The sequence below is a fragment of the Capricornis sumatraensis genome, chromosome 12, assembly GCF_032405125.1.
Source record: "Capricornis sumatraensis isolate serow.1 chromosome 12, serow.2, whole genome shotgun sequence".
Lineage (NCBI taxonomy): Eukaryota > Metazoa > Chordata > Mammalia > Artiodactyla > Bovidae > Capricornis > Capricornis sumatraensis.
Genome location: NC_091080.1, coordinates 90,918,345 through 92,071,777, shown reverse-complemented (window position 1 = coordinate 92,071,777; position 1,153,433 = coordinate 90,918,345). Strand labels below are relative to the sequence as shown.

Genomic DNA, 1,153,433 nt, shown 5'->3' with positions numbered 1-1,153,433 from the left:
TTAAAAAAAAAGAAAGAAGAAGAAGAAAAAACAAATCTAACAGGCCCCAAACCGGAAGACCACAAAATACATACCATACAAAATACATTCTTTCTGTGAGAAAAAATGAAGGAGAGTCAAACACTTTCCTGAGCCTCACACGTACTTCAATTACACAAGCACCTATTCTGACCAACATTTACCTGAAAATATTAGAAAACAGAACTATGCCCATTTATGGCAAGTAGATTGACTCTAATTTGGATATGGGAGAAAGTAAATTAAAAACCTGTATAAATAATTTGTTAATATCTTGTCAAGTTAAAATTAATCAAAACCTACAATTACAGGAAGAATCATCCTTTCACAAACAGGAGGGAAGGTTAACTCAGGACACGTGAAAATGCTTAGTTACATGACGCACAGCAGTGACAGGAGCGTGTGCAACATGTGACTGTGAAGAACTAATACAACTTTGCCGACACTGCTGGCTGCCAATTTTCCTGCCTATTCGGGATGTGTATTTTGGGGCTATGACTGCTGGTTATGTGGCCTTCTCTTTTTAAAACAATAGAGTACCAATAAAAGTTTTCAATCTTTTCAGAAGCATAATATATTATGAATATTAATTTATTAAATACAAAAGTGAGATGAGTTGACATTTGGCCATATTGATGTCCTATGTTGCCCAAAAATAGCCCTGCTATGGACTACTGCTACACAAACTGCTATGTCAATCTGAGATTCACTGCCAACTTTGAGATACAAACTCAAATAAAAATATTAAATTGTATTTATTCTATGTTAGGAAGACTCTACCCTTCCTGAAAGGAAATCAGTTAAACCTAACTACATGTGTCTTTTTTTTTTTTTACATTTAACTTATTGATTCAGCCTCCACCTGGTTAAGTTCGGGGCAGGATTTAAAACTCCTTGTGATTTTCACTGCTCTTTTGCATCTTATCCCTCTGCTGGCTACACAGATGCACGTCGGGTACTACACAATGTGGAGGAACCACAAAAATCCCAAGGTGGGAGAAAGGTGTGATTTGAAAACTACCTGTAAGAAAATCTGATTAAACTTGTCCCCCTTCTCACCTTAAGTCATCCAGCAATGTTGCTACAAAATGATTTTTTTTTTCAAATTAGCCCATTATCCACCTCCATGTACTAAATAATCTTTATTATTCTCAGACCGTAACAGTCCATTTAGTTCTAACAAACACTGTTTTCTCATTCTTTAAGCAATGTTCAGAGTTTTGGGCTGACACATGCGTTGCTCATCACTGCTTCAAATTTTTGTCTACCGGATTTAAGGGTTAGTTCCCAAGGTTTATGTCAGTCTGGGACTAGAACTCATATATTTATATCATCAAAAAACATTTTTAGATTATCACAGAACTGAGGTTAGGAAAAAAGGTATTTACAGTAAAAATGTATATTAAAATGTCTATGTGTGTGATAAAACACATTTAAGCTCCAAACTAAGAAAAAGATGCTTTTGATTTTTATTGGATTAAAAAGACTTAGCAATGTTGAGACATTTAGTACATTGGCAGTTTTAGTCTACAGTACAGTTGACAGTGAAGATAGGCAGCTACCCAGAAGATTAAGGGATTAAAGAGTGAGTTAAAAGAAAACAGACAAATGACGTTGCAAGGAACTAAGGGGCTGAGGTGACTTCAGGGAAGCAATGAGATGCAGATAGAGAGGAAATGTAAAATGGTACAGCTGGTAAGCAAGTGCTGCAGCGACCAGATAACACCATGGAGAGGACGGAGAGCTGCACGGTCCACCAGCAACACTCTAAGATAAAGCCTCCCCCACACACAAAAGGCCAGACACACGTGGTATTTTACAGCATGATTATGTGAGTGTGTGTGTGTGTGTGTGTGTGTGTGTGTGTGAGAGAGAGAGAGAGAGAAAGCGGGCACGACAGAGATCCAGTATTTTCTGCTAGTATCATTATTTTAATTTCACTGATTACAATCAACCCTGATTATCAGAGCAATCAGTTAAAGCAGCTTAATTTAAAAATTGGCTAAATTATGTAGAACACAATTTACAGAACACATGCAGAAACACTGAAGTAGGGCAAAAGCTGCCTGTCTTCTGTTACACGGATATAATAATGGGTTCAATGCACTTCACAGGTCACGGCGATCCTCGACACGCGCCTACCAGCCTAGTCTCATCTAACTTGTCTACTCGTAAAAACGTTTTAAGTTTTGTCTTTTTCCTCTCAAAAGGAGTTTTTGTTTGCTCTTCAATCTTGATCTCACAAACAGCATCTTCTAGTTGCTGTTTTTCAACAGACCTTTTCTTTTTTTTTTTGGTTTTATAATAAATATATAAAGAAGTAAAACAATGACTTAGAATCAAGATTAAAAGAACTGTTTGGCTAAAATACGTTTGTAAAATAAGAATAGAATCAACAGCATAGGTAAAGGTTAGCATGGATAACAGAGCATCTTTGTAAATTCTTTGCCATGAACTAACGGTCTAATTTAAATTTTTCAAACCACATATCACTACTAAAAGAAGAAAGAAAAATATTTATGCAGTAAAGAATACGATTTTGCATGTTGGGGTGCCATATATCGCCAGAGGATCAGTTCTTCAAAGTGGTTGCTGTGAACAGTTTACAAGAGTTTCAGTGGCTTGAACTGTAGCTAATTCGCTTACTTCTAAAAGGTTCTCTTAGAACCTTTAGCAGTTAAGTTCATTTAATAGAAAATACATTTAGGAATTTTCATATGAAAAAGATTAAGATTAATGAAAAAAAGTTTGAATGAATCTCTTCAAGGATGCGCAATTCAAATGATCAAAAGGAGTCAGACATGCCTCTGTGTGTGTGAGAGAGACAAGGAAACAGAGAGAGACAGAAATACAGACACAGGTCTTCATTGCCAGGCTCCACTCATGGAGAAGACACAGCAGTGTGGTCGGGAGGCACTGCCGAGGGGGCCCCCCTCCCGTGACCCACCCTCTGCTGCTCCTATCTGTTATGACCCTCTCCCTTTGAACATGGTTGAGACTGTGACAACTTGTCACCAAGGTTCCGGGACATCAGTTCCATGACTGTCTTGACAGACTCACTCTAGAGACTCTATTTGAATTCGGCCTCAGACTGAGCTGAGAGGCCACTTGCCAAGAAGCTGAGATGCGTTCTAGGACCCGAGACATCCTGCAAGAAGCCAGGGCCCTTAGTCCTAACCCACAGGGAACTGGTCAGCTTATAAGGTTCTTCTCCAGTCAAGTCTCCAACACAGCCCACCCTCAGCTTAACCACAGCCACTTGAGACCCTAAGGAACAGATTCAGTGATGCCACGGTCAGACTCCTGAGCCACAAAAACTGAGACATCCCAAGTGTGTGCCTCAAGGGGCTATGTGGGTGATTAACTTGTTACAGAATAATCGTTGTTCAGTCGCTCAGGCGTGTCGACTCTTCGTGACCCCTTGGACTGGGCAGCACGCCAGGCTTCCCTGTCCTTCACCATCTCCTAGAGCTTGCTCAAACTCATGTCCATTGAGTCCGTGATGCCGTCCACCCACTGAGCAACAGAAAACTCATAAAGCCCACCCCAGATTGATTCATGGAAACAAGCTTATCAATCAAGGAAAACATGATTTCACACTTTTGAGTATCTGGAGACTTTTGGAAGAGAAAAGAGAGGGAAAAAAGAGGAAAGTGGTGGAATATTTTAGCAGGTTTTTGGTTACAGATATTTTATTTAGTGGAGGAACACAGCAGAGGTTGAGAGAACAAGGAAAAGTCTTGCGTTGGAACCAGTACTATGAAGAAAGCTGAGAAGCACAAAAAAAAAAGAAAGAAAGAAAAGAAAGTGAGATGCATTTGAATAAACCCAGAGAGAAGATTTAGAGCAGGGACTTAAGTTGTAGTGAAATTAGAGATAATGAAAAACATGCTGAGATCAGGTTACAAAAATCTTGAAACTACACAACATGAAAGAGGACCCTCATTCCTCCCGAAAAAAAGGCAGGTAGGCTTCTGAGACGAGGAATGACATTGCTAGGATCTTTGGGAACAGTACTAATATATTTGAGTGTGTGAGATATCAAAAGAATGAAATATTGAAGGTAGAAACTCCAGACAGAAGACCATTGAAAGTAAAAAGTGAAAGTGTTAGTCGCTCAGTCCAGTCCGACTCTTCGTGACCCCATGGAATTCTCCAGTCAAGAATACTGGAGTGAGTAGCCAGTCCCGTCTCCAGGGGATCTTCCTGACCCAAGAATCAAACCTGGGTCTCCAGTTTTGCGGGCATGGTCAGAATTAATGCTGGCCTGGCCAACTCAATCCATAATAAGTATCGCCCAAACATAAAAATGATGGTGGTGGTTCTGAGAGTATTTCAACTTGTCACTGATGTTCATTAAGTTATGAGTGAAAACAAAGAAATTAATGAGAAGAGTCAATCGGGTTGTTATATATTCTGCAAGCATGTTTCTCCATCAGATAAAGACTGATGAAAATGAATGGACTTGGGCTAAACAATGAGTCTGACATCTACAGCCAGCCCGTCCAGTTCTCGAGGAGGAGGTGAATTTGGAAGTAGGGGAATAAAGATGCAAATAAATTGTCAAATAAAACAGCGGGAATTTCAATTTTAACCACTGTTGTGCAAAAGAGCAGAAGAAAGAAACGCAGGAAAAGCCAAGAAAGAAATCTAAGAAACAGTTGGTGCACTCCATCTCACAAACCTATGCCTGAGTCAGAAGCACTCAAAGATACCCCTACAAGAGCATTTTTGTTCTGCTTTGTATGGTATCCATGTTCTAAGCCACTAAACCTGACCTTTACATGAATAGGATTGGAGGGTGCCTCGTGGAAGGCACTGGACTTACTAAGCTGGAAAATGGAGATCTGAAACAATTTGGGGAGAAAAACTGGAAGATGAGCTGAGAGCTGGCTGATGGACAGAATGGCAAAATCACTCAGGCACATACATAATTCATTATATTCTGTGACATTCTCAGTCCCCAGCGAAAGTTGTTACAGAACTTTATTTAGAAGACGGTTTCTGTATCCTGTTAATCTCACTGTCCCTCAGTTAATTGGTGCTTTTCTGTTAGAAATGAAGCTAAGTGGGCTGCGGGGTGTCTCCAAGTCCGGTTTGGTATTGCAGGGGCTCTTCCACTTCCATTCTGTATCACTATTGTGGTTTTTCTTTTAACATTAAAAACTATTATTGGAGTAAGATAATTTACAATGCTTTGTTTGCTTCTATTGTACAGTAAAGTGAGTCAGTTAAACTTGTACCGATACCCACTCTTTCTTTATATTCCTTTCCCATTTAGGTCATTACAGAGTGCTGAAAAGAGTTCCTTGTGCTACAGAGTAGGTCCTTACAGGTTATCTCTTTTATATAGAGTAGTATGTACGTGTCAATTCCAATCTCCCGATTTATCCCTCCCATCACCCCCACCTGCCTCCCCCTCTAGCTACTATTATGTTTTTATCCTTCATATTTCAGAAATTTTTTGTACTTGCATGTTCATACACTTTATAAGAAATGATTGTTAATGAAAAGAGAATAAGCAAGGATATAGGTTATTTGTCTGGTTTAACAAAGATACAGTTTGACAATGAAAGTGTATTGAATTCTTACCAAAGATAGTCATGGGAGGGATAATCAAAAATGTCTATTAGTCACTAAAAGGTCTTTGTGAGAGATTTGAGTAAAATGATTCATTTTAATTCCTGTAATATAGCCCCTTGATAAAATTTGGCGGTCAGTTAAAATTAACTTCATTAGCAAGTGTGATTTAAAAAAGTCTGACTGTGACATTTAAAGACAAACACATGCACACTGCAATAGCTAAATTTCCAATTATCTTTAATGTATTTTTAAAGGTTCTTAAAAACTGTGGTATCACATAAAATTTCAAAATTAAGTCACCAGTTGCGACATGATTAGCAGTTTTGAAAACCGTTTAAACTATGAAAATAAAATTTAGTTAGACGTCAAATGTCAAGTCAGCAATCTGTGTTCTTAAAGCTTGTAACCTAAAGTTTTAAAATTGTCACAGTTTAGGACGCTATTTTAATCATATCTTCCTAGTGATAATTATGAGTTATAACAAATATAGTGACAATGCTCATTCTGAACAATAAGAAAGCTGCCATTTAATAAGTATCTACCTAATGTCCAATCTTTACATGCTTGCAAACTAGTATCAACTCCATCTAACAGGTAAGAAACTTGAAACTCAAAGACGTTGAGTTGACTTGCATGATGCTGACACCTTGATGCTTGATTTCAAGGCTTCAGAAATATGAGGAAACATCTGCCTGTCCTTCAGCCGCCAGCCCGTGTTCGAAAGCCACGGCAGCCTCAGCTCACTAACACAGCCGGCTCACACCGGCATCTCGTTCTGAAGGCTCCTCCAGGTGCCTCTGCATCCTTCCCCTTGTCCCCTTGCTGGTGTTTCCCCCTCCCACCAAATCGCCTACACATCTAATTTCATCTTGATGTCCACCTTCCAGAGGGCCAAGAACAAACGCAGCCTTGAAACGAGCACTCGAGGGAAGGAGAAGGTGGGACGAATCGAGAAAGCAGCACTGACATGTATACACTAACGTGTGTAAAACAGACAACAAGCGCAACTGCTGCGGAACACGGGCGCCCAGCCTAGAGCTCTGCACGAGAGAGGGCAAAGAGGCCAAGAGGGAGGCGATGGATGTGTACACACACATAGATGTGGTGGCAAGAAACCAACACCACACTGGAAGGCAATCACCTTCCAACCAAAAGACTAACAAACTAATATTTAAAAAGAAACGAGAATCAAACAAAACACACCTTTGTGAACAGAGCTGTGTCCTCCCCAGATCGGTGTGCTGAAGTACTAATACACACTGGAACCGTAGCTGGAATACAGGTTTGCGTGCTCAGGTCAGTCGTGTCTGACCCTGTGACCCCATGGACTGTAGGCCGCCAGGACCCTCTGTCCGTGGGATTTCCCAGGCAAGAATACCGGAGGAGGTTTCCATGCCTTCCTCCAGGGGATCTTCCTCACCCAAGGATCGAACCTGCATTTCTTATGTCCCCGGCATTGATGGCACACAGGTTCTTTACCACTTCACCACCTGGGAGGACACCCTTGAGGAGGTAAAGTTACATGAGGCCACAAGAGTGGAGCCCTGGTCTAATAGGATTGGTGTCCACATATCAAGAGACACAAGAGAGCTCATCTTCTCTGCAGGTGTCAAGGGAGAGTCATGCAACGGTACAGAAGTCGCCCATCTATAGGCCAGGAAGAGAGCTCTTGCCAGAAAGCAAATGTGCCCCAAACTGCAATAAGATTAATATCTGATGTTTACAGCTTTCATTCTGCAGCATGTTGTTATGGCAGCCCACATAGACAGATACACAACACGTTTCCTCCTGAAGACAATCCCACAAGTTGGTTAAAAAATTAAAAGGTAAAATTCCTCAAGTGGCACCATATTGTCATCCAGTTCATACACCCTTTCTGCAGTGTTGAAGAAGGCAACTCATTTCAAATCCTCAAGAGTTTCTAAAAGCAGAAAGCATGTTGCTCCTACCAGTTGTCCTAGTTGGAAAGGAAATTCAGAGGATGAATGCCAAGGGCCTGAATTCTCAGGCTTAACATCAAGCTTTATCTTCCTAAAATTCAACTTGGACATAAAATTGCGTTTGTGATCCTCATTTTATTAGAGCCAGAAGGTAATCTTGTTTTCCTATAGAATCAGTTCCAATTGAGAAGGAAATAGAGGCAATTGTCAAATCTATGTCACCCCAGGGTCTTCAGAAATGGCTTCTAGAATTACACAGCTGGAATGAGGTGGACTTACAGCTTCTTATATCACACGCCAATTCCAGGTGAAGCAGCTCATTTATCAGACACAGATTTTTGCCTGTAGATGCCCCCCGTGAGAGTTTGGTCATGGATTGTAACGTGTGGGTTTTTCATTTTTTATTTTTTTCTGTATTTCCAGACATTGCTAAATCAGGCTGTAGCACTCTACTCTATTCTCAGGAGCTGCTGCAGTGAGGAAGGAAAAGAGAGGGCTTCCTACTCTGAACCAGCAGCTGCAACTTGGGACAGAAAGTGACTGAAGACATAGCTTTGTCGTGAGTTGCACAGAATAGGGAAGACAGGCAGTTATATCAAGAACGACATTAGAAGCAGATGTAAGGAAGTGAATCCAGATCCATGAACCAAATGCAAAGGAGACTTTCTTTGGGGATTGACAAGGAGAAATAGTATTACTGTTGTTTCAGAAATCAGAGATTACTTAATTCAAGTCTTGAAAGATGAATAGAATACAGACATTTTGAGATGAAGATAAGAATAAGTAACAAAGAAACTAAGAGGAACGGGAAGCCAGCCTTATACTCAAGGCCTGGCAGCATCTCTGTTGGATCAGGTTCATCATGCTCTTCACAGGGACAGCTGGGGCCTGAGACAGGACTATTACCTGCCTGTCATGGCCCCACAGACGGTGAAATGTGTACCTTCTTTGGCCCTTGGACAGAGAATTTCAGCGAATCCCAAGAGTAAGTGTGACAGACATGCCCCGTTGGGAAGCACAGCAGAATCCCCAGAAGGTCTCTTGGAACACAGCTTCCTGTCCCACTCCAGAGTTTCAGATTCAGCGGGTCTGGGACAAGGCCAGTCCAGGTGTGGGCAATGCTGCCCTCGCGGGACCACTCTTGGGGCAGCATTGTCGACGACCCACAAAATAGAGAAATGAAAAGTAGCATCAGAAAAAGGAAATTATGAAGCACTGTGAAGAGTAACTGAGTTACAGGGAGAAAGGCTCTGAGATGCCTAACTGCACTCCAAATGTACAAAAAGGGAAACAAAAAGAACCTGCATGGTTTTAGATATCTCTTATGAGAAAACATGAATATCCATATAAAATATTTGCTCGTGTAGTTCTCCATTCCACAGGGAGAAGACAGACAAACAAGCAAGGGATTTGTTGCATAGTGATAAGTACAACGAAAAGGAAGAAAAATATGGACAAATTCTGAGGAATTTTGGTAAAAAAGAAACCAATGAAATGAAAGGGGAATGGTTTAGTTTAGTTTTCTTTTCTTATCACTTTGGAAAATATTACAACGTATTTTTTTCCATGCAAACGATCTTGTGCTGTGAACAATGAAGGAGAACCTGGGCGAATGATGACCTTGAGAAGGCCAGAGGGAGTGGCCTCCCGAGTGGGTCTGCAATGTGCTGCTTTATAAAGCAGCATTCTTAAGCTTCTAATGCTTAGAAACTGTCTGCATGTTAACAATTCTCAGTAAAACCTCTGATAATACATTCTGTCCATTCCTACATGCACTAAATGACTTCTCTGCTCTTATAAGTGGCAAATATACAGTTTCCATGTAAAACACCTTACTTTGGAGTGTACAACAGTCATACTGTTGAGGGCAAACGTGATCTACAGACTGTCTCACTGCTGCTCTTGTACCCTCAGCAGCAATCTGGGCCTCTGACAGACTGAGCCTTTTTTCTATGAAAACTACCAGGTTTGTTTTTTTCTTTCTTTCTCCATAGCCTATTCTAAGCACAACGACTCAGAGAACTCTAGGTTTATACCAGTGGCAGCAATGCTATCTAAACTGTGATGGACTGAAGACCTCAGCCATCGTATTAATTCAGTGAACTAGAATAGTTGTTTTCTTTTTCAGTCTCAATTTAATGAAAACTTGAGAGTATGCAGACTGAGAAATTGCAGATGTTAGATTCTGCCACTAATTCTCAAGAGACATTCACATTAGCCAAAAGATATCGAGTCTAGGAAGCAACTTCATATAGAATAAGACATTGACACAGACTGTAAAAATGTAAGACAATATTTTCTTGCATATACCAGAATTCACTACCAGTCTTTCTCTCCCCTAAAATATGAAAACTACTGGGTTAATTTTTTAATGTACTTTTTAATCCAATATTTCTCTTTCACACTTTTTCTTATATTCATGTAGGAAATGATATTTAAAAAAAAGAAAGGTATGATACCTAATTGGAGGTGGGCATGGCAACCCACTCCAGTGTTCTTGCCTGGAGAATCCCATGAACAGAAGAGCCTGGTGGGCTACAGTCCAGACTTGGACATGACTGAAGCGACTGGGCACACACGTGGGCATTCCTAAATGGTTAGTTTCCAGCTTTATGCCCATGCTGCCCTGTTGGTGCTCTTGCTGCCGTATTGCCATTCCTTCAGATAGCCAGCAAAAGCTTTGAGTCCTTGTCCATGGAGAGGAAAGGGGTGACAACATGCACGCTGGAAACGTGAAGGTTCACAAGCATCTAAAGCCTTTACCTCACAAAAGTTCTTCTAGCCCTGCTGACTCCTCCCTACAAAAGAAATGCCTTTTTCTGTTTAATTCTGAGATGCTCAAAGGTCCTGAGGTTGGAGTGCTCCACCTATTTCAACAGCGACATCACTTAGTCCCCTTTCAAGTCATAATAACAGCACTAAGCCCGGCCGAGAGCTACCCCACGTCCGAAGTCAGGGACAGCGGCCCAGAGTGCCAGGTTGTGACGGCGCAGGAACAGCTGGGAGGAGCCACCCTGCATCTGAGGTCAGGGGCGGTGGCCGAGAAGAGCTACCCGGCGTCCGAGGTCAGCGGCGGCCGGGAGGAGACACCCCCCGTCCGAGGTCAGGGTAGCAGCCGGGAGGAGCTACTCCGCCTCCGAGGCCAGTGGCAGCCGGGAAGAGACACCCCACGTCCGAGGTCAGGGACGGCCGGGAGAAGCCACCTCGCGCCCGAGGCCAGGGGCGGTGACCCTGAGGAACCACCCCGAGCCTAAGGCCAGGGGCGGCAGCTGGGAGGAGCCACCCACGCCCGAGGCCACGGCAGGTAGCCGGGAGGAGCAACCCGAGGAGCGGTGGCTGCGCAGGAACAGGAGGGCCTAGAGGAGCTGTCCCACGCTGAAGGCCAGGAAGGGCGGCAGTGAGGAGATACCCCTTGTCTAAGGTAAGGAGCAGCCGCTGTGCTTTGCTGGAGCAGCCGTGAAGAGATACCCCACGCCCAAGGTAAGAGAAACCCAAGTAAGATGGTAGGTGTTGCAAGAGGGCATCAGAGGGCAGACACACTGAAACCATACTCACAGAAAACCAGTCAATCTAATCACACTAGGACCACAGCCCTGTCTAACTCAATGAAATCAAGCCATGGCTGTGGGGCAACCCAAAAGCGGGTCATGGTGGAGAGGTCTGACAGAATGTGGTCCACTGGAGAAGGGAATGGCAAGCCACTTCAGTATTCTTGCCTTGAGAACCCCATGAACAAAATGAAAAGGTAAAATGATAGGATACTGAAAGAGGAACTCCCCAGGTCAGTAGGTGCCCAGGATGCTACTGGAGATCAGTGGAGAAATAACTCCAGAAAGAATGAAGGGATGGAGCCAAAGCAAAAACAATACCCAGTTGTGGGTGTGACTGGTGATAGAAGCAACGTCTGATGCTGTAAAGAGCAGTATTGTATAGGAACCTGGAATGTCAGGTCCATGAATCAAGGAAAATTGGAAGTGGTCAAACAAGAGATGGCAAGGGTGAATGTCAACATTCTAGGAATCAGCGAACTAAAATGGACTAGAATGGGTGAATTTAACTCAGATGACCATTATATCTACTACTGTGGGCAGGAATCCCTCAGAAGAAATGGAGTAGCCATCATGGTCAACAAAAGAGTCTGAAATGCAGTACTTGGATGCAATCTCAAAAATGACGAATGATCTCTGTTCGTTTCCAAGGCAAACCATTCAATATCACAGTTATCCAAGTCTATGCCCCAACCAGTAATGCTGAAGAAGCTGAAGTTGAACGGTTTTATGAAGACCTACAAGACCTTTTAGAACTAACACCCAAAAAAGATGTCCTTTTCATTATAGGGGACTAGAATGCAAAAGTAGGAAGTCAGGAAACACCTGGAGTAACAGGCAAATTTGGCCTTGGAATGTGGAATGAAGCAGGGCAAAGACTAATAGAGTTTTGCCAAGAAAATGCACTGGTCATAGCAAACACCTCTTCCAACAACACAAGAGAAGACTCTATTCATGGACATCACCAGATGGTCAACACCGAAATCAGATTGATTATATTCTTTGCAGCCAAAGATGGAGAAGCTCTATACTGTCAACAGAAACAAGACCAGGAGCTGACTGTGGCTCAGATCTTGATTGCCAAATTCATATTCAAATTGAAGAAAGTAGGGAAAACCGCTAGACCATTCAGGTATGACCTAAATCAAATCCCTTATGATTATACAGTGGAAGTGAGAAATAGATTTACACAACTAGATCTGACAGATGGAGTGCCTGATGAACTATGGAATGAGGTTTGTGACATTGTACAGGAGACAGGGATCAAGACCATCCCCATGGAAAAGAAATGCAAAAAAGCAAAACAGCTGTCTGGGGAGGCCTTACAAATAGCTGTGAAAAGAAGAGAGGTGAAAAGCAAAGGAGAAAAGGAAAGATATAAGCATCTGAATGCAGAGTTCCAAAGAATAGCAAGAAGAGATAAGAAAGCCTTCCTCAGTGATCAATGCAAAGAAATAGAGGAAAAGAACAGAATGGGGAAGACTAGAGATCTCTTCAAGAAAATTAGAGATACCAAGGGAACATTTCATGCAAAGATGGGCTCCATAAAGGACAGAAATGGTATGGACCTAACAGAAGCATAAGATATTAAGAAGAGGTGGCAAGAATACACAGAAGAACTGTACAAAAAAGATCTTCACGACCCAGATAATCATGATGATGTGATCACTAATCTAGAGCCAGACATCTTGGAATGTGAAGTCAAGTGGGCCTTAGAAAGCATCACTATGAACAAAGCTAGTGGAGGTGATGGAATTCCAGTTGAGTTGTTTCAAATCCTGAAAGATGATGCTGTGAAAGTGCTACACTCAATATGTCAGCAAACTTGGAAAACTCAGCAGTGGCCACAGGACTGGAAAAGGTCAGTTTTCATTCCAGTCCCAAAGAAAGGCAATGCCAAAGAATGCTCAAACTACCACACAATTGCACTCATCTCACACGCTAGTAAAGTAATGCTCAAAATTCTCCAAGCCAGGCTTCAGCAATACATGAACCGTGAACTCCCTGATGTTCAAGCTGGTTTTAGAAAAGGCAGAGGAACCAGAGGTCAAATTGCCAACATCCGCTGGATCATGGAAAAAACAAGAGAGTTCCAGAAAAACATCTAGTTCTGCTTTATTGACTATGCCAAAGCCTTTGACTGTGTGGATCACAAGAAACTGTGGAAAATTCTGAAAGAGATGGGAATACCAGACCACCTAACCTGCCTCTTGAGAAATCTGTATGCAGGTCAGGAAGCAACAGTTAGAACTGGACATGGAACAGCAGACTGGTTCCAAATAGGAAAAGGAGTCCATCAAGGCTGTATATTGTCATCCTGCTTATTTAACTTCTACGCAGAGTACATCATGAGAAATGCTGGGCTGGAAAAAACATAAGCTGGAATCAAGATTGCCGGGAGAAATATCAATAACCTCAGATATGCAGATGACACCACCCTTATGGCAGAAAGTGGAGAGGAACTAAAAAGCCTCTTGATGAAAGTGAAAGAGAAGAGCGAAAAAGTTGGCTTTAAGCTCAACATTCAGAAAACGAAGATCATGGTATCTGGTCCCATCATTTCATGGGAAATAGATGGGGAAACAGTGGAAACAGTGTCAGACTTTATTTTTTTGGGCTCCAAAATCACTGCAGATGGTGACTGCAGCCATGAAATTAAAAGATGCTTACTCCTTGGAAGAAAAGTTATGACCAACCTAGATAGTATATTGAAAAGCAGAGACATTACTTTGCCAACTAAGGTCCGTCTAGTCAAGGCTATGGTTTTTCCTGTGGTCATGTATGGATGTGAGAGTTGGACTATGAAGAAGGCTGAGTGCCAAAGAATTGATGCTGTTGAACTGTGGTGTTGGAGAAGACTCTTGAGAGTCCCTTGGACTGCAAGGAGATCCAACCAGTCCATTCTGCAGGAGATCAGCCCTGGATTTCTTTGGAAGGAATGATGCTAAAGCTGAAGCTCCAGTACTTTGGCCATCTCATGTGAAGAGCTGACTCATTGGAAAAGACTTTGATGCTGGGAGGGATTGGGGGCAGAAGAAGGGGACGACAGAGGATGAGATGGCTGGATGGCATCATGGACTCGATGGTCATGAATCTGAGTGAATTCCAGGAGATGGTGATGGACAGGGACCCCTGGCGTGCTGGATTCATGGGGTTGCAGAGTCGGACATGACTGAGCAACTGAACTGAACTGAATACATGACAGATATAAGTTCTTTGTATGCATTATTTAACTAATCCTTACAAGCACTTATGAGAGATGGTCATCTCTGCCTCTTAACCTAATTTACAGAAGAGGAAGGTGAGAATAGGAAGGTGGCCTGTCCCTGACCTGAGACACAACGGCTCCTAAGTTTTGGGGTTAGGATTAAACCCATCACTCTAAATGCAGAGTTAAAACTCTTGGTGCTAACTTCTGCCATGACGCTCTCCTATATGAAAACTGTTTTTCTCTGCCTTCAAGCTGTTTTTCCCAACCAAAAAGTCCGTTTCTCTCTTCCTACTGAAGTCTGAAATTTTCCCAAAGAGCAGAGTTTCTGATTCATCTATTCCTCACCTCAGCCCAACAAATGCCCAGTGAAATTGCTTTTAAGAAGATAGAACTTCTAATTTCTTTTTTAAAGAACAGTGTATCTTTCCACCTAGATTATAATTGCTTATGAAGCACAATTTTTTCTCTAGTTTTTTTTTTTTTTTCAATTACTCTCAGTACCCAGTAAAGCTGTGATTACATGGCAGGCATTTAAAATAATTAATACTTCTCAGGATATGCATTTGGTATTGGTGAACTACTAAGGCACTCATTCAATTCATACAGAATCCAACAGAATTTAAATGCACTTAATTTGAGGCTATTTATGATATTATAGCCTGTTTTGAAATGCGTGCGTATGCTCAGTCATTCGGTCATGTCCAACTCTTTACATCCCCATTGACAACAGCCTGCCAGGCTCCTGTGTTCATGGAACTTTTCAGGCAAGAATACTGGAGTGAGTTGCCATCTCCTACTCCAGGGGATCTTCTATGACCCAGAGATAAATCCCAGTCTCCTGCACTGCAGGCAGATTCTTCACCATCTGAGCCACCAGGAAAGCCCATGGCAAGTAAATCCTCCTAATTTTAAGTTCTAGGCATATGTGTCCTTGTGGAGTACTTAACACGCATCACAACTATGTTGAGAACAAATGCAAGCTGGGAACAAGGACTGGGTACTGACTCATTAGATTCAGTCACTCTTCTCATGTCGGGAGAGTCTTGGTATCATTTCTGTACGTATTAGCTTAAATTTGTCAATGGACCGTCATTTTCCAACTGCCTATTTGTGCAGCTGGTGACAGGGAGGTTGGAGAGAGAGAACAAGGCTGCATTTGGTAAAAATCCAGAGTCTCCACTGGGGAAACGCCACCAGAGCCCAGGGATCATGTTCCTAATGATGACCTAGATGGGTGGGATGGTGAGGATGGGAGGGAGGTTCAAGAGGGAGAGCATATATGCAAACATGCAGCTGATTCATTTTACAGCAGAAACTAACACAATATTTTAAGGCAATTTTATTCCAGTAAAAAATTTTAAAATAAATAACAATATTTTTAAAAGATTGTATCATTAAATGGTAACAGTGAAAAATCTTAATTGGCTCCTCCATTTATACTCTAGATACTAAAAAAAAACTGAATATAAATTTCATACAAATTTTTAAAATTTAAATTAATTTATGATGTAGCCAACGACTTCAGAATTTTAAATTCTGAGCCAATCCAGTAAATGTAGGGAAAGGGCTAGGAGCTTTACTAACTGCAGTCTCATTTCATTTTTTCATCTATGAAACACATAAAGAATATACGAAATGCATTCTTTGACCCAAGGCTTCACACTTGGTCCCCAATGATCTACTTGTGAAATTCTAAGCAGAACCTCTTAGGAGATGATCCAATAGGTACTAAGCATTCACTGCATTCTAGCATATTCTTAGAAGCCTCTGGATAATATGCAGACATCTGACATTACCCATAAACTATTCAGGGGAGGTACAACCATTAGCACTTCACAAATGTGCGCCTAAATCAATGTGACCTCCAGATATCTGGACCAGAAGGTGGGGAAGGGGGGTGACATTAACTGAAACAGAAAACAGGAGTCTGGGATTGGGAAAAATATGGGGACAAGTACTCAATTTTGAACAGAAGAAGTTAGAAGTGTGAGGCCATCAGAATGGAGGGATCCGGAGCTGAGAAGAAAGAACTAAATATGATTTGGGAATCGTCACAGCGGGTGAAGGTATATGCAGTAGGGAAAGGGGAACCTTCCAGGGAAGATGGGCGGGACGAGAAGAATTCAGCTCAAAGCTTTGGCTCATGACTTTAGGCCACAGCCTTCCAGGAAACCAAGGACCAGGGGCTGGAGAGGCAGGAGAAGAAAACAGGGTCTCACGTGCCTATAATTTCATAGCTTCCTTTTTCCTAAGTGACGACGTAAAACTTTCAGTTATATGGAGTGGAGATAGAAATGAAGCTTGACATTACAGGTCTATAACTGTGCTTTCAAGCACTCTGGGTATCGGGAATAAAGCAGGCTCTCAGTGGATACTTTATATGCAAACTAATGAATAAATCGTTTTAAACTGTAAAAAGAAGGGAAAAAGGGAGGGGAGCTGGTCACGGAAGAGGAGGGAACACACGAGAGCATATCCGTCCACCCCTGTGGCCGTTCCCTTTACAGGGGACTGACCGTTCACCTACCCAGGATAAGAAACTCAGACGGCCGGAGGAGGAGGTCAATGGAGTGGCTGGTTCAGCTCATTTCACCATCAGAGATAAGCTTGAGGGGCGCTACTATAGTGCTCTCACCACAAAAGAAGAAAAGCTAATGAACAGTGTTAAGGGAGTGTGGGAGGAAACTTCTGGAGGTGATAGATGTTTATGGCCTTGATTCTCGTAATGGTTTCTCAGATGTCCATGTATCTCCAAACTCATGAAGACGCTACATTAAATGCACACGACAATTGCATGTCACTCTTATCTTAACAAAGTGATTTTTTTTTTTTTTTTAAAGAAACTAACTTAAGAGACAGTGTAGCGTTGTGGAAAAAAAACCATGAATTCTTCTAAGGTTCAATGTCCTCACACACACAAAGGAGAGAACATTCTTGTACCTACTGAATATGGTTGTTGAAAGACTAAGTGACTAAAATTATATAGGGAACAAACCCTGTTGAAAACATCTGTAGAATGCTAAACAGCAAACACATAATGAAGTCAGTCCACTGACGTTCACATTACTTTTAGTCAAAGCATATTGTGGACTAATTAAAAACTGGTATCTAGGGGTAGCAATTCTAACAGAGGAATTGCATTCCCATTTAAATATTTTGTTCATATAGAGAAATTTTCTCTCTCTCTTTCTCTCTCTAACTTGGTATAACTCAAAGAGAGTTAAATTAAAACCCCTAAAACAATTTAGAAAAAAATTTGCTTCCTAGATGGAAAAGAATTATTGAGCACATTTTAAATTGATGGAATACATTAAAATGACAGATTACACACTAAAAAAATCACTATCTCCCTGAAGAGAACAATAAAGTGTTGAAGACACTAAATTTATACTTACAAAGAGGCAACATTTAGAAAGTTAAACAGAAATCTGTGAATTTCTTGTTAATGAGACACCATAAACCTCAGCACATATAACATGTTGTCCTTTGACAAAGTATGTTTGATCCCTTATACTCAGCAAGCCTCGGGGCTTTCCAGGTGGTGGTAGTGCTAAGAACCCGCGTCCCAGTGCAAGCAGACATAAGAGACCCAGGTTTGATCCCTGGGTCGGGAAGATCCCCTGGAGGAGGGCATGGCAACCCACTTCAGTATTCTTGCCTGGAGAATCCCATGGACAGAGGAGCCTGGTGGGCTACAGTCCATGGGGTCACAAAGAGTTGAACACAACTGAAGCAGCTTAGCACACACCCACTCAGTAGGCCAATGAAAGAACTTGAGACTAAGTGACAAAATAATTTAAGCAAATACATGCTCTGCAAAGTTTTTAAAATAATTCAAATGGAATGTTGTTTTCTGATGGCAACATTTTTTGGTGTCTCAATTGTATAAATGTATACATTAAAGTATGTGGGTAGCTTACAAATAAATAAAAGTATGACTACCGTGACTATATGAAAACTGTGACAAACCTAGGCAATGTATTAAAAGGGAAGAGACATCACTTTGCCAAGGAAGGTCCATATAGTCAAAGCTGTGGTTTTTCCAGTAGTCATGTACGGATGTGAGAGTTGGAACATAAAGAAGGTTAAGCGCTGAAGAATTGATGCTTTTGGACTGTGGTGTTGGAGAAGACTCTTGAGAGTCCCATGGACTGCAAGGAGATCCAACCAGTCCATCCTAAAGGAAATCAACCCTGAATATCCATTGGAAGGACTGACATTGAAGCTGAACCTCCAATACTTTGGCCACCTGATCCAAAAAGTTGACTCACTGGAAAAGACCCTGATGCTGGGGAAGACTGAAGGCAAAAGGAGAAGGGGGCAGCAGAGGATGAGATGATTGGATGGCATCACCAACTCGATGGACATGAATCTGAGCAGACTCTGGAAGACAGTGAAGGACAGGGGACCCTGGTGTGCTGCAGTCCATGGGGTTGCAAACAGTGAAACGTAACATAGGGACAACAAAAGTTCATCTGTCGGATACCCTCAATGTGAAATTAGGACCTGTGAGCCTCTGGGGGGGTAGTTAGGTTTGGGTGAGGCCAGGACGATAGAGTCCTTGTGATGGGATTACCTTATAAGTACCTTATTACCTTATAAGTACCCTTACAAGAAAAGACACAGGAGTCTCTTTCTCTCCATCATGGGAGTACACAGTAAGAAGGCAGCCATCTGTGAGCCAGAAAGAGAGCCTTAACAAGAACCGGATCAGCCAGCATCTCAGTCTTACACTTTCCAGCCTCCAGAACCATGAGAAAGTAATGTCTATTGCTGAAGCCACCAGGCCTCGAGTATTTTGTTATGGCAGTCAGAGCTAAGACAACCTCTGTGCACAGAAATTTTTCTTTTATATTTCAATACTGCACTAAAAATGTTTATCATTGACTACAAATTAAAACTCTGGCTAAATCTGAAGCCATTCAACTATTTCTTCATCATTTGATGGCAATATTGACCTTAGTTAATGAACATCATCTCTGCTTGCATTAGCAACAGAAATGCTTTCCTGGGAGAAGGAAACTTATATAAGTTGTATTTGAGGACATTTGTCTCTAACAATCTTCAGAAACTGATTGTGCTGTTTCACCCCTAAAGAATAAACAGGGTGGGGGCTTCCCTGGTGGCTCAGAGGTAAAGAATCCACCTGCCAATGCAAGAGACACGGGTTTGATCCCAGGTCTGGGAAGATCCCACATAGTGAAGGGAAAGTTGCTCAGTTGTGTCCAACTCTTTGCGACCCTGTGGACTACACAGTCCATGGAATTCTCCAGGCCAGAATACTGGAGTGGGTAGCCTTTCCCTTCTCCAGGAGATCTTCCCTACCCAGGCATCGAACCCAGGTCTCCCACATTGCAGGCAGATTGTTTACCAGCTGAGTCACCAGGGAAGCGCGGGAAAACAGGAGTGGGGAGCCTATTCCTTCTCAGCAGATCTCCCCGATCCAGGAACTGAACCGAGGTCTCCCACGTGCCAGGGTGCAATAAGCCCGTCCTGCCAAAACTACTGAGCCTGTGCTCGAGAGCCCCCACTCTGCAACAAGAGAAGCCACCGCAGTGAGAAGCTCACAAACCGAAACTAGGGAGCAGCCCCAGCTTGCCAAAACTAATAACTAAATAACTTTTTATAATAAATAAATAAAGGTCCATCTAGTCAAAGCTATGGTTTTCCCAGTAGTCACATGTGAATATGAGAGTTGGAACATAAAGAAGGCTGAGCACCGAACTGATGTTTTTGAACTGTGGTGTTGGAGAAGACTCTTGAGAGTCCATTGGACTGCAAGGAGATCCAACCAGTCCATTCTAAAGGAAATCAGTCCTGAATATTCACTGGAAGGACTGATGCTGGAGCTGAAGCTCCAGTACTTTGGCCACCTGATGTGACAAATTGACTCATTGGAAAAGACCCTGATGCTGGGAAAGATTGAAGGTAGGAAGAGGAGACGACAGAGAATGAGATGGTTGGATGGCATCACCGACTCGATGGACATGACCTTGAGTTGGTGATGGACAGGGAGGCCTGGCGTGCTACCGTCCATGGGGTCACAAAGAGTTGGACACGACTGAGCGACTGAACTGAACTGAACTGATAGCATAGGGAACTGTATTCAATATCTTATAATAAACCAGGAAAAGAATATATTACATATAGAGAGAATTATATACTTATATAGCCCATATATGCACCCTTTGAAGTACATCTGAAACTAACACAACATTATAAATCAACTATACTTCAATTGATCAAAAAAAAAATCTCTAAAGAGCTCTCTATATTCTCTGGGGCCATTTCTGTTTTCCCACTCTGTTAGATCTCATACCTTTAAGATTTCTGCTTCTTACAATTTGCCAAACCAATCATCTCCATATTCCTAAGCCTGATGGTCAAGACCCAACCTTTATCCCACTGGACTGAGCAGAAGAATTGGGAATAGTTGATTACTCGTCCCTCCTTGAAAATTTCTCATTATTTAACTCCAAGAAAGGCACCCTCACCTCATTTTTCTCCTTTCTTCTGGGGGTTTTACCCCACTTCACTCAACTCTTAATACTGGAATTCCTTGAGACCCAGTCCTTGTACCCCTATAATTTTATCTAAACTCATTCCCTAAGTGATACTATAATATCACTGGGCTTTCGATACCACCTGTACGCTCATCTATTTCCAGTTGACATCGCCAGCTGGTGCAACAGCCCCTCTTATTGTGACTTCCTAGAGGCACCCCTAACTCAGTTAATAGCATTTCATTTTTCTGATTGTTCAGGGCAGAACAAACTTGAGGTCATCCTTGAGCTTCTCAGTCCCCATGGCAGGTAGGATTTTGCTTCCATGAATTGCACCTTCTGATGTTATGCATGTGAATATGCTACATGATCTGGGGACAGAGAATTAAGAGTGCTAATGAGCTGCCCTTAAAATAGGGCCATTTCTCTGAATTCTATTATACAGATGAGCCCAGTGCAATCACAGGGCCCCTAAAAGAAGAAGAGGAGGGCAAAACATCTGGTCAGAGAGATGTGAGCAAGGACAGAAAAGAAACAAGAGGAATTCAAGGCTTGAGAGACAGGTTCAACCTACCGCTGCTGATTCTGACAATGGAGGAGGAGGCTAAGATTTCATGGATGCAGATGGCTTCCAGAAACTGAAAAGGTTCTGCAGACAGACTACCCGATAGAAACTCCCAGAAGGGAGCAGTCCTGATGATAACCTTGATGTCAGCCCACTGGGACCCACACCAGACATCTGTCCTATGGAACCCTATGATAATTACTGAGATTATTTTCAGCTGCTAAATTTGCAACAACTTGTTATGGCAGCAATGGAAAATTATTATATTCCCCGTCACCGGTTCATCAGCATTTCCTGTCAGCTCTATTCTAAAAATGTATCCCCAAATTGACTACTTCTCACCACATCCTTGTTCCATTTTGGTCCAAGTCCCCATCATCTCTCGCTGAGTTTATCAATAGAGCCTCCCAACCAATTTCCCCGCTTTTACCCTGGAAATCCTTCCATGAGTTCAAAATGCGGCAGCCAAGCCAGTTCTGATAACTCACAAGGGACAGCAGGTCTCTCTTCGGCTCAGATTCTCCAAAGGCTTGAGCAGGCGTGGGAATCGACAGCCAGAGGCCATCCCACAACCCTCCGCTTCCCCAAGGGGTCTGGCTCCTCTCCTGTCTCCCCATTTGCTCATCTGCTCCCACCACCCTGGCTCGTTTATCAAGCTGGGATGCTCCCCGTCTCTGCACTCACCTGACATGCCCCTTCCCTCATATACCTTCAAGGCAACCGTGGACTCCTCAGCCTTTACCACCATCTGCCCACCACACGGGGCTTTCCAGGTGGTGCTAGAGGCAAAGAACCCACCTACCAAAGCGGGAGCTGCAGAAGACGCAGGTTCAATCCCTGGGTGGGGAGGATCTCCTGGAGAAGGGCATGGCAACCCATTCCAGTATTCCTGCCTGGAGAATCCCCATGGACAGCAGCGCCTGGCGGGTTACAGTTCATGGGGTCACAAAGAGTTGGACTCGACTGACGCGACTTGGCATGGACTAATCCTTTCAGATAGACCTCTGTGTGTGGGACTCTCGACTCTCTGCAGCTGCTCACCTGCATTGCTGCTCAAGGGGAATGATTTATTCTTTTCCTTCCTTCAAGTATCTAAACTTTAATCAACCATCAAAATCAGAGTCACTCAAAAAATCACAGCCACCAGAAAATGTTGCCCACTCTGCCACCTCCATCAGACTTCATTTTTAGTCACTGTTTTCTATTTTACTGATTTTTTTCTCTTTTTCTACTTAGATTTGAGTTTTTCTGAAGATAGGATTCATCTCTCTCCCTGCTCTTTGATTACCCAAGTGACAGCACAGTTCCATGCTTATAGCAACTCATTAAAAATATTAATTCAGATTTTATGGTTCCCATGTTTTCACAAATTATAGTACCTAACATAATATATTAGAGTTTCCTCTTGTTCTCTGGGTTTATTATTTTACAATGTTTAATTTCTTATTAACAGTAACTTCAATTCAGTTCAGTTCAGTCGCTCAGTCGTGTCTGACTCTTTGTGACCCAATGAATCCCCGCACACCAGGCCTCCCTGTCCATCACCATCTCCCAGAGTTCACTCAGACTCATGTCCATCGAGTCCATGATGCCATCCAGCCATCTCATCCTCGGTCGTCCCCTTTTCCTCCTTCCCCCAATCCCTCCCAGCATCAGTAACTTAGGTATTAATTTTTTCCTGCAACTATTTTACACAGAGGGCTTCCCTGGTAGCTCAGTAGTATAGAACTCAACTACCAAAGAAGAGATGTAAGTTCGATCCCTGGGTCAGGAAGATACCCTGGGAAAGGAAATGGCAACCCAGTCCAGTATTCTTGCTGACAAAATCCCATGGACAGAGGAGCTTGGAAGTCTACAGTTCATGGGGTCGTGAGAGATATGCCTTAGCAATTAAATAATTTTACATAGAAGGCTTTATAATTTTGTAAATATTTTCTTGCTGTTTCTTTACTTTTAAATCAACATAGGTCTCAAATCCACCTGCATTCAAATTTAGGTTTTCTCCACCAACACCTGCTGGGTAAACTTGGAAAAATCACTCACTCTTTCCCTTCACACCCATGGAAGGTACTGGGAGGGACAGGTGGGTATGCTGAAACTGTAAGATAAGCCCTTGTCCCTTGATGTACATACAGCTTCACAGAGGAGACGGCCACTCAAAGAGGAGCTTCACACGAGCAGAGAATGATAAAATGGGAGGTGAGATGGTCTGGGACAGCCTTCTGTAAGAGCTGACGCCTTGACTGACTCTCAGCTCCTTCATGTGTAAAATAAGAGATTAGGCCGATTCTTAGGTCCTTCCCAGCTAGGACATACTTTGTCACTCATTCTGTATCACCAAAAAAAAAAAAATCTCATAACTTCTAGTTTGACTATCAAGCCCACACGAAACCATAAAAAGAACTGCTTTGGTCTTCTTATTACTGCAATTATTGTATAGAATGAACCGTCAGTCTTCTAAGATCCACAATTCCTCTTTGAAAGCTTTGGAGCCAAGAATGTTACTAATTTCTCCAGACTGGACAGGTTAGAATTATAAGTAGCTCAAGGGCCAGTTCTTCGGCTAAATGAGTTACACTCCCCCTGCCGCCTACCGCCTCCCACCCACAAAAAAGAAAATAGAAAACTTGTTTTCCAGGGATTTTTATTTTGAAGTGTAATTAATGGGTCATGGGTCTGTACTGTTTGTATGCTTGCTTCAGATTAATTCAGCCAGTAGTTTTAGAGACAATCAAGATAAATTAACTTATATTTGATTCTTTGACGCTTTCTGCATTTAAACCTAAAGTTGGAGAGTTTCTCTCACACTGGAACTCTGGAAAGTAAGACTGCAAATCAAACAAAAACATCATCTAAAAGAATACACAAAAACTGAGAAACAGTGTAGCATTGTAAGGGCAACCAAAAATTTAAGTGTGTATTCTTAATAAGATGTGATACTAAAAGTCAACCAACTTTAAAAGATAAGCCAATCAATTATTCTATCCTGCGAGTATTGGAGGTAAGTGACTTCACTACTATATCTATCCAGCTAGAAAAGGCAGAGGAACCAGAGATCAAATTGCCAACATCCACTGGATTATCGAAAAAGCAAGAGAGTTCCAGAAAAACATCTATTTCTGCTTTATTGACTATGCCAAAGCCTTTCACTGTGTGGATCACAATAAACTATGGACAATTCTGAAAGAGATGGGAATACCAGACCGCCTGACCTGCCTCTTGAGAAACCTATATGCAGGTCAGGAAGCAACAGTTAGAACTGGACATGGAACAACAGACTGGTTCCAAATAGGAAAAGGAGTCCATCAAGGCTGTATATTGTCACCCTGCTTATTTAACTTATATGCAATGGCACCCCACTCAGGTACTCTTGCCTGGAAAATCCTATGGACGGAGGAGCCTGGTAGGCTGCAGTACGTGGGGTCGCTAAGAATCAGATACGACTGAGTGACTTCCCTTTCACTTTTCACTTTCATGCATTGGAGAAGGAAATGGCAACCCACTCCAGGGTTCTTGCCTGGAGAATCCCAGGGACAGGGCAACCTGGTGGGCTGCCATCTATAAGGTCACACAGAGTCGGACACGACTGAAGTGACTTAGCAGCAGCAGCAGCAGAGTACATCATGAGAAATGCTGGACTGGAAGAAACACAAGCTGGAATCAAGATTGCCGGGAGAAATATCAAGAACCTCAGATATGCAGATGACACCACCCTCATGGCAGAAAGTGAAGAGGAACTAAAAAGCCTCTTGATGAAAGTGAAAGAGAAGAGCGAAAAAGTTGGCTTAAAGCTCAACATTCAGAAAACGAAGATCATGGTATCTGGTCCCATCACTTCATGGGAAATAGATGGGGAAACAGTGGAAACAGTATCAGACTTTATTTTTGGGGGCTCCAAAATCACTGCAGATGGTGACTGCAGCCATGAAATTAAAAGACGCTTACCCCTTGGAAGGAAAGTTATGACCAACCTAGATAGTATATTGAAAAGCAGAGACATTACTTTGCCAACAAAGGGTCCGTCTAGTCAAGGCTATGGTTTTTCCAGTGGTCATGCATGGATGTGAGAGTTGGACTGTGAAGAAGGCTGAGCACCAAAGAATTGATGCTTTTGAACTGTGGTGTTGGAGAAGACTCTTGAGAGTCCCTTGGACTGCAAGGAAATCCAACCAGTCCATTCTGAAGGAGATCAGCCCTGGGATTTCTTTGGAAGGAATGATGCTAAAGCTGAAACTCCAGTACTTTGGCCACCTCATGCAAAGAGTTGACTCATTGGAAAAGACTCTGATGCTGGGAGGGATTGGGGGCAGGAGGAAAAGGGGATGACAGAGGATGAGATGACTGGATGGCATCACCGACTTGATGGACGTGAGTCTGAGTGAACTCTGGGAGTTGGTGATGGACAGGGAGGCCTGGCATGCTGCGATTCATGGGGTCACAAAGAGTCGGACATGACTGAATTGAACTGAACTGATAAGATAATAATAAATTTTGTAACACAATCTCATTAGCAACAGGAACTATTTCATTGGGAAAAAATTTCATTAACAACTTGAACAATCTGTAAGGAAATCACTTGATTTTCAGGTAGGTAGTTTTAAATATATATATATATAGAACAATTTTACAAAAATTTTGCCTTTTTTCATCTTTACCAAGAGACTTGGGACCTTTATCTATGTTCACTGAAGAAAGCTATTTTTTTCCTTGAATATTTCATATAGTTAATAGAAAACCTCTCATATTTAAAAGCAATTCTACCTTGCGCTTCTCCACCAAAAAACAGCAAACAAACAATACGAAATGCCACCTCAGAAAACGATTGTCTAGTCATTACCTTCCTTGTCATCATGGTGGATAATGGCATCCTGGATCATGTCAGCAAGATTAAAGTGAACCTTCTGCTTCTTCCCATGCTTCAGCTTCTTCAGGAGCCCCTCCTGCTTCTGAAAAGCTTTCTCTCGCTCATAGTACGCTTTGACTTGCTCACAGCGCATGCGTTTCACCAGCCGCTGCCGTTGGCCCAGGGGGAGGGACTCCAGCAAGCACTGGTCAATTTCCATTTCATGGGATCGGAAAACGTTACATAGCTGAAAGCAACCTGAAAGAAACACAGTGCAAAAGTCAGTAGACCTTTCGCTCCAGCCAAGACAGCAGCAATGCAAGCATCACTCATCATTCAAGTTGGAAACCCATCCCGTTCTCTGTGTGTTCAACAGTTAATACAGACCCTTTTAGAGACTCCTGGAAAAGCAAAGCAAGTGGATGTCTTACTCAAGACTGCAAGAGGGGCGTCCCTGCTGGTCCAGTGGTTAGGACTCTGTGCTTCCACTGCATGGGCATGGGCTGATCCCTGGAACTAAGATGCCACATGCTGTGGGTCATGGTCAAAAAGAAACAAAAATAAAAACTGATGCAAAAAATAAATGATGAACAAAAAAATCAAAGCTAAAAAAAAAGACTGCATACTAGTAAAATAGATGACATAATGAGATATCAGTTCAGTTCAGTTCAGTTCAATCGTTCAGTCATGTCCAACTCTTTGCGACCCCATGGACAGTAGCACAGCAGGCCTCCCTGTCCATCACCAACTCCTGGAGTTTACCCAAACGTAGGTCCATTGAGCCAGTGATGCCATTCAACCATCTCATCCTCTGTTGTCTCCTTCTCCTCCTGCCCTCAGTCTTTCCCAGCATCAGGATCTTTTCAAAAGAGATATAGATATGTAGTTTTGCTCAACCTAATTGCTAACAATCCATCCTTTCCTTTTTCTTTAAATCCCTACCAAAGGCTTAAATATTTTACCACAGCATTAAGCTCCTTTATCATTGAATAATGCCAACTAAACCTTACACATTAAATTTTGGCAGAAAGCCATTCCAGGTCTTTGCAAACACCCTTATAAAACTACTAATGACTCTGCTGATCTAATGTAATAGCATATATGGTGGTGGTGGTTTAGTTGCTATGTCATATACGACCCTTGCGACCCCATGGACTGTAGCCCACTAGACTCCTCTGCTCATGGGATTCTCCAGGCAAGAATAGTGGAGTGGGTTGCCATTTCCTTCTCCAAATAGAACATATCAATCAGTTCAGTCAGTTCAGTCACTCAGTCGTGTCTGACTCTTCATGAGAGTCGAATAGAACATATGTATGCTATCAATGGTCTGTATGACACAGTGACCATTTTCCACCAATTTATTGCTGACCCCTTTTCCTTGTCATTAGTGACGTTCATTTCCAGAAGACCTAATGATGGTTAAGTATAAAGATTGTGCAATGGAAGACAGATTTTTCTCTTGGCAACTCAAAATCATAGATGGAACTGTTGCTGTCAAATCTCTATCTTATTAATATAACGCTTAGCAAAAGTGAGTTCTCTGCCGTGGACCTGAACATCACCCCTTTCTATTTCCTATAAACATGACCCAAAACACCTATAATGGATTATACAAACATGTGTCAAAGTCTCTGTCTTATTAATATAGTGATTAGCAAAATGAGTTCTCTGTCCTGGACCTGAAAACCATCCCTCTCTCTTTCCTATAAACACCACCCAAAAGCCCTGTAATGGCTTATACAAATTTGTATTGAAACCGGAAAAAAGCTTGTGGGGTTCTCCTAGGTTAAAAAAAAGCCTTCACTGATTCCTGGTTTTTTGTTTGTAGGAAAAAGGTTTCAGCCTCCTGGACCTGCCTTGAGTTCAAAAGGGCAGATTCAAACAGCCACAAATCAGAGGAGTGACAGAAGTGCAGAAACAAAGGAAAGGGTGCAGACGGCAGTGCAAGGACCGGGCAGTGAGCGGGCAAGCTGCGCATCTCCTGAAGGGTGCAGAGAACACTTTGACACAGATCTCTGAGTTCTTCCATTGGAACTAGGCCCTCTTCAAGAGGGACGATGGTAACTTCAGGCTGAGCACAGGCAAGCGGACCCCAGACTGGCTGGAACCAGTCTCTGACTGAGACTGCCAGACACTATCCTGTTACCTCCCCACAAACTGATCAGAGGAAGGTCATGTACCCTGCAGACCTCCCTGCCAATTTTGTCTATAAAAACTATTCCCTGAAATCCATCAGTGAGTTCAGGTCTTGTGAGCACAAGCTACCCATTCTCCTTGCTTGGCCCTGCAAGTGGGAGCTTGTCTGGGCTTACTGCTCATCAGGCACACAAACTTGGGTTTGACACTAGCGTATCTACCACGACATTAAAATTTCACTATTGGCAGAAAATAAATGTGAGACCTCTGAAAATTCTCAAATGTGGCTCGCAAATACAGGTTCAGATAATTGTTTATAGGTTCCTCTCTTAAGATATTTATGATGTAACTCTCAGGAAAGTCAAAGTCACTGCATGCACAAAAATGTGGCTGATCACAAGTCACGTCTGGGAAGATCATACCAAAAAGGTTGACTTCTTTGAAAAGACATGGCATTCCTCTGACAGTAAGGAAAACTGTGACAAAGCTATTTTCATTTTTATTTCACGTGACACTCTGAAAACCTTTATTTTCACATGCACCAGGCATAACCATCCCTTGCTGTGCAAGAAAAGAAAGCCAAGTTGAAAGAGGCTGTGACTTGTCCAAGACCAAAGAGATGGTATTATGACAGAGTCAGAAATGTTCCATAGAGGCTCAAGACAGAGACAAAATAAAAGAGAGTGATTCCTGAAAGCCAGATTTTATGTATATTATCATACATTACACATATGCACAAGGGAGGGAAGCAGAGATGGGGAGCTGTGTTTTTGTTGTTTGTTAGCAATGATGAAAGATATGTTTTAATAAAATGCTTCATAAGTCTTTGCAAGAGTGGTGTTAGAAGCATCAAATAACTACACACAAAACATTCCCTTTCCAATGACCCAAACCCAAAGGGACTCCAGGGGTTCTGAAATTATGACAAACAGCTCTCCAGTATGTCTGTTTGATAAAAGCCACGATCACGGCCATAGACAGATTGCCTGTGAGGGCTCGTGAATAATGGACAGGAGCTATCCTCTGCCTTCACACCTGTTTAGAGGACATCACCAGGTCTGATTTATTAACTCTGATGCTCAGGACACTCTGACTTCCTGTGACTCTGCCAGTTCGTTAGTGGGTGCCCAGGGAATCATCAGAGCCACGGGAAAACCTAAAGAGGTAAAACAAATGGCATCGCAGAGTGCCCTGCGCTTATCAGCATGCAGTCCAAGGGGGAGGTTAATCTAATAAACTCACAGTGCTCTGGCTTTTCACTCTTAAAGAAGGGTCTCATGGTGAAATTTTCAATTAACTTTTGAGGAATCTGTGGATACAGCTGGTGATTCATTGAACACTCTCCACTGTCTTTAAAGGAGCACAGAGGGTTATTCCTAGATGAATTATTCCCTTATGATTTGGAAAAGCGGAAGCCGGGGCTGTCAAATTTCAAATCCATGCATGTACCAAATATTGCTCTTTTAACACTTGTTGTTAAATAATCCCCCATGCTTTGATTTTAAGTGGTCTAACGTTTGATTTTATATTGCTGAAAATATACTGGGCACCGCAGCTTTCTTTTTAGCTAATTATGGGTGGATCCTTTTTTGTGTTGTGTGTGCATTCCATGAATCTATAAGATAGACACTAAAAATAGAGTTATGGGAAGCATAGCTGTGAGGCAGTCTACTGAAAATCTATGTAACTTCATAAACCAGGGCACTCAGAATAACAGTAGCTAATTCTTCAGGTGATAATCTAAAGGGCCCAGGCAGAGGACAGGAGTCCGAACTGGGCCCGACTGGTTTTCTCCTGGGATGGGAATCCTGAGCAGGCGGTGGTTTCCAGTTGTGTGATGGGATTGACAGGGTAGTCTGCCCACCTACTGAATCAGGGGCTCTTGCCTGATACATATCCCAGTTCTTTCCCCACTATTTTGACTCTGTTTGCCTAGAAAAAAACACACGTGAACCACCAAAGCAGACCTTCTACAGACCTCTTTCTCTCAATAATACAGGAGAACATTGGTAGGACAAAAACACACGCTGTATTAAAACAGGGCGTATTTTCATTCTCATACAAACTGACTACCTGAAACCAGTATTGTCGTCCCTTGGACAAGTGAGTGGACTTCATTTGCCAGGAGGTGGGGAGGGTGGGGGAGGAGATTCATTTATATATATATATATATAGTGACCCTCTAATTCTAGATAAAAATGTACAGACAGCCACAGCCAGAAGTCCCTGCTCAGCAAATGTGCATCTCCATATGACAAAAACTGAGAGCCAGCAGGCAAAATACGTAAAGGAAAAAAGCCAAGAGCTATATTCAGAAATAAATGCGCAACGTCTATTAAAAAGTTAGTAGCCCCATGCATTGGTTTTGGCGGGCACCATATAATGTGCGGATTTCAGGACTTTATACTGTAGCCAACCAAAAATACGAATAGTAAGCTAAAGGAACTAGGAAACTGAACTCCTAAAGTTATTCTAATGTGCAGCTACCAGAAATGCTTTCATCTCAGTTAGAATCAAAATCTTCATGTGGCTATGGCACACTCAACAGGGCAGATTTTTATGCTTATCTCTCCATGACTGCTGGGCTTCCCTGGTGGCTCAGATGGTAAAGAATCCACCTGCAATGCAGGAGACCCAGGTTCAGTCCCTGGGTTGGGACGATCCCCTGGAGGAGGAAATGGCAACCCACTCCAATATTCTTGCCTGGAGAATCCCATGGACAGAGGAACCTGGCAGACTATAGTCCATCGGGTTACCAAGAGTCAGACATGGAGGGGGTGGCCCCAAGATGGTGGAGGAATAGGATGGGGAGACCACTTTCTCCACCACAAATTCATCAGAAGATCATTTGAATGCTGACCAACCTCCACAGAACAACTCGCACCCAGGCACCAAGAAAGGCACCCGATTCTCTTCGAAAGGAGGTAGGACAAAAGATAAAAGACAAAAAGAGAGACAAAAGAGTTTGGGACGGAGACCCGTCCTGGCGGGGGGCAGTCATGAAGGAGGAGAAGTTCCCAAACAGCAGGAAACACTGGCACCAGCAGGTCTGTGGGGAGTTTTGGAATCTCAGAGGGCAACATAACTGGGGGGAAAACCCACAGAACATGCGCCTACCTGCAACTGCCAGCAGAGAAGTAGCCCGGACCCTTGTGTCTGCCACCAGCAAGTGGGGGCTGGACAGGGAGGCGTGGGGTGCATGCTTAGGGTCAGGACCAGGTCGGAATGCCCAGAAGACAATCTGAGGGAGCTAACGTGAGCTAGCAACCCAAACTGTAGGGTAGCCAGGGAGAGAGATGAAAAAAAAGAGAGAACTTTCCCACGAAAAGCTCTAACTTAAAGCACAGCCGGACCCACTCACAGAACAAAGGATTGTGTGAACACCAAAGGAGAGCTAGCCAGCTGTGGACTGGTCCTCCCGCCACTGGAGGCAGAGAGGCAGGCAGGTGACAGCCAGAGTTGGAAGGCAAGGGGCAATCTGGGCACTAGAGACGGCATCCTCCACCAAGCTGTGAGCAGGCTCCCAGTTGCTAACCATGTCTTCCTGGGATACTGGCTGGCTGACATCTGCCAGGAGGGTTGTAGCCGGAGATCAGCTCTCCAGAGGAGACACACGGCACACCTGAGACAGTACTCTTGAGACGCACCCAGGAGCAGCCAGGACCGGGGAGGTGATAAGACCCACAGCCTAACTGGAACAGTGTGCTCACCAAGCACCTGGTCGCCTGAGCTGCTCAGACCTGGAAAGGGCACAAAACGCAGGCCCAGCTGAGTCTGTGCCTTTGTGGAGTACTCAAGAGCCTGAACCTGAGGAGCTTAGACCTGGGAGGTGCATGAAACCCAGGGCCTGCTTTGGACAGATCCCCTTCAGAGCAACCTGGCGCCTGAGCAGTGTAGACCCAGAAAGCACACACTGCCGTGAGCTGGGGTAAACCCAGTGTGGTCCAAACACTGCGAGCACTCCCCACACATGAGTGATATTTGTTTGGAGTGTTCCTCCCTCCCCACAGCACAACTGAACAAGTGACCACCTTCGCCCCTTTGTGTCAGGGTGGAAATGAGACACTGAGGGGCTTGCAAACAGAGGATGCCAAAATAAACAAAGAAGAGGAAGCCGCTCTGGAAATGACAGGTGCAACAGATTAAAACCCTGTGCTTAGCACTGACTAAGCATTGGAAGGGGCCTATAGACCTTGAGAAATATAAGCTGGAACAAGGAACTATCTGCAACTGAACTGACCCCACACTGCCCTCAACAGCCCCAGAGAAATTCCTAGATATATTTTTACTATTATCATTTTTTTTAATTTTTAAATTTTTACATTCTTTATTACTCCTTAAATTTTCATTTTTATAACCTACTATTACCTTGCAAAAAAAGAGACCCTATTTTTAAAGCAAATATATATTTTTTTAATTTTTGTGATTGATTTTATTTTATATTTTTAATACTGTATTTTTGAGAGTCTAACCTCTACTCTAGATTTTTAATCTTTTGCGTTTTGGTATTTGTTATCAATTTTGTACCTTTAAGAATCTAATCTTCAGTACCCATTTTCACTTAGGGGTGTGATGACTGGCTTGATTGCTGTCTCCCCTTTGACTCTCCCTTTTCTCCCCTGGGTCACCTCTATCTCCTCCCTCCTCCTTCTCTTCTCTGCTTAACTCTGTGAATCTCTCTGGGTGTTCTGGGCTGTGGAGAACACTTAGGGAACTGATTACTGGGTAGATAGGTCTCTTCCCTTTCGACTCCCCCTCTTCTCCACCTGGTCACCTCTATCTCCCTCCTCCCTCTTTTCTTCTCTATGTAACTCCATGAACCTCTCTGGGGGATCCAGGCTGCGGAGAGCACATAGGGAATCGATCACTGGCTAGACTGGTCTCTTCCCTTTTGATTCCCCCTCTTCTCCTCCTGGTCACCTCTCTCTCCCTCCTCCCTCTTCTCTTCTCCGTGTAACTCTGTGAACCTCTCTGGGTGTCCCTCACTGTGGAAAATCTCTTCACCATTAACCTAGATGTTTTATCAACTGTGCTATATGGATGAAGTCTTGAGGTTACTGTAAACATAAGACTGCAAGTCAGAGGCAGGAGGCTTAAATCCAAAACCTGAGAACACCAGAAAACTCCTGACTCCAGGAAACATTATTTGACAAGAGCTCATCCAAAAGCCTCCATACCTACACTGAAACCAAGCTCCACCCAAGAGCCAACAAGTTCCAGAATGAGACATACCACACTAATTCTCCAGTAACACAGGAACACACCCCTGAGCATTAAAATACAGGCTGCTCAAAGTCACACTAAACTCATAGACACCCCAAAACTCACTACTGGACACTTCATTGCATTCCAGAAAGATGAGATCCAGCTCCACCCACCAGAACACAGACGTAAGCTGTCCTAACCAGGAAATCTTGACAAGCCACTAGTTCAACCCCACCCATAGGGAGCAATCTCAATAAAGAGGAACCATAAACTTCCAGCCTACCCCAAAGGCCACCCCAAATATAGCAATCTAAACAAAATGAAAGGCAGAGAAATATTCAGCAGGTGAAGGAGTATGAAAAATGCCCACCAAATCAAACAAAAGAGGAGGAGATGGGGAGTCTTCCTGGAAAAGAATTCAGGGTGGTCACAGTAAAGATGGTCCAAAATCTTGAAAACAAAATGGAATTACAGATAAATAGACTAGAGACAAGGCCTGAGAAGATGCAAGAAAGGTTTTCCAAGGAACTAGAAGAAATAAAAAAGAGTCAATCAATAATGAATAATGCAATAACTGAGACCAAAAGCACTCTGGAGGGAACCAACAGTAGAATGACTGAGGCAGAAGATAGGATAAGTGAGGTGGAAGATAGAATGGTGGAAATAAATGAAGCAGAGAGGAAAAAAGAAAAAAGAATGAAAAGAAACGAGGACAACCTCAGAGACCTCTGGGACAATGTTAAATGCCCCAACATTCGAATCATAGGAGTCGCAGAAGAAGACAAAAGAAAGGCCATGAGAATACACTCGAGGAGATAATAGTTGAAATGGATTAAAGATCTAAATGTAAGACCAGAAACTATAAAACTCCTAGAGGAAAACATAAGCAAAACACTCCATGACATAAATCACAGCAGGATCCTCTATGACCCACCCCCCCACAGTAATGGAAATAAAAGCAAAAATAAACAAATGGGACCTAATTAAACTTAAAAGCTTTTGCACAACGAAGGAAACTATAAGCAAGGTGTAAAGACAGCCTTCAGAATGGGAGAAGATAATAGCAAATGAAGCAACTGACAAAGAATTAATCTCAAAAATATACAAGCAACTCATGTAGCTCAATACCAAAAAACTAAATGACCCAGTCAAAACATGGGCCAAAGAACTAAACAGACATTTCTCCAAATAAGACATACAGATGGCTAACAAACACATGAAAAGATGCTCACTCATTATCAGAGAGATACAAATCAAAATCTCAATGAGGTACCATTTCATGCTGGTCAGAATGGCTGCTATCAAAAAGTCTACAAACAATAAATGCTGGAGAGGGTGTGGAGAAAATTGAACTCTCTTACACTGTTGGTGGGAATGCAAACTAGTACAGCCACTATGGAGAACAGTGTGGAGATTCCTTAAAAAACTGGAAATAGAACTGCCATATGACCCAGCAATCCCACTGCTGGGCATATAGACCAAGGAAACCAGACTTGAAAGAGACATGTGTACCCCAGTGTTTATCACAGCACTGTTTATAAGAGCCAGGACATGGAAGCAACCTAGATGTCCATTGGCAGACAAATGGATAAGAAAGCTGTGGTACATATACACAATGGAGTGTTACTCAGCTATTAAAAAGAATGCATTTGAATCACTTCTAATGAGGAGGATGAAACTGGAGCCGATTATACAGAGTGAAGTAAGTCAGAAAGAAAAACACCAATACAGTATATTAATGCATATAAATGGAATTTTGAAAGATGGTAATGATGACCCTATATGCGAGACAGCAAAAGAGACACAGACATAAAGAACAGACTTTTGGACTCTGTTGGAGAAGGCAAGGGTGGGATGATTTGAGAGAATAGCACTGAAACATGTATATTACCATGTGAAATAGATCACCAGTCCAGGTTCGATGCATGAGACAGGGCGCTCAGGGCCCGTGAACTGGGAGGACCCTGAGGGATGGGATGGGGAGGGAGGTGGGAGGTGGGTTCAGGATGTGGAACACCTGTAAACTCATGGCTGATTCATGTCAATGTATGGCAAAATCCACTACAATACTATAAAGTAATTAGCCTCCAATTAAAATAAATTAATTAATAAAAAGAAAGAGAGTCAGGCACAACTGAGCAACTAACACTTTTACTTTCTTCTTCCATGACTGCCAGATTAAACAGGCAAAAAAAAAAATTAGTAAGGGCATAGATAATTTGATCTAAGGGACATCAATAGAAACATGCTCTCAATTTTCAGGGAAAACCCTTTTTCTAAGAACTCATGGATGATTTACAAAATTGGCTATGTCTTAGGCCAAAAAGCAAAGCAAATTTCAACAAATATGGAAGAAGTGACTTTAGACATTTTCTTAACCCAGTTGAGAATGATTTCAACTACAGAAACAAAGCCAAACCTCCCAGTATATTCGAAAACTTGCTTAGTTGACAACACCACCAAGAGGTGAAAATAATCAAAATGTCCACTGACAAATTAACAGATAAAGCAAGGGCATATATAGATGGAGTATGTATAAGTAAATTCTACATAATGGGATATTATTCAGCCTTTTTTAAAAGAGAAATATTATCATAAGCTGTAAAATGGATCAACTTTGAGAACACTATATTAAATGCAACAAGCCAGTCACCGAAAGATAAATACTATGTGGTTTCATGTATACGAGGTGTCTAAAATGGTCAAGCTCATAGAAACAGAACATGAAAGCAAGCAGAACCCTGCAGGGCCTTCCACTGGACAGACCCCTCCCTTGGTGTCACTCACCTCCTGCTTAGAGAGAAGCCGTAGTGTCCTATGCCTTCTCTGAGGTCCAGAGAATAGGTTTAATCAGTGAAGTGAGGAAATGTGAAAACAAAGACAGACAGTCAAGCAAGACAAAATAACAAGAAGACCTTTAGTTTCTCCTGAGCCACATCCTGTGAGCCATTTTGCGGACACTAAAACCACCCACCAGTTGAGTTAATTGCATGCTGACCAATAGCACGTAGACCACAGACCAGCTGGATCGAGAAGGTTAATGATGTTAAGTCCTGAAATGCCACCCGATATCTCACCACCAACGATCAGAAGAGTGTCCGTGAGCTGATCACACACCCTGCAGCCCTCTGCCTCATCTTCCTTTGAAAAATCCGTCCCTGAAAGCCACTGGGGAGTTTGGGTCTGTTGAGGATGAGCTGCCCCTTCTCCTTGCTTGGCACCTGCAGCGGCTTTAGAATCAGTTCTAGGTTTGAGTACCAGTTCCTCCACTGGCTCAGATGGTAAAGAATCTGCCTACAGTGCAAGAGATCTGGGTTTGATCCCTGGGTCGGGAAGATCCCCTGGAGGTATGGCAACCCACTCCAGTATTCCTGCCTGGGAAATCCCACGGAGAGAGGAGGCTGGAGGGCTACAGTCCATGGGGTCGTAAAGAGTCGGGCAGGACTGAAGGACTTTCCCCTCCTTTTGCTTCACCACAACCTGGTGACAGGAGGAACATTACAGCATACTGGGTGAGGGACCCAGGTCAGGAGGTCAGGCTCAGGAGCAGAAGTAGGATGGTGGTCACCAGGGCTTGGGGGGGGAGAGGGAGACAGGGAGTTCTTTAACCAGTATAGACAACTGTTTTTATTTTAATTTTTTGACACATATACACTATTGATGTGTGTGTGTGTGCACGCTCAGTCACTCAGTGTTGTATGGCTCTTTGCGACCCCATGACTGTAGCCCGACAGGCTCCTCTGTCCATGGGATCTCCCAGGCAGGAATACTGGTTGCCATTTCCTCCTCCAGGGGATCTTCCCCACCCAGGGACGGAACATGCTTCCCTTGCACTGGCAGCTGCATTCTTCACCAGGGAGCCACCTGGGAGGCCCCCACACTGCTGATACTGTGTATAAACTAAACAGCTAGTGAGAACTTCCTGTAGAGCACAGGGGACTCTACTCAGTGCTCTGTGGGGACCTACAAGTGAAGGACATCCAAAGGACGGGATACATGTAAACATAGAGCTGATCCGCTCTGCTCTAGGGTAGAAACTAACATTGTAAAGCAACTCCATTCGAATTAAAAATTTTAAAAAGAATTGGATTTTAAAAATGAAAACATTTTGGAGATCTGTGGCCCAGGAATGTGAACATGATTCCACTACTGAACGGGACATTTTAAATTGGTTAAGGGAATAAATCATCAGCTCAGTGGACATGAGTTTGAGCAAGCTCCGGGAGATGGAAGACAGGGAAGCCTGGCATGCTGTAGCCCATGAGGTTGCAAAGAGTCAGACACAGCTGAGTGACAGAACAACAAAGGTAGTAAATTCCATTTTATATATTTAATCATAATATAAGAAGCAGAAAAAAAGAGAATAAGATGACGCAAAGGGCTGGATCACAGGAGATTTAAAAACATACATAGATTAACTGTTTTTTGAAAAATGTAGTTGCAAGCTTATTCTTTATCCCACTTTTTACTAATGTTTTCTATGAACTCCAGGAAGGTAGTTGTCTGGGAACAAAATTAACATGCTTACACATGGGTGTTACCCGCACACACACACACACACACACACACACACACACACACAATTTTATTTATGCACCCAAAAACTCTCCAAGCAGAAATTTCATCCTCAGAATCAATTGTTACAACATGGTTCCAGAGATATTTTTACTGCATATACAATGACAATGAAACAAAGGAACAGGGAGGATTTTCAAAGACAAGAGTGTAATCAATTTCAACATACTCCCCCGAGCATTAAAAAACACCCCTTTAAAGCCTTTTTATAGTGCTAGATTTTAGCATCCTAGTAGTCAAGCTGCAGGTCCATATCCCTATTTGCAGAGCAAAAAATAGTAAAAAGAAATTATATTTGGGGAAGATATGCCAAGCCCAAAAATATCTCAGGATTTAGGTCGACAATGCCTGTCTTGTGTAACCCTGCACTGAAACACTTCTCTGAAAAAATGGAGAAATAAACTTAAATAAAATAATTCTTCTCAAGAAAATCAACAATATTTGTTGTCTCAGTATTTTGCTGATTCTTCAAATTTTAAATTTATGTACCAAGAACTGATTTCTTGGGTTTCCATCCCATTATTAGGGCATGCTTTTCTAATGAGAGAATGTAAAAAAAAAAAAAAAAATGTTTCCTCTTTAAATGAAAATGGAAATGAAGCAAATACATACAACATAAAAATTACTGCGCATTCTTGAGTACATTTATCTTTTTACACGTCAATCTACACTTTGCTTTTTACTTATAATCTTTGCGTTACCACATTTCTCTAGTAACGAGTGATTTGATTATGATAAACAACTTTTCAGTGGAAATAGATCCACAGTGATCATTCTTTCCAGGATTTGTTCCAGGGCGACAATAAAACTGAAGATTGTCACCCTGTGGTGATGATGTTCCTGGTTTATTACCGAAGTGGATCCGCACTTTACCAAATCTATGGCTAACAGAGGGAACCACGTCCTGAAGGCTCTGTCCGTGTCACCAAGAGCTCCAGTCGCGCCCATGTGTTGGTGCCCTGCACACTGATGACCCTGATACGCAGAGCACTGAATGGCCAGGCTCCATTCCAGAGAGAAGCTGGCTACCTTCGGATCTTCAGAGCCTGCTGACTGACTCCCACCTAGATGTCGACTAGGAAAGTGCGAGTCGCTCAGTCGTGTCCGACTCTTTGCGACCCTGTGGACCATACAGTCCATGGAATTCTCCAGGCCAGAATACTGTTTCCTGACATGTGCACATTCAGTGAGAACTTCTCTGAGGCAGTCTAGCTCCTTTAATATCAGAGTTGCTTGCTGAAGGCTGGAATGGTCTGCCATATTGCTGAAATGATGCTCTCTTTTCTTGAACGTCCCTGCCTTTCTAAACACCATGATTCCACCACTGGGTATCTCTAGGACTTGGAACTGAAACTGCTACCCTGTCCTTTCAAGAGAGGGCAATGCCATGACATTAAGACAGTCTCAGCAGGGTTGAATTGCGGGGTAGCTCAAAGAGAGGCATTCTCTTTGGACTTACAAGCAACACAGTAGCTTTAGACCCTCTGCTCCCAAATATATGTTTTTGGACCCTCACACTGTAAACAGTTTTCTTCCCTGAATCCATGTCTACACATTTCATCCTTAGTCAAAATCCTCACTTCTAGTTGGAAGAAACTCAACTAGCTCTCTTCCTGCCAGATGATGCATTTATTAGACAAATTCCCAGGTGTTCAGATAGTCTCAGAATGGGATTCCTGCCAATTTCAACACATTAGTCCCCTCCTAAGGCAACAGAACCCGTGACTGTCTCAGGGGCCTCACCCGTGAGTCATGAAGCTTCCTGGATGCCTTAAGTCTGGGTTCTGAAACAACAGGGTAAAACGAACACTGTGCATTTCAAGTTCAAGGTCACTGAGCGAGTGTCACGTGTGCTTTATTAATGCTAACAGCTCCTTTTTAATTTTCTTTTTTAATTCAGAAGTTTGTGTATGCATCCATACAACATAATTTCATGGCTGCATGTAATTTTTTTAATGTTACCATTTCCCTGAGTCTTAAAAAATTTTCTATTTAAAAATGTTACTTTGATGCATAATATTTTATATTTGACATAATTTTGGTATAAAGTATTTTTAGTCCTGAAATGTGAATTTCACATTTAATGTTTAATTTTGGCTTTAATAGAGTCTCTGGTTCCTGCCCCTACCCCATTATTTGTAAAGGGAAAACTTTAGGGAAAATTCAGGTGCTGAATTTTTATTATATTTTCTAGGATAATAAAATTTCTAGGTTATAGTTTGTGTCCTTTGTGATTTTGTTGTTTGTTTAGTCGCTAAGTCATGTCCAACTCTTTGCAACCACACGGCTGTAGCCCATCAGGCTCCTCTGTCCATGGGATTCTCCAGGCAAGAATGGTGGGTTGCCATTTCCTTTTCCTGGGCATCTTCCCAGCTACCACTGCTGTTGACATTAATTCGTAAGACACATTCAGATGAAAGAAATTCTCAAGGCCAATTTCAAATCCAATGTCAGAACAAATGATACAATTCACAGGGAAATCTCCCAGTGTCTAAAGTAAGAACTGCCCTTGTCCCAAGTCTCCGTTACTAACTTAAACAAGTCACCCACCACTCCATCCTGTTGGTCTGACTTTTCAAACATAGTCATCTCAAAACTGACACAAATAGGGGTATAATTATTAAAACTAGTCAAAATCTATATGCCCAGCATCAAAGGACTCCACCTTGCTCAAGGAAGATTGCCACTCATTTGTGCCTCATACAAACAAACCAACCTTCTACATATCCTCCAGCTTTATTCCTGCGCTCCTGCTACTTCATTATATGGAACCTGAAACTATCATTAACAGCCTAGGGTTGCCATCATACCTTCTGTAGCACCCTCCTTCTGGCCATCACCTCTCCTAACTCACTGCTTGTGGCTCTAGTGGGGAATTAAAATGCAGTCCAGTTCAACTGCCCACAGAATTAGAAACACACCTAAGTTGAGTCCATCGCCATGGCCAGTACACTGAGGACCAGTGACTGGTTCTGGTGTGGGGATGTGGGCCTTGAGGAACAATTCAGGATGCTTCCATGAGATTTGCTAGATGGACACTGGGAGATTAAAAAAAGACCCAATCTTGTTATTCACCAGGCCATAGGTATGTGTCTCATATCTTCTGAGACAGAGAAAGAAGCAGAGAAGAAAAAGAGATGGAGACAGAGAGAGTGCATAATATCAGTTACATCTCCAGATCCCAGATCCAGCAGTGCCTGAAGCCAACTGAAGTTAGAATTCCCAGGTATCTGGACCATTTCCCCCGGGGCACAGGGGTAAAGAATCCGCCTGCAATGCGAGAGACACAGGAGATGCGGGTTCAACCCTGATCTAGGGATGGCATGGTAACCCACTCCAGGATTTTTGTGGAGAATCCCCGGGACAGAGGAGCCTGGCGGACTGCAGTCCATGGTGTCTCAAAAGAGCTGGATATGGCTGAAGCAACTGAGCACATGGACTATTTCCCAGACATGAAAGCTAATATTCCCTTTTGTGCTTAAACCATTATGAGTTGGTTTTATAGCAATGGCAAACAGGCAACTCATAAAACAAACTCATGAGGATCTTTTCTTCCTTCCTCCTAAACAATGCATTCTTTTTACCGTCTGCTTCCTTTCTCTTCTGCCATGACCGTGCACCTCATTCCCACAGTAGAGGAAAGGTTTAACTTTTATATCATAGTGCATATTTATCGTAGATTATTTACTTTAAAATAATATGTCTACAATTTTCAGAAAGTTTGCAGGGTGTGTGTTTCAGATGTGCTGGGTTTAAGATGGAGAACAGAAATTTCCTTTTGTCTGCCAATTATCAAAAGCAAGAAAAAAATACAATGAACAGAGAAAGCCCCTCCTCTTTCTAATTTTGTTCTTTCCTTTCACGGAACCACCATGTTCTCCTCGTGCAGACTTGGGATCACAAATTCAGGATTCAGGAAATTTATGCAGCCCTGACGTGCACGCGTGCTAAGTCGCTCAGTCATGTCCGACCCTTTGCAACCCCAGGGACTGTAGCCTGCCAGGCTCCTATGTCCATAGGGATGCTCCAGGCAAGCATACTGGAGTGGGTTGCCATGCCCTTCTCCAGGGGATCTTCCCCGCCCAGGGATCGAACCCGACTGTCTCAGGTCTCCTGCACTGACAGGCGGGTTGTTTCCCACAGGTCACAAACACTCAGCCTGAGTCGGGTAGAGTGGGAACAAGGCTGCAAGTGAGTCCTTGGAAAATACACTTAAGAAGGGCTTCCCTTCTCCTCCTGAATCTTCACCTCCCTGTGTCCTATTCAGTCTAAACTGGGGGTCGTAGATCTCTGACTCTCACTTTCCCCACGGCTCCAGCTTCACGTGGTCGGTATAGATCAAGGTGGGGGCAGAGAAGGATAGAGAGAGGAAAAAGGGTGAGACAGGGAGTGTTGGGCTCCGCTGTCACCTGGGGCCAAATCCAGTCCTTTCAGCTGCTTCCACCAGCTACCATCCTCCTCTGATCCTGTCCACAGGTCTGTCTTGTCCTTTGTTACTTGGTGTGCCTGTTTTGCAGAAAAGCTGGAGGTCTTTTCCCCAGAATTACTGTGGGTAAATGAAACAGTGCTCCATATTCTGGGGGAGCTTTGATGGAGAATGTGGCGTCAGGAGATCTAACCAGAGGCGGGCAAGACTGAAATCACTGAATGTCAAGAAAATGCTTCTGTACCAAAGCTCACAATGTTTAGAGGCCACTGCAACAAAGGCACCCCACTCTAGTACTCTTGCCTGAAAAATCCCATGGACGGAGGAGCCTGGCGGGCTCCAGTCCATGCGGGTCACTAAGAGTCAGGCACGACTGAGCAACTTCACTTTCACTTTTCTCTTTCATGCATTGGAGAAGGAAATGGCAACCCACTCCAGTGTTCTTGCCTGGAGAATCCCAGGGACAGAGGAGCCTAGTGGGCTGCCGTCTATGGGGTCGCACAGAGTCGGACACAAATGAAGCTACTTAGCAGCAGCAGCAGCAGCAGCAACAAAGGAAACTGTTGTGGATACTGGGAAAATAAAGAGAAAATTTGTGAAAACACAGCTTTGTCACAGAATATTAATGACAGTCATTAGGTGAACTGATAACCATTGATGATGCATTTTCCTTTATCAAACATTAGAGCGTCATTAATATGTGTCCAATATTATTGATGTAACTTTGGCTTTACCACTGAAAAAAACACATGTAAGAATTAAAGATTTTAAAATTAAAAAAAAAATAAAAAATAAAAAAAAAAATAAGACAATAAAATAAATAAATAAATAAATAAATTACAAAAAAAAAAAAAGGATTGTTGTAGGATCAGTCTTCTGTTGCCTGAGGGACTTCAGATCTAGCTTAGATCTGATGCAAGTAAGCCCTGACCCTGAGTAAAGGAAGTATGAGGCTCCCCAGGGGGCGCTAGTGGTAAAGACCCAAACCCGCCGGCCAGTGAGGAGATGTACAAGACGTGGGTTCGATCCCTGAGACCAGTGCTGAGTGCTGGGATGGGTGAACACAGGATGGATAAACGAGTTAGTCCTCATGGTGTAAACTCAGCCCCGCAAAGCTAACCTAACGAGTAAAGTTCTTCAGATAAAGAATAATGAACCAGAAATTTAGGAGACGATTCAATCTCCGAATGGGTTTCTCCCTTCAATGATGCTCCACAGGGTTGACTTTTACAAGCTTACAATATGAGGCACCTAGAGTCATATCTTTATCAATCTCATATTTGTTCTCAGCCCACTTCCTGAGTGTTTCCTCTTTTTCCACCTGAATGAAGATCGGCCAATTGATTTCCATAAAACCAGTCATTAATTTCTATCTGTCTCTCCTGTCACTCCTCATTCCTAGTATATAAATAATTCAAGCTTCCTTCATCTTTCCTTATTCAAAAGACCCTGAAGCTTTTGCCTTTTACGTGTCCTTTCCTCGACCACATCCTATGAGCAAAAGACCCTTCTAAGCTGAACTCAGCAAAACCAGAGGCAGTTTTAGAACGCACCATTGATTCATGCAATGTCGTAATTTCCCTTCTGCATTTTATCATCATGCTTTAAGGTGTACGGATGCTCCCAATGACCTTTTTTAAACAAAACTATCCGTAGAGATAACATTTCTTGAAATGTCTATAGTGACACGTGCATAGTGTTCTGAAGATAGAAGTCGATTTAAAACCCAACAGTTTAAGAGCCATTTAAATGAACTCTGCGGTTGTAGATGGCTTCTCCATCTACAGAAAGGAAAACACAATTCCTCTGTGATTTGGAACAGAAGTTTTCAAAGCATGGCACAAATAGGGCTATTCTCTTAGAACATCTCCTACAACAATAGTACAGGTGCTATTCTAGCACAAAATTATTTACGACAACTGATGAAAACCGAGGGTTCCTTTCTGTCAAAGCTCTTCTAAATCTGTATTGCCCTCGATGTTATTGTCATTGTTCTATCATTAATTTCTTAAGTAATTAAACTATACTCAAATATATAAAAACACAAAAACAAAACCAGCCCCAACACACAGCCTTTAGTGATAAGTACGGAGTCCTAGATGGATGTGAGCTTACCAAGATGAGGAAGTATTAATAGCTACAGTGAACAAAACTACTCAAACGTTTCCTATCTTAAAAGTGATTTTTTTCTAAGCACCACATCTCTGGCCACCAACCGCCCTTTCTTTTCTTTTCCTTTTAGAAGAGACTGTCTTCTAACCCCCTAAGTCTCCTTTCATTTTGCTTCCCTGAAAAAAACGTCCTTGTAACTCTGACTGAGCCAAACTAGACCAATATTTTGAGATAAATGGTGAACAAAAGGGTTTGACATTTCAGTGTAATAATGGTATGGAAGCTAAAATGCAGCAATTGGGTAGCAAGACATTGGAGGGACATCTACAAAGAACTTTTGAAGGAAGTATGGAAGTAAGGCATTAACTTGGGATATTAACTTGAATAGATAAGCACATCAAAATAAAAAAAATAGTATTTACGTATAAGTTTGGGAAGTATTAGTAAAACTTTAAACAAACAAAAAAAGACTTCTGAGGGCTTAGGTTCTCAGAATCAACCATGTGAACCACGCCCCTTCTGGTCAACAGGGTTTGCACCCACTGTTCCTTCTGCTGGGCACACTCTGCCCACACGCCTTCACACCCTGCCTGCCCACTTTATTCAAACACTCACAGATCAGTTCTCAAGAGTAGCTGTCCCTTAGCCACTTATTTAAAATAGTCCCTTAAAATTGTTCTGCTCCCAGACCACCCATTAGATCTTTCAGTTCAGTTCAGTTCAGTCGCTCAGTCGTGTCCGACTCTGCGATCCCGTGAACTGCAGCACGCCAGGCCTCCCTGTCCATCACCAACTCCTGGAGTTCACTCAGTCTCATGTCCATCGAGTCGGTGATGCCACCCAGCCATCTCATTCTCTGTCGTCCCCTTCTCCTCCTGCCCCCAATCCCTCCCAGCATCAGAGTCTTTTCCAATGAGTCAACTCTTCCCATGAGATGGCCAAAGTACTGGAGTTTCAGCTTTAGCATCATTCCTTCCAGAAAACACCCAGGGCTGATCTCCTTTAGAATGGACTGGTTGGATCTCCTTGCAGTCCAAGGGACTCTCAAGAGTCTTCTCCAACACCACAGTTCAAAAGCATCAATTCTTCGGCGCTCAGCTTTCTTCACAGTCCAACTCTCACATCCATACGTGACTACTGGAGAAACGATAGCCTTGACTAAGACGGACCTTTGCAGCATTGGCTGATACCAAATATTTTACATCTGTTTCCTTATTTACTCTCTGTCTCACCACTGGTACAGGAATTTCAAAATGTAAGGAAAGCCAGCTAGCTCTGTTCTGCTTGTATGCTTAGACCTTAGACCTTGTATGCTTAGACCTTGTATACTTAGACCTTATGGTTAGACCTTGTATGCTTAGATCTTGTATGCTTGATCCTTAGACCTTGGAAAACTATAGTAGTTCAATGATATTTCTTGAATGAATACATATATGAGTTAAGAAATGAATGAGACAGAAGGAAAATGAAGCCAACTAAACTGACCCACTTAGTTTAGTTGCCATGGCACGCCCATACCCCTCAAGAGACAGTAGTATGAGCCAACCACTGAAACTATAAAGAGTCCTCTTTCATTCACCAAAGAACCTACAGAAGGGAGGGCATCCCATTAGCATAACAGATGCCAGGTGAGGACATTGGTGTGGAGCCCTCAGATATACTGACAAGCCTTTAATTACACAATGTCAACACTGCAGCAATATATACAGCTGTATCATGGGTGGGCCATCAGGACACAAGGAGCCTTGACACTCCTAAGAATCTTTATGAAAGTGAAATACATGAACCGCACAATCAAAAGTGGAACAACAGACATAGACTCTAGGAACTGTTCATTTTACACAGGCTTCAACTCGGTTTCTTCGCAACTGGTGACACAGGAAGAATAGACGCAGTTAAAAAGCACAGACAGACAGACGGGCAGATGGATGTGCGCATGCTCAGTCGCTTCAGGTGTATCCGACCCTTTGCGACCCCATGGGCTGTAGCTCGCAAGGCTCCTCTGTCCACGGGATTCTCCAGGAACGAATGCTGGAGTGGGTTGCCATGCCTTCCTCCAGGGGATCTTCCCGACTCAGGGATCAAACCCACCTCTCCTACACCTCCTGAATTGCAGGAAGATTCGTGATCTGCTGAGCCACTGGGGAAGCCTTATGGGACAGATAGATAGATAGAGATTAGATTTGGATACAGAAAGAGATATTGGACATTAAAGATTTATCTTTAGCAACATATTTAATGGTTTCCACCTTGCACTTCAGCAATACGTGAACCGTGAACTTTCTGATGTTCAAGCTGGTTTTAGAAAAGGCAGAGGAACCAGAGATCAAATTGCCAACATCCGCTGGATAATGGAAAAAGCAAGAGAGTTCCAGAAAAACATCTATTTCTGCTTTATTGACTATGCCAAAGCCTTTGATTGTGTGGATCACAAGAAACTGTGGAAAATTCTTCAAGAGATGGGAATACCAGACCACCTAACCTGCCTCTTGAGAAATCTGTATGCAGGTCAGGAAGCAACAGTTAGAATTGGACATGGAACAACAGACTGGTTCCAAATAGGAAAAGGAGTACGTCAAGGCTGTATATTGTCACCCTGCTAATTTAACTTCTATGCAGAGTACATCATGAGAAACGCTGGGCTGGAAGAAACACAAGCTGGAATCAAGGTTGCCGGGAGAAATATCAAGAACCTCAGATATGCAGATGACACCACCCTTATGGCAGAAAGTGAAGAAGAACTAAAGAGCCTCTTGATGAAAGTGAAAGAGGAGAGTGAAAAAGTTGGCTTAAAGCTCAACATTCAGAAAACGAAGATCATGGCATCTGGTCCCATCACTTCATGGCAAATAGATGGGGAAACAGTGGAAACAGTGTCAGACTTTATTTTTTTGGGCTCCAAAATCACTGCAGATGGTGACTGCAGCCATGAAATTAAAAGACGCTTACTCCTTGGAAGAAAAGTTATGACCAACCTAGATAGCATATTGAAAAGCAGAGACATTACTTTGCCAACTAAGGTCCGTCTAGTCAAGGCTATGGTTTTTCCAGTGGTCATGTATGGATGAGAGAGTTGGACTGTGAAGAAAGCTGAGCGCCGAAGAATTGATGCTTTTGAACTGTGGTGCTGGAGAAGACTCTTGAGAGTCCCTTGGGCTGCAAGGAGATCCAACCAGCCCATTCTGAAGGAGATCAGCCCTGGGTGTTCTTTGGGAGGAATGATGCTAAAGCTGAAACTCCAGTACTTTGGCCATCTCATGCGAAGAGTTGAGTCATTGGAAAAGACTCTGATGCTGGGAGGGATTGAGGGCAGGAGGAGAAGGGGATGACAGAGGATGAGATTGGTGGATGGCATCACTGACTCAATGGACGTGAGTTTGAGTGAACTCCGGGAGTTGGTGATGGACAGGGAGGCCTGGCGTGCTGGGACTCATGGGGTCACAAAGAGTCAGACACGACTGAGCGACTGAACTGAACTGGACTGAACTGACCTTGCTCTTAACTGTATTAGGTTTATGAGCCCTAGATTCATCACTAGATGAGAATTTTAAGCATTTTCTTTATTTTAAAAGATGTTCAATAATGTAATGTTGATAATAAAATATTTCATACATATAAGAAATATTCATATATTTATCAGTGTACTGCTATAAAGGTATCACTTTGGGGGAGTTGTGTTACATATTGAAACTAATTGATTTACCAGAACTATGGATACTACTGATCTACAGATCTTATTCTAATATACTATTAAATCTAAACTTCTCAGCAACATTTTTAACCTGATGAGGGATTTTCAAAAATTTAAGGTTAGTTGAATAATTTTAATATTGAATGGAAATGTAAATTTGACAATATCTAAGAAAGGTATGAAAAATAAGAAGGGACACGCTTTATTATACATTGAAGTTACTATAAAGACACAGTAAACAAAAGCATATGGCCAAGAACTAGACAAATAGACCAGCGTAATAAGGGGGAAAGTGATCCTCATCTTACTTCACGCAAGCATATTAATTTTACAAGGATTAGAATTTAAAATATAAAGATTAAAGTTTAGAATGAGATGTAAAAGATCAATTATTTAGCTTCAGGAAAAAAAGAAGGACAACGCAAAGGAATAAATAACCCAATTGTGTAAGAGACAAGAGGGCCATCGTTTCTATACAATTATTGGAAAACTAGATGCAAACCAATGCCCAAAGCCAAGACAGAACAAAAAAATAGGAAATCTCTCTTCAGCACATATCCAGGAAATATGACAATTTCTTAACAGAAAAATTACATAAAGTTGATAAGAAAAAGATAAATCTCAACATAAAATGAAAACAGGTATGAAGAAATAAGACTAATTAAAAAATGGAGAAAATATCTTCATTATTAGTAAAATAAAAATAGAACCTTGTGAGAAACTATATTCGCACCATGGAGTTGACAACACTCATCTCGAGCTGGCAGAGATGCCAACATTCTCTGCTGGTGGTGGGAATCTTGCTATAGCTACTTGGAAAGAAATCTGGCAGTTTCTACAATACTTAAAGATGCACATGTTATTTGATTCAGCAATACCGCTTTTGTGAATCAATATTCTATAAGCCAAAAATACTAAAATATAATGTTTTCATGCTTATCAAAATGGAAAGAGTTTATAAATAAATGGCTTTGTTGTTGTTCAGTCGCTCAGTCCTGTCCAACTCCTTGCAACCCCATTAACTGCAGCACACCAGGCTTCCCTGTCCTTTACTATCTCCCAGAGTTTGCTCAAACTTGTGTCCATTGAGGCAGTGATGCCATCGAACCATCTCATCCTCTGTCGTCCCCTTCTCCTTTTGCCCCCAATCTTTCCCGGCATCAGGATCTTTTCCAATGAGTCAGTTCTTCGCATCAATTGGCCTTCAGCTTCAGCTTCAGCATCAGTCCTTCCAACGACTATTCAGGGTTCATTTCCTTTAGGATTGACTGATTTGATCTCCTTGCTGTCCAAAGAACTCTCAAGAGTCTCCTTCCACACCACATTTTGAAATCATCGGTCAGTATGAAAAGGCAAAAATAAATGGCTTAACAAATGCTGAAGATTGTCACTTAATTATCAAAAAAGGAATGTTTAAGTATATGTCCATTAGCTGGAAAAAATGTCCATGTTGTTAAGGGAGAAGCGGGGGGGAGGGGGGACACCTGGGTTAAAGGGACATATCTGAGAAAATTTAGATGGTGTTTAAACCGCAGGAATGGGCAAGGTCACCAGGGATTTTGCAAAGCGTCAGGACCAAGTTCTAAAGAGAAAAGGCTGACAATGAGGTAGAGGACAAGCTGCCAGGGAATTAGGAGAAACATCCTAAGAAGTGTAAACGAGGAGGCGAAATCCCATGAGAAATTAACTCACAGGAGGAAGGACTAAAGTCGGCTGGGTTTAGACACACCAAGGTGGTTTAACCAAAGCTCATTCAGTGGAGCAGTGAATGGACCAACTTGGGGAGTAAAAGAAGCTGACAAGGTTCATAGATCATGTGTTTCAATTTTCTCAGCGTGTGACCCTGAAAACAAAGAAACACGCTGTTGGCCATAAAGGAACAGGAGGTGGGAGGGGACCGCTGGGCCGCATTTAAAGCGACGGGAGTGCTGCTGAGGAGGGCGCGTGGTGGCGCAGGAGAGAGGAGCCGGCGAACGAGGGAGGCGACAGGTTGCGCCCAGAGCTCCTTGGTTTTGGGTGCAAGGAGGAACTACTGAGGCTTCCACAACAGAAGGGCAGAGGAACTCACACGCTGGCCCTCCGCAGATGCCGCGGTGGGAGGACGCAGTTACATTGACGGTTTCCACTTTCTCAAGCAGGGAGACCCCAAGGGGTCTCCAGGTCTCAGCCATCGTGGCCACTGGGGGAATACGGTCAAGTGTGGAAGCATGTTCTCTGCCTGGAATGAAAGCGAGGTTGGTCTGCTTCTCCTCTGACAGCCTCCTTCAGTGACCATCCATTACCAGGACAGACAAGCTGGAACGCTGCATTCGACCAGTGTCGGACCTTTGTCCCTCGAGTGCAACAGAGGGAGGTGAAGATGAGGGAGTGGAGGTTTCGGGATGGACCACGGGTCTGGAGTGGGCGGAGGGCGAGCCGGGGGAGAGGGGCTGGCATGGCAGCAGCATGAGCTGACGGGACCGTGTGGTGGGGGTTTCGAAACGGGTGAAGAGCAGACACAGTCAGTGCGAGATCTGGGGAGGCGTCTGAGCAGAAGGAGCGTTTACGAGAATGCGTGACAAGAAACGGACACGGTGACTTTGTGCACTGTAAAGGCCTTCCCAGGCGGCACTAGTGGTAAAGAACTTGACAGTCAACACAGGGGACAGAAGAAACGCGGGCTCGATCCCTGGGTCGGGAAGATCCCCTGGAGAGGGCATGGCTACCCACTCCAGGACTCTTGCCTGGAGAATCCCGTGGACAGAGGAGCCCGTAGGGCTACGGTCCATAGGGTCACAAAGTGTTGACCACGACTGAATCGACTTAGGATGCATTCATTGTAAAATGTACTTAATGTGCAAATTATCTTTTCTGGTACAACTCCTCCTCGGTTGTCACGGCTGAATTAGCAGTTCTGGAGTCTACTCATTGCAAATAACTTTAACCTTCCTCCAACCACAAAGGGTGCTGCCCCAACCCCACGTGCTTAGAGAGCCAAACTAGAGGAAGTAGAAGCTTGGCGAAGTTGTTCCAACGCTTTGATTCCCAAGACACAGAAGGGAATTTCACGGGGCAGACATGAAGCTTTAGCTCCAGTTTGTTAAGAGGAAACCAGGAGTGCGGTCACAAGGTTTCACAAGGCACTGGAACTCTGAGGCCCACAACTCACCTGTGCTCCATTTCTCATTTTCTCTTGGACCTTGACTAAGGCTTGCAGCCAAGTTGATACATCATCTCATCAGGTGACAGTGAATGAAAGTGAAAGCGTGAGTTGCTCAGTCTTGTCAGTCAGACTCTTTTCAACCCCCATGGACCGTAGCCCAGCAGGCTTCTCTGTCCATGGAATTCTCCAGGCAAGAATACTGGAGTGGGTTGCCATTTCCTTCTCTGGGGGATCTTCCTGACCCAAGGATCGAACCCAGGTCTCCTCTATTGTAGGTGGATTCACCACCATCTGAGCCAACAGGAGTGTCCAGCCAAGCTCACACATCATCCCACCATGTGCGACTCAGAGTCTCACTGCAGACCCACCAGAAGATCCTTCTGAGCCACAGAGATGCAGGAAGCATCAGCGCCTTTGCGGTGGCGTTCCTAAACCTTCCTGCTACACCTCGCTTCCGCAGTACACTCTTACGTTCGACTTTGTAACATTTCTGAGTGAGATGTACGGTGTGGCTCAACTGGTAAAGAATTCACCTGCAAAGCAGGAGACCTGGGTTCAATCCCTGGGTTGGGAAGATCCCCTGGAGAAGGGAAAGGCTACCCACTCCACTCTGGCCTGGAGAATCCCATGGACGTGGGGTCACAGAGTCGCACACGACTGAGCGACCTTCACTTTCACTTATAACATTGCTGAGTAAGATGTATGGTGCGTGCGGAATTAGCTCAGGTCCCATGGAGTCAGAAAGGAATATGCGTGTTGGTGTGGGTCTAGGCCATTTCTTTCTCTGAATAGTCTCTCCTACAATGTCTTAAAGTTCTGCTTTTCTGACTGTAAAACACACCCACTGTAGACAATTTTTAAAACATAGAATAGTTTATCAAAGTAACTGATATCCTATAATTATGCATTTAATTAGTCATAAGTAACACATATATATATATGTTTAATTATAATTGATTATGATGCTAATGGCTGTTATAATACCAATTATAATTCATTTTAATCAAAGTTAATTAAATTATAACTAATAATTCCATAAGTCAGAGTTAGCTACTGTTGCAATCTGTGTTCAGACCTTTCAGCATATACATGCTTTAACATTAAATAATGACCATTTCCACAGATGACTCAAAGTTCCTTCTGAGAACTCTTTGTGGTCTCCCAACGTCCCGCCATAAGGTTCACTCCTCGGATCACATGAGGCTCTGTTGCCGAATCCTTCCAGCTCTGTCTCCTTCCCTGGAATCGCTCCACTTCCTGTATTGGAAGGAATTGGTCCATCATGGTAGTGGACGCATGGTATGGTGATAAACACGGGCCGGAATAAAAAGGCAGGTGTGTGGAAGAAACAGCTCATCACAGAGGAATGGAGTGTGAAGAATGGAGCAGCCGATCACCCCAGGACCAAGGTCAAGGGAACACAGTGTGATAATATCTGTTGCATCAGGAATCATGATTAAACTGTGGATTATGATCCTTATCAATAGCCTTTGCTGATTCTGTAAATGCCCTCGTTTCCCCATCTATATTCTAATCGTCCTTCAAGATCGAAGTCAAGACTATAAAATGTCCCTTGAGTCATGGCACATGGCGAAATATAATGTCTGAGGTCCTTTTGCCTGCTGTACCATCCCACCCGAGGAGAAGTTAGCATCTGACAATATCCATGCTGCTTTCACATTTTACACCTACTGCCAAACACAGAGCTAAGGACAGAGTCCAGTCTTTAGCAAGAGGTCGGCAATTACTCTGATGAATTCATCAGGAACAGATTTTTCCCAGGTGTTTGGAACATTTCCCTGCTCATTCATTTTAGATTTCACCTGGACTGCGAGAATGATCTCAGACGTGTCCCTGGGTCAGACATCAGCCCTCCTTCTAATTTTCTGAACTTCTAAATTCAGATAATTCAGCTGCAGCAGAAGGAAGGTAGGGCAGGAAGGGGCTGCCTGAAGTTACATTTGATTACTGACTGCTCCCTGAACCTCCAAGTTCTTGCCACTCTGTCCCTTTGAGCTTCTGTTCATGCCCAGGGGTGCCTCCCACCAGGTGAGTGCTCCCTCCCTGGGAGCACCTGGGCTCCTTGTAGAAATGGTGTGAGGGTTCCGGGAATTTCCTCTGCAGAAGCACAGGGCGGGGAGAGTGACATTCTGCTGGTGCAATGAAACATGCCGGGCAACACAAAAGCCAGCCAAGGGTGAGGTCCCCTGTACACTTCACCAGGATGGGAACCCCAAGATTTCCGGGGTTCAAAGACTCCTCCTGATTCCTAAAGATGCTGCCCATCCTTAATAAAGCACTTTCAATTCATTAAAGAGCTAATTTTTAAACTTGCAAACAAGTGATTTTACAAATGAATTGTTTCTGGAATTAAAATTGTCCTGCAAGCCAAAACCATGCTTCTGTGGGTGTGTTGAATAGCATGGAATTTTTCTTTTCATGAATCACAGAGTTTTCATGCCTATATGCATTCCCCACAAAGGTGACTATTGTCCCTTCCATATTATCATGATTGCTGTAGGTCCCCTTTCAAGATCCATTCCAAACATGTGTTCCCTGAATGATGTTACTTAAATGTAACATTGTTATGTCTACTGCCAACCTTCATCTTAGGAAGGAACCATTTTCTACAAATATCATTCGTCACTTTCAGACAATGACATATATGTACAGAACTTTGCAGAAGTGCTACAGGAGAAAAAACCTGCATATCTAGCAAGCTATTTTTACCAAAAATGTCTCCTTCTTCATTATAAACAGAAAAGGCTTAGATGCAGCATTATCTAGCTCAGAAAATCCTGTTAAAAATTCAGAAACTAAAGAAACCCTTGATGAACCCATGAGAAAAGCCAGTTCCAAACTATTTTTCACCAAACTAGCATCAGTGTGGAGCGTCTGGTCACAGATGCTACCTGAGTCCCTGAGTACAGCAAGGTGAATGATACAAGGACAAAAGTTTACAGTCAAGGATAAACCCAAAGGTGAAGCTCACAAGTTAAGCATGAAATGTAGACACAAGCAGCAAAACCTGAGAATAAAACAAGTAAATGAGTCAGTCATGTATTAACGAACTAAGTTTCTATGCCAACATTTTATTCATATATGTGTATACCTAGAAATAAACCTTATAAAATTCCTTTTCAATAATTGCTTTTTTAAAAAAATTGCTGTATCTTATTCTTCAAAAGCTAGAGTTCTAAACATTTCGATACTATCAGCATTTGGATCACACTGGAATTCTTTCAGAATCCAGTAGGAAGAGGACATTCATTTAGCATGTGAAACACCTTTCAAAGTCACCGTTCTCTGTCACTCAGGCACATGTGGCATGCCAGCAGACCGGCTGGCATCTGCATAAAATAGTATTTCAAGACCACGAATAATCAGATGAGCCAAAGAGCAAGGTTACTTACAGCACTTGATAAAATGAGAGTGAAACATCTTTCCATCTCAGACAGAAATCTTGCTACGGGTTCCAGCATTCTCTTCGGCTACAACTGTCGTCCCCAGGAAATGCATTATTGAGAGGTCCCACTCAGGTGGCACTTTACCTCGGGACGCATTACTGAAGCGAGGCTCAGTTCCACGGTCGTGCAGAAAGCTCTCACCTCATTCTCATTCAGCAGCTGGAGTTCAGATCGGCGTCCCCCGTGGCTCTGGAGCCACCACGGCTGCACGTGCTATTGTAGCCCTTGATTGACAGGGCTCCTGGTGCCAGGAACCCAGGAATAGTCGCGGCTAATTGGTCCTCACAGACACCCCACCTTCCGCCGGCTCGGAGGTGTGCTGCAGTGCGGCTCTCTCTCCCGGTCCTGCCTGTTAATGGCTTTTCAATAGCTTTCAGATGAGGGGGCTGGAGAGAAGCGACTGCAGGAGGGACCCTGAATCTCATTTCTGCATGCTGTCCATGAGCCAAATGTGACCAGATTCTTAGCTGGTCCCGAGCTGATTATTTTTAGTTGCCACCAGTTGCTGTGTGTGAACAGAAAATTGATAGCAGCATCTCAGAATAACCACCTCCTAGAATCACAGGTCTTAGGAGCTGCCTCTCCTAATGAGGAAATTGCATTGTGTTCTTCAATCCATCTTGCTGGTTTTCTATGCAGAATGTGAAACTTAAAGGATCCACAAAAAGCTTTTGGTTTGCAACGCTTTACAAATTTAGGCTTTCTGCTGCCTCTGCAGACTGCAGTGAATGCCACTGTACAAGCCAGCAAAGTAATTCTCACTGAGCTGGATTCAGGAAGAAGGACAAGTATGATCTTCAAGGGTTATTGCAATAAAAAAGTATAAAAATATCACATTCACAATGCAATAGCCACATGAACCAAAGAAAAGGTCATTCATAAGTCACTTATGAATACAACTTAGTTTTTTAAATTAATTTTTTAATGATGATCTCAAAAAGAAGTTGACATAGTCAAGAAGCTGTGTTTCAAATTGTGAGAGCATGGAAAGATAAATATGAACAGTGTACATCCTTCTAAGATAGAAGCCTAGGTCTTAGGTTCCCTTACTAAGCTAAACTCAAAGAGTAATGCTGTTATTAAACCCAAAGATTATAAAATTCAAGTCTATGCAACAAAGGCCATAATTTAGATTACAATTGAGGAATCATTCTATTTTTGTAGTATGACACAGAAGAACAAGTTCAAGGTTTTGATCCGAATGGCCTGATTTCATATTTAGATTCTATCATTCACCATGGTGTCAAACTGGACAAGTGATTTGGCTTCCAAGAGTCTTAGCTTCCTCACCTACAGATGGCAAGTGCAAGTCTTAACCTTTGCTCTGAAGGTCAGAAAGATGTATATACAAATTCTAGTTGATATCATTGATTTTCAACAAAACGGGACCATCAGCGGTAACAAGGAAGTGATTGATATTTAGCTGTATACCAAATGACTACTATAGACACTTGAACTGGTTTCCCCAAGAATTAGAATGAGGCTCTCAGTCATTATCATCAATGCATAATCCTCATTTATTCGTTCATTCCACATTACTTATTGAAAGTCATTGTGATCAAGTCACCATTTTAAGTGCTTTTCAGGAATTAACATGTCTAAAACATACCCTTTACATACATGGATTATAGTCTATTGTCTGAGATTTCCTTATGTGTTTTTAAATGATTTCTTATAAAACTGTAAAAGACAACTACATATATCAGCTTCCAGCAAAGAACAAGAGTCTCTCCTCCTACTACAACACAAGTCTTCACAACACACATAGTAATCATTCAGTGTCTCTTTGAGGAAAGTACTGCTGATCTTGATACAGCTGTCCCCTCCTCTGAACAAAAGGTGATGTGTGTTATCTATATAGCTTCCTTAAATACATGCATTTCTTTGTTTTCTGCAAAAGTGCACATCTCTACATAATACTCAACATCTTAAGTGAGTCCTATGACCCCATTCACTCATCGAAGGGAAAAAATACAATGTATGAGAGTCAGAGAAGTATGGTATGTGCCTGGCAAAGAAAATATGAAAAAATGATTGAAAAGATGATTGAGTTCAGCTTGAAAAATCTATTATAAAGTAACTTAAGCCATGCCTCCTACAAGAGCTCTTGTGTGTGTGTGTGCGTGTCTGTGTGTGTGCGTGTCTGTGTGTGTGCGTGTGCGCGCGCTCAGTTGTATCCAACTCTCTGCCTCAGCTGTGTCCGACTCCTTGCAACCCCATGGCCCACCAGGCTCCTCTGTCCATGGGGTTCTCCAGACAAGAATGCTGGAGTGGGTTGCCATTTCCACCTCCACGGGATCATCCCAACCCAGGGATCAAACCTGCGTCTCTTATGTCTCCTGCATTAGCAGGCAGATTCTTTACCACTAGCATCACCTGGGAAGCCCTATAAGAGCTCTTACTAAAGCCTTTTGTGAGAATTAACATCTTTCCCCATAGATCAGGGGCTCATTACCAAATGTGTTTATTATGGATTCATTAGATAAACATTTGACAAGTCATTGACGCTTGCTACTTGAACTACATTGGGAAAGGTGACTTCATCCTTGCCCTCAAAGAGTTTATAATCTGCTGAAACATACACAATCAGGTTAGGACAGTGTAGTGTACTAAAAACTGTATGACACGAACTGTGTGTAGGAGCAACATCCAACCTACTTTTGGGTTAAATGAGACTATCACCAGATAGTTATTCTTAGCTTTATCAAAATACTTAGAATCTGGTTCATATGGATTTTTTGGTTTATAATAGATTTTTATAGTAAATATAAAAAACCTATTATAATCCATATATAATCTATATATAGTAAGTCTATTATAATTTGGTTTATAATAGATCTTTTCAGACTCAACTCAATCACACTTTCAATAGTACACTTTCTTTGCCAAGCACGTACCACACGTCTCTGGCGCTCCTACAGCACATTTTTTTCTTTTTGATGAGTGAATTGTGTCACAGGACTCATTTGTCTGAAGATGTTTGTCCAGTATGTATTACGTGACACATAATGTTATGTATTATGAACTGTAGGTACATCTAATTCTCCCTGATTAAGAGTTTCTCTCATCTTTTCGACTCTCAAAACCCAACACTCATGCTCAAAACACGGCTAGAGCTACATTTAACCACACAGAAATATATCTTTATATTTTCCATCATTATCAAGCAAAACATACCTTCTATTACAGGTATGATAACTGAGGAAAAATAAATTTGGCTCTATTCACTTCACTTCCTTTATAAAAAATAATGAAAAATACTGGCAATTCACAACTGTTTAAATTCCTTGATCTCTGCCCAACTCTGCAAAACTTAACTGAGTGTTAGAACGTCACATGGACCACTTTGGGGTCCTCTGAATCTGATATAAGAAATACAACAGAAGAATCGGTGATGATGGAGGCGATAAAGACCTCGACCGGATTAGATATAATGTGAACAATTTACTTCACAAGAATATGTCATTAGGTACAAAAGGAAATTCCACAGTTGAAAGTTATTTTTCATCGTTACAAAACTTAAAGGCTAATAAAGCATGAGGATTTGATTATCATTCAGAATTTATGGTGAACAATTGTTCTCACTGAATGTCATGAACAATATTTCAAAAGCAATTTGGAATAATAAAGAAATTCATGTTTCTCTTTTATACACCAAACATCTGCTCACTGTTCACGCTAATTCTGATTTAAAAAGCAAAAAATGACTTTTTTTTTCTTTTAAAGGTTAGCATTGTTATACCAGATTTTTTTCAAATAAGTCTGAACTATTTCCAGAAAAACAACAACAAAAGAGAAATATGAAACTGGAATGATTCTAGTGATAGACAAGTACTTGCTTACTATTAAATATCTTTTAAAATGGGATATATGTGACACCAAGCTTCAGAATAGTTTTTCTCATGAAAACTCACAGGTGAAAGAAATACCCATTTCAAACCCTATTTGGAGGAATATGTCATGCCAGACTTTGTGCAGATAATTCCCAAATCCAACACTTCTGCATTTTTTTCAGAATTTAGTAAATGGTAGAATTAAAACTCAATTTTATAAAAACCACCAGTTTAGGTAGGGTACTATAAAAATTCCAAATGAGGCTATAAATCACATGCACAAATTGTTAATTAAGCAACTTCAAGTCCTGGGACAAAGTAATCTTTGTTTCTGCTCTTGGAATTGGTTGGGGGCTTAAAAATATTAGACTTTGATGAAGAAAATCACATACAGGTTTAGGAACCTTAATCCACAGGTAATCACCTCTGCAAATGTCTGGCAACTAAATTTATAGCATCGCCCATCACAAATAATGACTACTTCTGAATAATGGAGCTGAGGTCTTCTCTCCTGAGGACAATAATCTGGGTTAATCATTTAGGACCCTATAAGGCTAAATGGTCCTTTCCCAAAGGCTGCAAAAAAGGAAAGACCCACATTTTCAAGAAGAAAGGCTGTAAATACACTCAGTTCTTGCTAGACTTTCACCTCACTAGTCATCCCCCCGGCCCCTCAGGATTAGGATCGAGCCTGCCTTGCCGGACTGATCAGACCCCAGCCTCTCCCTGCATGCCCCCTTCCACAGTCTGCTGACTGTTGGGGCCAATGTGGTTTTCAATCGGATCATTCAACCATTGGCAATCAGATTTCAGGTCTCCTCACCTTCAAAACAGCCTCAAAAGTCTCCTTCCAGAATGAGCGGACATTTAACTTAGATGCGGACAATGGTGGGGCTAACAGAGGAAAGAATTTACAGTACGGATCTGAATGGCTAGAAGAGAGAATGGAATAACGTAGGCCACCCTTTCTGTGTCAGCATAACAGTGAGGACGCTAACCCAGCTGAGCACTGCTTGAGGGTCTAAATGTGGATACATACTATAAGGGCCAGAAAATGTTCATCAGCTTTTATACTAACATTTTCATAGGGGAGCAATGTAAAGTAAAAAAATAAAATTTAGAAACCACTCCACAAAAGATTAAAAATTAATTTTTATGCAATGCAATAGAGTATATGACATATGCATATCTGTGGATCAATCTGGAAATGAAAATGAAAGTGTTAATTGTTCAGTTGCGTCTGACTCTTTGGGACCCCATGGACTATACAGCCCACCACACTCCTCTGTCCACAGAATTCTCTAGCCGAGAATGCTGGAGTGGGTAGCCATTCCCTTCTCCAAATATATACATATATATGTACTGTGCTCAGTTGCTTCAGCTGTGACCAACTCTTTGTGACCCTATGGACTGTAGCCTGCCAGGCTCTTTTGTCCATGGGATTCTCCAGGCAAGAATACTGGAGTGGGTTGCCATGACCTCCCCCTGGGGACCTCCTTGACCTAGGGATTAAACCAGCGTCTCCTGCACTGCAGGCAGATTCTTCACCACTGAGGCACTGGGGAACCCCACATATATATTGAACCAGAAAAATAAATACATCTAGAGAGATACAAATAAGGATGCCGCCATACACACAGGCTATATGGATGCTCAAATCGATTCATAAAGGCATCTGGTTACCACATACCTTTTGTGATTTTTTTTCCTCATTAATCACAACAAAATACTTTGAATTCTAATGTGCTGTGTCCTTAGTCGCTCAGTTGTGTCTGACTCTTTGCATCCCCATGTACTGTAGCCCATCAGGCTCCTCTGTCCATGGGGATTCTCCAGGCAAGGAATACCGGAGTGGGTTGCCATGCCCTCCTCCCGGGGAACTTCCCAACCCAGGGATTGAACCCAGATCTCCCACATTGCAGGCAGATTCTTTACTGTCTGAGCCATCAGGTACCTAGCAAAGGAAATTTGTAAAACCTTCACAAATTCATTCACTTGGATGTTAACAACCACTTTCAAATCTCTCCAGCATATGTTATGACTATCTAGGCTGACTTGCCCGTTTTCAGACATTGTTTCACCTCCCCAGGTGTGACCTTGCAAACAAGAGTCCGCACATCTTAACTATAAGTATGCAGTGCACAGTGTTAGCGTATGTCTGTATGACTGCACCTAAGTGTGTGTGCACATGTTTATACAGGCGCATGTATAGGAATGATGAAGTCTTCTCCACCATGTTCTTCAGTCCCCTTGGAGCAGTGAGCAGCTCTGTGCCTGGGGGAACAAGCACAGGAATGACATTCCACTGCTGACGAGTAACTATGGAGACCAGTGATGGGCCAACTCAGAGAGTTAGATCTGGGACAGGAGGGTCAAATAATTGGGCAGATCTGTACACAACTGTCAACTAGAGGACAATTACCTAAAGTATTGGGTTGGCCAAAAAGTTGGCTCAGGTTTTTTGTAACATCGTACAGAAACACCCAAACAAACTTTTCAGCCAACCCAATACTTTGATGACCTCATATATGTCAATTTTCCTGAAAAGGATGAAAGGAATTTTGAGAGAATTAAATCTGGAGGCTGTACTTTACACTTTCCCAGTTGATATACATTCCTTTAAAAAATGTCTCATAGAAAACATCTCCTTGTCTACAATTTAACCACCCATGCACTTATCTACATACATAACAAGTTACTTATTCACTTTGTATGCATCCTTTGATGTTCACTTCAAAACCATTTAACCTAAAAACTCTTCTTGGCTGATGTTGGCTAAGTAAGCCCAGGCCTTAACTGAACCCTCCTCTCCCTTTTCCATGGGACAGTCCATCTGGGAGCTGGTAACACAAAGCTTTAAAACATTCTTTACCTGTATCACAGAAAAAGCCTCTTTTAGTAAATAATTACTTATCTGAGGTATAGACTTTCTAATTTTCTTATTCCCCATGAAGGCTAAAACATCAATGAACACTCAAGGGTCATCAAATGAAGAAACAGAGAATTAGAAATACTCTAAAGCGTCTTCTGGGGCACTACATGCAACCTCAGAGGAATATTTGATCAAACGCAGGATTATCAAACAACTGGAAAAACATTACTATACTTGAGAAAGGAGAAGAGGTGAGAGGTGGAGTGGAAGATAAGCCTTCTTCATGTGAGTGTAAAGATACAATAAACCTATTCATTTGCCTTTTCAGTTCCCTACGAAGGCTCCTTTAAAAGGCCTTATAGGATGACTTGAGGGCAAGCTTAAACACTAATGACTTCTTTCTTCCAAATAAATTCCCTGGTTTCAGATTTTACCTTTTTTGGTTGTTTTTTTATGGTTTAATTGGAGGATAATTGCTTTACAATGTTGTGCTGGTTGTGCCATACAACAACGAGAATCAGCCGTAAGTGTACACTCACGGCTCTAGGCCATCACAGAGCACCAGCTGGGCACGCTGGGCTACACGGCAACTTCCCACGTTGTGTGTTTAACACGTGCTGGTGTGTATATGTTAACGCTACTCCCTCAATTCGTCCCACCCTCTTCTGCCCCTGCTGTGTCCACAAGCCCTTCTCTCATTCCCTGTAAACAGGCTCATCAGTTCACGTCTTCTAGGTAAAGAAGACGTGGTGCGGATATACAAAGGGATATTACTCAGCCATCGAAAGGAAACAAATTTGAGTCAGTAGTGAGGTGGATGAACTAGAGCCCGTGGTGCAGATTTCACTTTAGCTTTCAAAGCATAATGTATGGTCTCTAAACTGGGCAGGGGGGTCGGCGGCATGTGGACAAAACGTTAACAGTATTTTAAAGTGATTTGGAAAAAGAACTGTATGGTGAAATATCCAAATCCATAAACAATATTATTTCCCAAACTTAGAACCTTAACTTTTTTGAGAAATTGCAATAGAAACTCATTGCTAGGGAACAGATCTCCATAGCTATCTGCACGTCCACACGGTCTGCTCTGCAGAGCAAAGGGCATCAGCCACTTTGGTTTAAGGATAATTGCTTAAAAACACTCCTGGGAGGCTAGGGATGGGGCAACTCCAGGGAGATGTGGAGAATCATCTCTCCATGCTCATCTGGTTATATTTGAAGGTGATGGAGATGGAGACATCCTCCTGCCTTCTCTAGAGGTCTGCACCCTCTGTGCGTGTGTGTGTGTGTGTGTGTGTGTGTGTGTGTGTGCGGTGTGTAGATGGGGAGATGTGGCCAAAGTCTACATAAGCTTCGTTTTCTAATTCTCTCCCACACCCACTGTAATAAGAGGCTTCCACTGCATTCTTCGTTGGGGACTGGGGCTCAGGAAGCCAGCACTGGGATACTCTGTGAGAACCAGTCTGCTCTCTGTAATCCATGACCTCGCGTTTCCAGCGGAATCGCTCTCTGCTCTGCCTTCTTTTTTCTCTTCTTCTTTCTCCCCATGCTCCCATCCTCCCCCTCGTCCTCCTTCTCCCTCTCCCTCCTTTGCACGTCTTTGGGTGATTGGAGAACCTTCTCAGAGTTAAGCAATAGAGACATGTCCATTCTGCCAACCTTGGGTGAAGCTAATGAAATGCTAGGAGGATGGTGCACCCTTTTTGGCACCAAGGCTCCTGCAGTGAGTGACCTAGAGAGGCGAAGGTGGAGAAGAGGAGAAGGTGGGTAAACTGAGGCGGGGACACAGGAGGACAAGAATCGCCGTGGGTGACCCACGGCCCTCGCTGTGCCCCACGCCTTTGTCCTCAGCTTAGGTGTGCCGGCTGCTTTATCACTGCAACGCCCCCTGCCTCTGCATCCTATTCAGGCTTATTTATGTCCAGTGTGGGCTTTCTCTCAAAAGGCTAATATGACGCTAATCAAATGATGTTTACTCTTACACCTAGAGTATCCATCATGGCAGACATTGCAATGTGGGGTCAGTCATCCATAAACGTACGACAGGGTTTAGAAAAGACTTACAGATAGAGTAGGGCTTTACAAGGGGAGAGGGGGCATATTTTTATATGTGGGAATTAAGTGCGTAGAGAGGAATGGACTTTTTAGATTCTTACAAAGCATTTAAGCTGGAGCACCTTTAATAGAATCATTTTTCAATTTAATGGATATATGCTGGCAATCATATGTAAGCTGTTGATAGTATAGAATAATTTCCAGAGCACCAAAGATGTTGCTACACATCTCTAGACCCCAATATGGAGGTGCTAATTAAGCGGTTTAAGGTAGGTAACACTGTGAAGAAACATCACCAAAATAAAAGTCTCACATGAAGCTGATGGGATATTTTGAGGGTGTCAAATTACAGCTCTTGGTTACAAGAAATTCAATAGCAGGTAAAACTAATTTATGATGATAGAAGTCTTTAAAGTGAAGTATTGATGGAAAAGGAGCATAAGGGAACTTTCTAGAATGATGAAAATGTTTCCAATTTGACCAGGATTATATAAGTACAAATATATAGAGATATAAGGGTATATAAAGATTTAGTGAACTGTAAGATTTGTGCATCTTACCATATCCAAATCACATCCAAGTGTTTCTCTAATTATATCTAAGATTTTTTTAAGTGTCAAAGAAACTGAAATAGTTCCTAATACAGCAGCAAGAGCAAAAGAAAGATCTCCAAGGTGTATAAAGCTAAGGCAATTCACCCGACATTTATTCATTTAACAGCCACTCACTGACAGGCTACATACATCATGCTTCATCCTCGGGGCCAGGCTTATTTAATCTGGAACCTCATAAACTCCCCCAGACTCTCTGGAGAGGGTGAACAGCTTTTCAAAGAGGTCCCTGACCTCCCCAAATAAAGACCACTCTTGAGACGGACGGAAAACGGCTAGCAGGTTTTAAACAGATGAGCTAAACATTGAAATTTCTCTGAAGGGCAAACTTGAGGGAAACCAGGTGAGTGACAGGGAAGTAAATTAAAAGCTCTTATAATAGCCCAGGACCTTCCCCAGCGGCTCCACTGTAAAGAATCTGCCTACAACGCAGGAGTCCCTTTCAATGCCTGGGTCAGGAAGATCTCCCGGAGAAGGAAATGGCAACCCACTCCAGGGTCCTGGCCTGGGAGGTCCATGGGGACAGAGGAGCCGGGCGGGCTACCATCCATGAGACCACAAAGAGTCGGACACGACTGAGCAACTGAGCACAGAGGGGCAGAGAAGGCTTTCAGGAGGCAGTGATGCTGAGATTGCCAGGATGGGGAGTGAGACGCAGCAGGGGAGAAGGGAGACCAAACTGGCCGCCGCCCTCTCGGTGCTTGCTGTCCAGCGAGGTCCTGAGCAGACGGCAGAGGAGGAAGACGCAGAGGAGGGGAGGGGGACGAGGTCCGGCGGAAGCTCAAAAAGCTATTCTCCGGAGACAAAAATGTAAACGAGCAGGGCCCTAAGAGACCTTCTGAAAACAGAGCCCCCTCCAGCATCCTCCACCTGCCTCCCATCTGTAGAAAAACTTTAGCCCCCTAGGATTTTATTCTAAAGGATAAATTTAATCAAAGAAGTGATAAAGAAGTGAAGATTTGATCCACAAAAGAGTGCATTGAGTAATGTAATGATATAAATCAATATAATTTCCAAAGAGAGAAAACTAAGCCATGAAATTTTCTGGGTTTGGTTTTTTTTTCTTTAATTTAAATTCACATTCAGTAGTTAAAATTAAAGGGAGGAAATTCAGTCCAGTTCAGTTCAGTTCAGTCGCTCAGTCGTGTCTGACTCTGCAAACCCATGAATCGCAGCATGCCAGGCCTCCCTGTCCATCACAACTCCGGGAGTTCACTCAAACTCACGTCCACTGAGTCCGTGATGCCATCCAGCCATCTCATCCTCGGTTGTCCCCTTCTCCTCCTGCCCCCAATCCCTCCCAGCATCAGAGTCTTTTCCAATGAGTCAACTCTTCGCATGAGGTGGCCAAAGTACTGGAGCTTCAGCTTTAGCATCATTCCTTCCAAAGAAATCCCAGGGCTGGTCTCCTTCAGAATGGACTGGTTGGATCTCCTTGCAGTCCAAGGGACTTTCAAGAGTCTTCTCCAACACCACAGTTCAAAAGCATCAATTCTTCAGCGCTCAGCCTTCTTCACAGTCCAACTCTCACATTCATACATGACCACAGGAAAAACCATAGCCTTGACTAGACGGACCTTAGTTGGCAAAGTAATGTCTCTGCTTTTCAATATGCTATCTAGGTTGGTCATAACTTTTCTTCCAAGGAGTAAGCGTCTTTTAATTTCACAGCTGCAGTCACCATCTGCAGTGATTTTGGAGCCCAAAAAAATAAAGTCTGACACTTTTTCCACTGTTTCCCCATCTATTTGCCATGAAGTGATGGGACCAGATGCCATGATCTTCGTTTTCTGAATGTTGAGCTTTAAGCCAACTTTTTCACTCTCCTCTTGCACTTTCATCAAGAGGCTTTTTAGTTCCTCTTCACTTTCTGCCATAAGGGTGGTGTCATCTGCATATCTGAGGTTATTGATATTTCTCCCCGCAATCTTGATTCCAGCTTGTGTTTCTTCCAGTCCAGCGTTTCTCATGATGTACTCTGCATATAAGTTAAATAAGCAGGTTGACACTATACAGCCTTGATGTACTCCTTTTCCTATTTGGAACCAGTCTGTTGTTCCATGTCCAGTTCTAACTGTTGCTTCCTGACCTGCATACAGGTTTCTCAAGAGGCAGGTCAGGTGGTCTGATATTCCCATCTCTTTCAGAATTTTCCACAGCTTATTGTGATCCACCCAAAGGCTTTGGCATAGTCAATAAAGCAGAAGTAGATGTTTTTCTGGAACTCTCTTGCTTTTTTGATGATCCAGTGGATGTTGGCAATTTGATCTCTGGTTCCTCTGCCTTTTCTAAAACCAGCTTGAATATCTGGAAGTTCACAGTTCACGTATTGCTGAAGCCTGGCTTGGAGAATTTTGAGCATTACTTTACTAGCATGTGAAATGAGTGCAATTGTGTGGTAGTTTGAGCATTCTTTGGCATTGCCTTTCTTTGGGATTGGAATGAAAACTGACCTTTTCCAGTCCTGTGGCCACTGCTGAGTTTTCCAAATTTGCTGGCATATTGAGTGCAGCACTTTCACAGCATCATCTTTCAGGATTTGAAATAGCTCAACCAGAATGCCATCACCTCCACTAGTTTTCTTCGTACTGATGCTTTCTAAGACCCACTTGACTTCACATTCCAGGATGTCTGGCTCTAGGTGAGTGATCACACCATCGTGATTATCCAGGTCATGAAGATCTTTTTTGTACAGTTCTTCTGTGTATTCTTGCCACCTCTTCTTAACATCTTCTGCTTCTGTTAGGTCCATACCATTTCTGTCCTTTATCAAGCCCATCTTTCCATGAAATGTTCCCTTGGTATCTTTAATTTTCTTGAAGAGATCTCTAGTCTTTCCCATTCTGTTCTTTTCCTCTATTTCTTTGCATTGATTGTTGAAGAAGGTTTTCTTATCTCTTCTTGCTATTCTTTGGAACTCTGCATTCAGATGCTTATATCTTTCCTTTTCTCCTTTGCTTTTCGCCTCTCTTCTTTTCACAGCTATTTGTAAGGCCTACCCAGACAGCCATTTTGCTTTTTTGCATTTCTTTTCCACAGGGATGGTCTTGATCCCTGTCTCCTGTACAGTGTCACGAACCTCATTCCATAGTTCATCAGGCACTCTATCTATCAGATCTAGTCCCTTAAATCTATTTCTCACTTCCACTGTATAATCATAAAGGATTTGATTTAGGTCATGCCTGAATGGTCTAGCAGTTTTCCCTACTTTCTTCAATTTAAGTCTGAATTTGGCAATAAGGAGTTCATGATCTGAGCCACAGTCAGCTCCTGGTCTCATTTTTGTTGACTGTATAGAGCTTCTCAATCTTTGGCTGCAAAGAATATAATCAATCTGATTTTGGTGTTGACCATCTGGTGATGAAATTAGACAGGCTCAAATCTATTCAGGAGGAAGATTTCATAGAATCTGATGGATTCCTTGATGGTGGGTTGACAGATTGCAGAAGCTGAGATCACTGTGCCTGCCTAGGACATTTTGAGGGCCACGGTGAGGGCTATAGACATCAGGATGAGCTCAGAGACAGTCTGTTTTAGGATGGGGTGGCTTCCTGATCTTTCAGGGAAGCATGAAATAGGGAATGAGTCATTTCAATCTACCTAGGAAGGAAGAAAGATAAGGAAGTCCAGATTTCAGAATAGCATACACTGGTCAGAAAAGGGAAATGCATGTTTTAATTTTATAATAGATTGCCCAGTATGGAGGTAGACAGCTGTAGACGGTGCTGTCTTGAAACTAAACCCAGAACAATCTGAATGCCTCTGGCAACCACTCAGGCACTTTCCATCTCTTTGGATTTGCCAGTTATGTACATTTCATAAATGGAATCATACTATATGTGGCTTTTTGTGTCTGGCTTCTAGACTTGGCATAATGCTATTGCAGCATGGAACAATGCTCTTTCCTTTATATGGTGGAATAATACTCCGTGTGTCTGTGTGCGCTCAGTCATGTCCAACTCTGCAACCCCATGGACTGTAGCCCACTTGGCTGCTCCATCCATGGAATTTCCCAGGCAAGAACACTGGAGTGGGTTGCCATTTCCTCCTCCAGGGGATCTTCCCAACCCAGAGATGGAAGCCATGTCTCCTGAGTCTCCTGCATCACAGGCAGATTCTTTACCACTGAGGCAGCAAACAGTGGATTGGAAGCCAAATCCATTGTATGGACAGACATTTTGCCTAGCTGTTTCAATTGATGGATATTTGGGTTGCTTCCACGTTTTACTATTATAAATAATATTTCTATGAATCTTTATGTACAGGTTTTTGTTAGGACATACCTTTTTAAATTATCTTGGGTAATATGCTTAAAGTAAAAGTGAAAGTCGCTCCATCGTGTCTGACTTTTCACAACCCCATGGACTTTTCAGTCCATGGAATTCTCCAGGCCAGAATACTGGAGTAGGTAGCCTTTTCCTTCTCCAGGGGATCTTCCCAACTCAGGGATCGAACCCAGGTCTCCTGCATTGCAGGCGGATTCTTTACCAGCTGAGCCACCAGGGAAGCCCAGGGAAGTAGTTAATATGCCTACTGGTAGAATTTCTGGGTCATATGATAACCCTATGTTTACAATTTTGCATAGCAACCAAACTGTTTTTCAAAGTGGTTGCACCCCTTAACAATGATACCAGCAGTGTACTGGAGTTGTAAGTTCTTCACAAACTTGTCAGGACTCGATACTATCTGATTGTCTGACTTTCTAATTTTAATCATTCTAGTGGATGTCAAGCGTAACTCGTTGTAGTTTTGATTTGCATTTCCTCATGGGCTTATTAGTCATCTGTATGTCCTCTTTTAAGAAAAGTTTATTCACGTTTTTTGCCCATTTTTTAATGGGGTTGTTTGTCTTTCTATGGTAGCATTATGAAAGTATTTTATATATCCTAGAGCAAAGCTCCTCATCAGATACATAATTTTCAACTATTTCCTCCCATTATGCGAGTTGTATTTTCCTTGTCTTGATGGTTCTCTTTCTACCACAGTTATTCGTTTTGATCTATGAAGTTTATCTTTTTTGACTAATGAGTTTAGTCTCATATCTAAAAACAACCATTGTTAATCCAAAGTCACAAGGATTACAAGGTCACATTACTTCAATGTTTCATCGTAAAAATTCTATCATTTTAGCTCTTACATATAGGTCTGTGGGCTTCCTTGGTGGCTCAGACAGTAAAGAAACTGCCCGAAATACAGGAGATCCAGGTTTGATCCCTGGGTCAGGAAGATCCCCTGGAGAAAGTAAAGGCTCCCCACACCAGTATTCTTGCCTGGAGAATTCCATGGAAATATGAGTCTGGCAGGCTACAGTCCATGGGGTTGCAAAGAGTCAGACACAACTGAGCAACTAACTCTTCCGCTTTTCTCTTTACTTCCATGATCTATTTTGAGTTAATTATCGTGGATATTCAGCTGTCTCTCCACTATTTGCTGAAAAGCCTACTGATGCCCCAGAGGATGGTCTCGACAACCTTGTCAAACACTGACCCTAAAGGTAAAGGATTTTCTCTGGACTCTCGATTTTGTCCCACCGATCTATAGCTCTAGCTTTTTGCTAGTACCATACTGTCTTGAATACTGCAGCTTTGTAGTAATTTTGAAATGGAAAGCATCAGTATTGTTCAAGATTGTTCTGGCTAGTCTGGGCTTCTTGCATTTAAATATTAATTTAAGCTCTAATTGTCAATGTTTGAAAAAAGGTAATTTTAATAGGAGCTGCATTTAATCTGTAGGCCAGTTTGTGGAGCACTGTCATCTTATCAACATTAAGTTTTTTGATCCATAAACACAAAATGCATTTCTGTTTATTTTAGAACGTCTTTAATTTCTCTCAATAATGATTTGCATTTTAAAATACACAAATATTGTATTTTTTAAATTAAATGTATTCCTAAGTATTTCATTCTTTTTGATGCTATTTCTAAGTGAAATTGTTTTCTTAAATTCATTTTTGGTTTGTTCATTGTTGCCTTATAGAAATACAACTGATTTCTGTTCACTAATTGTTTGTCCTGTAAATTTGCAAAACTCACTTGTTAATAATATGTGTGTTGGGAGGGGAGAGATCCCTTAGATGTTCTATATGCAAGATCAGGTTTTCTAAGAATAGATCATTTTACTTCCTGCTTTGCAATCTCAGGGCTACCCAGGTGGCTTAATGGTAGAAGAAACCATCTGTCAGTGCAGGAGACGCCAGAGACACAGGTTTGATCCCTGGATGGAGAAGATGCCCTGGAGGAGGAAATGGCAACCCACTCCAGTAGTCTTGCCTATTATCAAGTTAAAATGATGAGAGAAAATATCTTCTTGATCTTAGGGATGAAGCTTTCTGTCTTTTACCGTTATATAATTTGAGTTGTGGGTTTTTCATAGATGTTCTTTATCAGGTTGAGGAAATTTCCTTCTACTGAGTGTTTTTATCATGAAAGTGTTGTCAGATTTTGTCAAATGTCCTTTCTCAGTCTACTGAGATTATCATGTGGTCTTTGCCCTCTGTTCTATTAACCGCACATTGATTTTCATGAGTTAAGCCAACCTTGCATTCCTGGGATAAATCCTACTTGGTCATGGCATATAATCCTTTTTATATATTTACGGGTTTGATTTGCTAGATTATTGGCTCCTTTTCTTTTTATATTCATGTGGGCATTTGTGTAGTTTTTCATTTGGAAGGTCTTTGTGTGGTTTTAGTATTGGGGAAATACTGTCTTCATAGAATGATTAGGGAAGAGTCCTTTCTTTTCTAGCATGACACTAAGTTTTGAGAGTGTTTTGTTACACATTAAAGCCCTAACTCACATGAACATAATATGCTGGCATAATAACTTCACTGGATGTCAAGAATTAAAGAGAGGGAAGGACTAAAGACGCATTTTAGAAAGTCTCAAGCATATCCAGAAATGAGGGCATATTTCGATGCCATCACTCATTTACATATTTCCAATGTTTTTACAGGCAGAATGTCAAATCCAGAAGAAATATGTAGATTTTCCCAGACATTCAAATGTGTCCTACTATATTTAGAAAAAGCGGAAAACAAGTAGCTTCACATTTTTGTCAAATTTATTTGTACTTTAGCCATTCTCAGACAATGTGTCGAGGCTACTTTCTTGACCTTCAGACATGTCCATAATCAATCCCACCTTTCCAAGCTATAAACATTATTTAACAACTTTAGCCAACTTTACTCATGGCCCCTTTCAGCTCCACTCCCTAAATAGTATATCACCTTCAAATGTGCAGTGCTATTTCTCGCTTCAGAGTCTGTCTCCAAATCATCCCCTCTCCTCATCCTGGCTACTTCTCCATAAATTGTATCCTAGTTTAATTTCGGGACCCAGTTAAAATAAGAACTACCCTTTCTTAGCTTCTTTTCTCATTCAGCAGGGGAGAAAGGGTCTGCTAACAGAGGATAAGAACAGGAAACTTGCTTCTGATTACCGACCAGACATGCCCTGCAGGCTAAGGGTGGAGGGCAGAGCGTAATTGGAGGATCGGTTGTCGTGGACCCCAGTCCCTACCCCAGTTCTCCTCACCTAACCAATCTCACTGCCTCATACCTGATAGAACTGCTTTCTTGAGCTCCCCTGTGTGTGGGGTAAGGATAATCTTGGCATCCATCACTTGATATGCCATTTATTCACTTGCTTAGGAGCCTTCTGTGAAATCCACATATGCAAGGACCATGTATTTGACATTTTAACCTAACTACTGTACTTGGGGCATGTTAAGTGGCAAATTAGTAAACAGTGTCAGTTCGGTTCAGTTGCTCAGTTGTGTCTGACCCTTTGTGACCCCATGGACTGCAGCACGCCAGGCCTCCCTGTCCATCACCAACTCCCGGAGTTTACTCAAACTCATGTCCATTGAGTCAGTGATGCCATCCAACCATCTGTAGTCCCTTTCTCCTCCTGCCTTCAATCTTTCCCAGCTTCAGGATCTTCTCCAGAGTCAGTTCTTCACATCAGGTGGACAAAGTATTGGAGTTTCAGCTTCAGTATCAGTCCTTCCAATCAATATTCAGGATTGATTTCCTTTAGAATTGACAGGTTGCATCTCCTTGCAGTCCAAGGGACTCTCAGGAGTCTTCTCCAACACCACAGTTCAAAGGCATCAGTTCTCTGGTGCTCAGCTTTCTTTATAGTCCAATTCTCACACTCATACATGACCACTGGAAAAACCATAGCTTTGACTAGATGGACCTTTGTTGGCAAAGTAATGAATCTGCTTTTTAAACAGTGCATTAGAGTTCTTTAAAATTAAGGTATTCCTCTGTCAAAACTGCACAGATAGTAACTAGAACTATCTCATATCTAAGGCCCAAATATACCATTTCACATAGAATCATATATTTTAATATAATGATCAGCTAGAGTAAACTCATAATTCAAGTATATGAAAAGCTTCTTTATCTGGCATCAGCAGCTTATGTGTGCTCCCTTTTTTATCCTTGGAGATTCCTTCTTTCCTGAGGGATTCATTCACTCATTGAACAAGCAGTGTACCAGATATGGGACTATAGGATGAGTAAGTCTTATTCTGTGTCCAGAGGAAGCTTCAGAAGAATCAACTAAATAGGCAATTCAAACATTATAATGCTCAACTGTATCCATAAACTAAACCTTACAGTTGATTAGAATCTCTGCAAAGACGCACACACATGCACGTGTGCGTGTGAAAAGGAAAGCATATACTTTATCAGCATAGATCACCTGCTTTCCCTCTAGCTCACCTGAATACAGACCTAAAACATGGACACTTGTCAGACACGGATACATTTCTGTTCCATGCCTCTTGTCTCTTTTGTTTAACAAGTACTATCCCTGAAACGACAGAGGATGAGACGGTTGGATGGCATCACCGACTCAATGGACATGAGTTTGAGTGAACTCCGGGAATTGGTGAGGGACAGGGAGGCCTGGCATGCTGCAGTCCATGGGGTCGCAAAGAGTCGGCACGACTGAGCGGCTGAGCTGAACTGAACTATTGCCTGAAAACAGCAGTTTAGAATGGCGGGTTTGCCTCCAACTCTGAGATATTTCGGTGAGATGGATATTGCCCAGCTGTTTATCGTCTCCCAGTCTCCATGTACTCAACTGTCACATGGGATGGAGACCTTTGCTACACTTCTCTGAGGTTTTGCAGAGAGAGGACACAAGTTCAAGTGGAATTTTTGAGTCCCTGAATCATAAATGTGATTTATCTTTTCACTGATCACTAATTGCTAACTGAAATCCTGGACAGGCACCAACATTATTTATTCTGGTTTTATGTTCTTTAAATGGCCTTTTTAAAAAGTTGTCCTCATATGGGAATCTCTAAAGATTGTAGTATTCAGATTTTACAAGGCTCTTGGTGAGGCAGATGGTAAAACATAAAAGTTGTTCTGATTTTAAATTGAACTGAGTCCCACACTGGCTGCATGTCATTTTTCTAGTTGTTCCAAATTAATTCCTTCCTCATTTGTCTCAGTGTGACTTCCAACTTGGAATTTTTAAATGATTAATTTGATTCATTGAATTGGTGCTTTTTAAAGTTTCGTCTGCATGTGTGTGTTTTCTGTGATTGAATGCAGGTGGAAACAACAGACGAGGTCCACCACCCAAGTTTTTCAATTTAGAAAGCTAAAGTGTTACTTTGTTCATATCTCTTTATATTTTACATTGACTTACTCTTATTTAGCTAAGTTATATGGATTTTTAGATCACTAAAATGATACATCTTTCAAATTTAGACAGAAGATATGACTTTTTTTTTCAAAATGACATATGTGATACCTAATGGATATCTTTAATTTTTAAAGTTCATATAAGAATTCATCACTCAAAACATCATAGCATTTGCGCCCCTGCTGGTTTTCCTATCACATTTTTTAATTAAAATTAGTCAATTTTTTAAATGAAGCATCTGGAAATGGACGTCCAGCAGATCTTTATTTATCTGGAGGAAAAAATACTCTAACATATTCAAAGTTAAAGACGAGCAGACGCTTGCTTTTTAACCTCCCACCAATTCTATCTGCTCAGCTCTCTCAGCTTTTCTCTTTGCTTTTTCTCAAGGTCACCAGTGCCCTGTGCGGATAGCACAGCCTTCACTTATCAGAGCCTCTGCCAGATCTCACAAAACAGAAGCCAAGGGTGGCACAAACACAAAAAAGGAAGATTTGCTACGAACTGCAATGTGAGTGCGGCTGAAACCGAGTGCCCGCAGCTTCAGCCCAGAACTCCTGCATCGGCATCTTCCCACACACATTCGACATCTTCCTGGCAGCTTCACTGCTCTGCACAACCCTTCATAAGCCACTGCTGAGGCCTCATCTGTCCCTCCCACAAGGTGAACCGACGGGCGGGACGACTGCAGAAGGAGAAGAGCCCTGTGCCCCGCAACACACCCACACGCCCCAGAAAGCACCGTTTGGAAGAGCAGTCCAAGAAACCAATCCCAGCGCATCACAGTCATTAAAGGAGAACCCGGAGAGAGGCAATGGTCCAATCAGACCAATGGCAATAAAGGCGGCATGTAAACAGAAAGGCCTCCATCTAGTGATGATGCCCTTGACATGCTCTGACGCAGGGGCCAGTCTCTGGGCTAAGCCCTGGAGGTGCTTTCTCTCCTTTCCTCTTCACTGTTAGTCGCTTAGCCATGTCTGACTCTTCGAGACCCCAGGGACCGTATGCTCCTCTCTCCATGGCGTTCTCCAGGCAAGAGCGGGTTGCCATCCCCTTCTCCAGGGGATCTTCCCAACCCAGGGATCGAACCTGGGTCTCCCTCACTGCACATAGATTCTTTACTGTCTGAGCCACCACGGAAGTCCCTTTATCTTCACATATTTTAAGTTCTTGTTTAACACATACTCACTACATCCTTTTCACAGATGAGGAAACAGTGACTATTCAAGGTCAAAAGAGGATAAGGCCTGGATATCTGTTTTGAGCAAAGCGGTCTGTCCAAAGCTTCATGGGAATTTGATTCTGCTTATCCTAGTGAAGTGAAAGTCGTTTAGTCATGTCCGACTCTGTGACCCCATGGACTATACAGTACACAGACCATGGAACTCTCCAGGCAAGAATACTGGAGTGGGTATGCATGCATGCAGGCTGAGTCGCTTCAGTCGTGTCTGACTCTGTGCGACCCCATAGACAGCAGCCCACCAGGCTCCCCTGCCCCTGGGATTCTCCAGGCAAGGGTACTGGAGTGGGTTGTCATTTCCTTCTCCAATGCAGGAAAGTGAAAAGTGAAAGTGAAGTCTCTCAATCGTGTCTGACTCTTCGTGACCCCATGGACTGCAGCCTACCAGGCTCCTCCGTCCGTGGGATTTTCCAGGCAAGAGTACTGGAGTGGCATGCCATTGCCTTCTCCACTGGAGTGGGTAGCTTTCCCATCTCCCTATTGCTCCCATCTATTTTATGAATTACACTCACGCCTTTATTTGTGAGAATGAGAGTCCTTGCATTCAATATACATGACTTTCCGGCATGCCACACGATTTCAAGCCCAATGTTTCTCTCCCCAGCATCCCTGTACGCATCCGTCATCTGTCATTTCCAATTACTATTAGTAGTGTTAATTCTGGCCCATCTGTTTAATGATATGGTGTAATTTCATGAGACTTCTTCTCAAATGACAATTTATCTTAGGATGTCCATCAGCATTGCTACATTTTTCCTACAGATGGTAGGGGTCATCATGGCTTGTATTAAAAACACAGAAAGCATTTGCATCAGATTTAGTTCAGATTTCACACCATATACATATATATATATATTTGAATTCGAGACAAGGAACAAGTGACATTTCCTTCTGAGCAAACACAGCTGAAACTTGACTTCTGCAGGATCCATCCTGTTCAAGTCCTTCTCTGATCGCCCTCTAGCGTCTCAGCGCAGTACTGCAGCTACTCAGCTCCACCACTTCCTGACTTCAAAACTGTTACTTCCTTTATTCGTCAACCAAAACCCCTGGGCTCCCTCTGGGGGCCCAGCATCCTCTAGGCCCCTGCTCTGGGGGGCCAGCATGTACTAGGCCCCTGCTCTGGGCGGCCAGCATGCACTAGGCCCCTGCTCTGGGGGACCAGCATCCGCTAGGCCCCTGCTCTGGGGGGCCAGCATGCACTAGGCCCCTGGTCTGGGGGACCAGCATCCGCTAGGCCCCTGCTCTGGGGGGCCAGCATGCACTAGGCCCCTGGTCTGGGGGACCAGCATGCACTAGGCCCCTGTTCTGTGGGGCCCAGCATGCACTAGGCCCCTGCTCTGTGGGGCCCAGCATCCGCTAGGCCCCTGCTCTGGGGGGCCAGCAGCCTCTCACAGGCTGGGCATTAAGGACCTGGTACCCAACTGCCTGAGAGTGTCCCCGGACACAGTTTCTTGTTTGGGGCTCCCTGTCTTTGTGCCCACTTGGTGGGGCACTTTCTGCCTGATGGAGAGACTCACAGCTCAGCTGTCTATGTCGTAGCAGCAGAAGACTGGCCAGGCCAGGTGGGGACACAGCCCCTGGAAAGGACACCCAGCAAGAAGGGAAAGGCCCTGGGGAGGCTCCACAGGTACACCCCGAGAGAAATCCCAGGAGACTGCACAGAGAGGAACCAACAGGAACCTGGAGGCAGAGTCGGCTGGACGTTCCCAGGCTGGCCCAGGGCAAGGTTCTCATTGTTAGAGAGTGAGAGGTCCCCAACCCGCTTTCTGGGAAAATCAGGAAAAACGAAGGCAGTGAGGAAGACGGCTGAGGATGACTGTGCCAGGCTTACGCAGGAGTCCCTTTCAATGACCTTCAGTGGTTCTGGAGAAGACTCTTGAGAGTCCCTTGGACAGAAAGGATATCAACCCAGTCAAATCCTAAAGGAAATCATCCCTGAATATCATTGGAAGGACTGAGGCTGAAGCTGAAGCTCCAATACTTTGTCCACCTGATGCAAAGAGCCGACTCATTGGAAAAGACCCTGATGCTGGGAAAGATTGAGGGCAGGAGAAGGGGATGACAGAGGATGAGATAGTTGGATGGCACCACGGACTCAATGGACATGGATCTGAGCAAACTCCAGAAGATAGTAAAGAACAGGGAAGCCCGGCATGCAGAGCCCGTGGGGTCACAAAGCGTTGGACACAACCGAGTGACTGGACGATGGAAACAACATAAAGAAGTCCTCACACAGGCTCCGTTTTTGACGCTAATTTTGGGTAGGGGAGGTGTCGCTTTTTAAATGTCATTTCCTACATAGAATGGGCAGACAGGCACAATGATTTATTCGGTTTACACACAGGTACGTACATAAGCATTTAGATAAAATTTGTGAAAAATACTGTCAAGGTCGGGAATAGGACAACAGGGAAGAAAATAACAGAGAAGTGTAATTGCATTGGACTGTGAGAGGAGGGGGTTCTGGCCAGGTGGGGCTGAGCAGGGGCTTTGGGATGAGATGGGCTTGATGGACAGGTGTGAGCAGGGCGGGGATTCCCGGCTGCTGCAGTCCAGGACGCAGGGAGCATGACGGCAGGTTATTAATAGGTGAGCCGAAAAAAATACCGAGGCGGCTTCCACCGGAAAGGAAGGAAGACCCGTGAAGGTTACAGGCCGGTCGTGCAGGAACTGCAAATGCCTGCTAACAGGCCTCTAATGGATTTCAGTAAATACAAGGTCACGTTTAAACACTGCCTTAGGCTGCCTCCCAGGACTCACATGTGGAAGGGAGGCTCCAAACCCGCGATGGAAACTAACATCCGACTTTCCAGAAATGTGCAAACCGGAAAGGGATAATTATCGATGGTTAGACTCACAAAATGCCGTGGGAAAGAGATCCTGACTAGCTGAGAAAATCAAGGGGAGCTTAATGCTGTTTACACTGTTTATTTTTTAAATGGGCCGTTTTTAGACATTCAGAGATGGAGCTCTAAGATCAGGAAACTGTGGGCAAGGCAGCGGAGGGAAGAAAAGCTCCCACTCACAGGAGAACAGCCATCGGGTAAAGCCTGGCTGCCCAGGAGGCTGTGGAAGACAGAGGAGGGGTCCTCGGGGTCCAACACCATCGCGCTGTGCACCACAGCTGAAGGACACGCCAGCATGCAGAATTCAGTTCCAGAAAGTCCCAGGGGGGTACAGAGAGTGGGTGGGGATGCCTTTTCAGGTGAGAACCACACATCTAGGGGTCTGAGGACCAATTCACCATCAGACATTAAAGCACAGGAGACTGTGGGGCGCCAGAACATTTAAAGGGGTTTCTTTACTTCACAGAGTAAACGAGAGGAGACCCACTCTTAGACATATAACTAAGACAGCCTCCTGAGAAACACACTGTGTTCTTGGCACTGAGGCTGTGTGTGAGTGTGCTCAGTCATGTCCGACTATTTGCGACCTCATAGACCTTAGCCCACCAGGCTCCTCTGTCCATGTAATGCTCCAGGCAAGAATACTGGAGTGGTCATCGTGTCCTCCAGGGGATCTTTCCGACTCAGGGATCGAACCTGGGTCTCCAGCATTGCAGGCACTCTTTACCAGCTGAGCCACAGAGGAAACCCACCAATACCTGCGTTTAACCGTGAAATATAATTCTTTCACAGGAGTCTATTCTGTATCCATGAGTAGGTCCTTTGACAAATGAGGTTAATATGTAATTATGATATAGGACCATGGTATAGGATGCAAGGAATTTGCTTATAACCAGAACCCAAGTACTGGGTTTCTTACAGACATGATTTCTTTCCTGTAGAATAGTCCATTGATAACTGCTGGAGAAGTGGAAATGTTTTTATGGGGATTGCAAGTTTCAAAAGTGCGTTATCTTGCGGGCTCTCCCAAATCCACCCATCCGCCTAGATGTCAACCAATCCACCTCTAAAAGGCACACAACATTTCCTCAGGCTTACTGCTGTTAGTTATTGCAGTTGTTAGTGAAAGGTCGGGCAAGGTCGGGCGTGTTGAGGCATGCCTGGGCATGCCTGGGCATGTCGGGACATGTCCCGGCAGAGTGCCGCAGACAAGCCCCGGAGGTGGGCCGACAACCAAAGCCGTCCAATCAGGTGCCGACACGGAGCCCTTGGACACCAATCACCGCTGAGCCCACGTTTTCTTCCTTATATGGGAGCCCGGCCCGGGCTATAAAACCCTTCCCCACCCCTCATACCTCGCAGACTCCCTTTGCTTCGCAGACCCCCTTCGCTTCCTCGCTTACCCACCCCCAGGAGTTCTGCCTGAGAGCGACCGCCCAATAAAGGCCCTGATCAACGGTCCATAGGGGTGGCTCTTTCTTCCCGCGGCGTTTCTTACATCTGGCGCCCAACGTGGGGCTCGAGGTGAGGGCCTCCGGCACTTGCCGTTGAGGCCCCCTCGAGCTCCACCGCCGCAGTAGCCCCGGACCCAGGCGGCTGACCAACCCCCCGGACGGCAGGATACGGGGTAAGTCCCTTCGGCTTTGGGGCCTGCCCTCCCTGGAGACCACTTCCTAGAGCCCAGTAACGGGCGCACGCTTACTGGGCCCTCCTGGTCACCAGCTCGTGAGGGAGACGTCCCGAACGGCTGTGTAGACCTCTGGCTTCGGCCTTCCCGGTCCCCAGCTCAGGAGGGAGACGTCCCGAACGGCTGTGTAGACCTCCGGCTTCGGCCTCCGGCTTCGGCCTTCCCGGTCCCCAGCTCAGGAGGGAGACGTTCCGAATGGCTGTACGGACCTCCGGCTTCCTTGGCACGTCCGAAGACGTTCGGGCAGCAGGGGTTGCCTCCACGCTCTGTGGTCGCCATGGGATCGACGGCCTCCAAACCCGATCCCCAGTACTCCACCCCCTTAGAGTGCCTGCTGGCTAACCTGCGGACCCTAAGACTAAAGGGATATATCCGCCCCAAGCAGCTCACTTTTCTGTGTTCACAAGCCTGGCCTCAGTATCCCCTAGATAATGGCTCACAGTGGCCAGCCACAGGGACATTTGACTTTGACGTCCTCCGTGATTTAGATAATTACTGCCGGAGAACGGGAAAATGGTCTGAGGCCCCCTATGTTCAGGCCTTTTGGGCGCTGCGCTCTCGCCCCACCCTGTGCACCGAGTGCACTCCCCACCAAATCCTGCTTACCATGGCTCCCCGATTCCACCCTCCCGGGCCAAACCAGCTCCTCCCGTCTCTGAGTCCTCTGCTTTCTCTGTTCCCCCGGAAGATCTGGCGGCCCCTCCTCCCTATACCTCTCCCACGGCCCTTACCCCTTCCACTCCGGTTTCTGCTACCTCCCCCTCCACTCCGGCCGCTCCAGCCCCCGAGACTCCACCGCCGGCCCCGGATCCTCCGGCCCTTAACCCCATCTTGTATCCTCCTCTTCCCCCCGTCGCTCCCTCCCCTTCTCCCGTTAGCTCCCACACTCGCTCCCACAGCAACCCTCCGGGAGCCTCCCCTCCCCCTCCCCCAGCCCCGCTACTCCCTCTCCGACAAGTAGCCGGAGCCGAGGGTCTAGCCCAAGTCCATGTCCCCTTCTCCCTCCAAGACTTAGCACAGATTGAGGCCAAACTGGGCTCCTTCTCCTCCAACCCCACTCAGTACATTAAGCAGTTTACTGGTCTGACCCGCGCCTACGCCTTGACATGGCAGGACATGTATGTCATCCTGGGGTCTACCACCACCCCCGAGGAGAGGCAGGCCATCTGGACGGCAGCCAAGGCTCAGGCCGACCAGCGGCACTATGCCAACCCCTCCCCCGAGCGCCCCCCGGGGGCTCAGGCGGTTCCCGACACTGACCCTGATTGGAACTACCAGGAAAGGGGTGGCGGCCAGCTGAGAGTACGCTATATGATAGACTGTATCCTCGATGGGATGGAAACGTCCTCTCATAAGGTTGTAAACCTCCTCAAACTAGATGAGGTGACCCAGGGGCCCGACGAAAACCCAGCCATGTTCCTTAATCGGCTGACCGAGGCCCTCGTCCAATACACGAGGCTGCCCCTGAGTCCCCCATCGGGGCGGCCACCTTGGCCAATCGTTTTATCTCCCAGTCTGCCCCCGATATCCGAAAAAAGTTGGCCAAGGCTGAGGACGGCCCTCAGACCCCTATCCAAGACCTGGTAAAAATGGCTTTTAAGGTCTACCATGCCCGCGAGGAAACTGCTGAGGCCAGCCGAAAGGCAAGGCTCAAGCAAAAGGCCGAATTTCAGGCAAGCCTCCTAAACCAGCAAACCCAGGCCTTGGTAGTGGTCCTGCGGCTGGCGGCGGGCTCGGGGCTCCAAAACCCCCCTCCAGGGGCCTGCTTCAAGTGCAGCCAAGACGGGCACTGGGCCAAGATGTGCCCCAATCCGCGGCCTCCTTCCAAGCCGTGCCCGTTGTGCAAACGACGAGGACACTGGGCTAGTGACTGTCCCCAGGACTCTCGGGCCTCGACCTCTAGGGGCCGGGGACCAGAGAGCCCCAGGGAGACCTCCTGCCCTCCTCCGGCTTTGTAGCTGCTGAGCTTCGACAGTGACTGACGCCGCCCAGACTCGGGGACCCCAATAATCCAAGCCGAGCCCAGGGTAACGCTCCAGGTAGCGGGTAAGTCCATCAATTTTTTGGTTGATACGGGGGCTACCTACTCGGTCCTTCCCTCTTTCGGAGGCACTTTACGTCCTTCCCAGGTTTCGGTTATGGGCATTGACGGCCAACCCTCGTGTCCGCTCCAAACCCAACCACTATCCTGTCAGTTAGATTCCTGTCTATTTACCCACTCCTTTCTGGTCATCCCCTCCTGCCCTACTCCTCTCTTGGGAAGAGATATACTTGCTAAGCTGAAGGCCACTCTTCAGCTAGCTCCAGGATCAGCTCCCCCGTCAGGGGCCTTCCTAATGCTACTGGTTGACCCTCCAACCCCTTCTGTTAATCCTGAGGTCTGGGACACCCGAGTCCCGGTGGTGGCTCGGCACCACCCTCCAGTCCTCATCCGGCTAAGGGACCCCACCTGTTTCCCAGCCCGGTCCCAGTTTCCTTTGTCTACTCACAACCTCAGGGGTCTAAAACCCATCATCGACCGTCTCATGGGACAGGGTCTCCTGATCCCCACGACCTCCCCCTGTAACACGCCTATCCTCCCTGTTCGGAAGGCTTCAGGAGACTACCGGCTAGTGCAGGATCTCCGCCTGATCAACGCGGCGGTGATCCCTGCCCATCCACTTGTCCCTAACCCCTACACCCTCCTTTCTCCCATACCTCCTCAGACCTCTCATTTCACCGTTGTTGACCTCAAGGACGCCTTTTTTACCATCCCACTCCACCCCGACTGCCAATTCCTCTTTGCGTTCACCTGGACTGACCCCGACACCCAGCTGACCACACGACTCACATGGACCGTACTCCCTCAGGGGTTCAGAGACAGTCCCCACTACCTCGGGCAGGCTCTGTCCCGGGACCTGGCTAGGTGCTCGCTCCGCCCTAGCACCCTCCTCCAGTACGTAGACGACTTGCTCCTTTGCAGCCCGTCAGAAGAGACCTCCCGACAACATACTGCAACCCACCTCAATTTCCTTGGTTCCCAGCGTTACAGAGCCTCACAGTCCAAAGCCCAACTGACTCAGACTTCTGTCGTCTATCTGGGCCTCCAAATCACTCCGACCACTAAAGCCCTGACAGCAGACTGGTGTAGCCTCCTCCGGTCCATCTGCCCTTCGGCCGACGGAGACCAGATATTGTCCTTCTTAGGACTGACGGGATTCTTCCGACACTGGGTCCCAAATTATGCTACCCTGGCCGAACCTCTATATGCGGCAGCTAAAGAGACTCCCACAGGGCCGCTGTCTTCCCCCACCAAAGTGACTCAGGCCCTCCACACTTTACGCTCAACCCTACTTGCTGCACCCCCTCTCTTTCTCCCAAATCCCAACTATCCGCACCATCTATACTCTGATGAAAAGGGAGGGATAGCCTTTGGAGCCTTGGTGCAACCGATTGGCCCCGAATTGCTGCCTATTGCTTACATATCCAAACAACTTGACCCCACAGCCAGGGGATGGTTCCCCTGCCCGCGGGCACTAGCGGCAGTGACAACGTTGTACGCCGATGCAAAAAAGCTGATTCATGGCCAACCCCTGACCATCTTCTCGCCCCACCGTCTTGGTGACCTTTTGGCCTCTAGATTTCTTCCTGAACTCAGCGAGTCCAGGCTCCAACAATTTCACCTGGTATTCCTGGACAATCCTCAGGTTTCTGTGGGCCGCTCCCCACAATTAAACCCGCTTTCCTCACTACCCTCACTCCCTCTCTCCTCAGAACCCCCAGCCCACCCATGCTCGGAGGTCCTTGAGTCCCTTATGCAACCACCCCACAACCTGTTCTCCAAACCTCTACCAAATCCAGAGCTAACTTTGTTCGTCGATGGGAGCTCAAAGTGAGACCCCAATGGAAACCGAAGGGCGACCTATGCTGTGGTAACCACCCGGGAAGTCCTGGAGGCTCAGCCCTTGCCACCCAGGACGACTTCTCAGAAGGCTGAACAGCCCTGACTAGAGCCTTACACCTAGCAGAAGGAAAGAGGGCCAATGTTTACACAGACTCCAAGTATGCCTTCTTGATTGCCCATTCTCACGCGGCAATCTGGAAAGAATGGGGCTTCCTGACCACTGAAGGATCCCCCATCTGTAATGCCCCCCACATTGCTCGACTGTTGGATGCCTTATCCCTGCCCAAAGAGGTCGCTATCATACACTGCAAGGGACACCAAAATACTCATGACACTGTCGCTCTGGGCAACAATATGGCAGATCAAGTGGCTCGACAAATTACCTTAGAACAAGCTCCCGAGCCCCTGCTGACTTTGAGATCCACCCTCAACCCGGACTATTCAAGCAAGGAAGCCAGAGCCTTGCTGGCGCAAGAAGGGGCTCAGAGGCACCCGTCGGGATGGATACTACTCCATAATAAACCGGTGCTTCCTGAGCGCCAGGCTAAGGCCATAATATCCCAAATCCACAATACCCTCCACATCGGACCAAGAGCTCTCTTTTCCTTTCTCAGCCCTGTCTTTTCTCCCCTACATCTCAGGCAGACCATATATGCTGTCCACCACTCCTGCCTAACATGCACCTCCACCTCTCCTCAGGGAGGACTCCGACCCCCACAGGAGACTCACCAGTTGAGGGGACATATGCCCAGGCAGGATTGGTAGATAGACTTCACCCACATGCCCAGACATCGAACCTACCGCTGTCTGCTGGTCTTGGTGGACACCTTTTCAGGATGGGTCGAGGCCTTCCCCACAGCCCGGGAGACGGCAGCGGCAGTGGCAGAGGTCTTGGCGGCCCATCTCATTCCCAGATTTGGGTTGCCATACTCTCTCCAGTCTGACAATGGGCCGGCATTCATCTCGCAGATCTCTCAGCAGGTGGCTGCGGCCCTGGGTATCGGCTGGCGTCTCCACATCCCCTATCGGCCCCAATCGTCAGGCAAGGTAGAGCGGGTGAACGGCATCATCAAGACGCATCTGACCAAGCTTGCCTCAGAACTGCGGCTGTCTTGGGTCGACCTCCTTCCTCTGGCGCTCACTCGCATTCGCACCACACCACACTCCAAAACAGGTTTGACCCCTTTAGAACTGCTCTACAGCAGGCCCTATCTCCTGACTCACCTCCCCGAGGGAGAGGCTCCCCCACTCGCGGGGTACCTCCCCCTCTTCTCCCTCCTACGATCCTTGCTGAGGGAACACGCAGATCGGGTCCTGCCACAACCGACAGACGACGAGGGGCCCACCCAGCCTCTGGCCCCAGGAGATCAGGTACTGCTGAAAACCCTGAGTCCCCGCCCACTACAGCCTTGCTGGACGGGACCCCATACTGTAATCCTCACCACTCCTACAGCCGCCAAACTCCTGGGACACGAGCCCTGGTACCACCTGACCCGCCTCAAACGAGCTCCCCCGGGTCTCCCAGAGACAGGGGTGGCCCTGGCCCCGACCCCTCCTCCTGATCACTCCTACCGCTCCACCCTCACGGGGCCGACCAAACTGACCATCACCTGAACCCCTCTGTCGCCGATCCCTGAATGACTGAGAGACCACAGTCCAAATCGATCCGATGCTGGCCTGGTATCACCCGCTGTGGCTGCTGACAATTGCAGCTCTGGCCATACTTTTTGCCATTGGATTAGCGGCCGCGGCGCCCCGCGATTGGTCCCCCACTCTTCGACTGTCCCTGGCCCTCACATACCTAGCCACCTGCTTCCTACTCCTGGGGTGCTATTCCCTTGGGATGCCCTGACCTGGTTACCAGCTCCATCCTTACAGGACCCCCGAGGCTGGTTATCCGCGGCACCCCTTTTCACCCCAACTTCGGAACAATGCGGGGCTCTCTGCTCTGGGTTGCTCTGGGGATACTGGGGGTCCTGGAAGAAGGGGGACACACCAACCAAAACCCCCACCAGCCCTTTCAGGTCACCTGGATCTTAAAAAATGGAGAGACCTACAAAGAACTAAACCAGACCACCGCCACCCAACCGAAAGAGCAGTGGTGGCCTGACCTATACTTTCACCTCCAACAGCTAACCGAGACCTCATGGGCCTGGGCATATCTCAGAAAGGTCGGGTTTTATGCCTGCCCGGGACATCAGCGGGAAAACATAAAGACCTGTGGGGGAATAGTGAGCCACTACTGTAAGTCCTGGGACTGTGTCACTTCCAACGATGGGTACTGGAAATGGTCGGTGACCAAGCCAGACCTGATCAATATGTCCTTCGTAAATCCCATCACCCAGGACATGTGGAACCACAGATTCACAAAGTACTGCCCCGAGTGTAACTTAGTCAGACTATCATTCACACAGCGAGGATGGACTGAAAACAGATGGATCTCCGGGCTAGCCTGGGGAATACAGGTCTATGATGGCTGGGGGGCCCCAAGCGCAACGCTATATGTCCAGCAAGTCCTGCAACCTGTTCAGGCCCATGCTGTGGGGCCCAACCAGGTTATTGCACCTCCCAGTCCCTCACCACGGGAGACAAACGCCACAAATGTTGTGACCTCGCCTACCCTCACCCCCTCCCTTCAGCTAACCCGGACTGACCTGCTAGAGACCCAGGAACCCCTGTGGGCCTTGGTCGAAGAAACTTACAGGGCCCTCAGCCACTCCAGTCCTAATGCGACCCAATCCTGCTGGCTTTGCTACACCCTACATCCACCTTACTACGAGGCCGTGGGCTTAAATGCTACCTACAACTTATCCATTCTGTCCCACCCACCGCAGTGCTCTTGGGGAGACCGCAAGGTGGGCCTTACCATGAAAGAAGTATGGGGTTCTGGGACCTGCTTAGGCACGGTCCCTACAGATAAACAAACCTTGTGTGCCCAGACTGGCGATGATACCAATTTCACCAATAAAACCTACGTCATACCCGAAACCGGGGGGTGGTGGGTGTGCTCACAGACTGGGTTAACACCCTGTCTCCACTTGGCTGTCTTCAACCAGAGCAGGGAATTCTGTGTCATGGTAGCGGTAGTGCCCAAGATTACATACCATCCAGAAGAGGTCCTCTACAACTTTTGGGACCGAGACACCCCAGCTCCTAGGCATAAGAGGGAGCCCGTTACAGCAATTACTCTGGCAATGCTGTTCGCCCTGGGGGCAGCTGGGACAGGCATGGGCATCGCTTCCCTGACCACACAACATCAGGGCTTCATCACCCTGAGGGCCGCAACTGATGAAGACATCGCCCGCACAGAGAAGTCCATGATGGCCCTAGAGAAGTCCCTGACTTCCCTTTCCAAAGTGGTATTACAAAACCGCAGGGGACTAGACCTGGTCTTTTTGCAGCAGGGGGGCCTCTGTGCAGCCCTCAAGGAAGAATGCTGTTTCTACGCTGATCATACTGGGGTGGTTCGGGAGTCCATGGCTAAAGTAAGAGAGGGATTAGAGCGCAGGAGGAGAGAGAGGGAGGCCCAGCAGGGCTGGTTTGAGTCCTGGTTCCAGAGCTCCCCTTGGCTGACAACTTTGCTATCCTCCCTAATGGGACCACTCATCATTCTCCTGCTGCTCCTGACTTTCGGGCCCTGTATCCTAAATAAGCTTCTGGCCTTTATCAAACAACGGCTCAACACGGTCCAGCTGATGGTGCTGCGACAGCAGTACCAAGGGCTTCCAACAAGCACTCCGTGGCAAGATTAACGGCAGACGCCCCCGTCATCCCGGCCATACCCTACCCCTCGTCGCCCCCGTTCAGCAGGAAGTAGCCAGAGAGAATCGGCGCCCCTTGTCCTATATCAAAAAGGCCAGGATGAAAGGTCGGGCAAGGTCGGGCGTGTTGAGGCATGCATGCCCAGGCATGTCGGGACATATCCCGGCAGAGTGCCGCAGACAAGCCCCGGAGGCGGGCCGACAACCAAAGCTGTCCAATCAGGTGCCGACACGGAGCCCTTGGACACCAATCACCGCTGAGCCCGCGTTTTCTTCCTTATATGGGAGCCCGGCCCAGGCTATAAAACCCTTCCCCACCCCTCATACCTTGCAGACTCCCTTTGCTTCGCAGACCCCCTTCGCTTCCTCGCTTACCCGCCCCCAGGAGTTCTGCCCGAGAGCGACCGCCCAATAAAGGCCCTGATCAACGGTCCATAGGGGTGGCTCTTTCTTCCCGCGGCGTTTCTTACAGTTAGTATTTTAATCCATCCCTGGTCTCCCAGAAGAAGTCTCAAGAGTTTTGGTACAGCAGATCTTTTCCACCAAAATATTTTTAGCATCCCTTAAAAAACTACTCAGTATTTGTTGTATCAGTCAAGGGTCACTAGTGATCAAGGCGAAAAGAGAAGATTTTGAAAAAGAAGGGTTAGGCTTGGCTTAAGAACAAGAAAATAGCATAAAAATGGATGTCAGGGTTAGTTGGCGGGTTGAGTAACTGCTTTTGTCCCTTTAATCCTGTCCCATCATAGCCACTGACCTGCTAAATACAGCTAATGATAGCCAGTGCTGTGAAAAATAAGCCATTCGAATGAACTTACGTTGAGAGAAAATTAACACATTAATCCAAAGAAGTTAATAGCATGTTTTAAAAGAATGGTAAGTAGTTTCAAATAAATTTAAAGGCATCAGTCAATCCAAACATCAACAGAAATGATGGTCAATAATTCAAATAATGTAAGTAAAAGATTCAACACCTAACATGACAAAAATGAAAAAAAAAAAAACAAGTTATATATTAAATAAAGGAATAATATTATAGATTAAGATCATAATTCTTGCCTCTTTTGGCATATTTTAGAAATAAAATACAAATAATCTCAGAGCCAATAAGCAGTATTCCTATTAGGAAAAGCAGTCCATTTAGGGCTTCACAGACTGATCACAAAATTTTAGGATGATATAAATATTTACAGGATTTTCTGTAATTAGGAGAATTAGCCCTTTCCCCTACCTTCATTTGCTAACACACTCACAACACACACCAAAGCTGTCTGGGCTCGTCTGGGCAAGACGTTTCAGGGTATTTCACAATGCCCTCTTAGAATCTGTCCTCTGGAATAGAGGTGGATCCTTTGCAAGTTGTGTTAGATGCTGAGTCTAAAATTCTCATTTATAGATGTTGAAACAAGAGCCTGTGGGGTCCTCCCAGGTACCAAGGCCCCTCCACGTCCCTTGCCTCTTGTTTTTAGAAAAACTGAAGTCTCCCAGGCCTCCTTGAATCACAAAACAGCAGGCTCACGCAGTTAATGATTAGGACAATGGAGTCACAGAATCTTCAGTTCCTCCCTGAAGGACTTGGATAACAGTGTCTGGTGCACATTTCTGAGTTGTGTTGCAGATAGCGTAACTGCCGCCAAAGGGGAAAAGCTAACTGCTTGCTGGCCAGACTGCAGTCATGGCGCAAGTGGCTCCATCTTGAGCAGTCCTGCGGCCTCACAGCCGGCCTCACAGTCCTGCAGCCTCACAGCCGGCCTCACAGTCCTGTGGCCTCACAGCTGGCCTCACAGTCCTGTGGCCTCACAGCTGGCCTCAGGAGGACAGGAACAAACTGACCCTGGAGCTGAGATCACCTCCTTCACTAGTTATTGTGGGGTTTTATCCTCTAGTCCAGGGGATTATCATCGGTACAATCACTCTTTGCAAAGAATTACTTTTTTAAAAGTGGGTAATGAGATGCAGCTTTAGAATCTCAGCTGGCACTTAAGAGAACTCATAAAGCACCTTGTCAGATCCTTCCACTCTAAGAATCCTTCAACACCCATGCTCAGCTTGAAGAAGTTCCAGAAGAGGGACCTTTGTCCCTTTTTCACAGAAATGGAAGGGAAATCTGACAGCAGGGACTGTAACTGAGGTGGTGAGACTGTGACTACGGACTCTCGGATCCTCAGCATTGCCCAGCTCTAGGTCTTCGCTAGCATATGGCTGTGATCTTGTGCTGACTACGCTGACTTCCATCCCAGTTCACCATATCCTGAGCTTCGCTTGTGGCTGATGGACAGCACTGTTGGAGCAAATCACGCCTGAAGATGAGCTGCTCCCTGGTCTTAACCCTGGTTCCTTACTCTTCAGGACTAATCCCAAGTGAACCAGAGATTCATGACTTACTTTTGTTGCAACAGCAAGCCAGACCTGATGGCTACTTGGCGTCTAGTGATCGAGACAGTTGTCTATGACCCTCCCCGGCATGGAGGCAGACATTTGTTCTTTTCTCTGTATAATCTCCAAGCAAAACCTGGGGGGGTTGGGAGTTGGTTCTTTGGACCTTCTCCCCAGGATTGCTAGCTTCCTGGATAAAGTTGTCATTCCTTCCAACAACACTTGTCTGTCAGTATTGGATTCCTTTTTAATTAATTTTTATTGAAGTGCAGCTGATTTACAATGTTGCATCAGTTTCAGGCGTACAGCAAAGTTACTCAGTTATACATGCATGTATACCATTTTTTCAGTTCTTTTCCTCTACAGGTTATTATAACATATTGAGTATAGTTCCCTGCGCTATGCATTAAGTCCTTGCTGGTTGCTGCTCTGCTGTTCGGTTTTGACTGTTGGTGACCTCATGAACTGTAGCCCATCAGGTTCCTCTGTCTATGGGATTTCCCAGGCAAAAATACCAAAATGAGTTGCCATTTCCTTCTCCAGGAGACCTTCCAGACTGAGGTACCGAGCCCGAGTCTCTTGCATCTCCTGCACTGGTGGGTGGGTTCTTTCCCACTAGTGCCGCCTGGGACGCCCCCTTGTTGGTTACGTATTTTACACGCTGTGGTGTGTGTGTGTTAATGCCAAGCTCCTGATCCTGTTTCCTCTCTGGTAACCAGAGGTTTGTTCTCTGTGTCTGTGAGTCTGTTTTGTGTATAAGTTCACTTGTATCATTTTTCTAGATTCCACATATAAGTGGTATCATAAGATATGTGTCTCTCTATCTGGTTTACTTCACTCCGCATGACAATCTCTAGGTCCATCCATCTTGCTGCAAATGGCGTTATTTCAAGAGCGATATTCCATGTATATGTACACCACATCTTTTTCACTCATTCATCTATCAATGAACATACAGAGTGCTTTCTTGAGTGAAAGTGAAAGTGAAGTCGCTCAGTCGTGTCCAGCTCTTTGTGACCCCCGTGGACTGTAGCCTACCAGGCTCCTCCCTCCATGGGATTTTCCAGGCAAGAATACTGGAGTGGGTTGCCATTTCCTTCTCCAGGAGATCCTCCCGACCCAGGGAAATCTGAGCTTGGTACCAGTGCTTTTTGTAGGCCCTTTCTTTCACTTTCAAGCATTTTAGTTAAGCAGGGTTTTCCCTGCTGTTTGAGATACAGGAGGAAGTATGGTGTGAACAGTGGGGGTCTTTCCAGCCTTTCTCTTGCAGCATTCTTTTCCCTCGGTTGAAGGTAAGTTGTTTTTTTAATTTATTTATTTATTTTAATTGGAGGCTAATTACTTTACAGTATTGTGGTGGCTTTTGCCATACATTCACATAAATCAGCCACAGGTGTACATGTGTCCCCCATCCCAAACCCCCCTCCCATCTCCCTCCCCATCCCAACCCTCTGGATCATCCCAGTGTACCAGCTTTGAGTGCCCTGCTTCATAAATTGAACTTGGACTGGTGATCTGTTTCACATATGGTAATATACATGTTTCAATGCTATTCTCTCAAATCATCACACCCTCGCCTTCTCCCACAGAGTCCAAAAGTCTGTTCCTTATATCTATGTCTCTTTTCCTATCTTGTATATAGGGTCATCGTTGCCATCTTCCTAAATTCCATATATATGCGTTAATATACTGTATTGGTGTTTTTCTTTCTGACTTCACTCTGTATAATAGGCTCCAGTTTCATCCACTTCACCAGAACTGACTCAAATGTGTTCTTTTTAAGAGCTGAATAATATTCCATTGTGTATATGTACCACAGCTTTCTTATCCATTCGTCTGCTGATGGACATCTAGGTTGCTTCCATGTCCTGGCTATTGTAAACAGTGCTGCGATGAACATCAGGGTACACGTGTCTCTTTCAGTTCTGGTTTCCTCTGTGTGTATGCCCAGCAGTGGGATTGCTGGGTCGTATGGCAGTTCTAGTTCCAGTTAGACAATAGTGTTACAGTTCTCTTTTGGTTTGCCTACAGATTCAGTGGAAAGTTTTCAGCGAAAAAGAGAAGGTTATAAAAGCTGAGATGGAAAATGAGTGGTACAAAATGAAAGTTCTTCTAAAAATATTGAATTATTTTCTGGAAAACCATTCCTCAGTATTCTCCAGAATATTGCAGGACCAAGCCATCTGTTTATAATGTGGCCTTTACTTAACGTTTCAAAGCCAAGACAGAGAAGATTTTTTCAAAAGCAAGACTCCACACCCAAGTTACAATATATAGCACTTTTTTTTTTCCTGTGTTTGGTGACATTTTAACATTTCAGCTTATTAGTGACAGATTCTATCACTGCTTCGGTTTTGAAAAATACTCAATGGGGGAAGATTTAGTCCTGCCAAAATACATCAACACTCCTACTGACACCTTAAAATCTAAACATACAGTTTCAAGATTGGAATTATATATAAAATGACTACCAGAAGGTACACCAGAGAGTTGAGAGTTCAGGAAAATATAAATCAGCTAAGAAGATCCTCAAGGTGCAGAGAAGTAGAAAGCCACTGGTAAGACGCTGTGAGCCTGTGTAGGGAAGGAGGGTTCAGAACACAAATGAAAAGGTCACACTTTCTCAAAATGACCTAAAGGCCAAGTAACCACTCAGTGGAGATATCTTAGCTCGTAGCTAAATTCTAAGTAGTGTGGGAAATAGAAAAATACGAAACATAGACTCAGCATAGGGTCAGGGTCCTGGTCTGGGATGCAGAACAGACTCCCAGCCTGTGGGTCCTGGGGACCCGTTCCACAGTTTCCCGGGTACACAGTCTCTAAATACACACTGTACACAGGAGCTGAGCATCACCTCGGACATGAAAAATTACTATACTATCATTATTAACAAATAAGACCTGTCCCCAAACTGAGTGAGGTGACCCTATGATTTACAAGTCTCTAAATGTGAAAGAATTATTTTCCCCTTTGTTTTCTATATTCACGACCCAAAATTATGTCCCTCTTAGTTCAAAAAAAAAAAACAAAGACTACTGGGAGAGAACCCACTGAAAGATCAAATAATTTTCTCTGACAATGGAGTGCAACTATTACAATAAATAGGAAAAACTCCTCAGATTGGTTTTATGAAGCGTTCTCATTTTCTGCTTTTTACAACACAGTCTAAAGTCCCTCAAATACTCATTTCAAAAGCTTATAATTCAGTCTCAGTGCCCCCACGGGCTACATTCTCCTAAGGAACAACGTGTGTTGAAAGGAAGGACAAGTTCACAATTATCTCTGAGCTGCCTCTCAAAAAGTGGTCCTTTTTTGGTAGATTTTTATATGGGTCACAACACTGACACGCTGAGTTCAAAGTCATCTAAGAACCTCTCAAGCAAAAATGGCCCTCTTATTACATTTTTTTCCTCTCCATATTTCTTTCCATTAAAAAAATCTTCTAGCGAAAAATGTACCACAGCTCCCAGTAGCCCCCCAAAAATGGCTTTTTAAATAAGATCCGCTGGAAAATATAAAATTGAGAAAGCTGACTTACTTATGAAATGATAGTGAAATGAGTAAACGGCCAGCATTTAAGCAAGACCAATTTCACCATCAGAGATCTGTCATGGGCTCCATGTACTAAATGCTCAAAGCAGCAGATATGAAATAAAAGGGGGAAAAAAAAAAAAAACAGGGCTGCCACTGATAACAGTGGTTGCTACATTTCAAGCATTTCTAGTTAAAAGTACTAAAATTTCTATCAGAAAGTCAAGTGGTCCAGCCATGAGAGAAGTCGAATGGACCATTTTTTCCTCCACTAGGCACATGTGTTTTTCTAGTTCCAATACTTGACTCCCTCCTAGGGAACTCTTTTTAAATGTAGTAAATATAGTAGAGAACATTTCAAAAGATGACACAGAACCTCAACAATCCAAAGTCTTTGAGTGAAACAGGGTTCACAACAGCGGCATGAATAGTATGATTCAACAAAAGAAAGGGATCAGCTACTTCTGAAAAGCTAACCAGCATTTTATGCCCCTTCCAAGCATTATATGCTCACAGCTCTATGAAGCAGGTAAAATGTTATAATTGTCCGCATTTCATAGGAGGACAGAGCTTAGAGAAGATGGACAAATGAACCGATGTCAAAGATCAACAAACGCAGAGCCAGAATGTGAACCCAGTTCTGTCTGACATCACTGCAAACTCTTAGGCAACTTTTGTTCCTCACTCCGCACTCCCAGGGCAATGTTGCCAAACTTTCTGCATTGGAATCAGAGTACTAGAAAATGTAGTCTTAAAAAGTCAAGAAATAGGGCAAACAGGAGTAATTAGAGAAAGGCTTACTTTGTTCACTTGGATAATTTTGTTTGTAAAAGCAGGTTCTGTGGTGGGCAGGATGTCTGGACAGAGGAAAATGCAAATAGATGGCCTCATAGCCACACAGAAACACCAAGAAAATGTTCCAAAACTTGGAATAAAGTCTGCTTCAATCACAAATATATTTTCTTTTGTTGACTTTCCCATCCATGATATACAATGATAGGAAAAAAAAATCAAAGGAGTCTCATGCCATTTCTGAACCCTCCTCACACAACAGCAAGAAAATATGAATATTTTTGTGAGACAACCAGAAAATTTTGGGCTTCCCAGGAGGCTCAGTTGGTACAGAATCTGCCTGCAATGCAGGAGACCGTGTGGAATACAGGAGATCGTGTGGAATACAGGAGATCTGGGTTTGATTCCTGGATCAGGAAGATCCCCTGGAGCAGGAAAGGGCAACCTACCCCAGGATGCTTCCCTGAGAAGCCCCATGGACAGAGGAGCCTGCCAGGCCCCAGCCCTGAGGTCACAAGAGTCGGACTGAGCAGCAAACACCTTCATTCTTTACAAAATTTTACTAATTGGTGGAAGAAGCAGTCTTGAAAAAAAAGGAACCATAAATATTTTAGCCCCCCTCCCACAGGAATTCACAGCAAACTCTAGAAAGGCATCTGATTTCCTACATCACTGAAGAGGGGGATTTTAGTTAATTCTGTTCATGCACTGGTGCCAAGTATATTCATTGAGCACTCCTCATGTCTGTGATGCTCCTCACCGGGTACCGCTCCATCTTAGACGTGAGTGACCGTGGCCTATGTCGGAGGCCAGGAAAATAATAACTTAGACGAGCACAGCCCTGGCTGCTGCCCAAGGCCCCCACGAGAAGGAAACGGCCGCATGAGGAGCAACTAAACCACAAGGAACCTGGTTTAACAATCCCGTTGATCACACACACAGTATTTCCTGCTCTCGATCTCGAGGCAGAGCCTAAGTCAGGCCAGGGAGGCTGTTTCAGGTTCTGATGAATAAAAATAGTGTAAGTGGAGATCACAAGTGCCTCTTCAAATCACAGAAGGACTCAATACACACTTGTCCATCCCTGCCTATTTTGCCATGGAAACCATTTTTTAATGAAATAACAGGTCCAGCAACAAAAAAGGATACTTAACAATTCATATACAATAGGACCAGTTAAACAAACAAACAAAATGAAAAAAAAAACCAAACAACAAACTTAAGTAATCACTTTATAGCAGCCTCTAAAATGTTTTTTCAGTTATAGAAAGATAATTCGCTTTTGGTATGTGTTATAAATTTAGTATTTCATAAAAAAATCAGTGGCTCAAGCAGTAAAAGAATCTACCTTCCAATGCAGGAGACAAGGGTTTGATCGCTGAATCAGGAAGATCTCCCGGAGGAGGAAATGGCAACCTACTACAGTATTCTTGTTGGGAAATCCCATCGACAGAGGAGCCTGGCGGGCTATAGTCCATGGGGTCGCAAACAGTTGGACATGACTGAGTGACTGAACACACACGCACACACACACACACACATACATATGGAAACACAGACTCTTTCTGAACCAATGCAGTGATACAAGTGAGAGTTTTACTAACCCTATGTTAGAGATGACAAATCTGGTATTACAGAAAACAAAGACATTTGTATTCTACCAGCATTGATTCAGTAAAAAACAAGTCAACTCACAGGACAATCTGAACATGCTCTAACATCTCAGTGAATTTGGGAAGCATGTCAGCCCAAGTTCCATACACATGTGTGCACAGGTGCATTCACACACACACACTCAGTCCCCCCACTGTTTATTTTGTAGAATGCCACAAGAAGGCCACAGGAGAGTGCCATCCCCTTGAAGCCTGGGACCTGTGTCTGATGTATTCTTGTCTCATCGTGGTGTCTGGCGTGTGGTAGGTGCTCAATAAGCATCTGCAGAGCAAATGAAGGAAAGTGACGCCGATACTGACCGCTGCCCACCTTCTTCCTCGATGTCCCTGATACAGCTCTCCCCAACGTACTAACGACAAGCCCAGCCTGCACTGAAAGCACCCCTGACCCAACGAATGTTCTCAAAGGCTGAGCAGCCACGCCTCTGGGTAAGGAAACAACAGACCGCTCAAATGGGGGTCCATTCTAAAGGAAAGAACCAAAGGGAGTGTCAAGAATGCAGCCTTCACCTTTACACGGTGCATCCGTATTTCTAAACACATGCATGCCATCATGGAATACGCATAATATTAATTGGTGTTCCATTTCAAAACCCATCCATTGGGCAGAGAAGCCTTAATAATGCTTATGAAACGCCATGCAATTTCTGTACACCTTGAAGACGACCACAGGAAACTGCCAATTTTATAGGTCAAAGGCCGGGGCATGTCAGCAGTTTCATACTTGTATCAGCTCCAAACCAATCAAAAGTAAAGTGTGTGGCTGACAGAAACAGGAAAGCAGGGAGGGGATGGCAGCTCAGGAAAGGGCGGGAGAAATAACAACTGCGTTTTATAAAAGGGGGAGTTCAGAAATTCTGTGGCTAACAGAAGCACAGACACAGAAGAGGTGTGAGTATGTTTTTCTGAGGTTTCAAAGGTAAATGACCAGGAAAGAAACTAAAAATAACTGTGCATTTATTTTTCTTTTTATATTTATTATTCTGTACATATGTTCAACTGAGTGGGTGAAAGGGAGCTGGAGGAAGGCAGAAATGCGGTGCATGATGAACTAACTCCTTAACCATCAGCTGGACATCAAGAGACAATGAATGTCCTGAAAAATGGGTAAAGGCGTGGCACATGTACTTCAGTTCAGCTCAGTCCAGTTTCGCCCAGTCCTGTCCCACTCTTTGTGACCCCATGGACTGCAGCACGCCAGGCCTCCCTGTCCATCACCACCTCCCAGAGTTTACCCAAACTCATGTCCATTGAGTCAATGATGCCATCCAACCATCTTATCCTGTCATCCCCTTCTCATCCTGCCTTCCGTCTTTCCCAGAATCAGGGTCTTTGCCAATGAATCAGTTCTTTGCATCAGGTGGCCAAAGTATTGGAGTTTCAGTTTCAACATCAGTCCTTCCAATGAATATTCAGGACTGATTTCCTTTAGAATGGACTGGTTGGTTCTCCTTACAGTCCAAGGGACTCTCAAGAGTCTTCTCCAACACCACAGTTCAAAAGCATCAATTTTTCGGCACTCAGCTTTCTTTATAGTTGAACTCTCACATCCATACATGACCACTGGAAAAATCATAGCTTTGACTAGATGGACCTTTGTTGTCAAAGTAACATCTCTGCTTTTTAATATGCTGTCTAGTTTGGTCGTAACTTTTCTTCCAAGAAGTAAGCATCTTTTAATTTCACAGCTGCAGTCACCATCTGCAGTGATTCTGGAACCCAGAAAAATAAAGTCAGTCACTGTTTCCACTGTTTCCCCATCTATTTCCCATGAAGTGATGGGACCAGATGCCATGATCTTCATTTTCTGAATGTTGAGCTTTAAGCCAACTTTTTTACTCTCCTCTTTCACTTTCATCAAGAGGCTCTTTAGTTCTTCTTCACTTTCAGCCATAAGGTGGTGTCATCTGCATATATGAGGTTATTGATATTTCTCCCCACAATCTTGATTCCAGCTTGTGCTTCCTCCAACCCAGCATTTCTCATGATGTGCTCTGCACATAAGTTAAATAAGCAGGGTGACAATATACAGCCTTGACATACTCCTTTCCCAATTTGGAGCCAGTCCATTGTTCCATGTCCAGTTCTAACTGCTGCTTCCTGACCTGCATACAGGTTTCTCAAGAGGCAGGTCACATGGTGGGGTATCCCCATCTCTTTCAGAATTTTCCAGAGTTTGTTGTGGTCCACACAGTCAAAGGCTTTGGCATAGTCAATAAAGCAGGAGTAGATGTTTTTCTGGAACTCTCTTCCCTTTCTGATGATCCAACAGACGTTGGCAATTTGATCTCTGGTTCCTCTGCCTTTTCTAAAACCAGCTTGAACATCTGGAAGTTCACAGTTCACGTATTGCTGAATCCTGGCTTGGAGAATTTTGAGCATTACTTTCCTAGCATGTGACATGAGTGCAATTGTGCAGTAGTTTGAGCATTCTTTGGCATTGCCTTTCTTTGGGATTGGAATGAAAACTGACCTTTTCCAGTCCGGTGGCCACTGCTGAGTTTTCCAAATTTGCTGGCATATTGAGTGTAGCACTTTCACAGCATCATCTTTCAGGATTTGAAATAGCTCAACTGGAATTCCATCCTCTCCACTAGCTTTGTTCGTAGTGATGCTTCCTAAGGCCCACTTGACTTCAAATTCTAGGAAATATGGCTCTAGGTTTGTGATCACACTGTGATTATCTGGGTCATGAAGATCTTTTTTGTACAGTTCTTCTGTGTATTCTTGCCACTTCTTAATATTTTCTGCTTCTGTTAGGTCCATACCATTTCTGTCCTTTATTGAGCCCATCTTGGTATGAAATATTGCCTTGGTATCTAATTTTCTCAGAGATCTCAGGACTTTCCCATTCTATTGTTTTCCTCTATTTCTTTGACTGATCACTGAGGAAGGCTTTCTTATCTCTCCTTGCTACTCTTTGGAACGCTGCATTCAGATGGCTATATCTTTCCTTTTCTCCGTTGCCTTTCGCTTCTCTTCTAGTGTCAGCTATTTGTAAGGCCTCAGACAGCCATTTTGCCTTTTTGCATTTCCTCTCCTTGGTGGTGGTCTTCATCTCTGCCTCCTGTATAATGTCAAGAGCCTCTGTCCATAGTTCTTCAGGCACATACATGTGAGTGCTATGTCATTTCAGTTCCTGTCTGATTCTTTGTGACCCTGCGGACTGTAGCCCGCCAGGAGAATCCCTTGGACATGTCCTTCTCCAGAAGATCTTCCCGACCCAGGGATAGAAACCACGTCTCTTAAACGTCCTTCACTGGCAGGTGTGTTCTTTACCACCAGCACCACCAGGGAAGCCCCATGGTACCCACATACAATGGAAGAGTACTCAGCCATAAGCAAGAATGAAATAACGTTATTTGCAGCAACATGGATAGACCTGGAGATTATCATAGTAAGTGAAGTAAATCAGAAAGAGAAAGACAAATATCACATGATATCACCCATATGTGGAATCTAAAATGCAACACAAATTAACTTATCTATGAACCAGAAACAGACTCACAGACATACAGAACAGACGTGTGGCAGTCAAGGCGGGCTGGGGGAAAGAAGGATTGGGAGCTTGGGATTGGCAGATGCCAACTATTATACCCAGGATGGATAAACAACAAAGTCCTCCTGTATAGCAGAGGGAACCATATTCAACATCCTGTGATAAAACATAATTGAAAAGAACATAAAAAGAATGTATATATAACTGAGCCACTTTGCTGTGCTGCAGAAATTACTACATTATAAATCAACTATACTTCAACAAAATAAAATTTTAAAAAATAGGCAATGTCTGCATAAGTCCACTACCATACTGCAACAGTGTTAGAATCTGAAGGTAGCTCCCTAAAAAACTGAAAACAGAATCAGATATGGTTGTCTCTGGAGTGCAAAACTAGGTGAATATATGATGGGGCCAGAAATGATGGGCTTTTACTATGAGCCTTTCACTTCTATAACAGGCTTCCGTGGATTGATCCCTGGGTGGGGAAGATCCTCTGGAGGAGGGCATGGCAACCCATTCCAGTATTATTGCTTGGAGAATTCCACGGACAGAGGATCCTGGCAGGCTACATTCCATGAGTCGGACATGATTGAGTGACTAACGCTTTTACTTCCACTTGGTAATTTTAACCATGGTATGTACCATTTTGATATAAACACATTGTAAGAGAGTAATGAAAATGCCTAATTCAGAGGATGAGATGGCTGGATGGCATCACCAGCTCAATGGACATGAGTCTGAGCAAGCTCCAGGAGTTGCTGATGGACAGGGAGGCCTGGCATGCTGCAGTCCATAGGGTCACAGAGTCGGACACAACTGAGCGACTGGACTGAGATCATGAGTTTGTTGTAAGTATGTAATAAGGTCACACATTAAGGCCTAGCAGTCTGGAATACAGGAAGCATTACTAAATGGTGGCTATTACTTTTTAAGTTATTGTCAAGGTTGAAAAATTCAGACCATCTAGATGCTAGAATCCCACAAAAAATAAACCAAGTTCTGTGAAAACAAAGATAAACGTGTGCAAGTTTAAGTGACCCGGGACACCTTACAGCACCACTTAAAGTGCGTGTTCACTCGCTCCTCGAGACAAAAAGTCACCATTTTCTACCACAAGCTTCAGCCTTACATCAGTCAAGCACAAGAACTCGCCAAAGCATTTTTAACTGAGAAAATCGCCTTCTTTCCTCCTCTGTCTTTCAGAATGTTGCCTATCTTTCCTTTTTGAAGGTATGATTCCCTAAGGAAGACTTTCAGAATTCAGTTGGTATTTCCAGGTTTAAGTAGAGGTAAGATTTTCAAGAAAGGGACTGCATTAAACTATATTGAGTCTAACTATTAAACAGCAAAACCAGAAACCAAAACAAACACAAAAGCTTTGATAGCGAAATACACACATTCTGAAGTTCCAAGAAGGGACTTAAAATCAGCTTACGGACAATGCAGGGTTAATTCTGCAGGAGTTTTTCCTCCTCTCCTAATAGGAAGAGTGAAGTAGAGTTGACCCACTTACCACAGTGTGGACCTGAGGCTCCACCCAGAAGGGAAAGACAACCTTTGCCTGCCTCTCCTCTGCCTTACTTAGGCTTCTGTGGCAGCTCAGCTGGTAAGGAAACCACCTGCAATGCGGGAAACCTGGGTTCCATCCCTGGGTTGGGGAGGTCCCCTGGAGAAGGAGTGGCTACCCATTCCAGGATGGTGGTCTGTGAATTCCATGGACTGTGTTCCATGGGATGGAAAAGCGACTTTCACTTTGTCACTTACAGTTAATTACACTTTGTCACTTATTTGCACCCTCCACGCCCCACCCCCGCCTCCCCCCACCACCCAGGCAGCTGATGGGGCCATTCTTGTAAGTCAAACCGTGACTTTTTTTTTTTCCTTAAGTCATTCTAGAAAACAAAGCAGCTCAGGATGACCTAAGGCAGCCCCAAATTCAGCTCCACAGCTGTCCGCCACTGTTCTTCTGTGACTGTAGTACAGATCTTTAATTCACAGGAAGAGAAGAATTAAGTCTGCTCAGGGTAAGAAAAAACACTGAAGTCTTAAATTTGGTAAAGGACTCTGGCTTGAGCACTACTTTTAATCTCCAGACACACTCAAAGGAGCCAGTGTGATGGATATCTAAAGCAATACAATGATAAAGTTGAAGGTTTACCAGTAAGACAAGAGCGAACCAGAGGGGCATTGGAAGAAAGAAAGGGTGGCGATCAAAGCTTTGTTTACTGAAGGGATCAGAGGCAGAGTCAGCGTCAAAACGCCCCCCAGGAGGTGGGCAGGAGCTGTGCCGGCACCGTGATTGGACAGCCCAACGTCCAGAGGCGGGAGGAGGGCTTCTTAGAGGCCAGATCTAAGACCAGGCTTCTGAGAGAGCCAGTGGGCTTCCCTGGGAGCTCAGCCGGTAAAGAGTCCTGCAGTGAGGGAGCCCCAGGTTCAGTCCCTGGGTGGGGAAGGTCTCCTGGAGGAGGGCATGGCAACCCACTCCAGTATTCTTGCCTGGAGAATCCCACGGACTGAGGAGCCGGGCGGGCTACAGTCCACGGGGTCGCAAAGAGTCAGACAGACTGAGCGACTTCACCTTCACTTTTCAGAGGCCGGATAAGCTTCCCTCCACCAAAAGAATGTCACCACCTTAACCGCAATGGTTGTTTTAATCACTTGGGAGCATAGCTTTGTATAATATTCAAAACTGTTTTGAGGAAATTTTTTGAAAAAAAAAACCAAAAACTAAGAGCCAGCAGTGAGGCAGGACCAGACATTTTTCTAGTCATGTCAGGCTGGGGAGATTTGACCTGATTCCATGAATCCATTCCATTCTGTAGAAGGAATTAAACAAGCCTATGAGACTCCTGTGAAAACCTGAAGCAAGATTAATAATGAAATACGAACTACAGTTTTCCAGTCTGACTGTGCAAGCTCCTGGTCCCTGAAAGAAGTAAATTTCTGTGTAAAACAATGAGCTGATTAAAAAGGAGAGATGAAATGTACATGAAGAATAAATTCTCAAGAGAAGTCAAGACTTGACGTTTTTATCTCAGAATTACCCACACGGTCAAAATACCCATGAAATATACAGACTGAATATATTTTAGAGTTCAAAGTCTGGAAAGGAATAAATTATTATATATATATATATATATATATATATATATATATATATATATATATATATATATATGTTACCCTGACTTACCTTTCAAGAAAAGCAATCCATAACTAATCACAAAGAAGCAAGAAAAATTCCTTTTCTTCACGGAAAAGGAACCATAACATCACAGAATTTTAGTTTAAAAGGGGACTCACTAAGGACTGGTCCCAACTCTTTGCCAGCACAAAGATCCCATCCAGCCCAGGACTGAATGTTTCTAGGAGCTCATGACTGTCATATGTCACATGGTGATAGCCCACGGCCAGTCACGTGCTCCGCAACACAGCGCTGGTGGAGCCTAAGGGAACTAACCGAGCTAGCTGCATGCAGTGAGATGGTCAAGCCCTGCATCCCAGAGCTGTCTGAAAGTGATCGGTACCCCAGTGTCCCATTGGGAGACAAGTAATGGGGAATTCCAGGATGGGTAAATCAGAGCTCATCGCCCAGTATGGATGCCCACAAGGTGAGGGAAGAGTAGAATAAACCAGCTGGGATTCAGAAGCAGCAGAATTAGCCAGAGGGTGACAGAAGCAAGCGTGGGGGAAGGTGGGAAGAAAAAGACAATGCCTCCAGACAGACCACCAGGAACGCTCCTGAAGTGAAGCAGGTTTGAGTGGCATGCACGGCACGGAGGGACAACGCACATGTCATGGGGCTACGGAGCATCTCAGCAAGAGGGACTCCTTAAAGGAGTGGCGGCGGTTGGGGAACTTTGGAGTGGGTTCCAGGGTTTGAGTTTTTTTTTTCCGGATCATATGATGTCAAGACGTTGGGTTCATTCTGTGATTGGTCTCGATAAATCATATCCCTTAAGAGGGAAGACTGGGCAAGACCGAAGGTGTAATTGGTGCGAAAGCAGCATCATTGATATTGACCTGCGTGAGAGATGTCCTTCCATTGCTGTGGCTTGAAGGATGTTTGTGTTTTTGTCTGTATCACACAGGACAATGGAGGGACCTTGTTTTCGTCTCAGTCCATCACAGCCGCAGGGTCTAATGTTGATATTCGGTGTTTATGTTCATCAGAAGAAGACCCTGGGCTAGCAGTGGGTGCAACGAAGCTTCTGGAGGGCAGGGTCTCCCTTACTCTTCTCAGAGGCTGGGGGCGGGTGTGGTGTGAGGTGCTTCTGCTGGGCAGGGGGCTGGCTCGTTGGGATGCTTGGAAGCCGAACTGGGAGCCGCAGACACCCCCGGGCAGTAATAGTCTAAGTGTGACTCCAGCTCAGGTTTGAGAGGAGGGGATACCCACTGACCTTGGGCGAGAGTGGGTTTAGTGGAATCACAGGCAGGGTCAGAGGAAGGCAGGGACTGGGCTGGAGGTAACAGATCGCTCACTAGCTGGTCCCACCCATGCCTGTCCTAAGTTCTAGGCAAATACTTCCCAGTGTTATGGGTCAAAATTTGCCACTATGTAAACCACAGTCTGACTCCTCATTGTTAAATACACAGGAAAACTGTATCTTCCAGGCTTCAGATTGTAAAGAACACATTGTACTCTCCTGTCCTTAGTGGCGTCTTGGACGGGTCCAGATCAAGGATTCTCAGTAGCACTCACATCCACCCTTAGAGCTCTGCCTTCAGGTAAGGAATTTCCCAGAATCCACTGCCAGTTCTCTGTCCTATTGGATTAACCCGACTCCAGCATCCCTTCTGTACCTTCCATAAAGCTTACATCATCAGTTTTGTATCTTAAATACTCCTCTAGAACAGTTTCTTGAATTTGAGGCTTGAATACTTTATTTTATTCTCTATGTATATACTAAATAACTGCTAATAAATCCCCCACCATGAGTTATCAGTCATCTAAGCATAATAGTCACCCCTACTCAACCACTGTTCATTTACCCATAGGTCTCAAGGGAGAAAATATTACCCTATTAGATAACACTGAAATGTTAGTTTAAGCATCGGCTTTCGCACGATACAAAGTTCAAGATGTTTTATTCCATCCATGTTCACAAAACTACCACAAGAGGTTATCATCCAACTAGTTCAGTTTAAGTATAACTCTGTAAAGGGAAGGTGTATTATTTTTAAAGGCACTATACTTATTGTTTCTGGAGGAAAAGAGTACAATGGCTTACAAGTGTAAATGAATAATTACATAAAAGCCTTCCATTTCAGGAGATCAAACCAGTCCATCTTAAAGGAAATCAACCTTGAATATTCACTGGAAGGACTAATGCTGAAGCTGAAGCTCCAATACTTTTGGCCACCTGATGGGAAGAGCCGACTCATTGGAAAAGACCCTGATGCTGGGAAAGGCTGAGGGCAGGAGGAGAAGAGGGTGACAGAGGATGAGATGGTTGGATGGCACCATTGACTGAACGGATATGAGTCTGAGCAAACTCTGGGAGATGGTGAAGGACAGGGAAGCCTGGAGTGCTGCAGTCCATGGGGTCACAAAGAGTCAGATACGACTGAGCAACTGAACAACTTCTATTTCAACAACAGCATACTTTGTTCCTTTATTTAAAAACAAAACAAAACAGCCATTTGCCATGAAGCCCTATTGAAAATGACTACATGCTTCTCACAAAGCACTGAAGATGGAAAGAACCCTATGTAGTGAGGGGTAGGCCACCCCAGACTGTGACCACGGGAGTTCAGGACGTGGCACCCCAAAATGTGCGACTGCGATTTGTTGATCATTTTACAAAACAGCAGATTCAGCTGGAGCGCCCTCTGAGCCCCCTGATCTGCCTCAAGACAGATCCTCTAACGGAAGATGCTCCAAAGGATGACCCTCCAGAGGAAACTCACTTGTCATAAATCCCCCACCCTCCAGCCCCCGGAGTCTCACCCACCAAAAGGTGGGCCCCACACCCAGGCAAGCTCTGTCTCAAGCCTCCCCACCTCCCACCAGTTCTAAGGCCCATTCCTCCTTCCTAACAACCACTGAGGCCTGCACCCTCCTCCCCTTCCCCTAGTAAGACCTACTGAATCCTGAATTCTAGGCCTGGGTTGCTCATTGCCTCCTGGTGTGTAAGTGACCTACAGTTAGTAAACTTCTGTTTGTTTTTCTCCTGTTAATCTTTTATTAAAGACGGTCTCAGCAAACAACTCAAGAGGGTGGAGGGAAAATTCTTTTTCCTCCCTACAGCAGCTTAGCACACACACAGCACACACACACACACACACACAGGATTTGCTTCCTTAAAGATTAGTCATCCTATGTCTCAAAAGTGGGTAACCATCTTTTTATTTCTTGTTTTTTACATTTTAACGCAAATGCTTCTATTCATAGGGTGCAAACACTGGCAGGCTGGTGGCTTTCCTTTCCAGCGAAAAAAGTTCTCGTGAGTGGACCAGTAAAAATAAAAAATAAAAGAACACAGGAAATGTTCTTTTTCTTCTCCACACTCAGCCATGTTACACTCAACGTCAGGACCTCTTCCAAATTTGCTAGAAAAAGACAGAATCAAGAGCCAAATAAAAGCCTATTTAACTTCTTTTTATTTGAAACTTCAAAGTAGGTCATTTGCGCAGTGAGAAGGACATGGGAGAAGAAAGAGAAAGCCGTTAACATACAAACGAAGGCTCCGCGGCAGCGCAACCCACATCCAAGCCCTCCTTTTTCCCGACACCGCAGTGTCCAGCATCATCAGGAAAAATAAGTCCCACAGTCGGTTTGGTTGTTATGTCTCCTTCCAATCCTGGTGAAAGGCCATTGACTGGAAGCTGAAGAGAAGGAAAGAAATAGCCTGGCGCTCAAAACCCAAGGATGGAAAATTAACCATTTATGAACCCAAAAGCCAGACTTATCTTTCAAAACCCAAGCGAATCCATATTTTCTGTCGAACTCGGTTGTTACCTACGTTTTCCTTTCTGTGCAGGAAAATACACTGTACTCATCCACTAACTGCATTCCCTGGGAGACCGAAGATCACGTTCATTTCAAAAATTACGCTCATGGCTTCGGCCACCAAGTTCCTGCTCTGGGGTACCTCCCCACCCCTCCAGGCCAGGCCTCTCGAGCCACAGGGCAGCACAGGAACCACGCAGGGGTCTTGTTCAGAAGCTGGTGGGACTCGGGACTCCGGGCTCAGGACCTGCGCCGGCTTCTCCAACCGGCCCCCACTGATGTCAGCGCTATGGCCACCCACTGCTGGGCCAGGAGAAGTAAGGAAAAACCCAGGAACCTGTGGTCCACACCCAGGACTCGGTGTAAGTCCCTGGGTGGTACGAACTGAACCTCTTGATCTTCACAAAATCCAACCAAAGGCCGCAACGTGCTGGACCGGCGTCCAAGGGCCACGGTCACTAAGAGCCGAGCTGTCTGGCTACAGCACCAGCGAGTCCTTCTCATCGTGGCTGGAAGTTAGGGATCCAAAATCGAGGCACGGGCTGGCCACGGCACCACCAGCGCCTCCAGGGGAGAGCGGCCCCGGGCTTCTGGTTTCCGGCGCGGCTGGGGGGCCCCATGTTCCCCAGGTGGTCTGTGCATCACTCCAGCCTCCACGGCCGTCTCCCCAGGGCCTTCCGGCTCTCTGTCTCCTCTGCCTCTGTGACCTCACAGGCATTTTCCTCTCTGTGCAACTGGGCGCCTGAATCCCCCTCTTTGTAACTTATGATTTATTATTCTTTTGGCGGCACCACACGGCAGGCGGGATCTTCCCTAACCGAAGACAGGACCCCTCCTCTCCACACTGGAAGTCCACAGTCTCAACCCCTGGACCCCCAGGGAAGTCCCTCACTCTTCTTTCAAAGACACCAGTCATGGGATTAGAGCCCACCCAACCTCATCGTAACCGATTACCCCTGCAAACACCCTATTTCCAAATAAGCTCACACCCACAGGTACAGGGGTTATAACTTCAACACACCCTAGGGACACGATTCCACTCAAAACGTGTGCGCAGCAGAGTCTGGGCCCTGCTAAAATTGTGTTTCTCCACACTGATGACTCATTAGAATCACCTGGGGAGTGTTCCCAATTACACTAATTAAACCTGACCCTCGGGATAAAACCCGGCATTCCTGTCTTTAAACACACAGCATTTCTAGCGCATGGCAAGGGCTGAGACCCACTGCATAAGAGTCAGGTTGTATAGCTCTTTGTGAAAATGTGAAATACTTTTAAAAAAAATTTAGCATGAATTAGAGAAAAATATACTGGTAATTTAGTCTATGCTAAAAATATGCTGTTCAAAAAAACAGAGACATTTTGATAATACTCTTCCAGAACCCAAAAGCTTTTCATCCACATAATTACAGATATTTCATGAAAGTGTTATCCGCTCAGTCCTGTCAGACTCTTTGCAATCCCATGGACTGTAGCTCTCCAGGCTCCTCTGTCCGTGGAATTCTCCAGGCAAGAATACTGGAGTGGATAGCCATTCCCTTCTCCAGGGGATCATCCCAACCCAGGGATCAAACCCACATCTCTTGCACTGGCAGGAAGCTTCTTTACCATCTAAGCCACCAGGGAGGCCCAATAGATATTTGGTAATTCCTTTAAAATGGGCATAATACAGATTATGAAATAGTTACTCATTATAGACGTTTAGAAATACAAGTACAGGATTAAAGAAGAAATATGCATATGAGAGAATAAAACTGAAGACATGTGAACTTGGGGAGTTACTCTGCCTACGTTCTTGATACCTTAACACTGTTCTCAAGTCTTGTCCATGGTGTTCTCTAATTTTGCTCCAAAGGGACTATAATAAAAGACTGTATTAGGTCTATTCCCTCCAAGTTATCCCAATTTTCCAGTTATGATTTCAGAAAATACTTGAAATGGCTTTTAAATATTTTAAGTAGATGAAATTTCTGGGTTGAAAAAAGAAGAAGAAAAGAGAAACAGAAAAATGAGGTATTCAATATACATACAGTCAGCCAGGAGCTCTAGAAAATATTTTGGAAAAGCTTAAATGGGTTATACTGCGTGTCACACACCCAACCAAGAAAGGCCTAGAAAGAGCAGACCTGTTTTATGTCTGCAAGAGGTAAAATGGAACTCTTTGCAAAAAATCATTCATGACTACCATCAAAATACCTTCCTCACTCAGGATCCTCCCGAACCTTGCCCTTGCTATACACTTTCTAGTTTGGGGAGTGGGCTGTTGTTCTGGAAGGGAGGCGGTCTCTGACTTCTGTCACCCTTGGTATAGTTTGCGTAACTTTCTAATGAACGCAGATAAGGGGGCCCCACTACAAGAATGGTGCAGACAGACCAGCCTTTTCTCCACAGACTCCTCCGCTTCCCTCTCAGCAAGCAGTGAGGCACGTCTGGGATCAGCACGGCCTGGGAAATAGCCACATTTGTCGAAGTACAAATTAGGAAAACGTCCCTTTCCCAAACAAGCAACTGATGGTAACACACAGGTGGTGTTCCTTTAAGACATGGGATTTTGAGTAGATTGCATTTAATCCTCTGAGCAGCAGAGAGCAAATTCCATACCCAGCAGTACCTTTACCATGAAAGGACTTCCCAGGCGGCGCTTCTGATAATGAATCTGCCTGTCAACACAGGAGACTCAGGAGACATGGATTCAATCCCTGGGTCAGGAAGATGCCCTGGAGAAGGAAATGGCAACCCACCCCAGTATTCTTGCCTGGAGAATTCCATAGACAGAGGAGCCTGGTGGGCTACAGTCCAAGGGGTCACAGAGAGTCAGACAACTGACACACACACACACACACACACACACACACACACACACACACACACACTTCAAGAGAAAGTCCTAAAAACCAAAGCATCATTCTGAAAAGTATTGGGGAGATCTGAATTAACTCACATTAAAAAATCAGGAAAAAAATTCAGGTCTTCATCTTATCCTGGAATGGCCTTAATAGTACAGAGAAAACATATTGAAACTACACTACTGAATCTATCTAAGCGATTTACAGTCTCTCAAAAGGAAGCAATGAATATGCATTAGTTCAATGAACACATTGGGAATGCTCGAAGCATTTAAACAGCTTCACTTGATTCTAACATACTGAGCCCGCTTCGTATGTTGCCCAGGGCTACCCCTTGAGACAGAGTAAAGGAAGAGTAAACCCTAGTGAGAGCAGGAAAGTAAGAAATACAGATATTATACCCAAAAATAGGCAAGAAGAACGGTGGGGTTTACAGGTTACTGAAAGCAGCTTTGAACAAGAATCAGATAGTAACAGAGTTTGAAGATTTTGTTCAATGTAGCAATGGCACCCCACTCCAGTACTCTTGCCTGGAAAATCCCATGGACGGAGGAGCCTGCTAGGCTGCAGTCCATGTTGTTGCAAAGAGTCGGGCACGACGGAACGACTTCTTTCACTTTTCACTTTCCTGAACTGGAGAAGGAAATGGCAACCCACTCCAGTGTTCTTGCCTGGAGAATCCCAGGGACGGGGGAGCCTGGTGGGCTGCCATCTCTGGGGCTGCACAGGGTCGGACACGACTGAAGTGACTTAGCAGCAGCAGCAGCAGCAGCTTATATTGACTAGTTTCAGTATGTTTTTTTGCATGCCACTAAGGACATTCCAGAATAAGATGAATACATACAATTTCTCCTAAATTTTTTTACTATAAGTTCAGATCCCCCAGTACTTTTAAGCCTGATGTTTTGGTTTTTCAGGACTTTCTCCTGAAGGCATATGATTATTTCAGAATCAACTTGCATATTATATGCAAGCTACATTGTATATGTCATCTGTAAATGACTTAGGGTTCTGACAGTCCCAAAATACTTCAACCAACATCTCCAATGATATTCACATTCCTAGGATGTGATTTTACCTTTAGGTGCCTTAGGGAACATACAGCCTACAGAACGCCCCTCCTCCCTCTATGATGTATGTCCATCCACTTGGTGGCATTGTGACCACAGTCAGCCTGGAGAATTCTATTCCCACCTGTAGAGATGGGAGTTCCCCAAGAGTACATGACCTAGTCCCAAATATGGATGTCCTGCTTGTACTTGCTATGGTCACATAATTGAACTAAATAAGCAGATAAGCAGTACAAATAGAGTTTTCACAATGAAAACTAAGCTTAATATTTTACAAACAAAAAGCTGCCCAAATGAATACTGTACAGTTAACTGGGGGACAAGCAACCTTAATGCTTGAGGGGAAATCCATAAAACCTAGGAAAACCTCTGCATTCAAATTGTCGGGTGTGTCTTTCTGTTCTGGTTTAAGAATTTTAAACCTAAAAATCAAAGGGCATGTAATAGGAGGGTGATTAAGAGAAGACAGATTCTAGAACCATCCACCAACCTGTGGACCTCTACTCAGGAAAGCCCTCCATCAAAATGTTCATGTGTGTGTTTTTGATTAAGTATTGCAGGATATGCAAACCTTAGCATTAATCGTGCTTAGTCACTCAGTCTTGTCCAATTCTTCGTGGCCCCGAGGACTGTAGCCCCAACAACTTCCTCTGAGCCTGGAATTTTCTGGAATACTGGAATGGGTTGTGATTTCCTACTCCAGGGGATCTTTCCGACCCAGGGATTGAACCCGTGTCTCTTGCGTCTCCTGCACTGCAGGCAGTCTTTACCACTAGCTCCACCTGGAAGCCCATAGCATTAATTAGAACACCTTTATTAATTTTATTTCAAAATGCCCTGATGTGAGTACATTGTTCCAACTAGAGAGAAAGAACTAATCTCCCACGAATGCAGACAGTCAACCAGACAGACTTCTCTCCATGGGGAGATACCCCCAAAACTGGCCTTGAGCATTTATTCAGTTAGCAGCATGAATCCTCCTAAGTCCAAAGTGCATAAAGACTGGCTTCCCTTCCAGGTTCCAACTGGCTGCCATTTCGGATTATCCCTGTAAATTTGTTGCTGTTGTTTAGTTGCTAAGTCATGCCAGACTCATCTGCAATCCTATGGAGTAGAGCCCGCCAGGCTCCTCTGTCCATGGGATTCCCCAGGCAAGAATACTGGAGTAGGTTGCCACTTCCTTCTCCAAGGGATCTTCCCAGCCCAGATTCTTTACCACTGAGCTACCAGAGACTAAATGTCTAAATGGCTTCTAATATGAGTTCTTGAGTTTGTCCCAAAGGCACTGGTGATTGATGGAGAGACTCCACATGACCTAGGCAAAAGATACCAGCAACAGGCACATCAGGGTGGACATACAGTCTTAACTGCAAATAATGAATTGCATGGAGCATGGGCTTCCACTGTGTTCCAGGTCCCAAGAACCCTGCAGGTCCCGAGGACCCCTCTCCCCTTTGCATCTCTAATGGGCTGTGTGGGACCCACCTACCTTCCACCTAGTCTCTTCCCTGCCCCCCCAGCCCCACTAGTAACTATTCCAGGCGGTATGACTCTGTACTCCCTGCTTCCCAAAAACAAGTCCCTGGGGGACAACAGCACTGTCCTGAATGTTTCCTAAAGTGAAGAAAGTGTTGGTCGCGCAGTCGTGTCTGACTCTGCAACCTCATGGACTGCACCCCACCAGACTCCCAGTCCCGTGGGATTTCCCAGGCAAGAATATTGGAGTTGATTGCTATTTCCTTCTCCAGGGGCTCTTCCTGATCCAGGGATTGAACCTGGGTCTCCTGCATTGTGGGCAGATTCTTTATCATTTGAGTCACCAGGGAATCCATAATGTTTCCTAAGACCCCAGGAAACCGACCCTCTGTCTCTTCGGTATTGAGCTCTCCACACAAGGCAGCATGAGCTCCCTGAGACCACCCCAGCGGCCCCTCAACAACACGTGACCTCAGCCTTTGGCTTGGATGACTTTCTTGGACATGATCCACTTTCCTTGTGAGTCCAGCTCCTCAAAAAGGATCCAGGGATTGACCTCCAGCCCCCGTGAAAGATCCTAAACTCTCCCCTCTGCCCCAACTCCACAGAGCAAAACAGGGTAAGAGAATCTTCCGTCCACCACCTCTAAGCACCATGACTTAGAGGGGAAGGGATGAGAGAGGGTGGGTGTGTCAGCCAGTAGTGGCTGGGAGACAGAACCACACCAGCTCATGTCTCCAGGGACTTAGGCATAAAGAGCCAGTCGTGAGACATTCAAGGACAAGAGAGATAAAAAGGAAAACTGAGGTATCAGAGAGAGGGAGCAACAGCAAGATGCAGCCACGACCCCTAGCACCTGGGGAGAGGCTTGAGAGCAGGCGTTGGTGCTGAAACCACCAACATTTTCTCTCCCTAGAGAGAAAATGCTGCCTGCAGTCACTAGCATGTTGAAAGGAGCATGAAAAACTGGAATACTAGATTATGCTCCAGGAAAGAACTGCCAAGTCTAATATCGCTATGTCAAAATCAACCATCTGATTTTTAAAGGAATATTTGCATCCTAGGGCATCCACCTACATATAATTTTGTAGCCAACGCCTGTGGAAAACTCAAGTGTTTGTACCTTGATTTTAAGTCCTTGTAATGTTATTTAGCCTCTAAACTGAAATATCTATATCAAAGGAGATATGTAGCTTCTTTGTAGCTTAGAAATAAACAGTTCAGTTCAGTTGTTCAATCCTGTCTGACTCTTTGTGACCCTATAGACTGCAGCACACCAGGCTTCCCTGTCCATCACCAACTCTCAGAGCCTGCTCAAACTCATGTCCAAAACTGATGTCCATCAAATCAGTGATGCCATCCAACCATCTCATCCTCTGCTATCCCCTTCTCCTGCTTCCACTCATTCCCAGCATCAGGTGGCCAAAGTAGTGGAGCTTCAGCTTCAGCATCAGTCCTTCCAATGAATATTCAGGACTGATCTCCTTTAGGATGGACTGGTTGGATCTCCTTGCAGTCCAAGGGACTCTCAAGAGTGTTCTCCAACATCACAGATCAAAAGCATCAATTCCTCAGCACTCAGCTTTCTTTATGGTTCAACTCTCACATCCATACATGACTACTGGAAAAACTATAGCCTTGATTAGACAGACCTTTGTTGGCAAAGTAACATTGCTGCTTCTTAATATGCCATCTAGGTTTGTCACAGCTTTTCTTCAAAGAAGCAAGCGTCTTTTAATTTCAAGCCTTCAGTCACCATCTGCAGTGATTTTGGAGCCCAAGAAAGTGAAGTCTGTTCATTGTTTCCCCATCTATTTTCCATGAAGTGATGGGACCAGATGCCTTGATCTTAGTTTTTTGAGTGTTGAGTTTTAAGCCAGCTTTTTTACTCTCCTCTTTCATTTTTATCAAGAGGCTCTTTAGTTCCTCTTCACTTTCTTCATACATTAAATGAAGAGCAATTGGAAACTGATTTAAACTGGATCTTAAGCAATCAATAGATGATGTTATCATTTTTGATAGTGTTTTTTCTAGCTACATAGGTTAACTATATAATTTCTATACATGCAAAATTCTCCACATTGATACGGAAGAGAACATGTACACCTCTATTTTCTTGAAAAAAATATCAATTTTGGTCTTATCCTCTAAAAACAAAATCTTGGTTCTTTCTCACATCTCCAATCAAAATTACACACAGTCAATGTCTTCAAGACATTGAGAAAAATTCTTAAAGAGATGGGAATACCAGACCACCTGACCTGCCTCTTCAGAAACCTGTATGCAGGTCAGGAAGCAACAGTTAGAACTGGACATACAACAACAGACTGGTTTCAAATAGGAAAAGGAGTACGTCAAGGCTGTATACTGTCACCCTATTTATTTAACTTGTATGCAGAGAACATCATGAGAAACGCTCAGCTGGATGAAGCATAAGCTGGAATCAAGATTGCTGGGAGAAATAGCAATAACCTCAGATGTGCAGATGACACCACCCTTATGGCAGAAAGTGAAGGAGAACTAAAGAGCCTCCTGATGAAAGTGAAAGAGGAGAGTGAAAATGTTGGCTTAAAGCTCAACATGCAGAAAACTATCATGGTTTCCAGTCCCATCACTTCATGGCAAATAGATGGGGAAACAGTGGTGGAAACAGTGTCAGACTTTATTTTTTTGGGCTCCAAAATCACTGCAGATAGTGACTGCAGCCATGAAATTAAAAGACGCTTACTCCTTAGAAGGAAAGTTATGACCAACCTAGACAGCATATTAAGAAGCAAAGATGTTACTTTGCCAACAAAGTTCTGTCTAGTCAAGACTATGGTTTTTCAGTAGTTATGTATGGATGTGAGAGTTGGATTATAAAGAAAACTGAGCACTGAAGAACTGATGGTTTTGAACTGTGGTGTTGAAGAAGACTCTTAGGTGGTATTGGAGAAGACTCTTGAGAGTCCCTTGGAGTGCAAGGAGATCCAACCAGTCCATCCTAAAGGAGATCAGTCCTGGGTGTTCATTGGAAGGACTGATGTTGAAGCTGAAACTCCAATACTTTGGCCACCTGATGGGAGGAGCTGACTCATTGGAAAAGACCCTGATGCTGGGAGGGATTAGGGGCAGGAGGAGAAGGGGACGACCGAGGATGAGACGGCTGGATGGCATCACCGACTCGATGGACATGAGTCTGAGTAAACTCCGGGAGTTGGTGATGGACAGGGAGGCCTGGCATGCTGCGATTCATGGGGTCGCAAAGAGTCGGACATGACTGAGCGACTGAACTGAACTGAACTGAATGTCTTCAATCTCCATTATCTATATCGCAAAACTCTCTAACAGTTTCTTTGCTCTAATATTAACACATTCACCATAATAGATCCAAAATAATTTCTTGAAACTCAAATTGCTTACGCCACAGTTTCAAGTGACCATACTGTAGACCATGGGCCAGAAAAGTTCTCTCAAAATGCAGATAGTAAGTTTTTGGGTTTTGTGATCCACCCAGTTTCAGTATGTGAAAGTTGCTCAGTCATGTCCGACTCTTAGCTATCCCATGGATTACACAGTCCATGGGATTCTCCAGTCCAGAATACTGGAGTGGGTAGCCATTCCCTTCTCCAGGGGATCGTCCCCACCCAGGAATTGAACCGGGGTGTCCTGCACCACTGCAGGTTGATTCTTTGCCAATGGAGCTAGCAGGGAAGCCCCAGTTTCTATAACAAAATCACAGAAGCAGCCCTAGACAATACTTAGATGAAGGGGAGTATCTGCTTGCTGCTAAGTTTTATTCAGCAAAGACAAAGGGTGAGGTTTCAATGGGTTGGTGCGAGCTGGGCCCATGGGCCAAACCCTGCCTGCCTCAGCCCGGTCTGCACTGGGCAATGTGCCATCCAGGCACTGTCCAGACAGCCTGGGGTGGTTTGCACACCACACGGGCAGAGCTGAGTAGCCAGTTGAGACACTCGTATGCTTCACAAACTGGAAACCATTTGCATTCTGGTATTTTACAAAAAAAAAAAAAAAAAAAAAAAAGCTTGCTGGCTCCTGCTCTAGAAAAGAAAGTCCCAATCCCCTGCTCAGTCCATACATCTTCAGGGTCAGGCTCCTGCTTGCGTACGTCTGCCAGGGCCCCACGCATCCTGCTCTTGGACTCTGCCAATTGCAACCCAAACTACAGACCTCCGCCTCTTTCTTTAGATTGAAGGGTAGTTGATTTACAGTGTTGTCTTAGCTTCTGGGGTGCAGCAAAGTGGCTCAGTTATCCCTATACATACATGTTCGTATATTTCATTGGGCTTCCCCGGTGGCTCACACAGTGAGGAATCTGCCTGCAATGCAGGAGACCCAGGTTTGATCCCTGGGTGGGGAAGAGCCCCTGGAGAAGGGAAGATTCTGCCTCATATTCTTTTCCACTATGCTTTATTACAAGATGCTGAATACATTTCCCTGTGCTATGGTTGTAGGATGTTGTTGTTATTTATCTTAAATACAGTAGTTTGTATATGAAAAAAGTGAAAGTGTTAGTCACTCAATTGTGTCCGACTCTCTGCAGCCCCATGGACTGTAGCCCACCAGGCTCCTCTGTCCATGGGATTCCCCAGGCAAGAATACTGGAGTGGGTTGCCATTTCCTTCTCTGGACCATCTTCCCGACCCAGGGATCAAACCCATGTCTCTCGCACTGCAGGCAGATTCTTCACCATCTGAGCCACCAAGGAAGTCCAATTTGTATCTGCTAATCCCAAACTCCAAATTTATCCCTTCCCCACCTTCTTCCCCCTTTAGTAGCCAGAAGTTTGTTTTCCATGTCTGTCTGTTTCCGTTTTATAGATAAGTACATCTGTATCATATTTTAGATTCTACATGTAAGTGATATCATATGATATTTGTCTTTCTCTGTCTGACTTGCTTCATTTAGCGTGATAATCTCTAGGTCCATCCATGTAACGGCAAATGACATTATTTCATTCTTTTATGGCTGAGTGGTATTGCATTGTATATACGGGCCACATCTTCCTTATCCATTCATCTTTAGATGGACATTTAGGTGGCTTCTACGTCTTAGCTATTGTACATACTGCTGCTAAGATAGATGTTTTACAAATATCAATACAAAAAAAATTCTCAACAGTTACAAGCAAACGAAATCACAAACATATAAAAAGGATTATATACCTGATCAAGTAGAATTTATCCCAGCAAAGCAAAGTTGGCTTAACACATGAAAAGAAAGCCATGCAACACACCATATTCATAGTATAGAGGACCAAAAAAACACATGATCATTGCAGCATACAGAGAGAAGCATTTGATAAAGTCCAACAACATTCCTTACTAAAATCATTCAACAAACCTAGGAAGAGAAGGGAACTGCCTTAACCTGATAACGAGTATCTACAAAAAGCCCAGAGCTAGCATCAGACTTAATGGTGAAATCCTGACAGTTTTCCCTTGAAGATCAAAACAAGACAAGGACGTCTGCTCCTACCACTTCTATTCATGGTAATGGACTTTCTAGCCAGGAGAGTCGGGCAGTAAAAGGAAGTAACAGGCACCCAGCCTGGAAATGAAAAATAAAACTACCTCGATCAACAAAGACATGCTCTTGCATATAGAAAACTCCAAGAAACCTGCACCAAAAAAATCTTTAAGAGCGAATAACTGAAATGAGCAAGTTTGCTGAGCACAAGATCAACCTTCAAAAATCAATTACGTTTCTGTGCACTAATAATGAACGCATCAAAATGAAATTGGGAAACATTTATTTACAGTAGCAACGAAAATCGTGAAAACATCAGGAGTAATTACACAGGAATTTACAAGTAGCCAATTTTGTTTTCAAAGACAAATCAGCACTGGAGAACTCCCTGGGTGTTCTTCGCACGCCCGTGCTGGTGTGAGGTGAAAGCCTACAAGGCTGCTTCTCCTCCACTCCTCCATGGCCTGCAGGTGTGAGCCTTTTAACATGTGTTTCACTCTCAGCATACCACTAGCGAACACCTTAAAGCACAATTCACTGCTGCACTCCTGATTAGTCTCTTATTTCGGAATTTCTCAAGTCAGCTTCACTCAGGAACCTGACCGTCCGCAGTGTCTCCCCGCCCTGGCTCAGGCTTGCTGTTTCCCGCTCTCCCCAGTTCACCAACCTTGACAGTTCTGTCTTGATCTCCTCCCGGGGCTAATCCTCAGTTCTGAGCCATCCTCTGATGTTCCTGCTTTCATCTCCACCAGATCCTCTTATCCTTAACCGGTGAGCCAATTCCTAGACTTCCACAGTTCACAGAGATTCAGTCATCAAAGAAGTATTTTCTCAGAGCCTGAAGAAAAAAAAATGCAATATACAGCAAAACTCCTTGCCTCGTTCTCTCTCTTTTTTCCACCTTTAACCAGTATTAAAATCTGAAACAATCAGATCTGGACTTGCTTCACTTGTACTTCTACCAAAACCCAAAATTACAACAACCTGTCAGTGTCACCTTCAGCCTCCTAAGAATGCCTTTGATAAATGCATTGTCCACAAAGCTAACTTGACGCAAGCGTCTAATAGACCCAAGAGATGTTTTAATTCAAAATAATGGCCCTCTCATAGGAAACCCCTAATCTCAGCACAAAATCACTGAAGAGCTTAGCTGCAAGACAGAATAACACCTACGAGGCCAGGGCTCCTCACCATAATAATGCCATTTGTAATCATAAACAGATTGGATCCTTCTCAGTTTTTTCAATTTCCCTCAAGTCCTGAATTAAAGAAGTTGTCCATGTATTATTATCTCAGACATATACATTGACTTGGGGGAACCTACGAAGTATTTCAGACCCTTGTACTCAAAACAGGCAACTAAGTACAAACTCTAGCTTTAATTGTTAGCTTCCCAGGCCCATCTGGCTTTGTTTGGGAAGCACAGCACACTTTTAAAGAAGAAGTAATACCAATTCTTCAAAAAACTTTCAAAAAATGAAAGATGAGAAAATGTTGCCAACTCATTCTATGGGACCAGTATTACCAAAACCAAGCAGATATCACAAGAAAACTATAGACAAATGTTTTAAGAATATAGCTGCAAAGAATCCTCATCAAAATAAAAGCATTTGAACTTTAGGAACAGATGAAAACAACCATACACCATGATCAAGGGGGATTTATCCCAGAAACGCAAAGTTGGTTTAACATGTGAAAAGAAGTCCGTGCAACACACCACATTAATAATATAAAAGACAAAAGCCATACAGTCATTGCAATAGATACAGAGAAGCATTTAATATTGCTAAAAACACTTAACAAACTAAGAAGCGAAGGAAATTTCTTCAACATAAAAAGGCATTCACTAAAAACGTAGGGCTAGCATCATATTTAATGATAAAAGCCTGAAAGCTTTCCCTTGAAGATCAAAACAAGACAAGGATGTCTGCTCTTACCACTTCTATTCAATACTAAAATGCAGGTTCCAGCCAGGATTATTAGACAATTAAAAAAAATAGGTTTCCAGACTGGAAAGGAAGAAGAAAAACTATTTCTATCAACAAAATGCATCCTCTTGTATAAAGAAAATCCTAAGGAAGCCATACAAAAAAAGAATCTATTAGAACTAAAAACTGAATTTAGCAAGTTTTCAGGATATGAAATCAACATACAAAAATCGATTCTATTTCTGTGCACTAATAATGAACAAGCCAAAATAAAATTAAGAAAGAAACCTATTTAAAATAGCAACAAAAATAATGAAAATGCTTAGAAATAAATATTACAGAAGTTCAAGATTTGTACAATCAAACTTGCAAAATATTGCTGAAACTAGAGACTGTATAAATGGATAATCCATATTCATCAATGGAAAGTCGAAGTATTATTAAGATGGCAATATTCCCCAGAATGATCGACAATGATTCAACACAAATCCTATCAAATTTTAGCAGACTTTTGTGAAAAAATTGGTAAGCTGATCATAAAAGTTATATGAAAAGGCAAAAGACCCAGAGTAGCCAAGACAATCTTAAAAAAAAGAACATTAGAGAGCTCACGAAGGTATGGTTTTTCCAGGAGTCATGCACGGATGTGAGAGCTGGACCACAAGGTAGATGAGCACCAAAGAACAGATGCTTTCACACTGTGATGTTGGAGAACACTCTTGAGAGTCTCTTGGACTGCAAGGAGATCCAACCAGTCCACCCCAAAGGAAATCAGCCCTGAACATTCACTGGAAGGACTGATGCTGAAGCTGAAGCTCCAATACTTTGGCCACCTGGTGCAAAGAGCCGACCCATTGGAAAAGACCCTGATGCTGGGAAAGACTGAGGGCAGGAGGAGAAGTGGGTGACAGAGGATGAGATGGTTGGATAACATCACCAATTCAATGAACATGAGCTTGACCAAACTCTGGAAGATTGTGAAGGACAGAGAAGTCTAGTGTGCTGTAGTCCATGGGGTCACAAAGTGTCGGACATGACTTAGTGACCAGTGGTGGTGGTTGAGTTGCTAAGTTGAGCCCAACCCTTACGACTTCATGGACTGTAGCCCACCAGACTCCTCTGTCCATGGGATTCCCCAGGCAAGAATACTGGAGTGGGTTGCCATTTCCTTCTCCAGGGGATCTTCCCGAATCCAGGAATCGAATCCTGGTCTCCTGCATTGCAGGCAGACTCTTTACCAACTGAGCTACAAGGGAAGCCCAAGGGAAGACTTAGCAACTAGACAACAACAACAGAAAGCTCACACTGACAATTTCAAACTGACTGAACGGTGACAACAATCAAGACACTGTGGTCATGGGATAAGGACCAGAGTCCATAAATAAACCCTTACATTTATGGTCAGTTAAATTTTGACAAGGGTACAAATAGGAAAGAATAATATTTTTAATAAATGATGCTGAAAAGCTTAGTATCCCCACACTGTGAAAGTCGCTCAGTCGTGTCCGACTCTTTGCGACCCCATGGACTACAGAGTCCATGGAATTCTCCAGGCCAGAATGCCGGAGTGGGTAGCCTTTCCCTTCTCCAGGGGATCTTCCCAACCCAGGGATCGAACCCAGGTCTCCTGCATTGTAGACAGATTGTTTACCAGCCAAACGACAAGGGAAGCCCAGTATCCCTACAGAATAAAGAATAAAGTTGGACCCCTGACTTAACACTATAGAGAAAAATTATCTCAAAATGGATCACAGACTCAGAGACCTGAAAAATAGTGTGGTTCCGCCGACATATGCAGCTCACACCATTTGCAACACATCACACAGGCTCGGAGGTACCTTATATGGTCCCTGCTGATCAGAGATGGGTCCCCTGACCAGTTCCCTGGATGTCACAGCAAACCACACTGTCTAAATATTCTTGAGCACGTTCTATCAACATTGGTCCATTAAAGACCAATAACAACAACCAAAAAAATCCATGAACCAGCACTGGTCCATCTAAGTGTGCCAAATTACTATCACGATTGTCTAAAACGTCATTTTTAAATGCAAGTACCCCAAGCAGTATACACAGTAATCCTCCTAGAAATGGAGCTCATTGCTAATAAATTGTCACACCCTTAAAATCCACAGCAAACGGCATGCCAATGGGTACCATGGCAGTGATTTCAAAGTGAATAACCCCTTTTTCTACACTTCTGATCTATTCTTATGTTCTCTGACACTCAAAGTACTTTCTGTGAAAAAGTTTACTTGGGCAAATAAAACTGGAATGTTGGTTACAGAGGCCAGATTCAGAAATGCTCTCAAGACATTGATGGAGTGAGGTTGTGTTTAGAAACATTCCTCTTGTCTCCTGAGATTCCATTTTGAATACTGCTGATGTAGTACCTCCATACCAGAAAATATACCATTATTCTAAACGTAACTTGGTACCAGAGGTGTTTTTTTTTTTTCATTTACTTGCTTGAACGACTTGTCTTATTTAGTATTTTGAATATGCATTTTTCCTAAGTCTGGGTGCCCAGAGCTCTAAATGGATTTACACATAAGAAACAGGTAATAGCATTTATATAGAAACCTAACTACGAGAGTACAAAGTAAAATTTGACTTACAGTATCACATTCATGGGCCAGTGTTTCAAATCAGTGTTGATCAGGAAGCAAAGGGGAACATATTTTATAACACCTCACCTCAATCTGAATTAAAAAACACTCATATCTTTTCATAAGAAAAATCAGTGGATCCACCTAGAACTGTTAGAAAGTCATAACATGCTGGAAGCATTGTTTTAGTTTAGAGAGTTCCATTTTATTGCCCAAGGAGAAATGCATCGTCAGCAAGGGTTTTGCCAGGATCTGGCAAACGCTGCCCTTGGAAGACTATGCCAAGAGAAAGGAAGAGAGCAAATATTGGTTTCTGTTATGTAAACAAGTCATGCTCTTCTGTTCTCCAAGTTGAACTAATGGAAAGTAGACAGCTCTTAGCATGGACTGGGCCCCTGGGGTTAGCCATGTTCTCACTGCAAACTGATCATGCCTGGTAAGTACATTTTGTTACTGTGAACCACATTTAATAGAGGCATTTCAGTAACTACCACGTAACAGATCTTTCTCTGTTCCTTTCTGCTTCTGCAACCTTATGAGGAGACAAAGCCGAGTATGTATTATAAGTAAGAAATGAAAGAAAGCAAGGCACATCCATTTTATCAGATTACCCGAAATAAGCCATTTATCATAAAGATTACATTGACCAAGTTCAAGACCTATTTCATACCTAGAATAGCACTATGTAATAACTGCATGCTAGAAATGAGTGCTAAGCACAATTCAGTAATATGTCATGGGAATATATTATTTTTATAAAGCCTTACCATGGGCTCCTTAAATACTAAAATAGCAAACCTTTTATTTTTTCCCTTATTTAGACTACTTACATGTTACATCTATTCAATGCAAAACGGAATTTGCATCTTACAAATGTTATCTAAAAATAAAAACATACAATAACGACTTCCATTTACATTTTCTAAAAAGTCATTTCTCTAAACATGTTCATCTAAACCGAGCAAATAAAAGCAGCTTGACATCAAGGATACATAACTTATAGGATTCATCTCAAGTATAAAATTCTGCTTTAGATATCCAAATTTAGATGAGTGAAAACAAATTCAGTGTTACCTGAAATAACTGCAGAGCATTTATAAAGAGCATAAAATTTCCATAATACACTTAATTTTCAAACATCGTTTTACTAGAATATCCAAAGTAAATATTTAACATCATATTCATCATGTCTATATAATTTAAAATGCAGTCTCCTACCAGAAATGTTATCCTGACAAATTTGGCTTGAGCGTATTCCCGTGTACAACTGAATCAATTTCACACTTACTCACCTCCCTGTCTCTGGGAGGTGGTCCATTCATTGGCTTGATATTGCCATGGCAACTCTGCGACATGGTAACATGCCAGCCAAGCTCTGCTCTTGCAGCCCCAGTATCTAGTGAACTGCCTCATGCAAATACCATCACTGTGCCTTTATAGGCGGGTCTTTTCCACTCTTAGCCTGTTATTTTAAAATTGATATTTTAACGCCTACTAAAGATAATTCAGCACTAGGAAAGCAAATGTGAGGTTACTTCTTTTTGTCAGAGACTGTGTGTTGGAGGGCATATCTAAAATTTTCTAAAAGCCCTCATGAAAAGAAGCTGAGCTCACTTGTATTATCACTGTGACAGGTGTGTGAGAGGACCTGTCGTTTACCCGAACAATGTTTAAGTCACTCGTGTTCAGGGTGAATCACAGGTCACTATATTATACTTTCAAGTAAAAGGCAGTTCTCTGAAGTGATGGTGGTACTGCGCCTTGTTTTTCTTACAGGGTCTTTCTGGAATGTGTGTTTGTATTGGTTTACTAGGACTGTCGGAGCAAGGCGCCACAGACTGGGTGGGTGGGAGCAACAGAACAGGACTCTCCGGCAGTTGGTGAGGCCAGACGTCCCGATTCGAGGGGCGCGCAGGGCGGTACACCAGGGCAGGCTCTCCCACGCCTTCCTCTCTCGGCTCCTGGCGGCTGCCCCGCCCTCGTTCACCCTGAGTCTGCAGCAGCGCTGCCCCACGCCCTGGCTCTGACTTCCCGGGGCTCTCTTCCCTCTCCGTGTCTGTGTCTCTCACCAAGACACGGGTCACTTGAGGGCTTCCCTAGGGACTCACCTTGGGGCTTCCTAGGTGGTAAAGAGCCCGCCTGCCAAAGCAGCAGACTGAAGAGATGACAGTTCGATTCCTGGGTTAGGAAGATCCCCTGGAGGAGGAAATGGCAACCTGCTCCAGTATCCTTGCCTGGAGAATCCCATGGACGGAGCAGCCTGGGGGGCTATGGTCCAGGGGGGTCACAAAACAGTCAGAGACGACGGAAGCCACTGAGCATGCACACATGTTCATGAATTACGTCTTCGAACACTCCACTTCCAACTGAAGTCACATGCAGAGAGGGAGGGGCATTGGATTTCAACAGTTTGGTGGCGCGGGGGAAACAAATTCAACCCGCCGCGGCGCTGCTGAAGGAACGTTTCACGAAGTGCAGAAGGACCAAAGGCCTCATCCGGCCCTGCCTCATCCATCCGTGCAGACAGGCAGCGCTAAACGGCGCTCGCCAGCCTGGGGACAGTAAGAAAACGACTCAGCACGTGCCAAGGGACCCGAGGCGACGCCTGCCTTGGACGCTGTGCTCTTCCCTGGCATCTCGCTGCGCTCCAGGGCATCACTGGGGTCTCCGAAGCAGGTTCCCACCCACTTAGGCACTCAGGGGGCAGAGGAGCCAGAGGGAGGGGCCGGCCCTGCCATCTGGTGCTGGGAACCACCCCCCACCCCCCCACGCCCGAGGGCACAGCATTCATAATCCATCCTCAAAGCAGGGCTGGCAGTGGTTTTGGCAGGACAACGAAGAACGCATACCCCGCTCACGTCCCTCACACACATTTCCTGACACCCCACGAAGCAGAGCCTTCCCTCTGCCTTTCTGCCCACAGCTGCTAATTTCCTTCGAGAAGACCCCCGTCGCTGGACCCTCACTCAGGACATCAGGCCCCTGGCAGCAGCTTCACCCTGATTCACAGGGGAGCTCAGGAAACAGGACCAAGGATGCTTAAGGTCACCGGGAGTCTTCTCGAAAAGGCAAGCAGGCGGGAGACCAGGGACTTGTTCTAAAGAAAAATTCGGTGGGAGCCCAGAGTTCAGCAGGAATCACCCAAGTCAGTTGGACCCCAACATAAAACCGGCAAATTGGCACAATGAACACTCTGAATAGAAGAGAAGGGAAGCCACTGGTTTATGACACCGGGCATCCTTATCTTTGCTAGGAGAGTAACTCAAGCCCTCTTTGTGTAAAACTGAAATCACAGTATTTTTTGTTGTTGTTTAATTTCACTGCAGCAAAGCTCCTAATATTTGGAATCCTTCTTTAAGAAAATGACAGTAAGACTTCAATAAAAGATTGCCTTAATTATTCTCAAAGAATGCTGGTGGTTGGCTGCTAGATTTAGTCTAATATCACGCAGCCATACTATGTGATATGTGTGTGTGTATCTTTCATTTATCTATGTACTTATCTATCTGTATATTTGTATCAGTAGTTCAGTCGCTCAGTCATGTCCGACTCTTTGTGACCTCATGAATCACAGCACGCCAGGCCTCCCTGTCCATTACCAACTCCCGGAGTTCACTCAAACTCATGTCCATCGAGTCAGAGATGCCATCCAGCCATCTCATCCTCTGTCGTCACCTTTTCCTCCTGCCCCCAATCCCTCCCAGCATCAGAGTCTTTTCCAATGAGTCAACTCTTCGCATGAGGTGGCCAAAGTATTAGAGTTTCAGCTTTAGCATCAGTCCTTCCAATGAACACCCAGGGCTGATCTCCTTTAGGATAGACTGGTCGGATCTCCTTGCAGTCCAAGGGACTCTCAAGAGTCTTCTCCAACACCACAGTTCAAAAGCATCAATTCTTTGGCGCTCAGCTTTCTTCACAGTCCAACTCTCACATCCATACATGACCAACTGGAAAAACCACGGCCTTGACTAGACGGACCTTTGTTGGCAAAGTAATGCCTCTGTTTTCAATATGCTGTCTAGGTTGGTCATAAATTTCCTTCCAAGGAGTAAACATCTTTTAATTTCATGGCTGCAATCACCATCTGCAGTAATTTTGGAGCCCCCAAAACAAAGTCTGACACTGTTTCCACTGTTTCCCCATCTATTTCTCATGAAATGATGGGACCAGATGCCATGATCTTCGTTTTCTGAATGTTGAGCTTTAAGCCAACTTTTTCACTCTCCTCTTTCATTTTATCAAGAGGCTTCTTGGTTCCTCTTCACTTTATGCCATAAGGGTGGTGTCATCTGCATATCTGAGGTTATTGATATTTCTCCCAGCAATCTTGATTCCAGCTTGTGCTTCTTCCAGCCCAGTGTTTCACATGATGTACTCTGCATATAAGTTAAACAAGCAGGGTGACAATATAAAGCCTTGATGTACTCCTTTTCCTATTTGGAACCAGTCTGTTGTTCCATGTCCAGTTCTAACTGTTGCTTCCTGACCCAGATATAGGTTTCTCAAGAGGCAGGTCAGGTGGTCTGGTATTCCCATCTCTTGAAGAGTTTTCCAGAGTTTATTGTGATCCACCCAAAGGCTTTGGCATAGTCAATAAAGCAGAAATAGATGCTTTTCTGGAACTCTCTTGCTTTTTCGATGATCCAGCGGATGTTGGCAATTTGATCTCTGGTTCCTCTCCCTTTTCTAAAACCAGCTTGAACATCTGGAATTTCACAGTTCACGTATTGCTGAAGCCTGGCTTGGAGAATTTTGAGCATTACTTTACTAGCATGTGAGATGAGTGCAATTGTGCAGTAGTTTGAGCATTCTTTGGCATTGCCTTTCTTTGGGATTGGAATGAAAACTGCCCTTTTCCAGTCCTGTGGCCACTGCTGAGTTTTCCAAATGTGCTGGCATATTGAGTGCAGCACTTGCACAGCATCATCTTTCAGGATTTGAAACAGCTCCACTGGCATTCCATCACCTCCCCTGGCTTTGTTTGCAGTGATGCTTCCTGAGGCCCGCCTGACTTCACATCCAGGATGCCTGGACATTCAGTTTTAGACATGCTGTTAATCACACTCTAGCAATGAAGGTAAACGAGAGAAAATGCACGTGTAGCGCTCAAGTTTTTACTGGCATAATTCCTTTGGCCTTTAAAAGAGATTGCTGAATAAGCAAGCACTGCAGCTCTTTCTTTTGAAGAATTTGTTAACCCAGTCTATTTAAATAATTGAAAACTTCTATAAAGTTTATTCTATGTTTTAGAATAAACATAACTTTTTTCACTTGGAGGACAGAAATCAGTAGCAATTATCCTGAACTGCAAGTAAACTACAATGGACTTGTTCAAACTGTGAGACCAGTTTAATGGGTAGCAATCAGCATTGTTAGTAGACTTGAAAATATCAGAGTCTGTCTCATGGAGTGAGACAAATATTGCTTTGTGTAACTTTTTTTCTTTTCCAGTTCTAAGCTACAGTTACAAGTGTCTATATACATGTGTGGGGGGTAGTTTGGCGCAGCACTAAAAACATTACCTAATGTGTATCATGGTAAAAAAAAGTCTGAAAGCCACGACCTCTCAGGGACATGCCCATTGTGCTTGTACCTGGCAGATATGACCTGAGGTCAGCTAACCTGTGTTCCTGTGACTTTATTCAACTTTGAGCTTTAATTGACAATGACCACTTGATGAAAGTCTGTTGAATGCTGAAGAAATGGTTTAACATTTAAAGACCTTTTTTAAAGAATAACCAATTGATTAGCAATGACTTCAATACTTGCCAGATGTCCAATGATAGCAAATAAAATAGAATATATAAATTAGACAGCTTTACAGTCTGAGAAGAGCTACCCTGGTGGGTCAGATGATAAAGAATCCGCCTGCAATGCAGGAGACCCAGGTTTGATCCCCGGGTCAGAGAGATCCCCTGGAGAAGGAAATATCAACCCACTCCAGTATTCTTGCCTGGACAGAGAAATCCCATGGACAGAGGAGCCTGGAGGACTATAGCCAATGGGGTCACAAAGAATCAGACATGACTGAGCCACTAACACGGGCTGAGAAGGTGGCTTTCATTAGATAATACCCAGATCTCTTCTCTCATAAAAGACCATCACAGAAGACGAACTGAGGCACCTCATTTTCAGATTCAAGATGGTAAAGGCAGACTGGAGAAGCAAGTAGAATCTGCGAAATATTAAAATCTCCCGGAAGCAGACAGTAGTAAGATAACGACTAATACTCAGAGAAGATGGCAAAATTAACAACTTAGAATGGGGAGCCAAGATAATAAAGGTAGCCACTCAAAGAAGGGATCAACACTCTGTGACAGGCATTTATAGAAAAGATTGGAAGATAGCACATACCTCGAATGTCTGCCTTTGGTTAAAGAAAAGCAAAAGAAAAAGACCCAAGGAAAGAAGTCAAATAATGATAATAAAAGATTCGGGTAGCAGGACAGGGCAGTATCACAGAAGAAATATTTCAGGAAGGAAAAGTAATGCCATAGTGCAAGATTTCCGCAATTGTTGGCAAATCAAGAGAGCACGGATCTTGATCCCTGAACAGAGTATAAAATAAAGAGAGAATGAAAGTGAAAGAAGGTGAGAGTCACTCAGTCGTGTCAGACTCTTTGCGACCCCATGGACTACAGAGTCCAAGGAATTCTCCAGGCCAGAATACTGGAGTGGGTACCCTTTCTATTTCCCAGGGGATCTTTCCAACCCAGGGATCAATCCCAGGTCTCCCACACTGCAGGTGGATTCTTTGCCAGCTGAACCACAAGGGAAGCCCAAGAATACTGGAGTGGGTAGCCTATCCCTTTCTCCAGTGGATCTTCCCAACCCAGGAATCGAACCAGGGTCTCCTGCATTGCAGGTGGATTCTTCACCCACTGAGCTCTCAGGAAAAACCAAAGAGAGAATACTTGCCCCCAGATGTAGAGATCCCCCTACCCCGCTAAGCTTCACATGGCACGTGAAGGAAACCAACGCCCCCGTGAGAGAGCTCGGCTGCTTTGGGACACTGAAGGACTGGCTTCATCTTCTTTCTTGGGCACTAAGGTCGTCAGCCGCAGACAACAGGGAGCAGCGAGCATGGGGAGGACAGCCGTGTGGTGACCTAGTCCACGGGGCAGCTGAGAGGACGGAGCCAGGAACATGCACAAGGTGCCCCTTGAGATTTCTTAACCTGTTGGTGAAGGGCACAGTCTTGAACTAGAACTGCATATTTGCATCTGGGAGTGGGAGCCAAATACAGAAAAACTTCGCTATCAAACCCACCACTTCATACTACCCCAGCCTGGGATAACTCAGAACGCCAGCAGACACAAGACAAAGTTGCTGCCCAGAGTCTTTCCAGTCCAACGTGAGAGAGCAAAGCAGCGCGTGTGAAATTACAGTCAATCGTAATTAAATACTACCGCAGACAGAGGCAGAAGAAGCATTGTCTCCTGGACTTCCGGTCCACACTGGAGGCTCCTGGATGCTTCCGAAGGGAAGAGCAGCAAGATCAGACCTTGAGGGTGAATGAAAAGTAGCCTTGGAAATGGAAGGTAGATAGATGGCGAGGGGCATAGGTCATGGAGACACACTCTCATGTGAGGCTGGAGCCAGGCAGCACTGGAGGTGATGTATTTGAGAAAGTGTGGTGGCTGAGACAGTAACGAATCTGCCAGCAGTGTGAGGGGCCTGGGTTTGATCCTTGGTTGGGAAGATCCCCTGGAGAAGGAAATGGCAACCCACTCCCGTATTCTTGCCTGAAGAGGAGCCTGGCGGGCTACAGTCCATGGGGTGGTAAAGAGTTGGACACAACTGAGTGACTAACACTTTTGACTTTTATCTGAAAACATTTAATTCAGATTGAAGGACAAGACATATGAACAGGTTGCACAAACTCTTATAAAAATAGTTCAATGTAAACTGCAGGCAAGTTGGTATTTCGTGAGATAAAGGCAACTGGCAAGGGAATGTGTACACAGAAAAGTGCTCAGCACAGGCAGAACCCAGGAGAGTGGTGGGGAGCTGTGAGACATGCCAGGACACATTGGATAAATAAAAACAGGTGCCAACAAGTAGGAGTGTTGTCTGAAGACAGCACAATGGCAGGACCACACTATGATCTTGTCACTTCTGAGATGAGAGCTCTGTGCCCCAAGTGGGCCACCCACCCGTGACACGAAGGATGCTCTTTTTTTGACCACATGTGTGGTCTAGGCCCTAGAAAAGCAGAGAAAGCCCACATCTGAAGGCAGGTTGATGAGCGAGCCCCAGCTGTGGCCGGGTAAACCTGTTCTCCAAAACGGGAAGCACGTGACATCAGCCCAGGAAGCCTTATATCCACAGGCGCCTGGTTTGGCCCTCAATCTGGGTGCATAACCACACCATCACCATCATCAGCTTGTCCCGGGATTCAAGGGGTACATATGGGCCTCCAGCTGCCCGACCCTATTGTATACACATTCCCGCACCCAACTCTTCCGCCAGCTCTTGCTACGTGTTTCAAATTAAGTTAGTGGCATTTTAATTTGGTGAGCTTTTCTGTTCCTGTGACCCCTGTGACCGCCTGGCTGCTGGTGCCTCTGGAAGCTCCCCTTACCTCAGGATCATTCCCCCAACAAGAGTATCCTTGAGGAAACCACTGGGAACTCAGCATGCTTGGAATATTAGATGTTAGCTGTGAAGTGGCCAGAGAGAAGCTGAGAAAAACAAGACAGGCATCAAATCATAAGGCTTATCTACAAAGCTTCAGGGTGACGAAGGGTGAAGAATTTATCCCTTAGGCAACGCCAAAACCTGGAAATATTTCACAAGAGGAAACATGGGATGATGTGTGACACGCTTCTGGAAGAACTATCGAGCACGAAAAGGAAGGAACCAGACTCGAGGAATAAGCACCAGTCAGGATGGTCACGTACAACCGCAGCAGGAAATAGAGAAGCCGCCGTGCAGGCTTACCTGTGCAGCCTTGGGCGATGATGAGAAAACAGACTCAAGAGGGGGCGAGTGAGCAAGACCAGGTGCCGGGAGGACTGAGAAGGCTGCAGTCACAGCCAGACAGGACCAGCTGCTGCTTTGTGGAGTAAAGAAACGGCAGCTGATTTGGAAGGCAGGGGCTGGGTGATGAGTTCGCTCTCTGACCCAGGGAACTAGCCACAGGATGGGGTCCGCTAGGTTGTGGTGTAGATGCATCTGAAACTTAGGAGAAAGACTCGGATCGAAGAGTAAATAAGGAAGTGACCTGGAAGAAGGGCAAGATGAACCCAAGGAAACAGCTGCAATCGTCCCAGGGGACTGTGTAGTGTGAAAACAGAGACAGAAGAGACGGCTTTTTCAGTACCCCAATATTTAAGAAAAGTACAGATAAAAATAGCCACGTGAAGAGAAGGGAAGCATGAGCTGCTCCATCACAGGTGACAGCGTGATTTTGGCATTTATACAATAGGCAAATAAGAAGTTTCAGGAAAAAGGCACAAGCACAGTGCCAAGCGCTGCACAGCGTGCACTTCCCGATTCGGTATTTATCAAATGCACAGAATGTTAGATTCCTCTTTAATCATGCAGTATGGCTGTGGATGCCATATTTCTCTTTGAGACAAAGTCTCAGAGAGCAGGTTAACACAGATGGAAACAGAAGAAAAGAGAAAACTAATGGAATGTTCTGCCCCCAAATGCAAGAATTCATTTTCAAAGCATTAGCAGGGATTCAATAAATGTTTTTTAATTGAAAAAGCAAATTTAGAAGAGAGAGATGGCTCTGGTAAGCATAATAAAATAAAGACAAATGGTGATCATTACTTTCCTCTTTCAGTTTAGTTTATTACTATTGCAGACCCACAGACATTATAATTTTAATAAATCTCAAAGTGCTATAAATGATTCAATGTTGTTTGCTTTAGTTAAAAGTCACGGCAGAGTATACACGGCAGCTCTAACATCACCAGCTTGGGTTTTCTATTTAGAGTTGGGTTTGTAACTCTAGCAGGTGAGAGAAAAGCTATTTTTATACTTTCTTTAAAGAACCCCCAAATTCCTTATTCTGGTCCAAGGTGTTAAGTCTAAGGAAAGCGTCGACATCACTTGGAGGATAATTTTCTGACGTCACTCAAGCGTGCGTGCTCCGCATCTTTGCCCACAAGTTACGTGTTGGGAGTTAAACGCTCAGAGGCACAGCAGAGCTGGGGAACCAAACAACTGCAAAGACTTTTGTTCCCTCCGAGACTCTGCACAGTTGCCAACAGGCTGACGCCACTGGCAGCGGCACCCCTAGACCTCTGTCAAATGGCAGATGGGGGGGCCCAGTGTCGCCAGTGACTGGACCGTCCCTGAAGACAGCTGTCTCGCCTCACAGCTCACGTGTTCTCTGGCCAGCCCGTCGGCAATCGAGGCTGGGGCTGAACAAAGACAGTGAGACGGTGTGCCAGCCAGCTGGCCCCGTCAGCACCCCGGTGGTGAAACGGAGCTGGGTTCCTTTCCAACAGCATGGGAGACCATCAGAGGCAGAAAGCCTAAGCATCTTGCCCAGGCATGGACCACAGTGCCTGCAAGAAATGCGAGCTCATGGCTGCTTCTTCTGCTTCACATTATTACCAAAACTAGTTTTCCTTTCAGGCCAGACTTGTCCAGAGTTTTTAAACCAAGATTTTACATTTTTAGAGAAGACTCTTGAGAGTCCCCTGGACTACAAGGAGATCCAACCAGTCCATCCTAGAGGAAATCAACCCAGAATATTCATTGGAAGGGCTGATGCTAAAGCTGAAGCTCCAGTACTGTGCCCACCTGATGTGAAGAGCCGACTCATTTGAAAAGACCCTGATGCTGGGAAAGATTGAAGGCAGGAAGAGAAGGGGACAACAGAGAATTAGATGGTTGGATGGCATCACCGACTCAACGGACACGAGTCTGAGCAAACACCAGGAGATAGTGGAGGACAGAGGAGCCTAGCGAGCTGGAGACTATGCAGTCGCAGAGTCAGACACAACTTAGTGACTTAACAACAACATTCATTTATTGATTTTTGGCTGTGCCTTATGGGGTCCTAGTTCCCTGACCAGGGATCAAACCCAGGCCCTCAGCAGTGAAAGTGCAGAGTTCTAACCACTGGGCTGGAAGGGAATTCCCACAGAGCAGCTTTAGATCCACATAAATTTGAGGGGAAGGCACAGAGGCCTCCCGCGTGCCCCCTGCTCCCACAGTGCACAGCACCCCCCCAGTATCAGAATCCCCCAGAGGGGACATTTGTTACAAGTGAGGAACCTGCATGGACACATCATAGGCATCCAAAGTTTATAGCTTACGTTACAGTCTGCTCTTGGTGTCTACCTTCTGTGGGTTTGGACAAATGTATAAAGACGCTTACCCATGCTTATCCACCATAACAGAATCATGCAGAGGATTTTCACTGCCCTAAAAAGCCTCTTTGATCTGTCTATTCACACCCACCCCCAACTCTTGGCAACCACTGATCTTTTTACTGTCTCAGTAGTTTTGATTCTTCCAGAAGGTCATACAGTTATTAACAAAATCATACAGTATGTAGCCTTCCAAAATTGGCTTCTTTCACTTAGTAACATGCTTTTAAGGTTATGTGTGTGTGTAATTGAAATAGCATTTTAGAAAAGCATAAAATTGTTAGCTTACTTATAGACTATATATTAGACAACATAAGATAAAACACTATTAGGCTAAAGATTATATATGTAAAAGATAATTCACCATGAGTTATGTCTCAAAATATAAACAAAGACACCTTTCATGCTGAGGTTTTCTAGGCCAAGAGAAATTTTTTTTTTAGCATGCTAAATGCTTTCAAGAAGCAGATGAGCTAAAATTCATAATTTGAATAAGTAATATTTAATTTCTCACTAGTAACTATAGACGTCTTGGTTGATAAAATCCTCAAACACATATCAGAATTTACTAAAAGGCAATATTAGTTTCTGAGAAGGTCTCTGACTTTCCCAGCAAGACTGGAAATCTGCGTGAGGATAATATAAAATCTGACCAAACAAAAACCAGCTGACAGCAAATGAATTGGAACCAATAAGTAATCATCATACCTTATCATTTAATCTTTGCAAGAAACAAGACAGATATTCTGGGCCATTCTCACCCAACAAAAACAACCATTTAAAATCCTGATTTCTATTATAGGGGGTACTTGGCATTGGAAGCACTGTCATGATGTAGCCGGCATTCTGATTGATTACCTCTTTACCATTTCCTCCAAATGAAATGCATCATTGTTGATACAGCGCATGTATGTAACTGCATGGGTGCACACACACAGATAGCAACATCACGTGCACACATTTCCGGCAGAACCTGGCCTCACTCAAGAAAGTAACAAGGATACGTTTAGTCTTTCAAAAGTTTCCAGTGGAAATAGGCAGTTTCAACATTGCAGTTACCTACATTTTAAGTGAGACTGTGCTAATTGGAATGAAAATAAAGCATAATTATTCCACAGAAATATAAACAAAGTTCTTAATTGATAAGAGAGGCATGGATAGCTCTTTAAAGACATAAACTTACTACAGACACTACACGGCGTCCTTCTGCACCTTAGGTCTCTCACCCACGTCCTGTTTGTTTGATTTTTTATGCCAGGCATGAATCATGTCAGGAATGGTGGGAGGATTTATGTAAATACTAGATAACTTTTCTTTCCTGCAAAACATACTTTTTGTATAGAACCTCTTTTCTTTCTTTCTCATCTTACAGAAGTACTTTAACACACAGGATGGCCAAGGCAAGGGAGACACAGATGTTAAGCAGGCTGGGGAGCCTTCAAGGTCCATATGGAATTAAACTGCTTGTTGGCCTAATGCCACCAGAGCTTCCCCCCAGAGAATGGAGAACAGGACCTTGGCTAACTGACCACCGGAAGGAATGTAGGCATTGGAATTCCTTGCCCGTTCTATGGCACTAACCCACCCTAATGTAACGAGTTACAACAATTAATGAGCTCCCAAGAAACTTTACTTGCTCACTTGAATCTGAAAGACTCAAGAGGACAGCCAAAGGAGGGGTATTAATTAACCCCCCCCATTATCCCCAACATCATCATCCCTAATATCATCATTGTCCCCAGCATCACGTCACTGCCTTTATTATCAACTCCACTGTGCCATCACCAACATCATAATCACCAACATCATAATCACCACCGTCTTCCTGTATCACCGCAGCGTTACAGCAGTGAACACTTATAAGCTGATTTTTATCATTTGAATACATCATTTTCCATCAAAACAAGCTTGCAAAAAAAAAAACAATTTTTTTTAAAGATTACTTCATGTATTTCACATAGGAAGACAACTTGGGCTCAGATCAGTGAGGACGCTAAGGGGTCTGCCAACACCTTCTGTTTGAAGGTAACAAATCCGTTTTAAACCTAAACTTTCTGACGACTCAGGACTCATTCCTCAAAACCATGCCGTCTCTCAGAAGGCATAGACAAAGTGGTATCTGAACTAGTAGGGATGATGCAAAAAGTGATCTGAACCAGAAGTAGAGGATGGGGCCTGCCCTCGTGACTCAGTCTGGACACTGAAGAGTCCCGCTTGTTTAAATTCTGTTAGCCAAAGCTGCTCGTGCAGGCATGGAATCCTGACCCACCTCGGCACTTGTATGGCTGACCGGTGGACATCCGATGCCTAATGACGGCATGGCACACCCTCTATTCATCCATTTACCAGTTTTACTGTTAAGCTCCTGGACGACACTGTATTCTGTGCTCTACATCTTTACAGCTGCTGGAGTCCACTGTGCTGCTCTTGGGAATAACAGAATAAAGATCCAGTAAGTGACCCCCTGAATATCCCAAAAGGTGTGCGTCTCTTCCCAGCTCTGTGTTCAGTAACGTTCAGTAACGTCAAACTCCGTCATGTCAGTACCTTGAAACCTGCCATAGTAAGACTATACATACTTCAGACACTAGGAAGTGCTACTCTCAGGGTCCCCCTCCAGCCCTGGGAAGAGTCAGCTATTAAACACTACGGACGTTGCTGCCTGCAGGCACAGGTGAGACGGCAAGGGCCTCTATTCAACAGCCCCGTATTTTGCTCTGAGCCCTAAGCGACGCTGAACCCAGCTCCAATTTCCGCTATCGGTCTTTATTCTGGAGAATGATGCTTACCAGTTGCCAACCTCGTGTGAATTCTCTCTTGAGTTATTTGAAAACCAGTTTTGACATGGGGACTGAAAACACAAAATTCTATTATTTTGATTTTGCTGAAACATAAAAATGAGGTAAGAAGTGGAAACACAAGGCCTCGCCTCTATCGATGGGTCTGTGTTGCACTGATGTTGCAGTGAGAGAAATAAAGACTCTGGCATCTTGTGCAGTAAGCTCTGAAGATCTCAATTATCAGTCAAATGCTCTGGCTGTGAGGATTATCTCTGCTAAACATTCCGAGGTCTACGGCCATACCACCCTGAACGTGCTCGATCTCGTCTGATCTCAGAAGCTAAGCAGGGTCGGGCCTGGTTAGTACTTGGATGGGAGACCGCCTGGGATTACCAGGTGCTGTAGGCTTTTGGGGCTTCCCCTGTAGTTCAGTCACTAAAGAATCTGCCTGCAGTGTAGGAGACCCGGGGAACATTCCGAGAGCAAATGAGGGAAGCAAACATCTAGCACTGGTAAGAGCCAGCAAGCTTTATAATAACCTACATTTGGAACTGTGTGTGTGTGTGTGTGTGTGTTGTGGGGGTGGGACGGGGAGGTCTGAGATAAAGCTATTTTCCAATCTATTACATTGCCAAGTTATACACTTTACAAGGTCCTCCTGATGTTTTAACGCACTTCAACTAAACGCCCTAGAAAAGCCGACTTTGGGAAGAGCCCCCAACAGAGGCGGGCTTCCCCGAAGGCTCAGCAGTAAAGAATTCGCCTGCAATGCCGGAAATGTGGGTTGGAGTCCCGGCTTGGGAAGATCCCGTGGAGGAGGAAAATTTCATGGACGGAGGAGCCTGGCAGGCCACAGTCCTTGGGGTCACAAAGAGGACTGAAGGCCTAAGCACACAAGCCCCTCAAGGGGGCAGTTTCCATTTTCATAGGCTAAACACCAGAATAAAAAAAAAGGCAGCTGACCACGGGGGCCACGGACTCGAGACACAGCGCAAAGGGCTTCAGGCCAGCAGTGACCTCTGCCCCTAGAACCCTAGTGTCATCCAGAGGCCACTCCTCCCCAGGCACGTCTAGCTGGGCCAGATCTCACTTTCATCTCTACCCCATTTTCACATGCAGAACACACTCAGGCCTGCGTGTCTCGTAATCACGAGGCTCTGGCTCACGCAGAGCAGTGGGGCCCAGCCTAGTTGAAACAGAGTCATGCCACCATGACCACGGTCCCAATCTCAACATCATGGCAACCTTGACCTTCAGTAACTAGAGCACATTGAGAAATCATTATCCACACATTCTCACATTGGGTCCTCATAGAAACCATGAGGGAGACACCTCCAGTTCACAAAAGCTAAAACAATCTGAGCACAGGGTGACTGCAGCCATGAAATTAAAAGACCCTTGCTCCTTGGAAGAAAAACTGTGACAAACCTAGATATATCATATTAAAAAGCAGAGACCTTACTTGGCCGACAAAGGTCCATATAGTCAAAACTATGGTTTTTCCAGTAGTCATGTATGGATGTGAGAGTTGGACCATAAAGAAGGCTGAGCACCAAAGAACTGATGCTTTTGAACTGTGGTGTTGGAGAAGACTCTTGAGAGTCCCTTGGACTGCAAGGAGATCCAACCAGTCCATCCTAAAGGAAATTGGTCCTGAATATTCACTGGAAAGACTGATGCTGAAGCTCCAATACTTTGGCCACCTGATGTGAAGAGCCAACTCATTAGAAAGGACCGTGAAGCTGGGAAAGATTGAAGGCAGGAGGAGAATGGGATGACAGAGGATGGGATGGTTGGATGGCATCACCGACTCAATGGACCTGAGTTTGAGCAAGCTCCGGGAGAAGGTGAAGGACAGCGAGGCCTGGCGTGCTGCAGCCCATGGGGTCGCAGAGAGTCAGGCATGACTGAGAGACTGAACATCAACATCAACAGAGAAAGTGGCAAAGCTGGAACCCAAACTCGGTCCTGACCCCATGTGTCAAAGTCCCGGTTACTAAGCAGACACTGCACCAAGGTGGGCCCCAAACTCCGCTCCTGTTCAACTCCAACCTTTAGTTAGATACGACTTGACACGTTCTTCTATTCTCATCTAATAGCTAAAATGATTGGAAATTTTCTGAAGACTTGTGTCCAAAGGGAGATTCATAGAGGGTAAGAACTGGCCTCTACATGCATCCTATAATAACTCAGATCACAAATAAGAATTTTAGTTGAAACACATTAATATATCCAAGTGTCTACAAACCACTGAAATTTAATACTGTACAGTTTGGGAGATTAAAAAAATACACTAAGGAAGGTATCATTCTCTCTTATGATAAAAAGCATTAAATGACAGAAAAACAGTTTGCCTGGTGTATTTACTTTGATTAAAGAAGAGAATCTAGGCTTCTAGTTTGCTCAAATAAAATCTTATTTTATAAAGGTATATTAGCTTTAAAATATGCCAAAATTACTTACTGGGTATTATGCATTTTACAATCACAATAATCATAGATGTTGGCTGATGGTAATTAAACGTTAAATATTTAAAATTTCTCTTTCTTCAAATAAATAAGTCTGAGGAATCATTCTTTATTTTATTCATTTAATAATAAATTTCCTTATATTTACCAAATAGTCATTTGATGTTTTCTATAAAGAGAAGCTTGTGAATTTGATACTGAAAAATGCTTTTTATTAAAACAAGTAAGTATGATATTTTAGCATGAAATCAAGCATCTGATTTCTGGGGTAAAAGACCAAACAATATTGTATCTGCTCACAACCATCTCCAGGTTGATGTTGATGTATCATAAAGAAATCACCACATCTGTTACATAACAATAAAACCTTAATTTAACAATTAATAGCTTACTTAAAAATTAATAAAAGCATAAAATCCAGATGAGCTTCATCATAGTTCTCCCAACTCACACATTTACTCCAGTCAGAGAAAACTCTTTCTCAATGTACTATTAAAAATTATAAACATAATCAATTTTCTCTTTCATACCATTATGGGATAAATTCCAATACCTTGTCAAAATATCAGTAGCAACATTTATGTAAATTTCTCTGTGTTTACTACTTTCTGGGAATTTGTAGATAAAATTTTAAAATGCTTACTCAAAGGATAAATTCATATATTACCCCATCTCAAGAAATATTACAGAATTTCAACCACTGAAGAAAGTCACAGAAGAAGCAGCTCCACTAACTTTCTTGTTAAGAAATAAATATTAATAGTTTAATTTAGAGTATCACATTATTTCCTATACTATTCTATTTCCATGTTTGTTGGAAACTTTTTCATGCTAAAATGCTGAAAAGGAAGATGAAAGAAAATGCTGAGCCCATGGCTTTAAAGCATAAAATAAAAAGTAAGGAACACAATTGCACTCATCTCACATGCTAGTAAAGTAATACTCAAAATTCTCCAAGCCAGGCTTCAGCAATACGTGTACCGTGAACTCCCTGATGTTCAAGCTGGTTTTAGAAAAGGCAGAGGAACCAGAGGTCAAATTGCCAACATCCACTGGATCATCGAAAAACCAAGAGAGTTCCAGAAAAACATCTATTTCTGCTTTACTGACTATGCCAAAGCCTTTGACTGTGTGGATCACAATAAACTGTGGAAAATTCTGAAAGAGATGGGAATACCAGACCACCTAACCTGCCTCTTGAGAAATCTGTATGCAGGTCAGCAAGCAACAGTTAGAACTGGACATGGAACAACAGACTGGTTCCAAATAGGAAAAGGTGTACATCAAGGCTGTATATTGTCACCCTGCTTATTTAACTCATATGCAGAGTACATCATGAGAAAGGCTGGACTGGAAGAAACACAGGCTGGAATCAAGATTGCCAGGAGAAATATTAATAACCTCAGATATGCAGATGACACCACCCTCATGGCAGAAAGTGAAGAGGAACTAAAAAGCCTCTTGATGAAAGTGAAAGAGGAGAGTGAAAAAGTTGGCTTAAAGCTCAACATTCAGAAAACGAAGATCATGGCATCTGGTCCCATCACTTCATGGGAAATAGATGGGGAAACAGTGGAAACAGTGTCAGACTTTATTTTTTTGGACTCCAAAATCACTGCAGATGGTGACTGCAGCCATGAAATTAAAAGACGCTTACTCCTTGGAAGAAAAGTTATGACCAACCTAGATAGCATATTCAAAAGCAGAGACATTACTTTGCCGACTAAGTCCGCCTAGTCAAGGCTATGGTTTTTCCAGTGGTCATGTATGGATGTGAGAGTTGGACTGTGAAGAAGGCTGAGTGCCGAAGAATTGATGTGTTTGAACTGTGGTGTTGGAGAAGACTCTTGAGGGTCCCTTGGACTGCAAGAAGATCCAACCAGTCCATTCTGAAGAAGACCAGCCCTGGGATTTCTTTGGAAGGAATGATGCTAAAGCTGAAGCTCCAGTACTTTGGCCACCTCATGTGAAGAGTTGACTCATTGGAAAAGACTCTGATGCTGGGAGACATTGGGGGCAGGAAGAGAAGGGGACGACTGAGGATGAGATGGCTGGATGGCATCACGGACTCGATGGACGTGAGTCTGAGTGAACTCCGGGAGATGGTGATGGACAGGGAGGCCTGGTGTGCTGCGATTCATGGAGTCGCAAAGAGTCGGACACAACTGAGTGACTGAACTGAACTGAACTGAAGGAACAAAACCACCTAGTAGCTAAATTGATTATTCACTGAATATTACAGTGCATTAAAAAATGCATTCTTTCTAGAATATTGTGTATATGCCTATATTCATTTTAATATTCACACAAATGTATGTGTAAATATGTATAATGGATAAAAATACATAGCATAGATCACAAAGAGCTGGACATAACTGAACAACTGACACTTTCACTTTGGGGGCTTCCCCGGTGGCTGAGATGGCAAAGAATCTGCCTTCTAATGCAGGAGACTTGGGTTCAATCCCAGTCTTCTTCAGGAAGATTGCCTGAAGGTGGTCATGGCAACCCACTCCAGTGGGTTCCTGCCTCGAGAGTTCCATGGACAGAGGAGCCTGGCGGGCTGTAGCCCATGGGGTCCCAAAGAGTCGGACACGACTGAGCGACTCACACACACACACACACACACACACAAAGGACATGTGTGAATTTTTACTTCAGTTTCCCAATTTCGACTCAAATTATCCTGTGGAAGACAGCCAGCACCAGGGCGTCATCCGAGGGTATTGAGGAACTTTTGGTTACAAGCATTCAATAATACCAATTCTCCTTTGGAAATCCTGCGGTCTTCTTGGAAAAGTCTCAGTTCATCTCAAATGAAAACAAAACAAAACAAAAACATACCCTCTATCTTCATATTTATCTCACCTACAACTTTTCCTGATCTTCAAACTTCTACTTATCATGTGAATTTGGAATAATACAATTGAGCTTTATAATTTTAACATGTAGAACATTAAAATTCTGCTATCACTTTGTGAGACAGAAGTTTCTCCTTGGCCAACTGACCTGGAGCCCACATTCTTTAGAACAGTTCTGCTTCTGGAAAAACACAAAGTTGGATACACTTCTGATCCAAAGAAGCCATCTCACATTACTTTCTAAGAGAGACGCTTCAGAAACAGAGTCTTTATGACTTTCCTCTTAAGATAAAAAAGGAAACAGGTGAAGAAACGGGAATGGTATATTCCTAACTAATGAAGACATACTGCAACACCAAAACGATTATATGCCTCTTTTACGTGAATGGAAAAGAAAACTCCAATTTTCTAGCTTTTAATAGAACTGAGCTTTGAACATCATTGTTTGGAACCATACAAATTATAAACAATCTCTTTCTTGTGTGATATTTTTTAAGCTCGTTAATTTTTCACTGGAGGCTGGTTGTTTCACAGTGTTCTCTCTGTTTCTGCCATGTGTCAGCATGAATCAGACACAGGGATACACGTATCCCCTCCCCCCTGAACCGCCCTCCCGTCTCCCACCCGGTCCCGCCCCTCCAGGTTGGCACACAGCTCCTGATTGGAGCTCCCCGCATCACACAGCAAATTCCCACTGGCTGGCTGTTTTACACACGGTAATGACTACATTTCCTTGCTACTCGCTCCCCTGCCCTGTGGTGTTGGAGAAGACTCCTGAGAGTCCTTTGCACTGCAAGGAGATCCAGCCTTAAGGACGGACTGAATGTCTATTGGAAGGACTGATGTTGAAGCTGAAACTCCAATACTTTGGCCACCTGATACAGAGAACTGACTCATTGGAAAAGGCCCTGATGCTGGGAAAGATTGAAGACAGCAGAAGGGGACGACAGAGGATGAGATGGTTGGATGGCATCACCGACTCACCAGACATGAGTTTGAATAAACTCCGGGAGTTAGTGATGGACAGGGAGGCCTGGTGTGCTGCAATCCACGGGGTCACAAAGAGTCAGACACGACTGAGCGACTGAACTGAACTGAACTGAACTCCCTTACCCCACTGTGTCCATAAGTCTGTTCTCTTATGTCTGAAACTTCTTTGCTGCAAACAGGTTTATCAGGACCATCTTTCCAGACTCCATACATATGCATTAATATACAGCATCTATTTTTCTCTTTCTGATTTACTCCACTGTGTATAATAGGCTCTAAGTAAACAGGAACTTTCAGTTACCATACACACTAAGGTCCATCAAGGTGTTTCTTGATCACACCAGGCTCATTTCTTTCGGATGACATCTCCAAGCCCCACTGTGAGTAAAATAAAGGCTTCTTCCAAATGGACAAGAGGAAACAATTTTCCAGTATCCTCATTTTACACAAGAGTTACTGTGATTTAACTGTGCTTCAAAATATTGGCTTTGCCACAGAGCAAAATCCACAAAAACAGGCATCCCAAATTGACGCCGCAAAGCCCTTGGCATCTCTGCCATTTATGCTGACCATTACACGACTGTGCACATGTGAAGATAAGATCCAGTATTCTCTCCCCTGTGTCCTTTTTTACAGTCTGGTTTATGTAGAATCCAGTCCAATAACTGTGTCTGAAAGGGGATGAAGCTAGTCTTACACATACAGAAAACAAGCTGATCATATCCCTAATATTTTTAATCTTTTTCTCAAGAGGTTCTGTTGATGATGTATACTTCCCCGGTCGCTGTGTGCTATTAACTTGAATTTTAGTGACAAACACTGGTTGCCTAATCCTGGAATGTCACTATCATCTTCAATGACACAAATGATCTAATAATACTCTTTGTCCAGCCCTAGACCCCCTTGAAAATTATTGGAAGGACTGATGCTGAAGCTGAAGCTCCAATACTTTGGCCACCTGAAACAAAGAACTAACTCATTGGAAAAGACCCTGATGCTGGGAAAGATTGAGGGCAGGAGGAGAAGGGGATGACAGAGGATGAGATGGTTGGATGGCCTCACCGACTCATTGGACATGAGTCTGAGCAAACTCCGGGAGATGGTGAAGGACAGGGAGGCCTGGCGTGCTGCAGGCCACGGGGTCACAAAGAATCGGCAGTCACCCACTGAACAACAACAAAGGCCTCCTCAAAAAAAAGGCAAGGAGAATATATGTGTATTTCCTCTTTCTAGATGACCAATGACAAAAGACAAAATAAAGTATTGATCTACTCTTTGGGCTGAGCTTTCTGAGGTCTGTAACCGTCCTCTTCTCAGCTGTGAACTGAGCAAAATCCAAAATTGATTATCCCTCACTTCTAGATCTGAGCTTCATGGATCTTCAACAGCTGACTAGTTAATTAAATACAGTAACAGAACACCAGATTAGAACTTTCTTTATAAGCCTGCCGTTAATGAACCTATTTTTCAATGTAAGAAACGTCGGCACGTAACCACTATAATATTCTTTCTTAACCACAGCATTTCAGTCACTGTTTGACCGATCCTAAGTTATCTGACCCTCTGAGAGAAAGATTATCAATTTGCAGTTCCTTGTCCCAGTTTCCTGGCTAAACCCGGATGTTTAATATACATTTGAGGTCATTCATCATTCATTTGCTCAGAGGATAAAATGCCGCTCTCTAAGAACTGAAAACTGAAAGAATGACCCAAGTTTACTGCTGCTGGATCAGCAACAGAGAAATGTGAGCCTGGTCTTTGCATGTCCATCGGTGAGGACTCAGCCTATAAAACGCTTGAAAGCGAAAGCTTGCTCTTCTGCAAAACAGATATTTAGTATTATTTGTCTCTGCCTCATGTAAATTATTAACATCAAGAAGAATATTTTCTTAGAAAGACACAGTCTTTGGAAAACACTGATGAAGTCCATTTCTCTTAACTGAAGCACAGAACGTGGAATACTGAAAAGCCATTTTTGTGATAAACGACATCTCAACACCGTGTATTTTTTTAATCTGGTGGCATAGTGAGAATGCCATGTCATCTGGGAAAATGCCCGCGTGAAGACACAGGGCCCCGGGGTGCAGGCAGTGAGAAAGGACTTGATGGTGTGTCTTTTCCAGTTGAAAGAACTAAAAAAAAAAAAAAAAAAAAAAAACCCAAGAACATTTAAAACTAATGTCCACTCTTGTTGGAATTTAGATCAAATATTCTTACAGACACCAGGGACCACATCCAACTTCAGCACTGGCGCCTGGAATGGCACAAAAACCAGCTTTATGTTGGCATGTCATGAGAGGCTTTTTCATTCCTTCCACAGATACACTTTTGAGTGTTGTAGCCACTGTGCTCAGCTCGAGGGATAAAAAGATGAATCACAGGGAGACCTTGCTTTAAGACCCTGGATGGAATGAGAGAGAGGCAAGGAGACCAAAAGGACTTAGTCCTTACTGGACCTAGACAGCTCTTAGGCCCACTGACAGGCTTCCAGGAAAATGTCCTGGACATTTCATCCTGACCATTGCTGAGACTGTCCTGGCCTCTGGGGCTCTGAGCCTCATTGTCTTCCATTCTTCCAGGGACCCCCACCCCCACCCCCTTCTAAATCAGGTCTTCTTTATCTTGCAATTTCAACCTATTTCTTCCAGTTGGGCAGGTCCTCCTGCATCCAAACCCTCTTCAGAATCATTTATTTTACAGCGTGCATTTCTTTCCATCTGATCAGTTCCCACTCTCCCCATAAACAAGCAGGAAGCTGTGGCCAGCTCAACACACTCCAGTTTCTCTTCAACACACTCCAGTTTCTCTCCTGACGCCACCGTTCTGCCCAAACAGCTCCACTGAAGATCACCAATAAATTCTCTATTGCCTACACTGGTCCTCATTCGACCTGACCACTTAGCAGGATTTTACACACTTGATTATCCCCTCTTCTTGAAATAATTGCTTCTTTGGCAAACCCACTCCAGTGTTCCTGCCTGTAGAATCCCACGGACAGAGGAGCCTGGCGGGCTACAGTCCAACAGTCCATGGGGTTGCAAGAGTCAGACAGGATTTTGCGACTAAACCACCACCATCCCTGGTTTTAACAGCTGCCCATCCTCTTACACTTGCCCATTTTTCTGTCCTAAACTCCCCATCCGTCTGATCTCTACAAGCAGGATTCCTCCCAGTCTGGAGTCAGCCTTTTCCCTCACGCTGACCCTGTCGGCTCACCCATGCCCACAGGTGTTCATTGCCAGTGGGGCGCTCTGATATTTCATTCCCAAGACAGGCCTGGCTGGTGAGCTCTACGGAGCACAGACGTGCCCCACTACCCATCCCAGGATTCAGTGTCTCCCCGACCAGTGGCTTGGACCAGAAATCTGATCAATTTCCCAGCATCCTCTTCTTCCTCCAAATCCCACCTGAGCTCTGTCCCCAAGTCCTGGTGGTCCTGCCTCTCACGGGGTCTCCTCCACACGGGCTGCCCTGGACCACAGGCTCCCGTTTCAATGCGGACCACTAAGAGCGCCCTGACTGCAGGGCCTCTGCGCGCTCTGCCGCCGCCTAGCACCATCTACGCAGTCTTCACCACTCCGCCTACACAACCAGAGTAGTCTTTAAACTCACTAAACCATGCTCTTGTCTAAAACCCGCCATCTCCCCCGGAACAAAGACTCGGGTCCCGAGGACGGCCTTAGAGCCCCACTCACTGTGACCGCTGACCATCCTTCTCGCTTGCTCTTCACCCCATCCCCACAGAGCTGGAAATGAGAAGAAGCCGGGGAGGGGCGGGGGGGAGAGGGCAATCAATTCAGCACTGATTACATAAATAGGATTCAGGATAGGGCAGCGTTTTGTTTTTAGATTTTTCAGAATCGTTTGTGACTTTTTCTACCAATTCAATGATGCTCTCCACAAATCAAGTATCAGGTTCAAGGGGAAAAAAAAAAAGCCAGCCTTGAAGACGATGAAACCGGGGTCCATCGTCTGACGCCCCTGCCGGCCCATTCGTCTTCACAGCATTTTTTTAGTCCATGTGTGTGGGGAACGCTTCCGGCTCTAGCAGAGCAAGGAGCTGACCCTGGTTTTAATGGGAGGGGTTTACAATCCCAAAATAAACAGAGGGACTACTCTTCTTTCCCACTGGAATATCTGTGAGCCTCCCAAAGAGGGCACTTTATTAAGTTATAAAAATAGGTTTAATGTGAAACTATATAAGATTTCCAGATTGACAGTTCAACAAATGAAGAAGTAAGTATTTAATAAAGAATGTATCCTCTTCACGAATCGTGGAGGGTGCAGGAGCAATGAAAGAGTGCGAGAAACAAACAACCAGATCCTGCCTCAGAGCACAGGGAACTTCATTTAATATCCTGTGGTGAACCATGATGGAAAAGAATAGGAAAGAGAATGTACGTGTGTGTGTAACTGAGCCACTTCACTGTATAGCAGAAATTAACACAATGTTGTTAATTTCACAAAATTCAACAAAATGATTTTTTTAAATGCAATGGAATCAGTTACAAAGGAGCAGACTGCGGCTGTCGCAAGGTCTACTTCAGAGGCACGTGGAATAACGAGGAAATCATAAGACAAGGAGCGTATCTTGGAAGCCCACGAATAAGTAAGAGAACTGACATCCTCAGGTTCAAAGAATCTTTTCACTGGCACACTTGGGAACACAGAGATTTCAGAAAAGCAGACTGGGAAAAAACTTGTTTTTTAAATAAAGTAGGCAAAGCAAACAGGATTATTACTGAACCAAGATTCCTGTTAATAATGCTCTCAAATGAAATGAGTAAGTTGTGAAACTGCCCTCTCCTGTTCAAAGAATCCTTTTAAGTGACATATGCTGTCCTCACGTAGGTGTTAGAGCAGCCAGGCTGCACAGACTGATGACTCGTAGACAGTATAAGTCAAGCTGCCAAACAACTCTGAGCTCCTATAGGAATCTCTGCTAAAGGATCTCTTTACTGAGTGAGCAAGGAAATGAAAAACCCTAAGTCCCATATTCTTTCACTCAGCCTTTACTCAAAACTCTAACCACAGCCAGAAACTCCAGGCCTTAATTGATAGTTGAAGAAGGAATTGTGAAAACAATTAGGGCTTCCCAGGTGGCTCATAGGTAAAGAATCGGTCTGCAATGCAGGAGACGCAGGAGACACAGGTTTGCAGGTTCGATCCTTGAGTCAGGAAGATCCCCTGAAGGAGGAAATGGCAACCCACTCTTCTTGCCAGGAGAGTCTCATGGACAGAGGAGCCTGGAGGGCTGCAGGTCATGGGGTCACAAAGAGTCGGACAAAACTGAGCAGCTGAGCACAAGCTCGATGAAAAGAATTCAGGGAAAATTAATACAGGGAACTTAATGAACTAAAGCACGCATTATCTATTACAGCTTATTAAAAAGGGAGGAGGAAATGTTGTCAAATTTACTTCCTGATTTCCGTCAAGTTCACGGTGACTTACATTTAATCTGTCGCTTGCTATTATAAGCCTGAATTTCTAAAGAAACTCAGTTTGTTTATTATGGGAAGAACAGTTTTCCTAGAGCTATTTCAAAATAGGCTTAGATAGTTTAAAAGTTCCAAGGGCTGTATTTCCGATTGCTTGTTACAAGAAGCTATGTTCATTAAAAATTTGTCTCTGAAAGCTATACTTGTTCACTTAATACAAGCCATTCTGTCATAGAAGGTTGATTTTATCCACTGATCTGATGATAATTAACTCACCATCTGTGATTTCACAGTATTTTGGAACTCCATCCAAATGTAATAACTTGACCTAATTGTCAGTGAGAGATCAGAGATGATGCTTCGTGATGACTTTCTCTGAAATCAACCTATTGCAGAAGGAAGATACGAACCCAGGCAGTTTGACAATAAATTCCTGCTTTTAACCCTAACACTATAATGCTTCTTCATGAAAGAAATGAAATATTAGAAGGAATATTAACAGTAGAGTACTAGTAGCAAGATGATTAGCAGAGGAAGACCAGAAGTTAAATAGAATATTCACAGGAATATCCCATGGACTAGTTAATGGAACACTTTGACCCAAATTCAAATTTAGTGGATTGAGGAGTAAATGGGAAGGGCAAAACAGGAAATGGTAGGTAGATTATAATTTTGGATTATTAAGATCCTTCCTTTCAACTATATAATGTAAATTAAAATAATTTCATTTATAAGATTTATTAATATAGTAACATCAGGATCAGCAAGGATCCTGTTTAACCATCTGCATTTTTTTAAACACTCTATTTCAGTGCAATTAAACCATTAAAATGATCAGCATTTTGGGGGGGGGGAATGTCTCCCCCCAAAATTGATGGCTCAGATGGTAGAGTCTGCATGCAATGCAGGAGAACCAAGTTCAATCCCTGGGTCAGGAAGATCCCCTGGAGAAGGAAATGGCAACCCATTCAGTACACCTGCCTGAGAAATCCCAGGGAGAGAGGAGCCTGGTGGGCTACAGTCCATGGGGTTACAAAGAATCAGACACTACTGAGCAAATTTCACTTTCACTTTCAAAATGTTGCCATGAGCACAGCACATTTTAAGAGTCAGTTAGATATTAACAGGATCACTCTTCACGTATCTGAAAGTTTCCTACTTCTAAGACAGATGCTTTCACTTTAATCCAGCATTTTGTGACATATATTTATGCAGTTGTATTGAGCAGAAATTCAAGCACTACCAAAATGTTAGTGAATTAATAAATTTTAAAGTGCATTTCCAAAGCAATAACATGTAGAGTCAAAAATTTTCATTAGATGTGGCATCTGTAACAAAGCTTCCAGTGTCCAAATCCCCCCAAATTGCAACATACGCTTCTGAGAAAAAGAATAAAGTATCTGTTCAGTTACTGGTAATCTTAAAAGGGCAGGAACAGCTGCCAAAATCATTAGAGGTTGGTAATCCATGTGTGTCTTTTTTGAGGGAGACAATCTGTAATTAATTCTGCATTCGCCAGCTGGTGTCACTCCCGTCCCTCTCCTCCCCCGCTAAAAAAATCAGTCGTGGGAAGATGAAGAGTAGTGTCTGCTGCCAGACTTAGAAAAAGAAGAAAAGAAACTGGCGCCACATGCCCAATACACTCAGAAAATGAGTAAAATGAGTAAGGAATTCTACTTCATTCGTTACCTGCAATACGCTCATTGAAGGGATTATCAATGTATGGATTTTAGCTTCAAGCGCGGTTGTCCTTGCTCAGTCGCTCAGTTGTGTCCAACTCTTTGTGATCCCATGGACTGCAGCCTACCACGCTCCTCTGTCCTCCACTATCTCCCAGAGTTTGCTCAAATTCAGGCCCATTGAGTCAGTGATGCTATCTAACCATCTTACCTTCTATCGCCCCTTCTCTTCCTGCCTTCAATCTTTTCCAGCATCAGGGTCTTTTCCAGTGAGTCGGCTCTTTGCATGAGGTGGCCAAAGTATTGGAGTTTCAGCTTTAGCATCAGTCCTTCCAGTGAATATTCAGGACTGATTTCCTATAGAATTGACTGCTTGGATCTCCTTGCAGTCCAAGGGACTCTCAAGAGTCTTCTCCAACATCACAGTTTGAAAGCCTCAATTCTTCAACACTCAGCCTTCTTTACGATCCAACTCTCACATCCGTACATGACTACTGAAAAAACCATAGCCTGGACTGCAAAGTGAGTCTTGTCAAAGCTGCTTTAATAAGATAACAAGTCTACGAGATATGGGAAGGCAACCATGAGGTGAGGCACTGATAGATGTTCTTCACAAAGTATTAAATATTTGGCCACTTAGTGGAATGAAAACTAGAATTACGGAGTCGGCACTAATATCTAGATCAGTGGTTTTCAACTGAGGGTGATTCTAAACCCTAGACATCTGGCCTTGCCTGGAGGCTTTTCTAAGATTTTAAAACCTGGTGCAGGGGGTGGCTTCCAGCATCTCGGGTGGAGGCAGGGAGGCTGCTGAACACCCAGCAGCACACAGGGCAGCACCACAGACACGGAATAACCTGGTCCACAATGTCAGTCCTGCCAAGGCTGAGAAACCCCGATGAGGATTCCAGGTGCTAATGAGTTTCCCACTCTATAGGTCTCTCCAGCAATGCTTCCACGGAATCAGAAAACATCCCTTGGATCAGGATGTGCCTGCAAATCCCACAGTCGGTCAGCTGGTGGCAAGGCTGGGACTGGAGGCTGTGAGAACCCCCTTCTCATCCCCTTTCCATCCTGAGATGGAAAGTACAAACTACAAAAAGCTACTGCAAGACTGCGACACCACACCATTCAAACTCAGGCTCAAACAGAATCGCAAAATGTGACAACTACCCCACACGCTCCAAGGATCACACACAGAGCACAGCCTTCACACGGTTTAGTAACTGGTCTTAGTTCATCATTTTTATTATTTCCATTATAAATGAAAAAAAAAATGCTTAACACTTGATACTTCGAAGTTGTCAGATCCAAATAATTTAGCTATCGATCAGACTGTTTCCTAACATATATGTTCAGTCATGCTATTTTTGAGGCAATAACACTCACTGTGAAATGTAGTGATAAGTGAATGAAGAAAGGGAGCTTGGTTTGCACCATCCAAACTCATTCCCTCTCTGTCTCCTGGTGACCTAAGGTGGTTCCCACTGGGGTTCTTGGCGGGACCCAGGCGTACCATCCATGCCTGCTATGGGTGCACCTGTGTCCCCAAATAGACCTCTTTTTTCTGTGATTTCACTTCTGCACTTGGACTAGTCATATTATAGCTGTTTGATTTTTTTTTAGTTTTAAAAGTATAAACCACATGGCAATCATTTTATCTTAAAATCAGAAATAATCAAATATAGGCAAGCTGATTTTAAAAGTCACCTTCATATTTTAAAAAATAAATTGTATGTAAACTATCCACCCTTTAACAAAACTTTACATCTAAATTCCTCCTATCATTTATCCTATGATTCTGCTACCATCTCCATCTCTAGTTCATCGTTTCACTTATATATGTCACTTGTCCCGTCATCACAGCATAGCCCTTGGCTCAGGTGTGATTATCTGACAACCACAGTCATTTTCCATCAGGCGGCAGCATGGGAACCAGGTCCTGAGGGATGGGGTTAACAGGAGCAAGGATGAAGGTCTTCTGGGAAGAAGACAATGAACATTAGTGTAAAAAGAAGCAGAAGAGGAAAAGCATAGCCATGTGCTTGCAATGGTCCTGAACAGGGGTCGGCTGATAACAGGCAAAGGTCCCAGAACTGGGGTCAGAAATAAGACAGGGCCGCTTAGCTAGGATGTGGTTGAAGGACTCATGCATTTTGAGGGGAGGAGGGTAAACGCCAGGACTTCTAAAGTTCACTCCCAAGGTGAGATTCTTCTGCCCTACTGAATACTGACATGAGAAATGTAGGTCAAGGCCAGGCTGTGAAAAGATTTGACTGCTTGTTGGGGTAGAGAGCTTGCAAAAGACTGACAGCTAAGGAGAGGACATGCAGAGTGGTGACCCGAGGTACCACGCTGATGAGTCAGGTAGTGAGATGCAGGATGGATGATGATGCTGGATGATAAATTCAGTGCATCACAGGAGGCTACCAGCCACGTCACCGACATTCTGGAACTAAGGTTGGAGGCGGGGGAGGCGGCGGACGGGGGCAGAGGAAACGGAAGGAAGGGAAAAGGCACAAGTGATTTATGAGATTGCTGGTCTAAAAGAGTGTCACGGAGGAGCACGAAGACCCAGATCCCACTGGCCCATGAATGGAATTCGGAATTCAGGAGCTGCTGCAAATTCAGTTAGAAAACTGAGTTTCCTTTGAGACAAGCTACATGTGAGGTTCATGTTCACCAGAAGAATCCCAACACATTCTTCAACTCTCAAATTCTGCCTCCTCTGTAAAGACTTCCTCGACATCCTCAACCACACGACACCTGCGACATCATTGCCACCACCACACAGAGACTCGCAACACCCTACATCTTCCTCCGCCTCGGTTTCTGCACGCAGTCTCAGCCTCTGTCTAGGTGATTCCCAGGTAGAAAGGATGGGGGCCTTTTCCTAAACACACTGTTATGGGCTGAATTCAAGCGCTGAACACTCCTGAGATACCAATTTTAAATCCATGGGGAAAAGACGTGACAGACATTACATATAATTTATCTGTCTATTCATTTGCTCATTCGGTAAACAAATAGAGGTTTGCTCTCCTGCTCTGTATTGGGATCACATAATTCAAAGAGGACTTTCCCGGTGGCTCAGATGGTAAAGAAGCTGCCTGCAGTGCAGTAGACAAAGGTTCTATCCCTGGGTCAGGAAGACCCCCTGGAGAAGGGAAGGGCAACCCACTCTAGTATTCTCACCTGGAGAATCCCATGGACAGAGGGGCCTGGCGGGTTATAATCCATGGGGTCGCAAAGAGTTGGACACAACCAAGTGACCAACACTAACACAGTTCTTGCCTTCACACTAATTCAAAGAAGTCGCTGCTTTCTGCACAGGAGAGAATTCGATCATCTCCAAAATTCTGGCCCAGTTCCGGCTCCATCAGAGCGCACGTATTAAAAGAGACTGTCCTTTCTAGTACAACGTCAGTAACTGTCCACCACAATCTCTGTACGTGTTTCTTTTCTTCTTCCCTGTGTGACTTTGGTTTTGTTTGACCGAGTGACTTTCACTTTCATTTGTTGAGTCATTGAGAATGTTTCTTGGCCTTCTCTCTGGTTCAGAGTTATGTTCAGTTTGTGATAATATGTATCTATTTCATTTTTGTGCATTTTATACAATAATAAGTTAAGAAAAACAATAAAAAATTATGATCAAACACTAAAAAATAAAATAAAATAAAAACTACCTATTTAGCATCCTTTGTAAACAATGCTGGATACATTCTACTGAGGAGAAAGGTTGGAATAAGTACAAAGAAACAGTCACAGAATCTACATCACAGTTACGTTGTTTGAGACTAATAATCACAAAGTTGTGCTTAAGGTATACCTAGAACAAAGTAGAAAAATTCACAACATTAGGAACATTTAGGAACATTTCTAAAATGTGTGATGCCCCCATTTCTTTACTTTTTTCCACATTCTAATTCAGTCAACTATCAAGCCAATGTGCTTATAAAACAGACCATTAAGTATAATTATATTTATGAGTAAAACTACTTAAGATCCCAACTACCAGGATCGGAGGCAGATGATCAGAGCTCAAGAGGACAGTCATCAGTTTGCGAAGCGCTATTTACCAGGCTGCTGCACTACGGTGGAGGAGGTAAGCAGCGTGCAGACATCTACCACATTTACATTACAGCCAGTGATGTGTGAGATGGAAGAAGCTGGAAAACAAGACTGCTGCAACAGGTCTCCATGCTAGAAATAAACCTTGCAGACAGTTAAGACCAGCTGGAATCCACCGGGAGCACTTTCATTGTTTGCATTACTTGCTACCTCGCTCTGAGATTACGAAACAGAGTTGGTAAAGGACTGTATCTTATCACGTAACCTTGACTTTTATTATCCGCATAACTTAATTGTTTCTGACCTTTGGGCATCTCAGGAGACCCACAACACTTCCATGAGGTCTCGCCAACCCACTCCAGTCTCACTGATCTGCCATGTTTCTGGACCGCTCTTGGACTGCAAGGAGATCCAACCAGTCCATCCTAAGGGAAATCAGTCCTGAATATTCACTGGGAGGACTGACGCTCAAGCTGAAACTCCACTACTTTGGCCAGCTGATGGGAAGAACTGACTCTTTGGGAAAAGACCCTGATGCTGGGAAAGATTGAAGGTGGGAAGAAAAGGGGACGACAGAAAAGCAGATGGTTGGATTGCATCACCAACTCAATGGACATGAATTTGAGTAAACTCAGGGAGTTGATGAAGGACAGGGAAGCCTGGTATGCTGTGGTCCATGGGGTCGAAAAGAGTTGGACACAACTGAGAGACTGAGCTGAACTGAACTGACCTGGACTCCCTGCCCACCTCAGTCCTGGAGGGACAGATCCTCATCGGCTGCCTTGCTGTTTGCTCATGTCCCCCCTCTCCATCTAGAGTGTGACTCCAGAAGGTCAGAGAACGTGCCTTGTGCTGCTTGGTTCTCATAGCTGGCACCACAGGGCGACAGCCCCTTTGGATAAAAGGAGAAAGGGAAGGAAAGACAGAAAGTGGAGGCAAGGAGGAGGAGGAGAGGCGCGGGAGAGGGGGAGGCCGGGAGGGGACACACACGACAGGGACCTGCCATTGCACAGAGGAACCCAAGTCTATCGGCCCAAATCCTGATCAAGGCCGATCCTCTACCAACCGGAAGAGGCCAGCGAGCCAGAGCCGCTGCTGCCAGTGATGGGAGAAGGCTGGAGAGGACGCTGACAGCCGCTGAAACGGCTTTACTTCCCAAAAGACACCCTTTCGTTCAGGTGCAAGTTCATTTGTCTTCCTTTTTTCACTGAAGTATAGTTGATTTTTCCCCATACTCATGTGTGGATGTGAGAGTTGGACTGTGAAGAAAGCTGAGTGCCAAAGAATTGATGCTTTTGAACTGTGGTGTTGGAGAAGATTCTTGAGAGTCCCTTGGGCTGCAAGGAGGTCCAACCAGTCCATCCTAAAGGAGATCAGTCCTGAATATTCATTGGAAGGACTGAAGCTGAAGCTGAAACTCCAATACTTTGGCCACCACATGCAAAGAGCTGACTCCTTGGAAAAGACCCTGATGCTGGGAAAGATTGAAGGTGGGAGGAGAAGGGGATGATAGAGGATATGGTTAATTGGCATCACCGACTCAATGGACATGAGTTTGAGCAAGCCCCGGGAGCTGGTGATGGACAGGGAGGCTTGGGGTGCTGCCGTCCATGGGGTCGCCAAGAGTCGGACATGACTGAGCGACTGAACTGAACTGAACTGATGGGTGATTTACAATGACTCAGGGGTACACTGAAGTGATTCGGTTCCATACACGCACGCACAAAACTTCCCCAGATCCTTTTCCGTCATAGGTTATCACAAGATACTGAACACAGATCCCTGTGCTATGCAGGAAGTCCCTTCTGCCTATTTTATATTAATAGATGGTGCTGTGAATCTGTTAATTCCAAATTCCTAATTTATCCCCTCCCCACGTTCCCCTTTAGCAAACATAGACTTATTTTCTAGGTTTGTAAGTCTATTTTATTTCTGCAAATAAATTCATTTGTACCATTTTTTTCAGAGTCTGTATATCATATGATATTTGTCTTTGTCTGACTCATTTCTCTCAGTGTGAGAACCTCTAGGACCATGCATGCTGCTGTAAATGGCACTGCTTCTTTGTCCACAGCTGAGCAGCATTCCACTGTATATTTGGACCACTTCTTCTTTATCTAGTCATCTGGCAATGGACACTTCACGTAAGTTGCTTCCATGTCTTGGCTATTGGAAACTTGTCTTCTTTGCTTATGAGTTCAAGGCACCCATACCACAGAGTGTGTTAAAAGTTTATTGACTTAAGCACATATGAAACTAAGGAAAGCATCAGTCTATAATTTAATAGAATTGCAAAAATACACCAGACTGTCAATAGATTTTTACAAGCCTGGTTTTCTCCTTGACAAATACCGATTTTGTTCAGTGTACCATATTTTATTAATTCAAGGTTTCAAGATCATTAATTCTCCCACATGAGTCTTTACTGGCAAGATTCTATTAATAAAAAGATAAATCTCAAATTCACAATGTAGATAAAAATAATTTGATAATTATATTTATTTATAACTATATTTATAAATAAGCTCAGACAGTAAAGAATCTGTCTGCAATGAAGGAGACCTGGGTTGGATCCCTGGGTCAGGAAGATCCCCTGGAGAAGGAAATGGCAACCCACTTAGTATTCTTGCATGGGAAATTCCATGGATAGAGGAGCCTGAAAGACTAAAGTACACGGGGTCAGAAAGAGTCGGACAGGACTGAGCGTGCACGCAGGCGCACATGCACACACTTCACTCACAAACACGAATCATATTTTTCAAGTAAAATGATCTAGGGTTTCTGTATGATTATAATTGCATATTTTTACTTATAGAGATATGTGATAGCCATAGATATGTGTGTACACAGAGTGCACATTACAGTCTTGAAAATGACTTTCACGAGCATCATTTCATTTGGCCCTCACTAAAACTGAAGCAGACCAGACAGAATTTACGATGCCCACTTTATGACACATTATAGCACACAGTCACACAACGATGCAAGTGACTCGCCATGGATCACAAAGAAGGAGAGAGAGAAGGAAGAAAGCAGACAGCAAAGGAAAGAGAAAAGGAAGGCTGGTGAACACAAGTATGTTAAAGGCTTTATTCTCACTTTTCTTATCTCCCCAGTGACAATATTCTCAAAATTCTAGTAAGCTGCTGCCCTGTAAACTGATGGTTCCAGAGTCATAAAAGCTAAGCTCCCTTCAGATGCGATTCGGTAAATCAAATTTTTTATTAAAACAGATGGGTATCAAAATGTACACGCGCTCAATTGTTCACAACTTGCATTTTTGTTTATGTAATGCTCACAATGCCAAGTCCTTCTTTTAAAGGAATGAGGAGACAGGAGAGCCACTTCCCAGCACATTTTCTCTGAATCTCACAAACAGCCTTCCCATCGTTATTTTCTTAATTTTACATAATGTCCACCTGTGATATAGCTTTTATAAATGATCAGAAAAGATTTGGACTTTGGTAAAAGGGGGAACTTTTTGTTCCTGATGTACACCTGTGTGTGAGAAAGAGAGAGAGAGACATATTACATATTGCTTATTTTAGCCAAATAAGTTTCACTTTGACTATTTCTTCAGTTCAGTTCAGTTGCTCAGTCATGTCCGACTCTTTTCGACCCCATGGACTGCAGCACACCAGGCCTCCATGTCCATCACCAACTCCTGGAGTCTACCCAAATCCATGTCCATCGAGTCAGTGATGCCATCGAACCATCTCATCCTCAGTCGTCCCCTTCTCCTCCTGCCCTCAATCTTTCCCAGCATCAGGGTCTTTTCAAATAAGTCAGCTCTTCCTATCAGGTGGCCAAACTACTGGAGTTTCAGCTTCAATATCAGTCCTTCCAATGAACACCCAGGACTGATCTCCTTTAGGATGGACTGGTTGGATCTCCTTGCAGGGACTCTCAGTCTTCTCCAACACCACAGTTCAAAAGCATCAATTCTTCTGCACTCAGCTTCCTTTATAGTCCAACTCTCACATCCATACATGACCCCTGGAAAAACCACAGCCTTGACTAGACGAACCTTTGTTGGCAAAGTAATATCTCTGCTTTTTAATATGCTTTCTAGTCTGGTCATAACTTTCCTTCCAAGGAGTAAGCATCTTTTAATTTCATGGCTGCAATCACCATCTGCAGAAATCTTGGAGCCCAGAAAAATAAAGTCAGCCACTGTTTCCACTGTTTCCACTGTTTCCCCATCTATTTCCCATGAAGTGATGGGACCAGATGCCATGATCTTCGTTTTCTGAATGTTGAGCTTTAAGCCAACTTTTTCACTCTCCTCTTTCACTTTCATCAAGAGGCTCTTTAGTTCTTCACTTTCTGCCATAAGGTGGTATCATCTGCATATCTGAGGTTATTGATATTTCTCCCAGCAATCTTGATTCCAGCTTGTGCGTCTTCCAGCCCAGCGTTTCTCATGATGTACTCTGCATAGAAGTTAAATAAGCAGGGTGACAATATACAGCCTTGACGTACTCCTTTTCCTATTTGAAACCAGTCTATTGTTCCATGTCCAGTTCTAACTGTTGCTTCCTGACCTGCATACAGGTTTCTCAAGAGGCAGGTCAGATGGTGTGGTATGTCCATCTCTTTCAGAACTTTTCAGTTTATAGTGACCCACACAGTCAAAGGCTTTGGCATAGTCAATAAAGCAGAACTAGATGTTTTTCTGGAACTCTCTTGCTTTTTTGATGATCCAGCGGATGTTGGCAATTTGATCTCTGGTTCCTCTGCCTTTTCTAAAACCAGCTTGAACATCTGGAAGTTCACGGTTCACATACTGTTGAATCCTGGCTTGGAGAATTTTGAGCATTACTTTACTAGCATGTGAGATGAGTGCAATTGTGCAGTAGTTTGAGTATTCTTTGGCATTGCCTTTCTTTGGGATTGGAATGAAAACTGACTTTTTCCAGTCCTGTGGCCACTGCTGAGTTTTCCAAATTTGCTGGCATATTGAGTGCAGCAGTTTCACAGCATCATCTTTCAGGATTTGAAATAGCTCCACTGGAATTCCATCACCTCCACTAGCATTGTTCATAGTGATGCTTCCTAAGGCCCAATTGACTTCACATTCCAAGATGTCTGGCTCTAGATTAGTGATCACACCATCATGATTATCTGGGTCATGAAGATCTTTTTTGTACAGTTCTTTTGTGTATCCTTGCCACCTCTTCTTAATATCTTCTGCTTCTGTTAGGTCCATACCATTTCTGTCCTTTATTGAGCCCATCTTTGCATGAAATGTTCCCTTGTTGTCTCTAATTTTCTTTAGGAGATCTCTAGTCTTTCCCATTCTATTGTTTTCCTCTATTGAGGAAAGCTATCTTATCTCTCCTTGCTATTCTTTGGAACTCTGAATTCAAATGGGTATATCTTTCCTTTTCTCCTTTGTTTTTCACTTCCCTTCTTTTCACAGCTATTTGTAAGGCCTCCTCAGAGAGCCATTTTGCTTTTTTGCATTTCTTTTTCTTGGGCATGGTCGTGATTCCTGTCAATGTCACGAACCTCCATCCATAGTTCATCAGGCACTCTGTCTATCAGATCTAGTCCCTTAAATCTATTTCTCACTTCCACTGTAAAATTGTTAGGGATTTGATTTAGGTCATATCTGAATGGTCTAGTGGTTTTCTCCACTGTCTTCAATTTCAGTCTGAATTTGGCAATAAGGAGTTCATGATTCGAGCCACAGTCAGCTCCCAGTCTATCTTTGGCTGCAATGAATATAATCAATCTGATTTTGGTGTCAACCATCTGGTGATGTCCATGTGTAGAGTCTTCTCTTGTGTTGTTAGAAGAGGGTGTTTTCTATGACCAGTGCATTCTCTCACTATCTTTTACATTGTTGATACTTTAGATGAGATCCCTGTAGGTATAAATTTGTTTCCATACACAGTATGTTTACCCAAGCAAGAAAAGCACTAAGCACCGTGGACTCCAGGACTTGGAAAGAAGAGATGGCGGAAGGGAAGAGAGGGAAAGGGAGAGGGAGGAAGACAAGCTTTCTACTCTACAGAAAAAGGCACCATCCTCTTTTGTTTTTCATAAAGTAGGTTGCATTGCAGGGACAGAACTGGCTTCCTCAGAGCATCATTGGTATGTTACAAATTGTTGTTGGCCGCTGACCCTGAGCCATCTGCTGAAGAAGAGCAAAGTATTCTGTGCTCACCTGTGTGAAACCTGGACTTCTTGCCTTTGGTAAGATGATCCTGACCCAGATTAAAGAAACGTATTATGCTACTGATATCTTGAGAATTTAAAAAGATTTAAGCAATAGCATGTCCCTTTCTTTCTGTTTTCTTGACACTTTTAAAGCAGCATCTATTCCAAAACGCTTAGGGACAGTATTTCTTAAGTACATCAGTTTCAGGTCACGTCATTAAATGCATCTCCATTCTTTGACCTGGGAATTGAATTCTGTTAAACTGTCTTGGAAAAGTAAAACAATCATTGGGTTTCTAACACAACATGGATTCTGACATCCTTCTTTCTCAGTAGGAATCCCCTCCCCTGTATTTCCTGGACTTCTGTCAGTCAAGGTTATTCTGAACTAAGTAAGCTAGAGGTCTAAAGAAGACCCCATAAAGGGTATTCATTATGGAATGTGATTTTGCACAACTTTCTTTTTCAATGTGTCTGTCTTAAGGGTTACCTTTTCCTTTGTTTTGACTTTATCCTTTTTTTCCAAGTAATAATTATTCACATGGAAAACAGGTGCAATTCTCTGAGTCACAATACAAATCGTAAATGGAAACTATAATTTAGAACTAAGAAATATCTCCCTGTTCAAGATGTACAGAAATGTTTTCAGCAGGATATTTAAGGTCGCCTAGGATTTCTCTGATGGGAGTGAATTTTTCCTGCCTCTCCTAAAAGGGAGATACAGAACCACATAAGATAATTCCTAATTTTTAAAATCTCCTTTTTATCCCATTGATTTGGCTTCTTTGGATAACCTTGACTAATATATCCCTACTTTCAATAATGTCTGGAACAATCAGAAAGAAGACCAACAAGGAAAGAGAGGACTTGACCATTAAAGACCAATATGGCCTAACAGACCTGTACAGAACACTCCACCCAACAACAGCAGCAAACACATCTTTTTCCAGTGTGCACCATTCTCCAGAAAAGATCACATAACATGTTTAACCACAAAACAAGTCTTACAAACATAAAAGGATGGAAACCATAGCAACTGAATGAAACCAAAAATCAATACTAGAGAAATAACTGAAATATTAACAAATATGTGGAAATTGAGCAACACAGGCTTGAAAAACCAATGAGTCAAAGAAAACATCATAAGGGAAATTAAATAACATCTTGAGTCAAATAAAAGCGAAAGCACAACATACCAAAAACACAGGACACAGTAAGTCAGTACCAAGAGGAAAGTTTACAGCAGTAAACACATTCAAAGGAAGAAAGATCTCCAAGCAAAACAAAACTTTACACGTCAAGGAAATAGGGAAAAAGCAAAACTGAGCCCAAACTTACCAGAAGGAAGTAAATAATAAGACTAGAGCAGAAATAAATAAAATAGAGAATGGAAAAATACAGGATCAATGAAGTCAAGAGGTGTTTATTGAAATGATCAATAAAATGACAAAGAGAAAACTCAAATACATAAATTAGAAATGAAAGAGGAGATATTGCAATTAATGCCACAGACATAAAAAAGATAAGACCACTATGCGCAGTTCTATGTCAGTACCGGATAACTCACTAGAAATGAACACGTTTCTATAACAGACAGCACACCAGGACTGAATCAGAAAGAAATGAAACTTCGGAGCAGACCTCTACCTAGTGAGGAGATTGAATGAGTAATCAGAAACATCCAAACAGAATTCCAAGCCCAGATGGCTTCACTGGAGAATTCTACCAAACATGTACAGACGAACTAATGTCAATCCTTCTCACATTCTTCCCAAAAGTTGAAGTCAAAGGAATATTTCATGAGGACAGTATTACCCTTACACCAAACCAAAAATACGGCAAAGAAAGAGAACTACAGATGAATATCCATGACAAGTATTGATGCAAAAGTCCTCAACAAAATACCACCAAACTGAACTCAACAGCACATTAAAAGAATAATAAATCATGACAAAGTGGGAATTAGGCCTGGGATAAAAGATGTTCAGTACATTAAAATGCATTAATATCCCTGACGCTGGGAAAGATTGAAGGCAGGAAAAGAAGGGGATGACAGAGGATGAGATGGTTGGATCGTATCACTGACTCAAGGGACATGAGTTTGAGCAAGCTCTTGGAGTTGGTGATAGACAGGGAAGCCTGGCATGCTGCAGTCCATGGGGCTGCAAAGAATCAGACACGACTCAGGGACTGAACTGAACTACTTTAACAAAACAAAGGATAAAATTCACATGACCATCACAAATGACATAGATAAAGCATGTTGCAAAAGTCAACATCCATGTATAGTAAAAATGGTCAACACACTAGGAATAGAAGAAAATTACCTGAACATAAAAAGCCATGTATGAAAAGCCATCATACTCAATGGTGAACAAAAACTGAAAGTGATTCCTCTAAGATGACTAAGGTTGAATGCCAAAAAATTGATGCTTTCAAATTGTGGTGCTGGAGAAAACTCAAGAGTCTCTCGGACTGCAAGGAGATCAAACCAGTCAATCCTAAAGGAAATCAACCCTGAATACTCATTGGAAGGACTCATGCTGAAGCTGAAGCTCCAATACTTTGGCCACCTGATGCAAAAAGCTGACTCTTTGGAAAAGACCCTGAGGCTGGGAATGATTGAAAGCTAAAGGAGAAGAGGGTGGCAGCGGATGAGACGGTTAGATAGCATCACCAGCTCAACAGACGTGAAACTGAGCAAAGTCTGGGAGATAGTGAAGGACAGGGGAGCCCGGCATGCTGCATTCCATGAAGTCACAAAGAGACCGATGTGGCTTAGCAACTGAGCACAATAACAAAGATCGGGAAGAAGGCCAGAACGTCCACTCCCATCACTTCTCTTCAACATAGTACTGAAGGCCCCAGCCAGAGCAATTAGGCTAGAAAAAGAAGTCAAAGACATTCAGATCAGAAGGGAAGAAGCCACACTGTCACCAATAAGTTCTTATTGATTAAGGAGAGTCAAGGCCATCAGGGCCCTTCCTCTCATTTAGATTTCGTAACAATAGCTTGTGAGATGGCAACACAAACTTTTAAAAATAACTCTCAGACTGTCAAAGAATAAAACATTCAGCAGAAGCCCTAATATATGAAAGTCTATGGCAGTCTAATATATTAAAGTCCGTATCAGGCTAACAGCACCTGCAGTTTACAAAGTTTCTCAACCAGTCCATCCTAAAGGAGATCAGTCCTGAACATTCATTGGAAGGACTGATGCTGAAGCTCAAACTCCCATACTTTGGCCACCTGATGTGAAGAACTGACTTATTGGAAAAGACCCTGATGCTGGGAAAGATTGAAGGTGGGAGGAGAAGGGGACGACAGAGGATGAGATGGTTGGATGGCATCACTGACTCAATGGACATGAATTCGAGTAAACTCCAGGAACTGGTGATGGACAGGGAAGCCTGGTGTGCTGCAGTCCATGGAGTCAAAAAGAGCTGGACACAACTGAGCGATTGAACTGAACTGAAGCATATACTGGAAATTTTATCTCATTTAATCCCACATTTAACCCTACAAGGCAGGCACTCTGCTCATCCCATTTCACAGATGAGTCTTAGAAAGGTTTCTCATGTATTCATGGTCCCAGAGAAATATGAAGCAGAACTTGAAATCCAACATTAGCTTCTTTACCTCAAATTTACCCTCTATGTAAACTACATTTTGGGTTTTGTGCCTCAAGGCCTGTCACTCCCAGTATTAGAAAAACCCTACTTACCAGCCTTATTTGAACTTTATCGTGTATCTATAGTTCCAGCAAACCCCTTCCAGGGAAATACTGTATCTCAGGTCCACTCTTTCTTTCTACAGGCTATAAAGTGGCAACCTTAAAACCATATGAAATATTCTGCAATATTCCATCCAACTAAATTTATTTCCTCTTTATGTCAAAGTTCTTTTGTCTTGCTTTTGCATTTAGTTTTAAATTATTGAAATAGATGTAAAGTGAATGACTCGCTGTTCTAAATTATAAAGATAAAAGGCATATTAATAGACTTTTTAAAAGAAGATTTGGGAGCTCGTGAAATGATTTCCATCCAGGGACTCCCAACTACATATTACCGAGCTGCTTATAACCAAGAATCTAAATTAGAAAGAAAATGAGCAAGTCTGAATAAGACTTTATCATTCTTAAAGGAATTAGTTAATATTTCAAATGTGTTCATTAAAGACACACAGTACCACATGCCAGAGGCTTTAACTTCCCAAGCTTATTTTTAAAACCCTAATTATAGTAATAAAAATGAAAAAAAATGCACTCCATACATTATTTATAGAAAAAAAGGATATTCAAACGCTTATTTTTATGTATAATTCAATTCCTCTTATAAGAATTTGAATATCAAACTCACCTTATCCATACCCATAATGATATTTTTTAACCACAAGTGCCCACAGTGATTCTTAAGAGGACTTATCTGATTTAACTTACATCACTCAATAGTAGTGATGTCTATCATGGTAATTATTCATGGGTAAGTGAGAAGCATCAAAATCTGAAAAAATACACACAGGACCTCAGCTATTTGAATGAGGTATGAATTATGCCTTGATTTTTTTTTTCTTCCTAAAATTCAGTTAATCAACTTATTTTAATGTGTCTCGTTTTTCCCAGTTGTAAAATTATTTACCAAAGTCAGTTTTCACATAAATTAAACTAGTCACACCTCCAGTCCTGTTGTCCTCTGGGACTGCAAAATTTTCCTGCAAAGAGCAAGATGGTAAATATTTTAGGCTGCAAGGACCATGGGGTCTCAGTGGGTCACACATCTTTTGTTGTTTATTGGTTTTTGCCTATTTGTTTGTACTATCCTTTAAAATATAAACAGCATGTCTAGTTCGCAGGCTGTACGTAAATAGGACTCAAGTTACATCTGGCCCTCAGACTATAGTTCGCTGCCCCCAGCTGTGATGGTTTCCTATAAGCCACCTGTTAAAGAGGCATTTTTTTTTCTCTTAAGAAAAAAGAACTTGGATTTTTGCTGACTGATAAAACCACTACAATATTGTGAAGTAATTAGCCTCCAATTAAAATAAATAAATTGCTATTAAAAATAAATAAAAATTTTAAAAAAGAAAAGGCTTTCAGCTTTTCAAAAAAAAAAAAAGAACTTGGATTTTTTCTGAGTGATAACTTCTATGAGACTTAATCTCCCATAAGCTAGTGGTACAACTTTGAACTAATTACTCAGTCTCTCTGGGTTTTCTTTTCTGATTTACCTGTAAATGAGCAGATGACGTTCACGGGAGGGAGGAAACAGACAGATCCATGGGTCTCGGGGTAGGATGTGTGGTGATAGGAGAGAGGAGAGCCCCAGTAGGAAGTGGGTGGGGGTTCCATGTGGTCAGAGCTTGGGAGCCATGGAAGCCAGAATCTCCAAACAGCATTTGTAGGCAGCTTGCCTTCTGCCACCTGCAGTGGTTACATCCACCCATGTAACATCTATTGAAATCTGGACACCTACACAGAGATGAATAAAGAATTCACCTCAGCACAGCTGTAAGTCTGATATTCAACTGGAGACATGGGTTCGATCCCTAGGTCAGGAAGATCCCCTGGAGGAGGAAATGGCAAGCCACTCCACTCCCATAGACAGAGAAGACTGGCAGGCTACAGTCCATGGGGTGGCAAAGATTTGGACACAGCTGACCTCATGTTGCTCATGAGGGCTCGACAGACGGAGTTGTTGGGAAAAGGAACAAAGGCTTTATTCAGCAAGTCAGCCGATGGAGAAGATGGTGACCCCCTGTCTGGAAGAACCATCTTGCCTGAGTTAGAATTCAGGTTTCTTCAGAATTGAAAGAGACATGTGTACCCCAATGTTCATCGCAGCACTGTTTATAATAGCCAGGACATGGAAGCAACCTAGATGTCCATCAGCAGATGAATGGATAAGAAAGCTGTGGTACGTATACACAATGGAGTATTACTCAGCCATTAAAAAGAATACATTTGAATCAGTTCTAATGAGGTGGATGAAACTGGAGCCGATTATACAGAGTGAAGTAAGCCAGAAAGAAAAACACCAATACAGTATACTAACACATATATATGGAATTTAGAAAGATGGTAACGATAACCCTGTATGTGAGGCAGCAAAAGAGACACAGATGTATAGAACAGTCTTTTGGACTCTGCGGGAGAGGGTGAGGGTGGGATGATTTGGGAGAATGGCATTGAAACGTGTTTAATATCATATAAGAAACGAATCGCCAGTCTAGGTTCGATGCAGGGTGCAGGATGCTTGGGGCTGGTGCACCGGGATAACCCGGAGGGATGGTATGGGGAGGGAGGGAGGAGGGGGGTTCGGGATTGGGAACACGTGTACACCAGTGGCGGATTCATGTTGATGTGCGGCAAAACCAATACAATATTGTAAAGTGAAAATAATAATAATAAATACATAAATAAGAATTCAGGTTTCTTTTATATTAAAAGGGGTGAGGCTTACTGTCACACATTACCTGGTGCTGGCCAGCCTCCAAAAGGAGGGGGGGCAGGGCCTCTTTATTGCTTCTTTATTGCCTGCCTCCACAGGTGGGCCAGGTCTCCTGTGAGCTAAACAAAGGCATTTTTGCTTAAGGCTCATTACCTGGGTGTTTGCAAAAACTCTGGGAGTTAGCGAAGGACAGGGAAGCCTGGCGTGCTGCAGTCCATGGGGTCACCAAGAGTCAGACACGACTGAGCAACTGACAACATTACCTGGGAGGCAGGGTCCCCAGAGATGGGCCATTGCGTAGAATTTCAGCTTAAAAGCAGCATCCCTTTAGTGATGAACTTGAATGCAAATGTTCTTCTGATGACACTAGCATTACCTGCACCTGCAGTAAGGGGACATCAGAAAGCTGGACATCCCTGGGGAGAGCTTCTCGGGAAAGACGTTCTGGATTTGACCCCAGCCCTGAGCAGAGACAGGAGCAGCACCTTCCCAGCTCGAAGGAGCAACAATCAGGTCTGTGGGTTAAGAGATGCTAAGTTCCACGTGGAGGGGCACTGCAGCTCGGGGTGGTCCAAGCAGAAGACGGGAGTCAAGAGAGTCGAGGGGAGGCTGGAGGGTGGGCAGGATGAAGTCAGGAAGGACAGCAGAGGTCATGCGGAGCAGCCCATGCTGGACGCTGTGGGCGAAGGGACTCCCTGAGGGCTTTTCAGCAGGAGGCCTCGGGGTCAAATCCACATTTATGATAAATCACCCTTGCGTCTGTTAGACTGGATGTGAGGGAAAAGGCTAGAGGGGGAAGATTAATTAGAAACTGATCCCTTATCCTGGGCAGGGGGTGATGAAGCCCTGGCTAAAAGTCATAAAAGGTCAGAATAGAGGAGGTGAATCTCAGCAGTACTTATAAGGTAGAATTGTAAAGACACAGGGGCTGATGGGAAGTACTGGGAGGGAAAGAGAGGGGCAGAGAAATGAGGAAACCTTGGACGATGCTTCCCACTTCACTACGGTGGGAGAGAAAACCCAGGAATCACAGAGGCCAACTGAGATTAGGGACTCCAGGGTGGACACATGATGGTGCGGAAGGTCCAGGGAAGGATGGAACACCTGGGAAAAGTGCCCTGTGGGCAGAGGTGAGCCAGAAGGAGGGTGGGCAGAAAGGAGGACCACCAGGAAAGGAGTGAGGGGCGGGGAGAGAGCACTGATATAAAAACTGACCACCTACAGACCCCACTATCCCACCTGGCAGACACTCCTGTAGGCAGAAAGAGCAAAGCCTAATAACCTTGCCAAGACCGAGTTCTGGGATCTTGACCAAAATGACCCCAAAGCTCTGGGCCTCCTGTTCTTCATTTGCAGAACTGGGGCGTGGGTAGTTACTTGCAGTTACCTTACCAGCTCCTTCGCACCCAGCCTTTTCTCATTCTATAAAATGCGCCGCCACTGGCCAGGATTCGCCCTGATGATAAGACCTCAGAGGCAGATCTACTTCTGCGGTCCTCAGCTAAGCACATGCTCAAATTCAAAGAAACATCACATTCAAATACCCCAGTTCCATAGCGATGTCTTTTCTCACCTGTACAAACGTAATAAATGCAATGATCTGCAAGTCACGTCTATAAAGATAGGTATGCACACATGCATACGTATAATATAGGATCACATAGGCATTATACAAGTTATGGTTTTACTCAACAGACTTACTTGCCTGATTTCTTAAGTAAGAGGAAATGTTTCTATTTTTATTCATTCTCCCTCAAGAGCATTCTGCTCTGCAGCAGGGTTATATTCAGTGGACATTCTCTTTATCTGAAGGAGTACTGATTTACCCACAGATTACGTTAATGACCCACCCCAGTAGCTCCTGGAGCTGTTATCGTCAAGCGTCCTCAGATCAGAAGCAGCAAATCTTTAAAGTATTAATTGCTTGTGCAAAATAAACTAGCTATTTCAGATTAAAATATACTAATGACTATACACAAAATAGATAGCCTACAAGGACCTACTGTATAGCACAGGAAACTACAATTCAATATTTTGTAGTAACCTATGAGGGTAAAAGACTCTGAAAAACAAAACATATATGTGTATTCAGTTGTAAGTCATATATTTTTAGTTTTAGGCGTATAGCACAGTGATTCTGTAACCATACATACTATAGTGCACAGCACACAACATATAGTTACATAGGTATACACATATATAGTGTTATATATTTATATTAAACTGCATCGCTGTGGCTATGCACCTGAAACTAACAGCATTGTAAAATTATAGTTTAAGAAACACTTCAACTATTTTACTGTGTACTAAAACCATTTCACTCCCCCAAATTTGACAGGACACAGATAAGCTCAACCAGACCATTATAAAACTGTACTGATTACATGTATTTTCCCTTTAATAAATAAACATCACACTTGGAATGACTTTTTATAGCGAGTACTATATCCTTGGGGCATATCAGTCTCTAAAGCAATGGCATATACTCTGGTTTCCCAAAGCCCATCAGCTATAACCTCATATGCACACACAGGTTCATCACACATGATTAGGGACCCTGGCAGTTAGGTACGTGTCACACATGCTTGTGTAATTTTAATAAACTAAACAGCATCACACAGACACATAGATATGTTCAGGAGGACCCTTAACCCAAGGATGACAAATCACCTTCAAAGCCTTTAGACCTACCCGGAGCAAACTGTAACCCACCCTGCCAGCTAGGCAGTAACCCCATAAAGAGGCTGCTGGCCAGCCCAGGCGGGGGTGTGGCTCCCCTCCTTCCTCCCAGTCCCACGGTTTTCGTTTCAGGATCTCAGGGACAACCTTGGAGCCTCTGGCTCTGAATCACTAGGAAATTCATGCAGAGTCTGTAGGGGGTTCATAAATAACGCCCCCCCCAAAAAAAAGCTAACGTTCGAGACACTTTAACCTTCACCTGAGCAGAAATTCCAGCCACCCTTACGAGATCCCCAAAGAAAGCCCCCTCTCAGAGGACGAGCGCTTCCGGAGCTTTTGCGCTTAGCAGGATAAAGACCGCCCGGCGCGCCCCCCTTCCTGCCCACGGACTGCTCTGGCCGATTCATAGCAGCTAAGTTTTCTTGGCCCCGCTGAGCAGAAGACAACCCCTCCTCCTCCAGTGGCTAAGGAATTCTTCCCAGTGGCAAACGCTTCACACACAATTGAAATGCCTTTGGCTCCTTCCCCCCCAAAACTGGAGCTCTGAGCCCCCCGGTGAGTAGCTACAGCTTTTCCGTAAACGACAGAAATGCTAACAGGACTTGATGACAACCACCTCCCTTACCTTTCGGGGCGGGGTGGGGGGGGAGGGATACAGGGACCATTAAACCCAACACTTTCACAGACCTCCTTGGTTTCCCCCAGCCAGGAAAGATGGGGCGCGGGCTGGCTGGGGTGGGTGGGGGCCAGCGGGAGGCCCGAATGAAGAGCCCCGGGGTGGGGACTGCGCTCCCCGCCGACGTGGCCCACCCGGTAGTGGCCGGACCCCTGAGACAATGGAGCGACATTGTCCCGCGGCGGGTTACGGTCAAGGGTCAGTAGATGGGTGGAAGAAGCGACGGCCTGGGGGGCCTCCTTCACCCCTATATCTTTGTTCTCTGAAGTCGTCGCCCTCTTGCATCCCCAAAGAAAAAGAGAAAGGGGCCGAATCCCACCCCCCGCCCCCCAGGAGTGGCCGCGGAGGGCCCCCAGCGCCGCTCCTCCCGTCTCCCGTGGCAACCAGAGGCTTCCAGCCCCTCTCAACCGGCCGCCTGTCGTCTCCTCCCGGGCTGGTCCAGAGTTCGGAGGGTTTCAGCTCTCAGCCCGCGTCCCCTTCCGGGAAAGAGATCTCCAGCCCCCTCTCCACGCCCGCTCCCGTCTCCACCCCGAGACTCTGGCTGGGGAGGGGGGAACCCGGCGAGGCAGGTGCCAGCAGCCCACACCCTCCCGGGGTCGCCCCGCCGAACCTCGGGACCGGGAAGCTGCCCGGCCAAAGCACCCCGCGCTGGGGACCGCGCCCGGCGCCCGCCGCCGCCCCTACCTGCTGGAGAAGGGTGCCCCGCCGCCGGGACCCCGGGAGTCGGCTCCGAGTGCGCCCCGCGAGGGTGCGCGGCGCGCTGCTGCCCTGCGCTTCCCCGGGGCCGTGGCGCGCTCCGGGCGGGCGCGCCGGGCGCACCCGGGGCCGCTGAGCGCCGCTCTCGTCCCGGCCGGCGGTGCGGGCTGGGCGGCCGGCGCCCGGCTTCCGCGGCCGCGCTCGGGCTCCCGGGCGCCGCTCCGGCCGCCGGGGCTCCGCGGGGCCCGCCTCCGTCCGGGCCGGCCGCCGCCTCCTTCCCACGCGCTCGCGCGCCGGGACCGCGCCTCTCTGCTCTCGCTGCGCCTCCGGTCCCCCCTCCGGCTTCTCCCGCCTCCCGCCTCGGGGGCCAATCTAAGAACGGGGCTCACTCTTCAAACTTCTGCGTCCGGGCTCGGCCAGAAGCGGGGCAGCGGGACGGGAACGCGGGGGTGGCGGCCCGGGCGCGGGGCCCCTGCGCGGTGGCCCGGGGCTGCGACCTGGAGCGGGCATCCCCCGTGAGCCGGCCGACCCGAACAAAGGCCATCGCGAGGACTCTGGCAGTTGTCACCCGAGCAGAGGAGTAACCCTGTTTAAAGACGCAGAGGCCCTGACCGTCCTTCCCGCTCTGGTATTCGAGGGCCCCTGAGATTCTCCTGAAATCTCCGAAATAACTAACTTAAGCCTGGCACGACCACCCCCGGCAAGGAAAAGCCCGACTCCAGGCAATTGCGCACTGTTGCAGTTTTCCGGACAGAATAGAAAGCTGCCCTGCCCACTCCCCAAGATTTTGGTTTTGCTTGGCTGTGTAAACATATTTTACTGTCCACATTTTGCTATGAGGGCCATATTCGATATTAATTCCAGAGTTAATGTGATATATATGTGTACAGATGAGTTTGTAAACATATGTACAGACACAATAGTATATAGTAGCAGGCGGATAATAGCAGAGGCCTTGTTTATAACACTCAGTAACTGTTTATTCCAGTGAGATTATAATTATATTAATTATTAATTATCGGATATATTTGCATAAATCGTATGCTACATGTGTATATGAAAAATAGAAGATCTAGGGATGTCTGCATGGAATATAAGTTTCGTATTAAATGACATTATACCAGTGCATGTTCAGGAAAGGATTAAATAATGACTGAGCTACTGTCTTGATTTTCATTTATATCTCATATATTTCTGTTATTTGAGATACATTTTTTTGAATTTCAAAATAGAATCAATGAAATGAGCTAATTTACTTCATAATGATGTGAGACTGTCTGGAGACACTTTCTCTATATAATGTGAGGAGAACGAATCCCAAGCCAGATTTAATTTCTTGTAAAAATAATTTACAACATCATAGAATTTACCAAAGCAATTCAACAATACTTTTAAAAATCATGTAGACTAGTAAGAATGAGTATGAATTCACAGGAAAATAAATATTTTATCACCTAATTATTTTCTTGTCCTTTTATATATTGACACCAAGAGATAGATATGGACTGCGAGGACTATTACTCATTTCTGTGTTTATTGTGTTGTATAATATGTGAAACCATTCCATTTCTCTTTTTTTTAACATTTTATTTTGTACTGTTAACCACTGTGGTCATTAACAATGTTGTGATGGTTTCAGGCACACAGGAAAGGGACTCAGCCATACATATACGCATATCCATCCTCCCCAACTCGCCTCCCATCCAGGCTGCCACATAACACTGAGCAGAGTTCCCTGTACTATACCGTAGGTCCTTGTTGGTTACCATAGTAGAAGAGAGCTAACCTACCAAAAGTTAGCTCTGGTAACTAGCTTTTAAGCTCCCTGGTGCTTCAGACAGTGAAGAACCCACCTGCAATGCAGGAGACCCAAGTTCAATTCCTCAATCAGGAAGATCCCCTGGAGAAGGGAATGGCAACCCACTCCAGTATTCTTGCCTGAAAATTTCATGGGTAGAGGAGCCTGGCAGGCTGCAGTCTATGGAGTAGCGGAGAGTCAGACATGACTGACTGCTCCCAAACTCTGCACACATAAAATAAAAAATGCCTGCTAAAATACTAATGTGAGTTCAGCATGAGCATTTACCGTGACTATGACTAGCATGCTTATATTCCTCAAATATAGGTTGTATATTTGATATAGGTTTATATATATCATATATGTTTCTACAAGAGCAGTTTATAGTTGTAAGAAATGAAAAGAAAATATCTTCATAAAACCCTATGAATCATAAACAAGATCCCATTTATATTCCAGCTATTCCCATCACATTCTGCATCCTGTAGTCATAACAGTGGCTTAAAATACACAATTGACGTTGATAAGGTTTTAAAAAATGATTTTGCTAACCAAGCATATAGGCAATATATTATTAAGAATGTCAATATTGGTTCAGTTCCCAGAGGTAATTTTTCTCTTTAAAGTGAGATATAAATGCTGGTTTGCCGTTGGTGAGCACTGTTTACAAGGAGACGTCCAATTCTGAAATAGTAATTCTTCCGCTAGCACAGAGGCAGGCATTATCCAGCTTTGGCAACCCTGGAAGGTGTGCGGTAGTAAAGAGGATTGCCTCAAATAGAAGCTCCAACACAGCTACTTTCGCATCCTGACTGAGAGCTCTTGTCACTTTTCAGAGCATAAATTATTATGGGAAAGGGTGTGTGGCCAATGCTTTGTACTTTATTACACTCATAGTCCACTGTGCCTCTCACATACCTGTCCTGAAAGAACCGGAAATTTTAAAATGAAAATGCAGTGATTTGCTCATTCTTAACATTGTGGGGAATGGAGCTGTTCATTTTCCATAAAATAACACATCTAGATTAAAATTATGTCCTTAACTATGGACATTCGCTATTGCTATAGGACAGCAAAAAGAGAATTTCATGTCTTTCACTGGGAAACAGGATCGTGTTTAAATCAACGCACAGTTGTAACTCCCGAGTCTCCAAAGTATATGACAGTCCAGTTTCCCTATTTGTTTCCTGTGAACTGAGTGCTTGTATGCCTCTGAAATTCATCTGTGGATATCCTTACCGGGAGGTGAAGGGACTCAGGGGAGGGGCTTTGGGGGGCGATGAGGTCATGCGGGTGGAGCCCCCATGATGGGGTTGGTGACGAGAAGATAGAGAGCATGCTTGTTTGTGCTGTATTCTCCGCCACGAGAGAACACAATGAAAAGACCGCCATCTGCAACACACAAGAGGGCCTTCCCTAGAGTCCGACCTGATCTGACTTCCGGCCTCCAGAAATGTGAGAAATGAATTTGTGTTGTCAATAAGCCTACACTAATTTGGGTTTCCCAGGTGGCTTGGTGGTAAAGAAGTCAAGGTTCAGTCCCTGGGTCAGGTAGATCCCCTGGAGAAGGAAATGGCAACCCACTCTAGGGTTCTTGCCTGGAGAATCTCATGGACAGAGGAGCCTGGTGGGCTACAGTCCATGGGGTCGCAGAGAGGCGGACTAAACAGCAGCAGCAACAGAGACTTCGTCATGGCAACCCAAACAAAGACACTATTCCATCAGTTGTGGAGGGAGGGGTACTCAAATCTCCAGCCATGATTTTGAATTTTTGTAGTTTTCCTCACAGTTCTGTGAGGTTTTGCTTCATGCATTTAGAATTTGCATTTTCGGTGCATGATGTTCTGCGCTTCTGGTGAATTGATCTCTTTATCATTTTGAAATGATAGAAATGTTATGGGCCTCACAGAAGCAGAAGATATTAAGAAGAAGTGACAAGAATACACAGAAGAACTATGCAGAAAAGATCTTCATGACCCAGATAATCACGATAGTGTGATCACTCGCATTGATCACTCACCTGGCGTGCAAAGTCAAGTGGGCCTTAGGAAGCATCACTATGAACTACGCTAGTGGCGGTGATGGAATTCCAGTTGGGCTATTTCAAATCCTAAAACACGATGCTGTGAAAGAGTTGTACTCAATATGCCAGCAAATTTGGAAAACTCACCAATGGCCACAGGACTGGGAAAGGTCAGCTTTCATTCTAATCCCAAAGAAAGGCAATGCCAAAGAATGCTCAAACTACTGCACAATTGCACTCATCTCACACACTAGTAAAGTAATGCTCAAAATTCTCCAAGCCAGGCTTCAACAGTACTTGAACAGAACTTCCAGATGTTCAAGCTAGATTTAGAACAAGCAGAGGAACCAGAGACTTCCTCTTCAGAGAGTCTTTAGAGACTTCCATGTAGCTCAAACGGTAATGAATCTGCCTGCAAGGCAGGAGACCAGGGTTCAATCCCTGGGTTGGAAAGTTCCTCTGGAGAAGGGAATGGCAATTCACTCCAGTATTCTTGCCTGGAGAATTGCATGGACAGAGAAGCCTGGTGGGCTACAGTTTGGGGGTCGAAAAGAGTCAGACACGACTGAGTGACTAACTCAGTCCACAGAGGAACCAAAGATCAAATTGCCGACATCTATCGGATCATCGAAAAAGCTAGAGAGTTCCAGAAAAACATCTACTTCTGCTTTATTGACTATGCCAAAGCCTTTGACTGTATGGATCACAACAAACAGTGGGAAATTATTCCAGAGGTGGATATACCAGACCACTTGACCTGCCTCCTGAGAAATCTGTATGCAGGTCAAGAAGCAACAGTTAAAACGGGACATGGAACAACAGACTGGTTCCAAATCAGGAAAGGAGTACATCAAGACTGGATATTGTCACCGTGCTTATTTAACTTATATGCAGAGTACGCCATGAGAAATGCTGGGCTGGATGAAGCACAAGCTGGAATCAAAATTGCTGGGAAAAATATCAATAACCTCGGATACGCAGATGACACCACCCTTATGGCTGAAAGAGAAGAGGAACTAAACAACCTCTTGATGAAAGTGAAAGAGGAGAGTGAAAAGCTGGCTTAAAACTCAACATTCAGAAAACTAAGATCATGGCATCTGGTCCCATCACTTCATGGCAAATAGATGGGGAAACAGTGGAAAGTGTCAGACTTTATTTTTTTGGACTCCAAAATCACTGCAGATGATGACTGCAGCCATGAAATTAAGAGACGCTTGCTCCTTGGAAGAAAAGTTATGACCAACTTAGACGGCATATTAAAAAGCAGAGACATTACTTTGCCAACAAAGGTCCATCTAGTCAAGGCTATGGTTTTTCCAGGAGTCATGTATGGATGTAAGAGTTGGACTACAATGAAAGCTGAGCAGCGAAGAATTGATGCTTTTGAACTGTGGTGTTGGAGAAGACTCTTGAGAGTCCCTTGGACTGCAAGGAGATCCAACCAGTCCATCCTAAAGGAAATCAGTCCTGAATATTCATCGGAAGGACTGATATTGAAGCTGAAGCTCCAATACTTTGGCTACCTGATGGGAAGAGTTAACTCATTTGAAAATACCCTGAACCTGGGAAAGATGGAAGGCGGGAGGAGAAGGGGACGACAGAGGATGAGATGGTTGGATGGCATCACCGACTCGATGGACATGGGTTTGGGTGAACTCCAGGAGTTGGTGATGACAGGGAGGGCTGGTGTGCTGCGGTCCATGGGGTTGTAAAGAGTCAGACATGATTGAGCAACTGAACTGAACACCTAGTATTCTTTGGAATAAAGTTTACTTTTTCTGATGATAATATCTCCAGCTTTCTTTTTCTTTTTGGTTAGTAGTTTCTTGGTGTCTCTTCCCTCTTTTTAACTTAAATTATTTGTGTCTGTATATTACAGTGTGATTCTTCGGGAGGAGGTTATCGACAGGACGTGGCCCCCTGTTGACCCCTGGGTTCCACGTGGGGAAGCAGGGACTCCTCACCCCTCCTCTGAGCCTGGGACGGCCACTCTGCCCACTGTCCCCGCAGGGGGCACTGAGTTCAGGGATGCAGTACTCAGGTCACTGTGAGACCGTCCGGACACTGACTGTGCCTGAGCTCCACTAAGATCTTTCTGTAAACTTTAAAGATTCTACTGGGCAAGTGCGGCAGTCCATTCGTCTTGTGGATCCAGGACAAGCCTTGGAGGTAAGTCTCTGTGCTTGCTACACCTGCCAACTACCAGTCTGCAGTAGCTGACTCTTTCTTGGTCTCTCCTAGCCCTCCAGGATGGGGCCAGTTTCAGATTTCACCTGCGGAATTTCTGAGGCTGGGAACCATCATTTGAGTGCCTTCATTCCCATAGAAATACTGATATCATCTGTACATGCAGAGCCTATTGGCAAAAAGATGAGGCTCAGACAACTTCAGACATTGTGTCATAGTTGTTGAGACCACATTTGTGGTGTGAAATCTATTTATGCATCTATGTGTTATTCATAAAATTGTTTGCAGTTTTATGAATGGTACCAACAATCCAGAAACATTTTTAGTTTTAAAATATTCTACTTTCCAAAATATCATTGTTTTTCTTTTGGTTTAAATATATTTAACCTTTAATTCATAGCTAACCCATAATTGTTGTACCATCACTGATTTCAGTTTCCAGGAGTCAGAATAAGGCAGTGGTCAAGTGGTCCTGAAAACTCCTGAGGTAAAAAATATCCACGTTTCTGCTAATTCTCTGACTGGAGAAATAACGTCACTACATACTATAGCTGCTGCTGCTGCTGTCGCTTCACTCATGTCCGACTCTGCAACCCCATAGACGGCAACCCACCAGGCTCCCCCGTCCCTGGGATTCTCCAGGCAGGAACACTGGAGTGGGTTGCCATTTCCTTCTCCAATGCATGAAAGTGAAAAGTGAAAGTGAAGTCGCTCAGTCGTGTCCGACTCTGAGCAACCCCATGGACTACAGCCCACCAGGCTCCTCTGTCCACGGGATTTTCCAGGCAAGAGTGCTGGAGTGGGTTTGCCATTGCTTTCTCCGACGTACTATAGAGTTTTTATTAAAACTATCTGGATCACATCTTTTTATCTATTCGTCTGTTGCTGGACACTTCGGTTTTGTCTATGTCCTGGCTGTTGTAACAGAGCTGCAGAGAACATTGGGGTGCACGTGCCTTTGTGAATTACGGTTTTCTCAGGGCGTATGTCCAAGAGTGGGGTTGCTGGGTCATATGGTGGTTCTGGTTTTAGTTTTTAAGGAAACTCCATGCTATTCACCATAATGGCCATACCAATTTACATTCCACCAACAGTGCACGAGGTTCACTGGTCTCCGTACCCTCTCTAGCATTTATTGTTTGTAGATTTTTTGATGAAAATTCTGGGCATTCTGGCTTGGTTATATCAAAGGATCTAAGAGTCGCTGTCATTGTTTGGTTGCTAAGTCGTGTCCAGCTCTTTGCGACACTGTGGACTGTAGCCCACCAGGCTTCTCTGTCCACAGGATTTCCCAGACAAGAATATTGGGGTGGGTTGCCATTCCCTTCTCCAAAGGATCTTCACAACCCAGGGATTAAACCTGGGCCTGCTGCATTGCAGGCAGATTCTTTACCGTCTGAGCCACTAGGAAGCCCAATATAAGATGGTACCTATCATAAATCATATACCCTATTAAATTTAGTTATAAATGTTGTAAGATTAAAAAAAAACTGAGGGAGAGAAACTGCAAGCTGTGTTGTAACTGTAATTACAACAGTTTCAATGAATGTCTTACTTTTCTTGTCTAATGAGCATGTAGCACAATAATAATTACAGAAATCGTTAGATCTGTCAGATTTAGCCAGTGGAAAGCATTTATTGCAATAATACAGTCAACACACATGTGCCAATCAACAGGGATTATTGGAACTGTATTAGAGTCATATGTTCACTTGGGGCTTCCCTAGTGGCTCAGCTGGTAGAGAATCCGCCTGTAATGTGGGAGACCTGGGTTCAGTCCCTGGGTTGGGAATATCCCCTGGAGAAGGGAAAGGCTCCCCACTCCAGTATTCTGGCCTGGAGAATTCCATCAACTGTATAGTCCAGGGGGTCGCAAAGAGTCGGACACGACTGAGCAACTTTCACTCACTCATGTTCACTTACCCGGGTCATTTAATCATATCTTGAAAAGTCGAAGGTTTTCTCCCCTGTGCTAAACAGTAGGTTCTCATTATTATCTATTTTACACACAGCAGTGTATATAATTCAGGAGATGGACACTGGTGAGAGTTGCTCAACAATGTATATGTACTTTAGTACCACTGACCCGCACACCTAAATATGGTTAAAATAGCAGTTTTCATATTATTTGACTTTTACCACAATAAGAAAAATTTAAAGGTATGAAGTTAACACTAATTAGAAGTGGAAATGAGCCACGCTGTCCAGTGTATGTTAACAATACAGTAATAGGTAAAATTCCTGTGTCAGGGCAGAAATGAGTCACACAGCTATAGTTTAAGCGGATTTCAATAAGATGGAGACAGACTCACTTTCAACCTGAGGGCTTTGACTGGGAAGGAAGTCTTACTAGAAGAAAATCAGGGTTCCGCACCTTGGTTTAGGTCATTTCATTTCAGGTCCACAGAAAACAAGTTCATTTGTTTGAAAAGACAGGGGTAACTGAGGGAATCAGAGGTAACCTGGAATCAGAGCCTGTGAGTCGTAAATCCTGGATGGAATGAGTCTAAGGTAGTAAGACCAAGAAGATGAGTCTACAAACAGAGCGAGGATCACCAGAGGGAAAGGACTAAATTTATGAGAAATACCCAGACTGCAGAGCTCATGTGATAGACACACCAGGGCGTCACCGTTCTAAGGGTCCAATCCCTGGGTCAGGAAGTATGATACCGTCATAAGACTAGCATCCTCCTCCTGCTTAAAAAAAAAAAAGTTTACTTTCATATTGTTTTAAATTGCTTAGCAACAAATTACTTTCTTCCAAAAGAAAAGAGAAAAATTTTTTAAACAAAACTGTTTGAGTGTTGGAGCTGGCCTAGGACAGGAAATTTATTTCTAATCAGGGCAAATGATGGTTCAAAGTCTTTTCCATCTTAGACATCAGGGGATACCCTTAAGAGCAGGTGGAAACAAACAAGAAAAACGCTGAACAGTGAACCAAACTGAAGACTAGAAACTCCTAAAGCCAGTGTCTCTGATGCTATCATTTTCTTGTACCTTCTTAGTCAAGAAACGAGGGCAGATAGAAGTTCCTCCAGAAACATTTCACATCTACAGGAGTCTTAGAAAACCACCTCCTGCCTGTGGGCGGATGCACCAGAGGCCATTCTGATGCTTAACCAAGGTCAAGCGTCTCTTAACTGTGGTAAAATCTTACATGTGAAGCTCCTTAGCACCCGGGGCCCCACTTGTTTCACTGTTGAAATCTCTGTAATCAGTTGTTCTACTGTGTTTCAAATAAGTTGCATGGATACCGTCACCTCTGGGCATTTTAGGAATTCCTCTTGTACTGGAAGATCTTTGTCAGAGAAAATGAGAAATCGTTTCAAATAAATCTCTAGAGACCAAAGTGGTTTGTTTTAGGCATCAGATTTTCATGTGGCTCCTCTATACTCCTGTTTTATTAGAAAATCACTGAGAATAAAAGCAAAGTATCATTGGCCTCCGAAAAACACAATGCTCAAAACTTGAATGTTTAACAATTACGTCTTGTCTTTCTAACAATATTGAGTACAGTTGCAATGTCTGATAATAACTCAACATCCTTAATGTAGTTTTATGCAATTTAAAAATCTATGTTTTATACAGATATATTTATATATTTACAATTATACTTATAAATATATATTTAACTTATTAATGCATGAATCTAATTTATAGGTTTTTTTATATATAAAGACAATTATCACAAACATAGCTTATGATCAGTATTCTGAGATATCTATTTATTTATTTTTATTTATTCCTCTCTTCCCTCCAAAAGGACCAAGAGCATACAAGGAGAAATAAAGTAGAAAGAGATGAATAGATTTAAATAAAAGCAAAGGCCAAACAGAAGCAAAATCATATGATGAAAGAAATTATTGGTATATACTTCTGTGTGTTGCAAAGTTTCTGGTATGGCAATTTTAATGAATAATTAATTAATAATATAGTGAGCATGAATGGCTACTAAAAGTGGTCCTCATCCTTGTTTAAGTCGAAGCCATAAAGTGAATGCAAATATAATCTACATCATATTTACAGATATGTCAACATTTGTATTTTTCACCAAATACATGTGTACTATTTGCTATGGAGGAGGAGCACTTTCTTTCCTTGTTTTTTTTGTTCTGGGAAAACATAGCTTCCATGGGGCTATACATATAGCGAGGCTGTCAAAGAGGGAGTGTTTCAAAAAATGATTGTAAATGAGAACCAGCTGCACACCTTGGGGAACTCAGTGCTCCGTGGGGACCTAAACGGGAGAGAAACCCAAAAGAGAGGGGATGCATGTATACATACAGCTGATTCACTTTGCTGTTCAGTAGAAATGAATATTGTGAAGCAACGATGCTCCAATAAAAATTAATTTAATAAATAAAATGCTGTGTGTTCTCAATCACTCAGTTGTGTCCGACTCTTTGCAACCCCACAAACTGTAGCCCACCAGGTGCCTCTGTCCATGGGATTCTCCAGGCAAGAGAAAAAGAATACTATATAAGTTTAAAAGTAATTGCAGCTAACTTTACCAATAAAACACACAGGTTTAAAATATCTCAAGTATTTCAAGAGAGAAGCAACAAAAATAACATGTGTTTAGCACTAGAAAGCTTTCAAATCCCTTTTCTATCTTTTAATCTTACCCTTCGTGTAAAATCATTAGTGTCACTACTCCCGTTTTATGTCTGAAGTCGCTGGGCTTCCAGATTTTGAGCAACAGATCTAACTGGGCGAGGGGAAAGGTTTAGGACTCGAGTTTTGATCGCATGATTCCAAATTATATGATCTTTTCACCTGCCTCTCCTGAAACGGAGAAATAAAAGTTACATTCTAAATCTCTCATTTATATTTTTAATTTACCTTAAAGAGTTTTTCCTCTGAATTTCGATCCGAGGTCAGCATATCTTAATGTATTCAGTTCAGTTCAGTTCAGTCGCTCAGTCGTGTCCGACTCTTTGCGACCCAATGAATCGCAGCACCTCAGGCCTCCCTGTCCATCACCAACTCCCAGAGTTCACTCAGACTCACGTCCATTGAGTCAGTGATGCCATCCAGCCATCTCATCCTCGGTCGTCCCCTTCTCCTCCTGCCCCCAATCCCTCCCAGCATCAGAGTCTTTTCCAGTGAGTCAACTCTTTGCATGAGGTGGCCAAAGTACTGGAGCTTCAGCTTTAGCATCATTCCTTCCAAAGAAATCCCAGGGCTGATCTCCTTCAGAATGGACTGGTTGGATCTCCTTGCAGTCCAAGGGACTCTCACGAGTCTTCTCCAACACCACAGTTCAAAAGCATCAATTCCTTGGCGCTCAGCCTTCTTCACAGTCCAACTCTCACATCCATACATGAACACAGGAAAAACCATAGCCTTGACTAGACGGACCTTAGTCGGCAAAGTAATGTCTCTGCTTTTGAATATACTATCTAGGTTGGTCATAACTTTTTTTCCAAGGAGTAAGCATCTTTTAATTTCATGGCTGCAGTCACCATCTGCAGTGATTTTGGAGCCCCAAAAATTAAAGTCTGACACTTTTCCCACTGTTTCCCCATCTATTTCCCATAAAGTGATGGGAATATGCTACTGGAGATCAGTGGAGAAATAACTCCAGAGAGAATGAAGGGGTGGAGCCAAAGCATAAACAATACCCAGTTGTGGATGTGACTGGTGATAGAAGCAAGATCCGATGCTGTAAAGAGCAATATTGCATAGGAACCTGGAATGTCAGGTCCATGAATCAAGGCAAATTCAAAGTGGTCAAACAAGAGATGGCAAGGGTGAACGTTGACATTCTAGGAATCAGTGAACTAAAATGGACTGGAATGGGTGAATTTAACTCAGATGACCATTCTGTCTACTACTGTGGGCAGGAATCCCTCAAAAGAAGTGGAGTAGCCATCATGGTCAACAAAAGAGCCCGAAATGCAGTACTTGGATGCAATCTCAGAAACGACAGAATGATCTCTGTTTGTCTCCAAGGCAAACCATTCAATATCACAGTTATCCAAGTCTATGCCCCAACCAGTAACGCTGAAGAAGCTGAAGTTGAACAGTTCTATGAAGACCTACAAGACCTTTTAGAACTAACACCCAAAAAAGATGTCCTTTTCATTATAGGGGACTGGAATGCAAAAGTAGGAAGTCAAGAAACACCTGGAGTAACAGGCAAATCTGGCCTTGGAATGCAGAATGAAGCAGGGCAAAGACTAATAGAATTTTGCCAAGAAAATGCACTGGTCATAGCAAACACCCTCTTCCAACAACACAAGAGAAGACTCTACACATGGACATCACCAGATGGCCAACACCGAAATCAGATTGATTATATTCTTTGCAGCCAAAGATGGAGAAGCTCTATACAGTCAACAAAAACAAGACCAGGAGCTGACTGTGGCTCAGATCATGAACTTCTTATTGCCAAATTCAGACTCAAATTGAAGAAAGTAGGGAAAAGCGCTAGACCATTCAGGTATGACCTAGATCAAAAAAGAATTTAATGAGCACATAAAGTTTATCTAAGAGACTTTTTTACGTGTGAACAGTCAGTTGAGTGTCTGCTGTCTTTGTCTTTCTTAGTTGCTCAGTTGTGTCCGACTCTGTGACCCCGTGGACTGTAGCCCACAAGTCTGCTCTGCCCATGGGATTCTCCAGGCAAGAATAGTGGAGCGGGTTGCCATTCCCTCCTCCAAGGGATCTTCCCGACCCAGGGATTGAACACGCATCTCCTGTGTCTCTTGCATCAGGGGCAGATCCTTTTCCCAGGGGAGCCATCAGGGAAACCATCTTCTATCTACCAAGGTGGTTCAGAAGGCTGTTTCTCAGCCCTGAATGCACATGTGAAGCAGTTGGGAATCTTATAAAAGTCCAGAATCCCACTCAGTGGGTGTGGGGGAGGGCCTGCTCTGACATGCTCGCCTTTTCCATCGCGCCATGTTGATCTCCAACTCTCCCCTGCTCTCAGCTTGTGGAGCCCTTCTCCATTTACAGATTTCACTATAAAGTGTCTCCTTGGAGAATTTCAGCCTTGTTTAATACATCTGCTGTGCATTGCTATTATTGCTCTTATTTTACCAATAAAACAGAATCTCTGGAGGAGGTCAGTGGGTGCTCGAAACCATTCCCTTGACTGGGGAGACAATGATAAAGCCGTACTGAGGGCTGGTTCCCTGACCCCAAAACTCTTTGCAGCGTGTCACCTCTCGTCAGGCACAAGGGACCCTGCATCGGCAACAAGGTTGGGTCATGACCCAGCCTGGCTGAGACGTGCTTGTCCCCAGCTCATCTCCTTCCAAGACAAACCCGTGAAGAACCGCTTGGCAGGGGCAACTTTCTGGACCAGGCTCTCCCCTGGGACCCCAGAGCGGGTGGAACTGTGCTGACTCCCCCCAGCCCCATCTGAGCCCACTTCCCAGTCACGAGCAGCTGCTCTTACCCAGCTCTCCCCCTCCTCTCTCCCACCTGTCACTCCTCCTTTTGCCCGGATTCATCTCCATCTCTACCCTCAAGGACAGTCTCCACCCTCACTTGCTGCTATTTTGTCCCTCAGTCATGTCCAACTCTGCGACCCCAGGGACTGTAGCCCACCAGCTTCCTCTGTCCTTGGGATTCTCCAGGCAAGAATCCTGGAGAAGGTTGCCATTCCCTCCTCCAGGGGATCTTCCTGACCCAGGGATCGAACCTGTATCTCCTGCATTGGCAGGTGGATTTTTTACCACTAAGCCACCCTCCCTTATCTCATCTATAGCTTTTGTTTCACTTCTTTCCCTCTTTAGACACTCCTAAGAGGAAAATTACCTGTAGGGTCAGCAAAATGGTCAAAAAGACATTCTTAGTGTCTTATTTCTTCTTGTGGAAAATATGCAATTGCTCAGAGTTTTTAATGCTTGTGTCCCTTAATATTCTACGTTTTCCCACTTTTGTGATTTTCCTAGAAGATTCTTTCCATCACAGTCAGAAGAATCCATTACATTTGACTGACTGACTCTCGGCTGAGTTCTGCACCCCAGGGTCCCATCCTCAAGCTGCTCGACTCATAAATGTTGAATGATAGTAATGATGCTTGCAGAACCATTTCACAGGAAGCCCAAAAGGTGTGACTGGCAACTACCCATACGAGAAACACGGTAAATTTCCATGAATAGAAAACTGTGATGACATGACGTACAGTGATGGCAAAGTGATATTCCAATCCAAAAGCATCAGGAGCCTCTGGTGAGGGTCTCATGATGTCCACAATAATATCATTAAAGAAACACAGCTTATAAATGAGGGCTGTCTTTGCCCAAGAAGATTTAAAAAGCAATAATAATGCATACTGCAAAAACTGTCTTTCGCCCCTCATTCCATCAGTTAGCACAGCAGGCATGGATAAAAAACAGACGAGAACAGTGACTTCCCTGCTGGTCCAGTAGTTAAGACCTTGTGCTTCCCATGCGGGAGGCATGAGTCCAATCCCTGGCCAGGGAACTAAGACCCCACATGGCACACATCACGGCCAAATTTTCTTAAAAAATACCATTGAAAAAGAGCACAATTCCCTGCCCCAAATAAACTTGTTGTTTTTCAGTCACCAAGTCATGTCCGACTCTGCGACCCCATAGCCTGCAGCACGCCAGGCTTCCCTGCCCTTCACTCTCTCCTGGAGTTTGCTTAAACTCGTGTCCATTGAGTTGGTGATATTATCTAACCATCTCATCCTCTGCCACCCTCTTCTCCTTTTGTCTTCAGTCTTTTCCAGCATCAGGACAAAATTAATTTTAGCAAGAGCAACTGTGTATGCTTTACATGTGTACGTGTGTGTATAAGACTATATGTACATACATGTAGTATGGAATAGAGCAACTACATATATGTTTACATATGTAGTTACACACGTATGCTTTAAAATATAGGTGCTCTTATTATTATTCATGTATGATGAGGCCAATATTTCAAAAGGTGACTCATTGGAAAGATGAACTGCTTTCATCACAGATCTCAAGAAGCGGGGGGCACACAGGGAAGCACCTCTGTGGGTCAGAAGGCAGAAAGGACAGGCAAAAACATGACCTTTATTGTGGTTTCTGAAGGCAGAAATAGAGGCAGCCAGCAGGCAGACTGAGGACTGTCTCGTCGGAATAATCTCCAGTTGCTCTGAGGCGCAGGGACGTCCTTCCTGGCCTGCCCTCTGGCTCTGCAGTGACTGGGGTCAGGAAGGAGAGGGTAGGAGAGTGGGGGTCTGGACGTGTGACAGGCACCCCCGCAGACTGCTGGGGAGTCCCTGACTATCTCTAGAAACTGGCTAACCCTGAGCGGGGAAGTCTCTCCAGGGTCCTCAGCCTCCCAAATCCCAAAGCATCAAAAGTGCAGAAAATAAACAGACCCATCCAGTAGAACCCACAGTGCACTGAAACCATGCAGAGGGCTCCAGCGTTCAGTGCGCAGAAGCACAATAAAAGCGGTTAAAAATCACGCTTACAAAACACTTTTGCAAGTCATTCCTCACTCAGTGCATGCAAAGTCCCCAGAGAAAATAGAAAAATGTTACCCTACCTCCATAGGAAAAAATATAGATATACAGCTTGTTTTTCTTTAAAATGTAGTCTGTCTATTGCAAAACCACATTGCTGATGGGTTTAAACATTTCACTGTTAACATGAAATCATAACAGAAGTGGGATAAATTATAGGTGAGATTTTTACAGTGTTGAGTTTAAGGATTTCTTTAAATAACCACTGTTGAGCAATCTACTGACATGCAACGATTTGTCCAAATCTTAGCAGCCAGAATCAATAAGCGGGCATCATCTCTGTTTCTGTGGATTAGGAGCCAAGCATGGCTTAGCTTGGAGATTCTGACACATCACACTGGACGCTACAATCAGGGTGCCGCGTGGGATGCTGTTATCTCAAAGCTCGGTTTGGAAAGAAAAAGTTCCAAATTCACTCACATGGACCTCCCAGCCTCTCCACAGAGCTTCCTCCTGCGTTTTCCTCAAAGGATAGGGGAGGCGTGACAAAAATCCACAACCCATTTTGTCCTATAAACTTGGAAAGCACATCTCACAACTTTCTCCACATTCTGTTCATCAGAAGTCCCTACGTTCAGCCTGTGCTCATGGGAATCACTTACACAGGGGCAGGGAGTGGGTTTAGAAAACGTGGGACACTTCAGTTCAGTTCAGTTCAGTTCAGTTCAGTTCAGTCGCTCAGTCATGTCTGACTCTTTGCGACCCCATGAATCACAGCACCTCAGGCCTCCCTGTCCATCACCAACTCCCAGAGTTCACTCAGACTCACGTCCATCGAGCCAGTGATGCCACCCAGCCATCTCATCCTCAGTCGTCCCCTTCTCTTCCTGCCCCCAATCCCTCCCAGCATCAGTCTTTTCCAGTGAGTCAACTCTTCACATGAGGTGGCCAAAGTACTGGAGTTTCAGCTTTAGCATCATTCCTTCCAAAGAAATCCCAGGGCTGATCTTCAGAATGGACTGGTTGGATCTCCTTGCACTCCAAGGGACTCTCAAGAGTCTTCTCCAACACCACAGTTCAAAAGCATCAATTCTTTGGTGCTCAGCTTTCTTCACAGTCCAACTCTCACATCCATACATGACCACAGGAAAAACCATAGCCTTGACTAGACGGACCTTAGTCAGCAAAGTAATGTCTCTGCTTTTGAACATGCTATCTAGGTTGGTCATAACTTTTCTTCGAAGGAGTAAGTGTTTTTTTAATTTCACAGCTGCAGTCACCATCTGCAGTGATTTTGGAGCCCAAAAAAATAAAGTCTGACACTTTTTTCACTGTTTCCCCATCTATTTCCCATGAAGTGATGGGACCAGATGCCATGATCTTCGTTTTCTGAATGTTGAGCTTTAAGACAACTTTTCACTCTCCTCTTTCACTTTCATCAAGAGGCTTTTTAGTTCCTCTTCTCCATCCATAGTTCATCAGGCACACTATCTATCAGATCTAGTCCCTTAAATCTATTTCTCACTTCCACTGTATAATCATAAGGGATTTGATTTAGGTCATACCTGAATGGTCTAGTGGTTTTCCCTACTTTCTTCAATTTAAGTCTGAATTTGGCAATAAGGAATTCATGATCTGAGCCACAGTCAGCTCCCGGTCTTGTTTTTGTTGACTGTATAGAGCTTCTCCATCTTTGGCTGCAAAGAATATAATCAATCTGATTTCGGTGTTGACCATCTGGTGATGTCCATGTATAGAGCCTTCTCTTGTGCTGTTGGAAGAGGGTGTTTGCTATGACCAGTGCATTTTCTTGGCAAAATTCTATTAGTCTTTGCCCTGCTTCATTCTGTATTCCAAGGCTAAATTTTCCTGTTTCTCCAGTTGTTTCTTAACACCTTGGATACTTAACAACCTGCAAAAATTGAGCAGCTGGTAAAGAGCTTATAAGGGTCTAAATATACAAAGAGCTCTTAAAAATAATTATTAATAAATAATAAAAAATTAGTTTTTTAAGAGTTTCCAGAAAACTGAAAGGCAGTTCAGAAAAGAAGGAATTCATACTCCCACCAGACATATAGGAGAAAAATATTCAACCGTACTAGCAACGAAAAAATAATACTCATTAAAAAGTAAAATTATGCTTTCCAACATCAGATAGGTAAAAAGGAAAAAAAAAACAATATTTAGAGAAAACATACATGACTAATGGTAGTAGAAACTGATATAGTTTTGTTTTGTTTTGTTTTTTAGGACACAAGTTACCTGTGGGTATGATAAGCTTTTGCTTCCAGTTATGCAGTGGTAAAATCTCTGCCTGCTAATGCAGCAGATATGGTTTTAATCCCCTGGAGAAGGAAATGGCAACCTGCTCCAGTATTTTGGGGCTGGGAAATCCCATGGACAGAGGAGCCTGGTGGGCTACAGTCCATTGTGGTCACAAGGAATCAGGCACTTTGGAGTGTGTGTGCGCACGCACGCACGCACACACACACACACACACACACACACACACACACAGAGTAAGGTTTTAAAAGTGCTTGCATGCTTTACACAGAAATTCTCATTCCAGGCCTTTGGAAGAAGACAGAAGGTGTAGAGGCAGGTTCAGCAGGAAGATATTTGTCAGAGACTCGAACGGGAAGAAAGTGAAAGCATTTAAACATTCACCATGAGCGGAATCGACCCTGCAAATGGAGAAGTGGCACGCACACCCCTCATCTCAGGAGGAAGCAAAGCAGTGAAGGCATTTGTAAATAAGAGTCTGAGTGAGAAGGCCAGCTGGAGGGAGCGCCTTCTAAGGCAGAGAATATTCCAAGAAGTTGCCCCAGTTCGACTCAAGGACCGACAGCGTCCGGAAGGTGAACCAGTTCCTAAAGTACAAAGGACACGCTCCACTTTGCCCCTCAGAGAACAGGGACAGACGAGTGGGTGAACATGCAGAAGAGCAAGAAGGAAGAGAGAAACGCTGAAACGCTGAACAATTAAGTCTGGAACTGGAAGCTAAAAAAACTTCCTCAACCAGGACTTTATTATGAGCACTGACATCTGTTGTCAGCCTTAGGTTGTCTGCGTTGTCCAAGGGGAACCCCTCCAGCTCTCCAAATCCTCCATCAGTCACACATACAGATGCCTTCCTGGTATTTTCATTAAGGAAAATACCTGAAATTCATATCTGGGTCCGTGTGGCACTGAGGAGATCTTATGTGAGATGGTGAGAAGATTCTCAGGGTGAACTGATTTAATTGAAAAGCCTGAACATCCAGTTACGATGGATGGTGAGAAAATGACACCTCTAGTAATTTACAGAAATCCTGATGAGGGCACTGAACTTCCTGTCTATCATATGGGGATTTGGAGCCAGTCTCTTCGACAGCTTAGAAAGCAGGGTGACTCTGATTGCCATTTCAGCTGCCCAAATCATAGAATTCTACCCAGCCCTTATAAACAAAGCTTTAGAGGAATGTGTGGTGGCAGAGAGGGTGTCTCATGTTTATTATTTAGCGAGTAAGCCAGTGCAGAATAGTATAGCTAGTATTATTATCTAATCATACATATATGGAGAGACATTGAATATATAAACTGTGCCCAGAGTGCCTATCTGTGGACAGTGGGGTTAAAGTGAATCTTATCATCTCTGTTCATCTGTATTTTATACAATAAAAAGCGGTGCTTGCTATCTGAGATAATCAGATATCCAAGTCCTCGGAAAGGCTGTCTGTGTGTTTATACCTCTTAGGTCAGGCTCCCAAAAAGCAGAGCCTGAAATGGGAGTCCTTGTTTAAATAATTTACAGTGTTTCAGCAAGAGGCAGTCTAGGACAGGTGGAAAAACTAAGCAAGAAGGTTTGGGCATCTCCGGCATTCCACAATATTCCCATTTTCCCTTAAAATCTTATCCTTACACAGTATTAAACTCCAGCATTAGAGGATCATAATTTACAAAATGAATACATGTTTATGGGTAGTTCAAACTGTTTTGAATTTTTCCTGTGAATTTTCTGTAAGTGATAACTTAAAGATACGAAAGATATACCCATCTGAATGCAGAGTTTCAAAGAACAGCGAGGAGAAATAAGAAAGCCTTCCTCAGTGATCAGTGCAAAGAAATAGAAGAAACAATAGAATGGGAAAGACTAGAGATCTCTTCAAGAAACTTAGAGATACCAAGGGAACATTTCATGCAAAGATGGGCTCAATAAAGGACAGAAATGGTAAGGACCTAACAGAAGCAGAAGATATTAAGAAGAGGTGGCAAGAATACACAGAAGAACTATACAAGAAAGATCTTCACGACCCAGATAATCATGATGGTTGATCACTCACCTAGAGCCAGACATCCTGGAGTGTGAAGTCAAGTAGGCCTTAGGAAGCATCCCTACGAACAAAGCTAGTGGAGGTGATGGAATTCCAGTGGAGCTATTTCAAATCCTGAAAGATGATGCTGTGAAAGTGCTGCACTCAATATGCCAGCAAATTTGGAAAACTCAGCAGTGGCCACAGGACTGGAAAAGGTCCGTTTTCATTCCAATTCCAAAGAAAGGCAATGCCAAAGTATGCTCAAACTACCACACAATTGCACTCATCTCACATGCTAGCAAAGTAATGCCCCAAATTCTTCATGCCAGGCTTCAACAGTATGTGAACCATGAACTTCCAGATGTTCAAGCTGGTTTTAGAAAAGGCAGGGGAACCAGAGATCAAATTGCCAACATCCATTGGATCATCGAGAAAGCAAGAAAATTTCAGAAAAACATCTACTTATGCTTCATTGACTATGCCAAAGCCTTTGACTGTGTGGATCGCCATGAACTGTGAAAAATTCTGAAAGAGATGGGAATGCCAGACCACCTGACCTGCCTCCTGAGAAATCTGTATGCAGGTCAGGAAGCAACAGTTAGAACAGGACATGCAACAATGGACTGGTTCCAAATGGGGAAAGGAGTACATCAGGGCTGTATATTGTCACCCTGCTTATTTAACTTACATGCAAAGTACATCATGTGAAATGCCAGACTGGATGAAGCACAAGCTGGAATCTAGGTTGCTGGGAGAAATATCAGTAACCTCAGCTATGCAGATGACACCACCCTTATGGCTGAAAGAGAAGAGGAACTAAAGAGCCTTTTGATGAAAGTGAAAGAGGAGAGTGAAAAAGCTTGCTTAAAACTTAACATTCAAAACAATGAAGATCATGGCATCTGGTCCCATCAGTTCAGTTCAGTTCAGTTCAAGCCTCCCTGTTCATCGCCAACTCCCAGAGTTTCCCCAAACTCATGTCCATTGAGTTGGTGATGCTGTTGCCCTCCTCTCCTCCTGCCCTCAATCTTTCCCAGTATCAGGGTCACTCCATGGTAAACAGATGGGGAAACAATGGAAACAGTGACAGACTTTATTTCCTTGGGCTCCCAAATCACTGCAGATGGTGATTGCAGCCATGAAATTAAAAGACATTTGCTCCTTGAAAGAAAAGCTATGACCAACCTGGACAGCATATTAAAAAACAGACATACTTTACAAACAAAGGTCCATCTAGTCAAAGGTATGGTTTTTCCAGTAGTCATTATGGATGTGAGAGTTGGACCTTAAAGAAAGCTGAGCCGTGAAGAATTGGTGCTTTTGAACTGTGGTGTCGGAGAAGACTCTTGAAGAGTACCCTTGGAGAGCAAGGAGATGCAACCAGTCTATCCTAAAGGAAATCAGTCCTGAATATTCATTGGAAGGACTGATGCTGAAGCTGAAACTCCAATACTTTGGCCACCTGATGTGAAGAACTGACTCATTGGAAAAGACCCTGATGCTGGGAAAGATTGAGGGCAAGAGGAGAAGGGGACGACAGAGGATGAGATGGTTGGATGGCATCACTGACTGGATGGACATGAGTTTGAGCAAGCTCCGGGAGTTGCTGATACATAGGAAAACCTGGCAGGCTTCAGTCCTTGGGGTCACAAAGAGTTGGACACGACTGAGTGACTAATCTGAACTAACTGGTAATTTAAAGACCTGTAGCAACTGATACAGCAGGAATCGTTCAAGACTGACCTCTTCTTAGATGATGTGTGTTATCCCACACTGAAGGCAGGATCCAAGCTAATCAGATATTAGGTCTAACGAGGTACACATATTTTCCGGTACGAAGGAAAATGACATGATCCACGTCTACACTGGGTGCCAAGTGAGTTTCTCAAACCTTCTCCTCTCTACCCAACTTGTCCAGGCTTGGTGACAGAGGATGAGATAGTTGGATGGTATCATTGACTCAGTAGACATGAGTTTGAGAAGAGTCTGGGAGATAGCAAAGGACAGGGAAGTCTAGCGTGCTGCAGTCCATGGGGTCACAAAGAGTCAGACACAGCTTAGTGACTAACAACAACATATTGTCCTTTAGTCTTAGCCATCAAAGCACAGGGTGGCTGTTTTTTCCATCTGCTTGGACCAAATTCCTGAGAGTAAACCTGGGTCTTCTTCTTTTGCACATGTAATCTGGGAGCCAATTCTACCGACTCTTCCTTCAAATTGCAGACACAGTCTCCTAAGCTACTCACGTCTCATCACTTGGTTGAAGCCGTCCTTGTTTGTGACTGGGCTGTTGAATTAACCTTCACACTGTTCTCCTCACACTCGTGGCTCAGCTGGTAAAGAATCCACCTGCAATGCGGGAGACCTGGGTTCAATCCCTGGGTTGGGAAGATTCCCCTGGAGAAGGGAGAGGCTGCCCACTCCAGTATTCTGGCCTGGAGAATTCCATGGATTGTATAGTCCATGGGTTCGCAAAGAGTTGGACACAACTGAGTGACTTTCCCTGGTCTCCTCACACCATCACAACGGGCGTTAGGTCTCCATAGGCTAATCTTCAAAGAACACAAACATTCAGACCTTCAGTTCAGTTCAGTTCAGCTGCTCAGTTGTGTCCGACTCTTTGGGACCCCATGGACAGCAGCACGCCAGGCCTCCCTGTCCACCACCAACTCCCGGAGTCTACCCAAACCCATGTCCATTGGATCGGTGATACCATCCAGCCATCTCACCCTCTGTCGTCCCTTCTCCTGCCCTCAGTCTTTCCCAGCACTGTGGTTTGTGTATTTCTAATTGTTCTGTGCCCTGCCCACAGTGTAGTTTGGCTCTAGTCTTCATTAACTGGAATATACTCATGCACACTTTTTAGCAGGAAATTACTCCAGCTTCTGTCCCGTCTTCAGTTCCTATGAATACTATTACAATAAACACATTTAGCATGGAAGCAAATCCAGTGTAAAAACTAAATTCAGCTGAAACCCATGCAAGAGCATATTTGAATTTTGTTTGAACAAAGCACAGTTAATGTAGCTACTCTTTTCTCTTGCTCTTTAATTCCAATGAATTTTCAATATTTCAAATAGCAACTTATGCAGACACAACATTCAGGTGCAGACCTGCACTTACACTGATACTAGCCTGGTGTTCAGCCTCAGATACAAGATTATTCTGGTCTTCATTATACATGAACTTGATTTTAACCTATTTCAATAAAACAGTGAAAAGCATACATGCGCTATAAGTGTACTGTGTGGGCTTTTGTCCTGGGGCGTGAAAGAGGCCGGACAGTTACAATTGAGCCTCTCTCCTGGAAATTCATATGTTGAAGCGCTAAACACCAATGTGAACGTCTTTGGCGATAATTAATGCTAAATGAAGTCATAAGGGTGGGGATCTAATTTGATAGAATTGATGTCCTTATGAGAAGAGAAAGAAACACCAAGACTCTCACTCTCTCCATCATGTAAGGACACAACCAGAAAGAAGGTGAATATCTGCAAGACAAGAAAGAAGTTCTCACCAGAAATCAAAATTTCTAACACCTTGATCCTGGATTTCCAACCTCTAGGACTGTGAGAAAATCCCTTTCTATTTTTTAAGCAACTCAACACGTGCTAGTTCGAGATGGCAGCCTAATACCATGACATAATCCTGCTGAGAAAAGTAAGCCATAATTTAACTGCGACCCTTGCTGTATAACCATGGTGAGGGTGGGTGGCATTTTCAGCTTTCCTCCAGAATCCCCTCGGTGGGCATTTGCAGAAGGTGTGGGGTGAAAGGGTTAAGCAATGTTTAACCAGGATGTATACTTAGTTCCCTTTATCTCCCTGAGACTTATTAGCACTCTGAGTATCAATTCACTAGGAATGACTAATACCTTGAATGACATCAGCTTCCGCCGACATGTAGAGGTTACTATGGCAATGGAGAAAGTTTGTCCGAGCACAAAACAAGGACCATGCTTGATATATTAGTCAGCCAGGGAGAGCAGTCACATATAAGCTCCAGCATTCATTCGATGAATAGTCATTTACGCAGCATGCATGTCAGCAATTCCGCTGTGTTTTTCCGAACATCAAAACTTTGGCAGTTGAATTGAGAATCTTGGCGGGTTTACAAAAGTGGTAGCACTCATTTTCTGAGCCTAGTTGGTTGGGTTTTGTCTTTTTTTTCGTTCTTTATTTCTTGAAACCCATATTTTCTAAAGGTTCACAGGGTTTCAAATCCAAGCGCCAAAGGGAATGTTTTCTGTGAGGGCTCACACCGCTGTCCATGGCAAAATCAGCACTGCGTTTCCTTCCAGTCATTCAGAAATTGCTCATTTTGTTAATTATATGCGGCCTTGTTTTTTAGTACAGTGTTTTATTACACTGCATCTGGTTCTATCAGTCATTATTAAATTCCTCTTAATTGGTCTTTTCAAAAAAGGCTATAGAGAAAGAATGAATGACAAAGTACAGCATCTCTATAAATAAAATGTTAATAGGTAACTAACGAAGACCTACTGTGTGGCTCACGGAACACTCCTCAGTACTCTGTAATGGCCTTTATGGGAAAAGAATCTGAAAGAGAGTGGATAAATGTGTATGTATAACTGATTCACTCTGCTGTGCACCTGAAACTAACACAGCATACAATACTCCAATACTCCAATACTCCAACAAAGCAACAATACTCCAATAAACATTTTTTTAATAAAATAAAAAAAAATTAATGACCAATCTAACCTTATCGGGTAAGGTGTAGATCTGATTTCAGTATGTGGATAAGAGCTAGTTCCTTCCCCATGAGCAGATTGCTTGAAAAAGAAAGTAATCATTAAACCCAGAACCCAAGCAAGTTCTCTAAAACCAAGGTGTGCGAGTGAAAGTGTTAGTCAGTCAGTCGTGTCTGACTCTTTGGGACCCCATGGACTGCAGCCCGCCAGGCTCCTCTGTCTGTGGAATTCTCCAGGAAAGAATACTGGAGTGGGTAGCCATTCTCTTCTCTAGAGGATCTTCCTGACCCAGAGATCAAACCCAGGTCTCCCACACTGAAGGCAGATTCTTTCCATCTGAGCCACCAGGGAAGACCACAAGGTATAAGAAACTAACATCATTCGTTTTCCTACTAACATTGTTATACAGAAAGGAAACATCAAAGTCATATAGCATGTCTTGATTTTAGGGCACTCAATAGTCTCTCGTGGGATTATTGTGCATGAAACTCCCAAATCCTAGTTCCAGTAGGAATTTCTATGCTGAGAAATCTGCACCAAGCTGAAGCCAAGGTTGGCGAGGTCCAGGCCAGGTACTGGACCTGTGGTAAGAAGACCAGAAAGTTGGTGATACCGGTGATATGGACAATAACACTTGGTATCAGACGGGCAGGTGTGCAGAGCAGAGCTGAGTCTGCCGGTCACTCCACGATCACCCCACTCCCCTGCTTCAGACTTGGTGATTATCCAAAACCTGGGGGGACACGGAGTCTTCTGTCTCCCCACTGTGCTGTAGCTAATGGTTTAGTGAGGGAATGGACCCCAAAAACTGGAAATGAGGTTTCTGAGGAGTTTCAGAGGGATCCCCATTGAGATGGATTAGAGAGGGATCAAGCATGTGACTTTTTCCCCTTACACATTTGTTTATTTTGCGATTAACCGATTCCAGCATTTTTGTCAGGAATGATGAAGGGCCACCGCCTTTAGACTTGAGTCATCAAAAGAAATGTGATCTTCAAGAAAGAATTCATACAATTATGCCTTTGGCTTCCTCTGAATTTTTTATTTTTAATCAAAATATAAGGAATGGCTCTTCAAAAGCAATGATGTACTTGCTGGAGTCATCAGAGTCTTTCTTCTTTCTGACTGATGCACCCAAAGGCTGATGCTTTGCTTTTCCTGATCATTTAAGTTTTTAATGTGGGACAATTTAAGACAGCTTTGGTGACCCAATTATCTAATTTTAATTCTGCAGTGATAGAACCCATTAATCTACATTTATACGCATAAGTCATTTTGGAGATTTGCAACTTGTTTTTCTCCAAGAAGGAAACAAACGCAGCAGCGTGATATTTTAAACAGATCATCAATAATGTTTATTAAAGACCCATCTGACAGTTTTGGTTTCAGAACACATCACTATATTCAACTCAGAGTAGAAATAAGTAGAAAAAGCCAAACCACAAAGTCTGGTTTCAGTTCCAGGGCTCACCACAAGAATGACTCCGACACAGTTAAGGTTACTTTCACTTGGCGTTACGATCAATTGGGTGGATGCACAGCACAAAGGCTCCTGAGAGATTCTGAAAACGCGAGTTGTGCGTGAGCTACCTGTGCCCCCTGTCTTCCTGACAAATTCGTACCTGATGCGGGACCCGGAGTCCACAAGGCATCGGTGATCCCTCAGCTCTTTGTTGCCTGGAATCTCAGGATAGCCAGGGATCATGGGCAACGCTGCCTTTTAAACGCTGCAGCTGCAGTACCAGGGAGAGAGTGCGTGCCCGGCAGCACTTGGTGGGCCTTCCTTGCCACGTGCGTGCACCTGCTTCTTTGCGTTTCGGGTCTTCACTGAGTCCTCAGAATTTTCCTCCTGGTCGGAGGAAAAGGGCTGGAAGTCGCCTGCCTTATGCATGACACTCCGAGAAGTACTTCCAACCACTATTAATTTAAAAACTGAGAAATAAGTTAAACTAGTAGTCATGAAGCTGTCAGGCTATAGGGAAGGGGCAGATGCTATAAATTGGGGGGCGGAGGAAAAGCACAACTGAGATTTCCAACTTTCAGAAGAAACATAAGCAGCACGAGAGTCCAGTGAATTCCATGATGCGCCTGAGTTAACCTGTGTAAGAACAGTGTTTGCAAATGCACGCCTGAGCGCCAGGACAGGGTCAGGGCACGCTCTGTGCTCTGTGGCTCCAAGGTTCTGCTCCTCAAGATCAAAGTGTCCACGTGCAAGGATCTTCAAATACTCCATGCTTGGCCTGCTCCTCTGTGCTACGCGCATGGCAACAGCGATCGTCTTGAATGTCTGTTAAGAGAAAAAACAAGCGAATACCTGTGCAGCCCTCCCAGCATGTCTGGTGCGAATTAAGTATCTAAACTGGTATCATGATTCCTGCAGGATCCCCAGACTCTACAAAATGACCTCTAACCGCTCCAAATTCAGGTTGGATTCCTTTGCTGCTTATTCATCCACTACTGAAGACCATTCATTTCCACCGGGAGAGTCTCACTTTTCTTGGCTCTTCCTTTTATGAAATACCCTTTGGATGAAAGACCCTGTCGAGTCTTGACTGCCGTCACCTCTGCTGTTAGAAGAGGTGAAATTAATGAGCAGGTGCATGCAGGTCTGGGAACTTCCGGAGGCGAAAGAACGGAACTCAGACATGAGATGGGAAATCCTGAGTGTAGACGCAGAGGAATGGCCTTGGTCACGAGTTCCTCAAGCATCTAGGCAGCCCTCAAGGTCAATGGCAGCTTCCCGAAGAATCAAATAGTGGTAAAGACAGTAATCCTAAGAGCAATCGCAGAAGCAGCCACGTCACCAGGCACTGTTCTAGTGGCACCAGCAAATGTGCCCACGTTTAATCCTCACATTAGCAGCCTCTACCGCTACTCTTCATTTTATGATAGAAATCGGACCCAGAACCATGCAACTCGCCCAAGGTCACACAGCTTCAGACGGGGCTGGTCAGACATCAAGTCCACACTCTAAAATAACAGCCCAAGAGGACTCCCAGGAAGTACTTGAAACGGGGATACACCGCAGGAATCTTATTAGAAGTGCTAGAGTCGTTGATGAAAAACATCTCCACATGTAGCGCTTCTATAGACCTGGCTTAGCTTTCTACACAAGATACTATTTGAAAATGCACGTAGCTCTGCTTAGAAGCAATAATTTCGCTGTCACACTTTAGCATTAGCTTCATAAAAAGAAACAAAAACAGCTAGTAGAGAAGTTTAGAACAGACTTTGACTTTCGAAGTCAGATTAATGCACTTGCACACTACTGCTTTTTTTCTGTCATTATCACTCTCAAGATATATTATAAAATGTAAAATGTACTGCCACTTCCAGGTGTCTAAAAGAAGCCGTTCGTCTCTGAATCATAAACAATCCTCCCCTAGGATTTTACTCATAATTCCGCTTTCACAGAAATGCAAGACCTCTATCTCAGATGGACTGCTTTTGTTGTGGCAAAAATAGAACAAGATTTGTGCTGTCCAAATCACATACTTCAAAATCAAGTTTTTTTTTCTTGTTATCGGAATTACTTTTCTGGTGAAAGGATTGAAATAATTCAGCAGTGCAAGGGATTATCAGGACAAATTTTAAATGTCATTTCTATTTTCATTAAATTGCTATGTAATGGGTTAGGGTTATGGCAACCCACTCCAGTATTCTTGCCTGGAGAATCCCAAGGACGGAGGAGCCTGGTGGGCTGCCATCTATGGGCTCGCACAGAGTCGGACACAACTGAAGCGACTTAGCAGCAGCAGCAGCAGCATTCGAGGTAGATGGCTTCCTAAGTGGTGCCAGTGGTAAAGAATCTAGCTGCCAGTGTGGGAGACACTAGAGACTTGGGTTCGATCCCTGGGTCAGGAAGATCCCCTGGAGAAGGAAAACTTCAATTTCATTCATGTGGTCTAGTTCTGATTTCCAAAAGGTAGTTTTAAAACATCAGTAATTTCGAGATAGTCTCCAAAAACAAGATTCAGACATGCTTTACAATATTCCCTCTGCTCTTTTTTTTTTTTTTTTTTCCTACTCAGAATGGCTCCTTAAAAGAGAACTTAGAGAAACCCTGTCCATCCATTCAGATCCTGAAGAAGCACTGAATTGCTCTTCTTTGGTTAATTTTGTGCATAGTTTTCATGAGAGCAGCTTTGATTCACCGTTGAATACTTTTCCGTTTTCTTTTATTTCAATAAAAATTTAAAGAAAATGTTAAGACTGAGCTTTGAAAAATCAAGCGTACTCTCTTGAAATTGGTTTCATAGCTTTTATCTGATGAAGAGCATCTCCCTTCTAACATAGGCCTGTGGTTTTGACCTTACATATCAATCATTCAGATCCCTGAATAATATCAATGAATATTTTAGAGACAAGCTAATCATCACAAGAAATGGTACTTCCTTCTCTGCTGCCTGAAACGTGCATCCTCTTTCGTTTTTATCAAACATGAGCTCGGAAATCTATTTATCTGGTTTACTTTCATTTACAGTCTATCGACTGCCTCTAACATTTCAACTAACAATTAACTGTGCATGCTGAGGAATGATTTTGATAGTTAAATATTTGATCACTAGCGGCGGCCTGGGAGATTTAAAGATTCTATGCTCTGAAAAAAACCAGCACCAGATAATTTTATACAGTGAGTTGTGTGCCCAGGTTGCTTCCTAAACTGGGCCTCTTTATTCCCACATGTTATGAAAAATGCTCATTATTATTCTGTTTTATTATAAAAGCAATAAAAGAATAATGTGGGGAATTTGGGGAAAAGTTAAAGTATCATTTACCTATATCTCCACCACCCATAAATAATCACATGTCCTTTATGAATGATTCTCTTACAAAGCGGAAGACACACTGCTCTTAAAAAGCTACAATTTCTTGTTTCACTTTGAAGTGTAAGATTTTTCTTTTGATGTATTTTTAATTTTAAATACCCTCTAAGGAGATAACTTTTGGTGAGTTAGTGAACATTTTTAGAATAAAAATACTAGACTGCAGAATACCCCATAGCATGAATGTACCAAAACTTAAGTGTATTGTTCCATTGTTTGACAATTTTTTTTTTGAAATTTACATTTTTTAACACCAAAAACCATTGTCTGACATGTTTGCTGCTTCCAAATTCTATAAACAGAACTGGGGTTGACATCCTTGTTATAGAAAGCTCTTAGTGTATCTGTAAACATCTCCTTGGGATAAATGACAAGTGTGATTAATGAATTAAAAGACATAAAATTTATAGCACATTTTTGGAGTATTACTCAGCCATTAAAAAGAATTCATTTGAATCAGTTCTGATGAGATGGATGAAACTGGAGCCGATTATACAGAGTGAAGTAAGCCAGAAAGAAAAACACCAATACAGTATACTAACACATATATATGGAATCTAGAAAGATGGCAATGACGACCCTGTATGCAAGACAGGAAAAAAGACACAGCTGTGTATAACGGACTTTTGGACTCAGAGGGAGAGGGAGAGGGTGGGATGATTTGGGAGAATGGCATTCTATCATGTATACTAGCATGTAAGAATTGAATCGCCAGTCTATGTCTGACGCAGGATACAGCATGCTTGGGGCTGGTGCATGGGGATGACCCACAGAGATGTTATGGGGAGGGAGGTGGGAGGGGGGTTCATGTTTGGGAACACATGTAAGAATTAAAGATTTTAAAATTAAAAATAAATAAATAAATAAATTAAATTAAATTAAATTAAATTAAAAAATTTATAGCACATTTTATGTGCACAATCAAATTTTTAAATGTGTCCAAACTCACACTCTCCTTAGCACATGCTTACCCTCGCCCTTTTTACACTGACTAGTTTTGCTTTGCTGAAATCTGGAGGACATATAGTCTTTGGAGGAAGAAGATACCTATTTGACACATAACAGAAATTTAAGATGTGGGTTAGGCAGTGCTTATGTGAAATTTACTGACCTAAACATTAATGTCATTAGACAAGAATGAATTAAATTAAATTCCACCTTTGGAGTAGATCCTGTCAATCAACTCTCATGTTGCCACCCGAGTGTCTTTCTAAATGCAAATTTCATTCTGTCTTATCAGAAACCCTTACTTCATTTCCTGTTCCTTCAGGATAAAATCCTAATTCCTTAGCTTAAGGTATAAGGCTCTTAATTATCCATTCGCTGCTTATCTTTTCAGCCTTAAATCTTACCAGCACCATTTCACTCTGAGTACACAAAAGATAACACCTGCAGTTCTCTGTTCTCATGCCTCCAGACTTGTGCACATCCACTCTCAGCTATAAACGACCCCTCATACCTTCAGTTCAGTTCAGTTGCTCAGTCGTGTCTGACTCTTGCGACCCCACAGACTGCAGCACACCAGACTTGCATGTCCATCAACAACTCCCGAAACTGACTCAAACCCGTGTCCATTGAATCGGTGATGCCATCCAGCCATCTCATCCTCTGTTGTCCCTTTCTCCTCCTGCCCTCAATCTTTCCCAGCATCAGGGTCTTTTCCAATGAGTCAGTTCTTCTCATCAGATGGCCAAAGTATTGGAGTTTCCGCTTCAACATCAGTCCTTCCAATGAACATTCAGGACTGATTTCCTTTAGGATGGACTGGTTAAATCTCCTTGCAATCCAAGGGACTTTCAAGAGTCTTCTCCAACACCACAGTTCAAAAGCATCACTTCTTCAGCGCTCAGCCTTCTTTATGGTCCAGCTCTCACATCCTTACATGACTTACTTCTATCTAATTCCTTTTTTTGCTGGATAATGGGGACCAAGTGTCACTTCTTTCAGAAAACTTCTGTTCTAATCACTCCTCCCCCACTGTCTGAGCCACCTTGCTCTCCTGGGAGCTCTCTCAGCCCTGGGGAGGGGCATCTTGCCACCGCAGGACCATTTCGCTGCACCTTGATGGCCTGTTAACTTTCTTGTTTCCTCCATCCACTGCTGCTGGAGAAGGAAGCATGCACCTTACCTGCTTTGTGCTCTAAGTCCCGCCTGCAATGACTGGCACCTAGAAGTGCAGCTTGGGTGTTAACAGAATTAATACATGAAAGTCATATTTGGATTAATTTACTATGGTCAGGATTCAGTATTACTGAAGACAGTACTCAGAAGTGTGTGTTGACGCTGTAAATAATCATGCTGCTGCTGCTAAGTCAATTCAGTAGTGTCCGACTCTGTGCGACCCTGGAGACGCAGCCCACCAGGCTCCCCCGTCCCTGGGATTCTCCAGGCAAGAACACTGGAGTGGGTTGCCATTTCCTTCTCCAATGCATGAAAGTGAAAAGTGAAAGTGAAGTCGCTCAGTCATGTCTGACTCTTAGCGACCCCATGGACTGCAGCCCACCAGGCTCCTCTGTCCATGGGATTTTCCAGGCAAGAGTACTGGAGTGGGGTGCCATTTCCTTCTCTGTAAATAATCATAGTTATTGTTTAATTATAATTATTTGTGAATTATATATGTGAATTCACATATTATATGTGACTCACGACATGAATTATAATAATGTCATAGAAGTCATTTTTCTGACTTTTTAATGAGGTTACTAAGGTATAAATGCACCAGGATTTTTTTCAGCTTCCCTAAATTTGCTGACATTATTCCTCTGCCTGGAATTCTCTCTCCTTTGTTGCTGATCAAAATCCCTTCTTTCCCTGAAGAACCCCAAAGTTCTATCTCTGGGCACACCTGGAGCCCTATTCTCTGCCAACTCAGGCACGCCCAGTCCTCACCCATTTTTGCCAAGTTATTTTTTTCTTGTTGACCTTCTCTTGATTCCAGTCATCTCATCACACTTCATAGTCTAAGTAGCTACGAGTTACATTTTCTGGGAAGGACTCTAGGTCCTGAAACCTACTTGGGTGACAGATAACATCCCCAAGTTTCTCTTCTGGCCTCAGTAACAAAGGAGGACCTGTATCGTTTCTCTCTGTGTTCATCAGTATTAGAGTCAGCAGTTCTTCAGCTTTTGCTTGCTGTTTCCTTTATCTTCCCATTCAAAAATTATATCAAGCTTATATAAAATAATAAACAAGCGTAAAATGAATGCTGTGTATTCACTATCCATTTGGAGCTAGTCTCATTTTTCTAGTCTCATTTTTTCTGCTTCCCTCACACTGAAAGCAAACAGCAGACATCATGCCCCTTAATCTCTGATAACCTTGATCATTTTCTTAATGTTCCAAATAAATTGCTTTTTATAACTCTGTACTGAAATGATGGTTAGAATTAAGAAGCAGAGTGGAAGATATTAGATTAATAAAGTTGCATGTAATTTTCCATATAAAAATTACACTCAGTTAAATTTTTTCACCCCTATGGGCTTCAAAGATAACCAAAGCCCTACAGAGTCTGTTCATTTTAAATCTTATTCATTTCATTATGAACAAAGCAAGTAGTAAGCTTTTATGCTTGGCCCTAACTGACTTGATTAGTTCAAAAGATTTATAAGGTTAACATGAAGTCAAGATTGTAAAATAAAGGCAAAACATACCCAATCAACTTCTATTTCTAAAGCTCTAAGTGCTTTCACAACCCTGGACTTGGGTCCAGGACGACTGCCCAGTAAGGAGGTACCAGCCTTGTCACAGCATTGCTATGGAAATGCCTGCCTTAGGTTGCCAGGGTTGCCATGAGAAAGGGCTGCAGACTGGGCGGCTTACACAAGAGAAATTTTATTTTCTCACAATCCTGGAGGCTGGGAGTCCAAGATCAAGTGTCCCTTTGAGGCCTCTCTTCTTCGCTGGTGGATGGGTATCTTCTCCCTGTGAGTGTCTGTGTCCTGGCCTCTTCTTCTTATGAGAACAATGATTATGTTGGATTGTGCCGGCACGCTAAATCACTTCAGTCATGTCCGACTCTGTGACCCCATGGACTGTAGCCCACCAAGCTTCTCCATGGGATTATCCAGGCAAGGATACTGGAGTGGATTGCCATGCCCTCCTCTAGGAGATCTTCCCAACCCAGGGATCGAATTCACACCTCTTACAACTCCTGCATTGCAGGCGGATTCTTTTCCACTGAGGCACTGGGAAAGCCCCATGTTGGATTAGAATCCACTCATATCCTTATTTTATCTGAAGTACCTCTGGAAAGATCCTCTCTTCAAGTGCAGCCACATTCTGAGGTGCTGGGGGTGAGGCTTCAGCATGTGAATTTGTGGAGGACACATGACAGTGTCTTAGCTGACTGAGTGTTGGGAGGATTAAATGAAATCAGGTTTGTGAAAGTTACTGGCAGACCACAAAGCACGACACGGTATTTGTTTATTGTTTGATCATAAAAGTGAAAGTGAAGTTGCTCAGTCGTGTCCAGCTCTTTACAACCCCATGGACTGTAGCCCACCAGGCTCCTCCACCCATGGAATTCTCCATGCAAGAGTACTGGAATGGGTTGCTACTCCCTTCCCCAAGTGATATTCCCAATCCAGGGATCAAACCCAGATCTCCTGCATTGCAGGCAGATTCTTTACCATTTGAGCCACCAGGGAAGCCTGGTTTGATCGGAATGCATCTTTTAATCCAATAAAATTTAATTATGTGCATCCAATACATTCAGTAAGGGGCTTCCCTGGTAGCTCAGCTGGTAGGGAATCTGCCGGCAGTGTGGAAAAGCTGGGTTCAATCCCTGGGTTGGAAAGGTCCCCTGGAGAAGGGAATGGCTACCCACCACAGTGTTCTGGCCTAAGAATTCCATGGATTCTACAGTCCATGGCATCACAAAAAGTCAGACATGACTGAGCGACTTTCACTAATACATTCAGTGCTGAGGGAGCTGCTCTCAGAGTTCTTAAATTTTAAGAATCCATCCTCTTAAAGAGAAATCAAAATGAACACATATTAAATGAAAAGCAGGGTATGTATGATGAGTCCAAAGAAGGGGCTCTCATGAGGCCAGCTGGGTGGTGTCTGAACAGTGTTTTGAAGGAGAATTAGGATTGTCTAAGAGAAGACTCTACACATGGACATCACCAGATGGGCAACACCAAAATCAGATTGATTATATTCTTTGCAGCCAAAGATGGAGAAGCTCTATATAGTCAACAAAAACAAGACCAGGAGCTGACTGTGGCTCAGATCATGAACTTCCTATTGCCAAATTCAGACTTAAATTGAAGAAAGTAGGGAAAACCACTAGACCGTTCAGGTATGACTTAAATCAAATCCCTTATGATTATACAGTGGAAGTGAGAAATAGATTTAAGGGTCTAGATCTGATAGAGGGCCTGATGAACTATGGAATGAGGTTTGTGACACTGTACAGGAGACAGGGATCAAGACCATCCCCATGGAAAAGAAATGCAAAAAAGCAAAATGGCTGTCTGGGGAGGCCTTACTAATAGCTGTTAAAAGAAGAGAAACGAAAAGCAAAGGAGAAAAGGAAAGATATAAGCATCTGAATGCAGAGTTCCAGAGAATAGCAAGAAGAGATAAGAAAGCCTTCCTCAGTGATCAGTAAAAAGAAACAGAGGAAAACAACAGAATGGGAAAGAGTAGAGACCTCTTTGAGAAAATTAGAGATACCAAGGGAGCATTTCATGCAAAGATGGGCTCAATAAAGGACAGAAATGGTATGGACCTAACAGAAGCAGAAAATATTAAGAAGAGGTGGCAAGAATACACAGAAGAACTGTACAAAAAAGATCTTCATGACCCAGATAATCACAATGATGTGATCACTCATCTAGAGCCAGACATCCTGGAATGTGAAGTCAAGTGGGCCTTAGAAAGCATCCCTACAAACAAAGCTAGTGGAGGTGATGGAATTCCAGTTGAGCTGTTTCAAATCCTGAAAGATGATGCTGTGAAAGTGCTGCACTCAATATGCCAACAAATTTGGAAAACTCAGCAGTGGCCATAGGACTGGAAAAGGTCAGTTTTCACTCCAATTCCAAAGAAAGGCAATGACAAAGAATGCTCAAACTACCACACAATTGAACTCATCTCACACACTAGTAAAGTAATGCTCAAAATTCTCCAAGCCAGTCTTCAACAGTACGTGAACCATGAACTTCCAGATGTTCAAGCTGGTTTTAGAAAAGGCAGAGAAACCTGAGATCAAATTGCCATCATCTGCTGGATCATTGAAAAAGCAAGAGAGTTCCAGAAAAACATCTATTTCTGCTTTATTGACTATGCCAAAGCCTTTGACTGTGTGGATCACAATAAACTGTGGAAAATTCTGAAAGCGATAAGCAGACCAGACCACATGACCTGCCTCTTGAGAAACCTGTATGCAGGTCAGGAAACAATTGTTAGAACTGGACATCAAACAACAGACTGGTTCCAAATAGGAAAAGGAGTACGTCAAGGCTGTATATTGTCACCCTGCTCATTTAACTTCTATGCAGAGTACACCATGAAAAATGCTGGGCTGGAAGAAGCACAAGCTGGAATCAAGATTGCTGGGAGAAATATCAATAACCTCAGATATGCAGATGACACCACCCTTATGGCAGAAAGTGAAAAGGAACTAAAAAGCCTCTTGATGAAAGTGAAAGTGGAGATTGAAAAAGTTGGCTTAAAGCTCAACATTCAGGAAATGAAGATCATGGCATCTGGTCCCATCACTTCATGGGAAATAGATGGGGAAACAGTGGAAAAAGTGTCAGATTTTATTTTGGGGGGCTCCAAAATCACTGCAGATGGTAATTGCAGACATGAAATTAAAAGATGCTTACTCCTTGGAAAAAAAGTTATGACCAACCTAGATAGCATATTCAAAAGCAGAGACATTACTTTGCCAACAAAGGTCCGTCTAGTCAAGGCTATGGTTTTTCCTGTGGTCATGTATGGATGTGAGAGTTGGGCTGTGAAGAAGGCTGAGCACCGAAGAATTGATGCTTTTGAACTGTGGTGTTGGAGAAGACTCGTGAGAGTCCCTTGAACTGCAAGGAGATCCAACCAGTCCATTCTGAAGGAGATCAGCCCTGGGATTTCTTTGGAAGGAATGATGCTAAAGCTGAAACTCCAGTACTTTGGCCACCTCATGCGAAGAGTTGACTCATTGGAAAAGACTCTGATGCTGGGAGGGATTGGGGGCAGGAGGAGAAGCGGACGACCAAGGATGAGATGGCTGGATGGCATCACTGACTCGATGGACATGAGTTTGAGTAAACTCCAGGAGTTGGTGATGGACAGGGAGGCCTGGGGTGCTGCAATTCATGGGGTCACAAAGAGTCAGACACGACTGAGCGACTGAACTAACTAACTAACTATGGTGGGATGAAGCTGCAAAAATGACTTCGAGTCTTCTGGATACAGAATGAAATCTGGCCAGACCCTACACTCCACTGAGAGGTCATGGGAAACACATTTAAACGGATAAAGCAGGGCTAAATTAAAAAAGACTTGAAAAATCTGGCAGATAAGGTTCGGGATGATGAAGAAAATTAGATCTAAGCCACAGGTACAATTATTTCTACAGCTATGTGTTCATTCTTGATTTAACTATTTCCTAATAACAAAAGCCAACAACCAAAAGGAAACTCCTGAGTGTGACAGATGCATCTGCTGTGATTTTATTCTTCATTTTCTGTTCACAATGATCTCGGGCCAGTGTTTTAGCTATCTCTTGCTATGTAACAATGAGCGACTTCACTTTGACTTTTCACTTTGATGCATTGGAGAAGGAAATGGCAACCCACTCCAGTGTTCTTGCCTGGAGAATCCCAGGGATGGCGGAGCCTGGTGGGCTGCCGTCTATGGGGTCGCACAGAGTTGGACACGACAGAAGCGACTTAGCAGCAGCAGCATCTATGTAACAAATTTGCCCCTGAATCTTAGCAACTTAAAGCAACAGTTATTATCTCACAGGCTTCCCTGGTGGCTCAGTGGTAAAGAGTCTGCCTGCAATGCAGGAGACCCAGGTTCGATCCCCGGGTCAGGAAGCTCCCCTGGGAAAAGGGAATGACCATCCACTCCAGTATTCTTGCCTGGAGAGCTCCATGGACAGAGGAGCTTGGTGGGCTACAGTCCACAGGGTCGCAGAGTTGGACTGAGCAGCTAACACTGTTATCGACATGGTTTCTGAGGGTCGTGTGCCGGGCAGTTGCTTAACCTAGGGCTTAGGCTCAGAGCTAGTGGTCCTGGCTCAGAAACTCTCCTGAGGTTGGAGTCAGGCTGCCAGCTGAGGACGTGGTCATCTCAGGTGTCCACTAGGACTGGAGGACCTGCTTCTAATTTCACTCCTGCGGCTGTGAGGAGGCTGTGGTTCTTCACTAGCTTTGACCATTGACTTTGACCATTTACTGTTTCTTGCCATTTACTTACAACTTGGCAGCTGGTTTCAACCAGATGGAGTGGTTTGAGAGAGTAACAGAGAGAAAGGAGAGAGAGGAGAAGAGGTGAGACAGACAGACAGACAGACATTCTGTCTGACCAAAGGGGGGCCAGCTTGGAGGCTGTTTGCTGGAGCCAGTTATAAGGACACGCTCTCACTTTTAAACTAATAGCTTTTGTCAATATTACATTGAAATTTAATCTTTATATTATCAAGGGTTAATAAGTTCTCACCTATTTCGTTTCATTATAAGCAGTAAATTGGGGTTAAAATCCTTCAGGAGCTTTGTGTGCTCTTCAAATACCTTCTTTGGTGGAATGAATTCCAAATTGAATGGCTGCATTATCTTGCCATTTAACAATCGAAATTTACTACTTTTGCAATTTTGTAAGTAAAATTTCAGGTATGGAGTGAAAGGTGAGGAGTGGATTCACATAGGGTTAGGCAGTTAAAGAAAGTCACTTGCAGCAGTCCCACAGCAGATGAAGAAAAGATTGGTCAGATACTCAAGAATCTTTTGCTTGAGCTGAATAAGATAGAAGGTGCTACTTAAAGACTATTTTGCACACAAATTGCAGGAAATTTAAGCACAAAATAACACTCCTGGTGATTCAAGTGATGCTTATTATTTCTAGAACTCATGAGAGAAGCAGTTAAGCTGGGTAAGCAGTGTTTTGACTATCCTGGTAGGAGGTGACCTGAAATGCTAGTTCAAGGGGACAGATGGAGAATTCATGACTCCGTGAAATGAAGTGGAAAGCGAAGAATCTGGAGCAATTGTCACTTTTAACTTCTTGGATGTGAACTCTGAATTGGATATCAGGCACAAGCACGAGGACCCGATATAAATAAACACTTTTATGGAAAAATTATGAATAGCATCTCAAAATATATAAGGAAATAAACAAGAAAAGAATAAATCTGAATTTTCTTGATTTGTGAAAATTAAGAAATATGCATATGAATAGAAAACCATCAGTTCTCTGTCACTGGTGTTTCTGAAAAAGATAAACTGTTGGAAACTCTGAAGCAAATGACTTGTAAGCTGCCAGCATTGGTGACATATGTGTCCCATCAACCTTAGAAAGGAGAAATCTATGGCCTTAGGGCAGGAACCAAGAGATTTGTGTGGACAGGGCAATATAGTGTGGGAAAAACATGCTCTGGGTGTGTGTGTGTGTGTGTGTGTGTGCGCACAAGAGCGCAATGGAGGGTCAACCGAGGCAGCTTCGGAAGCCTGAAGCCGAGCTTTATGGAAATGTGTAAACCTGTAAGGCCTCCTGCGGTGGCTCAGTGGTAAAGAGTCCACCTGCCAACGCAGGAGATGCAGGTTCGATCCCTGGGTCGGGAAGATCCCCTGGAGAAGGAAATGGCAGCCCACTCCAGTATTCTTGGAGAATCCCATGGATGGAGGAGCCTGGTGGGCTACAGTCCACAGGGTCGCAAAGAGTTGGACACAACTGAGCGACTTCACGTTCACTTTCACCCTTCATCCAACGCCACTGTCATGAAATGCTTAATCAGATTGGGAAACTGAGCGACTTCACGTTCACTTTCACCCTTCATCCAACGCCACTGTCATGAAATGCTTAATCAGATTGGGACAAAGGGCCCCTCTTTCTATTTTGCACCGAGTCCTGCAACCCATGCAGCTCCTCTGGGCCCCTGGTTTCACGTTCTTTCTGTGGTTGACGCAGCTCAGCCTTGAGTCATTGGGCCCACCTGATGCCGACGTTCCTGGGGTAAGAGCCTCCCATTGTCTGTGCCTCTGTCTCCTCAGCCCTCAAATGGGGCTGGTGACAGGTCCACGTCATAGCATGCTCCTGAAATAAGATGGGCCTGGCACCCATCGCAGCCTGGCATGAGGAAGGGCGTGTGCATGTTAGCAGCTCTTGTTTTGTTTACGTTTCATTGTTTTATTGGTTTACTGCAAAATTGGTAAGAGGGAAAAAATCCAGTCCAGACTGCCAACCACCTTGTCCAAGAAACATTCAATCCAGCCCCGCCGCACGTGTAAAAGTGACACAGCAAACCCGCCACGGACTCAAGGCCACTTTGTACACTTTCAGTGAAATAACTAATGTGACCAGTTAGTGATAAACATTTCAGATAAATCACACACACACACACACACACACACACTCATGCACGCACATACTACTACTATTTAAGGCCGTGAGAGGACTTAAAATTAGTTGTATCTTTGGAATATAGACGGGTTTGTTGTGTTCAAAATAAATACTAAGCATTAAAGATAAACTCCTTATGCAATTATGAGTAAACCTGAATGTAAGAAGGGACCAGGCCTGGGGGGTTTGGAGGAAGAGCAAGGGGACAGTGGGTAATGACATGGGGATCAGGAAAACCATCACGAGCAAAGGCACGTGGTGGTGTGGAGACAAAATCACCCCGGATATCCTTCAGCAGCAATAGTTTTGTTCAGGGAATCCATGGACCCATAATCCCATCAAGCATCCCCACGGGAGTAATCTAGGTCGCCCCCATTTCCTTCAGCTCTCAGTTCCAAAAAGAAAGCATTCCATGGAGATAACTATGCTTTTGAAACAGTGAAAGTGTAAATTCAAAGTCCTTCCACATCCCCCTGCAAGTGAATAAGGCGTGTATGAGAAAAATCCCACGCCCATAGTGAATACATAAGAAGAGGCCACTTTTTGCTCATGTTTGAAGGACAAAGCTCATTTAGAGTCTACCTGTTTTAAATACACTCATCGTCAAGGTGCTGTTCAGGAAAACTCATATGGTTATTGCAAACCCTGTGAACCGATACGTAGGGGATTGTGAGCCTAACTATGATGCAAGACTTTTTAAAACTTTAACTGATGTAAATCATAACAGTAGCCAGTTTGCACACCCCTAATGTCATCCTTCCCTGGCAGAGAATAGCAAAACAGACAACCTGCCTGATGGAAACGCGGCATGTAATGAAACTGGAGGAGGGTCATGGGTCCCCAGGGTGACAGGTGTTATTAAAATTTGAAAGGACATTATTGTTACAGTTGGGCAGGGAATTTCGAATATTGGCATTGCGGGCCATTAAGGCCATCTGTCTTGTGCAGTGTGCCTGGTGATATTAAGGAAAACAGGAATGAGCTTCTATAATTTGAAATAAGGCACACTACTTAAACCACTTGTCTTAAAACACACACATTCTCAATAGGATGCCATTTCTGAGTCTCTAACACTGATGCTGCCTATACACAGAGTCAGCTTGTTTTCCTCCTCTCTGTTTACATCTTCCCAATATTTTTTAAGTGGAGGTTTCACGGCTAGAGAGAGGAATGCAAATTCCTCATACTGAGTTGGGATCTATCATTTGCCTGCAATTAGATGACTCGCATAATACTGTGCTCTTGGGAAAACATCCCCTGAAGAATGTCTTCACTGTTTTTTCCACACAAAACTATGGGGCTAGAGCAGTCTTGTAGACAGCCTTCCTTGAAAATGTCTGCTAAGTAAATTGTCTTCTGCCTCCGATGTTCACATTTCTGGATTCTCTCAAATGTTATCACATCTTTATGCCTCTGAGGGTTTATGCCTCTGAATGTCTGTCATAGAGTTCGCTTCTGTCTGCTTAGAATCCTCCAGCTTCCCTGGTGTGACAGAAGGAAGGATTATAAGACTTCGGGGTACAATGATTCCTTGGTTACAGCCGAAGTCACCCTGAATTTGCCTGCTTGTCGATTCAAATCTCTATCTGTTTTGCAATCTAACAGGTCTTTCCCAGCCCTCCAGCCCATGACCTTTTAAGTATTTGCCCTCCTGATTGATTCCGATCCGAATTGCTGGTCTCTGGATCTGAACTCACATTATTCAGGCTAAAAGTTGCCTTGTTATTTCCCTTATGTATGTTTAGCTTCCCTTGTTCTATTTTAGTTATTAGATTCCTCTCCTTGGTGATGCTTCCAACACTTACCAAAGTGGGATCAGTTTAGAAATAACAAAGTAATTGCTGTTTGTCCTCATTTCCCCAGCCAAAAATAAAGATGCGCAATAAGCTCAGTGCAGTGTTAACCCCCGTGGGCCTTCAATAGCAACATGTCTTGAAGTCAGTACACTATAATTTAGTTGAATTTGTCAGTGTTTGCTTCTTTCATAGTACATAATTGTGAAATAATTTCAGTTCTTTGTCTCCTTACAGGGAATGAGGTAGCTTTGAAAAGAAGAGTTTTGTTTTCAACTTAGAAGGAATTTTGCACCACGTTCTAGAGAGATAGTGAAGCCTGGTGGCTCACCAGTAAAGAATCTACATCTCAAGCATTGCAAGCAATTGAATGAGGGTTTGATCCCTGGGTCAGGAAGATCCCCTGGAGGAGGCCATGGCAGCCCACTCCTGTATTCTTGCCTGGAGAATCCCACGGACAGAGGACCCTGGCGGCTACAGTCCATGGCGTCACAAAGAGTCGGACACAGTCGAGCAACTGACACGCATACATTCATATGCAATTTCAATTCATACAGATTCCCCTGTAAAGTAAGAAAGAGTTTAGGAGAAAACTCTCATGCCACAAAGGAGCCAGTGTGATGGGCCTTTGTGTTCATTTGTCAGAGAAGGCAATGGCAACCCACTCCAGTACTCTTGCCTGGAGAATCCCAGGGATGGCAGAGCCTAGTGGGCTGCCGTCTATGGGGTCGCAGAAAATAGGAGCCGAGAAGGTGCGTGACTAAGGCAAATGTCCATGGTGTCTATCAAGAGCCCTCCAGGAGTTCACGCAGGGGATTTCTGTTTTGAGCTGCTCCACACTAAGCCTGACAGGCTGGGGCGTGTCCAGCGGGGCGGCTCCAGCTGCAGGGGTGCTGCAAAAGGGGGCTTTTTTGAGGAAAGCTGAAGGAAAGGAGCGTGGTTAGCTTGAACGTGAACACTGAGAGAAGCGCCATGACTCCCTTATGTGTGCCAGCGTGTCATGCTTTATGCAAGGCACGATGCTTAATTGTGTTATTTCAGGGGACAGAGGAGGAAGCCACAGGACTGCCAAAAAGAGTGGGGAGGCTTTCTAGTAACTAAAGATAAGAAAGCTGGAATGGACGTCCTTGGAAAGGCTTGCGTTCTCTGTCATGAAAAATCGTGCAAAGGCTGCAGAAGGTTAGGATCTGTTAATAAGAAGAAGAGCTTACAGACTGTTTCTAACGAGAACAGCCACTCTCAACTCCTTCCGCTATGACAGTTTCCTCTGTGTCCGGGTCACGGGAGTGGCAGCACCTGGTGACGTCTCCGAGTTGTTGCAGCACAAAGAGACACTGTAACTGATGAGCCACCCAGCCAGCACAGTCTTAGCTCAACTCCTTATGAAGATACAAGCAATGGTGATCAGACATGACTAAGCTTGATGGGGACCATCTCAACGCATTTGCTCTGAATCTAGATTTCTTCACCTACTGGTCCTTGCCGCCACGTCTGCAGCCTGGAATCAGTTATAGACAGCACACAGTGAGCATGGTGGTGCGCCAATACAGCATTAGCTATGGCCGTTGACATTTGAACTTCATGCAAGCTTCATGTATTATCAATTCTTCTTTTGATATTTGCCAACCACTCAAAACTGTAGAAATCTACTAATAGCTTACAGGCCATCCCCCCAAAATTGAGATTTGGCTTGTAGGCTATAGTTTGGTCTAGCATGTTCTAAAAGCTACTGCCTTACTTAGGAACAGTTTGGGGATATATGGCCGCTCCGAGTATTCAGAGATAATTGTAGTGATTGTGATCTTTATTGTGTATGCTGGTAGAAAGGTAATTTTTATTTTCTTTGTTTTAGAGATTTTTATGTGAACCACTTTTGAAGTCTTTATTCAATCTGTTATAGTACTTGCTTCTGTTTCCTGTTTTGGTTTTTTTGGCCGAGAAGCATGTGGGATTTTAGTCCCCTGACTGGGGATCAAACCTGCACCCCCTGCAGTGGAAGGCAAAGTCTTAACCCCTGGACTGCCGGGGAGTCACTGGAGAGGTGATTTTTCAAAAGGTAAGCACAGAGCTTACCGAAAAGGGCCGTGACTGGCTACTGTCACTGCTGTGCAACGGCCATGTCTCGGACTATAATATAAGCTCTAGCATCTCTCTCACAGCTTTCTTGTCTGAGACACACTGCACTGCTCCTGGAGACAGGTGGGTTGAGCACAAGCGTCTGTGGGATGCAGTTAAGGACAGCATAGCTTCATCTGAGAGAATGGAAGATTCAAATTTCAAAGTCCAACTTAATTGGAGGAGTGGACAATACCTACAAGACAGCAAAGAAGTGTGTGATCACTTTTGATCCCACAGAAAACCTGAGAACAGCTTACCAATCTTGTTTAAATAGAATCTGCTGAAGGTACTCTAATAATGGCACAATTCCATGTAGACACTGTTTATTTCCCTGACATTGGCATGATCCATGAAGGACGATGGTGACTCTCACTTATTCACTACTGTTTAGAATTAGGTAATGGAAAGTGACAAGGTTATCTAAACACAAATTCAATGTAGGCTTAATCTCATTCTTTTATAATAGAAATTTCAGCCAGGAGCTGGTCTGCTCTGAAAGATGCCTTTCTCTAGGGCTGTGGCTTCTACTCCAATCTATGATTCAGATATCAAAGAAATGGAAATTAACAACCAACTCCAGTATTCTTGCCTGGAGAGCTCCGTGGCCAGAGGAGCCTGGCAGGCTACAGTCCATAAGGTTGCAAAGAGTCAGACATGACTAAAATGATTTAGCATGTACAGCTATAATAACAGATACTTATGTTTATAAAATAAAACGCCATAGATGAAAATAGTGCAGAAACTCGGGGAAACTATAGAGCAGCTAGCATTTCCAAGCCATCTAGAGAAACCTGAGATATATTAGTCATTGAAAGCCAAACAGAACCAGTGGTTCATCTGCTGACAAATCAGTGGAGCTCATCCCAGCTTCAGGATGGGCATGAGAACTGCACCCATTCACAGACAGTTTATTCAAGAGCAATTTAGACGTGAGCCAAAATAATTCTATCTCAAAAGATTCTGGTCTTCCATACCCATGGCAGAAGTTCAAGTTGGGCAATATCCGATTTCCAACCACAAAATAGCCTGGTTGAGATAGATGCTTATTAGTTTCATCTTGGATGCTTACATTCTTAGCTTTTCTAAATTCTCACCAGTATCTGTTGACATTATTTACCAATTTTCTTCCTCTTATTATAGTCTTAAATTGTATGCTTCTGTCTTACTTTAAAACAAAATAGAAATAAACATGCTTTCCTAATAAATCAAATGTGGGCATTTCTTTGTTTTAAGATGATTCACAAAGCAATGATCAAGAAGTGGATGATGAATAAGGCAAAAATGGGAGCATGATTCCAGGAGCAAATTCTTATTTAAAAAAAAGATAACTTATAATATTCATTCTTTGAACCTGCAATTTATTTCAATTTTAAGATTTACCCTAGGGAAATTATCAGATTTTTCTTACTAGAATAGATGTTGAAGCATGACTCATCAAAGGAAAATTGGAAATAATTTAAGTAGCTAATGCTTTGAATGAGCTTCTTCAATGTGAACATCCCTTTAAGAAAAACCTAACTAGTATTTTGTTGTTCCTGAAATGAGCCATTAAGCCCATCAAGGCATCTGGCTATTTCATGCTTCACTAAATTAAACCAATGTAGGCTCTTCTGCTTCTACAAGTGTAGAAATGCCAGGTAGCTGTTAGAAGGGAAATCAAATTAAAATGGAAAATCCTGTACAAAAAGAAAGGGGTGCAGTCAAGTTATGGGAAAAGCTCAGTAAGGAAAAAGTCTTCATACCAAAATCAAAGAATGCTTTGTAGGATGCCATATTCAATTGAATATACTCAGTTGAAATCACTTTTTAAAAACATTCTGCATATTTTTAGTCAAGGCAATTTGCAAGAATAAGATTTAATTTCGATGGGAAATAGAATAACACTCCAGATGAAAACCTTTATTTTTTTTCTGATTAATTTCCATTTAATAGAACATGTATTGTTTTGGACACAGCCCTGAGCTGCGGCAAAGACTTTAAGGTTCGAAGAGTTTGCTTGGATTGTGTTCAAGGGGCTTTGTGCCCACATCAGAGAACCTGATTATATGGTTGCTTTTCATGTCCTGTCATCTGTCACAGAAAGCTTTTCTTTCATATAAATTCTGTTTACTGAAATTATCTTGTAAACCACTTATTTTCAATGTTATGGGAGAGAGGAATACATTTCATGAAACCCGTAAGTTGTGAAATTCCAGGAAGACGGGGGAACTTTCCCAGACTGTTGCTGCTCAGTCACTAAGTCATGTCTGAGTCCTCGCAACTCTGTGGACTGCAGCACACCAGGCTTCCCATTCGTCACCGTCTCCCGGAGCCTGCTCAAACTCATATCCACTGAGTCAGGGATGCCAGCCAGCCATCCCATCCTGTTTTCCCCTTCTGCCTTCAATCTTCCCCAGCATCAGGGTCTTTTTCAGTGAGTCAGTCTTCCCATCAAGTGGCAGAGTATTGGAGCTTCAGCTTCAACATCAATTCTTCCAGTGAATATTCAGGACTTGTTTCCTTTAGGATTGACTGGTTTGATCTCCTTGCAGTCAAAGGGACTCTCAAGAGTCTTCTCGGGCACCACAGTTCGAAAACATCACTTCTTTGGTGCTCAAAGGAAAAAGAGTAGCAAAGTCTAGAGAAAACTGTATTTTTAAAAGGAGGTGGTAAAGTGCCAGATGCTACACAGCAAACAGAGAAGAATGCATTGAACTTAGCAACAAGGCAGTTGCTGCAGAATTCAGGGAATGATGAAGGCCGAAGCTAGAGATCATGAATCTTCTTTACTATTCTTTCTCCAGCACCTGGAAGATTGTAGAAAATCAATAGGCTTGTGGAATTAATAAATGAATATATTGACAAATTAATTTGAATGGAGGAAGAGATTAAGAGAGATTCACTTATTTGACAAAAAAGTACTGAGATAATCTCTATGCGGCTGGATCTACTATAGGGGCTGCTGTTAGAACAGTGAACAAAACAGAAAAGTCTTCCTCCTCTCAGGGAACTGCGGTATAGCCCTGTGGAGCTCCAGGATGAATAGGTAAGCGGCTGCACAACAACAAACTTTCCATTTATATCTCTGGCCGCTTCTCAGCCTCCTTTGCCGTTTTCTCTCTTCTCCCTCATCTCTGCAGTTGGTGATCCTGAGACTTGGCTCAAATCCTTCAGTATTTCTTCTGAATGCTTTATCTGGGCAATTGTACACATCTTCATTTAAAAAATATATATATTATTTACATGTTGATGGCATCTAAATTTCTGAACTCAACCAAAATCTGTCCTTATTCTCTTAACTATCTCCATTTCCCAGAACAAAGCCCGGCACGTGGTAGGCTCTTAAATTTGTGGACTCATCTGTTAGATGGTTCTCTCCCCTGAGCTTCAGGATCAAAGCTCCTCTGAGCATCTCTGCTTGAATATCCCATAAAACAGGCTCCATAGGAAGCCCAACACTTCCTCCACCAAACTCCCAGCTTCCATGCTGCTTCTTCATTGAGTGCAGTTGCCATCAACATGGTTGTCCACACGAGTTCAGCTCAGTTCAGTCGCTCAGTCGTGTCCGACTCTTGGCGACCCCGCGGCCTGCAGCACGCCAGGCCTCCCTGTCCATCGCCAGGTCCACACTAGCCTTCCACGCCTCTCTTGACTTCTTTGCCTCAGCCCTCTACATCCAACTCGCCAGGCCTCCCTGTCCATCGCCAGGTCCATGCTTGCCTTCCACGCCACTGTTGACTTCTTTGCCTCAGCCCTCTACATCCAACTGGCCAGGCCTCCTTGTCTATCGCCAGGTCCACGCTAGCCTTCCACGCCACTCTTGACTTCTTTGCCTCAGCCCTCTACATCCAACTGGCCACTGAGTCCTCCTGTTTCATCATTTAATAGCCTTTCAGTGGACATGAAGCAGAAACATCAGCGTCATTTTCAGTGAACCTAGAAGATCCTTCAATCACCCAACCCCTCCCCTCTCCAAAAGCAGAGTGTTGCCCAAGAGATTTCAGAGAGATGCAAACTTCCTGCTCTGTATGTACATACTGAGGCCATTTCCTGGGGTGGCGCAGTGGTAAAGATCCCGCCTGCCAATGCAGGAGATGCAAAAGATGTGGGTTTGATCCCCGGGTCAGGAAGATCCCCTGGAGCAAGAAGCGGCAACCCACTCCAGTAGTCTTGCCTGGACAGTCCCATGGACAGAGGAACCTGGCAGGCTCCAGACTATGGGTCACAAAGAGTCCAACACGACTGAGCATGCACGAGTGTACGTACTGAAACGACCAGTACTCTTTTTGTATCCACCAGCTAGAGGTTTTTAAGTGATTACACTAACTTTGAATTAGGAAATATTGAAAGTGTTATCAGAACCAACAAATCATATATATCCCAAAATGGCTATTTGAATGCAACTATTATTAAATCTTAGAAAATATATACAGCTGTAATATATTTCTGCAATCAGAATTACCTTTAAAAGCACTAGCCATCCATTTATTTTTTTTTCCTGTTTTTTTATTTTATTTTATTTTTTTACTTTACAATACTGTATTGGTTTTGCCATACATTGACATGAATCTGCCATGGGTGTACATGAGTTCCCAATCCTGAACCTCCCTCCCACCACCCTCCCCATATCATCTCTCTGGGTCATCGCAGTGCACCAGCCCCAAGCATCCTGTATCCTGTATCGAACCTAGACTAGCGATTCATTTCTTACATGATAGTATACATGTTTCAATGCCATTCTCCCAAATCATCCCACCATCTCCCACTCCCTCAGAGTCCAAAAGTCCGTTCTATACATCTGTGTCTCTTTGGCTGTCTCGCATAGAGGGTTCTCATTACCATCTTTCTAAATTCCATATATATGTGTTAGTATACTGTATTGGTGTTTTTCTTTCTGGCTTACTTCACTCTGTATAATCGGCTCCAGTTTCATCCATCTCATTAGAACTGATTCAAATGTATTCTTTTTAATGGCTGAGTAATACTCCATTGTGTATATGTACCACAGCTTTCTTATCCATTCATCTGCTGATGGACATCTAGGTTGCTTCCATGTCCTGGCTATTATAAACAGTGCTGCGATGAACATTGGGGTGCACTTGTCTCTTTCAATTCTAGTTTCCTCGATGTGTATGACCAGCAGTGGGATTACTGGGTCATATGGTAGTTCTATTTGCAATTTTTTAAGGAATCTCCACACTGTTTTCCATAGTGGCTGTACTAGTTTGCATTCCCACCAACAGTGTAAGAGGGTTCCCTTTTCTCCACACCCTCTCCAGCATTTATTGCTTGTAGACTTTTGCATCACAGCCACTCTGACTGGCTTGAAATGGTACCTCATTGTGGTCTTGATGTGCATTTCTCTGATAATGAATGATGTTGAGCACCTTTTCATGTGTTTGTTAGCCATCCGTATGTCTTCTTTGGAGAAATGTCTATTTAGTTCTTCAGCCCATTTTTTGATTGGGTCATTTATTTTTCTGGAATTGAGCTGCATAAGTTGCTTGTATTATCCATTTATTTTTAAATGAATAGAAATTCATTTTACTTAATAGTTCTAAAAGTTAAAAGATACAAGGGATAAAATAGGAGTGTTGATTTCCTATTGATTTTCCATGGATACAAATAAAACTAAATACTATTGTGTTTTGGGGATAAAAGAGTTCTTTTTAAAATAATGGGTTGAAAATATCTCAGAACAACATAATTTTCAGTAATACTAGCTTCAAACTCAAGAAAAGTAGGGGCAAACATAAGGCGGTTGATTTTTCACAAGCCTGAACAACATTTAAACCACACAAAAAGCCTTTTAGATGAATCATAATAAAAGAAAAAAGAGTTCACAGAGAAAAGTAGAGTATGGGTCAAATTTTTCAGTAATATAGGGAATGTGTACAGCAGTTTTTTACAAGATGACTTCAGGATGTATTTAATGAAAAATGACACACAAATAATTAAAAATCTTAGCTTGTCCAAATTAGATAGCATTAATTTCACATATATTGGCAGAGCTGCTAATATGTTCCAAACACTTTTCTGGGCACTGAGAATTGAGTGGTGAATAAGACAAAGTATTTGCTCAAAATCTTCCACTGCCTCAGAAGGCGGTCTGAACCGGGTGCCCTGACCGGAAGTGAGCAGGGGTCCCGCCCCCGCGCATCACGTAGCGTACCTGCAGCATCTGCTACCTCAGAAGCAGGTCCTTCAGGCTCTACCTCAGCTCGTGAGTCATTTTTCCCAGTCTTAGTAATGGCACCCCACTCCAGTACTCTTGCCTGGAAAATCGCATGGATGGAGGAGCCTGGTAGGCTGCAGTCCATGGGGTAGCTAAGAGTTGGAAACGACAGAGCGACTTCACTTTCACTTTTCACTTTCATGCATTAGAGAAGGAAATGGCAACCCACTCCAGTGTCCTTGCCTGGAGAATCCCAGAGACAGCGGAGCCTGGTGGGCTGCCGTCTATGGGGTCACACAGAGTCGGACACGACTGAAGCGACTTAGCAGCAGCAGCAGCAGCAACAATAGTAAATAAACACTGTGCAAACCAACCAACGAATCTCCTCTGGACCCTCTTTCTATTACGCTCTTTTTGCATAATTTGCCCTGGTGGTAAATCATTATCAGTATGCGACTGTTACATTTGTTCTTGGAGAAGGAAATGGCAACCCACTCCAGTATTCTTGCCTGGAGAATCCCATGGGCAGAGAGGAGCATGGCTACAGTCCATGGAGTCACAAAGAGACAGACACGATTGAGTGACTAACATTACATTTGCCCACATAAAGAGCAGAAGATTCTGGTATAAATGAAGCCTTCTTACAGTACATGTATCCTGGAAACGATGAGCATCTTTATGCTGTGAAAAGACTCTCAAGTCTTAATGAACCACAGGACTCATTTTAAGCATTTCTCAAATCGATTAATTCCTGTTGAGTGATCACTTAGACACATTCTTTAAAGTATTTGGTAGCTGATTATCTATACTTATACTTGTAAACTATCTTTCTTAATCAGCTTATTTATTTTTCAAAATTTTACCAGAAATGTCTTTATTTTGCTTTCCGTTTATCGTTACACATTTTTCTAAAGGTTAAAGTTTACTTTCCATTTACAATTGCTACTAAATACTGACTGTGCCCCGGTGTAGTACAGTGCACCCTCGGTCCATCTTTCACCCGATCCTTTGCTTCTCCACCTCCCCTCCAGCCCTGCCCCGCTGGTGACCTCGCGCTTGCTCTTTATATCTGAGTCTGCTGCCTTAATGTTATATTTGCTTGCTTGCTGTCATTTTCAGATTCCACGTCCAAGCGATATTATAGGGTATTTCTCTTTCTCTAGCATTTCACTTAGCGTGATGTCCTCCAAGTCAATCCATGTTGCTGCAAATGGCGAAATTCCATTGCTTTTATAGCTGAGCAGTGTTCCAGTGTGTGTGTGTGTGTGTGTGTGTGTGTGTGTGTGTGTGTGACATATTTTTTATCCATTCATGTGTTATGTCCACTGAGGTCGTTTCCATGTCTTGGTGGTTGTAAACACATCTGCTATAAACATTGGGGTGCATGTATCTTTTTAAATTAGCGTTTTTGTTTTTGTTTTTGTTTTTTGCAGATGTATATTCAGGAGTGGAATTGCTGAATCATATGGTGGTTCTAGTTTTCGTTTTTTTGAGAACCCTCCATACTGTTATCCTCAGTGGCTGCACCAATTTACATTCCCACAACGATCTTCAGGAGTCCCCTTTTCTCAGCAACCTCATCAATATTGTGTTATTTATGAACTTTTTTGATGATAGCCATTCTTACAGTTTGTGATTTTGACATTCATTTCCCTGACGATTACGACTGAATCAGTTTATTGAAAGGTGTGGTAAATAAAAGGCAACACCTGGTCAGTTACTCACAAGTCCAGAGGCTTGTGTTTGTAGATACAGGTGGGCAAGACCTGAAAGGGGCATATTCACCTTGACTGTACACAGAGACTAGAAAGTCAAGATAAAAGACTCAGTACACCTGTATGGCTATTATTAATAAATACCTTGATTGTAAATCTTTCAGAACACACTGTAAAAAATTGTTAAATTTCTATCTTAAACCCTTTCACCAGCCAGGTATTGGAACTACTAGTTACAAAATAATTTTTTTAAAGATAAAAATAAAACACTTTAACATTAGCATGTTCTATTACTAGATAAGATATTTCTAGTTTCCTGTTTCACTTGCTTTGGAACAAAGAGTTTTAAGTGTACAGAAAACATTCACACATCAAAGTCCAGCTACTGCAATATAATCAGCTCCTTTTTATACAAAGAATAATAAAGCTGTTGCTAGATTGGCTGTTCTTAATGTCTAATGTAAAGTACATTTTAGTTCAGCTCTCTCTAAGCAGCAGAGGAAAAAAAAGGGATTTTATCATAATCTGTACTGGCTATATCAATTAGTTTTTTGTAAACCTGGATCCAGAATTTAACATCTATTGCCTCACCCTAAAAAAGGAAATGATAACAAGTGAAAAGAAATGTAAATTTGATTTATTGTATCAAAGATAATTATTCTTTTACATGTATAATGCATTCAAATTCTGCATGAAGAGGAAACTAATTTTAGCTAAATTCTTAAAAAAAAAAAAGGCACAAGCATAACTCCTTAAATTAGTAAAAATCCTACAATAACAGCTTACCTCTTTAATCAAGACTTGACAGACTTATTTGGATGTTAATACCAAATGGGTTCTTAGTCAGTATTTGAATACTCTTTCCATTTTTATGTGATTTTACTCTTTTGTTCTGCTTACAGTTTTCTGTGAATTAAAAGAAAAAATGTTAATCCTCCTACACTGTTGGTAAGAATGTAAATTCTTACCACTATGAAAAACAGTATGGAGGTGTCTTTAAAAGCTAAGAATAGAGTTTCCATAGGATCCAGCCATCCCATTCCCGGGCATATATTCCGAAAGAAACTCTGATTGGAAAAGGGACATGCACCCCCAAACATTCAAAGCAGCACTGTTGACCGTAGCAAGAAACGGAAGAAACCTAAAGTCATTGAAAGAGGAATGGATAAAGAAGCTATGGTGTATATATATACAATGGAATATTACCCATAGTAAAAGAATGAAATACTGCCATTCACAGCAGAATGAATGGACCTAGAGATGATCATGTTGGGTGAAGCAAGTCAGACAGAAAAAGGCAGTTATCATATGATATCACGTGTGCTTCGTCATTCAGTCGTGTCTGACTCTTTGTGAACCCATGGACTGTAGCCCGCCAGGCTCCTCTGTCCTTGGGGATTCTCCAGGCAAGAATACTGGAGTGGGTAGCCTATCCCTTCTCCAGTGGATCTTCCCGACCTGGGAATCAACCCGGGGTCTCTTGCACTGCGGGCAGATTCTTTACCCGCTGAGCTACCAAGGAAGCCTGGTATCACCTATATGTGGAATCTAAAATATGATACAACTGAACTTATTTACAAAACTGAAACAGACTCAAAAACAAAGAAAACAAATATGGCTATTATTGGGGAAGAGGGGTAAATTAGAAGCTTGGGGTTAGCAGATACACACTACTGTATATAAAATATATATTCAGGATCCTATATTCAATATCTTGTAATAACTTCTAATGGAAAAGAATCTGAAAAAATAAGAAACAAGAAAAGATATTCAAGAGAAACAAAGCTCGTTTCCTGCTAGGTGTTAATAAACATGAGTCAGTTTCTCATAATGAGGCAAACACATTTATCCTCAGAAAAACAGCAGAAGCACAGCGAGAAGCAGGCAGCAGTGCCTCCTGGTAGGCCCCCAAGAGCTGGGAAATGGGCGTGGCTGCGTAGTTGCTCAGTCACGTCCAACGCTTTTGTGACCCTTTGGGCTGTAGCCCATCAGGCTTCTCCGTCCATGGGATTCTCCAAGCAATACTGGAGTGGGCTGCCATTTCCTGCTCCAGGGGAACTTCCCCACCCAGGGAGCGAACCCGCATCTTGTGTCTCCTGAATTGGCAGGTGGATTCTTCACTGCTGAGCCACTAGGCAAGTCAGAAGCAGGCGTGACTTGCTGGCAAAAAAGACCCAGGAATCAGTTCTCCTGAGAAGCATGAAAGTGAGTCAGCTGTGTCTGCAGGCGTTTCAGAGGTGGAGGGTCTGGGTCTCTCCAGAACCCTGCTCCCCTGCTCTAGACCCGGCCAGGACTGACAGGACAGCTGCAGGAGGAACAGGCCATCTTGATTAGAAACCAAGCAAATTCATTCAAGGACAAATTGCCTTATGGAAAACTAGGAATTAAAGCCTTCATTGCGTGCAGCAAATGAAACCAACAACACAATGGAAAGGCAACCTACCAGATGGTGGAAGTATTTGCAAATCAGGCATCAGGAGTTATCATGAATTGTGTGTAAGGAGTTCATATCCAACATTCATGAAGAACTCATGCAACTTAATAGCAAAGAACAATCCAATTTAAAAATGGGCAGAAGATCTGAATAGATATTTTTCCAAAGAAGACATACAAATGCTCAGCGGGGACCTAAAAAGACAGATGCTCAACATCACTCTTCATCAGGAAAATGCAAGTCAAACCCGTAATGATATATCACCTCATACCTGTTAAAATGCCTTTTACCAAAAAGGACGAGAGAGTCTGTGTTTTGGCAAGGATGGGGAGAAAAGGAAATCCTTGTGCACTGTCGGTGGGAGTGCAAATTGGTGCAGACACTCTGGAGAACAGTATGGAGACTCATCCAAAACCTGAAACTACCATGCGATCCAGCAATTCCACTTCTGGCTGCTGAGATGTGAACGGAAGGCAGCTTACAGATTCCAGCTGACGTTTTCCAATGTGGGGGAAATGCAGGGATAAACACGATTGCTCTTCTTGAAAACGAACTTGATGGAGAAGGCAACCAGGAGGCGCACAAGCTTTCTCTTAATCCAGGACTCTGGAGGTAACTCGATTCACCTCACAGTCGGGTGAACTTGATCTGTTTGGGCAAGCGGCTCCTGTGGAGACCTGGGCATTTGAGTGTTGTGAGAACAACTTCCCGCCCGGCTGACTGAGCAGAGGGCATCCTCTCCACCCCCAGCTCCTTTCTTGGTGTTGAGGCTCCAGTGGGCTTGCAGACCCTCAGGACGGGGCTCAGTGCCAGCAGCTTTGTGTGCAGAAAAGCCTCCGTGCTCAACTGCAGGTTTGACATCATCTGTTAGCTGGTTTCCTTATCTTCAAAAGGCTTGTTTGCCTTTCTCTCTCAACTGGATGTTATGGTTTTATTTGCAATTTGATTCTGAATTAGACAGCCCCTTAGCATTTTCACAGGGGTTCAGATTTGACTTGATTAAATCAGTTTTCATTATGTGACCGAGAGAAGTTATTGACAGAGCACATCGTCTCAGTATTTCCTGTAATTTTCTTTCTTCTTGTTGCAGACAAGGAGCCAGGATCTGTGATTCTTTCTTGAATTCCTTCTCCCAAGCTTTGGGCCAGGATGGAAGCAAAAGCAGTCTGTTTCCGCATCTACTGTAAAATGCTCAACCCACTGGGGAGATGACCCTGACTTTCCTGGAGAGTCCTGGGCAGGAGGAAACCTTGAGACCCATGGATCTCAGCCCCTTCCGGGAGATGGGGTGGTGGTCCCAGAGCACCTGGAAGGGGCTGAGACCCATGGGTCCTGAGAGGTGGGCCCCTGCTGAGGGGCTCTGCTGCCTCTGCGCCTCCTGGGCTGGCGCACGGGAGCCCCTTCAGGTACTAGGACTAATGTGTCTGTGTTCCTAAGGCAGTGGGGATGGCAGTCCCTAAGGCCCCTGGATTATCCGCCTAGCTCACGGGGACCAGGAGCATGTGTGTTGGCTAGATCTGGGTGGGCTGGTGAGCAGAAAGTCTTCTCCATGGCCTTGAAGCTGCTTCAGAGCCTAAAAAAAAAAAAAAAAATGAAGCTCAGATATTCTATTTTCTGCTTGGAATGCAATATTTTCATTTACAGTTGATCCTTGAACAAGGTTGGGGTCAGGGGTGCTAAGCCTCCTGACTGAGGAAAATCTAAATATAACTTATGGTCAGATCCGCTCATTCAAGTCTCCTCCAAGCCCACTGATCCATCGGGGATTCAACCAATCCTCAGACTGAGTAGTTCTGAAGTACTGACAGTGGAAAAAAATTTGTGTGTAGAAGTGGACCGTCGAAGTTCAAACCTGTGTTGCTCAAGGGTCAACTGTCTCGTGCGCACGCACACACACACACACACACACACACACACACACGGAGCACAGGTAATTTTCATCACTGATCTTGATTTTGCTGCTGCTGCTGCTAAGAGGCTTCAGTCATGTCCGACTCTGTGCGACCCCATAGACGGCAGCCCACCAAGCTCCCCTGTCCCTGGGATTCTCCAGGCAAGAACACTGGAGTGGGTTGCCATTTCCTTCTCCAATGAATGAAAGTAAAAAGTGAAAGTGAAGTCACTCAGTCATGTCCGACTCTTAGCAACACCATGGACTGCAGCTTATCAGGCTCTTCCATCCATGGGATTTTCCAGGCAAGAGTACTAGAGTGAGGTGCCATTGCCTTCTCCAGATCTTGATTTTAGTATATTTTAACTCTTAAAATGGTAACTACAACCACATAACAAATGATATCTGATCTTTCTGAGAGGTGATCACTCTTAAAATAGCATGCATCTTCTAAATTTATTTATTTGCATGGGAATACATGTGCACTTACTAATAAGCTCACTCTATACTTGGTTAATGGAGAAGGAAATGGCAACCCACTCCAGTGTTCTTGCCTGGAGAGTCCCAGGGACAGGGCAGCCTGGTGGGCTGCCATCTATGGGGTCACACAGAGTCGGACATGACTGAAGCGACTTAGCAGCAGCAGCAGCGTACTTGGTTAATATGGCTCCTTGGCCATATTTCTTGACCACCCACCAATCTCCTTCTAATTGATTAGCTACCCAGTATTTATCATTGTGTAAAATGATTGTTCTTTAATTTGTAGTTTCATATCTTTATTGATAGGCATATAGTTGAATCTAGAAGTGGATGGAATTCCTGGCTCAAGAGATACATACTTAAAAAATTTTTTGGTTGCTTTTACCAAATCAACCTCCACAATGTTAGCGCAATTTGGTGCTCAAATGCCCAATCATGTCTGACTCTTTGTGACCCCATGGACCTTAGCACACCAGGCTCCTTTGTCCATGGGATTCTCCAGGCAAGAGTACTGGAGTGGTACCATTTCCTTCTTCAGGGGATCTTCCCCAACCAGGGATAAAAACCACTCACAAAAAAATGTTTAAAGCACACAGGTGATGTGAATTCACTCCCCATAGACACAGGAGGGGCAGCCTGTGGTTACAGATGCATTTGAGGGAATGTATCTGGGGTGTGCTTTTTCCAAAACAAGCTGCTGGCTCATATTTCTGTATACTTGGTCTTGACAATTTTAATGCTTGAGAGCTTTAGTACTTGTTTGGTGCTTAAGCATGCATTAAAAAAAAAAAAAAGTCTGAAAGTATTATCCAGCGTTTTATAGAGTTAGTGTATGGCTTTCCTGATTGGCCATAGTGCCATTTCTGGCAGCTTTCTCTCTGCTTTGTTTCTGATCTTACTCTCCATACACAAGTAGTAAGTTGCTATGGAGTCAAATTTGTCAATGTTTCATTTGATATAAAGGTTACAACTGGTGGCATTTCTACTGACCGATGTGATACTTTTAATAGAATTAAAGAGAATTGTTTTGAAATTGTGGTGCTAGAGAAGACTCGTGAGAGTCCCTTGGACAGCAAGGAGATCAAACCAGTCAATCCAAAAGGAAATCAACCCTGAATATTCACTGAAAGGACTGATGCTGAAGCTGAAGCTCCAATATTTTGGCCACCTGTTGTGAAGAGCCAACTCATTGGAAAAGACCGCAATGCTGAAAGAGATTGCAGGCAGGATGAGATGCGGGTGATAGAGGATGGTTGAATGGCATCACCAACTCAATGCGCATGGGTTTGAGAAAATCTGGGAGACAGCTGAGGACAGGGAAGCCTGGCTGCAGTTCACTGAAGCTGCAAACAGTCAGACATGATTTAGCGACTGAGCAACAAAACAGAATTAGACAGGAAGCAGGGAATCCTTGTCTTTGTGACTTTAGGTTCTTTGTCATTGTATTTACCTAAAATTATAGAATACTGTGCTTTTTTGACCTCAGAAAACACCTAGACATCTATATAAGTGAATGTGTAACTTTCTAGGTGAAAGGGAACACAGAAACTGTGAAAGTAATTTTATTAAAATGGAATCCGTTTGTGTTTGGCTCTCATTTTTTCTTGGCTCCAGGGCATAACAGTTTACATCTCTAGAATTTTTTTTCACCACTAAAGCAAATGGCCACAAATTAGGCAAATTCAAAAACTCAACTCCTCATCTAGTTAAACTTGTTTTTAAAAAAATCTCAGAAGTATTATTGCCCTTCATTTTAGAAGGTGTACACAAATGTAGTATCAACACATCCTAAAAAAATAAAGCTAAATTGATCTAGAATTTTCTATGTCCTCAGAAAACACCAGGAAATAACCAGGAAAGCAGGATATTAATATAACAAGTTTAAAAGCAAAAGATCAGTAAAGCAATTGGGTTACTGCTTATCACCATGTGGAGCAATTAACTCTATCATATTTTTAAAGTCAGCTCTGCCATTGATCTGTCGAACTTAGCTATTGGTGGTAGTCAGCATTTCAAATCAGAACCCTTCGTTAGATGACTGAAGCTTTATGAACACCTTAAAATTGGAAATTAGGTTTTCACATTGCTAAATCAATTAATTGGTCGAGCGAAGAAGAGTCATAGGAGAAAATATGGTGAAGTCATAAAAATCAAATGAGAATGTGATGTAGTGGTGTGCACATGTTAATCCCAAAGTCCTAATTTATCCCACTGTGCCCCGCTGCCCTGCACCAAACTTTCCCCTCTGGTAACCATAACTTTGTTTTCTTAGTCTGAGAGTCTATTTCTGTTGTGTAGATGAATTCCTTTCTATCTTTTTTTTTTTCAGATTCCACATATATAAAAAAGTAATATCAATTGGTTTTGTCTTCTCTGTTTGACTTTCTTCACTTAGTATGACACTCTCTACGTCCTTCCATGTGCGTTATATATAAAATATATTAGCAATCAACAAGGACCACTGTATAACACAGGGGACGCAACTCAATATTCTGTAATAATCTAGAAAGGAAAACAATTAGAAAAAGAATAGGTCCATGTATATGTATAACAGAATAACTTTGCTGTTCGTGTCTGATTCTTTGTGACCCCATGGACTGCAGCGTGCCAGGGCTTCCTGACCATCACCAACTCCAGGAGTTTACTCAGACTCATGTCCATCGAGCCAGTGATGCCATCCAGCCATCTCACCCTCTGTCGTCCCCTTCTCCTCCTGCCCCCAGTCCCTCCCAGCATTAGGGTCTTTTCAAATGAGTCAGTTCTTTGCATCAGGTGGCCAAAGTATTGGAGTTTCAGCTTCAGCATCAGTCCTTCCAATGAACACCCAGGACTGATCTCCTTTAGGATGAACTGATTGGATCTCCTTGCAGTCCAAGGGACTCTCAAAAGTCTTCTCCAACACCACAGTTCAAAAGCATCAATTTTTTGGCACTCAGCTTTCTTTATAGCCCAACTCTTACATCCATACAAGACCACTGGAAAAACCATAGCCTTGACTAGACATACCTCTGTTGGCACGTAAAGTCTCTGCTTTTTAATAGGCTGCTTAGGTTGGTCATATCTTTTCTTCCAAGAAGCAAGAGTGTTTTAAATTCATGGCTGCAATCACCATCTGCAGTGATTTTGAATCCCAAAAAATAAGGTCTGACACTGTTCCCCCATCTATTTGCCATGAAGTGATAGGACTGGATGCCATGATCTTAGTTTTCTGAACATTGAGCTTTAAGCCAACTTTTTCACTCTCCTCTTTCACTTTCATCAAGAGGCTTTTTAGTTCCTCTTCACTTTCTGCCATAAGGGTGGTGTCATCTGCATATTTGAGGTTATTGATATTTCTCCCGGCAATCTTGATTCTAGCTTGTGCTTCATCCAGTCCAGCATTTCTCATGATGTACTCTGCATAGAAGTTAAATAAGCAGGGTGACAATATACACTTGATGTACTCCTTTCCCTATTTGGAACCAGTCAGTCTGTTGTTCCATGTCCAGTTCTAACTGTTGCTTCCTGACCTGCATACAGATTTCTCAAGAGGCAGGTCAGGTGGTCTGGTATTCCCATCTCTTGAAGAATTTTCCACAGTTTATTGTGATCCACACAGTCAAAGGCTTTGGCATAGTCAAGAAAGCAGAAATAGATGTTTTTCTGGAACTCTCTTGCTTTTTCCATGATCCAGCAGATGTTGGCAATTTGATCTTCGGTTCCTCTATCTTTTCTAAAACCAGCTTGAACATCTGGAAGTTCATGGTTCATATACTGTTGAAGCCTGCCTTGGAGAATTTTGAGCATTACTTTACTAGCATGTGAGATGAGTGCAATTGTGCGGTAGTTTGAGCATTCTTTGGCATTGCCTTTCTGTGGGATTGGAATGAAAGCTGACCTTTTCCAGTCCTGTGGCCACTGCTGAGTTTTCCAAATTTGCTGGCATGTTGAGCACAGAACTTTCACAGCATCATTTTTTTAGCATTTGAAATAGCTCCACTGGAATTCCATCACCTCCACTAGCTTTGTTCGTAGTGATGCTTCCTAAGGCCCACTCAACTTTGCATTCCAGGATGTCTGGCTCTAGGTGAGTGATCACACTATTGTGATTATCTGGGTTGTGAAATCTTTTTTGTATCGTTCTTCTGTGTATTCTTGCCACCTCTTCTTAATATCTTCTGCTTCTGTTAGGTCCATACCACTTCTGTCTTTTATTGTGCCCATCTATGCAGAAATATTCCCTTGGAATCTTTAATTTTATTGAAGAGATCTCTAGTCTTTCCCATTCTATTGTTTTCCTCTATTTCTTTGCAGTGACAACTGAAGAAGGCTTTCTTCCCTCTCCTTGCTATTCTTTGGAACTTTGCATTCAAATGAGTCTATCTTTCCTTTTCTCCTTTGCTTTTTGCTTCTCTTCTTTTCTCAGCTATTGTAAGGCCTCCTCAGACAGACGTTTTGCTTTTTTGCATTTCTTTCTCTTGGGGATGATCTTAATCCTTGTCTCCTATACAATGTCATGAACCTCCATCCATAGTGCATCAGGTGCTCTGTCTATCAGATCTAATCCCTTGAATCTATTTCTCACTTTCACTGTATAATCGTAAGGGATTTGACTTAGGTCATACCTGAATGGTCTAATGGTTTTCTTCTCTTTCTTCAATTTCAGTCTGAATTTGGCAATAAGGAGTTCATGATCCGGGCCACAGTCAGCTCCTGGTCTTGTATTTTGCTGACTGTATAGAGCTTCTCCATCTTTGGCTGCAAAGAATATAATCAATATGATTTCACTATTGACCATCTGGTGATGTCCATCTGTAGAGTCTTCTCTTATGTTGTTGGATGAGGGTGTTTGCTATGACCAGTGTGTTCTCTTGGCAAAAGTCTATTAGCATTTGCCCTGCTTCATTCTCCAGACCACCTGACCTGCCTCTTGAGAAACCTGTATGCAGGTCAGGAAGCAAGAGTTAGTACTGGACATGGAACAACAGACTGGTTCCAAATAGGAAAAGGAGTATGTCAAGGCTGTATATTGTTACCCTGCTATTTAACTTATATGCAGAGTACATCATGAGAAACACTGGGCTGGAGGAAGTGCAAACTGGAATCAAGATTGTGAGAGAAATATCAATAACCTCAGATAAGTAGATGACACCAATCTTATGGCAGAAAGCAAAGAACTAAAGAACCTCTTGATGAACATGAAAGAGAATAATGAAAAAGTTGGCTTAAAACTCAACATTCAGATAACTAAGATCATGGCATCTGGTCCCATTATTTCATGGCAAATAGATGGAGAAACAGGGGAAACAATGACAGACTATTTTCTTGGGCTCCAAAATCACTCTAGATGGTGACTGCAGCAATGAAATTTAAAGACTCTTGCTCCTTGGAAGAAAAGTTATGACCAAACTAGACAACATATTAAAAAGGAGAGACATTACTTAGCCAACAAAGGTCTGTCTAGTCAAAGCTATGGTTTTTCCAGTAGTCATGTAGGGATGTGAGAGTTGGACTATAAAGAAAGCTGAGCACTGAAGAATTGATGCTTTTGAACTGTGGTGTTGGAGAAAACTCTTGAGAGCTACTTAGACTGCAAGGAAATCCAACAGTCCATCCGAAAGGAAATCAGTCCTGAATATTCATTGGAAGGTCTAATTCTGAAGCTGAAACTCCAATACTTTGGCCACCTGATGTGAAGAGCCAACTCATTGGAAAAGATCCTGATCCTGGGAAAGATTGAGGGCAAGAGGAGAAGGGAACAGCAGAGGATGAGATGGTTGGATGGCATCACGGACTCAATGGACATGAATCTGAGTAAACTCCGGGAGTTGGCGATGGACAGGGAGGCCTGGCATGCTGCAGTCCATGGGGTCGCAAAAAGTAAGACGCAGCTGAGCAACTGAACTGAACTGAACTGCTTCATTCTGTACTCCAAGGCCAAATTTGCCTACTCCAGGTGTTTCTGACTTCCTACTTTTGCATTCCAGTCCCCTATAATGAAAAGGACATCTTTTGGGGGTGTTAGTTCTAGAAGGTCTTGTAGGTCTTCATAGAACCGCTCAGCCTCAGCTTCTTCAGCATTTCTAGTCAGGGCATAGACTTGTATTACCGTGATATTGAATGGTTTGCCTTGGAAACAAACAGAGATCATCCTGTCTTTTTTGAGATTTCATCCAAGTACTGCATTTTGGACTCTTTTGACTGTGATGGCTACTCCATTTATTCTAAGGGATTCCTGCCCACAGTAGTAGATATAATGGTCATCTGAGTTAAATTCACCCTTTTCCAGTCCATTTTAGTTCACTGATTCCTAGATTGTCAAGATTCACTCTTGCCATCTCATTTGACTACTTCCAATTTGCCTTGATTCATGGACCTAACATTCTAGGTTCCTATGCGATATTGCTCTTTACAGCATCGGACTTTGCTTCTGTCACCAGTCACATCCACGATTGGGTGTTGTTTTTGCTTTGGCTCTGTCTCTTCATTCTGTCTGGATTTATTTCTCCAGTGATCTCAATCCTCTACCCCTTGGTTCATGGCCTGGAATTGAGTTTACTTCAGAAACAAGTTCCATGAAATGAAATGAAAGGGCTCAATACTAATCAAATGAATGACACGGTAGCAGTGGAATGACTTTCCCATGTAGAAATCCCTCAGTAGTGAAACTACATATCTGGCAATATCTAGCCAGGATTTTTTGCTAATAAATTTATTAATAAAAATGCTGCTTTTAAATAAAGGGTGTACAATTTAATATAACTTGGATTTAGCAGAAGAAAAAGAGTGAAACTAAAAAACAGCTTTGAATGTCAGATAAATCTTTCTTTACCACAGAGATATGGATTTATAATATATCCTATTAAGGATATGCAAAGAATATGACAAAAATATTTAAAAACTTGGAGTCCTTCTCCTCTTGGCTTTTTAAAACTATGCTTTAATATCAGACACTGTTGATCTATTTCCTTGTAGAAATTAAAATGTTTCTTCCTGTATAATACTCCATGAAGCTATACTTACATTTATAACTTTATTACTTTATAAGGTTTGTAACTGTATTTTTTTTTAATTCAAAACCACAGTTCTCAGAGGTATTATCTTATTCCTATATTTAAATAATTGTTATGCTCACCCATTTTCTTTCTCCAAAGCTTCTCTAACTTTGAATCATGCCACTGTATCTATTTTCATCATCCATCCATTAATCTATCATTTATCCATTTCTTGTCTATTATCCAAAGAGGTAGTTTTCATCTTTAGCTCATTAGTTTGTTTCTCCAGAACTGTCTCTAATTACTACGAAAACTATATGTCGTGAATGGTTACTTTTCTTCCTTGTATTATCTGCTTTTATTGTTTTATTAGCTGTACATTATAAATTCTAAAGTAGAGTGTCAAAACTCTGCACCCTTTTTCCAGCATCACTTGCTCTTGCAGACCTCCTGAGTTCCCGAGTCCCCTATTTTTCTTTCCCGTGTATACTGCCTGTCTCTAATTGTTTTATGTTTGTTCATCATTACTCTGAAAGGGATTACTATTGCTTCAATAGTTAGTTACTGATTCCACTTTGGGCATTGATCCTTTATTTTCAAAGAACACATTCTAAAGTAAAGATTAGTAGGAATCAACTTTCTGAGTCCTTAAAAAAAATTTTATTACTTTTACATTTTATTTTACTGAAATTCTTTCTGCAACAACATTCTAAGTTAAAGAGTTTTCTTATATATAATTGTGAAGGTGTTAGTCCTTGAACTTGAAATTTTGTGGTTAAAAATGTGATAACCCAATTCTTTTCTGACTCTCATTCCTTTGTGAAAAGTGAAAGTGAAACTCACTCAGTCGTGTCTGACTCTTTGTGACCCCATGGACTAAACAGTCCATGGAATTCTCCAGGCCGGAACACTGGAGTGGGTAGCCTATCCCTTCTCCTGTGGATCTTCCCAACCCAGAAATCAAACTGGGGTCTCCTGCACTGCAGGTGCATTCTTTACCAACTGAGCTATCAGGGAAGCCCTTCGGGGTGACTTTTAGTCTGGACGTTTTAGGAGCTTCTCTTTAAACTCCCTTCTAAGATGAACTTAATTGATTATGACCTAGTTTTATGTTTGTGCATGTGTGTGTTTATACATGTATAAATACATGTATGTGTGTATATATTTTTGGTTTACTTGCTTGTGTTTTGTCTCTTTGTTCTGACGAAGTCTGGGGGTAAATATTATGTTTATGGTAGTTATGCCTTTGCATTTCTGATACTCCAGGTATAAATATTTAATGCATCCTTATTAGGCAGATGGACAAGGTTATATATGGCCCACAGACATGTTTTGTTTGGCACACACAATTCTGCAAACGTTGGAATGCCTGCCATATGAAAATGCAGAGATTCAGTTTTATTGAAGGACTCTGACTAGACTTCCTGGAGGCCATAATCTTCCCCATCAACAATCCTGGTCTAGTCTCTGGTTTCCCTCTGGGCGGGTCCTGTGGGCTCCGCATGGATACCATCCCTGTACTGTGGACTGGCAGCCGTTGACGCCATCTTTCTGGCGCCTGTATAGATAGGAGAGTGTAATCTCTGGAGCGATGGTGAGAACATCTACATCTTCACTTTAAATTTATTCTTCTATCTTTTTCTGCTCTTACATGTTTTGTTATTCTTCTTTGTGGATATCATTTGCTCTGTGCATGTGTGTGCCTAGAATGGGAGCTAGGAAAGGTGCCAGATTCCCGCCATAATTTCAAGCGCAAGTAACGCAACTCTGAGAGGCACAGAGCAGAGCGTGGAGGGATCTTCCTCACCCTTGGCGGTCACGGGGCCTTCTCTGACAGCGGTGCTGGTCTCAGGTGTTGAACCTGGCTCATCCCCCTTTAGGGGGGAAGAAACACGGGACTTTCGGTGGTCCAGTAGCTAAGAGGCTGCACCCCCAATGCAGGGGGCCCAGGTTCCATCCCTGGTCGGGGAACCAGACCCCACATGCGGCAACTAAGGGCATCCCAGGTGGCGCTAGTGGTGAAGAAGCTGCTTGCCAAAGCAGGAGATGTAAGAGACGCAGGCGCAATCCCTGGGTCTGGAAGACCCCCTGGAGGAGGGCGTGGCAACACGCTCTAGTATTCTTGCCTGGAGAATCCTATGGACAGAGGGGCTGACGGGCTACAGTCCATGGGGTCTCGAAGAGCTGGACATGACTGAAGTGACTTAGTATGCATGCACGCTGAATCTAGAAAGATCCTGCACGCCACAGTGAAGGTCCTGTATGCCACAACTAATACCCAACACAGCCAGATAAGTATATTAAAAAGTAAAAATACCAGAAAATAAAGGAGAAGAAATGGACTCAGAGGTGGTAATAAACAGGGTAAAATTCACAGAGATATGAAAGGCTGGATTATTTTACATTCAGCCAAGTGTCTCATCTTACTTTTGCAATTTTGGATAGCAATTTTAACTATTTTCACTATTTTAATATGTCTCTAATCTATTTCAGAAAACAGAGCTCCCCAAACCACTCCCAGGATATTTTGAGTCATTCTGACTAGCTTTTTGTTTCACTGGCATACAAGCGAAAACATGGGACTCAGCTCACAGTGATCTATTCTAATTTCTCAGCCCACTGACTATTCTAATTATCCAAAACTTAGCACCATCTATTCAATACCCTTCACTGAGTTGGATGTAACATGGTGTGAATTTGTGTGTGTGTTACATAGAGTGTGCACATTTAATAAGTAAGTTCTGCTAAACAGAATATCAGGGAATCTTGTCAGCCAGCCATCTTGCAAAAGAATGTGTATGCCAATGTCCTAAAAAGAAGTTACTTTTTTCAAAGAAGCCTCACAGTAATTTTAGTACTCTATATAAAACTATTCTTACATAAACACCAAACAGAACAAATTGCTTTTCACTCAGATATACTCTTAAAGAATTATACATTAAAAGTATGTTTTTTAAAGTAAATGTTACATTTATATTCATTTTCAATGATTATAATAAGCCAACACATGAGTTTTATGATGTATGGGTTTAAATTATATTTTAAAAACATATATAAGGATTCCCCCCATTAATTTAAATAAAGCCATTATTCTACATAAACACATTTGAATTGAATTGCCTTTCTAAAAGCCAAAGTATTCAGTTGTAAAATATCTATTTAATGCATGATATAATTCATTATTAATATCCAAGTTTTAAAAAAGAAGAAAACAACCACTGCAAGCTAATATCTTCTGGAATGTGGAGAGATGGTAATGAGTTAAAATGATGAGGAAATTTTGATTTAATTTTGGTTGTTCAGTTTTACTTTCATTATTTTGATTGCTCAATAAAAACTCTGCAGTAATCTGCTCATTAGAGTTTCTTCCTCTGAAAGAAATTTTTGTGGGAGAAATTGGGCTTCACGAGTGACAGATTTTTCGGTCACCCCACAAGGGAAGGATCGTTAGAGGGAAACTAACAGTGTAAACACTCAGTTCCGGGTCCGGTGCTCATTTTTTGCAGGTCTGGGGAGTTGATGGCCGACACATAAGAGGCTAACATGTCCCAGCATGCTGAGGTCACTGAAACTCACACTTACATAAAGTGTGAGTTTATGTTACATCTACCGGGTGTATGGGGGCTGCCCAGGTGGCTCAGGGGTGAAGAACCCTCCTGCCAATGCAGGAGACCCAGGAAATGCAGATTTGATTCCTGGGTCCGGAAGCTCTTCTAGAGAAGGAAAACAGCAGCCCACTCCAATATTCTTGCCTGGGAAATCCCATGCACAGAGGAGTGTGGAGGGCTACAGTCCAGGGGTCACAAAGAGTCAGACGTGACTGAGCAGGCAGGCACGCACAGGAATATGTGTTACAGGCTGCTGTAGTTCAGGTGCTCAGTCGTGTCCAACTCTTTGTGACCCCATGGACTGCAGCACGCCAGGCTTCCCTGTCCTTCACCATCTCCCGGGGTTTGCTCAAACTCATGCCATTGAGTCAGTGATGCCATCCAACCATCTCACCCTCTGTCACCCCCTTCTCCTCCTGCCTTCAATCTTTCCCAGCATCAGGGTCTTTTCTAATGAGCTGGCATCAAATGGCCGAAGTATTGGAGCTTCAGCTTCAACATTCGTCCATCCAACGAATATTCAGGGTTGAGTCCTTTTAGGATTGATTGGTTTGATCTCCTTGCAGTCCAAGGGTTCCATAGATCACAAATATTCTCTTCCAATTTGCAGTCTGTTTTCACGCTGTTTGTGTTGTGTGTTGGTAGCACTCTGAATCTCCAATTTTAATTAGACTGACTTTATCAATCTTTAGTATTTAGTTTGGTATGCATATGCGCTTTACTTAATAGCCGCTGCAACAACAATGAAATATATCCTCCATTTTCTTCTATTTTCAAAGTTTATTTTGTATTGAAAATCTTAATCTAAATGAAAGCATGTGTATGTACGTGTGTGCACATGTGGTCGAGATAAAGATCTAGTTTTATCCTTAGTATTTGTACAGTTAATGATCTTAGTAGGTATTCTGAGGGCTCTTTCGTGTTTCTGGGCTTCCCTGGTGGCTCAGTGATAAACAATCCATCTGCCAGTGGAGGAGGCTCAGGTTCAATCCCTGGGTCAGGAAGATCCCCTGGAGAAGGAAATGCAACCCTCTCCAGTACTCTTGCCTAAAGACTCCCTTGGACAGAGAAGCCTGACAAGTTACAGTCCATGGGGTCACAAAGGGTCGGACACGGCTGAGCGACTCAACAGCAGCAGCAGCTAGGTATATGGGATGCTTGGCTTCCCCAGTGATCAGCTGTGCCCACGCCTTTGTGGGATGTCCTGGAAACCAGATCACAACAGAAGTCAGTCAGCGCTCTCAATGGTTCTGGTTGGGATGCTGAGATAATGCACTTCCTACTCTCCTGTCACACTGTTGCCACTAACCAGATATTTGTATTCATCCACAGTAAAAACTTAAATGCTTTTTAAATACCTTAAATACCGTTTGATGTACTTTATACTATTATTTATTTTTATATTTAATTCTCAATATTTTTAGCACTAACTCTTGTATAGTTTGCACATGTGTTGGTTTATATCTCATTATTGTCCTGGAAGATCGTTAAGTTAAATGAAAAATGGAAACGCTAAGGAAGGTACACTTTTCATCTTTTCACGTGAAAAATTCATGAGAAAATGGTTTCATCAGCTATGTATTGATTTATATAAGTAAAGGATTTAAAATACAAGGTATGTTCTGAATATATAATATTTTATTCAGTTTTTATCTGCACTTTTTATCTTAAGCACAAGAGATGGTTTATTTTTTATAAACTTGCACATAATTTTCAGGGTATACAAGTGAATCAGAAATATTATAATAAATTCTTCAGTAACATTTGGGGACATCAATATATCTTAAATTGAATCTGCCAGTCAAGGTAAGAAAGAATTCATGCATTCATATAACAAATGTTCATTGAGCTCTGTTATGTTTCAACTACTACTGGAAATACAGAGATAAGTGGATATGGTTCCTGTTCACAGGAGCCTACAGACCAGCAAATAGAGAGATATGGGAAAAAAATATTTTATAGTAAAGCATTTGCCTACGTTGGAGAAGGGTATGGCAATCCACTTTAGTATTCTTGCCTGGAGAATCCCATGGACAGAGGAGTCTGGTGGGCTACAGTCCATAGGGTCACACAGAGTCGGACACGACTGAAGCGACTTAGCACTGCACTTGCCTACATAGAGGTAAATACAAAAACCTGCACAGTTGTAAACATGAAACTTTGGAATCCACTTGAGGCCACCTAGAAAGACTTGCTAGAGAAAGCAGCACCTGAGCAGAGATTTGCAACCGACAGGTTGCCCAGGACCTCCAAGCCTAAGGGACCATCGTCTGCCAAGACAAAAACGTGAGCAAATACAGGAGATTCTGGGATCTCAAAGTAGTTTACTGGGGCTGGAAGTAGAACAGGAGAGCAGCCAGTTCGGAAAGGGATTTCCAATCCCTGAAAATATTTTAGGATCTTATAAGGAAAGAGGCAGTGGTATTCTTTCCTTAGACTTAAGGTTCAGATCATCGAACGTTCACAAGAAATGCTAAGAAATATCAGTTCAGTTCAGTTCAGTAGGTCAGTCATGTCCGATTCTTTGCCACCCTATAAATTGTAGCACACCTGGCCTCCCTGTCCATCACCAGCTCCTGGAGTTTACCCAAACTCATGTCCATCGAGACGGTGATGGTATCCAGCCATCTCATCCTCTGTCGTCCCATTCTCCTCCTGCCCCCAATCCCTCCCAGCATCAGAGTCTTTTCCAATGAGTCAACTCCTTGCATGAGGTGGCCAAAGTATTGGAGTTTTTCAGCTTCAAGATAAGTCCTTCCAATGAATATCCAGGACTGATCTTTAGGATGGACTGATTGGATCTCCTTGCAGTCCAAGGGACTCTCAAGAATCTTCTCCATCACCACAGTTCAAAAGCATCAATTCTTTGGCACTCAGCTTTCTTCACAGTCCAACTCTCACATCCATACATGACCACTGGAAAAACCATAGCCTTGACTAGACGGACCTTGGTTGGCAAAGTAATATCTCTGCTTTTGAATATGCTGTCTAGGTTGGTCATAACTTTCCTTCCAAGGAGTAAGCGTCTTTTAATTTCATGGCTGCAATCACCATCTCCAGTGATTCTGGAGCCCCAAAGCTAAAGTCTGACACTGTTTCCACTGTTTCCCCATTTATTTCCCATGAAGTGATGGGACCAGATGCCATGATCTCAGTTACCTGAATGTTGAACTTCAAGCCAACTTTTTCGCTCTCCTCTTTCACTTTCATCAAGAGACTCTTTAGTTCCTCTTCTCTTTTAGCCATAAGGGTGGTGTCATCGGCATATCTGAGGTTATTGATATTTCTCCCAGCAATCTTGATTCCAGCTTGTGGTTCTTCCAGCCCAGCGTTTTTCATGATGGACTCTGCATGTAAGTTAAATAAGCAGAGTGACAACATGCAGCCTTGATGTACTCCTTTTCCTATTTGGAACCAGTCTGTTGTTCCATGTCCAGTTCTAACTGTTGCTTCCTGACCTGCATACAGGTTTCTCAAGAGGCAGGTCAGGTGGTCTGGTATTCCCATCTCTTGAAGAATTTTCCACAGTTTATTGTGATCCACACAGTCAAAGGCTTTAGCATAGTCAATAAAGCAGAAATAGATGTTTTTCTGGAACTCTCTTGCTTTTTCCATGATCCAGCAGATGTTGGCAATGTGATCTCTGGTTCCTCTACCTTTTCTAAAACCAGCTTGAACATCTGGAAGTTCACGGTTCACGTATTGCTGAAGCCTGGCTTGGAGAATTTTGAGCATTACTTTAGTAGCTTGTAAGATGAGTGCAAATGTGTGGTAGTTTGAGCATTCTTTGGCATTGCCTTTCTTTGGGATTGGAATGAAAACGGACCTTTTCCAGTCCTGTGGCCACTGCTGAGTTTTCCAAATTTGCTGGCATATTGAGTGCAGCACTTTCATAGCATCATCTTTCAGGATTTGAAACAGCTCCACTGGAATTCCATCACCTCCACTAGCTTTGTTCGTAGGGATGTTTTCTAAGGCCCACTTGGCTTCACATTCCAGGATGTCTGGCTCTAGGTGAGTGATCACACCATCTAAGAAATATAGATGATCTGATTTGCAAAGCAGAAATAGAGACACGGAGGCCAGGAACAAATGTATGGATTCCAAGGTGGCATGGCGGGGCTGGGGGAGGGGGGCGGGATGAACTGGGAGGTTGGGATTGACACACACGCTGTTGTTGTTTAGTGGCTCAGCCATGTCCGACTCTTTGCAACCCCGTGGACAGTAGCCCGCCCGGCTCCTCTGTCCATGGGATTCTTCAGGCAAGAATACTGGAGTGGGTTGCCATTTCCTTCTCCAGGGGATCTTCCTGACCCAGGGATCAAACCTGAGTCTCTTACGTCTTCTTCATGGGCAGGAGGGTTCTTTACCACTAGCGCCACCTGGGAGTAAGTGGTGAATACAGTGTTTCAGCTCAGTTCAGTTGCTCAGTCGTGTCCGACTCTTTCCGACCCCATGAATCGCAACATGCCAGGCCTCCCTGTCCATGACCAACTCCCAGAGTTCACTCAGATTCATGTCCATCGAGTCAGTGATGCCATCCAGCCGTCTCATCCTGTCAGAGGATGCCTCGCAGCAGAGGATCAGAACACAGTTGTTCTTCTGCGCATGGGTGTCGGTCATATAGTGGAAAAACCAGGTAGGGCTCCTGATCCCAGGAGTAGGGCAAGGCTCGGGTGAACCTGTCAAGTAAATAGCAGCAGCGCATCAAGGGAGTTGGGGGGTGTCCTTTTGGCTCCGCATCATCAGCACCGTGGTGTGGTACCTGCCAGGGCCAAGAGTTTAGAATCCACAGGGAAATGGAGAACACAGGTTCTCGGGTCTGAATGCCCAAGACACAGCTTTCCAGACCGATCTGGAGGGAGCCAGTGACTGGTCTGTGCCACCGTCAGATCCAAGGGACATAAACTCTGGACCTTGCATGTGCGCATGCTCAGTCACTCAGCCGTGTCCAACTCTGTGCAACCCTATGGACTATAGCCCACCAGGCTCCTCTGTCCATGGGATTCTCCAGCAAGAGTACTGGAAGGAGTTGCCATTCCCTGTTCCGGGGAATCTTCCCAACCCAGGTATCTAACCCGTGTCTCTTGGGTCTCCTGCATTGGCAGACGGGTTCTTTACCACTAGGGCCACCTGGGAAGCCCCTCAACCTTGCAGTTGCTTCATAAGTCAGAAAAAAAGTTAGGTCCACACGTGTCCACGGCCGTGACAGCGCTGATGCAGATGCCAAAGTGAAACAGGTGGCCTGGGAGAAACACAGAATCATGGAGTTCATTTCTGAGATGCCATGGCTGTGGGCCAGGAGGCCTCAGTCCACAGCAGGGGACACCTAACACCCCGGAACAATTTTCTCTGTCAGCGATAATAGTGAAGATTTGGTAAACTGTGACTAGTTGACAAAGAGTGTCCTAAGAATTGAGTGTGTGCCTTCGAAATGAGCCACAACCAGCTCACCATGTCACAGGTGACATTGCCTTTTGGCACGTGTGGAAACAAGGCTCACAGCTGTTCCACAGATTCCCAATGTCACACAAGGTCATCCGAGTGCCTCTACCAAGACAGCTGTCCCCAGAAGCTGTGCTTCTGAGCACTATGACTGCACACTCATACGCACAGCCCTGCCCTCCCTGCAGAAGCCTAGCCATCTCTAAACAGAGACTGCTTATTATATCATCAGATTGCTAGTGATGGTAGTTCTTTCCACACTGCTGCATGACTGGCAAGTGATTGCAACCCCTGAACTTTGCATTTTATTCCCTTTGCCTGGGACTTAGGGGCAAACACCAGAGCCTCCGTGGGCTCATTCTTTAGCAACAGCTGCGGCTCCATATGTTAAGTGAATTTTGGTCTGATTGCTCTCCTGTGAACTGGGAGTGCTAAAAACAGTGTAATTGGAAGCTGGAGTTAATTACTAAGACTTGAAAATTTTCAGAAAAGAAGGCTAGGGGAAAATGTGTCCTTTAAAAAAAAAAAAAGACCTTGGTCTATGGTTAGTTGGCCTTAACTTACAGGATCGCTGATTTACCAAGAATAATTTCTGGGTGATAGTCTAGCTTTGCTTTACAAACGGAATTGTTGTAAATGTTTCCCAAGAGTTATGATGCCCTGGGTTAATGTCATCTTCTCCTGTATAAGTCACAGTAGACCAGTGACATATTCAAATTCTCACAGACTATCTAATATTATACGTTTTTCATGATAAAATTATGAATCAAAAGAAACCTCAGTTTTATATATTTCCACCTTCCTTCTTCCCATTAAGTTAATGACGGGAGAATTGGAAAGTGAGCTCCCTTGCAGTTTATAGATGAAAAAGTCGAGGCCAAGGGGTGAGGTTGGCTCAAGGTCAAACCAAATGTCAACTGCAGATAGAGAATTATAATAAGAATGATTCAGGGGTTTCAACTCTAAAGGACCAATTTAGCAAATTGGCAATCAGTTTACTGCCCTGGGGGCTGACAGACTCTGAGCCTAGCCATCAAGCAGGCTAGTGAGGTGATTGGTTGGTAAAGTCTGCAGGGGGAGTAGGGATGAAAGATTTGCTTACCTTGACAAGAAGAGGGGCTCATGGACTTTCAGCACCCCAATGGTATTCCATCAGTTCAGCTCCGTCACTCAGTCATGTCTGACTCTTTGTGACTTCATGGACTGCAGCATGCCAGGCCTTCCTGTCCATCACCAACTCCAGGAGTTTACTCAAACTCATGTCCATCGAGTCGGTGATGCCATCCAACCATCTCATCCGATGCCATCCAACCATCTCATCCTCTGTCATCCCCTTCTCCTCCCACCTTCAGTTTTTTCCAGCATCAGGGTCCTTTGAAATGAGTCAGTTCTTCACATGAGTTGGCCAAAGTTTTGGAGTTTCAGCTTTAGCATCAGTCCTTCCAATGAATATTCAGGACTGATCTTCTTTAGGATGGACTGGTTGGATGTCCTTGCAGTCCAAGGGACTCTCAAGCACCTTCTGCAATACCACAGTTCAAGAGCATCAGTTCTTTGGCGCTCAGCTTTCTTTATAGTCCAATTCTCACATCCATACATGACTCATGGAAAAAATCATAGCTTTGACTAGATGGACCTTTGTTGGCAAAGTAATGTCTCTGCTTTTTTATATACTGTCTAGGTTGGTCATAGCTTTTCTTCCAAGGAGCAAGTGTCTTTTAATTTCATGGCTGCAGTCACCATCTTCAGTGATTTTGGAGCCCAAGAAAATATTCTTGCACTGTTTCCACTGTTTCCCTGTCTATTTGCCATGAAGTGATGGGACCAGATGCCACAATCTTAGTTTTCTGAATGAAATGACTTCAAATAACTGGAAGAATAAATTCCGTAAGTGAAATGCATGAAATTGCAGCACTGAATATGAAGATGATGTGTGATTCCAAAATAAAATGACTTGAATATTTTTGACACGGTTCCTCAAATAGCTGCTCTATAGAAGGCCACTGAGTTCAGCATAAAACATAAATAGACAACATCCAGAAAAATAAACTTGTCGTTACAGAAAAGTAAATATTTTATGGCAAAAATAAATTGCAGATGTAAATAAATTTGACATTTATGGGCAGTGAATGATTTTTTATGTCATCCATGCTTATAAAGAGAGATGGCAGCATTCAAGAGATTATATGGCACTGGACAGGTCAGTACATCATTTAGCATAAATGTCAGTGCATTTTATGGCTCACCTTCGTTGTGCTGATTTTGACACGATTTTTCTGAAACATGATTTTTTATCTTTAGTTTAACACTCTTTGTTTCCAATTGAAGCCACTAACTCTGTGCAAACATAAGTTGCGACTCAGCTACTAAGATCTAACTCAGTCTCAACGGTGGGCGGGGGCGTTTTGCTGTCCACCTGTCAAGGACAGTTAGCAATGTCGGGGGACATTTCTGAATGTCAGGACTGGTTGGGGAGGAAGGGGGGGCACAGGCTGGAAGCCAGTGATGCTGTTAAGCATCTTATAATGCACAGGACCATCCCGCCTACAAAGACTTATCCAGCCTGAAATGTCAATACCACCATGGTTGAGAAACCCCGATCTAACTGGATTACAAATCTGAATGAAATTATGCAAAATCTTTCAATTTCTTAAAATATAAGCTAGCTATTTAATCACTTAATAGGCTCCAACCTCAGGTACCAGTCTAAATACACTTCACAAATTAGCCAGTAAAGGTTTCAAGAGAGAAGCTTTTCAAGGAGGATGGGATATTGGGGAAATAAAATTATATGCATTTTCCATCCAATTTTCTGACTCATATTATCCAGGCACTGTAGTTCTCAGGACGTGAAGTTGTCCTCCCATTAAAGCGATTGCTGTGGAAACAATTCACTGGGGTCTATAAAGGCACAGTTTTGTTTTCAGCCTTAGCAACTCCACCCAGGAGGGTTCACACCCCAGATCCCCAGTGGGTTTCAAAGGAAATCATGTGTTTTATAAACGACTCCTATGCTGAACTCTTTTTCCCAAGCCAACCAGGCAGAGTAGCCAAACTTGAAGAGCAGGGAAAATGTATAATCCCTGCGGATGATCTCAGAAGGGGAGGTTCTCAGAGTCACATGGGGCTGGGCCTTCTAGAAAGCAGCCTCCACCGCACTCACCTATTTAACTGAAGATCGAGGTCAAACTGGTCCCAGGACAACTTTAGAGTGTCTGACTGTGATGTCTTTACAAACGTTGGTTCTCAAATTCACAGTTTTCCCCTGAATGCTGGTATTGTGAATATGTATAGTACATGCTAAAAGTGAAACAGGATGGAGCTCGCTGACAACTAATCGTAACCCGCCAATTCCCATAAAAGCCTAAGATAAAAATCTGAAACGGAACTTGAAGCACATACGTTATCACATGTTACTTCTTTAAAAGTTGGATTGGTTGTTGAATGAAACTGGAAGACGCACAGGACTCGATTTTAACTCTTATGATCAGGACAGTGCTGGACAGAGCCTCTGAGTGGGTTCCAGTGGGAAACATGTCGAGCAGAAGGTAGCCAATACGCTCTCTTGAAAAACAGAGTGCAGATGCTTGGTCAACACTCAAAGCACAAGCAAGACACCACAGTTAAGTGCCAGATCTGTTCTCTGAAGACTTTAGGGGAAGAATGCGGAAAAGGCGGATGGCTTTAGTCCCAGCAAAAGGACCACCTATTTGTCATATCCAAGGATGATGGCTCTTTTCCCGTCATTGCAGAGGGAAGTCTGCCTGTAAATAAGGCCACCAACAAACACAGAGTTTCTATTCAGTTTTTCTTCTTCAATATGAGAACCAGTTATTTTAAGAATCCTCATAATATAAAGGGGAAAAAAGGCAAAATGGCTCAGGAATATGATTCAAGGAACAGAAAATCATAACAACAAGAAAGAGAACTTTAATTGGGAGGTGCATACGAATTCGAGAAGTGAAAAATGAAAAAGAAAAATGAGATGAAAAGATAAGTGACCCAGACTATCATTACAGGAGATACAACTTGTAGCAATTTGCAGAAGGGGGGAAATAAATCATCAAAGAGTGACACGTGACCCTTTCCAAAATCGAAGGGGCAGAATTCAATGGGAAGACAGCAGGAGGAGACGGACAGGTCTTTGCAGAAGAGGATGTCAGGGCTTATTATACTGCCCATGGCACTCCTCTTCTTCCAGGACAATACACCACTGAGGTAGGCACTCCCTGCCCCACCTCACCCCCAGCCATCCACCACTGAACCAACACCACGACAGAGCAAGAAGTGCAAAGTTACTGGGGTGCACTGAGATCTGGGGGGCTTTCTTCCAGCAGTTCATACACTCTGACTGAAATAGAAATTGATAACTTGATTACAGCTGATGTTGCTGTAGCATTGGGTTAGCCAAAACATTCATTCAGGTTTTTGAACAAACATTTTGGCCACCCCAATAAAAAGCTAAAGAAATAAAAATAAACAAAAATACATGGCACTGGCGTTGCAATGAAATGGTGGTCAAGAAACAGCCTTGCAGAGTGGATTGTAGGAAATGCACACTATAAAATAGAAAAACATTTAGTAAAAGTATAGGCTACAATATAAAAGCTTGGAGGACAGACGATCAAAACGTGTGTTGCTTGCAGTGGACTGCATTAAGCCAATATTATAAGACAGAAATGAGCTCAAGAGAGAGAACAACCAGACATACAGAAATTGTCAGAAGAGGGAAATTCCGTAAAACCTGGATCCTTAGAGAGTTATAGAAGCCTAGTTTCTAGAACCAAATATTAATGGCATGAAGTCCAAATAGCAACACCACCACAAGAAAGGACCACACACAGGGGAATGGATAACTAATACATGCGGTGTTTTCACTAATGAGCTGATAAAGACAAGTGTGTGCTCAGTGGCTCAGTTGTGTCCAGCTCATGTGACTGCAGCCTGCCAAGCTCCTCTGTCCAGGAGATTTTTCTAAGTCAGGAATACTGGAGCAGGTTGCCGTTTCCTACTCCAGGGGATCTTCCTGACCCAGGGATCAAACCTGTGTCTTTTGAGTCTCCTGCATTGGCAGGCGGATTCTTAGCACGGAGCCACCCGAGAAGCCCCCGTACTACACTTGACCTTCGCCAGAAGGTATAAAGGTCACTCAGTGGTGCTACTAGCTAGAGGTGGAGAGGAGGCAGAGTCAGGTGCTAGTAATGTTCCAGGTCAGCGCTGGCCAGAATAAACAGACCGAGCTACGTGTGATTGAAAATAAAACAGACTGAGCTACATGTGATTGAAAATACTTGGTAGCCACATTTCCAAAAAGTGAAAAGAAGCTGAGAACTACTTGTGTTTTATTTCATACAAAGGGAAAATGGTATAAAAATTACTTGTTTACTTCATATCTTAAAAATTAATATTAAAAAATTACTTGTTTACTTTTGTATCAAGCCTTTGCAATCAGTCTTTTTTACATTTGGAGCCCTCAATTCAAACACTAATTTTTCAACAGAAATTCTTGATCTGTACTTAGCGTCTGTAAATTTTACAGAGAGAAAAGTAGATTCTCACACTCACGCTGCTCCAAATATACTTAAACATTGTCCAACTGTCGAATCAGTAACCGGTTTTCATAAGTACATCATGGAATAGGGAACGGCAACCTGCTCCAGTATTCCTGCCTGGAAAATTCCATGGCCATGGACAGAGGAGCCTGGTGGGCTACAGTCCATCGGGCCACAGAGAATCGGGCACAACTGAGCGACTGAGCATGCACGCATGCAGGTAAGTGCGTCATGAGTACCTTTGGCTACGGCACTGGACCGGGCAGCTGGACAGGTGACCTAGGTGACGGGTACATCGTGCATTCAGTGTAAAAATTCACCATGTACTTAGATTATTCATGCCTTTTCCTGTACATGTGTTATTATTTAAATTGTAAAAGAATTTACCGCTTTGGAAATAAGCCTAAGAGTGAGAAACATGGGATCAGGAGTTAATTTCTGTTTTTTGTTTTTTTTTTAAGTAAATCAAGTTTTATTTATTCTTGTCTTTATTTTTAACATTTCTGATCCATTTTATTTATTTTGGTTGAAGTATAATTGCTTTACAATATTGTGTTAGTTTCTGCTGTGAAAGTGTTAGTCATGTCTAACTTTTTGCAACCCCAAGGACTATAGCCCACCAGGGACACCACCTCTGCCCATGAAATTCTCCAAAGAAGAAGCTGGGGCTTCCCTGGTGGCTCAGATGGTAAAGAATCTGCCTGCAATGCAGGAGACCCAGGTTCAATCCCTGAGTCAGGAAGATGCCCTGGAGAAGGGCATGGCAACCCACTTCAGTCTTCTTGCCTGGAGAATTCCATGGACAGAGGAGCCTGGTAGGCTACAGTCCATGGGGTCACAAAGAGTCCAGACATGACTGAACGTATCTGCACATTACAGCTCATAAACCTGCATTGTCTGTCTTGTGGGACTTGCATACACCATCAATCTCAGGCACTCAGCATCTGCTCCCATGATTACCCTGCTGGTCACTCTCCCCAGAAGCAATATTCAAAGATTACTGATAGGCCCTCCCCCACCAGATTCATACCCTAAAACTGACCTCTCTCTGTGATCACACTCATGCTGTATACGTGTTTCTCGTGAACGGTGTTGCTATAACTGATGAACCCTGACGGGGGGCAAATCAAAGTCCGCTTCGAAATTGCTTTTCCTCCTGGTTCAGATGGACTGTGAAATAGTCTTGTTAAAACCCCTGTCTTGTAAAATGGGGCTGCTAAGCGTTAATTGTTCCATTGATGAATAGGTAGCTGCTGACTGATCCCACAAAGATAAATTGGTCTCTTTCAAGTACATTTTTTAAAACCTTGTGCAATTGCGTGGACTCTCAAGGATGGAATGAATAAACAATTTTTCCCCAGGAAAGAAAATTTCAAAATTTCTAACGCCATAAAGACAGCCTGCAGGTCATTCAAGAATAATCTACTTATCTTAGTAAAAGCACAATGGTGATAAGTTTACCGTCACGTGATTCTAAATTCTAGACTTAAGTCATAACTATCTTCATTCCTTAAATTTGTGGTTATCTTTTAAAAACATCTTTTGTGTGTGGTGATGTTAACTAGACTTATTTTTTATCATCATTTCATTATATATAAATACAGAATCATTATGTTCTACACCTGAAACTAATACAATCCTTTATGTCAAAATTATAGCTCAATTAAAAATGTTTAAATAAAATGAAAATCAAAACTTGAAGTGCACATACAAATTGAATAAACAGCTATTTCTATCGTGGATTGGAAACATTTCATTATTCAGATGACTTGTATTTTGTACTGGCTCTTGGGGGAAAAAAACTGCAATGTGTTTGTCTGCAAAATGTCAGGCTGGAGGGGAGGGGAGGGTGAGATGTACGGAAAGAGTAACATGGAAACTTACATTACCAACTGTAAAACAGATAGCCAACGGGAAGTCGCTGTATGGCTCAGGAAACTCAAACAGGGGCTCTGTATCAACCTAGAGGGGTGGGATGGGGCGGGAGATGGGAGGGAGGGTCAAGAGGGAGGGGATACATGTGTACCTATGTCTGACTCATGTTGAGGTTTGAAAGAAAACAACACAATTCTGTAAAGCAATTATCCTTCAAGAAATAAATAAATAAATAAATAACAGAGGGATGACAAAACTTCATTTTACCTGAAAAAAAAACAGAAGTGTCAGGCTGCAAGTTCTTTGAATGTCATCTGGTCAGGTCTCAAGTTTCTAGTTGGTCCCTTTTTTCCTTTAGATCTGTGCCAGTCTCTGACAGGCAGAGCTACAGCCTTGGGTAGTAGTGTTGAGCCCCGATTATGGTCATCTGGGCTCAGCAGTCAGTCATCCCTGACTGCGGGGGCATCACGGGAGGAGAAAGAAGCTCCAGGGCATGAGGGGTGCTCTCACTTCCCCCAGCCCTGGGGTCCTCAGGACTGCACAGGACTCCCCTGGGCTGCTTCCAGGAAGTATCTGTGCATGAACACCTGGGTCCCATGTTCTGATTGACTCCGTCAGCAGAGAGACTGGGCTCCCGAGACGTTAAAGTTCCGCTCCCTGCAGGTGACGGGGACCCTGGCTTATCTCCACGCCCCACTACTCAAAGATCAGAGTTCTGTCCCCTCACACTTGCTCTATCTAAGACAAACCACATCACCTTCTTTTTAGTGGGAAACCTAGTTGTACAGGTTTGGGGCTGTGCAGCTGATTGGCACGATGCAGAAACTGGAGGTCCAGTCTCAGGACTCAAGGTCACCTTGTCTCACCAAGTCACACTTGTTCCCGAATGTGAGGGATGCCAGCGAGGGAAGTGTCTACCCAGCCTTAATCATAGGCCAACCTTCTATGGATTGGAGACGGAAATGGCAAGCCACTCCAGTATTCTTGCGGAGAGAATCCTGTGGACAGGGGAGCCTGGTGGGCTGCTGTCCATGGGGTCGCATAGAGTCAGACACGACTGAAGCGACTTAGCAGCAGCAGTTCCTTAGATCAAGGGTGAGCTTCATTTTTCACTGTAGCACGCACTCATCTTCGTGATTCCTGGTCTTAGTTTTTTCACTTCTGTCCTCACTAATTCTATCAAAGCTAGGGCCCACGCAAAAGACGCAAAGGAAGGACCCCTTGGTGAAAATCCTTGCCGTCACGTTAGTCTACATCACACCTCTGCCTTGGCTGAGTACATTAGCATTTCAGCAAAATAGCATTAGCAAGGATTAATTCAGGGCAAATATATGAACACAGTGCAAACAGCGCTATTATTCTGAATGTGTTGCTGCTGTTAAAAGGCCTCTGAGTATATACATCAGAGTTATAGAAACAGGTGCCTAATCCTGTGCAACAGGGGGTGTCATTGTCATTTAGAGGCAAAAATAGTAGTGCTTCCAGTCTGTTGTGATTCTGAAATCAGAGACTCTTCACTTTCTAGGGCTGTCCCTCTGGTATGTAGGTGACGTTTCTGACCAACCACTGGGAGGATATGCCATTTGAGGTGTGAGTGGATGTGTGGGCTGTGCGCATGCTAAGTGGCTTCAGTTGTGTCTGCCTCTTTGTGACCCTGTGGACTGTAGTCCTCCAGGCTCCTCTGTCCATGGGATTCCCCAGGCAAGAATACCGGAGTGGGTTGCTGTGCCCTCCTCCAGGGGATCTTCCCAACCCAGGGATCGAGCCCGAGTCTCTTACATCTCCTGCGTTGGCAGGCAGGTTCTTTACCACTAGAGTCACCCGGGAAACCCGGATTTGTGGGTTACTCCATGTAAATTTCCTTCACTTCTTTTGTCCTTAGTTTGCACTTCTTGTAATTAAACTTTTAAACTGCAAGTTGTATATTGCCATCCTATAGGAACTAATGGGTTATTTGGGCAAGTGCATTACCCTGTATGAGAACATATCCCCAAACCTGTAAAAACTGGAAACTGACACACATCACAAAGGTTGTCACAAGGATTGAATGAGATGATGGATGTCACTTGGACCACAACAGATGCTCAACAAATAGTATCATTTGAAAGCATTCAGGAGAACCTGGATCAGTTAAGCAAGGCTGAGTTAAGATGTGTTGACACGTGGATTTCACTTTCTTGTAAAAAAAAAAAGAAATCTCTCAGTCTATGTCAGCTTTTTGCCCTGTCTTGGAGAATCTGTATATACTGCTAGGAGTTCGTGCAGCCGTGCTGCGTGCCCTTGGCTTTCCGCTGTCAAATCTTCTGGCAGCCCTCTATTCAGACACATCTTTCATACACACATTATGGTGTCATTCGGCGAGGGTTTTTTAAAGTATTTCATGCTGCTTGAAAGGTCTGATTCTGTGGCTTTCATTTCTGTTTTTCTTAAGGAACAGGAAAACCTTTGCCATGATAGCAATTAACAGCTAGTACTCCGGATGGCATCCATCAAAAGTTCACCCCAGAGCAGCTGTAGATTTTGGAATCCGACACCCAGCTGTCCCAGATACTATTTTTAGCATTACGCTCTCTAAATACAGGAGGTGGTGTCAAAATACATTCAAAGGATAATATTATTATGGAGATTCTTGCAATGGGATTGGATTTCCTCTCTTCCCTTTTCTAAAATATATGTCCTCTGCAAATAAGTAAACCCTATCACAGTTGACAAGTCTCTCCTCATGGGAGGGTCAATCAGGAATCACCAAGATACACTTTTGAAAATTGAAATTGTGAATATGCCATCAAAAGTCTTCTCATTTCTATTATACTTGAGTCCTATAACAATAGTTTAAAATTAGGGTTATTATTATGGTCCTAAAATTTTTTAATGATGATAACATTATATACATTTTAAATAAGGATAAAATTATATAAATTTTAAATGATCATAAAATTATAAAAGGAGAAGAGGGCAGCAGAGGATGAGATGGTTGGATAACATCACTGATTCAGTGGACATGAACTTGGGCAAACTCTAGGAGATGGTAAGGAACAGGGAGGCCTTTCGTGCTGCAGTCCATTGGGTTGCAAAGAGTTGGACAAGACTGAGCGACTGAACAGCAGCAAATAAATTATTATCTCTAAACAAGAAAGTACTCGCTGAATGCTTCCTTCTTGTTGCTGTTGCTTAGTCATTGTCAAGCCCAGTGCTTACTAGGTGTCTAAAGTCACCGTGAATTGTGCAAAAAAGATCCTTTCTTTGTAAAAACAACACAAGACATTTTACTGGTTGTACATAAGTAAAATAAAATGCTGAATTGTGGGGAAAATATTTAATACATGAATATATTTGCATTTGTGATATAATATTTGCATCTGCAGAATTGCTAACGACTGAACAGTTCTGAAGACTCAGATCCACAGTTATGTAATGGTCAGAGCGAAGGTCAACTGTCAGCCAAGCCAGTGAGTGACCTTCTGTGAGGCCTAAACAGAAGCTGCTCCCAAAGGAGGCCTGGAATTCCTCTGACATTCCAGCCACCAGCGCAGGCCTGCCCTGAACATCCCAGGCCTGCCCTCAACTCCAGTCTCTGCCTTTCTGTCTGTTCTGAGGCTTTAAAAACAATCGTACTAATTGTCTAGTTGCCATCATCAGGTTTCATAGCTTTAAACACTGCCTATGTGTTGATATGTCCCAAACGGTTATCGACAGTTCAGACTTTCCCCAAATTCCAGAAACCATTTGTCCCTGCATCTGCTGGTCCCCCCACTGAGAATTCCACTAGTTTTAAAAACTTACATCTGAGGTCTTCCCTGGTGATCCGCTGGCTAAGACTCCATGCTCCCAAGGCAGGGGTCCCAGGTTCAACCCTTGATCAGGGAACTAAATTCCTCATGCCACTACTAAAAAGCCACAACTAAGACCCAGGGCAGCCAAGTAAATAAAGTACAAATATTTAAAAATAAAATTACATCTACAGAGCAGAAGCAAACTCACGCTCCCAAGGCAGGGGTCCCAGGTTCAACCCGTGGTCAGGGAACTAAATCCCACATGCCACTACTAAAAAGCCACAACTAAGACCCAGGGCAGCCAAGTAAATAAAATACAAATATTAAAACATAAAATTACATCTACAGAGCAGAAGCAGACTCACAGAAAAGACAGAAGAAGCTAGTGGTTATCACTGTGGGAAGAAGGGGAGGGACGAGATGGGGCATGGGATTAAGAGGTTAAAAACTACTAGACATAAGATGATAACCAACAAGGACTGACTGTGCCGCACAGTGAACTCTGCTCAATATTCTGTAACAAGCTAAATGGGAAAAAAATCTGAGAAAGAATGGATACCTGTATATGTATAACTGAATCACTTTGCTATACACCTGAGGCTAACACAATGTTGTTACTCAACTATGTGTGTGCTAACTCGCTTCAGTCATGTTCAACTCTGCGACCCCATGGACTGTAGCCCACCAGGCTCCCCTGTCCATGGGACTCTCCAGGCAAGAACACTGGGGTGGGTAGCCACGTCCCCCTCCAGGGGGTCATCCTGACCCAGGGATCAAACTCATACCTTGTTTGTCTCCTGCATTGACAGGTGGGTTCTTTACCCACCTGGGAAGACTTAATCAACCATACTTCTCCAATATAAGGTAAAGATTAAAAAGGAAGCAGAGATAAGCCACAAGTGTATATCGTACAGCACAGCGAAATATAGCCACTGTTTTATAAAAACATTAAGAGGAGTATAATCTACAAAAATATTGAATCACTATGTTGTACACCTGAAACTAATATAAAATTGGAAATCAGCTATGCTTCAGTTACTAAAGAAAGAAAGAAAGCAAAAAGAAAAAACAGCTGTATCTAAAAACAAGTTTCTCCATTCCCACCCGTGTGAAGACGTCCCCGTCTCAGGCCGTGGGGACTCTGTGCTATGAACCTTCCCTTTGTCGGCTGTGCAGTCAGTCCTTGTTGGCTATCATTTTATGTCTAGTAGGTTTTAACCTCTTAATCCATGCCCCATCTTGTCCCTCCCCTTGTTCCCTCAGTGGTAACCACTAGTTTGTTCTCTCTTTTCTGTGAGTCTGTTTCTGCTCTGTAGATATAATGTTTTAAAAGAGTGTATTTATGTATTTGGCTGCCCTGGGTCTTAGTTGGGACATGTAGGTTCTTTAGTGGTGGCATGAGGGATCTGTGCGCTGAACCTTCCCTCTGGAGTCTGCTCCTTCCAGGAACAAGTCACGTTGCCTTTTCTCAATGTCCTCATGACCGATCCCCCGGTCAAGGGCATCATGAACCCGGGGTTTAATTACAGAATCTAACTTGCCCCTGATTCTGCCATGGCTCCTTTCAGTACATTTTCCATGTGTGCCAGTATAAGCCTATGAAAGCAGAGGCCACACGTGGTCACTCCCCTGACACGGTGCGACGAGACAGTCCCACCTCAGAGTAGACGCAGAGCTCTCACCGTCCTGTATGATGTCCCGACCTCGCCTCCTGCCAATCTGCCCCCTGCCCCCCCCACCCTGTTCTCGGCTTCCCAGGCACCCGGTTCCCCAACATGCCGGGCACCTGCGCCCAGGACTTCGATGCGCTGCTCCTCTTCTGTCAGCTGTGGCCAGCCCCCTGCCTTTTATTCAGGGTTCCTTCAGAAGTCACCCTCTCCATGAGGCGTTCTGTGTCTACACTCCCCAATGTGCCCCTGTCTTTTCCTGCTCCTTCCCTGGACTCTGACACTCCGTAGCCACCCCTGCCCCCTCAAGCTTGCTTTGAGAGTTTTCTCCTAAGTTCTAATTTTTGTTGCCTACACTGTCTGTTTCCTCTTTTGAGTTTGCTTATATTGTCTGCCTGCTGCCCTGAAATATACCTCCCTGCACAGAGGTTTTCCTCTTGTTCCTCACACATCTCCCAAAACTAAAACAGAGACCGACCTGAAAACGGCCGTCAGCTAAAATCTGTTTCACAATCATCCACAGGGCTTTAAGATGACTCTTCAAGGGCTGTGGTCTAGATAGCAAGCAGAGGATTGTGGTTTTATACACGCAACACCAAAACAGCCCATCAAGAGAGTGAACGTGTTAGTCGCTCAGTTGTGTCCATCTCCTTGCAACCCTGTGGACTGTAGCCTTGGCAGTCTCCTCTGCCCATGGGACTCTCCAGGCAAGAATACTGGAGTGGGTTGCCATTTCCTTCTCCTGGGGATCTTCCTGACCCAGAGGTTGAACGCAGGTCTCCTGCATTGCAGGCAGATTCTTTACCGTCTGATCCACCAGGGCATTGAGAGAGTACATTCAGTTAGACAAATGAACAAAGAAACAGGTCGACTCATTTGATTCTACCCATACAATCAGTTAAGGGTGTCCTTACTGCAATAAAAACAAAAGCTTACCCATGCAGAGTATTTCATGGTCCATCTCCTGCAACTTTAGAATCACCTTTTCATCAATGAGCGTTTCTTACAAATTACTTTGTTTGCCAAAGAAGCCAGAACACCAACTTCCATGAGATAGAGACAGAACATACACACACATGGAGACAGCTCTGTGATTTCTGAGATAAATCTGAAATAAAGAGGAGGATGGCGCTCCTCAGAGCCCGAGGCTTAGGCTCTAACTGCTCCTCAAACGGCTGAGGAAAGTGTCTGGGGACATTCGTATGAGCAATGTACTCTGTTGCTCAGGAGATGAGTAAAATCTAATAAAGGGTATTGATTGCCCACCCTGGGGCTCCTTCCAGCCTCCCAGGATGAGGATTCCCTTCTGATGATTGCTACCTGTAGCAGAAGAACAGAAATTTAATAGGAACATGTGGGAGTCAAACAGCACTGCAGGAATCACCCCCTAGTTGCTGATCACTCACTAGATGAAAACCGAACAAGTGCAGAAGTTCCATTCTGCAGAACTGGAGAAGAGCATTCCCAAAGAGTGACTGAGCTTGCCTTGAGAAGAGCGTCCAGGTTTTGAACACTGCGTGTCTGACATCTGTCTCACGTGTACTCAGAAGTGATTGTTGGTGGAAAGAGACGTGTGAAGCTCTTAGAATAAACTATTGCATCGCAGCTTCCCACTGAATGTTTTCAGTAAAGCCAATGCGCCCCCAAGGTGAATCCATTAGAACGAAGCAATCGAGCAGAGCTCACCAGTGTCTCTGTCAGCCCTGCTTAACCATTTTCCATCCAGGAGCTACACTGTTAGTTACCTTGTCAATATTACATCGACGAAGAGAAAGGTTGCATTCATCTTCCTGTCTTTCTTTCTGTTCGGGCCTCAAGTCAGGGACGCTTCAATTGTGAAGACCTAATCACAGGGCATTTTTACTCCCCTATTTCCTTAATGTCAAGCAAAGTTAAAAAGTTGTCAGATCCTTCCAGCAATGTGTCTTCTTTGACACGAGGTAGTTTTGAATACGTGTGCAGGTCACCTAGGATGTAAGTGCCTTGCTCAGTGGAGAGAGCTCGTGCAGTCACCACGGAGGTTCAAGGCATCCGCGGCTCCTTTGACTTTGAATACTGTGGCTCTCAGGGGGTTATCTAAGAGAAAGGTGAACTTGACAAAGACTTTGAATTCTGTTTTCAACCAATTGCCAAAGCACAATGATATGCTTTCTTCTGTGGCGGTCACAGAATTTCAGAGTCTTTGAAATGTAGCCAAATAAATGCACCTTGGGATCTTTAAATAAAGAGTCACATTCCCAAAGGGCCAGAGGGGGGACTGCAATAGCAGATTTATACATTAGTTTCTGGGAGAGCCGAGCCAAAACCCTCCAGAGGGAGAAACGCACAGTTTCCCTCGCACACAATCGCAATGCTCTCGAGTCACTTTCAGGAAAACATAGAACCCGAATACCGCGTCCTCTGGGTCTCTTCTCGTTCAGCAGCCTCTGAACAGTGAAGGCGGCCAGTGTCCCAGTCTTCATATAGAAGGTCACCCTTTCTTCTCACTCTACCCTTTGCTTCTCTGGCTGAGATAATCCGTGGTGCCTACTGGGTTCATATCAAACCAAATGAATTTAAGAATTACTATTAACACTATGACCTCAAGAGACTAAAATGACAGTATTAAACCCTCGCAATAATAGAAGGATACTCACGACATAAGTGACAGTGTTCCTCTCCATTGTGTATCTCCCCTCCTTAGACCCCTAACCGTTCATTCATTAATTTGAATTATTAAACTGTAAAAAATGCTCTTGTGGTAAGGACGGCATTTAACCAAAAAATGTAGTGGTGGAATTTTATTATTATAGTAAGCAAGGAAGAATAATAAAGTTGTGAGGTCTTCTTATAACATTCTCAAATCTCAGCAAACTGATATCTGCTTCTTTAAAAAGTGCTGTGGCCTACAGACTTTGGTTAAAAAGAATGTATTCAATTGGCTCATCAGCTGTAACAAATGAATCATACTAAGGGGGCAGGGTGAGAGGGTACATCAGACATCTCTGTACTTTCTTTTAAAGTCTATTTTTTAATAAAGTTCTCAAACAATTGAACTTGTTAAAAAAAAAAAAAAAGCAGTGCTGTGAAAAAATAAGCCAGCATCCACTGGCAAAGTTAAGCATTGTAAAGAAGGGGAGAAGTGTTTGAACAGGAAGGAATAGGGTGAGCACACATGCAGGTTACAACTAACACTTTAGAAATGAAAACATCTAAGGATTGGAAAGGAAATGGAGAAGAAATAAAATAAACCATTATATGAACCATTTGGATAGCTTCTAATATTGCTAAACACTGGTTAAGAGTCTGCCTGACAAGGCAGGGAACGTGGACGTGGGTTTGATCTGTGGTCGGGGAAGACCCTAGAAGATGCGGAGCAATTGAGCCCGGGAGTTGCAACCACTGAGCCCAGGTGCCGCAAGTACCGAAGCCCGCACACCCTGGAGGCTCTGCTCCCCAACGAGAGAAGCCGGCACAGTGAGAAGCGTGCGCGCTGCGGTGAAGAAGAGCCCCTGCTCGCCACAGCCAGACGAAGCTCATGCGCACCAGTGAAGACCCAGCTCAACCCTAAATCAGTAAATAAACCCAAAACCAAACAAACAGAAACCTTTATGTAACGTGACGGTCTTTATTTCCACTGCGGCTCTCATCTTTGTTCACGTCCTGGGTCTTTACAAAGACTTTCTGCGGTATGCAGTTCGAGGGGACTTCAAACCTCACGTAGACTTTGTTTTCAAAGGGATTTACGCCTCAGCCATCGTACGGGGACAGCTGCAGCCGCGCTGCGTCCCAGCTGGGCTTCACCTGCCCCTTCAGACACCCGACAGCTGTTCCGAGCGGCAGGTGGAGCCCCAGCCCCGCCAGCGGGGGCCGCTGCGTGCGGGCACAGGGCGGCGTTTCCACTGCGCCTTCTCCCCCGTTTGGGAGCCCTCCTCCCCGGGATGGGCTTGGAACCACAAGATCTGAAGTTCCCTCCGAATGAGCTCTTTAGCTGCCATCCAGGTCAGCCTAGAGTCTGGGAGGTCAGGATGTTGGAAGCTGGTTCCAGGAACTGACGCAGCAAGGGCTATTGCATGAGAGACTGCCTGCGTGCACGCGCAGTCGCTTCAGTCCGGTCTGACCCTTCTCAGTTCCCTAAAGCCGTTCAGGTGGAAACACTGGCAGTGACTTGTTTCTCTGTCAACATCCTCCTTGGTGCTGAGACCCTGTCTTAGTTTTCTAGGACTAGCATCACACAGCCCCACGGACTGCAGGCCTGAAGAGCAGACCCTTACTGTCTCACAGTCTGCATCCTGAAAGTCTGGGATGGAAGTGTCCAAATTTGGTTTCTCCCAGGGCCGTGAGGGATGCTCTTTTTCATTCCTATCTCCCTGGTGTGTAAATGGTCATATGTCTCTTTGCTTTCCATTCTCCTGTGAGTCTATCCACTTCCAGACTTTCCCTTTTTGGGAAAAGGGAAACCAACTGCATTGGATTAGGACCAACCCTACTAACTCCATTTTAACTTAATTATCTCACTAAAGACTATATCTCCAATAAGGTCACATTCAGAGGTACTTGGGGATTAGAACTTCAACATATAAATTTGAGGGAAACGCATAATCAAACCCACAAAAGATTCAAAATATCAGAGACTTATACAAGATAGATGGAGAAGGAAATGGCAACCCATTCCAGGATTCTTGCCTGGAGAATTCCATGGACAGAGGAGCCTGGCGGGCTACAGTCCACGGGGTTGCAAAGAGTCAGACAAGCCTGAGTGACTAACATCCAAGACAAAAGCTGATTATTTCTTGTATAATCTAAGGATATTATGTCAACAGCTGGTTTACTGCCCAACAGCATTTTAGGTTGGCAAGCTCTTGTTTCTCAACTTGGCGTGGATATTTTCCCTAAATTCACCTCATGGACCAAAACCATTGCTGTAGCACCAGCCATAAAGACTATATTCCAGCCAGCAGGCAGTACTAGACAAAAGAGAGAGTGACAAAGGGCGTAAGCAAGCTATCTGTTAAGAAAGTTTTCCCAAAACTGCCCACAACATTTTTGCTTACATTCTTTCACCCAGCATTAACTCAAACGGCCCCATCCATCTCTTGGGTGAGATTCTGATTAACATGTTCTGAGAAACGATTAACCTGGTGAAAACTCTGTTGCTCTGAAAAAAAAAAGGGAAAGATGAATATTAGAGGTCAACTGGCAAAATTCTCCACAGTGAAGCTATTACAGGATTATAGGCTGTGGTTTCAACTACTTGGTTGAAAAAAATAGTGAAAAGCCTTAACACAGGTCAACGGAAATACTGTCTACTGTGTGGGTTATGTCAAGACCCCAGCATTATTTCTAAAAGCCGGATTTCTTCTTTATCACACATCTTTGGATACAGTGTATGTCTTGTCAAAGGAAAACTCAGAGGCAGATTCACTTTAGAAAGGAAAGTGTTTCTTCACAAAGACTTCTAGGAAAATCAGGCATCTGATTTTCAGAAGGTGTCCATCAGAAGGACTGGCTCAACAAACATAAAATGCAACAAATATTTTTAGCAATGGCAAATGACCGAGCTTAGTACATTTGTATTAGTCTGCTCATGGTGGAAAAATAGCAGTTCTCAAGCATTTATCGTATTCACAAAGTTATATTCAAACAACAACACATGAAAAAAAATCAGGGACAAATTTTTGTGAAGTCCAGATATATACAAAGTAGACAAGATTTTATCATTTGGGGTTATTGTTGTTTAGGTGCTAAGTCACGTCTGACTCTTTTGTGACCCCCTTTCCTGGGTCCTATGTCCATGGGATTTCCCAGGCAAGAATCCTGAGTGGGTTGCCATTTCCTTCCCCAAGGGATCTTCCCAACCCAGGGACTGAACTTGTGTCTCCTGAGTCTCCTGCGTTGGCAGGTGACTTCTTCACCTGGGCCACCAGGAAGGCCCCATCATTTTGGGAACCAGAACCCACAGGGGGATCTGTTAGTTGGTTTATCCCAAGCACACAGTATCTTTTATGACCATCCTTAGACACCGTAGCAGCAGAGTGTTCACTTCTGAGTCTGCAACATCAACCAAAAACGTAAGTCCCTTCCTGCTTGCCTCCATTTCCATCTCCCCTTTATGTCCTTGGCAACAAGCACAAGGTATCAATCTGGACCTTTTCTGTAGAGATTTGGAGGCTCAGATCTCCCTTCTTTGACCTGCAGGTAAAATATTCAGATAACATTATTATAGGCCCTCCTGGTCTCGACTTCCCAAATGGCTAGCACTCAGATGCCACCTGCAACTTGCAATCACTGGTCACCTGGCACTGTGGCCATTTTCTGCTGCTTCTGTGGGGAGGGTGCGGGGTGGCTAGAGGGATGTGGGACCCGGCAAAGCGCTATCCAAACACAGAACTGGTAAAACTGGAGGCCGGATACCATGGCCATTAAAGGTGCAGCCCTCATTTTCAGTCTATCCGTCATGCAAGCATATGAGCTATGAGTGTACAGGTTTTGCCGTTGCTCAGAAGCAAAGCTTTCTATTATTAGCCACTGAAGAAAAGGAGGAGGCATTGTTACTGCACTCCATCTAGCGGTCAGCCCTGCAGACAAAACGCTGCAGCCTTTTGTCTTCAAAGTCAAGGACCAGGATTGGACGGGATTGAAGCCAAATTTTCTCCTGCCTTCAACTCTCTCCTAAGCCACCCGGAAAAGTATATTAATTTTTTAAGGGTGAGATGATCAGCCAGTGACATTTAAGACTGATACCCCATGAAGAAGTTTCTTTGAAGATTTACATTAAATGAGAGGTCATTATAGTTCACTATTAGCCTGAATAAATCATCACTTCCCTGTCACTGTACCTCTTCCCTTTTCTCAGAAGAAGGTATTTTTAATATGATTTTCTAATGCAGGGATTGAGAGTTCTGGTCAGGAACCTTTTACTATTACTAGCGTCTCTGCAAACACTCTATTGTTTGTTTAGGGGCTGCTAAAGACTTATACTTTTCAAACAAGCAACCAAATGCTAGGAGTGTCCTGGAACTTGGAAACTGTTACTCAATACTGATCTTTTTCCTACAGACTCCAAGCAAGTGATTGCTTTATCCATTAGGACAATCTCACTAATGAAAAAGACCCTTTAGTACCACTCCAGTTAATTGGTACAGCAACACAAAACCCTATGTGAAAAAACCGAGTATGATTAGACTGAAAGCAATTTAGCCAAAGCTCTTTGGCTCACTGTGATGGGACCGATGGAACCGAAGATGTTCAACTTAAAAGCCCAATTGAAAGTGAGTAGCCTTCCAATAATGAGTTTGTCTTTTAATTACGGTGCTTCTCAAAATAATTTCTTAAAATATCTAAGAATTTTGGAGGGAAAGGTTTCTACTTTATTCCCGCCTGACAACTGAAAAAAAAAAAAAAGGACAACCTAAAAGTGGAGAATCATGTTTTATTCGTTGGAGAAATCTGAGGACATAAGCCTAGGATACAGCATCTCAGATAACTGAGAAAATGTTCCAAAGAGGCAAGGCGGGAGGAAGGGAGGGCAGCAGGTACTCAGGACATACAGGAGATTTTTTTTTGCAACAAAAAAACAAGAAAGTCAGAGCATCAAAAGGTTACTGTTAATATTAAATATTTAGGAAAAAAAAAAAAGATTTCAAAAGGAATTTAGGGCCTTGCTATGTAGGGGAAGATGCAAGCGTCTGGGCTCACTGAAGTCATTCGTTTGCTATGCACCGTAGCTGTTTGGACCAGTCAACTGTTACTTCCCATCCAAATTCCCTGAGGGATCACCTTTGGGGTGACTATAGGCTGATCACTACAAGGGCAGTTCTTTTTCCTCCATCCTGAGTGCCCTTAAGGCTCACCGTCCAGGCACCTGTGATGCGATGGCTTGATGTCCACAGCATCCTTTGTTTACTGACATGACAGGCAAGGCCTTAGTTCACATCCCCAGTTTATGTTCTTTTATCACCGCAGGGCAGGTTTTGTAATAGCAGAAAGGTCCAGCGCCCCCACAGACCCTCGTGAAGCCTTTCTAGTGACTTTCTCTGGGTCACCAAGGTTGTGATGTGTTCTTTAGAGGGGAAATGCTTTTATTTTTCAACTTCAGTTGAGTTCAGTTGCTCAGTCATGTCCAACTCTTTGTGACCCCATGAACTGCAGCATGCCAGGCCTCCCTGTCCATCACCAAATCCCAGAGTCCACCCAAACCCATGTCCATCAAGTTGGTGATGCGATCCAACCATCATATCCTCTGTCTTTCCCTTCTCCTCCTGTCCCCAATCCCTCCCAGGATCAGGGTTTCCTCCAATGAGTCAACTCTTCTCATGAGGTGGCCAGAGATTTGGAGTTTCAGCTTCAACATCAGTCCTTCCAATGAACACCCAGGACTGATCTCCTTTAGGGTGGACTGGTTGGATCTCCTTGCAGTCCAAGGGACTCTCAAGAGTCTTCTCCAACACCACAGTTCAAAAGCATCAATTCTTCGGCGCTCAGCTTTCTTTATAGTCCAAATCTCACATTCATACATGACCACTGGAAAAACCATAGCCTTGACTAGACGGACCTTTGTTGGCAAAGTAATGTCTCCGCTTTTGAATATGCTGTCTAGGTTGGTCATAACTTTCCTTCCAAGGAGTAAGCGTCTTTTAATTTCATGGCTGCAATCATCATCTGCAGTGATTTTGGAGCCCAGAAAAATAAAGTCAGCCACTGTTTCCCCATCTATTTGCCATGAAGTAATGGGACCAGATGCCATCACCTTACTCTTCTGAATGTTGAGCTTTAAGCCAACTTTTTCACTCTCCTCTTTCACTTTCATCAAAAGACTCTTTAGTTCTTCACTTTTTGCCATGAGGTGGTGTCATCTGCATATCTGAGGTTATTGATATTTCTCCCAGCAATCTTGATTCCAGCTTGTGCTTCTTCCAGTCCAGTATTTCTTATGATGTACTCTGCATATAAGTTAAATAAGCAGGGTGAAAATATACAGCCTTGACATACTCCTTTTCCTATTTGAAACCAGTCTGTTGTTCCATGTCCAGTTCTAACTGTTGCTTCCTGACCTGCATAGAGGTTTCTCAAGAGACAGGTCAGGTGGTCTGGTATTCCCATCTCTTGAAGAATTTCCCACAGCTTATTGTGATCCACACAGTCAAAGGCTTTGACATAGTCAATAAAGCAGAAATAGATGTTTTTCTGGAACTCTCTTGATTTTCAATGATCCAGCAGATGTTGGCAATTTGATCTTTGGTTCCTCTGCCTTTTCTAAAACCAGCTTGAACATCAGGAATTTCATGGTTCACGTATTGCTGAAGCCTGGCTTGGAGAATTTTGAGCATTACTTTACTAGTGTGTGAGATGAGTGCAATTGTGTGGTAGTTTGAGTATTCTTTGGCATTGCCTTTCTTTGGGATTGGAATGAAAACTGACCTTTTCCAGTCCTGTGGCCACTGCTGAGTTTTCCAAATTTGCTGGCATATTGAGTGCAGTAATTTCACAGCATCATCTTTCAGGATTTGAAACAGCTCCACTGGAATTCCATCACCTCCTCTAGCGTTGTTCGCAGTGATGCTTCCTAAGGCCCACTTGACTTCACATTCCAGGATGTCTGGCTCTAGGTGAGTGATCACACCATTGTGATTATCTGGGTCATGAAGATCTTTTTGGTACAGTTCTTCTGTGTATTCTTGCCACCTCTTCTTAACATCTTCTGCTTCTGTTAGGTCCCTACCATTTCTGTCCTTTATCGAGCCCATCTTTGCATGAAATGCTCCCTTGGTATCTCTAATTTTCTCGAAGAGATCTCTAGTCTTCCCCATTCTATTGTTTTCCTCTATTTCTTTGCATTGATCGCTGAGGAAGGCTTTCTTATCTCTCCTTGCTATTCTTTGGAACTCTGCATTCAAATGGGTATATCTTTCCTTTTCTCCTTTGCTTTTCACTTCCTTCTTTTCACAGCTATTTGTAAGGCCTCCTCAGACAGCCATTTTGCTTTTTTGCATTTCTTTTTCTTGGGCATGGTCTTGATCCCTGTCTCCTGTACAATGTCACAAACCTCCATCCATAGTTCATCAGGTAGTCTATCAGATCTAGGCCCTTAAATCTATTTCTCACTTCCACTGTATAATTGTTAGGGATTTGATTTAGGTCTACCTGAATGGTCTAATGGTTTTCTCCTCTTTCTTCAATTTCAGTCTGAATTTGGCAATAAGGGGTTCATGATCTGAGCCACAGTCAGCTCCTGGTCTTGTTTTTGCTAACAGCATAGAGCTTCTCCATCTTTGGCTGCAAAGAATATAATCAATCTGATTTCCATGTTGGCCATCTGGTGATGTCCATGTGTAGAGGCTTCTCTTGTGTTGTTGGAAGAGGGTATTTGCTATGACCAGTGCATTCTCTTGGCAAAACTCTATTAGTCTTTGCCCTGCTTCATTCCATATTCCAAGGTCAAGTTTGCCTGTTACTCCAGGTGTTTCTTGACTTCCTTTTTCAACTTCAGTCTATTACAGATAGAAGTAAATCAATTCGAAAAATTATAAAAATAGAAATGGAAGCAATTGATAAAGGTCTGAAAATCTGATAAAAATATTCAAAGATGGAAAGGTGTGCAAAGCTCCAGTGAGGGACCAAAAATATCCCTATTCAAAGAACGTGCATGCACACTAAGTCCCTTGAGTCGTGTCTGACTCTTTGCGACCCCATGGACTGTAGCCCACCAGGCTCCTCTGCCCATGGGCTTCTCCAGGCAAGGTTACTGGAGTGGGCTTCCATGCCCTCCTCCAGGGGATCTTCTCCACCCAGGGATCAAGCTCAAGTGTCTTACATCTCCTGCATTGGCAGGCAGGCCCTTACTACTAACACCACCTGGGAAGCCCTATTCAAAGAACACTGGGTTTTAATCCTTAACATTATAATTTGACTAAATTATTCTGGGGACCAGTTTACATTTGGCTAACAATATTGAACCAACCACCTATGGGTACAGGAGAATGGACTGGGAGACCTCGGGCTCAGGCAGAGGCAATGAGATTGATCAGAGACGTCGGCAGATCAGGACAGGGCACCTATATGACAGTACCCTCACCTGCTAGGAAACGCATCATATGTCTATGAGCAAAGAGAAGATGTTTGAGGCCCACATCTCAGTATCATTATTGTCCTGGAATAAACATTGCAAAGAAATCATGAAGACTTTCCCCAAGCATCACCATTTAGTGCAAAAATATAGTTTGAAACAAAATCTTTTTCTAACCTGGAGATCCTCTCCATAAAGTCAGTAGAGAAAGAACATAGTTTTATTGTTGAAGAGACACTAAACCAGAATGAGACGCATGGAGCAGGAGGTCTGCTACGAGATTGCGGGAACAGGAAGATATCTCACCCTCCTTTGTCGCCAAGTGGAAGCGTCCCATCAGCTACACATTCTCATGATGAACAGTAGAGTAGTCCTCAAGTAACAGGACTTGACAGCAACATCTGTCCCACGTAACTCACCCTGCATCTACCTGGTAATTGGGGTGACCATCCGTGTCTGTTAATTGACTTTATACAAAGGAAAAACAAATGCCTATCTCTCTTACAGCAGGGAACCTTCCTGGAAGTTACATCTCAAGAGATGGCTCCCAGGTCCTTGAGAAAGATTTCCTGAGCTGAGAAACCTAAGTTTACTTTCAGAAAGATTGACATACATTTTGAAGAGATGGGGAAAGAACTTGCCAGCTTTCTAAAGAAGATGGTCTAAGAAAAAGGAGGGGAGACAGCTCTTCCCTGATTCCTAATGGGCAGCAGGAGGCCTCTTCTTTCTTTTTTTTATTTGCCCCACACCTTCCATCTTCCCTGGTGGCTCAGAGAGTAAAGAATCTGCCTGCAATGCAGAAGACCAGGGTTCAATCCCTGGGTTGGGAAGGTCCCCTGGAGAAGGAAATGGCAGCCCACTCCAGTCTTCTTGCCTGGAGAATCCCATGGACAGAGGAGCCTGGCGGGCTATGGTCCATGGGGTCACAAAGAGTCAGACATGACTGAGCAACTAACACTTTCACTTTCTTTCCTATCTCTGCTTTTCCTGCAGCAGCACCACGGCCTCTGCCATCCTGTATCTTCAGTGCTAGCCGGCCAGGTCCCGAGGAGCATCTTCCTCTGGGAGGCTGCTGTCCAAGTGGCCCCAAACTCCCAGTCCGCCCCCTCCCCCGCCGCTCAGGAACCACAGGTCTGTTCTGTCCTTCATGCCTGTGAGTCGTTTCTGCTTCATTGATGAGTTCATCTGTGGCCTAGTTTAGATTCTACATATAAGTGGTTATCATATGATGCTTGTCTTTCTCTTTCTGACTTACTTCAGTTAGTTTGATAATCTCCAAGTCCAACCAAGTTTCTCCAAATGGCATCGTTTCATTCTTTTGTCTGGCTGAGTAATATTCCATTGTAGATAAACAGCACACTGTTTTTATCCACTCATCTGCTGATGGCATTGATGTTGTTTTCATGCCCTGGTTTTTATGAATATCTTCCTCTAAGAATTGATTTCTGCAGTTAAGAAACATAAACGGATATCTTTTGTGAACAAAACGGTGAGCTAAGTGACGGGTGTGGAAAAGTGGGTAAGACAGAGCCAGCCTTAGCCCCGACCAGCATCAGCCTGGTGCCAAAGGCACAGCTGCACTCGCGCTCATGGCCACACCAGCCGCAGGCGGGGACTGAGCTGCTGAGCGAGCTTATAAGGTTATAAACTTATCTCTGGTTCTCACATCCACTCTGTACAGATTCCTATCCCTGTTTTACAGATCAAAAACAGAGACTCAGAAAAATGAAGGACTTACTCGGGAACATGTATCTAAAATTAACACAGTTGGAATTCAAGTCAGTTCAGTGGACGCCAGGCCCCCATGCTCCTGCCACAACATTACATTGCTTTGCCAGGCAATTTTAGGTAGCTTCTAGGTAATCTAGCAAGCCCAGCCACTAAGACGTATCCACCTCCTTGCTATGCCCTGGACTGTAGTCTGCCAAGCTCCTCTGCCCACAGGATTTCCCAGGCAAGAGTACTGGAGCGTGTTGCCACTTCCTTCTCCAGGAGCTCTTCCAGAGCCGGGGATTGAACCCGCATCTCCTGCATTGCAGGCAGATCCTCTACCACTGAGCCACCTGTGAAGGTAGGTAATTTAGTAAGATACATCAAAGAGGCAAAAATGAAGTTCTGTGTCATATCGGCAAAAGGCTTACGCAAATCCCAAATGGAGAGAGTTACAAAGCCTTCGTGGTAAAGAAAGTAAATTCCTAGACAAACACACACTGGTATTCAATTTTTAATTAATCAAAGCAAAATAGAAGGGATTCCACCCCAACTGCCACTTTAGAGACATGCACACTGCTCCAAATTATTAATTCAAAGCTTGTACGTTCAGAGAAATGTGTGTGGGTGAATATTTACAGAAGACGTTTCTCAGGTAAAGAGCAAAATATGTACGGTCTTTAGAATATCAAATATGCCCTGTATTCTCACACTGTTTTGGTCTGGTGCATTAATTTAAAAACAAATTGATGGACTGGAACTCCAAGATAAAGATGAATGACATAGTCATAAAGACTATGATATTTCTAGATATGGATAATAAAATCACAAAAATTGTCTTATTTTAAAGTATGTTATTGATACGATTCACAATACAGATAAACCCCTTTACTCCTAGTGACGCATGGCTGATCCAGTTCAAACCAAGGTAAGTGAACATCAATGAGGCTGCCTCCAGGCTCAGGGTTTGCGAAACCTAATTTTTTATTAAATTCACAAGCTAATTAGAAATGAGAAGAAGGCAGGACGAAGCTGCACACCCGGCCATGAATGCAAGCAGTTTGGTTCAGCAACCACGTGAAGGTTATGGTCATTTCAGCTTGAATGGAGCGGCACCGCAGGAACTTGAATGGGACTGGAGGTATTCTGTTTAAAGATAATGTTTGTTTGTCACCGAGGCTGTGAGCTGGTGTGGGTGGCTCACAGAGGGAAGAGATGTGGAGTTTGAGGGGCCGGGCAGTGTGGGCCATCCCACCGTTTCTGCATCACATGGTGGACAGTGTGGAAAGAAAAGTTTATTAAACCGGTTATGAAAAGCGATCTGACTGTGGCCTCAATAAACTGCTTGAAACTAGGATCACCAAGTCCTCTAGCAAAGAAGGTCACTGGAACTTTGGGTGTTCTTATGGACTGGATGGGAGAAGATGAGTGGGGAGAAAGCAAAGGAATCCGAAAGGTCTCCCTCACCCGTGCGGCTGCAGGGAGATGGCAGGCGAGAAGGGGGAATAAGAGCGGGACCAGGGGCCCACCCCCGCGTGGAGGGCGGGGGGCGTTTCCCACAGCCCAGCGGAGATGCCAGATGCCGGCAGAGGGGCTGCGAGGAGCGGCCGTGGAGGGAGTGGGCCCTCGGCCTGGAACCCGCCGCCGTCCCGCGGAGTCAGGAAGTCCAGCTCTTCAGTCACAAAGAAAACAGGGTCTCCAGGCGTCATGCTCCTTTTCCTTCTCTAGACTGGCCCTGCGCGTCCTCTGCGCCTGGATTATCCCTCCGGTGCCGCGGTGCCTAGACCGAGCTCCCCGCTTTCCCGCCGGGTCCCAGGCCTCTCGCGCCGGGATGCTCCAGGACCTCCTGTCCTGTGTCCTCCGCCAGCTCTTCCCCGGATCCGGGCCTGGCGCCCGCGCGCGGCCCGGGATGCCCCGTCCAGCTCCTGCGCTCACTCCCTTCCCACCATCCGATGGCTGAGAAACTCGTCTCTTTCGTCATCAAATGCCTTGAATTGGAACGCTCTGTACTGAGTTCCCCAAGCCCTTTCCATGAGTGCGCTCCCTGTGAAGTGACTTCTAACTACGCGCACAAGCATCCCCTGCTCCAGGCGCGGGTCTCCGCCGCCTCCTCCAGGCCCCCGCCCTTTGGGGAGCTTCCCCATGCCCTCCTGGGACCCCTCCTGGCCATGGCGCTGATGCTGAGAAAGTGGATGGTTCCAGCTCCACGGCCTGTGAGCGTGAAAAGGCTGATGACACAGTTCAGGTCAGTTGCTCAGTCGTGTCCGACTCTTTGCGACCCCATGAACCCAGCACGCCAGGCCTCCCTGTCCATCACCAACTCCCGGAGCTCACTCAAACTCATGTCCATTGAGTTGGTGATGCCATCCAACCATCTCATCCTCTGTCATCCCCTTCTCCTCCCGCCTTCAATCTTTCCCAGCATCCGGGTCTTTTCCAATGACTCAGCTCTTCACATCAAGTGGCCAAAGGATTGGAGTTTCAGCTCCAGCATCAGTCCTTCCAATGAACACCCAGGACTGATCTCCTTTAGGATTGACTGGGTGGATCTCCTTGCAGTCTAAGGAACTCCCAAGAGTCTTCTCCAACACCACAGTTCAAAAGCATCAATTCTTTGGCACTCAGCTTTGTTTATAGTCCAACTCTCACATCCATACATGACTACTGGAAAAAACATACTTTTGATTAGACAGACCTTTGTTGGCAAAGTAATGTCTCTGAAACAGGACACTTAGACTAAAATGAAATAGCAGATTCCACGTCAGGGTGGCTGTACTGCCCAGAAAACATTTCCTTTTGTTGAAAAAGAAAAAAGTACTTAAGATCCTTTGGAGCCTCCTGTGGCTCTCTGGAGATGTGCAGGACCGAAAGACAAGCCGCTCCTTAAAGAAGGCCTGTCAGATGCTGAAGGTATCACTCAGCAATGCCCCCAGTGCCCTCTCCCCGTCATTTCCCAAGTCTCCCCCTTTAATAAAAATTGCCTGTTATACAGAGTGAAGTCAGAAAGAGAAAAACAAACATTGTAAGTTAACCCACAGATACGAAATCTAGAAAAATGGTCCTAGCGACCCTATCTCAGGGCAGGGGTAGAGACTCAGACACAGGGAACGGGCGTGTGACCCCCGCCGGGGGGAGGGACTGGGACAGACGGACACAGCAGCCCTGACCGTGGACACCTCCAGCGAGTGGGCAGGCGCCGCAGGCCAGGGAGGCCAGCCCCCTGCTCAGCAAGGGCCCAGGCAGAAGGCAGCGGGGGAGCTCAGGAGGGAGGGAGACGACTGTGACCAGTCCCCACTGCTGTCGGGCAGACACCAACACCACACTGTAGAGCAATTATTCTCCAATTAGGAAATTTAACAAACAAGTCATAACCTTAAAATAAAGAAAAAGTTGGTAGAGGTGGCAATACACACACAGAGTTGGTCACAGACCTTTTCTCCTGGGCGTCTGTTTGGGTGAAATGAATATTCTAGCCCTCGGCCTGGGACATCTCCAGGCCAAAGTGATTAAAAGTAAGGAGAACTGACCCCGTGGCCTGACTCCTGACACTTCATTTTCACTTCTGCTGAGGACGAAATGAAATCCCCTGGGTTAAGTTATTGTGGGTTTTCCCTGCTCTTTCAAGAAACCATGCTATTGTTCTCTGACTATGAAAAAAAAAAAAAAAAAACCCTGCTGTTGGTCTGAATGTAACTGTTTGGAAGCAGGGTTTGATTTTACGGTATTTAAAAGTCTATTCTCAAACGTTGACTCAGGCTAGCTCACTGCGTTTCCAAGCAGGCGCCAGTATCTAGGGTAACATGAACGGAAAATGGACCAACAGGAGGTTCTCAGCAGAGCACAGACGGCCTGTGGTGCACAGCTAATACCCACGAACACGAAAGTGAAGAAGCGTTTGGCTCTGCAGACCCAGCGCCTCCAGGGACCCCAGTCCAGAAGAGGGCGCTCTGGCTTCTGAGATCTCATGTGAGAAATGGTCCCAGTTCCTCATCTACAAGACAGAGTTAATACTAACACCTCCAATCACAAGGTGGTTGCACAAATTAGATGAAAGGGAACAAAATGAAAAAATCACAGACTGAAAGGAAATCTTTACAATACACACATCGGATAAAGGAGCTATATAAAAAATAGACAAAGAACTCTTAAAACTCAGCAATAAGGAAAATATGTTGAAAAATGGGCAAAAGAAAAAAAGATCTGAATACACACTCAGCAAAAAAGATCTACAGATGGCAAATAAGTCTGAAAACATGCTCACCACCCATGTCAGGAGGGAGCTTCGAGTTAAAACCACAAGGAGGGAGGGCTTCCCTGGTGGTCCAGTGGTTAGACCCGCCCCCCCCCCAACTTCCACTGCAAGGGTCGCATCACTGCTGAGGAAACTAAGATCCCACATACCTTGAGGCACAGCCAAAACAAAAACAAAGAAACAAACAAAAAACAAGATTCTGCATGCCGTGGCAGAAAAAAAAAAAAAAAGATAATGTGTATAAATCAGCTTTGTGCAGTTACATATATATATATATAAACCATTATATAGCATTAATATAATGATTTTTAAAATTAAACAGATGTAATCACTTCATGGGAAATAGATGGGGAAACAGCGGAAACAGTGTCAGACTTTATTTTGGGGGGCTCCAAAATCACTGCAGATGGTGATTGCAGGCATGAAATTAAAAGACGCTTATTCCTTGGAAGGAAACTTATGACCAACCTAGACAGCATATTCAAAAGCAGAGACATTACTTTGCCGACTAAGGTCCGTCTAGTCAAGGCTACGGTTTTTCCTGTGGTCATGTATGGATGTGAGAGTTGGATTGTGAAGAAGGCTGAGCGCCGAAGAATTGATGCTTTTGAACTGTGGTGTTGGAGAAGACTCTTGAGAGTCCCTTCAACTGGAAGGAGATCCAACCAGTTATTCCTAAAGGAAATCAAGCCTGGATATTCACTGGAAGGACTGATGCTGAAGCTCTAATACTTTGGCCACCTGATGCAAAGAGTTGACTCACTGGAAAAGACTCTGATGCTGGGAAAGATTGAAGGCAGGAGCAGAAGGAGATAACAGAGGACGAGATGGTTGGATGGCATCACTGATTCAACAGACATGAGTCTGAGCAAGCTCCGGGAGATGGGGACGGACAGGAAAGCCTGGCGTGCTGCATTCCATGGGGTCCCAGAGTCAGACACAAGTGAGCTGCTGAACAACAATCAGTTGTTCTAGCGTTCCCTCTGGTGGTTGTGCCGGGTATGACATCTCTGTGAAGCAAAGGGAAGGCTGTGTTTCCAAAGGAATGAGAAATATGAATTTCAAATTAATTCCTTGAGAGTTTGGCAATTACTACCTGGCCAGGTGACTACGTATCTCTGATCTGATGTGATGAGAAGGATGCTTCGCTTCGGTGTCCCTCCGCCAAAATCATAACTCCATCCAAAGCATGAGACAAGTATCAGACAAATCCAAACAGAGGGTCATCCTAAGAACACCTGCCTAGAACTCCTCGGAACAGTAGGACCAGGAAAACAAAGGCAGTCCGAGATACGGGCACAGCCCAGAGGAGGCGAAAGAGACGTGGCAACCGCATGCAATGAGGTGCCCTGGCTGGTGTCCAGGAAGGAAAAGAGCAGCCCTGGAAAGATCAATAAAACTGCAATAAAGTGTTCAGTTCAGTTCAGTCGCTCAGTCATGTCTGACTCTTTGCGACCCCATGGACTGCAGCACGCCAGGCTCCTCTGTCCATGGGATTCTCTAGGCAAGAATACTGGAGTGGGTTGCCGTTTCCTTCTCCAGGGCATCTGCTTGATCCAAGGATCGAACCTGGGTTCCCTGTGTTATAGGCAGATTCTCACTGTCTGAGCCACAGAGGAAGCCCTAAGGAAGACAAGCTGCCCTCTCTGGGGTACGTTTCGCCTCTTTAAAAATTGAAAAGGTTTCTTTCTTCCCCCCTGCCTCCCTCCACTCCCCCCTCTCCCTCTTTTGTCCTTTTTTTCATGTTTTTCCCTCTTGTACAGAAATGTTTAGTTTCTTGACCTTTCCTTACTTGGCCGTTTCCACATTTCTGTCAGGTGACCTTGGGAGACACAGGGGCTCTTCCACCTGTTGTGCAAAAGACTCAGTCAGAGGGGCAACGGGGAAAGTCAGGAGGAAGCCAGAGACAGCCTCAGACAGAGGCTTTTGAAGACAATGACATCCTCCTCCTGGTGGCCTGGGCATGGTGGAGCAGGGCCGTCCCTGTGCTTGGGGTCATGCATGGCCCAGGCCAGCCCATGGAGCCCTCCCCTCCCCACAGAAGAGAACCCAGAAAGGAGAAGGTGGTCTCATAGAAGCTGGGAGATCTTGGACCCCCTCTAACCCTGATGGACCTGTGAAAGTGAGTCAGATTCGCACACATTTACAAATCGATTTGGAAAAGTGATTGAACCCATGGATCATCTGGAGTAGGCTCTATACATAATCCTAGCACTGGCCAGGGAGATAACACCGGGCCAAAGAGAGCCCCAGGGTCTGCAGCAAAGCGGATGGCACCTGCCTGGCTGACATCGGCCAAAAAATTACACTAGCCTCGGAAACTGTGGTCTTGGATAGCCTGATTCTATGTGATTTTCTGGAAATTGTTTATGATTCAGGAACTGTTTTGGAAGTACTAACTGAAGCAGGGCACACAATCTATGTCATAACAATGCGTTCCCATAACACTGACAGATATACTCTGGGCTTCCCTGGTGGCTCAGATGGTAAAGAATCTGCCTGCAATGCAGGAGACCCTGGTTCAGTCCTGGGTCAGGAAGATCTGCTGGAGAAAGCAATGGTTACCCACTCCAGTGTTCTTGCCTGGAGTATTCCATGGACAGGGGACCCTGGTGAGCTCCAGTCCATGGGGTCACAAAGAGTTGAACAGGACTGAGTGGCTAACACTTTGGGGCTTCCCTGGTGGCTCAGGAGGTAAAGAATCTGCCTGCAATGACGTATATACGGTGCTGCATGTGAAATCGAGCTGTGGGGACCTGCTGTATAGCACAGGCAGCTCAGCTTGTTGATGACCTAGACGGCTGGAAAGCAGGCTAAAGAGGGGGGCGCTACATGCACGTATGTAGCTGATTCACGTTTTTGTACAGCAGAAACTATACTCCAGCAATTAGACTCCAACTTAAAAAATAAAAACAACAACAAAACACAATTGCAGTCCTACGTGCGGATCCAGCAGGAATGGGTACATAGGGGTCCTCAAAATGTTTTCAGAGACCATTCACAATTCAGAGGATATTCACAGAAACATAACTCATGATAGCCCCAGATGGGAAATAGCCCGAAGGTCTTTCGATAGTGAAGCAGACAAATACGTTGTGATATAATTGCAAAATGAAATTCTACTCAGCCAAGAAGGAGAATGATCTGCCTCTGTAGGAAACAGCATGGAAGGGTTTCACAAAGTGGTGAACAGATGTTCAAAAGCTTCCACGCTGTAAGGTGCCATCTCTATAAAGTCCAAATGGCAAAACTCTACCTCAAGGACAGAAGTCCGAATGGTGATCTCTGAAGGCCGGAGAGGAGGTGACAGACTTTGGGGTGCTGGCGAGATTGGGGTGCTGAGATTGGGGAGGTGATGTCAGGAGGGGATCCCCTTTGTGAAAACATATCACCAGGCTGTGCCCTTACGATTCTTTATTATAATCCCTCTCCGAGGCTGCAAAAGAAAACAGCTGTATCTCTGAAAGAAGTGTAAATGTCCTGTTTCATGTCTTGAGTCTAGAAGTTTCTATTAGAAAACAACTCAAAAATGAGGAAGCAACATGGCAGCCAAACCAAACATGCCCAGGCTCTCTGGTGGTCTCCTAGAGAAGGAGCGTCTTCAGAGTAATGTCTCCTGTCCTGGTTCGGGATTCAAAGGGCAACAGGATTCTTTTTTTTTTTTTTTCCCCATGATAGCTTTTATTTATTTATTTTAATTTTAAAATCTTTAATTCTTACATGTGTTCCCAAACATGAACCCCCCTCCCACCTCCCTCCCCATAACATCTCTGTGGGTCATCCCCATGCACCAGCCCCAAGCATGCTGTATCCTGCGTCAGACATAGACTGGCGATTCAATTCTTACATGATAGTATACATGATAGAATGCCATTCTCCCAAATCATCCCACCCTCTCCCTCTCCCTCTGAGTCCAAAAGTCCGTTATACACCGCTGTGTCTTTTTTCCTGTCTTGCATACAGGGTCGTCATTGCTATCTTTCTAAATTCCATATATATGTGTTAGTATACTGTATTGGTGTTTTTCTTTCTGGCTTACTTCACTCTGTATAATCGGCTCCAGTTTCATCCATCTCATCAGAACTGATTCAAATGAATTCTTTTTAACGGCTGAGTAATACTCCATTGTGTACATGTACCAAAGCTTTCTTATCCATTCATCTGCTGATGGACATCTAGGTTGTTTCCATGTCCTGGGCAACAGGATTCTTAAAGTTCGTCTCTCGACAGGTTGTGCCCTTAACAAAGCACCCTGGGAGGACCTTCTCTGCAGAACCTGGAGGATGGAGGGGTTCCTCCAGGTGTCAGTGAGGGCTGCACCATGATTTCCTCAGGATGTTCTGCTCAGCCATTCAGGGCCCACACTTTCCTTGGGCTCCAAAATCACTGTGGACGGTGAATGCAGCCATAAATGCTGCATTCATGAATGCAAACATTAAAAGATGCTTGCTCCTTGGAAGAAAAGCTATGACAAACCTAGATAGTGTATTTAAAAGCAGAGACATCACTTTGCCAACAAAGGTCTGTCTAGTCAAAGCTATGGTTTTCCCAGTAGTCATGTATGGATGTGAGTGTTGGACCGTAAAGAAGGCTGAGCGCTGAAGAACTGATGCTTTTGAACTGTGGTGTTGCAGAAGACTCTTGAGAGTCCCTTGGACTGCAAGGAGATCCAATCAGTCCATCCTAAAGAAAATCAGTCCTGAATATTCATTGGAAGGTATGATGCTGAAGGTGAAGCTCCAATACTTTGGTCACCTGATACAAAGAGCCAACTCATTGGAAAAGATCTTTCCCTGATTTTAGGAAAGATTGAAGGCAGGAGGAGAAGGGGATGACAGAAGATGAGATGGTTAGATAGCATCACCAACTCAAAGGACATGAGTTTGAGCCAACTCCAGGAGATAGGGAAGGACAGGGAAGCCTGGCGTGCTGCCATCCATGGGGTCGCAAAGAGTCGGACACGACTGAGCGACTGAACAAAAACTGGGTGGTTATTTAGCATCACAAGTCTTGATTTTGGATTTAAGACAGAAGAGTATCTGGCCTGGGCCCATATACTTAAGTCTTAGAAATTTTCCTGGTAGGAAATCCCAGGATAACATCTTTTTCTGCTAAAATGAATTGCAGGAAAAAGAGAGAAAGGTGAACCTGGGCAGGAGCACTGACTGTCGCGGTGAATTTCCCACACAGACCTCTGTATCTACCTAACCTTTTTTTGAATTTATTTTTTACTGAAGTATAGTTGATTTACACATGTTGGGTTAATTTCCACTGTACAGCAAAGTGGCTCAGTTATACATCCATGTATTCTTTTTCATACTCGTTTCCATGATGGTTCATCACAGGATATTGAACACAGTTCCCTGTGCTGCCTGGAAGGACCCTGTGGCTCACCCATCCTGTATATCCTAGTTTGCATCTGCTAATCCCAGTTTCCACCCCATCACTCTCCCTTCACCCTCCCCCTTGGCAACCAAAAGTCTGTTCTCTGCGTCCCTGATTCTGCTTATATCTCGTAGATCGGCTCATTCGTGTCATATTTAAGATTCCGCACAGGAGTAATGTCATGCGGTGTTTATCTTCTTTTTCTGATTTAATTCTGCTTCCTGATGGCTGCATAAGCTTTAATTCAACAAGTGTCTGATTTGCCTCACGAGTTCACTTACAAGGAAGATGAGTCACACTTTAATGGACTTAAAATGTGACTTCAAAAGTGGAAAGTAAAGTAAAATTTAAAAGTATTTTATGTGGCTGAATTCCACATCCGCTGACAAAATATGCTAAGTCATCTAAAAAGCAAACTGCTGCAAGCTGTAGATTGCAAGAGCTTACAGCCCAAGCCTCTCATTGTAGTATTATCTTTATTTAACCTGTCCGTGCTTCAGTTAAGTTGCTTTAGTTGTGTCTGACTCTGCAACCCTATGAGCTGTAGCCTACCAGGCTCCTCTGTCCATGGGATTCTCCAGGCAAGAATACGGAGTGGGCTGCCACGCCCTCCTCCAGGGGATCTTCCCGCCCAGGGATCAAGTCTGCATTTCTTACATTTCCTGCATCAGCAAGAGGGTCCTTCACCATTAGCGCCACCTGGGAAACCCTTATTTAACCCAAGTCCTAAGAAATATTCAATGTATAACTTCATATATATAGTACTGAAGTAAACAAATTCTTGTTGAAACAAAAAGACATATTTATGACTTCAGATACTTTACGTCACACACTAACACCCATACACATACTACTTTATAATGTTTCATCATTTACACACATTTTTTATCATTTGAGTCTTTTTTAATTGAAGTATAATTGATTTATAATATTGTGCTAATTTCTATACAGCAGAGTGACTCAGTTGTACACATATATACATTTTTTTTCCATACTCTTTTCCATTATGGTTTATCACAAGATATTGAATATCATTCACTTTGTGCACCTAATTTTTATGACAACATTCAGTGTTACAGAGAGAAACCAAAAGATGGATGGTGTAAGACAAACAATTCAAACACAAGGCAGAGGCACTGGCGTGTTTTATTTGGTGATCCAGCTAGCAGCAACACTAAGAATATCTCTAACTTCCTTCCAGTATCCAAACTTCTACCCCACCTATCACTTCTTTTTTCATTATAATATTGTAAAACAAATAAATTGCAGACCATGTTTTACCCAAAAGCTGAAACTACAGGAATCAGAATGTTGAACAAAGCTTAATTTTAGACACAAAATACAAACAAGTTTGTTTTGGAAAAATACCTTTAAAAATATTTTAATGTAGACTGGGGAACACTCGTGTAGACGAGGGCCTGTTTTTCCATCTGTTTAAACAATGAAGTAAACGGTGTAAAGTGATGACATTTAAAAAAGTGAAATAAATGATGTTATAAAAGATAAGTAGTATGATAGTCTCAAAAATGGTTCTTTATAAAATGAAAATCAGGACAGTGTCTTTTGGCACGTGATAATGGGGTCGCAAAGAGTCAGACACAACTTAGTGACTGAACAATAGCAACAACCACAAAAGTCTTTAGAACAAGCACATGGCATACACCCTACTCAGGATGCCAGGAGCTTTAATTAATCCTCAACTTCTGAAAAGCTATTAACATGAGTATTTTTTAAAGGCTGGGATATGTGAACTACAATAGCAGCAGTTTAAAACAGAAGAATAGGAAATAAAGGGAAACGATATTACATTACTACAAATGTGTTTATTAACTTCTACGGCAGATTTTATTTTTATGTAAAAACAATGATGGTTACTTTTTTCAATGAAGGTTTATATGCATGAGTTGAAATTATATTAAAAGTTTCCAAAGTAACTGAAATTAGCTGCAAAAAATACTCTGAAGTGTAGACTCGTGAGAGAATGGTTTCCCTTCTGTGAAATATGTCACAGAGTATTCCAGCAGGTAATACATAGTATTAGAGCTAAAACTGCACACTTGAAATAAACCTAAAAGACTTAAATAGTGCCAGTATCCTATTTTGAGTCCAATTATCTAATACAATATTTAAATTTAAACTCTTAGTTACTTTTTCATGTATAGAATGCAAGATTTCTCTACCTTTTTTTTTTTCTTCCATTTCCTCAGTATTAATAGAAGAAAGCGAAAGGGTATTTAAGATAAAAAGAGGATAAATCCTGAGATTTCCCCCCAAATGTCACAGGCTCTGTTGCACAGTAAACAGTGGAATATCATTCTGGAAGAAACGATTACCACCCCTTTGAATCCTGTGCTTCTTCCAAGGCGGGAAGCACTAAGTTGTCCAACGTGGCATTATAGTGTAAGTCTTTCTAATTCCATTTTCCGTAAATAGGCTCTAGTTCTCCTAATTCACATGACACCCTTTGGCTGTGGTTGTCTGTTAAATTTCCTGTTTTGGTCGAGTTGCAGCAAACCAAAACAAATAGCTCCCAGAAAAGGCTATGGTAACTATTTTGTTTTTCCCTTTCGGTATTTCCAGTTAAGTGCTTTCTCTTTAGAGGCACAGAGAAGGGAAGAAAAGAGCCACACACAAGGTGTGAGCAGGTCACAGAAGCTTCAGGGCTCCGAAAAACGTGCCGTCTCCATCTCGCGATATCTTAGCGTCTTCCCGGGGTATTGCCAGTTGGAGTTCATCTCCTTCCTCCAGCTTCGCGATGCCTGGAAGGGAATGATTGGCGACAACTTGAAGCCGTTGTGCAGGTAAAGAAGAGGGGAGGGCAGAACATTAAAGCAGACGACTTGGTTTCGGCAAAAAAAATTTTCACATAGGCATTCATTTTCCACATTATACCAGTGGGTTTCTAGACCAGTTATTATTGTATTTACCTAACAATTTAAAAAGAAAATAGTAAAAGAAGTGAGCAGAAGGAGTTATAACAGACAAATGAATGTGTGGGGTTGGCCAACGTGTTCACTTGGGTTTTTCTGCAAGATGTTATGGAGAAACCCAAGGGAACTTTATGCCAGCCCAATATCACCTACTGTTGATAAAACAGAGAATCCAAATAACCAAAAGTCTAACTATAAGGAAAAAAGTTTAGTAAATCATAGCACATCCCTAGATGGAATATTATAAAGTTAAAAGTGGCTTTGCTTCACTTGACATGGGAAACTTTAAAAAATAATGTTAAATAAAAATACAAAAATACACACACACACCCTGCATAGCCCTAAATACACTTCCAAATGGGCATATAATGTGTGAGTAGAAAGTAAAAAGCAAAGCACGACTTACTAACAAAACACATCTGCTAACAGAGTCTTTCCCTAGAATCCAGACTATGGAATTAGGAGCCATTCGGAGTGCTTTTTATAGTCCTTTACATTTTGTGTTTCCTTAAATGACCATAACCTGTCTTTATAATCAAAAGTAAGAAGCTAATTAGCTTCTCAGAACTGATTAATCTGCATGTGCCTAATTTACAATAAGGTAGCCTGTGATTCAGGAATACAAAATGCAGCTCAGGAACGACACTCAGTGTATCAGGTCATGCCTGACCCCATTTTAAAGGAAAAATATGAAGAAAAAAATAAAGGGGGGGGGGCAGAGAAGAAAACCAAGGAACAAAGAAACAACATATCGACACAACTAAATTGTCAGTACCTTCAACTAATAATTTTAAAAGCAGTTGCACTGTTTCCTGAGCAAGTCATGAAAATATATTTACAGAAGGACATCTATCTTAACCTCAATTCCACTGTCAAGCCCCAAACACCTGGGTTTCCTCCAACTATAGCCAGTGAGTGTTTATTCACTGAACGGTTCAGGTATACCAGACAGCTTCACAGACACGTTAGGGCAGTGATCAGAATGACCAAGGGGTCTGTCTTCCAGGATCTTGTGTTTTGATAACAGACCAAGACAGACAGTAACAAACAGTAGCAGAAGAACTCAGATATTATTAAGGGTGACGTGCACTCTTTCAGGACTCCTATGGCATTAGATGATTAGGTAGTAAAAAAAAAAAAACAGATTAAAGTGATTTGTTGAATGATCAGTCATTATCATAGATACTCAAGATAATCTAATAATTTGACAAAGGCTATAGTTCACAGATCATTCGGTAACAGTAATTCTCAAAGTCGGTGTGAACTAACTACTTTTCAAAGTAGGTCCTGCTTAAAATTTCAACACTGAGTTCCTGGCTATTTCAGTTCTTCCAGATGGTAGCAATTGCTAGTTTGTTAATGACATAATGAATAAGAATCAGTTTCGTGTACAAGAGAGGTTCCTTGGTGTGATACTGGGCTCTTCAAATGGACCGCTTTAATTTTTTTCAGATTATTATGGAAACACTTTATACACCGATGTGTAGCATTTAATGATTGTAAAACAGATTTTCTCTAGAACAGATAAAAACTGCAAACCTGAAGTTTCCTAGAGAACACTTTTTGTAAATGATGCTAAGCTATCAGCACTGAGATATATCTTTAAGGTCAAGTTATTTATTCTTAAAAAATAAGGCTAGGAAGCAACCTTGAGGAGCTGATGATCAGAAAAATTTATAAAGGAGTGTGTTGGAAAGCTCTAAGTGCTGATTAATGTAAGTAAACGACAGGCTGAAGTGACCTCACAATTTATCGGTATTTTGCAACAAGAAATACTGGTTACCACAGGCTGCAGGATAACAGTTCTCTGTGAAAATTAGGGAATTCAAATCTAAGCAGACTTCCTCAGCACCCCGTCAGAGCTCTTTACGGCTGTGGGTCCAGGATGGCAAGCATCTGCATTATATCCTTTCTGTCTTGATTCCTGGTGCACTTTTCAGTACGTGCCTTTGGAATATACAGCTTCAGAACACACAGCCAACCCCCACTCTGCGTTCCACACTGTCATTCACGTGGTCTGGAAAGGAAGACATTCCTTGGGGTCGTGAGTGGAGTTGTCAAAACCACCAGAGAGAAATAAATGTGTTTAAGGCAACTTTTTTTTCAAGTACTGGCCTTGATTAGTTTGAAATTACCCCCAAATAAAATGAAGGCTTTGATGGCAATTCGTTTGGCTGAGATGGTTGGATGGCATCACTGACTCAATGGACATGAGTTTGAGTGAACTCTGGGAGATTAGCGAAGGACAGGGGAACCTGGCGCGCTGCAGTCCACAGGTTCTAAAGAGTGAGACACAGCTTAGCGGCTGGACAACAATAACTGAAGGCAATCACAGCCCAGACAGACCTGAAATGAAGGCAGCCTGCACGTCCTCTTTCCTCTCCAGTCCTCTGGCCCTGAGTTGAAAGGCAGGCTCACTCCTACCCTTTCGCATCCCAACCTCATCCATCTGGTGTCCACTGACCCCAGAAGAGAAACGGTGCCCCTGGATCTGACATTCAAAACTGGCCAAAGGGCATTTCTTCCCCAGGAGGGAGGTAAAGAAGAGGTGAGATTCCGTGACTCCCACTCAGGGCACACTGGCTGATTTAAACCAAGTTCTGGAGTGGATCAGCTGTGCGGCCCCAGACCATGCGTGCTCCGTCTCTGTGTCTCAGTCCCCACCTCCCTTTTTTAAGGAGGATTAAAGCGGGGAGCATTGGATGGGTGTGCCTGGCACAGGTCATCACTCTCTTATGATGCAGGCACTCTTACCACAGCTCCAAGAAAACACAGCTTGTTCTAGAGTGGATCACTGTGAAGCTACTGCCCTTTCTAAACGTATATAAAAACGATAAACTTACTAATAACTAGTTAGCTAATAATTAAAATCTAAAGTAATGATCGCATCTGTCTCTATCAAAACAGACTAACTTATCATTTGAGACCATAAAAACCACACAGTATGTCTTTCTGTCTATGTATATAGAACTATTATTTACCAGCTGAGTAACAGGAATTATTGGGTAGTGTTTCAGGCATGTTTTGAATACATCGAAACAAAGTCACCAGACTCAGTTCGTCCCCAAAGACATGGACTTTTTTCCTCTGTATTAGGTGTCCCATGGCAAAGGTGTTATCGGTGTATAAAACCTGAGGAACAAACCAAAGAACTTTGTCAGAAGTCAGCACAAAACGGGGGCGTTGGACAGCGGTGGTGGGTTCAGGGTCAGACCTACCTGACCGTAGATAAAGAAGTAGCCTGTCTCTTTGACCAAAATTTTATTCTCTTTTTCTTCTAGGGCTCTTCCTCTTTTAAAGCTGAGAAGCCAAGGAACAAAGGTGTATGCTCCTACAAGGAAGAGAACGGTTTTTAAGGGAAAAGAAAAACCCTGAGAGACGCAGTTTTTCACCTCCATTTGAAACAGAGCAGGAGTCTGACCCTTGCCCCCGGACCATGTCCCCTGCCTGCCCTTTTTCCATGGAAAACTTGCGTCAAAGAATAAGTTTAATCAGAGAAGTGAGAAATGCTGCAACAAAGGAGAACAGTCTAAGGAGACTAGATAGTAATAGTCATTAGCCATCATCAAGGACCCTCAGCTCCTTCTCGAGGGCTACAGATCACATTCTGAGCCACATCCTGTGAGCTGTCTTATGGATACTGAAACCCCAGGTGGAGGAGTTAACTAATGATGACCAGAACATACCCAGGACACGAGCTGCCCCAGTTCCGAGAATTGACCACAAAGAAATGGAACCAGTGCACCCGGGACTGAAGACTAACTGTACCTAAAATGACCAAGATGACGCTGGTCAGACGGCTGACGACCACCCTGGGGATGACTGTCCTGCTTTTGCACGTGGCCCCCCACCCCTGACTCTGTCTATGAAAGCTCTCACCCGCTGCTGACAAGCAGGGGGTGGGGGGAGGTGTCGGCCTTCGGACAGGTGTCCACCACTCTCGCCCATAAGTTGCCAGCATCTGAAATGAGGCAAACTTTCCTTTCCAGCTGGCCTGGTTTTTGGCTTTTGAGCGATGAGCAGCTGGACCCGACTCACATACCTTTTGATAGCATGCTTAGTTACTAACCTAAGTGTGAAACTTAGAGGAGAATTTCATCTTTTAAAAAGTGACCATCTTCTGGCGGTTTCTCAGCGTCATTTACATACTCACCCAGGCCAGCTATCAGATACAGGAAGTTGAAAGCAAGCGCTTCATAGGTTATGTCTGGGGTTTTGATCCCTTCTGTATTTCAGCAGCTTTCATAATAATGTCTAGTCTGGATGGGAGCGTTTGAGGCTTAAGAAAGGTCTCTGAATAACACACCGAAAGAGATTTTCAGTTTCTCTTTGAGTCTGTTGGGGAGGAGAAAAATTTTCCTCTACCCTTCTTTCAGGGGTGGGGTAGAAAGGAGAGAGGAGGCAGCAGGGAGGGGCCTCTACAGCTCACCCTTCCTTTCCTCAGTTCCCACACAGGGGGCAGCCCAATCCCCCCAACTTTCTGTTCCCAAAGATGGTCTCCGAGAAACCCCTTCCTTTGGTGCAAACCCTCCAGTGCCACCCTGGGTAACGACAGTCCACCGATAAAGATCTCCCTGGTTACACATAACAGAGGTAACCTCATCATCGCCTGTTTTCATACGACATTATTTCGGGGAAAAGATTATAATGCTGTAGCTTCAAATTCTGTTTAGAGATCACGTGCCCACAGCATTCTTTAAGGTAGAGTTCTGAAAACGCGAGGAAGAATTAATATCAGGGTTGTTATTATTAAAAATTATAAATACAAGCTGATGACTGAAGGCAACTATTTTCACGTTTTATTTGACACTCTGAGCACAGAGGGCTTCTTGTCCACCTTCAAAACCATACACATCTTAGAGTCCAACTTCTCTGAGCTTGGGGACGGTTCATGATTGGTTCCCTGCTGTTTCCTCAGGGCCTTAAATGATGCCTGACCCCCAAAACAAATGCAGCAAATATGTCTTTAAATACATACTAATCATTGTACTCTGCGATTAGTCACTAGCGTTCCATGTTTTAAAAGCCTCTTACCACCTGGTTACTGAATCTCTGGGAAATGAAACACTCTCCATCAGGGAGGTAATATGAACTCTTGACGTGAAACACGTATTTCTAAGTCTGCACGCTCATATTCTGACTAGGCATACTTACTGACTATAACATTCTTTTTTACAATACTTTACATTGATCCCCTATTTCTCTACCCCATACTTATACCTATAAAGTTAGCCAGTTCTTACCAAATCTCACCATTATAGTGTCAGAGGAAAAAGAAAAACAAGACCTTATTAGGCTTATATTCTTATTCCCTCTTTTATTTTTGGCACTTCATCTTATCTTGCTGGAAATATTCTTGTTAGAGAGAATCATCTCCTTGTTTTTATGTACTGTGTATATTTCTCCCCCAAGCCTGCCCACATACATGAGAGCACGTGTGTACACACATACACACACACCCACGCACGGATTACACTCCACCCAGGTGGCATGAGCGGTAAAGAATCCACTTGCAGGAGACACGAGCGATGCAGGTTTGATCCCTGGGTTGGGAAGATCCCTTGGTGTAGGCAATGGCAGCCCACTCCAGTATTCTTTTTTTTCTTTTTTTTTTTTTTACTTTATTTTACTTTACAATACTGTATTGGTTTTGCCATACATTGACATGAATCCAGTATTCTTGATTGTAAGGTTCCACGGACAGAGGAGCCTGGCGGGCTACCGTCCATGGGCCATAACGAGCCAGACACGGCTGAGCACACATAGATCCGTGCCACTGACGCTGAGGCCGAGGTGATGACCATCCCATAGTGACAGCGGGACACCCAGCGGCCCAGAGCGGAGCCAGGCACGCAGTGCGCACTCCATCAATTTGTGCTGCTAAGCGAATTTTAAATGTAAGAAAATACACTGAAAGATCAATTAAAAGGTAAAGTGCTTATACACTTAAGCATCGTGATACGTTTCTATGTATTAAAGATTACTTAGTGTGTTTTGCATGCTAGTTAGACCACGGATAGGTAAAGGCTAACAAGAAAGCGTGCACGAAATGCCTGTTCTACAGAAAGCTTCTCTAAGCTGGTGGGAATCACTTCTTACAGTAGATATTTAAGGATGTGGAAAGGAAAGATTTCAATGACCCCAGATTCTTGCACCTCCTCTTCATACATAGAAAAGCACTAAAATCATTGAACTGAGATGTCTGTTCTTTGCTTCATTGTGATTAGCAGTAATCTTTTGTTATCTCAGAAAAAAAAAATTACATAAATCCAGGCTTCTGCCTTACTTTGAAATAGTTTCTCAGAGCTGTCTGAGAGGCTGTTTCCTGGGGCTGGGCTATAGTGCTCAGTAAGAAACTGAATAAACTCAACTCACAGTTCTTATATGGTGGGGTTTTATTTCAGTCAGTGAAGGTAAATACCAGGAGCATTAATGCTTAATTTTGTTTTCAACAGCTAAAATACTAAAATATTTTGGTATATAAAGTGAACTTCCCAGTTCCACTCAGCATTAAATATTTGATGTATTTAAATGTCTTTGAAAACAAATTACTGTGTACATTAACATGTGAATTAAATTAAAATGACAGTATTCAAATATAAAAATAATTCACATGTATTTCTGAAAATGCCTGCTTTTAAGAGAGTAGATCTTTCCTGTTCTAATATATGTGAAAGACTTGTAGATAAATTTTAGAACAATACATTTTTATAGGAAAATCAGATCTACTTTGCTAATATTTGTTTTTTATTCTATTTTATGAATAGGAAACATCCTCCGAATTATTTATACTTCCAGTGTTTGTCAATCACAGCTATCACACTTGGCTACTTCTCTTGATTTTCTATTTTATTATCTTAAAATTCCTGGAAATAGTGTTAAAGGAGAAGATACTGATAATATTTTTGAAGACAGATTAAGTGAGCCAAGTCAAGGAATAGGGATTTAGTTTTTACTTGGACACACATGTCTGGCATTGAAATCCTCAGGCATTTGGCTTTGCAGCTGAGGCAGGACTAGGAAAATCCACAGAAACAAACCAGACCGGCAGAGCCAGGCAGGCTGAGCCGCCAGAAAGGCGATGGGAGGCCCGGCAGGGCTGTGTGCAGTGGAGAAGAATGACACCGTCTGGGTTTTAGAAACCCCGCTGAGGAGCTCCCCGGTGAGCAAAGAGCAAAGGGAACCAGCCCAGGTGAGAGATGACGGGGGTCTGTTCTAGGAAGGTGAAATGGAAATGAAGAGAAACAGATCGGTTCAAATTACGTATATGAGGAATCATCAATAAAGTTTTGAGATGAACGCAGTGACTTCAAGGAAGCAGTCAAGAATGACACCCAGGATTCTGGGTTGGACAGCTAAAGAACCAGCATCCCTTCTGGAATAGGGAATACAGGAGGAAGACCCGACGCAGGGGAAAGGCCGCGGGCTCACGCTGAGATGTCACCAAGACACTCAAGAAGACAGGGGCGTAAGTAGGCTTGGATCTCAGCAAAGTCTGCTGGACTAGAGATCTACACTGAGGCCATCACACATGGCTGTTAAGTGACAGCACAGGAGGATTTAAGACTGCAAAGAAACAAGAACGAAGATAAGAGGACTGTGTCAGAGGTCTGAAAAACATCCACCTTGAAGGAATTTTTTTAAAAGTTTAAAAAAGCAGTGTGTAAAAAAAGCAAGGAACACAGTTGGAGAAACTAACCAAGAAAAAGCATACGCTTTGGAAAGAAGGGAGGATTTCCCTGACGGCCCACTGGTTAAGAATCCGCCTGTCAGTGCAGGGGACACGGATTCGATCCCTGGTCCAGGAAGATCCCACATGCTGCGGGGCAACCAGGCCCGTGTGCCACGACGACCGAGCCTGCACTCTGGACCCCGCGCTCTGAAACAAGAGAAGCCGCCACAGTGAAAAGGCTGCACGCTGCAACGGGAGGGCAGACCCCCCTCGCCACAGCTAGAGAAAGCCTGCACGCGGCAGTGAAGACCCGGCACAGCCGAAACCGAAATCAACAATAACATCCTTTCAGTAAAACGAGACTTATCAACTGTCGAATTCTACTGTGAGATTAAACCTCATCACTGCCTCTATGAAATAATTATGTTGAAAAACCGAAAGAGACTGCTGCTATCAACCTGACCGTGAGAATCGCCTCTCTCCTTTGTCACCTCCTGTAAGCCCTGTGCAAGAAACAGACTGATGTCTGTTGCCTGATGTAGAGTGATGTCTACATCCTTCAAAATAACTCCAAGGCAGGCTGGAAGCGACTGAGGTCACACCGAAGCTGAGCGCCAAAGTCAAGAGAAGAAGCCGAGAAGATGGTCAAGGGCTGGGAGGCAGCAAAGTTCACAAAGAGTCAGCAAAAAATCAACTCACAGAAGGTGATGAGTCTCATATACACACAGGAATCTACAGGCAATACAGTGTCAGCTGTCAGCTAAGAGGATTTGGGAAATTAGGAGGGAACAAAGCTCACTTATATGAACATAAAAGCTTTGGAAGGGAAACACAGACTCTGCACAAAGCAAAATGAAAGGGAAATAAAGAAAGTATTAAGAATTTGATAAAAGTTGTAGAACAATAGGAAATAATTTAAAAAAAAAAAAAAGGTCAAGAATTAACAGCACAGGAACCGCTCTCTGGTCCACTGGCTAAGACCCTGCCCCCGAGGCAGGGGGCCCAGGTTCAATCCCCGGTCAGGGAACTGGATCCCGCATGCCACAGCTGAGCCCGCAGGCTGCAACGAAGACAGAAGGCCCCACATGCCACAGTTAAGACCCGGCACAGCCAAAAAATAATTACCAGTGTATACATAATTAGAACCCCGAGAGACATAACCGAAGCAAGAAAAATTCAAGCAGAGCAACCACTTGGCGCGACTGCAGTCTTCAAAGGCCCATTATGTGTCAGGGAAAGTTGATTCAGAGGGGTGTCATTAATTTCTTATTACAGCTGTATCAAATTACCACACACAGTGGCTTAAAACAACACACATTTATCATCTCCCGTTTCAAACACCAGAAGTCTCACTGGGCAAAAGTCAAACTGCTGGCAGGTCTGTGTTCCTTCTGACTGCTGGAATGTCTGGCCCCAGCTCCCCCAACTTCTACAGTCGGCCTGCTCTCCTGGGCTCGTGGCCCCCCGTCCTCACAGGCGGCCGCCTCGTCACTCTGGGTTCTGCTCTCACTGCCGCTTCCCCTCCTCTGACCCCGAACCCCCAGCCCCCTCGAGAAGGGCCTCTGTGATTACCCTGGGGCCCCCGGAGTCTACAGCATGGGGTTGGCGCAGGTCTGGGAGATTAGATGGGGATGTCTGTGTGCTGTCCTCAGTCGTGTCTGACTCTTTGTGACCCCAGGGACTGTAGCCCACCAGGCTTCTCTGTCGTGAGTTTTCCCAGGCAAGAATATTGGACTGGGTGGCCATTCCTTTCTCCAGGGCGTCTTCCTGACCCAGGGATTGAATCTGGGTCTCCTGCATTGGCAGGCGGATTCTTTACCACTAGTGCCACCTGGAAACACCCAAGTCATCCAGGATAATACGCCCAAATTCCTTATTTTGATCATATTTTCAAAGTCCCTTTGCCAGATAAAGTAATAAACTTACAGGTTTCGGGGATTATGGTGTGGACACATTTGAGGAAACATGTTGCTACCTACCATAATACTCGACGTTGAATCTAAAACAAAATAAGTATTGCATTTTTAAGGTGAATAATTCTTTGTGTAACCCAGCAACGTGTGTGCTAAGTGGCTTTGCTTCAGTTATGTCCAACTCTTTGCAACCCTACGGATTGTAACCCACCAGGCTCCTCTGTCCATGGGATTCTCCATGCTAGAATACTGGAGTGGGTTGCCATGCCCTCCTCCAGGGGATCTTCCCCACCCAGGGATCCAACCACCGTTTCTTGCGTCTCCCGCGTTGGCAGGCAGGTTCTTTACTACTAGAACCACCTGGGAAGCCCCAGTGAAGCAATATCTTGAGACAAATGACAAAGGAAAAACCCAGCATACCACGATTTCCAGGGTGCAGTCAAGCAGTACTGCGGAAACCTCCACACACACTAACACTTATTTACACATTCCAGATTTACTGGAGTCACATCTCATCACATGGCAAAGGGTCCAGATAAGCCCCGGGACCCTGCAGGGAGGGTCAGTGTGGAGCGGCTGCCGCACCAGGAAGACCACGGCTCTGTGAAGTGCAAGCTCACAGGGGAGGAGCAGCCGCACCCTTTACGGTGATGAACAGCATTTTTGGTTCTGGCCAAATGTGTAAAACAAGACTTTCCCAAGTTATAATTTTTCATTGGTCTTTCGAATCTTCTTCTGGCTCTATCTGAATTCTTAGGAGACAATTTGCTACCCAAAAAAAGTTGCAAACATTGGACTTCGGAAAATGTCAAACAATAAGCAATAACAGAACTTCAAGTATTTTAGCATTGCAGTTGCACTTAAGCTAAAGTCACAGTGAAAAATACAGATGCAAGATAGATTTTCCTTGTTCATTTGCTTGTTTTCTGTTTTCCCCTCATAGAAGGTAAATTCTGTGAAAATGAGGACTCACATATGCATTATTCGCTGCTAAGCCCCGGTGCCCACACTGTAACTGGAAATTGTGTTTTTAACCAGCACATGTAAAATATAAAGTAATAATTTCACACTGAAGGTTTATCACAAAAATGTTATTTATTTGTACATATTATATACTTATCGATAAATAATTAATATAAATGTCTATATGTTGTTTTATCTTCATCCTATTAAAATATTCTGTGACTTAATATAACAGGGAAGTGAATATTTCTGAAGATGATCTTGAGGCAAAGAAGCCAAAATCATTTCTAAATAAAAACCTGACTTTGATTTAGTATTAATTTTGCTTTAGTGCATAGTGAAGTCGTTCAGTCGTGTCCGACTCTTTGAGACCCCGTGGACTATAGCTCACCAGGCTCCTCCATCGATGGGATTCTCCAGGCAAGAATACTGGAGTAGGTTGCCATTTCCTTCTCCAGGGGATCTTCCTGACCCAGGGATCAAACCCAGGTCTCCCGCAATGCAGGCAGATGCTTTAACCTCTGAGCCACCTGGGAAGCCCCAATTTTGCTTTATCACATGCTAATTATTTAGAATTTCTCAGTATTAGTGTCCCAAAGGTAATTCTCTTTGTTAGGTTATTATAGGAGCCTAAATATTTATTCCCCAATTATTTTAAATGAATCTATTATCTTAAATCTGATTATGAGAAGTTTTGAGGAAGATCATTGATTTGAGGTGGAGTGTAAATACAATTTTGGGGCATGAAATGTGCAGGTAACTGGACTGAACTGGGTTCTCAGTGGAAAAGTCCCTGCAAATGTTTGTTACCTTTTCGTATAGTAGGCGTGTCACTGTCTGCAATCAACTGCAAGCAGTCTTGAGTGACTGAAAAGCAAAAATATATCATTTTAGTTACATGAATAGAAATAGTGAGGGAACAAAGACGACCAAGAGTACAAAGCTACAAGCCCACTCTTCCAATGGCCCCTAATCAATCCTATCAATACTTTCTCACTGCCTACATGCTGTTCTTAAAATCCCTTTAGGAAATATGCCCACAGATTTCAATATAACTGGTACTTTAAATGCAATATGTATATACTTGAAATTCAAGTTTTAGAAAAACTCTCTGCTATTGAAATATAGTACTTTTTTTTTTTATTTTGCCAACACGTGAAGTCATGTCTGACTCTTTGTGACCCCATAGACTGTAGCCCACCAGGCTCCTCCATCCATGGAGTTTTCTAGGCAAGAGTACTGGAGTGGGTGGCCATTTCCTTCTCCAGGGGATCGTCCCAACCCAGGGATCAAACCTGGGTCTCCCTCATTGCAGGCAGATGCTTTACCCTCTGAGTCACCAGGGAATACCATCTAAACAGTTTAGCTGAACTTCTTCTAAAACATATGCCTGGATAGAAAGAAAGTTTAGCTACTGACATTAGTTCTCCAATTCCCTCAAATATACGAGCCAATGATCAGATTACTCTAAAATGATTTTTTTTAATCTAACATCAAATCATAACTGACTAGTACTGAAAATACCACTATTAACATTACTGAAAATAAAAATAATTGCTAACATTTATTGAGCTAGTATAAATCCAGGCAACTTCACAAAAATCCTAAGAATTACACACTGGAAATTACATCTTGGAAAGTGTAAACAACTTGTCCAGTCCCCAGGGATAGACAGTGACGGGGCCTGAATTTAATCATGCCTGTTTCACTCTGGAGCCAAAGTCAGGCTTTTGGTAAAATGTTTGGGACTAGAAAGAGAAGGAGAGCTGCGACATCTTTTTAAGGTAAAATAGAAGACTTCTCCAGGCAGCTGCATTACCAGTAAAGCATCTGGGACACCTCCACTCACATCTGTTCCCATTGCACACTGCATACAGAGTATTCCAGAGTGCACCAAAGCATGTGCAGTATGAAAGGCACACAGTCATATTCGACTCTTTGCGACTCCATGACTATACAGCCCATGGAATTCTCCGGGCCAGAATACTGGAGTGCGTAGCCTTTCCCTTCTCCAGGGGATCTTCCCAACCCAGGGATTGAACCCAGGTCTCTCACATTGCAGGTGGATTCCTTACCAGCTGAGCCACCAGGGAAGCTCAAGAATACGGGAGTGGGGAGCCTATCCCTTCTCCAGTGAATCTGCCTAACGCAGGAATCAAACTGGGGTCTCCTGCATTGCAGGAGATGCTTTACCAACTGAGCTATCAGGAAAGCCCAAAATAATATATAGCTATTCTATTAAAGGAAGACAGTGCCTTCAGGTTAAAAGCAAAATAGGTACTCTGTCTGTGGAAAAAGAAAGCACAGCAGTATCTATGAAAAACATGGAATATGGAGCTGCTGCTGCTAAGTCACTTCAGTCGTGTCCGACTCTGTGCGACCCCAAAGATGGCAGCCCACCAGGCTCCCCCGTCCCTGGGATTTTCCAGGCAACAACACTGGAGTGGGTTGTCATTTCCTTCTCTAATGCATGAAAGTGAAAAGTGAAAATGAAGTTGCTCAGTTGTGTCCAACTCCTAGCGACCCCATGGACTGCAGCCTACCAGCCTCCTCCATCCATGGAATTTTCCAGGCAAGAGTACTGCTAAGTGTGCCTATTATAAATTAAGAAAATATTAGTTTAGATTATTTTATACCACCCGTCTTACTCAGAGTTGAAGTAATGCTTTAAAAACATGCTTCACAATGTATACATTTTAAGAGCTTAACACAGCGGAGTGCTCCCACTACAGATCATTAGCGGAAACCATGGAATAACAGATGTGATAATCATGTGATATTCTGAAGCTATGCAAATGCACAGGCCTAAAAAGAACGCTGTTAAAGGCAGTGATCACGTAAGAAAATCCGCCGGAAAATGTTCTTTGGTATTTAAAAGCAGAACTGTAATGTTAAAAACTGCAATCCTTTTTAACCACGAGATGTTTCTAACACATTTTTATATTAATCTGATGGTTTGAATAGGAGCAGAACACTTTGGCTACCTTGTGGCTCTTTTTTTAAAATTTCTTTTTATTGGAGTATAGTTGATATACAATGTTCTGTTAGTTTTGGGTGTACAGCAAAGTGAGTCATTATACACATGCTTCCCTGGTGGCTCAGATGGTCAAGAATCTGAGAGAGTCGATTCCTAGGCAGGTTAATAAGAAGTCGGGGGTCCCTGAGGAGGAGATAAGGGTCTGAAATTCTTGGTTTTTTTTTTTCCTCTACATTTCTTAGTCTTAGTCACATAAAACTTTTTTTTTTTCTTTAAGCCCGGAACTGATGATTACACAACTCAGTTTAAACTCTCTACTAGGGATTATATAACAACAGTGTATTCTGGTTGAGGACAGTTTCTGCTTCCTGAAAACCTTCTGACTAATTCTGATATTTTAGAATGTATATTATGGGAGAGGGTCTGGTAGGATCTTTCTATTGTTAAGTTCTAATCCTGTTATCTTAAAATGTAAATTGTGAGAGCGGGTCTGCTAAAATTTTTACAACCTTGAGACATTTTTTGATTTATTGTAATAACTAATTTAAAAAGTACACAGCTCCCTTGCTAACACTAGTGAGGGGGGCGCTCTCTATCCGCCTTCGGATGTCTATGTCAGAAGCCTTCCCTCTCCCTTTTTATACTTTAATAAAATTCTGCTACACAAAAGCTCTTGAGTGATCAAGCCTGGTCCCTGGTCCCAAAGCCAAATCTTCTTTGGAGATCACGAATCCAACATTGTTCACCATAAGCTATCAAATCCCCCTGCAATGCTGGAGACCTGGGTTCAATCCTTGGGTCAGGAAGATCCTCTGGAGGAGGGCATGGCAACCCACTCCAGGATTCTTGCCTGAGAAATCCCATGGACAGAGAAGCCTGGCAGGCTGCAGTCCATGGGGTCGCACAGAGTCAGACACGACTGAGCAACTAACACTTTCACTTCTCACTCTTTTTTAGATTCTCTTCCCATATAGGCCAGTACAGAGCATTGAACAGAGTTCGCTGTGCTATACAGTGGTGCTTATTAGTTATGTGTTTACACATGGACGTGTTAGCGCTCAGCTGTGTCCCAACTCTTGTGACCCCATGGACTGTAGCTCGCAAGGCTCCTCTGTCCTTGAAATCCTCCAGGCAAGAATACTGGAGTTGTAGCCATTCCCTTCTCCCAGGGGATCTTTGTGACCCAGAGATTGACCCCAGATCTCCTGCAGTGCAGGAGATTGCTTACCCTCTGAGCCACCAGAAAGAGAAAAGTGAAAGTAAAGTCGCTCAGTCATGTCCGACTCTTTGCGACCCCATGGACTGTAGCCCACCAGGCTCCTCCGCCCATGGAATTTTCCAGACAAGAGTACTGGAGTGGGTTGCCATTTCCGTCTCCAGGGGATCTTCCCAAGCCACCGGGAAGCCCCTTATTTATATACAGTAGTGTGTATATGTCAACCGCAATTCCCAGTATACTCCACCGCACCCCCCTTGAAAACCGTAAGTTTGTTTTCTACATCTGTGATTCAATTTCTGTTTTGTAAATAGGATCATTTGTGCCATTTTTTTCCTTTTAAAAAGCTGGAAAACCATAGCAGGAGTATCTGTGCAGCAGGAAAGTGTGACTCATCACTGCAGTTCCTACAGCAGACCCTCTGCAACAGCAAATACGGAAACGCAGCCTAGCAGGCAGAATAGCTGGGAATGAGGACAGCGTGAAAGAAAGGACCAACAGAACATCCAAGCATCTCAAGACTGAAGACGTCTTGACATCTCAGTGTCTAGAGCTGCCATATTACACCTACTTTCCTAACAAACACCTCTTAAGGCATGACTACACACATGGGGCCGCGGTGAGTCCTGTGAGGATGCAGACGCCGACTGGAGCATGCAAAACTCTAATTTTTCCTCCACACAGAAAAAGGGGAGGATGTTGACACAAATCAAAGTCAAATTTCCAAATTCTCCATCTCTCCTTTGCCATGGACATGCATACTGTTAAGACTGAGTGAGATGATGCTCCTGAAACACTTAGTAGTGTACCTGGGACAAAATGATTGCAAAGTCAGTCTTGGCTATTAGTAGCAGTAGCACGAGCATTATTGTGCTTAATGGTATTGAACGAAATAATCTGGGAGCACGATGGAAGGATACTATGAGAGAAAGAAGGCCAAGGGAACAGATAAAGAGACCTAGGAAATACTAGAAATATGATTTCCGGGCTTCACTGGTGGCTCAGTGGCAGAGAGTCCACTGCTGATGCAGGAGTCACGGGTTGGATCACTGAGCTGGGAGGCTCCTACATGCCCCGGAGCAACTAACCCCTGCACCACGGCTACTGAGCCCGTGCTCCAGAGCCCGGGAATTGCAACTACTGAGCCCACGCGCCACAACCACTGAATCCCAAGCACCCTGGCGCGCACGCTCCACAGCAAGAGATGCCACTGCCGCAAGAAGCCCACGCAGCGCAATGGGGAGTGGCCCCCACTCGCGGCAACCAGAGAAAAGCCCGTTCAGCAATGGAGACCCAGCAAGGCCACGAGTAAATGAAGATCTTAACAAAACAGGCACCCCATTTCAAGTAGCCCCCTCCTTGGCCTTTCCCATACAATGCCTGCAGTAGACTTGCCCCGCCTCAGACCGAAAGGGGTTTACCTAATGAGGGATGTCTGGAAACTACCAAACTAATATGAAATACCTGGACTTTAATCTCCAGAGCCCAACTAGAACTTGGCCACAGCCTACACATCAAAAAACAAAGCTCTAGGGGACTTCCCTGGAGAAGGCAATGGCACCCTACTCCAGTGCTCTTGCCTGGAAAATCCCGTGGACGGAGGAGCCTGGTAGGCTGCAGTTCGTGGGGTCGGGAAGAGTCAGACGCGACTGAGTGACTTCACTTTCACTTTTCACTTTCAAGCATTGGAGAAGGAAACGGCAACCCACTCCAGTACTCTTGCCTGGAGAATCCCAGGGACAGAGGAGCCTGGTGGGCTGCAATCCATGGGGTCAAGAATAGCTGGACTGAGCGACTTCACTTTCACTTTCATGCATTGGAGAAGGAAACGGCAACCCACTCGAGTGTTCTTGCCTGGAGAATCCCAGGGACAGAGGAGCCTGGTGGGCTGCTTTCTATGGGGTCGCACAGAGTCGGACACGACTGACGTGACTTAGCAGCAGCAGCAGCAGGGGACTTCCCCGGTTGTCCAGTGGTTAAGACTCTGCCTTCCAGTGCAGAGGGTGCAGAGGTTCAATTCTGGTCGGGGAACTAAGATCCTATATGTCTTGTGACCAAAAAACCCAAAAGATTAAACAGAAGCAGCATTGTAGCAAATCCAGTAAAGACGTTTAAAATGGTCCATATATTTAAAAAATCTTTGTGTAAAAACCCAATGGTCTATTATATTGCATGGCAGCAGAAATATAACTTTTAGAAGAAAATACACAATGAAGAGAAATTTTTATTTCAAAAAACCTTCAGAAAAGAAAAGGGGACATTAAAATGACAGTTTAATAGCAGGGTTTGAATTATACTCACTGAAGCTAGTGCTCTTCATTAATTTTCCTTATTCTGGAGAAAGTCACAGGGCTTTTCAAGGACACACATTCTTGGAAATAAGAACAGGACCTTCCATCCTGTCCTTGTTAGATGCCACTCAGGTTTCATCAACCCCATCAGTTCTCTTAACCTCTTCACCTTTTAATTCTTCCCACTCCCTTCTCCAGGGGATGTTCCCAATCCAAGCATCAGACCTGGGTCTTCTTTTTAGGCAGATTCGTTACTGTCTGAGCCACCAGGGAAATCCCTTTTTAGGACATATGGTATCTATTAACAACTTATCTCCAGTTAAGTCTTTCAGGACTTTCTTTCCAATTCAACATAGAGCTGATCTTAGACTGATCTATAGATTACTGCTCACGAAAAGTAGGTCAAAAAAGGGCAGCATTGTTTTTTTTTTTTTTAATCTCCCAATAGCTTAGATATTCAACCACAAGAGTTTTGAGGATGCATAGTCTAAAATAAGAAACATAATATTAACAACAATTGTAGTATTAATTGATGGCATTTGGTTTTCAAATGTCTTTTATACATCTTCCCTCTGCTACAATTGAGGGGAATTATAAAGAGTTTGAGCAAAGTTTGTCTTTTAAACTTCTTTTTAACTAAGCAAGGCAGCAGCATACTTTAAAAACTTTTTCTGTCAATGGGGAGACACATATTTCTAAATATATATATATGTACATGTGTATCTATGTATATATATTACATATCATAATGATCTGAGAAACACAAATGATTGATCTTAAGTACAGTTTTACAGCATAGGAAAATTCACTCATAATATTAAACCATGTGAAAAATATTTCTAAAACAAGACATTATATTGACAACAAAACTAGTTTACAAAAGAGAATTCCTAAAATAAGAACTTTCAGGGCAGAAATCATTTAGTATTGCTCAATATTTAATATAATAAAATCCAACCAACTTTATAATTGGAATAGTGGTTGGACTGATTGAGGTTGAAAGTCACCTTTTAAAGTATGACATTCAAATTTCATTTAATCAGGAAAAGAGCCTTGACAGTTCATGGAATTGCTGATATCTGATGACTCAGTGGTAAAGACTCCACTTGTCAGTGCAGGAGATGCAGGTTCAATCCCTGAGTCAGGAAGATCCCCTGCAATAGGAGATGGCAACCCACTACCGTATTCTTGGGAATACTGGGAAATCCCATGGACAGAGGAGCCTGGTGGGCTACAGTCCATGAGGTTACAAAGAGGCGGACATGACTTAACAATTAAAGAACAAACAAATCGCTGTTGCACTGCATTCTGTGTTGGAATCAAGCCCTTTCAAACCGGAATCAGCTTCTTATACCTTATTTCCACCAAGCTAAACCGAATAGAAACTACCATAAGGCATGCAGGTATTGCCTACTGTGTGTGGTCCCATGAGAAGCAGCCCACCCTGAACTTCCCCTGCTGCACACGTTCTGTCCATGACTGTCCGTGTTCTGTCCATATCCTGCTCCCACAGTTCTCACTCATCTCACTCCAGAAACTTCTTCCAAGCTCTTCAGTCTGAATGAGATGTCCATCCTTCGTTTTCTTTTCTCTTTCTTCTCTCCTCTGTCTTCTTACACGTTACACTGTGCATGTTTTAAAAATGAGGACTCTGAAAGTGATGCCTAACGTTCAGTATACAGAAGTCAGGACAAATGTAGGAATTCGATTTATTTATTTTTTTGAGCTGCTTTCATACTAAGTCACTTCAATCGTGTCCAACTCTTTGTGGCCCTATGGACGGTAGCCCTCCAGGAGTCCACCAGGCTCCCCTGTCCGTGGGATTCTCCAGACAAGAATACTGGGTTGCCATTTCCTTGTCCAGGGAATCTCCCCAACCCACATCTCTTAGTCTCCTGCACTGATAGGAGGGAGGGCTCTTAAACACTAGTGCCACAGAGGAAACCTTTTGCTTGAGTTAGTTTTGAATAAATAATCAGCGGCTGTAAAAATTTAATTAGGAGAAAACCCTTAAAGATGCACACGTTGACCTAATGCTGGACATAGATTATGAAGAAATCGAAGAAGTCATGGTTTGGGGATAAACATTTCTCTCAGAGTGGGAGTACAAAATTTGAAGAGTGGGAATGGGATTATAAAGTTTGATTATCACAGATAAGCAGTTTGCCTTACCAGCAAATTTTGTTAAGTTACTTATTTGTAGCTTAGGAAACAATATGAGTTGAAAGAGTTTTAAAAGAATTTCTGGAGAGCTAAATTGAGAAGTTTGTTTTTGACCTGGTATAAAACAGAAAAAAAAAGTTTAGGGATTTTTAATCTTGAGAGGGGCTTGCCTAACACATTTTGTGCTTGAGAAAGATCATCCATGTGTCTATGTGTAGAATCAGTTACCACAAAGGGAGAACGAGAGTCAAGATTCAGCTGTTGACTGGTAATAAACATAGTAACGTGGGCGATTTGGTCTAAAAAGCAATTATGTAACTGGAGCAACCCAAACAAACTGTCAAGAAAAATTTAAAAGTTTCTGACTAATGGGTATATGTGTTTGAAGGAGAATTAAAAAATAATAATAGAAGCAGCCTCTCAATTCTGGTGAATTCAGAAAGATGGCAGCACTATAATGGCCCTGGGGAGGGAAGAAAGTGGTGCTGACTTTTAGGAGGGCTTGGAATGAAGCTGATAAAATGCAGTAGAAATAAATATAACTGATAGAAGTAAAGAAATATATCTGAACGTGGTCTACATGTATATGTGCAGAAAAAGAGTCTTGGCTTAGCTGTACATTGTCATGCACCACTCTTGGTCTATGCCTGAGGCAACACAGGGCATGTCAGATGGTAGCCCTCTGCACAGCCTCTTAAGCACTAAGAATAAAACTGCTGTTGTTTAGTCGCCAAGTCGTGTCTGACTCTTTTGTGACCCCATGGTCTGTAGCCCTCCAGACTCTACTGTCCATGGGATTTCCCGGGCAAGAACACGGGAGTGAGTTGCCATTGCCTTCTCCAGGGGATTTTCCCAACTCAGGGATCGAAATCGCATCGCCTGCACTGACAGGTGGACTCTTCGCCACTGAGCCACCAGGGAAGCCCCAAGAATAAAATAGCAAAAACAAAAAACGCTATCTTCATGTTTAATTTTGCAAACAGTCAGTATTTTAACTTAAAGTTACCAGTTCTTTCATTGAGTCATCATCTCCACAGGATATGCTTTTTCTCTCGTCATGACTTCTTTGTATTATTTTAGGATATTCTCTTTATTAAAGAGGAATACTCAGGAGGCACTGGGCAACCTAACTTAACAGTGAAGAACATTAGCTTCATGACACAACGTGCCAACAGGTCTGAAGTCAAGGAAGGTAAAACTGAAAGTAGAAACACAGCTGACTATCTGGAGGAAGGTACCAATAAATCGCGTAGTTGGCTGTTGCATGTTCCAGTCCCTGGGGGACATTTCCGCCTGGACGCCGCAGTGATCCCCAAATTTCACACGCCCCGAACCTGTTTCTTTACCCTCGCCACACACACTCACCTCTCACACCTTGGTTGTCGTCTTAGTGAATCCTGAGTTGCTCAGGCAACACTAGCTTAGTTTCCAACTCAGTAGTGGGTTGCTGGTAGGAGAGACTGACTACGTCTGGGCTTCAGTTCGCTCATCTAAAGTGCAGACAGCGATGCCAATCTCCTGGGTTTATTAATAGGGCAAATGATAATCCTGCGTCCACAGGGCCAAACCCAGAGCTTTCACATGGAACTCATCTCTCCCCTTTTCTGTATGTTCCGGAATGCCTAGCTCAGAGCTTTACACAGTAAGCATTTCCTCTATTTTGAGAAAAGTCTGTTTCTCTAACTAACTCCTCAGAAATGCGGATATGTTTTAAAAAGGAAATCCCACCACAACAAAAGAGCAGCTGACCAACACAGATGGTGTAAGTAGGACTTGACCCATAAAAAGTGCAATTAACCATTAAAATGAATATCATCCATTTTTACAGAACTATTAATGAGAAAGCATCCCTCAACATTATGACTTTATTTCTAAAATACCTATGTGTTCATGTGTGCTGAGTGACGCCACGGACTGTAGCCCACCAGGCTCCTCTGTCCATGGGATTTCCCAGGCAAGAATACCGGAGTGGGTTGCTATTTCCTCCTCCAGAGAATCTTCCCAACCCAGGAGTTGAACCTGAGTCTCCTGTGTCCCCTGCATTGGATTCTTTACCACTGTGCCACATGGGACACCTATGCATGTCTGAAGTTTTTTAATGTTGAAAAGTATAAAGAACAATTGAGCTTTCGGGAATTAGATAGAAAGACTTACCCTGGCCTCTCTTATTTGAAATAGAGACACATCCCCTTGCCCTTCCTCGCCCTTAACTCTGCTGGTTCTCTTAAGCTCGCCCTAAAATGTTCACTTTTGCGATGTATTTGCTATTTTCAAGTATTATAATTTACTCATCAATTATGTTTATTGACTATTTTCTGTGGCTTCCCACCTCACTGCAATGTGATATCCCATGGGCAGGAAACTTTCATCTGTTTGTTCTCTGATCAATACCCAACAACCAGCACAGTGTTAGGAACCTCTGAGGTTAGGGAAGGTTGGAAGAGACACAATATCACTTCTGGCTACCCTGGTTGATCTGCTTCCTGGCTCTTCAGTTTCCCAAAACTTTAAACTTGATAAGAACAGGGTTCAGAGATGTGGTTATCAGGTCACTATTTGCATTTTAAATACTTTTGTGGAAATTGAACAGAAGCCAGCTCTTGCAACACTGAAAAGAAGTCTCTCCTTATTGAAGCAGGGGACAAGAAAAATAACACACAGGGAAGGCTCTGGTCAAAGATCACCATGACAGCAACCATCTGTTTCTGTTCTAGGAAAGCACACGCCCTTGCTGGGTAAGAGGCTGCAGGCCCGTTTGGGGACAGAATGGATGGTTGAGTTACACACTGCATACTTGCAACACGCCTTTTACAGCCTTGGAAGTTACAGATGAGACCAAAATGTCGATTATGCAAAGACTGGATGCTACAGACCCCTCAGACATCCTGTCTTTTCTTGCAAGGGAAATGGACTATGGATTTCAAGACTCAGAAAACAACAACAACCCAGTATTGATATATTTCTGTTTCCCCAGGTGGCACTAATGGTAAAGAAACCGCCTGCCAGCGCAGGAGACCAAGAGATGTGGGTTCGGTCAGGAGGACCCCCTGGAGGAGGAAATGGCGACCCACACCAGCATTCTTGCTGGAGAATCCCATGGACAGAGGAGCCCGGTGGGCTACAGTCCAGGGGGGTCACAAAGAGTTGGACATGACTGAAGTGACTTAGCGTGTACACTTATGTTTAACAATAGAAATGTTTACCCCAGGGAAATATTTAGGTTACCATATTAGGCATTAATTTATGTCTATTAAGGAGGTAGAGGTGGCTCAGTGGTAAAGAATTCACGTGCCAGTGTTGGAGATGCAGACTTGATTCCTGGGTCAAGAAGATCCCCTAGAGGAGGAAATGGCAACCCACTCCAGTGTGCTTACCTGGAAAACCCTATGGACAGGGGAGCCTGGTGTGCTACATTTCACTGGGTTGCAAAGAGTCAGACATGACTGGGCATGCACGCACTCATATTTATTATATTCAAAACTCTGATTTAAAAAAAAAAAATCAAATGCATTGTGGTGTCCTGGATGGCTCCTGGAACATACATAGACATTAGGGGAAAAGCTGGTGAAATTCAAAGTCAGGGCTTCTCTGCTGGCTCAGACAGTAAAGAATCTGCTTACAGTGCAGGAGACCCAGATGCAATCCCTGAATTGGAAAGATGCCCTGGAGGAGGGCAGGGCAACCCACTCCAGTTTTCTCGCCTGGAGAATCCCATGGACAGAGGAGCCTGGTAAGCTACAGTTCACGGGGTTGCAAAAGAGTCAGCCATGAGTGAGCAACTAACACTTTCAGGAGTTTAGTTAAATCCCAGTGTTGGTCTCTATGCTGTGACAAAGGCACCAAGGTAACAAGATGCTAACTTCGGAGGGAACTGGATGGGGTCATAAGGGAACTCACTGCACTGTTACTGTGACTTTTCTGTAATTCTAAAATAATTTCAAAAAGTTTATTTTAAAAATGGAGAAATACAAAGTAGAATGGTCTGAATCTTACAGGAAATATTTGCAAGATAAAATATGAGCAATTCTTTTTCTGCTCTTGTTTTTACTTTCTTTAAAATCCTCATGCTTTCACCACTATTTTTGTTATTAAAATTCAGACAAGTATAATAAATATTAACGAAAATATTTTTGTCTTTCCATAATCTGAAACACATGAGTTTCCGATAACTTTTAAATTCCCTACTGAACAAGGGAGAAAGCAAAAGGTCATCTCATTTTATTAGTGAACTGTTAGAGTTGAGTAGAAACGCATTTGGAAGAATTCACTTTCTTGATGGACTCTCAAGCTGATTATCTTTAGGTTCTTATGAAGAGAATCACAGTTAAGTTCAGGTTCAATACATGGATCACTGTGACTCCATCAGTGAAGAAACATTCATGCATAATATCTTCAAAGCTGTGTCACTTTAGGGTTGTTTTTTTTTCTTAATTGGGACTCTCTCCAAATACACTTATGGGCTGAAAAGTGAATTTCTGGCTATTATAAGCCATTTGGCAATTTTACTCCTGGACTTCCCCACACTTCTGTTTGTTAGACTACAGTCAGAAATTCTTATGAAACATAGGAAACTTGCTAAGACGTTCATTTGAAACACAACATAGTTAAGAAAAGCAAAACTGGAGCCCTAGCACCAAATTCTAGACTTAAGTGAAAGCAGTGCTCTTGCTCCTGGGTGGGGTGGGGGTGTCTGCAAGGAGTGCTAACCGGGGTGTAGGCTGATGGGGGTGCTGCCCTTCATGTACTGACGTGCAGTTTGTGAATTTCACTGACTTGAAGATACGTGCCCTTTTCTGAGTATGTAAAGAATACGTCAATTAAAATTAAAAAAAAAAATTAACAATCCATGAAATTATAGTTAAAGAAGTCGCTGAATAGGGGAGCTTCTCTGGCTTTTCAATGAGTCCAAATACTGCCTCTGCCTGGGGTAGCGAGAGAGCCTGAGGCAAGGGGTTTCCAGATCACACCCCTGGGACTTGAGTCTTCTGATCAAGCTCTTCTTTGGTTAAGCAGTTCTTTAAAAGGTCAAGTTTTAAAAATTTCATAAGAGAGTCTTTGATCAAAACTTGACAAATGAAGAAATATGGGAAAATCCCTACCCCCCCCTCCCCCGCCCGCCCCGCCAAATGATGTCACTTGGTGCTGGGCACTCAGTCGCTCAGCTGTGTCCAATTCTTTTGTGACCCTTTGGACTGTAGCCTGCCAGGTTCCTCTGTCCATGGGATTTTTCAGGCAAGAATACTGGAGTGGGTTGCCATTTCCTCTTCCAGGGGATCGTCTCAGCCCAGGGATTGAACCTGCGTCTCCTGTACCCCCTACGTTGCAGGTAGATTCCTTATGGCTGAGCCATGTGGGAAGCAAAGTGATCCCAAATCATTCCTAAATCATTCCATCTTATTTCATATTGAGCCCTAAATTGATCCATGCATGTTCATGGAATACCTACAGGGTGCAAGTATCATGATGACTGTACAATAGGAGAAATGGGACCAGACCACAGAAGTCTATTTAGTTGTACAGAGAGCCTACACACAAATGAAAAGAACCTTCCTAGGTGATCTGTGATGAATATCAGATCCTGAAAGAACTAGGCTTGCTGTGTTCTGGAGAGGTCAGACTTCCTAGCCCACAACATACTGGAATTTACTTACAAATTGAATATATACCCAATAAAATTGAGATGCCTGCTGAAATCTGGGTTGGATTTATAGGAAAATAAGAATGGGTAACATTCTGGTATATTACTTAACCATATTTAACTGTGAAACTTTTGAGCATGGTTATAAAATGATGACAAAACTGATGTGATAAAGCAGAATATTCTAGGAATAATCTAGAAGAATATTATAATTCTGTTAGTTATAAATCCACTAACTGCCCTGGTGTGGCTTAAAAATAAGTGTGAGGTCAAATACTATACATCATTTACTTGAAAATTGTATTTTTTTAAACAGTTTAACCAGCAATTTGAAAATGCCAAGGCTCCAAAGTAACAGTAACATTTTAAAATTAATCATGAAAGAATAGTGAAACCTATATAAGGAAAACTGCCTTATTGTGGAATTTAAACTTCTATATTTAACATAGATATTAAAAATTCTTGAATAGATAAATTCAAAATGTGAAAATTCATTTTTCCTCAGTTATAGGCTTTATAAAATTCCAATAAAATGTATCTAAACATATATAGATAACTAATAAATGAACTGAAAACTAACATTTTAAAACTAAAAGGGATAACCTAAGGCTTTTGAGCTTTACTTAAAATAAGTCACAACTAGAATGGAATCAAGAACCAAAGAAAGTTCCATAGATTCAAACTGCATAGAACCTCCTCAATTCCCAAAGAAGGACCTTACCAAACGGAAAACAAAGGAAAATCATGTAGCTTCATACAAGCTTCTTGGTATATACATAAACAAATTTTAAAGTAGTGCTAAGCAAAATGGACATTTTCCCTGCTTGAAAGGATGAGACATTCAAGTCAATTTTACTGACAAGACTTGCTGATAATAACTGTCATTGAGTTTCTCATCTTTAAATTTTTCCTCTGGGATCTATGAATGCTATAAGTATATGTAGAGAGAGACATAGAGATAAATATGTAACTAAGTACTGCATATGTAACTAAATATACAATGTATATACTGTACATATATATGCAGTTTGTACTGTATATATACACAATATACATACATAAATATAATACATATATATACCATATATACGCTCCATTAAAGTTCTATAAAAATCTGAGATAAACCAGGATATTGATAATAGTGATTACATCTGTGCTATGGAAACTGGGTGGATTCTTATTCATTGGTTAGAATTTTCTGCTATTCTCCAAATTTTCTAAACATTGAAAGTTATTTGGGGAAAAATTTTTGTGAGTATATCATTTTTGGACGCCTTAGAAACACACATGTGAAAAAACATTCACATGGGATGAAATTTTAAAATATTAATATATTAATAGAACATATTTTGGAGAAGTGGGACTTAGGGAGTTATTTATTTCTTACTCAGTTTTTTCCTTCTTAAATCTGCTGTAATGAGTCTATATCCTCTTGGAATGGGCGAGCTAGGGTTTACTTTTAACAATAAATTTATAGGCAAGAGTACTAGCAGACAAGGTTGAAGAAGGAGGCATTCTCACCCTACTAGATGCTGAAGCTCAATTTATTACAAAATTCCTTACAATATTTAATGCCGATAAATTGGATAATAAATCCATGAAAAAAAGCAGTCTCAAAATAGATTCAACTATATATGAGGAACTCAATATAATATAGTAAGTGTTTCAACATAAATGAATTAAAAAGAATCATCTAATTAATTTGGTTTAGATATTTAGCAACACTTTGGAAGGAAAAAGTAAGAGAAGAAAGGAGAAGTTAAGGCGAGTATAACATGATTCTCAAAAATAAACTCCAGGATTAACGGATTTAATACCAAACTACAATTCTAAATTACTAGAAAAAAGTCAAAATAGCAGAAAAAATAGCAAACTACTTTAAGAGATTATGGATAAATATGTATTTTAACTTTGATATCTTACAGAAAATTTTTAAAAAGCTATCACATTAAAATATACAGATGCAAGATGTCTGTACAAGTTCTAAAAAGCAGCAAAATATTGTGAAAACATTTACATCAAAATTTTGATAAACAAGATGCCTAACACAGAGCTTATTCAAAATTATTTTAAAAATAGGACAGATGAGTGAGGGAAGTTATAAAAATTAGTAGAGGATAAAATTAGAAGCTACCAAAATATGCAAAAAGAAGATAATTCTTATTTGTAAGCAAGCCACAAATTAAATTTGAGGCACTATTTTTCACCTACTGAGCTAGCCAAAATATGTCTTTAAAGGTAAAGCGTGTAAGAATGTGAAGAACTTGCACACTGCATCTCTGCTGCATTCATTTGTAATTCATTTGGATGTTGCAACAGGTAGCAAGGGTGATAAAGATGTCCATCCTCTTTGGCTCAGACATTCTATCTACGGAATTTATATTGAGTATACGCATAAAATTCCTCAGAAACAAAGAGATTTGCACAAAAATTTTGACATGTTCCATTCTACCAAAAAAAAAATGGAAATGATCATAATTATAAGATAACAAATAAAACTAGTATATGTGAGAATTACTTAGAAATAAGGAAAAAGCTTATTGTGCAATAAGTCAACACAAAAATATGCCACAGTATATGTGCCGTATTTTTTCAATTATGCAGAAAATATGCATGACAAAATGCAAAATATGAAAATAAGGATGTTAGAGTATAGTAAAAATAGGAGCATTTTCCAGTTTTAAAATGTATAAACCCAGTTGTTTCTGACAACTGGCATGGGGGTATGATAAGCAGATACAAAATGTATTGCCGTATAAAACTAAGGAGGAATTTTTTCCATGAATAATGCATTTAGTGAAAAATAAGTTTACAGAAGGAGCATCGTGTGTGTGTGTGTGTGTGTGTGTGTGTGTGTGTGTGTGTGTGTGTCAGAGAGAGAGAGAGAGGCAGAACACCTAATCTGTCTCTCAAGCACTCTCCTTCAAAGTGCAAATACAGGTAAATAATTACACCTGATCAGTTTGCCTCATAGTCAGCACTAAGGTTAAACGAAACAGGAGACGCGACAACACCTCTCCTCCATACAAGCCTGCCTGGCACATTCTAGGGCTTCAAAAAATGCTCCTGTAATATAAACGGGAAACAGCACGAAGGGTTTATTAAATTGCAATATTAGTGATGCAATGCAAATTCTCTTTTCCATCCTTGACATGAAGGAACTGAGGCTGAAAGTTTGGGGTGTCTCCCCTCCCAAAACTGAGATGTCTCTGGAGCAGGTAGAAATCACTAAAGAACTATTACAGATTATAAACCTGCGGAGCTCCTGGAAGAGCATTATAATAAGGAAAAGCTTTAAAATCTCTGTGCCCCAGTGTGTAAAATAGGCTTCTTTTTGAAAAGGGAAGAAATCGCATAGAGCACCAACGTGCACCTGCCTGGTCTCCACGTGGGTTCGCAGCAGCTACGCCCCTCGGAGATGCAGTCTGCCCCTCGTCTGGACCAAACCTCATTCCAGACTAGCTCCTGGCGCTTCCCCCTCGCCCCGGGGACTGCCAGACGGTGCTCCTGACGTGGGCGCGAGCTCTCTCTTTGAGCGGAGAGGTGAGCCCCTCTCCCCTCTTCTGTGCTCTAAGCGCCGCCGCACAGACGGATGCCCCCAAAAGGTGCTCCCACACGCGGTCAGCCCAGGACACCGGCCAGGGCTTGGCTCCGCCCTGGGGGGCACACGGGCTTGGGATGCCTTTTCCAGCCTCCGGCTTCTGTTCGGCGTCCCTCTCCCAGGCAGGATGCTCTCCTCCTTACCTGAGCCCTGGAGCCCGGACCCCTGGGCGCTTCTGTTCCCCCGCAAACGTACCTGTTTCTTCTGCCTCCTGCAGGGCACGCTTACTCCTGCCGCTCTGGCTGGAATTGCTTTCTCCCGGAGCTGGGGGTGCAAAGATCCGCTGCTAAGAGAAAAGCCCCACCACGTTACTGCCGGGGCGTCGGGGTCTGGGGCGGGGGCGGCGGCGGGGGGCTGCGGCTACTGCGGCACACTCACTTTCAGGGCGGGGGTGACGCCGGGGGCCTCCCGCGGGGCCGCGGCTCCGGCCTGGGGGGCGCCCGGCCGCCCCCGCAGCTCCGCCCGGAGGCTGCCCAGCTCCGCTTGCAGGGACGCCACCCAGCAGAAAGCCAGCACCGTGAGGCAGCTGGACGAGGCGGCGAGCAGCAGGGTCACGGCCAGCAGCTTTCCATCTTTGGAGCACCGGCCGGAGGGGCTTTCCTCCTGGGGCAGGACGGAGCCTCCCTCCTTCAGTTTCATTTCTTCTCTGGTCTGAGGGCAAGAAAGGCGGGACTGCTCCCCGGTGGAGTCATCCATTTCCCTCCTGGAACTTTGCAGGTTGGGGCCCCTAGCCTGAGTGACCACAGAGAATGGATCATTTCCTGTTATCTGGGTTTGTAGATGTCCCACTTTGACTACACGGCCCAGCCCGGCGGCGCTCGCCCTGGGGCGAGTTCTCCTGAATTTTCTCCTCTCTGTCGCGGCTGCATCTCTTGCCCCAACTGTAGGCTAGGTCTTCCTGGCATTCACCCTTCTATCCGATTGCTCAATCGGCCTTCCTCATTTCACTTTCAGTTTTTGTAAGAATTTTAATGGCATCTCAGAACACTCCTGCACAGACCCGGGGTGGGGCGGGGGCGGCCCGAAGATCTACTGATGAGGAGGGAACTGGCAGCTCGGAGCAGCACTCTCTGGGGAGCTTTTAAGACAGGAAAGTGTTTGAAGAGCTGCCCCTCAGGCATTAGGAGAGGACTGGGTCCACTTGGGGCCACGTGGCTTTGGAGAGAAGCGGGAAAGAACAGGAATAAACTCCTGCTAAATGTGATAAAGATAATCCATGTGAAGGTCAGATAAGCGAAGTGCTTCAGCAGTGAACCGGGCACCCCTGGAGAGTGATTTGCGCAGTCTTTAAGTAGGAAATAAAATGAAGTGTCCTCAAAGGAGGCGCAGAGGTCCGCTGGAAGGCACTCTGCTCCGTTATCACCTTGGTGATGTGATAAAAAGAATGTTCTTGCATTCTGGAGAACTGTTTAGATCAGCTTCGCGGGGGGTGGGTGGGAGAGTCGGTAGTCTTTCTACGTGGGTGGGTGCGGTTTCCAACAGAAATCTGAGGTCTTCCTCCAGGGACTCGGGGGTCCTGGGAGGCTGGGAGTCAGCCATTCACGGGCAGGCCAGGCTCCAGGACCCTCCCACCTCTGCGGTCCCCACTTCTGGAGCTGCAAGTCCCCAGCACACTGGTTGGGAAAGAAGCGACCTTCTCTGGCTCTTGGTTCCCTGGGAACTCTCATTAACTGCTCTCTTCCTAGAGCAGCTTATCTGCTCGTCCCCATTAGGCCCACTCGAGCCAGTCGAACATATGACCCAACCTGGGTGGATGCGGCTCCACCCAGAGGGGCTTGGCCTTCAAGTCTCCCTTGTTGGACATGGTGTGGCCTGTGAGTCAGTGTCCTCTCTGGGTGGGTGATAACTGTCTCTGAGAATCCTGACAAGACTCCCGGGAATGTGGAGCAAGCTACCTTGAAGATGCTTCCATTTCCATTCATTCCACTCATTCATTATGTGGAATCTATTCATTCATTTTATGAACAGAATGTTTCACTTATTCAATTGTAATATGTTCATTATTGCTGCAATGGACGTCTTTGCAAGGGCTTTGCGGGCACCCACCTGCTAGAGAAAAGGCCTGTGCTCACCTTGACCAGGTGTCTCCGAGTTACCTGCCAGGACTGCCTGCTTCCTCCGTGTCTCACTAAGTGTCATGTCATCAGCCTTATTCATTTTTATCTATTGGGATTGTTTTTTTTTTTTTTTCCCCCTTTGCACCTGCAAGCTCCAAGACCTTTTAAAATGACTTTTAAAAATATTTTTCTGTTTAAAAAAATGAAAAAGTGTTTCAGTGATTCCCTTGGTCCCATTTCGCTGGTGGGAGTCATCATCTGTCAGTGGGTGTGCAGAATCTTTTGTGGAACACAAGCTTCTTGACAGTTCTTGTTTCCAGTCAATCAGGATAAAACACACCAGGTAACAGTTCAGTTTTTCAGTTCAGTTCAGTTCAGTCACTCAGTCGTGTCCGACTCTTTGCGACCCTATGGACTGCAGCATGCCAGGCCTCCCTGTCCATCACCATCTCCCGGAGTCCACCCAGACCCACATGCATCGAGTCGGTGATGCCATCCAGTCATCTCATCCTCTGTCGTCCCCTTCTCCTCCTGCCCCCAACCCCTCCCAGCATCAGTCTTTTCCAATGAGTCAACTCTTCGCATGAGGTGGCAAAATACTGGAGTTTCAGCTTCAGCATCAGTCCTTCCAATGAACACCCAGGGCTGATCTCCCTTAGGATGGACTGGTTGGATCTCCTTGCAGTCCAAGGGACTCTCAAGAGTCTTCTCCAACACCACAGTTCAAAAGCATCAATTCTTTGGCGCTCATCTTTCTTCACAGTCCAACTCTCACACCCATACATGACCACTGGAAAAACCATAGCCTTGACTAGATGGACCTTTGTTCAGTTTTTCAAAAGAGGATTAGTTTGGGGATTACTTTCTGACTGAAAGTAATTGGAACTCACACAGATTATATGGGTGTGTATTCCCAGGTGGTGCTAGTGGTCAAGAACTCGCCTGGGTTGGGAGGCTCCCCTGGAGAAGGACATGGACAGAGGAGCCTAGCAGGCTACTGTCTATAGGGTCTCAAAGAGTCGGACATGACTGAAGCAACTTACCACACATTCATAATACCCAAGCACATAGAAAAACAAAAGAATTGAAGGCAGTGCTGGAAGCCGAGTTCTCTCTTTTTCATCCTGGACACCTGCAGTGTCTTTCTGTGGGTGGACATCCTTCCCCTTCTGACAGGCCACTTCTCTCTGTGTTCTGCAGTAAAAGTTCAGAAAAGAAAGGGAAGACTTTCCTATGAGAAGTTAGCTTTGCCTTCAGCTGCTCTTCGGAAAGAGAACCATGAGCGGTCTGCCTGCACCCCAGGTGGTCCTGGACCACCAGTGGGCGGCCCCAGCGAGAGCTCCTCTCTCCAAAGGCAGAAGGAGGAGGGCCCTGCCTGGGACACGGGCAGGTGAGGTCCCCCACGCCCACGACACGATTCGGTTTCTCAGAACACAGGTAGAAAAGGAAGCTGGCGTTCATGGGCTCTCGAATTTCTTACTAGAGGAGCAAAAGGAAGTTATTACTCCATCAGTCGAGGACCTGTTTCCTGCAGAGGAAAGGGTGTGGCAGTGAATTAACCGAAAATCTGCCCAACAGATTGTAGTCATTGACTCGCTGGTCACAGTCACGTTGGTTCAGGGCTGGGGCTGAGCCAAGACTTCTCTGCCGTGATTCAATTCCTTTTCACCCACTTCTTTTCCTCTTGCCTGGAAAATCCCATGGACAGAGGAGCCTGGTGGGCTGCAGTTCATGGGGTCGCGAAGAGTCGGACACAACTGAGCAACTTCACTTTGACTTTTCACTTTCATGCACTGGAGAAGGAAATGGCAACCCACTCCAGTGTTCTTGCCTGGAGAATCCCAGGGACGGGGGAGCCTGGTGAGCTGCTGTCTATGGGGTCACAAGAGTCGGACACGACTGAAGCAACTTAGCAGCAGCAGCAGCAGCAGCAGCTTTTCCTCAACTGGAGTGTCCAGCATTCTCGTGCAACAGAGCTAAGACACACTGAATAAACAAAATGAGTCCTCTGTCCCCTGACCCATCCACTCAGCAGAGGGCAGAGAGGATATTTGAACAGAACTAAAGTCAGGAGTTTATCTCACTGATGAATCACAGCGTAAAACAGACATCCGCTCTATGACCACTTGCTTCTTATATTGATAACCTCAAAGATATTCAGAAAGCTTAACTTCTGGCTTAACAGTCCTATGAGGAATTAGCTGGTCTGGAAACTCTCTTCCATATCCATTTCTTTGAGGAAAAAAAGTATCTTTCATAAAGATTTGGATGGTCCAAGAATGGAAACAACAGTCATTCCAGAAAGGCAGCTGTACCTAAAAATAGATCCAGGTAAGACCGGCTTCCTCAAGTACTTAAAATATGAGAAACAGTTGGATGCAAACAATTACTACAGAAAAAAATCATTTTGCTTTCTGGTGGAAATATATACATTCAGTCAGTTGCTATTGTCATTACAGTGAAACTTGATTTGGAAGGCCAAGCGCTAATCGCTCTAATTGAACCAGGAAGTAATAGTATGTTTTTAAACAGAGACAACTTTGGTTACTTCTTATACAAAAAATGCCAGTGACTGGCAAGGTTGATTTCTATTTCTTAATGGCTATATTCAAAAGAGGAGTGTGTGTGTGTATTTATTGGAACTTAATTTTTGTAGTGTTAAGTCACTTCAGTCGTGTCCAACTCTGTGTGACCCTATGGACTGTCGCCCACCAGGCTCCTCTGTCCATGGGATTCTCCACGCAAGAATACCGGAGTGGATTGCCATGCCCTCCTCTAGGGGATCTTCCCAAACCAGGGATCAAACCCGCGTCTCACGTCTCCTACATTGGCAGGCGGGTGCTTAACCTCTAGCACCAAAAGTAATTTTTGTAACTTTTGGGGGAAAAAATCTTCTTTTGTAAGACTTCAGTTTCATTTGTGAATTGTCCTCAATTTGTAGTGTAACTGCTTTCAGGTTTAATTCTCTTGAGTACATGTTTATTTAAGTGCGTGTTTTTAAGAAATTTCTGTTTAATACTATTTTCAATCAGCATACAATTTAGTTTGATATCCTTTACTTCTATACTACTGCCAAGGATAGTATTTTCATTTGTATCACAATGAATAGGTATCAGTCCATGTGATCATCTAATTCATATATATCGACTGATTTTTCTATTTTACACACACAACACAGAGAATACACATTGACACATGCGTGTGCTAAGTCGCTTCAGTCGTGTCCGACTCTTTGCGACCCCATGGACTGCAGCCCCCCAGCCTCCTCTGTCCGTGGGGTTCTCCAGGCAAGAATCCTGGAGTGGTTGTCATGTCCTCTTCCAGGGGATCTTCCTGACCCAGGGATCCAACCCATGCCTCTTACGTCTCCTGAATTGGCAGGCAGGTTCTTTACCACTGAGCCTCACACTGGGAAGCCCTACGCTGACAGGCAGGCACACTCAAACAATACCTGGTCAGATTCGATGACTTCAAAAATGTTGAGAAATAAAGGATTATACCCACATAGGAAACATTACCTATGAAATTCTGTCTTTAAAGATGAATAAGGCAGAGTGTGCAAATGTTTTTAAAGATTTACTTGAAATTTTGCTTCTTAAAAAAATGATGGGGGTTAAGTGCACAGCCTCAGAAGTCAGACACATCTGGATGCTGGATTCTGTTTCGCCCTCTTAACACTTTCCTGACCAAAATCTAGGAACTGATCTTGTCCAGCCATCTTGGTAGGATAATAACTGCACACTGTTATCCTCATCATTGTGACACAGTCCTGGGGATTCCATCCACACCAGCACTGACTGCTGAGACTGTACTGATAGGAGACGTCCTAACAATCAGATGGGGGCAGGGGGGGCTCATGAGAAAGAGGCTTTAGAGAGAAACCAAAGAAAAAGACAGCCTTCCCACTCTGTCGCAGGTCTACATACGACAACGTAGAGCCAGGCTGGCCATTCACCAACTGCCGTACTGCCCAGGTGACAGGTGCAGGGTAGGAAGAAAGCCTGGGTCTCTGGCTGCCCTGCCGTGCTGCGGAATTAACCGACTCTACGTGTTCCCTACTGGGGACTTCTTACACGAAGTAATTGCTGCTGTCGTTTAGTTGCTAAGTTGTGTCCAACTCTCGCGACCCAGTGGATTGTAGCCCACCAGGCTCCTCTGTCCATGGAGTTTTCCAGGCAAGAATACCGGAGTGGGTTGCCATTTCCTTCTCCAGGGGATCTTCCCAACCCAGGGATCGAACCCAGGTCTCCTACATTGGCAGGCAGATTCTTTACCACTGAGCAATCAGGGAAGCCCATATCGAGTCATACTTTTTCCTTACTCTTTAAGCCAGTTCAGGACAAGAGTAGATGTTAATGCATCCCAAAGCATCCTAACCAATTCTGCTGGCTTGAGGTTATTCATATTCCTACAACCAAAGAACTTTTTACAGAACAGTTTCAAATGTTCTTTTGAAAAGTTTCCAGAAGTCTACATTGAAAAAACTACAGTGTCAAGAGGAAAGGCCAGTATCTATCACTAGAAAAACTAGGCCATTCATGAGGAAGTCTTATTTCCATTTCAAATACAGTTACTTTTTGACAACTTCAGTTATTTAGCAGAGTCAGTTGGTAAAAAATCTGCCTGCCGTGCAGTGGACCCTGGTTCAATTCCTGGGTTGGGAAGATCCGCTGGAGAAGAGATAGGCTACCCACTCCAGTATTCTTCGGCTTGCCTCGTGGCTTAGCTGGTAAGGAATTCACCTGCAATGTGGGAGACCTGGGTTGGGAAGCTTCCTGGAGAAGGGAAAGGCCACCCACTCCAGTATTCTGGCCTGGAGAATTCCTTGGAACTCACCCCATTCACCATGGGCTCACACAGAGTTGGACATGCGTGAGCAGCTTTCACTTCCAGGGAACTTCACATCTTTAAAGGTCCTGCTACGTGCAGCTGTACTGAATGCAGCTGTGTTCTCCATGTGGCTCGGGAATAAACTCAGTTGCCTCTTTCAGAAATGAATATAGAAAATCAGAATTGTGGGTCACCATGTAAGGAGGGGGGCTTCCCTGGTGGCTCAGATGGTAAAGAATATGCCTGCAGCGTGGGAGACTGGGGTTTGATTCCTAAGTTGGGAAGATCCCCTGGAGGAGGGCATGGCAACCCACTCCAGTATTCTTGCCTAGAAAAATCCCCGTGGACAGAGGAACCCGGTTACAGTCCACGGGGTTGCAAGAGTCTGACACGACTGAGCGACTAAGCACAGCACAGCATGTAAGGAGGGAGTCACTTCAAATGAAAGAAAGAAAATCAAGGGACGCCCAGGGAATTCTGAGAAGAATGCAGCATGAACTCATCTTTCTTCTCATTCCTACAGGCTCTGATTTATCCCCGTCTCTTGAGACAAAGTAGAGGAGGCTAGAGGCCGCTGGATGTCAGTGAGACCCTGCGCTCTGACAGGTCTTAGATGGAGAAACAGATGTGACCTTCTCCCAAAGCCAGCTTTGGCAGTACTGAATCTGGCGCCGAGGTCTCAGTGGGTCTTGGAATACATGGCAGAGCAGAAATCTGTGGGCCCAGGCACTGGGGGCACAAATCCCCCATGAGTATGCCAGGCGTCCCCAACCTGGACAGGGCCCAGAAGAACCAGGTAGCGTGGAGCTAGTCCTCCCGTCCCTGGGGCTGGGAGGAGGTAAGCAGGGAGAGGAAGCGAGTGCCTCCCGGAAGGCCAATCCCTTGTGGGGAGACTGCAAGCTTCCCTGTGGGCACCAGGCTGGCTTATCCGGATGGAGAGGACTTGGTTTCCCACCAGCGGAACCAGTAGAGGGAAGGGACGAGATGCTTAGGAGAGGTGAGAAGATGCGAAAGAAAGAACACAGCGACCCTCCTGCACACACAGAAAACAGAGGCGGTGGGGACAGCTGGAGTTTTAAAAGTTAATGGAAAATTCAACTGTAGGAGATTCTCTTATAAACTATAAAAGATTTCCATAATTTCCCAGTGAAACAGTTGGGTAGACGAATTACAAAGGCAAGGATGGTCACTTATGAGCTCTGAATTACTGGCCAGCTGGCTTAAGTGTAAGTAAAACCTCAAAACACAGAGAGACATCACGTTAACACAACAACACAGGCTGGGGGGTGGGGGTGGGGGATAGTTAAAAGACATCGATCTAAAAGCTTGTAGAAAGAAAACACCTTTCTTAATCTATGAAGGACCTCAAAGCACATTTTGAAAGTGCTCGCCGAACAGAAACTCAGAAAAATAGACCCAAGCAAGACCTAATGAAATTCTTGAATGTAACAAAATGTGTAGGCTATCAGAATTTGTGAGATGCTTCTAAATCTATTTTTATGAGGAAAATGACAGCTTCAATTGCAAATTTTAGAAAAGAAGAATGGTAAACCGTTCACACAGTCTGAAAAAAATTAAAGAAGTAAAAGCAAATAAGCTTAAAGATAAAGAAATGCAAGAAGAAGAAAAGAAATTAATAAAATAGATAGCAAATAACCACACAATAGAGAGGAGAAAGAAAAGCGGCTGTCTGAAAAAGCAAATAGAACTAATAATTTGAGGGGAGACAAATTGAAGAGAAAAAGAAAGTAGAAAGCTGCATTAACAAATGAAAAAGGGAATGTTTCTGGAGCTATTACAGATGCTAAAAAGATAAAAAATGAACAAATTTTGCAGCAATAAGGGGAAATAGGAGTTGACGTACATTTACATTGTGCTCAAGGAAAACGAACTAGGAAAGAAGGGAAGGAGGTCTCCAAATGAGGGGCAGTCCCCGTTTAGTTCTTCATTCATGTTCTCGGTGCTGGAAGGAAACAAAAATTGAAAACGCCCGCTTCACAGAGCTCACATTCTACTGTATAAGATCATCCATTTTGAACAATTTCAAATTTGATTGGATAGGTTTATGCAAAATAGTTTCTTACCTGGTTCTCAATTTCAGTTTTAATATATGGCTGTCTCTCTCTCTTTTTCCTAGTTGTCCAAAAGAGTTGTCTACTTTGGGAGGATAGCCAAAACTTGTTTTGTTATTGTCAAAGTAATCAGCAGATGGTTTTACTTATTATCTTTATGATTTGCCTCATTCTACTTACTTAGATTGTTGTTCTTTGCTCTGACTTCAGCTGAATGCTGAAGCATTCATTTCCTATCTTACTTGATCTCAATATATAGGTTATTAAATTTCTTATAGGTATTGCTTAGTGAATTCAATCCTATTTGATAAGCAATGCGTTATCATTAATATTTTAAAGAAAATATGACAATTTGATTTGAACTTCTACTTTGACTCAAAAGTCATTTTATGACATATTTATTCTTTTTAAGTTTTCAGGCATTTTTTCCATTGTATTACTAATTTTTACTCAAAGCATTATAATTTTCTTTTACTATTTCCATTTATAAAATTTAGTCAGTCTCTTTGTGGATTAATAATACTGTCATTTGTCTGAATATAACACAGTTCAGTTCAGTTCAGTTGCTCAGTCACGTCCGACTCTTTGCGACCCCATGAATCGCAGCACGCCAGCCCTCCCTGTCCATCACCAACTCCTGGAGTCCACCCAAACCCATGTCCATCGAGTCGGTGATGCCATCCAACCATCTCATCCTCTGTCGTCCCCTTCTCCTCTCGCCCTCAATCTTTCCCTGCATCAGGTGGCCAAAGTATTGGAGTTTCAGCTTCAACATCCGTCCTTCCAATGAACACCCAGGACTGATCTCCTTTAGGATGGACTGGCTGGATCTCCTTGCAGTCACAGGTACTTGAAAATAAGGTACAACCTTATTCTTTTTATTATTTAAGTCTTCAATATCCTTATTTTTTAACATGGTCTGTCACAGACTAATGGAGGTCAACTCAAGTCTCTGGCAACTAGTGCTTTTTTCTGTGTATTTCTCTTTGTTTCTCCTTTGGATTTAGTTTTACAAGGACCGAAGTTATGTTATTTATTATATGATTTAGTACAAGGATATTCAAAAAAGAGGAAGACTGTTACTCATGTCTAAGAAAAGAGATTCTTTTCCCCCAGATGTACAAGGGACACTTACCAAGTTTAATCAACATGAACAACTCAAAAAAGGAGTGTTTTACAGGCTGCTGTGCTAGGTTGCAAAGGTGTGAGATCAGACCCTCTAGAGGAAGCCCATTTGTAACAAGACTGTGCATCCTATGAAAAGATTCTCTGTTTTTTTGCCCCTGAATCTGAGCTGACCTTGTGAGTTGCTTTGACCAGTAGGATATGGCAGACATGACCGAGTTCCAGTTTCCACACTCTTGGACTACTCTCCTGAAACCACCATGTGAGAATGTCAGTCTGACCTTACTGCGGGACAGGATGACACACGGAGTGTCACAGCCAAGAGCCAGCACCTGCTGCCAAATGTGTGAGTGAGGCCATCTTGAACCTTCCAGCCCAGCCTGGCTGCAGGGACCTGTGTCCACAAGAGAGAAGAGGATGCGACTGGCAGAAGAATCCCCATGGGAAGCCCACAGAATCACACAAGTAACACGTCGTCACTTCTGTAAGCCACTAAAGTCAGTGTGGGTCATTACTTAGCAACAGATAACTGAAACATCTGAGAAGGCGATGGCACCCCACTCCAGTACTCTTGCCTGGAAAATCCAGGGACAGGGGAGCCTGGTAGACTGCGGTCCATGGGGTCACTAAGAGTTGGACACGACTGAGCGACTTCACTTTCGCTTTTTACTTTCATGCATTGGAGAAGGAAATGGCAACCCACTCTAGTGTTCTTGCCTGGAGAATCAGGGACGGGGGAGCCTGGTGGGCTGCCGTCTATGGGGTCGCACAGAGTTGGACACGACTGAAGCAACTTAGCAGCAGCAGCAGCAACTGAAACATCACACTCATTGGTTGTAGTTAATATAAACAGAAAGCATTACAAACAGCCAATCAATGTGTTGTTTCCTTGAAAATGTACAGACACATCCACAGATAAACTCTGATGCAAAGAGGTATGCAGAACTGAGGTTAGAAACCACCCGGAAAGTGGAAGGAAAACTATTTAAATACAAAAACAGCCAAGGTGACGAAAACAAAGCTATGGCCAAAACATACGATATTCAAAGGGATCAAATGCTCATCCAAGAGATTGGGGAAGGAAGAAAACCAGGCAAAATAATCCAGGAAATGAAGACTAGTAAGGATAACAACCAATGATGATTAATTTGTTAATTATGACCGAAATTATGAAGGTCAGGGAAGCCTGAGGTGTTGCAGTCCATGGGGTCGCAAAGAGTCAGACATAACTTAGCGACTGAACATCAACAAAGGTATTGCTAGTTAGAATGTGAGTAAAGGGTACTCTTTCAAAAATGTAAATTAGTAAAATTTTTTTGGAAACTGATCTGGCAATATCTAGTAATGGTGAAAACACAGACACTTCAACTCAACAATCTTACTGCTGAGAATCTATCCATAAGAGGGGAAAGCATTAGAAAATTGCATAAAGTCTCAAGAAAAATTAAATTCCATTATGTTTAGTCCTCTATTGGAAATCTGCAACTTCTCTTCTTGTACTTTCCTGCTACTCAAAATATAAACAAACACTCTCTGAATCTCAAATTGTTTTATTACCAAGTCTGATTGCTCAACAGAAATACAATTTTATAGGAAAATTTTAAAAAGCTGTATTAAATAATCGTGGGGAGTCATAAAATGTGTTTCGTATGTCAGAATTCATAAATTGCATTTATTGTTAATTATATCTGAATGTACTACACTTGAAATGAATTTGCTGATTTTTTTGTCTATTCCTTTTAAATGTAAGCTTCTTTGTTCTACCACTAGTATAAAAAAAAAAAAGAGGGTGATTTCCAGAATTTTAACCAAAAGTATAATCAATTATCTCACAGCTACAGCTGTTTACATACTTTAAACTGAATAATAATTTTCTAATAGTTCCAAAATGAAACACAATCCAGACCATGTCAGTATTTCCACACTCAAGAGAAGCGATCCCGATCACTTATCAACCAGCATTACTAGTAATAACTATCCAAGGCTGTGCTGTGCTTAGATGCTCAGTCGTGTCTGACTCTGTGCGATCCCATGGACTGTGGCCCACTAGGCTCCTCTGTCCATGAGGATTCTCCTGGCAAGAATACTGGAGTGGGTAGCCTATCCCTCCTCCAGGGGATCTTCCCAACCAGGATTGAACCCAGGTCTCAAGCACTGTAGGCGGATTCTTTACCATCTGAGCTAACAGGGAAGCCCAATCAACTAAGGATAATTCAGATAAAATAAACCATACTCTGATGGAGACTATTAAAATCCTTCAGCATTTTAGAACACTAGTCTTAAACCATTAACGGTAGACATTTTTTGAGGCTTTTTAAAATTGAGGTATACAAAATGGGCGTATGACATTATATTGGTTTCAGGTATATAACAATTCCATCTTTGTGTACACTACAAAGTGGTCACCACAGTGAGTCTAGTTACCAACTGCTCCTGTGCAATGGACCCTTCCCTCATTTCACTCACCCCTACAAATCCTTTCCTTCCCCTCTGATAACCGCAAGTCTGTTCTCTGTATCTGCGAGTATCGTTTTGTCTGTTTTCTATCTGCCACCACGCGCAGATGAAGTCATACAGCATTTGTCTCTCTCAGTATCATTTATTTCACTTGGCATGATACTGTCAAGGTGTATCCATGTTGCCACAAATGGTAAGATCCCTCCTTTTTCATGGGCAAGTTTTATTCTACTACATGTTATACACACACACATATATATACCACATTTTTTACTTAAAAGTTGCATTAAAATACATGTAACATAAAAGTTACCACCTTACCCTTTAAAAAAACTGGAACTATAGTTCATTCACAATGGCCTGTTAGTTTCTCCTGCAGAGATTCAGGCAGACATGGAAACATATTCCTCTTCACACTCTGCTCTGGTCTTTATTACAGGATAGTGAACACAGTTCCCCACACTATACAGTAGGTCCTTACTGTCTATCCATCTTATATATAGTAGTTTGTATTGATCTTACCCTTTTGAAGTCACTTTTCAGCTTCTCTTTAGTATGGCTGACTTCTGAATTTGTAATTCTCACCCCATCCCAGATAAGGACAGGTATTGTTTTGGGACCCTCCTGTGTGTCCTGGATTCACAGCAAGGAGAGGAATACCTGGGGGCATTGTACACAACCTCTCAGGCTCCAGCAGCCGGCAGTGTGAGGGGGCAAAGCCCTGGGCGGGGCTCAGAAAATCAGGGTTCTGATGACAGCTGTGTGGCCAGGGTTGGTCCCTGCTCCTTGGGTTTCCTTTCACTCCCCTTTCGTGTCTCTTCCACTCCAATCAGTACAGAGAAAAGCGTTTTGGTTCCCAGGACTGTCCTTGGCTCACAATGCCTCCTACAGCCCTAGTTAGTCACTCAGTCGTGTCTGGCTCTTTGCAAATGCATGGACTGAAGCCCGTCAGGCTCCTCTGTCTGTGAAATTCTCCAGCAAGAGTACCAGAGTGAGTTGACATTTCCTCCTCCAGGGGATCCTCCCGACCCGGGGATCAAACCGGCATCTCCTGTGTTGCAGGTGGATTCCTTACCATCTGAGTCACCAGGGAAGCCCAAATCATGCAGGTAGCCTTTACCCAATCGACCGAAGGCCTGAATAAAACAGAAAGGCAGACTTTCCCTTGAGTAAGAACGAACTCCTCCTGCCAATTAAGTGGGGACATAGGCCTTTTCCTGCCTCCAGACTTGAACTGAAATATGGGCTCTTCTTGTGTCTTGAGCCTGTTAATGTTCAAAAGAACTTACACCATCAGATCCCCTGGTTCTCAGGACTTCAGACTTGTACTGGAGTGTGTGTGTGTGTATTTACACATCTGTTCTGGAGAATATTTATTAATGCAACACCACATTTTGCTTATCCCTTCAACCATCCGATGATGGATAGTGATCACCTTGGGTTGTTTCCACATTTTAGCTACTGTGAATAACGCAGCTATGAATGTGAGTGTGCAAATATCTCTTTGAGATCCTGCTTTCAACACTTTTGGATACACGCACAGAAGTGGAGCTGCTGAATCATGAGATAATCCTATTTTAAATTTTTTGAGGAACCTCCATACTGTTTTCTGAAGCAGCTGCACCATTTTACATATCCATCAAGGCACTACGGGCTCCCGTTTCCGCACATTCCTGCCAGTGCTTGTCATTTTCTGGTTTTTGACAGTAGCCATCCAACAGAAGTGAAGTGACATGTCGTTGCAGCTTTGATTATTTCCCCGATTAGTGATGAACAATGGACGTTTTTCAGTTCAGTTCAGTCGCTCAGTCGTGTCCAACTCTCTGAGACCCCGTGAATCACAGCACGCCAGGCCTCCCTGTCCATCACCAACTCCCGGAGTTCACTCAAACTCACATCTGTCGAGTTGGTGATGCCATCCAGCCATCTCATCCTCTGTCGTCCCCTTCTCCTCCTGCCCCCAATCCCTCCTGGCATCAGAGATTTTTTTCCCAATGAGTCAACTCTTCGCATGAGGTGGCCAAAGTACTAGAGTTTCAGCTTTAGCATCATTCCTTTTTAAAGCTCTGTAAAAATTTACTTTAAAAAAGCAGTACAAACACTAACTTATTTACCATGTGAAATGAAGCAGAGTTCCTGTTCATTGATTGGCAGATCTTCTCAAATAGGCTTATAAAGAAAACCTCAGTATTCTTCCTGTGTATCTTTTTTTTCATTTAGTTTTTTGTTTGATCTTTCTGTGTATCTTTTTAGCCTCACACCACGGTCATACTCAGCTCTTCTGACAACAGGTGTGGAAATTTTCCCCCATCAGTAGTTTTCTGCAAAGCCAGCTGGCTGTCCATTTCAATTCTGATATTGAAATGGATATCAGAATTGGATACTGAAATGAGTATCAGCTGCATACTTCAATTCTGATATGTCTGTCTGGGGTTATGTCAGATTCCGCAGGTTGAGGGCTCAGCCCCACAAGACGGCCTCCACCCCACTTCCGACGCTGATCGCAGGGCCAGGCTGTCTCTGTCTGGGTGCCAGGTGGAGGGGGCGGGGCTCACAGACTTCTGCCTCTAACATGTAGAGAATCCAGATAGTCACAAATATAAGCATATTTGCTACAGCTGACAATTTAACAAATAAACCTCATCTGTTAAAGGGACTTGAAATCTGAAGTTCACTATACGCTCTTGTGTTTTCCAATTAAGTTTAGATCCTTCAAATTTCAACATTATGAAAATACTTCTATTTTTAAAATACCTATAAACATATCAGGTGGAAAATGTATGATGGAGAAAATTGTGTACCTAATGCTACTATATCCCTAAGAAGTAGTTGACATAAATGGATAAATTGAGATGACTGATCAATAGGTCGATATATTGATACAGATGGATGGCAGATATATGGAACATTTTATGCATAAATATACATGTGCATATATAATGTTGTCAACTTACAACTGAAATGTTTTAAATAACATTTCTTTATTTGAGGTAATTTACAAGCTGATCCACAACACCCTGACTTTTAAAACTAGCCATTTTGTTTTTAAAATTATTATTTGGCTGTGCCCTGGGGCTTGTGGGATCTTATTGACAGTTCCCAGACCAGGGATTGAACCCCCACCTTCAACAGTGAAACTGCAGCGTCCTAACCACTGGGCCGCCAGGGAATTCCCACAGTACTCTTTTAACACCAGACGTATCACTAAAAGAGACTACTTCTGTGAACGAGGGGAGGGGAAAATTATTAAAGCAATCATACACCAAAAAATTCTCTACTGTCTTTTCAATATTAAGTACAAGGAAACCCACATTTTTGTCCAAGTTTCCTTTTTGTTAAGAATTATTTCACTTATGCTTTGTCAATACATTGCATGTCAATTAAAAATCGAACAATGCTGAGTTCTCTGCCTACTAATGATCTCTTCCTTCCTTCTTCCCCGACAGCAGTTGATCTGTAATTAATATCAACAGGTTAATGTATATACTGTGTGTATTATATAAACAGTCAAATGGCATAAACGGGCTTGATACCAACACCTTTCTCTTTATTCATATACATATATATATACTCACCGACACATTATTCTATTTATTTATATGCCTTCTAATGGACTAATACTGCTTGCACTGCACTGCAAGTACATTTTCTTCAGGAAAATATATCACGGGTATTTTTCGGGATCATACTTACAAACTTGAATTCCTTTGATAATTTATTATTTCCCACTGATGGAGTGTCAAGCTTTTTTGTTGTTTCATTGTTTTGGCTACTCCAAAAAAAAAAAAAAAGTCATATTGCAGTATAATTCTACACAGGTTCTCATCTAATTGTATTTTCAGGACAGACTGTTCAACGTGAAAACTGGGTTAGACAGCGATAGAACAAAACTTATTAACAGTCATATACAATCTGGTCCCTGAAACGTCATAGCTCACAATGCTGCCAGCACCTTGCTTCTGATGACGCAGTCGACGGCACTGGTCTGCGTCTCCCCTTCGCCGTCCAGTTTCTGGGGACTCTGCTCTTTGATAAAAGGAGCCATTCTAGGCTATGACCTCAATTTGCTAATCTTGTTCACCATGATACTTTACACCAAATTTTATCACCCATGTGTAATTACATCTGCGATTAACACTCAGCAAGCTCAGGAACACTCCAGATGAGAAGTCAACTCATTCGTTCATTCAGACCCTGAACAAGGCTACAAACCTTGTTCTGAGCAACCAAGTGCCAGCTAATTCTGGGTGGTGCTAGCGGTAAGGAACCCACCTGCCAACGCAGGAGACTTGGGTCTGATCCCTGAGATAGGAAGATCCCCTGGAGGAGGAAACAGGGATCCACTCCAGTATTCTTGCCTGGAGAATCTCACGGAGCCTGGTGGGACAGTCCACAGGGCCGCAAAGAGTCAGACACAACTGAAGTGACTTAGCATGCACACAGGGCCATCCACTGCCCAGAGCTGAATAAAACACCTCATTCTCTGTCTCCTCTGAAACTTCTCTCCTTCTCCTACTCCTCAGGCTAGGTCCTACGTTCTCCTTTCCTTTTAGACTCTTGCCCTAAACATTCTCATCCACTCTCTCCTGTTTTTAAAACTGTGGACGAATACACATAAGGCAAGACTGACCATTTTATCCATTTCTGGATGAGCAGTTCGGTGCGTGAAGTCCAGGCACACCGCTGTCCACCACCCATTCCTGTAGTGCCTCTGGTGGTGACTCAGACACCCATCTTCAGCCCAGAGCTCCTTCCCCAAACCAAGAGGCCTCTTCAGCATCTTCTTTTGGGTGTTCTACCCCTCAGGTGTCTCTTAGGTGCAAACAACATAAACCACCTCTAGCTAATCAGGTAGAAAGGATTCTAATGCAGGGAGGCAGGGGGACTTCAAGAATCTTTGGAAAGAATTAGAGAATCATGCTTCTTCACGTTTGGTGCATGGGTAGGCATATATACACACAGATACATATATATATGGACTTCCCAGGTGACGCTAGTGATGAAGAACCTCACTGCCAAAGCAAGAGCCAGTAAGAGGTGGGTCTGATCCCTGGGTCAGGGAGATCCCCTGGAGGAGGGCATGGCAACCCACTCCAATATTCTTGCCTGGAGAATCCCATGGACAGAGAAGCCTGGCAGGCCATAATCCATGGGGTTGCAGAGTCAGGCATGACTGAGCAACTGTCACTCACTCCCCTTAATAAGACAGGAGTTACATTCTCTAACCAGACCCAACTACTCATCTTCAGGGTGTAAAGCAAGAGTTTGAGAGTGAAAACAGGAATGTGGAAAAAACTACCCTTTGAAAGTTAACTAGAGATCTGAAAACTGCTCCACCGGGAATCCAGGTTGGTGGTCCCACAAGGAAGCACACTGGGGATCCTACTTTGCCCCAGATTGACCCATGCAACAACGGTCTCTTCCAGGTGACATCTTCATCTCTGCTTGCAGGCGACTACTTTCCCATCATCTACCTGGTTCTGACACTATCTAAGCAGATTCCTCGTTACAGAAAGCAAGCTACAGACCCCTAAAGGTCAAGTGACTACTGGGGCATCTTTATAATCAATCCTGAATCATTAACTCAATACTAATGAGAAGAAAAGCAGAATTTCACAAAAAGGCACTTTATGAACTCTCAAGGCAATTAACTAAGAACAGTTAAAATCCATTCATTCCTAGATTAATGTAACTAATCAAATGCTTTGGGTCTCATCCACCAGCAGTTCACATACAGGACATATGTGGGAGAATAATATGAGGGAAGAGAAAGTAGATCTTCTACTTTTTATTCACACCAATAAAAATTCATTAATTTCAGTACAAATTCACAAATTTATTTGACCACTGAGGAAGCTTTAATGTCCTTTCATATAGTTTAGGTTAATAGAAAAGACCGAAAAAAAACTATCTTAAGACATTAATCAAACTTTTAATGTATCAATTTATTGCATATGTCAGTACAGAAAAATAGAAAGTATATTTTAAAAGAAATTTATTGTAAAAAAACAAATGTAAATGTCTGCTTGCCATGATTACCACATAATGCACTATAACATTCAAATCTGAGTTATAAAATTTTATTACGGCTTCAAATAAACTATGGCAAATAACAAAATATGATTTACATTATGAAACTGGATTAACTTATTTTATCCCAAATGTATCTGAATGGGTTGAAAACAACTTGAATTTTCAGCATATGGTGTACGGACAGAAATTGTTCAACAGACACTCATCCCTGTTACATGTGTATATATGACACTTTTCATAAAAGTGTCTCTTATACACAGTCCTATTGTTAAACTACATTTTTGAGGAACAAAATATAAATGGAGGTATATTTGCGCCATCTGGCAAAAATGTGTTGCCTACTATTAGAATGAATGCATTTATTTTGCCACACAAATGAACACACTATTTCTGATTAGCTAAGATGATGTGCACATATGGCAATATAAGTCAACAGAAGTACTTTTTATTTTCTACTCTGATTTAAAAAATAGATGTCTGTGCTCTGTCATTCACAACTTTACCTGAGTGATATGAAAATACGTAAATTTAAGCGAATAATCCAAAAGTACTCTTTTCACGTTTCTTTCTCCGTAACTGCAGTCAAACATATTAAGAAAAACGGAGAGGGGAAAGGTCAGTGGAGGTTCCCGTATCTCTCACTCAGAACCTAATTTAAAAAGGGATGTCCCTGACATTCCTTTTTAAGACTTACCGTATTTAATCCTAACCTCAAGGAAGGGACTCAATCAAAAACTACACTTTGGCTGGGCTTGCATGACAGTTTATATAAAATTGAATATGGCCTTCATTAAGTCCACCAAACAAGCCCAGACCCATCTCAAACCAAATGTTATAAACTACTCATAAGAAATGCGTGTGAAAACTTCAGGTGGCATGGATCCTCAGTTAAGTATTACAGTATCATTAATCTGGTGACACAAAGGTAGAACACGCGTTATTACCAACTGTCTACAGTCATGAAAAAAATAAATTTAAGCTGCCCCATGACAAAATTCAGAATACCATTTTAATGAAAATACCAGTTTCACAGTCAAAGGATTTGCAAAAACGTAGGGTAGACACAACTAACAGGTGCTCCAGCCGCCTTCTCTGTTAGAAACGCCTTGGCTCCCACGCTCCGCGTTCCGCTTCCTTGTCACCAACCTCAGCAGCTAATTACATCCCAGATCCTCCCTCAGGGACCACGTCTCATTCACCTGCCCAGTTGTCTCTATCTTGTCAGTATTCTTTTATCTGTTAGGAAAGGTTTCCTCCTGTATTTTGCAGGGTCTTTCTTTAGGATACTCTTTGCCATTTTACTTCCAATAATCCCTTTTAGAATGATAGATTTTGATCTCAATGAATTTTCTTCTATTTTAAAAAATCACTCTAGCATTTCCAAATTATAGTTAAAACCTCCTCCAGAAATGCCTACAGCTGCTCTTGCATAAATGAGACAAATTAATAAACAAGATGGACACAAGCCTATACCCACTAAGAGAGGAGTCCAAAATGAAGGTGTGACTCATGAATTCATGTTTTCTTGACCAGTTGCTTTGGCCACAAAATTAGATGTTTCAAAAAAGAAAAATGATGCCATGGGCTTCATGAACCCCTGATAATAGGAGTTTGTCTTCTACCTGTTTCCCATGTAAGGAAATAGCCTCAAATACAGAACGACGCTAGGAAAGAAAGATTTAAATACTACAGCCCTAGACACAACCTCTCCCCTGTGCTGCAGAAAGAAATGCTCCTCAACCCAAAGAGAAGAATGAAGGCAAGAATGGGATACACACAACTTCTGAAGTCCTGGTGCAAAAAAAGGAGGTGGGGAGGTTGCTTAAAAAAAAAACACACACACACACACAAATAAACCCGAAGTACTAAGAAAAACAGCAGCATTAAACAAAACACTGATGAAGAGAAGGCTTTTTATGCTTCATCAGTATAATGTTTATAACTAAAGTTGATAAATTGCTCCACAGTGTACTAAATGATCACAAGAAAACATAATGTACTTTGTAAACGCTAAAAAATGACCCAAGTCTGGGTAAGCTCATGTCTAGATACATTATTTTTCAGGTCTTCTTTCTTTTGCATGTATTACTATCTGGGATAGTCATTCTACACAGCAATGATTGACAGGATGAAAGCAGCCTTTAATTGTCGTGAATTTATACATACAAAATACACCTTCCATGATATGCATTTCCAATTATTTTTTAAAAAATCCATGATGTTTTTACAATTTATAGAAAAGATTTGTCCTTGAGAAATCACACTTGCTGTATTTTATTTTTTCTTAAACACTGACAGAAAGTGAGAGACAAGAATGTGATTTGGCGAAAGTGTCTCTAGCCCTGTCTTCACAGAAAGAGTTTCTGACTGGGGTCAAGATTACTGACCCATTCTTTCTCTGCCGGAGCTGCTTGCACAAAGCCAATAAATACAGCTAAAATATTCAAAACAGCGTACGTTAGAGCTGACGTAATAATGTACACATCTCAATTACCTCTAATTTCTGAGGACTGCTTATGGTTTTTCAGGTAAATCTTTTAAGTTTAAGGGGCTCTTTTTTTAAGCAAGATTTTTCTTACTCTTCTGTATGTCTAAATACTACTTCTCACAGCCATTTAATGGTTAAATGTGGTAATAGGTTCTGTGATAAAAAGCTCTATAGAGTTCTTTCACTCACACATTCTCACACGTAGAAAATGAATAAAGACTTCCTAAAGCTGTCCTTTGATGAAGCCCCTCTATTTATAACTGAAACATTAAGCTGAAGAATGTAATTTCTTTTGTTTTTGTCACTTCTATTTTCAGAAAGTCCAATAAATGTTACCTTGGCTTCAGTGGGATAGATCCACCTAGATATTTGGATTTAAAAAAGCAAATGTAGGAATTTTTGTAAAACAGTATGTACACTAATGTAGTAAGACTTCCTAATTGATTCTTAAATAGGTTCTGATCTTCATTACGACTGCTATTAGTGGTTCAGCTGTAGACTTACAAAATGACAGAAGCTAAAATTCTTTTTGCCACCAAAATTATTGATACAAATGTTAAAAAGTTCAAATATGCACATCAAAGCTGCAGTAAAAGTCTCAATTTCTGTTTTTACATGCCATGATCCAGACTGTACCTAACAAAACATGGTACATTTACACTGGAAAAGGGGGTCCCATTTATTTTGAAGAAAAGGCTGGATCGCAGGATTCAGCAGAGCAAAAGTCAACGGCGACCTGCACATAGGTCTCAATTTCATTTCTGGCTAAAAACAAAATAGAGTTTACATAAAAATAGATATAACCCAGGTTACCATATACACTGGTATATGATCAGTACTATTTACATTAAAAACAGTGCATTGCGTAAGTCAAGGAATAAAATATCACCATGCGTTTCCTTTTTTTTTTCATTTCCATTTTTAAGGTGAAAAATGCAATCACAGAACTGAGGTTGCTTACCATGATTGTCCCAATATTTATGAAAGGAATAACACCCAAAGGCTTCTCATTTACATGTCTCCTTCCACACTTAGGCATTAATCTAAGTGTCACACGGATCACACGTACATCTTGAGCAACAAGAAACTTTTGAATATGCTGTAATAGCATATTAAACTAAACATATGGATAAGCAACCACACTGAAAAGTCCAATGAAAATGTATGAAATAATCCCAATAATTATAGTTTTTCAAATGTAAAAAACTATTTGGATCATTTTAAAGGAGCACTGAAGTCCTTTCAAAGTTTAATGTCACTCTTCAGACAAGTACAGACATAACACACTTCCAGAAAGGAGTATTTTTTATCATTCTGCACAAATTAAAATACAGTGCTTTAATGAAAAAGAAAAGCATCATATAATTGTTACATTAGATGAAGTTTTGGCCATCTCTTCAGGAGAAGGACTCTTTATTACTTCTTTGATGAACTGTTCGAGGGCCGTGAAGTAACCCTGGCACTGCCATGTATCGTTATGAGTTCCATCGGGAAAAATGGCTAATCTCTTAGTCCGAGATGGGGAGAGCTCATAGAGCTGCTTCATCATTACCGGTGGGATTAACTGGTCAGAGAGTCCGGAGATGAAGAGAGAAGGCATTCTGCACTGAGAGATTTTTCTGTAGGACAAGAACTTATTTTTGTAGCACCATAAAGGAAGGTAGCGCATCGGAAAGAATGAGAATAAAGTGCTGGCCATGTGCGGTATGCTCAGAAACGTGTTCTCAACCATGATGGCTGAAATCCTGTGTGAATTCTCAGAAGCCAAGTGAATCGCTACCGCGCCTCCCAAGGAACGGCCGAACAGGAAGACTTTCGTCTTGTCAAGGTCGGGCCTGCTCATCACGTAGTCCAGCACAGCCTCAGAGTCAAGGTAGAGGCCTTCTTCGCTTGCTTCTCCTTCACTCTTTCCATAGCCTCGGTAGTCGACCAGCAGGAGATTAACTTTGAGGTTAACCAACATAAGCAAGGCGTTTGGCAGCCTGTGGCCTATGTTGCCTGCATTCCCGTGAAAATAAATTATAGTTGGGGAATAGGGTGAGCTGTCTCCAGTGTATCTTATCAAAATAAGATTCAGACGCACTCCATCTTTGGTTCTGATGAAAATGTTTTCATGTGGAATACCAGTGGGCATGGGAACATAAAGGCGTGAAGACGACGGCTGTTCTGGGAAGTAAAGCAATACATCCTGGAATTTATACAGAATACCTGCTACTGATATGAATATTAACAGAAGTAAGACAATGCCTCCGTACAGATGAAAGGTCACTATTAAAGATAAAAGAGAAATGCGGCAGAGAGCCCAAGACCAGGAAGCCAAAGCTACCAGCCATCTTTCAGCAAAGTTCCACAGCACCCAGGACTTCTCCATTGTGACTCTCTGCAAGTGCCCTAGAGAGAGAAAGAGAGAAAGAGAGTCAGTGAGGCGACATGTATCTATTAGCTTAAAAGTTAGATCCACGATGTAACAAATCCCATCACTAGGAGAATCCTTGGAAACCTACATCAGTCCATCCACAAAACCGATTGTTCTAATTCTCTTGGTCCCTTCAGTTCTCAAGCTGTTTGCACCCTCCACTGCTGTATTGATGAAAGCCAAATATGCATCAAATTATATTCATTTTCTAAACAGAAAAAAAAAATGCAGGTTTTTTTTTTAATGCATTAGAAATACTTTCATTCATGTATCTTCCTTGATTTAACAGAAAAATAAACTGATGCCATGTTCCCCATTTTTTCCAGGAGGGAACAGAGGCTCGGGAGCCTAAGTGGATTGGCCACGTCCCAGCTTTGTAGGCAGAAGATCCCGGAGGCCAAGAAGCACGGCGAGGCCAAGAAGCATGCCGGCAAGGCCCCTGGTGCACCCACTGGTCAGCTGAGGAGGGCGAGGGCAGTTTTCTGAACGGAGGTGAGGCTGGCACGTCACATCGCGTCAGCTTCAGGTCTGCTGTACATGCTGCACGCTGGTCACCCCAGCAAGTCTAGTTAGAGGCCCTCAGCACGTGCAGGTGCAGGCACAGCACCCTTTCCTTACAAGGAGGACGTCTGCGGCAGCGCCTCACGGCAGCTCCGACCTGCGCTTCTCTAACTGGTGGCGCTGAGCACCTCTTCACGTGCCACCGGCCACGTGCACGTCTTCTCTGGAGCAACGTCTATTAGGTCGGCACATTTTTTGACTGGGTGGTGGTGTTTTGCTGTGTTTTTGATATTGAGCTGTATAAGCTATTTGTCTATTTTGGAAAACAAGCCCTTGTTGGTCTCATGATTTGCGAATATTGTTTCCCAGTCCGTAGGTTGTCTTTTCATTTTGTCTATGGTTTCCTTCACTGGGCAAAAGCTTTTAAGTTTAATTAGGTCCCATTTGTTTATTTTTTGCTTTTGTTTCCATGACTAGAAAAGACAGATGCAAAAAACATTGCTGCAATTTATGCCAAAGAGTGTTCTGCATTCTTCTCAATGAAACCGTACATGAGATTATCTGAATTTCTCTGATGGGTCATTATTAGCATATAGAAACACAACATATTTTTGTATATTGATTTTGCATCCTACACCTTTATTGAGCTAAGTAGGTTGAGGGCAAATTTTATTAAAGAGGGAGTTAACAGAGTCTAACCTGTCAAGATCAATCCAATATACTTTATTGTCAATTTTCCACATTATAGAAAAAATTTATAATTAAACTAGAATAAAAAAATAAAGTATCTCCCCCCCCCCGCCCCAATTTGGAGGTTCTTGCATAGCTAAATTTAAAAAACAATTTAAAACTGTGTTCAATTGCTCAATTGTGTCTGACTCTTTGAGACCCCATGGACCGTAGCCCACCAGGCTCTTCTGTCTATGAAATTTTCCAGGTAGGAATCCTGGAACGTGTTGCCATCTCCTTCTCAAGGGGATCTTCTCAACCCAAGGATAGAACCCTCGTCCCTTGCATCTCCTACATCAGCAGGCAGATTCTTTACCACTAGCGCCATCTGGGAAGCCCTTTCTAATACTGTATTATTTTTAAGAAACAGTCTAGTAATTTGTGTTTCACAACTGATTTAAAAGAAACTTTAGACTGCTAGCATTGTGCAACATGCTCAATCCTTTATATAGCCCTTACTGCAATTTCACACCCATGAGGCAACAAAGACTGCTGCGGTATACTGATAAGGCTGTAAACACTCAGGGGACAGGTGTGAAACAAAGACACAGGAATTCTATCTGAGAACCAGAGGTAAGTGAAGAAAATTACTCACTGGAGAAAAATCTTTTAAAACTTTGCTGAAAAATATAACTGATGTAAAGAAAATACAGAAGAAAAGCTTTCAAAAGTCAATGCTTTCATAATCAAATAAAATTTACACATACTGTCTTAAAAAGGCAAAAGAGGTGAGATGCTACAATTTTTTGTAGTTATCTACTTATTTACCATTAAAAAAAAAATTCTTTTACTCACTAACGAAACTATCCATAAAGTTAGTCTTAAATTTAATGAATAATTCTTAATGACTTATTTTTAAAATTTTACTGTATGCCATAAACTTTTAAATGTAGCACTTTAGTTCATCAAATTAAACACTGAAGATCAAGTTAAATTATGCTGGCTATACAGATGAGTTAGATGATGTAATAGATTTAATTTTTCATCATTATCTCACCAAAAATAGCTAACTATTTCACTAAACATGGATTTTCAAATTTGAGTTTTTTTCAAATGACTCTCTTTGAATACAAACCAACAGCCTAGCATTTTTCTGAAGTTGCTCTGAAATCAATACTGCCACCCAGTTGTGGCAAGTTTTATTACAATAAGCTTGACGATAAGCCAGAGAAAAGCAGGTATGGGAGCTGAAGACAAAAATCCAAGCTTAAAAGACATGGCAGCAGCACCTGAGCATGAGGGATCAGAGCTGGGTAGAACCAGGCTGCAAGAAGCTACACTCCGGCAGCCGAACAAGCCAAGGGCACGGAGTCCTGAACTCCAGCCCCGGGCTCCAGGTCGCCAACCGATGCGGCTCCCGGCCCAGGATGGCCATGCACCAACAGCACCCGGGGCTGCTCTATAACCGTCACTGTAGGGGCGGGTCTCAGAGCTACATCTGACCGCCTTCCTTTTCCATCTAGTGCTAACACTTACTTAATTTAATCCTTATTTCTCTAAGTGTAAGAGAATGACTTTCATTTGCACCTAGGAGTTGTATAGGAAAATTTGGAAATAGACTGGCATTTATCTGATACATCAAAAAAAAAAACATTTGTATAATGATTAGGATTAATGAGGTCTAGGATATAACATACAAATACGCTAGAGCACTGTACCATTTGGGAAAAATACATCATTTAAGATATTTCTTTAGTGAAAAAAGGTACTTTTTTTTCAGTCAAGCCAATCATTTATGACAGAAGTATCCGAGAGATGCGTAACTCAAGTATCAGTTGTTCTGTGACACATCAGGAAAAAACAGTAAATTCATCCCCTTAAAGTCTGCTCTGCCATGTATTTGTTAAGTAATCTTGGGTGTATCACTTATTTTCAGTTTGAATTTTCTTTTCGGTAGAATGAGAATTTTTAAAATGCTCACGTAACTGCATTCTGAACACTGGACATGTATATTTAAGAGTGGACATCAGGAAAGTGGCATATTTGAGTCTATTATTGCTTAGGAATAATAGGATTAACCTTGCAGTTTTCCACAAAGCTTTCCTGAAAAGTCACCTACATTAAATGACTTTGTGATACACAAATGCAATCTTGCAATGGATTGTTACACTGTGCAAGTCAATAAAAGTCAATTCACTTTGAGGAATAGCAAATGGAAGTCAATTTTAAGGATTGGTTAATAAAAAATGTTCTAGAGAGTGTGTGTGTCTTCTCTTTAATACACTGCAGCATACGGGTGGCTTAGAAAGAGACCTCTGCTCAGACTGCCTCATGTTTCCTAACCCAATTTGCCAGTGACTTCCGCTCCCCCATTCTGTACCATACCTCCATGCTCTTAAAGGAACTGGATCTAGCAAGCAATCCAGGAAGGACTTCTTATTTAACAAATTTGATGAAACTATCAACGAAGTACAATTATTCAAGCCATAACTCGAGCCATCTGTTGAGATGTAAAAATAACTTTGCATAAACCCAGATGCTATGATGGTCAGTAAAAAATGAACACTTCCTTGAAAACAGTCAACAGATCCTAGAGCTAGCAGTAAGTTTCCCATTTGTTTTGCCAAAAAAATTAGTGTGAATAAAGGGTTAACAAAACCTCTTCTCCCTGGAAAAATAACGAGCTCTGGTTAACCCTCAGCACTGTTTCCCTGGGAACCTCCTACAGGTAGGCGACCAGAAATGTTTCTGAGGAACTCTCTGCGTGGTGGGCCTGACGCCACCACAGAGCTGAGTCTGGGCTGCGTGGGGTAAGGTGTGCGCCTGGCGCGTTCTCGGCTGAGTCCTGGGCACTATGCCTGTGTCCCACAACAAAAGACCCCACTTCCCGTGGGGCATGAAGCAGTTCGGTCACAGCGCCGCCTGCTCCCAGCCCTGTGTCTTCTCCCCACCAGCCTGAGCTGTCGCTTGGAATGGCACACGCGACGCTGCCAAGCTGGGTCTTCGATCCGCATCTTTCAACAAGGCAGTGGGAAGCTGGGGTCGGGTATGGTCTACTGTGTCTTTTGAGAGTGTCCAGCTGAACCCAAGACCACTGCTGCTGGTCATGCAGAATAAGCAGGGCAATTAGTTACCCCTTAGAAAGTACATCTTAGGAGGCAGCATTTATGAAGGGTGTTGCCAGAAGAGATGGATTTTTTTGCCAGGCTCTTTTGCATGCTGCAATGCATTTGCTAATAACATCTTAGAACCATAAGCAATCAAGATAAACGGTGAGTTTAACATACCTCAAGTGAAACCAAAGTTTACACTGATTAGAAAAGTTGTTTAGAGGGAAAGGACGTTAGACCTGTTGAGCACAGAAGCTTGGTCCCCAGTATCCCTCATCTTCCACGCTTCTTTTACATTATTACCATGTTTTTAACATTATGCCTGGTGGTGGTGGTGGTTGGGTCGCTAAGTCGTGTCCAACTCTTGCGACCCCATGGACTGTAGCCCACCAGGGTCCCCTGTCCATGGGATTCTCCAGGCAAGAATACTGGAGTGGGTTGCCACTTCCTTCTCCAGGGAATCTTCCAGATCCAGGGATCAAACCCGGGTCTCCTGCATGGCAGGCAGATTCTCTATCGAGTGAGCTACAAGGGAAGTCCCACGTCTTAAATAAATATCTAACGTATTCCCATTTCTCAATCATGCCTCTGCCAAGTTATCACACACTAACTGACTCTCGGGTCCATCTATCTGTGTCTCTAACCATTCCAACACCTGTTTAACCACTAAGAGAATTCATTGAAAAGCGTGAGTTATCATGAGGATCTCTCATAAAAAGCAAACCCCGCTTGCTAATGAATCCAATGGATTTTTCTCGTCCACACTGCAACAGTGTACCGTTAAGCGGCACTAAATCCTGAATCTTCCTTGGCTTCCAGCAGAATCAAATTCTCATGTGTCTCCCTCTGACCCACCCCTGAACACAGGTATTTTCCAAGGACCTGTATACTGACCCTTCTTTTCCCTCGGGGACTTCATTCTTTCTCATGCCTCCATCATACCAGTTTATGAATTATGAATTCTTCATGTCTACTTCATCCATAATCTCAATTTATCTGTTTGTTGAGTACTTGATGCTTCATAAGCAACGCAAACTTATCCCAAACAAATCCTCCTTAGCTAATGTTTTCCATGGTTTATGTAAATTATGAACAAAAAGGCATGATATGTGAACGAATGTTTTCTTTTTGAAAACCAGCTGATTCTAGGGCTTAATATAAAATAACATGCAGACTAAATCTATGTTACAGTATCAAAAATAAGCACATTATAGCATGTTTTACAGCTAAGTAAAAAACGTCAATCTTAGAAAAGTAATTTTTGTGCTTTTTATTTAGAAAAAGTGGTTAGCAGTGTCACACTGATATTAGTGAACACTTCTCAAAAAATAACCTATTAAAAACATGATTAATTTTTTATTATGCACAGTCAAAGTAAGTCTAATCGTGACTGTTTTCTTTTTAAAAAGAACAGTTTTGAAACAATTAGTAGTATCCTTTTATACTCTATTAGCACCTGGATCATAGGAATGAAACGTATGGATCTCCTGATGATCGCTGTGAGAATTTTATGGTCAACATTAACCAGTTTGGTTCACCGCGACTGCTCCGTATGCTTCCTATCTTTAAATATCAGTATAATAAGCAATTTAAGGCTAAAGACACAAAGAATGGATAGCTTGGAGCTGTCAGAACCACCATGCTGGCTACAGGGTGAGCCGAGGGTCCAGTCAGCTGCGGGAGCGATGGCAGCCATGCTCACCTGACCTCCGCCACCTGCTCTCACACATGGACTCAGGGCCCATTCCTAAGGGGAAATAAATAACTGTTCTACAAGCTGAGGCTTAAAAGAGATCAACAGCAAGTGTGTGCCCACCCTCAGTGATCTTATATGAGTTCTCAAGGGCATCCTCAAGCCCAGCCTAGACCACAGAACAGCCCCACAGTCGCTTTGCCAGGTTCATCAGATTCCAGTGCAGGCTATCATCCGATTTAAAGATGAAAGGCAATGCCACCAATACCTGCACCCATCTGCCATCTCAACCACAGACGCTACAGATGACTCAAAATTTATAAACATGCAATTTTAAAAAATAACAGGACAAAGCACAGCTCCAGGGTTAAGAATTTCTCTTACTTTCTATCAAGCAGCTGTCTACGTCATTTATTTTTACTCATTTAGCACAGTTACTCACAGGAACTGGAAGCAATCAAACAAAATCTAAATAAATACCTGGCAAGGGCAGTGTGAAGTAGAGCAGTTGAACTGGGCGAACTCTAAGGTCCTGCTGAAACCTGAGACCCTTCTATGCCCGTGGTTCTCCAAGTGTGGCTGCAGACTCCTGGTGTCCCAAGGTCCATTCAAAGGGTGTTTCAGATCAACGGGACCAATGTAAGCTGACTAAAACGCTCCTTGCTGTCTCGCTCTTTGACATTTGCACTAGTGGGACAAAACCAAAGACGGGCGAAACTGCCGGTGCCTTAGCAAGACTCAAGACAGGGGCTGCAAAATGTAGGCGCCACTGCACTCTTTATCACATCTCACTCAGTGAGTCCACTTTGCAACATTTTTTGACAACAAGTGGCCAAGCAAGGGGGGCACGTGAGGCACTAATGCTGAGTGTGGCTGCACTCAGTCCCATCCAAAGCTTTGCGACCCTATGGACTGTACTGAAAACACATCTGACGTGTAGGATGAACTAGCTGCTTTATTTAAGTGACACCACTTTTACCTAAAAAGACAACTGATAAACTGTGGTTGTTCAGACTTGTGTGTTTGGCGGACATTTTTTCTGAAGAATGAGTGAAGGTGCAAACAGCTTCCTCGACTTAAGAGACTTTTCTGATGGCACTGTGATGGTAATGACACTAACAAGTGTGATTTTTGACAACATGTTAAATGTGTGACTATTTGGAAGAATCTGCCCAGCACAGTAAATTAACATTTTCAATGACCAGGGTTATCGGTGTCACAAAAATCAAGCACGGGTAAAAAAAAAAATTCATTGAAAGATAAACCAATGGATTTTACCATAATGGAGACAAAAAGTTCTTTGATATGGATTTCAGATTCCACAATGTAACTGATCTTTAAGAAACTGCCATCTGTTGAGTATATCCACAATTATCTGAAAAGACTATTAAAATAACCCCTTTACAACCATAATCTGTGTGAGCCTTTCTTCATAAACTTCACCGAAAACAACCTACCATATGACAGTGAATGCAGAAACATGATAATATGCCTGTCTTCTATTAAACAGACATTAAAGATACTTATAAAAATGTAAAACAGCGCTATATTCCTTGCTAATTTTTTGGCAAAGATGGCGATTTTGCATAAAAATGTTATTATGCTGAAATACGATGGATTTTTTTACTGTTATTTTTAAGTGATAAAAGTATGCATTTTATAAGCTCCCACTCTTAATTTCTAAAACAATAAATATCTTTCTACATAGTCTACATATATGAAAACTCTTTGGAGACCTCAGTAATTTTTTAAAATGTGAAGGTGCTCTGAAACAAAAAAAAATTGAGCACCACTGTTCTACACTGCCTAACTACATAATTTTATTGCCTTTTTTTCTGCAAAGACTTAATACCTTTAAATTAACAATGAAGTACTACATTAATTTAAATCTTTTGTGTGTTATAATATTTACAGGTTTCTAAAGCTTTATAGGTCCTGGAAGAGAAATATCTTCAGTAAAGACACATAACTTCTTTGGGTCCCAAGGACTATGGCCATAAGACAGGTGACAAACAGGGGAGATGACCTTTCAGCCGGGGTCATCTAGCGCCCTGAGTGAGGCTTTGACCCAGTCACTGCTGCTTTGCACACCTCGGTGACTAGTCACGTCCACGTTTAAATGTGGGAAACCACTCTGAATGAGCATCCTTGTACGTCACTTTCTGAGTTTCTACATTTGTAAAAGGAAGCAGTTACCTGAATAATACCTAAGGTCTCACAAATTCTACTTTACAGGTGATAGAGAAAAATTAAAGGCTGGAATTGGAAAGTAGATATTGAATTATAAATAATACTGTTTTCACTAACTGGTACAGTGGAAACTTGGAGGCCCTGGTTATGGGACTTTTAAGAGTACCTGAAAAGTTACTGAGAGATATAGGACTCCAGAAATCACAGATGTGTGGAGACGTGGTGATTTTATATTTCAACTGAGGTTTGTAAAATATTTAACTCATCAAACATGTTCAGTCTCTTTCCCAGACCACCACTATCAAAGTAATATGTCTAAACAATGCACAGTCAAAGCTGTAGAAAATAACTTTGGCTAAACAATCTTCACAAAATAATCGACATCGTTATGTTTTAGGAGTTTGTAGTTAATGGGAGGGGAAGAAGAAAAGCTGGTATACAAAGACCATCATGAGTTTCCATGAACTCGAAGGGTTTTTTTCTTTGCTTTGCACAGGGAACTCAGGTTATTCTCTCCAATAAGAAGCAATGTCAGTGATGCAAACGGCACCTTCCAGAGTAATTCCAAGTGTACAGTAACAACAACCCTCAACCGCCTCCTCACCAAAGAACACTACTGCCTTCCCTGTGAAGCTGGCGGTCTCTTCGTATCAATCCTTTATGCTGCGATATTTTATCTAAACATTTAAAATAAAGATTAACAACTTACATTAAGAACTAAAACTCAAACTATGGGAATGAATACATTTAATTATGATTGTCCCAATAATTTGTTTTTGTTCAGTCGCTCAGTCGTGTCCGATTCTTTGCGACCCCATGGACTGCGGCACGCCAGGCTTCCCTATCCTTCACCATCTCCCGAAGTTTGTTCAAATTAATGTCCATTGAGCTGGTGATGCTATCACACCATCTCATTCTCTGTTGCCCTCTTCTCCTTTTGCTTTCAATCTTTCCCAGCAGAGTAAACTGGACAAATACGTTATTCTTTCAATCACAGATAAAATTTTAATGAAGGTTGGAACTGACTCACAAAAAGAAAGTAAATGCTAATTATCCTCATTATTTTTAAACTGCAAAAGTTTACATCGAATTGCACTGTATATGTTCATTTACTGATTCTGCCAAGAGAAAAAGGTCTTTGAAAACTCTAAAAGATGTTTTACCTATACATGAATTAAATAGGAATTCCTCAAAAACAAACTGATTGAAGAGTAATCAATAATAAATACAATTTTAAACAAAACACCATTTAAAAAAGTCGTAAATGTACCATTATTTTAACGGCCTTTATATCCATCTCTACTGATGATTTTAGGAACATCCTGTTTTTTTTAAAAAAAAAAAACTGTTCGTACATTAAAAAAATACCATACCAACAAGTGCAAAACCATGCACAGGTGCAAGGGAACACTTAAAAAGCGGGAAGCAAATTCATGTGTCACTCCTGACCCCTACATCACAAGGGGAGAATGGTATCCTCTGGGGGAATTCACAGCTTCCAGTCACGTTTCAGGTAACAGAGAAGCAGATTCAGCCTTCCCGCCTTAGTGTATCTCCTTTTCTGCTAAGCACTGGGGAGTTAAGAAACCATGCCAGCTGCACAGCTGAAATGGAAACACAAATAGCCGCTATCAGTGTGCTGGAGACACCGCAGAATGAATTATCTATTTCCCTAATGGTTACCCACATGTCATCAATAATGAAAAAGCGAGTATTAATAGTCCTATGGGACAAATGAACAATAACTGCCTATGGATATGCTGGATAGCAACTGAAGAGTTCAGAGAGCATTTTACACTGGGATTTCAATCAGCTTGAGCAGATGTCTGGAACGCTACACCAGACAGCAACTCAGAAGCATTTTGGGGTTTCTCTTTCACTGGAAACACAGGAGACCTGGCACATAAGAGTCAACTCTGAGGGAGCAAAAACGACAGATTCTTGTCACTGTGGAAGCCAATCGCAACTTGTTCTGAGAATAAATATCAAAGAAAGAAAATTAAAAAAAAGAAGAAAGATCCACAAGGCTAAAAATGCAAACAGTGATGTTAGAATAAAAAATGATAATGTAATTCAGGAAGTTTCCAACTTGTGAAGGGATAGTGTTCTAAATACTATTAACCGAATGGATCAAACTTAGAATTCATTTTCTCATAAAATCAATGTTCAGGAGAAGCAAGATTCCCAGGCTAACTCATAAATACGCACAGTTCATGCCCTAAAAATGCAACAGCTTTGCAATTCCAGTACAATGTACTGCTGCAGGAGTTAAGACTTATAAGAAACAGGAACATAAAATGTAGTAATTTATTATGCAGCCTATCACTTCAGGGAAAGAAAAATCCTAATTAGAAAAAACTAGAATCCTGTTTTAAAGGTCTGTTCTAAAAAGAGTATACAAGGACCTCAAACCTTGTAGAGGAGACTAAACAAGAATCAGAAAGATTTCAGAATCTGTGGGTAACAACTGAGTTCTAAATTAAGGAAAAAACAGAGAAACAGAAATAGACTCCCCTGAGGAAAGAGACAAGAGAGGAAAGATCATGGCAAAACGTGAGGGTGGATGGTTTCCCTACCCACTACTGAAGTCAAACTGTTAAGCCAGGACAGCGTGGTGAGGAAATGCTCTCATCCAGGCCTGAGGTGTGTCTCAGAAGATGGGAGGCACGCCAAGATGCCCATGTTCAGATATTCACAACCTGGCTTCCTTTCCTCATTCCAAAGGAAATTCCTCATCCAAAGAAAACCATCAATGGCAGGCAGTGTCTGTGCGAGGAGGAGCCTGTTTCCAAGCTCGGTATGTTAATAGCTAGGTGCTTCTGCCAACCCATTTACCCTCTCAAAATGTATGTCTCCTCGTAGGTTAAAAGGAGATCAAACACCTAACCAGAACTCGGCTGAGATCAAATGTAATGCAGTGCGTTGAGCAACACAGCTCCTTGTAGGAGACAGAATTTAAAGCATTCTGTTTACCTACGAGAGCAGACTAGGTGAAGTACAACTAGCACGTCTGCTCGACTTGGATTTTAAACAATGGCAGGACTCGCTGGAGAACACCTGAGTCGCTGCACACAGGAAGTAATGAGGGCGACGCCTTCTTTTTTTCTGTCAAAACTCAGCGCGGGGGGCAGTTCCTTCAGAAAGCCTTCCCTGGACCTCTGTTCCCTACTGCCAACCACGCCACATCCTGCAGTTTGCACAAACGCACGCGGTGGCACTCACTAGTGTAGCCTAACTCACCTGCTTTACACGGGCTGCGGATTCCTTGACGACAGTGACATCACCTTATGGAAATCCGCCTAAAGATTTTCAGGAGATTGAGTAAAGCTGGGCACCCAGTAAGTCTCTATTAACAATGACTGGGTTGAGCGGTCTAGGTCTTCAGCAGGACAGTTATTAGGACAAGAACACTAGACGGTCAACCGTGACTTATTTACTTCTTACTTAGAACAAAACTTAACCATTTAGCAAAAAAAGACATGCGAGCAATCTAAGCCTGCCCACAAAGAATTAACCACCCCACCGAATGATACCAGGAATAAGATGCCACGAAAAGCGAGCTTGACACTTAAGAGCCCGGATCTCCTTCTGTCTTTCCACTGAGTCCCTACTACGGGGTAAAGGTAACTCAAAGGGCCGCTGAATAATAAGACTTGTTTGGGGGGGCGGGCGGTTGTGACGCCTTGGGCAGTAAACTTTCGTGATACATTTTGCAGAACAATATCCATACACGTTGCTGACACGGACGTCTGCAGACTGACTTTCAACTCCGCAGGGGTGCTCCGGGGCGGCTCTGTCAGCGCCCCGAAGTTCCTGCCCCGACAGCCGCGGCTCTCACGGCCTGTCCCTGACGTGAGCGGCCCAGGCCGCCCCCAGCCCCCTGGGCCCTGGGAGCGGGGCTCCGGCCGCACCCGTCCCGAGGGCGGAGGGCCGGGCGGGGTGTGCTGGGGTTCGCGCGCGTCCCTGCGGACGCCGCGGACAGCGGCTCTCGGACGCGCCCCGGGCCCCCTCCCGGCCCGCGGAGCACAGGCGCGCCCCGGGCGCCCACAGCGCTGTCTGCCAGGGCTTCTCCGGCCCCTTCAGCCGGCGGAGGCGCCCCCGCACGGCCCCGCGGCGAGCAGCTCCCCGGAGGCCCCCCGCCGGCCGCCCCGCACTCACTCAGACCCGCGGGCAGGCCGCGCACTCGGGAGACGGCGCCGCGCAGCAGCGTCCCCCGGCGCCGCTTCCGTCGCTCCTCATCGTCCTCCTCCGCCTCCCGCCGCGGGGCCGCCGCCGCCGTCGCCACGGTCCGGCCCCGAGCTCCCGCGGCGCCGCACTCGGCTCCCCCACTTCCGGCTCACGCTCGGTGTCGCCGGCAAATGCCCCCGCCGGCGCCCACATCACCTGCTCTGGCCCTTCCTCCTGGGAGCGGGGAAGGCGGCCCCGCCCTCCTAGGCATGCGCAGAGACGGCGGCCCGGTAGGGGCGGGGGAGGAGAGTCCCCGGCGACGGAAGCCCGGGAAGGACAAGATACCGCGAGGCCGGATACCGCGTGCGATCCAGATGAACTGGGTACCCCCGCCGTGGGTGTCAGGCATCCTCCGAGCACCGGTAGACTTCCCGCCCTGCCTCTGATGACTCAGGATCTGCTGCGGGACGCTTTTCTTCCCGAAGAGAGTGTCTGCCCCAGAAGGTTGTTAGACGTATGGCAGTGAGTTCCGGCACTTCCATAAGGGCACTTAACTTCTTGTCTTCTTCCAGCCTAGCCGCTCCTACCTTCGTCAGGGTGCACCGTCGCGAGCGGATGCATGTTTTATCAGGCCCCGAGACCTGTACCACTTAGACGGCCCTTTTATTTAAAAAAATAAAATGAAATAAAAAAATTCAAAACTACCTTTTGCAACTTTTTACAAAAACCCAAGACCGTGGCAACATCTCTAGGGCCCCCTAACAAGGCCTTGGAAGTGACCACACAAATGGGAGCCTCAAGCTGGAACGTCGTGACTTCCACGGTCAACCCCCTGCGCACCAAGTTGTACTGAACTGTTTGTTTATAGGTGTCTGTCTCCTGTCAGTCGCTATTCTCTGGACTCTGTTTTATATCTACAGAGGATATGTCATAATGTTTTCTTAAAACGTGAAATCGCTACCAGATTGAGAGCTCCAGCTCACAGAGGCTCTGGATAATAATTCCTGTTATTACCTGATAAGCACCACCCACCAAGACAGACGACCGCTTACGAACATAAACTAATAATCAAAGCAACTCTAGCAGATACTTAATGAAAAACTGTTGATTCTCTTTGAACCAAGCATTAGGCTACAATAACATGGTAAACTGGAGAGTGGGATTTGAATCAACTTGAGAGTTTGGTTTCGTGATTCGTGGGTCCCTTGTTACATCACTAGTACAGAGCACAGACCCCAACATTATAGCAACTCAATAGATGCTGAACAAGGTACGAAAATGTACACGAATGCCTTTGCAGAAGATGGGCATGTAGGGGATCCTTTAACTTAACACTGTTGGTTATTCCTCCCCAGTACATGGATGAGTTGACTAGTAGGTGGATGAATTACCCACAAAACAGTACCATGTGACTTTACAAGTCAAGTGATTTTAGAGAAATATTCAGTCAATATAGGTGAATTAGACATATAAAGAAATTAACTTTTGGGCTAGAAGGAGCTAGACTTCCGTCTAGCTTTACTGCATATTAGTACTGTGAATTAAATGTGTGTTTGTAAAATGAGGCTTCTGTACATTAGACAACTCCTAAGGGCACTTAACGGCTCCAAGATGTATTCTTCAAGCTTGTTGCAGCAAAATTTCATTTTAAAGCAATAGTATTTTACGCTAAAATGAAGTGTCTAATTCTAAAAGTTGTTTCCTCCTACACTTTATGAATAAATTCTCAGTTCTCCATGGTGGAAGAGGACAAGCCATAGGAACATACTGGTAGAAATCTACAGCTCCCAGAACATAAGGATTCGGTTTGTTTTCATTTCTCAATTTTGCATATGTAGTACAATTACAATATCATAGTAGCTGCTCAATAAAGATTTGTGGCACGATTTTATTTTGAATCCTTGAATATAAACTAGAACTCCACAGTTGATTTCCGAGTATGCAACTGTTTATATTATGAATGATACATTTTTTATTCTTATGAATTAGACGAGAACTCATCACAGTTGCACCATCATGAAAAGCACATAGGAAAGCACAGGCTCAGACAATTTTGCAAAAGCATATTTTCCCACCTAAATGAAACAGCAGACGTTTGGGGAAGGAAGATGCCCTCTTCCCCCCTGGGCGGTTTCTCAACCACGGAAATGAGCGTTGGTACCACTCTTTACACATAGGAAGCAGAACTCGAGAGCAGCCTAAAGAGAGGCACAGGCTCAAAGTACCAATAACGAGCCAGTGGACAAAGTGTTTTGCGGTCTTACTTCGCGACGAAATCCACTCTCGCGGGTCAACCGACTGCAAATAGGATCTGCTGCTGAGGCCAACCGGATGTGTGTTTGTAACCACACTGTAACCCTCTCTGCCTCCGGTCCTCCGCAGCGCAGCCAGGCGGGAGGTCCTCCCAGAGCCCTCCGGAAGGTTACTGCGCTTGCGCACATCGTCTCCCTGACATCACAGCCTCTGGACCCCGCAGGTACAGACGGCGCTTGCGCACGGCATCCCTATTAAATCGGGACCGCTCCGTCCGCAGGTAAGCGACTGCGCCTGCGCAGGGAGCAGCTGCCGGAAGCGGCCGGACGCGCTCCTGCTTCCGGTTTGGTGGCGGCGCCTGTGATTTCAGGTCAGGTAGGAGGCTCGTGCGGCGGCGGAATCGCGGGAGGGACCTCGCATTCCGGGAGGGCCCAGGGGTGAGGCGAAGGCTGGACAAGTGTTGCCGTGGAGGCGGGGGCCGTGTCTCGTCTTCTCAGTCCAGCAAACATTGTGGTCTTTAAGAGTTCAGGTTTCTTCTTGGTCCTTCGGTTCATCCGCCGGCGTCCCCAGGTGAGGAGGCGTCAGTGCCCTGGCGACGCGCTGAGTTCGAAGCCCCGTCTCTGCTTCAAGGTGCTTGCTCGGGACCCCACCCTTGGGACGTGGGACTTGGGGGTGTGGTGCCTTTGACTCTCAAGAATCGTGTTGGCTGCTTGAATTGCCAAGATTCTGGCGCCCACCCTGCCAACTGGGGACCCTCGGACGCAGTTGATGGGAGTAGTGTGGGTCCTTCAGTGATTTTGCACGGGAGTCTGGCCTGAGGAATACGAGCGAGTATGGGCTTGGAGGGAATGCTTGTTTCTGTTCTTACACTGGTTTTATTTTCACAACTAATTTCTTTCTCCTGAGGTTCTTTCAGAATATCACAAAGTGCTGTGGAAAGTGTCTTTTTTGTCTTGTCGAGGGTTGTACAGTCACTTTCTCTCCCAATAAAATAGCGTTGACTCCTTTCCCAGATTCACGTAATAAAACCTCGGTAGTTTGTTTTCACTTCAGAGCGGCGATCTAGGCAGCAGTTGAATGGATGATGAGTCATTATTAATACTAATTCCTGTATTCATTCTCTTAAGAGCTTTGTTTGGTACTTTGTAATATTTGTGTTTTCAGTGGGTGTTTTTTTTTGTTTTTTTTTTGAACCAACAAGCATTATAGTACTGAAATCGGTCAGGGGCTTATTAAATATCATGTACTACATTAAGCATCTTATGTAAATTGTCAGATGTCATCCGAATTTATATGTAGTTATCAACCTCACTTCACACTTATGGAAACTTAGAGAAGTTAAATAGTAGAGAAATTAAACAGTGCGTCATATCACACAGCTAATAAGTGTTAGACTTCACACTTAAACTCGGATTTATTGGACTTCTGAGCCCTAAGCACAAACTTATTTGTTTTGCTTTTTCATAAATCAAAAATATCAGCTAAAATGCTCAGATTCCAAAAAATAAGAGCATGTTAAAAAGCAGTGGAAATACTAATATTTGATTTCTTGTATAGTTTTCATAAGTAAAAATTTTCAAAGTATATTCATTTTACACTAATTTTGAAATCTTTGTTATCTGTGTGACAGCCTTAGGACGCATGTATAGATCTCCGTCATTATGTGGTTCTCACTGCTTCTGTAATTTGAGTCCTTGCCTTGGACTTTCTCAGGGTAACTGACTTTGAGTTCATAGTAGAATCTACGGATAGATCAGAAACTGTACACCAGACTTGAGCATTCAAAGAAGTGTTTCTCAACATACATATTGTATATGAATTGTCAACAGGGCATTGTGTGTCCTAATGTGCTGGGTTGAGGGAGCAGGTCTTGAGAGATGAGACAGTGAACAGATCTAAACAGGTGGTGCAGTCAGTTATGCAAATGAGACAGCAAGGGGAAGCCAGCTCCCCTATTCAAAGATAAAACACTCAGCATTGTGGTCTTTTGGTCTGACTGGGTAGAAGTTGGGTTTCCTTTGCCAGGAATTTGAGTGAGAAGGGAGGCTGTTTTTCCCTATAGGCCCCCAGATGAATGTTGTTCACCTTCCCCAAAGTGGTCATGACTGCTGAATGTTTTAAACAAACACTCCACCACTTGTGTGTTTGTGTGGGTGTGTGATCAGCTCCTGACTTTCCCTGGTGTGCTTTTCCAGGAACTCAGCTCCACGTTTCAGTAATTCATTCAACAAACTCATGAACTCCTATGTGCCAATTTATGTGGTACAAATTATACCGATTTCTAACATTCAGAGACTGACGGTTTAGTAAACATGGTATGGTGATTGACTCCTTGTGCTAACTGCTAGGTTAAGTGGCCTTGTGCTGACATTATCCGATTGCCTTTTGTTTCCTAGGGTGGGGAATCCCCTGGACTCTGTACCGCAAGAGATCTCCCCACTCCTGGAAGCAGCTCTGGCTCCTTGCTCTCTGGGCTACTTGAGAACTTGCCAAGAGGTGTCTGAAACTACAAGATAAGGCATTCTTCAGATTCTTAGAGTACACATTTTACTTAAATCTTTTTTGGCTAAAGTTAGTATATTTTAGTGTTAACATAGTTGAAACCATATTAAAATAGTTCTGTTGTAGATTTTAATAGAACATGCACGAATATTTAAAGCTTCAAAGTAATTTTATGCTTGTGGTAACCACTTTAGCAAATAATCTAGACCCTAGTCCAGCAAGGTCCCCATTTTTCCTTCAGTAACTTTAGAAGATTCTTCAGTGGGGAGCTCTGTCTCATGGCATTTTACTTTTATTATATTTTTATTAAAGCAATTAGCACTTTATAATCATTCCCAGAACATTCTCTTTTCATTACAGAATGTGCACCTAAGGCAGAAGCATACTGTATTTGCCCGTAGCGCAGTGTCGAGCCCATATGTAGTCACCAGGTGGTTTGAGGATTATTGGCATGAGAATATGAGCCAAAAACCTGTGCTGATGAATTCAAATTTGTGAAACTGTATGAACTGTGATGCTAGAGTTGAGAGATAGGTAAAGTGAGAATTCTATGGGGAGAGTATTTTGATTTGGGCTTTGGCTGCCAGAGTGACTTGTCAGAGCAGGGAAGAAGTGATAGTGAACAGTCATAGACTTTTTCAGGAAGGAGAGGGTGCTTATTTGGAGGGGAAGGAGTCTGGATTATCTACGCACAAGTTCAGTTCAGCCAAATTTGAATTCAGTGAACCAGTGATTTGGTAAAAACATGATTTTAAGAAGTTTTTTTTCTATGTATAATGGATAAACAACAAGGTCCTCCTGTATAGCGCAGGGAACTATATTCAATATCCTGTGATAAGCCATAATAAAAAAAATAGGAAAAAATTACACACACGCACATATATGTATAATTGAATCACTTTGCTCTACAGCAGAAATGTACACAGCATTATAAATCAACTATAATAAAAAAAATAAGATAAAATGTGAAAAATTGTTTGTAAATAAAAATAGTTTGTTTCTGATGCTGTGTGATGGTGGTCTGAAAGAAAAAGAAGAAAAATACAAGAAAAGACCTCAGGAGCCCAGAAATGAACTGGGATTGAAACAGAATAGTTGTAGAGGTTGCAAAGAGACATCATTTGTTTGATCTATTTTCATGTAATGAATGTTACTGAACATTTATTATAAACCACACACTCTCTATGAGGTCATTATATTAAATATTTAGTTGAATTTTATCTTTTAAAGTTACTCTCCTTTTGCTTTACCAGATAAACCAGAAGATTCACCATCGCGTCTATGGCTGCCTCACAAACCTCACAGACTGTTGCATCTCACGTTCCTTTTGCAGATTTATGTTCGACTTTGGAACGAATACAGAAAAGTAAAGGGCGTGCAGAAAAAATCAGACACTTCAAAGCATTTTTAGATTCTTGGAGAAAATTTCATGATGCCCTTCATAAGAACCAAAAAGATGTCACAGATTCTTTTTATCCAGCCATGAGACTTATTCTTCCTCAGCTGGAAAGGGAGAGAATGGCCTATGGAATCAAAGAAATTATGCTGGCTAAGCTTTATGTTGAATTGCTTAACTTGCCTCGAGATGGAAAAGATGCCCTTAAGCTTTTGAACTACAGAACACCGACCGGAACCCGTGGAGATGCTGGAGACTTTGCAATGATTGCGTACTTTGTATTGAAACCCAGATGTCTACAGAAAGGAAGCCTAAGCATTCAGCAAGTAAATGACATTTTAGACTCCATTGCCAGCAATAATTCTGCCAAAAGGAAAGACCTAATGAAGAAAAGTGTTCTTCAGCTTATAACTCAGAGTTCAGCACTTGAACAAAAATGGCTGATACGGATGATTGTTAAGGACCTAAAGCTTGGCTTTAGTCAGCACACTATATTTTCTGTTTTTCACTGTGATGCTGCTGAGTTGCATAATGTCACCACAGATCTGGAGAAGGTCTGTAGGCAACTGCACGATCCTTCAGTGGGACTCAGTGACATTTCCATCACCCTATTCTCTGCCTTTAAACCCATGCTGGCCGCTATAGCAGATATTGAGCGAATTGAGAAGGACATGAAACACCAGAGTTTCTACATCGAAACCAAGCTCGACGGCGAGCGGATGCAGATGCACAAGGATGGGGATGTGTACCGGTACTTCTCTCGCAATGGGTATAACTATGAGGACCAGTTTGGTGCTTCCCCACAGGAAGGGTCCCTCACACCATTCATTCATAATGCATTCAGAACAGATGTGCTGAACTGTATCCTCGACGGTGAGATGATGGCCTACAACCCTAACACACAGACTTTTATGCAAAAGGGGAATAAGTTTGATATTAAAAGGATGGTGGAAGATTCTGAGCTGCAGACTTGTTACTGTGTTTTTGATGTATTGATGGTTAATGATAAAAAGCTAGGACATGAGACCCTGAGAAAGAGGTTTGAAATTCTTAATAGTGTTTTCACACCTGTACCAGGTAGAATAGAAATAGTGCAGAAAACACAAGCTCATACTAAGAAAGAAGTAATTGATGCTTTGAATGAAGCGATAGATAAAAGAGAAGAGGGGATCATGGTAAAACACCCGCTGTCCATTTACAAGCCAGATAAAAGAGGGGAAGGATGGTTAAAAATTAAACCAGAGTATGTCAGCGGACTGATGGATGAGCTGGACATCTTAATCGTCGGGGGCTACTGGGGGAAGGGTGCCCGGGGTGGGATGATGTCTCATTTTTTGTGTGCTGTGGCAGAGAAGCCCGCTTCTGGTGAAAAACCCTCAGTGTTTCACACTCTCTGTCGCGTTGGCTCGGGTTACACTATGAAAGAACTGTATGACCTGGGTTTGAAGTTGGCAAAACACTGGAAGCCTTTTCATAGGAAAGCCCCACCAAGCAACATTCTATGTGGAACAGAGAAGCCAGAGGTCTACATCGAGCCTTGCAATTCAGTCATTGTTCAGGTTAAGGCCACAGAGATCGTCCCCAGTGACATGTATAAAACTGGCTGCACGTTGCGTTTTCCACGGATTGAGAAAATAAGAGAAGACAAAGAATGGTACGAATGTACATCCCTGGAGGACTTAGAGCAACTTCGAGGGAAGGCCTGTGGAAAGCTCGCGTCCAAACACCTTTACATGAGTGGCGATGATGAACCACAAGAGAAAAAGCGGAAAGCTGTCCCAAAGATGAAGAAAGTCATTGGAATTATTGAGCACCTAAAAGCTCCCAACCTTTCTAACGTAAACAGGGTTTCTACTGTCTTTGAAGACGTGGAGTTTTGTGTCATGAGTGGAACCAGCAACCATCCCAAGCCTGACCTGGAAAACAGAATCGCTGAATTGGGTGGTTACATAGTACAGAACCCAGGCCCAGACACGTACTGTGTGATCGCAGGGTCTGACAACATTCGAGTGAAGAATATCATCTCTTCAGATAAACATGATGTCGTCAAGCCAGAGTGGCTGCTAGAGTGTTTTAGGACCAGAAGCTGTGTGCCCTGGCAACCCCGCTTCATGATCCACATGTGCCCGTCGACAAAGCAACACTTTGCCCAGGAATACGACCAATACGGGGATAGTTACTTTGTCGACACAGATTTGCACCAACTGAAGGAAGTGTTTTCGGGAATTAAAAACGCTGGTGAGCAGACTCCTGGGGAGATGAGTCCTGTGATTGCTGATTTGGAACACAGGTATTCCTGGGCCAGCATGCCTCTTAGCATGTTTAGACACCACACCATTTATTTGGACTTGTACGCTGTCATCAATGACTTAAGTACCAGAATCAAGGGAGCTAGGTTAGCCATCACAGCCTTGGAGCTTCGATTTCATGGAGCACAAGTAGTTTCCTATTTAGCTGAGGGAGTGTCTCACGTCATTGTTGGGGAAGATCAGAGTCGGGTTGCAGACTTGAAAGCTATTCGAAGGACTCTTAAGAGGAAATTTAAAATCTTACAAGAACGTTGGGTCACTGTTTCAATAGACAAGTGTGAATTACAGGAGGAAAATCAGTATTTGGTTTGAAGCTAGCTTTCCTAGTGAGGCAAGCCTCAGATCTGACTGACTCATTGCAACAGATTATCATGATAAAATGTTAAACTATGTTTTATTTTCATCTGTTAAAAATCTGTGCTTAAAAAGTATTACTAGATACAGACAGTCATCATAACTTTATTTTTTTTCCTGTATTTTTATAGAGCTTTTAATAATAACAAAAAAGATACCCATGTTTATAAGGAAAACACTTAAAAGAAAAAAGTGGATTATTTAACAAGAAATACAAATGGTGAAAAGACACTCAGTAGCCCAATGTCAAGAAAGAAAATTTTTTAGCAGTATAGTATTTTATTATTTTTATGACCAAGATGAAATAAAAAGTTTAACATTATAATCTCCTTATACAAATATAAAAATTTAACTCATATTAATAAAATAGATTTAGAAGCTTTTAGACTCATTAAAAGTAGTGACCTAAACAGGATTTTCTGAAGTCGAATAAAATTTTTAATAATGGCTTTTGTCTAATAAAAGCATTGCGAGAAAAATATTCGTTGGCACATGTGGATTTGTAAATACATCTTTTTAAGTTAAAGGCTAAAATTCCACTTTTAAATGTGAAATGTGAACAAATTTATTTTTTAAGGTTAAGGTCAGGCTCATGAATAAAATGCCTTGTTAATGATCAGGGTGAGTGTGTGTGCTCAGTCATGTTCGAGTCTTAACAACCCCATGGACTGTAGCCTGCCAGGCTTCTCTGTCTATAGGATTTTCCAGGCAAGAATATTGGAGTGGGTTGCCATTTCCTCCAAGGAGTCTTCCCAACCCAGGGATTGAACCCATGTCTCCTGCATCCCCTGCATTGGCAGGCAGATTCTTTACGGTTGCACCACCTTAAAAGCACCTTGTTAATGATGTTATTAGCTAAGTCAGAGGAGATTGAGTAATGGTCTAAAAACTTAAAGTTAGATCAGTTTGATTTTTTAAATCTCTTGCAATTTTAAACGAACATGGCCTACACTTAATTTTTTCTAAAATAGAGGATATTTTAAAAATATATTTTTATATGAATTTGTACTTCAGTATAAATAGTATTTGGCAAAGAGTGGTTTCCTACGTATGGCCCGTTGAAAAGGTGTCAGAATGGCATGTGTGTTGTAACTTTCTCTACAGAGAAGTAAATTGCTTTGATTTTCTTAAATGACGTATTTTTTCTTAGATTATTTAAAGTGTATAGTATGTGTAAATATAAATATATTACATTTGGATTTATATACCAAATATGTAAAACCAAAATATACCAGATTTTGGAATGCAGCCTATACATTTTGAAAAATATGTTTCAAGACATCAGTTAAATATTTGGAATTTGGTACTTGGAAAACTGTGTGTAGATTGTTTGTAAGTAGTTATTTTATTCAATCAGAGGAACAAGTGTATGTTATTTTATTGTATTTCTTAATTTAAATAAAATATTTAATATGCTATTAAAATAATTTCTTATATTTATTTTCAAAAATGCATAATTGTTATTTCAATCAAGTAGATGTTAAGGCATCAATGTCATTTTGACTGATTTAAGTCAGTTCCTGTTGAAGGGCCTTTGTGTTTCATATTACTAAATGAGCTTTATTAAAAATTTTAAATTTGTATAGTTTTACACAATGTCTATTGAGAAGAATTGCAAAATATGTGTAGTGAAGAGAAAAGTACACAATTTTACCACCAAAGATAATAACATCTACTATTTTAGGTTATTAATGATAAGGAAAGTACAAAATACATATTTTCAGTGTCAAAAGTGTAAACTAAGCTATCGTGCTTTGCATGATTAGCTTTTCTCAATGAATGGTGAGAATATTTCCGGTCACTAAGCTGCGCCACTTGCTGCGCCTCGTTCTGTTGACTGGCCTGTGGTGTGCTGGACCTGGCCCTCATTGGTTTCCAGGTTGCTTCACCGTGCTCCCTGTACTTCTTTCCTGGCAGGCATTGCAGTGAATTGTTTACATTATTAGGAATGGAATTGCTGATTCCAAGTTATGTATTTTTCAGTGATTCGAGACACATTGTGAAACTGGCAAGAATGCCTTTCTAGAGTCTCCTCATCTTTAAATGCTGGAGAGTTCAGTTTCTAGCCCTGTTCTCCCTCTTTTCAGTCCACAAGTGTTCGAATCCTGCCCAGTGGCTTTAAATGCGCAAATGACTCCCACAGTTCTTTAGTCCCAGTTTCTTTGCTTAACTTGAGTTCACGTATCTGACCATTTACATAGCATCACATGAAGTCACATGGCCCTCTCAACCTGTCCAACCATAACTGTTCTTTTTTTGAATCACAGAAGAAAATGGTAAATGCAACAAGGAGGCTGACGTAATGAACCTGTATGTGCATGTCAGCCATTCTCAACAATTAGCAATTGCCAATCTTTTTCATATTTATAGACCTCTGAATTATTCTGAAGCAACCTTAGATCACATAATTTCATCTAATGATATTCATAGTAGACCTTGATTTCTCAAACTTTAAAAAAAATTTTATATTGAAGCATAGCTGGTTAACAATGTTGTGTCAGTTTAGGGTGTACAACAAAGTGACTCAGTTGCACATATATATTTATCCATTATTTTTCAGATTCTTTTCCCATTTAGGTTATTATAAAGTATTGGGCAGAACTTCCTGTGCTATACAGCAGATCTTTGTTGATTATCTATTTCAAGTAAAGCAGTTTGTACACGTCCAAGTGTGCACATCCCAAACTCCCAGTCTGTCCCTCACCCTAACTCTTCCCTGTGGCCATGTTGAAATCATTCTCCAAGTCTGTGTGTCGGATTCTGTTTTATTAAATAAGCAAACTAGACCTCATCCACACAGTTCCCCACTTCACTAAACTGTACGTCTACTCTCCAGGCTGCTCAAGTAGCTTCATCCCTGACTCCATCTGCTCTCATAGTTTCAGTGCAACGCATATCTTGTTAGATCCAGCCTCCAAACAGATTCACCACTTAGGGTAACCATAGGCTACACCTCACCCCTTAACTACTTACAGTAACCGTAGTCTACACCTCTTCACCGCTTTAATGATTACTATAGTCTACCCTGTTTGACCTACTGGACTTAAGAGTGATCTCTTAATTGGCCTTTTTCCTTGTACACTTCACTACAATCTCTTCTCCCAAACAGAATTTTTACTTTTAAACATGCAAGTCATTTCATACTACTTCCCTGGTCAGAACCACTGAGTCACCATCACTACTAATGCCCAGTGACTTGAGATGGCCTGTTGGTTCTGCATTCCCTGACTCTGCGCAGACAGAATCCTCCCAAGTAGGGAGATTGACTGGAGGTGAGCAAAGGGAGCTTTCTAGAGTGATGGAAAGATGATATATTTTGATTGTGGTGCAGTGCATGGACGTACACATCTGCCAAAGCTTCTGAACTTAAAGTTTTATACATTCTGCTCTAAAGCATATTTAGATAGTTACTAAATACTAAAAATGTAGTTGACTGTATAGTTACGTACAGACAAAATGGTTCAATAACACTTCTATTAGAAAGTAAATATTGCAAAAAGAAGAGCAGTGAAATATTTCTAAGTAGTATGCAGTTCCCATGAATATGTGCTGTGTTGTGCTGAGTGTCTCAGTCCTGTCCGACTCTGCGACCCCGTGGTGGACTGTAGCCTGCCAGGCTTCTCTGGAGAATCCCTCCTCCATGGGGGAGTTCTCCAGGCAAGAATACTGGAGTGGGTTGCCATGCCCTCCTCCAGAGGATCTTCCGAACCCAGGGATCAAACCCAGGCCTCCTGCGCTGAGGTGGATTCTTTACTAACTGAGCCACCAGGGAAGCCCATGAACATGAGGATGAACCAATATTAATACGTTAGTTCGTGTAACTCCGCTAATCGATTAAAGAGCAATGGAAAGTTGGTATAGAAATTCGACTGCATTCTTCATCAAGGAAGTAAAAATACGTAAAAACAGACTTCTTAAACATGAATGCTTTAAAAAAGCCAGTAGCTTTGGAAATTTGGGGATGATCATGGCACTAACAATAGGTTTTGCATCTCTTACAAATCAGCACATAAAAACTAGACAGAACAGCTAGATAATAACAAAACACCCAACGACAACATTTATGACAGAACCAGGTAATGAGGTGTCCCCAAAAGTCTAAATATGCAAGAGGTGAGGGTAAACAGGTGAACTTCAGGTCTCACATGGGATTAATATTTCAATGAAAAAGGATTGTATGGGCCTCTCAGAGCCCTGAGAAACCCAGAAACTACGCAGATAATCAGCAGATGTTTATTGAAAAGCACAGAGGACCAGACGTAACACCTTGAAACTGGGAGGGGTTTTGTCCAAGACAGTAGCAGGAGAGGAAAAGGAGCCCCACCTGAACCCAAAGCACAGTCTAGACCAGTGCTCAAGACTGAGCCACCGTCAATCCTTCCAAGACTGGAGATAAACTAGTGGGGTTGGGTTAAAAAAAAAAAAAAAAAGAGCAGGCTAGGGATAATAGAGATAAGAAATCCAAGGTCTAAATGAAAGTGGGGAATGAAATAGCCAACATTTTCAGGAAGCAAGTCACTGTTGCGGAAAAGAGCAGTGAGAGTTCTGTGAAATTGGAAGTTGCTCTTGACTACATGTTCTTCCAAACATTCAGGGAAGTTAATCTCACCCAAAAATGGACAACTAAGAAGTATTGAAACTGAAGACACTAAGCATTAACATTACTCTCAAAGTGAAAGTGAAAGTCACTCAGTCGTGTCCGACTCTGCGACCCCATGGACTATAGACAGTCCATGGAATTCTCCAGGCCAGAATACTGGAATGGGTAGCCTTTCCCTTCTCCAGGGGATCTCCCTAATCCAGGGATCGAACCCAGGTCTCCCACATTGCAGGTGGATTCTTTACCAGCTGAGCCACAAGGGAAGACCAACATTAGTCCGGCACAGGCTTATTGCTCAAATAATAGCAGGTGTTTTGTATCAGAGTTAGTGTACTTCCTGTTATGGGATAAGACAGATGAACTGATGCTCATGAGTTCTCGAGAATATCGGTACCTAAAATTTTGGTAATCAGTTTTTTTTGTTTGTTCTTTTCTTTCTTTTTTTTTTGGTTGTGCCATGCAGCTTGTGGGATCTTGGTTCCCCAAATCCCCCAACAAAGGATCAAGCTCATGCTCCCTGCAGCAGACGTGCAGAGCCCTAACCACTGGGCAACCAGGGAAGTGCCTATTAATCAGTTTCGATTGATCATTGTCAAACTGCCAAAGTTCCTGACAGTCTTACTGAATGGCACTATTGTTCCTTAGATGCTTCTACTTGTTCATTAAGGAATCAGGCAGCTACTGCCGACTTGAAGGTGTGCCCTTTCAAGAAATCAAAGTAAATTGAATTCTGAGGATAATTCAGGCCTTCAAGTTTTTACAAAATGTATCATAATACTTAAGAGCAAAAATACCACTCAACACTCTGCATTCCCTAATTTTTATGTAATCTAAATAGCTGTGAAAAGAAGGGAAGCGAAAAGCAAAGGAGAAAAGGAAAGATATAAGCATCTGAATGTAGAGTTCCAAAGAATAGCAAGGAGAGATAAAGCCTTCCTCAGCGATCAATGCAAAGAAATAGAGGAAAACAACAGAATGGGAAAGACTAGAGATCACTTCAAGAAAATTAGAGATACCAAGGGAACATTTCATGCAAAGATGGGCTCGATAAAGGACAGAAATGGTATGGACCTAACAGAAGCAGAAGATAGTAAGAAGAGGTGGCAAAAATACATGGAAGAACTGTACAAAAAAAATTCATGATTATTCATGATAATCACGATCGTATGATCACCCACCTAGAGCCAGACATCCTAGAATGTGAAGTCCAGTAGGCCTTAGGAAGCATCACTGCGAACAAAGCTAGTGGACGTGATGGAATTCCAGTTGCGCTATTTCAAATTCTAAAAGATGATGCTGTGAAAGTACTGCATTCAATATGCCAGCAAATTTGGAAAACTCAGCAGTGGGCAGAGGACTGGAAAAGGTCAGTTTTCATTCCAATGCCTAAGAAAAGCAATGCCAAAAAATATTCAAACTACCACACAATTGCACATTTTCTTTCACAGGCAGAAAAGGGTTTTTGTTTGAATCCTCTGCCTCATCTCACACGCTAGCAAAGTAATGCTCAAAATTCTCCAAGCAAGCTTCAGCAGTACATGAACCATGAACTTCCAGATGTTCAAGCTGGATTTAGAAAAGGCAGAGGAACCAGAGATCAAATTGCCAACGTCTGTTGGGTCATTGAAAAAGCAAGAGAGTTCCAGAAAAACATCTGCTTTATTGACTATGCCAAAACCTTTGACTGTGTGGATCACAACTAACTGTGGAAAATTCTGAAAGAGATGGGAATACCAGACCACCTTAACCTGCCTCCTGAGAAATCTGTGTGCAGATCAAGAAGTAACAGTTAGAACTGGACATGGAACAACATACTGGTTCCAAATAGGGAAAGGAGTACATCAAGGCTGTATATTGTCGCCCTGCTTATTTAACTTATATGCAGAGTACATCATGAGAAACACTGGGCTGGATGAAGCACAAACTGGAACCAAGATTGCCGGGAGAAATATCAATAACCTCAGATATGCAGATGACACCACCCTTATGGCAGAAAGTGAAGAGGAACTAAAAAGCCCCTTGATGAAAATGAAAGAGGAGAGTGAAAAAGCTGGCTTAAAACTCAACATTCAGAAAACTGAGATCATGGTATCCATTCCCATCACTGCATGGCAAATAAATGGGGAAACAGTGGAAATAGTAAGTTACTTTATTTTTCGGGCTCCAAAATCACTGCAGATGGTAACTGAAGCCATGAAATTAAAAGACGCTTACTCCTTGAAAGAAAAGCTATGACCAACCTAGACAGCATATTAAAAAGCAGAGACATTACTTTGCCAACAAAGCTCCATCTAGTCAAAGCTTTGGTTTTTCCAGTAGTCATGTATGGATGTGAGAGTTGGACTATAAAGAAAGCTGAGCACCAAAGAATTGAGGGTTTTGAACTGTGGTGTTGGAGAAGACTCTTGAGACTCCCTTGGACTGCAAGGAGATCCAACCAGTCCATCCTAAAGGAAATCAGTCCTGAATATTCATTGGGAGGACTGATCCTGAAGGTGAAACTCCAATACTTTGGCCACCTGATGCAAAGAACTAACTCGTTTGAAAAGACCCTGATGCTGGGAAAGATTGAAGGTGGGAGGAGAAGGGGACGACAGAGGATGAGATGGTTGGATGGCATCACCGACTCAATGGACATGAGTTTGGGTAAACTTCAGGTTTGGTGATAGACCGGGAGGCCTGGTGTGCTGCGGTTCATGGGGTTGCAAACAGTCAGACACAAGTGAGCGACTGAACTGAGTGACTAACACTCTCACTTTCACTCCTGACATTATGTGTAAGGTGTGTAGGTGACAACCCTGGTTACATAGTAAAGGAGATTCAGAAGCAAAGTGCCCAAGGTGCCGCCTGGTTTCTTGCTGCTTATAGGAAAGTGCAAAAGGATTCAAACAAAAACCTTTTTCTGCCTGTGAAAGAAAATGTAGTTTGATGAATTTGAAAATTCTCAGCCTCTAGATAGCAAAGCTATTGAAATGAAGACATTGCTTCAAAAGTATCACACACAGTAAAAACTGAAGGTCTGACTGCGGAAAGTTTGCTGAGACCTCAGAAATATGTAAAGATCAGATGTGCACCAAGTGGTTCTTTGAAGACCTTCTCTCAGGTCCTCTCCACCATCCTGTTCATATACCCACGACCCAGAGTAGGTTTGATGTCGTGTTTGTATCCGAGCCATCTCAGAAGGAGGCCAAAGGACAGAAGGTCTCATCTTGCCCTGTTGTGTGACTTTTGTCCAGAGGAGTGAACCCCACTGTGAACCCCACCTCGGGAGATCCACAGGGTTCCTGAAAAAATTGTCTCAGCAGACACACTGCCAGCTTAGCCTGGAAGGGACCGAGAGAGTGTAAAATGAAAAGAGACCGAGGGAAAACACCCAAGTTCTGCTGGCAGGACGCAGTCTCAGAAGACTACTCAACTGCAAACATATGCCTTCTTTCATGAAAAAAGGATGAGTCAGAGGGCAGGACCACAAGCCCAGAGAGGGGAGCCAAGAGCCACAGTCATTCCCAAGCTTTGGAAACAAATCCAGAAACTCAGAGCCTGGCTGCAGTTCACAACTGCTGTGGATAGAGGCTCCTTTCTGTCTTGCATTTCTCCTCCCTGCCGAAGGGCAATGCATCCAGCTCTTGTTCCTGGTCACTCCCACCACGGTGTGCTGGGTGTGCTGGGTGTACTGGGGGCAGATAATTTGTGTCTTCTGTTTTGCCCATCCATAGATGGAGAGCTTTATACTGGAGACCTCATTCACACCTGATCCTGATGTAGACAAAGAGTTTTGTACTTTGCTGATATTATAATGGGATGAGACTCTTGCACAACTTGGGAGGGTGCAAATTACTTTGCATATGGGAGGGAGGTAAATCTTTTGAGGGTCAGAGGATGGACTATGGTGGGCAGACTTTAAGGTGGTCCCCGTGGCCTCTGCCTGTTTGTGTTTCCATCCTTGAAATCCCATAGACAGAGAAGCCTCGTGGGAGTCGGATAGGATTTAGAAACTCAGTAACAACAGCAACAGAATCCCTTCCACTTGGAAGGCAGGACCCGTGATTTGCTTCTTCATCAGTAGAATAATACGAGGTAATGGGTGGTATTCCATAACCAGCCCGCATTGTAGAAGTCTCCGTCTTAGTGGCAGGCTCACCCCAGCCTCTTGTCTCTCTTCTCTCTCTTCTTTGTGACTTTCATAGACAAAAGCTGTGATGGATCCTATAGCTGTAAAAACTGAACCATGAGTGCAGGGAAGCAGATGCTTTCCCAATTGAGTCTCCAGTTGAAAACTCAGCTGTTGAAACTAACAGCTCTTGTCACCCCATTCTTCTCTCTCTGAGACCCTTCAGCGATTAAAGATGGTAATGTATGTCAAAGTGCTCACCAGTGCTTAGTTTACATGAAGCGCTGAAGAGATTCTTCCTCATTCACATTCCTTTGCTTGGTAGTAGGAAAAATTTAGACAGACTGTAGTACATTTATTGTGCGTGCGTGCTTAGTTGTGCAGGCATATCTGACTCTTGTGACCCCATGGACGGTAGCCCACCAGGCTCCTCTGTCCATGGGATTTCCCAAGCAAGAATACTGGAGTGCATAGCCATTCCCTTCTCTAGGGAATCTTCCCAGACCAGGGGTTGAACCTGCATCTCCTGTACTGGCGGGTGGATTCTTTACCACTGAACCACCAGGGAAGCCCATTTATTACCTGCCTAATGGAAAAACAGACTGGTTCCAAATAGGAAAGGAGTACGTCAAGGCTGTATACTGTCACCCTGCTTATTTAACTAATATTCAGAGTACATCATGAGAAACAGACTGGGCTGGAAGAAGCACAAGCTGGAATCAAGATTGCCAGGAGAAATATCAATAACCTCAGATATGCAGATGACACCACCCTTATGGCAGAAAGTGAAGAGGAACTAAAAAGCCTCTTGATGAAAGTGAAAGAGGAGAGTGAAAAGGTTGGCTTAAAGCTCAACATTCAGAAAATGAAGATCATGGCATCTGGTTCCATCACTTCATGGGAAATAGATGGGGAAACAGTAGAAACAGTGTCAGACTTTATTTTGGGGGGGCTCCAAAATCACTGCAGATGGTGACTGCAGCCATGAAATTAAAAGACGCTTACTCCTTGGAAGGAAAGTTATGACCAACCTAGACAGCATATTGAAAAGCAGAGACATTACTTTGCCAACAAAGGTCTGTCTAGTCCAGGCTACGGTTTTTCCAGTGGTCGTGTATGGATGTGAGAGTTGGACTATAAAGAAAGCTGAATGCATGACTGAGCTGAATTATTGATTACCAAATTACCGAATAGTGATTACCTATTCAGTTCAGTTCAGTTCAGTTGCTCAGTCGTGTCCGACTCTCTGCGACCCCATGAATCGCAGCACGCCAGGCCTCCCTGTCCATCACCAACTCCCGGAGTTCACTCAAACTCACGTCCATTGAGTCGGTGATGCCATCCAGCCCTCTCATCCTCTGTCGTCCCCTTTCCCTCCTGCCCCCAATCCCTCCAAGCATCAGAGTCTTTTCCAAAGAGTCAACTTTTTGCATGAGGTGGCCCAAGTACTGGAGTTTTAGCTTTAGCATCATTCCTTCCAAAGAACACCCAGGACTGATCTCCTTTAGAATGGACTGGTGGATCTCCTTGCAGTCCAAGGGATTCTCAAGAGTCTTCTCCAACACCACAGTTCAAAAGCCTCAATTCTTCAGTGCTCAGCTTTCTTCACAGTCCAACTCTCACATCCATACACGACCACTGGAAAAACCATAGCCTTGACTAGACGGACCTTTGTTGGCAAAGTAATATCTCTGCTTTTCAATATGCTATCAAGGTTGGTCATAACTTTTCTTCAAGGAGTAAGCGTCTTTTAATTTCATGGCTGCAGTAACCTATTACCAAACTCATAATTTTTCAATCTCATCTCTCTCTGCTTAGCCAATTCCAACCAAACTGACTTATTACACTTCATCCTTTCAATTTTATGAATATCTCATGTCTTCCATCTGAAATGTCCTCTGAGGGACTCATTCCTCAAATTTCAACCAGTCAGAACCAGTCTGACTCATCTGTAAAGTCACAGCTCACATGACGTTTTTGCCAGATGATCTACCCTAGTGCCTTTGGCATAATAAATCTCCTTCTCCCTACCACCCAGAAATTTAGAATTTGAGGTATTCCTTATAATTTTCCGCCTTGTAATCTTTTTATCTGATATCATATTCTGGATTGGCCCCTTGAGGATGTGAATCATGCTTTGTGAGGCTTTTACGCTTCAATGTGTCTTGTGTTTATTGAGTGATTCACCATATACTTATTCACAAATATATGCCGGCCCAGCTGCCCCACTGCTTTTCTCGAAACCTCCTGTTTTCCTGATTCATGTCACCACTGTTGTTTTTTAGAGGCTTTATGCTGACACTTACCGAACAGTTTCCACTGCGGCAAAACTCATTGCTGGGGGGAGAGAAAGCACACACAGCATATACCCAGGTATAGCTCAGTCATCGCCAGAGCAGACCCTGGAAGAAAAGTGCCTGAGCTGAACCTAGGCTTGCCTACCTAGGGGCTTCCCTGGAAGAATCTGTCTGCAATGCAGGAGGCCACCCTAGTTTGATCCCTGGGTCAGGAAGATCCCCTGGAGAAGGAAATGGCAATTCTCTCAGTAATCTTGCCTGGACAACTCCATGGACGGAGGAACCTGGCTGGCTAGAGTCCATGGGGCCACAAAGAGTCAGACGTGACTGAGCGACTGACACTCTTTTTACCAACTTAGACAAGTTCAACCTTTCTGTGTCCAAGATTCCTCTTGTGTAAAGTAGGGCAGTGGTGGTACCTGGTTTATGCAGTTGTCGTGAGGACTGTGTAAGTGTGTGTATGCACACACATGTGTGAGTTCATATTAGAGCTATATTTAGAAGGCTCTATCTCGTCAGTTATATTTTTATATATAAATGAGGAGGAAAAACAATAGGTGCAGAGGTTCTGTGATACACGTAACAACAGAATGTGAATTGGAGAAAAAAACTTCATTTGTACCAGAAACCCCGTAATGGGCATTACCGGTCTTTTTTTGGCCCTTTCTCCTACAAAGTGGCAATTGCAAATCATAGAAGCTGGGAGTGACTTTTGCCCACCAGGGGTTTGTCAACACTTGGAGAGCTTTTGATTTCTCAGGACTTGGGTGGTATGACTGGGTTCAAAGGGTCAGAGGTCAAGGATGCTGTTAAATATCCTACAAGGAGCAGAAAAGTTCCCCTCCCGAGGTAATGATCCAGACCCAAATGTCGATAACGGTGAGGCTGAGACTGATTCACCTGAAATGTAAGGAAAGAAGCCCTGATATTCCTTATAACTCCAAAAGACCATGCATAATCATAGCTTCATTGGAAGTCGGTTTCTCATTCATAAACCAAAAGCTAATTCCTGCTTCTTCCTTTAAAAGTGTTAGAATGTGGGTTAATTACTGTTTGCAGAGTCCTTTGAAGATGTGAAGTACTCTGCAAATGCTATTTATTATTAATTACCAGTCTGGAAGACCGTCCCATGACCCTCTGTCTGGAGGACCCCAGCCAAGCCTCAGAGGCCCGAGAGACACTGCGTGCTTTTTGATAAGTTGGAGCGTTTATAATGAAAAAGATAGGAATCAGGACCTGAGCCAATTTTTGATGGCTGGGATATGAGTGTATATAAATTGGCTCATTAAGATCAAGAAAACTATAGGTTTTTCTCTGGGGTATGTTTGCTAAATCAGAATACATTTCTCTCAGTTTTACCACACTGTATGTGTAGGAGGCAGGGGATTAGCAAGAATCCACAGTACAACTTTAATAATTATAAAGAAACAAAATGAATTTATAGAAAAATTCTACTGTCTGTATTTATAAACTGATTTTCTCTGGCCCATGAGTCACTGTGTAATTTGGATTGGGTCTGATAAAATGAACACAATAATGTGATTTGCAAAAATCTAAAAGAAACCAAGAAAGAGTATAATACAATGTGTTTTATCTCTAGGTATGAAGTGTAAATCATGTCCCATAAATATAATTTAATCCTTCGATGGGATGAATGCCTTTAAATTTCAGTATAGCTCTCGATTTTGCCTAATGTGACCATTTTATTGTTAGGAGATAGAATCTAACCTCTAGATTTAAATAACAGTGCTATGTTTAACCCAGCCTCAGCCTGGATAAAGTCTTTGTTGGCTACCTACTGGGGTAAAGAATTCTGAGCTGTTTGGTTTTGCCGAATTCCGATGGATGCATATGAGAACTTCAGTGTTTTATAAAGGTAATGCTTCATGTCAATGAGGGAAACCACGAATGATTTAATAAGTAGCTTGGAGACAACGGTGTAATTGTCTAGGAAACAAAGCCTCTCTTGTTGTTTAAATACATCTCAAATAAACAGATAGATGAAAATAGAAGGAAGCCATGCAAATAATACAAATTCAGGAGAAGAGTGTTTTAAGTACTGAAAACAGAAACAAAAATAGAAGCCAGAGAAGAAAAGATTGCTAAATTTAAGGAATAGAATTTGTAAAAATACTCTGGTAAATGTCATAAGTCAAAGGAGGTGACACAGGAAAAGTATTTGTAACAAAATACCAGAAAAATGAATTTCCTTTATTACATAAAGACCTCTGAGAAGAAAGGCTATCAACTAGAGAAAAAATAACAAATAGAAGTATATTAAAAACTGTTCAAAAACATGAAAATATACTTCTAACAAAACACAAGGTTTTTAAACTTAAAAAATATATCCTCCTCATCCATAACAATGACAAACTAAAGTATTTTTCCTCTTGCCGTCTGATTTGCAAACCAAAACTTTGAAAGTATTTTGCTGTTAAAAATGTGAGGAAAATAAATATTCTCATGCTTTTTTTGATGCAAATATTTACATCATGTATATATTGGTATTCTGAATGAAAATAGCCAACAAAATTTAAAATGTACTTATAGTCTGTATTTTAAGTGAGTGAATTTTCAGAGATTTATCTTTCAGAAGTTGTTACACATATACAAAAACATATATTTATAAGCATAGCATAGTTGCTGTAAAATTATACTATGATGAAGAAGAGAGAATAAATTAAATATGACAGAAGTTTGATTAAATAAATGATGGTACATCGGCCCATGATAACATGAAACCATAGCTTCCTGGTTTCCATCAGTGTAAGCTTATTAATTGAAGGAGCTTCCTCTTTTATATAGGAAATCCTCATGTAAAATTAGCTTAAAATTTTTTCAGTAGAGAAATCTCTTGATGTATTTCTCGTACTATTGTCTCCTAAGAATAAATTCATTAGAAGATAATCAGGAAAATACTTTTTCAGACAATCTGTTACAACCAGGCTCCAATGCCAGCCTTGGTAGGAGCAGCTGCCAGACTCATGATTCACTGAGCAGGACAATAAATTTCAACCTTATTTGATTTTGTTAATTAGTGTAAATGAGATCACTGTAGGAGCAGTTGCTAATCATCAGTTGCCATCAAATACCTGATGGGAGAGGTGGAGACGATATGCATAATTTTAATCATATTCATTTATTTTAACATAGTAAGAATGTGGGGGTTACATTTTTCATGAATTCTCCCAGCAAGAATACTAGAGTAAGTAGCCACTCCCTTCTCCAGGGGATCCTCCTGACCCAGGGATCAAACCCAAGTATCCTGCATTACAGGCAGATTCTTTACTGTTTGAGCCGTCAATGAAGCCCTCATGGTTAGCATCACTCTTTACAGTGAAATTCTATGTATGGAGAGACATATATGCAAGGGAGCTTGTCACAACACTATTTGCAATAGAAAACATTGAGGAACAATCTAAATGGTTAAGTCAAATAAAGAACTTCATATAATGACATAATACAGCTATTAGATTATTGAGAAAGAAGATTTCATAGCACGCAATGTGTGCAAAAGGGTATAGTGAAGTGAGTCACTCATTCATGTCCGACTGTTTGTGACCCCATAAGTATACAGTCCATGGAATTCTCCAGGCCAGAATACTGGAGCAGGTAGGCTTTCCCTTCTTCAGGGGATCTTCCCAACCCAGGGATCAACCCAGGGATCATACCCTGGTCTCCCACACTGCAGGTGGATTCTTTACCAGCTGAGCCACCAGGGAAGCCTGCAAAAGGATATAAACAGTATGCAATTAAAAAAAAAAAAACTTTCATGGAAAAAATATAACCTGTGGATCATATAACAAAATTTGAATATGAATTCACTGTAAATGAGAGAATTATGAGTGCTTTCTTGTCTTTGTGTTTTTCTGGATTTTTTAGTACTTTTGTAACCAAGGGAAATGTTCCAGGAAAATTAAATTCATATGAACTTGAAAAAAAAATGAGACAGTGAAAAATGAAATTGAACACTGAAATCTGAAGTCTTATTTTTCTCCCCTGGTGAAACTCATAAGATATGCCCATTTTTTCCTGTTGGCTGATTTAATTTTTCCAATTCCATTTTAATGATTCCTTCATTGTTTCACAAGTTTTTACTAATGGAAAAAAGGAGATATGTTTCATTCTAATTATAAATTGTTGGGTACAATCTGATTCTAATTCATTTTGCTGATAGCAAAATAGAGCCTGTAGACCTGCCCTCCAGCCGGTCTGCTGATGGGAGAAGGTGACTGGGCCCAGAGTATGAAATAGAGTAGAAAGTGTAGAATATTATGAGAATGACCCCTGCATACACAGTTTCTAAGTTCTTTAAACAAAGACCTGATTTTGTAGTACAGTGTAACAGAATAAGGTTTTCCCTGGTGGCTCAGTGGTAAAAAACCAGGCTGCCAATACAGGAGATGAGGGTTCAATCCCTGGGTCAGGAAAGTGCCCTGGAAGAGGGCGTAGCAACCCACTCCAGTGTTCTTGCCTGGGGAATCCCACAGACAGAGGAGCCTGGTGGGCTACAGTCCATGGGGTGGCAAAGGATAGGACGCGACTTAGCGACTGACCAGCAGCGCAACAAACAGCAGGCAACGTTCTTCATTCACGCCGGCCTTCTCTAACTTTTCTTTTCTCTGAACTCCGACTGTGTTTCTAGCCTGAATAACAACAACAACAACAAAAAGGATTGGTACTTAGGCACTCTGTGTTATCTAGAGTCATAGTAATCTTAATGGGTCTTTGGGGGAAATTTAATCTTTACCTCTATTTTGGGGGGATTTTTCCCACTCCACTTGTACTTTGTATAGTGAACTCCTATCATTAATTGATTAAATATTATGTACTATTGCAGTCTTAAATTTGTATTTTTATCTTAGTAGTGTTAGACTGGAAAACTGGGAGAGTGTCCAAAAGGGGCTAACTAAATATTATTCCATGAGGCTGCTCAGGAGGAACTGATGGAACAGATAGCAGCGTAAGAGGAAAACAAGGGATGATAAAAAGATTCCTTGCTACTTATTATTTTTCAGACCTTTGAGCAGAAGTGGCCACAGGACTTGTTGGGGGAGTGTGTGGTAGACTTTGTACCCTTGAAGAAGGTATGAAGTGCTGGGCGTTGTCAGTGACAAATTGGTACTTGCGTCGGTGCACACCATCTACCTCTACAAGGATGAGATTGTGCGCTGCTGTCGACTGCCCCTGAGAGGTGTTCAGGGTGGAGAGCAGAAATGAGGCACGCCGTGCTCCTGCTCACCTTCAACCGCCCCTGAGAGGTGTTCAGGGTGGAGAGCAGAAATGAGGCACGCCGTGCTCCCGAGAAACTGGCAGAACAGGTCTTCAGAGAGTTAAATATTCTCAGGGGCTGATTTTATGAGTGCAGTTCTTGCATTTCTTCATGTCTAGAAAAGCAGTACATTCCTTCCTGGTGACGTCTTCTCCTGGTGACTGGCAGCAACATTCTGCAAAAAGTATGTGCTTTATTGCGTGCATTTCCCAGTCACCCAAACCACATAGATACTGACCTTCCCCCCCACCGCTTCAGAGCAGCCTCCCAGAGCTATCTGGGGTGCCGTCTCCCGGGCTAGAGTACTCATTTTGCCCCAAATAAAACTTGACTCACAACCCTCACTTTGTGCATTTTTAAAAGTCAGCAGTGTTCTCTGACTGAGAAAATGGGGAGAGATATGGAACTTCCCTCGTGGCTCAGAGGGTAAAGCTTCTGCCTACAATGTGGGAGACCCGGGTTCAATCCCTGGGTCGGGAAGATCTCCTGGAGAAGGAAATGGCAACCTACTCCAGTATTCTTGCCTGGAAAATCCCATGGATGGAGGAGCCTGGTAGGCTACAGTCCATGGGGTTGCAAAGAGTCGGACACGACTGAGTGGCTTCACTTTTGCTTTCGCTGCAAGGATGGACTCTGACACTGGGGGCTGCAGGCTCATGGAGAATGGGTTGGAGGAGTGTTTTGTAAGACCCTCCTTGGCTTTGGAACCGGGGCTGAAAGCCGCATGAGCCTGCACCTTCGCTGTTCTGCTCAAGGTTCACATAGAATAGATGCTGCCCGCGGCCATCAGCAGACTGAAAACACCATTTCACAGAACTGCTTCCAGAACACTGTGAGGTAGTTTTGTCCATATTTTACAACAGGAAGAAACTGAGGCTCGAGGATGCTGAAATCTTGCCGTACAGTGTGGATGGAAGGAGAAGCGTAATGTTATGGCAGAGACGCCGGGCAGACTCTACCCCAGCCGGGTGATCGAGGGCCTCAAGTGGTCTTTCCTCGGTGGCTGTGTCCTTCCTGTCTCTGTGTGTCCCCTTCTGATGAGAACGCCAGTATGATGAGATTACAGCCCACCCTCAGGACCTCGTTTTGAATAATCACCCCCCAAATGCCCTTCTCAGTTCAGTTCAGTTCAGTCGCTCAGTTGTCTCCGACTCTCTGCAATCCCATGAATTGCAGCACGCCAGGCCTGCCTGTCCATCACCAACTCCCAGAGTTCACTCAGACTCACGTCCATTAAGTCAGTGATGCCATCCAGCCATCTCATCCTCGGTCATCCCCTTCTCCTCCTGCCCCCAGTCCCTCCCAGCATCAGAGTTTTTTCCAATGAGTCAACTCTTCTCATGAGGTGGCCAAAGTATTGGAGTTTCAGCTTCAGCATCAGTCCTTCCAAAGAACACCCAGGGCTGATCTCCTTTAGAATGGACTGGTTGGATCTCCCTTCCCAAGTAGGCACATTCTAAAGTAGCTTCAACACATGAATGGGGCTGGCAGGGACACAACTCAGCTATGATAGCTTACTTTTCAAATGTGGGGATGAAACCGTGCATCTTTAAGAACCGGGCTTCCCAGGTAGCTCAGTGGTAAAGAATCTGCCTGTAGTGCAGGAGACCCAGGTTCGATCCCTGGTCTAGGAAGGTCCCCTGGAGGAAGAAATGGCACCCCACCCCAGTATTCTTGCCTAGAGAATCCCATGGACAGAGGAGCCTGGTGGGCTACAGTCCATGGGATCATGAAGGATCAGACGTGACTCAGCGACTGAACAGCAACAAATATTTAAGAACTATCATTAAAACATTTCCATTTTACATCTCAGACGGGATGAACGATACTTTGGGCACATCAGCTCCGAGTCCTTGCTCTTCTTGAGCAGAGCGTTTCCCGAGAGGTACCTGCAGGGCCTGGCGGGCACCAGCCCGCCGAGTGCTCAGACCCTGTGCTTCGTCCTTTCTTTCTTCCTGCGCGTGGGCTTTCCCCATCCCGCCCTTTCCTCTTTCCTTTTGTATCCTCTTCTTGTCAGGCGTCTCATCCCTTGCCTGAAATATATGCATCTGAAGATGTTTGGTTCTTCTAATCCGAGACCTTTTCTTTCTGTGACATGTTATTATACAAACATGTTTTTTTGTTCTTTAAGAGTTAATATACACCAGTAGTTTTAAAGAAATGTCTAGAAAACTCCACGACATTTTTGTTGTAATGTAACCTTCTTTTTTCTTCCCCTTTTTTTACATTGGAGTGTCAATCCAAAGATTCACTATCACTCAGTTTAAGAGGGAGATGGAGGCTGAGGTAGATGGGTGCAATTTTTTCCTTTTGGTACTTTAACTTTTTGGAAATTATGGCTGCAAGAGAGTGTTTTGTACAAAATGAGAAAAGGTGGAAAATTTAAACCAGTCGATCATAATCTAAACTGAGGAAGATCTTAGTTAACTTTTAAAATTTTGTTATATAAATAAATTATATGGGCTTGAGTGAGCTGTAAGATTTCCCTAAACATCTAAAGGATTTTCAAAGAGGGAGAATGTCTGTAATTAAAGTGGTAAATCTTTAAGTAAGCAGTACTTAAATTATGCAGAAGCTCTTGAATAACTTGCTGGAAATAAAACCGAGGCAGAGAGTTAGGGTATAAATATGCATGTTATATATTACATATAATTAATACATATTATATATAATTATACATAGTACATGTTACATATAATTAGTACATGTTATATATTATGTAAAATTATATGTAAGTACATGTATATGCTTTTTTAATTTGGATTGGTATACTTTTGAGACATTAAATATATTAAATAATTTTTTAAACTACTACAAGTGTATTATACATGAGATGACAAAATAGATTAAATATCTTAGAATCATGGAGTTCTAAGGAGGCTTAGCAGTCACATAAGTTCTTACTCAATTTAATAAGAAGAAAACTGAGACGGAGAGAGGTACGTATCTCAGCACTAATAAACGTGTCTGCAAACCTAAATGAGTTCCCTCTTACGATTTTAACAGTCAAGTGAAATGAAGAGAGATGCAAAGAAATTCAACTGGAATACATGACCAATTTTAAGGAGGAAAAATTGGTATAAACATTCCAGTTCTTCCTACTGCTGGACACAGATACTCAGACGTGCTTCGGTTCCATGACGTCAGTCTGTTCTCTGAGGTCAGGCAGCTGTGGGAGATTCCAGATGGGTGCGCGTTTCTTGACAGCTCTCCCGCCAGAGGAAGGCCTGCTTCTCCTTCTCTGGAAACTTGGCTGGCCTGTGATGGCCTTGGCTGACAGAGTGTGGGTGAAAGTGATGCCCTGGTGGTCCATGACTTGCTTTTAAGAGAACTGGCAGTTCCCACATTGACCCTGAGGCCTGAACCTTTGTGTCTGGTGTCCAGCTGCTCTGCTGAAGGTACCATCTAGAGATGCTCTGAATCTGGGGAGTAGGAGAGGGCCCTGCCTGAACTCCTGGCCCTCAGATTTGTGAACTACAATGAAATGACTGTTATTTAAAGCCTCTGAGTTTGGGGAGAGTTTGCTATGCTGTAATGCATAACTGGACTATTTCTGGTTGGACTAACTTAGGAAGAGATTTAACATTAATTTCAGGGAATGACTGTTTTTGCAAAAAACTAAATTGACATAATAGCTTAAGGTGTTGTGATTAAGTCAAATATAACTGAGACATATTCATACCCTTAAGATTCATCCAGAGGCCATCAGATTCCCCTGACACACAGGCACAGGTTTTCTTGTCCTTAAAGTGCTGGAAATAATTGTGCTCTAGTGCCAAAGGATGGATGTTTTCAAACTGTGATGTTGGAGAAGACTTTTGAGAGTCCCTTGAACAGCAAGGAGATCAAACCAGTCAATCCTAAAGGAATCAACCCTGAATATTCACTGGAAGGACTGATGCTGAAGCTGAAGCTCCAATACTTTGGCCACCTGATGCGAAGAACTGACTCATTGGAAAAGACCCTGTTGCTGGGAAAGATTGAGGGCAGGAGAAGGGGTTGACAGAGGATGAGATGGTTGTTTAGCATCACCGAACCAATGGACATCATTTTGAGCAAATTCTAAGAGGTAGTGAAGAACAGGGGAGCCTAGTGTGTTGCTGCCCATGAGGTCGAAAAGAGTCTGACTTGACTTATGGATGTAACAACAGCAACAAGATGTCCTAGCAGCCGAGACTGTGGTTCACAGTCCAGGACCATCAGCTTGATGGGAGCTTGTCAGAAATGCAGGACCTCTGGCTCCATTCCAAACCCCCTGCAAGATTTTAACAAGATCTCCAATTATTCATTTGCACTATAAATATTGAGAAGCACTAATATAAACAGTTTTATTAGACAGACAGGAATTGGTATAAATAAATGTGAGAGGAACATTCTTAATTTTATTGCAGAGTGCTCTTTCTTCTAGAATGTTTGGACTCTGGTTAAACCTAAAAGGAAAGTTGTTCACTTTCATTTTCTGCTTCCTTATTCATTTTCCTCCAATATTGGGTTGTTGTTAAAGGCAGAATTTCTCCAAATCTACAAATATTCAGAAATAGGAAAGTATACTTTCAAACTGGGGCATGCATCATATATGTATTAAAGTTATAGCTTTATTAGATAAGGAATTATATAAAAACTTTTATCAGTTCTTTGAAAATAAGTTCTTTAATAATATTTTACAAGTTAGGCTCCTGGGAAAACAGAGCCAACAAAAATATTATTACAAATGGAATAATTAAACCAGTTCAGGTTTCTGGAGCTGGGAAAAGGAGCAGCAAATTTGCAAAGCATCTAGACAAGAGTAGCTAAATTTATATTAATAAATTTAATATATAAGGTGACTTCCTCTGGGAAAACTGGTAGCCCAGTTGTAGAAACTGAAACTGAAGTGGCTCAGTCATGTCCGACTCTTTGCGACCCCATGGACTGTAGCCCACCAGGCTCCTCCATCCATGGGATTTTCCAGGCAAGAGTACTGGAGTTCGTTAGCCATTTCCTTCTCCAGGGGATCTTCCCAACCCAGGGATCAAACCCGGGTCTCCTGCACTGTAGGCAGATGCTTTTCTGTCTGAGCCACCAGGGAAGACAGCCCAATTGTAGACCTCACACCAAAGGCTTCCTGGTCATATCCCAGGGGATATTCTTTTGACATTTTCCACTGTTGCCACCTACTGGTTAAGAATGAATTTTCTTCTGCTGAGTTTGCTGTTGGATATTCATTGACTTGTATGTTCCTTGCGTACATGCTCAGTTATGTCCAACTCTTTGTGACCCCATGGACTGCAGCCCACCAGGCTTCCCAGGCAAGAATACTGGAGTGGGTTGCCATTCCCTTCTCCAGGGGATCTTCCCAACCCAGGGATCAAACCTGCATTTCCTGTGTCTCCAGCATTGGCAGGCAGATTCTTTTTATCTTTAAATAATTGGGCAGACATAAATTATGTTAGACAGTAGTGTTACAACAAGACACTGTGCTTGTCTTAAAGAGTTCATGGTTTCGTTCAACAGAAAGACTGGGAACCAGAGGGCACAGGAGCTCCTGGGAGAGGCACCTCCTCCACTCTCCGGGGTCAGGGAAGAATTTTCAGAAGGAAGTACAAAGACATGGTTCTAATGCAGGGTCACAGTGTCAAAAAGCCTGTAATGCATGAAAAGAAACTCAGGGAGGAAAAAATAATGGAAATTTATGTGCTTTTTAAATTGTTTAATTTGAGGAATAAGTCTGTTGATTGAGCCCTATTACAGTTTGTAGAAAACACAGAGAAGAGGTGGTTAAATCGTGGAAAGATTTTTGAAAAAGAGATTTTTCTTCATGAGTTATTAAAGATGAGCCATCTATATCCTTTAACAAATGTTTATTAAGCACCAGCTGTGTACCAGAAGAGGTGTTGCAGCTGAGGATTAAATAGTGATCAAGACCGTGAGACAGCTTGCCTTCATGGTTCTTGCAGATTCAGAGGAGAACAGGGGAAAATGAGCAAAGGAATTTCAATAAATTATGAAAGTTTTTGGATTGGGGGAACAGAAGGGTTGGAAAGAGGCTTCCTTGAGGAAGTGATGTCTAAGTTGGGGAAGAGTGATTAACGGGGGTGGGATTTGTGGGCAGAGACAGAGGGTTGCAGGCAAAGAGAACAGGACCAACAGATTCTGTTGAGGGTTTTACTTTTATCCTGAGGCAATGGCAGCTTCCCTGGTGGCTCAGAGGTTAAAGCATCTGCCTGCAATGCGGGAGACCCGTGTTCAATCCCTGGGTCGGAAAGATTCCTTGGAGAAGGAAATGGCAACCCACTCCAGTATTCTCACCTGGAGAATCCCATGGACTGAGGAGCCTGGTACAACCCACAGGGTCACAAAGCGTCAGACAGGACCGAGCAACTTCACTTTCACTTTCACTTGAGGGCAATGGCAAGTCAGGAAGAGATTTTAAAAGGGAAGTGATCGTCAGCCTGGCTTGCTAGAAAATTTCTTTCTGGCTCCACCCTGGAGGACACATTGACAAGGAGTGAGAGTGGGAATAGTGTTTTCGCATGCCTGCTCAATCTCTGACTCTTTGCCACCCCGTGGACTGTAGCCCACCAGGCTCCTCCGTCCATGGGATTCTCCAGGCAAGAATCCTGGAGTGAGATGCCATTTCCTCCTCCAGGGGATCTTCCCAACCCAGGGAGCAAACCCACATCTCTTATGCCCTGCATTGGCAGGCGGATTCTTTACCACCAGCGCCACCTGGGAAGCCAGAAGCAGGGTTACCTGTTTCAAAGCTGTTCATTATTCCTCTCACATTTATTTCCATAAAGTCCCATCCTTCTAATAAAGCTGAACTTTCACTGGGCCCTGGGAGGGGCAGAGGTGTGCCCAGATGCACAGACACCTTCAGCAGGAAAGCTAGGAATGGAGCCGCCACCGTGTGTCCCCTGCTGCGCTCGGCCCTAACCCTGCTCCCTCTAGAGTCCAGTAGCCAATGAGTTGGTGATTGTTAAGGGATACAGGCCAATATGCTAATATTACCAAGTCTTTGAAATGTGTCTCAACCCTCCAACTTCAAGGGACAGGTACTACATTCCCTTCAAGTGCTTATGAGAGATGTCACACGTTCTAAGGTTCTGCTTGGGGTTAGCTAAATTTAAAGAGAAGGGGACGACGAAGGTTGAGATGGTTGGAGGGCATCACCGACTCGATGGACGCAAGTTTGAGCAAGCTCGGGAGTTGGTGATGGACAGGGAAGTCGGGCGTGCTGCAGTCTGTGGGGTCGCAAAGAGTCGAACATGACTGAACAACTGAACTGAACTGAAATTTAAAACACTAGGAGTTATGTTTTCTAAGCTACTTATGAAATTCTCCAATATTATTTTCCAGGCTTCCAAATGAATTTATCTCTCACTTTGGCTCAAAGTTTAGCCATAGCACAAAACAAAAATATGGTTCTCGTTACACATCCCTAAACTCTGTGAAGCAGACATCTGATAACTCCTGGAACAATGGGAAAAAATTTAAATAGATATTTTATATATTTTTCCTAACATTCTGGATAGAGATTATTGATGTTTTATCTCAGTGTCTCCTATTTGTTGAATCATTTTCTCATTTGATACTTAAGTATTTCTAAATAACATGAGAAAAACAGTTTTATGATATTAATAATTTAAATTCACTTAGTTTAAAAATGCAATCTTTTGAATGTCACATTTATCTCACATTCTGCTTTTCATTAAAATATCCCCTGAAGCATGGGTTTTGTAACTAAGAGAGCCTTTACAGTTATTATCATAAATACGAAGAGCCTCACAGTCACATTGGTCTTTTCACAGGCCACATGGCCTTTCCGAGCATTTTAAGATCTCATTTAGTTAGTCACAGAGCCAGCCAGTGAGAGCAATTGCTCAAATGAATATTGGATGACTGAATGCTTTGAGTAATATGTTTTACTTTATTTTGTGTAAATGTGAAATTTTTTCAAACATGGCAAGGTTCATCACCTTCTCTGGTGAGGGGAACAGTTCCTGAGAGTTCCAGCAGGTGGTAGCATAGATTATTCCAAAAGGGCGGAACAGCCTCAAAAAAAAATCCAAGCACCAACATGCTGCTGTTTCTCATTTTACTGCGACTGAGCCAGCCCCCCACCCTTTAATGCAAAAGGAACATGCCTGGACACGCTAACAAGGAAAATAACTTTTCAGTACGGAGATGACATATCATGCTAAACATAATCGTAATTAAAATAGCTAAAATATGTGACTGCTGTGCTGAGTTGCCTCAGTCGTGTCCGACGTGTCCGACTCTTTGCTACCCTGTGGACTGTAACTCACCAGGCTCCTCTGTCCATGGGATTCTCCAGGCAAGAATACTGGAGTGGGTTGCCATGCCCTCCTCCAGGGGATCTTCCCAGCCCTGGGATTGGGCCCAGGTCTCCCGCATTGCAGGCAGATTCTTTACCATCTGAGCCACCAGGGAAGCCCACGAATACTGGAGTGGGTAGCCTATCCCTTCTCCAGGGGATCTTACTGACCCAGGAATCAAACTAGGTTCTCCTGCATTGCAGGCGGATTCTTTACCAGCTGAGGACCAGGGAAGCCCAGCTAAAATATATTGAGGGCTAAATCTATGCTTCCCACTATTCTAAGACCTTAACAAGTATCTTTTATTTATTACTCACACCAGTTTGTCTGTGGTTATTATTAGTCTCCATTTCAAAGACCAGGAAACTGAGGCAGGGCCAAGCTTTCATAGCTGCTAAACGAAGGAGGTAGGATATATAACCAGGCAGTCTGGCTCTAACATCCAGTCTTTGAACCACTTTATCATGTTTAATTGTGGGATCTGCAATCCCTTATGAAAATCCAAAGTATTAGGAAAAATACGATGAGTTTTCAGAAAAGAGACCTGAGTATTAAATGCATGCTAAGTCGCTTCAGTCGTGTCCGACTCTTTGCGACCCTATGGACGATAAACCACCAGGATCCTCTGTCCGTGGGATTCTCCAGGCAAGAATACTGGAGTGGGTGGCCATTTCCTCCTCCAGGGGATCTTCCCAACCCAGGGAGGGAACCCCCATCTCTTAAGTCTCCTGCATTGGCAGGCAAGTTCTTTACCACTAGCACCCTGGTCATTGTTAAAAGATGGAGAAATTACTAGGTTATTAAGGAGTGACACAGTAAGAAGTAAAGACATGAATGAATAAAACTAGAAGTCATTCAAGCAGGAGAGAAAACGGGTTTCAAGGAGCCCAGCAGTTAACGGGATGAATCAGAGCAGCCTGCTGTCGGGCAAAGAGGTAGCGTGTGAGGGCAGGAGGAAGCGGGGAAATTCGTGTGGGCACAGAATGTGTCACAGGGCCCACAGGGCCGTGGAGAAGGCTCTGGGTCTGGAGCATCGCCCGGGGAGTCCAGCCTTACTGTGTCCTGTGCTTCACGCAGCCCATCTCATTCCAGGACGAGGCCTGCATCCCCTCCATCTGTGCCGTAACTAGGTTATATAACCCCGCGTGTGGGAACAGGACAGAGTGACAGGGTGTGCTTACCCATACTGTTTCCTCGGTGTGTCATTGGGAAGAGTAAGGAGATTTACACGTGCGCTTTGGCTGAATATTTCTGTCTAGTTCATCCCTGTCCTATCTGCTGGCATCTTTCCCTGAACCCTTATTCTGCCACGTTGCTGTTGTTCGGTCACTCGGTCGTGTCCAGCTCTTGGTGGCCCCCTGGGCTGCGGCTCGCCAGACGTCGCTGTCCTTCACTGCCTCCTGCAGCTTGCTCAGATGCATGTCCATCGAGTCGATGATGCCATCCAACCATCTTGTACTGGCTACCCTCTGAATCCATCCCTCACTTTATCCTTCTGTGCGTTTATCTTGTTTTCCCCAGTCTGGAGGAGGCGCACCTCCCAGGCTCCTTTCAATAATGGTTATTGGACTAATGTAAACAGTGAGCAGAGCAGAGGCAGGACGCAGGGGTTGGAGAAACAGGTAGGGGTTTGTCGGAGCGGCTGGGTGAAGAGCAGCTCGCACTTCAAAGCAGTGAGATGCAGTGTCTTCTCCCGACATCGTCCTTTCTGGCGTCACCACGATTTCTCTGACTGGACGGTGAATTCCTTTCAGAGGTGAGGCCACATTTTGTTTACCTTCAAGGCCCTCCTACCTCAACCTTATCTGCTAACACCTCACTCCGGAGTTTGTGCCCAATGGGAATTGGTAAGTGGTCTTGGAGAATGGAATGGGGTGAAGTCTGTATGGAATCTGTCTTATCTTGGCTAGACCCAACCACTTCTTACCCAGATTTCTTAGTAGCCCTGGGTCAACAAGGAGCTGAAATCAAGCAGAGATTCTTTTCTATTTGTTAATTTGGGAGAGAGAATGTGTGTGCATGCTAAGTCACTCAGTCGTGTCCAACTCTTTGCGACCCTATAGACTGTGGCCCACCAGGCTCCTCTGTCCATGGGATTCTCTAGGCAAGAACACTGGAGTGGGTTGCCATGGCCTCCTCCAGGCGATCTTCCCAATCCAGGGATCAAACCCACATCTCCTGAAGCTCCTGTGTTGTCAGGCAGGTTCTTTACTGCTGAGCTACCAAGGAAGTCCAGGAGAGAGAATAATCAGCTACAAAATATGGCCGTGAGGAGAGGAGACAGGTGGTCACAGCTGGCAAAATAAACACACTCGGGAACGCTCTACAGGCTCCCATCTGAGCCAGGAGGTATGCTCTTTCAGTCCCAGGCTTGAAGAGAAACTAAAGCACCCCCAGAGTGAGAGGTCTGTCCACGTGTAGCACAGCTCGGGTCCAGGCTGGAAGCAGAGTTGAGTGGGATGATGGTCCTCTTGGAGAAGGGCTGTCAGAAGCTGAGCAGGACTCAGGAGAACCCAGCTATTCACCGAGGCCACCTCTTAATAGCGTGGCAGCTGGGATCTCAGCATGTGCATTTTGTGGGGGACATGGCTTTCTGTCCACAACACGCACCATGGGGGGTGGGGGGGCCCGCCCTTGGGGAGCCTCTGCTTCACGCTTACTCCACGGTGAGACCTCTGGGGGATGCTTCTCGTGCCCCACCTTGTTCAATGGTGATTAATTTTTTTCTCTCGACTCATGTGAGTTCTTCCAGGCCAAGTGCCATTCCTCTAACAGTGCTTGAATATTCTGAGATGAGTTTATATGTCCTTTAAAACTAAATAAAAGGGTAATTATAACTAAAACACGCTAAGCAAAATGAAGCCACTGATAATACCACCAGAAAAGAGCCACAGTGCTCATGGGAGGTGCAAAACTGACACGTATGGTATGTCTCTGGCAATGCCTTTTTTCACCTAAAAGTGTTTTATGCTGACAGCACCGGATCTCCTGATCAATACAGAATAACATTGAGAGTAGGCTCACAGAAACTTTACCAGAATACTCAGAAGTATTCTTATCGAAAATTTGTTCATAATCAGATCTCTATATCTAACTTCCAATTTACAGGATATACAGGAATTGGAGAAAAAAGTTAAATGACAAGAATGCAATCAGCAAAATTGAGAATATGGGCAATTTTACATAAAAAAGGCTCCTTTTTTATTATAAATGAATATGAGAAAAAACAGAGATGAAATTGTTATAGATTAAAAGAGACATCAACAAAATACAAAGTTTGGGCCTCATTTACATCTAAATTCAGAAGGCATTTTTTTTTAGGCATTTGAATATAGACTTCATATTAGATTATATTAAGTAATTATTGCTATTTTTATGATAACAGACTGGTGTTAAACTAATTAAGTGTATCATATCTACTGGTAATACATGATGAAATATGTACAGACGAAATGATACAGTAATTGGGACTCACTAACATATTCTAGCAGATTCTTGTGTTTCCAGCTATGAGGGACTAGACTTCAGCAAAGCAAACCTTCTGTATCCTCTGAAATTAGAAAAGAATTAGAAAAGCGACACCTAAAGCAATACTTCTCACCTACCTCCCCAGCCCTCTGCCAAAGAAAATCTGTTCAGCGACATCAGAAAGCAGCCAGGGCAGCTAGACTCGAGGGTCCGAGACAGCAAGAGAAGAGAAAGTCGAGCCTGACCTTCGCTGCGTTTCCCCAGAGGCGTTTGCTGATATTTAAAATAAGCTGGACCAGGAGCTGAGAAACCAAGGAGAGATCTGAGCCGAGAGCAGTGACTGTGCGGAGTTTGGCCATGTCACAGCAGCGGGGGAAATTCAGGTTTCCAAACACCATCACGTGGGGGACCAAGGCTTCAACCTCTTGATGTTAAATGTTCACAAATAGTCAGTGCATAACAGTGAATTTGCAAAGTAAGTAGTTTAGGATTACTATTGCAAAAATTGCAGATGGAGAAGAGAGAAAGTAAATGAATATTAAAAATTGGGCAATGGTACTACGGGGAACAGTGCTCAGGTGCCTTGAAACCCTAAAAAGAGAGCTGTCATAGGGCCCTGCCATCCCACTCCTAGGCGTATATCTAGAAGACATGTGACCCCAGTGTTCATTGCAGCACTGTTTACAATAGCCAAGAGTGGGGAACAGCCTAAATGCCCATTGACAGAGAAACGCATAGAGGAGGTTGTACATATATACAACGGAATATAACTCAACCATGAAAACAACGGAATAATGCCATCTGAAGCAACACGCGTGGATCTAGAGAGCGTCACATTGAGTGAAGTCAGTCAGACAGAGAAGGAGAAATATTGTATGATATCCCTTATACATGGAATCTAAAAAGAAATGACACAAATGAATTTGTAAAACAGAAACAGAACTCACAGACAGAAAATGAACTTACGGTTGCTGGGGGAGGGGGTAGTTAGGGGCTTTGGGATGGTCATGTACACACCGCTCTATTAAAAATGGATAACCAACAAGGACTTCTTGTAGAGCACATGAAGCTCTGCTCAATGTTATGTGGCAGCCTGGATGGGAGGGGGGTCTGGGGGAGAAAGAATATATACCTATGTATGTGTGGGTGAGTCCCTTTGTGGTTTGCCTGAAACTATCACAACATCGTTAATCAGCTATACCCCAATACAAAATAAAAAATTCAAAAGAAAAAAAATTGAGCAGTACTGTATCTTAAAAGGTCTCACAGCAGGGTCCTATGGTAGAGCATTCAGTTCAGTTCAGTTCATTTCAGTCGCTCAGCTGTGTCCAACTCTTTGCGACCCCGTGAATCGCAGCACACCAGGCCTCCCTGTCCATCACCAACTCCCGGAGTTCACTCAAATTCACGTCCATCAAGTCAGTGATGCCATCCAGCCATTTCATCCTCTGTCGTCCCCTTCTCCTCCTGCCCCCAATCCGTCCCTGCATCAGAGTCTTTTCCAATGAGTCAACTCTTCGCATGAGGTGGCCAAAGTACTGGAGTTTCAGCTTTAGCATCATTCCCTCCAAAGAAATCCCAGGGCTGATCTCCTTCAGAATGGACTGGTTGGATCTCCTTGCAGTCCAAGGGACTCTCAAGAGTCTTCTCCAACACCACAGTTCAAAAGCATCAATTATTTGGCACTCAGCTTTCTTCACAGTCCAACTCTCACATCCATACATGAAAACAGGAAAAACCATAGCCTTGACTAGACAGACCTTAGTCGGCAAAGTAATGTCTCTGCTTTTGAATATACTATCTAGGTTGGTCATAACTTTTCTTCCAAGGAGTAAGCGTCTTTTAACTTCATGGCTGCAGTCACCATCTGCAGTGATTTTGGAGCCCCCCCAAATAAATAAAGTCTGACACTGTTTCCACTGTTTCCCCGTCTATTTCCCATGAAGTGATGCAACCAGATGCCATGAATTCATTTTCTGAATGTTGAGCTTTAAGACAACTTTTTCACTCTCCTCTTTCACTTTCATCAAGAGGCTTTTTAGTTCCTCTTCACTTTCTGCCATAAGAGTGGTGTCATCTGCATATCTGAGGTTATTGATATTTCTCCTGGCAATCTTGGTTCCAGCTTGTGCTTCTTCCAGTCCAGCATTTCTCATGATGTACTCTGCATAGAAGTTAAATAAGCAGGGTGACAATATACAGCCTTGACATATTCCTTTTCCTATTTGGAACCAGTCTGTTGGTCCATGTCCAGTTCTAAGTGTTGCTTCCTGAGCTGCATACAGGTTTCTCAAGAGACAGGTCAAGTGGTCTGGTATTCCTGTCTCTCTCAGAATCTTCCACAGTTGATTGTGATCCACACAGTCAAAGGCTTTGGCATAGTCAATAAAGCAGAAATAGATATTTTTCTGGAACTCTCTTGCTTTTTCCATGATCCAGCGGATGTTGGCTAGCATAGGGAACTATATAATATCCTGTAATAAGATGAAAAAGATAATGAAATAGAATATGAAAAAATGAAATGAAAAAATTATGAAAAAAATATGAAAAAAAGTCTTAAAAGGAACTTAGATTTTATTGTGTAAGTTATGGGAAGATATTGAAGAGTTTTATATGGAGTAGTAACAAAACCAGTACAGCATTTTAGGTTGATTTAGGTGGAGTATTGTGGATAGATGGATGATAAGGAATAATGTCAGGGGAACCTTTAAAAAACATGTAATGAGCACCTGACCCAAGGCAGCATTTGATGATGGGAATGAAAGAATGAAAACAGCTGCGAGATGTACAATGAAAAATCGGTAAGAAAGCTTAGACGTGGGAGAGAAAAGTGATGGAGGCTGGACGATGACTCTAGATTTGGAATGTGATGGAACAACCACAGACTCAACATGCCAAGGGAAATAAGAGCTAGAGAGGAAAATTAGGTCCCACAGGAGGTTGAGCTGAATGAGGAACACACGTGTGGATTCGTTGAGGAAGTATTTAAATGAACATATTTGGACATGGAAGTTAGCACTTTAAGGAGAACGTTAAACAGAGCCCAATTCCAGAGAAAAGTCAGATGATATAAGGTCAAAACATTAACTGTTCAGTTTAGCAAATGCGTGGAGCAATCGATGGGACACACAGAGTCCTTGCTGAAGTTAACACGATTGTAAAATAAACACTAACACACAGCCATGGAAAAGTTCACAATCCTTACCCAGAAGTGTCCTGTCTAGGGAAAGTTTACTGAAAAATAAACCAACTGCTCTTTATTCAGAAAAGTACAGAAGATGACATGAGAAAGGCTAGTTATGTGATCAGCAGCACAAGCCTCAAGTCAAAGAGTTTAAGTGACTGGATGTTCAGTTCATCTCATGATTAGGTTTAGCTTTTAACTTCTTAGTTACTCTCATTCCAAAGCAGATAAAACCAATGTGCCTTTTAAAGATCCTGGCTAATACCATATGAAGTCTCTAATGCAGTATAAAATTAATTTATTTTCCATCTAAGCTTCTTTCCTGTCTACCTTGGAAAAAAGATTAAACATAATACAATGGGAGTTAATTTAGCTATTTTCTTGTTGCGCTTTCCTGGGTTTTCTTATTAAAACTCCAAATGAGTATCTTTGATGTTTCTCGGAAAATACTTTTCAGTTGCCGATCCCTTCCTGGCTCCATGTGCCTTAACAAGCAGAGAGCAAAGTGGCCTCTGAGTAATTTAATATGAAGGTGCCAGCAATCTGACATGTCAGAGCACCCCACAGAAACACAATTATTTCCTCTGAAAAGTTCATCATTTTCAAACTGGGATGAAGTTGATACAAGTAGAATCGTCCTTCCCTCGTAAAAGTATGACTTTCTTTGCTGTTGATATGCTAGGGACTTGCATTCAGCTGGAGGAGGAAAAGTCTGTTTTGGTTGACCTGAAAGCACTTTTGCTAAAAATGACAGGTAGTGTGTCTGGAAAATTAATGTCCATTCATATTTATTCAGTTTTGAGATATTTTAGGGCGCAGGCAGATGAAGTACTGATAACTTCAGCTTAATGTGTATATACTGCACTTAGTGTGCGTACACTGCACTTAGTGTGTGTACACTGCACTTAATGCGTGTATACTGCACTTAGTGTGCATATACTACACTTAATGCGTGTACACTGCACTTGGTGTGCATACACTGCACTTAGTGCGTGTATACTGCACTTAGCGCACGTACACTGCACTTAATGCTAGTGTGCGTACACTGCACTTAGTGTGTACACTGCACTTAGTGTGTGTACACTGCACTTAATGCATGTATACTGCACTTAGTGTGCATACACTGCACTTACACCGCACTTAATGCGTGTATACTGCACTTAGTGTGTGTACACTGCACTTAGTGTGTGTACACTGCACTTTTGCTTTTCGTTGAGCATCTGTGTCCCCAGGCTAGGTGGGATTTTGCTTACATACAACCCCAAATCTTGTTTCAACAGCTGCTTTATTTAATGTCTAAAATATACTAAGGAAAAATATTGAAATATTAAACAGGTATTTCCATTTTATTGGGAAGGACCTACGGGGTCCCCTTGGTGGCTCGGCCATGTAAAGAATCTGCCTGCAATGCAGGAGACCTGAATTTGATTCCTGGGTCGGGAAGATCCCCTGGAGAAAGAAATGGCAACCCGCTCCAGTATTCTTACCTGGAGAATTCCATGGACAGAGGAGCCTGGCGGGCTATGCAGTCCATGGGGCCACAAAGCATTGGACACAGCTGAGCAACTAAATAACATTTTAAAAAAGATTTGCATACATAGTAAAGATTCAGAGAAAGAATTTAGAGGTTTTCTAAAGTAAATGCTCTAAGAAATGGGAGGCCAGGGCCTACAGCAGGAAGAAGCCTGACTGCAGGTGGATGACACAGACGGGCGCACTCAGGATTCAGGCCGTCCTGGGCATCATCACACCTGATGCCCATCGACGGGGAGGGGCTGCAGGTGAAAAGGTGGTTCAGGGCCAGCTCAGGGGTCATCCTCGAAGTCCTGGTGGGGAGTTTGGGCTTTATTCTTTAGGACCAAGTAATCACTTAAAGACTTTAAGCTTGGGAATAAAGTGATCAAACTAATAACATTTTTTAAAGGAGGGAAATACACCAATTTTTACAAACAAAGACTTGAAGAGGGTAAGACAAGTCACAGGTAGCTAAAAGAACGTAAAAGGAATTATCTTAGAGCTCAAAACTCTGTGATGTGGGTCCTTATCATTTCCACTTTCGCACACAAAAAAAGCAGAGGCTTGAAGTGCTTAAGTAACTTTTCCAAAAGTGGTGTACTTAGTACCTGTGGGCAGCTTCACACCCAGTCTATCTCCCAATAAGGATAGAAGCTTCCCAGTGGCAATAGGGCTACTGAACCAGTGGCAATCAAACAGAAAACGCTGCGGGTTTGCTTTGTGCTAGAAGACTGACCGGGGAGTGGTGGGGTGTGGCTATTCTGAATGGATGGTACTCGCATGACGGTGGTGACTGCAGACTGGATCAATATCGGTGTCAGACTGATTGAGACGGACGTCAACTCTTCCTAAAATTACACTCCTGGGATCTTGGCCAACATGAGCTTCTTTGGGTTTCCTAGATTGAGTAAGATAATACACCTCAAACAGCTTTAGAAGCTGTAAAATCCGAAGAGGCAAAGACGAGTAATACTTCCGCGTGAGAAGAGCATTCAGCGCTTACAAGTCAGCTCCCACCTAAAGTGCGCCAGGAGGGATTGCATTCATCGGAGGCCCATCATGAACGTTTTATAAAGTGAGAAATTACTTCCTGCTGTATCTCTGTGGTGGTTCATCTCGTTTAAGGCTCTCTGTGGATGACTCAAAGCCTCTCCTTGAAACCCCCAAACATGTCTTGAGAAAATAGCTATTTAAATGTGCATCATTTGGGCATGTTTTGTGCTGCACGTTATAGAAAACCCACCTCAGTTAATTTCCTGAGTTTGCAACTAAAAATATGGCATCCAGCAAAGGAGCTTCATGTTGCTTCCAGCAACATTCCCAGGGCCATGTCCATCCTGACTCTTCCTCTGCCTTGCTCAACATTGTGCTTAGTTGCTCAGTCGTGTCTGATTCTCTGTGACCCCATGGACTGTAGCCTGCTGGGCTCCTCTGTCCATGGGATTCTCCAGGCAAGAATACTGGAGTGGGCTGCCATGCCCTCCTCCAGGGCATCTTCCCAACCCAGGGATTGAACCCAGGTCTCCTGCATTGCAGGCAGATTCTTTACTGTCTGAGCCACTAGGGAAGCCTTATCTGTAGGAGACACAGTCTCCAACCACTTTCCTCTGCAGTCACGCCTCATGTAAAAACAACAAAAGGGCCTCGGCAGTTCCAGACCCTGGGGCTTCCCTGGTGGCTCCGTGGTAAGGAATCCGCCTGCCAATGCCGGAGACACGGGTTGGATACCTGGGTCCCACATGCTGCCTCCGGGCAGCCAAGCCCTGTGCGCCGCGGCTACTGAGCCTGTTCTCTGGAGCGTAACTGCTGAAGCCCGCACACACTAGAGCCGCGCTGTGCGACAGGAGAGTAGCCCCCACTAATGACGACTCGAGAAAAGGCCACATAGACGCGAAAGCCCAGCATAGCCAAGATTAAACAGAAAGACGACTGCAGCACGCTAGAAAAACAACAACCCGAGACAGTTCCAGACGTCAATTCTTGAATCACGTGATTAAAAGAAGCAGCAGGATACCTTCTGTGAAAAGAAGATACTTTGCAAAAATTGTCAGAATGACAATTTGAATACTGTTTAGTTCTTTCTGACTTCATCTTTAAGAAGCTTTGAGAAACCTCTGATACAAATGACTATTGATATGTATAAAAGTGTGTTAGTGTGTTAGTCACTCAGTCATTCCCGACTCTTTGCGACCCCATGGACTGCAGTCCACCAGGTTCCTCTGTCCATGAGATTTGTATAAAAAGATTGATAAATTCCTGAGGTCAAAGGGAATTTATAAGTCATTCACTTATACAAAAGATTCATATGCTTCTCATTTTAATGAGACGTGTACCCAGCAGAAACTATTGTGTATACATACGGTAGTATGTGTACATTTGGTATGAATTCTCATCTCTCACCTTTAACAAGTATATATAGAACCTACAATGATTTTCTGTTCACCAAGCAATTCTAGATTCCTTTATTCAGTGATGTTACATTTTATTACTTCTCTCTCTCCCTTTTGTCAAGCTTTCTTCTTAATTATTTCTCTCTACTTATTCCTATTTCCTGTTTCAGGGCATATCTGAAAGTATTAAGTCAGTAAGGTCAGGAAGTTCATTATAGATTCAGGAAAGGGGGAAACTTCTACAGCATAGCTGGGCAGGACACATGGTGGAAGAAGGTCAGAGTTGCCTTTCCAGGGAGGAACAGCAGGGGGCACTGTGGTGGGAGTGGAGAGATGATTTTGTTTGATTATGGACAATGATATCATTGTCTCCGCCCTCCCTTCCTTTCTCTCTTGCTTCTTCTTCTTTTTTTTTCTCTCTCTTCCTGCTTTTCTTTCATAACAGTTGGACAGAAGTGTTTAGAGCCACTTCGGGGTATAAAACTAACAATATAATTACCTTTTAACACTTGGATTTTGAAAGTGGTCTCCAGTAGCAGTAGTCATTCTGTCCTGGGAAGTTTTATATGTAGAATTTCATCTGATCTTTTCATCAGCCCCATGGATCATATTGTTGCATCTGTTTGATAGAGGAGGAGAGAGGAGCTCAGGTTCTGTGGGTACAGATCCTGGGACTCACCCAGGCGTGAGGGTGTCCCTCACCCACCTCTCTGATTCTAAACTGTGTCCTCTTGGTAACTTCCCTCTTCAGCAACAATTTTATTTGAACAGTGAGTGAAGGGAAGTCGCTCAGTCGTGTCCGACTCTTTGCGACCCCTTGGACTGTAGCCTACCAGGTTCCTCCATCCATGGGATTTTCCAGGCAAGAATACTGGAGTGGGGTGCCATTTCCTTCTCCAGGCGATCTTCCCGACACAGGGATTGAACCCAGGTCTCCTGCACTGTAGGCAGATACTTTACTGTCTGAGCCACCAGGGGAGCTAGCTGAAAACCTCATAAATTACCAGGAAGCCCAGGGAAGTTCCATCTGAAGAGTACTGGAGTGGGGTGCCATTGCCTTCTCCGGAGTGGGTAGTTATTTTTAGGGTACTTGCTCTATTGAAATGTTTGAGTGATACTAAATTAGCAGGAATGCATCTAAGCTATTTATGTGGTTTAAATGCTACTCCCATATTCTTAAAAGTAATAGTTTAAAATTTTGTAAAGCAATAGTTTAAAAGTTAATTCTAAAACTGGAAAGTTATGAAGCTAACTCTTTAATTTTTTAAGGTTTATGTTAATTGGAGAATCATTGCTTTATAATACTGGTTTCTGCCACATAGCAGCATGAGTCAGCCATAGGTCTGCACATGTCCCTTCGTTCTTTGAACCTCCATGTCACCTCCCGCCCTATCGCACCTTCCTTGTCACGGAGCACAGGGGTTGAGCTCCCTGCGTCACACAGCGCACTCCCACTGGCTATCTCGTTTCCATGGGGGGGTGTATGCATGTTTCAGTGAGCATGTGTGCTATGCTACACAGCATATTCAGTGTGTGCATGCTACTCTCCCCGTTCGCCCCTCTCCTTCCCCCACTGTTCCGAGGCCTGTGTCTCCTTTCCTGCCCTTCAAACAGGTTCATCAGTACCATCTTTCTAGATTCCATGTATATGCTTTAATATATGATATTTGTTTTTCTGACTTACTTCACTCTGTAGAAAAGGCTCTAGGTTTGTCTAGCTCAGAACGGGCTCAGCTGCCCTCCTTTTTATAGCTGAGTAAGGTTCTCTTGTCTGTATGGACCACCGCTTCTTTGTCTGTTCACCCGTCCATGGACATCTAGGTGGCGTCCATATCCGAGCTATTGTAAATAGTGCTGCAGTGAACACTGGGGGATAGGTGTCTTTCTCAATTACGGTTTCCTCGGTTATATGCCCAGGAGTGGGATTGTTGTGTCATATGGTAGTTTTACTCTGAGTTTTTTTTTTTTTTTTAAGGAATCTCCATGCCCTATTTTTAATTTTACGATTTAGCTGGCTACACAGGTATGAACTGTTTGTGTATATTTCACATTGCAGTTAGTTTATGCTTGTTCACGTCTGTTCCCATTCCTCAGGCCTCCTCCGAGGGCTCTACTGTGGTCTGGCTACTGTGGCTGTTTTAATACTGGCTCTCTTTGTCCGTGTAGGGGCCTGTCTGTGGGGTATGGCTGAATTTGTCTGGGAGGACGGATTCAGAGCACGCAGCTCAGAGGCACGCAGAGAAGTCTGAGAGAGCGTGATAAAGACTTTTACTGAATGCCCAGCTGGCACCTCTCCTTTCTCTTGATTGTGGTGATATTTCAAACTCATCGGCTGGAATATGTGCCGATGTCAACAGCTGAACCCACCTTGATGAAGTACTGTAGATACTGAGAATGTTTACTTTCCTGAGCTAGAAATCACAAATATCAATTGAATAATGAACACAGGCTACTGTTGATGAACGCTCTGCACTATATAAGGATTCCACTGAACGCCTCGATCTGAACAAATCTGTACCCCAGCGTCACTACTTTTGGCCTTGCAGTTTAATAAACATCTGTGTAGATGGGATATCAAACAGATGAGGGATTTTGCTAAAATTAAATGCTCAGTAATACACTTTTCCTCTGAGCAGAAAAGCTTATATGAGACCTAATGTAAAGCCTGCATTTGCGTGTGGGGTCTGTCGACTGGCAGCTTCCAGAAAATACCTCTCCTTGAAGAGCAGACTGAATAGAAATTGCAGCGTGAGAGACCCCAGTGGTGAAGGCAGGCCTGTGCTCAGTTAATCATCTGATGTCACCTGCTCTTGGTAAAAGTGTATCCCCATAGTGGAGTCTCTGCAAGGGAATTCTGGGTTCTAGAAGTGACATGCTACTCCCCTGCAAGAAAGCAGATAGCATCCTGCTGTGTGGAAACAGATAACAGGGGAATAACCTGTGTTGTCATCTCTGTGACTTTGTTTGAAACCTATTTCTTAAAAAAAAAAAAACCCACTTTTTACTGAAATAGAGTTGATTTACAATGCTGTATTAGTTTCAGGTGTACAGCAAAATGATTCATATATATATGATATATGCATAATATATAGCATATTTTAAAATATATGTTTCTTTTTTAGATTCTTTCCCATTATATAAAAACTATTTCTTTTTTAAATTTATTTTTTAATTGGTGGAAAATTGCTTTACAGTTTTGTGTTAGTTTCTGCCATACAACAACGCAAATCAGTCATAATTATATCTATGTATACATGTGTATATGTATATAGAGATATATATGTCCCTTCCCTCCTGAGCCTCCCTCTAGGGGGCTCTCCCCATCACACCCCTCTAGCTCATCACAGAGCACCAGGCTGGGCTCCCTGTGTATACAAGACCTATTTCTAACAGTTGTTATTTTTACGGTCACACTCAACATTTTGCTAGTGATTATCATGATTTTAGATTTTTCTTTTTAAGAGATTATTGCCCTGACTATGTGACTGTTTCTGTTAAACGTACTTAAGTATCGTCCTTTAACTCAGGTTTCTTCCCTCAAGTATACATACCTTTTGTTTGATTTAAGGATGCTCTTTAGTTATTCCTTGTCCTTTCTCTAAAGGATTTCACTATTTTAGAGAAGGAATGATCATAATTTCCCAAAGCTCCATATTTGCTGTTATTTCTCGCCAATGGTCACCCAATGAATAAGCATCAAATAACTGGAAAATTGAATTTCATAGGGCTGACATGTTGAGTCCTAAAGTGACATAGCATTAAAAATAGGAGCCATCACAGATAAATGTGAATGATTGCACAGTTCCTGCAATATTAATAAACCTTTAATCTTGTCATTTTCAAGGGCTTGGTGCCCTCTCTAGGGAGAATTAAGCCTTGTTCTTTATCACAGGATTTGACTAAAACTTTAATTATTGATATAATACAGTCCTATTATAACATAGCTCATTATTCAAGTCAGATCTTCTAATATATATTAAGCCCCCATTTTCCCACTGGAGCTATGCAAGGTGCTTGGAGACACAAATTTAGAAGTGAAAGAGAAAATGTAACAATCTTTGGGGTTTTTAATGTATTCTGTATATAGCAGCCCAAAGACCACCCCTTGAGATATTATAATCACGTATTGCAAAAATCTAAAATAATATAAAGAGCTTATAATCTGCTAGAGAAGGAAGGTGCCCAAACAGATAATTTTAATATTGTATGGGTTTTTCTCAGTTAGTTACCTACCCACTCAGGTGGTATGGAATGGCACTCAGTCCATTCTAAGTTTTGGGACGTCATCACTGACCAAGTGATGCTATATCTGTATCATGAGAAAGTTTGTGTAGGCAATGAAGGTTTAGAAGACTTCTGGGGCAATGCCACACAAGCGAGATGGGTATAGCACGTGGACAGATGCAGAACTCTGTTCAAGATAGAAGGAGGGAAGAATGGTTGCAGATGAGGTTGGACATCTGAGGATGACCTACGTGGGTTCATTGAATTTAACTAGGCTTTCTTGTTGCACTAGCACTTTCAAATATTGGTCACTCACCCTACTGCACGTTCACATCTCCATCAGGTAAAGCCTGCTGGAGACTATGGCAAATCACCGGCATTGTTACAGAATACAGAGCATCACACTGCTATTCCAGGTTTATAATGCAAAGACTAGACACCGGAATACAGGACCTTGAGAAAGAAACAGATTTTCCAATGGCAACTCATCTTTATGGGAGAGCACAGTTCACAGTGTCCACACAGACTGAACTCCACCCTGCACAAAAGGAGAGACCGCTTCCCAAGACCTTCACAAAGGGTTGCAGTGGGAAGGCTTCTAAAGCTGTAAGTATCTCTCCTCTTCTACCTCCCCAGTCCCGCCTAATATCAGTGAGGTCACAGGTACAGCTACTTAGGAATTTGAGCTGGGTTTCGAGTGGATTTAACCTGAATTTGGGGGTTTCCCGGGTGGCTCAGCAGTAAAGAATACCCCTGCTGATGCAGAAGATGTGAGTTCAGTCCCTGAATCGGGAAGATCCCCTGGAGAAGGAAATGGCAACACACCTCCAGGATTCTTGCCTGGAAAATTCCATGGGCAGAGGAGCCTGGCGGGCTACAGTCCACAGGGTCGCAGAGAGTCAGACACAACTGAAGTGATTGAGCCCATGTGTTAAAAGATAGGGGAAAATAAGAAGGGAATTTTTTATCCTAATGCTGAATGGCCCTTAATCAGAACCCTACCTTCTGCGGCAAGTTAACACCAGGCAGATGGAGCAGAGAACTCAAAAGACAGACCTCGACCTCATTAGAGAACAAAAGCCAGAGGAAATGATGTCAGCAGCCAGCTGTGGGATGCAGGATGAGAAAACTCATGAAAAGAAGCTGACGGAATATTGAGAAAAAGGGCACAGAACCTGGGGCGCCCCCTGGCAGGACCAGCACTGACAGAATGAAGGAAGCCCTTGATTTCCGCTGCCTCCCCCATAGGCTGATTAATTGCATATGCTTCCGGTTCCACAAAACGGAAGCCAATGTAAGTTAAAGAACGTTTAGCTGGAGACCATTAAGAAATGAATAAGAATATTAAACACGTTAAGGCTTTGTTTCATTTTTTCATATGGGAGGACTGAATCACTTTGAACCACAGTTTTTAGCTTGGAATTATGTTGAACATTTAGCTTCTTCATGTTTTAGGGGTAGCATAATGGTGAAGTGAATGACTCAGTACTTCCCCTAAACACACGATAAACTTTCGTATTTCTGCACTCCTACCTGCCATGTCTCTCTGCTAAGTCTCAGTTGAAATCTCTCATCTCTTCTGGATCATCCTTCAATCTGCCCAAAGTCCACAAGTAGCTGGCTCTTCTGCACTTACATAAGCATCTGTGTTGTAGTCCTTGTCATCTAACACTGGAGGTAGTCATTTAGGCTTCTTTTCTTTCTGGGAGGCCAACCAGGGCAAGTCCTCTGATGTTCCATAGTTGTTTTGACTTGCCAGGGGTTAGTAAGGTGCATAAATAAACTTAAGAAATACATGAGCAATACAAATGTGAGAAAGCTGAGGTTCTGAACACCGGAGGGACCTCAAGTCAGAGCCACAGAGGATCAGCTTCATTTTGCGGTTTGTTTGTCTGCTTATGGGATGGATAAACCCTGAGGTTCTGCTTTGACCCCTTCAGTCTCCTTTTCCCCTACATTCCTAGGGCCTGAGAGGAGGATAACCTGCATTTGGACTCAGAAACTCAGGTTTTGTGGAGGGGGACAGGGCATAGAGAGCCCAAACGAATTTTTTAGTCAACCCAATATTTGCAGATGACAGTCTCTTGTACCCTTTAAATGACCTCCAGATTCTTACAATGCCTAATATAATGTAAATGCAATGTAAACAGTTGCTAGGCAGTAAATTCAAGTTTTGCATTTTGGAAACTTCTGGAAATTGTTTTGGATATCTTTCCATCTGTGGTTGCTTGAATCCTGCAGATACAGAACCCAAGGATCTGGGGGGAGGGTGTGAGTTATCAATTAGAGGAGGACAGTAAGGAGGCAGATGAGATTCTGGTGACAAGGAAAGATGTCAATGAGGGTCAATTTGAGCAACTGTACTGATGGAAAAGCTAAAGAAACAGGGCAAAACCTGACAGCCCCAGCGGGTCGAGTCTCAGCGATACGACATGGAGAGCACCAATGTGCTGTCCGCAGCTGGGCTGGGAGGGGACCCGAGGATGGCTTGTCTGTCAGGTGATCGATCACCCTGGCTTTGAGGGCAATGAGGAATGTCGAGTTCGTTCTTTGCATGAGCTTTCCAAAGGCAGCACAAACTCAGAATTTTAGAACCAAAGGGACCTGATCGATCCTCCTTTTTCAGAAGAGAAATCTGAGATGTAGAAGAGGTAAACGGATGGGCTGCAAGGGGTGCTGTTCGGTTACCCCAGATCTGAGACATGACACAAAATCTGGAAGCTTAAAACCTTGCATTAGTCAGATTCTGCACTGGCCTTTGTAGGCATGATGCCGGGCATAGGGTGCTTCTTAATAATTTTCGTTTCTCCTTTCATCGTCCACCTACCAGTGTCCCTCCCCGTCTGCTCCCTCCCCAATCCCATTTCCTCTTCTTATATGACCATTCACTGCAAACGGCAGGCTGAACTGAGGACTGAGGTACCGGCTGGTGAGGTAACCCTGAAAACTTCATGTGGGGCTTGAGAGACTCAAATCTCTCTTGGATGCAGTGAGAGGAGATATGATTTGAAATGACAAGGTGTGGGCTTGTTATTTTGGAGACACATGGGGTGACTCTGTCACCTGTGGGTATGTGGAAGATGGAAAATACACCTAATTTGCCAGGTGATTTATCCAAGGGGTGTTTTTCGACCACCAGGGTGTTGCAAGCATTACCTGATTGCTCCCGCTGCTTATTTAAAAAATGCATAAGGACAGGAATAAGTAAAAGAAAGACGCTCAACAGAAATAAAGCATGACTTGCTGGTTTGGAAGGCTCCCAGCTCTCCAGATGCTAAAATTAAAAATGGCTTCTGAGTAAGGCTCCAATCCAGAGTGCTCTCGGGATAGCTGGCATAGAGATGACGCTGAGGATGTCGCTTGGTTTAACCTGGGAAAGTTCAACCTTCCATCAGACCCTCAAGGGCATGAGGAGGTGCCTCTCCATCCTCTGCATCACATCAAACTCTGGACGTCTGGGAACTTTCAAGGGGCCGATCCTCACATCATTCGGCAGAAGCCCACGGGCTTATTCTTTAAGTCGTCTGGGTGGACTGCTGCACGATTCCAGGACTTGGTTCCTGGCAAGGGGCTTCCCAGGAGGCGCTAGAGGTACAGAACCCGCCTGCCAAGGCAGGACTCTTAAGAGACACGGGTTTGATCCCTGGGTCTGGAAGATCTCCTGGAGAAGGGCGTGGCAACCTACTCCACTATTCTTGCCTGGAGAATCCCATGGACAGAGGAGCCTAGCGGGCTACTGTCCATAGTGTTGCAAAAAGTCCAACACGACTGAACCAACTTAGCACAGATGCATGCAAGTAAGCAAAAACTTAGTACCTGATATTTGATATAAATTATGCTTATGATTGAATGAAAGTAGTTTTTTTTTTCCCTTATGTGTATGTTTGCTTCTCAAATTTGGATCTCTCCCAGGACCCATTAGCTTACCTCACTGTAACCGTCATGCACTGATTCTGTATTGATCGGTTCTGCTACAGGTCCGTAGAAAATGTGGGGCAAACAGCAAAGGCAGGAAGCTGTCATTTTCCTGCTGATGGCAACAGCATCGTGTGAGTCTTTTCACCTTCCTCACGTAAAAGATGTGAGTCGTCTAGGTGTTATTCAGAGACTGGGAATGCTGACAAAAGTAGCCAAGAATGACATTTTAATTCTAGGGAAGCACTTAAAGGACATGAAGGCTTGTGCATGTCTGCGTGCTAAGGTCACTCCAGTCGTGTCCAGCTCTTTGTGACCTCATGGACTGTAGCCCGCCAGGCTCCTCTGTCCATGGGATTCTTCAGGCAAGAACACTGGAGTGGGTTGCCAGGCCCTCCTCCAGGGGAACTTCCAGACCCAGGAATCGAACCCACGTCTCTTATGTCTCCCGCATTTCCTCAGGTGGGTTCTTTAAGACTAGCGCCACCTGGGAAGCTCCATGTAGGCTTACCCTATGTTTTAACTAGGAGAAACAGAGATTGAGAGAAGTGACAGAAATGTGCCCTGAATCACAGATCAAGCTGATGTCAAAAGCAAGACAATTCAGTGTTGTCCAGTGTTCTTTCTACAGTAGTTTGTGATGGTTAGTGTGGTATGGGGGTAGTGACCTGGAGAACATTAATCATATGACTGTAAGCGGATGTTGAGGCTGCATGGGCCGGGGATCGAACCTGGGCCTCCCGCATGGCAGGTGGGAGTTCTACGGCTGTACCACCCATGCACCATTAATCATAAAGTGGCCATTTACCAGGCACTTCTCCTACCAAGAGAACTTTATGTTCGCGTGTGACCTAATATCTTCATGGCGACCTCATGTGATAGATACTATCATTTGTATTATTTTATGAATAAGGGCAATGATGCTTAGGAAAGGTAACACTGTTACCTATGGCCATGCTACAGTTAATCACAGAACGAGCACCCTAACCCACATTTCATCTAACAGAAATTCCCATATTCCTGACAATCCAGCTGAATCAGGCTTAGCTCTGAAAGAAAGAGATCAGATTAGCTCATATCTGTCCATCCTACTTTGATAATTAGCTATCTAATTCCGAGTACAATTATGGAAGTTTGTCTCTTAAAAACACAATCATAAGAAGCTCTAAGTGAAACATGGAATTCAATGTTCTTAAAATCACTCCCCTTCTTCTGCCCCTACAGACTACACTGAGCTGATCTCAAAGCTCCTGGGTATTAAACAGATCTTTGTAGTTGTCACAGAGATAACACAGGGCTGCTCTAGTGAGAATGGCTTGCAAGGTGAACCCTGTTCATTTGTCTATTAACATTTTTACCTGTTTTTAATTGAAAGGATGGTACACCTACAATTTTCCTTTTAAATCATGCGAGTCTCATGCTGACAAACATTGATCTCCAAAACAGTAGACATGAATAATTTTTAAAAATATTCTGTCTTATTATTTTACAAGGACAGCCAGAACTCTCTGCCGGGGAACAGGTTATTCAGTTAGCTCATTTTCTGTGCCCTGGGGTTTCTCTGTCTCCTTCTCGTACTGTTCTCTTTGAGAAGGTGGTTCTTATTAGCATCATCATTGCACGTTGAAGAGAGGCAAGCTTGAGAGGGGTTATGCTTCTTCAAAGAAGCTCAGTAGATAAATAAGCTTAAGTAAAACAAAGCTCTGTGAGAGTATCTGATGTTTCTACGTATTCTTACTATTTCTCATCTACATCCATTTGGAAATCGTTAGTTGAAAATTTAGCTGTATCTTCTGCAGGCTCTATTTTCTGTTAGAAAACCAGAGCATGGCAATAGATAATAGGATTATTTAGAACCTTGACAAAGTATTAAGCTTCTTCCACTGGTTTCCTGATTTTAAATTTCTCAGTTAAAAAATACATTCTGAATATTTATAAGAGAAGCTTAATGTTTTTATTAGTTATAATGCTCAAAATCTTATTTCTCAAACTGTGATCCTCTACTAGCCCAGGAAAAATCCCATATGAGACCGGAAAACATGCTCAGAGGCCTTCTATAGTTTCACATTGAGTGTTTAATTAAACATTCAGTGTAAGTATATTCTGGGTCATCTGCATTACTTTCTGGAACAGACTCCCAGCTCTTTTCTCCCGCTACCGTAATTACTTGTGTGTTTAACTTCACTCCAGGCAGAGACCACAAGTAAATCTTCACAGTGTACTGCAGGAAAGAGGATTTTGCCACAATTTGAGAAAAAAGTAGAGGAACTGAGCCGTGATACATGTTTCCCTGGCAGAGGCTGGGTAAGTTCGGAACAACCTCTGACTTTTTCACACATTTTCCATCTCCATGTTGGGGGTTGACTTACTTGTCAATTTCCAATAGTCCATTGTCAATGAAGACTTCTTCCGCTGTCTGATAATGGCAATGATTACGATATATACTCATGCAAGTCAGAATTCAGTAATGCAGCTATGCAAACTTTATATTCAAGCAGACAATAGTATAGAATTAACAAGTGAATCCTAATTAAAATTCGCATTAGAGAACTTCTTATGGCAGCATTTCATAAAAGTGAGAAGCCATATTAACTCAAGCAGCCAAGTCTTAAAGTTATTAATATTTTATAAAACACACCAATGCAAACATGCATTTTCTGTGTATATATATTTAAGTCAACATGAGAGAAAATGTTAAAACTGAAATAAACCTAGGGCAAATTTTCGTAGCTTTTAAATACAAATTCTTTGTTATTGAAGTCATCATTTGTAAGTGAATCTCAAGAAAATAGGTGAATAAATAGTCATTTGAAAAAAATTTACTTTTTGTGGCTTGTTTGGTTCTATAGATACATAGGCCTGTTAAGAGTAAGGAATTTACACCAGGTTGTACAGATTTAGGGCATACCTGAATGGTCTAGTGGTTTTCCCTACTGTCTTCAATTTACGTCTGAATTTGGCATTCAATGAGGAGTTCATGATCTGAGCCACAGTCAGCTCCTGGTCTTTTTTTTTTGTGGACTACATAGAGCTTCTCCATCTTTGGCTGCAAAGAATATAATCAATCTGATTTCAGTGTTGACCATCTGGGGATGTCTATGTGTAGAGTCTTCTCTTTTGTTGTTGGAAGAGGGTGTTTGTTATGACCAGTGCATTCTCTTGGCAAAACTCTATTAGTCTTTGCCCTGCTTCATTCCATATTCCAAGGCCAAATTTGCCTATTACTTCAGGTGTTTCTTGACTTCCTACTTTTGCATTCCAGTACCCTATAGTGAAAAGGATATCTTTTTTGGGTGTTAGTTCTAAAAGATCTTGTAGGTCTTCATAGAACCGTTCAACTTCAGCTTCTTCAGTGTTACTGGTTGGGCATAGACTTGGATTACTGTGATATTGAATGGTTTGCCTTGGAAACGAACAGAGATCATTCTGTCATTTTTGAGATTGCATCCAAGTACTGCGTTTCAGACTCTTTTGTTGACCATGACGGCTACTCCATTTCTTCTAAGGGATTCCTGCCCATGGTAGTAGATATAATGGTCATCTGAGTTAAATTCACCCATTCCAGTCCATTTTACTTTGCTGGTTCCTAGAATGTCAATGTTCACTCTTGCCATCTCCTGTTTGACCACTTCCAATTTGCCTTGATTCATGGACCTGACATTTCAGGTTCCTATGCAATATTGCTCTTTACAGCATCGGACCTTGCTTCTATCACCAGTCACATCCACAGCTGGGTATTGTTTTTGCTTTGGTTCCATCCCTTCATTCTTTCTGGAGTTATTTATCCAATATCCAGTTATTTATCCAATAACCAGTAGCATATTGGGCACCTACTGACCTGGGGAGTTCCTCTTTCAGTATCCTATCATTTTGCCTTTTCATACTGCTCATGGGGTTCTCAAGGCAAGAATACTGAAGTGGTTTGCCATTCCCTTCTGCAGTGGACCACATTCTATCAGACCTCTCCACCATGAGAAACTTATATGCAGGTCAGGAAGCAACAGTTAGAACTGGACTTAGGAGCAACAGACTGGTTCCAAATAGGAAAAGGAGTACGTCAAGGCTGTATATTGTCACCCTGCTTATTTAACTTATATGCAGAGTACATCATGGGAAACGCTGGGCTGGAAGAAGCACAAGCTGGAATCAAGATTGCTGGGAGAAATATCAATAACCTCAGATATGCAGATGACACCACCCTTATGGCAGGAAGTGAAGAGGAACTAAAAAGCCTCTTGATGAAAGTGAAAGTGGAAAGTGAAAAGGTTGGCTTAAAGCTCAACATTCAGAAAACGAAGATCATGGCATCTGGTCCCATCACTTGATGGCAAATAGATGGGGAAACAGTGGAAACAGTGTCAGACTTTATATTTTTGGGCTCCAAAATCACTGCAGATGGTGACTGCAGCCAGGAAATTAAAAGACGCTTACCCCTTGGAAGAAAAGTTATGACCAACCTAGACAGCGTATTGAAAAGCAGAGACATTACTTTACCAACAAAGGTCCGTCTAGTCAAGGCTATGGTTTTTCCAGTGTCATGTATGGATGTGAGAGTTGGACTGTGAAGAAGGCTGAGCGCCGAAGAATTGATGCTTTTGAACTGTGGTGTTGGAGAAGACTCTTGAGAGTCCCTTGGACTGCAAGGAGATCCAACCAGTCCATTCTGAAGGAGGTCAGCCCTGGGATTTCTTTGGAAGGACTGATGCTAAAGCTGAAACTCCAGTACTCTGGCCACCTCATGAGAAGAGTTGACTCATTGGAAAATACTCTGATGCTGGGAGGGATTGGGGGCAGGAGGAGAAGGGGATGACAGAGGATGAGATGGCTGGATGGCATCACTGACTCGATGGACATGAGTCTGAGTGAACTCCAGGAGCTGGTGATGGACAGGGAGGCCTGGCGTGCTGTGATTCATGGGGTCGCAAAGAGTCAGACACGACTGAGTGACTGAACTGAACTGTACAGATTTAAGACACGACAGGATTAAAATACCAGGAGATTTTTATTTCCTACAAAAACAGAGTGTACATTATAAAGGTCTAAGTATGTGCTGTGACATGCTTCATAAATGGTAAATACTTGGTAGAAAGTTTTCAGTCTTTCGGAATCACAGACTTGAAAGAGGACTTGAACATCTTTTGCTCTAATCCCCGTTTAAGGACAATGTGGACTCAGGCAGTTAGAAGCATCCTCCAAAATCACATAGAAAATTAACCATTCAGTCAAGAGATACTTCTGAGCACTTGTTCCCAGGTGCTAAGACTCTAATGGCACACACGGTTAGTGGCAGAACCCCAGTGAAAAACTGTACCTTCTATGGCCACGTCTACCCCGTTTTTGTTTCTCGTGGATTCTTCTAAGCCTGAACACCAGCCAGGATGGGAACCAAACAAATCACAGTGGCTTCTTCCATTCTGCCTCCATTCACATCAGGATTCATTTTGAATTTAGTGAAAAGGTTGAGATTTTAGTCTCGGCTATAGAGAAGGAGAAGCAAGGGAATAAGTTTAAAAATATGTATATAACATACTGTAAATATGTATACCGGAGAAGGCAATGGCAACCCACTCCAGTACTCTTGCCTGGAAAATCCCATGGATGGAGGAGCCTGGTAGGTACATTTGTAAGGGTAGCCATATGGAGTAAACTGTGGCTTTGCTTAATCAAAGACCACATTTTGAGTTGGACAATGATGGAAGCTAGGGAAGACAAGGACAAAAACATCTCAGGTATGAGCTGCAGAAAAAACACCTGTCTAGTTCATTGATTTGGAATCATGAGTGAACCCTGGCTACACAGTATGTGCAGAACTTTTTTTTTCTTTTTTAATGGCCAACCCACGTGGTTTGTGGGATCTTAGTTCCCCGACCAGGGACTGAACCCAGGCCCATGCAAGTGAAAGCACCGAGTCTTAACAGGCCTGCCAGGGAATTCTTCACCTGCAGAACGTTTAAAAACATGTATGCAAAGAAATATGGTAAAACATGGATGAACCCATGGATGAAATTAATTGGCAGGGATGGGGGAGCCTGGTGGGCTGCCGTCTATGGGGTCACACAGAGTCAGACACGACTGAAGTGACTTAGCAGCAGCAGCAGCAGCAGCAGTATAAGGAAAATATTCTCAAGTCTACATCTGGAACCTAATATCAAAATGTGCAAAGACAGCTTGGAAATTAATGACAAGTCAGAAGCAACCTTGATGTAAAAATGAGTGAAGGATATGACAGGGTGAACTCTACAAGAAAAAAAGAATCCTAAAGTTAAAAACCCATGAAGAGATATTCAGAATCGCTGATAAATATAGAAACGAAAAATACAACAGAAATATCCCCTTGGAAATTTTGGAATGAAAAAATTAACAACCTGGATGTTGCCAAGGAATAGCGCAGATTTGAGCATATATATATATATAAAACTTCATGGCTGGATTCTAGAGTGTGGACTGGTACAGCCATTTGTAAGCGCAATCTGTCATTTAGCCAAACTACGCACATAACACAGTAAATCCATTCTTAGCTATATACCCCAAAGAAGTTCTCACATACGTCCCTATAGGAATATGCTCAAAAAATATTCACCACAGTGTTATCTGTGTTACAGAGAGTCGGTTTCAAGTTGGTTGTCCGTCTCTGGAAGAAGAGAATGTTAAAGTTGATAGATTTACAGCAAGGACTACTGTACAGTAGTTAGAAGAAGCAGTTAGGGGCAATGAACTAAGACTGTACATGGAAGCTTAAAAGCATTTGCTTATGAAGAAAGAAACAATATGTCTTGCACAATGCCATCAAGAGACTTTAAAACCACATGCCCTCCAAATAAAAAATACACTGTTTTAAAGACTACGTTAAATATCTATCTATGTACCACAAGGTACTGGAAAATAATTAGATTATAAAGGAGAAGGGAATGACAGAGGATGACGTGGTTGGTTGACATCACCGACTCAATGGACACAAGTCTGATAAAGATGGTGAAGGACAGGGAAGCCTAGCGTGCTGCAGTCCATGGGGTTTCAAAGAGAGACACCACTGAGCGACTGAAAACAACAAATAAAATATATAAAAGAAAAACTAGGGGGTCTGCTCCACCCCAGTACAATTTTTCCTTCTCTTTCTCTCTTTCTACTTACTTTTGGAGGGTTCCCAGGTAATTATAGCATGCTGCTGCTGCTGCTGCTAAGTCACTTCAGTTGTGTCCGACTCTGTGCGACCCCATAGACGGCAGCCCACCAGGCTCCCCCATCCCTGGGATTCTCCAGGCAAGAACACTGGAGTGGGTTGCCATTTCCTTCTCCAATGCATGCTTGCATGCTAAGTCTCTTCAGTTGTGTCCGACTCTGTGCGACCCCATGGACAGCAGCCCACCAGGCTCCTCTGTCCACAGGATTCTCTAGGCAAGAATACTGGAGTGGGTTGCCATTTCCCTCTCCCAATTATAACGTGAGGTATGAATAACTATTGAACAGAATACAAAATTCACCAAAAAATAGAATAAATGTTCTCCAATGGCCTTTTCTCCTTATGAATGTCTTCATGCAAGATTCCAACTCCCAGGTGAGAGAATCTGATTCCTCAGTGAAGTGGTATCTGTGCCCCTGGGCTCCTGAGATCAGATGCTAGGTACCTGGAAACCCCAGGAAGACCTTACAGGACCCAAGAATAATTAGAGTAAATGCTTGGAAGTCTCTAATTCTCAATATATATTTAAGAAAAGATGTTTGATTCCAGGATGATAAAGATTCATTAGTGTATGATGATTAATAACTATAAATTCAGGATTCAAATGATTTCCCTTAAATAATTCAAAGCCATTGAGAGCTTTGCTTTGCTTTTACTGAGTGCACAGAATATAGTTTTTTGGATCTTGCCAACAGGAATTCCAGGTTAGATGGATTTTGGTCTATCATTAGTACTATGTAATGTGTTAAGATTAGATATTTGTCAATTTTTTTGTAAATGATTAGGAGAAACAGCTAACAAAATGATTGGTATGGAAAGGTTAGGCAAAACCCCTTACGTATGCCTTAAAATTTCCTGATGATTATTTTGACATTTCAACACTGGTTGAGATTCAGTTCACTGTGTCCTCCTCTAGTACTTACACAGGCAACAACGTGCTGATCGTGACTTTGGGCAAAGCTTCCTTTTAATTACTGCGCGTGTGTTTCAGCAATAGAAACAGCTTTAGATCTAAAAGGGAGCTTTGGATTCTTATTATCCCCATTTTTAGTTTTATTTTAAAAAGGACATTAAAGTCCAGAGAAATGACATCCCTGACTCTAGGCGGTTGGAGGGTCAGAGTCTCATTCCAGGCTCTCACTCTAATGTCAGGACAATTTCATGGTTCTCCCCAGGTTTGCCTTCCCAGTGAGTGATGTCTTCCTGGTGCATTCACAGGAGATGGTACCCCGTGGTCCAGAACCTTGATGTCTGCATAACTGAGGCTACAGTGCTCTGTCTCTTTATTTTTTACAGTTTATTTCTTTAAAATTTGTTGTTTAGTGATTTAATGTGCTTAATCATAAGTAACAGTATTATTGAGTCATTAAATGCATTTGTTCCAAATCTGTTTATATATATAAATATATATATAGAGAGAAATGTATATACAGTAAATTTGAGACAAATGCATTCACTGGCTCAGTAATACTGTGTGTACATATATGTGTGTGCTATGTATATGTGCTGTTTACACATTGTCTATGTTTTTAGGCATGTATGTTTGTACATAAGGGTGCACATATAACCTTCAATTAGCAAGACATCCTTCTAGACATAGGGAATACCAGGACGAAAGAAATAGATGAAATTCATTCCCTCAAGGAATTATAGTTCAGAGGAAATAATTTGTATTAAAACAAACAAAGCAGACAGCAATTCAGAAGTGCATGTGGCTTAGATGTTGATGAGTTTTATGCTTACGTGCACGTGTGTGTGTGTGCATGTGTGTGCGTGTGTGATTGAAGGAGGGAACGCAGAGTGGGAAACAGGAGGCCTTTGAAATTTGAAGAGGACTGTATTTGTTAAGGTAGCTTTTTCATACGAATACTTTTCACCCACTGAAACTCGCTGAGGCTCTGCTTGTACCGACTCCAGGGGGCACTGCCACTTTCTTTTCCTTCCCGACATTTTCACTCTAACCTAGAGCATGATTTACCAACTGATTCGACTCACTTTGTATTTTAGGAGATTTTACCTTTCCAATTTTCCATGTGAAAATACTTCCCCCGCTTTTTATGTGTGTGTTGCTTGATGTTTAAGCACAGGGACCTTTGGTAAAATGCAACTTCTGATTCTAATCTGATTATAACCAGATTTCTGGGTAAAATTCTTTAGTACACATTCAGCTCTGCACACAGGAGCCTGATTGCTTGGTTGATTTCCTCTCTTGACTTCTCCCCAAGTTGTCCTCAAATCTGTGCCTTATTCTTCCTTGAAATGATACAACCTCCTGACTCCAACCAGCTCTTTATGCAAATAATTCCCACTTCCCAGATCCGTACCCTTGGACCATTTTCTGAACGTGAATGTCATTTGTCCAGAGACGCATGAAGAGCTCCAGCAGGCCACTGCGTAGAAGTAGACTCATTTTCCTGAAATGTAAACAGCCTTGCCCTCTTCATTTCTATCAATACTAGAGCACCCTTTCAGTCATTCAGGTTTGAGAACTTTAAGGATCATTGTAAGTCATCTTGCATTTTAACTTCTTATATCCACTCAATCACCAGACGCTTGTGATTCTTTCTATGCCATCGTTCACCCTGATGTGGAAAGCAAATAGGAGGCAAATTCACGGCGTTTTCCTAAGAAGGGACCGGGAGGCAGAGGGATGTGCGTGGGAACCAGCCCCGGGAGAGACTGGGGTTGCGATCGCTTGTACCTGAGAGTATTTCGCATGTTTTACTTTGGTTCTGATTCTAGGGTCTAGGCTGGAAGCTTCACTAGCTTTATTTGATCTTCTGGAAAATATTATTGAAGTTCAAGTTATATAAATTGTGTTTGGGATAAGTTAGGAGGATAACAGATACAGACTACAATATATAAAACAGATAACCAACAAGGACCTACTGCATAGCTCAGGGAGCTCTACTCAATACTTTATAATAACTTCTAAGGGAAAAAGAATCTGAAAAGAATATATATATATATACATGTATATGTTTATATGTATGTGCTGTGTGCTTAGTCGCTCAGTCATGTCTGACTCTTGCAACCCATAGACTGTAGCCCCCCAGGCTCCTCTGTCCATGGGATTCTCCAGGCAAGAATATTGGAGTGGGTTGCCATTTCCTTCTCCAGGGGATCTTTACAACCCAGGGATCGAACCCAGGTCTCCTGCATTGCAGTCAGACTACTGACTGAGAAGCCCTGTATGTGTATACACACACACACACACACACACACACACACATAATCATATATATGATTATATATATATGTAACTAGCTGAATCACTGAGCTGTTCACCTGAAATTAAAAAGAACTTGTAAATCAATAAAAAATAAAAACAATTGGATAAAAAATAAATGGATCAACAAATGTGTTTTGGGGACACTTTTCTATGAGTTAGCTGTCACTGTCAATCACTTTGCTATTCAGCTGTCAGTACTGAATATTCATTGGAAGAACTGATGCTGAAGCTGAAGCTCCATTACTTTGGCCACCTGAGGCAAAGAATGGACTCATTGGAAAAGCCCCTGATGCTGGGAAAGATTGAAGGCGGGAGGAGAAGGGGGCGACAGAGGACCAGATGGTTGGATGGCACGACTGACTCAATGGACATGAGTTTGAGTAGGCTCCGGGAGTTAGTGATGGACAGGGAAGCCTGGCTTGCTGCAGTCCGTGGGGTTGCAAAGAGTGAGACATGACTGAGAGACTGAACTGAGCTGTCACTGGTAACAAATTTCTAGAAAGCATTTGTACTTCCTCTTGGAAGCAGAGGTCAGCTCTTTCTTGATACCGGTGCAGGCAAGCGTGCACACCTTGAGGATGCGCCCTGAGACACACACAGGGTGTGCTGGTTTGTGTCCACGTCCAAACAGTGGCCCCAGGGGCCTTGTTAGGTGCGTGCAGATCTGATGGTCACTAAGTAAGTTTGCAGAGGCAAGAGATGGTGGGAAATCTGCTTCATGACTGCCGTTCCTCAGCTCAGAAAGCCGTCTCCTTTCTTAGCACACCTGCTGCCTGATTCCAGGACCCTGATGGTGCTGTTCTGTCTCCTCCATCAGCAGTTTGGCCCAGTTAGGCCTGCCGCAGAGGTATTATACGATCTCTGCTTTTTATTATATTATTATTATTATACAGTCTTCTTTATGTGAAAGAAAGTGAAAGTGAAGTCGCTCAGTCGTGTCCTACTCTTTGTGACCCCATGGACTGTAGCCTATCAGGCTCCTCCATCCATGGGATTTTCTAGGCAAGAGTGCTGGAGTGGATTGCCATTTCCTTCTCCAGGGGATCTTCCTGACCCAGGAATCGAACCTGGGTCTCCCACATTGCAGGCAGACGCTTTACCGTCTGAGCCATGAGGGAAGCCCTTTCTTTACGTGCATTGAGGTTTATTCTTCCGAGACTCAAAATTTTAAACCTCACTTCTATCTCTCTTTGCTCTGGTCAAGGCTTTCAGCCTCAAGCTCCACATTATTCGATGAAAATATTGCCTCTGGAGCTTCTTTTCCTTGTCCTTGCTTGGTGTGTCCTTGCCATTCATTCACTGTAAACCTCTTCTGTCACCTTGTCTTGTGGTGATTTCATTGATGATAAAGAGCTATTTTTATTCCTAATGCAGTCTGATCCTCACTGTATGTGATACAACATTTTAACCCACCGACATTTTGATAAACCTACTCTAAAGCCGCACATACACGGAAATACTTAATGCTATCTTCTCTTCTTTTGCCACTTATTTTCATGGTTTGGATCATTCTCTCTCTCTCTTTTTTTTTTTTTTCCCTGTGAAAATGAAGTTTCCAGCATGCTTTCTAAACCTTCTTCCTACCTTATAGGAACATATCAATGTTAAATAATGTTTGCATGTCCCCACTTGAAATGTTTACTCCCATTGCTTTCCTTGCCCCAAGATGAACTCTTAAGAATACTTTGAATTGTGACTTCCCTGACAGTCCAGTGGTGAAGACTCCCTGCCTCCAGTGCAAGGGGCGTGGGTTTGATATCCCTGGTTGAGGAACTAAGGTCCTACATGTGCAACCAGAAAAAGACTACTTTGAATTACCTCATCTCCTTTTTTTATTCTCTAAGAGGGCCTAAAACTGTTTATTTTTGAAATATTATTAAACTCACACCTATTATGCATCTCTTTTACTTTAAGAAGCTTTACCTCACAATAATTTTTCAAATTCCCATTTTCATTATGAGCATCCATTAGGGTTTAGCAAAGGTGCATTGTTTTCCCACTTCCTTGGTGTTCCCTGAGATGCCTGCTCTGATTCCAAGGTCATTTCTTAGAATACTTACGGTATCGATGGATGATGTGCCTGGACAATGCATCAGGTCTTGTCAGGGAGTAGGTTCCACGTGAGACAGTCGTGTGGGTGAGAAACCAGTGACAGAGAACCAGTGACAAAGTGTGAAAGAGATGAGGCAGCCCACTGATCAGCTTTAGCAAAGGGGGGCTGTTTCCGTCAGGGCTGGAGTAATCAGGGGGCCAGGCGGTGTTGCCAGAGCTGTGTTGGGAGCTGGAACCACAGTAGAGAGTTGGCGCCCGCCAAGGAGGCAACTGACGCGAGGAGAAGGAGGAAGAACGGTCCCGGCTTCTCCCTCGCTCCTGCTTGCCCTTTTGCATCAGGTCTCCTATTATTGGAAGCTCGTAAGAAGCCAGCTGGCATGGAGACCTGGGACACTTGCCTTGAGGACACAGACTCTGGGCAAGGGCAGGGCATGAACTTACAGCCACAAGCCAAGGCCAGACCAGCAGACTCCTTTCTGAACCTGGCAGTTCCGAGACTATCTTTATTTTGCGCCAGCAGACGGATGCTATCTTGGCTTGCCGTATTACTCTTTCTTGCAATCTTGGCTTCTCCAAGGTTTGTAAGATTGCTCCATTGCCATCTTCCTACCAGATTTTTCCATTAAAAAAAAAAAACTGGATTCCATTTTGATTTTTTTAATACACCACAGAGTATGCGCTATATTTTCTTTATTCTTCAAATTCAGGAACTACAAAGTTACCCTGGGATTTGGGGACACCTTTAAAATTACAGATTCAAGGTATATTTTTCACCTTTGGGTATGTGTATATACAAATTGTCCTTTGGTCTTTTTCTCCATCCTTATAGAATTCTCATCACTCATGAGTTCTCTCTCCAATATCTTTCTTCCAAATCTCTTTCATCATTTCCTTCATAATTGCCATTATTACATTTTTGCTTTGTGTAGTTTTTTTCATCTGCTTCTTGAAACGTAATAAACTTTCTATATTAGGATATCTGTGAGGTTATGGTTCCTTTATTCAAACACGGTGTTCAGCTCATAGCAGGTGCTTAGGAAATATTTGTGGGTTAAAGAATGTATAAATTAGTCAATCATATAGTTATTTTAAGTTTACAGATCATAAAATATACGGGCACAGATATATAGAGATATGAGTGTAGACATGAATGACCGTAAGTGTAAAAATAATGCTGCACATATAAACATTTAGATTTTCCAACAGTTACACCAGATATACAAACTAAATAGGATTGTTGCATAAAGGAAATGAGTAAATTGTGCACAAGCAAATATAGGCTTTTCAATACATCTTACCTCTAATTCCTTTTTAACAGGAAGCAATAGTATCCATACATTTTCCTGAACATTTTGCTTACAGAAATATGTGTCTCATGCCTCAGGTCATATCAGAACAAAATCTTTTGAGTTCCACTTTTTATTAAGCCATTTAAAATGTTACTCGTTTTGCTTTTCTGAGTGGGAATAAGTCTAAAAACGCTATTCTAAGGAACAATAATTATAATGATAAATGAAGATAGATTTTTAAAATTTTATTTTTGATTTTCTTGATACACGAGACCATAATTTTTAAAAAGGAGTTTATAATATTTTAAGCTTACTAATATTAAAGCCCTCTTATAAAACACCTAGAAATATTGTACACACTAACAACAAATTAAAAAGGAAATGACACCTAAATACTGAAGACACATTATTTGATTTATAAAATGCCTTTGTGTATGAGATTCTTAATTAATTTTTATCTATTAACTTGAATTAAAAAATAAAAAAACATCAGATGAAACTATCGTGTGTCTCTTCTTTCTGAGTACAATGGTGTGGTAGTTTGAGCATTCTTTGGAATTGCCTTTCTTTGAGATTGGGATGAAAACTGACCTTTTCCAGTCCTGTGGCCACTGCTGTGTTTTCCAAATTTGCTGACATATTGAGTGCAGCACTTTCACAGCATCATCTTTCAGGATTTGAAATAGCTCAACTGGAATTCCATCACCTCCACTAGCTTTGTTTGTAATGATGCTTCCTAAGGCCCAGTTGACTTTGAATTCCAGGATGTCTGGCTCTAGGTGAGTGATCATGCCATCGTGGTTATCTGGATCATGAATATCTTTTTTTGTAGCCCTTCTGTGTATTCTTGCCAACTCTCACATCCATACATGACTACTGGAAAAACCATAGCTTTGACTAGATGGCCCTTTGTTGGCAAAGTAATGTCTCTGCTTTTTAATGTGCTGTCTAGGTTAGTCATAACGTTTCTTCCAAGGGGCAAACGTCTTTTAATTTCATGGCTGCTGTCACTGTCAGCAGTGATATTGGAGCCCCCCAAAATAAAGTTGATCACTGTTTCCATTGTTTCCCCATCAATTTGCCATGTATTGATGGAACCAGAAACCTGAGCACCGGAGAAATGATGCTTTTGAACTGTGGTATTGGGGAAGACTCTTGAGAGTCCCTTGGACTGCAAGGAAATCCAACCAGTCCATCCTAAAGGAGATCAGTCCTGGGTGTTCATTGGAAGGACTGATGCTGGAGCTGAAACTCCAATCCTTTGGCCACCTGATGCAAAGAACTGACTCACTGGAAAAGACCCTGATGCTGGGAAAGATTGAAGGCAGGAGGAGAAGAGTTCAACAGAGGATGAGATGGTTGGATGGCATGACTGACTCAATGGACATGAGTTTGAGTAAACTCTGGGAGTTGGTGATGAACAGGGAGGCCTGGCGTGCTGCAGTCCATGGGGTCACAAAGAGTCGGACATGGCTGAGTGACTGAACTGACTGACTGATTTTTCTGAATTTCCTCTTTCATTTTGTTGAATGGTAGATTGTGATATGGGCTTCCCTGGTAGTTCAGCTGGTAAAGAACCTGCCTGCAATGCAGGAGACCCTGGTTCAATTCCTGGGTCAGAAGAAGGGATAGGAACTCACTGTAGTATTTGTGGGCTTCCCTGGTGGCCTAGGCAGTAAAGAATCTGCCTGCAATGCAGGAGACCTGGGTGTGATCCCTGGGTTGGGAAAATTCCCTGGAGGAGGGCAAGGCAACTCACTCCAGTATTCTTGCCTAGAGAATCCCCATGGACAGAGGAGCCTGGCGAGCTACAGTCCACAGGGCTCCAAAGAGTCAGACACAACTAAGTGACTGAGAGAGAGAAGGGGTTTCTACGAAGTGGTGTGTTTGCTTTAAAATGTACTTACTTGGCACTTATATGTAATAAAATGCATGGACTTAATAATTCAAATTGGTGAGTTTTGACTGAGTAACTGTCACCCAAAACAAAATGTAGAACATTTCCATCATCCTATGAAGTTCCCTTAGAGAATCCCACAGTTCTCTACTCTGCTCCCTACTGGGTACCACAGCATCCTTCTGGGTTTGGGTCTGTCCAGAGCCTCTTCCTCTGGGACAGCCTCTCCCACCCCTCTGCAACCAGTGGAAATCTGGCCTCAGCATGGAGACATTGCCCGCACTCCCAGAAGCAGCTCAGGCTTTGGGAGGTTTCCTTCCTGATGACAATGCCAGAAATTTGTTTCTGCCCCTGGCTCCGTATTGGAATCCCCTGGGAGTTCCCCCAAAAGACTTTTTCTGCACACTCAGGCTTCAGACCTCAGGCTCACTGACACTTCATTTTACGAGCAATTTTCCCAAGGGAGAAAATAATCAGGACTTGGCTTGCCAGAGTGAGAATGAAAAGAGAAACAATAATGGCACAATAAATAGCATTTGTTAAAACTTCTAAAATGCTCCTTGCACCGGTCAACCAGTTTAAAAATATTATTCTGCTCACAAGTACCTTACAAGGTAAGTATTATTGTTGTTACCACCTCTGTCTGATAGAGGAGAAAATTGAGTCTTTGGGATGTTAAGCGACGTGGTCAGACTCATCATTTGCCAGCTGGTGGAAACAGGCTTGAACTCGGTTCTGTTTGAAATGAAATCTCCTCCTCTGAACTGCTATACTGCACTGCTGCTCATCACGTTAAATTTGATTTACATGATAACGCCATGTTTATTCTAACAATTCTTCCTGCGTCTTGACAGGGAGAAAATTGAAGTATGTTTCTCTCTTATAAAAAGACTAGATTGCACATAATTATACACAGAATAAAAGTGTAATTAAAAATACACACATTTTGTTGACACATTTGAAGCCTCGGATTGCAGAGCCTGCTTCTCTTTAAATGCATTAGGTTTCTAAATATAGCCGCCACAGAGTGGGTTGCTCCCTAACAGCATAATGCGCCGGGGCATAACACATTGTTTCATATAAATGTGGGTCGTTGTGCTTCATTTCCAAGGAAGAAGTTCTCACATTTTTCACATGATCCCTAATGTCAATAATAAAACTCACAATAAGAACAGTACCAGAGCACTGGTTTTGTGTCAGGCCTTGTTTTGAGCAAACCACATCTGCTCTCAACCTCTCAATATTACCTCTGAGAAAATGGCACGGACAGCTGTGTGTGTGTGTGTGTGTGTTGTTTGACTTCAAGTTTATTAAAATTGACAAAGGAATTTCAGAAGCATACTGGAAAAGTCAGGGATGGAGCAAAGGAACGGCAATCCTGGAGATTCTCTGGATTTACCACCCCCTCAAGCAGGGATGATGGAATCAAGGACAGGAAATGTCACTGAGGGGTGATGCAGTCTCGGTTGGGAGCTTCCTGGAGGCCTTCCAGGAGCCCAGCAGCTGGGGCCGGTGGACACACACTTTTTACCGCCCCTGCCCTCTGCCCCCTGCCCCCTGCCCACAGGACTCCTGATCCTCCGTCAGCTACCCCTCCCCTGAGAGTCAGGGCTGACAAAGCTGTACAATCACTGCCATCATCACTTTTGTTTTCTTCCAAATGTCCAAAAATTTTACTAACCAGGATACCTTTTCCTTAAAAGGGTAAGTTATCTTGTTTAGTTCTATTGATTCATATAATTTATCTCAGTAGGTAAAGAATCCTCCTGTAGTGCAGGAGATGCCAGTTTGATCCCTGATCCCAGGGTCAGGAAGATCCCCTGGAGAAGGGAATGATAATCCACTCCAGGATTCTTGCCTGGAGAAGCCCTTGGACAGAGGAGCCTGGTGGGCTACAGTCCATGGGGTCAAAAGAGTCAGATATGACTTAAGTAACTAAACCAGCACCACCACCATCTCAAACAAATACTAATAAATAACATATATCCCAACATGCATTAACACATACAAAAGTTTTTGATCTTTAAAAATTTTTGACTGTGCTCTGTGGCATACTGGATCTTAGTTCTCCAACCAGGGATGGAACCCAGGCCCCTTGCAGTGAAAGCATGGAATTTTAACCACTGGACCACCAGGGAAGTCCCCAGAAATTTTTCAAATAAGATTTATAAGATTTTCCACAAGCAAACTTAACCTTTGTTGTTATTGTTCAGTCGCTCAGTCGTGTCTGACTCTGCGAGCCCATGGACTACAGCACGCCAGGCTTCCATGTACTTCACCATCTCCCGGAGTTCACTCAAACTCATGTCCATCGAGTCAGTGATGCCATCCAATCATCTCATCCTCTGTCGTCCCCTTCTCCTCCTGCCTTCAATCTTTCCCAGCATCAGGGTCTTTTCTAATGAGTCAGCTCTTTGCATCAGGTGGTCAAAGTATTGGAGCTTCAGCTTTAGCATCAGTCCTTCCAATGAATATTCAGGATTGATTTCCTTTAGGATGGACTAGATTGATCTCCTTGCAGTGCGAGGGACTTAACCTTACATTATCTATTATAAGACAGCAATTGTCTTTCCAATCAAGATTTTCCTTCAAATTTTCTCTTTATTCTAGGAAAATTTGTTTCACATAGAGTAGAATTCAAGCTTAGGAGAGAGAGCTTACTTTGCCTTAATGATTTGTATTTTAGTATCTAAATGTTAACCCAGTTCTCACTTGTCATCCAACCCAAAGATTTCCATGCTTACTTCTTGTATTCATGCAAGGGGTGCTCAACAGGTGGCCTAGATTTAGATATTCCATAGTAATATTATTCCTGTTTAAACTCCACACAACTGATGACCTGCGTGTGGCAAGTATGCATGCATGTTTAGTCGCTCAGTTGTGTCCAACTCTTTGTGATCCTATGGACTGTAGCCCACCAGGCGCCTCAGACCATGGGATTCTCCAGGCAAGAATACTGGAGTGGATTGCCATTCCCTCCTCCAGGGGATCTTCCCAACCCAGGTATCAAACCCACGTCTCCTGTGTCTCCTGCATTGCAGGCGGGTTCTTTACCCTCTGAGCCATCAGGGAAGCCCCATGTGTGGCATAAAAAGGCAAAAACCAACCTTTTGAGAACAGTCTAAGCCCTAATTGCTGACTCATTTATTTTAACTGGCTCTAGAACTCATTTTCCAGGGTCACTCATGCCCTCAATAAGTATCTATTAAATCAATTCATGAGAGTTGTAAGTGAGGAAGCTATTTGTTCAGGCTATAAAAACATTAAAAGTACCCTTTAAACCTAAAGAAAAATATACACCCTGATAAAACAGGCCTAAGATCGGCAACATCAGAATCAGGCAGATATGTGGGAAAGTTAATAATGATTGGAAAAAGACATGGCAATTAAAACATGGCATAAAAGAACTCGGGCTTCCCCAGCGGCTCAGCAGTAAAGAATCCACCTGCAATGACATGATCCTCTACATAGAAAACCCTAAAGGCTCCACCAGAAAATTACTAGAGCTAATCAATGAGTAGGATATGAAATCAACACACAGAAATCCCTTGCATTCCTATACACTAATAATGAGAAAATAGAAAGAGAAATTAAGGAAACAATTCCATTCACCATTGCAATGAAAAGAATAAAATACTTAGGAATATATCTACCTAAAGAAACTAAACACCTATATATAGAAAACTATAAAACACTGGTGAAAGAAATCAAAGAGGACACTAATAGATGGAGAAATATACCATGTTCATGGATCGGAAGAATAAATATAGTAAAATGAGTATACTACCTAAAGCAATTTATAGATTCAATGCAATCCCTATCAAGCTACCAACAGTATTTTTCACAGAGCTAGAACAAATAATTTCAGAATTTGTATGGAAATACAAAAAACCTCAAATAGCCAAAGCAATCTTGAGAAAGAAGAATGGAATGGAGGAATCAACCTGCCTGACTTCAGGCTCTACTACAAAGCCACATATATCAAGACAGTATGGTACTGGCACAAAGACAGAAATATAGATCAATGGAACAAAGCAGAAAGCCCAGAGATAAATCCACGCACCTATGGACACCTTATCTTTGACAAAGGAGGCAAGAATATACAATGAATTAAAGACAATCTCTTTAACAAGTGGTCAATCACTTGTAAAAGAATGAAAATAGAACACTTTCTAACACCATACACAAAAATAAACCCAAAATGGATTAAAGATCTAAACGTATGATCAGAAACTATAAAACTCCTAGAGGAGAACATAGGCAAAACACTCTCCAATATACATCACAGCAGGATCCTCTACGACCCATCTCCCAGAATACTGGAAATAAAAGCAAAAATAAACAAATAGGACCTAAGTAAACTTAAAAGCTTCTGCACAACAAAGGAAACTATAAGCAAGGAGAAAAGACAGCCTTCAGCATGGGAGAAAATAATAGCAAATGAAGCAACTGACAAAGAATTAATCTAAAAAATATACAAGCAACTCCTGCAGCTCAATTCCAGAAAAATAAATGACCCAATCAAAAAATGGGCCAAAGAACTAAATAGACATTTCTCCAAAGAAGACATCCACATGAAAAGATGCTCAACATCACTCATTATCAGAGAAATGCAAATCAAAAATACAGTGAGGTACCATTTCATGCCAGTCAGAATGGCTGCGATCCAAAAGTCTGCAAGCAATACAAGCTGGAGAGGGTGTGGAGAAAAGGGAACCCTCCTACACTGTTGGTGGGAATGCAAACTAGTACAGCCACTATGGAGAACACTGTGGAGATTCCTTAAAAAATTGCAAATAGAACTGCCTTATGACCCAGCAATCCCACTGCTGGGCATACACACCAAGGAATCCAGAAGTGAAACAGACACATGTACCCCAGTGTTCATCACAGGACTGTTTATAATAGCCAGGACATGGAAGCAACCTAGATGTCCATCAGCAGATGAATGGATAAGAAAGCTGTGGTACATATACACAATGGAACATTACTCAGCCATTAAAAAGAATACATTTGAATCAGTTCTAATGAGGTGGAGGAAACTGGAGCCTATTATACAGAGTGAAGTAAGCCAGAAAGAAAAACACCAATACAGTATACTAACACATATATATGGAATTTAGAAAGATGGTAACAATAACCCTGTATGTGAGACAGCAAAAGAGACACAGATGTAAAGAACAGTCTTTTGGACTCTGAGGGAGAGAGTGAGGGTGGGATGATTTAGGAAAATGGCATTGAAAAATGTATAATACCATATGTGAAATGAATCCCCAGTCCAGGTTCAATGCAGGATACAGGTTGCTTGGGGCTGGTGCACTGGGATGACCCAAAGGGATGGTACAGGAAGGGAGGTGGGAGGGGGGTTCAGGATGGGGAACACGTGTATACCCATGGTGGATTCATGTTGATGTATGGCAAAACCAATACAATATTGTAAAGTAGTTAACCTCCAATTAAAATAAATAAATTTATGTTAAAAAAAAGAATCCACCTGCAATGCAGGAAATGCAGGAGACTCTAGTTCCGATCACTGGGTTGAAAAGATCCTCTGGAAGAGGCAATGGCAACCCACCCCAGTATTCTTTCCTGGAGAATCCAATGGACAGAGGAGCCTGGTGGGCTGCAGTCCATGGGGTCACAAAGGGTCGGACTTGAGTAGGCAGACATGCACAAAGGAAGTCGCTTACCCTTTATCATGCTTTAAAAATATTCCTAGATTTTTTTCCCATAACTGAATTTTTAAAGTCTAAAAATGTTGTCAAGGATAACAGTACTCTAAAAATAAGCAGCACTGCTAGGGTAGTTCATGAGGAATTGATCACAGTCTTAAATTGCAACTTGTGTCTCCTCACTGCAAGGCAGTATGTTAGAGAGAGCCTGCAACTTGTGATCTGTGAAAATAAAACAGTCTGACATGAGCCAGTAGAAACAAAGGCTATTCATGGAGGCTTCCCCGGGATTAAAATAAAGCAATGTGTTTGAACTCCAACTATATGATGAATTCATTTTGCATAATTGTAATTTGTTGAAAGCAATTGACTTGGGTCATTTTTCTGTGCATCCTAATGAATTTCTGTGAATTTTTGTGAACAAAGAACAGATTAATTTCTTATCATCAGTGACCCCTGCCATTTATCCACCAAAAGCTAGTGATTACACTTCCTAGGTTAGTTGAAGATCTCTGGCACTTGAGAATCCAATCATGTCATAAATTGGAAATTTTTAATTTAAAAAGCACAGCTGAACATTTAAAATGTAATAATGTTTACTTCTTTAAACATTCTTTTGTAAGTGACTTTGCTGTGTGTGATAGCAATAAGGAGAGAGAGTGAGGTATGGCTGGCTGGTCTGTTCCGAAACTATGTAGAAACCACTCTTTTGAGGATCATGGGTCTAAGTCAGTGAATATCAAACCAGAATTCCCATGGTGATGGGTTCCAGAATTACTGAAAAAATAAGGTGGACATAGGTTTACCTGGTGTGGAGAGCTGACTCATTGGGAAAGACCCTGATGCTGGGAAAGATTGAAGGCAGGAGGAGAAGAGGGCGACAGAGGATGAGATGGTTGGGTGGCATCATTGACTCAATGGGCATGAATTTGAGTAAATCCAGGAGGTAGAGGAGGACAGGGAAGCCTCGTGTGCTGCAGTCCACAGGGTCACAAAGAGTTGTACACAACTGAGCAACTGAACAACAACAAAAATAGGTTTATTTAAAAAGCAGAAAATAGGAAATAAGCCTACAAAAATTAATTTTCTCCGATTTTATTTTCTAAAGTTCCAAATCCTTATGACCCCGGAAAACTCCAGATTAGAGGCTTTTGAATTCTGCACACTTAAAACACTGAAGCTTCACTCTGCATAAAAAAAGTATTAGTCACTCATTTGTGTCTGACTTTTTGGGACCCCGTGGACTGCCAGGCTCCTCTGTCCATGGGATTCTCTAGGCAAAAATACTGGAGTGGGTTGCCATTTCCTCCTCCAGGGGATCTTCCCAACTGTACATAAAGGAGACTTCATTAATGTGCATTAGAGGATACCCCAGGTTAATCTGTTATAGAAAGCAGTCTCTTGAGTCTTTAAATTCTATACCGATTCTCCACCTCTGGTTGGCCGATTGTTTCTTTATTTAGGTTTTAAGGTGAATGACCTGGGACTATTTGCATCCATCAACTCTGCATAGAGGCTCCTGGAAAGGAAGGCCTCTGTGAGGTTCTGGAATGCCGAGAAACTGCCACTGAGTGACCCGTGTGTGGATGGGCAGCAGTCAGAGAGAGACAGGAGACCCGCTGCCAAGACGGGCTGGGGCTCGAGTTGGAAAAGTCACTGCAGGCAGAGTGGGCTAGGTCCACAAAGTGGACCCAGGAACACGGTCTATTAATTCTTAGACTCACAGCGAGCAAGCCACACTGGGGGTGAGGCTCAGTCAGAAGCCAAGAGATGGGACAGGAAGCTCCTGAGGTAAGTGGTCAGACAGGGTGATGACAAGATCTCATTTGACATGCACAGTACAGCTTCTCTTCACTGAGAAGAAACATCTTTTTTTTTTTTTAATTTTTTATGTTATATTGTGGTATAGCTGATTAACAATGTTGCGATGGCTTCAGGTGAACAGCAAATGGACTCAGCCATATATTACATGTATCCATTCTTCCCCAAACCCCCCTCCCATCCAGGGTGCCACATGACATTGAGCAGAGTTCCCTGTGTTCTACAGTAGGTCCTGGTTGGTTATCCGTTTTAATTTTAGCAGTATGTACATGTCCCTCCCAAATGCCGTAACTATCCCCGCCCTATCTCCTCCTTCTGTCCTTCCCGCTGCAAACCATAAGTTCATTCTTGAAGTCTGAGCCCATCTTGTAAATAAGCTTATTTGTAGCATTTTCAAAAGGAACAGCATATTAATTTGGGCAGTTGATTGGCCCATAGGTAGACAACTACTATAGGCTTTTATATTTTTAAAAATATGCTTATTTACCAAAGTAGAGATCAGATTGTGAAGAAATCGCATCAGATGTCCATATACAACCAACCTTTCTCACCCCATGGAAATAATGACTTCAGTTAATTTCCTCAATATATAATCAAAGCATTGTGTTAGGCATACTACTTTTGCTTGTTTAATCTATTAAATTTTGGGACTATTTACTAACATTTTGCTCAGAAAAATAAACCCCCAAAGTTTGTATCTATGTTCCTAATGGAAATCCAATAGGGCTGCTCAAATATTATATGGGAAAGTAATTTGAAATCTCTTAAGTACTGAGTGCTATAAATTATTATTACAATAATGACAGAGAAAAGTCTTACCCTTTCCAGATTTCATTTCAAGGTGCACTTTTAAAATAGTGTATCTTCCTATTATTTCTCTCTATTATTTTTAATTTTAATTTTTTTGGAGACAATCTCAATGCTATTATTCTTCATAGAGTAGCCCCTGACTTCTCAAGCCCAAACCAACTTCTTCCTTTACTGAATTCTTTTTCAGCAGAGACAGTGTCCTGGAATCTAGTCCATAGTTGCCGTGGCGTTGTTTCATATACGACTTCACTGAAACTAGAATTTTTTGAGGACTGTTGTGATGGCCCTGTGTTAACTTTCCTGGTCACAGGGTCCCCGGACTGAACATTACGTCTGGGAGTCTGTGAGGATGCCTTCACGTGAGAGAAGCGTTTGCACTTGTGGGCTCAGCAATCAGTGGGCCTCCCCAGTGTGGGCCTGAATAGAACGAAAGGAAAAGGAAGGGGGACCCACCCCTCTTGCCTCTTGCCTGCCTGCTTGAGCTGGTTCTCTGGTTCTCCTGCTGGAGTTTGCACCCAAGTTTTAGCAACAAAAGTAATCAAGTGCTAATGACAAGATTTGACTCTATGACATCTGCCCCTGGGATATTCTATTCGCCATATTGTCCTGTTTCCTTCTAAATTTTGTGAGTTAATAGAGGATTTTCCTCAGAAGTAAAAGTGTTAGTTGCTCAGTCGTGTCTGACTCTTTGCAACTGCATGGACGGTAGCCCACCAGGCTCCTCTGTCCAGGATTCTCCGGGCAAGAATACTGGAGAGGGTTGCCATGCCCTCCTCCAGGGGATCTTCCTGACCCAGGGATCAAACCCAGGTCTCCTGCATTGCAGGCAAATTCTTTACTCTCTGAGCCACCAGGGAGTTAATGGAGGATTTTCCTTATTTCAGGATTTTCCTTATTTCAGGGAAAATATGATACCACCAAAAGTTACACTATTATGTTTTATACCACTAGGAAATAAATTCATTGCCAACTAAAATATGATACGTATAAATGATAAAATACAATTGACTATCAGAGATGTTAAAAAAATGTTAGAATTGAACATCCAACATATTCAAGGCTGTTTGATGGGCTATAGTCCACGGAGTCACAAAGAGTCAGACACCACTGAGTGACTAACACTTTCACTTTCACTCAATATATTCAAGCTTCAAACATAAATTCCACAACTTTATACATGAAAGAAATTATTTGACTTGGATTAAATTTGATTTGTAAAAATACTGTGAATCAGTCTAGCCTCTTGATAATAATCACCCAAAGAAAGGTTGATTGCTGAGTGCCAATACAGTGTGACTTCATTTCAGTTAACACTGGAATATAGTTGTCATTTTTATTCATGTATAACAAGAATGAAATAAAATTTAAATATGTAAATAACATCCTCTCCTATTCATTATACACTTCTTGCTACAGAATAATTCTTGTTGCTAAATACTTACTTTCAATCAGCGTATTTTGAAAATTTGCAATTTTGACCCTTGACTTAGTCAACTACTTTTAATTTTCTTTCTGTTGACTAAGTTGATTTCCTGGGGCTTTCTTAAAAAGCTTAAGGCATCATTTCATTTGCTGAAGAATTTATGTGAAAAACAGCTTCTAAGATGTAGTTTCCTGTGGAAAACAAAATGAGAGAATAAGATGGTATGGAGTTTGAAAAGATGCTGAAGTCGAATTCTTTCCAGCGATTGGGATCTCTTTCCAGTATAAGGAGTTGAGCGGAATGCAGTCCTGGAAGTGCGTGTGGGCCAGCATAATGATGCCTTTCCCCTTCCATCATTTCCCAGCAGAGTGGAGTCAACCTTAAGCCCCAGTGCACCTTTTCTAGACTTTAAGCAATCATGAAAGAATATATAAATTCGTAAGACATTGGCATACACCATAGGACATGATGAATTTCTGATTTAAAAGCACTTTCAGTGAACTCAGTGCTTGTGAAAGTTGCCGATGTAGCAAAGCCTGTGCAGGTATCTGCAGGCCAGTCTGGAGAGCCTCAGTCTCTCTTCTGACAACTTGCTACTTCTTCTGCAAAAAGCTTACCTTCTTTGATGCCAAGAAAATTATCCCTTGTTTGTGCCAGCACAGGAATTTATATGCTTCTTCTTACACAGAACTCAAAATGCTCTTAACTGATTCACTCATGATATATCCATAGGAGATGTGGCTTATCTTATGGAAGGAACTTGCTATGTTCGGAGAGATGATTCAAGGACAGTGTGCTTGTGTTTTAAGGGTGTAACTGAGTGGACGTCCCCCGGGAATGCATTCTCTTCTACGACACCTTGGTATGTGTCCCCTCTATTTTGGTTGCCCCTTAAAGGACTTTAAGGTATTCAGATTAAAAAAAAAAATTATGTGCCTATTTATAAGAATGATTGAGGCCTCCTTTCAGTCATGCTATATCATAAAATTACTGAACTTAACATTTTCTTCACTAACTTGGAAACAAAGTACATTGGTTCATTGTATGTTCCTTATGGAATTTTATGTCCAGAGAATCCTAAAGTTGCCCAGGTGCCAGCCCAGCACCCTGTTGGCCACTCAGACATTCTGCTGGGTTTAGACATCCTGCTTCTTGAACCGCATGGGCTCTGAACCAGATTATTCTCAGAAGTAAAGACAAACTTCCAAGATGCCATCTGCTGTGATCTCATGGGAATGTAACCAGGGAAATATTGACAGTGCTTTGTGATACCATCAGGAGTCTGAAAAGCTATAAAACTTAAGACCGGTCGTTGTTGGTTATCTTGTGCCTCTGAGAAAAAAACAAAAATGTCATTGAAAGAGGCTTGAGTGTCCTCTGAGGTCACTTGATATCCGTAGCCAGCCCATGGAAGCTCAGGTCTGAAACCCTCCTGCCAGAGTGCCAGCCTGGAACTGCTGTTAGCAACCCGATAGAACTCTAAGGCTGTTCTTCTCTCCAGACCCAGGAGGGCATTAAATGCTCTGTGGAAGATTCAAACCATTCAGCAGAGAGGCTTATATACAAACTAAACAGTACACGTCCTGATAGAATGATGCACTGGGCTGCTGGGAATCAGAAGAGAAGCCTGGACCTTGAAAACTGAACAGGCTTCCTCTATTGAAGGAAAAGACCAGGAACTACTCTGCTACTTCAGTAAAAGCTCTTGGTCTGCGTTACAGACCAGAACAGTGGTTCAGAATGCTCCAGGGAGACCCAGGGGATTCAAGCTAATGGAAGAGAGGAAGCTTGTCTCAAAGACCCTTAGATGGCAATGTTAACAGAGAATATTAAAAAAAAAAAACACCTTGCAAGAGGTTTTCAAAACACATGCATACAAGCATCTCTGGCCATTTTTGCTAAGGCCCAGGAACAGGGATAATTAAGGTCAGATTGTAAGGCTGACGTTGGAATGACAAAGATTAGTAAAAAAGAAACAAGAAATGTGAAAGTGAAAGTGTTAGTCGCTCAGTTGTGTCAGACTCTTTGTGACCCCACAGACTGTAGCCCGCCAGGCTCCTCTGTCCATGGGATTTTCCAGGCAAGAATACTGGAGTGGGTTGCCATTTCCTTCTCCAGGGGATCTTTCTGACCCAGGGATTGAACCCAGGTCTCCTGCATTGGCAGGTGGATTCTTTACCACTGAGACACCAAAAAGAAACAGAGCAGATATAAAATGAGGACAGGAACAGAGATTAGGATCTAATAACTAAAATAAGGTGCTCAAGCACTCAACATGTTTACTCATTCCTGATGGTCACTATTTTCCCAGGATCAAGGTGGAAAACTGTTTTCCAGCAGTTTCTCAGAACTGAGGAGGAGTGGCCAGCGGTAGTTTCAGATCAGGTGGACCACGGGCACTGTCTTCTACCAACTCCATACCTCTTCGGGTAATAAACCAGTCCTTTCTTGTGCAGAACTCACTTCACCCAGCTTAGACAGCTTTGAAGCTTCTCCAGTCTCGTGCTGGAGTAAACTGGGCATAACTGGGACCTGTCTACAACAGTCCTGTGTCCACTGGGTGTCCAGTACTTATCAAGTGGATGAGTATTTGACCCAAACGGGCTGATGAGAATCATCCAAGGTCACCTGCTGGACCCGTCCGGAGTGATATGATTTTGACTTCCCTGAGTTTCTTAGCCAGGAGGATGATATAAGCAGGAACCTCTGTTTCAGTCCTGGCTGCCACAAGAAGGCAGCCTGCTAGACAATGAGATGATTTCAACCCCTGGGTACCACAGAGCCCTGGGACTGCCCAGATGCACGGTGATACGTTTCTTTTACCCTTGTGTAAACGAATCTGTTCGGAGAAGGCAATGGCACCCCACTCCAGTACTCTTGCCTGGAAAATCCCATGGACGGAGGAGCCTGGTGGGCTGCAGTCCATGGGGTCGCTAAGAATCGAACACGACTGAGCGACTTCACATTCACTTTTCACTTTCATGCATTGGAAAAGGAAATGGCAACCCACTCCAGTGTTCTTGCCTGGAGGATCCCAGGGACGGCAGAGCCTGGTGGGCTGCCGTCTCTGGGGTCGCACAGAGTCCGACATGAGTGAAGCGACTTAGCAGCAGCAGCAGCAGCAGCAAACAAATCTGTCTTGGGTTTCTGTCACTTTAAAGGAGTCCTCACCTAGAAATTAAGAACTACTGAATGCGATGGTTCCATAACCTTTGATATTCATTCACTTTTACCTCCTAAATTTTGTGCAAGTTTTTCTCAGAATAGTTTGTTTTTGGTTTTAATGATGGATTTCTACTTTGCCCCTGTCTAGCTATGATGTGACCATTGATCCTGCCTACACTTTATATCTGTATTATATCTGTTTATACCTGTATATCAAGTGTCTTTTTTTAAATAGCTTTATTCATGTATTTTTGCCCGTGATGCCTCTTCCTGCTGCACGGCTTCTCTGTTGCTGTGGCCTGAGGGTTTCTCACTGTCGGGGCGCCTCTTCTTGCAGAGCGCAGGCCCTGGGGAACGTGGGCTTCCGTAGCTGCGGCTCCTGGGCTCCAGAGCGCAGCCTCAGTCTTTGCGGCGAACAGGCTTGGTCTCTCTGTGGCACGTGGGATCTTCCCGAATCAGGGCTCTAAGCCACGTCTTCTACTCTGGTGAAAAATGAAAGTGTTAGTCGCTCAGTTGTGTCTGGCTCTTTGTGACCCCATGGATTATAGCCCACCAGGCTCTACTGTCCATGGAGTTTTCCAGGCAAGTGATTCAGACAGTAAAGAATGTGCCTGCAATGTGGGAGACCAGGGTTCTATCCTGAGTTGGGAAGATCCCCTGGAGAAATGGCAACCCACTCCAATATTCTTGCCTGGAGAAGTCTATGGACAGAGGAGCCTGGCAGGCTACAGACCATGAGGTCACAAAGAGCTGGCCACGACTGAGCAACAATCATACCTATATACATACACTGGAGTGGGTTGCCATTCCCTCTCCCAGGGGGTCTTCCTACCCAGAGATCGAACCCTCATCTCTTATGTCGCCTGTATTTGCAGGCAGGCTCTTTTCCGCTGAGCCATCTGGGGAGCCTGGCTGAAGGTCTGCATGGGTGAGCTATTTCCTCTGGCTTCTTCTACCCCACGCTTGCAACAAATCATTTGCCAATCACGATGCCCTTTGCCCTAATCATTGCTCACTATTCTGAGTCTTTATCCAGGGTCATCACAGCAGAATTGACAGCTACTAATTTGGGGTAATATTTACGGTGAAGCTGTGTGAGATCTTCAGGACTTTTTAAGACTCTGCCAGTCTTAGAATGAGGGAAAAGTTGTGAAATAGTATTTTTTTTTTTGATGTTTCTTTTTGTCTTTGCCAAACTCAAGTCTACAAACACAGTTGGCCACTTTGAATAAAGCAGTGAATCAAGGTTGTTTTTTTCTAGAAGGCATTAGCATTCTTACACAGAATTCATATTAACCGTGCCTTTTAAGCTGTTATGTGACAAATAGAGAGCCATCTCTCATTTATAAAAGAACCAGCTAAACACACACTCCAGGCCTCACACTTCAGGCAGCTTAGTCCACCAATTTGTCAAGAGTAATTAATGGTGGACAGCTTGGCAGTTTTCACTGCCACCAATTCAGTTGTGTTTGAAGGCAAGGGTGCTGTTTTTCATCTTTTAAGAATGAGCAAGTTTGCCTTTTAATGAAATAGAAAAGTTTGCTCTGTTCCTCCACAGTGAATCCAGGTATAAAAATGTCACTTCTTAATCATAACTTACATTCAAAGAGCTCTTTTTCTCTCTAAATCTGAAATCTCATCTTTTGGATTTCAGAGCCCTTTTAATTCAGAATTCCAGGCTTTGAGTTTGTATTAAAAGTCTCTCCATTTTTTCCCCTTTTGCTTAGGTGCCAACATGTCTTAGTATTTGTGATATGTGACATATTAGATAAAACTGAAAATCTCTAAGAAGTGGTACTGCTGCTGCTGCTAAGTAGCTTCAGTTGTGTCCGACTCTGTGTGACCCCATAGACAGCAGCCCACCAGGCTACCCCATCCCTGGGATTCTCCAGGCAAAAACACTGGAGTGGGTTGCCATTTCCTTCTCCAATGCATGAAAGTGAAAAGTGAAAGTGAAGTTGCTCATTCGTGTCCGACTCTGAGTGACGCCATGAACTGCAGCCCACCAGGCTCCTCCGTCCATGGGATTTGCCAGGCAAGAGTACTGGAGAGGGGTGCCATTGCCTTTTCTGTGAAGTGGTACAGTAGGGATATAAATATATTTTTAAAGTGCATATAGATTATACTTATACTTTATAGAATTTTTCATATTTCTATGCTTCTGAGAGCTTTCATCAAGGTGGTTATCCAATTATCAGAGCTTGAGACAGGTCATTCCCATGGAATCGATCAAATTAGGTTTGATTCAGGGCTTCATTTGGGAGATATACAAATAAACATGGGATTTATTTGTCTAAAAATATGGTTAAGGCCCCAGGCAATATTTGAGGCACTTGACAGGGACCGCGACTTCACTTTCACTTTTCACTTTCATGCACCGGAAAGGAAATGGCAACCCACTCCAGTGTTCTTGCCTGGAGAATCCCAGGGACAGGGGAGCCTGGTGGGCTGCCATCTATGGGGTCGCACAGAGTCGGACACGACTGAAGTGACTTAGCAGCAGTAGTGCTTAATAGAGGCTATGTTGTGTGGTAGAAAGAGTATAAAATTTGGAGCCAAGCAGAACTAAATTCAAATTACCTACAAGTAGGTTTATCATGGTCAAGTGATGATAGGAATACTTTCTTGTGCATATCAGCTTGAATAAATGCCAAGCGTTTAACCCAAGACGGTGCGCCACCTCTCGCAGTTCTGCAAGAAGCGGACGCCATGATGAGATTAGGTGTGCAAAAGGTTTATTAAAGGACATGTTTGTGCTGAATAGAGCAGGGAGGATGGGGGACGGGCGAACAGCAGGGAAGTCTTCAGATGATGAGGAAGGTATGATGAGGTCGGTCAGACCACAGTGGGACGCAGGGTGGACTCTGGTCACTGAGCCCTCCCAGAGCCCCGTCTCCCACCCAAACCACACGCAGCCTGCATTCTATGCAGCCGTTTCTCACAAAAGCTTTATTCCGGGAACAGGTCCTCTATCTAAATTCTTTTCAGCGGTTAAGGGAAAAGTAATAAGAAAAACTTCCTGAGTCTTTTTAAAAATAATAATTTAAACAATAATAAAAAATAATCAGTCCAAATCAATCCTTATGCAGAAGACATACCTTTTGGAGTAGTGAATTTTGCTCCCCTGTTGGCAAACAAACACGAACATCAAAAGAGGATTGTTAATCCCAACGAATGAGCATCTCACATCAGTGATTTTAGTGCTTTTTATGTACAAGAAGATGCGAGAGTCTGGGGTCACCGAAATGTTCCCTTGCGTTTCTGCTCAGTCAGGAATTTGTGCCCGACTCTCTGTGATCCCCTGGACTGTAGCCTGCCAGGCCCCACTGTCCATGGGACTTCCCAGGCAAGAATCCTGGAGGGGACTGCACGTCCTCCCCCAGGGGGTCGTCCCAACCCAGGGATCGGATCGACGCCCTGCCCCCTGGTCTCCTGCCTCGCGAGTGGAAGCTTTCCTGTATATTAACTATCTAGTGGCCAGTTCCGAAGCCCAGGATGCTTCCTGTTCTCCTCCCTACTGAATTTCTCTCAGGTGCACTGCTGGGCAACTGCAGTGGCTAACGGCTTGATCCTAGTGGGTGACTTCTTTTCTTTACCAGAGTAAGCATCCTCCCCTGCTGGGGACGCCTCTCCCCCTTGGACTCACAACTTCTTTGTCCTGCCATTGCACTTGGCACTTTGTCCTTTAAATCTGGATTTACTTGTCTCTCTTTCTCACTAGATACAATTATCTTTGAAAGCAGAGGCTGTGTTTTATTTGACTCTGTGTCACCAGCACTTATTTTAGTTCCTAGCAGCAATATTTGTAGAATTAATGAATTATGTATGAGTGAATAAAGGCAAGTAAGAAATAAATTTGACTGAGAAATCTCTTGCTCCAGTGTCTGGGAGGATAATAACAAGATGAAGATGAAATGACATGTAGAAACAGACTTTGAGAAGAAAAACTGAATTCATTTCAGACACCTAGGCCTACAGTTAATGCTGTTTCTGATGTTCAGTTGCTAAGTTGTGTCTGACCCTTTTGCAACCCCATGGACTGTAGCCTGTCAGGCTCCTCTGTCCATGGGATTTTCCAGGTAAGAATACTGGAGTGGGTTGCCATTCCCTTCTCCAATGTAGTTAATAACATTTCACAAATATTTATTCAGAACATACTACTTGCCAGGCACAGTGCTATGCATTAAAACAGTGGTTAACTTGCCAGAGTGGTGGGAGACTGGCAGTTCTCTTAGGCCTTTTGGCCTAAGACTAGTTGTCAGCAGCCAGAAGGCTGAGGGGTTTTGGAGACTAGATACCTTGTAGAATAATCCCAAAGAGCAAGCCCCGCTCTGGAGCTTTCCTGGGATGGAGCTGAGGGCCCTTCACAGGTGAGGATGTATGTGTAGGTGAGCTGGGCTCTTTAACAAAGGAAGTGGACTTCCTGTGGCTCCTCTCCACAAGCCTGAGCACAGCTGGGAACTGCTCTTCTTTTTTTAAAACTGATATATTTTTATAACCCAAATTTTACACACACCTATTTTAAGAAGCCACTATAAAAAAAAAAAGTTTGCAGAAAGAAAGAAAAATGACTATCCTTTAGGAGCAGATGGTTAGAGAGCATCAGTGACTCAATGGACATGAACTTGAGCAAACTCCAGGAAACAGGGGTGGTGTTGGGGGGGGAAGACAAAGGAGCCTGGTGTGCTGCAGTCCAGGGGTCATAAGAGTCGTACACGACTTAGGGACCGAACAACAACAACTGTAAAGAAACACACACACTCACCTTAAAATACATACATCATTAAAGTTATAAACCCATTTGTTCAGAATGAGTTGAGCACACATGGTGCTCGATGTTGATGGACAAGGGGAGTTTGGGTAAGTTTTTGTAAAGCTCAGTGTTCTTCCGATAATTTGGTTCAGGGTTAGGATAACACTTCATCAGATGTACTAGTCTTCATATTTTCACACTTCTTATTATCTGCTGATAAATTCAAATGTGACTGTTAAGCATTGCTACTTGTCATGGATTAGACAAACAATTGCGCTTTGCCTACTGGAAAATAAGAAGTGGATTATGAAACTCATTATGTTTCCTGTAATTGACCTGACTTTCTTTGTCACCAACTTGATTTTCCATTTACCACAGCACTGAATTCTCCACTCAGATTTATGAATCTGTTTTTTTTCTTTCTTTATGTATCTCACGTACTATTATTCTTCTTTCTGGAAGAACCTTACCTTTGCCCATTATGGAATAAAATTAAGAATTATCTCAGGATTCAATATTTGTGATATTTTTAGAAAATATTCATTTGAGAAAGAAAGACTATCTCTGTGATATCTTTAACAGCTACTCATTTGTTAAGTTTATGAGCCTGTGGCCTGAAAAAAACCACACCCTAAAAGTTGAGAATTTTTAGTCAGTGGACTTATTGAAAATTGAAACCTGGAATCCAGTCTTTCATGGCTCTGGGGGACTGTTCCCAAGAGGCAAGGGAGGAGTCAGGATATAAAGGAGTTTTTGCTGAAAAAACAAAAACAAAAACAACAAAAAAAAAAACCATGTAGTGAAAAGTGAGTCAGAAAGGGAAAGATAAATATCGTCTTCTAACGCCCATATACAGAATTTAGAAAAATGGTACTGAAGAATTTATTTCAGGGCAGCAGTGGAGAAACAGACAAAGGGGATAGATTTATGGACATGGGGAGAGGGGAGGAGAGGGTGAGATGTGTGGAAAGAGTGACACGGAAACTTGCATTACCATATGTCAAATAGACAGCTAATGGTAATTTGCTGTATGGCTCTGTATCAACCTAGTGGGTGGAATGAGGCGGGAGATGGGAGGGAGATTCAAGGGGAGGGGATACACGTACACCTGTGGCTGATTCACTTTGAGGTTTGACAGAAAACAACACAATTCTGTAAAGCAATCATCCTTTAATAAAAGGAAGAAATAAAAAGATTACTGCTAACCATAGAAACAGACATCTCCAGTCCATGATTTTAGTACTTTTCTAAGTATGGGAAGATGCAAGAGTCCCGGCTTATTGAAATCTTTCTTTGATACTCATCTTAACTATCTAGGGCCACCACCCTGCTTGGCTCTATCCTGGGTTTCCTTGTGTGGGGGCGGGGAGGGAGGCGATGAGGAGGACCACAGGGGCTGATGGCTTTATGGGCATGAAAGCCTTTGTTTACCAAAATGTAAAGACATACTTTGTCCACAAGCCAATTAAGTGGAAAGGAATGAGTTGTATAATATTCCTCAACATTTAAGATTTTTATTGTTATTTAGTCGCTGAGTCGTGTTCAACTCTTCTGCTACCCCATGGACGATAGCCTGCCAGGCTCCTCTGTCCATGGCCCTTCCGAGGCTAGAATACTGAAGAGGGCAACCATTCCCTTCTCCAAGGGATCTCTCTGGTGTATTATCTTCACATAATAGACATGAGTAGAATGCATGGACTACTAGAGAGATCAATGCTGAAAACGTCTCTTTTTTTAAAGCAAAGGCTTATATGGTTTATTTTAACTCTGCATTTATTTAGCACATTTGCAAAAATAAGTTCACATGGAAACATTATCACAAGTTTACAGAAAGAAAAAAGTTTCTTTTTTTTCTCTCTCTCTCTCTAAATGTCTTAGTAGTTAGATTATCTTTTTCATCTTCTCTAGTTCTACTGCTGAAAAGTATTGAATAATGGTGATTTGTGGTAACTAATAATATGACTCTTACATATAAATTATCTTTTTCCATTCATAAATGTATTAAAGACCGCTAATTTTGTTTTGCTTTTAAGCATAATTTTGTTATCATGTTAATATAATGTGATATGGGACACAATAAAAAAAAAACAGTCCTAATTTGATCACCATTATGCAAATATTGTTAAGAACTGCTTCCTAGGTGGTACTAGGGGTAACGAATCTGCCTGCCAGTGCAGGAGGTACAAGAGATGAGAGTCTGACCCTTAGTTGGGAATATCCCCTGAAGAAGAAAATGGCAGCCCAGTCTAGCATTCTTGCCTGGAGAATTCCAAGGACCTACCTAGGAGCCTGGTGGGCTACAATCTATGGGGCCGCAGAGAATCAGATACAACTGAGCATAGCATGAGACAAAAGAGAAAAAACACATACTCATAACATGATCACCATTATACAAAAATTGTTAACATGCATTTAGTTATAGGAACAAATATACTAATTTTTGTTGATTTGGTCTTATGTAAACACTTTGCCTATTCTTATATCCTGACTATGTCTTCCTAACTGTCTTAAGGTCTTAACTATCATTTTAAATACATTCTACTTAATGATTTATTTTACAATTTTATATTATTGAACAGTCATTTTCCCTGATTTTTAATTATATTTAAATGTTATAAAATATTTTTGCATTTATGCATTTTAAAATATTTAATAATGCTTCTTTTGGGGCTTCCCTGGTGGCTTAGTCGTAAAGAATCTACCTGCCAATGCAGGAGACACAGTTTGATCCCTGGGTGGGAAAGAGCTCCTGGAGGAGGGCATGGCAACCCACTCCAGTACTCTTGCCTGGGAAATCCCATGGACAGAGGAGCCTGGTGGGCTACAGTCCAGGGGGTTGGAAAAGAATGGGTCACAAAAGAGTCGGGTGCAACTTAGCAGTGGAGCATGCACTCACATACGCACCTACACAATGCTTCTTTTGAATTGATCTCAGGATATGGGGTTACTAAATAGCAGGAAAATTGTGTCTCTTATGTATGGTCTTATTTAAAATTATTCATATGATCTTATAATATTTTTAGCGAAGTTTGAGACAGCCAGAGTCACTACTGTTCTGTAGACGCGAGTCACTTAAATGTTCATATATGTCTTGTCAATATGATACAGTTGGGACCATTAGCAAAGGCAGAGGATCAGAGCTGAGACCAGCTTACCTGGAGGAAAGCCTGCTGGAGCCATAAACCTACAAGGACACTTTAATGGTAGCTTTGACCACATGTTCAAGGTTAAGAGTGGACTGGTGTGAATGAGAGAAACATTCAGGGGCTGCAGACTGGAGCTTCCCCAGGCTTCCATGGGTCTTATACCTAAAAATCCTGCCAGACCGATGTAGTTTGTCACATACAGAGCAGCTATCAATAATCCATGTTCACCCAATGTGAACCATCTAAATACACCAATTAAAAGGCAGAGATGGTCAGACAGAGTAGGTTAAACAAACAAACATGAGCCAACATTGCCTAGAACAAACTCATTTAACATCGAAATACAAATATTAGTTAAAAGTAAAGAAATGCAGAAAGACATCAGTTCAATTCAGTTGCTCACTCGTGCCTGACTCTTCGCGACCCCATGGACCGCAGCACATCCGGCCTCCCTGTCCATCCCAAACTCCCGGAGTTTACTCAAACTCATGTTCATTGAGTCAGTGATGCCATCCAACCATCTCATCCTCTGTCGCCCCCTTCTCTTCCTGCCTTCAATCTTGCCCAGCGTCAGGGTCTTTTCAAATGAGTCAGCTCTCTGCATCAGGTGGCCGAAGTATTGGAGTTTCAGCTTCAACATCAGTCCTTCCAATGAACACCCAGGACTGATCTCCTTTAGGATGGACTGGTTGGATCTCCTTGCAGTCCAAGGGACTCTCAAGAGTCTTTTCCAACACCACAGTTCAAAAGCATCAATTCTTTGGCACTCAGCTTTCTTTATAGTCCAATTCTCAGATCCATACATGACTACTGGAGAAACCATAGCTTTGACTAGACAGACCTCTGTTGGCAAAGTAATGTCTCTGCTTTTGAATATGCTGTCTAGGTTGGTCATAACTTTTCTTCCAAGGAGTAAGCGTCTTTTAATTTCATGGCTGCAGTCACCATCTGCAGTGATTTTGGAGCCCAAAAAAATAAAGTCAGCCACTGTTTCTACTGTTTCCCTATCTATTTGCCATGAAGTGATGGGACTGGATGCCATGATCTTCGTTTTCTGAATGTCGAGCTTTAAGCCAACTTTTTCATTCTCCTCTTTCACTTTCATCAAGAGGCTCTTTAGTTCTTCTTCACTTTCTGCCGTAAGGGTGGTATTATCTGCATATCTGAGGTTATTGATATTTCTCCCAGCAATCTTGATTCCAGCTTGTGCTTCTTCCAGCCCAGTCTTTCTCATGATGTACTCTGCATAGAAGTTAAACAAGCAGGGTGACAACATGCAGCCTTCACGTACTCCTTTTCCTCTTTGGAACCAGTCTGTTGTTCCATGTCTAATTCGAACTGTTGCTTCCTGACCTACATACAGGTTTCTCAAGAGGCAGGTCAGAAGGACATCATGATAACGCTAATTAAAAAGCAGGCTGGAGTAGCTATATTAGCGTCAGACAACCACACTCCAGGACAAAGAAAATATCAGGAAGAAAGAATGGTAATGATAAATGATAAAGGTGTTTATTCTCAAAAACCCCATAAGAATGCTTAATGTGTGTCCACCTAATAAAAGGTCAACACATGTGAAACCTTTGCAATCTCTGCAAATATTTTGAGACCTAGGAGTATTGTCTATTCATTTTCTTTTTAGAAGAATGTGATTGGTCGTTCCCCAGTCATTAGGTCTCTATGCTTTCACTGCCGAGGGCGTGGGCTCAGTCTCTGGCCAGGGAATTAAGACCCCACAAGCCGCAGGGTGCGGCCGAAACAAATAAATACAGAAAAATGAGAATAAAGAATGTGATCATCTCATATAACAACTTTTCCTTTGAATTCCTTGATTCTGTTTCACAAATCAATACCACACGGCTACTTAAATGCACAGAAATGGCAACCAAATCCTAAGGTTTTATTTTATAATTTTTTTTGACTGGACGTAACTCTAGAAAAATTTCACTTCAGACTCTGAAATGTAATCATTTAAAATTATATTTTAATTGAGAATATGTATTAGTTGTAAAATGAGAAATCTGTAGTCTAATAGTAAAATAATTGCAAATATGTAAGATACCAAGCAAAGTCTGTAATCCTCTGAAGCTACAGAAGCTTTGTTTCAGTTGAGGGTTCTTTTAAAGATTTGCAAGCTGTGCCAGAAACTCTTGATTTTGGAGTAAGCACTAACAGTCACTGTAGAGTGTGTTTGTTTTGTTTTTACGAAAACAGAAGCACCAAACACCTTTCAACCACCATCTTGCCTGCCAGCATTCTAGGTGTTAATACCATGGCCTCTCCACTGTGGGCCTGACTTATTGCTCCCTCCCACTTCCCTGTACCCCAGGATCAGAAGGAATTTATGGTTGTATGTATCCATTTCAAAAAAGCAAGTACAAAAGACGAAATTAAGCTCTGGAAATGGGTTTCATGTTCAGCGGTCTTGATGCACTCCTAAGGCCGATATGCTGCTCCGAATCCTCTTGTTCTTTAGAAAACGGAAACACGAAGCACGAAACTTCCACGGTGATTACTGCAGAGAATAGAAAAGGCTCCTTTCACCTGTGTTTCTTTTTCCTGCGAGTGGACCTCTAAAAAAAAAAGATCTCTTTAAACCAGATTCGGGAAAGACTCAGAAAAATGACCTCTTTGAATACAATAGGATCACCTCCTTTAAACTCCTAATTAGCCAGCTGTGAACAGAGGAGTTTCAGTCACCTTGTCTGAAGGACCTAGTTTTTCAAGATGACTCTCCATTTGGTATTTGAATAGGAAAAAGTAACCCGTGAAGCGACTTAACACAGCTTGTTTCTGCTATCGTGTACTACTCTGGGTGAAGTCACTTCGGTACGGCCCGTAGCCCACCAGGCTCCTCTGTCCATGGGATTCTCCAGGTTGCCATGCCCACCCCTAGGGCATCTTCCTGACCTGGGGATCGAACCCACGTCTCTAACAGCTCTTGCTCTGGCAGGCGAGCTTTTTGCCACTGGTGCCACCTGGGAAACCCATTTCTGTTATTACTCCTATTTTGTTTATTTTTTAATAACACTTTGATGATTTCTTTTTAAATTCTTTATTTCTTTTCGGCTGGGCTGGGTCTTTGCTGCGCAGGTTTTTTTCTCTAGTTGCAACAAGTGGGGGCTTTGCTCTAACTGCGTGTGCCAGCACGCATTGTGGTAGCTTCTCTGGTTGCAGCGCGCCGGTTCTAGGGTACCTGGGCTTCAGGAGCTGTGGCCCCCAGGCTCTAGAGCATAGGCTCAGGAGTCGGGGTGCATGGGCTTAACTGTCCCGGGGCATGTGGGGTCTTCCCGGAGCAGGGATCGAGCCCATGTCTCCTGCATTGCCAGGTGGACTCTTTCCCACTGAGCCAGCAGGGAAGCCCTATTGGTACTTTTTGATACAGCAAGTCCTCGCAACTCTAACTTCTAACACACACTCACAGGACTTGGCATTGCTAAACACTGTGTGAGCACAGGATAAAACAGTTGAGTGGAAACCTCGCCTTACTCCCAGTGAAGGAGTTATTAACTCCGTTACTTTTCTCCCTCCAAATAATGACATTATGGTGAAGCAGAAGATACTATACAGTCTCCAGTGTGCTAAAAAGTACCAAGGACTCCTAATTGGCTCATTTCTAAGGGCAAAGAGCAATCTATAACCACTCCAGCTGTTTGGACTCATCTGCTCTAAGTTTTAAGTAAGACGCTGGGACTCAGAGTAAAGAACCATTCAAGAGAACAATTCAAATAGATGAGGTTAAAGTCGTCTTCTATTGACTTCACTTTATTAAAGGAAAATAAACCTGGCAAAGATAGGGCTCTGTGCCTGTGTGTACAAACACTCAGAAAGTCAGAGAGACACACACGTGTGTAACTGCTTGCTTTCTAGGGGGCACTGTTCTACAAGGACCATCGCCTCAGGAAAGGTCCAATAAGTAAACACTGTCGTTATGGCCCATGCGAAACAATAAGGCCTCTGATGCTGGGAAAAGACCCTGATGCTGGGAAGATTGAAGGCAAAAGGACAAGAAGGCAGCAGAGGATGAGATGGTTGGATGGCACCACCAACTCAATGGACATGAATCTGAGCAAACGCCAGGAGATGGTGAAGGACAGGGGAGCCTGGCGTGCCGCAGTCCGTGGGTTGCAAAAAGAGTCGGACACAACTTAGTGACTGAGCAGCAATGACAAACAGTTAGGAAACAACCTCGGAATAGCTAAGGACATGAACTCTGTCTACCCCAGGGCACAAGCTCCTAGCCACTGTGCTATGCTGCCTTCCCATGCCAACAGTGACTAGAATTCAAGGCATGATGGCAGAGCAATGTACGTTTACTCTTAAGTTTTAGTATCTTCCTCCCAAATATTCTCACCGGGGCGGGGGGCGGGGGGGCGGTTGGAAGAAGTTGAATAAAAGTGAAACTTAATTTTTCTAAAACAAAAAGTGGCTGGACAGCTACTTGTTAGTTAAAATCCTATTGAAATTTTTATTTCATTGAACTTGTCCTGAACATGCAAAATTGCCTGCATAAATTTGAGCCAAAGAACCATCTGTTTTCCTCCTTTTTAATGACTTTGCCAGCATGTGATTTTCCAACATTTGTGCAGAATTCCTGAGAGTCTTATAGAGACATGTTAAGAAACCCCGTGGGTTACATTTGGAATACCAGCGAATATTTCATGTTCTGATTATTGTGGAGAAGCAAAGGGCTTTTTCATTATGTTAGAAGAAAGCCAGATAAATATTTTTTGGAAAACGCCATAAGCTTTTGGAGTGTCATAAAATCAAATCTACTTGACCTACATGCTCTAAAATTGGGTGCAAACATGACGTCTTGCAAACTTTGGTTTCATCTATTAGAAAGCTATTACACAAAATGATTTGGTATTTTCACAGTTTTCCCAGGGAAAATCATAGCACGCTTTCAGGTAAGCTGGTTTCTGTGATGTGGTCTGTATGTGACCTATTTCTCACGGCATTCATCAAACAGACGGTTCTTATTCTCAGAAATGAGCAGGAGAGATGTGTGCGTGCTTGGTCGCTTAGTTGTCTCCAACTCTCTGTGAGCCCATGGATGATCGCTTGCTGGACTCTGTCCATAGAATTTCCAAGACAAGAATACTGCAGTGGGTTGCCATTTCCTTCTCCAGTGTGTCTTTCTGACCCAGAGATGAAACCTGCGTCTTCTGAATTGCAGGCAGTCTCCTGCGTTGCAGGCAGATTCTTTACTGACTGCACCACCAAGGAAGCCCCAAACTTAGTAATAAATGGCTGTTCTTCAGTTGATAATGTTGTGTCTGACTCTTTGTGACCCCATGGACTGCAGCTCGCCAGGCTTCCCTGTCCTTCACCATCTCCCAGAGTTTGCTCAAACTCATGTCCATCAAGTCCGTGATGCCGTCCAACCATCTCATCCTCTGTCGTCCCCTTCTCCTCCTGCCCTCAGTCTTTCCCAGCATCAGGGTCTTTTCCAATGAGTTGGCTCTTCCCATCAGGTGGCCAAAGTATTGGAGCTTCAGCTTCAGTATCAGTCCTTCCAATGAATATTCAGGGTTGATTTCCTTTATGATGGACTGGTTTGATCTCCTTGCTGTCCAAGGGATTCTCAAGAGTCTTCTCCAATGCCACAGTTCAGAAGCATCAATTCTTTGGCGCTCAGCCTTTTTTATGGTCCAACTAGGTAGTGATTGTACAAGTCAGAGTTTTGGGGGATTTGAGAGGTGAGTGTGGATATGAGAGCGTCAGGAGCAACTGCTGTCCTTGGGAAGGTGGGGAGCTGGGCTGCAATAAGAAGAGATGATTTAAAGATGCTCCTCCCACTTCACAAGGCTCTTGTAGAGACACTGAATAAGAGATTGAAATGCTTCTAATTTCCTTTTCATTGATGCGTGTGATTTGACGTATGTATTTGGAGAGGATGGGTGGAAAGCTGTGCCGACTCTGCTACAAGGACATTTGTGAAGCAAGTGATTGTTTTTAAGAACACTAATGCTATTTTCCTCAGCACTGTTTGTATTTTTGAAGACATGTCTCTGAAATTTAGAAAACCTCATATTAAGATCATTACATTTGTTTTCAATTGAATATCCATTCAAATAAAACACATTTCATTGGAGCATTTTCTATATAGACAATCTAATGTAACCTTTTGGCAGGATAGTAATAATGATTATTATTGTTTTTGACCTATGAAAAATGACTTTGAAGTTGGCTTGACCATTTTGGAAAAATAACTATTTTAGATTTTTTGAAATGGAAACAGATGCTAATATTTTATTGTATGAGTTATTTCTATATATTATGAGAAAATATTTCACTTCAGTTGTGTCCAACTCTTTGTGACCTCATGGACTGTAGCCCACCAGGCTCCTCTGTCCACGCGATTCTCCAGGCAAAAATATTGGAGCGGGTTGCCATGCCCTCTTCCAGGGAATCTTTCCAACTCAGGGATCGAACCTGTGTCTCTTATGTCTCCTGCATTGGCAACTGTATTCTTTACCACTAGCGCCACCTGGGAAGCCCCTGATATTTAACTTACCTGATGTAAAATTAAGTATTTAAAATTACGATGTGGCATTTAGTAAGATAAAGCAGGCATTGTAGTAACATAAAATATTCAGAAGTATTATCTGGCATTGGCTGTAGTATTTGATAAATATTAAAATATTTAAATTTTGTTTTGCACATTAAGGTTCTGGTTTGTGTCACTCACTGTATGTACTTTATGACTGACTTAGTGGTATGCATAGAAATAGTACGAATCATTCCCTTAGCATAAGGCAAGGTAAAACTTAAAGAATGCAAATCAAAATATTAATAAGCTGTATTACGTGATATTTAGAATGGGGACATTTAGTTCAGATTATATTGAAAATTAAGCTATTAGTTTACAAGCTGGATGATATTAAGAAGCCCTCTTTGTATTTTAGTTGTTCCTAGTCGCTTAGTCCTGACTCTTCGCAGCCCCGTGGACTGTAGCCCTCCAGGGGCCTCTGTCCATGGGATTTCCCGGGCAAGAATACTGGAGTGGGTTGCCTTTTCCTTCTCTAGCGCCTCTTCCCAATCCAGGGATCGAACTTGTGTCCACTGTGTATCCTGCATTGCAGGTGGATTCTTTAACCACTACACCTGGAGACCGAGTTGGCAGGCGCTTTTTAGTAACACATACCCCATTCCTCAATCACTGTGGCTTAGATGTTACATTAAGCAGTAAAGAGACTTGTGTTTGTATGTAAAGGGATAGTATTGCAGTAAGTATACTGGCTTCTAAGGAAGAAGGTATTTGTCTTTAATTTGTGCAACACTTCCTGGCTCTGTCTAGGAGAAAATCAACAGCTTTCCAGAGAGCAATCGCCTTGCCTTGTTAGGTTCACACCCTGTCAGAGCAGGTCTGTTAAATCGCTGGGCAGGAGCACCCTGGAGGCGAAGTGGCAACAGCGTGCTGTGGTTTCATAACAGTGAAATCCATTCTGATCTGTAAAATTTCACGACAGAGTCCGGCAGGGGTGATACGGGGTGGAATGAAATCTTTGCCTACAGCTGGTGAAAAGAGGCAAAAAAAAAAAAAAAAGGAAAGAAAGAAAACAACTTTAAACAGTATTGATTCCAGAAAAGAGAGAGAGGATATTGGGGGCCATCCAGCTGCCCACCATCTGCTCGAATGTGGGTGATCGAGGGCGACCTGCTTGCAAAGAGAGACAGGTGCCAGGTGACAAACCCAGGCAGAGTGCAGGGAAGATGTGAAATAAACAAGCCGCCCACAGTACCATCTACTTCGGCAATAAACTAACAAGACCCAGTGCTTGCTCGGTGATACACAATACTGCCACGGTAAAGGTGGAGTTTCAAAAGGCTGCCTTGGAACAAGCGAAATAAATTAGTCTGGAAACCTGAGAGCATTTTCAAATCTGGTAAATATTTTTCTTCAACCGGCTTAGCTTTCCTCCCGGTCTTATTGATGTAACCCATCCTGAAAGGTACATGGCATACACCGAGACGCTAATTAGAGTCTATCTGTAGTTGTCGTTTGAGAAGTAAAAGCAGTAACAAGCTTTTCTGAGGCCAAAATTTCATATTGAATGAGCCGGGTAAAGAACGTGTATACGATGACTCAAGGGCTATGACTTTTGTGAAGCGAAACATAGAGAAACATTTTCTTATGGTTTATTCCCATTAAGTTTAAGTTCAGTATCTTCAAGATAATTATCAAACAAATTCCCATTGAACGTTCTCTGCTTATTGACAAAGGCATAAAATTCATAAATCTGTAGTGGGGTCATAGACTCCATGTACATGAGTTTGAGTGAACTCCAGGAGATAGTGAAGGACAGGGAAGCCTGGTGTGCTGCAGTCCATGGGGTCACAGAGAGCGAGATGCAAGTGAGCAACTGAACAAGACAAGGTAGAATTTAATCCAAATATTCTATTTTACAGATATGGCAGTGGAGATTTATTGCTACAGAAGATAAAAAGAGAGGAGAGGAGGAAGTTGGAGCATGTTTTAAGAAGAAGATGAAATAATTAAAATAGTAAATTAAAGGTAAGAGAGAACATTGTTCAATTGACCATCCTGGGAGCGATCAAAGAAGTCCTCTGACACAAGACTGAGGAATAAAATGCCACGGAACCAGCTTCAGGAACTAACCAAAACTGAGGTAAACCTTCACGTACCTGGGCTGAAGAAAATTAGACTGCCAGATTTTAGAAGCAGGATGAGAGATGTATCGACATGGAAGAGAGATACAGTGTGAAAAGATAGGGAGTTTATGCTTTTTAGAGGAGCTGCTGCTGCTGCTGCTGCTAAGTCGCTTCAGTCGTGACCGACTCTGTGCGACCCCATAGACGGCAGCCCACCAGGCTCCTCTGTCCCTGGGATTCTCCAGGCAAGAATACTGGAGCAGGTTGCCATTTCCTTCTCCATTTTAGTAGAGCAGTTTTTGCCAAAAGAACGTTTTTACCAATTACCCCAGTTCCCATGAGCCAGTCTTTGCCACCGATGCAAGCTTGAGTACCGGTTGTATGCGGCTGTCGGGGGTGAACCTGCTCTTTCTCCCCTGCCAGCTATCTTCCTTGCTGGGCTGGTGGTTCGCAGTTAAGAACTGGGAAGATAAATAAACCGTCAGAGTTAACTTTGACCTGACGCTGTGTTCCCCTCTCAATATATTTTCCGGGAGATACAGTGTGGCTTTGGGCACAAAATGTCAAGAAGGGACTCGCGGAACTGCTGACTTTGTCTCCACTCCCTCCCAGCCCTGTAGACTGGATAAGTCCGGAGAAGTTAGAGGCAGGCGATCTTTCCTCAATCCTACCCTTGGCCACGGAGTTTGTAGAACCCTAGGACTCCCTTGAGGGGTTTCTCCATCATCACTTCTGTAATCATAAATTGTTGCATGAGCTATGATTTTAAAAACCTGTCCTCTGGAGAAGTATGATGAGAATAGGTGGATTTTCAAGAATGCCAATGCTATATGGCCATGCACATTGTGAAACCAAAGGTTTGGTTGACCAGCAAAGGGGGTTACTTGGTTAAAATGTTGTGCGTTGTTAAGTAAGACATCTTACACATCATTTCTTAATCATTTCAATACTAGGTGGAACCAAGGAATGTTTCTCCTTTTAGGAACTTCCTTTATAAACTTTTCTCTAGTATAAATGCTTCCAAAGTATATAACACTGATACTAAACTCTTATTAAGGTTGAAGCCGTGGCAACAAATACTATAATGAAGTGGAGGGCAAGCTCGGGCTTTAAACCTCATGTGGCTTTCAGACACACAGGACAAATTCGGATGAACTTTTTTTACTGATCATTCAATTATAGCAAAAGTAAATAGATTTTTATAAGTGACTGATGTGGAGTAACTTCTAATATATTCTTGTGACGTTTTTTCCAATGGGTAAAACCATATGTGAGATTCCCATTTCATTCCATGGCGGTAGCAGATTTATTTTCTCCCTGTGAACAACTGGAAAACTGAACAAGATATGAAAGGAATGCTCTTTCCAGACATTGGAGAGCAGGCAGAAAGGAGACAGATGGGGGAATCTCCCAGGTGCCCTGACTTGTGTCTGGAGCCACATTCCCAAACCAGCGTAAGAGCAAAACCCAAGCAGAGCGCAGCAGGCTCCAGGCCCTGGGGAGGGGTTGGGAGAATAATAGTGGAAGGGCATGAGGGCGTCAGAGAGGAGGGCCCCACAGCGAAAGTGCTGGAGATGCACACAGGGAATCTGGTAAGTCTTGGTCTGAGTATTCAGTTGTATCTGTGTTGTTGAAACCCCGTGAGGTTAGGAGACCAGCATTTACTGTGCTCAGCCCCTGCTGGACCATCCCCTCAGCCCCGAAAAGTCAGAGTGAAGAAGCTTTTCTGACTAGGAGAGTGTTTATTCCACATTCCTAAGTAAGAGAGGGTTTTGACCCAGGCTGGTCTGCTCACAACAAAAACTCATCTCCTTTCTTCTGAAGATACTGTGATGTAACGGCATCTTTGACGCTTATTCTGGGCCTTTGTGCCTTAATTATGTCATATTTAATAACCACTCATCTCTGGAAACTGCTCTATGGTTGGATACTGCGATTATGCCCATTTTAACAGCAAGGAAACAGAGGCACAACTAAGAAGGTCTGGGTGCCTTTACAAATGGAGCTGGAATTTTCACCCCAACAGCCTGACGGCAGAGTTCTCCCTCTTGGCAACGGTTTCTCCTCTGCCTGCAAATAAATATGCCAGGAGACTGTGCGTGTGTGTGCTTAGTCACTTGGTCGTGTCCAACTCTTGCAACCCCATGGACTGTAGCCCTCCAGTCTTCTCTGTCTATTGAATTTTCCAGGCAAGAAATCCTGGAGTGGGTTGCCAGTTCCTTCTCCAGGGGACTTTCCTGACTCAGGGCTTGAACCCATCTTTCTTGGGCTTCTTGCATTGGCAGGTGGATTCTTTACCACTGTGCCCTCTGGGAAGCCCCTATACCAGGAGGTTAACAATGACCATTTCATTGTTATGGAAAGTGAAGTGAAAGTCACTGAGTGGAGTCCGACTCTTTGTGACACCATGGACTATACAGGCCAGAACACTGGAGTGGGTAGCCATTCCCTTCTCCAGGGGATCTTCCCAACCCAGGGATGGAACCCACGTCTCCCGCATTGCAGGCGGATACCAGCCAAGCCACCAGGGAAGCATAAGAATACTGGAGTGCATAGCCTAGCCCTTCTCCAGCGGATCTTCCCAACCCAGGAATCAAACTGGGGTCTCTGGCATTGCAGGCAGATTCTTTACCAGCTGAGCTACCAGGGAAGCCTTGGTTATTTAAAAATGTTCTATATTTTGCTGATATGCATTTTTCAATGTTTCTGAAATTAACGTGTTCTGATTTTGTAATAACAACCATTTATTTTTAGAAAGAATATAACGATAGCTGTGAGTAGTGCATTGGTGCGATCTTTTTAAAAAGCAATCTGGCAACATGATCTAGAACAAAAAGAAGACTCTTCCCCTTTGTCTTTATTTCCACGAAAAGCAGCTGTGTGTTCCTCATGTAGCAACAAACCATTTAGCCCTGCTTTTGTATAGTTGTCAAGAATTTAGAGTGATACAGAAGACTTTTCTAATTCCCTTGGTGCTTCCTAGTGACTTCGGGCTGCCTCAGCCTCCCCTGTAACTCTAATAGCTCCAGCTTTCTGCTTTGCCAACCATTTTACAGTTGTGATCTGGGAGCAAGCAGTGAGTGTGACAACGCCAGGGAGAATGTGAAGACTTCTAACTCATCATAGAACCGGCTGAAAAATAGAAGATGTGTCTATCTTAGTTATTCAGGATAAGGTTTTATGTAATAATTTTTAATTCTCTAAGAAAAAATAAATCATTAATGTTACCTCGCATTCAATCAGTATAATGAATAGGCACAGTTCATGCAGTGAAGCCTGTAAATAAAAGAAGCAAAGCTCACAGCTTTATTGGTAATCAGTTATTTCTCTCCTACATTGTATGGTTGCAGAATTGTTTATTGCATTAGTCTTCAGAAAGCTCATACTTGATTGCTGTTTTTTAAACCCTTGTTGTTTCAGCTATTAGTTCTTTTGGTTTCTTTCCTCGGTTCATATGAGACAAAACCTCTCACTGACTGCTCCCTCAAAAGCTGGAAACGCTTGATCGGCAGACATGCCTATTACTTGAGCAGAAGATGAGAGGGTAAAGTTCTTGGAAGATAAAAGCAAGCTTTATTTAGAATGACGACACTGAAATCTTGAAAATCTGGAAATGGTTTCTGATTGAATTATCTGAGAAAATGAAACAATTGTGACTTCTGTGATTTTGGTGAATTATCACAAGTTTCAAAGAGAATCCCAGGCCATCACTTTAACAAATATTTGTGATATTTGAGTTCCTGTCTGCATTGTTAGCTAAGCTAGAGTATATAACAATGTAATATTCTCTAGATTGCTTCTACATGGAGGCAAACGAGCAAAAAGTTCACCCCCGAAAGTGTGCTGGTAGGCTCTGTGGGTAATCTCTAAGAGGCAGGAATCATCTAATCAGTTCTGGGCTTTGAAAATAATAATGATGATGTGAGTTCTGTGGGAGGAAGACTCAATGGTCCTATGTCTTCTGCACTTACCACGTTGTATCCCCAGCGCCTACCAAGGTCTCTGCCGTCCGCTGTGCTCCCAGTAACCAGACAGCAAAGAAAGAAGGGGACCAGGCACCGCTCCGAAGAAACACCCACCTAGACTGCATCCACCTCATGTCACAGTTTCTCAAATGAGCAGGAAACGGAATTTTTTGATTTTTATCCAGGCTCTTAGATGTATGAAAAGATGCCTGAGTATGTTTCCCCGGAATGTTCGGACTTTGGTGATTTGAGGTTTTGTATTTTAATTTTCTATGCTAATGACTAGAGTAAAATGAATTTTGAATTATATGACTTTCTAGGGTAAATTAACATACAAACATGCCCAGTACCTATGGATAGGTGGCCTATATTTTTTCTAACCAAGAATCAAGATTTAAAATATCTGACCTGACATCCATATGTTCTTGGTGGAAAACCAAAGTGTTTGAAACAAGGGTCACTCCTGAGAACCAAGATTTTTTTCTGTCACACTTATCACTTATTTCAATTTTGCATCAGTGTTAATTATTACCTCATGCAAATGTAATATTTTAGCAGAACAGTTACAGAGTCTAGTTAAGTAAGGCTGTTGTAACATAAGTTTAGACACCCTCAGCCGGCTGAGACAATTCAATACTCAGCAGCTGCAAAATGAGAATGTCAAAACAAAAAAAGTCCAAAGAATTTAAGTTATTTTAGGACCAAACATTTTAAAAAGGCAATCAGGCAAAAGAGAAAAAAACACAAATAATATCATAAATATGAACAAGTTTTTTGAGAGACTGAATTCATTAAATTTCCAAGAACCAGGAGCACCTTGTCTCCAACTCGGGAGCTTGGCTTAAGGCTTGATTTTTTTTTTTTTTAATTCACTAAGTGAAAGTGGCATTACTGATTTATACTTTTTATACAGTCAACTATGTACATTGAGTCGGAGAAGGCAATGGCACCCCACTCATGCATTGGAGAAGGAAATGGCAACCCACTCCAGTGTTCTTGCCTGGAGAATCCCAGGGACAGAGGAGCCTGGTAGGAGGCCGTCTATGGGGTCGCACAGAGTCAGACACGACTGAAGCGACTTAGCAGCAGCAGCAGCAGCATGTAGGTCGAGTAACCTAATTCCTGCTTTGTCCCTATCTCTGTTTTTCTACCATGACCTTCAAGAATTAGCTATTCATTTTAAAGGCTAAAATCTAAGGCATTGGAGAAAGAAATGGCATATGACAAACCTAGAGAGCATATTAAAAAGCAGAAACATCACTTTGCTGACCAAGGTCTGTATTGGCAAAGCTATGATCTTTCCAGTAATCATGTATAGATGTGAGAACTGAACCATAAAGAAGGCTGAGTGCCAAAAAATTGTTGCTTTCGAACTGTGATGCTGGAGAAGATTCTTGAGAGTCCCTTGGACAGCAAGGAGATCCAATCAGTCCATCCTAAAGAAAATCAGTCCTGAATATTCATTGGAAGGACTGATGCTGAAGCTGAAGGTCCAATAGTTTGGCCACCTGATGGGGAGAACCAACTCATTGGAAAAGGCCCCAATGCTGGGAAAGCTTGAAGTCTAAAAGAGAAGGGGACGACAGAGGATGAGATGGTAAGATAGTATCACTGGCTCAACGGACATGAGTTTGAGCAAACTCCAGGAGATAGGGAAGGACAGGGAAGGCTGGCGTGCTGCAGTCCATGGGGTCACAGAGAGTCAGACACAACTGAGTGACTGAAGGACACCAACGAAGCAGGACGGAGTAAGATAAGGGCCCTAGATAAGTGGGCAGTGTGGGGTGTGGTGTGGCATGGAAGTACTAAGTTCTCCTCCTCTTCTCAAGGGCAGGGAAGTCACAGGTCCCACAGGCCCCTGAATCCTGAATGATAAACAACCAAAGCCAAAATGATGCCAGTGGATAACCCAGCAGATGCCAGCTGAGCCACAAGACACCAAAGACAAGAAACCACTTCCACTTCTTTCTGAGTCTTGTACGCTTTGGGTATCACCCCACTACCAGGATAGATTCAGTCCTTTGAGTGAAAAAAATGTGAATTTCCATGGGTTAAAATTCATGTAGACATTTAGTTGTAGAGCCACAGACTGAGTTTTATTTCACTTTATGTGCGCATCTAGCTAAAACTTCACTGGATATTCTGTTTACAAAATGAAAACTGAGGTGTGTCTGTTTTGTCCCTGTGATCGTCTATATTCAGACTTCATGTTCTCTTAATTCTTCTTTTGTTTAAGCTATCTTTTATCACTTTCCAAGGCATGGGGTATTTAAAGAAGTGTTTAAATATATCTTGGAACCATTCTTAGCTGTTCAGCTGTTCTGATTGCTAATGTGATTTCTTGCTCTGTTTAAACAACAGCTGTGGACCTACTGCCCTGTGTTCTCCTTTTGTATTTTAATGCTTTAAGCTGCATCCTAGGAAAATGGCCCTACGGCTACTGCTACGTTATGGTACTGATAAACACAACGGTAACGTGAAGGTGTGAAATGAAGTTAATTTGGTGTCAGTGTTCCTATATGTGTAAATACTGGAACTGGCAATAAAACAGCCTCACAGAGATGTGCCCCGACTTGTAAGAACAGATCCCTCAAACACATTAATAAATAAATTGACAAGCATTGAGTGTTACATAGCATAGGTGCTTGAAGCTAATAAATGAAGAAAATGGCCCTTGTTTATTTCTAGGCATCTATGATCATGGTAAGTTTTTGTAGGAGGTATTTTGTTATATAAAATCAGTAATTCACTTAAGGTCCCGTTTGGTTTTGTCATCCATTTTGCTCCTTTTGGCTTAACATTTGCATTCAGAAGAGGATATTGAAAATTAAATATTCAAGGTATTAGCATTTTATTATGGAATTTCTAGGCATTAGTACGTTTGTCTCTCTTAGAATTACTGACATTTAGAGTGCATCTGGCCATTGGTGATAGGTGGCGATAATTTTTGCCATTTTGCCGTTTGACTGGCTTCTGTGGATGTTACAACAAGGTGTGGGAGGAGGCTGGAGGCTGAAGGGACCCACTGAAGAGCCTCTTCCTGGTGGTTCGGATGAGAGCACCATTCTCGCGTCTTGCCAGAACCACAGTAATTTTTGACGGGAAAGAGAATTTGTGACTTTAATGCAATCTTAAAACCATATCACTGTTTCCACTTCAAATTTGGAGATGATATGTGGGTTTCAACTTAACTAACATGGAAAACTACCTACGGAAAGAATAAAAAGCGCTGCTAGCACGACAGTATTATTGTTGACAGTTTAGGAAATGCCAGGCCCTTGGCAAGATTACCAAAAATATGCCTTCCCTAATATTCTGGATAAACAAGGAGGGGAGTGCGTGTGGATTCGAGGAGGGTAGGTGTTCTGAGAGGTGGAAAGTAAAGAGTGGGATCGTGATGTGGGGAATGGTCCATTGTAACCCAAAGTCATATCACCTGGGAGATTGAGCAGCAGGTCCAAGCACGTGATGCTGGAGCTGATGCTCTAACTTCCCACCTGGTCTCCAGAAAGGGAGTGAAGATGAAAGGGCTGGTGGAGGCTGGCATTATCCTTCCCATTTACAGATGAGAAATTAAAACTATGAAAATTAAGTAACTTGCTCAGGGTTAAGTAAAGACCAGAGCAAGAATTTAATCTATTTACAATGTAGATTTTTCCTATCATACCAAGCCACCTCCTAAGAATTAACTTTGCATGTATTATTTGGCTAACGATTTCTATTTTAAGTCCTCAGGATTATGGAACCAATAAATCAATGTCATTAATAGGCAACTCCCTGGCACTCACTTCTAAAAGTAACAGAGGGTAAGAATTTATAATCTGACAAAATAGATAACAAGCGTCCAAAGAATCAGGATTACTGAAATCATCAAAACTGCACTAGAGAATTAGAGATAGCACTGTTGATAAAATCAATAAATGGAAAAATGTGGTAGGAAAAGGCTGACCTTTCACAAGGAAGCAATGAAATATTAGTATTCCATCTGGTTTCCAGAAGAACTAGAGGATAATATACTTGGATTTATTAAAACCTCCTACAAGATTCTTTACATTGCGCTTAGGGAAAAGCAAAGCTGTATATGTATTATGCCTGCTCGTGATTCAGGAAATATCCCACAATTGTGTATGAGTGCACGTGTATAAATCTGTGGATGAGGAAACACAAATAAAGCACCAAAACCTTTACTGCAGGAAGAAGGTGTTTATTCCATCTTCTTGCCTATATCCAAAGAGTTGGGTAACAATTTCATGAAGTCAGGAAACTATATCAATTTACAATTCATTTCAACCAATGTAGAATCTTATTTCAGTGTGAACTTTCATTTCTTTGCTGAAATCTTTGCCTACTCCCTCCATCTGTCATGTATCCATCTAAAAACTATGGAGCATCAAATCCATTAAATTTAAACATATGTGAAGGAGTCATGGAAGTCAGATGTCGGAGACAATTGCTCTGTTATGGAGTGATAGAGTATTGAAAGAGGGGAAAGGGAGTTTGGAGAGGAAAAGCAAATTAAGTATAGTAAGAGAACACCATAAGTTAGCAGCTTGACACACTTTTATACAGCTGGAATCAGAGAAAGTTAATATCTTCATCTTACAAGATACTTTTTATTGATAGCATGTTTTCTAAGGATAAAATATGGACAAAATATGTTTAATTGATACTAAAGATGGCTGCTGCTGCTGCTAAGTCACTTCAGTCGTGTCTGATTCGCAATCCAAGGTTTATGGGCCCCAAAACTCATACCTCAATAATCTGGATGGCCAACTTTAAGGGGGGAAAAGCACCATAAAGTTAGAAATTAAAGCACAGGTACGAAGACTTGGAAGGACCTTGTCCAAGTGGGGTCTTGAAGTTCAAATACATTAACTTCTGATGCAGACACATATACAAATATTTGAGGTTATGTTTCATTCTGAAAAGAACCTCTAAAAAATTTCAGTAGTGGACTTAGCAGTAAAGGTCACAGAAACCACCAGTTTCTCCAAGTAAATGGTATTTTTACCTATTTTTGTCTGCAATCCATGTTCCTCCAGGAACCTAACACTTAGCTTTAATAAACTGAAGTCACTGCTGCCCTGCGGACCTGAGTAGAATCTCCACTTTGTCACTGTGGATGATGCCACCAACAGAATAATGATTTGACATTTCTGGTTTTTCCCAGGATTAAAATACCATGTAGAAAGCACACCTGTGTTGCCAATGATACATTACATAATTTACTGGTATTTGCAAGATGGTTTACATGGTGTAATTTCATTTAATGAAAATGTGTCTCTCTGATTTGAAGTTGTAGTTAAGCTGTATTTCATTCTCCATGTCTTTTCGGAACATTGCCCTATCTTTAGTATTCAATTCTTACTCTATTATTTTGGGGTTTTCCAAATTTTCTTCAGTTAGCAGGAATTAATTTAAAAATGTATTTTAAACATTGAAACAACAGTGCAATGTGAGATAAATGTCAATACATTAACTCAAAAATAAATGAAGAAACATTATTCTGGTGACACGGTACAAGTAGAAAGTCTGTTGAATCAACAGTGCATTGCACCCTCAAGAAAATTCGCAATATTGTGTCTTCTGCACAAGTAAAATCTTGGTGACATATGCGAAAACATTCACAATTTTCTTGGTGTGAAAAAAAACTACAACTGCCCTATTTTTATTGCTTCTTCTATGCAATAAAAATATAACTTTTCCTTAACTGAGTGACACGCATAAATTTACCGTATGTGAGAAAAGAGATTAAATCAGAATCCATTCTGCTTTCATCTTACTTACCTTCATCCAGGCATCATAGTCCCATAGGAAAGATTTCTAGTCAATTGTGTAAGTTTCAGGTTGTCTTTTTAAATATCATATACTCTCAACTTAGTATTTAGCAGTCTGGTGCCCATAAGTTTCTAGTTTCCGCGGCAGTTCAATTTTTATAACAATGAAACCATAGGTTGTTTTGGGGATCCAATATATTCTAACAAATGAGAAAGTGTCAAGAAGACATTATAAAGAGTTAATAAATGTTGAATATCTATATCACAGTTATATTGCTTCATCTAAAACCCCAGCAGGTGATTAATAGCTTTAGTAAAAGGACACTCGCACAAACTACCAAAGTGAGCACATAAGGTCCATTTTTAATAATAAAAAGAGAAAGCAAGAAGCCATCTGAAAACTATGGCATTTGTTAAGTAGTAAATATTAAAATGCAAAAAAGAAAAGTTTTAGAATATACTTTATATAGTTAAGCAAAAGGCACTATTCAAGTTACTTTCTCTTTCTCTCACCCTACTTGTTAAACGTATTATAAAATCATGAATATATACCGAATTTATTAAGAAAAATTTAAAAGACATATCTATGTATGAAATTTGGCGATATCTACCTGCTTAAAAAAGATATAATATGTATCCAAAAGCTAGATGTAAAGAAATATAATATAAATGATTTTTTTTTAAGTGAAAATGTTAGTCACTTCAGTCATGAGCAACTCTTTTTGACCCCATGGACTGTAGCCAGGCTCCTCTGTCCATGGAATTCTCCAGACAAGAATATTGGAGCGACTAGCCATTTCCTTCTCCAGGGGATCTTCCCAACTCAGGGATGCAACCCGTGTCTCCTGCATTGCAGGCAGTTTCTTTACTGTTGAGCTACCAGGGAAGCCCACTGATGATAAATAGGGTGTTAATTTCTATAATATGAAAAGTGCTGTTTGATCATTATAAGATAAAGAAAAAATAGAAAATTTGATAAGGATTTAAATCTTCAAGGTCCACTATGATAACCAGAGGACAAGTGTGGTCACTTAAAGTTAAAGTTTAAAATTCAGTTTCTCAGTGACATTACTACATTTCAGAAGAATATGTCTACTATGGTGGAAAGTTCTATGGAAGGATGCTGCTTTAAATTGTCAGTTGATACAAGAGCAAATATAAATGGCCAACTTGAAAACTAAAAAAATATGGCCGGTATTACTAGTGTGTGGCAACAGTGATTAAAAGGAGCAAAGTGTATTATTTCATGCTCAGCACACTGGCAAGGCATGGAGGGAGCAAGCGTCTCCTCCTGCATGGGATTCATTATTCTTACCATTATCAAAGAATACGACACAGCATATCACATGTAAAAGCAAACCAGCAATATTTATTTTATGACATTTTATAATATGTGTGCGTGTTTTGTACAAAACTTGACAACAGTCACTCCTGGCAATCTGAAATATGTATGAGGGTGTTTATGAAAGTCTTGCTTGTAATGACTGAAAGCAAGCAAACAGAAGTAAAACCTAAAAACAAAGAATTGCCCATCAATGAAGAAGTAGCTGAATACATGACATTGAACTCACATCTTGGAATACTCTGCAGACACTGAAAACAATAAGTTAAAACATTACAAGTAGCCTTGGAGTGGTGCCAACAAAGAGCTGTAAGTGAAAAGGGAAAGATTTAGAAAAATGTGCATAATAGGAACTTACTTTTTTGCAAAGCAAAAATGGCTAATGCATTTACACACATACTCACACCTATTAGTCTTCTCAGGTGGCTCATCCAGCCAGTGTAGGAGATGCTGGAGATGCAGTTTCAATCCCTGGGTCAGGAATATCCCCTGGAGGAGGAAATGACAACCCACTCCAGTGTTCTTTCCTGGAGGATCACATGGACAGAGGAGCCTGGGGGCTACAGTCCATGGGATCGCAAAGAGTCAGACATGACTGAGCGACTGAGCATGCATGTCACGCCTATTGGCCAATGCATGTATATATATATATATATGACTATCTGAGCATGGAAATATAGGAAGGCTACAAATTAGATTGCTTATTTTGTTAACATGCTGTGGAGATGAGAATGGAGAATCCAAGATGGGAAGAGGGACAGTTAAGCATAAAAGCAATGCCAGTCTATGTCTGATGCAGGACACAGCATGCTTGGGGCTGGTGCACAGGAATGACCCAGAGAGATATTATGGGGAGGGACGTGGGAGGGAGGGTTCATGTTTGGGAACGCATGTACACCCGTGGTGGATTCATGTCAATGTATGGCAAAACCAATACAGTATTGTAAAGTAAAATAAAGTAAAAATAAAAAAAAGAAAAAAGAAAAAAATATATAGGATTTGATTATTAATGTAATCATATGCATTTATGTGTACCTATATCTGTGTCAAGACATTAAAATAATTTAAAAAAATCATGCTTTCTAAACCTAGGGAAAATTTTAATTATCCAGATTGAATTTTAATGCACATTTCTTTTCCAAAACACTGAATAAGCTATTTCTCAGAACATATTGCTTGATTGTTTTATTTAGGTGTCAGTAGAGCTTTTTCTTTTTTACATATAGATGTAAATAACACATTCTAGGAAAAGCATAATTTTTCTTCAAATAAGCATAATTAGAAGGATTAAGATACCGTAGCAATATGCTCCAACAGAAATATAAGGAATGCTGGAAATGAAAGGCAGGTATAATTTAAAATTTTCTGATTGTCACATTTAAAAAGCGAGAGGAAGAAGGTGAGATCAATTTTAGTAATATATTCTTTTTAATTCCAAATATCTCAAACATGATCATGTCAGGAAGTAGTTAATGTAAAAATTACTGAAATATTTTTCAGGACTTTCTCATATTAAGCCTTTGATAGCCTGGGTGTGTTCTACGCCCTTAGCGTTTCGCAGTCTGTGTGCCCACCGTCCAAAGCTCCACACCCGCGGGAGTGGCCAGGGTAGAGCCAGGCAACTGGGAAAAAAGGAAGGACTGGTCTAAAAATGTGGCAGTAGTAAAAGTTTTGCTCCAGGGATAGAGGAGTCCAGAACATTCTGGTTTTTTAGCTGTGTTCTTTGGCACACCTCATGCAAGTGGCATATAGCGCTTCCGGAACAAAGATTTGCCCGACGTTTCAGAAATGGTTTCTCCCCTCCCTGAGTGTCATTGAGAGGCAACTGACCCGGCACCACCTAACTTTAAAGTGTGCGGAATGATGGTTTGGCTTACATGTGTTGTGCAGTAATTACCACAATAGGCCCCGTTAACATAGGTCACCCCACACAGATATGAAAAGAAAGGAAAGAGGAAAATGCTTTTTTCCATGAGGTGGGAACTCTTGGGGTCCACTCTCTCAACTTTCATATGCACCGTTCAGCAGCGTCAGTCACAGATGTTATGTAGTAAAATGTTTTCCAAGAATCTGTAGGAACATTTTTCCTTGGTGCCTGCAAAAACTGCCCTTCTCTCACACAGAGGGTCATTTCAGAAGTGGGGGTGCAATGGAGAAATGTGTGTGTTTGTGGATGTTTGTGTGTGTGTGTGTTTGTGAGTGATTATGTGCATGTGAGTGTGTCTGAGTGTCTGAGTGTTTTTGTGTATGATTATATGTGTGTGTCTGAGTGTGTATGTGTGATTGTGTGTGTCCTGAGTGTGAGTGTGTGAGAATGTGTGTGTGACTGTGTGAGTATGTGTCACTGTTTGTGTTTCTCGTAGACTCTAAACTTTTCACCTGTAAGCAATTCATTACAACCATTTACAGAACTTTCCTTTCCTAAAATTGAATCTTAATTGCAACTCAAATTCATAGATTCAGAATTTCCAATTCAGAGATGAGTGTTTACTATTTTTTTTAATGCATACCTCTTGAATCTGAGGAAATAAAGTCTATTTTTGATGAACCCTGGTTTAGAAGTTTTGCTTCCGTTTTTGGCCTGCAGGCTTCTCAGCTCTCTGATTTTACAGATATTTCTCCTGTGTTTTACAGTTAAACCCACTTTTTGTCCCACTGTTTTTTTCTCTTCACCTTGAGTATGATCTTTCCTAACCTGGTACTGACCCACAAAGAATTTTCAATACAAGTTATTCAACAGAAAAAAAAAAAAGAAAACCAGACATATTGATGTGTCTCCCTGAAATGTCTTTACTAACGCATGACTTGAGGCCCCATTGCCCCGGGCAGTTCATTTGCCTGCGGAGATTCGTAATGTCACAGAAGGAATACAAATGCGTGGTTGTCGCTGTGAAAAACAGAACTTCGCAGCAAAGCAACTCTCTGGGCAAGCCCGTTTACTATGTGGTTAAAGACTGCTGTTTGCTTTTCCTGTTTTCATCGGGGAGTCTAGTGCTACCTGCCCTTGGAATAAGGTGGAAGTCTAGTTCTTCTGCCTAATCCAGAGGTGGTGGGTAGGACACGGATGGGAAAAGAAAAGCCTGGGCGCTTGGAGAGGAATCCGGAGGGAGGAGGTGGAAGCAGCCCGGTATCCTGATCCCTGCGGGGAGGAAGCGATACACTCAACTGTCAGGGGCAACCCCGAGATCCCAGTTAGGATGCTGGATAGCAGCTTCCTCCCAGGTCATTGCAAAGGGAGGTTGAAGCCCAGGGAAATACGAGGCCCTGTGCCACAGGCAAGGGGCTGGAGCTTCCGTACCACCCCTGGGTCTATGCTGCCTACTTACAAAAAAAAAAAAATGCACAATGTGAGAGTTGCGAGTTTTATTTGGGGCAAAATGAGGACTGTGGCCTGGGAGACAGCACCTCACATCGTTCTGAGAGACTGCTCCAAAGAGGAGGGGGAAAGGTCAGGTTATCTGTGATTTTGGTGAAGGTTGAATACACACAATCATGCGCTTATTTTTCCAGAAGTTTCTAGTAGTTTAGTGAAGCCTTCACTAGTCCTGAGGAGCAGTCATCACCATGAAGGAGTTTTATGCTTTTCTAGATATGAGGAGTTGTAAGAAATGGGCTCATAAAACCTATGGTCAGCTCCTGATAATAGCTAACTATCTGAACACCCATCCTGCCAGGCTTTCCTGAGCACAGAGAGTCTCATTTCTGCTCTCCACCCTGACCTTGCTCCTTGGTTCTCAGTCCAGTCGCTCAGTCGTGTCCGACTCTTTGTGACCCCATAGACTGCAGCACGCCAGGCCTCCCTGTCCATCACCAACCCTTGGAGCTGGCTCAAATTCATATCCGTTGAGTTGGTGATGCCATCCAACCATCTCATCCTCTGTCGTCCCCTTCTCCTCCTGCCTTCAATCTTTCCCAGCATCGGGGCTTTTCCAATGAGTCAGTTCTTTGCATCAGGTAGCCGAAGTATTGGACTTTCAGCTTCAGCATCAGTCCTTCCAATGAATAGTCAGGACTGATTTCCTTTAGGATGGATTGGTTTGACCTCCTTGCAATCCAAGGGACTCTCGAGAGTCTTCTCCAACACCACAGTTCAAAAGCACCGATGCTTCGGTGCTCGGTTTTCTTTATGGTCCACCTCTCCCATCCACGGTGGTGTCGAAGGTCAGCGGCTGCTGCGGCACCTGATTTAATCCTTATCGAGGCAGATGGCACATGCCCATGTGTAGTTGACAATGCTGATTTATACTGGGGTCAGGCCTCACAGGTGACTCAGGGAACACTTGCCTGAGGGAATAAGGTGACCACAGAGAGGGAGAGAGCCTGTGCCACTTGTGCAATTCAGAGAAACACAGAGCCCCTTGTGGTGGGAGGCCGCGCTGGACTCTTCTCCAAGCTGAGGAGGCAGAGTCTGGATGTCAGTCACCAGGGGCCGCTGAGCCAGCTGTCGCAGGAGAGTGTGCTTGGAGACAAGGGCCTTGCCCAGTGACCAGAGCACAGCAAAGGGATAAAGGGAGAATAGTCAGAGCGCCAGGGCGGTGAGGAAACTGTCCGAAATCCTGAGGCCACAAGTCCGATTTCTTGCAGCCAGACGTGTCTTAGCGGCTACACCCTGAGGACTAAGGATCTCCATCCACAAAAGACTGCAAATGGCCTAGACGTCAGAGCAGAATCTGCTTTAAGCCAGAAGCGATGTTTAATTAATTTTTGCCTGCTCAGAAAGGCCAAATTACTTAACTAAAAATCTAAATTAATTATTCTGCCTATCCATTTTGTAATGAGAGCTAATATTTGACTGCAACAAATAGATAAAGGAATGAATGATTTAATGAAATAATCATCATTGCATGGATATTTGAATGGTGCTGAAGGAAATGGAGTTACTCCAGGTTCAAGGTCAGGAGGGGTGGCCAGTGATGAGATACCCCTCATCCAAGATAAGGAGCAGCAGCTGTGCTTTGCTGGAGCAGCCGTGAAGAGATACCCTACATCCAAGATAAGAGAAACCCAAGTAAGACGGTAGGTGTTTCGAGAGGCATCAGAGGGCAGACACACAAACCATAATCACAGAAAACTAGTCAATCTGATCACACTAGGACCACAGCTTGTCTAACTCAATGAAACTAAGCCATGCCATGTGGGGCCACCCAAGACGGGCAGCTCATGGTGGAGAGGTCTGACAGAATGTGGTCCACTGGAGAAGGGAATGGCAAACCACTTCAATATTCTTGCCTTGAGAACCCCATGAACTGTATGAAAAGGCAAAATGATAGGATACTGAAAGAGGAACTCCCCAGGTCGGTAGGTGGCCAATATGCTACTGGAGATCAGTGGAGAAATAACTCCAGAAAGAATGAAGGGATGGAACCAAAGCAAATATAATACCCAGTAGTGGATGTGACTGGTGATAGAAGCAAGGTCCGATGCTGTAAAGAGCAATATTGCATAGGAACCTGGAATGTTAGGTCCATGAACCAAGGCAAATAGGAAGTAGTCAAACAGGAGATGGGCAGGAGATGGCAAGAGTGAATGTCGACATTCTAGGAATCAATGAACTAAAATAGACTGGAATGGGTGAATTTAACTCAGATGACCATTATATCTACTACTGTGGGCAGGAATCCCTTAGAAGAAATGGAGTAGCCGTCATGGTCAACGAAAGAGTCCGAAATGCAGTACTTGGATGCAGTCTCAAAAATGACAGAATGATCTCTGTTCGTTTCCAAGGCAAACCATTCAGTATCACAGTAATCCAAGTCTATGCCCCAACCAGTAACAGTGAAGAAGCTGAAGTTGAATGGTTCTATGAAGACCTACAAGACCTTTTAGCACTAACACCCAAAAAAGATGTCCTTTTCATTCTAGGGGACTGGAATGCAAAAAGTAGGAAGTCAAGAAACACCTGGAGTAACAGGCAAATTTGGCCTTGGAATGTGGAATGAAGCAGGGCAAAGACTAATAGAGTCTTGCCAAGAGAACGCACTGGTCATAGCAAACACCCTCTCCCAACAACACAAGAGAAGACTCTACACATGGACATCACCAGATGATCAACACTGAAATCAGATTGATTATATTCTTTGCAGCCAAAGATGGAGAAGCTCTATACAGTCAGGAAAAACAAGACTGGGAACTGACTGTGGCTCAGATCATGAACTCCTTATTGCCAAATTTGGACTTTAAGTGAAGAAAGTGGGGAAAACCACTAGACCATTCAGGTATGACCTAGATCAAATCCCTTATGATTATACAGTGGAAGTGAGAAATAGATTTAAGGGACTAGATCTGATAGATAGAGTGCCTGAGGATCTGAGTTTCATGACATTGTACAGGAGACAGGGATCAAGACCATCCCCTTGGAAAAGAAATGCAAAAAAGCAAAATGGCTGTCTGGGGAGGCCTTACAAATAGCTGTGAAAAGAAGAAAAGCAAAAAGCAAAGGAGAAAAGGAAAGATATAAGCATCTGAATGCAAAGTTCCAAGGAGAGATAAGAAAGCCTTCCCCAGTGATCAATGCAAAGAAATGGAGGAAAACAACAGAATGGGAAAGACTAGAGATCTCTTCAAGAAAATTAGAGATACGAAGGGAACATTTCATGCAAAGATGGGCTCGATAAAGGACAGAAATGGTAAGGACCTAACAGAAGCAGAAGATATTAAGAAGAGGTGGCAAGAATACACAGAAGAACTGTACAAAAAAGATCTTCATGACCAAGATAATCACAGTGGTGTAATCACTCACCTAGAGCCAGACATCCTGGAATGTGAAGTCAAGTGGGTCTTAGAAAGCATAACTACGAACAAAGCTAGTGGAGGTGATGGAATTCCAGTTGAACTATTTCAAATCCTGAAAGATGATGCTGTGAAAGTGCTGCACTCAATATGCCAGCAAATTTGGAAAACACAGCAGTGGCCACAGGACTGGAAAAGGTCAGTTTTCATTCCACTCCCAAAGAAAGGCAATGCCAAAGAATGCTCAAACTACCACACAATTGCGCTCATCTCACAAACTACTAAAGTAATGCTCAAAATTCTCCAAACCAGGCTAAAGCAATATGTGAACTGTGAACTTCCAGATGTTCAAGCTGGTTTTAGAAGAGGCAGAGGAACCAGAGATCAAATTGCAAACAAACGCTGGATCATGGAAAAAGCAAGAGAGTTCCAGAAAAACATCTATTTCTGCTTTATTGACTATGCCAAAGCCTTTGACTGTGTGGATCACAATAAACTGTGGAAAATTCTGAAAGAGATGGGAATACCAGACCACCTGACCTGCCTCTTGAGAAACCTGTATGCAGGTCAAGAAGCAACAGTTAGAATTGGACATGGAACAACAGACTGGTTCCAAATAGGAAAAGGAGTACATCAAGGCTGTATACTGTCACCCTGCTTATTTAACTTATATGCAGAGTCCATCATGAGAAATGCTGGGCTGGAAGAAGCACAAGCTGGAATCAAGACTGCTGGGAGAAATATCAAAACCTCAGATACGCAGGTGACGCCACCCTTATGGCAGAAAGTGAAGAGGAACTAAAAGCCTCTTGATGAAAGTGAAAGAGGAGAGTGAAGAAGTTGGCTTAAAGCTCAACATTCAGAAAACAAAGATCATGGCATCTGGTCCCATCACTTCATGGGAAATAGATGGGAAAACCGCGGAAACAGTATCAGACTTTATTTTTTGGGCTCCAAAATCACTGCAGATGTTGATTGCAGCCATGAAATTAAAAGATGCTTACTCCTTGGAAGAAAAGTTATGACCAATCTAGATAGCCTATTCAAAAGCAGAGACATTACTTTGCCAACAAAGGTCTGTCTAGTCAAGGCTATTGTTTTTCCAGTAGTCATGTATGGATGTGAGAGTTGGACTGTGAAGAAAGCTGAGCATAGAAGAATTGATGCTTTTGAACTGTGGTGTTGGAGAAGACTCTTGAGAGTCCCTTGGACTGCAAGGAGATCCAACCAATCCATTCTAAAGGAGATCAGTCCTGGATGTACATTGGAAGGACTGATGTTGAAGCTGAAACTCCAATACTTTGGCCACCTCATGTGAAGAGTTGACTCACTGGAAAAGACTCTGATGCTGGGAGGGATTTGGGGCAGGAGGAGAAGGGGACTACAGAGGAATGAGATGGCTGGATAGCATCACCAACTCGATGGACATGAGTTTGGAAACTCCGGGAGTTGGTGATAGACAATTCATGGGGTTGCAAAGAGTAGGACACGACTGAGCAGCTGAACTGAACTGAACTGAACTGAAGGAAATAGGAGCTGCAAGACCAAAAAAAAATTTTTTATGGCAAAATGCGCTACTCTTTAAGTTTAAGCAATAAACTCACTTAGGAGTTAATAACAAGATATAAAAGAAAATGTAATTCTATCAAAGTAAGTGTGATAGTTTCTATAACATACTGTTACTAGTCAAGGTATACTGAGAAAATAATGCTGTAGAATAGGGCCCACAGCCTGGGCTTTATTAAGATAAACGTTGCTCCATCTCTGAGCAGCTCACCCTGTGAGCAGAAAGACTGTTCACTTACCTACTTAGAACAGAACACCCTTTACAGAGCATTCAGACTGTGGCTTGCAAATCTGCTCCTCCTTCTCCTCCACTAAGTTTAAAGATACTTCTTGCCCTAGAAGAAAAGATTACTTGTCTTTTTTCTAAGTTGAATAAATAGTATTTCAGTTAAAAGCTTATATGTAAGTAGTAATGACATCATAGGGGCGTCCCAGGTGGCTCAGTGGTAAAATAATTCACCAGCCAATGCAGGAAACACAGGTTTGATCCCTGGGTTGGGAAGATCCCTTGGAGAAGGAAATGGCAAGCCACTCCAGTATTCTTTCCTGGAGAATTCCATGGTCAGAGGAGCCTGGAGAGCTATATAGTCCATGAGATAGCAAAGAATCAGACACGACTTAGGGACTGCACAACAACAAATTGTCCCCTTTGCAGTAGTTTAAGTTTTGTTGTTATTGTTATTATGAAAGGGATTTCATTTAGATGGATATTTAGTCTTTTAAGCAAGTTGCCTTATCAGTTCAGATCAGTCGCTCGGTCGTACCTGACTCTTTGCGACCCCATGGACTGCAGCACGCCAGGCCTCCCTGTCCATCACCAACTCCTGGAGCTTGCTCAAACTCATGTTCATTGAGTCGGTGATGCCATCCAACCATCTCATCCTCTGTCATCCCCCTCTCCTCTGGCCTTCAATATTTCCCACCACGGTCTTTTCCAATGAGTCAGTTCTTCACATCATGTGGCCGAAGTGTTGGACTTTCAGCTTCGACATCAGTCCTTCCAATGAATATTCAGGACTGATTTCCTTTAGGATCTGGTTGGATCTCCTTGCAGTCCAAGAGACTCTTAAGAGTCTTCTCCAATACCACAGTTCAAAAGCATCAATTCTTCTATGCTCAGCTTTCTTTATGGTCCAACTCTCACATCCTTACATGACTACTGGAAAAACCATAGCTTTGACTAGATGAAACTTTGTTGGCAAAGTAACGTCTCTACTTTTAAATAAGCTGTCTATGTTGATCATAGCTTTTCTTCCAAGAAGTAAATGTCTTTTAATTTCATGGCTGCAGTCACCATCTGTGCAGATTTTGGAGCCCAAGAAAATAAGGTCTGTCAATGTTTCCATTGTTTCCCATCTATTTACCATGAAGTGATGGGAGCAGATGCCATGATCTTAGTTTTCTGAATGCCGAGCTTTAAGTCAACTTTTTCACTCTCCTCTTTCACTTTCATCAAGAAGTTCTTCAGTTTCTTTGCTTTCTGCCAAAAGTGTGGTGTCACCTGCATATCTGAGGTTACTGATATTTCTCCCGGCAATCTTGATTCCAGCTTGTGCTTCATCTAGCCTGGCATTTTGCATGATGTACTCTGCATAGAAGTTAAATAAGCAAGGTGACAATATACAGCCTTGATGTACTCCTTTCCCAATTTGCAGCTAGTCTGTTGTTCCATGTCCAGTTCTAACTGTTGCTTCCTGACCTGCATACAGATTTCTCAGGAGGCAAGTCAGGTGGTCTGGTATTCCCATCCCTTTCAGAATTTTCTACAGTTTGTTGTGATCTACACAGTCAAAGGCTTTGGCATAGTCAACAAGGCAGAAGTAGATATTTTTCTGGAACTCTTGTGTTTTTCAATGACAAAATGGATGTTGGCAATTTGATCTCTTGTTCCTCTGCCTTTTCTAAATCTTCCTGGAATATCTGGAAGTTCACTGTTCACATATGTTGAAGCCTGGCTTGGAGAATTTTGAGCATTACTTTGCTAGTGTGTGAGATGAGTGCAATGGTGCTGTAGTTTGAACATTCTTTGGCATTGCCTTTCTTTGGGATTGGAATGAAAACTGACCTTTTCCAGCCCTGTGGCCTTATATTGGCCCCTAAATTAAGACCTTATAAGAAGTTTTTCTAAGTCTAGACTGAACTTCTTTTTTAAACCTATTATTATTATTTTTAAAATATAAATTTATTTATTTTAATTGGAGGTTAATTACTCTACAATATTGTATTGGTTTTGCCATACATCAACATGAATCCACCACAGGTATATACATGTTCCCCATCCTGAAACCCCCTCCTTCCTCCCTCCCCATACCATCCCTCTGGGTCGTCTCAGTGCACCAGCCCCAAGCATCCAGTAAGACTGAACTTCTTAATACTGCCACCATGCATCTATAGCAATCTTTTCTTTAAGGGCTTGAAATAAAATTAAATAGTTAGATGTACAGCCTTTGCTAAAGCAACACTTTAAAAACTAGATTCTGTTCATTTGCAGAAATTAGAGATAGAATTTCTTCACAGATTAGCATAGAAATGGGGTAAACACTTAGAAGTATGTGTGTGTGGTTCACAAGATACTAAGTTGCTATTCTTTCATCATGCAATCGATTTTGTTTGTAATCTCTATGACTTTCCACACTTTCCTTTTCGTCTTCTCCAGTTTCTTACATCAGATATTTCATGATGTGACCATAACCCTTTTGCCTCTTAATGCACACACAGCGAATAACAGACTATGAGAGCTAAGAATCCTGCCCACTGGGGAAGTCTGCCTTTGCCAGCATCTTTCAGGCGGTGTTCCAAGAAGGTTGCAGCCAAGCAGCGGTTCACTTCTCACCAGGGGCTCATGAACTGCGGGGTCCTGGGTTTTTATTCCTCAGTCAAGTGTTCTTATGGAAGCCTCCATGGGGCTGCTGGTCAGCATTCAAGCTCCAGCTCATGCAAACTTATTAGGACCTTTTGGGCCTGTCATAGTCTGTGTGGGGGTTGGAAATGAATTTCCAGAGATGAGGCAGTGTGAGGGGAGAATGGAGCTTATTAGAGCGGGAGGTGTTGTTGAACAATGGCCAGTTCAAGGGAGAGTTGACCCCTTTTGCGAGCAAGTAGTCAGTTTCAATAGCCTCAGGACACAGAGGATTTCTGCTGGAAGGAGGTACTAGGTGACTTGTTAGGACGCTATAGTGGGTAACAGGGCGAGTATTACAGCGTCAACAACTGGCTAGTCTAGAACATGAGGCTCATGGCAGCAGTTCGTACAGGGCTCTGTTAATCCTGGAGATTTTTGTCCTGTGACCTTGGTAGAAGGCTCCACACCTGCGACCTTCCTGTAGGGCTCCAGAGAACCTGCTCAAGCCTGACCTCTTAAATACCATTTCTACATAGTTATGAATTGCAGTGGAGAATACCCAGCATTATGGTGTAAAGGTGAGCTTATCACTAGTTCATGGCGAAAAATAGTTATGTGAAGTCTGAGGAGACATGCATTTGATCTCTATTCAGTCCCAGGAGAAAGCCAGACATAGTTCTTTTAAAGGACTAAGGTATGTGTGCAACAGGAGATGACTTTTCTCCAACAGTAACGGATCTCTGCTAGTATGATCCTGTTTGAACTTGCCAGAGTCAAGTTCATTTCTCATAAACACGGTAATTATGATGGGATTTCTGAGACCCAAATATTACAGAAGCTTCACCAGCCTGACCATGATACAGAGTCTTTTCTTGTTCTGTGTGTGGTGAGCTAAGTTTCTCCAGTCCTGTCTGACTCTCTGTGACCCATAGACTGTAGCCCGCCAGGCTCCTCTGTCCATGGGATTCTCCAGGCAGGAACACTGGAGTGGGTTGCCCTGGCCTCCTCCAGGGGATCTTCCCGACCCAGAGACTGAACCTGTGTTTCTTAGGTCTCCTCCACTGGCAGGCAGTTTCTCTACCACTGGAGCCAGCTGGGAAGTTCTCTGTTGTTCTATGCCTCATTCAAAATAGCCGATTAATGGGATATGTAGCCAACAGACCAGAATTAATATGCTATATGTTGACTACAAATATGAAAAAGACCCACATATATGATGTGTCATGCTTTAGCAATTGGAGGTGCAATGTGCAACATCTTAGCTTCCACTTTGGAAGGATAGGTAAAGACACTTCAGATCCTCATCAAGTACATGACAGTTAAAGCCAGTAAATGTAAGAGGGCATGTGTAAGGGTTTTGCGAGCAAGCTTAATAACAACTCTTAACTCCTGAGCTCCAGAATGGAAGCCACTAGAAAATGGCAAAATTAGATTGTTTGTTTCAACAAAAATGGCTGGTCCTGATAGATATTTTGCCGGGGATATGGTGACTTGTTTCCAGGAAGCAAGTTTTTTTGTTAACTAACCTCTGCTTCCTGTTTATTATGCAGAACTATGGTATAAAGTCTACTTTCGGTCCCTGAGGACTGAAAGTCAAGATTTATGTCACTAAAGAACATTTACCTTCAAGTGTCACATTTAACAATTTGGAGCCTTCTGAATGAACTAGGCCCTCAGATTTACTTTAAGTGGTATTAAGATGTTTTGTCCTTGATGAGTTATTGTCATTTGGGTTCTAAAATCATTTAGAATCATTAAACATATGAACCTGCCTGTGAGAAATAACTAGCAATTACTCTTCTATTGAAAAAGAGAAATTGTGATGTAAACCCATTAAATCCTGTCTTTAAATTCAAGAACAAGGACCAGTGCTAGTGGTTGCCTGGGGCTCCAGGTAAAAATTGGGATTTACTGTAAATGGGTATGGGGGATGTTATTAGAAGAATGTGAAAGTGAAACTAAAAATCGCTTAGTCCTGTCTGACTCTTTGCGACCCCATGGACTATATAGTCCATCGTATTCTCCAGGCCAGAATACTGGAGTGGGTGCCCTTTCCCTACTCCAGGGGATCTTCCCAACCCAGGGATCAAACCCAGGTCTCCCACATTGCAAGCGGATTCTTTATCATCTGAGCCCACAGGGAAGCCCTGTTAGAAGAATGAAAGCATTCTAATACTGATTTTTAAAAAAATTTGTTTATTGATTTGGGTGCACTAGGTCTTATTTGTGGCATGAGGGATCTGTTAGTTGTGGCATACAAACTCTTAGTGTAGCCTGTGGCCTCTAGTTCCATGACCAGGGATTGAACCCACGCCCCCTACATTGGAATCATGGAGTCTTAGCTACTGGACCGCCAGGGAAGCCCCTAAAATTAATTTTTGATGATAGTTGCTCTACTTGCTAAAGTTACTAAAATCATTGAATTGTATACCTCAAATGGGTAAATTTTATGACATAAAATATCTCAAAAAAGTTGTCAAGAAAAGTTAGCATATGCATGCCAGCTTAAGCAATTTGGAGATTAATTGTTTGCTCTTGATAAAGAAATCAAAATTAATAGGTTCTACATGCAATTGGATTTTTAGAATGAAATAGTAAAGGAGTCCATACCTGCATATCAATCCGCACAAAACTGATGTATTAGAATACATTTGGTTTGCAAAATTTTATGTTTTTAATGTTTTTAATAACTGGGGAGCAGTTCAGTTCAGTTCAGTTCAGTCACTCAGTTGTGTCCAATTCTTTGCGACCCCATGGAGTACAGCATGCCAGGCTTCCCTGGAGTTTACCCAAACTCATGTTCATTGAGTCGGTGATGCCATCCAACCATCTCATCCTCTGTCATCCCCTTCTCCTCCTGCCCTCAATCTTTCCCACCATCAGGGTCTTTTAAATGAGTTGGCTCTTTGCTTCAAGTGGCCAAAGTATTGGAGTTTCAGCTTCAATATCAGTCCTTCCAATGGACAGCCATGACTGATTTCCTTTAGGATGGACTGGTTGGATCTCCTTGCCGTCCAAGAGACTCTCAAGAGGCTTCTCCAATGCCAGTTGAAAAGCATCAGTTCTTCAGCGCTCAGCTTTCTTTATAGTCCAACTCTCATATCCATACCTGACTACCGGAAAAACCATAGCCTTGACTAGACAGACCTTTGTTGGCAAAGTAATGTCTCTGCTTTTTAATCTGTTGTCTAGGTTGGTCATAACTTTCCTTCCAAGGAGTAAGCATCTTTTAATTTCCTGGCTGAAATCAACATCTGTAGTGATTCTGGAGCCCCCCAAAATAAAGTCAGCCACTGTTTCCACTGTTTCCCTATCTATTTGCCATGCAGTGATGGGACCGGATGCCATGATCTTAGCTTTCTGAATGTTGAGCTTTAAGCCAACTTTTTCACTCTCCTCTTTCACTTTCATCAAGGAGCTCTTTAGTTCTTCTTCACTGTCTGCCATAAGGGTGGTGTCACCTGCGTATCTGAGGTTATTGATATTTCTCCCGGCAATCTTGATTCCAGCTTGTGCTTCTTTCAGTCCAGCGTTTCTCATGATGTACTCTGCATAGAAGTTAAATAAGCAGGGTGACACTATATAGCCTTGACGTACTCCTTTTCCTATTTGGAACCAGTCTGTTGTTCCATGTCCAGTTCTAACTGTTGCTTCCTGACAGTGTTTCTCTATTCAACAATACTGATAAAAGAACGGTAAATAAGTGAAAAATAACATAAATATATCATTTAAAGTCATTTCTGCATTACTGCTTAATTTATTATTATTATATGTTAAATATGTCTAAGTTGTTTATAATTCATTTTCAAGTCTTTTATATCTTCTTTTTCTATGAACCCATGGAATTCTAAACTTACTTTTGGTGTCCTTTCTGTCTAGGAAGAAACTGATCATTCATCAACAGTAAATAAATTAAAAACTGGATCTGCCTTTTTCCCCCCTCACTTTCAAGTAAGACTGAATAAAGGGGAAAACAGTTCCTCCATCATATGGTAAAAAAGAGACAAAATCTTTGGAGAATGAGAACACCAGATCCAGCAGTGGTGAAATGAACATAGACTATGGCAGATCTCACCATGAAGACAGAGCTGGCTTCACAGGGGCAGGACCTATGTAGTCACACAGGCCCCCTCAAAGGGCCCATACATGCTTTAAAGCTCTGCTATTGCCGTCTCGATATTCTTAATAATGTCTTTAGAGTGGGGCCCCACCTTTTTTATTTTGCATGGGGCCCAGGAAGGTAGGTTGCCAGTGCTGTGTGCAGAAAGCAGTATCTGAACAAAGGTGGCACTTTGCTGTATAAGTTCTACTTGAATTTTCCTCGCATGTTGAAATGTTTCCTCTTTGTATGCTTAGAGTTAGAAAATAGGGATAAAAATATATGCCTTTTATTTCTTTTTCTTCTCTGATGCTGTGGGCAGCAATGGAGAAACAGACACAGAGAACAGACTTGTGGACATGGGGAGAGGGGAGGAGAGAGTCAGATGTCTGGAAAGAGTAACATGAAAACTTATATTACCATATGTAAATAGATAGCCAATGGGAATTTGCTGTATGGCTCAGGAAACTCAAACAGGGGCTCTGTATCAACCTAGAGGGGTGGGATGGGGGATGGAAGGGAGGTTCAAAAGGGAGGGGATATAAGTACACCTATGGCTGATTCATATTGAGGTTTGACAGAAAACAACACAATTTTATAAAGCAATTATCCTTCAATTAAAAAACAAGAAATTAAAAAAATATAGACTTTCTGTGATTATACTCAAGCAGCTGAAAGAATTTGTGGAATTTCAAAGTCATAACCCTCATTTTGTTCAGTGTACTTAATTCTCTGCACATATTCCCGCCTAATAACCGGTTTCATATTACAATATTAAGAGAAAATTGGACTGGTACCCACCCAGCACCACATCTGTTTAGGCAACAAGCTCACAGGCCTGACACACCACCAGTAGCTTTGCTGATAGAGAAGAGCAGCTGTCTGGGGGACTGACCCCTGGAAGCCACCCTACTCATAGCTGATTGTGTGGTAGGGAAGACGAAGAAGGAAGAGGTGCTAGACAGATAAACGCTCCTTATTTCGGAACCAAAATCCATCAATTATGCTATATTAAACACGCCTGTGAAAGCAGGCTGGTGTCACTTGCTAATGATGGTTCAGCTGTGCCCGGATTACATGAAGTCTCTCAAAAATCTTTCTGTAAACAAGTGAAACATCTTCTGTGCAGTCGTGTCTGATTCTTTGCGACCCCACGGACTGCAGCCTGCCAGGCTCCTCTGTCCATGGGATTCTCCAGGCAAGAACACTGGAGTGGGGTGCCATGTCCTCCTCCAGGGGATCTTCCTAACCCAGGGATCAAACCCAGGGCTCTTATGTCTCTGGCATTGGCTGGCAGGTTCTTCAGCACTAACAGACAGCATATATTTTGGAGGAAGTAAAACTGTATTTTCTCTCAACTTCATATGAAACAGCGCTCTTTTTCTATATTTTCTTGTCCTTGAGATCCTTACCCACTGTACCTTTCACTTCTGAAGGAATCTACAATTGCGAGACCTCCACATCCCCTTTATACTAACACACACACACATGCACACACATGTGCGCGCACACACGTGCATGCACACACACGCATGCACACACACGTGCATGCACACACATGCACGCACACACACGTGCGTGCACACACACATGCACACACATGCGTGCACACACATGCACACACATACCACCCTTGACTAACTGACAGTGGCCGCCTCAGTGCTGAGATGAGTACTGTCAGCTGCGCCCTGGTCAGCAGTGAAGTGACTTGTGACTGATTAGCGGTGTCTCCCCGCAGGGAAGACACTGAGATGGTGAGAGAGGAGACACACGGGAGGGGGTTTAGGAAGGACCGTGTTTTGTATCTGCTGATGTTAGAGAAGGATCTATTCTATTGGTGCCAACCAGCCGAGGGCCTTAACATTCGCAACTCCTTTTCATTTTGGCAGACGCTCATATTTGAGAAATACTGATTTAATAAATAATGCTATTCTATATTCATTACAGCCTGTTAGATGTTGCAAAGCGTGAAAGCTGGACATAAAACTGGAACCTGGAGTGAAACCTTGAGAGGCGCAGAGTGACTGAAGCTTTAAGTCACCTGGATGAACACTGAGGCCCCTGTGTTTTTCTCCCACCGTTTCCCTCCCTCGGAGTGCCCCTGTTCATGGAATAACTGTATGCATGCCGAAAGCCAGGCTGGGAGTCATCTTCCTCAGTGAGTTATCCTGTCTTTTCCAACCAGGTCACTGCTTCTTACCTTTGCCTTGTGTTTGCTCTCTTTCACTGTCAATGTGCTCATTTTGCAGACTGGCCTCTTTTCACTGAGGGACCTAAAGAAGGTTCATAAAGCTGTTCTTTTCAAAAGACCTATTGGAGAGGGGCCTGCAATTTGGCCTCTCAACACAAACCCAAAGATTTCTTCATACCGTTATCAATACGACTTATCTTACATGCAACAGGCCACTAACAAGAAGTGCTAAGTCGACAGTAATATGCCGCCGAGGTGGAGAGGAATACTCAGATCCACTGATACTGCTCTAACATTTCACACAATGTCTTCAGTTTGATAGGTACTACTGTTAATAGTCATTTCTGAAGGACTTTGTGTGAGTTTCCTGCAATGAGTTCCACAAACTGGATGGCTCAACACAGCAGGGACGTACTGTCTACCAATTCCAGTGGCTAGAGGTCCAAACTCAAGGTGTGGGCAGGAGTATACAGGGTGTAATCCCGTCTCCCTTTACGGGCAATCTGCCGGGTTTCTTGGCTTGTAGACCCATCTCCAGCAGTCCTCCGTCTTCACATGCCCGCGTGCACACTCGCTTCAGTTGTGTCTGACTCTGCTGCCCTGCGGACTGTAGCCCACCAGGCTCCTCTGCCCGTAGGATTCTCCAGGCAAGAATACTGGAGTGGGCTGCCATGCCCTCCTCCAGGCGATCTTCCTGACCTCGGGACTGAACCTCTTACAACTCTGCATTGGCAAGTGGGCTCTTTACCATTAGTGCCACCTGGGAAGCCCCCACCTCCACATGCCGGCTACTTATAAGGACACAGTCGTACCAGGTGAGGGGCCCCCTCTATTTCAGTATGATGTCATTAGAGTGTAATTAACTATGACGGCAAGGGCCTATTTTCAAATAAGGACATGGCATATGCTACAGTAGTGGAGGTCTGGACTTCACATTTTGGTGAGGAAACAATTCAACCCATAACTGACTTATTCTTCATGATTTTATTTATATTAATCTACACATAATATTTCTAAGATATTTTCTATTTGCAGCAATGATAATGCCTTAAATTCCAAATGAAGATTTTGAATATTAATTAAAACCTGTAACTTGATCATGTGAGTTAATTACAGAAATTTTCATTTAATTTTTTCCTGATTTTAAAACATAGCTGGATTTTACGAAGATAACAAATGTAGTAGCATGTTTACGTATCAGAATAATTTAGCGTACATTTTCAATGATTGCTTATTGTTTTCAATTCTTTCTGAGTAAAGTCCCTTATAAAATAAAACTAGGTGTCCTGATGTCACTAGCAGATTTATTAATAATTTGGGTAATATTTAGCCATCATGTACTGAATAAAACAATGAAGTATTCCTTAAGCTGTTAATAAAATAAAAATGAATGTTTCCAATAGTTTAAAGTCTACTATAAGTACTATTTCAATGATTCGGATGTAGCATTTCTTTGCCTATATTATCTAAATAATTGCTTCAGTTTTATACTTTTTTATTTTTATACTTTTATATTTTGCATGTATTTCTAGTATCTTTTTTCTAACAAAATTCTAGTGGAAAACAGTGTGTTTTACATTACTTTTGCAGGACTTTTAAGCATAAGGAATGATAAAACTCAAAAAGCAGTCATCAGCAAAATACCTCAATTTTATCAGCTTTGAGTGCTTCTGTAATTAACAGCCATGCTGTCAATCAGTGAAGACTAGATGCTCAGCTAAAAATCAATGGAAGGGCTAATGGCAAGGTCGGTTCATTCTCTGACCAAGACAAAAATGAAAAGCATGGCCAGCTGTCCTGCAGTGCATAGCACCATGCAATCCTGCTAGCTTCATGCAGGAAAAAGGCATGAGCTGTAATCTAAGACTAGAGAAGCCGACTCTACCAATGGAAGCAGGTGTGATAACTTCATCCTTAGACTTGTGTACCTTCTTTGTGCTAGTACTCACACTCATTAGTAAGGAAACAAAATGGAAAGTGTAAACTGTGCCCCAAATTTAAACATGAATCAAAAGGAAAGACCATCCATTTCATGAGCAGTACTTCAATCCAGTGGATGAAGTTTGCTTCAGGAGTATTTTCATTAGTGGTCTGTCATTATGGATTAGGTTCAGCAGGTAAAGAATCCACGTGCACTGCAGGAGATGCCAGTTCAATCCCTGGGTGGGGAAGATCCCCTGGAGAAGGAAATGGCAACCCACTCCAGTATTCTTGCCTGGAGAATCCCATGGACAGAAGGGTCAGTGTTGGAAGCAGAAGAGGACTTCTGTTGAGGCAAACCACATCTTCTCCCCATTATGGCCATGCATGTCTTGCATCCATCACAATTTGGTTTAACTGAGGCTTGTCTGTGCCTCTGTTAAGTTAGTTTCCTATCTTCTATTTATTCTTCATGTGGCTTTAAAATAAATTATCAACTGAAGTGAGTTCGGCGCATCTTTGGTCTTTAAAATTAATACCTGACGGTACAATTTAAAGAAGTTATATAATCTCACTATCGTTACTAACTTTGTTGCCGCAAATGCTTTTTGACTATTGTTGCTGTTCAGTTGCTGAGTTGTGTCCGACCTTCTGTGACCCCATGGACTTCAGCATGCCAGGCTTCCCTGTCCTTTACTACCTTCTGGAGCTTACTCAAGCTCATGTCTATTTTTGACTATGGAAAAGGTAAATTCCAAGAAATCTGCGTAAAAGTTATGTTCCTAATTTCCATGTTTCCATTTATCTTTGCCACCACAATTTTTGTGTTTAAAAGTTCTAACACATGCGGTAGTAGAAATAAAAATGTTGGAAAAATTACATCCTGAAAAGAACACGCCCATTTTTAAATAAACATATTTAACTACAAATGCATAATTGAACACTTAGGAAGATAAGTTCAGAATCCTATTTGACAAAGTTTTACTTCCACTGAAAATTATATTTTATCAAAATTTTGTCTTTCAAAAACATGTAATATATTGAGAGTTTTTGACCATTTATTTTCTATTTAAGATTATCTCAAGTTTCCCACAACTGGTGAAGGGATTATCTTCCCTTTAAGTTTATGATGTAAAGGGTACTATCTGACTTACCTAATTCTAAGACCTTGAGCAATTAATGGGTCACCTAACATTCAGGGCATACTATAGAGTGGTTGAAAATGTACTGAATAGGTCATTTGACCTCAATTCCAGTTTTTGCTCTACCTGAATTAGTTGTAGGCTTTTGGTTAAGTTACTAAATTAAAATGAAGAATTCGAAGTCCTAAAGATGTTAAATGACTTTGACTAGACTACTGTTAAAATTCTAAACATTATTTAAAGCCTCTGACTCTGTGGTATAAACTGGTCTACTATAGCATATAAAATAGAATTTTCATATATTACTAATCAATCTCTAAAAATGCAAGGCAATGAATTTAACATATAATCACAGACTAAAAGATGAAGACTCACCATCATTATTTGATACAAGTATGGTTTTAATAAGCCTCGTAAAATTTTTGAGTTGTCTACTGTGATGTGTGGCATAGTTGCCACAGTTATATTATGACATCATTCTTTATGTCTATTTTAAAATACAATAATATATACAGTTCAGTCTCTGCAGAGTGCAACATATATATATAGCAGCTGTGTTAATAGGGTGTTTCTGTTCAGAACATCTTATTATTGTCTTAGTAGTCATTCCATTTTAAGTAAAAATAGTGACTTGTTCAAATACAATTTAAAATCTAGATCTAATCAGTCATGGTATCACCCCAAGTAATAATATCTTTTCCTTTAGGTATCACACACATTTAAGATGCATATCTATCTGCTTTCTTCCCATCTCTTTCTCAGCTGAAGCATTTTATAAATGATTCATGCAATTACAGCTTATTTAGTGATTTGATGAGGGCATTAGAAAGGAAAAGATTTAAAATCATCTTATTTTTTAAGAAATTCAGTATGCAATAAAATCATCAAAAATTGGATCTTTTAGCATTCAGATTTCTATGCTTTGTTTTATATTAATGGTTCATTAAATTATCATCTTCCCTCAAATATCAAGTGAATTGTACTATTATTGTGGTAAAAATGCTGGGGTACCAGTTACCAAATGTTAAACAATCATATATAGCTTTATTCCTTGGACTCATTAACTGTTATTTAACCACAAGTAAAGTCAGCAACATAAGGTTCTTATTCAGTTTGAAAACGTATATTTGAACAACAATACTAGAATGTTATCCATCAAATATGGCAGGTGGATCTTACAAAACTTATCTGACATAATAGCAATGAATACCTGGAGAATGCTTTGGGGACCTTAATAATAGTATGCTGCTGCTGCTGCTGCGTCGCTTCAGTTGTGTCCGACTCTGTGCGACCTCATAGATGGCAGCCCACCAGGCTTCCCCATCCCTGGGATTCTCCAGGCAAGAACACTGGAGTGGGGTGCCATTTCCTTCTCTAGTGCACGAAGTGAAGTCGCTCAGTCGTGTCTGATTCCTAGTGACCCCATGGACTGCAGCCCTCTAGGCTCCTCCATCCATGGGATTTTCCAGGCAAGAGAACTGGAGTGGGTTGCCATTGCCTTCTCCGTAACACTAGTATAAAAGCATTTTAATAGTATTGTGCACAACTTCTTCATGATTTAAAAATGTGGAAATGATTAGTACCTCAATAAGTCTGTATGTATCCTGGAAGTCTGGGATACTGCAGTTTGCTACAGAAGCTCTCCTGCGAGGAAAACATTGCCCATAGAATCAGGATCCTGGGTTGAAACTCCTTATTATATTGTGAGGTTTGTAGGACTCGTTCTTCCTTTCTCACCTATAAGGACAATAATATCTGCTCTGACCCTTTCCCACAGGTACTCCCAGAATGAAATGAGATATTAGATAGCAAATAAATTTGAAAAATATGAAAATGAGATGCATGTTCAAAGCGCAAAGACAGATACATGAAATAAAGATCAGAACTAATATGATGTTCAGAGGTACTTTCTGAATTTAAATTATTTTATTGAGGCTGAAACTAAGCAAACATTCTGAAATGAATTAAAGTGGATAATTAGAACATTGATTTATGTCCCTGTGTTTGTATAACTACTATTACTGGTATTTTTACCTTTGGAGACCTTGAAAGCAGGTCCAGTGCTTTTCAGAAACTCATGTGGTCAAGATTAATGGAGTTCTTGGCATGGGGCCACCTTGTTTATGCCAGTCATAATGTAATGACTTCTACCAGAGTAAATTTGGTATTGAAGATGGTGTTTTTACTTCTGCATGTATCTGTCTTCAACTGTATCTCACATGCTTAAAGAATTAAGCTTTTAGTCAGTCAGTTCAGTTGCTCAGTTGTGTCCAACTCTTTGCAACCCCATGAATCACAGCACGCCAGGCCTCCCTGTCCATCACCAACTCCCGGAGTTCACTCAGACTCATGTCCATCGAGTCAGTGATGCCATCCAGCCATCTCATCCTCTGTTGTCCCCTTCTCCTCCTGCCCCCAATCCCGCCCAGCATCAGAGTCTTTTCCAATGAGTCAACTCATCGCATGAGGTGGCCAAAGTACTGGAGCTTCAGCTTTAGCATCATTCCTTCCAAAGAAATCCCAGGGCTGATCTCCTTCAGAATGGACTGGTTGGATCTCCTTGTAGTCCAAGGGACACTCAAGAGTCTTCTCCAACACCACAGTTCAAAAGCATCAATTCTTCAGCACTCAGCCTTCTTCACAGTCCAACTCTCACATCCATAGGTGACCACTGGAAAAACCATAGCTTTGACTAGATGGACCTTTGTTGGCAAAGTAATGTCTCTGCTTTTGAATATGCTGTCTAGGTTGGTCATAACTTTTCTTCCAAGGAGTAAGCATCTTTTAATTTCATGGCTGCAATCAACTTCTGCAGTGATTTTGGAGCCCCAAAAATAAAATCTGACACTGTTTCCACTGTTTCCCCATCTATTTGCCATGAAGTGATGGGACCGGATGCTTTTGAATATGCTAAATAGGTTGGTCATAACTTTTCTTCCAAGGAGTAAGCATCTTTTAATTTCATGGCTGCAGTCACCATCTGCAGTGATTTTGGAGCCGCCCCCAAAACAGAATCTGACACTGTTTCCACTGTTTCCCCATCTATTTGCCATGAAGTGATGGGACCGGATGCCATGATCTTCATTTTCTGAATGTCGAGCTTTAAGCCAACTTTTTCACTCTCCACTTTCACTTTCATCAAGAGGCTTTTTAGTTCCTCTTCACTTTCTGCCATAAGGGTGGTGTCATCTGCATATCTGAGGTTATTGATATTTCTCCCGGCAATCTTGATTCCAGCTTGTGCTTCTTTCAGTCCAGCGTTTCTCATGACGTACTCTGCATAGAAGTTAAATAAGCAGGGTGACAATATACAGCCTTGACGTACTCCTTTTCCTATTTGGAACCAGCCTGTTGTTCCATGTCCAGTTCTAACTGTTGCTTCCTGACCTGCATACAGATTTCTCAAGAGGCAGGTCAGGTTGTCTGGTATTCCCATCTTTAGTCGCATCCAACTCTTTGCAAGCCTGTGGACTGTAGCTTGCCAGGCTCCTCTGTCCATGGGACTTCCCAGGCAAGAATACTGGAGTGGGTGGCCATGCCCTCATCCAGACACAGGAATCAAACCCACTCATAGACTCAGCATCCTGATCAAACCTAGGTCTCCCGCATCGCAGGCAGATTCTTTACCATCTGAGCCACCAGGGAAGCATTTTAACATTAGGCTAAGACCATGAAAGAAAATTACATAATCTTTCAATATACTTTCCCAGGTGGCTTAGTGGGTTAAGAACCTGCCTGCAATGCAGAAGACACGGGAGACTCAAGTTTGATCCCTGGTCAGAAAAATCACCTGGAGGAGGGCACGACAGCCTACTCCAGTATTCTTGCCTGGAGAATCGGATGGACAAAGGAGCCTGGTGGGGTACAGTCCACAGGGTCACAAAGAGTCGGACACAACTGAAGTGACTAAGCAAATACTTTCTCCAGTCGTGGCTGTTGTTGTTCCATTGCTCAGTCATGTCTGACCCCATGGGCTGCAGCACGCCAGGTTTCCCTGTCTTTCACCATCTCCAGGAGCTTGCTCAAACTCATGTCCATCGTGTTGGTGATGCCAGTTGTAGAAAGGAAATTAACTACACGAAGTCCACCTTTTGGATAAAGAGGTAATATTCCTGTTATGTCTTCAGCACTCCACTGCCTCAAGGGTGCTATGCATATACCCTGAGGTCCACTAATAGCTACAATGATCCCTGGATCGAGGCCGATAAGGGATCTAATCGTAAGGAGTTTGGAGGACTGATGCTGAAGCTCCATTACTTTGGCCACCTGATGTGAAGAGCTGACTCTTTGGAAAAGACCCTTATTCTGGGAAAGACTGAGGGCAGGAGGAGAAGGGGATGACAGAGGATGAGATGGTTGGATAGCATCATTGACTCAGTGGACATGAGTCTGAGCAAACTCTGGGGGATAGTGAAGGACAGGGAAGCCTGGTGCGCCGCAGTCCATGGGGTCGCAGAGTCAGACACGACTGAGCATCTGAACAATAACAACACCACGGAGGGGGATAATGATTCAGTAGCTGCAGTAACCTTCCAGGTGTCAGGGCAGTGCCACAGATGATGTAAACTTGTCAAGACTGGAGCGAGAGAGTGAAAATGGGAGCGACTCTTGGAATCAACAGAAAGGCTATTTTGCTGGGCTCGTCTGCATAATTGCTCCGCCGTACTGTGACTAGACCTCTTGCCATTCTGATACCATCTCCCTTCACTTTGAATATGAATTGTACTTTTTAACTGGACCTTGTCAAAGCTTTTTCCTAATATACTCTACTAAATTCCCTAAAGTACACACCTCAGAGCTGTTAATTAAAAGGGCCTGCTGGTATAAATAAACACATATGCTGCTGATTAGCCACCCTTTAGGGGTCAACAGTGGGTAAGTCCTGCTGGGCTTCTGTTAATTGTTGTCCAAAATCTTAACAGGAACTGTCTAATGATCTCGTATGGCTTTGGCCATCTGGCCCTCTGAGTTCACTTGCCAGTAAATAGCCAACCTTTAGAAAAACACAGAACTATCTCTTATAAGTGGAATATCTTATAATATATAACTTAGCTATTCACATGCATGAATAAGGATGATTTACTTTAATTCACTAATCAAATCTTACACACCTAATTTAAATTGCCTTTTACGTTTATTCTAATGTCAACTGCTGTAATAGTAGCCAAAAGCTGCACTTTTTGCTTCTTTTACGTAAGCAGCATTAGATGCACCAGGACTTAGTAGCTTTGCGTGTTATATTTATGGTCTTAAGCAGTGAAGAATATTTCTAATAATTAATATTTCTGAATTTTACCGACAATTTTAGGTATTGGTGCATCTTTTTCTTCCAGTGGAGTACTGTAGAACTGATGGCTAGGTGTAAAGCTCAGTCTCACATTCTAGAATAGAATTTTGATTGGTATTACTCTGAATATTACAAAGCTACACTACTAGCTGGTTTTACACTACATTATCTCTCCCATTTTTCGCTGAATGTTTCAAAATAGAATTAATAGATTTAAAGGAGCTAGTAAGAGAATGCTCTGCATTCATAGTAGGACATTATTTTAGAAAACCTCTGTTCTATTTGTCTCATTTTTGGAAAAGATGAAAGTCTGAATATGGGGGAAGAGATCCTCCCGCTCAAGGTGTATATGTGTGTGTTTTTCATAGATAATTGTGTGCTGAAAAGAAGAATATAACGGGTCACATTTTCTCTCGTGTTTAATCTGCTCATACACTATCAGAAGTGATCTGGCCGTACTCTAAAATTTACCCAAGTAGTAGAAATGGAAGTTATTAATGTTTTCATTTGTATCTTCTTGTTATCTTGTGTGTGTTAGTCACTCAGTTGTGTCCAACTCTCTGCGACCCCATGGACTGTAGCCCACCAGGCTCTTCTGTCGATGGGATTCTCTAGGCAAGAGTATTGGAGTGGGTAGCCATTCCTTTTTCCAGGGGATTTTCCCCACCCAGGGATCGAACCCAGGTCTCCTGCCTTGCAGGCAGATTCTTTTACCATCTGTGCCACCAGGGTGGGTAGAACTAGACCACAGTATTATAAAAAAGGGAAATCTGTCTAAAAGAAATATACGCCTTCAAGAAATGGAAAGGAAGATTGCATAAATTGCATTTCATGTTAGAAAAAGAATTCTGAGAACTGTGTGGAAGACATGTTGGAGAGGGGTGAGACTGAAGCACTCAGGACCCTGCTAAATATCTGTTCTAAATGCAGTTTCTTTCTTGCCTGAGTGCATTTTCCCTAACATTTTTCATATCCTTCAGAGACCTTGAGACATGCCATAAAAATGTTGGCCAGCTATTCTGATTCAGTTGTGAAATATAAATAATATATAGAATATATATTATGTGTGTGTGTGCTAAGTTGCTTCAGCCGTGTCCAACTCTTTGTGACCCTATGCACCATAGCCCGCCAGGCTCCTCTGTCCATGGGATTCTCCAGGCAAGAACACTGGAGTGGGTTGCCATGCCCTCATCCAGGGAATCTTCCCAACCCAGGGACTGAACTGATGTCTCTTACTTAAGTCTCCTGCATTGGAAGACAGGTTCTCGGGTTCCTCCCTGTAGCTCAGATGGTAAAGAATCTGCCTGCAATGTGGGAGACCTGGGTTCGATCCCTGAGTCAGGAAGATCCCCTGGAGAAAGGAATGGAAACCCACTCCAGTATTCTTGCCTGGACAGTTCCAAGGACAGAGGAGCCTGGGAGGAGGCTACAGTCCATGGAGTCACAGAGAGTGAGACATGATGGAGCGACTAACACTTACCACTGGCGCCAACTGGGAAGCCCATATATTACATATATAATAGACAAGAAAGGCTTTGTTCTCTTGAAAGACTGCACTTTAGAAAAATGCTCATGCTTTGTTTCTGAATTGACTATGTCTCCCTCTAGAACATTTTTATTTCCTGTATACTTCCTTGTGTTTGTGCATATGTAATGAAAACGGTACTATTTTGGTATACGAACTTTTTATGTAAGCATTGTATGTTCTAAAGAAGATATTTTGAATAATCAAAGCAATAACGTTCTGAAATAATATGATTTAGAAAATAGTAAAATTAACCAGAATAATGGTGAATATTCATTATAACTCAGCATGCTCTAGTAACAACATCATTTCTTAAGTTGAATTTCTTGATTATTTTCATTTCCTTCAGTGCGTATTAAACATTAGCCAGTAGTGCTGCTCTCTACATAGTGAAAGATTGCCCATACATTCAGGCTCTCACACATATTTACATTTATTTTAGATCACTAATCTCATGTGACTTCTGTGTAAAAACACACCGGATCAAAACAAAAACAAAAACACCCTCCAGCACGGAGTCTTGCAGCAGAGTATAAATATGAAGGCCAGCCCTTTAAAATCCCTTGTAAACAGAAAGACCTGCATTACCGAGCCACAGAATGTCAAGAGACTGTGCTTGCTTATTTGCTTTTCCGCTGCATATTACATCGGGCCTTTTCCCAAGTTTATATTTGCATAGTGTTAGGCATGCAGAGAAAGGACCGTGTCTATTTGCATTTTGAACATTCTGTATCTTTGGCATAAATGAAGGTAGGCAGTTTGCCCTCACATTCCCTCAGTACACTTCTTGACATGAAAATATCTCTCCAGTGATTCACTAATGCGGTTTGTAGAAGAAGCCAGAATACTACTGAGGCAATCTTCACATATCAGTTACAGTTTTAGACTCTTGGTTCACCCTACATCTCAAAGGTAATTTTTAAAGTGCTGTGATGAGATTTAGTCACATACTCCTTTCCCAGACACCCCATCTGTCACCTCCAACCAATCCATGTGTTTGTTGATATAAACTTTACCTGACTCTAATGTATTTTTCTAACCATAAGGAATGATGTCACTTGGATCAGTAAATATGCTGATTCATTTAAACTAATCTTCTAAGGCATAGGGCAGTCTGACTGTAAATGGGAGAAACAAATAATAATGGTATGTTCTGAAGAGAGTAGCCAGAACCTGAGATGAGGGTACAATTCACACAGCTGTTAAATGAAGACAGCATAGACATTAAGGCTTCAGATACAGAACAGTGGGCTCAAATTCCAGTTTTGATGCTTATTCATTGAATGAATTTTGGTAAATTTATAATTTATTTATTCATTTTGATCCATAAATCACTTATTCAACAACTGCTTGAAACAACTTATAGTGAACCAGAAATCTACCACCTGTACTATATGCATGGGACATTGTGGGGAATTCAATATGTATTTGCTAAATAAAAAAATAACCTGAATAGAATGAACTAAATATGAAAATTATTTAAAAGTAAAAGAACAGCTTAGTATACGAAACAATCTTTTAAGCTAAGAACACATTAACTTGCACAGAACTATTTAGAAATTCAAAGAGAAATCAAACAAGTAGTGTTTGTTATTTTCCCATCACTCACAACATTTTTATTGTGTATACTTTGCTTTCTAAAATGACTGTGTGCCTTGGCTCACTAGCATTATCACATTATTACCACTTTGGCAACTTTCTGTTAGTGTATTTAAAACAGCCAAAAGAATGGCACAAACTCTTCAAACCCATCATAAAGAACTACACAATGTCTCAGAATGACATAACAATGCACCTCAACTCTTATAATCTCTTGGCTATTACCAACAATGCAAATTTTTCTCTAGCATGTACTGTTGACCTTGATCAATGCAGGGGTTAAGAGTGTCAATGGCCCAGGCAGTTGAAAATCTGTATAGTCTTGCCTCAGTGTCCAAGGGGGACTGGTCCCAGGAGCCAACTTCATTATCAGAATCCATGATGCTTACGTCCCATGGTCAGCTTCCCAAGCCTGCAGTTCCACTCTGCAGGTTCAACCAATTGCAGACCATGTAGTAATGTATTTATTGGAAAAAAAAAAAAAAAAAAAAGCAAACACATACATAAGTGGACTGGCACAGTTCAAACCTGTGCTGTTTAAGGATTAGTTACAGTTTGTTATTAATGAAAATTGGTATGTTGATGTCCATAAAGCAGAGAAAATCCAGCAACTGCAAAAAATATTTGGTTTTAAAAAATATGCTGGGAAAATAAATGAACCCCATGAATCAGAGCTTTGCTAAATATGTTAGTAGAGTGAGAGTCTTGTGGGCTACTCTCTAATCCTGTCCCCGCTGCTCCTTGGAGATGGTATCACTCTTGTTGTTCGGTCACTAAATCACATCCAGCTCTTTTTTGACTATGTATACTGTAGCCCGCCAGGCTCCTCTGTCCATGGGATTTCCTAGGCAAGAGTACTGGAGTGGGTTGCCATTTCCTTCTCTTAATTTGCTGACAGTCATTTCCTCCTGTTCCTTTGTAGAATTATCACAATAATAGATATCCGTGAATAATATGTACATTTAAAAATTTTGCTTATCAGATTTATATAAAAGGACTGATATGGTGTTAATTTATCTCTGATCATGCTTTTTATCTTTCAGCATTGTTTTTAGAGTCACCCAGGATGATTTAGGTAGCCCAATTTCAATTATTGTCGTTGCTCAAAAGTAGAAATTTTGAAACTTTTGGTCTTGGGACTCTTTCTTCCCTCCTTAATAGGCAGTAAAATTGTTTCCCTGCTAACTTCAGTTTGCCATTGTCCACATCACCCCCACCAAAATGAACATGCTTGCCAGTACTCAGACGCATGGTCTCTTTCTCTGCTCTTGAACACTCCGTCCCTCTGCAGCCAAAGTATAATAAAAACACCTAGAATTTTAGGTCTACGTTGTCAAGAATATGCATCTGTTGCTTGCTTTATTGTTTTATTCGGTTCCTTACCTTGTGAGAAAACAGTTCGTTTTACTAAAATATGTGAACCCATGACTTCCATGGGCACCACCATCCTCCGCAATACTGCTTCCTTTCTTATTTGAGTACTTCCCCCAAAAGTATTTATAAATAGATCTTGGTATAGTAGACCATCTGATGCCTTGAAAAGCTGAAATTTCCTTTAGCTATTAATCCAATGATAATCGAATTGAATATAAAAATACAGTTTTAAACTTATTTACTTAAACACTTGAAAATACTCATTTTCTTCCTCCATCAAAATTGCGATTGAAAGTTGAGGTTGATCTGTTGGAATTTGTTTTCTGTCAAGGGAAGAGTTCTTTCACCTCTGGAGATTTTGAAACATACTGGCCTTAATTTGCTTCAATTTCACAAAACTTTTTCTAAGTGTGATGCTTTGTGAAGCTTTTAAATCAGCTGGCAATTTTTCTCTTATCCTTGGAAATTCTAAGATATCATTCCTTTAAAATTCTTTTTTTCCTGTCCTTGAGTACTCCCTTCATGTTGATGTTGACGCATTTTTTCTGTTCTTAATATTCCTAAACTTTTATTTTTCATTATCTACTTCTTTATCTCTTTCTGACACCATCTAGAAAGATATCAAGATTTGAAACTCTGAGTTATTAATTTGTCTTTAAATTTATTCTACTCTTCCCAATTTGTTTATTTGTTCATCATATTAATTAAAAATAAAAGTAAATTAATACAAATATGATCCTTGGTTCTCTTTGTAATGGCTTATAATCCCTTATTTCCTTGAGAATACTTCATGGGACTAAATTAAATTCTTCAGTTATGTGTTCCATTAATTTTGCTTTACCTGGTATAAGTGATTCTGTTCATCTTTCTTTCGTATAGTTGTGCTTTTTTTCTTCTTTTATATTTAGTACCAATTGATGTTTTCTTAGTGGTACAGAGATTATGTGATTTTCATAGTTATTAGTTTCTCATTTGAAACACACCCCCATCATTTCTCCCAACATGCAAATGAAGAAGATTAAGTACAGGATCTTACCTAAAATGACATGATTTATAACAGTGGGATCTCTCAGTTTTAAGGACATAATGTGCTCCACTCCAAGTCAAAAATTCTGAACTTAGATTAACACTACAAAGTTTGTACAATTAATGCAATTTTACAAATGTGGCATCAAAGTTTACAAACTGGAGTCATACACAGTGCTCCACCTGAATGATATTTTAGAAAATGCACAGTAATAGAGACCTAAAGTAGACCAGTGATTCAGGGTTGTTGTTGTTCAGTTGCTAAGTCGTATGACTCTTTGCAACCCCATAGACTGCAGCATGTCAGGCTTCCCTGTCCTTCACTATCTCCCAGAGTTTGCTCAATTCATGATCATTGAGTCAGCAATGCCATCCAACCATCTCATCCTCTGTCACCTCCTTTTCCTTTAGCCTTCTATCTTTCCCAGCATCAGGGTCTTTTCCAGTGAGTCAACTCTTTGTATCCGGTGGCCAAAGTATTAGAGCTTCAGCTTCAGCACCAGTCCTTCCAATGAATATTGAGAGTTGATTTCCTTTAGAATTGACTGGATTGATCACTTTGTAATCCAAGGGACTCTGAAGAGTCTTCTTCAGCACTGCAATTAGAAGGCATTAGGAGAAGGAAATGGCAACCCACTCCAGTGTTCTTGCCTGGAGAATCCCAGGGATGGGGGAGCCTGGTGGGCTGCTGTCTATGGGGTCGCACAGAGTTGGACACGACTGAAGCAACTTAGCAGCAGCAGCAGGTCTTCAGTGCTCAGCCATCTTTATGGTCCAACTGTCATATTCATACATGATTACTGGAAAAATCATAGCTTTGACTATTTGGGCCTTTGTAAGCAAAGTTATGTCTCTGCTTTTTGATACGCTATCTATGTTTCTCAAAGCTTTCCTTCCAAGAAGCAAACATCTTTTAATTTTATGGCTGCAGTCACCGTCCACAGTGATTTTGGAGCCCAAGAAAATAAAATCTGTCACCGTTTTCACTTTCCCCCCATCTATTTGCCATGAAGTGATGGGACAGAATGCCATGATCCTAGTTTTTTGAGTCTTAAGCCAGCTTTTTCACTTTCCTCTTTTACCTTCATCAAGAAGCACTTTAGTTCCCCTTTGCTTTTTGAAGTACAACACAAATGGGTAATATAAACTCAATTCTTTTCCCAAGATGGATTGTTCTCTATCTTGATGGTGGTATAACCAAACATTTGTGAAAAACTCCCAACTATACCTAAAGTAGTGTGTGTATGTACTATAAACAATTAATGGATGACAACAATGCTTTCACCTGCTGCTGCTGCTGCTAAGTCACTTCAGTCGTGTCCGACTCTGTGTGACCCCGTAGATGGCGGCCCATCAGGCTTCTCTGTCCCTGGGATTCTCCAGGCAAGAACACTAGAGTGGGTTGCTGTTTCCTTCCCCAGTGCATGAAAGTGAAAAGTGAAAGTGAAGTCGCTCTGTCGTTTCCGACTCTTCGTGACCCCATCGACTGCAGCCTACCAGGCTCCTCCAAAGCTACTTTCCTGAACCTTAGTTTTCACATGTGTAACACTTCCTTACACTACCTTGGGATCCTTCTTGGGAAGAACTGGACACATATGGGAAGAAGGACACTGGCCACAACTGGCCTTTCTTGGAACCCAGTTATTAACAGAAGTCAGAGAATACTCTCCAGGGGGATACCTGCCCTCCTCTCAGTCACACAGCTGGTGAGAAAGCCACAGTGACTGGCTCTCAGGGTCTGGCTTTGATCAGATCCTGGGAACGCTGTGGTCTGAATCATGGGGGTGTGTCTGAAAGATGGCTCCATGCGGGGTCCTCCCAGGTGTATCCTAACCCTTGAGTATCAACATCACATATTCCCAGAGCTGGTCTCCAGCTCTTACACGTCCCCTCTCAAGTCCCCTCTGGGCCTGCTTTCAAAGAATCAGGTTGAAAATACAACACCTGTCCTGCCCTGGAACTGTCCTCTGTTGCAACCCCAGGTGATTGCAATGGAAGGGAAGCAGCTACAGTATGGAACCCACGTCCTGGAGCGAAGCGTGGGCTCCTTGGACACAAAACCTACAATGTCTGACACGGACGCCCCGCCGGTCCTGGCGTTAGGAGTCTCTCAGGGGCTCACTGTGGCTAAATCTCACTTTCCACTGCGCCTGAGGCCTTGGCTCAGGGTCGCCTCCTGAGAGGTTTGGGGCCGACCCTGAGGCCGGTCCCTGCCTTTCTCCGGAACTCAACCCGCCCTGAGGAGGTCCAGCCCGTGGGACCTGAATCGGCCTCAGCCGCCCCGCTCGCTTTCGCTTCACAACCTCCCAGGAGGCAGCGCGGCCACAGAGAGCGGCAGGAAACGTGGGAGGCCGCAGCCCTGAGGCACGCGGGGCTCCACCTCAGGTAAGGCCGCAAGGGCCCACTGCCTCTCGGAGGAAGGGGCGGAGAGGAGCGCCGATGGCTGCCAGTGCTTGCCGGGTTCCCAAGGAGGCCACTCGGGGAGGCCTCTGGGGAGACCTGAGGCCTGACGTGGGCCTCTGCCCTCCTGGGCCGCAGGCGTCTCTCGGGGAGCAGCGAGGGAGGCCTTGGAGAGGACGACCGTGGACGGCTCCGGCGGGAGTTCGGCGTGGGGATGTGGCGGGGGTGGCGGGGGTGGCGTGGGGGCCGCGGGGGTGGGGGCCCCTCCCCACACTCCCCGTGTGTGGCCTCGGCTTGGGCTCCCTTGTCAGTGCTGGGCCGCGGGCGGTCGCGCATGTTGCGACTCTTGCTTCTTGCACCTCCTAGCACTGGAGTTTGTCAGGGGTGAGCCTCGCCATCCCCCCTCCCCCACTGCCATCTTGCGGTGGAGGGTGGGGAGGTTGAGGATTGAGTCGGCTCTGCCCTGTGTGCAGTTCCTTCATCCCTGTTGATGCTGCTTAGAGAAAAGCACCCCACACAGCAGCTGTTCTCCACCCTGAGTCCCTCACTCTTCCCCCACCTTCTTGCCTTCCTTCTTCTGGAAGATTCCCCACCTAGCAGTTTCTGTGGTGCTCTGTGTTGGTGGGCAGATCCATCACCTCCCTTCAGTTGTTCTTGGGTGGGTATACGGGGCCCTGGAGTTCCTCCTCCTGGTAAACAGTAAGCCCGCTGCTTGATGACCTTGAGATGAGTGACTTTGTGACTTTGACATTTATGTTTCGGGGACTGATGGACACAGAGTGGAGTTAGGTTGTGATGCCCAGGTGTTCTCTTCCTCAGAAGCTCCTCTTATCTTGTGACAGGTGTGACACGATATCTGTATACTGTTCCTTTGCTGTTAGACTCAGACAGTTGAGGCTGGAGATAAGCCCATCTCCAGCGGCAACGTGGCTTCTAGATGAAGCCCTCCCAACACAGAGAGAGCATGTAGGAAGTCTGCACATGGTGACATTCAGAGAGACACCTAAAATATTGTGTCATAAATCAGGTGGATAGGCAACCATCAGCTTGCATTCGATAAAGGGGGATTTTTTTATTTACAAGGAAAATTAATAAAAACTCCAATAAGAGATTCATAAAAGCATATCTTTGAAGAAGAGAAAGGTAATATTGTCCTGAAAGCCCAAACGAATAGCTCAATATTTGTTCTTTCAGGAATAGTAAATTTGCCTGAAAGTGAAAGTGTTAGTTGCTCTTGGTGTCTGGCTTTCTGTGACCCCATGGACTGTAACCTGCCATACTCTGTCCATGGAATTCTCCAGGCAAGAATACTGGAGTGGGTAGCCATTCCCCTCTCCAGGGGACCTTCCTGGCCTGGGAAGCAACAGATACAAATATATAATGTAATTAAGAGCGAGTATGGAAACCCCTTGAAGACATCTTGGAGCTGATCTCAAGTTCCCAGATGACTAAGCTTGGCTCAGAGAATGCTGCCCTTCTAGAGAAGTTGTCCACCCTGAAGCAGATTTCAGACCTTTAGATCAGAGGCCCAGTGATAAAGAGATCAGTACAGTGACCAGAGGCCAGACACCTTCCAGGCTTTCTGGACAAACACGCTGAGGTATCTCTGATAAAGAGATATGCTGAGGAGTCCTGAAAACTACAGTTCTCTCCAGTGTTGAGGTAAAGGCTCTTAAACCAGAGCTGGTTTGGTTAACTAAATTTAAAAGTGCCATTTCTTATTCTTTAAAGGCTGTAGAGAAATACAAACCGGACGCGCATGTGTGCACGCGCACGCGCACACACACACGTGCGTGCGTGTAAAACACCGTAACAAAAATCTAAGAATACCAAAATATTAAAAAATACTTCTCTCTTATTAGTGGGAATAAGGAGAACAGTTTCTTTCTTCATACTTTTATAAGTATGAATTTTTTACTTCATACTTTTTTCTGCCATGAACAATTATTACATTTGTTATTATGAAGCATTATTTTAATATAATAGGAAGAATATAAACTAGTCTACAATCATTCTTTCTGTTTTCCTGCAAAACTGCTGGAAAAAGCCTGACATGACTTCTGCTGCATTTAATATTCTTTCTCTCATTGAGGCCAATGGTCAAAATGAACCATATTGATGATATGGGTGTTAATTTACAATAGTGGAAGGAAAGACAGATGGGGGATGTACTGCTGTGAAAGGGCTATGTGGTTAGTAGATTAGTAGAACACGACACCAGGGCATTTAATGGTACATCATCAACATAGCCCAAACTTTACTCTGTTCTTTTCCCAGTGTTCCAGTGCCAAAGAGACTGGATTTGGGCACTCTTGGCATTCAGTTTAGCAGCTTTTCCTGCAGACTTGACCCTAAATTTTAAGCCTTCACCATTCTGGGAATAATCATGTAACAAATATCTCAAGGCAGTGTTCTACCTTATTTGTTTAAACTGTGAGCAGACAGCCATGAAAAATGAACACTAGACAGTAGGTTGGATATGCATACATATGTGTATATATATATATATATATATTGCTCTTATTCACATCATCACATGAAAAAGCAGTTTGGTAACTCATTCAACAATTGTTAACAAATAACTGTTAATACTTTCATGTGGCACAAACCCTCAGATGCTGGACCATCATAAAATGTCCCTGGCCTCACAGACTAAACATCCTAGGGGCAGAGGCAGGTAGCAAGCAAGTGTACAAACAGACATCCTCAATCATAACTGCAGATATTTTTTTGACATACAATGGAGTTACCTCCAATAAAATCATAAGTTAAAAATATCTAAGTTGAAAATGCATTTCATATACCTAACTTGCGCAACATCATAGCTTAACGTAGCCTACCTTGAACATGCTCTGAATCCTTCCATTAACCTACAGTTAGGTAAAATCTTCTAACACAAAGCCTATTTTATAATAAAGTGTCACATATCTTATGTAATTTGATGAATACTGTACTGAAATTGAAAACCAGAATGGTTGCCTGGGTGCAGATTGTTGACTCATGATTGTGTGGCTGACTAGGAGCTATGTCTTGCTGCCGCTGCCCAGCTCCACAGAGAGAAGAGTGCCACATATTATTGGTCCTAGTTGGTTAGTTAGTTGCTCAGTTGTGGCCGACTCTTTGTGACCCCATGGACTGTTGCCAGCCAGGCTCCTCCATACATGGAATTTTCTAGGCAAGAACACTGGAGTGGGTTGCCATCTCCTTCTCCAATTATTATCCCTAGAAAAGACCAAAACTCAAAATCTGAAGTACAGTTTCTGCTGAATACTGTCACTTTTACGACATTGTAAAGTCAAACAATTGTAGTTGAACCATTGTCAGTCGGGACTATCTATATGTGAATAACATTCTTAGGATGTGACCTCTGTTCCCTGAACGTGTCCTGAGGACCACAAGATAAGCCCCACATTCAGCAACTTCACAATGTTATGTAAAAATTGAAATATTATCATTTTGACATAATCAAGTCTCTTTTTTAAAACCTTTTTTTACTGTTAAAGCTTTGAGTAGAAACTTTTTAATCTTCAGGCCTCTGCACACAGTTTATATAGGAACAAATGCTCAAGATATTGAGTATCTTTTCATTTTGTCCTCACCTTCCACTGGTTTTGGTCGCAAGGGCATGTTTTAATAAACATTTTCCCTGCAAAATTCTTTCAGTTTTTGCTTCTCAAGAAACCCAAACTGCAACACATAGAAAATTAGGCTCTGGAAACAGACTAGCCCTTCATAATTGTTTTCAAATGTCCATCTAGTCAAGGCTGTGGTTTTTCCAGTGGTCATGTATGGATGTGAGAGTTGGACTATAAAGAAAGCTGAATGCTAAAGAATTGATGCTTTTGAACTGTGGTGGTGGAGAAGACTCTTGAGAGTCCCTTGGATTGCGAGGAGATCCAACCAGTCTATCCTAAAGGAGATCAGGCCTGAATATTTATTGGAAGGATTGATGTTAAAGCTGAAACTCCAGTACTTTGGCCACCTCATGCGAAGAGCTGACTCAGTTGAAAAGACCCTGATGCTGGAAAAGATTGAAGGTGGGAGGAGAAGGGGATGACAGAGGATGAGAAGGTTGGATGACATCACTGACTCAGTGGACATGAGTTTGAGTAATCTCCAGGAGTTGGTGATGGACAGGGAGGCCTGGCGTGCTGCGGTCCGTGGGGTCGCAAAGAGTCAGACACGACTGAGCAACTGAACTGAACTGAACTGAAGAGGGCCAGGCCTGGCATCTGCTAGTCTTTGAATATGAGCCTCAGAAGAAGGGGCTTGACCTCGGGCAGGGTGGATAGCAGCTCTAGCCAGTGGGCTTGTCCCTTCTGGCTGCAGCCTACTATCTCAAGCATCCTTGACAAGTGACTGATGTCACCTTCCTCTTCCTCATTCCAGGGAAAGAGTAGGCATAGGAACACTATATGTGAGGTTGCTGTGGGAGGGAGTGAGGTGGTATGAGATGGATCCAAAAGTTTGATGAGAGAACACTGGTGAACGTCTCTGAAATTGTGAGATGCTCTGGGTTATGTACATGGAGGAAAAGAGGGAAGTGGAGGAATAGTCAGGAATAATAGCCAAGCCTTAGAGTGCCCTGGAGAAGGAAATGGCAACCCATTCCAGTACTCTTGCCTGGAAAACCCCATGGATGGAGGAGCCTGGTAGGCTGCAGTCCATGGGGTTGCTAAGAGTTGGACATGACTGAGCAACTTCACTTTCATTCACTTTCCTGCATTGGAGAAGGAAATGGCAACTCACTCCAGTGTTCTTGCCCAGAGAATCCCAGGGACGGAGAAGCCTGGTGGGCTGCCATCTATGGGGTCCCACAGAGTCGGACACGACTGAAGTGACTTAACAGCAGCAGCAGAGTGCCCAGCCTGACCCTGTCACACAATAATTTACAAACATGCTTACTATTAATAGTATGGGACTTCCCTGATGGCTCAGCAGTTAAAGAGTCCATCTGCAATGCAGGAGACACAGACATTGAATTGGATTCAACCCCTGGAGAAGGGCACGCCAATCCACTCTAGTATTCTTGCCTGGGAAATCCTATGGACAGAGGAGCTTGGCGGGCTACAATCCAAAGGACCGTAAAGAGTCGGGCATGACTGAAGGACTAAATATGAAGGCATTAATAGTATGACCTCAGAATTTTGGAGAGTAGGAGAGCAATACTATCTGTATCCAGTGCATTAGAAGAATATGTGGCAAGACGCACTGAATTATTTCCTGGGGTAATCATTTAAATTGATTGGAAAATATGGCATATATTCTAAGAGAATGGCTGGTGAGTTTGCAAAGCTAGTTTAGGGAACATGTTTTAGGAAGCTTTGAGGGCAATATGGGATGAATGATGACTTTGAGCCAGAGAATAGTCCTCAACACTAAGCTCTAGAAACATTAATCGAGGATCAAGATTTGGAGTGAATTTAAGTGGTTCGAGGTGAGAGGTTGACCGACCTGTGAAGAAAGGTAGAATGAGCATGGAACTATGACGTGGTAGCTCCCTGACTTGTAAGTTATGTGACCATGGCCACATTTCTTAGTTGGTCTCATTCTTAACTGTTTAATGTCTGTAAAGGTAAACAGAATATTTACTTCACAAGAGTTCATCTAAGCAAACAATAAGACAAAGGTTGTAAAATATCTGAGTGTATATTCCTAACTGTTTATGGTTCTCTGTCCATATCAATCAGTCATCTAGGGTGCTGATATCAAAGTATCCTGGAATTAAAAATGATGTACCATAGAGTGTTACTGGTGAGAATAAACAGGGGAAGAAAAGAACACTTAAATGGCTTGCATCTGTGATTGAACCCCCAACAGGAAGTAGTTCAGTACAATAATGGCAGTCATCACATTGTAGCAAGTGATCTTAGAACTTGTTTTTCACTGAAAATTGTTTGTAGAATAGAGAAGCCATGATAATTTCATAAATGATCAATTAAAAACCTCAATATCCTGCAAATTTTACCTATCAGTTCTTCATCATCAAAAACTTGAGGTCAAACATATGCCATATATGGGGTTTGAGGATCTGTATTGATGCTTAAAATGAACTTTGACAATCCTAGGGACATTCGATGATGCTGATAGGAGACATTCTGAAGACATTTTGGCCACGCATCAAATGGGTAATCAGAATTCAAGGAGTCATTACCAGGGCAGTTTGGTCCTCTTTTTGCAGATAAGATTGGTCTTTAGTTATAAAATGTACCAAGTTTAAACTATTGAAAGAAAGAAAGTTGTTTTTAAGCTGTCTTATTTTATTTTTCAGTATTTTTCACACAATAAAAATCAAATTATCTCCTCCACTTCTTCCTTGGGATGGTCCCAAAGGCTTACACAAAGAGAGAATAGTAAAAAGAGCAAAGTAACTTTGAAACCACATAGTAGAATTGTGTGAAATAGTGAAAAATAATGTAAATATATAGATATAGATTCATAAGACAAAGTATGTTCTCATATATATATATATATATATATATATATATATATGTATATATGCCAAACAGCAGCATATGTGTATATCAATCAATGTTTCTGTAATACTCCAGGACAGCCATGTACAACACACATATAGGTATGTATATGTATGTGTGGATGTACATGGTTCTGTAGGAAAATTGCAAAAACGTTGAGTCCATACTTAGGACAAAGGATAAATAAGACTAGTAGAGCCAAAGGATAGAAGGATAATAAGTAATGACTTTCTAGAATCACTTGGGCCAAACAACTTTTCATCTGAAGTTAAAAGTAATATATTTTTAAAATTTAAAGAAACATTGCTAACATTGCTAAAAAAGCAAAGTATTACTCAAAAGACAGTCACTGTGCAGTATTGTGATGTGTCTATTTTCTTTGAATACATTATAGATTCATAAGATAATAACATACAAGTTATATATAATTCTACTGTTATAATTTAACATTATATCACCAACAAAACCATTTGGTAATATTGTTTTAGAAAATAATTTTTGTATTGGCTTCATGATATTCTGTGAGAGACTTTTTCAGCTGTTTCTTGGTACTTTAACCTTATGATTGCTTCTAAATTTTAACTATTATAAACAGTATCTCATATAATCATATTTGTCCTAAAAACAATCAAACTTTTAATTGGATATGCTAGACTACCGGAGAAGGCAATGGCAACCCACTCCAGTACTCTTGCCTGGAAAATCCCTTGGACGGAGGAGCCTGGTGGGCTGCAGGCCATGGGGTTGCTAAGAGTCAGACACGACTGAGCGACTTCACTTTCACTTTTCACTTTCCTGCATTGGAGAAGGAAATGGCAACCCACTCCAGTGTTCCTGCCTGGAGAATCCCAGGGACGGGGGAGCCAGGTGGGCTGCCGTCTATGGGGTCGCACAGAGTTGGACACGACTGAAGCGACTTAGCAGCAGCAGCAGCAGCAGCAGCAGCAGCAGCAGCAGGCTACCAAAAGCACTTTTTTAAATAACAGAAAACACAAAAGATTGAAGCAGAGTGGTTACTCCTTTGCTCAGAGAAGTTAGTGGGTAGAGATCTATTCATAAGGAAAAATGAACTAGTCTGGGTTATTGCAAAGAGACTTTGCAGTGATGTTTCACATGATATTATTACTTAATATTAGTTCAGTAGTTAATGTGTGCCAGGCAATATTCTAAGCTCTTCATATTTAAACACTTTTTGATCCTCAAACTAACCCTCTGGCAGGTACTACTATTTATTCCTATTTGTGTGTGTGTGTGTATGTGTATAAAATAAGTAACTTCCCCGAGATCACTCAGTTCCTAAACAGAAGTGTCAGAATCTAGAACAGTTTGCCTGAGGCTCTCTTCGTGCCAGGTCCCTATCCTGAAGTAGTGTTTAGCTAGTAATACTGGCTGTGTTTCAACAAATTGATCATGGATTACATCATGAGAATTCTTACTTGCAATCCTGGAAGCTGGAAGGCAGTGGAACAATATTTACAGATTATTCAGGTACAGAACTTCCATTTAAGATCATTTGCACATCCAAGATATTAATCATGTCTGAAAGCAGAAGAAGAATATTATCTGATATAGCAGGGTCTTGGTAGGTGTACCATCCAGGGTATCATTCTGAAGGAACTGATCGAGTAAATTATCTAAACAAGAGAAAATGGCATCAAAGCAAGACTGAAAGATAAAGACAGACAACATGTGCAATAAAACAGTGTATCCAATGAATTTTATGTTTTTAGCTAAATTTAAGTGGATAGACATTTGCTTCTAGCTGTGTTGAAGTGACAAGGACTGGACTTAACCTATTGTCATAACTAATTAGAGAAGTGAGAAAAGTATACGAAGCAACTGTTTTCAGACAGTGAATATCAAATAGCCTCTGATGTGATCTTTGAGAGAAAGTAAATAGGGAGGTGAGTCCTAGGATTGTTATCCACCTTGTTGCCTGGAGGCAATTTCTGGACCAGGAGCATGAAGTAAGGGCATGGAGGCCGAGGCCAGCATTCTCCTTGGACTTGGGAGAAGGAGATGGGATGGGAGAGAGGCTGAGGCGGCTGGAAGTTGTGGGACAGAGCTACAGAGGAGGGAGTCTGGTGGTGAAAGAGCACCTGAGATCAATACAGCGATATTGCAGTGGCTTTGCTGAGTCCTAGGCATGTGTGCAAAGTGTTGAAGGTGTTAGTTGCTTAGTCATGTCTGACTCTTTGAGGCCCCATGGACTGTAGCCCGCTGGGTTCCCCCGTCCATGAAAATTTCCAGGCAAGAATACTGGAGTGGATTGTTATTTCCTTCTCCAGGGTATCGTCCTGATCCAGGAATTGAACCCATATCTCCCACGTTGCAGGCAGACTTTTTACCATTTGAGCCACCAGGGAAGCCCTGGTTCAAAGGGGGTGGCTTTAAAAAGGCTAGGTAAAAAGTGACCAAGGGATAAGCTGAACTCTTTCCAGAGCTCATACAAAGTTAAAACACATTTAAACTATGACCAGACCAATCAGAGAATTCTCAATGGTTTACTGAGGCATTTAGCAGAAACCCCAGAACAGTAATGCCCTGTAGAAGAGCAGATGTTTCTCTGGAATGAAGTCTATTCTAGTCTAGTCTAGTCTGTCTAGGAAAGTGTGAAAGACTGTAAAGGGAACTCAGGAAGTTTTTGCAGAAATTTTTCACAATTCAGATCAGTTCAGTTGCTCAGTCATGTCCGAGTCTTTGTGACCCCATGAACTGCAGCATGCCAGGCCTCCCTGTCCATCACCAACTCCTGGAGTCCACCCAAACCCATGTCCATTGAGTCAGTGATGCCATCCAACCATCTCATCCTCTGTCATCCCCTTCTCCTCCCACCCTCAATCTTTCCCAGCATCAGGGTCTTTTCCAATGAGTCAACTCTTCACATGAGGTGGCCAAAGTATTGGAGTTTCAGCTTCAGCATCAGTCCTTCCAATGAACTCCTTTAGGATGGACTGGTTGGATCTCCTTGCAGTCCAAGGGACTCTCAAGAGTCTTCTCCAACACCATAGTTCAAAAGCATCAGTTCTTCGGTGCTCAGCTTTCTTCATAGTCCAACTCTCACATCCATACATGACTACTGGAAAAACAATAGCCTTGAGTAGATGGACCTTTGTTGGCAAAGTAATGTCTCTGCTTTTGAATATGCTATCTAGGTTGGTCATAGCTTTCCTTCCAAGGAGTAAGCATCTTTTAATTTCATGGCTGCAATCAACATCTGCAGTGATTTTGGAGCCCAGAAAAATAAAGTCAGCCACTGTTTCCACTGTTTCCTCATCTGTTTGCCATGAAGTGATGGGACCGGATGCCATGATCTTTGTTTTCTGAATGTTGAACTTTAAGCCAACTTTTTCACTCTCCTCTTCCACTTTCATCAAGAAGCTCTTTAGTCCTTCTTGTTTAGTTCTTCTTTAGCTCTTATTTTCATAGTAAATGTGCTTTTAAAAAAAATTCCATTCAGTTTTCCACAGTTTTGAAAACATAATTGAAATTGCCTTTGTAATTTAGGAAATATATACAGTGATACATAATTTATAAATAGATATGTATTGGGTTTATGCTCAGATTTTACTGGAAAGACTGTACAATCGGAAAAGTTGTAGACCAATAATAGTATGGAAGAGTAGGATTCAGTCTAAAAGTACAACAGTAATGGGCCATTTAATGAAATTTGATGTGCTTATTTAATAGATTACTATAAAGCCAAAAAACTAACCACTAAATTACATTGAAAAGCAATTGTATTTCATAGCAGTGAAAAAAACTAAAGAAAGCATCAGTTCAGTTCAGTCGCTCAGTCGTGTCGGACTCTCTGCGGCCCCATGGACTGCAGCACACCAGGCTTCCCTGTCCATCACCCGCTCCCAGAGCTTGCTCAGGCTCATGTCCATCAAGCTGGTGATGCCACCAACCATTTCCTCGTCTGTTGTCCCCTTCTCCTCCCACCTTCAATCTTTCCCAGTATCAGGGTCTTTTCCATTTTTCAGTGACTCAGTTCTTCACATCAGGTGGCCAAAGTATTGTAGCTTCAGCTTCAGCATCAGTCCTTCCAATGAATATTCAGGGATGATTTCCTTTAGGATTGACTAGTTTGATCTCCTTGCAGTCCAAGGGACTCTCAAGTCTTCTCCAACACTACAGTTCAAAAGCATCATTTCTTCGGCACTTAGCTTTCTTTATGGTCCAACTCTCACATCCATACATGACTACTAGAAAAACCAGTTTTGACTACATGGACCTTTTTCAGCAAAGAAAGCATACAGATAAATGTTTAATGTATATTTATATTTTCACGAGTCAAAAAATGGAAGGTTACATAATTTTAATTTTATGGGTGTATGTATGTATCTCTCTCCTATATTTTTGCATTATTCTTCTGCATCATTACTTTTCTATATTTTCTGCAAGTACATGGAATGCTTACAATTTACTTATTTATTTATTTTTTGGCCATGCTGCATGCATGCAGGGTCTTATTTCCCTAACCCGGGATCAAACCCTCATCTACCTTAGAGGAAGCTTGGAGTCTTAACCACTGGACCACTGGGGAAATCCCTGGAATATTTTTAAATTAAAAAATCTGTTAAGTATTTGAAGTCTTTGTCATATTCAGGTTTATGGCATTCACATTCTCTGGAATATTGTTAGCATTCAATTTATATTTAGTGAATCCTTGATGGATAAGTGAATTCGTGAATAAAAATTTTATTATTCTAAAAATTATTTCTCATGGATAAATATATTATTTGGTATTCTAATTAAGCAACATTATACTAAGTATTCAAAAGTAATAACTTAAAATTTAGTAATCATCTGTTGCTCTTTGCTTAGATATTTTAAAAAAGATATTGATTGTGTTTGTGTTTAGCTTTCTCCTTTCATTCATTGATATGCACAGAATTTTAGAAAAATCTGGTGTTCCTCTGGTGGTTCATTAGGATTGAAGGTTTTAGCAGTTTTAATTGATTGTTTGAGAACCAAAGTCTGATTCTGAACACAGACTATTTATCATTCTCTAGTCTCTCTTCAGTTAACTACAATTTTTATTGCATTATCTTTGTAAAATGGAATTTGTAGGTGTAATGGACACCATGACTCATTAATTAATGGATATTATCATGGGAAAGAAAAAGAAGAAAGGGGAATATAGGCTGTATAAATCCTAGATTCATCTAGATAAACAATGTGAAGGAAAGTGAGGAGTGATGAAGGGAAGGAAAAATGGATATAGAGAGAAAAACAGTCAGCAAAACAAAGAAAGCCAAATCATGATAATCACAGTTGTAAGTTATTTTTATTCAGACTTTTATGTTTCATGGTATAAAAATTCAGTGAAGCCTCATTCATAACTTTTAATCCCCAACCACCTTTGTCTTGTCCAGTTTATCAAGCTTCAAAACTGATGACAGAAAAATACAGTTGTGCTGAGATACCAGCTAATACAGTGGTAATATTTGTAGGAAGAAAAAGACTAAAATAACTTAATATTTCTACATTGTTACTATCAATTGTCACCATTTACTAAGTCTACAGTATTATTTACATGGTAGTTCTGTACCTGTTTTGGATTTACGCAATCAATTGACAAAAGTAGGAGAAAAGCAAGCTAGAGGATGTACCTAACATAAAGTTGATCAACAGAACAAAATTACAAAATTCAAAGCAATCAAAGAAAAACACATAGAATGAAAAATGAGAAAAACAGAAAGCATTACATAAAATATTAATGTGAAACCAAGAACACTGATCATATCAAGAAACTTACATTGTTTCTACTCAGCTATTAAAGTTCTATAACTTCCCAGTGGAATTATAGAATAAAATGCAAATGTATATGGTATACAAGTCACTAAAACAAAAAGTGACTCAAAAACACTAAGAATAATGATACATTTAAAGCAGGCCAGGCACAAACTGAAAACAGGAGTCATGATACCTGTCAGTGTTAGATTTGAAATTATTTAACATTATAGAACACAAAAGGCCAATTTTGTTTTAAGTATGGAATCCACAACAAAAATCTAACAGTATTCATGTAATAAAATATCAGAAACATTCATAAAGCAAAAGCAACAGGCAATTCTCCTCTATTGAAATCAAGGAGAAAAAGAAATAATATAGTAGGGAATTCAGTGCTACCTTTCTTGTGGCATAGTATGTGGAATAAATGATGATAAAGGTGACCTAGATAATTTGATGAATAAAAGATCTACTTGATTTAATGAATTCAGTACTTTGAAAACAGAGAATATGTCTTTTGGTCAAGTGACCATATGCCCATCCACTAGCCCAAAGAAGCTACAAGTTGTGGAAGGCATTTTAAACATGATCTTGTAGCTGTCTGGAAAATTATCCATTGTCCTGGTTCTCAGGCACTGAATTCATGAGTTGACTCAGGCCAGATTGTACAGCCTGAGACTGTGAGTGATGGATGAGGACTTCAGGTCAGGGGGCTCTTTTGTCCTGCAGTGATGCATTGCACAGGGTAGCTCCAAGGTTGATGAAGCACACCTGGCGCAGGTGAGACTGCCTAATATACTAGGCTGGGCCCAGGAGAAATTCGTAAGCTTCAAGACGTTCTCGAGTGACCTTTATTCATTCACATATCATCCATGGTTTGCAGCTTTATAATCTCCAGTGAAGGATTTTATGGCCAAATATTAACCCTGTTTGTAAAAATATTGCTGATCTCCTGGCTCCCTGCCAGTAGTGTGCTGATAGACCTGTATCCTTTAGGTAGTTTAACACTGCTTGATTTACCCGTAGCCTACCTACTATTGACTCTTGTCAACAAAGTGACCGTTCATCTGTAGGTGCTGTGCTTAGTCACTCAGTCGTGTCTGACTCTTTGCGACCCTATGGACTGTGGCCCTCCAGGCTCCTCTGTCCATGGGATTCTCCAGGCAAGAATACTGGAGTGGGTTGCCATGCCCTCCTCCAGGGTATCTTCCCGACCCAGGGATCAAAGCCAGGTCTCCTGCACTGCAGGCAGATTCTTTACCATCTGAGCCACCAGGGAAGCCCATTCATCTTTAAGTATTCATATAAATAGACAAAGAAAACCTCAAACCATTTCACAAAGATGTAAGATATTAGTATTTTGTCAAAATGCAACAACAATAAGTGAAGAAAAATGGGAAAATATCCTACTTTCTAGAATTTGAATGCTCTCTTTAAAGATGTTTGGTGAAGATTCTGGAGTGGGGTGGGGTGGTGGCAGAGAGAAAATAAATATTACAGAAGATCTTCGAAACAATTGTAATGAAATATTACAGTTTTGATATTTGATGGAAAAAAGGCACAATAAAGTATATACATAATTAGCTCTTTCCAAGGGAAAAAAGAAGCAAAGCCCAACTATTCAGAAGCAGACATGATAAGGAGAACTAATCAAAGGCAGGAAATTTACTCAGGAGACTTTTTTATTCAACACTAAGCAAATAATTTTGAAGAAAATGGATGAGATACACTTTTTTCTAGAAAAGTAGAAATAAAACTAATCATTGAAGATGTAGAAATTCTAAACAGACTTTAGAGGAATTAGGGAAAATTATCAAGCAGCAAAAACCTGAAAGATGTTTTAGTCCTAGGTTCTTTCACCAGCAGAGAGTTGTGAAATCAGTGCAGGTAAAATATATTTGTGATTTATTAGTATTTTCTTGCATAGAAATGAAAGGAACTTTCATTAAAAAAAAAAAAAAAGAAAACACAAACCTCCCCTCATCCCCTGACATCTGATTCTGGTCATTCTAAATTTTATGTTTAGAAGCCTTACAAAAAGTACCAATTAAATGAAAGAGTTGCTGGTGAGAGGCAGGAAGTCTCCTGTGAATTCTCTAAAAGAATAGAATTCCTGGGCTTGGAATAAATGAGTAGAAGCCCAGTAAATCTTTTTGATAAATGAGGTTGGTGCATTAAGTGGAAATAGTATCACAGCTGCAGCAGGAGACTTGGGCTAGGCACTACTTCCACTAACTAGTGACCATTTGACCTTCCGCAAGTCATGTAAATTTTTGTGAACTGATTTATTTTTTGGTTTGTACAAATGGAAGATTTTTTTAAAATGAGGGATCTTTGATATATTATTAGGTTTCCTATCAGTATTTGAAGGATGCTTAAATAGTGATAAGTTGAAATATTAAAAGAATAGAGAAATTTAATGCCTTTCAGACCAAAGTGGGTGGACTGTGCTTGGTACCACCCCCATATGGGAATCTTGCTTTGCATTGTTAAGAATATTCTATGGAAAAGAGAAAAATCTTGGATTTATCAATGTCATACTCAAATGCGAGAAACGAACTTAACTTCTTTCCTTCTTTTCAAAGAAGGAAACAGACTCCTTTCCCTTAGACGTCCCCTTTCACTCAGAAGTGGGGAAATGTAATTTAACCCCAATGGATTAAACGCAGTCCCATGGGATAATTCAAGCATTCCTATGAGAAATCACTCAGTGCTCTTAGGAAAGCATGCTTGGTCTCTAATGTTACCCCATCCACATTCCTCCACCTAAGATGACACCCAGGTATGTGAGGAGCTTGTTCTATCACATGGCAGCTGAGGAGTAGGGGTTTTCCATTCATGGTTGTGCTCTGTGGTTTTTCACTGATCATCTCTGTAGAGTAGTTGGTGGAAGTCACTCTCTGAAGATTCTGCTGAAATTTCTACCAAAGATGATGCCTGCCTTTCGTTTTAGAGTGATGAAAGCCCGATCAATTTCCAAAGCTGATGTTGCACACCTGGATACTTCTGGTCTGGCACACCCACTCTCGGTTACCTCTACTTCCACTTTCCATCCTCTGGCCAGGTTGTCAGTGGCACAGATTTGACTGTGAAGTCATCTTTCCCTTCAATAGTTCAGACACTATAAACAGAACTTAACCCTACTACCTACCTCATAAGGAGATCTGAGAAATCCTGGAATTTGCCTACGCTGTTCAGGAAAATTGGCTGACTTGGGGAAGCCGAAGTCTAGCCTGACAAAAGAAATTATTGCATCGTATAGCCATGTCTGCTTTATTTGGGGGACCATCCTAAGTTGTGGGGTAAAGACAAGCACATCCAAAACGCTCTAGAGAGTCATTTCCTCCTCTTCAGGATCTGACTCTGTATGTACAAGTTGACTCAATGGAAGAACAGCTCTGGAAGCTCTTGTTTTCAAACAGGGTTATTTCCTCAGCAGGAAGCTCGACTGTTACATAATCCACAGCATGTGCCCTGCTCTCCTTTCTCTATAACCCACAGACTGAATGGAGGGTTAGACTCTGTGTCGGTGCTCTTCCTTGCTGTGGTCAGCTTGGCCCAACACAGGCTTCCTCTGTGAACAGCGAGAGAATCTGGGAGCTTTGCGCCATCCTGTTAATGCTTCTCTGCCTCTGCTTTTTCTCAGTGATCCTAGTTTCGCTGATAAAGTACACAGCACTGCCGTTGTCGTGTGTGTGTGTGTAGCCACAGCTGTACAATGACCGGAAGATCGCATGCCTCCTTACTCAGCCCAAGAGCTGCCATTCTAGGGAATCAGACAACATACCCCTGCTCGTTGTAATCAGAGACAAAAATACAAAGCCAGTGTCCAGTGACGTGCTGTGGAGCAGGCTTCTGCCCACACGTGACAGAAGGTTGTGAGCGTGTTAACACAGCCTTTATTACAAATCAAATTATATAAGCTTATAATTAAATTTTATTAAGAAAAAAATAGTAAATGCCCAAGACTCATCATTGAGTAGCTATTTTATTGCTGTCTATGTGTTAAGATTGCTTACATCTATTATATTTTTTATTGTGGAGGTACCATATCACCAGGTACTGTTCCTACCGCACATCTCTTCCTAGCTCTGCATTAGGCAACACTGTGTTGTCAGCTCCAAATTGGGTCATGATAGGTGTATTTATACCATAGAAATCAGCGAACACTGCAAACATAGGCATTATTTTTTCTCTTGGTTTGGATTGATATTATTAAACATGTAACAGCCCACACTGATATAACTCTCCCCAAATGAAGACTACTGTTTGTTGATAACTAGGATGCAAGAGCGGAGACCTATCAACAAGGCTTTCAGATTTTTGAAAACTAAGCCCCCAGGAAATGCTCCTGCAGAGGAAACAAAGCACATTTTTTTTCTTTTTTTTTAAAATGAGCCATGTTGAGGGCCACCCAAGACGGACAAGTCATGGTGGAGAGTTCTGGCAAAACGTGGTCCACTGGAGAAGGGAATGGCAAACCACTTCATTATTCTTGCCTTGAGAACCCCATGAACAGTGTGAAAGGGAAAAAAGATAGGACACTGAAAGATGAACTCCCCAGGTTGGTAGATATGCAATATGCTACTGGAGATCAGTGGAGAAATGGCTCCAGAAAGAATGAAAAGATGGAGCCAAAGCAAAAACAACACCCAGTTGTGGATGTACCTGGTAATGGAAGTAAAGTCTGATGCTGTAAAGAGCAATATTGCATAGGAACCTGGAATGTTAGGTCCATGAATCAGGGCAAATTGGAAGTGGTCAAACAGGAGATGGCAAGAGTGAACGTCAACATTTTAGGAGTCAGTGAACTAAAGTGGACTGGAATGGATGAATTTAACTCAGATGACCATTATATCTACTACTGTGGGTGGGAATCCCTTAGAAGAAATGGAGTTGCCATCATAGTCAACAAGAGAGTCTGAAATGCAGTGCTTGGGTGCAGTCTCAAAAATGACAGAATGATCTCTTTGTTCATTTTCAAGGCAAATACTATTTAATATCACAGTAATCCAAGTCTATGCCCTAACCAGTAATGCTGAAGAAGTGGAAGTTGAACGGTTATATGAAGATCTACAAGACCTTCTAGAACTAACACCCCCAAAAGATGTCCTTTTCACTACAGAGGGCTGGAATGCAAAACTAGGAAGTCAAGAGATACCTGAAGTAACAGGCAGATTTGGCCTTAGAATACAAAATAAAGCCAGTCAAAGGCTAACAGAGTTTTGCCAAGAGAACACACTCTTGAGAGTCTCTTGGACTGCAAGGATATTCAACCAGTTCATCCTAAAGGAATTCAGTCCTGAATATTCATTGGAAGGACTGATGCTGAAGCTGAAACTCCAATACTTTGGCTACTTGATGCAAAGAACTGACTCATTGGAAAAGACCCTGATGCTGGGAAAGATTGAAAGCAAGAGGAGAACGGGATAACAGAGGATGAGATGGTTGGATGGCATCACTGACTCAATGGACAGGAGTTAGAGTAAACTCTGGGAGTTGGTGATGGACAGGGAGGCCTGGTGTGCTGCAGTCCATGGGATTGCAAAGAGTAGGACACAACTGAGTGACTGAACTGAACTGAATGTTGGTTGTAGATTTTTCCCTTTCAGTATTTTAAATATATCCTGCCATTCCCTTCTGGCCTGCAGAGTTTCTGCTGAAAGATCAGCTGTTAAGCGTATGGGGTTTCCCTTGTATGTTACTTGTTGCTTCTCACTTGCTGCTTTTAATATTCTTTCTTTGTGTTTAGTCTTTGTTAGTTTGATTAGTATGTGTCTTGTTGTGTTTCTTCTTGGGTTTATTCTGTATGGGACCCTTTGTGCCTCTTGGACTTGATTGACTATTTCCTTTCCCATATTGGGGAAATTTTCAACTATAATATCTTCAAAAATTTTCTAGTGCCTTTTTTTTTCTCTTCTTTTTCTGGGATCCCTATAATTTGAATGTTGGTGTGTTTGATATTGTCCCAGAGATCTCTGAGATTATCCTCAGTTCTTTTCATTCTTTTTATTTTATTCTGCTCTTCAGAGGTTATTTCTACCATTTTATTTTCCAGCTCACTGATTCATTCTTCTGCTTCAGATAGTCTGCTATCGATTCCTTCGAGAGTATTTTTAATTTCAGTAATTGTGTTGTCTCTGTATGTTTATTCTTTACTTCTTCTAGGTCTTTGTTAATTGATTCTTGCATTTTTTCCATTTTGTCTTCAAGATTTTTGATCATCTTTACTATCATTATTCTGAATTATTTTTCAGGTAATTTGCCTGTTTCCTCTTCATTTATTTGGACTTCAGTGTTTCTGGTTTGTTCCTTCATTTGTGTAGTATTTCTCTGCATTTTCATTATTATTATTATTTTTTTACTTATTCTGCTTGATGTCTCCTTTTCCCAGGTTTCAAGGTCAAATTCTTTCTTCCTTTTGGTTCCTGCCCTCCTAAGGTTGATCCAGTGGTTTGTGTAAGCTTCATATAGGGTGAGATTTGTGCTCAATTTTTGTTTGTTTAATTTTCCTTTGATGGGCAAGGCTGAGTGAGGTGGTAATCCTGTCTGCTGATGATTGAGTTTGTACTTTTGTTTGTTGTTTAGATGAGGGGTCCTACATAGGGTGCTGCTGGTGGTTGGGTGATGCCGGGTAGTCTAGGGTCTTGGAGTCAGTGCTCCCACTCCAAAGGCTCAGAGCTTGATTTCATTTGGGTTTTGAGCAGGAATATTAGGCACCACAGCAAGTCTGTTAATCTGTGCTGAGCTCTGCTAAACTGGAGCACTGCTTGGAGATGACCAAATTGCATCGCTGAGCCCAGCAGGCTTTCCTGCTGCAGCCTCAGCCTCCTCTCCCAGTCTCTCTGCAAATTTTTTCAATATGGAACTGCAACTGAGCCATTCTTCAAGATATATAATCCAATCTCTGTTATAAACATAAATAAAAATTAACCAGGAGAAAAAAAATATAATCATCTCAATGTAGCTTTGTAATCTATTACCTATATTTGGCAAGACATTTACCTTTCCAAATGTGTTTAGTTTAATTCAATTAGATATTAACTGTATGAGCAAATACCCTTTGACAGAAGGGCTCTGCAACTTATCCTAGGATAAGGAGGAAAATAGCCTGATTAACATGTTTTGCTACAAATAATATATTCAAGAAAAAATTTATTTTGCAGTTTCTTTTATGCCAAGATTCCAAAGTTGTTTGAAGTTAAATATTCTTTAGTTTCTATGTTTTTGATTCTTTTATAAAAATCCTCATTTATTCTTTTATTCAATACATGTGTGTGCTCAGTCACAGTCATGTCCGACTCTGCAACCCCAAGGACTGCAGCCCACCAGGCTTCTCTGTCCATGGGGATTCTCCAGGTAAGAATACTGGAGTGGGTTGTCACGCATGCCCACTTCCAGGGGATCTTCCCAACCCAGGGATCGAACCCAGATCTCTTGCATTGCAGGCGGATTCTTTACCATCTGAGCCACCAGGGAAGCCCAAGAATATAGTAGTAGATCCTAGGGGAGCTTCCCAGCCCGAGGATCTAACCAGTGTCGCTTGCATTGGCAGGTGGATTCTTTACCACTGTGCCACCTGGGAATCTCTTATGCAACATATGCTTAAAAAAAAAGATGGAGGCTCAAGGATGAATGAGGAGTGATCTCTGCCCTCAAGGCAATTGTAATCTCCTTAACCCAGCAGCTAGTGCAAGAGATGTAAGAGACAGGGATTCGATCCTTCAGAGAGGAAGATCCCCTGGAGAAGGAAATGGCAACCCACTCCAGTATTCTTGCCTGGAAAATCCCATGGACAGAGGAGCCTGGCGGGCTACAGTCTGTGGGGTTGCAAAGAGTTAGATGACTGAGTGACTGAACACATGGAGAGGAGAAAGCCAGATGAACAGTAAATATCCAACAACAAAGTGAGTCCAGTGATTTAAATGCAGCCTGGTTTGTGGGAGTACATATGTGTACAAATGTCTCTTCAAATACATAAACATGGTATTGTCCCTCCTCCCTGCCCCCCTCCCTTATTCCCTCCCTCTTTCTCTGCTATACCCTCAATGATCCTGCTGGGTGAATCCATCTGAAATGTATGGTGATATCCCTCATCCTCAGTTGCTTCATGTGGTACTGTGAAAACAAAACCAATTTTAGCATCAAAGGATATTTTCAAGTATTTTTCTTCACTAGGCAAGCTGTAAGAATCTTCAGCTGTTTTGTTGCCATGGTGAGTGGAGTTGAAGCAGTATTTCTAGTCAGAGGAAAATCTAGAAAATGAATGATAATATGAAATAAACTAACAGCCATCATTCTTTAAAGCAAGGGAGTTTAAATGTGAGAGTCATCACCTCCTGTCAGACGTTCAGAGAAATATGTACTTGTGCCTGAAGTTTAGGGAGTAAAGGTTGCCCATTTTCTCTTCTTTGCAAATTCAGATTTGAATATAGCTAAACTTTTAAATTATATTGATACTTTATTTTGAGAATGAATTTAAAATTTGATTGCAGTTAGAAAATAATTTTTTATGGAGGTGGAGTAACTAGGTTTCAGTCAGTCCTCTAGAAATTATTACCTCCTGATTGACCCAGAGAAATTTATGTTTGTAGGAACTCATTTTCTTCATCTACAAAAAGGAAAAATGAAAAAAAAAGAGGAAAACTAATTATTTTTGCTCTTACAGAATTATTTTAGTAGTAGTAAATAATGTACTGTGTCCTGAAAGCCTGTAAACTGTTAGACCCCAGACAAACAGTTAATTTTAGTATTGTCATATGATAATGTTGTTGTTGTTCGATCGCTAAGTTGTGTCAGACTCTTTTGCAACCCCATGGACTGTAGCCCACCAGGCTCCTCTGTCTATGGGATTCTCCAGGCAAGAATATTGGAGTGGGTTGCCCTGCCCTCCTCCAGGGGACTCTTCCTGACCCTGGGATCGAACCAAGTCTCCTGCATTGACAGACAACTTCTTTACCGTCTAAGCCATCAGGGAAGCCCCATGTTTATCATAGAACCCTGAAATGTCATTTCTAGATATTTTTTCAAAGGAATCCCTTCTGTTAATCCAATTTCATTTATGTAGGTTTATTTGATTTCCTTTTGGTCTCTGATGTGTGTGCTAAGTTGTTTCAGTCATGTCCAACTCTTTGCAACCCTATGAACTGTAGCCCACCAGGCTTCTCTGTCCATGGAATTCTCTAGGCAAGAGTACTGGTGTGGGTTGCCATTCCCTTCTCTAGGGAATCTTCCCAAACCCAGGCATCAAACTTGTACCTCCTACAGCTCCTGCATTGCAGGTGGATTCTTTACCACTGAGCCACCAGGGAAGCCTATGTCTCTGATACTGTATTTGATTTCTTTGTCTTAATGGTTTGTGAATTGAATATTTTCTATTTTATTTAAATTCACTATTTTTCTTCTAAGTCGAATGTGCATTGATATTATTCAATAAATAATTTTTTGACATTTTTAAACTTTAGCTCTACAGTGTCTGTTTAGTTTTAGTTTAGAGCCTTTGTTTCTTTGCTGAAATCCCCATCATTTCACACACTCTAACCATCTTATCCTATAAATCAATGATACCTGTCTCCATTAGTCTTTTTATTTAGTTATTTAATTGTTAGTAATTTTATCTTATCCTTTAATTCTTGCTTCCTAATTTCAACATGTAGGACATCCTTTGTCCTGGCCCTGTTGAGTGGTGGCTTTTTGTGATTACGGGTGACAATTCCCTGTATATTGGAATGTCTCTATTCCTTATACTATGCTAGGCATTTTATATACAGATTCAAAAGAGGCTCAGATAGATCATTTTGTTTTGTTTTGCTGCACTGGTAACACATACTTTATCTTTTGTTGGAGCCTAAATGAAGTGGCTAACACCACGAGTGGAACTGAAACTGAGGTTGAACAACTACAGATTTAATTAGTTTTACTATATGTCTGATTTTAAATGAGATAGCAGGAAATGTCTTTGCCTTTTCCCCCAGCCATCAACTTCTTGAATTGCCTGAGGGACTGTGGTTTTTGGTCTTTCCTCTATTTCTTGGGATTGAGTCTGCTTGCAGCATTAGTTATTATTCAGGTTTGCTGAGTTCAGCTCCAGCTGTGCTCTGTCTCAGTTAACTTAGCAACAGCCTGGTGGAGGGCAACTGTCAAGATAATCTGGTTGGTGAGTTCCTCCAGTTATCAACCAGATTTTCCTAGCAACAGTGTTAATAAAAATTGGGCTGCTGCTACTGCTAAGTCACTTCAGTTGTGTCCGACTCTGTGTGACCCCATAGACGGCAGCCCACCAGGCTCCCCCATCCCTGGGATTCTCCAGGCAAGAACACTGGAGTGGGTTGCCATTGCCTTCTCCAAAACTGGGCTACTTTCTCCTTTTCCTGCAGAGGTCTTTTCAGTTTCAAAGTCATATCCTTCCACTTACATTACCTATTTGTCCACTTACGTGTCTCTCTCTGCTCACAAATAAAGGACTTTTCCATTGCAGAATTTATTTAATTTAGGATTGTTTGCATACATTGTTCTTCGATGGCATTAAAAACAAGCATGCTTTTCTTTTATCCAACGTTTTCTTGTTTCTGTGGGAGCAAGGGACTGTTACACGAACTCATCAGTTACTGTTTTTATTTTGCAGTTTGCTTTTTCCTTTAACAGTATTTATTTCCCCTATCTTCCTAAAGTGGATAGCTCTCTAAATTAGTTCATGTGACTCTGTTTCATTATTTTCAAAGACTGAATGATATATTGTATTATGACAATACCAAAGGTATCTAAATCATCTCTCCTGCTGATGGACTACTTCAAATAATCATGGGGTGAACAACATTGCATTTATGAGATATATATTATCTCATACCCTCATGTGACTGTTTCCCGTTGGTTCATTCCTAGGATTGGAGTTGTTGACTCAAAAGGGACATCAGTTGTAACTGGTCACAGATATGACCAGGTTATATTTAAAGTAAGTATTATCAATGACCACACAAGAGAAGACCCTACACATGGACATCACCAGATGGTCAACACCGAAATCAGATTGATTATATTCTTTGCAGCTAAAGATGGAGCAGCTCTATACAGTCAGCAAAAATAAGACCAGGAGCTGACTGTGGCTCTGATCATGAACTCCTTATTGCCAAATTCAGACTTAAAGTGAAGAAAGTAGGGAAAACCACTAGACCATTCAGGTATGACCTAAATCAAATCCCTTATGATTATACAGTGGAAGTGAGAAATAGATTTAAGGGCCTAGATCTGATAGACAGGGTGCCTGGTGAACTCTGGATGGAGGTTCCTGGCATTGTACAGTAAACAGGGATCAAGACCATTCCCATGGAAAAGAAATGCAAAAAAGCAAAATGGCTGTCTGGGGAGGCCTTACAAATAGCTGTGAAAAGAAGAAAAGCAAAAAGCATAGGAGAAAAGGAAAGATATAAGCATGTGAATGCAGAGCTCCAAAGAACAGCAACAAGAGATAAGAAAGCCTTCCTCAGCGATCAGTGCAAAGAAATAGAGAAAACAACAGAATGGGAAAGACTAGAGATCTCTTCAAGAATATTAGAGATACCAAGGGAACATTTCATGCAAAGATGGGCTCGATAAAGGACAGAAATGATATGGACCTAACAGAAGCAGAAGATATTAAGAAGAGGTGGCAAGAATACACAGAAGAACTGTACGAAAAAGATCCTCACAACCCAGATAATCACAATGGTGTGATCACTCACCTGGGGCCAGACATCCTGGAATGTGAAGTCAAGTGGCCCTTAGAAAGCATCACTACAAACAAAATTAGTGGAGGTGATGGAATTCCAGTTGAGCTATTTCAGATCCTGAAAGATGGTGCTGTGAAAGTGCTGCAATCAGTATGCCAGCAAATTTGGAAAACTCAGCAGTGGCCACAGGACTGGAAAAGGTCAGTTTTCATTCCAATCCCAAAGAAAGGCGATGCCAAAGAATGCTCAAACTACCACACAATTGCACTCAGCTCACACGCTAGTAAAGTAATGCTCAAAATTCTCTAAGCCAGGCTTCAGCAATACGTGAACCATGAATTTCCAGATGTTCAAGCTGGTTTTAGAAAAGGCAGAGGAACCAGAGATCAAATTGCAAACAAACGCTGGATCATTGAAAAAGCAAGAGAGTTCCAGAAAAACATCTATTTCTGCTTTATTGACTATGCCAAAGCCTTTGACTGTGTGGATCACAATAAACTGTGGAAAATTCTTCAGGAGATAGGCAGACCAGACCACCTGACCTGCCTCTTGAGAAACCTGTATGCAGGTCAGGAAGCAACAGTTAGAACTGGACATGGAACAACAGGCTGGTTCCAAATAGGAAAAGGAGTACGTCAAGGCTGTATATTGTCACCCTGCTTATTTAACTTCTATGCAGAGTACATCATGAGAAACGCTGGGCTGGGAGAAGCACAAGCTGGAATCAAGATTGCCAGGAGAAATATCATTAACCTCAGATATGCAGATGACACCACCTTTATGGCAGAAAGTGAAGAGGAGCTAAAAAGCCTCTTGATGAAAGTGAAAGTGGAGAGTGAAAAAGTTGGCTTAAAGCTCAACATTTGGAAAATGAAGATCATGGCATCTGGTCCTATCACTTCATGGGAAATAGATGGGGAAACAGTGGTAACAGTGTCAGACTTTATTATTTTGAGCTCTAAAATCACTGCAGATGGTGACTGCAGCCAGGAAATTAAAAGACGCTTACTCCTTGGAAGGAAAGTTATGACCAACCTAAATAGCATATTCAAAAGCAGAGACATTACTTTGCCAACAAAGGTCCATCTAGTCAAGGCTATGTTTTTTCCAGTGGTCATGTATGGATGTGAGAGTTGGACTGTGAAGAAAGCTGAGCGCTGAAGAATTGATGCTTTTGAACTGTGGTGTTGGAGAAGACTCTTGAGAGTCCCTTGGACTACAAGGAGATCCAACCAGTCCATTCTAAAGGAGATCAGTCCTGGGTGTTCATTGGAAGGACTGATGCTAAAGCTGAGACTCCAGTACTTTGGCCACCTCATGTGAAGAGTTGACTCATTGGAAAAGACTGATACTGGGAGGGATTGGGGGCAGGAGGAGAAGGGGACAACAGAGGATTAGATGGTTGGATGGCATCACCGACTCAATGCACATGAGTTTGAGTGAACTCTGGGAGTTGGTGATGAACAGGGAGGCTTGGCAATTCATGGGGTCGCAAAGAGTCGGACACAACTGAGCGACTGAACTGAACTGATTATCAGTAAAGGGATTCTCTGGCAGCTCAGATGGTAAAGAATCTGCCTGCAATGCAGGAGACCTGGGTTCAATCCCTGGGTCAGGAAAATCCCCTAGAGAAGGGAATGGCTACTCACTGCAGTGTTCTTGCCTGGAATATTCCATGGACAGAGGAGCCTGGCAGCATATAGTCCATGGGGTTTTAAAGAGTTGGATACAACTGAGAGACTTCCACTTGATTATCCATAAATGCTTCTAAATTTTATAAACTCCACCCAGTCATCTGAACTACGCCCCTCTCCTTGTTACCATGGTGTATTTCATTCTTAAATTTCTTCAAATTTCATGAGGCCAAATATCTTCCCACACTCCTTTTTTTTTTAATTTTAATATTCTCATTCACTGGTGAAGTTCATCTTTACTAGTAACTGATAGTTAAACTTCACCTTTGAGAGCTGTTTGTGTTTACCTGTATACTTTACCATTGCATCCGTTTTGTAGTCTCTGTTGATTTTGAAGAACTGCTTGAATATTTTGGATATATAAACATACTTATCATTAATTATTTCCGTATCTGTGTTTCTTACCATGTTGGAAACTTCTTGACATTAAATACAAAAGCATATTATCCTTTTAAATCTCCAGGAAAATTACAGTTGCTCGCCTAAAGTAAACATTGAAATATTGACTAAATGAATAAAATTGACAGAGTGATATATTTCCTAATTATTTCTCTAATAAATAATATGTACCAACGTATCCTATTATATAAACAATCAACTTGTTAAAATAGATTCCAGTCTATTGTTCCTTCTATTTCAGTAGCTGTGTTCATCTGTGTGGCTTTAAATGAACTTCATTGTTATCTCTACCCAGTCACCTGAACTACCCCGAATGTCGGTAAAAACATTACTTATCATTTACCAATGATTCATCTCTTTCCAGTGCATCACTTGCTCTTTCTGACCCATTAATTGATCTTCTTCATAATGTAGACATGACCTAAGAGCCTTTTATTATTTTTTAAATTGATCTATTTTAATTGGAGGATAGTTACTTTACAGTATTGTGGTGTTTTTTGCCATACATCAACCTGAATCAGCCACAGGTGCACATGTGTCCCCCATCCTGAGCCCCCTCCCACCTCCCTTCCCACCCCACCCCTCAGGGTTGTCCCAGAGCACTGGCTTTGGGTGCCCTGCTTGATGCATCCAACTTTCAATGCTCACCTGTTTTACATATGGTAGTAGACATGTTTCAGTGCTATTCTCTCAAATCATCCCACCCTCGCCTTCTCCCACAGAGTCCAAAAGTCTGTTCTTTACATCTGTGTCTCTTTTGCTGCTTTGCATATAGGATTGTTGTTACCGTCTTTCTTAATTCCATATATATATGTTAATATACTGTACTGGTGTGTCTCTTCCTGACTTTCTTCACTCTGAATAATAGGCTCAAGTTTCATCCACCTCATTAGAACTCACTCAAATTCATGCTTTTTTAAAAAATAGCTGAGTAATATTCCATTGTGTATATGTACCACAACTTCCTTATCCATTCGTCTGCTAATGAACATCCAAGAGCCCTTTAAAATTGAGTCTGATCAAGGCACTTACCCAGAGTCCTGATGGTAGAATATGTTGCAGTCATTAAATCTGTTAAGAAAGAAGAGCCTCTTAAACAAGTATTATGAGTGTAGACATGACCCTAATTCATTTTTATTTTTGTTATTGAAAGCTAAACATGAGCCATTTTGACTGGAAAACTCTACTAAGAATGGCAAAACATAGCAGGTGAAGCAGATGTTTTACTGAAAGAGCATCAGATTCTGACTGCTCTCATTTCCTACTAGAACAGCTTTTCCTAGCAATGTGTCAGGGCACGCCTGTGTCTTGATCAGTTATTGAATGTATGGAGAAGATAAACATCTCAGTATGTAATTTTCAGGTGTACAAAAAAGACATAACTTTTTCTATTATTCAACTTAATGTTTAATTCAAAACTTATTCTGCTTAGACACAGTACCCTTAAAATAACCCCTCTCATGTTGGGGCATAGCCGTATAGATTTGGGGCCAGGTGGGGTGTGGAGAGCAGTTAGAATATATTTCTTATATGTCTTACTCCTTGGTCTGCACATGTTGCTGTGAATTCCTTCCCTAAAGGCTTCTGCCTGTGCTGCCATACTCCTGTCCTCAGAGGGAGAGAAAATAAAATCAAAACATTCTCGCTATCACATGTATGGACAAGAAAATCACTACTGAGTATTGTAAATTATTTGCACATCAATTCAGTTCAGTTCAGTTGCTCAGTCGTGTCCGACTCTTTGCTATCCCATGAATCGCAGTACGCCAGGCCTCCCTGTCCATCACCAACTCCTAGAGTTCACTCAGAGTCGCATCCATTGAGTCGGTGATGCCATCCAGCCATCTCATCTTCCGTTGTCCCCTTCTCCTCCTGCCCCCAATCCCTCCCAGCATCAGAGTCTTTTCCAATGAGTCAACTCTTCACATGAAGTGGCCAAAGTACTGGAGTTTCAGCTTCAGCATCAGTCCTTCCAGTGAACACCCAGGACTGATTTCCTTTAGAATGGACTGGTTGGATCTCCTTGCAGTCCAAGGGACTCTCAAGAGTCTTCTCCAACACCACAGTTCAAAAGCATCAGTTCTTCGGTGCTCAGCTTTCTTCACAGTCCAACTCTCACATCCATACATGACCACTGGAAAAACCATAGCCTTGACTAGATAGACCTTTGTTGGCAAAGTAATGTCTCTGCTTTTGAATATGCTATCTAGGTTGGTCATAACTTTCCTTCCAAGGAGTAAGCGTTTTTTAAATATTATTGGAGGAGGGCATGGTAACCCACTCTAGTATTCTTTCATGAAGAATCCCATGGACAGAGGAGCCTGGCAGGGTACAGTCCGTGCGCTTGCAAAGAGTTGGACATGACTAAAGTGACTTAGCACAGCATACGTGTGTGTGTGTAGACAGATGCAAATTTTTCCATCAAATACCGATATTCTCACTAATTTGCATTTGAAATTGTCTTTATGAAGAGAAAGAAGCAGTTTACACAGCATATAGAAATATGTGTGTAACTAAATAATTAAAATATGTAGTCAGATACTTCGGATGGATACTACTGTTCTTCAGAATTTGTGGCAAAAAAAAATGTATGTTGATTTTCCAACAAAGTTATTGAGATTGAATATAGAAATTCTGGGTATATCATGGAAATGTGTGATGCATGAGATTATCTTCATTTGTGCCTGCAGCAGAAAATAATGTGTGGAAACTATTTTATAGAGCAAATATAATGGGCCATGGCAGCTGACAGAAGTTTGAAATAAAGCAAAAGAAGAAGTATATATTTAACTAGACTCATTCAGAAAAAGTTTTCAGGAATGAATGGATAGAAGTAGAACAGAGATATGTCAGTTGACTTTCTATTAAACAGATACACTTGATCACCTACTCTGTGCATTCATGAAAAAATGCATTGAATGGGAGCTAGAAATCCAGGAATGGGAAGCAAGGGCTTTGTGAACATCAGCAGCAATAACTAGAGGGGTGTGCAGGGCAGTGTCATGTGTACACCAAACATAGAAGAGTTCCGCTCAGCTCTCCAAGACTGTCTTACACGCCTCTTGATTATGCTGTTTGCAAAAGGAAGGTTTGATTTCTGTCAAGGAAGCCAGTTGTTATCTGCCAGAAATATCCAGGAGACTCAGTAGTGGTTATCCAACATATGAAAAATATCTGTTACCCAGGATCACAAGAAATGTAAGACTTGAAAGCATATCAATAAATTGATCAAAGTTGATTCTGGTGTATATGTACACCACATAATTTTCGTAGCCAGTCTCTTTTTTGATAGATGATTAGATCATGCTCTTTATCGTTACTATTTTGTGAAAATTGCAAGTAACATCCATATGCATATTTTTTTTCTTCTAGGAATATTTCCTTCAGACTCTTTCATGGAAAAAGACCATTTTCAACTAACATGTTGTACTAATTTTACATTGTGACATATATTGCCAGACTAGTCTTCAGAAAGGTTCTTTAAATTTATACAACCACCCATAACTTGAAAGAAACCATTTTTACTCACTGTTAAAAAACCCCTGGCAAGATAGGGTAATATTCAAAGATGGTATGAAGGCAGTTGCAGCTCAAGAAGAGAGATTAGTATGTGATTGGGACAATTACTGTTTATTTTGGTGATCCTTGTGGAATATGGTCCCTCTATTAAGAAATTGGAGTTGGAAGAACTAGCAGGTTAAATAGAAAAATTAAAATATATCCTCACTTTGAGAATTGTGACTGAAAGTGAATCAGGATGAATAAAATATTTAAAATGGTAGAAAAGGCAAATTTAAATTTAGAAAGCATAAATCTGTAATAGAACACAGTCCTGCTTCTTTTGCTGTAAACTGAAAACACTAAAAGAAAAAATGAATTGCATGTAGGGTAAGGTTGTAGAGTCGCTGTGTCCTGAGCTCACTGAGAGAGCTGGATCCGGGTATTTAAGCATCTAGGATACTGGAGAAAGTACCAGTGAAATAAGAGTAGAACATCTAAGATACTCAGCAGTATAGTCAGTAATGTAGCAGTTGGACTGGGAAATTAGGGGAAGATGAAGAATTAAGCACTGCTTTTTTTTTTTTAACTAAAATGAGTGAATTCCTAAATAAGTGAATCCTACATAATGTCCACTAATCAAAGCATCTTGTGTATTCACTGCTCAACAGGTGTGACTGAGCATTATCTTCTTTAAGAAAATTCTAGAAGGATGACCAACCATGTGCGGCAGACAGCTGAAAGAGAGCAAGGGGAACAAACACACTCACTTCTCAGGGTTTTTCACCCAGAAGGCAGGATGGTGACAGCCTCAGGCACGAAGGTGCGGCAGGGGAAGAGAGCCAGGGGGACGGTGCGAGGCCCTCCACTGGCCCGCTGGTCCCCTCCCTGCAAACTTTTACTTGCTCAGGAACAGAGAGTATCCAAAGTATGACTGTGAAAGCACACACTGATTGAGACCTGGGTAGGCTGAGCAGAAATGCCACTGGGGAAATTCCGTGGTGGTCCTGGGGTTGGGACTCGGTGCTTTCTCTGCTGGGCCCTGGGTTTGATCCCTGGTCGGGGACCTAATATCCTGCAAGCTGCAAAGCATGGCGAAAAATAATTAATTAATTTTTAAAGAAAGAAAGTAAGAAGTGAAGCTGGGGCACATGAATAGAAGCAGAGCAGACAGAAAAACAAGGTTAAATTTTCTTAAAAAAATAAAAGAAGTTTAAGGGGTTCAGAAAAGCTCTGGAGACAGCTTGGGAGCTGAGTTTGTCCAGTCTTGAAGTACGTGGCAGTCTTTAGTGACGTGTACTTTTTCACATGGGATTTTTGTCCTGAGATGAAGTACCTAGTATGTTTTAGATTAAACTGTCCTTCAGACTTGAATTGGGAATGGATTCTCACTGTTCTGTTAAATCCTTGGATGTGAAGCAGTCAGTTTGAGACAGATCAGGCAAGACTTGCGATTTATACACCACCTCGGAGGCGGTGATGTTATGGAAGCTTCTCTGAGAGATCTTAGTTGGAACTTTTGTGAGCTGTACATTTTAAGACATGGTGTTTCAGGTGGAGGGCCTGGCCCTGGAGGCTGGTGTGAGTCTGCTAGACTGAGAAAGGCTAAGAAGCCACGTGGTGACAGGAAAAATGTGAAAACTGGAGAGTAACCGGCTTTGGAAATGTAAATTTTTATCAAGAAATGGGATTTAGATGTTTAGCCATGAAAAAAAATGTCCGTGGAAGATGCATGTCGCGTGATGAAAGTCCTTTTCTTGATTTAGGAGACCTTCAAGGCTGGTTAGCTGCCGTGGACTCTCAAGCGCAGTTCTGAACTCCTGATGTTGCCAGAATCTAGAGACATTTGTCGGATATACGGTGCCAGAAACAGGAGTGGAGAATTTTGAGTTGGCGTTACAGTATGTCACTGGAATTTTAGAGGAGTGACAGGCCTCAGACAGGAGAAGTGACAGCTGTAAATGGAACGTTGGCAGGGCCTGGCATTAAGTACGGTATCCGTCGCGCGCTCTCAAACTCCTCCGTTTCTAAGCTGACGCAGTGCACTTGAGTTAGTATGAAGTGATGCACAGTTGCCCAGAATTTTGGTGTCAGTTTTCTTCCACAGCAAAAACTGCAGCGAATACTTCTGCTGTCGTGCAGAGCTGAGAGAATCATCCCTGCAAACTAAATCAAGTATTTAAACTACCCCCCAAACAAAAGAGACTTCCAGGAGACAGTAAAGAACACTCCTGCCTCCTTGTGATCGTTGAATCTAACTCAGGAGAAATGAGGGTGGGAGGCAGCACTGAATGGTAGAAGGCAAGACTCAGCAGCGTTCATCCATGGCACCAACCTGGGATCCCGAAGCCGGAGTTGATTCAGGTGGCTCAGCCCCAGTGGAAATCCTGGAGTCAAGAGGATGCCCTCCACTGCTGCTGGCCCTGCTCAGACTCTGGCTGGAGACCAGTGATTTGTTTCCGATGTGTGGCATGCTAAGTCACTTCAGTGGTGTCCAACTCTTTGTGACCCCCTGGACTATCGCCCGCCAGGCTCCTCTGCCCATGGGATTCTTCAGGCAGGAATACTGGAGTGGGTTGCCATACCCTCCTCCAGGGGATCTTCCCAACCTAGGGATCGAATCTGTATCCCTTAAGTCTCCTGCACTGGCAGACAGATTCTTTACAGCTAGCACTGCCTGGGAAGTTCAGGTGTATGGCGCGGGTCACAAAAAGGCAGTGTTGAACCCGTTTGAAATTACCATCTGACTCCTAACAGACTTCTAGTAACAGTGGCATAAATTCTAGAAGGAAAAAAGAACTCATGTAGTACTGTAATATTTACTATTGAAAAAGACCCACGTGTAAATAGACCCGCACAGTTCAAAACAGTGTCGTTCAAGGCTCAGCTGTATTTGGATTGTATTTAATTAATTGTGTAGCACACACAAGTGTGAGAGGCAGTCAGATGCATATACTGAAAGGTAGAATTGTGGGGAGTGACGTTTTGGTGACTTAATGGAATGTCAGATCTGTTAGCTGCAAGGGACAGAAAAGTCCATCCGAACTGTTCTAAGCAGCGTCAACTTCCTGGCTCAAGCAACAGTCAGTTGTAAGAACTTGTTTTATTTTGTCCAATGCAGATTCAAAAATCGCTGTGATCTGAGCACAGAGTCCCCTTTCTTCAACTGCTTTGCTCTGCTTTCCTCTCCTTGGCCTTCCTGGAACAGACTTGCTTCTTGCTGCGGCAGTCGGACCACCAACAGGTCTGTGCTTAAGTACTCTTCTCTCTTCCCAGAAGTTGGAAAAATCCTACGACTGAAGCTCAGTGGCTCTTTTGGCTCAGGCCTGTTTATTTTTTATTTCTCTAGTGGCTTAGACAGTAAAGTGTCAGCCTGCAGCGAGGGAGACCCGGGTTCGATCCCTGCGTTGGGAAGATCCCCTGGAGAAGGAAATGGCAACCACTTCAGTATTCTTGCCTGGAAAATCCCATGGCCAGAGGAGCCTGGTGGGCTACAGTCCGTGGGGTCGCGAAGAGTCAGACAGGACTTAGCGACTTCACTTTCACTTTCACTTGTTTGTTTAAATCACTTCCTAGAATCAGATGTGATGCTGACTGAGAAGGCTTGGGTTCTAAGCCCACCTCTCGATGTGGTGAGAGCTCATGTTGAACTGAGAACTGGGGTGAGTGGCCCCTCCTCCTTTCCCTCTGGAGATAACCACTTTCTAGTTTTCTTTCTAGTTTTACCTTCTGTATCCATCTCTGATTTTGAGTTTTACGTAAGCAGATTCCAGACAGTAGACAATATTTTAACTGTCTTCTTTGGCTCTGTATTATATTTGTAAGATTCATGCAAAGCATTGATCACAGTTGTGGTTTATTCTTTGTCATTTAGGTATTATAAATGACAATATATATGAACAGACCAAACTTTATTTTTTCATTATGATGTGAGAGGATGTTTTATGTTTTCCAGTCTCAGGCAACTACCAAAAAAAAAAAAATGTGGCGATCACATATCTATGGCCATATGAAGAGCACGCATTTCTCAGACATACACTGAACTGAAACTGAATATGTGGGTCCTGGGACGTACATAGTTTTGCATTTAGAAGATAAGGCCAGACTGTTACACAAAGTGTTTGTATTATATATTCCTGCCAGAAATGTATGAAAATTCCTATTGTATTACATCTCCTTTCCACTCAGTATTGTCAGATTAAAAAAGATTAAAAAAAAAAACCACTGTTAGTCTGTTGACATATGATTGTATCAAATTGTGATGTTCCTGGTGTATCGCTTGTTAGTAAACTTAAGCACACCTGTTAACATGTCTATTAAGCATGTAAATTTCCTTTTTCCTGAAGTACTTCTTTATTGTTTTTCACATTTTTGTTGGGTTTTAAGTGTTTATTTCATCAGGTTTCATGTCTTTATTTCATTGGGTTTTATGTATTGTCTCTCTCTTTACTAATTTAAGGAGTCTTTATAGATTATGATACTATTGGTAATTCCTCAATGCCTAAATAATGCAATTTATGGGTGGTGTTTCCTGTGTCTTGCTTAAACAATTACTTCCTATCTTTAAGTAAGGAAGTTATTTCCCTGTATTCTTAGTTTTATAATTTTCCCTCTTGATTTTAATCAATTTGGAGTTTATTTTTTGTAAAGTTAGAGTTAACCATTACTTTTATCGTATGTTAGTGCAGTTATCCCATAGCCATTTATTGCTATCGATTATCACAATGTTTACTGAGAAATTTTCCTCTGTCTTACGTGCTGTGTCTCTCTTAAGTGAGGCATCCATATGAGAAGGATCCCTTTCTGCTTCTGCTCCTCCCGTTCTCCCCACTGGTCTTTGTGATTCTCTTTCATCTAGTACTACGCCATCTTACTCACCACAGCTTAAAGATCCAGGTGGCTGTATAACTTATTTTCCAAACTGGGACAGTGTGAAAGTGAAAGATGTCACCAAAAAGTAAAATTACGTGAATTTTAAAGCTGTTTATTCATGTGTAACTCAATTTTATCATATTGGTGAGCTTATGGAATGTTCTGTTCAAAATGATTTTTAAATTAAAATTATTTCTAAAAAATAAAATAGTGTTTATACAATATATTCATCATCTTTGTCCTAGCCGTTATTTTAAAATGGCATAAACTGGGCAGTTTATAATCACCAAAGTTTATGTTTTTGGTTCTGGGGTCTCCTTTTTGGTTCTGGAGTCTGGGAAGTCGGAGATTGGGCGCTGGCTGACTTAGAGTCTGGTGAGGGTGAGCTTCTGGCTTGTAGGTGACGCTTCTCACCATGTCTTCCTGTGAGGGAAGGCATGAGAGCGCTCTCTGGGATCTCCTTTGTATGATCACTAATTCCATCACTTGGGCTTCTCCTTCAAGATTCAAGCACTTCCCAAAGGCCTCCAGCTCCTAATAGCATCCCATTAAGGATTAGATCTCAACATATCAATTTTGAGAGGATGCAAGCCTTAAATCTGTAGCAACATTACATATATTAAAGCAAATCTTTAAAATCTTTTATTTATTATCAGCACTAAAATGTAACACAGAGTAATAGTCTTGGTAATATTCACAAAATCTTTTCTTATCTACATTTGTTTATAATGGCCTGTCACTGATATTTTAAAGAAATAAGTTACTTTTCTTCAGTATGATAGTATCAGGGCTTCGCTGGTGCTCAGACAGAAAGAATCCGCCTGCAATGCAGGAGGCCTGGGTTTGATCCCTGGATTGGGAAGATCCCCTGAAGAAGGGAAAGGCTGCCTACTGCAGTTTTCTGGCATAGAGAATTCCATGGACTGTATAGTCCATGAGGTTGCAAAGAGTCAGACACGAGTGACTTTCACTTGTGTCATTAGTTACAATGTTTACTGAAATATTCAAATTTTTACTTCATGGTTAATAATTTTCTATTTTTTTGAAACCTTTACTCACTTTTCTCTGTATACCCAGGTATTTTTGAGAAACTATTCCTTTCAGGTATATATTTTTAATACTTAAAAATATTAAGTGTATAATTATTTTACCAAAATATTTTCCAGATATTGTCTTTTAAGCCTCTATTCAGATCATCAATCTTTAAGAAAATTCTTTACAAGGAAAAAAATCTCTTTAAATCAGTTGATTCTATTTGTGATTCTTTTGAATATTTTACCAAATTTATATGCTGGAAAATCATAGGCCTTCTTGTTTCATTCTGTCCCAGTCAGAGCATAAATTTATCCAATTAAAATAGGAACTTCATCAAAAATTCTTCTCACAATCCAAGATATTCCAGATCACACTTGTAGAAGTTGAAAATTAAATTCTGTACACCGTCTGAGCTCTCATCCTGTGATTGGTTCACTTCCTCTTTTGCTTTTGTCAGGGTGATTTTCCATGTCTTCTACTTTGTGAGATATATTTTCAATAATTGCAGTTTACCCATTTCTTCAGAAGCTGAAGTTTCTATTCACCAAATATGTTGATGAAGATTCCCAACCAATTTAGTGCAAATTCAGACTAATTTTTCAAGAACTCAGTTACAAGATAATTCAATGATACATCACAGGTTTGAGTTATCATAGCTCCATCCCTTCTGAACTTTACTGTTTTTGATTGGTTGTTTCCAAGCTTTAATGACTGTTAATTCCTCTAGATCAATATGAAGTCTCAGATGCATTCTCATCTGCCTCGTGGCCGCTTGTTTCTTGTGTGTTTTCACTATTTGTCCAATTGTTAATGAGATTATTTTTATCTTTCTCCTTGTGATTCTCCTCCTAACCTTTTTAATGTGTTAGAATATATTCCCTTTCTGTCCTCCCACTGCAGGAGATGATAGGATGGGGAGGTGGGGAGGCTCTCTGTGTTTCCTTGCTGCCTTATGGACGCCCCGCCCGCCCTGCAACTTTGTTGTTTTCCCGAGGGATTTAACATGTGGTCCCACCTCACTCAGGTAGCCATTCCATGATCTCTCTGAAGACTTCTTGGGATGATTTTTTTTTTTTTTTCCTTCTGCCCCATGCCGCAGGCTCTCGCCTTAGACATTCTCATTTTTTCTAGTACTTCCTAGACCTCTCCTGGGTGTCTCCCCTCCGGTCACCTGAACCTTCTCTCCCTCCTGATGTTCCTTCTGTGTCAGTTTGGACCCTCAGGAGGAGCCTCCCACCTTCTGGGGAGCAGTGTCCTCAGGTATTTCTGGGGTTGTTAGGGGCTCAGCCTGCCGTGGCAGTGTTTGAAGTCCCGTTGTGTCTCGGCTCTCGTGCTTGCCAGAAACTTGGAGGCTGTGATGGTTTCCAGCTATACCTGTGGCTCAGCCTTCCCAGGTTTCTAAACGCAAGTCTCAGTCCTCTCTTTGGGGGGAAGAGGGAGATATTATATTGGATTCCACAGGGCTTATAGGTTGTGGATTGGTGCCTTTCAAGTAAAAGTTTGCAGGGAGGGGACCAGCGGGCCAGCGGAGGGCCTCCCACCGTCCCCCTGGCTCTCTTCCCCTGCTGCACCTTCATGCCTGAGGCTGTCACCATCCTGCCTTCTGGGTGAAAAACCCTGAGAAGTGAGTGTGTTTGCTTGCTTTGCTCTCTTTCTAGTGTCTGCCTCACATGGTTGATCATTCTTCTAGAATTTTCTTGAAGAAGATAATGTTCATGTATACTTGTTGGGTACTGAATATGCAAGATGTTTTGATTAGTGGACATTATGTAGGATTCACTTAGGCTTGTTCATTCTAGTAAAAAAAAAAAAGTTTAATTCTTCATCTTCCCCAAATTTCCCTAGTCCAGTTTGTTACATTGTTGACTACACTGTTGAGTGTCTTAGATGTTCTAAGATGTTCACTAAGATGTCTTAGATGGTCACTGGTACTTTCTCCAGTATCCTATTTTTAAAATATAGATGTTTAGAGATTACTAAAGAATATGAGAATTTTAAATTTTAATTAATATTGTTAAATTACTTAGCAAAACAATTGTTATTGATTGACATTCTCATTTACTAAGAAGTAATTTACTAAGAAGACTTCACTTCCTTTATTACCTGTCATACTGAGTTAGATTAGGCCGAGATGAAAAAAAGTGGAAGTGTTAGTCGCTCAGTTGTGTCTGACTCTTTGCTACTCCATGGACTAGGTTATAGCCTGCTAGGCTCCTTTGTCCATAGAATTTTCCAGGCAAGAATACTGTAGTGAGTTGCCAGTCCTTCCCCAGGCAATCGTTCCGACACAGGGGCCCAACTCAGGTCTCCTGCATTGTAGGCAGATTTTTTACCATGTGAGCCAGCAGGGATCAGAGGTATACAATGCCAAATAATTTTGTATTTTGATGCAGTCTGAAACTCTTACCTGAATTAGAATAGTAATGTTTTATCAGATATACAATATCATTTCTTCTAAACTTTTCTTAAACTCCTATCTTGATCAACTGTTACGTTTTTCACTGCTAGTAACTAATTCTGGTGGTGGTGGTTTAGTCGCTAAGCATCTCCGACTCTTGTGACCCCATGGATAGTAGCCCTCCAGGCTCCTCTGTCCATGGGATTCTCCAGGCAAGAATATTGGAGTGGGTTGCCATTTCCTTCTCTAGGGCTCTTCCCAACCCAGGGATCAAACCCAGGTCTCCTGCATTGCAGGCAGATTCTTTATCAAGTGAGCTATGAGGGAAGTTAATTCTAATTCAAGGTAAAGCTTAGGCAAAGGGGAAAAACAAAACCCAGAATTCCAGCAGAATAGAAATATACATAAAATAGGTAAAACAGATAGTTAAACACATCTGTGAATATTGAGACTTAGGACATACACTGGGAAGGCAAGCAGCAAAAACCTGGTAGGAAAAATTCAGTATGTTACGGTCTACAGGAAAGAGAGAGTCCCAAACTGAGGCTGACACTGGCCTGTCTGATAGCAGTAACATCTGCTTTTAGCCTGTGATTGAAAAGACTTAGCCATCCAATAGGTGGGACCTTGTATGGTTAGGAAAGCCAGATCTCCAGTCTTAGGCTGCTTAGCCTAAGCTGAACACAGGCGCGGAGGGTCGACATTTAGATGCGTGCTGGAGCCCGAGAGAAGGCTGATTCCCGCAGCCCCCTCTCCTCTTCCTGTTACTCGTTTCTGCCAGACAAGGAGCCACAGCCTACTGCCAGGTTCAGTTCAGTCGCTCAGCCGTGTCCGACTCTCTGTGGGGCAGGATATATATTCAGGATATAAATGAATATTTATATACGTACTATTGAGTCAGGATAGTTGAGTCTGACTCTTTACTGTCAGGATAGTAAGTGTATAAATGAACTCGTATTTGAGTGTCTAATCCATTGTCCTGGAACCTTTCACTGTGTAGTGCCTTCCCTAATCCTTCACCAAATGCTCATTCTTTATAGGTCTTATCTCTGTGGTGTCTATTTCATCCTGTTTCTTTGCCTACTTTTAGGCCACTTACACATTGATTTAGTTATTAGGTAATTAAAACACATTTTAGCACATGGTAGGGTTCTCACCCTCTTTACTTTTACTTATTTATTCATTTTAAAATTCACCTGCATTGAGACATTCCCAAACTAGATGGCCACTCCCTTGGCATGTAGCCCTCCTAGGCGTGTTCTCCCTCCTCGCTACACACAGTTAAGTTCTGCCTGACCTCTGTCACTGTCATCCCTGAGGATTTTAAAGTTTGAGAATCAGTGAGAGAAATATTTCACTGTCTGCTCTTTGGTGGATATATCTGATTTCAGCTTATGATCAAATCTGTAGCTAGTGTCACAGATCCATTCTCTGTATGGTATTGTGGGAACAGCACTCTCGTGTCTGGGAATAACTCTCCAGGCATGGCACTGTGAGGTCTGTGCAGCTGGCCTCACCCAAGCTCTGGCTGGAGCTTCTCTGAGCACTGGAGAGAGATTCGGGGCACAGGCTGGATCCTGGATCATTTGTTCATGGAATGAGTAAGTCACCATTTGCATCCCCCTCCCAGAGCGCTTTCCGTAACTGCCTGCTGGGTCTTGTGATAAAGAGGCCAGTCCTGGGGGAGAGTCTGGGAGAGACCGTGTCTCGAGGGCAGATGAAGCTGGAGGAGGACGCTCCTGTGCAGGATCACATTCACGAAGGATCCATCCTAATATCTCCTGAGATTCCAGATGTCCTTTATAACTTGCTGTCAGTTTCTATGGAAAAATACCTACTTTAATTGAATTTGTGTTTAACAATCCATATTTGTGCCTGAATATAAGAGAAACCCAAATAGAATATGTCTAAGGCCCATATCTTTTGATGAATCAGAAACTTATCCCAAAAAGTCTTCTGTAAGCTTATGAAAGTGAAAGTGGCTCAGTTGTGTCTGACTCTTTGTGACCTCATGAACTAGACAGTCCATGAACCAGGCCAGAATACTGGAGTGGGTAGCCTTTCCCTCAGAGAAGGCAATGGCAACCTACTCCAGTACTCTTGCCTGGAAGATCCCATGGACAGAGGAGCCTGGTGGGCTGCAGTCCATGGGGTCGCTAAGAGTTGGACATGACTGAGCGACTTCACTTTCACTTTTCACTTTCACGAACTGGAGAAGGAAATGGCAACCCACTCCGGTGTTCTTGCCTGGAGAATCCCAGGGATGGGGCAGCTTGGTGGGCTGCCGTCTAAGGGTCGCACAGAGTTGGACACGACTGAAGCGACTTAGAAGCAGCAGCAGCAGCAGCAGCCTTTCCCTTCTCCAGGGGATCTTCCCAACCCAGGGATCGAACCCAGGTCTCCCACATTGCAGGCAGATTCTCTACCAGCTGAGCTATCAGGGAAGCCCTTCCTGTAAGCTTGTACTTATCAATTTTAAGGATGAAAATGAAATTAGCATTCACAGCATTTTATGTGTAGATTTAGATACACACTTATTTGAATCAGTACTTAAAGTGATACATTAATTTTGAAACAGCTCTTTATACTCTCACATGCTGAGGAACAATGTTAACTCTCCACTTGCATGTTCAGTGTCTGAACTTGTGTCACCACTCGGATGCTAACTGTCCCCACCGAGTTTACTCGGCATGCTTGATGAGCAGTTCTTAGATCGGTTTATGAGGATGCCACTGGGAAACTTTGTGCCAAGCCAGAGAGTCCATTTATGTAATGGAAATAATATTCTTTTCTCTTTAAAAAAAATCCCTGAAAATGTATTCTTAACCACTGCCACAGGAACATTTATTAAATGTTATTTAATAAATCCGTATTTTAAAGGATATCTGATACTTGTATTGTGGAATCATTACCCCAGAAAAAATGACTAAATTTACCTCCTTAAAAAAATTGCCTTTGTTATGTCGATAGCTCCATTGGGTACCCACTGGAATGTATGTAAAACTAACATTGATGTATATTGTTTGAGGAGAATGTGTCTTCCCCCAAAGAAGTTTGAAATAAAAATAGAAATAGGCTCGGACAGTATGAAATATTTAGTAAGGATTCAAATATAAAATGGCTTCCTCTTTTATGAGGAATAATTTCTTTCAGGGAAAATAATCTCACCTTATTTTTAGGCATATGTACAGTAATTGGGGGAGAATTTCCATTTTTATAATAACCATCTTCCTATTTAGACATAGGCAGATTTTTTCTGCTGTTCAAATCTTTTCTCTGTTTCTCAGTAACTTCTGTTCGTTTCTCCATATGGACCTTGCTCTGTGTATCTTGAAGGAAGTGTTTTCCCTTTGTGACTTTTTTACTAAAAAACTTGGGTGTGTGCGTTTACACACATACTCAAAACAATATTTGGCAAATAATAAGTAATCTCTATGATGATGATGATACAGATTTTTTAATGTTATGTGTTGGTGTACTATCTTTGCATTCTATGGAAAGAGTTCATGAACTAAGCCTACATTTGCTAATTCTTAATCACAAATACTGTTACTTAGCAGTACATCCTCTAGCAGAGGAATCTTGATATTGGTTTAGAATTTAAAGTGTCTACTTAAATTTGGCTAACACTGGCCTCTTGTCCAGGAGGGCCATCACCGTGGATACCAGGATTCACTGGTTATACAACTTCACCCAGAGAGATGTGTTAAAAATGCAGTTTATGTGGACCTCATCTGGGTCCTGCTGAAATGGCTTTCTGGGAAGTGATGCCAGTTTAACTAAGCCCCCACTTGATTTTTGCCCACCAGTATTTGGAAACCACTGAGCTAGAGCGTGCTGGAAGCATACAGGTGGAGAGCAAGTTCCGATTCTGCCCACCCAGGCCACTCGAGTCAAGGTCCCTGGAGATTCAGAGTGACTCTGGCATGTTTCCATTGTTGGTAATTAACCAGAGCCCTCAGAGTAGGTACCTGATGGTGCTGGAATCTGCCCTTTCCTTTAAAGAGAGGTTATATTAGCAAATTATAGTGGGCCTAAATCTAAAGGTTTAATCTCATTTTCTTTATAAATAAACCTAGCATACTCTTCATTAGCTCTTCATCCATAACTTGTTTTTAAAAATGTAGATGTATTAGTCAAGAATTTGCACACTATCTGTGAATTCTGAAAGCACAAGATGGCCTTCTCGATTAATAGATGAAGGGAACATGACCTGTTTCCACGTACATGTGGCGCATGAGCAGTGTATAATAACAACTAAGAGGATGTGCCTGTTTTGTGCATCCAGAAGACATTCAAAGTGAAAAAAGAAAATAGCTCAGGAGTGATTTGATTCACAGAGTGGACATATTCAAGTAATCGTTTTCATTGGAAAACAAAATATTTATTCTTGGTTTGACTTTTCTGTGGTAAAATTGTTTGGCAGATAATTAACTCTAAGGAATAAGAGTAAATTTTTGAAAAGAGAACAAAATGTTATTTTAATTATTTTTATATATAAAATCAAAGTAAAAGAAATCCCTCCCTTCCAGTCCATAACAATTCATTCATTTCATTAGGAATAAAGGTGCAGATTTGCATAAAAAAATAGTCAAATAAGCACCCTGAATTCTTTGAAAGATATAAGCATAAATGACGTCCTGAACAGTAAACACAGAGCTGTGACACATATGTAGATTATTTCTGCAATGTTCTTTCGTAAAAGCACATTTAACCACCAGATCCCTCAGTGTCATGTCTTTGCAGCTGGGTGCTATTCAGCTGCCTTCTAAAATGTGCCTGTTCTATTAGGCTCCTCTGTGCCATTAGTCACACTCTCGGGTGAAACCTGTGTAGGAGTTTCTAGACTCCACAGCCTACTTTTTCTGATAAATGAAACCTACATACCAGCCAAGCTAGCTGCTCTTCTTCCACTGTGCTCCATATGAACCGATCAGCTAACAAGAATCCGCATATTTACTAATCTGGCTGACACCTTCCCTGCACAGATTTCTCATTTTGTTTTTGGTGAACAGTGATGTTAATGAAAACTAACTTCTAAATCACTATCTACATTTCGTCAGCGAATCCCAGGGACCTTCAGGAGAAGAGACAGTTTCTTGGTTTACGATACAGCATCACTCACGAGGGAGCCTCAGCCCTGTTCTCTGGTCTCTTCCTTGCAGCTATGCCGTGTGCCTCCACACTCCAGCCCAGCCCACTCACCCATAGATCCTCCAGTGTCCTGGGGTCCTTTGAGCACCAGAGTCCTTAAACATTGGAGGTCTTCTTGAAGAATACTTCCTCACGCCACTGAATACCCCGATTCCTTCTATCCTGGGCCCTCTTAAAATCAGATTGGAGTTCGTCTCTCCTCCCCCAAAGCCTTTGATCGCTAATCCTTTATCATTCCTCACCAGGCTGTGGTTGCTGGCCCAGTCCTTTTCTCTCCTTCTTGACTAAGCTTCAAGAGGCCAGATATGGTCTTTTATCTCAGTCTCCTCGTGGTTCATTCTTGGACCAACACACAGCAAGCATAAGTGGGGTTGGCTGTGACAGTTTACTTTCAGAGGGCATGTACCCTTAAAGTTGTCTTATTTGAAAACATCCTAAATGGGAACTAGAAGAAGAAGGGAAGGTTCAGATTACCTAAAAATAAAGAATTAACTGTAATCTATTGTAGAAAGTAGTATTTTTCCAGTTATTTAGAAAATTAGTAAAATGCTGTTGCAGTATCTCAGACTTTTACTAAGCATCACTGAAATATTTTGTGAGACATAGTTTGACTAGATAGAAATAATAATAAGATGAAAATAACAGAGTCTGACTTTGCTTCTTCCCCTTGTTTGACAGTAATGAATCTTTAATTTTATATATTGTTCATTCCTTTTATTTTCCCATTTTTCGTTCTCTTTCTGATTTAATCACATGGTCAGAGAAAGAGAGAGATCCTAATGTTTTGAGACATCATTAGAATTTGTGTGTCTGATTACAGTTCACAATGCAGTCCTGGGGGAAGATTGCATTATTATCTAGTAAATGTGAATGTGTATGCTATCAGACCTCCTACTTCAGTCCTCAAACAAATCTGGTTTACTAAATGTCACAAAATAGGGGATTTATAATATAAAATAAATGCTAGATACTGCAAATCGTGGAAATAGTGACTATATATGGGTATTGGGATTACAGCTTTTAAAATTCATTTTCATGTTTAATTTTCTGTATTGTGCATGTGGTATTTAGCATGCAGTTGATAACTGATCACATTTATGTGGAGGCACACATGTGCTTGATTTAGCTCATGATGCATTGCGGCTGTGACTTCCCTGGTGGCTCTGACTGTGAAGGGTCTGCCTGCAGATTGAACCTGGGTTCAGTCCTTGAGTTGGGAAGATCCCTGAAGAAGGGAATGGTAACCCACTCCAGTATTCTTGCCTAGAGAATTCCACAGACAGAGGAGCCTGGCAGGCTACAGTCTGAGGGGTTACAGAGAGTTGAACAGGACTGAGCAACTAACACTTTCACTTTTTCGTATTGTGATTGAGGGTCCATGTATAAAGTACAAACAGACAGTGGCCTGATTAGTAAACAATTTGTAACAAATAATATTTTATCTGAATTATGGAGAAAATTCTGACATTATCAGATTTAGGTAATTATCATTTATCCCCATGATTTTTATAGAGAAGAGTGTGAGAGATTAAGGGAGTTTAAATATTTTCAATATGATTTATTGTTATTATTTCAGTATTTCAATTCTATAGCAAGAGGTGGTGATTCTGGGTGAAGATTTCAAGGTCCTCATATATAAAGAAAGAGTTACAGCTTCATCTGTGAGGCCAGAGCTTCTGCCACGCAGATATGAATTAAGTAACTGCTAATTTTTTTAAGAGCCTCTTGATGAAAGTGGAATAGGAGAGTGAAAAAACTGGCTTAGAACTCAACATTCAAAAAACGAAGATTATAGCATCCAATCCCATCACTTCATGGCAAATCGTTGGGGGAAACAATGGAAACAATGACAGACTTTATTTTTTTGGGCTCCAGAATCACTGCAGGTGGTGACAGCAGCCATGAAATTAAAAGACCAACCTAGGAAGAAAAGCTCCTTGGAAGAAAAACTATGATCAACCTAGAGAGTGTATTAAAAGGCAGAGGCATTATTTTGCCGACAAAGTTCCATCTAGTCAAAGCAATGGTTTTTCCAGTGCTTATGTATGGATGTGAGAGTTGGACTATAAAGAAAGCTGAGCATCAAAGAATTGATGCTTTTGAACTGTGGTGTCGAAGAAGACTCTTGAGAGTCCCTTGGACTGCAAGGAGAAACAACCAGTCAATCCTAAAGGAAATCAGTCCTGAATATTCATTGGAAGGACTGATGCTGAAGCTGAAACTTCAGTACTTTGGCCACCTGACACGAAGAACTGACTCATTGGAAAAGACCCTGGTGCTGGGAAAGATTGAAGGCAGGAGGAGAAGGGGACGACAGAGGATGAGATTGTTGGATGGCATCACCGACTCGATGGACATGAGTTTGAGCAAGCTCTAGGAGTTGGTGATGGACAGGGAGGCCTGGCGTGCTGCAGTCCATGGGGCTGCAAAGAGTTGGATATAACTGAGCAACTGAACTGAACTGAACTGCTAACTGGAGATGTTTCTAGAGCAGTGGTTCTCAACTCAGGTGATTTTGCTCCTGGGGATATTTGGCAATGCTTGGAGACGTTTTCTAGCTGCCACAACTGGGGGAGATGTGTGTGCTGCTGTTGTGTTGCGAGTAGAAGCTAGAGAGGCTGCTGAAGCTCCTGCAAAGTATGCAGAGCCCCCTACCCCATGAAGAATTATCTGACCCCACCTCTCAGTAGATGTGATGCTGAGAAGCACTGTCTAAAGTAATTGTGAATAGTTTTGATTGCAATAGCTCTGTTGGCTCTTAGCTTTGAAGTCCATCCTCTAGTTAATGAGTCTGTCTGTCAATAGCAGGAGCATACAGCAGAAACCCCAACTCCAGGCTAGTGGACATAAATTTGAAGCTGAAAATGAACATGGAGTGACGGGCTGGGGAAGAGAGCCGGTATGAATTGTAGTATGCTGGACTTGGGACAGGAGAGGCAGAATATATATTTCAAGACAGAAAAAAAGAACAAATGTGATAATTCATTTCAGCAGAACATCTGCCACTTTTTTCTTGGAGGCATAACTTAAGATCTTCCTTATATTCAGCTGAGGTGTTATTAATCACTGTGAACAAGAGCAGGTCTGATTCAAGCTGAAAGTCCAACCTGTCCGGCTTGAAGGCAAATGGGTTTGGAGGAAGCAGGGCTGGGTGGTGGCCGGATGGTTCACAGGTGGGGAATGGTGGACTGTTTAGGTACTTCAGCTTTGGAACCCTAACAGTCACTTTGCCACCCTTTGGGGTGGCAGAAGGGCTCTGGTGGAATTCCCTCTAGTTAAAAAGCCAGTCACCTGAGCTCAGATCATCTTTGTGTTCCGAAACTCAGCCTGGTCTGCCTGGGAACTTCTGTGTGAGCTTCCCTAAGTGGACTTCCTTAGCCAAGGGCTTTCTGAGCTTTCAGCCTTGCACAGTAGAGATCAAAAAAGTATAAATGGAGCAGCATCTTCAGATTAGGAAGAAACAAGGTGAAGAAGAATGAAGGGGGTAGGTAAGAGAAAGAAATAAGAAATGAAATCCTATAACCTGGGTATTAAACAACTACATCTAGACAGAAAGCTAGATAGCTAGGCAAAAACAAACAAACAAAAAAACAACTTTGTGTTTGTAGAAAGAAAGGCCTTGGATTATCACACTCTGTTTTGTCACAAAGGGGCAACAAGTTAAAAACAAAGGGAGAGAGAATCATGTCAGGATTTAGAGTATGCTGTGTTCACTTTCACATTCTGCAGAATGTTTATCAAGAAATAGAAATGGAGACTTCTGATATTATCTTCCATACGTATTTATTTATACAATAGAAAATGCCATGCCCATATACTCACTTACTTCTACAAGCAGACTATCTTATATTTAAATATGATTTGGTCTAAGTGGATTGAAGTTTTAAATTTAAGAAAAAAGTAATCATGATGAGAGGGTAGGAGAAAAACAAAATGCTTTCTAAAATTTAAAGAGATTTTTCTAAAGGATATCTTTATTGACATCACCGGTTGAGAGAAAAATATTTTATTCAATGTCAAAATAATTTAAACATTCAAAAGAGAAGAATCGAAAAGACTGTTTCCTCAGCTTCTGCTTTCTATACAAAGCTCAGGTAAAATGTTTTTTTTTTTTTTTTTCATGTTAAATTTTCAAAAGAACCTGGAAATTTGCTTAAAGATGCTAAGAGGTAAGGCTAGCCCTGCCATAGAAAGTATATATTTTAGTTTCTAGACTTTTTATGGAGTTAAAATTCAACACGTTAAAAGCCAAAGTACCAGAATGGTATACTTACACAGGTTGTCTTCTCAAACATTATATGACACTTTTAGATCAATCAGCTGTCAAACTGCACCAAGCTTTGATAGCCACTGCACATAGTTTTTAGAAACTTACAATTTACATGGGTAAAATTTAGTATTAATATATACCCTGCTATGCCACAGAAAGGACCAGTTGGTCGAATCTTGCCAGTTATCTTTTGCAACTTGCTTTTTAAAAAACACCCACTTCTCCCCAGTGTCAACACTCACAGCACCTCTGAAAGGAATACGGATGTGGGTGACCCGTCCTTTTGGCTTCTCAGCATACTAGACCAATGGCACACTAACACTGCTCATGTCAGTGTGCCCTCTACAGAATAGTCAGTCATTCGAAAGCGGAGAAGGAGCTGGCCACAGTGCTCAGTGGAACACGCCGCCGGCCTCTGGTGCGCTCGGGGCGCGCGCCCAGGGAGGCGCTGGCACCGGCTCCGTCTCCTGCCCTCGCAGCCTCGGTGGGCGTGAGGGGCGGAGTGGGCACGGTCTTCACATAAAAGGAGACTGATGGCTTGCCCACAGCACTGGCCTGTATGAGGCGGGGTCGAGAGGACCCCTGATTTTCCTAGCGTGACAGGCTTTTCCTTCTCGGAACTCCAAGAGCCAACGCTAAGGGGCACCAGAGGCTCGGATAGCTACAGCTGCCACCCGTCAGGGCAGCCTGACGGCATGGTGCTGCGGAGGTCCTGGGCGACGGCAGAGCCGAGCTCGGCGGGGGCTGGGCGCAGGTCTTCGGAGTAGGGGTCACGAGAGCTTGGGATGCTCCAGATCGGAGGAGGAATCCTCCGAGGGCGGGAGGATTGGAACTCGAAACGGTGGGCTAGTCAGTGAAGGTTGGAAGGCGAGGTCCTACTATTTTTCTCTAATACTCTATGTGGCCACTTCTAATCTCCTTATACTTTATGAAAAATGTCGCTGTCCTACATACAGCTAAGGATATATGCCACACGCGTCACCCCGCCATATACTAAAATCATCTGACAAGATAATACACTGGAAGCTGTTGATGTCTAGTTGTCCAGGGATCCCGAGACACATGCCAAGAGATCAGATGTCCCTCCTCTGCCCCCCGCCAGCCAATTCAGGTTTCCTCCCGTGCCCGCAGCCTTTCGTCGGAAGCCCACGCTCATTGTTCAGTTAAGAAGGCAACATCCAGACCCTCGCCCGCTAGAAGCCTCGGCCCACCCGCCGCAACTCGGACTTTTTCCCGGAGTCCGAGAGGGAGCAGGAGGTGCCGAAGAAATTCAGCAGGCATCCTCAAACCTTGCTGTCCGCAGTCTGACTTTTATCAGTAATAACAGAAAAAAACCCAAAGGTGGCGGGGGTAGGGGTGGGGTGGCGGACGGCAAGGCAGGGCAGGCGTCAGCGCGCAGCCGCTCAGGCCGGCCTGCGGGCCCAGCCGGGCTCCCCCCCGCCCACCCCCGGACCCCCGGCGCCCTCGCCTCCCCCTCCGCCGGGCCGAGCCCGGTGCCAATGCGCCAGGAGGGAGCGAGCGCGGCGCGGGAGGAGGAGATGACGCACGAGCCGGCGCTCCCCCCCAAAAAGTGCTTCTCCAGGACGAAGATGGCGGCAACTTAGCCGGGGACTGAAGATGACTGTGGCTCTCGGGAGGCCCAGCGCAGGCGATTCGGCCCCGAGGTCCGGGGGAGGCGGCGTCAGCAGTCGGAGCCCGGCGCCCGCGGGCGGACCTGCGGCAGCGGCGGCGGCGGCGGCGGCCGGAGCGCGGGCTGGGGGGTGGGGGGGCGGGAGCGCCCTGCCGGCGGCCGCCCAGGCTCCGGACTCGAGCAGAGCGAGCGAGAAGTAGCCGCCGGAGGAGCCGAGGAAGGAGCAGCGGGCGGGGGGTGGGGAGGAGGCGCCGGCGAGGCGCTCCGGCCGCAGTCCGTGGGCAGCGGAGACGCGGCGAGCCCCTGGCCGGGGACAGCGGGCCGTCCTCCGCGGGGCCATGGGGACCCGCGCCCTGCCCGTGCCCGGCTGACAGGCGCCGCCACCCCGCCACCTCCGCCGTCGCCTCCTGCACCCGGCCCGCCGCCGGCCACAGCCGCGCCGCCGCCTCCGGGCGCCCCTCTCCCCCCTGCCTCCCTGCCTCTGCATTGTCTCCCACTCGACAGAGGATGGGGTCGGCGGATGCTTAGGTCGGAAGCGAGTCCTGCCTCCCTCCGAAGCCTGGTAATATTGATGTAGGCAAAGAGCGAGAGGAGCGAGGGAGAGAGAGAGGAGAGGGAGGAGGGGAGAAGGCAATCGAACCCCTAAGTCAATGCATATTGTGGTGACACCGGCGCCGGAGCCCTCGCGGTGGAGTCGGCCAGGGCTGTGCGCTCCCAAAATATGACCAGGGGTGCTTGGATGTGTCGGCAGTATGACGACGGATTAAAAATCTGGTTGGCAGCACCCCGGGAGAACGAGAAACCGTTCATCGATTCGGAGAGGGCTCAGAAATGGCGACTGTCTCTGGCCTCTCTCTTGTTTTTCACAGTCCTGCTCTCTGATCACTTGTGGTTCTGCGCCGAGGCCAAGCTGACCCGCGCCCGGGACAAGGAGCAGCAGCAGCAGCAGCAGCGGCAGCAGCGGCAACGGCAGGAGCAGCGGCAGCGGCAGCGGCAGCACGAGCCGTCCTGGCCCGCGCTCCTGGCGAGCATGGGGGAGCCCTCGCCCGCCGCCCAGGCTCACAGACTCCTCTCCGCCTCCCCGTCCCCCACCCTGCCCCCCTCCCCGGGAGGCGGCGGCGGCGGCAAGGGCGGCCGAGGCACCGACAGCCGGGGCAAGCCTCTTCTTCCAGGAAACTCTGCCAGACCCGCGTGGCGCCTGGAGACTTGTTACCCGCAGGGCGCCTCCTCGGGCCAGTGCTTCACCGTGGAGAGCGCGGACGCCGTGTGCGCCAGGAACTGGAGTCGGGGGGCGGCGGCCCGGGGGGACCAGCGGCAGCAGACCCGGGGCCCGCCGCAGCCAACTCCGCTCTGGAACTTGTCGGATTTTTACCTTTCGTTTTGTAATTCCTACACACTTTGGGAGTTGTTCTCCGGGTTGTCCAGTCCCAACACTTTGAACTGTAGTCTGGATGTGGTGCTCAAGGAGGGCGGTGAGATGACCACTTGCAGACAGTGCGTCGAGGCTTACCAAGACTACGACCACCACGCTCAGGAGAAATACGAAGAGTTCGAAAGCGTGCTGCATAAATACTTGCAATCGGAGGAGTACTCGGTGAAATCGTGTCCTGAGGACTGTAAGGTAGGAACCCGTGGATTTTTTTTTTTTTCCCCTTCCTCGCGCTGTTATCTTTGTGTGTGTTGGGTGGAGGTGTCTTCTAGAGTTTTAAAGTTGCTTTTTGACTCTGGTTTTGTTACTTAGACCATTGTTTTTGTGGTTGTAAGCGCCTGACCTGCTGCTTGACTTGGGACTCTCTTGTGAATTGCTGGTGGATCAGTGCCTTCTGAGAATCCTTGAAAGATCAGGACTCTGGTCTTCTGAGATGATAAAGCCAGTGCTTTAACTATCTCTTAAAGCTACAGAGTTGGTTCAGATTCTGCCACTTTTTTTTTTTTTTTAATGTAATTTGAGTGAAGCTTCTGAGGAAGACTCTGATGGGACTGCATACTGGTGACCACAGCTGAAGTCAGAACAGGCTAAGACAGGCATGTGCGGTCTGGCTTATGGACCTTACACATGAAGTCTCTCATAGTGACAAGTTAAGCTGGTTGCCCAAAGAGACAAGAGAAAGTGTTCGTGATTGTTTATGTGGGAAGAACTAAAAGTGTTTTACGTGTTTTCCAGGAGTAATTCTGGTTGTTTCGAAAGTTTGGGGGCCTACCTAAGTGTATTTACTCACATGAATTTCTTGTTTTCTCTTAGAAATGTGTATAGCTATTGATCAGAAGCTCAGTATGAGTAGGAAATTTTGATTACGTATCTGGTGATAACTGATCAGTGTTAGATTATTTATTAGTCACCTTATGTAATTAGCTTGAATTTTCAGGATGCTCTCAGGAAGTACTAATTGGCAAATGCTTAACGCCATGACTAAAAAATACTGAACTCATTAATAACATATATTATGTTCAGCCCCTTCCTGTTGAATATAATAATGGCTGTAAACCTTGCTGATTCACAAAGGAATAGTGTATGCAAGTTTCTTAAGAAATGGCAAATGTGACCATGGGCACATGTCCTAGTAGAAGTGTTGCTGTCCATGGTGCTGAAATGAGATTTGCTCAAGAGCTCCGTTGAAGATGAAGATACTGCAGTGACCTTTTAGTAGGGGAAGAAATGATGGCAGAATCTCAGTAAACCTTGATGTTTTGTTCCAAAGGTAATTTCTTAATGCAATAGAATAGTATTGCTTTTCAAAAGAAATAATCCGCCATATTGTCTCTCTACCCTTCTCTTCATCACACCCCAAACCTCCCCTAAGGAACACAACAACGAGCCTCCTTTGCCTCACTTGCTGGAAAAGTGTGGTCAAGGGCAGTATGGATCAAAGGGTTCTTGTGATGCTTTCACAGGAGAATTGGCCTAAGGGATTCCTACTTAAACTGAACACAGTTCAAGGGCTGTATTGATTAGTTGTGCTTTTGACAACTAAGCTAAACTAAAACTAAGCTTGCTTTGCCAACATGCTTTAAGACCAGAAATGTATCTTCTTTGCAAATAATGATATTGCATTTGCAGCAGTAATTTAGAATGCTGTTTCATTAGATAAATGGATCTTAAAAGATTTTTATATATTCTTCTTAACCATATGCCTGGGAATTAATCTTAATGGAAGAAGTTACTAATGAATGGCTAGTATATTTATTGCATACTTATTTATTTTGACAAGATAATGTTTCCTCAGAATTGCAAGGAAATGGATCTGTATACTAATTTTACTACCAGTAAAAAACTTGCAAAGGTTTCAGTATATCTATGTTTAAAGTGATACCTTGTAATAATTTGAATTTTCTTGCTTCCTTGAATGTAAACTCTCATAGAAATTTCTGGTTACTTCAGTTTGCATAGGCTCAGTATTTACAAGGTATTCTACATTGTAGACTACAGAATATTCTTAAATAAGTGTGTCAAATTTATTTTATTTGAAAATTCACATAATAAATATCTATACATATATGTATATATAAATAAATACAGACTTTTCTCTTGACCTGAAATAATTATCAACTTTATACTTATATCATCATAGCTATAAGGTATAGTGTAGGTTAAATGAATATGTAATGTTATGAACTACTTCTGGATTATGTTTCATATAAAGTAGTCATTGTGAGCTATATACACAAAAGCACATTAAAAGAATCTTAACTCCTTTTAGAAACATTTCTTCATACTGAAAAGTAAACACAGACATTTGAGGTTTTCATCTCCACAACACAGGATTTATTACTTGTGATGCCTTGAGCTATTTTTTGGTTGGTTGGTTGTCAGTTGGAAACACTTGACATTTATTCCAGGATAACTGTTTTCACACAGTTTCAAATTTTTGGTGCCGGGGTTAGGTGTGTTCAGTGTGTGTTCTTGGTTGATAATTTACAAATCTATTGATTAGATCCTTAGCTTAACATACAGCTTCGTTATGATTCTGCAAAACTGCGATCACATCCACATACAAAGTATATTACTTGATTTAAAATGCTATTGGTGGTCTTTGAAGAATGTATCTGAGTTTCTTTCTGAACACTTTTACTTATTTCAAACATGCTTATAATTATGAAATGATGTCTATCTTCAGGGGCAATGTTCAAGATATATAGTTCATGCAAAATTTTCTACCTTTTAAGGTTAATGACAAAATCTTAGGCTACATTAAAAGTAAATGCATTATATTTCCAGAATTGGTAATATATTCATGAAAAAAATCTACTTCAATAGTTTCTTAATATATTTATACATTTATATATAGGATATATGCTATAATATTAATTATATAAATAGAATTCATACTTTAGAAGAATTATATTAATTTAATTTAATTTTATTTTTTTTTCTTTCTTATTATTTTTGTCTTTTTATTTTTTTTAATTAATTTTTTTTATTTAATTTTAAAATCTTTAATTCTTACACCCATGTATAATTACATGATTAGTATAGTGACTTCCAAACTTTAAAAGTTAGGACATATTATTGCCTTCTAGTTTTATAATTGCTTCCATTAAACAAAAAATGCCACATTCCATATAGGTATGCAATTAAAATGGATTAAATTTAATTTTTATTGAACTTGATTTAAGGGACTTTTGGACCATTATAGTGAAAAAAAAAAAAACCCTTAATATTGACTTAATCAAATCATATTGCTTTGGACCTGTAGTCATTGAAGATCAAATATAGCTGGGATTTACTTTAGTAAAGGTTTATTTGCAGTATATAATAGAAATCATTTACGTGCAAGAATATTTTTCAATATTCTTAGAGATAGCTGGTTTAACTTTTAAAATAAATATACGTGTTTATCTGGGAATTAATTTATGGTAAAGAACAAGAACTTCTGCATATATCATTTAGACTATAGCATTCAAGTAGCAAAAATTATGACAGTAATTCTTCTCTGAACTTTGCAGTTTTATTCTGAATAATGTTTTTGACATACAGCAAGAATCTCGCAAATCTGCAAAAGTCTTCAAGATGGCTGGCAATATTAAAAAATACACTCTTCCAAGCATAAACAATTACAATGTACATTATTAACATGCCTTAATTTTTGCTTAGTTGTTTTTCTTATGAAGATTTTTAAAAAATATGCCATTCTTTAGCTTCTAGGCATTCTTGAAATTACATATTATAAACCTGAAATATTTAGGGACTATAAATGTCCATGTTACAGGTAAACTTTTGTTACTAATAGTTTTATTCCTCAGATGGTCAGGAAAAGTGAGTTTGAGATTAGATTCTATTATAAATCACTGTATCACTGTATTTTAATTCTCTTAGAATAGATTCTAATCCTTATACTGTCAAGAATGTATGCATTCTTATACTTTTATTTCATAATTTTATGCTGCTGCTGCTGCTGCTGTTGCTGCTAAGTCGCTTCAGTTGTGTTCGACTCTGTGCGACCCCATAGACGGCAGCCCACCAGGCTCCCCCGTCCCTGGGATTCTCCAGGCAAGAACACTGGAGTGGGTTGCCATTTCCTTCTCCAACACATGAAAGTGAAAAGTGAAAGTGAAGTCACTCAGTCATGTCTGACTCTTAGCGACCCCATGGTCTGCAGCCTACCAGGCTCCTCTGTCCATGAGATTTTCCAGGCAAGAGTACTGAAGTGGGGTGCTAAAGTAAATTATATTGCATATTTTATTTAACAGACAATGATCAGAAGAATACTCTGCTAATGTTCCTCATATATAACAATTGTGATACTCAGAGCTTTGTGTATCGTTTGCAGAAACCACTCAAAAACATTAAGCAGTTTGAGGATGTAAAATTTGGTTACATAATATGTAGTTTAAACAAAAATTCATTTTAAAATTCTTATTTACTTTAATGTCATACACTGTAGATATTTAAAAATAACTTTTAAGGAAATAAAATATCTAACAATTATTTCCATTTAAATATTATATATAAAATATTTTGCTGTAACCAGTTTAGTGCCACTGTATAGATTATGACAGTATCCAGAGTGTGGAATACTTCTGGAAATGGACCTCTTTTACATTCTACCACTGTATTATTTTCAAATCATATTTTTATAACTGAATCACTTCTCTGCTATATCACACAGTGTAACCTTCAGATGCTCACTTTAACCATTAATAAGGCCATTTATAAGGTCAAAGCCACTGTCATAACTTTTTATGACCAGATTTTTATTTTTAATATTTTTGCTCCATATAAAAATGGGGTGCTTTATAAACCAAGGAATGATTTTGGTTGCTTTATAAACCAAGGAATGATTTTTTAAAAAAATTCTGACTTGTAACTGGGTCAGATTAGTAGCTATATAGGGCATAACCACACAATTTTAATAATTGCTGTTATACATTGGTTTTAATCACTTTAATTAGATGAGATTGGTGTCTGCATATGCAAGGTGAATTAAAGTATAAAGGAAGAAAATCAAATCCGTCTCATGCTCCCCCACAAATGAATCAGAATGCATTAAGATGTATTTTGATACTAGATTGAAGGTACAAAAACAATCTATAGATACTTGTTTGAAACGCAATAGTATTTAGGTTTGCATTATTGACCTATTGCTTCAATTTCTATTCCCCATTTCCATTTCAGGCTTGGTCTTCTGTGTCAACCTCACGTTAACTAGGCTCCAAACATGTCATTGTTCTCTTTATGTTGACTTACGCTGAAAAGATGTTTCTTCAGTATCAGTTAACATTTACTCTAGATCAGTGGTCCTTGGCATTACAGCAGAAAATCCTGGGAATCTTTGAAAATACACCCAGCCCGAAGAGATTCTGATTTCATTAGCCTGACTTGCGTCATGAGCTTGGGGTCTTCTAGTTTCCCTGGTGCCATGCAGCCTAGGGTGAGAACCGCTGTTCTAGTTGAGCGACAAGTGGAGTGGAAAGACCTTTGAGGTCCTGCGCCTCTGTAATACATAACCTCATTGGTTCAACAGATGAGAAAGGAATTGTTTCTAAGTGGTAAAGGCAACAGGGTATGGTCACGGGTAGGGGGAGCGAATACCCTGTGGCTGGGCGGAGGGAGTCAGATGAAACACGAACTAGCTGTGTGCGAGGTTTAGGGAACGTGCCAAGGAAAGAACATGGAGAGAAGGGTGCAGAGAAGACGGGAACTTTGAACATTCAAGGATGGGCCAGTTGGCTGTGGATTTTCTGTCTTTTGGCCAGAACCATGTCATTATTCTGTTGTTCACTGATGGGCTGAGCACATGAGTGCAGGAATTAGATGACTGTCTCTCTGTGAGATGACCAACTATTTGATTAGAGGAGCCTCAGCCTCCTTACTTTGTCTCTAATTTTAGCTTGTATAAATGGCTAGAATTTACACTTTTTCAAAAGTATGCATTGGTTTTAAGAGAAAACATTTCGGCTTGTCATAGTATTTCATGTGGTTTGGTTTATTCTTTCTTCAACTATTTACTTTATTAAACCTAGAAAATTACTAATTTTTTTTATTGTTCTTTCTCCATTATGATGATGAGCCATATCTCCTCTTTTACTTATTCCTATCATACTGGAAGAACTAGTCGACATTCATACAGTGTTGTGAAGGTACAAGGTGCTAAGTGGACACAGAATGCTACCACACTTAATTTAGGAACTCATTTTAGAGGGATCTTATCACTGTTCTGTTTTGAAAGGATTGTAATATCATCACATTTTATTTTTTTATTCTTTAAAAGTTTAGAAATGCTGTGAAACACTTAAATTACCTTAAATTAATATGCAATAAAAACATTACAATCCATGTAATGAAATTTCAGTAATAAAATGTTTTAATTTCCTTTGATTCTTTAAAACTGAAAACAGGAATTCACATCTGCCTTTCTTTGGTAATAAATAGTTAATGATTTATACTATGTATTGTGTAGAATGCATGAAAATATTTCCTTCTTGGGTGTTTAAAGTGTTAAAAGGTTAGTAGCTGATTTTCCCTCTCTGTTTCTACATAGAGTCATTTATTAAAAGAAAAAGTTGTAGATGCTATTACGGATGGTAAAAAAAAAAAATCCTGCAAAAAAAAAAAGCAAGTTTACTAGTGTTTAAATTCAGTTACTGACCTTAGCAGCAGTAGTAATATATCTACATGTATGTGGAATGGGTGGATGCAATAATTACTTCTTGAGAGCAGATCCAGGAGGCAGAACACAGTGGGACTGAGATTAGTGAAATGACAGGAGTCCATTCTTGGAGACAATGCCAGCAGGAGATGTCCAGTAGATAGCGTATCATATAAGTAGGGCCTTTGGTGTGGTATCTGCTCTCTGCGTGTGATGTGGTTGGATCTAGGAAGCTGTGTGCAGAGAGTAGATGATTTAACAGAAGCAGATTCGATGGAGAGAATGTCAAAGATGGATTCTGAGGAAGAGCCACGTTAAAGGGTCTGGACAGAAAAGGGACCAGAAATAGAGACTGAGAAGAAACGGGGAATGAGAGTGAAAATGGGAGGGTGAGAACAGAGAGAGGATGGGGGAGGGTGGGTGGGGAGGTGGGAGGGGAGGGGCAGAGACGGACGGAAAGGAGAGCATCCTTCGAATGTGAAGATCTGAACAATATAGGGGGGAGCTTTAAGAAGGATGTAGAGTCAGTCAAGGGTGTCTTATGTTTCAGAAAGAGCATGCAGGATGAAGCCTAGAAATAGGTCACTGCATCTGACAATCAAGTCTTGTTGAGCCTTACAAGACTAGCTTCAATAGAATGACGAAAGAGACGTCAAATTGTGGTGCATTAAGGAGTGAGCTGGAGTGGAGGAAATAAAGACTAGTTTGAACGATTCTTCATTAAGTTCAGCGGTGAAAAGAAAAGGGAAATGAAAAGGCGGGAAGATGTGAGTTTAAAGGAATAAATATTTTATGATGAAATAAGCATTAGAATATTTGTAGTTTTTGATCTGGGACCCAGATGGGAGTATGATATTGAAAGTATCACTTTCAGAAAAAATTAGTGAAGGCCCCAGATCCCAAAGAAAAGAGGACAGGCTCTAATTTATTGCTTATTCTCGGGAAGGAGGGAGGTTTTATCTTTGTACATTGTGCTGTGCAGCTAAGATCCTTTGTTTTGTTGTTTATATTTTAAAGAGGAACAATGGTTTAATTTCGGAATTTCAGACAATAAGTACAATTGTTATCTTGAAAATGCTTAAATAAAGTAGAATATTCATTTTCAAATAATAGAAAATAATTATTAGCTGTAAATATGAGATCATAAATAATTATATGTGTCACTGTGAATTATTTTCTTTAGAAATGTGCTGTCCTGGGGTTCAGTGACATATTTATAGAGTCCATGGAATTAAATATGGCTATCTCATTATCTGTTTTCTTCAAAAATATTAGTATGTTTGATAGAAAGTTCTAAAAATAGAAACTAGTTATAAACCCAATAGAGAAGTATAGTAAAATAGTTACAAGAAGTGCTGAGGATAGACTGGGTTCAACTCCCAGTTTCATCTCCTATTAATTATATGACATCATGCAAATTACTTAAAATAGGGATCCTAGCACCTCTTTCATAAGACAGTTATGGGAAGAAATCAAGAGACTCCTATGCTTGTTGAAGTATCTAACCCATCGCTTGATGATGCCCAATAAGTAGAGGCAGTTCATTAAAACCCATGGGGAAAAAGCCCTAGGGAAATCAGTAAAATTGCTTCACTTGAGATCTCATGTAAATTTTCAGGTAAGCAACAGTCAGTTACAAGTGTTTTATAAACAGACTTTGTATTTTGCATGACAAACCTGATTTTACTATGTCTACATCCCCTCTGCTTCTCTGGAAAGGTGACTAAAGGTGAGTCTTTACAATGAAACAGAAAACAAAAATTCAGCTAAAAACAAAGTTCAGGGTGAAAATGTTGCATCCCTAAAGCTTGACTCTTCCCCGTGTTATTTCAGATTAAAAATAAACGTGTGCTGGGTTTTAGACTCAGTGGATCCTCTTAGATTACTGCAAAGGGACTTGAGCCCTTCCACGTACAAACGTTTGGGGGAGCACACGTGGAACAGCCATGGTAATGACCCTCCGTCTCCTGGAAGCCTTGGGGTGAAAATAATCTTGGGAGAAATTCTTTGTTCTGTAGTTGTCAGGCACTGCAGCGTCTCCTGCGCCTCCGAGCTCCGTTTTGAAAGTTGGAGCCCTTTGCTGACCGCTCTAGCTCCTTGTCTTCGTGGTCTGTTTGGGTTGCCCCTGTTGTCTTCCGCCCTGGCCCTCCATTTGCACACTCTGCCGTGCTTAGTGCTTTTATTAACTGGTGGGGAGAGGAGGTAGAGTTAAAGGTGGCCTCGGCGTGTGGACTAGAGCTGGTGGACGAGGCCCACGTGGTGGGCGCCCAGATACGCCAGACTGAGCGGGGTAGGCTGGAGGACCGCGAGCTGTGCTCCGGGAACGGGACATGGTTGCCCTCAGAAAGAAAAGGCGCAGCAAGGTTCTTTAACTTGATAAAAATTGCCGTTTGGAAGCGGGGGTCTTGCTTCAACAAATGGGTTAATTAAGGCTTAGAGAAGGTAGGAAGTGTGCCAAAGTTCTCACAGACAAGTGTGGCATAGACAGGACGCAAACCAGTAGTATCTGGCTCTGAATCTCCTGGCCTCTGACTTTATTATAATGTGTTCACTCTGCCACAGATCATTGCTCATCTAGTTGTTTTTTTTTTTTTTTTTAATTTTTTAGGGGGAGAATGTGGGTGGCTGACAGCAGGAGTGGATAGAATATAAAGTTCTTTGGCACATAAGAGAAATTATAACTTCTTTCATCCAGTTTTTCTGTTGCAGCAGCTGGGTGTAGGAGAAGAGCATAGGCCTAAAAGTCAGAAACACCTAGATTTACATGGCTGTTCCAGCAGTTCCTGCAAGATGTGGATACTTGCATCTCCACGTTGAGGAGAGAAGGAACAGGTATATAATAAAAAAAGGTAGCTGGCGAGGGAGTTTCCTGGTGGCCTAGTAGTTAGGATTCTGGGCATTCACTGTAGTGACTTGGACTCTATCCCTGGTTGGGGAACGGAGATCCTGCAAGCCATGCGGGCAAATTTATATAGTGGACGGTGGAGCTCTCAGCTGTTCATCCAGTCTGCTCTGGGAAGACAGGATGGCGTCACCCTGCAGAGCTTGCCCGACTGTTAGACACTGAGCTGATGGGAAACATTGACAAGTTTCCTTCTGACCCAGTCATCAGTCTCTGACCAGAGCTGTTCTGGTGCAGATCAACTCCCTGATAGAGACTTTTGACTTGTTTTCCATAGAGGCATTTAAAAAGGCACTGGTGATGTGTTTAATCTTGGGAGTCACAGTGACCCTAGATAAGCAGGAGAGTCTGTCTGAAGAGAAGCAAGTATTTTTAAAAAGGTGAATCTGAATCTTAAACCATTAAAAACAAACAAACAAACAAAGAACCCCACAGAATTTCTTCTTCTCCTTAGTGAAAATGAGACAGGTCACTGTGGGCCGTTAAGCAAGGAGTTGTGGGCACCCGCGCTTTCTGAGGCAGTGGCATCATGTCAAAACCCAGGTGCCATCACATGGGGAAAAAGACCACAGGCAAGCGCAGATGACCTAGCTGTCGGTGGAGCTGCGAGGCTTACATCTGATTAGCTTTGTAGAGGGCTGGCAAATTATGACAAGTTTCAGATATGTTCAATCTGCCCCCTGGATTTCCTAAATATGTATTGAAAATTTAGAAGTCACTTATGAAAAAAGAATGAGCGCTTTCCTTATCATTTAAGTATAGACTTTTCAAACTAAAGGTTCATTTTCATTTGATATGTCTGAAAATTCCAGTGAGATGGAATTCAAGTCTGAGTAAACAAAATCCTTGTCAGCATAGTTTGGCTTCTTTGATGAATATAGATTATTTTCAACTGGCATAGTTATCAGCTGCTCAGTCATGGACTTGATTTCTCTATTCGATTAATTGGCTATTTAAAATTATTAAAAATTATTAAAATAAATGATTCAATCCTTAGGTCCTTGTATTTTTTTGATCATATGACTTAATGGATAGAATAGGCCAACCGTGTATATGCTGCTTCACCTACAAGAAGTCAAAGCTGTTATTTATCTAAATAATTTTTGACAAGAGCGAGCATATTAAAAGAGTGACCAAACTCTTTTTGTTTGTTTAGTCTTTGAGAAATGATTTATTTCCAAAGAACTTAAAAATCTGGAAAAAGTTAACAAGATCCTTGAATATTTGTAAGTCTCAAATCTGTAATTTTATGTTTCATGCATTATTAAGTGCTTGAACTTTTCATAACAAAAATCTAAAATGGTTCCCTGAGGGCAGCGGAGTTGATTTTTGATAATCTTCAATTATTTCATGAAGGTAGAGACTTTAAAAGGCCCTGATAAAGAGTCAGTTTTAACATGGACAGAGAGGCTGGGCTTTGCCCTAGTTGTGCTGTCCAGACGGCAGCATGGCAAATGTGCCCAACTCAAAGTTCACTGACTGTTGCTGGTGGTTTAGTAGCTAAGACGTGTCCGACTCTTGTGACCCTATGGACTGCAGCCTGCCAGGCCTCTCTGTCCATGGGATTCTCCAGGCAAGAATACTGGAGTGGGTTGCCATTTCGTTCTCCAGGGGATCTTCCCAACCCAGGGATCGAACCTGAGTCTCCCTCATTGCAGGCAAATTCTTTACCAGCTGAGCTACAGGTTAGGTTCTGTATTGCAGTTTCTCCAGCATTGCACTCTAATTGGATGGACGTTTAGGTTTTTCCACAATACCCACTTTAAACAGAAAAATGCGAAAGCTCAGCAGTCCAAATTTGCATTTCTTTACCACTTGTTTATATTAAGAAAAATGAAAACAATATAGCTAAAGGCATTCAACAACTTACTTTTTTTTTTTTTCAAGTCAAGACTAGATTTTGTTGTAGATGAACTATAGAAGAGTTAACTCATGATAGATATTGTCTGGGCTTCCCTGATAGCTCAGCAGGTAAAGAATCCGCCTGTAATGCAGGAGACACGTAGATATTGTTTAGAGAAAAACATTTTCCCTTCATCTAAATATATTAGTTTGTCTTAATGGCCTGACATTTGACGTACACGTGACCAGGTGAAGGTGCTGCAGAGACAGAGGCAACACATGATGGTTAATGGAGTCCCCGCCCCCCACTTCCTGTGTGACTGGCTGCAGAGACCAAAGGCAACCCACAGCCGTCAGTGGAGGTCCCCACTTCCTGTGTGACTGATGATCAGAATTTCTTTTTGTCTGTGTAATGTGGCCTCCATTCTGGGCTGTTTTATATGACCCTGAGCCTATTCTTATTCTCCCATTTTTTTTCTTTTTTTCCTTCTTTTTCTACTGTGACAATATATGATGCATTTAGTGTAGTAAATTATTAAAGAGAGTTTCCCAAGAGGCTGTTCAGCTCAGTTCCTCTGATTTCTCCAGTTAATGGTGAAGGGCCGTGCTCAAGGCTGCCAGTGCTTGCTTTGGATTTCAGCAGGTGGATCAGAGGGGCCGAAAGACTGTCAGGCCTGAAGAGAACACACCCATTTTCTCAGTGATCACAGTGGTTATTTTAATCTTCGCTGCCATTCAGATGTATTAAAGGACGCTGCATAAAGAACATTTTAATAACTTAATTTGTAATCATCGCCTCTGGGAATGCACTTTGTCATACAGTTTTTGGTGCTCTATAGTAAAAAAATAGTATAAGGACGAATGAATATTTTCCTTTAAAAACAGATCTTTAGTGGTAACTGTTCTTAGATAATTTGAGCACTATTATTATATGGCAGTAGTAATTTAGGCACTGAGATAAAAGATATCCCACAGTGCACCTAGTTAAAAAAAGAATAAATAATCAGATGCTTCATCATGTGTGACTCACATATGGACATGAAAAAAATGTAAGCACTTTATATATAAACAGGGTACTTACTAACGTAAGAGAAGGAAGGAATATGAGGGAAAATCCAGGAGAATATTTGATTTTCTTTTTCTAGGTACTTGTTAATGAGAACAAAATTAAAAGGCATGTAAATCTCTTAAGCTAAAAGCTCTTGTGTTCATAATCTGCTACTAAAAAAACCCCAACAACTTGGTAACAAATATTTCTTTTCAAGTGGTCTCGCTTTCAACCTGTAAATAGAAATTAGATTTCACTTAGAGCTTTGAAATCATGACAGTGCTGCAATTTCAACATGAAATTGTTTCTTCTAACTTGCTTATAAATTCATTCTTTCCCTCTTAAAAAATACAGTCGGCCCTAAGTCAAATAATTACAAAATACTAATTTTATAAAATATGGTGTTTGATATCTTTGTTGCTGAACAAGAGAGCTTTTTATATGGCAAATATAAACACAGTATTTTATTTGTACATGCTTCTTTATGGGTAATTATGGGTTTCAAAAGTAATAAACAGCAGTGTAATTATTCCATAGCTTGCAGTGGGGATGTGTTTCCTTAATCTGGCCACTTTAAGAAAGAAATAACTATTCATCTCTGAACCTTTTCAGAAAAGCAATTTAAAAAAATTCAATTTTTTTTTTCAAATTTAGAAAAATATATCATTGTTTAGTTCTGATTAGTTTATGAATTTTAAGAGACTGGAAAGATATAACTTTACAATGGTTATTTCATCTGAGAAATCACCTAGACAGGTCAGATAGTTCCAAAACTTTAAGTAACCCACAGAGAAATGTTTTAAAATATCACTTTCCACTTAAGGAGAGCATTGTGACATCTGTGAGTTGCTTTGATGTAGTTTGGCTGAAAATATAAAAGTATAATAATTATGGCAACATTTGCCAAATCTGTGTTATGATTATATGGGTGTTATTAGTCTTTCAAATTCTCTGTGTGTTTAATTTTTTTCATAATTCAAAACTGTTTTAAAAAAGAATCAATAGTCTGTGGGGAGGAAAATGTTTGCTAATTATGCCAGTATTACTAATGCAGTCTGTGTAAGTTATATATTTATTATAATTTGGTAAACTGGCACTGTGGCTTAAAAAAATCACTTTCCAAGCATTTCTGTATCATTTCACAGTATGGAATGAGCTAGAGTGTTAGCAATATGACAAGGAAGAAGCTGAATCCCTAATGGATATTCAGGGACTTTTTGTATTACTCATATAGAAATAGATATAAGCATAGTGACTGCTTTGGTCCTCTGATGAAGAAAGTTTGTTAATCAGTCAGCAACCCAAGTATAGGGAAAAAATGATAAAAAGCTATTTCTCTATCTTGGTAAATATTAATTTTGCTTTTTAAATTTTGATTTGATTCATGGGTAGGCAGCAAAGCTATGCCCCAAGTTGGAGGACAGTTTTCTCCCCTGTTAAGATCCTGTGTGTGCCTGCTTTACAGGAAACACCGAGTGTTGCTGCTAGACCCAATTTGTTTAATTCTCTGAAGTAGGTCTGATAACTATCCCCATTTTGCAGAAAAGTGAGCAAAGGGCATAAGACTTTTACTTAAAACGCTTGACAATTATATTTGTTTTCTATTACATTGCTATAGTATAGAACCAGTCCTGATTTGAAGACAATTTCTAGCAGCGTGTGGATGGTTTACATGATAAATCCATGAAATTGACTTCATACATATATGCTTGCCCATTTGTTTCTCCTGTTAGATTTTGAGACGCCCCTTCAAGCTAGGAATTACGACTTATTTCTATTTTTTGTGTGATCGTTTTTCAAAAGAAAGAAAACCTGAGCTCGTGAGGGTTATAAAACATCGAGGCAGATTCTTTGATGCTTCTCCAGCTGAGAGCGTGCCCTCCCTCTGAATCTGGGTATGCTTATTATGACTGCTTCATTCAAAAGACTAGTACAGAAATAGTGCTCCGTGACTTCCAAGGTAGGTGATACAAGGTTATGCAGTTTCTTCCTTCTTCTCTGGGACACGTATTCTTGAAGCTTTGGGCTGCCAGTGAACCCAAGACTGCCATCCAGTAAGGAAAAGCCACATAGAAAGACCACGGGTAGGCTTTCTCATGGACGGTCTCGATTGAGCCCAGCCTTTGAGTTGTCCCAGGCCAGGTGGCACACATGTGAGTGAAGCCTCCAGATGAGCCCTCCGCCCAGCCATTTAAGTCACCACGAGCCCTTCGAATGCTCTCCAAGCACCAGACACTTCAGAGGACAGAAAAGCTGCCCTCTATGCGATGCCTGATATCCTGAGGCAAAGAATCGTAGCTGTAATAAAGTAGTTGCCGTTTTATACTGCATTTTAGTGGTTTGTTGTGCAACAATAGATCATGGGACTGTGTTTGATTATAGTTGTTGAATGACTGATTCTCCATTAAGTGAGAGGTTTCATTGAGTACAACTAATGAGCACTGAAATAAAAGAAACCTATGTGGTCTCATATGCATTGTTGCATTTCCCCCCTCTCTGGTTAGCAGTGCCGGTAAGTTGAAGTTGTTTTTGTGATATATTCTCCTGGCAGTTCATGTGATTCATTTAGTAACCAATATTCATGCACTGACTTTTGTGGCCAGGTCATCATCTGAGGAATTTTGATGTGTGTGGTGTTAAGATACGATGCCTGTGAGCAGGTCGTGTGCAGCACAACTGAAAAGATGCACTTCGAGGCTGCACATGGACAGTGCCACGGAGAGACAGGGCACAGTCGTCTCCAAAGAGCTGCTTCCTGCCTTCACTGGGTCACCCAGTGTGTCTCACTGTGTGTCCATCTCTGGAAGGTCAAGTGAAAGCTAGTATAACCATCCCCATCATTAAAGTGTCAAAATGTGTCTGCTGAAATTTTTGCGTTATCTAGAATATTCAGTTGAAATCCTCATGTTTCGATTTTTTTTAAGACTAACAAGTTATAGTGAACTATATATTTATAGTGAACTGTCCATGGGGTCACAAAGAGTCGGACACGACTGAAGTGAACTGAACTGATAGTGAGCTAGCCCACTTGAAATGGAATAATTTATTTTGCATTTATGACCTAAATTGTTTTCAAATGGTTGATTATTATGATATTCTCTCTTAGCCACAAGTTTTTACTGTTTCTTAGGAGGAAGTAGTTACATTTTCACTCACATATTAAAATCATCACCTCTTGTATCATGCACCTACTAGCCATATCTTTGGAATTTTCTAAACATCATTTGCACAAGTTTTCACATTCAATTTATCTAGAATATTTGGGAAAGAATTAAAAGCCAGAAATCAAGAGAGAGAACTAGGCCTGGTGTAATCAGGAGCAAGTGGCTGATCAGGAGCAAGGATCTGAATGCTGGGTAGAGAAGGAAGAGGCAAACAGTCGTCATGAAGGAAAGCACCAGTCAGCATTTTAGAACTTTCATTGTTCAGTTGCTAAGTCATGTCCAACTCTTTGTGACCCCATGGGCTGCAGCACACCAGGCTTCCCTGTCCTTCACTATCTCCCTAAGTTTGCTCAAACTCATGTCCATTGATGCCGTCCAACAATCTCATCCTCTGTAGCCCCCTACTCCTCCTGCCCTCAGTCTTTCCCAGCATCAGGGTCTTTTCCAGTGAGTTGCCTCTTTGTATCAGGTGGCCAAAGTATTGGAGCTTCAGCTTCAGCATCAGTCCTTCCAATGAATATTCAGGGTTGATTTCCTTTAGGATGGACTACTTTGATCTCTTTGCAGTCCAAGGGACTCCCCAAGAATCTTCTCCATCACTGCAATTCAAAAAACATCAATTTTGTGGTGCTCAGCCTTCTTTATGGTCCAACTCTCACATGCGTCATTTACCAAGCATTTTATTCAATGGGGGTGCTTACCAGTTTTCATGGATAGTTTCAAAACTCAAATTATATTGTATTTGACTTCTTTTTAAAGTTTAAAGTGAAGCAGCTTAAGTTTATTTATTTTTGGTTTGCAAACAAACAAAAAACAACCCCCAAACTTGAGAATTTCCATTGTATTAGTTATTGCTCTGTAACAAATAGCACAAACTTGAAGACTTAAAACAATGCATATATATTATCTCTCAGTATCTGCAGGTCAGATTCTGACGTGGTTTTGGTATGTCCTCAGCAAGTCTGCAATCGGTGTGTGAGCCAGAGCTGGGGTCTCCACTGAGACTTTACTAGGGAAAGGTCAGACTCCAAACCCTCGTTGTGGTTGGTGGGATTCGTGCCTTGCAGACTATGGACCTGGGGTAATCAGTGCTCGTCAGCGGGACACCGTCTTTGGTTCTTTGCCAGGTGGCCCTCCCTCAGCTCATCCATAGCCTGGCGTCTTGCTTCTTGAAAGACAGCAAGAGGGCATTTTCTCAGCAAGATGGACGTTACAGTCTTATGCAACGTCATCATGAAAATGACAGCTCTCACCTTCGTCCTCTTCTGTTCTTTGGAAGCAAGTCCTGACACTGAAGGGGAGATGGCTGGGCTACCCCAGGACACGAAGAGCAGGACAAAGGATGGTGGCATGTTAGAGACTGTTTGACCATCAATTGCTGTTAAGGTCCCTCAGAGATATTGGTCTCTAGATAAGCAGAGACAATGCAAGATACATCTTCATTTTTGTTTTGATACTAGGTCAGTATCTGATACCTGTGTAACTATTAATGTAGGAGATCATCAGCATTATTAAGTACAGATGCATTTCATTGCAGGGACATATGTAAAGAAGGGACTTCTGTGGTGGCTCAGATGGTAAAGAATCTGCCTGCAATGCAGGAGACCTGGGTTTGATTCCTGGGTTGGGAAGATTCCCTGGAGAAGGGAATGGCAACCCACTCCAGGATTCTTGCCTGGAGAACCCCACGGATAGAGGGGCCTGGGAGGCTGCAATCCATGGGGTCACAAAGAGGTGGACACAATTGAGCTACTAATACATACACACACATATGTAAGGAGAATCTTATTAGGCTTGATTCTGCATGGACAAAGTGAAATTTTAATTAAAGAAATTGAAAGTGATCATTGTCAGTCCATCTTACTTCTTCCAAAATTGTTTCTGTGTGAAATTAAATTTTAAACTTTGCCTTGTAATATTTTTTAGAATTTAAGAGATTTGCTATACTCATGGAATGATATCCCATAAATGCTTCCTAAAATGCATTTTTAGGATAAATTAATGAATTTTAGAACCTGTAGTTTCTAAATGGTGACTTATAATTCCATAATAAGATTGATTTGTTTAGACCAATAGAGTAATCTCATATGCCTATTTAGTCATCCATGTAAATCTCATTTGTCTGGAATGCTGCCCATAATGCTAAATTCAGATTAAAGATTTCAGCAGTGGGATTTGAAATAAACACGAAGGCAGTTTAGAGCAACCACCTTTATGAATAGAAGCCTTAAGACTATCTGTCTTCAACTCTTCTGGCCCAACTAGAATACTTAGTTCTTTTTACCATTTCTGGAACGGCAGACAGTTTCCTAGGAGAGACTTCTGTCTTTAGCTGTGGATGTTCGTCAGGGCTCAAATTCTGCCTACCTAACACTGCTGTACACTAGGGTGTGCACGTGTGTGTTTAGTCGCTAAGTTGTGCCTGATTCTTTGCGACCCCATAGACTGTAGCTCACCAGACACCTTTGTGCATGGGATTTCCCAGGTGAGAATACTGGAGTGGGTTACCATTTCCTCTTCAGGGGATCTTCCTGACCCAGGGATTGAACCCATATCTCCTCCATTGCAGGCAAATTCTTTACCACTGAGCTACCAGGGAAGCCCCACATTATATTTACTTGAGTAAAATGGTTTTCCAATGTCTTGCTTACTGTATTTTTTTATTTTTTTATTTTTTTTTCGGGAGTGTAAAAATATCCTTGGTGTAGGACAGGGAGTATAAAATCAGACTTGGGAGGTAAGTAGGCAGTATCAATCAGGATAGATCAGGTTATGCTGAGTTAATAAACATCCCCAAATGGCAGTGACTTACAACAGTGACACCTCCTAGAGATTTCTTTCTTGCTAACAGTGTATGTCGTGGATTGACAGTGCCTCTGTTATGCATTTTCAATCCAGACTTCAGTCTGCCAGAACACTCGCTGCTTAGAACATTGTCAGTCTTGTGGCAGAAAGAAACGAGACAGAATACCCTACTCTGGCTCATAAAAGTCCATCTCAAAAGAGACAGACTGCTTAAAGTTCCGTCTCACTGGCTGAAGCGTCACATGACCATTCCTGTGTTCAGCAGAGCAGAGAGGAAGCTAGAGTGGCACGCGGCAGTAGAGTCTTCCAGAGAAGACTGCAGAGATGGATAAGATGCAGAGACTCTGGGCTCAAAGAAGATCTGTTTTTATATTTCAAGTCTTTGCTGATGGCTGGTACTTTTAAACGTACGTTTTAAAAAATTATATATTAAATCCAACTCTGCCATTACCTTCCAAGTGTAAAATGAGGCTTTTTTTTTTTAAGGAAAATATAAGAGTAACATGGAGACTTACATTACCATATGTAAATAGATAGCCAAGGGAATTTGCTGTATGGCTCAGGAAACTAAAACAGGGGCTCTGTATCAACCTAGAGGGGTGGGATGGGACGGGAGATAGGAGGGAGGTTCAGAAGGGACGGGGTTTATGTATACCAGTGGCTGAGTCTTGTTGGGGTTTGATGGGAAGCAACAACATTCTGTAAAGCAGTTTTCCTTCAGTAAAGAAATTAATTACTTTAAAAAACAATTATCTAGTCAAAGAAAAAGAAGAGTATTCCAAAGATTACCTTATTAGTGGCATTCTTTTGGATGGTATGATATACGGAGATAAAATGATATAACTGATAGATGAGACTTTTCCTTATATAATTTTAAAATGTAAGTAATTTGAAAGCAAATTATAACCTTCTGGGGAGTGGGACAAGAGTGGATTGATGTGTATAGTGATGTTTTGGAGTGCTGTCCCAAAAGCACAGAGGTTAAAAGAATCCCAAAATTTAGAGGAGTGTTCTCAAATACGTTTCTGCATATATTACTATGGTTTTATGAATTTAAATTATCTGAATAGATTTGCTTAGTATTGAAAATGGAAAGCAAAGTTTGGAGATATGCTCTAATTTCTGAATTGATGCTCATTGAGCACCTGGTGTAGAGGAGAGGGTAGACTGGCGTTTGGGCAAACAGGATCAGGTTAGGTTTATCGTTCTTCATGCCTCAGCTTCCACCCATTCTTGTCGTCAGCTATCTCAGTTCTACCACACACACCAGACCTTTTGGTTGTTAAAAGTTCAAGTGGGGCACTATTTGGAAAATGAGTCCAAGCATATGCCATCCAGTAGCATCATCTTGGTATTTAAAGAAGACAGTGGAATTATCTTTCATCTGGACTTGGCTCATGCCAAAGTGATGGAAATTATTAGTATAAAATTAAGAATTTGAAGGGCTTTCCTGGTGGCTCAGACAATAAAGAATCTACCTGTAATGCAGGAGACCTGGGTTCGATACCTGGGTCGAGAAGATCCCGGGGAGAAGGAAATGGCAACCCACTCCAGTATTCTTGTGTGGAGAATCCCATGGACGGAGGAGCCTGGAGGGCTACAGCCCACAGGGTCGCAAAGAGTGAAACACAACTGAGGGACAAATACTTTCACTTTCAAGAATGTAAAAGATGGTGTCTGGATTTTTCTTTTTCCATAAATCAAATCATCGTCCTAGGCATTCTGAGCTGACTCTTACGTTGTGTACGTTTTTCGTCTGTCTTATGCATAATTACTGACTTAGAATTAATGTGTTATGTAAAATTAGCTCCAGGTCTTTATTATCTATCCTTGCAGCACAGTTGGTACATAATTGTTCACTAAATATTTGTTGACTGGATTTAATCCATTTGGTGAAAACCTAGTTTTAATTTCATAATCCTAGGAAAGTGGGGAAGGCAAATCTTCTGTAACTCCCAGAAACACTTATCCTCGTGTTACACTCTTACCATCAGGCAGAATTTAGCTGTGGTCTTTTCTGTGTGGTTTTGAGATGAAGTCAAGCTGGATCACAGTGGCAAAATCTTGTTTGAATTAGGAAAAAAGAACTTAAGCAAACTCATGTCTTTATTTCAAAGTATATTCACTCTATTGTCAAACTATCAGTGGGTTTGGATTTCTTCAAATCAAAGCATGATTCATGTAATTACTGTATTATGATTAGCTTTATTAAAGGACTGAAGGTATTTTAATGGTTTGTGATGAATGAAAAGAAGAAGAAGTATGGAGAACTAGCCTGCAATGAGAACTGGATGTTGAATTCGGTTATTGTTGAATATTCTTTTAACAAGATTGAATCCAGAGGCAAGACATTTTGTTCCTTAAAAAACCCCATTGAAGTATATTTTAAGAATGACCTACATAGTAATGAATTTTCAAATTCTTATTAACATCCTGCAAAAAAAAAAAAAGAGAGAGAGCGAGAGAAAGAACTCTGGCATAATTACTTGGCTTTTAAAGTTTAAATTTATGCTCAGATTCATTTTAAGTTTTCTTCTGGTCATTTCATAAGAGTGTCTTGTATAGTTATTGATTTTCTAGATTTTCTTTAATTATGCATTTTATTAGTGAATACTTACAAGTTGCTACTCAACGGACTGTATTTATTTCTAGTCATAAATAGTAGAGGAGGAAATGTTCACTTATATTCTAATTAACTATTTTTAAAACTCTTTGAAAGGAATTCCTTTAGAAATTTGATAAGAGAATGAATATTAATGTTCCTTATTTGCTAATTTACATCAAAGTTAATTATGGAGAAAGTAAAGACCAAGCATGTTTTGATGCTTTAGTACCTGAGTAAAAAATTTTAAAAATACACCTTATTTTTTAAAATACTGTCTCTTAGGAAGCATTTGATGTTAGATGCAAAGTCTGTTTTATAAAACAGGATTTTTGATCATCAGTTAATATGTAGTTTGTCTCCAATGTCTTTAAAGTGCTTTTAAGTTCATTCTCAATTTGCTTTTTGATTGATTCCGTTCACAGATGGCTTCTATTTCTGGTGGCACTTCTTAGTGGGTTTTCAGTCAGCTTGGCCTCTGTCCTAGGGAAGACAGCACAGAGGTCTTCCGTGTGCCCCTTAGAAGTTGTAGCGTGCACCCGGTGGAAAACAGAGCCGAAATGGAATTATAGTGGATTCCGTTTACCTTTACCAGATGAAACTTTGGGGAATCTTATTAAAATACCAAGTCTTGACTAGTACTTCTGGACCTGAAAACTTCTGTGTTTCCAGCTAATTTCCAGGATGTTGCTAGAATTCAGAGACGTGGAATGGACCATGTCTGTGTTGCAGCTGTGTGGAGTTTGTACTAGTCATACCAGTGAGACTTGCTCACACCCCACTTGCCTTTGTTTTAGCAGACCCTTGGCATTTATAATTTAGCATGCAGAGCTTGAAAGTCCATTACTTGTAAGTTTACTTTATAATATTACTAAGGTACAATTTTGAATTGTACATTAAAATAATGAGCCATTTATCAATTAAACATATATGTGTCGATCTTACTGTAGGCAGGCATATTCTCTTAGGTACTGGGTGACAAAGACAGATAAGACTCAGACAAACAAATGGATAATTGCAATATACCGTGACTACTGCTCCTCCAGGGGCTGTCCAGGTACTATGTGCGGCGTTGGAAAGCCTGCTCAGAGGACCCAGTATCTCAACTGAAACCTGAAGCCAGCAAGGCCTACGTGTGTAAACGGCAGAGACGTGTCCTGGACTCTCTAGCGCCCAGAGTATGTCCGTAGATCCCAGCAGCATAGCCCTGACTGGGAGCTTGTTAGAAATGGAGTCTTGGGGCCTGCTTTGGAGCTGCAGCATCCGTGAATTAGAATCTGCATTTTAATCACATCTCCGGGTATACATGTGGACATTAACAAGATCCCCAGGTAAGTCAGTCAAGGAAACACTGACTGTCAGTGAGACAGGGAAAGACGTGGAGGAGCCTGCAGCAGGCCACAGGAGATGCACTTCACTGGAAGGGACAGGTAAGCAGGCACCAAAGAGCTGCGACCTTGGAGGCCAGGCAGTGAAAGAGGTTATTCTTGAGTTTCCAAGTCAGTTTATCACAAAGTATACATTCTTTCCCTTATTGTGAATAAACTGATAAAACTGTCTGAAAATGTTCGGTACAAAAGTCCATTGTTTGCTGGGAGCTTTGCCACCTTCCAAGATGTGGTTTAAAATCATGGGAATTGGTCCTCTCTGGCTTCAAGTGCTTTACTGAAGTCTGCCTACTACATCACTCAGGAACAGTCTGTGCCTGAAATACCTTACATTATTTTGCTACCCACGAAGAACATTGCTTATGCCAGTCTACTGTAAGAAAGATGTTTTCCTTAAAGATCCTCACTCATATGCAACATGCAATGCTTCATTTAAGGATCCAATTCCAGGGATGCAATTTAAGCTGTGGCTCTCCCTAACAGACTGGTTCCAGATAGGAAAAGGAGTACATCAAGGCTGTATATTGTCACACTGCTTATTTAACTTCTATGCAGAGTACATCATGAGAAACGCTGGGCTGAAGGAAGCACAAGCTGGAATCAAGATTGCCGGGAGAAATATCAATAACCTCAGATATGCAGATAACACCACCCTTATGGCAGAAAGTGAAGAGGAACTAAAAAGCCTCTTGATGAAAGTGAAAGAGGAGAGTGAAAAAGTTGGCTTAAAGCTCAACATTCAGAAAATGAAGATCATGGCATCTGGTCCCATCACTTCATGGCAAATAGATGGGGAAACAGTGGAAACAGTGGCTGACTTTATTTTTCTGGGCTCCAAAATCACTGCAGATGGTGACTGCAGCCATGAAATTAAAAGACACTTACTCCTTGGAAGGAAAGTTATGAGCAACCTAGATAGTATATTCAAAAGCAGAGACATTACTTTGCCAACAACAGTCCATCTAGTCAAAGCTGTGGTTTTTCCAGTGGTCATGTATGGATGTGAGAGTTGGACTGTGAAGAAAGCTGAGCGCTGAAGAATTGATGCTTTTGAACTGTGGTGTTGGAGAAGACTCTTGAGAGTCCCTTGGACTGCAAGAAGATCCAACCAGTCCATTCTAAAGGAGATCATTCCTGGGTGTTCATCGGAAGGACTGATATTGAAGCTGAAACTCCAATAGTTTGGCCACCTGATGCGAAGAGCTGACTCATTGGAAAAGAACTTGATTCTGGGAAAGATCGAAGGCAGGAGGAGAAGGGGATGACAGAGGATGAGATGGTTGAATGGCATCACTGACTTGATGGACATGGGTTTGGGTGAACTCTGGGAGTTCATGATGGACAGGGAGGCGTGGTGTGCTGCGGTTCATGGGGTCACAAGGAGTCGGTTACGACTGAACGACTAAACTGAACTGAACTGAACTCCCTAACAGAGGGGCTTCCCTTGTGACTCAGACGGTAAAGACTGCCTACCAATGCAGGAGACGTGGGTTTGATCCCTGACTTGGGAAGATCCCCTGCAGAAGGAAATGACAGCCCACTCTAGTATTCTTGCCTGGGAAATCCCATGGACAGAGGAGCCTGGTGGGCTACAGTCCATGGTTTCTCAAAGAGTCAGACACGACTGAGTGATTAAACGGCAACAACTCCCTAACAGATGCTCCCCCTTTTAATTTAAGATGTCAAACAAAATAGACTGGGGTATCAGGAATATAGATCAGCTTTCAGTTCAGCAGCTCAGTTGTGTCCGACTCTCTGCAACCCCATGAATCGCAGCACACCAGGCCTCCCTATCCATCACAAACTCCTGGAGTTCACTTAAACTCATGTCCATCGAGATGATGTTGCCATCCAACCATCTCATCCTCTGTCATCCCCTTCTCCTCCTGCCCTCAGTCCCTCCCAGTATCAGAGTCTTTTCCAATGAGTCAACTCTTCCCATGAGGTAGGCAAAGTATTGGAGTTTCAGCTTTAGCATCAGTCCTTCCAAAGAACACCCAGGACTGATCTCCTTTAGAATGGACTGGTTGGATCTTCTTGCAGTCCAAGGGACTCTCAAGAGTCTTCTCCAACACCACAGTTCAAAAGCATCAATTCTTTGGCGCTCAGCTTTCTTCACAGTCCAACTCTCACATCCATACATGACCACTGGAAAAACCATAGCCTTGACTAGATGGACCTTTGTTGGCAAAGTAATGTCTCTGCTTTTGAATATGCTGTCTAGGTTGGTCATAACTTTCCTTCCAAGGAGTAAGCATCTTTTAATTTCCTGGCTGCAGTCACCATCTGCAGTGATTTTAGAGCCCCCCAAAATAAAGTCTGACGTTGTTTCCACTGTTTCCCCATCTAGTTCCTATGAAGTGATAGGACCAGATGTCATGATCTTAGTTTTCTGAATGTTGAGTTTTAAGCCAGCTTTTTAACTCTCCTCTTTCACTTTTATCAAGAGATTGTTTAGTTCCTCTTCTGTTTCAGCCATATGGGTGGTGTCATCTGCATATCTGAGGTTATTGATATTTTTCCCAGTAATATTGATTCCAGCTTGTGCTTCCTTCAGCCCAGCGTTTCTCATGATGTACTCTGCATAGAAGTTAAATAAGCAGGGTGACAATATACAACCTTGCCGTACTCCTTTTTCTAAAAGCACAAAACAGACATAGCCTTCCTGAATTCAGCCACTTCCCAGGATGGAGAATTTAGGCTCGTTGAACATAACGTGTGTAATTTCCAATATAGAGACTGACTGTGTGCGTGCGTGCTAAGTCACTTCAGTCGTGTTCGACTCTGTGTGACCCCATGGACTGTAGCCCTCCAGGCTCTTCTGTCCTTGGGATTCTCCAGGCAAGAATACTGGAGTGGGTTGCCATGCCCTCCTCCAGGGGATCTTCTTGATCCAGGGGTCGAACCCCCATCTCTTACATCTCTTGCATTGGCAGGCAGGTTCCTCACCACTAGAGTCACCTGGGAAGCCCAGAAATATGACTGTTGATGAAGGTCTGACATGCTGCAGTGCATGATGTCTGGTGAGGACGTTTCACTTGGACTTGGATCAAGGTAGCTTTTACTCTTTGGTTTGGGAAAACAAGCAACGTGACGGTATGATAAGGAGAAGTGCAAAAGTGTTGCCGGGACAGTTGATTTCTTGTAAGCCCCATGTATGTCCCTGAAAGGTGTGTGAGACACATCCACCCACCTGTGCGTTTGCTTTTTCTACCTTTAGCCGCATCAACACAGAAATCATTTATTCTTCAACGTAAGTCGAATGTTCTGGACCTTAACTTGAAACTTGTGTGGGTGCCAGAGCCTCCTCTGCTCACCTTCTCTGCTCTTTGGCCAGAGACTTCTGTTTCTATTTCCTTCCACCTTGGGTGTCTCCGTGAGCAGGCCTGACCACAGCCTCCAGTTAGTGCAATATGCATTTCGTATATTGAGATTACTAATACAATTCTGAACTATTATGGAAGAAAAAGAGAGTGAAATTCCCAAATGAGTTATAGAACAGCAGTTGTAAAATTAGAAAATTACATACATATGGGCAATTATTCAGGCATTAAAAAGGACATCAAGTAGAAGTTGAAAAAGATATCAAAGCTTTTCATTTTTAAACTAAATTTGGGAATTTAAATAATTTCACAAAAACACATTTATGACCTTAACATATTATTATATTTTTATCTTAAATATGTAATCCCTCAAAAGTTATATGGAGACCAAAACTTGTTATTTATAGCAGGGTTACCATGTCCTTTATTTTGCAGAGGAAGTTACAAATGGTTAACTGTATCTTAGCTGAGATTATTCGAGAGCTGCACTGTTTAAAATAACCTTCCACAAAATCAGTTATGCTTAAAAAAAAAAAAACCTTCCATGATAATAGAAATATTTGATATCTTCACTGACAACACAGTAGCCACTAGCCTCAGGTGGCTGCTGAGTGTCTGAACTGTGACTGGTACAACTGAGGGACTGACTCTTTCATTTTATTTAAACTTAATTAGTTAAAAATTTAATTTAAATGTCCACATGTAGCTAGTGGCTGCCACAGTCAACATCTAAATTCTAGAAGATAGTGGCTATCTCTGGCTAAATATCTGAACGTTTTCTTTGTATCTCTGTGGAAGCTTCAGGAATAACTTGTATGTACCCTCTACTCAGTTAGTGATTAATAAGGTGAGGGGTGATTAAAATTTATTGTGCTGGCCCTCACTCAAAAGGTCATTTTATCCATATGAAAGTCAGATTATATAAACTTCAATAAGAAACTCTCAGCGATTGTCAGTTCTTCGATGAAGTCTAATGAGTTTGCGCCAATATTTGTAAGATCAACCGTTTAAGGTCTACTATTATGTAGCTTGCTGTATGCCCTCGATGAGATGATGTGACTCTTGGTAGGGTAAGGTGAGCTTTGCAGGGGTCCTGTCTTATGATGGCATCTGCTTTACTGGAGAGATCAGTGGTTCTCAGGGATAGTTCTCTCCCGTGTTGCTTGAGCTCCCTAGTAAGAGTGTCTACTTTCAAAGGTTGTCTCTGCAGTTTGCCAGTGGTTTGGCTTAACTTAACTTTTGCTTAACTTTTCTAATTCCCAGTTTCTTCATCAGGGGGCAATAATGGCATCTTCTAGTTGGTGCTAGCCGTAGAGAACCCGCCTGCCAATGCAGGAGACAAGAGAGGTGCAGGTTCAGTCCCTGGGTTGGGGCGATCACATGGAGGAGGAAATGACAGCCCACTCCAGCATTCTTGCCTGGGGAATCCCACAGACAGAGGAGCCTGGTGGGCTTCAGTGCATGGCATCACAAAGAGTTGGATACAACTGAAGTGACTTAGTCATAGCACCTAACGCCTCAGATTGTGACAAAAATTAAGGAAGCCCAGGTTACTCAAGCACTTGTAATAGAGTCTGGCACACTGTCAGTGCCATGGAAGTGTTTGCTAGATAAATAAAATATGCTTGACTTGTGAGACATGCACTCAGCACTCAGTCACCATGGCTGTTCTGCTAAATGTGGTCAGGGAAATGCTACTTGTACTTTCCCCATCCGGGGAAGTCTCATTGGCCTGAATAGCACCCACGTGATCTGTGCAGCCTGACTGCTTCCCTGGCTTGTCCGAGAATATCTGGGGGATGCTTTTGTTGAAGAGAACACACAGAAGCTGATTTGGGTCGGGCGAGGGGAGGGTGCTAGGGATACCTAAATAAAAAGCTGGGCGTAAATATCACACTGGCAGATGTCTTCTTCCCAGAGATCTGCCAAGATTGAATTAAAACACTGTCAAGTTTCCCCCAAGAGTGTGCTGGGGAATCACTAATTACACAGGAGGTTAAAAGATATTGAAAGATAAAGAATTTTTTGTTCAAGTGTGCTTGAGAATTAGTAGCTTAAAAAAATTAATTTTATTTCTTTATGGCAGGTCTGCTCAGAGTCTTTTGTATGTCAGTGTGCTTTGTGAATCTCCAGGCCTGGTAAATGTACAGATTTCTACCTTTACTCTTTATATATAATATATTTTTAGTCCATGTATTTGATTTTGAAAGCAATTCTGATTTTTGCATCATAATGACTGGTAGCACTTAATGAATTTTAAAATGGCAAGGTACCAAACATCTGTAAAAGACACATTATTCCTTGTCACCTGGCACAAATAGTTGGATCTCTCTTGGCTTTTACTTTCTTGTATGTAAACTAGGCTTACCTTGTTTGCTGCTGCTGCTGCTAAGTTGCTTCAGTCGTGTCTGACTCTGTGCGACCCCGTAGACGGCAGCCCACCAGGCTCCATCGTCCCTGGGATTCTCCAGGCAAGAACACTGGAGTGGGTTGCCTTACAGGTAAATGATAAAGTAGATTTTTTAAATGTTTTTTTTCAATACTGATATCTATGAGTATAGGAATTTTGGATCGCATTTGCTTTAATATGTATATTGGGTATTTCTATCACTTGTCTTATCTTATTAAATTTAGAAGCCAAACTGGCTAAAATGTTTCAAAATGAGATAAAAAATTTATTGAATTGTCTCATGTCTATGCAAAGAATATTTCACCAACTTATATTTAAGAAGGGTTTCATAAATATAAGCAGAAAAAATATTTTTATTTTTAATAGGTAGTTATTCATTATTTTATATACTTCTAAAATAATAGAAATTTAAATATAGATACACTCAGAGGATGAGATGGCTGGATGGCATCACTGACTCGATGGATGTGAGTTTGAGTGAACTCTGGGAGTTGGTGATGGACAGGGAGGCCTGGCGTGCTGCGATTCTTGGGATTGCAAAGAGTCAGACACGACTGAGCGACTGAACTGAACTGAACACATTTCTGTATATGGTTTGTGAAAAGTATTCTTTTGCAAGAATATTCGAGGTTTCAGTGATACTTTAGGCATGCAAGAAATATTGTAAAAAGTAAAAAAGGCATATAATCAACTTTTCTTTTCCAGAACTTACTCAAACAATATGCTTCCCCCATGGCAATGTAAAAACAGCCTTTGTGAAATGTGTTGTGTAAAAACAAAGCAAAACAAAGTTAAATAAAAATTGAAAGCATTTTTGTTTTTTTCTAGTTTGGGCTTTAAAAAAAAATTAACAGATATTCCAGCTTTCCTTTTGCATTTCTGTTTTAGATGCCTGCCCTGAGTCATTCTCAGAGAAGAACCTAGAATATCTATGAGCTGCAATACTTATATAGATGATTTCAGTGCTGAGATGTCAACCATTTTCTCCCCTCAGGCATTTTAGTAGTAGTATTATTTTCCTATTAAATGAAAATCCTCCTAAGTGCACATCCTCATGGCATTCACTGTACTGAACAGGGTGTTGCCTCTGACCAGCTCTCTCCCTTGTGATGGTCCCCCAGGACATCCGGAGCTGGGCTCTGCGTCGAGGGCAAGCTCCTTGGGCAGTGGTTTTGGCAGTGACAGGCGGAGGCACCGACATTCCCAGACCGCCTTGACCACCACATTGGATTGTGAAACCTTACATGCTGTTAATATTTTATTTGAAATCTGCTTCACTGCTGATCCCTGGGTCGGGAAGATCCACTGGAGAAGGAAATGGCAGCCCACTCTAGTCCTCTTGCCTGGAAAATCCCATGGACAGAGGAGCCTGGTGGGCTACAGTCCATGGGGTCGCAAAGAGTCGGACACGACTGAGCGACTTTACCTCACTTCACTTCTAAGGGTAATTGCATAATTTAACAAATATTGTTGAGCAACTTCTATATGCAAAACATTGGGGGAAGTACCTATAATAGTCCCTCTGTTCATGCTTGCTGAGTACATGAATATATACGTGCCCGGATGACCCCTGTCTCCCAGGAGCATTCAATGGGAGAGACTGAAATGCTTAAAACTCTTTGTATTCCAGATCAGGAGTTGGTTAATCACTAGGAGAAGGTCAGGTTCAACAAGGAAGGGTTAGGGAAGATTTTACTTAGGAACTGGTTTTGAAATTAAACTGTAAGGAAGAGTAGAATCTTAACTTACAAATAGTGATTTTTTTCCTTTACAGTTTTCTCATAGAAATCCAATATCCTGAAGTCAGTCGCAGTTCTGTGGGGTCATGTGACCAAGGAGTAGCCGATAGAATGTCTGAAGGAGCTCAGTGTGGTCTTTCAGAGGGATCATCTTAGAGGGAAAGGGAGCTGATTTTTACCTTTCACCTCTCCACTTTGCTACCTGGAAGACACGTTTGATCTCCAGCTCCATCAGGCATCCCGACCCTTAATAAGAAAAGTCCTGAGTTTAATCAGGGAACCTGATGAATATTTTGGTCACTGCACCCAAGTGAGGCAACTTGTTCCAAAATTTTTCCTTTTTAAAAGTGAGAAAAAAATCTACCTGCTTGAAACCACTGTTGTTTGGTATTTTATGGTTACATATCCAAAAAATTTACATGGCAGTAAACCGCTTGATCAACTGTGCTCATTTTGTAATTTATCCATACTTACGTATTAGGATATATATAGGATCAATTTGTAGAACTCATTTTATCTACACAAAGAACATAGGAAGTCCACAGTATATATATATTTTAGAGTGTTTGTTTTTGTGTCTTTGTCTATTACAGAGAGATACAAGGTACAAGGGAAGTACAAGTTTAAATGCAAGCTGAATACAGTATACCATGTCACCGCTTTCAATTAAGCACTGAATAGTCTTAAAATCTTACATAAGGCATTAAAATACTGTCTAACCCTAACCTTTCACCGTGTTTATTTCCTCCCTTTATTCCTTGTCTTCAAAATTTACACCTTCTCTTACAATTTTGCACAGGTAGTGAGGGTCCCTTACCTATAGTGTGAGTGATACTTCAGAGGTGTTTCTGTCTTAAACTTGGACACATTCTTACATCGTGGACCTGGGGCCAGAATCCAGCTGCGCTGCTTGCTAGCTGCGTGATCTTGGGAAGCTTTCTTACACTTTCTCTCTTTTAGTTTTCTAGTAAGGAAAACGAGTGATAAAACCATTTTCCTCAGAGAGTGAACTGAGTTAACATTGGAAAGTGTTTGTATGGGTGTGGTGGTGGTGGTTTTTCAGTCACGGAGCCGTGTCCGACTCTTTGCAACCCCATGGACTGTAGCTGCCCAGCTTCTCTATCCGTGGGGTTTTCCAGGCCAGAATCCTGGAGTGAGCTGCCATTTCCTTCTCCAGGGGATCTTTCTGACCCAGGGATCAAAGCCACGTCTCCTGCATCGGCAGGCAGAGTTTCTACCAATGAGCCATCAGGGAAGCTCCTGTTTGTTCGGTATTTGGCAGCAGTTGACACTATCAAATGATCAGGGATGATTCTAGTGGAGACCTTTTCACAGTAAGCTATAAAGTTTAGACTTTATCCATGTGTAAAACAGCAAACTATTTAAGTTGGAAGTGGAAGCATGTTAATGAGGAAACTGCAATTTTAGGTAAATTACAGAAATTGGTGTCTGGAAGATGGACTAAAAAAGGATACATCAGACATGTCAGATCAATTAAATGACAGCTGAGCTTACACAAGGAGACTAGAATAAGAGGAATATGACTGCTTTCGTCTTCATGGCATGAGAATTAGTCTAAGCACTAGCTAGGCCAACTAAATATGAATCCTTTACCCACCATCTTCTTAAAAATTGGGCATTTTTCTCCCCAGAGGATGACAGTTATTGACTTACTTTGGGGTGGTGGAGGTCATCATGAATCCTCGATCTCTGAAAGGGTTAGACACAGAATCAAATCCAGAATTGGGTTCTGAGTTTTGCAAAGAGAAGGCACCTCCAGGTTTGCATGTGCTGTCTTTCTGCAAGGCAGTGCTGTTAATTCTTCACTTGCTAGAACATAACAATTACTCACCAGTAGAATGTGATAGAAGAGAATTTGTTTTCGTATAATGACTTTCATACTCAAAACATCCCCAAACTCCTTGCAGATGAGTGATTGAAGAGCTCCGCGTCACCCTCCCACCTGCTCAGGAATAACTGGAACCGCTAACAGCCTGTATCTTTCTAAGCCAAGTGAGATCGCAGGGGAGAAGACTAGAGTGGAGGTGTGTTTGCATGAATTTAAATGATAGCTTGAATAAAACATCTCTAAAGCACTTTTTACACTCTCACTGTCTCATTGTCTCTGCGAAGACCTCTTTAATCAGTGATGTAGCCCGGATGCACACTCACCATGCCTGCTTCCCACCAATGAGCTGTTTTATGCAATGTCTGTAAGAAATGTGTCCCCAAGCCCCCTTTGAATAGGAAAAGCAAATAATTTCAAAGTTTAGGATGCTCTGTACAGTGTAAGCCGTTACAGGGGAAAATGCTAGAGCTGAAAAGGAAAAACAAAAGCACTCAAGGTGATTTTATTTTATTGCTTAAGGAATAAGGTAGCTCAGATGGTAAAGATCTACCTGCAATGTGGGAGACCTGGTTTGATCCCTGGGTCAGGAAGATCCCCTGGAGAAGTGAATGGCAACCCACTCCAGTGTCCTCGCCTCTAGAATCCCAGGGACAGAAGAGCCTGGTAGGCTATAGTCCATGGGGTCGCAGAGTCGGACACTGATAAGGAAAAACAGTCCATGGTGGTGCTTCTTCAGTACACACTGTGTATTGAATCACCTGCAGATTCTTATTCCATAAATGGGTTAGGTTCTGACAATGCATTTATATCAAGCCCCCAGGGGATGTTGGCTTTCTGGGTGCACCCAGAATAGCAAGCATCTAGCAAGCATTATGGCATAAAGGCAAAATTTGTTAGTAAATGTGAGAAAGGGTCAAAGACAAGCTCTTCAGAACCCTGCTCCTTCAGGAATGGTTCTTGTTTATTACTAGGCTTCCAGCCTTTCAGAGTTGTCTAAAGAGAAGTTACAACCCTTTCTACTGAGCGTCTAATCTAAATGCCAAACCAGAGCACATTTCTGAAGCATCATGGGTCTCAAGTAAGTTTTTGGACCTATCTTTGAAAGAAATCTGCATAATCTAATGATGGATGCTCCCTTGTAAGTCAGGTATGACTGCTTTCTCTCAGAGAGGCCTCTGTGAAATGATCTTCAAGGTTTTCAGGGTATCTTTTTTTTGCAGAAAGAACTGGTTAAGTATCATTTCCGTGCTTCATTCTCTTCAAATCTCTGCTCCAGAACCCTGGGAGGTGCTGTGAAGTGCTATCTCTAGAAAGTGAAAGCAGATGTCATGCCGCCTCCTGGGAGAGTCTGTGTAGCTGGTGGGGCATTCAGGGTCCCTACGCCCTCCTCAGACGGGTTCCGGTTGTCTGTGTTGCTCAGGCTCTGATGTGTGCGCGTTCTCAGCGTCTGCCCTCTATTTTCAGGACCCATTCTCTGCAACATTCTCTGTATTTACAGAACTCCTTCCAAATCCCTCTAGAAGGCGGAGGCCCGAGGAAGCTTGTGGAGGTGCATTGATGTTGGGTGGAAAAGGCCCTTTATTGCTGCAGAGTTATCACCATGGCCAAATATCTCTTCGCGCAGTAAATCAGCACTTGAAGCTTTGAGAGTGTTGTCTGCTGGTCTGTCTAACCCTCTCTGGCCCCGGTTACCCCACTGTTTCTAAATGGTAGATGCTCTTTGAGGACGATGAGCTTATAAAGGGTTGTGGATAACATCCCCTAGTGTTAGCAACATTCATAGTGCGCTTTACGATTTACAGAGCTTTTCATATAAATTGTCTCAACAACGAATGTAGGACAACTCGCCCGAGGTCACTTGGCTAGTGAGGATTTCAAAGGAATTCTGAAGCCAGGTCAGAACTTTCATTGCTAGAAAAATGCAGCTAATTACCCTTCAAATATAGAGCAGTATTTAACCCAGAATATTATGGAATCCTATTTTTCTTCTGTTTCGATGTTATGATTTATTTCCACTATTTAAAGCTATCATTTAAAAAAAAAAATTAAAAACCTAACTGCAGAAGCAAGTGTGCTAGTTGGGTTTTCAGAAAGAAATTTCTCATTCTTGATGATGTCTCTTTAGATTTAACAAGAAAGTAACACTATTAAATGTTAACTACCTTGATTTCAAGGTATATTGTACTTTTCTAGTTTTTTTTTTTTTTCTTGGTATAGAACACAAATAATTTGGTAGTTTTACAAGCAAAATGTTTTCTGAGATTTATATAAAATTGTTTCTGTGTTGTGCTTAATGTGGGGCTGGCTGGCTCCCTGTGCCGGCTCTGGGGTTCTAGTTGTTGGGACGATTAAACCGAGACTGTACAGCGCGCAGCCTAGGGGAGACCAGGCGTCCCTGAAGGCCAGCTCTTAGTTACTGTTGTCATTGCACAGATGTTATGTCACCCAGTATTTCTATACTTTAAAAAAGTTAATAACGAGCTTAGTCCTCAACCGCTGATCTGCCTGCGGATCTCGCACCGGCTCTTAACTTGGCTCAAATGGATCAGCTCTGGAGTGTATGCTTCCCCATTCTCACAGCCAGCATTGTGAAAGTCACACATCCCTGGACCCTCCCTCCCGGGGCAGAATTGGCCGAGGGAAGATACGGTTCCAAAGTCAGATCTGCTCCTCCAGTTTGGGGGAGGATGAGTGGGTGGATGCAGTGGTCCTTTTCTAAAATTAATGTCAATCATGCTCAACGGTAAGAGCTTTCACAGTGCTGCAAGTCAGGAGGGGAAAAGAGAGGTTACTCTATGTTTCCATCATTCAGGGAGAAGATATGGTTGACATGTAAAGAAATTTGTAAGGGTTCTCCCCTCCTGGGAGCCTAAACGTGGAAAGGCGTTTTCTGAGCCGTTTTGCGGTGAGCTCTTGTGCGCTTCTGTGTCCTCCATGTCTAACCAGACGCCACAGCTCGACGACTGTCTTGTAAATACGTGCTGTGCTACATCAAAGGGAAAGACAAGTAACCAGATAGCGATTTACCCCGTGTCAGTCATCAGGGCTGACATATGATTGCCATGAAGAAAGACCAGAGCAGAAGGGAGGATTCCAGCATGTATATGACTGCTGTGTGTTCCACAGTCAGGGCCTCAAAGAGTATTGTTTACAGCACGTCTCCTGGAAGGTGTCTTCCCTTTCTCTCTCGGTGCCATTTGCTGTCATGTTAAACCTGGAATTAGTTTGGTGCTCTTGTCTCGTCTCCTTAGGAACCCTTCTGAATGATTCGTTACACAGGAAATTATCATCCCACAGTTAGGAAAGTAACCTTACAGATGAAAAATGTTTTGACAGAATTTTCAAAATTAAATTGCATACTGTACCTTAGTAGAGTTGAAATATCTTAATGTATATGTTCCTTGGAGAGTTATCTTTATCATCCACATAGGGGATATGAGAATGAGAAATAATTCCATTTTTCTTATCAAAAATTGGAGAGCAGAGCTTTTCTCCAGGCAAGTGATCCAGCTGTCTGGGGTAACATTTAGACATGAGATTCAGAATCTTTTTAATTACACTCGTTAATTGTTTACCCAGTTAGTGCACCATTAATTGCTACCCTTGTTGGGCCAGCACCCTGATGACTACCATCTCACAGCTTGGCTGATAAGTGGGGGGTGATTCATTGCGTTTCTCTCTGCTCTCGTGGCATAATGGTAAGAGCTTTACTGTTATTAAAAAAAAACCAGGTATCCAATTTAGTCGCATGTTCTCTGACTCAAATACAGCACAGAAATGGTCTAATTTAGCATTAGGTTTGATATTTCTCACAGTTTCCAGAGTTAATACATATGTTAGTGAATGGTATTGTTAAAAATAAAATACAGCTATCTTAAGTCTGCAAAAACTGAAATTTTAAATATTGTTATGAGATGAGAGTAAAATGGTGTCATGGGATAATGCCTTTTCATGGGAAGCATTATGATGGCAGATAACAAGAGTGCCAGAAATCTTGGTTTTCATTTTTCTTATTTTATTGTGTTTGGTTCACTTCAGTAGCTCAGTCATGTCTGACTCTGCGACCCCATGAATTGCAGCACGCCAGGCCTCCCTGTCTATCACCAACTCCCGGAGTTCACCCAAACTCATGTCCATTGAGTTGGTGATGCCATCCAGCCATCTCATCCTCTGTTTCACACTTCTCCTCTTGCCTCCAATCCCTCCCAGCATCAGAGTCTTTTCCAGTGAGTCAACTCTTCACATAAGGTGGCCAAAGTATTGGAGTTTCAGCTTTAGCATCAGTCCTTCCAAAGAATACCCAGGGCTGATCTCCTTTAGAATGGACTGGTTGGATCTCCTTGCAGTCCAAGGGACTCTCAAGAGTCTTGTCCAATACCACAGTTCAAAAGCATCAATTCTTTGGTGCTCAGCTGTCTTCACAGTCCAGCTCTCACATCCATACATGACGATTCGAAAAAGCATAGCCTTGACTAGACGGACTTTTGTTGGCAAAGTAATGTCTCTGCTTTTGAATATGCTATCTAGGTTGGTTATAACTTTCCTTCCAAGGAGTAAGCGTCTTTTAATTTCATGGCTGCAATCACCATCTGCAGTGATTTTGGAGCCCCCCAAAATAAAGTCTGACACTTTTTCCACTGTTTCCCCATCTAGTTCCTATGAAGTGATGGGACCAGATGCCATGATCTTCGTTTTCTGAATGTTGAGCTTTAAGCCAACTTTTTCACTCTTCTCTTTCACTTTCATCAAGAGGCTTTTTAGTTCCTCTTCACTTTCTGCCCTAAGGGTCGTGTCATCTGCATATCTGAGGTTATTGATATTTCTCCCGGCAATCTTGATTCCAGCTAGTGCTTCTTCCAGTCCAGCGTTTCTCATGATGTACTCTGCATAGAAGTTAAATAAGCAGGGTGACAATATACAGCCTTGACATACTCCTTTTCCTATTTGGAACCAGTCTGTTGTTCCATGTCCAGTTCTAACTGTTGCTTCCTGACCTGCATACAGGTTTCTCAAGAGGCAGGTCAGGTGGTCTGGTATTCCTCTCTCTTTCAAAATTTTCCACAGTTTATTGTGATCCACACAGTCAAAGGCTTTGGCATAGTCAAGAAAGCAGAAATAGATGTTTTTCTGGAACTCTCTTGCTTTTTCCATGATCCAGCGGATGCTAGCAATTTGATCTCTGATTGCTCTGCTTTTTCTAAAACCAGCTTGAATATCTGGAAGTTCATGGTTCACGTATTGCTGAAGCCTGGCTTGGAGAATTTTAAGCATTACTTTACTAGCGTGTGAGATGAGTGCAATTGTGTGGTAGTTTGAGCATTCTTTGGCATTGAACACTTAATAAGAGATTTACCTCTTGAAGTTTTACGTGTACAGTACAGTGCGGTTAAATATAAGCAGTATGCTGCAGCGACCGTCTCCAGAACTCACTCATCTGTGTAACTGAGACTTTACATCCCTTGACTAGCAGCTCTCCATTTCTCCCCCCAGCCCCTGGTAACCACCAATCTACTCTGTGTCAGCTTGACTATTACATACTTTATTAAGTGGAAGTACTTGTCCTTCTATGTCTGACTTATTTCCCTTAGCATGGAGAAGGCAATGGCACCCCACTCCAGTGCTCTTGCCTGGAGAATCCCATGGATGGAGGAGCCTGGTGGGCTGCTGTCTCTGGGGTCACTAGGAGTCGGACAGGACTGAGTGACTTCACTCTCACTTTTCACTTTCACACATTGGAGAAGGCAATGGCACCCCACTCCAGTGTTCTTGTCTGGGGAAACCCAGGGACGGGGGAGCCTGGTGGGCTGCGATCTCTGGGGTCGCACAGAGTCAGACACGACTGAAATGACTTAGCAGCAGCAGCAGCAGCAACAGTGTCCTTCAGGTTCATCCATATTGTTGCAAGTGGTGGGATTTCCTTGTTCTTTTAAGGCTGAGCAATATTCCATCATAAGTTGAGACTGTGGATTCTGAACCCTGGGCCAGTGCACATAATCTGACTGCTTGAAGAAATGTCATTGTCTAAGTCTTGTTACACCTATAACCAAACTGGAGAAATGGGTACCACCCCTCCAAGCAGATCTGAAATGTTAGCCTCTCGTTCGAGTCCAACTCTGCCATCCCATGGACTGTAGCCCACCAAGTCTCTGGAATTCTCCAGGCAAGAATACTGGAGTGGGTTGTCATTCCCTTCTCTAGGGGGTCTTCTTGATCCAGGGATTGAGCCCAAGTCTCCTGTGTTGCGGGCAGATTCTTTATTGTTTGAGCCACCAGGGAAGTCTGCGCCATCAGTGGTGGTGGTGGTTGAGTTGCTAAGTCGTGTCCAACTCCTGGGACCCCGTGGACTGTAGCCTGTCAGGGTCCTCTGTCCATGGAGCCATCGGGAAGCAGATCTAAACAGACCGAGTGAAGGATAAGTTCAGATTTCTTTTACACGGTTTGGGAACAGGTGACCAACTGTTAGGCCATCCTTCTTGTATCTGCTTCTCCAAGCAGAAAGAAACCTCTGGAAAGAGATACTGGGTTGGGATGCACCAGACGTGGAAATCATGTTTGCTCTTAGGGGAGCTTTGTGTGTGTGTATGTGTGTGTGTGTGTCTGTGTGTGTTTATGTGTGTTATCATTAAATTTAATGTGAATCACTACATATTCTGGGTTTGCTCACAGTATTCTTCTCTTTGGGGAATCAGAAGTTCCCTGTGGTTCAACTCTCGAAAAACACACTTCATGTTCTGAGGGGTTTGATTTTATCAAAGTGGATGAGGTGGGTTATAGACAAAGATGGAGGGCACACTGAGGTGTGCAGTGCGGTCGCTGCTGCTGCTAAGTCGCTTCAGTCGTGTCCGACCCTGTGTGACCCCATAGACGGCAGTGGAGCCTTATCAGAGGACAGCCTCGGCCTGTGTTCCTGCCGTCGTGGCCGATGAGAACCACACGCAAGGACGTCAGTTTGGGCCTTGTAAGAAAAACACAATTTGGAGTGCAGACGACACTAATGGGAGCCTTAATTCTAATCCCTGATACAGACCCTTTCAAAGAGAAGGATACGACTGTGTACTTTAAAAGTGCTCTCAGCTTTTTAAGACTAAGCTGAAAATTGCCCAAATGAGAAATGATGGGAAATCCAATTCACAGATCCCTTTGGTTTGCAGGCACAGTTGTAAGATCAGTGTCAGTGACAGGAATACACATTGGCGTGGTGGCCCCAGTGCCAGCAAGGAGATTCTGACCGAGGGGTAAAACACGTCCTCATCTGTTCCACTTCTGTTCAAGTAAATATGTGAACCTTGATAGTCCCAGCAGAGTTTATCTTTTCTGGGCTGAAAGACATCTTTTAACTGCCCTTTCCCAAGTTTACCCAAGTTCAGTTTTCTTAAAACCACAACTAAGATTTATTATAGTGATTTTTTTCTTCAAATCACTACTATACTGATAAATAAACATGTGATTTATCTCATTTTTAAGTGTCTGTGGAAAATAAAAATGAGTGTTTATAGTTTTTTAAAGGCAAACTTGTTGAAAAAAAAAAAAGACTATTGACTTGCAGAGTCAATAGCCATTCATAGGCTGAATGCTCCTGTTTCTTCAAAATTCATATGTTGAGGCCTGTCTGTCAAAGTGATGGTGTTTGGAGGCAGGGCCTTTGGCAGGTGATCTGGTCACGCGGGCAGAGCCCTCGAGTGTGATGGTGTCCTCAAAAAAGAGGCTTCAGGGAGATCTCTCACCCCTTCTGCCCCAGGGGGACACAGGCAGCGTTGCACTGAGCGCTGGGAAGCAGGCTCTGCCGGGCCCCAGCTCTGCCGGCGCCCTGACTTTGGTCTTCCAGGCTCCAGAACGGTGGGAAATGAATTTTTGTTGTTTGTAAGCTGCCCAGTCTATGTTAGTGTATTACAGCAGCTGTAATGAACGAGGATACAGGGCAAAACTTATATAGACCCATAAATATAAAATAAAAAATGTGGATAGTATTTAATTAAGAACGTGTAGCCAACGGGAATTCGCTGTATGGCTCAGGAAACTCAAACAGGGGCCCTGTATCAACCTAGAGGGGTGGGATGGGGCGGGAGATGGGAGGGAGGGTCAAAGGGAGGGGATACATGTACACCTGTGGCTGATTCATGCTGACGTGAATCAGAAAACAACACAATTCTGTAAAGCAATTATCCTCAGTTAAAAAATAAATAAAAAAGTAAGTGGCATGTAGTTTTGATCATTATTGGAGTATAGTTGATTGGGCTTCCCTCGTAGCTCAGTTGGTAAAGAATCAGCCTGCAATGCAGGAGACCTGGATTCGATTCCTAGGTTGGGAAGATCTCCTGGAGAAGGAAATGGCAACCCACTCCAGTATTCTTGCCTGGAGAATCCCATGGACGGAGGAGCCTGGCCGGCTACAGTCCATGGGATCGTGAGAGTTGGACAGGACTTAGTGACTAAAAAAAGAGAGGGAGGGAGAGTGGAATGAATTAGTCTAGAGGTGCATAGCTTACTGGCCTGCAGATGTGGGTTTTGGCCGTTGAGTTCTAGTATTTCCTTATGACCAGGGATCCCTGTAGGAAGACACCTGGCTTAGTTCCTAGGAATAGATCTGTTCTCCGTGTCTCTACAGCACATTCTCTGACGAATGTTATTCTTGGGTGCTCGGGTTGAATCCTTCTAATGGAAAGAAATAACTCATTTAACAAGGAATCCTTATGTTCCTTGAGCTCAGGCAGACTCCCAGCTAGCTGAAAAGCACATAGGGGAACAGAAGAAAAAAATGCAAAGTCTAATGCAGTTAAGAAGACTTCTCCAAGTGGCCCTTTATTAGGAGAATATTAATATTTTAATTCTTGATATGAACTCCACAGATATTTGTTTCTATATGTATCAGATGAGTCAGATAATATTAGACTTGACTGGTTAAAACAAGTATATTGCAATATTTGTAGTTTTAGGAGCATATCATAAATCCTAAGGCAATGTCAGAAACTGTGCCTGGCTGAGGTTTATTCCAGAACATGGTGGATGCTGAATCTTATAAATAAATAGATTTCCATGGATTAGTATTACTGCCTGAGGCATTCTGATATAATTTGATTTTTAAGTTGCTTTCTCTTATAATTTTATTTCCATTTGTGTAAGGTCTTGTTTTTCTCATTAATTTGTAAAGATTGAACACCTACTTATGTGTCAGGCAAGGCACAAAGCCCACCACATTTTTTTCAACAACTCTCTAAGGGCTTCCCTGGTGGACAATAAAGAGTCCGCCTGCAATACAGGAGACCCAGGTTCGATCCCTGGGTCAGGAAGGTCCCCTGGAGAAGGGAATGGCAACCCACTCCAGTACTCTTGCCTGGAGAATTCCATGGACCAAGGATTCTAGCCGGCTGCAAGTCCATTGGGTTGCAAACAGTCGGACACGACTAAGTGACTTATACACTTGAGATCTCTGATGCCAGATATACCAGTGAGAAAACTGAGGCTAGGAGATGTGTATGTTTTCCCAAGGTCACAAACATAAAAAGGTGAAGCAGTGTTTTGACGGAAATGTTTCTGTGCCCAAAGACCACCTCCTGTCTAGGGGGTCACATCCTCTTGTCTGTGAGTTGACCATGGTCTTCTCCACTCATGCCCTTTATGTTTTATCCAGGAAATTGCTCTGGCTTGAACAGTTACAATGCTGGAAAGACTTTCCCATCCTTGCTGAAAATTGTTTATAGGTTGCCTTTTTCTTTATGCATTTTTTTTTTTCTGCTTCACTCTTTCAGTCTGGAGCCTCTTGGCATCTTTCTGTTCACATTGGACCAGTTTAGATGGTGCTTTTTTCTGCTCTTTCTGGGGCAGGCTCTTCTGTTTCAAGCATGTGGATATGATTCCTGTTTTCTCTATTGTGCCTGGTCCTCTCACTGTGTTTGACAGCTTTTCAACTGCTGGCATTCCCCGAGGCACACTCTCTCAGCTTGTGGTGTTGGTTGAGTGGCTTTGCACTATAGTAGGGGCTACACACACGTGCACACATGCATCCATGCAGGATGGGTCTTATACAGAAATGGAGTCGTTTAGAAAGACCACTTTTCAATCACCTCAAATGAGTCTCTCTCTCTTTCTCTCCTTGCTTCTTATTTTCTTAATCTAAAATATTCTACTCCATTCTCCAGCAAAGTGGTTACCTTTAAAAGACTACCAGTGACACGCTTTTTCTCTTCAATGGCTTATAATAGTTGTGGTCAAAATACAGGTAGATTATTGGACTTCATTGGAATGGTAACAGTAACCTTTCATTTTAAAAGTTTATGAAATTTCTCTTCTTTTTATACTTTTGCATGGGTGAGGAACTGTTTATATGAGTAGATAAGGGAAGTCATTTATTTTCTACAAGTATGTGAATTTACTTTTTAATTATCTCTGTAGCTTTGAATATTAAATAATATTTTTAGGAGTTAATGCTCACTGTGAATTGTATTTTTAACATGGATAATGGGGATTGAGGCCTAATTATGGACTGAGGCAAGAATTCAGATAAAGGAAAGAAAATTCTGATGAAAGATTATATTAATAGATTTCTTAAAAATTAAGGAGTATCAACATTTTTTGGTGGCATAATACACTTGATATTGAAAAGTGGCATTTCACCAATTACATAACATGATTCTTTTAGATTAGGTTAGTGACAGGAAATAAATTATATATATATAGTATATATATATATAGTATATATATATATATATATATATATATATAGTGAGAGAAATAGGAAATTATAGTTATAAAACCTTGACTAATATTCTCATTTTGCAGTTGAGGTGGTGTCTAGAAGGTAGATTTTAGCTTACTTATCACAAAACAAACAGCAAAGCTAATTGGAAACAAGGTCAGAAATTCACCTAACTCTCCCCTAGGCAGGAATATGTCTCTTTTACCCTAGGAACTGAGAATTGCATTTTGTTTTTGAGAATCATGAGTGGACTTTTCTCCGTGTTTCCCTTCCTTTCTAAACGACTAAAGCACTGTTAGAATCCAAACAAACAAGAAAATAAATAACAGCAGCGTAACCACTAAATTTGGTTTGGGATTATGTGCTAGTGTTCAGGAGAGGTGGAAAGTAATTTGTTGCTTTGTCTCCCCGTTCATATTCCTGACATGGGCCACTGAAGTGGCAAACCGAAAGCCATCAGGGCAGTGGTGCAGAGCGAGCCGGATTCATGAGCGGAGCGACGGGCCACGCTGGGAGGCGGTCCCTACGTGCTTATCGGGCTCTCATCAGAAATGCGCTGCAGCCAGGCCCCTGGCCTCTCCTCCCAGAACTCTGTGATGGCCTATTTTATGTACGAAAATGGAGGAGTCCACGCATGTAGGAGACAAGCAGTTTTTAGTTTGAATGGGTTATTTTAATCCTTTAATCTGGATTAGTTTAGTCCAAAATTTCCTGTTTAGAGTAGCAGACCTATGGCTTCCATTCTGCCCTTTATCTTCTGTGTGGGCTCAGATCTCAGGAGTGCTTCCCCAGGCTTCATGTGAATGGAAAATGAGTGCCATTGGAGCATTTTCAGTGCAGTGAAGCATCACCCAAGAGGCAAGTAGTAAAGGAAGTTATGGGCGAAAAACGCTTTAAGACATTTAATCTGTTCACACTTAATTTTTATTTATTTCCTAATTTGTTCACTCAGTCAATAAATATTTGCTGTATGTCTTTCACTTTTAGGTTTGCAGTCAAAGCAGATAACTTTGAGGTCATCCCTACTGTTAACAGTCAGACAATACAATGAAAAAACAGAATTATGTACTTACAATAATTATTTTCAGTTCAGTTCAGTCGCTCAGTCATGTCTGACTCTTCGCGACCCCATGAATCACAGCACACCAGGCCTCCTTGTCCATCACCAACTCCCAGAGTTCACCCAAACTCACGTCCATCAAGTTGGTGATGCCATCCAGCCATCTCATCCTCTGTCGTCCCCTTCTCCCTCCTGCCCCCAATCCTTCCCAGCATCAGAGTCTTTTCCAATGAGTCAACTCTTTGCATGAGGTAGCCAAAGTACTGGAGTTTCAACTTCAGCATCAGTCCTTCCAATGAATACCCAGGACTGATCTCCTTTAGGATGGACTGGTTGGTTCTCCTTGCAGTCCAAGGGACTCTCAAGAGTCAGTCTTGTCCAACACCACAGTTCAAAAGCATCAATTCTTCGGCACTCAGCTTTCTTCACAGTCCAGCTTTCACATCCATACATAACTACTGGAAAAACCATAGCCTTGACTAGATGGACATTTGTTGGCAAAGTAATTTCTCTGCTTTTGAATATGCTATCTAGGTTGGTCATAACTTTCCTTCCAAGGAGTAAGCATCTTTTAATTTCATGGCTGCAGTCACCATCTGCAGTGATTTTGGAGCCCCCCAAAATAAAGTCTGACACTGTTTCCACTGTCTGCCCATCTATTTGCCATGAACTGATGGGACCAGATGCCATGATCTTCGTTTTCTGAATGTCGAGCTTTAAGCCAACTTTTTTACTCTCGTCTTTTGCTTTAATCAAGAGGCTTTTTCCTCTTCACTTTCTGCCATAAGGGTGGTGTCATCTGCATATCTGAGGTTATTGATATTTCTCCCAGCAATCTTGATTCCAGCTTGTGCTTCCTTCAGCCCAGCGTTTCTCATGATGTACTCTGCATATAAATTAAATAATTATTCTAATATGTGCTAAATATAATAATAACTACAGCCATTTGTTTATTCAGTAGACATTTTTGAAAGTCAGTCATGTACAATTAATGTGTTCCACAAGGTGAGGAGATGGACACTGCCTTTGTCTTTAGGGAGTATACATTCTGATGTGGGGGTAACAATAAGAGCAATAGTCACAATAATAATATTGAGCATTTTCTGGATGCAAGGGCGTGCATGCTCAGTGGTGTCTAAGTCGTTGCAGCGCCATAGACTATAGCCTACAGGGAGCCTCTGTCCGTGGGATTCCCCAGGCAAGAATCCTGGAGTGGGTTGCCATGTTCTTCTCTGGGGGATCTTCCTGATCCAGCGATCAAACCAGTGTCTCTTCCTTCTCCTCCACTGGCAGGCAGATTCTTTACCACTGCACCACCTAAGAATCCCTAGATGCAAGAAACACTTTTCATGTATTAACTCACTGATTCCTCACAACAGTCTTGCGCAATCAGCATTGCTATTATTCCTGTCTTATAGATGAGATAGTTGAGAGTGAGGAGGTTAAGTATCTTGCCCAGTATCACACAGCTGGTAAGCAGCATAACTAAGATCCAAACCCAGGTCTTCCAGCTCCAGAATCTATAAACTTTTCACACAAACTTATGTAAAGTTGCATGAATGGAAGAGTGCAGAAGGTCTTTGGAAGGCCATGGGAGGCTTCTCTGGAGGACATGCGGGCATAAGTGGGCAGTGAAAAAGAAGGCGTTCTGGGCAGATACACAATGCCTCCAGAGAGGGTGAACAGGCTCCTGGATGTGGCAACAGAAGCCAGTGGGCCTGGAACCCAGAGGGAGTTGAGGCAGGAGGCATGGGCTTCTTGGCCTTGGTGGCGAGACTTGCTTTCAGCCGTCAACGGTGGGAAACCAGTGGGCTTGCCTGATGGTTTGAGAACAAGCGGAGCAGTGCAGGGACTCAGGGCAATTAGGAGGGTGTCTGTCTTAGCTGGCTGGGAGATGACATCCGTGCAGACAAGCGTGATGGTGGTGAAGTCCACAGTGTGCTATCTCTAGAGGAACTTCTAATTGCATCCAAGTCACTGTTAGAGAAAGACCCTACAGAGAAGAAGCTGTCATCCTGGGCCTGACTGGGAGGACTTTGCCAAATAGGGCAGGTGACTGGCCATTTTGAATACAGGAGAGAGAGGGGAGAGAGAGCTGTTGAGAGAAGAAATCTGGGTAATTGGACTGTCACGGTGAACCAAACAAGTGCTTCTAACAGCAGCGTATCCCTTGGTCAGCTGCGTCCAGTGCTTTTACACGGTTCTGCTTCTCAGCAAACGGCATGGTGCTGGCTTAGTTGTTTTGGCCAGTGGCAAATGCTTTGTTAAACCCCAGTTTGAAGAGAGAGGAGCCCTCCTCAGAATGATGAACTAACATTCACACAGGGTAAGTTTTTGGCTTAACTATAGCCATATAACTGACTGAATCTTTGGGTTAATTTTTTTAAGCAGGAATTTGTCTTTGTTCTTTTTCTGTTTAACAGTGTCTCCAAGTCTTAAGCTCTTTCCAGAATGTTATGGCCATCTATCCCTTTAACTGTAGTGCCCAAACCTGGGACGTTTTTAGTCACTTTAGTGGTAAAAATGGGCTTCCCTGGTGGCTCAGCTGGTAAAGAATCCACCTGCAATGAGGGAGACCTGGATTCGATCCCTGGGTTGCGAAGATCCCCTGGAGAAGGGAATGGCTACACACTTCAGTCTTCTGGCCTGGAGAATTCCATGGACTGTATAGTCCATGGGGTTGCAAGGAGTCGGACACGACTGAGCGACTTTCACTTTCACTTAGTGGTAAAATAGAAGGGGAAAAAAATAAGAAAGGCTATAAACAAAAGGAGCTAAGGACTTGAACAATAGTTACGCTTTGTCAGCTGCAGCGATAAGACTGCATGGCTGTCTGTGTTGGTGGCGTCAATCTGGTGTCTCACCGAGTGGCTGTCAAGAGTGGTGAAGGCTGGATCCACCTTTGGGCGTGCTGTGGGAGCCCCTGTGGGCTTCGTCAGAGCACAGATGGCTGGGCTTACCCTACAGAGTCTGCGATTCAGTAGTTCTTAACCCTGCACGTGAAGGATTCCCAGGTGACGCTGATGCTGCTGGTACAGAGGCCATGCTTGAGAACTGCTGGTGGGAAGAGTGGTCCCAGCACACTCCTGCGTGACACTTGATTGGATCAGAGGCAGAGCGGAGCTCGCCAGGCAAATGCATTTCCTCGAAACTGAACGGAAGGCATTCGGGCTTTGTGTTGTTGCTGAGGAGGGTGAGCTGGGGGCCTGTCTGCTGGGTGCCCTGGCACCTTCGTGGCAAGCCTTCATATAGTAAAATGCTTGCCTTCTAGGGTGTGCACCTGTCTCAGAGAGAAGCAGATGGGCTCTTTCTCAGAGAGAGACATGTTGGCAATTCAATTTTTGTGTATAGGAGAGGGTGTAAATAGTAAGCCAGCAGCACCATTGTCTACGTCTGTTGTGATGCTAGAGTTATTTTAAAGGGTATATTGTGTCGTGGCCAACTGGGTCATTATAGCCCTTTGAAAAATATGCTCCACTGTAAACATGAATCATGAAATGATAAAGACAAGTTTCTCAAAAGCTTAGGGAAGGTTAAGGAGAATGACAGTGTTTTCACCAATAAACGTCTAGTTTAACTTCTGTCCTTTTTTGTTAACAAGGTTAACGATGCAGATTTATTTGGATTTCACCAGTGAGCCCCATTAGTGTCCTCTTTCTGTTCCAGTCCCGAGTCCACTCCAAGCCGCCACACTGGCTCAGCTGTCTCGTCTCCCCAGCCTCCTCTCGTCTGTGACGGTTTCTCAGCACTCCTTCACTGTTTCTGACCGGGAGAGTTTGAAGACTACCTTATCCGGTAGAACATCTCCAAGCTAGACATGTCTTTAGTTCTCTCAAGATAAGACTGGGCTTATGGGTTTGGGGTGAGTACCACAGAGAAGAAATGCCCCCGTCATATAACAGAGGATTGCTAACATCAACGGGACATCACAGAGCTGCGCCTGTGTGTCTGTAGCTGCAGGTGTAACTACTGAATCTAAGTGCTGTGATAACTGTGCAATACAGAACAGTTGAGCAGACTGGTATTTCAATAGCTGAAGGATATCAGTGTAAATCTTTGCCAAATATTCTTATAAATGTTGCTGTAATAAACTTAAATTTCATAAAATTCATTACAAACACTTCAGATAAGTTAAAAAGTCATATTTAAGCACAGAAATATATTTTTTGTCCCTAAAGAAACCTTTATTTTCAGCACTAGAGACATACTTGACATGGAAGAACATAGGCATCGATGCATATTGCATATAGTGACTGTAGCTTATGCTTGTGTTCCCGTTTTTAATGAAATGCCGAGGGGAGGGAGTATGCCAAGTAAATAGCTATGCATTTTATCCATGTCCATGAGAGTGCAAGGAACCCAAGATCATGTTTACTAATGCCTGGAGTAAATATCTGACGGGCGTTTAGCTGCCAGGTTTCAAACACTGATAATGAACTAACATCATGAAATAATATCATAGTTTTCCAAATCGGTGTCTCCTGTGGTTATTAAGCCACAGACGAGACCTGGAAAATCTCTGTCAGCAGCAGTCACAGTGATGGAAACACCAATGCAGTGAGAAGAGGGGAAGAGATCTTTTCTATTAAAATCTGAAGCCCTTGGGCACGAAGAGAAAGATTCACATGGTAGATAAGGGGAAGCGGATTAACTCTCCCAATATTCATTTGGAAAATTGTCATTTAGGCTTTTAGACTCCCTAAATACTGTGAGCTTCTGCCTGGCAGGTTTTGAAAAAAACAAGTGTGTGTGTCAGCTCCTTGACAAGGTAGATAGGGAGCTGCAGGTAACAAGGCTGAGGGAAGTTTTCTCCAGCTTGTGTGTATACCGTGAAGAGTCTGGAGTTATCCATTCAAAGCAAATGTCAGTTCTGTATGCACATTCAATTTTAAAAATATGAATATGATTCGGGCCACTAGAGTCAGTTGTACTCATGAAAATATACGATTGGCAGTGAGTCCAGTTGACTATAAAATACCTTTGGAAGAACAGGAAATTCTCACTTTCACAAAACACCACTTGGTGCATCATTCATGAAACATGTGTTTATTGAGCTCTTCACCTTGTGCAGAACCCTGCGTGAAGCACACCAGGTGATGCAGAAGGGCCCACAATCCACGTTTCAAGGATTTCGCTTCTGGATTCTCTCTGAATGCAACTGATAGATAATAAGCTGGAACCAGTTTAGACCACTGCACAAACAAGTAACTGCAGATCAGAAACCCTACAAAATACACAGCGGCAAGGGCCACAGGGAGGTCTAAATGGTGGAACGTGTGTGAGAGAAGGAAGAGAGGAGGGGAGAAGGGGAAAGAGAGAGAACTTCGAGATGGAGACTGTGGATCCGTCTCTTGGGAGTGTATTGTCAGAGAACAAGTAACATATTCCTGAAGTAATTTAAGTCCAGACCTTAGTCAGTGGTCAGTGGGGAGTGATTACTGTTTATAAGTACTGAAGACATGGGGCTTCCCTTGTGGCTCAGCTGGTAAAGAATCTGCCTGCAATGCGGGAGACCTGGGTTCGATCCCTGGGCTGGGAAGATCCACTGGAGAAGGGAAAGGCTGCCCACTCCAGTCTTCTGGCCTGGAGAATTCCATGGACTGTCCATGGGGTTGCAGAAAGTTAGACACAACTGAGCGATTTTTCGCTTTCACTTCATGAAAGACATAAGGAGACTTGTACTTCAGGACGATTTAGCAGCTTATAAAGTAGATTGTAGGTGGGCAGAGCAGTGGGTGTGCTTCTCAGTAGTACATGCAAAAGATGACGCTCGGAGCCTGAACAAAGAGGACACACGTGCAAGAATCGCCACTTTGGTCGACTCTGACAGACGACGACTGTGCAGTGTCCGTTGTGTTTAAAGATATGTGCTGAGTGCCTGTTCTTCGTGTGCCTGTCACTGGGTTAACACTGGAAATGCAGAGTGAACAAGGTAAATACGATCTCTGACCCCATATTACTCATACTCCAGTGGGAAGAGGAGCTTGTTCAGTTAAGTGATTACAAATCATTCATTTACTCAGTAGGTGTTTACTGGAAACCTGCCTGTCTGCAAGACACCGAGCTCAGGAGATCAAGCAATAAACCATGCGGTCACGGCCAGTGTTACTAAAGTGAGTAGGTGCCAACGTGCGTGCCTAGTCCAAGGGAGGCAGAAGGAAAGTAACTGAGGATGAACTCTCAGGAGCAATCTGTCGCTCTCCCTAATTTCTCAGCATCCTCTTCCCGCAAGGACATAGCTGGCTGTGTTCACATTTAACGTTCAAGTTCTCAAGCCTGCTCAGCTGGATTTTTAGGACAGATTCTGACATCAAGTGACAGACACAGGCGACGCTAACTGTCCTGTCTACAACTCGACACGTGTGACCTGTGTCGCCTGGTGAGGGGCTCTCTGGGACTGGCACTCATCCTCAGTGTTCCCGCTCCATCAGGAGGAGCTGTGAGTGGACCCCACCATCCCACGGTCACCGGGGCCTTCAGCCCTTACCAGGGCCACCCAGCCAAGAGGCACGTGGCACTCGCTGTCCCCAGCAAGCCCCGTGAACAGAGGGCCTTGAGCCAAGGCTGGTTGACGCTCAGGCTCAGAGTGCTTGTGTGCTCCCTCCACTTCCATGCTGCTGCTGCTGAGTCGTTTCAGTCATATCCGACTCTGTGCCACCCCATAGACGGCAGCCCACCAGGCTCCCACGTCCCTGGGATTCTCCAGGCAAGAACACTGGAGTGGGTTGCCATTTCCTTCTCCAGTGCATGAAAGAGAAAAGTAAAAGAAGTCTCTCAGTCATGTCCGACTCTTAGCGACCCCGCAGACTGCAGCCCACCAGGCTCCTCCATCCATGGGATTTTCCAGGCAAGAGTACTGGAGTGGGGTGCCATTTTCTTCTCCCTTCCATACCCCCCCAAAAAGAGAGAGCAATAGGTGAGCCGCGCCCTTCTGATCGCTGCCCCTCAATGTGTCCAGCCGAACAAGAGAAGCTTAACGCTTCCCAGAATGCCCCCAGGAAGACTGCACCCCTTTCCCTGGCCAGGGGATACTTGTTGATGGTCCTCAGAGGCCATCGTATAGCACTGACGAGATCTTTATAAGAAAGACAGCATCGATCAACCCTCTGACTTACAGGGACAGTTCAAGAAGGATAGGAATTGATCTTTCACTGCGTGCTTGTCTCTACCACCAAACAGCAACTTCAGAGCAAGGTGCTTGGTTCATATGTCTTTATATCCACACCCATAGACTACCTGACAGCCAACAAATGTTTGTCAAATGGTGGTTGGATGGATGGATGGATGTGTGGATGGATAGATGTGTGATGGATAGATGTGTGGATGGATAGATGGATGTGTGGATGGATGGATGGATGGATGGATGGATGGATGGATGGATGTGTGGATGTATGGATGGATGTGTGGATGGATGGATATGTGGATGGATGGATGGATGGATGGATGTGTGGTTGGATGAATGGATGGATGTGTGGATGGATGGATTGATGGATGTGTGGATGGATGGATGGATGGATGTGTGGATGGATGTGTGGATGTATGGATGGATGTGTGGATGGATGGATGGATGGATGTGTGGATGGATGTGTGGATGTATGGATGGATGTGTGGATGGATGGATGGATGGATGTGTGGATGGATGTGTGGATGTATGGATGGATGTGTGGATGGATGGATATGTGGATGGATGGATGGATGGATGGATGTGTGGTTGGATGAATGGATGGATGTGTGGATGGATAGATGGATGTGTGGATGGATGGATGGATGGATGTGTGATGGATAGATGTGTGGATGGATGGATGGATGGATGGATGGATGGATGGATGTGTGGATGGATGGATGGATGGATGGATGGATGGATGTGTGGATGGATGGATGGATGGATGGATGGATGGATGGATGTGTGGATGGATGGATATGTGGATGGATGGATGGATGGATGGATGTGTGGTTGGATGAATGGATGGATGTGTGGATGGATAGATGGATGTGTGGATGGATGGATGGATGGATGTGTGGATGGATGGATGGATGGATGGATGGATGTGTGGATGGATAGATGGATAGATGGATGTGTGGATGTGTGGATGGATGGGTGGATGTGTGGATGGATGGATGGATGGATGTGTGGATGGATGGATGGATGTGTGGATGGATGGATGGATGGATGGATGTGTGGATGGATGGATGGATGGATGGATGGATGGATGTGTGGATGTATGGATGGATGGATGGATGGATGGATGGATGTGTGGATGGATGGATGGATGGATGGATGGATGGATGTGTGGATGGATAGATGGATGGATGGATGGATGGATGTGTGGATGTATGGATGGATGGATGTGTGGATGGATGGATGGATGGATGGATGGATGGATGGATGGATGGATGTGTGGATGGATGGATGGATGGATGGATGGATGGATGGATGGATGTGTGGATGGATGGATGGATAGATGGATAGATGGATGTGTGGATGTGTGGATGGATGGATGGATGTGTGGATGGATAGATGGATGGATGGATGTGTGGATGTGTGGATGGATGGGTGGATGTGTGGATGGATGGATGGATGTGTGGATGGATAGATGGATGGATGGATGTGTGGATGTGTGGATGGATGGGTGGATGTGTGGATGGATGGATGGATGGATGGATGGATGGATGGATGGATGGATGTGTGGATGGATGGATGGATGGATGGATGGATGGATGTGTGGATGTATGGATGGATGGATGGATGGATGGATGGATGTGTGGATGGATGGATGGTTGGATGGATGGATGGATGGATGTGTGGACGGGTGGATGGATGGATGGGTGTTTGTTGAAAACAAAAGCTTTTATTTGTGCTACTACAGTACAGCAAAGCAAGTGAAAGCTAGATTACATGGATGCTGTGTTGAGGAAATGTAGCTCCTTAGGGCAGTGCCCCTTCAGGTATATCAGTGGTATGGAGAGGGACCATGCTCGACAGAAGCACTGGGACCTTGTTGGAGTCTGTGTTTACAGTTTAGGAGGCTTGAGAATGGCTGCAGACTCATGGGGTATCTTCTATGGTGAGATGTTGAAAACAAATCTTTAATGAGGATTAGTGGCAGATGGATGGATTACCTATAAAAGGAAGAAAAATTTCTTTATAAGAAAATTTGGAGAGGACTTAGGAGAAATTATAGAATAGCTATTTCTGTACTCCCCATGGTGAATGTTTGAAAGATAACATTCCTTAAGATATCGTAGTATATATCTTTGTATAGCTCTGGTGTGAGTCATTAACCATTTTGTACTTCTGATATCACAGGTCTTGGTTTAAAAATCTACATATAATTTTAGAAACATCATTCTAAATAATACAAAGATAACATAGCTGTTATGCATTGCTGTTTTCATACCTATAATGTGTCATTTTGCACAGATCACCATTTCAAATGCATTGCATTCCTTGATAATCTATTAAATGATTACATTTTGCATTTTTACTTGTGAGATATATTTTAGGTGATTGTGAAGATCTTAATATTTTTTTAATCAGCTTATTTACTTATATTTAATCACATTTTTACCTCTTCATTTATTGATATTGGTACTTATATTTCATATTATGCTATCTCTTTCTCTGTCTAACCCAAGAACAAAGTCCTACAGAAATTTCAAAAAAATGACAAAAACGTTTCCCTTAAATTCCCTGAAGAGAAGTCCATATGTATAACAGAATATGGAAAAACTGAAATCATAAAAATGAGCTTGGAAATGTTGCTCATGATTGTATTTGCTTGATTAGCTGACCCCCACTCTTTGCTTTTAAATGGCCCTGGCTACTTCTGCATAGTAGGTAGAAAATTAATTGTATGAGTAAGGTGGACACATCCTACATAAAAATAAAATTCAACGTGATTCTATTGCAGTTTGATTTTAAACTGATTTTTGTTTTATTTAATACCAAATACATCAACAAGCCTTGTCATATAGACAATCACATATGTTTTATTATCAATAAAAATTTTCTTATAACAAGTTTGTTGCTATATAATTCACGTATTGTTGAATTTACCCTTGATCCTATATCAACAAGGTTCTGCCTCCATCACCACAGTTGGGTTTAGAACACGGTCTTCACTCCTGAAAGTACTTCTGTATCTGTTAGGGACAGCCGGTGCTTCCTACCTCCCCTCAACACCCCCAGCCCTAGGCGGCTACTCACCTGCCCTGCTTCTGTAGTCTTGCCCATTGTGAGTCTTCTGTGTAAGTGAAATCACGCAATATGTGGCCCTTTGCGACTGGACTCTTTCACTTAGCATGTGTTTTCAGGGTTCGTCTTATCTCAGCGTGTGTCAGTACTATGCTTATTTTTATTGCCGAGTAACGTCCACGGTGGGGATATGCGGCACATTTTCTATCCATTCACCAGTGGCTGGCCATTAGCGATGTTTATACAACAATACGTAAACAGACACATTTTACAAATACAGTGTGTATTCTCTGTAATAATAGTATGTGGTAAGCAGCGTCTAATATTCAGTCAACCTTACTTGTTGTTTAGTTGGTAAGCCATGTGTGACTGTGACCCCATGGACTGCAGCACGCCAGGCTTCCCTGTCCTTCACTGTCTCTTGGAGTTTGCTGAGATTCATGCCCATGGTGTCAGTGATGCTATCTAGCCATCTCATCCTCCGCCACTCTCTTCTCCTTTTGCCTTCAGTCTTTCCCAGCATCAGACTCTTTGCCAGTGAGTCAGCTGTTCACATCAGATAGTGAACTTCAGCTTCAGTATCAGTCCTTCCAGTAAATATTCAGGGTTGATTTCCTTTAGGATTGACTGGTTTGATCACCTTTCAGTCCATGGGACTCTCAAAAGTCTTTTCTGACACCATAGTTCAAAAGCATCAATTCTTCGGTGTTCAGCCGTCTTTATGGTCCAACTCTCACATCCATACATGACCACTGGAAAAACAGTACCTTGGACTATACGGGCTTTTGTTGGTAAACTGATGTTTGTTTTTTAATATGCTGTCTAGGTTTGTCATAACATAAGGTAATGTAAAATCATATAAGCAAATGTGAAAACATGCTTGAGTTTCCCAAAATTTATCTTATAAGCCTTCCAAAATGAGATTATTACCATCCTGGAGCCTGCTCAAACTCATGTCCATTGAGTCAGAGATGCCATCCAACCATCTCATCCTCTGTTGTCCCCTTCTCCTCCTTCAATCTTTCCCAGCATCAGGGTCTTTTCCAATGAGTCAGATCTTTGCATCACATTCAGCTTCAGCATCAATCCTTCCAATGAATAGTCAGGACTGATTCCCTTTAGGATGGACTGATTTGATCTCCTTGCTGTCCAGGGAACTCTCAAGAGTCTTCTCCAACACCATAGTTCAAAAGCATCAATTGTTCGACACTTAGCTTTCTTTATGGTCTAACTCTCACATCCATACATGACTACTGGAAAGACCAGTAGTTTTTTCCTGATTGTTAGAAGAGGAGTTAAATACCTCAGTTTCTCCAGGTGGGTTTGCGGGTTTCATGTGTTGTTTATATAGTAAACTTATGTTTCTAACTAGCTGTCTTTAAGACCTATGATACAATTGTAAAATGTAATATTCATTTTTATCAAGTTAATTATAGCTTTGATTTCTTTGGTCATTGTGATAATTTGCTGTGGGCAAATGACATATAGAAAAAAACATATTTATTCAATGCTCACAGTTCACAATTTATCAAAATTTGGCCAAACATGTGCCACAATGATTATTTATTAAGACAGTTGCTAATCTTATCTGAGTAAGGCCAAGGCAGTCTAAGCTTTCTAAAACTTCATAATATTAGGGCCAGAAATAATGTAATGTTATTTACAAATTTTCATAAAATTATACTTCTTGGAAGCAGAAACTTCGATTAAGGAAAAATAACAACAAGTATTAACTAGTTTTAATCATGAGAAGTTTTAAATGCCAAATATTAGATAAATTATATAAAGCTCTGGGTGGATTCACGGCTGAAAGTTATAAATCACTAAGTAGAATTTGGGGCTTTTTGGTGGCTCGGCAGTAAAGAATCTGCCTGCCAAGCTGGAGACATGGTGTTGATCCCTGGGTCAGGAAGATGCCCTGGAGGAGGGCATGACAACCCACTCCCAGCATTCTTTCCTGGGAAATCCCATGAACAGAGGAGACAGGCAGGCTACAGTCCGTGGGGTCGCAGAAGAGTCAGACACGACTTAGAGGCTAAACAACAACAATGTGAAGCGGACTTGGGATTGTGGTTTTGTTTCTTTGTAAACTGCATCATTAAGGGAAATGTGGAATGTTGAACCCCAAAGCTCCCGGTCTGAGTCTCTGCATCTTGTTTTGGCCTCAAGGCTGCTTCCCATTGTCAGGGAGCAGACTACCAGGGTAGACTGTTTCTTTTTCACCGGCATGATTTTCACCGCAAATTTTGCCTGTTCTGTGATCTTGGAAAGCAAGATTTCTTTGCTTTGTATTTGATGTTAATTGGAAAAAACAAAACACAAAACAGGCTTATATGGCCCCAGACCTCTTTCTCGCTCTGGGAAGTGATGAGATGCATGTTGAGAGATTTCAGAAAGTTATCTTCCAGTGCCTTTTCTTTTACTGCATAATTTTTCACATTGTTCTCTAATCTCTCCAAGGAGTAGTTTTTATCTGTATGATGGGGATTCTGTCAAAACTACAAGTGGAAATGGAAATAGGAAAACCACTTCCTGTATCAGCAAAGCTTTTCTTTCCACCTGAGTCTCGACCTGTGTTTCTATAGGAGCCTCTCTCCATGGTAGATGTCGATAGTATGGGGATTTGTTGAAGCTAAAACAATGCTGTTGGACAGGAAGTCAGGAGAAAGAGAAAGACAGGCTTAACCAAGCCAAAAGTAGGAATAGTCTTGGAATAAATTTCTAAAAAAGTCTAAGTGAAATTTTGTATTTTTCAGGATTAAAAAAAAGAGAAAAGATGGGAGGAAATTTCTTTACTGTGTAAAAATCTAAGTAAATATTATAAACATTTCATTGTGAACATTGGTTGGTGCCATCGTTTATAGGGTAGTCCTCATAAGATATTTCCTGTGAGTTATACATCTAGGCTGCAGGAGATTTCGGGTCCCACAGTACATGTGTGCCAGCTAAGTCACTTCAGTCATGTCTGACTCTGCCAGGCTCCTCTGTCCAAGGAATTCTCCAGGCAAGAATGCTGCAGTGGGTTGGGTCCCACCATACCCTTTGATAAATAAAGAGAAAAAAAGCAATTTTCTTAAATCTGACAGCTTGTTAATGGAAGAGGCCTACAACTCACTAGATTTGCTTCTTGTTTAATTTATTGTTTGTAGAAGGAACCACACTGAAATCTTGTGAGTTCATTTATCATTTAAACATTTACTGTTTTATCACAATATGCAGGTAATGTATGTGAAAAGAATAATGTAAAATCTACAATTACTTCTTTAGTGGGAACTATCTATTGGTGTTTAATGATTTTTTTATAATTGGTGAAAATCAACACTTGATCAGGTTTGAAAAGTTTTGTATTTTTGTCAAACATTTTAGATATTTGTGGCTTATTTGATGTGTTAAGCCTTTTGTTTTTACTTACTTGATCCTGTCTGCCTTTGTAGAATCAGCCAAGTGCAGTTATACTGTTCAATAATTTATCATAATGTATTTTTATGCATGGTAATAGTTTGCAGTCTGGATGTACTTAGTATACATTACATATTGAAAATAATATTTTGCCATAATTCAAATTGTTTTATGAAGCTGAATAAGCAGATTCTCATACCAATGAAATCATGCTTGCATACTGAATATTTTGTAACTGAATTTACAAAGACGAAGTCATGAGGGGATTAACACTAAAATAAACTAAATACACTATTCTGTTCTTTTTCAAGTACATATCCATATTAGGTATTTTAGCAAGTGTCTTCTGACTTGCCTTGATACTTAGAGTTTTAAACATGTGAGACTTCGGCAAAATGGAAAAAAAAGATCACTTGCCCAAAATTATTTTAATTTTGAGAAGGAATTATAGAATGTCTACTAGCAAAGTAATGCAGTTTCTAAGAATGATTTTGAAAGAAAAGAAGCACATGAGTCAGGTGCTTTTAAGCACACGTTATTGATTTCTTACATTTAAACTCTTAGGGTTAAAGAGTCTTTGTTTTCAATTACTTGTAGCTAGTTGGAGATGTATACAGAAAAGAAAGCGCAGACCTTTCAACGTCATTGGAAACGATCAGAACTGCCGGTCAGAGATTAAGAAATGACTTTTATGAGAAATGTTCTCAGAGTGAATTTTGATTTTTTCATCACTTGATGTACTGAATCAACCCCTCATAAAGACATTTTTGCTTTTCTGATATGTTACCATATTTAATGATAAATGAATAATTCATTGCTTTATAAAACTCATACCATTTTATATTTTATGTAGAAATTTTATGAGATGATATTAAGAGATGAACACAGTCAATACATGATTGACTTTTTTTAAAAGTACTGTGCATCAAGATTCATTCCTTTTTTATGGTTCTGAGATAATTTCTTCAATTTTTATGGTTCTCTTCTGAGATAATTTCTTTAATTTTATCTAGAGTGTTTTAACATTTTTACATATAGTCACACAATATATTCTATTTTATGTCCCCTAAATAAAAAAGGTCAGTATAAAACCATATCATCAGTGATTGCATTAAGGAAATAAAGTAAAATAAAATAAAACAAAGGCATAGAGAATTTTAAAGCTGTCCGTAAGAGAACCTGGAGCACAGCGGAATATTTAGTCTCAGAAACTAGGTCATCTCTGCACAAATGCATGTCCCTTCCTTTTCTCTGTAGGTCACTTTCTGGTTTGTATGCTTAGTTCAGAATACTTGCAGTCTGCAGCTGTTACAAAATGGGTGAGCTTTCTGAAGATTTCTCTGTGTTTCTTTCTATATAATTCTACAAAATCTATTTATAACATTGAATAACAGTAAAAATATATTTTAAGACTATCAATCCCTTTTCACCATATTATTTACTTTTTAAAAATTATTTACCTCAATTGGAGACTAACTACATTACAGTATTGTAGTGGTTTTTTGCCATACACTGACATGAATCAGCCATGGGTGTACATGTGTCCCCCATCCTGAACCCCCTTCCCATCTCCCTCCCCGTCTCATCCGTCAGGGTTGTCCCAGAGCACCGGCTTTGAGTGCCCTGTTTCATGCCTGAACTTGGACTAGTGATCTGTTTCACATATGGTAATATCAGTGTATTATTTTAAACCTGCATGTGTTTGAACTGGCCCTTTTGGTGCATGATCAGATGTCAGGGATCTGGGCCTGAAGAAGCCACAGACTGTAGTTAAACTAACCCGGTGTGTACTGTGCACGCTGACACACTGGAGTTAAGAGTTAACTCCAGTTAACTCTTTATTTGCTTTATTTGTATATCAATTTACTCCTGTGATTACTCATCTGGAGTGTTAGTTGCACAGAGGATTATATAGTGTTCCCTTCTCAACTAAATGTGTATTTACTCATGGATTGTCATTTAGAAATTTTAGAAACCATGCGTTTTTTTCTCCTGCATGGAAATAAAAGGTCAGAAGATAGTGGATAGACTCTGTAGTCTATTAAAACTTTTCCCAACCTTCTCTCTTCCCTCTGTAAGAATAAAAGAACCCCTGTGAGGGTGGAGAATAAATGTGTTTGTGTTATCCTTGTAAAGAAAAAAACGTACCTTGGACATCCTAAAATATGGCATAGAGCGTACAGGTGAAAGAAGCCTGTGGAGGGAAACACGGTTGAAACGGCCAGTGCTAATGACTCTCACAGGTTTCAACGCACTTGAGGGAACAATTGGTGGTGATATATGCGCATTTAAGAAGACGGCGTATCTTATGTAAGTAAGCTTTTAGAAGTCATTAAAAAAATGGGGCAATGACCTGTAGAATTTACTTACAGTCTGATGTAGTTAATGCTATCTCAAATGTTACACAGTTGAACCCATACAAACATAAACCAAGGATAATTACACATGTCTAAATATCTATCAGCTGCTGTTTTCAGCTGCCTGACTCAAGGATAATTATTTAATGTCAGTTGTTCAGGGTCACCCAACAAGTCAGTGATATATTCAATGATTTAAGTTATTTAAGTGTAGGTACGTTTAAATTTAGTTTATATGGTACACAAATTATGACATAAGTTTTACTCTTCAATGGTACTGTACTTAATTCCTTAGGTCTCTTAAAACATAATTTGAAGCAAAAGATGGACTATATAAGGCACAATATCATATTTTTTTATATTGACAAGTAAATATCTTAGTTTCTATTTTTTTCTTGTTTAAGGCAGTAAACCCCACATGCACTTTTTCAGCAACTAAATTGAACACAGTGATACAGTTTGTTATGCCTTCATTTTCCTTCGTAAATTTAATGCTTGAAACTTTAATAAACATATATTATGATCTTTAAAGTAACCAACGCGTATAGACATTCCAAGTGGCCTGGCAGTGAGACAGCGCAGCAGCGCCTCGGGGTTCTCCCCGGTGGGAGGAGAGTCTGCTCAGCGGGGCCTCCTGTGCGCCGAGCGCCCCCTGCGTGGCGGGCTTTGTGACGGAGGCAGACGGCCCCTTTCTTCGGGCAGCTGGCCCGCTCATGGGGCTCAGCCCACCACGGATGCTGAAGGCTGTGCACAGCGAGGGCATTAAATGGGTTTATGCTGGCACCGGGACTGGAGAAGGTTTCGCAGAGAAAGAAAATAGCTTTGAAGCTCCATGTGAAGGAAGGGGAGTGGAAAGCAATGAGAATACACCTCGAAAGTCTGTTTCTCCTTCCTCCCGGCGCTGGGGAGGTGTCTTGGGCTTAACTGGTGCTGAACGCATTTTAAAATGGCTAAGGAGCGTTCCAGACAGAGGAGGGAAAGAGAGGAAAGGACACAACTGTGACGTATTGGGCTGGGGGAAGGGACAGGACGTGCTGTTTCATTGTGATGAAGGAAAAGTCCGTGGGAGTACCACTTGTCTCGCTTTGGCCATGCACCGAGATTGGAGCCAAGGAAAGTGAACCAGCTCACTTGATGATGATGGGAGGAGGGGGAAATATTGCATATGACCCTATATCTGAATCAGGGATTCAGGAGTGAGATGTTCCCTATAGTGTGTATGCTAGATTTATTTTGCAGAAAAACAAGTCTGCAAAATCTAAAGCAGATCTCATTACTTAGTACAGGCAACTTATCTGTCTCACTTTGCTCACGTTAGTGGCTCTTGAAGTCTTACTTTGAGGTTTTCATTGGCATCTGTAACCCTAGACATGCACCTAGAGTAACTTCTCTATATTTAAAGGTAAAGGAGATCAAAGGACTATGGCCTGGGCAACAAAACCCAATCAATTTAGGAAAGCTTAGTGCCATTCTGAGTTTCGAAAAGCTTAACCACCTCTAAAGTGAGCTTGCAAAGCCAAGAAGGACCATTGCTCAATATTAGCAAGCTCTGTTACATGGTGTCCAAAAGATAAATGTGTGGGTGAACCCTTCCTCAAAGGGAAGCAATTAATTTCCTGCCCGAATGCTTCCGCCTAGGTATTGTTCATGTGTCTCCGCTGTCGCTCAGAAAACAGAAGCACAGTTACTAGGTCGGTCTCGTTGGGCCTTACGGTAATGCATTCATGAGCTGTGTAGGGAAGGTGCACACGGGAGAAGCAGGGATGTTCCCCTGCAGGACTCTCAGAATGAATGGCAGAGGTGGCTCACTGACAGCTCAGCTGGCGAAGAGTCCGCCTGCAATGCAGGAGACCCCGGTTCAATTCCTGGGTCAGGAAGACCTGCTGGAGAAGGGATAGGCTACCCATTCCAGTATTCTTGGGCTTCCTCTGTGGCTCACCTGGTCAAGAATCTGGCTGCAGTGTGGGAGACCTGGGTTCTATCCCTGGGTTGGGAAGATCTCCTGGAGAAGGGAAAGGCTACCCACTCCAGTATTCTGTCCTGGAGAATTCCATGGACTGTATAGTCTATGGGGTTGCAAAGAGTCAGACACAGCTGAGCGACTTGCACGTGCAAAGAGACGTTTAGATTTGGTGAGAAAAAAATGAAGCAAACATTAGTCATGCTCACACAGACCATCACACTCCAGGTGTTTCTATCTGGTACCACTGCCCCTGTCTCCCTCTCTGCTAGGGCCAAAGACACAGTGCCTGAGAGCTCTTTTCAGTTTGAGGCACAACTGTGATGTATTTGAAATATTTTGCTCTGGCTCCGGTGAATTCTTACAGTCAGTTGAAACAGAGTAGCATCCTTCGCCACTGATTTGCAAGGCAACAAGGCTTGAAACATCCAGCACTTGCACTCTTCTCTGGCCATTCCCATCAAATTCTCTTTCTCAGAAATTGAAAACGATCAATTCCATGTGTAAATTATTCCCAACATTACCGTTGCTTTAGAGAACATACAAGGAACATCAAACCACCCTCCCTCCACTAGTCGTTAGAAAACCTCAGCTGTTAGGATCCAGATTGTCAGCTTCCAGAAAGGTCTCTACGATGCACTGACCCTCGTGGTGTAGTCAGAGTGCCCTGATGCAGGGAACGCTGTGCTGGAGCTTTAGGGAGTTTGGTTTTATGTCCCAGAACCCACTGGCTGAGCTGAGTTACAGAATCAGTCCATGATACATGAGAAGAGCCCTGACGTTGGGGCCAATATTTGGATCGAGTTCTGCCATTTTCACCAGCATGGACTTGGGCAAGGAGCTGCCCCTTGGCGTCTGCCGTATTTACCGTAGGGGTTAAAGTATTGCAGATGAAAGTGCCTAGTATATAATGGCCCTCGCTGTTAGTCGTGTAGTCACTAAGTCATGTCTGACTCTCTGCGACCCCATGGACTGTAGCCGGCCAGACCTGCTTGTTCCTCACTATCTCCTGGAGTTTGTGGTTGGATATCCCTGCTGTCTAAGGGACTCTCATTACAGGCTTGCTAAATTTGTTATTTGGAGATAATTTTATTTCTAGTTAGTTTAGCAAATTAAAACCATACACAAAATTTAGCCTGCATATTTCTAAGATAATTTTTGTAAGGAAACTTGTAGTTCAGAGAGTTTAGCACTTGTCTGGGGGAATGTATCACCTGCTTTGGGGACATCATTATAAAAATATGTGCAGAGAAAGGACAGAAAAGTGCATATGTAGTGTTTTGAAAATGAATATTCAGATAATGCAAATACCATATCAAATATTTCTCGATGGTTTCTATCCTGAATAATGCAAAGCTATTTTTAAAGGTCTTGGACCGTAAAGTAATAATTTGACTTTTGTTACCTGCTTTTGAGCAGGCTGTCTGTTAGTTCTCATTATTATTTCCTGGAAACCTTAACTTAGATTCTGAGAGAAATGTTGACCAAGTTGTGTTCATTTTAGAAATGTTCAATTTAGAATTAAATTGTCATTTCCCTTTGAATTCCTGATAACATAATTTACAAATTGAATCCAGTCTCCTCTGGTTTTCTGGCTGTTCATTTGCTTATTTCATATAACAGGGACAGCTCCTGTATCTTTTTGTAGTCTTTGAGAGGGCAAGGCCTGCTGCTTTCATTTGTGGGTGATATCCTGTAATACAGCATGATGCTGACGCTCAGAAGGGGCTTAGTGAGTAGTTCTGAATAGCTGTATGCTGATACAATGGCACCAAACTGGAGATTTTCCAGGCAGTTTTTCCTCTGACTCCATGAAGAGATCTTTCCATTTCTACTTGAAAGGCATGATGAAGTTTTCAATATCTAGTGCAACTGAGTTTATTGGTCATTGAGTTTGCTTGAACCCAACTTTGGGTTTTTTCTTTTTGTTCTGTCAGGCAAATGGTTATCCTCAATTTTCAAGCCAAGCATTTGAACTAATAAAATTTCTAGCAATAGGGATGGTATACAAATGGCTTTTCCCTTTTCACTCTGTTTAGCACAGTCAGCAACCTTCCTTTTATTCATTCATCCATCTACACTCTAACAACTTATGAAGTAATACTCTCTGCTAAACATTGTGTTAGGTCCCATGATTGATGTACAAAAATTACAGTTTCTTTCCTCAAGGAACCCATGTTTTGTACATATATTTTATTCTAGTAATTGTCTATATATGTTATGCATTTGAGTAAATTTTAGGTGACTGTAGGAAAAAAAATAAGAAAAGGGTTACAGAAAAAATACAGAATATTGTATATTTTACTGGTTTTAAGATTTATAGAATCTTTACAGACTGTGATTAGAAAATCTACATGTAAGAAATATTTATAAGGATATATTTTACAAATAGTATGATTTTGATGTAGTTTGTAAAAGTTGTTTTTATTTTAGATCTGTAGTATATACAAATATATTTACCAATAAATTAGCTGTAGGCTGTAAAAGAAAAAGTGAAAATATACCAAAGACCTGTTTGGGGAAGTCTAATTTTGTCATTTCTATTTGGGATAATAAAACATTTTTCTAGGTATATCTACACAGCATACTCATTTATAATATGCTAAGTGAATAATAAATTTCAGTTCAGTTCAGTTCAGTCACTCAGTCATGTCTGACTCTTGGTGACCCCATGGACTGCAGCACACCAGGCTTCCCTGTCCATCACCAACTCCCAGAGCCTACTCAAACATAGTCCATTGAGCTGGTGATGCCATCCAACCATCTCATCCTCATCCAACCTTCTCCTCCGCCTTCAATCTTTCCCAGCATCAGGGTCTTTTCCAATGAGTCCGTTCTTCGCCCAAATGGAAAAAAGGAAGAGTGTTACAAACTGAAACAAAAACAATTATAGCACAAGATTAGTGGCCTCTATGGAGCTTTGATACACATCTCTTTTCTTTACCTGTGAGAGGAGACATTTAGCAACCAACTTCCTGATAACGGAGCTGAAGCTATTTCTAGTGAGAAATTTTTCATATTGGGATATTTGCGTAAGATAGATTTCATGCAAATTTCAACTTAAAAAAATCTCTAAAATATATTCCCAACTAGCAACGTGGGCACACGAGATAGCTCGTCAAGCCAGCGATGTGTTCAGAAGGCAGAGGAACCACAGTCACCGCAGCCAGCCAGCGCGGGGCAGCGTGTGATGAGGAAGGGAAACAGGCAGGCCGCCGGGAGGGCGAAGTCTGTGCAGGGCTTCCGGGCCAGTTTTCGAGAGCTGACTGAGTGGACCCGGTTCATCCCTGTGAGACATTTTTGAAACTGCTCTCTATCAGCGTTAATTAGGATATGAAATTAAAAATCTGTTCACATCCAACTGAATATTATGTCAGCAATACAGGGCACATCTTTAGTTGGCCCCTGACAGGATTTTAATTTTCTGCTGTCAGTTTCTAGGAAAACCTTGTAAGGAACGGAAGGTTCTGATCTCCGTTTTCTATTGACAGCTGCCAAGGTTCTGCCAGGTCCATCTGTCTTCGTCTTATTACCTTTTCCTGGATTCCCTTGAAATTCTTGTACATAAAGAGAAGAACAATACCCCAGCATTACCTTATGACCCCATTGTAATCGCACCCCGCCCCCTCCCAATAATTGCTCATTTACTGGTAACCTTTCTTGCAAATGTTTTAACACAGATTGACGTCATCCTGGTATACCACTTAGTCTATTCTTCTGAGATATCTGGGAGATGTCTGAGCGCTACACTTTGTATGCACTGGGTAGCTAGGAGAGGAAGTTACCTATGGAGGCAGTGAAGAGTATTTTAATGAAAGAATTATGTGGAGTTATCTGGAATCCCTAGATTTCTGTGGCAGCAGTCACACCGTTATAGTTCTAAATGCTTTTCTAACAAATATCTTAATATTATGCTGTGTAGTGTACCTTTTTTTTTTGTTTTAATGTGTACAAGGGACACAGGACTAGTCAAAGCAAATGGGAGCAAGTATTACTCAAGGCATTTAAATCGTTTAACTGACAAATTATGTAGAACCTGTAGCAAGATGATTATGCAAACCAGTGTCCTTGGAATGTGGTTCAGGAACTGGTTTTAGTGTGTAAGGTAGTTGGTTAATATCGCTGATTTTCTTCTGTTGGATAAAATACGATTCTACAGCAACCATCAAGGCTCTTTTTCCAAATACCTAGAGTTTATTATGAATCTAAATGGTGCTGAGAGGAAGAGTTGAATGTTTCATCATTTGTAATTTGCAAATTACTTTGACTGATGTGTGGGGATGGCAAAAGGAGTGTTAGGCATAGTTTGGATCTTAAAAACAATTATTAAGTCCCTTTCTTCCTTCCTTCCCTTCTTCCTTTATTTTCTTTTACATCTCTTTCTTTTCCTTCCTTCTTTTCTCCTCTCTCACTATATTTTATTTTCTTATTCTTCATTTTTCATTGCTCTCTCCTGTCTCCAGTAGTTAGTCAAAAAAGATGTAACTCAAATTCCAGAGTTACATCTTAACCTGTTAACCATCTTAACCTTAACAGGTAAATTCTTGACTTGTTGTTTTTCCTTTTCTCTAAAAAGTACAAGGAATCTGAACATTTGGATCCTCAGCCTTGCTATTTTGCTTTCATTGACTAATCATAACACAGTTTTCAATTTTTCAGCATTCTTTTGATGCTCTTTTATATAAACTTAAAGTGTGTTAATTCTACTCTCAAAAGTAGCTAAGAATCAGTCCATAAAGCCTTCTACCCTAAGATTTATTATTATAAGCAAACAAGCCCTGTTCATTGTATGAGTTACTTGTAAAAGTAAATAATGACTCCACAGTTCTAGCCTTTAACCATGAAGGTCCTTGGGTTCCTAGAAAAGCTGATGTGCGTAGAACTCCTCCCCTTGCTTTCCTCATTCTCATATTTGCATATGCAAGAGAAGGAAGGTTAAAAGGAGGTTCAGGAAAACTAGTGTTTATGGAGTGTACCCTAGGCCCTTGGCCCTGCGTACATTTACCTCATTCAGAAGCAGGCCTCATTCACCTCTGCACCAGCGAGGATCCTCTGTGAAGCCAGCCCCAGGCAAGAGGCTGCAAATAGGGCATAATGAGAGGAGGCTGGTGGCGGCACCATAATAACCTGCTCGTGATTTTGCAATGCCTGTTTTCTTATCCCAGCAGAAGGCGTTTCAGTCACTGCAGTGCATGCCTAGGGCCACGTCATCTTTGCAGGCCTTCCCCTGGTGGGTGTGCAAAGATTCTGCACTAAGTGGATGTGAATACCATGGTTAGGAGAAGTCTTCAGGGATAAACAAGACCAGGGGGTCTAAAGTCTGCCTTTTTTTGGTTGTGGGACTTTAAATACACTAGGCTGTCTGAGGCTGACTTTTTCTATAAAAGCAGGCTCATTATAAGAGAGTTGTGAACTTAAAAGAGAAAGCATGAAGTTCCTGGCATTTATAAATGTTCAAAAGCCTTTAATTTATGCATTTACTATGATTAATTTGGCAAATGTTGCATTCCGCTCTGCAGCATTTAGGGGCAGATTGTTCGCCTTTATTGCCAGGACAATGGGCTGCACTCAAAGTTGGACAAGCCAGAAAAACACAGTTCAAAAAAAGAAATATTGCTTTATCCCACATTACCAAACTTTATTTAGAAATTCTGAAAATGAAACTGTAAAACTCTTCCAAAGAGAAAGAATTTCCACTTGGTCAGTTTCTAATACACTGTTTCTAATAAATTAAATTGCTCCATCATTTGGCTCATCTGCTTGTGAGTGAGCGGATATCAAAATACAAAAGAAAAAAGGGCACAAAAGAAAGTCCTGTTCTGAGGATTCCAGGGACTAATCACAGTGTCTCAGTTCTGAATGAAAACTCTTAATCTCTAGAGATAAGAAGTCAGCATACTTAACTAGCAACATGCACTTAATATGCATTTTATTTTTATAAATTTTGCTCTTTGAAAAATAACTTGGCAAGGAAAGGATGAGAACATACACAAAGCTAAAGTGAATTGTTATCAGCGATTGATGAGCTTTATTAATTGTTAGTGACTGGCCAAAGTGTCCCATCAGTTAATCAGTTCAGTCACTCAGTCATGTCCGACTCTTTGCGACCTCATGAATCGCAGCACATCAGGCCTCCCTGTCCATTACCAACTCCTGGAGTTCACCCAAACCCATGTCCATCGAGTTGGTGATGCCATCCAGCCATCTCATCCTCTGTCGTCCCCTTCTCCTGCCCCCAATCCTTCCCAGCATCAGGGTCTTTTCCAGTGAGTCACCTCTTTGCATGAGGTGGCCAAAGTACTGGAGTTTCAACTTCAACATCAGTCCTTCCAAAGAACACCCAGGACTGATCTCCTTTAGGATGGACTGGTTGGACATCCTTGCAGTCCAAGGGACTCTCAAGAGTCTTCTCCAACACCACAGTTCAAAAGCATCAATTCTTTGGTGCTCAGCTTTCTTCACAGTCCAACTCTCACATCTATACATGACCACAGGAAAAACCATAGCCTTGACTAGATGGACCTTAGTTGGCAAAGTAATGTCTCTGCTTTTGAATATGCTATCTAGGTTGGTCATAACTTTCCTTCCAAGGGGTAAGTGTCTTTTAATTTCCTGGCTGCAGTCACCATCTGCAGTGATTTTGGAGCTCCCCAAAATAAAGTCTGACACTGTTTCCACTGTTTCCCCATCTATTTGCCATGAAGTGATGGGACTAGATGCCATGATCTTCGTTTTCTGAATGTCGAGCTTTAAGCCAACTTTTTCACTCTCCTCTTTCACATAAGGGTGGTGTCATCTGCATATCTGAGGTTATTGCTATTTCTCCCGGCAATCTTGATTCCAGCCTGTGCTGCTTCCAGCCCAGCGTTTCTCATGATGTACTCTGCACATAAGTTAAATAAGCAGGGTGACAATATACAGCCTTGACGTACTCCTTTTCCTATTTGGAGCCAGTCTGTTGTTCCATGTCCAGTTCTAACTGTTGCTTCCTGACCTGCATAGAGGTTTCTCAAGAGGCAGGTCAGGTGGTCTGGTATTCCCATCTCTTTCAGTTTATTGTGATCCACACAGTCAAAGGCTTTGGCATAGTCAATAAGGCAGAAGTCGATGTTTTTCTGGAACTCTGTTGCTTTTTCGATGATCCAGCGGATGTTGGCATTCATGGGTAAAAGCAGGAAGCCTAAATCATGGGGAAAACTGTATCCTTTCTCACACATCCACGTGTCTCTGAGGCCAGGAATATTGTCCTTCACAGCATGATGGTATGCCTTGCTTTTGAAAATGTTTGGGAACACATGTAAGAATTAAAGATTTTAAAATTTAATAAAAAAAAAAAAAACCAAAAAAAAAAAAAGAAAGATTTCTACAGAATCTGCTGTAATCCAAGCTGAGGAAAAAATGGAGAAGCAGTTTAAATAGTGGCTAATTCCTTCCAAGGTTTTTAAATATAGAAAAGAATAGCTATCCTGGGCCATTTCTATTAACGTGTTTCATTTGGTCCATTGAAAGTGCTTTTATGTGCAGAGTAGGAAGAGGATGTGGGAAGTACGGTGGACGGCCTTGCTGGAAGACTATACAGGTGTCGGAAGTTTGCATTTCCTGTTGAGGAATGTTTCCTCATTCTGTAATTAGAGAGGTGATATTATAGTGAAGTTAGCGTAAGTGATAGATCAGAGCGGCGTTTTAGAACGCTAGTGTGATCACAGCTTAGCAGTAAAGCAGGATTGGAGACATCAGAAAGTCAGGGAGGTGCGTTCTGTTTGGCGGGGGCGTGCACTAAGAGGCAGGAAAGCGACGCAGCGCTTCCGGAAGGTCAGAGAACAACAGGGATCCGTGAAAAGACATGGCCTTAAAACTTCCAGAGATTCCTAATGATTACTAGGAGAATTAACAGGGTTCACAGAAAAGTTAAGTGGAGTTGGAGTAGCAACACGAGTGAAAATTAACATTAAACACATCTCAAGCATTTGTTCATATCACAATAAGAGAAAATTTGGAAAATAACAATGTCAAAGGGAAATCTTAAATACAGCCAAACACTAGCAAATCTCCCATTAGGCTAGGAAAAATTCAGTTTAAGAAATGGAACCATGAAATCCCAGACCAGAGAAAGATGAATTATTGACCATTTGGATGCTATTTGATGTATTTATTATACTGCTCAAAAGGTTGCAAGAAACAAAGTACATAAGATAAATAAAAGGAAATCCAATAATCATGACTGTTTTGAGGGAAATACATATAAGAATTATTAGTGTACATAATTATCACATACAAAGATAACATTAGATTAGTCTTAAAACATGTCTTGATGTAATAAAATTATTTAACTATCAATAGCTGATTTTTTTTTTTTTTAAATAGCAGCATAGGAATACTGTAAGACACTCGTCAGTATTGACATTGATGTACTTTTGAGTCTGGTAGTCATCAATCTGGTATGAAGTTTAACAAGTAAAAAGCCACACAGTTTTTAAGACTGCAGAAAAGAGGAAGGAGGAGAGGAGGAGAGGAAAGGGCAAGGAAGGAAAAGGAGAAGAAGAAAGAAAAAAAAGTCCTGCAGTGCAGGCGATTCCTGTTTGAAGAATTTTCCTTGCTTATACTGGTGTAGCACAAGACTGCTGAGGTGAACAGTGTGTAAGAGCAATGTCTCATATTCAAGGATGTTACAGTTAATGGCATACTGGAAATGTATGTTAAGTCCTCATTTTTTATTAACATGATAATTTGGGCTTACAAAGTGAAAAATGCAAGTGCTTTATGAGCTATAGCATTACTGAAAAGTGAAAGTGTTAGTTGCTCAGTTGTGTCTGACTCTTTGTGACCCCATGGACTGTAGCCCGCCAGGCTCCTCTGTCCATGGGATTCTCCAGGCAGGAATACTGGAGTGGGTTGCCGTTACCTTCTCCAGATCTTCCTGACCCAGGATGGAACCCTGGTCTCCTGAATTGCAGGCAGATTCTTTACCATCTGAGCCACAGGGAAGCCCAGAGCATTATTGCTGCTACTGCTAAGTCACTGCAGTCATGTCCGACTCTGTGCAACCCCATAGACGGCAGCCCACCAGGTGCCCCCGTCCCTGGGATTCTCCAGGCAAGAGTACTGGAGTAGGTTGCCATTTCCTTCTCCAATGCATGAAAGTGAAAAGTGAAAGTGAAATCGCTCAGTCATATCCGATTCTTAGCGACCCCATGGACTGCAGCCAACCAGGCTCCTCCATCCATAGGATTTTCCAGCCAAGAGTAATGGAGTGGGATGCCATTGCCTTCTCCGAGAGCATTATTAGAAATATCAGGATGCTTGGGGCTGGTGCATGGGGATGATCCAGAGAGATGATATGGGGTGGGAGGTGGGAGGGGGATTCAGGATTAGGAACTTGTATACACCCGTGGTGGATTCATGTCAATGTATGGCAAAACCAATACAGTATTGTAAAGTAAAATAAAGTAAAAATAAAAAAATTTAAAAAAAGCTCAATATTCAGAAAACTAAAAAACAAAACAAAACAAAACAAAAAAAGAGAAATATCGAACAATTATTCTGTGTACAGCATTGTGCTTGGTAAAGGGAGAAATATTGAAGTCACAAAAGAACAGAACCTTCCACCTTCTGAACATGGAATTTATTTGAAGAGAAAGGCTTCATACAGGAAAATGGAAAGGCCTTTTCTTCCAGCATTTAAACCTCAGCTTGGTAAAAGGCTCAAGGTGAATGGCGTTGAGGAAAACGTCAGACTCGGAAGGATGGACTGCTCTGTTTAGTGAGACTTCAACCCTTGGCTGATCAGTGGCTTCTGCAAAAGAATGGGTGCATTGCCTGTGAATAATGAGCCTTATTAAAGTTTTCTATTCTTCCCTAGATCAGTGGCTTTTTCTTCCTCTTTAACAAGATCTGCACTGATTTTTTTTTTCTTTTTTGCCTGAGAATGAAAAATTTAGATTGACCTAAATATTACTTGACTGTAGTTTATTTTATCCAGAAACACTGGCATGTTTTATAATTGCCCTTGGATTCTGAATAAAAATTGCAAATTGAGGACTCTAACCTTACCTCAGCTAGTTTTGCCTGCCTTGCTCGATGTGCACTTTTTTTTTAACAAATATTTTTATATGCAAATTAACACTGTGAAATTAATGTGCATGTTCACTTCACCTCTTTTATTTTGTTTTTTCTTTTTGTTTTTATTATTACACTCTCAGTCAATAAGTTGACTGGGAATAAATGAATCCAAAGATTTTCCTGTTTCTTCACTGTTAAAAGAATGTGTTTGGACAGATTTTTTTCCCCTACTGTTTAAAAACTTAAACCCATTATTCGATTCAATTTAAATGTAGCTTTAGGCATGATATATTATACAACACTCAAAATATAACTCAAAAAGCATAAGTCAAAATAATTGTTCAGTGCTTCCTTTGTGACAGAGGTTTGCCTTACAGAATCTTAAATCCTTAAATGATCCTATAATGGAGCCTCCATTATTTCTAATATTCCGTAGATAGAAAACAGTGCAAGTGAGAATTTTTTAACCTACTTGTGTAGATTCCAAGAATACTTGTAGAAACTGGCTACACAAGACAGGTTTTCATAGAATTTTTTTTTTTTTTTTTTTGGTGGATGAAGGAAGTTTTGTGAAAAATAGTCTCAATATCTTAAGATATTTTGTGACAAGCATTTAACACTGGTAGTCCCAAGCACAGAAAGATGCAAACAAACAAAACACCCCACATGCTAGTCTGAATAGGGAACAAAAGACATTTTCCAGTATAATCAGTATTTTCAGATCCTGTGGATCTCTGTCCGGTTCAGGAATCCAGCAGCTAACCTGGGGAAAGAGAAGGACGCAGCAGGTATTTAAGAGGGGAGGGGCCAAAAGCCCACGGGAGGACCGCCTTGGCTTAGATGGGGGTGGCAGGAGCGAAGCCAAGAGCAACATAATCTAGAGCTTGCAGGTTGAATGGAAGGGCAGCAGCCCACTGTTCTTCATTTCCAAGGAACAAGAAGTAAAGGGTGTGCTACTGTGCGGTGGATTTCAGTTAAATGCAGATCAGCTGTAGGTGAAATATACAATGGCTATGAGAATAATGTATAGAACCTATAGAAGATGTGTAACTTTTCTCCAGATATTATTTTAACAGTGAAGATTCTTTCACCTGTTCAGAGTTGTTCAAGTATTAGTTACCATGCTTAAAAACAGAAGTGAACAGAATGAGTTAATGAAATTCATACTCAAGCTCATGTTTTTCAGATAATTTCAAGCCAACTTTTAAAGACTGAAAAATTTAAAAACCCTGTAATGATTCACTGTCAATTTAGAGACTAAAGAAAGTAGTTAAGCTGAAGTGGGTTTATTTGTGTCTGGATACCAGAATTTATAATAGGCTATGTAGGTGGGACAGACTTTATAACCTAAAATTGCAGTAGAAATTGATTCAGAATAACTAAGTGTGATTCAAACTTATGACTAGTTAATGGCAGAAACTTTGAAGCTGAGATTACAAATGCTAAAATTTTGACACAAATCTACTTCTTACTAGAAGCAGAATCAAGTATTACTTGCTGTCTGGTTGGTGTCAAAAAACATAGCTTGGAAAAATTATAAAAATAGATTAAGTAAAACATTCAGGATAATGTTTTACAGATGCCCAACTACCTAACCGGAAGATAAGAATATAAATATGAGTTCAGTTCAGTTCAGTCGCTCAGTCGTGTCTGACTCTTTACGACCCCATGAATCGCAGCACGCCAGGCCTCCCTGTTCATCACCAACTCCCAGAGTTCACTCAGACTAACGTCCATCGAGTCCGTGATGCCATCCAGCCATCTCATCCTTGGTCATCCCCTTCTCCTCATGCCCCCAATCCCTCCCAGCATCAGAGTCTTTTCCAATGAGTCAACTCTTCGCATGAGGTGGCCAAAGTACTGGAGTTTCAGCTTTAGCATCAGTCCTTCCAAAGAAATCCCAGGGCTGATCTCCTTCAGAATGGACTGGTTGGATCTCCTTGCAGTCCAAGGGACTCTGAAGAGTCTTCTCCAACACCACAGTTCAAAAGCATCAATTCTTCGGCACTCAGCCTTCTTCACAGTCCAACTCTCACATCCATACATGATCACAGGGAATACCATAGCCTTGACTAGATGGACCTTTGTTGGCAAAGTAATGTCTCTGCTTTTGAATATACTATCTAGGTTGGTCACAACTTTTCTTCCAAGCGTCTTTTAATTTCCTGGCTGCAGTCACCATCTGCAGTGATTTTGGAGCTCCCCAAAATAAAGTCTGGCACTGTTTCCACTGTTTCCCCATCTATTTGCCATGAAGTGATGGGACCAGATGCCATGATCTTCGTTTTCTGAATGTCAAGCTTTAAGCCAACTTTTTCACTCTCCTCTTTCACTTTCATCAAGAAGCTTTTTAGTTCCTCTTCACTTTCTGCCATAAGGGTGGTGTCATCTGCATATCTGAGGTTATTGATATTTCTCCCGGCAATCTTGATTCCAGCTTGTGTTTCTTCCAGTCCAGCGTTTCTCATGATGTACTCTGCAAAGAAGTTAAATAAGCAGGGTGACAACATACAGCCTTGACGGACTCCTTTCCTATTTGGAACCAGTCTGTTGTTCCATGTCCAGTTCTAACTGTTGCTTCTTAACCTGCATACAGATTTCTCAAGAGGCAGGTCAGGTGGTCTGGTATGCCCATCTCTTTCAGAATTTTCCACGGTTTATTGTGATCCACACAGTCAAAGGCTTTGGCATAGTCAAGAAAGCAGAAATAGATGTTTTTCTGGAACTTTCTTGCTTTTTCCATGATCCAGCGGATGTTGGCAATTTGATCTCTGGTTCCTCTGCCTTTTCTAAAACCAGCTTGAACGTCAGGGAATTCATGGTTCACGTATTGCTGAAACCTGGCTTGGAGAATTTTGAGCATGACTTTACTAGCATGTGAGATGAGTGCAATTGCGCGGTAGTTTGAGCATTCTTTGGCATTGCCTTTCTTTGGGATTGGAATGAAAACTAACCTTTTCCAGTCCTGTGGCCACTGCTGAGTTTTCCAAATTTGCTGACATATTGAGTGCAGCACTTTCACAGCATCATCTTTCAGGATTTGAAATAGCTCAACTGGAATTCCATCACCTCCACTAACTTTGTTTGTAGTGATGCTTTCTAAGGCCCACTTGACTTCACATTCCAAGATGTCTGGCTCTAGATTAGTGATCACATCATCATGATTATCCGGGTTGTTTTTGTACAGTTCTTCCGTGTATTCTTGCCACCTCTTCTTAATATCTTCTGCTTCTGTTAGGTCCAGACCATTTCTGTCCTTTATCGAGCCCATCTTTGCATGAAATGTTCTGTTGGTATCTCTAATTTTCTTGAAGAGATCTCTAGTCTTTCCCAATCTGTTATTTTCCTCTATTTCTTTGCATTGATCACTGAAGAAGGCTTTCTTATCTCTTCTTGCTATTCTTTGGAACTCTGCATTTAGATGCCTATATCTTTCCTTTTCTCCTTTGCTTTTCACCTCTCTTCTTTTTGCAGCTATTTGTAAGGCCTCCCCAGACAGCCATTTTGCTTTTTTGCATTTCTTTTCCATGGGGATGGTCTTGACCCCTGTTTCCTGCACAATGTCACAACCTTCATTCCATAGTTCATCAGGCACTCTATCTATCAGATCTAGGCCCTTATATCTATTTCTCACTTCCACTGTATAATCATAAGGGATTTGATTTAGGTCATACCTGAATGGTCTAGCGGTTTTCCCTACTTTCTTCAATTTAAGTCTGAATTTGGTAATAAGGGGGTTTGATAAATCACAGTAATGGATGAAGCCACCAAGTATTAAAAAAAAAGGATTTATATGACCTAGGAGGATTTGAGACACACTTATTAGTAACTTAAGCACAAACAATGTAGTTTTCTGAAAACAGTGGCTTTATTGCTTAATGTGTGAGCTGTATACATTAGCTGGTGAGAGAGTTCAGACTGGTAGAATTTTCTTCTAAAGAAATAACTTTGTAAATGCTTTATTTTACTTACCAGCTTACTGGAACAGAATGATGCAATAGTTACAGTCGCCAGAGTCAGGTAGCTCCGAAGTCCGTTCTCTAAAACTCCTCAGAAGACGTGTGAACATGGGCAGTCGGTTTTAATTGCCCCGCTTGAGCCACATACCGTGGATCTGGTAACACGGGTTGTTGGACAATTAAAGACTTATACACTGTGAACCATAAAGAGGACAAAGGGCACAGTCAAAGCTCAGCTCATGTGAATTTGCAGCGCTTATGAGCCTCTTGGAGAAGGCGATGGCACCCCACTCCAGTACTCTTGCCTGGAAAATCCCATGGACGGAGGAGTCTGGTAGGCTGCAGTCCATGGGATCGCAAAGAGTTGGACACAACTGAGCGACTTCACTTTCGCTTTTCACTTTCATGCATTGGAGAAGACAATGGCAACCCACTCCAGTACTCTTGCCTGGAGAATTCCAGGGACGGCGGAGCCTGGTGGGAGGCCATCTATGGGGTCGCGCAGAGTTGGACACGACTGAAGGGACTTCGCAGCAGCAGCAGCATGAGCTTCTAGTGAAGTTTACGTTTTTGAGAGGTCCACCTGCGTAAGCGTTCACACTCATGGTTGCATGTAATCTTCTCTGCCTGTGCACCATTACTGGAAAAACTTACGGCTGGAGTTTCAGATTGGCCACAGTAATTTGGTGTGCAGGCCTATGTACAGATTTCTCATTGGTAGAAGGGTATTTTCTGTTGTTTATATACAAGAGGATTGGTAGAAAAGAATTTTTAAAATCCTCCGTAATGAATATTGATGACAATTTAATAGAATAATGGAGAAAGAACATTAGATGTACATAACAGTCTAAAGCTTGGTAGGTTTCCAATGTTGGTCAGTAATAAGCATAGACCGGGAGACAGAATAATTGTGTGAAGCAATTATCTTAAGGTGCCAGGGTGTGTCTCTACTAAGTGGATTTGTTAGCCTGTCTAGAGTCTGGCATCCTTATCTCCAAGATGAGGACGGCAAATACGCACCAGATTCACTCGGCACTTTTGTCCACTGAGCTGAGGGAGGCGGGCCCGTAGCATTCGCTCTAAGCTGTGTCTCACTCCGTCCCTTAGCCGTCTGAGTGAGGTGTGTGGTTTTTCCCAGGAGACGGTGAGAGGAAGGAGGAGCCGATGGTTAGAGTATTCGTTCCTTGGTTCCCTTCCTCTGATGCTGCCTGGGGCTCACGGCTGTGTTCTCAACAGGCGTTTGATCTTCCAAGGAGACCCTCTCTGGAATTTTCCTTCTCATCCTTTCCTTCCCTCTGTCTTTTTGGATGTTTGTTGTGGGAAAAGGTAGCCCCTTGCTTGCACACTGCCCTTCATGGTATCCTTACATCTTGCCCACAATTGTTCCTTTATAAATAAAGCCTTCCCAATAAGGCTTTATAAACAAAGCCTTATTCCAATTTGAGTGCCTTCTCTATCCTGTCAGATCTTGATTGAGACAGTAGTCTCTAGAATTCTACCCAGGAAAATGATTCATTGTTTCCATAGGTTCTGAGAACCACTGCCGCCAAAGTGAAACCATGAATAAGTCTGTTCAGAACAGTTATTGAAGACACTTCTGTGCATCTCAATAGAGTGACATCTTTTACCAATTTCATTTTAAATATTGATCAGAGCAGACCATAAACTAATTCATTTATGATACTTTTAGGCAGTCTGAGAAGTTTTCTTACAAAAGGAAAAAAAAAGTCAGTGAGTTTACTGGGAAAAATCTTCCTGAACAGACAGATAGGAACAACTGTTCTGATTTGTGTGCGTGCTTCTGTGTTACCACTCAGGACAATTGCTGTTGCGATGCTTACTAGCAACATGAAATTTCCATATCTTCACCTCCTGTTTTGGTTGCTTAAAATCGCAATTTCTGCTTGAGACACGCCACTTAGAGTAAGCAGGGGAAGGGTTATTTAGGCCATGTCTCTGTGTGACTCTTCTTTTCTAAAACAAACAAATACGTGCAGACCCTTGTGTGTACACGTTTCCCTGATAGCCCATGTAGCTTGCCGTCTCTTACACCGTCTGCAGCTGTCAGCTGTGGTGACTCTAGGGAAGGGGAGTTGGTTGTCTCAGTCTCTCCCCTAATTGCAGAAGCCGTGGTGTGGACGTGCTTCTCCGTGACCCAGAGCAGACCTGCGGCCTCTCAGGAGCTCAGATCTGTGAGGGTGCTTCCAAGAACAGGGATGAGTTTACTTCTAGTAGAATGTTAAGATATTTTCACTTTTTAATGAAAATTGTCCATAGAAATGTAACTTGGCCTTCTTTAGAATTTTTATCATCTGCTAGGGAGACAAACACCAGACAAACAAACAAAAAAACAGTGTTTGGTACATAGTAAGTCAGTTTTGTACAGAAAAATCATCACAAATATGATCATGGATTAGACAGCTTTTTGGTTCATTTATTCATTCAACAAATTTTACTGAGCCAGGAAGTAAGAGTGTTATTATGATTAAATAAAACATATGGACTTATTCTCCACATAAATGATTACAGTGAGTACATACAGCATTCAGTTTAATAAATTATTAAAATCAAAGAGCAGAACTCTTAGAGGCCCATAGCAGAGACACGCAACCCAGATGAAGGGCCGCAGAGCAGAGCTGAAAAATGGGAGATACTTCTGACAGCGCCTAGTCGACTGTGCCTGCATCACCGTGTGGGAGTTACTGACAGATTCCTCCTAAAATATCTTTCAAACGTGTAATATTATTAATGGTGGTGGGAGAGATGTGGTTGGACTCAAGTAACACCTGGAATCAGTAAAGGATTTACATGCAGTGTTTGGGGGCGAGCTGAATAAAAGTTTTGTATAGATCTAAAATGTAGATGAAATTTTAAAAAGGCATCGCTAAATTATTCAGGCTGTTTCTTCACCTGGATGTTGATTTTTAAATCTCTTAAGGCTTATGGAATATAGCCTCTTATTTGGGGAGATGTACTCTCCCATAGAGCCTTGTTTTGCCTTAAAAGGCTTAATGTGGAAAAGACTCGTTGAATTAAAATAAACTTTCTTTTTTGAAGACACATCTCTGGTTCCAAATATATACAAATGAAATTAGATCTTTTGCATAATAATATTAGCATGGGCAATATTGGCTGTTTTTCTCCTTGCATAAGAAGAAATTTGTAATATTATCACAAGTAAAAAAGCAAGCTGCAAATCCACCATAAATTTGGTAAATATTTGACATTTCTTCTGTGTTCTAGTTTATGCAACTAATAAAATACTTAGCAGGTATTGATTAAATCCCTGGAGAAGGGCATGGCCACCCACTCGAGTATTCTTGCCTGGAGAATCCCATGGACAGAGGAGCCTGGTGGGCTACAGTCCCTGGGGTCGCAAAGACTTGGTTACTACTGAATGACTAACACTATTGATTAAATAATTCAATATTTGCGCCTCTAAAATGTGACAGACAATATACTATTGCTAGGAATATGAAGATGAATGAAAACCTGGTTTCCATCTTTCTGAGCTCACATCCTATTACTGAAGATATTGCAATAGAGGTTTTTCCCTCTCAGGTTTATTGAGATAATATTGACATATACCACTGTGTAAGTTTAATGTGTACAGTGTGGTGATCTGATACATATATACGTTGTGAAAAGATTACCACAATAAGGCTAGCTAGCATGCTTTGCCTCACATCGTTATCATTTTGTTGGAATTGGTGGTGGTGGTGCAGTGAGAGCATTTAAGGTCTACCCTCAGAGTCACTTTCAAGTGTACAGTACAGTGTCATTATGGAGAAGGCGATGGCAGCCCGCTCCAGTGCTCTCACCTGGAGAATCCCACGCACGGAGGAGCCTGGCGGGCTGCAGTCCATGGGGTCGCGAAGAGTCAGACACAACTGAGTGGCTTCACTTTCACTTTTCACTTTCATGCACTGGAGAAGGCGATGGCACCCTACTCCAGTACTCTTGCCTGGAGAATCCCAGGGACGGGGGAGCCTGGAAGGCTGCAGTCCATGAGGTCACTAAGAGTCGGACACGACTGAGCGACTTCACTGTCTCTTTTCACTTTCATGCATTGGAGAAGGAAATGGCAACCCACTCCAGTGTTCTTGCCTGGAGAATCCCAGGGACGGGGGAGCCTGGTGGGCTGCCGTCTCTGGGGTCGCACAGAGTCGGACACGACTGAAGTGACTCAGCAGCAGTAGCAGCGGCGGCAGCAGCACAGTGCCATTAGCTGTTGTAATCACGAGGGTGCACACCAGCTCTCTAGAACGTATTCGTCTTCTACCTGGACGTCTTCACTCTTGGAGCAACATTTCCTTGTTGCCCTGGCTCTCAGGACCTGGCCGCCACCAGTCTGGCGTCTGTATCTGTAAGTCCATCTCTCTTTTGCTTCTTCTTAGTTTGCACATGTAAGTGGAGTCACAGGGTATTTGTCTGTCTTTGACGTTTCAAGTAGTACGACGCTCCCAAGTTTCATCTGTGTTCTCTCAAATGGCATGATTTCCTTTTTTATACCTGAATATTATTGCATTGCGTATATACACACACACACATCACAGTTTCTTTGCTCATTCGTCTGTTGATGGACAGTTCTTTCCACGTCATGAATTATTATTTCTGCTGCTGTTTTTTCTATTGTGACTAACGCTGCAGGAACACTGGGGTGCAGTATCCCTGTAGGATGGTGCTTCTACTTCACTTGGGTGAATGCTCAGCAATGGGTTTGCTGGCTTCCTTGGTGCTTCTGTTTTTGACTTTTGTAGGGGCCTGCATACCGTTTTCCACAGTGACTGCACCGATTTATATTCCCACCAACAGTGTACCAGGGCTCACATTTCTCCAAATTCTCACTAACATTTGCTATTTCTTGTCTTTTGAATAACAGCTGTTCTAACAGATATGAGGTGAAATCCTGTTGTAGCTTTATTTGCGTTTCCCTGATGATGTTGAGGACTGCTTCCTGTACGTGTTGATCATCTGTATATCTTCTTCTTCTTCTTCTTCTATTTTCTGTTTTTTCAACAACAGCACAACAACAATTGTAAATTCGGGGGAAGATGTTTGTTTTGTACACAAAGAACAAAGTAATAATAGCACATTTTTTTATGTGAAAGTAAACATTCTCTTTTAACTTTTATGAATACAACTTATTCTCCAAAGATCTCTAGTCGTACTTTAAATTTTATAGCAGAGGGCATCCAACTTGAAGGTCTCAGCATGACAAGGAAAAGAAGAACTGAAATATTAGTATCTACTTCATAAGTAAAAGGAAGTTACCTGAGGTCCTGGGAGAAAGTAGAGAGAGAGTAAGAGAAGGAATTTCAAAAGGCAGTTTGAACAGATTGATTAAATCATCCCCATGTGGAGAGATCTCGGGTAATATAGGAAAATGTCAGTGTAAAACTTGGTCTAAAAGGCAGAAGAGTAAAGAACTAGCCTTGCGTGTGCTGGCGATCAGCGTTTTTCCTCCAGCTATGAGTGATTTGGCTCCCAGGGCACGTGACAAGGGAAGAGCAATTCAAGGAAGGCTCTTTCACCTGCTTGTTATCAGCGGAAGGGCACGTGCAGACAGCCGTATGAAAGCTGCTTGATCTGATTTTGGAAACAGTATTATCGTGTGTGTGAATCAGAACTTATGAAGTATCTGATTGTAGTTGTATATTTCCTTAGTGAACTATGGAAAGAAAAATTTACTTAAAGATATGCTAGCATGCAACATACAGTGAAGAAGGTGGTTTAGAGGTGGACTTTCTGGTTCTGAGCAAACATTGGAAGGATGAAGTAGTCTAAGGGGATGTCATGAATTCAGATACGGAGTCGATTCTGTAATGGTGCAGGTGTTCTTCCTCATTAGATTCATCCTCAATTAGATCTAATCAATCAAAAAGCCTACCTTCATTTTTCTGCTCTACATGCCGTCATCATGATGACACAGCAGAAAAATGAAGGAAGGTCAGTGAGCTTTACGTATAAAAAAAAGCAGAGAACAATTAAAATATTATGTCTCCCTGGAATAATTCAGCCCAAATATTCTGAATATGAAATGAGATTTGTATAAATTCATTGACCTAAAAAAAGAAAAAGCAGAACTTGATAGCATATTGATTTTAAGATTGTTGTTGTTTTTCGGTTGCTGAGTTGCAACCCCATGGACAGTAAGCCCTCCAGACTCCTCTGTCTTCCACTATTTCCTGGAGATTGTTCAGATTCATGTACAAATGTAAGATTAGGAACAACTAAATAGTAATACTTTTTCGGTGAATATAGTTGGTAAGGGAAATATGTGAGAATCTGTGGCTAAAAATGTAGCTTTAGGAGGTGATAGTTGACTAGCGAGAGCCGAGGCTGTTGAGGTCCACTGGCTGTTTAGAAAATATCCCAGATAAACTGGATGCTGGCCGGGGCCCTTGCTCACCTTGGAGAATGAGAGGTGAGAGAAGGAAGAGGAGTCAGCAGGAGACGTGGGAGGGATTGGAGAGTTTATGGGCGCCACGTTCTGTCTGCATGGGAAACTTGTGCTTTGACCTTTGAGAGAGAGGGAGCCGGCTCCTCCACTGAAATACACCATTCCTGTCTCAGCCCTGGCCTGAAATCTGCCTTCGTCGAAGACGCAACCATTGATTCTGGTCTGCCTTCAGCTCCGGTTCCTTCTCTACATTCGGCTCTTTAGGATGTGAATTCAGCAGCCACTCAGTCCGACAGCGCCGATATTCCCAGCTCCTTTACCCAGTCCTCACGTGGTGGTGCTCTGGCTCTCCACTTTCCTGGTCTCCCTCCTCTGGGCACACTCTAATTAAGTTCCTTCTTAACATGTGCCCACATTTAAACACGATGCTCCAAATAGGTTCCACGCATCAAGGAACAGAGGGAGACGCACGCATCAAGGAACAGAGGGAGACGCATGTTTCCTTTGTTCTGAATCCTGTGTTCTGTTCACGCAGCTCAAGTTTGCAGGGGAGTTTTGTCAGCCAAATCTCTCTCTTCACTCCTGTTACGTATGCAGCCACCCTGCAAGCCCTGGGTGTTTTTAAGAAGTTTTTCAAAATTTATCCTGGTCTCCTTGGGGTTTGGAATTGATTCTTTTTTAAACTTAACCCACACAACCATTTAAATCGATCTTATTAAATTTTGTTTTTAATTTATCAGCAAATAAATCAGTAGACAGTTTGAATGAGATGAAGAGGAAGCACAATGTTATGTCACAGTCATAGGAAGCACCTTTCTAGGAGTATGTTGTAAAAATGTTTATCAAAATTTTTTAAAGTATACATTACATAAAATCTGTATAACATGTGTGTGATGGAGAAGGGATTAGGGCCCAGCCTGTCTGGCTCCAGAGCCAAGACCCCTGGTACTGCTCTCCATTGCCTCCCATCTGCTGGAATGCTCAAGTTCAACCCTTCTAACGGTAAGAATGATTTAAAACAAGAGACCTTGCCCCCAATTTAGGTCCCCTTGTACATTTGTTCTGGGCTTTCCTGACTGCGTTCAGAAGCCACAGCTGATGGGCCATGGCACCTTCTTCCCTCTGTCTGCCGAGACCGGCAAGTCTTAACAGTTGACATGGGAGAAAACAGGGTTGACTGTCACTTTGGGGCCATGCGTGCTCCTGAGATAGCACCCCTGAGCTGTTCCAGGCCAGGCGTGGAGCCGCCAGTCTGCCAGGACAGTCTCGTGGGGTCCCTTCCCAGCTAAGCTCAGAGAGACTATCCACCCGTGCCCAAACGCAGTTCCCTTATCTTTGTTTGCAAAGGTGGACGTGATGCCTTTCTGTGTTGTTGTAACAAGGAAGTGAAATAACATGTTTGAGTACCCAGCGTATTGTCTACTTCAGGTAGAACTTTGTGCTTCCCATCCAAATGAAGTTGCTAGGCCAATGGGAGACCTAGGAATCTACATCTAAACTATAGTGTGGTAGTCTGAGATACATTTAGTAGGCATATATAAAATATAGAGATATTAGGGAGGAAAGGTCCCTTCTGATTCTGGAAAGAGGGAGGAAGGTCCATAAAAAATAGGATTTCTCATTGGCTCTTGAAGAAAATTTTCAGCTTCCTTGGAGCACGATTAATTTCATAGCTATGTATTTCTATAGGCTCAAGAAGTCAAAGAGAAGGATTGTTTTTCCAGCACTCCAACCTTGCCATCTAGGAGCAAACCTCACAGATAGTTTCAACAAATATCTGTTGGACAAATTAATAAACAACAGAATGTAATAACCACAGTAATATACTGTTAGGTCAGACGTATTTTTAACTCCATTTCACTAATGAAAAATTTAGACCCAGAGAGGTTGTAATTTGTCGAAAATCTAGTCAGGAAAAAAGAAAGGATCTTAGAATTTCTGACTGTGAAATCTGTGATTGTATTTTCTTAGGAGTTTTGTCTTCCTAATTTGTAACGAAATGGTGGAATATAAACAACTGTTCAAATTGCTTTTGGAACCCAGTGGTGACTGACAAAGATTTCATGTTCCCAGTTGATTTAAAAGGTAGATTTGTTGACAGTTCCCTAATAAAGAGCTGAAACTAAGATCTGCAAACCATTCAGAAAAATGTTTGGCGCCACATCCAAAACGGGAGCTCTGTGACACTCGTATGCACATACACACGTTAAAACTGACTCAGAATTGCTGCTACCAGAATGAGCCATCTTAAAGCCGAGGGAATACCAAGAGGAATGAGTAGAGTGACTGCTCTTCTTGCTTTCATTAAGGGGTAAATATTCTAGCTCAGTATCGGTAGCATAGTAGACTCTCAATTAATAGCTGATGACTAGAAGCGTAACAGGCTGACATAATTAATTAGGTAATTAATTTAATACTGAGCTCTTTAAAATACTCAAATTGGTCTTTTGGCAGGGGGAAGTGCCTTCAGTAGGAGGGGAAACATAAAATAACTATTACATCCTAGTTGATTTTAAACTTATACAAAGTAGTGATATTGTTATTTTTAAATGATAAGGAAATCAAAACAGAAAAAACATTAAATTAAATGTAAGAGAAAGCTCATATAGGATAATTTCTGTCTGGTTTGGTTTTAGAAAATGTATTGAGAAATGGAGAGGTATAAAAATTGGAATAAGAAGAGAAACATTAATCCTCTGGGATTATTTTATAAACTTCGTAATTTGTTCACCTCAGGGCAAAGTAATCACAAGATCAGTCTGCTGAGAACTTCAAGGTATAGCCCTACAGGAGCTTTAAGCAAAGACATTAATCCATATTCAGTGTTATTTTTAACCTGCTTATTCTATGAGTATGATTTATAACCATGGACTATGATTTATCATGTATATCAAGATAGTTTCACATTTTCTAGTGCTGTCTTTGTTTCAGCTCATATCTCTGATAAGAAAATTGAAAATAATTCATCAAGGTAGAATATGACCAAGCTGGAATGTGTCAAAATGTGAATAAAATATAGATCACAAGTCACATAGCTTCTGCAGACACATGGCCAGCAGACTGTTTACCTTAATTAAGAACCAGTGCTTTCCTTCTATCCTTTGATGAAAATAAGCTCTTTAAAAGTAAGAACTGTGAATTATTCATCCTAGATTACTTGTGCTTAGCAAAGTGCATTTTAGATACCCATTTAATGCTCATTAAATAAACCTTTTTTTAAAAAAAAAAGTGTAATAGGTAATAAAGATCTATCCTGAAATGTTCTACTGTGTAAAACTTAAACATTAATTTTTAACTGGAAACAATCCCAAATCAATTGGAAGAGATTTTCTATATAATTAAAAAATATCGAATTTTAAAAGGTTCATTTCATACAGCATAGCTTTCAGAGTTAAACAAGTATGTTTATCAAATGGGAACCCAAGCTCTCAGAGACTTTATTAAAATAAGCTAATATGCAAGGTCATGATGCAAGAGAGATACATTACTGTGTTTCTCATGATTATTTTACCACAGAATTTTTTCTTTTCATTGAATACATTTCAGGAAAGGCTGCTGTAAGTGATGCTGCAAATTTCAGATTTTTTTTTTGCTGCCATATTTTCTCCATTTTTAAAATAAGGGATTCTTTTCACACAGCATTTCATACAATTCCTTAAAGTCCTCATTGAACTTATGTTTCAGATTGAATTTATCTCAGAAAATGGAGACATACTGACTGTGTTATTTGTGCCAGGAGAGGATTTTTTTCCCATATAGTTTGTAAATGCTCCAGAATGCATAACCGTATCAGCCAAATGGTACACCTACCTCAGGATTTTTACATTCACTGGCTATATATAGAGAGAGAGAGAAAGAGAGAGAGAGAAAGAGAATATCTCTTTAAAGAAAGTAGCTATTATATATATGTATGTGTATATATTTATATATTTTAATTTTACATATAATTGAATTCAATTACTTGATAATCATTAAATTTATATATTATGTTCACCGTTAATTTTCTAAAATCTGCATGTTCATTTGCAAAATCTTTTTGAAAATCCAAGTACTTGTACTAATAATAACTTAATATAAAAATACAGTCTCAAACCTACCTAGCAATTTGAGGTTTGGAAACATCCAGAAAGTAAAACTAAGAGTTATGTTACTTTTACATTTTTGTTTATTTTTTTTTAACTTAAATCACTAACTTGCAAATCTAAACTGCAAGATAAAATATAAGTACATGCATGTATCTAAGTACATTTTCAAATGAAATTGTTTCATGCTCCTTTAAGAAAACCAGCATGTCAAGTGATTTTATTTAAGGTGCTAAACCCAAATTTCTAATTCCTCAGAAGGCAAATAACTGCAAGGACTGCTAAAGGTCAAGGAGAATTTAGGCCAGAACCAAGAATGCAGCAAAAGAATCGCCAGAAGCAAAGAAGGCACAGGGTAAAAGGAAGTCAGCAAGTTCTTGAAAAAGGGAAGAGAAAAATGAAAGTTCAGGTCATTAAAGATTTAATCGACTAGTCAAAGTCAGAGAGAAGAAAGCCATCAAATGAACTCTTAATATGGCCCCATGGAGATTCACCCTGGCCATTAGCCTATCTTCCTAATTGCACTAGACAGCTCTCAGACAGGCTGTTGGTAAACCCTGTACTTTTGAGGAACATAATTGGATAATGGCTTGGAAGCGATGAGAAGGATCATTGGATAAGACAGTCTATATTTTTACTTATAGACCTTGAAGTCTATTTCAGAAGTTAAAACCCAGTTGTAGATACTTATGGAAAATACTTTTCCTCAAGAAGTAGAGCTTTCCTTGAAAAACAAGCTGGAGTTACTATTCTATATATCCATGGAAATTTGCTATACATAAATAATATTGACTAACACTTTCACATTGAAAGCTTTAGGCATGAAAAACCTATGTCACTTATGAAGTTAACCTTGGCCCTTCATCAGTCCTTACAATGCATGACTAAGTGGATTATGAGGTGTAGCCAATTGCCCGAGTTGTAGGCAGCTCCCCAAAACAGAAATAATCAGGAGAATTAGCTGGGTAAGTCTAGCGGTTACTGGATTATCAAAATAACAGAAAAAGTAAAGTAGGTTTTGAAGTCTGAGCTATTAGAGGAGTCTATGCTAATGAGATTTTTCGAGAAGTGATCACAGCCCCATGCAGTCAGGCTCAGGGACAGGGCTTCCGCTGTGCCCGCCCACAGCCATTGATCCAGTGCCGGGCTGGCTGGTTTAATTAAGGTTAACAAACAGTTCTTAAGGTCAGCGCTATATTTATTTCCAAATTGTGAAGAATTTTCTGTATCTACCAATCAGTTACTTTGTTTATCAATTTCATGAGTAGTATGAATTTTTAAAATTTATACTCTTACCAGATGGAGGGAAATTTATTCAGAGAATAGTTCAAACTGTCCATCTTTGATCTTAATAAATGTTCCTAGAGATCTCAACTAGGAAAGTGTGAGTGTGTGAAAGTCACTTAGCTGTGTCCGACTCTTTGCGACCCCATGGACGATATAGTCCATGGAATTCTCCAGGCCAGAATACTGGAGTGGGTAGCCGTTACCTTCTCCAGGGGATCCTCCCAACCCAGGGATCGAACCCAGGTCTTCCGTATTCCAGGCGGACTCTTTACCAGATGAGCCGCCAGGGAAAGAGTCTCAATAATTTGGTCCACATCCTAAATGTTTTTGAAACTACCATGTAATATTCATTTATTGGGCCCTCTTGTGTTAGGATATTTCCATGGATTATCTCTAGTCCTGAAAAGGAGGCCCAGTTATACGTAGGTATGTTTATTTTTATTTTGTAGAACAGCTAGGAATCACAATAGTTAACTAACTTGCCCTAAGTGTGCAGAGCTTAGCCTGTCAGAGTCATGCTTGTAAAAATAAAACATTATCCATTTATTGAGTGCTTACTGCCAGCCATAAACTGTTCAAAATGCTGTAGATGTAATATCTAATTTTCTTCTGAAAAGAATTTTATAGGGTATGTGTCATTGACCCCATTTTCAGTTATGAAAGCTGAGGCTCAACTAAGTGAAATGATGGGTTCAAGCACACAGGACTTTCCAGTGTCGGAGCTGCTGTTGCCGCTTAGCTGCTCAGGCATGTCTGACTCTTTGTGATCCCGTGGACTGTAGCCTGCCGGGCTCCTGTGTTCCGGGGATATTCTCCAGGCAGGAATACTAGAATGGGTTGCCGTCTCAGAGTTACGCACTCAGGTTTATTTGACCCCGCCTGCTCTAGTCCCTGGGAGGGTCTGCAGGAATGATGGTCCAAGGATGGTCCTGGGGAGTTTCGCTTTCTCAGCATCTCTCTCCTTTGTACCCATCTCCCTACTCTTCAAACTTATTTCTTTTACATAAAAACATAACAAGAAAAACACTGTGTAAACATCTAGCACTGCCTCAAAGTATGGATTAAAGCAGGGTATGATATCATATGTAAGCAGAAAACTTCTATCATAAATGGCATTATAGGATTCTATAGCCACACACACATTAAATATATATAAATATATATGTGTGACTTATATGATGTGACCTTCAGCAGGACTCATATAACACTTACACAATTACGTGAAAGTGCATTATATAGTCGCTATCATTCTGTCTAACTTTACGGCACTAATGCACTTGTAGGGTAGTTTTCAGAAGGAACGCAGCAGCCCCCTAATTGACATGCAGGAATGTGACATCCTAGAGCATTCTGCTACGGACCATGAGGCTGCATGTTGCATGCCTTCACAGAGCCTTTTAGGACCGCGGAATGGCATGTCGTACCCAGTGGTTGGTACAGATCCTTTGTTCAGGGCTAGAAGGTGCTGCCTGTTTACACGTGGATGTGGAGGAGGCGGGGGGAGGCCCCGGCCCTTGACTTCTTCTCGTCTGGCCCTGGGGTGAGTAACAGGAAGTGACAAGCCATTTCTGCATCCAACCACAAAGCCCAGTGTGACTTTAGAAAAGCTCCCGCAGAAGGGCACACGTGGATTTGCAGCTTCTTCGTTTTTTCTGTTTCTGCTCACACGTGACATTTACCTTCTTTGCACGTGAGAGAAGCATCCTGTGGAGTACCCCGCTGTCACTGCGTGTGAATCTTTCTTCATATCTGGCTCCTCCTCGTCTGCTGCGTATTCCCTGTCCCCCAGCCCCAACCAGTTCTAATTCTGTTGTCTGCGACCTGCTTCTTTAATTGATAACATAATATGGAATTCTTGAAAAATCAAACCCTCTAAGTTGCTTTTGGGGTCTTTCTGTAATATGAAAATCAAAGTGAATTTATTTTTACTTCTGTAGCTTTCAGATGATTCTTTTTATGGATCAGACACCATTAAAGTCAAGGATGGGACCTGACCACACATTCTCCGCCTTTCAATGAATCATTTTGGGTCCAATGCTCAGTTGCTAAGTTGTGTCCGACTCTCTGCGACCCCATGGACTGCAGCCCACCAGGCTCAGCCTTTGTCCAAGGGGTTTCCTAGGCAAGAATACTGGAGTGGGTTGCCATTTCCTTCTCCAAATATATGAAATACATATATGATAATTTGCAGTTTAGAAGTTTTGTTACGTTCAATTTATTCTAGTGCAACTTGTCATATTTTTAAATGGAATCAGCCCTCTTTGAATGTTGCTTTAACACAAAGGTATCAATATGTTCATAACATGAGAGGAGATTTTCCTTATATTTTACATATATAGATAAAAATTCTCTCACAGGTTGACAAAAATTCTAAAATATCCAGTTTGACACTTTACCTGTCAGCTTAAATCTGCATTGAGTTATATGTGTCATTAACCCAGACAGTATTTGAAACAGCAGATTCACTGTCTCCTGTCTTTAATGCTAATTGACCCCATTTCAATCTGCTTTGTAGTATAATTCCACTTGAAAGAAAGAAAATTAATTTTTAGTGACCTCGTCATATACTTTCTTTCTCTGATTTGCACTTGATTTAAAAAGGAAATGTTTTGGAGAGCACATTGTTACCCACAGCTTACTCCTTTGCAAGGCAGGATTTCTAACACATCTACTGAGCGTTGTTTGCCTCAGCTGGCTGTCTAATATGAAAGATGTCTATCTTATTTCCTTGATCGTGTGGGATGACACAGACTTATCTTACCAAAACTGCCCTCAGCGAGCTTTGCTAAGGTTCTCAGAGGGCCATGAGCCACAGTGCCCTGGTGCTGGAAAGGGATGGAGCTGTGAGGCGCAGGTCACGGCTGCACTTGAGTCTGCAGTTACCCCCACCTCCTAAGTCAACGTGAAGAATGATCGACTGAGTGTGAACAGTGGTAGCCTCTGATGGGGCTATTGTGACCCTCCTCTTCTTTATGCTGGTTTTTAATTTTTACAATGAGCAAAGGAGAAAACTCAGCTAAAACTTAGCTATTTTTATAGAAGAGAGTAATGTGACCTATATAAAGAGGAATTTTAAACAGCCAGTTGATTAGACCCTAAAGGAATGTGATTTGTCATAGATATAATATGTTCCTCAAATATTTATAAAGGTTAATGATAGCTGCTCTCTGAATATTTCATTCCTTTTAAAGCCACCCAAATCTAGGTAATATTTATTAATTTCGTAGGCTTAAATAAACTGACTATCTTTTAGGACCATTCAGTGAGAACAGGTTTTAGGAATGATGCAAGCAAGATATCTCTTTTCATTTATTGTGACTATAAAGCGTGAGTGGACAGGAGTCCTACTTACTAAATGGCTTATAAGAGTCTGTTTAATTTCTTTTCTAAATCTGTCTCATTTTTAAGACCTATCCTTATTTAAAAATCTATCCTTCAGTAGTGTAACTGTGTGTTATACTGTATACATTTATATACACACTCATAGTTAGAACTAGATAGATAACTGTTATGTAAGTGGGTTTGCAAGTTTATGTGCTAAGCTGTAATAGCTAATCAAGAGAAGATGACAGTTTAGTATGCGATTACTTATATAACCAATCCAAACTATCCCACCCACATTAACCTGACATTGAGCCTTAGAATTTTGTTTTTAGATGACTATTTCAGGGAGAAATTTAGAAACCCTCCTGGACTGCATTCATTCAGAACAGATTCTGATGATACCCGACTCTCTGGAAATGGGTATTTATGGTTTGTTGAACATTTGTGGTGCAATGAAAATATATAAATTGTGGTTAACACAACAAAACTGAAAAATGAAGATAGGTGTGAGACTTCAGTACCTCTTCTGCTGAGGTGCTTGTGCATTTGGTGTCGGGGATTTCTGTGGTCTTCTAGCAACATATTTTCTTTCCACTCAGTGTTGAGTCTCATTCAGAGAAGTGGCGACCATCTCTAGAAGAGACATATTTGCTAGATACCTCTTTCTGCGGGTGAAGAGCAGCTCTCATTTAAGAGGTTACTAAGGAGGGATTGGGGGCAGGAGGAGAAGGGGATGACCGAGGATGAGATGGCTGGATGGCATCACTGACTCGGTGGACGTGAGTCTGAGTGAACTCCAGGAGTTGGTGACGGACAGGGAGGCCTGGCGTGCTGCGATTCATGGGGTCGCAAAGAGTCGGACACGACTGAGCGACTGAACCGAACTGAACTGAAGGACGCAGTAATTTGCACCAACTTGAAAAGCAGGGGCTGTCCTCTGCGCCCTCTGCATAAGCTGCTTCCAAGTTGAAAGGTAAACCACTGTGGATACTCTGTCTTGGTTCTTTCAGTCCAATGGCTGAAAAATGACTAATCAAATGTTGTTCTCCAAAGGGCTTGACTTGAGATCACATAGTTGACCTCAGCACAGAGAATATTTTGTGGGAGAAATCGTAAACTCCATTAAAATATGTCTCAGATACATCCCTGGGTATTTGTACTTTTTCCACTAATTTTACTGATCTTGGTCATCTCATGAATATTTCTTTGAAAGAAGACACTTCTAGCTATTTCGTGCTACATGTTTGATAATACAAACAGTGCTTTTAACATAATCACAGTAATCTTTAGGTGCTGTTTTTAAGATGTCAGATGTACTTGGTTTTCCAATTTTTGTTTTGTTTTTTTTTAAACCTTACTGTCACCTAGATGAGACAATGTCCCTTCATTAGGATATTTTGTCAGATACTGATGTCAGGGTCTCTAAGTGTTTCTTTTTCTATGATAGACAGAGATACATAGATACAGATATGGACGTAGGTACAGAGATATACCTACAGAGATAGACATATTTTTAGATTTTATATATACGTGTGTGTGTGTTAGTTGCTCAGTCATGTCTGACTCTTTGTGACCCCGTGGACTGTAGCCCACCAAGCTCCTTTGTCCATGGGGTTATCCAGGCATATATATATATGTATATAGTGCTTTGCCTTGGTGCTGTAGTATCTTGCCATCGGTTTCCTTTTCTGTCATGCCCAGGTCATAATATCTTTACCTCAGCTCCTCAGCTGAAAGAAGAAATGAAACAGAGTGGGTATCACCGTGGGGAAGTTCCCTTGATGTCATGGTAGCTCAAAGTATGTTGCCTGGCAGACTTTTCCAGAGCTCATGGAACAGAAGTATTTGAAGACCAAACTAAGAAGATTGAATTACTGGGACTATTACGTTTATTTAAGTATACAGTGCAAAGCAGGAGGAAGGAAACACGAGGTAACACCCTTAGGACAGGGTGTCAGTGGGCTGGGGCAGATTTTGCGCAAGTAAGGTAGACCTCTTGGCCTGTGATGGGAAAACTCACCCAAGTGTCTGGATATCTGGTAGTCTTGTCTCTGCATAACCTTGTATATGTTATTGAGGTATTAGTTCAATGACACAAAATGGTAAATATTTTATTAATAGCATGTTTATATTATATTTCTGTATATATCCCTGTAACCACAAATGCTCAAGTCAGTGACAGAAATCATTAGCTATTTCTAAACTTTCTAATAATATCAATTTTCTGCCTTTTCATTAGTGATGTTTGTTTAGGACAAGTAGTAGCAGGCCTGAGAGCTTTAAGAAAAAATTCTGAAGGAAACTTAAATGGAAACAACTCCATCTATTATTTTTCTCCCCAGTGAACTGGAAAGGCCTGCCATTTTTTTGTTGTTGTTGTTTAAAATTTCAGTATGGAAACCTTCAGTATAGATCCCAGATGTTCTAAAAGTACATAATCTGAGAACCAGTAATTTAGTCTGAAGAAAATAATAACAGGGCAACTAAATAACTATTTTAAGACAGTAAGTGGACATTGTATAGAGGATAGCATGTAGTGATATTTAATTTACCAGAGTCACTATTTTTATCCATTGAAATCCTGTTGGTGACTAATTCCTGGGGCAGGGGGAGGAGGAGGTTTAAGAACACTTTAAATGGATATCCCTTATTTGTGTGGATATTGATTTTCTCATTTTTTTTGTTTCGGTTGTATTATGTATTTTACAACATATACGAAATGGTTTCAAACAATTTGTTGGATGCCAGAATAAGTGATGATTTCATCACTTATTTTTAAAGCTAAAAGATTTGAAGTCTGTTAGAAGACGAAAAAAGTATCAAAACAGATGTGCTCATTGTTATTCTTTTCAGTGTTCGCAAAGGCTGATGTCCAGAGGCTGGGAAATATGTAATTATTTTATCTTGTCTCAGTTCCTTCTCTGAAACCACATAATGATCTCTTATTGCCCTGCAGACACAATCAAAACTCCTTAAGAAAATTTATGACTTTTCATTTTTTTAGCAGTTTAAAAAATTGCATTAAAAAAATAAAATTTACTTTCTCAGCCATTTGTATGTCTACAGTTCTGTAGCATCAACTGTATTCAATCTGTTGGGCAATAGTTCTCCAGAACGTTCTCAAATGTCTCTTGCAAAACTGAAACTCTGTACCCACTAGACAACAGCTCCTTCCTCCCTTCCATCCAGCTTCCGACTGTCACTGTTCTGTAAGATGGTCTTGATCTGGCTTCTGCCTACGCTGTTTGACTTTTGTCCTACCCATCTCAAAACCTGCTCTTGAGGTACACACAGGCTTCCTGTCCCCCATTCAAACTCTCACTTCAGGACTTTGGTCCATGTTCTTTCCATTGGTCAGGAGACTCTTCCCGCATCTCTTGTATTGTTAACTTCTGACTCAACTTTTACATTAGACTCTCTTGGAGTAAGAGATGTCCACCTAACTATGTGTTCTTATATGCCCCTTATATTTCCAGTTATCACAATAATAGCTTTAACATTTGCTCTAACAGTATGTGAGCCTTGGAAACTAAACAGGAGCTATACAAATAAGACCATCCATTCTTTCCCATTATTATTATTTTTTTTTCCTGGCACCATAAGGACACACTAAATAAATACTTTTTGACTGAATGAGTGGGTTGGTGCTCAGCCCTACTGGTTGTATGTCCTTGAGTCCATAATTATGATGATGGTAATAACAATCGCAGCAATAGTGATAGTAGTGACAAGATGCTATCCCTGATGTCTTCCGAGCAATTTTAGATACTAGGCATTTTTTTGCCCTTATATTACCTTGTTTAATCTTCATGGTAACTCTGTGCAGTTAGATACTGTGATTGTGCTCGTTGTCAGAGGAGGAAAGGCAACAGGGATGTTTAAGTGATTTGTTCAAGGTCACACAGTTCAAAAGAGCAGGACTGTTCCTAGAATCAGACATTTTGAGTCTGAAGTCAGGTTCAGAAATATTGCTGGCTGAAATATTTGAGACGACACTTCCTTATATAATAGTGATTATTGTAACCATTTCAAATATGAGTGGTGAGCATTAAATGCTCTAATCTGTGGCAGTTCCTTAGTACGATGCCTGATATGTAGCGAAAATTCAATAAATGACAGCGACTACCGTCATAATATATGTCAAGGGTGCGCTTCAGTGCTTCTGATGACGGAGGCTTTCAATAAACGTTAGCTCCTGTCTTCTCGCTCCGCTCCCTTAATTAGAGCAAGTCAGAGGCAACTACTCGTACAATAGAATTAGGTCAGGAGCATATTGCAATGACCACCAAGAAAATGAAGTATAATTGGTAGGAGCTGTGGAGAAATAGTACACATTTAAGAAGAAAACGACATCCTGTAGCTGAGTGCTCGAACTTTCCTGGGATTGTGGTAAAAAATGTCCGGCATTTAGATAATGCTTATAACTCTGCAAGCGTGTGCACAATTTTCGCATCGTTTTTACTTCACAGCCGACCTTGAGAGAAAGGCTTAGAATATCACAGTTCCCGTTTTACAAGCCTGCACGATCCAGACGCTAAGGTGAGCTCACCGCTGCGGTGGGAGGAAGGCAGGCAGGCCGCGCGGGAGCATCCCCGCGGCGGGAGGAAGGCACGACCGAACCCGGGCTCCGGCTGGGGAGAGGAGGAGCCACCGGACACACAGCGGCACCCTCCCGTTAATAGCCTTGGCCTTGGCCTGTGTTCCTTCAAAGATATTATTGGAAGCCTATCTGAAGAGCAGGGAGCGAAAGCTCTGTAAACATGCAGCCCCTAGCTATAAGAACACGCTGGATTTTGTCTAATGGATGGTAAAGGAGAGCCGGACATCTCGTCACTCCTAACGTACCTCGTTTATTTTGAAACGCTCAGGCAAATACATGTTTATGCTCCTCCTCATCCCGCCCCGGTTGGAGCCTCCGTTGGGTCGAGTCCTCCTCTCCATTAGTCCCCAGTCTGCCGCGTGTGGGGCCGGTCACGGAAGGCCTTCCTTCCTGCAACCGCAGCGGTGATCTCCCCTCATCACCTGGGTCAGGCAGGCCCGGTGCCTTCCCGAGCTCCTCTTCGCTCCGCATCCTCACCGCACACCGGCATGCACAGCCTCCTGACCTTGCTGCTTGTGTAAAGGTGTGGACCGTGTCTCCAGCCTCCTCAGACCTTGAGTAGGGCGGGGCTTTCGTGTTCACATGAGTCTCTAGTTTGGAATCACATCCGCATATAACTTTTCTTTTTTCTTTCCCGAAGTACCATTGAATGGATATTCATAATGAGGGACAGTTAGAAGTTAAGGCACACATTAATTTGTAGCTTTGAATACCAACCTATGAAATGAACCTTCTGACAACAGCACATCAAAAGAATTCATGAGCCTAATTGTGAGGATTTGTGTGACAAGTGCATCTAATGTCATTACAGCACAATCAGATCCTGAAACCTTCATATGTGACTAAACAATTAATTTCACAGGCACTGAACCTTCTGTCCTTGTTTACTGTGTGAAAGAGAAAGTGCAGATCTTCTTTTGAGGTTAATTGTTGCTTTCACTGCTGACACGCCCTCTTTCTTTGCACCCCTTCAGAATTGCCTCTGACCCATGATGTACTTGTGAAAATTGATATTCATGGTTTCTGGGCTGCAGGGAATGATTTAAATGGTGACTAATCCCTGAAGGTGTTCAATATTGTTAAGCATGCATGTTGAATAAGGGCCAAACATTTTAAAATGACAATTGTGAGGATATAGAAACCAATTCAAGCCTGTCCAGGCTAACATTTATTTTATTTTTTGTTAAATATGGAGCCTCTATCATGATTTTATGTAAATATATCTAGTTTATATATATATATACACTGTATCAATTTTTATATGCATTGATGTTAAACTAAGTTAATATTAATTATGACTGATTCTAATAATCTGCATCTTTGCTTACTGTACATCTTTGCTCCTAGAAGTACAATCCAAGGACCAGCAACATTGGCAGCACCCAGGGGAACTTCTTAACGATGTGAAATTCAGCTGCTGCCCTGAACTACTTAGTCAAACTTAGTTTTAACGAGGACCCCCACCCTAATGTTTTCTATGCATATTGAAGTTTGAGGGCCGTTCTCTATCTCTATGAAATGTATTCTTTGTTGATGTGAATTAGTATTTGGTTTTGAAACACTGGCATTACCTGTTGCTCAGCTAGTAAAGAATCCAGCTGCAATGCTGGAGACGCTGGTTCGATTCCTGGGTCAGGAAGATCCACTGGAGAAGGGACAGGCTACCCACTCCAGGATTCTTGGGTTTCCCTGGTAGCTCAGCTGGTAAAGAATCCACCTCCAATGCGAGAGACCTGAGTTCTATCCCTGGGTTGGGAAGATCCCCTGGAGAAGGGAACTGAAGAATACCCCCTCCAGTATTCTGGTCTGAAGAATTCCATGGACTATTCTGTAGGGTTGCAAAGAGTTGGACACAATGCGTAATTTTCAGTATGAAACACTGCCATTGTTTTGAGGAAGTTTGAGTCCCTAGAAAAATAATTTAACATTTTTCATAACAAAGTCTTCAGATTTTACCTGGAGATTTTACTCTCGAGTCACACAGATGAAATATTGCAAAGAAATATTAAATGTGTGTCTTCAATAACTTAAAAGACAAGATTTTATTAGATACTCTGTGTTTGGCAGGGCTCTTATCCCTGAAAGTAGGCCCTTTCTCATTAGTGACCCCTTTGTTCTTAGTGGTCATATCTACATTTTATGTAGAAATCTACAGGACTGTCATAGTGTTGTGTATGAATTAAAGTTTTGGCCACGTGGATTTGCTGGATTTTGATTTCCATTGCTCCTTAAGGGCTCCTGGTGGTGCTGCTGAAGATTTGAGTTCTGGGACGAATTCTGCCTGCAGAAACCGGTCAATTCTCGGTCTGCAGCAGCCTGTAACTGCTCCCTGTGTCCACATATGTGTGCAACCTCATGTGCACTCAGGCAGACTTAGAACCAGTTTTGAACAGCTCTAATTCTTGATGAAAGTGGAAGAGGAGAGTGAAAAAGTTGGCTTAAAGCTTAACATTCAGAAAACGAAAATCATGGCATCTGGTCCCATCACTTCATGGGAAATAGATGGGGAAACAGTGGAAACAGTGTCAGACTTTATTTTTGGGGCTCCAAAATCACTGCAGATGGTGACTGTAGCCATGAAATTAAAAGACGTTTACTCCTTGGAAGAAAAGTTATGACCAACCTAGATAGCATATTCAAAAGCAGAGAAATTACTTTGCCAACAAAGGTCCGTCTAGTCAAGGCTATGGTTTTTCCAGTGGTCATGTATGGATGTGAGAGTTGGACTGTGAAGAAGGCTGAGCATAGAAGAATTGATGCTTTTGAACTGTGGTGTTGGAGAAGACTCTTGAGAGTCCCTTGGACTGCAAGGAGATCCAACCAGTCCATTCTGAAGGAGATCAGCCATGGAATTTCTTTGGAGGGAATGATGCTAAAGCTGAAACTCCAGTACTTTGGCCACCTAATACGAAGAGTTGACTCATTGGAAAAGACTCTGATGCTGGGAGGGATTGGGGGCAGGAGGAGAAGGGGATGACAGAGGATGAGATGGCTGGATGGCATCATTGACTCGATGGACGTGAGTCTGAGTGAACTCCAGGAGTTGGTGATGGACAGGGCGGCCTGGCGTGCTGTGATTCATGGGGTCGCAAACTGAGCAACTGAACTGAACTGAATAGTTTTGTCTGTGAACCAAAGTTACTTATAGGAACTGTGGCAGTTAAGAGAGGTCAGTAGAGAACAATTCTGGCCTTCAGGCATTTGTAATCTAGTGTGCAACATAAATTGAGCAGAAATTGTACCCATATGACATATAACAAAATAGCCCCTGATTACTTTGGATCAGGTAATGAAAAAGACATTTTTTTTTTTTTTTGAGAAATTGATATTGAACCTTGAAAGATACGTGACAATCCAACAGGTAGAAAAAAGCAAGCCCATTTTGATTGGAAGCAACAACGTGAGCAAAGACAAGAAGCCAAGTATGGTGTGGCCTGGAAAGGAAATAGTGCCACTGAGGAAGATAGTGGAGAGAAGACATTGGAAGCTAGCTTCTGCAAGGGTCAGAGCCTAAGCTGAACGCTGCATTCTGTTCAGAAAGTGACAGGGGGCCATGGGCAAGGCTGAGAGGGGAAGGTCATATGATCTAAACAGAGACCGCACAGAGGAATCCGGCAGCACACACACAAAATGCCTTCATTATTTTTAAAGATTTTTTTTTGTTGCTTTTTGATTTAGGGAGTTGATATACTCAGGAAATTATTTAAAAATATCTTATCTCTTGAGCATTAGCTCTCCTGTGATAACAGCTCCTGGAGAATTTCTATAGCCTCAGGGTTCTCACAAGTAACTAGGTACCTTGTTTTTGGTTTTAAAGCTGAAATGTATAACACATTTAACTCTTTGCCCTTATAATTTATCTAAATTTATCAACGATTTTAGAGCTGAGATTTGAGGTTATATTCAACGACCAAAGGAAACACACAGGATTGTTACTACATATCACTTGACCAGAAGACTTAATTCTTTTCATGAAAAACTCCCAGAAAAAATGAAAACTAAAAGGAAAATAGCAAAAATTAAAGAAAGAGAATTTTACTTAGCATCCTTCCATAATATTTGTGTCTTCTCACTTTTCTAATAGCTTAAGTATATAAAGATATTATTCTTGAAAACACTGGGAGACTGAAAATACTCAACTGGATTAGGAGACACATATGAAAAGAAACTTGTTAAAATAGTTAACTAGAAAATCATGTAGTCTTCGAAAGAAAACATCATGAAGAAGCATCTTTTTCAACTGTCATATGAAGGACAGCAATCCTCTGTTTCCTTTCTGGTTTCATTTCCATCCAGGTTTTGTTTAAAGTCTTTATTGACAGCTTTTTTCACTGATATTTTTAAGACAGTATCTGGAAAGCCATTTTATCTTGAGTTGATTGGGAATTAGAAAAGAACCATCTCTAAACAAGTTCTACGTATTTGTCTGTGTGTGTAAGTTCCTCAGTCGTGTCTGACTCTTTGTGACCCCATGAACTGTAACACACCAGGCTCCTGTGTCCATGGGTTTCTCCAGGTAAGGACACTGGAGTGGGTTGCCATTCCCTTCTCCAGGGGATCTTCCTAACCTGGGGATTGAACCCAGACCCTGATCCCAAACTAGGAAATTGGGAACTCATTTTTTCTTTTTGCTTAGAGCTTTGGTATTTCTTTAAGCTCAGATTCTTCAAATGTTCCGTACATGGTATGATATATTTGTGTGTGTGTTTGTGTGTATATAAAATTTCTACATATTCTGATAGCCCTTTTTTGGATGAGTTCTCAGGAAAGTACCAGCACATACAAATGAGATCAAGGACTTTTCAGATAATCGCATTAGAAAGTCACACTCATGTATCTAATTTCACTGCTATTCCAGAAGTAAAATATAAATTTCACTTCAAAAGTAGGAAAATAACCTCAAAATAAAACAGCCCCTATCTGATAACAGCTTAATTTTATTCTATAGGAAAACTCTGCACAGTATTGTCATTTTTTCCCTTACCCTTTTCCCATGTATTAGAAAAAAAAATCTCTTCATGGTTAACAGATCACAATAAAAATGTCCTATCGGAGTTGAACACAATACTCTTTTTTTTCAGATTTTATTTTATTATTATTATTTTTTTACTTTACAATATTGTATTGGTTTTGCCATACATCAACATGAATCCGCCACAGGTGTACATGTGTTCCCAATCCTGAACCCCTGTTCCACTTCCCTCCCCATACCATCTCTCTGGGTCATCCCAGTGACTGAAAATAGAACTGCCTTATGATGCAGCAATCCCACTGCTGGGCATACGCACCGAGGAAACCAGAATTGAAAGAGACACGTGTACCCCAATGTTCATCGCAGCACTGTTTATAATAGCCAGGACATGGAAGCAACCTAGATGTCCATCACCAGATGAATGGATAAGAAAGCTGTGGTACATATACACAGTGGAGTATTACTCAGCCATTAAAAAGAATACATTTGAATCAGTTCTAATGAAGTGGATGAAACTGGAGCCGATTATACAGAGTGAAGTAAACCAGAAAGAAAAACACCAATACAGTATAGTAACATATATATATGGAATTTAGAAAGATGGTAATGATAACCCTGTATGCGAGGCAGCAAAAGAGACACAGACGTAAAGAACAGTCTTTTGGACTCTGTGGGAGAGGGCGAGGGCGGGATGATTTGGGAGAAGGGCACTGAACACAGTGCTCTTAAGTATAGTCCTCTGTTCGGACTCACTCCCTGGGAAATGGTGGCCAAATACAGCATTAGGCATTGTTGTCAGTGTTAGCGCTCTGTTTACTCACGTAGCACTCAGAAGAAGCTGTCAGCCCTGTCACTCTGCATCTTCATCTCTGCAGGTAACTTTTTGACCCTAAAGGAAATTCTTTATATTTATTTTTTTCAACTGTATCTTTTGTACTGATTTTGTTCCAGTAATGCATTGTGTTGACAACTTTCAGAATAATGGTGATAAATTTTTTTTTTTATTTAGATATATTTGATATATGTGCTGTGTTGTGCTTAGTCACTTGGTTTTGTCCAATTCTTTGCGACACCCTGGACTGTAGCCGCCAGGCTCCTCTGTCCATGAGGATTCTCCAGGCTAGAATACTGGAGTGGGTTGCCATGCCCTCCTCCAGGGGATTTTCTCAACCCTGGATCGACCTCAGGTCTTCCACATTGCAGGTGGATTCTTTACTGTCTGAGCCACCAGGGAAGCCTAAGAATACTTAGTGGGTAACCTATCGCTTCTCCAGGGGAACTTTGTGACCCATGAATCAAACTGGTGTCTCCTGCATTACAGGCGGATTCTTTATCAGCTGAGCTGCCCTTAGATTACATTAATTTCATTATGTTGTATGTATAAATATTTGTATATATTTCAAATAAGTAGAACAATATGTCTAGTTAACATGCAGCACCATACATAGTTACAGAATTTTTTGTGTGATGAAATCTTTTAAGGCCTATTCTCTTCAGTTCAGTTCAGTCGCTCAGTCGTGTCCGACTCTTTGCAACCCTATAAATCGCAGAACGCCAGGCCTCCCTGTCCATCACCAATTCCCGGAGTTCACTCAGACTCGCGTCCATCGAGTCCGTGATGCCATCCAGCCATCTCATCCTCTGTTGTCCTCTTCTCCTCCTGCCCCCAATCCCTCCCAGCATCAGAGTCTTTTCCAATGAGTTAACTCTTCGCATTAGGTGGCCAAAGTACTGGAGTTTCAGCTTTAGCATCATTCCTTTCAAAGAAATCCCGGGGTTGATCTCCTTCAGAATTGACTGGTTGGATCTCCTTGCAGTCCAAGGGACTCTCAAGAGTCTTCTCCAACACCACAGTTCAAAAGCATCAATTCTTTGGCGCTCAGCTTTCTTCACAGTCCAACTCTCACATCCATACATGACCACTGGAAAAACCATAGCCTTGACTAGATGGACCTTTGTTGGCAAAGTAATATCTCTGCTTTTGAATATGCTATCTAGGTTGGTCATAACTTTCCTTCCAAGGAGTAAACGTCTTTTAATTTCCTGGCTGCAGTCACCATCTGCAGTGATTTTGGAGCCCCCCAAAATAAAGTCTGACACTGTTTCCACTGTTTCCCCATCTATTTCCCATGAAGTGTTGTGGCCAGATGCCATGATTTTCGTTTTCTGAATGTTAAGCTTTAAGCCAACTTTTTCACTTGCCTGTTTCACTTTCATCAAGAGGCTTTTTAGTTCCTCTTCACTTTCTGCCATAAGGGTGGTGTCATCTGCATATCTGAGGTTATTGATATTTCTCCCGGCAATCTTGATTCCAGCTTGTGTTTCTTCCAGTCCAGTGTTTCTCATGATGTACTCTGAAGCAGGGTGACAATATACAGCCTTAATGTACTCCTTTTCCTATTTGGAACCAGTCTGTTGTTCCATGTCCAGTTCTATGTCTTAGTAACTTCCAAATACATATTAAAATAATATTAGCTATAGTCATAGTTCTATACATTACATCCCCTTGACTTATTTATTTTATAGCTGGAAATTTGAACTTTTTAACTTCCTTCACCCATTATACGGAGAAGGCAATGGCACCCTACTCCTGTACTCTTGCCTGGAAAATCCCATGGACGGAGGAGCTTGGTAGGCTGCAGTCCATGGGGTCCCAACAAGTCGGACAGACTGAGTGACTTCACTTTCACTTTTCACTTTCATGCATTGGGGAAGGAAATGGCAACCCACTCCAGTGTTCTTGCCTGGAGATTCCCAGGGACCAGAGAGCCTAGTGGGCAGCTGTCTGTGGGGTCGCACAGAGTCGGACACAACTGAAGTGATTTAGCAGTAGCAGCAGCACCCATTATAAATGTTATTGCTGAAGTTTTCAGACTTCAAAAAATTGAACAGTTACATAGAATTTTTTTCAAAAGGCATTCTGTGTATCTTTAATATGTCAAATTTCTTTCTTGACATAAATAAAAAGTGAATTCGTTTTATGTAATTTAAAAAAATCTGCCAGGTTGAAGTTTTGGCAAATACAGCTTAGGACTTCATCATCTACTCAACATTTTTTATAGTGCCTATTTCAAACAAAAATTATGTAATTGCATACACTTAAGGTATAGAACATAGTGATATGATATACACATAAATAATGAAATGATTGCTACAGTCAAGCTAATTAGCATATTCATATTATCTCCTGACACAGTCACCCTTTTGTGCGTGTGTGATGAGCACACCTGAAATCTGTTGCCTTATATTTCCCGGGTTCGGCACATAATTACTGAGTGTGGCCGCCCTGCCTGCACGTCAGCCTTGCTCATTCTACATAACTGCACTTCATGCCTGCACCCTTGCACCTGCCTTGCCTCATTCTCCCTCACCCCAGGCCCTGGTAACAGCTGTACTGCCCTCTGTGTCTATGAGTTTGACATTTTTGAAACAAACTTCTACGTGTAAGTCAGATCAGACAGTGTTTGCCTTTCTCAGACTGATTTGTTTCACTCAGTATAATATACTCCAGGTTCATCCACGTTGTTGTAAATCATAGTATTTCCTTCTTTCTCAGTGGGTGAATATAGGTAGGTAGGTAGATACAGATATCACATCTTGTTTATACGTCTGTCTGTTGGACACTGCGGTGATTTCCATATCTTGGTTACTGTCAATTATGCTGCAGTGAACAGGGGTGCAGATATCTCTTTGAGATACTGATTTCATTTCCTTTGGATATATACCTGGAATTGAGATTTCTGGATCATACAGTAGTTCTTATTTTTTAAATTTTAATAGTTTTAATAATTTTAATTTTCATAGTTTAATTTTAATAGATTTATATTTGATACATTCTTAAAAATTTTTTTTAAGCTTTTTATTTATATTGGGGTATAGCAGGTTAACGATCTATGTTGTGGTAGTTTCAGGTGAATAGCCAAGTGACTCAGCCTTAAGTATACATGCATCCATTCTCCCCCAAACTCCCTTATTTTTCATCTTTTAAGGCATCTCCATGGTAATTTCCATAATGGCTGTACCATTCTGTGTGTGTTCATTCCACCATAGTTGACTAAGGTTCCCTCCCACATCTCTTATCTTTTTGAGAGTAGCTTTTCTTTAACAGGTAAGGGAATATCTCATTATGATTTTGATTTGCATTTCCCTGATGATGTTAAGCACTTTTTCATATACCCATTGGCTATATGTAAGTCTCATTTGGAAAAATGTCTATTCAGGTCTTTCTGTCTATTCTGTCTAAAAGCTCTTTTGCCCATTTCTTTGTTGGGTTACTTATTTTCTTGCTGTTTAGTTGAGTCCCTTGTCTACTGACTCAGCAAATATATGGTTTGCAGATACTTTCTGCCATTCTGTTGGTTGTCTCTTCATCTGTTTTTCCTTTGCTGGGCAGAAGTCTTTTAGTTTAATCAAATGCCATCTGTGTATTTTTGTTTTGTTGCTTGCATTTTTAGGGCCATATCCCCAAAAGCATCGCCAAGCGAAGTCCAAACTTCGCATTGGAGTTTCAGCTTCAGCATCAGTCCTTCCAATGAATATTCAGGACTGATCTCCTTTAGAATGGACTGGTTGGATTTCCTTGCAGTCCAGGGGACTCTCAAGAGTCTTCTCCAACACCACAGTTCAAAAGCATCAATTCTTTGTTGCTCAGCTTTCTTTATTGTCCAACTCTTACATCCATACATGACTACGGGAAAAATCGTAGCTTTGACTAAAGGGACTTTTGTTGGCAAAGTAATGTCTCTGCTTTTTAATATGCTGTCTAGTTTGGTCATAACTTTTCTTCCAAGGAGTAAGCGTCTTTTAGTTTCGTGGCTGCAATCTCCATCTGCGGTGATTTTGGAGCCCAGAAAAATAAAGTCTGTCACTGTTTCCATTGTTTCCTCATCTATTTCCCATGAAGTGATGGGACCAGATGCCATGATCTTAGTTTTCTGAATGTTGAGTTTTAAGCCAACTTTTTCACTCTCTTTTTTCACTTTCATCAAGAGGCTCCTTATGAATGTGATTTTTACAGTACCAGTTATCAAAGAAACTCCTTCTCTCATTGAGTGTTCTTGGTACCTTTTTTCAATGATCAATTGCCATAAGAATGTGAATTTTTGAAGTTTTGGCAAACTCTGCTCTGTATTTCTTCATCTGCTGAATGTCTTCAAGACAGGGCTGCATTGTTTTTGTCACGATCAAATGCATTATTTAAATAAAAGCAGCAACAAGAAAAAATTTATTATTTTGCTTTCAAGAAATTCAACAAGTAATTTGGGATCTGAAAGAACCAAAGGTTAAAGTTCATTGGTAATATCAGAAAATCTGAATGGATTGAAGCTGAATTGCAAAATGAATGAAAGAACCTATAAATATAAACTAGTTAGAAAGAAAAAAATGGCTCTAAAGAAAAATAAATTACTGACTCAAAAAAGTTAAAAATGTGTCAAGATACTAGGAAAGCTCTCTGGAAAAGAAGAAAAAAATCTAAATCAAAGGGCAGATGGCCAAAGGGAGACCCACGCCTACGCTGAGTTTTGCTTTATAGAAGAAAACAGTTTTGTTCTTTTGCTGACTTCTTTATTTAAAAGGCAATCAGTTGGCCATGAACAAATTTTTGAGTCTGTAATCTATTTGGAAGTGTTTGCAATATAACTGAGTGACTGAAAAGTAACTATAAATCCCATAAATCAATTTTCATCTTATTAACATATAATACTTACGGCAAATGTCTAAATGTTGGCTAGTATAGTGGTAAAGGACAATCAGAAAATTAATAGATTGGCAATCTCTTGTAGAGAAAGGATAAAGATGGTGTTGTGTAACGTGTGTAATAGATAAAACATTGAACAGATATTTAAAGCTTCTGACAAACCATGAATTACTGAATTTAATTTAATTTTTTTCATTGTGTATTAGATAATGATTGAATTTCTCATGTTAATGTTTTGAAAAAATTTGACATTTGATACAATATCATGAATATACTTTGCAACATTTAAAATCTGTTTTTTTATCATATGCAAAAATTCTAATTCTTAATTCTAAGATGAATTTAATTCTATATTATTATAAATTATGAATGTATATAAATATATAGTATATGATTATATGCAGTATCAGTTCAGTTCAGTTCATTTCAGTCACTCAGTCGTGTCTGACTCTTCGAGACCCCATGAATCGCAGCATGCCCGGCCTTTACTCAAACTCATGTCCATCGAGTCGGTGATGCCATCCAGCCATCTCATCCTCCATCGTCCCCTTCTCCTCCTGTCCCCAATACCTCCCAGCATCAGAGTCTTTTCCAATGAGTGCGCTCTTTGCATGTGGCCAAAGTACTGGAGTTTCAGCTTCAGCATCATTCCTTCCAAAGAAATCCCAGGGCTGATCTCCTTCAGAATGGACCGGTTGGATCTCCTTGCAGTCCAAGGGACTCTCAAGAGTCTTCTCCAACACCACAGTTCAAAAGCATCAATTCTTTGGCGCTTAGGTTTCTTCACAGTCCAACTCTCACATCCATACATGACCATCAGAAAAACCATAGCCTTGACTAGATGGACCTTGGTTGGCAAAGTAATGTCTCTGCTTTTGAATATGCTGTCTAGGTTGGTCATAACTTTCCTTCCAAAGAGTAAACATCTTTTAATTTCCTGGCTGCAGTCACCATCTGCAGTGATTTTGGAGCCCCCCAAAATAAAGTCTGACACTGTTTCCACTGTTTCCCCATCTATATCCCATGAAGTGATGTGACCAGATGCCATGATCTTAGTTTTCTGAATGTTGAGCTTTAAGCCAACTTTTTCACTCTCCTGTTTCACTTTCATCAAGAGGCTTTTTAGCTCATCTTCACTTTCTGCCATAAGGGTGGTGTCATCTGCATATCTGAGGTTATTGATATTTCTCCCAGCAATCTTGATTCCAGCTTGTGCTGCTTCCAGCCCAGCGTTTTTCATGATGTACTCTGCATAGAAGTTAAATAAGCAGGGTGACAATATACAGCCTTGACATACTCCTTTTCCTATTTGGAACCAGTCTGTTGTTCCATGTCCAGTTCTAACTGTTGCTTCCTGACCTGCATACAGGTTTCTCAAGAGACAGGTTAGGTGGTCTGATATTCCCATCTCTTTCAGAATTTTCCACAGTTTATTGTGATCCACACAGTCAAAGGCTTTGGCAGTCCATAAAGCAGAAGTCGAGGTGTTTCTGGAACTCTCTTGCTTTTTCCATGATCCAGTGGATGTTGGCAATTTGATCTCTGGTTCCTCTGCTTTTTCTAAAACCAGCTTGAACATCTGAAAGTTCACGGTTCACATATTGCTGAAGCCTGGCTTGGAGAATTTTGAGCATGACTTATAATGTATGTTATATTACATATATATTATAATGTATATTATATTACATATATTACACATATATAATATATTACATATATGCAAATAATATCCTTATATTCAAGTAATAGAGCTTTGGTTTTATGAATTTTTGCACTCTCCTCCTCGTCATGATTTAGCATTTGAGACATAACTGTTTTACAGGATAATATCCTAGTAGGAGTAGAAATTGTACATATTCAATACCATTTAGCACATGATATGTATAATAGAAAAGTCTGTTGAAATTAATTAAGTCTGTTTTGAAGAAGAATTATTTTGTTTAATAAAATGTGCATATACAGATGAGGGCTCTAACTTTGTAATTGATATATGAATAGGTATTTTAAAGGTAAAATACTCAAGCCAGTTTTCGTGTGCTTAATTCAAAGGCCAGTTGTTTGGCATCATATAGCTGTGATGGGGCTTCCCCTGTGGCTCAGATGATAAAGAATCTGCCTGCAATGCAGGAGACCCAGGTTCGATCCCTGGGTTGGGAAGATCCCCTGGAGAAGGGAATGGCAACCCACTCCAGTATTCTTGCCTGGAGATTCCCATGGACAGAGGGGCCTGGTGAGCTACAGTCTGTGGGGTCACAAAGAGTCGGACATGACTGAACGACTAACACTTTCACTTTCATAAAACTGTGAATTTTTAATACAAATAATGTTCTCTAACACTACAAAACAGCGCGTTCGTCAAGGTCAGTTTTCTGTTAATTTTAACCTGAAAGAAGGCTTCCATAAGCATACAGATGCAGCTTCTGTTTTACCTCTATCCTGGGCAAAGCCATGTGAAATATTATTGGCACACGCTGTGCTGTTTTGCTATGAGCCTTGCGAGAATTTACCTACTCCAGAAAGGTTAGGGCATGTCATCCAGCTGAAACCTCCTAAGCCTTCACAATAGATTTTATGGTAAAACAGCTTTTCCTTTCTAAGTATGCTTTGCCCCTGGAGGAAATGAAGTTGCCACTTTGGAATTCTTAATAGCACCAGAGTTGTGGCTCACAGAGATTAATCAACTTCTGCTCTGCTTTATCATCAGTCAAGAGGCTTCCAAATTAAGGTCCTGGACTTTCATCTATGCTTCTAGGATGTAGCCTTTACAGGACACTTTCTATCTTGGAATTTTTTTGTTTTTCTTCTATCTCATTAAACAGATTTTAAAAATCAGTTATTTCAAATTTAATACATCTTAGCTTTATGAATTGAAAGAAAAATCCTTAAGCAAGTTTACTTCCTAATTTCTAATATTATATTTTGTGATCTTTTAGTGGAAAGGACTTCCATGTTAATATTTAAGAGAATGCCATTTAAGATCTATGATTCTTTCTCAGAACTATCAACTGAGTACAGCATAATTATTATTTTAGTGAAAAGCTACATCTACTTAAAAGTATTGTTGTTATTGCTGCTGCTGCTGCTAAGTCACTTCAGTCGTGTCCGACTCTGTGTGACCCCATGGACAGCAGCCCACCAGGCTCCTCTGTCCACAGAATTCTCCAAGCAAGAGTACTGGAGTGGGTTGCCTCCTTCCAACAGTACTGTTACCTGTTCCTATAGCATAATTATTTGTTTTATTTGTTGCTTTTCATATTTCTCTTTTATTTTTCACATTAAATTACAAAATAAAGTTGTGGTGGCTAAGGATTTGCCCCAAATAAATAACTTCTATTTTCTTTTTCCCTCTTTTTCTTTCCTTCTCTTTTCCACAAAGGTAGACATTCATACTGGGGCTTCCCTGGTGACTCAGTGGTAAAGAATCCGCCTGCCAATGCAGGATAAGCAAGTTCAATCCCTGGGTCAGGAAGATTCCCTGTAAAAGGAAATGGCAACCCACTCCTGTATTCTTACTTGGGAAGTCCCATGGACAGAGGAGCCTGGCGGGCTGCAGTCCATGGGGTCGAAAAAGGGTTGAACATGACTTAGTGACTAAACAACAGAAAAGGCATTCATATTACACAGTTTCATTCTAAAACACATTCAGATATAAAAAGCTAAATGGAGAAAATTTATGTCAAAACTTTAAAAAAAAGTGATTAGCGCAGTTTTCTTGTTGTTCAGGCACTCAGTCATGTCTGACTCTTTGCAACCCTATGAACTACAGCATGCCAGGCTTCCCTGTCCTTTACCATCTCCTGGAGCTTGCTCAAATCATGTCCATCATGCCATCCAACCGTCTCATCCTCTGCCATCCCCTTCTCTTCCTGCCCTCCATCTTTCCCAGCATCAGGGTCTTTTCCAGTGTGTCATCTCTTTGTATCAGGTGGCCAAAGTATTGGAGCTTCGGCTTCAGCATCAGACCTTCTAACGAACATTCAGGGTTGATTTCCTTTAGGATGGACCGGTTTGTTCTCCTTGCAGTCCAAGGGACTCTTAAGAGTCTTCTCTACCACCACAGTTCAAAAGCATCAATTTAGTATGAGTTAAATATTGGCTAAGTAATTGCCTGTATGTCTTCCTTGAGAAATTCAGTTCCCATGGTTACTTTATAAGGACCTAGATAGACCCTCCGTTGGACAGCTTGAGGCTCTTGCTGTGTTTCCTGGCCTCACTGGCTGAGACTAGACGAGACTAGCGTCATAGAGGGTTGGCTCTGTTTTCCCGCAGATGTTGTGCTGAGACTCACACCCACGCTCTCCTGTATGGCCACCTGTGACTACTGAGCCCCTGAACTGGGGTGAATGGGGTGGAAGGAATGATCTTTTCCAGTTTCATTTAATTTTAATCATTTTAAAATTAAAAACCAATGCAGTGTAAAATAAACATATTAAGTATATCTTCATTGTTTTACTATGACTATATTTGACCTTTGAAATTTTAGCATATAATTAAAGTATAATGCAAAAAAAAATCACAAAATTTCAAAGATACTGTATGAAAAGAGGAAGTAGAATATCTGAGGAATGATTTCTATTTTCATTAGATACTGAGATGATCAGAGTTTAGATACATTATGTTGAATAAGATCTACATTTAAAATTAATTTCACGTTTCTTTTTCTTAATTTGTTAGCGTGGTTCCCAGAATAGTTAAAACTGCCTAAGTGGCCTGCCTTGTATTTCTGTTTTACAGTGTAGCTCTGATGGTTCAGACGAGTCAGTGATAGTCCTTTGTGCAGGGGTGAGCTTGGAAGCAAATTCCTATGTAACTTAACATTTTCTCCATCATTATGGAGATCGTTTCCTTTTTTAATTTATTAAGACAAAACTATCTTAAAGTGCAAATTTCCCAAAACATGTTCTTGAAGATATAAAGAAGCCTTCTTAGGGTTTTACTATGCCATGTGCCCTGTGTGTGTGTGTATATATATGTGTGTGTGTGTATACATGTGTGTATACATGTGTGTGTGTATATATGTGTGTACACACACATATATATGTATATATATGAGTGTGTGTGTGTGTGTGTGTGTGTGTGTGTGTGTGTGTGTGTGTGAATGTTACTCCCTGAGGCACTTCCCAAGTTGATTTTCAGGGAGCATCTCTCAAGAATCGCTTTCTACAGATCAAGTGACCAGATGCTGGGAAGTGTAATGATGGTTCTGAAGTGAAAGCAGCTCACTAATGGGTCATCTTCTATTCTAATGTGAAAAACAGGAGTCCCTCATATGGCGTTCCACGTGCAGATTACACATATGGGCTTACCTGGAGGCTCATACAGGAAACAGTCTGCTTGTATTGCAGGTTACTTGGGTTTGATCCCAGGTTAGGAAGATCCCCTGCAGGAGGGCTGGCAACCCACTCCAGTATTCTTGCCTGGAGAATCCCTATGGACAGAGGAGCCTGGAAGGCTACAGTTCATGGGGTCAAAAAGAGTCAGACACGACTGAGTGACTGAGCACAGCACATTACACATATATTTTGTTATTTGGTACTTTCCCAATGCCTTTTCCAACTGGCTACAAATAACATAAGAAAACCAAATAATGTGTGTGAAATCTTTACCCCAGTTTTCAGTACAGTTCAGTCGCTCAGTTGTGTTCAAATCTTTGCGACCCCGTGGACTGCAGCATGCCAGGTTTCCCTGTCCATCACCAACTCCTGAAGTTTGCTCAAACTCATGTTCATTGAGTCTGTGATGCCATCCAACCATCTCATCCTCTGTCATCCCCTTCTCCTCCTGCACTCAATCTTTCCCAGCATCAGGGTCTTTGCCAGTGAGTCAGTTTTTCACATCAGGTGGCAAAGTATTGGAGTTTCATCTTCAGTGTCAGTCCTTCCAATGAATATTCAGGACTGATTTCCTTTAAGATTGACTGGTTTGATCTCCTTGCAGTCCATGGAACTTTCAAGAGTCTTCTCCAACACCACAGATCAAAAGCATCAGTTCTTCAGCACTCAGCCTTCTTTATAGTCCAACTCTCACATCTGTATATGACTACTGGGAAAACCACAGCTTTGATTAGATGGACCTTGTTAACAAAGTAATGTCTCTGTTTTTCAATATGCTCTCTAGGTTGGTCATAGTTTCTTTTCCAAGGAACAAGTGTCTTTTAATTTCATGGCTGCAGTCACCATCTGCAGTGATTTTGGAGCCCCCCAGAATAAAATCTCTCACTGTTTCCATTGTTTCCCCATCTATTTGCCATGAAATGATGGGACGAAATGCCATGATCTTAGTTTTCTGAATGTTGAGCTTTAAGCCAACTTTTTCACTCTCCTCTTTCACTTTCATCAAGAGGCTCTTTAGTTCTTCGCTTTCTGCTATGAGGGTGGTGTCATCTGTGTATCTGAGGTTATTGATATTTCTGGCAATCTTGATTCCAGCTTGTGCTTCATCCAACCCAGCATTTCGCATGATGTATTCTGCATATAAGTTAAATATGCAGGTAACAGTATACAGCATTGATGTACTCCTTTCCAATTGATGACTGGTTCCAATTTGGAACCAGTGTGTTGTTCCATGTCCAGTTCTAACTGTTGCTTCTTGACCTGCATACAGATTTCTCAGGGGGCAGATAAGATGGTCTGGTGTTCCCATCTCTTTCAGAATTTTCCACAGTCTCCTTCTGATCCACACAGCCAAAGACTTTGGCATAGTCAATAAAGCAGAAGTAGATGTTTTTCTGGAACTCTCTTGCTTTTTTGATGATCCAGCAGATGTTAGCAGTTTGGTCTCTGGTTCCTCTGCCTTTTCTAAATGTACCTTGAACATGTCGAAGTTCACGGTTCACGTACTGTTGAAGCCTGGCTTGGAGAATTGAACCGGCGTCTCCTGCATTGCCCGCAGATTCTTTACCAACTGAGCTATCAGGGAAGTCTCACCCCAGTTTCAGCACAGATATTTTCATATTTCATGCTACACATTTCTAACTCTTGTCATTAGCTTCAATTAAATATTCATGATGTTAAGTTAAATCCCAGAGGGCATTCAATGCTACTGATCAAAAACTATTTCTGACTAATGAGCATTAATTAATTGTCAGGTCAGTTAACAAATGTTTATCAGGAGTTTATGTTCTGCCAGGGACTCTGATGTAGACACTGGAGACTCAGTGGTAACAGACATACATGGAATTTGATGATCTGACCTAATGGAGAATAACTGTGTCAGGAAATAACTGCCATATACATAGCAGAAATAGCCAGTGTAATTGTAGCGTAAAGGCATGTCCGTTTATTAATTTGAGATTCCCTTCTTGCCCCTTATGTTAAACAAGATGTAGAACTTGTGAAAAAAGTTATATAGAATTGTAAAGTGTACATTTGTACATAATACATGGGAAAGAAAAGTGAATGTTGTGTCTTATAAACCACAAGCTAGAATTCAAGTATCTTTATACCCTTCAGATTAACAAAGGATATGAAATTACCACTAAGAAAGCAGAAGGACCAATACTTGATACAGTTTCCTGCTTTTCATTTTCTCCTGCTCTTTCCTCTTTCAGAGTGATTCATTAATAACAGGAAAAAATTAATTTGATCCCTGAAAAGAAGTAGGGAAACTGAATTTTTTTTTTTTTTTTTTACTGAGGCAGGGAAGAGTCTTATTTCTGTAGCTGAAATTCAACTTTGTCATTCTTTTGGAATTGAAACCATTGCTTACAGAAATAACATGAGCTCTTTCAATAGCTGATTCACTTAAGATTTTCCTCATTGTAATCAGAACAGGGAAAACATCATACATAAAATAATTCTATGAAATGTACTACTCATTGTATGCAGGAAAGAAAGATAATTAAATTTAGAATTAAGTATTTTAATCTTAAAGTTTTTAAAAAATATTTTTTACAATCTCAGAAAAGTCATATGTACATTTTAACAATAAGTTGTTTTAGATTTTAAAAGTACTAAACTTTTTTTTTTTTAAAGAAACATAATTCTGCGCTAAATAGTTATTTTCCAGAAGAGGGGACTTTTATATGACAGAGTTGTAGTTATCTGTGTCTAACAAAGTTGAAAGATATAAAGAGTGTAGTGTGGGCCTGCAAGACTCTCCATTAGTTCCCAAGGCTGCTTGTCAAATATTAGGCTTATGCTAGGGTTTGGCCATCTCAGAAAAGTATGAGCCTTTTGAAAAAAATATCTATTCAGGTGGGTGTTTGGGCAATAAAAAAATGAATAAAATACTCTTTCCACTCATGTTGCCTGGAGTTTAATGGGCCAGAGAGAGGTAAAACAGACTTGCAATTAACCAAACCAAAGGATGGATGTTCAGTTACTAACAGCTGACAGACAGCCCTTGTTTCAGTAGAGTAAAACTAAGGTCCCATCTGGTGGGAGGTTTGAGCCTCACAAAAGAAGCAGCGTTTGAAATTAGCTGCACAGGATGGCAAATTGTTATACAGAGAAGAAAAGAGCCTTCCTTGCAAACAGAAAGAATTATGTGAACATAAGGCAGAAAATGCAGATCACCATTGGAGTGAAGCAAATAATGCTTTGATTATAGCATAATTGTAAGCAAAAGGACTCAAGGTGAAAATTGAAGTTAAATTGTAAAGGCCTTGACTTTATGACATCTACTGTGTTCAGTGGACAATGAACGAATAATATTCATGAATGAATTGTAGGAATGTTACTATTTCAGTAGAATCTTTTAGAGTGGATAGAATTTGGAGAAATATTGGTTTGGATGAAAACAAATTTTGTGAGCCTGAAGCCAGCTTTCTTTGAGATCAAAAGTCTTAGTAAGATTCAAGCAGTTCAGGAAACAACTCTGCACAAAAATATTTAGGGCCACAAATTTTAAAAAACATTCTGCAAGCAAAATATTTATTCCAATTTTTAAATAAAAGATTATTTTTTATTCAAAATGTAAATAATTTTGGAAAGTTCAGGTGAATTTTCTTTATACTTGAGTATGAATCAAATTTGAGGCTTCCCAGGTGGTGCACTGGTAAAGAATCCTCCTGCCAACGCAGGAGGCACAAGAGATGCGGGTTCAACCCCTGGGTCGGGAAGATCCTCTGGAGTAGGAGATGGCTGCTGGCTTCAGTATTCTTGCCTGGAAAATGCCACGATCAGAGGAGCCTGGCGGGCTACAGTCCACAGGGTCACAATGGGTCAGACACAACTGAGTGCTCACACACACATCAATCAGTTTAACCAGTGTTTTCTTCCAGTATGAGTTCACTGAAATTCCCCGGAAAGCTAGAATATTAAAATAATGATTCTAGAATCATGTGCAATAACGGAAAAGCCTAACGTAGAAACAAAGCAAGCTTGGTAGAATTACAGAGCTCTCCTATCATAATGGTATATAATATATATGCACATATATCTCTCAATTATTGATACCTCAAGAAAACGAAAAGTAAGCAAGCATAAGAAAAATTTGAACTACGCAATGTACAGGCTTAATTTATTAAAACTTGTACGTAAAGCTCATGTATGTATATCTTATAAAATACGCACGCATTTTTAAACTATATATTGTTCACTTAAAAAGTCACCTACTGAGTCATACATAGAGCAAATCTCAATAAATTTTAATGCATTTTAGATAATTCATATCACACTGTGATATAGTAAACAGTAGAGTTTAGTGATAAATACTATTGAGCCCCACTATGTGATTTCAGATCTCAGGTTCTTGACATACTAAAGACTCCGGGAAGCCTGGCATGCTGCAGTCCATGAAGTCGCAGAGTGGGACACGCCTTAGCAACGGAACAACCACAGACTCTAGGGTGATTCTGATGCTTTTTCTACTTGTTTCCTCAGCTACTAATAGAAGTAATAATAGTGCTCATCCATAGATTTACTGTGGGCGTTCAATAAGTTAAAGTATGGAGAGTACTTGGAAAGTATCTGGAACATAGTCAAATGATCTAGGAATTGTTATTGAAATAATGGTTTTTTGTAGTCCAGGGGCAGTGGGGAAATAGTCTTTTCAGAGCAAGGCAGGGCTTTCCCAGGCTGTCTGGGTAGAGACTGGAGCAGGGGTAAGGAATGAGTGAGTAGGTGAGAGGCAGAGCGAAAAGGAGCTCCTAACTGGGAGGAGGAAGGGACTGGGAAAGTAAGGGGGGAAATCCACCTCCTCCTGCTTTGAGCTGAGCATGCGGGAAACAGCGCTGACGCCTGGCCTCTGGCTCCGCCACATGCTTGGCCCTGGTTCTGTCCTTGGGGACTCTGGAAATGTCTTTACAGACCCCAGGTGGGATGGGGGTTGGTCCGGACGCTGGCGCAAGCATCTCCATAGGCCCCCTTCTCACCATCTCTCGCTTGGGAGCCCCCACCTGACCGTGTGGTTGTCGACCTTGGGGACGTTGGAGCAGAGGACCCGCGGAGGGGCTCCTGTAGTTTGTACATGATTGAACAATCTCTGTTTTGTATATTCTTAGTCAGTTTCCATTTCACCACTGATTTACTATGAAAGGCAAATGTACTTTAGGGTTTGGATCTTGGTATATATACTTGCAAACATTTTGATAGATTGTAGAAGCCACGTTTCAGCCATGTTTATCATCATAGAAACTTGTTCTATTCTATCTGAGAAGGATAGCCCACATAAAGAACAGAACATTTAATCGTCATTCGGTCTGATTCTTGGTAAACATAAAAATGTTTGCTTGAAAGGCCCTGTTTAAAGAGTCCTCCAAATATTTCTTTCCAATTAACATTGTGAAGAAGCCTCAGAATTTTCGTGCATCTGCAGCCAAGATGTAGAAAATAACTCCTAAAGAATTCAGGCCTTTTGATAGCGAAGCTTCTAGGTAGACAGAGACTAACTCTGCTACTAATATGCAGTCATGGATGAGTTAAAGAACAGTTGATCTCAGAAAGTCTAGGCTAGAACAAAATGCTAAGCAGTGAGAAGTCAAGTTCTGTGACAATGTTTCCTGTGATGTTTTGAAAGGAAACCTGATTTTTTTCCCCAACAGAATATCTATTTCCTTTAGACGGAGATTGGGTCATCAATATTCATTAAGCACCTGGGGTGAACTGCCCAGGATCTGAAATAACTGCTCTGCCTTGCTGGCTGTAATAAATAATAAATATTGGTGCTATGTTCAAGAACAGGAATTCCCTGATTTGAGGGTTTTTTAAGTCAGAAAAATTGACATAGGTCACAATGAATATTTTATTACTTTTTATTATTTATCTGTGCAAACCCTATTATCAAATAAAGAGAGAGTGAGAAGATCAGATCTGTATTGTCTAAGGAGAAATAGAAGCTTCAAGGGGGATTTTAGAACTTGTGGAGACTTTCATGATCATCTAATCTGACAGTCTCATGAACATTTATTGAAACTGAGTCCTAGCAAGCGTCTACAGAATGACTAATAACATCACCCAGCTAGCATCTGACAGAGGTGAGAGCAGAGTTCTCTCCTGGTTTCTTAGCTCTCAATCAGGGATTCTTCCCAGTGTATCACTATCTATCCTATCTTCAAGTTTGTTCTGTGTAACTTTCTGTGTAGGTGGGAAGAAGACGTTGCTTCAAAGTTATATAAAAATGATAAAATTGTGGGTTATCATGTTTCCATTTTATTTGTTTTAGTTTCAATTAAAGTCGATGTTTCTATCCCTTTGACCGTGGTATTTCATGGTACAGAACTTCCCCATGTTGAACTGGAAGATCGATGGTGTCATATTTGTTAGCAGACTTTGCTGAAGTTGGTCATGGCTCCTTCTTACTTACTGCAACTGGTGATGAACATAGGCCAAGTTCAGAATGAACAAAGTTGCACAGTTGGATCATTCAGGCAGGAGTGTGGCAGGCCATCGTATGCCAGGCACTGTGTGAGAAGTGAAATAAGTAAACAGTTTTGCTAAATTCTCATTGCCTGGAGAGTGCTCTTAAGGTTGACACACTTAGAAATTTGAATTTGTCTTTGAGAGTGTAATCATGTTAAACCATGTCGTAAGAGACTCTATATAAATTTCAATTCAGTGTTTATCAGACTTCAATAAAAAAAAGTACCGCTTTCACCGAAAGCAGATTTCTCTAGTTGGCTTGCCCAGCTGGCGTTTTGTGTTACTGTAGTCAGACCTACAAGCGAAACCAAGTCACAAGCACAGGGTGGTCTTGAGATCACGGAGGCGGAAGCAGAAGCATGCCTTCAGTGGTTCACGTGGACTCACGCGCTGGATTCCACGTTAGGTGCCCACCTGTCCATCTTTCACCTTCCTGTCTTTAACAAGCAATGCTAGGCCAATAGACCCCACCCCTCTTCTGATTGGTAAATCATATTTTATGTATTTTATTGAAGTATCGTTGATTTACAATGTTGTGTTAACATGATACTGTACAATTTCTGCTGCACAGTAAAATATACATGTTATATTATACACATATATATTCTTTACAGTTTTTCTCAGGATATTGAATATAGCTCCCTGCACTATACAGTAGGGTCTTGTTGTTTATCCATTCTGTTGTAAATTCTTTATTTTAACAAGTTAATATTTTTGGCTAAGCGCGGCTTTGGGGATATCGTTTTTTAAGGACTTCGCTTACTTATTAATGCTTTAACGACTGACAGTAACTGCCGTCAATTAATCACATGCTTCATGTTCTCCAGGCACTCGCTGGACTTCAAATGTGTTATGTTTCATGCCTCCCAAGCCAGTGGGGTGTGTCCTTTTCTCTTTCTTGCAGATGAAAATGTTCATGCCTCACAGAGCTGAAAGAGCCTGCAAGCTCTCACCCTGGATTAAACCCGAGTCTGTCTGACTCAGAGCTTTCTCTGCCTGCTGTACTTTGTGTTTCGTTGTGACAGTCGCGTCCTTGTCTTACAGCCAGTCAGGCTGTGGCTAATATATACATTTGTTTTCTTTTTCTTTCCCTCTGCTGTAACCTTAACTCTGGGCACCATTATTTGCTACCCAGATTACTGGACTAGCCTTCTACAGGGATTTCACAGCTCCTTCCCCGATTCTAATCTATGTTATACAATAAACAGATCAGTTTTCCTAAGGCACATTCTGATCATGTTGCTTACTTTCTGAAAAGTTGTCCAGGCTCTCCATTGCCTATGTGACAGTCGCAATTCTTGGTTAAAGAGACACTTCAGAGTCCCTTTCCAGCCCATCCTCCCACTGGTCGCCCTCACGAGGTCAGTGCTCCAGCGAAACTCACCGCGTTCCCCATTCAAGTCTGCTATATGGCCTCCGTATGTTTCCTGTTTTTCTTAACTTTGTTAAGAATAGTCTCCATTTCTTCTTGTGTGTATACCCTAATCAAGTGAGGCTCAACCCACAGCGATGGATTTCGAATATAACCCTTCGTTCGTTCGTTCTTCGAATGCATCTCCATCAGTTCTTCCAGGTACAGCCCCTGCCTGAGCTTTCAGAGCCCTGGACCTGCACTTCCACATGGCTTCTGCTCCTTTTAATATTATACTACTGTGATTTAAAGTTGACATTTCCTACAGAATGCAAGTTGCCTGTCCCAAAAGTCAAGACTGAAACGAGGATTTGAGTGTAAGAGGTTTCTTCTAACGTTGATCTTGGCGTCTCTTTCAGGTGAAGCGGGAGTGAGACAGCGAGGGAAGCATGCGTGCTGTCCGGCAGGGCACGGCTCCAAGAAGCTCAGCTTCCGTCCTCTGTGTGTCCGCACTCGGGGTGGGGAGCTGAAGTAGTCACAGGCTAGGTTCCCTTCCGTACTGGCTGAGGGCCACACCCGGTGACGGTAACTCAGCTCCCCCAGCCTGGCCAGGAAAGACGGAGGCCCTCATGAATCCGGAAGGCACTTGGGGAGAGAAGCGTGCTTTGATGTGGGCACAGCGAGAGTCTGCAGTAGCCTTCCGGGGCAGAGCCTTGTGGGTTTATCTCCCTGTTCTCTGTAGTGACCGCGAGTCTTAGTACGGTGGCACTGATTCAGCTGCTTGTAGATTTCCAGCCGTCTATCTGGTGTCTCTGTTGCTTGGCAGGCCCAGTTCGAGCCCCAGTGGATGACGCCCTGAGCACGGCGGGTCCACCTCAGTGATGCTCACATGGAGTTTATGCACAGGGGTAAAGTCCCCGAACAAGGAGGAAATAATCAGAGGGCTGACCTCTGTACACACTCCTCTAGGGATACCTGTAATCAAAATTTTGTTTGCCACCAGTTAAGTTAAGGAAGCAATAACTACATCAAAAACATTTAAAAAATCCAAGTAGTACAGCTTCACTAATTGAGAAATGTGCCAGTGGGCATGATTTAATATGGATATCTTTTTGTATTAAGCAAACAAACAAAAAACCAAATCATCCCAAGTTATTTACTTAAGGCATTTTAAAATTATTATATAATGTCTTAGTTCTATGAATCCAGTAAGATTGTCTTTTAAAGACTGTGTTAAAGTGGTTAGGATAGGTGCTCAAACATTGTTTCTGGTTAATAATGAACGCATTTGTCATTTTTCATATCTTCACTTTATCCACGAAACAATCTTAACAATAAATTCATCATTTCCTTGAAAATGTATGCCGTGGCAAACATTTCTCTGAGGAGAGGTTAAAATATTCCCTGGTGTATAATTGCTATTTAACAGGTCTCCCTGTGAAATGGGTAGAAAATATTCTTTGTCTTACTTGCTGTTTGGGAAATCAGCACTATGAGAGAGTCACATTGTTACTGGGATTCCATCATCCAATTAGCACTGTAATTAATATAAATAATAGATCTAAGACTTATATGTCAATACGCCATTGATGAGTCCATGCATGTTCTCCCGAGGGAATTATATTTGTATGAATGGATTTTGTTGTGTTACAACTGACAAAACGCTACTCAGGAGAATCAATGTGGTGCCTGACGAATGGTAGGAGCACGTGGATGTGTGCTGAATGAGGGAGGGAGTGAGCGTCCTAATCACTGCCACTCCAGCTCTTGAAGTTAACGACATCTAAAGGCGTTCTCTGCTGTCTTCACCTTTATCCCCCTGCTCGCACTCCCACTCTGTAGCCCACAGAATAGTTTACCTTCTGTTTATGTCCCTAGCATATACTTTATCCCTTGCTGTGAAGGGTCCAGTGTGATTTTGTTTTCCTGATCCTCAAGAAAAAGATTACAGAGCAATCCAGACATTTGGTAAAATATTCTTGGACAGGTGATTCAGGCAAAAAGTTGTCTATTATATAAAAGTGATTTATATAATGATGGTATTAGAAATTCACTAATACCTGGGAGTTGCCTTGTTGTCATTCCATCGCTTAGTTGTGTCTGACTCTCTGAGACCCCGTGGACTGCAGCACACCAGGCTTCCCTGTCCTTCAGCATCTCCAGGAGCTTGTTCAAACTCATGTCCATTGTGTCTATGATGCCATCCAACCGTCTCATCCTCTGTCGTCCCCTTCTCCTCTCCCCTTCAATCTTTCCCAGCATCAGGGTCTTTTCCAGTGAGTCAGTTCTTTGCATCAGGTGGCCAAAGTGTTGGAACTTCAGCTTCAGCATCAGTTCTTCCAATGAATATTCAGAATTGATTTCCTTTAGGATGGACTGGTTGGATCTCCTTGCTGTCCAAAGACACTCAAGGGTCTTTCCAACATCACAGTTCATAAGCGTCAGTTCTTCGGAGCTCAGCTTTTGTTATAGTCCAACTCTCGCATTCATACATAACCACTGGAAAAACCGTACCTTTGACTATATGGACTTTTGTCGGCAAAGTAATGTCTCTGCTTTTTAATATGCTATCTAGGTTTGTCATAGCTTTCCTTCCAAGGAACATGGCTGCAGTTACCATCTGCAGTGATTTTGGAGTCCAAGTAGAGAAAATCTGTTACTATTTCCACTTTTTGCCCTCCTATTTGCCATGAAGTTATGAGACCAGATGCCATGATCTTAGTTTTTTGAAAGTTGAGTTTTAAGCCAGCTTTTTCACTCTCTCTTTCACTTTCATCAAGAGGCTCTTTAGTTTCTCTTCACTTTCTGCCACTAGAGTGGTATCATCTGCCTATCTTAGGTTGTGGATATTTCTCCCAGCAATCTTGATTCCATTTTGTGATTCATCCACCCTGGCATTTCACATGATGCATTCTGTATATAAGTTAAATAACCTAGGGAGTTACCTAAAGTGAAGTCGCTCAGTCGTGTCCAACTCTTTGCGACCCCATGAACTGTAGCCTACCAGGCTCCTCAGTCCATGGGATTTTCCAGTGAAGAGTACTGGAGTGGGTTGCCATTTCCATCTACACGGGATCTTCCCAACCCAGGGATCGAACCTGGGTTCCCCGCATTGTAGGCAGAGGCTTTACTGTTTGAGCTACCAGGGAAGGTAGGGAGTTACCTGATGCTGCTGCTGCTAAGTTGCTTCAGTTGTGTTCGACTCTGTGTGACCCCATAGACGGTAGCCCACCAGGCTCCCCAGCCCCTGGGATTCTCCAGACAAGAACACTGGAGTGGGGTGCCATTTCCTTCTCCAATGCATGAAAGTGAAAAATGAAAGTGAAGTCGCTCAGTTGTGTCCAACTCTTCACAACCCCATGGATTGCAGCCCACCAGGCTCCTCCGTCCATGGGATTTTCCAGGCAAGAGTGCTGGAGTGGGGTGCCATTGCCTTCTTCGAGGGAGTTACCTAGGTTACTATAATTTGATTTATTAAAAATAGGTGAAACTAATGTGCAAATATTTTAACTTTATAATTACATGTATTATTATAGTTTATTATATAATATATTTTATTAATTATAATACATTTATATTTATTATAGTTTGCACATGAATCTGAAAGATAATAGTAATTAATAATCAAATGATTCATAATTTCATGTTATACCATTATATTTAATTGATTTTTAAGTATTTCTACACTAAGTTCCCCAAACCAAAAGTAGTTGTTTAAAATCTTCATCCTTATTTTCCAAAGATAAAGAGAATAGCTGTAATTACCAATGGATACCACACGGATTATTTCTATCTGGATTCCATTCTGTGGTTTTGTTTCTGTTCCTAATGAGATATTCTCATTCTGTATCAATCATTTCCAGTGAGAAAATGCATCATTTTCTCTATTCATACCTGAGATTTATAAAAGTATTATTTTTGAGATATAAATTGTGCAAGTATATATCAAATCCTATTGATCTGAATAGGCTGTAGAGTTCATTTCCTCTGTGCATGCTCAGTTGCTGAGTCATGTCTGACTCTTTGCGATCCCATGGACTGTAGCCCGTCAGGCTCCTCTGTCCCTAGGATTCTCCAGGCAAGAATACTAGAGTGGGTTGCCATTTCCTCCTCCAGGGGATCTTCCTGACCCAGGGATCAAACCTGCATTTCCTGCATTGGCAGGCAAATTTTTTACTACAGTGCCACCTGGGAAGCCCTCGGTCCTAATAAATAGCACCGTTTACCTTGTGCATCAGTATGGCATTGTTCCAGTAATACATTAGACATATCTTTGTCACCATATGTTCCTGATGAGTCATTGAGATCAGTGTCAGTGTGTGAGAACTTGTCCCGTGTGTGATCAGGAAACCCCTGCAGTCAGATTTTTGAGCAGATATGCTCTTTGATTATAAAATGTAACTGGAGTTTTGTTTTGAAAACTATTTGCAGCTCTTTCCAACTGCCTTCTTATTTACTCATTCTAAAATTTTAGGGGAAAAGGTCTTAATAATTTATTGTTGTTGAGCTAAGTGTTATCATTGTTGTTTCCTTGTGCCGTCTTAAATGACTGATTATTTGACTCAAGTTGACTATTTAGAAGGATGAGGACCAGCTTGGGGGCAGAGAATAGGGAGAAGCAGGGAAATTGGGCAACGTGCAGACCTGTGATGAGAATCAGGTAAGACTCATACGGTTAGTGTGCAGTTGGTCCTGTGGAGGGTCTCCATCAAGGTCGTGAGTCTGTATAACTTATAAAAGTCAACCGGCACAAAAACAGACATATCGACCAATGGAAGTGAACAGAGAACCCGCAAATAAACCCTTGCACCTGCGGTCAATTAACCAAAGGCGTGAAAAGTACGCAGTGCAGGAAAGACAGTCTCTTCAATGAATGCTGCCTGGAAACTTGGACAGCTACATGTACAAGAATGAAATTAGAACATTCTCTAACACCATAGACAAAAATAAATTCAAGATGGATTAAATACCTAAATGCAAGATTGGAAACCATAGAACTCCTAAAGGGAAATATAGGCAAAATACTCTGACATAAATCATGGCGATACTTTTTTGGACCTGTCTCCTAAAGGAAGGTTTCCCAGGTGGCTCAGTGATATGGAACCCACCCAACAATGCAGGAGATGCAAGAGATGTGGGTTCAATTCCTGGGTTGGGAAGATCCCCTTGAGTAGGAAATGCAACCCGCTCCAGTATTCTTGCCTGGAAAATTCCATGGACTGAGGAACCTGGTGGTCTACAGTCCAATGGGGTCACAAACAGTTGGACACGACTGAGCATACACACACACAGAGCAAAAGCAAAGGAAATGTAAGGAAAGATAACCAAATGGGGCCTAATGAAACTTAGAAGCTTTTGCATAGCAAAGGAAACCATCAACAGAATGAAAAGACAGCCTACTGAATGGGAGAAACTATTTTCAAATGGTATGACTGATAAAGGGTTAATATCCAAAATATATAAACATCTCATACAACTCAAGGAAAAAAAAATGGGCAGAAGAACTGGATAGACATTTTCCCAAAGACGGAATGCAGACATCCAGTAGGCACATGAGAAGATGCTCAACATCAGCAAGCATCAGATGCAAACCCAAAGCACAGTGAGACCCAAACCTCATACCCGTCAGAAGGCTGTCATCAGAAAAATCACAAATGCCAATGGCTGTGGCGAAAAAGGAAACCTCGTACGCTGTTGGTGGGAATGTCATTAGCGTAGCCGCTGTGGAGAGCAGGATGGAGACTGCTTTAAAAAGACCAAACTAGAACCACCGGAGCGTGCATGCACGCTCAGTCATGTCTGCCTCTGGCAACCCCATGGACTGTAGCCCACCAGGCTCCTCGGTCCATGGAATTTTCCAGGCAAGACTATTGGAATGGGTTGACATTTCTTGCAATTCCATTCCTGGGTATATATCTGGAAAAAAACAAACCCAGCAATGATTTTAAAAAATGTGCCCTAATATTCATAGCAGCATTATTTACAATTGCCAAGGTACTGAAACTACCTAAGTGGCTATCAGCAGAAGGAGGAAGAAAATGTGGTAGATATATTCAGTAGAATACTACTCAGTCATAAGAACATGCAGGTTTGCCATCTGTGGCAACATGGATGGACATGGAGGGCATTATGCTAAGTGAAATATGTCGGACTGAGAGAGAAATACTGTATGGGATCTCACTCACATGTGGGACCTAGGAGAGCAGCAGGCTAGTGACTACAACAAAAAGGGAACAAACTTGCAGACACAGAGAGCAAACGAACAGTCGAGGGGAGGAGAGAGGGACAATATAAGGATAGGGGGTTAAGAGGTACAAACTCTCGTGCAGAAAATAAGCTGCAAGGATATATTGTACAATATAGGGAATATTGCCAATATTTTATAAAAACTGTAAATGGAGTATAACCTCTAAAAATGGTGAATGACTCTATTGGACACTTGTAACTTATACAATACCATATCAACATAATCAAACCGACTCTTTGCGACCCCATGGACTGCAGCCTCCCAGGCTCCTCCATCCATGGGATTCTCCAGGCAAGAATACTGGGGTGGGTTGCCATTTCCTTCTCCAGGGGATCTTCCCGACCCAGGGATCGAACCCAGGTCTCCCACATTGCAGGGAGATGCTTTACCCTCTGAGCCACTCTGTGCAGCATAATCAACTATACTTCAGTTTAAAAAAGTGGTGACCTTCCATCCAAAACAAACTTCTCAGAGGTAGAAATAAATCTCAATTGGGAACATTCTAGAAAGTTGGTTGCAGTTTCTTTTTTCTGTCTGGGCATAAATAAAACGTATATGCTATTAACAATTTTAATGCACGTTCTAAGGGAGAAGGCAGTGGCACCCTACTCCAGTACTCTTGCATGGAAAATCCCATGGACGGAGGAGCCTGGTGGCCTGCAGACCATGGGGTCGCGAAGAGTCAGACAAGACTTAGCAACTTCACTTTCACTTTTCACTTTCATGCATTGGAGAAGGCAATGGCAACCCACTCCAGTGTTCTTGCCTGGAGAATCCCAGGGACGAGGGAGCCTGCTGGGCTGCTGTCTCTGGGGTCACACAGAGTCGGACACGACTGAAGTGACTTGGCAGCAGCAGCAGCACGTTCTAAGAAATATCATCAAGTTACTCCTAGAAACCGACACGTGAATGATTCAGATGGCAAACAGGTAGGGATGACTTAAACATTTTCATTCTGTCGCCTTTTCGCAATAAAATAGTGCTGAGTGCAGAGGCCGGTATTTTTTAATGTTTTAATCTTGTGCCTTAGTATCAAACTGACTGAGCTAGAATCATTTTAATTGCTTCTTGTAAACATGTATTTATGACTGCAGAAATTTTTTATTTTTCGAATGACTGTATGTTTTAGTGCCCTCTGTCTGAATTGGCCATGGCGGCATTTTGTGTATTCTTCAGAAAGAATACTATGACCTCTGTGTTAGACGAAGGAAATTGTCTCCATTAGGCGTACTGACTGCCAGACAGCAGTGTATTCCACAGGACAATGGATTTTTTGCAATACTTTTATAGATTACTGACGCCATCAGACAAGATGCAACAAGAACTCTACAAATAATTAGAAAGATTATTTCTACTCTGATTCCTTTAGCATCTCTGGAAGTTACTTATGCAAGAGTATACTGTGAAACTAAGGCAAACTTAGCGTTCTAGTTTGAATCCTTTTTCCAAAAACTAGTCAATGTTTTAGTGTTAAGAAAAAATGATTATAGAGTACAGAAACTGTAAATGGTTAAGAAACATGGGAAATGATCTCCTATCATTATCAAAGTTAAGCAAAATTTAATGATAACATGCTTCTGATTTCCCCCATCAATAGTTTTAAAAAATCATTTGGTTTTAGGATGTCTGTTGCTGTTAAGGGTTCAATGAATGGGAATTTTGTATCACACTGGAATGTTGATAAAACCTATGTCAAAAATGATTTGTCTCAGTAAGCCTATAAATATTTATCACGTTTAACCTAGGAATTTCATTTATTCTTAGCTGTTCAGTAGAAGCAGCAACTACAACAAACTCCCGAGAAATACTTTTATGAAATTATTAATAATAATCTCAAAAGCTAGAAATTACATAATGACTAGTAAAGAGGTTACTGGTGCTTGCTTATGCGGCTTTAACAATGTTGTTTACCAACAGTTAACAATAAAATTTTAGTATTCAGAATTTATTTGTCTCCTTTTAGGAGATTACGGAGAAGTTGATGTGGTTCTCAGCTGGCTTCCACACTGGCTGAACAGACAAAACACAAAGTTACAATTCGTGGAAATGCTTGTAATTGGAAATGAGGACCGGCTCCAGCGGTTGGCAGGCCGTCGGCGTTTTCTCACTGCCTGGGAATCCACTGCCAAGCTGGTCTAGGGAAACTTGTCTTAATATGGCGGAGGGGCTTTGATTTCATTTTGCGTTTTGGAGAAGGAAGCTCCCATCTCTGCTCGGGCACTCCCTCCTGATATTTGCTTGTCTGTCAGTGTCTCGTCACACCCCAGATTAGCTGCGAGTCTTTGATTCACTCTGGCTTTTTCTCGTAACGTGTTAAACTAAAAGCAGTGGCTTAACAGACTAGAGTTTATAGACCCCAGAACTGGGAAGGACAGAGAGAGGGGCCATGTAAGACCCCTGACGTGAAAGGTGATCTCACACCCAGACGCAACAGTGGGCGTGTAGAATGCAAGTGGGCTCTTGCTGTCCTTGGGGATTATTTCGAGAACTAACAGAAGGGGCGTTTTAAAGAGATTCATAACTAGGCAGGAAGGGACGAGTGGGCTTGTGGCTTATTTGTGCAGAGTTGTTTCTGCCTGTGAATTGCAGCATCTTCTTTTCAGGGAAGCCTGCCGACAGCAGCAGTCGCCAGGGGTGTAACCAACCTGTGCGAACCAGTCAACAAGGGAGCTCCAGCAAGGAAGCGCTCCCAAACCTGCGGAACTGGCCGCCGCCGCACTCTGATGACAGGGTCCAGATGCCTTACAGACAGACTGCAGCTGGTTAAATATAGCGTGTTCAGCGTGTGTGTGTGTGCGTGCGTGCAAGTGTGTCTATCTTGGTGCGATTGGGAGAGAGGCCATAACACACAGTCTTTGTTCTTTATATCCCATTGGACTGTAGGTCACATCATTTAACCAATCAATATGTGGTTATTGTCCCTGTCCTCAGGGTCTTTATAGTCCAGCAGGGAACATAAGATTAATATATATGACAATAACTTTGACACAAGATAAAATGAGATCAGTGCCAGGAAAGGGGCACATGAGTCAGAGTATAGAAAAATCACTGAAAAGAGTTAGTGGTTCAAGAATGCACAGTCACCGTTGTTAGACAAGGCTGTGTTAAATAGCTCCTCTGTTAGCTGTGATGCTGTCATTTTAGATTCCGGGGCTCGCTTTTCCTTTACCCTCCTACCAGAAACAGTTTGTGAGTAAAGGGCCAGGGCTGGAGGAGAAGGCTGTGTCCTTTTGACAGCAATCTGTTCATGATGTGAATTCAAATCTAGAAGGTTACAGCAATTTGTACACCATTTACTGTTTAACCAGCATGATTAGATATTTTAATAAAAATAACGATTTTATGAGCATGACCTTTTAAAAAGGTCTGTTTGAGGCAAGACAGGTAATCCATTTTTCATTTCCTTCTTGGCCACTTACCGCTTTCTCAGTTTAATCTGAGTAAAGAAAAATTAGTCATGAAACATATGTGTATTTAGATGGGAATAGGGAGAGGAGAGCTTTTCTGATTTCATAGTATCTTCCTGGATGAAATGGGCTAGTCATCATTCTAACTCCAAGAGAAAAAGGCAAGCTGCCAAAGCGCAAATATTGGCTGAAAACATTTGGCCTTTTCCTGCAAATTAATTATTTTATTCATTCAACCATGTTGTCGTCCTGATCACTTGGAAGCTAGAAATGCCCACTATTTAGTCTGCCACAAAAGGCACCTTGGCTTCGGTATGCCTTTACTGTATAAGTCTAGTAGTCAAATGTGGAGCTAAAACTTACTAAACCAAATGTATCTCTGAGACTCATGAGAATATGTGGTCTGGGTTCCCATTTCCCACTAGGGTTCATGCAGCTAGATTAAGTCTTTATTAAGTCTTTATCAGTGTCTCCGAGCTCCCAGCCTCCCAAGTCTCCTGGTGCAAAGTTGTTTCCTTGATGGACATCAGGGTCTCCCATGGGCACCTGGTAGCCTTTGATCCCGCAGATATCTGGATGGGGTTAGGTCACCTGTGAGCTGCTGTCCTTCTCCCCTAGGTGGGGCGTGTTCATAGCCATGTCTCAGCTCTGGCCTGGAGTGTGCTGGGGAGGGGACACAGAAGTGAACCGTCTTCTGGAGGAAGACTCCCAGTGGCGCCGTGGTAATGAATCTGCCTGCCAGTGCAGGAGAGACAGGAGACTCAGGCTCAACCTCTGGGTCTGGAAGATCTGCTGGAGGAGGAAATGGCAACTCACTCCAGTCCTCTTGCCTGAAAAATTCCATGGACAGAGAAGCTTGGTGGCCTATAGTCCACGAGGTTGCAAAGAGTATTATATATACAATTCACTGACCTACAGTGGATGCCGTCAGTGGTAGTTCTCATCATCATTAGTAACATGACCACATTACACATCTTATTTTATCTTAATTATATGCTTCCCTGGTGGCTCAGATGGTAAAGAATCTGCCTGCAATGCAAGAGACCCAGATTCAGTTCCTGGGTTGGGAAGATCCCGTGGAGGAGAAATGGCAACCCACTCCAGTATTCTTGCCGGGGAAATCCCATGGACAGAGGAGCCTGGCGGGCTATGGTCCACGGGGAAGCAAAGAGTCAGATGTGACTGAGCGACTAACACTTTCACGTTCCATGATATTCTTATGAGATAAGCATTGGTATTCACATGATACGTATAAGAAAACTGAGGCTCAAAGAGATCAGCATCTTATCCAAGTCCCCTGGCTATAGGCAGGAAGAGCTGAAAATACATCTTTCTGGATCCAAAGCTTGTTTCCATTGTGCCACAGATTAAGTATGCACCACAGCATAAACACACACACACACACAAAACAACAGCAACAGCTCCTAGCAGAATTTTAGGAAACCACTAGCGGTAGAGCAGAAAGTGACTGTATTTTCAGTATCTAGTATCTAGCTCTTGCATCTGTCTTAATTCAGTTACGATGCTTTTCTAGGCACGGAAAAGATCCATTTGTTTTCTCTCGTCTCACCATGTGGCACTAGAGATGCTCCTGGGTGATGACCTTCCCAAAATTAAATTGTAGGACTCATCAGCGGCTGATCCTACGTAATTAAGTGATGTGGCGGCGGGACCAGACTCCTATTTCTATAGCTTCTCTTCTTTTGCTTCCCTCTTTTGGGAAACACAAATTGTGTCCTGGGAATGAATTTTGATATCACACAAAATATAGAGGTAACAGTATAAGTTAACCTCCACTCATGGCCGAGGGGCTTTTAATGTCATGATATTTCTACTAGTTTCTTTTAACGTCATTGATTTATTTCTGTTATATAGATTAGAAATTAGTAAAAATTCTTTGCTTAGTCTTAAACGAATACAGATACACCCATCTTTCAGGCTAATACTAACGTATGCTTTTGCTTTATACAAAAGTAATAGATCTGAGTTGCATTACTGGCTTCCACTATTCGTGCCATTTTGCTTTTTAAAGGCTCACATATATGAACAGAAATGTAAAACTGTAAGCCGTTGGAATCTTGTATGTGACCAAAATTCTGGCACTCCCTTTAGAAATTCAACAAGAAGACGAAATAATAGGTTTAAGCCATTTTGGAAAAGAAGAAAAAAAAAAGCAACAGAAGCCTTGAAAGTTGTTATAGAATGAGCTTACTCTGCGGCAGCAGCATCTGCATTAAGCCTTGTGTGTGTTCTGGGAGGTGGGTGAGGGGAGAGTGGTTGTGAGCCCACTGCTGTGATTTCTGTAACGCACCGTGGGTAACAGGCTGTGAGGCTCGGCACTGGTTTAAGAAACTGGCATAACGACTAATGGGTTAATGTTCCAGACATTGTTGTATCCTAATAGAATAACTTATGAACCCAGAGAAACAGCCAGTATTTCTAGAAGATTTGAGTGAAGGTGCTTTTGATCCAGGAGAAGGCAAGGGCACGCAACTCCAGTACTCTTGCCTGGAAAATCCGTGGACGGAGGAGCCTGGTAGGCTGCAGTCCATGGGGTCGCAAAGAGTTGGACACGACTGAGTGACTTCACTTTCACTTTTCACTTTCCTGCATTGGAGAAGGAAATGGCAACCCACTCCAGTGTTCTTGCCTGGAGAATCCCAGGGACGGGGAAGCCTGGTGGGTTGCCGTCTATGGGGTTGCACAGAGTCGGACACAACTGAAGTGACTTAGCAGCAGCTTTTGATCCAGGCATCCCTTTTCTCTGGGGGATTGAGGGGGGACTGTCTTGCTTTATGAATTCCCGTGTTAGCTCATTCAATTAGCAAGGTGCTTTTTTTTTAACCAACATTGTCCGCACGCCCCACCCCCTACCGTTCTCTGAACTCTAAAAACCTTGGGGAAAACCAAGTGTTTGCTGAATGGGTGAGCTCTGTACGCACTGTGTGCACATCCCTTGTGGGCGGAGGAGGCGAGCTGAAGCGCAGATCCGGTGGTTGAGACCTGTTGCTTAGGCTACTCCAGGTTGTTCGTGTGTTTCTTGTCACAGATGTGCATCCCTCAGGGCGCCTGTGCGCTATGACCGCAGGCAGGCAAAAGATGAGGAGAAGGCTCGGATCTCGCTGTTGAGAGCAGTCAGCTAGAATAAACACATCCCGGGGCGCCCGTTCTGACCTTGCCTCTTCTCTCGTCCCCTGTGAGACTGAGGAGAGACTGCTCGCGCTTTTCTGGCGGCCCTGCCCCGGATACAGGGGTGAGCAGTCCCGCGGCCGTCTTCTGAGAACCTGTGCAGAGAGGACACCCGTTCAGTAGCACTCGGGGCACGGCCCAGCTCTAGCGGGGAAGAGAGGGAGGTGGGCACGTCCACACGTGACTTCCTGTAAGGCTGCCCCGCGGCTGGGTGTTTGGGCTTGCAGATAGCTAATGCATCTTTTCAAGTGTTCACTGCGTTCAAAGCACTGCTGCCACATTTAAGCTCACCGAGGGTGCATGTACACCATGCAGGCACAAAGCCAAGTGGAGCTGAAGTCTGTGCAAGCCGTCTGTGTTATGCACATGAAAGATAAATATTATTGATACATTCCGTGTGTATACTTTTATATATATTTTCATGTTATTGTATGTAAAATATAGCATTTTTTTATATATTGTTTCACATTGTTTACATGACTGTTAGTTGCTCAGTCATGTCCAACTCTTTGCGACCTCATGGATGGGAGCCCACCAGGCTCCTCTGTCCTTGACATTCTCCAGGCAAGAATACTTAGGGTTGCCATTTCCTTCTCCAGGGGATCTTCCTGACCCAGGGATCAAACCCAGGTCTCCTGCATTGCAGACATTCTTTACCATCTGAGCCACCCAGTACAGTGCTCAAAATCTATGGAAAAGAGTCCAGAAAAGCTTTGTGAAGTGGGATGAGTGAGGCTGCTCCCAGGGAGCTAAGGAAGAGTCAACAAATGTAAGGATAAGATCGGAAGAGTCAAGCTAGGAGCAGTAAGTCCGTTTATAGCAGTAGTAAATTCCCAATTCCTGTTTTCCCTTGTTTGTTTCCCGTTATCATACAGCTTCCTACAGTCTAGATGAAAGAAGTGAAAAGTGAAAGTGAAGTCGTTCAGTCATGTACGACTCTGTGACCAGGCAAGATTTTCCAGGCAACAGTACCAGAGTGGGTTGCCATTTCCTTCTCCAGGGGATCTTCCCGACCCAGGATTCAAACCCAGGTCTTCTGCGTTGCAGGCAGATGCTTTACCCTTTAAGCCACCAAGGAAGCCCAGTCTAGGTATTCCTTCCCAATCTACTATAGCTAGCCCTCCGGAGAATTCAATATGGCAGAGGAAAGCAGGCAAGAAGGCTTTTTAGGAATTTAAAACTTTAGTAAAAATTATTATATGAATCTTCAAGAACACGTTTCTTAGCAGTTGCACCCAGGTTGTGACATTTATTGAGAATTCACAGATGATATAGAAGCTCCTGTTGAGAGTGATGCTGTTGTATTATTTAGAGGTACTCAGGGAAATACGGAGAAGGCGATGGCACCCCACTCCAGTACTCTGGAAAATCCCATGGACAGAGGAGCCTGGTGGGCTGCAGTCCGTGGGGTCACTGAGAGTCGGACATGACTGAGCGACTTCACTTTCACTTTTCACTTTGCTGCATTGGAGAAGGAAATGGCAACCCACTCCAGTGTTCTTGCCTGGAGAACCCCAGAGACGGGGGAGCCTGGTGGGCTGCCGTCTATGGGGTCGCACAGAGTCGGACACGACTGAAGCGACTTAACAGCAGGGAAATAATTTGAATCAGCTCCTTAGGAAGATATGGCGTGTCTTCTATACTTTTGGGCAAAGATTCGTTCCCCAGTTTGTTTTCTGCAAAGCTACTCATCATACGGACTTCCTAAGAAAGATCACGGCAAAAACAATATCACCTACTTTCCTAACAACACCCGTTCCTGTATTTCATACGGTAGGGATAGCTCTCCTGCTCTCCCCCCGTTTTTGGCATGCACATCCCTCTCTGGGGTGGACATTCCATGAGCATACAGGTGGTGTGTGACTCGAAGCACTTCGTCACTGGTCTGAGGCTGCAATCCCAGAGGTAATTTATAGAGTTTTTAAGTTGCAGGGTCCCTAATTGCACACAGACTCTGAAACAAGACTCGCAGTGCGTGATAGCCTGTAGAGGGGACGCTGGTTGGTTCCTGCACTGTCCAGAGCGCTCACTTGAGACTCTGTTACTCATTTACCAACTTACAGTACAAGGAAAATGGTGACAAGTCATCTGAGATGCTTGCCTGGTTTTATGTAATAGTATGAAGTACCCGAAAACATTGAAGAAGTATGACTTTTTATTAAAAATTCGTTAAAATGATTTCTTGATGAAAAGTCACTTCTGCAACGGACGTTCATGCACAGTAACACTGAATGTCTTTTAAGGAAAGAGCAAGTAGCAGATTGGAGCACCACGGTTGGTAGGAGGCTCACTTTCTACTACAGCCGGTGAATGAAGTCAAAACACAGAAATACTGAGAAAACACTAAAGCAGATTAAAGTCCCAAGTTAACTTCGTGACATGGCTAAAGGTGAAAAAACAAAGCAAAAATAAAAACCTCAGCAGCTCATGTCAGTCACAGTAAAAAATGAAAAGAAACTATGGTGAACGTGGCTCAAGTCTTTCTGCTGGAGAGTGTTCATTGAGCCTGAATCTCACTGTGATGTGCAAGATGTGTGAAAAGCATCTGTGTGTCAACAGTATTCTCAGCAACTCATTTGTGCTGCCTTCTGTGAAAACAGATCACTTAAGGCAAAACAGTAATGAGAAGATTCTCGACAGTATGTAGAATCCTACTTTATGAATGTCCTCTCTCACGTTTCCCTGAACAGACAGGTGTTTGATCTTTCCTGAGCCACTTTAGTAGCAGACTTAGAAGACGGATACTGCAGAGATTTTCTATTGCTAATTAACAGGGGTGGCTTTTACAGTGTTGACAAGAGTTTCATGGACCAAGAGAACAATACATTTTGACTCCACTGGGCAGAGTAAACACGCAATACTTGTGGGAGATTGAGTCAGTTCTTCTGGGCATCTGTCCCCAAAGTCCATCCTGTGTATAACTGTTATGTGGCCAGAGGAGCTGCACAGTCCATTAGTCTGATTCATTTCAAACTAATTTGTAAACTGAGCAGTGCAATGTAGCATGCACAGCATCCCATGAGGACGAGGCAGAAAAGGAGATTTATGGCTGACCAAGGGAGATGCTTAGGTCAAGGACTGGCAGACTTTTCTGTAAAGGGCAAGAGGATAAATATCCGGCTTTTAGCTTTGTAGTCAATGTATGGTCTCTTTCACATGTTCTTTCCTTTTTTAAAATTTACATTTATTTATTTTAATTGGACGCTAATTACTTTATTGTATTGGTTCTGCCACACATCAACATGAATCCGTCACGGGCATACGCGTGTTCCCCATCCTGAACCCCCCTCCCACCTCCCTCCCCGTTCCATCCCTCTGGGTCATCCCGGTGCACCAGCCCCAAGCATCCTGTATGGAACCTGGACTGGCAATTTGTTTCTTATATGATATTATCCATGTTTCATGTTCGTTTTTGTAGCGCTTTTCTAGGCAACCATTTAAAAATGTAAGAATCTTCTTAGATCTTTGCAATACAAAATAGATGCAAGTGACTGTGAGACTCTGGTTTGCCTGCTGAACCAAATCAGTGTGTAGTTGGTGCCTTGTGCATCCCCTGAGAGGAGCCCATTAAATCGGCATTCTCTGTCATGATGAACAAACATTTATAGGCCATTTATTAATCTCAAGAGATTAGTCAGAGTGTCTTTCAACTAGCACATGTCTCTGTGTCATCTTCTCGTGGCCTGTTTGGAGGAGGCTTTTATCCTCTCTCGCTCTGGCCTTCTCCTTGCCCTTGGACAGGACCTCTCTGCTGCACCTACTTCTGAACAGGAGACTGGTTTCCCACGTTCCAACCAGGTAGTGCAATTCAGGGAGGAAGTACTCTTCTGCCATTTCCTCATGGCGGGGTTCTTCTTCCTCTCCAGCTTCAGAAGCTGGAGAAATGGCAGGAACTAGTTGCAGAAGCAAGGGCTGTAACAGACGCCTGCTGCTGGATTCATGGAAGCTTTTTGTCTTCCCCTGCTGTCTGCAGGGATGCTGCTAAACCCACAGAGTGCTGAGTATGATGCAGGTCGTGCTGTTCCTTAGCCTGGAACTCTGAGAAGTGCCAAGACCCACAGTGTTCTCCATGAAGAGTTTCTGGAACAACACATGGGAAGTCAGAGATAGGGGTGTAATGGATCTTACCCATTTTAATCTTTTCAGAGGAAATGTTTTACAGGCTATTTTTAGTTGGCTTCTTTATGTATATTATCATATGTATTTATTTATTTGGCATGGCGAGCACTCTCTCTCTCTCTTTTTTAAGCAAAAGACACACTGGTCTCAAGTCTGTGCCTCAGAAAATGCAATGGGCAGCCTTTTGTGTCATTTAAGTATTTTTCCGGTCAATTTTCTGCTCTGCCATGCTGAAATTTTAGGAACATATAGGTTACACAGTGAAGCAGATGTGGATTCCAAACCTGGAAAAATAAAAATGAAGAATTACTGAAATTGGAAAATGCCGAACCTTGATAATAACAGCTCTTAGACAAGAAAATCAACTGAGGCACAACTCTTTGGAAACTGGGAGTACAAAGCAGTCTTACATTTCTGTTTTAAAAAGTGCATTAAACTGTCTCACATTTTCATCTTTTTTCTGTGCTTCTTCGTAAGCAATCGTATGCCTTTGCAAATTAATTTGCAGCCATCTGTTCAATGAAAGCGAATCCCTTATTTTGCAACTTAAGCTATTCAACTTAAAATTTAACTTTAAATGTATCTTAATATAAAATTCAAGTGAATAGGTAAGGAATATTAATAAATATAATATATGAGGGCATTTTAACTGTTCAGCATGTCATATGAAAGTTAGATGAAACAGTAAAATTTTTTGACTAGGGAACATGTATCGGAGATAAAATATTAAAAAACCACATAAATTTCTGATCCAAATAGCAAACATATTCTGAAGCCCAATAAAATTGGACTGAGTACAAGGAAATAAACGAACAAACAAAATGATAACCCAGATATGGGTCTGCTTTATTTTAAACAACTGTCTGTGAAGCCCAACTGGATACTTGGAAATGTGTTATAGGTAATTTAATAAATCAAGCCATTAAACTAATTCTACTTCAATGCTCAATTGCTTCAAGTGGAATTTTTGTCTTGAAATTATAAGATTGACATTCTTTTCAGTTTCACTTTACTTATTTACCCAACCTTCTTATACTCGCTGCTGCTGCTGCTAAGTCGCTTCAGTCGTGTCCGACTCTGTGCGACCCCATAGACGACAGCCCACCAGGCTCCCCCGTCCCTGGGATTCTCCAGACAAGAACACTGGAGTGGGGTGCCATTTCCATCTCCAATGCAGGAAGGTGAAAAGTGAAAGTGAAGTCGCTCAGTTGTGTCCGACTCTGTGGGACCCCATGGACTGCAGCCTCCCAGGCTCCTCCATCCACGGGATTTTCCAGGCAAGAGTACTGGAGTGGGGTGCCATTGCCTTCTCCTTATGTTGGACCAATTTTTTTCTCAACATCCATAGGAGTTAAACAGATAATAGTAAGACTGGGACAGATCTGGACAGATGAACATGCCTGCTTCTCCAGCAGGTCATAGATAGGTGTGGTTGTTGGCTCCGTAGTCAGAGATAAGGGACATCAGTGTCAATGTATTTCAGGCTTATTTGTAGAAAAAGTAAAACTCCATTTGATTCATAGCTTCATATTTTCCAAACAACAAAGAAATTTTTTAATATAATTTGAATTTATGGAGAAGAACTTAATTGGAAGCAAATGCAAATTAGATACATTTTTTGGTCATGGTTTTATTTTTTTTAATATATAAAACTTTATACATGCCATCCTGTTTTCTATAATTTCATCATGCCAAATTGTGTCTTATTTAACAAAAGTAAAATAACACAAATTCCCCTCTACCCCCCCAAAAAAGTCACATTTAGCATGTAACTATGGATGCATTTAGCATAGAACTATGGAAACTGAACCAACATATTAAGTATAAGTTAACTGCACTTGACTATGTGCACAGTGGTCTAGCCAGCATTATAAGAGAGATTTTGCTCTGCTTTGAATGCCTCCCATCAACTTCAAGTATATATATATATATATATATATATATATAGTCATCCCTTGGTATCCTCTAAGACTTGCTTCCAGGACCCTCCAGGGAAGGAGAGTCCACAGATGTTCAGGTCCCTTGCAGCGGGCCCTCTGTACCTATGGATCCTGCCTCCTAGGAGAAGAAGGGCCAACTGCAAGTTTAAAGATTTTTAATTAATTGCTCCTTTCCCTAATGACCAACACAGTATGTCAGAAATACACTGACACTACACGATTTGAAATGAATTTTGAGATGTCAGGGTAAGTATGGCAGGAAGAGAGACAATGTAACTTTAGCATCAAAGCCTATATCTTCCTTATTTTATAAATATTATCATTTAATCAGAACACCTAGTGATTGAGAACTTTTTTAGTTTTGTATTTAGTGACTCAGTGAACTAGAGCTAAGGATGATAAAGTAAAAATGAAAGTGAAAGTCGCTCAGTCATGTCTGACTCTTTGTGACCCTATGGACTGTATAGTTCATGGGATTCTCCAGGTCAGAATACTGGAGTGGGTAGCCTTTCCCTTCTCCAGGGGATCTTCTCAACCCAGGGATCAAACCCAGGTCTCCTGCACTACAGGTGGATTCTTTACAAGCTGAGCCACAAGGGAAGCCCAAGAATACTGGAGTGGTAGCCTCTCCCTTCTCCAGCGGATCTTCCCGACCCAGGAATTGAAGCGGGGCTCTCCTGCATTGCTTGGAGAAGGAAATGGCAAGCCACTCCAGCACTCTTGCCTGGAAAATCTCATGGATGGAGGAGCCTGATAGGCCACAGTCTGTGGGGTCGCAAAGAGTCGGACAGGACTGAGTGACTTCACTTTCACTTTTTTTCACTCCTGCATTGCAGGTGGATTCGTTATCAACTGAGCTATCAGGGAAGTCCTAAAGCCCTAAAATTATATATCAGAAAAATAATGCAGGTGGACTATTCTATTGCTTGAGGTAGAAATTTCACTCTCTGTTTAAAATCATATTTGGAATACCTCTGACTTCTATACGTGACTAACCCAAGCTCTTCCTTATGGATAGAAAGTCATTCTGTAAGTCTCCAGTGTTTAGAGTAGCTAGTGGTTCCCTACAAAGTAGAAACATTCACTACAAGAATATGGGGAGCGGGCGCTTAGGTAAGGACAGGTGGGCTAAGGAAGAACATCCTAAGTGAACAGATTTAATTCCAAAGCAGATGGTACTTAATACTTAATAATTTTAGTTAATTAATCACTTAATTGATTGGCTATTTCTGATATGTATGTGAGCTGCAGAGAAGAGGCAATTGGGATAGTATTTCATGACAGAAACTAATTAAATGATTAAAGATGAAACTTGAAGTCAGAAATGCACTTCAGAGGAAGACCTTAAGCTTGATATCTGAAAGTTTCATTTTGTAAGTAGGAGAGCTGAAATGTTTTGTAGAGGTCAAGATGGAACCAGGCACTCTACCGAAGGAACAGCGATGTGATGAAGCTTTAGCTTTCGAATATGACTTCCTCCTATGCTTTCATTAGGGCTATTGCACTTTCAACTCAGAACCCAGCTTATAATGCAGACTGTCATGTATAATCCCTAGAAAAACTTCTGGAGTTTTCCATTTGGAAAACATTGAAAATGTGCTTTTTGCTTTGACCACTATTCGGTAACTCAAGGAAATGCATTTCCTTCCTCGTATATTTGCGTATGTGATCTGTCTTTTGTTGTGCAGTTAAGGCCTGGCAAGCGCAATGGCTGCCCGATCCAGGTTAAGGGTCTTCAGATTGTCTTGTGTCGCCCTTTATTCTTATCACAAAATGTTGTGTGTGCTGCTGTGTGGGCATGTGCATCTGTGTATGTGTGTGTGAGTGTGTGTGCACAGTTAAGTGATGACAAAGAATGTCTCTCTTCTGTTACGAGAGCATCCAATACTTACTTGCTAAGTGAATGAAAGTACAAGATATTTAAAGATTATTTCAAACCAAATGTAAGAGATTACCATACTGAACTTGGGGGCGTAAAAGGATGAAAAGGAAAGTGAGATTAGAAATTTGATAAGAGAGAACACCCCTGCCAAATGTACGATGAATAAGTAGTTTAATTTGGTTAAGGGTAATAAAGGATGTGATACGGGCATAGCTGGTAAGAACTTTACTTATTTATTTATTTTTTAATCGAGGTGTCATTGACTTACAATGTCATATTAGTTTCAGGTATACAGTATAACAATTCAGAGTTTCTATACATTATGAAACGTTCATCATGATAAGTGTAATTACCATCAGTCTCCCTACAAAGTTATTATGATACTATTATAACATGACTGTATTCACTTGGCTGTACATTATATCCCTGTGACTTATTTTATAATGGGATGTTAATGCCTCTTAGACCCATTCCGCACTGCCTTCCGGCAGCTACTGGTTTGTTCTCTGTATTTATGAGACTGTTTCTGTCTTACGTTTGTTTGTTTTTTAGATTCCACATATAAGGGAAATCATATAGTATTTGTCTTTTTCTTTCTGACTTATTTCACTTGGAATAACACCCTTTAGGTTCATCCACATTGTCATAAAGGGCAAGAGTTCATTTTTAATGGCTGAACAATATTTTGTTGTATAAAAAAACACATCTTCTTTATCCATTCATCCGTACGTCGACACTCAGTTGCTTCCATATCTTGGCTGTTGTAAATAATGCTGCAGTGAACATCAGGGTGCATATATCTTTTCAAGTTAGTGCTTTGGTTTCTATGGAGAGAGACGAGATCTTCGGGTTTAAAGAGATTGTATAATGTCTATTAAAAGTGCTCAAGTGCTTTTGTTATCATGGAGCTGCTGTGCCATGTAAAACACCAGGAAGAAGCAGTGCTCTCTTCATAGTTTTTGTAGGTTTGTGTTAACTTTCATCCTGCTGCCAAGATACTGTGTTGGTTTCCACAAGACCCACACTCAGAAAGTTTCCAGCGCAGGTCACTGGATGTTCGTTTCGTGAGCAGAGAGGACGTTCTTGTTGTCTGCACTCCTCCGCAGCTGCAGCAGAATGTCTTACACGCAGGAGATACATAGCATCTCTTACATTTTGTGTTTCCATCTTTCAGAATTTCTCAGCTACCGTCTTTCCAGCATGGAGGGCATGTCTAGGGAATTTGAATGCATTTTAAGAGATTACAAAAAAAAAAAAACACGGACTTTTTGAGCTGGTACACTGCAATCGGAATTGCAGGATGCTAGACGTATTGAAGAGTCAGGGCCCTTTGAAGCAGCCAGATATCCGGGTACTGACATAAATGGGAGCCTTCATCTCACACTTATCATCTTCTTGGGTCCCCAGCAAATTGGCTCCATACTGTCAATGAATGCAATAATTCATCCGGATTATTGCGTACAGAACTCCAGTTTCAGATATCAGTTCTAACTAGGTGGCCTGTACGTTTTTTCTTTTTCAGTATTGGAAATCTATGATGGATACATGCATAGACAATCCTAAATTGCATGATCATTTTAATAGCTACTTTGTTGGATCAAGCATGTGCTCAGGGCAGCCATATTTAGTAATATGGTTTTCCAAGAGGGACATGCAGGCTGGAATCCATCCCAGGTTGTAACAGTCTGACCCGACTAGACTGAATGCTTTAAATGCAATATTTGATATGGTTACAGCAGCCCTGGAAAGGTATCTTATTACTTCACCTTTCCAGATGGAAATAAGGATTAGGGAGGTTTTGTGACCTGCCTCGTGGATGTGGCTAGACATACCCCAGGTTTGACGTCAGGTCTCTCTGCACACAGAGCCTTTCTCCCAGGCTCTGCTCTTGGGGCCATCAGCAGACATCTGGAGAAAGGAGACCCCTGTGTCTGGCGGGGCTGCAGGCAGGCTCCACAGGAAAGACTATTCAGCAACAGCCTCACAGCCTTGGTCCTGAGTCAGGGGGCTCCGCCTCTGCCCCCCGGGCTCTGGAACACTGAGGTCAGGCAGTGGAGCAGGAAGGGTGTGCAGGACCACCTGCTCACTCCTAGAATGTAAACCGTCAAATCGTCATTCCGCTTCAGAGACTGTGTCTCCTGGCTGTCTCCGCGTGGGCCCTCTGACTACAGGAGATGTGGACGCCACCCCTCACTGTGTGCCAAGACCAGGGGATGAGTTCTTTAATGCTCTCTCCCCCTCTTTCTCTCTTTGCTTCCCCAACTCCTTCCCCCCTTTCCTTTCTTCCTCGGTTGCTCTTCTATCTCTGTCTCCGTCCATCTGTCTCCCTCTCTCTGGTTAAGTCATGCTGCTGCTGCTGAGTCGCTTCAGTCGTGTCCGACTCTGTGCGACCCCATAGACGGCAGCCTATTAGGCTCCCCCATCCCTGGAATTCTCCAGGCAAGAACACTGAAGTGGGTTGCCATTTCCTTCTCCAGTGCGTGAGAGTGAAAAGTGAAAGTGAAGTCGCTCAGTCGTGTCCGACCCTCAGCGACCCCATGGACTGCAGCCTACCAGGCTCCTCTGTCCATGGGATTTTCCAGGCAAGAGTACTGGAGTGGGGTGCCATTGCCTTCTCAGGGTTAAGTCATGGTATACCTATAATTCCACCAGAGTGGTTTTCTTCCATTACCTGCTGAATGCTTCCATGTGACTGTATAAGGGCTTTAAATCTGCAAGCTTGAAAACAAGGCCCTTAAGGATGACTTCTTTCATCTCTCATTAGCCAGGGTGTGGGGGATAAACAGCACGTCAAAAGCCTTGTGAATTTGTATGTAGTTTGAGAAAGTTTTTTTTGAAATTAATTTCTTTATTTTAATTGGAGGCTAATGACTTTACAATACTGTAGTGGTTTTTGCACATTCGAGCGGCGGGGGTAGGAGTCTGTCTGACGGCCAGCCGCGGACTGCAGTCGGAAGCCCGTGTGGCTGCGGGCTCCTCTCCCAGGAGCGAGCAGGGAGGGTTTTGTGCTTTCTCTCTGCCACCACCAGGCAGTGGGATGAGTGTACGGAGAAGGAGAAATGCGGATGGAGACTGTCCCCGAAGTCCATCCCTCCAGGGAGAGAGGCGTCTGGACTCTGTCGCAGTCTGGACTCTGTCGCAGGAGCGGCTGGAGGACGCCGTGGGCAGAGCCCGGGGTAGGAAAGCCCTGCACAGGGACGGACGGGCCCGCCTGCAGCGTGGGGCCAGCCAGGCCCCGGGCTGGGGCTCTGTGCTGTGGAGAGAGAGAAAGGCAGATTCACCCGAACACTGCAGAGAGCCGAGTTCTCTGTGTCTCTTCAAGAACACACAGAACTCGAATTATGAAACCGTCTCTATTTGAAATGCAGTCTAGCGTCAAAAAGCCAGAAGTCCCTAGGATGGACTCAGCCTGCCAGGGCCGCTCGGTCTCCAAATGGGCCTCAGGGCCTCCGGGCTGCGATGAGGAGGACTGTGTTTCCCTTCAGTCCTGGGTGCTGCTGAAAGCTGAAGGTTCCAGCTCACAGGTCGAGACGGCAGGCAGGCAGGGACGGAAGCGTTAGCAAAGCCACTGTCGTCGCGCGCAGTAGCCCCCAGGAAGCTGCGTGGCTCTCACGTGTGTGAACTTTATCTCCTACAGTTCGCTGTTGGATAGCCAGAGTACTCGCAACCCGGTCCTGGATATCTGCTCCAGAAGTGAATGCTAGGATTGTTCTAGTAGAGACTCTTCTGTGTGTGTTGAGATCCTACGGCAAACCAGGTTTAAACGAATGCGGTCTCAGAGTAAACAGCGCAGCTCTCAGGTTCCGAGGAAACAGTTGCCTTGTGCGCACGACGAGATGCCCGCAAGGATGGAAGTCGTGTGGATACAAGCGGACGTAGACAAGAACGCTCGCGTAACCTCCGTGTTCAGTTCAGATTCGACTGTCCACAAACAGAATTGTGTTGGATCATGCTCCCAGAATGGGGGTGGGGGTGGGGGAACAACCCAGCAGATCTGCAGCCTTTGGTGTAAACAGATGTGTTTCAACCTGTGTTTACCCAGAAGGTGGGAGGAATCACTCCCCTCAGCACAGCATGATTTTGCTCTAAAGTGATCAGTCATTAAAAGGACATGGATTAGAACTGCAGTGCAGGCAGGTGGGTAATGCCTGGGAAAAATAACAAACGCTCCCTGCGTCCCCAGCTGAGTTCCTTCCATCATCTGATTTGGCTGATTTGCTGCTGCAGTCTTTAAGGTGGTCAAACGCAGAACTTAAAACTCGACTCCAGCAGGCATTACTAGACGCTTGACACGCCTAGGAGCTGTGGCTGTTACGAAAGTGAATAGAGAAAATCAGGATAGGGTAAATAGAAATCTAGAAATTTCTTTAAAACCTGACAGTCAACTATCAAGTCAAGTGGTAAGCATGCCATATCACCACGCAAGAAGAAAGAATGGTAAACGTTTACGTTTATGGGAAATGAAAAAAAAAGGAGACTGCAGATATACACTCCAGGGGCAGTGACGGGAGCAGTGGGCAGGCAGAACAAGGCCATGTTGAAGCAACGGAGAGAATATTCGCAGAGATGAAAGTGCTCAGTGCATCAAACATTAGATATGTCTAGGAACCTTGCTAACCTGCAAAGTAAGAAGCTATTGGTAACGTCTGTAGATAGTTGTCAGATTTCAAGTAGTGAAGAGAGTAGATGTGAGGAGATAGACATAGATGGGTCCTTCAAAATCATTTTGATTAAAAAAAAAAGATAAAAGAAAATTGGTAGCCTGAAAAGTGATAGCGGCAGTGACATTTACTGAGGACCTTCCGGGGGCTGGGCAGTGTGTGTGAGTCGCCTCACTTAGTTTGGAGGCCAGCAGTCATGAGTGGAGGCTTGGAAGGGAGAGAAGGTGAAGGCGTGAGGGCATCGCTTCACCCTCCCTCCCCACGCATTCAGCACCTTGAAAGATGATGAAGGCAGAAGATGCCTTTTTTCTCGTTGAGACTCGGTCCTTTTCTGTCTGGGTGTAGCCCCTTCTCCCGCCCTCGTCGGCTCTTGGTTATAACTGCTGTGCCCTGGGCCCTGGCCCCAGCTTCCAGTGTCTGCCAGCTGCCTCCACCAACACCATCCTCCTTGCTGGGTTCTCCCCTCCTTCCTTTTGGGGGATTTTCTAGTTCTTCAGCAGGATCACCTGGGGAGTTTGTGAGACTGGTGCAGGCTAGCCTCCAGCTCCAGCATTTCTGAATCAGTAGGCTTTTACGGTGAGACCTGAGGTTTGCCTTTCTTTTCAATTCAAAGATGATGCTTATACTGCTGGTCAGGGCACTGCACTTGGGGAATTTTGTAGATTAAGCATATATTGGATGGACTCTGGAGAGCATGGCAGACTGCTTCACACAGCTCTGTGGTTGCTGGCTGGAAGAGGAATTTTGTTGATGTTTGTTTCCAGTAGATACAACCAGAATTAATGAGCAGAGGGCACACAGACATCTTATTGGCACACAAGGAAGAACTGAGCCCACAGAGGGGAACGGGGTGACGTGAGCTTAGCGGACACTGCAGACAACTGGGGAGCAGTTTCCAGCAGGATTTGCAGTTGGAGTTGCTGCTGCTGCTAAGTCACTACAGTCGTGTCCGACTCTGTGCGACCCCATAGACGGCAGCCCACCAGGCTCCCACGTCCCTGGGAGTCTCCAGGCAAGAACACTGGAGTGGGTTGCCATTGCCTTCTCCAATGCATGAAAGTGAAAAGTGAAAGTGAAGTTGCTCAGTCATGTCCAACCTGTAGCAACCCCATGGACTGCAGCCCACCAGGCTCCTCCGTCCACGGGATTTTCCAGGCAAGAGCACTGGAGTGGGGTGCAATTGCCATTGGAGTAGATGGTCTTGAATCTTCCTCCCAGTTCTGAGATTTCAGTGGTTTTGATTCTTCCATGTTCAGCATTTTTATTCAGCATGGCCTTGTCCCTCTTGGTTTCCCTGGGGGCTCATATAGTAAAGAATCTGCCTGCAACGCAGGAGACCTAGGTTCAGTTCCTGGGTTGGGAAGACCCCTTGGAGAGGGAATGGCAATCCACTCCAGTATTCTTGCCCGGAAAATCCCGTGGACAAAGGAGCCTGGTGGGCTACAGTCTGTGAGATCGCAGAGTCAGACACGGCTGAGCGATTAATGCTTTCACTTTGGCTCTCTTACTTTTCTAGACCCAATCTCTCCCCTGCAGCATTAAAACAACCATAAAGATGTAAAAATGGGTTTTTCTTTACCGCTTCTCCACCACCACCATCAGTCCTTGAATTAGTAGCTGAACTCCCTTCCTACCAGACTCAGCGTTCACCATGCTCTCTGCTGAGACGGTCAACCCACATAAGGTCCAATCAACCATTAAAGAGATTTCATCTGAAAACAAATTGGTGTTTAAAGACCGTCACAAGTCCTGTCTTCAGCCAGGCAGGCCACTGCATATCCCACTTTTGAAAAGGAGGGATTTTTGTGTTTGTCTTTGTTTTTTATTTTTTGGCCACATAACTCAGTGTATAGGATCTTAGTCCTCCAACCAGGGACTGAACCTCCGTCCCCTGCGTTGGAAGCACAGAATCCTAAACAGTGGACTCCCAGGGAATTCCCAAGAAGGAGATATTTATAAAATGTGTAACCTGCCTGCCCAGGAAGTGAAAGTGAGTTGACCAAACACCTGATCTGTAACTCAAGTGCAGAGTTTCTCCCCCATATCAAGCCGTGACCCTCTGTTATACTGAGGAGGAGATTGGGAGGGAAAGGAGGAAAGTACACGCAGTGGAATGGAATATGCTATGATGCTGTCTTCCGGGGTGAATTTTACACCTGGCTGAAATCAGGGAGCAGCGTTCCAGAGTGATTGAAAGTTCTCTTTTCCAAATGCAAAGACTCCAGTGAATTTTGAACCTTTCAGCACTGTCTTATCCTTGGTAATAACTCCAGCTAAGAAGTGCAAATGAGTCTGATGCCTTTGAGAACATCTGAATGGTCTTGATGGAAGCATTGATAGGGGAAAGCGGGAAATTAATGTTGCCTTGAAGGGTGACATAAATGGGTTTCAATTACTGCCTGCGATGGACACCCTAATTTCTACAGTTAGCATCAGTCTTCCCAAAGTTAACTGTGCCCCAGTCATTGAACTTAGCAAACTTTGATAAATCAGCATCAGAAGAAACAGCTAGTATGCCATATTCCTTACCCTGATCGATTTACTTCCTTTTCTTTGGAGCAATACTTGTAATTGCAGGGAAAAAAAAAAAATCTGTCCCCTTGCAGGAAAGCACTGTATGGCGATCTTTTGAACTATTGTTTTCATTTAAAAACTTCAGAGGAGGCGGTTAATCCAGTCAGTGTGGCCAACCACAGTGGGGAGGCAAAGTCTCTAGAGGTCTCTAAGGCAGGAATGTGTGCTGTAGACAGTGCTTTGCACGCTGTCTGTCCTGATGGCCTCACTCTTTTCCTAGTATATCATAACCTACGGGGGCGTGCAAAGCTCACGTGTGCCACGCACAACTCATCACTGAGTTCTGGAACACTCCAACTAAGAGATACTCTTGTTCAACAGCTGTCTCCTTTGATTAGACACAGGAATGCTGTGAATTATTGGATCATTATAAAAAGTTCCCAAACACTCACACTCTGTGCTCACCTTTCTGTGGACCGTAACTGTCTGTGGCCACAACTGGAGGTGTGTGTGTGTGTGTGTGTGTGTGTGTGTGTGTGTGTGTTAGTCACTCAGTCGTGTATGACTCTTTGCGATCCCATGGACTGTAGCCTGCCAGGCTCTTCTGTCCATGGGATTCTCCAGGCAAGAATACTGAAGTGGGTTGCCATTCCCTACTCCAGGGGATCTTCCCCACCCAGGGATCGAACCCAGGCCTCCTGCATTGGCAGGCGGATTCTCTGACGCTGAGCCACCAGGGAAGCCCGTGGTGAAGGGCTTGTGGAAGAAGCTCCTCCGTATCAACGAACCTGGTTAGTTTTTGAGACGTCTTTTAAAAATGAAAGTCTTTCCAGCACAGACGCCCAAAGCAGCGGATGTTGCCATGGACACCATCCCATCCCTGGAATCTTGGAATTTGAAGTAGGAAATAATATTGATACAGTCACTTCTATGTCAAAGTCTTAGGGGGTACACTGGGGTTATCGAAGCAGAGCAGGGTACACAAGAGAGTCAGCGTTCTCTGCAGGTGAAGGCGCTGGCTGAATTTGTGAACGAGTAATTTAGAGCAGTTTCAGGGGATCTGCTCTCGTGGTGGGAAGACTCTAGGAAAATGAGCCCGCAGACAGTCCTGGAGGACAACTGGGACAACTGAAGGACGACCGTCTCCTGTGAGCTTTACACAGACTTACTCACCATCATGTCTTATGATCACCTTAAATGGAATGTTGGCCATGAAGTAGATTCTTTATGTTAAAATTTCAATCACAGAATGAAAAGCTGCAGATTAAAAGCTTCAGGGATTATTTCTCACACGAAGTCAACTTAAATCCGTAGACTTGAAGTCATTTGTCACAGGCCCCACTGGTCGTAAAAGTTGAGACAGGGCCCCTTGTCTAGGGCTCCTAACCCGCATATGAGACCTTTTTCTATATCCCCTTCTACCTCTCTCTCCCTCTTCATTTTGATTCTTTTCACTTAGTTATTTCACAGTGCTTTTCTCCTTTAGTCTCTGTAGCCTACTACCCATTAGATAATTTAAAAAAAATTCAAGTATCTTGTTTCTTCACTTGTAGGAAGGTTTAGGGTCATGCTCTCATTTGACCCTTTCATTAAGAACATAGATACAGAAAAATTACTGATAAATATATAGCATACATATTGTATATGCTGGTTAATTTAAACTCTATCATGCTCTTACCTCCATAGCCTATTGTCTACTAAGTAATCAGGCACTGAGATGAGAAATTGGGGTAAGATTCTGCCAGCACAAGTTTTATGAACACTGGCTGATGCCGTCCGTACGTCAGTCAAGTGTGTGACCTCAGGTGACGTGTTTAATTTCTTCGCCCCTGAGTTGCGGGGTTTAGAGAATGTGGATAATAACAGTGTCTACCGTACAGTCCCATTGTGAGGTTCATCTGGGGCCATTTATTCAGCCACTGCCACGGTGCCCAGCAGTAAGCAAGCCATAAGCATCACTCTTATGATACCTGTTTACATCATTATATTCAATAGAAAAATATTAGCGTCCTTAAAAGACAATAGAGAAGGAAAAAAAATCACGGAGTGAATTAAGGAAGGAACAAGGTCCAATTATGTTGTTGAGCTCTGAGGGAGTGAAAGCCATTTGTTTGTGCTCGTCTCCCTCCAAGGGTAATCCGTATTCTGTAACGTTCTGCTTTCTGAAGGAACAAGGAGATTATTAATAGAAGAATGTAATTAAATTAAAAAAGACATCGGAGAGTGCCATTTCTGGGCTGCCCCGCACGGCGGTCCCCTCTGTGCTGTGGTCCGCCCGGCACACAGATGGGGGTCGTGGAGGCCCTCCTGCAGGGACCCTGCGCCGGCCCCGCGCGGAAGCAAGCGCACGGGCCTCCGCCTTTGTCCGGTGATCCTCTGGACGCGGCCCGTCGCCAGTGGAGACGAGACCCGGGCGGACCTCAGGGCTCCGTGTCTGTTCGTTTGCGGGTTAGCTTTGATCACAGAGAAGAGACCGTCTTTTGAATGGAAGGAATCAAACCACTGCAGCGGTTATGAGGATCTGAAAAAGCTTTGGTAGAGTTTTTTTTTTTTTTTTTTTCTGAAAGAAAGCTCTGTACCTTTTCATACAAGCCTTTCGCACTGGGTGACATTTGCAGTGCTTTTTTTTTTTTTATCCTCCTAGCGCATGCCACAGTAAAATCACAAGTATAGCAGTCCACCATCTGGCAAGACTCCTCCTCCCCGCAATGAAGCCGGGGATGCGGAAGAGGCTCTTTGTATTTCACGTCCCTGCGTCCCTATCTCTGTTCGACTCTGTGTTGTTTCTCCTAGTGGTTAATCAATTCTTGAAAAAGAACCTTCAAAATTAATTTCTAAGGCTCTCAAGGCCTCAATACTTCATCCTGGAGCTCAGCGTAATTCAGGAGCTGAGGACTTCATTTGTGTTTATGGCTCACATCTGACATATTTTTTAGACTGTGCATTGCCCTAGCCTCTGTTTTATTGCTGTTATTACCATCTGTTTGTTTTTTAGGGTTCATTCCTTCTGGTTTTTTCCTCCTTTTTGGGGACTGTCACTGTTTATTCATATCTCTATCAGGAGAGAGCAGAAAGAGGGGGAATGCAGGCATCAGAACTTCTCCAAATTCAAATGTAAATGGCTGAGTTTAATGTGGTCACCGTTCCTTTTGGACATTTTATTTTGTTTTGTTTTTATATCCTTATTACCTAATCAAGGTACAATTTATAGCATGTGAGTTTAATATAGGATTAAAATATAACTTTATTAAGGTGTGTACAGATTAAGGTAGTTTAATTGAGGTAAAATTCAAAGAGTTTTTAATATTTTGGTATGGAAGGATCGAAAAAATTAGTGTCCTATTTGTTTATTCTGGCTGGGGACTTTATGTATCAGGCCTGTTTCTCTTGCTTTGAAATCCAACTAAAGTCTCATACAAGGCACTGTTTTCAATAAAAGTATTGGTACCAAACATGTTTCTTATTAACTAATTGAGTATAAACAAAGATTGATAGTTATAGCAAAAGCATGCTTTTTTTTTTTTTTTAAAGCCTGTCTTCCCCACCTGTTTCCATATTAAGTGGTATTTAGGAGTACTCTTGAGAATACTGTTTGAAACTTCTGTTGAACATCTGGGTTTTGTCATAGATCCATAAGATATTTCTTCTTCTTTTTACAAAATCCTCCATGCCAACCCTCCTAGAGCATAGATCCCCCCAAGATGATGAGAAAGGCATTTGATTCGTTCATGAGCATTTCTCTGGGCTTTTTCCTTCATGAATGCATATGTTTCACGCTAGGTTGAAAGGAGCCCTGTAAAAGGAGGGTATGCGTTTGGTGCAGCATCACAGTGCCATTCTGCATTCAGTTCTAGAAGCACTTCCGCCTGTCTGCTGCCAGCAGGGTGCTCTTATCCCGTAAGGATAACACAATGATGAGCAAGATACGGCCTGTTCTCTCAAGATGCTTATAGTAGAAAATATAGTAGAAAAATAAGGTAAACATCCCACCATAAGGGCTTACCAAGGGGCTCAGTCGTGAAGAATCCACCTGCCGTTGCTGGAGAAGAGGGTTCGATTCCTGGGTTGGGAAGATCTGCTGGAGAAGGGAATGGCAGCCCACTCCAGTATTCTTGTCTGGGAAATCCCATGGGCAGAGGAACCTGGTGGGCTACAGTCCACGGGGTCTCAAAGAGTCAGACACTAAACAACAAGATAACTATTATAACATCTGTTTGTGAGTGGTAAGTTACTGAGCATTTCAGAAGGAAGAGTCACATTATTTGAAAAGATAAAGTGTAGAAAAGTCATTGTCATCTGAAGTGGCCTTTCATCAGATAATTTCCTAATACCTGCATTCAGTCATTCCCAAGCAAATAAAACCCACAGAGACATAACAACTGGGAAAAGCATTTTTATATACTAGTATTCCACACAAGATAGATACTATATGTCCATGCTGATTTTGATAGAATTGTATTGATGCTGTAAAGCTTAGCTTATATAAAAAACTCAAAAGTGGGCTGTCTACACAGCATCTTAGGATAACTGATAGCCTACCATTTCCTTCTCACTGGATGCCAGTGACTGCCAAATTTGACCAAATTGTTAAATCTCAATGAGTGTGTCATCACAGGAATAGGCATCAAATTAATAATGTGCTTTTATATCATATTTTATAGATGATATAAATATACATATAAATGTATGATATGTTCCTTCTATATTTTTACATATAAAATAAAAAAGAATTAATTAATGTGGATAAAACTCACAATCTATTCATCTACTAACAGTAACTTTTCAATTGTTTCATCTTGAAATGGAAATTTATAAAATAACTGTATTTTTCTATCCTAAACAACACATGTTAAAAGAGCAGAAAATTATATAACGAGAAATATTTTGTGACCTTCTCTAAAATTACCTTCTTAGCAATAGGCTACTGAACCTGAATTGTATCTGAGAGCGAAGTTGATAGTCATGTTTTCTTTTTAAAATTTAAATTTAACTAAGTAGCATTAAATAAAATTTTTAAAAAATCATCTTCTCAGTGGCACTAACCACAGCTGAAGCACTCAGAAGCCACACATGGCTCATGGCTTCTGGGTTTGATGCTGATGATAGAGTATTTCCATCGTTATAGAAAATTCTATTGGACAGTACTGCACTTAAGTTTCTTTGAGGGCAGAGTCATAATTTGTATTGCTTAGGAGCTTAAATAAATATTTTTTGAATGGTTACTTGAAAGAGAGACCTGGGAATTCCCTGGCAGTCCAGTGGTTAGAACTCTATACTGCATTGCAATTGGATCCCTGGTTGGGAAACTGAGATTCTGCAAATTGTGTCGCCTGGCCAAGAAAGAAAAAAAGAAAGAAAAATCAAAGAAAGAGAGCGCTACTCTAGAATTTTGGGTCTTTTAGAGCTTTTGGGAGGGAGGGGGCTTTGAAAACCCCTCTCTTCAGTTGAATGTAAATGCTAAGCTATAATGACTATATTGATGATGGTGGTGGTGGTGATATTTATGAAAAGATGATGATGGAGTTGAGGGTGATGAATATAAGAAATAAGAATGTTTACTAAGACTGAGCTGATCTGAGGGTTTGTTATCTAATGAGCAGTTGTCAGCTCTTCCAACAGGGGATGGCTTTCTAGAAGTTTGGTTATGTCTGTGATGTGGTTATCCATGTGAAAGTCAATCAGTCCTGTCTGACTCTTTGTGACCCCATGGACTGTAGCCTGCCAGGCTTCTCTGTCCATGGAATTCTCCAGTCAAGGATACTGGAGTGGGAAACCATTCCCTTCTCCAGGGGATCTTCCCGACCCGGGGATCAAACTTGGATCTCCCACATTGCAGGAAGATTCTTTACCAGGGAGTTACGTGATATGGTTGCAGGTGCTTTTACTCACATGGACTCCTTTTCAGTTACGTCTGAGTTCTGGTGAAAACTTCCATTAGAGATGTTCTATGTTTGAGCCTAAGTCCTTATGCAGTAGACCTTGAATGATTTACCGCCAGTATCCCGTAGGGATTGTAATATGCCGTAAGGGTTTTAAATGGTGCAGGAAAAGAGTCACTGAAGGACTAGTCTGGGTTTCTTAAATAGTGAAATCGCTCAGAAGAGTTTCTGAAAGCCACATCCAAGTTAAGACTTGATCTCTCTCTAGCTTCCAACTAATAGAAACCGGTTTTATAAGAGAATGAAGAGATTTTTCAAAAGGATTTTCTTCCAGGAGACATTTCCTTAGAGGCTGCAGTGATACATTTGCCATGGAGACTGTCTCCTCGTCTCCTTCCCAGTAAAAGTGATCTTGTGAAGCACGTTTGTGATCAGACAGCTGCTCTGTTAACAGGCAGTCAAGCTGAAGGCTTTGATCCAGAGAGAATGTGGTGAGTTTTTGCCCATCTCCCTACAAAGCACATCTTGCCTGGTAACCAGAGAGCACTTGGCATATAGTTCTCTTGGGGCTTCCCTGGTGGCTCAGACGGTTAAAAAAACCTGTCTGCAATGGCATTTACTTCTCTTATAATAAGCGTTGTTTTTCATTCATATTATTTAATGTCAGTCTGCCCTCAGGATGCTACCATGATATTATTGAAGACAAAGACTCCCACTTGGTTGTCTTTTCTTCCCTCCACCAGCCTATATGCTGTCTGCTTTAGCTGTGTTCTTGCCCATGTTAGGGACTGGACCATTTCAGGAGATCCGATAGAAGTCATCAAGGGAATGTTCATCAAACAAACCTTTGGCAAAAAACAAAGACCATGACTTTAACGGGCAGTTGTGGTCTCCCATAAGAATCACTCTTTTTCACCAGCAAGAATACCTTGATTCCAGATGTAATGGAGAAAAATAGAAGCAATATATTTTCCCCTAAGGGTAGACTGTTCCCTGGAAGCAAATTCTATCATGACTTTCTAAGGTCCCATCATTATCTTGGTATAAAAAATTTATACGAGCATTTTCTAGATGGCAGCAAATTGATCCTATTCATCCTTTCTTTGCTGTCATCCAGAAAACACACATATCCATGCAAACAACTGGGGAGAGAGTCTAATTATTTGTATTAGAATAACATGCATTTCCCAAATCAGGAATCATTGTGTGTCTTTGTGGTCTCAGTTCAGTTCAGTCGCTCAGTCGTGTCCAACTCTTTGTGACCCCATGAAGTCCTCAAAATAAAAATATTTTGGAGCAAACAGAAACACAGACTATCAGTCAGAGTTCTTATTTGCAAGCAACTAATATAAGCATGAGAGTATATTGCATTAAAGGCTACTAGAAACTCTAGGGCTAACAGAAACTAACAGAACAGGAACTCTAGGGCAGCCAGCTAACCCGGTTGGAAGGCTGTGCGGTTGCGAACAGTGCAGCGATCTCACGATGTCCAGCCACAGGAAGAGGTCTCATCTCCCTCTCTGGAGCAGTGGTCACTGCTGCCGCTGAAGACGTTCACCAGGAGTGGTTCCACTCCTTCTCTCTGCTTCATCTCGTTTGCTTCCTGCCAACAGTAGGGACTGAGCGCTTCTGCTTGGCAGAGACTAAGTCCTCGGGCTGTACCCTTGGCTGGGGTCATGGACGGAAAGAGTAAGGAACTTTCAGTTGGGTGGTGAGAGTTGGGCTCTGTTTCGAAAGGGAGGCGATTCTGAAATGAAACAGCCACAACTAATGAAAAAGCCCTGCTAGTCCTAACATCTAGCTGAAGCTCTTCATCACTGACCTTGGAAGCATCATTTGTGTGACTCACAAAATTAAGGAAATTAATATTTGCCAGATTAGGTTTACCTTAGCCTACCTGAGTGGCCAAGTGGGGGAATAGTCACGTGAATGTGCTTAATCCAAAAGCTGCAGGACAAAATTCTCTCACCAGGTATGCTAAACAGTTAACAATTGCATTCAGATACAAATGATTGATGTTTTTAGATTAGAAGATAGGAAGGTCAAAGAATTGAAGGCCATCTCATAGCCAGTCCTAGAAGCCGCCTGAGGATGTGCACTGTTACCCCACGGCCTGTTCTGTGTGAGTAGGGGCTGGAGTTAACATCTTCTCGTTTAGAAAATCCATTCTTTTGTTTTTTTTCTGGATGACGATGCTTTGCTCAGGACTAATCTTGCTTTCCAGTTATCAAATGAAGAAGACTGCCTCAAATGCTGCGTTTAAGTTTGCATTGAAAAAAGCTCTTGTGAGGGGTTGTGGGGTTGCAGTAAGCGTAAAGAAATGAATGTGACTGTGAAATCTTTGCAGGATAGAACTCACCTACTTCAAAGGAACCCAAGTGAGAAATCTAAGTATAATAAGAACCCTTATTAGGCTTCATGAAGTAACTGCCAGTATAATCTGTCTCGCTGAGCTGCAGGCCCTTATACTGTACCCATCCTCTATTCCCAGCAAAAGAAATATGAGGTGAAGGAAGAAATTTATAATGTCGGGAAGGAAGCAGAGTTCTGCTTACATTCCTGACGAATAATTTGACTTTCCCTCCCACGGAGATGTCGGGGAGAGCAGCTCTCAGGCGTTTTATTGCCGCTAAGGATTGAATTCTATGTTCTGGAATACTGCAGACATTCAGCTTTCTCTTCCTCTGCAGTTTAGCAGGATATTGAGAATGTGTCCTTAAAGGGAATAACTTGTCATTTATCCAGATGTCACTTATGCTGCTGGAGCTGGAGCTCAGCTTCCCTGTGGAGTTAAGCTGCTGATGGCTCCTCAGTTGTTTCTGCCTCTGCAGCTCCAGACATCCCATCCCTCGCCTCCTCTCTGCCCCTTCCCTGCCTCGCACATCCACAGTGCATATCCACTGAAACAGAAACTAGCGACTCCTTTGCCTCTGCTACAAATCTATCACCAAATATAAGCTCTCAATAGAAAAAAAGAAAAACAAAAGCAAAGCCTCCCAAGATTTGCACTGGCGTTTTCGTAAGAGCATCTGTTTGTTTTCCTGTGCTGAAAGTCATCCTTGTTTTTGTTTGTCCTCAGTTAAGGGCTTGGCTTTGGAATAAATTGCGGGGACAGTTCTATTACTTTCTCATCTCCTCTCTTTCTAAGCCAGTGTTTTGCTTCTGTTTGAAAATGCTTGCACGTATTATGATCAGTGCCAAATTCTGTGTTGTTTTATACTTGAGCATGACTATAAACATAGTCCATTTTGGATTGTAATTATAAGTATGTATGACAAGCACACATATATGCACACACACTGCTCTCATCTCACAGACTTGGCATATGAACTTCGTGCAATGCGCTGCCTTGGGCTGCATGGTGGTGATTTAGTTGCTGAGTTGTGTCTTGTCTTATGCAACCCCATGGACTGTGGCCCACCAGGCTCCTCTGTCTGTGGAATTCTCCAGGCAAGAATACTGGAGTGGGTAGACATTGCCTTCTGCAGGGGATCTTCCCAACCCAGGGACTGAACCCAGGTCTCCTGCACTGCAGGCAGATCCTTTACTGACGGAGCTACCCAGGGAGCATAATCTGCTAATATTGCAAAAGCAAGTGTGTTCTCCTGCGATGCACGCCCTTTCCTTGAGTACTTTCCTGGGGCTAACTGCAGTACATGGTTTGAATTTATTTAAATTCAAGTTTCTTTTGAGAGAAAACAGCAACATTGACTCCAGCTTGCGTTGGGAGTGCATTAGGTGAGGCACATCCGCTCTACATTCTCGTGAGGGCGGTGATTCCACACAGAAGTCAGTTGCATAATCTTCCTGACTGGAGAAAGCTGGGTTTGGATCACAGCACCACAATTTACAGTGTTTTGACCTTGAGCATATCTCTCTTCTTCGGCCGAAGAATTGATGCTTTTGAACTGTGGTGTAGGAGAAGGCTCTTGAGAGTCCCCTGGACTGCGAGGAAATCAGGGCAGTCCATCCTAAAGGAGATCAGTCCTGGGTGTCCATTGGAAGGACTGATGCTGAAGCTGAGAACTCCAATACTTTGGCCACCTGATGTGAAGAACTGACTCATTTGAGAAGACCCTGATTCTGGGAAAGATTGAAGGCAGGAGGAGAAGGGGGCAACAGAGGATGAGATGGTTGGATGGCACCACCGACTCGATGGACATGGGTTTGAGTAAGCTCCAGGAGTTGGTGATGGACAGGGAGGCCTGGTGTGCCTGACACAAAAGTTTAAATGAGAGAAATGTCTTTAAAGCCTGTCATACAACATGAAAAAAGAGGTCTGCGAAAAGCCAGTTTCTGTGAATTATGTAGGCCAGCTGTGGGACTGATAATTGGAAGACTGGTTAAAAGTCTCTTTGCAAATCAGTTAGACCCACCGGTCGCGACCTAAACATCCAGGGAACATTCTTGCTCGCATTTTCCCCTCCTTCAGTTTATTCTCTGGGGTAAGTGATACAGAGAAAGTGAGACTTGAGGTATCTCGATTCCAGGGTGAAGTTAAGAAATAAAAATACAGTGATTGTATCGCATCTGATACTCTGAAAGGTGGGGTTCCCTATCTTCTCATCATTTTACCTGAGAATGCCTGTGGCCAGGTGTGTATTCCCCAGAGTTCGAGACTATAAAATTCTTCTTTGGATAAACCCAATAACCCCAACAAAAGACCTAATGATGCTGAAACCTAGGAGCCCACAACAGACAACTGGCTCAAGATAAATGCCGCTGCAATAAAAGATAAGGGCAGGATAGGATGCAAAAGAAATTGTCAGACAATTGAAGAAGAACTCTTGGAAACTGGGACTATAATCGCTGAAAAAATTAACAGAGGAATTATCGTCTAAAGTTGAGAGAATTTCCCAAAAAGTATGATGAAAATGAAAGAGATAGGCAATAGTATAGAAAATATTAGTAAATGATATAAGACAATGTAGGAAGTCCTAGATCTAATTACTTGGAATTTCAGAAAGGGAAACCAAAAGAAAATAAATGGAATATTATCAAAGAAAGAAAAAATTCAATAATATATGCCAGGATTGGAAAAATACAGATCTTTACATTAAAAAGACCACCAAGCATGCAGAAAAATGGATGGGGTGAAAGGTACATGACCACACAATTTCATGCTTTCAGACATAATAGTGAGAACCAACAACATCTGAAAAGAAAAGAAGTTTCGTTCAAATGTATCAGATTTAATTATATGTCTTAAGAGCAATGGTGGACGCTAGGAGACAGAACAAAAGCCTTTCAATTTCTGCAGGAAAAATATTTTAGAATTATATGGCCAGCCAAAGTATCAATAAGAGTGCAATAAAAATATAGTTTTGGAAAAGTATGTAAAATTCTAAAAGAAGTTTCTGCTCTCTTTCAGTATCTACCATGATGCGCCACCAAAACAATGAAGTAAATCATGAAAGGAAACAGGGAGTTCAGCAAGAAGAAAAAGAAGTTCTTTATAGGGGCTGGACTAGAAAATTCCAGTGTGAAGTACTCCCAAAAGCAAAACAAAATAAAACAAATGAGCAAGCCAAAAACGTAGAATTTATAGGTTGTCTGGTGCCTTTGAAAATAAGTGGATTAGATGATAGAGCTTTTACAGTTGTCTTTGGGAAGTTTTCACAATGGATACATTAAAAAAAAATGAGCAAATGAAGAGATTCAAGCCAATTGTTAATTCTAAGAAAAACAAATTCGTACATTATACAGTTTGTCGTTGTAATAAAAACATATTACCATGTTTGGGTTCAGCAGGGAACGATATTTAATTAGCTGTAAGTTGTGCAAGTTAATTTTTAATTTAAGTAAGATATTGCTTGAGACTGCAGAATATCCATCCCCATAATGGAAAATGAGTAGAAAATTCCTAAAATGTATATTTTAAGAATTAATTTTTAAGGGTTATTTTTTTAAAGAAATGTAGCTGTAGATATTAAAAGAAACAACTACAATGTGCTTGTTTCTGAGAAACAAGACTGGTGAGTCAGGAGGGGGTAGATAGAGGATGCCTGTCATAATCAGCTTTGTAATAGAAATTGATATTTTAAACTTTCTGTTGTATTAATTTTAGTGCTTGCAGCTTACACCATTACTTCTGGAGAGTGAAATTAAAAGTCAGAGAAATTTAACAAGTTAGCTAATATCATTTGGATAGTAAGTGAAAGAACCAAATTTAAATAAAATCTGGTGACTCCAAACTTTCATACTCTCAATCTTTCCAGTGTCATCAACAATTGTGTGTGTGTATGTATGTATGTGTGTGTGTGTGTGTGTGTGTGTGTGTGTGTGTGTGTGTGTGTGTGTATAGACTCTTTTCCTGAGTTAGTGAGTAACGCAGTGTGAATTCCTTTCAAACAGAGATACATGGGACCAGCTGAACTGGTCAGTGTGTACTTATTACAGTTCGCAGCCTGGGGTGATTTCCTTATGTGCTTTTCTCCAGATGGCTGCATGGCTTTAGGAACCCTCCCCTTCTCAGTCAAGGCAAGCCCACTGAAATGAACACAGGTTATCACCTGTTTTAATGAAAAAGAAAACAATGATGGTGCTGTTCCTTCAGCCTGCTCCCTCCATCATCGTCCCGGGACAAGATCCTAGACTGTCCAGGAGGGTTATTGCTCAGCATGACCTTTCGGTTGTTTTAGAAAGGAGGATCTGTGAACAGACTCATACCCAGGTTGATCCAGGATGGTTGGATTTTATACCGTGCGATTCTCGTCCCTTTGTCAAGGTTAGGCCTTTCGAGGAAAGGGCCTCTGAAAACGGGAAGGTGACCCCAGCCAGTACTATGTTACGTGGTTAGAGAGCTTGCCCTGACTGAACCCCAGAGCAGGCAGACACTTGAAAAGTAGTTGCTGTTGGGTGTGTACACTGGCACAGCACCTTTGGAAGATCCTGAATATCCCTGGTATATCCCTTGATCAACAGTTTAATATACCAGCACACTTGAGAAATTATGTATGTCCAAAGATAACTCATTACTTTTTTTTTTTTTTTGGAATAAGGAAAGATAGGAAATAACCTAAATTTCTATCATCAGGAGACTGGTTAAATAAGTTATGACATATTTATATAATGAAACGGTCAGTAATTCCTGTTACAAAATTATGAGAATAGCCTTTATGAATTGACTTGAGATTTCCTAGAAAAATATGTTTAAAAACTAAACAGACAAAACCAACAGCCAAAATGTGGAACAGTGTGTATGACGTTGATGCTATTTGCATGAAAAGGGTAGAAATTTTATAAATGAATTGGCTTGCATATTATACACTGGAAACTGGGAAGATGAGTGGATGGGGTAAGAGTGGAGAGGACTTTTCCACAGATGTTTTATGTTGTGAGGTTAGAATTTGCTGCCCTGCCGAAGGTAGTGTAGGGAAGAGTTGAGCTGTTTGTTAAGAGACCGTGAAGTTACAAAGTGTTAGAGTCAGAACAAATGCAACCAAAGAAAAATAGGTTTTCAAATCAAACACTATTTCAATTTATAATAATTTGTAGCTAACGAATTTTTTACTTTATATTTAAAGATAGATATTGTGAAAAAATTGAAATTCCCTCCTTCCACCTCAATAGACATTTTGATGAGAGTTTTCTTGATAAATAAAAGGCCTTTGAAAACAATAAAATACTCAGTACAGAACAGAAGCAGCCCATTTTTAATTGAAAATATTTAACTAAAGTCTGAAAAATGGATATACTCAAGCAAGCAAAGTAATTATAGGTGAAATACATGGTTGAATATCAGAAAATGCAAATACGTTTTTACTACAATAAGGCATAAAGTTCAAAATGAAATTATCCATTTTAATCAGTTGAAATTATCCATTTTAATTTATGAATGCAAAGTTAAAATTAATATTTCTCGCTAAAGTTCATTACAAGCCATTAATTCCAGCTCTTGGAATTTTTTTTCATTTAAATAAGATACTTGGTATATTAGTATGTTCATATAAAGTATTCTGCACAAATCCACTGCTACAAAGGAATTATTTAGTAGTGTCAAATGAAACATACCAGAAGTCTTATAAGTAGTTGTCTTGGCGTTAGTAATTCTATTGAAATGTTACATACTTAAAAATTAGGCATATTTACAATTTCAGTTTTTATAGCCATGATATGTGGCTTTAGAACAGGTGACTTAAATTCAGTATAATCATTATTTAGACAGTCTCTAAAACTCACCAAAGTTTCTCAGTGTACCATTTTTTTATCCCTTCTTTCTCCTATACTATTTATCTGTCCATGGGATTCTCCAGGCAAGAATACTGGAAGGGCTTCCCTTCTCCAGGGGATCTTCCTGACTCAGAAATTGGACCTGGGTCTCCTTCATTGCAGGCAGATTCTTTACTGACTCAGCCACAGGGGAAGGCATTATTATTGATCATTAATCCATAATGACCATACTAGCTTCTTTCTAACTTCTTGCCCATACAAATAAAGAAAATAAAAAATAACATGTGGGGAAAAGAAGCAAGTTACTGGGGAGGGGAGGCTAAGGAAGAGAGAATGTGTCCATAACCGTGGAGGAGGCCGGTGGAGGCGGGATACAGGGCAGGGACTCAGCACACGAAATGTAAAAATCAGGGCAATTAGAAAAATAAAAACTTCCCGAATGCAAAATGATTCCAAATATAAACATCATGTAATTTACAAACATTAAAGCTGCACATTATTGAGCTTTTTTGTATAGCAAACATTATGAGTTATTTCATATATACATCATCTAATCTAAATTCCCAAACATTTCTATGAAATATTATTGGTTCTGATATTTCAGTTGTATGTATATGTAATAGCTGTGTATATACCAGAAACATACACACAAATTATAGGTATCCTCACATATAATACATATACACGTACGGACACATGTGTACGTACATGCCTGCCGACCTGGAGATGTGAAGTGCTTTGCTCACATACTAGAAAGCGGGTAATAGAGCTGGTATTTAAGCTGAGTGTCTGACTCCCGAGTCTTTAATCCTACCCTCCTTTGTCTCTGTTCACTCTGCTTTCCGTTTGAGTGAGGTTCTCAGTTGAGAAATGGAAGTCAGATTTGAATCATCCATTATCAGATGGATGTCCACCAAGATTAACGTTTGCAGGATCCTGGAAGTTTTGAAATGTGAATTACGAATAGCATAGCTTCGTTCAGAGACACTCCTGTGCTTCCTACTGTCTTAAGTCTCACAGACTCAAAAATGACTAATAAAGGCTCTTACCAAGAATTACGGATGAGCAAATGCACCTCATATTTTCCACCATAAAGCTGCACTAATTCATTCGACCAAAATTTATTGAACCCAGGCATTGTGTTGAAACTTGCATCTTATTTATGCTTTTCATAAAGATGTGCTTAATTGTATAGGCTTCCTAAATACAACAGTATATCTGGAAGACACTGAATAATAAACCAACGATACACAGTGCCACAGAGAAAGAACTCAGCTAGAAACCAGGAGAGCTATATTATTTGGGCATTCACTGGCGACCTGTGTTATCTTCAGTCTCTTAAGAACCCAGTCCTTTCATCTATGAAATGAGATGGACTAAAATCTCTGTATTTAAATCAAGAGCTTATTCTGGGCTGTGAGTAAAGCACAAATGAGACAGCAGTGTTAGTAGGAGGAAGCAAGCAAGACTGTTTAGGGACAATACTGTGAATCTGCCTCTGAAATGATTGTTTAACTTGTTGAGAAAATACGTGACAGGAGAATCACCGAATGTGCCCTTTTGCCAAGGTGACCCTCACTCCCTAGGCGTGTTTATTTAAATGGTTGTGGTTTCTAGGACGTTACAGTTATGTTTTACGATTAAAAAGTGCCCTGACCTTACTTATGCATCCAGCTTCACGGCAGTTCTCTTACCAATTATATATACGTGTGTGTATATATATATCAGTTCAGTTCAGTTCAGTCACTCAGTTGTGTCCGACTCTTTGTGACCCCATGGGCTGCAGCACGCCAGGGCCTCCCTGTCCATCACCAACTCCCAGAGCTTACTCAAACTCATGTCTATCGAGTTGGTGATGCCATCCAACCATCTCGTCCTCTGTCGTCCCCTTCTCCTGCCTTCAGTCTTTCCCAGCATCAGGGTCTTCTCCAGTGAGTCAGTTCTTCGCATCAGGTGGCCACAGTATTGGAGCTTCAGCTTCATCAGTCTCTCCAATGAACACTCAGGGCTGACTTCCTTTACGATTGTATGTGTACTCATTTTTCTCTGAGTGTTCAGCAGCAACATATATATTAATATATACTCGTCTTTCTTCGACTCTTAAGACACAGTAGGTGCTTTTGTATTTTTAGTCCCTTTCACCTTAAAGGTAGTTGTTACTGGTCCGATATCACATGTGAAAAAATTGAGACTTGGAGGGGAAAGAGTTACCTAAGTTCAAGTAAGTTGGGAAGCTAGGATCTACAACCAAAACCGATTCCAAAATAATGTCATAGAAACAGGCAGTTTGTTCAGGAGGAAAGTAACTGCTTTATTGCTATAAATAAGATTTGGTTATATATATTTGGTGGCATGGGAGTACTTTGTCCGTGGGGCTCAGTCCCTGTTACAGGCAGATTTCCCCCCACCATCCCCTCGAAAGAAAATGAAATGTATCAGATTTCTCAAGAATTTAGTCCCGTGCAAACCAATCATTGCTTTCACAGTTGATTTTGACATTTTAATGAAGTAGAAAGAAATACAGACAGACTTAGAAGCAAATGCAGCCTGCCTCATCAAACCGTCAAAAGTGAAACGGAGAGAAGAGTGAGCAGCATGTGGAGGAAGTGCAAGTGAAAGATAACTTGACTTTCATTTTAAAAGAAGGATTCGGGCTGAGAGGTTCCATTCCTGAGCTCCTAGGATTTCAAATGGTATCTTCAGTCCCCTAATCATTTCTAGTTTCAACGTCTGTTTGAAGAATCCCTGGTCCAGGTTTTTAACAAGTACTGGTTGCTGCTGCAGGGTATCACGTAGAGTAATTTCACCCATGGCAAAACGTCTTTCTCCATCTCATTTCTGTCTTTTAATGGTGGAGTACAGAGAAGACAGATGGTGGAATGTGCGGTGTTTGTAACATCACTACGATTTCTGTGACCCCACGTGCACAGTTTAATCATTCTCCTCTTCAGTTTCTTCATCTGAGTGTTAATGAAGGTGGTGATTTTCACCTAAGGAGATCTTGCAAATATCCATGAGGTAAATGTGCAAAACAGTTAGCCCAGTACTTAGGAAAGACCGTGACTCTTGAATCTGACAGTCATGTTTTAGCATTTCCCGTACTGAACTGTGTCTTCTATTTGATGTGTGTGTTTATGACTTTTTTTGGGGAAACATACTATATTACCTTCGTTGGGTTAAAGCTGCTGGCAGTTAAGTGGGGCAGTATCTCAGAAAATACTCAGTAATAATCATTACTTAGCTGATGATCAGCTACAACTAGTTCTTCCACCCCATTACAGAGAAAAGGGAAAACAGCTTTGTAAAAGAACTTTGCACAACTAACAGACTATTGGTGATTTCCATGCAACTCTCACTGGAGAATGTTCTTTGCCATGTAACCTCAGAACTTTTATTAAAATTCATTTAAGAATTCTTACCATTTTTTTAGTTATTTAGGTACATATTAAAAGGGTAGATTTCTAGACATCCTTCTATGTTAGGTAGACATTATTAGTCTGACATAGCCATAAATATAAGTTAAATTGAGAAGATTACTTTCAAATATATTGGGTGGGCATTTTTAGGTATAACGGATAGTTGAACTTTAGACTTAGCATTTTTATGTGATTTTCTTTTTAATTTTTGAGACTCAAAAAGAAACTACTGAGAATCACAGAGTCTGGATTTCTTTAGCAGCAAACAAAATACAATGCTGTAATCCATAAATAGCTGAATTAAAGTAATTTCTTGATTACTTCAAACTGGGCCCGATTTATGTAACACAAAACCAAGTTAGATTTGATTTCTCAAGAAAATTGAGATTTTGAATGAAAAATAAAATTTGTGTTTCATCGTATTTTTTTTCACATATCCAATATACCACTTCACCAAATTCATTTTTTTACACAAAATCAGTATTTAGAAAATTAGTTCATTGTATATGTAGCAAATTCAGCTATCAAAGGGAGGTAGCAAAGAATTGGCATTGACTGCAAACCCTTCAAACTAGAGCCTAATTTGGGGAGGAATAAATTGAGTCTTTTATCTATTTTTAAACTTTTCATAGTTCAAAAGCATCAGGTGAATGATTTTAAATAATGTGAATTATTTATGAATCTCAACAAATCTCCCATCATTTCTTTCTTATGCAAATATATTACACTGAGTTGTCCATAAGATTTTATTTTGCTTCATTTGTTTATATAGAGACTTGAGAAACATTGACCATCCGTGTATTAACGTGTGTGTGCTCAGTCGTGTCTGACTCTTTGTGACCCCATGGACTGTAGCCTGCCAGGTTCCTCTGTCCGTAGGATTTTCTACAGTGTGCTAAAAACTATGTTGGGAAGTGAGGATAAAAAAAGACACGACAGTCTGTCTTCAATTTATCCACAAAATAAAGGAGCCGCTAGAGTATTATGCCTTAATTTTTTTTTTAAGAAACATACATTTTTACTAAATCTTTTTCAGACTTTATGTTTATTTTATTCACATACCACTTTTTTTATTTTCAAATTTGTGAAATACATCACAAATCATCTAACAAGGCCTAACATTCATATGAAATATTTGAGAATAAGTTACACAGTATAAATGGATTTCAGATACTTACCTTTCCTAATGTTCCATTGTTAGCTGGTTGCTGCACTTTTTGACTTTGAAAAAATTCTGTTACTAAGAAAAAGGGACCTCTGCTTCATGGGAGACAGAAGACGAGCTCTTCATTTTACTGATTCTGATCTCAAAAGCCAAGTGCATGTGGATGCCAGTGTTATGATATGATACAATCTGTATAGAAAGTCAGAAGAGAAATACATCCTGGAGTACTTTGTTGATCTGCTAAGGGCAGCTGTAACAAAGGACCACAAATGAGGCAGTGGGTGGCTCAGGTGATAAAGAGTCTGCCTGCAATGTGGGAGACCCAGGTTCGATCCCTGGGTCGGGAAGATCTCTTGGAGAAGGGCATGGCAACCCACTCCAGTGTTCTTGCCTAGAGAATTCCATGGACAGAGGAGGCTGGTGGGCTACAGTCCATAGAGTCGCAAAGAGTCGGACACGACTGAGCAATTAACACTTTCAAACAACAGGTGGCTTCCCAGATGGCACCAGCGGTAAAGAATCTGCCTGCAAGTGCAGGAGACATAGAGATGGGATTCGACCCCTGGGTCGGGAAGATCCCTTGCGGTAGGGAACGACAACGCACTCCAGTATTCTTGCCTGGGAAATCCCATTGCCTGAGGAGCCTGGTGGGCTGCAGTCCAGGTGGTCGCAAAGAGCTGGACTCGACTGAGCAACTGGGCGCTCAAACAGTAGCCTGGAGCCTGCCAGTCTGCGATCAAGGGTGGTTCCTTCTGAAACTGTGAGGGTAAATGTGTTCCCGGCCTCTTCCTCGCTTCTGGGGGTTGCTGGCAAGTTCTGGCATCCCATGATCTCTGCCTCACCCCAGACTCTGCCTTCATCTTCCGACTGCTGTTTGATGTGTGTGTGTACAAATTCCCCTTTTGATAAGGACAGCAGTCATGTTGGATTAGGGACCACCCTAATGCTCTCATCTTTACCTGACTATTTGCATTTGTGATGGTCCTGTTTCCACATGAGGGACGTTCTGAGATACTTGAGATGAGGTTGTCAGCATGTGAATTTTGGGGAACTCTATTCAGCTCACAACAGACAATGAACTCTGGGCTCAGATTTACATAAAATGATTTTCCAAGTCTCTGTAAGAACGCACGAGTGCATTTTTACCATCATCTTGTCAGTGTACCTTCTTCATGACTGTCAGAAATTCTCCACAGGTGTGCGTAGTGTGAATAATTAAACTTTCACTTCTCCCCACGTCTTCATCCTCTCCACTGCAGCATTTGATCCTTTGCTTAAGCACCGTCCCGAGTGGCATCCGTCACCTCTCCTCCCGTCCCTCAAAGTGTTTGTTCTGATCATGTTTGGTAGACTAATCAAAAACATTATGTTCCTCATGAGTACTCCTCCCGACTCGGAGTCTGTGCCATTCCTCACTAGGTAGTTTTTATTTCCTAAATTTTAAGATGAACCCTCTCAGTGTAAACAGTTGATCTGCTCCACTTAATCAAAACATCTTTAATTTTGAATGCTTTCTTTAGTTCAGATCACTCAATAATTCCCCTGGAGACAACAAAAAAACCACTTCAGCTTCTCAGAACAAACACACTTCAAAGTTATCATTCAGAATGTCCTACACTGAATTCTCCCTGGGGAAGTCAAGTCTTGGAAACCTTTAGATGCTGCTGGACCTGTGAACTGCTCATGGAGAATATGATAATCTCCAATCTACATTCCTTTGCTCTGAGTGAAGCTCCATATCTCTTTTTCTTGCATTGTGACTGTTCTCACCAAGACTTTGATTGCATTAACCCTTAAAGCATAATAGAATGGGCTGAGCATGGACTTGAGATCCCAGCAGAACTGAATTTGAATGTCAGTTTAGTTTTTCCTTTGTTCTTAGCTCTGAATTCCTAAACTCCCCTATGCCCATGTTCTTCATCCGTAAACTCAGGATAGTAAGACCTGCTTTGAAGACTTTACACTAACTCAGCTAACACAGCAGTAAAAGGCAGTTAAACTTGCTTTTTCATATTTTTCACCAACTATACCTACTCGAATGCCGAATTTAAATACTAAGCGCTTCTGCAAAGGTACAAGTCCAGGCTTAGTTATGTCTATGGGGAGCTATATTGTTTAATCACCAAAATGATAGCATACCTAAAGTGCTTCATGAGATGTGACCTTTGATAAGTGTCTTCAACTTGCAAAAGGGAACGGAGGCAAATGAAACCAAGGGGCCAGCCTGGAGCGTTTTCAGAGTTGCTGTGACTTAGTCACTTACATGTATCAAGAATCTGAAAACTTTTTCTAGAAGGAAAGATATTTTTCTCCCCACTACTATTGCATTCCCAGATTTACATGGAGAATTCAAACATCACACAAATAAATCCAGCTTTGAAAATATCTGTCATGACTTTCTGATGTCATATTTTAAAATTAAATCTTCTGATACTCCTATTTTTCATGTTCCAAGGTGGACTCAAAGGACCACCCCTTGAATCTCCGTTTTGGCCAAAGTCCGCAAGACCGAGGTATATTCCCTTTAATTGTCAGCCTAGCATCAAGGTGGTTTTAGTTTCATTTATTAGAAAGCTGAGAAGAAAAATTTGACTCCAGTGTGATTCTTCATTTATGTGGGACCCTGAAACAAAGAATGGTGAATAATTATGGATTGTATCTGTTATAACAAATTGTCATCTTAGAAAGTAAACAGTAGGCTCCAGTAAAAAGGAGAAGGGAAGAGAGAGGGGAAAGAGGGCAAGGTGGGGAGGGCAGAGGAGTAGAGACGAGGAAAAGGCAAGGCCGGGTGGGAGGTGGGAGCGCCCAGACACAGCCGGCTCCTCCCTAACCGAGGGGACTTCTCTCCAGGCGTTTCCAAGGGGCCTTCAGGGAAAGTGTCTCCAGGGCAGCAGGCTGTCCCAGGAACCTTCCCGGCCACTCTAGTGACAGAACAAGAGTCTAGGCTCTCCTGGCTGGGTCTTTCCATCCCGTGTCCTTTCGTTTGGTCCTTCTACTCCATTTAAAAGGTGTCCTCCCGCTTCTCATTGCCATCAGCCTCACCCACGACCTCCGTGTAGAGATCCTTGTCTGCTTCAGGTTGGTGGCGTTTTTATTAGGAAATGCATTTTACATCACCAGACCCAGGAGCCACATTCTACCGGTCTTTTCTCTGACCTCTGAGTCCTCCAGGCAGATTCTTCCTTTGGGTTGAAATTTTGAACTGGCTTCTCAGGTGGCAGGTCGCAGACACTGGAACTAGGGTTGCTTGTCTGTAGGGTGACGGACACGCTGGCTTTGACACTGCCTCTGGGCTTTCCCTTGGAGAGTCTCCCCACTCCTACCCGGTCTGCGGGCCCTCTTGCTGTCTCTCCTACATACCAACATTGCCTTTACCATGCAACCTTAGACTGTTCTGGATAAGTTATACACCCAGACATTCCCATGGCTTTTCGTCAAGTTCTTCTATGCAACATCACCCTTTCAGAGAGCTTTCCCCCACACCCGCAGCCTACTTTATCACACCCAGCACCATCATTAATGATTTTTGTGGTTTATTCGTTATCTGCTCCCCCCATCTTAACTAGAGTGTAAGCCTTATGAGAGAGGCGCCTGGTCTAACTTATTCACTGTTGACTAGCAAAAACTTCAGAGGAAGAAATGGCTGGTGGGCTGCTGTCTATGGGGTCACACAGAGTCGGACATGGCTGAAGGGACTTAGCAGCAGCAGCAAAGACTTGGTGCTCCAGTATACTGGTTAAATGAATCAATAGGGTGGTCACATACAGTCGTAAGAGCTCAACCGTAAAGAAGGCAGAGTGCCGAGGAGATGATGCCTTCAAACTATGGTGCTGGAGAAGACTCCTGAGAGTCCCTTAGACAACAGGGAGATCAAATCGGTCAATCCTAAAGGAAATCAATCCTGAATACTCATTGGAAGGACTGATGCTGAAGCTGAAGCTCCAGTATTTTGGCCACCTGATGTGAAGAACTGACTCATTTGAAAAGTCCTGGATGCTGGGAAAGATTGAAGGCGGTAGGAGAAGAGGGTGACAGAGGACGAGATGACTGGATGGCATCACGAACGCAATGGACATGAACTTGGGCAAACTCCGGGAGATGGCGAGGGACAGAAAGGCCTGGCGTGCTGCGGTCCTTGGAACTGCAAAGAGTTGACCACAGCTGGGTGACCCAACGCCAACGACGACAACAACAAGGGTGATTTTCCTCTTTGTGTTTCTGCACTTTGCTTTCGTTATCGTCCCTTTCTCCTCAATGCTGATGTGCTTCATGTGGTTGGAATCTCAATTTCCAGAGAAACCCGCTGAACCCATTAAAGATTTACAGAGACATTGTTGAAACAAAATTTTGCTTCAGGGAAGATGAAAATTTTCCCTTTAAAAATTATATAGTCTATGGCAAAAGAATAGAAACGTAGTTAGAGTAATTTATACAATTTTCTATTAACCCCTATGAAAATATGAATGTCTTTGGGAAATAACAGTGTCCTGTCTTATCCCTCTTCCTTCCCATAAACTTTGCATCTAAACATACCCATCCAGAACCCAAGTGAATATGCAAAGGTTTTTTTTTTTTTCTTCAATATTCTGTTCTGTGTGTGCTCAGTCAAGTCCGACTCTTCGAGACCCCACAGACTGTAGCCCAGCTGGTTCCTGTTCTTGGGGTTTTCCAGGCAAAAATACTGGAGTGGATGTCATGCCTTCCTCCAGGGGATCTTCCCGACCCAGGGATTGAACCCATGTCTCTTGCATCTCCTGCATTACAGGTACGTTCTTCACCAGGAGAGTTACTTGGGAGGCCCTAAAATATATTAGACCATTTTTCATTTCAAGCTGCTCTCATTCTGTGCTTGAGTTGTAGTCCTTGCTTTCCTATATAATCAATTTTGAGTAATTAAAAAAATACTTTAGGGCTTCCCTGGTGTCTCAGACAGTAAAGAGCCCTCCTGCAATGCAGGAGACCCAGGTTTGATCCCTGGGTTGGGAAGATCCTCTGAAGGGAATGGCCACCCACCCCAGTATTCTTGCCTGGAGAATCCCATGGACAAGATTCATCCTGCCCCTTCTCTGCTTTTAGTACTACTTTGGAAACAAAAATGCTCAAGTGAGAGAGTTGGTGTCTTAAAGGAGTGTTTTTGGCCAGGAGGGAAGATGAGCTGTGCACACAGTGGAGGGTGTGTTCCTCCGGCTCCCAGGAGCAGTGGCCGAGCAGGGGAGGCCGCCTGAAGGGCAGTGAGGTGACAGGAGTCGTGGGCCTTCAGGGACCCACAGGATTAGCATCCACGCACGCCAGCTAGTCAGAGAGCTTGATTAGCTAGGCATTATTTTATTTAGAAACTTATCCCCAAGTTGAAGATACCTGCCCACAGCTGTGCTTATGGAAAAGTATTAAATATCCTGACGTCCCTTATCGCTGGTAGTGACATAATCCAGTAGAGGTAACTAAACTGAAATGACATGTTTTTTCCTACCTTGCCAAGGAAAAGCATCCCGCCAGTGTGACATGCTGAGATGCTGCCGCTGTTCCATCTTTGAAACCTGTAATTCCCTGTCCTGTTTGGGATGGAGGAGAGCTGGACAGAGGTGGGGGGCGTCCTCTTTCCTGGCCCCCTCCCCTCCCCAGGAGTGCCCCTGACTTCCCCCTCCTCCAGAGCCCCCCTGGGTTCACTCGGGCCTCGCCCCTGGCCGTGGGACTCGGAAACCGGAAAGCTTGTGTTCCACGATGTCCGCGTGCATCCTGGCTTCAAGGTCCGTGATGGTGGTGGAACGGGAGCCTCTGGCCTCAGACTCCCGAGGCTCCAGATACGGGACCAGGCGTCAAAGGGGGGTGGTCAAAGCGTGTCCTCCCCTCTGCAGATTCCCACTGGAGACGGCCTGGGAGATGTCTCTAAACTCAGAGCCCAAGGAGGTCCCAGGCAGGGGTTGCTGCCTCCCAGCCCAGCAGGATCGTGGGGCAGGAAAGTTTTGGGGACCCGACAAGGAGCGGCGGGGCGCGGTCCCGCCGTGGGAGGCTCGCCCGGGGGCTGGCCGGAGGCTTAGGAGCGAGGCTGCGCGGATGCTTTTCACGCCGGTGATGTCACAGGAGCAAGGTGGTCCCGTCACCAGGTGCCCGGGAGACCCCACAGGACAGCCGCAGCTGGGAGCCCGGAGGCCAGGAAGAGTCCCGAGTGAGCCCCCAGAGAGAAGGGCAGCTGTGCAGGCGGGGGCCAAGCCGGGGCGGGGGGCGGTTCAAAGGGGGGGGGGCCGAGGAGGAGGAGGGGGCAGGAGGGAGGGGGCCAGGGAGAGGTCCTGCAGGCAGCGCCCCCAGGGAAGAGGCCGCTCGGCTCGCTCAGGCCTCTCCGGGAGCCCAGCATCCGCACTCCAGAGCTGCGAGCCGGCAGAGACTCCACACACCCCCCACAGCCCCACTGCCACACACGCACACACTCACACACACACACACCCATCCCCCCTCCACCCCCATACACACCCACCCCACACACACAACTACCGACACACCCACCCACATAACACACACCCCACACCCACACAAATCCCCCCACAGGCCCCAACACACCCCTCCACCCCCAACATACACCTACCCACACACACCCACATACACACACCCCCAAACATACACTCCGCGCACACACACCTACCCACATACCCACACACATTCACACACACACACACACACACACACACACACACCACACACCTCCCATACACACACCCCACACCTGTACCCACACAAACCCCCCACCCCCCCACACACACCGAACACACACCCTAATACACCCCCCCACATACACACCCCACACACACACACCCCGCACACACACACACCTACCCACATACCCCCCCACCCCACACACACCTCCCCCACACACACACCCACCCTCCCCGGTCAAGAGCGGAGGCAGACGCAGCGCTGGGCTCGTCTCGGTCTTCAGAACAAGGAGAAGCTTCACTCTCGTTCTCCTCACCGAATTAAGTGTTTGCCACATAAAAGCCTGTAAGCCCGTCTGTCTGCGTGTGCAGAAATGGCCCAGAGACTGTGCTGGAGATTCACCAGGGAAACGGAAAGCTCTCCCCGCTGTCTCTACTGTCAAGGGGCAGCAGAAAATCAAAATAAAACTGCGCTTTCTCACAGCACGGCTGATGGGATTCGCTGGGGTTTTTGTACATGTCTAAACCTTCGTGTACGTGTGTGCATGCATTTAATTTATTTTTAATTGAAGGATAGTTACTTTACAGAATTTTGTTGTCTTCTGTCAAACCTCAACTATGTGATTCAGCTTTGTGTAGAAAAGATATTTGTTATTAAAATTAAAGCTAAACATAATTTAATTTTAAACTTATAACTCAGGAAGAAAGGTCAGACTTTTTGAATAGTTCTGGGCTGTGCCTGCAGCTGTGGTGAATGGGAAAGCATGCTGGACTCGGACTCAGACAGCCTGCCCCCCGAGGCTTGGACTTTCTGCTCTGACTTGGGGCGTGTCCCTCGGTGGTGGCGGGAGGGATCTACTCGATAGGGGTGCAGAATGGGCTGGGCAGACACAGTTGGGCCCTCCCAGAGCTTATAGTCCCCTTTGAGCAGCAGATACTCATAAACCAACACATCTTTGCTTAAAGGATACCACCTTTAAGCAAAACCGTTGCAAAAGAGAAGCGCTGGGGCTCTGGACCCCCTCAGGGAGGGGGCTCTGAAGAGGTCCTGGGGGTGGGTGCAGGTGCCCTGTGAAGGCGCAGGGGCCCCTCTGAGGTGCTGTGTCTCGCTTTACTCAGAGGGAGAAGCTGCTCCAAGAGTCGCGTCCTCGGCTGCCGTCTGTGGGGTCGCACAGAGTTGGACACGACCGAAGTGACTTAGAAGCACCACCAGCAGCAGCAGCCAGCTCTCACCTGCACACGTGGTCCAGGTGGGGGTGAAGAGTCCCGGCAGCGCGACCTCTGGCTCTGTGACCCCCCTACCCAGGTCCTGCCCTCAGCAGAGAAAAGACTTTCAACATTCTTTGAGAAATTGTTACATGTTAACCCCTAGATGTACCTAAGAGGGAATGCATAAAGACAAAAATGCCTTGAATCCTATCTTATTGTACATAAAGATGTCTATATTTTCCAAATAAAACTGAAGTCTAGAAAAAGCATATTTTTTTTTGCTGTAAATTTCTGTGAAAAGACCAGCAAACCTCTGAAAAAGTAAAATATTAATTTCTTGATCTAATAAATTAATACTTCTGAACATTTTTAAAGCTGCAGGAAACTGAGGCTATTCCAGAACATATGATGTGTACGGCCCTAGAGATGAAGTCAGATACATGGAGCGTGAGTCAAAACTGCAACTCGCAAACTTCACTTACTCTGCCTGGCTTGCCAGGGTGGCTCAGTGGTAAAGAATGTGCCTGCAATGCCGGAGACCGGGGTTTGATCCCTGGGTCGGGAAGATCCCCTGGAGGAGGGCATGGCAACCCCGTCCAGTATTCTTGCCTGGGAAATCTCATGGGCAGAGAAGCCTGGTGGGCTATATAGTCCATGGGGTCTCAAAAGAGTCGAACATGACTTAGTGGCTAAACAACAACAACAAGCCTAAGGAAAGGGAGTGTGTGTGTGTGTGTGTGTGATTTGTTCAGTCGTGTCCAACTCTTCGTGACCCCATGGACTTAAGCATGCCAGGCCTCTCTGTCCATGGAATTCTCCAGGCAAGGATAATGGAGTGGGTTGCCGTTCCCTTCTCCAGGGGATCTTCCCTACTCAGGAATCAAACTGAGTTTCCTGCATGGTAGGCAGATTCTTTATCATCTGAGCCACCAAGGAAGCCGCATATGATATATACATATAAATTAAAAACACCAATTATTTGCCAGATATTTTGTTAATTGCCTTTTAAGCTACAACAAATGAAACCAGTGTTCAAAGAAGTTAATGGCTTTGCCCCAGGATGGTATAGGATGGTGCCCTATTTTAGTGAACCTTTCTACCCACTTTTCATGAGCTGTGGACACATTGATACAAAGTGAGGATCATTCTAGAATTTTCTGTGCAGTTAAAACTTTGAGATTTCCTGCCCACCTCCTTCCCTTCTCCACTTACCACACCTTCCCTCATTCCCAGCAGATGAATGCCATGCTCACAATTAATCCTTCACACTCAGAGTGTCATCTAGTGATCACACTCCCTGGGAGGAAAGAGAAATGCATGCAACTAAATTGCAAACCTGTGACTCCATGAATGCTTCAGAGAAGGTCACCGGTTTCAAAAACAGTTTAGCCAGAATTATTTTTTATTTTGACATGCACACAGAAAAATAGTCCTTGTGGCTGTGTAATTATTTGTGACCTGGTTAGTAAGAAATCCAAAAATTCCTGATTCCACTGAAAAAAAGTCAAGTGACTGCTGTGTATAGATATTTTTCTCAGTTTACCTTGGGAGAAACACACTTGAAATGTTACCACACGAGAGGAGAAGCTGTCACTCTAAACCCATATAAAGTGTTCCAGAAATTTCAGTTCAAACTTCAGTAAGGCATAGGAGTCAAAGGCATCTACTGTTTTGCTAGTTTTTGCTTCTGTTATCTCACATTTCACATTTAATTCTTAACCCAGGCTGTGGGTGTATGGACTGAATAACATGATTAAAAGCAATAGCTAAATAGAATAATTAAAAGCCTGTTAAGCAATACTTTGACCATATTTTATGTATTATATCTTTATATGTTCTTGTAAGAAAGTATTTTGTTTCTTTTTGAATGCGTTTATTTTTAATTGGGTGGGTTTCCATGGTGGAGCTCCATGTGGGATTCAGAGAGGTGGCCACCAGGCAGTCAGTACACATGGCCCATCCCCGCTCCCCCACGCATTGTTCTGTGACTTTGGGAAAATAGCTTAAATTTACAAATCTCGTTTTCTTCACTCATTCGAAGAGAATAGAAAGTACTTGTTTGGATTGATGAGGATTAAGTGAAAGCATGATTGCCTCTGCAGCAAACACAGGCATAAAAGATGTAAGATACCATTTGACTTCATCCACAGTTGCTGTTCAGAGGGTAGAAAGCACCGATCTCTCCTCCTTCCCGTGGCAGGGGTGCAGGCAGAGTGGGATGGTGATGGAAATAAGGTGAGAGGGGAAAAGCGGCTTGGAGAGGCCAGGTCAGGAGGTGGGCGGTTAGCAGACACTGGCGTGCAGTTTAGTATGAAACCACGGAAGGAGGTGTGATGATCTAGGGGTGCGGAGAGAACGACGCCAAATGGAAATAGAAACCGGGGCCCCTGGAAATAACACATTTAACAGGTTGGTGATGGAAACCCAGCAGCAGGAGGTTGAAAATCCAGACAAAGAATCATGGAAAACAAATCGCTTTGTTGACACCGTAGACTCAGCATGTCTAATGGCCACATGATACCCAGTGAAGAATTTAATGACGCAAAAACGTTCATTAAGAGATGTTTGTATCGTTCAGGCAATGCCAGATGAGAGCTTAATTGAAAATGTAATATCCAGTAACCGTAATTGATGAGTTTTATTTTTTCAAATCAATTTATTGTTCTAAAGTCATCAAGAGCATTTCCTTACATTTATGGAATTGCTTTTAAAAACATTTTCTTATGTAAAATTAAACAATTTGTCTTTTTTTTCTAGAAGGATTTACCCCTAAGAAAAGATAACCCCTTCTGTTGTGTAGTGAATGGTTACATTTCCAATAAGAATTCTGATAAAGGGCTACCCTGGTGGCTCAAATGGTAAAAGAATTCGCCTGCAATCCAAGAGACCTGGATTTGATCCCTGGGTTGGAAAGATCCTCTGGAGGAGGGCTTGGCAACCCACTCTAGTGTTCTTGCCTGGAGAATCCCCCATGGGCAGAGCAGCTTGGTGGGCTACAGTCCATGGGGTTGCAAAGAGTCAGACATGACTGAGCAACTAAGCACAGCACTGGACAAATAGCCAACGGAAATTCTTCTGAAAGGTGGAATTGAAAATACCCATACACATAAGAGGTGTGACTCAGAGAGGTGTGCTCTGTCCACCTGAGCTTCCCGTGTTACATCCAGAAAGGAAGCCCCAAGCACAGTGGAGAGGCTCACTTCCAAGGTCATGGGTCTTTGTGTCCAAAGCATGTGTTCTCTGTGGTCTCTGGGTTGCCTAGCTGATGGTGATGGGCAGCTTTCTTGCTGACCCTGCATTGTGCTACCATAGATGGCCACACAACTGCCTTCAGCCTGTGCGTGGACTGTTTGTCCAGAGACCCTTACCCTTAAATGTGTTACACACTCTGGACAGATTATCTGGGTCAGATCACTTGTCATATAAGGTTAGATTTTGAGGGAGAAGGAAAGGAAGGACTCTGCATATACATATAGAACGTGGTGACTAAAATCTTTGGAACCTTTCTTTCAGTTTGAGAAATTTCCCCTTAGCGTTACCGTAACTTTGAAAATCATTGTTGGCTTGAGCGGAACACACTGGTCAACATTCGTATTAGGACTTCAGGATGATTAATGATATACTTTCAGAGTTCTAGGCATTCCTGAGAAAGAGACAGAGGGGAAAGAAGTTGTAAGGCAACATGATAAAGGTATTTTAACATTTTCAATGGAGAGGTAAAGATGGATTCCAGCCCCTAGAGAAAAGTAATCAGAACAACTCTAATCACACTGAGTCAACTAGCGCGTGTTGGCTGATGACCCTGTCTATGGGCAGGTGATGGGAGGGCGGTGGGGATGAAGGAGCGGGTATCCCAGTGGGGCTGGCTGACTGCTGTCTACCGGTGAAGTGTAGAGGCGGCCACGTGAACTTGAGGGCAGAAGGTACTATGCAGGTGTGCACGGAACACCTGCTTTCTTCTGGAAGGAAAGGTTTAGTGTGAATGGTGGTATCTGACTTGAGCCTTTTAACACTGTGTAGAGATGATCTTTCTGTTCCCAATGTCCAGCTGCTTGCCCGCTGCTGGTCTGTTCCTCTGTCTCCTGCCCACACTGCAGAGGACTGCCCCTGGGAATGGCCGCTGCACTTTGTAACAAACCCCTCACACCTCACGGATCCCCCGCTCAGCTCCCTTCCATCTGTGAGGATGCAGTCCTCAGAACTGAGCCCCAAGCTTCCAGGAGGATCTTACAGTTGAGCAGAGGGAGAGAAGGGGGGAGGGATGGTCCTCTCCTGCATAGATGACATAATCTCCTGCCACCTGCCTGTCGCTCCTGCCGTCATGAGTATCCCCCCGGTCCCAAGATCCCCAGAGCCTTCACTGTCCTGTGATGAGAGCATCTCGTCTGATGGTCTAGTCTAAGACTTAAAAGTTCAGTCTTTCCTTATCTCCTCGGGCCTCTGTCTTATTTGTTAATGCATGCAGGTGGTACATATCTTAGAAATGCAGCTTACCTGTCTCTTCCCAGTCTCGTGTCTTGGCCCTTGAGGGTAGGCACAGGGCCTGCCACACTGCAGGATTCATAGTGTGGACTGAATAAGTGCTGTGCGCTTAGTCGCATCTGACTCTTTGCGACCCCCTGGATTGAAGCCAGCCAGGCTCCTCTGTCCTTGGGGATTCTCCAGGCAAGAGTACTGGTGTGGGTTGCCATGCCCTCCTCCAGGAGATCTTCCCAACCCAGGGATCAAACCCAGGCCTCCCCGCTTTGCAGGCTGATTTTGTACCATCTGAGCCAGCAGGGAAACCCAAGGATACTGGAGAGGGTAGCCTATCACTTCTCCAGGGAACTTCCTGATCCAGGAATTGAACCCGGGTCTCCTGCATAGCAGGCAGATTCTTCACCAGTTGATCTACCGGGGGAGCCCCAAATAAATGCTACTTGAAAACAAAACAATGCAAAACAATGAGACAGAAATAAATTCTGATGGTTTCAGTAGAAATAAACTGGAAAGGAGAGCATAAAGTTCAGAGAGAACAGCGCGAACAATGCCTCTAGTTATGAAAACACAAAGGAAATAGTAAGAAATCCTGAAGGATAACATGCAAACTGTGGCTGGGGTGTTTGCATCCTGAGAGCCAGCTCACGTGACTGCGAGAGCAGCGGCTGTCATGCAGAGTCGGGGAAAGACAAGTACATGCCCTCTCCTGTTGACAGGCCACTCTCAGACTGCAGAACAGGTCAGGGCAAGAGGAGGATGGAGACAAGGAGTCTGTTCACGTGCGTGGTTTCTGTTCTCTGTTTTCCAATCTTGCCCTCGGTCCCACCAGAATCAGGGAGCAGGCAATGCCCAGAGGCCACATGAGATATTCAGCTCCAGGCTGGCCCTGGGAGTGAAGACGCAGTGGTGACGGTGTTGCCTCCTGCCCCGGGGCCACCCGTCCTGAGAGCTGCAGGCGCCATGATCTCAGCCTCTGAGTCTGTCTTGAGCGTCCACTTGGTGCCATACCCTGCGCTGGCCGCTATGGGGAAACCCTGAGGCTGCCTTCCAGGAAAATGCTGGCCGGCTTGTTTCCTAAAAGGTAAAGGGGCTGGGTGCATGTGTAAAAAGGTGAGATTAGGCTGAGCGTATAATCACTGCATCATAAACCATCCTCTGTTTTAGCAAGTTATTTGGGAAAGCCTCATGACACCCTGTAGACACAGTAGTGACCGGAGGATGTGTTTAATGACGACGCACAGCTGGTTAGCAGGGCCGCGCGTTCACTGGTGGATGAGGCCTGCCCAGTGCAGACTGGGGCCCTGAAGATTCCAGGGAGGACAGCTGACTTTGTCCTTGTCCGAATGCCTACTGTGCCAGGCCTCACAGGCTTGGTTGGATTTCACATTTTACAAAACATGGTGCGGGGGTGTCAATCTTTTCAAGGCAGTTTTACCCTAAAAACAGAAGTAGGGTACTTTTCCATTATTAAAAAGTCTTCCATATTTTTGAAAAATGAAAGCTCAGAGAACCATTCTATCATATATACTATCATGTAAGAATTGAATCGCCAGTCTATGTCTGACGCAGGGTACAGCATGCTTGGGGCTGGTGCATGGGGATGACCCACAGAGATGTTATGGGGAGGGAGGTGGGAGGGGGGTTCATGTTTGGGAACACATGTAAGAATTAAAGCTTTTAAAATTAAAAAAATAAATAAATAAATAAAGTAGTAAAAAAAAAAAAAAACCCACACAATCCATTTTCCATCACAGTAGTGATCTCTACTAACATTCCAGGCCTGTGACTCTCCTAGATGGAAAGTACGACATCATACTTACTAACTGCTGTTCTTTGATTGCTGAAGAATCCGTGCCCATTTTTCATGAAGTTATTGATCATTGGTTAATTTTTAGGGAGTTTTCCTAGTGAATTGAAGACCATCTGAAGATAATTAGCTGGTTTGCATAAAGGCGAATTTCTTGTGTAGAAGGATGGGCTGAGACAGTCATCCAAAGGTAAATTTAAATGAAATTCTGAAGTGCATGTAAAGAAAGCATGGTCTTAGCAGCTAGTAAAATAGTAAAGATAGTCATTTTTTTTAATACCCACAACAACAACAGAGCAGCAGGACTGTAACTAGTCCTGTAACTAGTCCTGTAACTAGATTGTAACTAGTGGCACGTCTGTGTAGCCAGGAGCAAGGCCAGCTGCCGATGGACACTCTCATTTACTGTATTCAGCAGCCCCAGCAGAAAGCTATGATGGCTCCAATTTACATGAGAAAACAAATTCAGAGGCTGAGCCTCTTTCTAGAGACCTTACCTAAGTCTGTTCCTCATGTTCCCTTTCAGTATCTTAGCGATGATGGGATAAAGGAGACGCTGTGAGCCTTCCTATGTTCTTGTGAGCACGTGTGTGCATGTATGCACGTGTGCCTGCGTGTACTCGTATGAGACTATTTTTAGGAATGTGCCTATAACTTAGACTGTGCTTTCTTCATGTGCATTTCAGAATTTTATTTCAGTTCACCTTGTTGATGCCTGTCTTAGCCCATCCTTTACATACCATTATGCAATCTACTGGAGAAGGCGATGGCACCCCACTCCAGTACTCTTGCCTGGAAAATCCCATGGATGGAGGAGCCTGGTGGGCTGCAGTCCATGGGGTCGTGAGGAATCGGACAAGACTGAGCAACTTCACTTTCACTTTTCACTTTCATGCATTGGAGAAGGAAATGGCAACTCACTCCAGTGTTCTTGCCTGGAGAGCCCCAGGGACGGGGGAGCCTGGTGGGCTGCCGTCTATGGGGTCGCACAGGGTCGGACACGACTGAAGCGACTTAGCAGCTGTAGCAGCAGCAGGCAATCCACCGTTATGCCAACCAGCTAGTCACCTTCAGGTGGTCTCAGGTTAATGAAACTTTATGAGCAATTTTCATAAGTGACTCCAAACTGGAAGGATAAACTTATCTGTGGGCACAAACATCTGGTGAAGTTCAGGGGATTCATTTCCTATTCCTATAAGAGAATTAAAAAGTAACCCTTTTGCATTATCCGTGAATCATTAAAAATCACAGGGTGAGAGCAAATTAATTCCAAACATCTTTTAAGTGGCATCGAGCTTTCATCACTGCGGATCTGCGGCATCATTGTCCGCAGAGTTTCACAACCTAAAGATCTTCCCTCTTCCTTTCTTCTGGATCTCAATCTTGGGGAATGCTAGCATATAATGGGGCCTTACAAAATGTTTATTGACTGCATAGATGAGTGTGTAGTTATGAACATAGGAAAAATACAGACTTAGCATCAATACCCCATAATACTTCAGTGCATAAACACGGAAAGGAAAATATAAAAAGCAAGCATTTAGTGATTTGTGATTTTGAGGCTTTTAGGTCTTTAAAAAATAAAAAACTGTTATCAGAAAGTGAAAACTCAGGAGATGATTCCAATATTTAGTGCACTGTCTATCTTCCAAGAAGTGTGTGATATGCTCTGGACCCAATCTCATTAAGTTTCATACTATCCCTCTGAAGTAGATGAGCTATGGGTGAAAAACGAAAAGCGGTTAGAGGGACAACAGTGTCTCAGGCGCAGAGGCGCAGAGGGTAGAGAGCGTGGCTTGGACTCTGACAGGCACATCCCAGACCGCACAGGGCAGAGTGGCTCCTGCTTCTGGGAGCCCCGGAATCCTGGCGTCTGAGCGCGTCTGAGCCCTAGAGGGGTGGGGGAGAAAGCAAGATTGCTGCCGTTGACATGCGACCTCCTTCCAGTGGGAACCACTGCTTGTGAAGGTTTGTTTCCATTTGCAAAATGTAGCTTTGCAAACGGAAACCAAGGAACACAGGTATATTTCGTTATCTAGGCATAAGATCGGAGAAGGCAATGGCACTCCACTCCAGCACTCTTGCCTGGAAAATCCCATGGATGGAGGAGACTGGTGGGCTGCAGTCCATGGGGTCGTGAAGAGTCAGACACGACTGAGCGACGTCACTTTCACTTTTCACTTTCATGCATTGGAGAAGGAAATGGCAACCCGCTCCGGTGTTCTTGCCTGGAGAATCCCAGGGACAGAGGAGCCTGGTGGGCTGCCGTCTATGGGGTCGCACAGAATTGGACACGACTGAAGCAATTTAGCAGCAGCAGCAGGCATAAGAGGCATTGACCATGGAGTCAAGAGGGCCCCTGGGGAAGTCGGGGCCCCAGCTCACAGCACAAACTTCTCTGCACCCTCCCCCGCCCCCCCCCCCCCAGGTGACAGCAGCAGCAAGGCTGCCTGAGTGGGGGTGGGGAGGGGAGGGAAGATGCTGGGCTTCTCCGTCCCAGAGAGGACTCAGCGCTGAGATGCGAGGACGCTGAAAAGGGGGCGATGGTTTGGTTGAAGTTTCAGCAGGGTGCACTGTGCCTTCCTCCAGTAACTTTTGAAAGGACAATTTCAAAATAAATTGGAAACCATTTGAACTATCAGTATACATTTTCAGTTAAGAGATTCATCATTTCTACTTAAAAAATAATCCTTGATCCAAATTTCTATATGGCCCTATATTTTCATAATTTTGAAGATGTCAATTAAATTGATTATATGATATAAAGATACATACACAATTTAAAAAGTAGGTTCTTCCTGCCCTCGCAAAAAATAAGAAATGTTTCCCATTATATAGAGAAGAGATATCTCACAAATTCATACCCTCTCATGATTTTACAGTGTTCGGTTAGGTATCAAATAATTTTGCCATCAAAGAGTTATCATACCCTACATTTTCCGTAAAGATCTTATTTCTGACAGCCGTAGAAGTTACACAGCTTAAATTTGTTTCTGCTGAATAGACACGTGGCTTTCTTCTAAAAGGAAAATTATAGGACTTTTGGCTTTTAAAAAATTGACTTTGAGCATTAAATTTTGCTTAAAAATGTATGTGATGTTGAAAAGAACATGGTTCATTTTATGGTGCTTCTCTGCCTTCACACTGACTTTAACAGTCTTAGGAATCTTCTACTTTAAGTTCTTCCATAATTAACGAAGAAACTGAGGCCCAAATTGTTAGGTGGCATAAATAATGAAACATAAGACAAATCTTTTTTTTACTTATTTAAAATAACCAGTCATTGATATGGGGCCTAGGATGAGATTGTTGGATGGCATCACCGACTCGATGGACAGGAGTTTGAGCAAGCTCCAGGAGTTGGTGATGGACAGGGAAGCCTGGCATGCTGTGATTCATGTGGTCGAAAAGAGTTAGACATGACTGAGCAACTGAACTGATTCCCCTTGGCTCACAATTAAAATTGGAGGGAAAAAGATCTTTCAATAATTTGAAATGAAACATCTTTTGGGGAAAATGGGTAATGATAGGTTCCTATAGCATGATTATGTGAATTAAATGATACTGATATTTCCAGGGCTTATCAGTGTTTAATCATGTGTGTGTGAGTGTGCAGGGTGTTTTTAAATATATATGACTCAAATGAAAATATATTTATGGTAACTAAATGTTGAAGTTAAATGCAGTTAACTTGTTGGATACCTGTTTCTTAGCTGAAACTTCATTTATTGAGCAGTTAATATAGGTGGAGGAAGAATTGAGATCAAGACTTTAGTACTGAAATCTGTAAAAAATCTTAAAGACATTTGCTTATCTATTTAAAATGGTATAAGAGTTTCTCTTTTTCTCTGGTTCTTTATTGTTTTTCTTTATTATCCTCAATATTTTCAGAAGCTTTAAAGGCCATTGAAAAAACATAAACAACATGGCAAGATGAGATAAAATACAAATAAATGTGAAAGATAATGTAAGAGAGCAAACTATCGCCAATAACACTAGTGTATTTAACTCTAGGTTACACTAAGAACTTAAGAGTTGAGTCAGAGAAAGGAAAATATGTTTTCTGAAGAATTAGCATGCCACAGATGGCTTTATACTTGTCAGAGATGATCCACAAGCTTGTCTATAAGTTTTATTGCAGATAAAGCTGAGATGGAAACCTATCAGTTCCAATATTTACAGTGTTCATATTGTAAAAACAGAATTCTTGCTCAAGAAAAAAGTTATCATGATGCTAGCAATGTATGTCTACCTTAGAGATATCCTCCATAGTCTTGGAGTAAACACAGGGATAACTCTTTCTGGTTTGCTTGTTAGGATATCTCTCCTTTCATGTTTTGTGCAGAAAGTTAGTGCTGAGAATAGAGATGGGGGGTGGTCTTCTCAGGTGGCACTAGTGTAAAGAATCCACCTGCCAGTACAGGAGATGTAAGAGACACAGGTTTGATCCCTGGGTTGGGAAGATCCCCTGGAGGAGGGCATGGCAACGCACTCCAGTATTCTTGCCTGGAGAATGAACAGAGGCGCCTGGTCGGCTAAGGTCCATAGGGGTGCAAAGGGTCGGACACAACTGAGCAACTCAGCATGCACACACAGAGAGAGGGAAACCTGGAGTTCCGCCAAATAATTGGAGTTGCAAAACTAGTCAAACTCCTCCTTTACAGGAAATTCAGAGCTGTTTATTATCTCATTGCAGCAACTGTAGCATGTCAGGTTCGAAGCACCCTGTTGCCCATTGGGGTCTTGGCATCTCCTTCTTTCACCTTCTGTGTCACTTGCCCACTGCTGTTCCCCTTTGTCCTGAGCTGCCTGTGTGGCCAGCTGGTAAAAGAAGGGTAGGGTATGAAGAAGGGGGATTGAACCACCTGTGCAGGTAAACCTCAAGTTCAAGGCATCCTTGGGAGACTGCAGCAGTGCTTGCAGAAAAAAATACACGTGCCGGGGCCCAGATCAGTAAGAGCGAATGATGAATGCGCCACTGGGAATGACAGCTTCCGCTAATGCCTTCAGTGGCGTGTGTTCTTGGGTTTATATTTGCGGCAAAGGTAAAGAAAGTCAGCCGTGAGTTAGAGATGAATAGAGTAGGAAAGAGGGTTCAGTAAAGAGTAAAAGGAAAGAAGTCCATAGGCGGGGAGGTTGGGAGCAACTCTGAATCTAGTGGGAAGTGGGAAACCGCAGAGGGTTTTGTTGGGAAGGGGAGAATGCAAGCGGGCATCAGCGAGGAGCTGGCGGTGTTGCTCCCACAAAGACGTGGAAGAGGGGCTTGGGCAAGATGGGGAAGGGGGAGGACTCGCGAGGGCGATGGGAGGACCGAGAGGGCGATGGGAGGACCGAGAGGGCGGATGTGCGGGCAGGTGGGGTGACTGGGCGGGGGAGGAGGGGGCGAGGAGGACTGAGGCCCCGTGTCCACAGCAGAGACTCGGCGGTCTGCACGCCTCCTCCGGGGGCTTTGCTCAGAGTCGGGAAGCAGGCAGCTGTGCACCTGGCCTCAGGCGAGGGTTGAGGAGGTGGAGACGGATGCTTGGGGTCATCAGCACCCGGGGGGACACGGACGCCAGGGCCCTGGGTGGGACCCGGAAGGACCAATCCCAGGGCGGCTGCAACCCTGAGAGGCAGGGAGAGAGGGTCACAGAGGACGCCCAGCGGGACTGCGGGCGGTGTGTGCGCAGAGCCCACGGGGTGCTGGGTCAGCTGAGGGCCACTGGGATGCCAGAGTTTATCATCAGCGTCGGCAACGAGGAGTGACTGATGCCTCTCTCTGAGTCGTTTCTCTAGAAAGATGAAGGCAAACGGCTGATGGGAACGTCTTCCAGAATGTTAAAGATTTTTCAAATTTTCTGCGATGAACTATTGTATTGTCTAAAATGTCTGGAACAAATTATAACGTATTTCTCGAGGTAGTGATACAACGAATTTACCATGCATCACTGTAGGTAAACTGTGGCCTGAGACATAAAGTTTTACCGTGAAAAGGAAAAGGACTATTATCCTGATAGTCAGGGATTGAGAGTGTTCTGCTGTGACGTTTACCGAAAATTAACTGGGCTCTCCAAACTTGTGGCTGCTGGAGGGGACAAAATCGATGGTCCAAATGGATGAGGAGGATTAAGAGGTACTAACCTCCAGTTATGAAATAAATAAGTCGCAAGGAGGTAATAATACAACATAGAGAACAGTCAGTGCCACTGTCACAGCTTTGTAAGGTGCGGATGGTTACTGGATTTATTGGGGTCATTTCATAATGTATTTAAATGTTGAATCACTATGTTGTGCACCTGAAACTAACATAATATTGTAAAGTCAACTATGCTTCAGTTATTATTAATAAGAAGAAGAACTAGGTTCTCAATTGCTGAAAATAGCTTACCTGTGTGTTTTTCCCCACAGCCTCGGTATTCACCATACACCTCATGAAGGTTTCTTTTCTTTTTTTTTTTTTTTGGCCTGTAGGATAAAACAATTTTACTTCATCAGTTTTCTATTCAGGGCTATTACCTTTGGACATAGAAAAGAAAATGTGTTCCCTGAGGATCTGATGAATGAATTTTATGTGCAAAGTTATGGAAAGAATCACTTGAATTTATCACCTCCAAACACAGTTGAATATTATTTTTCAAGTATGAAATAACACAGTATATTTTAGTGTAAAGGCTTATTACTGTGAGACTATGAGATGATACTTACATAGTACCAGCATAATTTTTTTTTCTGTGAAATGGAATGATTCAAGTTGTATATATAGTTTCAAAGTAAGTGGGAGAGGGATATATATATATTGTTAATTTAGATGAATGAATTCATTTACTCTTACATAGTTAGACATGTTGGGGTGAATGATGTACAAATATCAAAAAATAACACTTAAATTAGGATTATGAGTACATTTTAAATGACTAAGATCATTTTAAGCTTCAAAATCTTTAGAATATACTTATTCTTAAAAAGTAAAATAGTTTTTATTTAGTTGAACTAAATCTTGTCTATGACTTGGTCTTGGAGCTCCTGAAAAATGAGAGTATCCTTTTTACAACTAATAATAGTATTTACTATCACTTAATTAGAATATGTTCAGACAGATTCCCTTTTCTTTTTTTTTTTTAATATAGAATCTTATGTAATAACATCTTATGTAACAATTTACTGTTACTTTGTTAATTTAAGCTTTTAGAATCTTTAAAATCATAAAATGAATAGGAGAGTAAAAGGACATTAATTCTATCTTCAAATTACTTTTAATGGACATGGTGTTGGATAACTGCATGAAACTCATTTGTAGGAAATCATATTATGGTGGCAAACCCAATTTTCAAGAAAGATTATTCTCATGTATGTCCTATGCTGCTTTTTTTTCATATGATTGCTATCAGAGTTAATTTTTCCTCTTTAAGGAAGCACTGTTAACGCTCTCAATAATGCTAAAAGTCTGCTAGATAAAAGGTGGAAGTGTAGGAGATGGCAGACGTCACGGGTTGTTGTCTTCTGTCACAGAGACATATCCCTGAAATAAGTTTCACTACCAGCCGGTTGGATCCGGTGCCCAGGAAAACATGTGGATGTTTCTTGGAATAACCTGTGACTGAGGTTACCTTCAGCTCACTCATCACCAGCCCTGGCAGGGCTATAATGACCAGGCCCTGGGACACCCAGCAAATGAAGACAGTGGCTGCCAAAGTGGGAAGGAGAGGAACCACAAGCCGGAAGAATGCCATGTCCAGAAATACCGAGAAAGGGTTCTGTTTTCATGGAATGATAGAAGCTTTAGTTCTATAAACCAACGCCATCGCTTTTATTTTTTATTTTTACCTAATTTGAATTTCTGAATTTAGCTTTCCTTGGGGAGAAATAAATGTTAATAATTTCTTCATACAATTTTTCAGAAGATTGTAGCTATAGAAATAACCCACAAAATTAGAAAATTACAGTTTAGGTGGAAGAACTGAGAAAATTTAAGGACTCTAAATAGATTTTCTGTTTACCTTTGCTTCATCATATTTTTTTCCCCTTTCTAGATAAAGCTGTAACAGGTTTAAGTATCAGGCTTAAGATACGTATAAAATTAGCGTTGTAGAATATGTTTACTCCTTGATGTTTCTTATTAGCTGGCATAATTACCTCCATGTGTATTGGGGAACCCATGGTTTTCCCAGTGTTGATGGATGACAGGATATTATCTCAAACTGTGAGATGGGAGGAAATTCAGTTTTCACAGAATATTCATGTAATGCTAATTGAATTAATTATTGGGTTGAGCAGCATGTCTTGTTTAAGAAATTGTACACCCAGTGCTTTTATTTGTTAGGAAGCTTCTCCATCATGGGCTTCCCTTGTGGCTCAGCTGGTAAAGAATCCGCCTGCAATGAGGGAGACCTGGGTTTGATCCCTGAGTGGGGAAGATCCCCTGGAGGAGGGAAAGGCTACCCACTCCAGTATTCTGGCCTGGAGAATTTCTTAGACTGGATAGTCCATGGGGCCGCAAAGAGTCAGATACGACTGACTTTCACTTTCAGTCTCACTTTCTCCATCACGCATTTCCTGTTTGGCTCTCTGTCACCCTGATTCACCTGTCCCCTTGTGAAAGATGTGCCTGCTGGTGGTTTCAGGGGTATCATATGGTTCACACCACTTGCTTAAATATGTCTTGAGTAGGTGATACCAAAGTAAAAACACATTAGAAAACTGCTTTCCCAAGCTAGCAAAAAAGTGTGTCACAGGTTAAATTGAAAGTGTCTCATGGAGTCTGGTAAAATACCCTTGCGAGCACCCATTGCCAACAATGAAGATAATTTTACTACATGCTGGTGAGGTTGGGAGGGAGGAGGGTGTAGGTGGGACTGGAGGCAGATGAGAAATCCTAGAAATCAGATCCAGACAAAGGTGCTCGATACCTGTCTTCTGATGATGAGTACAGACTTGTCTCTAAAGTTCATAGAATTTAGAAGCTCACTGTACTGAACCAGTTTTGTTTGAAAGGTGTTCCTATTTTCCCTCCTGAAAAAATAATTAGAGCTGCTTCCCAATGTCTCCAGTAAGATGCCAACTAAATGCTGCAGGAGAGAAGACGAGAGAGGGTTTCTTGGAATAAGTTAAATGTTGATAGTTTGAGGAGTAGATGGTCTTTCTCCGTTTCATCCATTTGACTTTTGCTTTTAATGCCAACAACGCGGAAGATACTCCATCGGGTACCAAAGACACAAAGATAAAAGACGCTCTCTACTGATAAGTCACCTGCCATCCAGTGGGGAGGAAGATAAATCCGATAGGTTGCATGCAAATTACAAGCTAGCAATATAAGTGGGATGGTGTACAGCACAGAGAATCAAGAGAATCTTCCTCTCTTCATTCACCCTGGGAGTAGTGGTCAGCTTTCCAGGGGGAAGTGACATTTCACTGGATTCTTAGGTGATGAGTAGGAGTTAATTAGGAGGAAAGCTCTGTGTGTGCACGTGTGCAACATTTGCGGCCAGAGGGTTGTTTTAATACTAGTAAGAAATGATAAATGTGGGCAAGCGTGACAGAGCATCCATGAGGCTGAAGGGTTGGTACAGTTAGAGTAATGGGCTCCAGGTCTAGAATAAAGAATAAAATTCTGCAAGTCAAAGCAGAATGCCACTTGATTTTCAGTTATCCACCCTTTCAGTAATTACTTTTGCTCCGTTTATCTGTAGGATCACTTTGGGACCCTCTCCAAGGCTAAGTTTCCCACCTATCTAATCTGTAAACAACATATGAATTTCTAAGTAGTTGTCCTATCACAGCCACATGCTAGCACCCTGCTAGAAGCTGGGGTGGACCGAGTGATGGCCAAGACATGTACTTCCTTTTGAACAGCTCGTGATTCATAGAACTAGAAAAAGCACTCTATTCAATTTCTACTACTTCTATAAATAAACCATGCCATTTCTACAAAACTGGGAATTTGGTGGCGGAACAGCATACTGAAATGACTTGGTTACTTTGCTTTGTCAGCGTGATGCCCAGTGGGCAATCAATGAAAGGAACAGCCTAGAGAACTGCTGTTCTGTGGAGAGAAAGCTTAGGTTACAGAAAAATCATGAAAAGATTTACTAAATGTTAGTTGTGTTCTAGTATGTAGAGCTCAAAAACATTTCACCAAATATATGAAAGTCGGCGCCATACAATTGGAGAGGCTGTTCACCCTTTCACTTGTGTATGTAGCCGGCATGTAGACACAGCCCCTTAGTGACACCCAGGGAGAGATCTTCTGTCTCAGAGGGCTTTGCCAAATGCGGAGAAATAAATCAGCCCTGAGTCTGGGTGTCTGGAGTGTGGATCTGTCTAAGGAAAGCCCTGCATCACCTCCCAGTACCGTGCTTGTTCGGTGCAAGTTCTACCAAGCCTCTACAGAGAGAGAGAGATGCTCTCTAGCTCCCAGACTAATGTCATATGTTTAGTTTCATTTTTAACTCCGAGCTCGGAATGGGTAATAATACTTCATTTGCTTTTGCAAATGAAGGAAGAGATTTTGGAGTCCCTGTTAACATATTCCTCCCGCCTCACTTTGTTATGTAGGATTTTTTCTCCTTCATTTGGGATCCCAAATTACCCCCTCCTTGTCCGAAAGACCTCCTCGTCTCCCACAGCACTGTCCCTGGCAGCTGCCAGACGTGGTGTTTATTCCCTTTGCACACGCTGAAATACACGTGCCCAGAGTTCAGGTCAAGGAGCAGGAAGCCCGCGGGACATGGCCCGCAGGAGCCCTGGTAGGTGGACTTACCTCATCTTCCCTACTGACACCTCTTTAAGTTCTAGCCCTTATTTTATAGCAGAGTACATATTATATAGAACAGACTATAATCATAAATTCATCAATATTATTGTTTATATATACACCAATACTTATTCCTTTTAATATGTATTTACCAACTCCAAGATCTATGTGTCGCCAAATATTACATTGCCACTAACATCCTTTTCATGTTTGTGGTAAAAGTGAAGATGAAAATAGAAAGCTATAGGGTGGCTATATATATGTATGCAATAATTTTGCAATTTAAATAAATTTAACTGGTGTAATCTCAGCGATACTGTGCACATGAAATGCTATTTTGGAACAACATCAGTCCTCTGGGTAGATATTCAAATTGCACTCTATATCTAAGCAAGCTTTTTTTTATTTAAAAGACTCAAGCAGAGTTATCTGTATTTTTCTAACTACTATATTTCAAAACTTAATGTGTGACATTAAGACATTCTGATGGGAGAATTTAATAAGTGAAATAAGAATATATTATACTTAGTATTTTAGGGCTTTTTTACCTTGACATTATTAAGTACTTATATATTTGATTTAGTGCTATAATTTCTGAAAATTATGTTCAAATCATAGTCATAACCTTATTTTTCATTTTAACAGTAACAAAATTAGCCTTGACCAATGATAATTTAAAAGCTATTTGATTTTCACCAATCTTCTTTGTTCTTGTTTCCATTATGTTACATCTATCTTATTCCCTTTGCCAGCATATTGCTTGATAATATTTGAGTTTTGATATTGTTTTTCAGTAATGTGACCATTGCATCTTCTGGTTGAAGTGCTTACAGAGATGAGTATTGCATTTATTTCTCATTCCTGGACCTTTCTCTCGCTACTCTGATCCTTACCGCATTTCAGACTCCCACACGCGTAGACATTAACAGCAGAATAAGTGAATACCTAGCCTTTACCAAGAGAGCTTTGAAATACATGCAGTTTTCTACACATTAGTGTCCGTTGCTCAGTCGTGTCCAACTCCTTATGACCCGTGCACTGTAGCCTGCCAGGCTCCTCCAGCCATGGGATTCTCCAGGCAAGAATACTGGAGTGGGTTGCCATTTCCTTTTCCATTCTATACATTAAAAAAAATACTTATTTCTCTCAGCAGTTGGGTTTTCAGAGAAATGGCAACTAAAAATTAGGAAGCCAAAGTTAAAATTATACAGAATTTATATATAAATTATACCAAATAAATATAATATTCATACCAAATTATAACAATATAAATTATACCAAAAATATATATTGGAAGAGTTCTGATTTTTTTCTTATTTTACTTATCCAGTACAGTCAGGGCATAGATACATTTTATAATGTCTTACATTAGTTTCAGGGGAAAAAAATCACAAAATAAAACTCACAAATTAAAAAAATGATAAATTGTTCTGTCTCTTTTTCTAATTTTTTATAACTCATGGGATTGAAAACTATCAGATTGGCCCAAAAGTCTTAGATAATGAGATGGTGATGATGAAATTAAGGTCTGTGAAGGCTATATTTACAACTCTGGTAGGTTTAAACTGTTTTATATCAATCTATTTTGAGAGAGCCTTTTATTATTATTAAGAATTAATGAAATTTTCTGACATCACTCTTTTTCATGGAAAGGTCTTTGTTTTAAAGAAATTGAATTTCATCCAGTGTATTTGCTTCTAGGAATTACACAAGATCATGTTTAACAATATAGAAAAATACAGGACAAGAATCTACAATACCGTGTGTAAAATAAACAGCTAGTGGGGACCTCCTGGATCGCACAGCGAGTTCAGTTAGGTGCTCTGTGATGACCGGAGGGCTGATGGGGGGAGGTGGGAGGGATGCCCCAGAGGGAGGAGTATGTGTACACATTAAGCCGATTTGCTGCTTTGTGCAGCAGAGACTAACACAACATTGTAAAGCAATTATACTCCAATTAAAAAGAATATATAAGTATGAAAAAAAATGTAATGGAGGGATTTACACCATCATAAGAAACTGAGTTTTAGGACTTTCCTGGCAGGACTTAGGGGTTTTTTGTTTTTGTTTTTAAATCACTGGGTAATTTTTGTTGGATTTTCTGGAATAAAGTTAGAGAGTTACCAAGCTTGACTGCTACATTTTCATGTTCCTTTTCCCACTATGAGATCGTCTTAGTTAAAATTCTTTTTCTTTCATTTAATTCTTTCAGCCATAGCAATGATATCTAAGACTCAGATGGGAACATAGAATTCTTAAGATTTGTTTAAGCATATCCATTCCAATCACTTTTTTTTTTTTGAGTTTCCACAGCAACGAAAAGAATTGCATATAGTGATTCTATGAATAATCTCCTGGAAGCCCAAAGTACAGCTTAACTTTATTCTCAAGGCTAGAAATGCTCCTAGAAATAGTCCAAGAAAATTCTACCTTTTTTTTTTTTTCTGCCATTGTTTTAGCAAGGTTTTCATCCCCAAGAAATGCTTTTGTATTGGAATTTTATTTCCGCTCCAGTGGTGGATGGGAGGTTGCAGTTATTTCCAATCTAGAATCGTTAAAGTTTCCTTCAACTTCATTTATCTCCCAGGAAACATAGTTGGCAGAAACCATGAAGAGAAGAAAAAACAAAAACAAGTGAACCTGGTGGACACAGAGCAACCTATGGGTAAATTCAGGATGCAGTGATCCGAGGCATCCAGCTCAGCTTCTAATCGTTGGTGTTGTCCACACTGTGAGGAGGAAATCATCAACAGAGTGATCCCAGGGATAAAGTCCTTTATTCACAATGTAAGGATGATAAATTTGTCAAGATAGGAACAGGAACAAAAACTGAGGCAGAAACTAACACAGTATTGTAAAGCAATTATCCTCCAATTAAAAATTTAAAAAAGGAAAAAAAAGATGTACACCACAGGTAATATAGTCAATATTTTGTAATGATTGTAAGTGGAGTGTAACCCTTTAAAAATGTATAAAAATTAAATGAAAAATCGATTTTAATTAAAAATAGTCACCAGATGCATGAGCTCTTAAAAAAGAAAAAGAAAAATTGAAACAAAATAATACTCCTGGAATGTTTCAAGGGAGATAGTCTCAAAATTCCAACACTTAAAAAAATGATAAAAAGAAAAAAGTGTCTTTGTAAATGTTTTGTTCCCTGACCACCGTATGCTTTCTGAGGAGAGCTTAAAACTCCCAAATGCATTAATTTAATGATAGGAAAATAATGGCCAGGTTTGTTCATACTTGACATTTTGATTCTTATTTTTTTCTTTGGTATTTTTCACTCTTATCTGCAGGATGATATTAGGTTGCAAAATAGTTTGAACTCAAGCAAGAACTTGTTTTCACTAGTAAATCTCCCAGATACAGTATTCTGCATCATAACTCAAAAGGTTTTTTTCAACAAAGCATAAGAAAGCTATTTATAGAGTTAATTATAGTGAAAAGTGTTAGTTACAGACCCCTTGGGCTATAGCCCTCCAGGGTCCTCTGTCCATGGGATTCTTCAGGTTAGAATACTGGAGCGGGTAGCCATGCCCTCCCCTAGGGCATCTTCCCAACCCAGGGATCAAACCCAGGTCTCCCGAATCCAGGCAGTTTTTTTTGTTGTTTTGTTTTGTTGTTGTTGTTGTTTTTTTTTTTTTTTTTTTTTACCATCTGAGCCACCAGGAAAGCCCAGAGGTAATCATACGCATATCTAGAAAGATTTTTTTAAATTATGCTATATCTTCATCTTATTCATGATCTCATATTCATTAAAATGGAAAACTCCCAAGTTTAAAATTAGCTCTGATGTAGTCACAGGCGGCACTCTCCATGGTCCTGGTTGAATATCTCAACCTCTGGTGGAAAGACGCACCCTGCCTTCCCTTCTTCATTCTACCCCAAGTCTTGTTTTGATTGGACTAGATCGTGGCACTTGAGATTCAGTAATTGTCGAGTGCGTGTTATTGAGAGCGCAGCGTGCGGAAGTTCTCTAGGAGCCTCCTGTAATAAGCCGATGCTTCAGCTGTCTTCACAGATGGTTGGGGCTGCTGGAAGATGAAGGTGTGGGTGGGGCTTGGGTTTCCTCTGAAAAGAGGTAAGCAAGGCGAAATGTCGGCTCCATTTCAAAGGTAATGAATGTGCTATTCCACTGAGCAGGCTAGTTTTTATTTATTTATTTATTTTTAATTTTTACTCTATTTTACTTTACAATACTGTATAGGCTTTAAAATCTGTTTAATACTTGTGTCCATCGAATTTTCGTTGTGCAGGTTTTGTTTATTTCAGGGGTTTCCCTTACCCCACACATAGAAGCAAATGAAATCTGCAAGACATTAAAATACCGATGAAAATCTCATTAAATGAGATAAGACAAAACTGAGCTGGGTGACTCAACAACATTCAGGCATTGAACAGTTGGAATAGTGAAATGCCTTCAAGCACCCTTGACATGACCAGTTGTCCCTGCTTCCGGATTATTGCTCTGTGCGAATAAAAACCGAGCGTGGGAGGAGCCCTGGTCGGAATGTCTGAGTGGCAGTGTCCATCGGCAGGGTCCTGTGGGACCCTGGGCAAGTCCTTGACCCTCTCTCTCTCTCTCCATATATAAAATAAGGACAACAGCTCGTTTTCCTCATCTCGCCAAAGTTTTAAGGCCAGATATGATAATAGATTTCTAATTATTTCCCTAAGCATATATCGCTATTTGAATGCATCATCCGCCCAAGTCAGCTGTTTTGTTGGAAACTAGATGACGACCGCTAGGTGGCGAAGTCTCGTTGCACTCCCCCGCCGGGCCATTTCTCCTTGCCAGACAACTGGTCCTCAAGGATGCGAGCCTTCGCTGACTTCTTGGAAAAACAACTAAAGGGACCTTCCTTTGCAGTTGCTATTATTAACTCGGGAGCCATCTGCGTCTGCTTCGTCTGTCAGATAGATCAAGAGTATATTATTAATAACCGTGGAGGATATGCCCCCAAGTGGCACACACTCCTCCCACTCTCGAGCTCCCAGGCAAATCTCAAATACTTACTGTAAGACCGGACTGATCAGCAGAGCAAGTTTAATCTTTAAAATTTAGAGAAAACTATCAAGGATGTCTTTAAATTAGTATTTGTTTAGCTTTTAAGTTTTACAGTTTACAAATGTAAACTGTAAAGTCACAAATGTCAGCAATAGTTTACATAGAATATGTTTTTAAAGGACAAGCTGACTTTTAAGAGCTGAGGCCTGACCTGTGCCTGAATCCTGTCCTTAACATCATCTTTTCAGTGTGGACTCAAGGCCCATCACAGATTACAAAGCTTCCTGAAAGTCTGTTTTATAAAACGTTGACTCCCCTGTGCTGTCTCCATTACATACATTTCCTTTTAACTATTTAACATAGCTTGATTTTTTTAAAGTAATTCTCTAAGATTTTTTTTTTGACTGACCAACTTCTTATGTTAAAAGTTTGATTTGCACTTAAACAGGATTAAATAATGGTAAATATATACACTGTATACATTTAATATGCCAAATAGGAAAAGTAATTCATATGAGACAACTAATTCTTTAACGCAGGACTTAAATGAAAATGCTTAGCAAAGGAAATACCAAATTTAATCATCTTAAATATCTAATTAAATAATTTTTAATTTAATCATGTTTCAAATATAATGGGAAAAACAATAAAAGCAGTATCATCAATACATTAAAAAGCCTGTTTTTGTAATTTTTATTGTGTAACATTCAACTAAAGAATAATCTTTGAGAAGGCTTTTGGTATAAAAAGAACACAGATGTATATATATTTCTCTTGATAACTTAATGTCTTGATTCAAGATATAGTAGTCTTATTATGAGAATCTGTATATCTGTGTAAACAGTAAAAAATGAAAGTTCCCACACATTGTAGGATAAAAAAGAAAGTAACAGTTAATTCATATTATTGCTGATATCATTTTTTAATGTTTTAAAATAGTGATATTAATAGGATAAAAAAAGGCATAGACTAGGAGAAATACTAACAAAACACATATCAGATAAAGAACTTACATCCAAAATATACACAGAAGTCTAAGAAAACAAACAGCTCAGCTTTTAAAACGGGCAAAAATCTCTGAACAGTCTCCCCAGCAAAGAAGATATTCAGAAGACAAATAAACACACAAAAAAAGGTTCGATATCATGTATCATTAGTGAAGTCGCTCAGTCGTGTCCGACTCTTTGCGACCCCATGGACTGCAGCCTACCAGGCTTCTCCCTCCATGGGATTCTCCAGGCAAGAGTACTGGGGTGGGTTGCCATTTCCTTCTCCAGGGGATCTTCCCAACCCAGGGATCGAACCTGGGTCTCCCGCATTGCAGGCAGATGCTTTAACCTCTGAGCCACCAGGGAGTGGTGGTATCATTAGGGAATTGCAAATTAAAGCAAGATATTGATACCTACCTACTGGAATGCCTGGTTTCAAAACACTGACAACACCAAATGCTGGCAAGGATGTGGAAAACAGGAAGTCTCACTCATTATGGTGGAAATGCAAAGTGGTGCAGTTACTTTGGAAGACAGTTTGGCAGTCTTACAGGACTAAACATACATTTACCATATGATCCAGCAATCATTCTCCCTGGTATTTACCCAAATGAGCTGAAAACTTATCCACATGAAACCTGCACATGAATGTTTATAGCACTTATTCATAATTACCCAGACTTGGAAGCACCAAAACGTCCAACAATAGGTAAATGGATAAACAAACCTCAGTATATACATACACTGGAATATTATTTAGTTCTAAACAGACATGTGTTATCAAACCACAGAAGGACATAGATGATCATTAAATACATACTGTTCGGTGAAAGAAGTCAGTTTGAAAACACTACATACTGTATGGTTCCAAACATAAGACATTTGGAGAAGGCATAATATGGAGACAGTAAAAAGATCAGTAATTGCCCAGGTTTGTTTTTTGTTTGTTTATGGTGGAAGAGAAAAATAGGTGGAACACAGGGCCTGTTTTTGCCTTTTCATACTGTTCATGGGGCTCATGGTGGGGAGGAGGAGAAGGGACCAGAGGATGAGATGGCTGGATGGTATCACTGACTCGATGGACGTGAGTTTGAGTGAACTCCGGGAGTTGGTGATGGACAGGGAGGCCTGGCGTGTTGCGGTTCATGGGGTCACAAAGAGTCAGTTATGACTGAGCGACTGAACTGAACTGAACTGAGGATGTGTTTAGGATGGAAATTTACAGTTGGCCTTTTAATTTGCTAAGCTGTTTAAAAAATTAATTCCTAGATAGATGAGCTTTTAAATAACATTTTCAACATGTGATAAAGCTTCATGACTTAAAATTTAAAGAATATTTAATGCCATTGTTTGCATTATGTAACACTTGCTACACAGCCCACTTAAGTATCCCTTGTTTGTATTTAAAGTAATCCTTTTCTGTGTTTTTTCTCGCTTGGCAAATTTAACTCAAAGCTAGCAGTAAGCTGCTCAGGACAGATAAGTCATCATTGGTGGGGCCTCCTGACTCTGAAGTCCATGTTCTTGCTATAGTAGAAGTATTTTGTTTTAAATAGCATCTCACTTATGTTATTAAGTTATTAAGACTTTTATGGGGGTGTGTTAAGTTTGCAGTTCTGCTTTTGTAGAAGTGAAAGAATCAATTAGAGACACATGTATTCTATTTTAATTAAGAAGAATGTTTTTGGTTGAAAGGTAACATATAGTTTAAAAATAAAAATATTAATAAGAATACATGATTTGAACACATGATTTAAACACATAGAATACATAACCCATATAAAATAATGATAAGAACACATAATTTAAAAGGTAAATTTCTCAGGTTGTGTGGCAGGTAGGGGTTTTTTCAGTTTCTTGTGTCCTTTACTAGGAGCATCTCAGTCCTTCCATTGCTTTCCTTTTGTTTATTTTCATTTGCCAGTATTTTTTAGTGATTCTTATTATCACATAGCAAATTACCTCAAGACTCACAGTGATTCACTGAATACATTTAATGCAATATAATGTAATTTAACCAGACCCTAGTAATAGGTCTTTACAATATTTCCAAACTTTTGATTTACTAAGAAGTTGCAGTGATTATTATCTAGTATGTTTCTGTCCACATAAGCAAATATATCTACAGAGTGCATTTGTATAAGTGGAATTGTTTGGTCAAGATTTGAGTGCATTTATATTTTTGATAAATGTTACCAAATCATTAAAGAAATTATGTATATTATTGGCCTTAGAAGAAAAAAATTCACTATCTATTTTTTAACCACTAAGGCCATTCAAATTCAAACTGAATGGACATCATAAATTTTACTGAAAAGGAGTTAAAGATAACTTTAATATTAGTGTGAAAAGATTTGTATTATACTTATGTGATAGTTGCTGTTGCTAAGTCACTTCAGTCGTGTCCGACTCTGTGCGACCCCATAGACGGTAGCCCACCAGGCTCCCCCGTCCCTGGGATCCTCCAGGCAAGAACACTGGAGTGGGTTGCCATTTCCTTCTCCAAGGCAGGAAAGTGAAAAGTGAAAGTGAAATCGCTCAGTCATGTCCAACTTAGCGACCCCATAGACTGCAGCCTTCCAGGCTCCTCCATCCATGGGATTTTCCAGGCAAGAGTACTGGAGTGGGTTGCCATTGCCTTCTCCTATGTGATAGTTAAATAAATCTAAATGTAGGAAACTCAAAAGTTATAACTATATATATATATATATATATATATATATATATATATATATATATATATATATATATATAGAGAGAGAGAGAGAATATCTTAAATTATATTGGAAATCAAATGCACATTACTGCACATTAATTATTTATTAATAGATAAATAATTCACATAAAAAGAAAAATACTTGACTCAGTAATTAAGTATAGGGACATAATCTAGGTCATCTGATGAACAAATCACTGGGCACTTTAACTGTGGAAAATATAGTACAAGATGAAAAGCAATAGAAGAGGTTAGAGGGTGAAAGTGAAAGTCACTCAGTCGTGTCTGGCGACCCCACGGACTATACAGTCCATAGAATTCTCCAGGCCAGAATACCGGAGTAGGTTGCCATTCCCTTCTCCAGGGGATCTTCCCAACCCGGGGATCGAACCCAGGTCTCTCCCACTGCAGGCAGCTTCTTTACCAGCTGAGCCACCAGGGAAGCTGCAAGGGAAGAAGGGGTAAAGATCTCTTCAAAGAATTTATTTTAAGGGAATAGCTTTTTGATGGTGAGAAAGCCACAATTCTATCTCATGCTGTTTTATTAATATTTTTACTGCATCATTAGGCAAATATTCCTGCTATTATTTTAGAAATTGAAAAGGTTCTTACGCATCCACACTTTTTTTTCATTCCTTTTTTTTTCCCTATGTAGCGGGCAGTTACCCAGGGAGTTTGTGTGAAGGAGGACAAGGTAGGGAACGTCAATGCTTTCATTTATAAAATAAAACTGCTCTTGCAGTTGAGAAGGAATAGCTTGTAGCTGACCAATGCTCCTACTGAGAACAACTAGAAAAATCAGATAAAATTGGTAAAATATGTGTGAGAGGATCAGCCAGCTGCTGAGGCAGCCGAAGCCAGAAGGACCACTGCCAAGAGGGAAGGGAAGACATCAAAGGGAGCCAAACGTGCTGCATTTCACGCTATGGGAGCTGATACAGGCCAAGAGACAGAGAGTGGGCTCAGAGCAGCCGCTGAGGCGGAGAAAGCTCTAGGTCTCTCTCTATACCTGCTGATGCCTGGGAGACCCAACCTGGAGCGGAATTTTGCCACGAGACCCAGGAAACAAAAACCCAGAAGAGATGTGCAAAGAAATGAGCCCAGTACTCAGTACCAATTTCTGTTTGTTGAGTTATTTGCTAATGAAGCTGCTCAGGGCAAATGTCCAAGAAGCCAAGAATAAAACAGCTGGAAAGGAAAACATCTCCCCCCTCTAGCATTTTCATGATGCTAAGGTCAGGGAGATGAGAGCTCAGAGCTTTGCGAAGGAGCCATTGTCGAGGACGGCCTGCGACAACAAACTCTGCTGTCACAAGAAAGCAATGAAACGGGGAAGAATAAGTGTTACATGGGTAGGACAAATAGGCTGTAAGCACTTTTACAGTAGACAGAAGCCCAAACATATCAGTAGAACCCATTGAATCCAGTAAAATGTATATAAATTGCCAAATATTCCACTTCAGAACTAACACCCAATTGGATAAAATGTGCAACTAAATAGCATTCAAAGCAAAATGAAGATTAAAATACAGAAACATTGAAAGTGAATATATGGAAAATTTATATGATAAAGCTCTTAACAGAACTGGTTTAATTTGACTAACATAAATCAGGGTAGATTGTATAAAGAAAAACTTTTCTTACTAATAAGTGAAAGTCGCTCAGTTGTGTCCGACTCTGTGACCCCGTGTCTATATAGTCCATGGAATTCTCCAGGCCAGAATACTGGAGTGGGGAGCCTTTTCCTTCTCCAGGGGACCTTCCCAACCCAGGGATCAAATCCAGGTCTCCCGCATTGCAGGTGGATTCTTTACCAGCTGGATCACAAGGGAAGTCTCAAGGGAATTCCTCACAAAGGAAGAATATTAGTACAACATTATATTTTTACTAATAGGATAGTTATTTCACAGAATGATGTAACAATTCTAAATGTGTAGGTAACACAGAGCTCTACTGAGGTAAAACTGACACATAAAGATTGTATATACATTTAAGGTGTACAACCATGTATATCCACTGTGAAATGATGACCAGAATCAAGCCCATTCGTGTATCAGTCACCTCACAGTGTTACCTTTTTTTGGGTCTGTGTGTAAGATCTACTCTCAACACTTTTCACGTATACATCATTATTAACTATAGTCACCATAGTTTAAGTTGTCTTCACTTCCAGTTTCTCCAGCCCCACAGAAACTATACATGAGAATTTCTATTCTGACATTTTCTTATCTCATTCTGTTGGAATTACTTCCTCTGTGTGTGTGTGTACGCGTGCACACGCGCACACTCAGTCTTGTCCAACTGTTTGCAACCCCATGAACTATAGCCCACCAGGCTCCTGTGTTCATGGGATTCCCCAGGCAAGAAAACTGGAGTTGGCTGTCATTTCCTGCTCCAGGGGATCTTCCCAACCCAGGGATCAAACCCAAGTCTCTAGCGTCCCCTGCACTGGCAGGGATTCTTTCCCACCACCTGGGTCGCCTCCTATAACGAACAGTCTTTCAAACCATCCGCAGTCTAACTGTATCATACAGCCTCCTTGATGGAAATAGTTTATTAAACCGCCTCCTGCTGGTTTGCTGACCCTCTTTCTATTTACGCCATGTTAACACACCGTCAGGTTGCCATCTCTGGCATCCTGCGGTTAGCTGCCCCCCCTGTAACCTGCTCTTTGGCCAGCAGTGTGCCTTGATACCTGCCGTCTCGCTCTGTGACACACTCTCTGCTGTCACGCGCTGCGACATTAAGATGAGATAGAAACTTCAATACGAGGTCTCCACACCAGTCCCTTGTCCTGAATCACCTGTAATTCAAAAGCAGGACGCAGTTGCTATCCTTAAGTCAAGGTAAAGGAACTTCTGAGTTAAAGGAAAGCCCAATGAGGAGGATGAACCGGGGCGCCCTGTAATGAGCACCATGACTAACGCCGCTAGATGTTGTGATGACTCACGTGCCCTCATTTCCCCTCTGCAGAGACACCTCCTGGCTTCGGCCGTTGTGAGCCGTTTACCCACACCTCCCTGCTTGATGCGCTGGTTTGTCCTTTCACAGAAGCTCTGCCCATTTCAGAAATATATAAGTAAAAACAAACTCACCCGGCATGAATCACATTCATGTTTTCCAGAGTTGTCTTTTGATATTCATAGATAAATGTTAGACATTGATGGTTGTGAAGGAGCGAAATGGATGAATTTCAGTTCAACGACTTGCAATGTGTGTAACGATCACCACCTTATATCCTGGGAATGTAAAGTCTATTTTTTATTTATTGGAAACTGAAAGCTTCAATGTCTGGTACAGTGTCAGAAGCACAGCATTGACTTAATAAAGCTGTATTGGATAAGCGCTGACTTCAGTGTCTTTTTTTTTTTAAATTGTGCAGACATAGCCAATGTTTTAGCTCAACTAACTGAAGCCTAGAGAAATAAATAAGTGAAACCCAACCTTTAGTTTATGGAGAAGGAAATGGCAACCCACTCCAGTATTCTTGCCTGGGAAATTCCATGGACAGAGAAAGGAGCCTGGCGGGCTACTGTCCATGGGGTTGTGAAAGAGTCAGACACGACTTAGCCACTAAACAACAACAAAAGCTTTAGTCTTAGTGAAAATACACCTCCATGAGTTATGACAGTCACTTCCTACCAGCTTTGATATGTGTTTAAATCAGTGCTTCTCAGCTTTCCCTGTGCATGAAAGTCATCTGGAGAATTTGTTACGATTCTGGTCCAGTATTCCTGGAGGATTCTGCATTTCTAAGAAGCTCCCAGGCCCTGTTGGCTCCGAGGGTCTGAGGCCGTCACTTGGCTTCAGCCTGTGTTTATCACACTGGTCTGTACATTGGAATCGCCCGAGAAGCTAGAAAGGTGATTCTGAATCCCACTCCTGAGATACTAGGATTCGACTGGTGTGGGGTGAGGAGACAACCACTCCCTAGGGTGCCCATGCCCTTTGGTCCCGCTGAGTTGGGCCACCCAATGTCTGGGATGTGATCGCTGACCAAGTCCTGCCACCCCTCTGACTTTTAAAGCCAGGACTGTGGTTATTGCCTAATGCAGAATGGAGAGTGAGGCACATCCGGGTGGCTGCCTCTTTTCTGACACTTGAAAAATAGAAGCATCTTTCTGTGTAGAGACTAAAGGATGAAACCAAGCTAATAAGAATTGAGAAGATCTCAGGACTCTGGTGTTTTTGTTCCTTTCTTTTGAGATTCAGCTACACTTAACTGCCTTTAGCCTCTATGAACTGTTTCTGCATCTTTGAAAGAAACTCCTCTTTGGGAGTTATCTGCTGCTGCTGCTGCTAAATCGCTTCAGTCATGTCCAGCTCTGTGCGACCCCATAGACGGCAGCCCACCAGGCTCCCCGTCCCTGGGATTCTCCAGGCAAGAACACTGGATTGGGTTGCCATTTCCTTCTCCAATGCATGAAAGTGAAAAGTGAAAGTGAAGTTGCTCAGTCATGTCTGACTCTTTGCGACCCCATGGACTGCATCCTGCCAGGCTCCTCCGTCCATGGGATTTTCCAGGCAAGAATACTGGAGTGGCATGCCGTAGCTAACTGCTGTCAAATGATTCTTTGCTAAAATAATACCTGATCAATTTAAACAAGAGGATTTGAAAGTCCCTCTGACTATTAAATTATAAATGAATACAGAGGACATCCCTGGGGATCCAGTGTTTGGGACTCTGCCCTTTACTGCTGAGGGCTCAGATTCAGTCCCTGATTAGGGAACTAAGATCCTGCAGGCTGCACAGTGTGGCCAAAATGTTTTTTAAAAATTATATATATATAATATATATATATATACTAAAGAAACTTATAAAAATGAATACATATGTTCACACATTCTTTATGGAAATATACTGCCAAAACAGCATCTTTGCTGGAAAAACAGGGAAGTGAATGAACGTAGGAGAGATGCTAAGAGATGCACCGGCGTCTTGCCTGCTGATACCCGGCCATTTTATCTTGCAGCTGTAGTGGGTGAGTCTCAGCTCTTTGTTGGAGGGTCACCCAAGAATATGCTAGTGTCGGGAAAAGTCATGGAAGAGCCAGGCAGGAGCTCACAAAACCCGTATTTTAAGTCCTTTGGTCCCCTTCCTTCTCCCGCGCCAAGGGGAACTGCATGAACGGATTTCCTTAGGAAAGTCTGTGTATAACCCCAGTAGCTGGAGGTACCTGGAAAATTTAAACTCTGATCCATGAGATTTGGTTCCATGAACTAACCTTTAAATAGCTATATACTCACTACGTTCTTAGCACAGTGATATATAATTTTCAGAGGGAAAATGTCCATATTTTCATGGTCCCTGTCTCCCGGGAACTTCTCATACAGTTTCTTTCACTTGTGCATCATTTTCTAAGTGCTGATATAGCAGACAGGAACTTAGGACTTTCAGTGTGGTTTTCCACATTTAAATTACGGCTCTGCCACTTTGTGTTGTGTGACACTGGGCTTCATTTCTTTGTCTGTGGAATGGGAATAATAAAAGTGTCCACCTCCGATGCGTACCGACAGGATTAAATGATTTCAAGTCAAAGGCTTGGAATAGTCCTTTGCCTATGGTGGGGAATAATTCATAGATTTTAGCTATTATTACTATCATTGCTTTTGCTGTTATTTTTATTCCCAAATCTGTATTTTTTTCCCCCTAAGCAGAATGATGATTCTTTAAAGAAAGATGTTGTACCTTTTAATATATCATCTGTTATCACAGGGCCTCATACTGGTCTCAAGATTCAGCAGTAGCACAGTATATAGTGTTAATTCCTTTGTATTCTTAGGTTTCACCATCTCTCTTGCTTTCAGGCCTCACAGAATGGCACAGCACACATGTCAAACATGTCTCTTTCACTAAAGCATTATTCCTAGAAAAACATTCATGCAAACAAGGCCTTCAGGGGAAAAATCTTAAAGGAATATTTCACAAATACCGTTTTCTTGCTGATAAATGTTTCCATGAAAAATCAACCGCAACTTTGAACAATACTTGATCTATAGGTTATTGTTTTGGTTTCATATTTATTCATCTCAAATCTCATAATGTAAAACTGATGTGAAATTAATTGAAGATTATGTGAATGTTGCCAGGAAAAATGACTAAAATCATTTGAATGGCTTCTTAGTTTATCATAAGAATATTATATTAAAATTAAATAAAATCAAGGAAGCAGATACAGCCAGGAATATTTCATTTTAAATCATATTCTAAAATTCCCTGCCTTGGCTTTTTAAGTACTAAAAAATATTTGTACTATTGCATAAACAAGCCATGTTCTCACCAGCTTAGCTGTAGGCTATATCTTCTAGGGAAGCTTATAATTTTAATTTTGTTCCTGTGACTAATGTCATGGATCTTAGTGGTGGAGACATAGAATTTGTTTATAACCCTCAGCACTGTGTACACTTGTTTTCTTTGGTAGAAGATGCTTCTGATTATCATTTTAAATGATTTCCTTTCCACTCACCAAAGCCATGCCACAGTAAGAAGAAGGCAAGGTAAATTATAAATAATTAAGGCATTAAATGATTATAATCCTTTAAAATATGAGATTTTCTATTATCTTATCATGCATTTGGTTGGATGCTGTTTAATTATAAAGACTGTTTCCAAACCACCATATTATAAAATACATCGAATGATGCTTCTCAAATATTTATATAATCAACAGACATTTATTATGTACCAACTCTCTTCCTCAGGTACTGTGAATACTGACATAAACAGAATACATTCCCACTCATAATAATCTTTTTAGGGTGGTGTGGACATAAAAATGAAAGAATGCGAAAAGCATAGAGAGGACACAGGCTGAGCAGGTTCATTTCCACTTGGGGCGCGAAGCACGGCTTCAAAGAGTGGACACCTCTGATCCGGGTCAGGAAGGCTTGTTTACTTTACCCGTTCACTGAACACCTCTTCCTGTGTCAAGACTTGTTCCTAGAGGCTCGGGATATAAAGCTTTATATGCTCAAAATATGCATCCTGAAGATGCGCGATCTCGTGAGGAGAACCGACATTCTAAACAGACAGTGATGTCAAAATGCGCACAGGCTGCTGCGAGGACAGGGCAGAGACGGGGAGAATGGAAGATTCTGGCTCAGGCTGAGTAGTTTGGGAAGTTTCTTGGATAAAGTACCACTCAAACTGAGACCTTAGAAGCGTGGGTTGGAGGCAGAGAGGAAATAGTAGGAGCAGACACAGCCGTTGGACGGCGTGTCTACAGAAGTGTAAAACCCGTTTGTCTGCGCCTCGGGAGGCAAGGGAAGGTGCTTTTGTTGAGAGGTATGTTAGACAGGTCGGCAGGAGTGAGATGGCACAAGGCTTTGACCCGGCTCCCCGGTCAGGGTCGTCAGAGGAGCAGGGGGAGATGGCATTAGCCGTTGCCTTGCAAGGCAGTCTGGCTGCAGGATGGATAAGAAGTAATCCATTTGGCCTCCAGCAAAACAAATAGCTTATATTAGGTAAATTACCTCTTCCATGGGGACAGCTATCTTTTTCATTATTTCTCTCAGGAGAACAATTTGCTTTTACTGGGAATACAGTGTAACCAATCAGCTGTTCCAACAATAATCAATCAGCAGCAGTTTCTCGGGCTCCTGTAAATGAAAAGCTTTTTTACATCACGCGTGTAGATGGCAGTCAGGCGTCAGCCGTGTGAGGGTCCCTCGTTGTATCAGCCCCTCGGGCCCGGTCTCCCTTGTGTCCGTGACTTCATCGCCCTCCGTCTGCCTGTAGCTCGCTCCTCCGCAGCCTCCCTGGCCTTGTGTGGCTTGCTCTCATGTCCTTGCCCATTCTGTGCTCTGAGAGCTTCCTCCAACATCCTCAGATGGCTGCCCCTGACACACTCAGCCTCTGGCTCTTCAGAGAGGCCTTCCCAGGCTCAGAGACCCACAGAAGCTCCCTCGGCTTCTACCCCGACGCCATCACTCTCTTGTCCTTTTTCTTCTATAAAAGCTGTAACACTTTCTGGAATCATCCTACGTTGTCTTTACCTAGCACTGTCTTCTTCCTGGGCCCTCTTGCAGAGGGTAAGGCTCACTAAAGCAGGGCTTCTCCGTCTCACTCACTCCCACCACCCAGCATTTTGAACAGTGTCTGCAACATAGCAAGCCTTCAATAAATACCTGATGAATAAACGAGAAAGAATTCTCATTAGAACACAACAAAATCGAGTCAATGGATCAGACTTACCTCATCAGTTCAGTTCAGTCACTCAGCTGTGTCCAGCTCTTCGTGACCCCATGAACCACAGCACGACAGGCTTCCCTGTCTATCACCAACTCCCAGAGCTTGCTCAAACTCATGTCCATCGAGTCAGTGATGCCTTCCAACCATCTTATCCTCTGAGTCCCCTTCTCCTTCTGTCTTCAGTCTTTCCAAGTATCAGTCTTTTCCAATGAGTTACTTCTTTGCATCAGGTGGCCAAAATATTGGAGCTTCAGCTTCAGCATCAGTCCTTCCAATGAATATTCAGAGTTGATTTCCTTTAGGATTGACTGGTTGGATCTCCTTGCAGTCCAAGGGACTCTCAAGAGTATTTTCCAATACCACAGTTCAGAAGCATGAATTCTTTGGCACTCAGCTTTTTTTTATGGTCCAATTCTCATTTTCATATATGACTACTGGGAAACCCACAGCTTTGAGTAGACGGACCTTTGTTGGCAATGTCTCTGCTTTTTAATATGCTGTCTAGGTTGGTCATATATTTTCTTCCAAGGAACAAGCGTCTTTTAATGTCATAGTTGCAGTCACCATCTGCAGGGATTTTGAAGCCCAAGAAAATAAAGCCTTATCTCATATATAATGTATTTGTGAATAGGTGAGAAAGTGAGATTCAGGAATACTGGGGGATATTGTAAAAATCTGAAATAACTTTAGTTATTTAATGAATAACCAAATAATGTCTTTTAATGAATAAAAGACAGATAGAATCTGCTAATTGTGTTAACTATAAAATTGAGACTAATTTGAAGACTACTGTAATTTCGTATTGTAAAACATATTTCCCCTTATCATATAAAACTGTATAAGAATGGTAATAATAAAGAAGCCACCATTAATTTAAAATCAACCAAAAAAGCAAAATAAAATGATACATGGTTAAAAAAATCACTGAGTTATGAAGGCATTTCATTCTGTTAGAGTCAGACATAATGCTTTCCTGGAAATAAATTGCTAAATGTATAGTCTTCTTGATCAGTCTCCATCTTGAGTAACCACAAATCAATCTTCTAAATAACATGCAATGAAGAAATGGTTTGTTTCATCTCAGGTTCCATAGAATTGGCACCACACAGTTTCAAACAGTTGTGTGTTTATTTAAAAGCTGTCAGTGGATGGATGCATGGGAAAACTCCTCCATGTTTTATTCCAGTTTATTTCTCGTTTGGCAACTCTGATTTTTGGATCCAGTTGTGCTGGTTAATGCATTCAGTAATTCAGCTGATTGAGGTAGTGATGGTTTGTGCTTCTCAGCCATGCAGGAGAAACTCAGTTGACTCCCGGCATTATGCTTCCTTTGGTAACAGATTCAGCCTGCAATTAAGCACTCTTCCTGTGATCTGGTCGAGTTCCCTACTTATCTTCCCTCCATACCTTCAAAAAATGCTTTGTTTACATCTCAGTTATGTGTTTTTCCTTCCTGAACATCTCTCAGTCTGATTCAGGTTTGCAGGTTTAACAACTGAGTAAGCTAGAGTGAGATTTCAAAGTATACCCTGGATTTGTGACTAGGCTTTAGTTTTCTATCGAAGCCAATTTTTGACAAGTGTAACTAATAGATTGTATTTTGATTAGGGCTGCTACTGATATTTCCAACTAACATTAAATAACAGTCAGGGGTTATTCAGGAGGTTAAATGTTTCCCACCCATTATTCAATTCTCCAAACAAACTTACTAGCAGTTTATAGAAGCTTTGGTTGTTAAGACATTCACATACTCAGATTTGGTCAAAAATGTTTTGCTTGTGTGTTCTAATCATCGGGATTTGGATAAATATGAAGTAGACAACACAGGATACTTTACAAACATACCCGTTACTCTTAGTAAAACCATACTTTAACATTCCTTCTAGGGCTTCTTCCTAGCACTTCCCTGAAACAGTTAACTGTGACTCTTTCGCTCCATCTCAAGTCCATTGCTAGCCTTTTCCTCCAAGATGCTACTGTGGCCTTTGATACCGACTCAGGAAGACACTGAACATCCTCTCTTCTTCTTCTGCCTTGATGGGAATCAGTGACATTTCTGACCCTCTCAACACTCTTCTGTCTGATTCTGCCTGTGCCCTCTATCGTCCTTCTCTCCCTGGGAAATAAATGAGGAAGGGAGGAAGGGAAGAGGCGAGCAAGGGAGGGGAGAAGAGGAAGAAAAATAATTGCCTCTGGGTCTCCTTTCCTATCATTTTCTCACCTCTGTTCTTTCTCCTCCCTTCTGCTTATCTCAGTCTTTCACAATTGAGCTGAAGTCCCACTGCCAAAAATAAGTCTTTTACATTGCTCCAAGCTCTAGAGTTTTCTCTTTTTTCTAAACTTCTCTTGCAACAGCACATGTTTTGGAAACAAGTTTGTTCTCTGATCTGTTCACATATATTAATGACATTTTTCCAGCTGGAATATAAATACGTATAAGAGGAGGGACAGTAAATCAGCATTTTAGTTACTGCCTCCCACCATCCTTACCTCCCTTCTCTCAGGTCATTCACTAAATATACCTTGTCTGGATGGTAAATACTTATTGACGAGCCGTTTTCCTGCTTGGTCCTATGCTGCTGCTGCTGCTGCGGCGGCGGCGCTTCAGTCGTGTCCGACTCTGTGCGACCCCAGAGACGGCCTCCTACCAGGCTCCCCCGTCCCTGGGATTCTCCAGGCAAGAACACTGGAGTGGGTTGCCATTGCCTTCTCCAATGCATGAAAGTGAAGAGTGAAAGTGAAGTCGCTCAGTCGTGTCTGACTCTTAGCGACCCCATGGACTGCAGCCCACCAGTCTCCTCCATCCATGGGATTTTCCAGACAAGAGTACTGGAGTGGGGTGCCGTTGCCTTCTCCGACTCAGTATATCCTGACTTCAAGAAAAAAAAAAAAAACTCTTAAAGTCCATATGACTCTCTGAGCTTTATTTGTTGTTCAGTCGCTCAGTCCTGTCCGACTCTTTGTAACCCCATGGACTGAAGCACACCAGGCTCCCTGGCCTTCACCATCTCCCAGAGTTTACTCAAACTCATGTCCATTGAGTTGATGATGCCATCCAACCATCTCATCCTCTGTTGCCCGCTTCTCCTCCTGCCTTCTCCTCTGAACTTTATACTCTTTAGAATAATAATATGAGACCAATTTTATTTTTATATGAAATATAAAGTAAATATATGTATATGAAAATGAATGTAAAGTAGGAGAAGGAGGTGGCAACCCACTCCAGTGTTCTTGCCTGGAGAGTCCCAGGGATGGGGGAGCCTGGTGGGCTGCCGTCTCTGGGGTTGCACAGAGTCGGACACGACTGAAGCGACTCAGCAGTAGCAGTAGCAGGCTTAAAATAGTCTGGTTTTGTTTTTATAGTATTATTCAAAGTCTTTTCAAGGAGGAGAGAAATGAGAAAAGAGGTTTAGGACAGTATTAAAAGAGATAGCAACCCAGTATTCTTGCTTGGGAAAATCCCATAGACAGAGGAGCCGGGCCGGCTACAGTCCCTGGGGTCACAAAAGAGTGGGACATGACTTAGTGACTAGACAACAGCAATATGACATTTATAGGCCATAAAGTATCACAAAATCAGGAGAGGGAGTAGATAGCTCGGATGGGAGGAAAATTCCTGTTAGGCTACTGTTTCAGCATCAGCATCAGTACAGTTCTTATAAGTTCTTGAGTGTCCTGACCTGATTTTATTTATGTTTTACATTATTATTTTCAGAATTCCTTTCATCTGTATTTTATATGTGCTTTATATTGTGTCCTGTGTACATGGAGAACTTCAGACATTTATTTTTTGAAATGTCACAGACTTTGGAAATTGTCTTTATGTCAAACTGTACGTGTCTGAATACGCTATTCAACCATTCTTTTAATTATAAGCAAAGCCTGTTTCAAAAAAAATTAAATTAAAAATGGGATATGATTTTGGAATTACCAGATCAATTATTCTTCTTTTCCAAAAATACCTGCATGTCTTATTTTGCATAGCAGGCCTCAGTGGAGATGGGTGCTAATTTTAAAAAGAGCTGTGCTAAAGCTGTCAGTGAAATCCACACACCTGCACGTTCAGTTTTCTTTTTCTTTTTTCTTTGGATGAGACTTTAGGGCTTCCCTGGTGGCTCAGATGGTAAAGAATCTGCCTGCCTGGGGAGACCAGGGATTGATCCCTGGGTTGGGAAGACTCCCTGGAGAAGGGAATGGCAACCCACTTCAGTATTCTTGCCTGGAGAATCCCGTGGACCGAGGAGCCTGGAGGGCTACGGTCTGTGGGCTCACAGAGTCAGATAAGACTGAACGAATCTCTGTCTGTTATAAAAGTTTCAGCTTTCATTTCTATTTTCTGTCTTATATTTACTTTGAAATTCTGAATATATTGTTTATGCTCATTTTGTCTTAAAGTCATTGACCTTATATATATCTGTTTGCATAAGCCTCTATCAAATTTAGCCTTTATGACATCTGGATGTAAGTAGCTAAATGAATTTTTTTTCACCCTGTTATTAGGCCTGGTGGGGGAGCAGGTCATTGCCTGGAGAGGCCGGGGATGCCAAGGAGAAGAGGGGGAGAGAGAGGGTCGATGGTCCTGAAGTGTGCCCACGTGCAGAAAACTGTAGCGGCTGGAAATGTTATTGGAAGGATGGTTCCTAGGGAAGGATAGTGAGAAGGAGACGAAGGAGGAGAGTGAAGGTGACGCAGAAGGGGGTCTTCTGCAGACGTGAGCCAAGGCCAGGCCTTTCCAGCCCACCTCATTTATGCTTCCTTCCCCGGGGGCCAGAGTCTAGGAGGGCCGCCCAACAGTGCAGTTAACCCAAGGAGGAGAAGACAGAGGCCAGTTAAATGTCTCGGTGTGTGTGTGTGCATAGAAGGAGAAGGATGAATATACAGAAACCTAGCTTTGTGGAAAAGATGCATAGTCACAGAGAGATGGAGCGCTTGTCCCCAGAACACTGAAGACACATACGTCCTACTAGAGGCATTTCCAATGCCCCGATGTGCTACAGTAGACCCACTGTAAATGAAAGTCAGCTGCATGTCAACCTCACATGCCCTGCAAACAGTAGCTTTCACTAATTGCTATTTGCATATTAACATATACATTTAAAATTATTTTATACCCAGGATATGAAATTTGGAGTCTTAAACATAGGTTATTGCCATTTCTGAGGCCTCTGAGAGTCATCTTTTTTGAATTTTTAAAGGGGAAATTGAAGAGGTGAGCGAGCGAGAGACTGTTGTGTGGCTGAACTGATATTTTCCCAGATTGCGTCTGAAAAATGAAAAGTGTCTCCTGTGAAATATTTCTTGTATTTCTGGCTTTGTGTCATCTGTATCAGACGAGATATGTTGTCCTTGGATTTGTTATCAGCCAGGATGTGGAGGGCTCGTGATAAAAACAGAAATGACTTGCCACCTGAGGTCCTGAGAAGTCTGTGTGCAGCCTCCCAGCCCAGCGATTCCAGGCGAGTCCTGCTGTGTATTCTGCTTGCTTGCAGCGTGTGCTCTGGAGTGAAGAGCTCTGCAGACGGCCCCCAGCCCGAATCCTGCGTGCCCAGTAAACTCAAGGCATCGTGTCTGTTAGGTTTGCCAAATTTCATAAGTGATTTTCTCATATTTCAACTCCCTAAAAGTTAAAATTAGGATTAATATTCAGCTTCTCTCTTAAAAGGCAGCCTTTCCGTATTAACATTCTTTTCTCATAATTTAGTATTATATTTTCAGATTCTGGTTTTCATTAGTAAGACAGTGGGAGCACCACCCACAAGGCAGAGGGAGGCGTGGACAGGCACAATCCCCCAACACAGGGGAACGCAGAGCCGGCACCACATACTGGCAGCTTTTATTATTACATAATTATTAAAGAACGTTGGAATGTACGGCATAGGAAAACATAAGCCATTTTGCCAACATAAGATAATACTTGCGGAGTACTGTTATATGTAAACATTCAGGTCTATAGACTCAGAAAGCTGGGAGGTTTGACTTGAGTTACCACGGTAATTGCCTCAGCTGCCTGTTGGATTTGCATGAATCCTCATCTCTCCTGTTCAATAATTGATGTGTCAATCACCCCAAAGATGAGGATAGTAAAAATATGTTGTAGCATACACCATAAACCATATAAACCATATCTCAGAATTCCTTTTGGTCTTGAAACATTTGCCTTTTTTTATGCCACACTTAGATCAGACCTATATAGGCAAAATAAAATCTAAACCACCTATTAATAACTGTAACAAAAATATAACTTCTTCCCAGTTATTCATTCAACAAGCACATGTCAAGAGCTTGCTCTACGGCTCTATGGCAGGGACCACAGGTAGACAGATGGCATAAACCGTAGCCCTGTTTGGGCTGCAGGGGATGAGAACAACACAGGAGTTCTGTGCAGTAATGGCTTTCTGGTGCTCAGAGCAAGCCTGTAGTTTAATGCTATTTTGGGGACAGAGGATGCTATTTGCGGTTCTTTTCATTCATATGTGGATGTTCAAGGATTTCCGGAAGAATCATGCGCTCCAGAAAAGGCCCTAAGTTAGAGAGACTCATGTTATATAGAGGGGTATGAATGAACCAGAATGACTACCGAGAGTGTGCAGTGAAACTCAGAGGGGATGGAAAGAGACAGAGAGCTTGGCAGACTTTAAAGCTCCTCTTGTGTAAGAGCATGGACTCAATCTGATCGGGCAAAGAGAATTCAGCAGAGGCATAGACACATACATCTATCGGTCTGCTTCAGTGAGTGTGTTCATTCCCATCTTATTTTTTTCTGTCTTCAATGAAAATTACATGGCTACTTTCTGGATTACCCTAACAGCTTCTTGACTGCAGGCGTACGTTGGAGATATTGTGGCTTCAGTTCCAGAACGCTACAAGAAAGCAAACACGGCAGCAGAGCGGGTCACACGAACTTTTTGGTCCCGAGTGAGCATAACAGTTATGTTAATATCGGGCTGTAGCCTACTAAATGTGCAGTAACATGCTGTCCAAAAACAATGTACATACCTTAATTTAAAAGTACTTTATTGCTAAAAAGTGCTGACCAGCATCTGAGCTTTCAGTGAGTCTTGTAACCTTTTTTTGCTGGTACAGAGTCTTGCCTCCATGTTGATGGCTGCTGACTAGACAGGGTGGTTGCAGAAGATAACCCAGGGCAAAGGCTGTGACAATTTCTTAAAATAAGACAGCAATGAAGTTTGCCGTATCAATTGGCTTTTTCTTTCATAAATGTTTTCTCTGTAGCATGTAGTGCTGTTTGATAGCATTTTACCCACAGGATTAATAGAATTCCTTTTAAAATTTGAGCCAATCCTCTCAACTAGCTGCTGTTGTGCTAGTTACCTTTATACAAAATTCTGTGAACCTTCGTTGTGATTTCAACAGTCTCGGCAGTATCTTCACCAGCAGACTGCATCTGAACAAGCAACGTCTCACCCATTAAAAGTCTCATCAGTAGAGCGCAACAGTTCAGTCACACCTTCCGGCTCTACGTCTAATTCTGGTTCTCTTGCTGTTTTTACCACACAGGCACTTCCTTCCTTCACTGAAGTCTTAAACCCCTCACAGTCATCCATGAGGGCTGGATTCAACTTCTTCCAGATTCCTATTAATGTTGCTATTTTGACCTCTTTCCATTAGTCACAAATATACTGAATGACAAGTAGAGAGGTGAGTCCTTTCCAGAAAGTTTTCAGATGACTTCGCCCAGATCCTTCAGAGGATCACTATCTGTAAGAGCGAAAATCTTACAAAATGTATTTCTTAAATAATAAGACTTGAAAGTTGATACTGTTTCTTGACCCATGGGCTATAGAATGGATGTTGTATTAGCAGGCATGAAAATAGTATTAATCTCATCATACATTTCCATCAGAGCTTTTGGGTGACCAGGTATATTGTCAAGGAGCTGTAATATTTTGAAAGACATCTTTTTTACTGAGCAGCAGGTATCAACTATGGAGAAGGCAATGGCAACCCACCGCAATACTCTTGCCTGGAAATTCCCATGGATGGAGGAGCCTGGTAGGCCGCAGTCCCTGGGGTCGCTAGAGTCAGACACGACTGAGCGACTTCACTTTCGCTTTTCACTTTTATGCACTGGAGAAGGCAATGGCACCCCACTCCAGTACTCTTGCCTGGAAAATCCCATGGACAGAGGAGCCTGGTAGGCTGCAGTCCATGGGGTCGCTAGAGTCAGACACAACTGAGCGACTTCACTTTCACTTTTCCCTTTCATGCATTGGAGAAGGCAATGGCAACCCACTCCAGTGTTCTTGCCTGGAGAATCCCAGGGATGGGGAAGCCTGGTGGGCTGCTGTCTATGGGGTCGCACAGAGTTGGACACGACTGAAGTGACTTAGCAGCAGCAACAGCAGCAGGTATCAACTGTAAGTTTAAAATCTGCACTAAAACACGTGCTGTCATCCAGACTTTGTTGTTTCATTTAGGCAAGACAGACCAAATAGATTCAGCGTAATTCCTAAGGGCCTCTGGTTTTTAGCATGGTAGATGCACATGGTCTTCAGCTTGTGTCACCGGCTGCATTAGCCCCTGACAAGTGAGTCAGCCTGTGCTTTAAAGCTTTGCAGCCTGCCGTTGGCTTTTCCTCTCTAGCTATTAAAGTCATGGTGACATCTTGCGACAGAAGGCGGTTTTCTCTACGTTGAGAATCTGTGCTTTAGTGCAGTCACCCTCGTTACTTCTTCTAGCTGGATCTTTTGGAGAACTTGTTGCAGTTCCTATATCAGCACCTGCTGCTTCACTTGTACGTCATATTTTGGTGACCACGTTTTTCCTTCAACCTCATGAACCGAGAACCTCTCTGAGCTTCCAGCTTTTCTCTTGCTGCTTCCTCATCTTTCTCAGCCTCCACAGAGTTGAAGGGAGTGAGGGCCTTGCTCTGGACTAGGCTTTGCCTTATGTGGTGGTTGATTTGATCCTCTATCCAGAAGACCACTGAAACTCTCTGTGTATCAGCAATACGGCTGTTTTGCTTTCTTATCATCTGTGTGTTCACCAGAGCAGACATTTAATGTCCTTCAAAAACTGTCTGTTTGCATTCCCAATATGACTGCTTGGTCCAAGAGGCCTAGCTTCGGGCCTGTCTCAGTATGCAACTGTCTCCTTCTTGCCGCTGCTGCTGCTAAATCGCTTCAGTCGTGTCTGACTCTGTGCAACCCCATAGACAGCAGCCCATCAGGCTCCCCGTCCCTGGGATTCTCCAGGCAAGAACTCTAGAGTGGGTTGCCATTTCCTTCTCCGATGCATGAAAGTGAACAGTGAAAGTGAAGTCACTCAGTTGTGTCCAACTCTTAGTGAGCCCATGGACTGCAGCCCACCAGGCTCCTCCATCCATGGGATTTTCCAGGCAAGAGTACTAGAGTGGGGTGCCATTGCCTTCTCCTTAAGCTCACTCATTTCCAGCTTTTGATTTAAAGTGAGAGATGCGAGACTTTCACTTGAACATGGAGAGGCCGTTTTAGGGTTATTAATTGGCCTAATTTCAATATTGTTGTGTTTCAAGGAGTAGGGCTGCCTGAGGAGAGGGAGAGAGACAAGGAACCGCCAGTCAGTGGGGCAGTCAGAGCACGTACACCGTCCTTCAGTGATGTTTGCTTTCTCACATGGGCATGGCCTGTGGTGACCCAAACAATTACAACAGTAACGACGAAGATCACTGATTAAAGAGCACCGTAACAAATATAACAACGAAGAAAACCTCTGAGGTATCGTGAAAATCACCAAAATGTGGCACAGAGACACGCAGGGAGAGAAATGCTGTTCGAAAAATGATGCCAACAGACTTGCTGCACCCAGGGTTGCCACGAACCTTTCCTCTGTAAGAAATGTAATATCTGCCAAACATAAAACAAAGTGCCATCAAACAAGGTAGGCCTGTAGTATCTTTGCTTCCAAGATCTTCTCATTCCAGCCAGTCAAGACAGCTTTTTAAAAGTTATCTGTCTATCCAGCTATCTCTCTGTCTCTCTAGCTAGTTACCTGTCTCTGTCGCTATCTGTCTCTGAAATAGAATTCACTGGAGCTGCTGATCATTGAAAATGTATGCAGTAAGGGAAAAACAGTTGTTGAGAAAGACTCCAGAGTTAGTCATGAGTGAGGACAGAGATGAGGCCATCATTAACCAAGATGGGAAAATAGAACGACTGAGGGGTATGATGGGAAATTTTGAATTTTGGACTGATTCTGACAAAGCAAGTCCATTAAGATAGGTGATTTCCAGTAAACAATCAAAATACGTGGATCTGAAGCTGAAAAGAAAGGTCAGACTGGAAGCCTCATGTGGGTGTATGAATCAAAACAGTATTTTGTTGAACTTATGTAATTGCCATAATCTCAATCACGGTTTCCAGTGATACAACTTCATGCCTTAGAGAACACTATTATAAATTCCTAACAGATAATTGTAAAAATGCATTTCAAAGATTTTATTTATGTTGAATAAATATAATAGGTGAGAGTAGAATATTTTAATGAATATATATTGATTACATATTAGTACTGTTTCCAAAAACAGCAAGTAAATAAAAACAATTATAATTATTGAAATAGTAATGATCATTTAATAAAGTTGACTTGGTCTTTGTATGTCTAGAAATGTTTCTTCTTTATTGCACATGAATTTTTAAACATTTTTACTGTATTCTTGTTGTGGAATTTGATTAAATGTTAATAGATTTGCACTTTGTGTAGAGGGACATCTCAGTGCCCAGATGACAAGTGAATTTTAAATGTGCAGCAGAGAACTGGATACGTGTGATAGTCAGCAGTCCTCCCCAGAGTTCTTAATAGTGGCCTTTCCCTCTATTTGTAGGTGTCATCTGTGCCACTAAATTCTGCTTAAATTGAATGATTACTTAGTTTACATCAAAGGTGCTCATTGAAGTAGTTTGGACTTTCTTTACATATTAGAAACATAGGAACCTGGAATGTTAGGTCCATGAATCAAGGCAAATTGGAAGTGGTCAAACAGGAGATGGCAAGAGTGAACATCAACATTTTAGGAATCAGTGAACTAAAATGGGGACTTCCTGGAGGCTCAGATGGTTAAGTGTCTGTCTACACTGGAATGGGTGAATTTAACTCAGATGACCGCTATATTTTCTACTGTGGGCAAGAATCCCTTAGAAGAAATGGAGTAGCCATCATAGTCAACAAAAGAGTCTGAAATGCAGTACTTGGATGCAATCTCAAAAATGACAGAATGACCTCTGTTCATTTCAAGGCAAACCATTCAGGATCACAGTAATCCAAGTCTAGGCCCTGACCAGTAATACTGAAGAAGCTGAACGGTTCTATGAGGACCTACAATACCTTCTAGAGCTAATACCCCAAAAGATATCCTTTTCATTATAGGGGACTGGAATGCAAAAGTAGGAAGTCAAAAGATACTGAAGTAACAGGCAAATTTGGCCTTGGAGTACAAAATGAAGCTGGTCAAAGGCTAACAGAGTTTTGCCAAGAGAATGCACTGGTCATAGCAAACACCCTCTTCCAAGAGCACAAGAGAAGACTCTACACATGGACATCACCAGATGGTCAACACCAAAATTAGATTGATTAAATTATTTGCAGCCAAAGGTGGAGAAGCTCTATATAGTCATCAAAAGCAAGACCAGGAGCTGACTGTGGCTTAGTCGTGAACTCCTTATTGCCAAATTCAGACGTAAATTGAAGAAAGTAGGGAAAACCACTAGATCATTCAGGTATGACCTAGATCAAATTCCTTATGATTATAGAGTGAAAATGACAAATAGATTCAAGGGATTAGATCTTATAGACAGAGTGCCTGAAGAACTATGGACAGAGGTTCATGACCTTATACAGGAGACAGCAATCAAGACTATCCCCAAGAAAAAGAAATGCAAAAAAGCAAAATGGCTGTCTGAGGAGGCCTTACAAATAGCTGAGAAAAGAAGAGAAGCAAAAGGCAAGGGAGAAAAGGAAAAATATACCCATTTGAATGCAGAGTTCCAAAGAATGGCAAGGAGAGATAAGAAAGCATTTTTCAGTGATCAATGAAAAGAAATAGAGAATAATAACAGAATGGAAAAGACTAGAGATCTCTTCAGGAAAATTAGAGATACCAAGGGAACATTTCATGCAAAAATGGGCACAAAAAGGACAGAAATGGTATATACCTAACAGAAGCAAAAGATATTAAGAAGAGGTGGCAAGAAAACACAGAAGAACAATACAAAAAAGATCTTCATGATCCAGGTAACCAGGATGGTGTGATCACTCAACTAGAGCCAGACATCCTGGAATGCGAAGTCAAGTGGACCTTAGGAAGCATCACTACGAATAAAGCTAGTGGAGGTGATGGAATTTCAGTTGAGCTATTTCAAATCCTAAAAGATGATGCGAGGAAAGTGCTGCACTCAATATTCCAGCAAATTTGGAAAGCTCAGCAGTAGCCACAGGACTGGAAAAGTTCAGTTTTTATTCCAATCCCCAAGAAAGGCAATGCCAAAGAATGTTTAAACTACTGCACAATTGCACTCATCTCACTAGCAAAGTAATGCTCAAAATCCTCTTAGCCAGGCCTCAATAGTACATGAACCGTGAACTTCCAGATGTTCAAGCTGTAATTAGAAAAGGCAGAGGAACCAGAGATCAAATTGCGAACATTCATTGGATCATTGAAAAAGCAAGAGAGTTCCAGAAAAACATCTGCTTCAGCTTTATTGATACACAAAAGCCTTTGACTGTGTGGATCACAACAAACTGTAGAAAATTCTTCAAGAGATGAGAATACCAGACCACCTGACCTGTATCCTGAGAAATCTGTATGCAGGTCAAGAAGCAACACTTAAAATTGGATGTGGAACTGGTTCCAAATCAGGAAAGGAATATGCCAAAGCTGTATATTGTCACCCTGCTTATTTAACTTATATGCAGAGTACATCATGTGAAATGCTGGCTGGATGAATCACAAGCTGGAATCAAGATTTCCCAAAGAAATGTCAATAACCTCTGATATGCAGATAACACCACTCTTCTGGCAGAAAGAGAAGAACTAGAGAGCCTCTTGATCAAAGTGAAAGAGAAGAATGAAAAAGTTGACTTAAATCTCAACATTCGAGAAACTAAGATCATGGCATCCGGTCCCATCACTTCGTAGCAAATCAATAGGAAACAATGGAAAAAGTGACAGACTTTATTTTTTGGGGCTCCAAAATCACTGCTGATGGTGACTGCAGCCATGACATTAAAAGATGCTTGCTCCTTGGAAGAAAATTTATGACCAACCTAGACAGCATATTAAAAAGCAGAGACATTATTTTGCCAACAAAGGTCCGTCTAGTCAAAGCTATGGATTTTCCAGTAGTCATGTATGGATGTGAGAGTTGGACCATAAAGAAAGCTGAGTGCCAAAGAACTGATGCTTTTGAACTGTTATGTTGGAGAAGACCCTCAAGAGTCCCTTGGACTCCAAGGAGATCCAACAAGTCCATCCTAAAGGAAATCAGTCATGAATATTCATTGGAAGGACTGATGTTGAAGCTGAAACTGCAATACTTTAGCCACCTGATGCAAAGAACTGACTAATTGGAAAAGACCCTGATGCTGGGAAAGATTGAAGGCGGGAGGAGAAGGGATCGACAGAGGATCAGATGGCTGAATGGCATCACCTACTTGATGGACATGAGTTTGAGTAAGCTCAGGGAGTTGGCAATGGACAGGGAGACCTGGCGTGCTGCCGTCCATGAGGTCACAAAAAATCAGACACGACTGAGCGACTGAACTGAACTGAAAATTTGGACTTGAAAGAACTTTTACAATATAATTCATCCAATTTCTCTTTAGAACAGGGACATGGTGGCCCAAAGTTATTTGTTCAGTTGATTTCAGGATTAAAAGTGAGTGTTCCCGACTGTGTACACTGTATTATTTGTTTTCTCTCACAGCTTATATTGGCCAACTGATGGTAGCCACCTTGCAGAAAGTTGGGCACAATAGTTTTAAGTGATTTAATTCATTTCCAAGCTGGTGGATGAAAGTTGGATAAGAAATTGAAAAATATGCTGCCTCTCAAGTAAAGTTTTATGAAGCCGAAGACTGAGTATAAATACCCTATTACAATGACAGGCAGAAGTTAAAAGGATAGCTAAGCAGTGTGAACTTTAATTGGGGAGCCTTAAGGTAAGGATTCAGAGAATGAACACATTAGCATCACTTCTTAATCTAATGCTTTCAGTGCTCTGATTTACCAAAAACTGCCCAGTTTTTGATAAATTATTTTATCATCAGGAATACTTTTGTAAAAAATTTAATTGACCTTCCATGTGAAAGCTAATCAGGGTTTGTTTGTTTAGTTTTTTTTTTTTTTTTAAGTAGCATTTGCGAATTGACTGGATCAGATCAAATGCAAATTGACAGGATCAGAGCTAATGCTTCCTTTCCTGAATAAGAAAAAAAGAAATGTGTGACTGAAAAAATGTTCAAGATATTACTTAAAACTCGTTTAGTCTCTCATTTTAAAAGAGCACTGAGAATTACCGCAAGCAACTAAAAAACCGTGTTACCTTTTGATATGCAAAATACTTTAGCAAACTTATTTCACCTAATTATCTTTTCCATTTGCTGTATAGTTGTGAGCACATTGAATCAATACACCTTTTAATAATGTGAAACATATTTTATGAAATGTAGAAACTGGAAAGCGTTCCTCAGACGTTTCCACGACACAAAAGGAGCCGAGGTAAAGGGGGGCTGCCTGAATGAGACGCGCTCTCACTGTAACAGTTCTGCCCGTGGCCTCAAAGTCTAACTGCGGCTCACAAAATAACAGAAGGTCAATTAGTATTTTCACTTGACATTCTGCTAGAGAAAAGCAGTGACCAGAAGGGGTGTCCCAGTGGAAGGAAAGCAGGGTTTTGGGAGGTAAGGTTTAGGTCCGTCTAGTCAAAGCTATGGTTTTTCCAGCAGTCATGTACGGATGTGAGGGTTGTAATAGAAAAAAAGCTGAGGGCCGAAGAATTGATGCTTTTGAACTGCGGTGTTGGGGAAGACTCATGAGAGTCACTTGGACTGCAAGGAGATCCAACCAGTCCATCCTAAAGGAATTCAGTCCTGAATATTCATTGGAAGGACTGATGCTGAAGCTGAAGCTCCAATACTCTGGCCACCTGATGCAAAGAGCTGACTCATTTGAAAAGACCCTGATGCGGGGAAAGATTGAGGGCAGGAGGAGAAGGGGATGGCAGAGGAAAAGGTGGTTAGATAACATCACCAACGCAATGGACATGAGTTGAGCAACCTCCAGGAGATAGTGAAGGACAGAGAAGCCTGGCGTGCTGCGGTCCATGGGGTCTCAAAGAGTTGGACGTGACTGAGCGACTGAGCAACAGCAGCAACAGCAAGTGTCCGTTGCATAGAGAGGGCTCTGGACTTGGCCTTCGATCAGCCGAACTGCACTGAACGAATGCAGAGTAAAGCATGTCTGTCGGTTTATTTATCAAGTGACCAGAATATGAATCTTGGCTGTGTCTTTAAATTAAACGTCTTGCTTTGGAAAGATAACGAATGTCTGTTCGAAGCGTAGCAGGCCTTCACGATGGTTTATTAAAAAGCAAGCAAACGTGGAAGATCAATCATGTGGGTAAGAAGGTGTCCATGCCGCTGAAGAGATGTGCCATCCGATTCGTGCGGCAGCACATGCATTTTCAATTGTATGAGAGAATAGTGTTACCTTCGTAATATTTATGGATTCCATATATACATTACTTTGAAATGAAAACAGAATTACTGTCCTTGTTTTCTTTTTTTTTTCTTTTTTCCTACTTTCAAGGCAAGAAAAAAAGCCTTTAACACTGCCGCCCTATTGTTTAAATGAGCTGGATTTCAGAACTGCTCCAAAACGATAACTAGCCTGGAGTTTAAGGCAAAATAAGCAAACCTATGGAAGGCATTCACATTAAGTGCACGCAAATTTGTACTTTCTCTCTGGAAAGGGGATGCTTGAACTAAGCTGAGAATTAATAATAATCAGAAGGGGGGATGAAAACACAGAGTCCATAGTCACCCCGCTTTCTCCATAGTGCTGTTTCATTTGATTCTTTGTTCCAGGTTGCTTTCTGAGTGGCATTCTTCTGTAAGCCTTATGTGTAGGCTTTAGAATATAACTTTTATAGGAAATTTCTCTCCTCTCCACAGAGGAAAGAATGTGCTCCCCTTGCTGATATTCAAGTGTCTTTCATGTGGAGAAAATAGAGGTTCAGAAGGGACCCCTTCATTAAGGTTTCACTGGCACTTGTGAAAGACAGCCTCCCCCTCACTCACTGAAAAGAATGACTTTCTGTGAAATTATGAACTCCATGAGGGACTTTTCTAACAATAATAATAGGGAGGATAAAGCCTCCAGAAATCTGTTCATTTTAATAATAAGTTCAGTTCAGCCGCTCAGTCGTGTCCGACTCTTTGCGACAAGGGTCTGGTAAATTAGTATGATGGAATCAAACCGGAGCAGGGCTTAATCTCACAAGGTACTCATTTCTTTTCATAAGTTTTTTGAAAATCTCTCTCTAATTCCCATATCCCAGGGAAATGATAAAGTATTTTCTAGGTAATTAAGACTTTCCCAAGTTCACTAGTACAGAGAGCTGGGACTAAATAGGTTGGGTTATAACTATTTCAACAGGGGACAAAAATCACCTTTGCTACATTTTGATTCCATTTTCAATGTGTTGCCATGCCATCTTGAAACTGACTCTGCTTCTGGAATTGCTTCTTGTAGGATGTTGTAGGGGGCTTCGCTGGTAGCTCAGTTGGTAAAGAATCCACCTGCAATGCTGGAGACCCCGGTTTGAATCCTGGGTCAGGAAGACCTGCAGGAGAAGGGGTTGGCTACCCACTCCAGCATTCTTGGGCTTCCCTGGTGGCTCGGCTGGTAAAGAATCTGTCCACAATGTGGAAGACCTGGGTTCGATCCCTGGGTTCGATCCCTGGGCTAGGAAGATCCCGTGGAGAAGGGATAGACTACCCACTCCAGTGTTCTGGCCTGGAGAATTCCATGGACTGTATAGTCCGTGGGGTTGCAAAGAATTGGACACGACTGAGCGACTTTCACTTTCAGGATGTGGTAGGGGAGAATGAGAAACCATATGGTACTCTGAAGTTGAGTCAGCTTTGGGAATCATTCTTGCACCCTGTGGGCAGAGAAGAATGAGAAGTCAAATGTGCCTGCCTTTGTTTATTGAACCACCTTCTTATTGTCGATCTTGATTGTTTTCCAGTTATAAATACTAATCCAAGGAGCACCTTTGCATATAACTTTTTTGCAGTGTCTGTGACTGAGATTTATAAAAGTGGGAGGTCATGACTTAAAAAAAAAAGATTTTGACATCCCTGTCACCTCATCAGTAATTAACAAAACTATTTAACATCCGTTGTTATTTTTTTCCAATTTTATGTAGTGGGTAAGACTAACAGGTTAGAAAAAGTTTATATTCTACAAAGTCAATCTTTTAAAATAAGTGTTATTGAACTAAACAAATACTCTGGATGTTGAGTGTACAACTGTAAAATTTTTCTGCTTTGAATATGAAACCCCGCATGTATCAATTCATGCACTAAATTGACTAAGCTGTATCTACATTGCCAAAACAGCCTGTCAGAGAAAATAATCACTCAAAACAAGTTATTTGGTGTCATGTAGGAATGAATTTCCTGTTTTCAGCAGGTTTAATCTGTGTCGCATAGCTCAGACTGATCTCGGGTGGCCTCGGCCTGCAGCGTCTTGGAGCGGGGCTTGGGTTCCCAGCCAGGGACTGACGCTGGGTTGCATCGGAGAAAGCACCAGATCCTGGCCACCAGACCAGAGGTCAGTGACAAGGGCCCGGGCCCTTCGGCTTTGCAGAAGGAATTCTCACAGAGACGGAAAGCAGTGGAACAGGTGTAGTGTTTATTAAGAGGGAAAAGAGTACAGTTCGTGTGGACAGACACTTGGGCAGCTCAAGGAGAGAGTCACTGAGTCCTGCCCTCGCAGTGGCTTGAATTACTCTCATGGGGTATTTCTTCCAGGCTTACTTTGGCCAGTCATTTTGATTTACCTGGTTCACCATGCGTATTTGGTATATCTCAGGATCCTCCCGTGTGTGCCCACGTGTCTCTTAGCCAAAATGGATTTTGCCGAAACGGCGTCTGGGTAGAACATCCTTGACATAGCTCTCCTTTGGTCTCTAAGGAGCTTTCTCTGCACCTGTGTGGTCAGGGAGGTCTCCCTACTTCAAGAAAAAGAAATACATGGTCTCAGCAGGGCCCAGCCTCCTCCTTTAATGATTCTCCTATTCTTGTCTTGGAGTTTTGATTCACAGGGAATGAATCTCCAATTACTTTACCCTGGAGGGGAGGGGGCCGGCTTCCCTGGTGGCGCAGATGGTAAAGAATCTGCCTGTAATGCAGGAGAAAGACCTGGGTTCAGTCCCTGGGTCAGGAAGATCCCCTGGGGAAGGGAATGGCTACCCACTCCAGTATCCTTGCCTGGAGACCCCATGGACAGAGGAGCCTGGCGGGCTACAGTCTGCGGGTTGCAAAGGGTCTGCCTCAAGACTAGAAAGAACATTATTCCAGAAGTATTATTACTCTTCCTGGAACCCTGTACCATTCGCCTGGACTGGAACACTGATGGAAAGCTTTATGATGAAGGTAATGAAGAAGACCACTGGGATTAAATGGGTTGAAAAAGACCTGGTTATTTTTTTTCAGCATGTCATTAATAAACTTTGATTTTCCAAATAAATTTTGTATAGATGGCTATTGTCATACATAAAATGCAGCAGTAAGATACATAAACATGAGAGATGGGAATTACGGCATTTCACAATATCCAAAAGGCACTTTTAAGCATGTTCTGATAGTCAACAACTTAAACAATTTTTGCATTAAAATTACTTACTTACCTAAGAGGTAGCTAATGGTTTGGAGTAGGTAGTTCATATCTGTGTGCCGTTCACTGCTAAATGCCAGGAAGTTGATATATTTCCTGAATTGCTAGGATGCTCCCCTTCTAGCCTTTTTTTTTTTTTTTAATCAAAAACATTGCTCCATGTTTTTGTTTTTTTCAAGTTACATTGTCCAAGGATAGAGATGAATCTAATGCTAAATCTGCATAAAGCTGCAAAGAAAGATAGGTTAGGATTTGGAAATTCAATCTTTAAAGGCACAAAAATGATATTCTACAGGGGAGTTCAGTGCCTGCACTGTGATTGTTGATAGTTCCTCAGCATTAATGACTGAGGCCCTGAAAAGCAAAAGGAATCCTCTGCATGTTGGAAAAAACCAGGAGTTCTGTGGAAAAAAATCTGTGTTAAAAAGTTGTAAATGTCTATGGTTTAGCATTTGAATGTGTTATTTTTAACTTTGGCCTGAAGCTATAACCTAACATTTACTCAGAAAATTTGGAGCCAGAACATCTTTCCCCATCTTGCCTTCCTTTCCCCTTCTCCTTTATTGAAGAGATCAGGGGAATGTAGGTGACACTCAACTAGGAACTGGGAGAGGAGGGTCGGGAGCGGAATGTCAAAGGCCACGGATATGGAGGAACTTAACAATTTAACTTTGTCTGTTCTACAATTCATTAGTCGAAGGTTTTACAGCGGAAATTAGAAAGAACCCAAGCACATATCCATAAATATGCCCACACATTCATATATTTACAGCTGTAAAAAAAAGGACACAAAATTGATTAGATTGTATTAATTATAAAATATCTCAGTTCAGTTCAGTTCAGTCACTCAATTGTGTCGACTCTTTGCGACCCATGGATTGAAGCACGCCAGGCCTCCCTGTCCATCGCCAACTCTGGAGTTCACTCAAACTCATGTGCCTTGAGTCGGTGATGCCATCCAACCACCTCATCCTCTGTTGTCCCCTTCTCCTCCTGCCTTCAGTCTTTCCCAGCATCAGGGTCTTTTCAAATGAGTCAGCTCTTCCCATCAGGTGGCCAAAGTGTTGGAACTTCAGCATCAGTCCTTCCAATGAACACCCAGGACTGATCTCCTTTAGGATGGACTGGTTGGATCTCCTTGCAGTCCAAGGGACTCTCAAGAGCCTTCTCCAACACCACAGTTCAAAAGCATCAATTCTTCGGCGCTCAGCCTTCTTCACAGTCCAACTCTCACATCCATACATGAGCTACTGGAAAGACTGTAGCCTTGACTAGATGGACCTTTGTTGATAAAGTAATGTCTCTGCTTTTTAATATGCTGTCTAGGCTGGTCATAACTTTTCTTTCAAGGAGTAAGCGTATTTTAATTTCATGGCTGCAATCACCACCTGCAGTGATTTTGGAGCCCCTCCCCAAAATAAAGTCTGACACTGTTTCCTCATCTGTTTGCCATGAAAGATGGGACCAGATGCCATGATCTTAGTTTTCTGAATATTGAGCTTTAAGCCAAATTTTTCATTCTCCTTTCACTTTCATCAAGAGGCTTTTTAGTTCTTCGCTTTCTGCCATAAGAGTGGTGTCATCTGCATATCTGAGGTTATTGATATTAGATATTTCAGATATATAATCAAAATATCTGTTATTAATAACCCCAGATAATAAAATATCTCAGGATGTGTTAAATTTAAAACAGTGAAGAGTTATGTCTGCTTTGCTACATTTCTTTGTAAAAAAGAGGAAGATGTGTGTGTGTGAGTGTATGTCCCATGTGTTTGTGTATGTGTGTGTGTATCTGAGTGTCGAAAACAGGGGTATACACAATGAGGTGAGGACGGGTTGGTGAGTGTGAAAATCGAGGACAACAGAAATTAGAATCAGAACCAGACTTTTTAACCTATAATTTATTAAATCATTTTGATTTCTAAATCATAGGGATGAATTACTCTTCAAAATAGTGAAATTCACCTTTGAAAAGAAGCTTTGCAAAAGTATCACACAGGATGACACCCTGTGGTTTTTCCCAGAACTGCAAATTGAAAAGGCTGTGATTTTTAAACAGTTTTTACGAAGAAACTCTAATATACTGCGGAGGGCAAGAGTTCTGATAAATACTTTGGAGTTTAAACACTCCAGTAACTGTTGCCTGTGTTTCCCCCATCCTTCCTCCTCACTGGTCCCACGAAATACGGACTTTCGTGTGCATAAACCATATGTTGGCTTAGTAGAAGTGCATTACACAGTAAATCAGAAGAAATTTGCATATCTACCTCCCTAAGTACCTGTAGGTAATTCACTAACATTTCTGAGCCTCCATTTCGTTGTTTGTAAAGTAAGAATGATTATTCCTCCATCACTGACTTATTCTCCATCAAGACTTAATGCTATAATATTCAGAAACCTTTTGCAAGTTTTTAAAGTCCTCTGCAAATGAAAATGGATGTTATGGTTGTTTTGTTACATGACTGGATAGCAGTTATGCCTCAGTTGGTCAAGTTTATATGTTAATAAACACTTCCCTCTATACATGTTCATCCATTGTCATAGCTTAAAATGCTTGTGCCTGTCATTCCCACTCCATCTAGAAAATACCACCTCATTCTTTGGACCAAACTGATTTGGTCCTCTTCCACTCTCCTCTTTCACTTTCATCGAGAGGCTTTTTAGTTTCTCTTCACTTTCTGCCATAAGGGTGGTGTCATCTGCATATCTGAGGTTATTGATATTTCTCCTGGCAGACTTGATTCCAGCTTGTGCTTCCCCCAGCCCAGCATTTCTCATGATGTACCCGGCATATAAATTAAATAAGCAGGGTGACAATATACAGCCTTGACGTCCTCCTTTTCCTATTTGGAACAGTCTGTTGTTCCGTGTCCAGTTCTAACTGTTGCTTCCTGACCTGCATAGTATCTAGCCCCTCAAAATTGTTTCTGATTCATATTGTCTTCTGAATGTGGCCATTTTACTTGCTCAGTTGATGACTAGATACCTATGATCGCTTCCGATGTCTGGGGAAGCTCAGGAACGTTGGGGTGCACAGGCAGCCCAGGGCACCTCCCTCTCCTTACTCCCCATTTTGCGTGCCCAACCTCTGTGTCTCCATGCACGTTTGTGCAGTTGACCTGGACACTCCAAACAGCAGAAAGAAATGGTAGTTCAGGTAGTACCTTTATTTCACTTAAGACTTGAGGATATTTTTGCATCTAATTCTTCAGCATTCAGACGCTCCCAAGAGTAGCTTTAGAGATACGGCTCAAGAGGAGTTATTTTCTAATTTCTTTACCTTGTTTCCTTTCGGAAATATTTCCTTTCTCAGTGATGTAGACCTTCAACGTAAACAGTGTGACCTTGCTTGAATAGCAATGTTTTTCTGAAAAGAAAGAGGCACATAAAGAAAAAATCCTCTATGGTTTTCTTTATTTTCTTTGAATACAAATTCAGTAAAAGAAACGTCATAGTAGGATATGTTAAAACGGTAGATTTATAAACCCTCTAACTTAATTGTATTAGTCGGACTTGAAAGACCAAGTATAGATGATAGAGCTGACTGTGTGTGTGTGTGTGTTATGATGCATGCTTTCCTGTGGGACCTACAAGCCCAGGGACTCAAGCCCTTGTGATCCATTGTGGAGCCGAACCCACTGCATTCTTCAGAGCCAGTCCTCGGCAATGGTAGAACCTGTTACAAAAGTTCACTTTCTTTTTTCATGTGAAAATGATAATTTATATTTTTGACTTTCCCCAGATTTATTGAGATATAAGTGACAGGTAACTTACAAGTTGTCGATTTAATACACACAAATATTACAAAGCAATCACCACCACAGTCTTAACACCTTCACCAAGTCACGTGATTGCCATTTCATTTTTTTTTGTGGTGAGGATATGTAAGATCTATTTCCCAGCCACTCCCAAGTATGTAATATGGTACTGATAACTATAATCTCTGTGCTGGACACTTAATCCTCAGAACTGACTCCTCATGTAACTGGGGCTTTGTACCTTTTGACCAACATCTCTCCTTTTTTGCTGCCCTTGCCACCACCATTCTAGTCCCTGTTTCTCCATGTTCAGCTTCTTTAGATTCCATAGATAAGTGATATTCAGCATTTGTTTTTGATATACGGGCGTACTGTAGATTTCACTCACAAATCAGATCCATTCCATGACCTACAATTTTGCTTGGTGCTGTGAACCTGTCTCCTAGATATACGTGGTCTCATATCAGTGGATTTCTTTTTCTTCACTTTGACAGAAAACTGCTGTAGGTGGTCTCAGTCATTCGCGATTCCATCGCTGGGACCAGTTTCTGTAATAGCTTATGAAAAGCAGTCCCTGCAGGGTGGACCGTCTAAAGCGCACTAAAACACAAAGATAAAAAATAAAAATACCTGAGCTATACCTGAAGTGGGATAGTTTTTGCTGGTGAATAGTGGTTTGTTCATTGAGTAATCATTGACATTCCACCTGGGCAGATGGATTTGTAAATCCTCAGGCTGAAAGCAACCCCAGCGTTTTGTATGGAATATTTTTCTTTTTCTTTTTTTTTTTTAACCTCTAAGGTAAACAGGAGAGTTAATCGGAGACAGAGGATGGGTGGAAGAATCATTTTTGGAAAAAAAGTCTCTCATGAGCATATTTCAGACATCATTCCGTGAATCACAGGGACATCTCCTATGGAAGGGACAGTCTTCTTCCCACTTACATGGGCCGAAACTGATTCCCGGAGCCGAGAGGGAAAGGGAGGCTCAGGAAATTCAATCATTTGTGATAGTACTTGAACCAGAACCCAAGTGATTGGACTTCAACTTGACTTCTGCCTCCTCTGGGCCTTCATTACAGCCTCAGTGGAGTAGCATGGCTCAATTTTCCTCAAGGGTTTTGAGGGTTCAGTGTTAGAGTAGGGGTGGCCGGTCAGATAGGCAGGCATTACTTTGAGGCAGGCCTGGGTGAAATGTATATGGTCCCAGAGAAACAGAAATATCTACAGGCAGAAAGCAGTATCCTAGCAACTATACGAGAGGAGCCAAGAGTCCAGCCACTTTCAGGCGAGAGCCAGTTAGCAGGAGCGGGAGCGTCAGGCGTGCACAGCACAAGTTTTGCTAAGACTGTACTCTCGGTGACTCAACAGCTCTCTCTGTAATTTCCCATCAGAGTAATTTAGTTGAAAAGTTCACCAAACAGGATTGTTCCTCACAGTTCCCAGCTTCTTCATAGAGATTAGAGCGATTAATACGGTCACTAATGAAAGAGAAGTCCCTGCATGTTTTTGCCATTCTTTTAAACTTAAGGATCCTTAATGATACCGGAAACTATTTATCAAACCAAAAATATGATAAGAAAATATTATTAACTGACCTGGGAATGTACAAACTACCTCCTAGTGGGCTGCCATGTCAACCCTGTAATTTGGGATGGGAGAATCGGGTGAAATTGCAGGGGAGCTAAGGCCTTCAGATGTAATTACCTCCTGGAAAATCAACGGGAACACCCTTTCTGTGATGGGATGGGTCAGCAGCAAAACTTTCAGGATCAAGCAGGGGTCTGATCCTAATCACGAGTGACGTTCCCTGGGGTTCTAGTCAACTGTGCCCTGTATGTGAGCCCTCAGTAAGCTTGGTGCATTGGGAGCTATGACAAGGTGAATGGCATGCGTTTTTCCTGTCCCTGTGAAAGTCACTGAGTCGTGTCCGACTCTTTGCGACCCTGTGGACTAACAGTTCATGGGATTCTCCAGGCCAGAATACCAGAGTGGATAGCCATGCCCTCCTCCAGGGGATCTTTCCAACCCAGGGATCAAACCCAGATCTCCCACATTGCGGGCAGATCCTTCACCAGCTGAGCCACAAGGGAAGCCTAACGCTGGAGTGGGGAGCCTCTCCCTTCTCCAGCAGATCTTCCTGACCCAGGGATCGAACCAGGGTCTCCTGCATTGCAGGCGGATTCTCTACCAACTGAGCTATCAGGGAACGTCTTTCCTACTGAACTTAAAACAGAGAGAGGATGAGAAGGAGGGAGAGAGGAATAGAGAAGATTTTGAAGGAGACAGAAAGGATTACTTCTAATACTGGGGACTGACGTTTCTGGTCAAATCAGACATTTTAGAAAACTTAGAAGCACACAAGTATGGTGATCAACTGGGACTAGGGGAAGCGTGGCGTTAGCTGATGGATGCCCTCCCTCACAGACAGTTCTGGGTTTCTCTGCTGCGTGGTCCCATGGGAACAGAATATCGAAGGAAGAGTAGGATTGACTTGGAAATACACTCAGTATTTAGGAGGCTGCATCTGGTATGACTTGTTGGCTGGCTGTTGTTTTGCATATATATACATATATATATAGCCATTTTATACTCTAGATGTCTGAAGAGTAGATGGTGGACAGGAAAGCAGGGTTCTCACTTCTGTGAGCACGTCCCTTGGTGCAAAAGTATCAGCAAGTACTGCTCATCCACAGGGAACCCATGGGTGAGGAGGGCGTCCCTTGGTGGATAAAGGTTAGAAAATTCATGCAGATAAAGAGGCTCCCTGGTAACAGATCCTGTTAGAGTCTTGAACCCTCATTTATAGAATCACAGAGATTTTTCCGTCCCTCTTAGAATCTCCAGAAGACCACATAGAATTAGAGATGATTCTGTCTCGTTCCAACAATAGCACGTTGTTCCCCACGTAGATGGTTCCTGTTAGTGTACGATGGGTCTTTGTGGCTCAGGTATTGATAGCTTTAAATATCAGGAGTATTTCCCGCTTGACCAAATCATCACCATTGTTTTGAAATCCCTCCTCTGACTGTCTGGCTCACCATCAAACTGTAGTTCCAATGTGTACTTTGGTCTTCAATGATAAGCTTCCTGGCTAAGGACTGGATGCCTTTCTTTTTGTTTTTTCCTATCCTAGAAGAGGCTTTTTTTTTTTTTTTTTTTGGAACAGGTTTCAAACATCACAATTAAGAATTATTCCATTTTAAAGGCCCTATGAAAGCCAATTGGAAAATGCCAGAGGAAAAAAAAAATGTTCCATTGACGCGTGCCAGATTATTTAATAATGAACACACAAAAAGAAGGACACCTGTTTCTTTCCAACCTCCTAATCCATTTATGATTTGGGAAATTTGACAAGAAAACAGAATGTCCAGGCTGTAGAGCCTCTGAAATTTCCACATTGGCCACCTCTGGGGGAGAAAGAAATGACTTTGACCGTGATGTTTTGGTTAAATCATCGTATGATGTGGTTACGTTGGGAGTGTAACTGCTGCACACTAAGTGTTAGGAGGCCCGGATTCCTGTCCCGAGTTTGTGGCAGCTCCTGTGTCCCTGGAAGCAGCCCACTCAGTCCTATGTCAGGTGGCAGAACTGCATGGTGTCTGGGAATCTTCCAGTTCAAATAGCCTTGGTTTTCTCAAAAGCTGGAATTCATTAGATGCTTCATACATTTTCTTAGCTTTACAAATCTGACTTCAGTAAAAGATTGGGTAATTGGCTCTGATCTAATAAAGAAAAGTGCAATATGTAAAAGGTTAGCATTACACTCTGAGGCAACCCCGTCTGAATTTCCGACCTTAGAGCTGTATTCCTTCCAACACTGCTGATGACTGGGGTCCTGGAGGGAGATGGGTTTGCTCTGGAGCAATGAGATCCTTTCTGATGGAGTGAGTGCCTCGTGTCAGTTCAGATACCAGATGAGGAGGATTTTCTAGGGCAGCAGCGGTCAGAATAAAGAGGAGGAGATGGTATGAGAAATATTTAGAAATAAATCAGCCAGTGTTTCCAAGAGTCATGTATGGATGTGGTAGTTGGACCGTAAAGAAGGCTTAGCACCAAAGAATTGATGCTTTCAAACTGGTGCTGGAGAAGGCTCTGGAGAGTCCTTTGGACTGCAAGGAGATCCAACCAGTCAATCCTAAAGGAAATCAACCTTCAATATTCTTTGGAAGGGTTGATGCTAAAGCTCCAATACTTTGGCCACCTGATGCAAAGACCCGACTCATTGGAAAAGACCCTGATGCTGGGACGGATTGAGGGCAGGAGGAGAAGGGGGCAACAGAGGAGCAGATGGTTGGATGGCATCACTGACTTAATGAACATGAGTTTGTGCAAACTCCAGGAGCTGGTGAAGGACAAGGAAGCCTTGGTGTGCTGCAGTCCATGAGATCGCAAAGAATGGGGCCCAGCTGAATGACTGGACGACAGCAGCAGATCAGCCATAGCGAGGCCATGTGCGCGCTGTCCACCTCATTTCCTTCTCTCCCTGTGTGTTCTAATCCTCAGATTTCTCCCCCACGCCCCTAACACAGGGGGAGTCCACTCGCCAGTCCTGCGGATCGCCTCGCGGTCCCTCCTCAGCACCCACTGCCAGGAGGAACCCCGGCGAGCCACCATCGCCGCGCTCGCCTCCACTGCTGCAGAAGTATTCCAGGCGCCCTCTTTGTTTTCTTGCTCACCCCGCCGCTCATTTACTTCCCGCACAACAGCAGAATGAGCTTTTCAAAAGCATCAGAATATGTCACACTTTCATTGGAAACCCAAGGGGTTCTCCTTCGCACTGTGACAAGCCATGCCCATATGGGCCTGTGACCCCTAGCCCCCAGCAGTCCGCCCCTACCCCCTCCTCCTCCGCTGGCCGTACTCTGCCCACGAACGGCTGCTTTCTTCTGGCTTCATTCAATCTCGGCCGAAATCGCCTTTCTGCAAAGAGGCCTTTCTTGAGCTTGCTTGAGGTCCTTCTCTATTCTCTGTCCCAGCACCCGGCTTGCATGCTCCGTAGCGCTTTATCACAGCCTGTGAGTTGCTTTAAGGTATGTGTGTTTCATTTTTATCGTTGTGCTGCCTGAAAACAGGCGCGGGGCTTGTATGTCTCGTTGTGGAATCATCTAATGAATGCGTGGCGAGTGAATGAATAATGAGACGAACAGAAAGCACGCCTCCATTCCGTACCTGCACCAAGCGCTTTGAAGAATGAGGTGCAGCGAAATTTCGATGGGAAAAGGTGATCACACACACACCGGAGCAGTTAGGTCATTCCGAGTGGCAGACTATGGACAATGGAGGGTAGGGGGGTGGGCAGCATGGAAACACGGGCGCCCAGGCTGTGGCAGGGAACTCCGGAGAAGAAGGAGGAGGAAGGTGGGAATGTCCGCAACCTTCTTCTTTCCATCTGTCCCTCGGCCCGCTCTAGTCTTCCTGCCTCAACTTATTTTTTCTTTCAATTTGTGGCCCTTTTCTTGCTCTGTTTCTGCCTTCTCTAAGCCAGGGACGGACCTCTGCGAGCTCCCTCTTTACTGGAGCCATTGTGCCTCCTGATAGGGAACAGGGTTGTTCACTGTGCCCTCTGCTGATGGTCAGACCATTGTTCATTTGTGAGAATTGACTTAAAAAAAAAAAAAAAAAAACAACTTCATATTCAGGTAGCAGTGGCTCAGATGGTAAAGCATCTGCTTACAATGTGGAAGACCCGGGTTCGATCTCTGGGTAAGGAAGATCCTCTGGAGAAGGCAATGGCAACCCACTCCAGTCCTCTTGCCTGGAAAATCCCATGGACTGAGGAGCCTGGTGGGCTGCAGTCCATGGGGTCGCAAAGAGTCTGACACAGCTGAGTGACTTCACTCTCACTTCACTTTCAGGTAACTAGAGCCGAAATGTTCACTCAGTACCTGAAACGTTGCTCTTCATAGAACTTGTTATCCACAGCGTTATGCTCTTCCTCCTTGATGTGAAAAGGAAACCTATAGAATTCTTTCACAGAATGGTTATCACTAATGGTCCTCTGACAGGACAGTTAAATGCAGCCACTGGTTTGCAAATTTAATAATTCCTTTCATCAAGGGTTAAAAAAGGGCTTCATATTGCCTCAAATGGAGGCCAAGTCTTTTCAACATTTCACAGTTAAATTTAGAGGGACATGAATACATTCAAATTTAAGGAAGCAAAATTTAAAATGTAAAACTCCCAGTTTCTTTTCTTTGAATTATTAAGTCCCTTGACAAATGGAATGTGTCTCTATCATGAATTCAGCTTGCTAAATGTGCTGGAGAAATCCCATTTTGTACATACTCTGGCATTTTTATGTTAATTTTTTTTTTTTTTTCCAGAATAACTAAGCTTTGTACCAGCCTTTTGCTTTTGCATACCTGGGGTTTCATTTCTGTATTTCTGTCCTCGGGGTCCATCTGTCTGTAGATCCAGGTCCTTTCTGCCATCCAGGAAGAGGTGGGCACGGCAGAGAGCTTTCAGAATTGCTTTGGGGGCACCTCCTCTACCCTCTGCAGTGGGAGGGCTCCTGGCAGCCTGGGAACCAGCTGGTCCTTCCGCTCTGTCACTATTCCTGATGACCCCAGAGCACTGAGTGTCTTCTCACGCGTCCGCCTGTCTGGCATTTGTTCTACAAAGGATGGATGAATTAGCAGCTACTGACATTTGCTCTGGACTAAAGGAGGGAAGAATAAGCATCCAGTTATCTGCGTAGCAGGGAGGTTTTCAGAAGGTTTCCGTGACTTCGGTTTCAAAGCCAAATTTGTGTTTTGCTTTCAGTTTTAACATTTCACCATCAAAAAAGAGAAGATTGGTGGCTTTGAAAGATACACTTATTAATAGAAAATCTGGTTACAACATATATGGCACCAAAATGCTTAGCCCTCGTTGAACTAAAAATGACCGTGCTCCTGGATTAATATTAAATGTGATAGCAGTGAAGTGATGGGGGCCTGCTTTCAAAGAGCATGCAAATCGCCAGGCAGAGGGACAGAAGTTGATTACGAGAGATCTGGTGCCCACTTGAAACCTCAGCAGTGTGTGTGTTGTGTGTGTGGTGTGTATGTGAATTTCTGGAATTTTAATCTTAACATTCACATTTTCATTTTCTGTCCTTATAAATTTTTATTTTTCAGATAGATTTTTATTTTCTAGGAACTTTATATCTTATTGATGCAGGCATTAACTTTCACATTTTTGTCTTCAGCCTGTTTACAGGCATGGTTCTAAGTGCCTTACAAATTTTGCTTGAGTTAGGTTCTGTGATTATCCCCATTTAAAAGATACGGAAAGTGAGGGAAGGGTAGTTAAGTAAATTGTCCAACGTTATATACCTAGTAAGTGAGAGAACTGGGACTCACACCTATAAGGTCTGACTCCAGATTCTAGGTTTTAGGAGCATCACTACTTTGCCTCTGCCGTAGAGACAGCCCAGGTCTGAGAAGGGGTCAGGGCAGGGGGGCTGTGTCACTGTCTGCAGAGAGCCCCTGGGATCAAATAAACAACCTCTGTTGATTTTTTTTAGTTTGGACTTCTTTCTCTTTGCTGGAATTGGTCTGAAGTTTTTCCGTTTTATTACTAGTTCTGGTTTCATTGCAAATCTCTTCTACTTTTGCTATCTGATTCATCACATCTAATTACCCTCTTTTCAGTATTCATTTTTTCTTTTTCCTTTGGGCTGTCCATATGATTATTTTCCAGCATTTGGAAGCAAATGCCTACTTTATTTATTTTATAACCTTTCTTATATTTCATGAATCCATTCAAGCTTACAAATGTCTTAAGGCCAGTGTGGTTCAATTTCTGATGTTCTAACATGCACTGTTCTTGCCATTGTTCATATCTAAATGGTTCATATGTACATTCTGGTTTTCTCTCAGCAGTTTTTTTCTTTTATTATTTTTGCTGATATGCCTCAAAAGCCTTCACATCATAAGCCCTGGAGAAACTCCCCACCTACCAGAAGCTAAATATAATAATTAGGCTCCAGAGTAACAAGGAGGGAGTTGCCTCTGGTTACAAATGGCTTGGGACAGAGCAAAGGTTGGATACCATCACCGACTTGATGGACATGAGTTTGAGCGACCATCCAGGAGATGGTGAGACAGGGAAGCTGCAGTTCATGGGTCACGAAGAGTCAGGCTCAACTGAACGGCTGAACAACAAGAGCAAAATTCAAATAGTCCCATTGTTATTCAGCAAAGTTAGATTGCTATGAAATACTGACAAATCAAGCATATTAGGTTATTCACTTTCAGGATAGACAAGCTTTTTTTAAAAAAAAGAAATGCAAATCACTAGTATCTTAGAGAAACATTGTAACAGAGAAACTAGGAACCAACCAACCAATTGACTCTTCAACTAGGGAATGAAATTTAAGATGTAAACAGTTTTAACTTGGATTTTGTTTTTTAACTTATCGCCAAATGTACTTTAAATGATTCTTCTCAAAAGATGCTAAGAAACAGAAAACGGGTAGGAAGATAGAGACTGTTTTCTGGGGGAATAGTAGATCCATGTCGAGCGCTTGATTTGGTCATTGCAAACATTAGCGCCACCAGCATGGTTGCAGCGAGAGCAAGGATTACAAAATGCTCGTCTGGGGGCTTTTTATTGTACATGTGAGCGTAACTGGTAGAAAACACTTTTTTTTTTTTCCTTCTCAAACTGTGCCTTTTGCATGCATCGTAGATGTGAATGAAGAACTGTGCTCTTTAGGGTACATCAGGGAATCTGTCAGAGGGCAGACGATCATCCAACGGTAAAATTCAGACCTCCCAGGCTGGTGCCCGTGATGGACTGGAACTTCAGTGATTCGTCTGTGTTTTAGGAGGGAATAAACAGGTGCGTAGGAGTAGCATTAGCTTCTCAGCGTGGGAACAGGTTGTCTGCTAAATAATGTTTCAACACACGTTTGCTTCAGTTAACATGTTTCACTGTGTGGAGCCGGTGTCTCCAGTGGCAGTGACTCCACCCAGCTCTGACTGGTTGGAAGCACCTGTCAGGGTCTCCAGAAACATGCCAGATGGGAACACAGGCCACATTTTCAACCCGGAGAACATTCCAATGTTACAGAGATGGAGATTTCTAAGAAAGACCAATTTGGGAGTCTTTCCTTCTTAGGAATAGAGCCTTATTTCCTTTAACAAATCTTTCATTTTTTTTTTCTTTTCATGAAACCCATAAATAATATCCATAGCAAAAGCTGGTAGAAAAAAATGTTAAACACAAAAGTATTATCAAAAGTGTTAAAACTATTATCATATTCTGCAGTTAAGCAAATAGGACTCATGAATTATCTTTGAATCTCTTATAAATCTGTACAGCTGGGTCCGAATCTGTTAACAGGGAGTGGGGCGGTGTAAGAAAGCACCTAGAAAAAGCAAGCTGCCATCATTAGTCCGTGTAGCGTTATTATTGTCTCATGATTCGCTGTCTGCTCCATACCAGAAATTAGCCAATTTCAGGGCCACAGCAGTTTCAAGATGAGAATACAGAGTTTATCCTCACCAGGTAACTGGGAGGTAGCACAGCCATTTTCTTAGGTAAATTTCAGGCTGAGACTCAATTTTTTTTTTAATCAAAATATTATGGGATATTAATGAGGCAACTTGCCATGTTCTGCCACTTTTCTCATCTTATGTTTTGAGTTCAGTTCAGTTCAGTTAAGTCGCTCAGTTGTGTCCGACTCTTTGCGACCCCGTGAATCGCAGCACGCCAGGCCTCCCTGTCCATCACCAACTCCCGGAGTTCACTCAGACTCGACTCCCAGTCTTAATTAGGGAGAATCATTTTCCGATTGTGTTTTTAATGAAATCTTCAAAAGAGCATCAAACGTGTAAACTAGCACACACCCTAGACTTTTCTGAAATGAGCAATGTGTTGTTCAGATGTATTTCCCAAGAAATGAAGCTTCCACTAATTCAGGTTGGAACTGCATTGCTCTGAGTATTTTAATTTTGATTCTGAGTCTTCTAAAATGTCTAATTATACAAATGAGAAAAAATTTTTTCTTAATTCCTTAGGGGGGAAAAAAAAAAAAGAAAAACCAAACTGCTGAAATGTAAATGTGGACAGAAAAGATGAGCAAACAGTTACAGATTAAGAAACAAAAATCTAACATGTCACCTCTCAGTTCTAAACAGCAAAAAGCAATTTTCCTGTGCTCAGTTGAGAGGACAAGGAGGAGGAGGAAGAGCACTGGCAGGACGGTAATTATCTGGAGGACCATCATTTCTGGTCTCGAGGTCACACTTAAGATCTTGAGTGGTTATTAGTATTTCAACTTCTGTCTGCTCGGATGTTGTTTTGATGGCTTAGACACTTTACATGATTCATTGTTCTTGTCTTCATATATAGCTTAAGGACAAATTAGTTCCGAAAAGTTTGAAATTGAGAACGACTTATTTAAAACTAAAAAAATCTCTGAGTAGAAACACAGCCTCCTGCGTTTGGGCCTGGGTTATCTTTAGCTCCGCCCCCCGCCCCCCGCCCCACCTCCAGGGCACCTTTAGCTCCGCCCCCATCCCCACCCCGACCCATCTCCAGGGCAGTAGGGATAGAGCACCCGTCCATTGCTCTGCTGACAAATGTAAGTCATCGGGGTGTCCAAATGGGCAAAAAGCATGACATTTTCAAAACAGATAACTAGTCCTTAGAACGCTGTTGGCATTTGCAGTAACAGATGGAAACGTAGAAAACGGAGCCACATGTGCAGATAGCACGGTTCACTGGTCAGCCGCACCATGGTCAAAGGATTCCTATCTTAATCCTTGTTTTTTTCTTCAATTTAGTTATCAGCATCCGATTGTAAACTGGCTCTTTGTGAATGTGTCCATTACTGATCTGTTATTCAAAGGAGAGGGAGCTTGATTTTTATATGATGTTGTTTAATCCGTTTTTTAACTTTTGATACACACTGGCATATTTAAAAATAACCCTTGTATCATTGATTTCAGACTGTGACAGTGGCACGGTTATGACTTTAGTCTTTTAAATCCACAAGAGCGTCTCATTTGCCGGGCCTCCCTGGTGGCTCAGTGGTGAGGAATCTGCCTGCCTATGCATCCAGTGCAGGAGACGCTGGTTCAGTCCCTGGGTCGGGAAGATCCCCTGGAGAAGGAAATGGCAACCCACTCCAGTATTCTTGCCTGGAGAAGCCTATGGACAGAGGAGCCAGGAGGGCTGGAGTCCACGGACTCATGAAGAGTGGGACGTGACTTAGTGACTAAACAATAAATAGCCCCTTGCTGCTTCAAAATGATAAAAAGAACACCTCATTTTTGTCCAACTTTCCTGATCAACCTGCAAGTAAGTGATTACATTTGAATAGGTTCAGATAGAGCATGACAGTCTTTCTTCTTCAGAAATGAACTGGTGCCTCTGTTGATTTTTGGCTAAGAGAATGGAGTCATGGGCCCATAAGTCACCTAGAAAGTGTGAACAGAAAGTACACTCTAATTAGCAATGCTTTGGCAGCCCCATTTCAATAGCATTTACATTTCACAACTAAGTATTACGTTGCAAGCATGTCCAAGAAAAAAGGAAACTGAGATCTAGGATTAATGTTATCAATGCTTTATCAGTTAAGAAGATTTAGTTTTTTCTTTTTAAGAAATCTCACTAAGGAATAATTTTGAACTTGCCGAAATGTCTCTTCACAGACAGAACTCTGACCAAAAATCTGTGTTAGCAGAGGTGCTAAAACTATCCTGTCCCTTCATTCTCTTAATAGATATCTTGGCCAAGTCATCAACTCAGAATGAGGTTGCCACATAATTACTAGAGAAGATGAGTTGTGAAGTGTGTCTATTGTAACATGTCTGATGAGACATGAGCATAATCATCTGTCTCCGTGTGTTTCTATGTTCTGGTTCTGTGAGGTTATCAGGAACATAAGTGAGATGCATGGATCCCTGAGAAAACTTGCAGCTATAAGTGTCTGAACTGCAAAACTTATGTAATTTAATGAATCACACCTTTTATAGAATCAAACTAAATATTAAGTGAAATCTTTTAAGCATTCCCCAAATATTTAAAGGTAAAACTAGAGTACAGTCGGAAATACGTTGTGTAACATTTAGGGAAAATAGGAAGGCATTAGTAAGCCATGCTATCATGCTATAAATACCTGCATTATAGTCATTGTAGTTTCCTAGTGAAAATGTGAGTGCATTTGAGGTAACAGGAAATCGCTGTAGAGGCTAGCAGAAATTATTCTTTCTGGAAGGGGACAGAGACAGTGTTGGAAAGGAGACTGGATGTATAAATTTACAAAGTCATTTCATCTTTCTAGACCTCATTTCCTCAACTGAAAATGAAAAAACAGAGGTTAAAGTAATTTATAAGATTATTTCAGATTCCCAAATTTGTATTTCTGTGTTATAGAGGGAGTTTGTGCGTGAGAATCCATCCTCTCTGGTTGGCACCTTCCCAGCTCAGCTATCCTCACCTCCAGCCTGGGAGAGCACGTAAAACTCCTCTGGATCTTCTCATTCTCGAGGAAGTGGAAGGGGACGAGCTTGGGAGGGTGCCTGTGCATTTTTGGGAGGGGATGACAGGTTAAATGTGATCTAGACATTAGGCACTCAATAAATAACATTGTTTTGGCAACCAAATATGTATAGATGGTGTTCAAGAGCAAAGTTCAGAACTAGAGGCATATATTTGGAAAACTTTGATCTATAAATTCATTTAAAACAATGAGACTGAATGTTATTATCCATAATGTCAGTATAGATACTTAAGGACTAAGCTTTGGGTTACCTAAATATTTAGGGTCTTCCCTGGTGGCTTCCCTAGTAGCTCAGTTGGTAAAGAATTGCCTGCAATGCAGGAGACCCCGGTTCCATTGCTGAGTCAGGAAGATCTGCTGGAGCAGGACAGGCTACCCACTCCAGTATTCTTGGGCTTCCCTTGTGGCTCAGCTGGTAAAGAATCTGCCTGCAATGAGGGAGACCTGGGTTTGATCCCTGGGTGGGGAAGATCCCCTGGAAAAGGGAAAGGCTACCCACTCCAGTCTTCTGGCCTGCAGTCCATGGGGTCGCAAAGCCTCAGACATGACTGAGCGACTTTCATTATCACTTTCCAGTGGCTCAGTGGCAAGGAATCTGCCTGCAGTGCAGGAGCCACAGAAGACACGGGTTCGATCCCTGGGTGAGGAAGATCCCCTGGAGGAGGGCATGGAAACCAACTCCAATATTCTTGCCTGGAGAATCCCATGGACAGAGGAACTTGGTGGGCTATATAGTCCATGGGGTTTCTTAAGAGTCATGCACAAGTGACTTAGGATTCATACACCTAAACATTTAGACATTGGAAGATAAGAGTATTCAGCTAAAGAAAGTGTGAAATTGGTGCAATGATGAAGGCAGAAAAGCGAGAGTGATTGGTAGCTATAATATAAATGTAGATGAAATGGCCATCATACGTCTATGAAAACTTGGGATTGTGTGTTTGTGTGTCCTCCTAAAGCAACGTGGAAAGAACAAAAGGTTCACAGTAGTTATCCCCATGTAGGTAATAGAATGTAGAGTTTTGGCCACATTTTTACTTTATCTTTCATTCATTACCGTATGAGTGATTTTAAAAAATAGTTCTGCATTATTTGTATAATTAGTGCAAAAGCTCCTTTCATTTAAAAAATCAGACAGGCTTGTCAAGGCTCAGGCTTGTCAAGGCTCAGTCTTGAGATACTTTGTACTCGTTTCTCAGTGTATTGAATTACCTAACCTTGACTATTTTTCTTTTGTAAGCTTTTGTATTTTTTTTTTCCCTAGAAGCAAGCCATATCCACAGTTCAGTACCCTTTATGTCACCTCCATTATTTATAAGAACAAAAGCCCTGGAAAGAAAGAATTTTCAAGAGTGTGATATTGATAGTCTCAGCTGGACCTTAATGTACACCCTGAGACTCATGCATTTTCGCTGTCTTTATTATACAAGGAAAGGGTTGGAATGAATGTGGGAAATGAGATGCTAGACAGGAGAACGTACTCTACACGTTTCCCAGATCTGGCACTGAAAACATAGTTTGAATCATCTTTGCCTTCGCCTTTTCTGCATGGGAAGAGTACCATGAGTGTGTATGAATGTGTGAGGGCATGTGCATGTGTGTACATTCATTACACCAGTCTCCAGGCATTAAAGCATTAACGTTCTAATTGACGCCAGTGCCTCTGAAAACTGAGTAGACTGTTCCAAGGACTTACCTGAAGAATCTGTTCACAGTCTCCTCCAGAGACTTCTGATGTTCGCAGAGAGCAGGTATGAAAAATAGCCCCCTCAGTTTATGCAAAGTATCAGTAAAGGCTCATTTTCATTTAAATATAGATCAGAATGTCTCAGGAGAACACCAGGCAGAAGCGGAACAAACAGAGGCACCTCCCTAGAGAAGCTAACCACTGCTATGATTGTTCCGCGACTTGAGTTGACTTCCAAAAGTACAGCTGCTCGCTAGTTACAACAGCTGAGACGTGGAAGCAAGCTAAACCTCCATCGGCAGGTGAATGGATGAAGAGCATGTGGAATATCACTCAGCCATAATAAGAATCAAAGTGCCATTTGCAGCAACGTGGGTAGACCTAGAGATGATCATACCTAGAGAGATAAAGGCAAAGATATGATATCGTGTATGTGGAATCTAAGAAAATGACACGAACTTACTTACAAAACAGAAACATACAGAAAACACATTTATGGTCACCAAATGGGAGGGGAGGGAAGGAATAAGTTAGGAGTTTGGGATTAACAGATATATAATAGATATACCACTGAATATAAATTAGATAAGCAAGGATCTACTGTTAGTCCAGCGAACTAGAGTCAATGTCCTGAAACTAACAAAGTAGTGTAAATCAACTGTTCTTCAATTTTTAAAAAAAGTTCAGCCGCTTGAAAGAAGAGGCACAATGTTTTTGACTGAGATAAGTTTCAGTTCAGTTCACTCGCTCAGTCGTGTCCAACTCTTTGTGACCCCATGAACCACAGCACGCCGGGCCTCCCTGTCCATCACCAACTCCCGGAGTCCACCCAAACCCATGTCCATTGTGTCGGTGATGCCATCCAACCATCTCATCCTCTGTCGTCCCCTTCTCCTCCTGCACTCAATCTTTCCCAGCATCAGGGTCTTTTCAAATGAGTCAGTTCTCCGCATCAGGTGGCCAAAGTATTGGAGTTTCAGCTTCAACATCAGTCCTCCCAATGAACACCCAGGACTGATCTCCTTCAGAATGGACTGGTTGGATCTCCTTGCAGTCCAAGGGACTCTCAAGAGTCTTCTCCAACACCACAGTTCAAAAGCGTCAATTCTTCGGCACTCAGCTTTCTTCACAGTCCAACGCTCACATCCATATGTGACTATTGGAAAAACCATAGCCTTGACTAGACGGACCTTTGTTGGCAAAGTAATGTCTCTGCTTTTTAATATGCTTTCTAGATTGGTCATAACTTTCTTTCCAGTGAGCAAGCATCTTTTAATTTCATTGCTGCAATCACCATCTGCAGTGATTTTGGAGCCCAGAAAAATAAAGTCAGCCATTGTTTCCACTGTTTGCTCATCTATTTGCCATGAAGTGATGGGACTGGATGCCATGATCTTTGTTTTCTGAATGTTGAGCTTTAAGCCAGCTTCTTCACTCTCTTCTTTCACTTTCTTCAAGAGGCTTTTTAGCTCCTCTTCACTTTCTGCCATAAGGGTGGTGTCATCTGCATATCTGAGGTTATTGATATTTCTCCCAGCAATCTTGATTTCAGCCTGTGCTTCTTCCAGCCCAGCGTTTCTCATGATGTATTCTGCATAGAAGTTAAATAAGCAGGGTGACAATATGCAGCCTTGATGTACTCCTTTTCCTATTTGGAACCAGTCTGTTGTTCCATGTCCATAACATTGAGCATATTGCCAATTTAGGGGAAAAAATGAACAGGAAAGAAAATTGCCTTTTCCTATGAGAGGCACTTAAACTTCTTTAGAGACTTTGACGTAGCATGCTTATTCCCCGGTGAGACAGGCAGAGACCTTACTATCACAAGACATCTGCTACCTTGTATTTGCCCGGATGCTTTTCCTCTTAGGGACTTCCCTGGTGTCTCAGCCTGTAAAGAATCTGCCTGCAATGTGGGAGACCTTGGGTTCCATCCCTGGGTTTGGAAGATTCCCTGAAGAAGGGAATGGCTACCCACTCCGTATTCTTGCCTGGAGAATCCCATGGACAGAGAAGCCTGGAAGGCTACAGTCCGTGGAGTCACAAAGAATCAGACACGACTGACTAACACTTTCACTTCACTTTCCCCCTTAAATTCCTCCTCCTCTGAAGATTTATTCTCTTACTGCCTTCAGAGCCTGACCCCCTATACATACATGTGCACACACGCTCACACACCCCTACACACATGTATGCACGTACACTTACACCCACAGCCTCCGTATTAGCGATTTCCACCCCACAGTTTTGAAAATTACTCTTTTCGTTTATTATCTTAGTAGCTGTTGGCTAAATATCTAAATTGAAGTCCCAGCAACATCTAAAAAAAGCCAGATGGTGCACTGGGCCAATACAGAGAGAACTTCAGACAGTGGTGGCAGACAGGTCACGTGACTGCCTGTACTTCCTACTCATTGTGTTAAAATAGGTCTAGTTCTTTAAGCCTTAATTTCGCAGTTCGTCAGAGCTATTCTGAGTTTTCTGTCATACATCACTTACGGTCACGAGTGATGCCATGTGGTAGCTGGCTCAGACTGGACATGTTCATCAGAATTTTGCGTCTAATTTCTTAAATAATGATTATCTGGAAAATATGGCAATTAGAAAGCATGCATTAGGAATGTGTCTGTTCTTTCTTATATAAAAATAAAACCAGTCATAACTCTGCATTTATTTAGTACCAGCTATGTTGGAATGTCACAAAATGGAGTCAGTGCAGATGGTGGGCCATGGAAAGCTTAAAAATCCAGGCAATAAGAGAAAAACTTCCCTCAGTGGTCTATACAATGGCTGTTTTTTGTTCAATCAATAGAAAATATGAGAAACCTCCTTCAAACAACTTTAATATACTAAACTTTGTGGACGAGAGGAAAGCAATGCCTTGAAATTGTTCTCATGGCTTAGAACGTTCTGTGCAAGAGTAATTTTTCATAGAGCTACATGTGTTCTCATAATGTCCTAGATTTGATGTATTCCAATTAAAAGAAAAAATTTTCCCTGGTTATGAACAATGAGACAATTTAAAAACTATTACTATGCGGTTTTGATAAAAGGCTGGAGAATTTCTGTTCCTTTAACTATGAGGGACAATATTTCAGGGACATGGTGGCTCAGGGTCTTGGTGGCTCCCATGTTCCTGGAATGTTTCATATGTGTGTGTGTGTTTTAAGAGGATGAAAGGCTAATTAGTTTCTGTAACATCCAACATTTGATGTGAAATAATTGTAAAACATAATGAAATCCTGGCCTGAGAGTGTATTGCTCCTGCTGGTAGCAATATGGAGAGTGTATGGAGAATTCACTGCATATTATTTTTCTGCCAAGATTTTCAAACTTTTAACAGAGTTATTATTGAGAAAGCACCATTTTAACACATTCTTTAAAGGGAAAAGCAATAATGTTAATTGACTTTTACTTTTCAATTTATAGGGATAATTGCCACAGTCGAATTTTGGCTCACTGTTTTTCTTGTCATTTTCTGCTCTCATAAATTAAATTCTAATCAGAAGTTTTTGGAATTATTTTAAAGGCAGCAAACATAGAATGCTTTGCTAATATGCCAAACTGATCAGTTTAGCAGAGAACGTGCACACACACAGAGAAGGAAAAAAGGAAAGAAGGAGGCGGGAAGGAGAGGGAAGGGATTGGGGTCACTGACGCCACAGAGGGACTGACTATGTATCTCACTGCTCAGATTCATGCAAACAATCCCTTATTCATGAATTAAGTCATCGAGTGTTTATCAAATGTCTGATTTCCCATGCAATAATGTACAGGCTAGAGTGTTCAGAGAAGTGAGATAGTAAGGTTTGCCACTGGCGCTCTGTCTTGCCAACAGCCATGTGGAAGACCGCCCAGAACCGGAGCGTGGAGACCGCTCAGATGCAATGAGAGATGTGGAGGGCCCAGGGGAGTCAGGCTGCCGGGGAAGGGGCAGCTAGGAGAAATAAGCAATTGATTGGATGCCGAAGGAGGGTAGGAAAGGGGTCAAGGTTGACTCACACTTCTAGATTAATTAACTTTGTATTGTCGTGAAGGAGAGAAAGTTCCAGAGGACAGCAGTTTTCAATTGCCGTATTGTGCATGAGGCGTGTACTTGGTATTTAGAGGTGACATCAGAACCTCAGAGGGCTGGTCTGAAGATTGTGGTGTGGGGATGTCAACTTGCAAGTGAGAGCTGAAATCAAGAGAGTACACGGGGCCTGCAGGGGAAACGCAGAGGAAGCAGAATTGTGCAAGAGTAGACTTTTTACAGAAACCAGCAGTTTAGGGAGCGTGCGGACGAACGGTGAGCACTGTGAATCCAGGGGGACATATCAGGACCGGCCAGAGGACAGACTGGCATTGCCTCCGGTTTATTCCACTGGGAAGGATGAGAAAAGGGAGCTTACATTTTGGGGGAGCATGGTGGGAGAGTCAGCCGCGGAGGGAAATTAAAGCAGAAGACCATGAGCTGTCATGGAAGCCAAGCAGGTAGCATGTGTCAGGCAGACTGGCAATGTCGAACATAAAAGGCGGGCTACTTATTGAATAGAACCTAAACTGCAGTATCTGTTTCAGGGGAGTAGGCCCAAGAGATCCCGTTCAGCCCAATTTCAAATGAACTGCAGGGGGAAGGGGAGGACTCAGATCGACAGTTTTGAGAAATCTGGAAATGAAGACTGAGCTGGATGAATGGATCTCTGTCTAGAAGGTTGAGGTGAAGTCCTGCCTCACTTAGACTGTTCACCATATTCCACAGACTGAACATCTTACCTGCAATAGAAATTCATTTCTCAGTTCTGGAGGCTGGAAATCCAAGATCAAGGTGCCAGTGTGTTAGAAGAGAGTCTCTTCCAGGTGCAGACTCACAAGGCAGAAGACGAGGGAGCTCTCTATGGTGTTTTTCATAATGGCGCTAATCCCATTCAGAAGGGGTCCACCCTCACGACCCAGTCACCTTCCAAAAGTTCTACCTCCTACACCAGCACCTTAGGGCTTAGAATTTCAACTTATGAATTTTGGAAATACCAAACACGCAGGCCACAGCAGTCATTTTTTGAAACGAGAAAGTTTTACTTAAATATAAATTAGTCCTATTATCTGATGGCCTGAAGCTCAATATTCTTGAGGTTCTATTGCCTGTCATATATTCTTAAAATATTGTTATAAAAATTAAATATGTTTTAAAAAGACCATATATAGAACCTGGCCATGATCGTCTCAAAACAAATGCGACTTCCTAATTCTGTTTTTTCTTGATGGAGACATACCAGAGACAATCTGAATTTGGTCTTTGATCATAATGGAATTTTTTTCTTGGTTTGTAGTGATGACACTGAATAGCCATTTTACTGTTATTCAGGGTTTCACGGTGTATGTGATGTCAAGCTAATGATGTATGTCCCCCAGATATATCATAGCATCACTGGACTTTAGTGTTGGCATTAGCCAAATGGTATACAGAACAAAGTGGTGGGAAGTGGTCTTGGCCTCTCCTAGTTCTGAAATTCTGTGTGTTTATAGCTTCTCATTTAGGGTTATCATCTACTAATTGCATTTATTTTTTTAAAAAAATGTTCTATTTCTGTGGGATGTTGCAGTAATGACAGGATAATGACCTGATTCTATCTTAAACTGAATTCAGTAAACATTTTTTTCAGTACATGCTACATCTCATGCATTATAATAAATTGAGACTAAAAAGTAATCATAAAATAATGGGAAAATCTTTGAGAGAGAGAGAGAGCGAGTGAGAGCTTGGAAACAGGTAAGGCACTCTGTTTTGGCTTTTTCTGAAAGCAGTATTTTAGTTTCTGTACACACACACAAACAAAATTTTCTCTTCTGGGGGGAGGGGCAGAAAGAAATGGGATCATAGTATAGCAGATTTGAAAAAAAATGAATAAAAGTGAAATTTAGAAACAGAAATCTTTGCATTTGATTTAGTCAGTACTTGAAGTTGTAGGGCAAATGTTGTAAATTATCTGTACTTCTGTGTTCCAAGAACTACAGAATCTCCATCCATCTTTAGAAGTATCAGAAATAACAATAATTCTTCATACAGATTTGCTATTGGGGAAAAAATGTTCTGACTAAGTTTAATTTTTGGAAACTTTTGTCAAAAATTTAAATTTAAGTTTACCTACATATTTGGAGAAAAAAAAAAAAATACCAAGAGACATTCAAGAAGGTTTTTTTAGTACTTGGTTTCTCTCAGAATGAAGCGAGTGGTATCTACTACAATTCTAAAACGCTGTCGAAAAGGAAAAAATGGCTTTCTTCTTTCCATTAAACTAACAGCCATCTATGGGGTCACACACAGTCGGACACGACTGAAGTGACTTAGCAGCAGCAACAGGAGATAAAATCAAGAAACCTAAATCCAGTTACACTTTACTCATTTGGTATACACCCTGATATGTTCAGACTAAATGAATATGAGTAACTTCTTACATTGCATCTGGCATTTAATTGAATGTGTGATACAGTTAGCAAAAACGCTCCAATCAACATTTACACTTACGTGCTGTCTCTCATCTAAAAGGTAAGGCTCTGAGGTGTTTTCAGGTAGGTCCATCAGTCTGAAGAAGTCAGAAGCAATGCTGGTTGCTCTCAGCCTGTTATGTCACAGAGAGGAAGCTTGGTCACTCAGATGAGAGTTCTTTTCTCCTGTCGTTCCATTTACTCGAGCTGTTGCAGGGAGAGGTCTCTGAATATTTCCTCCCGTCCACCTCATTCGCTTCCATCTTAGACTCACTTGAAAGTTCCCTTTTCCTGTTCAGCACTAAGCATAAGTTTACCAAGAAGTCTTAGTAAATATTGTACAGTTTGGTTATAAAAAATACTGGGGAACCACTGAAATATTGGATTATCCTCCTCTTGGGAATTCAGTGTTACTCTTGTTCATCCCATGAGACATTTGACCCAGTGATGGTCCCTCTCCTTTTCGTGCCCAGACACTCAGCCATATCCAGCTCCTTGCGGCTCTGTGGTCTGGAGCCCGCCAGGCTCCTCTGTCCCTGAGATTTCCCGGCGAGAATGCTGGATTGGGTTGGCATTTCCTTCTCCAAGGGATCTTCCTGACGGAGGGATCGGACCCAAGGATACATCTCCGGCACTGGTAGGCGGGTTCTTTACCACTAACGCCACCTGTCCTCTTTGTGGCTTCTCAGTTTCACATTTACATGTTCTTTCTGTCAATAGGCTTTATAATAGTCTTTATACATTTTACAATTGAGTTCATAACGGTTTTATCATCCTGTATTTAGAAAATAGTCACCCGAACCCTACGACTGCCTAGTCTGTCAGTCAACCACAGCTAATGGAAGGACTTTCCAGGTTACAGACGAAGGCAGAGGAAGCTGGGCTCTGAGATGGAGCAGGGCACATACCAAACCTGCACGAGAAGAAGGTACTCGGCTCATCTCGGTACTCAGACAAGTCCCAGAGAGTCTGTTCTTACTCATATGCCGGTTCAAGGTGATGCCCGTTCACTCCTACCAAAAGACAGCTCAGGGAACCTCACAAGAGATAGGTGTGTGAATGGATAGAGAAGGGAGTGAGGGATGATTGAGGTTTGCTCCTAACCTCTGAGAAAGACTCCACCTATTTTAAACGGTTCTTTTCTTTCTGTTCAAAATCTTTTTTTTTTTCAATGTCCCAAAATATTCAGTTGTAAACCAGAAACATTTTTTTTTGTTTTTATGATTAAAGCAATGAAGGTGGTTTTATTCATTATATAATTGTGCTGTACTTAGTCGCTCAGTTGTATCCGATTCTTTGCAACCCCACGGACTATAGCCTGCCAGGCTCCTCTGTCCATGGGATTCTCCAGGCAAGAATACTGGAGTGGGTTGCCATGCCCTCCTCCAGGGGATCTTCCCAACCCAGGACTCAAACCCAGGTCTCCTGCACTGAAGACAGATTCTTTACCATCTGAGCCACATTGTAGAATTAATAATCTGTAATTCAAGCAACTTTATTTTCTTTAAACCAATGAATAGACTTACTCAGTACGTGATACTTATGGCAATACTATGCCCACACAACACAAGAATTATCCTGAACGTCATGTATCACAGTTTTATCCTAAGCAACTCTGAAACATTTTGGAAATTGAAAGGTTAATGAACTCATAGTTTTGTTTCTTAGAAGAAATGATACAAATAAAGTTCTGACCTTAAGAGTCAGAACTTGACTGGTATTAATTTTGTGGAATTGTTACCAACTCAATTCAGATTTTTGAATCATCTCATTTATCTTTTCATGACAAATATTAAACATTTTCAAACTATATTAATCATTTTCAAATGATTAGTATTTTTCATGATAAGAATATTTGTCAAAACAGTGCTTGCTACTATTATAATTACAGTCTTGATGTATCTCCAGTGTCGTCTTTGCCAGTGGAGAACGGGACTGAAAGGGAAATTTAACTTCATTCAAGTAGAAACTAAGGAATATTAGCCTGTTAACTAAGAGAAGTAGTGAAAGCAACTCAGAGCCTCCAGTTACCTCTGTCAGCTGAGATGCGAAAGATCCAGCTAGTCTAAATATGTAATCTGTTTGGTCATCCTGCCTGATGTTACAAGTTTTAGCAAGTATTGAAAGCCCAATCACGGCGTGTAATCACTGCCTCGGGAATTTCAAAAATCAGGCAATCAGAGAAAAAACTAGTTTACCAGATATCTACTCCCTTAATCAGTATCTAATTATACATGAATTGTGTTTTGGAAATATTATACTTTAACGTTTCATTTCAGAATTGCAGTCTAATTACACAGAATTCGGATATGTTTATATTAAATACTGTGGACGAAGCTCTAGTAAGTGCACCCTGATATCATTAATTTAATGCTTCGAGGGCAGATACCAGTTATTTTCTGTCTTGTTGTTGCTGTTTGGTCGCTAAGCCGTGTCAGGCTTGTTTGCAAGGCCGGGGACTGTAGCCCTCCAGGCTCCTCTGTCCATGGAATTCTCTAGGCAAAAGTACTGGAGTGGGTTATCATTTCCTTCTCCAGGGGATCTTCCTGACCCAGAGATCGAACCCACATCTCCTGCATTAGCAGGCAGATTCTTTACCAGTGAGCCACCAGGGAATCTTGCAGAGATCACTTGCCCTCAAGAGCCATTCATAATTATTTGAATATTAAAGCAAATTCATAAAATAAAGTTTAAAACTTCCAAAAACTTAACTAAACATGTCATTGATTCAACTGTACTTATAAAAATGTTTAAGAAATTATTTCCCTAAATAAACAGATTATAGTACAAAGTATTTTAGTTGCTATTTAGTAAAAAGCTAAATTCAGACAGCTGGAATTTGTGTTTGGCTTCTCTTATAACCTTGAAATGTAACCATAATTTTAATGGTGATAAAAATAGTGCATGTAAATTCATCTTCATCTTGATTTTTCTAAACACTCCTAGTGAGCCAATAGTCATGAAAATGTTAAAAAGCAAAAAAAGGAAAGACATGAACAAGAGATGAACAACAATGTGAATAATTCACAAATTGGCATTTGATTCTTGACTTCTTGAGAATTTACCAGATACACTACCACAAAAAATAAAAACAAAAAATGAGAAAAACCAGGAACAAAAATCGTGGTCCAAAATATCTTGGCAGTAACCTGTTTGCTATTTTCTGTCCTGAAGATTTTAGGCAAAGTTTCAATTAAAATGGATCGTAATTAAATTATTTTGGGCAGAAATGTGCCTTAGCCTTTGATTAAGCTGATCATTTCAACATTTTTAAATGCTTAATCTGTTTCTTAAAATGATATCAAGTTGTGCTATTGCCATTTATGGAGGTTCACGTGCGCTCAGTGCGTTTAAAGATTTGGCTCTCTTTTCTCTTTTTTCATTACTCCTGGAACATAGGATTGATTCAGTTTTATGCACATGCAGAATACCATGGACATGGTGCCAAGTATGCCCCATTCAGGAAAAAACAAAGCTCAAAAGGACATTTCTTTTTACGCAGCAGCCAAGATTATGCAGATGTAGAAATTAAAAATCCTGAGACTACTTGCCAGAAATTGCTCGGGGAAAATTTACTTGCGTTGTTTTCCCTTTCCCACGCACAAATAACAGATTTATAAATACCAGAAAGTACATACATGCTCAATCTTGTCCAACTCTTTGCAACCCCATGGACTGTGACCTGCCAGGCTCCATTGTCCATGAGATTTTCCAGGCGAGAATACTGGTGTGGGTTGCCATTTCATACTCTAAGGGATCTTCCAGACTCAGGGAATAAACCCACATTTCTTGCATCTCCTGCATTGGCAGGTGGGTTCTTTACCACTGATGCCACCTGGGAAGCCCAAATACCAAAACAGCCTCCATCGAAACAGTATAATGGGCAAAGTTGTTCTTTGATGATGCCTTTCTCTCCTACTTGTGTCCAGACCCTCCAATCCCGGGACCATTTTCCATGCCCAGTTATTTGGAGCCTGTCTGCCTTTTCCGAGCATACTCCATTGGTTCGTTTATGAAGGACTTTCCTTATGGTTCCAGAGTCTAAGGCTGTCACAATCATCTTTCCCAACTCTTTCAGATCCTGTATATCTGTGTTATCCCATGTCATGCTGAATCTAGTAAGAGACGCAAACTTGCCTTCAGTGATAAGGGCCACTAACTTACTGCTGCTGCTGCTGCTGCTGCTAAGTTGCTTCTGTCGTGTCCGACTCTGTGCAACCCCAGATGGCAGCCCACCAGGCTCGCCTGTCCCTGGGATTCTCCAGGCAAGAACACTGGAATGGGTTGCCATTTCCTTCTCCAATGCATGAAAGTGAAAAGTGAAAGTGAAGTCGCTCAATCGTGTCCGACTCTTAGTGACCCTATGGACTGCAGCCCACCAGGCTCCTCCATCCATGGGATTTGCCAGGCAAGAGTACTGGAGTGGGTGGCCATTGCCTTCTCCGGGTATAGAATAATTTCTGTTAAGGCTCTTTAAATTTATCAGCTGAAATGTGTGTCTGTTGATAGTGGCCGACCACTGACACTCAGCTTTTAGAAGCTCTTGGGTAGTGTCACTATGAGCGAGAAAAGGAGAGTGTTTATAGCACACCCACTTCTGTGGGCACCGTGGGAACAGCCCCTGATGGATGGAGTATGGTGGCTTAATTCAACAAGCCTCTGGGGATCAAGTCTCTTATTCAAGCAAGCAAAAGAACTCTTTATAAACCGCTCAATCATTCATTCGGTCATTTACTCAACACATCTTACTGTGCAGGCCCTGGATATACAGAAGACAGGAATATAGACTTCACATGTCTTCCTGTGGTTTATGCTGTTTAAACTAATGCATTTTATAAACTCAATTCTGGCAGAAAGTATATTTAGGAGAACCCTGGATAAAGGCATGATCTCTCAGTGATTCCTTTCCAAAAGGATAGTCTTAAAATAGAAGTTAAACTAACCTACCTCTCATAACTAGACAAATTCAACTGTTTAATTGAGTAACCAACAAAATATCTGAAAGTATGTCCATAACATACTGGTATTCTTGGAGCACATTGGAGCCGTTGCATTCTGTGCTTGGAGCCATGGAAATTGAAGACCTCTGTGACACGCAGACTGCATATGCGTATGTCTGTCACCAGGCGAAGCACTGGGATGCTCACTGGTAGAGGAGATGGAAGAACACATCTCTTAGAGCTTTACTCTCCTAATAACCACTCTAGGAAGCTCGTAGGATGGTGGTCGGGCCCACTTTACAAACGAGTAACGTGAAATTAAGATTCCACATGGCTCCAGAGTTCTCTTGCAGTACTTGCTCCAGGCAGGACAGTTTCATTTTCAGGTGTCTGGAAGTTCCTTCTATGTCCCTCCTTGCTTCCTTCACACACAGCCTTCCCGACTCAGTAAGTATAGGACAGATGTCATGGCTTGACTACATTTTGTCACCTACAGAGGCGACAGGCGTTCTTCCAGAGCTTGTGTTCCCGTTAGCGGTGTCTGAGGACTACCTCTGAATCCTGTCTCCATCGTGTGCAAACGTTCCAGGCTAAACACATGGTCAAAAGTCATTAAATATGCACTTTGTGTGAGATTTCTGAGAACTGATCATTTTTCCTCAACAGAAAGGATTCTGTGGAATGAGTGATTAAATTAATGAAACACCATACAGTGTGTTTACGAGGTTGGTATGTGGTAATGGCAGAAACAATAAACACAGAGAGCGTTGCTTTGTTGTTCCGAGGAATTTATTGTCCCTGACTATGATCTGAGAACAGATGGTGGAGGCTGTCAGCTGGGTTGTGAGCCCCGGCAAGCAGGAAGTAGGTGATGATAAACGGCTGGTAATTTCCCTTAGTGGAGCAACCCTACCGCAGGCTCTGCCGGAAAGAATAGATGCTAGTCTGAAACCTCATCTGTGGAATCTTGTCCAATGCTTCATTTTTTTTCTTTAAGGAAAGAAAACACAGAGGTCTTGTTCTTTGCCTTTGTGAGATCTTCAGAAAGCTCAATAATTTGTTTGCTCCTGAAAGATAATTATCAGCTGTATCTAAAAGGTGAAACCTCATATTTCTTGCAAGATCAGTTGGGTTTTTTCTTCTCCTCTATAAGCACTTGGGTTTATTGAGTACTTTCTGTTTGTCTACCATCGCCACGCCAGCTGGGAGTGGTTTGTCCCAAATTTATTTGTTGCGATCTCCAGGTGAAGGAATGGAAGGGTTTCCTTAGCTGATTTGTTTAGGCAACTGACTATCAAGATCCTATTTTGAAAGGAGACTCATGCCTCATATAATAGAAAAGTCAAGTCTCTAAAATCATAATAAATCTGAGCTGCAGTTGTATCGCCTTCTGTCTGTGTGTCTATAGTCAGTATCTTTACCTTCCTTGGACTCTGTGAATCATCTGCAAAGTAAACTCACTCCCAAAGCTACTATGGGAATTAATTATTTTTAATTATCGAGGGCAGCCGGCACTGTATCACAGCTAATAGGCATTTAGAAAAGTATTTATTCATTTATGTGTTGCTTTTCAGTCACTAAGTCGTGTCCAATTTATTGACTGATTTACAGCTGCACTGGGTCTTGGCTGCTGCGCATGGGCTTTCTCTGGTTGTGGTGACCGGGGGTCACTCTGCTCTCTAGCTGGTGCAGGGGCTGCTCATGGCAGCAGCTTCTCTTGCTGAGGAGCACCAGTTCCAGGGCGTGGACTCCAGGGCACGGGCTCAGTAGTCGTGGCCCACAGGCTTAGTTGCACTGTGACATGCGGAATCTTCTCGGGCCAGAGATCAAACCTGTTTGCTCTGCTTTGGCACTGAGGTTCCTATCCACTGTATCACCAGGGAAGTCCCCTACTAGGCATTTAAGAAAAAGGAGCTGGTATTAAGAAACAGTGATAGCTGTAACAATAATATGGTAATAATACAAAATAATGGAATAAAAAGGCAGGGAACCAGGAGCCGCGAGAGAAGCACCCAGCCTAAGACTTCAGATGGAGCCATGCAGGACACAGAGACTTTCCATCTGAGCAGCTCCAGGAATCCCGCGGAGACCTCCCTGCTGCCAGAAACCGCCCTCTCCATCAATCACAGGGGAAAAGTGCAGGCTGAAAACACGCAGCAGCTCTGTTAATGCCTCTGTTTGGTTTAATGTTATTTACCTCAGTGATAAAGAATGAGAACCGTTTTGATGCTTGACATTCCCTCAAGAAGAAATAATTTAAAAGCCTCTTCTAAGTGCTGTTCTTAGTTGACACATTGATCACTGCTTCTTTGAGGTTTAATTTATGATGCTAAACTGCAGGTATGAACTGATAAATGAATGCATAAAAAATGAGTTCTTCAAATTCAAGATTCAGAAGAAAGTAGCTAGTTTCCTTAAATAGTCATGCATTAAAATACTCTCTGTCATTCTACTTGCTGAGTACCGTACTCGTAAGTGGTAGCTTTTGACTCTCCAGCATTCCAAATCACAGCTCCTATTAACTTTCTGAAATAACTCTTATTGTTCAGTCGCTCAGTCTTTGTGACCCCATGGACTGCAGCACAACATACCTCCCTGTCCTTCACCATCTCCCAGAGTTTGCTCAAACTCATGTCCATTGAGTCGGTGATGACATCCAACCATTTCATCCTGTCTTCCCCTTCTCCTCCTGCCCTCAATCTTTCCCAGCATCAGGGTCTTTTCCAGAGAGTTGGCTCTTCGCATCAGATGGCCAAAGTATTGGAGCCTCAGCTTCAGCATCAGTCCTTCCAGTGAATATTCAGGGCTGATTTCCTTTTGGATTGACTGGTTTGGTCTCCAGAAATAATTCTGGTGTGTGTCTAATTTTCTCATATATGGGACTCATACTTATCTGGTGTTTATATAGTTGACTCCCTCATCCCTGTGTCATTCATTCAAGAAAATGCATGTACACCCATGGTGGGTTTATGTCAATGTATGGCGAAACCAATACAATATTGTAAAGTAAAATCAATAAATAAAACTGAGCTCAAACAAAAAAGAAAATGCATGTATTCCTTTTAGAAGCAGGAGAAGAAAAGTTGTTCATTGGAGATCCCAGAGGTTATTGCATATCTTGAAACAATTTTGGGGGTAAGTTAAAACCAAATAGGTTCCATCTGTTCAGGTACCAGGGCCTTTGTCCTGTATGGTCTTTAGGCCGCATTGCTCTAATTCTCATGACAGGTAATGGAAAATTAAAGGAACTTTTGGTGGCTGGGCTTGGAGTAGAGTAAACCTCTCTTCTTCAGTGGGAGTCAGTGGAGGAGATAATGAGGGGAAGAAAGACACACCAGAGGCAAGAAAGGGGCCTCACTAGGAAGCAGGTGCTGGGAAAGGTCACAGTGCATTTCAGTGGACAGTAGGCTTAGGGACACAGCACTTTGAAATCTGATGAAAGCCAGGGCCTTGCAGCCCTGTTAAGTGTATATATGCACAGATTGTGCGTCCGATTTCCAGAAGTGTGAGTACTTCCTGAAGTGTTCATCATTAATGTCAGATTAAAAATCCTGAGGCTCTTTAGGTGAGAGAATGTCAAAAGTTATACATACTAACTTGAGCTTTTTAAACAGAAGGCTGAAACTATTTGCTCCCAAGTGTGCATGTCTTAAAATTAGACTTAAAGTCCCAACGGTTATTTTAATGGGTGGCTTTTATGGTATTTTACCACTGGCCACACAACCGATAGAAAATATTTATTATGTGGGAAGTTCCCACATACGTAACAAAATTATGCTTCATAATTTACAATTGAGGGGTATACCCCTTGGCTCGGTGGGTAAAGAATCCACCTGCACTGTAGGAGACACAGAAAACCCAGGTTTGCTCCTCGGGTTGAGAAGCTCCTCTGGAAGAGGAAATGGCAACCCGCTCCAGTATTCTTGCCTGGAGAATCCCATGAACAGAGGGGCCTGTCAGGCCAGTCGTTACACAGTCCAAGGGGTCTCAAAGAGTTGGACACGACTGCAGCGACTTAGCACTCACACACTGTTTGTAACTGATCTGAAGTAAAATGTCATAGGAAAACCATTTTACTTATTTGATGATATAAAAAATAGTAATATTATTTGAAAATATACTCACCTTGTAAAATATACATATATAAATTGTAAAGATTTAAGTATATCACAAAAGTGATTCTTGTAAATATGTACATTAGTAATATGACATTTATAAATTACATAAGTTTCTATTGCATTTTGTAAATATTATATTAGTATGTGTATAAATGTTTAGTCTGTCAAATTCAGTCTTTATTTTCTTCTATATGAAAAGACTGGATGGCTCAGAAAAAGAGGCAGAGGAAAGAAGGAAGAAATAGCCATGAAATAACTGAAGAAATTTTCCTGGGAATGATGAAAATAACCTTAACCTTAGGTGCCTTATTGGGAAATTTCAAATTATTAACGATGAGAGGAAGATTAGAAAATCTTCCAGACACAGGGGGGAAATGACATTCAAAGAATCCGGAGTCAGAAAGGTTTGGATTTCTCAAGAGCAAAGCCATAGTGAGGAAACTGCCTGAATGTACAGGCTTGATTACATGATTACAGGTGAAAAAATTTCAATCTGTCTAGATTGTACATACACTTATTTTTTTTTTCCTTTTTAGGGAAGGAAACCATCATAAAATTACTGTTCTTAGAATTATTTGATCTTAAATTTGAACATTTTCCATGTTTGGCATACATACATTTGCTTACATGTAAAAGAAAAAAATATATATATATGTGTGTGTGTGTGCGTGTGTAACTTCAAATTTACTTTAAATAAGTTGGAAGAATCTTCTATAAATTCTGACCCAATAACCAGTTATGCTTCTTGCTCCAAATTCAACTCAAACTTCATGCTGGGCCTTTGATTTCACTTATTTTTCTATTGGTCCAGAATAGCTTGGTAAACCTTCTCCTTTTGGCCGGTAACGGTTTCAGTCCTTGTGACCAGGTCCGGCTGTTTCCTGTCTGTGAAACCTTCAGTGCTTCTTTGAAAAGGCAGGGGACTTGTTCATCGGCGCTCCTGTAACACTTGTATTTCCAATGTCATCATCAGTTATTTTGTCTCTACAGAATGCGGGTGGTTCCACATTAGTCTTAATGTGTCCTCAGAGAAGAATCCATGTCTCCTCTGGGCTTGGATTCCTGGTTTCTTTGTTGGTACTCATTTATGACTTAGGACTGTTTGAAAACAACAACAACAACAATCTGCTTCTTAGGCTTTCATGTCATTATATTAATATTAGTTTCTAGACAACATCCAGCCAATAAGATTATCTTTCCCATCATGTGTTTACAATTTTGTGTGTTTTTATACCATGTCCTGGGTTTTGTGCTAAGTAACCTGTAGCACAGGAGACTTCAGTGACAGTGTAGAAGGAAATACAAAAATTGCTGGAAGAAAACCTATAAATCTATAGCGAGTTAGTCATATGAGAAGTAAGTGCCCAAAGAAATCTGGTGAGGGAATGATCACCATGAGATGGAGTTGTTTAGGAATAAGAACAGTTACCATTATTGTGAATTTATGTGTGAAATCGATGGGGAAACAGTGGAAACAGTGTCAGACTTTATTTTTGGGGGGCTCCAAAATCACTGCAGATGGTGATTGCAGCCATGAAATTAAAAGACACTTACTCCTTGGAAGGAAGGTTATGAGCAACCTAGATAGCATATTCAAAAGCAGAGACATTACTTTGCCAATAAAGGTCTGTCTAGTCAAGGCTATGGTTTTTCCTGTGGTCATCTATGGATGTGAGAGTTGGACTGTGAAGAAAGCTGAGCATCAAAGAATTGGTGCTTTTGAACTATGGTATTGGAGAAGACTCTTGAGAGTCCCTTGGACTGCAAGGAGATCCAACCAGTCCATTCTAAAGGAAGTCAGTCCTGGGTGTTTTTTGGAAGGAATGATGCTAAAGCTGAAACTCCAATACTTTGGCCACCTGATGCAAAGAGTGGACTCATTGGAAAAGGCTCTGATGCTGGGAGGGATTGGGGGCAGGAGGGGAAGGGGATGACAGAGGATGAGATGGCTGGATGGCATCACTGACTCGATGGATGTGAGTCTGAGTGAACTCCGGGAGTTGGTGATGGACAGGGAGGCCTGGCGTGCTGCAATTCATGGGGTCGCAAAAAGTCGGACACGACTGAGCAACTGAACTGAACTGAACTGATGGGTGAGAACAGAATCACAGAAGTAGGAAACTATTGAATGTGCATATTTTGGGGGGCTCCAAAATCACTGCAGATGGTGACTGCAGCCATGAAATTAAAAGATTCTTGCTCCTTGGAAGAAAAGCTATGACCAACCTAGACAACACATACTAAAAAGCAGGATACAGGATGCTTGGGGCTGGTGCAGTGGGATGACCCAGAGGGATGGTATGGGGAGGGAGGTGGGAGGGGGGTTCAGGATGGGGAACACACCTACAACCATGGCAGATTCATGTTGATGTATGGCAAAACCAACACGATATTGTAAAGTAATTAGCCTCCAATTAAAATAAATAGATTTATATTAAAAAAGAAGAAGAAAAACAACAAAAAAAGCAGAGACATTATTTTGCCAACAAAGGTCCATCTAGTCAAGGCTATGGTTTTTCCAGTAGTCATGTATGGATGTGAGAGTTGGACTATAACGAAAGCTGAGTGCCAAAGAATTGATGCTTTTGAACTGTGGTGTTGGAGAAGACTCTTGAGTGTCCCTTGGATTGCAAGGAGATCCAACAGTCTATCCTAAAGGAAATGAGTCCTGAATATTCATTGGAAGGACTGATGCTGAAGTTGAAACTCCAATAGTTTAACCACCTGATGTGAAGAACTGACTCATTGGAAAAGACCCTGATGCTGGGAAAGATTGAAGGTGGGAGGAGAAAGGGATGACAGAGGATGAGATGGTTGGATGGCATCACTGACTTGATGGACATGAATTTGAGTAAGCTCTGGGAGTTGGTGATGGACAGGGAAGCCTGGCGTGCTATAGTCCATGGGGTTGCAAAGAGTCGGACACAACTGAGCGAGTGAACTGAACTGATGAGGGTCAGGACAAGTATTGGAGTAAAAAGATGCAATTTGTTTGTGAAAGTAGAGTCAATAGCACTTATGTGCAAGATTCCATTTATGAAGAAAAATAAAAGATTCCATCTATTATCTAGACATCGATTGCAATATGTTTTCATTTTTGTTTTATGAAAGCTTTTTCAAGGAGAACTAGAATGATTGGTTGTTGTTGCTCATCGCTCTCTTAGCTTTCTCATTACATCATTTTCTTGTACTGTGAGGTTTAGTGAAATTAGCAAGACTGTTGATTTTGAAAGCTCACTGATACTCTATCATAGCTTTGCTTTCAATAAAAAAGATAGTATATTGAACTTAAGAGGCATATATAACAATTAAGGTAAGGGCTAAGTAGGAAACTCAAAAGCCTTTAATCAGAAACAAGTTAAAGTGCAGCAAGTTAAAGGGCTTTGCTCTGCTGATTCTGCTCCCTACTTTTGGCCCTTAACGGGGTCACATTTTTAGATGAAAAATACCACATATTTGCCCTCAAGTAATAATAAGAAGAAACAATAATACAGTAGTTACCCAGCCTTTGACAAACACTGTCCTGAATCAGTGCCTTACCCTAATGGAAATGCCTCCGAGGAACAAACACTGCCAACAAAAGAGAGGTAACTCTATTTTTTCTTGAAACAAAAAAATCATTTCCAAGTCTTGGTTTTCACTACCAGAGCCTTTCACTTGGCTCTTATCTCAGTTTTCCGCGTTTTGCCCGTGTTTCTGTGGTCTCCAGCTCATCTGATGCTTCTCTTGGCTCCTGTCCAGTCGGGCACAATGAAGGGCAGGTTTTCTTCTGTTGCTAGAGTGACTCTCTCTTTGCTTTCGTTCCTCAGCTCCTTTTTCTTTCATTCCTGAATCGCCAACAGACCGCTAGTCCTCTCTGGTCTGATCTGGTGGCCCTCCCCAGTGCTGTTAAAACGAGTAGTTAGAATTCAGGAAGAGGAGAAAATCTGGGCATTAAATGTGATCCCCCAGAGGTTTCAGCTTCCTCCTGCAAACTCAGGAAGAGGTTGTGCTTATAGTTTTCTTTATTAGGCACATTTCTTTATTAGGCTGGAGGAAGCACAAGCTGGAATCAAGATTGCCAGGAGAAATATCAATAACCCCAAACATGCAGATGACACCACCCTCATGGCAGAAAGTGAGGAATAACTAAAGACCCTCTTGATGAAAGTGAAAGAGCAGAGTGAAACAGTTGGCTTAAAGCTCAACATTCAGAAAAGTAAGATCATGGCATCCAGTCCCATCACTTCATGGGAAATAGATGGGGAAACAGTGGAAACAGTGACATACTTTATTTTGGGGGGGCTCTAAAATCACTGCAGATGGTGACTGCAGCCAAGAAATTAAAAGATGCTTATTTCTTGAAAGAAAAGTTTTGACCAAACTAGACAGCATATTCAAAAGCAGAGACATTACTTTGCCAACAAAGGTCTGTCTAGTCAAAGCTACGGTTTTTCCTGTAGTCATGTATGGATGTGAGAGTTGGACTATAAAGAAAGCTGAGCACCAAAGAATTGATGCTTTTGAACTGTGGTGTTGGAGAAGACTCTTGAGAGTCCCTTGGACTGCAAGGAGATCCAACCAGTCCATTCTGAAGGAATCAGTCCTGGGTGTTCATTGGAAGGACTGATGCTAAAGCTGAAACTCCAATGCTTTGGCCACCTGATGTAAAGAACTGAGTCACTGGAAAAGACCCTGATGCTGGGAAAGATTGAAGTTGGGAGGAGAAGGAGATGACAGATGGCTGGATGGCATCACCGACTGGATGAACATGAGTTTGAGTGAACTCCGGGAGTTGGTGATGGACAGGGAGGCCTGTCGTGCTGCAGTCCATGGGGTCGCAAAGAGTCAGACACGACTGAGGGACTCAACTGAACTGAACTGATCGATTGCCATTTACCTGACACAGTTCCGGGCCCAAGAGAGAGCCATTCGCGAGAATGAGTCCCCTCATCAGGAACACATTCTTAAGTGTAGGCCCATAAAAGCTGACAATGTAGACAACAGTTTGAGAGACTGAACAGGACTCTGAAGAGGAAGAGCACCCGGGATGGCATGGTGCTGCTGTGAAAGCGTCCCGGGCAGACCTCTGCACGAAGCGCCATCGCAGCAGAGACCAACGGGATGGAAAGCAACCCACGTGCTCAGAACGGAGAAGGGAGCTCCAGACGACGGAGAGACGGGTGGCCAGGCTTCGGTGGGAACCGGGCGGAAGTGTGGGGCAGTGAAGACAGATACACTGGAGCGCGGGCTTCCGGAAGTAAACTCTGGATGGATATTTAACAGGAAAATGGATATTGAAATAGAAACGTGAGAGGATGTGGACTGTAGCGGTCTCAGCATGGCAAGCAGTTAGTGGGTTATGGTAGTCATTTAAACACGTGCAAAGGTGGCTTGGATTAGAGCGGCAGTAGTTGAGGAGGGCAGTAGAAATGTCCGGACTAGCTGATGGATTAGACCTAGATGGGAGAAAGGGAGAAGTCAGTAGTGGGGCCAGTTTGTGACATGAGGCCTCAGAGTATACCAGCAAAGCAGACTAATTAAAAATAAAAGTCAGCTAAGACAAAAATAAGGCTATTAATAGAGTGTATATATTTGAATATCTGCACATATGGCTCCATCCCCCAGACAAAAGAATTGTAAGGAGGGATGAAAAATTACTCTATTAGAATGTTAAATGGAATGGATTGAGGGGAATAGTGGGAATTAAAGATATGAGTCTGAAATTTGTGAGTTTAACTAAAGAAGTCCTGATTGGTGTAAAAAAAAAAAAAAATCAGCTTGGAAACTGGACATGATGGGGAACAGGGTGGTGGGCAAGAGGAGAAACAACCAGAGGAGATTCAAGTTGATTGACTTAGGACTTAACTTGAACAGAAAAGATGGTGGAACTTGTTAAAAAAAAAAAAAGTTGGGTGATGAGAAGAAATAAGTAGAGGGAGTCGGAAATTCAGATTTTAAGTTCCAGTGACTGCAGAATAGAGTGAGGAGAGGAGGAGAAAGAACTTGGGGAGGGATAACATCAGCTCATCGCTGCCCTCCTGGAGTTCCCGGTCTTGGTGAAATCTGCAGGAGGGTGGCGCTATGCGTCTGAAGACACAGCATCAGAGCTGACACTTGATGATGAAGCAGAGGGATAGTAGTGAAGAGAAGACAAATGTTTTCTAGCAAGATGGGTCAGGGGCAAAAGCCAAACACTCAAGGTTGGAAAGAGAGGAGGAATCAGACAGGACTCAGAGAGGTAGGGGCTGAACTTGAAGCGAGTTAATCCAGCACTCAAGGCGTTCACAGGGTTGGGGTGGGCAAGTTTCAAGAACATGGTAGTTTTTACAGCATCAGCAACCACAGAAAATTTGAGGGTGACAAACTGTGACAAAAACACAAATCCACCCATTCAGCTAATGAGATTTTCACAGTAGAGGCAAGAAGGTTTAAGGGACTTATTTACATCACAGAATACATTGAGTGAGGCACAATATGGTACATTCCTTGACTTGGCCAAAGAGTCAAGAATATGTATTTCCCAGATGACAGATGACCTGGTTTGGAAGTATTGTGACTTTAATAGGTTGGAGTGTTGCAGATGGCTAGTTTTCCCCCCGGAATCCATTTTCCTTTCTTCCTGGGTCTATAGCTGCTTGGTCAGAATGGACATCGTTCTCTCTCCTTACAGCTGTGTGTGGCCATGTGGCTTGACAGCCTGGTTTGCCTAATCCCAGCCTCTTACATGAGACAGAAACAAACTTCTATGTCACTTAGGTCATAGAATAGTAGCCACTTTTGTTGTGGAAGCTTTGCCTACTCTCTAAGGTATGTAACTCCTGACCATGTAGGGCTGGCTACTGTATCCTCACGCTCTTGAGGACGCTCATCTATGGAAGAGTTTAACAGGTATGAACAGTTAGGAAGTTAGTCTCCAGTTGAGACTAGGAAATATTTATTGTCTACCCTTCTGTCCTGCCAAACTGTCCTGTCAAAACTTGTCACTTTTAATGCACGTCATACCATTTCACGCTCCCTGCATTTATAAAGACTGCCCTCTCTTTGTAGACTGGTTTTCTCATTTTCTGTCTGGCTTACTCCACCCAGTTCTGTAAGATCCAAATCAAAGAAGCTTCCCTAAATTAATCATTCCCTTCTCTGACCTGTGTAAAGGTGACCCATATGCAAGACTGTGTGCAGAGTCTTACTATGGCATATCACGTGGGGTGGTGATTAGCTTCTTATGTTAGCCTTCTCCTCTAGGCTGGGTGAGGAGGGAATTTGGATTCCTGGTTCAGTGGAGAGCATGATTTATTTATCTCCATTTTCCAGCCCTCATCCTTTAGGGTTTCTGACACATAGAGGTCTTCAAATTTAGTCTGAACAAAGAATTCTTGGCGGAATAGAGAAAGAAGAATGCTCTTCTCTTTGGGGTAATTATTGTTTCACTGTTAGGAATTTTAGACCCAAGAAGGAACAATGTCAGTGAATATGTACAAGTTACGGATTCAGTGGTTATTCTCTGAAATGGAACTTCATGGTGCGCTGAAAACTGTCCCAACTAGAGCTGGATCATCATCTACCCTGATAAGACCTGTTGGAGAGATTGCCTTTCATCATTAAATACAAAAGTTGAAGAGGATTGGAGATGGCACCCTCTTTTCCTGATACAAATAGGACAGAGAAGTTAATCAGGTCTGATCTTGTCACATTTTTATTTATCCTCTTGCTCTGGAACAGGAGCCAGACACTAAATGTGTCAAATTTGCATGTGTGTGCGCACACACACACCCCACACACCTCTTTCCAAACATACCTTCATGAACTTTGTTTTATACTCAGACTGTGCTCAATCTCCAACTGGAATTCAGTATGTTTGACTTGTCTTACAGATGGAAAAAGGATATTCACCTAAATGCAGTAATTTTTATAGCAGTCTGATATTTTTTCACAAATGCTTCCCAACCACAGTCAGGTGGCGGAAAGGGAGAGTCAGGTGTCCATCTTTAGCCGAAGGAGAGAGAGAGAGAAGGAAGGCTGAGGCATGCAGGGGAGGTGGAGGAAGTCGGCCAGACCCATGAGAAAAGGCATAACGTGGATGACGGGAGCAAACCAGTCAATCAAATCAAGAAGTGCAAATCCCTGCTTGCCATCGTTCAACATCATCGACGTGCTCGTGAGTCTCTGTTGTGGGCCTTCGTGCTCTGAGAGGACGCTGCTCTCCTGGATGTGTAGGAGACTCAGGGGGTCTGTGCAGAGCTTACCCTGGAGACTGGAGCTCTGGGATGGTGGCCTGGACCGGGGGCTGACCCTGGTCTCTCCCTGACCTGGTGGCTCTCTCTTTGCACCTCAGTCTTCTCAAGCACACAATGAACGCATTCCCCACCAGAGAGCTTTGAAGTCCGTCTGCGTATAAGACCTTTTTTTCCCCCCCTGGACTCTACTAATTTTGTTAATCTGGGAAATTCACCAAAGTTCTATGACTGCATTCTATTTTAAATAATTTTGTATTCTATATCCAAGTAACTTTCTAGTGTTAGTGGAAAACAGAATTTCACAGTGGGTAGCATGCACTTTAGGTCTCAAATTTTCCCTTACCCTTGACACACCAAAAAAAGAAAAAAAAGGCGGGGGAGGAAGTTAGACCCCCTTTCTAAATCTCAGGAAAAACTTCATTGCATGCATCCAAGAATTTTATTAGCCGAGGAGGTATTCCTACAATATAAGTGCATGATCCTTACCGCACCATAACAACTGTTGACTGCCTCACTGTCCTGGAGTTCTCAAGGACTTTCCTGTGCTTGCCTTCCACAAGTGTTGTCGCCATTCAGTGGCTAATTCATGTCCAGTTCTTTGCAACTCCATGAACTGCAGCATGTCAGGGTTTCCTGTCCTTCACCATCTCCCAGAGCCTGCTCAAACTCATGTCCATTGTGTCGGTGACGCCATGCAACCATCTCATCCTCTGTCGCCCTGTTCTCCTTCTGCCTTCAATCTTTCCCAGCATCAGGGTCTTTTCCAATGGGTTGGCTCTTTGTATCAGGTGGCCAAATATTGCAGCTTCAGCCTCAGTCCTTCCAGCCCTCCATGCCCAGCCTCTGTTCTACTCAGAGTGCAGGTTTCCATTTGAAATTCAAAGATAACATCTTTGCTAAAGAAGGGCTGCTCGTTGATACACAGGTTGAAGAACCCAGGTGTCCTTTAGCAGTTTTCAAGCTATGGAATCAACCACAGGCCTTCAGAATAACAGGACCAGGAAGCCTTTTACACTGTGAGACTTTGATCTGTTACTAACAGGTCCCTAAGTTTTATCTACAAGCTTCACTTAACACGAAAAAGCAGAGCTTGATCTGCAGTAAGCAATTCTAATGTGGGACTGTGTAGCACAAGGCCAATTGTAAAAATTCAATCACTGACTCACGTATTCACTGACTTAACAAATTTTTATTGATCGCTTGTATTTCTGCTGCTAGAAATTGGTCTGTTGTCAAAAAGAGAGACTGTTCTCATGGATCTTATATTCTAGTTGGGGTGAGAAGGGAAGAAACAGACAGCAAACAAAAACAGACGATAGATGATAAAGACAGTAACTGGGTCTTTATCTTTATATGAGAAGAGGTGGAAGAAAACTGGTGTAGGAAAACAGGCTCATTCTTACATAACAATTAAGGGCTACGTAGGAGACTCGGAAGGGCTTGATCAGAAGTAGGTTATAGTGCAACAGGTTAAAGAGCTTGGCTCTGTTGATTCTGCTCCCCTTTTTAAAGATTCAAAATGTGCTCATATACTCATGCTGAGGTCAGCTGGCCCAGCAAGCCAGGGCTCGGGGGCCCTGCCTCGGATGTCTCCAGGCCTTTGGAAGTGCATCTTGCCTGCAAGTGTCAAATTCCTTCTGGTCACACAGCCAACCGGCTCTCTTTGAGACCACCTAAAGGTGACCCGTTAAATCAGAAATGGTAACATATATATATATATATGAAAGTGAAAGTTCCTCAGTCCTGTCCGACTCTTTGTGACCCCATGGACTTAGTCCATGGAATTCTCCAGGCCAAAATACTGGAGTGGGTAGCCTTTTCTTTCTCCAGGGGATCTTCCCAACCCAGGGATCGAACCCAGGTCTCCCATATTGCAGGCAGATTCTTTACCAGCTGAGCCACAAAGGAAGCCCAAGAATACTGGGGTGGGTAGATCCCCTCCTCCAGAGGATCTTCCCGAAACAGGAATCAAACCAGAGTCTCCTGTGCTACAGGCAGCTTCTTTGCCAACTGAGCTATGAGGAAAACCCTATATATATATGAGAAGTATTTTGTTAGGACCAACAGCACTCGTGGAGTTAACACAAATACAGTTATCTTAAATTATACAAATGTGTACAAATGAAAAAAAAAAAAAACTTACACGGAAAGCGAGCGCTGGAGACTTCCGGACACCGCCCCGCCGCTACCCCCGCACTGGCTGGCCTTGGTGCGCCCAGCTTTGAGCGAGGCGGCGAGCCCTGCGGGGTGCCGTGGCAGGGTCTCTCCATCCACCTCCCATCAGTCAGGCTGAAGAGCGTCTGAGCCCCTCCTCCTGCCTTTAAGGCTGTCTCCGCTCAAACTCCAGAGGCCTTGCCCCTCTGCGATCGCTCCCAATAGAGTCGTTAAGGTTCAGAGAGACTCAACTGTGACTCCAGAGACTCGCTCCCCTCTATTTAGGATGGAGGCCATTTGTGTTCTTATTGCTATCGCACAGTGTGGGAAACGCTGGACGTCTTCCTCGTTTCCAGTAGAATGTGCTCTGCTCAAGACTTCCGTGAAATCCCTCCTTGTCTGTAAAATTGTGAGTATCTTTTGTGAATGCCCTCTCATAAAATCCTCCCTATCGCCACGAGTAGGGTGAACGTTTTTATAGCAGTTCTTGACTTTAGATGAGAAAAGAGTATCTTCTCAGCTTAATGTCGCTGAGAAAAATGTACCTACCCCTTAGAAGTTCTCCTGGTGTTAATAACTACTGCCCTTTGAAGGGAAAGACGATATTGGCCTTTATCTAAGTAAATTACAGTTCATGTATGTTAGGATATAAGCACATCTTTTACTCTATCTGGAAAAACAGAATTATCTTTTACCTGAAGAGCTCGGCTCTAGTTATTCGTTGGTGATTTTGGAGCTTGAGAAGCATTTCTTTGCCCTTTAAAAATGTAAATGTTTGAAGTCTATTCCTGTAAGAGGCTGCTAGAGGTCACTAGTGAAATCAATTGCAAAGTTTCACAGGGAAATTCAAAGTTTTTGCCTGGGCAAGGTATTTTGAGCTTATCAATTTCAATAACAATTGCATTAAGGAGAAAAACCCAATTATTCTCCTACTGGAAGAAATAGAAGCCTCGAGAAGTGATAAGTTATGGGGGACAAACGAAACGGACCACATCCTGATACTGATGCATGTACACACGTGCATTCTTTATCACCAGGATAGCAGTCAGGCTTCACAGGTGAGAAAACTGAGGCCCGCTGAGAGCAAGTGCTTGTTTAAGAGGGAAGTTTTTGGCAGATTTAGGCATAGAGAGAAGGCTTTCCAACCCCCAGGAATGCTTTTCTTTAGTGAATCTCTCTGTGTCTCTTCTCTAGTCCATTTTATCCAGGGATCCCTTCTTGTTTTGGTTTTTCTTGACCATCTCCTCCTTGTTAGCATATTTTCTTTACCACGTTCCTAGGGCTCCTATTGGGAGAAGGCAGTGGCACCCCACTCCAGTGTTCTTGCCTGGAGAATCCCAGGGATGGGGGAGCCTGGTGGGCTGCCGTCTATGGGGTCGCACAGAGTCGGACACGACGGAAGCGACTCAGCAGCAGCAGAGCCCGCATCATGTTATGTCTCTTCACGGCAGTGATTGCTGATTCTGGGCCACGTGCCTGTCTTCCTCCGGTAATCTCTGTGTTTCTGGTTCTGCTGTGACACTGCTTGTTTTCCTTGTTGTGGCCGCTTGACTTGGATTTTGTGCTTTTCCTTTCCGTCTGGGGGACAGTGCTTCCTCCACGCGGTTCCCTGTTTCTGTAATTGAGCCCATCCCCTGCGGCCGCTCTCGCCTCCCTCCACCCATAGTTCAAGTTGCTGTGCTCTGCCTGCATCTTCCCCTCGACTCTCCTTCACTTCTTCCATCTCCGCCTCTTGCCTTTGTTCTCACACTTCATCCAAAGACACAGGTCCCTATATTTTCTTTTTTTCTCTCAATATAACCAGTCTCATCTTCTTGTTCTTTCCTGATTTAGACACGACTCTCCATGTAAAATGAAAAGCAAGGAAAATGTCCTGTTTGTAGGCATTCACATTCCTGTTTAACCATATGGGTCAATGTAAAACTGAAAACCATATTGGTGCTTTCATACATAACCGTGCTCCAAAAACGCGACTGTTGTATTCCTTTGGATTCAGACACAGTTCTTGTGGCAGTTCTTGTGGAGTGGTCATGCATGGGCCCACTAGGATAGCATCAGCTCCCTGCCTTCTGAGCCTTGTCACAGCCTGAGCTGCATGCTGGCCTCGGCCTCAGAAGTCTAACGACCCTGTCTTAGATGCAGAGGATGAAGAGGGCCTGCTGCCTCTAGCTGGACTGTGGATTAGGAAGACTGATCAAAAGAGAAGCCCAGTCCTCTTGCCCTTGATACCCCCCTAACCATGGAGCAGAATAAGCTGTAGGCTGAATAGATGGGCAGAGCCCATCTATCGAATAAGCCCTCTCCAAATCAATGGAGAGGGGCATGCTCTATCTATGCCCCTCAAGAGAGAGTAGCAATCTGCAGTGTTCAGATGGCTTCCCATGTGGGTGTTCACGTGAGCTGTTCTGAAGAGGAGCAGGATCTGGGCTTCGGGAACAAGCTTAGTCCATACTCCCCTGGGGGTGAGAACCAGCAGCCAGGGTGACCCAGGAAGGCCCACTGCATAGAACAGCCTCATGTTGGAAGGACATGGCTTGATGTTGACTCCAGAATCTGGTCAGAAGGCAGAGAAGGGACTTAAAGGGTGACTGGCAATGCTCCTTTTTCATGAAGATTCCCAGTTTGAGGAAGTAAGATTATTTTGATGATTCTCTCTCTCTCTCACACAGACATACATATTCATATATTCACAGCTGCTTTATGTTACACTATGCATCTCTAAAACCTTTGAAATCAAAAAATAAATTTAGAACCATTAGACTTTAGACCAGTAAAGCCTTCCAATTGATTAGTTGCATATTCGTGTTTAAGAGATGACCCTCTGGATTGCAGAACGAGAGGACGTTTCATTCCCCCACCCTCCACGAGGACCGGATATGATCTCCATTCTCTCCAAAGCTGTTTCTTTGCAGGCCATCTGTGCCAATGTACCCCGTATCTCCCAGAACTTGCTGAGAACTGTGAAAGTTCGAAAGATACTGTCTGGTAAACGATAATGGGTCAAGTATGAGACATACAATAGATGCTTAGAGATCTTAGGGAAAGGTATTTTGATAAGGTTATAAAGAATTTGTAAATGACGTTTAATTCTCTCCTATTCTAAAATGGTTATCTGCCTGACATATTCATAGTGGATTAATTTATGCTTTTTATTTGGCCCCGGATGGATAAACTAAATGGAATTAGAATTATACAAGTAAATGTTATTTCAGACCCTCCAGTAGCAGGAAATAGCTTTATAACAGAATTACATAACAGCTGGTGCTGCCTCCAGTGACCAGAATGGTAATGTTTTCTTTTGATTCCCTTGCAACCGCACAGGGCTGTTTAGCTGTATGTTCTTCAAAGACTTTCGGCAACATGAGGCAGAGTTAAGGGACGTTAGGGCTTGATAGGGATAAGTAAATAATACGTTACTTATTTATAAATATGTTGCAGCATAAAGCGGGATCTCCTCATCTGGGTTCAACTTTGCAAAGTTATGTCACTGTTTTAAATGGAATAAAACATTTAACAACCTGCTCAACCACACTTCTCAAACATCACTGTGCAGCCGGATCACCTATGAGACATGTTAAAATACAGGTTCGGCGGATTCAGTGATGCTGCTGGAGTCTGCCCTGCTCTTCTGGGAGCAGAAGTCTCCAGCCCTGATGGGGTTTGTCAGAACTGATTGGTGAGGTCGTGCCTGTCCTTCAGTCTGCAGATCTAGGCGCTTCTGGAGGGGGTTCTGGCTTTTGAGGTGGGGGCTTGGGATCTGAGTTCAGCACCTGCAGTTCACATAAAGTAGTCGTCATCCTCAGTGTCCCAGGGTCACCTTGAGACAAGGACTTGATCGCATTCTGTGTGTTCACCCCTCACGTACCAAATAATGTGCCTGCCACTGACTTTGTGCTCAGTAATTTTTTTTTAACTCAGATTTGAATAAACAGTTGCTAAAACTCGTTAAATTCATTCACTTACATTTGCCTGTTTGTTTGAAGAAACCCATCTGAGTTCTCAGTAGGGCCAGCTGATTTCAGAAGTCGGCATTGGCAGTTCTGAGGTGGAACAGAAGGGAAACGAGGCGTGGAAGCCATGCAGGCTCTGCTTGGCTGAGAGGTAGACCTGTCTTCAATGAAAGAGGACTCAGAGCACCCGCCCCTCTTCTAGCTGATTTTGCAAAGGCCTTCAGGCTCGGGGCCAATTTACCTCCAGACTAGAGCACAGTGGATGGTCCAGGAGCATCCGAGGACAAAGCCGTGTGGTCTTGGAAACAAATAGCATCAGGATTCTGCGGTCCACCTTTGAGGGTGGCACCTGGAGAAGCTACACAGGAGGTCACGGTTGCCAAGATCCACTGGATCCGGAGCTCTTATCAACCGATTTTTTTCAGAGCTAGATAAAATGGAAACTTTTGTGTTTACATCAGATATCCTCACAATGCCCGGTGCTGCAGCTGCTGTGGGTCGCATGCAAAGCAGAAGAGGCGCAGCAAGGGTGAGTCTGGGCAGATGCAAGGCCTGTGAGGTTTACAGGCTCCTGTCTTCTCCAACAGTCCCGTGGTTAGAAACTGAGTGGCAGATAAGGAGAGAACACACAAATTACAAACACGCCCCTGACCGTCATTTCTCCTAGAGATAAAACTGCACAGATGCTAGCCCAGGGTTCATTCAAAACAGCACGTGCTGCAGAATGGCGGTGAGGGTTAAAGCCGTGCCCAGATAATTGCATGGGCTCTACACCGTCCCCAGAAGGTGTCCAGACAGGGCAGTGGACCCTGGAGCAAGAGACTTTTTTTGTTCCCGAGATCTCAAGGCAAAGTCAGGCTAGCAAAATCTCTTCCTTGTTTTCTCATAGACTGTTAGGCAGTCCTTGTTAGGTTCTATGAATGTGATTTTACTGAATATGCTTAAATTCAAGGGATTATGAATTGGCTCCATTTTGCATCTCATTTTTTAAATCTTAAATGACAAACGTTGGAGAATTTCTTTCAATAAAAGTCCCTGAGTAATAATGTAACTAATTCACAAGAGTGAAGACTGTTAAATGCTGGCAACAAGTGGTCCCTGCCTTTTTAGAGTCAACAAAGGGAGGAGACAATGACATCAACACTTAGAACGCATTCTGTAGCAGAGGCTTGCATGGGGGCCGGAGGGGGAAGTTTTCTGTGCTCTGCGACTGATGAACGTTTCATACCAAAAGACAAAAAATAATGTGTCATCTTAGAAGCTTTTGAGTTTGGGCTTCCCTTATGGCTCAGCTGGTAAAGAATTTGCCTGCAATGAGGGATACCTGGGTTTGAACCCTGGGTGGGGAAGATACCCTGGAGAAGGGAAAGCTACCCACTCCAGTATTCTGGTTTGGAGAATTCCATGGACTGTATAGTCCGTGGGGTCACAAAGAGCTGGACACGACTGAGCCACTTTCACTTAGAAGCTTAACAACAGTCTTAAGTAATAATGGGTAGGGATTTACAAACTAAAAATCTCACATGTTTGCATGTTCTCACAGTTTCTCCCTACAAATTGCAAGAGTTAAAAGGGAAAGTATCGATAGTAATTTTTGCAGTGGAAATGTTAGACAATACCTTAACAAAGAATTCAAAGTAAACATCACCCCTGGGAGTGGACAGTGTGTGTTTTTAAATGTGGTGCCCTGAGAATCACCGTTCTGTGTTATTCTGGTCGGAGGCATCAGACAAACCAAGAGAGGAACGTTCTATAAAATAACTTACCCTCAGTCTTCACCGTGTCAGTGTCAAGGATTGTTCCAGATTTGAAGGAGACTCAAGAGACATGACAACTAAGTACCTTGTCCTCGTGGACTGAACTCTGCCTCAGAACTGGGGGATGTTATAAAGAACATTGGTGGACGTTGTTGGCTTTATGGAATGTATGTGACGTGAAACCATGGTGTTGATGTTGCATTTACTGACTTTGATGTCTGCATTATGTACTGTTATAATGTAAGACAACACCCTTCTTTGGATTTAAGACTTAGATGAGTATTAAGGACTAATATTATGTAAATGGTTTTATGTGTGTGTGTGTGTGTGTGTATGAGTGCTCAGTTGCTCAGTTGTGTCTGACTCTGAGACACCACGAACTATAGCCCCCTGGGCTCCTCTGGCCATGGGATTTTCCAGACAAGAATACTGGAGTGGGTTGCCATTTCCTTCTCCAGGGGATCTTTGCAACTCAGGGATCAAACCTGCATCTTCTGCAAGTCTCCTGTATTGCAGGCAGATTCTTTACCACTGAGGCTCCTGGCTCCTGGGAATCCTCTTATGTATATATATGTATATATATACACACACACACCCTTTTTCAAATGGTTCAGGGAAAAAAGAAAACTGACCAGGTCATTCAACGCTTAGAAGACATATATGATGACACAAAATAATTGTGATATATTATAAAAATAAAAGGACATTTGAAAAAAAATGTGGCATTATTAGTGGTGAGTGGTGTTAGGAAATAAGGCTGGAAAAAGTGTGTTGAGAACAAGTAATTAACTTCTCAGCCACATGGGGGGTTTATCCTTTTTACATGATGGTCGCGATGAAGACTTTCAGGTTCTATTTTTGAGAAGGTTTTTCCTCTGCCTTGGCTGATATAAGGATATGAATATTTTAAAAAGCTTGGTCTCGGTGGAGCACCAGCAGATCACAGAGAGCGCACAGAGTGTGAACACCTCTGTGTGTGAGTGTGCCCGAGTGTGTGTTAGTGAGTGTGAGTGTGAATTGACCATATTCGGAAGACGTTATTAGTAAGGATGTGCCAGTAAACACATAGTTTGGAGATACTGCCCTCCACTTAAAATAGCTTAAAATCTAATCCTACTTCAAGCCATATTAAAAATTTACTTCAAACCTTTTAAAAGATTAAATTTAAAGAAGTTTATTTTTTTATTATTACTGTAAGAAAACATAAAACACATTTAATCTTGGAGTGAAAAGGGCACTTCTAAGTAATATTGGACATAATGTCAGTACCTGTTTACTTTTTTATTTTCAGTGCCCTTGAAAGAAAATCATTAGAAAAATCCTTGAGAATGAGTTCTTGTCTGGGATTTCTTTTTCTTCTCAGTCCCAGATCTGATCCCTCGCACCCCCTCCCCTGTGTGTAGGCAGTACACCCTTTCTCCTCTCCTTTCTTGCCTTCTGTCAGCGTGCTTTCTTGCTTGCTTGCTTGCTTTCTTGACTTCCCCCTTCACCTGTTTTGTCCACCTTCCCCGAACCAGCAGCCACCAGTCTGCTCTTTGTGTCTATAATGAACTGTTTTAAATTTTTTCTAGATTTTACATAAGGAAGACCTTTGTCTTCTCTGACTTATTTCACTTAGCATAATGCCTTCTAGGCCCATCTCTGTTGCCACAAATGGCAGATTTTCTTGCTTTTTTATGTCTGAATGATGGAGTTCACTTTTGACCTTATCGTACCATCACTTTCCTTTGCCGACTCCAAATGCTGTTCCTGGAAGCCTGCAGATTCGATTCACTCTGCTGGAAAGTCCTACTGGCTTCTCACACTCAGCATGCCCAAACCACTGTTTCCCCATTGCCCACCTGCTCTGAATCCCACGTGAGGTGTTCATTTCCCTCGGGCTCCCTCCCTCCTTAGTGAGATCTCACGATTCGTGGTTACAGAGGGAAACCTTGGCGTCATACGCCTTCTCGCGTTCCTCAGCCAACTCCATGTTCATCCCCATGGGTTCCATGGTCACGGACTCTCTGCCCTTTTCCTCTCCTTTTCTCTCTTCATACTGACCCTTGCAGAGCGTCATCCTTTCCCTTTGTAGAAAAGAATTACTTCAGTGTTAGTTTTTAAGTTTTGCCATTAGTGAACACTGAAGAAGGATACAAATAGCAGCCCTCGAGATGTTGTTGCTCCGTTTGACATCGATCGAATGCTCAGCCTGTGCTTCATTGCATGACCTTCATTTGACCTTGATTTGCAGAGACTCTCCATCCTGAGTAGCTGATTCTCCCCTTAACAACTTACTGGGACAGAAGGGCAGTGTGTGTCTCCCCCCGCCCCCCACCGTCACCATGACACCCAGGTCTGATAATGTTTCCTTCTTTACTTTGGAAAAGGAAGCTCAGGTCAGAATAATTTATTATTAGACATTTCCTTTATTTCTCCCGCATGTATTTTCTTCAATACTTCTCCAATTATTGTCATATTTTACCTCACCCCTTGTGTCTTTGTCAACTGCCTTAGCTCGTTTGCTTTTTATGAGGCAGTTTGTACACAATTTAAGGATTATTTCTTACCTGGACAGCTGTCTGTCCAGCCCCGTTCGTGCTCTGCGGGGTCCGGGGCTTGCCCCCCACCGCCTTCTCTCCAGCCCTCTCCTCGGCTCGGCCTGCTTCTGTCTGCTTCTCTGCGTTTGCCCCTGCGGTTTCCCCACCATGGGGTACCTCCCACCACCCCCGCCTCTCCAAACCAGGCTCCAGTTCATGCCATTCCTTAACCCAACGGCAAAAGTAGATGATTCACTCTTCCTGTGAAAATGATCAGAAGCACCCGCCATTGTTCTTAGTAGTTTATGTAGGGGATCATGTTAGTATTTCCTTTCAAGAAATGTACGGGACTATTAATACATTTAGAGGTAAAGTTAGCCTGACTGGAATGCTGTCCAGACAAGGAGAAACCCACGTTTTACTCAGATTCACCGCTCATCTTCTGCAGATGATGAGAGCAATTCATTTCGGGAGCAATTCATTTCTTCCTCCTGAACGCATCTTCATCCTTTTTTTTTTTTTTTTTTCATGGAAGAGTCGCAGGGGAAGCTCTGAGAGTCACTGGGCCAGTGACCTGAGTGTACAGTGTCCACAGGGCCACGGCTCGGGCTTGGGCTCGGCTCCGCCTATTCAGCCTTTCTAAACGCCACTGCTGCTCCTCCAGGAATGACCTCTGAGGCGATGACGCAGCCCACAGAAGTGCCAGCCCGCGGCAGCGGTGCGCAGACACAACACTGGCAGCAGGCACTTGGGGTAACATTTGAAGTGTTGTTGTTTTTTTTTTTTTTTTTTAAAGAAAATCAGAGTCAGTGTGGAGCCTCTTTCCTATTCATCAAACATCAGTTGTTTGTTTTCCGTCTGTATTTTCTTTCACAGTGTGTTTGGTAGAAAGCATGGCAAAGTGGGACTCGGGAACCACAGATTTTGTGCCTTAGGAAGACGACTTAAATTTTCTGTGTCTGAGTGTTTTGTTCTGCAAAATGTGTTTTCTTTCACAGAAAAGGCCACGCTTCTGGGAAACCGAAATAATGGAAGGAGGGATAACCGCCCTTCATTTTCCAGAGAAGCAGGGAGAGTGGCTTCCCCGGTGACTCAGATGGTAAAGTGTCTGCCTGCAATGCAGGAGACCCGGGGTCGATCCCTGGGTTGGGAAGATTCCCTGGAGAAGGAAACAGCAACCCACTCCAGTACACTTGCCTGGAAAATCCCATGGACAGAGGAGCCCAGTAGGCTACAGTCCACGGGGTCGCAAAGAGTCCAACAGGACTGAGCGGCTTCACTTTCTTCCTTTCTCAGGGAGAAGGGAGCCAGGAGGGGCCCTCACCTGTATTGGCAACTCAGACAAAGTCTCCAGAGGCTCGTGTATGTTTGGGGGGGGGGGGCGAGTTCTCAGACAGTCCTAAAGCATCACTTGGGCCATATGGCACCTCATTCCCCAAGTCTGGTTCTCCAGGATTTTAGGATATTCCCAAACATTTATTTTCTGCTCCCATCAGCCAAGACCCATTTGTGTTGCTTGTGAAAGTTAGAGCTCTGCCTGCTGCAGTCGGTTCCTGTGGCCAGCAATTAATCTTCTCCACAGAGAAGATTTGGGAGAAACTGAGGCCAAGGACGACTGAACGTTCAGTACTGGAAGCTGCAGCAGGCCTCAGGGTTTGTAGATAATATTACTTCTGCTAATCAAATATCTTTATGGAGAACTTACTATATATTAGGAACTGAGTTAGTAAGCCTTTTATGCATTATTCCCTATAGTTCATGGAAGATACAGGATTTCAAATCTAGTGAAAATGAGCTAATTGGAAAGACTTAGCCTGCAGGTTAGTGGTTGATGATGATGATGAGGAGGTGTGAAGTGAGGAGTCTTACAGTTGGGGTCAAGTCTATGTTTAGTTTCAGTTCAGTTCAGTCACTCAGTCATGTCCGACTCTTTGCAACCCCTTGAACCGCAGCACGCCAGGCCTCCCTGTCCATCACCAACTCCCGGAGTCCACCCAAACCCATGTCCATTGAGTCGGTGATGCCATCCAACCATCTCATCCTCTGTCGTCCCCTTCTCCTCCTGTCCTCAATCTTTCCCAGCATCAGGGTCTTTTCCAATGAGTCAGCATCAGGTGGCCAAAGTACTGGAGTTTCAACTTCAACATAAGTCCTTTCAATGAACACCCAGGACTGATCTCCTTTAGGATGGACTGGCTGGATCTCCTTGAAGTCTAAGGGACTCTCTAGAGTCTTCTCCAACACCACGGTTCAAAAGCATCAATTCTTCAGTGCTCAGCTTTCTTTATAGTCCAACTCTCACATCCATACATGACCACTGGAGAAAAACCATAGCCTTGACTAGGCGGACCTTTGTTGGCAAAGTAATGTCTCTGCTTTTTAATATGCTATCTAGATTGGTCATAACTTTCCTTCCAAGGAGTAAGCGTCTTTTAATTTCATGGCTGCAATTACCATCTGCAGTGATTTTGGAGTCCAGAAAAATAAAATCTGCCACTGTTTCCACTGTTTCCCCATCTATTTGCCATGAAGTGGTGGGACCGGATGCCACGATCTTAGTTTTCTGAACATTGAGCTTTAAGCCAACTTTTTCACTTTCATCAAGAGGCTCTTTAGTTCTTCTTGGCTTTCTGCAATAAGGGTGGTGTTATCTGCATATCTGAGGTTATTGATATTTCTCTCAGCAATCTTGATTCCAGCTTGTGCTTCCTCCAGCCCAGCGTTTCTCATGATGTACTCTGCATATAAGTTAAATAAGCAGGGTGACAATATGCAGCCTTGACGTACTCCTTTTCCTATTTGGAACCAGTCTGTTGTTCCATGTCCAGTTCTAACTGTTGTTTCCTGACCTGCATACAGGTTTCTCAAGAGGCAGGTCAGGTGCTCTGTTTGAGGTGTCCCAAGTCCTGTTGACGCTACTGGCAATAACCTCAACTTTTGTAAGTCTTCTTCACTTTCATAAAGACAGAATTTGAAAACTATTGATCGTAGAAATAACTTCAACATCTCCTGGAATTAGCCTTGACTTGGTGGTAAGCTCTTTCCTTGGCCAATCCTTCAGTTTTCCAGTCCTAATTAATTGGCTCGTGAAGCTACCAGGGGGTTGATGTTGAGCTCCAAGGAACCGTGTTGACCAGGAGCAGAAGAAGCTCAGTCGTGGCCACCAGCATGATCTTTGTGGACTTACCCACTGGGCAGAAGGACAGCATGGTGGATTTTTGGTAAGGAGAATAGCTGGCCATCTAGCCTGATTTCAGCAAGTTCTCTTTGATATTGAAAAGCATACATAATAGCTTCCTTTAAGTAGAGTGGTAAAGGTAATAAATAGTGATGAGTATTTAAAGGTACTCCAAGAAACATGTCAAATAAAGATTTTGGTAAAGCAAACTAACAACCTATAGGTCTTTTGTCTGAGTTATAGACTAGCAAAAGGTCTCAGGCAGGGCCAAAGAAAAGTAAAATATCCCAAATGAAGCTTAAAGTGGGGAGGTGTTTTTATTGCACACCCCTGAGTAGGGCGGTTAGGATGGAAATAGTCGGTAAAGAGCAGGCTCTCCTCTTCCACCAGCTGCGCAGAAACCCCAACACCCTCCGCAGAGTGTCCGTCGTTTCCTGAACTGGGCTGGGCTGCACCCCCCAGGACGCCTCTAGAAGGGTTTAGTAAGAGCTCTGTGCACACACCGTGCCTGTTCACCTGTGGACGGCAGTAGGGCTGAGAAGCGTTCCAAGCTACAGTCAGCCCTCAACTTAGGTGAATGACTGAATGACAAATGAAAGTTCTTTAAAATATACTACCAAAACTATATTCATGTTAAGAAGTAAGCCTCTGGCCATGAGAATATTAAAGAATAGATACTACGTTGTTGGCAACTGAAAATCTAATTCCACTTTTCAGTACTTGGGGACAGTGGACTTCTGTGCACCAAAGGGAAACCCAGCGCCTGGCTCCATGGGCAGCCGGACTTCTGTGCACCAAAGGGAAACCCAGCGCCTGGCTCCATGGGCAGCCGGGCGCTGCCGCTAAGCAGCGGTTTGAGCTGACTGCACTGGGTTCTCTTCCTGTGTCAGGGAAGTCCTTCCCCCCTTCTCTGCTCCATCCTCCCCCTCCGCCTCTTCCTGTCTCTCCCCCTCCCCTTCTTCTATCCGCTGCTGACAGACAGCACGCCTAATCCAAAGGAACTGTTGATCAATGAAACAGACAGGAATTCAGCATTTTCTATATGGTCTCTTGAGTTCTAATGTTAAAGGAAAGATCAAAAAGAGTTCTAATCCAATTATTGTTTCCCAAGGCTTTCCCGCATATCTGGGGAAAAAAAAAAGTGGCACAGTTTTGAACATAAGCAAACAGAACTATTACCAGCCTCACATCTGTGGCCAATATAACCTTTTCTCCCCCCTCTATCTCTCCCTGTCTTTCTTTTATTAATCAATTGGTATGTCTCCCACAGACCTATGTGTATAATAATTTGGTTGAATCCTCTTGTGCCTAAACAACTTTAGCTTAAATATAAAGCCAGAATAACCTTCAAGACAAGAATACATTCTTGGACTAAACTTAAACTTTACTGATTTAGAATTTGAGAAGATTCAATAGTAATTTGTACAAAAAAATTATTTTAATATATTCCTGAGCTCTTTTAAGTAAACTTGGGGTATTTGTTATTAATTTCAACAATGTTCTAAACATGCATCATTCTTATCTAGTCATTAAACGTGGACCTACTTAACTGTTGGTGGGAGTATAAACTTGTACAGACACTATGGAAAACAATATAGAAATTCTTCAAAAAAAATTTAAGCTAGAACTACTGTATGATGCACGGACCACAGCCTTGTCTAACTCAGTGAAACCAAGCCATGCCCGTGGGGCCACCCAAGACAGCTGGTCATGGTGGAGAGGGCTGACAGAATGGGGTCCACTGGAGAAGGGAATGGCAAACCACTTCAGTATTCTTGCCTTGAGGACCCCATGAACAGTATGAAAAGGCAAAATGATAAGATACTGAAAGAGGAACTCCCCAGGTCAGTAGGTGCCCAATATGCTACTGGAGATCAGTGGAGAAAAGACTCTGATGCTGGGAGGGATTGGCGGCAGGAAGAGAAGGGGATGACAGAAGATGAGATGGCTGGATGGCATCACCGACTCAATGGACCTGAGTTTGAGTGAACTCTGGGAGTTGGTGATGGACAGGGAGGCCTGGCATGCTGCGATTCATGGGGTCGCAAAGAGTCGGACATGACTGAGCGAGTGAACTGAACTGAGCTGTATGATCCAGCAGTCCTGCTTCTCAGCGTATAATGCATATTCAAAAGGATTAAAATCAGGATCGCGAAGGGATGTCTGCACCCCATGTTCACTGCAGCATGGCTCACAATAGCCAAGATGTGGGAACAACCTTAGTGTTCCTTGACAGAAAGGAAACTGGTACATACGTGTAGCGGAACATCATTCAGCCTTAAAAAGAAGGGCATCCTGCTACACGCCACAGTGTGGATGGACTTTGAGTACATAGAAAGGGAAATAAACCAGTCATTAGAAGACAAACACTGCATGATTTTACTACTGGCATGCTGTATCTAAAGTAGTTGGACTCATTGAAGCAGAAAGTAGAGAGGTGCTTGCTGGGGCTGGGGGGTGGGGAATGTGGATTCTGGTTCTGTAAAAGGAAGAAACTCTAGAGTCCACTGCACAAGACTGTGGCTATAGTTAACAAGACTGGCGTGTACAATGAAGAGTTTGTTAAGAGGACAGATCTCAAGTTATGTGCTTTTTGCCACAATAAAACAAACACACAGAAAGAGATCTGTACTGTTTCAAATGGACCATATGTTCTGCTAGCTACTGAGTCAGGCATGACTTAGCCACTGAACAACAACAACGGTCTTTATATAACCTTGTACCGTTGCGGGCAGTAAAACGGAAGTTCTTCTAAATTTACTCTATAAAGCCTGCTGATTTCCTAATTCAAATAGGTTTCCCCCTGTTATTCACAATTATTTTCACTATTCTTCGGGGGCATACCTAATGAATGATGCGCTGGTTAGCAATGAGGCAACGCGAGCAAGTAGAGAAAAGCGAACGATTGTTATCCAAAGTGGATTTGGGTTTCCCGAGAGCTTCCCAAATCTGTGATGCTATAATCAAACGTTTTCCTCCTCCTCTCACAAAACAAATGTTGAGGGGTAATGTGCATGAAGAAGTCTGTGTGATCCTGTTCCAGCACCTATTCTGATGGTTGGGGCGGGGGATGGATCCCAGGATAATTAAGCAGCCCGCCAAATGAGGGATTGGACTCTGTTGGTTGCTGCCAGCTAGAATCATGAGAGAGCTGTGAGTCAAAGTGGGGTTCCAGAGCTCGACGTGGTCTCTTTTACCTGTCACATGTAGGAGGAGGAAAAGCTCCCTGAGCAGCACCTCCTGGCTGGTTGGGCTCTCTCTGCGCCTCCCTGGGGCCCGGCCTGCCTGCAGAGCCCGGCAGCTGCTTCTGCTGCAGTCTTGGTTCCTCCCTTCTTAGCATCCTCCCCATGGGCGCCTGGCACGCCGCACCCAGCCCTGTGGCCCAGCCTGATGGTGCATTCGCCCGGAGAAGACCTTCCCTCCACAGAAGGAATTGCATATTCATCACGATGCCTGGGTGGCAGCTGGAGAGGGAGTCACAAAGACACGATACAGAACTGCGGGCAGCGAGCGGGGCTGGGGAGCCAGGAGCTGCGGCTGTTAGAGAGGAAGAGAGCTGGCAAGCTCTGGGTCAAACCGTGTGTCAGTGAAGCATCCAGTTTGATGGGAGCCAACGGGGAGGCCCTGGGGTCCCCAGGCTGCAGAGGTTCCAACCGCCCTGCCTCCCCTCAGCCCTCCCTGGGCTGTGGGCACTCACTGGTCTGTGCTGGGGGGAACTGGTGCGCTCGGCCCTGACCTTTCCCACTCCCTGTCTGAAGTTGCAAAGCCTCGGGACTCACCAGATCCTCCCCGCGAAGTATTTTTAGTTTTCCCTTGTGGCCTTTTCCCCAGGACAGAAGACCAGACACATTTCTGTTCTCGCAAGCAATCTACAGAAAGCTGGAAACTCAGCTCACTTTCTGGCTTGGTCAGGTCGTGAACGTGCCCTTTAAGCAGGTGTGGACCCCCGGGCGGTGAGAACTGGGGCAGGATCGGTTTAGAATCAGGCTGTCAGAGCCACAGGGTGAGCCTTCTTTCCTATAATTGAAGCAGAGTTGAGAAGGCCTCCATGTGGGATAACTTTGGTGACATTGTTCTCTCCAAGTGAATCAGTGAGGTGTCTATAAGTGAATGACAAGGGTCATTAAATGCCTGTTTAACTCATTCAGGTTTCCCAGGTGGCGCTAGTGGTAAAGAACCCGCTTGTCAATGCAGGACGCAAGAAATGCAGGTTCAATCCCTGGGTCGGGAAGATCCCCTGGAGCAGGGAATGGCAACCCACCCCAGTATTCTTGCCTGGAGAATCCCCATGGACAGAGGAGCCTGGTGGGCTATAGTCCATGGGGTCACAAAGATTCGGACACAACTAAAGTGACTTAATGTGCACACACAAATCACTGGTAAAACACGAATCTTTTGCTTTCTAAAAATATGATGTAATGCTTTAAACATATTCTAAATACCCTTAAGATTAAAGTACAGTCTGAACACTGGCAGGCTGTAACATAATTATCCATCTTTTCCACATGTCCTTTCTTTTTGCACATTCATTATGAGTATGTATATACTATACTTCCCTGAAATTTGTGTAATGGAGCAGGGCTGAAGTTGGGACTATTTTCTCTGTATCTTTAAGTGATGTTCCCAATGTTTTCTGTTTACGAAAAGGCAACTCCCACAGATGAGCCCAGTTTATGTCCATAGCTTGTATCTTTTGGAGAAGCATTTAAAATCACTAAATTCTCTTCTGTAAAGGAGGAGATTCTATTAAATGATCTGTATGTTTTCCTGATATGTTTGCTAACACAAATATATGTATTTAATTAAATAGCTATGTGGTCATATTTTGAGTCTTGAAAACAAGCATAAATTATATCACATATTGTGTATCATAATCTGTATTTATAGCATGCACACATATATACATACATTATATATAAACAATAATTTACAATGTATAAATATATTTACATAGTATATGGTTATATATATATATATAAACGGATATATGGAGATAACATATCAGTTCAGTTCAGTTCATTTCAGTCGCTTAATCGTATCTGACTCTTTGCGACCCCATGGACTGCAGCATGGCAGGCCTCCCTGTCCGTCACCAACTCCTGGAGTTTACTCAAACTCATGTGCATTGAGTCGGTGTTGCCATCCAGCCCTCTCATCCTCTGTCGTCCCCTTCTCCTCCAGGGTGCTGGAGACTCCTTTAGGGGCAGGTGGTGCCTCCCTTAGACAAATGGCAGAGATCGGCCGTCAGGATGGAGGAGGGATTTGTAGACAGTGCCAACCATCAGGACGGTGCCTCCACTGTTTCTTCTGGGTTAATAGCCTTTTCTTCTGTGATCCCTTGTCCTACCGCCCGTGGTCTTGCAGACACAGGTCTTCTATCTGGGTTTTCTAAATACCATTTTGTTTCACTGATGGCCTCGCTGGATTTTAGACTTGATCAATAATTTCAGTTTAATATTAACACAAGCATGCCTTTACCACGCTGTTAAAAGGAAATGGCAACCCACTCCAGTACTCTTGCCTGGAAAATCCCATGGACTGAGAAGCCTGGTAGGCCACAGTCCATGGGGTCACAAAGAGTCGGACACGACTGAGCCACTTCACTTCACTAAAATCCGTGTCACCCCCTAGATGGACTCACTCCCCTGTGGTCCCCAGTGTTGAAGGCAGAGGGTGAGCTGTAGGGAGGGGCAGCGTGGGTGGGTCAGGAACATGGGCTCTGCAGCCACTAACCTGCAGCTTAAGCCCGGGGCTGCCCTTTGCACCTATGTGGCACTGACAAATCTCACCTCAGTTACCTTATCTGTAAAATGGGGATAACGACGGCTGCCAACCTCGCTGCAGTGAGGATTAATTAGTGGACTTGTGTAAAATGCTTTTCACATGACCTGACTAATGGTAAACACAAAATGATCGTAGTTATATTATTATTAAATAACAGATTTTTAAAAAATCAGTAACCCACAGATGGTATCTGTTATAGACTCTTTAATTACAAAATTTTGAAACAGGTTATTCTAATACATATTAGAAAATGGAAAAATATGGAATTTCAGAATAGAATTCCCCTTTTCTGGATTTCAGTTACAGTAGAGCGTTTCCCTACAAGGAAAACAGTAATAACAACTCCTTCACGACCTCTGCCCTTTTAAGTCACATAACTATGGTATACCAAATTATTATATGTGTGTTCTCTTCTGATGTCATAAAAGTACAGTTTACAGAGTACGTTCTCTTTATAAGTTATGAGTATTATTGAAAGTGAAAGTCGCTCACTAGTGTCCGATTCTTTGCGCCCCCATGGACCATACAGTCCATGGAATTCTCCAGGCCAGAATACTGGAGTGGGCAGCCTTTCCCTTCTTCAGGGCATCTTTGCAACCCAGGGATCGAACCTAGGTCTCCTGCCTTGCAGGCGGATTCTTTACCAGCTGAGCCACAAGGGAAGCCCAAGAATACTGGAGTGGGGAGCCTATCACTTCTCCAAGGGATTTTCCCGACCCAGGAATGGAACCAGGGTCTCCTGCACTGCAGGTGAATTCTTTGCCAGCTGAGCCATGAAGGGAGCTCTGAGTATTGCTAACGACCTCCTTTTATGGGACATTCTCCCAAGTGTGAGGCCCCAAAGAACAAGATTAGAAACATATGTTTTTACCATTTTATTTTCTAATTTTGGTAAGTATTGCTATCCCCGCTTGCAAATGAGGTAGGCTTCCCTGGTGGCTCAGACGGTGAAGCGTCTCTCTGCAACGCAGGAGACCTGGGTTCGATCCCTGGGTTGGGAAGATCCCCTGGAGAAGGAAATGGCAGCCCACTCCAGTATTCTTGCCTGGAGAATCCCATGGATGGAGGAGCCTGTGGGCTACAGTACCTGGTGTCACAAAGAGTTGGGCACGACTGAGTGACTTCCCTTCACTTCACTTCAAGATGATGAGAAAGATGGAATGAGTTAGTGATGGTCACACAGCTAGTATCTGAGTTGGATTTAGAAAATCAGGCCTGCGAGCGTTTTTTCGGCAAATCACCCTGCGATATTCCCTTCCTATACCAGAAAGCGTCAAATAGGAGATCAGGTAGCCAGGGAAGCGCTGCTTGGAAGAGGGGGAGGGGGAAAAGAGAGATGTCAATTTTAATACGTATATTTTATGCTTTATATATTTCCTGGATATCATCTATCACAACATTTCTGTTTTTTTCTTACACTTGTACTGATATATTTGACAAAATTCTTACTTTCTACTGCAGGTAGCTTTATATACTATTTCAGTGGGGCTTTGTTTATCTAGCTTTCTTTTTCTTTTTAGTTCAATATTGGTCTTTAGAGGATTTTTTTTTTTAAGGCATAGCAAGCCTGGATGGTGAGGTTGAACACAGCCAAGAGAATGGGAAATAGAAGCGATAACAAAATAATTAAGCTTAACTCGTAGCGAAGCATTATTGATTTGTATTTGCGGTGTTCAAGGTTGCAACCACCTTGAACTGCAGCCACCTTGAACTGAACCTAGTTCCAGTGTTCCAGGTTTCTTTGCCTCCTGGAAGTGCAGGTAAAAAGGTCAAAATAGAACATGAATGCACAAATGAGTGTAGTTTTAGAACGGCTGATCCTAGTTTAAAATGAAATAATTCAGGCTATTACAATCTGGACATGTAACCCCCGTGAGGTCAATTAAAAAGAAGTGCGTGAGCGATGTTTCTGAGCACACCTGTGTTAGGGAAGGCTGGGAGGCCATAACAAGCCAGATTTGTGCTTGCCATTGACTGCTCTTGCTGGTGGACGAACACAGCCGGCTGTTTATTAAAAGCTCCAAGTTCAAGTGGCAGCCTTCCACAGTACCAGCCTGCAGAGGAGGAAGATGACAAATCACCACGGCCTTGACTCACAGTGGCACAGTGGCCCCACGGCCCCAGAGGCTAGTGAGAGTTTTCAAGTGATGCTGAGTGGTTTGCCCTCACTCCCCAGGAAGAAGGGAGGCCCACCAGCTTCCAGCCCCCTGTGAGGTCTCCAGGAGCAAGCTGGGAATTGTTCTCAGACGCACTGACACCTCAGTGTCCAGGACATGCCTGCTTTTATTTGGCGAACAGAGGCCTGCAAAAATGCCATGTGGTCCTTTCCAGAATGGTATCTGCTATTGGAAAGAAGCTCTGCTGTTGGGCATACTAGTTATTAAGGGTATCTCTAGGTGCCAAGAGGCTTCCCTGGTGGCTCAGAGAGTAAGGAAGCTGCCTCCAAAGCTGGAGACCTGAGTTCGATCCCTGGGTGGGGAAGATCCCCTGGAGGAGGGCGTGGCAACTCACTCAGTATTTTTGCCTGGAGAATCCCATGGACACAGGAGCCTGGCTGACTACAGTCCATGGGGTCACAAAGAGTCAGACATGCCTGAGTGACCAACACGTGCCTCCTTGTAGGCGCCAATGCTAGATACATTCCAGGGTGACGGAACGCGCAGGAAGAGAGAGAGTCGTGCACAGAGCCTGTCTCCTGCTCAGACACGAGCGTGCTGAATGCTTTTGTTCCTCAGCCCGTGAGGCCTTTACATCCTTGCTGGCTGGCCTGCCTGCCTCCTTCCCCAGGCGGGCTCTACTGTCGGGGTGTCATCCTCACCCACCTCCTCCCATCTGGAGCGCATCAGACGCCTGGGCTTCCACAGCCTTCGCACCACGCTGGTTCATGGCTAGAAACACGTCTGACCCCCAACTCCGTTATCTGCTCCCCCCCCCACCCTTCCTTCAGGACTCAGACTCCCACATCACATTTTCAGGGAGTCTTTCCTGACCTCTCCGCTCCCTCCTCCTGAGATCAGCTCCAGTCCCTATCAGGACCTCCCGGAGCCTGGAGTCTCCTGGGGCCTCAGAGTACCTCTGACTGTGCTGCCTGCAACAGCAGAGGCGTCCGCCTTCGTCCCCGGAAGCGGGTCGTGTGAAACCAGTGTTGGCAGGACCATGTTCTCCGCGGGGAGAGTCCGGGCCCTGCCCCTCCCCTGGCTTCTGGCGTGGCTGGCAACACTTGGCGCCCCTTTGGCTGAGAGAAGCATCGCTCCCTTCTCTTTATCCGGCATCTCAGAGCGTTCTGCCTGCATCTCGCAGCATCTTCCCTCCATGCAAATCTGCCTCTGTCTCTCTCCCTTCTTATGAGGAGACCAGTCTCCTTGGATTAAGGTTTAGTAGGATTGGACGGGAATGACCTCCTCTTAACCTGACTCCATCTGCAAAGGCTCCATTTCCAAATAAGAGCATGCCTAGGCGTCCTGGGAGATAGAACCTCTCCGTGTCTGCAGGGAGGGTCACAGTTTGACCCAGAGCCCAGAGCAACCCAGCACAGTCTGCCAGGGCACGCTGCTCCCGTGTGGTCGCTCTGTGTCCCATGTCCGTCCCCTGGAGCGGACTGGACGTCCATTAGTTCACCTCTGGCTCTGTCTGGCTCCACAGGAAGCGACTGGCACGCAGTGAATGCTCCAGAATTTTTATGAGGGCATCTCTCTTCTGCCTCTCAGCTCCGGCGCACAGTGCTCCAGTCTCCCCCTGGGGTGGGGGTCAGCAGCAGGCTCCTCTGTGGGGGGGGAGGGGGCCAGCCCTTTACACAGAGGCGCCGGTAGGAGCGGGTTTCCTGCAGCGGTCCCTGCAGGTGGAGCCCGCATGGCTTCTGGCCAGTTTGACCGAAATGTTGTTGTTAGACCTGATTTGTCTCAGTGTAGTGGCAAAACGGCTTAGAAGAAACTGGTATTCTGACTTTGGAAATTGCTCATGCTTCTATTTTGCCTTTGAGATATTTTTGTTTATTACAGTGGGAAATTGTGAGGAAAATTGCTGTTTTTCTTCATTTTGGATAGTTAAGACATCTATTCTCATTTACAGCTAGACTCACTTGAAGTAAAGAAGTCTGTGAACTGGGAATACAGAGCATATTAAAATAACGTCACGAATGCCAGATTCTTCCTAACCGAAGGATCGGGTAAAGTCACATCCTGTGACTGTCTCAGAAGCTGCATTTGCAGATGTGAGGGCCCTTGACTTCCCTGGTGCCTCAGACGGTAAAGCATGTGTCTACAATGCGGGAGACCCGGGTTCGATCCCTGGGGTGGGAAGATCCCCTGGAGAAGTAAATGGCAATCCACCCCAGGACTATTGCCTGGAAAATCCCATGGACAGAGGAGCCTGGTAGGCTACAGTCCAGGGGTCGCAAAGAGTCGGACACGACTGAGCGACTTCACTTTCTTTCACTTTCTTTTCGCTAAAACCAGGTGTCAGCTCATCTCCCTTATGTTAGTGGCCTGTTTTTAGACGGCTCGCTTAGAATGATTTTTCATAATTTCATTTGCTCTACATATAGCTTGCTATTATCATGTTTGCACATTCTGATCCTCTGACTAATTCTAGCAGAAGGATGCATTCTGATATGTTTGAGTATCAAGATACTTTGTTTATATTTTGACTTTATTCCCTGACTAGAAACACCACCTACTGTTAGGTTGAAAAAAAACAAACAAACAGAAAACACTTTTGGCCATATGTATTGACAATAAAAATATTTTGTCATCTATAGATATTGAACACTTTAAATTGCTAGTATATTTCCACTATTTCACTTCTAACTGAAGTTGAGAACTCTAAAACTTGTTACATATAAACAGTATATATAAACTTGTTATACACACACACACACACACACACACACACACACACACACACTTGGGGGGGGCAGATTTTTGTTTCTTTAGGGAGGTATCTAGTAAGCAAAGGTCTCTGACAGCTGACTGCATTATACTTGCCTTTTCATATAAAAGGTAGAGGGCATACCTGGGTCATTTTCCCCGTGAGTGGGTCTTGGTCAATGCCCTCGGATCTGCAGTACGCGGTTTCAATTTTGCGGTTCCCACTATGTTAAACACAGTGAGCTGGGATGGAATCATAGTGGACAGTGTGGCTGTTAGTGTTAGGTTTTAGTGCTCGATGCAGCTGGAGTTTCCTTGAGCCAATTTGGTGTCTGTTACAGGAACTGTTTGTTCTGAATTTACGAACAGAATTCACTCTGAGAAATAACAATGTTTGTTTCGTGTTTCAAAGTACACAAGCTTAGTGATAATCCTGTTTAACGTGGATGCTGCAGCCATACAATGATTGCATCCACTTCTAGTGTGCAGCTCACTCTAACAGCAGACAAGAGTTTGACTTTTGATATTCATGAGGTCTGTTAAAGAACTCTGATCTGCATGTATGCGGATGTTCTCTAACTGGGTGAGTCAACATGGCTCTTTAGAAAACAGAGGTGAGAGACTTAACAAGGTTTAACCAAGATGATAGGCTAGATCAGAGATTACTAAAAACTGTGAGGAGAAAGGGGATCATGACAGATGAGGGGATTAAGAGACTTTATATAAATTATCACAGACTAGAAGCTCTCTAAATGCCACGGCTTCTAGTGTTGTCTAAATATGAGTTAAAGTGATAAATGATGTGTTGTGTGTGTGTTAGTCGCTCAGTCGTGCCCGACTCTTTGCGACCCCATGGACTGCAATCCACCAGGTTCCTCTGTCCATGAGATTTTCCAGGCAAGGATACTGGAGTGGGTTGCCATTTCCTTCTCCAGGGGATCTTCCCAACAGGGATCGAACCTGGGTCTCTTGCACTGCAGGGAAATTCTTTACCAACTGAGCTACAAAGTGTAATATTTAGCACATTTTCTAAAACTGTAAGCTAATAACTTGACTCTTATTTTTAATTTTTGTGAAAAGTTTTATGGAATAATCTAACAACTATATGTAAAGAATAACTTATATGTTGCTTTAATTTTATTTTCAGTTAATATCCTATATTGATGAAAACCCATGGCCTTGGACGTCATACTAAACCCAAGAAACCAACTTTATAGATGCATAATTCACATACCATACAATACACGTGTTCAAAGTACACAGTTCAATGGGCTCTAGCATAGGTTCAAAAATGGGCAGTCATAATCAGTTAATTTTAGCACATTTTCGTCACTGGAAAGGGAAACCCCCATCCTAACATCCCCTACAGAGGACCCCTCTGTCCTAATATTTCAGACTATCCCACTCAGCCCCAAGTAGCCACTAAGTTCCTTTCTCTGTCTACAGGTTTATCTACTCCAGACATTTTGTATAAATGGAGTCATAAAACTCTGGCCTCTGACTGGATTCTTTTACTTAGCACAGTGTTTCCAAGGTTACCTATATTAGTGTTTGTATCAGTACACCTCTTTTCACTGCTGAATAATATTCCTTTACGCAAGGAGATCCAACCAGTCCATTCTAAAGGAGATCAGCCCTGGGTGTTCTTTGGAAGGCCTGATGCTAAAGCCGAAACTCCAGTACTTTAGCCACCTCATGCGAAGAGTTGACTCATTGGAAAAGATTCTGATGCTGGAAGGGATTGGGGGTGGGAGGAAAGGGGGACGACAGAGGATGAGATGGGTGGATGGCATCACCAATTCGATGGACGTGAGTTTGAGTGAACTCCGGGAGATGGTGATGGACAGGGAGGCCTTGGGTGCTGCGATTCGTGGGGTCGAAGAGTCAGACACGACTGAGCGACTGGACTGAACTGAGGTGATATGGATAAAGGACGGTTTGTTTCAGCATTCATCCTTGGACAGATGTTTGGGTGGCTCCCATCGTTTAGCTCATAAACGGTTCTTCTATGAATGTTTGTGTACAGTTTCTTGTCTGCATAACTGTTACACATCCCTTAACATGTGTACCCAGGAAAAAACTGCTGGCTGATACGGCAACTCTCTGTTTAAACAACTAAGGGACCACAGGGCTGGGTCCCCAGGGGGCTGTGCCATTTTTCGCCCCCAGCAGCAGTGTGCAAGGACTTCTCTGCAGCCTCCCCAGGGAGCGTGAGATGCGGTCTCGCTCTGGGTTCGATTTGCAGTTCTCTGATAATACGGTGGCAAGCATCTTTTTTTTTTTTTTAATCAGCTTATTGACTATTCATTTGTATACATTTCTTGGAGAAGTATCTATTCAGCTTCTTTGCGCAATTATTAATTGTTACTAATTCAACTTATTTTAACTTTGATGATTTTCAGTCTTGCCCATACTTTTGATCCTAATAGCAAGACTTTCCCAATCAAAAAAAAAAAAAAAAAAAAACCAAAGCAAACTGCCCTTCATGTTACCTTCCCTCCTGTGGTCTGCTTTCTCTCTCAGCCTCCACGCACGCCCTCCTGTTCACAGCCTCCGGCCTCAGCCCATACATCACCTCCGCAAGGAAGCTTGCCCTGATTGTGCTAGACGAGGGTGGGTGGTCCTGTCCTGTGCTCTGAGGGAAGTGTGTGCTTGTGTTTAAAGGACTGGAGCTGTCATGCAGTCACCGCCACAGTCAGATCGGTCTCCAGCTGCTCGGCCTGCACTTTGCTCTTGACCCTAATACAGCCGAGGGACTTGCCCAGGAACTCACATCTGTCAGTGAGCGAATCAGGATTCAAGCCCTGATATCTGATCCCAGAGCCCAGCCTCTTCGTCTACACTGGTTCATCTTGCTCCTTTTGGCAGTCAGTAATTCTTGTCAGTGAGTGAAAGTCGCTCAGTCCTGTCCGACTTTTTGCCACCCCATGGACGGTAGCCTGTCAGGCTTCTCTGTCCGTGGGATTCTCCAGGCCAGAATACTGGAGTGGGCTGCCATTTCCTTCTCCAGGGGATCTTGCCAACCCAGGGATTGAACCCAGGTCTCCTGCATTGCAGGCGGATTCTTTACCCTCTGAGACATCAGGGAAGCAAATAATGAAGACAGGTTCTAAACAGAGTCGACATTCTTTTGAAAGGCTAGCAAGAGTTAGAATTCCATTCAACCCTACCTTTCCCAATGGAGCAAGGGGCTGCTTGGCATCCCTGGTAACAGACGCTGCCATGCATACAGCAGAGGTTTCTGCCATACTAACAGCGATCAGCATAATATAACCTGAGTACTAGACACTCAGGAGGGTGGGCACCAGGGCTCTGCCCCCAGTGGGTACCCCTGAGTCCTGTCACAGAACAGGGGCCGGTCACGCTGCACCCCCAGACTGCAGAGGCCCCTCCACCCCTCACTGCCTTTGCTCAGCTCACCCTTGTTCATCCTTCAGAATACTGATCAGACATCACCGCCTCTGGAGGCCAGCCCTCCAGATCCAGACCACATGCCCTGTGGAGTGTGGAGGAAAACTGGAATCTTCTCTTATCCACACAAGTCCGCACAACATAATTTAACTCTTGCTGTGTCTGCTCTCACCATTAACTCCTTGGGAGCAGACGCTACAAGCGGGAGTAAACTCTGGATTTGTCGGACGTCTCACATGCGTGTTAGCTGAATGAGTAAATAGACTTGCCTGGACTCTGTATCAGTCATGGCATGGCTGTGTATATGGCATAGCATGGCATAGCTAATGTCTGTAATTGCACTCAAGTAGATATTTTCAGTTTAGCTATATAGAATTAATAAACCAGTCTAAAGTATTTCATTTAAAAAAAACAGGACCTTTGGATTTTGAATAATATGCTAGCTGCTAATGTAGTACAGTTCCTAATTTGTCTCCAAGGTGGTGGCAAAATCCCATACATTGTAACCAGGAAGGTGACAGCTAAGACTTCCTTCTCATGCTCATGGGAGGAAAAAGTGAGGTCATTTATGCTCCCTGGTCCCAAGAGTTTGGTAAATGACATTGGCTTGGCGACTCAAGGCCGACCCCAAACTCTGCCTTCACATTCATTAGATTTTTATTTTTAATTCCTTCTTCATTCAAGCATGTATAGTTGCCAAGGATTAAAAAAAGCACTTGATATATAGAAATGTACTTTACAGTCGCTTTTCTGGGGTATCCTTATTCTTAGCTTTCAAAGGTTCCTTCTGAGTTCGTGCTGAGGGGAGAAGGAACATGGCAAGCTGGGCGCACGGTGAGTTCTTTAAGCTGCGCTGGTGAAAACCCACTGAGGTGGGAAGCCTTGCAGGGCTGGAGGGCCTGTGAACTGGATAGCAGAGTCTGCTTCTTTTCTTCATCCTGGGAAGATGCTTAACACCTTCCCTGCTTTATTTGCTGTTCCACATTTGTACTTGAAGGCTATCATGTTGCTATTGTTAAAAGTTGTGGGCTAGAATTTGGAGACACTCTCTAAAGAACTCTTCACCATCAGGTCATTCACTTTAGTGAGATCCCCTAGTGTTTCTCTGTAACATTCGCATCTATTGCTGCAAATTCCATGTACATATCCCTGAAATAAAGATGCACAGTACCTAGTACGGTTTTCAAGCTATATATGATGAAAATACAGACCCTTATGGTGTGGTCTGCAGAGAAGATAAATCTTGCTTTCCCTCTCTTTCCATCTCTCTCTGTCCACCCCCACCATTTCTCTTTGCCAAGAGATTGGCCATTCGGATGTCTTGAGTTTGGAATTAAAGCTCTTCTTTCTTCTGCCTAAATGCTTCTTTTGCTCCGGAAAATAGAGGAGGAGGAAGGCTCCTTCTGCAGATGCAGACGTACTAAATTAATATCCTGAAGCCATAACCCAGTTACAGGACAAAGGGCCGTCCGAGCTGAGGCAGCCTCTTCATGAAAGGCCAGAACAGCAGCTCCAAGAACCAGCCTGTCTCTGAAACATCAAGAAGATCTCCTTCACACAGGCGCATGCTATCCTAGCTTTTTATTCTTTGACAGTCAAATAATTAATTGCAGTGAATTTGTAAGATTATTAAAAGCTTTGAATTGGGTGGAGAGAAATAAGGAACATAAATCTTGCTTTTCACTTTTTGTTGTTTATTAGAAGTGGCTGTCAGGGCTGTTTTCAATTTATTTAATATTCTTATTAATAACAAGTCTAATTAAGAAATCCATTAGAAGTCTGTGAAGTTAATTTAACAGGGGGAAACCCTAATGGAGTGTTATTGGAATTGTCTTTATTAAAAGAATGTCACAAGCTTTCATGGGCCCTTAATCAGAATCTCCTGTCATCTGAATTAGACAATGTAGTCAAACTTGTATATTTTTAGATTTTTATTATTTGAGCTTATCTCAAAGCATTTTTGGCATATGTTGTATACGTCACTGAGTAGGTACATCTCCCAGACAGTGGTTGCTATGCTGTCAGGAGTTTGGAAATTGGATGACTTTAATTTATATAAAACATTCTGAGTGTAGCAGATTAAATGATGTTTACCCCTAATGAATTCAGCATCTTAAAATTCAGTGACCAACAGTCACTGCGGAAGTCCACATGAGAGCTTTCAATCAAGCATGCCTTACAAAAGCAAATCATTCACTTCTCTAGAACTGTCTGTATTTTCTGCCTCCAGCTCAGCATATACATACAGGTATAAAATATTTCTTTTAGGAAATCAAGTATACAATTTTAGAATACCTGAGGCTATCTTTTGATCATGATAGAGAAATTATAATTTCACATGTTATCTATGTAGACGTTATTGAAAAGTGGTTAAATCAAAACTCAGAGGCGGTTTCTTTGTCCAATTTAACAGTAGTTTGAGATGTTAGGTATTTCTCCTTTTGGCAGAGGCTGAGAAGTTTGGGATATATTCTCTTTCAGGGGGCTGGAACCTTCTTGTGAGGAACAGGAGTGCTCGTAAAGTGCAGTCCCTGCAACACTTAGGAGAATGTCATTTTTGTCTACCCAAGGTAGAAAAGTATGGATGTGAGAGTTGGACTGTGAAGAAGGCTGAGCACTGAAGAATTGATGCTTTTGAACTGTGGTGTTGGAGAAGACTCTTGAGAGTCCCTTGGACTGCAAGGAGATCCAACCAGTCCATTCTGAAGGAGATCAGCCCTGGGATTTCTTTGGAGGGAATGATGCTGAAGCTGAAACTCCAGTGCTTTGGCCATCTCATGCAAAGAGTTGACTCATTGGAAAAGACTCTGATGCTGGGAGGGATTGGGGGCAGGAGGAGAAGGGGACAACAGAGGATGAGATGGCTGGATGGCATCACTGACTCGATGGATGTGAGTCTGAGTGAACTCCAGGAGTTGGTGATGGACAGGGAGGCCTGGCGTGCTGCGATTCATGGGGTCGCAAAGAGTTGGACATGCCTGAGCGACTGAACTGAACTTAACTAAAGGTAGAAAGAGCTCCCCAGGTGCTACAGACCCTGCCTGCCAATGCAAGAGACACAGGAGACACAGGTTCAATCCCTGGGTAGGGAAGATTCCCTGAAGGAGGGCATGGCAACCCACTCCAGTATGGCCAGAGATGCCTGGAGGGCTACACTCTACAGGGTCATAAAGAGTCGGACATGACTTGTGTGAATAACAACGGCAACAACAACAAGAAGACAGAAAGAGCACCCCTCCACCATAACAAAGAATGACTCAGCAGTTTTATTCTGATGGAATTACCTGCTAAACCATAGCGCTTTTAAAATTTGCTTATGATTCTTATATCATCTAGGAACCCTTTAAATTTGTTGTGGGCTAGCAAAATCTAGCGGCTTTCTGATTTTGTTTTCTTTGTGTCTTGCTGTATCTTAATGGTATTTTAACTAGAACCATCTTTATATTGTTCTAGTTAAACATTAGGAACTTAAAAAAAATCAGACTATGTAAGTTTATACATCTCAGTTATGTACAGCAAAATCAGTACATCATGCTAGTTAAGAATAGCTGCTTTGGAGTTAGAACCTGGTTTGAATCTCAGCTCCTCCAATTATGATGTAGAAACATTAATAACCACTGCAGTTATAAACATAGTTGTCATGTGACTAACAGTGTTTCAAGGAACCATTATAAATCAATAAATAGTTCAAATAATGTCAACACAGTTATTCTATTAACTCTATATAAAATATTTTGTATATTTTATCCTATTCTAGAATATCAATGGATGGTTTTATGGTAGTGACTAAATAAACATGGCTTCTTTCTTCCTGTTTTATAGATGCAGAAATAGGTTTGAGAAAATTAAGTTGAATAGAGTAAAATTTTATTGAGTGTCAACCCTCTTCACAGAGTACTTAGGAACTGTAGGAATGCAGAGATAAGGCGCAGGGAAGAAGTACACAGCCAAGTAGGAGGCACGATCGAATATTCAAATTCCAGTGATGAATTAAAAATAGAATGTACCTGCCAATGCAGTGGACTTAAGAGACACAGGTTCCACTCCTGAATCAGGAAGATCCTCTGGAGGAGGGTATGGCAACCCACTCCAGTATTCTTGCCTGGAAAATCCCATGGACAGAGGAGCCTGGTGGGCTGTGGGCCATAGTTTTGCAGAGTCGGACGTGACTGAAGTGACACAGCACGGCACATAGACCTATACACACTTCATGTTTGAGTGTAGAATGAATGAATGACTCGAACAATAGGTACTATTTATCCAGTGGTTTTTGATCTATGTTGACCATTTAGCAATAAAAATATTCCAAGAGCTGTGCTAGCCCTTTCTTAAATAGGATCTGCTGTGTTACAACAGTGTTGTGGAACATATATCATCCCCTTCTTAGTGGTGATTGTACTGAAGCTTACAGAGTTCAAGCTAGAGAGTTCACCTATTCACTCTCTCAGGTGAAATCAGGATCTCCAATAAGTTTTGACTCCAACAACGTATTCTTGAAACACACTGTCAAATACAGGAGCTGTGACCGTGATCACTTAATTAGAACCCCAGATAGGTGCTTTGCTAACTCCGTTCCTCAGAAACTAATTTAACTGAGCTCCAGTGACTTCACCATGAGGAAAATAAAGTCCTGTGTCTCCCAGGGCTGTGCAGATTAAATGCTTTGCATATGAAAATGTTTCCTAAAATACATTTAAGGGGTAAAAAATGTAGGGTTCAAAGGAAAATGGCTCAAGGATTACTGCTTTCTTCAGTGATCTCTTTATGGAGGATAAAAGGAGGTTTCCCAAAGAATGGAAATAGACTATACACAGAAAAAGTAAGAGATACAACGATTGTCTTAATTGGAACATAAAGTCAGTTAGAGGTTGGAAACATAGATTGTGAGTCAGCTGTGGTAAGGAGACATCTTTTGTTGGGTTCTTAAAATACCACAACATTTCACAAATAAGTTCGTACCTTGAGCTACTCTCTAAAAGATTGAAAACTCTGCCCCCAGGTGTGTGTTGTATATGCGATGCTCAATGCTTCTGGGGCTGGAGGCCCCCCTCACCACGATCCTCCCGTACTCTCCTGGAACCCCAGCTGGCTCCACTCCTTCACGTTGCCTGGTTGGTCCCTCAGGGCTTTTGAGCTGGTCATTCTCCTGGAGGATGCCAATCATGTCATCTTCCACGGAAGTCTGTGAAAACACTGTTGAGCTGGCAAGGTAGAAATCAAGTATTATCAGTGCTGGTGCCATCAAAATCCTCTAGTGGAATGATGAAAAATACACCCTTGTCACCAAGTAAACAAGTCATAGCAATGAAGCTAAAGAATAATCAAATGCCACATCTACGTTATAAAACAAACCACCTGTGTAAGGGAAATTACATGTTGAAGTTGGTTTTCAAATTGGGTTAACTAATTACATACAAAGTGCTCCTATAAAAAGGCTCATTTGGGTGCCTAAAGGGACAGAGGTAACTAATTATATACCACCCGCCTACAGGAATCTTAGTGTGTTGATGTGTTCACATCAGAAGAAAAAAAAATTGCTTTATGCTGAACACTCTGTCCTGTAACACACAATCCATGGGATAATTTCCTTCCCAGTGATGCTCTGGTCACTAATTGTCAGGTGGGGCCCATGAGGCCCTTCTGAATCACTTTTACTGTTTTCTTGGAACAGAGTCTTGCATCTGTCCTCCAGTCACTTGGACCAGATCCCAGAGGGCGAGACCCGGGATCTGTGATTACCAAATCACTGGTGAAATTTTAGGCATATCAGTAGTAGTAGCAGCTGCTCAGTCATATCTGACTCTTTGCGACCCCATGAACTGTAGTGTGCCAAGCTCCTTTGCCCATGCAATTTTCTAGGCAAGAGTTACCGGAGTGGGTAGCCATTCCCTCCTCCAGAGGATCTTCCTGACCCAAGGATTAAACCTGTGTCTCTCACATTGCAGGCGGATTCTTTACAGTCTGAGCCACCAGGAAATTAGCATTCCAGGTTAACTTTTCTTTCCTCTCCTCCTTCCCATCCTCCCTTCCTCCCCTCTTTGTTTCCTCCTTCCCTCCCTTCCAACTGAACGATCAGTATTATTGTCCTGTCTCTCCATGGGGGATTGGCTTCAGGATCCCATGGATTCCCAAGCCCAAGGGTGCTCCAGTCCGTCTTATACAATGTGAAGTGCAGTTGGGCCTCGCTGTCTACAGACCGGAGCCTGGGATTGCTTGAATCCACAGATGGGGGTATGTAAGCGCAACTGCAGTGGGTTAAGTTTTTCTATGGATGAATGTTAATATGTCTGTAAAGAAAAGAAATGCATTTTAGGAAGAATATTTCACTCTATTGTTCCCGATCAGGAGGTTAGAGGGCTTGTTAAAACACAGTAATGGTCCTTACCGCAGTTTCTGGTTTAGTGACTGGGTGTGGCCACAAACGTCCAAGTGTTGCTGACATTGCTGGTCCATAGAGCGCTTTAAAAGCTGTCACTTTATACTCCCCATTCGGCGTCCTCCCCGGACTCTGCCTCCACTCTTTCTCTGTTGTGCATGGAATTGTCTCCTGAACCTTTTGTCTCGGGCTGTTTCGCTCCTTGGTGCCTCTCAGGCAGCCACAGACGTCTTCATTCCTTCTCCTCCCCATTGTCCAGTAAAATCGATTTATGTCATCCAGCCATCTGAGAGCTTCTATTCCCTTATGTCACCCAAGGATTTGGGAAGACACTCTTCCGAAGCAACTGCGTTTTTCATGAGTCCTTAATCAGTGTCGTGATCTGACAGTGCCCTTCCTTCACTGTACAGACTCATGCAGCAGAGGAGAGTCTCAGAGTGTTTGCTTTAGATGGTGAGTTTATTTTCCAAAGGAAGGCCCTTCTAATACTCTCTCAAACTCTTTATTATTTTTTAAAAATTTATTTATTGCAGGATTATTGCTTTACAGAACTGTTGTTTTCTGTCAAACCTCAACATGAATCAGCCACAGGTATACATATATCCCCTCCCTTTTGAACCTCCCTCCCATCTCCTGCCCCATCCCACCCCTCTAGGTTGATACAGAGCCCCTGTTTGAGTTTCCTGAGCCATAGAGCAAATTCCCGTTGGCTATCTATTTTACATACAGTAATGTAACTTTCTGTGTTACTCTATCCATACATCTCATCCTCTCCTCCCCTCTCCCCATGTCCATTTGTCTGTTCTCTATGTCTGTTTCTCCATTGCTGCCCTGTAAATAAATGCTTTAGTACTATTTTTCTAGATTCCGTGTATATGTGTTTCAGTTCCAGTTCAGTCGCTCAGTCGTGTCCGACTCTTTGCGACCCCGTGAATCGCAGCATGCCAGGCCTCCCTGTCTATCACCAACTCCTGGAGTTCACTCAGACTCACGTCCATCGAGTCAGTGATGCCATCCCACCATCTCATCCTCTGTCGTCCCCTTCTCCAATCCCTCCCAGCATCAGAGCCTTTTCCAATGAGTCACCTCTTTGCATGAGGTGGCCAAAGTATTGGAGTTTCAGCTTTAGCATCAGTCCTTCCAATGAACACCCAAGACTGATCTCCTTTGGAATGGACTGGTTGGATCTCCTTGCAGTTCAAGAGACTCTCAAGAGTCTTCTCCAACACCACAGTTTAAAAGCATCAATTCCTCAGTGCTCAGCTTTCTTCACAGTCCAACTCTCACATCCATACATGACCACTGGAAAAACCATCGCCTTGACTAGATGGAACTTTGTTTGCAAAATAATGTCAAATACGATATTTAGCTTTCTCTTTCTGACTCACTTCACTCTGTATAATAGGTTCTAGGTTCATCCACCTCATTAGAACTGACTCAAATGCATTCATTTTTAAGACTGAGTAATGTTCCATTGTGTATATGTACCACAACTTCTTTATCCCTTCATCTGTTGATGGACATCTAGGTTGCTTCTATTGCAGCTATTGTAAATAGTGCTTCAGTGAACACTGGGATACATGTGTCCTTTCCAGTTTTGGTTTCCTCTGGGTATATGCCTAGGAATTGGATTGATGGGTCATGTGGCAGTTTTATTCCTAGATTTTTTAAGGAATCTCCATACCGTCTTCCATAGTGGCTGTATCAATTTACATTCCCACCAATAGTGCAAGAGCATTCCCTTTTCTCCACACCCTCCCCAGCATTTATTGTTTATAGACTTTTTGATGTTGGCCATTCTGATCCATGTGAGGTGATCTCTCATTATAGTTTTGATTTGCATTTCTCTAAATAATGAGCATCTTTCTGTGTTTGTTAGCCATCTGTGTCTTCTTTGAATAAATGTCTGTTTAGGTCTTTCTGCCACTTCTTGATTGTTTGTTTTTCTGGTATTGAGTTGTATGAGCTGCTTGTATATTTTGGAAATTAATCCTTTGTTGGTTGTTTCATTTGCTATTATTTTCTCCCATTCTGAGGGTTGTCTTTTCACCTTGCTTATAATTTCCTTTGCTGTGCAAAATCTTTTAAGTTTAATTAGGATCCACTGGTTTACTTTTGTTTTTGTTTCCATTAGTCTAGGAGGTAGGTCATAGAGAATCTTGCTTTGATTTATGTCATGGAGTGTTCTGCCTCAAATTCTTATTGAAAGATATCTGAACACATTACAGGAATTATGCTATCATCAGAAATGCTGTTAGATATTCCAAATGTGTAAACTTCTGTAAAAATTTCTAACAGTTCCTTCAGTTCAGTTCGGTCACTCAGTCGTGTCCGACTCTTTGCGACCCCATGAATCGCAGCACGCCAGGCTTCCCTGTCCATCACCAACTCCTGGAGTTCACTCAGACTCGCGTCCATCAAGTCACTGTTGTCATCCAGCCATCTCATTCTGTGTCACCCCCTTCTTCTCCTGCCCCCAACCCCTCCCAGCATCAAAGTCTTTTCCAATGAGTCAACTCTTTGCATGAGGTGGCCAAAGTACTGGAGTTTCAGCTTTAGCATCATTCCTTCCAAAGAAATCCCAGGGCTGATCTCCTTCAGAATGGACTGGTTGGATCTCCTTGCAGTCCAAGGGACTCTCAAGAGTCTTCTCCAACACCACAGTTCAAAAGCATCAATTCTTCGGCGCTCAGCCTTCTTCACAGTCCAACTCTCACATCCATACATGACTAGTGGAAAACCCATAGCCTTGACTAGACAGACCTTAAGTCGGCAAAGTAATGTCTCTGCTTTTGAATATGCTCTCTAGGTTGGTCATAACCTTTCTTCCAAGGAGTAAGCATCTTTTAATTTCATGGCTGCAATCACCATCTACAGTGATTTTGGAGCCCAAAAAAATAGTCTGACACTGTTTCCACTGTTTTCCCATCTATTTCCCATGAAGTGATGGGACCGGATGCCATGATCTTTGTTTTCTGAATGTTGAGCTTTACGCCAACTTTTTCACTCTCCTCTTTCACTTTCATCAAGAGCCTTTTTTAGTTCTTCTTCACTGTCTGTCATAAGGGTGGTGTCATCTGCATATCTGAGGTTATTGATATTTCTCCTGGCAATCTTGATTCTAGCTTGTGTTTCTTCCAGCCCAACATTTCTCATGATGTACTCTGCATAGAAGTTAAATAAGCAGGGTGACAATATACAGCCTTGACATACTCCTTTTCCTATTTGGAACCAGTCTGTTGTTCCATGTCCAATTCTAACTGTTACTTCCTGGCCTGCATACAGATTTCTCAAGAGGCAGATCAGGTGATCTGGTATTCCCATCTCTTTCAGTATTTTCCACAGTTTATTGTGATCCACACAGTCAAAGGCTTTGGCATAGTCAATGAAGCAGAAATAGATGTTTTTCTGGAACTCTCTTGCTTTTTCCATGATCCAGCGGATGTTGGCAATTTGATCTCTGGTTCCTCTGCCTTTTCTAAAACCAGCTTGAACATCAGAAGGTTCACGGTTCACATATTGCTGAAGCCTGGCTTGGAGAATTTTGAGCATTACTTCACTAGCGTGTGAGATGAGTGCAACTGTGCGGTAGTTTTAGCATTCTTTGGCATTGCCTTTCTTTGGGATTGGAATGAAAACTGACCTTTTCAAATCTTACAATCAAAATATCTAGAAGGAAAGAAAAAAGAGATTGGTAGTACTAAACCTGTTTAAAAATTATGGTTATAACTATATATCAGGCAATATTTATGTTTGCATAAAATGATTAAAGTTTTAATTCAAAAGGACTGGCAACAATGGAATCTAGTTGAAGCAGTTCAATTTTTAAAACTGTGTTTTGAGTTTCAACTTTGTATTTACACTTAATTTGTTTTCATGTGATTTAAAATATGTTGACAGTTATCATTTTCATTGAGTTTTCTAATAGTTCTGCTATTAATATAACTTTCAAAACCTATCTAGGGGTCAACATCTTGTCTTTGGTCAATATAATTGCAATTTTATCTTTAGAAACTAGCACAGAAATGTTATTATATTTCTGAATTGCTTTCTTTTCAGGGATTCATATTTTCTCTAAATTGAAATTCTTGAGAACTTCAATAATATTCAAGGCTATTCATATAAATTGGCTAGACATATGAGACAGCAAAATCAAAGTTGGATTGATGTCTATGAGAAATCATCAAATATTTTACCTAACTGATGTCAAAAGATATGGGTATATAAAAACTTCACATAATGCTTTTTGATTATGAAGTGTGGATCTGGACTAGATCACATCAAAAGCCTGAGACTTACATAACCTGAAGTCTCAATATTTAATAAAATAATCTTCATGTTTATTGATGAGGACACACATGCCACTAGAATGAGCACTTCTTAGAAAAACATGGAAACACAAAGTACTGGCATTGATTTTTTAATCCAAAAAATAAGTAGCAAAATAGTTCATGATGGCAGCTCATCCAAAAGAAATAAAAATTATTGAAAATTCTTAATGAATCCAAAATGTATCCTTAAGTAGGACTATCTCTCATATTGAAGGAATTAATTAAAAATATCAAAGGATCTGATGCAGTTTTAGTTTAAAAATTTGTTCTTGAAAACTTGCAGTTTTTTCAAATTATAATCCTGTTCAGTTTCTCCTACTTTTTTTTTTTCATTTTTAGTTGATAAGAAACTTTATTCAGAGCAGAGCACTTGAAAAACTGTGTGTGCAAGTGTATGTGCTCAGTCATGTCCAACTCTTTGCAACCCCACGGACTGTAGCCCTCCAGGCTCCCCTGTCCATGGATTCTTCCAGGCAAGAATACGGGAATGGGTTACCATTTCCTTCTCCAGGGGATCTTCCCAACCCGGGGGTTGAACATGTGTCTCCTGAGTCTCTTATATTGGCAGGTGGATTCTTTACCACTAATGCCCCCAAGTTTTAGTGTACGATAAAGTGGCTTATAAATCAGTTAGGGAATAGAGGTTTTTTTGTTTGTTTTCATTAAGCACTTCTTGGATAACTAGCTAGTCATTTGAGAAAAAAGAAATTAAGTTAGATTAGCACAAGAAATTAGCTGAAAAAGATTTAATTGTGAAAAACGATGGCTTAATCACCTAGAAAGCAAATACATGACTATCTGATTGCAATAACCTTATAAACTTTATAACTTTATAAGCATGAAATTAATGAAAATCCAAAGGAGAATATCATTCGGTATGTCTTTACAAACATAAAGCTCTGGCATGTCCAACAGCACCATGAAATTAAAATGCAAGTCAAAATGTGGAACTGTTTGCAACGGTATGTCTATCAAATTCAGAACAAAATGAGCATGCTTATAGAATGGAAAAAATGTTGAATACATATGAACTGACCAATCATGAAAAATAAATGTTCATTGTGAATTTTACCAAAAGTACTATTGTTTTAATACTGAATTGGAATAAATAGAGGTAACTGATGATGAAGGTCAGTGATCAAGAACTCTCTCTTTCTAGAGGGCCACAATTTTATACTATAGATATATAAATACATACTCTTCCATGCAGTATTTCCTATTATGGGAGTGTACCTTAAGGTAACACCTCAGTTGCAGATGAATATTTGTGTATGAGAATGTTCAAGAAAGGGTTAGTTATGTAGAGTGCAGAGGACAGAGTTCTAGCTCTGTTAAAGTTTTTAACACAACTAAAATTTCTTCTAAAAATACAGAGTATTCTTTGCATAGGGTCAGATACACTTCTGTCATTTGTGCTGTTTTCCATTATTATTTCTGAAATTTTACTGCCAGAATGGAGAATCCAGAGCAGAGTTCCTGTAACACTTAGAAATGGTTGTTTTCTTTACATTGTGTCAGCTGCTCTTCATAGACGATTAGCCTCCTTGTTCTGGAAGGATTCCAGTTCACATAATTATAATCTAATTGATATTATGTTCTCCCAGTAGCTTTGGTGATTTGCAGTTTTGTTTTTGCTTCCTGTTTGTCCTGCCATGATGCTCAGTTGCCCCTACAGGCACTGTCTACACCCTGGCATTTCTCTATGCTTGCGTGCACATACTGTGGGCATATTAAAATAATAACAAGTATATTTAAGTCGTTTCTTTTAATGTAGAAATTTAAATGGGAGACATTATTGGGCTTTTCTTCTTTCTATGTGGATGTATTTCTTTCACTTTTTTTCTTTTTCCTTTACTGAGCACTTAGTATGTACCAGGTTCACGGTTTACACGCCAGTCAGGAAATACGGGCAGGAAACAGGAAAACGAGTACAGAGATTATTACCAGCTGGGATACATGCTATGAGGTGGATGAAGGGAGAGTCCTGTCGGGTGGAAGGTTTCGCCCTGGACAGAGCTGCTGGAGTCTGGGAGTAGGTGAGGGAGTCATAAAGAGAAACCGGGCCAGCTCCTGAGAACTTCCTATTTCTTTTCTATTTCGGCTGCCCTGAAGAGAGACCGAGCCGGCTGTATGGCGAGTGCCCGAGGAGCCGTCCAGGGTGAGGAAGAGGCAGGGGAAAGGCCTCGGCTGAGAGTCTGAGAGGAGGGAGACCCGCGGGGCCGGCGGGGCTGCCGAGAGCCGCTGTGGGAATGGGGGCTGGGGTCTCAGTCAGACCCGGCCTGTTCCCCTCGGCCGTTGACCCTTCTCACCTCCTTCCTGAGCGGGTTAAGCACGCGAGGGCTGGTGATGGGTCCTTATGAGAGCTTCCTCGAGCCCCACAGCCACGTAGACGAACAGAGCCAAGCCAAGAGATCCCCACGGCGGACAGTTTCCGCACGAAGTCACCGTCCGCACAAAGTCACCATCGGAGTCAGCTGAGCAGCGACGCTCCTTCAGGGACGCCTGCTCGTCTCCTCAGGGCTTCCTGCGCGCGACTCCGTGACTTCCGGTCCCCGCCCTGCGGGGTGAAGCTGGCGAAGGCTTGATTGGTGCCCCGCGCGGCGCCTGGAAGAGTGGGAAACCATCTCACCTTTTATCGGAAAGTCGAATTAGACCCAGGAACTGCACTAAGGAGGTTTCAGTGTATGTGGTGTGACAGGCTGAAGTGGTATGAAGCGTCCAAAGCGTCAAGTTTGCAGGCATCTAAACCTGCTCAACCATGGCTCACCAGTGGTCCTCACTCCCCTAGGTCTCCGTGACTTAAAACCCTTTTCCTGTCTGGAATGTACTCTTTTCCTGACTGCCTGCATTACTTTTTTTCTTTTTTTTTTAAAGGCCAAAATAAGTTAACTGACTTCTCAAAGCCACACAGCTTTTTTAATACCAGAACTGGGTTCTCATCCTTCTGCTGCTGCTAAGTCGCTTCAGTCGAGTCCGACTCTGTTTGACCCCAGAGACGGCAGCCCATGAGGCTCCCCCGTCCCTGGGATTCTCCAGGCAAGAACACTGGAGTGGGTTGCCATTTCCTTCTCCAATGCATGAAAGTGAAAAGTGAAAGTGAAGTCGCTCAGTCGTGTCCGACTCAGCGACCCCATGGACCGCAGCCCACCAGGCTCCTCCCTCCATGGAATTTTCCAGGCAAGAGTACTGAAGTGGGGTGCCATTGCCTTCTCCCATCCTTGTGCTAGTTAGTAATTATTCACTCCTCCCTTGAAATGTGGAGGGTGTGCCAGGCCTGTGCTGAGAACCAGGAAAACAAATGTGGTTGAGACAAGACCCTGACATTAGGCTGCTAACCTACCTAACCTTGTTGAGCAAAGAAAGTGGAGTGAAGGCATAAGGTGCTGCAGGACAGAAGTGGGGCTGAGCAACCCTGAAGGAAGGGATTGTAGAATCTGTACTTCAACTGAAAAATAATTCAAGTGGGAAAGTTTTGATGGTCAAGGACTACATCCAACCTGTATTCAGAGGGTTGTGATTCAAGGCGTTGTGCCATTTTTATTCATTAAACATATTTAGCTGTGCTCCCCGTTTCTTCAGTTATTAAGTTGTATCCTGAAATCTTGAACTTCTCGGCAAAAGTGGTTTGATTGTAGGTAATGGACACCTGTTCCTCTGCCATCCATTCTCAGAAACCACATCTGCATTTTGAGAGTATCACAAATGACTTTAGGCTTCCCCATATGGCTCAGAGGTAGAGAACCCGCCTGCCAATGCAGGAGAGTCGGTTTTGAGCCCTGGATCGGGAAGATTCCCTGGAGCTACCCACTCGCATATTCTTGCCTGGAGAATTCCATGGATGGGGGAGCCTGGAGGGCTATAGTCCATGGGGTCACAAAGAGTCAGACAGGACTGAGCATGAGACATCCCCTGTATAAATGACTTTCCTGAGTAAGTCAGTGACAGCTGACATCAGCTTTTGTTGAGAAGGCATGTCACCTGTTGTCCTGGTCAGGGCACAGTGTGCTGTCCCTTTGGAACCACGTTCATCTGCAATTCATGCTCACATACCTGAACACCTGGACTCTGCCCTCAGGTGCCTCCACAATGTCGATGCCTTTGAAACTGGGTTCTCATCCCGGACGCTTGTGAAGAGCAGATTTTAGAAATTCAGGTAACTCTAATAATTTCAAACAATAACAAAGAAACAGAAGTTCCAGGGACTTGGCTAATAGATCCTTGTTGAATTGGACATCTGTTAGATTAACAACTGACTCTACTGAAGACTGTAAGTAACTGACATTGCTTAATATATTTGTATCCATTTTCTTAACCAGAGTGTATAGTTTTAATGTACTTTTGGTATGACAAAAACATGAAGTTTCTATTTACTTCATTATGTAGATGAGCAAATCAGTCCCCTTGTGAAAAATTGTTCTTTTCTAATCAGTAAAACATGTCAATTTTTAAAATTGCTATTATCAACATGCAAATTATTATATTATTGTCTGTATTAATTGCAGAGAATATCTTTGAGCTATCTTGTATCACGTAATTTGCTGGTAATTTAAGAATACTTATGTACACTTGGGTTTTTTAATTAGTGGATGTTCCTTCAATTATGTTAGTAATGACCTCATTCATTTTAAAGTATTAGTTCTATATTTATGTTCCTCTTCAGTAAAATAAATACATTTGAAATTTTTTTTTAAATCTTATTTTTTTAAAGAAGAGAAATCCAGGCAAGCTTAAACTGCCCAGACTTTTTCAAATTGAGGCAAAAATTCAGTATTTTAATTATCAGTTGTAGTATTGTGAGTCATCACTTCATGGCAAATAGATGGGGAAACAGTGGAAACAGTGGCTGACTTTCTTTTTCTGGGCTCTAAAACCATTGCAGATGGTGATTGCAGCCATGAAATTAAAAGACTCTTACTCCTTGGAAGGAAAGTTATGAGCAACCTAGACAGCATATTCAAAAGCAGAGACATTACTTTGCCAGCAAAGGTCCATCTAGTCAAGGCTATGGTTTTTCCAGTAGTCATGTATGAATGTGAGAGTTGGACTGTGAAGAAAGCTGAGTGCTGAAGAACTGATGCTTTTGAACTGCGGTGTTGGAGAAGACTCTTGAGAGTCCCTTGGTCTGCAAGGAGATCCAATCAGTCCATCCTAAAGGAGATCAGTCCTGGGTGTTCATTGGAGGGACAGATGTTGAAGCTGAAACTCCAGTTCTTTGGCCACCTGATGCAAAGGGCTGACTCACTGGAAAAGACCCTGATGCTGGGAAAGATTGAGGGCAGGAGGAGAAGGGGATGACAGAGGATGAAATGGTTGGATGGCATCATCAACTCCATGTACATGGGTCTGGGTGGACTCCGGTAGGTGGTGATGGACAGGGAGGCCTGGTGTGCTGCAGTTCATGGGGTCGCAAAGAGTCGGACATGACTGAGTGACTGAACTGAACTGAATATTGTGTGTGTGTGTGTGTGCACATGTGTGATTAAAAGTAATACTGAATGATTGGAAATTTATAATTTTAAATTGGAGAGTAACTGTGCCAGCTCTCAAAACATTATTTTCCTCCTGGACCATCGGAGTTCCTCTGTTTATGTTCCCACACTTGTCCTCTGAACCTTTTGCAAATGTTAACAATCTATCACAAAGGAGCTGAGTTAAGCATGGAGGTGTATCAGTACAAATCCCTTCATCCTTCTACACATCAAAGTGATCCCCTGATGACAGTAGGTCAGTAGCTGCAATTCCCCAAGTAGAAATCAGTGTCCTTCTTGACATTTTTTTTTTCCTTAACACTTAAGGCAATAGAAAAATCAGATTTGAAATTTCACTGGGGTTGATTAGAAAGCTCCAAAAGACACACTGCAGGTACTGCAGCTTATCGGAACCATGTCTGTTCTAGTTTTTCAGTGGAGCTATCTCCAACAGACCAGTTGGTCATAACCAGTTAGACTGTGCTTGTTTTCAACTTAATTTTATCTTGTCACTTAATAAACATACACTTTCCAAGCTGTCTCATGTTCAAAAATATTTTCCTGACTCGTTTTTTTTTTTTTCCCTCTAAACATCAGATGTTGTTTCTTAATTGTAAAAAGATCTTCGGGATGGATTTCCATTGATTTCAAATGTCTAACCTTTGTCTGTCTAATGTTTAACATCCGTTCAATACAGAGGAATGAGCTGAGTCTCTCCACAGCCTTTACCCCCGGTCTGAAATTTCAGATCATCCTCTTTCATTTTGACCTTTGAATCATATCAAACTATATTGACAATACAGCAATCCATATCACTTTTCTGGGATCTCCTCGCTAAACAATGATTTTCCACTGTTTATCCTACTTACCGTAATCTTATTTGTGGTTAGAATGCAACTCAATCCTCAAAAATTGTCAGGCTTGCTATATTACCTTGGAAAATGCATGAGATGAATAATAAATATTAAATTATTTACACAAATAATCACCCTGTACAAGGACTCCCTGTTTCTCTGCTAGGGAAATACACAGATAACATAAAACAATTGAAACAGAGTTAAGAGATAAAGCCATCAGAAAGCACAGCATCAGCGGCTGCCAGGAAAAGCTTTCAGTTAGATGGGGCTTTACAAAGGAGACCGGCTACCCTGTTTTAAGTATAGCTGAAAGGTCAGGTTAGCTTAATAACACTCCCCTTTGTCTGAAGGCACGGTGCCCAAGAAAACAATGGAGGTAAAGAATAAGTAGTTCTAGAAAGAAACTAAATGAGGGGAGAAAAAAAAAGGAGAATAAAAGAAGACTTTTAGAACTTTCGTTCTTTGAATGACAGTTTGAATGAAAAGACAAACTATGAGCTGGGTGAAAGGGTGATATTTGCTTTGCAAATATCTGACAAAGGATTTACATGGAGTGTATGCAAAGAGCACTCAAAATCAACAGGGGAAAAAGCAAACAACCCAATTAAAAAATGGGAAGAAAACATGTATGGACACTTTGCCAAAGAGGATATATGGATAGTAAGTGAGCACACAGTTCAACATAATTCGCCATTACAGAAATGCAAACCACTCTAAGTTGCCACATCCCGTTAGAATAACTTATGTTAAATATGTATATAAAAACAGTATTAAGTGTTAGTGCTTATGCAGGGCAACTGTGCATTGATGAAACAAAATAGTGTGAAAAAGTACAAAATAGGAGGGACATTCTGGAAAAAATGGTCAGTTTCTTATAAAATTAACTATAGACTTACCATATGACCTGGAAAACCTTCTCTTCTCGTTTCTTTTAAAAGAATTCTGGTGTTTACCCAGGCAAAAATATAACTGTATGTTCACACAAGTTTGTAAATACACATTTATAAAGACTCTATTCATAATGGTCTCAAAGTGAAATCAACACAAATGTCTTTCGGTGGTGAATTGATAAGCCAACTGTGGTACTTTTGTACCATGGAAAACAATCAGCGTTTAAAAGCAGCAACACACAGATGCATGGAACAACAAAGAGGAATTTCAGAGACATTATGAGAAATGGAACAAGTCAGTCTTGAAAGACTACATACTGTACGATTCCTTTATATTACATTCTAGTAAAGACAAAGCTATAGCGATGGAGAACAGATGAGTGCCTGCCGTAAATAGGAGTTGGGTGGGGGGTTGACTTGAAGGGGAGAGTGTGAAGGATGTTTTGAGGGGTGATGTGACTGTTCTGCAGGACTTCCCTGATAGCTCAGTTGGTAAAGAATCCGCCTGCAATGCAGGAGACCCCGGTTCAATTCCTGGGTTGGGAAGATCCCCTGGATAAGGGATAGGCTACCCACTCCACTATTCTTGGGCTTCCCTGGTGGCTCAGAATCCACTTGCAGTGAGACTGTTCCATATTCTGACTGTGGTGGTCATTACATGATCACATATGTCAAAATTCATAGAGCTTGTCCATGCAAAAAAATCAGTGTAGCTGTTAATTTAAATGTAGACTCTTATTGAGGAGATTAATATAGTCCTTTGAAATGTTCAAGATTCCCTGACTCAACTGCAGATTAATCTCAACAAAGCCCCACATGGAAAACAAAGTCAGCAATGGTGGGGTGGGCTTGGGAGGCCTGAACGCTCTGTGTCCCCTGAGATTTTTGTTTTCTGAGAACAAGTTCCTCAGCTGTTACACTGATATGTTTAAATTCACAGCTTTTAAACTGCAGCTGCTGAACTATGGCTCTGGAAATCATCTGAATCTGAGAATGTGTAAATATTATATATACAGTAATTTAGAGGAGAGTCAACATTTCCTTTCTTACCCCCAAGGTTTTGAGTTCCTGAAATTGCCAAGGTTGAGTAAACTTTGAAGCCACTCACCTTATTTCTTCTTATCCAAGTTTTCCTATTGAATTACTCTCTGCCTGCCAAGGGTATTCTAAAATTCAAATGATTAGGCTGCAAAGTGCTTTGAGGCTTTGGGATACAAAATGATTCAAGTGCTAATTATTATTATGCAGTATTCCAAAGGAAAAAAGAAAACCTCCTCTATCTTGGCTCCTCTTAGACTGCCTTCTTATCTCCCTCCTACTTCACTGATCATTTCATTCTAACGTTTTCTATAGACCTTCTCCTTTCTCCCACTGTTCAAATATTGACATTTGGCTAAGATAGAAACTTGGATCTATCAATTCCGTTCCCTCATACACTGTTTTCTTTGAAAAATGACATTCATTGTCTTGGCTTCTTTTAACCATGGATGTACCTTCCCAGCCAACACTTTCTACCCTGGCTTCTTTATTGAATTAACTTTAATCAATTACATCTTGTCTACTTGACTTTTTCAACAATATCTTAATCTCTCGGTATTTGAAAAATCCCATTCCTGCAGAGAGTCAGAATGCAAATTCTCTTGCATTTTTGTTGGAAATTTAAACTGAAAGACATTTTGAAGTGCAGATTGTCAAGAGGTACCCAAAGTTTGAAGGAGGAGAAGGGGATGACAGAGGATGAGATGGTTGGATGGCATCACCGACTCAATGGACATGAGTTTGAGCAAGCTCTGGGGTTGGTGATGGACAGAGAGGCCTCTCTGCAACCTCATGGACTGTATAGTCCAGTCCTGGAATTCTCCAGGCCAGAATACCTGAGTGGATGGCCTTTCCCTTCTCCAGGGAATCTTCCCAACCCAGGGATCGAACCCAGGTCTCCCACATTGCAGGCAGATTCTTTACTAGACATTTTGGATTGGGGTATAGCCAATTAACAATGTCATGATTGTTTCAGGTGGACAAACAAAGGGACTCCGCTGTACATACACATGTATTCATTCTCCCCCATTCTCCCCTTCCATCCAGGCTGCACATAGGGTTGAGCAGAAATCCCTGTGCTATACAGCAAGTCCTTGTTGGTTCTCCACTTTAAATATGGCAGTGTGGGCCAGTATTTCTAATTGTCTCTTTCTTTTGTGGACTGGAAGAGTGTATCCCTTGAGAAAGGGACAGAGTAAGATTTAGGGTGTGTGAGGGACACCCTATCTCTGTATGTGTATGAGATCCAGCCAGTCCATTCTAAAGGAGATCGTCCTGGGTGTTCATTGGAAGGACTGATGCTAAAGCTGAAACTCCAATACTTTGGCCAGCTGATGCAAAGAGCTGACTCATTGGAAAAGACTCTGATGCTGGGAGGGATTGGGGGCAGGAGGAGAAGGAGATGACAGAGGATGAGATGGCTGGATGGCATCACTCACTCGATGAACATGAATTTGAGTAAACTCTGGGAGTTGGTGATGGTCAGGGAGGCCTGGTGTGCTGTGATTCATGGGGTCACAAAGAGTCGGACATGACTGAGCGACTGAACTGAACTAAACTGATGAGTTGGAGGGAGAGGGTGGTGAAAAGAGAGGTGGAAAGGAGAACCAACCTGCTTTTCTACCAAGTTCTGGGACAGAGCACTTTCAGCAAGAGGCTGAATTAGAAGCCATCTGTGCCTATATTTTGTAAAACTTTGTTGTACTACTGAGTATGCATTCTCTGTTTATTCAGTGGGCTACTTTAAATTTAAACTTTGGAGCCACTGAGATAGCAGCCTGCCAACGAGGTGATGAAAGCAGGTTTGGGGTAAGTAATAACACACTCACAGAAGGCTTCCTTCCTGCCTGCCCCCATGCTTAAGCCTGAAACGTTAGGCTGGTTCTAGGTTCCAGGAATCTATCCGTAAACAAAACAGACAAAACCCCTGTCCTTGTGAAGTTGAATTAGTTCAGTTCAGTTCAGTCGCTCAGTCATGTCCAACTCTTTGTGACCTCATGAATCGCAGCACATCAGGCCTCCCTGTCCATCACCAACTCCCGGAGTTCACTCAGACTCACGTCCATCGAGTCAGTGATGCCATCCAGCCATCTCATCCTCTGTCATCCTCTTCTCCTCCTGCCCCCAATCCCTCCCAGCATCAGAGTCTTTTCTAATGAGTCAACTCTTCACATGAGATGGCCAAAGTACTGGAGTTTCAGCGTTAGCATCATTCCTTCCAAAGAAATCCCAGGGCTGATCTCCTTCAGAATTGACTGGTTGGATCTCCTTGCAGTCCAAGGGACTCTCAAGAGTCTTCTCCAACACCACAGTTCAAAAGCATCAATTCTTCGGCGCTTAGCCTTCTTCACAGTCCACCTCTCACATCCATACACGACCAATGGAGAAACCACAGCCTTGACTGCTGCTGCTGCTGCTGCTGCTGCTGCTGCTAAGTCACTTCAGTCGTGTCCGACTCTGTGCAACCCTAGACAGACCTTAGTAGGCAAAGTAATGTCTCTGCTTTTGAATATGCTATCTAGGTTGGTCATAACTTTTCTTCCAAGGAGTAAGCATCTTTTAATTTCATGGCTGCAGTCACCATCTGCAGTGATTTTGGAGCCCCCCAAAATAAAGTCTGACACTGTTTCCACTGTTTCCCCATCTATTTCCCCTGAAGTGATGGGAGCGGATGCCATGATCTTTGTTTTCTGAATGTTGAGCTTTAAGCCAACCTTTTCACTCTCCTCTTTCACTTTTATCAAGAGGCTTTTTAGTTCCTCTTCACTTTCTGCCATAAGGGTGATGTCATCTGCATATCTGAGGTTATTGATATTTCTCCCGGCAATCTTGATTCCAGCTTGTGTTTCTTCCAGTCCAGCGTTTCTCATGATATACTCTGCATAGAAGTTAAATAAGCAGGGTGACAGTATACAGCCTTGACATACTCCTTCTCCTATTTGGAACCAGTCTGTTGTTCCATGTCCAGTTCTAACTGTTGCTTCCTGACTTGCGTACAGATTTCTCAAGAGGCAGGTCAAGTGGTCTGGTATTCCCATCTCTTTCAGAATTTTCCACAGTTTATTGTGATCCACACAGTCAAAGGCTTTGGCATAGTCAATGAAGCAGAAATAGATGTTTTTCTGGAACTCTCTTGCTTTTTCTATGATCCAGCAGATGTTGGCAATTTGATCTCTGGTTCCTCTGCCTTTTCTAAAACCAGCTTGAACATCAGGAAGTTCACAGTTCACGTATTGCTGAAGCCTGGCTTGGAGTAGTAATTATTTTAAAAATACTAATAATTTACTGTGTGTTTGTAGGGGCTTCCCTGGTGGCTCATTGGTAAAGAATCTGCCTGCAACGTCGGAGACACAGAAGATGTGGGTCGATCCTAGAATTGGGGAGATCCCCTGCAGAAGGAAGTGGCAACCCACTCCAGTGTTCTTGCATGAAAAATCCCATGGACAGAGGAGCCTGGAGGGCTACAGCCCAAAGGGTCTCAAAGAGTCAGACATGACTTAGCGACTGAGCATAGCACAGCATAGCAGTGTAAGTCTAGCAGCAGTTCACAATTTAAACTGGGTTGTCAGGGAGGAACTCCTGGAGGAAGTGATAATATTTGGGCAAAGACCTGATGCAGCAAAGGGTTTGCTCACTTGCTGAGATATCTGAAGGGAAGGGCAGTCAGAGGTGCCCTACCTCACCCTCTACTGGGCAAGTTTCTTTCCAGCTCATGAGGCCAGGCTCTGTTAGGATTCTCCAGAAGTCACTTTCCACACTGCTTAGTTTGGCAGGTTTGAATCCCAGTGCTCATGTTGTGACCCGATAAAAACTAAAGTCTTAGTTTCAGAGCTTTTGTATCTATGTGGATCTAGCTCCATGTTTCAAATGTGTGCCCCCAACACAGCCATGCGTTTAATTTTACATTCTTTTTTTTTTTTTTTTTTCATTATAGCATGTGTGCAAATACTGTCCTGGGAGGGATTTTTAGAAGCATCTGCTCCCTGGGGATTACGCATTGACTCTGCGGCCTGACTGACCACCTGTTTGAACCCAGCTTGACTGTTCTCTAGTTGTGGAGTTCTTGGCAGTTGTTTAAGTTTTGTGCTTCAGTTTCTTCACCTGAGTGTGGAGATAATCGGAGGGTCTCTCCAGGAGGCTTGTGAAGGGTCCTCTACCTAACAGACTTGCATCCCTGCCTTAGGCAGCAGATACATGTGAGCTAGGAGGATGATGGTGGCTTGATCGCCTGTTCCCAGTAGTACGCCTCCTGACACGGTTTTAAATACGTGGGCAAGAGGTACCAAGCCCAGCTCCTGGATGGCAGAGATCCTGTCCTCCAAGCTCCGTGGGGCAGGGGTTGACAGCTGGGGTGACACCGCCTCTCCCACGAGTTAGAAAGGTGGGAAGAGGCTGCTCTGGTTGTCAACAAGATCCCTCAGGTACACGTGCGTAGCCATGCCGATTGCTTTACAACGCACAGGGCAGTCACACACAGTGAAGCACTGTTACAAGCAATCACAGAGCAGCCCTGTTGAGAATCACTATGTACAGAGCCTTGCACACGGTAAGGGTTTGATAAATTAACTAATGACTGAATGAATAAAGTTCATTCATGGAGAGTTGAGTGTAAAATGCTTATCTGGGTGCCAGGCACCACGTGACGCTTTAATAAACGTCAGCCACTGTGGTCACTAGGGTTACTACATTGTGAGACGTTTTGCTGCTTTCAGATTCAGGTCAAATGACCCTTGACAGTCTCTGAGCTCGTTTTCTCCAGGTCTATTTCAGATCTTTCCCTCCTTTCATTGTAATAATCTTTTTTTTTTTTTCACATTTTATTTCTGGACTTTCCATGTGACAACCTATTGAATGAAGAAATATAAATCTCTTGGGGAGTCCTGAAACGCATTTACACTCATTTAATCATAATTTTTGAACAAGAAATTCTCATCTAAGTGAAATGGGCTTCCCAGATGGCGCTAGTGGTAAAGAAAAGAAAGAGTGAAGTCGCTCAGTCGTGTCCGACTCTTTGCGACCCCATGGACAGTAGCCTGCATCAGGCTCCTGCATCCATGGGATTTTCTAGGCAAGAGTACTGGAGTAGGTTGCCATTTCCTTCTCCAGGGAATCTTCCCGACCCAGGGATGGAACCCAGGTCTCCCTCGTTGTAGACAGACGCTTTACCATCTGAGCCACCAGGGAAGTCTGTCAATGCATGAGACATAAGAAATGCAGTTTCAGTCCCTGCGTCAGGAAGATCCCCAGGAGGAGGAGCATGGCAGCCCACTCCAGGACTCTCGCCTGGAGAATCCCATGGACAGAGGATATAGTCCATGGGGTTGCAAAGAGTTGGACACGACTGAACTGACTCAGCACAGTCATCTAGGTGAAAACCGATGAAACTGACAGCTTAACAACGGGTTTTGTTCTTGTGTATGTTTCCCCTTATGCGTGTATGACAACAGGTATATTACTTTGACTCCTAAAATGCAGTTTCAAAAGTATTACTTGGGCCAGTGCAAATGCACTTCAATTTCCTGTAATTTCCTCCTGTACCACCTACAATGGATATTCATGATGCTGACCCTACTTACGATCAGATACTGAAGAACTTTCCAGTCCTTGAAAAATAAAGCCTAATCATTATAGTGATTTTTTACTTTACATCATTTTACGTCTTGAATTCTATTTTATATGCTGCTGCTAAGTCACTTCAGTCGTGTCTGACTCTGTGTGACCCCAGAGACAGCAGCCCACCAGGCTCCCCCGTCCCTGGGATTCTCCAGGCAAGAACACTGGAGTGGGTTGCCATTTCCTTCTCCAATGCATGAAAGTGACAAGTGAAAGTGAAGTCGCTCAGTCGTGTCCGACCCTCAGCGACCCTATGGACTGAAGCCTTCCAGGCTCCTCCGTCCATGGGATTTTCCAGGCAAGAGTACTGGGGTGGGGTGCCATTGCCTTCTCCGTCTATTTTATATATGATTTATATATATTTTTACATGTAAATTTTGTATATTAATGGCAACTTTTACCAGAGTACTCAACATTTTGAAATATCCATTGCCTAACTGAAGTTATACATAGTTGCTATTTCTAAAATGAACCAATAACGAATTTTAATTGAATAATACCTGTATATTGTTCCTTAAGCGCCTTCTCTCTCTACCTATGTCTCTTGTGATATTATGACACAACTGCAGAGGAAGAAAAACATTACTTTGGCTGGATAGTATTGTTCACTTAGTTAAGTATATTAAGATTTAGTTTTATCTAATATTTTGATGTTAAATATTTCTATTTTGAAACTTTAGTTTCTGTGGCTAGAAGGAGTGAAAATGGGATCCTTTCTCTGTCCCTGCAAAAATCAACAATTATTAACAACTCAGATTGCTTTCTCATTACTGGACAAATGGCTATCCCTTCAGTTCAGTTCAGTTCAGTTCAGAACGTTCAGTTCAGTCGCTCAGTCGTGTCCGACTCTTTGCCACCCATGAATCGCAGCACGCCAGGCCTCCCTGTCCATCACCAACTCCCGGAGTTCACTCAGACTCGCGTGCATCGAGTCTGTGATGCCATCCAGCCATCTCATCCTCTGTCGTCCCCTTCTCCTCTTGCCCCCAATCCCTCCCAGCATCAGAGTCTTTTCCAGTGAGTCAACTCTTCGCATGAGATGGCCAAAGCACTGGAGTTTCAGCTTCAGCATCATTCCCTCCAAAGAAATCCCAGGGCTGATCTCCTTCAGAATGGACTGGTTGGATCTCCTTGGAGTCCAAGGGACTCTCAAGAGTCTTCTCCAACACCACAGTTCAAAAGCATCAATTCCTCGGCGCTCAGTTTTCTTCACAGTCCCCTTGGGAAACCTTAAACTGGGTGTTGTGATCCTTCTAAAAGGGTGCCTGGGGAGCCGACATCTTGGGGAGACACGGTTCTTATAACTCAGGGTCCTTTGTAGGTCGTAACTTACATGTACCCCAGCTGCAATTGTTATATACTTCCGTGAACATTGCTTGAAATACTCTTTCCTTCTTCACATTTTCTGAGTTGATATCGCATAAGGATCTTCTTCATGTGTAGCAGGCATACAGTACAGAGTTTCATCCTTAACCTCCAAGAAGTAGAATTGAATGCTCAGAGTTGTTTTCATCCCTTTTTGAGAATCTGAAATCTAAAAGTCTCATTGGAGACCAATGTGAACAATAATTATATTTTATCTGTAACTATGGTTGGTTATAAACACAAATCACAAACTGTCACCTAATAACCTTTACCACATATTAACCAAACTCTCTGGAGGTCACACTGTAAATTCTGCACACGAATATATCTACCCACTTCTGAGTGCTGGTCCAACTGTGTGTTTACTTTGCTGTGTTACTTCCCTATGAGGGTCACTGTGATCTTACTTGGCCCTTGGCATTCCAATCCTAACTTCATTTCTGCCATGAATCACTCTGGCCTTGTTATCTTGTATGGTTCCACTTCAAATCCACTTTCCCAAATAAATCACTGTGATGTTGAAATGTTCTCAAATCTGTTTAGGATGTTCCATCCAAAAAGCATCGTGCTTGTTGAAGCACACCCGAAAGAAGTCAGTGTACCATTTCAGGCTAAGTCGGGTATCTGCTTCGATCACATTTAGCACAGAGTGATAGCAGGAACCTGTTGTATCTCTGATCCGCTTGGAGAAGCCTGCCCGCGGCCAGGCCTGCCCCAGCTCACCAGCTCCTCACCAGTTCCTCTAAGTTTTTCTCCTAGAGCAGTTATCACCTCTAATGTACTATATATTTTCTGATTTGTCATGTTTACATTTTTTTTTCTGTCTTTCCCCACTAGAATGTAAGCTTCAGGAGAACGGGTAACTTGAAGTATCCCAAGTGCCTAGAAAAGTGACTGACACACAGTGCAGCTAATAAATATTTGTCTAATGAGTAGAAGAAGGCATGACTGAAAAATATGCATATATGTGTATGACAGAAAAATCTTCAACCTGAAGAAAATTATGTGAGTAGCCTAACATTTTCTCCAAGAAGCAGAATTGCTATTCAGTGTTTGTAGAAGTGTCCCACCAAAGTAGTATATATATGACTTGCTGAAACATAGGATGCATATTTGAATTCCCCATTCCTTTCACCTGGCCCTTCGTGGAACTATGAGGCTTGTCAGACTGTAGGCCTGCAGGCCTTGGGGCTTCCCCGGTGGCTCAACAGGTAAGGAATCTACCTGCAATGAAGGAGACGCGGGCAACGTGGGTTCAATCCCTGAGTTGGGAAGATCTCCTGGAGGAGGAAAATGGCAACCCACTCCAGTGTTCTTGCCTGGAAAGCCCCATGGACAGTAAGTCACAGTCAGACATGACTGAGCCACAGACAGGCAGACCTACAGTCCCTAAGCTATTTCCCTGATGTTCTAAGAGCTCCTTTCTTTCCAAGACATATATGAATGCCTCAAGTTTCATTTCACTAACTTTCTCCAAACTGCTCTCACTCTTCCAATCCCTAGATATTCCCAAGGTCCAATATTTGTGTTTGGTTCATAGAAAATATGTAAATAATTAAATGAAACCAAAGCCATAAAAATGACCTACTTTATCCTTAATTATTTGGGGGGATATTTGATCATATCTGTTCTGTTCTTCTTTCCTCTCTTTCAATGCAATGTTTACTTCTTTCATCTGAAAATAAACAATAAAAACAACATATTTGTACAGGGGAGAGAAAATAAAATGACTATTTTTCTCATCTTTGATAAAATTATTTTATTTCTCAGGACTTACATTGTGACTCTTCTTTCAAAGCATCACGCCTTCAGCCTTTGTTCGTCTCTCATTCTACATTCTGTGCAGGATTTGTGGGTTGGTTCTGTCTGTATTGTGTTCTGCCTTACTCCAAACTACTTTCTGAGCTTACGTTAAGTTTTAATTTCCTTTTTTTCTACTTAAAAAAATCTCAATAATATGTGGGATGAAGTTAAGTGTAGGCAATATTGCCAACAGTTTTCTTCTTTTCCTTTCCTTTATTTTTTCAATTATATTTCATCTGTTTTACAAAAAAGAAATAAATATGTAAGATAGAATACTTTTCTAAACATTGTCAAAGACCAGTGGAAGCTGGAGCCAAGATATGCATGCATGTAGACACATAACCTTCAAACAGAGATAATAAATAGTGAGGTAAGGGTGCATAAATAGTGAGGAGTGTCTTTCTATTTCATTCAGTGGAGAGAGTGTACCTCTAGGCACCGTGCTGCATCTTTATTCAAGAATGTCAACATGGGCATATTTTATTTATCTAATCTAAGTTTATTCAAAATAGTGAAATTTAAAAACTTTGCAAGCAGGTGTTTATTAAAGAACCCACGTCCATTTTTGCAAGTTGACAAAACACAAAGTTGAATGTTTATTCTGGAGAATATTAATGAATATCCCAATGTTTCCTAAAATCCTCCTTAGCTGGTTAGAAGTCACAGTGGATGGTGCTTCAGAAAGTTTTCCTGTGATGTGCACTTAAAAAGTAGGAATGGGGTGTGCTCATTTTTCCTGCATGCTAAGTTCAATTTGTCTGTTTGTAATAAAGACACTGAAAGACTAGAAATCAGCATTGAAAAGGTGTTTTTGATTTTTCTGAAATGTAATTGCCAACCACTACAAGATTGCTTCAGTTACTGTATTATTTTACACAGGATCTGAAGGTTGACAATATGTTGAGAAAGCAACATACATTAATAAAGCTGTGAAAAACTAAATTAAACTGAGTTGTCAAATTAAATAAAATCTTTTTGCTCACATCATGGCAAGTGCTCATGTTTAAAGACAGTGTCTCTATGCTTAGAGGTGGTGGCTGTTACGGTCTGCTACGGGGTTTTAACAGGCTTGGGACAGCGAGCACATGTTGATGCCATTTACTCTTTCCTGTCACCTCTACTTCCAGCCACACTGATGGATTAACCAGCTTTGCCTTTATCCTGAATCTGCCCTTCCTTTCTCTACTTCTGAGCCCTCAGACCAAGGGCTGCTCATTGTCCTCTCTGCCTCCTGTCGGTTTTAGGAAGCCGGATGGAGACTCTTTATGGCTTGTGGATGAAACGTCAGCCTTTCTTCTCCTTAGAGCTCTGCAGGTCACGCCCAGTCGCTTCAGCTGGCGGAGGGAGCGTTTTCATGACCACAGAGCGAAAGCACCCTGGAAAGGCATCCCTCTCTCCTCACACTCTGCTTAGCCTCAAGCAGTCAATTCACCCTCCTCCCTGGGAGGGCTCTCCACTTCCTTTCACGCCTAGTCTATGCCTGAGAGGGCCATTTCCCGCTAGATCCCTGGGGCTGCCTATTCTCCTTCTGTGAGACCTAAGACCTAGAAGCAGAGAGTAAAATAGGGTCATTTGTGCTCCAGTCCAAATCCAGAAATAAGTCCCAGATGCCGGAAGCACGGGGTTCAGGTGGCGGGGAAGGTGGTGGGAGATGGTGCAGTGAGCGTCTCAAGTTCAAAGTGTGCACGGCGGTGGCGTCCGAGTGCACCCATGGAACAGACCTGGTTCTTGGTAGTGACAGCAGCATAAAGGAGCAGTGAGGAATCGGGCACTTGGAGAGCCGTGCAGTACACGCTTCAGACTTACAAGCCCGTTACCAGCTGAGCTACCAGAGAAAGGGAAAGTGAAGTCGCTCAGTCGTGTCCAACTCTTCGCGACCCCGTGGACTGTAGCCTGCCAGGCTCTTTCGTCTATGGGATTCTCCAGGCAAGACTACTGGAGTGGGTTGCCATTCCCTTCTCCAGGGGATCTTCCCAACCCAGGAATCTAACCTGGATCTCCCACACTACAGGCAGACTCTTTATGATCTGAGCTACCAGGGAAAGTGAAAGTGAAGTCGCTCAGTCGTGTCTGCCTCTTTGAGACCCCATGAACTGTAGCCTACCACGCTCCTCTGCCCAGGGGATTCTCCAGGCAAGAGTACTGATGTGGGTTGCCATTTCCTTCTCCAGAGGATCTTCCCAACCCAGGGACTGAACCCAGGTCTCCCCCCAGAAAAGCAACTACTAACTTTATACAGGTATTTTTTGTGGTTCAGCACTCACCTTTCGGGAGAGTCATTAATAACACTCAAAAACCACCAGCTCGCGGAGATTTGTGATATGAGGGTGAAGTGCTTTGGGTGCCTACTTTCAGATATTCAGAAAACTAGTCAACAATGAAGGTACTGAATGGTTGTAAAGGGGTGAAAAATCGTTTTCATGAAATATGGTTAGGGACTACCACAGTTGTAAAATGGCTATGATTTTGTCAAATTTTCACTATGTGGAACAACGCTAACAACCTAAATCTTATAAGTAGATATCCACTTAGTTGACCAGTTGTTCTACAGTGTGACTCCCAGCATGATCAATTAGCAGCTGCTACAGGGAGGCCTGGCGTGCTGCAATTCATGGGGTCGGACACGACTGAGCAACTGAACTGAACTGAAGACTCTCACCAAGATATCTGTAATTTCTCAGTGCCTCACTTTCTCTCATTTGTCAAATCTGAATAAAATAGTTATCTGACTCATGGCGGTGTTTTGGGAAATGTATTAATTTATATAAGGCACTTAAGATCATACTCAATGTAATAGCCTTGTTGACTCTCACTGTTTCGTTGGAGTTGGTGTGTATTCGGGCATTTATGACATCATTCTAATGCATCTACCCATTCCCACCTGCATATTTATAGATGCCTTCATTTCCTCTATGGATTTCATTTGCCAACTCCTTCCATCAGCTCTATGTGATTTTATTTCTCCTCTGATTGTCTGTAAATCTATATTTGAGTTTCTTATGATTCCAGTCACATGCTAAATACTCTAAGGTTGTGTGTAATAAATCTCAGGAGATGACAGTATAATATGGTCACAGCAAAGTGAAGATAATAGGAAACAACGTTTTGAGGCCTGCATCTGGCAATTAAGATGCTACTTGCTGAAGTCACTTAAACCTCTGTCTTTTACTATGTCACTACCTTCCAGCATTGAAAGCATCTGCTACACCAGCAGCACGCCTGTAGTTACACAACTTGGATCATTACCTGTTGCAGGAGCAGGAAGCAAACACTATAGGGCACCATGGGCTGACTCTGACCTGGAGTGTGAGGAATTTTTGTGTTAGGCAACTGGAGAAGGGCTTAAGAAGTAGGGCTCTGCTGTCAAGAAGCAAGACATTTGACAGGGGTGAGGGATTGTATGATTGGAAATCTTAATAAATCTTGCGTAGAAACAGGGAACACAAGAGTGAGACTAAGCTGTAGCTTGTAAGAAAGTAGGAGCCTTTCATGTTAGCCAGCATAGAGAGGGGCAGTCTGGCCATCTGCGGTTGGCACAATGTCCATGCTTTTGCCGGTGTTAGGACGTGGTTATGGGTGCTCTCGATGCACGGTCACAGGCTCGCCTTGTCTGGTGTTGATGATCTGTGAAATTGTTTGGGTTCAACAGCAGAAGGCCAGGCTTGGCTGGATAACTCTAACATGCTAGAGGCAGCTCTTCTCTTCCTCAACTACTTCATCATCTGAAAATTAGGTATAGTAACAGAGAGGTTGCAGAATTATAGTAAGAACTAAATTAATTTGAAATAAAACCGTCTGTTTTAGGTTCAAAGGGAAGAGCATTCCTCTCCAGCTTACAGTTTCTACTGGGCTGCAACCTTGAGAATCATGGACCAGGCCTGATTGATGATTCTCCCCAAGAGTTAATAAGAGTCGTGAAAACAACAGTGAAGCCGAGTGTGTCACTTAAATAACACTGTCATCATCACAAACACATTCGAACTTTGATTAAACATTGCACGGGCATATGAATATTATTAAACAAGCCTAACTCTTAGTTAAGGAGAAGACAATGGCACCCCACTCCAGTACTCTTGCCTGGAAAATCCCATGGATGGAGGAGCCTGGTGGGCTGCAGTCCATGGGGTTGCGAAGAGTAGGACACGACTAAGCGACTTCACTTTCCCTTTTCACTTCCATGCATCGGAAAAGGAAATGGCTACCCATTCCAGTGTTCTTGCCTGGAGAATCTCAGCAATAGCAGAGCCTAGTGGGCTGCCATCTATGGGGTCGCACAGAGTCAGACACGACTGAAGCGACTTAGCAGCAGTAGCAACTCTTAGTTAAACCAATTGTTCTTTTAAGAATTTCAAAGGAGAGCCAGTCTTAAGCCATTTTGCCAGATGGTTATAAGGACAGTTTCTGAAGTGGTTAATGGTTGCTTATTGACAGTTTGCTTCTCAATGTATTACTTTCTTCCCATCTTTTGTAGTGGTTAAAATGAGGAGGTGAATCTGCATCTAATAAAGATATGCACATTAAAAAAAATGGAAATATCATCGTAGAAGTGACATTCAGAAGTGCAACAGGGCTTCAGGACAGCCCAACATTTTGTGACTATTCCAAAAAATGAAGGACCATCCTACTATTGTTCAGTTCAGTTCGGTCACTCAGTCGTGTCCAAATCTTTGTGACCCCATGAACTGCAGCACACCAGGCCTCCCTGTCCAGCACCAACTCCTGGAGTCCACCCAAACTCATGTCCATTGAGTCGATGATGCCATCCAACCATCTCATCCTCTGTCGTCCCCTTCTCCTGCCTTCAATCTTTCCCAGCATCAGGGTCTTTTCAAATGAGTCAGCTCTTCCCATCAGGTGGCCAAAGTATTGGAGTTTCAGCTTCAACATCAGTCCTTCCAATGAACATTCAAGACTGATCTCCTTTAGGATGGACTGATTGGATCTCCTTGCAGTCCAAGGGACTCTCAAGAGTCTTCTCCAACAGCACAGTTCAAAAGCATCAATTCTTCTCTGCTCAGCTGTCTTTATAGTCCAACTCTCACATCCATACATGACCACTGGAAAAACCATAGCCTTGACTAGAAGGACCTTTGTTTTTTAATATGTTGTCTAGGTTGGTCATAACTTTTCTTCCAAGGAGCAAGAGCCTTTTAATTTCATGGCTGCAGTCACCATCTGCAGTGATTTTGGAGCCCCCAAAATTAAAGTCTCTCACTGTTTCCACTGTTTACACATCTATTTGCCATGAAGTGATGGGACAGGATGCCATGATCTTAGTTTTCTGAATGTTGAGCTTTAAGTCCACTGTTGTAAATCCCCACATACCAGTTTTTAATCTGTTTCTCATTAATCTTTTCCTCCTGAAATCTTTGTTGTGAGGGCCTGATTACAATAAACTTAGTCAACAGCCCCCTAATTACTAATTTGCTTTTTAATTTAGATTTCCCAGAGTTAATGCATTAATATATAGTAGAAAGTAGAGTAGTCATTCCATCAATAAACATGGAATACAATCTCTAAGAGTGTCTGGTATGTTTGTATGAGTGAAAATCTGAGTTTGTATACAGTGTTATAAAGCAGTATGGCCTATGTAGATATAATACTGTGCTGGGCTGTGCTTAGTCACTCAGTCATGTCCAACTCTGTGACCTCATGGACCGTCGCCTGCCAGGCCCCTCTGTCTATGGGGATTCTCCAGGCAAGAATACTGGAGTGGATTGCCACACCCTCCTCCAGGGGATCTTCCAGATTCAGGGATCAAACCATGGTCTCCTGCATTGCAGGCAGATTCTTTACCATCTGAGTTACCAGGGAAGTCCTAATATAACACTGCTACATATAAATATGTAAGCCAGTGGTACAGACAGATAAGTCAGTTCTGCATAAACAGTACACTGAATTTGTGTATTTTGTGTATTTGCAGCCAATTTGTGTTTGAAACAGAATCTGATTAAAAATAAATATTGTATATATGTATATATATATATATCAAATTTTTAATTGCATTCATTAACTACTGGAACTTTGTTAAAATATAATTTGAAAAATAATTTATTTTTATGTTAGATTTATTTTTGTAACAAATAATCGTAATATGCTCTAAAAAGAGACAAAGAATTTCCCAAATCCAAATTTGAAACTGATTTAGCAGGGAAAGTGCCCGATTTTCTTGCTTGCTCCTTTGCTGTTTAGCAAGTTACTGGTCTGCTTCCTGTCTGAGGCTGATCTGCTGCTTCTCCCTGATTCTGCATCAGTTGTGAGAAGGGGGTTGCCTGGGTGTGACTGAAACCTGTGATAAAGCGCAGCGGGACTTTTCCGTCAGATGTATATCTTTGGTGTTGCTTTTCAACTACCTGCTCAAAGGAAAACCAGAGTGAGTTCAAAAGATGACAATGGAGTCTGAATACCTAGAACTGCATTTTATTATCAAGGTTTGAAAGTTAATTGTTGTCCCTCTATGTAATAGATGAAAGTGCAAAGTTAAAAAACATTTATTGACGTTCAAGATTCACACCTAGTTGGTTACACAGCCTCTCCTAGGCATAGCTGTGCTACATGCTATCGGAATTCCTTATCTTCATTAGTATGATTCATCACAGTTGCAATGAATATACCAGTCTAAAATATACAATATGCAATTGTGTATCATTAATTATATAAAATGTATGATAGTAATATACTGATAAAGTCAATATCCCAAATATGTTAAATTATATTAATATAATATATCCATATAAGTATATACATATATTAGTAGAATGTGTAGTATAATATATATTAGTATGATCCTTGGTTGCTATATGATGAAAGCATTTATGAGTGACCTCAGAAATCCAAATATTTGTATTATTCAAGGTAAAATAAAGAGCTGAATCAATGGTTTCAAAATTTCATAGATCAAGCCAAATCTCCAGTAATGCTTGCTTATCACCTTGAGCATTATAAAGCAACAATACTAAATCATGATTTTCATGTTTATATTAAGACCAAATATTCCTATGACTATTTCAAATTGACAGAAGTCATAATAGACACATTTTTATATAGGGTGGAGCAGTATAATTTATTACACTTTTTCCTAGTTAATGAGCCTCATCTGTTTTTAGGCAGAAGGTGGTGATTGGGAGGAGACAAGGCTAGCAAGACTGTGAGGTGTGGGAAGAGGTGCAGAAGTGGCAGGCCAGCCATTCCATTTGGGAGCTTCCAGATAACTGAGCCATTCTTGGTCTCCTAGCTAACACACCTAGCCATTTTTGTTCTTTCAACTTAGATTCCTCGTTTGGTTCTTCCATTATCTATTCAGCAATGAATGCTAATTATTCCCTACTATTTCATAAATGCAGTAAGTATGATTTGAAGGAATCCCAACATCTGGAGGGCAAGAGAGTTTTAAGATGCCTAGAATCCAAAGTCCCACTTTCAGACAACTTCATCGCTCTGGAAAAAGTGGGTACTTGACAGTCACTCTGAACTTCACTGTATTGAGTGTTTCTGCCCTTGCTTTCTGTATGGAGGACGGAAAAGTCTAGCATATTGGGACACCTTTAGACTTTCTTGTTTTAAAAAAAGTGATTTAGACTTTTAGACACACATGAGCAGGTTCATTAGCCCTTGATTGCCTCAAATGCCTCTTATGTAACTTTCCTTAGCCATTAGAAAAAAAATCTAGCACATAAAATGCATGAATCTCCTCCGGGGCCACTTATAAACAAATGTCCTATGTTCTAAGTTAACGAAGGAAAGGCAATTTGAAGAAAACCCGTTTTCCTCCTACATTTTGCTGTCAGCCAATAAAACCTAGGAACTCCCTAATAAAATGCTTGAAGTAGGTCAGCTTAACATAAAATTCTATTTGTGAAGCTCTATTACAATCCAAATAATGATTTCCTCCCTGGAAAATGGCTTAGACTTTTCATGTGCATCCGTTTAATGTTAAATGAGGAGTGCGTGCTCCATGAAAGAACTGTCCACTCAGAAATGAGCACTGTGCCAGAAATTCAGTATTCCTTCTCTTCTGTATTTGACTGATACAAGATGATTTTCCTGATAAATTAAGAGATAATTTCTTAATTATGCTTAGGTTTAAAATACATTTAAAAATACTGTTAGTCAACTATTATACTACCAACTGTATATTTAAGAGAAATGAAAAATATTTCCACTCAAAAAATTGTACTTGAATCTTCATAGTAGCTTTATTCACAGGAACCAAAAGGTGGAAACAACTCAGTTGTCCATCAAGTGATGAATGGATGAAGGGTGGGTATATATACAAGGAAATTGTAATCAGCAGAATAAGATTGAAGTTTTCTTACCTGTTGCAACATGGATGATCTTTGGGAATATTGTACTTATCAGAGATGACATACTTTATTATTTCGCTTACCTGAGATTTCCAAAATAAGAAATGTATAGAGACAGAAAATAGAGTAATGGCGGCCTTACACTGGTGTAGGTGACTGCTAATAGGTACAAGTATTTGGAGGAGTGGGTTGGGCAAGAACGTTCTAAAATTCGATTGGGGGATGATAGTTGCACAACTCTGTACTAAAAATCATCGAATTGTACACTTTAAATTGGTGAGCTGTATTTGATATGAATTATATTTCAAAGAATGAATTATATCTCAAAATTAGAATAATGTTTTAAAATACACTATTTTGCTTTTAAAATTACTGTTTGTCATTGTTTGGTCCCTCAGTAGTGTCTGACTCTTTGTGACCCCATGGACTGCAGTACTCCAGGCTTCCCTGTCCTTCACTATCTCCCAGAGTTTGCTCAGATTCATGTCCATTGAGTCACAGATGCTATCTAACCATTTCATCCTCTGCCACCCCCTCTGCTTTTGGTTCCTATCTTTCTCAGCATCGGGATCTTTTCCATCAGGATCTCTTCATATCTGGTACCAAAGTATTGGAACTTCAGCTTCAGCATCAGTCCTTCCAGTGAATATTCAGGTCTGATTTCCTTTAGGATTGACTGGTTTGATCTCCTTGCAGTCCGAGGGACTCTCAAGAGTCTTCTCCAGCTTATCTGTGTTTCCTGTTTCCCCTGCTAAAGCATAGCCACTCTGCACGCAGGGATTTTGTCTGTTCTGTTCAGCACCGGCTCACCGGCAGATGTAGGCGTTTGCTATGTTGAATAAACAGAGCTGTCGGGAGGGAGTTACTGGACCTGGCACTCAGAGCACCTTCACCTGGGATGCCCTCTTCCCGGGCACCAGCAATGACAGGCAGGGGAAAGTCAGATCAGTGCTGTAGGCTGTGATGATAGTTGAAGCAAAATAGCAGAAAGGCCTGAGTAAAGAGCCATGCTATACTGAATAGGAATATGAGCTTGGGGATGAGGTCAGTGTATGGACAAAATGGAAAAGCTAAGTTAGGGCTAGATTTTGGCGAGGACTTCAAGATCCGCTGGAGAAGGGATAGGCTACCCACTCCAGTATTCTTGGGCTTCCCTTGTGGCTCAGCTGGTAAAGAATCCACCTGCAATGTGGGAGACCTGGGCTCGATCCCTGGGTTGGGAAGATCCCCTGAAGAAGGGAAAGGCTACCCACTCCAGAATTCTGCTCTGGAGAATTCCATGGACTGCATAGTCTGTGGGGTCACAAAAAAGTCGGACAGGACTGATGCACTTTCACTTTCAGTATTAAGAACTTTGGACTTTAGGTTATAAAGAATATGTAAATCCATTAAGGACCGTGAAAGTGAATAGTCATGTAATTAAGCCTTTTTGATAATAAATTAGGTGTCCTTTTAAAAAGTACAATAGGCAGTCAGAGTCACCAGGGGTTTATTATGAATACTGCCTGTTCTGTCTTCTCACATCTGTCTGCTGTTAAAGGCCGTTGTTAATGGCCACAATTTCCAGGGCCTCTAAGGCTGGACAAGGCAGGAGAGCTAAATGGATGAACTGCCCTGGCTGGAGGATTTCCTGGGGAAGAGGCTGAGAGAGAGCTTGCCCACCCACACAGACCGCATTCTAGTTTATTTTTCTGAACTTGGAGTCAAACCACACCTGCACGCCTGCAGGGTTCATCCTGAGGCCACTGGGCCTTGCGCCTGTTCCCTGGGATCCAGTCAGCTGACCCAGGGGCCACCTCGGGGCTGCCTGCTCCTTGGGGTAAGGGGCTGTGTTCAGGGGGACGTCACCTGTCAGCTGCGAAACAGTTACCTTCACAAACACAGACAGAAGCAAGCTGCAGCTCTGCTTTTACAGATTCATTTGAAAGGGAAAAAAAAAGTGCTCATTAAATAACATTAGTACTAATTCAGCTGCACTTTCTGAAAGCTTTTAGGAAATCGAATTACAAAAAAGCACTTGCTGGGGTGGGGTTTGGATGTATCCATGTTTCTTCACATTTATCTCACTGAAAGAATTTTGACATTCTAGAATTTATTGTTGAAGTGATTACAGGAAGCATAACATCTCACAGAGATTTTTTAAAAGGAAGATGCATACAAAGTCTTAAGGGATGTGCTAAGGCGCTCTGGGCCCTTGAGTGGGGATCTGCAGTAATGGAATCAGATGGGAACAGGCCGATTCCCCTGAAGTTGGGCTCTCATTAAGGCCATTGCGTTTTTCATTTTATAGTGTTTGATGAATACCTTTTATGCAGCTTACTCTTCTAAATTAATAACAACTTGTGCTAAGTCTTTTAGTCATGTCTGACTCTTGGTGACCATGTGGACTGTAACCCAGCAGGCTCCTCTGTCCATGGGACTCTCCAGGCAAGAATGCTGGAGTGGGTTGCCATGCCCTCCTCCAGGGGATCTTCCTGACCCAGGGATCGAACCTGCATCTCTGCCTCCTGCATTGGCGGGCGGGTTCTTTACCACTAGTGCCACCAGGGCTTCCCTGTGGCTCAGCTGGTAAGGAATCCGCCTGCAGTGTGGGAGACCTGGATTCCATTCCTGGGTTGGGAAGATCCCCTGGAGAAGGGAATGGCTACCCACTCCAGCATTCTGGCCTGAAATTCCATGCACTGTACAGTCCATGGGGTCGCAAAGAGTCGGACACAACTGAACAACTTTCACTTTCCACCTGAGAATAATGCATCTCTTTAAATAAAAATCTCCCATGAGATTTAACTCAGAGAAATAGAAGGGAGATTTATACTGTGTTTACTGAAGGATAGGGTGTTGGGGAGTGGAAGGGGAACCCGGAAAGCTAAGACATATTTTTAAGGTCGTTTTTGAAAAACAAAACTTGATGTCAACTGTATTTTTCTAATTTTCCACACTATCAATATGAAATGTTCTCAACGAGACTTTTATCATACTTATATTTTCATGAGTCCCCAAGATATTGAAAAAAAAGAGGGAAGACTTGTTACTTGAGTGCACACATCGTCTGCACCTTGACGTTGTGAAGCAGTACTCAGGGCAAAAATAGTTGCTCTTTGGATAGTCTGGGGCTGGAAATAATCTGTCCTGAGTGAAGCAGAGTTTGCAAATGATGAAAAGTGAAGTCAATCCTTTTAAATTCAAGGGGATTCTTATTGGCTTCTCCAAAAGGGAGCCCCAAATCGTAATTCATTTGCATTTGTTCATGTGGAAAGCAATAAAATGCCCTTCAGAAGTTCCGTCTTTTTAGTTGGATAGGAAAATTATTGGTTGTTGCTATTATACTTCAAAAGACTTATTTATATGAAAAGCAATGCCTGAAATCATATTTCACAAGATGGAAGAAATACACACACACAAAAATCCTTCTCTCTTATTTTCTAGTAAATCATTATTTAATTTTCCTCTTTAAATCACCACATTCAACAGAAAGCAGAGCTCTGTTCCCATCCATGGCTACCTTAAGTAATTCAGACTCTGAGGCTTAAAACTGTATGAGGAAACTGACTTGGTAACTGCATAAAGTCATATCTACTTGATGTGTTTGGCATTCTGAAAATGGGGCTTCTCTTTAAATACTTAAGTCTATTGAGTCACAGAGCAAAATATTTGCTGTTTCAGCAGCTTAGTTCTCAGCAGATATCTTCATGGGGAGATAAGGAATGGACACAATGAAAATTATATAAAAAAAATATTTAACACAATGGGAAAAAAATTAAAGTTGAAGCAAAGTGGTGTTAGGCATGAAATGATATTTTAAGACATATTTCTTTACCACCACAAAAGCAAAACGGTGTTTGTTTTTTTTCCTCTGTTTTTGGTATCTCTGTCCACTTTAGGATTAATATATGTGAGACTGTCAAGCCTTCCCATATTCTTGCTGACAAGCTCAATTGTAAACTTCTAACCTTGTATGCGATAATGGATATTGGATACAGCTAACCTATAAACTGTGTGTGATCTGTTTTGATGGTACAGATAATTTTGATGCTACTTTTATACCTGACCTTTTAAATGGAATGTTAGGATGAGTTTAAAAGATAATGAGTTGCCTGATATAAACAATAGAGTTGTCTCTCAGAGTATCATTTGAAAATAAAACATAAGCATCACCCTAGATGCGGTAGATAAAGCCCCATCATCAGGTCAAGTCCCAAAGTCACTTATATCTCCAGGTAAAGAGAACATATATGCCTTAAAAAAAAAATCAGGATCATTAGAGAAGAAGATATCAAATTAAGAATAGCAGAGACTACACACCGAGGCATAAAGAAATAATTGTTCGATTCTTTTTTACTTTGGTCTCTGAACCGCACTGTTCATTACTCTGTTCTGGATTTTCAGAATGGTACTGTAAGCATCACACATTCTTAAGACAGTGTGAAATAGTGACTTAGTCAAGAGCATGTGTGGGCGCACAGCCTAGAATTTCCAACTGAAAAGTAGAATTTCCACTGCTTCTGAGATGAAGTGACTTAACTTATTGTACATAACCTTTAAATATGAGGTAGGATTTGATTCTAATCATCTGTGAATTCTGTAGCTCTATAATTCTCAAAATGCTTGAGAAAAAAAATGCTTTTAGTGTTCTAAGAAATTTTTAAGTGCTTTTTATTAATTAAGTTTATTAAGTAATCATGTACCATATTTCTTCCCCTTCTGGCATTCATTTGTTGAATAAATAACTTAAGATAATTGAAAATGAGACATCATCTCGGTTTTACCTGCAAGTGAATCGGCCTTTTGTCTTTGCTAAAGTAGAGTCATTAGGTTAGGGCTGTATCACTGTGTGTGTGTGTGTGTGTGTGTGTGTGTGTGTGTGTCCCTGTGTACATGGGTACACACATATATGTTGAATACTTAATAACATTTAAAAATGTATTACTACTATGCTTTCCACATGTATGCATTTTCATTCATTTGTTCTGAATGGAAACTGCTTCTGTTTTCATAAAGATTTTTTTTTTTTAATTAACCTGGAAGGATTCCTTCCAGCCTCTTATTATAATGACAATTGTCAAAATTGCTGTTTTTATTTCTCTTGTTGAAGAATGTTGAACTGATTGTTAAAATAATGATAGGGACATGAACAAAAATCAAGCTCCTGTTTAATTTTTTCATAATCCCAGTGTATTCATTTTCCTTCCCTACATGAATGAGACAGGATCATTTGCAAGGCATCTCCCTGGTCTGAGATCACTTTTCAGCGCCACATTGTTCTTCCAATGTCTTCTTCCCACCGTTTTCTCTTCTTAAAATTGCAGCAATAAATCTTACTCTTTGATCATTAGTCACCATCCTTCCATATCTCTTTCTGCACAAAACTTGCTTACCCTCCAAAATCACAGCCCAGATTCTATTGACTTTTAGAAACCCAGAGCCATTTTTAACAATGATTGGAGAGCAGACATTCCAAGGGCTTTCTTATTTTCTCCAACATAAACGGTTCCTCTTCCCCGACAATTCCCTCCCAAGCCCTTCAAATTCCTCTCTTGTAGTTGTTCTGTGATGGATCCAACGATAGGAATCTTTCTGTGAGCCTAACGCTATCTGACATATTTTATCTTCCTGACTCCTTTTGACACATGATTAATATGATCACAGCTTCCTTTTATAATATAAGAATAGTCCATCATCAGAAACAACTTTTTAAAATTCTTTTTTGTTATTTACCCACAGATTGGGTGTATAGGATGTGTTTTATGTGATATCTTTTTAATTAGGTAATCAGTATTGTATCTGCTCTAACAAAATTAATAAAATATCAGATCTGATTGGCTTCATCTTATTTCTTTTGGATAGCGATCAGAACTTGGAAGGCAGTCAAGATGTTTGCATTTCATAAGACAGTTTCCTACTCTTACAAGGGCACAGGCTTTGATGGTCAGGAAGCAGATTACGTTCACAATTGCTTTATCTGCATGCATGCAGTCGATCTGTTGATTCGTGACTTAGCTGTTCTGTTTAATTGTCAGATGCAACAAAGGCGCATTTAATCATCCATCATTAATTAGATTTAAGACCTCTAGCTACAAGAGTTCCTGTAAGCCTATGAAGATGCAGGAGGTTGGGCACCTGACCCTGAGCTGTCTATATTTGATGAAGAAGATTTGCATGTACCCAAATATCTATAGTACCAGATTATAGGAAGTAAGTAAGTAAAGAAGTGGCTCAGACCGTAGAGAATCTGCCTGCAATGCAGGAGACCCAGGTTTGATCCTTGGGTCAGAAAGATCCCCTGTAGAAAGAAATGGCAGCCCGCTCCAGTATTCTTGCCTGGGAAATCCCATGGACAGAGGAGCCTGGAGGGCTCTGTGGGGTCACAAAGCGTCGGACATGACTGAGTGACTAATACTTACTTACTTAAATATCTATAGTATAAATCAGTTTATAGAAAAGTTTTATCCATAGTGCTGTGGGGAAATTATGAACTATTAATTCTGATTGCTTTGTTTGCAAAAGCCCTTACTGATGAAGTGGCATTGAATATGGTTCTGAAATCATCTAGAAAGATGTAATTGAAAGGAGATGTACATCAGGGAGGCAGTGACTTGTTCTGACTTCGGCCTGACTCCTCTGTAGGAAGATGATCCAGGATATAGCTAGACCAGGTAAAACAGAACCATGGCAACCATATGTGACAAATAACTACACAGTAACAAAATTATGAAACACTGATGTCTATTTGGGTGATAACATTATTCTGTATTATCTACTTTTCCATTATGTAAGTGCTATTATTTAGATAAAACAATTAACAGCATGACTTCAAAGCAAGGAAACAGTAAGAATGATTAATAAAATATGTATGATAAAAATATGACTATTGAGATAAGTTCAAGGATGTATTATTATACAATATAGGGAGTAAAAATTTGCATAAAAGTAAATTTTAAAATATAACAATATTGTGTAACATTTTTTTTGTTCTTGGATACAGCAGTTTATTTAACTATTTTTTTAAAAACTTTCTATTGAATATTTAAAATTCTTAGGCTGTATTATTGGATACCCTCAATATTCATAAATTAAGAAAGGAAAATACATAATCCTAATCAGATATTGCCTATTTTATTATTCATTTATGTATTTTTATTTATATATTTTGGTTTCCAATAACACTGACATGTTGCTTCCTATCCCACTGTGCATAGGATAGCTTTTCCTTCTTCTCCCGTAACACTTTGTGGGACTGTCGACAGCCCTGGGACATCCCCCGTTTCTCTGTGTGGTGATGAAACTGGACACAGTCAAACATCAGTTTCACTTGGACTTGCAGCTCTGCTCTTAAAAGACCCTCATGACACTGATTTCTGGTGTCAGTCCTATGTGAGGACCTGAGCTAAATGTTCTTTCAACAGTAGGGCTCGAGTGTGGGATTCTTAAGGTTTGACTTGCCAGCAACAGCAGGTTTTAGACATGTAGGAATTAATTTCCAGGTTTCCCAAAATGTCCATCCACTTTGTACCCACAGGCTTGTTTTGGGAGACCAGCTGTTAGTCAATTAGGACCTTCAAATTCATCAGACAGGCTATCTGTGTTTACAACATCTGATATTTTTAAACACGCTAAAGCATGTTGGCTCTCCTCACCAATTACACGGCCCTTTCTCAGGGAACATGCTGTTAAAGCACAAAAGCAATCTGAATCTGTGAAGTCCAGGTTGGTTTCCAAATACATTCCCATTTAATAAAGAAACCGAAGAAGGACTGTGTAATTTGTTTGCCCTTCTCTGGTAACAGGTTTTTTCTGGTTGTTTTTTTTTTTTTTTTTAGTTCTTAAGCAGTTTTGTTAAAAAAAATTTTTTTTTCAATTTCTTCTGTTGAGTTTTCATCACAGTGTATACGTGACATTGAACAACTCAGGTGTAGTCAGTCCATCCCTTTCCGAGTTCCTTCTGGCCCCTGCACAGCTCGCTGCGCTTTGGAGGAGCAGCGTGGAGGTTCTCTTGCTTCATCCCGCCCTTCGCTCTCATCCAGGGTGCTGCACGGTAGTGGGCACTTGGAAGGTCTCATCTTACTTTATGGTCCATCTTGTCTAGGGGTGGGTGTTCTCTCCGTAGCTGTGAACTCACATCTCATTCAGTGCATGTTTTGAAGCAACTGAGGAGTGAAGATAACTTTATGAAAACCTCGGCGTCTCAGGGAAGCAAATCTCCTGCCGTCTTGCAGTATTGTATGGAAGACACAATGAAGCGTTTGGGAGGTAGTTTTTAAGGAGCAGAGTGAGAGGGCAGAGTCTATAGTCTAAATGGAATTTACCAAAATGCATATTTGTGCTTTCTGCCACATACACTGGTGGATGAACAGAGTCTAGTTTACAGTTGGACAGGGGCTTCCCAGGAAGCACTAGTGGTAAAGAACCTGCATACCGATGCAGGAGACATAAGAGACGTGGGTTCAATACCTGGGTCAGGAAGATCCCCGGAGGAGAATGTGGCAACCCACTCCAGTACTCTTGCTTGGGGAATCCCATGGACAAAGGAACCTGGTGGGCTACAGTCCAGTTCAGTTCAGTTCAGTCGCTCAGTTGTGTCTGACTCTGCGACCCCATGGACTGCAGCACGGCAGGCTTCCCTGTCCATCATCAACTCCTGAAGCTTGCTCAAACTCATGTTCATCGAGTCGGTGATGCCATCCAACCATCTCGTTCTCTGTCATCCCCTTCTCCTCCCAACTTCAATCTTCCCCAGCATCAGGGTCTTTTCCAATGAGTCAGGACTACAGCTCGTAGGGTTGCCAAGCTGACACAACTGAAACGAATTAGCACACAGCAAACACCAGGTGGGGCTTACCAGGTGGGGCTTACCAGGTGGGGCTTACCAGGTGGCGCTCGTGGTCAAGAACCCACCTGCCAGTGCAGGAGGTTCAAGGGATGTTCAGTCCCTGGGTTGGGAAGATATCCTGGAGGAGGAAGTGGCAACCCACTCCAGTATTCTTGCCTGGTGCACTGCAGTCCATAGAGTCACCAAGAGTCGGACATGACTGAAGCAGCTTAGCTTGCATGCACACACATACAAGGTATCAACAGCTTTTTCGTTGTATGTTTTCTGTGCTTTCATTAAAATCTGCATAGAAATCAAGATGATGATTAAAGCTCCACTTTTCAGAATAACTAAGAGCTAGGAAGACCACTTTTGATTGTGTGGCTGTGATTAGACAGATCATGTTTGATACATTATGGAAAGCATGATTGTTGGTATCATCTGACAAAATCAGCTCTGCGTTCTAAAGGCCAACACATCTGTTGTCAGCATTCTCCCTTTTGTCCCCCGGTGGAACACTTGGGTTTCCACCTGTGATTCAGGAAGTGTTACTTGGCTTCACTGAGCCCTCAAAGGAATGATGTGATAACTATGTTTGTCTGAATAACAAGATATCATGTATTTGTGCAGTGTGATAATGTGTTCATCTGTGCAGTTTGGTGTGCTCGGATAAGTTCAGTAACTGCTGCGTTAACTGAGTGGTGTCTTTGGGGAGACAAAATCTTCTGATTGATTTATTAACACCTGTTTGGCTTATGCCAACCCAGGAGATTCCGTGTGCAAGTTGGCTTTTAACCCTCTAGTCTGTTGTGCAAACTCAGAGTCCGTTGTCAGATACACTCTTTTGGTTGTTCACCTTCCTAACCCAGTTGAACATGTCCTTCTATCTGTCATTTCAAATACCACTGTTCTTTTTCAGTGATGTCTGGGTCACACTGGCTTGGTGTAATCCTGATGGTTTTTGCTATGTGAATTCTTAGGAAATGTGGACACAATAGCCATCGTGTTAAAAATTAAGCTAGTGCGATCTTGAAATGCAGTGCAAGCACAAAAGTTAAGCAGTAGGCAAACAGGCGCTCGTGAGACTCATGGTTACAGCGCAGGGAAGCTCCATCGCTCAGAATGGCGCAGCCACAGAGGATCCAACACCGGAACCGGAATCCCTGGCCCCGTCACGTCAGGGGGCGGGGGTAAAGAGCAACCGGGACGCCTAGGCCAATCATCTGTGTCACACCCACCTGAAACTGAAAACGTGCTTTCGGCCCCTAATCTGCAGGCTGACTTTGGAGTTTTGTTCCTTTCCCTAAGCTTCTCTGGGGGCTCAGTGGTAAAGAATCCACCTGCCAGCAGGAGAGGCGGGTTCGATCCCTGGGTTGGGAAAATCCCCTGGAGAAGGGAGTGGCAACCCACTCCAATATTCTTGCCTGGAAAATCCCCTGGACAGAGGAGCCTGGCGGGCTACCGTCCATGGGGTTACAGCTTAGCAACTGAACAACAAAAACAGCCAGGTTTCAGCGCTCATTGCCCAAGGCTAATTTCCTCAGCTTTGCGTCCCGGGAGACATTTCCTGGGATATGGAATTCTCCTCCAGAGCAGGATTCTTGGTCTGGCAACAATCACAGAAAGTGGGCATGGTGCAGAAGCCCGCGGCTCGGCAGAGTAAGGCTTCTGTGCTGGTTGGAGTTTGGGACGTGTCCTTCCATTCTGCGTCTTTGTCCCTTTATCAAGAAGGTCAACAGGCTCCTCTCTATCTCAAGCCGTTTCTATCTGGAGATGTCAAAATGAAGAATAGCAAGATCAGCCTTCTCTCCACCTGCTTGTTGAATCCCAACCCTTTAGAACACTTCTATTTCTTTCTTTCTGAATGTCCCTAATTGTGAATTTGTGCTGGTGGAATAAATGTACTGGTTCCTTCAGTCAAAATAAGGTGGTGGCCTTTCACCCACTGAGACTCCAAATCAGATATCTAGGAGATCCTTACTTACCCTGTTTCTAAGATTTTATGTGATAAGAAAAAGTTTAAAATACATTTCACTCTTTACCATTACTTTCCAGGGTTATTTTCTGGGTATAAATGTTCCCAGGTGTTGCCTTGTCCAGCCCATCTGACATTTTTTGTTTTTGCTTTATTTTCCTCAAATGTGAAGTAGAAATGATAATGTCTTTTTCTGCATATCAGGGCTATCATGAGAAGATGAAACCATAAAGATAAAATAATGATTATGAGAGCACTTTGAACAGTTCTAAGAAGGAAATGGCACCCTACTCCAGTATTCTTGCCTGGAGAATCCTGTGGACGGAGGAGCCTGGTGGTCTGCTGTCCATGGGGTCATACAGAGTCGGACACGACTGAAGCGACTTAGCAAAGATGATAAAATGGTGGATGATCCTGTTACATAAAATTCCAGTGATAAATTCTGATTCAGCCATACTTGTTCTTAATAACAGATTGCTCCATTTTTCATAATTATTCTCCATATTAATATCACTGTGAAGTCATTTCAACAGCTGTCTCTTTTTGGTTGCAGATGTTTTACCCTCAAAGAAAATGAAGCTGTGTACTTCTTTTCTTTTCTGGAGTTTTGATTGAACCAGTTTTGAATCTAAATAACTCCAGAAATGTCTATTGTTGCTTATCAGTGAAGAACACCCATTAGCAGAATCTCATAAGTTAATCTTTTCAACATACTTTTTTTTTTTTTTGATACCTAAGAAAACATCCTGCTTGCAGAGAGCAAGGAACTGATAGGAAAGTAGGAGAGAGAGAAATAAACAGCCAATTATAGAAATATTGTGGAATTGCAGTCCTAGAGTTATAGATGAGATGTTACAACAAGCCATTGGGGATGGCAGTGGAGGCTTCTTTGAGGAGGTGACCCGTGAAGTGAGGTTTTATAAAAGGAGAAATTTAAGGAGGCACTGGTGCAGAGGAGAGCTCAAGAAAGCCTGCGGGGGTGAAGGGAGATAATTGAACTTTTCGGTACTATTTCTGCTGCCATCGATCGGCCCCATCAGGCTGAGTTTCAGACAGGCCAGTAAAAATGAGGCAGAAATACATTTGCAGCCTACCCGAGTGCCTTACAGGGTGTGTGTGCCCAGATGTCATTTATCAGCATGATAACAATGGCAATGAACATTACTATAATTATTACTGTCATTTAAAATAACTGATCTTCAGTTTGGCTCATTTTGGCCGTTGTCTTCAGCTTCTTTTCTATTTCCTTTACAAGTGATCTTTGTAAGAATGAGTACGGTTCTCAGCATGTCACATTTATTAAAAACGTATGGAAGTGTTCTGAAGAGAGAGGGTCTGTGTGTCCAGAGGTGGGGATGGGTGGGACTGTGAAATGTGAGCTCAGCTTGGTGGCTCAGATGGTAAAGAATCAGCCTGCACTGCGGGAGACCTGGGTTCCATCCCTGAGTCAGGAAGATCCCCTGGAGAAGGGAATGGTAACCCACTCCAGTATTCTTGCCTGGAGAATCCCATGGACAGAGGAGCCTAGTGGGCTGCAGCCCATGGGGTCGCCAAGAGTCGGACACAACTGAGCAACTAACACACAGAGACAGAGGACAGGAATCAGCGGTAGTTTCTGAGGGGGTTATTTTGATGAATTTCAAATCCAGTTATTACGGCTGCTTTCTCGTGGTACACGACTAACTTAATCTGTGCAGAGGTGGACCACAGGACCATCCTAAGTGGCATGGCACCTTTCAGGAGCTGGATCAAGACTCCCTGCTGTGGGCTCAGCCCTGGGTGTTGGACTCCCTTCTGATCTCCTGACAGGGCGCCCTGCACCCCGCCGCCCCCCCCCCCACAAAAGCTGCGCATCCCCCCATCAATACAGCGTCCCCTGCTCCTCTGCAGCCGCGTCTTCTCTGCAGGCGTTTGTGTTTTGCTTTTCATGCTCAGACCTGGACTCAAGTCACTGAGACAGCTTTCTCCCACTGTCCTTCTCTCCTTGTAACTGACAAAACCATTTGTACGTGACCCTCGAGGGGGAAACAAAGATCCTCTTCAGGCCTTTCTGAATGTTCTGAATCCCATCTCCTGGTTTGTCCTTGAGGTTAGTTCCATCCTGACGAGGTGTTCACTGTGCTGGGAATCCACTCGGGATGTTTTCTCTGCCACAACATCATGTTATTTGTTCTCAAACATCTCCGGTTCTATATCTGCTGGCTGGTTAGATTCAAGGTGTTCGTTATACATGACTTCGAGGTAGAAGGTTGTGTGACTTTTAGAGTTGAGCATGGAAGACCCATGGCTTTGCTTTGCTGAGATAGATCAGTAACTGGGATACGGACCCCAGTGTCCTTGTTCCTGGAAACGTGGGTGTCTCTTCAGCATAAGGTCTCTTTGCAGAGTTGAATTGATTCCGCATTATTAGTCTCTCAAGTATGTTATATTGTCATTTACTGTGTTTTTATGCTGCATTGTATTTCTACATAATAAACTTGAGCAGAAACCCCAAGAAGGCGATGCTTGTGTTGATAATAGCCCATTTTTAAACTGTGACAGCTTGTGGAGGAATAAGAAAATGTTACATAGAACTCTGTGTAACATTAACATTTATCATATCAGTTTATACATTTTCAACCCCATGGATCCACGGCAGGCCCATTCATGGATGCTGAACCAGTGAGGTTGTTCCTTTTGATACAAAGTTTTCATCATGTTGGTTCTAATGCCCCCATTTCCCCACAGAAGCCTCCTGTTTATTTGTAAATACCTTCAGTTTAGTTCCATTCAGTCAGTTGTGTCCAACTCTTTGCGACCCCATGGACTGCAGCACACCAGGCTTCCCTGTTGATCACCAACTCCCGGAGTTTACCCAAACTCATGTCCATTGAGTTGGTGACGCCATCCAGCCATCTCATCCTCTGTTGTCCCCTTTACCTCCTGCCTTCAATCTTTCCCAGCACCAGGGTCTTTTCCAATTAGTCAGTTCTTCGCATCATGTGGCCAAAGTATTGGAGTTTCAGTTTCAGCATCAGTCCTTCCAATGAATATTTAGGACTGATTTCCTTTAGGATTTACTGGTTTGATCTCCTTGCCATCCAAGGAACTCTCAAGAGTTTTCTCCAACACCACAGTTCAAAAGCAAGTACCTTCCTAACAACATTAAACTTCTCAAGAACAAGACAGATACCTGCAAATGTGCTTCCCAAGTCCTAACTGTATGTGGCTGTGTGTGAAAGTTAGCAGTGGTTTGTCCACTCCTGCTTACCCCAGATAATTGTCCATAGTTAGTATTGTCCATCTGGAGAGGAAAGTCTATGCGTTTAAATGGTTACCTCCTGAGTTGTCAGAAACCTCCTGGGATGTGTCCATGAGGGCCGTGTGGATGGTGCTTTTCACTCACGAGGGAATAAAGCTGAGAACAGTCTCAGAAACACACAGGCAAGATCACTGCATGGGAGGAATTCATGTTCTCTCTCTGCACGATTTTCTGTTTTACATAGAATCCAGTCTCTTTCCTTGTAAATTGGTACAGACTTTTTTGAAGTTAGGATTTAGTAGATACCTTTTAAAGGCCTTAGTGTCAAGACACAATGGGCATGCATGTGAGCAAACTCCAGGAGCTAGTGAAGGACAGAGGAGCCTGGCTGCAGTCCATGGGGCCGCGAAGAGTCGGACACGGCTGAGCAACTGAACAAGGAAGTGTCAAGTTTAATCGTCACACAGAGCATGTTGAGGAGACAATGGCAGGGTTTCCCTACAAGGTTAACTGCTTCTGTGAACACAGGGTGAGAAGAAGTGATACCATCAGGAATCTTTGGGCTTCCCTGGGGGCTCAGATGGTAAAGAATCTGCCTGCAGTGCGGGAGACCCAGGTGCAATCCCTGGGTCGGAAAGATCCCCTGGAGAAGGAAATGGCAACCCACTCCAGTATTCTTGCCTGGAAAATTCCATGGACAGAGGAGCCTGTAGGCTACAGTCCATGGGGTCGCAGAGTCGGACACGACTGAGCGACTCCACTTCTTCTTCGGGTATCTAAAGAGACTGAGTAGAAGCATCTTATGGTGGGCAGGAAATGAAGGGGAAGAAGAAAATAACACATTCCTTGCCTTCTTTCCCCATCAAGAAAACTGAGGTTGGAAACAGGAGGCGAGAACGTCGGAAAGAAACTCCCTTGTGTGTACCTGCTGTGCCCGAGCTTGCCCCGCCCGCCGTGGGGTCGCTGGTCCCAGGTCTCTAGTGAGAGGGCAGGTGGGGTGAAACCACACCAGGCTGGAAGCATCCCGAAGCACAGGAAGGAGCAGACCTCTCTCCAGGGAGCTCACCCTGCTCTCGACTGAGAGGCACAGGGGTCCAGGGAACTGGAGGACCCTGGCTCTGGCTTACTAGAAGGGCTCTGGCTTCCTAGATCCGATCCTTGCCTCCCGATTCTCCTGCTGACGGTGCTCCACGTAATCGTTCTCGTAGTAACTCCTCTCTACGTCGACTGCCTTTCCAGTTTAACAACTAAGTAATTAAATATTCATCTCCCTTTATCAGCCTCTAATTACTAGATGGGTCTCACTAACTGGTCCATGTCCGTAGTGGTTTAGTCGCTCAGTCATGTCTTTTTGCGACCCCCTGGAGCCTGCCAGGCTCCTCTGTCCGTGGGGTTCTCCAGGCAAGAATACTGGAGTGCACTGCCATTTCCTTCTCCAGGGGATCTTCCTAACCCAGGAAACCAACCCGGGTCACTTGCATGGCAGGCTGATTCTTTACCGACTCAGCCATGAGGGAAGCCCCAGTACATGTCAGACCAAGACCTACAGCAAGCGCCCATTTGTCCAGTCGGTCTGGCTCTGCTCCAGTCCGTGGGAGCAGAGGGCATCCTGCATTTTTGTGTGCAATTGTAGCCAAGAGGGAATGGAGCCTTCTTAAAAGTAACGAATACTGGGAGCACTCAACTTTATGCCTGACTTTGAGCTAGAGTCTAGGAGTAAACCAGGAAGTAAAAACAGGGAGGGTCACAGAATATGGTGGGGTGGATAAGAGGAGTTGTAACCGGACCGACGAGCAGTTTCACAGGTTTATGGAAAATTATTACTATTCTAAGTGCATGAGGGCATATAACAGGGAAACCTGTCCTGGTCCAGGGAGTGGGCGTATTTCTACAAGGAGGTAATTATCTTGGCATTAACTCTAAGGGGGTGATGAGGAGGCCGATCACTCAAATGTACAAAACTCTGGGAGCTAAAGCTAAGAAAGACCCTGAATATATGTAAAAGGTTTTGACTTCATTTAAACGTCAGGTAAACGTCACTGGATGGTTTACAGCAGTTGTGTACGGATAAATTTGTATTTTTATTAGAGCGATTTTCATTTGTACAATCAGTGTGTGTGTGTGTGTGTGTGGTGTCCGTTGTGTCTGACTCTGCAACCCCGTGGTCTGTAGTCCACGAGGCTCCTCTGTGCATGGGATTTCCCAGGCAAGAATACTGGAGGGAGTTGCCGTCTCCTCCTCCAGGGGCTCTCCTCAAGCCAGGGGTTGCGGCTCTGTTTCCTACACTGGCAGGCAGATTCTTTACTGCTGCCCTCCCAGGAAACCTGCACTCAGTGTCTAGTAACTGGAAATCCTCTGCACGTTTCTCTCTCTCTACTGGATGCTGGGAACACAGCAGCGACTGAGGCCCAGCCACTGCCTGCACGCAAGCAGTTTCATCCTTCAGGTATTTACAGCATCAACGTTGAGCATCTGACAGCAAATGAGATGCGGACAGTGTCTTTGCAGTTAAGGTGGAGAAAGCTGGAGTCTTTGTTTCAAATGGGATGAAGCCGGTTCACAGGCTTGCCCTGCAATGCCTTGCTCTCATGGCTAACGGAGGGGCCAACGTCACTGCAGACACCTGGGGTTTTCAGTGCTGGGAAACGAGAAAGGAACTGAAGGAATCCCAGCCCAGAGCTTCTGCAGCTCCAGCAGAAGTGCCGGTCAAGTGTCTCATTAATTTTTGCTAATTGGCAGTCGCTGAGAGAGGCGACAGTGAGCCTCGCCGCCTCCCTCTCCAGGCGGAGCACAGACACACACAATGTAACTGGCGGCGGCTGCTCTAGTGGGAGGGTAGCAATTACCCACGGAGCCCTCCGTCTTAGCACTTCCACCAGAGCTGCACATTTAGGAGATGTGCTTAACAAATAGTCTTTTCCAAGCGCTGTGTGAGCTAACTAGCGTTTATGAGGCTAGCAAGTCCCATTAGGGTATAAAAAGAGGCAGGGTTTGGTACTCCATCAGGTACCACTGGCCAAGTACTTTGATCAGTAGAAATACCCTAAAGACAAATAGTCTACAACCGTGATCCCACTGAAAGGCTTTCAAACCAGAAATGGATTATTATGGCTGTGAACTCCAGTTTTCCTGCAAACTTTCTCTGTTACATGGCCTGTAGTGATGACTTGAAAAACAACTATTGCCTTCTGCGGCTCAGAAGAGAAGAGGACTATTGTCAGGGCTTCGTCGCATCCTTCACCTGCCGTTTAGAACTCAGCACAACGTCAAAGTGTCTCAGGCGTTTCTTCCATCCTCATCTTTTCCTTGGAGCTTCCCTGGCGGCTCAGTGATAAAGAATCCACCTGCAATGCAGGAGATGCGGGTTTGATCCCTGGGCTGGGAAGATTCCCTAGAGGAGGACATGGCAACCCACTCCAGTATTCTTGCCTAGAGAATATCCCAGGGACAGAGGAGCCTGGCAGGCTACAGTCCATGGGGTCGCACAGAGCTGGAGGTGACTGATCACACATGCCTCTTTTCCTGCCTCTGGTTAAGTGTGCTGTATTTCATACATATTTCATTCTTATATTTATATTCTTACATAAATATTTCATTCTTATATTTCATGTTATAAGAGCTACCAGTGATCTGGAAACATTTATCACAGGGGCATTCATTCAACCAATATTTATCAAATCGCGTAGGGAAATCCAAGGTGGGACTAAGGAACCCTGTTAGAGGCTTTCTTGTTCTTCATTTAACCTCAATGAGGGAGAAGGAAAAAGAAGGAGGAAGAAGAAAGTCCCTGTCATGCAGAAAAGAGGCTCCTCACCTGCACACCTGTTCTCCTCACCAAGGTCTTACGGGAGTTTCAAAATCCTGCAGAATAATTGATGTTTCAGACATCTAACGTGTGCTTGTGATTAAAAATCTGACCATTCCCTAAAGTCATTTTCCAGAAAGTGTTTATAGAGGAAGAGAGTCACAAATGGACACAGAGCTAGTTCAATTTGGTGTTGAATATAGGATGTGCCAGAAAAAAATAGATAGTTCATTTTGTTCTAGAAGTACTGTAATATGTGGAGATATTGGACACATATTCCTTTATTTCAGTTACCTTTCTGCTGTCAAACAGCTGTAATGAATGATGAATTTTTCATTCCTTTTTGGCCTTCTACATTGCGTTATAGACATTTGAGGGAAAGAGACTGAAATTTTAGAGTCAGAAAATTTGCATTTAATGTCAGCTTTTCCCTTTACTTGTTGTGGACTTTCGATAAAGCATTTAACCTCCAAAATTGTGAAAAGTGGGAATAGTAATAATAATAATAATTGTGATACAAGTAGTATCCACTTCTTAGAATTTTTTAAGACTTACAATATTATATATATATTTAAAAAACGTTTTTAACTCTAAAGATTTTTAGTTAGTACTTTTATATAACATATTTATGTCTATAAAGTTGCAGTCCTTTTTAATGCTACAATGTTATAATGTTACAAGTGCAAAAGTTTAAAAATTAGCTTCCAAGCTGAGGGTCCAAATTCTTCCTACGTAAATCTCATTCTAGTCTACTATAGTAATGATAATCATTGGTTCCAAGCTCTTCAAACAAAATTCTCATAGTTTAAAAAGCTATTCCACTCCCCGAATAACCTGAAGTTTATTTTACCTGGTGATTTCTTCCTTTGAAGGCCCATATTTATATCTGTAGATTAAAAGAGTAAGAACTACCCTTTATGACTGCTGTTGCAGTTGTTTTGATAAATCATTCTTCTAAGTTATAGGGCTTCCCTGAAAGCTCAGTTGGTAAACAATCCGCCTGCAATGCAGGAGACTCTAGTTCGATCCCTGGGTCAGGAAGATCCGCTGGAGAAGGGATAGGCTACCCACTCCAGTTTCTTGGGCTTCCCTTGTGGCTCAGCTGGTCAAGAATCCACCTGCAATGTGGGAAAACCTGGGTTGATCCCTGGGTTGAGAAAATCCCCTGGAGAAAGGAAAGGCTACCTACTCCAGTATCCTGGCCTGGAGAGTTTCATGGACTGTATAGTCCATGGACTCGCAAAGAGTCAGACATGACTGAGCAACTTTCACTTTCTTTTCAGTTTTCACTTTTTCTATGTTACATGTGGAAATCTGATTCGTACCAAGTATACATTGCATTTCATCACAGCAAATATCCCATCGATCACAGGACTAAGAAAAAGTCACAAAGTATGACAAGTTATGGATTTTATTACACAGCTAGACTTCAGAAACTTTACAATGCAGTGGATGAAGCTGTCTTAGAGTCAAAGAAATCAGAGACATATATGCATTTTACCTGATAGCACACACTGCTCATTGTGCTGACTATACAGCGTTCACTCACGCATTCATTCACTGACAGATACTGAGTAATCTTGTAACGTGCCTTGATGTCAGGTGGATGAAAACAGATTCAATCAGTGCTTGTTTGTACGTGGGAGCCTGTGCACTGTTCAGCAGGCAGGCCCTAAACCGATAAGCCAACAACTACAGGAAAAGCCCGGCTCTCTAGAACCATTTGGTAAAGGCTACCCTCAGCGTGGAGCAGAGGAAGCCCTCTCTGAAAGAGTGGCATGGAGCTGAGAGGTGGATGGCAAAATGATGCTCATTGCGAAGGAGACGGAGATTGTGGTTCACAGCTTGAATTGCTGATCATGATGGACTGGGCCCCCGTGGCTAGGAAACAGCCCTGGGACTGCTCATATTCCTTTTCTCCTTGCCTCTTGAAATCCCCTCAGATTTTTCTTCCAAATAGGATCACTCTCCATTTTCCTTGTTGATCTGGACCAAAATGCATCTCTGTTTTGCTAGGGCAGTTATTCTAGGCCATTTCCTAAGCTCTGGCTGAAAATTCATTTCCTATATACTTATTATTAATGATTCTGCTTAAAGGGCTTATTTATTTCACATTTGTTCTATGAAAGTTGGCTGCCTACCTGACTTGAAATGGCGTGGTTTCTTTCTTTCTTTTTCCATTCTTTTTTACTTAACATGGATGTTCTCACTCCTATATTTTAATTGTCTGCTCCACTGTAAACATAGAAGGATATTACAAACTTCCTTGGTTGAAAAGCTACATTCTCACTGGGGTCCCTGAATGTATCATTTGGGATTCTCTAGAAAAAGAGGGTTTCTCTGGTGGCTCACAGTCAAGAATCTGCCTGCAATGCCAGAGACCTGGGTTTGATCCCTGGGTTGGGAAAATCTCCTGGAGGAGGGCATGACAACCCACTCCAGCATTCTTGCCTGAAGAATCTCCATGGACAGAGCAGCCTGGAGGGCTACAGTCCATGGGGTCACAAAGAGCCAGATATGACTGAGCGACTAAGCACAGCCCAAAGAGATCTGTGAGGGGTGTGTGTGTATGTGTGTGAACAGGAGAGAGATGTGTTATAAGAACTGGCTCACACTCATGAAGGCTGGCAAGTCCAAAGTCTGCTGGGCAGGCTGGCAGGCAGGAGACCAGGGAAGTGTTGATGTTGCAATCTTGAATCCACAGGCAGTCTCCTGGCAGAAATCTCTCTTCTTTGGGAACCTCAGTCTTTTCTCTCTTAAGATCTTCAACTAATTTGATGTGACCCTGCCCCCCCCCCCCACCACCATGTTATACAACATCATCTACTTTGCCCAAATTCTATGGAGTTGGAGGTTCATGTCATGTAACAGACACCTTCACAGTAACATCTGGACTGTTTGGCCAAATACCTGGACACTGGCAGCTGACCAAGCAGACACCTAAAATTAACCGCCGTGCTGAGATCATCAAGTTATGCAGAAGGCAGAAATAAGGATAAGGAGACACTTTCCAAATGGCCTAAGCCCGCAGCCTGGCCTTCCGCCAGAGCTCATGGTCTTTCTAGGACTTGATCAGGTAGAACCGTGTAAAAACCACAAGGTCATGGACCAGAGGACGCCTCTCACACTCCTGGTCCTGCAGGGCCCACGTCAGGCATCTCCCTTGCCAGGAAGCATTGCTCGTACCACTCCTTAGACCCGCTCATTCCTTCCCTTCAGTGCCCAGAGCACCTCCCACTTTCTTTCTCTCAGGTTTTCCCTCTTAACTGCTGTGCAGGAGATGCTTCGACAAGGGCAGCGTGTCGTTTTCATCCTGTATCCTCCAGTGACTTTCACCCAAAAGGCGCTTAACAGATCATTTTAATTGGATTACAAAATCCCCTAAAAAGTCAAATGTTTATGTGTTTTGCAGTGAAGTAACATAACTCATCAGACTTTATTTTTTGGGGCTTCAAAATCACTGCAGATGGTGACTGCAGCCATGAAATTAAAAGACGCTTACTTCTTGGAAGAAAAGTTATGACCAGCCTAGATAGCATGTTGAAAAGCAGAGACATTACTTTGCCAACAAAGGCCCATTTAGTCAAGGCTATGGTTTTTCCAGTGGTCATGTATGGATGTGAGAGCTGGACTGTGAAGAAAGCTGGGCACTGAAGAATTGATGCTTTTGAACTGTGGTGTTAGAGAAGACTCTTGAGAATCCCTTGGACTGCAAGGAGATCCAATCAGTCCATCCTAAAGGAGATCAGCCCTGGGTGTTCTTTGGAAGGAAAGCTGAAACTCCAGTACTTTGTTTGGCCACCTCATGCGAAGAGTTGACTCAATGGAAAAGACTCTGATGCTGGGAGGGATTGGGGGCAGGTGGAGAAGGGGACAACCGAGGATGAGATGGCTGGATGGCGTCACTGTCTCGATGGACGTGAGTCTGAGTGAACTCTGGGAGTTGGTGATGGACAGGGAGGCCTGGCGTGCTGCGATTCATGGGGTCGAAAGGAGTCGGACACGACTGAGCAACTGAACTGAACTGAACTGAACTGAACTGAACTGAACTGAACTGAACGTAACTCGTGACTCGGTCTATGTGATCGCTTTTGTATGGTAATAGCCTATTTTTAATAGAAAAGAAAATGTCACTGGGTTTCCTTTTTCCCTCTAGAGTTTGAAAGCACAGCAGAAAAGACTTTTAGACTTTTAAATCATTTCAGATAGGTCTTTGTGACAAATGTTTATTTTGAGTAAATTATTTCAAGATAGTATTTCATTTATTATGAATTTGAGGTATGGGCAAATTTCAGTCATAGAAGTTTCGTGATAAGAAATCCATCAAACTATGTACAAAATGAACACATTTTCAGTGACTTTCTCATGATATCAATGACATAATGTAATTGCTTTCTAATTACCCTAATCAAACTTTTAGCAAGCAATCCAGTTTGTGTATGTTTGTCAGGTCAGTTTAATTGTATTTAATAAAAGAGAAGATCTTCATTTTCAAAGAACCAGATGCTACCACAGAATCTCTTTGGGTGGTCAGATATACTAGGATTCAGATCTTAATCTTTAGTAAGATCGAAGGGTTACTTCAGGATCAAATGATCAAAACCTTTTCCCTCTCATTTGTTTTTCTTTCAAATATTTTTAAAGAATACAGTAGAGTTGGTAGATATATTAAATCAAAGGATATTAGAATGCCTTCATCAGTATATCTTGTTTAGAGACTTGTTGGCAATCCTATTGTTAGTGAATACTTAGAGCTATTAAGTTTACCATATCTCATGTCATCTTAGTTCTGTCCTAAAATAATTTATTTTAGACCACTACCCGATGGCTCAGTGGTTAAAGAATCTGTCTGCAATGCAGGAGACACAGAAGATGTGGGTTCCATCTCTGGGTCAGGAAGATCCCCTGGAGGAAGAAATGGCAACCCACTCCAGTGTTCTTGTCTGAAAAATCCCTTGGACAGAGGAGCCCGGTGGGCTACAGTCCAAAGTGTCGCAGTGTCGGACATGACCGAGCAAGTAAACACGCACACGCACAAATGGAGAGTGGTCCCTTCATATAAACAGATGTAGCTGTTCTATGTAGAGACCCCAAAGACTCATGACTTGTAGCAATTTGAAATTTCACTGAAGAACAAATTTGAGTCAAAATACTGCAAGGCAGATATTCGAGGATGATTTAGCAAATGAATGACTTAGCAAATGAGTGAGTTAGCTAATGTGTGATTTAGCTAATGAGTAAGCTTAACCTCCAGAGAGACAAGATTAGTGTTATTAAAGAGGGTCTCTGAAGCCAGCAGGCTTGGTTTCAGCCCAGCTCTGCCCCTTGCCAGCCACAGGCCCATCTCCTCCTCACTGAGCCCCAGTGTTCTCCAGGGTAAAGTGGGACAATACCAGCGGGAATGCTCCCTGCCGAAAGACGGTAGCTGTCAGGAGCGTGATTGGCTTTGACCTGTTGTCTCCGTGTTTTGAAAAGTAATTCCCCTCCACTGATTAGCATGCTTAGTTCTTTATGAAAAGTAACTCTTTTCATATATATGTGACTCTTTTCAATAATATATATATATATTTCAAATATTGAGTTTGGGCTCAACTCAAATATATATATATTTTTTCTCTTGCACTACATAATGCCAGAAATTCTTTAAATGGCACATCTTCCTGAGTTTCAGGAAGATGTTATACTTCCTTATACATGGTGTTGCAAACACTTTTCATGAAGGTAAAACTTAGAGAAAGAAATGGGAAGAGAGAAAGAAAAAATTGAATGGAAATAATTGTGCAGGACTTTCAAAAATGAGTCTTTTTTCCCACAATATTAACTTCTTCCTGAGTTCTTAAAAATAATTACTTTGAGTTTAAAAAAAAAGGTACTGGCAAGTTTCAAATACATGACTGCACATTTCACATCTAAAATATTACTTTGCAATAGGCTTAAAGAGTAGGAATATAGCATAATTATTATATAATATAATATATATGATGACATCCTTCTTGAAGTTCAGGACGTTGATTAGTAACATATATAATTAGAAAAACATTTGCTTCTCTTCTCTACAAGTTTTTTTTTTTTCTTTCTGGAAGAAATCTCATTTTAAACCCCATCTAGCACTTTAATTCAGTTTATAAATTTAACAATTCTAATCACCAAAGAGCAAAATGTCACAGTTATATCCAGAAAGTGGATATACATGAAATATATGCCAGTGAAAAATCATTTATAAAAAAGACTAAGGCAGAGGAGAGAGCATAATTAGATAGAATGGATCCTCTTTGACAGATATGTTAAAATAACAGAAACATTTCACAATATAGGAAATGCTTATAACGTTGGGATTTCTTTAATGTGGGCTTAAAGCTACTACACGACAGAGATAATATGAAGCAAAAGTTCCTAAGAGGCTGACTGTTATGGTGCCAGGAATTTTGAAATTCCCAAAAGGCAGACCGTGATTATTCATCAGGTGTCCTGAGGAGTTTGCATTGTCAGTTCACATAATCAGATATCTGAGATGCTGACTAGAGAGCCTTGGCAAGAAGGGAGGACGTGATCTAGGAAGTAGGGTGGCTGGTCCGCTCCTGGCTCCATGGACCGACTTGAAGGACATCTTCCACAGAAGTCTGGAACTGCCAGCATCAGCGGTTCCTTTGACACTCAGAACTCATTTGAATAAAAAAGTGACTTTGATCTAAAGAACTTTTTATCCTCCTGGTTTGCTCCATACGATGAAACTCTAGAGAAACTTTGGAACTGTAACTTTCATGAGAAGTCAGAAATTATTTCATTTTGAAATCTGAAATGAGTATATTTGCTTCTAAAAATCTTATATGTTTCTCAAATATGTATTTTTAATACTTAATGCAGCTGTAAAAATCTGTGTAACAGTGAGTATTTCGTGATGAACTGATCCAAATCTAAGGTTTTAATGAAAACTTAAAAAAAAAAAAAAGGCTGAGTTTCTTTAGTTTCTCCAAAGCGAAAAAAAAAAGTAATTAAAAAAGTAAAAATAAATGTAAGCATTTAACCATAAGGAAGAGATTAAGTATAGCACAGTGGTTTAAACACAAATTTAAAATCCAGACTTTCTTTGTTTGACTTTTCTCTGTTGCTTGGACAAGTTCCATAACCATTTTGTTCTCCGTCTCTTCTCTTTAAGCTGTGTTATAGAAATAATAATTTAAATAATTTCATAATGTTTTGTGAATTTCAAGTAAATTAACACAAAGAACAATGCCTGCTGTTAATTATGTAATATTTAGTACCTAACAGAAAATATGATTACCTGTAGTTTCACAGGTCTCTTTCACCTTGCTTGATATATTATCTTGCATTTGCAAATGATCTGAAGCATTTGTGTTTTGAGTCTTTCCAAATATTCATTAATTAGGATGAGTAAGCAATTAGATATTGTTGAATTCTCTGAGGAAATAAAAATAAGGTCCAAATAGAAATGAAAATCCCATTTAGTAACCTTAACATTCATTTCAACAAAGAATGAGTTGTACATTAAAAAATATACATTTCTTAAATAAGAAAATGAATACTGAACACCAAATACCTGAAAGATCCTGCCAAAGCAAAAATATCATCTGATAATGTTAAACAAGCCAGGGTGACTCTGTTCAAGACTGAAGACTCTTGAGAGGCCGTTGGACAGCCATGAGATCAAACCAGTCAATCCTAATGGAAATCAACCCTGAATATTCTTTGCAAAGACTGATGCTGAAGCTCCAATACTTTGACCACCTAATGTGAAGAGCCGACATTTGAAAAGACCTGATGCTGAGAAAGATTGAAGGTGGAAGGAGAAGGGAATGAGGATGAAATGGTTGGATGGCATCACCTACTCCATGGACATGAGTCTGAGCACACTTCCAGAGATAGGGAAGGGCAGGGAAACCTGGGGCTCTGCAGTTCATGGGGTCACAAAGACTTAAACATGATTTAACAACTGAACAACAGGACCCAGAAAGGTCAGTGTTTTAAAACATGTATTTATGAATAAACAGTTGTTTCATCAGAGACGGGGGCGGTTTGAGCAGTCTGTTGCTTTGGGGAAAGTTCCTGAAGCAAACAGTGAAGTTATTTACTGGTTTACAGCCTTCTCTTCTTTGAGCAAGAATTTGCTGGAACAAATGATAAAGTCATGGTGATACAGAAGGTCTAAACTTTGGTCCTGCTAATTAAACTGTAGAATGCCGTGTGGTCTCAGCTCGCAGTAGTTATTTGAACATTCAACTGTACAGTTCTTTTTTTTTTTTCCTAGAAATTGAAATAGGAGGCAAAGATGATTTTCATTTATTTCACTGGATTTGTTTCTCAACTGAGTTTTCCTGACCACAAATGCAATTAGTAAGAGCTTCAAATGTCACATGAAGATGCTTTTTAAGGTTACATTAATATAACTTACATTTTTAAAGGACTAACTGTTCCTTTAAATGCTGCAGCTACTTTCTTAAATTGTTGGTTGGCTTATAAATTAATTGATCCAGAGTTCCTAAATGCCTCTTGGCTCATTATGGAAACATTTGTGTTAATTGACCCAGCCAAGGGTTTCTGTGATTGTCTCTGTTGCCAGAGAACTTCCACCAGGTAAGTTTATGTAGGGATTCCAACATAAATCTATGGTCATAGCCCAGTGAGATTGAATGCAAAAAATCCCAACTCTTGAGTGCTTAAATTGAGGTGTACTTATAAACAAAATTAATAAAATGACCAAAGGTTATCTATACTTCATTCACTGCTTATATGAAAGATTGAATGTTTTGGATGGTTTGATACTATCCAAATATGAAAGAAATGTTTTAGAGGTCTTGCTCTTAGAATGATCAATTTGCTTATACCATATTCAAAATAATTTGACTGATTTAATATTATCACTCAATGGACACGAGTTTGAGCAAACTCCAGGAGGTAGTGAAGGACAGGGAAGCCTGGCGTGCTCCAGGTCATGAAGTCACAAAGAGTCTGAGATGACTTAGCGACTGAACAACAACAATATTTTTAACCCTGTCTTTTTCAAAGCAGGATTATAAACTTCTGTAGCCAAATTTTAGTTTAATCTAGCTCATTTTTCTCTTTTCTTTCATGCATGAGAAAAAATACACTCAAATGGTTAAGGATATGGTCAGATAGTTAAGGGGGAAATTAAAGATTCTAAACCTGTAGATTGTTGCTCTTTATACCACATTGCCTGCCAATTCAGAATACTGTATTTTGCAAACACTTTCTTTGGTGAGTGATTCATGGTTCAGAAGTCAGAGCTCACGACAAGTCTTCTGTGTCCATACAATGTCAAATCCACCAAGAGGGTGCCTGCTGCCTACGAGGACAGAGCTTTCTTTGTAACTTGAGGGTGCACTCCCAAACATAATTGTATTAATCTTAAAAGCATTTATTTTTGAAATATTTGTTTCTTTCATAAAGTTAGTGCAGTAATTGAGCTCCCAAAAGAGTAAGGTTCTACAGACCTGAAATCTTCTCTGACTATCACCAGAGGCATCATGTGCCGGAGATTTAGAGAGTATTGTACTGATATCCTTTTCATTTCTCCTAGCATTTCTGCTCCTTCATTAAAAAGAATCCAGAGAGACATGTATGTTTGCACAGGGTGAAGGCTTTGGGTATGTGTTGCTCTGTCTATGAGTTCCTACATAGTGTTGATTGAACAGCTCTCAGTAAAGAGCCTCTGTGAGGCCATCATTTCTCCCTCCAAGCTCTCGTACTTTTTGATTTAATTGTGTGCATTTCATTGAGCTGAGACAATAGCTTCTCTGATAATTTCTCTAGCAGTTTCTAAAATAAAATTGTTATACTTATTTTCACAAGTTTTTTACTTGGCTTCTCAAGGGCATCTTTAAAATGCTGATTTGAGAAGCAAATGTTTGTGAAGTCGTAGTTGCTCAGTCGTGTCCGACTTTTTGCGACCGCGTGGACTGTAGCCCGCCAGGCTCCTCTGTCCATGGGATTCTCCAGGCAGGAATACTAGAGCGGGTTGTCATTCCCTTCTCCAGGGGATCTTCCCAATCCAGGGATCTAACCCGGGCCTCCTGCATTGCAGGCAGATTCTTTATCATCGAGCCGCCACGTACCCCTACAAATCTACAACAAACTCTCTGCCAAGAACACTGGGCATCTGATCCCCTTTGGTAATTAGTGTCTTATGTTTGCAAACAGAACGCTGTGTAAGGAACCAAGGCACCTGTTGTTTTCCGCGTGTTTGAGTGAACACGAGTGGGATTTGAATGGAATCTTCAGGGATTTGCAGCCCAGCGTGCTGTGTGCCTCTCACGCATCAGCTCTTTTGGTCTCCTCTCTCGGAATCGAGTGCCCCCCCCGGTTCTCTTCTAAGAACATTTTATTCCATTTTTCTGGATGGTAGCAACTTCAAATACTAGGTCTAGCGAGCCATGGATTTGTCTCTCAGCATCTCCAAGTAGGATGGATAGCTTTATCAGTAGGGTTCAGATAAAGAGTGGCTTAATGTCAAGATGCCATTATCCACCTTTCATTATATAATTTCTGAAGAACAGTTTTCCAGCTCTGTGATCTAGTTTTCCTTCTTGGTCGTGTATTGTGAAAGCACTATATACTCTGTAATACCTTGATTGATACAAAATGGGAAAAAAATATAAAGTGAAAGTTGCCCCTCAAATTATCCTGAGTAACTATTATTAATAATTTGATATTACCCTTTTTAATTAATATTTGATATTTACCCTTTTGTGTGGGTAAATATGGCTATGTTTATATAAGCTTTATAATCATATTAAATGTTTCCATTGAAGATATTTCTTTGGCATCCCTCTGTGATCCCTACAGAATCATCTTAGTAGTGCTTGTGTCTGCCTCAGATTCCATTGTGTGTGTATGAAATAATCCATTTAGCCGTTGACCATTAAGGGGCATTTAGGTTTTTCCGCCTTCATCAGTTTTTTAATTAATGCTGCAAGAGACACATTTGCGCACTCGGGCTGCTGTAACAAAATACCATAGACTGGGCATCTTAACCAACAGATATTTATTTCTCCAGGTCCAGAGGCTAGGAGATCAAGGTGCCAGCAACCAGCAGATTCAGTTCCTGGTGAGGGCGCTCTTCCTTGCTTGCAGACAGCCGTCTTCTTGCTCTGTCTTTTCATGGAGTGTGTGTGAGAATGGGGAGAGGGGTAAGGCGCGGGTGGAAGGAGAGAGAAAGAAAACAGAGAAAGAGAGAAAAGGGGAAGATGAGCACACTCCACTTCTTCTTGTGAAAGTACTGGTCTCACTTGAGGGCCCCATCGTTAGGACCTCATCCAAACCGAGTTACCGCCCAGGGTTCCATCTCCAGATTCCATCAGATCAGAGGGAGGACCTCAGCACATGGACTGGGTGAGGGGCACAATAGCAGATGTATGTCCATGTATGTGAATGCCTCTGCAGGATAGCTTCCGAGAAATGAAATGCTCAGTCAAATCAAGCTCTGTTTTTATGGGGAAGGGATCATAACTGAGCAATGCAGGAAAATACCCTGACATCCCTAAGGTTTGCAGCACATGCCCATTACCAGATATTCATGACCAGCTCCAGCCAGGAGAGCCCTTCACTCCGCTGTCTGCAATGCACAATGTGAGACTTACGTCTGCCCGAGACAGAAGACGGAGCTAACTTGTCATTTTCCTTTCGTACTTGAATCAGTGAAAATAGTTGATTTTTAAAGCATTGAAAGCATGAAACTTTTCTATGGTATCTGTCAAATCAAGAGAGAAATAACAAGAAGAAAATAGCTTGGGAATAACCACATGTATCTTAGCGATGCTATGGACTGTAGCCCACCGGGCTCCTCTGTCTATAGGATTCTCCAGGCAAGCACACTGGAGTGGGTTGCCGTTTCCTCCTCCAGGGGATATTCCCAGTTCCCAGGGATCAAACAAACATCTCTTATGTCTCCTGCTTTGACAGGCAGGTATTTTTAGTCACTGATGCCACCTGGGAAGCCCAAAACAATTTGAGTTAGGGACTATTAGATTCTTCCAGCTAAGACTCAGTCATTGTAGCTTGTTTTAAAATAATTGTTTACTTTTTAATGATTCCTCTGAGAATCAGAACAGCCTGTTGTCCATTTCATTGGCATGTAATTGTTCATAGTTATCTCTTGTGATCCTTTGTTAAAAGGTCTTTTTAATATGTGTATTTTATCTAAGAGTACTAAGTGTTCTGTACCTGGAATTATAAAAATATATCCAATCAGCTCTGCTGCTGAAAAGAAACAAAGGTCCACACATTATTTTGTTTTATTCTCATATTTTTCTTAGCAGTAGCTAGTGTTAAAGTGCGGAAACTCAGGCCCAGAACTCAAGTGGGTTAGCCACTCTGCCCAGCGTGGCAGTGGCGGGTCATGGTCCCAGATACTTACAGCAGCACACCTCTGCCCTTCCTTCACCCTGCCATGTTCTGGAGCTAAGTGTTGCTCTTTCTCCTCCGGATCTTAAGGTTTACCAGGACAGAGACATGGCAGTTCTTCTTGGAACCAGTAAATATTTGTTGAATGGAATCAGACTTTTTGGCATAATGGCCTCCCCTCAGGTAATTGCAAGTAAATTTTAATAACTTAGCCTTGGATTAAATTGAAACAAGAATCACTGCAGCTCACCAAAATGTTTAGCACTTTTCTTCTTTGAGTTGTAAAGCATCAGCAATTTGTTTCCTGATTGCATTAATCAAGAGCATTTACTCAGTACAAGACAGAGGTAAGGGACAGTCACATGACTTTTCTTAGCCTGACAGTTACTGAAGTTAACAGTTCCAGAGCATTGATTGCTGAATCTTATAAAAATTTTACTGATGGGATTAAAGTATTTGACTTTTCAATGATCTTATTTGCTTCCCATTTAGCTGTTTCTCTTGCTAACTGCAGTATTGATAATGTAAGCTTCTTAATTGGTACTTTATTTTCATTGATCATAAAAAATTATGCCATAAATAAGAAGAAGATAATGGAATTTTTATTGTGAGTTTCTGTATCTTGATTTTCCAAGAACACTAAAGGATGAAATAGGACTGAACGCACTGCTGTTCCTTTATAGGTGGTTTGCGGAAATTTTTATTAAATCTTACTACACAGAAATGAGAGGACATAGAGTAGTAAGAGCTCTTTAAAAGAACTGGAGGCATATTTCAAACCTTTGTCTTTCAGAAGTGAAAGTGTACATCTGTGTCACGTGCTTCTTCACTGAGTTCAACTGAGAATTTCACTGGATCTTAAAATCAAGTTTCAAAGAACATGTTTTGAAAACTTGTAGACCATACTTAGTGACGTAGGCACTGCTATGAGTAAATTAAAAGAAAAAAATGCAGACACGACTTAAAAATGTCTCTGACCTAGTTGGAGACAAAATACACATGCCAGAAAAGGATACATTTCTTATTCTTCCTGCTTCATAAAGGAGGCTGTTAGAATGACTTTATGTAGAATACACGGTTTTGGAAGTTCAATACAGAAATAAATGTTTCTTAAAGCATTTTAGAATTAAATGTTTCCAAAATCTCATTTTCTTCAACTTGGCAGTAAGTCTAATATTGTCTTCAGCAATTTAGTTCATAAGTGACATGACATACAAATGTTTATGCAAATTATAGCATGATTTCACCCAATTTTAATTACTTCATGCTCATGATAGTTTTAATAAAAGGGCATTTAAAATTTATCTTGAATTTTTTCTATCCAATAGGAAGAGTACAATTTTCTCAAAAATAATTTAATTTGATCTAATCTTTTAAGGAACATAAATTATTTCTACTTTAAAAAATGTCAATGAGGACTTCCCTGGTGGTCTAGTGGTTAGGACTCCATGCTTCCCACGCAAGTGGCAAGGGTTCATTCTCTGGTCGGAGAACTAAGATCCCACAGGCTGAGTGGTGCGGCCAAAACAGAAAAAAATGTTAATGATAAATTGGAGAGCTTGGGGCCTGCTCCATAGGTTTGGTCAAGGTTTTGTGTTATGGTCCCTTTTAACAAAACAATTCTCTGAAGTTTGGTCTTTCAGGTGGCCAGTTACAAGCAAGGCAGTAGATTCAGACTTTATACTATATTGGCTTTTAAGTTCCACATCAGATGTTAAAAGATGTGTCCTCATGTGCCAACTGATTCTTTTTAAGAAATATAGTGTAATATTAAAGACCATGTCAATATAGCTTATTTCCTTCTAATACCCATGACCAGACCACCTGACCTGCCTCTTGAAAAACCTGTATACAGGTCAGGAAGCAACAGTTAGAACTGGACATGGAGCAATAGACTGGTTCCAAATAGGAAAAGGAGTACGTATATTGTCACCCTGCATATTTAACTTCTATGCAGAGTACATCATGAGAAACGCTGGGCTGGAAGAAGCACAAGCTGGAATCAAGATTGCCAGGAGAAATATCAATAACCTCAGATATGCAGATGACACCACCCTTACGGCAGAAAGTGAAGAAGAACTAAAGAGCCTCTTGATGAAAGTGAAAGAGGAGAGTGAAAAAGTTGGCTTAAAGCTCAACATTCAGAAAACTAAGATCATGGCATCCGGTCCCATCACTTCATGGGAAATAGATGGGGAAACAGTGGAAAGAGTGGCTGACTTTATTTTTTGGGGGCTCCAAAATCACTGTAGATGGTGATTGCAGCCATGATATTAAAAGATGCTTGCTCATTGGAAGGAAAGTTATGACCAACCTAGATAGCATATTCAAAAGCAGAGACATTACTTTGCCAACAAAGGTCCATCTAGTCAAGGCTATGGTTTTTCCAGTGGTCATGTATGGATATGAGAGTTGGCTATAAAGAAATCTGAGCACCGAAGAATTGATGCTTTTGAACTGTGGTGTTGGAGAAGACTCTTGAGAGTTCCTTGAACTGCAAGGAGATCCAATCAGTCCATCCTAAAGGAAATCAGTCCTGAATGTTCATTGGAAGGACTGATGTTAAAGCTGAAACTCTAATACTTTGGCCACCTGATGGGAAGAGCTGACTCATTTGAAAAGATCCTGATGCTGGGAAAGATTGAGGGCAGGAGGAGAAGGGGACAACAGAGGATGAGATGGTTGGATGGCATCACCAACTCGATGCACATGAGTTTGGGTGAACTCTGGGAGTTGGTGATGGACAGGGAGGCCTGGCATGCTGCGGTTCATGGGGTCGCAAAGAGTCGGACGTGACTGAGCAACTGAACTGAACTGAACTGAATACCCATGATTAGATTATGCTGCCATTAGTCAAAGAGTTCTTACATTTAAAGGCTAAATTTGATATAGTCTGTAAAGCACCTTTAGAAGAAAATGAATTTTTAGAATGATTTAACCTTGAGAAATATGAGTTTGGAGAAAAGCAAAATCTAAGTTAAAAACTATGATAACTTTTCATTATCAATATACATAGTTTCGTGTATATAATGCCGAATACCACTGTAAAATGTGTAAAATTTCCCACCTACGATATGCACCCCCTTTCAACAGACAGCAGCACATGAAGATCTCCAGTGAGATTTGCTCGATGCAGAACGGATCAGTGCTTTGCTTAACCACAGAGTCTGTGTAGCCTTTGCAGACATTGAATCTGGTGCCCAGAACATCTTTTATGGAACAAAAGGCCTAGGAAAAAAGGAAGCATATTAGGGCAGAGCACACCTGCTCCTAGCAATGGAATAATACCCTGAGTGACAGTTGTTAGTTCTTAATGTTAGAGGTAGTTTTTGAGATGTTCGCAGAGTTTTTGAGATGTGTGTTGAATGAGGAAAATAATTGGCTCTTATGTAAAGAGTCACTCACCCTGCCTGCTGAAGCCCCAGCTCCAGCCCCTCTGGGACACGGGCTCACGGGAGGGATACGCGGCAGGGCCGCCTGGGGGGTAAGTGTGGAGGTTGTGACTCCCCGAAGATGGCCAGGCTTCTGGCTTTTTAACTTATCATCTTGTCACCTCCCACTCTCGCCTCTTTGGGGTTGAGATGAAAGAAGTGAGATATATATAAAGGAATATTCATTTCACTTTTTAATTAAACATTTGGTTTGGTTCCAGCATACAAGGCTTCAGTTCACATGCACAGAAAAGATGTCAGAAAAATGGTTAAAAAAAAATAAGCTTAGAAATTATATTCTTACATACAAGCGACTTCTACTTATTTTGTGTTCAGCAGAAAAAAAAAACACAAAAAATTCCTCTTGGAGGGCCCAGACAGGGTTCTTAGAGTGTCGTCTTGGAATGTGGATATTTCTTGACCTCTATCAGTGAAAATTAGTGCAATGGACCATAGAAATACACAACATTATTGTGGTTTCTGATTTTTTTTTAATGTTTCTATTTTTACACATATGCAAAAACGTTTAACCAAAACTAGCTAGCTAAAGCCATAGAAGCGTGCTTGGAAAGTGTTTATTTGTTGGGCTTTCTTAACCCAAACAAGTGCTAGAACGTTTGTTTGAAAGACTGTCTTCTCCTAGGTTCCTGTTGGCATCTGTTCTCATCCTCCTCCATTGGCCATTTAGTTTCAAGCTATAAATAGACTGTAGATGCTCAGAAACATATACATGTTTGTATTTTATCTTAGCCTATAAAGATGCAGTTACTAGTTCAGCAGATGAAATATCAAGCATCCTCTAAGAGTCTAAGCAAGAAGGTTTTCTTCCAAGGAAGGGAGTCCCTTCCTGTTTCCTACCTGCCACAGATTCTTGGGTCTCAGCATACTGTTTACAGATGCAAATTCAAATAACATCTCGAGTTAGGTCAGTGCCAGTATGAGTTCGGAGGGTCTGAGAGTCTCAGGGTTCTTTCCCAGTCTCCTGGTCTCATACGCAGGTTTCTCAAGGCCCAGTGGGCCTTCACTGGTTAGTGAGGTGACCATTGCAGGTTTATCTTCCTTGTTAGTAAAACAAGGGATTTAAATCAAATTTCTTGAATCTCCCTCCCAATACTGATCTTCCAGGGATCTCTTTAATGTGTCAGTGCCTCGGGGAGGGGTTTTACTCTAAGTCGAGATCAGAAACTGTTGGGATGTAAACTTCTTTAGCATTAAAGCAGGACCTAGACAACTTTAATGGAAAAATTAAGCCAGGAAACACTCTTTCCATTGACTTGATCATTGAGTTTTTCTATGTATCACCTTCCTTCTGATAGTGGCCTTCTGTTCTCACATCAACAAATACCATATAAATGCTGTCATTTGAAACCTGTGAACTAAATAAAGATGGCGATTTACATAGCTGTCGGTCTGGGCAGGCAGCGAATCTCAATCCCATTCTTGGCATCCATGGGGAAGGTTCTCATCTGCCACACCTCATCCCTTTACTGAGACGATATCCTTTTCTGAAGCTCCATGTGATTTTAAAGATTGTTTTCTGAAAGCATACACAATAGAGCAGACTTCTTACATGCCGTCCATGTAGACTTTTCCCAGAGTTGAATGAGTTCTGAGCAAGGACAAGTTCTGCCTCATCTTTCTGAAATAAAACCAGTATGAAATCTGAGACTGCAGAAGGAGATCAAAGCTTACAAGACATTGTATATCATCACTGAAAATAAAACTCCTGCTGTGAAATCCGCTAGCGGTAGAGTTTCCCCATGTACACTCTAGGTAGTGAAACTTTGATTCCGAGCCAGAAGCTATTGTTTAGAGTTCCTACATATTTTATTAAACATAATGAGCCAGGTAGACAGTACGATTTATTCGGGTGATTCCTACTGGTCCCAAGAAGTGTTGCTTGAGTCTTTAGACAGGAGATCATTCCAGTAAGAAAAGAATTCTGAAGACTTAATGATAAATGTCATGGGTAGCATAAACCTGGGTGACAAGGTATTCTGAATGTTCGTCGTTTCTTCCACTTTTGCTTTTGCTCTTTACTGGAAAAATAGCTTGTGTCCCAGTTCTGAATTAAATAGGGACTGAGTATCAGGGGAGAGAGCTTCTGACAAGCCTTTGTTTCTTTTTATGGTTTCTGTCGATGAAGAAGGTCCCCCTGGCTCCCCTTCCCCACTATGTTGCCCCTGACATTCCTGCAGTCAACAAGAGCGCTAAAATAATAATAATAAGGTGAAGCAATCTACAGTTGTGCACCTGGGTATTTATCCAAAGGAGTTGATAACTTACTTCCACACAAAAGCCTGTACACGGATATTCATAGAAACTTCATTCATAAGTGTCAATACTTGGAAGCAATCAAGGTGTCCTTCAGGGCGTGAGTGGAAAAGTAAACATCCAAACAATGGAATATTATTCAATGTTAAAAAGAAATCGGCTGTGAAGTCACACCCTGGAGGGATCTTAAATGCATCTTGCTGGAAGAAAGAAGTCAATCTGCAAAGGCTCCGTTCCGTCTGATCCCAGCCTTCTGGAAAAGGCAAAACTATGGAGACGATGAAAGGATCGGAGCTTGCCAAAGGTTAAGAAGGAAGGGATGCAGAGGCGGACCACAGGAGATTTTAGGGTAGGGAGGCACTTCTGTATGAGACTGTGAGGGTGAATGCATGCCATTAAACACTTAACTAAACCCAGCAGAACGTGCAGCGTCACGAGTGGACCTCGCCGGGAGCACAGGCTTTGGGTGATGAGGACATGTCAGTGTCCGACTGGGGGTTGCACCTCCTGCCCCACCTTGGTGGGGGCTGTCATGCTGGGGTATGAGGGGGTGGGCTTGGCATGTGTGTGAGCATGGAATCTTTGTTCTTCCCACTTGGTTTTGTTTTGACCCTAAAGTGCCTCTAAACATAAGTCTCTGTTTACGAAATAATAGTTCTCTTCAATTATAGAATTCTGAGGAGCCTCATGTTACTTATTGGAAAAAGAAATGGCAAGCCACTCCAAAGTTCTCGCCTGGAGAATCCCATGGACAGAGGAGCCTGGCGGGTTACAGTCCATAAAGGTGCACAGAGTTGTGCATGATTGAAGCGACTTAGCAGCAGTAGCACTATGTTACTTATACTACTTAATACACATTAACATTAACTAGGATGCAATATGTTCTATTGCTGAGTAAAAAAAAATGTGGGTCATTGTAAAAACTCTCATTTCACTTTAATGATAAATTTCACTAGCCAGACCTAATGTGTTACTAGTAATACATCAGTCTCTGTCATCAGGCTAACGGCAAAAAAGATCGAACTCCTAGCAAACAACAATAGTAGTCCTGGGAAAGGCTCTGTGGGGCCCTGGAAAATTGTCTGAATGGTAGGAAACCTCCAAGAGGAACCTCTGAGCTGAGCTGCAGACTGTGCTCCATGCAGAAGGATGGTCGACAGGTAGAACTATTTCCAGATTTTTCAGGTTTTCAGTAGAAGCCAGAGTACTAAGACCTCCCGTTTTAAAAATCATGACCCAGTGTTAAAGTAAAACACGGCAGATCAAACACACGTGTCAGAACACTGTGACCTCTGGATCAGCAGTGTTTTACCTTCTAGAGCAAGAGACGTGGGCTTGAGAAAGACACGGGGCTGGGAGCAAAGAATTTGCCTAGGAGGAGCAGGAGGAGAGGAGGTCAATGAAGAAAACACATCTGTGTGTGACAGAAAGATGGACAGGGACAGACAGGAGAAAGAGGAGGGAAGGATACGCGAAGTCAGGGAAGCTAATAAAGCAGGAGACACGGAAGCTAGCAGGGTGGATGGAGTCCGCACGGTGTCTCTGGGACTCACGTCCCAACACGTGAGGCTGAGGACAGGCCACTGGGCTAAGCCACTGAGCTCGCCTCTGGCCTTCGACACTGTGACATCTCTGGGCATCAGGACCACAGATGTCCTCCAAGGAGGGAGAAGACAAACCGGGTGGAAAATTGGAAGGAGTTGTGCACAGTTTATTTATTTAACAAGTCTGATAGTCAGAGGAAAGAAATTGGTCAGAAAACGGGGAGACAAAGGGAAAGCAAGAGAGAACTTACCTTTCTGGATAAAGGAGATCTGTTCAAGTGTAAAGCAGAAGTGGGAAGGGCAGCGTGGAGAAGAATAAATAAAAATGCCGGAGGGCAAGAGAAAAGGGGCTGAGGAACCTCAAGGGTTTATTCACAGACGCTCCTTGTGGCCCCTGTTTCCAGAATGACACTGTGCCCTGTCATTTCGTGAGCTCTTGTGACTTCACACACTCGTGGCTCAGTGGCCACTGTTTGTTCAAGGACTGTCACCCCTAGGTGGTCAGGACACAATAGATTGTTACAAAGCTTTAGTGTTCATCCAATCTAGCATGTGTGCTTTGAAGGATGTTCTCTATAGACACCCACGATGTAACAACGGAGGGGGTGTGGGCAGGTAATGAACTCAGCCACGCCAGCCCATCTGCATGGTTGTGTGAGTCCCTCAGATGGGTCTTGGGATCTGCCAGCTGTGTTAAGGGTCTGGCGGCTGCTTCTGCCTTAAGAGGGGCCGGCGGACCCCGCCCGGAGCTCTGAGCCAGCCTGATCTTCCCAGTCTGCTGGATGGAGCACAGCCCAGTCCTAATTGCCTCCCTTTAGGTTTTCGTTTCGTCTACAGGGCAGCCAGGCTCGGAAGGTCCACATCCTCTGTGGAAGCAACATAATATGAAATCCAGCGTTATTTCCTGTGCTGTGACTCACACCCCATCTGGCAGAGCCAGGGACTGAAACAGCATCTCCAGGGCACCAAGGATTGAAAATGTAGCTCATCGTTGGAGATTTCCACAGCCAACTCAAAGCCTATATTTTCCATCAGTTAAATATTTAGCATTGGCAGCATGAATTTGGATTCGTTCCTCTTCCTGCAAATTAGTTGTTTATAACTATTAGTGATGCCTCGCGAGGCTGGCGATAAAGAGGGCTCCTTCCTCTCCCCAGCTCCAATCTCTCTTCTCGGGTGTAAGTCGGTTCAGGCCACAGAGCCTGGGGAAGGGAATTCACACACAGCAGCCCCAGACATCTTGGGCCTGGCTTTCGGCCTTTGTTTTCCTTTCTCTGCATTAAAAATGCTTCCTTCACCTAAACATCCCCACGCCCCAAACTACTCAGCGCAGCAGTCTAAACTTAATGCTTCCATTTTCTCATCTTACTCCTGCGTTCCATCCCCTTGCAGCGGGGTTTCTTGATTCACTGCAGAAAAACGGCTCTATTTTGATCTCCGCTTTCGAGCTCGAGTGCTCTGTCAGGCGCATGTGTGCGGTTCTCCCCGTGGTCGTCCCCCGCCCTCTCCCCTCTCTCTCCGGCACCGGCCAGGGGCTGCCTCCGCTGCCGGGCCCTGTCCGTCTCCAGGCCCCGTGGCGGCTCCTGTTTCCCCACAGCCTTTCCGGTGTCTCCCTCAGCTGCCCCGTTTGCTTCCCGCAGCCCCTCAACTGCAGGAGTTCTTAAGGGTTTATCTTTTGGCTCCTCTCCACCTCCTGTTAGCTGCACTGACTAGAATGAAGCTGGGCTTGGGTTCCAGGGTCCGGGGCTGGTGTGGGAGGCGAGAGTGGTAGAAGGCAGGTCGCTACGTCTGTCATCTTATAAGCTCTTTATGCCTTATTTATGCCAACCCTTCCATCACTGTCTCTCAGGCTCCTTCTCCTCCTGGACAAACACTTTGGATAAAACTGCGGCTGCAAACACTGGCCACCGCACCTTCGTGAGCGAGAAGGTGAAACAGTCTGCTCTGCTCACTCTCCTAGCTGCCTAAGAATTCTAGGCAAGGTGTCCAACTCTTTCAATGCTTCTCTTTCTTTCTGTCTAAAATTTGGGCTATTAATGAGACCCCTAGGTTGTTGTGATGCTGAAATTAGTTACGGTATTTAAAGCACTGAAAATAGCATCGGAGAGCCCCGTGCGGATGTTGGCTATTATTACGACGCACAGCTTTGTTCCTTAGCCTACATTTCTAGCACCCAGCTCTCTTCTAAGCCGCAGGACTGACGTCTTGACCTCCATGTCCCCCACGTTCCTGACAATAGGAGAAAATCAGATATCTCTTCACCTACTTCTTCTGCAAACCTGCTTGATGTTATCTTCCCAGACTTAAAAATATCATCGTTCTGTTTTAGTCCTTGCTCGAAAGTTCTCACTCGCTTTAATTCCTTTGTCTCTTTTGTCCTCCTATTCACCCTCGGCAACAGTGCCTCTTCCGTTTTCATCCATTTCGTTCCGTATGTTCCATTGTCAATAATCGAGGTCAGGCTTTCTTCCCCGGTTGGCACAGTGAGGAGGTTCTTGACAGGTTTACGGCCCCCCTCCAACCCATCCTGCGGCTCCCTGCCAGGCCAGTCTGGGGTGTGCTGACCCCAGCTCTGCTCTGCAGGGCAGAGTTCAGAGGACACCCAGGAAGAGCCCAGGGCTCCTATCCCGGCCGCTGCAAAGAGGCAGTGCCCGGCATGAACTGTTAGGGAAGGGTAATATCATTCCTGGGGCTGCCTTAGTGGCTCAGAGAATCTGCCTGCAGTGTGGGAGAGCTGGGAAGATCCCCTGGAGGAAGGGCATGATAACCCACTCCAATATTCTTACCTGGAGAATTCTACAGTCCACAGGGTCACAACTGAGCGGACACAACTGAGCGACTGACACTTTTTCACCAAAAAAGTGCATTAGAGCATGTGAGTTCATTAGAGAGAAAAAGAGCATTTAGAGAATATGTTTTCTTTTATTCCAAATGCAGATTTTAAAGTTTTTTTTTTTGAATATTCCTCTGAATTTATTTAGTCCCTAGGTAGTGCAGTGCACAACTACAGAGAATCATTTCTCAAGTCTTTTTCACTAGCATTTGAAGTACTGAGGGAAAGCTAAAAAGCCATCTCAACGCTGCTACTTTCCTTTATAATAATGCTTTTCCATAATTAGACAGTAAGCCACCCTAGGATACCTTTGCTGTGTACATTATCTTACCTGTGTTTATTCAGCCCTGAAAGTACCAAAATGAGTAATCAGCAGTGATGATGAGAGCTATACAAAAGTTATAACGAGGTAAAGAAAACATTTAAAGGCTGTCAGTTCAACTCATGGTGCAATTTAAGATTGTTAAAGCTTGTTACTGGTTAGGAATAGCACTTTTAAAATTTTAAAGATCCGGGAAAAGACAAATGTATGCAGTATCTTTCCAGCTGAAAGAAATACAAGCTTAAGAATGCTGCTGATTTGTATATAAGATCTATTTCAGAAAACTAATTGTATCAGTTCTGTCTTTGTGCATACATAATAGAATACAACCAAATAAAAATGATAGGCACTCGAATTCCGGATTATTGTCTTCACTGGGGTTCTTTCCCAAGTGAAAGCAGTTTGGATTGGTTTTGGGCTCGTGGACCATCCTTTTTCCCTCTGTATTTACACCAGAGACCAAGACCTTTAACAACCATAAATTGCTCCGTGAGTTGAACTGACAGTCCTTAAACTTTTTGTTAGGTGGTGTTCTTGGTACTGCATGTGATCCCCGGTCAGAATGACAGAATATGAGTTTACTCTTTTTCTTCTGTAAAACAATCTTTTGTCTGACAATCATTAAAAAATTTCCCATGTGCTCAATCACATGCTCGGTTGCTCTCTTGTGTCCGACTCTTTGTGACCCCATGGGCTGTAGCCCACCAAGCTCCTCTGTCCATGGAATTTTCCAGGCAAAAATACTAGAGTGGGTTGCCTTTCCTTCTCCAGGGGATCTTTCTGACCCAGGGATCCAACCCGCCTCTCCTGTTTGTCAGGTGGATTCTTTGCCACTGAGCCACCTGGGAAGCCCCGTGTGTATGTTAGACACATCTGTTGTATCATCTCTTTGGTCATCATAGTATATCATTTGGCCTTCGACACCATGAGCACTGGGTGTGATCCCTCACTTACTGGTGAGGAAACAGAGTTTTAGGATGTCAGAGAGCTAGTGAATTGTGCTGATACAGATCCAAGCCTGAAGGGGTCAAGATGATTCCACGTTGCTCCACTGCTGAACATCCGTGAGCTAAGGTGGATTTGGAAGAGGTTGTTACTTAGACTAGCACACCTTGATGCCTTAATTTCAAAATGCAGCGCTGAGGGAAACTTACTAGGATAAGGCTCTTTTGGTGAAGAGACCTTCGGGGTCAGTAAGGAGTGGCCGGGGCCGCAGGAGGAGGAGGGGAGAGGCGAGGTGGTGGGGAGGTTTCCCCGGCGGCAGTAGCCACAGGATCGCAGAGCAGATTTCTTTTAGTCCACCCGAGACGGGAACAGAATTGGAAACTACAGGTCAGGACTCTCGAGTGCAGAGAGAAGTGGGAAAGTGACTTAACACTGTGTTTCTGCGCTGGTCTCTCCGCTCCTGCTTTTCAACCCAAGTGTGCCTCGTGTTCTGGGGCGGCCTCGGGGGCTTGTACAGGGCGGTGCCGGGCCCTTAGAATGGCTAGGGATTCAGGAAGGTCCGTGCTGGTCCTGAGGGTTGAATCCCGACCCGACCCGCTGGTTTTCTCAGTCGAGACTCAGTCTTCTTCTTGCCTGATGTTGTTGGCAGTGAGCAAGGTGCGCAGGAGACGAGGCCACCACACCAGCCTGTTTGCTGACCACTGTTCTGTGTCCTTCATCCTCCAGGATTGCCTGGCGCATAGGTAGCTTCCCCTAACCAGGGAAACAGAACAAGCCCAGATGGCAGAGCGCTGACCCGTCCTGAGACCCCACAGACGGCAGCATCTCCATCATGGGCACACGGACCAGGGGAGACGGCAGCATCTCCATCCATGTGCACACGGACCAAGGCGACCTCTTTTTGAGTCATGGTTTGCAAATGTCTTTAGTGGTGAGTTTCTGTCTTCAAATAATTTCTTCCTGACACCGAAGCCCAATAATTAAAACAGATGAAAAGTAGAGCTGATAATTTAGGTGTCGGACAGGACTGAGTGACTAAACTGAACTGAACTGAAACCCTGTAAAGAACAGTAATTTCAAATAGAAAATAAAAGTCAGAGAGGTGGGAAGAGGGGAGTTTCCAGAGCTAGGCCAGGACTCAGAACTGCCCCAGGTGCCCTGGCCAGCATTTGCTCACCACTCCTCTCTGGAGGCCTGGAGACACAGCCCCAACTAGTCTACAGATGACATCAGTGCATAATTAGAGGTGAGTTTCACAGCGGCCTTTAAAAAAATGCCTCTTGACCAATAGACTTTACTTTTAGCAAACTGAAATAGTCCACACTTTAAAAAATGAGTGTTAATCTAAAGAAGGATTCGCCAGCCAGAAAATTTAGTACAATGAAAGTCACAAAAAACAAACAAGCATAAACATTGGCAGTGTCCCTCAGAACATGGGCTTCCCTTGTGGCTCAGCTGGTAAAGAATCCCCCTGCAGTGCAGGAGACCTGGGTTTGATCCCTGGGTTGGGAAGATCCCCTGGAGAAGAGAAAGGCTACCCACTCCAGTATTCTGGCCTGGAGAATTTCATGGAATGTATAGTCCATGGGGTCACAAAGAGTCCGACACAACTGAGTGACTTGGAACGTGGTCAGGAGAGAAGCTGGCCAGAATTATGAATCTGTAATCATAGCGCTGCAAAGAGGAAAACCAGAACAACTGACGTATTATTGATATTATTGAAGGGGAGCAGGACACTCTGGCCCTTGCCCCTCTGCCACCCATCACCACATGCCCTCTACCTGCCCTTTTTCTGTGGAAAACGTCAGTCAAAGAGGTAAGTTTAATCAGAAAAGTGAGAAATATGGAAACCAAAGAAAACAAAGGAATCCCAATCAGAGGAGACTACATAATAATAATAAAGTAGTCATTAGCCATCGTCAAGGACCCTCAGCTCCTTCTCGAGGGCTACAGATCACATTCTGAGCCGCATCCTGTGAGCTGTCTTATGGATACTGAAACGCCAGGTGGAGGAGTTAACTAATGATGACCAGACCGTACCCAGGACACGAGCTGCCCCAGTTCCGAGAATTGACCACAAAGAAATGGAACCAGTGCACCCGGGACTGAAGACTAACTGTACCTAAAACGACCAAGATGACGCTGGTCAGACGGCTGACGACCACCCTGGGGATGACTGTCCTGCTTCTGCACGTGGCCCCCCCACCCCTGACTCCTGTCAGCAGGGGATGGGGCGGGAGGAGTCGGCCTTTGGACAGATGTCCACCACCACCCCAGCCCCAACTGCCGGCATCTGAAATAAGGCAAACTTTCCTTTCCACCAACCTGGCCTGTTTCTTGGCTTTTGAGCAGCTGAACTGACAAACTCCTTTCGGTGACATTATTGCCATGTGCCAGATTTTGTACTGGGTGTTAATACTTTTTATGTTAACTCATTGAATCTTCCTGATAACCCTATGAAGGAAATCACTATCTCCACTTCACCCAGTAGAAAACGGCGGCACAGAGAAGTTAAGCGAGTTACTCCAGGCCACACAGGAATAGAATCAGGGCCAGAATTTGGAGACGGGGAATCTGATCCAGAGGCTGAGCTGTACCTGAGCACGATGAACACGCCAGGCAGCCTCACCTGACACCCTAAACATTCTCACCCTGGAAACAACTTTGCTTGTTCTGTGTTCTAAGCACTTCCTTCTAATTATGAGAAACCTTCACCTGTAGTTCTGCCTGCAGAGGTCGTGCTGGTTATTGATAGTCTTGTTTCTAATGGTAAAATGAGAAATCAGCATTTCGGTTTAAAGTATCAGTCTTCCTTAGTGGAATCCCTGGAAACCATTCCCCTTTGATTTGCTTCAAGATTAGTTCATCGACTTGCAGGTAGCCCTGTTGTGAATTCCCTGTTGGAATGCAGACACAGCACTCATGGCCAAGTGACAGGAAATGCCCAAGGCCTGCACATGGCTGGAGGTTGCCTGTATGACCCTCTTTCTTGCCAAGGAAGCCCCATGTCCACTTCACTCTTCTCATGGGCTCCTGGCAGAGACAGCGGTCAACCTGCCCTGGCTGCATTGTGGGGCCCAGTCCACGATTCTGGCTCAGACATGGCAACCAACTTAGGACTGATCCCGCTTCCCTGAGACCCTCATGAGTCCTTCACCTTCCCTTCCACCTGAAGCCTGAACCGTGCAAAACGTGCTTCGTGCCGGGTCCACGTGGAGTGGCGTTCCTCGGTTCTTCCCCAGTGCCTTCTGAGTTTGCACCAGGTTAATAAACCCCATTTGGTCAGACTGCAAGCTTGTGCCCAGTGGCCTTTGGGCTTCAGTAGCCCCTGGCCCCTCGCACCTTGTCCAGATCTGACAGCTGGGTTCTGAGACTCCCAGCTGGGTTTAATGCTCAGGGCTTCAGTTTGCTGCCCTAATTCTGATGGGCCTGTGTGTGTGATCTTCAAGATGTCATCTCTGGCTCATCTGCCAGCTCCCCAGTCCTTTCTATCTACTTAGATTCCTGCTTTTTTGAGAAAGTCAACAATGCATGCTTTGTAGAGAAAGGGCTCAGCGTTCACACAAGGCTGATTATAAGACGTGCAATGTAGGCGTAGACAAGTTACTTCACGTCTTGTGGCCTCATTCTCATTTGTCAGATGAGAATAATTTTTACCTCATCTAATGATGTGAGAACTGGACAAATTGTGTAATGTGTCTTAAAAGTAATGAAAGTGAAAAGTGAAAATGTTAGTTGCTTCAGTCGTGTCCAACTCTTTGTGACCTTATGGACTTGTGTGGCCCACTAGGCTCCTCTGACCCTGGAATTCTCCAGGTAAAATACTAGAGTGTGTTGCTATTTCCTTCTCCAGAGGATCTTCCCGACCCAGGGAACCAACTTGGGTCTCCCACATTGCAGGTAGATTCTTTACCATCTGAGCCACCAGGGAAGCCTCTTAAAAATAATAGAAGTTTTAAAAACATTTATCCCTTCCCTTAAGGCTGCTTACTCTCCTGACACCAAACGGCAAATTCCAGTTGCTGCCCAGTTCCAGCCATAGTGTCTGTCTTGTGTAAAACAGTAATAATAATAATAACGATAGTACTCATTTGATAATGAACACTTAGTGACTCTTTTGTTAGGTGTTAGGCAATATCCCAAGCGATTTGAATTTATTTAATGTTTTCAACATCTCTATAAATTGAGCCCCATTAAAAATCTTTCTAGATGAGAAAACAGAGGCAGAGAGGTTGAGCAAGTTGCGCACAGTCACACAGCTTGGTCGAGGAGGGATTTAAACCAAGGAAGTCTGCTTCCAGATCTAGTATGCCTAGCCCGTGCTGTGTATGTTCTGTAAGGAGAGGCTTTATTGTAGAGGTGATAGAATAGTGTTCTGAATGTTGATCTCTGGGTATGTAATGTTTATCATAGTGCTTTAAAAAGTTGAATTAGTGGGAAATAGTTTTTTAGAATTTAAAAAAAAAAAACTATGCAAAATTTCAAATTTAAGAAAGTGAAAGCTGTAAGGATCCCTGGCCTGAATACTCACCTGGCGAGATCACCTCTGCGTTTCTCTGGTGGCCCAGTTGGTAAAGAATCTGACTGCAATGCAGGAGACCTGGGTTCCATCCCTGGGTTGGGAAGATCCAGTGGAGAAGGGAACGGCTACCCACTCCAGTTTCCTTGGGCTTCCCTTGTGGCTCAGCTGGTAAAGAATCTGCCTGCAATGTGGGAGACCTGGGTTCCATCCCTGGGTTGGGAAGGTGCCCCTGGAGAAAGAGAGGCTAACCACTACAGTATTCTGGTCTGGAAAATCCCATGCACTGTATAGTCAATGGGGTCGCAAAGAGTCGGACATGACTAAGCGACTTTCACTTTCACAGGATCACTTCCAGGTGGGTGTACACCTGCAGATGGGCCCATCCCTGCCGTGGACTCCTGGCCTCTCTGCTGCTTCACGCAGGCATCTGAGCCCTGCCACCCCTGGGGTTCTCAAACTGGCTTAGATGCCTGTCTTTGTAAGTGGTAAAGGCATATGTTCAGAGACATTATGTAGCTCAGGTTGGAAAATAATAAATGTACCCTAAATTAGACTATTTTGTTGAAAAGGAGGAGCTTATAAGACTTTTTCATCATTGTGAGTTTTAAATATAGAGTAGATTTTAAGATCATGTGTTAAAAAAAAAAGTGGCCTTATCTGTGAAAGTAAGACCCCAAAGACTTTGGGAGAAACCAAGGTTCATATTTTACAATAAAATTCTATTGAGTGAGAAATGCAGTATGCTACTAGGAAAAGAAGACTCTTCAACTTTGGGGAAACTAAGCATTGGAAAATAGTGAAACTACCACAGTTATATTTGTTTAGCTTGCAGAATTAAACTGCAGACTGTAATACATTAATAGTGTTTCTGCTCATATAAGTGTTGGACTTTCTATGACATTAAAAAAATAAACTCATGCATCAGGAGAGAAAATTGATTGATGTCAATTATGTAACATTTTTTAAAGTGATATTTTAGTTATGTTCTAAGGGAAATAAACATCTATATTTGAAAACTTCAAGTCATATGTCATTTTTAAATGTTAGGTATATTTTGATTACTCTAAACAAAATAGATACATCTTTTCAAACCACCCCAAAGAATCCTTTTAAGAAGAAAAGATAAGCCTACTTGAAGAGTGAATAACTTATAGCTAGGATCAAAGGCATGGCCCGGGAAGATTTAACTGTCTTGCTTAATCTAAATAATTGTTAGAATGAGGCTTAGAACATAGATTCACTCAATTGACTTCAAACTAAATCTGAAATAGCTAGGGAGTCCCTTGGTACCTGCTATAGATAGTAGAGTTTCAAATGCAAAAATATAAAAAGATAGAGATTAGTCAATATTTCTTCTTGTTTCAAAATCTATTTCTGAAGCCTTCTGTGTAATTGCAGGATGTTAAACCAGAAAAGTTTTTCTATCTCCTCCTTTTACCTCTGGTTAAATTTCTCTGCAGATCTAATCTAATTGTAAAGAAGAATAATTTTATAATGATGGATTTATTTATTTCAAGCAAATCATTTTTTGTGGTTGCACCAATGATGAAATACATCAATATTCTCAGCTATTAATTACTATCACATGCTTCTGTCTCTGACAACTGATGTCAGGAACAAGAGGTTTAAGGACTATCATGGTTTTTTAACAGACTGAATTTCCTGGGATTTGGCCAAAATGGCAAACTGTACAGAATTAGATACTTAAAGAGGACCTTAACACATTCCCCAACACAATTTTTATAAACTTCTCTCTGAGGGTGGTGGAGGGACCTTTTAATTACCATCTACCTGAGGGCACCGTCTGGTGACTTGGTTGCATTGGTTGAAGAAAGGGGCCACCTTTTGTTTATTTTATACAAAAAGACAGCCCAAAGGAAACTAAAACTGCAGGCTATCCAGGCTTTACGTAAGGTCACGTGTGAAGGAGCTGCTTGAACAACACGAGAGTTAAGAAACAAGTCCAGTCTGATGACGGGTTGGCTTAAATGCCCAGATTTTAAGTTACAGAGTTTGCTTAGTGCCCTAACATCCAATCCCAAGCAAGCTTCTGTGCTGCCTTCCTCATGAATAAGTAAATTGAAGTAAATACACCGACTCACAGATGCCCCATTTCCGGTGTTTGCTCGTCCTTCACACGTTGCATTTCAGCCGCAAACCTGCGGGTTCTTCCCGGGACACACCATCCTCTCCCTCTTAACACTCTGTCCAAACCCCTTCACTGACTTTAGAAGAGATGTTTCCTGTTGTTTCTCCAGCACTTGGAAGAGTGTGCATGGTAGGCGTTAGATAAACCCTTGTTGAGTAGATGAAGACGTGTGACATAGCCTTTGGCTTCTTCAGGCTCCACTTTCCTAAGTGGAACATATACTCCAACTAACCACTGCACTGAGCTGACATTCCATGTATCAGCTGTTACGTTTGCCCCATTCCCCATGCCTGTATATCCCTCAAGGGCCCTTCCATCAGTCAGGTAAGCTAAGGTTAGCCACTGTGGTTGAAAACAGGTAGAGTTTTAATGCCAAAAAAGAAATAGAAATTATTCAGCATTTCTTCGAGTTTTGAAACCTATTCCTGAATCCTCATCTGTAACCAAGGTTGCTAAGTTAGGAAACCGCTTGTATCTCCTTTTCGCATGATTGTCTGATTCTGCCTAAACTGCAGTGATAATGGATAAAGTCAGATATTCTGAAATATTAAGTGGAGGCATTTCTTTTTGAAAGTTCAAATATTAAAGCATACATATAATTAAAGCAATACAATTTGTCCTCTTAAATTGTCAGAGATCTGTAATTTGCTTTGCAATTTCAGTCATAGTTGAAGGATAATACAGTCAAGGGTAAGAGGTTTTTCTTTCGCTCTCCCCACCTCCTTCTCCTCTCCTGGACCCAGGATCACCCAAGACCATTTTGGAGGAAACTTATTGACTTTGGCAGCAAAAAATCTGGCCTCATTTTGACCGATCCTAGATTCAGGGGACAAAAAGATGCTGAAACCGTGAAGTGTATTCTGGAAGTGAAGGAACTCTGGCTGAAGGCCATCCAGTTGAAAGCAAAGTTCCCCAACACATTTGAGAATTGAGGGGATTCATACACACTTTAGAAGAGTCACACGGAGGAGGACGATACATGAGGGAGGAGTGTGGAAAGGGAGTTGCAGCTGGGAGGGGAGAGCTGATCCAGGCATGTAGTTGTCTCTTCTCCTAAAATCACAGATCAAGGGCAAGTGGGATTTTCTTTAGCTATCTGGGAAATATTGTCATTCTTTACCGTGAAGACACGGGCCAGTGCATCGTGCTCTCCTTGTCGACACAGCATCAGGAGAAGGAAAGTAAGTCACGGACCGGGTCCTGGTGAGAACCAGCTCTGAAGGGGAGGACAAAGGAAGGCTCCCTGGTGTCAGTCCTGCAGCCCTGAGCATTCTCACGCTCTTCCTTCCAGGAAACTGATACGTGCGTATTTCCCTCCGGATGTTATAAATTCCATGTTAACCACATAGGCACGATGGCTAAGTGCTCAAGGTGAGAATCACAGAACATGCCGAAAATACGGTCTCTGTCTTCAGGCTCTTGATGCTAATTTAACATGTAAGACTGTCTTAGAATAAGGGCACCAATCAGCCAGCACTCTGGTTGCCAAGCTTTAAGTATGCTTCATTAAGAATTCAAATATTTGTGAATTTTTATAAAAGGTATTTGCATTTTAGCTCTTGGGTGGTGTGAACTCTTTCCCTCAGCTCTTATTAATAATAGATGACGTCTCTGGGTTTAAACACAAACACGAAAACATAACAATATGCCTTAAAATGAATGCCTGTAGCCATGTGAAGGATTGTGTTGCTAGTATGCATTATTAATTAGTCTTTCTTAAAAAACAAAGCCAAACATCTGTTACACTGTTCTGCAATTTTACTCTGCCGATTTCAAAAAGCCCAAGTTTGATTGTAACCCAGGAGATACTTTTCGTCCTACTTACCTTTCTTAAAAGATCTTAGGCAAGCATTGTAGAAGTTACATTCCAATCAAGTTTCTGGGCCCTACCTTTACAAAACCAGTGTTTCAACTTCAATGACACCATGTAAAACTTTTAACTGTTCTTGTCCTGAAAATAGTAAGTATGCTTTTTTTCCTTTCTAACTATATCTAGGTCATATCTGGAAGAAATTTGAAATTTATTTCCTTCTCAAAGATGAATTTTCTTTCCCAAGGTATATGTAATTTAAAATCATTTCTATACGTACATATATATATTCAGATCATTTTCAGACACATGGAAAAGTTGTAAACCTATACACTGGCCATTCATACACCTGCCATCTATATTCTGCAATTAATATTTTTCTCTATCACAAAAGTATGCATCAATTTGTTCATATATCAGTTTTGATGGATTTCATAGTAAGTTGCAGACATCAGCACACTTCCCTACTAAACACTTTGGTATACTTTATAATTAACTAAAGGTCAGTATTTTCTTTTCTTTTCTTTTTATTTTGAGGTAGAACGTACATGAACTGGCCTACTGCACAGATCTTAAGTCTCCATCCCATGAGTGTTGACAAATGCGCACAGCTGTGTGGTACACACACCTTCGACTTTGAGAATCTCACCGTTACCCAGGGAAGGAGTTCATGGCTTTCTAGACGATCACCATCCCCATCCCCCAGGGGCCACCATACATGAGCTCAGCCTGTCCTAGAACTTCATGCAAGTTGAATTGTAGACTATGTACTCTTCTGTAGAAAGCATTTTCCACTCGTAATATCTTTAAGAGACCCCTGTGTGGTTGTGTGTGTTGAAAGTTTGTTCTTTTTCACTGCTGACAAGTGGCTTCCCTGATGGCTCAGATGATAAAGTATCCGACTGCAATGCAGGAGACCCAGGTTCGATCCCTGGGTCGGGAAGACCCCTTGGAGAAGGGCATGGCAACCCACTCCAGTATTCGTACCTGGAGAATTTCATGGGCAGAGGAGTCAGGCGGGCTACAGTCCGTGGGGTCACAAAGAGTGAGACGTGACTGAGAAATTAACACACACACGCACACACAGCCTTTCTGTATAGTGAAAGTCACTCAGTCGTGTCCGACTCTTTGCGACCCCTATGGACTATATACAGTCCATGGAGTTTTCCAGGCCAGAATACTGGAGTGGGTAGCCAATCCTTCTCCAGTGGCTCTTCCTGACCCAGGAATCAAACTGGGGTCTTCTGCACTGCAGATGGATTCTTTACCCACTGGGCTGTCACGGAAGCCCTTATTTCTGTATAAAAACCACAGTTTATTCAGCTCTTCTCCTACTGATGCACACTTATCTGGTTTCTAGGTTGATGATTATAAATAATACGAATGATACACTGTGAGCATTTTTGTACGAGTTTTCTGGTTTTCATTTTCTAGACCTTGGTGTGGAAAGACCACATCACAGGATAGGTGTGTGTTTGGTTTCATAAGCAATCAACAGGCTGTTTTGCAAAGTGGTTGGCCTATTTTATACACCTAATATAAAGGAGGAGAGAATGAGCCAGCCCCTGCACTTGGAGCAAAGTTTGTCATTATCAGTTTTTGGTTTTTGTTTTTTTTAAAAAAATAACTCTTTCTACTGAATGTGTGAGGGTATTTCATTGTTTTTCTTCTTCTTTTTTTTTTTTTTTGAAGTTTAGCCTTTCATTTTATTCATTTTTTTTCAGCTTTATTTAGGTATAACTAACAAACAGGAATTGTATATATTGTGTACAACTTGATGATCTGCTATATGTATAAACTGTTAAGAAAATCCTCACAATCAAGCTTGTTAACATACCCATCACCTCAGTTCAGTTCAGTTCAGTTCAGTCGCTCAGTCGTGTCCGACACTTTGCAACCCCATGAATCGCAGCACACCAGGCCTCCCTGTCCATCACCAACTCCCAGAGTCCACCCAAATCCATGTTCATCGAGTCAGTGATGTCATCCAACCATCTCATCCTCTGTCGTCCCCTTCTACTCCTGCCCCCAATCCCTCCCAGCATCAGGGTCTTTTCCAATGAATCAGCTCTTTGCATCAGGTGGCCAAAGTATTGGAGTTTCAGCTTTAGCATCAGTCCTTCCAAAGAACACCCAGGACTGATCTCCTTTAGGATGGACTGGTTGGATCTCCTTGCAGTCCAAGGGACTCTCAAGAGTCTTCTGCAACACACAGTTCAAAAGCATCAGTTCTTCACTGTTCAGCTTTCTTCACAGTCCAACTCTCACATGCATACATGAGTACTGGAAAAACCATAGCCTTGACTAGAAGGACCTTTGTTGGGAAAGTAATGTCTCTGCTTTTTAATATGCTGTCTAGGTTGGTCATAACTTTCCTTCCAAGGAGTAAGCATCATTTAATTTCACTGCTGCAATCACCATCTTCAGTGATTTTGGAGCCCAGAAAAATAAAGTCAGCCACTGTTTCCCCATCTATTTGCCATGAAGTGATGGGACCAGATGCCATGATCTTAGTCTTCTGAATGTTGAGCTTTAAGCCAACTTTTTCACTCTCCTCTTTCACTTTCATCAAGAAGCTCTTTAGTTCTTCTTCACTTTCTGCCATAAAGGTGGTGTCATCTGCTTATCTGAGGTTATTGACATTTCTCCCGGAAATCTTGATTCCAGCTTGTGCTTCCTCCAGCCCAGCGTTTCTCATGATGTACTCTGTGCCGGCCATTCATCTCCAAGCCCACGACAGGGCAGATGAAACACGCCCGCTGGAGGTCATCATGCTTGTCGCCTTTCATGTTTCCTTTATCACCTTCCCAGGCAGGGTTGTCAGAGAGCCTCAGTTCTGTTACATTCTTAATGCTTTTAATGTGAGAGGCTGCCTTCCCAAGGGCCTTTTCGGAAGATTTGTCCAATAAAAACTCAATGACTGCATCTTTGTTGTAGAGTCTGCCAAGTTCACAGGCAACTACTGGTCGTCTTAGTATTTCCTGACTTAGAGTACAATAGTTCCACTGGGCCACTAATTCAGCATCCTTGTCGACCTTCTCAACCTTCTTCGGCCCCTTCACCAGTTCATGCCTCTTAGGGATTGTTCCTCCGTCGCAACCCATCGCAAGCCAACACAGTCCAGAGCAATCACCTACAGCAGCAACTTCCGGAGTCCCTCTCATTGTTCTTCTAATTGGCAATTCCCGGATAACTAATGATTCTGGACATTTTTTGAATGTATTCCCTTAATATTTGTATCTCCTTTGTGAAATGTCTAAATATTTTGCCTTTTAAAGTATTCTTGGATTGCTTCTCTTTTTCTAAATTGAGTTGTAGATGTTTTTTAGGTACTTTGAAGATCAGCTCTTTGTCACGTATATGAAAAGTAAAAGTGTTAGGCACCCAGTCATGTCTAACTCTTGTGACCCTGTGGACTGTATGTAGCCCACCAGGCTCCTCTGTCCATGGGTTTCTCCAGGCAAGAATACTGGAGTGGGTAGCCATGCCTTTCTTCAGATCTTCCTGACCCAGGGATGAGAGGACAGTTTCTCTTCTTTCTGAATTTCTTGCTCTTGTGTTTTCTTGGTTTACTGTACCAGTTAGGACCTCTGCTACTGTGTTCAGTAAAGGTGATGAGAGTGCACATCCTTGCCTTGTCCTCTGTCTGAGAGGAAAAATCTTCAAAATTTCACTATCTATGATGTTAGTTTTTCATTGTGTTTTTTATCAGGTAGAGAAAGCTCCATTTAAGTCTTTGTACTGACCTTTTTTTAATCATAAAAGGGTGTTGAATTTTATCAAATGTTTTTTTCTGCATTGATTAAAATGATCACAGACTTCATTTCTCCCTTTATTCTGCCAATACAGTGAATGATGTGGATTTATTTTCAAAAATTGAAGCGATCATATTGTTTGGGATAATCCCCACTTGGTCATACTGTATTATCCTTCTTATTTACTGCTAGTTTCTGTCTTTTATTTAAACCTCCACATTCAAGGAGATGTTTTTTAATTGCTTGTTTATTTCTTTTTTCAACAAAGTAAATTTTCTGTTTGGATAATGTTCTGAGATAATTCTAATTAGCTGAGTAATTGTAACTGCAAGAGTTATTTCTGAGAGCAGGTTTATGCAGTTATCCAAAAATATCCTAGGAGGACACTATAAATCACAGAACAAATATATTAACAAATGCACAATGTTCACCAAGCTAATAATGAATAATTTGCTACTATTGCCATTTATTTTTTTAATTTTTATTTTTATAAATAAAATTAGCTATACATATATCCCCTCCCTTTTGAACCTCCCTCCAATGCCCCTCCCCATCTCACCCCTCTAGGTTGACACGAAGCCCCTGTTTGAGTTTCCTGAGCCATACAGCAAGTTCCCTTGTCTATCTATTTTACATATGGTAATGTAAGTTTCCATGTTTCTCTTTCCAGACATCTCACATAAGCCATAAAGAATAGACTTATGATCATTGCCATTTCTTGCTCTCTAACATAAAGCTTCTTGAGAAATCTGTATGCAGGTCAGGAAGCAACAGTTAGAATTGGACATGGAACAACAGACTGGTTCCAAATAGGAAAAGGAGTACGTCAAGACTGTATATTGTCACCCTACTCCTTTAAATTATATGCAGAGTACATCCTGAGAAACGCTGGACTGGAGGAAGCACAAGCTGGAATCAAAATTTCCTCGGAGAAATATCAATAACCTCAGATATGTAGATGACACCACCCTTATGGCAGAAAGTGAAGAAGAACTAAAGAGCCTCTTGAAGAAAGTGATAGAGGAGAGTGAAAAAGTTGGCTTAAAGCTCAACATTCAGAACACTAAGATCATGGCATCTGGTCCCATCACTTCATGGCAAATAGATTGGGAAACAGTGGAAACGCTGGCTGACTTTATTTTTCTGGGCTACAAAATCACTGCAGATGCTGATTGCAGCCATGAAATTAAAGGACGCTTACTCCTTGGAAGGAAAGTTATGACCAACCTAGACAGCATATTAAAAAGCAGAGACATTACCTTGCCCACAAAGGTCCTTCTAGTCAAGGCTGTGGTTTTTCCAGTGGTCATGAGTGGATGTGAGAGTTGGACTATAAAGAAAGCTGAGCACAGAAGAATTGATGTTTTTGAACTGTGGTGTTGGAGAAGACTCTTGAGTCCCTTGGATTGCAAGGAGATCCAGCTAGTCCATCTGAAAGGAGATCAGTCCTGGGTATTCATTGGAAGGACTGATGCTGAAGCTGAAACTCCAGTACTTTGGCCATCTGATGGGAAGAAAGACCCTGATGCTGGGGAAGATTGAGGGCAGGAGGAGATGGGGACGACAGAGGATGAGATGGTTGGACGGCATCACTGACTCAATGGACATGGGGTTTCTGTGGGCTCCGGGAGTTAGTGATGGACAGGGAGGCCTGGCGTGTGCAGTTCATGCGGTCGCAAAGAGTCAGGCACGACTGAGCGACTGACTGAACTGAACATAAAGCTTTGATCCAGTGTTGATTTTAGAAATGGGGTGCAGTGCTCCTTGGAAAAGACGTGACCGTTTTCTCATCAGATGCTCCGTCTACACAATTTCTCTCGCTCTCTCTTTCCAGCCCCTTCACTCTCAGTCTCATTCATGTTCGCTCCTTCTTCAGTCACAGTGTGAAGATGTGAATGTCTGTCAAAGCTCCTCTGCTTCAGACATCAGCCTGTTCCCATTTCCCTTCACTCCTGTTCACCTGTGGGAATACGGTCCCTTCCAGCCATGCAGGTGTAATAACAGCCCAAGTCCTTGTCCTTCCGTGGTTATCTTCAGGGAGCAGAGGGCTAGGTGAACAGCTCTGCTGTGACTGCCGGACCTGTCTGCAAGTGAGCACTAAATGTACATGTAATCATGCAGAAAGCATTGAAGACGCTAACAGATTTGTCACCCAGAAAAGCAGGTAAGAATGCTGCCTGCATTTCTTCATTTAATAAAGAAAACCACTTAAAATGAGTTGGCCAACAACATTTTGAGCTAACTTGACTTTCGCTTTTTTTAAATCAACCTCTAAGGTGCTATTACTTTTCATATCCTCTCAGCTCCACAGCTAGGAAAGATTCTCAGAAACCCCTGGCGCCTCCCCATGACCCGTTTCAGGGCCACAGCTGGACGAGCTGCCTATTTTGTTTTCTTTCACGACTGGCCTTCCCCTGCCACCTTGGGCTTTCTGTCCACACATTTCTCACAGAGGCCAAGTTCTAAATGGTAAGAAATTGCCAAAGTTATCCCGGCAAATCTCACGAAACCCATCAAGGGCCCTGGGGAGGAAAACCTCTCTGAAACACACCTGATATCTACAGAAACCTCCAGTTATTTGGCAACCATTGCCATTTCGAAGCCGACTTGGAGATAAGTGTGACGTTGCAGAAGAAAGGCTACAGCGGGCCGTGTTTACACCTCTCTCCCCATGTCTCCCTTCCCGAGAAGACTGGTGGCAGTGACTGAAGTTACTGAACACTCTCTGCATCTTAGGTTCTCTGCTAAACTCTTTCTACACACCACTGTATTGAAATCCTACAAAAACTCTTTAAGACATACTATTTTCTGCATTTGCGAAACAGGGAAACTGTCTTGAAGAGGATAGTTCAGTGCCTTGAAGTCACTGCTAGTAAGTGGCAGAGCCGGAATATAAAGTAAGGGTCATCTGGCTCCCAGCACCGCGTTCTTGAATGCCGCGTCCCCCAGCCCCACCAGTGACTCTACACCCAAGAGTTAGGTCTAATGACCCAAGTCATCCTCTATCTGCGGGCTTCTATTATTGTTTATTTTTGGAAATTATAAATCAATCTGGGCTTCCGGAATCAACTGGCTAAAAAGTACAGAAGAGCTGGGCTGGCAAAATGCACAGAGAAAAAAATCTAATTAAAGAGACTCATGTGAGTTGCGTGGTCCTCTTTTACAACTCTGGTTAGTGTGAACTGATGATGAATCTTTATGAACTGGTGAAGAGAAGATTCGATTTCTCTTTACCTATTACTTTGCCAACAAAGGTCCATCTAGTCAAGGCTATGGTTTTTCCAGTAGTCATGTATGGATGTGAGAGTTGGACTATAAAGAAAGCTGAGCACTGAAGAATTGATGCTTCTGAACTGTGGTGTTGGAGAAGACTCTGGAGAGTCCCTTGGACTGCAAGGAGATCCAACCAGCCCATCCTAAAGGAAATCAGTCCTGAATATTCTTTGGAAGGACTGATGTTGAAACTGAAACTCCAATACTTTGGCTACCCGATGCAAAGAGCTGACTCATTGGAAAAAATCCTGATGCTGGGAAAGACTGAAGGCGGGAGAAGAAGGGGACAACAGAGGATGAGATGGTTGGATGGCATCACTGACTCAATGGACATGAGTTTGAGTAAACTCCAGGAGTTGGTGATGGACAAGGAGGCCTAGCATGCAGAGGTCCATGGGGTTGCAAAGAGTTGGACACAACTGAGTGACTGAACTGAACTGATGAGAAAGGATAATGTGAGCATCCACTTTAAGGGTCAATGACAATCAGCACAGAGTAAATTGGTATACAGTCTCTAATTTCATAAATGTAGAAATCAGGATGGCAGAGCTCATTGACTCTAGATGTCTTTGCGTGTTAACAAAACACTCTCCCAGTCAGTTTAGGATGGGATTATATGATGCTGAAGCCAGACCTCTTATTCAGAACGCGACATATTTCTAAAATTCCAAAACTGGATGTGCAGTTGGTCCATTTCCTTTGCATTTTAGTACTTCAGTAGGGCTGGGGGGAGGCGGTGTCAGGCTTCAGGTTCTCACTTGACAGTTCCTTGGTGTTCTAGCACATCCTCCTTATTCAGTGGACATCGAGTTTGCTCACATTTCCTCGTGGCTTATAGTCTTAAGTGGCCAGGGCTTGTTAACCACGAGATCTTGTCTTCTTCACGCGGAGCTCGCCAGCATCCGAGTGCTTGGTTTCACATCAGCCGGCAAATTGGCAGCTTGGATGTTTCTTGAGCTGTGTCTCTCTTTCAGCAAAGCACCTGGGAGTCTGTTTAACCTTACACACTAAATGAAAAATGATCTCCAGGGAAGTCTTCTCCTTACACTTCTCTCAGAATTTCTGATCAAGTATAGTCAGGGCTTACGGTGCTTCCATCATGAAATGGTTCATAAATGAACCATTTCTAACCAGAGAAATAGAAAGCATTCTTCTAGGAATAAATGAGAGCTGATTATCTCCCTAATCGCCTTTCCATGATCTGCAACTCCAGTGGCAGAGTGATTTGCGATAGGATGGGCAAATTACCCTCAAGGCCAAGTCTCTGACCAGTGAAGAAGGTGTGACTCAGACAATGTAAGGTATTTGGATTTTTAGAAGAAACCGTTCATCCAACTGTAGAACAGTTTCCATCATCATTATGTAGTAACTGGTCTCCTTTCCAGCCTAAAGTTATTGCAATGTACAATAATAAAGTAAATTTATTCTTATTTAGCAAGTGTAACAAAATCAGCATTTTATCAAATTGTCTATTTTTAATAATTTTGTTCATTTATTATTTATTTGGGTTGAACTGGGTCTTCAGTACTGCACACGGGTTTCCTCTGGTTGCGGTGAGCGAGGGATAGTCTCTGTTGCGGTGTGGAGGCTTCTTGCTGTGGTGGCCCTTCTTGGGGAGCCCAGCCTCTGGGGCATGCAGGCTTCAGTGGTTGCAGCCCGTGGGCTCAGCAGTTGTGTGAGCCAGCTTAGTTGCCCTGCAGCACGTGGCATCTTCCCGGACCAGGGGTCGAACCTGTGTCCGCTTCATTGACAAGCCGACTCCTAGGCGCTGTACCAACAGGGATGTCCTCATATTAGCTGCTGATGCCAGACTTCTATTTAGGGTCAGCTTGTTTCTGATGAAATACTCTCAGAATTTGCTTGAAAGTGAAGGTAGAAGAACCATGGAGAATGGATGTCTACTTGTGGCCCAGACAATAAGATAATAGATTTTTCTGTACGAACAAACATGAAAGTATATCTTGAGATGGGAATGAAAGGGAAGATGAAGAGACGACTAAGGGGGAAGAGTCAGAAAGAGAGTAGAAGCTTGGGCGGCCCCTGGGGTAAGTGCACCGCCTTTGTGGTGGGACGACTTAAGGATATTTTAGGAGATGAATGTCTAATCTGCATCACATGTATTTGCCTCCATAAATGTAAATCCCTCCCCAATTCTGAAAACAACATGTAAAACCAATCATAATCTGAAGTTATCTGAATGGACCATAATTGAAATCGCAAAGAAGCGCTGAAAACACCACAAGCGGTTGACGGAGCCTACGGACCGAGGTCCCTACAGAACCACGAAGCTCCTCGGGAGCTGAAGTACTTTGTGGAAGGTGTTGAATTTACTGGGGCAGGGAGTCTGGGGGTCATGTGAACCCTGTCTAGAGGTGTAAGGTCAGGGTACAATGAGGACTGCTCCTGGGAGAGGCTCACTTGCCCAACAGGAAGAGGATCGTTTGACAAAGAGCAAAGAAGCAGAGTGTCTGGAGCCCTGGAGACACACTGAACCTTGTGTGATTAGGAACTCCGGTGTCTGTTGGCTCCGTGGCCTTGCCGTGTCTAGGGCTGGCTACTTGAATTTTCGGTCTTGATTAATATTATGTTCCAACTTCCTTCTATGGAATGGGTTTTCAGCAAGTATAATTTGAATATGGACAGAGTGATGAATATATATTCTAAAATCTCTCTTCATTTGAGGTTCCCTGCTGTGAACGTATTCTGCAGAAAATGATGTCTCTCTTAATATTAAAGCTCAGAACTGAACACCAAGATCCAAATATAGCCTCTTCTCTCTTATGTAGAAAAGTTAAGCAGTCTATTAATTTATATATTTGTTTAACAGCTTTATCAAAGGTTGTTCTTATCAAGTTGGGCCATGGAGAAAACCCAAGTATTTATCCATCAAGCTGATTTAATAATGCCTGCAAACCTGAAGAGTGTATTTGATAGACTGATTTTAGGATTTTTACATTTATCCCCTGATAAATTTACCTTGTGTATTTCAGGTCGATGTTTCCCCTGCATTTCTTTGCTTGAAATTTTGGTCCTATTTTAAATCATCTCATTATTTCCTACCAGCCTGAACGCACTGGAAAATACTCTTGCATCATTGGTGACAGTATGGCATGAGAGGGGGCGAACAGTGCAATGCCCACACTGTAGAAGCGTCTCCCTGACATTGTTCAGTTTATGGACACCGATGAATAGGCCTCTCCGACTGCAAACAAGTCAACCCAACGGTGTTATCACACCACACTGATTTTATTGCTTTATCTAAACAGAGCGTGAGAGCGACAGGACTGCCCTTTGTTTTCCTTCTCAATTATTTTAGCCACTGGTGCTCCACCTAGACGATATTAATTTGTGTTTGGCAGGTAAGCGTAATTAACACATGCAAAACATTTTGACGACTTTATAATTCTTTTCTCTAAAAGATCTAGACAATCCATATGGTGAGGATTTCAAGGAGATGGTTACATGATGAGGACCCAGGATAACATCTTGTTCATATTAAACGCCCAATAGCCATGCTGGGGCTTCCCAGGTGGCTCAGGTGGTAACGAATCCACCTGCGATGCAGGGGACTCGGGTTTGATCTCTGGTTGGGAAGATCCCCTGGCAAAGGGAATGACAGCCCACTCCAGTATTCTTGCCTGGTACATTCCATAAACAGAGGAGCCCGGAAGGCTACAGTCCATGGGGTCACAAAGAGTCAGACGTGACTGAGCAACTTTCACTCACTCACTCAACCATGCTGAAGAAGTTACCTTTAAATGTATAATGATTTACTTAAAGTCTTGTTAGAAGAGATCTTTCCTGGTATAAAGGTTGAAAAGATTGTTATTAGAACTCATTTTCAGTTGCAGCAAAATGTATATAGTTTGTTAAAATAAGACCAATAGGGCACCATAAATAATTCGTTAATAGTGAAATCTTTAACTTAAAACTTCCTCAAAAGCACTGAAGTTTGAGTAAATATTTTTCTGTTTGAATATTTGAATATCGAGAATTTAGCAATGGAAATCTAATTACTAATCACATTAGAAATTAATTACATTAATTACTAATTAATCTAATCTCTAATTATATTAAAAATCTCCCTTCTAACATTTCCTCCATTGTTTTGCTGCCCAGCACCTTTGGTTGGGCTATTCCTTGTTTCTAGGAGGTTCTATACTCAGAATTTCAGAGCTGGAAGGGAGTCTAAAAATAATCCCACCTCAAATCCTTCTCAAATTTTAGGGGGAAAAATGAGATCCAGAAGATGACTTTTGATGTTGAAGCTGTCAGCAGTACATATTTCCTGATTTCCAGATGAGAAGGCAGCATAGATGGTGGTAGGGATTCGCATCCCTGGGTCAGGAGGATCCCCTGGAGAAGGGAAGGACAATGCGCGCTAGTATTGTTGCCTGGAGAATCCCACGGACAGAGGAGCCCGGCGGGCTACAGTCCATGGGGTCATAAAGAGTTGAACATGACTGAGCGACTGAACAACTCTATCTAAGGGGCTTCCCCGAAGGCTCAGTGGGTGAAGAGCCTGCAATGCAGGAGACGTGGTTTTGATCCCTGGTCTGGGAAGATCCCCTGAAGAAGGAAATGACAACCCACTCCAGTATTCTTGCCTGAAGAATCCCATGCACAGAGGAGCCTGGCGGGCTACGGTCCACAGGGTCACAGAGTGGGGCACGACTGAAGGTCTTGGCACAGCACGGCTCAGGGCAAGCCCCGCATCCCACCCGTAGTCAGCTCTGTCCCTAGTCAGCTCCACACACTCCTTCAAGGGTCAGCTCTTGCAACGCTTCTTCTAAGAAATCTGTCCAGCCGGTTGCACTGTTTCCTCCCCGGTACTTCTGTTTTGCCAATCACTTCATTCTGATTTAGAGAACTGGACGCCTCTTCCTCCTGGTAAGGTTGTGCTGTAAGCCCTATAGAATATTTCAAATTAAATACGTGCTTGTTGACTTGAAGTACATTTTACTTTAGGATACTGAATTTTCAAGATAGCTTTATCTTTTCTTTCCATCCTTAACGGCATTTAGATGGAGAATTTGTATTCCTGGAACAGAGCTCTCAGCCAGTTTATGAGCAGCTCCTAGTGAGGCCACTCCACAGAGGAAGCTCCTAATTGGATCTGAGAAGGAAATCCGCTCCCTGCCTGATGGCCTTGTCCTGAGTTAGCCCCGGAGAGAGCGCAAGGCGGGGGAGTTTGTTTTGTTTTTAATTAAAAAGGACAAAGATGTCATGAAATGGTCTTAACATTTCTCTTCTTCATCTCTCTCTTTTTCCTTCCTTTCTTCTCATCTGAAGTTAACTGATTTGAAGTATTATTTAGGAACTTCTTATATAAAGCTGATGACTTGACTCCAGTCCTCTGAATCTTCCTTCTGTTTCTTAAGAAGTTTATTTTTCAGGAAGTGAAATTCAAAGAGATGTGTATTTTTATACCTCTGGTAGTATGTCTCCTGGAAAAATAAAGTAAAATTCCCCAGTCAAAATGAATATGATAATCCTTTCTCAAATTCCGTTGATTGCTTTTTAAAATTAAAAATAAAATATTCTGCTTTTATACTTCAGGACTAAAAAATATTTTGGAAAAGTGCAGTAAGTATAAAAAGTGAACCAAAAAGCACAAGTATTTGGTTGCTCTAAAAAACAATGAAAATAGTATAATTATTTATATGAAATGGAATAAAATATTTGTTTAGTGAAAAAAGAAATTTTAGCTTCCTCAGTTGTGTGTATTTATCCATTTGAAATATCAATATTCTCATTTTTTGAATTATAATAAATTTGTGGCTCAGTGGTAAAGAATCTGCCTGCAATGCAGGAGACCCAGGTTTGATCCCTGGGTAGGGAAGATCTCCTGGAGAAGGGAAGGAGGCAACCCACTCCAGCATTCTTGCCTGGAGAATCCCATGGACAGAGGAGCCTGGCGGGCTACAGTCCATAGAGTTGCAAGAGTTGGACATGACTGAGAGACAAACACTTTCACACTTAACTGTTAACACATCATCCTGACATCATTACATAATTTTAATTTTGCATATTGCATTTCTCTATATGTGAAATTAGAATATATAGTAATAATTAGGATAATTGGCTGATATTAGATATAATGTTATATAATGTGCTAGGCACTCGTGTTGTATGAGAGATATTATCTTCACTTTATAGTCTTTACAACGATCAGTTTTAGATAATATTACATTTCATTTTATCGAAAATCTGAATTATTTTACAACTCAAGGTAGCATGATATCATTGAGCCAGTTTTTTTCAAGAAGCAAACAGCTGTAGGGAAAGAAAGGGAAGCAGTGTCTCTGGAACCAATCTGATGAAACCCTTTGGTGTGTGTGTGTGAAGACGCTGCTTATTTGGTCGGAAGAAATTAGAAATTCTGAAGCTGCACTTCCACTTCCAGGAAAGAAGCTGGTTATATAGAGGCACCTATGAGGGCAACGCTCCAGGATCTCTCAAAGCATATTGATCGGACCGTTTACAAGGTCCCCCAATTTTTCTGTATATTCAGTGATTTGTTGTGCAAATGCAGGGAAAGACTCCCAAACACACTTCTGGATTCCAAAGATGGTGGAGGAGGCAGAACATCCCCATGTGGTGAGAAGCCCGTGGACCCTAATGTCACACTCTGGTGAAGGTTCAAGTACCTGTTTCTTCAGCTTTGTAAAATGTTACAGCACTTTTCTTCGGTTATTTCGTGATTCCTGGTCTCTTGGAGCTCACCATCGAACCCAGAGGATCGATACTGATCAATCACTGATGTCATGGAAGGTACAAGAACAAGTACCTGTAGAGCTGAATCACTTTGCTCTACACCTGAAACAAACACCACATGATCGGTCATCTCTACTCGAGCATAAAATTTAAAAATAGAAAGACAAGAAAATGTTTTAAGAAATGGAGAGAAGAGAAAAAAGAAGGGAGGGAAGTTCTGATTTACACCCCCAGGAGATAAAGACCCTTACGTTGCTTGAGAAGCCAAGGAAACTTTCCTTGAGGCAGCGATCTCGGTGTGTGAGCAAGAGTGAGAGGAGAGCTGGGTGTGGGACGGGAACGGCCCATCAGGACCATTTCATGCGGAAGAAACGGAGCCACCATCTTTCGGAGCCGGGAGCGCGTCCCCCTTGCAGGCAGAAGAGGAGGCTGTGTGGTTGACAAGACGGACCAAGAGACCAAATGAGAAAGTGCCCAACAGGCTTTCTGGTTCAGGTCTCCTTACCGCTCTCTTTTCAAGAAGAATAAATGAACAAAATCTGTGTTAGTGGGAAGTCAACCTTTTCCTATCATCTTAGTCCTAACTTGACCATTCTCTTTCTTCTTCTACATTTTGATATCAAATATATGCTCTCTCTCTGCTATTTTGGAAATCCCCGAATGAATATTTTAGGTCAGATTTTCTGATGAGGTTTTTCTCTTTAGAAATGTACCCAGTCAATGGTGAGTTATGGATCTAGCATGTATCCACATTTTCACCCACATCTGATTTGTGGTTGCACATGTCGATTCAACCAGTATAAAACTCCTAAGTTTTCTGCCTTTGGTTAAAAAGCATTTGTTTCTCAAAGTTTATTTCTGACTGCCTATTTGGACTTTGTTCCAATTAACTTTCTTTCTGAATGTTTCCAGGAGAGGAAATGGGGAGCAAACTGTAGCTTTCATTTGCTAGAAAGGATTTGGTTTGTCTAAGGGAGCCAGGTTCTGAGATCAAATACCTCTCTCTTACCCAAGAGATAAAATGAAGAACTTTACATATATATGTAAATTTGTCACTGATACATATTGTACGTATTGTGTGTGTCCCATTTGTAAGGAATCCTAAAGAATAGAGAGATGTGTATCTAACAAAGTCTCATTTCGTCAAATAGAATACTAAAGACATGTCAAAGAGCCTTTCAGTGACCTGTTGTTAACTTGTGCTTACGTGCTTAGTCACTCTGCATGTCCAACTCTTTGCCACCCCGTGGACTGTAACTGGGCAGGCTCCTCTGTCCATGGGATTCTCCAGGCAAGAATACTGGAGTGGGTTGCCATGCCCTCCTCCAGGGGATCTTCCCAAACCATGGATCAAACCCAGGTCTCCCATGCTGCAGGCGGATTCTTTACTGTCTGAGCCACCAGGGAAGCTTGGAAGTTCTTAAAACTCCCTGAAGAAGTTCTGGAAATCAAGTGACCTTTTAAAGAATTCACAAAAGTTGAGATCTACAGGACTTGAAGAGAAAGATGACATATTATTAGCGGTACACCTCTAAGAAAGATCTGAAGTATCTAATATCGCTCTCCATCAATGACATAAATTACACAAAAAAATTTAAGTGAGATAGATAAACTGGCTTTTACAGGGCCATGAGCAGTCTCTTGAATTAAAATACAGTTCTGTTAATCACATGCAAAAGCAATCCACAAGTACACGATGTGTCAGAACTGCCCACATGTATATGAGAAAGAGGCTTATTTTCAAGTGGAGCAGGGAGTCTCCAGCCTCTTTGGAAAGTTACCCAAGAGTTTTCTTGAGGTGTGGCTAGTACTGGATGAGATCTGAAAATAAATGTAAAAAAATTAAACTTTAAGCAGTGAAAGAGTTATATCAAAATTAGAAACACCATTTCTTCACACAGTTTCTTAAGATCTAGACAGATGTTGGCAGATAGAACTGATTATGTTCAATTAATAATTTGCTGCCTTTTAAAAATTACTGAAGTCACATGGCATAGCCATCCATTCATCTGCGATTCATGGCCTCAGGAAACTAATAAACAGAAGAAATCTGTAGCAAGCTTCCGGAGGCAGCAGTGTGTGCGTTTTCTTGCTTCTTGGTTGTTGAGATGGTCCGATTCTGGCTTTAGAATCAGTAAAGACCAAATGTTCATTCCTCCAGCTTATTAGTACCTTGTTTTTATTAATTCTGGTCAACCTCCAAAGAAAATGCTTATTAGTCACCATAGTAAAATGGTTATAAACAGAGTTTGGAATAAGTAAGTCTGGCATCAATCAAGTCCTGGCTTGACCACTTAAATATACATATTACTTTGGGGAAGTTATCTTGGAGCTTTAAACCACAGCCTGTTTGCAAAGTAGAGATAATACAGTCTCCACTGGATGTAAGTATCCGATGTTTGAATAAAGTCTATTCTTGATAACCACTCAATAAACTGATACTAACAATCAAAAAGATGCACACTGTGGTTGGAGGTTCAAGTAAAATTCTGCATATACCGCCAAACCCGTGGTGTGTAGTGGCCACATGCATGTTAGCTATTATTATCTGCAAGAAGAGCATCTGTCAGACCAGAACAAAAAGACAGCCAAGCCTACTGCTTATTGAGTGTGGGTGGGAGGCTGGGAACTGTTCAGCCAGCACTGCACGCCTCTCGGGGGTGTATGGAAAGGCATAGTGATTTCAAATTTGTCTTTTTCCCTTTAAGGAGGATTTTTGTTTATCCAGAGTGAGAGATGAAGAAAGTCTAATCTGTGCTAATATTTTGTGTCTGAAGTACTAAGAAGGTATCAAAAGAGGCTGAAAGAAAGGGGATGGAGAGATTGAGAGGGAGAAGGTAGATAAATAGGACCAATGATGCTTCATGGAGCTGAGTCAAGAGGAAAAAATCCCCATCTCTCTCCAGGGCACATCCCGTCAGCCAGGATAAGTGGATGGCATCACTGACTCCACGGACATGAGTTTGAGCAAACTCTGGGAGATAGCGAAGGACAGGGAAGCCTGATGTGCTGCAGTCCATGGGATTGCAGAGAGTTGGACACAACTTAGCGACTGAACAACAGGTTTCTCAGCTAAGGAATCAAGACGTGTCCATTCTCCACTCCCTGTTCTTTCCTTCTCTTCTTCTTCACCTCCTCTTTCTCCTGCTCCTCCTATATCATCTTATATATTTTTTTCTTTTGTTCATATGGCACTGTTGTGATGACTTGTAATAGCAGAGGGAGGTGTATCCAGCTACTGGGTTTGGAAGTAGAAATGCCAGGATCTCTAGCCCTGCCCTACGGCATCAGGCTTTGTAAGGGGTATTAAGAACTATGTCTTCTTCATTGCCGTAGAACTGCAGTTAACGCAACAGAAGGGATGATTGAAATAGAAATCACCATTTAGCAAACACTCCAGTAATAATTATTTCAGGCAATTAGCATCAGTGAATGTTAAATCTACTAGCCTACGGTATAATGAGAAAGGAGATATTTGCATAGCCTTAGAGTATCTTTCCGTAAGATATTTATTAACTGCAAAGGATAAGATAATGACTTTACAGTGGAAAAACCTGACAGACGTCACATTAACCGGGTCACCAAGACAGACCTCACCAGCAGTGAGACGTGCCGCCAGCACGCACGCCCTGATGCGCTGTGAAGAGCAGGGCGCCGTTTCCGTGGCACTGTTGTCCAAGAAAAAGCAGATCCCTGATTTTAATCTTGATAAAACATCAGACAGACCCAAACTGAGGGATATTCCAGAAGTAAAAGCAACTGTTTCAGGGACTGCTTAAACGCTTCATCTGGATCACATAATACAGTCTAGCTTTGCTGTAAAAGCACCTCGGAAATAAATAATTTGAAGATTTATATTCAGCCCATGAAATTATTCTAAAGTTTTTGGTAGATCTACGGGATTATCTATATGTCTTAAGTAGACTCATAATAATAGCACACTGCTTTCTGCAGAGTAACTCCGAAGCTAGAAATGCTCTTATCGCTCCAAGATTCATTTTATCCTTCATGTGAGCTGAAAAGATTTAATACAACAATATTACCGAATTTTCAGTCAAAAGCAACTGTGGTGACGTATACCAGGAACCCTTAATGCAGGATTTATGTACACAGTTTTGCTGTGTTTTTCCCCTTCTGCCCTTGGCGGAGCGGATAAAGAAAAATGTTTTTCCTTCAAGTTGTTTTTCCACTTTTGAAAATAATAATAATCATTGTTTGTGAAAGAGGTCTCTCTTTTGGAGTAGTGGATTTCCAACCAGTGGAGATGGAGCTTTCTACAGGAAACGGCAGCAGCTCCTGCTGCAGAAGATGGCACAGAGCACCTCCACGCAGAGCTCCGCCCTGCCTGCCTCTGGCTGTTTGCTCCCCAGCCATGGAGCAGGAATGCCTGCTGCCCCTCCTGGTCATTCCTACCTTCCCTGAACTCTGCTGCTCAGAGTCCACTCTTGATCACCGAGTTATTCATTCCAAAGTGGTTTTTTTTTCCTTATGAAACCTATAGTGAAAAGAAGTGCATCCGATGTTGCTACCTCCCAAGGCAGGAGCTGAATTACTCAGGTCCTCAGTTCAGTTCAGTCACTCAGTCGTGTCCAACTCTGCAACCCATGGACAACAGCACTCCAGGCCTCCCTGTCCATCACCAACTCCTGGAGTTTACCCAAACGCATGTCTGTTGAGTCGGTGATGCCATCCATCATCTCATCCTCTGTCGTCCCCTTCTCCTCTTGCCCTCAATCTTTCCCAGCATCAGGGTCTTTTCAAATGAGTCAGTTCTTCGTATCAGGTGGTAAAAGTATTGCAGTTTCACCTTCAGCCATCAGTCCCTCCAGTGAACACTCAGGACTGATCTCCTTCAGAATGGACTGGTTGGATCTCCTTGCAGTCCAAGGGACTCTCAAGAGTCTTCTCCAACACCACAGTTCAAAAGCATCAGTTCTTCTGAATGTGAACAAACCTGCTGTGTTTCAGTACAGCATGTTTCCTCTCGCCACTGTAACAAGTCACCCCTAATTTAGTGTCTTAAAACCACACACTTTTACCTGACAGATCTAAAGGGCAGAGGACCAAACTAAGCTTTCCTAGGCTACAGGCAAGATGCTGACAGGATCGCATCCCTCCTGAGACTCGAGGGGCCCGTTCCATGCATCCCCTTGCCAGCTCCTGGCGGCTGGCCGTGTGCCCTGGCTCCTGGTCCGAGGCAGCAACCACAGCGTGCAGACCTCAGCTTTCCTGGCCACAGCTCCTCTCACACCCTGACCTCTCTCTTTCCCTGATAAGGACTCTTGTGATTCCACTGGGTCCCTCCAGCTAGTCCAGAATGGTCTCCCATCGCAAAAGCCCTACCTTATCCACATCTGCAAAGTCCCTTACACCATGTAGAATAATGTATTCACGGGTTCTGATGATTAGGAAGTGGGCATTAGGAACCCAGTACTCTGCCAATTACCCTTGACTTGCCATCCCTGAGCAGTAAGAATGACATAAACGCAGGATTTTGAAGATATGGAGAACAGTCTACCCAACTAGGGTCCACTGATGCACTGAGTGTGATTATTATTCATGCAGTAGTTTTGGGCTTTATTTCTTGGGATGCCAATGTGTCATGGAACAGCTCCCCCGCTGATTTACAATAAAGTCTGGTCAGCGGAGGGTTTGCGGATTCAAGCTATTCTTCATCACTTTCATGTGCTAAGGTAAAAGGATGGCAGTAGTTGAGATCCTAGGGCTGAGAAGCAACACAAAATGTATTTTCTTGTCAATAGCACCAGTATTAAATAATAAGCTCTTTGGTGGTTCAAATGGTAAAGGCTCTGCCTACAATGCAGGAGACCCAGGTTCTATCCTGGGGTCAGGAAGATCACTTGGAGAAGGGAATGACTTCCCACTCCAGTATTCATGCCTGGAGAATCTCATGGATGGAGGAGCCTAGTGGGCTACAGTCCACAGGGTTGTAAAGAGTTGGACATGACTGAGCAACTAATGCACCCGCTTAGCGGGGGACAAAATAGGCATTGAACTTTTTGGTCTGATGCCTAGGACAGTCATGCAGAGGAGGAGGTTGGGTACGTGTGTTTCCTAAGAGTGACTGTAACCACGATGATGAATGGAGCCGTGGTCCTTCCCCTAAGAAGTGAGCTATAAAATACACACAGTGCGTTTTATGGGCAGGACTCTAACAGTGACGGGAGAGAACCCTCCCCTCCCAAGGAACAGGACGCTAAAAGAAAATAAATCCCTGCCGTATGGACTGCCACCTTCAGAAAACCTGGCTGGTGTCGCCGTGCTCATAAAGCTCTGAGATCCTCAGTCTGACTCCTCCATGGTGTGTATCAGTCAGGGCCTTGGCTAAGACTGGGCTGACAACCAGCAACGCACTGGTGGTTAATACCACCAGGACCGTTCTTTCAACGTTTACAGAGAAGGGGCAATGCCGAGGAGTGACCAGGGCACGCCGGCCCCCAGGTGCGCGCACGGATGCCTCTGCGGCCCCCCTGGTGGGCTACTGGGAAGGCAGCTACTTGGAGCTCACCTGCCGCCTGCGTGACCTCCTGCAGGGTGAGACAGCTCAACCATCATACCCGGATAACTAGCCTCTAATCTCTCTTTCTGGCTTTCTCTGTTTAGGGAATGAAATAAGATATACCTGGTACGATTTATTTTACCCTCATTTAGAATTCACTGTTTTCCGAGTCAGAGTTACAGTGCCCTGTTTCACTAAATAGACAGTTTTCTTACACCCCTCAATAGCACAAGAACTCCCAATAAACAAACAGAAATCTATGACTCTCTGCAAAGCGATGCACACCGGAGCAGTTAGAATCCTCCGGATATAAGTGAAGAGGAAGCTCCAAAGACGATGCAGAACAAGTGTTTGCTTATAAATCATCGGGGCTCTGAGAGGGCTGCTCTGCAAGACCCCAGCTCCAATCACAGGGTGAGGTGACATTGAATTTTCTCTTTCCCACGGTTTGAGGGGTGACGCTGCTGAAAGGTGGATGGATGTTTTGAGATGAGTGCCGTTTCCTTCCACCTTTAAAGCCACTTTCATGTCTTCTGTTGATGAGATAAAGATCTCTCACATCTCCCCTTTATGACCCCTGATTTGTGTTGCTGAGTAAAAGCAGTTAAGGCAGCCCCTGGGATAAAAATAAAGGAAAGAACAGCCAAGAGATACGGGATGGCCTGCCTGGAGAAACGCGCAAAAAACCCACAGAAAAGGGAAGTTGTAAAATGTTTCCCAGCTGATGATAAATAAGCCCCATAAAAATGCAAATGTGCCTGGTATGCCTGTGTGTGGTTGACTCTCCCTAGATTAATATGTTGAGTGGATGCCATTAGAAACTCTAAGGAGGCAATATAATTTCTGAAATGAAATTGTATATGTAGCTGTCGTCTCTTTTGGGTGATTGCCATCGCATTTCTCAGCTCTGACTTCTCTAAGAATTGCTTCTAAGACATGTGAGCTTCAAAAGAATTCTGTCAGTGAAAGATGAATAATACCTGACTTAATTGCAAAAATTAAAATATGCACGTTTCCCCTAATACATAGTTATTGTTTTATTGATTACTTTTCTTCAAGAAAAGAAGGCATATCTTTTTTTAGAATTTCAAGTTACCAGCATATGAAAATGTTTAATAGGGAAACCCTCTAAATAAAATAAGCATGGCTATAAAACAGTTCAATCGTTGCATTTTTGTTTTCGTTTTATTCAAAACTGAAAAAAAAATCTCTCTCTTTTTTTTTAAACTTTCTGACAATAAAATCATGCAAGCAATTTGAAGCAGGATCATTCATCTTTTAGTTCTCTCTGGAGACACTGAAATTGAATTCTGTAACTATAGTGTCCTAAGGGCAGTTGAAAATGGATATAGACAATGTAGTTATAAAGTTTAAACTCAAACACACCTCCATTGGTTTTCTTGTCTTTTCAGCTTTTGCCCCAGACATGTAAAATATCAGTAAGTTATTTTCCCAAAGCTCCATAGCCAATGGACTTCTGTTTTTTTTTTTTTCCAAGTATTTTTAGAGTTAGGCAGTTTCACTTGCAAATAACAACAAAAGCTATCAATTTCTACTGACACGAAAAATCAAAAACACTGCAACCATTACCTTATTTTATTTGCCAACGCAATTGATACTTCCACAATATTATATATTTTTGCCTCTTTTTTCTTTAAGAAATATATCATTATAGTGTTTCTTAAGTTTGAAAGGAATGGATTAAGAAGGAGAAATAAAGAAATTAAAAGTATTGCCCTATGTAATTACTTCTTTAAACCTGCAGCGTTAAAGCTGGAAGGGATCTCAAAGTTCAGCCACCCAGTCAGGGCTCCTCCTCTTCCTGGCACCCTCATTCTGCAGTTTTCCAGTCTACACTTGTAGCTCTTCAAGGAGAGTGAGACTTACTTGCAGTGAGACTTACTGCAAGAACTGATTTTATTTGTGTTGAACTCCTTTCCTCTTTTTTAAAATTTTATTGAAGTATGGTTGATTTATGGCAGAAAGTGAAGAGGAACTAAAACGCCTCTTGATGAAGGTAAAAGAGGAGAGTGAAAAAGTTGGCTTAAAGCTCAACATTCAGAAAACGAAGATCATGGCATCCAGTCCCATCACTCCATGGGAAATGGATGGAGAAACAGTGGAAACAGTGTCATACTTTATTTTTTTGGGCTCCAAAATCACTGCAGGTGGTGATTGCAGCCATGAAATTAAAAGACGCTTACTTCTTGGAAGAAAAGTTATGAACAACCTAGATATCATATTCAAAAGCAGAGACATCACTTTGCCGACCAAGGTCCATCTAGTCAAGGCTATAGTTTTTCCAGTGGTCATGTATGAATGTGAGAGTTGGACTGTGAAGAAGGCTGAGTGCCAAAGAATTGATGCTTCTGAACTGTGGTGTTGGAGAAGACTCTTGAGAGTCCCTTGGACTGCAAGGAGATCCAACCAGTCCATTCTGAAGGAGATCAACCCTGGGATTTCTTTGGAAGGAATGATGCTAAAGCTGAAGCTCCAGTACTTTGGCCACCTCATGCAAAGAGTTGACTCATTGGAAAAGACTTTTTGATGCTGGGAGGGATTGGGGGCAGGAGGAGAAGGGGACGACAGAGGATGAGATGATGGATGGCATCACGGACTCGATGGACGTGAGTCTGAGTGAACTCCGGGAGATGGTGATGGACAGGGAGGCCTGGCGTGCTGCGATTCATGGGGTCGCAGAGAGTCGGACACGACTGAGCGACTGAACTGAACTGAACTGAACTGATGGTTGATTTACAGTGTTGTGTTAATTTCCTCTGCGCATTACTGACTATATTAGACGTATATATATGTTATTTTCCATTGGGGTTTATCATAGAATTCTGGATACAGTTCCTTGTGCTGTTACACAGTAGGACCTCGCGGTTTTTCCGTTCTATATGTAACAGTTTGCCTCTGCTCATCCCAAACTCCCTCTCCTTGCCCCGACCCTTCCCTTGACTCTCGGCAGCAACATGGTTGGACCTACTGTTGATCATTGGAGGAGGAAATGGCAGCCCACTCTAGTATTCTTGCCTGGAGAATCTCCATGGGCAGAGGAGCCTGGCGGGCTATAGCACATGGCATCACTGAGTCGGACACGACTGAAGCGACTTAGCACGCACGGTGATTATCATACTAAGTGAAGTGAGTCAGGAAGAGACAGACAAATATCGAGTGATAGTACTTATTTACGGAATCAAAAGGGTGATACAAATCAACATATACGTTCTTTCTTATATAAAACTTTAATCTCTTTCTCCATATACTTGAAGACTAGCTTTGTAGCAATATTCCTTGCGGTCTCTGTGCGGAAAACTGTCTGATTTTATATATAGGTGTGATGTGTCCAATAACTGATCTTATGTTACAGTACTTTCATTGTCAACTGTAGCTTCACAATCCTAGCAGTTTTATAAATAATGTAACGTTTTTATTTATGTTTAATTGGATAATCAACTGTTAAGCAGGCCATATACAAATCTACAAACCAAAATTAGAAAGAGCCATAAACAACCATAAAAACCTGTAAAGGAAAAAAGAAACCTACTCAGAACACATGCTGTTTAACACATGTGCACTTTGCTTGGGACCAATCAATCTTGCCTCCAAAAGGCAATACATTCTACTGATGCCGTCGTATTATTTACTGGATCTAACCAGTGTTAGGTTCGATCCCCAGTGCCACTCTTTCATCTAATTTTCCTCTCCATCCTAAGCAATGGAAGATTCAATTAAGTGTCTGTCAAATAGTTCACTGAAACAAAATTTAGAATTCTGGCACTAGACCACTTACTTTCCTTTTCTAGAGTAGATGTGAGCAATCTGTATTTCAGTGGTATTACATGTATTGTGAAGTGAAAGTCACTCAGTCGTGTCAGACTCTTTGCAACCCCATGGACGATACAGTCCATGGAATGCTCCAGGCCAGAATACTGGAGTGGGTAGCCTATCCCTTCTCCAGGCAATCTTCCCAAACCAGGAATCAAACTGGGGGGTCCTGCATTGCAGGCGGATTCTTTACCGACTAGCTACCAGGGAAGCCATTACACGTGTATTATCCGCATACATGCAAATTATCCTCAAGCTTAACAACTGAGAAAAACGAGTGTGTACTATCTCACACTTTCTGTGGGTCTGTACTTTGGCGATAACGTAGCTAGGTGGTCCTGTTCAGGGTTTCCCTGGTGGTGGCACTTTGGGTTTGTGGTGCAGCTGGGTTTGCAGTCACATCAAGGCTCCACCAGGAAAATACGTGTCTCCAGCCTCAAGGGGCCTTTCCATTATCGTCCCTTCCTCCTCCGGCTTTCCCGAGAATTAAGTCATCCAAGAGACAGAGAAACAGAGAGACATGAAGATAGAGGAAGACCCAAGCCACAAGCCTCCATCTTTTTACAACCTAAGCTCAGAAGTGCCATCTCCTCACTTTTGCTGTGTTCTCCTCATCAGAAATCAGTTAGCCCTGCCCACTTCCCAGGTCAGGAAGGTGCACAGGGCCTGAGTGCCGAGAGGCAGGAATCATCCAGAAGGCAGGACCACCTTCTGGCTGCTGGCCCCAGGGGCCTCCTCAAAAGAACACAGGAAGGCCAGATAACTGGAGGCCATAACTTGTCTTTACTGGGCCAAGCAAGCAGAGAGCATATCACACCATTATGAATGAAATTTTTTCTTTTCAGTTCAGTTCAGTCACTCAGTCATGTTTGACTCTTTGCAACCCCATGGGCTACAACACTCCAAGCCTCCCTGTCCATCACCAACTCCTGGAGATTACTGAAACTCATGTCCATCAAGTTGGTGATGCCATCCAACCATCTCATCCTCTGTCATCCCCTTCTCCCGCGTTCAATCTTTCCCAGCATCAGGGTCTTTTATAATGAGTCAGCTCTTCGCATCAGGCGGCCAAAGTATTAGAGCTTCAGCTTCAACATCAGTCTTTCTAATGAATATTCAGGACTGATTTCCTTTAGGATGGACTGGTTTGATCTCCTTGCAGTCCAAGCGACTCTCAAGAGTCTTTTCTGACACCACAGTTCAGAAGCGTCAATTCTTCAGCGCTCTGCTTTCTTTATGGTCCAACTCTCACATCCATACATTACAACTGGAAAATCCATAGGTTTGACTACACGGACCTTTGTCGACAAAGTAGTATCTCTGCTTTTTAATATGCTGTCTAGGTTTGTCTTAGCTTTTCTTCCAAGGAGCAAATGGCTTTTAATTTCATGGCTGCAGTCACCATCTGCAGTGATTTTGGAGCCCAAGAAAATAAAGTCTGCCACTATTTCCATTGTTTCCCCATCTATTAGCCATGCAGTGATGGGACCTGATGCCATGATCTTAGTTTTTTGAATGTTTAGTTTTAAGCCAACTTTTTCACTCTCCTCTTTCACTTTCATTGAGAGGCTCTTTAGTTCTTTTTCACTTTCTGCCATAAGGTGGTGTATCTGCTTATCTTAAGTTATTGATATTTCTCCTGGCAATCTTGATTCCATCTTGTGCTTCATCCAGCCTGGCATTTCACATGATGTATTCTGTATGCAAGTTAAATAAGCAGGGTGACAATATACAGCCTTGATGTACTCCCTTCCCTATTTGGAACCAGTCTGTTGCTCCATGTCTAGTTCTAACTGTTGCTTCTTGACCTGCATACAGATTTCTCAGGAGGCAGGTCAGGTGGTCTGGTATTCCCATCTCTTTCAGAATTTTCCACAGTTTTTTGTGATCCACACAGTCAAACCCTTTAGCATAGTCAATGAAGCAGAAGTAGATGTTTTTCTGGAATTCTCCTGCTTTTTCTTTGATCCAGTGGATGTTGGCAATTTGATCTCTGGTTCCTCTGCTGTTTCTAAATCCTGCTTGAACATCTGGAAGTTCATAGTTCATGTACTGTTGAAGCCTGGCTTGGAGAATTTTGAGCATTACTTCACTAGCGTGTGAGATGAGTGCAATTGTGTGGTAGTTTGAGCATTCTTTGGCATTGCCTTTCTTTGAGATTGGAATGAAAACTGACCTTTTCCAATTTTGTGGCCACTGCTGAGTTTTCCAAATGTGCTGGTGTATTGAGTGCAGCACTTTCACAGCATCATCTTTCAGGATTTGAAATAGCTCCGCTGAAATTCCATCACCTCCACTAGCTTTGTTAGTAGTGATCCTGCCTAAGGCCCACTTGACTTCGCTTGCCAGGATGGCTGGCTCTAGGTGAGTGATCATACCATTGTGATTATCTGGGTCATTAAGATCTTTTTTGTATAGTTCTTCTGTGTATTCTTGCCACCTCTTCTTAATATCTTCTGCTTCTGTTAGGTCCATAACAATTGTGCCCATCTTTGCAGGAAATGTTCCCTTGATATCTCTAATTTCCTTGAAGAGATCTGTAGTCTTTCCTATTGTTAGCCTCTGTTCTTTGTTATCCTCTATTTCTTTGCATTGATCACTTAGGAAGTCTTTCTTATCTCGCCTTGCTATTCTTTGGAACTCTGCACTCAAATGAGTACATCTTTCCTTTTCTCTTTTGCCTTTCGCTTCTCTTCTTTTCTCAGCCATTTGTAAGACCTCTTCAGACAACCATTTTGCCTTTTTGTATTTCTTTTTCTTGGGGATGGTTTTGATCACCACCTCCTGTACAATGTTACAAACCTCCGTCCATAGTTCTTCAGGCACTCTCTGTATCAGATCTAATGCCTTGAATCTATTTGCCACTTCCACTGTATAATTGTAAGGGATTTGATTTAGGTCAAATAGTCTAGTGGTTTTCCCTCCTTTCTTCAGTTTAAGTCTGAATTTTTTCATTTGTTTAAGCCCATGTATTCTTGGAGCTAATAGGAAAAAGGTGGATCCAGAGAGCCGTACTTGAATTCTTTAAAATGCTGTTGCCTTTTGGACGTAGTGGTGACATTACCAAGAAGGAGGTAAGAAGGACAAGACGCAGTAAGACTGGAGTGGGGTTGTTACATCCATGCACCGACTGCTGCAGTGGACAGAATTTAGTGCAACACACTCCCACCTAGATCTCACAATCAAGTCAGGAAGACACAAACACAAAGGGGTAAGTAAGTAAATGGAAGCATTAAATCAAGTATTAAATTCTATTGCACAGATGTTAAATTTTGTAGGAACCCAGACAGAACGAAATGATAAGTTGCACCTGACCTTGTCCAGATAAATTTGGGGTTGCTAGATGAAAAAGACAATGGCAACCCACTCCAGTACTCTTGCCTGGAAAATCCCATGGACGGAGGAGCCTGGTAGGCTGCAGTCCATGGGGTCACAAAGAGTCAGACACGACTGAGAGACTTCACTTTCACTTTTCACTTTCATGCATTGGAGAAGGAAATAGCAACCCACTTCAGTGTTCTTGCCTGGAGCATCCCAGAGACAGCAGAGCCTGGTGGGCTGCCATCTATGGGGTCGCATCGTTGGACATGACTGAGGTGACTTAGCAGCAGCAGCAGCAGCAGCAGATGAAGATGACAGCTATTGACTTTGATGATGCTCTGAAACACCTCTTGGGAAGATGTGATTGATTGGTATCTGGGGCTTCAACAAGATCAAAAATCTGATATGGACAGGAAAAGAACTCACTCTGAGAAATTAGAATCAATGTTGCAAATCACAGACAGTGCTTAGGGGTCCAAGACCAGGGTGAGTTTGAATGTAACATGGACAGGTTACTCAGAATGTCTTCTAGCAAGTCCCAGAAAATACCTTTTACATTGCTGGGGAGGATGGCTGAGAGATAAGAGCTTTGGAAAGGAGCTAAATGAAGCAAAGCATTGTATCATATATCCATTGTAAGAAAAGGAGTGAATAAGGTAACCCTAATGAAAGGGGTCAGAGATGGGAGGAAAGTTTTCCCTCTTGGCAGCGTGACTGTTGGAGGAAGTTGCATGTAAGACCAGCAGTGAGACGGGGACCCACGAGTCCTGGAGAGCTGGGTCAGTTGACAGGTCAGACCTGTCACTAACAGGTCCTCGACTCAGGGAGGAGCGTTTTCTTCCTTCAAGGGTGTGCTGAATAAAATCGAGAAAGGACAGTACACGCATAACAAACAGCATAAGTAAATATGCAAACAGTGGCATGAAGAACACGTCCCTGGACTGGTAAGAGATGAGTTCAAGGGCAACGTGGCTACAGAAAACACTGGGAAGTCAGGTTTTAACTTCAGATGGGTCTCAGATGTCAGATAATAAATCTCTCCTACACTCTAGGGTTTATGTGCCCCGTAGGATTTCTCAATGCCGACTTATTAGAAAAGGCCCTGATGCTGGGAAAGATTGAGGGCAGGAGAAGGGGGCCACAGAGGATGAGATGGTTGGATGGCATCACCGACTGATGGACATGAGTTTGAGCAAGCTCCGGGAGATGGTGAGGGATGGGGAGGCCTGGTGTGCTGCAGTCCATGGGGTCAGACACAACTGAGCGACTGAACCACAGAGTTTCTCCATACCATAGTTAGGAACTAGAAAACCCAAGGTGCCAGCTCACATTGAAACGTGTAATTTGGAAACGTCATTTTTGGGAAAAAGATTACAGATAATTCTGAGTAGAAAGGAAAATTCAAAATTGAATTACATTATTTCCTCTACATTTACAGTTAGAAGAAAGGTAAATTATGCCACAATTTAAGTTTCACCAGGTTCGGAGGGAAGTGCTTTTCAGGGTAGCAATAATTAATTAGGGTGAAATGTTATAAACATATTATTTTTCTATTGCTTTGGAAAGTTTAGGCCTTTTTCTTTCAGGATAATGAAATCTGCTCTGTTGTCAGCAAGATCCGTGTGAAGGAAACCTTGCCAGTTCTCACCCACCGCTGACCCGAGATCTGCCTCAGTCTAGGTAGCACATTGTGCGCTGTTGTTTCCAGCCAGAGGAGCTTCGGTTTGCACTGAAAAAAATCTCTCATTTGGTCCTTACTCCCCCCACCCCAGGCCATTGGACATTTGGCAGTGGATATAAAGTCCAATAAAATTTTACTGTCTCAGAGTTAATATATTTGATTAATCTTTTTATTCTTTAACTAACTGGTCCCTCACCCTCATAATAAAAAAAGACAAAATGATTATGGTTTATGCAGATACGCCATGTATTAGGAAGACAGCATCGTCACATAGATACATGTCCTGTGTATAGATTAGTAGTAAAATCAGTTAACTTTGTGTGTCTTGTTTACCAATCTGTATGTTTTCAAAATAAGGTTACAAAATTAAGTTTACAGAATTATGTCAATTCATATTTAGTAAAACATCCTATAAAAGTTTATTTTGTAATGATAATATTACCAGGGTATTATTTTTCTTGCTGCTGCTACTGCTGCTAAGTCGCTTCAGTTGTGTCCGACTCTGTGCGACCCCATAGACGGCAGCCCACCAGGCTCCCCCGTCCCTGGGATTCTCCAGGCAAGAACACTGGAGTAGGTTGCCATTTCCTTCTCCAATGCGTGAAAGTGAAGTTGCTCAGTCGTGTCCGACTCTTAGTGACCCCATGGACTGCAGCCCACCAGGCTTCTCCGTCCACGGGATTTTCCAGGCAAGAGTACTGGAGTGGGGTGCCATTGCCTCCTCTGATTATTTTTCTTATGTGGGTTTTATCTTCAGTTAGATACTATAATTCATCACAGTTTTTATCTGGCAGTGACAATTTTGATTTTATCTTTATATAATACTGGGTTTATTCAACACTTGCTTCTAAGATATTGCTGCTGCTAAGTCACTTCAGTCGTGTCTGACTCTGTGCGACCCCATAGACGGCAGCCCACCAGGCTCCCCTGCCCCTGGGATTCTCCAGGCAAGAACACTGAAGTGGGTTGCCATTTCCTTCTCCAATGCATGAAAATGAAGAGTGAAGGTGAAGTTGCTCAGTCGTGTCTGACCCTCAGCGACCCCGTGGACCACAGCCTTCCAGGCTCCTCCATCCATGGGATTTTCCAGGCAAGAGTACTGGAGTGGGGTGCCATTACCTATTGGGCAAGGGTAAAAACATCTGTAACTAAGAAAGTGAAAATTCAGAAGAAGATTCTTTCAAAATATTATTTTAATAGTCTATTTGTGACTTTCACTTCTTAAGATGTAATAAAAAATATATACAACCACAATTTCACTGGAAATGTATGGTCAAGATTGAGAAGTAAGATCGAAATTAATAATCTGTATATTAAAAAATAAATAAAATGTTTACTGGGAGCAAGCACTGCATTTGATAAGATCTGCACCTTTCTTTTTAGTTATGAAGAAGAAAAATATCATTATTTAGGAATAATATGATATTTACTCTTGGAAATCTCAAGATAATTTAATAAAAATCTTGCTGAAAAAAATTGAGTGGTCTCTGAGGGGACTGAGTGCATAATTAATGTATAAAATAAATTATACATATGAATACATATAATTGAAGAAAAATGGCCTAAAAATTTAACTTAAAAACAATAGTAATTACTCATAAAACACTTGGATATAAACTTAACAATGAGTATCCAGAATCTATAAGAGGAAAGCTACTCAACTATTGGAGTGAACAAAAGAAAGAGAATAAATGCAGAAACATTACTTTCTTGATGTGAAGCTCAGTTTAAAACATTAATTTTAAATCTAGTGGGTATCCTAACGGAGAAGGCAATGGCACCCCACTCCAGTACTCTTGCCTGGGAAATCCCTTCGATGGAGGAGCCTGGAAGGCTGCAGTCCATGGGGTCGCTGAGGTTCGGACGCAACTGAGCGACTTCACTTTCACTTTTCACTTTCATGCACTGCAGAAGTAAATGGCAACCCACTCCAGTGTTCTTGCCTGGAGAATCCCAGGGACGGGGGAGCCTGGTGGGCTGCCGTCTATGGGGTCGCACAGAGTCGGACACGACTCAAGCGACTTAGCAGCAGGTATATTAAAATTAAGTTCAGTCTAAAGCCTAAAACCCCTTTCTGTTTTCAACTCTTAGATAACAATTCTGAATTGTTTATGAGGAATAAAGGTGAAAAAAGATTAGAAAAATTTCTGAAAAAGAGGAGAGTCAAAGGTTTGAGGGGAAATTTGTCTCAGTGGGACAAATTATTGGGAAAGCATAATTAAAAACAGAAACTTCTCCCAACTCAGAAAATCTCTCCCGAAATGCAGTAGAGAAGGAAGCCGTGTTTATTACCACATAAGCATGAAAGCAGGCTGCAGGGAGGGTGAGGCGCAGAGAGCCGAGGAGTCTGAGAAAAAGTAACCGGGACCCTCCTCAGCCCTGGGGCCCCGGGTCCTGCTTCCACGGAGCCCGCCTAGGCCTCTGGCCAGGAAACTAGTTTCAGTAAGCTGTCACGTGAGTCAGCCCTCTGGCGAATGTACTGCTCAGCGAGTTGGCTTTTGGTGGTGGTGTCCTTAGCAAGTCATATGGAATGACAGTGGTATTGGCTCAAGGATCATCAGGCCGGTCACGGAATGCAATGGAGAGAGCTCCCGAAAGCAACCGTATGGGTGAAGTGGAATTTCACATAAAGAAATTTTGACTGCTTAATACATGCGCCTAGCATTATGGTGTAGCCATTTAACTAAACATTAAAAGGAAGCAAGAACAGAAGGAAGAATGGAAGGAAGGAAACCAGATTACACCTCATTCTTTGTCCCAGGTTACTCAGTTCAGTTCAGCTCAGTCGCTTAGTCGTGTCCGACTCTTTGCGACCCCATGGACTGCAGCACGCCAGGCCTCCCTGTCCATCACCAACTCCCGGAGCTCACTCAAACTCATGTCCATTGAGTCTGTGATGCCATCCAACCATCTCGTCCTCTGTCATCCCCTTCTCCTCCTGCCTTCAATCTTCCCCAGCATCAGGGTCTTTTCCGATGAGTCAGTTCTTCTCATCAGGTGACCAAAGTATTGGAGTTTCAGCTTCAGCACCAAGTTATTACTATTATTTAAATATTAAAAGCAATATCATTAAAGTATAACAAATATGCATATTGGGTTTAAAACATAATTTTCAGTAAGGACTTTGTAAAGCATGTGATTATTACATAGAATTATTTGAATATGTAATTTTACCTATATGAAATTTTTATACAAAATATCAAAACATTTAAATATTAAAAATCAAAATTCCGGGCTTCCCTGGTGGCTCAGTGGTAAAAGAATCCACTGAGGATTGAACCAAGGCAGGGGACATGGGTTCAATCCCTGCCCTGGGAAGATCCCACATGCCTAGGAGCAGCTAAGCCTGGGCACCACGGCTCCTGAGACTGTTCTGGAGCCGGGAGCCGCGACTACTGAAGCCCACACGCCCTGGAGCCTGTGCTGCACAGCGAGAGAAGCCACCACAGTGAGAAGGCCGTGCTCCCCAACTAGAGAAGGGCCTATGCAGCGACCAAGACCACGTGCAGTCAAAATAAAATCAGTCAATATACAGGAATTATTTTACAAAATCACAGTTTCCGCTGAAATGAATCAAAGGTGAATGGAGGTAGGAAGAACAATTTTTCAAATTTTTGAAATAGTTATATTTTTAATATATATTCTTAATATATGATCAATGTGAAGGAAAAACACCCAAAGTAAAAAAGTTAGTAAAATATACAGAATTGAATCACCAAAGGAGAAAAATGATCGATAAATAAATGAGACACTAACCTTTTTAGTTATCATGTAATTTTAATTAATTAATATCTACAATTCAATTACATCATTTCTATTTTTAAACATATATAATCCATCCAAAAAGGAGGAGATATGTGTATATGAATAGCTGACTTACTTTGCTATGCAGTAGAAACTAATACAACATTGTAAAGCAATTATATTCCAATAGAAGTTAAAAATATACATATTAAAGCTAAATATACATTTTAAAATATATATTAAAGTTAAAAATATAAATGTATATATATATGCATATAATCCAGAAATTGTACGGAGATGATTTAAGATTGATGAATTTTCCTTTACCATTTTCTTCTGTCTTTTGTCCTGACACACAAATAGGACTCCCTTGATAATGGATGAGATTTAAATGTAGAAATTGGTTTCTTGTATTCAAAATATAACTTAAGACTGTTAGCAGTTAACCTTTTCATCATTGCAAATAAAGTACACTGAGCATAATGTGGGAGTTAATTATTCTTTTCAGGTTTACTTGTTCAGACTCATTTGCTCAAATGCGATATCAACACATAAACATGGCACGCACTGTGTGCTCTGCTGTGTTACGTCGCTCAGTCCGGTCTGACTGTTTCGCAGCCCCGTGGACTGCAGCCCACCAGGCTCCTCCCTGGGATTCTCCAGGCGAGAATACTGGAGTGGGGTGCCATGCCCTCCTCCAGGGGATCTTCCCGGCCCAGGAATCGAACAAATAAATGTCAGATATTTTCCATACAAGCAAAAGGTTTACTTTCAATTTGACAGATAAAAATGGGGATAATTCTTTTCATAATTTGTGTTCCCTTCTGACTGGTTCTGGAAAAGATGTTCCTCCTTTTGGCAAGAAGACAACTATTCATAATGTACAACAAATCCAGGTTAAATTTTTAAAAACCTCACGTGTCTTTCATAGGTCACTCATGATGAGAAATTATTCTCAAAGTACTTTCCAAACAAGAAAAGTTGGAATTTCTGCTGGGAAAAAACACCGCCCTGACAGAAACATGTTTCTTTTACTATTAAAAATGAAGATTCTGCGAGTTCAAGAGGCATAAAACCCATGACTTCCTTTTTGTGAAGCCATCGTTATGCCGGAGGCTCCCCTGTGGTAGAGCTGGAGCCTCAGTCCTGACTGTGCCCGGTCAGTTAAGGAGTTAATGGGTGAATCTGCCTTTTTTTTTTTTTTGGTATCACAGTCTTGTAAATATTCTCCAGGCAACATCTGACTGAACAACCATCTAATGCTTTGTCGCAGCCATAACATTATGTGACAGTGACGTGCAAAGCCCATGAGATGCGGTATGAACTCAGCAGTTGAGGCTTGCAGCAGGCACGCGGAGCTGCAGTGGCCTGCTGCTATCCCCTGTGAGGATGTACGGCCCTGTGGAGACGGCGTGTTAGCCTCCTGGGAGTTCAGTAACAACACTGCGCTGGCAGCCACCGCAAATCGACGATGTGTACGGAACGGCCGTCCTGGGGGCAGCTGATTCAGGGCTTCCGCAGCCAGGCTGCTCAGTTACCAATATGTTTCCAGTGTGGGCAAGTTCTTTTCAATGTCTTCCCTGATGGCTCAGATGGTAAAGAGTCGGCCTGCGATATGGGAGACCCGGCTTTGATCCTTGGGTCCAGCAGAGTTCTTTTTAATATCACTGATATTAAATGAAAGTAATAATAGAAGCTCATCCATAGCATTATGCCAGGTCAAATGGGAGGAGTTTTGTGACACGTTTAGCTTGGGGCTTTGTATAAATGAAAGTGAAAGTGAAGTCGCTCAGTCGTGTTTGACTCTTTGCGACCCCGTGGACTGTAGCCTACCAGGCTCCTCCATCCATGGGATTCTCCAGGCAAGAATACTGGAGTGGGTTGCCATTCCCTTCTCCAAGGTATCTTCCCTTCCCAGGGATTGAACCCAGGGATCGAACCCAGGTCTCCTGCATTGGAGGCAGACGCTTTAACCTCTGAGCCACCAGGGAAGCCTTTGTATAAATAAATCTCCGTTAAGCATTAAGCTATTATTACTCTTGCCACTGCTTCCGCAAAAACTGAGGTTCACCTGGGAAACTACCCTTTAAATGTGTGCAAACCTGGACCTTGTGGCGTGTCTGTCTCTGTCACTTGGGGTTACATCTCATTTGGCTGTGAAGCTGTGAGTTGGACAGATTCTAAAAATTTGTGGATTGTCAGGTTTTTTTGAAAGCGCAAATGAGATCATGTCAGTGGCTTCCCGTTATTCTTAGGATAAAATAGCAAAGAGAGGTGGACCTTTGCCAGCCTCACTGGCCTCTGCCCCAGCTGCTCTCCTCCACACCACTGTCTGCACACACACACACATTCCCCTTCACACGCCCACACGTACCCCTGACCCCGAGACTGCAGAGGTGTCCCAGGGAGCTTCTTGTCCACGTTCAATTCTTTTTTGCCCAGATCTTCTCCCAGGCCGTCCCTTCTGGTCCCTTTTTACCTAGCTGGCTGTTCTCATCTTTAAAAGCAGCTTCTGGAAAGCTACCCTGAGGTCCACCCCGTCTCAGGGCAGGACCTAGTAGAGTCCAAGGCAGTCATGTGGGGACTGGTGTGGGAAGTCAGGGTGGGCACGCAGAGCTCATCTGAAGTGGTCCATAATCCCAGCTAGTCTTCCTTTCTTTTGATCCCCTAACGTCCTGCCCATCTTGCTGACTCTCATCATCCTCGTGATCACTTGCCCAGTGACTGCCTTCCTGCTTTGGTGAAGGACGCTGACGGGCGGGCCAGTGGCCACTTTCCACTGGTCCATCTGCAGGGCCTCACACAGCACTTGACCTACAGTCAGAGCCGAACGCCTGAATGTCTGAGTGAGGGGTAAACCCACGAGTTCAAGTCAACTTCACATTTTTGTATTTTACCTGTAGCCTGGGGGCTGGATTACAACATAGCATTTGTCATGAGCCCTGCAACAGGGGAAAACCCACCAACCTTCCTTAAATGTCTTTACATTTCTTTTAATTTCATAACCTTTCCAGCAATCCCTTGCTTGTGAGACTTCAGTCCAACCATCCCTAAGGGCTAAAAAGCTGAGATATAATTTTACTGTTAAAGGAAATATACTTCTTGCACATTCTAAAAATGTAGCCTTCCAGTAGTCATATACAGACGTGAGAATTGGACCATAAAAAAGGCTGAGCACTGAAAGTGATGCTTTTGAACTGTGGTGTTAGAGAAGACTCTTGAGTCCCTTGGACTGCAAGGAGATCAAACCAGTCAATGCTAAAGGAAATCATCCCTAAATATGGACTGGAAGGACTGATGCTGAAACTGAAGCTCCAATATTTTGGCTACCTGATGTGAGGAGACGACTCAGTGGAAAAGACCCTGATGCTGGCAAAGTTTGAGGGCAGGAGGCGAAGAGGGCAACAGAGGATGAGATGGTTGGATGGCATCACTGACTCAATGGACATGAGTTTGAGCAAACTCTGGGAGACTGAAGAACAGGGAAGCCTGGTGTGCTGCAGTCCTTGGGGTCTCAAAGAGTCAGACACAACTTATCGACCAAACAACAGTGAAGCCTAAACAAATCACATGCCCAGTTTCAAGCATATCCATTGGTGGTTTTTTGACTCTTAGTTTTCTGTACAGCTTTGCACCTCCAAATCTTATTATAGGTGAAAATCTGATCACTTTGGGTTCCTTTGGCTTAGGTGTTTTAAAGTCTCTTCCAGAGCAAATGCCTTATATTGGGTGGGAATTGTGGCTCTACACAGGTATTTTTCAGGATATTTGCAGAGTGGCTGTGATTTGCCCTGTGTATTTTACTCTCCTCTCTCTTTATAATTTTGAGTAAGAAATACTGGACACAGCTGAAGTATATATTCTGAAACTGATTGATGTAAAATCAGGTTGTCTATGCTCACTGCCGTATAGAGTCTCATTTACTGTCTCTTCTGAGATGCAGTCTTGCTCCCTACTCTCTACCTAGAAAACGTTTCGCATGTTTTAGCAGCTTTAATTTTACTTATTTGCGTGTGTGTGTTTTGATTCCTTGGTCGTTTCCTACTTTGGAAACAGGTACAGGTACAGGTCCTCATAAATGGCCTTTCATGGCAGTGGGACATTGCCTGTTTCTCCGGAATAGACCTTTTCAGTCCCAATTTGACTCGCATTTGTCAGGTGATTCCTTTTTTTTATTTTGTTTTTTCAGGTGATTCCTTTAGTAGACTTTATTCAGATGTCTTTTCCGTTTTCCACTTGTACTTTGGGGAAGGAAAGAACCGATGATGCTGGCAATCAGAAATCTAACAACAGGAAAGTCTACATATTTAGCAATGCTGCTGCTGCTGCTAAGTCACTTCAGTCGTGTCCGACTCTGTGCGACCCCATAGATGGAAGCCCACCAGGCCCCTCTGTCCCTGGGATTCTCCAGGCAAAGAACACTGGAGTGGGTTGCCATTTCCTTCTCCAGTGCATGAAAGTGAAAAGTGAAAGTGAAGTCGCTCAGCCGTGTCCGACTCCCAACAACCACATGGACTGCAGCCCACAAGGCTCCTCCGTCCATGGGATTTCCCAGGCAAGAGTACTGGAGTGGGGTGCCATTGCCTTCCCCGTTAGCAATGCTAATACTGAAAATATGTCATTAAAAATGAGACTTTTTGAATATTGTGCTGGTTGCTTATTAGACATGGCGATCATTAAACTAGCATCATTCCTCACTCCTGAGTGCTGTAGTCTGCCTTTCCTGGTCCACTATCATTTCAGGCTTACCCCACTTCCTTTCTCTGTGTGAAAACAACACTGAATATCTCAGCTTTCTGAATCCCTTTCTTCTCTCAACTTTTAACTAAACCTTTTACATTTAATTATAAATTGTTTCTCATATATTTTTTCACTAGTTTCAGTTTGTGTCTAATCTTCCTGACTCCAGAATAAACTATATGTCAGCTTTTGCAGTCAGGACTGAACTGAAATGTAGCCATTCAACCCGTAAATATTTACTGAGCACATGTTCTGCTCTAGACAGCCGGGTACAACAGTGACTTAAATGCACACAACCTCCCGTCTCAGAGGGCTGACATTCTGATGGCTGGGGACATCGAAGCAAATCAATACTGTAGCATAAGGTCTGGATGCAGACATGAGGGAAAAAAAACCAAAAGGAACAAGAGAGAAGCAGGGAGGTGCTGCTGTTTTACCCAGTGTGGGTGGCAGAAGCCTCTGATGGAAGAGGAGCCATCCCAGGGTCCATGGAGAGGAGAGATGCGGGCGCGTGCAAAGCCCCAAGGACAGGAGGGAGCCTGGTGGGCTCCAGGGCAGCAGAGCAGCTGGTGAGCCTAGAGCTGAGGGCTGTGCCAGTGCAGAGAGTGTAGCAGGGACCTGGGGAGAGGCGCTCTGAGTCGTGGAGGGGGGATCCCTGGAGACACACTCACACTTGCCTTATAGAAGGGTTCCCCTGTCCTCGTATGGATATTAGATTGTATGGCAGCATTTCTCAGTATTTTGACCATTAACCACCTTAGTAGACGCATTGTTAAAAGATTGATTGATTGATTGATTTGGCTGCGTCTGGTTTTAGTTTGCAGCACGAGGAATCTTTGCAGCACGCAGGCTTAACTGCTCCACCGCATGTGGGATCTTAGTTCCCTGACCGGGGATCTAGCCCATGTCCCCTGCGTTGCAAGGGGAATTCTTAACTGCTGGTCCGTGAGGGAAGTCGCATAACCTCGATTTACATTGTGACAGAATAATACGTGTGTGTGCGCCGTGGGTTTATATCAGGAATAATAGTTCCATGAACTAATCATTTACAAAGCACGATGCACTTTGTATCAGTAAGTCCACTCCGGCATTTCTTTTCCTCTTGCTTTGTGAAGTGACCAGAACACAGTAACGCACTAAGTACATTCCCCCCACCCCCGCCCCCGGTGTGAAACATCCCACCGCAGAGTTCAGGGAGGAGGCTGAGAGGAGAGCTGATATTTTGAAGGCTCACCAGTCAAAAGCCATTGCCTTGCATGAGACCACAGTGTGAGCCCGTGAGCATAGGGAAGAGAAAAGGTCCAGGGTGTTTAGAGATACTGACCCCCCCACACCCCAAGTAGGAAGATGGGGAGACCGGCAGGGAGACCAAGGAAATGAGGAAACCAGCAGAAGATGACATCCTGGAAGTCAGCTGAAAAAGATGCTTAGTGCATAGGAATCGCCTGCCATAGGGGACTCAGTAAGTTGAATTGATCTTCATGGTCCATTAACTTAACTAAAAATTAAACGCCTTGAACCATTTATATCTTAAGCATTTACTACCTCTTGGGAAACACCAAGTGTTATTACCTAACATATGTAGGAATAGAGTATTTTCACACATTTGATGTGAAACTGTATTCTAGAAAGCTCATGATATACCTTCCCGCACCAGTAGTTTGGAATTTACAGAAATTAATGTGCATGCCTTTGTTATGGCATCTACTTCTGTTAAATCCTCTCTCCTCATCTGCTGATATAGTGTCTCATGGCCAGCATCTAAGAATGCAAACTAAGATGTTACTGTAATATGGAATCATCAATAGATAGGAAAAGGAGGCCCCTTGGTGGGGCTTGCATGCTGTGGTGTGGGGGTGGGGCGGTCCAAGGCAGAGGAGGTTGTGGGGAACCCCCTCCCCGCTGTCTAACTGTATGGTGTTTTCATGGAATGCACACCAACTGATGTTATCAGATCAACATCTGTCATTCACTTTCTGGGTAACTGTGCATAAACTGCTTAAGATTCCTAAAGCCTTGGTTTCCACATATCTGTAATGAAAATCATAGTAAAACTGTTTTCACTGGTTGTTGTGATTGTTGAATCACAAAGTTCACAGAGTAGGTCCCACTTCTCTAGGTCAGGTTGCCACCGTTGATGTCCTTTTAGTTCTTGGAAGGTCCCCGAGTCATCTCACATTCTCCCTTCAACCCGCAGTGTTCCCCCAGACCTGCAAACATTCACCACTCAGAGGAGCGCCCAGACCCGCCTCTGTTCCTCTCCCAGAGCGGAGCCCAAGCAGTGGTTCTTCAGGAAAATCTCCCCAACTGTCCTCAGATCCTTCACACACTCCTTCCCATGTTTCCTTCTCACAGTTGCAATTCTACACTATTTACCTGGTGGTTTGGTTAACTTTGTCCCAAGACCACAAGCTTGAAGAAGGTGTGTTCCTGTTCTGTGTATCGCTGTGTCTCCACGGCGTCTAGTCCAGAGCCTGATGTTCCATGGGTATTTGTTGGATGAATATGACCGTGATTTTACTGTGCTGCTGGTTGGGTGATGGGTCCTTTAAGAGGCTATTAAATTGAGCTGAGATCTGACTGACATCTTCCACGTGGGGTCCAGCCAGTAGCCACACATCCTGTATGTTAACATTCTTTTCCACTTAAAGCTGACAGCCTATTCATCTTGGGTTTTGTTTTCTGACTCATCTCTTTAAGTTTCTCCTGATGACTTTCTTCAATACTTTTTGCTGTTTTTCACGGCACCCACGAGACTCCTTTTGTAGTGAACTTGGAATTCCTACTGAGGTGTACATGGTGGACAGTCATGGAATATTTGTTGACTTCACAACAGCATCTCTGACATCCTTGTTTATTATTTAGTGTGGAAATCATTCCTAAACTTCTCATGGTGACTGTTTATTGCATACTTTTTTAATAATTGCCCTCTTAGGGACTGAATTGTGTAGTTTTCAGAATTTGCTTTCTGTTGGTCCATCGTAAAATGCGTCAGTGCTTTACTTGACTATAGAAGAATGGATAAAATATTTATTTTTCTTTTCAAAAAATAAACCAAATTCTCCAAAGCGTCATTAATTCAGAGAAGTTATCATGGTGCTTCTGAGAGCACTGCGATGCCATTTACTTTAAAATTGCCCTTCCTATGGAATAGTTAGTGCAAGCCTCAGGAGTTGTTTTTACCTGCTAATTGCAAGCTGCACACTGACAGAATCTGTTACATAATTTGTAAGAATTAAATCTTAGGAGAAAAATGTTCCAGTTCCATCGAGAGGTGAGGTAAGGGGTGGGAGGACTGTTCTGATTTTATGTCTCTCTCAAAAAGGTGGACTTTCAGGTGGATTTAGGTGGAATTTAGGGTGGATTTAAGATGATCTTTATTGTGACAATGAGATTCTTTCATATCAATGTCTTATAGAAAGATTTGTGAAGAAACGTTTTTAAAGTTTTTGATGATTTCACATTGATGCTTGAAAATCCGAATAAAAACACTGGCGAATCTTCAGCCTTATGTGATGTTATCCAACTCAAAAGGTTAGGCACCTCTCCACCTTTAAGCTTTCCAGGGACCAAAACAAATCTTATGACTACTTCTCAATAGTATAAGACTATGGTTCCCAGGTGGCTCAGTGGTAAAGAATCTGCCTGCCAATGCAAGAGACCTGGGTTCCATCCCTGGGTCAGGAAGATCCCTGGGAAAGGAAATGGCAACTCTTTCCAATATTCTTGCCTGGGGAATCCCATGGACAGAGGAGCCTAGGGGGCTATAGTCCATGCGGTCACAAAAGAGTCAGATGTGACTTAGTGACTAAACAACAGTTCAGTTCAGTCCTTCAGTCGTGTCTGAGTCTTTGCGACCCCATGAACTGCAGCACGCTAGGCCTCCCTGTCCATCACCAACTGCCAGAGTCTACCCAGACTCATGTCCATTGAGTCAGTGATGCCATCCAACCATCTCATCCTCTGTCGTCCCCTTCTCCTCCTGCCTTCAATCTTTCCCAGCATCAGGGTCTGTCCCAATGAGTCAGCTCTCCGCATCAGGTGGCCAAAGTATTGGAGTTTCAGCTTCAACATCAGTCCTTCCAATGAACACCCAGGCCTGGTCTCCTTTTGGATGGACTGGTTGAATCTCCTTGCAGTTCAAGAGACTCTCAAGAGTCTTCTTCAACACCACAGCTCAAAAGCATCAATTCTTCCACACAGTTTTCTTTATAGTCCAACTGTCACATCCATACATGACTACTGGAAAAACCATAGCCTTGACTAGATGGACCTTTGTTGGCAAAGTAATATCTCTCCTTTTGAATATGCTGTCTAGGTTGCTCATAACTTTCCTTCCAAGGAGCAAGCATCTTTTAATTTCATGGCTGCAGTCACCATCTGCAGTGATTTTGGAGCCCCCCAAAATAAAGTCAGCCACTGTTTCCACTGTTTCCCCATCTATTTGCCATGAAGTGATGCCATAGTCTTAGTTTTCTGAATGTTGAGCTTTAAGCCAACTTTTTCAGTCTCCTCTTTCACTTTCATCAAGAAGCTCTTTAGTTCTTCTTCACTTTCTGCCATAAGGGTGGTGTCATCTGCATATCTGAGGTTATTGATATTTCTCCCAGCAATCTTGATTCCAGCTTGTGCTTCCTTCAGCCCAGCATTTCTCATGATGTACTCTGCATAGAAGTTAAATAAGCAGGGTGACAATATACAGCCTTGATGTACTCCTTTTTCTATTTGGAATCAGTCTGTTTTTCCATGTCCAGTTCTAACTGTTGCTTCTTGACCTGCATATAGGTTTCTCAAGAGGCAGGTCAAGTGATCTGGTATTCCCATCTCTTTCAGAATTTTCCACAGTTTATTGTGATCCACACAGTCAAAAGCTTTAGCATAGTCAATAAAGAAGAAATAGATGTTTTTCTGGAACTCTCTTGCTTTTTCCATGATCCAGCAGATGTCAGCAATTTAATCTCTGGTTCCTCTACCTTTTCTAAAACCATCTTGAACATCTGGAAGTTCACACTTCACGTATTGCTGAAGCTTGGCTTGGAGAATTTTGAGCATTACTTTACTAGCATGTGAGATGAGTGCAATTGTGCAGTAGTCTGAGCATTCTTTGGCATTGCCTTTCTTTGAGACTGGAATGAAAACTGACCTTTTCCAGTCCTGTTGCCACTGCTGAGTTTTCCAAATTTGCTGACATATTGAGTGCAGCACTTTCACAGTATCATCTTTAATAATTTGAAATAGCTCAACTGGAATTCCATCACCTCCAGTAGCTTTGTTCGTAGTGATGCTTTCTAAGGCCCACTAGACTTCACATTCCAGGATGTCTGGCTCTAGGTGAGTGTGAGTGATCACACCATCATGATTATCTGGGTCGTGAAGATCTTTTTTGCACAGTTCTTCTGTGTATTCTTGCCACCTCTTCTTAATATCTTCTGCTTCTGTTAGGTCCATACCATTTCTGTCCTTTATTGAGCCCATCTTTGCACGAACAATATCAATATAAATATGTAGTATCCTTTTAAAAAAAAGAATAAGATCTGAGGCCAGAGTTTATTTTTAAAGTATATTCCCTGGCAGCCTGCTGTCCACGGGGTTACAAGGAGTCAGACTCGAGTAAACAACTCAGCAAGCACATTGTGACAGTGTGATGGTTATATGAAGTGAAAAGAAGGTTCTGTTAGTTCAGATAAAAAAATGAAAAAAAGCCTCAAAAGATGTATAAATACGTTCAATCATTAATATGATGTTCCTGAAGGAGGTGAGTCACTGTTTCTCTCTGATCTTTGTGGGAAGAGAAGGTATTGGATTTCCTCCAGGAGGACCTTGCCAGCAGAAGTTGCTTAGCATTTATGAAAACTATTGATGACTTTCTACCCCTGCTTTGCAGGACTGATGTAGCAATTTGCTTAACTATTCCACTGGGTATGTCATATAAGCTATGAAAAATGTGTTCTTTTTTCATCTTCTGAGTACATTAAAAATGTTGAATTGCACATTTTAAAGACCAAATCAACAGAGTGATGGAGTGTGCTGAACTCCATTTAATCCCTTCCAACATATGACTTTCTCCCAGCTCTGATTTATCCGCAGAGCAACTCTTTAGCTGGTCATCTTCCACCAGTCGCGTATGTGTTTGGGTGCAGCAAGTGCATTCGTTACACAGGCAGCAGAAGTGTGGGTAAGAGAATTTTAAGCAAAAGCATTAGAAACTTTACTTCTTTCCACGATCACACTGCACTGCTTCCAAACCATAAAGGATTATGGGAACAGGGTGCACAGCCAAACCAGAATAAAGAAGCGAAGGTGGGAAGAGCTGCAGTCAGTTAACTCAGAGATTAAATCATCCATCTTGCAGGCACCCAAACCTGGACGTCTTGTCTGTGAGAAGACTCTGACCTTTGGTAGAACAACAATTACCGCATCTTTGCTGAGACCCAACAGCTGGGGCAGTAGACCGAGCTGAAAAGGGGAAGTGTTCTCAGGGTAGAATGGCAGAGTGCCCAGAAATAAGGGGGAAAAAAAAATCCCCAAAGTTATAGATTGTAGTGTTTTCTTTAAAATTTTAATAGTCGTAACTCCAGTTGACCTGGTAAGAAAACACTTCTTATACACCCGACAACCCTCTGAAGTAAGAATAATATTGGGGTGGCCCAAAAGTTCATTCAGGATTTTCCATACAATATTACAGAGACATGTAATTTTGTATGGAAAAGCTAAATGAACTCTTTGGCCCAATATAACCCTTCTTAGAGGTGAGAAAACCAAGGCCAAGGGAGTTTAAGTACTTTGCATAAACGCGCCAATTACACATGCAGCTCCATCTGACTTCAAAGCCTGTGCCCTTCTGTGTCTCTCAAAGAGGAGTGTGGCTGTGGTGTAGTACTACTAGTTGACATATTTATAAGTAAAAACCATTAATAATTTATATAACCCAAATACAGTATCAAGTATTAGTTATCCATTGCTATATATGAATTATCACATATTTGGAAGCTTAGAGCAACACTCATTTTTGATCTCACAGTGTGTATGGATCAGGAGTCCAGGCACAGCTTAGCTGGCTCCGCTAGTGGTCAAGAACCCGCCTGCCAATGCAGGAGACTTAGGAGATGCAGGTTCGAACCCTGGGTCAGGAAGATCCTCTGGAGGAGGGCACAGCAACCCACTCCAGTCTTCTTGCCTGGAGAATCGCATCCACAGACGAAGCCTATAGGGCTACAGTCCATAGGGTTGCAAAGAGTGAGACATGACTGAAGTGACTTAGCACCACTAAGAGGGCAGGAGAGGGTTCTCTCCAGGAGTGAATTCAAGGTCTTAGGCAGGGCTGAGATCTCATCTGACGCCTTGACTGTGGAAGGGCAGGAGAGGGTTCTCTCCAGGAGTGAATTCAAGATCTTGGGCAGGGCTGAGATCTCATCTGATGCCTTGACTGTGGAAAGGTCCATCTCCAAGCTCCTGAGGCTGTTGACAGGTTGTTTACAGGTCCCGAGAGTTGTTAGACTGAAGACTGCAGCTTTCTGCCCTCTGCTGGCTGGGGGCCCTGCTCCATTTCTGATTACATGGGCCTCTCCAGCTTCATCAAGGTCAGCAAAGAAGAGGCTGAAAGGGTGACATCAGTGCCTTGTGAAACCCTGGTGTTGAAGGGACAGGCTGTCAGCTTTGCTAGGTCACTGCGCCTTTGGGAGGAGGGGATTATATGTGAGCATGAATACCCGGAGGTGGGTAATGAGGGCCATCTGAGAGTCTGCCCTCCACAGGTATGGAGGCCTAAAGGACTTTCAAAAGAAATGCTAAGGTTGTGATCTTGCTATTCAGCTGAATGCTAAAATAAATGAATAAGTAAATTAAATAATTCAGAAACAACTGAAAAGCCAAATCGTTGGTGTAAAGACAGTTGGTTCTGACTTTGTCCTAATGTGAATGCAGTCACATACCTCCGGCCACATGTCGTTACAGCAGACTGGCAATTATTACAGCGGGAAGAGAAGCTCCGCATGGTTTTTTAAACTGACAGTTCTTTCAGTTGGGTGAGGATAATTTAAAAATAGTCTGTTTATATTAGAGATGCACAATATTTTTTTCCCTTTGACATGGAAATGAGCAACTCCAGAGAAAAGCCCATCATACAAAAAACAGTCAACGAAATAATAATTTGCTTTAATTTATCTCCAGTGTTTTTGGTGATGAATATATCATAGATCTGATTTTAAAGGAGACAGCATAGTCACTAGCAGACCAACTACTGGACTAGAAAACAAAATCCCTTTACTGGTTGCAGATTGGACTTTAGATCTCCCATGTTCAACAAGGATTTATATATTCACCAAGTCAAAATACACATGGTTAAGACTTCATTAATTCTTAATGATGGGCTCTCAGTTAATCCCATTGAGAGCCCATCTCAATGGGATTGAGTGAACCAGGTATCTGGAGAACTTCATTAGGGAAGGAATATCTATGTGAGGTCTTGTCTCAACTGGTTCATTCAAGTCCTTCTGAGCACACGCATACATATAGCTCAGTTGGTAAAGAATCCGCCTGCAATGCAGGAGACCCCAGTTGGATTTCCTGGGTCAGGAAGATCTGCTGGAGAGGAAATAGGCTACCCACTCCAGTATTCTTGGGCTTCCCTAGTCGTTCAGCTGGTAAATAATCCACCTGCAATGCAGGAGGCCTGGGTTCAGTCCCTGGGTTGGAAGATCCCCTGGAGAAGGGAAAGGCTACCCACTGAGAATTCCATGAACTCTATGGTCCATGGGGTCACAAAGAGTCAGATACGACTGGGAAACTTTCACTGTCACTTCACTTTCATACATATCAAGGCTTGCTTTTATAAACTAGATCATTATAAAAGATTGTAAGAGATTCTTAAAGACAAAAGAGTAAAAGTGAAATGTTAAGGCATGTTGATGAAAGCAGATTTAAATCTGTCTGTGTTCTTTTTTACTAAGAATTCTAAGGGAGGACAATAAAACATGTTATTTTTAACGTGGAAGAGGAGGTAAAACCCAGAAAACTAAAGTGAAATTTGATCAACATGTAATCTGTTCTCAGTTGGAGACAGTTTTGAGAATGAAAGAGGATGTTTAAAATGTGTTATGTTTAAAAGTACATATTAATCAATAAAAAGTTCTATTACATTGGTGAACTTATAAAAAGTTATATATATATATAAATCATTTTAGTGAAATTCTTTTCAAAAATAAAATATAACAACATATATGCTGCCGGGGTCCAGCCCCGGTGGATCCAGGGTAATTCGAAGGGGAGACGGAATTGGCGTCCTAGGAAAAAAATTATTTAATTACAGATATAAAGAGAGATTAGAAAAGAATAGTGTATTAGGAAAATTAGTGGAGAAAAAGAGGCTGAATAACTTGGTTTACGTGGAATACCGATCAAACTCCAAGACAAGGAATTTGCACCACCTACGTAGGCCACAGGTGTCTTTCCGTTCTCCCGAAGGAGAGGAGGCACTGAGGCCTCCCTGGTCCGATCTTAGAAGCCCAGGCAAAATTAGCAGGCTTGGTGAGTACCCACGTTCCAGATGGGAATTCAGCCAGAAGGGGAAAGAAAGAACAATACGGGGGAATCAGTCTTTCCAGAAACTAATCCGATTTCTTTATTTTTCAGGTTTGCTTATATACTTTTTGTTATACATAGGGATGAATACAGAGTCACACGGGGGTCAGCAGACCTGACCGTTGTCAAAATCAGGTGCTTCATATAAATGTATACAAAGGTCTTATGGGTTTTACATCATCTTCTGGCCATGAGGCCTGCTTACATTTTATGACCCTTTCTGATAACGGCCAGTCAACCAGAAAACTTATTTTTTCCAGAGGTGATTTTTTTCTTAAACCAAGCGCCACCCTCCAAATAAAGTTGCATTCCTATAGGGTGAGGGTGCAGCGGGTTACAGTCAAGAAAAGGAATTTACTTAGCCTAAGGTTTAACATGATTAAGCTTAAAGGTTAATACTTATTTTTCCTATATGCTAGTTATATTCATTATAAGGGCAGGGAATATGGAGATTTAGCAGCAAATATTGGCTCAACAAATGAAAAACCTTTCACCAATATCATTTCTAATCAACCCACTGTACTATACTAATAATTTTTTAACTTCTCAAAAGAGTCTGTATTTAGAAAGTTTTAAAGCATCTCGTGCCTCTCACGGTTGGGAGGCTGTAAACAATCACATGTGGCCGGACGAACCCGCTCAGGCAGGCTAGAGAACCTTCAGAGGAGTTTGTAAGTTGAAACACTCTTGTCACGCCCAGGAATTTTTATTAACTGGAGCTGCACGTTTACTCCTTCTCCGAGAGAGGTGCTGGGGGGTCAGCCCCCCATAAAGTCAGAGGTGTAGGTGAGAGCATGAAACAGTAAAGTAGGCACTCTGGTTTTGGGGGTAGATGCTCGGGAACAGGGGGTTTCCTGAGTCTCGATCCCACCTTTGTGTATGCCGAAGCCTCCTTGCTCATGACCTTTGCCATGGGCAGAGTTCCTCACGCTGGCTCCTGGCAATATGCATGTTAACTCCCCCACAAAAATATATGAATTATTTGAACATTAAATATGAACACACATGGAATGATTATTCTTGATACATTTTAGATACTTTTAATTGGCACATTCGCTACATTTCTCCCAAATATTTTACCTCTAGTGTTTTCCTGAAGGATGCTTCTCAAAATATCTTAGTTTTTTAAAAATATAATCTTGTAATCTTCATCAAAGATACACTTTATATTTTCTTGCTTCATGTTCACAGAATAACAGCATGTTCAGTTAACTCTGACCACGCTGTACTATTTTTAATTGAGGATAAGCTGTCTTTACTGTTGCTAAAGTATCTGGAAAAGTCAGAGCAAATTTTAGTAATTGGAGGTTATTCTCACTATAACTTTGTTTATATTTTAATGGATAAATATTTGAATGAAAACATCACATTCATTTGGTTAGTCATTCTACTTTTGTTTGATAAGTATTTTTGTGACAAAACTGAACAGTTTGTTTCATTTACTATGATTTGAAGTATTTTGTCACTTTTAGATACTTCAAAACTGCCGGCCTTGCAGATGTCATGCAATTCTGGCATATTTTATAAATTTATCCAATTAAACACAAGTTTCTTCCAAAGGCACTACCTTGAATGGAGGTGATTCAAGGCTTACCACTAGACCAATGAAATTGAATCTTGAGCATGGTTTAAACTTTTACCACATTATTGTGTTTAGGTTAATTTAGTCTGTTCCTTCCTTGCTTTTATATAGAAAAGTGAAAGTGAAAGTGAAGTCGCTCAGTCGTGTCCGACTCTTTGCGACCCCATGGACTGTAGCTTACCAGGCTCCTCCCTCCATGGGATTCTCCAGGCAAGAGTACTGGAGTGGGTTGCCATTGCCTTCTCCAGGGGATCTTCCTGACCCAGGGATCGAACCCAGGTCTCCCACATTCCAGAAAGACGCTTTAACCTCTGAGCCACCACGGAAGCACAGTTGTCAATTGCTAAAATTTTAAAAACACTCAAAAATTGAAAGCTGAAGTGTTTTGATGCTTTAACAAATATTTTTATTAAAAACATCCATTTTATTTTGAACAAATATAGCAAAAATTTACAGGTTTTATTTTCAAAGCAGTTCAAAAATAGTACTATACTTGGAATAATTTTACAGAGTAGTTCTTCAGAAGTTTAAACATTCCTAAGATACTGTCTTTAGATAACTTTTCACAAAGTACCGTAACCTGGGAGTTGAAAATGGTTGTGTAGTTAATCTAAAAGAGCAACTGATATTTCATTATTAACAAAATTAATTTCCAGAAGCTTTTCTGTGATTTCATGAATTGGCTGAGAAACTTTGAACTGTTACTGGTATTAAGTGATTTTTAATCTGAAACATCTGATGATGCTGCTTATCAACATTTACCAGTGTTAACTGCTGATGCTCTTTACCTTGAAATTTCAGCAATAGCAATTACCCTGAGTTTAAACTTGTCCTAAAGCAGTTCTCAAAGTGTGGATACCAGACCATCAGTGTCAGTATCAACCAGAAACTTTTTAGGAAATAGTTTCTCAAACTGCTGCCCCTACCATCTGAGTCAGGAGTCTTGCAATTATGTTATTACAAGCCTTCCAGATGCTTCTTATGTTTGAGAGTCACTGCCTAAAAGCACGGGCTTCCCAGGTGGTGCTAGTGGTAAAGAACCCATCTGTCAATGCAGGAGATGTAGAGACATGGGCTGGATCCCTGGGTCAGGAAGATCCCCTGGAGGAGGCACAGCAACCCATCCAGTATTCTTGCCTGGAGAAACCCATGGACAGAGGAGCCTGGCGGGCTACAGTCCATGGGGTCACAGAGTCAGACATGAATGAGCTACTTAGAATGCACACATGCCAAAAGTATGGTTGGAGGCCGTCTTCTCGCTGTTGATATTTAAAGTGTACCTAAGGACAGGGAGGCCTGGCGTGCTGCGATCCATGGGGTCGCAAAGAGTCGGACACGACTGAGCGACTGAACTGAACTGAACTGAAGGTAAGCATAATTATATACATTAAAAGACTGAGTAAGTCGTTTATTATTAATAAAGTTAACTAGTCTAAGTTGGATAAATTGAATAATCCATGCCTCAATTTGCCTAACTAATTGATAAAAGGCTAAATTTGCATATGTTAATATGCTTAATTATGTTTGAAAAGCTAGAAAATTAGATGACTTGTGCATCATTTATTGAACAATTACATGCATGAAACCAAATATGCCATTCTGAAGTAGAGGTATGAAGTAATTGTGGTATTAAGTGAATGTCATTGCAGACAATTAGCAAAATTCTAATTCTATCATTTCTTATTATACATCACCGTCTGGCAAAACTGTTTAAAATGAAACATTACAGTCTATTAAAAGGAGTATCATTCTTTAATGACTTTACTTAGCAGATCATTTTATATAATAATTCAGCTTTGCAAACAGTAAGGTACACAGAATAATACAATTATTGCATACCTTATTGTTCTTTTCTACTTTCCAGGTTGGCTTTTATTTGGTCTTTCTATGACAGGTTTGCAAAGGAAAACCACAGCAGTTACATAAACATTTTAATAGAAATTGGAGCTGAGATTTAGGGCATTCTGCTACTTCTTTTCTTGGTAAAGCAGCTCGGGATGTCATATCCCTTTAAACTCTGAGGTTGTCAGCGTGCCATGCATGAAGAGGGTCTGAACTCACAGGAAATGGGAAGCCGGGGGATTGGATTAAGCAGGTTCTGCAGGCCACGGCTCGGGGCGGGTGCATTATGATGGTGACATGGGGGGGGCCACAGTTGCAAGGAGCACCAGAGCTGAGCAGGCAGGAGAGGCGGACTTTTCTCTTTCATCAGCTGGACTGGTCTCTTCTCTGCTAGACACTCTGTGTGTGTGCCCAGTATTGTTTTAAACAATTTATTTTCAGGAAAGAAAGTGCAGTTAGGTGACTGTGAATGTTGGGCGTCTCCCTAGATTGTGGGCATTCTGTTTTGTGCCAAAGAAACACCCAGTTTATATGAAGACACACACACACACACCCCTCCTTGCACACACAGATGCACAAACACACATATGCACACAGTCATTCATGTTCACACATACAGTTGCAAACACACACTCGTGTAAATTTTATGTATGTATATCTCCATACAAATGAGCACTTAGATATAAGAATATATGGTTATATTATATAGTAAAATAGATAATATATACAATCATATATAAGTTTATATAAAAGATATCCCTCTTAAGTCTAGAATTGATGCTTTTGAACTGGTATTGGAGAAGACTCTTGAGAGTCCCTTGGACAGTGAGATCAAACCAGTCCTTCCTAAAGGAAATTAGTCCTGAATATTCATTGGAAGAACTGATGCTGAAGCTGAAACTCCAATATTTTGGCCACCCGATGTGAAGAACTGACTTATTGGAAAAGACCCTGATGCTGAGAAAGATTGAAGGCAGGAAGAGAAGGGGACGACAGAGGACGAGATGGCTGGATGGCATCACGGACTCAGTGGACGTGAGTTTGAGCAAGCTCCAGGAATTGGTGATACACAGGGAGGCCTGGCATGCTGCAGTTCATGGGGCTGCAAAGAGTTGGACATGACTGAGTGACTGAACTGAACTAAATCTATAAATGTTGTATATAACCCTCCACATACTTTTTTCCCATTAAGCAAATAATCAGAAAGCGGCTTCTGAAGTTTTTATTGTGAGCCCCATCACTGAAGAACACCAGGGTGAAATATGAATTCCCCATTATTTCTGTGCATCTGGAGCATTGTCATGTGGCTGCAAGAGTGGATAAATATCAGTCAAGTTCCTCTGTAAAGGGATCAATTATGTAACAGAGCATTAGCCACTCCGACTGTAACTGGTTTTCAGAATGGCCATCATTTATATGGTAAGCCTTCCATGCCAGTCTCTGGGTTATTTTTAGAATGCTGGAATTTTCTATATATAGGAAGACATATTAATATTAAACATCAAAGTAGCTTTTTGATTGCTCTCTTTTTTGCAGTCACTAACTTAAATAGACTGGAGCCAGGCATTAGCTTCCTAGAGTCTAAAACTGGACACTGTCATAGATTATTCTGTTTGACATATATGGAGCAAAGGGATGAGCCCACAGCCGTGTCTTTGGAGAACTCTAAACATCAAATGCGGGGCTTTGCAGGTGCCTCGGTGGTAAAGAATCTGCCTCCAATGCAGGAGATGTAGGTTCGATCCCTGGGTCGGGAAGGTCCCCTGGAGAAGGAAGTGGCAACCCACTCCAGTGTCCTTGCTGGGAAATCCCATGGACAGAGGAGCCTGGCAGGCTACAGTCCACCGGGGGGCAAAAGAGTCAGATACGACTTAGCGACTAAACCACAATAACATCAAATATAGGGCGCCAAATGTTTATACCAAGTAATGCTTAGGTACAAGCAGCAAGCAGTGCTCTGCCCTGAGGCGCCAACTCGCCCCACCTTCCTGGGCAGCGCCGAATAATTCCCAGGAGGCTTCCCATGGCCTTCAGTCCACGGCCTTCATGAGGTTGTGATCAACTCCAGGGCTGACTCGGCGAGCCTGGTCATCGGTCAGTTCACCTACCACCACAGAAGCTGAAAGTGCAGCCCCGTGGGATGCCGTCATTTCGTGCGGTCAGCAAATCATCTCAGCTCTAAAAATGACTTTTCTTCTGCCGGCTTCCGTGAACACAAGGCAACCAACCTGACTATTTCGACTAGCTTTTTTCTTGTCATGTAAAAGCGGGTCTTCTCTGAGAACATCTCCGTTTCTCATAGACCTTCTCAGTAACTCATCAATGTATTTACCAGGGGCAGGGGAGTGGAATCTACGCTTTTACATTTTTGTATCTTTCTGACCACCTGGCACTTGTGGGAACCCGAAAAATCCATCGTTTACTTTAATGAAGCAGAACATCATTGGGTGTCCCCCTTGGAGTGTCCCACTTGAACCATGTCTGCACTTTGCGGGCCCTCCTCCTGGGGCCGTGCCTCTGGATTTTTCGTCTGCCCACTCTGGCTGGATCTGCCTTGCAGCAGTTCTCTAGGAGGATGTCTGAATGGAGTGGTTCACCCGGGAGTCTGCTCAGGCCTAAGACAGTAGATGTCACCTTCCAAACTGACACCTAGACCGCAGGCGCGTAGAGGAACACTGCTGTCTGCTCCCTCTGGTGAATCTGGACTGTGAGAGCCTGCCGGGCCACTGCCAGAAGCAGAGCCAAGAGAACAATCGCTGCATGAGGGGCTCCTTCTGACGATCATCCTGTTCATTATGAGAGCTTGACAGGAAAACGGATGCACAATATTTAGCGTAGGGGCTTGTGCAGAGGACAGCAAGCAAGGGATTGCTTTAAAGCCCATCAGATGGACCAGCTGAAGGGACAGCAGGGATGTGCAGAGGAGCTGGAGATCCTGCCAGAGGCCTGGATGGAGGGAAGACCCACAGCCACCCAGCTGGACGGGCGAGGCGCTGGCATGCATGTGGGGCACTCTGGGGTAAAGTCACTCTAGGGAGTTGGAAGGGAGAGATTCTGAATTCTGAAGTCTCTGAAGATTCCACAGAAGCAAGAGTTAACAAGAAGGGAGGACAGGAAACAGGAAAGGGCGAGGCTGCCACTGATGACAGGCGAGGGAGCTGCAGATTTCAAACAAAGTTTGCGACTTCCCTGGCGGCTCAGACGGTAGAGAATCTGCCTGCAGCGCAGGAGACCTGGGTTCATTCCCTGGTCGGGAAGGTCCCCTGGAGAAGGGAAGGGCAGCCCACTCCAGTATTCAAGCCTGGAGAATTCCGTGGACAGAGGACCCTGGTGTACTATTGTCCAAGGGGTCACCAAGGGTCAAACATGACTGAGCAACTAATGGTTTGATCGTTTTATTACGCTGAGCTGGTACTTTAGTTCCTGATCTGAGACCATGACTTGAAGTGACCAAGTGTCTCAGCCGCTTTGTTAGTCTGAGAGCCAGGAGCCACTTCCTGGAACCCGTGCTGATTTCGTCCACAGAGGTGGGAGGGGACTGCCCGCATGGAGGAGGGTGAAAAGGATCCCCAAGAGAAGGAATAAGCCGACACCCCCACGTATCCTACCTGCGCAGGGGGTAGTGGCTTCCCAGCTTCAACCTTCCTCCTCCTCCTGCACCCAGGAGCAGCTGTGTTTCTGCTGCTGCTGCTGCTGCTAAGTCACTTCAGTCGTGTCCGACTCTGTGTGACCCCAGAGACGGCAGCCCACCAGGCTCCCCCGTCCCTGGGATTCTCCAGGCAAGAACACTGGAGTGGGTTGCCATTTCCTTCTCCAATGCAGGAAAGTGAAAAGTGAAAGTGAATTCGCTCAGTTGTGTTCAAACCCCTAGTGACCCCATGGACTGCGTGCAGCCTTCCAGGCTCCTCCATCCATGGGATTCTCCAGGCAAGAGCACTGGAGTGGGGTGCCATTGCCTTCTCGGTTCTGATGCTTGGCACACATTCAATGCTAAGTAATTTCTTTAAAAATAAACATTGAATGCAGTGAGCAATCTGTCTTTCATTCTTTTTAAAAAGAACCTCTGTTGCTACTGCCACTACTTTTATTACGTGTTTTTGCTTCTTCTGCCCCACTCTACCTGGCTGAAGGTATATCTTGGCTTCTGAACTTTGGATTTACAGAAAGAATGGTATAGCAAGGGCCCTGCTGCTGCTTTAGCTTCCTGCAATCCACTGGAAGTCTGGCTGCCATCTTCCTGTGAAATCTGACCCTTTATTGAATTTCTCTATGCCTTTCTCCTCTAATCTGTAAAGTAATATCATTGCCCAAGTCGGTCTTGGATAGTCAATGATGTATCAACCTTTTCTCAAGTAAATTCTAAAGCACTGGGCTTTAAATATTGTTGCTTGTTCACAAATGTTCTAATGGGATTTTTTGCTTCTCATTTATGCTTCAAGATGTTTAATTGATTCAGGAAGCTTGTAAGCTCTCCAGGGTCAAATTAAGTTTCTGGTCAAAAGGAAAGAGTTATTTTGAATCTTCTACTAAGAGATGTATTTTGCCTACCAAAATGGTCCAGCCAAAACTTCACCCCAAAAATCATAAGTAGAGATATGATTAGAAAAAAAATCAAACCTTGCAAGTTTTACTTTCATGTTAAACATCTGACAAGGCACATTTTATAGGCTATATTAAGTAACTACTGAGCTATTAAGTCCAAGGGCCTTTCCTTAGCTTTCAGCCCTGATTGTCACACCAAATTACCTATGAATATGATAGAGTTGGTGCCTTGAAATGATTTATTTATTCAGTAAGTATTCATTGAACAGTGCTAAATGTCAGGTGCTGTTCTGAGCAATTATGATGCTTAGATTAATGGACAAAGTGGATGAAACTTGACTCAGTGAGCTTACAGGATGGCCTGTGTGTGGGGGTGGGCATTCAGTACATCATGAGGTGATGATGGGTCACTGAACGAGGTAGATGCTGTGTGTGTTGGTTTCACGGGCCACCACCATGAAGTACCACCATCTGAGTGGTTAAACAGTGAAAATGTATCATCTCACAGCCTGGAAGCTGCAGGTCTAAACTCCAGGTGTCGGCAGAAGTGGGTTCCTTCTGAGGCCATGACGGAGGGTCTGCTCCAGGCCCCTCTCCCTGGCTTATAGATGGCTGTCTTCTCCATGTCTCTTCATATGGTTCTTCCCTCTTTGCATGTGTCCAAATACCCACCTTTTTTGTAAGGGCACCTACTATACTGTATTATGCCTGCTAAGTTGCTGCAGTCGTGTCTGACTCTTCGTGACACCATGGACTGTAGCCTGCCAGGGTCCTCTGTCCGTGGGATTCTCCAGGCAAGAATACTGCAATGGGTGGCCATTTCTTTCTCCACATACTGGATTAGGGTCCACCCTAATGACCTCATTTTAAATTGACCCCCTCTGTAAAGACGGTCTCTAAATAAGGTCCGTTCTGAGGTCCTTGGAGTTGGGACCTTGTCTTTTCTGGGAACACAATTCACCCTCTGCCTGTGGTTAAAGTGTTAGAAGAGGTGTTAGCAGGTAAGAAGCACTTTGGAAGAGCGCCTGTACTGAGGATGAGGATGTGAGCCCCTTGGACATCTGCGGAGGAAGCAGCCTTGTAATGTGGGGACTTCGAGGCATCTTCAGATCCCCCCCTGGGCATGTAGCCTGTGTCTGAATATTAGATACTCAAGTGGTGGGGATAGAGGAGGCAGACAGGGGAAAACACGAGCTTGCACAGGAGGACGGGAGGATCGGAGGTGCCCAGGGCTCAGCTGAATCCTAAAGGAAATCCGTCCTGGATATTCACTGGAAGGACTGATGCTGAAGCTGAAGCTCCAATACTTTGGCCACCTGATGGGAAGAGCCAACTCATTGGAACAGACCCTGATGCTGGGAAAGATTGAGGTCAGGCGGAGAAGGGGACGACAGAGGATGAGATGGCTGGATGGCATCACCGACTCGATGGACGTAAGTTTGAGCAAGCTCCAGGAGTTGGTGATGGTCAGGGAGGCCTGGCGTGCTGCAGTCCATGGGGTTGCAAAGAGTCAGACATGACTGAGTGACTGAACTGAACTGAACTGAGGGCTCTGCTAGGGAACCGCTCCACCCCCTGCAGCTGGAGGGCACTGCGCTGACACGTGGCTGCATCCTGGGAGCCATGCACGTTGAAAGAGATTTGCAGTAGTAAGGACCTCGGAAGAGTTCACATGACTGTGTCACGTGATATGTTCCTGAGTCACGTGATACGTTCCTGTACTGTCCGCTACTCCCCGTTCGCGAGGCATCTTCTCCCGTGGACAGGGGGGTCTGGCCGCCCCGGCACCGGGATTTCCTGGTGGCGGCTCTTCGTGGGCTCTGATACCTGGGCTCCTCTCTTTCCTCCACAGCCGCAGTATGCACTAGGAACTAGGGGCAGACTAGCAGGCACCATTCTCTCCTAATACGTTTTACTTGGTGGAGGGCTTTCATTTAAAGGGAGTTCGCCGTAAAACCTCCAGGGTTTCCATCCCGGGCAAGAGTTTCTCCCTTTAGACTGTAAAGTCTTGTATCAGACCGCACCTGGTTTGTTTTGTGTGGGGCTGAGGTCTTGTTTCTTTCAACTTCCTCAGATTAGAGGGCCGTTCTTTCCAATGTCTTTAAGTATTTGGAAAGAGGTAGTGTTCAGACAGACGTGCTGATAAGAGCATAATAGATTTTATATACATGAGCCCAGGGCCTGAGTCCCCTGTAGGTCTCAGTTTTCAGAGTATCTGAGAATAGAACCTTTGGCATAGAGCTTTCGAAAAATAGAGATATCTGTGCTTTCATATCTTGGTACAGTACCCTAGACAAAGTTTGCTGGGTAATAAACTATAAATGAGGGCTTTTCTGTTGCCTGAAATGAACAGCCTATTTTCAGTAGATTTCAAACGGTCTGTGTTATGGATGATTAAGCACTATAAGAGAAATTCCAGGAACATTCCATTATTCCCTTGACTTTTTAACTACTACACCAAAGATTGCTGTTGTTGTTCAGTCAATAAGTTTTGTCTGACTCTTTGCAACCTCATGGACTGCAGCATGCCATGCTTTCCTATGCTCCACTCTCTTCCAGATTTGCTCAAGTTCATGTCCATTGAGTCACTGATGCCATCCAACCATCTCATCCTCTGTCATCCCCTTCTCCTCCCACCCTCAATCTTTCCCAGCATCAGAGTCTTTTTCAGTGGGTCAGCTCTTCCCATCAGGTGGCCAGAGTATTGGGGCTTCAGCTTTAGCATCAGTCCCTCCAATGACCAAAGATTAGCCCCCTGTTTACTTCTAAGACTAGACAAGTGGGCACAGCAGCTGGTGCTGCTGACATGGCATGGGCATTAGTGGAAAGGACCAGTGAGAGGAAGGGCATGCCGAGGGATGCACCAGAGGCCTGCCGCAGATGCCGTTTAAACGTGGAGAGGAGAGAAAAAGCAGGAGCAGAGGAGACGTGCTCTGGAGAGAAGATGAGTGAGGCCCCCCCACCGTGAGTTAGGGGCGTCAAGACATCCATTGTGATCGTGCACAGAGTAACATAGCTTTAGAAGAAGTGCAAATGCGCATGAATTTCAACCAACTTTATGCAGAATTTGGGTTCCTTCCTAACCAATTGTTAACGTTCCGGAGTTGCAATCCTGGCACCTTTTTTGCTGCAAAATTCTGAGTCTACCATTCCGCTGTCAGTCTGTGGCAAGCCGTGACCTCTTCCCGACCCTGCAGTTAGGAAAATCTCATGTCAGATAGGAACTGGTCTTTGGAATTGGATCACATTCAGGTGGCGGTTGTGGGGGGTGGTTTCATTTTCCTGACACCGAGCAGATCCAGCATCCGATCATACATGCTTTCCTTCCTGAAAGAAGGAAACTTGCTTTCGGTCTAATAGTGTGCTTGCAACTGAACCAGACAGCAGTAGACGGGCAAGCATGGACCCCAATCAGCCAGGGTTGACAGTAGCCCATTAAAGCTGTGCAGATAAGTCTTGTCTCACTCAGAGACTTCAGCTCCCTGAAGTCAGAGAAGGATTGCATGCTCAGGGCCGCCTGGCAGGGGCCGGACCTGGGACAGAAACTCTCTGTCACATATCATCCCACCCATGGCCTCAGAACTGGACAGATTAAACTCCTGCAAGAAGGAATACAGCTATCTGAAATGTCCCTGAGTTTTGAAAGTTCACATTTGGATCATTTACGGAAAATAACTTAATTTCTGTCCGAGTTGTCAGAATTTCTAAGATGGTCTAAACAGCCAAATGCCCTTGATCAAGGTTTTTCTCATCTCTACCCAAGTGAAGTGAAAGTCACTCAGTCGTGTCCGACTCTTTGCAACCCCGTAGACTATATAGTCCATGGAATTCTCCAGGCCAGAATATTGGAGTGGGTTCCCTTTCCCTTCTCCAGGGGATCTTCCTGACCCAGGGGTCGAACCCAGGTCTCCAGCATTGCAGGCAGATTCTTTACCAGCTGAGCCACAAGGGAAGCCCTCTTTCTACCATGGAGGGATTCTCTATTCTCTCTTCATCAGTGTCCTCTTTATTTTAAAGCAGCTGCCTTTGCTGTGGTCATGCATATTCTGGGGCAGGAGAGGATCTAATACATGAACTACGGTCTTTCCAGATTCAGAAAATATGTCATTGTTTGGTCTGTATGCCAGCTGTGACCTGAAGAGCCTGTCTGAAGCTCTTTTTAATGTGCCACTTTTACCTAAAAGATAACTTAGCTTTTATCCGTTCCCTGGAATATCCATCATCTTATATTACCTCCTCCTGGCCTCTAAACTGTCTGCACAGAAGCCTCAGTGTTCTCTGGGGTACGAGTGACAGCCCTGGGCCTGAACATCTCTGATGTGCCAATGGCCAGTGAAGAATGTGTGGCCATATTTGGAATTTCACTGGAGTAATAAAACTTTGAGGTCAGCAAGCCCGTTTTCCCTTTTCGTAGGATTCACATGATTGTCAAGGGTCGTGCAGTTAGCCACTACGATATAAGTAGGGTGAGGATTGGCGCACTTACCTCAAAATCCAGTTAGAGCTGGGGATTCAGGAAAATCTCCCCAGCTGTTGCTGTTGTTCAGTTGTGTCTGACGCTTTGCGACCCCGTGGACTGCAGCACGCCAGGCTCCCCTGTCCTCCACCTCTCCTGGAGCTTGCTCAAACTCATGTCCACTGGCTTGGTGACGCCATCTGACCATCTTGTCCTCTGCTGTCTGTTTCTCCAGCAATCTATAGCCAGCAATCAAGATTAAATCCAGAGTGAATGTCTCTGTTCCCCATGCTGGAGATCCGTGTGTTAGGAGGTGGGGCCTTTGGGAGGTGATTAGGTCATGAGGGTGGAGCCCTGGTGAGTGGGATTAGTGCCCTAGTAAAAGGGACCTCTAAGAGATCCCTCATCCCTTCAGCATGTGAGCACAACCTTGTGAGTTCACCTTCTACCACCAGGCAGGAAGCGTTCACTGGAACCTGTCTGTCCCGGTGCCCTGTCTCAGACCTGTATCCTCCAGAGCAGTGAGGAGTAATCATCTTGTGTGTATAAACCCACCAGACTGTGGCACTTTGTTCTAGCAGCCACAATAAGCTAAGATGTTGAAAAGTGACAGTGAAAGTGTTAGTCACAACCAACTCTGCAATCCCGCGGACTGTAGCCCATCAGTCTCCTCTGTCTGTGGAATTCTCCGGGCAGGAATACTGGAGTGGGTCGCCATTCCCATCTCCAGGGGATCTTCCCAGCCCAGGGACTGAACTCAGGTCTCCTGCGTTGCAGGCGGATCCTTTACCGTCTGAGCCACCAGGGAAGCCCCAAGACGATGAAGGCACATGCAGAGACTTCCCAAGCAGTGCAACAGCGGGGTGAAAGCCCAGTTCGGAGACAGCAGATTGCTCACAAACTAAGAAGTATCATGGACACAGTCATTTCACTCTCGGGTCAGAAGTGAACGATTTGACTTAGAGAGAGCCAGCCAAGGAGGTTTTGTCTACAAATGTTGCCTTTAGATACTTTATTTTGTCAATAATCTAGAGATTACATTGTTGTTATTTTGAAGAAAACCTATCTTTAGTGTAGATATCCACCTTTGAATTGTTATTTACCCATCCTCCTCAATGCCAGATTTCCTGAGCCAGTTTGCACTGAGAAGACAGAATAAAGACATAACCATCTCATGTTCAATAGTGTTTAATAAAGAATGTGATTTTGTATCATTTAAGGTGAAAGCTGTTCTCTACTTCAAAGTTAAAGACTGTTCTCTGTTTCAAAGTTAAAAATTAATTCTGCAGTTGTGAGCTAGTGGACTGTTCATATTCCACGAGGTTTTATTTCTTTCTAATTCTGTATCTGGATTCAACTAAGAAAAGTCCTTTCTGTTTAACTTAAATATCATTAATGAATGAGAACAAAATTTTGCAGTACACTAAAATACCATTTTCTATAAATGGGACTAGAGTGTGAAAATCTGTAATTTGCTCCTTTGACATTATTTTCTAACAATCAGCATATATAGTTTGCAAGTTATTGAAGAAAACAGTATCTTGTCCTCCAAGTGGTGTGAAAACCTGTTATTTTAAGATACTTGTAGTGCAGTTAATTTCCAGGAACTTAAAAACATTGGCTTTACCTCTCCTTCTCACAGAGTTAAATAAAGGAATTCCTTATTTAGAAAAGAAAGCGAGGGAAGGGGAGGTACTTTTTATATCAACTGCACATGGGGGAAAAAATGGTATTCTTGTTAACTTTAGAGTTTTTCAAAATAATAATGATGGAAATACACCAACATTTAATTGCCCCTTAATATGTGCCAGAACTCTGCTCACCACGTTACTTTGATTACATCATTTAATTTCTATGACCCTGGAAGGTAGCTATGGATATTATCGTCTGCTTTCTGCAGATGGGAAGCAGACTTCCCGGGAGCACTTTGCTGCTGAAGCCCCACAGCCGGGCACAGGACTGAAAGAAAGACCTCGGAAGAAGTGGAAGGCTTCCACTTCTCCTCTTAAAGATGTCTTAACTGGGAGAGAAGCTACCTGTTCCGTCAGACTTTGAAAGCAAAATTAACATATTTTCCATATGAAATTTGGAGAGGAAATAGCAACCCACTCCAGTATTCTTGCCTGGGAAATCCCATGGACAGAGGCTACAGTTGATGGGGTCGCAAAGAGTCAACACAACTTAGCAAATAAACCACCACCGCCGCCACCATATTAAATTATTTACTAAGTTATTTGATTTTCTTGTTCGTATCATACAGATAAAGGTGGGTCTTTCTTAACCTTCCCTTTCACCACTCTGATTGAGCCAGTTTGATTTTAACATGCCGACCCTCAAGGAAGGGCAAGTTAATTGGAAAGTCAATCTGTAAGCTTATATAGCTATAAGCTATAAGCACCAAGCTGTAAGTTTGTTGACAAAGTGCCTTTTATTACCTGTGTCTGATTTTTTTAAAAAATATGCTTTGCTTGGTTTCACATATTTAAGTGATGATTGACCCACTTCTCATCTGGGAGAAATACTGTTTCATTTTTGTCACAGTGTATGTGCAGGGGGCTTCCCTGGTGGCTCAGCGGTGAAGCAATCACCCGCAATGCCAGACACTCAGGACAGACTCATTCTCATTTGGAGAGAAATATTGCTTCATTTTACTCCCTGTAAAGGGATATAAATTATAGAAAACATTTTCTCCCACTCAAAATAAAATTTCAGAAAAGTAACTTGCTGCTCCGAAATCAAGTACTTATATAATAGCTCTGGTACTAAATCCCTAGGCTTCTTGTAAAGTAGAATGAGAGGCCAAAGCTAGTCTTCTGCAGAGACACAGAGGCATTGGAGTTATAGATCCACTTGGCTTAATATGCTGTGCTAAATTTTAATTGCACCTAACTTGAATTTATAAGGGAAATGATAGCTACCCGAACTAAGACAGGGCATTGAAAACGAATCAACCAATTTATCATTCAGGTAACTAAATAATTTATTTGCAGTTTTAAAAATTTCATTTCAATTTTCCGAGTTACTTCCTTTTCAGTCTTTTGTTTTCTTCTTTTTCAACTTGATTTCAATTCTCTATCATACGTTTGTCGCTGTTGTTTCAGGATAAAAGAGCAAATGTTATTCCCTGGTGGCTCAGATGGTAAAGAATCTGCCTGCAATGCAGGAGACCTGGGTTCAGTCCCTAAGTGGGGAAGTTCCCCTGGAGGAGGGCATGGCAACCTACTCTAGTATTCTTGCCAGGGAATCCCATGGACAGAGGAGCCTGGTGAGCTGCAGTCCATGGGGTCTCAAGAGCGTGACACAGCTGAGTGACTAACACTTTGCCAGGTGCTTTGTTTTTCTAGAGCAATGGGAATTACCCCCCAAGTATGATTTTTATTCCCTCAAAATACTTCTAAGCATAACAGTGGGATAAACATCAATTATTACCCACAAAGAAACAAAAACTTTTTTTAATGCATAGAGCTTTTCAGTATATGGAATTTCAAAGTTTGATAGTTTTAGAATTTTTTAAAAAGATCAAAATCTTTTACATTAATCTTACACACTAAAATCTTTTATATTAATCTACACATTAAATACACACGGTGAATATGTACACAGAGACTGGTGTTTATATAGTTTGAACAACCATGTCAAATTCTAACCAGGTTAGTAGACCACCACCAGATGCAGTTTTCATTTGCAAATGAGGTGAAATCGTATAATAGGTGCTATTAATAGGCTAAATTTGACTAGTTTGATTATGTGTTAATAGAAGCAATGACTACATTTTCAGAGGATGAGATGGTTGGATAGCATCACTGACTCAATAGGAATGAACCTGAACAAACTCTGGGGAAAAGTGGAGGACAAAGGAGCCTGGCAAACTGCAGAGCTGCATGGGGTTGCAGAGTTGGACACAACTTAGGGACTGAACCACAACAAAACACTTTGCAAGAGAAAGATCGCAGAATTATTTTGCCATTTGATCCCTAAAGTTGTGTGATATACCAGGAATTACGTAATACCCTCAACAGTATTTGCATATTGAAGTAGATTCTTCTTTTTCTCTGAAGATGCAGACATCTTACAGGCACATACTGAAAAGAATCTTTATAATTTAATTAGGTCACAGAATGTTCAAATATACCCAACTACGAAGCTGTGGTATTCAAACTCTTGGGAGATGCACAGAGCCTAGATGTCCCATGTACAGTCCTGATGTTACCTCTTGCCTCTCCTGCAGCTCGGAGTTCCTGGGCATTATTATTTCATAACACTCACAAATGTACTAATCTTTTAGCGCCCCTCCCCCACCCAACCTTGCTAAATTAGTTTATGGATGGGATTGTTAAGTTACAGTTTTATTTTTAATTACTGTATAATGCCAATTATGTGTAATTCTTGTGACAGAGTTCCATTTTTTAAATGCCTAATTATTCAGATAGACTTTGAATTCAGATTAGCTGTTTGAATAGTTATACAATTTTTTTCACATTTTCTAATAGATTTTATTTTAAAATTAATTTATTTATTTTGATTGGAGGCTAATTACACAGTATTGTAGTGGGTTTTGCCATACATGAATCAGCCATGGGTGTACACATGTCCCCCATCCTGAGACCTCCACCCACCTCCCTCCCCATCCCATCCCTCAGGGTCGTCCCAGTGTACCAGCCCTGAGTGCCCTGTCTCATGCATCGAACCTGGACTGGCGATCTGTTTCACACATGACAGTATACATGTTTCAGTGCTATTCTCTCAAATCATCCCACCCTTGCCTTCTCCCACAGAGTCCAAAAGTCTGTTCTTTATCTCTGTGTCTCTTTTGCTGCCTCACATACAGGGTTATCGTTACCATCTTTCTAAATTCCATACATAGGCGTTACTATACTGTATTGGTGTTTTTCTTTCTGGCTTACTTCACTCTGTATAATAGGCTCCAGTTTCATCCACCTCATTAGAACTGATTCAAATGTATTCTTTTTAATGGCTGAGTAATACTCCATTGTGTATATGTACCACAGCTTTCTTATCCATTCATCTGCTGATGGACATCTAGGTTGCTTCCATGTCCTGGCTATTATAAACAGTCCTGTGATGAACAGTGAGGTACACGTGTCTCTTTCAATTCTGGTTTCCTCAGTGTGTATGCCCAGCAGTGGGATTGCTGGGTCATAAGGCAGTTCTATTTCCAGTTTTTTTAAGGAATCTCCACACTGTTCTCCATAGTGGCTGTACTAGTTTGCATTCCCACCAACAGTGTAAGAGGGTTCCCTTTTCTCTGCACCCTCTCCAGCATTTATTGTTTGTAGACTTTTTGATAGCAGCCATTCTGACTGGCGTGAGATGGTACCTCATTGTGGTCTTGATTTGCATTTCTCTGATAATGAGTGATGTTGAGGATCTTTTCATGTGTTTGTTAGCCATCTGTATGTCTTCTTTGGAGAAATGTCTGTTTAGTTCTTTGGCCCGTTTTTGATGGGGTCATTTATTTCTCTGGTATTGAGCTGCATGAGCTGCTTGTATATTTTTGAGATTAATTCTTTGTCAGTTGCTGCATTTGCTATTATTTTCTCCCATTCTGAAGGCTGTCTTTTCACCTTGCTTATAGTTTCCTTCATTGTGCAAAAGCTTTTAAGTTTAATTGGGTCCCATTTGTTTATTTTTGGTTTATTTCCATTACTCTGGGAGGTGGGTCATAGAGGATCCTGCTATGATTTATGTCAGACTGTGCTGTGCTTATGTTTTCCTCTAGGAGTTTTATAGTTCCTGGTCTTACATTTAGATCTTTAATCGATTTTGAGTTTATTTTTGTGTGCGGTGTTAGAAAGTGCTCTAGTTTCATTCTTTTACAAGTGCTTGACCAGTTTTCCCAGCACCACTTGTTAAACAGATTGTCTTTTCTCCATTGTATATTCTTGCCTCCTTTGCCAAGGATAAGTTGTCCATAGATACGTGGATTTATCTCTGGGCTTTCTATTTTGTTCCATTGATCTGTATTTCTGGACAGTTATTCAGTTTATTTCTGCATCACGAACGGTGACTGGCCAGAGAGAAAATGTTTTATTCTGGGCGGCGGGCAGGGGGGCTGGCAGGAGAGGGTCAGAAGCTCTGCCCAGAGCCAGAGGCATCACACTGCCATTCTATTTTTATTCTTCCAGCTCCCTACCCCCCACCCCATAACTATTTGTGACAGTCCTACTGTGTTCTGGGCACTGTTCTAAATGCTGAGTATATACTTGGAAAAAAGATATGGTTTCTGCCCTATTCGTTCTTTTGTTTCTATAGGAGAAACAGGCAATGAATAAGTAAATGAATATATGTTGTTATTGTCATTGTAGTCGCTCAGTGGTGTCCAGCTCTTTGGGACCCCACCAGGCTACCAGCTTCATTATTGTTGCCTGGGGGATCTCTCGGAGAGAGGAGCTTGGCAGGATGCAGTCCATGGGGCTGCAAAGTGTCGGACATGACTGAAGCGACTTAGCAGGCCCGCACACGTGTCTCTTTGCTATAGAAATCTGCACCCGAATTGTGTTTCAGTGGTTAAAGCTAGCAGTTCAAACTCTTAATTACTCCATCTTCATATAAGATTTTTCCTTATGACAATTTGTTTATATAACTTTACACTTTCTTGTTTTTGTAATTAATCACATGCAAAAATAATGAGTGTGTTTTCAAACAAATAAAGGAAACAGCATTCAAATATTCAAAGATCTGGTAAAGGTTGGAATATTTGGAATTTTTCAGGCCATGCTGATTAAAACTGAAGAGCCGGGAACATTAAACATACTAATGCTTTTTTAAAATTGTGATTTTAGTAGACATATTCAGTTACTGACTCAGAAATGCCACACATAATGACAGCAAATTGTAACTGAATAATAACCGTGAAAGAATCTGTTACTTTCTAGTATCATAGAAGGAAAAAAGGCCATATCTGTCATTAAAAACATTTTTGACATGTGTATAACCTTATTTTCTTGAAGCGTAAAAGGAGTTTGTAGTAAATTCCCAAGTGAGTGTGGGACTATGTAATCGAGCACGTATTCACTCACATCTGTCTTGGTGTTTTTGACATCTCCAAGTGTTCTGGAACAGAGAGACTGCACCTCAGCCTTGAGTCTAAACCCCAGATGACCCACCCAGTTGCTCATTTCTCTCTAAATAGAAGCTAATTCTCTGATAGGTTGTCAGAAGGCGTGCCATTTGTCTGAAGCTTAATTAGTTCTGAGCAGGTGTTATTGAATGAAATGTTCAGGCTGGGATGCGGTTAATCAGATGAGGTTTCTCGAATGCAGGGTGGTGAAGAGGCAGACAAAAATTCTCCAGGTGGGTTACAGCAAGTCTGGAGTGAAACTGACTCACAGATGGCCAGGCTGCCCTGGTGGTGGCCCTCTTCCTAGAAAGGGCAGGCGTTCTGACAGTCCCTTGTGGGCAGGCAACAACCCTCCCTTCTGATCAGAGACCCTTTGCTTTTCCCCAGAGGGACTGCAGACCTGACATCTTAGCATCCTTGAACTCTGAAATGCACTTGGAGTAGGCAGCGTTGTATCAGTAAATGATCATTTAAGCTTTGTGGAAACAGTTCTGAGAAACTCTACTGGAGAGTTACTATAGCAATAACAGAATCAAGCCTGGCTTGGGACTAGGACATGTAAAGTCACTGTGACTTGTTTTTGTTGTTTCCTTGGTGATAAGGGAAGCTATAACTAATTAACAACCCACTACTCTGGTTATTTCTGGGTTATCACTGAGCAGCACATAAAGTGATTTTTTTTTTTTGAGCTACATAAGAAATGGAATATTTCAATTCTATTTAAAATCATGTCTAACTCGCAAGGTGGCCTATGAAGATAAAATAATTTCCTCTTGGAACAGGTCCTGTAAGTTACCTAGGGAAAGCAATTATTTTTTTTCATGATACAATAAGGAGTTGTGGTAGCAATGACTTATCAACCTACAGTGGTGATCATTACTTTGGTCAGAATGCTACTAAGAATAAAAGCATTCTAAATTAATGTGATCTTGGTTGTATTTTTCATTTAAAATATCAAGTCCTGATTTTCCTGTGTTTCAAGATAATCAATATATCATTTGTTTTTCTGTCCAAATAGCTGCATTATTTAAAAAAAAAGAAAGAGTAAATGCCTGTATATTTTATTTTTTGGCAATAATATTAAAAATTTGGGGGAAAAATCTATTGTATTACCTAAAATTTCTTGCAAGATTAGCTATATATTTTCTATTTCTTTCTCACCTATAGTTTCAACAAGAGTGCTGACAATAATTCAGGTGAATTTTCAGGTTTTCAGATACTCAGCTACATGTTTTATCACTTGGAACCAGAATTTGTGGTAATTTCTCATAGTATTTATGGCTAGAAAAACTAAAACAATTCTCAGAGGAAATGTATTCTCAGAGTAAGTTTATAAATGACTGTTTCCTTCAGAATATTCAGAAGCACTATCTGCATGTGTTTCCAGCCTGAACATCTCACTCACCATCAAAACTGGCCACATTGCAAATATATGTATTATGTGTCTCCAAATTATTAGCTGCTGAAGAGCAGTAACACGGTAACGGCCGTACACTGCTTGTATAGATCTCAAATGTACAGACACAATTTGTCTGCCTTATTCAAATATGTAAGCACTGCTTGATTTACTCAGGAGAAAAATCATTTTCATTTTCCTTGTAGCGTTTTACAGAACGTGTGCAACAAAGACTGTTCTAACGTGGGCCTTTCAGGCAGCTCTTGTGCACAGCAGTTCAGGATTTACTGTGTGTTTCTTCCAATGAGTGGGCTCTTCCCATCACGTGGCCAAAGTACTGGAGCTTCAGCCTCAGCATCAGTCCTTCTGATGAATATTCAGGGTTGATTTCCTTTAGGATTGACAGGTTTGCTCTCCTTGCAGTCCAGGGGACTCTCAATAGTCTCCTCCAAGGTTGTTACAGAGCCCCAGTTTGAGTTCCTGAGTCATAGAGCGAATCTCCATTGGCTATGCCTTTTACAAGCAACAAGTGCTGGTGATGCATTTTAAGTAAAGAAATGATAGCTGATAAAAGCTGGAACAGGAAGGTGAACAAGGAGAAAGAAGAAAAGGTTGTTTTAGGAAAGGAATGTTAACACTTAAATTGTCATGTAAGTTTGAGACAAAGTAGAGTAAGGGCTGAAGCTGGGAAAGATTGAAGGCAGGAGGAGAAGGGGACGACAGAGGATGAGATGGTTGGATGGCATCACCGACTCCATGGACATGAGTTTGAGGAAACTCCAGGAGTTGGTGATGGACAGAGAGGCCTGGTGTGCTGTGACCCCAGCACACCAAAGAGTCACAAAGAGTTGGACAAGACTGAGTGACTGACCGAACTGAACTGAGAGTAAGGGCAGGGCCCAGGGCCCTGAGTCAGGGAAATAAATGGCCTTGGCATTCTCCCCTTCTCTTTCTGTCTTCTCCTTTCCTGTCTCTGTGAACCTCTGAAATCCCTTTGATTTCTGTGACCCATTGAGGAGACCCTGCAGTGCATTCCTTCAGATTCTCCACCATCCCCTTTGGGATGCAGGGGTCAGGGTTCCCACGCCAGACCCAGAGCTGTCTCCTGTGCTCTTAGAGTCTACGACTCCCCTCCTGCACTGGCTCCAGGGCTCGTCTAAGCCTTCCTGGGAGGTGGACTCTGCAGGAGGGCGAGTTGCCTTCTGGGGTTTCTCCCTCCCTCTACTAAATGGGCTTCCCTGGGAGCTCAGATGGTAAAGAATCCACCCACAATGCCAGAGACCTGGGTTCAGTCCCTGGGTTGGGAAGATCCCCTGGAGAAGGGAACGGCTACCCACTCCAGGGTTCTTGCAGGAGCCAAAGTGACCTCCTTGACTTGGGGAAGGGAGGGTGGGGACAGAGAGACTGGCTGATATTTGGCTGGGAGAGTACAGAAGGTTTTACAACCATCCTGTGCTGAACAGGAGGGGGTTGACAGGGAAACACAGCGATTCCTGGGTATTTGGAGGGCCTGGCTGAGGTCAGAGACCATGAATTCCCAGAGCAATCAATCTTCCTTGCAGTGCAGTTCTCTCTGCTTTTGTCTAGACCATATGAGATGAAGTAGGTAAATTTTCATCCTCCTTTCCACAGTGGCAGGTGGGGCTTACAGTGCTGTCATTGGTCAACAACTCAACTTTTTCAGGGTTTTGAAACATTTGATGTATTTGTAGCCCATTTTATTGCAGACAGAAGGTAAGGTATTTTTTAAATATTAGGCACAATTTGTGGTCTCTGTTACATGACAGTCTTTGGCAACTCCCTGAGAAAGAAGGTGGCTGACTGATTGCATTTGCAGGGTCTTCTGGTCATTTTCATATTGGACCAGGAGCATGCTTTTAATAGAAGGTGTTGAATTTATTCAACACACATTTATTAAGAGCCTGCTGTGCACCAACTACTTTACTAGGCATAGGGCATAGGGAGAATCAAGATGGGGGAAGGTGCTGCTATGGGGATGCTTGTATGAATTCATGCCAATTGTCTAAATAAATAGAAAATGCTAAGAGAAAGTGGAAGTTCCCATCTGTGTTTGTGGAAAGGTCTCATGAGTGTTGAATATTTATCAAGAGAGAGGATCATTGGGGTCATTTTGGAGCCTGGCCACCACACCTGTATCCCACTTCCCCAAGTTCACTCCCTACTCCATTTTGGTATATCTTTTCTGAACCTTCTTTAAGAAGAATGTTCTAGAACATTCTTCATTTTTTCAAACTTGGAGCTACTTTGTCATTTTGTTCTTTCTGTTCTTTGTAGAGTTCTTACATTATTTTAAAAAATCATTAAAATATTAAACTTTTAAAAATTCAAAATTGACACTTAAATCACTTTGCATGTATTTCTGTGCTATATTTTTTTTCTCAATTGATGATGAAACTATACAATATGAAGCCTTTAACCACTGAAATTGGAGAAAGCACAGAGATGAGATGTTTCCTGTTTATCTACATGATAGATACTTTCTGGAATGCTTTTTCTTCTTTAATACACATTTTCATAAATAGGTGAGAACATAAGAAATAGTCAAAGAATTTCCATTTCTGTGTTGGCTTAGTTGAATAGAGAATGTCAAGAGCAGCTTTCACATGTTAAATAGAACCTGATTAGGTAGGAAGAATGTTCTTTGAAACTATATACTTGAAAGCTAAATATGCATACCCATGCCTAGATACATGGCATCACAGCCCATTCCGTTCATATAGTTTGCTCACCTGTATGCCTTGAATCATAATTGTCAAGATTCTAAACGTGCTGCATTTATCCTATCAAAATTAATGCAGTTAGGTATATGTGCATATTAACACTTTTCCCCTGTAAAACTAGAGAAGATCTAATTGAGCCATTTATGTCTTTAGAAAGAATGTGAAGGCAAATTTTTAAAAACGAGTACATGTGTACTGTCGTGTCCAACTCTTTTTGAACCTACAGACTGTAGCCCGCCAGACTCCTCTGTCCATGGGATTCCCCAGGCAAGAATTCTGGAGTGAGCAGCCATTTCCTTCTCCAGGAGATATTCCTGATCCACAGATCAAACCCTCATTTCCTGCTGCTGCTGCTGCTGCTGCTGCTAAGTCGCTTCAGTCGTGTCCGACTCAGTGCGACCCCAGAGACAGCAGCCCACCAGGCTCCCCCGTCCCTGGGATTCTCCAGGCAAGAACACTGGAGTGGGTTGCCATTTATTTCTCCAATGCAGGAAAGTAAAAAATGAAAGTGAAGTCCCTCAGTCACGTCTGACTCCCAGTGACCCCATGGACTGCAACCCACCAGGCCCCTCCGTCCATGGGGCTTTCCAGGCAAGAGCACTGGAGTCTCCTGCATTGGCAGGTGGATTCTTCCCACTGAGCCACCTGGGAAGCCCTATAAAGGTGGATGGTACCACTTTAAGTTACAAAAGTATACCTCTGTGCCAAGCCTAAATGAAAAATAATCAGATGATGCTTCTCATCTCATAAACGTGTGTCATCAAATTATCTAAGAAAATAAATTAGCAAAATCTTTAGACCATGAATTCTTTTCTTGATTTGCTCTTGACCTGAGACTGGGGCAGCCTCAGCTTCTGTCTTGCCTTGATGATTGAGGGAATCCTTAGCATCTCACTCAGCATTTCTTCGAGCAATTCTGTGATGATTACAAGATATTTTTCTCAAGTGAAAGCTACTTAATGATATTTAAGTTGTCATTTTTAAGTACAGTTTAGCCTGTAATACTAAACCTGAAACAATAAGAAATAAGTTGTATTCCAGAATTGGCAAGGCAATCTACTTGTTAATCTTCTATTGAATTGAAAACTAGCCCAGTAAAAATTCTCTGGGCTTCCCAGGTGTTGCTAGTGGTAAAGAATCCACCTGCCAGTGCAAGAGACGTAAGGGATTCGGGTTCACTCCTTGAGTCGGGAAGATCCCCTGGAGGAGGGATGGCAACCCACTCCAGTGTTCTTGCGTGGAGAACCCGATGGACAGAGGAAGCGTGCAGGCTATAGTCCATGGGATCGCTAAGAGTCGGACACGATTGAAGCCACTTAGCACGTGTGCAAAGATGCTCTGACATAGTCATGTGCTGGATCAAGAGTAGAAAAAAATTTCTCTGAAAACAATTCCATGTTCTTGATAGTGCTCTGCTCCATACAGAAGGTATGAATGGAATGAAGTCTCCATTCAATCAGAAGCATGTAGGGGAATTAGCTTGCATTTATGGAGTGATAACTGCTCTCGATTGGATAAAGCACAGAAGAATTTGCACAAGAAACAGGAAGAAACAGGACATCAACGACCTCCATAATATACATTCTTTATAATTGTAAGTAGCGTGGAAAACAAAGGAACATCGGAAAGGACAGAAACATCCCAAGTCCATTTTTTCCTAAAAATGCTTCATTTTTAAGCAATATTAAGTCTGATGTTTAAAATATTGATCATTATGTACAGAAGATTTTTCATAAATGTTTTTAGATGCATGACATTCCCTATAAATAAGGTAGATTGCTTTGATAGATAATCCTAACCTACTACCATGCTCAGCCAGATTTCCTTCACTTTTATCATCTGAAACTGTGAAATTTATTTTGAGATTTTGAACCTGAGAATTATCTTAAATCTCAGGTTCAAAAAAAAAGAAAGAAATAAAAATGACAGTGTTGCCCTCTTGTGGCATTTTGAAAGACCAGATTGATGCTTAAAGAGATCAGATCTGAGGAGCATCTGCCGCAGACAGATGAGGTAGCCCTGGAATCCAGAGAGCCCCTTTTTCTTTGGTCTGGTTTAGGAATGCGGCTGGACCAGTGTTAGGATCCTGATGAGGCCCCACATCCCCACAGCTACAGCTGTGTGCTTGCATGCTAAGTCGCTTCAGTTGTGTCCGACTCTTTGCAACCTCATGGACTGTATGTAGCCTTCCAGGCTCCTCTGTCCATGGGATTCTGCAGGCAAGAATACTGGAGTGGATTGCTATGCCCTCCTCCAGGGGATCTTCCCGACTCAGGGATCGAACTGACATCCCTTGAGTCTCCTGCATTGGCAAGGCAGGTTCTTTACCGCTAGCACCATGAGGGTCGTGCAGGGTAACGCAGTGTGAGCCGAGGGGATCAGATCAGGGTCTCAGCGCTCTCTGTCATGTTGAGCGCATCACTAACAGGCTCTCAAGTTGAAACCATTAAAAATAGGGATTTTCCTTCATTTACTCACATCCATCCCCTTGGGCATCTTCAGTCCATCCCTGGATCTTTGCTTCTCAGCACATCCTCACCAGCCGTTGCTCAGAGTGAAATTGAGGACCCTGCACCAGCTGTCAGGAGAGGCGGGTGCTGATCTCAGGGCTGCATTTTATTTACGATCTGTACAAAAGTACTTTTCTCTTCAGCCTCATTCCTCTTTAATGAAGACTGAAGGAAGAGAGAATGGGAGCCCGCAGTTACTGAAATCCCAGCTAGAACCTTGCTCTCTGATCAGTGCTGTTTCTGCCTCATGGGAAGGCGTTTATTGATTATGTAACTCAGACAGCTACAGGAGCTCACCCCTAAAGGAGTCAGAGTGTACGTATTATCCTCAGTTTTCAGATAAAGGAATTGAAGTTCTGAGAGGTTAGATGACTTCGTTGGCGCTTCCCTGGTGGCTCAGACAGTAAAGAATCTGCTTGCAATACAGGAGACATCGCTTCAACCCCTGAAAGTTGGGAAGATCCCCTAGAGATGGAAATGGCTACCCACTCCAGTACTCTTGTCTTGAGAATCCCATGGAAGGAGGAGACTCGTGGGCTACAGTCCATGGGGTCGTGAAGAATCCGACACGTCTGAGCTGCTAACAGACAAGTTCACAGAGGCTAGCAGAGAAGGAGTTAGGATCCAATCCAGGTGTTTCTGATATTACAGGAGCACCTTTATGGACAGTGAACGAGTGATTAATAGATTAGTGGCCGTGTATTTTTGAGAAATCCTGCGCTGAACAAAACTGATCAGGTTTTCTTCATCGAAGTTCATCGAAGTTCATCGAGGCCTTTGAGATCTAACCGTCCACACAGCCGTGCCTGTGGCTCCTTCCAGACGCCTCCGCTCTGTAGATCTCTGGGATCTGCCCACTGATTGTTTTCCCTTACTCATCTAATCAAAGATCTTCCCCGGTCATTCAGTCCATCTCAAAGAGCTTTTTGTCCTCATTTGTGTTTCTTTCCATGGTTGTCTTTAATGATATCTGCTGCTGCTGCTGCTAAGTCACTTCAGTCGTGTCTGACTCTCTGCGACCCCATAGACAGCAGCCCACCAGGCTCCCCCTGGGATTCTCCAGGCAAGAACACTGGAGTGGGTTGCCATTTCCTTCTCCAATGCAGGAAAGTGAAAAGTGAGAGTGAAGTCGCTCAGTCGTGTCCGACTCTTCGCAGCCCCAGGGACTGCAGCCCACCAGGCTCCTCTGTCTCTGGGAGTTTCCAGGCAAGAGCACTGGAGTGGGCTGCCATTGTAATGATGTCTGCCATATGATTTATTTTAATGATGTAATTTCACTGGGCGGCTCTGGTAAAGAATCTGCCTGCCATGCAGGAGACCCCAGTTTGATTCCTGGGTCAGGAAGATCCCCTGGAATAGGGCTTGGCGACTCACTCCAGTATTTTTGCTTGGAGTATCTTCACGGACAGAGGAACCTGGCAGGCTACAGTCCACGAGGTCGCAGAGTCAGACACGACTGAGCAATCAAGCGCAGCACACAGTTTCATTAAATATTTCTTCTCTGCTAAATTTCAAATTCCTAGAGGGCAGAAATTAGCTCAGCGATAACTATGGAGCCTTTCAAACAAACAGACACTCTGCAAATAACTGTGAAATATGAGAGTAAGATGATGTGGTTATGCCAATCGCATTTATATTTAAGTTTGCCTGGGATGTCCATGGCTGGGATGTCCATGGCTGGGATGTCATGTGTCCCTAACGAGTCGTTTCAGCAGAGGCCTGGCATAGGCTGTCCAGAAGGTTTTCTAAAATAGAACCTGCAGGCATCCTGACACTGTCAGAGAAGGATTTGATCGAAAGGAGATTTCAAGGTCCTTTAAATCACATTCACGTTGTTAAAACCTCTGCATTAGAGGGGATTATATGAGTCTGCAAGATGAAAGAAATCTAGACCTTAGTTCATCTGTAACGATTTATCATCCCGGCATCTCGCCTTCTTAGGCTGAGTACATAGCTGAGACTTCCCCAAGCTCTGCAGAGCCTCGGAGCAGGAGTTCGGCCAGCAGCATCTTACTCAGCTCAGAGAGCAAATGCACAGTCACCGACTTTGGGGGCTGGAGGGACTCTTAGAGGCCATCTTGACAGGTAATTTTCAAACTGTGTAGCATCCTGGGAAAGGGGAAGGGTTGGGAACATTTGATTACATTTTTATTCCACAAGATATGTTTACATATTTCTAAAACGCAATAAAATTTTAACACATCAGATGTCTCCTTTTTGACTCTTGCTGCCAGCTTTTATTTTCGGCTCTTTCTACATGATTAAAGATTATCCTAGATTGAGGTTAAATACTATTCTTTTAAATCGCAATTTCTCAGAGTCTGTACAATCACAAGAAAATAAAGTGGATATTAAGACCAATTATAAAATCTATAAAGTTATATAAAATTGCAGCTCTCAGTCATAGCTACTAATTTCACAATATCATTTTTGTTCTGAGTGATGGATTTGATCATAGTAAAAGGTTGAAGGACAAGTTTATGAAATGTGCTTATTCTAACTCTGCGAGTTGGTGATGGACAGGGAGGCCTGGTGTGCTGCGGTCCATGGGGTTGCAAAGAGTCAGACACGACTGAGCGACTGAACTGAACTAATGAAGCACGACCTTTGCCGTTTTGTATCTTGGATTTTTCCTTGTTTCAGAGCTTTCCAATATATTTACAGCAGAGGAAACTGAGGGCCAGAGAATAGCTAACATTCTCTGGGTCCCTTAATTCCACATGTGACCGTTTGCTTCCCAGTGTCCTCTGCCATGCCTCCTTTCAAAGCCAACCCTACACAGGGGACCAGGAGGAAGTCTGCCTTTAATGGGTGAGAAATTTAAAATGATAGAGCTTTCACTTTCTCCCTTCCCAGGAAGTTCCTTTTAGATCGACCCGCAGAACAGCCTAAGTCTGACTGATGTCTATGCTAACCAGAGTTCACTGCTATCGCCAGGGCATAGATTTTGCCTCTCCAATGGCCCACTATCTATGGGTTTGGTCTTTGTACATCTTTGAGACTTCCCATTTTGAGAACACAGGATAAAAAGCAGGCCTTTGTGAGAGCGTGTTGGAATTCTCCTTAGGAACTCATAAGTGTCTTCTGGAGTCAGAAGAAGTCTGTTCTGGGAGGAGGCTATGTACCTCTCGGTCAGAGTGGACTCATCTCCCTGAACGTGGAGAACACCTGGCAGGAGTTAGTGTTTGCCCCCTGAGGAGGTCTGCTGGAGAGCTGACCTCCCGCCCAACTACAACGTGGAAGGAAGAATTGGGGGGTTTTATTCTTTAAGTTCACAGACATGTACTCTCTGTGCCTCAGGCTAATAGACATTTAACTTTTGGGAAATAGATTTGTATGTTTCAGAAGGATGGACTTCTATTTACAAGTTTTCTCTGATCACGTTTGCTCCTGCAGGGAAGTTGATGTTAATTTTAATTCATAAAAGGTAAAAACTCATGGAAGCTTGTTTATTTTCTGTTCTGTCTTTGATTTATTGAATGAATGAACTAGATGTTTCTCACGAGGCCCCAGTTATTCATATTCTCTTTCCACATTTGCTCAAGACCATCTTTGGAAAGACAGTGAAGTCAAGAGGGTGGAGAAAACATGTCTTTTGTTATATTTTAGAACATTGTGAAGAAGAGACAACTTCAAGAATGAATTACTTAGAAGAATAAACTATCTTCACTATGTGGAAGAATTCTTTTATTTCTACTCCTAAAATTTGTGTATAACTTGGATAGTAAGTAAACACCTTTTGATAAGATCTTAAAAATAAGTCTTTAGGAACCCTAGCCGAGACTCATGTTTGGGCCAAAGTAATGACTTCTTTGAATCTTTTGTTCTGTGACCATTGTAGTTATCGCTAAGTGGCAAATTTTTAATTCTTTGATTCATTAATTTATTCAACCAACATTTATTAAGTGCATGCTGTGTCTTGGAAGGACAAAATATATTTACAGATTGAGTTTAGTAACTTTTTATATACCCACAAGTATGCACATACAATGAAATAAACATAAATATAGCCAGGATCGACGTGAATTAAACGTTTCCTGTTTTTAACTTGTGATGGTAGTGAAGTGTTAGTCGCTCAGTCGTGTCTGACTCTTTGTGACCCTCTGGACTGTAGCCCACCAGGCTCTTCTGTCCATGAGATTCTCTAGGCAAGAACCCTGGAGTGGGTAGCCATGCCCTTCTCTAGGGAATCTTCCTGACCTAGGAATCAAACCCAGGTCTCCTGCATTGCAGGCAGATTCTTTACCATCTGAGCCACCAGAGAAGCCCTTGGATGTTCGAGTTTCAGGGAATCTATATTTTTTTTCCTTTTAGGCTTATTTAAATAATTTCAGTCTACTTGTGATAGGAAAAAATGTTATTAAAAACATTATAGAGTACCTGGGATGTTGAAACAAACACAAAATGAATTTTTGCAGTCTGTGGTAAAGGAAACACAGTCAGATGAAGCTTTTGTGGAAAACAGCAGGAAGCCTCCTGACAAGGGCTCCAGTATGTCTGTGCACTCAGTGATCTGCAGGTTAGAGGAAGAGCACCAGCTTCCCTTGGAAGAGGGCGCATGGAGGCAACAATTGGAAATTTGGGGCAGACAACGAATAGGAGGTCACAAGTTGCACAAGAAAGAAAACCACCTTTCTTGCAGTGGGAAGATGCAACGCTGTGTGAACAGCCGATGTGCTTGATAAGGGTGACAGTAGGTCAGTATACAGGGTGTTGCGGGAGGTGACATTAAAGTGAACCCAGTGAGCTGCACCGTCAAGGGGGGAGTGGGTCCCCCAAAGATATATCCCCACTCAACCCCCAGAACCTGTTGGTGCTGCTTATTTGGAAAAGGAAACTTTATCGGTGTCATTAAGCATCTGTAGATGAAGAGATCATTCTGGATTGTCTGGGTGAGCCCTATGTCCAATCTCAAGTGTCCTGTAGAGGGGCCCCATGAACAGAAAAGAGGACACAGAAGAGGCCATGTGATGATAGGGGCAGAGACTGGGGTGAAGCGGCCACAAGCCAAGGAAGGACCAGCGCTTCCTTCAACCCCCAGACATCAGGAGTCAAGGAGCGAAATCTCTCTCAGAGCCGCTGGAAGGAGCATGGCCCTCCAGCACGTCCAGAGCTGGAGGAGACTACCTTCCTGCTGCTGTAGGCTTTGTGACAGCGGCCACAGGACATTAACAGAAAAGGCACTGCGTGCCATGTGGTGAGGCGGTTCCTGTGGACTTTAGGTGGGAGTAAAAGCATCATATTTGTGTCGCAGACATGAGTAGAGGAAAATAACCCTTTCCGCTCTTAGATGCAAGGACCTGTCAGTTTTTCCAAGAATTAAGAGACATCAAAGAAGGCAATTTATGTCCGTTTATGAATGTAACTAAGTACACAGAACCCTGTATTTTATATGCAGAGAATTACATGCTGAACGGTTTAGCTCTGTTCATAGGCAGCCAGGTGCATGGTGTGAACATGCTCATTCGTGTCCAACTCTTTGCAGCCCCATGGACTGTACCCTGCCAGGCTCTTGGAAATCTATGGGATTTTCCAGTCAAGAACACTGGAGTGAGTTGCCAGTTCCTTCTCCAGGGGATCTTCCTGACCCAAGGATCGAACCCACATCTTCTGCATTAGCAGGCAGATTCTTTACCACTGAGCCTCAAGGGAAGCCTGTGGAACCAGAGTATAATGGCTGTACTGAAATCAAAGTCAGCAACTTCAGAAAGACATCCCTTTTGCAATAAAGATTTTCTCTGTGAATGCATCTTTTTTCTTTCCATAGTGAAGTTGTCTACCTGAGTTCCTTAAGTCCAGCCCTCATTTGGGTGTCCAAATCATAGCCTGTCCAAATGTTTGACTAGCAATCTGTCAATGGACGGTGCCATTTCCCTCTCTGCCTCTCAGAATAGTGATGAGTGTGAAGATGAAATCCTGTGTGCTCTGGCACGAGGAGATGTGTAACTGGGTTTTTGGCTGTGTAGCTGTGGCTACCCTCAGGCCCATGATGATTAGCTGTCGAATGATAACGTATCAGGTGGCTCATCCTGCAGGCCAGGAGGCTCCCAGTGAAGCCGTGGGCTGTGTGTGTCTTCTTCTCCTGGTGGGGCAAAATACAGGCCACCTTCATAATTAATTTCTTCCCACGTTGGATTTTCTTCCGTCAGCGAGAGGAGAAGCTAATCAGATAGGGAACTCATGATCAATGTATCCAGGCAGGAAATGAGGGTGAGACTTTGTCCTCTATCTTCTGATCAATATATCCAGACAGGAAATGAGGGTGAGCTGTGTCCTCTGTCTTCTCAGCCGGAAAGAAGACGTTAGGACACTGAATTCCAGACGCCATTCAGGACTAAGCGACCTGTGCATTCCTAGCAAGAGCACCAGCGGGTGGGGCTCAGACCTGCGTGAAGGCAGAGAGTGACCTGTGGTTCCATCAGAGAGCTTTGTATTTCCACGCAGTGTTTTCTCATCATAATTCCTTCCCGAATCCCTTTTTTACATTGGCGGTAATTGAATGTGTGGTAAGAGGAATTATCCCTCCGTTTTTTAAAAAATTCTTTTCCTTATTTAAGCACGTGCATCTTAATTGTAGTGTTTCTTTCACTGCCTTAACTTTCGCTTTCCCTCTTGCCTTTTCACATCCGTCTTTGACTTAAAGACTAGCTATCCCCAGTAATCCTCCTCTTCCCCTGGAGGTTATTTGGGCCCAGAGAGAGTGCGGTGCTAGTGCTAAAGAACCTGCCTGCCAATGTAGGGGACTCAAGAGACACCGGTTCGATCTCTGGATCAGAAAGATCCCTTGGAGAAGGGCATGGCAACCCACTCCAGTATTCTTGTCTGGAGAATCCCATGGACAGGGGAGTCTGGCAGGCTACATCTATAGGTTTGCAAAGAGTTGGACACAACTGAAGCAACTTAGCATGCACCCACAATCAGAATAAAGACTTCATTTCCCAAGTCACAGAGTTCTGGCCAGCAGGATGTCAATAGGAGGGATTTATGGAATACGCAGAAGGTGTCTTAAAGGGAGGTCCAAGTATTGGTTCATGTTGCAGGCTTAAGTATTGACATGATGCCTTGATGGTGAAAAGGTATTGTGGGGGTAACAGAGGGGCCAGGGAGACGGAGCTGGGGTCCCCAGGGATGTGGGGTCTCTGACCAACCCTGGATTGCTTACAATTAACTGACAGAGATATAAACTTCTACGTTGCTCCAGCCACTGTCAGTTTGGAACTTCTGTGCCACAGTTCAACGTGTCTTCCAAGGCCAAGGTCCGCTGGCAGAGTTGAAGCTGCGATCCAAATTAGCCGCACTGGCAAGGTGTGGTTGAAAGAGTAACATAAAGAGGGGATATGGCTACATGAGAATCTCTTGCCTCAAAAATACATTGACCTGAGACCTTTTGTTGCTATATGTATTGTGAACTGACTCATTCCACATATATAAACGTCCTTGATTACAGGTTTAGAGCAGGCATTGCATTGCGGAACTTAATAGCAGAAAGAAACTAACAGAGAAAGGCAGGGGGATATTGCAGTCAAAATGATTGTAATTCCCACTTCAAGTTGAGACATTCGAAAGCTTTTCTCATAAGCGGCAATGGATCTCTGTGTATAACCTAACTCTCTTTTTGTCATTACAATCATAGCACAGTAAGCACTTTCTGCTTTGCTCTCCTGTAGATAGGAATCTAGTTTTCAGAGAAGTCATTTGTCCTAGAGAAGTTCTTCATCAATGAGGCTCGTTCCCTGCCTCCCTTTCTGGACCGCTCCTCTGCACCTGCTTGGGGTAACTATCGTTTCCATCAGAATAAACTGTGATGAATTATCACTCTGGGTATCTCCACGTGTTTTAGAATGATTTCTCTGCTTGTTGTGTGACTTACTTTGTTGCCTTCTGCAGGGAACTGTAGAGCAGGCCCACAATAGACTTCACAGTCTCATTGTTGCTTGGTAATTGAACTTCCGCATTTATTGCATTAGAGCAAAATAGCAAGCCCCTAACGTGTAAGGAGCTGGTACACTGTCTGGAGGGACACAAGTAGGAAATATATATGTATATATGCACATAGCTGGGGCAGTTATTCTCTAAACCGCTGAGATTGTCGCCCTGGGAAGCGATACCGTTAGTGATATTTTAGAGGATGATCTCTCTGCTTGGATTTAAACACTGAGTTTACCTTCTGATTCAGTCCACAAATGAGGCCACGAGACAGCTTCACCCTCTTTCTTAGGCAGGATGCCTCTGCAGAAGGAAGGTAACTTCTTCAGCAGACGGGCCGCAGCCCAAGGCATCCATGTCCACAGCAGATGGCAGAAGACTGTACGTAAGGCATCCGTGCATCCACTGGTCCCCGCTGCATCTCCGTCTTTGCCACTTTTCCTCAGGTCAGAAACTCTAGAGAAGACGCTCTAAAGTGGAAGACTGAGCTGAGACATGTGTGTTGGTGGTGTGAAGTTCCTCTGTACCACCTCCAGAGGAAAGGCTTAGAGCGAAGAGAGATTTGCAAGAATGATTTTGAACTTCGGAGCCTCATAAAAGTCTTTGGGCAACAGCAAAGCCGCAGAATGTTCACTCACCGTTTGCTCTCACAGCTGGTCAAGTATTCACAGCTTGCAATGAGGTTATTTCCTGCAGTTATGACTCTTCTGCGCCTTTTCAAACCGGATCTGGTCACTTCCCAATAAAACTATATCCATCACAACATACGTTGAGGAGCGTCCTCAAGTGAATATGCGGCTGTTCTTTTTCTGAGGGAAAGATATGAAGAAAAAATTACAGACCCGTCACATATGCAGTAACTGACTGGACTCATGAAAAGCCCCATCTTTTTATCTCAGTGTCAAAAGTCACATCATTCTGAGTCTGTGTGTCAGGCTTTCAGGGACAGGTGTTCGTGAACTTGGGACTGAAGCTTGTGTCTGGCCCTGTTTCCAGATTTGTGTTAAGGTCCTTGTGTGTGTGCTCAGGTGCTCAATCGTGTTTGACTCTTTGTGACTCCTTGGACTGCAGCCCTCCAGGCTCCTCCATCCATGGAATTCTTCAGGCAAGAATACTGGAGTGGGTTGCCCTGCCCTTCTCCAGGGAATATTCCCAACCCAGGGATCGAACCCAGGTCTTCTTCATTGCAGGTGGATTCGTTACTGTCTGAGCCACCAGGGAAGCCCTGTTAAGGTCCCTAACCACCTTTAAGATGAAGTGGAAGGAGAACGTTCACTCCTTTGCTTAAACCTTAGCTCATTTGGTCAACAGAATTGAGTACTGAACCTGCACGAGAGGCGCTGTGCTGGTGCTGAGAACTGAGCAGCCTGGCATTCCCGTCCTTAAGGAGCAGAAGGGCAGAGCCAGACTGTCTGGTCTGGATGCACGGACTCCGGAGTGAGGCTGGGTGCAGGAGAGTCCATGTGAGGTCCACTGGGTGCGTCTGCACTGCTAACCAGGCTGCTAGTACTGCGTTCCCCTGGTGAGCCCCTGGCGTATGTGTTACACCTGCAGACAGGCTTAGATTTGATAGACAGCCACGTGCCCTGCATCTCACATCCACACACTATGGCTGCCCAGCCTCTGTGCTTTCTGAAGATTCTGCAAAAATGAAATAGTTGGCACTTCTTTTTCAAGATGAATAACAAATTCTTATATCAAAGAAAAATTTGACCTCTCTGTGTCAACATTACTTTAAGTACCTGAAGAGACCCACCGTACAATTTTTTAAGTGTTGTGAGCTATAGCAATTGTTTAACAAACCAAGATACCTGAGCATCTAGTCAAGGCTATGGTTTTTCCAGTAGTCATGTATGGATATGAGAGTTGGACCATAAAGAAAGCTAAGCACCGAAAAATTGATGCCTTTGAACTGTGGTGTTGGAGAAGACTCTTGAGAGTCTCTTGGATTGCAAAGAGATCCAACCAGTCAATCCTAAAGGAAATCAGTCCTGAATATTCATTGGAAGGATTGATGCTGAAGCTGAAACTGCGATACTTTGGCCACTGATGCGAAGAACTGACTCATTGGAAAAGACTGTGATGCTGGGAAAGATTGAAGGCAGGAAGAGAAGGGGATGACAGAGGATGAGATGGTTGGATGGCATCACCAACTCAATGGACATGAGCTTGAGCAAGCTCCGGGAGTTTTTGATGGACAGGGAGGCCTGGCTTGCTGCAGTCCACGGGGTCACAAAGAGTCAGACATGATGACTGAGCAACTGAACTGAACTGAATTGAATAGCTTTTGTTTCTCAGCAAAAAGAGAAATATTCCAAATATGATGTTATGAATGGTATTCAAAACATAGCTTACTATTTACTCATTAGAATGTTCAGAAAGTATGGTGATGAAAGGTTTTATTTCTGCCCATTTATGCCTGTTTTATTTCATTTATGCCTATTTTTTCTCAAGGACACTTTCATGAAAAGAAGCCATTTGTCATTGGATTTCCAGGTTACCTTTTATCACCCCAAGAAGACAGGAAAATGCAACATAAAATTTATTTCACTGCACCCTCTCTTTGAAATAAAATTAAATGTTTTACAATTTTATTTATAAACACTATTAAGGAATTTCTGATCCAAGAAGTATTTAGACCCAACTTATTCATAATCCTGAGGCCAGTTTTAGAACAAATCAAAAATTATCTCATTTATTGTGGATCTTAAATGTAAGCAAGTCCTGAGTAAAACCAGATATTTATTCTGAATGAATCAGATAAACTATATTTAGCAACCTCATCTAGGATAAACAGTGTTCTGCGTAAGATTGTATAGAATCCTCTTTGACCACTAGTAAACTACTGAAGTTAGTACTTGGTAGGAATACTAAGATTTTTAGAGGAATATCTGACTATCTGATGGTTTAGATAGGAATGGACAAACCAAATACAAGTGCTTGACTTGAGGCTTTTAAAGCATATGCAGTATCAAATGGCTTAATTTATTCTAGTATAAGTTCAACGGTTAGGCATGTAATCTGTTGTTTTCCAAATAAGATTTATTTTTCACTTTATGATTCCAATTGATGTATGAAAGACTTTGAATTTTGGGACCGTCATGATTCTGTGAAAGAGGATATAAGATATTGTATCAGTCTGAATAACGAGCATAAAGTCATGTTTAGAGAATAAAACCCCTCACCAACTGCAAGTATATCAGTCTTGCGTCACCCATAGCTGCACTGTGTGTGTGCCCGTGTGAACACATGCATGAAGACTCAGCATCGCGTGGGTGCCCACGTGGACACGTGCGTGAACACTCAGCATCGCGTGGGTGCCCGCGGGTACACACACATCTCAGCATCGCGTGGGTGCCCACGTGGACACGCGCATTGAACACTCAGCGTCACGTGGGTGCCCGCGTGGACACCCACGTGAACGTTCAGCGTCATGTGGGTGCCCACATGGAAACGCATGTCAACACTCAGGGGTAATTCATGTCAGGACACACAGTGCTTTGCAGGGATGTAGGCGCTCCATCTCCCTCCCAAAGCTCTTATTTTGGCTTGAATTGTGTTCCCCAAACAAGATATTTTGAAATCCCAACCCCAGAACCTATGAAAGTGACCTTATCTGCAAATATTAACTCCTTCCTTTTTCACCTTATTCCTGTATCTTTTTAAAACTAACCTTCTGCCGTGCCATCCTCTGATGGCAACATTTTCCTGCAGTCTTATGTCTTCTTCTAATTCACCTGTTCCCATTCTCAGCTCACATCTGTTTTCTTGACTCATCTTCTCTTCCATATTCTTAAATCCTGGGTCTTTCCAGTGTCTTCTTTTTCCCCACTGTGCTTTCTCCTGGGATGTTCTCCTTGTCTGTTGCCACACTGACTATTTTTATCTTCATGTGTCTGGTCTCCAGCTTTCCCTGAGCAGTAGATTCCAACTATCTAATACTCACTTCCTGAACCAGTTACATTCTTGGCTCTTCTGCGAGCTTTCTGCAACAGCCTTCATCAGAAGGCTTCAAAGTCCTCATCGAAAGTCACCTCCTTTTGTCAGCATTCCCTGAGCCCCTCAAGCCTAGCTCTGCATGATATGTGAGTAATTGGTACCTTTTGTTGGTCTATCCAAGTATACGCTCATGATAGAGGAGGGCTGCAGCATCAGTTGGGAAGGAAAGGAAGTTCTTGGTTGTTTGTCTACAAAGTAAAATATTTCTATGTATGTAAGATTTGACTGGAAAAAAAGGGGAACCTGAAACTGATAAAGCCTATAGATTTAATTACTAACTTCCAGGAAATATGGGAGAAAGAACTATTAAATAACACCCTTGATATGCAGTCAGTGAACTGAGACTATAGGAAACCCTTCAGGGAAAAAAAGGCATGGCTTATTAACCAAAAATATTGCAACAGAAAAAAAAAAGAGAGAAAGACAGCAGGAGAAGACAGAGAGAGAGAGAGAGAGAGGGGTAGCTGTAAGGTTAGAAAAAAGCTTTCAAAAATCAGCCTATTACAATCTTTCCATTATGATTTGACCATACTATTAAAAAATTATGAATAAGAAATTTGATTACAGTAAGCAATTTACTATATGTTCTAGGTATGATAATTGATGATGCTGATTTTTTTAATGTTTAAAATATGTTTTTTAAATAAAATATATCAATATAATTAAAGTCTAACATTTATGTCAGAATAATCCAGAGTATGAAAAAGTAGGTGAGAATACAGATCAATTACAATTTGCTATGAATTAAAATCAGTTGATAGGATGTGAGGGTTCATTCATTCTCTTTTCTTTGTATTTGAAAACTTTCATAATTAAAAAAACAAAGTTGGTTGAATTTGCCAAATAACAACTAAGCCTCCAATTTTCATGATGTGAAAAGGGCAAGATATTTCATTAGCAGTTCAACTCTGTGTGGATTTGATGATCCCAATGGGGTTTTGATCTGAAAGTGAAGAGGAAAGACTGCTCGGGCCTGAATTCTTCTGGGATCTGGCCACCAGAGACTGGTGGAGGTTGTGTGGAACAGTTTGAATCAAGATTGGGCTGTAATACGCTATTGAGTCCAAGATAACTAGAACTCTACCCAAACCTCCTCTGGCTCTGATTCATTTTATTTCCCATGCCATTTTTGTTGACCTGTGGATGCATACAAGTGCCCACTTTCATTGTCTTTTTTATTAGTGCCCTAGCAGGCATCATCAGAGTAATTACTTCCATTGCCATGCATTTAATTTTACCTTGTCTTCCACACGTTGCTACAAGTCATTTGGAAATTCTCACATCTATGCAATAGCATAACCACGTTTGTGATCATCAGCTTCAAAAATCAATTTCTCCCTTGTGCCCATAGTAAAAATAATTACAGGTTATATAAATGCGAGTCTTCTCATGACAGTAGAGCAGAACTGATGTGGCATACTAATTTATTCATTAAAGTGCAAATGAACAAATGACAATCGAAGGTGGTTGCCTGGTTTCCTTCTGCCTCTGTTGTCCGGAAACGCACACTTCACTCAGATGGGAGGCCGACAAAGATGGAATCTTTGGAGCCCTTGAGGGCACCTGGATTTCAACCCCACTTAAAAAGTGATTAAAATGGCACACTCTAGAGGCAGTAATATTTCTTATATGGGTCCTTAAGTGGAGAGATACTGATCCTGTGGAAAAAGGAAGGAAAGAAGGGAGAAAATAACCTTTTCGGGAGTAGAACTTAAAAACTTGCACCAGCATGCCACTCAATGCTTCTTTAATATTTATAGAATTGGCTGCTTGTAAAGGCATATCGTTTGTGTCTTTGATAAAGTGACTCCATAGCAGCTGTTCTAAGTGGATCACGAATTCCATTCTAAACAGGGAATGCGAGGGCAAAGACCAGACTGACTCAGACCCTGAAGTCCAGTGGAAGAGAAGGACAATCACCAATATATCCATTAGCAAAGCACCACCCATCAACAGGACAATATAATCGTGTTCAGGTGGGAGATGTTCACTGTGGAACTGGGGTCCAGGGGAAATCCCAGCAAGAGAAAGAGACTAAGAGAAAAGTGGGATCCATCTGATGTGCAGGAAGAGAGAAGAAGGAATTCTCAGAATGAGAGGGCAGTGAACAGAGTCCCAGGGCAGGGTGTGTCCGAGTGTGTCTGGAGGAGTCCCGGGACCAGCCCGACTAGGGCAGAGAAGGTCCGATTAAGGGGAGAGTCAGTGACATCGTTCAGGGTCTCCAAGGATGCCCAGGACTTCATGCAGTTTTCAAAACCAGGAATTAACACCAAGTGGGGCTGTAAGGGCAAAGTGCTCTTGTGGTTGACAGGCTGCAGTGGGGAGCTCTCTCTCCAGGCGGTTTGTCTTCCCATCCGGAACCAAAGAAGCCCCTGCATAATCAGAGAAAAGACATGTTGCTCATCAGAACCAACATTTCAATTATGTACATTGTGATGGTTTCAAGCTTGCACATTAGCATGGATCTCTCTTTGGGGATGTTGACTAAATTCACTTGAGTAATACATTGTGTTCAATGGTGCAGGAGCCAGACATATGGTTTACTCTCCCGGCAGTGGCAAAGGACATTGTATTTTTAATTTCGACACTGTGTTTCTTTGTGTGTTTTCAAGAGACATGTTTCTGGGACTATCTTCTTCAGGCTTTTATAAGGAGGCCTGGTATTTCAAACAGCCGAATTAGCTTTCCTTATCTCGTGGTGTGTGGTTGACATAACTTCACAGCTAATGCTGCTGCTGCTGCTAAGTCACTTCAGTCGTGTCCGATAGTGTGGGTTAAAAATGCTGCAGAGCTTTGGTTCCCAGCATTTACCAAGTGCCATGAGCTGCAAAGTGTTTCTTGACTTGACTGCTCAAATGCTTTATGTGGCAGTTTCCACTATCCACTTCTTTTGGCAGTAGGGGAAACTGCCAAAATGTACCATCAGGAAAGTTAGGTAACTTTCTGATGGTAAAGCAGCAAAAGAAATGATGACATCAGGAATCAAATTATACCAATATTATTATTATTACATTAATAATAATTTTATTAACTTATTAATAAATTTATTGTGTATGCACGCTAAGTTGCTTCAGTTGTGTTTGACTCTTTGTGACCCCTTGGATTGTGTAGCCCGCCAGGCTCCTTTGTCCGTAGGATTCTCCAGGCAAGAATATTGGAGTGTGTTGCCACGCCCTCCTCCAGAATATTAAACCATTACTAAATGTGATTGAATTATATGATATATATAAGGTATATTTTTAGATAAAATATTTTAAGATTTGATTACTATCTTTTTCATATTTTAAAATGATTAAAAATTTCACATTTTATATAAAATAGGTATATAGGTAGAAAGACATGTGCTTCTGTGTATACATACACATATATATCAGTTCAGTTCAGTTCAGTCGCTCAGTCGTGTCCGACTCTTTGCAACCCCATGAATCGCAGCACGCCAGGCCTCCCTGTCCATCACCATCTCCCTGAGTTCACTCAGACTCACATCCATCGAGTCCATGATGCCATCCAGCCATCTCATCCTCGGTCGTCCCCTTCTCCTCCTGCCCCCAATCCCTCCCAGCATCAGACTCTTTTCCAATGAGTCAACTCTTCACATGAGGTGGCCAAAGTACTGGAGTTTCAGCTTTAGCATCATGCCTTCCAAAGAAATCCCAGGGTTGATCTCCTTCAGAATGGACTGGTTGGATCTCCTTGCAGTCCAAGGGACTCTCAAGAGTCTTCTCCAACACCACAGTTCAAAAGCATCAGTTTTTTGGCACTCAGGCTTCTTCACAGTCCAACTCTCACATCCATACGTGACTACTGGAAAAACCATAGCCTTGACTAGACAGACCTTAGTCGGCAAAGTAGTATCTCTGCTTTTGAATATGCTATCTAGGTTGGTCATAACTTTTCTTCCAAGGAGTAAGCATCTTTTAATTTCATGGCTGCAGTCACCATCTGCAGTGATTTTGGAGCCCCCAAAAATAAAGTCTGACACTGTTTCCACTGTTCCCCATCTATTTCCCATGAAGTGATCGGACCGAATGCCATGATCTTTGTTTTCTGAATGTTGAGCTTTAAGCCAACTTTTTCACTCTCCTCTTTCACTTTCGTCAAGAGGCTTTTTAGCTCCTCTTCACTTTCTGCCATAAGGGTGGTGTCACCTGCATATCTGAGGTTATTGATATTTCTCCCGGCAATCTTGATTCCAGCTTGTGCGTCTTCCAGCCCAGCATTTCTCATGATGTACTCTGCATAGCAGTTAAATAAGCAGGGTGACAATATACAGCCTTGATGTACTCCTTTTCCTGTTTGGAACCAGTCTGTTGTTCCATGTCCAGTTCTAACTGTTGCTTCCTGACCTGCATACAGATTTCTCAAGAGGCAGGTTAGGTGGTCTTGTATTCCCATCTCTTTCAGAATTTTCCACAGTTTATTGTGATCCACACAGTCAAGGCTTTGGCATAGTCAATAACGCAGAAATAGATGTTTTTCTGGAACTCTCTTGCTTTTTCAATGATCCAGCAGATGTTGGCAATTTGACCTCTGGTTCCTCTGCCTTTTCTAAAACCAGCTTGAACATTAGGGAGCTCACGGTTCATGTATTGCTGAAGCCTGGCTTGGAGAATTTTGAGCATTACTTTACTAGCATGTGAGATCAGTGCAAGTGTGCGGTAGTTTGAGCATTCTTTGGCATTGCCTTTCTTTGAGATTGGAATGAAAACTGACCTTTTCCAGTCCTGTGGCCACTGCTGAGTTTTCCAAATTTGCTGACATATTGAGTACAGCACTTTCACAGCATCATCTTTCAGGATTTGAAACAGCTCAACTGGAATTCCATCACCTCCAGTAGCTTTGTTCGTAGTGATGCTTTCCAAGGCCCACTTGACTTCGCATTCCAAGATGTCTGGCTCTAGATTAGTGATCACATCATCATGATTATCTGGGTCGTGAAGATCTTTTTTATACAGTTCTTCCGTGTATTCTTGCCACCTCTTCTTAATATCTTCTGCTTCTGTTAGGTCCATACCATTTCTGTCCTTTATCGAGCCCATCTTTGCATGAAATGTTCCCTTGGTATCTCTAATTTTTTTGAAGAGATCTCTAGTCTTTCCCATTCTGTTGTTTTCCTCTATTTCTTTGCATTGATTGATGAAGAAGGCTTTCTTATCTCTTCTTGCTATTCTTTGGAACTCTGCATTCAGATGCTTATATCTTTCCTTTTCTCCTTTGCTTTTCACCTCTCTTCTTTTCACAGCTATTTGTAAGGCCTCCCCAGACAGCCATTTTGGTTTTTTGCACTTCTTTTCCATGGGGATGGTCTTGATCCCAGTCTCCTGTACAATGTCACGAACCTCATTCCATAGTTCATCAGGCCCTCTATCTATCAGATCTAGGCCCTTAAATCTATTTCTCACTTCCACTGTATAATCATAAGGGATTTGATTTAGGTCATACCTGAATGGTCTAGCGGTTTTCCCTACTTTCTTCAATTTGAGTCTGAATTTGGTAATAAGGAGTTCATGATCTGAGCCACAGTCAGCTCCTGGTCTTGTTTTTGTTGACTGTATAGAGCTTCTCCATCTTTGGCTACAAAGAATAGAATCAATCTGATTTCAGTGTTGACCATCTGGTGATGCCCATGTGTAGAGTCTTCTCTTGTGTTGTTGGGAGAGGGTGTTTGCTATGACCAGTGCATTTTCTTGACAAAACTCTGTTAGTCTTTGCCCTGCTTCATTCCGCATTCCAAGGCCTAATTTGCCTGTTACTCCAGGTGTTTCTAGACTTCCTACTTTTGCATTCCAGTCCCCTATAATGAAAAGAATGTCTTTTTTGGTGCTAGTTCTAAAATATCTTGTAGGTCTTCATAAAACCATTCAACTTCAGTTTCTTCAGCGTTACTGTTTGGGGCATAGACTTGGATAATTGTGATATTGAATAATTTGCCTATACATATATATAGAAAAATATATGTGTGTGTGTGTGTACATATGTACCTGTGCAGAAATATACATGTGTGTGTTCATGTGTGTATATATATATATTCTTTACATATATAACTCTTTTGTTTGTTTCTTCATTTATTTCCTTATTGCAAATGCAGTATAAGTGCCCAGTCCAAAGGGTCCCCTGAAACTGTGAACTACACTTGATATTGTTCGTGTAATTAATGAGCCATGGGGAACTTCACAGTGACCCCTAAACTATAGTGAGCTGTGCTGAGCAGTTTATTCGAAAACTCCTCAGGAAACTAAATTCTCCAGTTTTTGGCCATCTGTTCCTGCATCGCTTTCTGCAAGAAAGTATGAAATCGTTTGTCATTATCATCTCCAGATTATGTCTCCCTACTTTGGCGGTAACATTTCTTTTTCATAGGAGTGAGTGAAGCACTCTGGAGAATACAAAAGGGCCCTTCCCTCGGACTGCCCTTCCCCTCCAGTCATCTGTTAGAGACTCCAGAGCTACTTCCTCTGTGATGGTTTTCTCGGTTCCTCGCCCAGAAGTCACCTCGCTTGCTCTCTCTCCCTCAAGACTTGTGCTAACACCCTTTCTGCATCCATCTCCTTTCTACGCTGCACCGTACGTGCTCTTGTGCGTCTCTTCTTTTCTTTATGAGATTTCAGGCCACTTTGTGTCTGACTCATCTTCCTGTCCCTCACTGCGTCTGTGTGACACAGGGCACCTTGGGAGTCACCACACATTTTTAGAAACTGCAGGACTGTAACATAGAAAAGGCTTTGAGTTCAGCAGAATCAGTGACTTTGGCACGGTTGGCGTTTGTTTTCTCAAATTGGTGTTCTAAGGCAAACGACACATTTTCTCGGTAAGTGCAACAGTTTTCTGGAAATTTGGTTTTGCCCTTGTAGCTCTGACCACAGAATGTGTCCCTCTGCAGCATAGGTAACAAGAGAACTTAACAGGAGTTGAGCTTATTTTAGCAAGAGTTAGCTGCTCTCTAACAAGTGAATTTCACTTTCAAAAGCTTTATTAACTGTGGTTTAGAGTTTAACAGTGAACTTTTAAAAACACAGTTGCCAGCTGTAACTGGGAGTCCTTTAACTTCCAAAGCTTTGCCCTGGAGGCGTCAGTTTCAGGATCCACATGTTTACAGCCCCTTCCTGATCACAAGTGCTCAGCAGTGAGGCAGGGTGGGCGAGAATCGAGAGGTTGGCAGGCTTCGAAACAGAGTCGTACTACAACAGGGCAAATAGACCCCTCACTTTGAAGTGATAAAGGCTACCCACGCTGTAGTTTTGCTTCCCAAGCAATTTAAGTCGTCTTGGTCGATAGATACTAATCTGAAAGAATCTAAAGTTTGGGGGAACCAGTTTGCACTGAGCTCACTCGAGACTTAAAATTCTGGTTTTGTTGTAGACCCTTGACAGCATGGAAAACTTAATTAGCTGAGTGTCCCTATGGTGTCGTAGAGTTCCTATTTTCATTAAATCCACCCCTGCCTAATATGGCTCATGTAGACTGTCTTGGAGGACTGAGTTGCAGCTGTGAGCAGCACTAAAATGTGGTTACTGGTGGGTCAGAGGGCACGTCTACAGAGCTTCATGCAAGATCCGCGAGGTTTTAGATTCTGCTTCTGTACCTACCCCAGGGGCATCACATCAGACTGTGTGTTCCTTAGAGGAGGGGGCATGCGGGACCCTGTATCACAGGCATTCAGAAAGGCAGTACTGGTCGCAGTAAGGAGGGCCTTTAGTCAGACAAGGGCTGTGTAGCAACCAATCCTAGATTTTCACGGAAAGGTTTCAGGACCGGAAGTCTCAGTGATCAAATGCACTAAGGTACACCTTTCTCAATTTCCAGGCAGCACCTTCTGCACAGGCAATTTCTTTAGAAAAATACAGAATAAATATATTCTAGGACTTCCCATCATTTTGCCAAAATTGCTGATTGCCAAGACCAATATTTCTCACACTGAAGTTAGACACTGATTCCCTCCCATAGCTTTGCTGGGAGCATCATGTAGCCTAATTTATCCGTCTCCCTTTGTTTTTTGCTTTTTAAAAAATGTTTGTTTGCTTCTGCTTCAAAAACTCTCTTTTTGCCCATGATTATTCTCTGTCCCCTAAGATGACATACTGATGGGTTTGAGGCTGTATACCTAGTTACAGAGGCACTGTTTTCTGTGAGACCTGCCACCTTAGTGTAAACCACTGTCTCCAGATCAAGAAGATCAAGCGAGGCAATCCTAAAGGAAATCAACCCTGAATATTCACTGGAAGGACTGATGCTGAAACTGAGGCTTCAATACTTTGGCCACCTGATGCAGAGCCTACTCACTAGAAGAGACCCTGATGCTGGGAAAGATTGAAGGCAGAAGAAGGGGGTCACAGAGGGTGAAATGGTTGGATGGTATCATCGACTCAGTGGACATGAATTTGAGCAAAGTCCAGGGATGGTGAAGGACAGGGAAGCCTGGCATGCTGCTGTCCGTGGGGTCGCAAAGGGTCGGGCACAACATAGCGACTGAACAACAACAGCAGCTTCATGAGTTATGGTCGCTTTTTCTGTGTGAGTGGAAAGATGATTAATACACAGGTTAGTAAGGGACTGTCCACCTAACTTTTAAAAATACTGTTGCTTTTCTGTGAACCACTTACAATATGCCCATCATGGGTTTTCCTAAGCGAATCAGTAGTTTCCGTTTACAAAGCTCTATTTTTTCATAGGAAGTCATAGATGATGTATCTTTTCTCTTTTAGGTTTATGAGGATGTATTTGAATTGTAGTAAATGGATCTGTCTTGATATTACAACTCTCTGTGTGATCCCCAAACAGAGAACATACCAGGGCAGCACACGCTGACCTCAGATCTCTAGAGGTCAGAGGGTCGGCTTGTGGGTATCAGGCAAGAAGAAGCAATTAGATGGCACCGCTCCGTTTTCTTATCTCCTCTCTCTGGTTTGTCTTGTACAGAACAGTTACTCTCCTGTGGGCCGTGCAAGGACATTGAGGACGGTCTGATCTGACAGAGGACCTCCGGGGCCCCTAGTGATGGGCCGCAGAGAGCGGCCACGGGGCCAGAGGCCACAAGTGAAGCAGGCAGAACCCGTTCAGTAAGTTTCTGAGTAGCTCAGCAGAGAAAACTAGCTAGCGGGAGAAGTCAGAGACGAAGAAGGAAGCCATTTCTCTTTTACAAATACACAGACTAGAAAATATCTGTGTAAGAATCAGGCCAAAGGGAACACCCCAGGACGACTCCTTCACAGTCAGGAGTCACAGATATGTGCCCAGTGTCCACCACCGTGTTCCACAGGTGGTATTCTGGTGGCCACTTACAGTACTCAACTTGCCATCTCTTTTGGCAAGGAACAGCAAATACATTATTTTAAAAAAAATTTTTTTATTTAAAAAAATTTTTAGGTTTTTATTTTTAATTGAAGTATAGTTGATTTACAATGTTGGGTTAATTTCTGCTGTACAGAAAAGTGATTCAGTTATATGTATATGTACATTCTTTTAAAAAATATTCTTTTCCATTGTGGTTTATCATAGGATACCTTTTTTCCTCTTCTCCACAATGTGTGGGTTTTTTTTCCTTTTTAGCAAAAGCATTCTTAAAGAACAGATGGTGTCTGGGTCAAAGCATCTTTGCTCTCTACGTCTTACAAAGGAAGACTTAGTGTCTGAAACAAAACAGAAGCTTAGTAAGAAGGAAATGGAAATGAGTGAAATATGAAGGGTTTATTGTAGCTAAGTATATCGATTTTCATCATTTTTAAATGGCCTAAAAATAGCATCCCATACACATCCCTGCCTCGAATCATTAAAAGATTAAATGCCTGCTTCCTTTGAAAATATGACTTGTTGTCAAATGAAATAAATGCACACTTCTCATTAGTGATTAAGAAAAGAATGTTTATTATATGCATTTTAAATTTCCCCTAAATGATTTGACACATTTATTGAAATCTGCTCAAGTGTTAAATTTGCTTCTGAGTAAACTCACCCTTTTAATGCTAATGAAATACTTCTTTAAAAATCCTGATTGCTCATGACTTGGATGAATTAAATTATTTGATCCATGAAGTACACGAGTAGTATTGTTCTTTCTTCTGAAAGTGTCCCTGGCACAGCAATCAGCCAATCAAATATCGAGAAGCTCCTTTATGTTTTCCACAGAAGTAAAATAAACACCATTCAAAGCTAGCCCAGAGTACAAACGATTGAGAAATGTTTCTAAGGAATTAAGTGTAGCCAATCGAACCACCAGAATATTCTGAAATAGGTGTGTAGGAAGCACGTCGGTGGTATTCAGGACTTCCTAGAATCAGCAGGGTGGGGAGACCTCCTTCCCTTCTGCTCTGAGGAGTAACAGACAAGACCAACCCTGCCTGGAGAAGAGTAACTGCTAGTTTTGGGGGTGCACCCCCCCCCACTGCATTTGCGTCATAGAGCCCATGCATTCTAAAAAGCCTGGAACATTTCACGGACAACCAGCAATTAACTCTCTTTGTGGTGACGTGCTCAGAGGACACTGTTGAAGTTGAAGTTTAGACGCTGTTATTAGCGTAAGGACAATATTTGCAGTCACAGATAGAGGTGTGGTTAGTAATTAGAAAGTCTTTTTCATTTCACTGGACTCAAACACAGACTTTTTTCTATTTGCACTCTGTGGTACTACAAGGGTCCAGAAACAAGGACGAACCGGGCATTTGCTGCTCTTCAGGATTTGACTTGGCGAGAGAGTCGGCCCCTGAAGGAGAGATGATGGAACTGTACAGTAGTCTGTTGTGGCTGGGTAAACAGAGCCTGTCATGGGCTTGTAATAATTACACAGACTGTTTTGTACCCCTTGTATCATAACTCAAAATGTGTTTCCTAACTCCCTCATGAATCCTAGAGCTGCCAAGACGAAGGGCCACACTGAGGCTTGTGCTCTGCTTAGTCACTCAGTCATGTCCGGCTCTTTGTGACCCTGTGGACTGTAGCCAGCCAGGCTCCTCTGTCCATGGGGATTCTCCAGGCAAGAACACTGGAGTGGGTTGCCATACCGTCCTCCGAGGGGGATCTTCCCAACCCAGGGATCAAACCCAGGTCTCCCACATTGCAGGCAGATTCTTTACCAGCTGAGCCACCAGGGAAGCCCAAGAATACTGGAGTGGGGAGCCTATCTCTTCTCCAACGGATCTTCCTGACCCAGGAATTGAACCAGGGCCTCCTGCACTGCAGGCAGATTCTTTACCAGCTGAGCTACAGGGAAGCCCCTACACTGAGTCTTAAAGCAGCAGAAATCTCTCCTCTCGCAGCACTGGAAGCCTGAGGTCTCTGTGTCCATTCCTGCTCGGGGGCTCAGAGGGAGAAGGCATTCCACACCTGCCTTTGTGCCAGTTTCTGGTGCTTGCGTGCGACCCCTGGCACTCGCTGGCCGCACCCCTCCAGTCTCCGCCTCCACTGTTACATGTCTTCCCTCTGCGTGTCTCTGACTCTAGGTCACATATGTGTGTATGCAAAGATATATGTATATTTGCAAAATGAAGGACACATAGTACCCACGTACTGTGGTGAGGATTGTAGAGCTCACATTTATTATAGACACGGAAGTGTTGGCTTCCCCTCTCTCTGTGTGTATCTAATACGCACACAGAGGCTTCCCTGGTGGCTCAGTTGGTTAACAGTCTGCCTGCAATGCGGGAGACCCAGGTTCAATCTCTGGCTGGGGAAGATCCCCTGGAGAAAGAAATGGCAATCCACTCCAGGATTCTTGCCTGGCGAATCCCATGGACAGAGGAGCCTGGCGGGCTACAGTCCGTGGGGTCACAAAGAGTCAGACACAACTGAGTGACTTACACACACACATACACAATGTGTATACACACACCCACACAGACGCACACACTCAGTGTGTTTAGGTCAACTTGCACACGCTAACTGTGCTCATCACCCCCTCCATCGTGTGGTGTGTTCTCAGCTGCACCCAAGAGTGACACGCATTGTCTACCTAGGAGACCCGCTGCTAATGTTTCAGAGTTTGTACAACAGCAGCTCCCGGAAAGGGTGTTTGTCAGGTGGAAAGACATCTCCTGTGTTGGACAGTGAGGTGGTCCAGGCCTCCTTGTCCACAGCCCCCAGGATCTGTTAGAAACCTTGTGGTTACCCTGCACGTTGGCAGGAAGAGGGATGTGTGGGCGCTCGGGGAGAGGAGACATCAGGAGAAGGAAAGATGGGGCAATAACAGACTTTTCCTGAGTCCCTGCAGCTCGCTTTCCTTCTATAAATCACGGAGATCCCAGCCTGTCAGAGAGCCCCTTCCCCGCGGGGCCCAGAGTGAGCCCCGCGTTGCCATCACGCAGTGTGATGGCCCCGGAGCCGCCCCGGCAGCCTTCCTGAGGCGGAGACTGCTTCACATCGCAGGCGCTGCTGGAGTGAAACTCAGGAGAAAACGAACCCGAAATAAAAAGAAAGCATGAAGAGGCTGACGCTGAAAACGGACCACTGCGGACTCGAGTGGCCACTGTGGATGCAGAAAGGGACCCCGGGGTGCACGGGGCAGAGTGGGCCGCGCACCTGCAGACCTGCCCCAAATTCTCCGGGTGGCCGCAGAGGCGGCCTCTGATCTGGTCTGAGCCCGTCTGCAGCCTCGGTCAGGGAGGCCGCTGCGTCTGTCTGCTCGCCCAGTCTCTCTCATCCATGCTCTGGTTTCCACCTTCAGCAAAAAGGAGAGGAAAGAAGGAGGCACTTAAGGAGCGCACGGGACAAGATGCTCCCGTGGAGGGGGAGCACGTGGGTGGGGATGGCCTTCCGGGAGGACAGGATCTCTGAGGACGCCTGGCGTCTCTGAAGGAAGGGGACGGGGCGCACGTCTCAGCAGTGATCACGTGGTCTTTTGGGACTCGTGCTTCAGTGTTGGCTTAGCTGCATGAATCGGAAAGGAAAGCGTTTTTCTTAATTATGGCAAAAAATTGTAGGGGAACACAGAAAATGTTATAGGCTGATACACGCGTGGGCACAGACACACACACACACATGAAACAATGAGCCAGATCCATAGAGCCGCTGGTTGAATTGCTTGTACAGGATCAGTTCAGTTTCAGTTCAGTGGCCCAGTCGTGTCTGACTCTTTGCGACCCCATGAACTGCAGCATGCCAGGCCTCCCTGTCCATCACCAACTCCCGGAGTCCACCCAAACTCATGTCCATTGAGTCAGTGATGCCATCCAACCATCTCATCCCATGTAGTCCCCTTCTCTGCCTGCCCTCAATCTTTCCCAGCATCATGGTCTTTTCATAAAAGCACAGTATATTCCAACTGGAGCACAAATCGAGTTAGTGGTGAAGGAGAAAGAGAATGGCTTATTCTTTACAATTGGTTTGTATCTTAGCTGAGAAGTGTTCCGCCATGACTGGGAAGTAAAAGATGAAATTTCTCATTTTGAGGGAAGAATTGATACAGTTTGTGCAATGCCATCAACATTCTAACTCCCCCAAATTTGTGACTTGGTCTGCCCTGGTGGCTCAGATAGTTAAGAATCTGCCTGCAGTGTGGGAGACCTGGGTTTGATCCTTAGGTTGGGAAGATTCCCTGGAGAGGGGGACAGCTACCCACTCCAGTATTCTGGCCTGGAGAATTCCATGGACAGAGGAGCCTGGCAGGCTACAGTCCATGGGGTCGCACAGAGTCAGACATGACTGATCGACTTTCACACACACACACACACACACACACACACACACACACACACACACACGTCATTGCCTGCACTTAGGTGGCGCTAGTTGTAAACAACCCGACTGCTAATGCAGAAGACGTAAGAGTCCAGGTTTTATTCCTGCATGAGGAAGACACCCAGGAGGAGACGATGGCAACCCACTCCAGTATTCCTGCCTGAGGAATCCCATGGACAGAGGAGTCTGGCTGGCTACAGTCCATGGGATCACAAAGAGTTGGACACATGGGGTCACAACTTAAGTGACTTAGCACACAGCACATGTCGTTACCATGGAAATCACAGACTCTTTTGTTTCTTCTGGGTGTGATTTTTATACAGCACTTTTGAGGAGCCCTGGGCTAGTGTTTCTTAAAGAATGGGTCCATGGACCAGCAGAGTCTGTGTCACCTGGGATTTGTTAAAAATGCAGATTCTCAGGGCCCCAGTTCAGACCTTAGAACCAGAATGGGGGCGGGAAGTGGGGGGGCAGGACCCTTTATTTTGACATACCCTGCAGGTGGCTTGTATGCTCATTACATTTGAGAAGCACTGTCCGCAGAGGTAAATAGGATTGTTGGACCACCGGGCATCTTTGCCTCCCCTCTGAGCACCTGGTTAGAGTTTGCTACATTTTAAGTAAAGCCAGGACATTCATCTCTAAGTCAACAAAACTCAGCAAAAATAATCAGCTCAAAGACTAGTGTGGAAAAACCTGTGAATTATTTCACGATGGTTCTCTGTTAGGCTGTCTCACACGCACATCTCCGTGAAAGATGTGGGATCAACAGGCCCAACAATGCGCAGCAGCAACGTAAGCTCTCCTTTAAACATCACGACCGTAGTAGACAGTAAAAATAGTAATTGATCTTAACTAGGGCTTAGTATGGAGAAGGCAGTGGCAGCCCACTCCAGTACTCTTGCCTGGAGAATCCCATGGATGGAGGAGCCTGGTGGGCTGCAGTCCATGGGGTCACTAAGAATCAGACACGACTGAGCGAATTCACTTTGACTTTTCACTCTTATGCATCAGAGAAGGAAATGGCAACCCACTCCAGTATTCTTGCCTGGAGAATCCCAGAGACGGGGGAGCCTGGTGGGCTGCCATCTCTGGGGTCACACAGAGTCGGACACGAGTGAAGTGACTTAGCAGTAGCAGCAGGGCTTAGTAGGTGATAAGCACTTTTCGAGGAACTCTGCAAATAGTACCTTACTAATTCTGACAACATCCCCATGACATGCTATTTGATTTTTAGCTCCATTTTACTGAAGGGAAAACCAAGATTCAGAGAGGAGAGGGCAATGGGCAATGTCACGTATGTCGTACATATCAAAGGCAGTAACCAAAGGCCAACAGGCTAGCTCCAGACGCCACGTCTTCACTACTAGGTATGGCGACTCTTATGTGATATCACTGGTGGGAAAGCTGATCTGTTCAATGCTTTCTTACAGTTACAGAGTCACTGACTGGCAACCCAGCGCTGCCTCACTCCTCGGACTGGTCCACATTCCCCTATGCCAGCTCCTCCCATGCCAGCTCCTCCCTAAGTACCAACCACATCAATCAGATTTAGCCTTTTGTATAAAGGGATCCTACCCCATAGGAGTTGTTGGAGGAAATAGGCGAAATAATCCATAATCCAGTCCAATAATCCGCTGAACTGAAAGAGTTCAATTCTTAGCAAATAGTGAGAGGTCAACTTTAGCAAAGATTATGCATTGTTATATTAAGTAGACAAAGATTATACTGTATGTCATCGATTTTAAGATGTTGTTATGCCTAAGAAACACCACCTCAGAGATCCTAAAATATGAAAGTATGTGCATCTTTATAATAGATGAAATACGGCACTCGATACATTTTAGACTTTAATCAGTGTTGCATGTTGAATTGTCCTAGACTCAGCAGTAAAGAATCTGCCTGCAGGGCATGAAATGCTGCAGGAGGCATGGGTTCCATCCCTGGGTCGAGAAGATCCCCTGGAGGAGGGCATGACAACCTGCTCCAGTGTTCTTGCCTGGAGAATCCCATGGACAGTGAGGCCTGCTGGTCTACAGTCCATGGGTTGCAAACTGTTTAGTTGCAATGACTAAACAACAATTTTTTTAAGTTGTTAAGATGTGTGTGACAGGGTTGTAGGTAGGTATGTTTTTAAATTTCTCAGCCATCTGCTAAGGGATTATTTTTATTTCTTCTTATTATTCATTGCACACACGAAACAGTTGGGACGTAGAAGAATTAAGCAACTCAGTCACAATCAAGCCACGAAATGGTGGGGTCAGGATGTCCGTTCGGCGCCTCCGATCCCAAAGTCTTTGTGCTGTGCTGTGATGCATCGACTGTCTCGAATCCACAGATGCTTTTCTTGATTCTTCTTCATGCTCCATTTTCAGCTCTGGGATCTTGACTTTTTCACAGAGGAAATAACTGTAACGAAAGACTGAAAGCTTCTGCAGGATCGAGGGAGAGAAAGGACGGAACACTGAGGGATGGAGTCCCAGGCGGAACGCAAAGGCAAAGGTGCCCCCTCTGATCCTTCGCCAGCTCTGACCTTGCTCAGCAAACGCATCGCAGGACGTCAGGCTCCAGCCCTTCACTGAAGAGTCCCAGCGCCCCTCAGCCCACTCAAGCCTTCAGCTGTACAGGAAATCATACAGGAAGGGCTTGTGGTGGAAAGCAGCACAGGTTCAGGCCTGGGCTCCAGTCTTGAAACAGGGACCACAGCACATTTTATTCCGCGGCAAAGTAATCAGCCTATCATTAAGTTTAAAGAAATAGTAGAACTGTGAATCTCCGTATCTCACTGTGGTCTGAGAGAGGGACACCCATACCCAGCATTTTAAAGGACCAGCCCTAGGCTTTCTGACCTAACAGAACAAGCTTCTCACCATTCAGATACCTCATTTTCCAGAGGGCAGGCTACATCCTGAGAGTGGCCATACTCATCCCGGGCCTTTTCTTCTGATGTGTTTTCATAGTTAACAGAAGGAGATGTTTTATTTCATTTCCAGGATGGCCTATACTATTTGGTATAAAGATGAATGGCATTGGTTTCCCTAATTGATCATTATGCGTGAGTGCATTAATACTGATTAGTAGTAGCAGCCGCTCCTGAAGAAGCTCTTGCTTTTCTAATTTGATTCTTGTAGACGTGTCAGTCACTCAGTCGTGTCCAACTCTTCGCGACCCCATGGACTGTAGCCTGCCAGGTTCCTCTGTCCATGGGATACTCCAGGCAAGAATACTGGAGTGGGTTGCCTTTTCCTTCTCCAGGGGAATCTTCGTGACTCAAGGAGCGAAGTTGGGTCTCCTACATTGCAGGCAGATTCTTTTTACTGCCTGAGCCACCAGGGAAGCTTGAAAAGGGCTTGGGGACACTCCAACTCAAGCTCAGTTACACACCTAAAATTAGGTTTTCCATTTAGAAGAGTCTTGCTTGAATTAGACTGTTGGGCGAAAATGCAGATCTGTTTTGTAGTAGATTGTCTTTAGGGAAGTTTCTTAATAAGGAAAATAGTACTCCTGATAACTCAGCTCTGCTCATGGTTTTGAGTCAAGGGCATTAGCAAGGGGCAAGCGGGACTTGGTAGGTTGATAGCGCGTAATGAGTTGCCCCCATTTGACTTCCTGATGCTGCCTGAGGAAGCAGATTGTGTTCTTCTCTATGTGATTTTAGCAAATGACTTTACAACGTCAGTGGCTGTGGTGCTAGTGGCAGCCAGAAAATTAAATATATATATACACATACACACACACACACACACACACACACACATATATATATATGAGTTCAACTATTTTAATATTTATGCTATGAAGAATCTCTAATGCAATTTCCCCATCCATGGGTTTATTAGATTGTAATTACTAATAAGATACTAAGTGTGTAAGAAAGAGGAAGATTGTAAGGAAAATCCATCCCCCCTGCCAACCTTTCCATTACCTTCCACAGCTCTCTGCCACTGGAGATGCATTTTCTAAAACTGAAAAAAAATGATGGCTAAAATTTGAAGATGTGCAGTTTGTAAAACTGAAAACAGGGACTTGTTAAACTTTGTAAGTATATCTTTATTGATTAAGTAGAAACAAGTATATTATAGTTGGTGGGAAGAAAAAAAATGAGTGCAACTTGAGGAATCTAAAATGAACTTATCTAGAAATGAACTTATCTATGAAATAGACTCATGGATGTAAACAACAAGACTTGTGCTTGCCAAGGGGTAGGGGTATGGGGGGAAGGATTGATTGGGCGTTTGCAATTAGCAGATGCAGTCTAGTATGTACAGGATGGGTAAACCACAAGGTCCTACTGTATAGCACAGGGAACTATATTCAATATCCTGTGATAAACCATAATGGAATATGGTCTCTCAGACCATCACTTTGCTGCATGTATAGTAGAAATTAGCACAACATAGTAAGTTAACTATAACTTCAATAGAATAAATTAAAAGATGAGTATAACTTGCTTGAGGTTAAAAGAAATGTAATAAATAATATTTCCAAGCGGGTACAGATTTTGAGATAGCCGCGAAGAAGTCACAAACATGCCTTGCGGCTGGGATTTTAAAATGACTTTTAAAGGAGTGGAAAATTAAAAGGAGGTGTTCAGTGGTAGATGAAAGATAGGAAAAGGTCATTGCTCTGTGAGATTTAATAGGAGAGTCTTAAACGTGCCTCCTCCAGCACTTTCTGAAGACTTGTGGAGACGGCTTATAGCTCTGAAACACTTGATCAGTTTTATTTGTGGTGCATATAACACAGGAGATTCAGGAGCCACTGTTTTAGTGACAGTGCTCACTGGAAATTGTCAGGTATCACCGAATACAAAAATCTCGAGGAATGGAAATGTCCTCTGATAGCCAAGGCCCCAGGTTTTCATTTCCAGGAGATTTAGGTTGGGATTGTCTTGGCCCCCTCTTATTCTCTCTCTCATTAGCAGAGCAGAGCAGTCTCTCTTTTCTTTCTCTGTGAGTGTGGATGCTGGCTCGGGCAGGCTCGTGGGGAGCAGGCTTCTCTCCAAGTCCCTGCTTCCATGCCTCATCCCAGCTCTGCCGCAGAGGAGATTTATAAAGACTCCGGGCAAGTGAGCCCTTTAGATTTTCGCATCTCCTCATCTTTAACAGCAACTCTCAAAATCTCCAAACCAAAACCCCGTAGCATCACCACGAATAACAAGCAGTGAGCTAAGCCTTCCTCGCAAGCAAACCGTGCCTGAGCTCAGGAGCCTTTCGTTTCACCCAGCAAAGCCGAACACCAGAGAATTGACAGGCCCAGCAGCGGCTTAGTAAACAAACCGAGGGCTTTGTTCCCAAATCCTGTGTTTAGGTGGCTTCATTGTTTTCCCCCTTAAATTGCTTTCAATTTGTGAAAAGAGCCACTCTAAAACTAAAAAAAAAAAAAAAAAAATACACACCCAGCCCTAAAGGTAAACAAAATCTCCATTTCTAGTAAGAATTGCAAAATTTTAACTGCGGTGTGTTTCCCTGCTTTCACTAAGGTTAAAAACACAACCTTGTGTGTGTGAGTGTGTGAAGTCACTCAGTCGTGTCCGACTCTTTGCGACCCCGTGGACTGTAGCCCACCAGGCTCCTCTCTCCATGGGATTCTCCAAGCAAAAATACTGGAGTGGATTGTCATTTCCTTCTCCAGGGAGGAAATGCAAACTTACCTCTAGTCAACTCCTGTGGTCTTTCACGAAGAGGGTGATGGAGCTTCTAGAAGAATGTGTAAATCAAGGGTGCTGTAAAGGGACGTTTTAGGGAGTCAGAGGTCATTTGTAGGGGGCATTGGACAATGCTCCAGAGGGTGAGGACGGAGCTGAGGTGCTGAGCGTTCATTCTTGGTTCTATGGGCCACGTGCTCTTAACAGAAAGATCAAATCAGATGACCAGGTTCACCAAAATCACATATTCATGGGTTTCTATTTTGGGAAGCCCTCCCCTGATAATATTGCTATCCTGCTATGCAAATCTCAGAATATTACTGCTATGTGAAATAGAGTATTGTTGAAGTTGGATTCCCTTGAGTTTGATCCGCCATCACCTTCATTTAAATACAACAAGGATGTTTCATTAATATTTAGTTTCCTTTCCAATGTGGGTTTTAAAATTTGCTGAGGCGTTTCTTACCTTCCAAACATAGCTTCATGAATGAAACAGTGATATGAAGGAACAGAATACATTCCCTTTATTTGAAGGAAACTCGGAAGAAAATAAACACACAAAAATAAAGATACATCCTTTTCTCTGAATTATTCATCCGTGGGAAATTCTGAAACTTGCAAACCACAGTAAGTTCTTGAGTAGCAAGGGAAAAATACAACCCGAATCAACCAGCAGAAGCAGCCCCTTCTCCAGACTGGAAGCATCCCCTGTCCTCGCGGGAAGAGACGGCAGGAGCAGTGGTCACTTCCATTTTCGTCTTCACCTGCTCTGCACTTTAGCCCACTGTATATTCGCAAGCCTTGTATGAAAATCTCCCACCATATCTCAGGTATTTGACTGTTTCATGGGCTTTCTCAGGTTCTGCCAATCTCTTTTTCTTTTTAAACTGAAGTATAATTGACATAAAATACCGTATTAGTTTCAGGTGTACATCATAGTGATTCAGTATTGGTACACATTTTGAAATGGTCACCGTGATACAGCCGGTTACCATCTGTCACCATGGGAAGTTATGACAATAATTTGCTGCACATAAGCTTCCAGTTATAAAGTAAGTCACAAGGATGTAATGTACAGGTTTAACCATGTTCATTGTCTGCTGATCTAATATTTGCAAATTCACCTACTTGCTAAGATTTATTTCTAACGCCCCCAAATCGAATACCTGGGTGCTTTCCTGGTCTCTAAGGGACTCACAGAGCAAGTTTGTCACCCAAGGGGCACGTTTCCAGCTCAGGTAGTAACTCTGCCTTCTCGTTTCAGCTGTAATATGCAAGCATGTACTCTCCCCATGGTCTGCTTCATGCCACATCTTTTGCATTTTTTTTAATACTTTTCACTGGTGATTTCCCTGTTTAAAACGGCCTCCAAGCCTGGCGCTGAACTTGTGTAGGAAGGCTGTGATAGGACTTACAGAGAAGGTCATCCGTCAGAGGGGCTTCATTCAGGCACAAGCTCGGTGTCAGGGCACCAGCATTAGGTATTAAATGTGGCGTCTTTAAACAGAAGCACACACAAAACCAGGTCATGTGTTGGTTGGTTGATGAAGATATCGTGACCAGAAGCTCGCAGGAATGCAATCCCGTGCTCCCCGGTAGGAGCTATAGTCAATATTCACCACCTCAGTGTCCACAGCATCAGAGTAGAACATAATTGCCACGAATACTTCCCAGGTGGCTCAGATGGTAAAGAATCAGCCTGCAGGGTGGGAGACCAGGGTTCGATCCCTGGGTCGGGAAGATCCCCTGGAGAATGGCTACTCACTCCAGTGTTCTTGCCTGGAGAATCCCATGGACAGAGGAGCCTGGTGGGGAGACAGGTGGGCTACAGTCCATAGGGCTGCAAAGAGCCGGACACAACTGAAGCAACTTAGCACGCACACCGTGAATAAGGAGCATCTGATTTTTTTTCACTGTTCAAGTTGTTTATCGGACACAGAATTGTCTTAACCTTCCGTTGTGTTAGAATCGTTTTGGAATACTGATAGGAGTTCAGTTTCAGCACCAGGGTTCTGTAGAGCCAGGCTCCCATTTATCTGTTCTTCAGTCTGACCGTGAAGGGAAGATGCCGTATTTGCACTCTGGGAACCCGGCCCTGAGCTCTTACTTCTCCGTGCAGCTCTGAGGACGGCCATCTGTCACAGCAGGTGAAAGACCCTCCAGCTGTGTTTTTCCACTCCTGCCGCACCTCTGTAAAAATTCCTTTCACTGTTTAAACAGTTTTAATTCCCCTCCATGTTTAAATTCCCTATTTGAATACCAAGTGGCATTATGGATCAATGGAGGTGTGACTGTCCCTTCTGCAAACTGGGCAATTTGTACAAGGAGGGGAGGGATCATTCCAGACTTGTTATGAAACCAACAAATGAGTATTTTTGAAAGTTAGCTTTTATTTCCACTTTAAAAGCATCTGTATATTCAAAAGCAGACTGTTTTATATACATAAAGGAACTATTTGCAAAGGTCCACTTCCAGGAACTGAGTATTCATATACACATTTAAAGAATTCTTCTTTTATTGAAATTTAAATTTACTGACAATTTGCTTTGGGAAGGAAATATTTTGCAAGTAATTCTCTTTTTGAAACAGACAACAGAAGTAGGCTACTTTGTGATTTTTACTCTCATTCTTTCAGGGACTAGCCTGATGTCCTTAGAACCATGCATTGTTCTTCATCCCTAAGAGTTAATATTCTAGGACATATAAAACTGAAATGTCTTATGAAAGCATTTATAAACGTTTTGATATTCTTTTCTAAGTGTCTGACCTCTTCTGAATCTTTTAAATATACATAGTAATTTTCTCTAAGTATTAGTTGAAAGAGAATCGTTATCTGTTATGTAAAAATTGCTTCATGAATAATCATCCAAAAGTTACTGTAATATTACGCTCACCTTTAGAGGAAGAGCCTGCAACAACCATAAGGAAAAGTTTTACTACTCATTTTGCCACTAGTTCACTATACAAACTTCCATCAATTGCTCGATTCTTTTTGGGCCTCAATTTCTTCCATTTAAAATAAAGTGTTGAGACTGGGTTTCCTTTGTGACGTATCATCTGGGGGGAAGGTGTGATCACACGGTAAACATTCATCTGGCCCCAAGAACTTTGCCTGTGTATCTTTTTTTTTCTTTTTTGCCTTTGTATCTTATACCATTATTATTATTTATGAACAAATCATTTCTCAGAATTCACAAATGATGGAACAATTGTTCTCTAGTCTTCAAAATATTACACTATTGGGAAAGGTTAGGTTTGAAATTCCTCTAAACACTAATAAAAATGAAATCAATATACAGATATTTGTCTTCAATATCATAAAACTAAAGTTTCCAGATTACTATTATATTACTATTTTTTGTAAACCAGCTTCAAACAGTTTAGAAAAAGTGAATATTTAAAACTATTAATCTCATTTTCTTCTATAGTTAATTTTTCATCTTATTCTATATCATTGCAATTATAACATATTTTTTGTAAGTTCTGGGCCATTTTCTTATTTAGCGATTCAGGTTACAGTCAGCCATTGAAAAGATTCATTATGTAAGTAGGGAGGAGAGATGCTGAAGTAGAAAAGGATGTGACACGGGATCGGCTGGTAGAAAGGTTTTCATACATTTGAAAGAATTTTCTTGGCGCAGAGCTTCCTTTTTCTTCTAGTTTGGAGCATTCTGTGACGTTCTTCATGACAAGGCTTGAATTTAGACGGGTTGCGTTTGCAATTGAAAGGTGCGTTCCAGCTGTTTGTACACAAATATGAAACAATTATTGCTCAAAGCACATTTATCCCAGTATCCCCGTGTAACCATGGTGACACAGCCCCGCGACTTGAAAGCGGGTACTGGACGTGCATCTGTGAACAAGCCTCACGCTGTAGTTCTGGACGTGAAAGTGGAGAGACATGAGCAGAGGCTGGATGCGTGAAATCCGAGGATGCGCCACACCTTTTATTTTAGGGTTTCTCATCTGGGGTTTTAAATACAAACCACTCCTCTCCCAGAATGCAAATACAGCGCGTTCCCGTCACAGTCAGACTGAAGAACAGCTCAATGGGAGCATGGTTCTACAGAAGCCCAGTGCCGGTGGAAGCTTCCTCACCGAGCTTCTCCTTGAGTCTCCAGAACCAAAGGTGTCTCTCAAGTGAAAAGCATGTCTTTCGTTCCCCACACTTCCCTTACCCAAATCCTAGGAGCTCGTCTTCGTTGGTCTGGGCTGCTATACCAAAATACCATGGACAGAATGGGTTCGAGCAATAGGTGTTTGTTTCCCGCAGTTCCAGAGGCTTCATGTCCAAGATCATTGTGCTGACGTAGGTTCTGGTGGTTTACAGGGTGCCACCTTCTTGCTTTACCCTCACATGGAAGAGAGGAAAAGAAGAAAAGAAGCAAGCTCTCTGATGTGCCCTGTTACAAGGGCACTAATCCCATTTATGAGGACCACCCCCTCATGACCTCATCTAAATCTGATCGCCTCCCAGAGGCCCCACCTCCTAATGCCATCACAAGGGGATTAGAGTCTCAACATATGAATTTGGGGGAGACACATTCAGTTCATAACAAAATAAAGGTGAGGGGGAAGAAATGGGCCACCATTTTTAAAGATGAAGTTAGGCATAACCTAACCTAAACCTGTGGGGACAGTTTCTTTCAAAAAGTAAATCAAAGACTCAAGCCAGATTTTCTTAAGAGATAGTTGAAAATTTAGAAAATTTGGATAGTCGAAAATTAGGCTTGTTAGAAAACACTGACCTGCGTCAGGACATGATGTTTCCAGGATACTTGACATCAGATTGCATTTGCTAAAAATGCTTTTTTCTACTCCATTTGGCTATTAAATTGCTACATGGATTTCCAGAAAAATGCTTCGGACTTTGTTGCATCAAAAATGTAAACTTTTATCAAAGCAAACTTTATAACATCTACTAAGATTTCATGCTTATATTGTGCTTTCCTAAATTCCTCAAGACAGATAATCCATTCCTAACGAGTCTTATGTTTAAACAATATTTTACAAAAATACAGTCAGTTTGTTTTTATGGCCTTGAATATTTCATAGCTCAAGATCCTCATAATTTGGCTTTGTTGAGACCCCTCTCTTCATTTATAAAAGCTTACCTCTTATAGTATCATACAGATGAAACATCTCTAATTTTACATTTCTAATTAAAAATCTAGTTAACAATCTTTGCTGTAGACTGTTGGCCTGTTGGCCCTGAAACACCTCTTGGTTGGCGCTGGAATTCTGTTTGCTTGAGAGTCTGCAAAAGAGGTAAATTTCTGATGATTTAGACAAGCAGTGTGGATGAGCCCCGAAAACATCAGTGCTTTTCATTTATTTCCTACGTGAACGGGAGAGGCTTCGGCTGTGGATTGCAAGTTTATCCCTCGATTTCTCCATTTAAAAATGAGATTAGAAAATTGTTTTCCCAGAACGTGGGTAAAAAGATTTATGAGACATTAAGCTGTTCCTTTAGAAATACATTTTGTTCTTGCAAACCCCCGGGCACCTGTAGAAGCAGGAGAGGAAGCAGAGAAACCAAACAGCGTGTCAAAAGCATCCCTCTCAAAAGCCCTGCAAGAGCCGACCACAGAGGAGAATGTGCGAGGCGAGGGCTTGTGACAGCCAGCTGGACTCGAGCTGAAGTTGAGATCAATTAGACAGTTCTTAAAAAAAATCTGAACGAATGTCAGGAAAAGTTTGCTTTGAACACCTAAAGCATGCTAGGTCCTGAGCTCGAACTGTGACAAGTCTAGGGAGGAAAATTATACAATCCTGGGAGAGACTAGAGAATACTGCAGTGAGAGCTGAACACAATGTGTATCTGTGTGTGTGTGTGTGTCTGTGTCAGAGGGGAGGGAGAGAAAAGTCACTTTGGACTAAGATGTGAAGAATGGCCTCGAGTTGGGTAGATGGTACCACACTCTCAGGAAGAAGTGACAGGGACGAAAGTGTGTATCCACTGGCCCGTACAGTCACTAGTCACATTAACCATTGTTATGTATCTGCTTCAGTCGTGTCTGACTCTTTTGTGACCCCATGGACTGTAGCCTGCCAGGCGCCTCTGTCCATGGGATACTCCAGGCAAGAATACTGGAGTGGGTCACCATTTCCTTCTCCAGGGGGGTCTTCCTGACCCAGGGATCGAACCTCCCCCATGTCTTCTGCGCTGGCAGGTGGATACTTTACCACTGATCCACGAGAGAAGCCCAAAGATGACCACAGAGCCCTGACTCTCTGATGGCTGTTGAGGCTAATTATCAAGTACTTCAGAAGAATTAACTGGCCCTTTGAACACTGGTATTGCAACCCTGTCTAGTCAAGGCTATTGTTTTTCCAGTGGTCATGTATGGATGTGAGAGTTGGACTGTGAAGAAGGCTGAGTGCCGAAGAATTGATGCTTTTGAACTGTGGTGTTGGAGAAGACTCTTGAGAGTCCCTTGGACTGCAAGGAGATCCAACCAGTCCATTCTGAAGGAGTTCAGCCCTGGGGTTTCTTTGGAGGGAATGATGCTGAAGCTGAAACTCCAGTACTTTGACCATCTCATGTGAAGAGTTGGCTCATTGGAAAAGACCCTGATGCTGGGAGGAATTGGGGGCAGGAGGAGAAGGGGACGACCGAGGATGAGATGGCTGGAGGGCATCACTGACTCGATGGACGTGAGTCTGAGTGAACTCCGGGAGTTGGTGATGGACAGGGAGGCCTGGCATGCTGCGATTCATGGGGTCGCAAAGAGTCAGACACGGCTGAGCAACTGAACTGAACTGATTGCAACCCCAAATATGTAAAGAGAAGAGCAAGTGAATCCATCACCCACCCTGAGAAGCCTTTGCAGTCTGGTGGGCCAAGTCAGGTAAAGTTTTAAAAGTACACCTATCATCATGTTTCGCCAACCTGAATGATATATTACCATATCTAGGACACTCAGTGACATTTGATTAAGTGGTAATTATACCAAAAGCTTGATAATAGGAAAGAATGTATTAAGTATATGAATGACAGCCTATTAGAATATTACCCATTATAGAATAGTTCAGCCATGGTGATCTCATTCATATTGCATTTATTTCATAAAATGATTTCTCTTGAAATAAGTATAGTTCAAGAAAGCTTCAAGTTTCAATGCCTTTTGTTAGAAATATTCTCAGAGACCTGAAATGTTTGATCAGATCAGCTGTGCTTGGCCCATCTGGTTTATCTGAAGGAGAATTGGAGAAAGTGTTTTTGGTGGGTAAGCTGGGCTAACCCACCCAAAACTTTGCTTCAGGTGTACTTGTCAAGGAATGACCGATGCTAATTTTCCCAGATGTTACATGACTTAGAGAAGACTCAAACCCCAGCTTCCTGATTCCCGCTTCCTAGCTTCTCAGCCTTCAACATTATTTCCACTACCACAAATTTTTAAAAAATATTGTTTGAAAATCTGAATATTCCTTTTTTCTGCTGGTTTGATGCTAGTGAAATGATTTGATGAGAAATAGATTTGTTTTCTTAAAAAACTAGCAGCTACTGTAGAATGTGATGTTAGAAGTCAGAGGAAAGAAATTGACTTCCCACCTGTGTTTTGCTCTCAGCTCTGAAACTGACAGCTTTTGTACAAGTTGTTATTTTCCATGAATTTCTTTTTCCTGGTCAAATCAGGATTATAAAATATGTCTCACAGAATTTTCTGGAAGAATAATTAGGAAACAAATGGTAAAAAACTGGAAACATAAACTCTTGGAAAACTTAACTCGTTATTATGCATTAGATTATTCGGCCATTATGTTGCATTAAAGTATTTGGATTATTTTGTCTGTATGGTATCATATTATGCCATTGTGTATTATAATGATACACACTGCGTTTTTCAAATTATATAGTATTTGTTGAGTGCCATGAAAAATTTAGACCATGACAAATAATTCCCATTTTAACAGTGCATGTCCATATTTCCAAAGAAGCCACTGACAATTTCAAGATAGTATCTGGTAGACCAGATTATCTTTGGCAGGATGGAGGGATTTTTAGTAGTCATTTTTACAACTGATTTCATTGCTTCAACAAATCCTGTTTGTGGCAGCAGACAAAATCATTTAAGATGGTTAAGGTGAACAAAAGGACTTGTCCAGGTTTTGTTAATATCATAGTGTACATAGAGTGAACCTGGCATTAAATAATATACCTTGAGTTATTTGAGAGTAGATTTTTTGGCATAACTGTCCTGTATCCATACCTTTTCTGCAATAAATAATTATTTCTTTAGAAATGATATAAACTACTCAAAAAATGGGAAATATTTCTGGAAAATCTGGCCCCTGTTTCATGAGACTACAGGTTTATCTACTGCACATACAAACACACATGTCCCAGCTTCACACACAATATACCATGTGTTAATGTATATGCATGGTGACAACATGGAATGCTTTGATCAACCAATGATTATAACTTTATGCAACAGTATCATGTAGTATAAGGATACTTTCTTGGAATTTAGAGACTTCCTTAAAGAAATTTTTCTCTGAATATGCAGACAGGGCCCTGAAGACTGTTTAAAACAGAAGGATTTTTTTAAATGTATTACTTTAATCTGTTAACTAGAAAGTTAAATACAAGGTCAAGCATTTTAAAGAGACCTCAGAAATGCAAATTTGAAATAGTTCCTGCTGAGTTTAGGTAAACATATTAATCCTAGAGGAAGGAAAAGTTAAAATGAAGTTTAAAAAGCTATTTATGGATAGAAAAAAAAAACCAAAATGTTTTAAAATGACAAGATATTTTGTAATAAATCTTTGATTAAAAATATAGGATACTATGAGTTAATCACTGCAGATGGTGATTGCAGCCATGAAATTAAATGACGCTTACTCCTTGGAAGGAAAGTTATGACCAACCTAGATAACATATTAAAAAGCAGAGAATATTACTTTGCCAACAAAGGTCCGTCTAGTCAAGGCTATGGTTTTTCCAGTGATCATGTATGGATGTAAGAGTTGGACTGTGAAGAAAGCTGAGCCCTAAAAAATTGATGCTTTTGAACTGTGGTGTTGGAGAAGACTCTTGAGAGTCCCTTGGACTGCAAGGAGATCCAATCAGTCCATCCTAAAGGAGATCAGTCCTGGGTGTTCATTGGAAGGACTGATGCTGAGGCTGAAACTCCAATACTTTGTCCACTTCATGCAAAGAGTTGACTCATTGGAAAAGACCCTGATGCTGGGAGGGATTGGGGGCAGGAGGAGAAGGGGACGACAGAGGATGAGATGGCTGGATGGCATCACCGACTCGATGGATGTGAGTCTGAGTGAACTCTGGGAGTTGGTGATGGACAGGGAGGCCTGGCGTGCTGTGATTCATGGGGTCGCAAAGAGTCAGACACGACTGCGCGACTGAACTGAACTGAACTGATGAGTTAGAAAAATAATAGGCAATCTTGGAAAATATTTGTCAAAGTGTTGGGACAATCATAAAAATGAATCTGCTATAAATTAGTTTTGTGTCTCCTACTGGTGACAAAATCCATATAGAATATAAAGGGCAGATACATCCTAACAGTCTCTTTGATAAGTTCAAATTGAAAACAAAAAATTAAGGAAAAAACTAAGGATAACCAAGGGAAAACATAGCGGTATGTTTCATAATTCAGTGATCATGCATTTATTCTATTCAGCAAGTATATATTGCAGGCCATTTGCAGTACAAGCGCTGTAACAGGCTTCCTGGCAGGAGGAAGAGCCGAACCTCATCTCTTAAAACCTGATGTGAGAGAAACACATGTCATTAGAAGCCACTGATAGATTTTCAGGAGAGAAAGTGACAATTAAATTTGCATTTTAAAATGCTCCCTCCAAAGACAAAGTAGAGAAAAAATTGGAAGGGGCAAAAGTCAGAAAATAACTCAAGCTGAGTATAAAGTGACCCCTCTTCAACCACCTTCCCTCCAAAAAAAATAAAGAACAACAGAAATGGGTGTTAGTTGCTGAGTCGTGTCCAACTCTTTGTGACCCATGGAGTGTAGCCCTCCCAGGCTGCTCTGTCCGTGGGATTCTCCAGGCAAGAATATTGGAGTGGGTAGCCATTTGCTTCTCCAGAGCATCTTCCTGACCCAGGGATTGGACCTGGGTCTCCCTCACGGTGGGCAGATTCTTTACTGTCTGAACCACCAGAGAAGCCCAAATAACAGGAAAACACGTTTGATGCCATTCATTCAAGGGAGTGCAGTCCTTGTATTGGGGAATAGGGTGGAGTCTTCCCGTGTAGGAGTGAGTTTAAGCAAGAGGGACTTCAGAGCCCTAGCAGAGCACCTTGGAAATGGCACGGGGAGGTCGTGCGACTCCCTGTAAGGCATCAGCCCCTATTTTCCAGGGTCAGGTGAGCTACTAACGCTGATCTGGAGGGTCGTGATTGGTCTCTGACAGTGAGGACCTTCCAGTGAGTGCAGGCTGACGTGCGAGCCGATTCCTGAGCTGGTCCACTGGGGTGCTCTTCATTTCACGGGCCTGATGCATGAGTTTCCTTTATCAGGCTGAAAATGTGGAAGCAATACAGAGGAACCATCGCAAAAATTTTTAAGTGATGGTCTGAAGATGAAAGCCCTGAATGAAGCAAGATTTTCTAAGTGTTCTAGCATCAGAGTGGAGCTTCTAAGTCTGCCCAGGAGACACTGGGGATTTACAGATGCAGTATTCTTGGGTAGAGCTGTTGTAAAACTAATCAGACGTTGCGCAGTACAGGGACATCTGCAGCTTTGTGGGAAGACAGTCTTAATCCTGCGCAGCAAGTCTGGAAAGTAGGGAACCTCAGCTGAGCTCTCCCCTCTCTTCAGGTCTTTGCTTGTCAGGGATCCTCTGATGTGTTGATGCAACCCTGAAACAGAGAGACAGCTCACTGAGATGTTAGTTGGAAATTTACTGTGCTTACTGTTAGCGAGTACAGTCAGTGGTGGTAAAACCAGCCTTGGGGTTTATCCAGAAACAAGAGGTTAGGTGGGGCTGCTGCAAAATTGCAGGTAAAATATCTCTCAAAAATTCTCAGTGGCAGAAAAAAGGAAAACAGGTACCGTGATAATGACCCATAGTTGATTGCTCATATTGAATGATTGGTCTGTGGTTGTGTAAGGTATCAGAAGTCATCACAAGCATCCACAACTATTTTATGCAGGCTGATGTCATAGATTATCTTACACCCTAGAAAGTTTTCATTGTCTCCCATGAGGCATGTAACAAGACGCCTTATGACAGTCTTTCAGATACCATATACATACCCCAGTTCCTACATGTAGGTAGGTTTTGTTTTATTCTGGAGAATATTGTTTAAGGGGAAATACCAAGCTGAGGGCAGTGAGGTTCTACATAATAAGCTTACACAGAGGGAGGTTTATCCGGAGGTAAATATAGAGACTCTGCCAATGTTAAAAAAAATAAATAAATCTTCACATACACAAACAAGGAGACCTGTTTTAACACAAACTCTGTATTCAGTATACTTGCGAAGAACTGACTCATTGGAAAAGACCCTGATGCTGGGAAAGATTGAAAGCAAAAGGAGTAAGGAGCGGCAGAGGATGAGATAATTTGATAGCATCATTGACTCAATGAACATGAATCTGAGCAAACTCCAGAAGACAGTGGAGGATAGAGGAGCCTGGCGTGCTGCTGTCCATGGGGTCAAAAGAGTCCGACTGAAGCACAACGACAAACACATCCACCCAATACAGTGGCTAATATGGCTACTAAAAAATAATAGTAATAAAGCATAGCCTCCAATCATAGAGGAAAGGATGTAAAAATCTCTCTCCGCCTGAACTGACTGAATACATCAAAAATATGTGGGACTTCCCAGGTGGCTCAGTGGTAAAGAGTCTGCCTGCCAGAGCAGGAGACACAGGAGACGCTGGTGGAGAAGGGCATGGCAACCCACCCCAGTGTTCTTACCTGGAAAATTCCGCGGACAGCAGAGCCTGCTGGGCTGCAGTCCCTGGGGTCGCAAAGAGTCGGGCACAACTGAGCATGCACACAGGCACAGATCAGAAATATCTACATTTCTGAAGTTTGAGAAGTCACATTTTAAACAGTGACAATGGTAGAAGCTGAATCAAAAAAGTGTTAACCGGTAAAAGTCTACAGAAACAGCTGAAACGGTGTGTTAATGAGGTCATGGATGGATTCCGTGTATTTCTAGACTCAGGACCAGGAACAACGCACAGAAATGGTTAGAAACAGAGTTCAGGCCCAGAAGAGAACAAGCTTCTCAGCCCTTAGAGAGTCTGAAAGGGTCGTGGACTCCTTTTCCAGAGAGGAAAATGTTGGCGAATGTCCTGATCCTCAGAAAGTCATCTCACCCATTATTTCTGAAATCAGCATTTAGACACTTGGAACAAACTAGCTAAGCATAGCTTTTTCTTCAACTCACAAAGCAGATTTAATGTTTCCAGTGGAGTCTGACATAGTCTTCTAGCAGTGAAAATTGCACGCACTACAGGGAAAATGATTAACACTCAGTATCCGTCACTTGCAACGTTCTCATATTTTTGTCTCGATATTCAGGAAAATAAAATTGCGTGTTCTGTTCTTTTAGCCAGACTGTTCCCTTCAACTCATTAATTTATCACGGAAACTCCACTTTTCAAATTTAAGGACCCATAATTAGAATGCTTAATATTGATGGAAAAAGTAAAATGAATACATTACCAACAAAAATAAAAACATTTGCTATCCTTCTCAATAAATGTCCTCTAGATTTGTTTCACCCACTGTAACTTTTGCTTTTAAAATTTCAGTGTGCAGTATTATTGTAAATTTCTCCAAGTTTTAAACATCCTTAATCTATAAACTCACGTGAAAATTTGTTATAGTTCTTTTCTTTAAACTTTATTTTATTTTTAATTGAAGGATTATTGCGATATTGTGTTCGTTTCTGCCATACAGCAACGTGAATATAGTTGGAAAATATTGATAAATAATATTCTTAAAGACATAATAGTACCTGTTAAGAAAATCCGTTCAATAAAGACTCATATCCAGATCTCATATCCAGAGATCGTACCACCTAACCATGTGTTACAATTACAAGATGAAAACTTTTAATCAATAAAGTGGGCCCAAGTAAGCCAGCCACATCACCAGTGAAGTGCCCAGGATACAGAACTTAGTGATTGCTCCTTAAGTCATTGTTCTTTACTTGAAGGAAGTGTGATTCGTGCAACATTAAACAAGTATTTATTAATAGTGGAAGGCTTGTAGAAATAATTCCTGATTGTCTCAAGGTTTGCTTTGTAGTACTGATTTTTTTTAGTCCATTCCAGATCCAGCATGATTAACAATTTAATTCTGATTTGGTCCCTTGGCTTCATTCTCTGTAACTAAAGAGTCAATGTGGAGAAGGAATTCTATTCACGTACGCTATTGGGTTTTGCATGCTTTCTAAACATTTTTCCTTCCAGAAATTCAAATTATTTTATGCCGTATTCAACTCTTTTGTCAGCCTTTGCTTCTTTTCTTTTATTAACTGGAAGAATTTCTGTGGCCTTTTTCTTATTTTTTAAGTCTAAAGTTAATATTTTAATACTTTTCTTTAAATTTTATCTGTTTTGTTTTTGTTATCCTAGATTATAGTGTGGAGGTTGTAGTTTAATAATTACTGGTTAAGAGTGAAAGTGTTAGTCACTGAGTCGCGTCTGACTCTTTGCGACCCAATGGACTGTAGCCCACCAGGCTCCTCTGTCCATGGAATTCTCCAGGCAAGAATACTGGAGTGGGTAGCCACTCTCTTCTCCAGGGTATCTTCCCATATGTAAACCACCAGGGAAGGCCCCTACCTACCCTACCTACCCCGCCTCCCCACACCCTCTGCCCCCCACCCCACCCATGAAGCTGCATAAATCTAAGAAGGCAAATAAAAACCAACGTGAATTTTCACATTGTCTCCTTTGATGCACAAAAGGGGTACTGAACAAAGGTCAAGTCTGAAGGGAAATGTCATACATTTAGTTTCTTTCAAGTTGATTTTAAGATGAGGGCAGGGAATTCTCATTGAAAGTGTCCATTTAGCCATTGGAGAGTTTGCGGCAGTCCATGAACCACCGCATCAAGTGTCTGGGTTGACACTGTCATGGGAAAGTGAAGGTGGACAGAGAAGATATTTTCTGGCTGATCCCTTACTCCATCAGCTGGCAGCTGTGCTGCTCTGATTCCATTATTTGAATTGCATGAGCTTTCTTTCACTTTTTCATTTCTTAATTCAACTAACATTTTTGAGTGTTTGCTAAATGTTTTGCACTGTGTAATGCCCTGGACATGTTAATGGAGAAATAAACAGGCTCCTTCCAGGTTGGATAGTCTATTAGGAAATATTAACACATAAAGGGCAACAAAAAATCCAGTGGGGTAAGTTCCACGTCAAATAAACTGTATACCTAACCCAACCTTGGCAGGGAGGAGGTCTTCAGGAGGAAATGCTGAGATGACCGGGGTAAGACCTGGTACACAGAGAATGCAGGGGACAGTCAAGTTCAAGTTCACACCATATCTGAAGGGATGGGAGGGGCAAAGCAGCACTTGCTCAGAGTGCAACTGAGGAAAGTTCAGTGCTTCTAAGCTAAGATTGGGTAGAGCTAGAAGGAGAGAAAGGGAGGGTAGAGAGGGGTGCTGAAAAAAAAAGCTAGAAAGTGCTAAGTAAGGTCGTATCATGCAGAATCTCATTAAGGAATTAGTACATTATCCTGATGCAGAGAGAAGATGAAAGGCTTTGCCTCTGTAGATTATTCAGACCATCAGGTGGGGAGTGGATTCTACGTGGCCAGCTGAAATCGGAAGCCTAATTAGAAGGCAGTCACCATGTTCTTGGACAGGAAGGAGGGTGGGCATTGTCAGGGTAAAGGCAGTGGGGCTCAAGTGGAAGTTAGTAGATTGAGAGCTATTTACAACATTGTTGGTTCCCTGATAGCTCAGTTGGTAAAGAATCCACCTGCAATGCAGGAGACCCCAGTTCAATTCCTGGGTTGGGAAGATCCCCTGGAGAAGGAATAGGCTACCCACTCCAGTATTCTTGGGCTTCCCTGGTGGTTCAGATGGTAAAGAATATGCCTGCAATATGGGAGACCTGGGTTCGATCCCTGGGTGGGGAAGATCCCCTGGAGAAGGGAAAGGCTACCCACTGTAGCCTGGAGAATTCCATGGACTGTATGGTCCACGGTGTCGCAAAAAGTGGGACATGACTAAGCGACTTTCAGTTTCACTTTTTATGTGAGTGTATAATTTTCATAGTATTGATATTTTCTTCTGCTCTTTGTATCATGACAGCCTTTCCAAGTTTTCTCTTTTGGTTTATTTTGGTTTCATTTTTGGGTCAATAAGAAACATTCTCAAATATCTTATGATGCTTGCCTCTGTGTGTGTGTGTGTGTGTGTGTGTGTGCATGTGTGAGATTAGGAGAGAGACACTTAAAAAGCTGACTGGTTACTCTTTTACTGGCGGATGGGAATTTCAGAATCTGTATTGAGTTCTCTGTGCTAATCCTTCAGCATAAGCATCTGAGGTTTATCTTTCTTATTAGGTCAGCCACCACTTCTCCATCGGCTTTTACTTTTTGTATGGATTGTGGTTCCAGGATTTAGGTGTCTTGGGGTTTCATAAAAGATTATATTACTGTTCTGATTCTCCTTGATGTTATTTTTGAGATTTCCAAGTGCAGAAGGCAGTTTTAGAAGGGTCTAAAATACGCCATCTTCAAATCGGAAGTCTGCTATTTAATTATTTTTAGATTTTTATTGAGCACTCCTTGGGAACTGAATTATGATGAATTTGCTCAGATTGTCATATAATTATCATTAATTTAAGGAACAATTAAATGCAGTTTATTCTTAAGAAAACTCTCTCTTGACTACTGTGTTACAGTGCTTCCGTCTAAGCCAGTAACCCTAATGAATGCCACAAAAACTGACGTTTTAATAATTAGAATGCTTATAAGTCCTGAGATATATGTTTTAAGATCTGACGGTTTTCAGATTAGAAAAGCAGCACCAAGCATTTTACTTTTCAGATGGCTTTTTTAAAATTGATGTACGACTTCAATTACAGTTAAACTCGAACGGTAAACATGTTTATCTTTAAGAGAAGCCTGCCGGGAGGTAGCAGGAATTATTTTTTGCACGAGACCTCTTTCACCACTTCTTTTTTCTCACTTACACTGTAGAGGAAGTACCTTCCAGCAAAAATAATGCACTCGGTACTGAGAGCAGAGATGGTAACAGCTGAAGACTGAGCTCATTTTGTAGGGAAAAAAAAAAAAAAAATTGTTAGAGCAGCATTCAGGATATCTGGCTCCCTCAGAGTTGTTTTCTTATCAGACTGATACCCTGGTTTCCCTCAGACCACATTTTCTAATTTCTCACCAGTCTCCTCATTCATATGTGGTCTTCAGTAATGACGGACGATTCTGTTGTGTCTTAGGATAAGATGCTTGATAGAGTTACATAACTCAGTAAAGAGAAAATCCTGGGTTTTCCCCTGGTCATTATTTCAGAATCATTTTCATGTCAGGAGAGCTACCGTTCTCCTGTAAATGTGATGAGATTAAATTCATCCTGATATTTTGGTATGAAGAAGCATCACCCGTAAAAAGGAAAGAGAGTCTGTTTCCTTTCTCAGTGTTTCAGGAGAAATCACATCTTGACTGATACCGAAGTACCAAGATATTAAGGTCAAAAAACAAAACACAGCAAAAACCAGCATGCACACGCAAAGCCGCAGATAGAACAAAACAGAAACTGTATCCCCGCCTTTGCGTTCCGGGCTGGTAGCTCGTGAACCAAAGTGCCGTATGGAATTCACATCTGGAATGTTTGAGATAATCTGCTGGGTGCTCTGCTCTTAAAATGAAGAAATAAAATGGCTGCAAGTGTTTACTTCAGATGAATCCTCTCTACAGTGAAACTCAGAAAATAAATGGACTTGTGAAGGAGAGCCGCTGAGCCACAGTGAGTGAGAAGCTGAAATGGGAGCCGCGCGCTGACCAGATCATTAAATGAGCAGTGCGTTTTTAAGAGGAGCATGTCAGATGCCCCAGTTGTACTAGAGTCAGCGTCCTGGTAAGTGAAATGAGACTCAGAGTTGGGAGTGACCACACAACAATGAACCGACCCGTTCTACTGCGCACCAGGCTCCACACTGAGTTTGAGCCACGTGGCCTCACACCTGACCGCATTCACCACATTCCCCTTTCTTGCGCTTCTTCTTGCTGTGGGCTCGCTTGTTGACCTCCTGTCATGGGGATGCCTGTTCTGAGCCACCAGGGAAGCCCCCTTCATGTCCTGTGCCCACTAACTTTTGGAAACTCGGAGTCTCTCTGTTTGAAATTTATGGGAAATTATTGGTAACATTTCACATCATTAGAAATATATCTCTGTTTTTGAAAACTTTGGTCATAATTGCTATGGACACTGCAAAGAATAAAGGCATAGATACGAAGAAGAGGAAATAGAGAGGAAAAGCGCTGCAGAAATCTAATGAGGCTCCCTGTGATTTCTTGGGCAGGAAATAATGTAGAACGCCAGTATGAGCAGTGCAAACAGTGTATTCAGTGCCCCACCCACCATCCGGCCCCCAGGCACCGTAGCATTATACTAAGGGTGTGTATTTCATAATATTAATTGCTCCTTAGAAGATAATCATAACACTAGCAATGAGAGTTATAAACTGCATCATGGATTACAGTCTAATATATCACTTCTAAGGAGCTAACTGCCCACGATCATTAATCACAGCAAGTTTATTACGTCCACTCGAAACAGTCGTCTGAATGAATGAAGATTGCTCCTTTCTCAATGTCTCCTGAGCATTCTTTGTGAGATAGACAGAAAGCCATTCTATCTGTGTTTAAAGATTCCTCATTCCCTCAATTGTTCAAGGGTGAGCAGACCATCCGCAATGCTACCGAGAACGATAAAGAACAGCGGGGGCCCCAAGACTGAGTCCCTTTACTGGTTTAATTTTCTGACATCAAATTAAATGCCTCTCTCTTTATGGCTCCAACAGCTTCTTCTTGTATTAAAAAAAAAAAAAAAGCCATGAAAATATTGAATCAATCACACTACTCGGGAAAAATGCTTCTCCCTTGAAGCGACTCTGTTCTGTTTAGTCTGTGTCACTGCCTGGTGGACGGGAGTAAGCTGGGATTTTCCACTTGCTGTCTCTGTCCTCTCCTCTGTGTCCTAAGAAACAGGCATGTTCTTAATGGAGGTAATTGTTTCGTTGTCACCGCAGACAGATCAGAAAACAGAACACCGTTTCCAGCTAGTAAGGAGGGGAGAGGGTACGAAGCACACCCCACTGGTTCTCCAGCTTGGCTGAGGATTGGGTCATCCTGGATACTCCCACCCCTGCGGTTCTGATTTAACGGGGCAGCCTGGGCACCGGCTGGCTGAGCTCCCAGGTGATTCTAAAGGCAGTAAGTGTGGAGAGCTACTGGTCTGGGGAACCTCACCTCATCACAGGTGTGCACTCCATCCACTGACGTGATTGAGACCCCAGACGTAGCAAGACTTTGATCAGGGGAGTGGGCACATATGCTTTGGAAGAAAACAGACATACCTATGAAAAACACCTTATTTTATGATGGAAAAATGTCCCCAGGGCTTTTAGGTGTCAGCATCCCAAAGACTTGGTATTGTTTTAAATAGAAGTTACTCAATCTGTAATTCTCACGGTAAAAATATCAGGTGAGATGGTTTTTCTAATCAATTCTTGACTGAAAATGAAATGTCATTCATTTTTATTGTGCAGTGGTAGCAGTGGCTTTGTTGACAGAACATGATCAGAGCCTCTTCCTTTAGCCCGTCACGAATTATAAATGATAACTCATTCAACATTCAGGGTTTGCACATCATTGGAATACCAGATTTCATCATGGACACTGAGTCATCACTGATGCTAAACAATAAACTCAGCAGCAGGAATCGCCATGAACAGGGCTGGGGCTGGGGTGGCGGGCCTTGACTCCGACCAAACCGTTGCCGTCTGGCGCTCCAGACAGGAGGTGGAGAGCGGCTTTGTGATCCAGCTCGTAGTCAAGGTCCCATGTCAATCTTATGTCAGCATGAGAGGTCATACCCTGAGTTTTGCTGTTTGTTTGTTTGTTTTTGGCATGTCCAGTAGCTTTTCGACTTTCAAATAAGTTAACTTTAAAAAGGACTTTAGGATAACAAGTAATGACTTTGAGATCACTTATAATTTATCATCTAAATTTTTCATTTAAATTTTAACTGTGTAATATGTTATCGTTTTCATTCTTTAAATTTATAAATCTGGACAACTCTAAACATGTGCAATGAGAATGAAACCGAACTAATGAATCCCTGGGCACATATCACCCAACTCCTGCAGTAATCAACATTCTATCCCATGCCGTCCGTACCTCCACCCTCTCCCCCTACTGCTTCTTGATTTTTTTAATTGCTTCTTCCATTTTTAAAGTAGAAATTACAGACAACAGGAGGCATACATCTTAGCAGTACGGTTTTTGACAAATGGATATACCTGCGTAACCTCTCTCTTTTCACAGGGTAGAACATTTTCTCTTGCGAAAGGCTTCCCTCTTGTTACTCCCCAGCCTTCAGTGGCAACCACTTTTCCTATGTTTTTCACCCTAGATTAGTTTTGGCTTTTTCTCTTTCAGACGGAGAAGGCGATGGCACCCCACTCCAGGACTCTTGCCTGGAAAATCCCATGGACGGAGGAGCCTGGTGGGCTGCAGTCCATGGAGTCGCCAGGAGTCGGACACGACTGAGCGACTTCACTTTCACTTTTCACTTTCATGTATTGGAGAAGGAAATGGCAACCCACTCCAGTGTTCTTGCCTGGAGCATCCCAGGGATGGGGAAGTCTGGTGGGCTGCTGTCTATGGGGTCGCACAGAGTCGGACACGACTGAAGCGACTTAGCAGCAGCAGCAGCAGCATTTCAGATGTAAGAGAATAGTCAGTATATGTTCTTTTGCTCAGCGTAAAGTCTATCAAATTCATCCATGTTGCTCTGTGGATCAGAATTTCATTCCTTTTCATGCTGTGTAGTATTCAAGGAGAACATGTGGGTTGGTTTGGTAGCTCAATGATGTCATAAAAGAGACACTCCTTCCTGCCAAACTATGTCAGAGTCGTCATTCTTCAAGGAGACATGATTTGTCTGCTTATAATAAGTCTAAAGCATAAGAAAGGCATAGGTTTAAAATATGATGAAATTTTTAAACAACCCTCCGAAATAAAATTAGCATTTGCAAAACAAATAACTGAACCAGTAATAAATAATATAATAATAAATGTGAATATATTAATGTCATTCATTTTAGAAATCTATAGGCAACTGGCATTTTAATTTCATTTTTATGTCCTAACAATTGCTACTCTGAATTTTGTTGTAAATAATTAACAGATAAATGTGAGATTTCATGATCTGTTATGTCATTTTTCTTAGTATAATCAACCTAAATATAGTAAAGAAAAAAATTCTTTATGCTTCTTTTTGGTCCCTGAAACAAATTGCTGGACACATTGCAGACCCAGTCAGTGTTTTTAACTTGACAATAAGAGATGGTGTGATTTGCTAACATACGAACAGCTAGCTAATTGCTGAGTGTAAGGCTCGGACTTAGAGTAGGGGGCATAGAGTTGCATGAGTGTTGTTTTGTTCAACCAACTATTAGTTTGAAAACTCCTGATTGCATTTCTTTTAATAGCTTATTATCATCCTGTGCACTGAAGGACCTCTTTTGAGTTCTTATTATTCTGTATTCAAAAAAGGGCTCCAGTGAGACCTTGGAAGACTTCTGCATTTATTTTCCGGGAGTTAGCTTGCACTCATAATTAACTAATGGTCTTTAATGTGTCCATGACACAATAGCCACTGTGGTAAGTAACAGAGAACATTTGCACGGGGTTACTGAGCTGACAGAGCTCAGGCCTCCCTCTGGCAATTGACATTCCTATCCCTGCCATCTCTTGACCCTGGTCCCCCTGGTTTGCCAGCATGTCGTGGGTCTCCTTTTTCACTCCACTCTGTCTTCTTTAATTGGATTTTCCTCCTGCTCTAAGTGTAATTATTATTCAAGGTTTTTAAGAAGCAGTAGACTAGACATGAGAAAATAAGAATTCTAGTCTTGGATCCATATTTTAAACATTTATAGTGGATACCATTAAACCTCTCAAGGTGCAGTTTCTTCAGCTATTAAATGGCTGTTTTCATTTTTCCTCTGTTGATTCTGAGGGTTGTTGTCCCCGCCCACTGATAACTAATGTGTCCAGCATTCTGAACTCAAAGTCTTTTTTAAAGCACCATGCAAATTCGAGGCACTGCACTTGCTATGCTCTCTGCAGACTCTCAGCAAATAGTCTTCGGTCTTCTCTCTGCTTCTTCGCCCCTTGCATGCATGCACACACATTGTTCTGTCTAAACTGCTATAATGTATCAATAAGTCATTTCCCCTGAAATCTTTTCAGTCCCAGTGAAACTTCATTTCAGTATGAAGCTCACATTAGTTTGTCTGATCTGCTCAATACACCTAAATCTTTCAGGCTCAGTCTGAAACTTCCCTTATATATTTATCTAGATGTAAAAACCTCTTGGTTCTCAAATACAAACAGCATATTGGGTTGACCAAAAAGTCCATTCAAGTTTCCCATAAGGTGTCATGGAAAAACCCAAACTAACTTTTTGGCCAACCCACTGCTTATACTAAATAAATTTAATTAATTTAATGTTAACTCAAAGCACAAGTGGTATCTAATTTGAGAGAAATTTTATTTGACAGGGTTTTGGTAAATGTATTGTTTTTAAATGTAAATTTTCATATTCCCAATTCTTAATTGTAGCCTTTTTCTAAATACCCTTCTCTAAGAACAGGAATCGGGGCTCTTTGGAGAAAGGGCTAAGTCATGGTTTGGAGCAGAGAAAATACAGGAGAGTCTGGACCTGTGGGCGTAACATCATTTCTGGGGGCATCTTTTCAACCATCAGTCTAAGCATGAGAAAGTTATCAGGCAAACCCAAAATAAGAGACGTCCTACAAAATAACCGAGCAGTGTTCATCAAAAGTGTCAGGCTCATGACAGATGAGAAAGGACAGAAATTGTCACAGGCTGAAGGAGAGGAAGAGAGACAGCAATTAACGTGGGTCCGGAGTTGAGTCTTAGAGCAGAAAAAGGATGAGAAGGAAAACATGGGTAAGATTGGAATAAATTCTAATACTTATTTAAGAGTACTACAGAAAGCTAATTATCTGGCTTTGAGAATTGGGTTTGGTTATATAAGGCACTATGATTAAGACTGGATGAATACTAGATGAGAAAGCTCTTATGCTATTTTTGTAATTTTTCTATAAGTCTAAGGTTCTTTCAAGGGGAAAAAAATACTTCTATGTGTTGTGTGTGTGTGTGTGTGTATATGTTTATTGATACATTTTAATTCAAACCTGACCTATCAGGCTTGCCCAAGTTTCAGCACATAAATATAGAAAGATTTCGATTACAGTTTGGGACGTATTTGGGTGGACAGCAGATGGCTCCTACTGTGACAGATGCTCCCTTGGATTGTTCAGAATTTTCTCATGGCGTTGGATAACATTATTTGACCTGTAGGTCCATGGAAATATTTATAAATGTGCCCTGTCTCTCATTTTGCTCCTGATGTATGCACAGTTCACACTCATGTCGCTATATTCTATTCAGCCATAATTCATTAAATCTGCTCCATGTTGCCATCTGTGCAATAACTTTAAAAGTTTTCATTAAAATATAAAAAATAAGCCTCATTATTGAGGTAAGAAATGCTTCAGTAGATGAGTTCAAGTTAGAAACATATTTGCCAGACTGGACCAGCTCTCAGCTTTTCATCAGTTACTCTGACAATTATCCATCCCTTTGGAGAAACGTCTGGGAAGAAGTCTGAGATCCTTTGATTTTCTTCCTTTCTCCCTGTAAGTTACATTTTCTGAAATTTGGCCTTTTGGAAATGACTGGCTCTCTCCTTGAGAAAAATGTCAAGCTCTCCCTTCCCTTTAACATCCTGAGGTCACCTATCTGTCTCCATAAGTTTTCAACATAGCAGTAATTTCAGGGATATACTAAATTTTAGAGGGAAACCAATGAAACTTAGGTAGATGCATTGCATAAGGTCACAATTATTTTACTGGCAAATTGAGAAAAATGCTATTTCTTTTCATTATCTAAGCAGTCATTAATAGATTCAGCAGACATTCTTACTTGGTCCTCAACACCGGAGATAAAACAATGAAAAAACACGATCCTTTATCCCCAGAGAGCCTCCCATCTTGTGAGAAGGGAGCAAAGAACAGATTATAATGGAGCCCAGAAGGAGAGTCACAATAAAAGGCTTCATTCAGGAGTGGCCCTCTGTGCCGACTGAGAAGGCCAGGAAAATCCAACACAACTTTCATCTGTATTTTCTGTCACAGCTTTATTAGTCAATGGGAAGGGAACTCTGCAGCCTACATGCGTCTGCGCGGTGACTGATAATGCTGCCTTCAATTTCTGATCTTTGTCCCGAGGACCTTTGCCTGAAGGCTGACTTCAGGTGGCATCTGCCCGCCCCGTCTGCAGCGGGTGAGGTCCTCCCGACCCTGGCGCTGAGCCCGGCTGAGGGCCCATCTCATCCTCCTTCAGAGTCTTGTCTGCACACACTTTCAGTCACATTGCCTTGCTCTGATCACCTCTAGCCACTCCCTAGGATTGCAGATTACACACACACACACACAGACACATTTTCCCCCCCTGCTTTTTGGTGTTTTTCTACTTCTGGGGGCATTTTTTCTACGTTATGCAGCATGTGGGATCCTACTTCCCCCACCAGGGGTCGAACCCATGTCCGCTGCCGTGGAAGTGCAGCGTTTTAACCACTGGTCCTCCAGGGAAGTGCCCCTAAGATTACATTTTCATTCGCTTTCTACCTGCCAGTGGTCCCTGTCTCCTGTGAGAACCTCTGCGTCTGTACACGGTGATGACCTGGAAATGGCCTGACTAGACATTCTTTAGTAACTATTTGCTAAAATAATGAAAGCTAGGCATCAGCTGATACCCACTGTTGGTCAGTTTAAAGTGAAACACTTTCTCTTGGAAACTTCCTCCATGGAGCCGACACCAACAAGTTGAAGTCAGAGCTTCAGTGAAATGATTTTTCAGGGCCCACACCAGTCCGGAGTCACCTCATCCTTGTTCTGCTTCCCTCCTGACCATCCTGGAGGCAGCAGAGTGTGCTTTCGTAGGTTTTTAGTCTCACTAATATTCACTATATATTCTCTTAAAAGGTAGTCCTCCAAAAATCAGCTGCGAGCAAATTTAACTGTAGCTATTTTTTTAATAGTACTAGGTAGGGTATCTTCCAGTTACTTTTCTGATACATTCAAAGCAAGTTTAAAAATAAACACTATAATGAAATTGAATTGGATGCAATACAAGTACTTCTTTGGCAGAGTTCTTTTGGCAGAGAAAATATAGTTTGTGCGACTGCTATTAATTTGATGATATTATGCACATTTTTTGTTTTCCCGTTAAATTATATCCTATTAAATTAGATAAAGAAACGTACATGCAACTGGAAATATAGTCAAATTGACAGTGTTGTTTTTTTTAATGTGTTTGAATACTCCCCTGTATCTTGCTTAACAATTTTCAGCTTTTTCTTTAAGCTTTTTTAAGCTCTTACATTTCAGAGGAACTCAGTCAGTATTTTTTGTTTTTTTCAGAATTTGCAATGACAGTTCAAAACACCAACTTTCAAGGGTACTGAGATCACCAGTAGTTTTTGGGAACACTTTAGGGAAACTTAAATAGTCAGATTTTGACAGACAAGGTGAATTTTATGCCCATAGGGTTTGATTCTAAAAATAATAAAATTTAATTTAGAAAATCAATAGTTCAGTTCAAAAATCAAAGGAATTTGATGCTTCTGTTTCCAAATCCAGCAGACACCACTCTTAAGCACGCATTGCCTCAGTTTTCACATCTTTAGAGTGGGATGATCATAGTACCACCCTGACAGCATTACCAGGGATCTTAAGAGTTAAGACATGGAAAAGTGTTCAGGCTATTTGGCACGGGTTAGGTACTAAATAAATATTTGTGGAACGAATGGGTTTTCCAATAAACTTTGCAATAATTTTTCTTGTTGTTGTTGTTGTTGTTATCATTAAGTAGCACCCACTCCAGTACTCTTGCCTGGAAAATCCCATGGACGGAGGAGCCTGGTGGGCTGCAGTCCATGGGGTCGCTGAGAGTTGGACACGACTGAGCGACTTCACTTTCACTTTTCACTTTCATGCATTGGAGAAGGAAATGGCAACCCACTCCAGCGTTCTTGCCTGGAGAATCCCAGGGATGGCGGAGCCTGGTGGGCTGCCGTCCGTCTCTGGGGTCGCACAGAGTCGGACACGACTGAAGCAACTTAGCAGCAGCAGCAGCAGCAGCAGCAGCTTCCCCAAAGTTTCACAGATAGTACAAGATAAAGATCTGAATGTGAGTGTTAGATCTGATATTTTGTAACTGTGGGACCGTGGACTAGTTACAAAGAATAAAGTTCAGTTTGTCTACAGTGAGTGGAGACAGCAGCAGCCTTCAAAAAGTATGAGAATTAAATGAAACACTGAATGTCAGGAAAGGAAGAAGATAAAAAGAAATGCAAATCAAAACTACAGTGAAATACCACCTCACACTGGTCAGAATCGCCATCATCAAAAAATCTGCAAACAGTAATGTGGAGAAAAGGGAACCCTCTTGCACTGTTGGCGGGAGTGTAAATTGAGACAGCCACTATGGCAGACAGTATGGAGATTCCTTAAAAACACTAGGGATAAAGCTACCATGTGACCGAATGATCCCACTACTGGGGATATACCCTGAGGAAACCAAACCCGAAAAAGACACGTGTTCTCTGATGTTCACTGCAGCACTATTTACAATAACTAGGACGTGGAAGCAACCTAGATGTCCACAGACAGATGGATGCATAACGGAGCCGTGGTACACACAGACAACACAGCAGTACTCAGCTGTGAAAAAAGAACGCGTTTGTGTCGACTCTAAAGAGGTGGGTGAACCTAGACATTATACAGAATGAAGTCAGTCAGAAAGAAAAACACAGATCGGGTCTAAACACATACGTATGGAATCCAGGAAGCTGGAACTGGTGAGCCTATTTGTAGGGCCGCAGAGGAGACGCAGGCATAGAGAAGACACTTGTGGACACAGTGGGGGAGGAGAGCGTGGGACGGATGGAGAGAGTCACAGGAAACACGCACACTGCCATGTGTCAGACAGGAGCCAGTGGGATTTGCTGTGTGACTCAGGGAGCTCAAACCCGGGGCTCTGGGATGACCCAGAGGGCTGGGATGGGGCTGGGGGTGGGAGGGAGGCTCCAGAGGGAGGGGACACGTGTGCACCGAGGGCTGAAACCGCACAACATTGTAAAGCAATTATCCTTCAATTAAAAATAAGTTAATTTAAAAAAAAGAGTCAGTCATAACTAACTGAGAGGGAGCCACTGCCTTTCTTCCTGTGATTTGCCTCACTGTCTCCAGTGAGGACTCCAAGACCCTCCACCCTGTCAATTAATAACTGTTTTCTGAATGTGTCTGTTCAGACGGGCACTGGTTTTTCATTAATTCTGTGAGATGCAAATTTGATGTTGGACCCAGAAATCTATGCCAGCCTATGTAAACCTATAGATGATATGTATATTTAAATATATGCATATATGTACATATATTGGAGAAGGCAATGGCATCCCACTCCAGTACTCTTGCTTGGAAAATCCCATGGACAGAGGAGCCTGGTGGGCTGCAGTCCATTGGGTCGCTAAGAGTCAGACACGACTGGGCAACTTCACTTTTCACATTCATGCACTGGAGAAGGAAATGGCAACCCACTCCAGTGTTCTTGCCTGCAGAATCCCAGGGACGGGGGAGCCTGGAGGGCTGCCGTCTATGGGGTCGCACAGAGTCGGACACAACTGAACCGACTTAGCAGCAGTAGCAGCATGTGTATATATATATATATATACATACTTGCTTTTCTAAATTGAAACAAATCCTTTTTGAAATAAAATACTAATATAAGAAATACCTTTCTTTCCTCCTATTCCTGTTTTTTTTTTTTTTTTTTTAAAGAGAGGAAGAAATAACGCTGGTTGGTTCCTGAAATCATTAAAGTTTAAGTGTCCTGATAGGAGATCATTCACCATCATTCTGTTGCAAAAATGCACTCCAGTTTCCCGCTTCTGTGGGAGAGTGGGTGTGTGAGGAGGTTTCTGAGGTTGCGGATAGGTAGCAAATTCAAGAGCTTAATAAAGAAATTCTACCAAAAATGTCTGCTGAAGTCCAAGCATCCTCCAAACATGGGATAATCCTACCAGCGCTCAGCACTCGTGATGCCGCCTGATACCTTCACCCGCCGCCCGACCTGCTGACCCTTCCTGGACCAGATCACTGCCCCCGACACTGCCCCACATTGGAAACAGCTCATCCCTGTTCCTGCTGGTCCTAGGAAGGGGCTCGTCTTTTGAATTCATTTAGTCTTAGAATTCATCTGTTCATTTACACTTTGTGACTCACAGGAATGACCGTGGTGGCTTTTTTTTTTTTTTTAACTTTCTTTTAGTCATTGAAACATCTACGTTCCAAGCTATTCTGGTAGAGGCTTGGTGACGAATTCATCCAGGAAATAGCTCGTTTTATTTTCAAACGGCTCTCAGCTGGAGGACTGCAGATGGTGACTGATGGGTTGGCATGTGTGCCCCTGAATGTCCAGACTCCCTGAAAACATCAGTGGGTCTGGATCTGATGATCCTGTAAGTCACTGAAGTCTAAACTATCTGTAAACAGCTTTGAACATGCCTCCCCATAGGCGTGTGCGTGTGTGTGCATAAGTGTATGGTATAACATAGCATAACATCTATGTGTTATAAAGGCATACCATGGTAGACCTCAACAATGTATTACAGTCTAAAATAAAAGGAGTGTAACATGGAGTATTTAAAAGAAATAAAGTATCACTTCTTTTAGTGAGCAATTATTGAGCACCTGTTTTGCGCCAGGTACAATCCTAAGTGATGAGTATTCAGCACTGAACAGGACAAACTGATATTTCACGGAGTGTGTGTTTTAGTGGGTAAACAATAAATACATAACACAGTGCCAGTGATAAGTATTTTGAGAGGAAAGTATGGTATGTTGTTAAGAGAGGGATGGGAACTGAAGTATCATTTCAGCTAAGGCATTCAGAAACACTGAGCAAAGACCTCAGCAGTCAGAGGGGAAGAAGAAGGGTATTTGATATAAGGGGGGGAGGGGGAGTCCAATACCTTGAGACATTGAGGTGAAGATAAAATCGACAGAATTCAGTTAACAGCTAATGAGACACCGAGCTTCCCCAGCGGCTCAGCAGTAAAGAGTCTGCCTGCAGTGGAGGAGCCGCAGCAGATGTGGGTTTGATCCCTGGGTTCAGAAGATCTCCTGGAGGAGGAAATGGCAACCCACTCCAGTATTCTTGCCTGGAAAATCCTGTGGACAGAGGAGCCTTGCTGGCTACAGTCCATAAGGTTGCGGAGTCGGGCATGACTTAGCAGCTGAGCACGCAGACACACCATTAAGGAGAACGAGGGCATATCTGCGTTTCACATAATCTTCTAATGTATTTGAGTTTCTTTGAGCTGCTTGTTTTATCCGATGGGCTTGTCATTGTTTTAACTTCAATATGTAGCTAACAGAGAACTTGTACAGGGAACATGAGAGACTATCAGCTGTCCCACTGTTCTCTTTTAGTCACGCATTAAAAAACAAATGTTTTCAGATCATGTATATTTCCTGCAGAGACGTGAGACCAGCCTGCTATTAAAGATGTTGTATATGGGTCAGTTCAGGTACGACTTCAAATCTTTGAAATGACAGTCATGAATTTTGATTTAGGCAGAATTATTTTATGTTAAAAGGACAGAGTTAGCTATTAAAATTTTACATTTGGTACTTTATTATACAATATTAATAGGGAAAGAGACCTAGAAGGCAAGGATTGAGTCTTTTGAAGTATCTGCGTATCACAGTGAAACCACAGAACCAGAAACACACCGGAGCTTCAGGTTATTAATAACAGCCTCATACAGTTCAAGCAAATGCCAGACGATCATTTGGGTTAGTGTACAAATCTCCTATTAGGTCATCAGAATTCCGTGTAATGTTGCACACCTGTCTGCAAAAAGAGCCCTGTGAATCCTGGAAGAAAACTGAATTGCTTACCGCTTATCTGACCAGTTCAGATGGTCAGAGAGGCCCTAACAAAGTCAGAACAGCCCAGACTTCGAAGACAGCACTGTAACACACCGGCATCGCACCTTTTTCCCTCTCTGTTGTATCAGATACTTTTCTTCATTCCCTCTGATTATTGAGGTCTCTGCTCAGTGTTCCTGAATGCCTTAGCTGAAATAATACTGCAGAATCACACTGGCTTGCATTGTGTACAGTTTGTGTAGGTCAGGTCGGGATGGGAAAAGTCTGAATGAGGAAGTGTTTGCCAAGCCCACCCATAAAGAATGGGGCCCAGATTGATTTTGGATGCTGCTGTATTCGCTGTAACGTTCCGCCGACAAAGTCAGAACCTTTACGCACCGGAAGAGTTTGCTAAACAGTGAGTGTGGATGGATGGTAGTGAAGAAGAAGTGAAGATCACGGTTACCATTTTATTTTAAAAAGTCATGCACAGCTCTTGCCGAGTCTATATTTCCACTATTGTACTTTTCAGCTCCAGAACGTCTAATTGGTGACTATCTTAGTTTTTGCAGGCTGCCATAATGAGTATCATAGACTAACTTAAACAACCAAAGTTTATTTCTCACAGCTCTGGAGGCTGGCAAGTCAGAGATCCAGGGGGCACACAGCTAGGCTTTATTCCTCAGCGTCTTCTCTTGACTTGGAGGCAACGCTCTTTCTCTGAGGGTTCACATGCCCTCTTCTCCCTGCCCATATGGAGAGAAAAGGAGAGAAGACTCTCTGGTTTCTTTTCACACAAGGACGCTGAGAGGCCAGAATCAGTAGGGGCCTCGGAGGCTGGCTGTCGCGTTGAGTACCTGACTGGTCACAGGTCACCGGTTCTGCCTTTCCTGGTCCATTCATCCTCTCCAGTTCGTTCTCTCTGTTGTAGCCATTAGCTAAGCCTGGTGCAACTGACAGCTTTATATATTTTACTTACAGCATTTCGCACAGGTGACATCAGCAGTGAATACCCAGTAACCGCTGGGAGTAGTCACTCCATTGTTTCCCGTGGGGTTTCAGCCTGACCTGAAGGCCTGTCTGGGATAGACTGTTGATACTAGTGATGACAACTTGCAGTTGGGCATGCGTGCATGCCCAGTCGCTTCAGTCGTGTCTGACTCTTTGCAACCCTATGAACTATAGCCCATCAGGCTCCTCTGTCCATGGAATTCTCCAGGCAAGAATCCTGGAGTGGGTTGCCATGCCCTCCTCAGGGGATCGTCCTGACCCAGGGATCAAACTAGCGTCTCTTACATCTCCTGCACTGGCAGGCGAGTTCTTTACCACTAGCACCACCTGGGAAGCTCCCCTAATATACTAGGAGTCCCTTAAGAGCAGGATTTCTGTCTAATTTATCTTTTTATCCCCAAAGTACCTAACAGTACCTTGCATGCAGCAGGCAGTCAATAGATATCTTTGGAACAAATTAAATTAGTCACCAGTGAGTATTCAGAGGACTACAGCTCCTACACAGGCACAGAGCTTCATATTTGCAAGTGTACAGGGCTATAAAAAGATAGACATGCATCATAGAAAATCCCATAGAAAATATTCAGTTAAACAAATATAAAGCTCTGCCACGTTGTCAACACAAAGGGCTACAATACTGTTTCTGATGAATGTCTTCTCCTAGCCAATTAGAAAAACTAGAGACATAGTTTCAGTTGTGAAATTTTCTAGTTTGATGCACAGATTCCTATTTCCATAGTCTACATAGGCAAGTGGTACAAAAGACAGACATACAGCTTGCTCTCTTTTATTAGTATTTGACCTTTAATTTGAGCTCCATAGCCACAATTTACATAAAGGTGGCAATTCAGAGTATAAAGTCTTATGTTTCTTTGGTTTGTAACTAAAGAAAGGCATACTGGAGACAGATTGTACAAATTTTAAATTATAGTTTGCCATCAAACATAAAGGCATTTAAACTGCAGGTTACATTCTGATTATACCTTCTATGATTATATATTGGAAGTTAATCAGTCAACAAATGTTTGCATGTATTAATATCATTCAGTAACCTCTTCATGGTTCAATATAGAGCACTCCTGGGTGACTGATGAAACCCCAGTTACTAAACTATTGATGCAAAGTAAAAAAGACCTATAAAGTTGATCAGACCTCATTCAATTCACTGCATAAGTGAGAGGTAATATTTGCACAGGTAACTAACAACACAGTTGAAGTTTCTAAAGACAAAGATGAGGAGAGCTGAACTTTCAGAGTAGTAAGAGATCATTTTCATAGAAAAAGCATTTGAGCTGGGCTTTACATGGCAAAGAGAGAAATTTAACAGTTGGAAGTGGTCAGTGGGAGAATTCCAAGGCTCAGAGACATCAAGTGCTATATTGATCATGTAATGGTTCAGTCTGATGAAGAATAGGAAATTTATAGAAGAGTTTAGGTGCTACAGAAGACAGCAGAATAAGAGATGAGAAAATGCCATCTTAATTGGCACTTAGAAGGTAACTGGCTGTTGGGAAACTGTTATTACTATTAAGTTGTCAGCATAGATTGCAAGTCATTATTGAACCAGTGAAGAGAGAATGAAGGTGCAATAGCAAGTGGAGGTTGTGGAGACTGATGATAGAAAAGGCTTGAAAGATAAGGCTGTGTGTTACAAAGATGCAAGACCGAGGGTAGGAGGTTTTAGAACAAGGGCGCATTTGTAGGCAGAGTTGAGTATATAGAGATGGAGAGATTAAAGACAGATAACAGGATAATTGATGGTGCAAGGTCTGGGAAGAGGAGATTTCAAGAGCATCTCTGGAGGATGTTGCATTAGCAAGCGTGGAGGAATGGGGCAGCCATCTCTTCCGCTTGTCAGGGCAAGTGGAGAGTAGATGAACGGTTTGAGGAAACGAAGGAAGAAAACTGATACGGCTCAAGCAAAGATGGCCTTGATCTCAGCCAAGTTAGAGGCTGATACAGAAACTGGGAGGTCAAGAGGGGGAAAATGATTTGCTTAAAAAAGATAACAAGTCCTGCAAAAAAACAAATAGACTGGCAAACAGTTGAGGATGGATGACCTTCATTTACCTTGAATACAATCAGCTTTTTCTTTTTTTTTTCCCCTGACTTGCTCTGGTAACCTTGCTGCAATGTGGAAAGGAGAACTTTGCATAACATGAGAAGTTCAGCACAATCTTTAAAGCAGATCACAAATTCCACTGTACTGGGGAAAACATTATTCAAAATGTTCACAAGCTAATTGTCTTCTCTTAGCAATTCTGCTTCATAGCCAGTCATCCGTGGCTTAATAGGATCAGGTAACAGTACTATCATTATCAGATATTTTTTAAAAAACAGCAGTTCATGTCCTGCCATTAACTGGTAAGTGATTTCATTCTACATGAACAGACTGGACATCCAAAATTAGCCAATCTGGTCAGAATGTATGTTTCTTTGTTGTTGTAGGCTCTTAGAGTGGAAACATGATAGACCCACCCACCCACTCATTTGTAAATTTGTTAATTTATCCGGCACAGTGGAGGTGCTGATGAGGGTCAGGGAACATAGTGTCATGGAGAAAGAAGAGGAAAAGCCTGTATAATCCCTGAGTCCAGGGAGTTTACCATGTGTGGTCTTTAATAGATTCTCTTCTTTATTCATAGGCTGCACAAATACCAAATAACATGGACTTATTAGGAACGATTTTCATTTTAAAAGAAATCCTGCTTTGGCAGATAATTAACAAAGAACATTAGAGCCTGAGTTTGGGAAAGGCAGAGATCAATGGGTCCAGATCTATCTTGACTATGAATGGGGCTAAAAAATACATACGACACTCCAGTGAGTGACTGACTTGTCCGTCTACTGATCTCTCTCGAAACCGTGAGTGTCCTTGAATGGTGAGTTGACATTAACGTGACCAGTGATTAACTGGATAACCAATATTTTTTGACACATTTTAAAACATTTTGTAAAAACTGTTGCTCTGACCCATAAATCATGGTAGAAAAGGGAAACACATTGTCCGCTCTTGGCCAGTTTTTTCCCTTTAATTATTAAGCTGGCAAAGTCTAAGGCACAGAAACCGTCAGAATATATAGGAAAAATTTTGCACCCCGTGCAGGGGACCAGCAACTCCACTTCAGGGACTGATGGAAGACTACGCGAGGAGGTCATGGGGCAGAGCGTGTCACAGCCAGTGCCCATCACAGCTGTTAAAACTCCCCAGCTCGCTTGGCCCTTTAAAACCGTTTTGATTTGATGCTGATATTTTGAATCATCTCCATAAACTCTGTGACTGACGCTTTGTTAAATAACAGGTGAGTAGAAGAAATGCTGGGAATTGGTGGATCGGCCGTGGGTGGGGACCAAAATAGAGGCTGGGGACAGGGAGAAAGAGACAGCCGGAAGCAGGAAGCATGGTTACATCTTTTAGGCACTGGCTTTAAAAGCCAGTTTCGTTCGCTGGATGAGTGACTTCAAGTAGCCCTTTTCTAGCTCATGCTAATAAGAACCTGACTGTCGAGATCCAGATTTAGGTCCTGATGATGGCTCTTCTCAGCCTGCAGAGAGCTTGAGACAGCTCAGTCTTGACCGAGGGAAGGCGTGAAAAGCTTCCCTTCTGGGTAGTTGAGTTCTTAGAGGAAATTGCCTAAAGTAGGAATGAAATTGTCACTCTTCCTTTCCTGAAAGAAGGAAATTGAGGCAATGCTAAGAATAATACCTATTTAACTTTTAAAGTGGCATGGTATTTGCTAACTGAAATTAGAGTTTTATTAATAACTACAACAATTATTTATGGAAAGAAAGAGACTGGCACAAATAAGGCATCTTTTAATAAGGATACTCAAAATGCCCCTAAGATCTGAAGGAAAAAATGCCTTTGTAATTCTAAAGACATAAATTGGAAGTTTTCTGGCTGATACCATAACTTATTTCCAAATCACAGTGGAGGAAAACAATTATCTTAGATTACCAGAAAGTTCACATAATTTCCTAGAACCCAGTGAAAAACTGCGATGTGAATGCAATGTTCTGTATCTTACGTAACTTATTTAGGAGAAAAAGAATTTAATTGTGAAATGTTTCTTGAAGAATTTTCTTTTATAGTTTCTCTTCCTTTACTGTTTTCTGACTAAAATATGCTTGTTAGTGTCATCAATACATAATCAACATTTTCTGTAAACAATTATTAAGAATTAAAATTCTTATATATGCAGCCAGCTAAATTAAAAGATAGTTTTCAGATAATAGAGTGTTTTAATTTTAAATATAAACGCATCATTTTAGAGTTTTTAATTTATAAGTAATGTGTTTATCTTGGTGCAGTTTGGAAAAATGTTTAATATTCTGTCATAATCTATTAAAAGATGCAATAGGATATGTTGGTTTTCTTACTGCTCATCATAAGAGGAGGCATGCAAATATCATTCTGTATTGAACTAGGCCTATAGAAAGATAGCTTTTAAATAACTTTTATTAGACCCAGAATTCATGCATATGAGTTTCAATGTCTATATATACATATATATATAGCCGTTCTTCATCATTAATTCTACAAAATGCAGTTAGCTGTTTGTGTGCTAAATCTCTTATGGTCAGGTAACCTATTATTTCTTATTTTGGATATGTTTTGAGGGGAGAGAGGAATAACTAAGGGTAAAAATGAGCTATGTTTTTAAAGGCTGTTCTGAGCTTAGAAAATTTCATTTTGGGGGAATACATCCACTGTGGGCAGCTTCCGTGATATCTCCATTGATCCCTGCTTCTTAGAAAGGGCCTTGGGTAGCCCCCTCTCCTGGATGTGAACCGGATTGACTGACTTCTTTCTAGCAAATAGAATATGGCAGAAAGAATGGGCTGTCCCTTTCGAGATTTGGATAGAAATGGGCAGTGGCTTCCATTTGAACCCTCTCTTGGGTCTCATGCTGGGGAAGCAAGACAATATTTTGCAAGCAGCCCTAGGGAGAGGTATGTGTGGTCTGGCCAAAAACTAAGGCCCTCTGTCTAACAGCTCCCGAAGAAGTGAGGACCTGAGCTCACGAGACCCTGGGGCCCACAGGCAACCTCGTGGCTGTTACGTCTTGAGACATCACAGATCCAGCCAGCATTTCACTGTAACCTCCTGGGTTCGTAGCTAAAAATACAAGATGCTCTGATGTGTCCAGATTTAGTAGCTAAAAATACAAGACGCTCTGATAAACCAGAATTTCAGATATACAACGGTAAATTTTTTTAGTATAAATATGTCCCATGCAATGTTTGAGACCCATTTAAACTAAGAAATTATTTGTTATTGACCTGCTGACATTCAAATTTAATCTACATTTTATCTGGCAGCACTAGAAATGAGATACCTTGAACGGCAGGCATAGCAAAGTCACGATCCCAGTCCTGACCCATAGAAGCTGTGAGGTTAAAAACTTTGCCACTTTAAGGTGTGAAGTTTGGGGATAATTCCTTCTGCAACAACAGATAACTGATACATTACCTAATGACTGGATGAGGGTCCTGACAAGTTGATTGATTGGTGTTTTAATTGGTCTCTCAAATGCCGAACCAATAGAGATGCTTTCCGTCTGCCTGCCTCACTAGGATGCAACCTGGTTTATTGCTCTGGAGACAGGAAAGATATATTATTTGCATTTAAATGCTATTGATTGAAACACAGCTTTTGAGAGACAACCTGTCTAGCCCATTAGAGAGATGTTTGGAAAAGCTATATAAATAATTTTGAAATTTTAATTTCTAAAATAATTTTCCCCTTTAAAATACTGCAGTTAACAAAAATTAATAGGACGATGCCAGAGAGAGAGGGTTTGTTGGTAAAACAAAAATAAAAAAATACAAAAGTGTATTTTGTAGCTATACACTTCTGAAGCTACATTTTTGTAACTATAACTTTTAAAGCTATGTGCATATTTTATACACATAACAATACTATCTGAGGCACGTTACCCATCAGTTACACAGATAATTAGATAATAAGAGGGGAGCCTCTGATCTGAATTTTCTCTTTTCTCTCCCTCCACATCTAACCAGTCACTAAGTACTATCAGGCCATTCTTTGCAACATTTCTCAAATCCTTCCCTTCCTTCTCTTATTTTTTGCTTTCACCCAAAGAAGACCTCTATTAATTCCACCTGCTCCACCACCAAGGTCTTCTAATTGATCTCTTTGCCAGTTGTATGACCAGTATTCCCCTGCAATGCCAGAGTCCATCTTTGCATAACATTGCAATCGTCACATCAGTCCGACACTCTAAAAGCTTTGTGTTGTTGTTATTTAGTTGCTAAGTCCTGTCTGACTCTTTGTGGCACCATGGACTGTAGCGCGCCAGGCTCCTCTGTCCACGGCATTTCCCAGGCAAGAAATGGATTGCCATTTCCTTCTCCTGACTCAGGGATCAAACTTGAGTTTCCTGCACTGGAAGGTGAATTCTTTACCAATGAGCCACCAGGAAAGCCCCTAAAACTTTTGTTTGTTTCCTGTAAACTAGAGAATGATTTCAGCTAAAAGAAGGTTATTTCCCTAGGAAATCTGATTATCATTCTTCTCTGTGATAATTCTTTTATGACATCATTTTTCTTTCTCCTGGGATCTGTCGCCTTGCACCCCAGAAGACAGCAAGCATATTGGATGTCCCAACTCAGTATTTGCAGTTCTGTGTTGTAACCAAATTGAATGTCTATCATAATATATTGTTAATATATCATCTTAAAGACACATCCTAATTATGTTAACTTTCCTGGTGGGAAGCAAAAACTTTGTATGATGTGGTAATAAATCCTTTTTAGATGGGTAGATAAATGTGTCAGTGGCTTCTTTTTTCTTGTTTAGTCACTAAAAATATACAAAAGATAATGCCGTTCGATCTAAAATTTATTTTTGTGTCATGCTGTAAGACTGATTTATTGGTCCAAGGGTAGAAATTTTCAGTAAATTTAAGAACCTGTATTAATAAACATCTGGGTAACTAAAAAGTTACTTCAAATTGAAAATAAGAATATTATATTTATTCACAAAGATATTCCCTCTCTCGTTTCCTTTCAAGCCATCGGGTCCTGATGTTCTATTAATTAGAACTGTGTTTGGCAACAAGTGACAGAGACCTTAACCACAGCGCCCTTGAAATGTCTTCCTCCCTCGCAAGTGAAGTAGATTCAGGCAGTTAGGATGGGCAGGGCAGCTTCACGGAGCCAGAGAGCCAGCTTCTCTATACAGCGGTTGCCCCATAGGTGGTTTGTTTCCGAGGCGCGCCTGCTCCAAGTGGCTCCGGTAGGTCCAGCTGGTCCCTGCATCTGGGAAGCACCCGGAAGAAGGGGACAAAGCAGTCACATCCCGTTCCCATAAGGACATTGTGATTCTTCTGCCTGTGCCTCACTGGGTGACGCTTAGCCCCTTGATGCGTCTGGCTGCAAGGAGAGGAAGAGAATGTGACCTCATAGCTGGAAGACAATGTCCCAGTTAAAATTTGATGATGTCATACACATATGTGTATGATTGTTTATAATGAGGGTTTATTTAACATCTTTATCTTAAGGTCAATTCATTATAGATTTTTAAAACATACATATATTCTATGACTGAGGGATGGAATACAGTTGAAGCAATAAACTACTGAAAGAGATGCTCCTGGGAGGAGGGTGTGTCTGACAAATTCAGAAATATTTTACAGAAGAAAAAGGTCATAAACACAACTTGGCAAATAAATGGCTTAGTAAAATCAAAGGAACAGGAGACAACAGGGACTCACCCCAAAACAGCATAGCTCTGGCTGCCGGTGACCAGGCAAACAATATCTGAACCCATGGCTGAGTTGATCATAATTAAATTTAGTTCTAAATGAATGAAAAGTCAGGGTCTATTTCCCCTTCACAAGAAAAACAAGCTCTTAGAAAATGTACATACTGATGCTATGAAATCCTAAACTAAAGCTTTTAGTCATAATGCTGAGAAACATTTCATTAACACTGTAGTTAATAAAGAAAACATCCTGATACCTTCTCATGTATCACAAAGCTGGATCAGCAGCAGCCACAGAAGCACATGCTTTCTGCTCCTTGGTGCAATATTTAAAAAATTTGATCAAAATTTTGGATATTATTTGAGTTCAGTTCAGTCACTAATTCATGTCCAGCTCCTTGCAACCCCATGGAAAGTAGCATGCCAGGCATCCCTGTCCATCACTAACTCCCAGAATTTACTCAAGTTCCTGTCCATTGAATCGGTAATGCCATCCAACCATCTCATCCTCTGTCGTCCCCTTCTCCTCCTGCCCCCAATCTTTCCCAGCATCGGGGTCTTTTCAAACGAGTCAGCTCTTTGCATCAGGTGGCCAAAGTATTGCAGTTTCAGCTTCAGCATCAGTCCTTCCAATGAACACTCAGGACTGATCTCCCTTAAGATTGACTGGCTGGATCTCCTTGCTGTCCAAGGGACTCTCCGGAGTCTCCTCCAACACCACAGTTCAAAAATTATTTGCTTAGAAGAATGAAAAGATGACTGCAATTTTAAAAGCTAGGTAAGGCGGGAAGTTCCATTTTGTAATCCCGAGAATCAGTATATGAAAAGAAGAAATGAGGGACTTTTCCAAGAAGCCCCAACCTTACTGCGTCGAGACTTTCCCTGTGGCTCAGTTATTCTCAGCTAGCACAAGACCACGTGGGCGGGTATTGTGAGTGGCCTCGGGTGTTTGCCGCCTTAGTTCTCTAAGACACACTGCCATCTAAAGGAACTGTGGTGCCTCAGAGGAACTCTGCCTTGGGTTTCACTGTGTTCCGTTGTATTCTCCTGTGGGAACCCATTGCTGCTTTCTGTCTGCTGGGCATCTGTGCCGTTGGCAGAGACTGCCGCTGATTCCTTTTCTGCACGTTTGTGTCACAGGGCGCTCCGTGTCCTTCTCAGCAATGGTGTTCTGTTTCTGATCACTGCCTGCCAGTTTGTTCTTAAACTGCTGTGTAGCTGAGCAATCTGCAGAAATGCAGCCCTTCTCTGTCTCTCATTGTCCTTGTCTCTTCAACCCATTCTCTGCACACGCAGTCCTTCTTCTTGTGCTCTGAAGACAGCTCTTGCATGTTTTTTTTTTCCCTCCCCCGTCTACCTCTCTGTTTTATATACTACCTATTAAAAATGCTTATTGAATTATCAAGAACAACAGTAAGTACGTGTCCTGAGACTCTCTTCTGGGGTAGCTCTTGTGTTGGATCTTCTGGTTCTTGGCGTCATTGCTGATAATCTTTGGCCATCATTATGGAAAAGAAGTTTAAAAAGAATAGATGCGTGTGTATATATCACTGAATCACTTTGCTGTTCACCTGAAACCATCAAACACTGTTAACCAACTATATTCCAAAATAAAATACTGTTTTTAAAAATAGTTAAATTATGTATTACTCATAAATAATATGAATTAAAAGGCTTTATAACGTAGATGGTGGTATGAGGGAACAACCCCAAGCTTCTTGCTAGTGCTTTTTCCTTTCTCACTGAAAGAACCATATGCATGCCTTCCATGTTCCCGTTTCTGTATTGCAGCTCACACATTTTAAAGCATGCATTATTTAGATAGCTTATGCAATGGAGTTAATGTTCCTCTCTGAATGGGTGGCAGTCCCTGTTAGAGGGTTTCTTTAGTTGAGGCTGCCAACCGCCTTCGGCTTCCTCAGTTCTAACAGTTTGACAGATGTGTGCACGTTTCAAAGCAACCAGTGATTTATAGCATTTGTTTCTTTGCCTGAAAGTTTTCTCCAGGGCTTTTGTTGGTTTTATAGTCTATGAAATGGATATAACTCTTGGAGGACTGAAAGTACACTTTAATACCGATTTATAGTTTCCCGAGCCTGCAACGTCATTGGACAAAGTACGTTATCCTAAACAAGAATCATTTGTTATCCAGAACAAGAATCGTTAAACAAACTAATGTCATTACAAACTGTTTTTTTAAAAAAGGGCACAATTGTATATAGAAGCAAATGTAACTGAACACATACTGTAAAAAAAAAAAAATACTGGCAATTTTTTTCATGGAAATTAGTGGATCTGCTTATTTTTTGTCAGAAAACTTGTCATATATGCATGTGGACCTCAGTATGTTATACATTTGTGTACATACATATATGCTATATGTAAGTATAAATATTGCATTATGATGTTTGTGATGCTGAGTGTACGGTCATAGCTATTTCATTACAGAGCGTAGGCAAATGTGGGGAAGTTGCTCTCTGAAACCCGAGCACCAGGCTAGGACATAAGAGAGTGGTCCAAATGTGAGTCTGGACGTCTCGTGAGCATTCTCACTTCTAAGGTACAGACATCTGTCTCCAATGGGGTCGCATTAGTCCTCGTTCCTAAAGCTCGTCGGCAAAGCCTAACCTGCCATGAGGCGTGGGTCTGGCCTTAGAGTGTGATGCGTGTAAGGTTTATGAACTTGCAGAGTAATGGTCCAGCCACAGGATGGGGACAGGAACTGCATTTCTGAAGCGCTCGCTCAGGCTGGCACTGGGCTAGCATCTTCGTCACCCATATCATCTTTCTTTCCGTTTTTATTGAAGTTTAGTTGGTTTGCAACACTGTGTCAGTATCTGTTCCACTCCAATGCTTTGGCCATCTGATGGGAAGAGCTGACTCCTTAGGAAAGACCCTGATGCTGGGAAAGCTTGAAGGCAGGAGGAGAAGGGGGTGACAGAGGATGAGATGGTTGGATGGCATCACCGACTCGATGGACATGAGTTTGAGCAAGCTCTGGGAGTTGGTGATGGACAGGGAGGCCTGGCGCGCTGCAGTCCATGGGGTCGCAAAGAGTCGGACACGACTGAGTGACTGGCCTGAACTGAACTGTTGTAGAGCAAAGTGACTTAGTTAAACATCCATATTCATCTATTCTCTATCATGTTCTTTACCATTGTGTTCATTACCATTCATTGCAGGATATCGAATACAGTTCCCTATCAGATCATCTTTAGGACAGTATCTCCATTTTCAGCCGTTTACAAATTCCACACACTCAGCCACTGAAAGCAGTACCTCTCGCTGACACACAGCTCAAGTAGGCCAGGACCCGGCACCGCAGGATGGGTGCTCGGCTCAGTCAGCCATGGTCTTCGGTGCTGGCCGGGCTGTGTTCCTGTCCGCGGTGCGAGGCCCCTTCTAAACGTACGCAGCTTGTTGAACAAGCTCAGTTTCTAGTGGCTTGTCCCTCGTGGGCTGTCTGCTAAGAGCCCCAGTTTCTAGAGGCCTCTCTCATTTCTTGCCAAGTGAAGATATTTATAAAAACCTAACTATCAAGAAAATCTTCAGTTGTCTTTATTTCTCTCGACTAAAATGTCATGGAAATCCATTGCATCAAAATAATTTGATTTTACCTTTAAAGTGAAGTCACTCAGTCGTGTCTGACTCTTTGCAACCCTGTGGACTGTAGCCTAGCAAGCTCCTCCGTCCATGGGATTCTCAAATATAAACTCTGTGCTCGTGCTCATGCTAAGTCCCTTCAGTCTTGTGCGACTCTGTGATCCCCTGGACCACAGCCCGCCAGACTCCTCTGTCCATGGGATGCTCCAGGCAAGAATAGTGGAGTGGGTTGCTGTGCCCTCCTCCAGGGGATCTTCCCGACCCAGGGATCGAACTTGCATCTCTGATGTCTCCTGCATTGGCAGGTGGGTTCTTTACCACTAGTGCCACCTGGGAAAGCCCCAAACTTCCATATTTAAACTTAAAATCATACCAGTATTGCTTGAAAACTCAAGGCTATATTCCTTCTTTCATTGATGTGTTCAATAAATTATTTAAGGATCAACTTCTGCATATCAGTACTAAGTCCAGAGGATACAACAATGTTAAATAAGACATTTTCTCTGTTTTCATAGGTAGAAGAAAATAAATGAAGAGATAGATTATCTATCTATCTATGTGTATATATATAGAAAGAGAGAGAGATAATAACTAGAATGGTAGATAGAACTACTGGTAATTGCGATAAAGTTAAGCAGATCTGATTTAACTCAGGAATGTCTTATAGTCTGAGGCCTAAAGGATCAAGGAGAGTTGGTTTTGCTCCTAGGAGGAGCAGGAATCAGGTACAGGAAGGACTTTAGCAATGAGGGAACAGGAAAAAAAAAAAGTCAAGAGTCCCTGAAAACTGTTCCTCAAGGGTGAAAGTGGCAAGAAATAGAAATGGTAGACAGTCTGTAAGAGTGGGCTTCACTGATCACGGTACAAACTCATGGCTTATTTCTTTGTAGCTAGTTCATAAATCATAAAGGACATGTGGTTGCATATATAGGGATTAGTAATATCTTCTCTCTCATTATTTAAAGGTGCATAATAATAGAATGATAGCTTTGGGTAAACATTTATCAAAATAAATGGACCATTTTCCTGTAAGCATTAAAAATGTTTTGAGTATCACTTATGAAATTAGCTTGATACATAGTGTATGTATTGGCTCAAGAAATGAGATTGCAATTAGATTGACTTTGGGGCTTCACAGGTGGCTCAGTGGTAATGAACCTGCTTGGCAATGCAGGAGAGGGGCTTCAGTCACTGGATGGGAAGATCCCTTGGAGAAGGAAATGGCAACTCAGTATTCTTGCCTTGGAAATCCCATGGACAGAGAAGCCCAGTGGGCTATATATAGTCCATGGGGTTGCGAAAGAGTCAAGAGTCGGACATGACTGAGCAGCGAAACAAACAACAAGTGTTACCATTGTCTGAAAGAAATCCTACAGCTTTATGTTGCTGTGACAGCTTGCATTATTTGTGGCAATAATAGGTAGATGCTCGCTCAATTTTATGTATTTACTCCTTAATGTGAATCCTAAGCATGTAAGCAAATAAGGAAATTAAAAAATGAATGACAATTGTGATCTATTGTTAGGTTACATTATTAGTGCACTGAAATAAACAAATATTCCTTTTTGCTTTATTTTTAAATTATTTATAAAACGCAAAGGCAGATCTGAAGCACTGAGCATAAAATGAGTTAAGTGGGATATAAGGTTGAACTCTGGGGAGCGTTAATCTTGGTTTCAGAAGTTAATGATCTAGCAGCCGACAAATGATCCCAGAAATGCGTTTGAAAGACACATGTGACCAAGATAGATTTTCATGCCTGAATACGTTGTTGAAATGGAGAGGGGAAAAAAAAAATTCTTAGGCCTGTTAAACTGGCCTTGAAATTTCCATTTTGAAACTGCAATAGTTGAGATACTTTTTCCTCTGGTGTGTGTATTAACACTGTTGAATAATGAGGGGTTTATTTGCTCAGGGGACTCAAGCCTGGTGGTAATGTGGTTTCTGGGGTTCACACAACCTGTGACTCCTGCGCCCAATCTCTGTTGTATCATTTCCTGTAACCTCCAAACACGGTGGCCTGGGGACATCTCATTGTTCTCCCGGAATCGTAGGTTCCCTCTTCTTGTTCCCTAGTGTCTTCCCAGTCTGGTTCTCAGCACTGTAGTATCTGACCACACTAGTTTCATCATCCTTTCTCCTTTTTCATACAGTGTTTCTGCTGGGTTTTTTTTTTTTTTTCCTTTGTTTTGCATGCCTCCTTCCCGATCTCAACTTTTCTCATAACGTGGATTAGAACCCAGCTCTCTTGCTGGTGGCCTCCGAGTCCTGACATGTGAGTAAGATTTTACAGAATCACAGACTTGATATTTGAAAAGAGACAAATGCCTCCAATTCCTAGCCTTGAGGCTCTAAGTTCCTCAAGAAAAGCTGGTTTCTGCCTTAATGTTTTGAAGATGGAGCTCTCAGAGCCGCTGGGAGCAGCGCTTTATTAACTTTGTGTTATGGAGCCACACCTCCTGGTTCACTGAGACTATCCTTCAAAGACTGAGAAGTAGCTTAGAGTGCTGTGTCTGTGCCGTCTACATAACCTTATTTCCACAAGCTGCCCATAAACGTATTTCCTTTAATGGATAACTGGCCATTCTGGTCACCTTACTTTCAGAGGCATTTTGCTTTGTCAATATGTCACATAAGAACTGAGTGCAATGCTCTCTGTGGCATCAACGAGTTCAGAATAAATCTATTCCATTCGCCCATCCTGGTAATGCCACCTACCAAGAACTACGAGATCAAACTGGCCTAATGGCATCGACACTGGTGTCCGTCATCCCAGTAGATAATATCAAGTTTAGGCTAATTAACTCTGGATAAATCACACGTCCAGTAACATGTGGTCTTAGACCTGAGAGACTTGGGAAAGGACTTTGCATTTATTCTAATTAAGTTTTTTACTATGTAGATATGACCAGTCTTTCAAGCTAATTCTAATCTTTTGGGTCAGAAGCTATAAACCTTCTCTTTAGCTAGAGGAGTGAGTCAAGGCAGAGTTGTTTACCTTGAATTTCAGATGTTGGGCAAGACAATGGAAATGAGATTCTGTATTATAAAACCAAAAGGAATAAACAGAAACAAAGATCTTCTTGCTTGAAATACTGCTTCAGCAACCTAATTGAAAAAATACTTTGAAAAATAATGCTCACATCTAATTCATTGGAAGCTATTTGATTATCATTTAATTTCTGTAGACTTTAGCTAAGATCAGAATCATATTTCCTTTGCAGTCTTCTGCTGTTACCCAATGGTACGCTTCCCGTGTGGCGCTAGTGGTAAACAACCTGCCTACCAATGCAGGAGACCTGAGAGATTCATGTTCGATCCCTAGTTCAGGAAGATCCCCCGGAGGACAACAACCCACTCCAGTGTTCTTGCCTGGAGAATCCCATGGACAGAGGAGCCTGGCGGGCTACAGTCCACAGGGTTGTAGAAAGTCAGATACAACTGAAGTGACTTAGCACACAAGTGCAGAGAGGGCAATGGCAACCCACTCCAGTGTTCTTGCCTGGAGAATCCCATGGACGGAGGAGCCTGGTGAGTTGCTGTCTATGGGGCTGCACAGAGCCAGACACGACTGAAGCGACTTAGCAGCAGCAGCACACAAGTGATACGCTAGGTTTCACAAAAGTATTTTCTTAAGGGAAGCAGGTCATCACACTCAGAAACTGTTCCAGTTCAACACGAACTAAAATGGACTCATTGATACATTTACAGTGTGTGTAAGCTGTGCCTGAAATTATTGATTGTTATGGAGGTATATTTTCCCTTTAGAAGCAGCTCTGTCACTTTCTAAATGCTTCCAGCAAAGCCTGAATTTCAGATTTTCAGAGGCCCAGATGGGCTCTGGGGCCCTGCGCAGTGTTGCATTGCCCCTCCCCCATCCCCATGATCCCTCAAAGCCGCCCTCATGCGCAGTCACGTGACCCAGCTGCAGAGATGGCTGCCCAGTCCCCTGGCCTCAGGGTAGCAGGAGGTGGGAAATAGGTCACTGGCCTCTTCACAGATAGGAGAGCTCCCTGCTGCGGCTTCTTGAGATCAAAGAGAAAAGCCCATCGGAGTGATGCTCAGAGGCTCTTTACCCCAGGGGTGTCTACTAGAGCCTCTAAGAGATTAAATCTAAATCAAGAAAAAATAAAGTGGGAAGAATGATTTGAGTCTCATGAGTGTTCAGAGCTTTTTCACACACTGATGTTTTCTCTGAAAATTAAACATAGGTTAGAGCAAGTATTTTACATTTCTTGTCATCAGCTGAACGAGTCTGTGCTCCAAGAGAGGCAAGGTCATGATGGCCTTATTTAATGGCGTCCTCTGGGGTGTTCAGGTAGATGGTCAACAGCAGATTCAAGAGGCGTGCATGGGTGTTCAAGTGCCTAGGTTTATTCTACATGTTACTGATATAGAGGATGGGTCATACACAGTTTGAGTCTGAACAAACCTAGGGAGATAGTGAAGGACAGGGAAGCCTGGTGTGCCACAGTCCATGAGGTCACAAAGAGTTGGACACAACTCAGCAAATGAATATCAACAAAGCACACAGTTTATAAAAATAGAAACATATAATCCTCTTTGTTGCAAATTCTATTTAGCTAACCATTTCTCACAGAATACTTTTGCTGATTTTTGTAAAATCTTGTATGTGTAGCCCAACTATGGGTGCAACTGACAAACTGGCAAACGAGTGTGGCCAAACATGAACAGTGGTTGATATTCTTAGTTACACTAACCAGGGGGAAGACACCGATACAGTGGAGACGCATTAAAGCTCCTCTCACTTGTCGCTACGAGTTGGACACGACTGAGTGACCTCACTTTCACTTTTCTCTTTCATGCACTGGAGAAGGAAATGGCACCCCACTCCAGTGTTCTTGCCTGGAGAATCCCAGGGACAGGGGAGCCTGGTAGGCTGCCGTCTATGGGGTCGCACAGAGTCGGACACGACTGAAGTGACTTAGCAGCAGCAGCAGCATTTGTCAATGCAGTGACGTGAGAGCAGGCTCTCTTCTGGATCAGGTGACTTTTGTTGAACACTGTAAAGATATTTCCACAATTTTTATGCTACTCACAATGTGACAGTTATGGTCATGAAGCACTTTTACGTTTAATTTGGTTTACTAGCATTTTCTCCATCCCTCTCTTAGGACTAGACCATCAACAAAGCAATAAACCAAACTGTGACTTACATTGATTACCTATTTCTGTCACGTAAACATGGCTTTCTTGGCCAAACTTGCACCAACCGTGTGACACCACCAAACACATCACTAAATGTAGTGCCCCACCCATATCTGGACGGTGGAAATCCCATCCCAATGGTAAGTTTCCACCATCCAAATGTGCTCCATATGAGAACCTCAATGAGAACACCGATAATAGTAAAGTTTGGTAAAGTAAGGAGTAATGCACTTTAAATATTTATTACCTTGGTCTCTTATAATTTGACTGTAAATTTGTTTAATTTAATTTTTAGTTCTATCTGCTTAGACAACTAGTTTGCAAAAACACTCTTAAATTTGACAATGAGCTTTCCCAGGCAGTGCAGATTGAGCCCACCCACCATGTGATAATCCCTGCTTTCTGATAACTGTATGTGGGCACTGAGCATCCAGGGTCAAATAACGTTGGTTATTACTGCCTTTGCCAATATCTGATTTCTCAAATTTCTTAACATATTGATCATACCTTCCTATATTAGGAGGCCACTGAGTACATTGACCAAGTGATAAGGTTCTACTTTCTTTGAAGAAAAAGGAAAAGAGAAAAGTGACTAAAAGGATAGTTTCAGAGACAGACGCACAAAGTTTAGATCTTGGATCTATGACTTCCTAGGTGTGCAGAACCAAAGACATGACTTGAGTTGCTTCCATTATAAAATGATGATAATAGTAATAACACTAGCGGGTACTGTGAGCATTAAATTAGATACTGCATATACTAAATGTGCTGGGCCAAGAACTTGAAAATGTTAATTGTTGTAAAATTTGGGGTTCAGTCAGTTCAGTCACTCAGTCGTGTCCGACTCTTTGTGACCCCATGAATCACAGCACGCCAGGTCTCCCTGTCCATCACCAACTCCCGGAGTTCACTCAGACTCATGTCCATAGAGTCAGTGATGCCATCCAGCCATCTCATCCTCTGTCGGCCCCTTCTCCTCCTGCCCCCAATTCCTCCCAACATCAAAGTCTTTTCCAATGAGTCAGCTCTTCGCATGAGGTGACCAAAGTACTGGAGCTTCAGCTTTAGCATCATTCCTTCCAAAGAAATCCCAGGGCTGATCTCCTTCACAATGGACTGGTTGGATCTCCTTGCAGTCCAAGGGACTCTCAAGAGTCTTCTCCAACACCACACTTCAAAAGCATCAATTCTTCGACACTCAGCCTTCTTCACAGTCCAACTCTCACATCCATACATGACCACAGGAAAAACCATAGCCTTGACTAGACGGACCTTTGCTGGCAAAGTTATGTCTCTGCTTTTGAATATGCTATCTAGGTTGCTCATAACTTTTCTTCCAAGGAGTAAGCGTCTTTTAATTTCATGGCTGCAGTCACCATCTGCAGTGATTTTGGAGCCCCCCCAAAAAAAGTCTAACACTGTTTCCACTGTTTCCCCATCTATTTCCCATGAAATGATGGGACCAGATGCCATGATCTTCGTTTTCTGAATGTTGAGCTTTAAGCCAACTTTTTCACTCTCCACTTTCACTTTCATCAAGAGGCTTTTTAGTTCCTCTTCACTTTCTGCCATAAGGGTGGTGTCATCTGCAGATCTGAGGTTATTGATATTTCTCCCGGCAATCTTGATTCCAGCTTGTGTTTCTTCCAGTCCAGCGTTTCTCATGATGTACCCTGCAATTAAGTTAAATAAGCAGGGTGACAATATACAGCCTTGATGTACTCCTTTTCCTATTTGAAAGCAGTCTGTTTTTCCATGTCCAGTTCTAACTGTTGCTTCCTGACTCCCAATTATGTCTATGCAGAAGTTAAATTTCTATATGTACAAAGTAGAGTTGATCCTTCTAGAAGGATCCTTCCTAAACCTTGTAAGGATGTCAGCCAATGACTCAGAAGGCCATGAAAATTACTGTTACTCAGAGAGTGGGCCCCCTTGGATCTGAGCCTTACCTTGTATAGTATCCCCCACCCCCACAGCTTCAGAGTGGAATATTAACCCATCCTCTTACTTAAAAGTTACTTCAGTATTAGAAAGTGTGAAGCATAAAGGGCTGAACAGAAAAGTAAGCATGAAAAATCTTTCTTTGCTAAAGGGATAAGAGAATGCACTCTTTTCTACCAGTATGCCCCCCATTCATGGAGTAAATATGCCATCTTTGAAAGATTTGTCTATTTCTCCTGCTTTAAAATAGGAATTGCAGGTCTGTGAATGAAATAGACAGCTACTTCCCAAGCATTGGTTACAATCCTCTTCCCTGTGGGGAAGACTGAAAAGGGTATTTGCAAAATCTGTGAATGAGTAAAATTCATATAAACTGAGTATGTCCTGAGTTTAGTAATCTTGTATTTTTTTGAGAAATACCAACTTTGGAAAAGGAAAGGTTAAATAAATATGGGCTTACGTGGGTCTAGTGATATTTGTTAACTACAGCTGTGTGTTTTCCTTAATATCGTTAAACTGGATGTTTTATGGTTATAAGCCAACATGCTAATGATGATAACTAGAATCATAGTGTTTTCTTGATTGACTAATACAAGACTGAAATATAATTTACCCCAAATTCTTGATGCATCAAAGGTTGAAATCAGTAAGGACCATAGAGAAAAAGATTTGTGAGTGATGACTAGAATTGGAAAGGAAAAGCCTCACTTTGCAGGTTATGTCATTTCACTTTCTTAGGTGGCTTCCTCTCTTTAGGAGAAGTCTTTTATCAGTGTGAATAGTGGCTGCAGAAATCACAGTTCCCCCCACTCTGGCGATGGTTTTTAGACCATGGTGAACGAAACTCACGTAGCCTTTTCTACTGTTCTCCTGTCCTCTGACTTCCCCCTCCCCCCAACACACACACCTTGTAACACACCTCCAGCTTCTGCTTAGTCACCTTCTGCTGACTCTTCAACAGTCAATGAGTCTTACTTCTCACATGTTGCCTTTCAGTAGAACGAGGCTGAAAGTGTGAGCTTCCGGTGGCCTGAGTTCACATTCTGCCTCTGTTCGTCTCTGGATTAGCTCCCTGTCTCTCTTCTGTAAAATGAGAATGACACCTCCTCCAGAAGAGTGCTGTGGGGATTAGGCGGCCAGGACACAGGAAGTGTCCCAGACCTTGCCCGCAGACACATGGCCTTCAATCTCATGAACTTGTATTCTTTCCTGGTGACGCTGATGTTAAAGAATCTGCCTGCAATGCCGGAGACCTGGGTTCAATCGCTGGGTAGACAAGATCCCCTGGAGATATCTAAACTGCTCACAGTTTACATAAACATGTTTCAACATTATTGTCGAAACACCTGTCATGTGCTGATACTGTTGGGGGTGCTGAGAATACAGTGATGAACAAGGTGAAGTCCTCACCATCATCACCCTTAAATCCATCCCAGTGGCAAAGACACACACTGGTAAACACATGAATATACACTATGATGGCAGATGATACAAGCAGCAAGAATAGAGAAACAGCAAGGGGCACTGACAGAGAAGGCTCCTCTGAAGAGGTGATATTTGAGCAGAAAACTAAGCGGAAAACAAAGAGGAAGTGATGGCATGACGGCAGCCACATGCCCCAACGCACTGAGTCAAGAGCATCTTAGGTGTGTCCAGAAAGATGCAAAGAGGGCCGAGCAGCCGGAGCGAAGTAGTCCGGATAGTGACCGGAGGTCAGGCTGCAGAAATGGGCTGAAGTCGTGCTCAGGCCTTAGTGTTGCACAATCAAGAGAAGAAGTGGGTGACGGGGGGGTGAGATGGTTAGGTAGCATCACTGCCTCAGTGGATATGAGTTTGAGCCAACTCTGGGAGATAGTGAAGGACAAGGGAAGCCTGGCATGCTGCAGTCCATGGGGTTACAAGAGTCGGACGCGACTTAGCGACTGAACAACCACGACGACAAGGCGATAGGATTCGTATTGTAGAATGATCTGATATGACTGTATCCGGGAAACCAGATCACAGATGCACAGAGGGGTGAGAACAAAGAGGTAGGATGGCGTGACTTCCCTATTTCAGGGTGGACTTAGGCACCTATCAAAGGCAGCAAGGTGGCTTTCTGCTGGAGTGGGCGATCGCCTGAAGAGAGAACGTGAGCGTCTGCAAAACTGCTCCAATTGTGCCTGCCATCTGGAGAGGCACTCGTCATCAGTCACTTGGTATCCCTGTTGACTGATGGACAAATGGATTGAGAAACAACCTGCTGGGTGTCTAACTATTTGCTACAGAGATGTGCTTCAGTGACAAAGTATATGAGAAAGAGGAGAAGGGAGTGATACAAGAGGTGGATAAAATACGCGTCATCCCAAAGGAGAAGGGAGTGATACAAGAGGTGAATAAAAGACGCGTCGTCCCAAAGGTCTTAGCAATATGAATTGGCGCAGATCTTCCCAAAGAAGACCTTCTCCCAAAGGTCTAGGTACTGATTTTGAAAAGTCATACAGTAATAGAATTAAGATATTTCCAGGAAGTCAAAACCTGCACATTCTGAACAATCTTGCTTTTCCTCAGTGACTTAGCTCCCATTGCGTCCTTTTCCCCACCTTCTTTGGCGTTGCCACAGTTAAGTCCCAGCACCCTCCTAGCTGCAGCTTGCGGTGCCCTTTGAAGCCACATCACAGTTTGCAACCTCTCACTCCAGGTTGGGTCCTGGGGCCAACGCTATTGGCTGTACCTGCCGGCAGGCATGCATCCATGATGAGGGCGCTTGGTCCTGATTAGGGAAACTCCTGATCTGCCTTCGCTGTCATCAGAAGCAAAATCTTCTGCTCCACTTTTACCAAATCTACGTTCAAAATGGAGAACAGTATCTTGCATTGTTCTTTTAATTCTGTGACTTCTTTTCTAAGCAGCCCGGAATAGGGCTTTCTTGGATTTTCTGGGTGGGCTGCTTTCTGAACTTCATCTAATGAGGTTGCAGTGGAGGTGTTTACTGGAGAATTGAGCTGCACAGTGTGCCTAAGTTAATGAACTGTGGGACTGCGCTTTCCCGTCATCTCTGAAAACTATAGCACAAGGTGTCGGTGAGAATAAACATGGGGACATTTCTGTCACATTAATGTTGATATCTTATGTTACTATTATCAAGACTGCCATTAAAATACCGTGTGAGATGAGACAGGGTCATCCCCATTCTTTTGGAATTCTCTAATTCCTATATTTTGGGGTTTTTTAAAAGTATTTTAAAACATTTGTAACTATTGCTGGGGGTCATATTTTGAATTCTCTTTTTCTGATGTGAATACACTAAATACCTTTTTTGCTTGATTAATAACAGGGTAAGTAGTCTTTCAGCTCAGCTCAGTCGCTCAGTCATGTCCGACCAACTCCCAGAGTTTACCCAAACTCATGTCCATCGAGTCGGTGATGCCATCCAGCCATCTCATCCTCTGTTGTCCCCTTCTCCTCCTGCCCCTAATCCTTCCCAGCATCCGAGTTTTTTCCAGTGAGTCTACTCTTCGCATGAGGTAGCCAAAGTATTGCAGTTTCAGATTCAGCATCAGTTCTTCCAATGAACACCCAGGACTGATCTCCTTAGGATGGACTGTAGCTCAATTCAATTATGTAACTATGTTTTTTTTTCCTATGGTATCTTCCTGTTGGTGATAATATCTCTTAAACAGATGACTTTTTTTTTCTGATGTACAGTCAGCATTGCATATATGTAATCATAATTTAGGGCTCCAGCAGTAGTGAAGAATTTATCTCATCCACACTTCTCAACCCTGGCTACAGTACTGACTAGGGAGCTGGGGAGAAAAAATGCCAATAACCCAGCTAGCCCCTGGAGGATCTGTTATAGCTGTTCTGATTAGGAGACAAATTGTTGTTCTATTTTATCACTCCCCAAGTGATGCCAGTAAGCGTCCAGTGTTGAGAACCAGTGATTTATAACTGATGGAGTGTCCCGTAAAACTGGGTGTGTGTTTATAAAGTGATTAATGGATACTCATTTAGTTACTCCACATGAAAATCATGTGTTGTGATTGATTTCGTTAGCACACGTAATTCCCAAAACAAAACTTTTATGAAATAAAAAGCTTTTAGACAAAAACCAAAGGACAACATACTTAACTGTCAATATGTCTTTAAAAAGTAGATCCTGAAAGGAGGAAGGAGGGAGGAAGGAATAGAAGGACGGAGAGCAAGAAGACAGACCATCCAGAGGAAAAATAAGAGTCCCCTTCATCTGTGATGCAATACAAAGGAAGGGTTCAGCCACATTCCTGCATCTGTATTCAACACTGATACAGTTTGGGCTTTCTCAATCTAAATGGGAAAGCAAAGCATTTGCACGTGAAAAATTGCTTAAGAGGGAGTCCCTTCACCCTTCAGGATGAGTCTTGAGTATCTCATCTCATTTTATACAATGCTGTCAAGCTACAGTCCCTCACCAAATACCTTTTGTCTCCCTCACGTTGGTATTTTTGTTGGAATAAGAGCATGAATTGGAATAGACTCAACTCCTTAGCATCCTCCTGGGCAATTAATTTGTCTGAATTTTACAGACCATTTGGGATGTAATTTTTCTGTGTTTTTCTAGATCCATTCCTCAATGAAAACATAAGATTCTCAATGAACTCGATTTTATTGACATTTCCTTGCCATAAATCATCACAGCAATATCTGACTATAAACTTATGACTGAAAATTAAGTTATCTCCTTATCATATCTTTGTCATTAAAATCCTAGAAGATAAATTTTGCTTTGATAGTAATCTGTGTAGTTTTCTTACGTCTTTTTACATGTGATATTAAATACGGTAGAAAGCGTCCTCTGAATGAGTTAAAGACTGTGAGGAAGATGCAAATTCTCAAATCAGGAAATATTCTGAGATGTCTTATGACATAGTTCAATTTGCAGCATGCCATTATTATTTTAAAAATGCATGTTTTACTTTATTTAAAGATGCATATCCACGTAGACAGGGCACACTTCTATGTTTTATATTTGTCATCTTAAATTAGCCTTCCAAAACGATTTGAACATTTTTTTTTCTATTTGATACAATGTCTTCAGCCATATTCATCCACATAAATGTCATTCACTTAGAAACTGCCTATTTCAGAACTCAATATTGTGAGGGTAAAAGGTTGTACATTAATTTGCACAGCCAAAATGATCATACTATCATAAAGTTCCATTAAACCCAGAACATTACTTGTCCAGTAGAACTTTCTTTCAGTATGTGAGCTGTATCTATATTGTCCAATGTACACACACATGACTTTCAATGACTTAAAATGTGGCTGGTGCACCTAGAAGACTGGATTTTTAATTTTTATGAATGTTGTATTAACTCCAGTTTTAAAATCATATGTAGCCAGTGGCTACCATATTGGAAAGCACAGCTCCAGGAAAAAGAAAATGTAAAAGTTAGATTTTGCTAACAAGTTTTAGTAAAAAGCTGGATTGAAACTCAGCATTTAAACTATTAAGATAATGGCATCGGGTCCCATCACTTCATGGCAAACAGAAGGGAAAAAATAGAAGCAGTGACAGATTTCCTTTTCTTGGGCTCCAAAATCACTGCAGACGGTGACTGCAGCCATGAAATTAAAAGATGCTTGCTCCCCTGGTGGTGCAGAGGTTAAAGCATCTGCCTGCAATATGGGAGACCTGGGTTCGATCCTTGGGTCGGGAAGGTCCCCTGGAGAAGGAAATGGAAATCCACTCCAGTATTCTTGCCTGGAGAATCCCATGGATGGAGGAGCTTGGTGGGCTACAGTCCACGGGTCACAAAGAGTCGGACACGACTGAGTGACTTCATTTTCACTTTCACTTTCACTTTGTTCCTCGGAAAGAAAACTACGACAAACCTAGACAGCATATTAAAAAGCAGAGACATCATTTTTCCTGCAAAGGTCCATATGGTCATAGCAATAGTTTTCCCAGCAGTCATGTATGGATGTGAGAGGTGGACCATAAAGAAGGCTGAGTACCAAAGAATTGATACTTTCAAATTGTGGTCCTGGAGAAGTCTCTTGAGAGTCCCTTGGACATCAAGGAGATCAAACCAGTCCATCCTAAATGAAATCAACCCTGAATATTCATTGGAGGGACTTATGCTGAAGCTGAGTTCCATTACTTTGGCCACCTGATGCAAAGAGCCGACTCACTGGAAAAGATCCTGATGCTGGGGAAGATTGAAGGCAAAAGGAAAGGGGGGCAGCAGAGGCTGAGACGGTTAGAGAGCATCACTGACTCAATGGACATGAATTTGAGCGAACTCTGGAAGATGGTGAAGGAGAGGGGACTCTGGCATGCTGCAGTGCATGGGATCAGCAGAGAGCTGGACACAGCTTAAGGACTGAACAACAGCAACAAGTTTCACTGCTGGCTTTTCCTTAGGCTACAGGAAACTTTGGAAGTTTTAACTTGCAAACATTTTGCAAGAATTTAAGCCGGTGAATAAATTGCTTTCAGTGGTTGTCTACCATACCTAAGGATAAGAAGTAGTCAGTTGGGTGACTGAACTAGCAAGACCTCAGTGGGAAATGATAGGTTTTAGTCTAAATTCTAAGCATAGTATTCTTACTACAGAGAGCACCTGTGTTTTGCACAGTAAAGCCTTTTGCATATAATTTCCTGCCAGGTTCCACTGAATCTGTGAGTCTTTTTTCTTTTTAATCCGTGCCCTTTTGTTTTTTGGCAGTCCTGTCTCCCATCCCCTTGTGAAGAGCCCACATTCTTCTGTCTTCCTGCTCTTTTTGTCTTTATCTTTCTAAATAATTTTCCCCACCCTTTCATTGTTGCTGCAGCAAAGTGCGGTTAATATTAATAATAATCATGGTAAGATACACAGTTGGGCACCTTGTTATCTGAGCTGCTGAAAGCTCTCCTGTAGCTGTGGATATTCCCCCAGATATCTGGTAATTGTTAGCAACATTTTCTGTTCCTTTTCACCTCTTTGCTAAGCTACTGTCCTGTGCAGGACTTTGAGCAAAATGCCCAGGTGTGACCTCTTCAGACACTGCATAATGGCACACTGATTTATATTCAGCCCATTTCTGCTCCGGAAGTCAGACAATGGAAGGGTTTTGTTTTTTGACTTGTCTCTGCCTCTGTGAATTCTAAATCCCACAGTCATTTCTTAAGATCCCTGCTCTTTCTTCTGCTCTAATCTCATCCCATCATCATGACTTTTTGTTTCCTACCTTGAACTTATTAAATTCAATTCTCTTTCAGTCAAAATAACATAACCTCATGTCTCCCTTGAGAAGCAGAGAGCTCTTTTCAAGCACATGCGATTCAACTGTACATTTAACTTGTGATCTCAGTGTGTAATATTCTTTCCTATTCTTTCCTACTCTCTGAGGCAGTGCTTTCAATTTTTTTTCCCATTAAATATCTTTTCACCAAGGGCTCTTTTAAAGTTGCTTAATGTCTGTATTTATGAAAATAGGCAAACTGTACTATCTTTTTCGCACTTGCATTGATCAGTTATGCAAATCAAATTCATTCTGGAGTATCTCACGAGGAACATTGATTATCCATGTCTTTCAGGATCATGCAGGTTAACAGATTTATCTGTCACCATCTTTCCAGAAATTATATTTCAATAGCTGACACTCGTTAACATTTGAAGATGAATGGACTGTTCATTCTTGAGTCTTAACATTTGGTCCTGTAGATATTGAAGAAGAAAAAGGAATCATGTGTTTCCGAGCAACTTACATAATGTTTCACCCTCATGAGTCTCGACCAATAGATTACTGGTAGCATTAACCTAGACTCACTGTAGCATTTCCCACTGTTTTCTTTTTCTCCTTCATGTTAATCCAAGGAGATAAAAAAAGGCCAAACTAATCAAAAATTGAATTGGATGAGAAGAACTTATTCCCTGGCTTGGAAATGTTTAGTTACAACTCTGAGTAAATTTTTACAGATGAGAAATAAATCCTTACCAAGAAGTCTCATAAAAGAAAGAATAGAATTCTTAAAATACCTCAGTGGAAACTGTCATGTGTGTGTGCAGTGACTATAAAACAAACATACTTTTTAATCTAGAAAGCCACCATTTAATTGTTTATTGTAATTTTGGAAAATATCACTGAAAGATGAAGCTTTCTCCTCTCTTCTTTCCTCCATCCAAACATAAGCATTATGTTTGATAATTTATCATAAAGAATAATCTCCAAGGCAGCATTTTCTTTCAGAGCAAACAGAAACGATAGTTTTATTATGTTTAAATTGTCTTGGTAGGTTTTCTGTGACAAAAGATTTTAGCAAAAACATCCTGAATGGGGAAATGTTCTTGAATCCGATGTTATATATAACCTTCAGAAATACTCATGAGCCATCAAAGTAAACAAATATGGTTGAACGGTCTTTTTTGAAAGTCATACCTTTGACCCCATGAGAATTTTTTGTGACGTTTCTCCCAGCTCTGGAGAACAAAACAAGGATTCTAAAGAAAAACAACTTGATCTTTGAAGGAGAGAACAAAGAAGGCAGAAGAACACAAAATACCCTACATTCTCTAACAGGATTTCAAGATTTACTTTTCAATATTCAAATAGGATTTGAACTTTGCTTTGTTCTCATTAAAAAAAAAAAAAAGATTGCTAAATATAATGAAAGCACAGCTTAATGTATAATGTGAAAGAACCAGTTCTGTGGTATGGGCTGAAGATAAGCCAGGAAAGAGCTGGACCTTGAAGGGTAAAGAAAATGACTTTTGTCTTCCTTGTTGCAAGAATACATACAACCTGAAAACCTACAGGAAAAAAATATTTCGTACCACTTGAAGCATGTCTTCAAATGAATTTTTTAAAATGCACAGATCAAGAGTGTACAAAATGCTCTGGCTTTCGGTGAAGTGCAGTGTTGCTGTTTGTGCAGAATGAGATAAAGATGTGTGGGCAGAGTGAGAGGACACTCCAGGTCCCAGCAAAGTCAGCAGAGCCGAGGGGAGGAGATGCTCGCCCTGGGGAGGACGGCGCATCCTGTCTGCCATGTGCTGAGTTCCCCTTTCAGGGGCTACTATCTCCTCCAGGAAGCCTTGTCTGTGCTCCATTCAGGGTGTGGGGCTGGGCCTCCAGAGAAAGGCAGACGGGGGGCATGGACGCATGGATTTGGCAATCAGATACACTGAAACAAAAACCTCTGAACTGGGGGAGGGACTTAATTTCCCTGAATATCCAAGAAAGAATTCCCCTTATCTTAAGCTTTTCGAGAGGCAATTCTTTTGGGGGAAAAAAAAAATATATATATATATATATATACATATATATATATATGTATATATATATATATATAAAAGATAGGACTTCTTCCTGCATGAATTGATAGACAAACAGTATTTTCTTTTTATTTGATGCAATTTTAGCTTCTCATGGCAAACATGCCTAGGGAAAGATACAAAGGAGAAAAACAGCAAAGTGAGCGTATGAATGCATAAGATCATTTAAATGGTTGTCTTAGGATTCACTTTACAGTAAGACTCTATTGTTAGATGAAGTTATTATTAACAGGCATTGACCTGAAAATAGAGCTCTGCCTGGTGAGATGTAAGTCTGAGCAAGCTCTGTCAGGTAGAGGAGGCCTAGATGCACACGGCATTTATGACCCAGGGCACAAGCATTTTCGATCCAGGGCACAAGCATTTTCGATCCAGGGCATAAGCATTTTCGATCCAGGGCACAAGCATTTTCAATCCAGGGCACAAGCATTTTCGTGTCTAATGTTTTGAAAAGCGAAAGAAATAAAACTTTGGACTGGATTTCACTAACTACTAGAAACATAGTGAAAAGTAAATTTTAAAATTTCAATAGATCTATAGCCTCCAATACTTTGGCCACCTGATGTGAAGAGCTGACTCATTGGAAAAGACCCTGATGCTGGGGAGGAGAAGGGGGTGACAGAGGATGAGATGGTTGGATGGCATCACCGACTCAATGGACATGGGTTTGGGTGGACTCCAGGAGTTCGTGATGGACAGGGAGGCCTGGCGTGCTGCGGTTCATGGGGTCGCAAAGAGTCGGACACGACTGAGCACGTTAACTGAACTGAACGGATAGCTTGCTTCTGATCAACAGGAAGACCATACTTTTCTTGGCATAAGTAATGCAGGTGAAGAAAAATTAGCTATTGTTCATTTCACAGACAGTTAATTTGTTTCCAATTTTAGAAACAGACTTTTAAGTGTCACAAAGTCATAATGAGAGCAGAATTATCCCATGCTGACATGTCCCACCAGCCTCTTTTATTCTGGTTATTGTTGTTGCTCAGTCGTGTCTGACTCTTTGTGACCCCATGGACCGCAGCACACCAGGCCTCCCTGTCTATCACCATCTCCTGGAATTTGCTCAAACTCATGTCTATTCAGTCGGTGATGCCTTCCAACCATCTCGTCCTTTGTATTCTGGTACCTCAAGATTAAAGAGCTGTTTCCAGCTATTATAATAGATGCTTTATAAATTAAAGTTAGTGTTAAATTGCCAAGTGATCATGGTCCTGGTGGGCTAACTCATTAAAAAGTGCTGATGGTGGACTTCCTTGACCATCAGAGATAATGAGAAGCATCTTGTCCTCTGGGTCTTAGTTAAATAAGTAAGAGGAAAATATACTTATTATCTGCTATCAGTGAGGACCAGATGATAACTCTAGCTAAACAAAATTAGTGGGCAAAGATGAATATGTCTTTCCTTTGACTTTATGACAATACACTTGGAAATACATTTATAATTTATTAATTGGTTTCCCATATACTACCCCCATTCTGTATTTCAGTATTTTCATCACAACAGTATGAAGTAGGCAGAGAAATATTCTTTTCTTCTATGAGGACTTTGTTTGAGTCAACTATGGAAACAAAACTTCTCAGATGAAAGGAAAGGGAGATGAGAGATAAGCCTCAAAAGATGTGTAAAAACCAGATCATGGATATTCCCAAAACACTGGCTATTTGCCTTCTGACATGAATAATCTGTGTCAATGGAACAAACACATCTACCCTTGAAGACAAACAAATCTGTCTTCATAAGTCTACAATTTCTATCCGTCTCTTTTTAGGAAAAAAAAAATGGATCTATTCTCATAAGATACTAGGTCACCGTGATGAAGCTCACATAGTATTTACATAATAAATAAATAGTAGTGTGAACACACAACTCTTGAAAGTGACAATATGTATAATACTGTACAGATGGTGTTCTTTGACCATCAGAAATTACAAGTAACCTCTTTTCCCAGCAAAATCACCACAGCAATTAATATTTATTTTATCAACGTCACAACTTTGTTCTGACTCAGGTTTTTGCAGCGTCACTGCAAGACAGTGGAATCATTACTGCAGGATTTGAAATGACTTCCTGTGGAGGGAAAATTATGTAGCAAAGTCTGACACAAAAGGATGGCACAGCTTGTTGCTAAGTCCTTGATGCGCCTTTTAACTGATGGATTCGCTACCAAAGGCAACATTCCTGTAGTCCACAAGGATAACCTGACTCCTGTGATTTCAGAAACACTTGGCATTGCTTTCTCCAGTAGTTTTCCTCGGTGATTGGATTAGGAACGAGGGGGCTGGGAGGGGGACGAATGTGAAATACCCTTCAACAATAGTCTGTCTTTGGCAAAACTGAGTGCCTCATAGAACCCACAGCTTGGGAGTCATAGAGCGTATCATATCGTTTCATCTCCCTTTCATGACAGAGTATCCTTTGGATTCCTGATCCCTCCTGACTGTCTGTAGCTAAAAGAAATAAAACTAAAGCTTTAAAACAAATAAGGGGACTGGAAGGGAAGCTGGCATTAAGTGTCAGAAGGCCCTTCTCTAGCTCTTCCTCTTTTTCAACAAAGCTGTATCCTTTTAACTTATTTCATGAGATGTCTTTATCAGTATAGCCATCAGGTCTTTGATGTTTTAACATTAAAATGAATGTCACGAATCATATTACAAGAACAATCAAAGTATTAGAGACTGAAAGGTAAGCCCTTGATGCTACTACCCTTTGGCCATTTTTATTTTTGTGTTTCCTTGAGGTTAGATCTGGTCCACTGGGAGATATTATTTTTATCTACCTGTATGCATGGCAGAGATATTAAGCTGACCCATGTGGAAGTTTCAACATTTGATTATTTTTTCCTAAAAGAATAATTATTTTATATGGTTCAACCTGATATTTTTCAGCTTTAGATTTTAAATTAAAATCTGATTCTTTCTATACATGCAGTTGCTCAGCGTGATTATTTGTCCATTCATTTCTTTAAAATATGTTCAGTGAGTGCTGACGGCCCTCCAAAGCATTAAGTTGGGTGCCAGACAATCAGTGAACCCAGGTTCAGTCCCAGGCTGATACCTGAGTCTTACAGGCTCAGGATTTGGAGGACTGCTGTTATTCAGTTGCTAAGTCATGTCTGACTCTTTGGGACCCCATGGACTGCAGCACGCTAGGCCTCCCTGTTCGTCACTATCTCCCAGAGTTAACTCATGTATATTGAGTCAGTGATGCCATCCAACCTTCTCATCCTCTGTCACCCCCTTCCCCAGTCCTTGATTGTTCCCAGCATCAGGGTCTTTTTCAAATGATTTGGCCCTTCGCATCAGGTGGCCAAAGTATTAGAGCTTCCGCTTCAGCATCAGTCCTTCCAATGAATATTCAGGGTTGGATTTCCTTTAGGATTGCATGATTGGATCTCCTTGTAGTCCAAGGGACTCTCAAGAGTCTTCTCCAGCACCACAAGTCAAAAGCTTCATGGGGTGATGAAGCACATGAAGGCGTAACTGACACACAGTAACAAGGACCCTGGAGGAAACCAGCTGGGGCTGTGACAGGAAGCCAGGGCAGGCAGGCTTGTGGTCGAGCTGAAACCACCCCGTGATCCAGGAGCCCTGTCGCAGGAGGGAGGAGAAGGAAAAGGTGGGGGACAGAGCAGGTTGCGTCTAGCGCGTAAGGTGAGTAAGATACAGGAAGAGCTCAGCTTCTTTGGAGAACAGAAGCCCAACCGGAAGACTCGAGGGAGAGAGACCCGGGGAAAAGAGGGCAGAGAGGCAGGGGTCAGAGGATGCCAAGGTCTCAGAGGTGGCACCTGGGCCCTGAGTCCCACTGCAACGTGAGCACAGAAAAGGCTCGAAAGCCGAGAGCAGTGAGCTGGGGACTCTGCTCCCTGCCTGTCCTCTGAGGAATCTGTGGGCCAGGGCGTGAGCGAGCTACCAGGAGGGGACGGCTGGGCCTAAAGCTGGGAGTGGTGATGGGGGTAAGGAGGTATCCTAGATACTCCTTGGAAGCATGACTGATGACAGGAACATGAGCCTTTATGCTAGTGGAGCAAAAGTTGGAAGAGAGTTAGGTGATCATTTTTTGTCTGACGTATTCAGTGATATGTCGGATATTTAGGAGAGTTTTAGTCTCACATCTAAAGAGACAGACTCCATAGACAGAGTGTTCTTCCAGGGGGCTACACAGTAAAAGGGATCGTTAGATTCAATGGAAAGACATAAATAATGTGTGCATGGCTCCAAGCTTGAATTATTTAAGAATCCTTTGTTAATTAATGTGGATCAATTAATTTAAATAAATGTAAATGCAAAACATATTCAAAAAATATTCATGTTTAAATGTTATGAAGGAAACCTACCGCTGGCCCAAAAGCAAAAGGCAACTTCATTCCATAAAATAAGTAAAAGAGAACTTATTGAAGGTGTCTGGCCGTCCTCTGTTATTTCTCCTTCTTTCCTCCTTGTTGTCAGGGGCTGGCAGCTCCTGCCGAGAGCTCACCTGGAGCAGAGCCTGGAAGAGAGGCCGAAGGTCCTCCCCAGCAGGGGTGCTCTGCGGCCTCCGTGGCGAGGACGCCAGGTTCTGGCGGGAATGATTGGAGGATGGGGGTCGGGGGGCAGCCAGGTCCACGCTGAGAGCCAGAAAGTCATTGATCAAGAATCAGTCACTGATCTGGCAGAATCTGCTTTGAAGGTACATTTCTGTACTTTCCTGAGCTGGGAATGTAAGCTAGGAAATGGACTCGAAAGGCCAATTTGAAGCAATTTAAAAAGTAAGGGTGAGTGACTCAATGTTCTGTGCAGCCAAGGGTTTAAGAATTTGGAGGTCTGTCAATAGCAAGAGTGGCGCTAATTGGAAAATAAGATTTCTGCAGATCTTCCAGAGTCAGCAGGCCCTCCCACGCGTCCCAGGCAGCGTGCTGTTTGGACCCACTCAGCATCTCCTGCCAGGGATTCAGGCGAGCCAGGCGTGCTGTCTTCCTGGAAAAAAGGGGGAGGGGGGCTGCACTGCCCTCATCTCTGCGGCAGCTCTTCAGCTTCATGATCGTCATCTGACCAGTGGCAATAAAACCTGTGAAACAGACATTCCCATTTTGTAGGCAAAGAAATCAAGTGTCCCGATCATTAAATGACCTTTCCAGGATCCTACGTGCAGTCACAGAGCCTGGCTTTGTGTCAGCTTTCCAAAAGTGAAATGAAAGTCACTCAGTCGTGTCTGACTCTTTGCAACCCCATGGACTATACAGTCCATGGAATTCTCCAGGCCAGAATACTGCAGTGGGCAGTCTTTCCCTTCTCCAGGGGATCTTCCCAATTTAGGGATCGAACCCAGGTCTTCTGCCTTGCAGGCGGAAGAACAACCCAAGAGATGGGTATCTGATGCCAGACACGGTTTTAAGGACTTTTCTTGCATTAACTGTAAAACCCTCACAGCCAGTGAGTGGCATGTCATGAGTAACCCATTTTATACCTGGGAAGAAACCGAGGCATGGAGACACTCAGTAACAATCAGGCTTATGTCACAGAGCTGGCGGGTGGCTGAGTAGAAGCTGAGAAGGATTCCCTTTTTTATTGAGAAGTCTTCACTGCGCTTACTTATTAAACCTGCAGCTAATTATTGCAAACTAATACCAAGCATTCCTGATGCCTCCATCCTCTCATCCCAGTCTGACAGAGATGCTGTAACTGGATGGTGATTAGCCAGGACTGCAGTTGCACTTTGAAGCTCAGCCCGTCTTCACATCTGATATCAAAAGCATGGAGAATTACCATGGTTTATAAACACTGCAGGGCTTCCCTGGTAGCTCAGCTGGTAAAGAATCTGTCTGAAATGCAGGAGATTCCAGTTTGATTCCTGGGTCAGGAAGACCCCTTGAAGAAGGGATAGGCTACCCACTCCAGTATTCATGGGCTTCCCTGGTGGCTCAGATGATAAAGAATTTTCCTGCAATGAGGGAGACCTGGGTTCGATCCCTGGGTTGGGATGATCCCCTGGAGGAGGGCATGGCAACCCACTCCAGTATTCTTGCCTGAAGAATCCCATGGACAGAGGAGCCTGGCAGGTCCATGGGGTCCCAAAGAGTCAGACACGCCTGAGGGACGAAGCACAGCACAGCATAAACACTGTGAGGGCTTCCTTGGTGGCTCAGATGGTAAAGAATCTGCCCACAATGCAGGAGACTGGGGTTTGATCCCTGGGCCTGGAAGATATCCTGGAGAAGGGAATGGCAACCCACTCTAGTATTCTTCCCTGAAGAATCCCATGGACAGAGGAGCCTGGTGGGCTACAGTCCATGGGATCACAAAGAGCTGGACACGACTGAGCGACTAACACTCACATAAACACTATACTTTTGGCTCTGCTGACCGTGTGCTTCAACCAACCACAGAATATCAGAGCTGGAAGACTGTTTAGGGCAGTAGGAGAAGATTAACTTCTTTGGTGCAGGTAATTCAAGTCTAAGTGAATCAGTCAATGTGTTTAATCTAAGATGGAGAGTACATATCCATGATGAGGGCATTTCAGGAGAAAACCCAGGCATTCCGATCTCTAACCCTGCTTTAGAGCCCCTTCCAGCTCTGAACTGCTTTAACGTGTGCTAATCATAGAACAAAACCAAAAATGAAATCAGGATCATTCAGTAAATACCATAATGGTACAGAGGAGGAAGAGTATTGAAGTTCCATTATAGTCTAATTAAATACTAAGGCAATCAGGTTGGCCCCCATAAAGATGCCCAGAAAATTTATTTCAGTTCAAGTAGTCGATCGGTCATGTCCGACTCTTTTCGACCCCATGGACTGCAGAACACCAGGCTCCTCTGTCCATGGGATTCTCCAGACAAGAATACTGGGGTGGGTTGCAATTTCCTCCTCCAGGGGATCTTCTGGACCCAGTGACTGAACTCTTGTCTCTTGTGTCTCCTGCATTGGCAGGCGGGTTCTTTACCACTAGCGCCACCTAGGAAACCCTTATTTCGCTACATTTTAAATTTATTTTTAGGCTTCAAGATAAGCATAGAGGCTTTTTTCTGCCATAACAAAATAAACGTTTTGTGGTTTGTCTCCTCTGTAAGGATTCATGTTGTTGTTCATAAATAAACATCCAGGTTATTTATACAAGTGGATTTTATCCCTCACTGAGAGGATTAACACCTGTAATGCCACTCTTAAATGGTCATAGATTATGTGTTCACACTACTCAATTAAATTTAGACTGATAGTTTTATAGCTGATAAAGGGCCATCTGAAAAGAATTTCCCTGTTGAATAAAACTCATAGGTAGGTATGAAGATGAGGAACTAAAGCAAGATGGCGTGGGTGAGAACTCAATATGCAGTGATCACAGAGCCCGGAAGAGTGATTCAGGCAGGAATGGTCTTCTGGTGGCTCCATCAGCAGACTTGGGAAAGAGTTTCCCTTAACCACTCTGAGACATCCTTATGTGAGGATGTCTTTACTTCCAACTCACCCCTTTTCCATGGGAGTTCAGTCTAAAAAAATAAGTGAAGCAAAGGATATCTTTAGTTAGAATTTCCTCTTTTAAATATAAACACTTTAAACTTTGAAACCACATTCTAACATGCTAACCACACACACACACACACACACACACACACAAAGTCCAATTTATATTCTCAGAGAATTCTTAAAAACGTGCTGTGACACAGAAATGTACTATAGATTCCTACCTCAGATGCGGCTGTCTCTGTGCCTGTTTCCTAAATCACAGGTGATATAGTCGGTGTGGTCTGAGTAAAAAATGCCTGTAGCTTCCTGTCAGTCACCTCCTTTGTTAACATAAATGGTGATAGATAAGCACTTACTAAACACGTGCTCTAAAGGCATCTTGTGTTCGTTGCTCAGTTGTGTCCAACTCTTTTGTAACCCCGTGGACTGTAGCCCGCCTGGCTCTTCTATCCATGGGAATCCCCATTCAAAAACACTGGAGTGGGTTGCTGTTTCCTTCTCCTAGGGATGTTCCTGACCAAGAGATAGAACCTGGGTCTCCTGCATTGCAGGCTGATTCTTTACCATCTGAGCCTCCAGGGAAGCAGTGCTTATCATAATGTCTCTTAAAATAATCAAGAAAGATTGACAGAGAGGAAAATATAGATATATATATTATATATATATATAATATGTCCCCCCCAAATATATATATAACATGTCCCAAGAATATAAAGCATATACTACATAATATGTCCCAGGAATACAATTATATTGGTCAAATATTAAACTACTGAATGGAGAGATGGCATCTACAGCCTACGTGTCACTAATTTGTGTAGCATGGAGAAACACGCCACTTTGTGCGTGTGTGCCTGTTTTCACCATGAAGATACTGTGAGTTCTGAACTCCTGACCCGGGAGTCTGCGGTCTGCTGTCCTCTGGGCTGAGCCAAGGAGAGGAGCCGTGCTTCCCTTCTCCTTCACCCTGACCGGAGCCCACGCGTTTTCAGAAGAAAAGATGCTGAATTCCAACCGGGCCCAAGCACCGTGCTTCCCGTCTGCTTCCCCCTGGCCGGAGCCCACGCCTTCTCAGAAGACACTGACTTCCGGCCGGGCCCAAGCACCCCGCGGCGTCCACACCGCCTCCTCCGCAGAGAACACGGCTCCTGGTCTGGGAAGCCTGAGGAGTTCCGGCCTTTCATGGGCCCTTTCTGGCCCTCCTGCTTCCTTCTCTGTGTCCTTCGCCAGATGCCCGTCGGGCACCAGACAGGATGCCAGGACCTGATGCCAACTCCAGCCGGGGGCAGAGAGCGCCCCGCAGCAGCAGGCTGTGGCTGTCGGTGCCGCCTTTCCTGCCGTCTAGGGCAGAGGGCACCTGGGCCGAGGTCAGAGGACGAGGAGGCGGCAGACACAGGGAGCAGCTGGCAAGCGCTGTCAGGAGACGGAAGTCCTCTGTATCGTTCTCTACAATGGTATCGGTAAGTGAGGAAAACGCCCGCGTCTTCAAAGCATGATAGGTGGTGGGGTTAACCAGGGCTTTTTAGGGAGTATACCACACCAAGCATTAATTGAACTGAAGAAAGTACTGTCAACCTCTGTCATTTATGGGGTCTTCCCAGATGGTGTTAATGGTAGCAAACCCACCTGCAATGCAGGAGTTGTAAGAGGCTCATTCAATCACTGAGTCGGGAAGATCCCCTGGAGAAGGATATGGTAATCCACTCTGGTATTCTTGCCGGAGAAATCCCATGGATGGAGGAGCTTGATGGGCTACAGTCCATAGGGTTGCAAAGAGTCACATAAGACTGAAGTGACTTAGCATGCACACAAGCATTACCATTTATGATTTCATATAATTCTGTCATGTCTTTGAAAAATATTTGATTAAAAGTGTCTTTGAAAATGGTGCTTCTTTGAATCATCACAACCATTTACTTTGCACCAAATGCAATATATTTTTTGAAAAATATATGTTCAGAAACGGGTTTCTTTCTGTTACTTTTTTAACAAAGTGGAATTATTAGGAAAGATATATTAACTACTTTCAGGAATTATTTCAGTAATAGGGCAGTGCACTTCAATGATGAAAACTGCTTACTGATTTCTGATAAACTTACTCTACAAATTACATGAGGATAGAACAGTGATAGAAATACAGAAGCATGTTGCTGAAAAATCTTTAATTTTCCAGTGCTGTGGACTAAAGTATGGTATCCGGTATTTTGAGTGTCAAATGAGAAATTAGACATTAGGGCCACTCTTCTATATTAAATGTAGAAAGCACAGTTCAGTGGAGACTTGTGTGTGTCCCATTTTTAACACTTGCCTTTTTTCACTTTACTTTTCTGTATATGTCGGTCTTTAATTGACTAATGCACTATGATACTATCAGGCATGGAGATTTTCAGTCTTCCACATTCAGAGGAAGGCTGAGTGGGGATTCCTTGGATAAGAGTATCTTTGGGATGAAGGAAGTGGAGACGAGGAGGAGGCCTCTAGGCATTAGGGTCATCGAGTCATCATCTCCTTCTGAAGTTGATGAAGGGTTTCTGAGTGTCAGTCGGTCTCGCTGGTGACTGTCAATCAGTAATTGCCCAAAACAAATATGTCACAGACCAGTTCTTAAGAATAACCATGTTGCAAAACATTTAAAATTTTAAAGCAGATGAATAGAGAGGTTTTTTTTTTTCTTTTTATGCTGAGTTACTGTCTGGACAGGGCGGGGGCTTGGGATGGCTCTTCCCAAGGCCACGCAGCCCTGGCGAAGGACAGCAGGTGACTGTCCTTCCGCTTTTCCATGTGACCGATGGCTGCTGAGCACAGGGCTGGCGGTCGTCACCTCTGAGCCCCGCCGGGCTGGCTGTCCAGCCGGGCTTTGATGTTTATAAAAATGGCATCCTCATTAAAGCGGAGAACACAGAATCCTGCCACCTCAAGGACACGTTACCCCTTGTGAAAGGATAATCAGGTCACGCCTGGCACAGACTCTGCTGTGCAGGTGGTGCTGTCTAGTGTCTGAAGATGCAGAAAGTCACCAGGTTCCCCTAACGCAAGAAGGGGCTCTGCCAAAGCTCGGGGAAAATCTTTTTCATTAGATTTCGACCAGATGCAAACTCACTTTCTTTAAAAAAGATAAGAAGGAAAGATAGAGTGTATTTGAAAGAGCATGTCGATTTATGCCTCTTTAAAACCGGAACATACATGCAGTTCCATTGAATTGTGCTTGCTCCACTGAAAAGAAAACAACACCCCTGATGTCTAATTTCTTGTCTGAGACTCAGAATACTGGATCCCATACACTGGATTTCCAGTGTATGTATATAGCACTGGAAAATGAAAGATTTTTCAGCAACATACTTCTTTATTGCTAGTGCTGTCCTTTCCTGATATAATTCATCTGATAATTTCATAATTCAAATAACAGTGTAATAAAAGGAATGCAATAATAGAAAAAGCTCATGTGGTACAGTGAGCTAATGTGTTAAATCATCTATACTGTTATAACTCTTATTTTTTGACATCTTACCAGTAGACTATATGCTTAATCTTTGTGTCTTTCTTCATTTAGTTGGAGAATGAATAACAACCTTTAAGTGTGATTTGCTAGTTGTCTGATGCACATTTGATGAATTAAACTCTTTCCAATTATGATTATTTGACTCGGTGCATTTTGAAATACCTCTGCAGTCAATTTTCCTTTCACTGTTAAAAAAAAATAAATACGAATTTTTGGATGACAAATAATTTTTAGACAAAGACTTTTAAGAAAAAAAAATGATGCAGAGGAAATAACTTTCATTGGGTAGATGGTTGGAGGCAGAAGTAGTTTCTAAAGTGAGGACTACGATTCTACAATTCTACTTCCATGCTTCTTTTTTCTCATATATATATAGGACGATAAGATTGTTGTTCCCTTCGCTGTTTGATGGTGTGTGTTAGAAGTAAACATTACTCCGAGTGTGTGTTAACCGGAGCCTTCCCCCCCTTCTCCCTCACCCCGTCCCTCTGCCCTTGTGTGGTGGGAGACACGGTTGTTTAGGCACTGAATTCGATTTAGTTGTATTGATGGTTGTTCTGCTCTTGCTGCCCGAGGTCTGCTTATGTAACACGCAGCAGACAGAGCCAGACAGAAACGCCCTCGGAACTCTGAAGCAAACCACTGACGGGTATTTTTGTCCTTTTTTGTGCCCCCAAAATTTTGGCTGCAATTGTCTGTTGGAGATATTTTCCACTCAGTTATGTATGTGAATACCCAATAAGGCCCTTTCTCTCAAGATCTGTTGAAGACTGAACTGAATTGGGAATTCGTGGGCCCACGCTATGGGTTACGGATGCTGTACACTTCCTGCTTTCTTCTAAATGGTTTGTTGGCTTCAGATGCAGTGGACTCCAGATACATCTTGTTTTAACTTGTCGTCGTTTCTCTTTAGAAAGAGACGATAGCACGAGCTGTAGATGGCTGGAGACCTGTAGATGGCTGGAGCTATAGATGACCTCTTGCCTTGGGTTTCAGCTGTGTCCTGACTTTATCACAGTGCCTCATCTTTCCCTGTGCTCCTATTTGCATGTTTCTTCCCAGTCAACTCAATCTTCTTGATTTGAGGTTTCCAAATATGACATGGAGATGAATCTCTATCTTTCTATTTATACTTATTCAAAATGCAGAATTAAAGCAGACTTTTTCTCAACTATTTTAGTTGTTAAATGCTTGTTCTTAACTAAAAAGCTTCCCTGTGGACTTAAGACACTCTCCAAATGAAAAGCAGTGTATCAGGGCAGAGAAGCACACAAGTTCTGAGGCTGGTCTGTTTGGGGTCAAAGTCTTGCTCCAGCACCAGCTACCCGTGTGATCTCAGGCGAGCTACTTAACCTCTTTTGGTCCCAGTGCCTTCATCTCTGAAGATGGAGTACAAGAGTACCTACTAAATGGAATTTTACAGAGGATGCTATCAGCCACAGTGTATAAAGCCTCTAGAACAATAACTGAAAAAAGAGCAAGTTTCAAAAAACATAGGTCCCTTTTATCCTGTATGTTATGAGTTTTCCGGGAACTACGCATGGTGTTTTTGCCTGGGGTTTTAGCCCTGTCTACTCTGCATCCGGCCCAGGAAAGTGCCTTTGTCCTTTCATCACTGATGAGTGAGAAACATGATTCAGATAAATGGACTTTCCTGGCTTTTAAGTCCACATCTAGCAATGTGAACTTATCACATTGCTATGTATCTTGAAGAAGAGCCCCTTTTGTGGCCCTTTTTGAAAGACTGAGGAAGACCTTCAAAGATATGTGTGATTAAGATGGCACATCCAGGTAACTTCTGGGTCTCGGGGCTGTGCTAGGGTGAAATAGTATGGACTCTTAAAGGCAGCGGAGAAGGCAATGGTACCCTACTCCAGTACTCTTGGCTGGAAAATCCCATGGATGGAGGAGCCTGGTGGGCTGCAGTCCATGAGATCACTAAGAGTCCGACAGACTGAGTGCCTTCACTTTCACTTTTCACTTTCATGCATTGGAGAAGGAAATGGCAACCCACTCCAGTATTCTTGCCTGGAGAATCCCAGGGACAGGGGAGCCTGGTGGGTTGCCGTCTATGGGGTCGCGCAGAGTCGGACTCAACTGAAGCTACTTAGCAGCAGCAGCAGCTTAGAGGCAGAAGGAACCTGTAAGACTGTATTGCTGTTTCCCCACTCTTCCGTATCTGAGATCTCTACAACTCTACAACATGGAAGATACCATCTGAATGTCGAGAAGACCACAGTAAAGGCAGCCTTCTTATAGTGAGACCACCCTCCTGTCCTGTTGAGCGCCACGGTTCCCCTTCTTTTGAACTTTCCACCTGTCAGTCCTCTAATGTGGATGCCCGGCACGACAATGGGGATGGCAGGGCCTGCCCTCACCCGTCTCACTCTCTTGGCTTTGTTTCCAAGTGCCTACGTAAATGCTGACTGCCAAGGAGGTCAGGCCGTGCTTTGTAGGACTGCCGTACAAACCCCTGCATTCTTCCCAGGTCTTGTTTGTAGATGTTAAATTTAGATGAAGGGCTTGATCAAGCTTGCTTATGGTCAGTTCCCCAACTTTCATGGTTTTTCCGACACACTAGGAACACCCATCCATTTTGAACTCTATTATTAGAAAATGAAAGGAAACAAAATTGTTTAAAAATGTTTGACAGCTCTCACGTGTGTGACAAAGCACCAGTCCTCCTCTGCTGTCAAGGATACTGTCTGTAGACATCAGTTAGGCTGAAAATGTGAAAGACATTTGAAGAGCACCTAGTGTTTTCCATTCCATTCTCCTTCCCCTCTACCTTGATGCCACAGCATATGATTTTGAGTTGCTCATTAAGTACATGGCTCAGACATTAAAGAATCCACCTATGAGGCAGGAAACCTGGGTTTGATCCCTGGGTCAGGAAGATCCCTTGGAAAAGGGAATGGCTACCCACTCCAGTATACTTGCCTGGAGATTTCCCATGGACAGAGGAGCCTGGCAGGCTACAGTCCATGGGCTTGCAAAAAGTCAGGTACAACTGAGCTACTAACACTTTAACACTTTAAGCACACAGACCAGCTTTGGTACTCAAAATCACAGCAAAAATTGACAGCTGTCTCTTGAGGGAAATGTTTCTGCACAGCTCCAAAACTGTTTTTTATATATTATGCTCAGAAGCCCTCAAAGAGCAAAATAAGCACAAAATGCAGTTGGTTGTAGCAGTGCTGAGGAGCCAAGTGAAAAACATAGGGCATAGATTTTTTTTTTTTTAATGTGGAACTCTTCCATGCCCTTTTAGACTGGGCAATTTTGTCCAGTCTAAAATTAATTCAACTTCAAATATGCACAGTTAAACATAGCTCGGCAGGGGAAAAAACACTGATCATGTGAACAATTAAGAAAGCCACAATCTGGACCACTGCTGCTGCTGCTGCTAAGTAACTTCAGACCACTATTTTCCAGCAAATCATACCTATGTAACATTTAAGATCATTCAGACGGTAGAAGACAGTTGACTAGCACAGACAAAAATATGCAAATTACGAAAGGAATATGGAAGTTGTTATTGAAAGATATTTTGTATTGGATGGACAGCCTTAGATCTCATATTCATTCTTGTAATCCCCTCTTTACACTGCACTGGGCAAATATTTTTATAGAAACTACATTTGCCAATTTTCCATTTCAAAATACATGCTACTTAGCTTTCACCTGGTAAATTGCAGACCCTTGAATGTAGGACTACCCACAGCCATCACGGGGTCTCAGTATTTAGGTGCCCTCAACGGTTCTTTTCCTCCGCTCCCCAGCATGGCTGGCACCTTTCTCTTTCACCCCGTTCTTACCTCTTTCTCTAGTCCCCTTTCATTTTTCTTTCTAGTGTCTCCTTTGTATTTCTCTCAATACCCACTAGGCATGCAGTAAATATTTATTATCTTAAAGTGTGTAATTTTCCTGCCTCATCCTACTGTTCCTGCCACACTGAAGGGCAAAAATAAATAAATAAATAACACCCCAAAGAGAAGACACACGGACCTATGGAAGTTGATACAAGAATGTCAATATATTCACACAAAAAAAGGACTGAAAGGCTTTTTCACCCCAACAGGCAACCAGAGATAAAGTTGCTGACCTTATTCTGTGCTTCTAGTCCACAGGCATAGATACAGAAAAGCTTTTGAAATTCAAGGGCATATAGAGATGAAGGAGAGAAAAAAAGATTTGGTGCTACAGTGTATAAAATTTAAACTTTCTAGTTTAGTAGATTGAACCATATGAAGTTGCCATTTTTATAGATCAAAATAGTTGAATACCAGACTCAGCCTAATAAATTTGGCTCAATTAGGGCTCAACCTAATAAAATTAACATACTCATGAAAAATTTTTTCTATCCATAGAAATAGAAGGCTGCTTCTAGAATCCGCCTGCAATGCAGGAGACTCTGGTTCAATCCCTGAGCCAGGAAGATCCCCTGGAGAAGGGAGAGGCTACCCACTCCAGTTTTCTTGGGTTTCCCTTTTGGCTCAGTTGGTAAGAATCCACCTGCAATGCGAGAGACCTGGGTTCAATCCCTGGGTTGGGAAAATCTCCTGGAAAAGGGGATACCCACTTCAGTATTCTGGTCTGGAGAATTATAGTCCATGGAGTCACAAAGAGTCGGACACAACTGAGAGACTTTCACTTTTACTTTAACATTTCTCCAAGACAGTTTAGCCCCAGGCACTTAGCAGCAGCACATTCTTTCAGGGTAACCAACAGTAGCTTCCTTCTCAAGGGCAAAATCATAACAGGAAAGCCTTCCCTATAACGAGCCTAATCTCCCATCACCAAGAGGAATCGTGTTCCTTTCCTTTTCCTTCCGTCTTGCATGGACTTGAAGCTCAGTTTGGAATCTGAGGCAGTAAAGATGGTTTTGCTGAGGCAGCAACAGGAAGATGAGTGACCCTGGGAAACCCCTACCTGGCAAATGAGCTTCCTGGAGCCCAGGGAGACTTTAATTAATGTTAATGGAGAAACCTCCTTCAAAACCTAATTAAGCACTTGAATGTGTTCTTAATGATCTCTGCTTCCAGAGTCGGGGTGCAGCGAGGGGAATTGATTTAACACCAGGAATAAAACTGTAGACGTTCACTGGTCCAGTCTGCCGCCTTTTCTGGGGAAGCTTTGCTTTCCCTGGTAAACAAGCCTTCCCCCGGATTTCTCACACACTCTGAAGCCTCTGTGGGCTCCTCACACTGCTCTCCTGAACTGTGCGATGCAAGGGTTAGCAGCTGAGCTAAAGGCCTCCCTGGGTGCATAATAACAGTTACATAAAGCACTTTCCAAACACAAACAGACTCTGAGTACCCAATTATGCTGCAGGTGTTGTGTGTCGCCCAGCAAGAGAAAGGGTCCCACACTCTCTTTATCACCAGGCCAACAAGATGACAATTCCCTGTCCCCAGGGACAGAGGGCCTTCTCCAGCAGCGCACGGTCCCCACCATCACGATTGGTATTGATTTTCGAAGACTATTTCCCATGATATGGTTCTTCTTTGTATGTGGATGCTCAGTTGTGTCTGACTCTTTTTCTTTTTTTGTACAATTCTTTGAGACCCCGTAGCCCACCAGGCTCCTCTGTCCATGGGATTTCCCAGGCAAGAATACTGGAGTGGGTTGCCATTTCCAATTCTAGGGGATCTTCCCAGCCCAGGGATCAAACCCGCTTCCCTTGTGTCTCCTGCATTGGCAGGTGGGTTTTTTTTAACCACTGAGCCACCTGGGAAGCTCAATAATAAATTGTAGCTGCCATTAACCTTCTTTGAGATTAATCTTCATTGATATAACTGTTTAGCCAGATTAACCAAAAAAATACAGGTTGATAAACAATGATACCACTCCTTTTTACCAATATATCTGGCCCAGGCCCATCACATAATACTTTGTAGATGTTGGTGGAAGGATCAAGTTAACATTCAATAAAAAAAAGGCAATCCATTCTTTCTGCCAGTGTGTTATACATAAAGAGCTTACATTATGAAACAGCTGTCTTTGCCAACACATAACATTAGCAAAATCTTATTAGGTTTTATTGTATTTTATTTTTCCTTACATATATATGTTTCTTTTATCCTTCCTAAAACCCTGTGAAGTTGGAATTGCTAACTGAAACTCAAATAAGTAATCTAAGTGCAAATAAATGCACTTCTTCAACCCATCCAAGTAATAAGTGACACTGCTCACAGCTTCTCTCAGATCCTTGTCACTTGAAGGGCTCCTATCTCTCCATTAGGTATTCTTTTCCATTCCGTCGTCAATCTCATCATGCAAATCTTGCATGTATTGGCTGTGGGGGGAATGTTCATTGTTTCAATCATACCTACACTCTTGTCTACGAAGACGTGAAAATCACCAGTACTATGCAAACTTGAATGATGTTATGAAGAAGACATTTCAGAAAAACTGTATGCTCAAATTTTAACTTAAAGTGGCCATCAAGACTATTTGATCAGAAGGCCCAAATTCATTCATAATGATGTTTAAACGTTCTCGGCAGGCATGGTGTTTACCAAACATCTTTCTTGGAAGGATTTTTTACACACCTTGTGTCTTGAACATTTTTAGCTACGACAATTAGCCCATTCAGTAACTCTTCATAGATCAAGGCACAATGCTAGACATAGAGTTGTTCAGTCAGTAAGTCATGTCCCATTCTTTGCGACCCCATGGACGGCAGTGCACCAGGTTGCCCTGTCCTTCACTGTCTCCTGGAGTTTGCTCAAACTCACGTCCATTGAGTCGGTGATGCCATCCAACCATCTCATCCTCTGTCACCCACTTCTCCCGCCTTCAATCTTTCCCAGCATCAGGGTCTTTTCCAATGAGTTGTCTCTTCGCATCAGGTGGCCAAAGTATTGAAGTTTCAGCTTCAGTATCAGTCCTTCCAATGAACATTCAGGGTTGATTTCCTTTAGGATGGACTGGTTTGATCTCCTTGCAGTCCAAGGGGCTCAAGAATCTTCTCCAGCACCTCTACAAATATCAGATAAAGTGCAGCTCTAATGAAGGGTCTAGTCTGAGAAGGAAATGGCAACCCACTCCAGTGTTCTTGCCTGGAGAATCCCAGGGATGGGGGAGCCTGATGGGCTGCCGTCTATGGGGTCGCACAGAGTTGGACACGACTGAAGCAACTTAGCAGCAGTCTGTGACAGACTGCCTCAACACTACCAGCCTCTAAGGAAAAATTAAAGCAAAAGCAGGTGTATCCTGGTTCACAGCCAGTCAGAACTGCAGGATTTGGGAGTAACTGCATTGCTTGCTAGAGGGAAAGACGGTCACTCTTTTTCTATAGGAAATATTGGGGGAAAATGTTACATACAAGTGACAGTCTGTGTGGAAGTACACAGCATCTGTGATGTGTCAAATGGAAGATTTATAGGGAGGGACCGGAGCTTCGACTCAAACAGGAAGTGAACCATGGAATGATACACAACCTCAGAGAATTTTCTACCCTGTTCTGACGGTATGTTGGCTTGTTCCATCTACACTTTTTATTTGGCCAAAAAGAAATATCCTGAAGTGATATAACACAAAAATGTTTACATACCACATATACAGTGATGAATGGACCACGTGCTTTTGAGAATATAGACTAGCCAGCAGTCATCACAGAGGTCTCTTAGCTAAATGGCTGGGTGCACGGGAGTTGAAAATAGCCAACCTGCGTGCAAGTTCTGGCCCCTTGGCTTAGCTTGCTCACTTCAGTTGGGGAGTTAGCTTTCTGGTCCTCATTTTTTCACTTCTGTTTAAAAAAAAGGATAAATACTGTTATTTATTTTGGGGGGTTTCTTGAGAGAATCAAGTGATGCTTTTATCAACAGCTTCTGGTGTGTGGATGGCTCAGTGGCAAAGAATCTGCCTGCAGTGCAGGAGCTGCAAGAGACCCGGGTTCAGTCCCTGGGTCGGGAAGATCCCCTGGAGAAGCAAATGGCAACGCACTCCAGTACTCTTGCCTGGAGAGTCCCATGGATGGAGGAGTCCGGCAGGCTACAGTCCAGTGGGTTGCAAACGTGGAAGTGAAGTCGCTCCGTTGTGCCCAACTCTTTGTGGACTATAGCCTATCAGGCTCCTCCGTCCGTGGGATTTTCCAGGCAGGGGTACTGGAGTGGGGTGCCATTTCCTTCTCCAGGGAATCTTCCCGACCCACAGATTGAACTCAGGTCTCCCGCATTGCAGGCAGATGCTTTCCCATCTGAGCCACCAGGGAAGCCTTGCTGCTGCTGCTGCTAAGTCGCTTCAGTCGTGCCCGACTCTGTGCGACCCCGGAGACGGCAGCCCACCAGGCTCCCCTGTCCCTGGGATTCTCCAGGCAAGAAAGGGAAGCCTTAGTGGGTTGCAAAGAGTCAGACAAACCTGAGTGACTGAGCACAGACAAGTGCTCCAAGTGTCAGTGCTTATCAGCTTCGCTTTTCATAAGGTGCTATTTTTATAAGATCTGGAGTCACCAGTTTGCTGTAATCGTCATCATATTTCTTCAAATCTATAGCGGGAAGCTGGCGTTACGTTTTTCCAGACGGTTGGGCTTTGAATTTCAGCCATCAGGACCTTATATTTTGTCACGTACTCACCTTATTCCACAGTGAATAAACGGCCTCTCACATGGGAACTTGTGAAAGAAACAGGTGATTGGGCAGTTGTTCACCGAACAGAAGCAACTTCCATCTAAATGTTAACAAATTCCAATAAGCAAGCAATTGACCTTGTTTCACTCTTGTAACAGCACACATTTTCCGGCTGAAACTGACTTTGAACCATGAAGAACATGTTGAATTGTAAGGAATAAAATCGAACCATAATTTTGACAGGATTTCCTGATTTCTGGACTTGATATCACACAAACAGTGCTGCTTTCTGATCTTTCCCACCCAATGTCTCCCGGCCAGTCGGCTACTTTGGCCTTGGTGTGTGTTTAAATGAAGGCATTCGCTCCGGTAAATCGCCCTCCTCCCCACTCACTGACCCTCAAGAAAACAACCTTCATGAAGGAAGCTAAAATGTTCTCAGGGCTCTTGGAGTCATAATTCTACCCATAAAGAGAAAACATAAAGAGGGTGCATGGCTGTGGAAAGTAGTCAGGGGTTTTTATTTTTAACTTGAAAGGAATAGCTCAGTTCTAAGTCCACTGTAAGAGGAAAGGCAGATGTTTTTTCCTTGATGAGATAATGAAATCTGGCCAACTGTAAAGAAATGTGTGTGTGTGTGTATCCATGTGCATGCCTGTGTGTATATGTCTGTGTCCGGATGTGTGTCAGAACACTTTATAAATAAATACCTATGAAAGGGAACTATATTCAGATTTTAAATGGACATAGTGAAATGTTTATCAAGTGCATTTTCAAAGATAAATAATTTGGGTGTCCATTCTACGTAATTTAATAGTCGAATAAATGTTCACAGGAGAAACAGAGGAAGAGCAGGATAGAGGGCCGGGACTACGGAAAGCAGCTTCCTGATTTGGTTGGTGGTGGCTGTTAGTTTCAGTGACAGGCAGTGGATGCACATGGCTAAGCATGTAGCACAATTGTTTGCAGACATAATCCTGACTCTTTTCTCATTAACAACAGCATTACTCATATCACCGGTGCTTGGAGTTACGAGCGTGTGTTAATAAGATCATAAACATTGCGATCGTTCGCTGTAATGAAAATCGTTCACTTATACAGGAAAATGCATCGATAGCAGTTGCTGACATATCTTCTTGAGATGAAACAAAGTACAAAGCGTTAAAAATGTTCAAATCTCCAACGCCTATCCCCGGAAGACCCAGGAGCAACCTACATAAACTCTCAGAAGTTAGTGTTTTCTTTGCACGGGAGGTCTGTGGGGTACACCAGAGCATTTTGTTCAGGGCAGGAGTGCAGGGTAGAGCGGCCTGAACTCAGCCAGGCTTGGCTGGATTCTCTGCCCGTGGGACTTGGGCATTGATGAAATTCTCTGAATCGTAATTTTCACCTCATGAAACTGGGACAACTGCATTCAGCTGATGTAGGCAAGGCTTTGATACCTAGGTGAGGAGCTGAGCACAGGCATCCCTCGGTTTTTCGGCTTTTGCTTCCTTTTAGCGTTTTTTTACAAACTGAACGTTTGTGGCAACCCTGGTCTCTCAGGTTTGTCGGCACCATTTTTCCAACAGCACCTGTCACGTGTTGGTAGTTCTAATACCTTTTCATTACTGTGATGTCTGTTACAGCGACCTATGATCAGTGACCGTTGATGTTATTTTCATAGCTGTTTCGGGGACCCACAGTCCCTGCCGTATAAGATGACCAAATTAACTGACAGAGTGTGCGGGCGTTCTGACTGCGCCACCGAGAGGCCATTCCCCGGCTCTCTCCCTCTCCTCAGGTCTTACCTGAAGCACAGCAACATTGAAATTAGGCCAATTAATAACCCTAAAATGGCCTCTAAGTGTTCACATGAAAGGAAGAGTCAGATGTCTCTCACTGTAAATCAAAAGCTAGAAATAATTAAGCTTAGTGAGGAAGGCATGTCGAAAGCTGAGACAGGTTGAAACTTAGGCCTCTTGTGCCAAACAGCTAGGCAGGCTGTGGATGTTAAATGGAAGGTTCTCAAAGGAAATTAAAAATGCTCCTCCAGCGAACACACCAATGATAAGAATGTGAAACAGCCTTACTGCTGATGTGGAGAAAGATTTAGTGGTCTAGAGAGGTCAGACCGGCCACAACATTCCCATAAACCAAAGCCTCTTCAGAAGACCCCAGCTCTTTTCAACTGTAAAAGGCTGAGAGAGAGAGGAAGCTGCAGAGAAAAACGCTGAAAGCTGCAGAAGGTGTTGCTTCATGATGTTTAGGGAACAAAGTGGTGGCCATAACACAGAAGTTCAAGATGAAGCAGAAAATGCTAATGTAGGAGCTGCAGAATTTTCAGAAGATCTTCTGAGAGTATTAATAATGGTGGTTGCACCAAACAACAGATTTTCAATGTAGACAAAACAGCCTTCTGTAGGAAGACACCTACCGGTATCTGGGACTTCCATAGCTGGAGAGGAGAAGTCAGCGCCTTGCTTCAAAGCTTCAAAGGACAGGCTGCCCCTCTTGTCAGGGACCAATGCAGCTGGTGGCTTCCAACTGAAGCCAGGACTCATTTATCATTTTGAACATGCCATGACCCTTAAGAATTATGCTGAACTGCCCTTTCTGGAAAAACAGTGGAAACAGGGAGAGACTTTTTGGGGGCTCCAAAATCACTGCAGATGGTGACTGCAGCCATGAAATTAAAAGACACTTGCTCCTTGGGAAAAAAAGCTATGACCAACTTAGACAGCATAGTAAAAAGCAGAGACATTACTTTGCCAACAAAGTCCATCTAGTCAAAACTGTGATTTTTCCAGTAGTCATGTATGGGTGTAAGATTTGGACTATATAAAGAAAGCTGAGCACTGAAGAGTTGATGCTTTTGAACTGTGGTGTTGGAGAAGACTCTTGAGAGTCCCTTGGACTGTAAGGATATCCAACCAGTTCATCCTAAAGGAAATTAATCCTGAATATTCATTGAAAGGGTTGATGCTGAAGCTGATACTCAATACTTTGGCTACCTGATGCAAAGAACTAATTCGAAAAGACCCTGATGCTGGGAAAGATTGAGGGCAGGAGGAGAAGGGGATGACAGAGGATGAGATGGTTGGATGGCATCACTGACTCAATGGACACGATTTTGAGCAAGCTCCAGGAGTTGGTGATGGACAGGGAGGCCTGGCGTGCTGCAGTCCATGGGGTTGCAAAGATTTGGACATGACTGAGTGACTGAACTGAACTGAACCCTTCCTGTGCTCTATTAATGGAGTGAAAAAGCCTGGATGTCAACAGATCTACTGGCAACATGGTTTACTATTTTAAACCCACTCTTGAGACCCAATGCACAGGAAAAAAAATATATTCCTTTCAAAATATTACTACTCATTCATAAGGCACCTAATGAAGAACTCTGATGGGGCTGGACAATAGGATTCATGTTGCTTTCATGCCTGTTGACACAACATCTATTCTTCAGCCTGTAAATCAAGGGGAAAATTCAACTTTTAAGTCCCATTATTTAAGAAATTCATTTTGTAAGGCTATCACTGACCTAGATAGTGGTTCCGCTGATAGATCTGGGCAAAGTCAAAGGAAAAACTTATGGAAAGGACTCACCTCTCTAGGTATCATTAAGAATATGTCATGATTCATGGGGAAAATGCAACTATGAACATTAACAGAACTTTGGAAGAAACTGATTCCCACCCTCTGGATGACTTTGAGGGGTTCAAGACGCCAGTGGAGGAAATCACTGCAGACGTGGCAGAAACAGCAAGAGAGCTGGAGTTAGAAGTGGAGCCTGAAGACACAGCTGAATTGTTACAACCTCCTGGTCAGACTTGAAAGGGTGAGTAGCTGCTTCTTATGGGTGAGCAAAGAAAGTGGCTTCATGATCCAGGAACTGATCCAGATTGTTGAAATGACAACAGAAGACTTAAAATCTTGCATCGACTTAGTTGATAAAGCAGTGGCAGGGTTTGCGAGGACTGGCTCCAGTTTTAAAAGAAGTCCTGCTGTGGGTGAAATGCCACCAAATAGCATTGCCTGGGACACAGAGATCATTTGTGGAGAGAAGGGTCAATCGATATGGCAGACCTCACTCTAGTCTCCTTTTAAGACATTGCCGCAGCCAATCCAGCCTTCAACAACCCCCTGCCCTGATCAGTCAGCAGCCAATATGGAGGCAAGACCCCCCCACCAGGAAAGGCTGAGGATCAGGCATCACTCATCGCTGCCTTCTCCAAACCAAAGCACCTCCTGGTAGCTCACGGTCCACCATGTCTTGCCTGGTTTTGTTTAACAACGCTATGCTTGGTGCCAGGGAAAATGTCTCATCACGAAGCTTTCAAGCTGCCCTCCACCCCTGGTGGGAATTCCCTACGGCCAGGCCGATAGGTGACTCTCAATAAATAGAGGCAGATTAATGGATGGATCGAACAATACCTTTGAAGCCAAGGCTGGAAGCAACCAGTCAGCTCCTGCATCAGTTGCAGCCTCCCAGCATGTACACTGTCGGTACTGTGCGTGAAATAGGTAACTAACGCACACCTCCTGTGTAGCTCAGGGAACCCGGCTCAGGGCTCTGCTCTGACCTGACTGGGAAGGATCCAGATGGGTGGCTGATTCCCTTTGCTGTACAACAGAAACCAACACAACCAGGTAAAGCAAAATTAATTTAAAAAAACCCGCCAGTTGGCTCCTCCCACGTTGTGATAACAGGCTGCAACTGTATTCTAATGAGAGTTGTGGAGCGCTCACTCTGCCACTCTTTAAAGCTCTAAATTCTGACAGGCTTGCAGGCACTGATCTGGCTGTGATCCTGTTAGCTAAGGACCAGGTGTCAATAAGCGGCTTGTCTCAAGGGCCACGTGGCAGGCCACACTGCTGTGCCCCTAAAACACCGGTGTGGGCATCGTCATCTCCATAAGGAGCTGTCCTCTCTCCCGTCCCTGGCCCTCAGAAAGGACCTGCCGGAATAAAGCAGAAAACCACAGTGAGCGCTGTTGAGCACGGACTCAGTAGCAAAAGACCAGAGGTGCTGCTCCCCACCCGTGGGGAAACAAAGAACGCAGTGTCCATTCAACCGAGGGGCAAAGACATCATTATTGTTTTAATCGACAACCCTTGAGGCTCTAATGGGCTTCCCAGGGGGCTCTGATGGCAAAGAACCCGCCTGCCAATTCAGGAGATGGAAGAGACGTGAGTTCAGTCCCTGAGTTGGGAAGACCCTCTGGAGAAGGAAATGGCAACCCACTCCAGTATTCTTGCCTGGAGAATCCCACGGACAGAGGAACTTGGCAGGCACAGTCCATGGAGTCTCAAAGAGTTGGACATGACTGAAGCAACTTAGCACGGCGTAGCACATGCCTCTGATATCATAAAGGATTTCTTACCATGTATTATTCATCAGAAATGTTTTGACAATACTGCAAAGAAGTAGAAAACTTAGATGCATACCCTGGGCATTTTATATGCTAGTATTATAGTACAAGGTTATGTAAAATGATCAGATTGTTAGATAACTCATTTTACTTTATTCCTGCAAGTTTTCCATATTTTACTTTGGGGTCTATGATAAAATTATGCCTTGATTTTCTTTAGACCTTTGTAATGTGTTTCCATTAAGTGAAGGAGTTATAGGGTATCCCATTCTATTTAGTTTTGTGAAAAAAAAGAATACATCCGCATTTTTTAGTTAGTGTATTGGTTACCTATAATAGTTCTACTGAATGCACTGGTATTTTCGAGACGTGCTCTAGATTCTGGGTTATGACATTGATTTATTAATCAACTGCTCCATGAATTTGTTTGCGAGTCCTATAAAATAAGGAGAGTCTACTGTACTAACTCCCGTTTCCTTGCTGAATGCATTATCCTGGCCATGCTAAAGCTAGTCTCAGATTTATCTACAGACTTACTTCCATGTCCTTCTTCAAAAAGTTGAGTTCCCAGCTTTTTAATCCATTTCAGCATTCTCAACCCACATAAGTACGGGACTCCAGATTGAATTTATGTCGAAGTGTTTCCTAGCTGTCTTTTAAAAGCTATAAATTCTAATGGGATCATTGGCACTTTGATGGGAGTTAATAAAGACCTCGTTAAATACATGGTATATCTAGAGGACCATGGGACATAATACTGCCGCATTTTCAAGGTGTTTACTGGCTGACAGTCTACAGAAGAAGCTGCCGTTGGCCCCCTTCCTTTCCTGACCCTTGAAAAGGCTGTTGAGAAAGCTGCTGTTATGTCCACCCATGGCCAACACGCAGAAGTGGTTTCCATTGAAGGACTTCTTTCCTTTTTTTTTTTTTTTAAATTTTCAATAGACTCGTTTACTGTCTTGGAGCTACAGTGTTATTAAAATGCTGAGCATATTCCCTGTGTCCTCTTGTTCACTTCACGCCTGAGTTTTTCCAAAGTTATGCCATGTGCATCATCTTTAAAGCTCCATCTGCAGTCCAAGACCCAGGGTTTCGAGGGCTCCTTCGAGTCGTGTAAAATGACAAGCTTCATTCAAGGAGTCCATCATGCGAATGCAGCTGCAATGTCAGAGCTGCCCATAAAGAAAGGGAAAGCCTTGCCTGATGTCCCTACTAAATACACTCTTGGTTTTCCCAGCCAGATAAAGAGGAAAGTGCTGGTGTGATGGTTCAGCAACTTCAGGATCAGGTGTTTTTCCAAATACTCCCTGGCCTCACGCTCCCGTCACTCATCGCTGGGTTCTTGCTGCCTGACCTTCCTCTCCGATGCCCACGGCAAGGCTACTGACAGCTTGGTCCCTAACATGAGCTTTCACTTCTCCCACTTCTGTCGTTATGAACATTCATTTCAGAAGTGCCATAGAACGGTTTTGGAAAGGGATGAACTAGTGTAATCTGACTCCCGGACACTTCTTGCTGTAACCCCAACCAGAGCAACTCATGCATCTCAAATGATAGGTTCAGAGCAAATCCCTTCCTTGCGGCTCTGCAGGCCTCCCTGAGTCCTACTCATTGGACCACCTCCTGCCTCCTCTTTGTGCAGAGATCCTTCTCTGCTTACAACCCCACCCCGTGTTGTTTCTCAGCATCCAAACCACAGTATCTGCTTGGAAAGAGAGATTCAACTCATGAAGCAGGGTTTTCAGTTTTTATTTCTAGGCTTTATTTGTCTTCCCATAAGGGAGTTTGCTGATACCTCTGAAGGGACCCATAGGACCCAATATCTTGGAAGCACATCAGAGTTCACAGTTTGAGTCCATTCTCTGCAGGATCGCAGAGTCAAGCAGACTGGCTCACAGGAACCAAATAGTCAGAGTACAGTGGACACCTGGAGGTTTCCTTGGAGGCTCAGATAGTAAAGAATCCGCCTGCAATGCAGGAGACCCAGGTTCAATCCCTGGGTCGGGAAGATCTGCTGGAGAAGGGCATGGCAACCCACTCTAGTATTCTTGCCTGGAGAATCCTATGGGCAGAGGAGTCTGGCAGGCTACAGTCCACAGGGTCACAAAGAGTCGGACATACCTGAGCGAATAAATGCACACACACACTCTGCATACCTGAAGGCCATGGTGTGAAATTCCAATAAGAATTCTATGGATGGTCATTTTCTCCCAGCTACACCCAGGGCGCCAAGAAAATAAAAGTGTGCACAAGGTCCCATTATGGGAGTCGAGAAAGGGAGGCAGACAAGCAGGGTGTCATCTTCAGCGTGAGTCCACAGGAAGAGAACATTCGGGAGCTTCAGAGGGGTGGGCTTAAGATCGGGGGCAGGAAGGTTTACAGGCGAAATCACACGGGATGGGCAGGAACCGCCCAGGCTGAGGGCTGTGTGCGCGGGGTGGATGAGGGAGCAGGGTGCAAGGTCTCAGGGGATGAGGTGCATCACTGACCCTGCGCATCACCCTCCACGGCCGCGGGGGGCGGGGGGAGGGTCCGAGACTGGAGCGCTCAGCTGGGCAAGGTGACAAAGCTCTGAGTGCAGTTAGGGAGTTTGAACTCCCCCCTGAGTGCCGTGGAGAGGCCCCAGGTGATGTAAAGTGGAGTGCTGATGCCACCAGATGGATTTCACAGTGGCTACCCCAACTGCCGGGTGGGAGCCAGCACGTAGGGGCATGTACGACTGAAGCCCAGAGGCACGTCCCTGGATGCAGCGTTGCTAGGAGAGCAAGGGGGATGGCTGGAACAGCAGTGCCAACCGAAATCCAGAGGTTGGCAGACTTGGTACTCAGGAAGCAGGCTCGCAGGCCCTGGGCCAAAGAGCCTGGGTAAAGTGGCTGTGGGAGAGAGCAGAAGGGGCACTGGGTGACCCCCAGATTTCTCACATCCCGCTTCTCTCAAGAGCAGACGCTGGATTCCACTCCAGACTTGCAGAAGCTAAGATGCTAAAGAGCGTGGACACAGAGACACACAGAATGCAGCTTGTACGCAGAGCAGATGAGAGAGGAGAAAGGGGTGCTATGGAAACACAGATTTAGGCTTCCCTGAGTCCTAAAGACTCAGCTGAGTCCTGAGAGTGGGCGATTTACCTGAAAGACCGTGCGTTAGAAAGTTCAGAACAGAAGCCCAGGGCACACCGACACCTGGGGAAACAACGGTCACAGCAAAACGACTGATGATGTACTGACTGGCGGAGCAGGAAGAAGCCCAGGAGGGACAGGGTTCTCGTAATCGGGGGGCCAGCATTGCAAGAAATAGTTTATTAATCAGAGTCAATCATTGCTGCCAAGAGGGCAAATAAGAAAACAGCCCATTTCAGCAGCCGGGGTTGTCATCACAGAGGCCAGGTTGCTTAGAAAAAGCAAATCTCCGAACGGTGGTTCAGGCTGACAGCAAACCATAGTGAGATGAGGGGAGAAGGTAAGATGTGGCCGGGACGGCATTGTCTCAGACAGCGCAGGGTGTCTATTGATGGTAGAAGGAGGGAAAGGAGCAGCCAGCTGGCCCTGTGCCCCCCAGACCGTGGGCACACTGCCGATCCTTCTCTGGTTCCCTTCGTTACCGAGATCATCACTGATTGGGCACAGCCTCTAGTCCAGGAAGCTCCCAGAGTGGATTCGCCTCTTGTCATCATTGCCCGTCGAGGGTCTGTGGACCTCCAGGTACCACCCCTGAAGGGCAGACGGGCCAGGCCAGGCCTGCCTTTTCATCCCTCACCCATGCCCTCCCCTGAAGGGACTGCGCCCAGGGCTCTGGGCTTGCAAACCTAGGGCGGTGCCGGGAAGTGAGGGCCGTCGTTCTGAAGTTCAGGGGATTAGACCGAGTGTCATAACAGGATCGGCAAAGTGGGTCACGGAGAGAAAACAGGAAGGCATTTGCATTTTGTTTCAGAGATGGAGCCAAGCTGCAGCAGGACGAGGTGTGCCTGCTGACACTCTGAATCTCCGGCGGATCAAGGAGTCTGTCTCCTTAGGCTGCCCGTCTCAGCATCCTCAGAGGAGGAGGACTTGGCTCAACCTGCAGGCAGGGTTTGTTTTCTTGTTTTGTTTTCCTCTTAAAGCACGGCAGTCTTTCCAGTCTCTGAGTGCAGCCTGTGCTTTAGCCAGACGCTGACACAGATTTAGACGCAAGACGTTCAGATATATGAATGTGAAGATGTATGCTGACTTTCTCCTCCACTTAGAATTGTAACAACATGCCTGGCGCATCAAAGTGCATTAGCCGGAGGCCGTCACCGCGGCAGACCATTGCTTGCATAACCAATTATTTCCCCCTGCACCCACCCCACATGCTCAAAACACAGGCCACACACACATGAGAGCTGACAGCCAAGAAGCTCGTAACATGCATCAACACAGGCTACCCGTGGAAAAAGAGGCAGCGCTTAGTAACACTCATGGGAAAGGGGAGAGAAAGCAGCTTTCCTCTAAGGTGAGAATGACGACCCTTTCAGTACCTGACATTTTTCTTCATAATGAAAAACCGTGACCGACATTATTTTTTTCAGCCTGCTAACATGTATTTGCAATATAAATTGGTTCCCATGGCACCCCACTCCAGTACTCTTGCCTGGAAAATCCCATGGACGGAGGAGCCTGGTGGGCTGCAGTCCATGGAGTCGCGAAGAGTCGGACGACTGAGCGACTTCCCTTTCGCTTTTCACTTTTGTGCACTGGAGAAGGAAATGGCAACACACTCCAGTGTTCTTGCCTGGAGAATCCCAGGGACGGGGGAGCCTGGTGGGCTTCCGTCCATGGGGTTCACAGGGTCGGACACGACTGAAGCAACTTAGCAGCTTGGTCTAAAACGTGGATATAGATTTGGGAGTATGAAGACAAGTATACTTAAATGAGACTCTAAACCCCATGGGGAAAAATACAAGTCTTGGGCATTTTGTGACAGGCTCTCCAGGAGATAAGCCAGGTCACTGGGACCTCCCAGAATCAGGACCTGGTGTGCGCTGGCCTCACGTGCAAGGACGAGGCTGAAAACCGTGATGCACGTTGTAGTGAGCAGGATGGTGGCTGTTTCAGGCTCCTCCCGCTGCCCACATAAAGCGCCCCCTCCCAGAGTCCTGCGGCTCAACCTCACTTCCCACCATCGGGGAACAGACACCTCTCGACTTAGTCCGTCTCTGGGGATTTCCTCTCAACCATGTTCCTGCCTCCTGCCAGTTACAGCCAGAACTTTCTATGAAAAGTGAGAATCATCTTTAAAAAAATAAGTAAATTCATCAAGAGTCTGGTGTAAGAGTCAAGTGGATCACAGTTCCCTGGGGTCCCCTCCTTGCCTCGCACCATCCAATAGGCCCCAGTAACCGAGGCAATGTGTAAAGTGATACTGGTGCAGAGAAGACCCAGGGACCAGCCAGAGGTGGGAGCAGGGTCAGGGCTGCTCGCTACAGCCCACAGCACAGAGTTTCAAGGGAAGATAAGAAAGTGTGGGTCTAGGATGGAGTGATTGCCAAAAAAAAAAAAATAGGTTATGACTGGATCAGTGCCTGCCTCCCCCAGTAATGTGCTGAGTTATTAGAATACCGCCTGAGAGGGCAGGGATTGGGGGTTGCCGTCAGCTGTGATCTTTCCCAGCCCCCCTTCTCACTTTAAAATGAGCGGCTCAGCTGGGCGTTCCGTAGGACCTTTCCCCCCTGAACTGCCCTCCTCCCCTCGGGGACTCCAGAGACCTGGCCCCTGCCTTGTCATCCTCACTTTCCTCGTCTCAGAAGAGTCCCAGCCGCCCAGGGGCCCAGGAAGGGAGTGCTGGCCTGAACTCCATGCAGTTGCTACAGTAATCTCTCTATAATCGGGTTCTTTATTTGTAGAATATTTCCCAAAACTGTCTCAAGGGTTTCATGGGGGAAAATACCAAATGAGAAAATGCTCTGGGAGAAAAAGAGGAAACTGGTATGCAACTGTTTACGTGCAAATGTCCTTCTTACACGGTCCACGGTAGCAGTCTAGCCTAGTTCGTCTGCTCCTTGTCTAGATTGTAACTGGAGCATATTTCCTGGTGCCTGCGGGCCGGGCACTGTCAGGCCAAGTGGCACACTCAGCTGCAGTTTCCAAGGGGGGGAGCGTGCAGTGGGGTGGGGGAGGGCTGTCCTCCTGGAACATAGTTACCTAGCAACGAAACTGCTTCCGGGGAGAGAGGAAGTGCAAGCCCTCCAGGAGAACGGGGTTAAAAGTAGCTTAACCGTCCGTTTATCACCAGAAGACCTTAACTCTCTTTTGTTCCTTCCCCAAATTATTCTTTAGCATCACAGAGCCATTTATACTATTCAGTGACACGTGAAAAGTGATGGTCCAGTATGCCACTGTAGGAGAAGGCTAAGCCGTTACAAAAAAGATTTCTGGCCTTCCTTACACGGCCTTCTTACGAAGGAAGACAAGTGTTCATTTTTCATCACGGGCTTCTGTCTGCAAATACTTCTGTTGTTCAGTCACTAAGCCCTGTTGACTTTTTGTGACCCCAAGGGCTGCAGCACACCAGGCCTCTCTGTCCATCACCAACTTCGGGAGTTTACTTAAACTCATGTCCGTTGAATCAGTGATGCCATCCAACCTTCTCATCCTCTGTCGTCCCCTTCTCCTCCTGCCTTCAGTCTTTCCCAGCATCAACAGTCTTTACCAATGAGTCAGCTCTTCGTATCAGGTGGACAAAGTATTGGAGCTTCAGCTTCAGCATCAGTCCTTCCAGTGAATGTTCAGGGTCATTCTGTTTCCCACCAGAAAACATCTAACTTTCTCAACGCCCACTCCTCAAAAAATTCTTAAAGGGAAGTGTTGGAAAGTGTCTCCGAGCCGTTTATTTCTCTCTCCTTTTCCTGACACAAGAATCCTCCTTACAGATATTGGCAAGAGTTACCTAGATTCTGTTTGGATTCTGGTTTGTCCGCTTATTTCTATCGCTGATTATTATCCCTGTGCTAATGCATGTGCTGAGAATTACACGGGGGAAAAATCTATGTCAGTTGCTTAGACCAGAGTGTGATACACACTTCCTATTATTCTTGCTATTATTGTCTGGTATTTATGATCTCTCAGTATACATTTAACTGCAAACCACCCACTTTTCCAGGTAGGACATAGGTAACAAAATCTTACCTGAATAGTATTAACCCTGAAAATAGGAAAATAGAACCAAGCATCAGGGAAATACCTGAGTCACAGCCGCGGCTACAGTGGGATACTTTGTCATCGTTTTATTGAGACCTAGGTTCAGTTTGTTCCCTTACAATACAGAAAAGCCTATTTTTTTTTCCAACATTTGTTTTCCAAAATACCTATCAAGGACAGAGGGTTAGATGAGATCATAGCCCTTTCACATGTCGTTAAGTTAAGCAAATGCTTATCAAATAAATATTCCTGCTGATCCCAGAGGCTGAAGGTCCAAGATCTGATGAGCGGTCCTAACTCCTTGTCCTCACCACGCCACGAGTGTAAGCTTTCTGATTTACCTGGGTGTTTCCGGGCTTTCAGACGGAGAGATCCTCAGTGCCTCTGATGTGAGACAAGAATGTCAGGGCCCACCGCTGTCCGCCCAGGGCCCTGGAGTTCAAGCTTAAACCAGGGCATCCTCGTTGCTGGGGACTCAGCGCCACCTAGTGTCTGTGGTTGGAATAGCCGGCGTCTTCAGAGCTCTGGTCCTGCAGAAAAACCAAAAAAAGTACCAGTTCAGTTCAATTCAGTTCAGTCGCTCAGTCGACCCCACTCTTTGCGACCCCACGGACTGCAGCACACCAGGCGTCCCTGTCCATCACCTGTCCAAGAGTTTACTCAAACTCATGCCCACTGAGTCGGTGATGCCATCCAACCATCTCATCCTCTGTCGTCCCCTTCTCCTCCTGCCTTCAATCTTTCCCAGCATCAGGGTCTTTTCCAATGAGTCAGTTCTTCACATCAGGTGGCCAAAGTATTGGAGTTTCCAGCTTCAGCATCCGTCCTTCCAATGAATGTTCAGGACTGATTTCCTTTAGGGTGGACCAGTTGGGTCTCCTTGCAGTCCAAGGGACTCTTGAGTCTTCTCCAACACCACAGTTCAAAAAAGCATCATCTTTTTACAAACAAAACAAAACTGTTTTTTTTTTTTGTCCTTTTGTAAAAAAAAAAAAAATCTCCCCATGTAAAAGAAATGGCATCACCGATGCAATGGACACGAACTTTGGCAAACTCCAGGGAGTTGGTGAGGGACAGGGAGGCCTGGCGTGCTGCAGTCCTTGGGGTGTCAAAGAGTCGGACACGACGGAGAGACTGAACAGCTGCAGGGCCCAGCACCTCGCACCTGCAGTAAATAACCCCAGTGGATCCACACGTTTCTTTCCTTTCTTGTCTATTCTGAAAACTTCAGGTCCTGCTCAACTTCACAGGTTTTCACTTGAGCTGGGGCTTCCCACGTGGCCCTAGTGGTAAAGAATCCACCTGCCAATGCAGGAGCTGTAAGAGATGTGCATAGGATCCCTGAGTGGAGAAGATTCCCGGGAGGAGGGCAGGGCAACCCACTCCACACTCCAGTAATCTTGCCTGGAGAATCCCATGGACAGGGGAGCCTGGGGCGGGGCTACAGTCCATGGGGCTGCAAAGAGTCGGACGTGACTGCGGTGACTTAGCACGTGCACCCCTGACACTCGAGCGCCTCCATCACCTGTCGAGTCCTCCGAAGGGCTCCGTAAACAGTGTTCCGCTGCTGCTAAGACATCGCCTGCAGCTGGCCTTGCATCATAGGCTTTCTCCAAGTGCGCGTCTTCTCAGGAGCCACTCGAAGCTCCAGCATGCCTCTCCCAGGACAGCGTGTCCTCCGTTGGTCAGAACTGTTGTCATCCCACCCTATTTCTGATTCTTCTCTGTTTCAGATCGTCTACAAAGCCTGGCTGTGTTCCCAGTACTTTGAAGTCGCGCAGCTGAACTGCAGAAAGACGATCCCTTGCAAGCAATACTGTTTGGAGGTTCAGACGCGGTGTCCGTTCATATTGCCCGACAATGACGAGGTCATCTACGGGGGCCTCTCCAGCTTCATCTGTACAGGTACAGTGCTGGGTGGGGCGGGCTCCCAGCCCAGGTGGCGGACTCGCGTTGGCACCCGGGGCTTGTTTGCTTGGGGGTCTCCTCCTACCCACGAAGCCCTGAAGGCTCGGCCAGGACTGTTCCATGTTTCCCTTCACAGACCCCCCAAAAGGACCCGAAACTGACTCAGAAGTGCCACGCGACATCATGTCTGTCTGTGACCACCATCATTACGTTCGTAAAAGGGTAACATGGCAACATGTCAGCCAACATTAGATTTGTTCCAAATTTGACTTAGAGATGGTTGGGTTCCACCTGCCGTATCTGTGTGTTAGCCTGAGAACAGACGAGGAGATAAGGCCAGTAAAAGTACATTTGTTCTTCAAACCAGCAATAAGTTGAGGTCAGAATGCCATCACTGAATATTTGGGAATCCGTCTCTTCTTTCCCGAACCGTCAGTTGCACTTCTGTTCCTTTTCTTTCTTCTCAAAAGTGTGCAGAATAAATTCTGACGTCATTTTGCCCCTAGGGCCTGTGAAATTTTCTGGCCAAAAAAAGGTGCTAATATATACTTATTTACTTAGCTTAAATAAATATAGGTATTTAAGTATATACTTGGGAAGGTTGCTCAGTCGCGTCCAACTTTTAGCAACCCCATGGACTATAGCCCACCAGGCTCCTCTTGTCCATGGAATTATCCAGGCAAGAATACTGCAGTGGGTTGCTATTTCCTTCTCCAGGGGATCTTTCCAATTCAGGGATTGAACCTGTGTCTCCTTCATTGAAGGCAGATTCTTTACCAGCTGAGCCACCAGGGAAGCCCAAGTATATACTTAAATATGTGTGTGTGTGTGTGTGTGTGTGTGTGTGTGTGCACTAAGAGTATAAAGAAATGCTCATTTAAGTTGTGTGCACACGCGTGCACGCACATGTTAGAATCACATACTAAGGACCAGGAGCAATTTTATCTCATATTTCCAATTGATGATATTTTCTTTCATCAAATGACTCAGACTGGGCAGAACACCAATAGCGGCCTTCAATTTCTGGATATTTATAAGCATTACACCATTTAGGCATAGAATATGATGTGAAGGAGAAGAGGAGAATGCTTTGTAGCATACATGTTGAGTAGGCGGGTGAGGACGGGTCACTCCGCCGCCGTGATGTACCCATCAGAGCTGTCGTGCCGTTGCCTCTCAAAAAGCGCTCCGCGATGTCCTCCTAACTGGATGGCTCGAGTTGCGGCATTTTCAAGTTTTGATCAGTGAGGATTTACCGGATTCTTTCTCGAGCATTTATCTCCATGCCCACCCACTAGCCATCCTGCTCTCAATGATGAGCTTTCAAGAGACGGTCCAGCGAGGCTCGGCCCTGAGGAGCTGCCTACGCACTGGAGGGCGGCGATGCTGCCCAGGCTTGTGGGGGGATCCTCTGGATGAAGGCTAAGAGATGCTGGCTCTCCTGTTTCCGCGGTGCATCCTCTCTGAGCCGCTGTCTTCTCAGCAGCAAACTAGTGACACCAACAGCCCCCAAGCGCGTCTGGCTCAAGGATTACCGACGGGGCGGGGCGCGCGAGATCCGTCACGCATGCGTCATCCACGGGTCGCGGACGTGGCACCCGAGGAATGTAAGGGGATTGGCCAGTTGTTTATGTGGCTCCACCCATTTGATGCTGAGATCACTTTTCATACAGCTCCTCTCTGCTTGGGAGGACAGAGAACGAAAGGGAGGGAGAAACAGAGAAAGGGAGTAACACCTCCTTCCGTTGAATCAGAGCCAGAATTCACCAGTCACGGACTATTCAGTTATTTGACTTATACATAACATTTTCAACATCTTCATCTCTTGACTTTGGTGTCCAATGAGGTGTCCATGATTTTAAGACTTTGGAGAAACTTCTGGAATTCCATGTGGAGGTGGCACTCTTGTTCATGCACACACACATAGCTTTATCCCTCGAGAAGGTCAGCCGCTTCTCAGAGCCGATAGCAGGCTCAGACCAACGGGATAACGCCTGTCTCTGTCTCCTGCTTCCTGTTCTCGTCTCTCAGTTTGAATCTGAGACCTTGGTTTCAGTGTTTGTCTCTTTCCTTGCATACTTCTAAGGCCATTAGAAAGCTTAATGTGGAATTTAATCTCTTTCTGCACAACGTGTGCAGAAAGTCTGTCTTATATATTTTAATTACCTTTGGGTTTCTGGAAGTCAGATGTTTCGTCTGCATCATCAAGGAACACAGACAGGGAAAGAGAGAGCTGTCATTTTTCAGGTCTGGGGAAACTGTCACTGACTTTGGAAGCTTCCTGGGAGAATCTCATCCCTGAGTCTTTGGGAACCGGCCTCCTCTTTCTGCACTGTCAGTTCAGCTTCTCTTCTTTCTCTTACTTCTCAAAAATATGTAGAATAAAATCTTGAAGGCATTTTGCCCCTAAGTTCTATAACATTTTTTGGACAAAAATGTACTACTTTTCAGGTTGATCTTCTTTTCTGAGCTGTGGCCCAGGCCTCCTGGAGGAGTTCTCAGGTGTCTGCGTCACCGGCGGCCATCCTTCCCCACTTGGCATCCCAGAGGTCCCTCTGGTTTTGTTGCTTTGCTGTTCAGTCGCTCAGTCGTGTCTGACTCTTTGCAACCTCATGGGCTGCAGCACACCAGGCTTTCCTGTCCTTTGCTGTCTTCCAGAGTTTGCTCAAACTCATGTCCATTGAGTCGGTGATGCCATCCAACCATCTCATCCTCTGTCGTCCCCCTCTCTTCTCACCTTCAATCTTTCCCAGCATCAGGGTCTTTTCCAGTGAGTCAGCTCTCCACATCAGGTGGCCAAAGTATTAGAGTTTCAGCTTCAGCATCAGCCCTTCCAATGAACATTCAGCATTGATCTCTTTTGGGATGGACTGGTTTGATCTCCTTGCTGTCCAAGAGATTCTCAAGAGTCTTCTCCAGTGCCACAGTTCGAAAGCATCAATTCTTCGGTGCTCAGCCTTCTTTATGGTCCAATTCTTTGTTACTGGTTCTGAACAAGATACAGATTTCTGCTGATAAGAACCACTTGCTGCCATGTCCCTACTGACCAGGGTCCCAGATACCAGGGCCCCCAGAATGTCTCCTTCTGGGTGGAAGGGAGCTCTCAGGGCCCACCAGGGAGACCCCACCCCAGAGCCCAGTGGCCGCTCGCATTGGTAAGGAAACTAGTGAAATTTTTGCATATAAAGTCTTTCTATATGCATGTATAATACATAGACTTTTGCGTGTATTTTGCATATAAATGTGTTCCCAAACTCTGTCACACAGTCTCTTACAGACGTGAAGATACAAAAAATTCACCTTTTAGGTAAAGTTGGAGTGAATGCAGTCATCTCGCACATCTTTACGCATTTTGAATAAAGCGTCTTCTGCGCTCTGGCAGAATTAGACTCAACCTAGTCGAGAAATGGGAGTCTTTTTCCTGGTTCTCCAGTTGGCTGCACATAACCTGAGACCCCCTTCCCCCCCGACCCCGGGAGGCAGGCTCACAGGCGGCTTCCAGCTCTTCTTCAATGAAATGGGGGTATGACAACAACAAATCCCAGTTCCGCTGAAAGGATTTCACCAAGTAGACTGGTCTTCACCTTGCCTCCAGTAATTCCTCTTCTTTAAAAAGATTAATAAATGGTTTTGTTTCCATTCTATAGGCTGGAAAATAGCATCGTTTATCATCAAAAGTTGAAGGAATGGCGTTTCCTTCAGATGCAATATAATTAATCGCATGATCTTCCTACTCATATGGATCCAATACATCCAATTCGGAAGCTTCCAGAAGGAAAGCGATTCCCTCTAAAAGTCAAGCTCAAAAAAGTACCCAGTGAGCATGTGACTGCAAAAGGCTCGCTGGCCAGATGCGGCCTAGGGAGGGTCAACTGTGTTCAAGCTGCTTCTCCGTGGCGACAGACCAGTGGTGAGATGATGGCTTCTCCAGTCTTTCAGAGATGTGGGATTGCAGGACGCTAGTGGCCTCTCAGAGAAGGCAATGGCACCCCACTCCAGTGTTCTTGCCTGGAGAATCCCAGGGACGGGGGAGCCTGGTGGACTGCCGTCTACGGGGTCGCACAGAGTCGGACACGACTGAAGCAACTTAGCAGCAGCAGCAGCAGTGGCCTCTCCCATAGGCTTTTACTGGATATATACTGATGCTTAGAATTTCTGTCCTCTGTCCAAAAAAAAAAAAAAAAAATGCATCTCAGCCCTTGGGATCAGGAAGCCAGTTAGAGGGCTCAGAACAGATAAGATTCCTTTAAGTTATTTTAAATATTTAAAATTCCTTTAATTGGGGAGTTATTTAAAATTTTGAAAAGTCACTAGATGCCATCTTTAATGAATCATTTCTTAAGAGGCACGTTAGTTACCCCTGTCCTACATGGGAATGTCTTAAAATTCCCATTTTGAAGTCATCCTTAGCAAGCTGGTAGCTTATTAAAAAAAGCAATGAAATAGCTGAGAATGTATGTCCACTGCTGAACAGTGTCTTTCACTGAGGCTGTTACTGAAGGTCAAGACCAAATGTAACCACAAAGCTAGAGGAGAGAAGGGCATCCTCAGATGTTAGGTTCTGCTTCCGCCTTAGGAGACGAAGGAAAGACTCTTTGCCTGGAGATCTCTCCTGGCTTTCCTGTTAGAGAAGAAAACTGACATGTTGCTGAAGCAGCGTTTGAGAAATTAATCAGGGAGAAATTCCGAGGTGCTGTCAGGGTGAAGTCTGTCATTAGAAGGCAGGCTTTATTGAGTTAAAACTTTTCAGAGTGGGCTCTGCTCTCAAGCTGGGTTCCCACGACCGCTCTACTATTTTAGAAGCTGCTTCTTCGTCTTCAGAGTGAGGGTGTGGAGGCGTTCATGGCTTCTATGTTGTCAACCCATCATCCTGCTAATCAGTCAGGGTTCCCCCCCTAGACACACACTCCCTCGCTTTCTCCCTGAATCCCCTAGAGGAAGCCCTTGATTGCTTACCTGGGCTGGGGAACCAGCATCAACCACCCAGAAGCAGCAGCATGCGCAGGCTGCAGGTGCTATGGTAACAAACATTATGAAAATTGCCTCTTGATTGACGGATAAAAGAGCCTCGACAGGAGCCGCTGCCGTATTTTTCATAGATGAATTATTGAAAAGGAAAAAAAGAAAAAAGTAGACATCGATCTGCTGGGGGTTACTGACAATGGAGATAAAACATATTTGAGAATTCTGTGTGAATTCTGCATTTCATTTTTTGAGCTGTGACAAGGAGGAGGTTATGTTTCTGCCGGTCGGGAAAACACGGTGGGCTGGCTGTTGGTGCGTGGTTAGGGTGACAGTTCTGATTATGATGTGATGGGTGCCGGGCGCCCCCTGGTGGCACAGACGTGCTCCTGCAGGGAGCAGACAATGGCCCGCAGGCCGGGAAATTCGATAATCAGTGGAGACAATGATGGAGAAGAATATTTGGATATGCATGTCGATCATATCAGAAGGGAATTTTTAAAAAAAAGTTTCGTGTCATTCACAGAAGAGAGTTCGCAACTGTGAACAAACCTTCCCCAAATCGTGTCCTGACATGACTGCAGAATTGATCAAAGATTTTTTAGAAAGATGACATAAGAGATTTTCTCACCAAAGGAGTATTTTAGTAGAATAATCTGCTACCCAGAGATCTCTTCATTTGGACATCTATGATATTTTTAATTTCCGTTCTTTCTCCAGCATGTGAATATGTTTCATGATTTGTCTAAAACTTGTTTCTGCTTCCCCCGCCTCAGACCCTGGAAGAAAGAATAATGAAATACCACTTAGCTATAGCACCACGTATTGCAATTAAAAAAAAAAAATCTTTACATACATACTTAGGCCGAAAGGGAAGTGTGAAGGAAGATAGCATGATCAGGATAGTGAAAATCACTCAGTCGTGTCCGACTCTTTGAGGTCCTGGGACTACACAATCCATGGAATTCTCCAGGCCAGAATACTGGAGTAGGTAGCCTTTCCCTGCTCCAGAGGATCTTCCTGACCCAGGGATCCAACCCAGGTCTCCCGCATTGCAGGCGGATGCTTTACCAGCTGGGCCACAAGGGAAACCCATGATCAGGCTAGAATAAGAAATACGAAAACAAGTTATTTCTAAAAACCTTGCGTAGCATGTACCACCTTCATGTGTTGGGACACCGTCTTCCATGAAGACACTGCACTTTCAGATTAAATGCATATACTTAGATCTGAGTTCAGGTCCTCATACTTAAGACCATCTTCCCCGACGTCCACCTCTGTGTGTTTCCACAGCAGCTCAAGTTTGCCTTGAGCAAGGAGGCTAATGCCGTGAAAGAGCCCTGGAGTGGAAATTTGGTTGGTGGGTTCTGCCCGTGGCTAGGAATTTTGGAAAGTCGCACCCGCTGGGTTTCTATTTCATCACTACTAGGAGCTGGCCGCTCTGGGCCTCCAGCACTCTCGCCCCTCCTGGTAGCCGAGTCAGACGGGCGGTCTGCAGCCATATCACCCTGAGCGCGGCCGGTTCTGTCTGAGTCAGACGGGCAGCGTGAGGGCGAAGCGCTCCAGCTGCAGACCACTCGGCCATCCTTTTGGGTGTTGGTGGAGGACGGCCTCTGGCTCCAGGTCCCCCTGGATGATGCTGGTGGGAGAGCCAGGCAGGACTGGTGATAAACTCACCTGCCTCCAGGCGTGCTGGCCGCACCCTCCCAAGCCCGCACACCTCCACACACTCGGGAGACGTCCTGACACAGTCCAGTGCTGCTTCTGCATTTTCTGTCTCTACCCCTCCTGATCCAAGAGGAGAAACAAAAGGGGTTAGACCAGGAGAGTTTAGGAGCCCGTGCCTGGTGCTTTTGCATGGCTGGGGGTAGAATCAGCCCCGAGGTGTGCCCAGTCTGTATGGCAGGGAGCTCAGGGCTCACTATCCCAGGAGCTGGAGGGGCAAAGCCTGCAGCCACTTCCTGGCCTGTCCCCAGGTCACTGAGCAGAAAGCTGTCCTCTCTTTAATGCCCCCTGGCGAGGACCCTAGTGACATTATCTCACGGTTTCGACCCTGTGGACTGTAGCCTGCCAGGCTCCTCTGTCCATGGGATTCTCCAGGCAAGAACACTCCAGTGGGTTGCCATTCCCTTCTCCAGAGGATCTTTCCAACCCAGGGGTCAAACCCAAGTCTCCTGCACTGCAGGCAGATTCTTTACCATGTGAGCCACAAGGAAAGCCCATGTTAACCAACAGCCACACCGAAACTTTCTGGCCTGGGCAGGAGCGTCGCGTCCTCTCTGAGCTCCCGAGGACAGATGGCAGCCTGTCACTGAAGCCACAACAATTTAATGCTGCCCTGGAAGGGCCAGAGAAGGGCACCCTGGGCAGTCAGGGTCACGATTGTGACCCCATGGACTACAGCCCACCAGGCTCCTCTGTCCCTGGGATTCTCCAGGCAAGAATACTGGAGCTGGCTGCCGTTTCCTCCTCCAGGAGATCTTCCCGACCCAATGGGTCTCCCGCATTGCAGGTGGATTCTTTACCGGCTGTGCCACCAGGGAAGCCCTATAGCTTTGCGCAAAGAGGGATCTCCCAGAACAGGTGAGACCTTTTCCAGTGAAGGTGTTTACTAACTGTGTCTGCAGTTAAACATCTCTGCAGCCAAGCCTCTGTGAAGCATTTGTCTCCACCTGCTAGCTGTCCTGGGCACCAAACTGCTCTGGACATTCCAATGGTCTCCCGTGACTCGGTCAGTCTTAGGGCACGCCCGAGTCACAGACGTCATGTAGTCTGATGCCACTTTTGTGCGGGATTGAGCAGAGCTGCCACCCCCTTAACCCGCCCCCCACAACCTGTTACTGCAGAAGCTAGGATAGTCCCACGTTTCCTGGCTATTAGTCCGGTGTTTGCATCACTAGTGAAACAGGAAGTGACCGGTGATCGGTCTGTCCGGAAGTGAGCCCGGAAGCAAAGGCCTGCTTTCTGGCCTCCAGCAGGACAGGGTCCCTCTGTAGGGAGAGAGACGAGGGACACACAGCTTGTGGTGTGTGCGGTGCCGTCTCCAGCAGTTCAGCACACACATCCTGCTTCCACAACATCACGTACCTTGAAAATGAACATCACACTTGCTTTCTACCTAGACCATCCGTCCTGCTTAAAGAAAGGGGAATGTCTGGCACTGTCCTCTGGAGGAGTCTGTGCTTAGAAGGCTAGGTTTTTTCAGTCTGACTAGTTAGCAAACGTTTTAGACTGCACACATACAGACCTACACATATATTACTATGAAGGGGAAAGACAAGGACCCAAGGCGTCACCAACTCAATGGGCATGAGTTTGAGCAAACTCCAGGAGAGAGTGAAGGACAGGGAAGCCTGGCGTGCTGCAGTCAATGATGGGGTGGCAAAGAGTCGGACAAGACTGAGCGACTGAACAGGAAAGGCCTCTAAAATGTTTACCTAGATAATTGTTAACTCTACACGAGTGTCTGCTTTGAGTTCAGTCTGTTTGAGTCCCATGAGGAAAGGATGCATTTGGTGCATTTTAAAACGTAAAAGGAATCAATTCTTCTCAATTTTGAAATCTTGTCTCTTTGGTGGCCTGGCTTGACATTACCAGATGAGATGGCCATCAGATGTTAATGTATCAGATCATCGTAGTGTTTACTCTCATGTTTAATGTGAAGTTTTCCTCAAATTAGTAAAAATTTAGGAGGTCAGTTCTTTTACCCATGATGCAGTTACTGTTCAAAATCATTTTTAAAGTTTTCTTCTTGGGGCATGAATAATTTTCATCTTCCACAGCATTCTCTTCATGCTTTGGGAGATTTCTGTGAACATGCATGTTGTTTATTGCTTCCCTGGTAGCTCAGCTGGTGAAGAGTCTGCAGGAGACACAAGTTGGATTCCTGGGTTGGGAAGATCCCTGGAGAACGAATAGGCTACCCACTGCAGTATTCTTGAGCATGCCCGGTGGCTCAGTCGGTAAAGAATCCGCCTACAATGCAGGAGACCTGGCTTCGATCCTTGGGTGGGGAAGATCCCCTGCAGGAGGGCATGGCAACCCTCTCTGGTATTCATGCCTGGAGAATCCCATGGACAGAGGAGCCTGGCAGGCTACAGTCCATGGGATCGCAAACTGTCGGACACGATCGAGTGACTCAGCACAGCACATGTTGTTTATGGCTGTATCCCAGCGCCTCCAAAGGCGTTTGACACTGTTTGTGCTCAATGAACAAATAGTGAATGAATTAAGTAATGGGGGGCCTTCTGTGATAGCCCCTGCTGTGCGGACAGATAGTTCGTTCAAGGAGGGAAAAGTCCCAGGAAGGCCAACAGTGCGGGTATCCCGTGCAGGGCCACCAGGCTCCTCCCGTCTGCGTCTGTCGCCGGCAATATTACAGCGACTGCAGGAAGGGGGCTGAGAAGCAGGTGCGCTTTAACAAAGCGTCCCTCTGTTGGAGTCAGAAAAGAACATCAGCATTTCCCCGAAAAGCCATTCTGTCCCTCACGGTGACCCTCCTGTCACAGGCAAAGTGAAGACTCAGGTCCAGTGTCCTTCAGACGCATCACACACGTTGCTCACTCACCTGGGAGACAAGGACTTTACGCCTGATGGACAGTGTGACAGCTCACTGGTGGAACTGACATTTTAAATGCCCCCCAAACTGAGTGTCAAGGTTTCATTGCCTGCTGTCCCTCAATTTAAGTCTCAACCCCCTTCCCCTAGTTTCTCAACATGTCACTTGATATGAAAATCGGGTCTTTATGGAGGTGATCGGGTGGCTGGTGGCTCAGGCAGTGGAGAAAGTGCCTGCATTGCAGGAGGCCTGGCTTTGATCCCTGAGTTGGGACGATCCCCTAGGGGAGGGCATGGCAACCCGCTCCAGTATTCTTGCCTGGACAATCCCATGGACAGAGGAGCTATCAGACACGACTGAGCAACTAACACACACACACACACACACACACGGAGGTAATCAGGTTAAAACGAGGTCATCAGAATAGGCTCTAACCCAGTGCTGACCAGCGGGCATGTTAACTTGCTTGGACTGCCATAACGAGATGCCACAGACGGGGGTTTAACCAACAGAAGGTGTCATCCCTCAGCCCTGGAGGCCAGGCATGCAGCTCAAGGTGCTGGCCGGCTTCGCTTCTCCAGAGGCCTCTCTCCCCGGGTCTTCGCATGCTCTTCCCACGTGCGAGTGCCCAGGGGCTTCCTCCGTGTCCACGCTTCCTCTTTTCATAGGAACCACCCTGGACTCGGGCCCACTCCAAAGAGCTCCTTCCAGCGGAATCATCGCTTTCAAGGGCCTCTCTAAATACGGTCTCATTCAGAGGAGCTGAAATTGAGGGCTCTACCACCTCAACTCATCTCACAGCAGGGTCCTTGTCCATCGGGGCCCTTTGGACCTGCAGCATACCTGGAGGGAAGATGCAGGGAAAACCACCAGCTGCACCCCCGCCTACCCCCGGTCTCGGCGCCCACCCACCCCCGGTCTCGGCGCCCGCCTACCCCCGGTCTCAGCCCCCGCCTACCCCCGGTCTCGGCCCCTGCCTCCAAAGCCATGAGGCCGTCAAGTCCTAACGTGTAAGCCACCCAGCGCCTTGTCCCGTCGGCTCTGCACGACGCCTGGCGGTCTGGGACTAGAACAAACACATTCAGCATTGTTTGTTCAAGAACAGAATAAGGCCTCACCCTTCCATGGAGACAGATTCTGTGCACTTCAGAACTTCTGGGGGATTAGAGGAGAAGAAGCAATAAAAAGGAATTATAAAGGCAAGGAGACAACTCAGCCAAGAGGATTTGGAGGCTAATAATTATGCAGAGAGAGTAATGATGAGGAAGAAAGAGTATTAACCAATACGGCTCGGTTTTAATTATACGAGAAAATTATTTTCATCGATTTCATGAGTTTCCCTTTGAAGGAAGTTAAAACCACCGCATGCAGTTTGCGAAGCTGTTGTGTATGCTGTGTCCACGGTTTTCAAGGCTTCCTAATCAGAAGATTTTAAACCTGAATCTGCAAACCTTTCATCTCGGGAAACTACAGTTAGCGACTTTTCAGTTTGGAAAATCAAATCGCTCTACTTTCTGCTCAACATTGCTGCCGACCTCAAACTGCTCTAAAAAAGAAATCCTGATGAAAAAGAGGCAACATCTAGGTAGATAAACGTTCTATCTCTAGATAAACTGCCTTCCTTTTGGAAATGTGTGTGTTCTCGTCATTTCCAGCCCACTCTTGTGGTGTCGGGAGGAAATGCAGGCACATTTTTTATATAACAGTGTTGTGAGATTTGTGGACAGCTTTCAAACTCCCAGTCTCAACCCTTACAAGAAGAATGGCTTGTATCCCTATTCTTTTCTGTTATTCTTTCCACAAAGATGGAATACTTAAAACACGTGGAGCATCATGAAAAGCGTCAAATGTATTAAAAATCATGAGCTCCATCAATTAGCACAAAAGAACCAATCGTGAATGTATAATCAGGGAAACTCCATATGTGGAGTCCGACGGAGGTTTAGAGCTGGAAGGACATGAGCTGTCGACGAGCTCTTGAGGGCAGGTTTCCTGCTGGCTGTATGGATGCTGGGGTCTGGACTGTAAGGAGGACTGAGGCCTGGACTGTTCATAGATCCAGGGGTCACCTAGAAAGGTCTGAGCAGTGAGGAAGCAAGCAGGGGCTTCTCTCAGCCGTATGCATCCAACATGACCCCTCAGCAGTTGAACTGAGCAGAAAAGACCACTGAGGAACAGAGGAAGCAACTCTTCTCCCAGGTTCCCCCTAAAGCGCAGGCATCAGGCTCCCTGGGCAGCATGGGTTTCCTTCCTGCTCACCAGAACTTCACTTCATATCCGGAGTGGCCAGCCTTCCCTCAGCCGTGACCCTCTCCTTACATGCGTGGTCCTTTTTCCTCTTTTATAGCTCCTCTTAATATCTGTCTGATTCTTAATTGAATGCATAGCCCTTTCTTCCTTCCTCCCCTCCTTTCTTCCCTTTCTCTCTGCCATCACGCATGCGTTTTTTCCTTTTCCTGCATCTCCGTTTTCTTGTGGAAAATTAGAGGCCCAAGGAGTCTGCTTTTCAGCGCATGAGGTTACGCTGTATTGCCTCTGAGAGATACATACTTCAAAAATTCATTTTTACTGTTCTTCATATCTTCTCAGCTTAATACTTTCCCAGTTTACTATATATATATAATATATATACTTCTATGTATTTTTACATGTATACTTATATATATAATTACATTTTTATATTATATATACTTCTCTATGGACTTCCCAGGTGGCGCTAGTGGTAAAGAACCCACCTTCCAATGCAGGAGACAGAGAGTCACAGGTTCAGTCCCTGGGTTGGGAAGATCCCCTGGAAGAGGAAATGGCAACCCACTCCAGTGTTCTTGCCTGGGGAATCCCAAGGACAGAGGAACCTGGCAGGCTGCAGTTTAGGGGATCACAAACAGTTGGGAGTACTACTGAGCACGCACACACACACACACACACACACACACACACCTTTCTATATGTATTTTTAATGTAATCAACAGAAACCAGAACACATGCCTTTATTGTTCTCAAAGAACAGATACTCTGTGTCTCTCACAGAGGATCCATAACTGAGTGTTGGATCTTGTTATCCCCCCACCCACACCCCCCAAAAGACTAATGCTCAACAATTTTATCTCTGTCACTTCGCACTTCTTGACTAATTAGTGATCACTGTCAGATACCAAACCTCAGGGAGCAACAGCTGGGAAGCATGACAGAGAGATAACCCAAGTGCCACTGGATAAAATCAACCAAACCATGCTGCTCTACCTGACCCTGTAACCGAGAGGATAAACAACTAATACTCCTGATATCTTTGGACAGCAAGAGGTCAAACCAGTCAGTCCTAAAGAAAATCAACCCTGGATATTTATTGGAAGGACTGATGCTGAAGCTCCAGTACTTTGGCCACCTGATGCAAAGAGCCGACTCATTGGAAAAGCCCCTGATGCTGGGAAAGATGGAAGGCAGGAGAAGAAGGGGTCGACAGAGTTTGAGAGGGCTGGATGGCATCACCCACTCAATGGACATGAGTTTGAGCAAACTCAGGGAGATAGTGAACGACAGGGAAGCCTGGTGTGCTGCAATCCTTGGGGTCGCAAAGAGTCAGACATGACTTACAGACTCAACAACAACAACATACCCGATACTGTCCTTAGTCAAATGACATGTCAGAATCTGTCTGTGGAAAATATGTGTGACTCTAAGATATGACTTTACTTTTTATGGAAGTCTGCCTTCTAATGGGCTATATCCTCTCTAAGTGGACCTATAGCTCATTCCCCAAACACCCACCTTCCCGCCATCAGTCTCATTCCTTCCAATATTTTTATAATTCCTTTTTTTAAAAAATTGCTGTCTTATATACTTTATTTTCACTTGAATGCCCTGCTTCGAATGTCAAAACTATTGGAAGTCAATTCAGTTCACATCTGACAAATAAAGATGATCATTCTAGTTAAATTCTTTCATTAAATTTAATATTGACTCTCACATATTGAAACTAATTTTCTTACTTCATCCACTAACAATTCTAGAATGTTAGCTTTTCATTAGAGTCCTAGTATGACAAACTAAGTTTTGGCATTTGTTTTGAGTAAAAACATTTTGATGAAAATCAAAACTATTTTTGTTCACATTTAATGCTTCAAAAACTGGTGATCGCATTAAGAAAATAGTTTCCCCCTACCTCATTGAAAAGAAAGCACATATTTGAAGTCAGGATCTATTTACGAGGTGTTTTGATGTCTTAAAGCCATCAATGTGTGTGTGTGTGTGTGGGCAGGAGAGCACACACACGGGATCGTTTGAGCATGTTCTGTGATTACACAGAAAGTCTGTTTTTCTTTTTTGGAAAGAAAAGCAGGAAATGTTGTTAGTACTCTAAATACATTCGTGGATGGATCAAAGCATTAGCAAAACTCTCTCTTCAATTACCAGTCACTGTTTGAGATTCCACAGCCGTTGGCTTTTTTTTTTTTTTTTTAATGTAGTTTCCTGTTTTTAAGGCTGTTTCCTTTGCAGAGTCACCGTTACTAAGGATTTCCAAATTAAAAAAGACTGAGTAATCTACCAAAACAACACTGGTCTACAGTATGTGAGCTCCACTGCATCACTTCATGGGAAAAATAGCAAAAATAAGTAGAATAGGTAATTTCCTTAACCGGGACCCTGCAGTTTTCTTCCTGGGTAACAACGCTGCCCTTAGTCATTCAGTCATGTCCGAATCTTTGCGACCCCATGGACTGTCCCAGCCCGCCAGGCTCCTCTGTCCCTGGAATTCTCTAGGCAGGAATACTGGAGGGGGGTGCCATTTCCTTTTCCAGGGGATCAAACATCTAGGAGAGACCTGCTATTTTCACCTCCCCCTAGACTCACGTGACACAGGTAGACGAGTTTCTCTGAATTCTGGAAATGCACTTCATGAAATCCCATACACAGCCTTCCCATCTGTAAGGGCAACCCAAGCAGAAAAATGAAGGCGCCTTGAAACCATAGGTGGATCATGGGGATGGAAGAGGAGCCAAGATTATAAGAATAAGAATAAGTCAAGATTCTCATTCCTTCCGTCGAGTGACTTTGACCAGCCACGCCTGGTTCAAGCCCCTGGTGGTGGTGATGCTGGTGGCGGTGATGGTTTAGTTGCTCAGTCCTGTCTGACTCTCTTGACTTCACGGACTGTAGCCCATAGGAGGCTCCTCTGTTCGTGGAACTCTCCAGGCAAGAATACAGGAGTGGGCTGCCATTTCCCCTCCAGGGGATCTTCCCCAGCCAGGACTTGAACCTGTGTCTCCTACATCACAGTCGGATTCTTTACCAACTGAGCCACCAGGGAAACCCCTGGTACCTGGGACAGGAGGAAGAACACAGGTCTTTCTGTCCCACCAGCAGCCCCTGGCTCTGATGGTTTGCACAGGTGGAGACCGCTGCAGTCTAGGGTGTGGGCTTCTCCCCACACGGCTCTCCTTCAGCCCTTCGGTGAACTCTACATCAAGGCCACCCTAAAAGGAATCATCAAGGATGCAGTGGAAAATTAAACCATGTATTTGGTGAGCAAATATGTCCTTCATCTGATACATTTTCTCCCTCTTTATTTACTTAGAATAAATTTTTCATAACTAAAAATATCACTGTAGCCATTTTAGGGCAATAACAATGTAACATGATATTTACCAGCTGTATGTTACTTCTGTTGAGGCTGCAGAAGACAGTCTTTGTTCTTTTAGTAAAATCCTAGAAAAGTTTAGGACCCTTTGTTGAGGAAGTTCTCTGTTGAGCTTTAAGACATTTCTAATTTATCCCTAAATTTAGCTTATGGTCTTAGGAAATGAGTGAATTCTTTGTAGGACTTCTCTGCCATTTTAGTGTGGGCCTTTGATCTTCATTTGGTACAGTTTTCAGTTTTGAGAGCAATCTGTCTTCTGTCTAGCATGCACTTAGCTGTTCTCCCTGAATGAACTTTACACAAGCAGGCACTTGTGTGGCCAGTTCTTGAGACTCTATATCCCCTTTCTTCCTGATTCCTGATACGTGTACTGATGTTTTACTATTGGGTCATCAGTTCAGTTCAGTTCAGTCGCTCAGTTGTGTCTGACTCTTTGTGACCCCATGGACTGCAGCAGGCCAGGCCTCCCTGTCCATCGCCAACTCCTGGAGCCTATTCAAACTCACATCCATCACGCCAGTGATGACATCCAACCATCTCATCCTCTGTCGTCCCCTTCTCCTCCCACCTTCAATCCTTCCCAGCATCAGGGTCTTTTCCAATGAGTCATTTCTTCACATCAGATGGCCAAAGTATTGGAGTTTCAGCTTCAGCCCTTCCAATGAATATCCAAGACTGATTTCCTTTAGGATGGATTGGTTGGATCTCCTTGCAGTCCAAGGCACTCTTAAGAGTCTTCTCCAACACCACAGTTCAAAAGCATCAATTCTTCAGTGCTCAGGTTTCTTTGTAGTCCAAGTCTCACATCCATATGTGACTATTGGAAAAGCCATAGCTTTGACTAGACGGACCTTTGTTGGTTATGTACATGTGCTAATATATTCAATCCACTGAAATGATCTCTTACTGCTCAGTGGTGTTAATGCATGATCCTTGGTTTCTCTCCTTCATTAAACAAATAGTGTTCTCCAGGAGATAAATGGATTGCTAGGCGTTCATAGTAAAGATGGAGTAGTTAGAGCTAAAAGTGATATTAGCCTTAAAACTTATCATATGGGTCTGACACACTCGCCACTACTCCTTTCAAAATAAAACTAATCAGTTTCAAATATATGCTTTAATTGGGGGTTACCTGATGGCTCAGCAGTAAAGAATCCACCTGCCAATGCAGGAGACACAGGTTCAGTCTCTGGGTCAGGAAGATCCCCTGGAGAAGGAAATGGCAATGCACTCCAGTGTTCTTGCCTGGAGAATCCCATAGACAGAGGAGCCTGGTGGGCTACAGTCCATGGGGTCCTAAAGAGTTGGACACGACTTAGCAACTAAACAGCAACAACAGCATCCTTTAATTACTTACGATTTGCCCGTGCCTTAAAAAGATACTGTAAAGATTATAAATATATAGATGCTCCTAAGTCTTATTCTTTCTGCAGATGGTCACTATGATTTGGAAATTTTTTTCTAGATTTCTGAGATTGACTTCTTATTTTATATTGTTTTACCAGGCCAATGATCAAATAATTGCAGAAATTTAGCAAAATCTCTACAGGCCACTTATTTTATTTTTACCTTTTTTTAAAATGTAGATACAAGTTGTATACTGGTGCTAATTATATATTTTTGTATGTTATTTCTAAATAAATACTAGGTTATATGCGTGTGAAACCACTGTTGTAACAAATATAAAACAAAAGAATATTAAAGGTGAAACACTAATTTCAGAAACTGTTTTTTGCAATGCTAAGGATTTATGTGATAGTAAAAAATGGTCTTGTGCTAAGTCCCTTCAGTGGTGTCCGACTCTTCGTGACTCCATGAACTGCAACCCTCCAGGCTCCCCTGTCCATGGGATTCTCCAGGCAAGAACAGTGGAATGGGTTGCCATTCCCTTCTCCTGGGGATCTTCTCAACTCAAAGACTGAATCTGTATCTCTTACATCTCCGTCATTGGCCAGCAGGTTCTTTATCATGAGCACTGCTGGGAAGCCCTCCAGAAAGTAGTCTTGGTAATGAGCAAACCACTGCATTTGAGTTTGGGTGTCACTTCCCGTTCAAGGTGGCAAGCTGAAACCAGACTTTTACTTCCCACCTACCTCTGACCGTTACTGAAGTTGAAGTAAAAACTACAAAACGGGATACATTCATGGAAGCTATAAAACCTAGGAAGTGGGACACGGCTAAAACAGAGACTGGTTTTAAAAATGTACAGGAGGGCAAAGGCAAGTGCAGGCCTCTGGGGGACACCGAACCTCGTGGGCCGGCAGAGCAGGCTCTGAGAGCGCCCCAGTGAGGACCATGAGCTGCTCCGGGGACAGAGAGAGAGCAGGGCAGAAGGAGCAGGAGCTCGGCGATGGGTTAAAGGCCCTGAGCTGACGTCTGAGCCAACAGACTCTCCCCAGTCCTGCCCGTGCAGTGGCGTGCCTGCCCACACCTGCCCGGATCCACTCTCTGGACACTGAACGTGCTTCCTGGGTGGGTGTGAAGAAGCCTTCCTACTAGGGACTTTTGGGGGTGTCGGGAAGGGAGCTGACATTTGCCCATTTCATCTCCGCTCACTCACCCTGAAGACAGTCCTGCCTCCAGGAGAGACGTGCCAACTGAAGGTGACAAGAGGAAGAAGCATTGCAGGAAAGGACCAGAGTCCACCCCATGTGGATAAAACAAAATGAAACAACTAAAATGGTAAGAAGGTGGAAATGGGGAAAGGAATTTATAATCAGAGCCATGCTAGAAGGAACTTCTCCAGTGTGGAAGAAAACCATGATTAGATTGCAAGAGCCCCAGAAGGAGAAGCTGCGAAGAAGCCATGTGGCGATATAATTTCTTGAAATTTTAGGAAACAACCAGTCCAGGTTTGATGCATGAGACAGGGCGCTCAGGGCTGGTGCACTGGGATGACCCTGAGGGATGGGATGGGGAGGGAGGTGAGAGGGAGGTTCAAGATGGGGAACACAGGTACACTCATAGCTGATTCATGTCAATGTAATGCAAAAACCACCACAATATTGTAAAGTACTTAGCCTCCAATTAAATACATTAATTTACCAAAAAAAAAGTGATACATCAAATTCCAATTCAAAAAAAAGAAAACAACAAATACATGAAATATCCAAAGAGATGTCACAAGGTATCCAAACCCACAGTGAAATGAGAAGGATATTAACGTCTGTGTCATAGCCAAGATTTTAGCCCCTGTGGTCTCTCCTGATAAGCCCATGAATATGGCACATTACATGGAAGAAAGGACTTTTCACATGGCATTAAGGTGGCTAATCAGCTGACCTTAAACTAGCGAGATCATCCTGGGCTAACCAGGCCCACCCAGCGTAATCACAGGATACAGAAGTGTCAGCCAGAAAGATGAAGCTGAAGGAGAGATCACAGAAATGGACAGCATTGGAAGGACTCAACGCACTGTTGTTAGATTTCAAGACGGAGAAAGGGGCCGTGAGCCAGGGACCCAGGAGGTCTCTGGATGCTCAGGAGTCTCCAGACAGCAACCAGCAAGGTAGCAGAGAGCTCAGCGTTACAACCACTTGAAACTGAATTCCGCCAGCCTCCTGACCCAGTGTGGAGAATCATGGCCGACGCCTTGATTTCAGCCTCATAAGATAGTGTCACCATCATCCTGGGTTAAAATGGCATCCAGGTGTAATCTCACAGCTCAAACAATGAGAAACCAGGATTTGATGATTTGGAAAAATCTCAGTCTACTGAGATGGCAAAAGATTAAAAAAAAAAAAAAATTGCTCTTGGGAAATCATCCCCTGAAGAAAACAAAACAAAAATCCTGAGGTTGTGTCTGTACAACCATTCTGTGACCTCAGGAAGTTTGGAAGGTCAGAGCATTAAGTTGTACAAAAGGATTTTGAAGCAATTAGGTGTGACTCATAGACTCCCCTCAGCTCTTTGAGGAGGAGCTGTAAGTACAGGAGGGACTCTCTAGAAAGGACTTGTCGGGGAGCATCTTGTGACGTGGAGTCTCACAAAGCCAGCGAGAATTTTATATTAGCAAAGACACGGCCAGCTTGGGCAGAAAGGGGCAGAAAACAAGATGAAGTGAAGAAAGGCTGCTGTTGTTGTTCATTAGCTCAGTCATGTCCAACTCTTTCAGACCTCATGGACTGACTACAAGCAAGCTTCCCTGTCCTTCACCATCTCCTGGAGTTTGCACAAACTCATGTCCATTGAGTCCATGATGTTATCTAACCATCTTATCCTCTGTCACCCACTTCTCCTCCCGCCCCCAATCTTTCACAGCATCAGGATCTTTTCCAGAGTTGGCTCTTCGTATCAAGTGGCCAAAGTATTGAAGTTTCAGCATCAGTCCTTCCAGTGACTATTCAGGGTCGATTTCCTTTAAAATGGACTGGTTTGATCTCCTTGCTGTCCAAGGAACTCTCAGGGGTCTTCTCCGACACCACAGTTCAAAAGCATCAATTCTTCAGTGCTCAGCCTTCTTTATGGTCCAACTCTTACATCCCATTCATACAGGACTACTAGAAAACCCATAGTTTTGACTATGGAATAGCCTTGAATTTTTGACATATTCCTCCCATTAACTGTACTTGGTTTGGTTTGGTTTTGTTGCCTAAATTAGCTCTTAGTAAGTTTCTTTTAAATGCAACTGAATAATCCCTGAGTAAGGTACATTTAAAACAACATGCAAATATTATCATTGAGGGGAAAATACAAAATGTTAGTAATTTGATAATAAATAAGTTTTAGACATCTGATTATAGCCTCGAAAATGATGAGGGATTAGAAATTGAAGGAAGTAAAATTTTGATAACTTCTTCATCATTGATCCTGATAATCAGACAAATTTGTCCAAATATGTGATTTTTTTTTTAATAAAAGGTAAGTTCTAGTAGAATTAATAATTGCACATATTTAACAAATTAGAAGATATGCACTTAAATCCACACTCCAAATGATTCGATAAGCAACAAAGGAAATGGTCAAGAAACACTTTTAAATGTTTGCAAATGTTGTTACATGATGATTAAGGTAAGAGCAGGCACTACAGGTCTGACAGTGAGTGTAAGTGAATTGAACTGTCCTTTCAGATCATTGGGAAACTCTTCAGTGTACAACATACTACAGAGAGAAGTATACAAAGATCAAGAATATAGCTGTTATAATTCAATGTCAGATAGATATTGGTTCATTAGAGATTGCAAAGAGAAGAGTTTGTAGCGAAATGTATCAGAACAACATTTCCTTAACTGAAAATCTGCTTTTGCCCTTTGTTCATCCCCTTATGTATTTGTGCAATGAGATTATTATTTGAAAAATTCTTTCATTTGGCAATGTGTCCTTATGGCCCCTTTGAATGAGGAGGAAGAGTCAGTTGCTCTAAGTTGGCTTTCCTAGGAAGTGTCTGGGTCCAGATGGTTGAGCAGGAGGAACTCGGAGTCACACCTGTGAGGGAGTAAGAGAAGAAGGTTATTCAGCAGATGAAAAAAAAAAAAAAAACAGAAAAAAATCCGAGGCTGGTTTGGCTTTCACAGGTGCCCTGGTTGTTGGAGGTGGCTGCCCAGGGCCTGTGCTCAGCCTCGGGGAGTTTCCGAGGAGACCCCGAGACAGGCTTGATCCAGCTGCAGGCAGCAGTTCTGGCTGGAGGGGTGATCAGACACGGGGACAGAGCAGACAGATGGACAGAAGAACGCAGCAGAGCTTTCCAGGCAGACCCGAGAGAAAGACACTGTTACCAGGCAGAAATCCACAAGGGCGGAAGACTGGATGGGGCGACAACCACCACGCCCTCGCAGAAGCCAGGAAGAAGGCCGGTGCCTGTTTGAAAGGATTTGCTGACGCCTGGGGAAATGATCGCTAAAGCAGCAGAGAGGAAGCAAGGAGTCAACCAGACTTCTCCACAAGACTCCACGCAGGCACAGGAATGGACACCATGGAACACTTCGGAGAAGGTGACGACATAAGGGGACCGGCGGAGCTGTGTTCATGAGGCATCTCTGCAGCCCATGCTCCCTCGGCAGAGAAGAGCGCTGGCATACTCCCTTGTGGGAGGGGAACCCTATTTTTTGGAGATGGCTGGAAAAAACTGTTGGACCGGGTGACAGACATGAGCAGGATTTCCCATGCTAAAAAAAATAAATAAATAAGAGGCAAAGAAGAGAAAAGCAACTCGGAGAAAACAGAGAGGAAATGAAACAGGACAAAACAAAAGCACTGCAAGAAGCTCAGAGTGATAGAACGTACACGGCAACTGCGAAGCGAGAACAGCCACCTCGGCAAAAATGCAGAGTACATATGAAAAATGATGTACTGGTGGCTCAGAGGTTAAAGCGTCTGCCTCCAATGCGGGAGACCCGGGTTCAATCCCTGGGTCGGGAAGATCCCCTGGAGAAGGAAATGGCAACCCACTCCAGTATTCTTGCCTGGAGAATCCCATGGACTGAGGAGCCTGGTGGGCTGCAGTCCACAGGGTCACAAAGAGTCGGACACGACTGAGGGACTTTACTTTACTTACATATAAAAGAGCTCTCGGAAAATTACAGTGTCAGCATTTTTAAAAAGAGACAACCTCAGTAAGATTATTACGTGGTGTCAGTCTCTCAGTCGTGTCCAACTCTTTGCAGCCTCATGGAATGTAGCCAGGCTCCTCTGTTCATGGGATTCTCCAGGCAAGTATACTGCAGTGGGTTGCCATTTCCTCGTCCAGGGGATCTTCCCAACCCAGGGATCAAACCTAGGTTCCCTGTGTCTCCTGCACTGGCGAGCGGTTTCTTTACCACTGAGCCATGTGGGGGAAAATTATGGGAGTAATGCTCAAATAAATCTGAAGGATAAGAATTTCTAGACCAGAATTCCATGATTAGCCAAATGATCAGGTAAATGTGAGATAAGCATTTTAGGCATACAGCTTCTCAGACATTTACTCTGGAATTTGTCCTTATGAAAATACTAGATGCCTGGTCCACCAAAATGAGCTAAGAGGAATATGGAAAAAGAGAAAGGAGAGAGGCTGCCAGCATTGCCAAGAGGGAAGTTCATTGGAGTTTTCAGGCTGGAATCTGTGCATTAGGCATAAAAGCAACCAGCCCAGATGGTTAAAGACTGTAGGAGATAGTTTAGGAAAATAAAGCTGATAGGAAAGAGTTGGCAAAGTACTGGGTATTGAATTAGTAAGTACATAGAAAACTCTAAGATAATCGTTATGTCTAGGAAAAACTGGAATAAGAACAGAAAATTAAAGTTCACTGCACATCTGAGTTGAGACTTGTTTTTACAGCATCCTAACAAAGGAACATGTGTTACACTTGCTACACCATAGAGGAATGGGGGTTACCTTTGCCTGGAGAAGGCTCAGAATGAATGTTTCATCTTCATGTGTCCTGGGGAGGGGGAGATCTATAGATAGTGATTTTAGAAAAATGAAAAATCAAGAAGAGCGAAAAGCAGGTTATTTCCAGGAATGGAGCTAGTACAGAAAGAAAGAAAAGAAGGGCAATATTTGCCTCTGAGGAGGAAGAATTTGAGATGGGAGGGTGGACAAATTTCTTAATAAAGTATCTTGTAGAAGTATTTGATGACTAATATGAATGTGTAACTCTGAATAAAAGTTCTTAACAAATGGAAAAGGGAAAGAGTATTAATTTTTTAGTCAAGAAGAGTACATGTATTGACCTGAATGAATTACCTTATTTTTTTCTGAAATGACTTCAGGTATAAATCAGCAAGCTGGTTCTGAGCAACTTGGGAAGAACTTGTTATTTGGATGACATTGTTAAACATACTCTGTATTCTGACTGTTAACATTCCAAAATGTTTATCTAAATGCGCTTTAGATTTCTATTGTTGTAATCTTAACTATAAACTCTTCTTTAAGAATATAATTTTGAAAAAACTTATATACTTCAATAAATGACTAGTCTACCAATGAGGTATCTTATTTTGAAAAAAGAAATATCATACAATAAAAATGTCAGAGCTGCAGACCTCATTAATTCAGTTTTTTTTTCCATATTCTACCTAGGCGAAGGTGAAGTTTACCTTTGAATGCCTAAGAAGAAATGACTATTGTAAGCATCATTATAAGGATACCTTGGTCATTTTTTTAAGAAATGAAGGTTGCATTGTGTATTATTTAATAGACTCTTTTACTGAGTAAATATATATTGAGTTTATTCATGTAACAAATCTCATTAAGTATCTATTTTATTCAGACATTCTGCAACATATTGGGAATGTGAGGCTGATACTATATAGATTTTACTCATACAGTGACACATAAGTAAGGAAATTGACATGAAAATGAGCAGTTATGATTAAAAGAAAAAATATAATTGCTCTATTGAAGGAGAAATTAAAGTTATGAATTGATGGAGAAAGTTCCAGAAAGAAGCTTGGGCCATGTGGTACAGATTTGGGTGAGAGTGTCACATGTTCTGAGAACTGCCAGTAGTTCAGGATGTCTGGAGCCCTGAGCAGTGAGTCTGAAAGAGGACCCAGGAGACCTGATTTCATGAATTAAGTAGAGCCAATGAGACATTATTGTGTATGTTAGTCGCTTAGTCGTGTCCAATGCTTGTTGACCACACGGACTGTAGCCCTCCAGGCTGCTCTGTCCGTGGGCTTCTCCAGGCAAGAACACAGGAGTGGGTAGCCATTCCCTTTGCCAGGGGATCTTCCTGACCCAGGGATGGGACCCAGGTCTCCTGCTTTGACAGGTGGATTCTTTACTATCTGAGCCACCAGGGAAGCCTGAGACATTATTAAGAATAGTGATTACAATTCAGAGTAGCCAGATTTTTTCAAGTTATTTCTCTGTGCTATATCCTGAGTCAAGCACTTTACATACATAATCATATTTAATCTTTACAGCTACTCTATCATCATTTTTAAGTTTTTCAAGCTTAAGAGCAACAATAAAATTGATGTAGAAACATCATGCTCTCATAAGAAAGTGTTTCAGTCAAGTCAAAAGATAAAAAATGGCTTAAGTAACCTCATAAAAATGTTATATACAATGTAACAAGAAATGAGATTGGAGAAGTTATAGAAAGCCAGTTGTTTTATTTTTTCACCCATCAAAAGTTTCCAAAATATCCATTTGTCAATTTAAAAGTAAGAACAGTGTGTATTTTTAGAGGAAGAAGAGTGATTGAGATTCTGTGACTAGGGAAGGAAAAAAAAAAGGAGAGAAAATAAGAGAATGAGAGATGAGTTACACCCACAATTACGGAAAAGCAATGCTGGAGAATTGGAAAGGAAGAAGCATGGGGCAGAGGTCCAGGCAGAAGACAATAAAGGCTTCAGTTTAAGCAGGCATCAATAGGATAATAGCAAGTGGAAGAATAAGAGACGTGTTCGGAAAAGGGTCACCCACTTGGTGTGTAGATGGTTAAGCCGATTCATCACGAAAGGGAGATGGCAACCATGGTAAGGTTCCGGAAAGGAAGTGATTATTGACATGGTCCCTGTAGCTCTGGTATTACAGTTGGGTGGTTATTTCCTAAATGAAATATGCCAAAGTATGACTAGGTGGTGTCACTTTATGCATTGCATTAATTAATCACAGTCCTATTAAAGAAAAAAATTATGGTGGCTGAATGTCTTTGGTGGCACCACATGGATCCAGAAGGTGGGATTCTGATTTGGATGCAATGAAATCTTTCATCCCCGAATATCCATCACAAGCCAGAACTTTCAGGGGGTGACCACCAAGAGTCCAAAAAAGAACAGCGAGGAACCTAAAAGTGCTGGTGTGGGAGCACGGGGGGCCGCGGACCCAGACCGTAGTGCCGTGGCCTTCCTCTACGCTGGCTATGGCGATGCGCTGGATCGGACATTAAGGTCACCCGCTGCCCTCCGCCCTGAGCACCTTCCTGCCCACCTTGCTTCTGGCTAACCCTGCGCTTTCTTCATCCCCCACCCAGGGCTCTACGAAACCTTTCTAACCAATGATGAACCAGAATGCTGTGACGTCAGGAGAGAAGCAAAACCCAAGAGCCCCTCCAAGGGGGCAGTGGACAGAGGCGGCGCCTGCCCCCGGACGTCGCTCTCGGCCTCGTCGGCGCCCAGGCTGGGCCCCAGCAGACTTAGACTGTGCGTCCTCGTGCTGATGCTTCTCCACACGGTCCTCACGGCCTCAGCGGCGCACAACGCCACGGCCCTGGGTGTCGGGGGCGTCCACGCGCTGGATGAGCGCTCGGCCAGCGAGGAGTAGGGACTCCGCACCCTGGAGCGTCCTTGCCGCCCCGGCCGCCCGCCCGCGCACATCCGCGCCTGGGTACCGGACTTGCGGGCGCATCCCTGCCTGGGTACTGGACCTGCGCGCACATCCCTGCCTGGGTACCGGACCTGTGCGTGCATCCCTTGGCGCAAGGCCTGAATGGCCTGAATCCAAACCAGGAGACACACACACACACATATACCACACACATACACACCACACACACACACACACCACACACACACACACACACCACACACGCACATACACACACACACAGCTTTTTACGGACTAAAAGGCTGGAAAGTGACTTCGATTTCTCACACCATTTTATACACTGTGTTTTAATGTTTGGAGGTTTTCTTTGCTTTCCTTTGGACTTGAGTTTATCTGTTTTGTTTTTGCACTTGTTAATACAGGCTTTATTTTGGGGGATGGTTTCTCAGAGGTAAACTAAGTCTTTTCACTGTCTCTCTCTCTATATATATATATATATTTCTAGTCATTGTGTGTGTTCATCAGATAGTTCTGTCTCATGTCCTGTCTGTTTCTATTAGCGGAATGACAGCTATGACCTTGCGGTATAGCCAAAAAAAAAACAAAAACAAAAACAAAAAAACTACAACACACACACAAACACAAAAAAAAATCATAAAAAAGGAAAAAAAAAAAAAGAAAACAAGAAAAAAATAAAATAAAAAGCTCCCTAACTCTCCCTCCTGCCTAAGGAACCCACGCCCCCCCACCCCACCCGCCCGGGGCCTCCCTCCCCAGCAGATGCCATCGCTTGCTTCAGTCCTTATCGCCGCCGTGGGGGCACAGCGCCTGCTCTGCTGGGCCTCTGAGCCGCTGTTGCAGAAAGGGGGGCCCCCTTCTAGCTGAACAAACACGTGCTCTCCTTAACAGGTGGCATCAGACAGTTAACACATCTTTATGTTGAAAATAAAAAAGCAAAGAAAATTACCTTGAACTCCGCTGGGTTCATCCCAAGGGCCCCGGGCCTGCCCCGCTGGTCAGGTGGCTGGGGGCAGCCGCCCAGGGTAGGGGGTGTGAGGAGGTGGGGACACCCCCCCCCCGAAGCCCGCTGGCATCTGGGCTTTCATTAGAATTTCAGTTCTGGTGCAGGAATACTCGAGCACGTGCCGCCCACAGTCAGGGGGAAAGGAATCCGAGGACTCAAATCTGGACTTCTTTTCCCTCCTTTTCTGTTGTGGGGGGGTTGGCAGACGTGCACAGACACCTGCTGCACACAGAATCTAGATCATTTCAGCCCGGTATTCCCACACACAGGGTTTTTAATTCCTCCAGGTATAAAGTGTATCCAACTCAGCATTAAGGAAAAGACCTTCTTTTCAAAAAAGTAGGGCAGCCATCTCCATTCAAGTACAGAATCGCTGTCACCGTCCCATGCTCTAGGTAGCTGAAGACGAGAGGAGAACTCCGATCGCTCTGTCTGTATTTTTCCTTTTTGTGGGAACATTTCACCCGCTGAGTGTCTATGAATTTGCTTTCTTAAAAACAAACAAACAAGGCTTTTATGAGTTTACAGTAGAATCAGTGAAAGGAAGAGTTAATAAGGGCTGTTTTTAAAACAAACAAAACAAACAATTTTAAAAAATAACCACTTCACATTCCTTACTATTCTCTAACTACACTCGGGAACTGCGATTCAGGGATGACTGCTGTACAGCTGGGAGACGAAGGTAAACCGTGGAACAGGTCCTCTTAGCGAACAAAATTTAGTTCTTAACTTTCTAGCTATGAAATTCCCCCAGGCATTTGTTTTTGTTGAAACAAAACTTTAATCTCTGCATCATACCTAACTCTGCGACACGCGTTACAGTATGCATATTTTGTTTTGAATAAAAAGAAACAAAAACCTGTTTTGTTCCAGTCTGTTAAGAATATTCAAAATAATAAAGGTATTGCTTAATAAAATTGCTAGAATTGTTTAGCAGTACATGCACAAATATTTTACTAGATTCTTTGTTTTAATAGTGTTTTGTTGAGACTGAAAATCCTAAAACGGTCTGCACAAATACAAAAAAAAAAAAAAAAAACCACCTAAAATGCAAAATTCTCCAGTTTTTGTTCCTTTTTTTGAAAATTGTTTTTTATGCAAATGCAAACACACATTCACATGTGCACACACACAGGCACAGTCTTTGTAACATATGGAAACGATGGTGCTGTTTTTGGGGGCAGTGGCTGGGGGACACAGTGACGGCAGTGCATTCTGTGACACTTTGAGAAGAGAGTTTTGGTAGGGCCTCACCAGTGCTTACAGGTTTCAGTGGAGCTGAGGGTGCAATGAGAAGGGGTAGAGAGCGTGACTACTGGAAGGGGAGGGATAGATGAGGACTCAGGAGGAGGAGCTTAGCCGCCGAACTCCTTTTCCACTGACCTCTTCACGACTTTAAGAAGACGACCAGAGCAAAGTGTGTCCTGACCTTCACCTCCCTCTGCCCGGCAAATACCACCCCGCTGCTGTGCCCTCCTTCAATGTTCCTCCTGCTTCTGTTCTTGCCAGAGGCGTTTCCACTCCTTCAGGAAGATGACGCAACCACCCAGATGCAAGCTGCACCCACTCTTCCTGGGATGCCAAGAACTTAATGCTTCTAGACACTGGGCCAAATGCTGACACATAGCATCCCTTGACAACGGGGTTTCCTTTTCTGTTCATACTAACCTCTTTGTGCACATGATTGAGGTTCTTGTCCAATAGAAAGGGACTGGAAGGCTCCACCTGCCACTGTTTTAGCTTTGGTTTGGGTAAGTGGCAGCCCAAAGAGGGAAACCAAAACCACCACTACTGTCGGTGAGAGTTAAGTCCTCCAAAAGGCAAGTTCAACAGCCAGGAGAAACAGCGCAGTGTCCTGAGTATGCACTTCTCATCTAGGTGAGGAGGGGAGGGCGGGGTGGGGAGGGGAAAGCCTTGTCAGCCTGCACTGGAATCGTCTGTAATTCTGGTCTAGTCTTTGCTTGCCATGTACTCCACGGTGAGAGGGCTCTCTCTGCCCAATGTTCGAGATGGTAAACGCGCAACCACTTCCCTGTGGCCTTTCCACGGACTCAGTGAGCTAAAGCAGCTTTTCCTCTGATCACCTAATGGATTCAAATAGACACTGGCTCCTTGACAAAATTAAGGAACAGCCATTGAGAATGCCATAGACAGAGGAGCTTGGCGGACTGCAGTCCACGGTTTCACAAAGAGTCAGATACGGCTGAGCCCATAAACTCACCTAGAATGCAGATCTCGCCACAGCCAAGGATCGTCAGCAGTGGCTCTCCCGCTCGATAACATGCTTGATGTTCTGCACAGAAAAAACTCAGACCCTACCCCTTCATCATCATCTTATTCTCTTTTCCTCATGCTGGGTGGCCGCTGAAGAGCAGATAATGGATTACAATACTATTGCTGTCCTTCAGTCATTAAGTTGTGTCCAACTATTTACAACCTCATGGACTGTGGCACGCCAGGCTTCCCTGTCCTTCACCATCTCCTGGAGTTTGTTCAAACTCATGCCCATTGTATAGATGGTGCCATTCAAACATCTCATCCTCTGTTCCCCCTTCTCCTCCGGCCTTCAATCTTCTCCAGCACTGAGGTCTTTTCCAGTCAATTTGAAGTCAGCTCTTCGAATCAGGTGGCCAAAGTATTGGAGCTTCCGCTTCAGTCCTTCCAGTGAATATTCAGGGTTGATTTCCTTTATTATTGACTGGCTTGGTCTCCTTGCAGTCCAAGGGACTCTCAAGAGTCTTCTCCAACACCACAGTTCAAAAGCATCAATTCTTTGGTTCTCAGCCTTCTTTATGGTCCAACTCTCACATCTGTACATGACTGCTGGAAAAACCACAGCTTTGACTATACTGACCTTTGTCGACACAGTGATGTCTCTGCCTTTTAATATACTATCTAGGTTTGTCAAAGCTTTTCTTCCAAGGAGCAAGCACCCTTTAATTTATGGCTGCAGTCACGATCTGTAGTGATTTTGAACCCAAGAAAATAAAATCTGTCACTGTTTCCACTTTCTCCCCATCTATTTGCCATAAAATGATGGGACCAGATGTCATGACCTTAATTTTTTGAATGTAGAAGCTTAAGCCAGCTTTTTAAACAATTATTTCTGAAAACGTTGAAAATCAAGAATAACAATTTTCCCACAAATGTATGAAACAGACTTCTCCATATTTATTATTGTCTTTTTTTCCCTACAGTAGAGAAATCCCAGTTTGGAGAATATGTTGATACTGCGAAACCAAATGTCAGATAACATAAGTGGAGTTCTGTATTATTCCTATCACATTGACATTTGGTGATACATTGTGCGGACTTTTCCTTCATTAAAAAGATAATATTGTTCTCCTATCCTGCAAATAGTAAGCCACCATTGTTCTTTTAAATAACAACATCATTAGGAAAAAAGGAATTTAGTTCCTTATCAGTGAATTGGTACCATTAATTATTAGAACCTGCAGTCATTGAAGGGGCCTCCCCGGTGGCTCTGCGGTAAAGAATCTGCCTGCAAAGCAGGAGACAATCCCTGAAGAGCAGGAAGGTGCGATCCCTGGGTCAGGAAGATCCCCTGGAGGATAGCATGGCAACCCACTCCAGTATTCTCGCCTGGAGAATCCCATGGACAGAGGAGCCTGGCGGGCTACAGTCCATGCGTTCACAAAGAGTCGAATGTGACAAGCAACTGAGGATACACGAACACGGTCATTAAAACAAAAGAAGGCAGCAAGGAAAATAACAGGCAGGCAGGCAGGAAGGAAGGAAAGTAAAAATGGATTTTGTATGAACGAATAAAACCCTCACTTTTATCAGGAAAGAAGATTAACAAAAGATGAAGTTGGGTGTCAGGTCCATATGCCAAAGCTGAATTGGCAAACGACACTCGGCATCTGGACAACATTAAATTATTGACCAGTCTCAGGCACTGTTTTAGTCCTTTCCTGGTAATACCCTAATTGACAGTGGTGTTGCTACGGGAGGTATACAACGTGCAAAAGGATGAAAAGCACGTCTTCTCTTCACTAGAACCACAGGTGGGTACCTGACTCTCTCTGCGTGCATGTGTATATAAGGAGAGAGGGTGCTTTTTATAGTGAGAGTGGGGCGGCGTCTGGTGGGCTGGTGGTTAGGATTTAGCACTTTCACTCCTTGGGCATGCTTTCAATCCTGCAAGCCATGTGGTGGAGGAGTGGGGTGGGGAGAAACACTTGACTGCTCTTCTACTTTTTATTTTTTCTTCCTTTAGTTTCCATATCAATAATAAGCTTTTTAATATTTGCACCGAAACTCAATATTTCCACTTTTTTAGTTCTGTTAATGATGTGTGATATATTAAAAACAGGGACAGCTATGCAAACACATATGTTATTTTAAAATTCGTATTCTAAATTCACTCAAGTACGATTTTTAAGTAAACAGAAACATAGAGCCTAAGTCGTAATGACACTCAACTCTAAGAGATGTGAAAACACGCACGTTTCACAGAACCTTCACGTGGTACACTAGCAGCTAGAGAAATGCTTTACTTCTTAAATGTCAAACTTAAATCCTTAAAATATTAAATATTACAAATACTAAAAAGATATAAAAGACGTTGCTAAGGTTTGTTTGTACCGTTTCTCTGGTTGGCTGGATTACTCTTTTTAAGTGAATTAGCTCTTTCAGTACCATAACGTTGCTGTCGCAGTTGACCCCACTCAAAATAGCACTGGCTAAATTTCCTTTTGAAAATATGCATATTAGGTTTGATCATCTTGTTGACTGAGTTTCAAAAAATAATCTAGTCACCTTCGAAGATTTCAGTACTAAGCGTAACGACCTTTTCTCTTTGTCTCATTTTTATTTTTTATTTTGGCTATGTCTGTATATGGTATGAAAAAAAAATGGAGCAACACAGTTAAAGAAAAATTTCTGCTGCTGTTATCAATCTGTCCAGAAGACCAGTGGCCCACTGCTGTGGACTGAAGGCAATCTGAGTGGCTGAGATTGGCCCAGTGCCCTATTGGCTCAACATCCACCTTCGTGATGGCCCTGGATAAACCCTGTGATGACCTCAGGATCTAACCATGGTGTTGCTAAACCCTGGCCAATGATGTCACTGTTTTTAAATGCTAGAAACAATACCGTCTATTCTCCTTATCCTTAGTCTAAAGGGTGTGCAAGCGTTATCAGCAAGGGAAAACTGAAAGGAGCAAAGCTCTTTTCTAAGTCTCTAAGAAGTGACTCAGTTTTGGTGAAATTCCTGGTGAAACCTAAGCAGAATTCAAGACGAGCCAGTGCTTTGCTTTAATGCGGTTTTCTTTTCCTGAGATGTGATGCAGCGAAATGAGAGTTTGGATGTACGAAATACACAGCAGGATGAATGAATATCTAAAACATACGTAAGACCTTCTAGGGTTTTTTTTTTTTTTTTAATCATTATTAGAGTCTCAAATTCGGCAGTTTTCGGGTTTTCCCTCTCCCTTTAAGACAACATACCTTTTTGTTTAATTCCTGTGGGTTTCCAGAAACTCATTTTTTTTTTTTAAGCTTCCTAGTTCTTTTCACATTTCCTATGGATTTTTGCAGAGTCATACCCTGTTCACTAAAATTCTTGAAATTAAAATCTTCCTACTCATCTGTTAGGCTCAATACGTATCAGACAAAATCTTCAGGTTGTTACAAGCAGGTTTAATTACCTGCATTTATCCCGAGTCCTTCCTCCTTTTTCTCTTGCCTCTTCATGCCTGTCCCACCCTCTCTCTCTCTCCACACCCCCCGTCCCCTGCCGTCTCTATTTCTCTCTCTCTCCCGCTCTCTCCCCCTCTCTTTTTCTGTCTCTCTGTCTTTCGCTCTCTTGCTCTCTCAACTTTTAGATATTAAAATGATCTATACCCATGTCAGGGTTTCTGCTGTTAAATCATGTTGCCTGTCATCAGAACAAACAATATTAAAAGTGTAAGATATATTAAATATTGCATTATTAGAGCAACTAAGACCCTTTAAATTTCTAGTGAAAACTTGAATGCACTAATTTATTGCAATGACTCACAAAGAAATATTCTTTTCAAAATGACTTAGGGAAACTGTTAGAGAATGTGAAAACTACTAATATAATAATACTCTCAGAATACATCGCAAGCAATGACTTTGACTTTTTTGGGGTTAGAAGATTTACATACATTGTAATGGGGGCTTCCCAGCTGTCTGTAGCAGTAAATAATCTGCTTGCCAATACAGGAGACGTAAGAGTCAGGGGTTCGATCCTGGGTCGGGAAGATCCCCCTGGAGGAGGAAATGGCACCCCACTCCAGTATCCTTGCCTGGAGAAGCCCATGGACGGAGAAGCCTGGTGGGCTACACTCCATGGGGTTGCATAGTCAAACACGACTGTAGCAACTTAGCATGCACATGCGTGCAGTGACAAATAACAGCTTAATCCTGCAAAATACATATTTAATGCATCCAATCAGCACGTGATTTCATTCCTGAAAACAGGTCAACGCCTGCTCTCTTCCTTTTTGGCTGCAAACTTGACCGTCAATCATTCTTCTGTTCTTCCTTCAAGCTCTTCCCCAAGGTGAGCGGAAAGTGAAAATTTACTTTTTGTGACACCAGAGGGACAGCAGTGAGGCTTGGGTGCCGTGTTGTTTGAGTCCTGGCCACAGAGTGTCTGGCAGGCTCACGGCTCACCATCCTGAAGGTACCCCCCCAGGTCTCCCCGACATGCGCCTTGATCACTGACATTCTCCCACCAGAGGGGACTGAAGCGCCATCCTGCTCTGCAGTCAAGCTCAAATCAGAACAAGGTGTGTGGGAGCCGGGGTGGCGTTTGGATTTTAAATCACAGGATGAGTGCCAAGAAAATTTCTGGATAATAAAACTATATCTTATGGTAGTCAAATTAGCATTACGTACATTTCTGTTCTTCTTTTATGCTGTGTGGAAGTTTCAGAAAGAGAAAAAGAACCTGAAGATTCAAATCAATACCTAATGCTTTATTATTATTATTATTTTGAGAAGAGTATGCATGTTTGAGCACACTCCAGGAAATGACGAAGGACAGGAAAGCCTGGCGGGCTACAGTCCATGGGGTCACAGAGAGTCGGACTCGACTTCGCGGCTGAACACACACTCCTGCACATTTTACATCCTCATTCATTCGTTTACATGAAACAGACATAAACTGCCTACATTTGTGACTTTCATTCCTTCATTGGAAAAAGAAAAACTGAGAATCCTCCCTGTCACTGGGACTAAGCTAGGCTTTGGGGAAACAGACAACGAAAGAAGTCATTTCTGGTTTTCCAGAAGTTCTTAGACCGGAGTGGGAGAAGGACGGACGTATGATTATAAAGCAGAGGGAAGTCCTGAGCTTGCAAACCGGACCGCGGAACACTTAACTCTGCTTGGTGGAAATGAAAGTTCCACAGATAAAGTCACATCTTAGTAATCAATTTGAGGACTTCCCTGGTGGCCAGTGGTTAAGAATATCTGCCTTTCAATGCAGGGGATGCAGGTTCAATCCCTACTCTGGGAACTAAGATTCTACAAGCCCTGAAGCAACTAAGTCCTCTGGCAGTGACTACAGAGTCTGTGCGCCTCCATGAAAGATCTCGTATGATGCAGTGAAGACTCTGTGTGCCGCAACTGAGACCCAACACAGCCAAACAAATGAATACCAAACAAGAAATGATCAAGTCGGAGTCAAACAGTCAGAGCGTAGACGGAAATTGTGGTCTCATCCGAAGACACGGGAGCTGAAGGAAGCTTCCTGCAGGTCACAGAAAAGTACAGGAGAGCCTCACGGATGGAGAGACAAGAGGTGGACCTCATAACCCAGCCTGGAAGTCTGGATCTGACCCCCAATGTAAGAGAAAGCCATGAGAAAATGTTTTCAAAAGTAACACTGCATAATGAGCTTCATGGACATCCCCAGTGATTCAGTGCGTGAAGAATTCTCCTGCAATGCAGGAAATACAGGAGACACGAGTTTGATCCCTGGATGGGTAAGATCCCCTGGAGAAGGAAACGGCAACCCACTCCAGTATTCTAGCTTGAACTATCCCATGGACAGAGGAGCCTGGCAGGCTACAGTCCGTGAGTCGGACAGGACCGAGCGACTAGGTTACGAAGGGTTGGACATGACTTAGCAACTAAGCACACGTGCAGTGAGATTTACGCATGAACATTTTTTCCCTTGGAGGCAGTAGAGAGTGCAGACTGAGGGCATTAAGGCAGGAAGGGACTGTAATGTTGACGAGATATGATGAGAATCTGAACAAGCTCAACAGCAAAGGAGAGGGGTGAGCCGGAGAAATACTATGATGCAGAACGAGTGGGGCTTGATCATTTTTCTCAGCATGACTGACAAAGACAAGTGAAAGGCAAAAGGAAAAGAAAAATCAGAAAGGAATCTCAATTTTCCAGAGTGGCTATTCATCAAATAAAGGAGCCAGGAAGAAGAATAGACTCAGGACCACGGCCAACCTGTGCGCGACTGGACCCCTGAGCAGACATCACGGTGGGATCACTCCCCAGCAGCGTGGCATGTGCTCCAGGTTAGGGTGACATTTGCTCTAAAAACCAGACACACAGTTTCTACGTTTACCTTCTGCTCCCTTCCACACCCAGTGGGCACTTCAGCTGTGGTTCATTCCAAGACCCAGGGCTTTCTCTTGTCCTTCTGGTAAATCCTTGGCTGTATCAATCCAGGTGAAGTGGGCAGTGCGGGAAAGCCACGCCTACTTTCTAAACATGACGATGATTAAAACTTTGGCAAAGAAGACCTCTGTCAGGAGATGAGTCATTTGTCCCAGAAGGACAAAGAAGGCATCAAGCGAGACGGCATGTTTTCTTTAAGTACCTGTCAGGCACTTTTCATAATTCGTTTCTGGTTCTCACACAAGACAGTTTTGGAGGTGGTTCAAGTCTCAGAGAGAGCGTGGAAGTGGATCGAGGTCACACAAATACTCAGCCCCTGTGCTTGGATCCAACTGTGTTTCTTTGTTGTTGCTGTTGCTGTTTAGCCCTAAGTCTTATCTGACTCTGCAACCCCATGGGCTGTAGCCTGCCAGGCTCCTCTGTCCATGGGACTCTCTAGGCAAGAATGCTGGAGTGGGTTACCATGCCCTCCTCCAGGGGATCTTCCCAACCCAAGGATCAAACCCAGGTCTCTGGCATTGCAGGTAGATTCTTTACCACTGAGCCACCTAGGAAGTCCCTCCTCACTTTTTTTAAACAATATGAGGCTTTATTTCTTTTCTTTAAATTTGTAAAGTATTACTTGTTTATTTTTAATTGGAGGATAGTTGCTTTACAACATTGTGCTGGTTTCTGCTGTGAAGCCACAGGGATCAGCTGTCTGTATAAATATACCCCCTCCCTCCCTCCCTCCCTCCACCATCCCACCCCTCTAACTCACAAGTGTGATTTTTCTAACACCAAGTCCTTCTTCTTCTCCTTGCAGGACATTTCGTTTAATTCTGCTCTCAACCTGGGAAGGTGCCTGGATTGATGAAACATAAAACTCAATTTTAGCCTTAAATGAAAAAAAAAAAAAAGGGAAATTGCACTTTTAGTTGTGAGGAAAACAGGAGAAATGCAGTAAAATCATCTGGTAAAAGGAGCTCCCATTTTTCTCACCTTTTGATGGTCAAGATTAGTGAATTTATTTACAGAGTGTTCTATCCACAGCTTAATAGTCGTCAAGTCTCTTAGAATGAGAATTTGGGTTCAATACTGTTTAAATGTGATCATGTCACGAGGCTGTGGAATTCCTAGGAAAACCAGTTGACGTTAATTGAGACAGACTTCCCTCATGTTCAGGACTTCCCAGGTGGCGCTAGTGGTAAAGAACTTGCCTGTCAATGATGTAGACACAGGAGATGCTGGTTCGATCCCGAGGTCAGGAAGATCCCCTGGAGGAGGGCAAGGCGATCCACTCCAGCATTCTTCCCTGGAGAATTCCATGGACAGAGGAGCCTGACAGGCTACAGTCCATGGGGTCACAAAGAGTCGGACACCACTGAAGCAACCTAGCATGCAGGCATGCACCCTAGTGTTCAGGGCACTGGTCAAGGTGAGTAATAGATGGGATCTCCCATTGTGACAGGTTTATAACCATGAAAGCTACAGGCACGCGGCTGAAAGGGACTGGGACCTGTGCTCTTCACTTTATGGTCTCAATCTGTTATTGCCAAAGGACCAAATTATCTTGTGCCCAGGGGTGTAGTGATTGGGGTTCATTCTCTCAAAATTGACAGAGGAAACGACTGTTCTCCAGAAGGAACTCTATTAAAAGGGAGAACACTTGCGCTATTGCTAAGGGCACGTGACTTACGGAATGTCTCACTACAGCAGTACGTGCAGCTTGGTGGCAGCATGGGTCATCTGCAGCAGGGAAATGCTCCTGAAGTCACCCCCTGTGGGGTGACCAGGAGAATTCCCATAATTTCCTAAATACCTATGTTTTAAAAAAACATTTAATTTCCCCAAGTGATCCTTTAATTCTTTCTTCTTTACTTGGCTTTTAGAACCAAAGAGAGACGCATAATTTTTTTTTTTCCATTTAAAAAACGTGGGCTTCCCTGGTGGCTCAGGGGTAAAGAATCTGCCTGCCAGAGCAGGAGACCTGGGTTGGAGCCCTGATCCGGGGAGATCCCATGTGCCACGGAGCAGCGGAGCCCCTGCACCACAGCCATGAGGCCTGTGTTCCAGAGCCGGGGGCCACGGCCGTGGGGCCCACATCCCGCCGCGGCTGCAGCCTCCGTGCCCCAGAGTCTGAGCTCGGCAACAGGAGAAGCCGCTGCAACCAGAAGCCTGTGGACCCCAACTAGAGAGTCACCCCCTCTGTCTGCAACTAGGGAAAGCCCACGCAGCAACGAAGACCCGGTGCAACCAAAATTAAACACGAATTAAGTACAATAATAAATAAAAAATAGTTTTAGGTAAAAAAAGAGAACGTTTACGTAAAATAACGAACATCTGTTTTTAGTGTTCCCGGTTCTACCTAGAGAATAATGAGCTGCCCAGTGGTCAGGAGAGAGAATGTTATCAGCAAATGTTGGTGGAGTAATATTTGTATTCTTGCTGCAGAGGCAATTGTACCGTAGTGTTATGAGATGATGGACCAACAGAAATACCGCACGGAGCCAAGTGGGCCACTGTGTTCCAAGCTACACGGGAAGGGGCGTATCTTGGAAAGATAGAAAAGCAAATTAGTTAAGAAGGTGTTTTTCAAAGAGGAGAACGCCACGTACACTACTGAGCTTTATGAGTTGGGTGGGTTTCTGTATAAATGCTGCTTTGAAACTTCAATAAAATGCTGTTAGCTCTCCATGCTGGGACTTCCCTGGTGGCTCAGATGGTAAAAGCTATTCAAGCTAGTGGGGGAGAAAAGCAGCGAGGTGGTAAGTCACCCCAAGTCATTTTTGTTTGGCTTTGGTATATGCTCTGTGTGCTTTTGGTACCTGGTTCACCATAACAGCTACTGTTGCTTTGCTTAATATTAAAAATGATATTTCCTGGGCACTCACAAATCATGGCAAAAAAACCAGAAATAGCTTGGGAAAAGCAGAGCTTAAATTTTAAAACTGTCCTATTAGACCTGAATGGTTGGTTCCTAGAAACATTGTTTGCACAGTGGACTATTGACAGCTGCCAATATTTGCCACATGAGGAGGGTGCCAGCTGGGTCACAGGGGTAAGTCTTCTGGATTCCCCTGGAGAGTTCCTTCTGCTGAGCGCGGCAGAATTTCCTGGGCCTGAATTTCCCCCTGGCACCTCTGTGTCCCACAGCTTGACTCCGTCCTGATTCCCCTGCCTCCCTGGTGCCTTTCTGCATCTCGAGCTGAAGCCAGCACTGGCCGGAGGGGACAGAGTCGGTGATGGGAACAGCAGAGAGAGAACGATAGGAAAGCAGGTGGGTCTGTTGAGTCGGCCACCATGGAGCCACGTCTCGTTGCGTCTTTCTGAAGGCACAGGTTAACGGAAAAC

General features: G+C 42.7%; 5 protein-coding genes and 2 non-coding genes across 8 annotated transcripts in view; 4 read left to right on the top strand and 3 right to left on the bottom strand.

The window, feature by feature from the left end:
* The window catches only part of MYO16 (myosin XVI), a 397,000-nt gene extending 370,539 nt beyond the window's left edge, over positions 1 to 26,461 (bottom strand). The window contains exon 1 of the mRNA XM_068984571.1: positions 26,206 to 26,461. Coding sequence (XP_068840672.1) covers positions 26,206 to 26,431 — 226 coding nt within the window. The 5' untranslated portion in view covers positions 26,432 to 26,461. The remainder of the gene's footprint in view (positions 1 to 26,205) is intronic.
* A 109,592-nt stretch (positions 26,462 to 136,053) lies between these two features.
* LOC138089361 (5S ribosomal RNA) lies at positions 136,054 to 136,172 on the top strand. Its single transcript, XR_011145792.1, has one exon. It is a non-coding gene; the product is annotated as a 5S ribosomal RNA (ribosomal RNA).
* Positions 136,173 to 280,254: 144,082 nt separating this feature from the next.
* On the bottom strand, positions 280,255 to 309,699 carry TNFSF13B (TNF superfamily member 13b). Of its 2 annotated transcripts, XM_068984720.1 has the most exons (6): positions 309,382 to 309,699; positions 309,199 to 309,286; positions 291,928 to 291,984; positions 283,788 to 283,900; positions 283,551 to 283,701; positions 280,255 to 280,398 (listed from the first exon to the last, which is right to left on the bottom strand). In XM_068984720.1, exons 1-6 carry the CDS (start codon positions 309,697 to 309,699, stop codon positions 280,286 to 280,288), a joined length of 840 nt encoding a protein of 279 aa, XP_068840821.1. In that variant the 3' UTR covers positions 280,255 to 280,285. The 2 variants fall into 2 exon arrangements, with proteins under 2 accessions (XP_068840821.1, XP_068840822.1); XM_068984721.1 differs by lacking the exon at positions 291,928 to 291,984.
* A 21,723-nt stretch (positions 309,700 to 331,422) lies between these two features.
* On the bottom strand, positions 331,423 to 344,877 carry ABHD13 (abhydrolase domain containing 13). The gene is made up of 2 exons (XM_068984662.1): positions 344,803 to 344,877; positions 331,423 to 332,456 (listed from the first exon to the last, which is right to left on the bottom strand). Exon 2 carries the CDS (start codon positions 332,434 to 332,436, stop codon positions 331,423 to 331,425), a length of 1,014 nt encoding a protein of 337 aa, XP_068840763.1. The 5' UTR covers positions 332,437 to 332,456; positions 344,803 to 344,877.
* Positions 344,878 to 350,847: 5,970 nt separating this feature from the next.
* Positions 350,848 to 354,969, top strand: LIG4 (DNA ligase 4). Its single transcript, XM_068984518.1, has one exon. It carries the CDS (start codon positions 350,848 to 350,850, stop codon positions 353,581 to 353,583), a length of 2,736 nt encoding a protein of 911 aa, XP_068840619.1. The 3' UTR covers positions 353,584 to 354,969.
* Positions 354,970 to 371,468: 16,499 nt separating this feature from the next.
* On the top strand, positions 371,469 to 371,539 carry TRNAY-GUA (transfer RNA tyrosine (anticodon GUA)). The gene has a single exon. It is a non-coding gene; the product is annotated as a tRNA-Tyr (tRNA).
* A 164,811-nt stretch (positions 371,540 to 536,350) lies between these two features.
* On the top strand, positions 536,351 to 1,140,436 carry NALF1 (NALCN channel auxiliary factor 1). Its single transcript, XM_068984208.1, has 3 exons — positions 536,351 to 537,250; positions 1,114,912 to 1,115,083; positions 1,140,147 to 1,140,436. The coding sequence occupies exons 1-3, from the start codon at positions 536,351 to 536,353 to the stop codon at positions 1,140,434 to 1,140,436; spliced, it is 1,362 nt and encodes a 453-aa protein (XP_068840309.1).
* The last annotated feature ends 12,997 nt before the right edge of the window (positions 1,140,437 to 1,153,433 follow it).

Bases quoted from the DNA above. Each gene is read 5' to 3' on its own strand.
- TNFSF13B (XM_068984720.1), bottom strand. From the start codon at position 309,699: ATGGATGACTCCACCGGGGAGCAGTCCCGCCTTTCTTGCCCTCAGACC. The intron at 309,287-309,381 runs GTGAGTGTGCCG...TTCTCTTAGCAG, and splicing joins GCGTCACCCCCGCCCTGAAA to CGGATCTTTGCACCCCCAGC. The intron at 280,399-283,550 runs GTAAATAATAGT...ATTCCCTTCCAG, and splicing joins TAATTCCTGTTACTCAGCTG to GCATCGCGAAGCTGGAGGAA.
- ABHD13 (XM_068984662.1), bottom strand. From the start codon at position 332,436: ATGGAGAAGTCCTGGGTGCTGTGGAACTTTGCTGAAAGATGGCTGGTA.
- LIG4 (XM_068984518.1), top strand. From the start codon at position 350,848: ATGGCTGCCTCACAAACCTCACAGACTGTTGCATCTCACGTTCCTTTT.
- NALF1 (XM_068984208.1), top strand. From the start codon at position 536,351: ATGACCAGGGGTGCTTGGATGTGTCGGCAGTATGACGACGGATTAAAA. The intron at 537,251-1,114,911 runs GTAGGAACCCGT...TCTCTGTTTCAG, and splicing joins CGTGTCCTGAGGACTGTAAG to ATCGTCTACAAAGCCTGGCT. The intron at 1,115,084-1,140,146 runs GTACAGTGCTGG...TCCCCCACCCAG, and splicing joins CTCCAGCTTCATCTGTACAG to GGCTCTACGAAACCTTTCTA.